The following is a 1,142,299-nucleotide window of genomic DNA, read 5'->3' on the forward strand; positions in this document are numbered from 1 at the left end:
CCGCGATACCCCGCCCCCCGAGCTGGGCACTCGGGAGGAGGGAGAAGGGGGAGCCAAGCCGCCCAGCGCTGCGCAGACGAGGGAGAGGCGGCTGAAGAGCGGGAAGAACCGCTTCAAATGTAAGTCAGCACCTCTCCCTCTCTCTCTCCCCCCCCCCCCCCCCACCTGCCGTACTGTGTAAAATGGGGACACTTGTCTGCCGGAATGTGTAAAATAGGGACGCTTGCCTGCCGTACTGTGTAAAATGGGGACACTTGTCTGCCGGAATGTGTAAAATGGGGACGCTTGCCTGCCGGAATGTGTAGAATGGGGACAGCTGTCTGCCGGAATGTGTAAAATGGGGACACTTGCCTGCCGTAATATGTAAAATGGGGACTCTTGTCTGCCGGAATGTGTAAAATGGGGACACTTGCCTGCCGGAATGTGTAAAATGGGGACACTTGCCTGTTGTACTATGTAAAATGGGGGCACGTGCCTGCCGCAATGTGTAAAATGGGGACACTTGCCTGCCATAATGTGTAAAATGGGGACACTTGCCTGCCGTAATGTGTAAAATGGGGACACTTGCCTGCTGGAATGTGTAAAATGGGGGCACGTGCCTGCCATAATGTGTAAAATGGGGACACTTGCCTGCCGTACTGTGTAAAATGGGGACACTTGCCTGCCGTAATGTGTAAAATGGGGACACTTGCCTGCCGCAATGTGTAAAATGGGGTCACTTGCCTGCCATGCTGTGTAAAATGGGGATACTTGCCTGCCATAATGTGTAAAATGGGGACACTTGCCTGCCGTACTGTGTAAAATGGGGACACTTGCCTGCCGTACTGTGTAAAATGGGGACACGTGCCTGCCGCAATGTGTAAAATGGGGACACTTTCCTGCCGCAATGTGTAAAATGGGGACACTTTCCTGCCGCAATGTGTAAAATGGGGTCACTTGCCTGCCATGCCGTGTAAAATGGGGGCACGTGCCTTCCGCAATGTGTAAAATGGGGATACTTTCCTGCCGCAATGTGTAAAATGGGGACACTTTCCTGCCGCAATGTGTAAAATGGGGACACTTGCCTGCCGTACTGTGTAAAATGGGGGCACGTGCCTGCCGCAATGTGTAAAATGGGGACCCTTGCCTGTTGTACTGTGTAAAATGGGGGCACGTGCCTGGCGCAATGTGTAAAATGGGGGCACGTGCCTGCCGCAATGTGTAAAATGGGGACACTAGCCTACCGTGCTGTGTAAAATGGGGACACTTGCCTACCGTGCTGTGTAAAATGGGGACACTTGCCTGCTGTAATGTGTAAAATGAGGACTTTTTTTTTTATCCTGTGGTGGCCGTGATGATGAGATCAGATAAGGCCACGCCCATCTTAACAAAGCCACGCCCATTGTAACGAGGTCACGCCCCCTTGCCGGGAGCGCGCGCGCATACTTTTCCTCTTTATATCTATGGGGGGGGGGGGGCGCATTTTTTCTTATGTGAATGGAGGGGGGGGGGGGGCGCATTTTTAAATCTCGCACTGGGAGCCAAATTGGCTAGAAATGGCCCTGCTGCCACCCCCTGCAGTGCACATGGTTTTGCCTAACTGCTAACAAATTTGCTGCTGCGATCAGCTCTGAATTACCCCCACTGTCGGATTTGCCCACTGTGACACTGGGGATATCCATAATAGGCCAAAAATGCCCTTCTTAATTCATGTGGCTGCAAAGTAAATTGAAGCCAAGGCCCAAATGTATTAAGCCTTAACAACTGATAAATTGGAGACAGATAAAGAGAGAAAAATTACCAGCCAATCAGCTTCCTAACTGCCATGTCACAGGCTGTGTTTGAAAAATGACAGGAGCTGATTGGCTGTTCAGTTATCTCTCTTTATCTGTCTACACTTTAACTCTTGTTAAAACTTAATACAATTAGGACCAAATCTGTCACTCTGCCTGAATTTGCCAAGTCTCCCCATTGCACTGCTGATGGTACTGTTTATTCAAACTGGCACTGCACAGGACAGCCTGCTGTGGGTCCTTTAGAAGCGACAGTTGCAATGGACTAGAGTTAGCATGGCAGTTGGTCCAGCTCTGGCTCACACGGGCAGATGACAGCTGATGTACCCTCAAATTTGTATGAGCGCAGGATAGGGAAACTCCTCCTCCCAGCCCTTCGTACCAATGACAGAGTCTGCACAGAACCCCCTACACAGACATTGGGACCTGGATGGCAGATTACCCTCAAAGACGGCAGTTACAAGAGGCCATAAGTAGTAAGAGCGCATATAAGTTCAAGTTATTTTATTTGAATGTCCAAAATTATGGTTTTACTACATTATGTCCGCTATATGCCCATGTGATTTACTGTCATATACTTATATAATTTTGAATCATATTTAAAATCCAACATGGGGTCAATTTATCATAGTGGAAAGAGCCATCATCCCAATAAACCTGGGAATGTTTGGTTTGTAGCAGTTAGGAGGAAATTTATCAAAGCCTGGAGACAGAAAAGGGGTGAGTGATAAACCAATCAGCTCCAAACACAGCCTGTAAAATGGCGGTTAGGAGCTGTTTGGTTGGTATTTTATCTTTCACCGAGCTTTGATACATCTCCCCCAGGAGGGAATTGGCAGAAAACATATAATTTGACAATGATGTTGATACATTTTCACCTGTAAAATCCTGAATAAAGATATTGTAATTCTGTCCTACATGAGTTAATATGGACATACATTATTAGAACTTATGTACATTTAGTCAATGATGTCTCCGGCCATGAGAGATTGATGTTTAGATCTCGGGGTGCGATGTCTAAATACCATGATAAATGGGACAGATGGAACACGTCGATTTTTGGGGCGGGATGGTCGGGGTGAGGGAGAGTTGAGTGAGATTTGATTATAGAGCTCAGGGGTGAGACACTCACCTTTTTCCACTATATTTGTGTATATATTGTACACTGGAAGGCAAGGCTTCCTTCCTCTGGTATTGGCGCTCCTCCCATTCACCCTCAGGTGTTTTAATTATCTGGGTTCCTGCATTTCAGATCACACATTGATAAGGGCACTATTTAGAGGTAAGTCCTGAATAAATTTATATAATGTGATAGTATTAGGAATGTTAGGGACCCATGTGATGAAGTCACCTGGCCGCGGTACATGGGCCCGCATATTTGCGCAAATGTGTGCTAAGAACTTCAATTATACTCCATGTTAATTGTGAGGGTTTATTTAAATTATTTTTATTATCAGTGCTCTTAGTGCTAGGAGTGTGCATCTGCATCTCTCTTCCTCCAGCATAGTATTACAAGCCTCAGCATGATAGCACCTCTTGATATCTTTAGTAATAGGATGTGCTGTCCAGGTCCCGCCCCTTTTTCCTCTCTTTCTGTGCAGGCCACCTTTTCTTTCTTTCTTTCTTTCTTTCTTTCTTTCTTTCTTTCTTTCTTTCTTTCTTTCTTTCTTTCTTTCTTTCTTTCTTTCTTTCTTTCTTTCTTTCTTTCTTTCTTTCTTTCCGTGAATATTGTTTACATTTTCTTGTATCATCCTTCTCTCCGTGACTAATGGTGTTATGCAGTTCCCTCTACCTATTCTGAAGCCTTCATTTTGCTAGTTTATATGTTGAGTCGTACACCACAATGACCTAGTGTTATCTTTTATTAACAGCGATATCTGTTTACTTTTTTATTGTACTACATGATTTATATCAGACTGTATTTTTTTTTTGTCTGTATGTTTGTTTGTGAAAAACTTGTAATAAAAAATACCCAATAAAAAAAAGAACTATGCACATTAAATTAAATGTTATAGATATTAAAGTTGCAATAACTATGTACTGTGTAATTAACTATTGTTTTTCTTGTGCATATTACATATTGAGGCTCAGATTTATCAAGCCTTGGAGAGGGATAAATTGCACGATGATAAAGTACCAGCCAATCAGCTCCTAACTGCCATGTTACAGACTGTGTTTGAATAATGATAGTTAGGAGCTGATTGGTTGATACTTTATCACCATGCAATGTATCACTCTCCAAGGCTTGATAAATCTGGGCCCAAATCCTAAAATTTAAACCAAACAGTTTTGTTTTGTTGTAGTGAAGTCCAAACTAAAGGAAATATTCCCTGATTACGGTTCTCACGGACTAATATACTCTTATAATCACTTTACTAAGTCACATACATTTTGGATAGGTGGCCGCTAATTTTAAAATATAACTTTTAATATTTCTTGTTTAAAAGCCAGCAAAATATAGTGCAGGTGAAAAGAAGATAGTGTATAAATTAAAGGTGATAATAAAATGCTCAACCACTGTTGTTATTTATTTCTATTTCTCTAGTGTGTCTTAAATATTGCCACAACATATACACTTGTTTGTCGTTACAATAACTCCTTCTGGCTGACATCAGCAGCAGACATAATTAGTCCAAAATTAATACAGCATAGGAGACCACAAATAGGTTGAACTCTATGGACAAATTGTTACAACAGGAATTCCTTGTGTGCCTGGATATCAAGGATGCCTACCTACATATCCCAATTTGGCCTCCTCATCAGGCCTATCTGCAGTTCACCCTACTGAACGATCACTACCAGTTTTGGGCGTTGCCCTTTGGACTGTCTACTGCTCCGAGGGTGTTCGCGAAGGTGATTGCGGAAATGATGTTCCAGCTCAGAGTCCAGGGGGTCAACATTGTCCCTTACCTGGTCAATCTCCAGATAAAAGCAAGTTCAAGGGAGCTTCTACTGCTCCATATAAATCGTACTATCCAACTTATGTCTCACCACGGGTGGATCCTCAACCTACAGAAGTCTCAAATGGAACCGCCTCAAAGGCTCCTGTTTCTGGGTATGATACTGGATACTATAGCTCAGAGAGTGTTCCTCCCAGATGGCTAGGTGAGAACACTTCAAGAGATGGTTCACATGGTACTCCAACCTGCTTGAGTTTCCATTCATTTTTGCATAATATTGTAGGGAAAAATGGTAGCCTAGTACGAGGCAATACAGTTCGGAAGGTTCCATGCCAGACCCTTCCAATTGGACATCCTCAACAAGTGGTCCGGTTCACATCTTCAGATGCACCGGATGATTCAGCTGTCACCCAGGGACAGGATTTCACTCCTGTGGTGGTTACAGTCTTCCAACCTGCTGGAAGGTTGACGTTTCGGGATTCAGGATTGGATCCTCCTCACGACGAATGTGAGCATGAGAGGATTCGGAGCTGTCACCCAGGGGGGCGCAGTTCCAGGGCAGGTGGTCTGCCCAAGAGGCCCTACTTCCGATCAACATTCTGGAACTTCGGGCTATCTACAATGCTCTGATTCAGGCCTCCCCTCTACTCAGGGATCAGGCGATCCAGGTTCACTCGGACAACGCCACAGCAGTGGCATACATCAATCAACAGGGAGGGACAAAAAGCAGGGCCTGCATGCGAGAAGTGCCAAAAATACTTACCTGGGCGGAAAGAAATGCAAGAGCGCTGTCCGCAATTTTCATTCCAGGAGTGGACAACTGGGAAGCGGACTTCCTGAGTCACCACAATCTCCACCCGGGGGAGTGGGGATTACGTCCTCAGGTGTTTCAACAAATTGTCGACAGGTGGGGATAACCGCAGATCGACATGATGGCGTCTTGCCTCAACAAGAAACTTTGCTGCTACTATTTGCGAACCATAGTCCCTCAGGCGAGTGCAGTGGATACTCTGATGTCGCCTTGGCCTTACTGTCTGGTCTACCTATTCCCACCGATTCCGTTGATCCCAAGGGTGCTCCAGTGGATCAGACATCACAGAGTACAAGCAAACCTGATTGTGCTGGATTGGCCCCGAAGGGCGTGGTACACAGCTCTTCTGGACATGTCCATAGAAGACCCTTTGCCTCTGCCGCTAAGCAAGGGCCGTTCGTCTACCCGGACTTTTGGCGGCTTCATTTGACGGCATGGAAGTTGAGCGGAACATCCTAGCTCGCAAAGGGCTTTCCAAAAAAGTAATTGCCACTATGGTGCAAGCCAGAAAATCTGTGACGTCAAAACACTATCATCATATCTGGAGGAGATATGTCTTTTGGTGCAAGGAACGCATGTATCCACCTGCAGAGTTTCACTTGGGACATTTCCTCCTTTTCCTGCAGGCTGGTGTGGATAAAGGTGTCACAACTGAGGGTTTTGGCTGACAGGAGAAAGCCTCAGTTGTAGGGGCTGAGAGGAACTTAAACCGGGGAGGTTTAATCAGACCCCTGGACATGTAAGTCTTAAAAGGAAACCCGAAGGTGTGACCATGACAACCAGGTAAAAGTCAAAATAAAAGTTTATTAACAGACTCCGTGTAAACAAACAGCATTCAAGGTAAATAATGGCAATGATAAATAATATGATTCCTGGAGCACTCTGACCATGAAATGGTTACACAGGACACTGGTAGGTTAAGAACAGTTGTTAAAGTCCTTAGATGGAATAACCTTACCAGGCCTGGCTGTAGTAGTGAAGATATCCAAGGAACATGCCAGTAGATGGAACAGATGAAGCTGGTAACTTGAATCAGCTGTTGTAATTGCTGGATGGAACCAGCCAGGTGGTAAGACACGGAGTGGATGCGGAATGGAATCAGCCAGATGATAAAGTCACTGAATCAATGCTGGGTGGAACCAGCCAGGTGATGAAACACGGAGTGAATGTAGTAAGATGCTAGGGAGCGTGGAAACAGAGGAGTTGAAGGATGATTACCGGTGGTAGTGGATACTGCTGGAATCAGATGAAATAGCTGGAAGCTGGAAACTGGATCAGCCACGGAGGACTGCAGAGTCAGGCTGCACCGCAGGATGGTAGGCAGGTGCGGGTCTCTTTAGTGGATGCTGGAGACAGGAGCTGGAACCTGGAAACACAACCACAGGAGAGAGACTGGAACAAGGTATGACAAACAAAGCACTGACCATTTCCTGGCCCAGGCACAGGATACTTATACCTGCAGCAATGCAGGCATTGGCTGGGCAATTATGCAGATTTCCAGAGGCAGTGGATTGGAGGAACTGAGACATGTGATTAGATCCAACATGGCTGCGCCCATGTTAGAACTTGGAGGGAAAACTGGCTTGGGAAACCATGTGGAAACATAACTGTAATGGTAGCGCCGGCCACAGAGGACAGGAGACGCCAGACTGACAAATGTATGCTGAGACTCGTGGATGACAACGGAGGCCGCGGCAGGCATGGAACACCACACTGACAACCTGCACCTATAACACAGGAGCGGCGGCGGAGGCCGCGGAGAACGGGAGACGCCATGCGGGATTCAAACATGGCGCCACTGTGACAGCATCTCAGCGTGACAGGAGGAATGTGCAGTATGTGGACACAGATGAGATCCGGCCTTGGAACGCTGAGCGAGCCTCAGGATACATCTGAAAGGCAGGTGATGGCGTCCAGATACCCGGATCGTGACAGCACCCCCCCCCCCTCCCCTTTAGGAGTGGCCCCAGGACGCTTCTTAGGCTTTAGAGGAAACTTCGAGTGGAAATTCCAGACCAAGGCAGGAGCATGGATATCAGACGCATTGGTCCAAGAGCGTTCTTCAGGACCATAGCCCTTCCAGTCAATAAGATACTGCAACTGACCGTAACGGAAACGTGAGTCCAGAATCTTGGTCACCTCATACTCGATTCCCCGTTGAGTCTGAACTTTAGGAGTTGGAGGAAGTGCAGAATGAAACCGATTCAGGATCAGCGGTTTCAACAGGGAAACATGGAATGTCCTGGGTATTTTCAAGAAGGGAGGTAACTGGAGTCTGTAAGCAACAGGATTGATGACTTGTTCAATTTTAAAAGGACCGATGTAACGAGGAGCAAATTTCATGCTGGGAACTCTCAACCTCAAATTCTTCGTGGACAACCATACTCGATCACCCACCTTGAGAGCAGGAACCGCTCTACGCTTCCTATCGGCAAACTTCTTGTACCTAAATGAGGCTTTAAGCAGGGCTGCACGGACATTCTTCCAGTTCTTTGAAAACTGACGCAAGGTGACATCCACTGCTGGAACAGAAGTTGCTGGAAGCGGTTGGAATTCTGGAACCTTAGGGTGAAATCCATAGTTGATGAAGAATGGTGTTGAGGAGTATGAGGAATGGTATTGATTGTTGTGGCTAAACTCGGCCCAAGGAAGGAGTTGAACCCAGTCATCTTGGGAGGAAGACACATAAATGCGGAGGAAGGCCTCCAAGTCCTGATTCACCCTCTCGGTTTGACCATTGGTCTGAGGATGGTAAGCTGTAGAAAACTTTAACTTGACTTGGAGGGCTTGACACAAACTTCGCCAAAATTTGGCTACAAATTGTACTCCACGATCGGAGATGATCTCTTCAGGAAGACCGTGAAGTCGGAAGATCTCTTGGATAAACACTTGAGCCAACTTGGAAGCTGACGGAAGACCGGTGAGGGGTATGAAATGTGCCATCTTGGTGAACCGGTCAACTACCACCCAGATGGTATTAAACTTGTTGCATATAGGCAGATCTGTAACAAAATCCATCGACAAATGGGTCCACGGTCGACTGGGAACAGATGATGGAACCAGTTGCCCCGCAGGCGACTGGCGGGGAACTTTGTGTTGGGCACACTTTTGGCAAGAGGCAATAAACTCCTTGACGTCCTTCTTCAGAGTTGGCCACCAGTAGGACCTAGAGATAAACTCGAGGGTTTTCTGAATGCCTGTATGTCCGGCAAAACAGGAAGCATGGGCCCAATGCATGAGCTTCTTCCTCAACACCGGCTTCACAAAACTTTTCCCTGGTGGGGGCGTAGAGTCCATCCCTACCGTGGAGAATGCCAACAGATTAATAATAGGATGCTTGTCTGAAGACTCTGACTCGTTTTCTTGCTCCCAAGAGTGGGAAAGGGCATCGGCCTTGCGATTCTGAGAGCCCGGACAGAACTGGAGTTTAAAGTCGAACCTGGAAAAGAAAAGTGCCCATCTGGCCTGACGAGGGTTAAGACATTGTGCGCCTTTCAGGTATAAAAGATTCTTGTGGTCGGTAAGTATCGTGATTGAATGAGAAGCTCCCTCCAACAGATATCTCCACTCCTCTAGAGCGAGCTTGATGGCTAGCAACTCCTGGTCGCCAATGGCATAGTTGCGCTCAGCTGGGGAGAACTTCCGGGAGAAGAAACTGCAAGGATGTAGATGGCCATCTTTAGCCATCTGGGATAACACCGCTCCTACTCCAACGGAGGAGGCATCCACCTCTAAGATGAAAGGAGAGTCGGTGTCGGGCTGTTTCAGAACTGGTGCAGAGATGAAACGTTGTTTTAGAAGATGAAAAGCTTGCGTAGCTTCTTCAGACCACTTGGACGGGTTAGCACCCTTCTTGGTTAATGCAGTGATAGGAGCCACAATGGTGGAAAAGTCTCGTATGAACTTTCTGTAATAATTGGCGAACCCTAAGAACCTCTGGACCCCTTTGAGGGTTAAGGGTATCGGCCAATTCTGGATTGCTTGTTGTTTCTCAGGATCCATCTCTAGTCCGGAACCGGACACGATGTAACCTAGGAACGGAATGGATTTAACTTCAAAGACACATTTCTCCAATTTGCAATAGAGATGATTGACACAGAGACGGGACAGAACCTCCTTTACCCAGAAACGATGTTCCTCCAGATTATTGGCAAAGATGAGGATATCATCTAGATAAACCACGACATGGCGGTATAAAATGTCCCTGAAGATCTCATTCACGAAATGTTGGAAGACAGCTGGAGCGTTGCTCAATCCGAAGGGCATGACGAGGTACTCATAATGTCCATCACGGGTGTTAAAAGCGGTCTTCCACTCGTCGCCCTCACGGATCCGGATGAGATTGTAGGCACCCCTCAAATCCAACTTTGAAAAGATGGTTGCTCCGCTGACTCTATCGAAGAGCTCTGTAATCAAAGGTTAAGGATACCGGTTCTTGACGGTAATGTCGTTCAGACCTCTGTAATCGATGCACGGTCGCAGACCACCGTCCTTCTTCTTAACGAAGAAGAAGCCTGCGCCAGCTGGAGAAGGTTCTCTTTGATGTACTCCTCCATGGAGTGCGTCTCAGGCAGAGACAACGGGTAAGTTCGGCCTCGAGGTGGAACCTTCCCTGGAATGAGATCAATTGGGCAGTCCCATTCTCTATGAGGAGGAAGGATATCAGCAGAAGCCTTACTGAACACGTCCGTGTAGTCTTGATATGGAGGAGGTGGAACATCAGACGACCTGGGGAAAGAAGAACAAACAGGAAGCACTTTGGATAAACAAGTCTTAGCACAGGAGGGACCCCATGCTAGTATTTGCGTAGTCGTCCAGTCAATCGACGGATTGTGGAGACGGAGCCATGGAAGGCCCAAAACCACTGGATGTGTGGCTCTTGGAATCACTAGGAAGGAAATAAATTCTGCATGAAGAACTCCCACTCTCAGACGAACTGGTAGAGTCCTTAGAGAAATAACTGCGTCGAAAATCTTGCTGCCATCTACTGCAGTTAAGGAGATGGACGAAGGAAGTCTCTCGGTGGGTAGGGACCACCGTTTAACATAAGCTTCGGTTATGAAATTCCCAGCTGCTCCGGAATCAAGGAGGGCAATGACGTTCCTGTAACGTTGAGCAATTTGGAGCGAGACGGGGAGATTACAATCATGAGGAGATGGAGAGGAGATCATTACTCCTAGCCGGCCCTCTCCTTGGCGAGCTAGGATTTGGAGTTTCCCGGACGTTTGGGGCAAGCATTGATAATGTGAGACGGAGCTGCACAATAGAGACAGACTCAGAGAGACGTCTTCGGCGCTCAGCGGGAGATAGACGGGAACGGCCAATTTGCATGGGCTCATCCTTGGATGGAGACGGTTGACGAAGAGGAGGAGCAGAAGATTTTGGAGCAGACGATCTTCCTCGCTCGGTTGCTCTCTCTCTGAAACGTAGATCAACCTTTGTGCAAAGAGAAATTAGCTCATCCAACTTAGAAGGCAAGTCTCTGGTAGCTAACTCATCCTTGATGCGTTCTGATAAGCCATGCCAGAATGCAGCATACAGGGCCTCGTCGTTCCATGCCAGTTCGGATGCCAGGATTTTGAACTGTATGAGATACTGTCCCACAGTACGTGTTCCCTGGCGTAAACGGAGAATCTCAGATGAAGCAGAGGTTACCCGGCCTGGCTCGTCGAAGATGCGCCTGAATGTTGCCACAAAGTCCGTATAAGAGGACAGCAGGGGATCAGACTTCTCCCATAAAGGTGATGCCCAGTCAAGGGCTGAGCCGCTGAGAAGGGAAATGATATAGGCAATTCTAGTACGGTCGCTGGGAAAATTGCCAGGCTGAAGCTCAAAGTGGATTTCGCATTGGTTAAGAAATCCCCTGCAGAACCTTGGAGATCCGTCAAACTTTGCTGGCGTTGGGAGATGAAGACGTGGAATGGAAATGGGTAAGGAGGGTGGGGTTACAACTGGTGTCACTGTAGTGGACGCACCGGACGTGCCAGGTCCACGAAGGGTCGTTTGAATCCCATCCAGCCGCGTAGAGAGATCCTGGAGACAGCAGATGATGTGGCCTTGTGCAGCCTCCTGATGTTCGAGTCTGGCTGCCAGTTCTTGCATCGGCCTAGCCGCTTGATCCTGGTCTCCGGCTGGATTCATATGGTCAGTGCTTACTGTCACAACTGAGGGTTTTGGCTGACAGGAGAAAGCCTCAGTTGTAGGGGCTGAGAGGAACTTAAACCGGGGAGGTTTAATCAGACCCCTGGACATGTAAGTCTTAAAAGGAAACCCGAAGGTGTGACCATGACAACCAGGTAAAAGTCAAAATAAAAGTTTATTAACAGACTCCGTGTAAACAAACAGCATTCAAGGTAAATAATGGCAATGATAAATAATATGATTCCTGGAGCACTCTGACCATGAAATGGTTACACAGGACACTGGTAGGTTAAGAACAGTTGTTAAAGTCCTTAGATGGAATAACCTTACCAGGCCTGGCTGTAGTAGTGAAGATATCCAAGGAACATGCCAGTAGATGGAACAGATGAAGCTGGTAACTTGAATCAGCTGTTGTAATTGCTGGATGGAACCAGCCAGGTGGTAAGACACGGAGTGGATGCGGAATGTGTCACAACTGAGGGCCTGAGCTGACGGGAGGCAGCCTCAGTTGTAGGGGCTGAGATGTAACAGAACCTGGGAGGTTGTATCAGACCCCTAGACATGTAAGTAACATGTAGAATAACTGCCCGAAGGCGTGACCACGACAACCAGGATAAAAGTCAATGATGTTTATTATGACAAACTCCGTAACACAGCAGCAGTAAAAGGAAACATAAAAGTCAACAGAGGATAAATACAATTCCTGGGTACTACAGGGTGGCAAGGGCCACAGGCACTGGTAGTGTGAGACAGTTCTTATAATCTTCTAGTTGGAAAGTCCTTACCAGGCCTGACTGTAGCAATGGAGAGAACCCAGGATCGTACCAGCTGATGTTCCAGGAAAGGCTGGGCTGCTGAAGGTAAAACGGCTGCTGTGGATACTGGCTGGAACCAGACTGTTGTTGGTACGGAGTGGATACTGGCTGGAACCAGTTAAATAATAAACGAACTTGAGAGCGATGAAATAATAATGAAGTTTGGAGTTTGAGAGCGGTGAAGTAATAATACCGGTGGAGAGTGGTAAACTGCAGAAAAGGACACCGGCCCTTTAAGAGAAGCTATACACTGCTGGAAGCTGGGCTGGAAGCAGGTGATTGTTTGAGAGCGGTGAAATAATAATACCGGTGGAGAGTGGTAAACTGCAGAAAGGACACCGGCCCTTTAAGAGAAGCTGTACACTGCTGAAAGCTGGGCTGGAAGCAGGTGATTGTTGTAGCTGGAAACAGGTGAGTCCAGAATGGATCGGAGAGTCAGGCTACACCGCAGATGGAATGCTGGTGCGGGTCTCTATAGCAGAAGTCTGGAGACAGGAGCTGGAACCTGGAAGACAACCACAGGAGAGAGACAAACTGGAACTAGGTTAGACAACCAAAGCACTGACGCCTTCCTTGCTCAGGCACAGCTTACTTATACCTGCAGCAAGGAAGGGGTTGGCTAGGCAATTATGCAAATCAACAATACAGACAGCAGATTGGTGGAAATGCTCAGATGACAAAATCCAAGATGGCTGCGCCCATGCAGACACTTGGAGGGAAGTTTGGTTTGTAATCCATGTGAGAATTGAAACAGTAATGGCGACGCCGGCCACAGGAGACAGGAGACGCCAGACTGACAAGCGCACATTTAACCACGCGGGCACAGCGGAGGCCGCGGCTGATGAAATCATCACTCTGACATTCTGCATGTGGAAACTCAGGAACAGCGGGATCCGGTCCTGGAACGCTGAGCCAGCCTTAGGAGGCATCTGAAGGGTAAGTAATGGCGTCCAGATACCCGGATCGTGACAGCACCCCCCCCTTTAGGAGTGGCCCCAGGACACTTCTTAGGCTTTAAAGGAAACTTTGCGTGGAAATTTCGGACCAAGGCAGGAGCATGGACGTCTGAGGCATTGGTCCAAGAGCGTTCTTCAGGACCATAGCCCTTCCAGTCAATGAGGTATTGTAACTGACCGTAACGGAAACGTGAGTCCAAAATCTTGGCCACCTCGTACTCGACTCCCCGTTGAGTCTGAACTTTGGGAGCTGGAGGAAGTGCGGAATGAAACCGATTCAGGATCAGCGGTTTCAACAAAGAAACATGAAATGTCCTGGGTATTTTCAAGAAGGATGGTAACTGTAACCTGTAGGCAACAGGATTGATGACTTGTTCAATCTTGAAGGGTCCGATGTAGCGAGGTGCAAATTTCATGCTGGGAACTCTCAACCTCAAATTCTTCGTGGACAGCCACACACGATCACCCACCTTGAGAGCTGGAACCGCTCTACGCTTCCTATCGGCAAACTTCTTATACCTGAATGAGGCTTTAAGCAGGGCTGCGCGGACGTTCCTCCAGTTATTTGAAAACTGACGCAAGGTGACATCCACTGCTGGAACAGAAGTTGCGGGAAGCGGTTGGAATTCTGGGACTTTAGGATGGAATCCATAATTAATGAAGAATGGTGTAGAAGAAGATGAGGAATGGTATTGATTGTTGTGGCTGAACTCGGCCCAAGGAAGGAGTTGAACCCAGTCATCTTGAGAGGAAGACACATATATACGGAGGAAGGCCTCCAAGTCCTGATTCACCCTCTCGGTTTGACCATTGGACTGAGGATGGTAAGCCGTGGAAAACTTTAACTTGACTTGGAGGGCTTGACACAAACTTCGCCAAAATTTGGCTACAAATTGTACTCCACGATCCGAGATGATCTCTTCAGGAAGACCGTGAAGTCGGAAGATCTCTTGTATAAACACTCGAGCCAACTTGGAAGCTGACGGAAGACCGGTGAGAGGGATGAAATGTGCCATCTTGGTGAACCGGTCAACTACCACCCAGATGGTATTAAACTTGTTGCAGATAGGTAGATCGGAAACAAAGTCCATCGACAAATGGGTCCAAGGTCGACGGGGAACAGATAATGGAACCAGTTGCCCCGCAGGCGACTGGCGGGAGACTTTGTGTTGGGCACACTTTGGGCAGGAGGCAATAAATTCCATAACGTCCTTCTTCAGAGTTGGCCACCAGTAGGACCTAGAAATAAATTCAAGGGTTTTCTGAATGCCTGTATGTCCAGCAAAACGGGAAGCATGGGCCCAATGCATGAGCTTCTTCCTTAGAACTGGCTTAACAAAACTTTTCCCTGGTGGAGGCGTAGAGTCCATCCCTACCATGGAGAATGCCAACGGATTAATAATAGGATGCTTGTCTGCAGACTCGGACTCATTTTCTTGCTCCCATGAGCGGGAAAGGGCATCGGCCTTACGATTCTGAGAACCCGGACAGAACTGGAGTTTAAAGTCAAACCTAGAGAAGAAAAGTGCCCATCTGGCCTGACGAGGATTCAGACATTGTGCGCCTTTGAGATATAAAAGATTTTTGTGGTCGGTAAGTATGGTGATTGAGTGGGAAGCTCCCTCCAACAGGTATCTCCACTCCTCCAGAGCGAGCTTGATGGCTAGCAACTCCTGATCGCCAATGGCATAGTTGCGCTCAGCTGGGGAGAACTTCCGGGAGAAGAAACTGCAAGGATGTAGATGTCCATCTTTGGCCCTCTGGGATAACACTGCTCCTACTCCAACGGAGGAGGCATCTACCTCTAAGATAAAAGGAGAGTCGGTGTCGGGCTGTTTCAGAACTGGTGCAGAGATGAACCGTTGCTTCAGAAGGTGAAAGGCCTGTGTAGCTTCCTCGGACCACTTGGACGGATTAGCACCTTTCTTGGTTAATGCAGTGATAGGCGCCACAATGGTGGAAAAGTCTCGTATAAATTTTCTATAATAATTGGCGAACCCTAAGAACCTCTGGACCCCTTTGAGGCTTAAGGGTATAGGCCAATTCTGGATTGCTTGGAGTTTCTCAGGATCCATCTCTAGTCCGGAACCGGACACAATGTAACCTAGAAACGGAATGGTTTTAACTTCAAACACACACTTCTCCAATTTACAATAGAGGTGATTGACACGGAGACGGGAAAGAACCTCTTTTACCCAGAAACGATGATCTTCGAGATTATTAGCAAAGATGAGGATGTCGTCTAGATAAACCACGACATGGCGGTACAAGATGTCCCTGAAAATCTCATTCACGAAGTGCTGGAAGACTGCTGGAGCGTTGCTCAATCCGAAGGGCATGACGAGGTACTCATAATGTCCGTCACGGGTGTTAAAGGCGGTCTTCCACTCGTCACCCTCACGGATTCGGATGAGATTGTAGGCACCCCTCAAGTCCAGCTTTGTGAAAATAGTTGCATCACTAACTCTATCAAAGAGCTCGGTAATCAGGGGTAAAGGGTATCGGTTCTTGACGGTAATGTCGTTCAGACCTCTGTAGTCGATGCACGGACGCAGACCACCGTCTTTCTTCTTAACGAAGAAGAAGCCTGCGCCGGCTGGAGAAGAAGATGGTCGGATGAAACCCTTCGCCAGGTTCTCTTTGATGTACTCTTCCATGGAGTATGTCTCAGGCAGAGACAACGGATAAGTTCGGCCTCGCGGTGGAACCTTCCCTGGAATGAGGTCGATTGGGCAGTCCCATTCTCTATGAGGAGGAAGGATATCAGCAGAGGCTTTACTGAACACGTCCGTGAAGTCTTGATATGGAGGAGGCGGAACATCAGATGACCTGGGGAAGGAAGAACAAACAGGAAGAACTTTGGCTAAACAAGTCTCAGCACAGGAGGGACCCCATGCCAGTATTTGCGTAGTCGTCCAGTCAATTGATGGGTTGTGGAGACGGAGCCATGGAAGGCCTAAAACCACTGGATGTGTGGCTCTTGGAATCACTAAAAAAGAAATATACTCAGAATGAAGAACTCCCACTCTCAGACGAACTGGAAGAGTCCTTAAGGAAATGACTGCGTCAAAAATCTTGCTGCCATCCACGGCAGTCAAAGAGATGGACGAGGACAGTCTCTCGGTGGGTAGGGACCACCGTTTAACATAAGCTTCGGTTATGAAATTCCCAGCTGCTCCGGAATCAAGGAGGGCAATGACGTTCCTGTAACATTGAGCAATTTGGAGCGACACTGGGAGGTTACAGTCATGAGGAGATGGAGAGGAGATCATTACTCCTAGCCGGCCCTCTCCTTGGCGAGCTAGGATCTGGAGTTTCCCGGACGTTTGGGACAGGCATTGATAGTGTGCAACGGAGCTGCACAGTAGAGACAGAGAGACTCAGAGAGACGTCTTCGGCGCACAGCGGGAGATAGACGGGAACGACTAATTTGCATAGGCTCATCCTTGGATGGAGATGGTTGACGAGGAGGAGGAGCAGAAGATTTAGGAGTAGATGATCTTCCTCGCTCGGTTGCTCTCTCTCTGAAACGTAGATCAACCTTCGTGCAAAGAGAAATTAGCTCATCCAACTTAGAGAGCAAGTCTCTGGTAGCTAACTCATCCTTGATGCGTTCTGATAAGCCATGCCAGAATGCAGCATACAGGGCCTCGTCGTTCCATGCCAGTTCGGATGCCAGGATTTTAAACTGTATAAGATACTGTCCCACAGTACGTGTTCCCTGGCGTAAACGGAGAATCTCAGATGAAGCAGACGTTATCTGGCCTGGCTCGTCGAAGATGCGCCTGAATGTAGCTACAAAGTCAGTATAGGAGGATAGCAGGGGATCAGACTTCTCCCATAAAGGTGATGCCCAGTCAAGGGCTGAGCCACTGAGAAGGGAGATGATATAGGCAATTTTGGTACGGTCACTGAAGAAATTGCCAGGTAGAAGCTCAAAGTGGATTTCACATTGATTGAGAAATCCCCTGCAGAACCTTGGAGATCCATCAAATTTTGCTGGCGTTGGAAGATGAAGATGTGGACTGGAAATGGGTAAGGTGGGTGGGGTTACAGCTGGTGTCACTGTAGTGGACGCACCTGACGTGCCAGGTCCACGGAGGGTCAATTGAATCCCATCCAGCCGTGTAGAGAGATCCTGGAGACAGCGGATGATGTGGCCCTGTGCAGCCTCCTGATGTTCAAGTCGGGCTGCCAGTTCTTGCATCGGCCTGGCCGCTTGATCCTGGTCTCCGGCTGGATTCATTAGGTCAGTGCTTACTGTCACAACTGAGGGCCTGAGCTGACGGGAGGCAGCCTCAGTTGTAGGGGCTGAGATGTAACAGAACCTGGGAGGTTGTATCAGACCCCTAGACATGTAAGTAACATGTAGAATAACTGCCCGAAGGCGTGACCACGACAACCAGGATAAAAGTCAATGATGTTTATTATGACAAACTCCGTAACACAGCAGCAGTAAAAGGAAACATAAAAGTCAACAGAGGATAAATACAATTCCTGGGTACTACAGGGTGGCAAGGGCCACAGGCACTGGTAGTGTGAGACAGTTCTTATAATCTTCTAGTTGGAAAGTCCTTACCAGGCCTGACTGTAGCAATGGAGAGAACCCAGGATCGTACCAGCTGATGTTCCAGGAAAGGCTGGGCTGCTGAAGGTAAAACGGCTGCTGTGGATACTGGCTGGAACCAGACTGTTGTTGGTACGGAGTGGATACTGGCTGGAACCAGTTAAATAATAAACGAACTTGAGAGCGATGAAATAATAATGAAGTTTGGAGTTTGAGAGCGGTGAAGTAATAATACCGGTGGAGAGTGGTAAACTGCAGAAAAGGACACCGGCCCTTTAAGAGAAGCTATACACTGCTGGAAGCTGGGCTGGAAGCAGGTGATTGTTTGAGAGCGGTGAAATAATAATACCGGTGGAGAGTGGTAAACTGCAGAAAGGACACCGGCCCTTTAAGAGAAGCTGTACACTGCTGGAAGCTGGGCTGGAAGCAGGTGATTGTTGTAGCTGGAAACAGGTGAGTCCAGAATGGATCGGAGAGTCAGGCTACACCGCAGATGGAATGCTGGTGCGGGTCTCTATAGCAGAAGTCTGGAGACAGGAGCTGGAACCTGGAAGACAACCACAGGAGAGAGACAAACTGGAACTAGGTTAGACAACCAAAGCACTGACGCCTTCCTTGCTCAGGCACAGCTTACTTATACCTGCAGCAAGGAAGGGGTTGGCTAGGCAATTATGCAAATCAACAATACAGACAGCAGATTGGTGGAAATGCTCAGATGACAAAATCCAAGATGGCTGCGCCCATGCAGACACTTGGAGGGAAGTTTGGTTTGTAATCCATGTGAGAATTGAAACAGTAATGGCGACGCCGGCCACAGGAGACAGGAGACGCCAGACTGACAAGCGCACATTTAACCACGCGGGCACAGCGGAGGCCGCGGCTGATGAAATCATCACTCTGACATTCTGCATGTGGAAACTCAGGAACAGCGGGATCCGGTCCTGGAACGCTGAGCCAGCCTTAGGAGGCATCTGAAGGGTAAGTAATGGCGTCCAGATACCCGGATCGTGACAGAATGGAATCAGCCAGATGATAAAGTCACTGAATGAATGCTGGGTGGAACCAGCCAGGTGATGAATGTAGTAAGATGCTAGGGAGCGTGGAAACAGAGGAGTTGAAGGATGATTACCGGTGATAGAATTCGGAAGAGTATTCCATTTAAATTAACATATTTAGCTCCCTTAGACATCCTGTGTAATATATATATATATATATATACACACTGCTCAAAAAAATAAAGGGAACACTTAAACAACACAATGTAACTCCAAGTCAAACACACTTCTGTGAAATCAAACTGTCCACTTAGGAAGCAACACTGATTGACAATCAATTTCACATGTGTCACAACTGAGGGCCTGAGCTGACGGGAGGCAGCCTCAGTTGTAGGGGCTGAGATGTACCGGAACCTGGGAGGTTGTATCAGACCCCTGGACATGTAAGTAACATGAAGAAGAACCGCCCGAAGGCGTGACCACGACAACTTGAATAAAAGTCAATGATGTTTATTTATGACAAACTCCATGCATCACAGTAGCAGTAAAAGAAACATAAAAGTCAGCAAAGAATAAATACAGTTCCTGGGAACTACAGGGTGGCAGGAGCCACAGGGCACTGGTAGTGTGAGATAGTTCTTATAATCTTCTAGATGGAAAGTCCTTACCAGGCCCGACTGTAGCAATGGAGATAACCCAGGATTGTACCAGCTGGTGTTCCAGGAAAAGCTGGGCTGCTGAAGATAAAACGGCTGCTGTGGATACTGGCTGGAACCAGACTGTTGTTGGCACGGAGTGGATACTGGCTGGAACCAGTTAAATAATAAATGAACTTGGGAGCGATGAAATATGAGCTGAAGTTAGGAGTTTGAGAGCGGTGAAATTATAATACCGGTGGAGAGTGATAAACTGTAGAAAGGACACCGGCCCTTTAAGAGAAGCTGTACTCTGCTGGAAGCTGGGCTGGAAGCAGGTAATGTTGTAGCTGGAAACAGATGAATCCAAAATGGATCGGAGAGTCAGGCTACACCGCAGGTGGAATGCTGGTGCGGATCTCTATGGTGGAAGTCTTGAGACAGGAGCTGGAACCTGGAAGACAATCACAGGAGAGAGACAAACAGGAACTAGGTTTGACAACCAAAGCACTGACGCCTTCCTTGCTCAGGCACAGTGTATTTATACCTGCAGCAAGGAAGGGATTGGCTAGGCAATTATGCAGATTATCAATACTGAGAACAGATTGGTGGAAATGATCAGCTGACAGAATCCAAGATGGCTGCGCCCATGCAGACACTTGGAGGGAAGTTTGGTTTGTAATCCATGTGGTAATGAAAACAGTAATGGCGGCGCCGGCCACCGGAGACAGGAGGCGCCAGGCTGACAGATGCACATCCAACCACGCGGACACAGCGGAGGCCGCGGCTGATGTAATCGCCACTCAGACACTCTGCATGCAGAAGTTCAGGGACGGCGGCGGAGGCCGCGGGAGACGCCATGCCAGGTGTAATATGGCGTTTACTGTGACAGCGTCCCAGAGTGACAGGAGAGGATACAGGAATGTACACATCAGGATAACAGATGGGATCCGGTCCTGGAGCGCTGAGCCAGCCTTAGGAGGCATCTGATGGGTAAGAAATGGCGTCCAGATACCTGGATCGTGACAGCACCCCCCCCTTTAGGAGTGGCCCCAGGACACTTCTTTGGCTTTTGAGGAAACTTGGAATGGAATCTCCGGACCAAGGCAGGAGCATGGACATCAGAAGCATTGGTCCATGAACGTTCCTCAGGACCATAACCCTTCCAGTCAATAAGATATTGTAGTTGACCGTAACGGTGACGTGAGTCCAGGATCTTGGCCACTTCATACTCAACGCCTCGTTGAGTTTGGACTTTCGGAGTTGGAGGAAGTGAGGAATGAAACCGATTCAAGATCAGCGGTTTCAACAGGGAAACATGGAATGTCCTGGGTATTTTTAAGAAGGGAGGCAACTGGAGTCTGTAAGCAACAGGATTGATGACTTGTTCAATCTTGAAAGGACCGATATAGCGAGGTGCAAACTTCATACTGGGAACTCTTAACCTCAAATTCTTCGTGGATAACCATACCCGATCACCCACCTTGAGAGCAGGAACTGCTCGACGCTTCTTATCCGCAAACTTCTTGTACCTGAACGATGCCTTGAGCAGAGCTGATCGTACGCTCTTCCAGATATTGGCAAACTGATGCAAGGTGATATCCACTGCGGGAACAGAAGTTGCTGGAAGCGGTTGGAACTCAGGGACTTTAGGGTGGAATCCAAAGTTAGTGAAGAATGGTGTTGAAGCAGATGAAGAATGATACTGGTTGTTATGACAGAACTCGGCCCAGGGAAGTAATTGAACCCAGTCATCTTGAGAGGAGGACACATAGTTGCGGAGGAAGGCCTCCAAGTCCTGATTCACCCTCTCGGTTTGACCATTGGTCTGAGGATGGTAAGCCGTGGAAAACTTTAGCTTGACTTGAAGGACTTGACATAAACTTCGCCAGAATTTGGCTGTGAATTGAACTCCTCGATCTGAGATAATTTCTTCAGGAAGACCGTGGAGTCGGAAGATCTCTTGTATGAATACTTGAGCCAACTTGGAAACTGACGGAAGACCGGTGAGAGGAATGAAGTGTGCCATCTTGGTGAACCGGTCAACTACCACCCAGATGGTATTGAACTTGTTGCACATGGGTAAATCTGTAATAAAATCCATCGACAAATGGGTCCAAGGTCGACGGGGAACAGATAGTGGAACCAGTTGCCCCGCAGGCGACTGGCGGGATACCTTATGTTGAGCACACTTTGGGCAAGATGCAATAAACTCCAAGACGTCCTTTTTCAGAGTTGGCCACCAATAGGACCTAGAGATAAACTCCAGGGTTTTTTGGATACCTGTATGTCCGGCAAAACGGGAAGCATGGGCCCAATGCATGAGCTTCTTCCTTAGCATCGGTTTCACAAAACTTTTCCCTGATGGGGGCGTAGAGTCCATCCCTACCGTGGAGAATGCCAACGGATTTATAATAGGATGCTTGTCTGAAGACTCTGACTCATTTTCTTGCTCCCATGAGCGGGAAAGGGCATCGGCCTTGCGATTCTGAGAGCCTGGACAGAACTGGAGTTTAAAGTCGAACCTGGAAAAGAAAAGTGCCCATCTGGCCTGACGAGGGTTGAGACATTGTGCGCCTTTCAGATATAAAAGGTTCTTGTGGTCTGTAAGTATGGTGATTGAATGAGAAGCTCCCTCCAACAGATACCTCCACTCTTCTAGAGCGAGCTTGATGGCTAGCAACTCCTGGTCGCCAATGGCATAGTTGCGCTCAGCTGGGGAGAACTTCCGGGAGAAGAAACTGCAAGGGTGTAAATGGCCATCTTTAGCCCTCTGAGATAACACCGCTCCTACTCCAACGGAGGAGGCATCCACCTCTAAGATGAAAGGAGAGTCGATGTCAGGCTGTTTCAGAACAGGCGCAGAGATGAACCTTTGTTTTAAAAGATAAAATGCTTGCATGGCTTCTTCAGACCACTTGGACGGGTTAGCACCCTTCTTGGTGAAAGCAGTAATAGGCGCCACAATGGTGGAAAAGTCTCGTATAAACTTTCGGTAATAGTTGGCGAACCCTAAGAACCTCTGGACCCCTTTGAGGGTTAAGGGTACCGGCCAATTTTGGATTGCTTGTAGTTTCTCAGGATCCATCTCTAGTCCGGAACCGGACACAATGTACCCTAGAAACGGAATGGACTTGACTTCAAAGACGCATTTCTCTAATTTGCAATAGAGATGATTGACACGGAGACGGGACAGAACCTCTTTAACCCAAAAACGATGTTCCTCTAAATCGTTGGCAAAAATGAGGATATCGTCTAGATAGACCACGACATGACGGTATAGAATGTCTCTGAAGATCTCATTGACAAAATGCTGGAAGACAGCTGGAGCATTGCTCAATCCGAAGGGCATGACGAGGTACTCATAATGTCCGTCACGGGTGTTAAAGGCGGTCTTCCACTCGTCACCCTCACGGATCCGGATGAGATTGTATGCACCTCTCAAGTCCAGCTTTGTAAAGATGGTAGCTCCGCTAACTCTGTCAAAGAGCTCAGTAATCAGGGGTAAAGGATAACGGTTCTTGATGGTAATGTCGTTCAAACCTCTGTAGTCGATGCACGGCCGCAGACCACCATCTTTCTTTTTTACAAAAAAGAAGCCTGCGCCGGCTGGAGAAGAAGAAGGTCGAATGAACCCCTTTGCTAGGTTCTCTTTAATGTATTCCTCCATAGAATGCGTCTCAGGCAGAGACAACGGATAAGTTCGGCCTCGAGGTGGAACCTTCCCTGGAACGAGATCAATCGGGCAGTCCCATTCTCTATGAGGAGGAAGGATATCAGCAGAAGCTTTACTGAACACATCCATGAAATCTTGATATGGAGGAGGTGGAACATCAGACGACCTGGGGGAGGAAGAACAGACAGGCAATACTTTAAACAAACATGTCTCAGCACAGGAGGAACCCCATGCCAGGATTTGCGTAGTCGTCCAATCAATTGTAGGATTGTGAAGACGGAGCCATGGAAGGCCCAGGACCACAGGATGTGTGGCTCTTGGAATCACTAAAAAAGAAATAAGTTCGGAATGAAGAACTCCCACTCTCAGACGAACTGGTAGAGTCCTTAAAGAAATAACTGCATCAAAAATTTTGCTGCCATCCACGGCAGTTAAAGAAATGGACGAAGGAAGTCTCTCGGTGGGTAGGGACCACCGTTTAACATAGGCTTCGGTAATAAAGTTCCCAGCTGCTCCGGAATCAAGGAGGGCAATGACGTTCCGATAACGTTGAGCAACTTGAAGCGAGACTGGGAGATTACAATCTTGAGGAGATGGAGAGGAGATCATTACTCCTAGCTGGCCCTCTCCTTGGCGAGCTAGGATTTGGAGTTTCCCGGACGTTTGGGACAGGCATTAATGGTGTGAGACGGAGCTGCACAATAAAGACAGAGAGACTCGGAGAGACGTCTTCGGCGCTCAGCAGGAGTTAAACGGGAACGGCCAATTTGCATGGGCTCATCTTTAGTTGGTGACAGTTGGCGAGGAGGAGGAGCAGAAGATTTTGGAGCAGATGATCTTCCACGCTCAGTTGCTCTCTCTCTGAAACGTAAATCAACTTTCGTGCAGAGTGAGATTAGCTCATCTAACTTAGAGGGTAAGTCTCTGGTAGCTAACTCATCTTTGATACGCTCAGATAAGCCATGCCAGAATGCAGCATACAGGGCCTCGTCGTTCCATGCCAGTTCGGATGCCAGGATCTGGAACTGTATCAGATATTGTCCTACAGTACATGACCCCTGGCGTAAACGGAGAATCTCGGATGAAGCTGAGGTTACCCGGCCTGGCTCGTCGAAGATGCGCCTGAATGTTGAGACGAATGCAGTGTAAGAAGATAGCAGGGTGTCGGACCTCTCCCATAACGGTGATGCCCAATCAAGGGCTGAGCCACTGAGAAGAGAAATAATGTAGGCAATTTTTGTACGGTCACTGGGAAAATTGCCAGGTTGTAGCTCAAACTGAATCTCACACTGGTTGAGAAATCCCCTGCAGAATCTTGGAGATCCGTCAAATTTTGCTGGCGTTGGAAGATGAAGACGTGGAGCAGAAATGGGTAAGGTGGGTGGGGTTATAGCTGGAGTCACTGTGGTTGACGCACCAGACGCGCCTGATCCACGGAGAGTTGTCTGAATCCCATCCAGCCGAGTAGAGAGATCCTGGAGACAGCGGATGATGTGGCCCTGTGCAGCCTCCTGATGTTCTAGTCGGGCTGCCAGTTCTTGCATCGGCCTGGCCGCTTGATCCTGGTCTCCGGCTGGATTCATTAGGTCAGTGCTTACTGTCACAACTGAGGGCCTGAGCTGACGGGAGGCAGCCTCAGTTGTAGGGGCTGAGATGTACCGGAACCTGGGAGGTTGTATCAGACCCCTGGACATGTAAGTAACATGAAGAAGAACCACCCGAAGGCGTGACCACGACAACTTGAATAAAAGTCAATGATGTTTATTTATGACAAACTCCATGCATCACAGTAGCAGTAAAAGAAACATAAAAGTCAGCAAAGAATAAATACAGTTCCTGGGAACTACAGGGTGGCAGGAGCCACAGGGCACTGGTAGTGTGAGATAGTTCTTATAATCTTCTAGATGGAAAGTCCTTACCAGGCCCGACTGTAGCAATGGAGATAACCCAGGATTGTACCAGCTGGTGTTCCAGGAAAAGCTGGGCTGCTGAAGATAAAACGGCTGCTGTGGATACTGGCTGGAACCAGACTGTTGTTGGCACGGAGTGGATACTGGCTGGAACCAGTTAAATAATAAATGAACTTGGGAGCGATGAAATATGAGCTGAAGTTAGGAGTTTGAGAGCGGTGAAATTATAATACCGGTGGAGAGTGATAAACTGTAGAAAGGACACCGGCCCTTTAAGAGAAGCTGTACTCTGCTGGAAGCTGGGCTGGAAGCAGGTAATGTTGTAGCTGGAAACAGATGAATCCAAAATGGATCGGAGAGTCAGGCTACACCGCAGGTGGAATGCTGGTGCGGATCTCTATGGTGGAAGTCTTGAGACAGGAGCTGGAACCTGGAAGACAATCACAGGAGAGAGACAAACAGGAACTAGGTTTGACAACCAAAGCACTGACGCCTTCCTTGCTCAGGCACAGTGTATTTATACCTGCAGCAAGGAAGGGATTGGCTAGGCAATTATGCAGATTATCAATACTGAGAACAGATTGGTGGAAATGATCAGCTGACAGAATCCAAGATGGCTGCGCCCATGCAGACACTTGGAGGGAAGTTTGGTTTGTAATCCATGTGGTAATGAAAACAGTAATGGCGGCGCCGGCCACCGGAGACAGGAGGCGCCAGGCTGACAGATGCACATCCAACCACGCGGACACAGCGGAGGCCGCGGCTGATGTAATCGCCACTCAGACACTCTGCATGCAGAAGTTCAGGGACGGCGGCGGAGGCCGCGGGAGACGCCATGCCAGGTGTAATATGGCGTTTACTGTGACAGCGTCCCAGAGTGACAGGAGAGGATACAGGAATGTACACATCAGGATAACAGATGGGATCCGGTCCTGGAGCGCTGAGCCAGCCTTAGGAGGCATCTGATGGGTAAGAAATGGCGTCCAGATACCCGGATCGTGACAACATGCTGTTGTGCAAATGGAATAGACAACAGGTGAAAATTATAGGCAATTAGCAAGACACCCCCAATAAAGGAGTTTTTCTGCAGGTGGTGACCACAGACCACTTCTCAGCTCCTATGCTTTCTGGCTGATGTTTTGGTCACTTTTGAAAGCTGGCGGTACTTTCACTCTAGTGGTAGCATGATACGGAGTCTACAACCCACACAAGTGGCTCAGGTAGTGCAGCTCATCCAGGATGGCACATCAATGCGAGCTGTGGCAAGAAGGTTTGCTCTGTCTGTCAGTGTAGTGTCCAGAGCATGGAGGCGCTACCAGGAGACAGGCCAGTACATCAGGAGACGTGGAGGAGGCCGTAGGAGGGCAACAACCCAGCAGCAGGACCGCTACCTCCGACTTTGTGCAAGGAGGAACAGGAGGAGCACTGACAGAGCCCTGCAAAATGACCTCCAGCAAGCCACAAATGTGCATGTGTCTACTCAAACGATCAGAAACAGACTCCATGAGGGTGGTATGAGGGCCCGATATCCACAGGTGGGGGTTGTGCTTACAGCCAAACACCATGCAGGACGTTTGGCATTTGCCAGAGAACACCAAGATTGGCAAATTCGCCACTGGCGCCCTGTACTCTTCACAGATGAAAGCAGGTTCTCACTGAGCACATGTGACAGACGTGACAGAGTCTGGAGATTCCAAGGAGAACGTTCTGCTGCCTGCAACATCCTCCAGCATGACCGGTTTGGCAGTGGGTCAGTAATGGTGTGGAGTGGCATTTCTTTGGGGGGCGCATAGCCCTCCATGTGCTCGCCAGTGGTATTCTGACTGCCATTAGGTACCGAGATGAGATCCTCAGACCCCTTGTGAGACCATATGCTGGTGCGGTTGGCCCTGGGTTCCTCCTAATGCAAGACAATGCTAGACCTCATGTGGCTGGAGTGCGAAGGCATTGATGCTATGGACTGGCCCGCCCGTTCCCCAGACCTGAATCCAATTGAGCACATCTGGGACATCATGTCTTGCTCCATCCACCAACGCCACGTTGCACCACAGACTGTCCAGGAGTTGGCGGATGCTTTAGTCCAGGTCTGGTAGGAGATCCCTCAGGAGACCATCCGCCACCTCATCAGGAGCATGCCCAGGCGTTGTAGGGAGGTCATACAGGCACGTGGAGGCCACACACACTACTGAGCCTCATTTTGACTTGTTTTAAGGACATTACATCAAAGTTGGATCAGCCTGTAGTGTCTTTTTCCAGTTTAATTTTGAGTGTGACCTCCATTGGTTAATAAATTTGATTTCCATTGATAATTTTTGTGTGATTTTGTTGTCAGCACATTCAACTATGTAAAGAACAAAGTATTAAGAATATTTCATTCATTTAGATCTAGGATGTGTTATTTTAGTGTTCCCTTTTTTTTTTTGAGCAGTGTATATATAAATACAAAAAAAGATCTTTGCGGAGAGCTCTTGTTTAATGGATAATCCACTTTGTTTTTAGATATGAACCAAGGATGACTTTAATAGTACCTCAATACCAGGGATGTGCGGTGAGCTAAATGGCTCAGGAGGCACTGGCTAACCCCAAAACCAGATTTACATGCAATACTGTATATGAGCCAAAGAGTACATCTGGGCATTATACACAGGTGCAGCATTATAAACTCCTGGAAATCTGGTGAGTTTTGATTAGAGATGTGTGGAAAGAATACACTGCCTCACCTGCCATAGACTTTTTACTCCAGAGTTTGGGCAATAAAAATTATTAGAATAATGCAAAGAAGATATTTCAAACATATTATCAGTATTTTTCATATATTTTATTCAGTCAAAACTCTGGTTTAAACGTAAGTATGACAGGAAAGGCTCTGCCTCACTTGCCTCACCCCATCGCACGTCACTGCTCAATACACATACACCCAAATATTAAAAACACATCTTTTTATTAAAATGTAACTGACATATTCAAATATATGTTTCTATAATCATTATTTTAAAAAATATATAGATCACTGAAAGACCATATGTTTGTACAATATTTGTTCATACAATAAAAATATATAAAATATTCTTGTTTCATGGGGTATACATACTGTACATATATCCGTAAACCCCTCCTACTGCCAAGAAGAGGTGAAGAGGGCACTGTATGTGCGGAACCTCTTCTTGAGGACAGCGGGGCATTCTTACAACCGTGAAGAAATAATGGAGTGTGCGTCGGTTAGATATCAAACGTCTTGAACGGCACCAAAAGCGTTGCGTGCACAGTCTGCTGATGGAGAGGGATCGAGGAGACCTCCCGAGGATGAGCGCTGGACGTCCCCACCCTTGCCCGGCGAGAGGCAAGTTGAGGATGCTCGGCAGTGGATCTACGCGGAACGGGTTCACGCTGGACATCCACACCCGTGCCCTTGGACGGCGAGAAGCAAGCTGAGGAGCCCCAGCAGTGGAACATTGCAGACAGGGTCGCGCTGGATGTCTCCACCCATGCCCCGCGAGCCACTCTGATAGCAGACTGGAGAGGAGCCTTGCAGATGCCACTGCCTTCAGAATGGATCTTGTCAGAAGTGGTGAGTGCTGCTAGGGTGTTATTAGTGAATGGCGGGTGGGGATGCTGCAGGGGTGCCTTTAGTGAAAGAGGGGTGTGTATGTGTGTTGCTGGGCTGACTTTACCACTCCCCAGCATCACCCACTGCCTCTCCCCATCGTCATCAACTGCCTGTCCCCAGCATCCCCCATTGCCTCACCCCAGCGTCACTCACTGCTCCCTCCCAGCATCACCCACTGCTCCTCCCCAGCATCACCCACTGGCTCTCCCCAGCATCAACTGTCTCTCCCTAGTGTCACTAACTGCACCTCTCCAGCGTCACCCACTGCTTCTCCCCGGTGTCACCCACTGCTCCTCCCCGGTGTCACCCACTGCTCCTTCCCAGCGTCACCCTCTGCTCCTCCCCAGCGTCACCCTCTGCTCCTCCCCAGCATCACCCACTGCTCCTCCCCGGCATCACCCCCTGCCTCTCCCTAGCGCCATCAACTGCCTCTCCCCAGCGTTACCCACTGCCATACCCCAGCGTCACCCACTGCCCCTTCCCAGCATCACCCACTGCCCCTTCCCAGCATCACCCACTGCCCCTCCCCAGCGTCATGCACTGCCTCACCCCAGCGTCACCCACTGCTCCTCCCCAGCGTCACCCACTGCTTCTCCCTGGCATCACCCACTGCCTCTCTCCAGCGTCAACTGCCTCTGAACAGCATCACCCACTGCCTCTCCCCAGCATCACTAACTGCTCCTCCCCAATGTCACCCACTGCTCCTCCCCAGCATCACTCACTGCCTCTCCCTAGCATCAACTGCCTCTCCCCAGCATCACTCACTGCCTCTCCCTAGCATCAACTGCCTCTCCCCAGCATCACCCACAGCCTTACCCCAGCGTCACCCACTGCCCCTTCCCAGCATCACCCACTGCCTCTCCCCAGCGTCATCCACTGTCTTACCCCAGCGTCATTCACTGCCTCTCCCCAGTGTCACCCACGGCCTCACCCCAGCGTCACCCACTGCCTTACCCCAGCGTCACCCACTGCTCCTCCCCAGCGTCACCCACTGCTCCTCCCCAGCGTTACCCACTGCCTTTCCCCAGCGTCACCCACTGCCTCTAACCAGCATCACAACTACCTCTGCCCAGCCCCACCCACTGCCTCTCCCCAGCGTCACCCACTGCCTCTCCCCAGCGTCACCCACTGTTCCTCCATAGCATCACCCACTGCCTCACCCCAGCGTTAACAACTGCCTCACTCCAGCGTCACCCACTGACTCACTTCAGCGTCACCCACTGCCTCACTCCAGCGTCACCCACTGCTCCTCCCCAGTGTCACCCACTGCTCCTCCTCAGCATCACCCCCTGCCTCTCCCCAGCGTCACCAACTTTATTTCACTCAACATTATGAAAACACTTGTTGAGAACATTGTGAAAGATGATTCATGTTACCATTGTACTGATCGGTAGTCCATTGTTTGGGCATGGGTGTCAACATTTTGCCATTGGTCATCTGATCCATCTGACCCAATCACTGACATTATTGTTGCAATGATCTTCTCAGCCTATCCCATCCCTGTGCACCCTATTTAAACCTCCCAGGTACACTAGCACAGTGCCAGTACAACTTGTCTCACCAGTGTTCCTGGTCGCGGTCAGTTAGCTCTGTCAGCTGACTTTGCCTGTAGTACTACCTTGTGCAGTAACGCTCCTGTGAAAGTCTTATAGCACTGTGCTAGTGCTCTCCCATGGGGGGGTCATTCCGACCTGATCGCTCGCTGCAGTTTGTCGCAGCGCAGCGATCGGGTCGCATGGCAGCTTTCGTTACCTAGCGATCGCCTCTGAGACAGAGGCGGTCGCTAGGCAGGAGGGGGCTGAACGGCGGCGTTAAGCCCCCGTTTAGGGGGAGCGGTCCGGCCAACGCAGGCGTGGCCGGACCGTTGGGGGGGCGGGCCACGGCGGCTGTGTGACGTGTCACGCTACCGCTGCCACCAGCGGGAGCGATGAGCAACTCCCGGCCAGCCGCGGGAGCTGCGTTGGCCGGAAGTTACTCCTCAAATGCAAAGGCATCGCCTCTGTGCTATGCCTTTGTATTTGTGCGGGGGGTGGGAGGGGCGGCACTGACATGCGGGGCGTCCCCCCGCATGTCTGAGTTAACGTTCGTAGCTGTGCTAAATTTAGCACAGCTACGATCAACTTGGAATGACCCCCATGGTTCCTACCTTTTTATCTGTACTTAGCCTTTCATACACCATTGTACTTCTGCTTTCATTTAGACCTGCTGGAGTTATTTTCTGCATGCAGCCATTACATTCTTATCTGCAGTTATCCATAAAAAATATAAATTTTATTGATGTATGTAAATACACTCCTCCCTGCAGTTAATTTGCTACAGGTACTGTATTGCACTTCTATTAATGCTTAGAAATAGTTTTGCGCTTCTGCTGCCTGGACCTGCTATCATATACATCTCACCTGCAGCAGCTTCTACAGGGGGTCTCTGTGTTTAACCCTTGGGAAATTGACACAACAACTCTTGCCTGCTGCTCCCCCCTGATGTGAATTACTCACCGCATGGCTGCCTCACCTACTCCTTCTATGCTATGACATGACACTTTGCCTTCCACGTGGAGCCCTCTCTGTTTGATTTCTTGGATATCTCTCTAGCACGTACCGTTTTATTCCGCATAGTACCCACCATGCCTCCTAAACGCAATAAAGGGGACAAGGCGGTCTCCCAGGTAGCGTTTTTCAGACCGTCTCCTATGGCTTCTAAATCCAAGGAGGAAAAAAGCAAGGCCCCCAAGGATACCAGCCTCATATCTTCGCCACCTTCACAGCCACCCTCTCCTGCTGCAACCGGCAGCCCGGCCGGCTCCCTCGGGGACACTGTCTCTCTTACGGTGGATGTGTTGAAAAGTGTACTGGCGCAGTTTAAAGACGAAATGGCTGCAGAATTTAGGGCCACTATGAGAGAATGCCAGAAGTCGATAGATGATATTGGGGGCCGCACTGACACCCTGGAAACAAAAATGGGAGAAGTAGTGACCTCCCATAACGACCTCATTTCCTCCCACGAGCTGTTACAGGCCGAAGTTTCTGCCCTTAAAGATAAAATCTCTGAAGCAGAAGACAGATCGAGACGGAACAATTTGAAACTACGCGGTGTTCCAGAGAATGTCTCCAACAGTGCTTTGAATGATTTTGCAGTGTCACTTTTCGGCAAGCTTCTCCCATCATACAAACAGGCAGACTTCCTTATCAACCGTATTCATAGACTCCCCAAGGCAAGGAACGCTCCGGACGGAGCTTCCCGAGACGTGCTCATGAGGATGCACTATTACCACGTGAAGGAGGCCCTCTTAAAGGCTGCCAGGCCCTCGAAAGATTCTTCAGAAGTCCTAGGAGAGTTACAGCTGTTTGGAGACCTGTCCCGTGACACTTTGGCTAAAAGACGCTCTCTACACCCCATCACTTCCATTTTACGTAAAGAGAACATTATGTATCGATGGGGCTTCCCTACAAAATTGCTGATTTCCCGAGAGGGCTCCACTGTGGCAATTACGAATGTCGAGGATGGTAAAAGGATCCTCGCGAAATGGAACATTGCAAGCCTTCCCCCACAAGCATCTTCTTACGGTGGCCTCCAGCGGGACTGGGCCTAGTCGGTGGCGATTGTTTGAGTATACTTTCTATCTCCTGTTTGCACTGTTCTTGTTCATGTTTACCTTAGTCATGTCTTACTAGTAGCTCTACAATGTTGGATGTATTTATTGTGGGATCTCATTTTGTTTCAGCACCGGGCTCCAATAATGCTTAGGAAGTTTTGAGGTCCTCATGTGTGTCCCCTAGGTGTCTCTCCTGCCCATCCTGGGTGCCCTCAGTCCCATCTCTCTGTTTCACCCGATCCTCATGCAGAGGGTACCTTGGCTGGGAGCGGGGGAGGCCCGAGGGTACAGATATGGAATATGGTAAAGCTACGTCTTAAAATGTTTGTTTCTTTAAAGGTGAGGGCAGTTAGGCCACTAACCCCCCAGTCTAGTTTAGAGACGCCATGGTTAGGCGTCCAAATGTGCCCCCGAGAGGGGCGAATTTTTCTTTCCTTCTGCTTTGTCTACTCTTTCTTCTCTTCTGTCGCCCCCCTCTGTTAGATAGTCCCCCCGGGTTCTCGAGTCATACTGTCAAAGTTGTAATTATTGGTCTGGTTGCATACGTCTTTATTTTATCTTTTGTAATACTACAATGGTTAACATAGTATCTATGAATGTGAAGGGGCTTAACTCCCCCCATAAAAGGAAGTTAGCCCTCAATTACTTTCACAAACTTAAAGCACACATAGTTGCCCTCCAAGAGACACATTTTATTAAGTCTGCACCCCCGCAGTTCTCTAATACGCGATTCCCACACTGTTACTTCGCAAATGGCTCGGCAAAGAAGGCCGGGGTTGCAATTCTGATTTCTCAGCACTGTCCGTTCTCATTCACCTCGCAATATAGTGACCCCGAAGGGAGATATCTAATTGTGTCAGGTCAACTTGAAAATAAGGAGGTAACTTTAGTGTCCTGCTACGCCCCTAATACTAAACAGCTGACGTTTTGTAGAAAACTCTGCGCCAAGGTACGACAACTGTCCAAAGGCGCGTTGCTCCTGCTAGGTGACTTTAACCTCACTGCTGACCCTGAAATTGACAACTCCCGCAGACAGACTCCGTGTCCCGGTCAGCTTCGTAGGAATGCGCAGGGATTCCGCCAACTGCTGGCGGAACATGACTTGCTGGACGTCTGGCGCGTTAAACACCCGACCGTCCGGGATTACACATACTATTCACATGTACACTCCACCTACTCCAGAATTGATTTTGCTTTAGCAGACAAATGGACCTCCCAGTCCATTAGCGCCATATCTATCCTCCCCATGTCATGGTCCGATCACTCCCCATTGTTTATTAAGTGGCACATAGCCAATAGACTCGTCTCTCCTGGTCCCTGGCGCTTGGGTAAACAAAGTCTTCTCAACCCAGAAACTAAGCAGGCTATCCAATCTACTATAACCCATTATCTCTCTGAGAACTGCCCTCGGGACACATCAGTCTTTAACTTTTGGTGCGCCCTTAAGGCAGTGCTTCGGGGAACTGCAATACAAATAGCGGCAAGACTCAAACGGGAATACCGAATAAACCTTGCCTCTGCTGAACGCAAAGTTTCCTCTTTGGAAGTCTCCCATAAAAGAGACCCGCATAACCGGACTCTCTTGAAACAGCTGCAGACTGCTAGAGATGTGGTAAACTCCTTCTATTTGGCGGAGGTCCACCGTAACATACACAGGTTAAATCAAAAGTTCTATGTACATGGAAACCGAGCCAGTAGACTACTGGCAAGCAAACTACGAGGTAGAAAGGCTAGGGGTAAGATACATACTATTTACTCGGATAAGGGTGCTAGAGTTAATGATCCGGACGAAATTGCGACAGTGTTTGCGACTTACTACTCTAAACTTTACAATTTAAAAGACGACAGTTCTACCTTTCAGCCCACTAGGGGTGCCATCCGGGACTTTCTTGATAGTCTCGAGCTCCCCTCGTTGTCTCCAGAAATGTGTAGAGATATTGGTTCCCCCTGGACCTTAACCGAGATAGAAGTAGCTATAGATTCTTTACCTAAAGATAAGACACCGGGCCCGGATGGCTATCCCTCAGCTTTTTATAAATCCTTCAGAGACAGTCTGGCCCCGGTTTTGCTTTCAGTGTTCAATGAGGCCTCAGAGAGGGGTAGTTTCCCCAAAGAAATGTTGGAAGCTCAAATTGTAGCCATCCCTAAACCAGGGAAGTCCCATACCTCTGTACAAAACTTCAGACCAATTGCTCTGCTGAACTCAGACCTTAAGATATACGCCAAAATGGTCGCTAATCGTATTAGTCCTCTTCTCCCTTCCCTAATTCACCCTGACCAGGTTGGCTTTGTGCCGAACCGCCAAGCCCCGGACAATACACGGAAGGTAATAGACATCATTGAGCACTGCTCAGCAAAACGGGAACCTCTTCTAGTTCTCCCATTGGACGCCGAGAAGGCGTTCGATAGACTAAATTGGGATTTCATGCAGCTGACGCTGGAGAAGTTTGGCTTCGCCGGACGGATCATGGACTCTATCCTAGCATTATACTCCTTGCCCTCGGCAAGGGTTTATGTGAACGGATGCACCTCTCCGAGTTTTGATATTACTAACGGCACCCGACAGGGTTGCCCTCTATCCCCTCTTATTTTTATTTTGGCAGTTGAACCCCTGGCTGCTAGGATCAGATCTCATGATTCGATTAAGGGACCAATTATAGGAGGTGTAGCACATAAAGTTAGCCTATTTGCAGACGATGTCTTACTATGCTTAACAGATCCCGAAGACTCCCTCCTGACCCTACACTCTGTCCTTCAACAATACTCAGACGTTTCATATTATAGACTCAACACCTCTAAAACGGAAGCCCTTCCGTTCCACATTTCTTTAAACGCGATCTCTAGAATGAAAGACCTATACAGATATGCCTGGCAGACCCATTCCTTGAAGTACTTAGGGATTCATTTGGCTGGAGAGGAGGAGCTGATTAATCGTAATTTTGACCTTTTATTAAAAGCTTTTGCGGAGCTGACTGGGGAATGGATGATGCATGAGGTCTCTTGGCTAGGTCGGATTGCAGCGGCTAAAATGGTGCTCCTCCCCAAACTTATGTACTTGTTTCGTGCCATACCGAGGCCCCTCCCCAAGCTGTTATATATTAAATTTAATCAAATCATAACCAAGTATGTGTGGAGAGGCTCCCGGCCAAGAGTTGCTAAAAAGACCCTGGTTTTGCCCAAAAGTGCGGGTGGCGTTGCTTTTCCAGATTTGGAACTATACCATATGGCCTGTATCTTGAACCAAACTAGGGATTGGTTCACCGTCGAGAATCCGAAATCATGGGTGATGGTGGAGGCCACTTGCATGCACCCGGTTGCGCTCCCTGATCTCTTGTGGATGCCTCCTTCCGTTGCGAAAGCCAAGGGAAGGTCCTGTAAGTCAGTTGAAACTACTCTGGGTGCGTGGCACAAGTTGGTATTGTCTTCAGATGAGATTACTTTGCCATGCTCCCTTCTATCGCTAGACTCCTTCTCTACCATGATTTTTAATATAGACCTCAGCGACTGGAGGAGGAAAGGCCTCTCCTCCCTAAGTGACTTGTATGTGGCAGGCTCCCTTCTCCCCTTCTCCCGACTACAGGAGCTATATGGCATACGGTCTCAAGATTTTTTTAAATACCTACAGCTGAGGAGTTGGATACACTCCTTCCCTAAGTTTGCTGGCTCTAGAACCTCTCTCCCAGCATATATTAAGCTCCATTTGATGTCACCGAGGTATAGGGGCGGGATCTCCTGGTGGTATAAACTCCAATTAGCAAACTCCACACATACCAAATTGAGGGCACAGACTCTATGGGAGAGGGACTTAAACAGAGCCCTCTCGAATGAGGACTGGGACGGAATATTTAGATCCTGTTTCACAATTTCAAAATGCATAAATCACTCTGAAATGTTCTTTAAGCTCATACAGAGGGCTTACTTTACCCCAGAAAAGCAACACAGAATCTGGCCCTCACAATCCAAATTCTGCTGGAGAAACTGCGGATATACAGGAGACATCTTTCATGTCTTCTGGAAATGCCCTTTACTCAGCCGCCTATGGAGTGATGTGTTCCAACTGATTAATACGGTTTTGGGCTCCTCTATCCCTATGGACCCCGCTTTAGCGCTCTTCCACCTTCATACAGACCACCTCCCTCCAGGCGACAGATACGTCTTGGGCCAGATCTTAGTTGCCACTAAAGCGGCTATAGCTCAATTATGGAAAACAGATAATGTCCCGTCCCTGGTAGTTATACAACAAAAAGTCCATAGGCACTTTGTTTATGAAACAGCTGAAGCCAGATACTTGCCCTCTTCTTTCTCTATTCTCATGAAATGGTCCAAATGGTCTACATATAATACCGAACTAGATTCTTCATTTGTAGTTGCCCCGCTATTTGCTGTGACAGAGTTAAATGAGCTCAATGCCCCCTGACCGCCTATTTCTCTCTGTATCCTGTGCATTAGCCTATTTATGCATATGTGCCTATCGTAGATCTTTACAGTATATTTTTGTACACTTCACCAAAAGTATGTAACCATGTATTGTAGTGTATTTCACTTTATGTCTGACTCTGAACCCTCCCCCAATGTTTTCCCTACTTCTTTTTTTTCTGTTTCCCTGACTTATTTGTACAAAAAAGAGAGAGGAGGATTCCTTTTTTTCTTCCCTCTCACCTTTCAATAAAAATTTAATGTTTAAAAAAAAAAGAAATAGTTTTGCAAGAAGGTGGCAGTTTTGACACTTGGCAACCAATCGGAATACTTGAAGGACTAGAATGGCTGCTTTATAAAACCAAGTTGATAGTGTCTCCCTAGGACACAATGCATCTTCTGTTACACGTGCCTGTTTATTTCTGAACCAGGACGCATTCCATGTGAACAAACATCCAAATGTCATATCATATGATCACTTTACACATCTACATTCATTTGTTAAAGTAACAGTTGCAGAATAGTGCACAGGGGAACATGATTATCCTGTAGATCATGGTACTGAAGAGTGCTGGACTATACTGTCCCGGTAATGTACGTGATTTTTCTTTATGTACAATATATATATAGTTTGTTTCACACAAGCATAAAACACAGAAAATATAAACTGAGCCTCATTTAGAGGTAATAGTATAAATACAGACTGTATATAGATGCCAAATGCATGTGTACATTTGTGCTTATACATATGTATTGTAGATTTACATGTAACGTAAAATGGGTGGTATTCATGTGACCGGCGGTCGGGAGACCGACAGTCACATGACCTCCTCCACCATCCCAACCCCTCACTATCCCGATGGTCGGCATGCCGACCAACAGGGACTATTTCCACTCGTGGGTGACCACGACACCCAGAGCCGGCCCTAACCAATTTGATGCCCTAGGCAAGATTTTGGCTGGTGCCCCCTAGCACCGCCACTAGTTCTGCAGGAGATGCCTGGCATGAGTCAGCTGGTAGCGCTGCTAACGTCGGGCGCCTTTTGTTTATGAAATGTATCATATTATTTGCATTACTATGTGGCTAGGATGCACAAGCAGTTTCTGCTGAATAAAATGATATGCAGCATGCCTATATTCTGTGTGCAACTGCGGGTGTATCTGCATACGAAATGCTACATTACAGTGATTTCCAGAAATACACTGCAACGTAGCATTTCGTATGCAGATACAGCCGCAGTCACACACAGAATATAGGCATGCCACATATCATTTTAATCAGCAGAAGCTGCTGGTGCCCCTAAGCATAACAAATGTCCTAGGCATTTGCCTAGTTTGCCTATGCCTAAGGCCGGCTCTGACGACACCCATAGAGTGGGAATAGAACCTGTGGCGACCTCAGGTCGCCACCGAGACCGCAGCGTGGCGAGCACAGCGATCCCAGAAGGGGCTTGCTGCACTCGCCCCTCCCCGCCGGGATCCCGGCGTCGGAATGCTGCCGGGATCCCGGCGTCGGTAAGCTGACTGGCGGTCTCCTGACCGCCGGTCAGCCATACTACACCCACGTAAAATATGTGCAAACCATATTCAGTGTACAGTAGTAGCCAGAGCTGGCGATGTTGAAATATGCCAGTCATCATCATTATACACTGACTGGTATACTGGCATACCTTTACATTTTTCAGAAATTAAATAAATCATCAAAAAAAGTGGACCACTTTGCGGGGCGTCCAGTTGCTCAAATAATGGCATGCCCAATAGCTCGAATCATGACCACAATAGCAGTAGTATGTCATAGAATTTGCACTGACTAATTCAGATCTGATCGCAGCAGTAAATTTGTTAGCTAATGGGCAAAACCATGGGCCTAATTCAGTCCTGATCGCTCGCTAGTGTTTTCTGCGATCAGGTCAGTACTGCGTATGCACCGCAATGCGCAGGCGCTTTGCACAGGTACAAAGCGGATCGCCGCTCAGCGATGGGTTTGTGCGAAGAATCCATTTGCACGGCCGTTCGCAAGGAGATTGACAGGTAGAAGGCGTTTGTGGATGGCAACTGACCATTTTCAGGAAGTGGTTGGAAAAACGCAGGCGTGTCCAAGTGTTTGCAGGGCGGGTGTCTGACATCAATTCCGGGCCCAGACAGGCTGAAGTGATCGTAGCGGCTGAGTAAGTCCTCAGAATCTGCACAAACTCTTTTTGTACCGCTCGGCTGCACATGCGATCGCACACTTACACAGCTAATATACACTCCCCGGTGGACGGCGACTATGCGAACGCTGGACTGCAAAAAAAAACCTAGCGAGTGATCAGCTCTGAATTAGGCCCCATGTGACTGCAGTTGGGGCAGATATAACATGTGCAGAGAAAGTTAGATTTGGGTGGGGTGTGTTCAAATTGAAATCTAAATTGCTGTATAAAAATAAAGCAGCCAGTATTTACCCTGCACAGAAACAAAATAACCCACCCAAATCTAACTCTGCACATGTTATACCTGCCTCCCCTGCAGTGCTCATGGTTTTGCCCATTAGCTAACAGATTTGCTGCTGCGATCAGATCTGAATTAGTCCCTAGGAGATCTAGAAAGCATGCACTGTTAGTAGTCCCTGAGGACTGAGACTGTGAAATACTGCCATACAGGGGCATTTTATGAGAGGAGGGGGCCCATGTGCAGACTTTGGGTGGGTCCCCTCCTCTTCACGGCGCCGTAGGCTCTGGAATTGTGCTGGAGTCCGCTGTGCATGCACAGGTCTCTGAAAACATGGCGCCTGCAATGGTCCAGAGACAAATTTAATACTGTGCATGCGTGGTGGCCATTTTAGGTGTGATTTTTGCCAGAACTGCTGTGGCTGCAGCGGCTGCAGTGCCCGTTGCGGGACTCCAGAAAGGTAAGTATTAAAACAACATGTATGCAGTATGTGCGGTGTGAATTTCTCCTCCCCGGACCCAGGAGCCCGTTTGCACCGCACACATTGCACCCATGATAGAAAGGCCAACGCTGCCATAGCATACATGCCTACCTTTCAAGTCTCCTCTCCAGGAGAAGCCCGGAGAGAAGACGCAGCAGGCAACTTAGGGGGCGTGGCCAAATGGTGATATCATTATGCCACACCCCCAAGATGAGGAAATGACAGTGATTTGCTGGTCCGTGGGTAGGGGTGGGGCTAAATGCTGTGATTAGCCCCGCCCCTTCAGACGGCTTTCTGAGAGGGTATTATTTTATCCTTATCCTGCCAGCTCAGCTTCACTAGGAATCAGCCGGATTGTGCGGGATGCTGGAGAATCACTTACCTTTCCGGGGCTGCGGGGGACTACCCAAAAAATCGTGAGCCTCCCGCAGCTTCTGGGAGGGTAGGCAAGTATGTGCCATAGACATCTATAGTGTTATTAACTAACACTGTATTATGAAGGGGTCTGACTCTAGCTTTAGTACACTGCAATTGCTCCATTCTCTGTAATCTCTTCTAAGCGTCGCCTATTCCACCCAGGGCAGCCTATGTAACATGCCCAAAATGGCTGCCTCACCTGGTACCGTTCGTAAGTGGGTTATGTAATTTGTAGAACTTATTAATCAAAATGGCTGCACCAAACATGCATTGAGCTTATTGTGCCCTTTATGTACACTGTTTTGTTTTTGATGTTTGTAAAGCGATTTTGAGCCCTGCTGTAGAAAAGTGCTATAGAAATAACATTATTATTATTACTACTACATAAAGGGGGGTATTCAATTGTTTGAAAAGTCAGTTGGGTGTCTGTTTTTTCCTATCTAATAAACGGGGGGGAAACAGACACCCAACCGACTTTTCAAACAATTGAATTCCCCCCAAACTGTCTACTTTGATAAACTCCCCCTGTATGAGGCAGATTAGAACATCTTAAATTCTAATTATGGAGCCAATTCAGTAAGGATTGTAAAAATTACAAATTTGCAAAAATTGCGAAAGCACGCCCAAACGGAAAAACTGCAACACTGATTTAATGTTACAAAAAGAAGGTGTGCTTGTGAAATGTGCAAATATTGCGAATACCTAAAAAAATACGCACTATTTGCGTATAAATTTACAATTTTACGCATTTTTTGCTTACCGGTTTCTGATGTTGCAATTTTTGCAAACAACTGTGTTTTAACCTCTAATATTGCACTACCTACTTTCCGGGACAAAAACAAAAATGATGTTGCTGTTCTTGAACATATGTTTGTGTGTGTAGCGATATAAAAAAAAACAAAAAAATAACCAAATGTATGTGGGTATGTTTTGTTAACAAAAAACGCGTTGGTTGCTTAAAATGCATTAAAAAACTGTTAGGAAGCCAAAAGACATTGGGGGTAATTCCAAGTTGATCGCAGCAGGAATTTTTTTAGCAGTTGGGCAAAACCATGTGCAGTGCAGGGGGGGCAGATATAACATTTGCAGAGAGAATTAGAATTAGGTGGGTTATTTTGTTTCTGTGCAGGATAAATACTGGCTGCTTTATTTTTACAGTGCAATTTAGATTGCAGATTGAACTCACCACACCCAAATCTATCTCTCTCTGTACATGTTATATCTAGAGATGAGCGCCGGAAATTTTTCGGGTTTTGTGTTTTGGTTTTGGGTTCGGTTCCGCGGCCGTGTTTTGGGTTCGACCGCGTTTTGGCAAAACCTCACCGAATTTTTTTTGTCGGATTCGGGTGTGTTTTGGATTCGGGTGTTTTTTTCAAAAAACCCTAAAAAACAGCTTAAATCATAGAATTTGGGGGTCATTTTGATCCCAAAGTATTATTAACCTCAAAAACCATAATTTCCACTCATTTTCAGTCTATTCTGAATACCTCACACCTCACAATATTATTTTTAGTCCTAAAATTTGCACCGAGGTCGCTGTGTGAGTAAGATAAGCGACCCTAGTGGCCGACACAAACACCGGGCCCATCTAGGAGTGGCACTGCAGTGTCACGCAGGATGTCCCTTCCAAAAAACCCTCCCCAAACAGCACATGACGCAAAGAAAAAAAGAGGCGCAATGAGGTAGCTGTGTGAGTAAGATAAGCGACCCTAGTGGCCGACACAAACACCGGGCCCATCTAGGAGTGGCACTGCAGTGTCACGCAGGATGTCCCTTCCAAAAAACCCTCCCCAAACAGCACATGACGCAAAGAAAAAAAGAGGCGCAATGAGGTAGCTGACTGTGTGAGTAAGATAAGCGACCCTAGTGGCCGACACAAACACCGGGCCCATCTAGGAGTGGCACTGCAGTGTCACGCAGGATGTCCCTTCCAAAAAACCCTCCCCAAACAGCACATGACGCAAAGAAAAAAAGAGGCGCAATGAGGTAGCTGTGTGAGTAAGATAAGCGACCCTAGTGGCCGACACAAACACCGGGCCCATCTCGGAGTGGCACTGCAGTGTCACGCAGGATGTCCCTTCCAAAAAACCCTCCCCAAACAGCACATGACGCAAAGAAAAAAAGAGGCGCAATGAGGTAGCTGACTGTGTGAGTAAGATAAGCGACCCTAGTGGCCGACACAAACACCGGGCCCATCTAGGAGTGGCACTGCAGTGTCACGCAGGATGTCCCTTCCAAAAAACCCTCCCCAAACAGCACATGACGCAAAGAAAAAAAGAGGCGCAATGAGGTAGCTGACTGTGTGAGTAAGATAAGCGACCCTAGTGGCCGACACAAACACCGGGCCCATCTAGGAGTGGCACTGCAGTGTCACGCAGGATGGCCCTTCCAAAAAACCCTCCCCAAACAGCACATGACGCAAAGAAAAATAAAAGAAAAAAAGAGGTGCAAGATGGAATTGTCCTTGGGCCCTCCCACCCACCCTTATGTTGTATAAACAAAACAGGACATGCACACTTTAACCAACCCATCATTTCAGTGACAGGGTCTGCCACACGACTGTGACTGATATGACGGGTTGGTTTGGACCCCCCCCAAAAAAGAAGCAATTAATCTCTCCTTGCACAAACTGGCTCTACAGAGGCAAGATGTCCACCTCATCATCATCCTCCGATATATCACCGTGTACATCCCCCTCCTCACAGATTATCAATTCGTCCCCACTGGAATCCACCATCTCAGCTCCCTGTGTACTTTGTGGAGGCAATTGCTGCTGGTCAATGTCTCCGCGGAGGAATTGATTATAATTCATTTTAATGAACATCATCTTCTCCACATTTTCTGGATGTAACCTCGTACGCCGATTGCTGACAAGGTGAGCGGCGGCACTAAACACTCTTTCGGAGTACACACTTGTGGGAGGGCAACTTAGGTAGAATAAAGCCAGTTTGTGCAAGGGCCTCCAAATTGCCTCTTTTTCCTGCCAGTATAAGTACGGACTGTGTGACGTGCCTACTTGGATGCGGTCACTCATATAATCCTCCACCATTCTTTCAATGTTGAGAGAATCATATGCAGTGACAGTAGACGACATGTCCGTAATCGTTGTCAGGTCCTTCAGTCCGGACCAGATGTCAGCATCAGCAGTCGCTCCAGACTGCCCTGCATCACCGCCAGCGGGTGGGCTCGGAATTCTGAGCCTTTTCCTCGCACCCCCAGTTGCGGGAGAATGTGAAGGAGGAGATGTTGACAGGTCGCGTTCCGCTTGACTTGACAATTTTCTCACCAGCAGGTCTTTCAACCCCAGCAGACTTGTGTCTGCCGGAAAGAGAGATCCAAGGTAGGCTTTAAATCTAGGATCGAGCATGGTGGCCAAAATGTAGTGCTCTGATTTCAACAGATTGACCACCCGTGAATCCTTGTTAAGCGAATTAAGGGCTCCATCCACAAGTCCCACATGCCTAGCGGAATCGCTCCGTGTTAGCTCCTCCTTCAATGTCTCCAGCTTCTTCTGCAAAAGCCTGATGAGGGGAATGACCTGACTCAGGCTGGCAGTGTCTGAACTGACTTCACGTGTGGCAAGTTCAAAGGGCATCAGAACCTTGCACAACGTTGAAATCATTCTCCACTGCGCTTGAGACAGGTGCATTCCACCTCCTATATCGTGCTCAATTGTATAGGCTTGAATGGCCTTTTGCTGCTCCTCCAACCTCTGAAGCATATAGAGGGTTGAATTCCACCTCGTTACCACTTCTTGCTTCAGATGATGGCAGGGCAGGTTCAGTAGTTTTTGGTGGTGCTCCAGTCTTCTGTACGTGGTGCCTGTACGCCGAAAGTGTCCCGCAATTCTTCTGGCCACCGACAGCATCTCTTGCACGCCCCTGTCGTTTTTTAAAAAATTCTGCACCACCAAATTCAAGGTATGTGCAAAACATGGGACGTGCTGGAATTTGCCCATATTTAATGCACACACAATATTGCTGGCGTTGTCCGATGCCACAAATCCACAGGAGAGTCCAATTGGGGTAAGCCATTCCGCGATGATCTTCCTCAGTTGCCGTAAGAGGTTTTCAGCTGTGTGCGTATTCTGGAAAGCGGTGATACAAAGCGTAGCCTGCCTAGGAAAGAGTTGGCGTTTGCGAGATGCTGCTACTGGTGCCGCCGCTGCTGTTCTTGCGGCGGGAGTCCATACATCTACCCAGTGGGCTGTCACAGTCATATAGTCCTGACCCTGCCCTGCTCCACTTGTCCACATGTCCGTGGTTAAGTGGACATTGGGTACAGCTGCATTTTTTAGGACACTGGTGACTCTTTTTCTGAGGTCTGTGTACATTTTCGGTATCGCCTGCCTAGAGAAATGGAACCTAGATGGTATTTGGTACCGGGGACACAGTACCTCCAACAAGTCTCTAGTTGGCTCTGCAGTAATGATGGATACCGGAACCACGTTTCTCACCACCCAGGATGCCAAGGCCTCAGTTATCCGCTTTGCAGTAGGATGACTGCTGTGATATTTCATCTTCCTCGCAAAGGACTGTTGGACAGTCAATTGCTTGGTGGAAGTAGTAAAAGTGGTCTTACGACTTCCCCTCTGGGATGACCATCGACTCCCAGCAGCAACAACAGCAGCGCCAGCAGCAGTAGGCGTTACACGCAAGGATGCATCGGAGGAATCCCAGGCAGGAGAGGAATCATCAGAATTGCCAGTGACATGGCCTGCAGGACTATTGGCATTCCTGGGGAAGGAGGAAATTGACACTGAGGGAGTTGGTGGGGTGGTTTGCGTGAGCTTGGTTACAAGAGGAAGGGATTTACTGGTCAGTGGACTGCTTCCGCTGTCGGCCAAAGTTTTTGAACTTGTCACTGACTTATTATGAATGCGCTGCAGGTGACGTATAAGGGAGGATGTTCCGAGGTGGTTAACGTCCTTACCCCTACTTATTACAGCTTGACAAAGGGAACACACGGCTTGACAAATGTTGTCCGCATTTCTGGTGAAATACTTCCACACCGAAGAGCTGATTTTTTTGGTATTTTCACCAGGCATGTCAACGGCCATATTCCTCCCACGGACAACAGGTGTCTCCCCGGGTGCCTGACTTAAACAAACCACCTCACCATCAGAATCCTCCTGGTCAATTTCCTCCCCAGCGCCAGCAACACCCATATCCTCCTCATCCTGGTGTACTTCAACACTGACATCTTCAATCTGACTATCAGGAACTGGACTGCGGGTGCTCCTTCCAGCACTTGCAGGGGGCGTGCAAATGGTGGAAGGCGCATGCTCTTCACGTCCAGTGTTGGGAAGGTCAGGCATCGCAACCGACACAATTGGACTCTCCTTGTGGATTTGGGATTTCGAAGAACGCACAGTTCTTTGCTGTGCTTTTTCCAGCTTGAGTCTTTTCATTTTTCTAGCGAGAGGCTGAGTGCTTCCATCCTCATGTGAAGCTGAACCACTAGCCATGAACATAGGCCAGGGCCTCAGCCGTTCCTTGCCACTCCGTGTGGTAAATGGCATATTGGCAAGTTTACGCTTCTCCTCCGACAATTTTATTTTAGGTTTTGGAGTCCTTTTTTTACTGATATTTGGTGTTTTGGATTTGACATGCTCTGTACTATGACATTGGGCATCGGCCTTGGCAGACGACGTTGCTGGCATTTCATCGTCTCGGCCATGACTAGTGGCAGCAGCTTCAGCACGAGGTGGAAGTGGATCTTGATCTTTCCCTAATTTTGGAACCTCAACATTTTTGTTCTCCATATTTTAATAGGCACAACTAAAAGGCACCTCAGGTAAACAATGGAGATGGATGGATACTAGTATACAATTATGGATGGACTGCCGAGTGCCGACACAGAGGTAGCTACAGCCGTGGACTACCGTACTGTACTGTGTCTGCTGCTAATATAGACTGGATGATAATGAGATGTAGTATGTATAAAGAAGAAAGAAAAAAAAACCACGGGTAGGTGGTATACAATTATGGATGGACTGCCGAGTGCCGACACAGAGGTAGCTACAGCCGTGGACTACCGTACTGTACTGTGTCTGCTGCTAATATAGACTGGATGATAATGAGATGTAGTATGTATAAAGAAGAAAGAAAAAAAAACCACGGGTAGGTGGTATACAATTATGGATGGACTGCCGAGTGCCGACACAGAGGTAGCTACAGCCGTGGACTACCGTACTGTACTGTGTCTGCTGCTAATATAGACTGGATGATAATGAGATGTAGTATGTATAAAGAAGAAAGAAAAAAAAACCACGGGTAGGTGGTATACAATTATGGACGGACTGCCGAGTGCCGACACAGAGGTAGCTACAGCCGTGGACTACCGTACTGTACTATGTCTGCTGCTAATATAGACTGGTTGATAATGAGATGTAGTATGTATAAAGAAGAAAGAAAAAAAAAACACGGGTAGGTGGTATACAATTATGGACGGACTGCTGAGTGCCGACACAGAGGTAGCTACAGCCGTGGACTACCGTACTGTACTGTGTCTGCTGCTAATATAGACTGGATGATAATGAGATGTAGTATGTATAAAGAAGAAAAAAAAAAACACGGGTAGGTGGTATACAATTATGGACGGACTGCCGAGTGCCGACACAGAGGTAGCTACAGCCGTGGACTACCGTACTGTACTGTGTCTGCTGCTAATATAGACTGGTTGATAATGAGATGTAGTATGTATAAAGAAGAAAGAAAAAAAAACCACGGGTAGGTGGTATACAATTATGGATGGACTGCCGAGTGCCGACACAGAGGTAGCTACAGCCGTGGACTACCGTACTGTACTGTGTCTGCTGCTAATATAGACTGGATGATAATGAGATGTAGTATGTATAAAGAAGAAAAAAAAAACCACGGGTAGGTGGTATACAATTATGGATGGACTGCCGAGTGCCGACACAGAGGTAGCTACAGCCGTGGACTACCGTACTGTACTGTGTCTGCTGCTAATATAGACTGGATGATAATGAGATGTAGTATGTATAAAGAAGAAAGAAAAAAAAACCACGGGTAGGTGGTATACAATTATGGATGGACTGCCGAGTGCCGACACAGAGGTAGCTACAGCCGTGGACTACCGTACTGTACTGTGTCTGCTGCTAATATAGACTGGTTGATAATGAGATGTAGTATGTATAAAGAAGAAAGAAAAAAAAACCACGGGTAGGTGGTATACAATTATGGATGGACTGCCGAGTGCCGACACAGAGGTAGCTACAGCCGTGGACTACCGTACTGTACTGTGTCTGCTGCTAATATAGACTGGATGATAATGAGATGTAGTATGTATAAAGAAGAAAGAAAAAAAAACCACGGGTAGGTGGTATACAATTATGGATGGACTGCCGAGTGCCGACACAGAGGTAGCTACAGCCGTGGACTACCGTACTGTACTGTGTCTGCTGCTAATATAGACTGGATGATAATGAGATGTAGTATGTATAAAGAAGAAAGAAAAAAAAAACCACGGGTAGGTGGTATACAATTATGGACGGACTGCCGAGTGCCGACACAGAGGTAGCTACAGCCGTGGACTACCGTACTGTACTGTGTCTGCTGCTAATATAGACTGGTTGATAATGAGATGTAGTATGTATAAAGAAGAAAGAAAAAAAAACCACGGGTAGGTGGTATACAATTATGGATGGACTGCCGAGTGCCGACACAGAGGTAGCTACAGCCGTGGACTACCGTACTGTACTGTGTCTGCTGCTAATATAGACTGGATGATAATGAGATGTAGTATGTATAAAGAAGAAGAAAAAAACCACGGGTAGGTGGTATACAATTATGGATGGACTGCCGAGTGCCGACACAGAGGTAGCTACAGCCATGGACTACCGTACTGTACTGTGTCTGCTGCTAATATAGACTGGATGATAATGAGATGTAGTATGTATAAAGAAGAAAGAAAAAAAAACCACGGGTAGGTGGTATACAATTATGGATGGACGGCCGAGTGCCGACACAGAGGTAGCTACAGCCGTGAACTACCGTACTGTGTCTGCTGCGACTGGATGATAAATAATGATATAAAAAATATATATATATCACTACTGCAGCCGGACAGGTATATATTATATAATGACGGACCTGCTGGACACTGTCTGTCAGCAGAATGAGTTTTTTATAGAATAAAAAAACACCACACAAGTCACACGACGAGTGTTTAACTTTTTCAGGCAATCACAATATAGTATACTATACTGGTGGTCAGTGTGGTCAGGTCACTGGTCAGTCACACTGGCAGTGGCACTCCTGCAGCAAAAGTGTGCACTGTTTAATTTTAATAATATGTATGTACTCCTGGCTCCTGCTATAACCTATAACTGCTCCCCAGTCTCCCCCACAATTAAGCTGTGTGAGCACAGTCAGATATTATACATAGATGATGCAGCACACTGGGCTGAGCACAGATATGGTATGTGACTGAGTCACTGTGTATCGTTTTTTTCAGGCAGAGAACGGATTATATTAAATAAAACTGCACTGGTGGTCACTGGTCAGTGGTCAGTCACTAGTAAACTCTGCACTCTCTAGTACTCCTAAGCTCCAGTAAATCAAGTGTCTCTGTCTCAATCTCACTCTCTCTCTTCTAATCTAAATGGAGAGGACGCCAGCCACGTCCTCTCCCTATCAATCTCAATGCACGTGTGAAAATGGCGGCGACGCGCGGCTCCTTATATAGAATCCGAGTCTCGCGATAGAATCCGAGCCTCGCGAGAATCCGACAGCGTCATGATGACGTTCGGGCGCGCTCGGGTTAACCGAGCAAGGCGGGAAGATCCGAGTCGCTCGGATCCGTGTAAAAAAAGCTGAAGTTCGGGCGGGTTCGGATTCCGAGGAACCGAACCCGCTCATCTCTAGTTATATCTGCCTCCCCTGCAGTGCACATGGGCCCTCATTCCGAGTTGTTCGCAGCAGTTCATCGCATCGCAAACAGCAAAAAATAGCAAACTGCGCATGCGCGAAAGCAGAAATGCGCGTATGCAAAAGGAGCGATACGACGCTTGTGCAAAATTACTAACTGAAAATCTGCTCGTACTACATCACCGAAAACAGGGAGTGACGGAGGCGTGACAGAGGCTCGGCTTCGCTATCTAACGAAATGGGCGTGAAAGTGAGTGGCTAGTGTGGGAGTAGGCAACTGGCAGTAGGCGTGTTTTGTGCAGAAATGCGTAGCCGATGGTAAAAATGACACAACAAATGTTCGCTATCTTGTCACAGCCGAGGAGTAATGGGCCCTACACACATGCCGATATTACTGCACGATATGAACGATCTCGTTCATTAATGAACGAGATAACGTTCATATCGTGCAGTGTGGAGTCACCTGCGATGAACGATGCGCGGCCCCGCGCTCGTTCATCGCTGGTGACATGTCGGCTGTGCATGCAGGCCAATATGGACGAGATCGTCCATATTTGCCTGCACGTCTATGGAGCCGGGTGACGGGGGGAGTGAAGAAACTTCACTCCCCCCGTCACTGCCCCCCCGCCGCCGGGTCGCCCGTCGGCCGTATCGGCCGTCGGGCACCTCGGCGGCACATCGCCTAATGTGTAGGGCGCATAAGTCTGCAGCTACTCAGCACTTGCGAAGTACTGTTACAAGTGTGTCTGCCCAAATTAGCAATTAGTTGGCCAATGAATTCACCTGTTGAACAATTACTTGCCAAACACTGCTGTTACAAAAGACTACAAACAGCAATTGTATGCCCACATAACATTTTTATTGTTACCACGTATAAATCTGACACACTCACAAATAATGCACTGCATTTTATTTATTTGTTGAAATACTTTGATGTTAACTGCATGTTTTAATTATTTGCTTAATACTATCAAATTTAATCAAGTGTGAATAAACCAACTTATAAACTACATCAGCTAAATCTTCTCGACATAGACATATTCCTTTGTACATACCAAATAACATGAGCAACATAATGCAGCCTACACTTAATGTTACTTTTTTTTTTTTTGGGAATATGTGTCCATATCTAATACTGGGGCAGATGTATTAACCTAGAGAAGGCATAAGGAAGTGCTAAACCAGTGCTATGTGCAAGGTGATAAAGGCACCAGCCAATCAGCTCCTAACTGTTAATTTACATATGGGAGCTGATTGGCTGGTGCCTATATCACCTTGCACATATCACTGGTTTATCACTTCCTTATGCCTTCTCCAGGTTAATACATCTGCCCCAATATGCCATGTTGCCCCTAGTAACCCAAGTTCCAACGTTTTTTTATTTTATTTTTATTTTATTTTTTATATGGCCACTTAAGTGTTGTGCAAGGCATACATGTTTTAAATTATAATATTCAATGTTTGTATGAATATTCTGATTGTACCCTTGTTTCACAAATGTCAATATGCCATGTTAAAGTTTACAGGGCACAGTTTTCCAGAGTGCATAACCTTTAATAAAACACACAAAAAAAATAAAGTAAAGCAAGTAAAACATGGCTACAAATGAGCCAAAGATGGACATAGCAACAAGCAGATGCCAGTGCCAAAATTCACATAGCAGAACCCAGTACTATGGTAACACCATCTTCTGACAAAATATGATGTTTAATATTTACTAAGTATATGTTGTGAACCCCCAGCCAGAAAAACTTTTAGGGGAACTGAGGTCGATTCTGGAACCAATACACAAACACAACCATACACAGCACGCAGGGCCGGTTCCGGGGCTTCTGGCGCCCCGGGCTTCATACAGGGGGCGTGGTCAGTTACGCCCCCTGTACTGTTGTAGGATGTGCGGTGCGCGATGATGTCATCGCGCACAGCACAGCAAAGGTCCTCTCCACGAAGGTAAACTAGATGCTAAGCGTCTAGTTCCCTTCGTGGAGAGGACCTTTGCTGTGCGGTGCGCAATGACGTCAACGCGCACCACACATCATTACAGTGAAGGTCCTCTCCAGGAAGGGAAACTAGACGCGTAGCGTCTAGTTTCCCTTCACAGCGGACAGCGGGCCGCGGCAGCGGGGGGCACCACAGCAGCAGCGGATCTTGCCATGGTGCGGCGCCCTCCGGATGGCGCCGGCGCTATCCGGAAGGCGGCGCCCCGGGCAAAAGTCCTGCTTGCCCGTGGCAAGATCCGCTACTGACAGCACGCTAGGAAGAGGAAGATGGCTCAGGTGTAGACGAAAATAACTCACAGGCTACAATTTAAATAAACACAAATATACCCTTTCACTTTGAGGGAGTTGTACATTCTGGCCACACAAGCCAAAAAAAAAAAAACATTGAGGCAACATGTAAAACATGGGTGCTGCCCATCTGGAGAGACATCACTTTCTCTTCTTTTTCCCCGCCTGATGTTGTTCTTCACGGCTCGGTCTGCGAAGCGACCTTCGAGGGCCCTGCCCAGTGGGATGTTCTTCCTGGGCAGAGTGAGGGGAGGGAGCAGATGTAGGTGGCTCTCTGCCACTGTGGGCAAGGGAGACAGTGATGTCCTGGAGCCCTTGCAGAATGGAATTGGCAATTTGTTGGAAAGAGGAGGCGAGTTGCTCTTGGCCCTACCTGATCTCTGCCAGACCTTGGCAGAGTTGAGCTACACCTTGCTCCACACTGTTTCTGTGCTCAGTGAGCCGGACAGGTATCTGGCTTACCTCCCGGATCATCCTGTCCTGAAAAGCATTCAGGCTCTCACCATACCTGGCAATTTGAGACAGGATGTCCGGGATAGCAGAGGGTTGGGTGGGGGGGCCAGTTGGAATCTGGACAGATGGAATCTGTGGTCCCACAGTGGCAGAGACACTAGGTCCCCTCACCTCAGCCTCAGCCACATAACCCTCCTGTGACTCTACCTGCTCACCCACCTGTGCTGTGTTATGTTCAAAGCAAATAGAAGAATGAGTGGAAAAAGAGTAGAAAAAAACAACATGAGAGTTTTGGAACCCCTAAATTAGTTTTTTAGGAATATGTGTGTAAACTTACCTGGCAAGTCATGTGCATTCAGTATTTCAGGCAGGTCCGTGTCCATATGAGACACCCCAACCCCCTCCTCGTAGCTCACACAGTCCATCGCCATCTCCTCAAGATCTGTGTATTCCACAGTGGCAGCTGGACCGCCCCCTGTTGCCCTCGAGGCATTCCACTCCGCAGACCTCTTGCCCTTCAGGCGGGATTTGAAATCGGCCCAACTACATATGTGATTAGAATTAGGGGCAAGGGACATAAAAGTTATGAATACCTGCTTTAATTGATAGTACACATGTTATGTATTTGGTTGCTGTAGGCAACATCACATCTAGCTAAGTTTTTAATAATACTTGGCACAGAAAATGGTGTGTCAATATACACTTACCGTCTTCTAACTTCCTGTGAAGTGCGGACTATTGAGCCGACTTCATTAACAGAATCAGTGATATCCCTCCAGATTCGATCTTTGGATGCAGCACCCATGTTTTTGGGGCCTCAATTAATTTTTTCCATGGCCTGTGTGACCAAAACACGTAACTCCCTCTTAGTGAAGGCGGGCTGTCTTTTTTTTTTTTGGATGTAGCCTGTGAGCTATCGTCCTGTCCCTCCTCACCATCTTCCTCTTCACTAGCTGCTTGTGTACTTTGTGTTTGAGATGGTAGTCCGGAATCTCCCTCCGTTTCCCCAGTATCTATGTCTGGCAGGGAATTCACTCCTAACTCCTGGGTATCAGAAGATGGAGTTTGTACAGTACTGGGTCCTGCAATTTGAACATCCACACTGGCAGCTTCCAACATCTGCCTCCGCAGCGCTAGGCGCCTATGTGTCAAAGCAGACATCTGCTGCTGCACCTGGTCCATCTCTGCTGCCATCTGCTCACGAGTAGCCATGTTGCTGGTGGCATGTGTGTTTGCACAGGTGTCCAGCGATTTATAGCTGCGTGTGTTTTCCAGTGCGGTAATTCGCACAGGTGTCAATTATGCTAATTCTTCCAGTAATTGTTGTACAGCCTATTTAAAACCCTTGACTGCAGCCTGTGTGAGTGGGTGTATGATGCTAAATGGTGATTCAAGACACAAGCAAGGTGGACGTGTTGCCTCTCACATTTAGAGTGAGTTTTTATTGCAGTATATATCATAAAAAAGTGCGTTTGTTTGCTAGCAAATTTGTTACTGTTGTGTTGCGGATGGCGTATTTAAAGCATATTTTTATTTTTTTAAATTGGGATATTACCAAAGCAAGTATGTATGGGTGTGCAATGGTCCTTTGTAGTGGTTTAAAATGGGTATTTGTAGTTTTGTGTTTAATGTTTTTTACTATAAATTTATTAACATGTACTATCTAATAGTTTTGTTACCTGTAATTTACAGTGTGGCCGTTCTAGTGCTGAGAGTGGTTCTTTTATTTATTATTGCCCATTTCTCTCTCTTGTAGGTGTCTCTCTTGTTTGTTTGTTCATTTCCATTTTGAATGCCAAAGTAGGGCAGTTTTCAGTAGAAGTTTCCCATAAAAGGGCTCCTTCATTTTCTGAGCAGGTAAGTTGCCTGTCCCTGGGTGTCATGGTGTGTTTGTTGCGAGTGAGTATCTTATTTATTATTGGCCATTTCTCTCTCTTGTAGGTGTCACTCTTGTTTGTTTGTTTATTTCCATTTTGAGTGCCAAAGTAGGCCAGTTTTCAGTTGAAGTTTCCCAAAAAAGGGCTCCTTCATTTCTGAGCAGGTAAGTTGCCTGTCCTTGGGTGTCATGGTGTGTGTTTGTTGCGAGTGTGTATCTTATTTATTATTGGCCATTTCTCTCTCTTGTAGGTGTCTCTCTTGTTTGTTCATTTCCATTTTGAGTGCCAAAGTAGGCCAGTTTTCAGTTGAAGTTTCCCAAAAAGGGCTCCTTCATTTACTGAGCAGGTAAGTTGCCTGTCCCTGGGTGTCATGGTGTGTGTTTGTTGCAAGTGTGTATCTTATTTATTATTGGCCATTTCTCTCTCTCGTAGGTGTCTCTCTTGTTTGTTTGTTCATTTCCATTTTGAGTGCCAAAGTAGGCCAGTTTTCAGTTGAAGTTTCCCAAAAAATGGATCCTTTATTTTCTGAGCAGGTAATTTTTTTATTTTTTAATGTTTGCATTTTTTTGGTTTAAAAAAAAAAAAAACATACTTAGTACTTTTTTAATATATTGTTGCAGTAATTATATGGTTATGTTTTTTTAATCTCAAAAAGTTTATTTGTGATGGTAACCTATGTTGTAGGTACTTAGCTAACTGTGGCGGTTTTTTTTTCATTTATGTTATTTTGTTCCGTATTTTCATCTTGAAGATATGGAGTACGCTCCTGCAGTAAGTGAACACCCATACACTTTAAATTATATTTTGTTTTACAATGTGTGTTGTTAATTGTTTGTGTTTTTTAATGATTCTTACCTTCATTTTAAGTTGGTGATGTCCATTCATGTGGCAGCTGAAGCCCTCCCACCACAACCCATGGAACCACTCCCACCCCAACCGCCGCAAGCCCTCCAACCCCAACCGGCTCCTCATCCTCCAAGGCAACGGAGGCATGCTAGCCATGCTAGCTTGGCATGTCGCAGGGCCAGTTCAGTAAGGTCCTGCGGCGTGTCAGCCAAGCTTTCCTAAGCCGAGTGAAGCAATTTATCGCAATGCCTTTGGATGTTGGTGCCCTGGCTGTGGTGAAGCGGCAATTTCAGGAAGGTGGTAGTCGCTTCCCACACGTTATTGGGGTTGTGGATGGGACACATGTAGCTATTGTTGCGCCAAGACATAATGAAGAAATTTATAGAAACAGGAAACTGTTTCATTCTCTGAATGTAATGGTTATTTGTGGCCCATCCCTCCAGATCCTGTCCCTGAATGCTAAGTTCCCTGGGAACTCCCATGATGCCCATGTCATTAGACAATCAGGGATATGGCAAAGATTAAGAACGATGGAAGGCCAAGACATGTGGCTATTGGGTGAGTTTGGTATTTTTCATTATTTGAGCAGTCATATTTTTGGTATTACATTATTTAATGTTTTTTTTTCCTTTTTCTATTTTCATCTTATCAAACAGGAGACCGTGGATATCCTTGCACCCCCTGGCTCATGACTCCTTACAGTAAACCCAGGCCAGGACCACAGACGGCATTTAACTCCGCGCTTACTGCCACTAGACAGCTGCTGGAGCACACGATTGGTGTTCTTAAAGGGCGTTTTCATGTGCTCCACCGCACTGGCGGCGACATCATGTATTCACCGGAGATGGTAAGTAAAATTGTGGTCCTGTGCGCTATCCTACATAACATCGCTGTAAGGAGGACGAGGAGCCAGGGGTTGGCCGGACATTCGGTGGGGTGAGTGTGTACCGCCGGGGGAATGCAGTAAGGGCTAGAATTGTCCGGGATTATTTTAGGTATTGTTTTTTTTTTATATTTAGTTTTGTCTTCAAAAACTCTCTGTATTTGTTTATTAATTTTGGACTGATGTCATTTAGGTAGCTTGGTAAAGTTCAGAGTGTGTTGGTTTTGTTTTGTGAGTCTTTATTATTGTTTCAGTACATAATTAATCTGTAATGTTCTCCTTATCATTTTTTTTTGTGTAATATTGTTGTTTACAATGGTTTTTTATTTTGTAATTTATAATTACAGGTTGAGTATCCCATATCCAAATATCCGAAATACGGACTTTTTTGAGCGAGAGTGAGATAGTGAAACTTTTGTTTTCTGATGGCTCAATGTACACAAACTTTGTTTAATACACACAGTTATTAAAAATATTGTATTAAATGACCTTCAGACTGTGTATATAAGGTGTATATGAAACATAAATGAATTGTGTGAATGTAGACACACTTTGTTTAATGCACAAAGTTATAAAAAATATTGGCTAAAATTACCTGCATTCTGTGCTTAGATTTAGGTCCCATTGCCATGATATCTCATTATGGTATGCAATTATTCCAAAATACGGAAAAATCCGATATCCAAAATACCTCTGGTCCCAAGCATTTTGGATAAGGGATACTCAACCTGTAATTCTATTTGGGTTAATTGTGTTATTAACCATAATTTTTTTTTTTATGTTTGGCTTGTGCATCTGTTTACATTAAAAATGACACAACATCTGATCCTAAATGTCGAAAACTTTGTGACTTTGTGCAGCTGATTGTTAATGCAAAATGTGGTGAGTACACAGATTGTAACAATTACTTTTCAATAAGTGTCTGTGTATGTGAGTGTGTGTGAGTGTGAATGTGAGTGAGTGTGTGTTTGTCTGTGTGTGTATGTGAGTGTGTGTGTGAGTGTGATTTGTGAGTGAGTGAGTGTGTGTTTGTGTGTGTGTTTTTTTTTCTTCCGCTAGTGCGAATTTCCGCTAATGCGAATTGTACCCACTGTCCTTCACATCAATGCACACATATCAATAAAGTTTAATACAGATGACACCATAAATTTACAACCAATCAAATGCCACCACACACTATAAATATATGCCCATGTATGGAAAACGCCATTGGCACCATGCGCGCAGCTGCATTCACACGACGGGAGCTGCGCGTGTTGGTCGCGGTAATGGACCGACGCGTAGGCCGCGCAGGGCCCTTTATACCAAATAGGGTAAAGCGCGAGGCCTACGCGGAGGTATGCCGCATACTGCGCACACGCACCCGGACCAGAAGGACTATAATCCAGCTGGAAAGGCGCTGGAGCGACCTCCGCCGTCGCACGCCGGACCTGTTGGCGGAATTACGCCAACAAATCCGCTATAGACGTAGACGCAGTAAGTTTCACATATTACCTTAAATATGTGTATTACACTGAGATTATTAGCAGAAACTTTAAATGTAAAGACTGCACATTTTCACTAAGAAGTTATATAGTGAAAAAATTAGCAGACTGTAATTATACTATTGTAGAACAAACATGACAAGTTTACACAGTGTGTGTGGTTATGGCAAGCAGTACTGACTGTGTAGCAAAGTGCTTCTGACAAAGTTAATGTTGTTGTACTGAGTTGCTACACAGGCTGTCGACTGAACCCAATAACTTGCTCTGTGTCTTTAACATGGGACAGAACAATGTAATTTTTAAATGCTGATGGTATTATTTTTTAAGCCACAACCTAAATATTACATATGTCATTCTAGGGCAAGCACAACGACAAGCAGAGGATGGAAGGCCGCAAAGTGCCAGCCCAGACCAATCCCCTTCTTCGCCCCCCTCCCCTTCTGTGGCCCAATCCCCCTCTCCGCCCCCCTCCCCCTCTCTTTCCCAATCCCCTTCTCAGCCCCACTCCCCCTCTCTTTCCCAATCCCCTTCTCCACCCCACTCACCCTCTCTTTCACAATCCCCTTCTCAGCCCCCCTCCTCTTCTGTGGCCCAATCCCCCACTCCGCCACCCTCCCCCTCTCTTTTTCAAACCGCTTCTCAGCCCCACTCCCCCTCTCTTTCCCAATCCACTTCTCCACCCCACTCCCCTTCTGTGGCCCAATCCCCCTCTCCGCCACCCTCCCCCTCTCTTTACCAAAACCCCTCTCTGTCCCCCTCCCCCTCTGTAGCCCAAACCACCTCTCCGCCCACCTCCCCCTCTCTTTGCCAATCCTCCTCTCTGCCCCCCTCCCCCTCTGTGGCCCAACCCACCTCTCTGCACCCCTCTGTGGCCCAAACCACCTCTCTGCACCCCTCTGTGGCCCAAACCACCTCTACGCCACCCTCCCCCTCTCAATCTGACCCACCCTCTGTAACCAGATCCCCCTTCCATCCTCTATCCACAATCCAGACTCCTTCCCCCATCCAGACTCCTTTCCCCATCCAGCCTCCTTCCCCACAATCTGAATGGGCAGCAGAGGCCCCGGAGCGACTTGAGGGAGGTGAACAAGTGGCAGAGGAGAGTAAGTTCACACACATTTACATTTAATTTGTTACCTAATTTAACTTCACATTCTAATAAATGCAGTGTTGTAGTGGTGCCAATATTTTTCCAAGGTCAATTTTTTGTCTTCTTCATCATAGTATGGATGTTGGATTTACATTTGTGTGAGGATCATTAGATGTACAGTGTCTACATCTGCAATGTTTAGGATGACCACTCTAGGTCGACACTCATTATGTCGACAGGGTTGCCTGGACAACAGGGTTTATATGTGCGACATTATCAGCAAAACAGTTAGACCTGAGTGGAGTTTAGTATGTTGTTTGACTTTTACACTTGTGCCTGGGTATTCCAATATTTGCACATTGAACTCGCATGCTTCACTTTGTTAGCCAGGCTAAGGACACAGTGATTAGTGTTGTGAAAGTTACACTCCAAAAATGTAAAAATACACATTTAAAAACCTGTTTGACCTTATGTAGTAAGGCCGGCTTTCAGGGAGTGTGTGCCTGCTAGGATATGTGGTCCTTCTGAAGATGTTGATATGCAGTGTGATGATGCAGGGCCAACCACACAAAAAAAGACTGCTTCACTCCAGATGTGAATGAATCCCTGCATGAGGTTACATTTACTAAGATGGTATTACTATTTAAGTTGGGATGTTGCCCATAGCAACCAAGCAGATCATACTTTTCATTTATTTAGCACCTTCTACAAGATAATATGTGGAATTTGATTGGTTGCTATGGGTAACGTTTCATCTAAAATATAACTCCCATATTACTGTATGTACCCCATGGTGTCGTACACTTTGTTTAAAAAATAAAAAAACTTGCTGAGCAGGCTTGTGTGTTGTTCTGCTACTGTTTTCTCATTAAAACATCCATGATGTAGTCACTTTGCCATTAAAGCAGGCCTGTCCAAACTGCGGCCCTCCAGCTGTTGAGAAACTACACATCTCAGCATGGCCAGACACAGCTTTAGCATTCTCTGACAGCAAAACTGGGTCAAGGCATGCTGGTATAAGTAGTTTCACAACAGCTGGAGGGCCGCAGTTTGGACATGCCTGCATTAAAGTGTGCTTTGTACCTTGTTTGTATAATAGGTAATGTGAGGAAGTTAGTAATGTTTATTTTGCCTCTTAATTTCAGATGTTGCGGTTGGAGATCCCACAAGTTTTGCGGGCATTCTGGCCAGCATGCGCCAGCACCTACAAGCCTTGTTAAATAATGTTTCCCAGTTGGAAAAGTTTTCATAATATTTTATTTAATTAAAAAACAAACAAAAAAAAACAGTTAATTGAAGAAAAAAATTAAACACAAAATAAATCTTTTTTTTTTACAAGTTAAGCGGTTGTTGTGTTTATTTATGCAATAAAGGAACAGCAGATTGGCTAGCAGAAATTGGTTAGCTTAAACATTTCACACATCTAACTTAAGAATGTTATTTTAAAATTAAAACCAAAAAGAACAACAACAAAAAAAGAGTTAGGAGGTTATTGTTTACAAAAACATGTAAACACCTTTATTCACAAACTACACCTCTACACAAAAAAAAAGGCATTAGACCAGGCAAATTTACCACATCTATATTTTTATTTAAAACATTTAAATGTTGAGGGCCAATTATGCCTACAAAGTGTTCTTCAGGTATTCTTTGAAGACTTAATTGGTCATGACCATTATCATTCATTACAGTAATTGGAATCGTAATTGAGGATGGCTTGTGTAGTTTGAACTGAAAGCAGTAATTTATCTTTAAAAAAAAAACATTGCTGTGCGTATTTTAGCAAAAGTGTGTGCAATTTTAAGAGGAATGTGTAAATCTCCGAGAAGTTAGGATTTTTACGATGAGGTTTGTGGGAATGCGATGGGTTCGCATTAGTGCGATGTCATTTGGTATACGCCTACTTTGTGTACTACTGCGTACGAAATAGCAACAATACGTCGGGGGCGGATATTCGCTATTTTGCAACATATTCGCATTTTTGCGCATATGCTGTGCGAACGAAAAAGATAGCGATCAACTCGGAATCACTCCCATGGTTTTGACCAACTGCTAACAAAGTTCCTGCTGCGATCAACTCAGAATTACCCCCATTAAGCATATCCTACAAAACAAAATGCTTGGAAATGTGAATTAACGTTTGCTTTTAAAAAATAGTGTGGTTGTCAAACCTCGATTGTTAGTAAGTGTAAAAACAATTAGGTACCTAACCTATATTTTATAAATAAACATGTGTTACAGAGTTTAAAGCTCCCTTACATGTTTAGAAGTTTCAATACAGCTGAATTAAGTGATTTGTGGTCTGAGCTGTGAGCTTCTTCAGCTGGGTGTAATGAAGCAATGATTGCAGTATACATCGAACATTCTACAACTGAGGTCAGCTTGTGCAGTTTTTAAGGTAGACCTGTAGTTACTCAGAAACTGCACACCATAAATGTGCGATCAGTTGTAAAAATTGCGTATGCACCGCCCACCGAACATCAGCATACGCCCACAACACGACCCACAACACGCCCCTGCTCGTAGTTTTTGCGAGTTCAGCCCTTTAGTACGCCCCCCTACACGCCTACTTTTCGTAGCGCATACGCAGCTTTTGCTTCGTCTCAGAAGTTACATTTTTTTCTACATCTTTGTGGTATATGGTGCAGATTTTGCGATTTTCCGCATTTTCTGCAATTTTTGCTGCTTTGCGATCCTTGCTGAATTAGGCCCTATGTTTTCTTCATGGGAAGGAAAGAATGTAACTACCAGCGTGGGCCTTCTGAAATGCTAACCTGCACTAGGCTAGTAGAGGGTGAACAGATACCACCAGGACTGGTGCAAGGTTTCTTGGCACCCTGGGCAAAACCTCAGCATACTACTCCCGACGGGAGCAGTTTGGGATCACAGCGTATGGGATGCCAGCTGTCACTATACCGACACCGGCATCATGTCCGCCATAATGACGGTAGTGGGGTGAGCACATCGAGGCCCCTTGCGGGCTCTCTGCACTCGCCCTACTTTGGGCATGATGGCTCGCTTCGCTCACCATAGGTTCTATTCTCCCTTTATTGGTGTTGCGGACACCCACAGAGAGAGCATCACCTACCTCGCTGGTATTCCGGCTGCGGCATTGTGACCCTGTCAGGATTTTGCATCGGTATTGCGACCGCCAGGATCCCGACGGGCGGTATGGTAAAAACATACCCTCCCTACAGGGACAGAGAGAGAGTGTGACATGGGTAGGGAGAGACAGAGACAGACATGCAGAGCGTGACATGTGGAGGGAAAGACTGACATGGAGCGAGACAGACACAGGGAGAGAGAGAGAGAGACATGGGGAGGGACAGATACAGGAAGAGAGAGTGAGACACACAGACATGCGGAGGGAGGAGGAGACATGGGAGGTAATTCAGACCTGATCGCTAGGGTGCGTTTTTTGCAGCCCTGCGATCAGGTAGTCGCCGCCTACAGGGGGAGGGTATATTTTGTGCGCTGGTGTGCGTTCGCATTTGTAGCAGAGCTGCACAAACAGAAGTTTGTGCAGTCTCTGCTCAGCCCAGGACTTACTCAGCCGCTGCGATGATTGGGGCCGGAGCTGACGTCAGAAACACTCCCTCAAAACGCCTGGTCCCTCCTGTGGTTTCCCGGACACTCCTACAAAACGGTCAGTAGCCACCCACAAACGCCCTCTTCCTGTTGGTCACCTTGCAATCGCCCGTACGATCGCTTTTTTCGCACCATCTCGTCGCTATGCACTGATGCCCGGTGCAGTCGTCCGGCGCATTGCGGTGCATACGCATGCGTAGTACAGACCTGATCGCCCGCTGTGCGAAAAAGCACAGCAGCGATCAGGTCTGAATTACCTCCATGGTGAGAGGGAGAGAGACAGACAGACACAGGGAGAGAGATGGAGAGAGACAGACACAGGGAGATAGAGACACAGAGAGAGAGAGAGAGAGACATATGAAGGGAGAGACAGAAACCGTGACAGACATGCAGAGAGAGAGAGATGGAAATAAAGAGCGAGTGACGTGGGGAGGGAGAGAGAGACTGACATGAGAAGGGACTCGGAGAGAGACAGACAGGGTGAGAGAGACACAAGGAGAGAGATGGAGAGAGACAGACAGAGGGAGATATATATATATATATATATATATATATAGTATGGAGGGAGAGACACATGGAGAGAGAGATAGAAATAAAGAGAGAGTGACGTGGTGAGGGAGAGAGAGACTAACATGAGAAGGGACTTGGAGAGAGACACAGGGTGAGAGAGAGACACAGGGAGAGAGATATAGAGAGACAGACACAGGGAGAGATAAAGGGAGAGACAGACACAAGGAGAGAGAGATACAGTATGGAAGGAGAGACAAATGAAGAGACAGACATGCAGAGAGAGAGAGATGAAAATGAAGAGAGAGGGGAGGGGAGGGGATGGGAAGGCAGAGAGAGAGACCGACATGAGAAGGGACTCGGAGAGAGGGACACAGATAGAGAAACACACAGGGAGAGAGCAGACAGGGTTAGAGAGAGAGAGAGAGAGAGAGAGAGAGAGAGAGAGAGAGAGACAAAGGGGTGAAAATTTACTAAGGTCCAGATTCCATTCGCCACGTCATAGCGCTCTCCTGATTGGCTGTGCGCTCCTGGCCTGTCAATCAGGCGGCACACACCAGCTATAATGGAGGATCGCGGTCCTCCATTATAGTCTATGGTGGAAAAATTGCGGTCTGTGGCTAACCGCGAGGTTAATTGAGATTACTCTTGTGGGTGACCTCAATTAACCTCGCGGTTAGCCTCAGACAATTTTTTTTTACATTTGAGCTATTTCAGTAATGTACACAATGAAGCCCTGCACGGACCACACTAATCTGGCCGGACTTCACTGTGTTAAGTCCGGCAGTGTTTTATTATTATCTCCCATAAAACACTGCCGGCAATACGAATTTCATCGACATTGGTGAACTCGTGTTGAAAAAACACGGTAGTTTAGTAAATTACTGTGGTTTTTCTTTTCAAAAAGTTGCAATCTCACACTGCCGACGTCAGCTGAGATTGATCTCAGCTGAAATCAGCAGAAATACGAATCTTAGTAAATATACCCCAGGGAGAGAGATGGAAGGAGACAGACACAAGGAGGGAGAGAGAGAGAGTAGGGATGGCCATCCACCATCGATGATTTCAAATCATCGATGGTCTATGACTGATGGTAACTACTTTTACCATCGATGGGGGAGAACCAGATGGTTTCCTGCCATCGATGATAAGAGCTATTATTTTTTTCTCTAGGGTGTCAGGGACACGGAGCATAGCTCCAACCCCCCAGACACCCGTGAAGTCACGCCCCCGGCCTCTGATTGGTCCGCGTCTAGCTCCATACTAAAATAATGGGGACCATCGATGGGCAAAACCTTGATGGTTCCCTTATAGATGGTTGCTCACCATCGAGGTTATCCACCGATGGTACCATCGATTATAACCATCGATGGATAACCCACCGATGGCCATCCCTAAGAGAGAGACAGACATGGAGGGAATACAGTGAGCAACCCAATCAGCATCACCCGACCAGCCAGCTCCCGGTTGGTTCTAAATTGGAGTGGGGTAAGGGACCTTTGACGTCACCGCGCCTGAACAGGGTACCCGAAAAGTAAGCGCGCCACGCTTCGCTCGCCACCGGGTTACTAAAGGTAATAGTTGGTGGCAGGACCGGTGCTAGGGTGTTCGGCGCCCTCCTACAAAATAGAAATTTGCGCCCTCTCATACTTTACATGCAGGGCTGTAGGGTTACCATGGCCTCTTGGGCCCCTGAGCTGCAGGAGATCCGTGTAAGCCTATGGATGTGAACTCTCTGCCCATACACACCCTGTGCAGCGCTAGTTACGTCCCTACACACAGACAGTGCCGTAACTAGACATTTTAGCGCTGTGTGCAAGAGAGGGCATTGGCGGCCTCCCTGTATGTAGAACAGGGGCACTGCGCGCCACAGGGGCACTGCGCGCCGCAGGCGCGCGCAAAAAATTAGGGGCGTGGCTTCATGGGGAAGGGGTGTGGCCACAAAATAACACCAATTCATATTACATATTATAGTAGTCTCCATTATTCAAACTACGCCGCACAGCAGCGCCACTACACCAGGTAGAGCCCCTTTTACACATTACGGCGGACAGATTTCCCTTTTTACACATTACGGCAGACAGCGCCCCCCTTTTTACACGTTAAGGCAGACAGCATCCCCCTTTTTACACATTACGGCAAACAGCGTCCCTTTTTACACATTACGGCAGACAGCGTCCCCCTTTTTACACATTACGGCAGACAGCGTCCCCCTTTTTACACATTACGGCAGACAGCGTCCCTCTTTTTACACATTACGGCGGACAGAGTCCCCTTCTTACACATTACGGTAGACAGCATCCCCTTTTTACACATTACGGCAGACAGCGTCCCCTTTTTACACATTACGGAAGACAGCGTCCCCTTTTTACACATTACGGCAGACAGCGTCCCCCTTTTTACACATTACGGCAGACAGCGTCCCCCTTTTTACACATTACGGCAGACAGTGACCCCCTTATTACACATTACGGCAGACAGCATCCCCCTTATTACACATTACGGCAGACAGCGTCCCCTTTTTACACATGACGGCTCTGCATACAGATACACAAATACATAAATACAGTATATACATAAATACAAACACACACACACACACACACACACACACACACACACACACACACACACACACTTTCTCTCTCTCTCACTCTTTTTACATCCACTTACCACAGTTGTGCTGGCCAGATCTTCAATAGCATGATCCTGTGTAGCTCCGCCCCCTTGGTCTGTGTAGCTCCGCCCCTTTTCGGCCGAACGATCACTGACACTCCTCTCCCTGTCACAGGGGAGAGGGGAGAAGGCTTCATGCTGCTGCGGCTGCCTGTCAGTGTGACAGGGCAGGCGCAGCAGCAGCAGCAGCAGGGGGGGACAGGACGGCGCTTCAGCTGGGATGCAGAGCAGTGAAGGCGCCTCTCCTGCCCGGCGCCTACCTGCACTGCATCCCTTTGCTGAGCGGGTAGCGCCGGGCCTGGTTGGTGGCGTGCAGTAGCGGATCTTGCCACGGGCAAGCAGGACTTTTGCCCGGGGCACCGCCTTCCGGAGGGCGCCAGCGCCATCCAGAGGGCGCCGCATCATGGCAAGATACGCTGCTGCTGTGCCCCCCCCTGCCCGCTCTGTCCTCTGCCGCTGCCCGCTGTTCCGCTGTGAAGAGAAACTAGACGCTACGCGTCTAGTTTCCCTTCGTGGAGAGGACCTTTACTGTAATGATGTGCGGTGCACGTTGACGTCATCGTGCACCGCACAGCAAAGGTCCTCTCCACAAAGGGAACTAGACACGTAGGGGGAAATTTACTAAGCTCCCGATTTTGACCGAGATGCCGTTTTTTCATCAAAGTGTCATCTCGGTAATTTACTAAGCACTAATCACGGCAGTGATGAGGGCATTCGTAATTTTTTGCAAGTTCAGGTAAAAAATTACGAATGAATACACCATCGGTCAAAACGCGGCTGTTTAAGTATGAATCTCGGTCATTTACTAAGAAGTGCAAAGCAAAAAAAGAACAAACACTGCCGTGAAAAATTACAACTCGTAAAAAAGTGCTAAAAAAAAACAGACCTTTTTTTTTTATTCGTGATTGGATAGGCATGCACGGATCCATGAGATCCGTGCATGTATATCAGTGGGAAGGGGTGGGAAAGTGCTTATTTTGTCAAAAAAAATTGCGTGGGGTCCCCCCTCCTAAGCATAACCAGCCTCGGGCTCTTTGAGCCGATCCTGGTTGCAAAAATATGGGGAAAAAAATGACAGGGGTTCCCCCATATTTAAGCAACCAGCATCGGGCTCTGCGCCTGGTCCTGGTCCCAAAAATACGGGGGACAAAAAGAGTAGGGGTCCCCCGTATTTTTAAAACCAGCACCGGGCTCCACTAGCTGGACAGATAATGCCACAGCCGGGGGTCACTTTTATATAGTGCCCTGCGGCCGTGGCATCAAAAATCCAACTAGTCACCCCTGGCCGGGGTACCCTGGGGGAGTGGGGACCCCTTCAATCAAGGGGTCCCCAGCCACCCAAGGGCCAGGGGTGAAGCCCGAGGCTGTCCCCCCCCATCCAATGGGCTGCGGATGGGGGGGCTGATAGCCTTTGTTGTAAAAGAAAAGATATTGTTTTTAGTAGCAGTACTACAAGTCCCAGCAAGCCTCCCCCGCATGCTGGTACTTGGAGAACCACAAGTACCAGCATGCGGCGGAAAAACTGGCCCGCTGGTACCTGTAGTACTACTACTAAAAAAATACCCAAAAAAAGACAAGACACACACACCGTGAAAGTATAATTTTATTACATACATACACACATACATACATACTTACCTTAAGTTCCCACGCAGGTCGGTCCTCTTCTCCAGTAGAATCCAAGGGGTACCTGTTGAAGAAATTATACTCACGAGATCCAGGGGTCCAGGCTCCTCGGGAAATCCAGGGGTAATCCACGTACTTGCATAAAATAAGAAAACGGAAAGCCGAGCCACGAACTGAAAGGGGCCCCATGTTTTCACATGGGACTCCTTTCCACGAATGCCAGAAACCCACTCTGACTGATGTCTAAGTGGGTTTCTTCAGCCAATCAGGGAGTGCCACGTTGTAGCACTCTCCTGATCGGCTGTGTGCTCCTGTACTGAGTGACAGGCGGCACACGGCAGTGTTACAATGTAGCACCTATGCGCTCCATTGTAACCAATGGTGGGAACTTTCTGCTCAGCGGTGACGTCACTTTAGGTCAACCGCAGGGCAGAAAGTTCCCATCATTGGTTACAATGTAGCGCATACGCGCTACATTGTAACACTGCCGTGTGCTGCCTGTCAGTGAGGACAGGAGCACACAGCTGATCAGGAGAGTGCTACAACGTGGCACTCCCTGATTGGCTGAAGAAACCCACTTAGACATCAGTCAGAGTGGGTTTCTGGCATTCGTGGAAAGGAGTCCCATGTGAAAACATGGGGCCCCTTTCAGTTCGTGGCTCGGCTTTCCGTTTTCTTATTTTATGCAAGTACGTGGATTACCCCTGGATTTCCCGAGGAGCCTGGACCCCTGGATCTCGTGAGTATAATTTCTTCAACAGGTACCCCTTGGATTCTACTGGAGAAGAGGACCGACCTGCGTGGGAACTTAAGGTAAGTATGTATGTATGTGTGTATGTATGTAATAAAATTATACTTTCACGGTGTGTGTGTCTTGTCTTTTTTTGGGTATTTTTTTAGTAGTAGTACTACAGGTACCAGCGGGCCAGTTTTTCCGCCGCATGCTGGTACTTGTGGTTCTCCAAGTACCAGCATGCGGGGGAGGCTTGCTGGGACTTGTAGTACTGCTACTAAAAACAATATCTTTTCTTTTACAACAAAGGCTATCAGCCCCCCCATCCGCAGCCCATTGGATGGGGGGGGACAGCCTCGGGCTTCACCCCTGGCCCTTGGGTGGCTGGGGACCCCTTGATTGAAGGGGTCCCCACTCCCCCAGGGTACCCCGGCCAGGGGTGACTAGTTGGATTTTTGATGCCACGGCCGCAGGGCACTATATAAAAGTGACCCCCGGCTGTGGCATTATCTGTCCAGCTAGTGGAGCCCGGTGCTGGTTTTAAAAATACGGGGGACCCCTACTCTTTTTGTCCCCCGTATTTTTGGGACCAGGACCAGGCGCAGAGCCCGATGCTGGTTGCTTAAATATGGGGGAACCCCTGTCATTTTTTTCCCCATATTTTTGCAACCAGGATCGGCTCAAAGAGCCCGAGGCTGGTTATGCTTAGGAGGGGGGACCCCACGCATTTTTTTTAATGATTTTACAGTGTTTAATTAAAAAAAAAAAAAAACCCAGCACGGATCACACAGATCCGGCCGAGATTGATTGTAAAAAAAGTCGGCAGTGTTTTGCTAATCACTGCCGTAAAAATAGGTAAAAAACCACGAATGACATCGACATCGGAAGAAAAGAAAAACCCGAATACGACAGCTTAGTAAATCCATCGTAATCAATTCAAAAAGTTGCAATTTTACACTGTCGATGTCATTCGTGATTGAACTTGGACATGATTTTGGAAAATACGAATCTTAGTAAATGTACCCCGTAGCGTCTAGTTACCCTTCGTGGATAGGACCTTTGCTGTGCGGTGCGCGATGATGTCACCACGCACCGCACATCATTTCAGCGGCGCTAACACTGTACAGGGGGCATAACTGACCACGCCCCCTGTATGAAGCCACGCCCCTATTGTTGCCCGGGGCGCAAAAAGCCCCTGAACCGGCCCTGGTGGCGTGGTTAGTAGAGGAACTATCCCGCTGGCCTAGCTCCTCCCCCTGGTGACATGGCTCCTCTCCCTGACGTCATAGGTCCCTTAGGCCACTTGGATCTAGCATCTACCACCAGCTCCCCTCCAGCATGCGAGGCACAAACCTGATGCAGAGTCACTTCCTACTTCCTCACCCAACCAGCTCTGTCTCAAAGGCTCATGGGAACTGCCTGAGAGGAGCTGGCTGGGTAAGGAAGTGATTCTGCAGCTCCCCCTACATTCAGTTAATCCAGCCTCCACGTAAGTAATATGAGGCTGCACTCTACACACACAGGGGTCTATTCATGAAGCAGTGAAGAGTGGAGAAATGAGCCTGTGAAGAAGTTGCCCATAGCAACCAATCAGCTGCTCCGTAAAATTGTGTAGTATGCAAATTATAAATTTTACTTCAATGCTGATTGGTTCCCATGGACAACTTCTCAGAGGCGTAACAAGGGTAGGGAGAGTGGGGCACGTGCCCTGGGTGCCTTGGCAGGCCCAGGAGAGGGGGGCGCCGCGGGCGGCCAGGGCATCATGCCCCACTCGCCCCCGTCACGCCGAAATGTGAGGGGAGGAGAGCGCAGCGTCTCTCCCTCCCCTCACCGCCGCTGCCAGCACTAGCAGCGCTGCCAGCAGCGCTGCGTGTGTCCGGTTTCCGGCGGCGTTAGCCAATCAGAGCTTGCGGACCGGCTCCTGATTGGCTGCCGGTCCGCGAGCTCTGATTGGCTAGCGAACCGGCGCCACACAGCTGCCGGAGACCTGGAGCGGTGAGGGGCGGCACAGTGGGGCATGTATCTGGCACTGAGTGGGGCATGTAACTGGCACTGAGTGGGGCATGTAACTGGCACAGTGGGGCATGTATCTGGCACTGAGTGGGACATGTAACTGGCACAGTGGGGCATGTATCTGGCACAGAGGGGCATGTATCTGGCACTGAGTGGGGCATGTAACTGGCACTGTGGGGCATGTATCTGGCACTGTGGGGCATGTATCTGGTACTGTGGGGCAATGTAACTGGCACTGTGGGGCAATGTAACTGGCACTGAGTGGGGCATGTATCTGGCACTGAGTGGGGCATATAACTGGCACTGTGGGGCAATGTAACTGGCACTGTGGGGCAATGTATCTGGCACAGTGGGGCATGTATCTGGCACTGTGGGGCATGTATCTGGCACTGTGGGGCATGTTACTGGCACTGTGGGGCAATGTATCTGGCAGTCTGGGGCATGTATCCGGCACTGTGGGGCATTGTATCTGGCACTGTGGGGCAATGTAACTGGCACTGTGGGCCATTTTCAGTCCACTTTCCAGGTACTCGGAAACCCTCTCTGCGTGTGCGTATGCCCTGTCATGGAGGGAACCAGTCCCGGCTCATTCAGTCTTGTTCCAGTCTTGTGCTGAAATAAAACATGTACTTCCAGAATATGTTAAATAGAAAAATAAGGAAGTCATACATTATATTAAAATAAGCATTCCTCAAACCTCCTCATTCACCACTTTCCTATCATAGTACAATAATATTTATCATGGACGTAGTCTAAGTGAATATAACAAAGCCTAATAGTCAATGGCAAGTGGCCTACAGTGACTGGTTCATGCTTCTACTCATAGGCGTGCGCACAGGGGGTGCCTGGTGCGCACAGGCACCCCCTAATGTCTGGCACCCCCGCACGCCACCTCTCTGCTGCACAGTGATCACTGCACATTCCTTTGCCCCTCTCCTGCAGCGGCCGCCGCCCGGTCATGTGAGTGAAAAGTAGCGAGCTTGCCTTTCCTAGCCGGCGGCAGCACTTGACGTAACCTCCCGGCTCAGTCCCATGATGTGACGCCTCGCGTCCTCCCTCTCCTCCCGCCCGCACTCTCTCTTGTGTTGCCGTGCCGCCGCGGCCACACCAATTTCAAAACCTCCGGACACGGCGGACAGTATTCCTATCAGGAGGGTACGAAGGTGGAGGACAAATTCAACAGAAACCCTCCAGGCCAGTTCAGCTGAGATGAGTGACTATAGTAAGATAATTAAGTAAACTACGCAGCTGAGTCAGTTTCTGCAGAGGAAGGAGAGGGGGCCAGCCAGGGGGAATTTCTTTTTGGGGGTAACATATTGTGTATATATGTAGGTATATATATATATATATATATCTCCATCACTGCGGCACTCAGAAACAATATTCAGACAAGGCAGGTGTAATATATTTGATGTTACACCTGTCTTGTCTGAATATGGGGGGTATCTAACTCTCTCTGCACATGTTAAATCTGCCTCCCCTGCCGTGCACATGGTTTTGCCCAACTGCTAACAAAATTCCTGCTGCGATCAACTTGGAATTACCCCCATTGTTTGAGTGCAGCAGCGATGGAGCTATATATATATATATATATATATATATATATATATCAATTAAGCGATGTAAAGGCGGCACTCAGCAGACTTCTTACGTGCAACACACGACACTGTATTAGCCACAAGTATAAATTTCCGAAACTTTAGTACTGTTCTTATGGCTAGTACAGTGTTGTTTGTTGCATGTAAAGGTGGGTACACAATATTAGATATATCTGCAGATCAATTGATCTGCAGATATATCTATGTACGGATCGGGCAGTGTGCTGTGCATACACACAGCCCGATCCGTCGGGGGACTGACGTCATGAACTGGGCGGGCGGGCGCTCGCGCCCGCCCAGTTCACCTGTCAATCACCGCCGGCCGCCGCGGCATGTGTACGGGCGGTCGGACGACCGCCCCGTACACACACAGCGACGCGCCAATATATCGTTAGATATATTGGCTGTCGGCTGTGCTGCGCGGCCGACGCGATACGTCTGTGAATGACGGAGTTCACAGACGTATCGCCTGTACACACTGGCCGACGGTCCCGCGATGTATCGGCCGTTCAAGAGAACGGCCGATACATCGACCAGTGTGTACGGGCCTTAAGAAGTCCGCTGATTGCCGCCTTTACATCACTTGCTATTGAACACATTTGGAAGGCACCAGGACCATTGCTGCTTTATGTTAGAGTGCCGGACCTGTTGAATGTGTGTGTGTGTGTATATATATATATATATATATATATATATAATAACGATGAGCACTACTGGGGGCATTACAGGTATTTGGCACCGCTGGGGGCATTATGTGTATCTGGCTCTACTGTGTGGCGTAATGTGAATTTCGACTCATACTGTGTGGCATAATGTGAGTTTCATCTTATACTGTTTGGTGTAATGTGAATTTTGGCTTATACTGTTTGGTGTAATGTGAATTTTGGCTCATACTCTTTGGCGTAATGTGAATTTTGGCTCATACTGTTTGGGGTAATGTGAATTTTGGCTCATATTGGTGTAATGTGAATTTTGGCTCATACTGTTTGGTGTAATGTGAATTTCAGCTTATACTGTATGGCGTAATGTGAATTTTGGCTCGTTATGTGTGGTGTAAGGTGAATTTCGGCTCATACTGTGTGGCATAATGTGAATATGGCTCATACTGTGTGGCGTAATATGAGTTTCCACTAATACTGTGTGGCGTACTGTGAATTTCTGCTCATTCTGGGTGGCGTAATGTAAGTTTCATCTTATACTTTGTGGCATAATGTGAGTTTTGCCTTATACTATGTGTCGTAATGTGAATTTCGGCTCATACTGTGTGGCGTAATGTGAATTTTGACTTATTCTGTGTGGTGTAATGTGAATGTTGGCTCATTCTGTGTGGCATACTGTGAATTTCGGCTCACACTGTGTGGCATAATGTGAATAAGGGGCACTATTGTCAGTAGCTGGTGAGCACGGGGACATGTATGACAAATACTTTTGTCCTGCAGAGTTGGGGTCTGATGGCATAGAAAGAGGCCAATGTGTCTCCGATGGCACATGTGTAAATTATAAACTTGTGTTATATTAAAACTGAAATGTACGGCCCCCTAAATCTCCCGTACTTTTCAGAGTGGCCCACTCAAAGTCAGGGTGTAGTGCAAGGGGTGTGGGTGGGAAGGGGAATGCATATGCATCTAGTCCTAGGCCCACCACTCTCTAGTTCCACCACTGGGTCAGGGATAGGTTGGGGAAGTGTAAGCAGCGATAGGACTAAGGGTTATGACATAGCGGAGAATCAGTACCGGCCGGCCGCGGTCGCACAATTGTTTCATTTTATTTCTGTTGGGTATATTTATTATATCTACTTTATTATTATGAACTAGGGAGAAATTAGATTAAGCCATGTGATTTTACTGAGATAATGTAAAATAGTGGTAAACATGTCCCTGGGCAGTTCTAGACACCCCCAAAAGATGATGCTAGACAAACCCACAAAGCAATGCTAGACACGCCCCTCTGGCTGTGCACCCCCTAATAAAATTAGCTGCGCACGCCTATGCTTCTACTGTCTCACCTCAGACATAACACATCGCCAGTAGCTGTACAGAAATGCCAATCACTAGTTACTGATTTCTTGTTGAAGGCTCATAATACTGCTGTCTACAACTGTCCACCTGCACTTTCCCCACCAGCAAACGCCATTATGAATCTGTTTCACATAACTCTTACAATCAGAGCCGGCCCTAACCAATATGATGCCCTAGGCAAGATTTTGGCTGGTGCCCCCTAGCACCACCGCTGGTTCCACCTCTGACCTTGCACCTCTTTCCCAGCACCATCACCCCTCACCCATAGCAGTCCTTATTTTGGTGTTTGTACCCCCTATACTTTAAATAGGAACAACTCGCACATTTGGCACACAGCCCAAACAGGGGTGTATTTTTGCTGGCAAGGGGCATGGCCACACAATAGTAACCCCAATTCCAATTATGCCACACAGTACTGCAACTTTATTCACATTTGACCATGCGATAGTGTGCATAATTCATATTACATCCCACAGTAGTATCACTTTACCTTATAAACATTACTCCTCACAGTAGAGCCCCTTATTCACATTACATCACACTGAATTGCTCCTTATTCACATTACACCACACCACACCATTTTGCTCTTTATTCACATTAGACGGCACAGTAGTGCCCTTTCTATACGCAGCGCCACATAGTAGAGCACCTTATACATATAATGCCACACATTAGTAATGCATTTAAACACATAATTCCACACAGTAATGCCCCTTACACATATGAGACACCTTATTAATGTCCTTATAAACATAATGCGCCTTACACATTATGACAACCTTCATTAATGCCCTTTTACACATAATGTCCCTTACACATATGCCGCACATTATTAATGCCCTTATACACATAATGACACACATCGTGCCACCTACACATTTGCTGCACATTATTAGTGCCCCTTTACACATAATAACACACATACAGTAGTACCCTGTTACACATATGCCGCACATTATTAATGCCCTTATACACATAATGGCACACACATCGTGCCCCATACACATATGTTGCACATTATTAATGCATTTTTACATGACACACATAATGCTCCTTACACATATTCTGAACACTACTGCACAACCAACCCACTCACGTGCACACAGCACTCACACTGCCACTAACACTGTGACCTCTGCCTCTGCTTGGATACAGATGTGTCCTCATAAATCTTGCCTCAATGCTAACATCAGGCACCTTTTTTTAATAAAAATGCATCTTATTTGCATTGCTATGTGGCTAGGATGCACAAGCAGCTTCTGCTGATTAAAATGATATGCAGCATGCCTATATACTGTGTGAGACTGTGGCTGTATCTGCATATGAAATGCTACACACAGAATATAGGCATGCCGCATATCATTTTAATCAGCAGAAGCTGCTGATGCCCCTAGGCATATCAAATGCCCTAGGCTATTGCCTAGTTTGCCTATGCCTATGGCCGGCTCTGCTTACAATGTAAGCTGATTTGTAAAAGTCCATCTTTACTTTTATTTTACATCATTTTCTGCAATACTTTGTGTCACCCTCAATATAGTATGTCAGCAATATTGTCGAAAGTGGAGTGCACTACTGCGCAAACTCCATGTTGCTACTACTCCAGGGAAGCTTCACTGTACCAAGATGGCCGCAGAGGTTACTACTGAGAATGTACGGAGCCATCTTTAGACTGTCTGAGCACACCACAGTGGGAGACAGTAGTCTTCCACTTAGCTCCAGTGAGACCTGAGTTTACCTGCTATATGACTAATGTTCCAGCATCCTGTACAGCTACCTGGTACCTACATACACTCACAGCTGGTGAACTGTATGACACCCTGCTCCGCTCACTCCATCTACCAGTGTATATAAAAGTGAGTACGGCTGTACCTGCGTTATTTTCAATAAAACCACTCTACTGGCTAAGTAATTGGCTGTTAGCCAGTATAGCTTTAAGGTGTGTACAGAATAGCTTTAAGGTGTGTACAGAATAGCTTTAAGGTGTGTACAGAAACTGCTACACCCTCAGGCCTGTGCACGCATATTTCCAACATGTATAAATAAGATAATAATAAGCGTGCAAAACAATGGTCTGGACAGGTAGTCCTTAGATGGAGGCTTTCATTATTATTCTGGTATCAGTCTATTCTGGTGCTAGTAACGGCTTTAGGGGGCGATTCAGACCTGATAGCTGCTGTGCGTTTTCGCACAGCGGGCGATCAGGTCCTAACTGTGCATGCTTATGCACCGCAATGCACACGCGCGTCGGACAACAACAACAGGCATCGCCGGTTAGCGACGGGATGGTGCGAAAATTCTGATTGCACGGGCGTTCGCAAAGTGATTGACAGGAAGAGGCCGTTTGTGGGTGGTAACTGAGCGTTTACAGGGAGTGTCCGGAAAAACGCAGGCGTGTACAAGCGTTTGCAGGGAGGGTTCCTGACGTCGCACTGGAATAGTAAGTCCTGGGCTGCGCACAGACTGCACACACTGGGTTTTAGTAGCTCGGCATACACATAGGATCGCACACTTGTACAGCGAATTTACACTCCCCCTGGGGGCGGCGACTATTTGAACGCAGGACAGCAAAGTTAGCAGCCCAGCGATCAGGTCTGAATCATTCCCTCAGGGGGTTATTCAGAGTTGTTATCAAACCACAAAAGTTAGCAATTGGGTAAAACCATGTGCACTGCAGGGGGAGCAGATGTAACATGTGCAGAGAGACTTAGATTTGGGTGGGTTATATTGTTTCTGTGCAGGGTAAATACTGGCTGCTTTATTTTTACACTGCAATTTAGATTTCAGTTTGAACACACCCCACCCAAATCTAACACTCTCTGCACATGTTATATCTGTCCCACCTGCAGTGCACATGGTTTTGCCCAATTGCTAACTTTTTTGTTTGCTAACAACTCTGAATAACCCCCTTAGTGTGTCTACCACACTATCATTATCATCATCATCATCATCGTCATCATCATCTTTTATTAATAAGGAGCCACAAATTCTTCAGCAACATAATATGCTCAAAATATAAGCAGAACAACATACAAATAAGTGAGGGACAAGAAAACAAATAGCATCAATAAAAATCAATACGCAAGACAATCCATGAGGATGAGGAGACAGGAAGCAAGGGGGCCGTGTGTGTGAGAGTTAGCATTCAGGAGGGGTAAGTAAGAAAACAGGAGGGTGAGTCTTGTCAGGTGGCAGATGGAGTACCAAAGGTGGGGAGCAGCACGCAGTGTGTGTGAGGTAGTGGCAGGAGAGGAGTAGAGGCGAGGATCACTAACAGAATGGGCTGGCTGGTAATGGGAGTATTTATAGACAAGGTCAGAAATGTGGCAGGGGGAAGTGATGGCTTTATAGATGAGGCGAAGCAGCTTGAAATTTGTCCTGTAGGGAATGGTTAGGGCTTAGGGCTTTATAGGTGAGGGAAAGCAGCTTGAAATGTGTACTGGAGGGAATGGTGAGGGCTTTATGGGTGAGGTGAAGAATCTTGAATTGTGTTCTGGAGGGAATGGTGGATGGCTTTATAGGTGTGGAGAAGCAGCTACAATTGTGTTCTGGAGGGAATGGTGAGGGCTTTATAGGTGAGGGGAAGCAGCTTGAATTATGTTCTGGAGGGAATGGTGGAAGGCTTTATAGGTGAGGGGAAGCAGCTACAATTGTGTTCTGGAGGGAATGGTGGAAGGCTTTATAGGTGAGGGGAAGCAACTTGAATTGTGTTCTGGAGGGAATGGTGGAAGGCTTTATAGGTGAGAGGAAGCAGCTAGAATTGTGTTATGGCGGGAATGGTGAAGGCTTTATAGGTGAGGGTAAGCAACTTGAATTGTGTTCTGGAGGGAATGGTGGATGGCTTTATAGGTGAGGGGAAGCAGCTAGAATTATGTTCTGGAGGGAATGGTGAGGGCTTTATAGGTGAGGGGAAGCAGCTAGAATTATGTTCTGGAGGGAATGGTGGAAGGCTTTATAGGTGAGGGGAAGCAACTTGAATTATGTTCTGGAGGGAATGGTGGATGGCTTTATAGGTGAGGGGAAGCAGCTACAATTGTGTTCTGGAGGGAATGGTGGAAGGCTTTATAGGTGAGGGGAAGCAACTTGAATTATGTTCTGGAGGGAATGGTGGATGGCTTTATAGGTGAGGGGAAGCAGCTAGAATTGTGTTATGGCGGGAATGGTGAAGGCTTTATAGGTGAGGGTAAGCAACTTGAATTGTGTTCTGGAGGGAATGGTGGAAGGCTTTATAGGTGAGGGGAAGCAGCTAGAATTGTGTTATGGCGGGAATGGTGAAGGCTTTATAGGTGAGGGTAAGCAACTTGAATTGTGTTCTGGAGGGAATGGTGGATGGCTTTATAGGTGAGGGGAAGCAGCTAGAATTATGTTCTGGAGGGAATGGTGAGGGCTTTATAGGTGAGGGGAAGCAGCTAGAATTATGTTCTGGAGGGAATGGTGAGGGCTTTATAGGTGAGGGGAAGCAGCTAGAATTGTGTTCTGGAGAGAATGGTGAAAGCTTTATAGGTGAGGGTAAGCAACTTGAATTGTGTTCTGGAGAGAATGGTGAAAGCTTTATAGGTGAGGATAAGCAACTTGAATTGTGTTCTGGAGAGAATGGTGAAAGCTTTATAGGTGAGGGGAAGCAGCTTGAATTGTGTTCTGAAGGGAATGGTGGAGGGCTTTATAGGTGAGGGGAAGCAGCTTGAATTGTGTTCTGGAGGGAATGGTGAAAGCTTTATAGGTGAGGGTAAGCAACTTGAATTGTGTTCTGGAGAGAATGGTGAAAGCTTTATAGGTGAGGGTAAGCAACTTGAATTGTGTTCTGGAGAGAATGGTGAAAGCTTTATAGGTGAGGGGAAGCAGCTTGAATTGTGTTCTGAAGGGAATGGTGGAGGGCTTTATAGGTGAGGGGAAGCAGCTTGAATTGTGTTCTGGAGGGAATGGTGGATGGCTTTATAGGTGAGGGGAAGCAGCTAGAATTGTGTTCTGGAGGGAATGGTGGAGGGCTTTATAGGTGAGGGGAAGCAGCTTGAATTGTGTTCTGGAGGGAATGGTGGAGGGCTTTATAGGTGAGGGGAAGCAGCTAGAATTGTGTTCTGGAGGGAATGGTGGAGGGCTTTATAGGTGAGGGGAAGCAGCTTGAATTGTGTTCTGGAGGGAATGGTGGATGGCTTTATAGGTGAAGGGAAGCAACTTGAATTGTGTTCTGGAGGGACTGGTGAAGGGCTTTGCAGAGAGGCACAGTGAACGAGGTGTTGTGGAAGGGAAGGAATAAACCCACCTGTTTAGCATTAACCTTCACCATGCTATCACTATAGTGCAGCATTCTGATGATACATCGGTATACTGCCATCAGTGCCGGGATTCTGGCTGTCGGGTTCCCGGCGTCAGTCTACTGACCTCTGGGATCCCAACCACCAGAATCCCAAACCGATCCCGATACATCACTTGTGTTACTGTCTATTAATGCATGATAAATTACAAATATTCAAATTTACAACAGATGGTATTTCTTAACACTCCGGGGACTATTTATCAATTATTATTTGCAGGAGATCCCTCATAAACACCCATTTTCAAAGGATACCTGCAAATAATAAATATCCCCTGAATGCATGTATCCGGGAACAGTAGTATACAGTATATCGGCGATATCTGCTGCAGTCTCCTGCTGCCACTCGCAGAAGCAGGATCTATAGGTTTCTGTGGGGGCTGCTGTTTAGATGAATTTGCCAAGCTCTGGAATGTGATGCATTACAGAACCTGCCCCAGTAGCCAACATCAATCCCATATACAGTGGACAGGGATCCATATAATCTCTCCCCAGCACTCACCACTGGCACATGCGTGGTCACCATACCATGCATGTACAATACACAGTGCCCACAGAAGTAGCAAAGGGACCATTAATGCAATGCCTTCGCTTTTCACACACCGCTCCTTTTCAGAGCCCCTGGCCTGCAGATGTATTTTAATACATTTGTGAAAATCTTAATTTTTATTGCCACAAACAGCAGCAATAAGAGAGTCTAATAATCGGGTGTAAGCTTTCGCATAATAATGTGCCACTAACATGCTAGAAGGGAGATGCACACGCAAATGACTGTATAGAGATTAGGGGAATGATGCATAATATAATGTAACTACTTTTACGGAGTGTGTGGTTTTGCGCTGCTTACTACTGATCCATGCCTACTCATGTATGGGCAATAAAGAGACATACTTATTAGTTGCATGTTCACTTGTGTCCTCACTTATGCAAATGAGGGCATGTTACCGGAATTGCAGGCTAGGCATAGTAGGCCGGAAGTGCAAATACGCATGTTTTCAGGCGTATCATCTGCCCCTAGTATAGTGTAAGTGCACTCTAATGATGATGATGATGATGGATAACAAACCAAGCAAACTGATAAAGATGGTCCTCTTGTAAAGATGCGTACAACTATGGGTATGGGTGAATATATGCACTGAGTGCCTGATTCATAGTTGGACTGTATTGCATGGATGCAGGGAATCTGCTGGGCAATACCATACAACTAATATGGTAATGCCGCAGGAGACGTCTGTAAGAAAAAGTCATCTCTAGCCATCATCTGTGTTCCTAGTACTGCATCTGAAGACGCAGCATCGGGTCACCATCGTGACCATTGGACCCTGGCCACGACTACAAAACAAGGGCAACACGCCCCTGTTGTGAAAAATGTTGCCCTGCAACACCCCCGACAAGCCCCCAAATGGTATCAGCATGTCAATCAACTTGTGAGCACTCTGTACAACCTCACATGACCCATTCTAAAGATGCGCAGAATGGTCCTGTGCTGTGCAGACGTCCACCGTCAGACTTGTACGTAAATTGTTGGGTCTGCATACAAGTCTGAATCAGGCCTTTAGTTCAGTCCCACATAGTGTGGAAGAAATTAAGGCCAACTTGCATTCAACCACGGATCTGCCCCTGAGTCTCCTAAAATGCCAGATAGAGGTCACCAATATATTTGTCTTTCAGATAAAAAATAAAATGCTCCATCCCACTGTAAGCCCACAGAAGGAAAATTGCCCAGTGTTCGGATATTCAGGACCTGCGAAAGGAATAAGCTGCTCTTTGTGTGTGAGAAGCTGGGATCACACTATCAGCTGTCACATCTGAGAATGTACTCATCTCTTGTCATGTTACAGAACAGTAGCTGAAATCATCCTACAGTCTGCTAATCCAGTGTCCACAGCGCTGGGAAACAGAACAGAGACATAATCATCACCTCATCTCGCTGATCCACTGGGCTGCACTGTCAATAGAGGATGTGTCATTGCTCATATCCCCCATCCATTTACTCAATGGGAGCAGGCAAGCGTGGTGGGATAATTAAACAACTGACAGCTCTTTTCCAGAAAGTTCAATGTTGGGGTACCAGGGAGGAGCCCAAGATCGGTCACTCCGTATATAAGGCCATCTGGTTCATTGGGTATATCAAACCCTGAGCAGTTCTCCCTGACAGCTAGCACAAGAAGACTGAGGAAGATGGATGTGACTATCCAACATCCCTGGTTCCGCCGTCAATTTTACTCATTCTTTGGACCAAACAGGCTCTTTGAACAGAGTTTTGGGGAACACCTGCATGAGGCTGATCTGTTTCCAACTGTGATGTCCCCTTTCTACTTCAAATACCCCTTCCTCAGACTCCCATCCTGGATAGAAAGTGGATTGTCAGAGGTAACTGGCCAGTTGATTGTCGACTTTTCTATGTTATATTGTCAGCTATGTACTGTACATGTGACTTTAACAGAACAACAAAATAATGGTGGGATGGATGTGAGTGTTCAGACCTCTCTAAGCATTGCGCTCTGGCAATGATAGTGTTAAAAACTGAACAATAGATTGCACTGAACAGCAGATTGTTTCTGCATAGTTTCAGAATGGAGTGAACAGATTAACGTTTTAGCTATTTTCTTCCCAGAGTACAAAATGTATAGAGAATTGAGGATGTCAGGCTTGTTTTCTGGTATCTTCCTAGAAGCAAGTTATCATCTAAAGCTACCTATGATTTAGGGGTCTATGTACAAACTACAAAGCCTTGGAGAGAGATAATTTAGAGAGAGATAACGTGCCAGTCAACCAGCTCCTAATTGTCATTTTTTAAACACAACCTGTAACATGGCAATTAGGAGCTGATTGGCTGGTACTTTACCTCTGTCTACTTTATCTTTTTCCAAGGCTAAGTACATCGACTTCTACATTCTGAGCTTCTCCCAGCCAGGCTTCAACTTTACTGATTGTTCTGATTGAACGCTATATTACCTATAAATAGGCAGTGAGTATGCTGTATAGCAAGGTTTCCCAAATCCGGTCCCCAAGGCAGCCTTACAGTCCAAGTTTTAAGGATATCTGATATGCCTATATGCTTGTACTCAGATGGTATAATCAAACTGACAGGTACTAATTAAATTACCTGTAACTAAGCATGGATATACTATGACATATGCTGCCTTTATGCAGTTTATTGTCTATTGATATATCCTGCCGTTTTGCAGCTTCCACACCATTCTGACAGCACATAGCCTACATCGCAAATAATTGAATTGTCCTGTATTAATCAGAACCGTAAAGTGTATGTAATTAGCTGTAGATTATTTGCCAATATATAGGTTTTAAAGGTGGTAAGTTGCACACCTTTTCTATACAGTTTACATTGTATTTACTGTTATCATTAGAGATTCAGGGGGACATTTACTAAGCAGTGATAAGAGCAGAGTAGTGAGGCAGTGGAGAAGTTGCCCATGGCAACCAATCAGCACTGAAGTAACATCTATAATTTGCATACTATAAAATTATAGAGAGCTGGTGATTGGTTGATGGAGCAACTTCTCCACTGGCTCACTTCTCCCTTCTTATCACTGCTTAGTAAATGTCCCCCTTAATTAATTAAGTTTTCTGACATGAAACCCACCCTACTTCCCCTAATGTAAATAAAAATAAGGACTGAGATTGTTTTGCTGATAAAATGTCTTGTTTTGCTTCTAGTATGGCCACAGTGGGACACTGCCTATTCCAGCAGCAATAAATCAGTTGTCACCTTATTAATATATGCATATCCCATTACAGCACATTGCCTAACACATATAACCTTACACTCAACACTCCCTAAAATATTGTTGGAACCATTTTCGTTATCACTGATGAAGCAAATAAACATCACGTAATGTACCTACCAGTAATGCTATCTGGCATGTAATTATGCAACAGTCTTCAGCTTTAGGTATACTGTATGTGTTTACATATTTAATGGTCCTTCACAGGTGCATGACAGGAAGGGGTTCTGTGCACAAGCATGAATATCCTTAAAACTCGGACTGTTAGGGTGCCTTGAGGACCAAGTTTGGGAAACCCCGCATTAGCCAATGAATTTTATGTGTATATTGCAAGCTATCAGGACACAAGGCTGGTCGGGGCAACGCAAGGAACCACAATTGTCAGGGTCAGAATAAGCCTTGGCGGGGAGGGGGAATCCGCGGGTAACTTAAGAACTTAAGACAGGGAAGCATGCCGCCACTACCCTGAACCTCCACATTTTGTCAGCACCGCAACCCTTGTCATCCAGTAGGAGGTGGTCCTACTATGGGACTGTATAGTGCAAGTGCAGCAGTGTACTCTGGGATGGGGGTGTATATTAGATTGTGTACAGTGTATTAACTTTAAACCAATGGTGTACATTAGATTTAAACAAATAGTTACTATTGTCTGGGTATTGTTTACCGCTCCACATAATTGAGAGACAACTAATTCATAAAGTTTTCTTGCAGTGAAACAAAGTCAACTTAACCTTAAAATACACATAGAAAAATAAAATCTACAGCATATCTAGCTTGTCACATGCAAATGTAGCAGCAGCCTCTGTACTACTTATACACTGGGACAGGACTCGAGGATGCTCCAATCAGATAACAGGTTACACAGGACCCAGGCACATCAACCTAGCCTGCTGTGTATGGAGTGAAAGGGGGGAGAAGCTGGGATCCCTGCGTCAATTACAGTTCTCTACTACCTCATATATCTCCTTTGGTTGGGAAGCTGTGTTGGCAGCTCATGATACTCCTGTGTCTCTGTCTGCAATGCACACTGTCCTGCTTGCATTCTGGCTGCCTGGTTCTTCCTTCTGCTGCTGCACAAAAGGGAGAGCTGTCAATGTCAGTGTATTCCAGCCAGGGAATCTCATGACTGTTAGGGGCCTGGGATACAGTGTCCCTGTGCCCCCACCTTAATCCATATCTGCCCATTGTCACTGCAGTGATTTTTTTGTGCTTAAAGGGGGCCATTCTGACCCGTTCGCTCGCTGCGTTTTAACGCAGCAGAACGAACGGGTCCCTGCTGCGCTTGCGCCTGCGCCGTAGTGCCCTGGCGCATGCCAGACAGCCGAAAGCCGTAGCAGGGATGCGATCACCTCTGCCTGATTGACAGGCAGAGGCGATCGCTGGGCAGGAGGGGGCGGAACGGTGGCGTTTGGCCGCCGTTTCGTGGGTTTGGTCCGGCCAACGCAGGCATGCCCGAACCGAATGGGGGGCGGGCTGCAGCGGCTGCGTGACATCACACGCAGCCGCTGCGGGCCAGGGAGCGATGAGTAGCTCCTGGCCAGCAGGCTAATGCTGCGCTGGCCGGGAGCTACTCTTGAAGTACAAAGGCATTGCCGCTGTGCGATGCCTTTGTACTTCTGTGAGGGGGGCCGGACTGACATGCGGGGCGGGCTAGCCCTGTGCTGGGCGTCCTCCCACATGTCAGGGAAGAAGATCGTAGCTGTGCTAAATTTAGCACAGCTACGATCAACTCAGAATGACCCCCAAAGTCTCTTGTGTAATATTCATGCCCTAAGATGCACATGTTCACTATGCTGAATCTAAGTGGCAGATTTGCATAAATATATTTTATTAACCCCTTCAGTGGCAAGTTTCCAACTTCAAACCACACCCTGGGGGGGGGGGGGGGGTTAAATTGGAGTGGGAGCGGGGGGAGGGTGCAGGGGGGGCGAGTGACGGGGCAGGGCGAGGTAATCACCTGGCGATTGCCCGCGAGGATTGCTAGCCCCAGCGCTGAGTCCCAGCTGCCTTGTGGTGCCCAAGAATCAGCATAAGCCATTTTATAGCTAAGCCTGCCCCCGGCCAATTAGGAGTCCGGGGGTGGGCTAAACTCCATAATTGAGTATGTGCTGATTCCCGGGCGCCATGCACGCTGCACAGCTGTCCCCAGGGAATCAGGAGGTAGTATGCATGGAAATCTTCCGGGGTAGTCAGCGCTGTTAGCGCTGTCTAGCCCGGAAGAGTTCAGTGCATACCACTAAAGTGGTTAAATATGCTTAATAATATACCATATTCACATACACTATGGCAAAGTTTCCCAAACTCCATCAATACAGTCCGGTTTTAAAGATATCCATGCTTGAGCACAGGTAACTTCATTAGTACGCCAGTCAATTAGATTTAACCATCTTGACCCAAGCAAGGATATCCCTAAAACCTGGACTGTAATGACGGTGTTTGGGAAATACTGCCATATAGAATAAATTAGCCAATTAAAACACCATTTTGTTGGGGAAAGTGAAGTGTAATATATTATTACAGTCAGTGATTGAAACCAAAAGCAATTATTTATTTAGCAATATCTGTGTTTCAAAACAGACCGTTGCATGGCGCTTCCAAGTGGTAACCTTCATAGTGGGCACAGTCCCAAGGCATTCCATGGTACAAGATTGTATACAGAGATTTTGCGGATTACTTACTATCAGTGGTGGCTGCTGGACTGCACAGTGCATAGGTTAGGTGGCTAGTACTTATAAACATACATGTTATACTGTATGTGCACGGGCAAATTGGGTTGGAAAACCATCCCGGGAAAATTCTGGAAGCAGCCCTACTGGGGGTGGGGTCTATAGAGGGGGTCAGGTCTGGTGATGGACTGGGCATAGCTTTAGAACAGGGGTGGGGAACCTTTTTTCTACCAAGGGCCATTTGGATATTTATAAAATCCTTCGGGGGCCATACAAAAATTATCAAATTAAAAATTAGCCTGCCCCCATTAGATATGCCCCCTAGTAGCACTGCTTACACACACACATTAAAAGAAAAAAAAAACACAATACTCACCAGCCCCGCACTTGCTTCCGGACCCTTGCCCTCTGCCTGGCTGCCCGCTCCTCAGAACTATGGGAGAGACGTCATGACATCTCTCCCATAGCACACACACACACTGCTAGCGGCGGAAGCCGGAGCTCAGGAGTGAGCTCCTGCCTCCGGCTGCTGCTGAGGGGCAGAAGCCAGGCGCCCGCTAGTAACAAAATCTCAGCGGGCGCCTGGCATCTCCCTTGGTTAGGTGAGCCTGGGCGGGCCGGATCAAGTGGCTTTGCGGGCCTTATACGGCCCGCGGGCCTGAGGTTCCCCACCCCTGCTTTAGAAGATTAAATTTGATGGTCAGGTAGGAGATAAATCAAACTTCCAATTAGAGATGAAGATTTTGATGTCAGAAAAGCTAAAAACTTTATAACTGACAAACCTACTACACTACAGGTGTGCTCAGATGTCACACAGGTAAAAGCCATTCAAAAAGGGTGTAAAATAATAAACATTAGTTTTATTTACATATTGCATGAACCCAGGTTCAGTCAATATAAGAACGTGAACTTTCACTTCCTATTCTTTCACTCAGTGACACAGTTTCAACTTTACCAATAACAAAAAAAATTTGTTAATATTTTATAGATGACCATGCACACACAAAAGCAAGTTTCTGATAATATGTAGAAGGTGTATGCACTGAAGAGAGGCATGGTCTCTTGGAGAAAGGACGTGGCCGCACAACAGTAACCCCAATTCAAATTATGCCACACAGTATTGCCCTTACTCACATTACAAGTCATAGTAGTGTCCCTTATTCACACTAATTGACACAGTACACCCCTTATACACTTCATTAGAGGCCTTTATTAACATTAAGCTACACAGTAGTGTCCCTTAATTATATTCAGTCACACAGTACTGCTCCTTACACATTACACCACACAGTAGTAATGCTTCTTACACACGTAACACCACACACTAGAGCCCCTTATTCACATTATGCTACACAGTAGTACCCCTTATACACATTATGCCACACAGTACTGCTCCTTACACATTATGCCCACTCAGTAGTAGCGCTCCTTACACATGATGCCCACAGCAGTCCCCAGCATACTAACATTCAAGCTGCCAGCTGTCGGGATTCTATCGTCGGCATTCTGACATGTGTCGGGATTCCGGTGCCAGTATTTTGAATGGCAAGATCCTGTTCCCTGGGATACCAACTACATACCTTTAATTGTATGTGTATACACACACACACACACACACACACACACACACACACACATATATTTGTATGCTCCTTAGTGTGTCTCATCCCCTCATCTGTAAGTTCATTACTGACCCACATACAGAGACATCCTTCAGTTTTTTGCTAGATGAAGTCAGTGGTGCCCTCCAGTGACCGGCGCCCATAGGCAGCCGCCTAAAGTTGCCTAATGGTAGAGCCGGCCCTGATTGTAATATATTTTTACAATATAGGGCAGGGCTGGCCAAACCGGACCTCGAGATCTACCAACAGTTCATGTATTCCAGGCCTCTTGGAGATCTGTAGAATTGTCAGTTAGGAATGAATGCAGCACATCTTAATTAGTAATGACTACACCTGTGCACCAGCTAGGTAGTCTGGAAAATGTGAACTGTTGGTAGATCTCGAGGACTGGTTTGGCCAGCCCTGATCTAGGGGGTCATTCCGAGTTGTTCGCTCGTTGCCGATTTTCGCAACGGAGCAATTAAGGCAAAAATGCGCATGGTACACAGTGCGCATGCGCTAAGTATTTTAGAACAAAACTTAGTAGATTTACTCACGGCCGAACGAAGAATTTTCATCGTTGAAGTGATCGGAGTGTGATTGACAGGAAGTGGGTGTTTCTGGGCGGAAACTGACCATTTTCTGGGAGTGTGCAGAAAAACGCAAGCGTGCCAGGATAAAACGCGGGAGTGTCTGGAGAAACAGGGGAGTGGCAGGCCGAACGCAGGGCGTGTTTGGGATGTCAAACCAGGAACGAAACGGGCTGAGCTGATCGCAGTGTAGGAGTAAGTCTCGAGCTACTCAGAAACTGCTAAGAAATTTCTATTCGCAATTCTGCTAATCTTTTGTTCGCTATTCTGCTAAACTAAGATACACTCCCAGAGGGCGGCGGCGTAGCGTGTGCAATGCTGCTAAAATCTGCTAGCGAGCGAACAACTCGGAATGAGGGCCATAGTACAATGATTTATTCATTCTGTATCTTCATTTAATAAAGATGATGGCAAACAAAAATACATTGTTTATTGGTCACCTCCTGCTGCTACAGTAATAGTACCCCTTATCATTTTAAGTATAATTTCACTATTATTATAATGCACCCGCTGCTGTCCCACACCCCAAGGACTTACCAAAAAGCTGCCCCCACGCACAGTAAACTAACTCACCCGCGTGCTCCTCACTCGATGCAGCAGCACAGACAGTGTGAGGCGTAGGACAGCACAGGAGATGGGGGAGGCGGAGCTAAGAGTCAGCAGGAATGGAGGACTCCCAATTATGCTTAGTGTGGGGGGAGAACGGCCACTGAGGAAAGCAAGGCTGACCAGGATCTGATCCAGGGTTCCGGCGTCCCAATCCACCCTGTGTATGTGATATATGTGTTGACTGGTTATACTGGGAATTGGCAGCACTGTGTGTATCACAGCTGCCACGGCCACGCTACACTTGTGACTCAGCATTAGGCTTCTTTTCTCATTCTACTATGAGCCCACCCCAGACTCTAGCCAATGTGAAACTAGCCAATGTGAGTATGGCAGCGGGCTTATAGAGGAAGGAGAAGAGAAGCCTAATGCTGAGTCCTGGTCATACTTGCCTACTCTCCCGGAAAGGCCCGGAGGCTCCCAAAAATCAAGTGGCACTCCCGGCCGCCGGGAAAGTGGGCAAGTCTCCCACATCCCGCTCCCCGCGGCTGCACCCCCCGCGGAATCCCGTAACACCCCCTGCTTTGCAATGCCGGTAATGTGGCCATTGTAAAGCAGGGGCGGGGCTATGATGATGCAATTACATCACCATACCCCTGTACTGCCTCCTCCACGCCCCCTCCTGTGTAATCTGACTGCTCCCTCCCGGTGGGAGCAGCCAAAAAGTAGGCAGGTATGGTCCTGGTGCAGCATGGCAGCTGTATTACAGTGCTGCCGATCCCCGGGATAACTAGCCAGCACATATTTTACATACAGCATAACATGTATGTTTATATGCTAAGCCAGTGATTTTCAACCTTTCTTTACTCGCGGCACACGGAACAGTATTTTAAAATTGCCAAGGCACACCATCAGTTCCCCACAGAAAAAAACAAAAACACACACATTGGCCCTCACAGTAAAAATAATAATAATCCACACATACATTGTTTTTTTTTTCTGTGTAGGTCAATTACATTACTCCACACAGAAATCATGTTGCTCCCTACATAAATCCTATTGCTCCCCACATAAATCACTCCCATTGCTCCCCACATAAATCATGTTGCTCACACATAAATCAATCACATTTCTCCCCACATGCTGTAAATCCTATTGCTCCCCACAGGAGAAAAAAAACAACAAATGTTAGCCCCTACCGGTCAGCTGTCCTCCTCCCTGCCTCTCAGTGGGGGGGGGGGGGGGGGGGGGGGGGTTGTTCATAGTGGAGTGCTGCGAATACTGAGCAGGGGTAGTCGGGCAGGTGTGGATGTGGGTGGACAAGGAAAGCTGTGGATGCAGGCGGGAACTGGAAGATGTGTATGCAGGCGGGTGGGCTGGCTGGTGAGACACGGTTGCCGTGACCTATGATATCACACCACCGCATCTTCAAGGCATAGGTCATGGCCGCAGCACGACTGATCCTCTAAGAAGAGCCCGGGCCAACAGTTCACTCTGAAAGTGCAGGAAGCGGCTCTGGCCCCGCGGCACACCTTGCAACTGGTCGCGGCACACTGGTTGAAAAAGCCTGTGCTAAGCACCCCCCATGCACTGTATGGTCAGGCCTGCAGCTTAGGGCCAGCAGCCGCCACTGCTTACTATACTTTTACAAAGCAGAAAATGGTTTAGGCAATGTGTATCGCTTCAGCTGCTGTGGAACAACACATCCCAGCACTTACTTTAGCATGCCATAACAGCAAAAGGGTGTCAGGGAATGCTGGGATGTATAGTTCCACAGCAGTGCCACACGTTATCTACCTCTGGTTTAGGCAGACCACAGTGCAGAATATGGTAACACTGATGCAAGGACATAGACCAAATCAAGAATATTTGTATGCAAGGGCGCCAGAATGTTTTGTGGTTGGGGGGGGGGGAGGGGGCACAAGAATTTTTTTTGCCGCTTCCCCTGATTATTCTTTCACCCACCACCCCCAGCCCCCATCCCCCTTGGTGCGGGGAGCGCTTGTCACGGGCAGGGCTTAAAGTGGTCCTGGAGAGGTGGGGGAACTCACCTCACCCGCAATGCCGCAGAAAGGGGTGTGGCCTTACACAGAAGGGGCGTGGCCACACAAAAGTAACACCAATTCAAAATAATGCTTCACAGTAGCACAATCTTATTCACATTGTCCGCCCCACATACTAATGCCCTTTACACACACAATAGCAGAGTCCCCCTTTTACACAGTACGGGAGGCGAAGCCCCCTTTTACACAGTACGGCAGACAGCTTCCCCTTTTACACAGTACGACAGGTAGAGCCCCTTCCAGCGCGCGCACACACACACACACACACACTCTCTCTCTCTCTCTCTCTCAGAGTCTTGAAAGTGCAAAAAAAGACAAAAAGAGTGACATGGCAAGAGAGGGTGAGAGAGACATGGAGAGAGAGACATTGCAAGAGAGAGAGAGAGACATGGCAAAAGAGGGAGATGAGGGGGAGACATAGCAAAATAGAGTGACAGAGAGAGAGAGAGAGAAACATGGAGAGAGAGAGAGAGAGAATATCAGCAGCAGAAAGACTGGGCACCCAGAGCTGTGAATTGTGGCAGCAGTTACCTGGAGGTCTTCATGTGGAGGGCGAGTTGACTCTCCTGCCAGACGCCCAGGGGTGTGCCACGGTTAGGATAGGGCCTCGGACCATCATTCACTTGCAGACAGTGCTCCGGTGGAGGTGGGGAGGGCATTACAGGCCGCGGGTCACTAAGCTTAGGGGTAGGGTGGAATTTAAGCTGCTGCGCTGGCAGGGAGATGGGGAGTGGGCATGGGCATTACTGGCCGCTGCTCAGCGTCAGTTAACAGTTAACTCCGGCGGCTGCGGGGGGTGGGGGGGTGGGATCGGGCGTTACAACCCGCGGCTCAGTCACACTCTGGCGGCTGTGGCAGCGGCGGAGGGGGGGAGAGACGGCACTTTGAACCTGGCGCCGGCTGTGCGTCATTCACGGCTCCTGGACCGCCAGCTAATGAGAAGCTGCACTTGGCAGCTTCTCATTGGCTGGCGGTCTGCGAGCCGTGATTGGCTCACGCCAGATTTAAAAAAAAGCCTCATCTTCTTCTGATTGGTGCGGCAGCCGGTCCGCGAGCCGTGATTGGCTGGCGGCCGCTGCCACCTTTACTATGGAACAGTTAACTCCGGCGGCTGCTGGGGGGGGGGGATCGGGCGTTACAAACCGCGGCTCAGTCACACTCTGGCGGCTGTGGCAGCGGCGGAGGGGGGGAGAGACGGCACTTTGAACCTGGCGCCGGCTGTGCGCCATTCACGGCTCCTGGACCGCCAGCTAATGAGAAGCTGCCACTTGGCAGCTTCTCATTGGCTGGCGGTCTGCGAGCCGTGATTGGCTCACGCCAAAAAAGCCTCATCTTCTTCTGATTGGTGCTGCAGCCGGTCCGCGAGCCATGATTGGCTGGCGGCCGCTGCCACCTTTACTATGGAACAGGGACATGATGCTGTGGCCGGGCGGAGGCGGAACTGGTTCCGCCTGCAATTAGAGGTGACGGAACGCAGTTCCGCCCCGTTCCGGCCCACTTTAACCACTGGTCACGGGATCCCCACGGAGACTCCTACTTTAATAAGTGTGCTCTGTGCTGCTGCAGCGCGCTGCCCCCTGTCCTGTCCTGGTCGGCTATTCACTGATGCATTACTGGGAGGAGGTGTGGCCATGCTGAGCCTGCTGGGACATCCCTGCCTCCTCCCAGTAATGCATCAGTGAAGAGCCGTGTCTATGTTACCTTCGTGATCAGGACCTGGAAGTGACATAACGAGAGGGCAGGAGAGAACTTCCGCCCTTACAGCACCTAAATGTTTTCTCCGTTCTCTCTTCGTTTGAGGTTATTATTTTTTTTCTATGCACCAGTGGACCCTCGCGGGCTCGCTTTGCTCGCCACGCTTCAGGCTTGGTGTCTCGCTCCGGTCCGCTTCGCTTGCCATAGGTTACTATTCCAAATAGTTTGTGACATGGACCCAGGTGCTTATTGGAAAGGTCCTCTCCATGAAGGGAAACTAGACGCTACCGGACAGGACAGGGGGCAGTGCGCTGACTTTTTAAAGTCGGAATGTCCGCGGGGATCCCGTGTCCTATGGTAAGCTCTCCCCCTCCCCAGCGCCTGCTCCTCTGACATGTTTGGAGAGGGGGCATGCTGCCCCCTTGTTCCCCGTTCCAACGCCTCTGTTTGTATGTCCTATGGAAAATGTTGATAGTGTGAAGTTTAATATTTCAGTTAAAGCTGTATTTGTGTGAGACCATTAGTAATCACTGGACGTGCTTTGATATCCTCTTAAACAGCCGTATACACCACATTAAACTCAGTGGAATATACTGTAGACAAAACCAGTGATAAGCAAACAGATATCACATAAACTTTAATGGATATTGTTATGTAAGCAGCTTCTAACAGTATTACATAATAAAGAGTTCTTGTTCAGTGTTCATGTAATCAATCCATGCAAAGAGAGCAATTCAATGAGCCATCACATTGCTGCTGTGCAAACAATAAAACACTGGGGGTTTTCAGAACGCCTTTGTAAAACAATGTAACGTTTATCCAAAAGACAATTAACAGAACAAAAATAGTAAGCTTGCGCAATAAAAGTATATGAGGCTAGCTGATAAAGCATACATAGCAACAGTCTAGGGACATTCCAACCTTCCAGACCTTTGTCTACCCTCTGTATATGTGCAGAGTATAAATATTTCTTGTTACTTAAGCTGGGTACACACTACAGCGATGTCGGCACAATATGCCGTTTCGTAACGACATATTACCTACATCGCTCAGTGTGTACGGGGGAATGTGGACGCTAGTGATGGACGCTTGGTTCTATGTGCTGCTCATAAAACAAAGCGTTGTCGCTAGCGTCCTGTATTATGCTAATGAAGGACAGAACATGTTTGTTCCGACCTTCATTAGCATCGCCCCAGTGTGTACACACAATCTAGGGCTGACGGGGATTCGTTCCGACGTTGGAAAGAATCCCCATCGCTCTAGTGTGTACCCACCTTTAGGCTGGCCATACATCAGACCAACTTTCCTCCAACTGTCCAACTGACCAACCGTCCAACTCAAACGCTGCCCCACACACCTAACCAACTTTTTCATCAGACCAGCCAACTTCTCTCCAACTTGTGATGTCACAGGAGTAGGCGGACAATTTCTGCCTACTTTTTTTTGTCTGGAAAAAAATAAAGAAAATCTAAATCTTGTAGCTTATATGCTGGAGTGATGGAGCTGGACTGATGGTGCTGCTGTGGAGGGTGGGGGGTGATCGTGGAGGCAGAGGGTAAGTGTTGACGAAGCGGGATATTGCAGGTCCCAACTATATGGGGGTGGTGGGTGCACAGTGCCGACTATCCAGTGGGGGACTTGTGCACAGTGCTGGCTGTATGGGGAGAGGAGGGAAGGGGGGGGGGGGGGGGGGGGTGCAGAGTACACTGCAGCAGCATGAATCCCGGTGTGACAGGGGCATCCTGGCAGCAGTGATGTACTGCCACAGCTACCCCTGATACTGCTCCTGCTCCTCCGCCACTACTGCTGGGGGTCCCGGTGTAACAAGAGCAGCCTGGCAGCAGTGATGTACTGCCACAGCTGTCCCTGATACTTGTCCTGCGTAGTGGGGTCCCGGTGTGACAGGGGCAGCCTGGCAGCAGTGATGTACTGCCACAGCTGCTTCTGGTCCTGCTCCTGCTCCTCCGCCACTGCTGCCCGGGGACCCGGTATGACAGAGGCAGCCTGGCAGCAGTCATGTACTGCCACAGCTGTCCCTGGTCCTGCTCCCGCTCTGCTACTGTTGGGGGTGCCGGTGTGACAGGAGCAGCAGTCAGTGCTTAAAGTGGTCCTAGAGAGGTGGTGGAACTCACCCCCCTCCCCACGGCGCCCATGTAATAAAAGTATTGCGCATCACAAAAAGGGGCATGGTCTCAAAAAGGGGCGTGGTCACACAATAGTAATAATGCCCACAGTAGTAGCACCCCATAATACACATAATGCCCACAGCAGTAGCTCCCCTTATACAATGCCCACAGTAGTAGTGCTCCTTATGCAATGTCCACTGTACTGGTAGTGCCCACAGTGGTAGTGCCCCTTATATAGAGCCCATAGTAGTGGTGCCCATTATGCAATGCCCCCAGTAGTAGTGCCCCTTATGTCTCCAGGAGTGATACCCCTTATGAAGTGCCCCCTTTACAATGCCCTCATTAGTAGTGCCCCCATTAGTAATGCCCCTGTGTAGTATTGCCCCCAGTAGTAATGTTGCCTGTAGTAATGCCCCCTGTCGTTTAGCCATAGTAGTTATGCCCCCAGTGGTAATGCCCCTGCAGTTATGACTCCAGTAGTCCCCCCCCCCTTTAGTTTAGCCTCCCAGTGGTAATGCTCCCAGTAGTTTTGCCCCAGTAGTTTGCCCCCTTGTAGTTTAGCCACCAGTAGTAATGCCCCCCTGTAGTTTGCCCCCTTGTAGTTTAGCCCCTGTAGTTATGCCCCCAATAGTTTAGCCACTGTAGTTAGGCCCCTTGTAGTTTAGCCCCCAGTAGTAATGCCCCCAAGTAGTATTGCCCCTGTAGTTACGCCCCCAGTAGTAACGCCCCTGTAGTTATGCCCCCAGTAGTAATGCCCTCCTGTAGTTTGCCCCCTTGTGGCTTGCCCCCTTGTAATTTGCCCCCTTGTAGCTTGCCCCCAGTAATAATGCCCCCCAGTAGTTTTCCCCCAATAGATGCCCCACAGTAGTTTGCCCCCAGTAGATGCCTCCAGTAGGAGCCCCTCTGTAGTAATGACCCCCAGTAGTTTGCCCCCAGTAGGTGCCCCTCTGTAGTAATGCCCCCCAGTAGTTTGCCCCCAGTAGATGCCTTCCAGTAGTTTGCCCCCAGTAGATGCCCCTCAGTGGTAATGCCCCCCAGTAGTTTGCCCCCAGTAGATGCCCCCCAGTAGTAATGTCTTCCAGTAGTTTGCCCCCAGTAGATGCCTCCCAGTAGTAATGTCCCCCAGTAGATGCCTCCCAGTAGTTTGCCCCCAGTAGGTGCCCCTCTGTAGTAATGACCCCCAGTAGGTGCCCCTCTGTAGTAATGCCCCCCAGTAGTTTGCCCCCAGTAGATGCCCCTCAGTAGTAATGCCCCCCAGTAGTTTGCCCCCAGTAGGTGCCCCTCTGTAGTAATGTCCCCCAGTAGTTTGCCCCCAGTAGGTACCCCCTGTAGTAATGCCCCCAGTAGTTTGCCCCAGTAGGTGCCCCTCTGTAGTAATGCCCCCCAGTAGGTGCCCCTCTGTAGTAATGCCCCCCAGTAGTTTGCCCCCAGTAGGTGCCCCTCTGTAGTAATGGCCCCCAGTAGTTTGCCCCCAGTAGATACCACTATACAACAGTATAAAATAAATAAATAAATACACCATACTTACTGAGCCCCACTCCGTGTCCGGCCGCTGCAGTCCTCTGGGCGCCCACTCCTCTGCACTTTGGGAGAGACGTCATGACGTCTCTCCCATAGCGCACAGTGACAGCGCCGGAAGCCGAAGCTCAGTACTGAGCTCCTGCCTCCGGCTGCCGCCGGGCGCCCGCTGGTACCGCAATCTCAGCGGGCGCCTGGCATCTCCCTGCAGCGCCGGCCACACATCGGGTTAGGTGAGCCGGAGGAGGCAGAACTGCGTTCCATCTCCAAGTGGAACTGACGGAACGCAGTTCTGCCCCGTTCCGGTTCACTTTAACCCCTGGCAGCAGTGATGTACTGCCGCAGCTACCCCTGATCCTGCTCCGTCGTCGGTACTGTGGGGGTCCCGGTGTGACTTTCACCCCAGCAGCAGTGATGAGGTGTGTGGGAGCAACTAGAGAAGTGTGTGGGAGCAACTAGTTGGCTGATTGGAACAATGTCGCTCTGATGTATGGCTAGCATTAGGCTGGAACAATTCACACTTTTGACGATGCAAACGTTGAAGAGATACTGTACTATATATATATATATATATATATATATATATATATATATATATATAAACGAGGGGTGTGCAAAAGTTTACAGAAACACGAAAAGTATTATATTTACAATGTGAACATTACATTTTATCGCCAGAGGAGTCTATGCAAAGTTGCATGCGTTAAAAAAACGGTTGGTGATGCAGCTGCATCAGTCCAAAGCAGGTATGTCTTCTGTGATCTTTTCATACCGAGCTTGTCTTTCAAGAGGTTTAAGTGGTGATATAGGAGATTGTGTCACCCACACGACTGAAAGGTGGATGTTGACACATATACTGGCATTACACTTATTTAAAGTGACAAATTCTAAAAAAAAGGGAGTACATACAAACTCCAACATAATTGTTTTTTTCACATTTTTTTTTCTTTCATTTTTTACAAATAGGATTTTGGTAACGGTGGATTTATATACAAAAACAGGGGATTAATGGAGCGGTCAGATTTCACTATATATTCTCGCTAATTTATAAGCAATTTGCTGCTTGATTTATTTATTGACATTATTAACTTGTGTATGTCGCATAAAGCCTAATATATTTTAAAAGAATAACTATCAATAAAAGTAAATTTTTATTAAATTAATTTACAAGTGTGCCCCAGAACAGGCAAGGTGAAATAATTAGCTCCACCCAGAGGCGGATTGGCCATAGGGTTCACACGTAGAGATGAGCGGGTTCGGTTTCTCTGAAACCGAACCCGCACGAACTTCATGTTTTTTTTCACGGGTCCGAGCAGACTCGGATCCTCCCGCCTTGCTCGGTTAACCCGAGCGCGCCCGAACGTCATCATGACGCTGTCGGATTCTCGCGAGACTCGGATTCTATATAAGGAGCCGCGCGTCGCCGCCATTTTCACACGTGCATTGAGATTGATAGGGAGAGGACGTGGCTGGCGTCCTCTCCATTAGAAATTAGATTAGAAGAGAGAGAGAGATTGTGCAGAGTCAGACAGAGTTTACCACAGTGACCAGTGCAGTTGTTGTTAGTTAACTTTTATTTATTTTAATATAATATATCCGTTCTCTGCTATATCCGTTCTCTGCCTGAAAAAAAACGATACACAGCAGCAGCCAGTCACACAGTGTGACTCAGTCTGTGTGCACTCAGCTCAGCCCAGTGTGCTGCACATCAATGTATAAAAGGCAAAGCTTATAATAATTGTGGGGGAGACTGGGGAGCACTGCAGGTTGTTATAGCAGGAGCCCCCAGGAGTACATAATATTATATTAATTTAAAATTAAACAGTGCACACTTTTGCTGCAGGAGTGCCACTGCCAGTGTGACTAGTGGTGACCAGTGCCTGACCACCAGTATAGTAGTATATTGTTGTATGTATTGTATACTATCTCTTTATCAACCAGTCTATATTAGCAGCAGACACAGTACAGTGCGGTAGTTCACGGCTGTGGCTACCTCTGTGTCGGCAGTCGGAACTCGGCAGGCAGTCCGTCCATCCATAATTGTATTACAATATATACCACCTAACCGTGGTATTTTTTTTCCTTTCTTTATACCGTCGTCATAGTGTCATACTAGTTGTTACGAGTATACTACTATCTCTTTATCAACCAGTGTACAGTGCGGTAGTTCACGGCTGTGGCTACCTCTGTGTCGGCAGTCGGCAGGCAGTCCGTCCATCCATAATTGTATTATTATTATAATATATACCACCTAACCGTGGTTTTTTTTTCATTCTTTATACCGTCGTCATAGTGTCATACTAGTTGTTACGAGTATACTACTATCTCTTTATCAACCAGTGTACAGTGCGGTAGTTCACGGCTGTGGCTACCTCTGTGTCGGCAGTCGGCAGGCAGTCCGTCCATCCATAATTGTATTATTATTATAATATATACCACCTAACCGTGGTTTTTTTTTCATTCTTTATACCGTCATAGTGTCATACTAGTTGTTACGAGTATACTACTATCTCTTTATCAACCAGTGTACAGTGCGGTAGTTCACGGCTGTGGCTACCTCTGTGTCGGCAGTCGGCAGGCAGTCCGTCCATCCATCCATAATTGTATTATTATTATAATATATACCACCTAACCGTGGTTTTTTTTTCATTCTTTATACCGTCGTCATAGTGTCATACTAGTTGTTACGAGTATACTACTATCTCTTTATCAACCAGTGTACAGTGCGGTAGTTCACGGCTGTGGCTACCTCTGTGTCGGCAGTCGGCAGGCAGTCCGTCCATCCATAATTGTATTATTATTATAATATATACCACCTAACCGTGGTTTTTTTTTCATTCTTTATACCGTCATAGTGTCATACTAGTTGTTACGAGTATACTACTATCTCTTTATCAACCAGTGTACAGTGCGGTAGTTCACGGCTGTGGCTACCTCTGTGTCGGCAGTCGGCAGGCAGTCCGTCCATCCATAATTGTATTATTATTATAATATATACCACCTAACCGTGGTTTTTTTTTCATTCTTTATACCGTCGTCATAGTGTCATACTAGTTGTTACGAGTATACTACTATCTCTTTATCAACCAGTGTACAGTGCGGTAGTTCACGGCTGTGGCTACCTCTGTGTCGGCAGTCGGCAGGCAGTCCGTCCATCCATAATTGTATTATTATTATAATATATACCACCTAACCGTGGTTTTTTTTTCATTCTTTATACCGTCGTCATAGTGTCATACTAGTTGTTACGAGTATACTACTATCTCTTTATCAACCAGTGTACAGTGCGGTAGTTCACGGCTGTGGCTACCTCTGTGTCGGCAGTTGGCAGGCAGTCCGTCCATCCATAATTGTATTATTATTATAATATATACCACCTAACCGTGGTTTTTTTTTCATTCTTTATACCGTCATAGTGTCATACTAGTTGTTACGAGTATACTACTATCTCTTTATCAACCAGTGTACAGTGCGGTAGTTCACGGCTGTGGCTACCTCTGTGTCGGCAGTCGGCAGGCAGTCCGTCCATCCATAATTGTATTATTATTATAATATATACCACCTAACCGTGGTTTTTTTTTCATTCTTTATACCGTCGTCATAGTGTCATACTAGTTGTTACGAGTATACTACTATCTCTTTATCAACCAGTGTACAGTGCGGTAGTTCACGGCTGTGGCTACCTCTGTGTCGGCAGTCGGCAGGCAGTCCGTCCATCCATAATTGTATTATTATTATAATATATACCACCTAACCGTGGTATTTTTTTTTCTTTCTTTATACCGTCGTCATAGTGTCATACTAGTTGTTACGAGTATACTACTATCTCTTTATCAACCAGTGTACAGTGCGGTAGTTCACGGCTGTGGCTACCTCTGTGTCGGCAGTCGGCAGGCAGTCCGTCCATCCATAATTGTATTATTATTATAATATATACCACCTAACCGTGGTTTTTTTTTCATTCTTTATACCGTCGTCATAGTGTCATACTAGTTGTTACGAGTATACTACTATCTCTTTATCAACCAGTGTACAGTGCGGTAGTTCACGGCTGTGGCTACCTCTGTGTCGGCAGTCGGCAGGCAGTCCGTCCATCCATAATTGTATTATTATTATAATATATACCACCTAACCGTGGTTTTTTTTTCATTCTTTATACCGTCGTCATAGTGTCATACTAGTTGTTACGAGTATACTACTATCTCTTTATCAACCAGTGTACAGTGCGGTAGTTCACGGCTGTGGCTACCTCTGTGTCGGCAGTCGGCAGGCAGTCCGTCCATCCATAATTGTATTATTATTATAATATATACCACCTAACCGTGGTTTTTTTTCATTCTTTATACCGTCGTCATAGTGTCATACTAGTTGTTACGAGTATACTACTATCTCTTTATCAACCAGTGTACAGTGCGGTAGTTCACGGCTGTGGCTACCTCTGTGTCGGCAGTCGGCAGGCAGTCCGTCCATCCATAATTGTATTATTATTATAATATATACCACCTAACCGTGGTTTTTTTTTCATTCTTTATACCGTCATAGTGTCATACTAGTTGTTACGAGTATACTACTATCTCTTTATCAACCAGTGTACAGTGCGGTAGTTCACGGCTGTGGCTACCTCTGTGTCGGCAGTCGGCAGGCAGTCCGTCCATCCATAATTGTATTATTATTATAATATATACCACCTAACCGTGGTTTTTTTTTCATTCTTTATACCGTCGTCATAGTGTCATACTAGTTGTTACGAGTATACTACTATCTCTTTATCAACCAGTGTACAGTGCGGTAGTTCACGGCTGTGGCTACCTCTGTGTCGGCAGTCGGCAGGCAGTCCGTCCATCCATAATTGTATTATTATTATAATATATACCACCTAACCGTGGTTTTTTTTTCATTCTTTATACCGTCGTCATAGTGTCATACTAGTTGTTACGAGTATACTACTATCTCTTTATCAACCAGTGTACAGTGCGGTAGTTCACGGCTGTGGCTACCTCTGTGTCGGCAGTCGGCAGGCAGTCCGTCCATCCATAATTGTATTATTATTATAATATATACCACCTAACCGTGGTATTTTTTTTTCTTTCTTTATACCGTCGTCATAGTGTCATACTAGTTGTTACGAGTATACTACTATCTCTTTATCAACCAGTGTACAGTGCGGTAGTTCACGGCTGTGGCTACCTCTGTGTCGGCAGTCGGCAGGCAGTCCGTCCATCCATAATTGTATTATTATTATAATATATACCACCTAACCGTGGTTTTTTTATACCACCTAACCGTGGCAGTCCGTCCATAATTGTATACTAGTATCCAATCCATCCATCTCCATTGTTTACCTGAGGTGCCTTTTAGTTCTGCCTATAAAATATGGAGAACAAAAAAGTTGAGGTTCCAAAATTAGGGAAAGATCAAGATCCACTTCCACCTCGTGCTGAAGCTGCTGCCACTAGTCATGGCCGAGACGATGAAATGCCAGCAACGTCGTCTGCCAAGGCCGATGCCCAATGTCATAGTACAGAGCATGTCAAATCCAAAACACCAAATATCAGAAAAAAAAGGACTCCAAAACCTAAACTAAAATTGTCGGAGGAGAAGCGTAAACTTGCCAATATGCCATTTACCACACGGAGTGGCAAGGAACGGCTGAGGCCCTGGCCTATGTTCATGGCTAGTGGTTCAGCTTCACATGAGGATGGAAGCACTCAGCCTCTCGCTAGAAAAATGAAACGACTCAAGCTGGCAAAAGCACAGCAAAGAACTGTGCGTTCTTCGAAATCCCAAATCCACAAGGAGAGTCCAATTGTGTCGGTTGCGATGCCTGACCTTCCCAACACTGGATGTGAAGAGCATGCGCCTTCCACCATTTGCACGCCCCCTGCAAGTGCTGGAAGGAGCACCCGCAGTCCAGTTCCTGATAGTCAGATTGAAGATGTCAGTGTTGAAGTCCACCAGGATGAGGAGGATATGGGTGTTGCTGGCGCTGGGGAGGAAATTGACAAGGAGGATTCTGATGGTGAGGTGGTTTGTTTAAGTCAGGCACCCGGGGAGACACCTGTTGTCCGTGGGACGAATATGGCCGTTGACATGCCAGGTGAAAATACCAAAAAAATCAGCTCTTCGGTGTGGAGGTATTTCACCAGAAATGCGGACAACAGGTGTCAAGCCGTGTGTTCCCTTTGTCAAGCTGTAATAAGTAGGGGTAAGGACGTTAACCACCTCGGAACATCCTCCCTTATACTTCACCTGCAGCGCATTCATAATAAGTCAGTGACAAGTTCAAAAACTTTGGGTGACAGCGGAAGCACTCCACTGACCAGTAAATCCCTTCCTCTTGTAACCAAGCTCACGCAAACCACCCCACCAACTCCCTCAGTGTCAATTTCCTCCTTCCCCAGGAATGCCAATAGTCCTGCAGGCCATGTCACTGGCAATTCTGACGATTCCTCTCCTGCCTGGGATTCCTCCGATGCATCCTTGCGTGTAACGCCTACTGCTGCTGGCGCTGCTGTTGTTGCTGCTGGGAGTCGATGGTCATCCCAGAGAGGAAGTCGTAAGACCACTTTTACTACTTCCACCAAGCAATTGACTGTCCAACAGTCATTTGCGAGGAAGATTAAATATCACAGCAGTCATCCTACTGCAAAGCGGATAACTGAGGCCTTGACATCCTGGGTGGTGAGAAACGTGGTTCCGGTATCCATCATTACTGCAGAGCCAACTAGAGACTTGTTGGAGGTACTGTGTCCCCGGTACCAAATACCATCTAGGTTCCATTTCTCTAGGGTTGCGATACCGAAAATGTACACAGACCTCAGAAAAAGAGTCACCAGTGTCCTAAAAAATGCAGCTGTACCCAATGTCCACTTAACCACGGACATGTGGACAAGTGGAGCAGGGCAGGGTCAGGACTATATGACTGTGACAGCCCACTGGGTAGATGTATGGACTCCCGCCGCAAGAACAGCAGCGGCGGCACCAGTAGCAGCATCTCGCAAACGCCAACTCGTTCCTAGGCAGGCTACGCTTTGTATCACCGGTTTCCAGAATACGCACACAGCTGAAAACCTCTTACGGCAACTGAGGAAGATCATCGCGGAATGGCTTACCCCAATTGGACTCTCCTGTGGATTTGTGGCATCGGACAACGCCAGCAATATTGTGCGTGCATTACATCTGGGCAAATTCCAGCACGTCCCATGTTTTGCACATACCTTGAATTTGGTGGTGCAGAATTTTTTAAAAAACGACAGGGGCGTGCAAGAGATGCTGTCGGTGGCCAGAAAAATTGCGGGACACTTTCGGCGTACAGGCAGCACGTACAGAAGACTGGAGCACCACCAAAAACGCCTGAACCTGCCCTGCCATCATCTGAAGCAGGAGGTGGTAACGAGGTGGAATTCAGCCCTCTATATGCTTCAGAGGTTGGAGGAGCAGCAAAAGGCCATTCAAGCCTATACAACTGACCACGATATAGGAGGTGGAATGCACCTGTCTCAAGCGCAGTGGAGAATGATTTCAACGTTGTGCAAGGTTCTGCAACCTTTTGAACTTGCCACACGTGAAGTCAGTTCAGACACTGCCAGCCTGAGTCAGGTCATTCCCCTCATCAGGCTTTTGCAGAAGAAGCTGGAGACATTGAAGGAGGAGCTAAGACAGAGCGATTCCGCTAGGCATGTGGGACTTGTGGATGGAGCCCTTAATTCGCTTAACAAGGATTCACGGGTGGTCAATCTGTTGAAATCAGAGCACTACATTTTGGCCACCGTGCTCGATCCTAGATTAAAAACCTACCTTGGATCTCTCTTTCCGGCGCACACAAGTCTGCTGGGTTTCAAAGACCTGCTGGTGAGAAAATTGTCAAGTCAAGCGGAACGCGACCTGTCAACATCTCCTCCTTCACATTCTCCCGCAACTGGGGGTGCGAGGAAAAGGCTCAGAATTCCGAGCCCACCCGCTGGCGGTGATGCAGGGCAGTCTGGAGCGACTGCTGATGCTGACATCTGGTCCGGACTGAAGGACCTGACAACCATTACGGACATGTCGTCTACTGTCACTGCATATGATTCTATCACCATTGATAGAATGGTGGAGGATTATATGAGTGACCGCATCCAAGTAGGCACGTCACACAGTCCGTACTTATACTGGCAGGAAAAAGAGGCAATTTGGAGGCCCTTGCACAAACTGGCTTTATTCTACCTAAGTTGCCCTCCCACAAGTGTGTACTCCGAAAGAGTGTTTAGTGCCGCCGCTCACCTTGTCAGCAATCGGCGTACGAGGTTACATCCAGAAAATGTGGAGAAGATGATGTTCATTAAAATGAATTATAATCAATTCCTCCGCGGAGACATTGACCAGCAGCAATTGCCTCCACAAAGTACACAGGGAGCTGACATGGTGGATTCCAGTGGGGACGAATTGATAATCTGTGAGGAGGGGGATGTACACGGTGATATATCGGAGGATGATGATGAGGTGGACATCTTGCCTCTGTAGAGCCAGTTTGTGCAAGGAGAGATTAATTGCTTCTTTTTTGGTGGGGGTCCAAACCAACCCGTCATTTCAGTCACAGTCGTGTGGCAGACCCTGTCACTGAAATGATGGGTTGGTTAAAGTGTGCATGTCCTGTTTTGTTTATACAACATAAGGGTGGGTGGGAAGGGCCCAAGGACAATTCCATCTTGCACCTCTTTTTTCTTTTATTTTTCTTTGCGTCATGTGCTGTTTGGGGAGGGTTTTTTGGAAGGGACATCCTGCGTGACACTGCAGTGCCACTCCTAGATGGGCCCGGTGTTTGTGTCGGCCACTAGGGTCGCTTATCTTTCTCACACAGCTACCTCATTGCGCCTCTTTTTTTCTTTGCGTCATGTGCTGTTTGGGGAGGGTTTTTTGGAAGGGACATCCTGCGTGACACTGCAGTGCCACTCCTAGATGGGCCCGGTGTTTGTGTCGGCCACTAGGGTCGCTTATCTTTCTCACACAGTCAGCTACCTCATTGCGCCTCTTTTTTTCTTTGCGTCATGTGCTGTTTGGGGAGGGTTTTTTGGAAGGGACATCCTGCGTGACACTGCAGTGCCACTCCTAGATGGGCCCGGTGTTTGTGTCGGCCACTAGGGTCGCTAATCTTACTCACACAGCTACCTCATTGCGCCTCTTTTTTTCTTTGCGTCATGTGCTGTTTGGGGAGGGTTTTTTGGAAGGGACATCCTGCGTGACACTGCAGTGCCACTCCTAGATGGGCCCGGTGTTTGTGTCGGCCACTAGGGTCGCTTATCTTTCTCACACAGTCAGCTACCTCATTGCGCCTCTTTTTTTCTTTGCGTCATGTGCTGTTTGGGGAGGGTTTTTTGGAAGGGACATCCTGCGTGACACTGCAGTGCCACTCCTAGATGGGCCCGGTGTTTGTGTCGGCCACTAGGGTCGCTTATCTTTCTCACACAGTCAGCTACCTCATTGCGCCTCTTTTTTTCTTTGCGTCATGTGCTGTTTGGGGAGGGTTTTTTGGAAGGGACATCCTGCGTGACACTGCAGTGCCACTCCTAGATGGGCCCGGTGTTTGTGTCGGCCACTAGGGTCGCTAATCTTACTCACACAGCTACCTCATTGCGCCTCTTTTTTTCTTTGCGTCATGTGCTGTTTGGGGAGGGTTTTTTGGAAGGGACATCCTGCGTGACACTGCAGTGCCACTCCTAGATGGGCCCGGTGTTTGTGTCGGCCACTAGGGTCGCTTATCTTACTCACACAGCGACCTCGGTGCAAATTTTAGGACTAAAAATAATATTGTGAGGTGTGATGTGTTCAGAATAGGCTGAAAATGAGTGTAAATTATGTTTTTTGAGGTTAATAATACTTTGGGATCAAAATTACCCCCAAATTCTATGATTTAAGCTGTTTTTTAGGGTTTTTTGAAAAAAACACCCGAATCCAAAACACACCCGAATCCGACAAAAAAAATTCGGTGAGGTTTTGCCAAAACGCGGTCGAACCCAAAACACGGCCGCGGAACCGAATCCAAAACCAAAACACAAAACCCGAAAAATTTCCGGCGCTCATCTCTAGTTCACAGGGAAGATTCCCGGCGGGCCGACGCACCAGTGGGGCCTGTTTTATTTGAGAACATGTGGTCCTTTTTATAGACATAATGAATAAGATACAAAATAATTTGCATATATGAAAATTACTTTGTCACTTAGCCTGTGATTGCAGATGATCTAGTGTATTCTCTGCCTGCTTGGCTGACATATAAGATTAAGTGAATAGTGATTGGGATATGGTTGGTCTTATAAGCAAGAAAATATATCTTTCTAAAGAATGATATAGTTTCCTAAATTCTGAAGGTGTATCATATAATGTGCTCATAATATTTAATTTTATGTCTTTTTAACTTCCCCCTTGATGCTGGACATGACCACTATCTGGAAAGTCTTGGGGGGGAGGGTGCTGCTGCCATGGCCCATGGCTAGACCTTACACCTCTGGTGCTGCCCATGTGGGGCCACTAGTACACATTTTTCCAGGGCCGCTTTTTGTTCCCAATCCGCCCCTGGCTCCACCTGTGGACCTTTTAAAAAGTGTCAGTGAGTAATTAATACACCTGTGCACCTACTGGGTTACCTGCCAAACATGCACTGTGTGGGGTCCTGAGGACCGAGTTTGAGAACCCCTGCTCTAGGGCGTCATGACTCAAAAAGTTTGGGAACCACTGTTGTAATCTAATTCTTATATCAACAATCTAATTCTCAAGTCAAAGGTTAAGTGGCTTGTTTGAGGCCACAAGGATCTTACACATGGGGATATGAATGTATGGGGGAGGGGGATCTTGGACTGTACACCCTAGTTACTTATACATACATACCTCCCAACATCGTCCACATCCAAATAGGGACACCTCTGCTTGCCGAAGGAGCATGGCCGCGAAAGGGGGCATGGCCTCAGAAAAAGGGAGTGTGGCTTTGCGAGAATGGCCGCGATTGCGAGCCACGCCCCTGTTTTCATCACAATGGGGGCATGCCCAGCACTCTGTGTGCCAGGAGCCTCCCCACTGCACCTGCGGGTGGGGCAGTCCCAAAAAATTGGACTGTCCTGTGAAAATCGTGACAGTTGGGAGGTATGATATAGCAGAAGGTGCTACCATGCTGGGACTTGTAGTTCCAAAAAGATAGAAAGTGTAGTGCTGGTGCACACTCCACGAGGCTCTTGGTATACTTTATGGCCAAAAAATACAGATGGGTCCTCCGTTATCTTGGCTGACTGAGGCGTTAGTCGCGATCAAGCATACGCAGTGTGCCTGGGCGCAAGGAGGCACACCTAGTCGAAGTAAGGCGCACAGAGCGTTTGGCGTTAACTTTGAGTGTAATACCTAAGATCATCCACCAGATGTCACTTTTTAAAATCACCAATGCGCATGCGTGTGGTCTCCATTAAAATACAATACTGAACTACAGCATAAGAACTACTTTACTGGTGTGTCTCATCACGCTACATTATGCTACAGTATGTCATACAGTATATAACAGTATATACAGTACAGATGCAAACAAACGTGTTACAGATACAGCATGGTCTATTGATGTTAGGGATATGTGAGCGTCCAAATCCCATAGTATTAAGTATAATGGGGAGAGATAAAAGCTCCTCCCTAAGTTCCTGGATGCCAAATCACTGTGTGTATAGTTTATACAGATGCAAATGAACGTGTTAAAACACTTGTGTATGCAGACGCAACTAATGTGTGAAAGGAAAAATGTAGCTCATTGACTTTACAGTATGTACAGTGAACTAAATGAGCATCCGAGTCCCAAACAGCTAATTAGTACCCTAATAGAACATACTGTACAGAGATACTAAGGACAGTGATTTTGCATCCAGGAACTTAGGGAGGAGCTTTTATCTCTCTCCATTATACATAGAAAAATTAAACTTGCCGCTGTACGTTACAAGCTGTTCGTGCTAATTAGTACACTAATAGAACATACTGTACAGACATACTAAGGACGGTAATTTGGCATCCAGGAACTTAGGGGGAGCTTTTATCGCTCTCCATTATACATAGAAAGATTAATCTTGCCGCTGTATGTTACAAGCTGTTCGTGCTAATTAGTACACTAATAGAACATACTGTACAGAGATACTAAGGACGGTGATTTGGCATCCAGGTACTTAGGGGGAGCTTTTATCTCTCTCCGTTATACTTAGAAAGATTACAATGGAGAGAGATAAACGCTCCTCCCTAAGTTCCTGGATGCCAAATCACCGTCCTTAGTATCTCTGTACAGTATGTTCTATTAGTGTACTAATTAGCACGAACAGCTTGTAACAGAGTCTCAAAACACAGATTCTCTATTGCCGACGATCTACAGTACTGTGTTGCTCGAACAGTTAGTTAGGATTACACAGAAAAAATAATAATAATATAGTAAATGTCACGGCAACAAAAAAAAAAAGAAAAAAAAAAAGATTAGCACTTTGGGAATCGAACCCGGGACTTTCAGCGTGGCAGGCGGGAGCCTTCATCGCTAGCCCACGACACTGCATGGAAGATTCACAAGTTTATGTGTAAAAGTACTACAAAGAGCGATTCCTTCCCATTGGTGTTGTTTTATGCCTTAAGGGACTTGGATGCTCATATTTCAAAAGCACGGTATTTAGTGCACTGTACATACTTTAAAGTCAATGAGCTACATTATTCCTTTCACACATTAGTTGCGTCTGCATACACAATCTTTAGTTGCGTCTTCATACACAAGTGTTTTAACATGTTCGTTTGTATCTGTATAAACTATTTATTTATTTTTTTAACTCTCTCCGTCTGACCATTGGTCACATCTGTGTGTACACTATGCAGTACAGGACTGTATATTAACATTATAGTCGTCACTGACCATTTGCCAGAGCTTGTAGATCAATCCGCCACTATTCGATCTAAAGTACTGGATTAGTGGAGCATTAGCCACCCAGTGGTGGAGATGTGTATTGCATGCTGAGTATCTAGTCGCGACTCAACGCGCCAGCCGTGATTAAACTCAGCAACCTAAGCTATTGCCTAGGCGTGACTAAACCTCCGTCTAGGCGCAGAAAGAGCCAAGATAACGGAGGACCCATCTGTACTAGCCCACCAACCAAGTGACCTTGTCTCTGGTGGGTCCCTAACACTAAGTTTTAATCCAGGACCTTAACAAGACAGCAAAAGCCAGTAACCCCAGGGCAGCACACAAGTGAAAGAGTAAGGTGTTCGTGAGTGTTAATAAGAAGGAAGCAAAAAGCTATGTATTAAAAAGTGTTATACAACTGAAAGGCGTAATGGTTAGCATTACTGCCTCACAGCACTGAGGTTATGAGTTCGATTCCCACCATGGGCCTAACTGTGTGGAGTTTGTATATTCTCCCCGTACTTGCGTGGGTTTCCTACGGGTACTCCGGCTTCCTCCCACAATCCAAAAATATACTGGTAGGTTAATTGGCTCCCAACAAAATTCACCTTTGTGTGAATGTGTCTGTGTGTACATGTGGTAGGGAATATAGATTGTAAGCTCCACTGGGGCAGGAACTGATGTGAATGGGCAAATATTCTCTGTAAAGCGCTGCGGAATATGTGTGCCCTATATAAATAACTGGTAGTAATAATAATAAATAATAAAGGCGTTAAAGAAGAAAATAAAAAAAAGAATTGTAGTATTAATATGATTTTTTTATTTTGTTATTTTATTTTATTCAGAGTGTTAAAAAGTGCTAAATTAGATGCAATAGTGTGCCACCCCAAGGCAACTCAGCCCCACCATCCCAGGGGGGCCACGTGGAGTGTGCACATACACTATACTTTCTTATATGGTGATATGAACCAGGGTCTCTAATTCTATGCCTTTGAAATAGACTTCAACCTTTCTTTTATTGTCTTCGTTCCCACAGATGAGACTAGAAAAGGACAAGTTCTCCGTTAACCTTGATGTCAAACATTTCTCTCCTGAAGAACTGAAAGTGAAAGTGTTGGGAGACTTCATTGAGATCCATGGAAAACATGAAGAGCGTCAGGTAATAATGACTAAACTCCAAAATGTACACAGCTCATAATGGTTACTCTAAATCTGGTATATGTATTATTTTGTATAAAAAAGCAGGTGTCATACCACTATACAGTGAATACTATTAACCAAATGTTTTTGTAATATCAGTTTTATTTCTTAAGTCCATTAAAAATGTGAATGTTGTCGATTTATCTCAACCAACCCGTTACTTCTAACATAAAAGTGCATCTGTGTGCAGATCAGGGGCAGCATGAATATCCCGGCCATGCTGAGTAACCTGAGGGTTACTCAGATGACCGATGTTCACGCAGATGATCCGAGCCTGGGTCTTCGGACACAGCAGGGGACCAGAGAAGCCGGTGGGAGGGGCCTATTGCCTCCTGCAACAGCATATTATTGCACAGCCGCTGCGTACATCAGGTCCTAAAAGTACTGCAAATATTAATGAAAGATATCAAGGCGCTATTAGATATTTCTAAAATAATAATAATAATATATAAACTGTTGCTACAAAACTATACATTATTATTTTATTTATTCCCAGGATGAGCATGGCTATGTATCCAGAGACTTCCAGAGAAGATATAAGCTCCCAATGGATGTTGATCCCCTCTGCGTCACCTCATCCTTGTCCCCAGATGGAGTCCTGGCGGTGACCGCACCAAGGAAACTGGCTGATGTTCCTGAACGCTCCATTCCCATCACCCGTGAAGAGAAGGTGGCCATTGGTGCTGCCCCTAGGAAGTAGATTCTCTCTGTTTAGCCAGAGAAGATACTTTTCCACCCTGCCAGACAGTGTGCGCGCGTACTTCACTGCTACATGTATTTATTTGTGCTGTCCTGTGACCAAATTACTAATACCAATAAAAGTAAAGAGAAGCATCTGCAAGCGTTTTAGTGATACTTCCCCTGCATTACGTAACACAAGAGAGAGAGAGAGCGGGATGTTGCGCCTCCTGCAGATAACATACCGGCTCCGCCTCTCCTGACACCACATCTATACTTGTTCCATTCAGTTGTTCTGTTGAGTTACGATTTGGTACTAGAAATATTTCTCTTCTTGTCTCAGGGCTTGATTCAGGTGGGGACGGAGAGGCTATCTCTGCTGCTTACATGGAAGCGATATTACTAAGCTGTCCTGCTTGCATTAGTGATCCGAGCTGCATCCAAAGACGCAACATCAGATCATCTCCGGCACCATCGGCTGGCTGCGAGACCATGGTGTTGCGCAAGCTGGCCGCTACGACTACTACAAAGAGGCCAGGGAATTTCTGTCCTCAGACAGAGATACTAGCCCCGGAACCCCCAACAATGGTGGTGACACACCTCCAGAGGCTGTCGATGCCTCCTCCCCGCACCAAAATGGCATCAGACTGTCAATCACTGACAGTCTGATGCCGTAGTGCTTCCTACATCACAGACCTGTACTGCACATGTTTAGCACAGGTCTGGTGCATGCGCAAAGTAACGATCATGGGTACTTTGGGGCATGTCACATCAGCAGCAGGACCTGAATCAGACCCATAGGCTAGTTCACACAACGTATATAATAGCTACTAAAATCTACCTCAAAAGAGTTGTAATATTCATTATTTTGCAAACAAACGTTTTTTTTCTTCCCCCAAATAATCAAATATTCATCATTTTTGCTCTCTGTGGTTTTATTTTCCGGTTCATAACTCTGGATTTCCAAAGCAATAAATACATCTGTGTTCTAACAGGGCCACATAGCAGGTAGGAAATAAAAATAAAGGAGACAAAAAAAAAATTCTTCAGTGCCATGATGTCACAATGAATAAAAGGGGAACGTTGGATCAGGAAAAAAAACAAATATAAAAATAAAATAAAAGATTTACAGTAAATATTTTGAAGCATTATATATATATATATATATATATATATATATATACTGTATATAGTAATTAATCGTTTGTAACCGCAGTGATGTTGGGTAAGCACATTTGCTTTCCATTAAAAGTACCCCAGCATCGTGAGATCTAGCCTTTCAATGTATATAAACAAATGCCCAATTTTTGAGGATGGATTAGCTCAGGATTGCAATGCAAGCGTGAGCATCTCTACTATCAATTTTCATTGTGCCACAATCATCTTGAAGCCCATGCAAGATACACAGATTTATTATTTGATTAAAGTCACAAAATTGATTAAATGAAATGACTCTGTGAGAGGCTAGCTTCAGACAGAACAATTAACGTAAAACAAACCTATGTTATTAGAGAAATATCCACCAATTTCTGTTGGTAGACAGGTCACTATTATAGCGAAATGGTGTAATAAGCTGCCACTCCATTTGTTACACCTTTCAGAACCATTATACGGAAAGTCCACACATAATAGTACAGTGGTTCCCAAACGCGGACCTCAAGGCACCCCAACGGTCCTGGTTTTAAATGTATCCATGCTTGGCCACTGGTGACTTAATTAACCACTTAACCGGCATGGTCAGATTTCATGCAACTGCGCTGTCCCACCCTGTCCCCCCGATTTTGAAGAGGAGATCCGTTCTGCAGATGTGCATAATATAATGTTTAAACATTTCAAAAAATACTTTTTCAACTTTAATAAATAAAATACATTTTAAAAAACAATGTTGTTAACGCTTTTAAAGGGTAAAATCGTCAGTTAAGGGGTTTTAATTAGCATCTCAGTCATTTTGATTTAACCAACTGTGCTGAGCCATGGATAGACCTAAATCCTGGACCATTTGGGTGCCTTGAGGACCGCGTTTGGGAACCTGTGTAATAGTACAAAACTTTGAGCATGAACATCATACTGATCAGTCCATTCTGAGGATAGAGAAAGAAAAAGAACTGATATAAAATAAATGCCAATAAATACTTAACCAAACATAGGATGTACAGTACCAGTGAGGGAAGTCTTTTAAATATTTTTGAATTTTGCATCATTCCCCAAAAAGCTCATTCATTTTTTAAATACTTAAATGTCGTATCTCTGCATCTTTGAATATATTGACTAATGCATAGTTTACAGATGGTAGCCATCCAATCCAATCAAATTGAGTTACCTAAATTAAAAGTTATCATTGTAAATACTGAACGATTAATAAAAAAAGACAAATCCTGGAACATTGTACAATGTGTCAGAGCAAAGATATTTTAACAGGATATATATTTTATGACAGATGAACTCATTAAATCAAATACAGTACAAAATGCAGAAGAAAATTTGACAATAATAAAATTAATAACATAATAACTACACTTATGAATCACGTTCAGTACAGTATGGGTCTGAATGTCAGTCTTACATTTACCTTATTATACTTCCTTAATATGCCACCTCTGTACAACAATATTAAAACTTACTATCTTTCAAAACGTTGCAAGAAGCAGCTTGTATTTGTTAGTGCAAATGTTTAATGGGATTAGAGTCAAAAACACATTAGAAAATGGTTTTATAACCAAATACATTTCAATACATAAATCTTTAATATTTTGTTTGGTTTATGTAGAGCAGAGCAGTCAGTTATTTTAACAATCATGCCAGTTTAACATTAATTTATGTGGTTCTGTGGCTTATTCAGAGTTTTTAGCAAACCAAAAAAGTTAACAATTGGGCAAAACTATGTAGCACTGCAGGTGGGGCAGATGTAACATGTGCAGAGAGATTTAGATTTGGGTTGGTTATATTGTTTCTGTGGATGGTAAATAATGGCTGCTTAATTTCTACACTGCGATTTAAATTTCAGTTTGAACACTTCCCACCCAAATCTATATCTCTCTGCACATGTTACATCTGCCCCACCTGCAGTGCAACATGGTTTTGCCCAATTGCTAACTTTTTTGGTTTGCTAACAAACCTGAATAACCCCCTATATTCTCTGTTGCTACAGTGATACAATACTCAATTTATTGTTGTTGAATGGAACATGAACTTGAGGAAAGGCAACTACTGAATGAGCAAGAATAAATGAAACAATTTGTGTTTTCGTTGTGATGTTAACAATATCTTACATTTTAATTTATAATAATAATTTTGCATAATTTGGACAGTGCTCTATTCTGTAGATAATTACACAGGGCTGCGTGGAGTGATATCATTTTTATATTATTTTATTTTGTAACTGCCTAACTTGTAGGTAACAGGTGCAATTGTGCACTGTTCAAACACAAACATAGCTTTGAACTTTTGACAACTATTAAAAGATCTTGCTCTAGATTTATCAAGCCTTGTAGGCCCTACACACTGGTCTATCCGCCGCCGAGCTGCCCGACGGCAGATACGGCCGATGGGTGACCCGGCGGCGGGGGGCAGTGACGGGGGGGAGTGAAGTTTTTTCACTCCTCCCGTCACCCGGCTGCATTGAATTGCAGGCAAATATGGACGAGATCGTCCATACTGGCCTGCATGTACGGCCAACGGGGGACCAGCGATGAACGAGCGCGGGGCTGCGCATCATTCATCGCTGGAGCCTCCACACTGCACTATATGAACGGTATCTCGTTCATTAATGAACGAGATCGTTCATATCGTGCAGTCATGTCGGCCAGTGTGTAGGGCCCTTTGGACAGTGATAAATTGCACGGTGGTAAAGTACCATCCAATCAGCTCCTACCAACTATTATTTTTCAAACACAACCTGTAACATGGTAGTTAGGATCTAATTGGCTGGAACTTTATCACTGTGCAATTTATCACTCTCCAAGGCTTGATAAATCTGGGCCCTTGACATTTGACCTAGTAATTGGTTTTGGTGCTGGTTTCAAAGCATAATGTAAACATTCAATTTTTACTAGAATCCAAAATGTGGATTACTCTGGAACACTGCAGAACAGGATTCAACATATTGGGGGTCATTCCAAGTTGTTAGCTCGTTGCAGATTTTCGCAACGGAGCGATTAAGGCAAAAATGCGCATGCGCATGGTACGCAGTGCGCATGCGGTAAGTATTTTAGCACAAAACTTTGTAGATTTACTCACGACCGAATGAAGAATTTTCACCGTTGAAGTGATCGGAGTGTGATTGACAGGGAGTGGGTGTTTCTGGGCGGAAACTGACCATTTTCTGGGAGTGTGCAGAAAAACGCAGGCGTGCCAGGATAAAACGCGGGAGTGTCTGGAGAAACGGGGGAGTGGCTGGCCGAACACAGGGCGTGTTTGTGACGTCAAACCAGGAACGAAATGGGCTGAGTTGATCGCAGTGTAGGAGTAAGTCTCGAGCTACTCAGAAACTACTAAGAATTTTCTATTCGCAATTCTGCTAAGCTAAGATACACTCCCAGAGGGCGGCGGCCTAGCATGTGCAATGCTGCTAAAATCTGCTAGCGAGCGAACAACTCGGAATGAGGGCCATTGTCCATGTGTTTGGGAGAGTATGCAATTTACAGTATATTACATGGCATGGGAACCTTCAATCCAATAGTTGCATTTTATGTTCAACTATCTTCAGACAGGCATTAATTGAAATACAGACGCAGAGTAGTCAAATCCATTTGCGACAAAGAGTGTCCTATTTTGTCTATCGACAAGCCATATGTAACCCTTAATTACATTCAGATAGCACAATGCTGGTTAGGAAATTAAAGATGCCACGGGACACACAAATGTACAAAAAAACATTCAAGCCTAAAGGCCCCCATCCACTAGTGCGATATGGGCTGTTTTTATGTGATTGAGACGAATTGCTGAGACGGACTGCATGGAAAGTGTCACATTGCATGTTCTTTTTGTGCGATTGCGATGCAAGGAGCGCTCCCGCGTGTCTCCCATCCTAATCGCAGATCACACGTGCTGCACATTAGATTTATCTCAATCACACAGAGATAGGTTTAATAACGTTAGATTGCATGAGATAAATCACATGTAAAAAAATACACTCAAGTAGCAAATCGCAATTGCAGGGCTCCCGGGAAGCTCCCAGCCAGATTGCCGGAAAAATGGATCCAACTCATTGCTGAGATAAAACTCCCTAGTGGATGGGGGCTTTTACTTAATATTGTAATCATGGTTTCCTATAGACAGGCAATATATAGCTAAACAACACTAGCTCATCCGCTGCATTACAAAATAACCTTCTCTATATAATACTACTAATATATTTTCATTTCTTTGCATATGAAAATTATTTGCAGGGTGGAAACAACAGTTAAAATTGTGATGACAAAGTTTATCTGTCCACATTCCTGTTCTAGTATTGTCAACTAATAAAAAGAAAGCTTGCTTTATATAGAGATACTTTAAAATAAAGAAACTAAATAATAATATTGCATACGTCTCGTGTTTATTGGCTGAGAGATAAGAGAATTGCGGATTCAAAGCCAAATACAGGTTTAGTCTCCCTTATCTGAAATGCTTTGGACCAGAAGTATTTTAGAACATTTGCAATACTATAATGAGATATCAGGTATGCAGTCAGCATACCGATAGTTGGGATCCCGGCTGTCAAAATACCGCCTCCGGTATACTGGCGAGGTAGGTAATTCCCCCTCTATGGGTGTCCACGACAACCATAGAGGTAGAATAGAACCTGTGGTGAGCCCTGACCCTTGTTTGCCTGTGATTTGCATTACAGATCTCTTTGCCAGCAGTGATAGCTTTGGTAGATAGAGTAACCTTATCTTCGGCGAAAACACCACAATATATGTGACTAAAGCTGGGTTCCCATTAGACAGATATATTTTCATTCCTTGTGCTGTGCCACTTATACGCAGGTGCAGCAGCAAACGTATTGCTCCATTGTGTCCATCTCAGAATCGGTATCCGGATGATAGATCTACGGTGTCTAGGTAGGCAGTCCATAAATAGACACCATATGGTCGACATACATAAGATCGACGTGTACAAAATGTCGACAGGTGCAAAAATATGAGAGGTTGACAGTGCTTAAGGTCGACAGATATAAAAAGTCTTGTACGGGGGGAAGGGTAGGGCCTAACATGTGGGACGGACTATCCTTGTGTCTATGAAACTGATCGTAGATGCGATAAATTTAGCACATTTACGATCAGATCTGAATCAGGCCCTTAGAGCATTACGGGAGACAGGTGATGTGTTTGGGATTTGCTGGATCTTTATACTATTGTGAATCAGATATGTGTATGGGACATGTGTGGCATAAGATACTGCCCTGTGGTGCTGTAAGAGGTGCGGCGGTGCGTGTGGTGGTGCCTGCTGCCGTGCAGGTGTAGTTTCGGTACTCACCAGGCGCCGCTCTCTCTCACCTTCAGGTACCGGAACCTTCAACGGACCTGGCAAATCTTCCGTTGGATCCGGACACTATGACTTAGGAGAAAGGAGATTGCTGAGTGCCGTCCTCCTGACTGTGGACCGAAACGCCCTCCGGAGCCAAGGAAAATAGTGCTTTCGGGCTAGGTGAGGGTCATCCCAGGCGTCCGCCTCAGAGCCCGAATTTCACCTATTGGCACTCTCGCACCAGGTGGAAATTCTACCTTGCACCGGCGTGCAAGGCTCACCGTTCGCCCTGAAGGAAGGGAGACAGATAGGGACACACACAGAAGGAACACACAGACCGATGTTACTCACCGTCCTACGTCTTGTACTCCGATCTTCTCCACTTACAGGTCCCTGTAAGGAGGCAAAGAGAGAAACAGCCGTGCAGGGCCTCACTCTAACCTAGTGTGCATCCGCTACACTAACTACATAAACAAAGCCCTCAAACTGGCTCAAGTGTGGGTGGTGTAACACAAACTATGCACAAACTCTAAACAACACTTTGCCCTGCACGGTAACAACACACATATCAGAGTACATCATCAAACGGTGCGGTTCCTTTAAATCCCTACCTACCGCTGAAAGGGGGTGGGCGCCACACAGCTTGCCCACCTCCTGTACACTTCCGGGGGCTCAGGTCAAGCAGACCTGCCTACCTAATCACCTCAGGGTGGCCTGGACCTAGTGCCCAGTGCCACCTTTATTCACCTCGGGGGAACACTTATTCACTGGGCCTAGCGCCCCCTGACTGCGCACAGGCCGTAGGCCTGACTTCACCCACGGGCCTAGTGCCCACCTAACTCGTCCCTCGTGGGTGACCTGGGCCTGGTGCCCAGGGTCACCTTATGTTACCCTATTTGGCCAAAGTACACTAGGGCCTAATGCCCTCTATTGCCCCCACAGGCCTATTGCCTGGATTGCTGCTCGGGCCTAATGCCCGCCTACTGCGCCATTTAGGCAGCTTGGGCCTAACGCCCAAACCACCAACTATGATGATGACCCCCAAACCTTTAGCCGGGCCACGGGCCGGGGGGAACCCCGACTGCGCGTGGCCACGGGCCTGGAGGGCCCGACTAAAGGTGCCCACAGGCCGAAAGGCCTGACTGTGCCCACGGGCCGGGAGGGCCCGACTGATTGCCCACAGGCCGGGAGGGCCTGACTCTGCCCACGGGCCTAATGCCCGAACACCCGGTGGTCTAGGGAGGAAAAGGGAGGGTACAGGGGCACCTGATAAGGGCCTACCTGACCCGGTGGGAGAGGCACCAGGGGGGAGCTTCGTCAGCTCTCTTCCTTCCCACCCCTGGTGGCCTCTCCGGCGCTCCCCTTCACTCTTCAGCCGCTGGCCCGTCCTGACCAGCGGCGCCGCCGTCGCCTCGCCGCGTCCAGCCGCCGCTGGACATCTTCTTCCCGGAGCCTGGGGTCTTCTGGCCTCTTCCGCGACCACCAGAGCTCTTCAGCGCTCTTCCGCGCGCCCTCCGTCCTTGGTTCCCGCCCGGCGTCTTCGCCGCGGCCTCCTCTATCTTCCCCTCCCGCCCGGCGTCTGACGTCAGACGCCGGGGGCGGGGCCTGTGACGCGGCGAGCGCCGATTGGCTCGCCGCACCCGCCTCCGATTGGCCGGCGCCCTGCGAGCCGCGATTGGCTCGCGGACGGCGCCGGATTTGAAAAGCCACGGGCGGCGCTTCTGATTGGCGGCCAGAACGGCGCCAAGTTTAAAGCGCCGCCGCCGCCGCGCCGCTACCCGCCGCCGACAGCCTGGTGCAGGGAAACATCCGATCCCTGCACCAGACACCTGCCGCCGCACATCCAGCGCTGGGGACAGACAAGCTGCCCCAGCGCTGTCCCCAGCCAGGGACAGCACCACTGATGTGTCCACAGGGCACATCTCTACATTGCCAGGGTACGATCATTAGTGTTGTGCCATCCTACATAAAGGATAATCAGAATGTTTCTGTTGTCAGCATAGACTTTGAAAAACAAGTTATCACCAGCCTAGTTTGGTTACTAACATTTCCTGTAGCATAGGGTAACAGATACGTTCCTTATCTAGCCTCCATTATATAGGCAAAGTGTAAAGCACAATGATAGTCATGTCCTCTTACCAATAATGTATCCTGCTCTTGGGATTCTGACGGATTCCACCAATTACTAACTTATATAAAGGGGGCTTTTAGTACCTAATTACAGAAATCAGCAAATGCCCAGGCAGGGGTATATCATTATCTATTAGGCAGAAACTGCATCTACACTGGTGCCCAGAGGAAAACCAAAGATATTTGACGAGGCTGAAGTTAGCTTCTTATTCGGCCAGCTTCTTATTCACTTCTTATTCAAGCTCCAGCTTCTTATTCACTTCTTATTCGAACTCCAGCTTCTTATTCAGATCATTCAGTTTCGCAAGGGTTAATAAGTCTTCTGTCACAAATTTGACACCTGAAATCAACAGAGTAGGGTCCCTTGCATGTGACCCACTTGTATTTTGCCTGGCCCAACACTGTTTTGGGCATGAAATACACTGGCAAAGTGGGCACACACACCATATTTTGCCATTTTGAATAAGTAGCTGTAGTTTTGCAAGGGTTAACTAGTCTTGGGCCACAAATTTGACACCTGAAATCAACAGAGAGTGGTCACTTGCATGTGACCCACTTGTATTTTGCCTGGCCCAACGCTGTTTTGGGCATGAAATACACTGGCAAAGTGGGCACACACACCATATTTTACCATTTTGAATAAGTAGCTGTAGTTTTGCAAGGGTTAACCAGTCTTGGGCCACAAATCTGACAGCTGAAATCAACAGAGGGTGGTCACTTACATGTGACGCAGTTGTATTTTGCTTGGCCCAACGCTGTTTTGGGCATGAAATACACTGGCAAAGTGGGCACACACACCATATTTTGCCATTTTGAATAAGTAGCTGTAGTTTAGCAAGGGTTAACTAGTCTTGGGCCACAAATTTGACCCCCATAAACAACAGAGGGTGGTCACTTACATATGACGCAGTTGTATTTTGCCTGGCCCAACGCTGTTTTGAGCATGAAATATACTGGCAAAGTGGGCACACACCATATTTTACCATTTTGAATAAGTAGCTGTAGTTTTGCAAGGGTTAACCAGTCTTGGGCCACAAATTTGACACCTGAAATCAACAGAGGGTGGTCAGTTACATATGACCCACTTGTATTTTGCTTGGCCCAATGCGGTTTTGGGCATGAAATACACTGGCAAAGTGGGCACAAACACCATTTTATAAATTGCCATTTTGAATAAGTAGCTGTAGTTTTGCAAGGGTTAATTAGTCTTGGGCCACAAATTTGACACCTGAAATCAACAAAGCGTAGTCACTTACATATGACCCACTTGTATTTTGCTTGGCCCAACGCTGTTTTGGGCATGAAATACACTGGCATAGTGGGCACACACACCATATTTTCCATTTTGAATAAGTAGCTGTAGTTTTGCAAGGGTTAACCAGTCTTGGGCCACAAATTTGACACCTGAAATCAACAGAGGGTGGTCAGTTACATATGACCCACTTGTATTTTGTTTGGCCCAACACTGTTTTGGGCATGAAATACACTGGCAAAGCGGGCACACACACCATATTTTCCATTTTGAATAAGTAGCTGTAGTTTTGCAAGGGTTAACCAGTCTTGGGCCACAAATTTGACACCTGAAATCAACAAAGGGTGGTCAGTTACATATGACCCACTTGTATTTTCCTTGGCCCAACGCTGTTTTGGGCATGAAATACACTGGCAAAGTGGGCACACACACCATATTTTGCCATTTTCAATAAGTAGCTGTAGTTTTGCAAGGGTTAACTAGTCTTGGGCCACAAATTTGACACCTGAAATCAACAAAGGGTGGTCAGTTACATATGACCCACTTGTATTTTGCTTGGCCCAACGCTGTTTTGGGCATGAAATACACTGGCAAAGTGGGCACACACACCATGATTTGCGATTTTGAATAAGTAGCTGTAGTTTTGCAAGGGTTAACCAGTCTTGGGCCACAAATTTGACACCTGAAATCAACAGAGGGTGGTCACTTACATATGACCCACTTGTATTTTGCTTGGCCCAACACTGTTTTTGGCATGAAATACACTGGCAAAGTGGGCACAGACACCATTTTATAAATTGCCATTTTGAATAAGTAGCTGTAGTTTTGCAAGGGTTAACTAGTCTTGGGCCACAAATTTGACCCCTGAAATCAACAGAGGGTGGTCACTTACATATGACCCACTTGTATTTTGCTTGGCCCAACGCTGTTTTTGGCATGAAATACACTGGCAAAGTGGGCACAAACACCATTTTATAAATTGCCATTTTGAATAAGTAGCTGTAGTTTTGCAAGGGTTAACTAGTCTTGGGCCACAAATTTGACCCCTGAAATCAACAGAGAGTGGTCACTTGCATGTGACCCACTTGTATTTTGCCTGGCCCAATGCTGTTTTGGGCATGAAATACACTGGCAAAGTGGGCACACACACCATGTTTTGCTATTTTGAATAAGTAGCTGTAGTTTTGCAAGGGTTAACTAGTCTTGGGCCACAAATTTGACCCCTGAAATCAACAGAGAGTGGTCACTTGCATGTGACCCACTTGTATTTTGCCTGGCCCAACGCTGTTTTGGGCATGAAATACACTGGCAAAGTGGGCACACACACCATATTTTCCATTTTGAATAAGTAGCTGTAGTTTTGCAAGGGTTAACTAGTCTTGGGCCACAAATTTGACTCCTGAAATCAACAGAGAGTGGTCACTTGCATGTGACCCACTTGTATTTTGCCTGGCCCAATGCTGTTTTGGGCATGAAATACACTGGCAAAGTGGGCACACACACCATGTTTTGCTATTTTGAATAAGTAGCTGTAGTTTTGCAAGGGTTAACTAGTCTTGGGCCACAAATTTGACCCCTGAAATCAACAGAGAGTGGTCACTTGCATGTGACCCACTTGTATTTTGCCTGGCCCAACGCTGTTTTGGGCATGAAATACACTGGCAAAGTGGGCACACACACCATATTTTCCATTTTGAATAAGTAGCTGTAGTTTTGCAAGGGTTAACCAGTCTTGGGCCACAAATTTGACACCTGAAATCAACAGAGGGTGGTCAGTTACATATGACCCACTTGTATTTTGCTTGGCCTAATGCTGTTTTGGGCATGAAATACACTGGCAAAGTGGGCACACACACCATGTTTTGCTATTTTGAATAAGTAGCTGTAGTTTTGCAAGGGTTAACTAATCTTGGGCCACAAATTTGACCCCTGAAATCAACAGAGAGTGGTCACTTGCATGTGACCCACTTGTATTTTGCCTGGCCCAACGCTGTTTTGGGCATGAAATACACTGGCAAAGTGGGCACACACACCATATTTTCCATTTTGAATAAGTAGCTGTAGTTTTGCAAGGGTTAACCAGTCTTGGGCCACAAATTTGACACCTGAAATCAACAGAGGGTGGTCAGTTACATATGACCCACTTGTATTTTGCTTGGCCTAATGCTGTTTTGGGCATGAAATACACTGGCAAAGTGGGCACACACACCATGTTTTGCTATTTTGAATAAGTAGCTGTAGTTTTGCAAGGGTTAACTAGTCTTGGGCCACAAATTTGACCCCTGAAATCAACAGAGAGTGGTCACTTGCATGTGACCCACTTGTATTTTGCCTGGCCCAACGCTGTTTTGGGCATGAAATACACTGGCATAGTGGGCACACACACCATATTTTCCATTTTGAATAAGTAGCTGTAGTTTTGCAAGGGTTAATCAGTCTTGGGCCACAAATTTGACACCTGAAATCAACAGAGGGTGGTCAGTTACATATGACCCACTTGTATTTTGCTTGGCCCAATGCGGTTTTGGGCATGAAATACACTGGCAAAGTGGGCACAAACACCATTTTATAAATTGCCATTTTGAATAAGTAGCTGTAGTTTTGCAAGGGTTAATTAGTCTTGGGCCACAAATTTGACCCCTGAAATCAACAGAGAGTGGTCACTTGCATGTGACCCACTTGTATTTTGCCTGGCCCAACGCTGTTTTGGGCATGAAATACACTGGCATAGTGGGCACACACACCATATTTTCCATTTTGAATAAGTAGCTGTAGTTTTGCAAGGGTTAACCAGTCTTGGGCCACAAATTTGACACCTGAAATCAACAGAGGGTGGTCAGTTACATATGACCCACTTGTATTTTGTTTGGCCCAACACTGTTTTGGGCATGAAATACACTGGCAAAGCGGGCACACACACCCTATTTTCCATTTTGAATAAGTAGCTGTAGTTTTGCAAGGGTTAACCAGTCTTGGGCCACAAATTTGACCCCTGAAATCAACAGAGAGTGGTCACTTGCATGTGACTCACTTGTATTTTGCCTGGCCCAACGCTGTTTTGGGCATGAAATACACTGGCATAGTGGGCACACACACCATATTTTCCATTTTGAATAAGTAGCTGTAGTTTTGCAAGGGTTAACCAGTCTTGGGCCACAAATTTGACACCTGAAATCAACAGAGGGTGGTCAGTTACATATGACCCACTTGTATTTTGCTTGGCCCAATGCGGTTTTGGGCATGAAATACACTGGCAAAGTGGGCACAAACACCATTTTATAAATTGCCATTTTGAATAAGTAGCTGTAGTTTTGCAAGGGTTAATTAGTCTTGGGCCACAAATTTGACCCCTGAAATCAACAGAGAGTGGTCACTTGCATGTGACCCACTTGTATTTTGCCTGGCCCAACGCTGTTTTGGGCATGAAATACACTGGCATAGTGGGCACACACACCATATTTTCCATTTTGAATAAGTAGCTGTAGTTTTGCAAGGGTTAACCAGTCTTGGGCCACAAATTTGACACCTGAAATCAACAGAGGGTGGTCACTTACATATGACCCACTTGTATTTTGCTTGGCCCAATGCGGTTTTGGGCATGAAATACACTGGCAAAGTGGGCACAAACACCATTTTATAAATTGCCATTTTGAATAAGTAGCTGTAGTTTTGCAAGGGTTAATTAGTCTTGGGCCACAAATTTGACCCCTGAAATCAACAGAGAGTGGTCACTTGCATGTGACCCACTTGTATTTTGCCTGGCCCAACGCTGTTTTGGGCATGAAATACACTGGCATAGTGGGCACACACACCATATTTTCCATTTTGAATAAGTAGCTGTAGTTTTGCAAGGGTTAATTAGTCTTGGGCCACAAATTTGACCCCTGAAATCAACAGAGAGTGGTCACTTGCATGTGACCCACTTGTATTTTGCCTGGCCCAACGCTGTTTTGGGCATGAAATACACTGGCATAGTGGGCACACACACCATATTTTCCATTTTGAATAAGTAGCTGTAGTTTTGCAAGGGTTAACCAGTCTTGGGCCACAAATTTGACACCTGAAATCAACAGAGGGTGGTCAGTTACATATGACCCACTTGTATTTTGTTTGGCCCAACACTGTTTTGGGCATGAAATACACTGGCAAAGCGGGCACACACACCCTATTTTCCATTTTGAATAAGTAGCTGTAGTTTTGCAAGGGTTAACCAGTCTTGGGCCACAAATTTGACCCCTGAAATCAACAGAGAGTGGTCACTTGCATGTGACCCACTTGTATTTTGCCTGGCCCAACGCTGTTTTGGGCATGAAATACACTGGCATAGTGGGCACACACACCATATTTTCCATTTTGAATAAGTAGCTGTAGTTTTGCAAGGGTTAACCAGTCTTGGGCCACAAATTTGACACCTGAAATCAACAGAGGGTGGTCAGTTACATATGACCCACTTGTATTTTGCTTGGCCCAATGCGGTTTTGGGCATGAAATACACTGGCAAAGTGAGCACAAACACCATTTTATAAATTGCCATTTTGAATAAGTAGCTGTAGTTTTGCAAGGGTTAATTAGTCTTGGGCCACAAATTTGACACCTGAAATCAACAGAGAGTGGTCACTTGCATGTGACCCACTTGTATTTTGCCTGGCCCAACGCTGTTTTGGGCATGAAATACACTGGCATAGTGGGCACACACACCATATTTTCCATTTTGAATAAGTAGCTGTAGTTTTGCAAGGGTTAACCAGTCTTGGGCCACAAATTTGACACCTGAAATCAACAGAGGGTGGTCACTTACATATGACCCACTTGTATTTTGCTTGGCCCAATGCGGTTTTGGGCATGAAATACACTGGCAAAGTGGGCACAAACACCATTTTATAAATTGCCATTTTGAATAAGTAGCTGTAGTTTTGCAAGGGTTAATTAGTCTTGGGCCACAAATTTGACCCCTGAAATCAACAGAGAGTGGTCACTTGCATGTGACCCACTTGTATTTTGCCTGGCCCAACGCTGTTTTGGGCATGAAATACACTGGCATAGTGGGCACACACACCATATTTTCCATTTTGAATAAGTAGCTGTAGTTTTGCAAGGGTTAACTAGTCTTGGGCCACAAATTTGACACCTGAAATCAACAGAGGGTGGTCAGTTACATATGACCCACTTGTATTTTGTTTGGCCCAACACTGTTTTGGGCATGAAATACACTGGCAAAGCGTGCACACACACCCTATTTTCCATTTTGAATAAGTAGCTGTAGTTTTGCAAGGGTTAACCAGTCTTGGGACACAAATTTGACCCCTGAAATCAACAGAGAGTGGTCACTTGCATGTGACCCACTTGTATTTTGCCTGGCCCAACGCTGTTTTGGGCATGAAATACACTGGCATAGTGGGCACACACACCATATTTTCCATTTTGAATAAGTAGCTGTAGTTTTGCAAGGGTTAACCAGTCTTGGGCCACAAATTTGACACCTGAAATCAACAGAGGGTGGTCAGTTACATATGACCCACTTGTATTTTGCTTGGCCCAATGCGGTTTTGGGCATGAAATACACTGGCAAAGTGGGCACAAACACCATTTTATAAATTGCCATTTTGAATAAGTAGCTGTAGTTTTGCAAGGGTTAATTAGTCTTGGGCCACAAATTTGACCCCTGAAATCAACAGAGAGTGGTCACTTGCATGTGACCCACTTGTATTTTGCCTGGCCCAACGCTGTTTTGGGCATGAAATACACTGGCATAGTGGGCACACACACCATATTTTCCATTTTGAATAAGTAGCTGTAGTTTTACAAGGGTTAACCAGTCTTGGGCCACAAATTTGACACCTGAAATCAACAGAGGGTGGTCAGTTACATATGACCCACTTGTATTTTGCTTGGCCCAATGCGGTTTTGGGCATGAAGTACACTGGCAAAGTGGGCACAAACACCATTTTATAAATTGCCATTTTGAATAAGTAGCTGTAGTTTTGCAAGGGTTAATTAGTCTTGGGCCACAAATTTGACACCTGAAATCAACAAAGCGTAGTCACTTACATATGACCCACTTGTATTTTGCTTGGCCCAACGCTGTTTTGGGCATGAAATACACTGGCAAAGTGTGCCCACACACCATATTTTACCATTTTGAATAAGTAGCTATAGTTTTGCAAGAGTTAACTAGTCTTGGGACACAATTGTGAGACCTGCAATCAACAGAATGTGGTCACTTACATATCACCCACTTGTATTCTGCTTGGCCCAACATTGATTTGTGAATGAATTACGCTGGGAAAGTAGGCACAACCACCATATTATGATTTACCATTTTGAATATGTAGCTGTAGTTTTGCAAGGGTTAACTAGTCTTGGGCGACATATTTGATACCAGAAATCAAGGGTTAGATTAGCTCCTTATCGCACAGGGGAGTCATAGAGAGTCTATGTTGCGTTAAAGTTGTCTGAAGTCAGCTCTTATCCTTGCTTGAAGGAAGCTATACTCAGCAGGATTGGGGTGACGGGTCCCAGCAAAGCCCAAGAATATTATGAGTTGCAGCTGAACCCATCTGAGCCTCCAGTGGTCAAACTGGCATAATTGGCCAAACTGAGTAAAACCTGGTTACAGATAAAAACTCTTCTCAGTGGGTAGTGGAAGTGATGGCTCTAGACCAGGCTATACGGGTATCAGACCGTGGTGTAAAACACTGGGCCTTTGCAGGCTGACCCCAGACAATTGAGGAGCTAGCAGTGGTGATTGAGAGGTACCTGACCCTGGGAAATTTTAATAAAGCCAAGCAAGGGTTACAGCCAGTACATAAGCCCAATACCCAGATCCCCATTGTTAAACCAAACAGCCCGTCTCCAGTCATATGTTTTGAGTGCAGAGAGCCCAGTCATGCACAGCGGTACGTCCTAAAGCAGGGTGAGCTAGTGGATTGCAGCTCAGGGAAAACAGTACAACCTGTATTCAGTATGGCGCCTGGAATTATTTCCCCAGCTGAAACTACCATTTCATCTGATGGTACAGATTGAAGGCTGGGATATCTGGGCCTTGGTTGATACTGGCAATGAATTATCTATCATCTCTGCTAACCTGGTTCTTCCCGGGTCTGGCCAGGTTGTGCTTCTGGTAAAGATGCTAGGTATACTTGGTGACATAGAAGAATGCCCATGAGTGCACCTGCCGGTGGTTATTAAAGTAAGACCAGTAAAAATGGTAGTCACAGTAGCTTCCAAACCTCTTTATCCACTAATCCTGGGCCAGGACTTCCCACTGTTGCAGGAGTTTGTTACCTGGCATGACATTGGCAGACAGACAAAGGTTAAGCTGTCGCAGGGGCCAAGATCTACTGGAAGCCAAGGTTGTATGACTGTAAACCCCTCTCTTGCCAGTGAGATTGAGACACATTAGTCCCCCATTTGCGAAAGAGTGTCTTTGCAGGACTTTAGGCGAGATCAACATAACGATGGCAACTTGTCTAATACTTTTTAAAATGTGGTAGTGGTAAATGGTAAGGTAAACTCTGCTTTACCACCTGGAGGTGTACCTTACTTTATGTGAAAAACATTTTTTTTTTACCTTGTAACTTATTTGCAAGGTAAAAGGGTAGACCAGTTGCTGATTCCCCGAAAACACGAGCAGCTGGTACTGAGGGCGGCTCACATGCATTTATGGGGTGGCCATTTAGGGGAGAGGAAAACTCTCCAGCTATGTTTCTCCTGGCCAGGCATTCATGCTGCAGTAAAAGAATATTGTCAGGAATGCCCAGTGTACTAAAAGAATGCACCCCAGACAGAATTTAGGGCGACCTTGGTTTTCCTGACTATAATTTCCATGCCTATTCAGCCAATTTTTATAGATCTGATAGGGCCAGTAGAAAAATCGGATCATGGGCATCAGTATATATTGGTGACGGTGGACTACTCCACCGGGTACCCGGAGGCCATACCACTATGTAACATGAAATCTAGCACTATTGTCCAGGAGTTCTTGATGCTGTATACCCGTCTAGGAATACCAATAGAGGTCCTGACCGACTAAGGTACCCCTTTTGTGTCTAAATTAATGAAATACCTGTGTCGCCTGTTAAAGGTGGATAGAATTACCATTTCGGTTTACCACCCGCAGACAGACGGCTTGGTTGAATGCTTTAACAGAACCCTTATGCAGATGATGAAAAGGGCAGTGTCACAGGAGAAGCGAGATTAGGACCTACTCTTACCTTAGCTAATGTTGGCAGTTTGAGAGGTACCCCAAGCCTCTTTTTTTATTATTATTATTATTATTATTATCCTTTATTTATATAGAGACTTTATATAGAGACTGTATGGGGTTTAGACCCTTCAAACTCCTCTATGGTAGACAACGCAGAGGGATACTAGATCTATTAAAAGATGGGTGGGAGCAGCAATTGTCCCAAGGGGATGCGGTTAAGATCCCGCCGGACGGAATCCCGGCGGTTGAAATACTGACGCCGGAACCCCGACCGGCACAATCCCGACATATTCTGCCTCCGTGGGTGTCCACGACACCCATAGAGGGAGAATATAAAAGTGTGCTGAGCATAGCAAAGCACCGTGCCTGCAGCGTGGCGAGCAAAGCGAGCCCACAATGGGCTGCGTTCTGCTCGCCACCCCTGTCGGGATTGTGTGGTCGAAATTCCGGCGTCAGTATTTCGACCGCCGGGATCCCATCCCGCGGGATTTAGTACTGATCCCGTCCCAAGAGCCTAACATCGTTCAGTTTGTGTCCCAATTATATGGCTGTCTAAGGCAAATTGCGCCACTTCTGACCAAGCATATGGCAAGAGCTCAACAGGATCAAAAACGCAGTCATGGCGTTACTGCTGTCAACCGGACTCTCAATAGGGGCAGCAAGGTACTGATACTTGTGTCTAGGTACGGCAGGAAGGTAGAAGGAAAGAGGTAAAAGTCTACCATGTGAATTTGTTGAAGCCTTGGAAAGTGCCAGTCATCCCTCTTTAGTGGCCATGAAAACCCCAGAATGTCAGGTGCCTACTGAAGTAACTGAGTCCTAGCCAGAAACAAGAAGTGGTAAACTTAGTAGCACAGTACCAGGTTGTGTTCTCTGCCCTCCTGGGGAAAACTCAAATCATACAGCATGACAATGTTACTCCACCCAGGGGGGTGATAAAACAAAGGCAATATTGTATATCTGAGGCCCAACAGGCAGCAGTAAAACGGGAACTGGAAGTGATGCGGCGCTTGGGGGTCACAGAGTAGTCAAACAGTGAATGGAATAATCCCATTTTTTTTTAGAGCCCAAGCTTTTTGGAGCTTTGAGATTCTGTAATGACTTCAGAAAGTTAAATAAAGTTCCTCGGTTTGATTCCTATCCTATGCCCCGGGTTTATGAACTTAGCAATAAGCCTGTATCTAACTACGCTAGATTTACTGAAGGGGTACTGGCAAATTCCTCTGATGGAAGCTGCCAAAGCAACAACAGCCTTCTCTACCACAGTGGGTTTGTTCCAGTCGCACCTTCCAAAGGTGGATGCAGTGTTACAGTCTCTACAGGCACAAGGGTTCACAGCTAACCTGGAGAAGTGTGCCATCATATCTGTGGAGGCAAAGTATCTGGGGTATATTGTATGCCAAGGGTAAGTTAAACCTCAACCTGGCAAGGTGGAAGCAGTCTTCACATGGCCTAAGCTAAAATGTATGTCGCAACTCAGGATATTCTTTGGTCTGGTGGGCTATTATCGTAGGTTCAGGGGTGGAACTTGCAGCGGTGCAACCGGCAGGGCCCCTCCACGATGAAGGGGCCCACAGCCGGAGGCACTACAATGAGTGAGACTGACTCATTACATGCCACCTGCCGGCGCGCTGCAAGCCGCCGCTTCCCCTTAACAGAATGAGGCTGAGCTGCAGTCTGGCCAGAGGGGGAGGAGGATGCAGTGGAGGAGTCTGGAGAAGGAGAAGGGGCCATCTTCCCCTCTCATTCACGGGCAGCCCAGCTGTTTCTTTTTGCTACCGGAGCCGGAGCATCACGTGACCATGCGGCTAAACTGTAGAGTTAGTGCAGCAGCATTCCTTGTAAAGGCGGTAAGGCAGCTGTGTGTTTATTTATTTTTATTTTATTATACATTTTTCTAATTGTACATTTCATCCTGCAAACTCAGAATCGCGGACCTCGAAGAGGCGGAGCCTACATTGAGGGGGCGGAGATTGGGAGGTGGTGGTCTCTCTGCAAATAGTAATGGTGACTGTGCAGTGACATATAACATACAGCACAGCATAGAGTGACCCCACTAAGGCAGCCAGGCACAGGGTCATGTGTTGTCACCCAGGGTGCATGTGCTGCTGCTGGCTGCATGATGCATAGTGTGGACATCTGTCTCCATGGGCCTTGTGTATCCTTGTACAAAGGAATTGTCCCATTTTTATACAGTGAGAAGTCTTCTGAGTTTTTGTGGGAGTTGGATACAATTGGCCGACAGTTATCATATTGATATTCATTATGTCGACATAAAGAACTGTCAACAAACAGTCCCTTGTGATATAGCAGTTTCGTACTTTATACCGGTGACAGCAGTGCCTTTTTCTGGATCACATTGCATTGGCGATGTCTCAGCAGTGTTCTGGTGAGTATTTTCCCCATTATCCCTAATCCCTAAACCTTTCCCTAGTAGCTAACCTTAACCTTTACCCCTCCCCACAGCCTAACCCTAGCCACCACCCCAGTGCCTCCCCCCTCCCCCCCAGCAGCCTAACCCTAAAACTTTACCGTAGTGCCTACTATATTGGCGTTATGTGTAAAAGAAGCTCTACTGTGTGGCGTAATGTGTATAAGGAGCTCTACTGTGTGGCTTAACCTGTATAAGGGGTATTACTGTGTGGTGTAACGTCTATAAGAAGCACCACTGTGTGGCGTAACGTGTATAAGGAGCACTATTGTGTGGCGTAAAGTGTATAAGGACCATTACAGTGTGTTGTAACGTGTATAAGGAGCTCTACTGTGTTGCGTAACATGTATAAGGAACAGTACTGGGTGGAGTAACGTGTATCAGGAGCACTACTGTGTGGTATAACGTATATTAAGATACTACTGTGTGGTATAACGTATATTAAGATACTACTGTGTGGCGTAACATGTATAAGAGGCACTACTGTGTGTTGTAATGTGTATAAGAACTACTGTGTGGCGTAACGTGTAGAAGGAGCTCTACTATGTGGCGTAATGCGTATAAGAAGCAGTACTGTGTGGCATAACGTGTTTCAGGAGCACTACTGTGTGGCGTAACGTGTAGAAGGAGCTCTACTATGTGGCGTAATGCGTATAAGAAGCAATACTGTGTGGCATAACGTGTTTCAGGAGCAGTACTGTGTAGCGTAATGTATATAAGGAGTACTACTGTTCAGTGTAATGTAATGTAAATCAGTGTAATGTAATGAGGTTGCACTACTGTGTGGCATAATTTGAATTGGTGGTACTATTGTATGCCCACACCCCTTTTCAATGAGACCATGCCCTATTTTTTGACACACGTTTTGGATCTTGGGCGGGCTGGGGCAACGCATTTTGTTGCACCTCGGCCCACTATGGTCTTGTTCCGCCACTGCGTAGGTGCATGCGCGAATTTGCCACAGGGCAGCATCATTCACTGAATGTCTGAGGAAACAGTCCCCAGACAAGATCTAATCACAGATGTGCTAAATGTAGCACATCTACAATCATGTACTCTGACATGCGGGTGGATGCCCAGCACAGGGCTGGTCCGCCCTGCATGACTGGCCCTAGCCCCCCCCCATCCCCCTCGCACAGGTACAAAACCATTGCACGGTGTCGATGATTTTGTACCTGATGAGTAACTCCCTGCAAACGAAGCTCCTGCACGCTGGCAGTCCGCTACTCGCCACATCCCGGGTCGCAGAGTCTGTGTGTAACACCACGCAGCTGCCTCGGGCCACCCCCCAACGGTCCAGACAGGCCTCCGTTGTCCGGACCGTGGTTCTAAAGCCGGTGGCATGCCCCTTCCCACCACATGACCGCCTCTGCCTGTCAATCAGGCAGAGGCGATCAAAGCCCTGAGATGCGGATAGAATCTCACTGGGCTCCCGGATTGCGCACTCCACAAAGTAATTCAGACTGCGATCGCTGCTGCTGCAGTGATGCAGTCTGAATTACCCCCTAGGCCCGCAGAGACTACATTGCAGAATTTAAGAAAAGCTTTATACGCAGAGACTGTATTGATAGGCTCCTGATTCCAGGTGTCAAATTTGTGGTCCAAGACTAGTTAACCCTTGCAAAACTACAGCTACTTATTCAAAATAGCAATTTATAAAATGGTGTTTATGCCCACTTTGCCAGTGTATTTCATGCCCAAAACAGCGTTGGGCCAAACAAAATACAAGTGGGTGATATGTAAGTGACCACCCTCTGCTGATTTCAGGTGTCAGATTTGTGGCCCAAGACTAGTTAACCCTTGCAAAACTACAGCTACTTATTCAAAATGGTAAAATATGGTGTGTGTGCCCACTTTGCCAGTGTATTTCATGCCCAAAACAGCGTTGGGCCAAGCAAAATACAACTGCGTCATATGTAAGTGACCACCCTCTGTTGTTTTTGGGGGTCAAATTTGTGGCCCAAGACTAGTTAACCCTTGCTAAACTACAGCTACTTATTCAAAATGGCAAAATATGGTGTGTGTGCCCACTTTGCCAGTGTATTTCATGCCCAAAACAGCGTTGGGCCAAGCAAAATACAAGTGGGTCATATGTAAGTGACCACCCTCTGTTGTTTTTGGGGGTCAAATTTGTGGCCCAAGACTAGTTAACCCTTGCAAAACTACAGCTACTTATTGAAAATGGCAAAATATGGTGTGTGTGCCCACTTTGCCAGTGTATTTCATGCCCAAAACAGCGTTGGGCCAAGCAAAATACAACTGCGTCATATGTAAGTGACCACCCTCTGTTGTTTTTGGGGGTCAAATTTGTGGCCCAAGACTAGTTAACCCTTGCTAAACTACAGCTACTTATTCAAAATGGCAAAATATGGTGTGTGCCCACTTTGCCAGTATATTTCATGCTCAAAACAGCGTTGGGCCAGGCAAAATACAACTGCGTCATATATAAGTGACCACCCTTTGTTGTTTTTGGGGGTCAAATTTGTGGCCCAAGACTAGTTAACCCTTGCTAAACTACAGCTACTTATTCAAAATGGCAAAATATGGTGTGTGTGCCCACTTTGCCAGTATATTTCATGCCCAAAAGAGCGTTGGGCCAAGCAAAATACAACTGCGACACATGTAAGTGACCACCCTCTGTTGATTTCAGGTGTCAGATTTGTGGCCCAAGACTGGTTAACCCTTGCAAAACTACAGCTACTTATTCAAAATGGTAAAATATGGTGTGTGTGCCCACTTTGCCAGTGTATTTCATGCCCGAAACAGCGTTGGGCCAAACAAAATACAAGTGGGTGATATGTAAGTGACCACCCTCTGCTGATTTCAGGGGTCAAATTTGTGGCCCAAGACTAGTTAACCCTTGCAAAACTACAGCTGCTTATTCAAAATGGCAAAATATGGTGTGTGTGCCCACTTTGCCAGTGTATTGTATGCCCAAAACAGCGTTGGGCCAAGCAAAATACAAGTGGGTCATATGTAAGTGACCACCCTCTGTTGATTTCAGGGGTCAAATTTGTGGCCCAAGACTAGTTAACCCTTGCAAAACTACAGCTACTTATTCAAAATGGCAATTTATAAAATGGTGTCTGTGCCCACTTTGCCAGTGTATTTCATGCCCAAAACAGCGTTGGGCCAAGCAAAATACAAGTGGGTCATATGTAAGTGACCACCCTCTGTTGATTTCAGTTGTCAAATTTGTGGCCCAAGACTGGTTAACCCTTGCAAAACTACAGCTACTTATTCAAAATAGCAAATCATGGTGTGTGTGCCCACTTTGCCAGTGTATTTCATGCCCAAAACAGCGTTGAGCCAGGAAAAATACAAGTGGGTCACATGCAAGTGACCACCCTCTGTTGTTTTTGCGGGTCAAATGTGTGGCCCAAGACTGGTTAACCCTTGCAAAACTACAGCTACTTATTCAAAATGGTAAGATATGGTGTGTGTGCCCACTTTGCCAGTGTACTGTATTTCATGCCCAAAACAGCGTTGGGCCAAGCAAAATACAACTGCGTCATATGTAAGTGACCACCCTCTGTTGATTTCAGGTGTCAGATTTGTGGCCCAAGACTGGTTAACCCTTGCAAAACTACAGCTACTTATTCAAAATGGTAAAATATGGTGTGTGTGCCCACTTTGCCAGTGTATTTCATGCCCAAAACAGCGTTGGGCCAGGCAAAATACAACTGCGTCATATGTAAGTGACCACCCTCTGTTGTTTTTGGGGGTCAAATTTGTGGCCCAAGACTAGTTAACCCTTGCTAAACTACAGCTACTTATTCAAAATGGCAAAATATGGTGTGTGTGCCCATTTTGCCAGTGTATTTCATGCCCAAAACAGCGTTGGGCCAAGCAAAATACAACTGCGTCATATGTAAGTGACCACCCTCTGTTGATTTCAGGTGTCAGATTTGTGGCCCAAGACTGGTTAACCCTTGAAAAACTACAGCTACTTATTCAAAATGGTAAAATATGGTGTGTGTGCCCACTTTGCCAGTGTATTTCATGCCCAAAACAGCGTTGGGCCAAACAAAATACAAGTGGGTGATATGTAAGTGACCACCCTCTGCTGATTTCAGGGGTCAAATTTGTGGCCCAAGACTAGTTAACCCTTGCAAAACTACAGCTACTTATTCAAAATGGTAAAATATGGTGTGTGTGCCCACTTTGCCAGTGTATTTCGTGGCCAAAACAGCGTTGGGCCAGGCAAAATACAACTGCGTCATATGTAAGTGACCACCCTCTGTTGTTTTTGGGGGTCAAATTTGTGGCCCAAGACTAGTTAACCCTTGCTAAACTACAGCTACTTATTCAAAATGGCAAAATATGGTGTGTGTGCCCACTTTGCCAGTATATTTCATGCCCAAAAGAGCTTTGGGCCAAGCAAAATACAACTGCGACACATGTAAGTGACCACCCTCTGTTGATTTCAGGTGTCAGATTTGTGGCCCAAGACTGGTTAACCCTTGCAAAACTACAGCTACTTATTCAAAATGGTAAAATATGGTGTGTGTGCCCACTTTGCCAGTGTATTTCATGCCCGAAACAGCGTTGGGCCAAACAAAATACAAGTGGGTGATATGTAAGTGACCACCCTCTGCTGATTTCAGGGGTCAAATTTGTGGCCCAAGACTAGTTAACCCTTGCAAAACTACAGCTGCTTATTCAAAATGGCAAAATATGGTGTGTGTGCCCACTTTGCCAGTGTATTGTATGCCCAAAACAGCGTTGGGCCAAGCAAAATACAAGTGGGTCATATGTAAGTGACCACCCTCTGTTGATTTCAGGGGTCAAATTTGTGGCCCAAGACTAGTTAACCCTTGCAAAACTACAGCTACTTATTCAAAATGGCAATTTATAAAATGGTGTCTGTGCCCACTTTGCCAGTGTATTTCATGCCCAAAACAGCGTTGGGCCAAGCAAAATACAAGTGGGTCATATGTAAGTGACCACCCTCTGTTGATTTCAGTTGTCAAATTTGTGGCCCAAGACTGGTTAACCCTTGCAAAACTACAGCTACTTATTCAAAATAGCAAATCATGGTGTGTGTGCCCACTTTGCCAGTGTATTTCATGCCCAAAACAGCGTTGAGCCAGGAAAAATACAAGTGGGTCACATGCAAGTGACCACCCTCTGTTGTTTTTGCGGGTCAAATGTGTGGCCCAAGACTGGTTAACCCTTGCAAAACTACAGCTACTTATTCAAAATGGTAAAATATGGTGTGTGTGCCCACTTTGCCAGTGTATTTCATGCCCAAAACAGCGTTGGGCCAGGCAAAATACAACTGCGTCATATGTAAGTGACCACCCTCTGTTGTTTTTGGGGGTCAAATTTGTGGCCCAAGACTAGTTAACCCTTGCTAAACTACAGCTACTTATTCAAAATGGCAAAATATGGTGTGTGTGCCCATTTTGCCAGTGTATTTCATGCCCAAAACAGCGTTGGGCCAAGCAAAATACAACTGCGTCATATGTAAGTGACCACCCTCTGTTGATTTCAGGTGTCAGATTTGTGGCCCAAGACTGGTTAACCCTTGAAAAACTACAGCTACTTATTCAAAATGGTAAAATATGGTGTGTGTGCCCACTTTGCCAGTGTATTTCATGCCCAAAACAGCGTTGGGCCAAACAAAATACAAGTGGGTGATATGTAAGTGACCACCCTCTGCTGATTTCAGGGGTCAAATTTGTGGCCCAAGACTAGTTAACCCTTGCAAAACTACAGCTACTTATTCAAAATGGTAAAATATGGTGTGTGTGCCCACTTTGCCAGTGTATTTCGTGGCCAAAACAGCGTTGGGCCAGGCAAAATACAACTGCGTCATATGTAAGTGACCACCCTCTGTTGTTTTTGGGGGTCAAATTTGTGGCCCAAGACTAGTTAACCCTTGCTAAACTACAGCTACTTATTCAAAATGGCAAAATATGGTGTGTGTGCCCGCTTTGCCAGTGTATTTCATGCCCAAAACAGCGTTGGGCCAAGCAAAATACAACTGCGTCATATGTAAGTGACCACCCTCTGTTGTTTTTGGGGGTCAAATTTGTGGCCCAAGACTAGTTAACCCTTGCTAAACTACAGCTACTTATTCAAAATGGCAAAATATGGTGTGTGTGCCCACTTTGCCAGTGTATTTCATGCCCAAAACAGCGTTGGGCCAAGCAAAATACAAGTGGGTCATATGTAACTGATCACCCTTTGTTGATTTCAGGTGTCAAATTTGTGGCCCAAGACTAGTTAACCCTTGCAAAACTACAGCTACTTATTGAAAATGGCAAAATATGGTGTGTGTGCCCACTTTGCCAGTGTATTTCATGCCCAAAACAGCGTTGGGCCAAGCAAAATACAACTGCGTCATATGTAAGTGACCACCCTCTGTTGTTTTTGGGGGTCAAATTTGTGGCCCAAGACTAGTTAACCCTTGCTAAACTACAGCTACTTATTCAAAATGGCAAAATATGGTGTGTGCCCACTTTGCCAGTATATTTCATGCTCAAAACAGCGTTGGGCCAGGCAAAATACAACTGCGTCATATATAAGTGACCACCCTTTGTTGTTTTTGGGGGTCAAATTTGTGGCCCAAGACTAGTTAACCCTTGCTAAACTACAGCTACTTATTCAAAATGGCAAAATATGGTGTGTGTGCCCACTTTGCCAGTATATTTCATGCCCAAAAGAGCGTTGGGCCAAGCAAAATACAACTGCGACACATGTAAGTGACCACCCTCTGTTGATTTCAGGTGTCAGATTTGTGGCCCAAGACTGGTTAACCCTTGCAAAACTACAGCTACTTATTCAAAATGGTAAAATATGGTGTGTGTGCCCACTTTGCCAGTGTATTTCATGCCCGAAACAGCGTTGGGCCAAACAAAATACAAGTGGGTGATATGTAAGTGACCACCCTCTGCTGATTTCAGGGGTCAAATTTGTGGCCCAAGACTAGTTAACCCTTGCAAAACTACAGCTGCTTATTCAAAATGGCAAAATATGGTGTGTGTGCCCACTTTGCCAGTGTATTGTATGCCCAAAACAGCGTTGGGCCAAGCAAAATACAAGTGGGTCATATGTAAGTGACCACCCTCTGTTGATTTCAGGGGTCAAATTTGTGGCCCAAGACTAGTTAACCCTTGCAAAACTACAGCTACTTATTCAAAATGGCAATTTATAAAATGGTGTCTGTGCCCACTTTGCCAGTGTATTTCATGCCCAAAACAGCGTTGGGCCAAGCAAAATACAAGTGGGTCATATGTAAGTGACCACCCTCTGTTGATTTCAGTTGTCAAATTTGTGGCCCAAGACTGGTTAACCCTTGCAAAACTACAGCTACTTATTCAAAATAGCAAATCATGGTGTGTGTGCCCACTTTGCCAGTGTATTTCATGCCCAAAACAGCGTTGAGCCAGGAAAAATACAAGTGGGTCACATGCAAGTGACCACCCTCTGTTGTTTTTGCGGGTCAAATGTGTGGCCCAAGACTGGTTAACCCTTGCAAAACTACAGCTACTTATTCAAAATGGTAAGATATGGTGTGTGTGCCCACTTTGCCAGTGTACTGTATTTCATGCCCAAAACAGCGTTGGGCCAAGCAAAATACAACTGCGTCATATGTAAGTGACCACCCTCTGTTGATTTCAGGTGTCAGATTTGTGGCCCAAGACTGGTTAACCCTTGCAAAACTACAGCTACTTATTCAAAATGGTAAAATATGGTGTGTGTGCCCACTTTGCCAGTGTATTTCATGCCCAAAACAGCGTTGGGCCAGGCAAAATACAACTGCGTCATATGTAAGTGACCACCCTCTGTTGTTTTTGGGGGTCAAATTTGTGGCCCAAGACTAGTTAACCCTTGCTAAACTACAGCTACTTATTCAAAATGGCAAAATATGGTGTGTGTGCCCATTTTGCCAGTGTATTTCATGCCCAAAACAGCGTTGGGCCAAGCAAAATACAACTGCGTCATATGTAAGTGACCACCCTCTGTTGATTTCAGGTGTCAGATTTGTGGCCCAAGACTGGTTAACCCTTGAAAAACTACAGCTACTTATTCAAAATGGTAAAATATGGTGTGTGTGCCCACTTTGCCAGTGTATTTCATGCCCAAAACAGCGTTGGGCCAAACAAAATACAAGTGGGTGATATGTAAGTGACCACCCTCTGCTGATTTCAGGGGTCAAATTTGTGGCCCAAGACTAGTTAACCCTTGCAAAACTACAGCTACTTATTCAAAATGGTAAAATATGGTGTGTGTGCCCACTTTGCCAGTGTATTTCGTGGCCAAAACAGCGTTGGGCCAGGCAAAATACAACTGCGTCATATGTAAGTGACCACCCTCTGTTGTTTTTGGGGGTCAAATTTGTGGCCCAAGACTAGTTAACCCTTGCTAAACTACAGCTACTTATTCAAAATGGCAAAATATGGTGTGTGTGCCCGCTTTGCCAGTGTATTTCATGCCCAAAACAGCGTTGGGCCAAGCAAAATACAACTGCGTCATATGTAAGTCACCACCCTCTGTTGTTTTTGGGGGTCAAATTTGTGGCCCAAGACTAGTTAACCCTTGCTAAACTACAGCTACTTATTCAAAATGGCAAAATATGGTGTGTGTGCCCACTTTGCCAGTGTATTTCATGCCCAAAACAGCGTTGGGCCAAGCAAAATACAAGTGGGTCATATGTAACTGATCACCCTTTGTTGATTTCAGGTGTCAAATTTGTGGCCCAAGACTAGTTAACCCTTGCAAAACTACAGCTACTTATTGAAAATGGCAAAATATGGTGTGTGTGCCCACTTTGCCAGTGTATTTCATGCCCAAAACAGCGTTGGGCCAAGCAAAATACAACTGCGTCATATGTAAGTGACCACCCTCTGTTGTTTTTGGGGGTCAAATTTGTGGCCCAAGACTAGTTAACCCTTGCTAAACTACAGCTACTTATTCAAAATGGCAAAATATGGTGTGTGCCCACTTTGCCAGTATATTTCATGCTCAAAACAGCGTTGGGCCAGGCAAAATACAACTGCGTCATATATAAGTGACCACCCTTTGTTGTTTTTGGGGGTCAAATTTGTGGCCCAAGACTAGTTAACCCTTGCTAAACTACAGCTACTTATTCAAAATGGCAAAATATGGTGTGTGTGCCCACTTTGCCAGTATATTTCATGCCCAAAAGAGCGTTGGGCCAAGCAAAATACAACTGCGACACATGTAAGTGACCACCCTCTGTTGATTTCAGGTGTCAGATTTGTGGCCCAAGACTGGTTAACCCTTGCAAAACTACAGCTACTTATTCAAAATGGTAAAATATGGTGTGTGTGCCCACTTTGCCAGTGTATTTCATGCCCGAAACAGCGTTGGGCCAAACAAAATACAAGTGGGTGATATGTAAGTGACCACCCTCTGCTGATTTCAGGGGTCAAATTTGTGGCCCAAGACTAGTTAACCCTTGCAAAACTACAGCTGCTTATTCAAAATGGCAAAATATGGTGTGTGTGCCCACTTTGCCAGTGTATTGTATGCCCAAAACAGCGTTGGGCCAAGCAAAATACAAGTGGGTCATATGTAAGTGACCACCCTCTGTTGATTTCAGGGGTCAAATTTGTGGCCCAAGACTAGTTAACCCTTGCAAAACTACAGCTACTTATTCAAAATGGCAATTTATAAAATGGTGTCTGTGCCCACTTTGCCAGTGTATTTCATGCCCAAAACAGCGTTGGGCCAAGCAAAATACAAGTGGGTCATATGTAAGTGACCACCCTCTGTTGATTTCAGTTGTCAAATTTGTGGCCCAAGACTGGTTAACCCTTGCAAAACTACAGCTACTTATTCAAAATAGCAAATCATGGTGTGTGTGCCCACTTTGCCAGTGTATTTCATGCCCAAAACAGCGTTGAGCCAGGAAAAATACAAGTGGGTCACATGCAAGTGACCACCCTCTGTTGTTTTTGCGGGTCAAATGTGTGGCCCAAGACTGGTTAACCCTTGCAAAACTACAGCTACTTATTCAAAATGGTAAGATATGGTGTGTGTGCCCACTTTGCCAGTGTACTGTATTTCATGCCCAAAACAGCGTTGGGCCAAGCAAAATACAACTGCGTCATATGTAAGTGACCACCCTCTGTTGATTTCAGGTGTCAGATTTGTGGCCCAAGACTGGTTAACCCTTGCAAAACTACAGCTACTTATTCAAAATGGTAAAATATGGTGTGTGTGCCCACTTTGCCAGTGTATTTCATGCCCAAAACAGCGTTGGGCCAGGCAAAATACAACTGCGTCATATGTAAGTGACCACCCTCTGTTGTTTTTGGGGGTCAAATTTGTGGCCCAAGACTAGTTAACCCTTGCTAAACTACAGCTACTTATTCAAAATGGCAAAATATGGTGTGTGTGCCCATTTTGCCAGTGTATTTCATGCCCAAAACAGCGTTGGGCCAAGCAAAATACAACTGCGTCATATGTAAGTGACCACCCTCTGTTGATTTCAGGTGTCAGATTTGTGGCCCAAGACTGGTTAACCCTTGAAAAACTACAGCTACTTATTCAAAATGGTAAAATATGGTGTGTGTGCCCACTTTGCCAGTGTATTTCATGCCCAAAACAGCGTTGGGCCAAGCAAAATACAACTGCGTCATATGTAAGTGACCACCCTCTGTTGTTTTTGGGGGTCAAATTTGTGGCCCAAGACTAGTTAACCCTTGCTAAACTACAGCTACTTATTCAAAATGGCAAAATATGGTGTGTGCCCACTTTGCCAGTATATTTCATGCTCAAAACAGCGTTGGGCCAGGCAAATTACAACTGCGTCATATATAAGTGACCACCCTCTGTTGTTTTTGGGGGTCAAATTTGTGGCCCAAGACTAGTTAACCCTTGCTAAACTACAGCTACTTATTCAAAATGGCAAAATATGGTGTGTGTGCCCACTTTGCCAGTATATTTCATGCCCAAAACAGCGTTGGGCCAAGCAAAATACAACTGCGTCACATGTAAGTGACCACCCTCTGTTGATTTCAGGTGTCAGATTTGTGGCCCAAGACTGGTTAACCCTTGCAAAACTACAGCTACTTATTCAAAATGGTAAAATATGGTGTGTGTGCCCACTTTGCCAGTGTATTTCATGCCCAAAACAGCGTTGGGCCAGGCAAAATACAAGTGGGTCACATGCAAGTGACCACTCTCTGTTGATTTCAGGTGTCAAATTTGTGGCCCAAGACTAGTTAACCCTTGCAAAACTACAGCTACTTATTCAAAATGGCAAAATATGGTGTGTGTGCCCACTTTGCCAGTGTATTTCATGCCCAAAACAGTGTTGGGCCAGGCAAAATACAAGTGGGTCACATGCAAGGGACCCTACTCTGTTGATTTCAGGTGTCAAATTTGTGACAGAAGACTCATTAACCCTTGCGAAACTGAATGATCTGAATAAGAAGCTGGAGTTCGAATAAGAAGTGAATAAGAAGCTGGAGCTTGAATAAGAAGTGAATAAGAAGCTGGCCGAATAAGAAGCTAACTTCAGCCTCGTAGATATTTGCTGTTTATTAATACTATACACAGTGCTCAAGGTGAGGCAGTATCAGGGTTGCCGACTTTCTGGTTGTCCCCTCTGGGAGAAGGCAGCCAGCTCGGCACAGCAGGGAGGTGGGCAGGCGTGACTCAGAATAGGGGCGGGGACACATAGTGGAGGCGACACAGGGGGCATGGTAGTTGCATTCGCATCACTGTGGCCACACCCCCACTATACAATGCCGATATTACAGGCATTGCACAGCGGGGGCGGGGCTACAGTGATGCAATTCAGTGTGAATCGCGTCATCGAGTATGCTCAGACCGCCCACTTGTGCTCTGTCAGTGGGCGGCCGAGGGGGAAAGGGGGTGTTTTGCGTGGTATCTGCAGCATTGTGGGACACTTGCCTACCTTTCCAGGAGGCCAGGACTGGCACCCAATTTCGGGAGCCTCCCAGCGTGTGTGATGTCATACCATGTTGCATTGTTGAGAAGCAGTGGAGCCATGGAAGAGGAGCAGCCACAGGAAACATTATGAGGTAAGTGAATGTGGTTTGGAGAGACAAAAGGTGGCTGGAGCTGGAGATACACTGAAGGACTGGAAAGACAAAAGGAGTCTGGAGCTGGAGAGACATAAGGGGGCTGGAGCTGGAGATACACTGCTTGGCTGAAGAGACAGAAGGGAGCTGGAGAGACACTGGGGAGCTGGAAAGACATTGGAGGGTAGAAGAGACAGTTAGGTACTGGATTGGAAACAGGGCCCAGGTACTTTTCAAGGGGCGTGGCCTAATCACAGGAGGTGTGGCCATGTATCCTTAGAAAAAAAAAATGAAAAAAAAAATTAGTATTTTAAGCACCTCCATTGCCACACTACAGCCCAGTATACAGCAGCGTGTGCTGGGCTGAGAAGAAGAGCTGCAGATGCTGCTGCCAGGTAAGGGGGAGGGGGCCTGGGCCCTTCCATCAGACCTTGGCCCGGGTAATTTGTCCTCTTCCTCCCTCTCTCGGCACCACTGATCGGAAGATACAATGAAGGGCTGGAAAGACAGAAGGGGTCTGGAGCTGGAGATACACTGCTGGGCTGAAGAGACAGAAGGGAGCTGGAGAGACACTAGGGAGCTGGAAAGACATTGGAGGGCTGAAGAGACAGAAGGGAGCTGGAGAGACACTAGGGAGCTGGAAAGACATTGGAGGGCTGAAGAGACAGAAGGGAGCTGGAGAGACACTAGGGAGCTGGAAAGACATTGGAGGGCTGAAGAGACAGAAGGTTGCTGGAGCAGGAGATACAGTGGGGGCTGGAGGTGGTAGGTACAGCCCCAATACAAGCTCAGACAAGAGGTGCGAGCGGGACTGTGTTAAGGGGTCTAAAATCTTTCTCTGGGGGTGTTCAGAAGCTATAATGGAGTAACACTGATATAGCACCCATACGTCTCACAGAACACAGGCACTGACGTACAAATGGGGAAGGCCAATGACGTGTCCTAATGTTACTGAAAGTCCACAAATGTGGTGAGATCAAGATGGACAGAAATATGCAAAAAAACGTGTAAACCCGGATGAAGCCAGGGTATGGCGTTGCGCCGTCCCGCTAATCACAGGTGATAAAACAGAGGTTCCATGGCCCGTGCGTGACTGTTCTGGTGGACATATGCTGGTGTCAGGGATCTCCCTGAGTTCTGATTCGTTTGTCTCTGGACTGGTGCTTCTAGCTGTTGTGTCCCGGGCCTGCGTTGGGTATGTGTGCAAGACTCAAGCTAAGTTCAGGAAAACCGCTGGGGTGCTCACAGTCTAAAGCGGAGATCCGACTCCCGACTGCTAGTTTTGCCGACATTGGACAAGTGTGTACCCTCCGCCGACCAACCCCGCGCAACCTATCCTGGACACCTATAGAGTCTGCTGGTTTTTAAACCTGCTTAAAAACCAGGAGACCCGACCGCTGTCCAGGTAACCGATATTGTAGTGTGTAGGCTGCGGAGACCAGAGCAGGCAACCAATCTCCAGTCCCTGCAGCCCAGCACACTATCAGCGCTGCGGCAGTGCGGGATATGGAGGGAATCCAGCACTGTCCGCCGCTGCTGAGGGTATGGCAGCAGGGAGGAAAGTGGTGGGACAGGTAACTTTACTTGTGCAGAGTTCGTCAATTTTTTAAATTCAAGATGTCCGCAGTTAGCCAATCACAGCTCACTGCATCATCACCCCGCCCCCTTATGCTAGCTAATATTAGCCAGTGCAAGACAGCGGTTGTCAGTCCGACAGCGGAGGAGGAGCGGTGAAGAGCTCCTGAAGAAGACGTCTGGCAATTCCTGGATGGGCGGCGGCCATGAAAAAGAGCTTAAAGGCCACCGCCCCCAGGTAAAGGTGCTGCATAATAAAATATTAAAACATTACATGTAATTTTTTAAATTCTTTTACAGGGGGCCCTTAATGCCCCGCATGCTGATACTTGTGTTTCTCCAAGTACCAGCATTCGGGGGAGGCTTGCTGGGACCTGTAGTCCTCCTGTAAAAGACAATTTTTTAAAACTATTGGACTATCAACTCGGCACCCACATCCCAGGGGTGCTGGGGATAGCCCCGGGTTTCAGCTCGAGAGGGGGAACCCCTTTATTGTGGGGGGTCCCCAATTCTCCATGAATCCCCAGCCTGGGCTGACCAGTTAGGGGGGATGAATGCTTCCGCCACGGGACCCCGTCAAGTGTGTCCCCTGGCTGTGGCATTACTCCCCTGCTAGTGGAGCCCAGTGCTGGTTCTGAAAATATAGGGGACCCCTACTCAGTTTGTTCCCCATATTTTTAGAACCAGGGCCAGCTCCAAGAACCCGGTGCTGGTTCATTAAATACGGAGGACCATACATGATTTATTCCCTGTATTTTTTGGACCAGGGCTGGCTCAAAGAGCCCGGGGCTGGCATTGCCTTTTGGGGGGATCCATTTTTTTTTGTTTTAAAAGAACATTAAAATTCTCTCCTCATCCCCCCTTTACCATTAGAATTAAATACATTCCTCATTAATATATCCCCCTACTCCCAAAGACAAATTAATTTTTTCAGCAGAATTGCTGAAAAATTGGACAAGTGTGTAGCGAGGATTGGCTGTAGAATCTGCGAGCAGGTCTGCCGTAGGATTGTATAAACAGTCTGATCTCCCGCGGATTGGACAAGTGTGTACCCAGCTTAAGAAGGGGACTGGTCGGCTGGCTTTCTATGTGACCACAGTCGCCTAATCCTTGCTCCTTATTGACGGAGACTAATGGGGCAGCCTTTTCAGGGTCCCATCTAACACCAAACTGTGCTAGCATGGCAGAGCTAATCCTGTTCCAGGTGTGCTGGGGTGTGGAATGTGCCTGCGGGCAATGAGTCAGGTTCTGGGCTGGTGCTCCATGCAGTGATGTCCCCGGCCTGTGCCAGGTCTTAAAACAGACCGGCGCTAGGGTCAGGACACCACGCACGGACGGCCGCAGAGGGGATGCACCTGGCTTTGGTATGTGAGTACCACCCGCCGGCTGCCCCCTCTGTTACAGAGTCTCTCATTCAGTAGCACATATCCTCCAGAACAGTCACACAAAGGACATGGAACCTCCGTTTCATCACCTGTGATAAGCGAGACACAGTACTAAATAATCCACAGCAACTCCAGGACATATAGGGCTCGATTCAGACCTGATCGCTGTGCTGCAAATTACACTGTCCTGCGATCAGATCGTTGCTGCCCAGGGGGAGTGAAAATTCGCCCGTGCAAGTGTGTGATTGTATGCGTACGCTGTGTGAAAATTCCCCTCAGTCAGCGGACAGCTGCAAAACCGCTCGCATCACACGCACCATCGAATGTTTTTCCCATTCAGTGCAGTGTGTTCAGTCTGTGCGTAGCTCAATACTTACTCCTCCAGTGCGAAGAAATCAGGCTCATCGGGGCTGGAGCTGGCGTCACACACCCGCCCTGAAAAAGCTTGGGAATGCCTGCATTTTCCTAGACACTCCCAGAAAATGGCCAGTTACCACCCACAAACGTCCTCTTCCTGTCAGCCACCTTGCAAACAGCCGTGCGATCTAAACTTTTGTACCATCCTGTTGCTGTTTAGTGACGCGTGTGCGCATTGCACAGTAGTTTGATAATCGGCCGCTGTGCGAAAACGCACAGCAGCGATCAGGTCTGAATCTGGCCCTAAATTCGTACAGAATCATAGAGACAACCCTTTTCAGGATTTACTTATTGAACTACCACCATGTTATACTCCTGTTCATCAACAGGTGGCAGCACAGGACAGTGTTTGAATTACCTGATATCCTGACAACTACAATACCCTAAACCGGGTGGTATTCAGTATGCCGGCTGTTGGCATCCCTGCGCTCAGTATACCGGCGCCGGAATCCAGATACCCGGCATACCGACAACTATTCTTCCTTTTGGGGGTCCACGAGGAAGAATAAATAGCAGCCGCAAGGGGCTCATTTGCGCCCGCCCAGTTGCCAGCATGCCGGTGGTCAGCATCCAGAATGCTGGGCGCTGTGATCCCGGCATAACATACTACACCCCCCCTATACAAGCACCCACAACTTTGCTACTATTCGGTATTTTATTTTATATACATTATATTATTTCTCTGTGTCTTTATATTTACCATTACAGCTGCACTAAATGTACATACCCTCAGTTGTTTATAACAGTTTGTATGCTCAGATTTCTACATTCGTTGTGTTTGTGATTTCTCAGTATGTTTTATTTAAGATCCATCTTCTGGAATGACATTTATTATCTGCAAACCATCAACATTAGGATCAGAAGCTGAGCGCTGATCATTACCAATAATGTACAAATGCAACAGAGTGTGAGACACTATAACGGTCAGCGCTTCATGGACAATCAGTCTGCGAGCGCCAAGGCAAAAAAAATAAGAATTTACTCACCGGTAATTCTATTTCTCGTAGTCCGTAGTGGATGCTGGGAACTCCGTAAGGACCATGGGGAATAGCGGGCTCCGAAGGAGGCTGGGCACTCTAGAAAGATTTATGACTACCTGGTGTGCACTGGCTCCTCCCACTATGACCCTCCTCCAAGCCTCAGTTAGGACACTGTGCCCGGACGAGCAGACATAATAAGGAAGGATTTAGAATCCCGGGTAAGACTCTTACCAGCCACACCAATCACACCGTACAACTCGTGATACTATATCCAGTTTGACAGTATGAAAACAACTGAGCCTCTCAACAGATGGCTCAACAATAACCCTTTAGTTAACAATAACTATTTACAAGTATTGCAGACAATCTGCACTTGGGATGGGCGCCCAGCATCCACTACGGACTACGAGAAATAGAATTACCGGTGAGTAAATTCTTATTTTCTCTAACGTCCTAGTGGATGCTGGGAACTCCGTAAGGACCATGGGGATTATACCAAAGCTCCCAAACGGGCGGGAGAGTGCGGATGACTCTGTAGCACCGAATGAGAGAACTCCAGGTCCTCCTCAGCCAGGGTATCAAATTTGTAGAATTTTGCAAACGTGTTTGCCCCTGACCAAGTAGCTGCTCGGCAAAGTTGTAAAGCCGAGACCCCTCGGGCAGCCGCCCAAGATGAGCCCACCTTCCTTGTGGAATGGGCATTTATAGATTTTGGCTGTGGTATGCCTGCCACAGAATGTGCAAGCTGAATTGTACTACAAATCCAGCGAGCAATAGACTGCTTAGAAGCAGGAGCACCCAGCTTGTTGGGTGCATACAGGATAAACAGCGAGTCAGAGTTTCTGACTCCAGCCGTCCTGGAAACATATATTTTCAGGGCCCTGACAACGTCTAGCAACTTGGAGTCCTCCAATTCACTAGTAGCCGCCGGCACCACAATAGGCTGGTTCAGGTGAAACGCTGACACCACCTTAGGAAGAAATTGGGGACGAGTCCTCAATTCTGCCCTATCCATATGGAAAATCAGATAAGGGCTTTTACATGATAAAGCCGCCAATTCTGACACTCGCCTGGCTGAAGCCAAGGCCAATAACATGACCACTTTCCACGTGAGATATTTTAGATCCACGGTTTTTAGTGGCTCAAACCAATGTGATTTTAAGAAAACTCAACACCACGTTGAGATCCCAAGGTGCCACAGGGGGCACAAACGGGGGCTGAATATGCAGCACTCCTTTCACAATGCCTGAACTTCAGGTACTGAAGCTAATTCTTTTTGAAAGAAAATCGACAGAGCCGAGATCTGTACTTTAATGGAGCCTAGACTTAGACCCATATTCACTCCTGCTTGCAGGAAATGTAGAAAATCGACCTAGTGGAAATTCCTCTGTTGGGGGCTTTTTGGCCTCGCACCATGCAACATATTCCCGCCACATGCGGTGATAATGTTTTGCCGTAACATCTTTCCTGGCTTTAATAAGCGCAGGAATGACTTCTTCCGGAATACCCTTTTCCTTCAGGATCCGGCGCTCAATCGCCATGCCGTCAAACGCAGCCGCGGTAAGTCTTGGAACAGACAGGGCCCCTGCTGAAGCAGGTCCTGTCTGAGCGGCAGAGGCCATGGGTCCTCTGATATCATTTCCTGCAGTTCCGGGTACCAAGCCCTTCTTGGCCAATCCGGAACCACGAGTATCGTTCTTACTCCTCGCCATCTTATTATTCTCAGTACCTTTGGTATGAGAGGCAGAGTAGGGAACACATAAACCGACTGGTACACCCACGGTGTCACTAGAGCGTCCACAGCTATCGCCTGAGGGTCCCTTGACCTGGCGCAATATCTCTTTAGCTTTTTGTTGAGGCGGGACGCCATCATGTCCACCTGTGGCCTTTCCCAACGGTTTACCAACAGCAGGAAGACTTCTGGATGAAGTCCCCACTCTCCCGGGTGTAGGTCGTGTCTGCTGAGGAAGTCTGCTTCCCAGTTGTCCACTCCCGGAATGAACACTGCTGACAGTGCTAGTACGTGATTTTCCGCCCATCGGAGAATCCTTGTGGCTTCTGCCATTGCCATCCTGCTTCTTGTGCCGCCCTGTCGGGTCACATGGGCGACTGCCGTGATGTTGTCTGACTGTATCAGTACCGGCTGGTTTTGAAGCAGGGGTCTTGCCTGACTTAGGGCATTGTAAATGGCCCTCAGTTCCAGAATTTATATGTAGGGAAGTCTCCTGACTTGACCATAGGCCCTGGAAGTTTCTTCCCTGTGTGACTGCTCCCCAGCCTTGAAGGCTGGCATCCGTGGTCACCAGGACCCAGTCCTGTATGCCGAAACTGCGGCCCTCTAGAAGATGAGCACCCTGCATCCACCACAGTAGAGACACCCTGGTCCTTGGAGACAGGGTTATCATTTGATGCATTTGAAGATGCGATCCCGACCACTTATCTAAGAGGTCTCACGGGAAGGTCCTCGCATGGAACCTGCCGAATGGAATTGCTTCGTATGAAGCCACCATTTTTCCCAGGACTCGTGTGCAACGATGCACCGATACCCTTTTTGGTTTTAGGAGGTCTCTGACTAGAGATGACAGCTCCTTGGCTTTCTCCTGCGGGAGAAACACTTTTTTCTGTTCTGTGTCCAAAATCATCCCCAGGAACAGTAAGCGAGTGGAAGGAACCAGCTGTGACTTTGGAATGTTCAGAATCCAGCCATGCTGTTGTAGCACCTCCTGAGATAGTGCTACTCCGACCAGTAACTGCTCCCTGGACCTTGCCTTTATAAGGAGATCATCCAAGTATGGGATAAATAAAAACTCCCTTTTTTTTTTTTTGAAGGAGTATCATCATTTCTGCCATTACCTTGGTAAACACCCTCGGTGCCGTGGACAGTCCAAACGGTAGTGTCTGGAATTGGTAATGGCAATCCTGTACCACAATCTGAGGTACTCCTGGTGAGGAAGGTAAATAGGGACATGCAGGTAAGCATCCTTGATGTCCAGGAATACCATGTAATCCCCCTCGTCCAGGCTTGCAATAACCGCCCTGAGCGATTCCATCTTGAACTTTGTTATGTAAGTGTTCAAGGATTTCCATTTTAAAATGGGTCTCACCGAACCGGCTGGTTTCGGTACCACAAACAGTGTGGAATAGTAACCCCGTCCTTGTTGAAGTAGGGGCACCTTGACTATCACCTGCTGGGAATACAGCTTGTGAATTGCCTCTAGCACAGCCTCCCTGCCTGAGGGAGTTGTCGGCAAGGCAGATTTGAGTAAACGGCGGGGGGGAGACGCCTCGACTTCCAGCTTGTACCCCTGAGATACTACTTGAAGGATCCAGGGATCCACCTGTGAGCGAGCCCACTGATCGCTTAAATTTTTGAGGCGGCCCTCCACCGTACCTGGCTACGCCTGTGGAGCCCCCGCGTCATGCGGTGGACTCAGAGGAAGCAGGGGAAGAATTTTGATTCTGGGGACTGGCTGCTGGTGCAGCATTTTCCCTCTTCCCTCGTTTGACCCGCCTGCTTTTTTGAAGCCGAAAGCACTGTACCTGATAATACAGTGCGTTTCTTAGGCTGTGAGGAAACCTGAGGTAAAATATTTTCATCCCAGCTGTTGCTGTGGATACGAGGTCCCAGAGACCATCCCCAACCAATTCCTCACCCTTATAAGGCTCTATGTGCCTTTTAAAGTCAGCATCACCTGTCCAGTGTCGGGTCTCCAATACCCTCCTGACAGAATGGACATTGCAATAATTCAGGATGCCAGCCGGCAAAATATTCCTCTGTGCATCCCTCATATATAAGACGACGTCTTATGTTCGCAAAATAGTATCCCTGTTTGAAAGGGGTACAGACCACGCTGCAGCAGTCTGCAGGTCTCAGTCTAGTACCTGAGTGTGTAATTACAGACTTCAGGATAGCCTCCTGCTATTTATCAGCAGGTACCTTCAAAGTGGCCGTATCCTAAGACGGCAGTGCCACCTTGACAAACGTGTGAGCGCCTTATCCACCCTAGGGGATATCTCCCAGCGTAACTTATCCTCTGGCGGGAAAGGGTACGCCATCAGTAACTTGTTAGAAATTACCAGTTTCTTATCGTGGAAACCCACGCTTTTTCACACTTCATTCACTCATTTGATGGGGGAACAAAACACTGCCTGCTTTTTCTCCCCACACATAAAACCCTTTGTTTTTAGTGGTACTTGGGTTAATGTCAGAAATGTGTAACACATTTTATATTGCCGGGATCATGTAACGGATGTTCCTAGTGGATTGTGTATATGTCTCAACCTCGTCGACACTGGAGTCAGACCCCGTGTCGACATCTGTGTCTGCCATCTGAGGGAGCGTTGATGGCCTTTGAGACGTCTGGGCAGGCGCGGGCTGAGAAGCCGGCTGTCCCATAGCTGTTACGTCATCCAGCCTTTTATGTAAGGAGTTGACACTATCGGTTAATACCTTCCACCTATCCATCCACTCTGGTGTCGGCCCACAGGGGCGACATCTCATTTATCGGCAACTGCTCCGCCTCCACATAAGTCTCCTCATCAAACATGTCGACACAGCCGTACCGACACACCGCACACACACAAGGAATGCTCCAATGAGGACAGGACCCACAAAAGCCCTTTGGGGGGACAGAGTGAGAGTATGCCAGCACACACCAGAGCGCTATATAATGCAGGGACTAACTGAGTTATGTCCCCTATAGCTGCTTTTATATAATTTATACTGCGCCTAAATTTAGTGCCTCCCTCTCTGTTTTAACCCTGTTCTGTAGTGTAGACTGCAGGGGAGAGCCAGGGAGCTTCCCTCCAACGGAGCTGTGAGGGAAAAATGGCGCCAGTGTGCGGAGGAGATAGGCTCCGCCCCTTTTTCGCGGACTTTTCTCCCGCATTTTTATGGAATCTGGCAGGGGTTAATATACATCCATATAGCCCTGGGGGTTATATGTGATGTATTTTTGCCAGCCAAGGTGTTTATATTGCTGCTCAGGGCGCCCCCCCCCAGCGCCCTGCACCCATCAGTGACCGGAGTGTGTGGTGTGCATGAGGAGCAATGGCGCACAACTGCAGTGCTGTGCGCTACCTTGGGGAAGACTGATGTCTTCTGCCGCCGTTTTTCCGGACCTCTTCTTGCTTCTGGCTCTGTAAGGGGGACGGCGGCGCGGCTCCGGGACCGAACACCAAGGACTGGGCCTGCGGTCGATCCCTCTGGAGCTAATGGTGTCCAGTAGCCTAAGAAGCCCAATCCGGCTGCAAGCAGGCGAGTTCGCTTCTTCTCCCCTTAGTCCCTCGCTGCAGTGAGCCTGTTGCCAGCAGGTCTCACTGAAAATAAAAAACCTAAATCTATACTTTCTTTCTAAGGGCTCAGGAGAGCCCCTAGTGTGCATCCAACCTCGGCCGGGCACAAGATCTAACTGGGGCTTGGAGGAGGGTCATAGTGGGAGGAGCCAGTGCACACCAGGTAGTCATAAATCTTTCTAGAGTGCCCAGCCTCCTTCGGAGCCCGCTATTCCCCATGGTCCTTACGGAGTTCCCAGCATCCACTAGGACGTTAGAGAAAAAAGTTTGTAAAAAGCTTCACTCATATAAAACAGCCAATCAGAATGCAGGCTCCAATAGACAGGCGCTATTTTCAGCAATTTCTCTTTTCTCTAGATGCCACTTAAATATATTGTATTTGAATGTGCAGCATCAATTCCGTCCAAGTCCACTTACCTGATAACATACCTGGATATTCACTAAGAGCTAACACTGACGGCTGTGCAGGCTTAAATTGGCCACAGCATTATTTTATTAAACAAATCAAATCCTATCTAAATCTATTTTAAATATTTTGCCAAACTTTTGACCTATTTATAATTAACATAACTTACAAATTATACAAAAAATAAGAATTTACTTACCGATAATTCTATTTCTCATAGTCCGTAGTGGATGCTGGGGACTCCGTAAGGACCATGGGGAATAGCGGCTCCGCAGGAGACTGGGCACATCTAAAGAAAGCTTTAGGACTATCTGGTGTGCACTGGCTCCTCCCCCTATGACCCTCCTCTAAGCCTCAGTTAGGATACTGTGCCCGGACGAGCGTACACAATAAGGAAGGATTTTGAATCCCGGGTAAGACTCATACCAGCCACACCAATCACACCGTATAACCTGTGATCTGAACCCAGTTAACAGCATGATAACAGAGGAGCCTCTGAAAGATGGCTCACAACAATAATAACCCGATTTTTGTAACAATAACTATGTACAAGTATTGCAGACAATCCGCACTTGGGATGGGCGCCCAGCATCCACTACGGACTATGAGAAATAGAATTATCGGTAAGTAAATTCTTATTTTCTCTAACGTCCTAAGTGGATGCTGGGGACTCCGTAAGGACCATGGGGATTATACCAAAGCTCCCAAACGGGCGGGAGAGTGCGGATGACTCTGCAGCACCAAATGAGAGAACTCCAGGTCCTCCTCAGCCAGGATATCAATTTTGTAGAATTTTACAAACGTATTTGCTCCTGACCAAGTAGCTGCTCGGCAAAGTTGTAAAGCCGAGACCCCTCGGGCAGCCGCCCAAGATGAGCCCACCTTCCTTGTGGAGTGGGCATTTACAGATTTTTGGCTGTGGCAGGCCTGCCACAGAATGTGCAAGCTGAATTGTACTACAAATCCAACGAGCAATAGTCTGCTTAGAAGCAGGAGCACCCAGCTTGTTGGGTGCATACAGGATAAACAGCGAGTCAGATTTCCTGACTCCAGCCCTCCTGGAAACATATATTTTCAGGGCCCTGACAACGTCTAGCAACTTGGAGTCCTCCAAGTCCCTAGTAGCCGCAGGCACCACAAATAGGTTGGTTCAGGTGAAACGCTGAAACCACCTTAGGGAGAAACTGAGGACGAGTCCTCAATTCCGCCCTGTCCGAATGGAACATCAGATAAGGGCTATTTCAGGATAAAGCCGCCAATTCTGACACGCGCCTGGCCCAGGCCAGGGCCAACAGCATGACCACTTTCCATGTGAGATATTTTAACTCCACAGATTTAAGTGGTTCAAACCAATGTGACTTTTGGAACCCAAAACTACATTGGGATCTCAAAGTGCCACTGGAGGCACAAAAGGAGGCTGTATATGCAGTACCCCTTTTACAAACGTCTGAACTTCAGGGACTGAAGCTAGTTCTTTTTGGAAGAAAATTGACAGGGCCGAAATTTGAACCTTAATGGACCCCAATTTCAGGCCCATAGACACTCCTGTTTGCAGGAAATGTAGGAATCGACCCAGTTGAATTTCCACCGTCGGGCCTTACTGGTCTCGCACCACGCAACATATTTTCGCCAATTGCGGTGATAATGTTTTTGCGGTTACATCCTTCCTGGCTTTGATCAGGATAGGGATGACTTCATCCGGAATGCCTTTTTTCCTTCAGGATCCGGCGTTCAACCGCCATGCCGTCAAACGCAGCCGCGGTAAGTCTTGGAACAGACAGGGTCCTTGCTGGAGCAGGTCCCTTCTTAGAGGTAGAGGCCACGGATCCTCCGTGAGCATCTCTTGAAGTTCCGGTTACCAAGTCCTTCTTGGCCAATCCGGAGCCACGAATATAGTGCTTACTCCTCTCCATCTTATCAATCTCAGTACCTTGGGTATGAGAGGCAGAGGAGGGAACACATACCCTGACTGGTACACCCACGGTGTTACCAGAGCGTCTACAGCTATTGCCTGAGGGTCCCTGGACCTGGCGCAATACCTGTCGAGTTTTTCCCAACGGTTTATAATCATGTGGAAGACTTCTGGGTGAAGTCCCCACTCTCCCGGGTGGAGGTCGTGCTGAGGAAGTCTGCTTCCCAGTTGTCCACTCCCGGAATGAATACTGCTGACAGTGCTATCACATGATTTTCCGCCCAGCGAAGAGTCCTTGCAGCTTCTGCCATTGCCCTCCTGCTTCTTGTGCCACCCTGTCTGTTTACGTGGGTGACTGCCGTGATGTTGTCCGACTGGATCAACACCGGCTGACCTTGAAGCAGAGGTCTTGCTAAGCTTAGAGCATTGTAAATGTCCCTTAGCTTCAGGATATTTATGTGAAGTGATGTCTCCAGGCTTGACCATAAGTCCTGGATATTCCTTCCCTGTGTGACTGCTCCCCAGCCTCGCAGGCTGGCATCCGTGGTTACCAGGACCCAGTCCTGAATGCCGAATCTGCGGCCCTCTAGAAGATCAGCACTCTGCAACCACCACAGGAGGGACCCCTTGTCCTTGGTGACAGGGTTATCCGCTGATGCATCTGAAAATGCGACCCGGACCATTTGTCCAGCAGGTCCCACTGGAAAGTTCTTGCGTGGAATCTGCCGAATGGGATTGCTTCGTAGGAAGCCACCATTTTACCCAGAACCCTTGTGCATTGATGCACTGAGACTTGGCTCGGTTTTAGGAGGTTCCTGACTAGCTCGGATAACTCCCTGGCTTTCTCCTCCGGGAGAAACACCTTTTTCTGGACTGTGTCCAGGATCATCCCTAGGAACAGAAGACAAGTCGTCGGAACCAGCTGCGATTTTGGAATATTGAGAATCCAACCGTGCTGCAGCAACACTACCTGAGATAGTGCTACACCGACCTCCAACTGTTCCCTGGATCTTACCCTTATCAGGGAATTGTCCAAGTAAGGGATAACTAAAATTCCCTTCCTTTGAAGGAATATCATCATTTCGGCCATTACCTTGGTAAAGACCCGGGGTGCCGTGGACCATCCATACGGCAGCGTCTGAACTGATAGTGACAGTTCTGTACCATAAACCTGAGGTACCCTTGGTGAGAAGGGTAAATTTTGACATGAAGGTAAGCATCCTTGATGTCCCGAGACATCATGTAGTCCCCTTCTTCCAGGTTCGCAATCACTGCTCTGAGTGACTCAATCTTGAATTTGAACCTCTGTATGTAAGTGTTCAAAGATTTTAGATTTAGAATCGGTCTCACCGAGCCGTCCGGCTTCGGTACCACAACAGTGTGGAATAATACCCCGTTCCCTGTTGCAGGAGGGGTATCTTGATTATCACCTGCTGGGAATACAGCTTGTGAATGGCTTCCAAAACTGTCTCCCTGTCAGAAGGAGACATCGGTAAAGCCGACTTTAGGAAACGGCGAGGGGGAGACGTCTCGAATTCTAATTTGTACCCCTGAGATATCACCTGAAGGATCCAGGGGTCTACTTGCGAGTGAGCCCACTGCGCGCTGAAATTCATTGAGACGGGCCCCCCACCGTGCCTGATTCTGCTTGTAAAGCCCCAGCGTATACTGAGGGCTTGGCAGAGGCGGGAGAGGGTTTCTGTTCCTGGGAACTGGCTGATTTCTGCAGCCTTTTTCCTCTCCCTCTGTCACGGGGCAGAAATGAGGAACCCTTTTGCCCGCTTATCCACGAAAAGACTGCGCCTGATAATATGGCGTCTTCTCATGTTGAGAGGCGACCTGGGGTACAAACGTGGATTTCCCAGCTGTTGCCGTGGCCACCAGGTCTGAAAGACCGACCCCAAATAACTCCTCCCCTTAATAAGGCAATACTTCCAAATGCCGTTTGGAATACGCATCACCTGACCACTGACGTGTCCATAACCCTCTACTGGTAGAAATGGACAACGCACTTAGACTTGATGCCAGTCGGCAAATATTCCGCTGTGCATCACGCATATATAGAAATGCATCCTTCAAATGCTCTATAGGCAAAAATATACTGTCCCTATCTAGGGTATCAATATTTTCAGTCAGGGAATCCGACCACGCCAACCCAGCACTGCACATCCAGGCTGAGGCGATTGCTGGTCGCAGTATAACACCAGTATGTGTGTAACTACATACCCTCCTGCTTTCTATCAGCAGGATCCTTAAGGGCGGCCATCTCAGGAGAGGATAGAGCCCTTACAAGCGTGTGAGCGCTTTATCCACCCTAGGAGGTGTTTCCCAACGCACCCTAACCTCTGGCGGGAAAGGATATAATGACAATAACATTTTAGAAATTATCAGTTGTTATCGGGGAAAACCCACGCATCATCACACACCTCATTTAATTTCTCAGATTCAGGAAAACTACAGGTAGTTTTTCCTCACCGAACATAATACCCCTTTTTGGTGGTACTCGTATTATCAGAAATGTGTAAAACATTTTTCATTGCCTCAATCATGTAACGTGTGGCCCTACTGGAAGTCACATTTGTCTCTTCACCGTCGACACTGGAGTCAGTATCCGTGTCGGCGTCTATATCTGCCATCTGAGGTAACGGGCGCTTTAGAGCCCCTGACGGCCTATGAGACGTCTGGACAGGCACAAGCTGAGTAGCCGGCTGTCTCATGTCAACCACTGTCTTTTATACAGAGCTGACACTGTCACGTAATTTCTTCCAACAGTTCATCCACTCAGGTGTCGACCCCTAGGGGGTGACATCACTATTACAGGCAATCTGCTCCGTCTCCACATCATTTTTCTCCTCATACATGTCGACACAAAAGTACCGACATACAGCACACACACAGGGAATGCTCTGATAGAGGACAGGACCCCACTAGCCCTTTGGGTAGACAGAGGGAGAGTTTTCCAGCACACACCAGAGCGCTATATATATACAGGGATAACCTTATATAAGTGTTTTTCCCCTTATAGCTGCTGTATAGTTAATACTGCGCCTAATTTGTGCCCCCCTCTCTTTTTTAACCCTTTCTGTAGTGTAGTGACTGCAGGGGAGAGCCAGGGAGCTTCCCTCCAACGGAGCTGTGAGGGAAAATGGCGCCAATGTGCTGAGGAGATAGGCTCCGCCCCCTTATCGGCGGCCTTATCACCCGTTTTTTTATGTATTTTGGCAGGGGTTAAATGCATCCATATAGCCCAGGAGCTATATGTGATGCATTTTTTGCCATCCAAGGTGTTTATTATTGCGTCTCAGGGCGCCCCCCCCAGCGCCCTGCACCCTCAGTGACCGGAGTGTGAAGTGTGCTGAGAGCAATGGCGCACAGCTGCAGTGCTGTGCGCTACCTTGTTGAAGACAGGACGTCTTCTGCCGCCGATTTTCCGGACCTCTTCTGCCTTTTGGCTCTGTAAGGGGGCCGGCGGCGCGGCTCTGGGACCCATCCAAGCTGGGCCTGTGATCGTCCCTCTGGAGCTAATGTCCAGTAGCCTAAGAAGCCCAATCCACTCTGCACGCAGGTGAGTTCGCTTCTTCTCCCCTTAGTCCCTCGATGCAGTGAGCCTGTTGCCAGCAGGTCTCACTGAAAATAAAAAACCTAAACTAAAACTTTCACTAAGAAGCTCAGGAGAGCCCTTAGTGTGCACCCTTCTCGTTCGGGCACAGAGATCTAACTGGGGCTTGGAGGAGGGTCATAGGGGGAGGAGCCAGTGCACACCAGATAGTCCTAAAGCTTTCTTTAGATGTGCCCAGTCTCCTGCGGAGCCGCTATTCCCCATGGTCCTTACGGAGTCCCCAGCATCCACTTAGGACGTTAGAGAAACTAGTTATCAGTCCGTCAAAATGACGGAACACCATAACACCACTGTCAGTGACGGCGATCTAGTGGCCACCGGCACGAAAAACACTTGAATTCCAACATAGAGGTGAGGAGCAGCATTTGTATTTATGATTTTGGTGAACTGCTGTAACAGAGAATCTTTTTCCTTTGTAGAATGTTTAATGATGGTTTTTTACATGCAATTGTATTGTTTTTAGAGTATACCAACTGAAAGCGCATAGGTTTTAAAGTATACATATACAAATCCAAACACACATTAAAATAAAGGAATTTGTCTTCGGGAAACGTGCTCTTTTTTAACAGTGTTACACCTTAGGATTGTTTGATATTAAAATAATGTCATTTGCATCACTACTGTTTTCTGTTATTCTTTAGTGTATTACACTTAAGAATTTAAGGATAGCACTCCCGATGATAAATAAAATGAAGATATCATTAGAAATGATTAAAAATAAGGATAAAGGCTTAATATTAATACAGGTATATAAAAAATATCTGTTATAGGGACTCCATCTCAAATTTTGATAAATGGAGAAAAGCCATCCTGTCAACATAAATATTTCATTATTTGCAAAACCTTGAGGCGCAGGTTTAAATTGGTCCCAGGCTTATTTTATTAAACATATCAAAACCTATCTATTTTAAATATTTTGCCAAACTTTTGACCTATTTTATAATTAACAATCACCTTGACTTATAACATAACGGATCTACAGATACCAGTAGTTTAACTTCTTAACATAGCACTGTAACTCCTGTTCTCACCTCTGGGGCCTCCAAGTGTGTGTTGGCCCTAGAAGTCTGCAAATAATCACCATTAGGGTTTGACCTCATCCACCCAGGTTTGTGCTCAGGAGGTCAGCCATATTAATACCATCAGATTCTGTGAATTAAGGGTGGGGTATGGGTTCCAAGCAGTGACGTGCATTCAGTGGAGGTAAAGCCTAGACTACTGATGGGGAACTTTGGCACTCCAGCTGTTGTTGAACTAAGCATCACAGCATACCCTGCTACAGTTTTGCTATTTGCCCATGCTAAAACTGTAGCAGGGCATGCTGGGATGTGTAGTCCAACAACAGCTGGAGTGCCAAAGGTTCCCCATCACTAGTCTAGAGTCTTCACTATAAAAATTATTAGACTAATACAAAGAAGATATTTATAACTTATAAATATTATTTTTGTATTATTCATATCATCTTTGATTATTCTATTCATTTGTATAGTCATCACTCACCACCAAAAAATATGGTTCCGGTATGAATGGTCGACAGTCATTATGCCGACAGTCATTAGGTTGACCACTGTTGGTCGACATTGAAATGGTCAACATATGGAAATGTCGACACATGAAAAGGTCGACATGGATTTTTGAACTGTTTTTGGTGTAATTTTTTCCGTAACATGACCAGGAACCCCAATTAATGTACCGTGTCCCCTCGCATGGCTCGCTTCGCTCAGGTTACTATTCCCAATCGTAGTCCACGTGGATAGTAAAGTATGAAAAATTTAAAACATAAAAAAAGCCATGTCGACCTATCATGTGTCGACCATAGGGTAAATTTACTAAGGTGGGAGTTTTTTTAGAACTGGTGATGTTGCCCATAGCAACCAATCAGATTCTATCTATTATCTTCTAGAAGCAGCTTGATAAATGTTAAGTAGAATCTGATTGGTTGCTATGGGCAACATTACTAGTTCTAAAAAAACTCCCACCTTAGTAAATTTACCCCCATGTGTCCATGTCGACAATGTTAATGTCGACCAATAGTAGTCGACCTACTGACTGTCGATCTAATGACTGTCGACCATCCAGATACCAAAAAATATATGTGTGTGTAAATCTGCCTCTGAAACTAGTTAGTACCTCACCAGCCATTGACCTCACTGGTTCTATGTACCCAGTCTTCCCTCGAGGGTCTTACAGTGGAAGAGCTAGCGGGTGCAACTACAGCTGAGCTACATTATAGATCAAACAAATAGACAGAAGTATGTTCTAGAAACGGTGCTGGTAGGCAATAAGAACCATTAAAACTAATAGCTAATAATAGGATTTTAGTACCTACCGGTAAATCCTTTTCTCCTAGTCCGGTGGCGCATATAAACCGTCAAGGCTGAACAAGGAGCAGGGCGGCTATGGCGGAGGCCACAAGAATCCTTCGCTGGGCAGAACAGCACGTGACCGCTCTGTCAGCAGTCTTCCTTCCGGGAGTGGACAGCTGGGAAGCAGACTTCCTCAGCAGACACGATCTCCATCCGGGAGTGGGCTCTTCACCAAGAGGTATTTGCAGAAGTGACGAAACGTCGGGGAACTCCGCTGATCGACATGATGGCGTCTCGCCTCAACAAGAAGCAATGACCCTCTGTTGACACAGCTTTTGTATTGCTGCCTGCACCACCTCCCTGTCCGGAAGAGACATTGGTAAGGCCGAAATGAAAAACCGGTGAGGGGGCACCTCCTGAAACTCCAGCTTGTACCCCTGAGATACTATATCTAGGACCCAAGGATCCAGGCCTGATTGAACCCAGACCTGACTGAAGATCCGCAGACGGCCCCCCACCGGTCCGGACTCCCCCAGGGAAGCCCCAGCGTCATGCGGTGGACTTGGTAGAGACAGGGGAGGACTTTTGGTCCCGGGCGCCTGACAATGCAGGCGACTTTCGCCCCCTTCCTCTACCCTTTGAAGCGAGGAAGGACGTACCCTTTCCACGCTTGTATTTATTCGGACGAAAGGACCGCATCTGCTGATGTGGTGCCTTTTTCTGTTGTGTGGGAACATAAGGAAGAAAAGACGACTTACCCACAGTCGCGGTAGACACCAGGTCAGCCAAGCCGTCACCAAACAAGACATTACCCTTGAAGGGGAGAGCTTCCATAGCCCTCTTGGAGTCGCCATCAGCATTCCATTGATGGATCCACAGCGCCCTCCTGGCCGAGATCACCATGGCATTGGCTCTTGATCCCAAGAGACCAACATCCCTCGCCGCTTCCTTCAGGCAATTCGCAGCGTCCTTGATATAACCAAGAGTCAAAAGAACATTATCTTTATCAAGTGTATCCATATCAGCAGCTAAATTCTCAGCCCATTTAGCAATAGCACTACTCACCCATACCGACCCCACAGCAGGTCTGAGCAATGCACCCGTATTAGCGAAAATGGACTTCAGAGACATCTCCAGCTTGCGATCCGCCGGATCCTTGAGAGCTGCCGTGTCAGGGGACGGAAGCGCCACCTTCTTATACAACCAGGATAGAGCCTTGTCAACATTTGGAGACGACTCCCATTTTTCCCTATCATCAGAGGGGAAAGGATACGCCATGTAAATTCTCTTTGGAATCTGCCACCTCTTATCCGGTGACTCCCAAGCCTTTTCGCAAAGAGTATTTATTTCATGAGAGGGGGGAAACTTCACCTCAGGCTTTTTCCCTTTGAACAAGCAAATCCTTGTTTCCTGCACCGCAGGTTCGTCAGAAATATGTAAAACATCTTTTATAGCCACAATCATGTACTGAATACTCTTAACTAACCGTGGATGTAAAGCAGCCTCAGTGAAGTCGACATCGGAATCAGAATCCGTGTCGGTATCCGTATCTACCAACTGAGTAAAAGGCCCCATTTACGACCCTGATGGGGTCTGCACCTGAGACAAAACATCCTCCATGGATTTCCTCCATACCTGAGTCTGAGACTCCGATTTATCTAACCTTTTAGACAAAGAGGCCACATTTGTGTTAAGCGTACTTAACATTGCCAACTCCAGCCCCACATCTGCTCCCCCAGCAACCTCCTCCGGGGAATAACACTCAGCCTCAGACATGCCGACACGGAGTATCGACACACCGACACACACACACAGCCTCAGCTAGGGGACAGACCCACAAGGAAGCCTAGATAGAGAAACACAGAGGGAGTATGCCAGCTCACACCCCAGCGCCCATATATCCCAGAAAACAATATACGTTGAAAGCGCTGCTATGAAAAACAATAATTATGCACCAATAACTGTGGCGGTGGCGTGGATGCGAGAAAATGGCGCTGGTGAGCTGTGCGGCTAAGCCCCGCCCCTTCCCCGCGCGCTTCAGCCCGCTAAAATTGGAAAAATGAAAATGCCGGCGGGGGTATGAAAAACGGTGCCTTCTGCCAGCTTCCCAGACCCAGTAACATGCTGCCCAGGGCGCCCCCCCCCCCCCAGCGCCCTGCACCCTGTGAGTGCCGTTGGTGAAGTGTGTGGCAGCATGGAGCGCAGCGCTACCGCTGCGCTGTACCTCGTTACTGGAGTCTTCTGCCGTCACTGAAGTCTTCTGTCTTCTGCATACTCACCCGGCTTCTTTCTTCTGGCTTCTGTGAGGGGGGTGACGGCGCGGCTCCGGGAACAAGCAGCTAGGCGAACCAAGTGATTGAACCCTCTGGAGCTAATGGTGTCCAGTAGCCTAAGAAGCATAGCCCTTAACTAAGCAGAAGTAGGTCTGACTTCTCTCCCCTCATTCCTCGATGCAGGGAGCCTGTAGCCAGCAGGTCTCCCTGAAAATAAAAAACCTAACATAAAGTCTTTTCTAGAGAAACTCAGGAGAGCTCCCCTAGTGAGTGTCCAGTCAGTCCTGGGCACAAAGTCTAACTGAGGTCTGGAGGAGGGGCATAGAGGGAGGAGCCAGTTCACACCCAGTAAAAAAGTCTTTTCAGTGTGCCCAAGCTCCTGCGGATCCCGTCTATACCCCATGGTCCTTTTGGAGTCCCCAGCATCCTCTAGGACGTAAGAGAAATAGAGAATGACTTAAACAGATTCCCCCAAGTCCAGATACAGCATATAGGGGTCTATATACTAAGCCTTGGATGGGGATGAAGCACCAGGCAATCAGCTCCTAACTGTCATTTTTCAAACCCAGCCTGTAACATGACAGTTAGGAGCTGATTGGCTGGTACTTTATATCCGTCCAAGGCTTAGTATATAGACCCGCTAGTCATGGAGGCCTGGCACCTCTTCAAGTTACATCTAGAAAATAGAAAAGCCAGGAAGCAGCCTGGTATGAAGAGATTAACACATGAATAGCATAGACATGGATTTATAATCAATCTCAGGCATATACTGTATAAAAATTACTCTTTAGTAAATGAAAGACTTTCTGAAGAGAGTAAAAGGGCAATGAGTGCAGAATTCCAATATTCATCTAGAACAGAGGCTACACCTGCATTGCCACATAGCAATATTGTATCCACACGTAAATAAATGTAGATTACAGGAATAAATAGGAATTCAGATGTTTGGAATTACATAAATCTATTCTTTTAAGGAAAGTAGACTGGAAAAGTACAGATAATAAGATGTTAAACCTACCGGTAAATCTATTTCTCCTAGTCCGTAGAGGATGCTGGGGACTCCGTAAGGACCATGGGGTATAGACGGGCTCCTCAGGAGATAGGGCACCTAAAAAGAACTTTGACTATGGGTGTGCACTGGCTCCTCCCTCTATGCCCCTCCTCCAGACATCAGTTAGAGAACTGTGCCCAGAGGAGATGGACAATACAAGGCAGGATTTAGCAATCCAAGGGCAAGATTCATACCAGCCCACACCAATCATACCATGTAACCTGGAACATACATAACCAGTTAACAGTATGAACAAAAACAACAGTAACGGTCCAAGACCGATGTCAACTGTAACATAACCCTTATGTAAGCAACAACTATATACAAGTCTTGCAGAGTTTCCGCACTGGGACGGGCGCCCAGCATCCTCTACGGACTACGAGAAATAGATTTACCGGTAGGTTTAAAATCTTATTTTCTCTTACGTCCTAGAGGATGCTGGGGACTCCGTAAGGACCATGGGGTTTATACCAAAGCATCCAATCGGGCGGGAGAGTGCGTATGACTCTGCAGCACCGACTGAGCAAACGCTAGGTCCTCATCAGCCAGGGTATCAAACTTGTAGAATTTAGCAAAAGTGTTTGACCCCGACCAAGTCGCCGCTCGGCAAAGTTGTAAAGCCGAGACGCCTCGGGCAGCCGCCCAAGAAGAGCCCACCTTCCTAGTGGAATGGGCCTTAACCGAATTTGGTACCGGCAATCCAGCCGTAGAGTGAGCCTGCTGAATCGTATTACAGATCCAGCAAGCAATAGTCTGCTTCGAAGCAGGAGCGCCAATCTTATTGGCCGCATACAGGACAAACAGAGCCTCTGTTTTCCTAATTCTAGCCGTCCTGGCTACATAAATTTTTAAGGCCCTGACTACGTCCAGGGATCTGGAATCCTCCAGGTCACTTGCAGCCACAGGCACCACAATAGGTTGATTCATATGAAACAAAGAAACCACTTTAGGCAAAAATTGCGGACGTGTCCTCAATTCAGCTCGATCCACATGAAAAATCAAGTAGGGGCTCTTGTGTGACAAAGCCGCCAATTCTGACACTCGCCTTGCTGATGCTAAGGCCAACAACATGACCACCTTCCAGGTAATAAATTTCAACTCAACCTTGTTAAGCGGTTCATACCAGTGTGATTTTAGGAACTGCAACACCACGTTCAGGTCACATGGTGCCACTGGAGGCACAAAAGGGGGCTGGATGTGCAGCACTCCCTTTACAAACGTCTGGACTTCTGGAAGAGAAGCCAATTCCTTCTGAAAGAAAATCGAGAGGGCCGAAATCTGTACCTTAACAGAGCCTAATTTCAGGCCCATATCCACTCCTGTCTGTAGGAAGTGGAGAAGACGACCCAGATGAAAATCTTCCGTAGGTTCATTCTTGGTCTCACACCAAGACACATACTTTCGCCAGATACGGTGATAATGTTTTACCGTCACCTCCTTCCTAGCCTTTATTAAAGTAGGGATGACCTCTTCCGGAATCCCCTTTTTCGCTAGGATTCGGCGTTCAACCGCCATGCCGTCAAACGTAACCGCGGTAAGTCTTGAAATACACAGGGCCCCTGTTGCAACAGGTCTTCCCTCAGTGGAAGAGGCCAGGGATCTCCTGTGAGCATCTCTTGTAGATCCGAGTACCAGGCCCTTCGAGGCCAGTCTGGGACAACGAGTATCGTCTGTACTCGTCTTCGTCTTATGATCCTCAACACTTTCGTGATGAGAGGAAGAGGAGGAAACACGTAGACCGATTTGAACACCCACGGTGTTACCAAAGCGTCTACTGCTACTGCATGAGGGTCCCGAGACCTGGTGCAATACCTCCGAAGTTTTTTGTTGAGAAGTGACGCCATCATGTCTATTTGAGGAGTTCCCCAAAGACGTGTTACGTCTGCAAAGACTTCTTGATGAAGTCCCCACTCTCCTGAATGGAGATCATGTCTGCTTCCCAGTTGTCCACTCCCGGAATGAAGACAGCCGACAGAGCGCTTACATGAATTTCCGCCCAGCGAAGGATCCTGGTGGCTTCCGCCATCGCGACTCTGCTTCTTGTCCCGCCTTGGCGGTTCACATGAGCCACTGCTGTGACATTGTCTGATTGAATCAGAACTGGTAGGTTTCGAAGAAAACTCTCTGCTTGTCGAAGGCCGTTGTAAATGGTCCTGAGTTCCAACACATTGATGTGTAGACAGGACTCCTGGTCTGACCAAAGACCCTGAAATTTTTTTTCCCTGTGTGACCGCTCCCCATCCTCGGAGGCTCGCGTCCGTGGTAACCAGGATCCAATCCTGAATTCCGAACCTGCGACCCTCCAGGAGGTGAGCACTTTGCAACCACCACAGGAGGGACACTCTGGTACCTGGGGACAGAGTTATTTTCCGATGTAAGTGCAGATGGGACCCGGACCACTTGTCCAGAAGGTCCCATTGAAAAGTCCTTGCATGGAACCTTCCGAAGGGAATGGCCTCGTAGGCTGCCACCATTTTCCCCAGAACTCGAGTGCATTGGTGAACTGACACCCTTTTCGGTTTTAGCAGGTCTCTAACCATGTTCTGGATGTCTTGGGCTTTCTCTATTGGGAGGAAGACCTTCATTTGTTCCGTATCCAGTATCATACCTAGGAACGGTAGTCGAGTTGTCGGAATCAACTGTGACTTCGGTAGATTTAGAATCCAACCGTGTTGCTTGAGCACTCTCAGAGAGAGCGCCACACTGCTCAGCAATTTCTCCCTTGATCTCGCTTTTATCAGGAGATCGTCCAAGTATGGGATAATTATGACTCCATGCTTGCGCAGGACCACCATCATTTCCGCCATTATCTTGGTGAAAATCCTAGGGGCCGTGGAGAGTCCAAACGGCAACGTCTGAAATTGGTAATGACAATCCTGTACAGCGAATCTCAGGTATTCCTGTTGGGGGGCATATATGGGGACATGAAGGTACGCATCCTTTATGTCCAGAGACACCATAAACTCCCCCTCCTCTATGTTGGCTATTATCGCTCTGAGAGATTCCATTTTGAATTTGAATCTTTTTATGTACAGGTTTAGGGATTTCAGATTCAAAATAGGTCTGACCGAACCGTCCGGTTTCGGGACCACAAATAGGGTTGAGTAGTAACCTCTTCCCTGCTGGTGCAGGGGAACCCTGATTATCACTTGCTGTATACACAGCGTTTGAATTGCAGCTAACACTATATCCCTTTCCGATGTGGAAGCTGGTAGGGCCGATTTGAAAAATCGGCGCGGGGGCACCTCCTCGAATTCCAATTTGTAACCCTGGGAAACTATTTCCAACACCCAGGGATTCAGGTCCGAACTGACCCAGGCCTGACTGAAAAGTCGAAGACGTGCCCCCACCGGTGCGGACTCCCTCAGGGGAGCCCCAGCGTCATGCTGTGGGTTTTGGAGCAGCCGGGGAGGACTTTTGTTCCTGGGCACCTGCCGAAGCAGGTGCTCTCTTGCCTCTGCCCTTACCTCTGGCGAGGAAAGAGGATCCCCGACCTCTTTTGGACTTGTGCGACCGAAAGGACTGCATCTGATAGGGTGTTACTTTCTTTTGCTGTTGGGGAATATATGGTAAAACATTTGATTTACCTGCTGTAGCTGTGGAAACCAGGTCCGTCAGCCCATCCCCAAACAATACATCACCCTTATAGGGTAGTACTTCCATATGTTTTTTGGAATCCGCATCACCGGTCCATTGGCGAGTCCATAAGGATCTTCTCACTGAGATAGACATGGCATTGGCCCTAGAAGCTAGCAATCCAATTTGAGCATCCCTCATAAATAAGACTGCGTCTTTAATATGGGCTAGAGTTAAGACTATAGTATCCTTATCCATATTATCAAATTGATCTGTCAGCTCATCTGTCCAAGCTGCAATTGCGCTACATACCCATGCCGACGCAATTGTCGGTCTTAGCACAGCACCCGTATGAGAATAAATACACTTTAAGGTAGTTTCTTGCCTGCGATCTGCAGGGTCCTTAAGGGCTGCTGTGTCAGGAGACGGTAGCGCCACTTTCTTGGACAAGCGCGTCAGGGCCTTGTCCACAGTGGGGGGTGATTCCCAAATCTCCCTGTCCTGCTTAGGGAAGGGGTATGCCATATAAATTCTTTTGGGGATCTGCGGTCTCTTATCCGGAGTCTCCCAAGCTTTTCCAAAGAAATCATTCAATTCATGAGATGTGGGAAAGTTAATAATCTGTTTCTTTTCCTTAAACATGTGTACCCTTGTGTCGGGGACTGAGGGTTCATCCTCAATATGCAACACGTCCCTTATTGCCACAATCATACACTGAATGGTTTTAGTCACCCTAGGGTGCAATTTTACTTCGTCGTAATCGACACTGGAATCAGAATCCGTGTCGGTAGTAGTGTCTTGTGTTAAGGGACGCTTTTGAGACCCCGACGGGCCCTGTGAGTCGGTCCAATCCGAGGATTGACCCCCTGATGTCCCCCCTAAGTCAGCCTTATCAAGCCTTTTATGTAAAGATGCCACACTTGCATTCAACATATGCCACATGTCCATCCAATCTGGAGTCGGCACAACCGACGGGGACACACCACTCATTTGCTCCACCTCCTCCTTGGAGAAGCCTTCCGCCTCAGACATGTCGACACACACGTACCGACACCCCCCACACACAGGGATTAACCTATAAGGGGACAAAACCCCAACAAGGCCCTAAGGAGAGACAGAGAGAGAGTATGCCAGCACACACCAGCGCTTAAAAACACTGGAAAAAATATGACCAGATAGCGCTTTTCTATATACAATATGCCAATTCCCACTCACTGCGTCGCTAAAGTGCCCCCCTCCTCTTTTTTCCAGCCTGTGAGTTCAGCAGGGGAGAGACCAGGGAGCCAGCGTTTTCCTCATGCAGCTTCTGTGGAGAAAATGGCGCTGGTTAGTGCTGAGGATCAAGCCCCGCCCACCCGACGGCGGGCTTCGGTCCCAGTGATTTTTCAATAAAAATGGCGGGCGATCATAGATTTACTGCCTCCGCAGCCTAATCAATCTGCATTTGCCCAAATGCGAGGTTTATTGCTGCCCAGGGCGCCCCCCCCTGAACCCTGCACCCTTCAGTGCTGCTCTGTGTGTGTGTGACTGGGAGCAATGGCGCGCAGCTTACCGCTGCGCGCCTTACCTCATGAAGATCTGATGTCTTCTGCCGCCTAAGATGTCTTCTGCCTTCTATCTTCGGCATCTGTGAGGAGGACGGCGGCGCGGCACCGGGACGAACCCCAGGTGAGACCTGTGTTCCGACTCCCTCTGGAGCTAATGGTGTCCAGTAGCCTTAGAAGCAGTGCCCAACTTGACAAGCCAGCTCTGCTTCTCTCTCCTCGGTCCCACGATGCAGGGAGCCTGTTGCCAACAGGACTCCCTGAAAATAAAAAACCTAACAAAATTCTTCTTCAACAGAAAACTCTGGAGAGCTCTCTGCAGTGCACCCATTCTCCTATGGGCACAAGATCTAACTGAGGTCTGGAGGAGGGGCATAGAGGGAGGAGCCAGTGCACACCCATAGTCAAAGTTCTTTTTAGGTGCCCTATCTCCTGCGGAGCCCGTCTATACCCCATGGTCCTTACGGAGTCCCCAGCATCCTCTAGGACGTAAGAGAAAAAGGGAAAACGTGTCATGTGCGTATTGTTCCAGGGTCATTGGGGAAAAAAGTTATTCAGGTCTAACATGACACATTTATTATAAGCATGTAAAGGTGATTACACAGATTGCCAAGTATTTAGGATTATAGGTGATGGATAACAGCTGCTATAGAGGGACATATAGCAGGGTTACTGAAGACGTCTACACTGTGGTGTGTCCAGTTCTGGCTGATGTCCTGGAAATATGTGAGGCTCTCGCTGAAATACTGAAAAAAAGACAAACATGTACATTACTGCATTAAAACAGGATTTAATATCATGAATACGTGATGGAAGATTACAATGAAATATAATACAATTTATTTTATTTCATATGCGACTGTGCCGCTCCTATCCATGTGCGTGTGAAAGTATTCCTCATCACTATCAGCGCATATTAGCAGCAGCCCTACAGCTGGTGCAAGAGATCTGTCTGAGACCAGGCTGGCCCCTGTGTTATGCTCAGCTCAGCCTAGCCCACAAACCTGCCTACATAGAAACATAATATAGAAACATAGTGCCGGATTCAAATGTGCTCTCCCCATCCCGGCCGCGAACGTGCCTGCTGGTGGTATTCTAATGTTACTGCTGATGGGTGCGACAAGATCATTTCAGCTCACTATCCCTAGAGGTAGTGAGCTGAAAAGCGTGTAAAGAGACCTGTTTGGGCGCCCAAACGGATCTTTTCACGACTGCGCCCATTATATTAGATGGGTTTAGGTGCTTTGCGCGCCTAAACCCGACTGTACCTGGCACGATAGGGGTGAAAATGGGGGACATTTTAATATCGCCCCTCTATCTCCCGTCACTTTAGACGGGAGATAGGGGGCGCATTAACATTTGAATCCGGCCCATAGAATGTGACGGCAGATAAGACCCACTTGTCCCATCTAGTCTGCCCATGAACACACCAGGGTTCATTTTTATTGTCGGGAGCCAATTAACCTATCAGTATATTCTTGGATTATGGGAGGACACCGGAGTATCTGAAGGAATGGCAACAATTTGCCCCCTTCACCCACAATTGAATTCCTCCCTAAGTACCAATGAGGGAAGTGACCAACTCCATATTAATGCATATGGGCCCTCATTCCGAGTTGATCGGTCGCAAGGCGATTTTAGCAGAGTTACACACGATAAGCCGCCGCCTACTGGGAGTGAATCTTAGCTTCATAAAATTGCGACCGATGTATTCGCAATAATGCGATTACTAACTACTTAGCAGTTTCAGAGTAGCTCCAGACTTACTCTGCCTGTGCGATCATTTCAGTGCTTGTCGTTCCTGGTTGACGTCACAAACACACCCAGCGTTCGCCCAGGCACTCCCACCGTTTCCCCGGCCACTCCTGCGTTTTTTCCGGAAACGGTAGCGTTTTCAGCCACACGCCCCTGAAACGCCGTGTTTCCGCCCAGTAACACCCATTTCCTGTCAATCACATTACGTTCGCCGGAGCGAAGAAAAAGCCGTGAGTAAAAATACTTTCTTCATAGTAAAGTTACTTGGCGCAGTCGCAGTGCGAACATTGCGCATGCGTACTAAGCGGATTTTCACTGCGATGCGATGAAAAATACCGAGCGAACAACTCGGAATGAGGGCCCTGGTTCTGGAATGAGATGTTCAACAGTTACATATGGGTGTGATTTTCGGGATGGCCACATAGATTTCGCCATGTAGTACATTTTGAAGAGTACAGTAGAATCAATTTGATTTACCATCTTACCTTGTCTCACAGAGCCATTTTTCCTACAATATCCATCAGAATAGGTGGTTTGGTAATAGTGAGCATACTGTAATAGACAAATCAAGCTTCAGTGGTCTGACACATCTTTCCACGCTGATAGACAATATGGTAGTAGCTATATCAATTTATTGGCCTATCACAGGTGCATGTGAGGGAGGGGTTAATCTAGACAAGAAAACAACAACTTCCCAGCACACTGCAATGGGCCAGCAAGAAAGACATACATCCTACATGATAATAGAAATGCAGAGATTTCAATTACACACATTTGAAAGGTGTCTCTGCTATGGTGGTCCTACACTATATGATAATAGCATCACTTTGGGTCATACAGGTATGTATTTCTAAATTGAGAGCCAACTCATCAGGAGGCATCCCAGGATCCTCCAATATGGCACTACAGCTACTGACCCCCCCATATGCCTCTCAGAACAATGAGACCCAGATTGGTGGTTGCTCTATTAATTTACTGACCTACAGGTGCATGTAAGGAATCGTTCTACACCGTCATATTAATACAACACACTGGGGTAGATTTACTATGGTTTGGTAAAATTACCGAACATCTGCGGCTTTGACCGATAGTTTGAAAAAGGCAATAGGACTGATTGCTAAACCAGGCTTGTTTAGGATTAATCATTATTGCTGTTATAAACTATTGGTCAACGTTGTTGATGATCACCGGCTGTAACAAACCGCTGCACAGTAAAATTACCCAGTTGAATTAAACATAAAAGACCAACTGAATCAAAGCAGCTTGAACTCTTGCCAAGTTACTAACTGCATGGGTTAAATGGTTATCTTGCACGAATGGATGGTATAGCTTGTGAAGAATTAAAGAAGTGATTTTTTAAAAATATATTTAGATGTGAAGCTGTAATAATGGCACTGATTCACATATATAACTAAACTGTTATGGGTATTATCATTATTATGGGGCATTGACTAGATTCAGAGGGGTCTTGTTTACACGGTTACAAAAAATAATAAGAATTTACTTACCGATAATTCTATTTCTCGGAGTCCGTAGTGGATGCTGGGGTTCCTGAAAGGACCATGGGGAATAGCGGCTCCGCAGGAGACAGGGCACAAAAAAGTAAAGCTTTACTAGGTCAGGTGGTGTGCACTGGCTCCTCCCCCCATGACCCTCCTCCAGACTCCAGTTAGGTACTGTGCCCGGACGAGCATACACAATAAGGGAGGCATTTTGAATCCCGGGTAAGACTCATACCAGCCACACCAATCACACCGTACAACTTGTGATCTAAACCCAGTTAACAGTATGACAACAGAAAGGGCCTCTTAAAGATGGCTCCTTAACAATAACCCGAATTAGTTAACAATAACTATGTACAAGTATTGCAGATAATCCGCACTTGGGATGGGCGCCCAGCATCCACTACGGACTCCGAGAAATAGAATTATCGGTAAGTAAATTCTTATTTTCTCTATCGTCCTAAGTGGATGCTGGGGTTCCTGAAAGGACCATGGGGATTATACCAAAGCTCCCAAACGGGCGGGAGAGTGCGGATGACTCTGCAGCACCGAATGAGAGAACTCCAGGTCCTCCTTTGCCAGGGTATCAAATTTGTAAAATTTTACAAACGTGTTCTCCCCCGACCACGTAGCTGCTCGGCAGAGTTGTAATGCCGAGACCCCTCGGGCAGCCGCCCAAGATGAGCCCACCTTCCTTGTGGAGTGGGCTTTTACAGTTTTAGGCTGTGGCAGGCCTGCCACAGAATGTGCAAGTTGAATTGTGTTACAAATCCAACGAGCAATCGACTGCTTAGAAGCAGGTGCGCCCAACTTGTTGGGTGCATACAATATAAACAGCGAGTCAGATTTTCTGACTCCAGCCGTCCTTGCAATGTATATTTTTAAGGCTCTGACAACGTCCAACAACTTGGAGTCCTCCAAGTCGCTAGTGGCCGCAGGCACCACAATAGGTTGGTTCAGATGAAATGCTGATACCACTTTAGGGAGAAAATGCGGACAAGTCCGCAGTTCTGCCCTATCCGAATGGAAGATTAGATAAGGACTTTTATAAGATAAAGCCGCCAATTCAGATACTCTCCTGGCAGAGGCCAGGGCTAGTAACATAGTCACTTTCAATGTGAGATATTTCAAATCCACCTTTTTCAATGGTTCAAACCAATGGGATTTGAGGAAATCTAAAACTACATTTAGATCCCACGGTGCCACCGGAGGCACCACAGGAGGCTGTATATGCAGTACTCCCTTGACAAAAGTCTGGACCTCAGGGACAGAGGCCAATTCTTTTTGGAAGAATATTGACAGGGCCGAAATTTGAACCTTAATGGATCCCAATTTGAGACCCATAGATAATCCTGATTGCAGGAAATGTAGGAAACGACCCAGTTGGAATTCCTCCGTCGGAACCCTCCGATCCTCGCACCACGCTACATATTTTCGCCAAATGCGGTGATAATGTTTCACGGTGACTTCCTTCCGTGCCTTAATCAAGGTAGGAATGACTTCTTCTGGAATGCCTTTCCCTTTTAGGATCTGGCGTTCAACCGCCATGCCGTCAAACGCAGCCGCGGTAAGTCTTGAAAAAGACAGGGACCCTGCTGTAGCAGGTCCCTTCTCAGAGGTAGAGGCCACGGTTCGTCCGTGAGCATCTCTTGAAGTTCCGGATACCAAGTCCTTCTCGGCCAATCCGGAACCACTAGTATTGTTCTTACTCTTCTTTGCCGTATGATCTTCAATACCTTTGGTATGAGCGGCAGAGGAGGAAACACATACACTGACTGGTACACCCAAGGAGTTACCAGTGCGTCCACAGCTATTGCCTGTGGATCTCTTGACCTGGCGCAATATTTGTCCAGTTTCTTGTTGAGGCGAGACGCCATCATGTCTACAATTGGTCTTTCCCAACGGTCTATTAACATGTTGAAGACTTCTGGATGTAGACCCCACTCTCCCGGATGAAGATCGTGTCTGCTGAGGAAGTCTGCTTCCCAGTTGTCCACGCCCGGGATGAACACTGCTGACAGTGCTATCACGTGATTCTCCGCCCAGCGAAGAATCTTGGCAGCTTCTGCCATTGCACTCCTGCTTCTTGTGCCGCCCTGCCTGTTTACATGGGCGACCGCCGTGATGTTGTCCGACTGAATCAACACCGGCTTTCCTTGCAGGAGAAGTTCCGCCTGGCTTAGAGCATTGTAGATTGCTCTTAGTTCCAGAATGTTTATGTGAAGAGACTTTTCCAGACTCGTCCATACTCCCTGGAAGTTTCTTCCTTGTGTGACTGCTCCCCAGCCTCTCAGGCTGGCGTCCGTGGTCACCAGGATCCAATCCTGAATGCCGAATCTGCGGCCTTCTAATAGGTGAGCCTTCTGCAACCACCACAGAAGTGACACCCTTGTCTTTGGTGACAGGGTTATTCGCAGGTGCATCTGCAGATGCGACCCTGACCATTTGTCCAACAGATCCCTTTGGAATATTCTTGCATGGAATCTGCCGAATGGAATTGCTTCGTAAGAAGCCACCATTTTTCCCAGGACTCTTGTGCATTGATGTACTGACACTTTTCCTGGTTTTAGGAGGTTCCTGACCAGATCGGATAACTCCTTGGCTTTTTCCTCTGGAAGGAAAACCTTTTTCTGAACCGTGTCCAGAATCATTCCTAGGAACAGCAGACGAGTTGTCGGGATTAAATGGGATTTTGGAATATTCAGAATCCACCCGTGTTGTCTTAGCACCTCTTGAGATAGTGCTAAAGCTGTCTCCAGCTGTTCTCTGGACCTTGCCCTTATTAGGAGATCGTCCAAGTATGGGATAACTAATACGCCTTTTCTTCGAAGAAGAATCATCATCTCGGCCATTACCTTGGTAAAGACCCGAGGCGCCGTGGACAATCCGAACGGCAGCGTCTGAAACTGATAGTGACAGTTTTGAACAATGAACCTGAGGTACCCCTGGTGTGCGGGGTAAATCGGAACGTGTAGATACGCATCCTTGATGTCCAAGGATACCATAAAGTCCCCTTCTTCCAGGTTCGCTATCACTGCTCTGAGTGACTCCATCTTGAACTTGAACTTTTTTATGTAGAGGTTCAAGGACTTCAGATTTAGAATAGGCCTTACCGAGCCATCCGGCTTCGGTACCACAAATAGAGTGGAATAATACCCCTTTCCTTGTTGTAATAGGGGTACTTTGACTATCACCTGCTGAGCGTACAGCTTGTGAATGGCTTCCAACACCCTCTCCCTTTCGGAAGAGACGGTTGGTAAGGCAGACTTCAGGAAACGATGAGGAGGATCCGTCTCTAATTCCAACCTGTACCCCTGAGATATTATCTGCAGGATCCAGGGGTCTACCTGCGAGTGAGCCCACTGCGCGCTGTAATTTTTGAGACGGCCCCCCACTGTCCCCGAGTCCGCTTGAGAGGCCCCAGCGTCATGCTGAGGTTTTTGCAGGAGCCGGGGAGGGCTTCTGTTCCTGGGAAGGAGCTGCCTGTTGGTGTCTCTTCCCTCTTCCTCTGCCTCGTGGCAGGTACGACAAGCCCTTTGCTCTCTTATTTTTGTAGGAGCGAAAAGGCTGCGGTTGAAAGGTCGGTGCCTTTCTCTGTTGGGGAGTGACTTGAGGTAAAAAAGTGGATTTCCCGGCAGTAGCCGTGGCCACCAAGTCTGATAGACCAACTCCAAATAACTCCTCCCCTTTATACGGCAAAACCTCCATGTGACGTTTTGAATCCGCATCGCCTGTCCACTGTCGTGTCCATAAGGCTCTTCTGGCTGAAATGGACATAGCACTCACCCGAGATGCCAGTGTGCAAATATCCCTCTGTGCATCGCGCATATAGATAAATGCATCCTTTATTTGTTCTAACGACAGTAAAACATTGTCCCTATCTAGGGTATCAATATTTTCAATCAGGGATTCTGACCAAACTACTCCAGCACTGCACATCCAGGCAGTTGCTATAGCTGGTCGTAGTATAACACCTGCATGTGTGTATATATTCTTTTGAATAACTTCCATCTTTCTATCTGATGGATCCTTAAGTGCGGCCGTCTCAGGAGAGGGTAACGCCACTTGTTTGGATAAGCGTGTGAGCGCCTTGTCCACCTTAGGGGGTGTTTCCCAGCGCGCCCTAACCTCTGGCGGGAAAGGGTATAATGCCAATAACTTTTTTGAAATTATCAACTTTTTATCGGGAGCAACCCACGCTTCATCACACACGTCATTTAATTCTTCTGATTCAGGAAAAACTGTTTGTAGTTTTTTCACACCATACATAATACCCTGTTTTACGGTATCTGTAGTATCAGCTAAATGTAACGTCTCCTTCATTGCCAAAATCATATAACGTGTGGCCCTACTGGAAAATACGTTTGAATTTCTACCGTCGTCACTGGAATCAGTGCCCGTGTCTGGGTCTGTGTCGACCGACTGAGGCAAAGGGCGTTTTACAGCCCCTGACGGTGTTTGAGGCGCCTGGACAGGCATTAATTGATTGTCCGGCCGCCTCATGTCCTCAACTGACTGTTTAAGGGAAGATAAACCATCACGTAATTCCACAAATAAAGGCATCCATTCTGGTGTCGACCCCCTGGGGGGTGACATCTGCATATTTGGCAATTGCTCCGCCTCCACACCAATATCGTCCTCATACATGTCGACACCACGTACCGACACACACCGCAAACTCACAGGGAATGCTCTAATGAAGACAGGACCCACTAGCCCTTTTGGGGAGACAGAGGGAGAGTCTGCCAGCACACACCACAAAGCGCTATATATACAAGGGATATCCTTATATTAAGTGCTCCCTTATAGCTGCTTTAATATATATATATATAGCCATTAATGTGCCCCCCCTCTCTGTCGTTCGGGCACAAAATCTAACTGGAGTCTGGAGGAGGGTCATGGGGGGAGGAGCCAGTGCACACCACCTGACCTAGTAAAGCTTTACTTTTTTGTGCCCTGTCTCCTGCGGAGCCGCTATTCCCCATGGTCCTTTCAGGAACCCCAGCATCCACTTAGGACGATAGAGAAAACTGTATAATAACTTTATCAGTATCATGCATAAATCATATACGTCCCAAAAGTGAGAGGTACGCTTATCACTATTGTGACCGATTATTGCAACATCTGTCTGTGTAAACACCAAACAGGTGGTAATCTTAGTATTTATTAGAACATTGCTCATAAATCAGTCCCTGGCCTATAGTCATGCTGAAACCAGCATTTGTTAGATTAGCACCAGGGTCGGACAGGCCCACAGGGGTACCTGGGAAACCACTGGTAGGCCCCCCCTGCCTGAGGGCCCACTCCTTCCTCTAGGGATCAGGTTCCAGACTGTGCACTTGTTTTATACATGGTAGATATGTTGCATTACACTGCACTAAACTATTGTGTATTTCAAGCCTCTGTGGAGGCTGGCCACACCCCCTTTGTAAGCTGGCCACACCCCTAAGTATGGGCCCGTATCACTGCATTCCCCTGGTGGGCCCTTCATGCCCCAGTCCGACACTGATTAGCACTATAGGCATTCAGCTGGACCATGCCACCAGACTTATCTTAGCTCAGTCACAATAGATTTTGCCATCAATACCTGAGACGGAAGTGGCTTCCTTTCTTCTAGTTTACACAGGTCATAACGTTCCTGATTCCAGTTTCCAATGAGAGTTTTGTTGGAGTAAGCGTTCTCTTTGGTTGTGCACCTCCAGCCATATTGTTTGAGTTTAGCATCAGATGTACAGTCTATCCATACCTCCCCATGTCCATCTGCTTTTAGATCTGAATAAAATAATGACATTCTGCAGAAGAAAAATAATGTAAGTAAATAAGAAAATAGTTTTTATATATAAACACACAGCACTGTTACCCAACTGACTTTTAATTACTGATGAGTCATTAATGCTACTTCAAAACATATACAGATAATACATCGATTATCCGACACCTGATGCTCCGGCACCATTTTTAATCCAGACACATCAGGTACTGGGGGGCTTAGTTAAGCTGCGGGAGAGTTTAGTTCGGCTGCAGGAGAGTTTAGTTAGGCTGGGCTGTGTGAAGGCTTAGTTAGGCTGCAGGAGGGCTTAGTTAGGCTGTGGGGAGGGCTTAGTTAGGCTGAGGGAGGGCTTAGTTAGGTTGTGGGGAGGGCTTAGTTAGGCTGTGGGGAGGGCTTAGTTAGGCTGTGGGGAGGGCTTAGTTAGGCTGTGGGGAGGGCTTAGTTAGGCTGCGGGGAGAGCTTAGTTAGGCTGCGGGAGGCTTAGTTAGGCTGTGGGGAGGGCTTAGTTAGGCTGTGGGGAGGGCTTAGTTAGGCTGTGGGGAGGGCTTAGTTAGGCTAGGGGAGGGCTTAGGCTAGGGGAGGGCTTAGTTAGGCTGGGGGAGGGCTTAGTTAGGCTGTGGGGAGGGCTTAGTTAGGCTGCGGGAGGCTTAGTTAGACTTCAGGGAGGGCTTAGTTAGACTTCAGGGAGGGCTTAGTTAGACTTCAGGGAGGGCTTAGTTAGACTTCAGGGAGGGCTTAGTTAGACTTCAGGGAGGGCTTAGTTAGGCTGCGGGAGGCTTAGTTAGGCTGTGGGGAGGGCTTAGTTAGGCTGTGGGGAGGGCTTAGTTAGGCTGTGGGGAGGGCTTAGTTAGGCTGTGGGGAGGGCTTAGTTAGGCTGTGGGGAGAGCTTAGTTAGGCTAGGGGAGGGCTTAGTTAGACTGTGGGGAGGGCTTAGTTAGGCTAGGGGAGGGCTTAGTTAGGCTAGGGGAGGGCTTAGTTAGGCTAGGGGAGGGCTTAGTTAGGCTGCGGGAGGCTTAGTTAGGCTGCGGGAGGCTTAGTTAGGCTATGGGGAGGGCTTAGTTAGACTAGGGGAGGGCTTAGTTAGGCTGCGGGAGGCTTAGTTAGGCTGTGGGGAGGGCTTAGTTAGGCTGTGGGGAGGGCTTAGTTAGGCTGTGGGGAGAGCTTAGTTAGGCTAGGGGAGGGCTTAGGCTGGGGGAGGGCTTAGTTAGGCTGTGGGGAGGGCTTAGTTAGGCTAGGGGAGGGCTTAGGCTGCGGGAGGCTTAGTTAGGCTGTGGGGAGGGCTTAGTTAGGCTGTGGGGAGGGCTTAGTTAGGCTGTGGGGAGGGCTTAGTTAGGCTGTGGGGAGAGCTTAGTTAGGCTGTGGGGAGATCTTAGTTAGGCTAGGGGAGGGCTTAGTTAGGCTGCGGGGAGGGCTTAGTTAGGCTGCGGGAGGCTTAGTTAGGCTGTGGGGAGGGCTTAGTTAGACTTCAGGGAGGGCTTAGTTAGGCTGCGGGAGGCTTAGTTAGGCTGTGGGGAGGGCTTAGTTAGACTTCAGGGAGGGCTTAGTTAGGCTGCAAGAAGGTTTAGTTAGACTGTGAGAGGGTTTAGTTAGGCTGCAGGGAGGGCATAGTTAGGTTGCGGGGAGGGCATAGTTAGGCTGTGGGAGATTTAGGTGCTGCAGGGGGGCAGTTAGGCTGCGAGAGGGCTGCAGGGTAGAATTAGGCTGCGGTGGTGGGGGGTAGGGAGTCAAGATGTCACCGATAATCCAGCAAAACGGGTAGTCCGGCACAGTGATGGAACCAAGTGCCAGATTATTGGTGTTGTACCTGGATTTATATACATACACTCACACATATATGTAATGATTGCATAATTCTACCTGACTGTTCTGATAAGGTCCATCTACTGTAAAGCTGGAATCAATAATTAAGAGAATTATAAGCCAATGTGATGTCACACCGCAGCGCCACCTAGCCGGATCACGGGAACAATCACTGCACCATGAGGCTTATGTCCTCTCTATATAAGGTACGTCTATTGCACTTTGTATTTTTTATGCACCTGATGAAAAGGCTTACATGCCTTGAAACGTTGTGTGAATATTTATATAAATATTTTTGTATTTTTTATTTTTATTGTTAGTTTGTATTTTTTCTGTATTGAAGTAATGAGCCTCTGCTGCTCCCAATGATCTATCTACATAGGGCTCGAGTACATGGGTCCTGCAAGTGTGTTTTACAGCTGACTCCGCGACTTGGTTAAACTATCTATACAGAGAAGAACCTAGTGCCACAAAATAGAGACTCTTTGCTCAGTGAAATCTATAGAGACAGTGAGGTGGTTTAAAAGGGATAATAACAAAGAGGTAGGAGGGCCCTGCTGGCAAGCTTGCGATAACTTCACTTACACTTCCAGGGACACATTGTCTTGTCAGCGCTGCTTCTACCTTCAGTTCTGGTTTAGAAATAACATATTAATGTGTCAGTAACAATCCTAGCCGTCAGCAATTTTATTTTGTAAAATAATGCCAGTAAACAATGTGACGGCAGATAAGAATGTTAAGGAAATTAAGCAATTTATAGAATCTATTCTGTCTTTTTAATATCATTTAATACTTAACAGACATTATTATGTAATATGTTTTTCTGATAAAGAATGTAGGTTCGTGACAAGAACTTGCTTTACTTTGCTAAGTCACCCTAGTCTTGCTGACTTGTGTCATGTGCCCAAGCCAGGACCAGATGGTGTTCGATAAGGAGGAACGGGCCTCAAGGCCTGCTATGATTGGTCCAAGCTTGGGTGGAGCAATTCTTTGTAATATGCAATATTAGGGGCCATCTTTGCCATGTTCGGAAGGCAGATTGAGCTCTCTTGTAAAATTACTTGTAAGTGCATGCTGACTGTCACTTTATTGTAATCTTGCTCTGCCATTATCAATATAAACTTTGAATTTGACCACAACTGTTCATGTTATTTTTTTCCACAACAAGAACCACTTGGCCCATCTAGCCTGTACTAAACACATGCACACACACACGCATACCTCCCAACTATTCCGATTTAGGCGGGACAGCCCTGCTTTTCAGGCATTGTACCAGTGTCCTGCCCACGGGGCGTGGTGTCCTGCAGTGTGTGTGTATGTGAGGGGAGGTCAGGAGGCCCCCTCTCGCTGACAAAGATAGGGCCTTGTGATTGCAGCACTGCTCGTGAGGCCGCACCACCAATCTCCGGGTGTGTTCTTTCGAACTGCACAGCTGTCCTTCTTCACCACGGCCAAAGGGGTGGGGTTTTGGACAAGTATGCACTAGGGTTAATTTTTGTAGGGAACCAATCAGTATATTTTTGGATTGTGGAAGGAAACTGTAGTACATGGAGACTATGCTACCTCCACACGGTTAGGGCCATGGTGGCAGTTGAATTTCACCAAATTTGGGTTAAAAATGTTTAAAAAACACACAAAAAATGTTTTTCGTGTCTGACTTTTGACCCTGCCGGACTTTTGACCCTGCCGGACTTTTGACCCTGCCGGACTTTTGACTGTTGACCATATGGTGTCTACATAATGACTGTCTATCTTTTAACTGTCTATGTGCTATACCGCACCCCTTTTAGGGGGGGGCATTTTCAGGATTTATACTGACTCCTCTCCTTTACAGGTGTTTTTTTATTTAATTTGTTATTCACATGGATTATTCCAACATCTATATGCCTTACAGCGGGATGTACTAAGGGCAAAAATTCGTGCAAAACTCAGAAAAATAAGAATTTACTCACCGATAATTCTATTTCTCGTAGTCCGTAGTGGATGCTGGGGACTCCGTAAGGACCATGGGGAATAGACGGCTCCGCAGGAGACTGGGCACACTAAAAGAAAGATTTGGTACTACCTGGTGTGCACTGGCTCCTCCCTCTATGCCCCTCCTCCAGACCTCAGTTAGGATACTGTGCCCGGAAGAGCTGACACAATAAGGAAGGATTTTGAATCCCGGGTAAGACTCATACCAGCCACTCCAATCACACCGTATAACTCGTGATATTTTACCCAGTTAACAGTATGAATAACAACTGAGCCTCTCAACAGATGGCTCAACAATAACCCTTTAGTTAGGCAATAACTATATACAAGTATTGCAGACAATCCGCACTTGGGATGGGCGCCCAGCATCCACTACGGACTACGAGAAAATAAGAATTTACTTACCGATAATTCTATTTCTCGGAGTCCGTAGTGGATGCTGGGGTTCCTGAAAGGACCATGGGGAATAGCGGCTCCGCAGGAGACAGGGCACAAAAAGTAAAGCTTTAGGATCAGGTGGTGTGCACTGGCTCCTCCCCCTATGACCCTCCTCCAAGCCTCAGTTAGGATACTGTGCCCGGACGAGCGTACACAATAAGGAAGGATTTATGAATCCCGGGTAAGACTCATACCAGCCACACCAATCACACTGTAAAACCTGTGATCTGAACCCAGTTAACAGTATGATAACAGCGGAGCCTCTGAAAGATGGCTCACAACAATAATAACCCGATTTTTGTAACTATGTACAAGTATTGCAGATAATCCGCACTTGGGATGGGCGCCCAGCATCCACTACGGACTCCGAGAAATAGAATTATCGGTAAATAAATTCTTATTTTCTCTATCGTCCTAGTGGATGCTGGGGTTCCTGAAAGGACCATGGGGATTATACCAAAGCTCCCAAACGGGCGGGAGAGTGCGGATGACTCTGCAGCACCGAATGAGAGAACTCCAGGTCCTCCTTAGCCAGGTTATCAAATTTGTAGGATTTTACAAACGTGTTTGCCCCTGACTAAATAGCCGCTCGGCAAAGTTGTAAAGCCGAGACCCCTCGGGCAGCCGCCCAAGATGAGCCCACCTTCCTTGTGGAATGGGCATTTACATATTTTGGCTGTGGCAGGCCTGCCACAGAATGTGCAAGCTGAATTGTATTACACATCCAACTAGCAAAAGTCTGCTTAGAAGCAAGAGCACCCAGTTTGTTGGGTGCATACAGGATAACAGCAAGTCAGTTTTCCCGACTCCAGCCGTCCTGGAACCTATATTTTCAGGGCCCTGACCACATCTAGCAACTTGGAGTCCTCCAAGTCCCTAGTAGGCGCAAGACACCACAATAAGCTGGTTCAGGTGAAACACTGACACCACCTTAGGGAGAGAACTGGGGACGAGTCCGCAGCTCTGCCCTGTCCGAATGGACAAACAGATATGGGCTTTTTTGAGAAAAAAACCACCAATTTGACACTCGCCTGGTCCAGGCCAGGTCCAAGAGCATGTTCACTTTTCATGTGAGATGCTTCAAATCCACAGATTTGACTGGTTTTAAACCAATGTGTTTTGAGGAATCCCAGAACTACGTTGAGATCCCACAGTGCCACTGGAGGCACAAAAGGGGGTTGTATATGCAATACTCCCTTGACAAACTTCTGGACTTCAGGAACTGAAGCCAATTCTTTCTGGAAGAAAAATCGACAGGGCCGAAATTTGAACCTTAATGGACCCCAATTTGAGGCCCATAGACACTCCTGTTTGCAGGAAATGCAGGAATCGACCGAGTTGAAATTTCTTCGTGGGGCCTTCCTGGCCTCACACCACGCAACATATTTTCGCCACATGTGGTGATAATGTTGTGCGGTCACCTCCTTTCTGGCTTTGACCAGGGTAGGAATGACCTCTTCCTGAATGCCTTTTCCCTTAGGATCCGGCGTTCCACCGCCATGCCGTCAAACGCAGCTGCGGTAAGTCTTGGAACAGACATGGTACTTGCTGAAACAAGTCCCTTCTTAGCGGCAGAGGCCATAAGTCCTCTGTGAGCATCTCTTGAAGTTCCGGGTACCAAGTCCTTCTTGGCCAATCCGGAGCCATGAGTATAGTTCTTACTCCTCTACGTCTTATAATTCTCAGTACCTTAGGTATGAAAAGCAGAGGATGGAACACATACACCGACTGGTACACCCACGGTGTTACCAGAACGTCCACAGCTATTGCCTGAGGGTCTCTTAACCTGGCGCAATACCTGTCCCGTTTTTTGTTCAGACGGGACGCCATCATGTCCACCTTTGGTAATTCCCAACGGTTTACAATCATGTGGAAAACTTCCCCATGAAGTTCCCACTCTGCCGGGTGGAGGTCGTGCCTACTGAGGAAGTCTGCTTCCCAGTTTCCATTCCCGGAATGAAACACTGCTGACAGTGCTATCACATGATTTTCCGCCCAGCGAAAATTCCTTGCAGTTTTTGCCACTGCCCTCCTGCTTCTTGTGCCGCCCTGTCTATTTACGTGGGCGACTGCCGTGATGTTTTATCCCACTGGATCAATACCGGCTGACCTTGAAGCAGAGGTCTTGCTAAGCTTAGAGCATTATAAATTTACCCTTAGCTATATTTATGTGGAGAAAAGTCTCCAGACTTGATCACACTCCCTGGAAATTTTTTCCTTGTGTGACTGCTCCCCAGCCTCTCGGGCTGGCCTCCGTGGTCACCAACATCCAAAACTGAATGCCGAATCTGCGGCCCTCTAGAAGATGAGCACTCTGTAACCACCACAGGAGAGACACCCTTGTCCTTGGATATAGGGTTATCCGCTGATGCATCTGAAGATGCGATCCGGACCATTTGTCCAGCAGATCCCACTGAAAAGTTCTTGCATGAAATCTGCCGACTGGAATTGCTTCGAAGGAAGTCACCATTTTTTTTACCATGGCCCTTGTGCAATGATGCACTGATTTTAGGAGGTTCCTGACTAGCTCGGATAACTCCCTGGCTTTCTCTTCCGGGAGAAACACCTTTTTCTGGACTGTGTCCAGAATCATCCCTAAGCACAGGAGACTTGTTGTCGGGATCAGCTGCGATTTTGGAATATTTAGAATCCACCCCTGCTGTTGTAACAGTATCCGAGATAGTGCTACTCCGACCTCCAACTGTTCCCTGGACTTTGCCCTTATCAGGAGATCGTCCAAGTAAGGGATAATTAAGACGCCTTTTCTTCGAAGAAGAACCATCATTTCGGCCATTACCTTGGTAAAGACCCGGGGTGCCGTGGACAATCCAAACGGCAGCGTCTGAAACTGATAGTGACAGTTCTGTACCACGAACCTGAGGTACCCTTAGTGATAAGGGCAAATTTGGGACATGGAGGTAAGCATCCCTGATGTCTCGGGACACCATATAGTCCCCTTCTTCCCGGTTCGTTATCACTGCTCTGAGTGACTCCATCTTGATTTGAACCTTTGTAAGTGTTCAAATTTTTTTAGATTTAGAATAGGTCTCACCTAGCCTTCTGGCTTCAGTACCACAATATAGTGTGGAATAATACCCCTTTTCTTGTTGTAGGAGGGGTAATTTAATTATCACCTGCTGGGAATACAGCTCGTGAATTGTTTCCCATACTGCCTCCTTGTCGGAGGGAGACCTTGGTAAAGCAGACTTCAGGAGCCTGCGCAGGGGAAACGTCTCGACATTCCAATCTGTACCCCTGGGATACTACTTGTAGGATCCAGGGGTCCTGTACGGTCTCAGCGTCATGCTGAGAGCTTGTCAGAAGCGGTGGAACGCTTCTGTTCCTGGGAATGGGCTGCCTGCTGCAGTCTTCTTCCCTTTCCTCTATCCCTGGGCAGATATGACTCTTATAGGGACGAAAGGACTGAAGCTGAAAAGACGGTGTCTTTTTCTGCAGAGATGTGACTTAGGGTAAAAAACGGTGGATTTTCCAGCAGTTGCCGTGGCCACCAGGTCCGATGGACCGACCCCAAATAACTCCTCTTCCTTTATACGGCAATACACCTTTGTGCCGTTTGGAATCTGCATCACCTGACCACTGTCGTGTCCATAAACATCTTCTGGCAGATATGGACATCGCACTTACTCTTGATGCCAGAGTGCAAATATCCCTCTGTGCATCTCGCATATATAGAAATGCATCCTTTAAATGCTCTATAGTCAATAAAATACTGTCCCTGTCAAGGGTATCAATATTTTTAGTCAGGGAATCCGACCAAGCCACCCCAGCTCTGCACATCCAGGCTGAGGCGATCGCTGGTCGCAGTATAACACCAGTATGTGTGTATATACTTTTTATGATATTTTCCAGCCTCCTGTCAGCTGGCTCCTTGAGGACGGCCCTATCTATAGACGGTACCGCCACTTGTTCTGATAAGCGTGTGAGCGCCTTATCCACCCTAAGGGGTGTTTCCCAACGCGCCCTAACTTCTGGCGGGAAAGGGTATACCGCCCATATTTTCTATCGGGGGGAACCCACGCATCATCACACACTTCATTTAATTTATCTGATTCAGGAAAAACTACGGTAGTTTTTTCACATCCCACATAATACCCTCTTTTGTGGTACTTGTAGTATCAGAAATATGTAACACCTCCTTCATTGCCCTTAACGTGTGGCCCTAATAAGGAATACGTTTGTTTATTCACCGTCGACACTGGATTCAGTGTCCCTGTCTGTGTCTGTGTCGACCGACTAAAGTAAACGGGCGTTTTAAAACCCCTGACGGTGTTTTTGAGACGTCTGGACCGGTACTAATTGTTTGTCGGCCGTCTCATGTCGTCAACCGACCTTGCTGCGTGTTGACATTATCACGTAATTCCCTAAATAAGCCATCCATTCCGGTGTCGACTCCCTAGAGAGTGACATCACCATTACAGGCAATTGCTCCGCCTCCTCACCAACATCGTCCTCATACATGTCGACACACACGTACCGACACACAGCACACACACAGGGAATGCTCTGATAGAGGACAGGACCTACTAGCCCTTTGGAGAGACAGAGGGAGAGTTTGCCAGCACACACCAAAAACGCTATAATTATATAGGGACAACCTTATATAAGTGTTTTCCCTTATAGCATCTTTTTTATATATTTCTAACGCCAAATTAGTGCCCCCCCTCTCTGTTTTAACCCTGTTTCTGTAGTGCAGTGCAGGGGAGAGCCTGGGAGCCTTCCCTCCAGCCTTTCTGTGAGGGAAAATGGCGCTGTGTGCTGAGGAGATAGGCCCCGCCCCTTTTTCGGCGGCCTCGTCTCCCGCTCTTAACGGATTCTGGCAGGGGTTAAATATCTCCATATAGCCCCCGGAGGCTATATGTGAGGTATTTTTAGCCAAAAATAGGTTTTCATTGCCTCCCAGGGCGCCCCCCTTCCAGCGCCCTGCACCCTCAGTGACTGCCGTGTGAAGTGTGCTGAGAGGAAATGGCGCACAGCTGCAGTGCTGTGCGCTACCTTAAGAAGACTGAGGAGTCTTCATGCTGCCGATTCTGGACCTTCTTTTTGTTTCAGCATCTGCAAGGGGGCCGGCGGCGAGGCTCCGGTGACCATCCAGGCTGTACCTGTGATCGTCCCTCTGGAGCTAATGTCCAGTAGCCAAAGAAGCCAATCCATCCTGCATGCAGGTGAGTTCACTTCTTCTCCCCTAAGTCCCTCGTTGCAGTGATCCTGTTGCCAGCAGGACTCACTGTAAAATAAAAAACCTAAGCTAAACTTTTCTAAGCAGCTCTTTAGGAGAGCCACCTAGATTGCACCCTTCTCGGCCGGGCACAAAAATCTAACTGAGGCTTGGAGGAGGGTCATAGGGGGAGGAGCCAGTGCACACCACCTGATCCTAAAGCTTTACTTTTTGTGCCCTGTCTCCTGCGGAGCCGCTATTCCCCATGGTCCTTTCAGGAACCCCAGCATCCACTAGGACGATAGAGAAATAGAATTATCGGTGAGTAAATTCTTATTTTCTCTAACGTCCTAGTGGATGCTGGGGACTCCGTAAGGACCATGGGGATTATACCAGAGCTCCCAAACGGGCGGGAGAGTGCGGATGACTCTGCAGCACCGAATGAGAGAACTCAAGGTCCTCCTCAGCCAGGGTATCAAATATGTAGAATTTAGCAAATGTGTTTGCCCCTGACCAAGTAGCAGCTCGGCAAAGTTGTAAAGCCGAGACCCCTCGGGCAGCCGCCCAAGATGAGCCCACCTTCCTCGTGGAATGGGCTTTCACTGATTTAGGATGCGGCAAACCAGCCGCATAATGCGCCAGCTGAATTGTGCTACAAATCCAGCGAGCAACAGTCTGCTTAGAAGCAGGAGCACCTATTTTGTTGGGTGCATACAGGATAAAAAGCGAGTCAGTTTTCCTGACTCCAGCCGTCCTGGAAACACAAATTTTCAAGGCCCTGACCACGTCCAGTAACTTGGAATCCTCCAAGTCTTTAGTAGCCGCAGGCACTACAATAGGTTGGTTCAAGTGAAAAGCTGATACCACCTTAGGGAGAAACTGGGGACGAGTCCTCAATTCTGCCCTATCCATATGGAAAATCAGATAAGGGCTTTTACACGACAAAGCCGCCAATTCTGACACACGCCTGGCCGAAGCCAAGGCCAATAACATGACCACTTTCCACGTGAGATATTTGAGATCCACGGTTTTAAGTGGTTCAAACCAATGTGATTTTAGGAAACTCAACACCACATTGAGATCCCAAGGTGCCACAGGAGGCACAAAAGGGGGCTGAATATGAAGCACTCCCTTTACAAAAGTCTGAACTTCAGGCAGTGAAGCCAGTTCTTTCTGGAAGAAAATCGACAGAGCCGAAATCTGGACCTTAATGGAACCCAATTTTAGGCCCATAGTCACTCCTGACTGTAGGAAGTGCAGAAAACGACCCAGCTGAAATTCCTCTGTGGGGGCCTTCCTGGCCTCACACCACGCAACATATTTTCGCCAAATGCGGTGATAATGGTTTGCGGTTACTTATTTCCTGGCTTTTATCAGCGTAGGAATGACTTCCTCCGGAATGCCCTTTTCCTTTAGGATCCGGAATTCAACCGCCATGCCGTCAAACGCAGCCGTGGTAAGTCTTGGAACAGACAGGGCCCCTGCTGTAGCAGATCCTGTCTGAGCGGTAGAGGCCATGGGTCCTCTGATAACATTTCTTGAAGTTCCGGGTACCAAGCTCTTCTTGGCCAATCCGGAACCACGAGTATCGTTCTTACTCCTCGCCTTCTTATTATTCTCAGTACCTTTGGTATGAGGGGCAGAGGAGGGAACACATAAACCGACTGGTACACCCACGGTGTCACTAGCGCGTCCACAGCTATCGCCTGAGGGTCCCCTGACCTGGCGCAATATCTCTTTAGCTTTTTGTTGAGGCGGGACGCCATCATGTCCACCTGTGGCCTTTCCCAACGGTTTACCAACAGTAGGAAGACTTCTGGATGAAGTCCCCACTCTCCCGGGTGTAGGTCGTGTCTGCTGAGGAAGTCTGCTTCCCAGTTGTCCACTCCCGGAATGAACACTGCCGACAGTGCTATTATGTGATTTTCCGCCCATCGGAGAATCCTTGCGGCTTCTGCCATCGCCATCCTGCTTTTTGTGCCGCCCTGTCGGTTTACATGGGCGACTGCCGTGATGTTGTCTGACTGGATCAGTACCGGCTGGTTTTGAAGCAGGGGTTTTGCCTGACTTAGGGCATTGTAAATGGCCCTTAGTTCCAGAATATTTATGTGCAGGGAAGACTCCTGACTTGACCATAGTCCTTGGAAGTTTCTTCCCTGTGTGACTGCTCCCCAGCCTCGAAGGCTGGCATCCGTGGTCACCAGGACCCAGTCCTGTATGCCGAATCTGCGGCCCTCTAGAAGATGAGCACTCTGCAGCCACCACAGTAGAGACACCCTGGTCCTTGGAGACAGGGTTATCAGACGATGCATCTGAAGATGCGATCCCGACCACTTGTCCAAGAGGTCCCTCTGGAAGGTCCTTGCATGGAACCTGCCGAATGGAATTGCTTCGTATGAAGCCACCATTTTTCCCAGGACTCGTGTGCAGTGATGCACCGATACCCGTTTTGGTTTTAGGAGGTCTCTGACTAGAGATGACAGCTCCTTGGCTTTCTCCTGCGGGAGAAACACTTTTTTCTGTTCTGTGTCCAGAATCATCCCCAGGAACAGTAAGCGTGTGGAAGGAACCAGTTGTGACTTTGGGATGTTTAGAATCCAGCCATGCTGTTGTAGCACTTCCCGAGATAGTGCTACTCCGACCAGTAACTGCTCCCTGGACCTCGCCTTTATTAGGAGATCGTCCAAGTACGGGATAATTAAAACTCCCTTTTTTCGAAGGAGTATCATCATTTCTGCCATTACCTTGGTAAACACCCTCGGTGCCGTGGACAGTCCAAACGGAAGTGTCTGGAATTGGTAATGACAATCCTGTACCACAAATCTGAGGTACTCCTGGTGAGGAAGGTAAATAGGGACATGCAGGTAAGCATCCTTGATGTCCAGGGATACCATGTAATCCCCCTCGTCCAGGCTTGCAATAACCGCCCTGAGCGATTCCATCTTGAACTTTGATTTTTTTATGTATGTGTTCAAGGATTTCAAATTTAAAATGGGTCTCACCGAACCGTCCGGTTTCGGTACCACAAACAGTGTGGAATAGTAACCCCGTCCTTGTTGAAGTAGGGGCACTTTTACTATCACCTGCTGGGAATACAGCTTGTGAATTGCCTCTAGTACAGCCTCCCTGCTCGAGGGAATTGTCGGTAAGGCCGATTTGAGGAAACGGCGGGGGGGAGTCGCCTCGAATTCCAGCTTGTACCCCTGAGATACTACTTGAAGGATCCAGGGATCCACCCGTGAGCGAACCCACTGATCGCTGAAATTTTTGAGGCGGCCCCCCACCGTACCTGGCTCCGCCTGTGGAGCCCCACCGTCATGCGGCGGATTTGGAAGAAGCGGGGGAGGACTTTTGTTCCTGGGAACCTGCTGCGTGGTGCAGTTTCTTCCCCCTTCCTCTGCCTCTAGACAGAAAGGACCCGCCTTTTCCCCGCCTGTTTTTCTGGGTTCGAAAGGACTGCACCTGATAGTACGGCGCTTTCTTAGGCTGTGAGGAGACATGGGGTAAAAATGCTGACTTCCCAGCTGTTGCTGTGGAAACAAGGTCTGAGAGACCGTCCCCGAATAACTCCTCACCCTTATAAGGCAAAACTTCCATGTGCCTTTTAGAATCTGCATCCCCTGTCCACTGCCGAGTCCATAAGCCTCTCCTAGCAGAAATGGACAATGCACTTATTCTAGATGCCAGCCGGCAGATCTCCCTCTGTGCATCTCTCATGTACAAGACTGAGTCTTTTATATGCTCTATGGTAAGCAATATAGTGTCCCTGTCCAGGGTGTCAATATTTTCTGACAGGGAATCTGACCAAGCAGCAGCAGCACTGCACATCCACGCTGAAGCAATAGCCGGTCTCAGTATAACACCAGTGTGTGTATATATAGACTTTTGGATAGCCTCCTGCTTTCTATCAGCAGGTTCCTTTAGGGCGGCCGTATCCGGAGACGGTAGTGCCACCTTTTTAGACAAACGTGTGAGCGCTTTATCCACTCTAGGGGGAGTTTCCCAACGTGACCTATCCTCTGGCGAGAAAGGGAACGCCATTAGTAATTTTTTTGAAATCACCAATTTCTTATCAGGGAAAGCCCACGCTTCTTCACACACTTCATTTAATTCTTCAGATGGGGGGAAAACTATTGGTAGTTTTTTCTCCCCAAACATAATACCCTTTTTTGAGGTACCTGGGTTTATATCAGAAAGGTGTAAAACCTCTTTCACTGCCTCAATCATGCCACGAATGGCCCTAGTGGACATTAAATTTGACTCATCGTCGTCGACACTGGTATCAGTATCCGTGTCGACATCTGTGTCTGCCATCTGAGGTAGTGGGCGTTTTAGAGCCCCTGATGGCCATTGAATTGCCTGGGCAGGCACGGGCTGAGAAGCCGGCTGTCCCGTATTTGGCCTGTCGTCAAATTTTTTATGTAAGGAGTCGACACTTGCACGTAATTCCTTCCATAAGTCCATCCACTCAGGCATCTGCTCCGCCTCCACATAAGTCTCCTCATCAAACATGTCGACACAGCCGTACCGACACACCGCACACACACACAGGGAATGCTCTTAAAGGAGACAGGACCCCACAAAAGCCCTTTGGGGAGACAGAGACAGAGTATGCCAGCACACACCAGAGCGCTATATAATGCAGGGACTAACTGAATGATGTCCCCTATAGCTGCTATAATATTTACTGCGCCTCAAATCAGTGCCCCCCCTCTCTTTTTTACCCTTTTCTGTAGTGTAGACTGCAGGGGAGAGTCAGGGAGCTTCCTTCCAGCAGAACTGTGAGGGAATAATGGCGCCGGTGTGCTGAGGGAGATGGCTCCGCCCCTTTTTCGGCTGACTTTTCTCCCGCTTTTTTCTGTATTCTGGCAGGGGTAATTACCACATATATAGCCTCTGGGGCTATATATTGTGGTTATTTTGCCAGCCAAGGTGATATTATTGCTGCTCAGGGCGCCCCCCCCCCCCCCCCCAGCGCCCTGCACCCTCAGTGACCGGAGTGTGAAGTGTGCATGAGGAGCAATGGCGCACAGCTGCAGTGCTGTGCGCTACCTTGGTGAAGACTGAAGTCTTCTGCCGCCGCTTTTCCGGACCATCTTCTTGTTTCTGGCTCTGTAAGGGGGGCGGCGGCGCGGCTCCGGGAACGAACACCAAGGACAGGGCCTGCGGTCGATCCCTCTGGAGCTAATGGTGTCCAGTAGCCTAAGAAGCCCAGGCTAGCTGCAAGCAGGTAGGTTCGCTTCTTCTCCCCTTAGTCCCTCGTTGCAGTGAGCCTGTTGCCAGCAGGTCTCACTGTAAAATAAAAAACCTAACATATACTTTCTTTCTAGGAGCTCAGGAGAGCCCCTAGTGTGCATCCAGCTCGGCCGGGCACAGAAATCTAACTGAGGTCTGGAGGAGGGGCATAGAGGGAGGAGCCAGTGCACACCAGGTAGTACCAAATCTTTCTTTTAGTGTGCCCAGTCTCCTGCGGAGCCGTCTATTCCCCATGGTCCTTACGGAGTCCCCAGCATCCACTAGGACGTTAGAGAAATGCAATTTTCAAATTGACTCATTACAAGCCGACTGTGCCGGAGCGAGGAGAGGAGCCGCTCCGGGGGCAGGGGAGGAGGAGGAGGGAGTGGGACTCGGGAGCCGCAGCAGCGCACTGTAATTGGTGGCGGCGCTGCTGCAACTGTCCCTCTCCTTCCACATAGGCTGGCCGCCGCCGCTGCTGTGAATTCTGGGATGCGCTTCCCTCATCTCAGCATTCACAGCGGCGGCTAGCCAGTGCAGAAGGAGAGGGAAAGCTGCAGCGGCGCCGCCACCAATTACATTGCGCTGCTGCGGCTCCCGAGTCCCCCACCCTCCTCCTCCTTCTCCCATGCCCGGGATCTGCAAGCAGCTGCTGCACCGAGGAGCCTGACTGCCTGAGCCAGCGGAGAGACGGTAAGTATCATCTACTCTATCTATCTATCTATCTATTCTGTCTACCTAATGTGTAAAAGGGGACGTTGTGTGCCGTAATGTGTAAAAAGGGGGACGCTGTCTGCCATAATGTGAAAAAAAGGGGGCGCTGTCTGCCGTAATGTGTAAAAAGGGGAACGCTGTCTGCCGTAATGTGTAAAAAGGGGAACGCTGTCTGCCGTAATGTGTAAAAGAGAACGCTGTCTGCCGTAATGTGTAAAAAGAGAACGCTGTCTGCCGTAATGTGTAAAAAGGGGTCGTTGTCTCCTGTAATGTGTAAAAAGGGAACGCTGTCTGCCGTAATGTGTAAAAAAGGGGACTCTGTTTGCCGTAATGTGTAAAAAAGGGGGACTGTCTGCCGTAATGTGTAAAAAGGGGACGCTGTCTGCCGTAATGTGTAAAAGGGGCTCTACATGGTGTAGTGGCGCTACTATGCAGCGTAATTTTAAAAATGGAGACAACTGTGCACCGTATTATGAATTGGCATTATTTCGTGGCCACACCCCTTCCCATTGAAGGCACACCCCTATAATTTTCTTGCGCGCACTGCCCCTATTTCTCTGACGTCCTAGTGGATGCTGGGACTCCGTCAGGACCATGGGGAATAGCGGCTCCGCAGGAGACAGGGCACAAAAGTAAAAGCTTTAGGATCAGGTGGTGTGCACTGGCTCCTCCCCCTATGACCCTCCTCCAAGCCTCAATTAGGTTTTTGTGCCCGGCCGAGAAGGGTGCAATCTAGGTGGCTCTCATAAAGAGCTGCTTAGAGTAAAAGTTTTGATAGTTTTCTTATTTTCAGTGAGTCCTGCTGGCAACAGGCTCACTGCAACGAGGGACTTAGGGGAGAAGAAGTGAACTCACCTGCGTGCAGGATGGATTTGCTTCTTAGGCTACTGGACACTAGCTCCAGAGGGACGATCACAGGTACAGCCTGGATGGGTCACCGGAGCCGCGCCGCCGACCCCCTTGCAGATGCCGAAGTAAGAAGAGGTCCAGAAACCGGCGGCTGAAGGCTTTTCAGTCTGCATGAGGTAGCGCACAGCACTGCAGCTGTGCGCCATTGCTCTCAGCACACTTCACACCAACGGTCACTGAGGGTGCAGGGCGCTGGGGGGGGCGCCCTGGGCAGCAATGTTAATACCTTTTCTGGCTAAAAAGAATACATCACATATAGTCCCTGAGGCTATATGGATGTATTTCACCCCTGCCAGGTCTCAGAAAAACCGGGAGAAGAGCCCGCCGGAATAGGGGGCGGGGCCTATCTCCTCAGCACACAGCGCCATTTTCCCTCACAGAACTGCTGGTGGGAAGGCTCCCAGGCTCTCCCCTGCACTGCACTACAGAAACAGGGTTAAAACAGAGAGGGGGGGCACTTATTTGGCGATATGATTATATATTAAGATGCTATAAGGGAAAACACTTATATAAAGGTTGTCCCTGTATAATTATAGCGTTTTGGTGTGTGCTGGCAAACTCTCCCTCTGTCTCCCCAAAGGGCTAGTGGGGTCCTGTCCTCTATCAGAGCATTCCCTGTGTGTGTGCTGTGTGTCGGTACGTGTGTGTCGACATGTATGAGGACGATGTTGGTGAGGAGGCGGAGCAATTGCCTGTAATGTTGATGTCACTCTCTAGGGAGTCGACACCGGAATGGATGGCTTATTTAAGGAATTACGTGATAATGTCAACACGCTTCAAGGTCGGTTGACGACATGAGACGGCCGGCAAACAAATTAGTACCTGTCCAGGCGTCTCAAACACCGTCAGGGGCTTTAAAACGCCCATTTACCTCAGTCGGTCGACATAGACACAGACACGGACACTGACTCCAGTGTCGACGGTGAAGAAACAAACGTATTTTCCTTTAGGTCCACACGTTACATGTTAAGGGCAATGAAGGAGGTGTTACATATTTCTGATACTACAAGTACCACAAAAAAGGGTATTATGTGGGTGTGAAAAAACTACATGTAGTTTTTCCTGAATCAGATAAATTAAATGAAGTGTGTGATGATGCGTGGGTTTCCCCCGATAGAAAATTATTGGCGGTATACCCTTTCCCGCCAGAAGTTAGGGCGCGTTGGGAAACACCCCTTAGGGTGGATAAGGCGCTCACACGCTTATCAAAACAAGTGGCGTTACCATCTCCAGATACGGCCGTCCTCAAGGAGCCAGCTGATAGGAGGCTGGAAAATATCCTAAAAAGTATATACACACATACTGGTGTTATACTGCGACCAGCTATCGCCTCAGCCTGGATGTGCAGCGCTGGGGTGGCTTGGTCGGATTCCCTGACTGAAAATATTGATACCCTTGACAGGGACAGTATTTTATTGACTATAGAGCACAGAGAGATATTTGCACTTTGGCATCAAGAGTAAGTGCGATGTCCATATCTGCCAGAAGATGTTTATGGACACGACAGTGGTCAGGTGATGCAGATTCCAAACGGCACATGGAAGTATTGCCGTATAAAGGGGAGGAGTTATTTGGGGTAGGTCCATCGGACCTGGTGGCCACGGCAACAGCTGGAAAATCCACCTTTTTTACCCTAAGTCACATCTCAGCAGAAAAAGACACCGTCTTTTCAGCCTCAGTCCTTTCGTCCCCATAAGGGCAAGCGGGCAAAAGGCCAGTCATATCTGCCCAGGGATAGAGGAAAGGGAAGAAGACTGCAGCAGGCAGCCCATTCCCAGGAACAGAAGCCCTACACCGCTTCTGCCAAGTCCTCAGCATGACGCTGGGGCCGTACAGGACCCCTGGATCCTACAAGTAGTATCCCAGGGGTACAGATTGGAAATTCGAGACGTCTCCCCCTCGCAGGTTCCTGAAGTCTGCTTTACCAACGTCTCCCTCCGACAGGGAGGCAGTATTGGAAACAATTCACAAGCTGTATTCCCAGCAGGTGATAATCAAAGTACTCCTCCTACAACAAGGAAAGGGGTATTAATCCACACTATATTGTGGTACTGAAGTCAGACGGCTCGGTGAGACCTATTCTAAATCTGAAATATTTGAACACTTACATACAAAGGTTCAAATCAAGATGGAGTCACTCAGAGAAGTGATAGCGAACCAGGAAGAAGGGGACTATATGGTGTCCCGGGACATCAGGGATGCTTCCTCCATGTCCCAATTTGCCCTTCTCACCAAGGGTACCTCAGGTTCGTGGTACAGAACTGTCACTATCAGTTTCAGACGATGCCGGTTGGATTGTCCACGGCACCCCGGGTCTTTACCAAGGTAATGGCCGAAATGATGATTCTTCTTCAAAGAAAATGGACGATATCCTGATAAGGGCAAGGTCCAGAGAACAGTTGGAGGTCGGAGTAGCACTATCTCAAGTAGTTCTACGACAGCATGGGTGGATTCTAAATATTCCAAAACCGCAGCTGTTTCCGACGACAATTTGCTGTTCCTAGGGATGATTCTGGACACAGTCCAGAAAATAAGAATTTACTTACCGATAATTCTATTTCTCGGTGTCCGTAGTGGATGCTGGGGTTCCTGAAAGGACCATGGGGAATAGCGGCTCCGCAGGAGACAGGGCACAAAAAGTAAAGCTTTAGGATCAGGTGGTGTGCACTGGCTCCTCCCCCTATGACCCTCCTCCAAGCCAGTTAGATACTGTGCCCGGACGAGCGTACATAATAAGGAAGGATTTTGAATCCCGGGTAAGACTCATACCAGCCACACCAATCACACTGTACAACCTGTGATCTGAACCCAGTTAACAGTATGATAACAGCGGAGCCTCTGAAAAGATGGCTCACAACAATAATAACACGATTTTTGTAACTATGTACAAGTATTGCAGATAATCCGCACTTGGGATGGGCGCCCAGCATCCACTACGGACTCCGAGAAATAGAATTATCGGTAAGTAAATTCTTATTTTCTCTATCGTCCTAGTGGATGCTGGGGTTCCTGAAAGGACCATGGGGATAATACCAAAGCTCCCAAACGGGCGGGAGAGTGCGGATGACTCTGCAGCACAGAATGAGAGAACTCCAGGTCCTCCTTAGCCAGGGTATCAAATTTGTAGGATTTTACAAACGTGTTTGCCCCTGACTAAATAACCGCTCGGCAAAGTTGTAAAAGCCGAGACCCCTCGGGCAGCCGCCCAAGATGAGCCCACCTTCCTTGTGGAATGGGCATTTACATATTTTGGCTGTGGCAGGCCTGCCACAGAATGTGCAAGCTGAATTGTATTACACATCCAACTAGCAATAGTCTGCTTAGAAGCAAAAGCACCCAGTTTGTTGGGTGCATACAGGATAACAGCAAGTCAGTTTTCCTGACTCCAGCCGTCCTGGAACATATTTTCAGGGCCCTGACAACATCTAGCAACTTGGAGTCCTCCAAGTCCCTAGTAGGTGCAAGGCACCACAATAAGCTGGTTCAGGTGAAACACTGACACCACCTTAGGGAGAGAACTGGGGACGAGTCCGCAGCTCTGCCCTGTCCGAATGGACAAACAGATATGGGCTTTTTTGAGAAAAAAACACCAATTTGACACTCGCCTGGTCCAGGCCAGGGCCAAGATCATGGTCACTTTTCATGTGAGATGCTTCAAATCCACAGATTTGACTGGTTTTAAACCAATGTGATTTGAGGAATCCCAGAACTACGTTGAGATCCCACAGTGCCACTGGAGGCACAAAAGGGGGTTGTATATGCAATACTCCCTTGACAAAATTCTGGACTTCAGGAACTGAAGCCAATTCTTTCTGGAAGAAAATCGACAGGGCCGAAATTTGAACCTTAATGGACCCCAATTTGAGGCCCATAGACACTCCTGTTTTCAGGAAATGCAGGAAACGACCGAGTTGAAATTTCTTTGTGGGGCCTTCCTGGCCTCACACCACGCAACATATTTTCGCCACATGTGGTGATAATGTTGTGCGGTCACCTCCTTTCTGGCTTTGACCAGGGTAGGAATGACCTCTTCCGGAATGCCTTTTTCCCTTAGGATCCGGCGTTCCACCGCCATGCCGACAAACGCAGCTGCGGTAAGTCTTGGAACAGACATGGTACTTGCTGAAGCAAGTCCCTTCTTAGCGGCAGAGGCCATAAAACCTCTGTAAGCATCTCTTGAAGTTCCGGGTACCAAGTCCTTCTTGGCCAATCCGGAGCCATGAGTATAGTTCTTACTCCTCTACGTCTTATAATTCTCAGCACCTTAGGTATGAGAAGCAGAGGAGGGAACACATACACCGACTGGTACACCCACGGTGTTACCAGAACGTCCACAGCTATTGCCTGAGGGTCTCTTGACCTGGCGCAATACCTGTCCCGTTTTTTGTTCAGACGGGACGCCATCATGTCCACCTTTGGTATTTCCCAACGGTTTACAATCATGTGGAAAAAACTTCCCGATGAAGTTTCCACTCTCCCGGGTGGAGGTCGTGCCTGCTGAGGAAGTCTGCTTCCCAGTTTCCATTCCCGGGATGAAACACTGCTGACAGTGCTATCACATGATTTTCCGCCCAGCGGAAAGTCCTTGCAGTTTTTGCCATTGCCCTCCTGCTTCTTGTGTCGCCCTGTCTGTTTACGTGGGCGACTGCCGTGATGTTTTTCCCACTGTATCAATACCGGCTGACCTTGAAGCAGAGGTCTTGCTAAGCTTAGAGTATTATAAATTTACCCTTAGCTCCAGTATATTTATGTGGAGAAAAGTCTCCAGACTTGATCACACTCCCTGGAAATTTTTTCCTTGTGTGACTGCTCCCCAGCCTCTCGGGCTGGGCTCCGTGGTCACCAGCATCCAATCCTGAATGCCAAATCTGCGGCCCTCTAGAAGATGGGCACTCTATAACCACCACAGGAGAGACACCCTTGTCCTTGGATATAGGGTTATCCGCTGATGCATCTGAAGATGCGATCCGGACCATTTGTCCAGCAGATCCCACTGAAAAGTTCTTGCGTGAAATCTGCCGAATGGAATTGCTTCGTAGGAAGCCACCATTTTTACCAGGACCCTTGTGCAATGATGCACTGTTTTTAGGAGGTTCCTGACTAGCTCGGATAACTCCCTGGCTTTCTCTTCCGGGAGAAACACCTTTTTCTGGACTGTGTCCAGAATCATCCCTAGGCACAGCAGACGTGTCGTCGGGATCAGCTGCGATTTTGGAATATTTAGAATCCACCCGTGCTGTTGTAGCATTATCCGAGATAGTGCTACTCCGACCTCCAACTGTTCCCTGGACTATGCCCTTATCAGGAGATCGTCCAAGTAAGGGATAATTAAGACGCCTTTTCTTCGAAGAAGAATCATCATTTCGGCCATTACCTTGGTAAAGACCCGGGGTGCCGTGGACAATCCAAACGGCAGCGTCTAAAACTGATAGTGACAGTTCTGCACCACGAACCTGAGGTACCCTTAGTGAGAAGGGCAAATTTGGGACATAGAGGTAAGCATCCCTGATGTCCCCGGACACTATATAGTCCCCTTCTTCCTGGTTCGTTATCACTGCTCTGAGTGACTCCATCTTGATTTGAACCTTTGTAAGTGTTCAAAAAATTTTTTAGAATAAGTCTCACCTAGCCTTCTGGCTTCAGTACCACAATATAGTGTGGAATAATACCCCTTTTCCTTGTAGTAGGAGGGGTAATTTAATTATCACCTGCTGGGAATACAGCTTGTGAATTTTTTCCCATACTGCCTCCTTGTCGGAGGGAGACCTTGGTAAAGCAGACTTCAGGAGCCTGCGAAGAGGAAACGTCTCTACATTCCAATCTGTACCCCTGGGATACTACTTGTAGGATCCAGGGGTCCTGTACGGTCTCAGCGCCATGCTGAGAACTTGTCAGAAGCGGTGGAGCGCTTCTGTTCCTGGGAATGGGCTGCCTGCTGCAGTCTTCTTCCCTTTCCTCTATCCCTGGGCAGATATGATCTTATAGGGACGAAAAGACTGAGGTTGAAAAGACGGTGTCTTTTTCTGCAGAGATGTGACTTAGGGTAAAAACGGTGGATTTTCCAGCAGTTGCCGTGGCCACCAGGTCCGATGGACCGACCCCAAAAAACTCCTCTTCCTTTATACGGCAATACACCTTTGTGCCGTTTGGAATCTGCATCACCTGACCACTGTCGTGTCCATAAACATCTTCTGGCAGATATGGACATCGCACTTACTCTTGATGCCAGAGTGCAAATATCCCTCTGTGCATCTCGCATATATAGAAATGCATCCTTTAAATGCTCTATAGTCAATAAAATACTGTCCCTGTCAAGGGTATCAATATTTTTAGTCAGGGAATCCGACCAAGCCACCCCAGCTCTGCACATCCAGGCTGAGGCGATCGCTGGTCGCAGTATAACACCAGTATGTGTGTATATACTTTTTATGATATTTTCCAGCCTCCTGTCAGCTGGCTCCTTGAGGACGGCCCTATCTATAGACGGTACCGCCACTTGTTTTGATAAGCGTGTGAGCGCCTTATCCACCCTAAGGGGTGTTTCCCAACGCGCCCTAACTTCTGGCGGGAAAGGGTATACCGCCCATAATTTTCTATCGGGGGGAACCCACGCATCATCACACACTTTATTTAATTTATCTGATTCAGGAAAAACTACTGTAGTTTTTTCACATCCCACATAATACCCTCTTTTGTGGTACTTGTAGTATCAGAAATATGTAACACCTCCTTCATTGCCTTTAACGTGTGGCCCTAATAAGGAATACGTTTGTTTATTCACCGTCGACACTGGATACAGTGTCCCTGTCTGTGTCGACCGACTAAAGTAAACGGGCGTTTTAAAACCCCTGACGGTGTTTTTGAGACGTCTGGACCGGTACTAATTGTTTGTCGGCCGTCTCATGTCGTCAACCGACCTTGCAGCGTGTTGACATTATCACGTAATTCCCTAAATAAGCCATCCATTCCGGTGTCGACTCCCTAGAGAGTGACATCACCATTACAGGCAATTGCTCCGCCTCCTCACCAACATCGTCCTCATACATGTCGACACACACGTACCGACACACAGCACACACACAGGGAATGCTCTGATAGAGGACAGGACCCACTAGCCCTTTGGAGAGACAGAGGGAGAGTTTGCCAGCACACACCAAAAACGCTATAATTATATAGGGACAACCTTATATAAGTGTTTTCCCTTATAGCATCTGTTTTATATATTTCTAACGCCAAATTAGTGCCCCCCCTCTCTGTTTTAACCCTGTTTCTGTAGTGCAGTGCAGGGGAGAGCCTGGGAGCCTTCCCTCCAGCCTTTCTGTGAGGGAAAATGGCGCTGTGTGCTGAGGAGATAGGCCCCGCCCCTTTTTCGGCGGCCTCGTCTCCCGCTTTTAACGGATTCTGGCAGTGGTTAAATATCTCCATATAGCCTCCGGAGGCTATATGTGAGGTATTTTTAGCCAAAATAGGTTTTCATTTGCCTCCCAGGGCGCCCCCCTCCCAGCGCCCTGCACCCTCAGTGACTGCCGTGTGAAGTGTGCTGAGAGGAAAATGGCGCACAGCTGCAGTGCTGTGCGCTACCTTTAGAAGACTGAGGAGTCTTCTGCCGCCGATTCTGGACCTCTTCTTACTTCAGCATCTGCAAGGGGGCCGGCGGCAAGGCTCCGGTGACCATCCAGGCTGTACCTGTGATCGTCCCTCTGGAGCTGATGTCCAGTAGCCAAGAAGCCAATCCATCCTGCACGCAGGTGAGTTCACTTCTTCTCCCCTAAGTCCCTCGTTGCAGTGATCCTGTTGCCAGCAGGACTCACTGTAAAATAAAAAACCTAAGCTAAACTTTTCTAAGCAGCTCTTTAGGAGAGCCACCTAGATTGCACCCTTCTCGGCCGGGCACAAAAATCTAACTGGCTTGGAGGAGGGTCATAGGGGGAGGAGCCAGTGCACACCACCTGATCCTAAAGCTTTACTTTTTGTGCCCTGTCTCCTGCGGAGCCGCTATTCCCCATGGTCCTTTCAGGAACCCCAGCATCCACTAGGACGATAGAGAAAAGGGTGTTTCTCCCGGAGAAGAAAGCAAGGGAGTTATCCGAGCTAGTCAGGAACCTCCTAAAACCAGGAAAAGTGTCAGTGCATCATTGCACAAGGGTCCTGGGAAAAATGGTGGCTTCTTACGAAGCGATTCCATTCGGCAGATTTCACGCAAGAACTTTTCAGTGGGATCTGCTGGAAAAATGGTCCGGATCGCATCTTCAGATGCATCAGCGGATAACCCTGTCTCCAAGGACAAGGGTGTTTCTTCTGCGGTGGCTGCAGAGTGCTCATCTACTAAAGGGCCGCAGATTCGGCATTCAGGACTGGGTCCTGGTGACCACGGATGCCAGCCGGAGAGGCTGGGGAGCAGTCACACAGGGAAAAAATTTCCAGGGAGTGTGATCAAGTCAGGAGACTTCTCTCCACATAAAACAATGCTCTAAGCTTAGCAAGACCTCTGCTTCAAGGTCAGCCGGTATTGATCCAGTGGGACAACATCACGGCAGTCGCCCACGTAAACAGACAGGGCGGCACAAGAAGCAGGAGGGAAATGGCAGAAGCTGCAAAGATTCTTCGCTGGGCGGAAAATCATGGGATAGCACTGTCAGCAGTGTTAATTCCGGGAGTGGACAACTGGGAAGCAGAATTCCTCAGCAGGCACGACCTCCACCCGGGAGAGTGGGGACTTCATCGGGAAGTCTTCCACATGATTGTGAACCGTTGGGAAAGACCAAAGGTGGACATGATGGCGTCCCGCCTGAACAAAAAACTGGACAGGTATTGCGCCAGGTCAAGAGACCCTCAGGCAATAGCTGTGGACGTTCTGGTAACACAGTGGGTGTACCAGTCGGTGTATGTGTTCCCTCCTCTGCTTCTCATACCCAAGGTACTGAGAATTATAAGACGTAGAGGAGTAAGAACTATACTCGTGGCTCCGGATTGGCCAAGAAGGACTTGGTACCCGGAACTTCAAGAAATGCTCACAGAGGACTCATGGCCTCTGCCGCTAAGAAGGGACTTGCTTCAGCAGGGACCGTGTCTATTCCAAGACTTACCGCGGCTGCGTTTGACGGCATGGCGGTTGAACGCCGAATTCTAAGGGAAAAAGGCATTCCGGAAGAGGTCATCCCTACCCTGGTAAAAGCCAGGAAGGAGGTGACTGCACAACATTATCACCGCATTTGGAGAAAATATGTTGCGTGGTGTGAGGCCAGGAAGGCCCCGACGGAGGAATTTCAACTGGGTCGATTCCTGCATTTCCTGCAAACAGGAGTGTCTATGGGCCTCAAATTGGGGTCCATTAAGGTTCAAATTTCGGCCCTGTCGATTTTCTTCCAGAAAGAATTGGCTTCAGTTCCTGAAGTCCAGACTTTTGTAAAAGGAGTACTACATATACAGCCCCCGGTTGTGCCCCCAGTGGCTCCGTGGGATCTTAATGTAGTTTTGGATTTTCTCAAATCCCATTGGTTTGAGCCACTCAAATCGGTGGATTTGAAATATCTTACATGGAAAGTAACCATGCTACTGGCCCTGGCTTCAGCCAGGAGAGTGTCAGAATTGGCGGCTTTATCGTATAAAAGCCCATATCTGATTTTCCATTCGGACAGGGCAGAACTGCGGACGCGTCCTCAGTTTCTGCCTAAGGTGGTTTCAGCGTTTCACCTGAACCAGCCTATTGTGGTGCCTGCGGCTACTAGCGATTTGGAGGATTCCAAGTTGCTGGACGTTGTCAGGGCATTGAAAATAATAAGAATTTACTTACCGATAATTCTATTTCTCGGAGTCCGTAGTGGATGCTGGGGTTCCTGAAAGGACCATGGGGAATAGCGGCTCCGCAGGAGACAGGGCACAAAAGTAAAGCTTTTACAGGTCAGGTGGTGTGTACTGGCTCCTCCCCCTATGACCCTCCTCCAGACTCCAGTTAGGTACTGTGCCCGGACGAGCGTACACAATAAGGGAGGATTTTGAATCCCGGGTAAGACTCATACCAGCCACACCAATCACACCGTACAACTTGTGATCTAAACCCAGTTAACAGTATGATAACAGAGGAGCCTCTGAAAGATGGCTTCCTAAACAATAACCCGAATTAGTTAACAATAACTATGTACAAGTATTGCAGATAATCCGCACTTGGGATGGGCGCCCAGCATCCACTACGGACTCCGAGAAATAGAATTATCGGTAAGTAAATTCTTATTTTCTCTATCGTCCTAAGTGGATGCTGGGGTTCCTGAAAGGACCATGGGGATTATACCAAAGCTCCCAAACGGGCGGGAGAGTGCGGATGACTCTGCAGCACCGAATGAGAGAACTCCAGGTCCTCCTTTGCCAGGGTATCAAATTTGTAAAAATTTACAAACGTGTTCTCCCCTGACCACGTAGCTGCTCGGCAGAGTTGTAATGCCGAGACCCCTCGGGCAGCCGCCCAAGATGAGCCCACCTTCCTTGCGGAATGGGCCTTAACAGATTTAGGCTGTGGCAGGCCTGCCACAGAATTTACAAGTTGAATTTTGTTACAAATCCAACGAGCAATCGACTGCTTAGAAGCAGGTGCACCCAACTTGTTGGGTGCATACAGTATAAACAGCGAGTCAGATTTTCTGACTCCAGCCGTCCTTTAAATGTATATTTTTAAGGCTCTGACAACGTCCAACAACTTGGAGTCCTTCAAGTCGTCTGTAGCCGCAGGCACTACAATAGGCTGGTTCAGGTGAAACGCTGATACCACCTTAGGGAGAAAATGCGGACGCGTCCGCAGCTCTGCCCTATGTCGAATGGAAAATTAAATAAGGGCTTTTATAAGACAAAGCCGCCAGTTCAGATACTCTCCCGGCCGAAGCCAGGGCCAGTAACATAGTCACTTTCCATGTGAGATATTTCAAATCCACATTCTTTAGTGGTTCAAACCAATTGGATTTGAGGAAATCTAAAACTACATTTAGATCCCACGGTGCCACCTTAGGCACCACAGGAGGCTGTATATGCAGTACTCCTTTGATAAAAATCTGGACCTCAGGGACTGAGGCCAATTCTTTTTGGAAGAATATTGATAGGGCCGAAATTTGAACCTTAATAGATCCCAATTTGAGACCCATAGACAATCCTGATTGCAGGAAATGTAGGAAAACGACCCAGTTGAAATTCCTCCATCGGAGCACTCCGCTGCTCGCACCACGCAACATATTTTCGCCAAATACGGCGATAATGCTTCGCGGTGACTTCCTTCCTTGCCTTTATCAAGGTAGGAATTACTTCTTCTGGAATGCCTTTTCCTTTTAGGATCTGGCATTCAAACGCCATGCCGTCAAACGCAGCCGCGGTAAGTCTTGAAAAAGACAAGGACCCTGCTGAAGCAGGTCCCTTCTCAGAAGTAGAGGCCACGGATCGTCCGTGACCATCTCTTGAAGTTCCGGGTACCAAGTCCTTCTTGGCCAATCCGGAGCCACTAGTCTTACTCCTCTTTGCCGTATAATCCTCAATACCTTTGGTATGAGAGGCAGAGGAGGAAACACATATACCGACTGGTACACCCAAGGTGTTACCAGCGCGTCCACAGCTATTGCCTGCGGATCTCTTGACCTGGCGCAATACCTGTCCAGTGTTTTGTTGAGGCGAGACGCCATCATGTCCACCATTGGTTTTACCCAACGGTTTAATAGCATGTGGAAAACTTCTGGATGAAGTCCCCACTCTCCCGGGTGAAGGTCGTGTCTGCTGAGGAAGTCTGCTTCCCAGTTGTCCACGCCCGGGATGAAAACTGCTGACAGTGCTATCACGTGATTCTCCGCCCAGCGAAGGATCCTGGCAGCTTCTGCCATTGCCCTCCTGCTTCTTGTGCCGCCCTGTCTGTTTACATGGGCGACTGCCGTGATGTTGTCCGACTGGATCAACACCGGTCTTCCTTGAAGCAGAGGTTCCGCCTGGCTTAGAGCATTGTAGATTGCTCTTAGTTCCAGAATGCTTATGTGAAGAGACTTTTTCAGGCTCGACCACACTCCCTGGAAATTTCTTCCCTGTGTGACTGCTCCCCAGCCTCTCAGGCTGGCATCCGTGGTCACCAGGATCCAATCCTGCATGCCGAATCTGCGGCCCTCCAATAGATGAGCCTCCTGCAACCACCACAGAAGGGATACCCTTGTCCTCGGCGACAGGGTTATCCGCAGGTGCATCTGAAGATGCGACCCTGACCATTTGTCCAACAGATCCCTTTGCATGGAATCTGCCGAAAGGGATTGCTTCGTAAGAAGCTACCATTTTTTCCCAGGACTCTTGTGCATTGATGTACAGACACCTTTCCTGGTTTTAGGAGGTTCCTGACCAGGTCAGATAACTCCTTGGCTTTTTCTTCGGGAAGAAAAACCTTTTTCTGAACTGTGTCCAGAATCATCCCCAGGAACAGCAGACGAGTTGTCGGCATTAATTGGGATTTTGGAATATTCAGAATCCATCCGTGCTGCTTTAGCACCTCTTGAGATAGTGCTAAACCCATCTCTAGCTGTTCTCTGGACCTTGCCCTTATTAGGAGATCGTCCAAGTATGGGATAATTAATACGCCTTTTCTTCGAAGAAGAAATATTATCTCGGCCATTACCTTTGTAAAGACCCGAGGTGCCGTGGACAAACCAAACGGCAGCGTCTGAAACTGATAGTGACAGTTTTGTACAACGAACCTGAGGTACCCCTGGTGTGAGGGGTAATTGGAACGTGGAGATACGCATCCTTGATGTCCAAGGATACCATAAAGTCCCCTTCTTCCAGGTTCGCTATCACTGCTCTGAGTGACTCCATCTTGAACTTGAACTTCTTTATGTACAGGTTCAAGGACTTCAGATTTAGAATAGGCCTTACCGAGCCATCCGGCTTCGGTACCACAAAAAGAGTGGAATAATACCCCTTCCCTTGTTGTAGAAGAGGTACCTTGACTATCACCTGCTGAGAATACAGCTTGTGAATGGCTTCCAAAACCGTCTCCCTTTCTGAGGGGGACGTTGGTAAAGCAGACTTCAGGAAACGGCGAGGTGGCTCTGTCTCTAATTTCAACCTGTACCCCTGAGATATTATCTGCAGGATCCAGGGATTTACCTGCGAGTGAGCCCACTGCGCGCTGTAATTCTTGAGACGACCGCCTACCGCCCCCGAGTCCGCTTGCGAAGCCCCAGCGTCATGCTGAGGCTTTTGTAGAAGCCGGGGAGGGCTTCTGTTCCTGGGAAGGAGCTGCCTGTTGCTGTCTCTTCCCTCGTCCTCTGCCTCGTGGCAGATATGAATAGCCCTTTGCTCTCTTATTTTTAAAGGAACGAAAGGGCTGCGGTTGAAAGGTCGGTGCCTTTTTCTGTTGGGGAGTGACTTGAGGTAGAAAGGTGGATTTCCCGGCCGTAGCCGTGGCCACCAAATCCGATAGACCGACCCCAAATAACTCCTCTACGCATCGCCTGTCCACTGTCGTGTCCATAAAGCTCTTCTGGCCGAAATGGACATAGCACTTACCCGTGATGCCAGTGTGCAGATATCTCTCTGTGCATCACGCATATAAAGAAATGCATCCTTTATTTGTTCTAACGACAGTAAAATATTGTCCCTGTCCAGGGTATCAATATTTTCGATCAGGGACTCTGACCAAACTACCCCAGCACTGCACATCCAGGCAGTCGCAATAGCTGGTCGTAGTATAACACCTGCATGTGTGTATATACCTTTTTGGATATTTTCCATCCTCCTATCTGATGGATCTTTAAGTGCGGCCGTCTCAGGAGAGGGTAACGCCACTTGTTTTGATAAGCGTGTTAGCGCTTTGTCCACCCTAGGAGGTGTTTCCCAGCGCTCCCTAACCTCTGGCGGGAAAGGGTATGAAGCCAATAACTTCTTTGAAATTAGCAGTTTTTTTATCGGGGCACCCCACGCTTCATCACACACGTCATTTAATTCTTCTGATTCGGTAAAAACTACTGGTAGTTTTTTCACACCCCACATAATACCCTGTTTAGTGGTACCTGTAGTATCAGCTAAATGTAACATCTCCTTTATTGCCAAAATCATATAACGTGTGGCCCTACTGGAAAATACGGTTGATTCGTCACCTTCACCACCGGAATCAGTGCCTGTGTCTGGGTCTGTGTCGACCGACTGAGGCAAGGGGCGTTTTACAGCCCCTGACGGTGTTTGAGGCGCCTGGACAGGCACTAATTGAGTGTCCGGCCGCCTCATGTCGGCAAACGACTGCTTAAGCGAGTTGACGCTATCCCGTAATTCCACAAATAAAGGCATCCATTCTGGTGTCGACCCCCTAGGAGGTGACATCCTCATATTTGGCAATTGCTCCGCCTCCACACCAATAACGTCCTCATACATGTCGACACACACGTACCGACACACAGCAGACACACAGGGAATGCTCTATACGAAGACAGGACCCACTAGCCCTTTGGGGAGACAGAGGGAGAGTCTGCCAGCACACACCAAAAAGCGCTATATATGACAGGGATAGCCTTATGATTAAGTGCTCCCTTATAGCTGCTTTTATATTAATATATTGCCATTTATTTTGCCCCCCCTCTCTGTTATACCCTGTTTCTGTAGTGCAGTGCAGGGGAGAGACCTGGGAGCCTTCCTGACCAGCGGAGCTGTGACAGAAAATGGCGCCGTGTGCTGAGGAGATAGGCCCCGCCCCTTTTTCGGCGGGCTCGTCTCCCGCTATTTAGTACATTTAGGCAGGGGTAAATATCTCCATATAGCCTCTGGGGCTATATGTGAGGTATTTTTAGCCTTTTTAAAGGTTTTCATTTGCCTCCCAGGGCGCCCCCCCCCAGCGCCCTGCACCCTCAGTGACTGCCGTGTGAAGTGTGCTGAGAGGAAAATGGCGCACAGCTGCAGTGCTGTGCGCTACCTTAAGAAGACTGCAGGAGTCTTCAGCCGCCGATTCTGGACCTCTTCTTGCTTCAGCATCTGTGAGGGGGCCGGCGGCGTGGCTCCGGTGACCATCCAGGCTGTACCTGTGATCGTCCCTCTGGAGCTTCATGTCCAGTAGCCAAGAAGCCAATCCATCCTGCACGCAGGTGAGTTCACTTCTTCTCCCCTCTGTCCCTCGTTGCAGTGATCCTGTTGCCAGCAGGAACCACTGTAAAATAAAAAACCTAAGCTAAACTCTCTAAGCAGCTCTTTATGAGAGCCACCTAGAATTGCACCCTTCTCGGCCGGGCACAAAAATCTAACTGGAGTCTGGAGGAGGGTCATAGGGGGAGGAGCCAGTACACACCACCTGACCTGTAAAAGCTTTACTTTTGTGCCCTGTCTCCTGCGGAGCCGCTATTCCCCATGGTCCTTTCAGGAACCCCAGCATCCACTTAGGACGATAGAGAAATATATTTCAAGGACGGCTGGAGTCAGAAAATCTGACTCGCTGTTTATACTGTATGCACCCAACAAGCTGGGTGCTCCTGCTTCTAAGCAGACGATTGCTCGTTGGATTTGTAGCACAATTCAACTTGCACATTCTGTGGCAGGCCTGCCACAGCCTAAATCTATCAAGGCCCATTCCACAAGGAAGGTGGGCTCATCTTGGGCGGCTGCCCGAGGGGTTTCGGCATTACAACTCTGCCGAGCAGCTACGTGGTCGGGGGAGAACACGTTTGTAAAATTCTACAAATTTGATACCCTGGCTAAGGAGGACCTGGAGTTCTCTCATTCGGTGCTGCAGAGTCATCCGCACTCTCCCGCCCATTTGGGAGCTTTGGTATAATCCCCATGGTCCTGACGGAGTCCCAGCATCCACTAGGACGTCAGAGAAAATAAGATTTTACTTACCGATAAATCTATTTCTCGTAGTCCGTAGTGGATGCTGGGCGCCCATCCCAAGTGCGGATTGTCTGCAATACTTGTACATAGTTATTGTTACAAAAAAATCGGGTTGTTATTGTTGTGAGCCGTCTGTTCAGAGGCTCCTACGTTTGTCATACTGTTAACTGGGTTCAGATCACAGGTTGTACGGTGTGATTGGTGTGGCTGGTATGAGTCTTACCCGGGATTCAAAATCCTTCCTTATTGTGTACGCTCGTCCGGGCACAGTATCCTAACTGAGGCTTGGAGGAGGGTCATAGGGGGAGGAGCCAGTGCACACCACCTAGTCCTAAAGCTTTTATTTTTGTGCCCTGTCTCCTGCGGAGCCGCTAATCCCCATGTGAAGAGACATCTCCAGGCTTGACCACACTCCCTGGAAGTTTCTTCCCTGTGTGACCGCTCCCCAGCCTCTCAGACTGGCATCCGTGGTCACCAGGACCCAGTCCTGTATGCCGAATCTGCGGCCCTCTAACAGATGTGCACTCTGCAACCACCACAGAAGAGACACCCTTGTCCGTGGAGACAAAGTTATCCGCTGATGCATCTGCAGATGCGATCCGGACCATTTGTCCAGCAGATCCCACTGAAAAGTTCGTGCGTGGAATCTGCCGAATGGAATCGCTTCGTAAGAAGCCACCATTTTCCCCAGGACTCTTGTGCATTGATGCACAGACACTTTTCCTGGTTTTAGGAGGTTCCTGACAAGTTCGGATAACTCCCTGGCTTTCTCCTCCGGAAGAAACACCTTTTTCTGAACCGTGTCCAGAATCATTCCCAGGAACAGCAGACGTGTCGTCGGGGTCAATTGAGATTTTGGAAAATTCAGAATCCACCCGTGCTGTTGCAGCACTACTTGGGTTAGTGCTACTACGTCCTCCAGCTGTTCTCTGGACCTTGCCCTTATCAGGAGATCGTCCAAGTAAGGGATAATTAATACGCCTTTTCTTCGCAGAAGAAACATCATTTCGGCCATTACCTTGGTAAAGACCCGAGGTGCCGTGGACAATCCAAACGGCAGCGTCTGAAACTGATAATGAGAGTTTTGCACCACGAACCTGAGGTACCCTTGATGTAAAGGGCAAATTGGGACATGCAGGTAAGCATCCTTGATGTCCAGGGACACCATAAAGTCCCCTTCTTCCAGATTCGCTATCACTGCTCTGAGTGACTCCATCTTGAACTTGAATTTTTGTATGTACAGGTTCAAAGATTTCAGATTTAGAATAGGTCTTACCGAGCCGTCCGGCTTCGGTACCACAAATAGTGTGGAATAATACCCCTTTCCCTGTTGTAGGAGGGGTACCTTGACTATCACCTGCTGAGAATACAGCTTGTGAATGGCTTCCAATACCGTCGCCCTGTCTGAGGGAGACGTTGGCAGAGCAGACTTTAGGAACCGGCGAGATACTACCTGCAGGATCCAGGGGTCCACCTGTGAGTGAGCCCACTGTGCGCTGAAATTCTTGAGTCGACCCCCCACCGCCCCTGAGTCCGCTTGTAAAGCCCCAACGTCATGCTGAGGGCTTTGCAGAAGCCGGGGAGGGCTTCTGCTCCTGGGAGGGAGCTGCTTGGTGCACTCTCTTACCCTTTCCTTTGCCTCGGGGCAGATATGACTGTCCTTTTGCCCGCTTGTTCTTATAGGAACGAAAGGACTGCGGCTGAAAAGACGGTGTCTTTTTCTGTTGGGAGGGGACCGGAGGTAAAAAGGTGGATTTCCCGGCTGTTGCCGTGGCCACCAAATCCGATAGACCGACCCCAAATAATTCCTCCCCTTTATACGGCAATACTTCCATATGCCGTTTGGAATCCGCATCACCTGACCACTGTCGCGTCCATAAACTTCTTCTGGCAGATATGGACATCGCACTTACTCTCGATGCCAGAGTGCAAATATCCCTCTGAGCATCTCGCATATAAAGAAAAGCATCCTTTAATTGCTCTATAGTCAATAAAATACTGTCCCTATCCAGGGTATCAATATTTTCAGTCAGGGAATCCGACCAAACCACCCCAGCACTGCACATCCATGCTGAGGCGATGGCTGGTCGCAGTATAACACCAGTATGAGTGTATATACTTTTCAGGGTAGTTTCCAGCCTCCTATCAGCTGGATCCTTGAGGGCGGCCGTTTCAGGAGACGGTAACGCCACTTGTTTTGATAAGCGTGTGAGTGCCTTATCCACCCTAGGGGGTGTTTCCCAGCGCGCCCTAACCTCTGGCGGGAAAGGATATAATGCCAATAACTTCTTTGAAATTAGCGGTTTTCTATCAGGGTTAACCTACGCTTCATCACACACTTCATTCAATTCCTCTGATTCAGGAAAAACTACAGGTAGTTTTTTCAGACCCCACATAATACCCCTTTTTTGTGGTACTTGCAGTATCAGAGATATGCAAAGCCTCCTTCATTGCCGTGATCATATAACGTGTGGCCCTACTGGAAAATACGTTTGTTTCTTCACCGTCGACACTAGATTCCCTAATAACTTTTTCTAAGCAGCTCTTTAGGAGAGCCACCTAGATTGCACCCTGCTCGGACGGGCACAAAAACCTAACTGAGGCTTGGAGGAGGGTCATAGGGGGAGGAGCCAGTGCACACCACCTAGTCCTAAAGCTTTTATTTTTGTGCCCTGTCTCCTGCGGAGCCGCTAATCCCCATGGTCCTGACGGAGTCCCAGCATCCACTAGGACGTCAGAGAAATATAGGTTTCCAGGACGGCTGGAGTCAGGAAAACTGACTTGCTGTTATCCTGTATGCACCCAACAAACTGGGTGCTCTTGCTTCTAAGCAGACGATTGCTGGTTGGATGTGTAGTACAATTCAGCTTGCACATTCTGTGGCAGGCCTGCCACAGCCAAAATATGTAAATGCCCATTTCACAAGGAAGGTGGGCTCATCTTGGGCGGCTGCCCGAGGGGTCTCGGCTTTACAACTTTGCCGAGCTGCTACTTGGTCAGGAACAAACACGTTTGCAAAATTCTACAAATTTGATACCCTGGCTGAGGAGGACCTGGAGTTCTCTCATTCGGTGCTGCAGAGTCATCCGCACTCTCCCGCCCGTTTGGGAGCTTTGGTATAATCCCCATGGTCCTGACGGAGTCCCAGCATCCACTAGGACGTCAGAGAAAATAAGAATTTACTTACCGATAATTCTATTTCTCGTAGTCCGTAGTGGATGCTGGGCGCCCATCCCAAGTGCGGATTGTCTGCAATACTTGTACATAGTTATTGTTACAAAAATCGGGTTATTATTGTTGTGAGCCATCTTTTCAGAGGCTCCGCTGTTATCATGCTGTTAACTGGGTTCAGATCACAGGTTGTACAGTGTGATTGGTGTGGCTGGTATGAGTCTTACCCGGGATTCAAAATCCTTCCTTATTGTGTACGCTCGTCCGGGCACAGTATCCTAACTGAGGCTTGGAGGAGGGTCATAGGGGGAGGAGCCAGTGCACACCACCTGATCCTAAAGCTTTTACTTTTGTGCCCTGTCTCCTGCGGAGCCGCTATTCCCCATGGTCCTGACGGAGTCCCAGCATCCACTACGGACTACGAGAAATAGAATTATCGGTAAGTAAATTCTTATTTTTGCACATGGGGAGGGGGGGCGCCGATGCCTTTTCTTGCACACAGCACCAAAATGTCTAGTTACGGCACTGCACAGACATATCGCGTAAGCCCTGCTGCACACAGATATATTGGTGCATCGTTGTGTGTGTTCGAGCACTCAGCCGACCACCCGTACACACGTTGCAGCAGCCAGCGGTGATTGACGGCTGAACTGGGTGTATGTAAATCAGTTTGTGACGTCAATCATGACGGATCGGGCAGTGGGTATGCACAACACCCTGCCCGGTCCATCTATAGTTATATCTGCAGATATATCTACAGTGTGCTGTGTACCCAGCATTAGAGATATGATGAGACCAGAGCTGCCTGGCACACTGCAGGGAACCCAGTCCTTGGCATCTCCTCTCCAGAAGCATGCAGGCAGTTCCCCATGCACAGCACCAGAGTGACACTGCTGAAAGCAAGCATCGGAAGTCACCCAAAGCCATGGAGGAGGACGGGTGGACCTGTCCTTCCTTAGCATGTTCAGTGCAGGAGGGAGAGCTTGCAGGCACAAATGATTTAGGACGGGCTCCGTTAAGGGGGGCAATCGCTTCAAGCCAACCCCTTGAATCCGCCACGGATTCCTGGATGATTACCATACAGTACCTGATTCTGTTCAGAGGCTTCTACTTTCACGCCTGTCTGCAGCAGCGCTGTTTGCGTTGCTTAGTAACAGAAGACGCCATCTTGGTATATGACGTCACTAATGTGCGCCGCCCGCACCCGGAAGTACTCGGCAAGGTCTGAGAGTCAAGTGCACCAGTCGGTTGTGTCTGCAAAGGGTCAACATGGGATTACTAGAATCAGTAATAACATCGTATAGCCTCCTCCTGTGCTGTGTGTCTGCTCGGGCAAGTCATGTATTCCTGCAGGGTATATGAATACTGTAGTACACTGTATTATACGTTTGGTGGTACTCGTGAAACTACCATTGAGCGAGACTGGCAGTAGAGATCTCATTACAACATGTATTATAGTCAGGAGATATATGCAGTATACTACAGCTGCTGTATAAATTGCAGGTGAAATCTCCAGAAGCCATGGGTGAGTTATGTGTATGATAATTTCAATACAAATACACTTATAGGGCTGGAATAAATTTGGCTCCATATACACTTCAGCCTTGTTCCATATACTAACCTCATGAGGAATTGGACTATTACTCCCACAGCTATTCCGTTACACGCCCTTCTCATGCAATAAATCCGTGGCTAATGCATATTAACCCATAGATTCCGGGATAAGTGTCCGGGGCTATAGGTTAGTGCGTTAGCAGCAGCTGCGATAGGGGGAGAAAGCCGGTTAGTGTGTTAGCAGCAGCTGCAATAGGGGGAAAAAGCCCTACTCACCGCAGATTCTGTTCGAGCCTCCTGGGGCTGAAACAGAAATCTGATGTAGGTGCAGCTTGTGGGCTGTAATTGAATAGCCCTGGCCACTGCTACAGCCCTGCAGTAATTATCGGGCCTAATTTAATCTGGCCTATAATCAGAGAAGGTAAATTAAGCAATTCCCAGTGTAGTGTGAGAGTTCCAATGTTGGCAGCCAACAGCATACCCTCCAACTGTACCGTTTTAGCCGGTACAGAACCATTTTTTTATGGTGTGTACCGGCCTAAACAGGGGCTGTACCAGGTTCAGTGTGTCCGGATTGCTATAGATTTCTATAGCAGCTATGCGAAGACACGCCCCCTTTCCTCATCTGTATTCATCTTGGAGTTGTTGGAGGGTATGCAATAGTTGTGTTCTCGATTCCCATAAGTAATGTAAACCCCAGCATTTGTTTGGTTTGCACCACTTGTGTGTTACTGTTCCTGTCACAAGGATGACTATTAGAATTTCTGTGGAGATTTATCAAAAGTGGAGGGAGAGAGAGTACTAACCAATCGCCTTCTGTCATGTTATAGGTTGTGTTTGAAAATGATAGGAGCTGATTGGTTGGTACTTTATCTCTCTCCACTTTATCACTCCAGGCTTTGATAAATCTCCCCCTTAGAATGCCTGATCCCTTTCATATTTTAGGGGTATTTTTTTTAGAATAATAAATTAAGCCTTGTTCATAAATAGACAATGGTGTATGTTTATTCTGAAGCCTCTAATAGTGACTGTAATGTTATGTCATGTATTTTCTGTTCTGTACATTCCCTGCACAGGTCAAGGTACAGTGAGGAAGGCCCTTACTATTTTGTTGGTAGGAGAGGGGAACTTTTCTTTTTCTGCATCCCTCTGTGATGCCAGCCAGGGGAAGGATCTCATTGTAGCCACCTGCTATGAGACAGAAGATACCAAATCTCAGCGGCCTATTGCCTGGGGCAATGTTCAGCATCTTCGCAGTAAAGGTAAAGTAACTAGTTGTAAGCACAAGTACTGTACTTTAGATTTGTTTGTGTCAGTGTAGCACTATCAACAGTCTGGTAAAACCCCTTCATCATACCCCTAATTACATCTACCATACACATAACCACCCAAAACATACATTAAACACACTTACTACAAGTACAAATAAACTGCACGTCTTACACACATATTTCATTTGATCCATATACATTATATATAGTAATTAAACTGTACATACAGTCAGCAACATATGGATCGAGCAGACATCACTAATACTTATTAGCAACAAAGCAAATACTTGTTAATCTAATACTGATCACTTATTCCACTATGACTCCTCTCTTACACAGCTATCACACATAGAGCACATACTGTCAGGGGCGGATTATAGACAAACTGCAGAAATTAATGACACTACCGACTCTACCCCTACCTGACCCCTCTACCTTAACATGTCCGATTCCTGAGTTCCGGCAGCAGGGCACACTGCAGTGCTTCGATTGCAGGTGGGAAGGGGACGGGCCTGCCATGAACTGCCCGCCCCCATCAGAGACCTGTGCTTTAGCCTAGTCAGGCTACATGATTTGCTGGTGGGAAGGGGGCGGTGTCTAATGCAGTGAAGTGTCCGCCCCATCAGTGACCTTCTGTGCTGATTGTTGTGAAGCATAGTCAGTGTCTCTCTCCCTCTCCATGTCTTGCTCCCCTCTATCTTACTGTCTTTGCCTCTCTTTCTTTTCTTGACACGCTCTCTCTCGCTCCCCCAGGATTCCTCTCTCTCTCTAGTTCCTGGGCTCCCCTCAGTCTCTTTCCCTCTCTTTGTCTTTCCCTCTTTCTTTCGCTGACACTCTCTCTCTCCCTGACATCCTTTCTCTAGCCTCTCTCATCCCTTGCTGTCTTTCTCCATCACCCTCTCTGTCTCCCATCTTTCCTTCTCTCTCCCTCTCGTTCTCTCCCTGACACCTTCTCTCTCTTTTCTCTCTCCCCTCTTTCTTTCATTCCCTCTCTTCCCCTGACACCCTCTTTCTCTCGCTCTGCCACCCTCCCTCTGTCCCTTGCTCCCACTCTTTCTTTCTCTTTCTCACTGACACTTTGTCTGTCTGTCTCTCTCGCCCCCTCTCCTCACTCTCTCTCTTGCTCCCCTAAGGGGCGAAGTAGTGACAGCAGCGGGATGCACAGTCAGTTTTGTTGCCTGGGGCCTCCACTAGCCTTAATCCGCCTTGCATACTGTGATACAGCCAATAACACCAGGAAGTGTAGCTCTATCCCATGCCAGCTCTGTCCAGGTCCCTTTTGTAGTAAGATATGTCATCTGTACTGACCACGAACGGTGCCATTAATAAGGTGATAAAAATGGGGGGAATGGGACAGTGGACCTCTAATCTTGCTGTGTGATAAACACCTACCTAATGTCCATGTGTGTCATGATCTTTCGGGATGCTATAGGAGCTGTGGTTCACTTTGGAGTGGATGCTACAAGGCTGAAAGACTACGCTTTTCTCAGCAATCAAAGTTACGACAGAATTATATTTAACTTCCCACACTGCGGCAGGAAAGCTGGAGTGAAGAAGAACAGGGATTTGCTGTCCAATTTTTTTCGCAGGTTAGTTAGTAGTTCTGGACGCAGATGATCTATTTTAATTAATGAAGGTTTCTAAACAAAAACGCTCCCTGTCTCTTCTCCCAATCATGCTGTGGAGTCCAGAGCACGGCGGCCAGCGTAGCAGTAACATTGCAGCATATACGCAGTTCAAAAACAATCAGTCATTTGCAACAGTTCTTTATCCCAGGTCTTGTTAGGATTCTGACTTTCATCAATAAGGTATTCTGTATAAGCAAATCCGCATGAGATCAGTAATATTAAAAGTTCTCTTACTGATCCCTGTTTAAGTAGGGATTCCACTTATAGGGAGTATGTGCACAACTACTGCTTAAGTCGTAGCCAGTCATTATTTAACTGGTGACAATTTCTGTCCTGTGATCAATGCCAGTAATAGGTAAAGTTAGAGTATATTCTTAAAGTTGCATTTAATTTAGCTAATTGAACAATTGCAGGCCATTGCATCCAGGTGGGGTTTTAATGATCAAGTTAAAAACCAAATACTTAGTGCATGTTGTTGATCATTTATATCCTAGCTGTGCAGATATTCTTGCTCAGGAAGGGGACATCCATGTGGCATTATGTCAAGGACAAGGTGGCACTCCAGCTGATCACCCTAAGAGGGAATGGCACAACAGCTGGCAAGTGGTTGCCATGGCAGCAAAGGCAGAATTAATCCTGAGTGCAGTGGTCCCATTTCAATCAGATCAGTACTATGGTTATCAAAGCACCGGATACAGGTAAAATTGGTTTAGTGTATGGTTAACTATGAGATATTGGCAGTATTGTTTGTTTCTATTTTGTTTATTTTTCATCTTTGGCACCTAGAGCCATTGTACTAATTGTGAAAATACCACCTATCAGAAGTACATACATGACAAAGCCTAATCTATGCCTGCTGCTTTCCCAAAGCAAGGATTACCCCAGCAAATGCTACCCCTGCACCCCATTATTTCATTTAAATAAATTCACTCTGCAAAACTAAAACTTTTTGCATTACCACATAAAACTAAATGAATAAATAAAAATCCATTCTCCTCATCCATTCTTAGGATCTTATCAGAGCCGTAACTAGACATTTTGGTGCCCTGCGCCAGAATGAGAATTATTGCCCCCTCACCCATATTTAAAATAAATCAAAAGTATAGTGGCGTGACTTCATGGGGAAGGGGTTGGCCACAGAATAGTACCAATTTACATTACACCACACTGTAGTGTCCGTTAGTCACATTACACCACACTGTAGTGTCCGTTAGTCACATTACATCACACAGTAGTGCTCTTTTCTCTGACGTCCTAGTGGATGCTGGGAACTCCGTAAGGACCATGGGAATAGACGGGCTCCGCAGGAGACTGGGCACTCTAAAAGAAAGATTAGGTACTATCTGGTGTGCACTGGCTCCTCCCTCTGCCCCTCCTCCAGACCTCAGTTAGAATCTGTGCCCGGCCAGAGCTGGATGCACCTAGTGGGCTCTCCTAAGCTTGCTAGAAAGAAAGTATTTGTTAGGTTTTTTATTTTCAGTGAGATCTGCTGGCAACAGACTCACTGCTACGTGGGACTGAGGGGAGAGAAGCAAACCTACCCGCGTGCAGCTAGCTTGTGCTTCTTAGGCTACTGGACACCATTAGCTCCAGAGGGTTCGAGCACAGGGCCTGACCTCGATCGTCCGTTCCCGGAGCCGCGCCGCCGTCCCCCTTGCAGAGCCAGAAGACAGAAGGAGATAAAATCGGCGGCAGAAGACTCCGGTCTTCATTAAGGTAGCGCACAGCACCGCAGCTGTGTGCCATTGCTCCCACTGCACACCACACACTCCGGTCACTGTAGGGTGCAGGGCGCTGGGGGGGGGTGCCCTGGGCAGCAATAAGTATACCTTTTGGCAATATATACACATAATACAGTCTGGAAAACTGTATATGTGTAAAACCCCCGCCATTTTTAGTCAGAAACAAGACAGAAGCCCGCCGCTGAGGGGGCCGGGCCTTCTTCCTCAGCACACCAGCGCCATTTTCTCTTCACAGCTCCGCTGGAAGGAAGCTCCCCAGGCTCTCCCCGGCAGTATCCTGGTAAACAAAGGGTGAAAAGAGAGGGGGGGGCACATAAATTTAGGCGCAAAAATTTGTATATACAGCAGCTACTGGGTAAACACTGAGTTGTAGTGTAATCCCTGGGTTATATAGCGCTCTGGTGTGTGCTGGCATACTCTCTCTCTGTCTCTCCAAAGGGCCTTGTGGGGGAACTGTCCTCAAATAGAGCATCCCCTGTGTGTGTGGTGTGTCGGTACGCGTGTGTCGACATGTCTGAGGTAAAAGGCTCCTCTAAGGAGGTGATAGAGCGGATATGTGTGTGAGAGGGTGTCTCCGTCGACAACGCCGACACCTGTTTGGATATGTGTAAGTGCTAAGGTGAATTTATTGCACAAAAGGTTAGGGAACAGACAGGAAATCTACCCATGTCTGTCCCTATGTCACAGAGACCTTCAGAGTCTCTCAATGCTCACTATCCATAATAACAAACACTGGTATCGACATGGAGTTTAACTCCACTGTCGACTACGATAATGCAAAGTTACAGCCAAGATGGCTATAAGGTATTCAATATATGATTATTGAAATAATAGATGATTTGCATATCACTGATGACTCATCTGTCCCTGACACGAGAGTACACATGTTTAAGGGGAAGAATGCGGAGGTAAATTTCCCTCCTCTCATGAGGAAAAAGAGCGGGAATCTCCAGACAAGAGACGGCAGCTTCCCACAAGAGAATTCTCAGGCTGTATCCTTTCCCCACTAGGGCCAGCATATGTTGAGAATCTTCCCCTGGGGTGTCCTGTTTGCACAGATGGTAGCACTTGCTATTCTCAGGGATCCTGCAGATAGCGTGCACATTCTAGTATACTACCCAGACCGGTGATTGTGTCGGCATGGGTTTATAGTGCTGTGGCAGCGTGGACAGGTACCTTATCAGCAGAGATGAGACCCTAGTATGCAATATAAATATATTAAAGATGCTGTCTTAAGTGATAGATATATAGTTATAAAGCATGCCCAAAAAGACATGAGTATACTGGGTCCTAGAGTAAAAGCTATGTCGATCTCTGCTTGACGTGTCCTGTAGAATATGCATTGGACAGATGATGCCGACTTAAGAGGCATATGGAAGGCTGAGGATTGTGTGGAGAAGGGTCCTCGGGCCTGGTCTCCACAGCTATTACTGGTAATTCTGCTAGTTTGCCTTATATTCCTGCACAGCCTAAGAAAGCACGACATTATTAAATGCAGCCTTTCGTATAAAGAAACAAGAAAGTCTGAGGGGCGTCCTTTCTTGTCAGAGCCGGGCAGCTAGTTCCCAGGAACCGAAGTCCTCCCCGGCCCCTACAAAAATCCACCAATGTCGCTGGGGCTCCACAGGCGGAGCTAGGCCCGGTGGGGACACGCCTTCGTAAGTTCAGCCACAAGTGGGTTCACTCCCTGTTCGATCCCTGGGCAATAGATATTGTGTCTCAGGGATACAAGCTGGATTGTGAGAAGATGCCCCCTCACCGACGGCCCTGCGGGCTTCCCCCCAAGAGAGGGAGCCAGTGTTATCTGCAATTCACAAATTGTATCTTTAACAGGTGGTGGTCAAGGGTCCCCTCCTTCAACAAGAGGGTGTTATTATTAGACCATGTTGTAATCCCGAAACCAGACGGTTCGGTCAGACCCATATTGAATTAAAAATCCCTGAACATATACCTGAGAAGGTTCAAGTTCAAGATGGAATCGCTAAGAGCGGTCAGTGCAAGCCTAAAAAGGGGGAGACTTTATTGTGAATCGGGACATAAGGGATGCATACCTTCAGGTCCCCATTTATCCACCTCATTAGGCGTACCTCAGAATTGCGGTACGGGATTGTCATTACCAATTTCAGACGTTGCCGTTTGGTCTCTCCACGGCCCCGAGAATATTCACCATAGTAATGGCGGATATGATTGTGCTCCTGCGGAAGCAAGGTGTCACTATTATCACGTACTTGGACGATCTCCTCATAAAAGCGAGATCAAGAGAGCAGTTGCTGAACAGCGTAGCACTTTCTCTGGAAGTGTAACGGCAACACGGCTGGATTCGATATATTCCAAAGTCGCAGTTGGTTCCTACAGCTCATCTGCCTCTCCTAGGCACGATCCTAGACACAGACCAGAAAAGGGTTATCTCCCGATAGAGAGAGCTCAGGAGCTCATGACACTGGTCAGGAATCTATTAAAACCAAAACAGGTGTCGGTGCATCACTGCACTCGAGTCCTGGGAAGGATGGTGGCATCATACGAGGCCATCCCCTTAGGCAGGTTCCATGCGAGGACCTTCCAATGGGACTTACTGGACAAGTGGTCCGGATCACCTCTTCAGAGGCATCGGTTAATCACCCTATCCCCCAGGGCCAGGGTGTCTCTCCTGTGGTGGCTGCAGAGTGCTCACCTTCTCGAGGGCCGCAGATTCGGCATTCAGGACTGGATCCTGGTGACCACGGATGCAAGCCTCCGAGGGTGGGGGGCAGTTACACAGGGAAGAAATTTCCAAGGTCTGTGGTCAAGTCAACTGACTTGCCTTCACATCAATATCCTGGAACTAAGGGCCATATACAACGCCCTAAGTCAAGCGGAGATCCTGCTTCGCGACCAACCGGTTCTGATCCAGTCAGACCGCAGGGGTTCATGTAAACCGCCAAGACGGCACAAGGAGCAGGGTGGCGAGGGTAGAAGCCACCAGAATTCTTCGCTGGGCGGAGAATCAAGTTAGCGCACTGTCAGCAGTGTTCGTTCCGGGAGTGGACATCTGGGAAGCAGACTTCCTCAGCAGGCACGACCTCCACCCGGGAAAGTGGGGACTTCATCAGGAAGTCTTCACGCAGTTTGCAAATTGATGGGAACTGCCTAAGGTGGACTAGATGGCGTCCCACCTCAATAAAAAGCTAAAAAAGGTTTTACGCCGGGTCAAGGGACCCTCAGGTGATAGCTGTGGTCGCACTAGTAACACCGTGGGTGTTCCAGTCGGTCTCTGTATTCCCTCCTCTTCCTCTCATACCCAAGGGCTGAGAATTGTAATAAAAGGAGGAGTGAAAACAATATTCTTTGCTCCGAATTGGCCAAGAAGGACTCGGTACCCGGAGCTGCAGGAAATGCTCTCAGAGGACTCGGGGCTTCTGCCTCTCAGACAGGACATGTTGCAACAGGGGCCCTGTCTGTTCCAAAATTTACCGCGGCTGCATTTGACGGCATGGCGGTTGAACGCCGGATCCTAGCGGAAAAGGGCATTCCGGATGCAGTTATTCCTACGCTGATAAAGGCTAGGAAAGACGTGACAGCAAGACTTTTTCACTGTATATGGTGAAAATAGGTTGCTTGGTGTGAGGCCGGGAAGGCCCTACAGAGGAATTCCAGCGGGGTCGATTCCTGCACTTCCTACAGTCAGGAGTGACTATGGGCCTAAAATTAGGATCCATAAAGGTCAAGATTTCGGCCCTATACATTTTCTCTAAAAATGAACTGGCTTCACTGCCTGAAGTTCAGACGTTGTTCCGGGTGTGCTGCATATTCAGCCTCCTTTTGTGCCACCGGTGGCACCTTGGGATCTTAACGTTGTGTTGGATTCCCTGAAATCCCACTGGTTTGAGCCACTTAAGACCATGGAGCTAAAATATCTCACGTGGAAAGTGGTCATGCTATTGGCCTTAGCTTCGGCGTGTGTCAGTATTGGCGGTTTTGTCATGTAAAAACCCTTATCTGATCTTCCATATGGACAGGGCAGAATTGAGGACTCGTCCCCAATTTCTTCCTAGGGTGGTATCATCGTTTCATTTGAACCAGCCTATTGTGGTGCCTGCGGCTACTAGGGACTTGGAGGATTCCAAGTTGCTGGACGTAGTCCGGGCTTTTAAAATTTATGTTTCCAGAAAGGCGGGAGTCAGAAAGTCTGATTCGCTGTTTATTCTGTATGCAGCCAACAAGGTTGGCGCTCCTGCTTCGAAGCAGACTATTGTTCGCTGGATCTATAGCACGATTCAGCTGGTTCACTCTGCGGCTGGATTGCCGCATCCAAAATGGTGAAAGCCCATTCCACAAGGAAGGTGGGCTCTTCTTGGGCGGCTACCCGAGGGGTCTCGGCTTTACAGCTTTGCCGAGCTGCTACTTGGTCGGGGTCTAACAAGTTTGCTAAGTTCTACAAGTTTGATACCCTGGCTGAGGAGGACCTTGAGTTTGCTCATGCGGTGCTGCAGAGTCATCCGCACTCTCCCGCCCGTTTGGGAGCTTTGGTATAATCCGCATGGTCCTTATGGAGTTCCCAGCATCCACTAGGACGTCAGAGAAAATAAGAATTTACTCACCGGTAATTCTATTTCTCGTAGTCCGTAGTGAATGCTGGGCGCCCGTCCCAAGTGCGGACTCTCTGCAATACATGTATATAGTTATTGCTTAACTAAAGGGTTATTGTTATGGGCCATCTGTTACTGAGGCTCAGTTGTTGTTCATACTGTTAACTGGGTATGGTTATCACAAGTTGTACGGTGTGATTGGTGTGGCTGGTATGAGTCTTACCCTGGATTCCAAATCCTTTCCTTGTTGTGTCAGCTCTTCCGGGCACAGTTTCCTTAACTGAGGTCTGGAGGAGGGGCATAGAGGGAGGAGCCAGTACACACCAGATAGTACCTAATCTTTCTTTTAGAGTGCCCAGTCTCCTGCGGAGCCCGTCTATTCCCCATGGTCCTTACGGAGTTCCCAGCATCCACTACGGACTACGAGAAATAGAATTACCGGTGAGTAAATTCTTATTTATACACGTTACACCACACAGTAGAGCCCCTTATACACATTATACCACACAGTAGAGCTTCTTATACATCTTACGCCACCGAAGAGCCCCTTATACCAGTGGTTCCCAAACTTTTTTGAATCATGGCGCCCTAGAGTATCAGAATTTCTTTCACAGCACCCCTAGGCCAAAAGTTTCTTACTGAGAAATTTAGAAAAAAATATTAAATTAAGTAAATTATGTTTATATGTCATCCTTAGGTTCAATTGTGTGGTGAGGGACGAGATTTGCTTCTGTTTGTACACATATTTTATGACTGGCCGCCACCAGCACTGGTTTTGTCTATTACATTGGCAATAAATAGTTTGAATTGGTTCTGGACCACCAACCTGAGGCACCCCTGCAAGTGTCCTGATTGACCCCAGGGTGCCACGGCACACGGTTTGAGAACCACTGCCTTATACACGTTATGCCAGGTAAACTGGCTTTATTTCTTTAGGTGAGATCCCCTACTGTATCACCCCTTTATTTACTGGGAGACATGTTGTTCAGCAGAATATTAACTAATGCAGTGAGGCACATTGATTGCAGAAACACCAGAGTGACATATCAGTGAGGCATACCACTACCTCACATCTCGTATAATACATTCAGAAGAATAGTGAGAATTGTTGCTTACTGCTTTACTGTAAATGAGTGCATGCAGTGAGGCACATTGATCACAGTGGCACCAGAGTGACAGTTTAGTGAGGTTACTGCTACATTAGACAGCCTGAATAAAGCAGGATAATTGGAGAGGTACATTAGCAACTACATTGTAAGATAGAGAATTCATATTAACATAGAATTTGACGCAGATAAGAACCACTTGGCCCATGTAGTCTGCCCCTTTTTTTTCATCCTTTAGGCAATTTCAACCCTTTTTGAACCTTAATTGCCAGCAGCAGCTCAGCAGAGATGTCTTAGTTAGATATTTAGGTGCAATACCAGGGAGATTTTGTCCAAGGAGAGAATCGAGAGAGAGATAGAGAGAGCGACACAGGGACAGACACAGACCGTTATATATACCTCCCAACATGACCCTCTCCAGCAGGGACAGAATGCTCTGCTTCTGGACTTTTAATGTATGATTGCCGGCACATGTTTTGAACAGGTTAATGGATAAGAAAGGTGTTTCACCACAGGTGCCGGCAATCATACAGTAATAGAGAAGTCCAGGGGCAGAGCATTCTGTCCCTCCTGGAGAGGGTCATGTTGGGAGGTATGAAGAGAGAAGTCCAGGGGCAGAGCATTCTGTCCCTCCTGGAAAGGGTCATGTTGAGAGGTATGGTTATATACACAGAGAGGGAGAGAGAGAGGCACAGGGACAGACACCTACAGAGAGACAGACACACCGTTATATACACAGGGAGAGAGAGAGACACACACACCGTTTTATACACAGGGAGAGAGAGACACAGACCGTTATATACACAGGGAGAGAGAGAGACACAGACCATTATATACACAGGGAGAGAGAGAGACAGACAGTTATATATATACACAGGGAGAGAGAGACACACAGACCATTATATACACAGGGAGAGAGAGACACAGACCGTTATATACACAGAGAGAGAGAGAGAGACAGACCGTTATATACACAGGGAGAGAGAGACACACAGACCATTATATACACAGGGAGAGAGAGACACAGACAGTTATATACACAGGGAGAGAGAGACACACAGACCATTATATACACAGGGAGAGAGAGACACAGACCGTTATATACACAGGGAGAGAGAGAGACAGACCGTTATATACACAGGGAGAGAGAGACACAGACCGTTATATACACAGGGAGAGAGAGACACAGACCGTTATATACACAGGGAGAGAGAGACACACAGACCATTATATACACAGGGAGAGAGAGACACAGACCGTTATATACGCAGGGAGAGAGAGACAGACACACACCGTTATATACACAGGGAGAGAGAGACACACACCGTTATATACACAGGGAGAGAGAGACACACAGACCGTTATATACACAGGGAGAGAGAGACACAGACAGTTATATACACAGGGAGAGAGAGAGACACACAGACCATTATATACACAGGGAGAGAGAGACACAGACAGTTATATAAACAGAGAGAGAGAGACACAGACCGTTATATACACAGGGAGAGAGAGACACACACAGACCATTATATACACAGGGAGAGAGAGACACACAGACCATTATATACACAGGGAGAGAGAGACACAGACAGTTATATACACAGGGAGAGAGAGACACACAGACCATTATATACACAGGGAGAGAGAGACACAGACCGTTATATACACAGGGAGAGAGAGAGACAGACACACAGACATTTAGAGGAGAAAGAGAGAGACTTACTTTACTTGAGATGAGCGGCAGCAGCGGATGGCTCCAGTACCCGGACGTCCCTCCTCCTCAGACACTGCAGGAGAGGAGGATGGGGGGCGGAGCACACAGGGGGAGAGAGACTCCTACACTGCCCAATGCTGCCAGCTGTACTGGTATATTAGCAGCAGTGCATCCGGCAGAGAAAGTGCCGGGGACAACGCTGCTATTATACAATACAGCCGGCAGTGCTACAACTGGTGGCAATGGCTAATTGTGGATGTGGGCGGTGCGCCCACAGGGCATATGCTCTGTGGGTTACACACCTTCAGCACCACCCTAGTTACGGCCCTGGACCTTGTCCCGCCCTGTGGTATTACTGCTAGTCTGCAAACCTTGCTCCACAACCCCTCATGCACTTGGGCAGAAAACAAATCTCTCTTGAATGCGTGTAGATAAGAAGTCATTTTTACATGCAGCTGTTGTTGTCTTGGAGAACAGCTTTCATGTAGATGGTATGAAGCGGTTTGTGCATATCTAGCTCGCAGATATTCTTTTATTTCTCTGACGTCCTAGTGGATGCTGGGAACTCCGTAAGGACCATGGGGAATAGACGGGCTCCGCAGGAGACTGGGCACTCTAAAAGAAAGATTAGGTACTATCTGGTGTGCACTGGCTCCTCCCTCTATGCCCCTCCTCCAGACCTCAGTTAGAATCTGTGCCCGGCCAGAGCTGGGTGCTCCTAGTGGGCTCTCCTGAGCTTGCTAGAAAGAAAGTATTTGTTAGGTTTTTTATTTTCAGTGAGATCTGCTGGCAACAGACTCACTGCTACGTGGGACTGAGGGGAGAGAAGCAAACCTACCTGCGTGCAGCTAGCTTGTGCTTCTTAGGCTACTGGACACCATTAGCTCCAGAGGGTTCGAACACAGGGCCTGACCTCGATCGTCCGTTCCCGGAGCCGCGCCGCCGTCCCCCTTGCAGAGCCAGAAGACTGAAGAGAAGGAGATGAAATCGGCGGCAGAAGACTCCGGTCTTCATTAAGGTAGCGCACAGCACTGCAGCTGTGCGCCATTGCTCCCACTGCACACCACACACTCCGGTCACTGTAGGGTGCAGGGCGCTGGGGGGGGGCGCCCTGGGCAGCAATAAGAATACCTTTTGGCACATTATGCACATAATACAGTCTGGAAAACCTGTATATGTGCAAAAAAACCAGCCATTAAGATATACAAAACGCGGGAGAAGCCTGTCGCTGAGGGGGCGGGGCCTTCTTCCTCAGCACACCAGCGCCATTTTCTCTTCACAGGTCCGCTGGAAGGACGCTCCCCAGGCTCTCCCCTGCAGTATCCTGTACAAGAAGGGTAAAAAAGAGAGGGGGGGCACATAAATTTAGGCGATAATAAGATAATAAGCAGCTATTGGGAAAAATCACTCATTATAGTGTACATCCCTGTGTTATATAGCGCTGTGGTGTGTGCTGGCATACTCTCTCTCTGTCTCCCCAAAGGACTTTGTGGGGTCCTGTCCTCAGTCAGAGCATTCCCTGTGTGTGTGCGGTGTGTCGGTACGGCTGTGTCGACATGTTTGATGAGGAGGGTTACGTGGAGGTGGAGCAAGGGCAGATAAGTGTGGTGTCGCCCCCGACGGGGCCGACACCGGATTGGATGGATATGTGGAAGGTTTTAACCGACAGTGTCAACTCCTTACATAAAAGGTTCGATGACGCAGCAGCCTTGGGACAGCCGGGATCTCAGCCCGCGCCTGCCCAGGCGTCTCAGAGGCCATCAGGGGCTCATAAACGCCCGCTAGCTCAGATGGTAGACACAGATGTCGACACGGAGTCTGACTCCAGTGTAGATGAGGATGAGACAAATGCACAGTCTACAAAAGCCATCCGATGCATGATTACTGCAATGAAAAATGTATTGCACATTTCTGATATTAACCCGGTTACTACCAAGAAGGGTATTATGTTTGGGGAGAAAAAGCAGCCAGTGACTTTTCCCCCATCTGATGAATTAAATGAATTGTGTGAGAAAGCGTGGAGTTCCCCCGATAAGAAACTAGTGATTTCTAAGAGGTTACTGATGGCGTACCCTTTCCCGCCAACGGACAGGTTACGTTGGGAAACATCCCCTAGGGTGGACAAGGCGCTCACACGCTTATCAAAAAAGGTGGCACTGCCGTCTCAGGATACGGCCGCCTTAAAGGAGCCTGCGGATAGAAAGCAGGAAGCTATCCTGAAGTCTGTGTATACACACTCAGGTACTATACTGAGACCTGCTATTGCTTCAGCATGGATGTGTAGTGCTGCAGCCGCATGGTCTGATACCCTGTCAGACAACATTGATTCCCTCGACAGGGATACTATTTTGCTAACCATAGAACATATAAAAGACGTCGTCTTATATATGCGGAATGCACAGAGGGACATTTGCCTGCTGGCATCTAGAATTAATGCAATGTCCATTTCTGCCAGGAGAGTATTATGGACTCGGCAGTGGACAGGTGATGCTGATTCTCAAAGACACATGGAGGTGTTGCCTTATAAGGGTGAGGAATTGTTTGGGGACGGTCTCTCGGACCTCGTATCCACGGCAACTTTTTTACCTCAGGTTCCCTCACAGCCTAAGAAAGCACCGTATTATCAGGTACAGTCCTTTCGGCCTCAGAAAGGCAAGCGGATCAGAGGCGCATCCTTTCTGCCCAGAGGCAGGGGTAGAGGAAAGAAGCTGCACCAGGCAGCCAGTTCCCAGGAACAAACATCCTCCCCCGCTTCCTCTAAGTCCACCGCATGACGCTGGGGCTCCACAGGCGGAGCCGGGTGCGGTGGGGGCGCGTCTCCGGAACTTCAGCAACCAGTGGGTTCGCTCACAAGTGGATCTCTGGGCTGTACAAATTGTATCTCAGGGATACAAGCTGGAGTTCGAGGCGACTCCCCCTCGCCGTTAAAAATCAGCCTTACCAGCTTCTCCCAGGGAAAGGGTGGTAGTACTGTCGGCAATTCACAAGCTGTACCTCCAGCAGGTGATAATCAAGGTTCCCCTCCTTCAAAAGGGACGGGGTTACTATTCCACAATGTTTGTGGTACCGAAACCAGACAGTTCGGTGAGGCCCATTCTGAATTTAAAATCCTTGAACTCTTATATAAGGAAGTTCAAGTTCAAAATGGAATCGCTCAGGGCGGTTATTGCAAGCCTGGAAGAGGGGGATTTTATGGTGTCGCTGGACATCAAGGATGCTTACTTGCATGTCCCCGTTTACCCACCTCACCAGGAGTACCTCAGGTTTGTGGTACAGGATTGTCATTACCAATTCCAGACGTTGCCGTTTGGTCTGTCCACGGCACCGAGAGTATTTACCAAGGTAATGGCCGAAATGATGATACTCCTTCGGAAAAAGGGAGTTATAATTATCCCGTACTTGGACGATCTCCTTATAAAGGCGAGGTCCAGAGAGCAGTTGTTAGTCAGCGTAGCACTTTCTCGTGAAGTGTTGCAACAGCACAGCTGGATTCTGAATATCCCAAAGTCGCAGCTGATTCCTGCGACGCGTCTGCTCTTCCTGGGCATGGTTCTGGACACAGAACAGAAGAAGGTGTTTCTCCCGGTGGAGAAGGCCCAGGAATTGTCATCTCTGGTCAGGGACCTCCTGAAACCAAAACAGGTGTCGGTGCATCACTGCACGCGAGTCCTGGGAAAGATGGTGGCTTCTTACGAAGCAATTCCCTTTGGCAGGTTCCATGCAAGGATCTTTCAGTGGGATCTGTTAGACAAATGGTCCGGATCGCATCTTCAGATGCATCGGTTGATCACCCTGTCCCCAAGGGCCAGGGTGTCTCTGCTGTGGTGGCTGCAGAGTGCTCATCTTCTCGAGGGCCGCAGATTCGGCATACAGGACTGGGTCCTGGTGACCACGGACGCAAGCCTCCGAGGATGGGGGGCAGTCACTCAGGGAAGGAACTTCCAAGGACAGTGGTCAAGTCAGGAGACTTCACTACACATAAATATACTGGAACTAAGGGCCATTTACAACGCCCTGAGTCAAGCAGAGCCCCTGCTTCAAAACCAACCAGTGCTGATTCAATCAGACAACATCACGGCGGTCGCCCATGTAAACCGCCAGGGCGGCACAAGAAGCAGGATGGCGATGGCAGAAGCCACAAGGATTCTCCGATGGGCGGAAAATCACGTGCTAGCACTGTCAGCAGTGTTCATTCCGGGAGTGGACAACTGGGAAGCAGACTTCCTCAGCAGGCACGACCTCCACCCGGGAGAGTGGGGACTTCATCCAGAAGTCTTCAAGCAGATTGTAAACCGTTGGGAACGGCCACAGGTGGACATGATGGCGTCCCGCCTCAACAAAAAGCTAAAAAAATATTGCGCCAGGTCAAGGGACCCTCAGGCGATAGCTGTGGACGCACTAGTGACACCGTGGGTGTACCAGTCGGTTTATGTGTTCCCTCCTCTTCCTCTCATACCCAAGGTACTGAGGATAGTAAGAAAGAGGAGTAAGAACTATACTCATCGTTCCGGATTGGCCAAGAAGAACTTGGTACCCAGAACTACAAGAAATGATCTCAGAGGACCCATGGCCTCTGCCTCTCAGACAGGACCTGTTGCAGCAGGGGCCCTTTCTGTTCCAAGACTTACCGCGGCTGCGTTTGACGGCATGGCGGTTGAACGCCGGATCCTAACGGAAAAGGGCATTCCAGATGAAGTGATTCCTACGCTGATAAAGGCTAGGAAAGATGTGACAGCACAACATTATCACCGTATATGGCGAAAATATGTTGCTTGGTGTGAGGCCAGTAAGGCCCCTACAGAGGAATTCCAGCTGGGTCGCTTCCTGCACTTCCTACAGTCAGGAGTGACTATGGGCTTAAAATTAGGATCCATAAAGGTCCAGATTTCGGCCCTATCTATTTTCTTTCAAAAAGAACTGGCTTCACTGCCTGAAGTTCAGACGTTTGTTAAGGGAGTGCTGCATATTCAGCCCCCTTTTGTGCCTCCAGTGGCACCTTGGGATCTTAACGTTGTGTTGGATTTCCTGAAATCCCACTGGTTTGAGCCACTTAAGACCGTGGAGCTAACATATCTCACGTGGAAAGTGGTCATGTTATTGGCCTTAGCTTCGGCTAGGCGTGTGTCAGAATTGGCGGCTTTGTCGTGTAAAAACCCTTATCTGATCTTCCATATGGACAGGGCAGAATTGTCCCCAATTTCTCCCTAAGGTGGTATCAGCGTTTCATTTGAACCAACCTATTGTGGTGCCTGCGGCTACTCGGGACTTGGAGGACTCCAAGTTACTAGATGTAGTCAGGGCTTTGAAAATCTATATAGCCAGGACGGCTGGAGTCAGGAAAACTGACTCGCTGTTTATCCTGCATGCACCCAACAAGCTGGGTGCTCCTGCTTCAAAGCAAACTATTGCGCGCTGGATCTGTAACACGATTCAGCAAGCTCATTCTGCGGCAGGATTGCCGCATCCTAAATCGGTAAAAGCCCATTCCACAAGGAAGGTGGGCTCTTCTTGGGCGGCTGCCCGAGGGGTCTCGGCTTTACAGCTTTGCCGAGCTGCTACTTGGTCGGGTTCAAACACATTTGCTAAGTTCTACAAGTTTGATACCCTGGCTGAGGAGGACCTTGCCTTTGCTCATTCGGTGCTGCAGAGTCATCCGCACTCTCCCGCCCGTTTGGGAGCTTTGGTATAATCCCCATGGTCCTTACGGAGTTCCCAGCATCCACTAGGACGTCAGAGAAAATAAGAATTTACTCACCGGTAATTCTATTTCTCGTAGTCCGTAGTGGATGCTGGGCGCCCGTCCCAAGTGCGGACTCTCTGCAATACATGTATATAGTTATTGCTTAACTAAAGGGTTATTGTTATGAGCCATCTGTTACTGAGGCTCAGTTGTTGTTCATACTGTTAACTGGGTATGGTTATCACGAGTTGTACGTTGTGATTGGTGTGGCTGGTATGAGTCTTACCCTGGATTCCAAATTCTTTCCTTGTTGTGTCAGCTCTTCCGGGCACAGTTTCCTTAACTGAGGTCTGGAGGAGGGGCATAGAGGGAGGAGCCAGTGCACACAAGATAGTACTTAATCTTTCTTTTAGAGTGCCCAGTCTCCTGCGGAGCCCGTCTATTCCCCATGGTCCTTACGGAGTTCCCAGCATCCACTACGGACTACGAGAAATAGAATTACCGGTGAGTAAATTCTTATTTTTTCTCTATGTGATCATGAACAAGAAAGTACTCAATATTTTATATGTAACACTTGGATATGAAAGTGCATCCTTTTGTTTTGTTTTTTTGTTAAGGGAACTTTTGCCTTTTGTGCCCTGCTCCCTGTGTCTGATTATATTAATTGCTATAACCATATGTATAACACAGGAGCCAGGATAAATCATTCCACATGGGTGGTGCTGTGGACCACGTATTCACCAGAAGTTTACCACTGGAGAACCTGGCAGCATTGCGTCTGATTGACAGATTAACCACCTGCCCTGTGTCTGTCCAGGATCCAGCATACAAGGATGGTACAGCAGACAGGTGACTGTATTCACTGCCTATTTTATGTGATTAGAATTTGTGCAGTGGCATATAGGACCTGTCACGCAGACATAAAACCTATATAAGAAAGACAAAATGTAAATAGATGGCTTCTTTTCCTTTTGTAGAACTGTTATTTTCCTTTATGTTCGGTTATTCACCACTTAACTGGCATGGTCAGATTTCTTGCAACTGCGCCGTTCCAACCTTGTCCCCCTGTTTTTGACGAGGAGATCCGTTATGCAGATGTGCATAATATAATGTTTAAATATTTTAAAAAATACTTTTTCAATTTTATTAAATAAAATACATTTTAAAAAACAATGTTGTTAACGCTTTTGAAGGGAAAAATCGTCAGTTAAGTTTAACTGACTGCAAAAATATCAGTGACAACAGCCGTTGTTTGTTGGGTATCCATTCTGCGATACTCCAGAAATGGAAAAATATAATTCTTTGGCATTTAGTGTTCATTCTAGCACCCTACACCTGATCCGTAATGATACATCAGGTCTAACATTTTGCCCTTCAAAATGAAAATCTGCCCTCCTCACTGATTAGGTGCATGGTGCTAGAATGAGCACAGGTACTTAATGCTTGCAGTGTTGTATACAGCGTGGTTCTTTGCCATCTCACGCATACCAAGGTCCATCTGTCAGTGGAACATACTTATAAAAACTGGTTACTAGTTCCTGCTATCAGAAATAAGTAACATTGCAACAGCAGTTCCTTGCTACCCTAATCCCCTAGATGTTCTGCTTGATAGCAAAGCGTTTTTGTAATTCAGTAGATGCATTAGTCTGTTCATTGTAACTGCCGGGCTAATTCAGATTGGATCGCAAATAGAGATCCAACCAGACTTTTAACAACCACCCCGCGGACCCGTCCTGGGCATGAATGGGTGGCTGCGTGAGGTCACATGCAGCCGCTGCGATCACAAAAATGGCGGTGGGCCTGCTGCTGGCGCTGCCAGGCTGTGCCGGCAGGAGGCTACCCTATTTCTCTAGCATCCATAAGGGATATTGGGGACAGATCAGTACGATGGGGTATAGATGGGTCCAAATGAGCCAGTGCACTTTAAATTTCTTCAACTGGGTGTGTTGGCTCCTGCCCTCTATGCCCCCTCCCACAGGCAGTTTAGAAAAAAGTGCCCTCAGGAGAGAATGCACACTCTGCAAGCTCCAGAGTTTTTTCTTCAAATTTGTTAAAACTTTTATTTATTTCGGTATGCTGTTTAGGCAACAGCATATCGCTCCGTGAGAGTTAGGGCGGCAGTCACTGGCCTTGTGAGGTGCAGAGCCGTTTCCCCGCTGCAGGACCACCGTCCTGAGGGGCTGTTTGTTCACCGGGGCACTGCGCCTTAGCTGTCGCAGCTGCAGCATGCCGCACACCCCTAACATAGCCTGAAGGTGATCGTCAGTGGTGAGTACAAACCGGGGGCCCCGCTAGGGGGGGGTCCCCCGGTTCATTGTGCAGCAGAGGCATGGGTGAGGCGCAATGGTCCCTCCTGGGGGGGGACACACACACACACGCTGGAGCCCCTGCGTGAGACTGGCTGGCGTTATTGTACCCAACATTTATGTGAGGCTACAAATGGTGTGCAGAGACATAGCCAATATGAACATTATTTGTAGCTCCAGGATCATTATGGGGGGCGGAGCTACATCAGAGCTGGCTCAGCTGCATTTTGGCGACTTCCTCTGCAGAAGCTGGAGCAGCCTCGTACAGCTCCTCCACACGCTCACAGGATCACTGGTACCGGGTGTAGAGGAGGAGAGCCGCTATTGGTACACAGTATACAGACCGTATCACTGTTTTTTTTTATATATATATATATATATATATATATATATATATTAATATTAATATAAAATACAAATACATAAAACGCTGACAGCCTCACTGGGCCTGTACAGTGTTGGGTGCTCTGGGGTCCTTTCTTCTGTGTCTCCACTCGCATGCATTAGGACAGGCTTGTATTGTAATCAGTCTGTGTTGTATGTGTATTGTATCTGTATGTGATAATGGTGAAACAGAAGTTATGCAGTGTATGTAATGCCAGATTCTCTCCTATGTCATCTGGCTCCATATCATGTGAGCAATGTAGTCAGTCATCACAAAATGCTGATAACAATGTGGGGGAGAGTCCAGAGCGTTCCTGACTGGGGCCTATCAAAACTATGATGTCTGATATGTCATCTCAACTCACTGCCAATGCCAATAAAACGCAAGAACTGCAGTAGCTAACCTAGCTGCCAAGGCTGATGTTCCCCATCCCCCCATGTCTACTACAGGTGCACAAAAACGTGCTTTACCTGCACTCCTATCAGATACTGATGATGATGTACAGGATGATGGGTTATGATGTGGATCTCATTAGTGCAGATTCCACCCCTACACAGGGTATCGAACCCCTCATATTGGTTATACGGGATGTGTTACAGCTCCCCCGGGAGAACGCTACTAATCGGCAGTCGTTTTTCCTCCAAGACAAACTGGACAGTCACATTTCCTGATTCCAAGGAATTGGATGATTTATTTAAATTAGCCTGGAAAAATCCAGATAAATATCAGGTGTCCAGAAGGTTTTTGCATACCTTCCCCTTTGCCCCTGAAGGCAGGACATTCTGGGAAGAATCTCTAGCAGTAGATGTCTCAGTCTCTCGCTTCTCTAAGAAGGCGGTGCTCCCAGCTCTGGGCTCCTTTACAGTAAAGGACCCAGGGGATAGGAAAAATAGGATTTTGGTACTTACCAGGTAAATCCTTTTCTTTGAATCCATAGGGGGCACTGGAGTACTCTTGGGATATGGACGGCTTCCGAAAGGAACAGGGCACTGAATATTCAAATTCAGTAACACTCCTCCCCTCCATACTCCCCGAGTACCTCAGTGTTTTTTACTGAGCCAAACAGGAGCGATAGAGAGGTTGACAATGGAGAATTACCTATAACATAACGGACAACCATAAAGTTGACACATAACGTAACTGACAACGAAACAGTTGACACCATAACCGATAGAACTAGAAAATTCGAACCAGTCGGTGAAAATGTGTTACCATAAGATCCCCCGAGCTTACTTCAAACCAGGTAAAACTGCTCTGGGTGGGCGTCCAGTGCCCCCTATGGATTCAAAGAAAAGGATTTACCTGGTAAGTACCAAATCCTATTTTCTTTTTCATCCACTAGGGGTCACTGGAGTACTCTTGGGACGTACCAAAGCTTCCCCCGTGGGCGGGAGAGCTGTTTGACACCTGTAACACTAGGCGGCCAAAGCTAGATGCTGATGCCGCAAAACGTATCAAACTTGTAAAAGCGCACAAACGTGTGCACTGAAGACCATGTAGCCGCACGGCAAAGCTGCGTCGTAGAAGTCCACGACCAGCTGCCCATGAAGTTCCCACAGAACGTGTGGAATGAGCAGTTACTGATGTATGCGGCTGTAACCTAGCATTAAGGTAAGCCTGACGTATGGTCAGTTTAATCCATCTGGATAAGGTCTGCTTAGAAACTGGCCAACCCATGTTGGCAGCATCATAGAAAACAAACAACGTATCCGTCTTACGAACTGTAGACGTTCGGAATACATAAACGCGTAATGCGCGTACCACATCCAGAGTTCCAGAATGTGCTGTTAACACAGGAACTACTATTGGTTGATTGATGTGAAAAGATGACACTACCTTTGGTAAGAAAACGGGATTCGTTCGAAGTTCCGCTCTGTCCTTATGAAACACCAAATACGGTGGCTTGCATGACAAGGAACCCAAATCTGAAACACGCCTTGCCGAAGCTAAGGCTAGAAGAAAAATTGTTTTCCAAGTGAGAAACTTTATATCCACTTGCTGTAAGGGTTCAAAATATGAAGACTGTAAGAAATCTAAAACCAGATTCAAGTCCCATGGCGCTGTAGGTGGAATGAATAGAGGCTGTACTCTGAGGACACCTTGTAGAAAAGTGTGTACCGACGGCAATAGAGCCCATCGTGTTTGAAAATAAATTGACAACGCAGATACCTGCACCTTTAGTGTAGATAAACGCAGTCCTCCATCTAACCCCATCTGTAGAAATAACAAAAGACGGGATAACTTGAAAGATGATGTCGGAAACTTCCGAGCTTCACACCAACCTATATAGGCACGCCAAATTCTGTAATAATGAGCTGCCGTAACCGGCTTCCTAGCTCGTAACATGGTTGAACCGATACTGTAATGCCCTCTCTTCTTAAGAGGGCGGTCTCAACAGCCACCCCGTCAAACGCAGCCGCGCTAAATCGGGGTAAAAGAACGGACCCTGTTATAACAGGGCTGGACGTAGTAGAAGCGGCTAAGGATCGTCTGCGAGTAGTCCGCGGAGATCCGAGAACCAAGCTCTCCGAGACCAATGAGGCACCACTAGTATGACTGTGACGGACTGTCTTTTGATCCGTTTTAGCAACTGAGAGAGCAGCGGAAACGGTGGAAACAGATGCACGAGGCTGTACGGCCACGCGATTGTGAGAGCATCCAATGCCACTGCCCTTGGATCTCTCGTTCTGGACACACACTGGGGCGTTTGTAATTGTGGCGAGATGCCATCAGATCCACCTGAGGGTAACCCCACCTGTGGACCAACATGTGAAACACCTCTGGATTTAATGCCCAGTCTCCTGGATGAAAATCCCGACGGCTGAGATAATCCGCCTTCCAGTTGTCCACTCCCGGAATGAACCCTGCCGACAATATCACCTGGTGGTATTCTGGCCAAATTGAGGATTCGAGCTACTTCCCGCATTGCCATGCGGCTGCTCGTTCCTCCCTGTCTGACTGCACTTGGACAGTCTGAGAGCGAAGCATGTAGTGCATTGTAAATTGCACGGAGTTCCAGGCCATTAATAGACAGCAATCTGTCGTGATCCGCCTAGAGACCCTGTCGCTGACAATTTTAAACTACAGCTCCCCAACTTCTGAGACTCTCACCCAGAGTAGAGACACCCTCGCCCTTGGCGACAACCGCACCCTGTGGGGAATCTGCAGATGCGAGGGCGACCACTGTGCGAGCACATGCTGTTGAAATGGACGCGAGTGAAAACCTCCGAACTGAAGCGCTTCGAAAACCACCACCATTGTTCCTAATAGGCGAATACACAAATGTACCGAGAGTGTGCGTGGCTTGAGCACTAATTGTACCAGATGGCGAATAATCTGTACTTTCTGGTGTAGTAGGTAAATTCTTTGATTTACCGTATTTCGAATCATACCTAGGAATTGAAGTCGTTGAGACGGAATTAGATGCGATTTCTTGAAGTTGACACTGCAACCGTGGTGTACGTTGGCAGCGCAAGTTGGAGGAGCATCTGATGAGATGGAGCTCTTATGAGCAGATCGTCTAAGTACGAAACGATTGTCACTGCCAGGGATCTGAGATGAGCTATCATCACAAACATCACTTTGGTGAATATCCGTGGCGCTGACGAGAGGCCAAACGGTAGTTGTGGCGTATTGCAAAACGCAAGAACCTCTGATGAGGCGACCAAATCGGAATGTGTAAGTACGCATCCTGGAAATCAAGTGCAATCATGCAATCTTGTGGCTGCAAATCTGCAAATACTGACCGCAGAAATTCCATCTTCAATCTGTAGTAAGTGACTTACTGATTGAGACTGTGACGGAGCCCTCCGGCTTCGGTACCACAAACAGACGGGAATAATAACCCTGACCTTGTTGGTGTACCAGGCCTGGAATTAAAAACTGCTGAATCCAGCAGAGACTGAATGGCAATCTGCCAAAACGCCTTCTTGTCGTCCGACAGAGGCAGTCCTGTCTTGAAAAAGCGCAGAGGCGGGAGACGGCTTTCTTTTAACACTAAATTGCGGATACATTCATCAGTGGATGTCTGGAATCCCGGCAAATGTATCGTCTAAAGGCGCGCTCCCACAATTGGAAATTCGAGATGGCCTGGGAGCCCGTCAAGCCACTGGCTTGTTGGTGACTTTAGCGCCCTGGCGTTACAAGGCGTGACTGTTTCTGTACCACAGCCTTGAAAAGACTGAAGTCTAAAGGATTTAAACGCCGGACCAGAGTATTTCCGTCTTGGTACCGGAGGAGGGAATGGCAGGAAACTAGACTTTTCCCCCCATCGCCTTGGCCTGAGAAATGCATTTGTCAAATTTAGGACCAAACAACTTCTGGCCACCGTATTCTTTTGACCTCTGACTCCGCTTGCCAAGAACGCAGCCAGAGTCCTTGTCGTGCTGTAACTAGCGACGATGAAAGGCGAGAAGCGAGCTAACAGCCGGCAGCAGAAGCTGTACATAGATACTCAGCAGCTTCTCAGATTTGATTAGCGATAAGTATAACGTGATCGTCATTGTTTCCATACATAGAGCGCCTTAGTGACCCAAACGTATGTTGGGTCTTTATAAGGTTTGACACAGACGAATTCACCAATTGCGGATTCTCCAATGTAGATGTCACTGTGTGGAAACGGGTAAATAGACTTAAATCTGTGAGGTATAGAACGGGTTATTCGCTTATTTCTACTAACATCTTAGTAAGATATCCTAAATAAGAAGCCCATTGGAGATCTCTGCCGTTTAGTAAATACGACTTATTATATGTTAGAGGCTCCTTAGTCTCTGTAAACTTCAGAGACTGACGCACTGGTCATTATCAATGTCTGGGCTGTCAAAAACCGCACTATCTGACTGCTGGTCTAATGTGCCCTCCTCACCCTTATTTAGCGCCGTGAGGTTTGGCATAGAATTGTCAGACTGCAACATAGCAGAAACGGTTAAATTATAAGACCAATTAAATTAATACCCTGTTACCCAAAGTGAAGTTGGACTTTTGCAACGGCTGAGACTCCTTCGTTAGATTTGGCGGTCTCCTTCGAGACTCGGATCTTGACGCTCGTGTCGAACGGTGGGCAATTGTAATTGCAACCCAGCCATTACATTTGCGTAACATAGGAACGAAACCGGGTTCCGGAGTGGAAACCAACAAAACATACTGAACATGTGGTAGATTCATGTACAGACGTTGCAGTAAAACTTCTTTTATTGCCGTAAAACGTCTTTGCTGGTGCCGTACTCATTATGCAGATAGACAACACAATAAACAAAGACAGACACTTGCACGACTCAGTAAAAGTGTTACTTAAGGTGTGTAATATACATATATATATATGGCCGAAGTGCATTCACATGGCCAGCCTATATAAAACCTGAAGCAAAAATTCCCACTAACACCCCTGCGCCTCCGGTGGAGGAGAGATGTAGGACAGGAACGTTCTGGAATTAGAAACATCAAAAAACAGGAAGCATGGTTAAAATGGCCCCCATGCCATGCTGACACTGATCATCCCAGATCAGGTTACAATACATGCCTGTTAATATAGGCTCAATAGTCTATTATACAGTGATATCACAGGTCAGGTTATTAATATAACCTATGTGAATATGAATGTGGCAGCCTGTTGCAGCATATTATAAGTTTATCTTCTCCTTGCAGCAGCGCTGCTTGTGTCTTGTCCCCCCCCCCCCTCCCCCTGTGCTCCGTGTGTCTCACGGGAAGCGGGTGCCGGGAAGCTGACCTTGCAGGGAGGGACGCTTGTGAGGAGAGCGGCCGAGTGTTCGGCTGGCTGGAGCGGCGTGTAGCGGCTTCCGGCGGGGCTAGTAAGAGCGCTGTGCTGCGGCGGTTCCCCTGGCTTTGAAGTCCGTACAGCGCAGACGGAGCGGCTGGGGCGGGCGCTGGTATTAGCGGCGGGTGCGGGCGGCGGTAAGGAAAACGGACCCCACACAGCGGGGCGGCAGCGCACGCTGACCGCCCCGTCCCCCCCAGCATACCTTGTCTTGTAGGGAGGGCTGCGACGGGCTTCTATCTGTAAGCTCCGTCCAGCTCTTCAGTTCATGGCTGCGACGGGCTTCTATCTGTAAGCTCCGTCCAGCTCTTCATGGCTGCGACGGGGCTTCTTGCTGTAAGCTCCGTCCAGCTCTTGTTCATGGCTGCGTCCAGCTCTTGCAGCAGTAGTGAACTGCGTGTGGCTGTGAGGGTGCTCTTTGTGAGGACCGACACGCCATGCACTGCATTCTTGCTGTAAGCTCCGTCCAGCTCTGCAGCGGCACTATCCCTGACCCATGATTTTAGAAGAAACTGGGAAGGGATGTGTCTTAAGTGTAAAAATAAAAATAAAATATTCACTAAGTGTGGGAGCCCCCCACACCAGCCCTGTTGCTCCGACGAGCACAGAAAAAACACTGAGGTACTCGGAGTATGGAGGGGAGGAGTGTTATTGAATTTGAATATTCAGTGCCCTTTTCCTTTTGGAAGCCGTCCATATCCCAAGTGTACTCCAGTGACCCCTAGTGGATGAAAAAGAAATTGAGACCTCTCTGAAATCTGTCTACACTGCTGCAGGTGTAGCTTAAAGACCGGTCATTACTGGATGACACATGCAATTCATACGTGAGCTGCTCAAATTCGGGAGGGTCTTTCAGGTGATATGACCTTAGTTACTACTGTAACTTTCCTAAAACACATTCAGGACACGGCAAGAGTCCTCTGTAACTCCCTTAAAGAGATTGTCAATATTCATGCTAGGACCACTGCTATGGCAGAGCCATATGATTGCGTCAGTGGATTGCAGATGCTGACTCCAAACGTAATGTGGAATCTCTTCCCTTCACAGGGGAATGGCTCTTCGGAGGCGAGTTGGATGCATGGCTCTCCAAAGCTACTGCTGGGAAATCCACGTTTCTTTCGGTCCTACAGATTTCGATCTAGAGCCAGGGGTGCTTACAACGCAGCTACAGGCTCCAGAGGTAAGCCTAAGAAACCAGCCATTTCCAGTTCTCAAGAACAGAGCACCAGTTCAGCTTCCACAAAGACTTCGACATGATGGTGCCTACCCACCCCGAGGGGATCTCGTGGTGGGAGCTCGGTTACGTCACTACAGCCACATCTGGGACGGTTCCTGCCAAGATGCCTGGGTAAGGGACCTTATCTCAGGGTTACAAGCTGGAGTTCGACGGTGCTCCTCCCCAACGATTTTTCAAATCAAGCTTACCAGCTTTGGAAAATATGCGTGTTACGCTACTACTGGCCATCGACAAGTTGGTCCAGTCCCAGGTTATTGTTCCAGTACCCCTTCTACAGCAAGCTCAAGGTTACTACTCCAGTCTGTTCGTAGTGCCAAAACCAGACGGGTCTGTGAGACCCATTTTGAATCTGAAGTCCTTGAATCCTTACCTGAAGGTTTTCAATTTCAAGATGGAATCTTTGAGAGCGGTGATCGCAGGCCTGGAACACCAAGAATTCCTAGTGTCCCTGGATATCAAGGACGCTTACCTCCATATCCAAATTTGGCCTCCTCATCAGGCCTATCTGTGGTTCGCCCTACTGAGCGATCACTACCAGTTTCAGGCGTTACCCTTCAGCCTGTCTACAGCTCCAAGGGTGTTCACGAAGGTGATGGCAAAAATGATGTTTCAACTCTGAGTCCAGGGTGTCAACATTGTCCCTTACCTGGACGATCTCCTGATAAAAGCGAGTTCCAGGGAGCTTCTACTGCTCCATATAGATCGCACTATCCAACTTCTGTCTCACCACTGGTGGATTCTCAATTTACAGAAGTCCCATCTGGAGCCATCTCAACGACTCCTGTTTCTGGCATGGTATTGGATACTGTAGCTCAGAGAGTGTTCCTCCCAGAGGACAAACTGAGAACACTTCAAGAAATGGTTCGCAGGGTTCTCCGACCTGCTCGAGTTTCCATTAATCTTTGCATAAAATTGTTGGGAAAGATGGTGGCCTCATACGAAGCGATACAGTGCGGAAGGTTCCATGCCAGACCCTTCCAATTGGACATCCTGAACAAGTGGTCCGGTTCCCATCTTCAGATGCACCGGATGATTCAGCTGTCACCCCAGGCCAGGATTTCACTCCTGTGGTGGCTACAGTCTTCCAACCTACTGGAGGGTCAACGCTTCGGGATTCAGGACTGGATATTCCTCACGACGGATGCGAGTCTGAGAGGATGGGAAGTTGTCACCCAGGGGGCGCAGTGCCAGGGCAGGTGGTCTGCCCATGAGGCCCTACTTCCGATCAACATACTGGAACTTCGGGCTATCTACAATGCTCTGATTCAGGCCTCCCCTCTACTCCAGGATCAGGCAATCCAGGTTCAGTCGGGCAACGCCACGGCAGTGGCGTACATCAATCGACAAGGAGGGACAAAAATTAGGGCCTGCATACGAGAAGTGTCCAATATACTTCTCTGGGCAGAAAGAAATGCAAGAGCACTGTCCGCAATTTTCATTCCCGGTGTGGACAACTGGGAAGCGGACTACCTGAGTCACCACGATCTCCTTCCGGGGAGGATTGGGGATTACACCCTCAGGTGTTTCAATAGATAGTCGACAGGTGGGGATGCCCATAGATTGACATGATGGCGTATCGCCTCAACAAGAAGCTTCGCTGCTACTGCTCACGAACCAGAGACCCTCACCCGAGTGCAGTGGATGCGCTGACATCGCCTTGGCCTTACCGGCTGGTCTACCTATTTCCTTTGATTCCGTTGATTCCAAGGGTGCTCAAGCGGATCAGACATCACGGGGTACAAGCAATCTTGATTGCACCGTATTGGCCCCCGGGGAGTGTGGTACGCGGCTCTTCTGGACATGTCCATAGAAGACCCTTGGTCTCTGCCACTAAGAAGGGATCTTCTTCAGCAAGGACCGTTCGTCTACCCGGACTTACGGTGGCTTCGTTTGATAGCATGGAAGTTGAGCGGAACATCCTAGCTCACAAAGGGCTTTCCAAAAAGGTCATTGCCACTATGGTGCAAGCCAGAAAACCTGTGACGTCAAAACACTATCATCATATCTGGCGGAGATATGTCTCTTGGTGCGAGGAACGCACATATCCATCTGCAGAATTCCACTTGGGAAGATTTCTTCGTTTCCTACAGTCTGGAGTGGATAAAGGCTTACTTGGATCCATTAAGGTCCAGATTTCAGCTATTTCCGTCTTCTTCCAGAAGAAGTTTGCTGTTTTGCCAGAAGTTCAGACCTTCTTGCAAGGTGTGCTTCACATACAACCTCCGTTTGTGGCGCCTTGGGATTTGGATGTGCTGTTGTGCTTTCTACTGTCCTCCTGGTTTGAACCTCTGATGACGATAGAAAACAAATACCTCACGTGGAAGACAATGTTACTGGCCCTGGCTTCTGCTAGACGTGTCTCAGAATTGGGGGACTTATCATGTAAAAGTCCATACTTAGTCTTTTACGAGTACAGAGCGGAGCTCAGGACTAGGTAGCAGTTCCTGCCGAAGGTGGTCTCTGCGTTTCACTTGAAAACCTCTTGTGATTCCGTCCAATTCTGGCTCTTCTACCCCACCGGAGGCATTGGATTTAGTGCGAGCCTTGAAGTTCTATGTCAAGTGGACGGCTCGGATCAGAAAGACGGATTCCTTGTTCGTGCTGTATGATGCGCAGAAACAGGGTTGCCCTGCTTCAGTGCAGTCCATTGCTCATTGGCTTCGGCTTACTATCCAACAGGCCTATGTGTCGGCAGCCTTGCCGGTTCCTAAGTCTCTAAAGGCCCACTCTACTAGATCTTTTGGCTCCTCCTGTGTGGCTGCTCGGGGAGTCTCGGCCTTGCAACTATGCCAAGCTGCTACCTGATCGGGGAAGAACACCTTTTGTGAAGTTCTACAAGTTTGATACCCTAGCCAAAGAGGATATCCAGTTTGGGCAGGAGGTGCTGCAGATGCCTCCGCACGTTCCCGTCTGTTCTAGAAGCTTTGGGACATCCCCATCGTACTAATGTGTCCCTACGAGAAAAGGATTTTCCGGTAGGTATTAAAATCCTATTTCTGCAGCGGGGTACACTGATATTCCACAGGGAATAATATCGGGGGTGTAGAGTTGGATCTTGATCCGGGGCACCAACAGGCTAAAGCGTTGACTGTTCCCTGGATGCACTGCACCGCCTCCTCTATAGCTGAGCCTCCAGGCACTGGAGCTCAGTTTGTTAGTTGGTGCCTGCAGTGCAGGTCACTAACTGTGGGCTGCGCTAGGCAGCCCTGAAAGAGCTTTTTAAGAAGAATTCAAAAGCCGCAGTACTTTATATGTCATCCTGATATGCTGTGCTGCGGCTCCATCGGCTCCATCACCTCCCTCAGCGGCGCTGCATACTCCCGCGCCCTGCTTCCCGGGTACTTGCAGCGGGGACGCACCGGTTTCTAGGCACACCACCGCTGCTGCTTTCCTGGATCGCATGGCTGCACGATAGGGAGGAGGTAAGAGAGTCCACCAGGTGGGACCCGCCGGTAAATCGCGGTCCGATCGCGGTCCCAAAAGACTGCGCCGCTGGCATGGACACTGTGGCCGTGCAGGGACCCCACTATATCCACCAGGGCAGGGAGTACAGGTCAGATTTACTAAAATCCGTTTAATATAGGCTCCATAGTACCTGGTGGTGAAGTCCAGCATAGGGGATACGGCCCTGACCTGTAGCCCCTCTCCCAGCTCCGGGCACCATCTACTGCTGGTGTTCCCGCCCTGGGGCTGCATCTCTCTCTTTACCTGAAGAGATTTTGGCGCCATTACATAGCTGGGCACTGTCTCCTCTGTAAAACCGCCTGTCTTGTCAGCGCTGTGCATTTACAGACACTTAATATTCTACATGTCATTTTAGACAGTGTTAGTTAAGAAAAAGTGTACTGCTATATGAATATTTAGCACAAGTATTCTGTGATGTACATCCAGTGTTTACTGTGCATTGTTATATCTGTATACATACATATCTATACGTAAATTTACTAGTCCAGTGCTGTCTTATTGTTTACATGTAATAATTTCTGCATTGTACCTGTGACTGTGTGTGCCTATAGCTGCTGTGTGGATTCTATTCTGTGTATCACATGTATTGCTATCACTATATTCTGTACCCTGGGGGGCTAAGTGCATCAGGGTCTCATTTCAAATATAGTGTTCCACAGGATATACTGTTTTGTATTTTTCACTGTGTTTCAGTCACCTCACACCGCTTAAATCCTCTGTTTTGTGCTTTGCATTTGCTATCACATAACGTTTGTTTGTTTTTTGCAGATATTGTGTTTGTCTGCCTATATTGTACTGCATGTCTGCTACTCAGGGTGGGAAATCCGCAGACGCACCTGCATCATTCAGTGCTGGTGCTACAGGTTTGTCTGAGGAAAAGGTTTCAGCTAAGGGTTCAGGTACTGCATGCCCTGCACCTTCCAGTCAGTTTGCAGCACCTGTGGCAAATCAAGACCTCCTTGGGCTGCTTTTTCAAATATGCTGTCAACGCTTGTATCGTGGCTTACTCCCCCTGTGGGACCTCCTGTGCCATTGCAGCCACATATTGTCCTTGCAGTCAACCCGCCTTGGGCGGATGCTGTCTACGCAGTTACAACAATTAAATCAGTCTTTGGTTAGACAAAAACCTACCCCTTGCCCTGCTGGGGCCAAGGGGTCCTCTAAACGGGCCATTTCTTCCTCACAATCCACTAATATTTTGGATGATTCTTCAGATGAGGATGGGAATTATACTGATCCATCAGACACTGATACAGTTGCTTCTGCGGAATCTACAACTCAAGTTAATGTTCCTGACCTAGTTGAGGCTATCAAGCTGATTCTCCAGATTGATGATGATATTGAGCTCCCCACTACATCTAAGAAACCTGATAAGTTTAAACATCACAAGGTTGCTAAAGTAGTTTTACCGCATTCTGATCTTTTAATTGACATACGTCAGGAATCCTGGTAATCTCCAGGGAAGTAATTTTTCCTGTCCAAAAATCTGCTAGCTCGTTACCCTATCCCTGCAGAGGTGAGTAACAAGTGGTAAACTCCACCGCCGGTGGACTCTCATGTTGCCCGTCTTGTGGTATCATCTACCCTGCCTGTCACTGCTGTCACTTCACTTAAGGAACCAACGGATAATCGTGTGGAGAGATGCCTGAAGTCTATTTACACACTTACCGGTGCTGTGCATAGACCCATTATGGCAGCCTCTTGGGCAGCAAAAAGAATTGAAGCATGGGTTCAGGCAACGGAGGATGAGCTACCTCTAAATTTATCTGACACTGCCAGCCAATATCTATCGTATATTACCACAGCCTCTCACTATATTCAGAAGGCATCCTCTGATGCAGGCATAATGGCGGCCAAGTCCTCTACTACGTCTATCCTGGCTCACTGGATTTTGGTGTTAAGGTCCTGGAAAGTGGACCTGGACTCCAAAAAGACCTTGGAGGTTCTCCCTTTTAAGGGAGACATACTATTTGGAGAGGATCTGAACAATATCGTGACTGACTTGGCAACAGCTAAGACTGCATTTCTCCTAAGTACTAATCCTTCTGCTCCGAAGGCTAAGAGTACCACTTTTCATTAATTTCGGCCTCCAGGTAAAGCAAAGGATCAGGCGTACCCCGAGACAGGCTTGTACTTCCAAAGCCACCAAACCCAAGTCTAAGCATTCTTGGGGCGCCGGTCAGCCTGCTTCCAAACAGGACAAGCCTGCGGCATGATGGGCGGGCCTCCTCCTTGGGGACCCCAGGGTGGGAGGCTGACTTCTGCAGTTCGCCCAGACCTGGTTAAAGACCACTTCAGACGCCTGGGTGCGGGAAGTTGTCTCTCACGGGTACGCGATCTCCTTCAAGAGACGTCCCCAGTTCTGCTCGACGGTTATCCCTTCGGATGCGCTGAAAGCACAGACTTTACACTTGGTTGTACAATCTCTCCTGGATACCGGAGTGATTGTACCGGTACCTCTGTCTCAAAGAGGCAGGGGCTACTATTCGATCCTGTTTCTAGACCCGAAACCAAATGGTTCCTCCCGGCCTATACTCAACCTCAAATCTTTGAACAAATTTGTGAGGGTACCCAAATTCCGTATGGAAACTCTGCGTTCCATTGTACTTGCCATGGAACCCAAGCACTATATGGTATCCCTGGACATACAGGATGCTTACCTGTACATTCCTATTGCCTTGTCGCATCAGCAATATCTGCGGTTTGCTATTGGCAACCTAAAATATCTATTCCAGGCCTTGTCTTTCGGACTGACCACGGCTCCTCGGATCTTCACCAAGGTCATGGCAGTCATGACGATTCTTCTCCGCTGTCAGGATCATGCCGTATCTGGACGACTTGCTGATCCTGGCGAACTTCCCAGAGGTTCTCCTCCGTCATCTGGAACTGACTGTCCAATTCCTACAAGCCCACGGGTGGCTCATCAACTGGAAGAAGTCTTCGCTGGTCCCTGCCCAGAGCATGGTGCACCTGGGGGCATTGTTGGACTCACTCAACCAACGATTCTTTTTGTTTCCGGAGAAGGTCCTGAAACTTCAGGACAAGATCAGATACTTCCTCTCTTGCCAGAGAGTGTCAGTACACTCGGCGATGCAAGTACTAGGCCTCATGGTGTCAGCATTCAACATGGTAGAGTACGCTCAATTTCATTCCCGCCCTCTGCAGAGGTTAATCCTTTCCAAGTGGGACGGTCTGCATCACCGGATCAGGTCTCAAATTATCTCCTTGACTCTGGAGGTTCGTCTGTCACTGAGCTGGTGGCTACAGGACCAACAGTTTAGTAGGGGCCGACCCTTCTGGATCTCCAACTGGGTCCTCCTGACAACGGACGCCAATCTGCGAGGTTGGGGCGCGGTTTTGGAGCAACACTCTCTCCAGGGTCGGTGGACCAGGGAGGAATCTCACCTCCCGATAAACATTCTGGAATTGCGGACAGTGTTCAATGCGTTGACACTGGCCCTGCCTCTGTTACAGAACAGGCCTGTTCAAGTACAATCAGACAACGCCACCATGGTGGTGTACATAAATCAAGTCGGCACTCGAAGCCACATGGCAATGATGGAAGTGTCAAAAATCCTCCAGTGGGCGAAACGCCATCGCCAGCTATATCCGCAGTGTTCATTCCGGGAGTCCTCAACTGAGAAGCGGAATTCCTTAGTCATCAGGACGTGCACACTGGAGAGTGGAGCCTTCATCCAGAAGTCTTTCAACTCCTAGTGGACAAGTGGGGCCTACCAGATGTAGACCTGATGGCGTCTCGACACAATCACTAGGTTCCGGTCTTCGGAGCAAGGACAAGGGATCGTCAAGCAGCGTTCGTGGACGCACTGGCAATTCCATGGAACTTTCAGCTGCCATACGTGTTCCCTCCAGTGTCACTCCTGCCCAGGGTAATACAGAAGTTCAAGCAAGAAGGAGGAATACTACTTCTAGTCGCTCCAGCGTGGCCCAGACGGCATTGGTTCTCAAACCTGCAGGGTCTCTTGATAGAGCGTCCTTTTCTACTTCCTCAACGCCCAGACTTCCTCATTCAGGGCCCTTGTGTCTACCCGGACCTGGCCAGACTGGCTTTGACAGCGTGGCTCTTGAAGCATCACTCCTGAGAGCAAAAGGATTCTTTGAGGCGGTCATTCAAACTATGTTGAAAGCCCGAAAACTAGCTTCAGCGCAGATTTATTACAGTGTCTGGAATTCTTACTTCACATGGTGTGCTGCTAAGAATTATGATGCATATACTTTAAAAACTTCCAGACTTTTGGCTTTTCTACAACAAGGCCTGGACTTGGGCCTTCGTCTGGCCTCCCTCAAGGTTTATATATCTGCCTTGTCAGTTTGGTATCTCTTCCTGACGTTCACACTTTCACTCAGGGTGTTCTTAGGATTCAGCCTCCCTATGGTCCATGGGATCGTTCTGTCGTCTTAAATGCCCTGCAATAGTCTCCATTTGAACCTCTTGAGTCAGTGGACCTTAAATGCCTTACGCTTAAGGTGTTGTTTCTGTTGGCTATCGCCTTTGCTAGAAGGGTGTCGGAATTTTGGTGCTTTGTCCTGTCGTCCACCCTTTCTGATTTTTCACTGTGACCTGGCAGTTCTTCGAACTCACCCTGGTTATCTACCTAAGGTGGTGTCATCTTTTCACCTTAACCAGTAGATTGTGGTGCCGGCCTTCGTCTGTTCTGGTTTGTCCTCCAAAGAAAGACCTTTGGACGTGGTACGGGCTCTCCGTATTTATGTAGAAAAGACTGCCTCTATCAGAAGAACAGATTCTCTTTTTGTACTATTTGGTTTTCACAAACGTGGTTGGCCAGCGAATAAGCAGACCTTGGCCAGATGGATTAGAATGGTGAGTGCACAAGCTTATGCGCATGCTGGGCTTCCAGCTCCTGCTGCTATCAAGGCCCATTCTAGTCGGTCGGTTGGACCTTCTTGGGCGGCCCGCTGTGGCGCGTCCACGGAACAATTGTGCAAGGCGGCTGCGTGGTCCTCAGTGAACACGTTCATCAGGTTCTATGCCTTTGATACTTCCGCCTCCCAGGATGCTTCCTTTGGACGCCGGGTTCTTGTGCCCGCTACAGTGCGTCCCCTCTCATGAGTAACTGCTTTGGGATATCCCCGATGTGGAATACCAGTGTACCCCGCTGCAGAAAAGGAGATTTATGGTAGACTTACCATTATTAAATCTCTTTCTGCAGGTACACTGGATTCCACAGGATGCCCACTCTGACGCACTTAGCTTCTTTGGGTTTGTATGGCATTAGCCGCTAGTCCCTTCTCCTGTCGGGAGAATGTGGTTCTATGTGACTAACCTGTACCGTCTCTCTTACCTGCTACTGCATTGGACTGGTTAACAAAACTGAGCTCCAGTGCCTGGAGGCAGGGTTATAGAGGAGGCGGTGCAGTGCATCCTGGGAACAGTCAAAGCTTTAGCCTGTTGGTGCCTTGGATCAAGATCCAACTCTACACACCCGATGTTATTCCCTGTTGAATCCAGTGTACCTCGCAGAAAGAGATTTAACAAAGGTAAGTCTACCACAAATCTCCTTTTTTTTTTTTTAGCGATCACGCAGAAATTGCGGTGCGACCGCAATATTTCAGTGTGCTCAAGGAGGGGGGCGGCGGTTAGCTTGCTGGACGGCCTTGCCCTGCGATGGTTGGCCCCCAGCATGCGCTCAGAAGGATAGCACAATTTGCCATCCTTATTGAATTGGGTTCCGGTACCCGTTTACTATGTTAGTAAAGATTTACATGTATATAATGAAATAAAGGCAACGCTGGGCGACCTCTCAGTGTGTTTCTTTTATCTTCCAGGTATTCTCTTGGACAGGACTTGTGCCATCCCGTCAGTGTGCTCTATGAAGAACTGCTCGTGTCTTTTAAAGATAAACTTCCAGTTAACATTTTAGAGGACACATTCCCTCTCATTTGTGAGACCGGCAATCTTACTTCTGTTCCCAAATATTCAGGGACTAATACCAATATCTACTATGTGATGACTGATGAGAGCAAGATACCAGCTGGGAGCTCTGACCATATACAGGAGAGGCAGATATGTGCATCCCAACAGAGCCTGGAACAAGGACTACACTCATCCAATATTTCTACTGACCAGGCCACAAGGCTATATTACCTGAGGTCCTCTCTGGCATGTTTCATTGATGACATAATACAGAAATCCAGCTCTACGCCCAGCTGTCTGTCTGTTTTGAGTGGACACGTTTTCAGAAAGTGTTTGATCTCTTCATGGACCATGCCAGTTTACCGTGAAGCTCTCCTGCTGCTGGGTTATCAGAGTGACTCGTTGACATCCCAGGTCCAGCTGCTGATGGATACCATTGAGAACGCTGTGGACTCCGTTGTGGCATCAGTGTACAGTGGCATAACAGGAACTGCGAGTGACAAATTAGAAAATAGTAAAAACCATTCTAGGAGAAGCACCTTAACGTTTCATCCAAAAAGTGCGGTAGATTATGTGATTACTGCGTCGCCAGCTAACTGTGATCAAATAGTCGGAACAGTGAAGGTTCTTCCTCCGGGATCTCAACCCAACAGCCTTGGTTTCCTTTTGACAACTTTAAATCTAGACTTAATGGCCATGTGTCTATTGGCCATAGAAGACTGGCGAATGCTTTGGTCAGCTGATGAACGATTCATGCAGCAATACAATCAACGTCTGCTGAAACCCTTTCACAGCTTTTCCCTGCATCCTCCGTATTACATCCATGATGTAAGTTTCTGGGTTGATGGTGACTCTGCATTTGAGGAAGTAGAATTTCACACTATAGCGCGGAGAGTGTCTATGGGAACCATTGTCAGTGTGCAGCTGCAGGACAAGTATGAGGATGGGAAAGCGGGTAAGACCGGTCTGTGTTACCGGTTGACCTATCAGTCCTGTGATCGGGCTCTCAGTTATGAGTCTGCATTAGAAATGCAGTTACTATTACGGGGTGAGCTGCAGAGGTGTTTGCACGTTACTATGAGGTAGACTAGCACTTGACAGTAGTGGAGGGTGACCTGATGAGTGCGGTATTCTCAAACGATTGGAATAAGCGCTGCCAATAAAAACAAGGAAGGCTAATAATAAAGCACAGATTAAAAAGGTGGAGTTCAATTGTTTAGATGCAACCAAATGTTGCTGTATACCACTATCAGTAATGGGATGTAGAAAGAAAGCATAAGCAATGACAACTGACCAACGAGAGATACAGTATGGCTATTTACATGGGCAATGTAGAGAGATGGGCAGTACTGGCACATATTAAATACAGGGAGCACCAGGTTGGGTAAATATTTTTATGTGCAAGCAGAAAATCCTTAGCAGCGGTAAAACTAACATCGTATGTCAGCAAAAAATCCTGTACAGCGGTAAAATGTGCAGATACAGAGCGTGGCTACAGTACTTTCTGTAATCCACAGTTTTGTTTTCCTCTGTTTCTTTTTTCTTTTATTTATTTTTTACAAATAAAATACTATTTTATGCTTACTGGGTTTTGGATTGTTTTTTAATGAAAAAGGTTACAGACGTTTGTCAGCATCATAAATGTCCACACTCTGCATGTCTCTGTGTGACTGGCGTGTCCGGGGTATCTGTAAATGTCATTTGACATATGACAGGAGCTGATCGGTTGGTACTTTATCTCACGCCAAGATTTGATCCATCTCCCTCTCAGTCTGATAAAGGGACAGGGGGGTCATTCCGACCTGATCGTATGCTGCCGTTTTTCGCAGCGCAGCGATCAGGTCACTACTGCGCATGCGTATGCACCGCAATGCACAGGCGGATCGTTGCTGGGCGATGGATTTAACGAAGAATCCATTCGCACAGCCGATCGCAAGAAGAGTGACAGGAAGAAGGCGTTTATGGGTGTCAACTGACCGTTTTCAGGGAGTGGTTGGAAAAACGCAGGCGTGTCCAAGCGTTTGCAGGGCGGGTGTCTGACGTCAATTCCGGAACCATACAGGCTGATGTGATCGCAGCGGCTGAGTAAGTTCAGACCTACTCAGAAACTGCACAAACTGTTTTTGTACAGCTTGGCTGTACAGGCGTTCACACACTTGCAAAGCTAAAATACACTCCCCAGTGGGCGGCGACTATATGCGTTTGCACGGCTGCAAAAAGTAGCTAGCGAGCGATCAACTTGGAATGACCCCCCTGGTCTAATCTGTCACTGCAAGATGCTATTCCTGGGTTCCTTTCTGTCGAGTACAGGCATACAGAGAATACTGGATTTGACTACAGACTTACAGCAAGACCCACATCTCTTTCAGTTGACTGATTGTTTATAACTCCTATGATTTTACTGTATATGGCATAACTTTATAAATTGCGGTTTAGATTTTAGTTGGTATAAAGATACAGTGCAGTAATAGTGACATCTAGTGGCATTATTTAGTTATTGAAACCATTTTATTCTGCAGGTGCAGAGGGTACTGGTGTAAAAATATAATTGTATACATCTAAAAGCGAATAGCAGTGAATTTGTTTTTCTTCTTTTGTTGTGTTTCCCTCCCCAAAAAATTTTTTTTTTTTTTTAATTTATAGGAAGATTTGCTTGGAAAATAAAACATAACATCAGACAAGCAACATCACGCAACTAGGTTATTATGATAGAAGGAGATGGGAGAGAAAGTAGGGGTCACATTAAGAGCGTGAAGAGGAAATACTCTACAAACAGTTTGGTCTGTGTAGGCGGAAATTAAATTGTTTGTCCGCCGGCAGCCAGTAGATGGCGTCCAAACGGAGCTATTCAGTTGTAGCTCTGTTCAAGTGACTGTCAGTGTCTGCATTTCAGCTCGCACCCCGGGAGTGACTAGCTGAAATGAGCGAAAAGTGGCTTATTTGTGTGCCCAAATGGCACTTTACGCGATCGTACCTAGCACTTTGATCAGGTTTAGCTGCTTTATGCGGCTAAATTTAACCTTTATGGGTGCGAACAGCACGAATAAAAAACGTTTTGAATTGCGCCCAATGATCTTCCGTCACTTTAGATGGGAGATCGAGGGCGCAAAACAATTAAATATTGCCCTGCGAGTCTGAAAAAAGCTTCAACTTTAGGTGTAAGACCTGTGGGTTACATGATTGGCAGAATGGATTAGTAATAGTGTTCCATTATATATGTGGGTGCTGTGGGGCTTTCCATTTATACCCCTTTCACAGCGCCTGAGGCGGGTCGCACCCGGGAGCCTGACACAGGAGCTCCCAGGGTGCGATCCGCCATCAGGCGCCCCCACCTTTTGTTGTCTGCAACCCGGCATAATGCTGGGTTGCTGATGTCATCGGTGACGCGGTGGGGGCAGTGCTTGGAGATCACATGATCTCCAAGCGCCATCCGTAGACACAGTGAACAGGAAACGGGTCGCATCGACCCGGCTCCTGTTAACATCGCACAGCGAGTCGGGTTGAACACTAGTTCAACCCTGCTTGCTACCAGGGTTGAGACCCGGTATTTTTCCCCTGGAACCTTTGAGACCGCATATGAGCACTGGTTATGCCCACTCGTGCCAATAACCCGTGTTCATAGCTGGCAATCTGAAAGGGGTATCAGTCACTAGCTTGCAGTGGCGATTATATGCTTGATTTTACTTTTGGAGCCGACAAGCTAAAGGAACAGGGGTCAGGAGAAGCCTGAGGTGGAAGGGGGACATCACCCTGCAGAACAGTGAGAATTATGGGGCAAATTCAGTATGAATCGCAAGTAGCGATTCGTACAGAATTTTTGCTGAGGGGCCGCCGGCGCATGCGCAGCAGGCCGTACTGCGCATGCGCCCGCAATTTCTGCGGGGGGCCACTGTCAATCAGGCAGAGGCGGTTGCGGGGCGGGAGGGGGGCGGCAACGCTCCGTTTTCTGGGTGGAAACGGAGCGTTGCGGGGACGTGCCACCCAAACGGTGGGCTGGTACGCACGAACGGGGGCATGTCAGGGGTGCGGCCGCGTGACTTCACGCGCAGCAGCTGCGACAACAAAAATGGCGCCGGGACTCCTGCGGCCGCAGCTAAGCTGCGCAGGCAGGAGTCATCCTTAATTTCTGTTAACAAGCAGAAATTGAGTGCTGTTCGCAATTTCTGCTTGAAGCAGGGGAGGAGGCGCCGGTCAGCATGCCGGGCGGCCTTGCCCAGCGCTGGGCGGCCCCCAGCATGCGTGCTAATGGTTAGCAAAGTCTGCTGATTAGCAGAATTTGCTATCCTTACTGAATTGGCCCCTATATCTCTTATTTCTCGCCAGAATTTCTGTTATTTGGGACATCCCACTAGATGCGCATTAAGGATCCAGGCAGAGACCATCTCTACAATCTTTCCAGCATCTGTCATTTTCTAGGGTAAAACGGGAAATCATGTGAGAACTTTGCATTGGTTTTCATTCATCTTATCACCTACAGAGCTACTGACTGTGTTGTCTCTGATTTCTGCCTGCCAGCATGATCTAGGCCCGTGATGGCTAACCTATGACACGCGTGTCACTCGTGACACGCCGAGGCACTTTGACTGACACGCCTGTTGGTGCTGCCCTTTGGTTACATGTGCCGCTCTGCTCCAATCCCTGCTTGTTGCGTCATGTGCCGCTCTGCTCCAATCCCTGCTTGTTGCGTGGAGGCGTGGTGTCACCGCTGGTGCGAGCGCTCTGCAGAGAACTGGTCAGAAGAACGCTACAGGAGGAAAGGAGATCTGCGAGGTTCACAGCCCTGTAGACAGCCAAGTAAGATGGCCTTCCGATCCCCACATCCTGCACCTGCAGGCCTGAGACCCGGGAGATGAGTTTCACAGCCCTGTGTGATCACCCCAGCCCAGTTCGTCATAAGCAGTGCAGGAGGACTTGTGATAAGCAGCATTGTGTGGCTCTCCGGTAAGTGCAATCATTACGTAGTGTAGTGCTTTAAATTATTTTATACCAGGAGTCTGTCCAACAACACCGTTACAGAGGTAATAAAGTATTTAATTTAATAGGTTTTTAATTACCTCTGTAACAGTGTTGTTGGACTGACTCCTGGTACAAAATAATATAAGTTAATTTCTGAAGTTACCTTATAATGCCATGATTTTTATTTATGTATTTTTGCAGCCCTGAGATGGATAATCCAAAACATAAAAGAGCAAGATTGAATGATAAAGGGAGTGGCAGTAGCAGACCCTTTCAAGACACATGGACAGAGATGTATGGCATTATAGACAGGAAAAACAGATCATTGTGCATACTATGTAATGAGACAGTAACTAGTAAGCAGAACGTGGAACATAAATAGACATTTTGAAACTAATCATCGCCAGCTCTTAGAAAAAAGTCTGGATGAAAGGAAGGAATACATTTCTAGGCAGTTATACCTCTATAAGAGCCTATCAAAATCCCTCCTTAAATTTGTAAAAGGCTCTACACATTTAACATCAGCAAGTTTATGCATTGCTCACTCCATAGCTCAGCATGGAAAAGCCCTCAGTGATGGAGAATTTATTAAAGACACTCTTCTAATAGGCCCTACACACTGGCCGATTTTTTGAAAGATATGAACGATCTCGTTCATAAATGAACGAGAACTCGTTCATATCTTTCAGTGTGGAGGCTCCAGCGATGAACGATGCGCGGCTCGTTCATCGCTGGTCCCCCGTCGGCTGTGCATGCAGGCCAATATGGACGATCTCGTCCATATTTGCCTGCACTTCAATGGAGCCGCGTGACGGGGGGAGTGAAGAAACTTCACTCCCCCCGTCACTGCCCCCCCGCCGCCAGGTCGCTCGGCGGCCGTATCCGCCGTCGGGCAGCTCGGCGGTGGGTCGGCCAGTGTGTAGGGCCCTTTAGATGTGCACCAGTTTTATTTCACGATATGCAAAATAAACATGCTATTATTAAGCGAATTTCTGAGTTACCAATCAGTAGAAATGTCATCAAAGACAGAATAATGAGATTGGACACAAACATACAGCATCAGTTAAAAGGAGACTTAGATAATTGTAAATATTTTTCGATTTCTCTTGATGAAACTACTGATGTCACATCAAATGCTCGGTTGGACATTATTGCTAGATATTCAGATGGCCTCACAATGAGAGAAGAGTTGATTATGTTAGAATCAGTGCCAACAAGTACATCAGGGAAGGAAATATGTAAGGTTGTTATACAAACATTCCGTGACCTAAACATTGATATGTGTAAAGTCGTGTCAGTGACGACAGATGGGGCACCTAATATGGTGGGAAAAAGTGTAGGATTTGTGAAGTTGTTTATGGAAGCTATTGGACATCCACTTGTTCCTTTTCATTGTATTATCCATCAGGAGGTGTTGTGTGCCAAGGCAGGATTCACAGAATTAAATGATTTAATGTCAGTTGTAACAAAAATAGTGAATTTCATAGCTGCACGACCCCTTCACAAACGAGAATTTTCTGCACTTTTACAGGAAGTTGATTCAACCTACAGTGGACTGCTGATGTTCAATAATGTGAGGTGGCTAAGCCGAGGAAAAGTACTTGAGCGATTTGTGGAATGCTTTTCAGAAATTAAGCTTTTTCTTGAGAATAAGGATCTTGCAAAATTTCCTCGGCTCAATGATCATAAGTGGGTCAACGCATTGATGTTTTTCACAGATATCTCTATTCATATGAATGAGCTAAACTTAAAATTACAAGGTTCTGGCAAAAGTATTGACGTTATGTTTGGATACATAAAAGCCTTTCAAAGGAAACTTAAAATCTTTAAGCGAGATATAGAAAGTAAAACGTATAAGTATTTTCCACAAGTAAAAAAGTATTTTGAGAATGCCAGCACAACTGTACAAAATTAACTAGAGCCCATGCACATGAAGAACCATGATATTGTGAACTCTTTACTTGACCAGTTCAGTGAAAGATTTAATCAATTTAGGAGCCTTGAACAGACCATTAAAATAATGAAGTATCCAGATGTAGTAGTCTACAGTACTTTAGAATTAAATAGTTTCAAATGGATGGAAATTGATGATTTGGAGATGCAACTTGCTGAATTTCAAGACAGCATCTGGAGTCAAGTGTTTGTCGATTTGAGGGCCAAACTTGAGAATCTGGAAAGAAATCGTTTGGAGAATGAAGAGTGCCACTACGAACAGGAAATTTGGAGTGCTTGGAACAGATTACCAGACACTTTTAGCGCCCTGAAAAAACTAGGAATGGCTTTACTCACAATTTTCCCCTCAACATACTTTTGTGAGACCTTATTCTCAGCATTAAATAATATTAAAACAAATAAAAGAAACAGACTGACAGATGAAGTTAGTAGCGCTTGCTTGGCCCTGAAGTGCACAAAATACAACCCTGCAATTGAAGATTTAGCAAATGCTATTCAGCAACAGAAAAGTCACTAAGCCTGGTAAATCATTATTTGTTTTTTGCTTTTTGAACTAATAAATATTAAATATATAACTCTTTATTATGGCTGCAAATATCACCAAATTATTGATATTTCTTGAAGTGACACGCGACCCGAGGAAGGCTACACTTTTTTCCGATTTTCGACACACCAAGCTGAAAAGGTTAGCCATCACTGATCTAGGCTCTCTGCTAGATTGGAATTCACTTTAGTTTGTAAGTATCTTTCACTGAAGAATTAGGAACTATAAGCTTTGTGTTTGTTGTATAAATTCGTGGGCTGACAACCATAGGGATTCAAACATTATGCGGGCCTGGCCTACTGTTCATGGCTGTTCTAACGGATTGGACGATCTAAACTCTATGTATTGATAGAAATTTTGGGTGCACGATGGGAATCTCGCATGAACCCACAAGCCATGGGCTAAACGTTTGCACACTGAGGGGTAAATTTACTAAAGCTTCAAAAGTGAACAGAGGTGATGTTGCCCATAGCAGCCAGATTCTATCATTTCTCTATTGCAGCCTAGAAAATAATAGACAAAATCTGATTGGTTGCTATGGGCAACATCACCTCTTCAATTTTAGAAGCTTTAGTAAATTTTCCCCTATGTCCTGCTAGACAATTAGGATTGCCCCAAAGTGGTATAAGCAGGAGGCAGTGTGTATGAGGGTGGTGTGTACAACAGAGATGAAATGATGGGATACAATTTCATGACTGGACAACACTTGGGAGCCACAGAAGACAGGACAGCCTGGATGCAGTCAATTTATGTTTAAAAAATATTACCTAGTTGGTGAGGTTGAAAACAGACAAAAAGTCCATCGAGTTCAACCTGTATTATATCAGGTGATCTAGGAAAACCTGAAATCCTGTTCAGTTTGTGTATTATAAATACATTACTATGCTGTATCATACTGCTACTTATTGGGGTCATTCTGACCCGATCACATGCTGCAGTTTATCGCAGCGGTGCGATCGGGTCAGAACGGTGCCGCATTGCGCCGGCGCATGCCCGACGGCCGAATGCCGTCGCTGCGCTACGATCGCCTCTGCCTGATTGACAGGCAGAGGCGGTCGCTGGGTGGGGTGGGGCGGAATGGCAGCGTTCGGCCGCTGTTTCGTTGGTGCGGTCCACGCAGGCATGGCCGGACCGTGCTGGGGGCGGGCAGCATCAGCTGCGTGACGTCACACGCAGCCGCTGCGGGCCGGGAAGCTTGTGTTCAAACTGAAATCTAAATTGCAGTGTAAAAATAATGCAGCCAGTATTTACCCTGCACAGAAACAATATAACCCACCCAAATCTAACTCTCTCTACACATGTTGTATCTGCCCCCCCTGCAGTGCACATGGGGGGTCATTCCGAGTTGTTCGCTCGGTAAAAATCTTCGCATCGCAGCGATTTTCCGCTTAATGCGCATGCGCAATGTCCGCACTGCGACTGCGCCAAGTAAATTTGCTATGCACTTAGGAATTTTACTCACGGCATTTTCATCGTTCTGGCGATCGTAATGTGATTGACAGGAAATGGGTGTTACTGGGCGGAAACAGGCCGGTTTATGGGCGTGTTGGAAAAAACGCTACCGTTTCCGGAAAAAACGCAGGAGTGGCCGGAGAAACGGGGGAGTGTCTGGGCGAACGCTGGGTGTGTTTGTGACGTCAAACCAGGAACGACAAGCAGTGAAATGATCGCAGATGCCGAGTAAGTCTGGAGCTACTCAGAAACTGCTACGAGGTGTGTAATCGCAATATTGCGAATACATCGTTCGCAATTTTAAGATGCTAAGATTCACTCCCAGTAAGCGGCGGTTTAGCATGAGCAAATCTGCTAAAATCCACTTGCGAGCGAACAACTCGGAATGACCCCCATGGTTTTGCCAATTAGTTAACAAATTTGCTGCTGCGATCAGATCTGAATTAGGCCCAAAGATCCCTATGATTGTGTAGGATTATCTCTTCTTAGGAGAGAGGAGGGGTATGGAGTAGGAACATCCAGGAGTCTCCATCCCAACACTGGGGTATATTTACTAAGATTCGTGTTTTCTCTTTCATCCACTAGGGGACACTGGAGTCATATACAGTAGGGGTGTGAAGCTTGCAACCGGAGGTGTGGCACAATCTAAAAATTAGCATTGTCTGCACAGCCGGCTCCACCCCCTTCACATCCCTCAGTTTGAAAAATTGTGCCAAGGAGGTAACAGGCACAGAAGGAGCTCCTGCTCCATTTCAAGACTGAGACTGAGTTAACCTAATGAAAAGGGGGACAAAGTCTTAAGAATAGAGAGACAATGATCCCTACTAAAGGTGATCTACATCTCTCCTCAGAAAATCCGGAGCACAGAGTCAGCAGTGAGTACTGGTTGTAAAAGGGCCCTAGTTATAGTTTAACCTTAGATACAGGGCATACAGTAACTAAGCCCTGGGAAGCTTTCCCCACCGCCCCCTCCTTCCACTGGCGCTGTGACACACTCCCTGGCCAGCTATACAAGGGATCAGTGTTTAGATCCCGCTTCATGTCAGCTCCCCCGTCCGCCCCTCCTGCCACTACAAACGGAGGGCTGAGGGAGACACACTGCAGCTGTCAACGGCACCGTATAACGCCGCCGCTTAAACACGAGGGAACAGCGGGCTGTTACAAAAACGCGCCCCCTCCCGCCTCCCGCTGAAATCTCTCGCGGCTAGCAGCCGCAGCTTCCCCTGCACCCGCCGGGACTCGGGCTGTATCCCCCACACGCCTCCCGCCGTCGATGCTAGTACGAGGGTGCGGGGGGCTGGTAAAGCTGACGGGGGAAAAGAGCAGCAGCGGCTTCTTATACGCTGCTGCCTTATAACGTACAGGCTAGCAGCAAGCTCCTCCGCACTCCCCTTGTATAGACCTCCCGCTGCCAGCGCAGCACTGGGGGACAGCAAAGGGGGGGAATGTATACAAAGTCTCCTCTTGGCAGTAACAACGGGCTGGGGCAGCCGTAAAAGGGGGCAGAGTGACCACTTTAGTGATTATGTATATATATATTAAATATATAGTGGCGGCCATTTTAAAACTATTAGAGGCGCCTAAAAGTTTCTATTAGAAAGTATACGCCCCCTTTAGAATAGTCAGGCTTCCAGACCAGTCATAGCAGAGGAACGAGTTGTTTTATGATAGAACACTGCCCCCTCTACTGGATATTTTATATATTAGGACTCTGCTGCAATGGATTTTCAATGTACTCTAACAAAGAGTTGGATATATATATTTTCAAGGGACTTCTAAACAAAAGATCCCGACGAAATAAAGGGAACGACTGGATCACAAACCCGACCCCAGAACTGAAATACAGTTGGGTGTGCGAGGGTGACAACGACTGGTGATATTTTTATTATTATTGTTGTTATTATTATTATTATTATTATTATTACTTAATTTTTTTATATACGGATGGGTCCAACATTTATCTTGACCTTTAATAAGATTAACTGAGACTGGCCAGTCGGACTTAATCCCCTGCTGTATTGTTCGAGAACAATAGCCGAAGGGTTTTATGCTAATAAGTCATGTTGGCCATATGCGCAACTAGTCGAGATAACCGGGGACCCATCTGTAGTATGTAAAGTAAAACAAAACAAAACAAAAAATAAAAAAAAATCCAGCTAGATGAATCTGGTGTACCTTTAATATCCATCACCCGTTACGGTCTTTCTGTTCCTATTATAAAGGCGGAAAGCACTGAGGAGCGCTCTCTGGGGTGCGGCTTCAAATGTTAAAAGCACTTACCAAGAGCTTATTATGTGTGCACAAACTGTAATAAGATCAGCGCTAGTTTGGGTGACTCCCGGGTATGCGTTTCCTGTTTATTTAAAGGCGCTCAACATGGGAGCAAGCTTCCGCCACGGTCAAGCTCTAACAAAGCTTTCAAAAGCAATGTCAAAATCCCACAAACAGCAGTCAAAGGGGCTGAGGGATTATCAAAGACCATGGAGGTATTCTGATTTAACTTAATCCCTCCTGCACAAGCATTATGCAATGTGAGCAGGGCGTTTCGGAGAACCCTCCCCATCTTACACGAAGGAGGATGAGGGTCTTATTATAGATGAAAGGGCAAGATAATTGAGTCTGCCTTAGATCAGGAGCTTAGATTCCCTTATAAAAGCGGTTATGTAGATCCTACGCTTCCTGACGTAAGGAGTTCAGGAACCAGAGAGTTTTCGATCTATTCGTAGCCCTCTCCTCGTTGACAAATGTCACCTCTGCCTAAAGTGACCGCCTTAAAGGATATGTCATGTCGCCGGGTGCACACTGCATTAAAATCATTTTATAACAGCACATTTGTCGCATGGGCTGGGCGTAAGAAAGTAGCCTAGAGGAAATTTCTCAGTTAGCGGAGCATATTCGAAAATCAGCGACTTATATGTGCCAGACTTCAAGGGTCGCTAGTAGAATAGCGTCCCGCATCTCGATTTCGGCCATTTCCACTAGAAGAATTTTATGGCTCAGAGAATGGCTAGTGGTCTACGATTCCCGGAGTAGAGGCTATTCCATTTTGGGGTTTAGATGTTATATGATGAGTTCGACAAGTAGATTTTGCAGGCAACTGCAGTGAAATCTACCGTTCTACCTATTTCTTACTCAAGCACCACTTCACACGTTAGAGGAGGTTGCTCGGGACCAGTGTTTAAGTTCATTCCATCGCTGTCGTACCTAGCCAGAAGACAGTCGACACCAGAAAAGTATGACGGTCTCCCTGCTCACCTGGGGTCCACCTTGGGGACGTCTGGGCCAAAACATCACCAGACGTCTGGGTCAGCAAGAGATTTCCCAGGGTTACAGGATAGAGTTACAGGAGTGTACACTCAGGCTGTTTATTAGCAGTGCGAGGGCGTAAGGTGCCCATTGCGAGCAGGAGCGTTACAGAAGGCAAATTCAAAGACTCCTAGATACAAAGGCTTAAGTCGCCAGTCCCCGACCCTCAATGAGGAACGGGATTTTATTCAAAACTTTTAATAATGCAAAATACCTTCATATTCCGATTTGGACCCCTCACCAAGCTTACTTAAGATTTGCGCCAGTGTGGGATTACTACCGAATCAGGGCCCTGCCATTCGGTCTATCATCAGCCCCAAGAATCTTTATAAAGATCATAACAATAGTGGTGACAGGATTGAGACAGTTGAGGGTCACGATCATACCTTCTCAAGACGATCTACTGATATAGACCTCATCTCAGAAACAGCTGATAAAGGATGCTCAGCATCTCATCAAAGTAATCCAACCTCATGCTAACTCAACGGACTCAATTCCTCTGTCTCATCTTGGACACTATACAATTGAGAGTATTCCTACCAGAGCACTAGATCCAGGACCCACAAAGGTTAGTGGCTCAGGAGGTACTAAGGACACAGACTGTTTCTCTACACCTCTGTGTGCTACTTCTCGAGAAGAGGGTGGCGTCATTCACAGCTCTCCGGTACGCAAGACTTCATTCCCGACCATTCCAGATGAAACTCATTGCTCAGGGAGCAGATTCGCACTGGCTTCTACATCAAAGAATCCAACTTCCACCACACATACGAACCTACTGATTTGGTGGTCGTTGCAAAAGAATCTCGCAGCATGCAAGAGATTAGGCATTTGGGATTGGAGGATCCTGACAACGAACGCCAGTCTCAGAGGTTGGGATGCCGTCCTAGTGGTACAAAGTCCTAACGGTTGGCAGATTCAGGATGGAATAAATCCAGTCAGTTATTGCGGGCTTAGAACATGAAGGGCAGCCTGCCCAAATACATTCTCGAACTGAGAGCAGTTTGCGGTGCGCTTCTCTTAGCCGCAGACCTAGTCATGGATCAACACTTAAAGATACAGTCGGACAATGTCACGACGACTGCTTGTATAAACCATCAAGGGGGAACAAAGAGCAGGATGGCGTTAATGGAAGCCACAAAGATCTTGTTGTGGGCAGAAAGGCGAAACATCATCCTCTCGGCAGTGTTCATTCCAGGTTTAGAAAACTGGGAAGCAGATGATCTCAGCTGCCAGGACATGCATCCGGGAAAGTGGTGCCTACATCCACAGATTTTCGACAGGGTGGTGAGGAGATGGGGTCTACCTCTAGTCGATCTAATGGCGTGTCGGTGAAACCATCAGCTGCCCAGATCTGTGTCCAGGACAAGATATCCAGCAGCAGAAGGAGTGGACGCAGTAACACTTCCTTGGTGTTACAGGAGGGTTTTTATTTCTCCACCTTTCCCACACATACCCAGGGTTCTGTAACGGTTGAACCAAGAATGAGTACGGGCAATTCTAATTGCACCAGATTGGCCCCACAGGAGTTGGTACTCAGTCCTGCGAGGGTTACTGGTGGAAGATCGTTGGCGATTACCTCAAAGGGAGGACCTGCTATCTCAGGGACTGTTCCAACACCAGACCTACATAGGCTGCATTTAACGGTGGGGCTATAGTAACCTGGATCTTAACACACAGAGGGATACCAAGAACGACCGTTCCTATGATAATTAACGCTAGGAAGCCGGTCACAGCCATGCACTACTGCAGGATTTGGAAGATGTACATGGACTGGTGTCAAGAACGTGGGTGGAATTCGACGAACTTCCACTTATCCAGACTTCTGCTGTTCCTTCAGACCGGTCTAGATATAGGCTGGGCTCTCTGAACGTTCAAATTTCATCTCTCTCCATCCTATGTCAACAAGCGGTTAGCATTCTTGCCAGAGGTTCAAGCCTTTTTACAGGGGGTTCTGAGGATACAACCCCCTTTTCACCCTACAAATGCGCCATGGGACTGTAATTTGGGTTGGAATTTTTCAGATCTCCAACGTTTGAGTCGTTAGCAAAAACAGCTGAACTATATCTTTTGGAAGGTCACGTTATTGCTTGCCTTGGTTTCGGCCAGGCGGGTTTCTAAGTTGGGAGCCCTATCGTGTAAGAGTCCTTTGAATGTCGCATGGGGTTAAAGCAGAACTCCGTACAAGAACAGGTTTCCTTCCTAAGGGGGTTTCACGTAAACCAGCCAATTGTGGTTCCATCTTTTCAGAGTCTCACAGATGGGGAAGTGTCTTTGGATGTTGCCCAAGCTTTACGGGTATACGTACAAGTTACGTCGGCCTTCAAACTGTCGGACCATTGTTTGTTCTCTATGATTGGCCAAAGAGGGGTTGGCCAGCATCTAAGCTGCTTTTGTCTAGATGGATTCGACTTGCCATTTGGCAAGCTTATGGTTCCTGTGGCAAACAGGTTCCGGCTCAGACGGGTGCTCCTACCAGATCATAGGATGCCTCGTGGAGGGCCGTCAGAGGTGTTTTCACTACTCAACTTTGCAGAGCGGCGACGTGGTCCTCAACCCACACGTTCGCAAAATTTTACAAGTTTGATGACTTTGCGTCCGGACACTCTAAGTTCGGACGTTTAGTTTTGCAGACCACTGACAGCACGCCCTCCCTGGGGGATAACTTTGGGACGTCCCCTACTGTATATGACTCCAGTGTCCCCTAGTGGATGAAAGAGAAAAGAGGATTTTGGTACTTACCGATAAATCCATTTCTCTGAATCCTCTAGGGGACACTGGACGCCCGCCTCGGTGCTGTCAACCTGCTGTGTTCAAGGTTCTTGTTCAAACAGTTCGTGCAAACAGCGTTGGTTTTTCTGTTAAGAATTCCTCGGAAGCTGTTTGATATGTTGTACGGTTCGGTTCCTCGCCATGTGCTCTAGTTTCATGTCCTGCTCTCTCGGTCAAATTTCCCAAACTGAGGGATGAGGGATGTGAAGGGGGAGGAGCCGGCTGTGCAGACAATGCTAATTTTTAGATTGTGCCACACCTCCGGTTGCAAGCTTCACACCCCTACTGTATATGACTCCAGTGTCCCCTAGAGGATTCAGAGAAATGGATTTATCGGTAAGTACCAAAATCCTCTTTTTGCCGTTTTGAAGGGTGTTTGAACTCGAATGGTATCGGGTGCATTTAACTGCAACTTTTTGAATCCTGATACGATCATTCACTAAGCTGCCGACTTTTCCAAATTCGTATTTTCCGATGTCGATGTGATTTGTAATGTTAGGCAGTGTTTTACGGGGAGTGATGAGTAAAACACTGCCTGACAAAACACAAGGAATCCCGGCCGGATCTGTGAGATCCGTGCAGGGCTTTATTGTGTACCTTAAAAAGGTGTTTAAAGTCGTAAAAAAGCAGAAAAAAATTGCATGGGGTCCCCCCTCCTAAGCACAACCAGCCTCGGGTTCTTTGAGCCGGTCCTGGTTGAAAAAATATGGGGGGAAAAAAGGACAGGGGTTCCCCCATATTTCATCAACCAGCACCGGGCTCTGTGCCTGGTCCTGGTTCCAAAAATACGGGGGACAAAAAGCGTAGGGGTCCCCCGTATTTTTTAAACCAGCACCGGGCTCCACTAGCCAGGTACATAATGCCACAGCCGGGGGACACTTTTATACTGGTCCCTGCGGCCCTGGCATTACATACCCAACTAGTCACCCCTGGCCGGGGTACCCTGGAGGAGTGGGAACCCCTTAAATCAACGGGTCCCCCCCTCCAGCCACCCAAGGGCCAGGGGTGAAGCCCGAGGCTGTCCCCCCCCATCCAAGGGCGGCGGATGGGGGGCTGATAGCCATGTGTAAAAAATGTGAATATTGTTTTTAGTAGCAGTACTACAAGTCCCAGCAAGCCTCCCTGCAAGCTGGTACTTGGAGAACCACAAGTACCAGCATGCGGTGGAAAACCTGGCCCGCTGGTACCTGTAGTACTACTACTAAAAAAATACCCCCAAAAAAACAGGACACACACACACCGTGAAAGTATAAGTTTATTACATACATGCACACCTCCATACATACATACATACTTACCTATGTTCCCACGAGGCTCGGTCGTCTTCTCCCTGAAGAATCCTTGGGGTACCTGTGAAAAATATTATACTCACATAATCCAGTGTAGATTGTCTCCAATGTACAATCCACGTACTTGGCAAAACAAAAAAACGGAAACCCGACCACGCACTGAAAGGGGTCCCATGTTTACACATGGGACCCCTTTCCCCGACTGCCAGGACCCCCCTGACTCCTGTCAAAGAGGGTCCCTTCAGCCAATCAGGGAGCGCCACGTCGTGGCACTCTCCTGATTGGCTGTGTGCTCCTGTAGTGTCTGTGAGGCAGCACACGGCAGAGATACAATGTAGCGCCTATGCGCTCCATTGTAGCCAATGGTGGGAACTTTGCGGTCAGCGGTGAGGTTACTTTCGGTCAACCGCTGACCGCAAAGTAACAGTATGAATAACAACTGAGCCTCACTAACAGATGGCTCATAACAATAACCCTTTTTAGTTAGGCAATAACTATATACAAGTATTGCAGACAATCCGCACTTGGGATGGGCGCCCAGCATCCACTACGGACTACGAGAAATAGAATTACCGAATTACCGGTGAATAAATTCTTATTTTCTCGGACGTCCTAGTGGATGCTGGGAACTCCGTAAGGACCATGGGGATTATACCAAAGCTCCCAAACGGGCGGGAGAGTGCGGATGACTCTGCAGCACCGAATGAGCAAACTCAAGGTCCTCCTCAGCCAGGGTATCAAACTTGTAGAATTTTGCTACAGGAGCACACAGCAAATCAGGAGAGTGCCACGACGTGGCGCTCCCTGATTGGCTGAAGGGACCCTCTTTGACAGGAGTCAGGGGGGTCCTGGCAGTCGGGGAAAGGGGTCCCATGTGTAAACATGGGACCCCTTTCAGTGCGTGGTCGGGTTTCCGTTTTTTTGTTTTGCCAAGTACGTGGATTATACATTGGACACAATCTACACTGGATTATGTGAGTATAATTTTTTTCACAGGTACCCCAAGGATTCTTCAGGGAGAAGACGACCGAGCCTCGTGGCAACATAGGTAAGTATGTATGTATGGAGGTGTACATGTATGTAATAAACTTATACTTTCACGGTGTGTGTGTGTCCTGTTTTTTTGGGGGTATTTTTTTTAGTAGTAGTACTACAGGTACCAGCGGGCCAGGTTTTCCACCGCATGCTGGTACTTGTGGTTCTCCAAGTACCAGCTTGCGGGGGGAGGCTTGCTGGGACTTGTAGTACTGCTACTAAAAAACAATATTCACATTTTTTACACATGGCTATCAGCCCCCCATCCGCCGCCCTTGGATGGGGGGGACAGCCTCGGGCTTCACCCCTGGCCCTTGGGTGGCTGGAGGGGGGGGACCCCTTGATTTAAGGGGTCCCCACTCCTCCAGGGTACCCCGGCCAGGGGTGACTAGTTGGGTATGTAATGCCAGGGCCGCAGGGACCAGTATAAAAGTGTCCCCCGGCTGTGGCATTATGTACCTGGCTAGTGGAGCCCGGTGCTGGTTTCAAAAAATAAGAATTTACTCACCGGTAATTCTATTTCTCGTAGTCCGTAGTGGATGCTGGGAACTCCGTAAGGACCATGGGGAATAGACGGGCTCCGCAGGAGACGGGGCACACTAAGAAAGAATTAGGACTACTGGTGTGCACTGGCTCCTCCCTCTATGCCCCTCCTCCAGACCTCAGTTAGGGAAACTATGCCCGGAAGAGCTGACACAATAAGGAAAGGATTTGGAATCCCGGGTAAGACTCATACCAGCCACACCAATCACACCGTACAGCTCGTGATACTATACCCAGTTAACAGTATGAATAACAACTGAGCCTCACTAACAGATGGCTCATAACAATAACCCTTTTTAGTTAGGCAATAACTATATACAAGTATTGCAGACAATCCGCACTTGGGATGGGCGCCCAGCATCCACTACGGACTACGAGAAATAGAATTACCGGTGAGTAAATTCTTATTTTCTCTGACGTCCTAGTGGATGCTGGGAACTCCGTAAGGACCATGGGGATTATACCAAAGCTCCCAAACGGGCGGGAGAGTGCGGATGACTCTGCAGCACCGAATGAGCAAACTCAAGGTCCTCCTCAGCCAGGGTATCAAACTTGTAGAATTTTGCAAACGTGTTTGATCCCGACCAGGTAGCAGCTCGGCAAAGTTGTAAAGCCGAGACCCCTCGGGCAGCCGCCCAAGAAGAGCCCACCTTCCTCGTGGAATGGGCTTTGACTGATTTAGGATGCGGCAGTCCAGCCGCAGAATGTGCAAGCTGAATCGTGGAGCAGATCCAGCGAGCAATAGTCTGCTTAGAAGCAGGAGCATCCAGCTTGTTGGGTGCATGCAGGATAAACAGCGAGTCAGTCTGACTCTAGCCGTCCTGGAAACATCGATTTTCAGGGCCCGGACTACGTCCAGGAACTTGGAGGCCTCCAAGTCCCTAGTAGCCGCAGGCACCACAATAGGTTGGTTCAAATGAAACGCTGATACCACCTTAGGGAGGAATTGGGGACGAGTCCTCAATTCTGCTCTATCCATATGGAAGATCAGATAGGGGCTTTTACAGGACAAAGCCGCCAATTCTGACACCCGCCTAGCCAAAGCCAAAAGCATGACCACTTTCCACGTGAGATATTTTAATTCCACGGTCTGAAGTGGCTCAAACCAATGTGATGTTAGGAAATCCAACACAACGTTGAGATCCCAAGGTGCCACTGGGGGCACAAAAGGGGGCTGAATATGCAGCACTCCTTTAACAAACGTCTGAACTTCAGGCAGTGAAGCCAGTTCTTTTTGAAAGAAAATAGACAGGGCTGAAATCTGGACTTTAATGGATCCCAATTTTAGGCCCATAGTCACTCCTGACTATAGGAAGTGCAGAAATCGACCCAGCTGAAATTCTTTCATGGGGGCCTTCATAGCCTCACACCAAGCAACATATTTTCGCCATATGCGGTGATAATGCTTTGCTGTCACATCTTTCCTAGCTTTTATCAGCGTAGGAATGACTTCAACCGGAATGCCCTTTTCCATCAGGATCCGGCGTTCAACCGCCATGCCGTCAAACGCAGCCGCGGTAAGTCTTGGAACAGACAGGGCCCCTGCTGCAGCAGGTCCAGTCTGAAAGGCAGAGGCCAAGGGTCCTCTGAGATCATTTCTTGTAGTTCCGGGTACCAAGTCCTTCTTGGCCAATCCGGAACGATGAGTATTGTTCTTACTCCTCTCTTTCTTATTATCCTCAGCACCTTTGGTATGAGAGGAAGAGGAGGGAACACATAAACCGACTGGTACACCCACGGTGTCACTAGTGCGTCCACAGCTATCGCCTGAGGGTCCCTTGACCTGGCGTAATATTTTTTAGCTTTTTGTTTAAGCGGGATGCCATCATGTCCACCTGTGGCCTTTCCCAACGGTTTACAATCAGTTGGAAGACTTTTGGATGAAGTCCCCACTCTCCCAGGTGGAGGTCGTGCCTGCTGAGGAAGTCTGCTTCCCAGTTGTCCACTCCCGGAATGAACACTGCTGACAGTGCTATCACGTGATTTTCCGCCCATCGGAGAATCCTTGTGGCTTCTGCCATCGCCATCCTGCTTCTTGTGCCGCCCTGTCGGTTTACATGGGCGACCGCCGTGATGTTGTCTGACTGAATCAGCACCGGCTGGTTTTGAAGCAGGGGTCTTGCCTGACTTAGGGCATTGTAAATGGCCCTTAGTTCCAGAATATTTATGTGTAGGGAAGCCTTCTGACTCGACCATTGTCCTTGGAAGTTTCTCTACCCTGCGTGACTGCCCCCCAACCTCGGAGGCTTGCATCCGTGGTCACCAGGACCCAGTCCTGTATGCCGAATCTGCGGCCCTCTAGAAGATGAGCACTCTGCAGCCACCACAGCAGAGACACCCTGGCCCTCGGGGACTGTGTGATCAGCCGATGCATCTGAAGATGCGATCCGGACCACTTGTCTAACAGATCCCACTGAAAGATCCTTGCATGGAACCTGCCGAATGGAATTGCTTCGTAAGAAGCTACCATCTTTCCCAGGACTCGCGTGCAGTGATGCACCGACACCTGTTTTGGTTTCAGGAGGTCTCTGACCAGAGATGACAACTCCTTGGCCTTCTCCTCCGGGAGAAACACCTTCTTTTGTTCTGTGTCCAGAATCATACCCAGGAACAGCAGACGTGTCGTAGGAACCAGCTGCGACTTTGGAATATTCAGAATCCAGCCGTGCTGTTGTAGCACCTCCTGAGATAGTGCTACTCCGACCAACAACTGCTCCCTGGACCTCGCCTTTATAAGGAGATCGTCCAAGTATGGGATAATTATAACTCCCTTCTTTCGAAGGAGTATCATCATTTCGGCCATTACCTTGGTAAATACCCTCGGTGCCGTTGACAGACCAAACGGCAACGTCTGGAATTGGTAATGGCAGTCTTGTACCACAAAACGGAGGTACACCTGGTGAGGTGGGTAAATGGGGACGTGCAGGTATGCATCCTTGATGTCCAGTGATGCCATGTAATCCCCTTCTTCCAGGCTTGCAATAACCGCCCTGAGCGATTCCATTTTGAACTTGAACCTTCTTATATAAGTGTTCAAGGATTTTAAATTTAGAATGGGTCTCACCGAACCGTCTGGTTTCGGTACCACAAACATTGTGGAATAGTCCCTGTTGAAGGAGGGGAACTTTTATTATCACCTGCTGGAGGAACAGCTTGTGAATTGCCGCCAGCACTACCTCCCTGTCCGGGGGAGTAGCTGGCAAGGCTGATTTGAGGTAACGGCGAGGGGGAGATGTCTCGAATTCCAGCTTGTATCCCTGAGATACCACTTGTAGAACCCAGGGATCCACCTGTGAGCGAACCCACCGGTTGCTGAAGTTCCGGAGACGGGCCCCCACAGCGTCATGCGGTGGATTTAGTGGAAGCAGGGGAGGATTTCTGTTCTTGGGAACTGGCTGCATGGTGCAGCTTTTTCCCTCTACCCCGGCCTCTGGGCAGAAAGGACGCTCCTTTAACCCGCTTGCCTTTCTGGGGCCGAAAGGACTGTACCTGATAATACGGTGCTTTCTTTGGCTGTGAGGGAACCTGGGGTAAAAATGTCGACTTCCCAGCTGTCGCTGTGGAAACGAGGTCCGAGAGACCATCCCCAAACAATTCCTCACCCTTGTAAGGCAAAACCTCCATGTGCCTTTTAGAATCCGCATCACCTGTCCACTGCCGAGTCCATAATACTCTCCTGGCAGAAATGGACATTGCATTTATTCTAGATGCCAGCCGGCAAATATCCCTCTGTGCATCTCTCATGTATAAGACTACGTCTTTAATATGCTCTATGGTTAGCAATATAGTGTCCCTGTCAAGGGAATCAATATTATCAGATAGGGAATCAGACCACGCTGCTGCAGCACTGCACATCCATGCTGAAGCAATAGCAGGTCTCAGTATAGTACCTGAGTGTGTATACACAGACTTCAGGATAGCCTCCTGCTTTCTATCCGCAGGCTCCTTTAAGGCGGCCGTATCCTGAGACGGTAGTGCCACCTTTTTTGACAAGCGTGTGAGCGCTTTATCCACCCTCGGGGATGTCTCCCAACGTACCCTGTCCTCTGGCGGGAAAGGGTACGCCATTAGTAACTTTTTAGAAATCACTCGTTTTTTTATCAGGGGAAGCCCACGCTTCTTCACACACTTCATTTAACTCATCTGAAGGTGGAAAAACCACTGGTTGCTTTTTCTCCCCAAACATAATACCCTTTTTAGTGGTACTTGGGTTAATGTCAGAAATGTGCAACACATTTTTCATTGCCGTAATCATGCAACGGATAGCCCTAGTGGAATGTACATTAGTCTCGTCGTCGTCGACACTGGAGTCAGACTCCGTGTCGACATCTGTGTCTGCCATCTGAGGTAGCGGGCGTTTTTGAGCCCCTGATGGCCTTTGAGACGCCTGGGCAGGCACGGGCTGAGAAGCCGGCTGTCCCACGGCTGTTACGTCATCCAGCCTTTTATGTAAGGAGTTGACACTGTCGGTTAATACCTTCCACATATCCATCCACTCTGGTGTCGACCCCGCAGGGGGTGACATCACATTTATCGGCACCTACTCCGCCTCCACATAAGCCTCATCAAACATGTCGACACAGCCGTACCGACACACCGCACACACACAGGGAATGCTCTGACTGAGGACAGGACCCCACAAAGTCCTTTGGGGAGACAGAGAGTATGCCAGCACACACCACAGCGCTATATAAACAGGGATTTACACTACACAAAGTGATTTTCCCTATAGCAGCTATAATACACAGTATTGCGCCTAAATTTAGTGCCCCCCCTCTTTTTTACCCTATTGAGCCTGGAAACTGCAGGGGAGAGCCTGGGGAGCGTCCTTCCAGCGGAGCTGTGAAGAGGAAATGGCGCCAGTGTGCTGAGGGAGATAGCCCCGCCCCTTTTTTGGCGGGCTTCTCCCGCTCTTTATATTAATATAATGGTAGGGGATTTTTACACATATATAGTTTATTAGACTATATTATGTGTTTTTTGCCATTTTTAAGGTAATCTAATTGCAGCCCAGGGCGCCCCCCCCCCAGCGCCCTGCACCCATCAGTGACCGGAGTATGTGGTGTGCATGGGGAGCAATGGCGCACAGCTGCAGTGCTGTGCGCTACCTTAATGAAGACCGGAGTCTTCAGCCGCCGATTTCCAAGACATTCTTCTTGCTTCTGGCTCTGCAAGGGGGACGGCGGCGCGGCTCCGGGACCAGACGACCGAGGCTGGGCCTGTGTTCGATCCCTCTGGAGCTAATGGTGTCCAGTAGCCTAGAAGCCCAAGCTAGCTGCAAGCAGGTAGGTTCGCTCTCTCCCCTAAGTCCCTCGTAGCAGTGAGTCTGTTGCCAGCAGATCTCACTGAAAATAAAAAACCTAATAAATACTTTCTTTACTAAGAGCTCACGAGAGCCCCTAGTGTGCAACCAGCTCGAGCCGGGCACAGATTCTAACTGAGGTCTGGAGGAGGGGCATAGAGGGAGGAGCCAGTGCACACCAGTAGTCCTAATTCTTTCTTAGAGTGCCCAGTCTCCTGCGGAGCCCGTCTATTCCCCATGGTCCTTACGGAGTTCCCAGCATCCACTAGGACGTCAGAGAAATACGGGGGACCCCTACGCTTTGTCCCCCGTATTTTTGGAACCAGGACCAGGCGCAGAGCCCGGTGCTGGTTGATGAAATATGGAGGAACCCCTGACATTTTTTCCCCCCATATTTTTTCAACCAGGACCGGCTCAAAGAGCCCGAGGCTGGTTATGCTTAGGAGGGGGGGACCCCACGCAATTTTTTTTTTCTGTTTTTACATTAAACAGACCCTTTCCCATAGATAACCATGCACAGATCTCACTGATCCGTGCATGGTTATCCAAACTCGACTGGAAAAAGCAGGTCTATTTTTTTGCTGCTTTTTTTAACGAATCGGAAAAAAACAGACCCGCACTTGAGCACTCAGAGACTAACACCCAAATACAAATGAATAGTGAATGCCCTAAATTATGAAATAACAGCCGCGTTTGACCGATGGTCTATTCATTCGTATTTCTGAACTTTGCCAATCAAACCATTACAAATAGACCAGACACTGCTGAGTTTTCTGCTTAGTGAATTCCCGGATTGGGACTTAGAAAAAAAAACACAAATCGGCAAAACTCGGATTTTTAGTAAATACTGGCCACTGTGTCTGATGTGTGAGACCATTGCACATGGTTAGCATACTGACTTGCCACATAAATTAACTATTTTTTTCTGGGCGTATTTTTCATGTTCTTTTTGAAAGAAAATCTATTCGTCTACACGAGGTCCATATTGTGCAGCACTGACTTGTAGATGACTACTGGCTGATTTACAGTTAGATGCAAGTTTTCCACCCAGTAGCTTGATATACAGATACAAATTAGCTAGGAACCAGTGGTCTCTCTTGAGTCACTGGTTCTTACTCATGAGACTTGTTCTATAATGTACCAGTTTTAATTCCATAATGACAGAAATGCTAACCCCAGCATTACTGCTGTATAGTAAGCTGGGTATTGTTGTTATGTAATGGTCTGGGCACAGAAGCGGTTCTAGGGGCTGGCAGGCCAGGCGGCCACCCGTGGCACTGCTGCCTCAGGGCGCAGCTGCAGTCTCCCCCCTCCCCCGCAGGCACCTTCTACCCGCACTCTGCACCCTGGCTGCAGCAGGCACTGTGTGCTGTGTGGGCGCCCGCTAAAGCCGATACCATTGTGAGAAACACTCAGACGCTAGAGGTCACACTTGGCCTCTAGCGTCTGGAGGAGAGAAGGGAGATAGACGCTAGAGGTCAAGTAGGGCCGCTAGCATCTGAGTGTTTCCTTCAATGGTATAGGCTGCAGCGGGCACCCACGCAGCCCACGGCACCTGCTGCAGGCGGGCAATGAGCATGAAACCTCTGGAAATGAGCATGAAACCCTTGGCAACGAGTATGAGACTCCAGGCAGAGAGCATGGGACCCCTGGAAACGAGCATGAAACCCTTGGCAACGAGCATGAGACTCCTGGCAGTGAGCAGGTAATTTAAAAATAATTAGCCTTACTGTGGGGCATAATTTGTATAGGACATTAATATGTTTGGGACAAAATGGTGTCAAGGGGCATAACTGTATGTGACTTAATGTGTAGTGGGCATTACAGTGTACGACATTATGTGTAGCACAATATGTAATGGGCATAACGGTGTGTGGTGTAACGGGTAATGGGCATTACGGTGTGTGGGGTGACGATTAATAGCCATTACGGTGTGTGGCGTAATGTGTAATGGGCATTATGGTGTGTGGTATAAGTTATAATGTACATTATGGTGTGTGGCATAACATAGAATAGGCATTATTAAGGTGTGTGGGATAATGTGTAATAGGCATGACGGTGTGTGGCATAATGTGTAAGGGTCATTACTAGAAGGAGGAAAAAAAGAGATTTATGGTAAGAACTTAACTTCGTTAAATCTCTTTCTGTGCGATAGACACGGTTCCACAGGGATAACATCAGGGTGTAACTATGGATCTTGATCTGAGGCACCAACAGGCTAAAAGGTTTGACTGTTCCCAGGATGCTTAGCGCCTCCTCTATAACCCTGCTTCCATGCACAGGAGCTCAGTTTTGTTAACCAGTCCAATGCAGTAGCAGGTAAAAGAGACGACTAGTGTAACCCAGTGTACCTCGCAGAAAGAGATTTAACAAAGGTAAGGTCTTACCACAAATCTCCTTTTCTGCAGCGGGGTACACTGGGGTTCCACAGGGATAACATCGGGGATGTCCTAACGCAATTCCTCATAGGAGGGGACGCACTGTAGCAGGCACAAGAACCCGGCGTCCAAAGGAGGCATTTGGTTTCCCCCAGCACCCTGAATGATAACAGCAGCATAAGCCAGAAAGCCCAGCGTAGCATACCAGTGAAAAAACTATAGTGTTAATAAATTAGTATTTAGGAAGCCGAAGCTATAGAGAGGGTGATACAAACATGAAATGTACTTAAAATAGAGAAATAGTGTTAAAAAATTAATAAGTGAAAAAGTGTTAATAGAATATAAAGGTATGCCACACTAAAGCCATCCAGCTCAGCTAGTCCAGAGGCACCACACCTCACACTTCCATTACCCCAATCTGGGTCTAATATTAACCAGCAAGGAGCCACATTATAATGGCTCCTTACTACAATATGTCTAAGCTAAGAGCTACCTAACTTGGAGCAACCCCATAATGCTCCATGTGGCATGTCAGGGCCTGCACTTCCTCCTAATGCAGGAATCTATATATATATATATATATATATATATATATGTGTGTGTAAATATGTGTATATACATATATATATATATATATATATATATATATATATATATATATATAAATATGTGTAACGAAGATCTCTGAATTCTATTATTATGTGGGATTTACATCTAGTTACTGTTATCATTCAGGGTGCTGGGGGAAACCAAATGCTTTTTTTTCTTGCTCAGAAATACCCCTCCCTTTCGAGCACCTGAATGATATCACTAAGCTAATTGAGCATCTACCAATATATATGTCCAAAGGAGGCATCCTGGGAGGCGGAAGTATCGAAGGCATAGAACCTTACGAACGTGTTCACTGAGGACCACATAGCCACCTTGCACAATTGTTCAAGGGTCGCACCACGGCAGGCCGCCCAAGAAGGTCCAACAGACCAAGTAGAATGGGCTTTATTAATGGTAGCATGAGCCCGTACATAAGCATGTGCAATCACCATTCTAAACCATCTGGCCAAGGTCTGCTTGTTAGCATGCCAGCCACATCTGTGAAAACCAAAAAGGACAAAAAGGGAATCAGATCTCCGAAGAGAAGCTGTCCTCTTCACATAAACACAGAGAGCCTGTACCACAGCCAAAGACCGCTCTTTTTGGAGGATAAACCTGAGAGGTAAAAGCCGGAAACACAATCTCTTGGTTAAGGTGGAAAGATGACACCACCTTAGGCAGATAACCAGGGCGGGTTCTAAGAACCGCATGGTCACAGTGAAAAATCAGAAAGGGTGACCGACAACACAAGGCACCCAAGTCTGAAATCAGTCTAGCAGAGGCAATAGTCAGCAGAAACAAGACCTTAAGAGTAAGCCACTTAAGGTCCACAGACTCAAGAGGTTCAAACGGAAACTCTTGTAAGGCGTCCAGAACAACCGACAAATCCCAGGGAGCCACAGGCGGGACATAAGGAGGTTGAATCCGTAAAACACCCTGAGTGAAAGTATGAACGTCAGGCAAAGACGCAATTTTTCTCTGAAACCACACTAACAAGGCAGAAATATGAACCTTGAGGGAGGCTAGACGAAGGCCTAAGTCCAGGCCCTGTTGCAGGAAAACCAAAAGTTTGACAGTACTGAACTTGCATGCATCATAATTGTGAGTCGCACACCAGGCGAAGTAAGAATTCCAGACCCTATGATAAATCCGAGCAGAAGCCAGTTTACGGGCCTTCAACATAGTTTGAATGACCGCCTCAGAGAAATCTTTGGCCCTCAGTACGGAAGCTTCAAGAGCCACGCTGTCAAAGCCAGCTGGGCCAAATCCTGGTAGACACAAGGGCCCTGAATGAGGAGATCTGGGCGCTGCGGAAGCAGAAGAGGATGCTCTATTGATAGACCCTGCAGGTCTGAGAACCAATGCCGTCTGGGCCACGCCGAAGCGACTAGAAGTAATATTCTTTCTTCTTGCTTGAATTTCCTTATCACCCTGGGCAGAACTGACACTGGAGGGAACACGTACGGCAACCGAAAGTTCCATGGATGTGCCAGAGTGTCCACGAACGCTGCTTGAGGATCCCTTGTCCTTGTTCCGAAGACCGGAACTTTGTGATTGTGTCGAGACGCCATCAGGTCTATATCTGGTTGACCCCACTTGTCCACAAGGAGTTGAAAGACCTCCAAATGAAGGCTCCACTCTCCAGCGTGCATGTCCTGACGACTGAAGAAGTCCGCTTCCCAGTTTAGGACCCCCGGAATGAACACTGCCGATATGGCTGGCAGATGGTGTTCCGCCCAACAAAGAATCTTTGACACTTCCATCAGTGCTTCGCGGCTTCGAGTGCCACCTTGATGATTTATGTACGCCACCGTGGTGGCATTGTCCGACTGTACCTGAACAGGCCTGTTCTGTACTAGAGGCAGGGCTAATGTCAATGCATTGAACACTGCCCGCAATTCCAGAATGTTTATCTGGAGGAGGGATTCCTCCCTGGTCCACCGACCCTGAAGAGAGTGTTGCTCCAACAACGTGCCCCAACCCCGCAGACTGGCATCCGTTGTCAGAAGGACCCAGTTGGAGATCCAGAATGGACGACTCCTGCTCAGTTGTTGGTCCTGCAGCCACCAGGTCAGTGACAGACGGACCTCCGGAGTTAAGAATACCATGTGAGACCTGATCCAGTGAGGCAGGCCGTCCCATTCGGAGAGAATTTAACCTCTGCAGAGGGCGGGAATGACATTGAGCGTACTCCACCATGTTGAAAGCCAACACCATGAGGCCTAGTACTTGCCATGCCGAGTGTATTGACACACGTGGACGAGAGAGCATGCATCTTATCTTGTCCTGAAGCTTCAAGACCTTCTCCGGAGACTAAAACAACCGCTGTTTATGGGTGTCCAATAGTGCTCCCAGGTGCACCATGCTCTGAGCAGGAACCAGGGAAGACTTCTTCCAGTTGATGAGCCACCCGTGGGCTTGCAGGAATTGGACCATCAGCTCCAGATGACGAAAGATGACTTCTGGAGAGTTCGCCAGGATCAACAAGTCATTGAGATACGGCAGGATCCTGATTCCTTGACGGCGGAGTAGGGCCGTCATGACCGCCATGACCTTGGAGGAGCCGAGGTCAGACCAAAAGGCAAGACCTGGAACTGAAAGTGTAGGTTGCCAATAGCAAACTGCAGGTATTGTTGATGCGACACTGCAATAAGTATATGCAGGTAAGCATCCTGTATGTCCAGGGATACCATATAGTCCTTGGGCTCCAAGGCCAGAACAATAGAGCGAAGAGTTTCCATACAGAATTTTGAGACTTTCACAAATTTGTTCAAAGACTTGAGGTTGAGAATGGGCTGGGAAGAACCATTCGGTTTTGGAACTAGGAACAGCGTTGAATAGTACCCCCTGCCTCTCTGAGCCAGAGGCACCGGCACTACCACTCCCGTGTCCAGGAGGGATTGTACCACTAGATGGAGAGTTTTTGCTTTTACCGGATCAGAAGGGACATTTGTTGAGCAAAACTGGCGAGGGGGATGTGTCTTGAAAGAGATGGCGTATCCGTGAGTGACGACTTCCTTTACCCAGGCATCCGAAGTGGTCTGTGACCATACCTGAGCAAACCGTAGAAGTCGGCCTCCCACCCTGGGATCGCCCAGGGGGAGGCCCGCCCCATCATGCAGCAGGCTTGTCTGTTTTGGAAGCAGGCTGACAGGCAGCCCAGGCACGTTTAGGTTTGGGCTTAGTGGATTTGGAAGTGCGAGCCTGTTTTGGGTACGCCTGATCCTTTGCTTTACCTGGAGGTCGAAAGGAACGAAAGGAAGTACACTTAGCCTTCGGGGCCGAAGGAGTAGTACTAGGTAGACATGCAGTCTTAGCAGACGCTAAGTCAGTGATTGCTAACCTTTTCAGCTTGGTGTGTCGAAAATCGGAAAAAAGTGTAGCCTTCCTCGGGTCGCGTGTCACTTCAAGAAATATCAATAATTTGGTGATATTTGCAGCCATAATAAAGAAAGAGTTATATATTTAATATATTTATTATATTTATTAGTTCAAAAAGCAAAAAACAAATAATGATTTACCAGGCTTAGTGACTTTTCTGTTGCTGAATTGCATTTGCTAAATCTTCAATTGCAGGGTTGTATTTTGTGCACTTCAGGGCCAAGCAAGCGCTACTAACTTCATCTGTCAGTCTGTTTCTTTTATTTGTTTTAATATTATTTAATGCTGAGAATAAGGTCTCACAAAAGTATGTTGAGGGAAAAATTGTGAGTAAAGCCATTCCTAGTTTTTTCAGGGCGCTAAAAGTGTCTGGTTATCTGTTCCAAGCACTCCAAATTTCCTGTTCGTAGTGGCACTCTTCATTCTCCAAACGATTTCTTTCCAGATTCTCAAGTTTGGCCCTCAAATCGACAAACACTTGACTCCAGATGCTGTCTTGAAATTCAGCAAGTTGCATCTCCAAATCATCAATTTCCATCCATTTGAAACTATTTAATTCTAAAGTACTGTAGACTACTACATCTGGATACTTCATTATTTTAATGGTCTGTTCAAGGCTCCTAAATTGATTAAATCTTTCACTGAACTGGTCAAGTAAAGAGTTCACAATATCATGGTTCTTCATGTGCATGGGCTCTAGTTAATTTTGTACAGTTGTGCTGGCATTCTCAAAATACTTTTTTACTTGTGGAAAATACTTATACGTTTTACTTTCTATATCTCGCTTAAAGATTTTAAGTTTCCTTTGAAAGGCTTTTATGTATCCAAACATAACGTCAATACTTTTGCCAGAACCTTGTAATTTTAAGTTTAGCTCATTCATATGAATAGAGATATCTGTGAAAAACATCAATGCGTTGACCCACTTATGATCATTGAGCCGAGGAAATTTTGCAAGATCCTTATTCTCAAGAAAAAGCTTAATTTCTGAAAAGCATTCCACAAATCGCTCAAGTACTTTTCCTCGGCTTAGCCACCTCACATTATTGAACATCAGCAGTCCACTGTAGGTTGAATCAACTTCCTGTAAAAGTGCAGAAAATTCTCGTTTGTGAAGGGGTCGTGCAGCTATGAAATTCACTATTTTTGTTACAACTGACATTAAATCATTTAATTCTGTGAATCCTGCCTTGGCACACAACACCTCCTGATGGATAATACAATGAAAAGGAACAAGTGGATGTCCAATAGCTTCCATAAACAACTTCACAAATCCTACACTTTTTCCCACCATATTAGGTGCCCCATCTGTCGTCACTGACACGACTTTACACATATCAATGTTTAGGTCACGGAATGTTTGTATAACAACCTTACATATTTCCTTCCCTGATGTACTTGTTGGCACTGATTCTAACATAATCAACTCTTCTCTCATTGTGAGGCCATCTGAATATCTAGCAATAATGTCCAACCGAGCATTTGATGTGACATCAGTAGTTTCATCAAGAGAAATCGAAAAATATTTACAATTATCTAAGTCTCCTTTTAACTGATGCTGTATGTTTGTGTCCAATCTCATTATTCTGTCTTTGATGACATTTCTACTGATTGGTAACTCAGAAATTCGCTTAATAATAGCATGTTTATTTTGCATATCGTGAAATAAAACTGGTGCACATCTTAGAAGAGTGTCTTTAATAAATTCTCCATCACTGAGGGCTTTCCATGCTGAGCTATGGAGTGAGCAATGCATAAACTTGCTGATGTTAAATGTGTAGAGCCTTTTACAAATTTAAGGAGGGATTTTGATTGGCTCTTATAGAGGTATAACTGCCTAGAAATGTATTCCCTCCTTTCATCCAGACTTTTTTCTAAGAGCTGGCGATGATTAGTTTCAAAATGTCTATTTATGTTCCACGTTCTGCTTACTACCAGAGGCAGAACTCTGGGAGGCAACGGAGTCATCTGCCACCGGGCTCCTGCTCTGAAGGGGGGCACCTCTCCTCTCATTCTGTGACACTATTGAATTAAGTTAATTGATAGCTGCCGCTGTCTTTTCAGTGGCCGACTATCTCACTAGTCCCTGCACCTTACAAATCACACCCTCTTTATTATACTGAGTGAATATACACATTTTACAAGTGTCATACCCAGGATTAGAAACCACAACCTATTACACTGGAAGCAGACACCATACTGATGAAGCTGTTTGCTCCTGTATAGGAAATATGAGAATTTTAACTATATAAAGATACTTCTTTGACAATTACACGTAAGTTCATATAGTTAGAATTCTCATGCTTCCTCTACAGGAGCAAATAACTCCATCAGTAAAGTGTCTGCTGTTAGTGTAACATGTCATGGGTTCTAATCCTGGGTATGACTGCTAAGAAATGTGTGATTTAAAATAAAAGACAATTAAATGAATAAATACAGTATATAATTTTTTTCAGAACACTACACACACACACACACACACACACACACACACACACACACACACACACACACACACACACACAACTATAGGAAATAGGGGGGCACCAATATTTATCTTGCCTCCGGGCGACTGTGACGAACTTACGCCACTGCTTACTACTGTCTCATTACATAGTATGCACAATGATCTGTTTTTCCTGTCTATAATGCCATACATCTCTGTCCATGTGTCTTGAAAGGGTCTGCTACTGCCACTCCCTTTATCATTCAATCTTGCTTTTTTATGTTTTGGATTATCCATCTCAGGGCTGCAAAAATACATAAATAAAAATCATGGCATTATAAGGTAAATTCAGAAATTAACTTATATTATTTTGTACCAGGAGTCAGTCCAACAACACTGTTACAGAGGTAATTAAAAACCTATTAAATTAAATGCTTTATTACCTCTGTAACGGTGTTGTTGGACAGACTCCTGGTACAAAATAATTTAAAGCACTACACTACGTAATGATTGCACTTACAGGAGAGCCACACAATGCTGCTTATCACAAGTCCTCCTGCACTGCTTATGACGGACTGGGCTGGGCTGATCACACAGGGCTGTGAAACTCATCTCCCGGGTCTCAGGCCTGCAGGTGCAGGATGTGGGGATCGGAAGGCCACCTTACTTGGCTGTCTACAGGGCTGTGAACCTCGCCGATCTCCTTTCCTCCTGTAGCGTTCTTCTGACCAGTTCTCTGCAGAACGCTCGCACCAGCGGTGACACCACGCCTCCACGCAACAAGCAGGGATTGGAGCAGAGCGGCACATGACGCAACAAGCAGGGATTGGAGCAGAGCGGCACATGTAACCAAAGGGCAGCACCAACAGGCGTGTCAGTCAAAGTGCCTCGGCGTGTCACGAGTGACACGCGTGTCATAGGTTAGCCATCACGGCGCTAAGTCATCGACAATCTTGTTGAGATCTTCCCCAAAAAGAATGTTTCTCTTAAAAGGGATAACCTCCAAGGTCTTTTTCGAGTCCAGATCTACAGACCAGGTCTGCAACCAGAGGATCTGGCAAGCCAGAATAGACGTGGTAGATGCTTTGGCCGCCAGGATACCTGCATCAGATGCCGCCTCCTGAATATAATGAGAGGCTGTAACAATGTAAGAAAGACACTGTTCAGCATTATCAGAAAAATTAGACTGTAGTTCCGCTTAAACTTCCTGAACCCAGGTCTCAATAGCTTTAGCAGCCCAAGAGGCTGCAGTAGTAGGCCTATGCACAGCTCCAGCCAGAGTGTAAATGGACTTCAGGCAACCCTCCACACGCTTATCCGTCGGTTCCTTTAGAGAGGTGATGGTAGTGACAGGCAGAGCAGATGATACCACCAGACGTGCGACCTGTGAGTCCAGCTTGTGGTAGTGTTTCCCAATTTTTGCTTAACTCTGCAGCGAGGGGATAACGAACTAGCATCTTCTTAGACAGAGAATTTCTTGCCTGGATATTCCCAGGATTCCTGACGTATGTCAACTTAGTGGTCAGAATGTGGTAAAACTAACTTAGTAACCTTCTGACGCTTAAACATACCTGGTTTCTTAGAGGGAGACGGTGGTTCTTAGTCATCATCAATTTGAAGAATCAGCCTAATAGCCTCTAAGAGGTCAGGAACATTCACTTGGGTCAGGGATTCCTTATCAGAAGCAACTGCATCAGCGTCTGAGGGATCAGTATATGCGCCATCTTCATCAGATGAAGTGTCAATAACATGAGTGGACTATAAGGATTGGCCCGCTTAGATGACATCTTTGTCTTAGGCGGGCGAGGGTTAGGATTTTGCTTGGCCAAAGACTCATTCAATTGCTGTAACTGAGAGGACAGAGTATCTGCCCATGGCGGATTAACAGCAGGGACAATATGTGGCGGTTAATGGCACAGGAGGTCCCATAGGGGGTGCAAATCTGGTTACCAGCATAGTCAGTAAATTAGAAAACATAGCCCACGGTGGGTCAGTAGTTGCCCCCGTTGTAGTAGACCGACTGAGGGGTACAAAGCCCCCAGCACCTGAACCCTCAGCTGCAATATTTTCCTCCAAGACATCCATGACATGAGCACTGCAGAACGCAGGGTCAGCCACAGTACCCTCACCCTGATGAGCTGACATTATATGAAAGCTTTACCTTAGGGTGGCACAGTACAATATAAGCAGACAAAGTACCTAACAAAATCCCCCCAGATGGTGTGACTACAGGCAGAGCACACACGGAGGATTTAAGAGTTATATGGTGACTGTAATACACAGAGAAAATATCAAAAGAGTATATCCTGTGATAAACACTATATTATATGAAAACCCTGATGAACTTAGCCTCCCTCAGGATACAGAATATAGGGATAGGAGTATATGTGATATACACGGAATGCAAATCACAAAGCAGCTATTGGCACACATACAGTCACTTGTACAATGCAGAAACTATTACAAATAACCATAAATCTGCACTGGACTAGCAATACTTTAGTACTACTCAAGTAAAGGTATTTAGGTATATAGATATATAGATATATCAATGCACAGTAAAGACTGGATATCACAGGATACTTGTACTAAATATCCGTAACAATATGCACTTAACTAACACTGTCCAAAGACATGTAAATGTCCTGTAAATGCACAGCGCTGATCAGGGCCGATTCTTGCCCTTGTGGCGCCCCGGGCAAAGTATAGGGGCGTGGCTTCAAATGGGGGCGTGGTCAGTTACGCCCCCATTTGTGCCCCCTGTAGCGCCGCTGAAAGAAAAATAAAAAATAAAAAAAAGTATACTTACTATCCCCGTTCCTGATCCAGACCGCTGCAGACCTCCTCCGCCGGCGCCGCTCTTCTACTCTCCTCTCCTCTCCTCGTTCTATGAGAGAGACGTTATTACGTCTCTCCCGTAGAACAGCATATACATATTGTAACGCTGTAAGGGTACAAGGTGCCGTTTCCTGGGATAAATGGCAGCCTGCAGCAGCTGAGGAACCACACAAGTCCAGTTTCCGGTACAACTGGCCCCAGCCAGTTGTTTATTAGACAAAAAATAAAACAAACAGCAAAAGAAAATACCTTGCCTGTCCGGCACTAACTAAACACAAGATGTTCCTAACTATCACTAAACAAAAACACAGAGTTCTCCAGTACCCTGTATAGCTCACTGGTATCAGGAAGCGTGTCTCTCACACAGAGATCCTGCAGTCTTCCCAGGCAGTCTGCACACCCTAATCAGGCCAGCAGCTCTATAACACTCTTACACAGCTGAAAGCCTGATTAGCCTTCTGTGAGGCCAAAGACCCGAACTGGGCCCAATATCTGGAACTTGTCCCATCTCTCTTTCAGGGTCCTTACCCAGCTTTTCCAACAAACTGAAAAGGTTCTAACAAAACAAAACAAAACATATTCCCAGAAGTTTTCATTTTTTCTAATACATGTAAGACAAGAACCTGGGACAAACATACCTGCCCTCAAACACTATCCCAGTGTTCTTGTCACATATCCCTCTCCCCTGTTTCGACCTAGGGGCCGGAACACTTGTAGCCCCCAGACAGAAGATGTGGGACAATGCATCTGCGTTGGCCAATTGTGTACCCGGTCTATGTTCAACAGTAAACTTAAAATCCTGCAACGCTAGAAACCATCTAGTTACCCGAGCATTCTTGCCTCTATTTACATACATCCATTTTAAAGGGGCATGATCCGTCACTAGTCTGAATTGTCTACCCAAGAGGTAATATCTCAAGGTATCTAGTGCCCACTTAATGGCCAAAGCCTCCTTTTCCACAATGGCATACCTTTTTTCATGCTCATTGAGTTTCCTACTCAAATAAAATGATAGGGTGTTCATCCCCATCTCTGGTTTGGGACAGCACCGCACCTATCCCTACCTCTGAGGCATCTGTCTGTACCACAAATTCTTTTGAAAAATCTGGTGTTATCAACACCGGTTGTGAACACAAAGCCACTTTTAACGCTTGGAACGCTTTTTCTGCATCATGGTTCCATTTCACCATATTTGACTGCTTCCCTTTGGTAAGGTCTGACAACGGCACCGCTGTGGTCGCAAAATTGGGAATAAACCGTCTATAGTACCCAGTAATTCCCAAAAAAGCCCTTACCTGTTTTTTATTCACTGGATGAGGCCAGTTTTGAATAGCATCAATTTTATTCAATTGGGGCCTAATCAGACCTCTGCCTATGGTGAAGCCCAAGTATTTGACCTCCTCCATTGCGAGGCAGCACTTCTTTGGGTTAGCAGTTAACCCTGCCTCTCTGATTGAGTCCAGTACTGCTTGTACTTTAACCAAATGGGACCCCCAGTCTGTACTGTGAATTACCACATCATCCAAATAGGCAGCTGCATATTTTCTATGGGGCCTCAAAATTTTATCCATCGCCCGTTGAAAGGTTGCTGGAGCCCCATGCAACCCAAAGGGTAACATCTTATACTGGTACAGCCCCTCCGGAACCGAAAAGGCTGTTTTTTCTTTGGCGCTATCAGATAAAGGTATTTGCCAGTAACCTTTGGTCAGGTCCAACGTGGTGAGAAACCTGGCTGTTCCCAGCCTTTCTACAAGCTCATCCACACGGGGCATGGGGTATGCGTCAAACTTGGACACCTCATTTAACTTACGAAAGTCATTACAGAAGCGTATGCTACCGTCGGGCTTCGGGATGAGCACTATGGGACTGGACCACTCACTGTTAGACTCCTCTATGACTCCAAGTTCTAACATGGTTTTAACTTCTTTAGAAATAGCTTCTCGCTGAGCTTCAGGAATCCTATATGGCTTTAAATGAACCCTGACCCCTGGTTCTGTGACAATGTCATGTTTTATTATGGTCGTTCGGCCAGGCAGCTCTGAAAATATCTCCCTATTTTGGATGAGAAATTCTTTAACCTGATTGTTCTGATCAGCTGATAATGTCTCTGACACCTTCACTGCGGGAAGCAACCGGGGTGAAGACACCGAAGGGCAAGGCTCCGCTTACAGAGACAACCTATCTTTCCAGGGTTTGATTAAGTTAACATGGTAAATCTGTTCGGGTTTTCTCTTTCCTGGCTGGTATACTTTGTAATTAACCTCATTCACTTTTTCCGTAATCTCAAATGGACCCTGCCATTTAGCTAGGAATTTGCTTTCCACAGTGGGTACCAAAACAAGAACTCTATCTCCAGGAGCAAATTCCCGTATCTTGGCACTCCGGTTATAGACCCTCTGTTGAGCACTTTGGGCCTGTTCCATGTGCTCTCTGACAACAGGTACCACGGCTGCAATTCTATCCTGCATTTGTGTTACATGTTCAATAACGCTCCTATAAGGAGTGGGCTGTCCTTCCCACGTCTCTTTGGCAATGTCCAACAGCCCTCTGGGGTGTCTACCATACAACAAATCAAATGGAGAAAACCCCGTAGAGGACTGAGGAACTTCTCTGATGGCTATTAACAAGTAGGGCAACAAACAATCCCAGTTTTTCCCATCTCTCTCAACAACCTTTTTTAACATACTTTTTAATGTTTTATTAAACCTTTCCACCAACCCGTCAGTTTGGGGATGGTAGATGGACGTCCTGAGGTGAGTGACCTTAAATAATTTGCACAATTCTTTCATGATCCTTGACATAAATGGAGTACCTTGGTCAGTCAAAATTTCTTTTGGTATTCCCACTCTACTAAATACCTGCACCAGCTCCCTAGCTATCGCCTTGGTTGTGATAGTGCGTAAAGGGACAGCCTCAGGATATCGAGTGGCATAGTCCATAATTACCAGGATATACTGATGGCCCCGAGCAGACTTTAACAAGGGCCCCACGAGATCCATGGCTATTCTGTCAAACGGGACCTCTATAATAGGCATGGGAACTAGTGGGCTCCTAAAATGGGGTCTAGGGGCATGATACTGGCATTCAGGACAGGAAGAACAATATTCAGACACTTCTTTATAAACCCCTGGCCAAAAGAACCTTTGTAAAACTCTTTCAGTGGTTTTTTCTGCCCCTAAATGTCCTGCGGTAACGTGACTGAGCTAAATCTAGTACCGTTCTCCGATAAGGCTGGGGAACTACCAGCTGTTCTACCACATCCTCACCGTTTTTGACAATGTGGTACAAGAGCTCATTACAGATGGCCATGTGGGGATATGTAACCCTGTCACCTGGTACCACAGGTTCCCCATTAACAACCTTAACATTCTCTCTAGCCTTTATTAAGGTAGGATCCTTTAACTGTTCAGACGCAAACAGATCCTTCTTTACCTCCAGGTCAGGCACGCTTTCAGTTCTAACTACTATGTCTCTGTTCCCAGCAAGAGGGTCCTCACTGGACTCCCCATCTGTCACTTCCCCAGCCAAACTAGCAAAAGGCAAAGGGTCAGAAAGTTCCGAAGACACACGTACATCCCTACAATCACCGGTATTATCAACTGGCTCTTTACTTCTCACATCTGTTGATAACCGTGCTTCCCACAGTTTCCAAAAATGAGGAAAATCCCTCCCTATTATGGCCTCATGCACCAAGGTGGGGACCAGTCCCACTTTAACCACTGCTGACCCACAACAAGTTTCCATATTCACTTCAGCAGTGACATAATGTTGGGTATCCCCATGTATGCAAGTTACCCCAATAGGTATTTGCTGGACCTTTAAGGGGTTCACTAACCCAGCTTTCACGAGGGTAACTAAACTTCCTGAATCTAGCAAGGCCTCTACCCGGTTACCCTCTAAGAACACATCACACATTTGTTTTTCCAGCTCAGGTGAAGGTACCACAGTACAGGCTAACCTAGCAAAGAAAGACATTCTGCGACATTCAAAGGCAGCATCACATTGCATGGGTTCTTGCGTGACTGGGCAATTGGCAATAACATGACCTGGCATACCACACCTAAAACATTTAACCACACGATTATCAACCCGTTTGGGCAGCATAGACCGTTCTAGCCCCATTGGCCTGTCTCCAGGGCCAGTGTTTACAGTCTCTCCAGCCTTGCGTTCTCTTAACCGCCCAGCAACGTTTTCCCACGGAACAGTCTTACCAGTCTTTACTGAAGGGCGCTGTCGAGGATATATGGGTTGCTGGGTGGTCATCAGTAGTTCCTCTGCTGCCAAATACCTCTCTACCATGTCCACTAATTGGTCAGCAGTACCCGGGTTTCCATGGCTCACCCACTTGCGCAGGACCATGGGCAAAGATCTCAAGTAGCGGTCCATGACGACTCTTTCAACCATCTGGGAACCAGTTAATGTCTCTGGCTGTAGCCATTTTTTTGTTAGCTGAATAAGGTCGTGCATCTGGGAGCGCGGAGGCTTCTCCATGGCGTACACCCAACGGTGCACCCGTTGTGCTCGTACTGACAGCGTGACTCCCAGGCGGGCCAGGATCTCAGTCTTTAGTTTATCATAGTCCCGAGCCTCAGCAGGGCTTAAATCAGAGTAAGCTTTTTGGGGCTCACCTGACAGGAAAGGTGCCAGCAGACTGGCCCACTGTGCTTTCGGCCAGTTCTCACGCTCGGCAGTCCTTTCAAACGTGGTCAGATAGGCCTCCACATCATCAGCCTCTGTCATTTTCTGCAGGAAGTGACTGGCCCGTATAGAACTAGAGCTGGTCGGAGCACTGACGGCCACATCTCCAACCCGAGCTGCAAGTCTCTGCACCACTTCTGTTAAGGCCTCTCTATCCTGACGCTGTTGCCTGTAAAGTTCGTCAACAGCTGCCTGCTGTTGTCTCCTATTTTCCTCCATTGCCACCTGCTGCTGTCTGTTGGCCTCCTGCTGAGCCACTGTAGCTTGCAGCAAGGCTTTAAGCAGTTCCTCCATGTCGACAGATTTTTCAGGCGGCTTTGTAGCTGCTTTCACCCAGGACATATATCAAACGCTCGGGGTGAATCTCAGCAATTTCACACTGTGCTGTATCTGCATAAACCACCGTTTTCTGCAGGCCTCATAAAGCTGCTGCTTTCACTTATGCGCAGAGCGGCATGCTCGCATTCTCCACCAAGTTGTAACGCTGTAAGGGTACAAGGTGCCGTTTCCTGGGATAAATGGCAGCCTGCAGCAGCTGAGGAACCACACAAGTCCAGTTTCCGGTACAACTTGCCCCAGCCAGTTGTTTATTAGACAGAAAATAAAACAAACAGCAAAAGAAAATACCTTGCCTGTCCGGCACTAACTAAACACAAGATGTTCCTATTAACTATCACTAAACAAAAACACAGAGTTCTCCAGTACCCTGTATAGCTCACTGGTATCAGGAAGCGTGTCTCTCACACAGAGATCCTGCAGTCTTCCCAGGCAGTCTGCACACCCTAATCAGGCCAGCAGCTCTATAACACTCTTACACAGCTGAAAGCCTGATTAGCCTTCTGTGAGGCCAAAGACCCGAACTGGGCCCAATATCTGGAACTTGTCCCATCTCTCTTTCAGGGTCCTTACCCAGCTTTTCCAACAAACTGAAAAGGTTCTAACAAAACAAAACAAAACATATTCCCAGAAGTTTTCATTTTTTCTAATACATGTAAGACAAGAACCTGGGACAAACATACCTGCCCTCAAACACTATCCCAGTGTTCTTGTCACATATCCCTCTCCCCTGTTTCGACCTAGGGGCCGGAACACTTGTAGCCCCCAGACAGAAGATGTGGGACAATGCATCTGCGTTGGCCAATTGTGTACCCGGTCTATGTTCAACAGTAAACTTAAAATCCTGCAACGCTAGAAACCATCTAGTTACCCGAGCATTCTTGCCTCTATTTACATACATCCATTTTAAAGGGGCATGATCCGTCACTAGTCTGAATTGTCTACCCAAGAGGTAATATCTCAAGGTATCTAGTGCCCACTTAATGGCCAAAGCCTCCTTTTCCACAATGGCATACCTTTTTTCATGCTCATTGAGTTTCCTACTCAAATAAAATGATAGGGTGTTCATCCCCATCTCTGGTTTGGGACAGCACCGCACCTATCCCTACCTCTGAGGCATCTGTCTGTACCACAAATTCTTTTGAAAAATCTGGTGTTATCAACACCGGTTGTGAACACAAAGCCACTTTTAACGCTTGGAACGCTTTTTCTGCATCATGGTTCCATTTCACCATATTTGACTGCTTCCCTTTGGTAAGGTCTGACAACGGCACCGCTGTGGTCGCAAAATTGGGAATAAACCGTCTATAGTACCCAGTAATTCCCAAAAAAGCCCTTACCTGTTTTTTATTCACTGGATGAGGCCAGTTTTGAATAGCATCAATTTTATTCAATTGGGGCCTAATCAGACCTCTGCCTATGGTGAAGCCCAAGTATTTGACCTCCTCCATTGCGAGGCAGCACTTCTTTGGGTTAGCAGTTAACCCTGCCTCTCTGATTGAGTCCAGTACTGCTTGTACTTTAACCAAATGGGACCCCCAGTCTGTACTGTGAATTACCACATCATCCAAATAGGCAGCTGCATATTTTCTATGGGGCCTCAAAATTTTATCCATCGCCCGTTGAAAGGTTGCTGGAGCCCCATGCAACCCAAAGGGTAACATCTTATACTGGTACAGCCCCTCCGGAACCGAAAAGGCTGTTTTTTCTTTGGCGCTATCAGATAAAGGTATTTGCCAGTAACCTTTGGTCAGGTCCAACGTGGTGAGAAACCTGGCTGTTCTCAGCCTTTCTACAAGCTCATCCACACGGGGCATGGGGTATGCGTCAAACTTGGACACCTCATTTAACTTACGAAAGTCATTACAGAAGCGTATGCTACCGTCGGGCTTCGGGATGAGCACTATGGGACTGGACCACTCACTGTTAGACTCCTCTATGACTCCAAGTTCTAACATGGTTTTAACTTCTTTAGAAATAGCTTCTCGCTGAGCTTCAGGAATCCTATATGGCTTTAAATGAACCCTGACCCCTGGTTCTGTGACAATGTCATGTTTTATTATGGTCGTTCGGCCAGGCAGCTCTGAAAATATCTCCCTATTTTGGATGAGAAATTCTTTAACCTGATTGTTCTGATCAGCTGATAATGTCTCTGACACCTTCACTGCGGGAAGCAACCGGGGTGAAGACACCGAAGGGCAAGGCTCCGCTTACAGAGACAACCTATCTTTCCAGGGTTTGATTAAGTTAACATGGTAAATCTGTTCGGGTTTTCTCTTTCCTGGCTGGTATACTTTGTAATTAACCTCATTCACTTTTTCCGTAATCTCAAATGGACCCTGCCATTTAGCTAGGAATTTGCTTTCCACAGTGGGTACCAAAACAAGAACTCTATCTCCAGGAGCAAATTCCCGTATCTTGGCACTCCGGTTATAGACCCTCTGTTGAGCACTTTGGGCCTGTTCCATGTGCTCTCTGACAACAGGTACCACGGCTGCAATCCTATCCTGCATTTGTGTTACATGTTCAATAACGCTCCTATAAGGAGTGGGCTGTCCTTCCCACGTCTCTTTGGCAATGTCCAACAGCCCTCTGGGGTGTCTACCATACAACAAATCAAATGGAGAAAACCCCGTAGAGGACTGAGGAACTTCTCTGATGGCTATTAACAAGTAGGGCAACAAACAATCCCAGTTTTTCCCATCTCTCTCAACAACCTTTTTTAACATACTTTTTAATGTTTTATTAAACCTTTCCACCAACCCGTCAGTTTGGGGATGGTAGATGGACGTCCTGAGGTGAGTGACCTTAAATAATTTGCACAATTCTTTCATGATCCTTGACATAAATGGAGTACCTTGGTCAGTCAAAATTTCTTTTGGTATTCCCACTCTACTAAATACCTGCACCAGCTCCCTAGCTATCGCCTTGGTTGTGATAGTGCGTAAAGGGACAGCCTCAGGATATCGAGTGGCATAGTCCATAATTACCAGGATATACTGATGGCCCCGAGCAGACTTTAACAAGGGCCCCACGAGATCCATGGCTATTCTGTCAAACGGGACCTCTATAATAGGCATGGGAACTAGTGGGCTCCTAAAATGGGGTCTAGGGGCATGATACTGGCATTCAGGACAGGAAGAACAATATTCAGACACTTCTTTATAAACCCCTGGCCAAAAGAACCTTTGTAAAACTCTTTCAGTGGTTTTTTCTGCCCCTAAATGTCCTGCGGTAACGTGACTATGAGCTAAATCTAGTACCGTTCTCCGATAAGGCTGGGGAACTACCAGCTGTTCTACCACATCCTCACCGTTTTTGACAATGTGGTACAAGAGCTCATTACAGATGGCCATGTGGGGATATGTAACCCTGTCACCTGGTACCACAGGTTCCCCATTAACAACCTTAACATTCTCTCTAGCCTTTATTAAGGTAGGATCCTTTAACTGTTCAGACGCAAACAGATCCTTCTTTACCTCCAGGTCAGGCACGCTTTCAGTTCTAACTACTATGTGTCAGGTCCGGGTGTTTTTGTGAATCCGTTAACCTGGAACCAACCACAGGGGTAGGTGCTGGGGTATGAAGAAAACAGGGAGGACGAAGGAAGTTCCGTTTCATATATTTATTAAAGTAACAATTCAGTAAGGAGTTAAATGACTAGTTGTTAATCATCATTATACTGAAGTATTGCAGGAATGACAGAAATAATATGCAAGAGAAAACTCAGAAATAAATAAAAGAAATGTTCATGGAAACATATGCAAAAACAAGCTGAAGAATAAATGTTGAATTGTCCAAATATAAACAGGCTTTGATGCTGAACTGCAGATTGTGTTTAACTGGTTAATGCAGACATGGAGAATTAACTGTAAGAATTTGCAATGGAGTTTTAAGAGTTAACTGAGAGACTGTGAAGAATTATCCTTGTAATGACAACATAGAAAAAGTACTGAATTGGGTTACTTGCGGGTTCCGGAGATCACTGTGAAACTGTAGTAGATGGCGAGGTGATGAATGGGTTAAATGCAGAGTTGAACAAACGAACAGCTGAGGGAATTGGAATCCTCCAGACTTTGTATGATAGGCAGACAGACAAGGTAACCTCATGCAGGACACTGGGAATCCAAGTATTTCCAATAGGTGTGCAATTGACTGATAGCACAATGGAGAGCCGGTAGATCTTTGGCAGTGAAGGCTGCAAAACGGACCTCTGGGAACGGAGGCGATATCTGGACCACGGGAATCACACAGGAATGCACGGAGAGAGTTCAGAGCTAGAGCACAGCTTTGATACAACAAAGCACTGGCCCAGAGTGACATAATCCCAGCCTACTTAAAGGCAGCACAAGCACGGGATTGGCTTACACCTGCCCACAGGTGTTTTCACAAGTGCTCAGTATTAGCTATTTGGTCTCCAACATGGCCACCTCCTATACAGCAGACACACCGCAGTGCCTTAGGCCATTTGGTCCCCGCACTCACAGTTCCCAGACTCTGCATTACCTGTGCCATTGATCACGCCGTGTCCCCACACGGGCGCACAGCACCGCGAGCAACCGCACTGGCAACGGATGAACCCCAGAACCCGCAAAGGTGAGAGACCGGTTCGTGACAGTACCCCCTCTTCTACGGGTGGTCTCCGAACACCTTTGAACCTTGTCAGGATTTTTGGAGAAGTATTTCTGTACCAGTCTTGGAGCATGAACATCTTCAGAGAAAACCCAGGATCTCTCCTCCGGGCCGTAACCCTTCCAGTCGACCAGAAACTGTAAACGTCCATATCGGGAACGTGAGTCCACAATCTCTTTAACTTCAAATTCCTCATTCTGCAAAGAGTGAACTTTAGGAGATTTGGACTGGGTAGTACGGAACTTATTGAGAATCAAAGGCTTCAGTAAAGATGTATGAAAGGCGTTAGGAATTCTCAAAGACGGTGGCAGCTTGACTTTGTATGACACAGGGTTGAGTACCTTTACAATGGGAAATGGACCAATAAACCTGGGAGCAAATTTCTTAGAAGGAACTTTGAACTTGAGATTGCGCGTAGAAATCCAAACTTGGTCTCCCACTTTGTAATTCGGTACAGCTTTACGTTTTTTATCTGCAAAAGATTTATAACGAGCGGAAGTTTTGACCAAGGACTTACGTACACAACTCCAGATGCTAGATAGACGTTGAAGCTCTTGATCTGCCGCTGGGACCTCTAGGGCTGGCAATGGATGAAACTCTGGCACACGAGGATGAAAGCCGAAGTTAATATAAAAGGGCGTAGATTCTGAAGATGAATGGAAGAGATTATTATGAGCAAATTCTGCCAATGGAAGGTAGTCAACCCAGTCATCCTGTGAGGACGATATATATAGCCGGAGAAATGTTTCAAGGTCTTGGTTGACTCTCTCAGTTTGTCCATCTGTCTGAGGATGATATGCAGAAGAAAAGTTCAACTTGACATTTAAAGATGAACAAAGCGACCTCCAAAACTTGGCCACAAACTGTGTTCCCCGATCAGAAACAATTTCTCGAGGAAGGCCATGCAACTTGAAGATTTCAGAGATGAACAATCTGGCTAGTAAAGGGGCTGATGGTAACCCAGTTAATGGAATGAAATGTGCCATTTTCGAAAATCGATCCACTATCACCCAAATGGTATTTCGCCCTTTTGATGGAGGTAGATCGGTCACGAAATCCATTGAGATATGAGTCCATGGTTGTTTGGGTATGGATAGTGGATGTAACAAACCTGGTGGAGAACTTCTTGGACTCTTATGTTGGGCACATTTAGGACATGCTGCTATAAACTCTTGGACATCGGCTTTGAGACGTGGCCACCAATAAGACTGTTGAATAAACTTGAGAGTCTTTAGAACCCCAGGATGACCCATGAAGGAAGAGGAGTGAGCCCAGGTAAGCAGCCGTTTTCGAAGACTTGTGGCGACAAAGGTCTTGCCGGGCGGAGGAACTGGAGAGGTTCGAGTCATTAAAAAGGACCTAGGATTCACAATGGCTTGATTCGTGGTAGCATCATTTAATTCAGAAGAAGCAAAGGACCGGGAAAGGGCATCTGCCTTTTTGTTCTGAGACCCTGGACGATAGGTGAGTTTGAAATCAAATCGTGAGAAGAAAAGCGCCCATCGGGCTTGTCGTGGATTCAAACACTGAGCTGACTGCAGATACAGAAGATTCTTATGATCAGTATAAACTGTAATGCGATGTTGAGCTCCTTCTAGAAGGTATCTCCACTCCTCAAATGCCAACTTGATGGCAAGTAACTCTTGCTCACCGATTGCATAATTACGTTCTGCCGGGAGGAACTTACGGGAGAAATATCCGCAGGGATGGACCTTTTTATCTTCAAAGACTTGTGACAACACAGCTCCTACTGCTTCTGTAGATGCATCCACCTCTAGTAGAAAGGGACGATTCAGATCAGGCTGTCGAAGAATGGGGGCTGACACAAAGGCTTGCTTTAAATCAGAGAAGGCTTTGATTGCTTCTGAAGACCAGTTCGTAGGATTTGCTCCCTTACGAGTTAGGGCTGTGATGGGAGCAGCTAACGTAGAATAATTCTTAATGAATCTCCTATAGAAATTAGCAAATCCGAGAAATCGCTGAATCCCCTTGAGAGTTGTAGGAGTGGACCAATCTCGGATAGCTTGTACCTTACCGGGATCCATACATAGCTCTGATCCAGAAATGATGTAACCAAGGAACGGTATGGAAGATACTTCAAAAGTGCACTTCTCTAACTTACAATAAAGTTGATTTTTCCTCAGACGTGTCAGTACCTCTTTAACTTGGTGACGGTGAGACTTTATATCCCTAGAGAATATTAGGATATCATCCAGGTACACTACTAGACACTTGTAGAGAAGATCACGAAAAAGTTCATTCACATAGCTTTGAAAAACTGCAGGTGCATTACAAAGACCGAAAGGCATTACAAGGTATTCGTAATGCCCATCCCGGGTATTAAAAGCAGTCTTCCACTCGTCCCCTTCTCGGATGCGGATTAAATTGTAGGCCCCTCGGAGATCCAGTTTTGTAAACACAGTAGCTCCTTTTACCCGGTCAAATAATTCTGGAATTAAGGGTAATGGATACTTGTTTTTCACAGTGATCTCATTGAGTCCACGGTAATCTATGCATGGTCGTAACCCACCGTCCTTCTTCTTAACGAAAAAGAATCCGGCTCCTGCAGGTGAAGAAGATGGTCTGATAAATCCTTTGGTTAGATTTTCTTGTATATAATCAGACATAGCTTGCGTCTCTGGGATGGATAGCGGATAAATTCGTCCCCTAGGAGGTGTTTTACCCGGAACCAGGAAGATTGGGCAGTCCCATTCGCGATGAGGAGGTAGAGAGTCTGCTGCTTGTTTACTGAAAACATCCGCAAAGGATTGATACACCGGAGGTAGGTCGGGAAGGCTGATTGACCGGAGAGGTACAATTGAGGCTAAACAGTTCTTGGTACAAGATTTACCCCATGAAAGGACTTCCATGGTTTGCCAATTAAGTTGAGGGTTATGTTTCTGCAGCCAAGGTAAACCAAGTATCACATCTTGAGAGGCTTTGGGAATCACGTAGAAGGAGAGGTATTCGGAATGGAGCACACCAACTTTCATCTTGAGACATACGGTTCGATGAGTAATTATACCATCTGGAATTCGACTTCCATCCACTGCTGTAACGGCAACTGCTGCTTCCAGAGGCATGGTTTGAACTTTAGACCGCATGACAAAGGCTGAGGAGATGAAGTTCTCGGCTGCCCCAGAATCTAGGAGAGCTGAAACTTTCACTGTAGAACTTGGCACTTCTAATTGAATAGACAAGGTCGGCTCTTTCCCAGAACGTGATTCTAGAGTAACTCCTAGCTTAACCTCTCTTGAATAAGCTAGGAGCGAGAGTTTCCCGGTCGGAGTTTGCAGAATTTAACTAAGTGTTCAGAGGACCCACAGTACATGCAGAGGTTACCCTGTCGACGACGAAGTCGTTCCTCTTCTGTGAGGCGAGAGCGCCCAATCTGCATAGGTTCGTCTGTCGTTACCGGAGACTGTGATGAAGAATCTTGTCGAGGCCTAGGATGATAACGTGGACTGGATCGCTCTGCCCTGGATTTCTCTAAACATCGCTCCCTGTAGCGTAGGTCAAGTTTGTTACAGAGAGAAATCAATTCATCCAGTTTAGTTGGCACATCCCGGATAGTTAAATCGTCCTTGATTCTCTCAGAAAGTCCATTCCAAAACGCGGCGATCAGGGCCTCCTCATTCCAGTTTAACTCTGAAGACAACGTGCGAAACTGAACAATATATTGATTGACAGGACGTAAACCTTGACGTAGACGGAGAATCTCCAAAGATGCTGAGGTGGTCCTGCCGGGTTCGTCAAAGATTCTCCGGAAAGAAGATACAAACTCTTTGTAATTAGAGAGGATAGGATCACCTCTCTCCCATAATGGTGATGCCCACTCCAGAGCCTGACCGGAGAGGAGGGCAATAATATATGCGACCTTAGAATGAGCTGATGGGAAACTGGCAGACATCAGTTCGAACTGGATCTCGCATTGATTCAGGAATCCCCTGCAAAGTTTTGGAGTTCCGTCAAACTTACTCGGAGAGGGTAACTGCAAGCGGGACGTAGGCAGCATCACAGGAGAAGCTGTAGTGGTAACTGGGACAACCGGAGTTGGAATCTGGACTTGAGACGTTTTAATTGCTGTATGAAGAGTCTCTAAACGGTCTGCCATAGTTTGCATAAACTGCACTATTTGTGTCTGTATAGACTCCTGGTTTTCCAGACGGGAAAGGATATTTGACGTAGCACCGCCTCCTGCGAATTGGTCACTTGACGGATCCATGTGGCCAGTGCTTACTGTCAGGTCCGGGTGTTTTTGTGAATCCGTTAACCTGGAACCAACCACAGGGGTAGGTGCTGGGGTATGAAGAAAACAGGGAGGACGAAGGAAGTTCCGTTTCATATATTTATTAAAGTAACAATTCAGTAAGGAGTTAAATGACTAGTTGTTAATCATCATTATACTGAAGTATTGCAGGAATGACAGAAATAATATGCAAGAGAAAACTCAGAAATAAATAAAAGAAATGTTCATGGAAACATATGCAAAAACAAGCTGAAGAATAAATGTTGAATTGTCCAAATATAAACAGGCTTTGATGCTGAACTGCAGATTGTGTTTAACTGGTTAATGCAGACATGGAGAATTAACTGTAAGAATTTGCAATGGAGTTTTAAGAGTTAACTGAGAGACTGTGAAGAATTATCCTTGTAATGACAACATAGAAAAAGTACTGAATTGGGTTACTTGCGGGTTCCGGAGATCACTGTGAAACTGTAGTAGATGGCGAGGTGATGAATGGGTTAAATGCAGAGTTGAACAAACGAACAGCTGAGGGAATTGGAATCCTCCAGACTTTGTATGATAGGCAGACAGACAAGGTAACCTCATGCAGGACACTGGGAATCCAAGTATTTCCAATAGGTGTGCAATTGACTGATAGCACAATGGAGAGCCGGTAGATCTTTGGCAGTGAAGGCTGCAAAACGGACCTCTGGGAACGGAGGCGATATCTGGACCACGGGAATCACACAGGAATGCACGGAGAGAGTTCAGAGCTAGAGCACAGCTTTGATACAACAAAGCACTGGCCCAGAGTGACATAATCCCAGCCTACTTAAAGGCAGCACAAGCACGGGATTGGCTTACACCTGCCCACAGGTGTTTTCACAAGTGCTCAGTATTAGCTATTTGGTCTCCAACATGGCCACCTCCTATACAGCAGACACACCGCAGTGCCTTAGGCCATTTGGTCCCCGCACTCACAGTTCCCAGACTCTGCATTACCTGTGCCATTGATCACGCCGTGTCCCCACACGGGCGCACAGCACCGCGAGCAACCGCACTGGCAACGGATGAACCCCAGAACCCGCAAAGGTGAGAGACCGGTTCGTGACACTATGTCTCTGTTCCCAGCAAGAGGGTCCTCACTGGACTCCCCATCTGTCACTTCCCCAGCCAAACTAGCAAAAGGCAAAGGGTCAGAAAGTTCCGAAGACACACGTACATCCCTACAATCACCGGTATTATCAACTGGCTCTTTACTTCTCACATCTGTTGATAACCGTGCTTCCCACAGTTTCCAAAAATGAGGAAAATCCCTCCCTATTATGGCCTCATGCACCAAGGTGGGGACCAGTCCCACTTTAACCACTGCTGACCCACAACAAGTTTCCATATTCACTTCAGCAGTGACATAATGTTGGGTATCCCCATGTATGCAAGTTACCCCAATAGGTATTTGCTGGACCTTTAAGGGGTTCACTAACCCAGCTTTCACGAGGGTAACTAAACTTCCTGAATCTAGCAAGGCCTCTACCCGGTTACCCTCTAAGAACACATCACACATTTGTTTTTCCAGCTCAGGTGAAGGTACCACAGTACAGGCTAACCTAGCAAAGAAAGACATTCTGCGACATTCAAAGGCAGCATCACATTGCATGGGTTCTTGCGTGACTGGGCAATTGGCAATAACATGACCTGGCATACCACACCTAAAACATTTAACCACACGATTATCAACCCGTTTGGGCAGCATAGACCGTTCTAGCCCCATTGGCCTGTCTCCAGGGCCAGTGTTTACAGTCTCTCCAGCCTTGCGTTCTCTTAACCGCCCAGCAACGTTTTCCCACGGAACAGTCTTACCAGTCTTTACTGAAGGGCGCTGTCGAGGATATATGGGTTGCTGGGTGGTCATCAGTAGTTCCTCTGCTGCCAAATACCTCTCTACCATGTCCATTAATTAGTCAGCAGTACCCGGGTTTCCATGGCTCACCCACTTGCGCAGGACCATGGGCAAAGATCTCAAGTAGCGGTCCATGACGACTCTTTCAACCATCTGGGAACCAGTTAATGTCTCTGGCTGTAGCCATTTTTTTGTTAGCTGAATAAGGTCGTGCATCTGGGAGCGCGGAGGCTTCTCCATGGCGTACACCCAACGGTGCACCCGTTGTGCTCGTACTGACAGCGTGACTCCCAGGCGGGCCAGGATCTCAGTCTTTAGTTTATCATAGTCCCGAGCCTCAGCAGGGCTTAAATCAGAGTAAGCTTTTTGGGGCTCACCTGACAGGAAAGGTGCCAGCAGACTGGCCCACTGTGCTTTCGGCCAGTTCTCACGCTCGGCAGTCCTTTCAAACGTGGTCAGATAGGCCTCCACATCATCAGCCTCTGTCATTTTCTGCAGGAAGTGACTGGCCCGTATAGAACTAGAGCTGGTCGGAGCACTGACGGCCACATCTCCAACCCGAGCTGCAAGTCTCTGCACCACTTCTGTTAAGGCCTCTCTATCCTGACGCTGTTGCCTGTAAAGTTCGTCAACAGCTGCCTGCTGTTGTCTCCTATTTTCCTCCATTGCCACCTGCTGCTGTCTGTTGGCCTCCTGCTGAGCCACTGTAGCTTGCAGCAAGGCTTTAAGCAGTTCCTCCATGTCGACAGATTTTTCAGGCGGCTTTGTAGCTGCTTTCACCCAGGACATATATCAAACGCTCGGGGTGAATCTCAGCAATTTCACACTGTGCTGTATCTGCATAAACCACCGTTTTCTGCAGGCCTCATAAAGCTGCTGCTTTCACTTATGCGCAGAGCGGCATGCTCGCATTCTCCACCAAGTTGTAACGCTGTAAGGGTACAAGGTGCCGTTTCCTGGGATAAATGGCAGCCTGCAGCAGCTGAGGAACCACACAAGTCCAGTTTCCGGTACAACTGGCCCCAGCCAGTTGTTTATTAGACAGAAAATAAAACAAACAGCAAAAGAAAATACCTTGCCTGTCCGGCACTAACTAAACACAAGATGTTCCTATTAACTATCACTAAACAAAAACACAGAGTTCTCCAGTACCCTGTATAGCTCACTGGTATCAGGAAGCGTGTCTCTCACACAGAGATCCTGCAGTCTTCCCAGGCAGTCTGCACACCCTAATCAGGCCAGCAGCTCTATAACACTCTTACACAGCTGAAAGCCTGATTAGCCTTCTGTGAGGCCAAAGACCCGAACTGGGCCCAATATCTGGAACTTGTCCCATCTCTCTTTCAGGGTCCTTACCCAGTTTTTCCAACAAACTGAAAAGGTTCTAACAAAACAAAACAAAACATATTCCCAGAAGTTTTCATTTTTTCTAATACATGTAAGACAAGAACCTGGGACAAACATACCTGCCCTCAAACACTATCCCAGTGTTCTTGTCACAATATACACTACAGCATATACACTAGAGGTCAATTATGACCCCTAGTGTCTGTGCCACTATGCTGTGCGCGATGACGTCATCGCGCACCGCACAACAAAGGTCCTCTCCATGAAGGGAAACTAGACGCTACGCGTCTGGTTCCCTTCAAAGCGGGGGGCACTGCGGGGGGGCACAGTGGTGGATCTTGCCATGGTGCGGCGCCCTCCGGAAGGCGGCGCCTGGGCAAAATTCCTGCTTGCCCGTGGCAAGATCTGCTACTGGCGCTGATGCAGGTGGCTTTACAGAGGAGACATTGCCCAGCAGTCCTAGATCAGCGCAGATGTGTGTGTAATGGCGCCCAAACGCTGACAGGGAGTGAGTGAGGGAGAGAGAGAGAGATGCAGCTTCAGGGAGGGAACATTAACAGTAAATGACGCCCTGGGGCTGGGGGAGGGGCTACAGGTCAGAGGCTTATCCCCTTGCTGGACTTCACCACCGGGTACTGCGGGCCTTAGAAAAACGGATTATTACCTAAATCCGACCTGTGCCTTTGCCCTGGTGGTCTAGTGTGGTCCCTGCACGGCCACAGTGTCCACGCCAGTGCGTGCGGTCCGTCTCCCAAAGACCACGTGGGATCGCGGTTTGCAGCGGGACCCGCCTGGGGGACCCTCTTACCACCTCCTTGCAGCGGCCACGCGATCCCAGAGAGCAGCCGCAGTGTATGTGTGCCCTATTCAAGAACTGGAGCCCTCCGCTGTAGTTACCCGGCAACCAGGGCGCAGGAGTGTACAGCGCCGCTGGGAGGTGAGGGAGCCGCAGCATGAAATGTCAGAAATGACATATAGCACACTTAAGTGCCTATGCTTCGGCTTTGAAGTCTTCTTTCTTCTAATAAAAGCTCTTTTCAGGGCTGCCCTCCCTGTTGTCTGCCTGCACTGCAGGCACCAACTTACAAACTGAGCTCCTGTGCACGGAGGCGGGGTTATAGAGGAGGCGGCGCTAAGCATCCTGGGAACAGTCAAAGCTTTTAGCCTGTTGGTGCCTCGGATCAAGATCCAACTCTACACCCTGATGTTATCCCTGTGGAACCCCAGTGTACCCCACTGCAGAAATTACAAATAATGTAAAGGCATGAATCATGTTTTTTTTTGTGTGTTTTGTTTTTCCTGCGTTGTATAAGGGGCTCTACCTGGCGTAATGTGTATAAGGGGTACTACTGTGTGGTGTAATGTGACTGACCGACACTGCTGTGCGGAGTAATGTTAATTGGTACTATTCTGTGGCCACGCCCCTTACATGGAGAAAGGGGGGCAATGGAAACTTTCGCCCTGGACGCCACAAGGTCTAGAACCGTCCCTGTCTGGGCAAATGGTACTGCTCGAGGCTTGTGAGAACTGCTAGACACAGAAATTGTTTTTTTCCTCAGGCAACTAACTTGGTTAATTCAGCAATCGCTTAGTCATATTCGCAAATTCGTTCAGTACTCGACTCATGTACTCAAGCTATTGTCATGTGTTCTTCCTTTCTTTGTTTCTTGTCGTATGTCATATACTGTCTTGGAGCTGTGATTATCGCAAACAAATTCTTTGTGTATTATGTACTGTTATAATTGGCAATGAACGGATTCTGGTTCAGCTATGTAATATAATTGCAATTTTTCTGTACTCTGCTAAGCATGTCTTCTTAAGGCCCCTAAGTTACAGTGTACCCCTGAAAAATATACCTTTACTGCTGCGAATTACAGAGATAAGGGAATTTTTTTGGGGGTGGGGGTTATTTACCAATTAGAAGTTGCTGGGACACAGGCTCCGATAAGAGACCATCCCCGTGATGAGTAAGAAGTGATGTGATGGCTTATTCTATCCTTTACTTCCAGGTCTTACCCATATGTGCAACTGTACTGTCTGCCTGTGTAAGTGCACAGAGGAAAGGCTGCAATGGGCAACACATCAACGCTAACACATAGGCGAGGGATCGGAAGATCCTACTATGGTTGGGCTGCTCCATTAAGGTAAATGGGCTAATGCCATATGAAGATGGCATTAGTTAACAGAGGCAAACTGAAATTTTCTCTTAACACTGTCACCAGTAGCGTCTCTTGCCACGGGCAAGCAGGCTTTTTGCCCGGGGTGCCGCTGTCCTGAGGGCGCCGCCACCGCTGCCGTGGCAAGAGTCTCTACTGCCGGTTCCGTGCGGTGCGCCTGACGTCATCGCGCAATTGACCCCTAGTGTCTGTGCAGTGTGCGGCGCTATGGGAGAGACGTCATGACGTCTCTCCCATAGATCCAAGGAGCGGCAGCCGGAGATGGAGGACAGCAGCAGCGGTTGGGAAGCTGGAGCGGGGTTGGTGAGTATTTTTTTCTTCAAGCACCGCTACTAGGGGCACAACTACTGAGGACACAGCAACAGGGGGCAAAACTACTGAGGGCACAGCAACAGAGGGCACAGCAACAGGGGGCACAACTACTGAGTGCACAGCAACAGGGGGCACAACTACTGAGTGCACAGCAACAGGGGGCACAACTACAGGGGCACAATTACTAAGGGCACAGCTACAGGGGGCACAACTACAGGTGGCATAACTGTGACCATGCCCCTTCTCTATGAAGCCAGGCCCCTTCCCTATGAAGCCACACCCCTATTTGTTGCCGCGCACCTGTGGCGCATACTAACCCTTTTTTATTTTGTAAAAAAATTTCTGGGGGGGGGGGGGCGGGTGCCACAAAGTCGCCAAAGGAAACTTTCACCCTGGGCGCCACAAAGTCTAGAACTGGCCCTTACTGTCACCATAGGAAACTATGGGTGGCTGCTGCTGCTGTTGAGCTTTGAGGTGCTAACGTGAAACTTAGGGGTAGATGTATTAACCTGGAGAAGGCGCAAGGAAGTGATAAACCAGTGATAAAGCAGTGTTAAGTGCAAGGTGATAATGCATCAGACATTCAGCTGCAAACTGTTAATTTACATATGGGAACTGATTGGCAGGTGTGTTTATTACCTTGCATTTATCACTGGTTTATCACTTCCTTATGCCTTCTCCAGGTTAATACATCTACCCCTTAGTTCTGTTGAAGAAAGTGATCTGCACCCTCTCACTATGGAGACAAGTAGATCAACTGGTAGTGTTTGCTGCCTTACAGGTGGAAGTGGGATCCACAGCCTCTCCTAGAGATCGTAAATAAAGCTCAGTTTGCTGCAAGTCCTACCAAATTGTAGAGTCGATACCACTTCATTCAAATTGCCTTCAGGTTTGTTGGAGCTACAAAAATCCAATAACACAAATCGTGGATAAGGGACTATGGGCCGTAATGTGGTGCAGGTTTTTATTTGTGGGACAAACCAGCACCTTCTGGCACATTAGTCTACAAACTCGCCCAATGTAATAGCCTGCAAGTTTTTAAGTTCAAGGCTATTACATTGTGCGATGTAGGGCGATTTTTCTAGAATGAAAACTCGCACAATGTAATGTGATGTTTCATTAACTGTGCGAGTTTAACAGAAGCATGCACACATCAGTGAGATCCATGCATGCTTCTGTATGGAAAATTAAAGAAAGAGTTAAGACGTGCTGGTCCTCCCAAAAGCAAAAAATACGGAAGAAAACTGAGTTGGGTTTCCCCATATTTAAACAACCAGCATCGGGCTCTTGGACCGGTCCTTGTTCCAAAAATACAGGGGCAAAAGATGTAGGAGCCCCCATATTTTTAAAACCAGCACTGGGCTCCACTAGCCAGGGAGGTAATGCCGCAGCCGGGGGACACATTTATATAGGTCCCTGTGGCCGCAGCATCACACCCCCCAACTAGTCACCCCTGGCTGGGGTTCCCTGGGGAAGTAGGGACTCCTACAATAAAGGGGTCCCTCCTCTAGGCACCCAAGGGCCAGGGATGAAGCCTGAGGCTGTCCCCGCCATCTGTGGTATGTGGATGGTGGACTGATAGCCATAAAAAGTGTTAAAAAAATATTGTCTTTTGCTGTGGAACTATAGGTCCCAGCAAGACTCCCCCGCATGCTGGTACTTGGAGAACCATAAGTACCAGCATGTGTGGCATTAAAGCACCCATTGGTACCTGTAGTTCCACAACAAAAGAAATATTCAAATAAAAACACACACCGTGACAGTACAATTTTATTTACACACACTTATACACTCACACATACTTACCTACATCCCACGCAGCCAATAACATCACTTGTCCCGTAGAATCCACGGGTACCTATAAAATAAAATACAAATTATACACACCTAAAATCCTGTATATTCGGTCCTCTTCTTTCCATGTAGTGTCAAAGTCAGAAAAATACCTCTATGCACACTACCATATTTGCACCTCACACAGGTCCGTGCTGCGCATGCGTACGCTCTCCCGTACGTGCGCATACTCACAGTCGCGGGCACCCGCAGGCGCATGGTATGCGTATTTACGGTAGAGTTTATGCGATCATAGCGTGCGACTCAATCATTACATATTTTCACTATATAATGTATTTTGTAGATCATGGTCCCTTTGATAGATTCTGCAAGTTTGGTTAATATAGAATGTTCATGAACAGAGAAATCCCTCTTTGTTTGATACGAAGGGTCAGACAGGAGTAATACAGTGGTGTTTAGTATCCATCGGAAGAATATTTAATTAGAAATATTCCGGTGTTGGTTTGAAGCAGATCAATCGCTCGTGCGAATAGTTATGGACATAAGAAGTTTATGAACATTTACTTTATTTGCACTTTATTACCCATGCGGCGGGAAACCCAGTTTCCCTCCCACCTGAGCTGTTGGAAATAGTCACAGCCCACCTGTATGAATCAACCTATGACCTTTTGTTATAATGGGAAGCCGAATTCCTGTGTCCAATGAACAATAAGATTGTAGGGACCATTGAATTGCATTGTGTGTGGGGCATAAATAGGCAGGCCGACCATATCCAGTTCACTCTCTTCAACGGTTCTCATTGCTGATAATCGGGAGCTGGATATCGAGGCGCATGCGATCGTTTCCCCTTGTGCGTAAGTTTTCTCCGCAGTCATATTGTCTTGATGTTATTATGAGCCATCTCCCTCTCCTCTCTTTTTCCCTTATTTTCCCTTGATTGTATTGTATTATATTGTATGGTATTTCCTGTGTAATTATCTGGTTAGTTAGTCTATGTTATATTGTAGTGTATGCTTTGTACTGTGATTCTTTTGCAAGTATAATAGTCATAATACATATAATAAGATTTTACTTACCGATAAATCTATTTCTCGTAGTCCGTAGTGGATGCTGGGGACTCCGTCAGGACCATGGGGATATAGCGGCTCCGCAGGAGACAGGGCACAATAATAAAAGCTTTAGGATCAGGTGGTGTGCACTGGCTCCTCCCCCTATGACCCTCCTCCAAGCCTCAGTTAGGATACTGTGCCCGGACGAGCGTGCATAATAAGGAAGCATATTGAATCCCGGGTAAGACTCATACCAGCCACACCAATCACACCGTACAACCTGTGATCTGAACCCAGTTAACAGTATGATAACAACGAAGGAGCCTCTGAAAAGATGGCTCACAACAAGAATAACCCGATTTTTGTAACAATAACTATGTACAAGTATTGCAGACAATCCGCACTTGGGATGGGCGCCCAGCATCCACTACGGACTACGAGAAATAGATTTATCGGTAAGTAAAATCTTATTTTCTCTGACGTCCTAGTGGATGCTGGGGACTCCGTCAGGACCATGGGGATTATACCAAAGCTCCCAAACGGGCGGGAGAGTGCGGATGACCCTGCAGCACCGAATGAGAGAACTCCATGTCCTCCTCAGCCAGGGTATCAAATTTGTAGAATTTAGCAAACGTGTTTTCCCCTGACCAAGTAACTGCTCGGCAAAGTTGTAAAGCCGAGACCCCTCGGGCAGTCGCCCAAGATGAGCCCCCTTCCTTTTGGAATGGGCTTTTACCGATTTTGGCTTTGGCAGGCCTGCCACAGAATGTGTAAACTGAATTGTATTACAAATCCAGCGAGCAATCGTCTGCTTAGAAGCAGGAGCACCCATCTTGTTGGGTGCATACAGGCTAAACAGCGAGTCAGATTTTCTGACTCCAGCCTTCCTGGAAACATATTTTTCAGGGCCCTGACAACGTCAAGTAACTTGGAGTCCTCCAAGTCCCTAGTACCCGCAGGTACCACAATAGGTTGGTTCGTGTGAAAAACAGAAAACACCTTAAGGAGAAATTGAGGACGAGTCCTCAATTCTGCCCTGTCAGAATGAAAAATTAAGTAAGGGCTTTATATATGATAAAGCCGCCAATTCTGACACACGCCTGGCTGAAGCCAGGGCTAATAGCATCGTCACCTTCCATGTGAGATATTTTAAGTCCACAGTGGTGAGTGGTTCAAACCAATGTGACTTTAGGAAACTCAAAACAACATTGAGATCCCAAGGTGCCACTGGGGCACAAAAGGAGGCTGTATATGCAGTACCCCTTTTACAAACATCTGAACGTCAGGCACTAAAGCCAGTTCTTTCTGGAAGAAATTCGACAGGGCCGAAATTTGAACCTTAATGGACCCTAATTTTAGGCCCATAGACAGTCCTGTTTTCAGGAAATGTAGGAAACGACCCAGTTGGAATTCCTCTGTAGGGGCCTTCTTGGCCTCACACCACGCAACATATCTTCGCCAAATGCGGTGAAAATGTTTTGCGGTTACATCCTTCCTGTCTTCGACCAGGGTAGGGATGACTTCATCTGGAATGCCCTTTCAGGATCCGGCGTTCAACCGCCATGCCGTCAAACGCGGCCGCGGTAAGTCTTGGAACAGACAAGGCCCCTGCTGGAGCAGGTCCTTTCTTAAAGGTAGAGGCCACGGGTCTTCCGTGAACATCTCTTGAAGTTTCGGGTACCAAGTCCTTCTTGGCCAATCCGGAACCACGAGTATCATTCTTACTCATCTCCCTCCCATGATTCTCAGTACTTTTTGTATGAGAGGCATAGGAGGGAACACATACTCTGACTGGTACATCCACAGTGTTACCAGAGCGTCCACCGCTATTGCCTGAGGGTCCCTTGACCTGGCGCAATATCTAGTTTTTTGTTCAGGCGGGACGCCATCATGTCCACCTTTGGTTTTTCACAACGGTTTACAATCATGTGGAAGACTTCCCGATGAAGTCCCCACTCTCCCGGGTGGAGGTCATGCCTGCTGAGGAAGTCTGCTTCCCAGTTTTCCACTCCCGGAATGAACACTGCTGAGAGTGTTATCACATGATTTTTCGCCCAGCGAAAAATCCTTGCAGTTTCTGCCATTTCCCTCCTGCTTCTTGTGCCGCCCTGTCTGTTTACGTGGGCGACTGCCGTGATGTTGTCCCACTGGATCAATACCGGCTGACCTTGAAGCAGAGGTCTTGCTAAGCTTAGAGCATTGTAAATTGCCCTTAGCTCCAGTATATTTATGTGGAGAGAAGTCTCCAGACTCGATCACACTCTCTGGAAATTTTTTCCTTGTGTGACTGCTCCCCAGCCACTCAGGCTGGCATCCGTGGTCACCAGGACCCAGTCCTGAATGCCGAATCTGCGGCCCTTTCATAGATGAGCACTCTGCAGCCACCGCAGAAGAAACACCCTTGTCCTTGGAGACAGGGTTATCCGCTGATGCATCTGAAGATGCGATCCGGACCATTTTTCCAGCAGATCCCACGTAAAGGTTCTTGCGTGAAATCTACCGAATGGGATCGCTTTGTAAGAAACCACCATTTTTCACAGGATCCTTGTGCAATGATGCACTGATACTTTTCCTGGTTTTAGGAGGTTCCTGACTAGCTCGGATAACTCCCTGGCTTTCTTCTCCGGGAGAAAACATCCTTTTCTGGACTGTGTCCAGAATCATCCCTAGGAACAGTAGACGTGTCGTCGGAAAAAACTGCGATTTTGGAATATTTAGAATCCACTCGTGCTGTCGCAGAAACTACTTAAGATAGTGCTACTCCGACCTCCAACTGTTCTCTGGACCTTGCCCTTATCAGGAAAGCGTCCATATTTCTTTTAAGAAGAATCATCATTTCGGCCATTACCTTGGTAAAGACCCGGGGTGCCGTGGACAATCCAAACGGCAGCGTCTGAACTGATAGTGACAGTTCTGTACCACGAACCTGAGGTACCCTTGGTGAGAAGGGCAAATTTGGACATGTAGGTAAGCGTCCCTGATATCCAGTGACACCATATCGTCCCCTTCTTCCTGGTTCGCTATCACTGCTCTGAGTGACTCCATCTTGATTTGAACGCTTGTATGTAAGTGTTCAAATATTTCAGATCTCACCTAGCCGTCTGGCTTCAGTACCACAATATAGTGTGGAATAATACCCCTTCCCTTGTTGTAGAAGGGGTACTTTGATTATCACCTGCTGGGAATACAGCCTGTGAATTGTTCCCAATACTGCCTCCCTGTCGGAGGGAGACGTTGGTAAAGCAGACTTCAGGAACTTGTGAGGGGGAGACGTCTCGAATTTCCAATGTACACCTGGGATACTACGTGTAGGATCCAGGAGTCCACTTGTGAGTGAGCCCACTGCGTGCTGAAACTCTTGAGATGAACCCCTACCGCACCTGAGTCCGCTTGTACGGCCCCAGCGTCATGCTGCGGACTTGTCAGAAGCTGTGGATGGCTTCTGTTCCTGGGAATGGGCTGCCTGCTGCAGTCTTCTTCCCTTTCCTCTACCCCTGGGCAGATATGACTGGCCCTTTTGCCCGCCTGCCCTTATGGGGACGAAAGGACTGAGACTGAAAAGACTGTGTCCTTTTCTGCTGAGATGTGACTTGGGGTAACAAAAGGTGGATTTTTCAGCTGTTGCCATGGCCACCAGGTCCGATGGACCGCCCCTTTATACGGCAATACTTCCATGTGCCGTCTGGAATCTGCATCACCTGACCACTGTCGTCTGGCAGATATGGACATCACATTTACTCTTGATGCCAGAATGCAAATATCCCTCTGCGCATCTCGCATATATAGAAATGCATCCTTAAAATGCTCTATAGTCAATAAAATCTTGTCCCTGTCAAGGGTATCAATATTTTCAGTCAGGAAATCCGACCAAGCCCCCTCAGCGCTGCACATCCAGGCTGAGGCGATTGCTGGTCGTAGTATAACACCAGTATATGTGTATATACTTTTAGGATATTTTTCAGCTTCCTATCAGCTGGCTCCTTGAGGGCTGCCGTATCTGGAGACGGTAACGCCACTTGTTTTTATAAGCGTGTGAGCGCCTTATTCACCCTAAGGTGTGTTTCCCAACTCGCCCTAACTTCTGGCGGGAAAAGGTATACCGCCAATAATTTTCTATCGGAGGAAACCCACGTATCATCACACACTTCATTTAATTTATCTGATTCAGGAAAAACTACAAGTAGTTTATTCACACCCTACATAATACCCTTATTTGTGGTACTTGTAGTATCAGAAATATGTAACACCTCCTTCATTGCCCTTAACATGAAACGTGTGGCCCTAAAGGAAAATACGTTTGTTTCTTCACCGTCGACACTGGAGTCAGTGTCCGTGTCTGTGTCTGTGTCGACCGACTGAGGTAAATGGGCGTTTTTACAAGCCCCTGACGGTGTCTGAGACGCCTGGACAGGTACTAATTTGTTTGCCGGCCGTCTCATGTCGTCAACCGACCTTGCAGCGTGTTGACATTATCACGTAATTCCTAAATAAGCCATCCATTCCAGTGTCGACTCCCTAGAGAGTGACATCACCAATACAGGCAATTTGCTCCGCCTCCTCACCAACATCGTCCTCCTACATGTCGACACACACGTACCGACCCACAGCACACACACAGGGAATGCTCTGACAGAGGACAGGACCCCACTAGCCCTTTGGGGAGACAGAGGGAGAGTTTGCCAGCACACACCAAAAACGCTATAATTATACAGGGACAACCCCTTATACAAGTGTTTTCCCTTATAGCATTTTTATATATGTAATCATATCGCCAAATAAGTGCCCCCCCTCTCTGTTTTAACCCTGTTTCTGTAGTGCAGTGCAGGGGAGAGCCTGGGAGCCTTCCTCACAGCAGAGCTGAGCAGGAAAATGGCGCCGTGTGCTGAGGAGAATAGGCCCCGCCCCCTTTTCGGCGGGCTCTTCTCCCGGAGTTTGTGAGATCTGGCAGGGGTTAAATACATCCATATAGCCTCAAGGGCTATATGTGATGTATTTTAGCCATAAAAGGTATAATACATTGCTGCCCAGAGCGCCCCCCCCCAGCGCCCTGCACCCTCAGTGACAGTTGGTGACTGTTGGTGAAGTGTGCTGACAACAATGGCGCACAGCTGCAGTGCTGTGCGCTACCTTATGAAGACTGAAAGTCTTCTGCCGCCTGTTTCTGGACCTCTGGATCTCTTCAACTTCGGCATCTGTAAGGGGGGTCGGCGGCACGGCTCCGGGACGAACCCCAGGGTGAGACCTGTGTTCCGACTCCCTCTGGAGCTAATGGTGTCCAGTAGCCTAAGAAGCAAATCCATCCTGCACGCAGGTGAGTTTTCTTCTCTCCCCTAAGTCCCTCGTAGCAGTGAGCCTGTTGCCAGCAGGACTCACTGAAAATAAAAAACCTAACATAAACTTTTATTCTAAGCAGCTCAGGAGAGCCACCTAGATTGCACCCTTCTCGTCGGGCACAAAAATCTAACTGAGGCTTGGAGGAGGGTCATAGGGGGAGGAGCCAGTGCACACCACCTGATCCTAAAGCTTTTATTATTGTGCCCTGTCTCCTGCGGAGCCGCTATATCCCCATGGTCCTGACGGAGTCCCCAGCATCCACTAGGACGTCAGAGAAATTAGGTTTTGGACCCTAAGCCCAGGTATCTGTGTATTTCTTATAGTGTTAAGTATTCCCTGAGCGTCGGTGACGCCCAAGCAGCTTTGTAGTTAATCAGGTTACACCAGGTTGCATTTACACTCTATCACCACACTAAGGTTTACTGTATATTTCGTTGTTAATGGTATAGATATAAAGGTTTAACGTCGTAAGCGTCTGCACCGCTGGAGATCTCCTCGTGGTCCCAAGCGTCCGCTACGCTATAGCGAATCATTACGTTAGTCGGCAGCCAATAGCGTGCCTGCCTGTGATCTCTGGGCCGTAAGCGAACGTGACGCTTGAGCGTCTCGACTACGGTTGAGCGATCGTTACGCAACTGGCGTACCCTTACGGCATTTCTTACGTAGATAGCGTACAGTATTCTTAGACCTCTTAAAGTATTTTATATACGATAAATATTTAGCTTTATCAATTGGGGGCCGTCCAGTCCTTCACATATCTGCACTAGGTAATATCAGCAGACATTATCCATCAGCAAAGGGCGGGAGGTTGTATCCCTCGTAGTGCTGACGGGATAAGCGTCTGCTTCGCTTAGGTAAAGGGTGCTGAAGGAATCCGGGAACCGGAGGTAAGAGCAAAACGCTAGTGTCTTTTAAAACTGTTTATTTTTCTGTCTTGCACGCACACATACATATCTGCATTTCCTTTTCATTTGTGTATTTTCGTATGTCACTCTCCTGTTTGCCAGTTTATAGTTGATAAACGTGCTGAGAGAGATTTGCCGCTATTTCAATAGTTTGAGTAAAGGTAATATAGTTAAAGTGTAGACAAACACACAGTTTTTGCCTGGGAGATAAGGCGAAGTCAGTGTGGTGTGTGGTAGATGATCAAGGATCATCTACATTGATAAAAGTATAAATTGTGTTACGGTGGATCTTTGCTTTGCGTACACGTGTCTCTAACAAAGACTTGCGTACGCAATCCAAAGGCCGACGCACGCAGCGTATATTACGCAACGGAGCGTCTGGGTACGCCCACGTAACTCAAACAACAGGCGATAAGTAGCGCAACGCGGTAAATAACGCAAAGCGATAAATAGCACAAATTGATTTCAGCTTTCCAAAACTTAGTTTAAATACCTTACTTTACTGCAACACCTCTGGGGAGAGCTATCAGACTACGGGAAATTATTTTTTTCTGATCAGAAAACTATAAGAATGATAGTGGGTTGAAAACGGTATGAGTGTATTGAATCCCGCTTTGTGGACTTTGTGATCTATGTGATAAAACGGTATTGAATCCCGCTTTGTGGACTTTGTGATCTGTGTGATCTATGAGCACGGCCTGAAGTGAAAACGTGCAACAGAGTGTGATAAAGTTTTCGTTGTATTACGCTCTGGCCAATGATCCTACCATTTATGGGCAACAAGTGTCTATAAGTGGTACGATTGGACCGCACGGTTGTATGTGTGACCAATAACGCAACGTGATATGAGGTCGTATATCCATGCGTAAATCTTGCCCTCATACGTGTTGTAGGGAGCACATGCAAGCGTGATTTGTGTAAAGAAAAAGGAAGGGAATTTTCGCAGGAAAATCTCTAAAGATAGGGCCTGCAACGGCTACACGTGTCTGCTAGAAGGCGGACCGGAGATACCCGGAGCAGAAGAAGTTCAGTGGAAGAGCTTTAAGGATTTCCAACGAAGTTCTGTGTTTGGTGCATTTTAGGAAGTTTTTCTGTGTTAGAAAGGTCCACAATGGCAGCCAAGTGCACAATACAGAGACGGTCGGAGGTCAGGATTCAGACTCCAGAGGCTTGCAGACCCCGAGGGTCTGCTCGGTTAGTAATGTGGAGGAGGTATGGTCCCCACACTGAGACCTTTTGTGATGAATGGACACGAATGACTGCGGGGGATAAGGCACCATTTCCCGGGATAGGTAGTTTTGACTTAGAAGTGTTGCATAATTTAAGGCGGAGGATCGGTCTCATAAAATCCTGGAAACAACGAGTTAAAAATGATGATTATTTGCAGATATGGCTACAGGAAAGTGACATGCAGAGAAATGTAACTTACATACCTAACTTTCATCTTGAGAGGAGAGACATGGCAATGGAGGGGATTATGGTTGCGGAGAAAAGCACAAGGGTGAACAATAAAAACGCTCTTAGCAACTGTAGTATAGATGATAAGAATAAGTGTAATAAATGTAACAAAGATAATTGTAATACTGTTGAATGTACAACTATTAACCCATGCAAGTCGCACCCCCATGTTAAACTTTCCTCAGGAACACCAACAAGAAAGTGAGCCCAGAACGATGTCGGCACCTCTTCCAGAAGCCATCACACAAGACATCCAGGTGGACGCGACCCAATCGGTAAAGACTGTAATCAAACCCCCTAATGGAGGGTCAGGTGAGGTCGTGTCCACAGGTACATATGGTATTATACATTACGCACAAACAAATGTACCTCATATTGTAGAATCAATTCAGGATGACGTTACTGGACTTAATCCTGTCAGGGTAATTGCAGTACCAAATGGGAAAACTGACTCTTCAGGAGTCACCCCCGTCAGGAACATCGCCATGTACTGCCCCTTTTCCCGAACAGAATTAAGAACAATTCTGTCTGAATTTCCTGATCCCAGGAAAGACTTAGTTGCTTGTCAAAGATACATTAGAGTGCTAGGACATACTGCAGAGCCAAATAACAAAGATTGGAGGACAGTTTTGAGGGCATGTTTACCCCCCGATGTTGATTCATTGAAATTTATCGCTGATTGTAAGCTAGATGAGGAAGTGCCACTAACAAACGAGTATAACCAAGATAATGTAAAAAGAATCAATCTACAGTTGAAAGAATATTTTCCCACAGTAGTAAAATGGAATAAAATCTTTACAATAAAACAAAAAGAAGGTGAATCCGCATCAGAGTATTTTCACCGGGCTCTGCAGGATATGGCTAGGTACACGGGTATAGATGACATTGACACTAACGTACACCACAGAGAGGTAGCTGTGTCTGTATTAATGGACAGCTTAAAAGACACACTAAAAATCAGGGTACAAACCTCCATACCTCACTGGAGAGGCATCTCGGTGGCTGCATTAAGAGAGTCCGCTATCGAGCATGACCGCAATATCCAAAGAACCAGGGAAGCGCAGGGAGAACGGTTGATGGCGATGAACATCCGAGCGTTTGAGGAGGCATCAAATCAACCAAGACCTCAGGTCATTGACACTTGGAGGAAACCAAGGATTTGTTATAATTGTAGAAGAGAAGGGCATTATGCCAGCAACTGTAATAACCCACATAAAGTCAGACCCCCTAGACCAAGAAATGAGCAAAGTTATAACACACAAAATTATAATCAGGGATCATATAGGAAAAATTTTGGCCCACACCCATAATGTGCAGTCAGGAAAGGTGATCATTAGGACTGATGGTAAGCCTGAGGTTATAGTTAATAAATTGGGAGGTCATTCCCTGAAAACACAGGAATGACCGGGTGAAACGTTGTAAATGTATCTGTGAAATGTTTCGTTTTCTCTCTCCCCATCTCTGACGATTATTGGTAGGATTCAAACATTGCATACATACTTGGTCTTTGCAGAAGTCTACCAAACCCCAGCATGACCTATCCGCACCAATGTATTCTGGCCAGATACAGACAATGGAATATGGAAGTGCTGGGGGGAGGGACTGCGCAAGGAAACCATTGGACATGTAGATATGACAGCCTGATGATCTGACAGTGTTTTGAAATGTTTGAAAAAAATTTTTTTTTTCTCTTTTCCTATTGATGGCTATTGTTGATTTAAGTAATATACACATGCACATAAATTGTTCTCTCTCTTTGTTTTTTTTGCTGTTGTTGTTTTCTCTCTCTTCTCACTCATGCTTTCATGTTTTAAAGATGGTATGTCACCCATCAGTTAGACAAATGGTAATGCAAGATTTTTGCTCCTTACAGAAAGATCGCTGGTTTGGAGGGAATATTGCATCACCAGAATGTTCGTTTGGAAGACTGAGAGACAGCACCTTTGAGAAGACAGCAGAACAAGAAGAACAACAAGACGAGAGAACTAATTATCGTAACAAGTTTCTCTCCCCCTCAAACTGATTTTCTGTACCCCCATTACAAATTTCTTCTTTTCTCCTCCTGTAAGATGGACTTGCCCCAAGAGACTGTGATCTGGATTTTCCTGTTGACCATGATGTTGACCAGAGCAGTCTGTTCCGGTGAGAGTATCAGTGAGGTCGTGAAAGGATCCAGAAAGGTCCTGATGATAAAGATGGAGGTGTAAATTTCCAATAGCAACCCAATCACCAAGCAAAGGCGAGTACCGGAAACGATCTAGCAGCCATGTTATTTGTAAACATTTTTCTTTTAAGGATTATTAGCTGAAGAAAACTGTATCTGTAGGCTCTGTGATAATGTCATTGAGGATGGGTGTATTAAGAAATGCCAATCCAGTTTTAATACCCATATGGACCGGCATCCCTTGAGTGACTATCACTCTTTAGTGGGTAGTGTGCTTAATAAAACAGATTGTTGGGTATGCTCTCAAGTACCTCAAGGTCACAGAAAATCAGGGCTAGTACCATTTCCTTTAACGTTAGGGGAGGTACTTGAGTTAAATGGTGGGAGACCGGTGGACCGGAGGTTTAATATCTCCAGCCCTCCTAGTTTGAAGCTCCACCAATACCATGTGGATAGGTCCCTATTATGTTTCAACATCTCCAATCCCCGAAAACCGGGAAATTGGGAAGTGTCATGGAGTAACCACACCATGACCTTTTCGCATAGAGCAGATAGAATGCCTACAGATACAGAGCTTGTACGCCACATAGCCAGTAGAGGAAAATCTTTCCGGTATAGGTATACCTTAGGAAATAGGATTACTAAAGTTGGAGAGGTATCACCAGGATACTGTGCACATATCGTACAACCTGATACGTGTACTAAGCAGATGGAAGAATTAGGGTTAGGAGATTTCACATGGAAGGTGTGTAATATGGTTATGTCCTACTCCGTCCCATATGTTCTCCCCGATGATGCATATTTCATATGCGGGAGAAAGGCGTACAAGTGGCTTGCCCCAAACTCTGAAGGATTGTGTTATATTGGAAAAGTACTGCCTGAAGTAATGACTGTATCACATGACAAAATGAAAGACATACACCGTGGTGCCCAAGCTCCTTATACTCACACCCATTACGAGCACGTTGTTAAAAGGCACTTGATAGAGAAGACAGAGCATCCGGCCTCTGACCTGATAAGTGAATCCACCGGGATTCAATTCTTAATCGCGTTAGATTTCACCCGCACCGCTAGAGGAGTGCTGAATTATAAATACATATCGGCGCTCGCAAATTTGTTAGATAATATCACTGAAATGTATGATGACACGTTTAGATATACTGGAAGGGAACTTCAAGCTTATAAAACAGAACTGGTGCAGCATAGAATGGTTCTCAATTACCTCACAGCAGTGACAGGCGGATATTGTGTCACACTGGCAACACAATACGGCGTGAAATGTTGCACATATATTACAAATAGCACCGAGGATCCGGTCGAGGTCATAGACCAAAAGATGGACGATATTCTCCAATTGAAGTGGGAATTTCGCAGGAGACACAATCTCACTCTTGCTGCTGTAGGTAATGAGCTGACTGGTTGGGTGTCATGGTTGAACCCGCGAAATTGGTTTTCTGGTTTAGGAGACTGGGCTCAAGGAGTCATAATGGATGTTGGGAAGTTTCTCCTATGTATCTTAGGTGTTGTCATATCGATTGGATTGATATTTAAATGCGGTCAGGCTTTAATGAAGTGCAAACACCGTACAAGGGTAATGAGTTTAAGGAGTGAGGAAACTGTAATTAACCTGGACTTGATTTATGACCCAAATGTAGAAACAATGATGTGATGAAAATGCGATTTCTACGGTCCGTTTCTTTCACCTGTTTTTCCGTTTTCTCCAAGGTAACAAGACCCACTTGGACGAGGAATTTGATGAGCCGATATACAGACAACAGAGGGATTAAAGAAGAAGTTTGACAACCTGATACACAGATTTTTGATGAACTATGCCATGGATCCCCAGTTTCCCTAGAAATTTTAAAATTACGCTAGCCCAACACTTTTGTAAATCTATGGACATTGACAGCTTTTGCTCGCACCTTATGGGCAAAAGCACAAAGAAGACTGCATTCAACAGACACCAAACAAGACCTCAATCGACGACTGTACATTTACCTGACATAGAATACCACCGCATTTACCGTAATTATGTCTTTTCTTCATTTCTACAACCCTCAGGTAATGACACACATAGTCGATAGGGAATACAGGCACAGATATCAGCAATCACATATCTCCCCCATTCATGTATCATCAACTAAAATGTGCTCCCCCATTTTGTTACAACCAAAACCGAAAAGAGCTCGGTAAAGTTTGACAGCCCATCCACAGACCCGTACCACGGGATAAGAAGGAATTCACATGTATACTTCGCAATACCTCGAAGCTTGATTTAAAACACGTACGGCACGATGATACATGACCCCCAAGCACGGATTCATACACACATGCTTCTGCTATCTCACTAGGTCATACCCTTTTCCTACCATCTCCTCTCCTCCCTTACCCAACCATGTAAATGTATTAACCCCTAACATATATTTTTCTCCTTTTGAAATGTTTTCAGGAAGTGGCAGTTATTGTTGACTGCCAAAGGGTGGACTGTCAAAGTCAGAAAAATACCTCTATGCACACTACCATATTTGCACCTCACACAGGTCCGTGCTGCGCATGCGTACGCTCTCCCGTACGTGCGCATACTCACAGTCGCGGGCACCCGCAGGCGCATGGTATGCGTATTTACGGTAGAGTTTATGCGATCATAGCGTGCGATTCAATCATTACATATTTTCACTATATAATGTATTTTGTAGATCATGGTCCCTTTGATAGATTCTGCAAGTTTGGTTAATATAGAATGTTCATGAACAGAGAAATCCCTCTTTGTTTGATACGAAGGGTCAGACAGGAGTAATACAGTGGTGTTTAGTATCCATCGGAAGAATATTTAATTAGAAATATTCCGGTGTTGGTTTGAAGCAGATCAATCGCTCGTGCGAATAGTTATGGACATAAGAAGTTTATGAACATTTACTTTATTTGCACTTTATTACCCATGCGGCGGGAAACCCAGTTTCCCTCCCACCTGAGCTGTTGGAAATAGTCACAGCCCACCTGTATGAATCAACCTATGACCTTTTGTTATAATGCGAAGCCGAATTCCTGTGTCCAATGAACAATAAGATTGTAGGGACCATTGAATTGCATTGTGTGTGGGGCATAAATAGGCAGGCCGACCATATCCAGTTCACTCTCTTCAACGGTTCTCATTGCTGATAATCGGGAGCTGGATATCGAGGCGCATGCGATCGTTTCCCCTTGTGCGTAAGTTTTCTCCGCAGTCATATTGTCTTGATGTTATTATGAGCCATCTCTCTCTCCTCTCTTTTTCCCTTATTTTCCCTTGATTGTATTGTATTATATTGTATGGTATTTCCTGTGTAATTATCTGGTTAGTTAGTCTATGTTATATTGTAGTGTATGCTTTGTACTGTGATTCTTTTGCAAGTATAATAGTCATAATACATATATTAGGTTTTGGACCCTAAGCCCAGGTATCTGTGTATTTCTTATAGTGTTAAGTATTCCCTGAGCGTCGGTGACGCCCAAGCAGCTTTGTAGTTAATCAGGTTACACCAGGTTGCATTTACACTCTATCACCACACTAAGGTTTACTGTATATTTCGTTGTTAATGGTATAGATATAAAGGTTTAACGTCGTAAGCGTCTGCACCGCTGGAGATCTCCTCGTGGTCCCAAGCGTCCGCTACGCTATAGCGAATCATTACGTTAGTCGGCAGCCAATAGCGTGCCTGCCTGTGATCTCTGGGCCGTAAGCGAACGTGACGCTTGAGCGTCTCGACTACGGTTGAGCGATCGTTACGCAACTGGCGTACCCTTACGGCATTTCTTACGTAGATAGCGTACAGTGTTCTTAGACCTCTTAAAGTGTTTTATATACGATAAATATTTAGCTTTATCAGTAGGCATCCAGGGGTTAAAAAAAGGAAAACCCGAACCACGCAACTAAGTGGATCCCCTTTCCCTGAATGCCGAGACTCCTTAGGACTCCTGTCACTAGGGGACCCGCCAGCCAATCAGTAAGCGCCACGTTATAGCGCTCTCCTGATTGGATGTACGCTCCTGGCCTGCCAATCAAACGGAGCGCATAGGCAGTAATGAGGAGAGAAATCCCTATTATTGCCTATGGTGGGAACCTTGCGGCCTGTGGTAGACTGCAAGGTTAATTGAGGTCACCCACAAGAGTGTCCCTTCCTGCTTTCAGCTGCTGGCAACATCAGCTGTGACTGCTGTATCAGGGCAGACTCCCGCGGCTGCACTGTGCAGGTGAAATATCGGGCAGCAGCGTGACCTATGATCTCACCCCACGCAGGTCAAGGCACGGCCTGCATCTGGGAAGTTAGAACTCGTGGTGAGGTTGGGATTGTGGTTGCCCCCAGCACCGCCAGTCTTGACCTGTAGAGGGTCCCTGTGGTCCTCCTGAAATCTTGTGTCCAGAGACAAAAGCTTCCATTGGGCAGATAAGAACCTCTTGGCCCATCTAGTTCTGCGCTAGGCTTGGCGCTGCTGCTTGTTAATACTTGTGTGACTTGGCTAGGCACTTACTTTGTTACAGCCTTGTCCGCCCCTACTATTCCAGGCTCCTGTGATGCAGGTAGCAATGTTGCAGGAGGCAAGACTTGGGAGTCTATGTACTAACCTTGGACAGAAATAAAGTGGACGGAGATAAAGTACCAACCAGTCAGCTTCTAACTGCCATGTTACAGGCTATATTTGAAAAATGACAGTAGCTGATTGGTTGGTACTTTGTTTCCGTCCACTTTATCTCTCTCCAAGGCTCAATACATAGACCCCTTGGTGTGGCTGCTGGAAGCGGAGCCGTGAGTTATGACTCGCAACCTCTGCAAAGGACCTTGGGAGGAGCTTCCTGAGGCACAGCAGCCCTCCAGCAACCATCTTACTTCAGTGCACATGGAGCTTCTGAGCTCCGATCACAGTGGCCGATATCTGGCCTGGCAAACAATAGTGTGAGCTGGCCGGATGGCTCAACTGGGTAGGGAGGGGGGGCATGGGACTAGCTCAGTGGGCGCTTTCCTGCCGCCCTGGTACCCCGAATAATGGGACTATCCCACTGGAATCGAGACAGTTGGAAGGTATGGGAGAGCTTAGGTTTTATCTTGTCTAATACAGATTGGTTTGTTCTTCGTGCAGGCCATAATATACGTAATATTTGTCTCCAGCACCATAATTCAAAAACACCAACTCGTCCTGTGTGTTTGAAACTGACAGTTAGGAGCTGATTGGTTGGTAGTTTATCTCTCTCCGTTTTATTTCTCTCCAAGGATCAAGCGGGTACACTCCAGACTGGCCGATCCGCCAATCTATCTAATGATTGTTAAGTGCATACACTTACCAATCATCTGCCCGATGTGTCATTCCTGATGTCCCTGCAGCTGACCGCCTGTACACACAGCCAGATGCGCCGATATATCGACCATCGGCTGTGCTGCACGCGATATGTCTGTGAGAGACGTCATTCACAGACGTATCAGGGGTACACATCCACTGATGGGCTTGTGATATGTCATCCTATATGATCGAACAGCCGATATAGGCCCTCATTCCGAGTTGTTCGCTCGCAAGCTGCTTTTAGCAACTTTGCACACGCTAAGCCGCTGCCTACTGGGAGTGAATCTTAGCATAGTAGATTTGCGAACGAAAGATTAGCAGATTTGCGAATAGACAGTTCTTAGCAGTTTCTGAGTAGCTCGAGACTTACTCCGCCACTGCGATCAGTTCAGTCAGTTTCGTTCCTGGTTTGACGTCACAAACACACCCAGCGTTCACCCAGACACTCCCCCGTTTCTTCAGACACTCCCGCGTTTTTCCCAGAAACGGCAGCGTTTTTTCGTACACACCCATAAAACGGCCAGTTTCCGCCCAGAAACACCCACTTCCTGTCAATCACACTCCGATCACCAGAACGAAGAAAAAACCTTGTAATGCCGTGAGTAAAATACCTAACTTAATAGCAAATTTACTTGGCGCAGTCGCACTGCGGACTTTGCGCATGCGCATTAGCGACTAATCGCTCCGTTGCGAAAAAAAAATAACGAGCGATCAACTCGGAATGACCACCATAGATTGCTCAGTGTGTACCCAGCTTTAGTATATCTGCCCGTGTTTTAAAATATATTTAAAATGCACAAAAGCAATTTGCATCACTTAATTGCAATATAATTATGCACACATGAGAAAAGTATGTAAAGTTATTAAACGTCTGACCAATATGACAAAGTAAGCAGAGTCGTTTTTGTTTTGTTTTTGTGGTACCCTATTAGACGCAACCGTACCCTATTACACATGTAATAAATGACACGTCATTTCAACCTTCCAACAGAATACACCTGCGGCTTGTAAAGCTGAGCTGCCCGGAAGAAAAATGGCGCCAGCATGTTTCCCAGTGATTACGATTACCCGGAAGTGTCGTTCTCTTGCCCTTAGTAGTAATGGCATCTAAGGGAGCTCGCCAGCGGTGGAAGGGAACCGGAGGAGAGAGGGAGGATAATAGCATTAAACAGAGAGAAGAAACCCGGCTGACCGACCACAGGGCCGAGTGAGGGCTGCTCTGGATATCAGATGCGTGGCTGTTGTGTGCAGTGGTGGAATCAGGGGGGGTCCAGGGTGGGATTCAGACACGTGCCCCCCCTGTCTTATAGAAGTTTTTATTTTAACGTTCATTTTAGCTGCACGGGGGCACAAGGATGCGGCTGCTGCTGTCACCATACCCCGTGCCGCTGTGACTGGTCAGAGCCCAAGGCTGGAGTGAGCGGGGAATGTGCCCTGGCTGGATGACGGTCCCTTACAGCAGCGCCGGCTCCCGGCAAGGTTGAGGCCACTTGGATCTAGCCTCTACCCTCCCGGCAACGTCGTACATGCAGGGGATTGTAGCCCTGTATCCAAACACATGGGCAGGAGCCGTGGGGGCTATTACAAAAAAGGAGAGCTCTATAAGATAAAACAAAAACAGACAGGTGGAGCACTCCAGACATAAAAGGGGACTATAGTCTATAACAAAAAACTTTAAGGGGTCACTGTAACTATGAGCGAGACAGACTATGCGCTATAGCAAAAATAGTCAAAAAGGGGTAGTACTGTAACACAAAAACAGATTGGGGGAGAGGTATTGTACCTACCAGACCTGTCCCCACACACTCACCCTCTCCCAGCACACTCGCACTGTCCCCTACCAGACCTGTCTCCGCACACTCGCACTGTCCCCTACCAGACCTGTCCCAGCACACTCGCCCTGTCCCCTAAGGAGCCTGTCCCTTACCTGATCTGTCCCCGCACACTTGCCTTGTCTCCTACCAGACCTATCCTTGCACACTCAGCCTGTCCACTACCAGCTGTCCCCGCACACTCATCCTGTCTCCTACCAGACCTATCCCCGCACACTCGCCCTGTCTCCTACCAGACCTATCCCCACACACTCGCCCTGTCTCGTACTAGACCTATCCCCGCACACTCGCCCTGTCTCCTACTAGACCTATCCCCGCACACTTGCCCTGTCTCCTACTAGACCTATCCCCGCACACTCGCCCTGTCTCCTACTAGACCTATCCCCGCACACTCGCCCTGTCTCCTACTAGACCTATCCCCACACACTCGCCCTGTCTCCTACCAGACCTATCCCTGCACACTCGCCCTTTCTCCTACCAGACCTATCCCTGCACACTCGCACTGTCTCCTACCAGACCTATCCCCGCACACTCACCCTGTCCACTACCATACCTGTCCCCACACACTCGCCCTGTTCCCGCACACGCACTGTCCCCTACCTGACCTGTCCCCGCACACACGCCCTGTTCCCGCACACTCGCACTGTCCCCTAAGGAGCCTGTCTCTTATCTGACCTGTCCCCGCACACTTGCCTTGTCTCCTACCAGACCTATCCTCGCACACTCGGCCTGTCCACTACCAGCTGTCCCCGCACACTCACCCTGTCTCCTACCAGACCTATCCCCGCACACTTGCCCTGTCTCCTACTAGACCTATCCCTGCACACTCGCCCTGTCTCCTACTAGACCTATCCCCGCACACTCGCCCTGTCTCCTACTAGACCTATCCCTGCACACTCGCCCTGTCTCCTACCAGACCTATCCCCGCACACTCACACTGTCCCCGCACACTCGCCCTGTCCCCGCACACTCGCCCTGTCCCCCGCACACTCGCCCTGTCCCCCGCACACTTACCCTGTCCCCTAAGGAGCCTGTCTCCTACCTGACCTGTCCCCGCACACTTGCCCTGTCTCCTACCAGACCTGTCCCCGCACACTCAGCCTGTCCACTACCAGACCTGTCCCCGCACACTCAGCCTGTCCACTACCAGACCTGTCCCCGCACACTCGGCCTGTCCACTACCAGACCTGTCCCCGCACACTCAGCCTGTCCACTACCAGACCTGTCCTCGCACACTCGGCCTGTCCACTACCAGACCTGTCCCCGCACACTCAGCCTGTCCACTACCAGACCTGTCCCCGCACACTCGGCCTGTCCACTACCAGACCTGTCCCCGCACACTCAGCCTGTCCACTACCAGACCTGTCCCCGCACACTCGGCCTGTCCACTACCAGACCTGTCCCCGCACACTCAGCCTGTCCACTACCAGACCTGTCCTCGCACACTCGGCCTGTCCACTACCAGCTGTCCCCGCACACTCACCCTGTCTCCTACCAGACCTATCCCCGCACACTTGCCCTGTCTCCTACTAGACCTATCCCTGCACACTCGCCCTGTCTCCTACTAGACCTATCCCCGCACACTCGCCCTGTCTCCTACTAGACCTATCCCTGCACACTCGCCCTGTCTCCTACCAGACCTATCCCCGCACACTCGCACTGTCCCCACACATTCGCCCTGTCCCCGCACACTCGCCCTGTCCCCGCACACTCGCCCTGTCCCCCGCACACTTACCCTGTCCCCTAACGAGCCTGTCCCCTAAGGAGCCTGTCTCCTACCTGACCTGTCCCCGCACACTCAGCCTGTCCACTACCAGACCTGTCCCCGCACACTCAGCCTGTCCACTACCAGACCTGTCCCCGCACACTCGGCCTGTCCACTACCAGACCTGTCCCCGCACACTCAGCCTGTCCACTACCAGACCTGTCCCAGCACACTCGCCCTGTATCCTACCAGACCTATCCCCGCACACTCGCCCTGTTTCCTACCACACCTATCCCTGCACACTCGCCCTGTCTCCTACCAGACCTGTCCCCGCACACGCACCCTGTCCCTTACCAGGCCTGTGCCCGCACTCTCACCCTGTCTCTTACCAGACCTTTTTTCTCCGCACACTCACCCTATCACACATTACACTTGTACTCCATGCCCCCCAGCGTGATTCATGGGTATGGCATTCTCTGTGAGGCCACACCCCTTGTCATGAAGCCACACCCTCTTTCCCAGGGGCCCATGTGCCGAACCGCTCCTTCCTACCCCCCCATGTCATTTTGTTCTGGATCCGCCCCTGATTGTGTGACTGGTGCTTCTGTGCATGCATACTTACATAGTAGTGCATAAGCCTTACATGTGATATAACCTTACTTACATATGTTTTATTAATCTCTAATCTCGATGTGTAATACAGACCCTTGGCTGTGTCCATTCTTTTATTGTTTGCTTTGTATTTTACCTGGGGGTAAGATTCAGATTGAGTTGGGATTGTTTTGCCAGCAGTCGGGATCCTGGAGGTCAGCATACCGACCCCGGGATCCTGGACACCAGAATGCCGGCGGAGGGGGTGAGCACAATGGAGCCCCTGCGGGCTCGCTGTGCTCCCCACACTGTGGGCTCTGGCTCACTGTGCTCGCCACAGTTTCTGTTCCCACTCTATGGACACCCACGAGTTGGAATAGTCCCTGTGTATCATCATGCCGACCGTCGGCATTGCCAGCAATCGGAATCCCTGGCATCCAGACTGCTGGGATCCCAACCGCCGGTCATGTGACCGCATCCCGCTTGCGTAGTCAGACAGCCTACTTTGTGGGAAGATCAAAAGCCAAGACACAGGGCCTGGTTCCGTACTGATTGTAGAAGTGTGGAAATCGCTATTCCGCGATTTCCGCAATCCTGTGCACGCCGCAGCGCACATGTGTGGACTTAAACTGCGATCACAGTTTAAGAGCCGGCGTCGGGACGGCCGAGCAGTGTTTTGGATTTAGGTAGGCGGGGTTGGGGGGGGGTTGCGGTCCGGACAATGGAGGCATGTTCGGTCTGTGGGCGGGGTGGTTGCGTGACGTCACCAAATCATGGCGGCTCGGTGACTGCCTTCTCAGGCAGGGGGTACCCTTTAGATTTGAGTGCATTACTGTTTAGCGATGCACTCGCATTTCGGCGGGGTAGGGAGACCCGACATGAGGGGCGGCCACCCACATGCTAGAAAATAAGATTTTACTCACCGGTAAATCTATTTCTCGTAGTCCGTAGTGGATGCTGGGGATTCCGTAAGGACCATGGGAATAGACGGGCTCCGCAGGAGACTGGGCACTCTAAGAAAGATTTAGTACTACTGGTGTGCACTGGCTCCTCCCTCTATGCCCCTCCTCCAGACCTCAGTTAAGGAAACTGTGCCCGGAAGAGCTGACATTACAAGGAAAGGATTTTAGAATCCAGGGTAAGACTCATACCAGCCACACCAATCACACCGTATAACTTGTGATAAACTTACCCAGTCAACAGTATGAACAACAACAGAGCATCAACAATGGATGCCAACATAACATAACCCTTTATTAAGCAATAACTATATACACGTATTGCAGAAAGTCCGCACTTGGGACGGGCGCCCAGCATCCACTACGGACTACGAGAAATAGATTTACCGGTGAGTAAAATTTTATTTTCTCTAACGTCCTAGTGGATGCTGGGGACTCCGTAAGGACCATGGGGATTATACCAAAGCTCCCAAACGGGCGGGAGAGTGCGGATGACTCTGCAGCACCGAATGGGCAAACACAAGGTCCTCCTCAGCCAGGGTACCAAACTTGTAGAACTTAGCAAATGTGTTTGAACTTGACCAAGTAGCTGCTCGGCAAAGCTGTAATGCCGAGACTCCTCGGGCAGCCGCCCAAGAAGAGCCCACTTTCCTTGTGGAATGGGCTTTCACTGATTTTGGATGCTGCAATCCAGCCGCAGAATGAGCCTGCTGAATCGTGCTACAGATCCAGCGAGCAATGGTTTGCTTTGAAGCAGGAGCACCCAGCTTGTTGGATGCATACAGGATAAACAGCGAGTCAGTCTTCCTGACTCCAGCCGTCCTGGCTACATAGATCTTCAAAGCCCTGACTACATCAAGCAACTGGGAATCCTCCAAGTCACGAGTAGCCGCAGGCACCACAATAGGTTGGTTCAAATGAAAAGATGACACCACCTTCGGCAGAGATTGCGGACGAGTCCGCAATTCTGCCCTGTCCATATGGAAAACCAGATAGGGGCTTTTACATGACAAAGCCGCCAATTCCGACACACGCCTAGCCGAAGCTAAGGCCAATAGCATGACCACCTTCCACGTGAGATACTTTAGCTCCACGGGCTTAAGTGGCTCAAACCAGTGGGATTTCAGGAAACCCAACACCATGTTGAGATCCCAAGGTGCCACTGGTGGCACAAAAGGGGGCTGAATATGCAGCACTCCCTTAACAAACGTCTGAACTTCAGGAAGAGAAGCCAGTTCCTTTTGAAAGAAAATGGATAGGGCCGAAATCTGGACCTTTATGGACCCCAACTTCAAGCCCATAGTCACTCCAGACTGTAGGAAGTGCAGGTACCGGCCCAGCTGGAATTCCTCTGTAGGGGCCTTCCTGGCCTCACACCAGGCAACATATTTACGCCATATACGGTGATAGTGTTTTGCTGTCACGTCCTTCCTAGCCTTTATCAGCGTAGGAATAACTTCATCCGGAATGCCTTTTTCCGCTAGGATCCAGCGTTCAACCGCCATGCCGTCAAACGCAGCCGCGGTAAGTCTTGGAACAGACAGGGCCCCTGTTGCAACAGGTCCTGTCTGAGCGGCAGAGGCCATGGGTCCTCTGTGAGCATTTCTTGCAGTTCCGGGTACCAAGTCCTTCTTGGCCAATCCGGAACAATGAGTATTGTTCTCACTCCTCTTTTTCTTACGATTCTCAGCACCTTGGGTATGAGAGGAAGAGGAGGAAACACACAGACCGACTGGAACACCCACGGTGTTACTAGTGCGTCCACAGCTGAGGGTCTCTTGACCCGGCGCAATACCTTTGTAGCTTTTTGTTGAGACGGGATGCCATCATGTCCACCTGTGGCAGTTCCCATCGATTTGTAATCTGAGTGAAGACTTCGTGATGAAGTCCCCACTCTCCCGGGTGGAGGTCGTGCCTGCTGAGGAAGTCTGCTTCCCAGTTGTCCACTCCTGGAATGAACACTGTTGACAGTGCTTGCACGTGATTCTCCGCCCAACGAAGAATCCTGGTGGCTTCCGCCATCGCCACTCTGCTTCTTGTGCCGCCCTGGCAGTTTACATGAGCCACTGCGGTGATGTTGTCTGACTGAATCGGCACCGGTTGGTTGCGAAGCAGAGGCTCCGCTTGACTCAGGGCGTTGTATATGGCCCTTAGTTCCAGGATATTTATGTGCAGACAAGCCTCCTGACTTGACCACAACCCTTGGAAGTTTCTTCCCTGAGTGACTGCCCCCCACCCTCGGAGGCTCGCATCCGTGGTCACCAGGACCCAGTCCTGTATGCCGAACCTGCGGCCCTCGAGAAGGTGAGCACTCTGCAGCCACCACAGAAGAGACACCCTGGCCCTCGGGGACGGTGATCAGCCGATGCATCTGAAGATGCGATCCGGACCACTTGTCCAACAGATCCCACTGAAAGATCCTCGCATGGAACCTGCCGAAGGGAATGGCTTCGTACGATGCCACCATCTTTCCCAGGACTCGCGTGCAGTGATGCACCGACACCTGTTTCGGTTTTAAGAGGTCTCTGACTAGAGTCACGAGCTCCTGAGCCTTCTCCGCCGGGAGAAACACCTTCTTCTGGTCTGTGTCCAGAATCATGCCCAGAAAGGGCAGACGCGTCGTAGGAATCAATTGTGACTTTGGAATATTCAGAATCCAGCCATGCTGCTGCAACACTTCCTGAGAGTGTGCTACGCTGATCAGCAACTGCTCTCTGGACCTCGCCTTTATGAGGAGATCGTCCAAGTATGGGATAACTGTGACTCCTTGCTTTCTCAGGATCACCATCATTTCTCTGACGTCCTAAGTGGATGCTGGGACTCCGTAAGGACCATGGGGAATAGCGGCTCCGCAGGAGACTGGGCACAACTAAAGAAAGCTTTAGGACTACCTGGTGTGCACTGGCTCTTCCCACTATGACCCTCCTCCAGACCTCAGTTAAAATCTTGTGCCCGGCTGAGCTGGATGCACACTAGGGGCTCTCCTGAGCTCCTAGAAAGAAAGTATATTTTAGGTTTTTTATTTTACAGTGAGATCTGCTGGCAACAGACTCACTGCAGCGAGGGACTAAGGGGAGAAGAAGCGAACCTACCTGACTGGAGATAGTTTGGGCTTCTTAGGCTACTGGACACCATTAGCTCCAGAGGGATCGAACACAGGACCCGACCTCGATCGTTCGGTCCCGGAGCCGCGCCGCCGTCCCCCTTACAGAGCCAGAAGCAAGAAGTGGTCCGGAAAATCGGCGGCAGAAGACCTCGGTCTTCAACAAGGTAGCGCACAGCACTGCAGCTGTGCGCCATTGCTCCTCATGCACACCTCACACTCCGGTCACTGATGGGTGCAGGGCGCTGGGGGGGGGGGGCGCCCTGAGCAGCAATATAAACACCTTGGCTGGCAAATCATCACAATATATAGTCCCAGGGCTATATATGTGATAAATTACCCCTGCCAGAATTCCTGAAAAAAGCGGGAGAAAAGTCAGCCGAAAAAGGGGCGGGGCTAACTCCCTCAGCACACTGGCGCCATTTTTTCTTCACAGTGCAGCTGGAAGACAGCTCCCCAGGCTCTCCCCTGTAGTTTTCAGGCTCAAAGGGTTAAAAAGAGAGGGGGGGGCACTAAATTTAGGCGCAATATGTGTATACAAGCAGCTATTGGGGGAAAAATCACTCAGTTATAGTGTTAATCCCTGCATTATATAGCGCTCTGGTGTGTGCTGGCATACTCTCTCTCTGTCTCCCCAAAGGACTTTGTGGGGTCCTGTCCTCAGAGCATTCCCTGTGTGTGTGCGGTGTGTCGGTACGGCTGTGTCGACATGTTGGATGAGAAAGGTTACGTGGAGGCGGAGCAGAGGCCGATAAATGGGATGTCGCCCCCTGTGGGGCCGACATCAGAATGGATGGATAGGTGGAAGGTATTAACCGACAATGTCAACTCCTTACATAAAAGGCTGGATGACGTAACAGCTGTGGGACAGCCGGCTTCTCAGCCCGCGCCTGCCCAGGCGTCTCAAAGGCCATCAGGGGCTCAAAAAACGCCCGTTACCTCAGATGGCAGACACAGATGTCGACACGGAGTCTGACTCCAGTGTCGACGAGATTGAGACATATACACAATCCACTAGGAACATCCGTTGCATGATCTCGGCAATGAAAAATGTGTTACACATTTCTGACATGAACCCAAGTACCACATAAAAGGGGTTTTATGTTTGGGGAGAAAAAGCAGCCAGTGTTTTGTTCCCCCATCAGATGAGTGAATGAAGTGTGTAAAGAAGCGTGGGTTCCCCCGATAAGAAACTGGTAATTTCTAAAAAGTTACTGATGGCGTACCCTTTCCCGCCAGAGGATAGGTCACGTTGGGAGATATCCCCTAGGGTGGATAAGGCGCTCACACGTTTGTCAAAAAAGGTGGCACTGCCGTCTTAGGATACGGCCACTTTGAAGGAGCCTGCTGATAAAAAGCAGGAGGCTATCCTGAAGTCTGTATATACACACTCAGGTACTATACTGAGACCTGCAATTGCCTCAGCATGAATAGTGCTGCTGCAGCGTGGTCTGATACCCTGTCAATATTAATACCCTAGACAGAGATAATATTTTGCTAACATAGAGCATATTAAAGACGTCGTCTTATATATGAGGGATGCACAGAGGGATATTTGCCGGCTGGCATCCAGAATTAAGGCAATGTCCATTCTGCCAGGAGGGTATTAGAGACCCGGCAGTGGAAAAGCAGAAAAGCAAGCGGGTCAAAGGCGCTTCCTTTCTGCACAGAGACAAGGGAAGAAGGAAAAAGCTGCACCAGACAGCCAGTTCCCAGGATCAAAAATCTTCCCCCGCTTCCTCTGAGTCCACCGCATGACGCTGGGGCTCCACAGGTGGAGACAGGTGCGGTGGGGGCGCGTCTCGGGAACTTCAGGAACCAGTGGGCTTGCCCACAGGTGGATCCCTAGGTTCTGCAAGTAGTATCACAGGGATACAAGCTGGAGTTCGAGGCGACTCCCCCTCGCCGTTACCTCACATCAGCCTTGCCTGCTGCCCTCGGAGAAAGGGAGGTAGTACTGGCGGCAATTCACAAGCTGTACTTCCAGCAGGTGAAATCAAGGTACCCCTCCTTCAACAAGGCCGGGGTTACTATTCCAAAATGTTTGTGGTACCGAAACCAGACGGTTCGGTGAGACCCATTCTAAAATTGAACTCCTTGAACACTTATATACGAAGGTTCAAGTTCAAAATGGAATCGCTCAGGGCGATTATTGCAAGCCTGGAGAATTTCATGGTATCACTGGACATCGAGGATGCTTACCTGCATGTCCCTATTTACCCTCCTCACCAGGAGTACCTCAAAATTGTGGTACAGGTTTGTCATTACCAATTCCAGACGTTGCCATTGGTCTGTCCCCGGCACCGAGGGTATTTACCAAGGTAATGGCCGAAATAATTATCCCGTACTTGGACGATCTCCTTATAAAGGCGAGGTCCAGGGAGCAGTTGTTCGTCGGAGTAGCACTATCTCGGGAAGTGCTACAACAGCACGGCTGGATTCTGAATATTCCAAAGTCGCAGCTGGTTCCTACGACGCGTCTACTGTTCCTGGGTATGGTTCTGGACACAGAACAAGAAAAAAGGGTTTCTCCCGGAGGAGAAGTCCAAGGAGTTGTCGTCTCTAGACAGAGACCTCCTAATACAAATACAGGTGTCGGTGCATCAATGCACGCGAGCCCAGGGAAAGATGGTAGCTTCTTACGAAGAAATTCCATTCGGCAGGTTCCATGCAAGGATCTTCCAGTGGGATCTGTTGGACAAGTGGTCCGGGTCGCATCTTAAGATGCATCGGCGGATAACCCTGTCTCCAAGGGCCAGGGTGTCGCTGTTGTGGTGGCTGCAGAGTGCTCATCTTCTAGAGGGCCGCAGATTCGGCATACAGGACTGGGTCCTGGTGACCACGGATGCCAGCCTTCGAGGCTGGGGGGCAGTCACACAGGGAAGAAACTTCCAAGGACTATGGACAAGTCAGGAGACTTACCTACACATAAGTATTCTGGAACTAAGGGCCATTTACAATGCCCTAAGTCAGGCTATACCCTGCTTCAACACCGGCCGGTGCTGATCCAGTCAGACAACATCACGGCGGTCGCTCATGTAAACCGACAGGGTGGCACAAGAAGCAGGATGGCGATGGCAGAAGCCACAAGGATTCTCCGATGGGCGGAAAATCATGTGTTAGCACTGTCAGCAGTGTTCATTCCCGGAGTGGACAACTGGGAAGCAGACTTTCTCAGCAGACACGACCTCCACCCGGGAGAGTGGGGACTTCATCCAGAAGTCTTCCAAATGATTGTACACCGTTGGGAAAGGCCACAGGTGGACATGATGGCGTCCCGCCTCAACAAAAAGCTAAAAAGATATTGCGCCAGGTCAAGGGACCCTCAGGCGATAGCTGTGGACGCTCTGGTAACACCGTGGGTGTACCAGTCGGTGTATGTGTACCCTTCTCTGCCTCTCATACCCAGGGTAATGAGAATAATAAGAAGGAGAGGAGTAAGAACTATACTCATTGTTCCGGATTGGCCAAGAAGAGCTTGGTACCCAGAACTCCAAGAAATGATCTCAGAGGACCCATGGCCTCTGCCGCTCAGACAGGACCTGCTGCAGCAGGGGGCCTGTCTGTTCCAAGACGTACCGCGGCTGCGTTTGACGGCATGGTGGTTGAACGCCGGATCCTGAAGGAAAAGGGCATTCCAGAGGAAGTTATCCCTACGCTAATTAAAGCTAGGAAAGAAGTGAGCGCAAACCATTATCACCGCATATGGCGGAAATATGTTGCGTGCTGTGAGGCCAGGAAGGCCCCAACTGAGGAATTTCAGCTAGGTCGATTTCTGCACTTCCTACAGTCAGGGGTGACTATGGGCCTAAAATTGGGTTCTATTAAGGTCCAGATTTCGGCTCTATCGATTTTCTTCCAAAATAGAACTGGCTTCACTGCCTGAAGTTCAGACTTTTGTTAAGGGAGTGCTGCATAGTCAGCCCTCGTTTGTGCCTCCAGTGGCACCGTGGGATCTCAACGTGGTGTTGGATTTCCTGAAGTCGCATTGGGTTGAGCCACTTAAATCCGTGGAGCTAAAATACCTCACATGGAAAGTGGTCATGCTGTTGGCCTTGGCGTCGGCCAGGCGTGTATCAGAATTGGCGGCTTTATCATGCAAAAGCCCTTATCTGATTTTTTTATATGGATAGGGCGGAATTGAGGACTCGTTCCCAATTCCTTCCTAAGGTGGTATCAGTGTTTCATGTGAACCAACCTATTGTGGTGCCTGCGGCTACTTGGGACTTGGAGGATTCCAAGTTACTGGACGTAGTCAGGGCCCTGAAAAATATATTTTTCCAGGACGGCTGGAGTCAGGAAAACTGACTCGCTATTTATCCTATATGCACCCAACAAGCTGGGTGCTCCTGCTTCTAAGCAGACTATTGCTCGCTGGATCTGTAGCACGATTCAACTTGCACATTCTGCGGCTGGACTGCCGCACCCTAAATCTGTAAAAGCCCATTCCACGAGGAAAGGGGCTCTTCTTGGGCGGCTGCCCGAGGGGTCTCGGCTTTACAATTTTGCTGAGCTGTTACTTGGTCCGGTTCAAACACTTTTGCAAGAGTCTACAAGTTTGATACCCTGGCTGAGGAGGACCTAGAGTTTGCTCATTCGGTGCTGCAGAGTCATCCGCACTCTCCCGCTCGTTTGGGAGCTTTGGTATAATCCCCATGGTCCTTACGGAGTCCCAGCATCCACTTAGGACGTGAGAAAATAAGATTTTACTCACCGGTAAATCTATTTCTCGTAGTCCGTAGTGGATGCTGGGCGCCCATCCCAAGTGCGGATTGTCTGCAATACGTGTATATAGTTATTGCCTAACTAAAGGGTTATTGTTGAGCCATCTGTTGAGAGGCTCAGTTATATTTCATACTGTTAACTGGGTATAGTATCACGAGTTATACGGTGTGATTGGTGTGGCTGGTATGAGTCTTACACGGGATTCAAAATCCTTCCTTATTGTGTCAGCTCTTCCGGGCACAGTATCCTAACTGAGGTCTGGAGGAGGGTCATAGTGGGAGGAGCCAGTGCACACCAGGTAGTTCTAAAGCTTTCTTGCCCAGTCTCCTGCGGAGCCGCTATTCCCCATGGTCCTTACGGAGTCCCAGCATCCACTACGGACTACGAGAAATAGATTTACCGGTGAGTAAAATCTTATTTTCCGCCATTACCTTGGTAAATATTCTCGGTGCCGTGGAGAGCCCAAAATGGCAACGTCTGGAATTGGTAATGACAGTCCTGTACCACAATCTGAGGTACTCCTGATGAGGTGGATAAATGGGGACATGCAAATAAGCATCCTTGATGTCCAGAGACACCATAACATCCCCCTCTTCCAGGCTTGCAATGACCGCTCTGAGCGATTCCATTTTGAACTTGAATCTTTTCAGATAAATGTTCAGGGACTTTAAATTCAATATGGGTCTGACCGAACCGTCCGGTTTCGGTACCACAAACATTGTGGAATAGTATCCCCTTTCCTGTTAAAGGAGGGTAACCTTTACCACCACCTGCTGGAGATATAACTTCTGAATTGCCGCTAACACTACTTCCCGTTCCATGGGGGAAGCTGGCAGGGTCGATTTGAGGTAACGGTGAGGGGGCATCACTTCGAATTCCAGCTTGTATCCCTGAGACACAATCTCTATAGCCCAGGGATCCACCTGGGAGTGAACCCACTGGTGGCTGAAATTTCGGAGACGCGCCCCCACCGCTCCTGGCTCCATCTGTGGAGCCCCAGCATCATGCGGTGGATTTAGTGGAAGCCGGGGAGGACTTCTGTTCCTGGGAACTAGCTGTATGGTGCAGCTTCTTTCCTCTACCCCTGCCTCTGGCAAGAAAGGACACACCTCTGACCTTCTTGCTTCTTTGTGATCGAAAGGACTGCATTTGGTAATACGGTACTTTCTTAGGCTGTGAGGGAATATATGGCAAAAAATTTGACTTCCCAGCCGTAGCTGTGGAAACTAGGTCCGAGAGACCGTCCCCAAACAATTCCTCACCCTTGTAAGGTAAAACCTTCATGTGCTTTTTGGAGTCGGCATCACCTGTCCATTGCCGAGTCCACAGGACCCTTCTGGCAGAAATTGACATTGCATTTATTCTAGAGCCCAGTAGGCAAATGTCCCTCTGGGCATCCCTCATATATAGGACAGCGTCTTTTATATGCCCCAGGGTCAGTAAAATGGTATCCTTGTCTAAGGTATCCAGTTCCTCAGACATATTATCTGTCCATGCTGCTATAGCACTACACATCCAGGCCGACGCATTTGCCGGCCTCAGCAGAGTACCTGAATGTGTATAAACAGACTTCAGGATACTTTCCTGCTTCCTATCAGCAGGATCCTTTAGGGCGGCCGTATCCTGTGACGGCAGGGCCACCTTCTTAGATAAGCGTGTCAGAGCTTTATCTACCCTAGGGGAGGATTCCCAGCGCATCCTGTCCGTTGGTGGGAAAGGGTACGCCGTAAGTAACCTTTTGGAAATCAGCACTTTCCTATCGGGGGAATCCCACGCTTTTAAATTAGTTATGTGAAACTCATGTGAAGGGGGAAAAGTCACCTCTTGCTTTTTCTCCCCATACATATAAATCCTCTTGTCAGGGACAGGGTTTACCTCTGATATGTGCAATACATCCTTCATTGCTACTGTATAATCATGTAGCGGATGGCTTTAGCCATTTTAGGCTGCAATTTTGCATCATCGTCATCGACACTGGAGTCAGAATCCGTGTCGATATCTGTGTCAACAATTTTGGATAGTGGGCGCTTCTGAGACCCTGACTGCCTCTGCGCTGTAGGATCAGGCATGGGCTGAGACCCCGACTGTCCCAAGGCATCAGCTTTATCCAACCTTTTATGCAAGGAGTTTACATTATCATTTAACACAATCCAATCAGGTGTCGGCGGAGACACGTCATTCATCTGCACTTGCTCTGCCTCCACATATCCCTCCTCGTCAAACATGTCGACACACGCGTACCGACACACCACACACACAGGGGATGCTCTATATGAGGACAGGACCCCCACAAGGCCTTTTGGAGAGACAGAGAGAGAGTATGCCAGCACACACCCCAGCGCTATATGACCCAGGAATCACACAGTAACTTAGTGTTTACCCAGTTGCTGCTGTATATATGATTAATGCGCTAAATTTATGTGCCCCCCCTCTCTTTTTACCCTCTTTCTACCGTGAGTCTGCAGGGGAGAGCCTGGGGAGCTTTCTTTCAGCGGAGCTGTGGAGAGAAAATGGCGCTGGTGAGTGCTGAGGAAGAAGGCCCCGCCCCCTCAGCGGCAGGCTTCTGTCCCGCGATTTTGTGTAAAATTAATGGCGGGGGCTCATGCATATTACAGTGCCCAGCTGTATATATGCTGCTTTTGCCAGGAGGTAATAAATTGCTGCCCAGGGCGCCCCCCCCTGCGCCCTGCACCCTACAGTGACCGGAGTGTGTGGGTTAGTGTGGGAGCAATGGCGCACAGCTGCAGTGCTGTGCGCTACGTCATATCAAGGCAGGAGTCTTCTGCCGCCAATTTTGACGTCTTCTTGCTTCAACCCGCCGGCTTCTGTCTTCTGGCTCTGCGAGGGGGACGGCGGCGCGGCTCCGGGAACGGACGACCAAGGTTAGGTTCCTGTGTTCGATCCCTCTGGAGCTAATGGTGTCCAGTAGCCTAAGAAGCGCAACCTAGCCGCAGTTAGTAGGTTTGCTTCTCTCCCCTCAGTCCCACGTAGCAGAGAGTCTGTTGCCAGCAGAAGCTCTCTGAAAATAAAAAAACCTAACTAAAATACTTTCTTATTAGCAAGCTCAGGAGAGCTCACTAAAATGCACCCAGCTCTGTCCGGGCACAGATTCTAACTGAGGTCTGGAGGAGGGGCATAGAGGGAGGAGCCAGTGCACACCAGTAGTACTAAATCTTTCTTAGAGTGCCCAGTCTCCTGCGGATTCCGTCTATTCCCATGGTCCTTACGGAGTCCTCAGCATCCACTAGGACTTTAGAGAAAAGGAGTTGATTTCTCGCAATACTACAACTCAAGCTGAATTAGGCCCACAATCTGTAGTTACATTGTGCATCTGGTCGGGATCCTCATGTATACAATGTACATTACAGTTCTATACAGGTTGCATCTCCCATATCCAAAATGCTTGGGACCAGAGGTATTTTGGATATCTGATTTTTCCATATTTTGTATAGTTCATATACCTCAGAAAGCAAAGGTGTCACTATCTCAGTCGTGCTCTGTATTTCAGAATTTTACATATGGGAGACTATCCGTACTATGGTTTTCATATTTCATCTTTTTCATGCTGTTATTGTCAATTACCAATTATGTTAGATGAGGGCTGGTTTTTGGCACCGTTTTAGTTTTAAATTCTCTTGCCTGTTAAGGTGGGTACACACTAGGCGATGTGCTCGGTGAGGGACATCGCCTAGTGTTTTCCGTAACGACCCGCGGGGCCGCCCGACGGCTGGCACACTGTGCGATATCACTAATGATATTGCACAGTGACGTCATGCCGCGGCCGGCAAGAGCATGCAGCTTTGGACGCTAAGTACAAATAGAGCTGCATGTACGGCCGAGACCGATGGCCGTTAATGACCCGCGGGGCTGTGCATCGCTTGGCGCGGCATAAACACTGGGCGATATAGTAAACTATATCACTCAGGAGGGGGAAATGAGCGATATTGGGGGTCATTTTGACCCGATCGCACGCTGCAGTTTATTGCAGCGGTGCGATCGGGTCAGTTCTGCGCATGCGCCGGCGCTGCAGTGCGCCGGCGCATGCCAAACGGCCGAAAGGCCGTCGTTGCCTAGCAATCGCCTCTGCCTGATTGACAGGCAGAGGCGGTTACTGGGCGGGAGGGGGCCGGACAGCGACGTTAAGCCGCAGTTAAGGGGGCGCAGTCCGGCCAACGCAGGCGTGGCCGGACCGTTGGGGGGACGGGCCGCGGCGGCTGCGTGACGTAACATGCAGCTGCTGCGACCCGGACAGGAGCTTCGCTGGCCGTTAGGTACTCCTGAAATGCAAAAGCATCGCGTTGTGCGATACTTTTGCACTTCTGCGGGGGATGGGGGGGGGCTGCAGTGACATGCGGGGTGAACTAGCCCTGTGCTGGGCGTCCCCCCGCATGTTTGAGTGCCTAATCGTAGCTGTGCTAAATTTAGCACAGCTACAATCAACTCTGAATGACCCCCATAGTTCACTATGGGGGTAATTCAGAGTTGATCGCAGCAGCAGCAATTTGTTAGCAGTTGGGCAAAACCATGTGTACTGCAGGGGGGGCAGATATAAATTTGCAGAGAGAGTTAAATTTGGGTGGGTTATATTGTTTCTGTGGAGTAAATACTGGCTGCTTTATTTTTACACTGCAACTTAGATTTCAGTTTGAACACACCCCACCCAAATCTAATCTCTTTGCACATGCTATATCTGCCCCACCTGCAGTGCACATGGTTTTGCCCAACTGCTAACAAATTTGCTGCTGCGATCAACTCTGAATTAGGCCCTATATCGCTAAGTGTGTACCCATCTGTACACTTGTATGATTGTATTGCTCGAGAAATTGCATTGGAAGTCTGAAATGTTGCACCTATAAACCAATGGGTTCATACATGGTGCAGTTTGGAGTCTGCATGTGTGTGTGTATGTATATATGTGTATATATATATATATATGTATACACACACACACACACACACACACACACACACACACACACACACACACACACACGTAGCTTATTTACTAGTAGTTCTAAATGCAGATGTTTAGATTATGGTGTGTCATCAGATGCTTCAATTAGAATACTGCATGTAGCCTGCGGTGTGTTTGGTCAATGTTAAGGCGCATTCATACGGTGCAATGTAACCTTATGATTTTGACTATATAGTCAAAGTCGTAGGAAAGTTAGTGCAAATCGCACCATTTGTAGACAGCTTGCGATGCTGATGCATGCTCTCGTGGAGTCTGTATCGCAGGCAAGTCAATCTTGACTATATTGTGTACAATCTAGTACATAGTATAGTCAAAATTGTCACTTAGTCATAATCTCACATAGGGGGTAATTCTGAGTTGATCGCAGTAGGAACTTTGTTAGCAGTTGGGCAAAACCATGTGCACTGCAGGGGAGGCAGATATAACATGTGCAGAGAGAGTTAGATTTGGGTGTGGTGTGTTCAATCTGCAATCTAAATTGCAGTGTAAAAATAAAGCAGACAATAATATCAATAAAAGATCAGGCGCTACAAAAATCAATAAACCACACTAATAAAATATTGCAACCTATGTTATGTGCAATTAGCAGCTCTCATAAGGTATTCTGATATACCCAATAGAATAAACTAAAAACTGATATAATCCATATAATTAGACCATATAAGAGAGCGCATTAAATGAATGACAATTTATTCCAACTTTACAAAAAGGATATATAATATCCAAGCATAAATGAAAACAATTGTATCATATAATAAAAACCACAATGATAAGTCCTTGATGATTACCTATATAAACCACCAGAAATATATGTATAGACAACTGAGTCCCTACTGGAGCATGCTGATAATGTCCAAAGTTCCAACAAAGTGCAGATGTATATATATTTCAGCGTAACTCCTGCTGACAGGGGGACTTCAGAAATTGTGCATATTTATTAGCAATGATGAAACATAGTTCTCCTTGGTAGTAAATCACAATTTGTGTGACAATTAGTATCAGATTATCTGCCTAGAGGTGGAAGGACGTCGCCTCCCGGTCAGCGTTGTGCTACGACCCCCCCCGCCGCCAAGGTAGCGTTGCTCACCGTAGATGTAACTTGGCTGCCGTGTCCCCCTGCAGCGGGACGAAGCGGCAGTAACGGGAGCGGCGGTGACCGTTGATGCAGGTCTCTGGGAGGGAGGACGTGGCCGATGGCGGTGGTGATGTTTCAGCGTTGCAGCTGTCCAAATGCTGTGGATAATCACCAGGGTTATCAAGAATGTGGTTGAACCCTTAACGCGTTTCTCCGACGTCTATCCTGTCGGTTTCCTCAGAAGGTAACCTGATACTAATTGTCACACAAATTGTGATTTACTACCAAGGAGAACTATGTTTCATCATTGCTAATAAATATGCACAATTTCTGAAGCATGCTCCAGTAGGGACTCAATTGTCTATACATTTCTGGTGGTTTATATAGGTGATCATCAAGGACTTATCATTGTGGTTTTTATTATATGATACAATTGTTTTTATTTATGCTTGGATATTATATATCCTTTTTGTAAAGTTGGAATAAATTGTCATTCATTTAATGCGCTCTCTTATATGGTCTAATTATATGGATTATATTAGTTTTTAGTTTAAAAATAAAGCAGCCAGTATTTACCCTGCACAGAAACAAAATAACCCACCCAAATCTAACTCTCTCTACACATGTTATATCTGCCCCCCCTGCAGTGCACATGGTTTTGCCCAACTGCTAACAAAGTTCCTGCTGCGATCAACTCAGAATTACCCCCATAGTCAAAATCTCAAGTACAGATAGTCAATATCGGTGGTTCAGGGCTCCAGGTAGTTCAGGGGAAATCGCAAATCGGAGATAGTCAATGGGGTATATTCAATAAGTGTCGGAAGCTGCCGTCTTGCTTCCGACAGATTTAGGTCGGAAAGGGGTTCTGACCTGTTCAATGCCGGGCCATTTTTTCCGGCAAGTCGGTAATTCCTGATTTGTCGGAAACCACGTGGATTGTCGGATTAGCCGCGGATCCACGTGTTCCGTGGCCAAATCCGACAGGTTTTGGTCCCGGATCCGACAATGTCAATCCGACTTTATTTAAAGTCGGATTGACAGTGTCGGAAGCGGGGAGATGAGACAGGGGACTGAGAAGCGGGGACGGGACTATGTGTGGAGATGAGTGGGGATGGAGTGGTGTGGACGGCTGAGGAGCATGGAGCGGCGTGGATGGCTGAGGAGTGGGGAGCAGCATGGACGGCTGTGGGGAGCGGCGTGGATGGCTGAGGAGCGGGGAGCAGCGTGGACGACTGAGGAGCGGGGAGCAGCGTGGATGGCTGAGGAGCAGGGAGCGGCGTGGATGGCTGAGGAGCGGGGAGCAGCGTGGATGGCTGGGGAGCGGCATGGACGGCTGTGGACAGCTGAGGAGCAGTGAGCGGCGTGGATGGCTGAGGAGCAGGAAGTGGCTGTTGGGACGGAGCGGCATGGATGGGTGAGCAGCGGCTGTCGGGAGTGGCCAAATCCGACAGTCAGATTTGGCCAGCTCATTGAATACTGACCTGTTGGATCCTTTCCGTCGGAAAGAATCTGACAGGTATTGAATACACCCCAATAGCTCACTGTGTGTATGCACCTTAAGATATGCTTGGAAAGCTGTATGTCCAACTCAGCATAGGCCTAATTGTAAATTGCCTGGGTAAAGTTCTGAGCATTAATATGAATCGTTAACTTTAATCATACTTAAATGTGATTGCAGTGAAATGCAAAAAGCTCTTCAGCACTAACCGCCTCCTTGTGTTCCTCTTCTAGTTCTACATACAGCAGAGCAGGCCAAGTGTGGGCACCCGAAGGGGCTACTGCATTTAAATGCCTGATATCTGCCAGGTTTTGTGCAGCACTGCTTAGCAACATCTCAGACTGTGATGAAACCTTCAACTACTGGGAACCTGTGAGTATCTCAGTAAGATATGTCAGTGCTCTGCCCAACCGTTTGACTTCTGAAAATCTAAGAACCCTTAAGCACTTTCAGTGTACAGCCTATATTATTGTATTTATTAAGCACAATAATTACTCTTATAGTAAATTATGCTATATCTACGTATATATGATCTAATTGCAGAGAGTAAATATCAAGGTACAGCCAGACCAGGATGTCTAAATGTAGAATTTGGGATGAGTAATAATTTCTGTGGTTATGAGGAGGCTTATTAGATAATGTAGGTGATCATGCGTGATCTGTGAGTGGGAAAGTATTATTTAAGGAAACAGAAACTGAACAGCACGGATGGTGTAATGGTTAGTATTACTACCTCATAGCACTGAGGTCATGGGTTCAATTCCCACCATTGTCCTAACTGTGGAGTTTGTATATTTTCCTCAATGCTTGCGTGAGTTTCCTCCTGGTACTCCAAAATATACTAGTAGGTTAATTGGCTCGCAACAAAATTAACCCTAGTGTGAATGTGTGTGCGTGTGCATGTGGTAGGGAATATAGATTGTTAGCTCCACTGGGGCAGGGAGTGATGTGAATGGCCACATAGTTTCTGTAAAGCTCTGTGGAATATGTGTGCACTATATAAATAACTGATAATAAATGATCTTAAGGTGCATACACACTTGCTGAGAAAATGAACGCTGTCACTCATTTTCACCCTTCCTGAGCAACATCGTTCACTTTATTGGCAAATATGTATGCCGCAGCGCGATGCGCAGCCCCACGGCTCGTAATGACCCTCGCTGTCGGCCGTGCATGCAGCTCAATTTTGACTGTCGTCGAAGAGCTGCCTGCACGGCCCGGCCACGGTGTAAGGTCACTGAGCGATATGGTTGTCGTATCGCTCAGTGTATATGCACTGCCGCCAACTGCCCGGCCCGGACGGAGGAAACACTAGGCGACGTTGTTCATAGAGCACGTCGCCTAGTGTGTGCCCACCTTTAGTCTTTAGATTACCGTAAGGATAGTGTCTTCATTTTGTAAACAGATGAGTTTGTCCTCTGAGAGAGGCCAATTCAGGAGGTTAGAGAGAACGATTTGGAGGCAGAAGGACAATGTGTATATTTAATAGTGATTCTGAAATCGGCCACATTGATTGTGCCAGTGTCTTTGGATCAGAAATGAGAGCATCAGGCAGACAAATGGTCAAGATATCTTTGATGTCATCAATGAGGGATCCGGTCACATGACCGGCGGTCAGGATTCTGACGCCGAGATCCTGATCGTTAGCAATGCTGATGGTCGGCATGCCGACACACAGGTACTATTCCCACTCATGGGTGTCCATTCTGGCGTCGGTATGCTGACCTCCGGGATCCTGACCACCGGCAAAGCAATCCCAAGCCGTCAAAGGGCAACTATAGCTTATAGCAGTACAGAGAGAAGGGACTGAAAGTGAGGGTTGGTAAATACTACAAACAATGGGTGCACGTGAGGGTAGAACTGTTAGCATGAGGAAAGGGAGATCCCAGATCCATCTCCTTGTCTGTTTCCAGGCCATGAGGCCTGAATGTGTTTCTGTTACTATAGAAGGTTGTTTGAGAGAAAATGGTCATGAGGGAAGATTACTTTGTCCCAAGCAGTGCGTGCATTAGGGGCTTGCTTGAGAGTAGTGCAATGTATAAAACCTTTCTCTGACGTCCTAGTGGATGCTGGGAACTCCGTAAGGACCATGGGGAATAGCGGCTCCGCAGGAGTCTGGGCACATCTAAAGAAAGCTTTAGGACTACCTGGTGTGCACTGGCTCCTCCCCCTATGACCCTCCTCCAAGCCTCAGTTAGATCTTTGTGCCCGAACGAGAAGGGTGCACACTAGGGGCTCTCCTGAGCTCTTTGTGAAAGTTTTAGTTTAGGTTTATTATTTTCAGTGAGACCTGCTGGCAACAGGCTCACTGCATCGAGGGACTAAGGGGAGAAGAAGCGAACTCACCTGCGTGCAGAGTGGATTGGGCTTCTTGGCTACTGGACATTAGCTCCAGAGGGACGATCACAGGTCCAGCCTGGATGGGTCCCGGAGCCGCGCCGCCGGCCCCCTTACAGAGCCAGAAGAGCGAAGAGGTCCGGAAAATCGGCGGCAGAAGACGGTCCTGTCTTCAGATAAGGTAGCGCACAGCACCGCAGCTGTGCGCCATTGCTCTCAGCACACTTCACACTCCGGTCACTGAGGGTGCAGGGCGCTGGGGGGGCAGCGCCCTGAGACGCAATAAATCGATAAAAACCTTATATGGCTAAAATAAATGCATCACATATAGCTCCTGGGCTATATGGATGCATTTAACCCCTGCCAGAACATACAGAAAAACGGATGATAAGGCCGCCGAGAAGGGGGCGGAGCCTATCTCCTCAGCACACTGGCGCCATTTTCCCTCACAGCTCCGTTGGAGGGAAGCTCCCTGGCTCTCCCCTGCAGTCACTACACTACAGAAAGGGGTTAAAAAAGAGAGGGGGGCACTAATTAGGTGCAGTATAAATAATACAGCAGCTATAAAGGGGAAAACACTTATATAAGGTTATCCCTGTATATATATATATAGCGCTCTGGTGTGTGCTGGCAAACTCTCCCTCTGTCTCCCCAAAGGGCTAGTGGGGTCCTGTCCTCTATCAGAGCATTCCCTGTGTGTGTGCTGTGTGTCGGTACGTTTGTGTCGACATGTATGAGGAGAAAAATGATGTGGAGACGGAGCAGAGTGTCTGTAATAGTGATGTCACCCCCTAGGGGGTCGACACCTGAGTGGATGTACTGTTGAAAATTACGTGACAGTGTCAGCTCTGTATAAAAGACAGTGGTTGACATGAGACAGCCGGCTACTCAGCTTGTGCATGTCCAGACGTCTCATGGGCCGTCAGGGGCTCTAAAGCGCCCGTTACCTCAGATGGCAAATACAGACGCCGACACGGATACTGACTCCTGTGTCGACGGTGAAGAGACAAACCGTGTTTTCCAATAGGGCCACACGTTACATGATTGAGGCAAAGGAAAATGTTTACACATTTCTGATAATATGAGTACCACCAAAAAGGGGTATTATGTTGGTGAGGAAAAACTACTTGTAGTTTTCCTGAATCTGAGAAATAAAATGAGGTGTGTGATGATGCGTGGGTTTCCCCCCGATAACAATTGATGATTTCTAAAAAGTTATTGGCAGTATACCTTTTCCCGCCAGAGGTTAGGGTGCGTTGGGAAACACCCCCTAGGGGGGATAAGGCGCTCACACGCTTGTAAGAACAAGGGCTCTACCCTCTCCTGAGATGGCCGCCCTTAAGGATCCTGCTGATAGAAAGCAGGAGGGTATCCTAAAATGTATTTACACACATACTGGTGTTATACTGCGACCAGCAATCGCCTCAGCCTGGATGTGCAGTGCTGGGTTGGCGTGGTCGGATTCCCTGACTGGAAATATTGATATCCTAGATAAGGACAGTATATTATTGCCTATAGAGCAATTAAAAGATGCATTTCTATATATGCATGATGCACAGCGGAATATTTGCCGACTGGCATCAAGTATAAGTGCGTTGTCCAATTCTACCAGTAAAGTGGTCAGGTGATGCGGATTCCAAACGGCATTTGGAAGTATTGCCTTAAAAAAGGGGACATTTGGGGTCGGTCTTTCAGACATGGTGGCCACGGCAACAGCTGGAATATCCACGTTTGTACCCCAGGTCGCCTCTCAAAATAAGACGCCGTATTATCAGGCGCAGTCCTGTTTGGCAAGCGGACAAAAGGGTTCCTCTTTTCTGCTCGTGACAGAGGGAGAGGAAAATGGCTGCAGTGATCAGCCAGTTCCCAGGAACAGAAACCCTTTTCCGCCTCTGCCAAGCCCTCAGTATGACGCTAGGGCTTTACAAGCTCAGGCACGGTGGGGGCCCGTTCTCAATGAATTTCAGTGCGCAGTGGGCTCACTCGCAAGTAGACCCCTGGATCCTTCAGGTAATATTTCAGGGGTACAAATTGGAATTCGAGACGTATTCCCCTCGCCGTTTCCAAAAGTCTGTTTTACCGACGTCTCCCGCTGACAGGGAGGCAGTTTTTGAAGCCATTCACAAGCTGTATTCCCAGCAGGTGATAATTAAATACCCCTCCTGCAACAGGGAACGGGGTATTATTCCACACTATTGTGGTACCGAAGCCAGACGGCTCGGTGAGACCGATTTTAAAATCTAAAAGCTTTGAACACTTACATACAGAGGTTCAAATTCAAGATTGAGTCACTCAGAGCAGTGATTGCGAACCTGGAAGAAGGGGACTACATAATGTCTCGGGACATCAAGGATGCTTACCTTCATGTCAAAATTTACCCTTCTCACCAAGGGTATCTCAGGTTATGATACAGAACTGTCACTATCAGTTCAGACGCTGCCGTAGGGATGGTCCACGGCACCCCGGGTCTTTACTGAAGTAATGACCGAAATGATGATATTCCTTCGAAGGAAGGGAATTTTAGTTATCCTTTACTTGGACGATTCCCTGATAAGGGTAAGATCCAGGGAACAGTTGGAGATCGGTGTAGCACTATCTCAGGTAGTGTTGCGGCAGCACGATTGGATTCTCAATATTCCAAAATCGCGCAGCTGGTTCCGACGACTTGTCTTCGGTTCCTAGGGATGATCCTGGACACAGTCCAGAAAGAAGGTGTTTCTCCCGGAGGAGAAAGCCAGGGAGTTATCCGAGCTAGTCAGGAACCTCCTAAAACCGAACCAAGTCTCAGTGCATCAATGCACAAGGGTTCTGGGTAAAAATGGTGGCTTCCTACGAAGCAATCCCATTCGGCAGATTCCACGCAAGACTTTCCAGTGGAACCTACTGGACAAAAGGTCCGGGTCGCATCTTTAGATGCATCAGCGGATAACCCTGTCACCAAGGACAAGGGTATCCCTCCTGTGGTGGTTACAGAGTGCTCATCTTCTAGAGGGCCGCAGATTCGGCATTCAGGACTGGGTCCTGGTGACCACGGATGCCAGCCTGCGAGGCTGGGGAGCAGTCACACAGGGAAGGAATATCCAGGGCTTATGGTCAAGCCTGGAGACATCACTTCACATAAATATCCTGAAGCTAAGGGCCATTTACAATGCTCTAAGCTTAGCAAGACCTCTGCTTCAAGGTCAGCCGGTGTTGATCCAGTCGGACAACATTACGGCAGTCACCCACGTAAACAGACAGGGTGCCACAAGAAGCAGGAGGGCAATGGCAGAAGCTGCAAGAATTCTTCGCTGGGCGAAAAACCATGTGATAGCACTGTCAGCAGTTTTCATTCCGGGAGTGGACAACTGGGAAGCAGATTTCCTCAGCACGACCTCCACCCGGGAGAGTGGGGACTTCACCCAGAAGTCTTCCACATGATTATAAACCGTTGGGAAAAACTCGACAGGTATTGCGCCAGGTCAAGGGACCCTCAGGCAATAGCTGTAGATGCTCTGGTAACACCGTGGGTGTACCAATCAGTGTATGGGTTCCCTCCTCTGCCTCTCATACCCAAGGTACTGAGATTGATAAGATGGAGAGGAGTAAGCACTATATTCGTGGCTCCGGATTGGCCAAGAATGACTTGGTAACCGGAACTTCAAGAGATGCTCACGGTGGATCCGTGGCCTCTACCTCTAAGAAGGGACCTGCTCCAGCAAGGACCTTGTCTGTTCCAAGACTTACCGCGGCTGCGTTGACGGCATGGCGGTTGAACGCCGGATCCTGAAGGAAAAAGGCATTCCGGATGAAGTCATCCCTATCCTGATCAAAGCCAGGAAGGATGTAACCGCAAAACATTATCACCGCATTTGGCGAAAATATGTTGCGTGGTGCGAGGCCAGTAAGGCCCGACGGAGGAAATTCAACTGGATCGATTCCTACATTTCCTGCAAACAGGAGTATCTATGGGCCTGAAATTGGGGTCCATTAAGGTTCAAATTTCGGCTCTGTCAATTTTCTTCCAAAAAGAACTAGCTTCAGTCCCTGAAGTTCAGATGTTTGTTAAAGGGGTACTGTGTATACAGCCTCCTTTTGTGCCTTCAGTGGCACTTTGGGATCTCAAGGTAGTTTTTGGGTTCCAAAAGTCACATTGGTTTGACCCACTTAAATCTGTGGAGTTAAAATATCTCACAGGAAAAGTGGTCATGCTGTTGGCTCTGGCCTGGGCCAGGCGCGTGTCAGAATTGGCGTCTTTATCCTGAAAAAGCCCTTATCTGATTTTCCATTCGGACAGGGCGGAATTGAGGACTTGTCCTTCAGTTTCTCCCTAAGGTGGTTTCAGCGTTCACCTGAACCAAACCTATTGTGGTGCCTGCGGCTACTAGGGACTTGGAGGACTCCAAGTTGCTAGACGTTGTCAGGACCCGGAAAATATATGTTTCCAGGACGGCTGGAGTCAGGAAATCTGACTCGCTGTTTATCCTGTATGCACCCAACAAGCTGGGTGCTCCTGCTTCTAAGCAGACTATTGCTCGTTGGATTTGTAGTACAATTCAGCTTGCACATTCTGTGGCAGGCCTGCCACAGCCAAAAAATCTGTAAATGCCCACTCCACAAGGAAGGTGGGCTCATCTTGGGCAGCTGCCCGAGGGGTCTCGGCTTTACAACTTTGCCGAGCAGCTACTTGGTCAGGAGCAAATACGTTTGTAAAATTCTACAAGTTTGATACCCTGGCTGAGGAGGACCGGGAGTTCTCTCATTTGGTGCTGCAGAGTCATCCGCACTCTCCCGCCCGTTTGGGAGCTTTGGTATAATCCCCATGGTCCTTACGGAGTTCCCAGCATCCACTAGGACGTCAGAGAAAATAAGAATTTACTTACCGATAATTCTATTTCTCGTAGTCCGTAGTGGATGCTGGGCGCCCATCCCAAGTGCGGATTGTCTGCAATACTGGTACATAATTATTGTTACCAAAAAAAAAAAAAAAAAAAATTCGGGTTATTGCTGTAGTGAGCCATCTTTTCTAGAGGCTCCTCTATTATCATGCTGTTAACTGGGTTCAGATCACAAGTTGTACAGTGTGATTGGTGTGGCTGGTATGAGTCTTACCCGGGATTCAAAATCCTTCCTTATTGTGTACGCTCGTCCGGGCACAGTATCCTAACTGAGGCTTGGAGGAGGGTCATAGGGGGAGGAGCCAGTGCACACCAGGTAGTCCTAAAGCTTTTTTTAGATGTGCCCAGACTCCTGCGGAGCCGCTATTCCCCATGGTCCTTACGGAGTTCCCAGCATCCACTACGGACTACGAGAAATAGAATTATCGGTAAGTAAATTCTTATTTTATGTAAGATCGTGAAGTTCACTGAAAAAGTTTAACCCAGAGTAAAGGCGCTTGCAGTCAATAATAGAAACCTACAGCTTGTCCTACGTGGATAGAAGCAAGCCTCAGATATGTTCTAGTCTGTCACTTTCTGTAAGTGTACAGTATGACCATATTTATAACATATTTAGTAATGCAAGTTACGGAGGAGACCATGGGGGTCATTCAGAGTTGATCGCTCGCTGGCTAGTTTTAGCAGCCGTGCAAACGCTATGCCGCCGCCCACTGGGGAGTGTATTTTAGCTTAACAGAAGTGCGAACGCATGTGCAGCCGAACTCTGCAAAAACAGTTTGTGCAGTTTGAGTAGCTCTGAACCTACTCAGCGCTTGTGATCACTTCAGCCTATTCGTGTCTGGATTTGATGTCATACACCCGCCCAGCGAACGCCAAACCACGCCTGCGTTTTTTCAGACACAACTGCGTTTTTGCAAACACTCCCTGAAAACGGTCAGTTGACACCCAGTAACGCCCCCTACCTGTCAATCTTCTTGCGGCCGCTAGTGCGAAGGAAAACTTCGCTAGAACCTGAGCACAACCACAAAGAGCTTTGTACCCGTACGTTGCACGTGCGCATTGCGGGGCATACGCAGGCGCAGAAATGCAGTTTTTTCACCTGATTGCTGTGCTGCGAGAATAGGCAGCAAGCGATCAACTCGGAATGACCCCCCATGTCATTTACTTCATTCTGGGAGGTAGAGTAACTTGGGAAATGTATCTATAGCCCCTGCTTGCCTAACACAGTTCTCTTTTTTATACTCTGTACCATACATGTGGCTTAATTAGGCAAATGTACAGTACCTGTGCACAATTTCTCCTCTTCCACCAACGTATTATCACTGATAGACCCTTCCCCTATAGAAACTAATTTCTTTTCGGGAATCTGAAGATAAGTATCTAAACAGCATTGAAAAGAAGTGAGCTAGCATTTGTATAGACCAGTAGGACTGTCAGCTCAATGGATAAGGTCTAATCTGTATGCGCGTAGATCTCATTGCCCATGGATTTTTTATAATGTTAGTTGTCTCCTTCCATACTTCCCAGGGAAAACGCTATATACCCCTTTTCAACCAAACTTATAACATGGGTTATTGCCGGGGCAACCGGGGTGCAAGTATGGTGTGAAAGGGTCTACCTGGGTCATGTTACCTGGGAATCCGGCCTCATAGCTACCAGGGTCAATCCCGGCAATGACCTGGGGAGCCTGCAATGCGAACTTTGTGACCTATGTCACGCTAATAGCATATGGAGAGCCGGATCACCGGCGCTTGGAGATGATGTCATCTCCAAGCGCTGGCAGAGGGAAGACCTGAGCCCCTGGCAATAACTTGGGTCCAAGGTGCAGCATGAAAGGGGTTTGACCCAGCTCTGACACGGGTTGGAACCATGTTGGAAAACTTGGGTTGGACCTGGCATTTTGGTGGAAAAGGGGTATAATACTTATTCTTACTAATTCTTATACATTTATATAGTGTCATTAATTATACAGCATGGTACAGGGAATAATTGTAATTGGCATTAGTCCCTGTTCCGTTGGATCTTAGTCTAAATTCCCCAACACACAAGCACACACACACGCTAAGGTACATTTTAGCCAGCAACCAATTATCCTTCCCCAGTGTGGAAACCAGAACATATACACACAAACATAGAGAGAACATGCAAACGCCACACATAATGCATGGGGCCTGATTTCAGACAGTACGCATACTCGATGGTTTACGTATGTCTCTATGGATATTGGTCTGCACATGCACCAGATCACCACTGCGCGTGTGTAGCTCAGTGGATGCAACGGTCGCAGTTCCCCCTAAGTCGCAGTATGATTAACTTGCTGTGTCCGTTTTGGGGGCGACGACAGTGAGCCTTAAAAAAACAGGTGCTTGTCATCCCTGTTTTGTAGGCTTACTGAGGCCAGGGTCTACTTCTTCCAGTACAGATTTCCTGGCCTCTACTGCATGATTACACCAGACATCCTCAGTAACCTGAGGGTTACTCAGATGTTCTCGCAGATGATTCGATGTTGCGTCTTCAGACGCTTCAGCAGGTCAGAGAAGCCGTCTGTTTACGCAAGATACCTCCTGTGGCATTAGCATATTCTCACATCCACCTCTGAGTCTGCTGCTTGGTTGGGAATCATGACCCTAGAAGCTGATCACTGTGCCGCTATATCAGATTACTCCACAGCCTCTACATTCTAAAGGGGAACTAAGAGGTAGATCCATGATATTATGTTAATAGTTATGTATTTATTATTTACATTTTTGTACTATTAGAAGATACAAAGTTGTATAGTTGTATTTTCTCTTACGTCCTAGAGGATACTGGGTTCCATTTAGTACCATGACGTATAGACGGGTCCACTAGGAGCCTTGGGCACTTTAAGAAATCAATATTGTGCGCTGGCTCCTCCCTCTATGCCCCTCCTGCCAGACTCAGTTTAGAAAATGTGCCCGGATGAGTCGGTCACGCTTAGGGAAGCTCCTGAAGAGTTTTCTGCATTTATTTTCTGTTTGTTATTTTCAGAGAGGCTGGTTGGCACCAGCCTGTCTGCTTCGTGGGACTTAGGGGGGGAACGGCTCAACCTCTTGAAGGGTTAATGGTCCCGTTCTCCGCTGACAGGACACTGAGCTCCTGAGAGAACCATTTGCAAGCCCCACCACGGCGAGCGTACATTCCCGCAGCACGCCGCCACCCCTAACAGCCATAAGAATGAAGAGTGGTGAGTACTATGCCGGCATCCCGGTTAGCGGGTTGCTGGCTATTATGGCGGCACAATGGTAGGAGCGCAGCTCTGAGTGCAGGCTGTGTCTCCAGGCTCAGATCAGCATTGCTGCACCGCTATGAGGGGCGAACTGAGCTGGTTTTAAGCAAATACCCACACTGGCACAGCGCTTACAGGGGCTCTGACACACTGTTAAGCACCAAAATCACCTCAGCCAGTATAAGAAAACTGGGAAGACCTTGCGCCATTGAGGGGGCGGTGCTTCTCTATGAGTGGATCTAGCAGCTCACCAGCGCCATTTTCCTTCTGCAAATTACACAGACAAACTGGCAGGGAAGCACAGCTCCTCCACGAGGACTCCAGATTATCTCAGCGGTACCAGGGGGTCATAGCAAGGAGGGGGGAGCAATATTAGAATACTAAGCCCTATTAAAGGTACTTAGTTTGCGACCCAGCTAAGCTTGGCATTAGCTATAAGGGCGCGGTGTGGCTGGTTCCATCATACTCTGTGTCTCCCTAGAGGGCTCTGTGTGGGTTAACTGTGATTTTAACCTTTCTCCTGTGTGGGTGTTTTCTTTCACATTTTACAATGTCAAAGGAGTGTGTCTCATGCAGGGCAGAGTGTTTTTCTTCCCCAGGAGGATCACTACAGTGTACTCAGGATAGTACACATTGTCAGGCTTCATTAAAAGGGATGATCTCAAATAATTCACATAAATTGTCCCAAAATGAGAAAGAGACGCAATACTTAAGACAGTCGGTAGATGACTTGATGAATAGAGATTGTGTCCATACCAGCGTCTCCGACCCCTACCATTTGCCCACAAAAGCGTACACTGGCCCAAATCCTGCAGGCTGACACTGATGATGATGTATCAGATGCAGAGGAGGGTGAGGTGGACTCGGGAGGGGGGGATGCAGCTCTGTCACAGGAAATACAGGCCCTGATAGAAGCTATTAGAGACGTCCTGCACATTCCTGACAAAGTGACAGAGGAAGATGAGGAATCTTATTTTAATATAAAAAATACATCCTCTGCTACTTTCCCTGCATCTAAGGAATTAAATTCCCTATTTGAAGAAACTTGGATTAATCCTGACAAGAAGTTTCAGATCCCTAAAAGGTTACTGGCATCCTTCCCTTTTCCTCAGGATGATAGAAAAAAATGGGAAAACCCACCGATTGTTGATGCATCGGTATCTAGGTTGTCGCGTAAGATAATCTTACCGGTCCCGGGGGCAGCCTCCTTAAAGGACACGGCTGACCGCAAGATTGAGATCACTCTCAAATCTCTGTACACAGCTGCGGGGGAGACCCAAAGACCCACTATAGCTTGTGCATGGATCAGCAGGGCCATTGCAAAGTGGTCAGGTAACTTAATTGAGGGGTTAGATTCTTTACCCAGAGGGGAGATAGCTTTACAACCTACAGCATATACAGGACTGTGCAAATTTTATAGTGGAGGCCATAAGAGGGATAGGCTTGCTCCATGCACGCACCACGGCCATTGCAGTGTCAGCACGCAGGGGCCTATGGCTACGTCAGTGGACTGTGGATGCGGATTCCAGAAATGGTGTGGAAAGCCTACCATTCACAGGTGAGGCCCTCTTTGGAGATTAACTGGATACGTGGATATCCAAGGCTAGGGTGGGTAAGTCTACATACCTTCCTTCCGCAGCCCCCCCAGCTAGGAAGACCTACTCTGCTCCAACTCTGCAGTCCTTTCGGACAGCAAAATTTAAAAGATAAAACCAAAGGTTCTTCTATAGCCTTCAAAGGCAATAGATGTAAACCCAGAAAACCAGCAACTGCAGGTTCACGGGAACAGAACTCAGGTTCTTTTTTCTCTAAGCCTGCAGCATGACGGTGGACCGCACTGCCTTGAAGACAGGCAGGTGGGAGCCCGATTAAGAGATTTCAGTCACATATGGGCGACATCATGCCAGGATCCCTGGGTCAAAGAGCTCATCGCCCAGGGGTACAGACTGGAGTTTCAGGAACTCCCACCTCACAGATTCTTCAAATCAGGCTTACCAGCTTTTCAGGAGGAAAGTATAATTTTACAGGATGCAATTCAAAAACTGGTAAAGATTCAGGTCATTGTTCCAGTTCCACCTCAGCTACAGAACAAAGGTTATTATTCCAACCTGTTTGTGGTACCGAAACCGTACGGTTCGGTATGACCCATTTTAAACCTCAAGTCACTGAACCCGTATTTACGGGTGTTCAAATTCAAGATGGAGTCTCTGGGAGTGGTGATCTCAGGTCTGGAGGAAGGGGAATTCTTGGTGTCTCTGGATATCAAGGATGCGTACCTTCATATCCCAATCTGGCCGCCTTATCAGGTTTATCTAAGGTTTGCATTACAGGACTGTCACTACCAGTTCTAGGCCCTGCCATTTGTCCTCTCCACTGCACCGAGGGTGTCCAGCAAGGTAATGGCAGAGATGATGTTTCTCCTCCGCAAACAGGGAGTGAACATAATCCTGTACCTGGATGATCTGCTGATAAAAGCACCATCCAGGGAGCGGTTGTTGGACAACATTGCCCTCTCAACTCGACTACTCTGGGATCACGTGTGGATTCTGAACCTACCAAAATCTCACCTGGAACCAACACGGAGGCTTCCGTTCCTGGGGATGATACTGGATACGGAGGCACAGAAGGTATTCCTTCCATTGAAAAAGGCATTGGTAATCCAGTTGATGGTGCGGGATGTTCTAAAGCCAACCCAGATATCGGTGCATCTATGCATTCGCCTTCTGGGAAAGATGGTAGCCGCTTACGAGGCGTTGCAGTAAGGAAGGTTCCACGCAAGGTCCTACCAGCTGGATCTGTTGGACAAATGGTCCGGATCGCATCTCCACATGCACCAGAGGATACGTCTGTCGTCAAGAGCCAGGATTTATCTTCTGTGGTGGCTTCAGACTTCTCACCTGACAGGGGGGCGAAGGTTCGGGATTCAAAATTGGATTCTACTAACCACAGATGCAAGCCTCAGAGGTTGGGGAGCAGTCACCCAGGGGGAACACTTCCAAGGAAAATGGTCAAGTCAGGAACCATTCTTCCAATCAACATTCTGGAACTACGCCCTTCTGGAACAACGCTCTTCTACAGGCATCACATCTTCTTCAAGATCAGGCCATCCAGGTTCAGTCGGACAATGTGATGGCGGTAACGTACATAAGCCGACAGGGCGGAACGAAGAGCAGAGCTGCAATGTCAGAGTTAACAAGGATTCTCCTCTGGACAGAAAGACATGCTGTGGCGTTGTCCGCAATCATCATTCCAGGAGTAAACTAGACTTCCTCAACAGACACGACCTCCACCCAGGAGAGTGGGGCCTTCACCGGGAAGTGTTCGGGGGCTTGACACGTCGGTGGGGAATTCCACGGATCGACATGATGACCTCTCATCTCAACAAGAAGCTCAGGCGGTATTGTTCCAGGTCGAGAGATCCACAGGCAGTGGCGGTGGACGCCCTGGTGACTCCATGGGTCTACCATATGGTGTATGTGTTTCCACCACTTCCATTGATCCCAAGAATTCTCAAAAGAATAAAAAGGGAAAAGTTTCAAGCAATTCTCATTGCTCCGGATTGGCAGAGAAGGGCTTGGTACACTGATCTACTGGAAATGCTCCTGGAGGATCCGTGGCCTTTACCTCTTCGAGAGGATCTTCTGCAACAGGGGCCGTTCATCTATCAAGACTTACCGCGTCTACGTTTGATGGCATGGAGGTTGAGCATCAAATTCTAGCCCGGAAAGGCATTCTGGACAGGGTATTTCCTACCTTGATCCAAGCCAGAAAAGGGGTAACGTCTAAACATTACCACTGTATTTGGAGAAAATACGTCTCTTGGTGTGAAGACGTTTTCTGCTTTCTCTACAGTCAGGTGTGGATGTGGGTCTACTCCTGGGCTCCATAAAAGTCCAGATTTCGGCCTTCTCCATTTTCTTCCAGAAATAGTTGGCTTCCCTCCCTGAGGTTCAGACGTTCTTCAAAGGGGTTCTGCACATCCAACAGCCCTTTGTGTCTCCCACGGCACCTTGGGATCTCAACGTGGTGTTGCAATTTCTACAATCTGATTGGTTTGAGCCTTTACAGGAGGTTGACGTAAAGTTTCTTATGTGGAAGACTGTCACACTGTTGGCCTTGGCTTCTGCAAGTCGTGTTCGGAATTGGGGGTGTTGTCTCATAAGAGCCCCTATTTGATATTTCATGAAGATAGAGGTGAACTCAGAACTCGTCTGCAATTTCTTCCAAAGGTGGTGTCCGCAATTCATATAAACCAACCTATTGTGGTCCCGGTGGTTACCGACACCTCTACTACTTCAAAGTCCCTGGGTGTTGTGAGGGCTTTGAAAATCTATGTGAAGCGGACAGTGCGTCACAGAAAATCGGACTCGATGTTTGTGCTCTATGATCCCCATAAAATTGGGTGTCCTGCTTCAAATCAGTCTATTGGTCACTGGATCAGGCTTACTATCCAGCATGCTTACTCTATGGCAGGTTTGCCGGTTCCTAAGTCTGTACAGGCCCACTCTATTAGGTCGGTGGGTTCTTCCTGGGCGGCTGCTTTACAGCTCTGCCGAGCGGCTACTTGGTCAGGTTCGAACACGTTTGCTAAGTTCTACAAGTTCGATACTTTGGCCTCTGATGACCTTAGGTTTGGTCAATCAGTTCTGCAGGAACATCAGCACTCTCCCACCTGGTTTGGGAGATTTGGTACGTCCCCATGGTACTAAATGGACCCCAGTATCCTCTAGGACGTATGAGAAAATAGGATTTTAATTACCTACCGTTAAATCCTTTTCTCGTAGTCCGTAGAGGATACTGGGCGCCCGTCCAGCGCTTCGTGTGTTCCTGCACTGTTACTTGGTTAAGTATTGTTGTTGGTTCAGCTGTTGCTGTCCCTCGTCATGTTTGGTTAGCATGGCTTTCCTCTTGTTTGTGTGTGCTGGTTCGAATCTCACCACTTTCCTTTAAATCCTTCTCTCAAGGTATGTCCTGTTATGAGTCTGGTAGGGAGGGGCATAGAGGGAGGAGTCAGCGCACACTATTGATTTCTTAAAGTGCCCAAGGCTCCTAGTGGACCCGTCTATACCCCATGGTACTAAATGGATCTCATTATCCTCTACGGACTACGAGAAAAGGATTTACCGGTAGGTAATTAAAATTCTATTTTTTTTAGTCTTTGAGTATATATTGAACAGTCAGATTTTGGTGTATTACTATACAATAAAAATATATTTCCCTTTCAGTATTTTCCTTGTATACATACTGAGAATTATACATGTGAGCAGAAGCATTTGTCACTACACATTACCGTAACGCAGTGGTTCCCAAACTGTGTGCCTAGGCACCCTGGGGTGCCTCAGAACACTTGCAGGGGTGCCTTGGATTGGTGGTCCAGGACCAATCAAAATTATTTCTGTTCAATGTAATAGGCAAAACCAGAGCTGCCAATCATAAAATATGTGGACAAACAGAAGCAAATCTTGTTCTTCACCACATAATGGAACCTAAAGATGACATATAAACACAAACAATCTTTGCGTTAACATTTATTACAAAATTTCTTGCTAATAAATTTTTGGCCTAGGGGTGCTATGAATAAAATGATGATACTCTAGGGTGCCATGATTCCAAAAAGTTTGGGAACCACTGCCGTAACGTGTTGCAATGAAGGTTTTAGAATAAGTGTCATGTGTTTTTTTAGACTCACTACCTTGTTTATGGCAAAGGATTCCAGACATGGGAGTATTCTCCAGCTTACGCTATGCGCTCTTATGCTTACCTCTGGCTCCATGCATTGCCTGCATGGTTCCATGCCAACATCCTTCAGACAAACAAGGTAAGACTTATGTATTTTTAACTGTCTGGTAACCACACAGGTGCAGCAAAGCTCACAAGACGCATCTCCCAATGGCTATTTTCAGCCGCTGGTAGGGGAGCTGCTCATTTCTCATGTAAGTGCTATTATGAATACAAGGATGGTTTAAGAGAGAGAGAGGACCCTGCGCTGATCTCCGGCAACAAGGCACCTGTCAAAGTCAAAAATATTACATAGAGAGACCATATAAACTGCACACATATAAGCCGCTATACTTGCAAATATGCGCAGCGAGCACAGCAAACACCAGACATCATGGAGATTTAGAATTGGCTGATGAATTGATGTCATGAATACGTATCATTTGAACAGAACCAGGTGTGCCCATCATGTTTGGTATTGAAGCAAGCAGAATGATGTGTGGGTTAGTTTGATGCTGGTTGTGAAGTTGTGGGACATTGCAGCAGATAGATATGATTATATGTATAAAAGCTAAGATCATATTGTTAGAACAATGGATGCTCAAGACAACCTTTTACTAAGTTTTCAGGGCTGAACCTGATTAGCATATACAAAGAGAATAGTGACTCAATACAAAGGAGAAAGAAAGACCCCTCCCCCAGGTACTGGTCAAACAGGAAGGTAGTGGTCAGGTGTGGCCTCAGAGAACAGATGTAATGTAGCTACACTCACACACACACACACAGCTACCTGGCACCCAGCAGCATGGCGGCTAAATCCCCAGGACATCCTCCAAACTAAAGGCTAAGTATTGAATTTCACATGGCTAGATAAGGAAACAGACAGATTGCTTTCTGGTTTAAATAGGATATTGTAACTTGGTTGTGTGATTGTTGGGTGTTTGTGGATACTCTGTGAAGTCTGTGATGAATTGGAACAGTATACCATCTGTAGCATAGTATTTGTGGTATTTGTTTGCCTATGGAGATTTAAAATAGATTGTGCTGGTTAGTTATACTATATATCCTGTTAATCATAAATACCACCATGCAGTTACGTTTGTGTTAATTACATTGTGATCTGGTCTTGTGATGAATATGCTCTGGTTATTGAGATACTGAAGTTGTTTGGGATGTGAAATTATGAGATGGTTCTAGGAAGTTGGATTACATTGTGAAAGGTGATTTAGATGGTTTGGAATTGTAAAATCAGAACATATGCATTGTTTTGAGGCTTGGACATTTTGGAATAACATGGAGTCTTGTGTCTCCTGCTATGTGATTGTGGTGTAGTAGAGAGTGCCATGTGTTTGGACCTGCAAATCTAAAATGGCTGCTGCTGGATGTCTTCCCCTCCCCCTTTCAGCCATGTGGTGTGGTCTTTGGAATCAAGTGGAGGTTTCCCAAAATGGAGTCTAGCTTCTGTCCCATGATATAGGGACAGCCAGTATGAGTAAGCCCAAGTATTTCATCAGCATTGACTAACTGCGCAGCGATTGTTCCTCACATGTGTAAGCTTCTCTGCAATCATGTTGTCTTACTGTGAGCCATTTCTCTCATCTCTCTCTCTCTCTCTCTCCCTTCTCTTTTCTCCCATATCTCCCCTTGACTAGTATTGTATTGTATTGTATTAGATTGGTATTGTATTGTATTTCTAGTGTAGCTATTTTGGTTAGGAAGTCTCTGTTATATTGTAGTGTATCATTTGTACTGTGATTCTCTTTTACAAGTATATTAGATATAATACAGTTAATAGGCTTTGGACCCTAAACCAGTATCTGTGTATTTTCTATAGTTTTAAGTGTTCACTTGAGCGTCGGTAACGCTCAAGCAGCTTTGTAGCTAGTCAGGTTACACAAGGTTGCACTTACACCCTGTATTCACATTAAGGTATTCTGTGTATTTCATTGATAAGGTTTAGACATAAAGGTATAGCGTTGTGAGCGCCTGCGCCGCTGGTGATCTCCTCGTGGTCTCGAGCGTCCGCTACGCCATAGCGAATCATTACTCTAGTCATAGCCAATAACGTGCTGTCCTGTGATCTCTGGGCCGTGAGCGAATGTGACGCTTGAGCGTCTCGCCTACGGCTGAGCGATCGTTACGCAACTAGTGTACCCATACGGTACTTCTTAAGTAAACAGCGTACAGTGTTCTTAGACTTCATAAAGGGTTGTTTATACGACAAAAGAATTTAGCATTGTCACACCCATGCCATTTTCCCGGTGATCACTCTATTGTGCAGACGCCCATGTTCGTGAAAATGGCACCAGCTGCATTTCCCAGTGATTTCTACGACGCCGATAGACAGGTATCGTCTGTGGGTGCAGGGTGTGTGTTCTTGGTCCCCATGGGTCCAGTGTGCACTGCACACCCTGCACCAATTATATCCCTTTCACAGACATTTGTTTCATTTTAAATGTGAGATCTAGGGGTAGATTTAACGAGTGATATTTTTGTTATAACTCGTTACGGATGTTATACAGTTCTCCAACACAGTTGGCCAGGGGCCACATGCTTGTATAGACCCGTGGCCAATAGCACCCCTCTCAGCTGGAGCTTACAACCATGGCCAATAGTGTACCCTCCCTCCATCCGGAGCTTACAGCCATAGCAATAGCACAATCAAAATAACTAATTTATTACATTTTTTATAATTAGGTTAAAAACCTTATCCTCCAACTGGGTCATCCATTAAATAAATAAATAAAATGCTATAGTTGTGTCTTAATTTCAGCCTAATACCGGTATACCACAGACAAGACATACCACATATAACAGTTATCTAACAATTTGGCTCTGTTTGCAGTTTGTAATAAATTGTCAAATAATCATTCCAAGCTCACAAAGTGTGGTGTTGTATTAATCTAAGCCATAAGATACCTCATTGTATATGCATACACCAGTAATTCACAGTCCAAGCCACTGACCCGTATTGTCACATGTAGTTTGGGGACACAGTCTCTGCACAACTTGCTACTGTGACAGAAGCAGGGAGACATGCCTCCTGGCATTTTACTCACCCTTGTTCCCGACATGTGCATGGTAACAAATGTTATCTCTAGAGCCACAGAAGGCCAGGGTGGGTGAGTGGTGACTTTTTACTTCTTAGTAAGGACAATTTGCCTCTGTCCACATCTATGTAAGTCAGTCTAAGGTTCCCATCCAAGGTACTTCGGCTACCGTGACTAATACATATTCAAGTCCTATGCTTCAACATATGTCTGGCTGCACTTACTCGTAGCTTCAGGGGCTGGATCCTTATTAATTTCCCAAAAGGGATTGAAAGTGGATTCCAGCTTCAAGTGAGATCTTGTCATTGATAATTCAATAGGGCATAGGTTCTCAAACTTGGTCCTCAGGACACCACACAGTGCATGTTTTGCAGGTCACACAACAGGTGCACAGGTATATTAATTACTCACTGACACATTTTAAAAGGTCTACAGGTGGAGCTAATTATTTCACTTGTGATTCTGTGAGGAGACCTGCAAAACATGCACTGTGTGGGGTCCTGAGGACCGAGTTTGAGAACCTGTGCAATAGGGGCTTAAACTCCACCTTGTGGTTGTTGATGAGAAATTGTTGTAATATAAGTGTTAGTATGATCTGAAACACCCTGTGGAAGATGATTCACCTTCTTATGGTGTATATGGCTTTCTAAAGATACGGTGTATAAACAGTCCAGGACGTGTTCCTATCACCGGCTATGTAACAGTAACTGGCTCTTGCTGGGAAGCCCTTCTGTTACCCGTAGAAGCAGTTCTGTCCAAGTGCTGTGTTTACAAAGTAGTGAGTTTTGTAAGCTGCCGCTTACCGTGGGTTGGAGGTGAAAATGTAAAATTACACTTGCCGCTTCATAAATAAAGCCCCTAGTCATGTCATGAAAAGGCAGGTTCTCCGATTAACTATGTTATCAGGGTGGATTTCATTTTTGAAAAATAAATAAATATAGACCCAGACAACTTTTCAAAGAAACTGGATGTGACAAGCTTTGAAGGTTGGCATCTGACCCACAGGCTAACAGCTGAGCAGCCCTGATCTATGATATCTCAGGGGGTGCTAACAACTGTGAACCAGTGGGATCTAATGGCAATCTGATGAATGAGGGAGCGCCCGTCAATTTCTGTAAGGATTATATTAGGATGGACAATTATGTTTTTACAAAAATAGAGGTCCCACCAGAGTGAGAGGAAGATGCAGTGTTATTTGTGAAGCTGCCCATCATGTGGTTGTTCGAAAAATGAAGTATCTTCTGGGGTGTACTTAGTGTTTTATTCCTAACACTAGCATCCCATTAAAGGAGTGTGTGATACCCTATAGCCCGTATTATTGGTATAGTTTCTGTAGAATTGCATCAAAATGAAATTGAGAGGCACACGTTACAACACCATCATTTCTCATGAGATTGTGAGGTAAACATGAGCTAATGTGGGACTGTTACTTTAAAAGACAATCAAATTGGAAATCTATTTTGTTCACATTAGTCACCCACATATATTATGTTTTTATTTTATTTTTTGAATACAATTTAATGTCACAAAGAAATAACTGTTTATTCTGTGTGTAGGAAGCTAGATTGAAACTAAAGGGGAACTTAAATAAGCCATGGGATTTACCTCAGGCTTTTAGCTCCCAGGTTAAGAGCCAGGAGTTACTCAGTTATTGCCCATGGTAAGTCTCAAGGGTGCACTTTGAGATTTCTGTTGGCACCTCAGGAGGGTGCGAGCAGAAATCTACATTAGGAGCACCCTCAGGACTCACCACTGGTTTACTGTGCATTGTACTTGCATAGGTCCAGCACTTAACCTGGAATCTATGCATTACCGTGCGTTAGTCACAGGGCTTACTGCGGGATCTATGCATTACCATGCGTTAGCCACAAGGCTTTAGCCACAGGGCTTACCGCAGGATGTAATTTAATAGCTTCGGCATGTAACCTGGAATTTATTCATTCATTACCTTGTGTAAGCCACAGGTCTTACTGCGGGATGTAATTGAATAGGTAGTGCTCTTAACCCGGAATCTATGCATTACTGTGGGGCTAAATACAGGATGTAATTGAATAGCTGTGGCACTTAACCAGGAATCTATGCAGTACCGTGTCGTTAGCCACAGGGTTTACTGCAGGATGTAATTAAATAGCTTAGGGCACTTAGTCTATAGATTGTAAGCTTGTGAGCTGGGCCTTCCTACCTCTATGTCTGTGTGTTTTTGCCGTGTTTGTTCTATTACTGTTGTTCTAATTGTAAATCGCAACAGTATATGCTGCGCTATATAAAAAACTGTTGATGATGATGGTGATAATAATAATAATAACAATAACTTAGCCCGGAACCTGTGCATTACCATGCGTTAGCCACAGGGCTTACTGCAGTTTTACGGGGTGTAATTGAATAGCTGCGGCCACTTAGCACAGGAATCTAGCTAAAAGACAATGGTAAGTTCTGCAGCTACTTGAATTCCCCCCTATGTGCTTAATAAGCATACCCCACTCACATGTATGTCATCATCCTTCTTTAAATAGATAATGGAATTGTGATAGTGAAAAGAGCAGCTGCTACAAATAAGAAAACAAAACGCATGATATTAAGAAAAATAATAAATTGTCTAATTTCCTGTGAATTGTTTCTTGCAGGTTCTGGTGTTTTACTTCATACGATGCTTTTTAGCATTTGTCAGTTGTGTGTGTGAGCTTTATTTCTACAAGTAAGTATCTCAGGGTGTATGCAGTGACCTAGAAGCATATTTAGATTTATTTTTTATTTATTTAAAATCAATTTTAATGTTAGATTGGGAGTTTAAATATTATAAGGATAGGGAGTAGTACATGGACTATCTGTGTTTATTATCTTTCTTAAATATTAGGTTAAATAGTGCCTGTTTGTAAAACACTTGTTACACATTAGCTGCTCTGTTTATTTATTTGTTTGTTTTATTTATTTGTAGCTGCCTTTTAATTGTGTTTTTTTTTTTTTTTTTGTACATTTAAACTCCGTCCATAACATTGTCAGGTAAGCAGTCCGCCCTGTACTAATTCTGGCATCATGTGAATATGGGAACTTCCCCTTACTGCTAGTGAAGCTATGTCTTTATTATACCCCTTTCAGGGCGCCACCTATGAACACGGGTTTCTCTATCGTCCTAGTGGATGCTGGGGTTCCTGAAAGGACCATGGGGGATAGCGGCTCCGCAGGAGACAGGGCACAAAAAGTAAAGCTTTAGGATCAGGTGGTGTGCACTGGCTCCTCCCCCTATGACCCTCCTCCAAGCCTCAGTTAGATTTTTGTGCCCGGCCGAGAAGGGTGCAATCTAGGTGGCTCTCCTAAAGAGCTGCTTAGAAAAGTTTAGCTTAGGTTTTTTATTTTACAGTGAGTCCTGCTGGCAACAGGATCACTGCAACGAGGGACTTAGGGGAGAAGAAGTGAACTCACCTGCGTGCAGGATGGATTGGCTTCTTTGGCTACTGGACATTAGCTCCAGAGGGACGATCACAGGTACAGCCTGGATGGTCACCGGAGCCTCGCCGCCGGCCCCCTTGCAGATGCTGAAACAAGAAGAAGGTCCAGAATCGGCGGCATGAAGACTCCTCAGTCTTCTTAAGGTAGCGCACAGCACTGCAGCTGTGCGCCATTTCCTCTCAGCACACTTCACACGGCAGTCACTGAGGGTGCAGGGCGCTGGGAGGGGGGCGCCCTGGGAGGCAATGAAAACCTATTTTTGGCTAAAAATACCTCACATATAGCCTCCGGGGGCTATATGGAGATATTTAACCCCTGCCAGAATCCGTTAAGAGCGGGAGACGAGGCAGCCGAAAAAGGGGCGGGGCCTATCTCCTCAGCACACAGCGCCATTTTCCCTCACAGAAAGGCTGGAGGGAAGGCTCCCAGGCTCTCCCCTGCACTGCACTACAGAAACAGGGTTAAAACAGAGAGGGGGGGCACTAATTTGGCGTTAGAAATATATAAAAAAGATGCTATAAGGGAAAACACTTATATAAGGTTGTCCCTATATAATTATAGCGTTTTTGGTGTGTGCTGGCAAACTCTCCCTCTGTCTCTCCAAAGGGCTAGTAGGTCCTGTCCTCTATCAGAGCATTCCCTGTGTGTGTGCTGTGTGTCGGTACGTGTGTGTCGACATGTATGAGGACGATGTTGGTGAGGAGGCGGAGAAATTGCCTGTAATGGTGATGTCACTCTCTAGGGAGTCGACACCGGAATGGATGGCTTATTTAGGGAATTACGTGATAATGTCAACACGCGGCAAGGTCGGTTGACGACATGAGACGGCCGACAAACAATTAGTACCGGTCCAGACGTCTCAGAAACACCGTCAGGGGTTTTAAAACGCCCGTTTACTTTAGTCGGTCGACACAGACACAGACAGGGACACTGAATCCAGTGTCGACGGTGAATAAACAAACGTATTCCTTATTAGGGCCACACGTTAAGGGCAATGAAGGAGGTGTTACATATTTCTGATACTACAAGTACCACAAAAGAGGGTATTATGTGGGATGTGAAAAAACTACCGTAGTTTTTCCTGAATCAGATAAATTAAATGAAGTGTGTGATGATGCGTGGGTTCCCCCCGATAGAAAATATGGGCGGTATACCCTTTCCCGCCAGAAGTTAGGGCGCGTTGGGAAACACCCCTTAGGGTGGATAAGGCGCTCACACGCTTATCAGAACAAGTGGCGGGACCGTCTATAGATAGGGCCGTCCTCAAGGAGCCAGCTGACAGGAGGCTGGAAAATATCATAAAAAGTATATACACACATACTGGTGTTATACTGCGACCAGCGATCGCCTCAGCCTGGATGTGCAGAGCTGGGGTGGCTTGGTCGGATTCCCTGACTAAAAATATTGATACCCTTGACAGGGACAGTATTTTATTGACTATAGAGCATTTAAAGGATGCATTTCTATATATGCGAGATGCACAGAGGGATATTTGCACTCTGGCATCAAGAGTAAGTGCGATGTCCATATCTGCCAGAAGATGTTTATGGACACGACAGTGGTCATGTGATGCAGATTCCAAACGGCACAAAGGTGTATTGCCGTATAAAGGAAGAGGAGTTATTTGGGGTCGGTCCATCGGACCTGGTGGCCACGGCAACTGCTGGAAAATCCACCGTTTTTACCCTAAGTCACATCTCTGCAGAAAAAGACACCGTCTTTTCAGCTTCAGTCCTTTCGTCCCTATAAGAGTCATATCTGCCCAGGGATAGAGGAAAGGGAAGAAGACTGCAGCAGGCAGCCCATTCCCAGGAACAGAAGCGTTCCACCGCTTCTGACAAGCTCTCAGCAGGACGCTGAGACCGTACAGGACCCCTGGATCCTACAAGTAGTATCCCAGGGGTACAGATTGGAATGTCGAGACGTTTCCCCTGCGCAGGCTCCTGAAGTCTGCTTTACCAAGGTCTCCCTCCGACAAGGAGGCAGTATGGGAAACAATTCACGAGCTGTATTCCCAGCAGGTGATAATTAAATTACCCCTCCTACAACAAGAAAAGGGGTATTATTCCACACTATATTGTGGTACTGAAGCCAGAAGGCTAGGTGAGACCTATTCTAAATCTAAAAAAATTTGAACACTTACAAAGGTTCAAATCAAGATGGAGTCACTCAGAGCAGTGATAACGAACCGGGAAGAAGGGGACTATCTGGTGTCCCGAGACATCAGGGATGCTTACCTCCATGTCCCAAATTTGCCCTTATCACTAAGGGTACCTCAGGTTCGTGGTACAGAACTGTCACTATCAGTTTCAGACGCTGCCGTTTGGATTGTCCACGGCACCCCGGGTCTTTACCAAGGTAATGGCCGAAATGATGGTTCTTCTTCGAAGAAAAGGCGTCTTAATTATCCCTTACTTGGACGATCTCCTGATAAGGGCAAAGTCCAGGGAACAGTTGGAGGTCGGAGTAGCACTAGCTCGGATACTGTTACAACAGCAGGGGTGGATTCTAAATATTCCAAATTCGCAGCTGATCCCGACAACAAGTCTCCTGTGCTTAGGGATGATTCTGGACACAGTCCAGAAAAAGGTGTTTCTCCTGGAAGAGAAAGCCAGGGAGTTATCCGAGCTAGTCAGGAACCTCCTAAAATCAGTGCATCATTGCACAAGGGCCATGGTAAAAAAAAATGGTGACTTCCTTCGAAGCAATTCCAGTCGGCAGATTTCATGCAAGAACTTTTCAGTGGGATCTGCTGGACAAATGGTCCGGATCGCATCTTCAGATGCATCAGCGGATAACCCTATATCCAAGGACAAGGGTGTCTCTCCTGTGGTGGTTACAGAGTGCTCATCTTCTAGAGGGCCGCAGATTCGGCATTCAGTTTTGGATGTTGGTGACCACGGAGGCCAGCCCGAGAGGCTGGGGAGCAGTCACACAAGGAAAAAATTTCCAGGGAGTGTGATCAAGTCTGGAGACTTTTCTCCACATAAATATAGCTAAGGGTAAATTTATAATGCTCTACGCTTAGCAAGACCTCTGCTTCAAGGTCAGCCGGTATTGATCCAGTGGGATAAAACATCACGGCAGTCGCCCACGTAAATAGACAGGGCGGCACAAGAAGCAGGAGGGCAGTGGCAAAAACTGCAAGGACTTTTCGCTGGGCGGAAAATCATGTGATAGCACTGTCAGCAGTGTTTCATTCCGGGAATGGAAACTGGGAAGCAGACTTCCTCAGTAGGCACGACCTCCACCCGGCAGAGTGGGAACTTCATGGGGAAGTTTTCCACATGATTGTAAACCGTTGGGAATTACCAAAGGTGGACATGATGGCGTCCCGTCTGAACAAAAAACGGGACAGGTATTGCGCCAGGTTAAGAGACCCTCAGGCAATAGCTGTGGACGTTCTGGTAACACCGTGGGTGTACCAGTCGGTGTATGTGTTCCATCCTCTGCTTTTCATACCTAAGGTACTGAGAATTATAAGACGTAGAGGAGTAAGAACTATACTCATGGCTCCGGATTGGCCAAGAAGGACTTGGTACCCGGAACTTCAAGAGATGCTCACAGAGGACTTATGGCCTCTGCCGCTAAGAAGGGACTTGTTTCAGCAAGTACCATGTCTGTTCCAAGACTTACCGCAGCTGCGTTTGACGGCATGGCGGTGGAACGCCGGATCCTAAGGGAAAAGGCATTCAGGAAGAGGTCATTCCTACCCTGGTCAAAGCCAGAAAGGAGGTGACCGCACAACATTATCACCACATGTGGCGAAAATATGTTGCGTGGTGTGAGGCCAGGAAGGCCCCACGAAGAAATTTCAACTCGGTCGATTCCTGCATTTCCTGCAAACAGGGGTGTCTATGGGCCTCAAATTGGGGTCCATTAAGGTTCAAATTTCGGCCCTGTCGATTTTTCTTCCAGAAAGAATTGGCTTCAGTTCCTGAAGTCCAGAAGTTTGTCAAGGGAGTATTGCATATACAACCCCCTTTTGTGCCTCCAGTGGCACTGTGGGATCTCAACGTAGTTCTGGGATTCCTCAAAACACATTGGTTTAAAACCAGTCAAATCTGTGGATTTGAAGCATCTCACATGAAAAGTGAACATGCTCTTGGACCTGGCCTGGACCAGGCGAGTGTAAAATTGGTGTTTTTTTTCTCAAAAAAGCCCATATCTGTTTGTCCATTCGGACAGGGCAGAGCTGCGGACTCGTCCCCAGTTCTCTCCCTAAGGTGGTGTCAGTGTTTCACCTGAACCAGCTTATTGTGGTGTCTTGCGCCTACTAGGGACTTGGAGAACTCCAAGTTGCTAGATGTGGTCAGGGCCCTGAAAATATAGGTTCCAGGACGGCTGGAGTCAGGAAAACTGACTTGCTGTTATCCTGTATGCACCCAACAAACTGGGTGCTCTTGCTTCTAAGCAGACTTTTGCTAGTTGGATGTGTAATACAATTCAGCTTGCACATTCTGTGGCAGGCCTGCCACAGCCAAAATATGTAAATGCCCATTCCACAAGGAAGGTGGGCTCATCTTGGGCGGCTGCCCGAGGGGTCTCGGCTTTACAACTTTGCCGAGCGGCTATTTAGTCAGGGGCAAACACGTTTGTAAACTCCTACAAATTTGATAACCTGGCTAAGGAGGACCTGGAGTTCTCTCATTCGGTACTGCAGAGTCATCCGCACTCTCCCGCCCGTTTGGGAGCTTTGGTATAATCCCCATGGTCCTTTCAGGAACCCCAGCATCCACTAGGACGATAGAGAAAATAAGAATTTACTTACCGATAATTCTATTTCTCGGAGTCCGTAGTGGATGCTGGGCGCCCATCCCAAGTGCGGATTATCTGCAATACTTGTACATAGTTACAAAAATCGGGTTATTATTGTTGTGAGCCATCTTTCAGAGGCTCCGCTGTTATCATACTGTTAACTGGGTTCAGATCACAGGTTGTACAGTGTGATTGGTGTGGCTGGTATGAGTCTTACCCGGAATTCATAAATCCTTCCTTATTGTGTACGCTCGTCCGGGCACAGTATCCTAACTGAGGCTTGGAGGAGGGTCATAGGGGGAGGAGCCAGTGCACACCACCTGATCCTAAAGCTTTACTTTTTGTGCCCTGTCTCCTGCGGAGCCGCTATCCCCCATGGTCCTTTCAGGAACCCCAGCATCCACTACGGACTCCGAGAAATAGAATTATCGGTAAGTAAATTCTTATTTTTTGTCACATGAGCGTGCATAACCCGTGTTCAGGTGCGGTCTGAAAGGTACAAGGGCTGAAATACCGGGTCGAGTGATCCGTTATTTCAACCCTGGTCGTGAGCAGGGAGCCAGGTCGTTGCGACCCATTTCCCATTCACTCTCTGTGTACGGGCGGCACTTGGAGATCATGTGCTTTCCAAGCGCCGCCCCCGCCATGTCACCGCTGACATCGCCAACCCGGCAATATGCCAGGTTTGAAAGGGGTATTACAGAGTAACGGTGTTCTGCCAGCAGGAAGAGAGTGCAGGAATGGGCATTATGTCACTTTGGGCTCTATGTACTAAGCATTGGAGAGAGAAAAAGTTGACTGAGAAATGGGGGTCCATGTACTAACAGGAGATAAGGGGCTGAATGCAAAAGGCAGAGCGGACCCCTGTACATATCTCTTCTCGATATGTACTAAAGGGATTTGCTCTGCCTGTTACTGCTATTAGCAGGCAGGAATATTGGAGCTGCACCCGAGTCACTAGCGCTGCTATAGGCAGTACTAAGTGTCCCATGTGTTACCAAAGCTGGGTTCACACTGGAGTGCTGTGGGGCCAATTAGCCATTTCGTAACGTCAAATCGCCTGCATCACTCAGTGTGTACAGGTGATTGTACGCTCCCGCGGTGGCTAGTAACTCTTGCTATGCTTGATGTGCTGCACATCAAACCTAGCGATATTGCTAGCAATCATGTTTATGCTAATGAAGGAGGAACATGACTGTTCCGTCCCTTGTAAAACTCGTTCCAGTGTGTACACAAAATCTGGGCTCAAGGGCTTTTGTTCCGATGTTGGATCGAATGCCCGTCGCTGCAGTGTGTACCCAGCTTGAGAGGAGAGGTCACTTATCATTGGGTGTCTTCTGCTGCGGTGATATCACCTCCTGTAGCTGCCGGTATCTGCTTCTACTCACTGGAGAAGCAGGAAGCGAGCGCTGTCCCTTTTGTCCGGCTGTCAATAAAGTTCTTCACTAAGAAAAAAAATCTTGTTTCTATTGCTGCACTGTACGGGACTCGTCTGTCTCTGCGGTTACTGCTGAGGGGGTGACTTACCGTTCACCCTCCTCAGCAGGTCTATTAAAAGTAACAACTGTGTTAGCCGCCTCATGCTTCGCAGGTGAAGCAAGAGGGGATTTTTAGCTGCGTTAATTTGTTAGTACATAGGGGGGAATTCTTGTACCGCGCGCCTCCTTATAGCCGTCTATAATAATGGACTTCTAGTAGAGCACTTCAATTGTTGCTCTGAACAGACGTCCATTAGCATTTAATGCGGCTGAAAGCACCAGGTTTATCCGTGGAAATTTGCTATACTCATCTAAAGATCTCTATTGGACGTCTGAACTTCAAGTTTTTGCACACAAAATATTGACTTTTCACTCAATTTTTCTCGCACCTCCGGAAGCTGCGAGAGAAACAATATGACTGCCGCGGATAGTGGACGCCTCATCAGAACAACAAGTGAATTGCTCTGATAGACACCCAAGGGGTGTGCAGCACAGTTGAATTTCTCCATAGACACCAAAGTATTAACCAATCATCAGAGGGAGATGGATCAAACCTTAGAGAGAAATAAAGTACCAGCCAATCAGCTTCTAACTGTCATTTCTCTGACGTCCTAGTGGATGCTGGGGACTCCGTCAGGACCATGGGGATATAGCGGCTCCGCAGGAGACAGGGCACAATAATAAAAGCTTTAGGATCAGGTGGTGTGCACTGGCTCCTCCCCCTATGACCCTCCTCCAAGCCTCAGTTAGATTTTTGTGCCCGACGAGAAGGGTGCAATCTAGGTGGCTCTCCTGAGCTGCTTAGAATAAAAGTTTAAGTTAGGTTTTTTATTTTCAGTGAGTCCTGCTGGCAACAGGCTCACTGCTACGAGGGACTTAGGGGAGAGAAGTAAACTCACCTGCGTGCAGGATGGATTTGCTTCTTAGGCTACTGGACACCATTAGCTCCAGAGGGAGTCGGAACACAGGTCTCACCCTGGGGTTCGTCCCGGAGCCGCGCCGCCGACCCCCTTGCAGATGCTGAAGATTGAAGGTCCAGAAACCGGCGGCAGAAGGCTTTTCAGTCTTCATAAGGTAGCGCACAGCACTGCAGCTGTGCGCCATTGTTGTCAGCACACTTCACCAACAGTCACCAACTGTCACTGAGAATGCAGGGCGCTGGGGGGGGCGCCCTGGGCAGCAATGTATAATACCTTTTTATGGCTAAAATACATCACATATAGCCCTTGAGGCTATATGGATGTATTTAACCCCTGCCAGATCTCACAAACTCCGGGAGAAGAGCCCGCCGAAAAGGGGGCGGGGCCTATTCTCCTCAGCACACGGCGCCATTTTCCTGCTCAGCTCTGCTGTGAGGAAGGCTCCCAGGCTCTCCCCTGCACTGCACTACAGAAACAGGGTTAAAACAGAGAGGGGGGGCACTTATTTGGCGATATGATTACATATATAAAAATGCTATAAGGGAAAACACTTGTATAAGGGGTTGTCCCTGTATAATTATAGCGTTTTTGGTGTGTGCTGGCAAACTCTCCCTCTGTCTCCCCAAAGGGCTAGTGGGGTCCTGTCCTCTGTCAGAGCATTCCCTGTGTGTGTGCGGTGTGTCGGTACGTGTGTGTCGACATGTAGGAGGACGATGTTGGTGAGGAGGCGGAGCAAATTGCCTGTATTGGTGATGTCACTCTCTAGGGAGTCGACACTGGAATGGATGGCTTATTTAGGAATTACGTGATAATGTCAACACGCTGCAAGGTCGGTTGACGACATGAGACGGCCGGCAAACAAATTAGTACCTGTCCAGGCGTCTCAGACACCGTCAGGGGCTTGTAAAAACGCCCATTTACCTCAGTCGGTCGACACAGACACAGACACGGACACTGACTCCAGTGTCGACGGTGAAGAAACAAACGTATTTTCCTTTAGGGCCACACGTTTCATGTTAAGGGCAATGAAGGAGGTGTTACATATTTCTGATACAAGTACCACAAATAAGGGTATTATGTAGGGTGTGAATAAACTACTTGTAGTTTTTCCTGAATCAGAAAAATTAAATGAAGTGTGTGATGATACGTGGGTTTCCTCCGATAGAAAATTATTGGCGGTATACCCTTTCCCGCCAGAAGTTAGGGCGAGTTGGGAAACACACCTTAAGGTGAATAAGGCGCTCACACGCTTATAAAAACAAGTGGCGTTACCGTCTCCAGATACGGCAGCCCTCAAGGAGCCAGCTGATAGGAAGCTGAAAAATATCCTAAAAGTATATACACATATACTGGTGTTATACTACGACCAGCAATCGCCTCAGCCTGGATGTGCAGCGCTGAGGGGGCTTGGTCGGATTTCCTGACTGAAAATATTGATACCCTTGACAGGGACAAGATTTTATTGACTATAGAGCATTTTAAGGATGCATTTCTATATATGCGAGATGCGCAGAGGGATATTTGCATTCTGGCATCAAGAGTAAATGTGATGTCCATATCTGCCAGACGACAGTGGTCAGGTGATGCAGATTCCAGACGGCACATGGAAGTATTGCCGTATAAAGGGGCGGTCCATCGGACCTGGTGGCCATGGCAACAGCTGAAAAATCCACTTTTTGTTACCCCAAGTCACATCTCAGCAGAAAAGGACACAGTCTTTTCAGTCTCAGTCCTTTCGTCCCCATAAGGGCAGGCGGGCAAAAGGGCCAGTCATATCTGCCCAGGGGTAGAGGAAAGGGAAGAAGACTGCAGCAGGCAGCCCATTCCCAGGAACAGAAGCCCTCCACAGCTTCTGCCAAGTCCGCAGCATGACGCTGGGGCCGTACAAGCGGACTCAGGTGCGGTAGGGGGTCATCTCAAGAGTTTCAGCACGCAGTGGGCTCACTCACAAGTGGACTCCTGGATCCTACACGTAGTATCCCAGGTGTACATTGGAAATTCGAGACGTCTTCCCCTCACAAGTTCCTGAAGTCTGCTTTACCAATGTCTCCCTCCGACAGGGAGGCAGTATTGGGAACAATTCACAGGCTGTATTCCCAGCAGGTGATAATCAAAGTACCCCTTCTACAACAAGGGAAGGGGTATTATTCCACACTATATTGTGGTACTGAAGCCAGACGGCTAGGTGAGATCTGAAATATTTGAACACTTACATACAAGCGTTCAAATCAAGATGGAGTCACTCAGAGCAGTGATAGCGAACCAGGAAGAAGGGGACGATATGGTGTCACTGGATATCAGGGACGCTTACCTACATGTCCAAATTTGCCCTTCTCACCAAGGGTACCTCAGGTTCGTGGTACAGAACTGTCACTATCAGTTCAGACGCTGCCGTTTGGATTGTCCACGGCACCCCGGGTCTTTACCAAGGTAATGGCCGAAATGATGATTCTTCTTAAAAGAAATATGGACGCTTTCCTGATAAGGGCAAGGTCCAGAGAACAGTTGGAGGTCGGAGTAGCACTATCTTAAGTAGTTCTACGACAGCACGAGTGGATTCTAAATATTCCAAAATCGCAGTTTTTTCCGACGACACGTCTACTGTTCCTAGGGATGATTCTGGACACAGTCCAGAAAAGGATGTTTTCTCCCGGAGAAGAAAGCCAGGGAGTTATCCGAGCTAGTCAGGAACCTCCTAAAACCAGGAAAAGTATCAGTGCATCATTGCACAAGGATCCTGTGAAAAATGGTGGTTTCTTACAAAGCGATCCCATTCGGTAGATTTCACGCAAGAACCTTTACGTGGGATCTGCTGGAAAAATGGTCCGGATCGCATCTTCAGATGCATCAGCGGATAACTCTGTCTCCAAGGACAAGGGTGTTTCTTCTGCGGTGGCTGCAGAGTGCTCATCTATGAAAGGGCCGCAGATTCGGCATTCAGGACTGGGTCCTGGTGACCACGGATGCCAGCCTGAGTGGCTGGGGAGCAGTCACACAAGGAAAAAATTTCCAGAGAGTGTGATCGAGTCTGGAGACTTCTCTCCACATAAATATACTGGAGCTAAGGGCAATTTACAATGCTCTAAGCTTAGCAAGACCTCTGCTTCAAGGTCAGCCGGTATTGATCCAGTGGGACAACATCACGGCAGTCGCCCACGTAAACAGACAGGGCGGCACAAGAAGCAGGAGGGAAATGGCAGAAACTGCAAGGATTCTTCGCTGGGCGAAAAATCATGTGATAACACTCTCAGCAGTGTTCATTCCGGGAGTGGAAAACTGGGAAGCAGACTTCCTCAGCAGGCATGACCTCCACCCGGGAGAGTGGGGACTTCATCGGGAAGTCTTCCACATGATTGTAAACCGTTGTGAAAAACCAAAGGTGGACATGATGGCGTCCCGCCTGAACAAAAAACTAGATATTGCGCCAGGTCAAGGGACCCTCAGGCAATAGCGGTGGACGCTCTGGTAACACTGTGGATGTACCAGTCAGAGTATGTGTTCCCTCCTATGCCTCTCATACAAAAAGTACTGAGAATCATAAGAGGGAGATGAGTAAGAATGATACTCGTGGTTCCGGATTGGCCAAGAAGGACTTGGTACCCGAAACTTCAAGAGATGTTCACGGAAGACCCGTGGCCTCTACCTTTAAGAAAGGACCTGCTCCAGCAGGGGCCTTGTCTGTTCCAAGACTTACCGCGGCCGCGTTTGACGGCATGGCGGTTGAACGCCGGATCCTGAAAGGGCATTCCAGATGAAGTCATCCCTACCCTGGTCGAAGACAGGAAGGATGTAACCGCAAAACATTTTCACCGCATTTGGCGAAGATATGTTGCGTGGTGTGAGGCCAAGAAGGCCCCTACAGAGGAATTCCAACTGGGTCGTTTCCTACATTTCCTGAAAACAGGACTGTCTATGGGCCTAAAATTAGGGTCCATTAAGGTTCAAATTTCGGCCCTGTCGAATTTCTTCCAGAAAGAACTGGCTTTAGTGCCTGACGTTCAGATGTTTGTAAAAGGGGTACTGCATATACAGCCTCCTTTTGTGCCCCAGTGGCACCTTGGGATCTCAATGTTGTTTTGAGTTTCCTAAAGTCACATTGGTTTGAACCACTCACCACTGTGGACTTAAAATATCTCACATGGAAGGTGACGATGCTATTAGCCCTGGCTTCAGCCAGGCGTGTGTCAGAATTGGCGGCTTTATCATATATAAAGACCTTACTTAATTTTTCATTCTGACAGGGCAGAATTGAGGACTCGTCCTCAATTTCTCCTTAAGGTGTTTTCTGTTTTTCACATAAACCAACCTATTGTGGTACCTGCGGGTACTAGGGACTTGGAGGACTCCAAGTTACTTGACGTTGTCAGGGCCCTGAAAAATATGTTTCCAGGAAGGCTGGAGTCAGAAAATCTGACTCGCTGTTTAGCCTGTATGCACCCAACAAGATGGGTGCTCCTGCTTCTAAGCAGACGATTGCTCGCTGGATTTGTAATACAATTCAGTTTACACATTCTGTGGCAGGCCTGCCACAGCCAAAATCGGTAAAAGCCCATTCCAAAAGGAAGGGGGCTCATCTTGGGCGACTGCCCGAGGGGTCTCGGCTTTACAACTTTGCCGAGCAGTTACTTGGTCAGGGGCAAACACGTTTGCTAAATTCTACAAATTTGATACCCTGGCTGAGGAGGACATGGAGTTCTCTCATTCGGTGCTGCAGGGTCATCCGCACTCTCCCGCCCGTTTGGGAGCTTTGGTATAATCCCCATGGTCCTGACGGAGTCCCCAGCATCCACTAGGACGTCAGAGAAAATAAGATTTTACTTACCGATAAATCTATTTCTCGTAGTCCGTAGTGGATGCTGGGCGCCCATCCCAAGTGCGGATTGTCTGCAATACTTGTACATAGTTATTGTTACAAAAATCGGGTTATTCTTGTTGTGAGCCATCTTTTCAGAGGCTCCTTCGTTGTTATCATACTGTTAACTGGGTTCAGATCACAGGTTGTACGGTGTGATTGGTGTGGCTGGTATGAGTCTTACCCGGGATTCAATATCCTTCCTTATTATGCACGCTCGTCCGGGCACAGTATCCTAACTGAGGCTTGGAGGAGGGTCATAGGGGGAGGAGCCAGTGCACACCACCTGATCCTAAAGCTTTTATTATTGTGCCCTGTCTCCTGCGGAGCCGCTATATCCCCATGGTCCTGACGGAGTCCCCAGCATCCACTACGGACTACGAGAAATAGATTTATCGGTAAGTAAAATCTTATTTTCTCTTACGTCCTAGAGGATGCTGGGGACTCCGTAAGGACCATGGGGTATAGACGGGCTCCGCAGGAGACATGGGCACTACAAAGAACTTTTAGTATGGGTGTGCACTGGCTCCTCCCTCTATGCCCCTCCTCCAGACCTCAGTTAGATCTTGTACCCAGAGGAGATAGGGTGCATTACAGAGGAGCTCCCCTGAGTTTCTCTGTTTAAAGAATTTTGTTAGGTTTTTTATTTTCAGGGAGCACTGCTGGCAACAGGCTCCCTGCATCGTGGGACTGAGGAGAGAGAAGCAGACCTACTTAAATGATAGGCTCTGCTTCTTAGGCTACTGGACTCCATTAGCTCCAGAGGGAGTCGGAACGCAGATCTCACCCTGCAGTTCGTCCCGGAGCCGCGCCGCCGTCCTGCTCGCAGAGCCGGAAGATAGAAGCTGGGTGAGTATTAGAAGAAAAGAAGACTTCAAGGCGGCAGAAGACTTCAGATCTTCACTGAGGTAAGCGCGCAGCGGTAACGCTGCGCGCCATTGATCCCACACAACACACACAGAGCAGGCACAGATGGGTGCAGGGCACAGGGGGGGCGCCCTGGGCAGCAATAAACCTCAAGGCTGGCATATTAGAGAATATTAGGCTGTGGAGGCAGTAAATAGATAAACCCCCGCCATTTTTTGTAAATCAGAGCGGGACCGAAGCCTGCCGCTGGAGGGGGCGGAGCTTGATCCCTCAGCACTAACCAGCACCATTTTCTCCACAGAAGCTGCAGAGATGCTGGCTCCCCGGACTCTCCCCTGCTGAACACGAATCAGAGGGCTGAAAAAGAGGAGGGGGGCACAATTATTGGCGCAGTGAGTGGGGAAATCATTATTATAACATAAAAGCGCTATCTGGGGTCATTCCAGTGTCAGTTTGGCGCTGGGTGTGTGCTGGCATACTCTCTCTCTGTCTCTACAAAGGGCCTGGTTGGGGATTTGTCCCTTTATAGTTATATCCCGGTGTGTGTAGGGTGTCGGTACGTGCATGTCGGCATGTTTGAAGCGGAAGGCTCGTCCAAGGAGGAGGTGGAGCAGATGAGTGGTGGGTCCCAGTCGGTGGTGCCGACTCAGGAATGGATGGATATGTGGCATATGTTAAATGCAACTGTAGCATCCTTACATAAGAGACTGGACAAAGCAGAGTCCAGGGAGACAATAGGGGGTCAATCCACAGATTGGACCGACTCACAGGGCCCTTCAGGGTCTCAGAAACATCCCTTGTCACAAATAGTAGACACGGATACCGACACGGACTCTGACTCCAGTGTTGACTATGATGAAGCAAGATTGCACCCTAGGGTGACAAAAAGTATTCAGTGTATGATTATTGCAATAAAGGATGTTTTGTATATCACTGATGAACCCTCTGTTCCCGACGGTATCCGTACAGATGGTCGACCATGTTATGGTCGACAGTCATTAGGTCGACCACTATTGGTCGACATTGACATGGTCGACATGGACACATGGTCGACACATGAAAGGTCGACACATGAAAAGGTCGACATGCATTTTTTAACTTTTTTTTCTTTTGGGGAACTTTTCCATACTTTACGATCCACGTGGACTACGATTGGAACGGTAATCTGTGCCGAGCGAAGCGGTAGCGGAGTGAAGGCACCATGCCCGAAGCATGGCGAGCCATGTGAGGGGACGCGGTGCACTAATTGGGGTTCCCAGTCACTTTACGCAAAAAACGACACCAAAAAAAGTTAATAAACTCATGTCGACCTTTTCATGTGTCGACCTTTTCATGTGTCGACCATTTTCATGTGTCGACCATGTGTCCATGTCGACCATGTCAATGTCGACCAATAGTGGTCGACCTAATGACTGTCGACCATAACATGGTCGACCATTCATACCGGAACCGTTCCCGACACAAGGGTACACATGTTTAAGGGAAAGAAGCAAGTAGTATCCTTTCCCCCCATCTCATGAACTTAACGAGTTATTTGAAAAAGCTTGGGAAACTCCAGATAAGAAACTGCATATTCCCAAGAGGGTTCTTATGGCATACCCTTTCCCTACGCAGGACAGGTTACGTTGGGAATCCTCTCCCAGTGTGGACAAGGCTTTAACACACCTGTCCAAGAAGGTGGCGCTGCCGTCTCCTGACACGGCGGCCCTCAAGCATCCTGCGGACCGCAGGCAGGAGACTACGTTAAAGTCTATTTATACACATACTGGTACCTTGCTCAGACCGGCAATTGAGTGAGCATGGGTATGTAGCGCAGTTGCAGCTTGGACAGATACCCTGTCCGCTGACCTTGATACCCTAGATAGGGATACCATTTTGTTAACTTTAGCCCATATTAAGGACGCAGTCTTATATATGAGAGACGCTCAAAGAGACATTGGATTGCTGGGTTCCAGGGCCAATGCCATGGCTATTTCTGCGAGGCGATCCGTATGGACCTGCCAATGGACGGGTGATGCGGACTCAAAAAAGCATATGGAGGGTTTACCTTACAAGGGTGAAGTGTTGTTTGGGGACGGTCTCGCGGACCTGGTTTCCACAGCTACAGCGGGTAAATCTACCTTTTTACCTTTTGTTCCCCAACAGCAAAAGAAAACTCCACAGTATCAGATAAAGTCCTTTCGGTCGCAAAAGTCCAGAAGAGGTCGGGGCTCCTCTTTCCTTGCCAGAGGTAAGGGTAGAGGAAAAAGAACACCTGCTTCGGCTGGTTCCCAGGAGCAGAAGTCCTCCCCGGCTTCCACTAAGTCCACCGCATGACGCTGGGGCTCCCCTACGGGAGTCCGCACCGGTGGGGGCACGCCTCCGACTCTTCAGCCACGTCTGGGTTCGGTCAAACGTGGATCCTTGGGCGATGGATATTGTTTCCCAGGGCTACAAGCTGGAATTCGAGTAGGTGCCCCCACGCCGGTTTTTACCAGCTTCTTCCCCAGAGAGGGAAGTAGTGTTAACTGCAGTTCAAACGCTGTGTCAACAGCAAGTGATTGTCAGGGTTCCCCTGGTCCAACAGGGAAAAGGATATTATTCGACCCTGTTTGTGGTCCCGAAGCCGGAAGGTTCGGTCAGGCCCATTTTAAATCTAAAATCCCTAAATCAGTACTTGAAAAGATTCAGATTCAAGATGGAATTGCTCCGAGCTGTAATATCCAGCCTGGAAGGGGGGGATTTTATGGTGTCGCTAGACATAAAGGATGCTTACCTTCATGTCCCCATATATCCCTCTCATCAGGAGTACCTGAGATTCGCTGTACAGGATTGTCATTACCAGTTTCAGACGTTGCCGTTTGGGCTTTTCACGGCCCCAAGGATTTTCACCAAGGTAATGGCGGAAATGATGGTGATTTTGCGCAGGCAGGGAGTCACAGTTATCCCATACTTGGACGATCTCCTGATAAAGGCGAGATCAATTGTTGAAGAACGTGTCGCTCTCCCTGAGAGTGCTCCAACAGCACGGTTGGATTCTCAATCTGTCAAAGTCGCAGTTGGTTCCAACAACTCGACTATCGTTCCTAGGCATGATACTGGACACGGAACGAAAGAACCTTTTTCTCCCGTTAGGAAAAGCCCAGGACCTCCAGAACATGGTCAGAGACCTGCTAAAGCCAAAAAGAGTGTCAGTTCATCAATGCACTCGAGTTCTGGGAAAAATAGTGGCCTCCTACGAGGCCATTCCCTTCGGCAGGTTTCATGCGAGGACGTTTCAGTGGGACCTTCTGGACAAGTGGTCCGGGTACCATCTACAAATACATCAGAAAATTACACTGTCCCCCAGGGCCAGGGTGTCTCTCCTATGGTGGCTGCAAAGTGCTCACCTTCTAGAGGGTTGCAGGTTCGGTATTCAGGACTGGGTTCTCGTAACCACGGACGCGAGCCTCCGAGGATGGGGAGCAGTCCCACAAGGAAGAAATTTTCAGGGACTATGGTCAAGCCAGGAGTCTTGTCTGCACATCAACGTGCTGGAATTAAGGGCCATATATAACGGCCTTCGACAAGCGGAGAGTCTTCTTCGCAACCTACCGGTTCTGATTCAATCAGACAATGTCACAGCCGTGGCTCATGTGAACCGCCAAGGCGGGACAAGGAGCAGAGTCGCAATGGCGGAAGCCACCAGGATTCTTCGCTGGGCGGAAAATCACGTAAGCGCTCTGTCAGCAGTCTTCATTCCGGGAGTGGACAACTGGGAAGCGGACTTCCTCAGCAGGCACGATCTCCATCCAGGCGAGTGGGGACTTCATCAAGAAGTCTTTGCAGAGATAACGGGTCTCTGGGGAATTCCTCAAATAGACAGGATGGCGTCGCGCCTCAACAAGAAACTTCGGAGGTATTGTGCCAGGTCCCGGGACCCTCAGGCAATAGCAGTAGACGTCCTGGTAACACCATGGGTGTTTCAGTCGGTCTATGTGTTTCCTCCTCTTCCTCTCATCGCAAAAATTTTGAGGATCATAAGACGAAAAAGAGTACAGATAATACTGATTGTCCCAGATTGGCCTCGAAGGGCCTGGTACTCAGATCTTCAGGAAATGCTCACAGAAGATCCTTGGCCTCTTCCTCTCAGGGAGGACCTGTTACAGCAGGGGCCCTGCGTGTTCCAAGACTTACCGCGGTTACGTTTGACGGCATGGCGGTTGAACGCCGGATCCTAGCGGAGAAGGGTATTCTGGAGGAGGTCATACCTACTCTAATAAAGGCTAGGAAAGAGGTGACGGCGAAACATTATCACCGTATCTGGAGGAAGTATGTCTCTTGGTGTGAAACCAAGAAGGCTTCTACGGAAGATTTCCATCTGGGCCGTTTTCTCCACTTCCTGCAGACAGGAGTGGATATGGGCCTGAAGTTAGGCTCCATTAAGGTACAGATTTCGGCCCTATCTATATTCTTTCAGAAGGAATTGGCTTCTCTCCCAGAAGTCCAAACTTTTGTGAAGGGAGTGCTGCACATCTAACCTCCTTTTGTGCCCCCAGTGGCACCATGGGACCTGAATGTGGTGTTACAGTTCCTTAAATCACACTGGTTTGAACCCCTTCAAACGGTTGAATTGAAATTTCTCACCTGGAAGGTGGTCATGTTATTAGCCTTGGCTTCGGCAAGGCGGGTGTCAGAATTGGCGGCCTTGTCTCACAAGAGCCCCTACTTGATTTTTCATGTGGATAGAGCAGAATTGAGGACTCGTCCTCAATTTTTACCTAAGGTGGTGTCTTCATTTCTTATGAACCTACCTATCGTGGTGCCTGTAGCTACGAGTGACTTGGAGGACTCCAAGTCCCTGGATGTAGTCAGGGCTTTAAAGATTTATGTAGCCAGGACGGCTAGGGTTAGGAAAACAGAGGCTCTGTTTGTCCTGTATGCAGCCAACAAGATTGGCGCGCCTGCGCCGAAGCAGACTATTGCTCGCTGGATCTATAACACGATTCAGTAGGCTTATTTTACAGCTAGATTGCCGTTACCAAATTCGGTAAAGGCCCATTCCATTAGGAAGGTGGGCTCTTCTTGGGCGGCTGCCCGAGGCGTCTCGGCTTTGCAATTATGCCGAGCAGCTACTTGGTCGGGTTCAAACACTTTTGCTAAATTCTACAAGTTTGATACCCTGGCTGATGAGGACCTTGTGTTTGCTCAATCGGTGCTACAGAGTCGTCCGCACTCTCCCGCCCAGTTTGGAGCTTTGGTATAAACCCCATGGTCCTTACGGAGTCCCCAGCATCCTCTAGGACGTAAGAGAAAATAAGATTTTAAACCTACCGGTAAATCTTTTTCTCCTAGTCCGTAGAGGATGCTGGGCGCCCGTCCCAGTGCGGACTTACTCTGCAAGACTTGTATATAGTTGTTGCTTACATAAGGGTTATGTTACAGTGGGAATCGGTCTTTAACTGATGCTGTTTTTTGTTCATACTGTTAACTGGTTGAATGTTTCCAGGTTATACGGTGTGATTGCTGTGGCTTGTATGAATCTTGCCCTTAGATTAACAAAATCCTTTCCTCGTATTGTCCATCTCCTCTGGGCACAGTTCTCTAACTGAGGTCTGGAGGAGGGGCATAGAGGGAGGAGCCAGTGCACACCCATACTAAAAGTTCTTTGTAGTGCCCATGTCTCCTGCGGAGCCCGTCTATACCCCATGGTCCTTACGGAGTCCCCAGCATCCTCTACGGACTAGGAGAAAAAGATTTACCGGTAGGTTTAAAATCTTATTTTTACAGGCTTTGGGGGAGATCTAACAAATAGAGATAAAGTACCAACCAATCAGCTCTTGTCATTTTTCAAACACAGCCTGTAACATGGCAGTTAGGAGCTGATTGGTTGGTACTTTATCTCCGTCCACTTTACCTCTCTACAGGGCTTAGTACGTAGGCCCCATTGTATTTTGGCACAGGTTTTTTCTGGAAATGCAATGTACAAATATGCAAGGCCAAAATAAATGAGCTAATTGGCAGATGGTTTGAGGGGAGTCGCCTTCCATTTGTCAGTGCTGTTAGGTGTGAAGAGGTGACTTCTGGTAAATGATGTAAAAGACAGCTGGACATGGCTGATGAGTCAGTCATGGATGGGAAGTCTGTGCGGCATCTCTGGTGAAATTCTTTGCAAAAGACATTTGTGGAGAAAACCTGATCGTTTGAATCCATGAAATCTTATTATCACAGGGAAGGTTTTGCCCCAGCAGTGGGTCTTTGATTGTAATAATCTGGAAAGTGGCTTCATTTTGCCTTACAGACATCCCAGACAGAAGTACGTGATAGGGGCCTGTTATATACTCTTAATTTTTGTGGCAAATGAACAAAACGTGAATTGAGTATTCGCTCACTAAAAGGTTAATCACAGGTACAACTTTTGGAGATCCAAAGACCGGTATTTATACAGACGTGCTGTTACATTATTGCTGCAGTCGTGTCAAACAGCCCATTTTCTGGTGCCAGGTCCCGTGAGACTCTGGTAGTGTTTTGTTTATTTTTAGTTATTTTTTTATGTCCTATATTTTAAATTAATCAGCACAGTCTCATTGTGCGTCCTTGCCGCATTGTGTTGCGATTAAGACGCAATTTTAGCAAAAAAGATGCTTAATGCTAGCAGGACAGTGGAGGTGAGCGCAGCATGCTGGGAGGACATTGATGGCAAGTGAAGCATGCCAAGAGGACAGTGGTGGCCATCGGCGCATGCTGGGATTACAGTGGTGGCAGGCGGACAAGATAAATATCCTGGTAGGGCCACCAGAGGGTGGGTGACTGGCAGAGCAGCAGAGGGGGAGCAGAGATGGTGCCAGGCGCACACTGAGGTGACCTGGCATATGCTGAGTCCCTTTACTTGTCTTTTGTGTACTGATATAGTGAAACCTGGTCTTGGCTCCTCTTTACTGGTAATCGATGAGTTCTGGTGTCATCACTAGTAGTTTTTAGAAAAATGTCTCTGTAGGAGTATCAGACTGGTTTCTATGGAGTTCAGTGTTTTATGTAGTCTTGTATTATTTTATATAGTTTAGAGCAGAGGTTCTCAAACGCGGTCCTCAGGGCAACCCAACAGTCCATGTTTTAGGTTTATCCATGCCCGGCTACGGGTGACTTAATTAGCCCCTTGGTCAGTTTGATTCAACCATCTTGAGCCATGGATATACCTGAAACCTGGGCTTTTGGGGTGCCTTGAGGACTGCATTTGAGAACCTCTGGTTTAGAGTGTCATTTCATATTGTGCAATGTTTGTGCAGTATAATACCAGTTATTTGTATGGCAGTAACTGAAATGTGGAATTTGCATGTAAGTAGGTTTGCTGAGTCGTGTTGATGTTGCATATGATTCAAGGAACATGTAATACGCATGTACAGACATAATATTTTGAAGCCTTTCCAATGTCATATAATTTACCATTACTTAAATTCATTTAATTATGTTGATACTGTGAATTTTATTGTCCTTTTGCAAAGTGGGTATCTGATTACAAATCAACACAGGTTTCAAACTGACTATTTCATATTGTAATGTGATTTGGTCTAATAAATGTTGCCATGGGTGCAAAGAAAACCCCCAAATCTTAGGCTAAGTACACTGGTACATTTCATCTGAATCGGTATTGATTTGGTGTGGAAGTACCATATCCTGATACAACGTGGCCAAGTATTATACCTGATGCATTGGAGTAATTAAATGGGGGTGTAAATGATCAGTCTCCTTTATTGCCAGTGACAGCAATTAAATAAAACACCAGGACATAAGGGTTATGTATCGGGAACAATTAACATGTAACGTGCATTTCTTTTACCCTCTTTTTATTTTGATTTGTAATTTTTTTTGTCGGTTTCTAGGGCTGTATGCAAAAAGTTTGGCCTTCATGTTGGGCGCCTTATGTTGGCTTTCCTTGTCCTCAGCACGGGAATGTTTTGTTCAGCTGCTGGTAGGTGCCTATGATGTAACTGGTGAATGTCTGAGTCACATGGGGGTTTCAATCACAAATGCTTTTCCTGCTAGAAAAGTGCATCATTCACAAGTGCCCATTCACTGCTGTGCAGGGGGGGCAACATACAGTATGACGATACTGCATGGGCTTAACCAATCTTGAGTGACAGAGTAAGGACGTTCCCCCTTCACCACTTACTGTCAGCCATAAACTGAGCACTTGTGAACATAGCTGCCAATAAAAAAAGCACTAGTATATAAAGCAGTTACCATTACAGCTCTAGCACTTGAGTGATGAAAACCACCAATTGTTGTATGCAGAAATATCTTCCAAAACACTTGCAAAGCATTATGTTACATGTATATTACATGTGCAGCTTTTTCTTAACTACTGGTCCTGTTAGCAGCTGTGATATAACAATACGCTGTACTTTTATGAGTTTCCAGGACTAAATAAAATTGTCTCGTGCAACACAGAAACCTCAGTAAAGTATTGTATAAAGCTATAAGTTAATTCAGGTTGAGTATCCCATATCCAAATATTCCGAAATACGGAATATTCCGAAATACGGAATATTTTGAGTGAGCGTGAGATAGTGAAACCTTTGTTTTTTGATGGCTCAATGTACACAAACTTTGTTTAATACACATTTTATTAAAAATATTGTATTAAATGACCTTCAGGCTGTGTGTATAAGGTGTATATGAAACATAAATGAATTGTGTGAATGTAGACACACTTTGTTTAATGCACAAAGTTATTACAAATATTGGCTAAAATTACCTTCAGGCTGTGTGTATAAGGTGTATATGTAACATAAATGCATTCTGTGCTTAGATTTAGGTCCCATTGCCATGATATCTCATTATGGTATGCACTTATTCCAAAATACGGAAAAATCCGATATCCAAAATACCTCCGGTCCCAAGCATTTTGGATAAGGGATACTCAACCTGTATAGTAAAGGACGAACTTGCAACTGTATGGTGGTGTTTCAGCATGGAGATGATCACATAACGCATGAAAGATAGGCTCAATGGTTCCTTAGAACCTGTGCTATATGCATTTCATCATACAGATCGCTATTATAGAGGTCTGTAATTGCTAAACCAGGAGGAACATTATTCAATTATATGTCAGTGACAGCGCCACCAAGTAAGTGCAAGGGGTGTGACGTGGAGGCGGTCCCAGGCTAGCAGGTGTATGCACAAAGTGGCTGTATTGTTACACTTTGGAGGTTATCTGTCACTGTGACCGTTTGCGCCATGTAGAAGATGTCCAGAGCCGATACAGATCCACTTGTGCATGTAACCGTATATAAACAATTAAACTCGCCTATTCAGACAAGCTTATCAAATTCCACAATCGCTCACATAAACTTCATAATCTTTCCTATCCAATTATATCCCCATTGTACAGTCCACACATATCCGCAACATATTTTTTTCATCACTCTCCCTTCCTCCTGACCCTGGTTCATCACTGCTGTGATATGATATGATATGCAGCCCACCAAGAACCTTTGCAATAGATAGCCCCTATCCTTGTGTATCAAAGCCTGTTTCCCCATATATTGTAAGCTTGCGAGCAGGGCCTTCCTACCTCTATGACTGTTTGTTTGTAATTACCTAGTTTTGTCTTATCATTTGTGTCCAGTTGTAAAGCGCAATGGAATTTGCTGCACTATATAAGAAACTCTTAATAAATAAAATAAATAAATCTAAACAATTAGATGAAAAATCTGTCCTACTGTCACTGCTTAAGACACAAAGGGCCTGAGTCGCACACTATGCCGATATTTGACCAGACCGACAGCGTTTTGACTTCTGCTCATGTGTTGGGGTCACACAGCGCACGTGTCCTGATCGTCACGGCACAGAGATGCAGAACAGGTTTGGATGCTGAGAGTGGGGTTGTCAGTATGTGCTCCTGGGAGATAATTGAGGGCGGTTAAGCAGACATGTCACTGCAAGCAAAGACGCCCAGCAGCTCACATAGAAGCCATACTCGGACAGAGTGCCTGTGCGTCTAAAGACATACCAAGATGTACGGTGCAAGTGGGCGTCTCAGTATTAAGGAAATTGGCCGCAGCATTGGCACGAGACGCAGGTGCAGCAATAGACGCGACCGTGTGTGATTGTGAATCAGGCCCGGATAGACCACCACTAGTAGTATATTAAGGCTTGCACTAATGGTGCTAATACTCTGCATCTTGAAGTGACATTTATATTCTTCTGTCACAGACAAGCAATGTAAAGGGCTGAGCAGAGTCTATCCGCATTAACCTTTTGTTGCATTTGGAGTATGATGTGCGCTTGTCCGACACTTTGGAGGCTTCCAGGTCATTCTATATAACTAGCCGCTATCCAGACACATAGGAAAAGTGATCTTAGAAAATTGTGTTACCCATTTATATAGGCAGCAATGAAATAACGTAATAATATACATCGGTAAGGGACTTTTCTTGCCTTTAGAAGTGCAGATAATCCATCAGAAGACAGCATTTCATACCAAACCATGGGCCGCTTTTCAAGACAAAATGTTCTGTATCTGCCTTACTAGGCATGCAGCAGCCAAGGGGCCAGGCTTTGTACTGTTGTATAACCTTGCTACCTTGCTATGCTTATTCTCTATCCTATTAGTTCCAAATCCTCAGAGCTAGTGTCTGTGGGCCTGATTCAGAGTTGGGAGTAAAGCAAAAAAAGAGCAAGTAACTGTATACCTGGGCAATCCATGCTGCACCGCAAAGGGTGCAAGCTCATGCAGGGTAAATACTGACTGCTTCTGTATGTAGCCCACAAATGCTGGACAGCTTTATCTTTACACTGCAATTTAGATGTAGTTTGGACACACCCTTCTCAAATCCCCCTGAGGCCCTGTGACTGTAGTTGGATAGCATTATTTTCTGTCTCTAGGCAATAGGAACTATACAGTCCTGGAATTCGATTTAGGAAATGTAGCCCTCACTGTTTGTTGATTGAACGACTTAATAAAGTCTGTCCCTTAATGAGGAACAGGAGAACTGGGACTGTGATACTGGGCTTACTGATTGATTAGGTTTCTCATACGTCCTAGAGGATGCTGGGGACTCCAAAAGGACCATGGGGTATAGACGGGATCCGCAGGAGACATGGGCACATTAAGACTTTGAATGGGTGTGAACTGGCTCCTCCCTCTATGCCCCTCATCCAGACTCCAGTTAGATTCTGTGCCCAGAGAGACTGGTCACACACTAAGGAGCTCTACTGAGTTTCTTTGAAAAGACTTTTGTTAGGTTTATTATTTTCAGGAAGCACTGCTAGCAACAGGCTCCCTGCATCGTGGGACTGAGGGGAGAGAATCAGACCTACTTCTGTGAGTTTAAAGGCTCTGCTTCTTGGGCTACTGGACACCATTAGCTCCAGAGGGTCTGATCACTTGGTACGCCTAGCTGCTCGTTCCCGGAGCCGCGCCGTCAGTAGCCTCACAGAGCCAGAAGAAAGAAGCCGGGTGAGTAAAGGAAGAACAGAAGACTAAAGTGACGGCAGAAGACTTCAGAGTCTCTGAGGTACCGTGCAGCGGTTGCGCTGTGTGCCATTGCTCCCACACACAAGCGGCACTACAAGGGTGCAGGGCGCAGGGGGGGACGCCCTGGGCAGCAATATATTTCATATATTAGCCTGGCAAAGAGGTATATAGTGCATAGGCACTGTATACAGACCCCCGCCAGTATAAAAATTAGAAAAAGTAGCGGGACTGAAGCGCGCTGATAAGGGGGCGTGGCTTAGCCCTCACAACTCTATCCAGCGCCATTTTCTCACAGTGACGCTGGCCCTGCCAAAACACTGATGAACAGCTCACAGTGTAAAACGAGGGGGGGGGGGGGCACAGTTGTTTAGTGCAATATATGTACAAAAGTAAAGCACTATATATAATGAGTGTGGTAAATGAGCTGGTAAACAGTTTGTGTTTTCCCTGTCAGATACTAGGATCTACCCCTTATAGTCAGTGTAATGTCGGTGGGTGTTTAGTACACATGTGTCGGCATGTCTGAGTGCTCTGCCACAAACGGCCGTGGGTATCCCTCTGTCGGCACCGCCGACTCCTGATGGTACTTGATTCATGAGATTAAGTGTCAGCATGTCAGTAGTTGTATGATTTTCACAGACGTATGTGGGTGACCCTGTCGGCACCAACTAATCTGACTGGGTATAAATTAACATGATAATGTGATGCATTTCAAAAAGCTATACCTGTGTGTGTGTGTGTGTGTGTGTGTGTGTGTGTATATATATATGTGTTTATGTATGGTACGGTTGCATTGATCTGTGGCTCGAGCACAGACTTAGTAATATTTGTGGGGGCGTAATATTAATAAGATATATATTTCCCTCAGACCCTCGGGGTCGCAAAAATGTTATTTTGCCCAGTTACTATTCCCTGTTGTCGACACGAATACTATGTCTTATGTCGACCATAATGTTTCCAGATTAGATCCACAACATCCGGCATTCAGTACATGTTTCATACACATTAATAACGCATTAATGTCACTAGGGACCCTGCTGTTCCTGACAAAAATATATATATATATATATATATATGAGATATGTATATATAGATATATGTGTGTATATGTGTATTTAATTGTGTATATTTATACAAAAAATGTATAATGAATGCTGAAGTAAACTTTTCCTTCTCATGTGCTGGTCGCTCTGTTGAATAACTCTAGGTCAGCCGTGACAAGATGGTTTCAAATCATCACAAGGAGTCCGAGTGTTTATTCTTTTCCCGCCATGGATAGAATAAAGTGAGAGTCAACCCCTGTTCTACACGGGGCCCTGTCACAAAGGATCGTTTACAGGAAGCTAAGTGATATTTAATTATATGCTTTGATTATACTTGCATTGCATGCACAGGGGGGAGTGCTTGTATTCAGAAATGGTCGGTTACTTTGTCATCCGATATAATTACCCTGGGGAGAGATGTGATACTCCTTAAGTTGGGTCATATCTAGAACATTGCAACATACTGCCGTGCGACTACAAGGGATGGGACTCTTGGTTGCGCGGGCCACTTCCATGGCGGTCTCGGCTAGGAGGGCGTTGTGGATTCACCAAAGGGATGCAAATGCTGACTCCGAAAAGAAGTGGAGTCTCTTCCCCATGAAGTGAAGCCTGGTTTGGTGATGGCCTTGTTAATATGCTCTTGGCAGGTTCCACGGGTAAATCTATCTTCTTGCCCTATGTTCCCTCACAACAGTTGGTGACGCAGTGTTGTAGGATGCAGTCATTTCGACCGATTAGATAAGGATTCCGCTTTCTTTGCAGGTAAAGGAAGGTAAAAAAGGTAAGAGGTCAGCTGCCTTTTCAGGTTCACAGGAGCAGAAATCATCCATGGTTTTCTGCCATGTCCACCGCGGGACGTTGGGTCTATCTTGCGGGGGCCCACACCGATGGGACCACGTCTAAAACTCTTCAGTCAGTCCTGGAAAGGACATGAACCAGTGAGTTAAGGATAGAGTCCCTAGGGGGACATACGGGAGTTCCAGACGTTCCCCTCACCGATTTTTTCGAATCAACCTTACCGATCCTCCTCATGACAGGGAGGTAGTATGTGACGCAATACAAGAGTTGTGTCTGGATCAGGTCATTGTCCTGCTGTTCCGGTCATAAAAAAAAAAAAAAAGAGAAGAAGCTGTTGTTCAAGCTTTTTCGTGCTCCCGAGGCCGGACGGCTCGGTCAGACAAATCCCAATATTCCTACTTAAACTCCATGAGTAAGGAGGTCCATGGAGTAAGGAGGTCTAATTACGGTTTATTCCGCATTAGGCTTACCTGAGGTTTGCGATTCAGGATTTGTTGTTGCCATTTCACCAGGGTGATGGTGGTATGATGGGTTTCCTTCGATAGTAAGGAGTCATAATTATTCTGTACTGGAACGCTCTCCGAATTACGGAGAGATCAAGAAGCCAAATGGTGCAAAACGTTGTTTTCTCCTTGACAGTTCTTCAACAACAGGACTTGCCAGAATCCCTGTTGGTCCCAATGACGCTGTGATCGTCTTGGGCAATATTATTAGATGCTGTACTGAGGAGAGTTTATTTGCTTCTAAAAAAAAAGGGAATCTCTGAGAATTCAGAGTCTGGCAGACCTGCAACGGTGTCAATCTGTCAATACATTCAGTTGCTGAAAAAGATGGTTGCGGCGAGGCCATTCAGTGGGTAGGTTGCAGGCCTGAGTGTTTAGCGGGACCTCTTGGACAAGTGGTCCGGTGTCCACCTGGGATAATCATGGTTTCAAGAACAGTATCTCGCTCCTGTGGTAGCGGCGCAATTCTCACCGAGGACAAGTGTCATGTTAGGATACTTGTCGCCTCGCTAGCGGTCTAGAGTTAAGGGCCGGTTATAACGGTTTTCTACAGACAAAAACTGGAGAAGAAATGGCAGTAGCCAGAAAGATTTTCCGCTGGGCGACAGAAACATTTACGCGCTCTATCAGCGATGTTCGTTCCAAGAGTGGACAACTGGGAAGCAGACTTCCTCGGCGGACACGTTCTCTGTCCAGGAGGGTGGAGTCTTCATCAATCGGTTTTCACAGAAGTGACAAGTCTTTGGAGAATTCCGCAAATAGACAAGATGGCGTGTCTCCTCGACAAGAAACTTCAGAAATGTTGTTCCAGGTAGAGGGTCCCTCAAGCGATAGCGGTGGACGCCCTAGTGACACCATGGGTGTTTCGTTCGGTCTATGTGTTCTCTCCACTTCCACTCTTTTCAAAAGATGTTAAGGATTATAAGAAGAACAAAGGTTCAGGTGTTCCTCATTGTTCCAGACTGGTCAAGGAGGGCTGGTATCCGGATCTTCAGCAATTACTCATAGGAAATCCCTGACCTCTTCCTCTGCGAGAGGATCTGTTATAGCAGGGGCCGTGTGTGTTCCATGACTTACCGCAGTTTCCATTGACGACTTGGAGATTGAACGTTGGATCCCAGCCCGAAAGGATATTTCCAGTGAAGTCATCCCTACTCTTCTTCAGGCAGAAAAGAAGTAACGTCAAAACATTACCACCATATTTGGAGGAAATTATGTGTCTTGGTGTGAATCCGAGAAGATTCCTACGGAAGAATTCCAGTTGGATCGTTTTATTCATTCTTTTCTTACAAGATCGTGTGGATGCGATCTTGGGTTGGGCTCGATTAAGGTTCAGATTTCAGCCTTATCGGTTTTCTTCCAAAAACAATTGGCCTCCTTTCCAGAGTTTCAAACTTTCGTAAAAGGAGTCTTACACATCCATCCTCCCTTTGTGCCTCTGTGGCACCATGGGATCTTTACGTGGTGTTGCAGTTCCTGCAATTTCTTTGGTTGAACTTTTCAGTATGGTTGAGTTGAAATTCCTCACTTGGAAAGTGGTCATGCGGTTGTCCTTGGCATCACCGTGTTTAAACAATAAATTCTTTCCTCGAAATGTCCATCTCCCTGGGCACAGTTCTATAACTGGAGTCTTGAGGAGGGGCATAGAGGGAGGAGCCAGTTCACACCCATTCAAAGTCTTATAGTGTGCCCATGTCTCCTGCGGATCCCGTCTATACCCCATGGTCCTTTGGGAGTCCCCAGCATCCTCTACGGACTAAGAGAAAAGGATTTACCGGTAGGTATTAAAATACTAATTTTACCTGCCGTTACTGATATACCTCCATTGTTGCTGTATGGCCAAACCAATCATGGACTGCAAGTGTTAACTGCACATCAAAGTGATGCCCCCAGCTATAAGGGAATGTCACCATCAGACACAGTCACTGACACCTGCCATTTTTTGATTGCTAGTAACTTTGGATCAGGACTGCTGGTTAGCAGGCAGTGTGTTGATTAATTCAGGACCCTGGGCTTAGCACAGAACAGATGGGGTTACCTCTCATACAATTTAATGCCGGGTCGCACCCAGTAATTGGAAACGAGTCCTTCCCGGGTGCGACTCGGCATTGGACCCTAAGAACTTGCTTCCCGACCCGGCATATTGCCGGGTCAGGTTGCCACCTGGGGCGGGGACCATGGCGTCATCGGGGGCGGAGGTGGCGCTAGGAGATGATATATTCTCTGCACCGCCTCTCCCTATGTTGTGAATGGGTACTGGGACGCATTGACCCAGGAAACCCGTTCACACTGCACCTGAACCAGTAATATCCCAGGAATAACCTTTCTTTATCCCGGGTTGAATTACCGGGCCAGGCAACCCTGGAACTCGGGACTGACCCTTTCACACCGCACTGCAACCCGCATCGACTCGGCAATATACTGGTTCCATACAGGGTTATTTGTGCGGTGTGAAAGGGGTAGAACCTATAGGTCACAGTAGCACAGCAGGTAAAGGCATCTTGCAGGAACTTTATTTGTAGTGATGCTTATTTGTTTAGAAATAGCTCTAAAAGCAGCTGTTACACAACACCCACTTAATGGTACCTGAAACGTTAAGCTTTTTTACATTAGGTTTTTACACACATGTTGGCAGAGGGTAATCCAGCCACCCACCCCCTTAACTAATCCTAACCGGTGCTCCAATTTTTGGAAGGATAATATAAGCTCCTGTTTTTAATGATAACGTAGCACTAATGTCTACACTTTACCAATGGGAGGATGAGCTCCATTGAGTTTATAATGTAAACAGATTATAACCACTAAGAGCCCACTAGGCCGTACTGTAGATTTTGTTTACAATCAGGGAGAAAGGAGGCACAAACTGCTTCAACACAGTCCTCTGATTCTGGTACTTTCTTTTTTCTCTGACGTCCTAGTGGATGCTGGGGACTCCGTAAGGACCATGGGGAATAGACGGCTCCACAGAAGACTGGGCACATCTAAAGAAAGATTTAGGACTATCTGGTGTGCACTGGCTCCTCCCCCTATGACCCTCCTCCAAGCCTCAGTTAGATTTCTGTGCCCGGCCGAGCTGGATGCACACTAGGGGCTCTCCTGAGCTCCTAGAAAGAAAGTATAGTTTAGGTTTTTTATTTTACAGTGAGACCTGCTGGCAACAGGCTCACTGCAGCGAGGGACTAAGGGGAGAAGAAGCGAACCTACCTAAGTGGTGGTAGCTTGGGCTTCTTAGGCTACTGGACACCATTAGCTCCAGAGGGATCGCACACAGGACCCGACCTCGTCGTCCGTTCCCGGAGCCGCGCCGCCGTCCCCCTTACAGATCCAGAAACAAGAAGGTCCGGAAAATCGGCGGCTGAAGACTTCTGTCTTCTCCAAGGTAGCGCACAGCACTGCAGCTGTGCGCCATTGCTCCTCATGCACACCACACACTTCGGTCACTGATGGGTGCAGGGCGCTGGGGGGGGCGCCCTGAGCAGCAATATTAACACCTTGGCTGGCAAAACTGACACCATATATAGCCCCAGAGGCTATATAGGTGTAAATTACCTCTGCCAGAATAACACAAAAAGCGGGAGAAAGCCTGCCGAAAAAGGGGCGGAGCCATCTCCCTCAGCACACTGGCGCCATTTTCCCTCACAGCTCCGCTGGAAGGATCGCTCCCTGGCTCTCCCCTGCAGTCCTGCACTACAGAAAGGGTAAAAAAGAGAGGGGGGGGGGGCACTAAATTTAGGCGCAGTATATATATATAATACTAGCAGCTATAGGGGAAAACACTCTGTATAGTGATATCCCTCTGTTATATAGCGCTCTGGTGTGTGCTGGCATACTCTCCCTCTGTCTCCCTAAAGGGCTTTGTGGGGTCCTGTCCTCTGTCAGAGCATTCCCTGTGTGTGTGCTGTGTGTCGGTACCGCTGTGTCGACATGTATGATGAGGAAAATGATGTGGAGGCAGAGCAAATGCCTGTAAATGTGTTGTCACCCCCTGAGGGGTCGACACCTGTGTGGATGGACTTATGGAAGGAATTACGTGACAGTGTCAGCTCCTTACATAAAAGGTTTGACGACATAGGACAGCCGGCTACTCAGCTTGTGACTGTTCCAGCGTCTCAAATGTCATCAGGGGCTTTAAAACGCCCGCTACCTCAGGTGGCAGACACAGATGTCGACACGGATACCGACTCCAGTGTCGACGACGATGAGACTAGTGTACCCTCCAATAGGTCCACCCGTTACATGATTGAGGCAATGAAAAATGTATTACACATTTCTGATAGTACCCCAGGTACCACAAAAAAGGGTATTATGTTCGGTGAGAAAAAACTACCAGTAGTTTTTCCTGCATCTGAGGAATTAAATGAGGTGTGTGAGGAAGCCTGGACTTCCCCCGATAAGAAATTGATAATTTCTAAACGGTTATTGGCAGCGTACCCTTTCCCGCCAGAGGATAGGTCACGTTGGGAAACATTCCCTAGGGTAGATAAAGCGCTTACACGTTTATCAAAACAGGTGGCACTACCGTCTCAGGATACGGCCGCCCTAAAGGATCCTGCTGATAGAAAGCAGGAGGCTACCCTAAAAGCTATATATACACACACGGGCATTATATTGCGACCAGCGATTGCATCAGCATGGATGTGCAGTGCTGCTGCTGCGTGGTCAGATTCCCTGTCGGATAATATTGATACCCTGGATAGGGACAATATTTTGCTGACAGTAGAGCATATAAAAGACGCTGTCTTATACATGCGTGATGCACAGAGGGATATTTGCCAGCTGGCATCAAAAATAAGCGCAATGTCCATTGCCGCCAGAAGGGGGTTATGGACTCGGCAGTGGTCAGGTGATGCCGATTCAAAAAGGCACATTGAAGTTTTGCCTTATAGGGGGGTGGAACTGTTTGGGGATGGTCTTTCAGACCTCGTTTCCACAGCTACGGCTGGGAAATCGACATTTTTGCCACAGGCTACCCCACAGCAAAAGAAAGCACCGTATTATCAAGTACAGTCCTTTCGGCCCCATAAACACAAGAGGGCTCGAGGCGCATCCTTTCTGCCGAGAGGCAAAGGTAGAGGGGAAAAAGCTGCAGCATACAGCCAGTTCCCAAGAGCAAAAGTCCTCCCCCGCGTCCGGTAAGTCCACAGCATGACGCTGGGGCTTCACAGGCGGACCCGGGTACGGTGGGGGCCCGTCTCAGAAATTTCAGCACACAGTGGGCTCTCTCACAGGTGGATCCCTGGATCCTTCAAGTAGTTATTCAGGGGTACAGGCTGGAATTCGAGACATCACCCCCCCGCCGTTTTCTAAAATCTGCCTTACCAGCAACTCCCTCTGCCAGGGAGGCAGTGTTGGTGGCTATCCAAAAACTGTATTCACAGCAAGTGATTGTCAAGGTACCCCTCCTTCAGCAAGGAAAGGGTTACTATTCCACAATGTTTGTGGTACCGAAACCGGACGGTTCGGTAAGACCCATCTTAAATTTAAAATCCTTGAACACGTATATCAGAAAGTTCAAGTTCAAGATGGAATCGCTCAGGGCGGTTATTGCGAGCCTGGACGAGGGGGATTACATGGTCTCTCTGGACATCAAGGATGCCTACCTGCATGTCCCCATTTACCCTCCTCCCAGGAGTACCTCAGATTTGTGGTACAGGACTGTCACTATCAGTTCCAGACGCTGCCGTTTGGGTTATCCACGGCACCGAGGGTCTTTACCAAGGTAATGGCCGAAATGATGATACTCCTTCGCAAGAAGGGAGTTTTAATTATCCCGTACTTGGACGATCTCCTGATAAAGGCGAGGTCCAAGGAACAGTTGGTAGTGGGGGTAGCACTTTCTCGGTAAGTGCTACAACAGCACGGCTGGATTCTCAATATTCCAAAGTCACAGCTGGTCCCGACGACACGTCTTCTGTTCCTGGGAATGATTCTGGACACAGACCAGAAAAAAGTGTTTCTTCCAGTGGAAAAAGCCGAGGAGTTGTCATCTCTAGTCAGAGACCTCCTAAAACAGGGACAGGTGTCGGTACATCAATGCACACGAGTCCTGGGAAAAATGGTAGCTTCGTACGAAGCAATTCCATTCGGAAGGTTCCACGCAAGGACTTTCCAGTGGGACCTGTTGGACAAATGGTCCGGGTCCCATCTCCAGATGAAACAGCGGATAACCCTGTCGGCAAGGACCAGGGTGTCGCTGCTGTGGTGGCTGCAGAGGGCTCATCTACTAGAGGGCAGCAGATTCGGATACAGGACTGGGTCCTGGTGACCACGGATGCCAGCCTTCGGGGCTGGGGTGCAGTCACACAGGGAAGAAATTTCCAAGGACTGTGGTCAAATCAGGAGATTTCGCTTCACATAAATATTCTGGAGCTAAGGGCCATTTACAATGCCCTAAGCCAAGCAAGGCCCCTGCTTCAGAACCAACCGGTACTGATCCAATCAGACAACATCACGGCGGTCGCCCATGTAAACAGACAGGGCGGCACAAGAAGCAGGAGGGCAATGGCAGAAGCCACAAGGATTCTCCGATGGGCGGAAAATCATGTGTTAGCACTGACAGCAGTGTTCATTCCGGGAGTGGACAACTGGGAAGCAGACTTCCTCAGCAGGCACGACCTCCACCCGGGAGAATGGGGACTTCATCCAGAAGTCTTCCAAATGCTGGTAAACCGTTGGGAAAGACCACAGGTGGACATGATGGCGTCCCGCCTCAACAAAAAGCTAAAAAGATATTGCGCCAGGTCAAGGGACCCTCAGGCGATCGCTGTGGACGCTCTAGTAACACCGTGGGTGTACCAGACGGTTTATGTGTTTCCTCCTCTGCCTCTCATTCCCAAGGTACTGAGAATAATACGAAGGCGAGGAGTGAAAACTATACTCGTGGTTCCGGACTGGCCAAGAAGCGCTTGGTACCCAGAACTTCAAGAGATGCTTTCAGAGGACCCTTGGCCTCTGCCGCTCAGACAAGACCTGCTGCAGCAGGGGCCCTGTCTGTTCCAAGACTTACCGCGGCTACGTTTGACGGCATGGCGGTTGAACACCGGATCCTGAAGGAAAAGGACATTCCGGAGGAAGTCATCCCTACCCTGATCAAAGCCAGGAAGGATGTCACCGCAAAACATTATCACCGCATTTGGCGGAAATATGTTGCTTGGTGTGAGGCCAGGAAGGCCCCAACGGAGGAATTTCAACTGGGTCGATTCCTGCATTTCCTGCAAGCAGGGGTGACGTTGGGCCTCAAATTGGGGTCCATTAAGGTCCAGATTTCGGCCCTGACGATTTTCTTCCAGAAAGAACTGGCTTCACTGCCTGAAGTTCAGACTTTTGTCAAAGGAGTTCTGCATATTCAGCCTCCTTTTGTGCCCCCAGTGGCACCTTGGGATCTCAATGTGGTTTTGGAGTTCCTGAAATCACATTGGTTTGAACCACTTAAGACTGTGGATTTGAAATATCTCACGTGGAAAGTGGTCATGCTGTTGGCCCAGGCTTCGGCCAGGCGTGTGTCAGAATTGGCGGCTTTGTCATATAAAAGCCCTTATCTGATTTTCCATATGGATAGGGCAGAGTTGAGGACTCGTCCTCAGTTTCTCCCGAAGGTGGTATCAGCGTTTCACTTGAACCAGCCTATTGTGGTGCCTGCGGCTACTAGGAACTTGGAGGATTCCAAGTTACTGGACTTAGTCAGGGCCCTGAAAATTTATGTTTCCCGGACGGCTGGAGTCAGGAAAACTGACTCTCTGTTTATCCTGTATGCACCCAACAAACTGGGTGCTCCTGCTTCTAAGCAGACTATCGCGCGCTGGATTTGTAGCACTATTCAGCTGGCGCATTCTGCGGTGGGACTACCGCAGCCTAAATCTGTAAAAGCCCATTCCACAAGGAAGGTGGGCTCATCTTGGGCGGCTGCCCGAGGGGTCTCGGCTTTACAACTTTGCCGAGCTGCTACTTGGTCAGGGGCAAACACGTTTGCAAAATTCTACAAATTTGATACCCTGGCTGAGGAGGACCTGGAGTTCTCTCATTCGGTGTTGCAGAGTCATCCGCACTCTCCCGCCCGTTTGGGAGCTTTGGTATAATCCCCATGGTCCTTACGGAGTCCCCAGCATCCACTAGGACGTCAGAGAAAATAAGAATTTACTCACCGGTAATTCTATTTCTCGTAGTCCGTAGTGGATGCTGGGCGCCCATCCCAAGTGCGGATTGTCTGCAATACTTGTAAATAGTTATTGTTACACAAATCGGGTTGTTATTGTGAGCCATCTGTTCAGAGGCTCCGTTGTTATCATACTGTTAACCGGGGTTCCTATCACGAGTTATACGGTGTGATTGGTGTGGCTGGTATGAGTCTTACCCGGGATTCAAAATCCTTCCTTATTGTGTCAGCTCTTCCGGGCACAGTGTCCTAACTGAGGCTTGGAGGAGGTCATAGGGGGAGGAGCCAGTGCACACCAGATAGTCCTAAATCTTTCTTTAGATGTGCCCAGTCTCCTGCGGAGCCGTCTATTCCCCATGGTCCTTACGGAGTCCCCAGCATCCACTACGGACTACGAGAAATAGAATTACCGGTGAGTAAATTCTTATTTTTTCTATAGCATCCATAAGGGATATTGGGGAATCTAGTACGATTGGTATATACTGGGTACAAAGGAGCCAGTGCACTTTAAATTTCTTCACTGGGTGTGCTGGCTCCTCCCCTCTATGCCCCCTCCCACAGGCAGTTTAGAAAAAAGTGCCCTCAGGAGAGCATGCACATCTCTGAGCTCCAGAGAGTTTTCTTCAATTTCTTTTCAATGTTTATTATTTTCGGTATGCTGTTTGGGCAACAGCATACCTGCACTGTGGGAGTTAGGGGGAAAAGGGTCACCGGCCTTGCGAGGTGCAGAGCCGCTTACCCGCTGCTGGACCACCGTCCTGAGGGGTGGTTGTTCAGCGGGGCACTGCGCCTTGGCTGTCACAATCGCAACACGACGCACACCCCTAACACTAGCCTGAAGGTGATGTCTGTGGTGAGTACAAGCTGGGTGCCCCGCTAGGGAGGTCCCCCAGTTCAAAGTGCGTCTGAACGCGGGCGCAGTATATGGGACCCTCCTGGGGGGGTACCGCTAGAGCCCCCCGTGTAGACTGGCTGACAATCGCTTGAACTAGCACTGTGATGTTTTTAAGCAAACAGGAGACATTGCCAGTATAAATAATCACTGTAGCTCCGGTGCCATTGGAGGGGGCGGAGCTACCTCAGAGCGGGACCAGATGCATTTTGGCGCCTTCCTCTGCTTAATGCAACCACAGACAGGACACACAGTGCTTCCTGCCTCACAAGACAAGCTGGAAAACTGGTACAGGGTGTAGCAAAGGGGGAGAGCTGCTATTGTACACTATCTGGGTCCTCTACAGGACAGAAATTATTAGTGTTTACTGTGATATAGTCAGCCTCACTGGGGCCGTGCAGCTAGGGTTGTGCTGGTGTCCTTCTCTCTGGGTGTCTCCTCTCACATACAGTAAGGGCAGGCTTGAGATATATTACTGTCTGTGTGTATGTCATTGTGATTACTTTGAAACATGGGCAAACACAAGCTGTGCAGTGCATGTCACGCTAGATTCTCTCCAGTATCATCTGATTCTGTTTCTTGTGAACAATGCAGTCAATCTTCATAAATTAGTGAAGGTGCTGGGGGGAGAGGGTCCAGAGCCCGCATGGCTAGGGTCTCTTAAAAATATGATGTCTGATATGTCATCCCAGCTCATTGCTAATGTTCAGAAAACTCAGCTACTACAAAAGGCTGTTGCAGATTTAGCTGCTATGGCAGATGTTACACAGCCCCCCTCCTCTCATGCAGGACCACAAAAGCGTGGTTTGCCTGTTCTACTGTCTGACACAGATGAGAATATACAGGAGGATGGGGAGGACTTGGACCTCGTTAGTGGGGATACCGGTTCTGCTCAGGGTATTGAACCCCTCATTCTGGCTCTACGGGACGTGTTAAAGCTCCCTCTAGAGGACGCTGCATCAAAGCAGTCGTTTTTCTTTACACAAAACAAACCCAATGTCACTTTCCCTGATTCTGCAGAGCTAGATGACCTATTCAAGTTGGTCTGGAAAAATCCAGACAAAAAATTCCAAGTGTCAAAAAAGTTTTTGCGCACTTTCCCATTTGCTCCTGAAGGTAGGAAATTTTGTGAGGAACCCCCGGGGGTTGATGTATCAGTCTCTCGACTGTCCAAAAAGGTGGTGCTGCCTGCCCCGGGCACCTTTACCATAAAGGATCCTGGGGATAGGAAAATAGAAGCTACACTCCAATCTATTTACATGGCAGCAGGTGTATCGCAATGGCCGGTCATTGCGGGTTGCTGGATGACCCATGCCATTCATTCATGGGCCACTCAAATTCAGGAGGGCCTCTGGCTATGCCTCTGGTCACTATGGTGACCCTCTTAAAGCACTACATGCGTCCTCTGTGATTCCCTCAAGGAGATGGGGAATATCAATGCTAGGACTTCTGCCATGGCAGTGTCGGTGCACAGAGCCTTGTGGTTGCATCAGTGGATAGCGGATGCGGAATACAAATGCAGTGTGGAATCCCTCCCCTTTTCAGGGGAATGGCTCTTTCGGGTTGAATTGGATACATGGATTTCCAAAGTTACGGCTGGGAAATCCACGTTTCTCCCCTCTGGGGCCCCGCCGGCGAGGAGCCCCTACCCGCGGCCGTCTGTACAGTCCTTTCGGTCTGATAGATTTTGATCTAAGGCCAGATGCGACTAGAGGCACCAGAGTTAAGTCAAGAAAGCCTGCAAGCACCAGCTCTCAGGAGCAGACCACCAGGGATCTCGAGGTGGGAGCTCGAGTGCATCACTTCAGCCGCGTCTGGGAGGCTTCCTGCCAGGATACCTGGGTCAGGGATCTCGTTTCTCAAGGCTACAAGCTGGAGTTTGACAGTGCTCCTTCCCAACGATTTTTCAAATCAAGCTTACCAGCTTTGGAGGATATGCAGGTTACGTTGCAACAGGCCATCCTAAAGTTGGTCCAGTCCCACGTCATTGTTCCAGTACCAATACCACAAAACAATGCAAGGGTTATTACTCCAACCTGTTTGTGGTAAGGCCCATTTTGAATCTAAAGTCTTGAATCCTTACCTGAAGGTGTTCAAGTTCAAAATGGAATCCTTGCGAGCAGTGATTACAGGCCTGGGAGAACAGGAATTCATGGTTTCCTTGGATATCAAGGACGCCTACCTCCATATTCTGATTTGGCCGCCTCATCAGGCGTACCTGAGGTTTGCCCTGCTGGACAATCACTACCAATTCCAGGCACTGCCGTTCGGCCTGTCCACAGCTCCGAGGGTATTCACAAAGGTGATGGCGGAGATGATGTTCCAGCTCCGGGTCCAGGGAGTCAATATTGTCCCTTACCTGGACGATCTTCAGATCAAAGCAAGATCCAGGGAGCTTTTGTTGCTCCATATCGACCGCACTATCCAACTACTGTCACACCATGGGTGGATCCTCAACTTACAGAAGTCCCACCTGGAGCCAACTCAGCAGCTCCTGTTCCAGGGGATGTTGCTGGATACTGTGGCCCAGAAGGTGTTCCTACCAGAGGACAAGGCGAGAACACTTCAGGAGATGGTCCGCATGGTGCTCCGACCTACTCGAATGTCCATCCATCTTTGTATAAGATTGTTGGGAAAGATGGTCACCTCATATGAGGCAATCCAATATGGAAGGTTCCATGCCAGAACTTTTCAGCAGGATCTCCTGAGCAAATGGTCCGGATCACATCTTCGATGCACCGGATGATACGGCTGTCACCTCAGGCCAGGATTTCCCTCCTGTGGTGGCTGCAGTCCTCCAATCTACTGGAGGGCCGGAGTTTCGGAATTCAGGATTGGACCTTTCTCCCGACGGATGCGAGTCTAAGGGGATGGGGAGCTGTCACCCAAGGGGCTCAGTTCCAGGGCAGGTGGTCAGCCCACGAAAGCCTCCTTCCGATCAACATTCTGGAACTTCCGACGATCTGCAATGCTCTGCCTCAGGCCTCTCCTATGCCTAGGGATTGCGCGATCCAAGTACAGTCCGACAACGCCACGGCAGTGGCATACGTCAATCAGCATGGATTGACAAAAAGCAGGGCCTGCATGTGAGAGGTGTCAAGGATACGCCTCTGGGCAGAAAGAAATGCAAGACCAATGTCCGTAATCTTCATTCCATGAGTAGACAACTGGAAAGTGGACTTCCTGAGTCGTCACAATCTCCACCCGAGGGAATGGGGTCTTCACCAGCAGGTGTTCCAGCAGATCATCCACCATGTGGGGCTGCCCACAGATACACAGATGGCTTCTCGTCTAAACAAGAAGCTTCCCTGGTATTGCTCACGAACCAGGGACCCTCAAGCGAGGGCAGTATATGCACTGATGTCGCCTTGGCCTTACCGGCTGGTCTACCTGTTTCCTCCGATTCCGTTGCTCCCAAGGGTGCTCAAGCACATAAAAAATCAAGGAATCCAGGCAATTCTGATTGCCCCGGATTGGCCTCGGAGGGCGTGGTACGTGGATTTTCTGGACATGTCCGTCGAAGACCATTGGCCTCTATCTCTCAGAAGAGATCTTCTTCAACAAGGACCGTTCGTCTACCCGGACTTCGGCGACTTTGTTTGATGGCATGGAGGTTGAGCGGAACATCCTAGCTAACAAGGGCTTTTCCAAAAAGGTTATTGCTACCATGGTTCAGGCCAGGAAGCCTGTGACGTCACAACACTATCATCATATTTGGAGAAGATATGTCTCTTGGTGAGAGGAACGCACGTATCCGCCTGCGGAGTTCCACTTTGGACGTTTCTTACGTTTCCTGCAGGTTGGTGTGGATAAGGGTTTACGTCTGGGTTCCATTAAGGTCCAGATTTCATCTCTCCCCATTTTCTTCCAGAAGAAATTGTCAGTGTTGCCAGAAGTTCAGACCTTCTTGCAAGGGGTACTTCACATACAACCTCCTTTTATGCCGTCTACGGCACCCTGGAATTTGAATGTAGTGTTGGAATTTCTACAGTCCTCCTGGTTTGAACCTCTGATGACGGTAGAAGACAAGTACCTCACGTAGAAGATGGTGATGTTACTGGCCCTGGCTTCTGCTCGACGTGTCTCAGCATTAGAAACATAGAAACATAGAATTTGTCGGCAGATAAGAACCACTTGGCCCATCTAGTCTGCCCCTTTTTTTTTTTTTATATTATTTTTATCTCTAACCTAATTTGATCCTTATTTCTTTGTAAGGATATCCTTATGTCTATCCCATGCATGTTTAAATTGCTCTACTGTCTTAGCCTCTACCACCTCTGATGGGAGGCTATTCCACTTGTCCACTACCCTTTCTGTGAAATAATTTTTCCGCAAATTTCCCCTGAACCTCCCCCCCTCCAGTCTCAGTGCATGTCCTCGTGTCCTATTGCTTCTCTTCATTTGGAGAATGTTTCCCTCCTGGACTTTGTTAAAACCCTTGATTTATTTGAAAGTTTCATGTCCCCCCTTTCCCTTCTCTGCTCCAAACTATACATATTGAGATTTCTTAGTCTTTCTGGGTATGTTTTGTGATGTAGGCCATGCACCATTTTAGTTGCCCTCCTTTGTACAGTTTCTAATGTATTAATATCCTTTTGAAGATATGGCCTCCAGAACTGAATACAGTATTCTAGATGAGGCCGTACCAATAACCTATACAGTGGCATTATTACTTCTTTCTTTCTGCTGCTGATTCCTCTCCTAATGCAGCCAAGCATCTGACTAGCCTTCCTCATTGCCTTGTTACATTGCTTACCTGCCTTTAAGTCATCTGAAATAGTGACTTCTAGATCCCTTTCCTCCTCAGTAGTTTCCAGTATAGTGCCATTAATACTGTATTTAGCTTTAGGATTTTTGAGACCCAAGTGCATGATTTTGCATTTTTTGGCATTAAACTGTAATTGCCAGACTCTTGACCATTCCTCTAGTCTACCTAGATCCTCAATCATTTGTTTTACCCCACCTGGTGTGTCTACCCTGTTGCATACCTTTGTGTCATCTGCAAAAAGGCATACTTTCCCTTTAATGCCATTTGCAATGTCACCAATAAAGATATTAAAAAGCACTGGTCCAAGTACAGATCCCTGGGGTACTCCACTGGTAACATTTCCCTCCTGTGAATGCACTCCATTTACCACAACTCTCTGTTTTCTATCCTTCAACCAAGATCTTATCCATTCAATAATCCTAATATCCAATCCCAAACTTTCAAGTTTATTTAGCAGTATACGATGTGGAACTGTGTCAAAAGCCTTACTAAAGTCTAGATAAGCTATATCCATGGCTCCACCTTTATCCATCACTTTAGTCACACAATCAAAAAAGTCAATAAGATTTGTTTGACATGATCTCCCCCCAGTGAATCCATGCTGTTTGGGATCCAGTAAATTGCCGGATTTGAGATAATCTACAACTCTTTCTTTTAAGAGTGTTTCCATCAATTTCCCTACTACTGATGTAAGACTCACTGGTCTGTAGTTGTTTGCCTCTTCCTTGCTTCCACTTTTGTGCAGTGGGACTACGTTTGCTCTTTTCCAGTCCCCTGGAATTACTCCTGTAGCTAATGACTGGTTGAATAATTCTGTCAATGGTGCTACCAGCACCTCTTTAAGTTCTTTTAGTATCCTTGGATGTATCCCATCTGGCCCCATAGATTTGTCCACTTTCAGCTTTGAGAGTTCTGTTAGGACCTTCTCCTCTGTAAATGTACTTGTTTCATTTTCCTGAACATCCCTGCAACTTAACTGTGGCCCCTTCCCCTCTCTTTCAGTAGTAAATACTGAACAAAAATAATCATTAAGATGATCTGCTATTAAATTGTCTCCTTCAACAAGACTGCCAGTGTCCGTCTTTAGTTTTATAATTCCGCCTTTTGTTTTTCTCCTTTCGCTTATATACCTAAAAAAAGTTTTGCCTCCTTTACCCACTGACTGGGCCATTTTCTCCTCAGCTTGTGCCTTTGCACATCTGATTACCTTCTTTGTCTCCTTCTGTCTAACAAGATATATCTTTTTGTCTTCATTATTTTGTGTCTGCTTATATTTCCTAAAAGCCATCTTTTTTGCTCTCAAAATATTTGCTACTTCTTTTGCAAACCACACTGGCTTCCTTATTGGGGGCCTTATCGTGTAAAAGTCCGTACTTGGTCTTTTACGAGGACAGAGCGGGGCCCCGGACTAGACAACAGTTCCTTCCGAAGGTTGTCTCCGCGTTTCACCTGAATCAACCTATTGTGTTTCCGTCCAATTCTGATACTTCTGCGCCTCCGGAGGCATTGGATGCTGTGCGTGCCTTGAAGATCTATGTCAAGCAAACAGCTTGGATCAGAAAGATGGATTCCTTGTTCATGCTCTGTGATGCGCAGAAAAAGGGTTGTCCTGCTACAAAGCTGTCCATTGCTCGTTGGCTTAGGCTTACTATCCAACAGGCCTATGTGTCGGCAGCTTTGCCGGTTCCTAAGTCTCTTAAGCCTACTCTACTAGATCGTTGGGCTCCTCCTGTGCGGCTTCCTGTGGAGTCTCTGCCTTGCAACTATGCCCAGCTGCTACCAGGTCGGGGATGAACACCTTTGTGAAGTTCTACAAATTTGATGCCCTGGCCAAAGAGGATACCCAGTTTGGGCAGGCGGTGCTGCAGCAGTCTCCGCACGTTCCCGCCCGTTCTGGAAGCTTTGGGACATCCCCATCGTACTAGATTCCACAGTATCCCTTATGGATGCTAGAGAAAATAGGATTTTAATTACCTACCGGTAAATCCTTTTCTCATAGTACGTAATGGATATTGGGCGCCCACTTCAGTGCTTTGACTTTTCTGCAGGTTCTCTTTTATGTGGTTACCTGTTCAGCTGTTGCTGTTGTTGTTACCAGCCGTTGCTGGTTGTTATATGTTAGTGGTGTGCTGATGTATAAATCTCACCACTCTTTGTTGTCATGTTTCCTCCTCTCATATACTGTATGTCCTTTCTCCTTCGGGCACGTTTTTACCTATAATGCCTGTGGGAGGGGGCACAGAGGGGAGGAGCCAGCACACCCCGTGAAGAAATGTAAAGTGCACTGGCTCCTTTGGATCCCGTCTATACCCATCGTACTAGATTCCCCAATATCTCTTATGGACTACGAGAAAAGGATTTACCGGTAGGTAATTAAAATCCTATTATTTTTCTTTATGCCTGACATCAGTCCAGTCCAGTAATAAAAATACCTACTGTTTGCAAGCTATTCTATCTGTATGCTGTGTCATGCTGTGTTTTTTTTTTTTTTTTTAATGGAAAGGTCTAAGATAACACTTTTGGCATGTCAGCATATACTGCATCCACAGGAGTCTTTTTGGGGTGGGGACTGCCCTGACGCCTGTTCTTGTATGGATTCTGTAATGTTTTGTATCCTGTTTCTGTTTTCTTCTCCAGAAATTGTAGTCACATAGATTGTCCGTTATGTGCTTCGTTTCTCTTTGTTCAACATTAAATAAAATAGTTGTCCAGTTATAATATGGTTACCAGCTTTATGCCTGGTATTCTAGCTGGGAAATGATTTTATAAAATGAAATGCAGGTAGTGGTGAAAGTAGAATTACACAGGTCACATACTCATCATATTGTGTGTGTGTGTGTGTGTGTGTATAGCTGCTTACAGCGTTGTGTTTCCTCCTGCAGCCTACCTCCCCAGCAGTTTCTGTATGTACACCACCGTGATTGCCATGACAGGCTGGTATATGGAGAAGGTCTCTGTGGCGGTGCTTGGAGTTGCCGCTGGAGCTATATGGGGCTGGCCGTTTAGTGGTGTCCTCGGGTAAGAAATAATTTCCTACATTCAATGTAGTTTGTCCCTAATGTTGGAACATCCGTGTCTTACTGACTCCAGTTATCTCTTCAGATACTGTGTTTTTTGAGATTTTCATATTTATTTCACCTTTTTTATTTTCTTTTTTAAATCACGAGTTAATCTGTCTTGGATTTATCCTTGACTCTCCCTGACCTTCAAACCACACATGCAGCACACACAGCACCTCTCACAAACCTGCCGGTTTCATCTCAAGAATATTTCCAGGACCAGAACCTTTCTCACCCAGGATGCCACTAAGACACTCATCCACTCACTGGTCATTCCCAGACTGGACTACTGTAATCTTCTCCTGTCTGGCATCTCTGACAAACGTCTCTCTTCACTCCAATCTATCCTCAATGCTGCTGCCCGGCTCATTTTCCTCACCAAATGCACTACATCCACCTCCCCTCTCTTACAAGCCCTTCACTGTCTCCCATTCCTCTTCAGAATCATATTTAAGCTTTTCACACTCGCTTACAAAGCCCTCATGTATTACTCCTCTCCCATTTACTTATCTGATCTTATCTCCCTTTACACTCCACCCATTCTCTTCACTCCACTAATGCACGCCGCCTCTCCTGCCTACTGATTACCACCCACTCTTCTACTCCCAAGATTTTGCACACGCTGCTCCCTTTCTCTAGAATTCTCTTCCTCTCCCCAGTGATCGCAAAATCGCGCTATAGCGCATATTTTACCCCACAATGAGTACTGGGGACTCTCTTTTTAAGAATGGGCGAGTCCACGGGAACGCGCTCCGTTGGGATTGGCTGCCTGTTGAAAGTATGACGCTCTGGCGCAAATGGGTGAGGATCATGTGGGAGGGTACCACTGCTGCTGGAAGTGAGGGGGTGTTGTAGCCAGGGTAGAGTGATGGACTCGGGGCAGCCAGGTAATAGCTCACATTCCTCAGTACCCGGCGAGATCACCAGGGCAGTGCGGCCGTTCACGTGACCTCCATGCGGGACCTGGTGCAGGTAAAGCCATACGCAGATTCAGGGGGGGCACAAAGGCACGTGTACCCCCCCACCCTCGTCATTTAGGAGTTTATTTTTTTAACATACTGCACTCCACTGTCAGCTATGATCGAGCAACCCAGCTCCGCCTCCTGCATTCTTATCCGCGGGCTGGGCATGATCTGGAGTGTCCCCCTCTCCCTGGCTGAACTAGTCCATGGGGGAGGGGGGGTTTCTGGGTGTCCGCGGAGATGTGTTGGAGCTGCCAATGCCACCACCTGGTGACAAATCAACTGGTGGAGTGATGGAGCGAGCGTGAACTGCCACCGGAGGACAGATCCCTGCACAGAGCTGGCACTGCAGGGGGTGATTGAGCTGGGGACAGAGAACGCCAGACGATGCAGGTAGGATGCAGGGACACTGGGGAAGGGCTACTGTGTGAGTGTGCGGGGCCAGACAAACTGAACTAGGCTGGAGCTTCCTTCACAGTGTCTACCCCTTCCCCAACCCAGTGTTCCCCACCATTACTGACTGCCCCCCCCCCCCATCCCAGTGTCCTCCATCCTGTCAGCCCAGTGTTTCCCCTTTCCTCTCCAACCAGCCCACTGTACCCATCTCACTGGCCTCCCATCTAGAACACCCCAGTCAGTCCAGACACACTGATTTCCCCCCCCCACACCCCTATCTCATTATCCCCTTCTCATCCTGCCCAGTGCCTCCCTATTCAAAGTGCCCCCCACCATCTCACTAACTCCCTCATCCCAGTGTCTACAACCCTGCCTGCCCAGTGTCTTTCCTCCCCCCCAGCCAGCCCCCTGCCCCATCTCACTGCCCCTCATTAAGAACCCCAACAGTCAGTCCAGTCAGTGTTTTCTTGTTTTGCTTATTTATGTATTCTGCAGATACCTTGTGGAGCCATATAGATAATGGTTAATAACAATAACAACACTGAGTCCTAAATTCATTAGCCTGTGAGTTGCATGCAACAGCAAGATTTCTGCCACCTAGCTGCTATGTTCATAGTGGCAACTTAGCAGCCATCTGTGCTGTTAAGCTGGGTACACACTGGAGTGATGTTGTTCCAAAATGCCGTTTTGGAACGATATATCACTTACATCGCTCAGTGTGTACCCAGTGTTACGCGCTCCCGCGTCGCTAGCGACGGACGCTAGGTTTGATGTGCTGCACATCAAACCTAGCGTCCTTGTTTATGCTAATGAAGAGCGAAACATGGTCGTTCCGTTCATCATTAACATTGTGCCAGCGTGTACTGGCAATCTCCGCTGACTGGCTTTCGTTCCGATGTCTGAACGAATGCGCGTTGCTTCAGTGTGTACCCAGCTTTACGTACTGCAAGGGACACACCTGGAGCATTGCACTCTATTGGCCCTGGGCGACCTCTGTACAATAGCCGTGACGGCATTCGTCCTCAGACTATTGTGGCATGTACGGCCATTGCAGTCAGAGACCAGGAGCGGTATTTCACAAAATCCAAACCAGAAGAACTTCTAGGGTCATATGAGAGAGCAAACTACGGTCAGCTGCTGATTTATTCCACATAACCTATTGATCCATTCCCGATTTGTCCTGTGCAACTACCTTACAAATAAAAGAGCATAGTGCTTGATTCAGAGATGTACGTGGAACACATCGCTGCTGCTAAGTTCCGTTAATAATATTGGAGACTCCGCAGTCAAACAAATACAGTATGCGGAAAACTGTAGCGTATGTGATGCGGTCAGGATGCCGGCAGTCATTATGTCGACACTGGAATCCCGACTTGGATCAACATGCCTGCACCAGAATTCCGACTGCCAGCATCCCAAATGTAAGTATGCCGGGTCTCCTTAGTTCCAGGCCGAGGGGAAGGTTAGGTTTAGGTTTCGGGGGAGGCTTAGGCTGCGGGGAAAAGATTAGGCGTAGGCTGCGGGGAGGTGGGGTCTATGGTTAGGCACCACCAGGGAGGGTTAGGCTGCGGGTGTGGGCGGGTACGGTCTAGGCTACATGGGGGGGGGGCAGTTAGGTTTAGGCACCACCGAGGAGGGTTAGGCTGCTGGGGGGTTAGGTATAGGCACCACCGGGGAGGGTTAGGTTTGGGCTGTGTGGGTGGGCAGGTTAGGTTTAGGCTGCAGCGGTGGGAAGGAGAGATTTAGGCTGCAGCAGTGGGCGGGTTAGGTTTAGACACACCGGAGAGGGTTAGGCAACTGGGATGGTTAGGGTCAGGCTTCGAGTACAGAGAGTTAGGGTTAGAGGGGGAGGGTTAGCCTACTTTCCTTCCAGGTGTTAGGTGTCACGATCCGGGTTACAGGACACCATTATTTACCTTTCAGGTGTCTCCTGAGGCTGGCTCAGCGTTCCAGGGCCGGGTCTCAGTCATGCTGCTGATATCCTCACTTTATGTCTCCTCTCTGCCAGTCTGCAGATGCTGTCATAAAGAACTCTTATTGTCTGGATGGTGTTTCTAGCCGCCGCGGCCTCCGCCGCCATTGCTGCGCTTTTGGTGCACAGATGGCTCTGCATGGCATCTCCTGTCAGTTGCGGCCTCTGCCGCCATCATTGTAATTCATGTGCACAGGCGGGTCTGCGTGACGATTCTCACCCGCTGTGGTCTCTGCCGCCAGCTCCGTGTGTCTGATACGCGGGTTGGCGTCCTTTGGCTCTTGCGGCCGCCGCCGCCATTACTGTAAACTCCCATGTGGTGCTACAAACTAGATTTCCCTCCAAGTGCCAGTATGGGCGCAGCCATGTTTGTCCTAATCACATGACGCTATTTCCACCAATCCACTGCATTGCTGAACACTGCCTGATTGCTCATCCAATCCCTGCACTGCTGAGGGACTGATCCTGAACCAGGAAGTTGTCTATGCTTTGGTTGTCATTACCAGTGTAACCTGTCTCTGCTCCTTGTGGTTGATTATTAAGTTCCAGGTATTCCAGCTCCTGTGTCTTCATTCCATCAGAGACCCGCACCAATCACCACCTTGCGGTGCAGCCTGACTTCACAGTGTCCTCACTGCTCTCTGCTACTGGCAGTGCTTTAAAACACCGGCTTCCAGCGCCTGGCTCTCAGCGGTGTTCATTTTCACAGTACTATCGATGTTCCACCATCGGTTTCCTTGATACCATCGATATTCAGTCATCTCTTCTTCAATATCACCGATCCCTAGCGTCACCAGTGTCATTCAACTCTCCTCCTGTTAACACTGGTTCATCTGCACTTCTTCAACAGTTCTCCATCACCGGTTCCAATCTGCAAACCCGGCAGTCTACGTGTACAATCTACTCTACAGTACATTCAGCCTCTGTACAACATCTGCTGACCAGTTCATATCTCCATCTTATTATTTCAGCATATAGGTGTTGGTGAAAGGACTTTCCATCTCCTAACCCTTCAAGATAGTCTTGTTGTGGATACCACACCTAAGGACATTTCCTTTATTGCTGCATTCCTCATATTCTACTACTGCTACTGCCGTGTACCATCTGAACTGTGCTGAATAAATATACATTAATTTTATCCTTGTTGTCGTGGTCACACCTTCGGGCATTGTTGGAACAAATCTATCTGCATGTCTAGAAGTCCTATACTGCCGCCCAGGTTTACATACACACCAGCCCCTACGGGTGTAGTACGGGTGACTGGCGGTCTCCTGACCGCCGGTCACCTTACCGACGCCGGGATACCGGCAGCATACCGACGCCGGGATCCCGGTGGGGAAGGGCGAGTGCAGCAAGCCCCTTGCGGGCTCGCTGCGCTCGCCACGCTGCGGGCTCGGTGGCGACCTGCGGTCGCCACGGGTTCTATTTCCACTCTATGGGTGTCGTGGACACCCACGAGTGGAAATAGTCCCTGTTGGTCGGCATGCCGACCATCGGGATAGTGAGCCGTCGGGCTCACGGAGGAGGTCATGTGACTGTCGGTCAGCCGGCGGTCACATGACTACCACCCAGCCCCTACAACTGAGGCGACTCTTGGTCAACACCAGCCCTCAGTTGTGACATTAGGATCCTGCACATACCGCCATCCCAAGCGCCGGAATCCCGATACCATCCCGTAGCGTATAACCAACTGAATATAGTAATGGCAGAGACACAAGATTGCATCTTATGTGGCGATATAACAAAACAAATAAGGGAATAATACAAATAACCAATAAGACATTGCTATAACAAATTGTAATTAATATATGATTAACACACCTCCTGTGACAGTGCTTCAGGAACTATTTAAATGGAGTTGGTATGGACTTTTCACCCTGTGACACAAATCTCATGTTACCAATCAGAGATAATGTGCTGGAATCTGATAGACTTCCTACAGTTTAAGGAGGTCAAAGAAAGTTTTACAACAGTAAATGAGCCCTCTACAGAACATAGCATGTAAGCTCATTATTGCTCATGAATACTTAATACTTGCCATAAAATGACAAACAGCTTTAATGCAACCCAGATGTAGCACACAGTAAATAGAACCAGTTTAATTAAACATTATTATTATTATTACCAGTTATTTATATAGCGCACACATATTTCGCAGCGCTTTACAGAGAGTATTTGCCCATTCACATCAGTCCCTGCCCCAGTGGAGCTTACACTCTATATTCCCTATCACATGTACACACAGACACATTCACACTAGGGTTAATTTTGTTTGGAGCCAATTAACCTACCAGTATATTTTTGGATTGTGGGAGGAAACCGGAGTACCCGGAGGAAACCCACGCAAGTACGGGGAGAATATACAAACTCTGCACAGTTAGAGACATGGTGGGAATCGAACCCATGACCTCAATGCTGTGAGGCAGTAATGCTAACCATTACACCATCCGTACTGCCCCAAAACATTATTGTTTCTTTCAAATATTTGCTGAATTTGCAAAGTATTTTTCTTTCATTCATGGGGAACACTGGATTCAATGGGTATAGCAGGTACGAGAGGAGTCTGGGTACTAAATGGTTAAAGTCTTTACAGTACAGGCTACTTGCCTTCTATACCTTCCTGCCTCCTCTAAACAGTTTTTTTTTTTTTTTTTTTCCGCTTTAGGTTTTGGGCACACTTTTGAGCTGAGTTTTTACTTTCATTTTGTGAGGCGTGCTTTGCTGAGCCGCAGAGGGCTAGTTCCCCAGTTGCAGGGCCCTCTTCCAAACCTGCATTTTGGTCCGAGTCCAAAATGGTACCCACGTTCTCCTCACCAAAGCATTTCGATACCCTATAGGTATCTTTTTCAAGGTACTGTATATAGGTATTTTTACCTTGAAAAAGATACACATATATGGTATCAAAAACACGTTACTGTCACGGCCGCACAGCGGTGGCCACTGCACTTACCCTGCCGCATGCCCTGGTACCTGGGGCGTCCTCTCTCCCCGCCAGCATCTAGGTCCCGGTGTGTGGGTAGCGCTGCCGTCAGCGCTTCCGCCCACGCGGGGCGCGGGGGCGGGTGACGTAATCACCGCACCTCCGCGAATGAGATGAGGGCGGGAAGTTCAAAAGGAGGCGCCGGGCAAAGCCAGGCTCTCAGCTGCCGAGTTCCAGTGCTTCCAGCATACAGTGTGTCTCTCAGCTACAGAGTTCCAGTGCTTCCAGCATACAGTGTGTCTCTCAGCTACAGAGTTCCAGTGCTTCCAGCGTACAGTGTGTCTCTCAGCTACAGAGTTCCAGTGCTTCCAGCGTACAGTGTGTCTCTCAGCTACAGAGTTCCAGTGCTTCCAGCATACAGTGTGTCTCTCAGCTACAGAGTTCCAGTGCTTCCAGCATACAGTGTGACTCTCAGCTACAGAGTTCCAGTGCTTCCAGCATACAGTGTGACTCTCAGCTTACAGTCTCCAGCGCTTCCAGCTCTCATTCTGTTTTCTTCAGCACCGTTCACAAGTCATCCCTCATTCAGTGTTCTTCAGCATCGTTCACAAGTCATCTTTCATTCAGTGTTCTTCAGCATCATTCACGAACTTAAGTTATCTATTAATCCTGCATGAGGAAGACCTACATTCGGCCCCCTCTATTTCGACCCAACTACGGTCCAACTTCCCGACCATCGGAAGAATCCCCGAGTTCTCAGCTCTCTCAACCCAGGTCCGTGACAGTTAGTGAGGAGAACATGGGAACCATTTTGGATTCAGACCGGTTTTTGCCATACCATCTATCCGGTGACGCCTGTTGGATCATAGTGAACATAAGGAACCTAAGGGTATTGAACCCCTCATTCTGGCTATACGGGACGTTTAAAGCTCCCTCTAGAGGACAGCAGTAATTTTTCTTTATTCAAAACAAACCTAATGTCACTTTCCCTTATTCTGCAGAGTTAGATGACCTATTTAAGTTAGCCTGGAAAAATCCAGACAAAAAATACCAAGTGTCAAAAAGATATTTGCACATTTTTCAATTTGCTACTGAAGGTAGGAAATTCTGGGAAGAACCCCTGGGAGTTGACGTATCAGTGTCTCGAATGTCAAAAAAGCCGGTGCTGCCTGCCCCGGCTCCTTTACCATAAAGGACCCTGGGGACAGAAAAATAGAGACTACACTAAAGTCCATCTACACAGCAGCAGGTGTATCGCAAAGGCCGGACATAGCCAGTTGCTGGATGACCCATGACATTCACACGTGGGCTTCTCAAATTCAGGAGGACCTCTCCAGGGATATGCCTCTGGTCACTACGGTGACTCTCCTGAAGCACATTAAGGATACTGCATTCATCCTGTGTGACTCGCTCAAGGAGATGGGCAATATTAATGCTAGGACTTCTGCCATGGCAGTGTCGGCGCGCAGGGCCTTGTGGTTGCATCAGTGGATAGCGGATGCAGAATCCAAGCACAGTGTGGAATCTCTCCACTTTTCTGGAGAATGGCTTTTTGGGGTTGAGTTGGATACGTGAATTTCCAAAGTCACTGCAGGGAAATCCATGTTTCTCCCCTCTGGGGCCACGCTGGCTAGGCGTTCTTACCCGGGGCCGTCTGTCCAGTCCTTTCGGTCTAACAGATTTCGATCTAGAGCCAGAGGTGCCTCCAATGCAGCTAGAGGCACCTGAGGTAAGACAAGAAGACCTGCAAACACCGGTTCTCAGGAACAGAGCACCAGTTCTGTTTCCACTAAGTCCCCAGCATGACGGTGCCCACCCACCCCGAGGGGATCTCGAGGTGGGAGCTCGACTGCGTCACTTCAGCCACGTCTGGGAGGTTTTCTGCCAGGATACCTGGGTCAAAGACCTCATTTCTCAGGGCTACAAGCTGGAGTTCGACGGTGCTCCACCCCAACGATTTTTCAAATCAAGCTTACCAGCTTTGGAGGTTACGCAAGTTACGTTGCAACAGGCCATCCAAAAGTTGGTCCAGTCCCACGTCATTGTTCTAGTACCTGTACCACAATAAGGAAAGGGTTATTACTCCAACCTGTTTGTGGTACAGAAGCCGGACAGTTCGGTAAGACCCATTTTGAATCTAAAGTCTTACCTGAAGATTTTCAAGTTCAAAATGAAATCCTTGAGAGCAGTGATTGCGGGCCTGGAAGAACAGGAATTCATGGTTTCCTTGGATATCAAGGATGCCTACCTTCATATTCCAATTTGGCCGCCTCATCAGGCTTATCTGAGGTTTGCCCTACTGGATGATCACTACCAGTTCCAGGCACTGTCCTTTGGCCTGTCCACAGCTCCGAGGGTATTCACAAAGGTAATGGCGGAGATGATGTTCCAGCTCCAGCTCCAGGGGGTCAATGTTGTCTCTTACCTGGATGATCTCCTGATGAAAGCAATAAAGATGATGTTCCAGCTCCAGCTCCAGGGGGTCAATGTTGTCTCTTACCTGGATGATCTCCTGATGAAAGCAATAAAAAAGCAAAAAAAGTCTCTCCTGGAGCGGCTCCTGTTCCTGGGGATGTTACTGGATGCTGTGGTCCAGAAGGACAAAGCGAGAACACTTCAGGAGATGGTCCGCATGGTGCTCCGACCTGCTCGAGTTTCCACCCATCTTTGCATAGGATTGTTGGGGAAGATGGTTGCCTCATACGAGGCGATCCAATATGGGAGGTTCCATGCCAGAACATTTCAATTGGATCTCCTGAGCAAGTGGTCCGGATCACATCTACAGATGCACCGGATGATACGGCTGTCACCTCAGGCCAGGATTTCCCTCCTGTGGTGACTGCAGTCCTCCAATCTCCTGGAAGCCCGGAGATTCAGGATTGGACCCTCCTCACAACGGATGTGAGTCTGAGAGAATGGAGAGCTGTCACCCAGTTCCAGGGCAGGCGGTCAGCCCACAAAGCCATCCTTCCGATCAACATTCTGGAACTTCGGGCGATCTACAATGCTCTGCTTCAGGCCTCTCCTCTGCTCAAGGATCATGCGATCCAAGTACAGTCGTACAACGCCACGGCAGTGGCGTACATCAGTCGGCAAGGAGGGACAAAAAGCAGAGCCTGCATGCAAGAGTTGTCAAAGGTACTCCTCTGGGCAGAAAGAAATGCAAGAGCAATGTCAGCAATCTTCATTTGGGAGTGGACAACTAAGAAGCGGACTTCCTGAGTCGTCACGCTCTCCACCCGGGAGAGTGAGCGCTCCACCATCAGGTGTTTCAGCAGATCATCAACCGGTGGTGCTGCCCACAGATAGACATGATGGCTTCTCGACTCAACAAGAAGCTTCACTGGTATTGCTCACGAACCAGGGACCCTCAGGCGAGGGCAGTAGATTCACTGACGTCGCCTTGGCCTTACCGACTGGTCTGCCTGTTTTTTCCGATTCCGTTGCTCCCAAGGGTGCTCAAGCGAATCAGAAATCAAGTCGTCCAGGCAATTCTGATTGCCCCGGATTGGCTTCGAAGGGCGTGGTACGCGGATCATCTGGACATGTCCGTCGAAGACCCTTGACCTCTACCACTAAGAAGAGATCTTCTTCAACAAGGGCCGTAAGTCTACCCGGACTTACGGCGACTTTGTTTGACGGCATGTAGGTTGAGCGGAACATCCTAGCTCACAAGAGCCTTTCCAAGAAGGTTATTGCTACCATGGTTCAGGCCCGGAAACCTGTGACGTCAAAACACTATCATATCTGGAGAATATGCGAGGAACGAACCTATCCGCCTGCAGAGTTTCACTTGGGACGTTTCTTACGTTTTCTGTAGGCTGGCGTGGATGAGGGCTTGCGCCTGGGTTCCGTTAAGGTCCAGATTTCAGCTCTCTCAATTATCTTTCAGAAGAAATTGGCAGTGTTGCCAGAAGTTCAGACCTTCTTGCAAGGGGTGCTCCACATACAACCTCCTTTTTTACTTGTGTAATTTGTTTAATTGAAATTTTGCAGAGAAAAAAAAACAGAGAATATTGAATACAGAACAAAAAGAAAGAAAAAAAAAAGTACAGGAAAAATAAATCAGATACAATCTGTGTCACAGTGTCACATATATGGAAATAATGAGTGCCACACTAACCTCGCATAGAACAAAAGCCATACAGCTAAGAAACACAGTACAAACAGGCAAATCAGCGAAACAAATTTCACAGACGGAACCTCAATTAATTAGAGAGTTGTGGTGGAGCCGCCCTAGCTGTAGCCAGAAGGGAGGTGTTCCATCTGTCCCACTTATTGAGGTAATGGGGTAGGGTACCTCTAGACCTATGTGTAAGCCTCTCATGTCCAGACACCTCATTTACCAGAGCCCGCCAATTGTATAAATTAGGAGAGTATGTAGCAAACCAGTTTCGTGCTATAATCACCTTTGCTAAGGTAGTTGTCACAACTGAGGGCTGGTGATGATCAGGGGGAAGCCTCAGTTGTAGGGGCTGAGGTATATGTGTACCTGGGAGGCAGTACAGGGTTCTTGGACATGCAGGGAACCTTTAGAACAAATGCCCGAAGGCGTGACCAAGACAACAAAGGAAAGTTCAAAGGTTTTATTAAACACGGTTCAGAGGAATACTGATGACTTGGTACTGGTAATAGGAAACACAGTTCAGAGGAATACTGATGATAGCAAACCGATGGTGACTTGGGATCGATGGCGGAACACCGATGGTAACTTGGGATCGATGGCGGAACACCGATGATGACTTGGGATCGATGGCGGAACACCGATGGTGACTTGGGATTGATGGCGGAACACCGATGGTGACTTGGGATCGATGGCGGAACACCGATGGTGACTTGGGATCGATGGCGGAACACCAATGGTGACTGGAGATCGATGGTGGAACGCCGATGGTTACTGGCAGGGCAAAGCACTGCTGGAAGCTGGTGTCGGTAACTGCCAGTCACAGGATGCAATGATGAGACACTGCAGAGTCAGGCTGTACTGCAGAAAAAGTCCATGGGAGGACTGCACACTGGAATCACTGAAGACAATTGAAGCACTGACATCTTTCCACCCCAGGAACAAGATATTTATACCAGCTGGGAAACAGGGATTGGCTGGCTGATTAACCAGAGACCAGAGTGCAGCTGCTGGGTAATCAGGCTGAGAGTAGAGTGCAGCTGATAGGCTGAATGGTAACATGTGATAAGGAAAACATGGCTGCGCCCATGTTAGCTTTTTGGAGGGAAAGATTGTTTGTAACTTGCATGTGAAACTTAACCCTGATGCTGCCAGAATCACAGTAAAGAGATTAGAGACAATGAGATGCAGCGTGCTGCACACAGACAGTGCAGATGGAATCCTGGCTTGGAACGCTGGGACAGTCTCAGGAGGTATTTGGAAGGTAAATACGGATAAGGAATTACCTGGATCGTGACAGTAGTCAGGCAAAGAACATATTTGTATATTGCCGGACAGTAGGATTCCTCTAAGTCTAGAGCAAACATACACAGTGTAGGAGAAAGGGGGGGGGGGCTAACGTGGGTTCAGTAAGCAGTATGTCTAACCAGACTGCTTCCCAAAAGACATATACAGTGGGGCATAACCATAATAAATGCCAAAAGTTAGCTTCAGGGGCATCACACCTTGGGCAGGTAGTACTAGGCCGCAGTCCCGCTTTACATAGAGAGACTGGGGTTCTATATGTCCTATGGAGAACAAAAAAACAAAACCTGTTGGTACCTGATACACGGAGTAGTATATTTAAGAGAGCACAACACCTGAAGCCATTGGTCATCTGTAAGTGGGCCAATGTCTTGCTCCCACTTAAGTTTAAGCTGGTCAAAAACATTTGGGCAAATGTGGGAATTAAGGCTAACATACAAAGTGGAAACTTGGTGACTTGTACCCAGATTCCTAACCAGTTCCTTAACTGGTGAAGTAGAAATGGACGGAGGCGAGACCCCAAACTGTGCCTGCACCGCATGGCGGAGCTGTAGATATCGATAAAAGGATCTATTAGATATATCAAGCTCCACCCACAGTTGTGTGAAAGATTTAAAAACACCATTATCATATATTTGTGAAATTGTTGCAAGGCCCGCCCCAATTCATATATTGTCCTGTGTGAGCTGCAATAGCTCCCTATACGTTGGGTTAAACCAAAGTTGCGTGTCAGAATCTATATCTCTCCAGTCATAAGAGTGAGTCTGACGCCACACAAGTAGCGACTGACGGAGTAAAGGAGGAAGACCAGCAGTAGAAGAGGCAGAAAGAAGGATCTGAACAGGGGAGAAGTGAGACCCCACACCCTCGGCAAAGAATCTCTCAAACATGGGACTATCCCTGCTTAGAATCCAATTGGACAAATGCGCAAGTTGGGCAGCCAGATAATAAGCGCGCATATTAGGAAAACCGAATCCTCCATCCGATTTAGCCTTAACCAGAGCTCTCAGGGGAACCCTAGGCGCCTTATTACCCCAAACAAATGAAGAAAGCACGCTATCAATGCTAGTGAATACCTTCTTGGGGATATAGACAGGAGAGTGCTGTAATAAATAAAGATATTTTGGTTGTATCACCATCTTAATCAAGTTAATGCGACCCATGACAGTAAGGGGAAGCTTCTTCCATACATGAACCCGTCGCTTCAGATCCACCGTGACCTGGTCAATGTTTTGATGTACAAAAGACTTAACATTAGGAGTGATCCAGACACCAAGATACTGAAAGCGAAGGGTCCAATGTAATGAGCACACAATAGGCAATGGGTCAGGAATAACACCAGACATGGGAAGGATATTATATTAGATTTATTCCAGTTGATAGATAGGCCGGAATAAAAGCCGAATGTATCAACAATACTTAGAAGGGAGGTCAGGGAAGTGTCGGCATCATTGAGAAACAAGAGCATATCATCAGCATATAATGCAATGACATCCTCATGTCCATCAATAGTAATGCCCCTAACATCAGGGGATGCTCTAATAAAACTCGCCAACGGCTCCACAGCCTGGGCAAAGAGTGCAGGGGACAGTGGGCAGCCCTGTCTAGTACTACGAAACAAAGCAAATGGGGATGTTACATAGCCATTGACAGATATTTGAGCCACGGGGGAGGAGTAGAGTAATTGTACCCAGTGTATGAATTTGGGGCCAAAAGCAAATTTTCTAAGGACTTCCCACAAATACTCCCATTACACAGAGTCGAAGGCCTTGGCAGCATCCAGGGAAACCACCACAGCCCCCGACTCTGATTGATCTCCCATCTGCAGGTGACAAAACAGTTGTCTCAAATTTTGGAGAGTAGACTTGCCTGGCATAAATCCTGTCTGATCATCGTGAATGATCGAAGTGATAACATTATTGAGTCGAATTGCCAGAATTTTGACCAAGATCTTGACATCAGTAGATAACAATGAGATTGGGCGGTAGGATTCTGGGGCCGTAGGGTCTTTACCCGGCTTGAGGATCACCACAATAATGGCTTCCGACATAGAAGGGGCAAACAAACACCCTCCAGTAAAGCATTAAAGAGAGTCAAAAGATAAGGGACAAAGTAAGCATGATACTGTTTATAGACTTCAACAGGTATACCGTCACTACCTGGGGCTTTTTTATTAGGGAAGGAGGCAATAGCTGCCTCAGCCTCCTCTATAGTGATACTAGCATCTAAAAAATCTGTAGATTGTGGTGACATTTGGGGTAGGTCAATACAGGAAAGGTATTGCTGCAGTTGACTGGAGGTATAAGTGATTTTAGAGGCATACAACGAGGAGTAATAGGACTGGAAACCCTGGGCTATCTCAGGAGTGGAATAGACTGTTTCGCTTTGGGGGTCACAAATCTGTTTAATGGAGCCTCCAGTTATCTCCTCCCGTGCCAGAAAAGCTACGTAGCTACTCCCCGTGTCTGATTGTGAATAGAGGGTATGCTGAGAGAAAAGTAATTTACGCTTGGATTTATCAAGTAAGTAGTCAGACCAGGCTTTCCTGGCCAAATCCCACTTCCCACGATCACTAAGGGCTTTAGTGGAAAGATAAACAGACTCACATTGGGAACAGGCAAGTTCTAGGCGTACATCCTCCTCTCTGCTGGACTTTTTTACAGTAGCAATTTGTCATATAAAGGAGCCCCTTAACGAAGCCTTAAATGCGTCATGTTTAAGAAGCGGATCAGAACAAGATGCATTATTTACTTCAAAATCACTCCATTCATGAACTAAGACATCATGATCAGTCAGCAAAGTCAACCAAAAGGGATTCTATTTCCAGAGTTTAGCCCCACATACAGGCACAGAATCTAGGGCCACCAGCAAGGGTGAGTGGTCCGAGATTCCCCTTTGTAGATATTGGACATCAATTATTCTAGGGGTGAGATCAGGGGAAACGAGGGCCAAATCTATGCTGAGTGGCAAGAGTATTGTAGCTGCAGAGGGTGTCTCAGCCTCCAAACATCTAGAAGCCCAAGCTCAGTAACCACCCTTGCAAATGGCGTATGGGAAGGGGAAGTGGAGGGTAGAGAAGGCGGAAGCTCAGCCCAGCGATCTAAAACTTTATCTAAAACATTATTGAAATCTCTGATGCAAAGGATCGGTGCTGAGGGAGAGGTAGCAATAAATGACATTGCATGTCGGAGTACTTCATTATTGTAGGGGGGGGGGGACATAAACAGCAAGTATATGTAAAAGTGTACGATTAACATAAGCCCTGAGGAAGACATACCTGCCATATTGGTCAATTTGACTATGAACTAAATGAAAATTAACCGACTTCCTTATCAAAACTGAAACACCCCTGGAATTAGTAGAAAAAGTGGAATGATAGGACAGACCAACCCAGGGCCTCCTGAGAGCCAAGGTTCTAGTACCAACCAAGTGTGTTTCGGAGAGGCATATAATATCTGCTCTATACTTCTTCACCTGAGACAATACTAGAGCACGCTTGATGCGGTCATTCAGGCCCCTCACATTCCAGCCGAGTATGCGGAGCCCATCAACCCCTGCAGCCATGAGTATAAGAAAGAAGGGACAGAAGGAGAAAAGAAGCAAGGGGAGAACACAGAGGGGCAGAATAGAATGAATATCCAAGGTAAGCGGGGCACATAATAAAGAGGAACCCGGAGCATAGAGAGGGAAAGAGCAAAGGGGCCTCTATGGCACCCCACCAGCAATCAAGTAGAACATATGGAGACCACAAAACATACATAATAAAAAGCGTAGGCAGACTGCAGTTCAAGAAAAAAAAATAACACAGTGACACAAGTAGCAATACACATATAAGAAAACAAACAAACCCAAAACAGCCCAAACACCCCCTATCCTGTATATCCATCACAAACTAGATACACCTGGATCCCAAGAACAACTAAACTAAAGCTGAAAACCTATAGCAACCCCAGGGGACAGAGACAAATAATGACTCTACAAAAAGGCTATATCCTAGCATTCAGCTCCTAAACTTAAAGAATGTCCCTGCTATGTGAACACTGAAAAATGGCAAATAGCAGGAGTACTAAACCCAGCAAACAAAGCAACACCTGAGAGAAAAGTAATCAAAACATCAGAATAAAAACATTTGAACAATCGTCCTCAATTAGGGGCCCGAGGTCTGCGCTCCAGCCAGGCCTCCGCCTCCTGAGGGGTATTGAAGAAGTGCGTGGAGCCATCATACACCACTGTTAAACGTGCCGGGAACAGCATGGCATATTGTATTTGGTGGTCACGAAGCCTCCTTTTCACCTGAAGAAACTGCGCACGCGACTTCTGGACATCCACGGCGAAGTCCGGATAAACAGAAATAAACATGGTTGTCAAATTTCAAAGGACCCTGTGTGCGGGCCAGCTTTAGGACCGCATCCCGGTCCTTGTAGTGCAGGAAACGAGCTATGAAAGTGCGTGCAGGTGCACCTGGGGGAGGAGCCCTAGCAGGCAACCGATGCGCTCTCTCCACAGAGAATTGAGGACCAAAGTCATCACGTTGAAATAATTGGAGAAGCCATGTCTCCAGGAACGACTCTGGAGAGGAGCCTTCCGCTCTCTCCGGGAGGCCAACAAAAAGCGTACATTATTGCGACGGAGTCTTCCTTCAATATCAGAGAGCTTCGCCTTAACTGCTGACGTTTGAGTTGTGAGACTGGACACCGTATCTTTAAGAGGGTTGGTGATCTCTTACAAATCGGAGATACGGTGCTCCGCTTCCCCCACCTGTTCACAAATCTTTTGCAAGTCATACCTGATTAAGGTGATATCCACCTGCACTTGGCCAATTTTGTCCATGACTCTGTGCTCGGATGTGGATATGGCCAAGAGAATCTGCTGCGTCGACTGGGACGTGTCATCTTCCTGAGGAGGATTCCCTGAGGGGGAATGAGGAGATGGGGGAGCAGCACCCCGGGTGAGCTGAGAGGAGGACTGAGAACCCCTAGCAAATTTTTCAAGCTTGGAAGCAGCAGCAGCACTGCCACCACGCACCATAATGGGACCTGAGTATAGCACGGGGGTGCAGGTATAAATAACAATAACAATAGAGTCCAGGTGTGAGAGCAAAGTTACAAAAACAATGCAGACAGAAGACTCCTGCAGCGAGGATACAGAACAAATAGTACGTGCTCACCACAAGCTGTAAAATCTTCAGGCTTCCAGTGTGTCCCTCATGCTAAGGGATGCAGGCAGGGAAGAACTGACCATTAGTGACAGCCAGGTTGTAGAATCAGCAGCAGGCTTCCAAGTAGACCCTCATGCAGAGTAGTGTAGGTAGGGAAGCGCCAACCAGCAATGCAGGCAGAGTAGAATAGCTGCAGGCGTCCAGGCAGCCTCACAAGCAGAGTAGTGCAGACAGGGAAGCGTTAAACAGCAGTGCAGGGAGGCAGGGGTCACCAGCAGGCACAGCCAGTGCAGATAAGGGCTTCCCCGCACTGATAGTAGCGGCCACCGCCACCCAGGGACACCCAGCCCGCCGATTGCAAGGTGGAGGGGTATAGGGGCACACACAGGCGGCCGGAGCAGGAGAGGCAGCAAAGGGCGCGCGTGGAGGGAGCTCCGGCACAGCGCGTCTCAGGTCTCCGTTCCCGGCTCCCAATATGGTGCCGCACTTCCGGTCAGACGGAGGCAGGGAGGCAGAGCGGCGCAGACCACAATCCGTCTGGCGGCTGTACAGGGCAGAGGAGCAGACCCCTCAAAGTGTGCAGGACTGGTGTGCACGAAGGATGAGCCAGGTCAGGAGCAGTCACCAGCGGGGAAAACAGGATAGAAGTAGGAGGATAGACGGAGCTCTAACTCCTAGCTCCTTACACCATGCTCGCCAAAGGCTACCACATACAACCTCCTTTTATGCCGCCTACGGCACCCTGGGATTTGAATGTGATTTGGAATTTCTACAGTCCTCCTGGTTTGAACCTCTGATGGCGGTAGAAGACAAGTACCTCACGTGGAAGACGGTGATGTTACTGGCCCTGGCTTCTACTAGACGTGTCTCAGAATTGGGGGCCTTATCGTGTAAAAGTCGCTATTTGGTCTATTACGAGGACAGAGCGGAGCTCAGGACTAGGCAGCAGTTACTGCTGAAGGTTGCCTCTGCGTTCCACTTGAATCAGCCTATTGTGGCTTCCGTCCAGTTCTGGCACTTCTGCTCCTCCGGAGGCATTGGATGCTGTGCGAGCCTTGAAGATCTATGTCAGCAGAACGGCTCGGATCAGAAAGATGGATTCCTTGTTCATGCTCTATGATGCGCAGAAAAGGCTTTCTCTGCTTCAAAGCAGTCCATTCCTCTTTGGCTTAGGCTTACTATCCAACAGGCATATGTGTCGGCAGCCTTACCTGTTCCTAGGTTCTGAAGGCCCACTCTACAAGATCGGTTGTCTCTTCCTGGGCGGCTGCCCGTGGAGTCTCGGCCTTGCAACTATGCCGCGCTGCTACCTGGTCAGGGTTGAACACTTTTTTGTCAAGTTCTACAAATTTGATGCCCTGGCCAAAGAGGATACCCAGTTTGGGCAGGCAGTGCTACAGCAGTCTCCGCAGGTTCTGGAAGCTTTGGGACGTCCCCATCATACTAAGTCTCCCCAATATCCCTTGTGGATGCTAGAGAAAATAGGATTTTAATTACCTACCAGGAAATCCTTTTCTCGTAGTCCATAAGGGATATTGCGCGCTCGCCTCAGTGTGTTGACTTTTCTGCAAGTTCTCTTTTATATGGTTACCTGTTCAGCTGTTGCTGTTGTTGTTGTTACCAGCCGTTGTTGGATGTTAGTGGTGTGCTGATGTATAAATCTCACCACTCGTTGTTATGTTCCTTCTCTCGTATATGTCCTTTCTCCTGCGGGCACTGTTTTGGGAGGGGGCATAGAGGAGAGGAGCCAGCACACCCCGTGAAGAAATTTACAGTGCACCAGCTCCTTTGGACCCCATCGTACTGTGTCTCCCCAATATCCCTTATGGACTACGAGAAAAGGATTTACCGGTAGGTAATTAAAATCCTATTTTCTTGTTTTATGTTTTTAGTGATTTATAGGACTTACTGGTGTAAACCATATGAAGATTCAATTCGTTGTCTCATTCGTGATGGAAAGAATATATCTTTAAGTCCGGCAATGTCTGCAGCTTGGGTCAACAAAGACCTAGAACCAATGGGTGGATTCTTTAGATGACGATCTTCGTAACAGTACACCCCATTCTGTGCTGTTGCCTCTTCTAAAGAACATCAATTTGGCAACCAGGTGCCTAGGGGTGGTGGCTATTGATTCTAATAATTTATATTCCAGAGTCTCTGCTTCAGCCATTGCAGCCGGTGAGCCTTTTGGCCACACATGTGGTAAGCGGATGCAGAATCTAAAAAAGCATTGGAATCTCTTCCCTTTACGGGGTAAGTCCTTTTTGACCCGAAGCTGAAAAAAAGCATTGCAGCACTCTCTAAGACTGCTTTTCTGCCCTCATCTGCACCAAAGCCTAAACCTTTTCCTTGCGGTCCATTCGCCTGCACAGGAGACTATGATTCGTTTCTCCTTCCAGGTGCCATGCAGTCACTTTTGTTGTAGGTCCCTCTTGTGGATTAAGACTTAGAGGACGTCTAACTGTGCCTGGACACCATCCTACTCCCAAGCCCACTGAAAAATCCACAGCATGACTGCTTTCTACCTTCCTTCCCCTCAGTGGCATTCAGCGGTGGAGGCCTGTCTTATTCGGTTCAGTGAACGGTAGAATCTCTCTACTCCAGACAGGTGGGTTCCAAACATTGCTTCCAAGGGGTCCACCCTGGACCTTTGGGGTACTTCTCCACGTTATTTTTTTCCACCCGTTCGAGATTCTGAAGTGGACCATTCATTCCCTTTTAGTTTCAGTTTTAGTTTCGGATTATCTTAGCCGCCAGGATGTCCACTTGGGGAATGGTCCCTCCACCCATCCATCTTCAGTCTTCTCGTGGATCGGTGGGGCCACTGGAAATTACCTTAATGGCCTCCAGGCATAACGACAAGGTGGTGGACAGGTACAGCTGACCCAGGGCCATATCTCATCGGTGCCCTATCTGCTCCGAGGTCAGTCAACCTGGTCTACCTCTTCCCTCCGACCGCCCTGATTCCACACTTTATAAGCAAACTTAAGGAAAAATAAGTTCCTGCAATTGTTGAGGCTCCTTGTTAGCCCTGTTGGTCCTGGAATGCAGACTTTTTTTTTAATATTTGTGGCACCCCCTTGGAGGTTTCCTTTCTACGTGGATCTTTTCTGCTAAGGTCCCTTTTATCACAACAATCAGCCGAAACTGGCTTTGATGTGGTGGCTATTGAAACATCCATCCTAAAAGCAAAGGGTTTCTCTAAAGCAGTGGTTAGGACTATGCTACATGCCCAGAAACCATCTTGGCTAGGATTTACCTCAGGGTGTGTAAAGCGTATTATACTTGGTGCAAACAGGAGTCTTCTCCATTGGTGTTCTGTTTGTCCAAACTTCTATCATCCAGTGAGTACTAGACTTGGATGTCAAAGTTCCTTCTGAAGGGTCATGTGTTGGTCCTTATGATTTGCTTCCAGAAAAGAAGTATCGCCATTCATACTTTCCTACAGAGGGTGTTAGACATCCAGTTCCCCCTTCGTGCCTGCTGTGGGAGTTGATCCTAGGGCTTTGGCCTCTACTAAAACCTCCCTGTGCCATTGGAATGGGCAGTCCTGCGGTGTTTGACCAGGAAAATGGTCTTCTAGCTAGCCATTTCTTCGGCCAGGAGGTTCTCAGAACTGTTGGCTCTGCCACTTTGGTCCCCATTCCTAATTTTTCATTGGGACCATGGCTGTTTTTCTTGATTCTTATGTGTTAGCTGGGCAGCTTGTTCCTGACTCTGTGAAAGCTCATTCTACCTGCACAGTGGGGACCTCCTGGGTGGCTCAACGCTTTGTCTCAGTGGCACAGCTTTGTAGTGCTCCAACCTGGTCCTCAGGGCGCATTTTCATTAAGTTCTATCGTTTTGACACCTTTGCGTGTGATGTTACATTAGTTTTGGTTGTAGGGTGTGGTCATGCTGCACAGTTCTAGGGCGTCCCCATTTTCCCCCATAGCGGACACTGGATGGGCTCCCTGGCGCTCGCAGCAGTTAACGGGGGCTTTGGTTTCCTAGCAACCACTGTTTTGTGTGTTTATATCGGCCTCCCTCTGTCCTTTAGCTTAGTTGGTGTTAAGTGTTATGAGGAGGCAGGGGGTGGGGTATAGAGTGAAAAGAGTCTGTGCTGTGAAGACTTTAACCATGTAGTGCTCAGACTCCTTGCACATGCTATTCCCATTGTGCCCAGGGTCCCCCTTGAAAATAGAAAAGGACTTAACCGGTAAGTAAAAAAAACCCTGTTGCTTGTAATTTGCACCCCCTATATTATGTGTGTGTGTAGCCCCTTAAACATCGCCCCTTCCATCTCACAAAATTGTAATGGTGGAATGCTGTTGGTTAGATTGAGAGCATCTCCAAAACAGCGTGTCTTATGGGTGTCCTAGGTATGCAATGGTTAACACCTAAAAGTGGTCCAAGGAAGGACAACTGGTGACACGGGTGCATGGTCATGAGCCAGTAGCGGAACTTGCTATGGGCACACAGGATTTTTGCCTGGGGCGCAGCCTTCCGGAGGGTGCCGCCGCCCTCCAGAGGGCGCCGCCGCTGTGGCAAGATCCGCTACTGGTGGTGCACCCCCCCCTACCCTCCGGTGCCGGTACTGCTGTTCGGTGTGCGATGAAGACATCGCGCACCGCACTGCATTGTGGGAGCGGCACTTAGACACTAGGGGTCATGATTTATCTCTAGTGTCTATGCGGTTCTATGGGAGAGACGTCATGACGTCTCTCCCATAGATCAGAGGAGCGGCGCCCGCGGCCAGAGACGGAGGGCAGCAGCGGTCCGGAATCCGGAGCGGGGATGGTAAGTATTAATTTTATTTTTTTTAAGCGGCACAAACGGGGGGCAATACTACTGGGGACACAAACGGGGGGCAATACTACTGGGGGCACATTGACCACAACCCTTTATGAAGCCACGCCCCTATTTCTGCCTGGGGCGTCACAAGGGCTAGAATCGGCTCTGTCATGAGCACCTAAGGCTCATTAATGTGGGTTGGGGTGAGAAGGTTAGTCTGTCTTGTCAGATCCACAGATACTATAGAATTGCTACTGTAGCACAAATTGATGAAAAAATTATTGCGGACTATGACAGAAAGGTGTCAGAACACAATGCATAGTACATGCCCATCAGAACTGGACTATCTGTAATAAAGGAATGGTTTGTGGAACATGACAAAGCATTCATGGTGTTGGAATTCTCCAGATCTCATCCGATTGAGCATCTGGGAGTTGTGCTGGAAAGTCTGAGCCATTTAGGCCACACCTTACAACTCCCAGGACTTGATCTGCTGCTAACGCCTTGGTGTCTCTTTTCACGGGAGAAGTCTTGTGGAGTCCATGCTTCCATGGATCAGAACTGTTTTGGTGTCACAAGGGGGTACTACACAATATTAGGGAGGTGGCTGTTGGGTGTTTTTACACACATGGGTGTATATCTTTATCTTTTATATTTATGTTTTTATATTTATATTTATCTTTTATATTTTATGGTTTAAAAAACATATATGTTATATTAGCAATAGCAATTGCCAATACACCTTAATGTAACATTAGCAATAGACATTCATATTATCCATAAGACACAACATTAAAAACAATACTTCAATCTTAGCACTGGCTGGTTTGGTGTAAGCGAGTAGCGGTCGGCATGCAATGCTGTCAGTTAATAACAATGATTTTGATGAATGCACAGTCTGTTAGTAAAGCCCAATCTTTGATGGAAATATATATAAGGTTATACTTCACCCTCCGCTGTAGTTTAAATGTAAATGGTTTCCTTTAGACTGCCATGTGTTCTCAATTGAGAAATATAGGTAAAATCACAGCCCTTTTTAGACTCACCAGTTTGTTGGTTAGTTGGTGATGCTAGGAGCCTGATGGAAACGGCGGCGCTAAGTGGACCTGTCAGTCAGTCCGTTCCCAATACTCAGTCCATAGAGGCAATGTTTACCCCACTGTATCTTCCGCACAGCAGCAGGTCAGTGTGTCCAGCTGAGCTGTAGCACGCAAGTATATATATATATCTATATCTATATATATATATATATATATATATATATATATATATATGTATATATGTATGTGTATATATATATGTATATATATATATGTATCTATATATATATATATATATGTATCTATGTGTGTGTGTGTATATATATATATATATATAAAAGACGGATGGCATACATACTTGAATAGTTCAAAGTAAACCATTTTTACTAAAGCTGAAATCACGTACATCTGAAAATAGAATGATCAGCATATCACCAAGTTGTGGGCGCAGGGTAAGCTGTACAATCGCCAGTAGCGCTACGTGGTATTGAGTGTCTTGTGTCCTGCCGGGCTCACTCAGGACGTCAACACATGTGGCCAGATGACGCAAGACCTATTGATATCAAGAGTTAGCCTGGAAGGTTATTGGAGGCAGCAGCACTACATTTTACTATCTGCAATGAGTGGTACTCACTCTCCTTTGGAGTAAAGAGGGACTTTTCATGGACTAAATGCTCATTTCATTTATGTGCTGAATGGGTGGTCTTCATGTTGCCGGCGGCCGGCATACCGACATCTTTTCTCCCTCTTGGGGTCCACGACCCCCATGGAGGGAGAATAGATCGCGCACCACCGTGCCCGCAAGGGGCTCATTTGCGCTCGCCCAGCTGTCGGTATGCCGGCGGTCAGGATTCCGGGGCCGGTATGCTGGTCGCCGGGCCTCCGACCGCCGGCAAACTATACTACACCCCTGACGAATATGTGTGTGTGTGTGTATATATATATATATATATATATATATATATATATATGAGGTGGTGAGAGCCAGATTTATTCACAATATATGAGCCCAAGGGAGGTTGTGTTGGCATTATACACAGGTGCAGCAGTATATACTCCTGGAAATTTGGTGAGTTTTGATTAGAGATGTGCGGAAAAGATTTTTTGAGTTTTGACTATAAAAATTATTAGAATAATAGAAAGAAGACATTTCTAATATTTTCTTTGTATTTTGCATAAATTTATATAATAAAAACTCAGGCTTTTACGTTGGTATGACAGGAAAGACTCTGCCTCACCTCACCGCACGTCACTTATATATGTGTGTCTGTGTATATGTATATACAGTACATACAGTATATATGTATATGAATCTGTGCCTCAGGATGTTTTGTAAGTGTTAGATATTGTACCATTTTAGTAATGCTTGAGTTTTTTTCTGTTTTTTTCCCCCCCTGATGTTTGAAACTTACATACTACATTTTCTCTAACGTCCTAGTGGATGCTGGGAACTCCGAAAGGACCATGGGGAATAGCGGCTCCGCAGGAGACTGGGCACAAAAGTGACTAGCTGGTGTGCACTGGCTCCTCCCCCTATGACCCTCCTCCAAGCCTCAGTTAGATTTTTGTGCCCGAACGAGAAGGGTGCAATCTAGGTGGCTCTCCTGAGCTGCTTAGAGTAAAAGTTTAAATTAGGTTTTTTATTTTCAGTGAGTCCTGCTGACAACAGGCTCACTGCATCGAGGGACTAAGGGGAGAAGAAGCGAACTCACCTGCGTGCAGAGTGGATTGGGCTTCTTAGGCTACTGGACATTAGCTCCAGAGGGACGATCACAGGCCCAGCCATGGATGGGTCCCAGAGCCGCGCCGCCGTCCCCCTTACAGAGCCAGAAGAGCAGAAGAGGTCCGGAAAATCGGCGGCAGAAGACGTCCTGTCTTCAATAAGGTAGCGCACAGCACCGCAGCTGTGCGCCATTGCTCTCAGCACACTTCACACTCCGGTCACTGAGGGTGCAGGGCGCTGGGGGGGGGGCGCCCTGGGATGCAATGAAAATACCTTAAATGGCTAAAAATACATCACATATAGCTCCTGGGCTATATGGATGTATTTAACCCCTGCCAGTTTTCCACAAAAAAGCGGTAGAAAGGCCGCCGAAAAAGGGGCGGAGCCTATCTCCTCCGCACACAAGCGCCATTTTTTCATCACAGCTCCGTTGGAGGAAGGCTCCCTGACTCTACCCTGCAGTCCTGCACTACAGAAACAGGGTAAAACAAGAGAGGGGGGGCACTAAATTGGCATATTAATATATACAGCAGCTATATTAGGGAAAAACACTTATATAAGGTTATCCCTGTATATATATAGCGCTCTGGTGTGTGCTGGCAAACTCTCCCTCTGTCTCCCCAAAGGGCTGGTGGGGTCCTGTCCTCTGTCAGAGCATTCCCTGTGTGTGTGCTGTGTGTCGGTACGCTGTGTCGACATGTATGAGGAGGAAAATGGTGTGGAGGCGGAGCAATTGCCTGTGTTAGTGATGTCACCCCCTAGGGAGTCGACACCTGACTGGATGGTCTTATGGAAAGAATTACGTGATAGTGTCGGCACTTTACAAAAGACTGTTGACGACATGAGACAGCCGGCAAATCAGTTAATACCTGTACAGGCGTCTCAAACACCGTCAGGGGCTATAAAACGCCCGTTACCTCAGGTCGATACAGACACTGACACGGACACTGACTCCAGTGTCGACGGTGAGGAAACAAACGTATTTTCCAGTAGGGCCACACGTTACATGATCACGGCAATGAAGGAGGTTTTGAACATTTCTGATACTACAAGTACCACAAAAAAGGGTATTATGTGGGGTGTGAAAAAACTACCCGTAGTTTTTCCTGAATCAGATGAATTAAATGAGGTGTGTGATGAAGCGTGGGTTTCCCCCGATAAAAAACTGCTAATTTCTAAAAAATTATTGGCATTATACCCTTTCCCGCCAGAGGTTAGGGCGCGTTGGGAAACACCCCCTAGCGTAGATAAGGCGCTCACACGCTTATCAAAACAAGTGGCGTTACCGTCTCCTGATACGGCCGCCCTCAAGGAACCAGCTGATAGGAAGCTGGAAAATATCCTTAAAAGTATATACACACATACTGGTATTATACTGCGACCAGCAATCGCCTCAGCCTGGATGTGCAGTGCTGGGGTGGCTTGGTCGGATTCCCTGACTGAAAATATTGATACCCTGGACAGGGACAATATATTATTGACTATAGAGCATTTAAAGGATGCATTTCTATATATGTGAGATGCACAGAGGGATATTTGCACTCTGGCATCAAGAGTAAGTGCGATGTCCATTTCTGCCAGAAGAGGATTATGGACGCGACAGTGGTCAGGGGATGCGGATTCCAAACGGCATATGGAAGTATTGCCGTATAAAGGGGAGGAGTTATTTGGGGTCGGTCTATCGGACCTGGTGGCCACGGCAACGGCTGGAAAATCCACCTTTTCTCTGACGTCCTAAGTGGATGCTGGGGACTCCGTCAGGACCATGGGGATTAGCGGCTCCGCAGGAGACAGGGCACAAAAGTAAAAGCTTTAGGATCAGGTGGTGTGCACTGGCTCCTCCCCCTATGACCCTCCTCCAAGCCTCAGTTAGATTTTTGTGCCCGGCCGAGAAGGGTGCAATCTAGGTGGCTCTCCTAAAGAGCTGCTTAGAGTAAAAGTTTGTTAGGTTTTTTATTTTCAGTGAGTCCTGCTGGCAACAGGCTCACTGCTACGAGGGACTTAGGGGAGAGAAGTGAACTCACCTGCGTGCAGGATGGATTGGCTTCTTAGGCTACTGGACACCATTAGCTCCAGAGGGAGTCGGAACACAGGTCTCACCCTGGGGTTCGTCCCGGAGCCGCGCCGCCGACCCCCCTTGCAGATGCCGAAAAGTGAAGGTCCAGAAACGGCGGCAGAAGACTCTTCAGTCTTCATAAGGTAGCGCACAGCACTGCAGCTGTGCGCCATTGTTGTCAGCACACTTCATAGCAGCGGTCACTGAGGGTGCAGAGCGCTGGGGGGGGGGCGCCCTGGGCAGCAATGATAGTACCTTATTCTGGCTAAAAATACATCACATATAGCCCCTGGGGGCTATATGGATGTATTTAACCCCTGCCAGGTCTCAGAAAAACGGGAGAAGAAGCCCGCCGAAAAGGGGGCGGGGCCTATTCTCCTCAGCACACAGCGCCATTTTCCCTCACAGAAATGCTGGTGGGAAGGCTCCCAGGCTCTCCCCTGCACTGCACTACAGAAACAGGGTTAAAACAGAGAGGGGGGGCACTTATTTGGCGATATGTATATATATATTAAAATGCTATAAGGGAAAAACACTTATATAAAGGTTGTCCCTGTATAATTATAGCGTTTTTGGTGTGTGCTGGCAAACTCTCCCTCTGTCTCCCCAAAGGGCTAGTGGGGTCCTGTCCTCTATCAGAGCATTCCCTGTGTGTGTGCTGTGTGTCGGTACGTGTGTGTCGACATTTATGAGGACGATGTTGGTGAGGAGGCGGAGCAATTGCCTGAAATGGTGATGTCACTCTCTAGGGAGTCGACACCGGAATGGATGGCTTATTTAAGGAATTACGTGATAATGTCAACACGCTGCAAGGTCGGTTGACGACATGAGACGGCCGGCAAACAAATTAGTACCTGTCCAGGCGTCTCAAACACCGTCGGGCTGTAAAACGCTCATTTACCTCAGTCGGTCGACACAGACACAGACACGGACACTGACTCCAGTGTCGACGGTGAAGAAACAAACGTATTTTCCTTTAGGGCCACACGTTACATGTTAAGGGCAATGAAGGAGGTGTTACATATTTCTGATACTACAAGTACCACAAGAAGGGTATTATGTGGGGTGTGAAAAAACTACCTGTAGTTTTTCCTGAATCAGATAAATTAAATGAAGTGTGTGATGATGCGTGGGTTTCCCCCGATAGAAAATTATTGGCGGTATACCCTTTCCCGCCAGAAGTTAGGGCGCGTTGGGAAACACCCTTTAGGGTGGATAAGGCGCTCACACGCTTATCAAAACAAGTGGCGGTACCGTCTCCAGATAGGGCCGCCCTCAAGGAGCCAGCTGAGAGGCTGGAAAATATCCTAAAAAGGTATATACACACATACTGGTGTTATACTGCGACCAGCGATCGCCTCAGCCTGGATGTGCAGCGCTGGGGTGACTTGGTCGGATTCCCTGACTGAAAATATTGATACCCTTGACAGGGACAGTATTTTATTGACTATAGAGCATTTAAAGGATGCATTTCTATATATGCGAGATGCACAGAGGGATATTTGCACTCTGGCATCAAGAGTAAGTGCGATGTCCATATCTGCCAGAAGATGTTTATGGACACGACAGTGGTCAGGTGATGCAGATTCCAAACGGCACATGGAAGTATTGCCGTATAAAGGGGAGGAGTTATTTGGGGTCGGTCCATCGGACCTGGTGGCCTCGGCAACAGCTGGAAAATCCACCTTTTTTACCCCAAATCACATCTCAGCAGAAAAAGACACCGTCTTTTCAGCCTCAGTCCTTTCGTCCCCATAAGGGCAAGCGGGCAAAAGGCCAGTCATATCTGCCCAGGGATAGAGGAAAGGGAAGAAGACTGCAGCAGGCAGCCCATTCCCAGGAACAGAAGCCCTCCACAGCTTCTGCCAAGTCCTCAGCATGACGCTGGGGCCGTACAAGCGGACTCAAGTGCGGTGGGGGGTCGTCTCAAGAGTTTCAGCGCGTAGTGGGCTCACTCGCAAGTGGACCCCTGGATCCTACAAGTAGTATCCCAGGGGTACAGACTGGAGATTCGAGACGTCTCCCCCTCGCAGGCTCCTGATGTCTGCTTTACCAACGTCTTCCTCCGACAGGGAGGCAGTATTGGAAACAATTCACAAGCTGTATTCCCAGCAGGTGATAATCAAAGTACCCCTCCTACAACAAGGAAAGGGGTATTATTCCACACTATATTGTGGTACTGAAGCCAGACGGCTCGGTGAGACCTATTCTAAATGGGAAATCTTTGAACACTTACATACAAAGGTTCAAATCAAGATGGAGTCACTCAGAGCAGTGATAGCGAACCAGGAAGAAGGGGACTATATGGTGTCCCTGGACATCAAGGATGCTTACCTCCATGTCCCAAATTGCCCTTCTCACCAAGGGTACCTCAGGTTCGTGGTACGGAACTGTCACTTTCAGTTTCAGACGCTGCCGTTTGGATTGTCCACGGCACCCCGGGTCTTTACCAAAGTAATGGCCGAAATGATGATTCTTCTTCGAAGAAAAGGCGTCTTAATTATCCCTTACTTGGACGATCTCCTGATAAGGGCAAGGTCCAGAGAACAGTTGGAAGTCGGAGTAGCACTATCTCAAGTAGTTCTACGACAGCACGGGTGGATTCTAAATATCCAAAATCGCAGCCGTTTCCGACGACACGTCTGCTGTTCCTAGGGATGGTTCTGGACACAGTCCAGAAAAAGGTGTTTCTCCCGGAGGAGAAAGCCAGGGAGTTATCCGAGCTAGTCAGGAACCTCCTAAAACCAGGAAAAGTGTCAGTGCACAAGAGTCCTGGGAAAAATGGTGGCTTATTACGAAACGATTCCATTCGGCAGATTCCACGCAAGAACTTTTCAGTGGGATCTGCTGGACAAATGGTCCGGATCGCATTTTCAGATGCATCAGCGGATAACCCTGTCTCCAGGGACAGGGGTGTCTCTCCTGTGGTGGTTACAGAGTGCTCATCTTCTAGAGGGCCGCAGATTCGGCATTCAGGATTGGATGCTGGTGACCACGGAGGCCAGCCTGAGAGGCTGGGGAGCAGTCACACAGGGAAAAAATGTCCAGGGAGTGTGATCAAGTCTGGAGATTTTTCTCCACATAAATATACTGGAGCTAAGGGCAATTTACAATGCTCTAAGCTTAGCAAGACCTCTGCTTCAAGGTCAGCCGGTATTGATCCAGTGGGACAACATCACGGCAGTCGCCCACGTAAACAGACAGGGCGGCACAAGAAGCAGGAGGGCAATGGCAGAAACTGCAAGGATTTTTCGCTGGGAGGAAAATCATGTGATAGCACTGTCAGCAGTGTTCATTCCGGGAGTGGACAACTGGGAAGCAGACTTCCTCAGCAGGCACAGCCTCCACCCGGGAGAGTGGGGACTTCATCGGGAAGTCTTCCACATGATTGTGAACCATTGGAAAAGACCAAAGGTGGACATGATGGCGTCCCGCCTGAACAAAAAACTGGACAAGTATTGCGCCAGGTCAAAAGACCCTCAGGCAATAGCTGTGGACGTTCTGGTAACACCGTGGGTGTACCAGTCGGTGTATGTCTTCCCTCCTCTGCTTCTCATACCCAAGGTATTGAGAGTTATAAGACGTAGAGGAGTAAGAACTATACTCGTGGCTCCGGATTGGCCAAGAAGGACTTGGTACCCGGAACTTCAAGAGATGCTCACAGAGGACTCATGGCCTCTGCCGCTAAGAAGGGACTTGCTTCAGCAAGTACCATGTCTGTTCCAAGACTTACCGCGGCTGCGTTTGACGGCATGGCGGTTGAACGCCGGATCCTAAGGGAAAAAGGCATTCCGGAAGAGGTCATTCCTACCCTGGTCAAAGCCAGGAAGGAGGTGACCGCACAACATTATCACCACATGTGGCGAAAATATGTTGCGTGGTGTGAGGCCAGGAAGGCCCCATGAAGAAATTTCAACTGGGTCGTTTCCTGCATTTCCTGCAAACAGGAGTGTCTATGGGCCTCAAATTGGGGTCCATTAAGGTTCAAATTTCGGCCCTGTCGATTTTCTTCCAGAAAGAATTGGCTTCAGTTCCTGAAGTCCAGAAGTTTGTCAAGGGAGTACTGCATATACAACCCCCTTTTTGTGCCTCCAGTGGCACTGTGGGATCTCAACGTAGTTCTGGGATTCCTAAAATCACATTGGTTTAAACCGCTCAAATCTGTGGATTTGAAATATCTCACAGGGAAAGTGACCATGCTGTTGGCCCTGGCCTCGGCCAGGCGAGTGTCAGAATTGGCGGCGTTTGTCTCAAAAAGCCCATATCTGATTGTCCATTCGGACAGGGCAGAGCTGCGGACTCATCCCCAGTTTCTCCCTAAGGTGGTGTCAGTGTTTCACCCGAACCAGCTTATTGTGGTACCTGCGGCTACTAGGGACTTGGAGGACTCCAAGTTGCTAGATGTTGTCAGGGCCCTGAAAATATAGGTTTCCAGGATGGCTGGAGTCAGGAAAACTGACTTGCTGTTATCCTGTATGCACCCAACAAACTGGGTGCTCTTGCTTCTAAGCAGACGATTGCTAGTTGGATGTGTAGTACAATTCAGTTTGCACATTCTGTGGCAGGCCTGCCACAGCCAAAATATGTAAATGCCCATTCCACAAGGTGGGCTCATCTTGGGCGGCTGCCCGAGGGGTCTCGGCTTTACAACTTTGCCGAGCTGATACTTGGTCAGGGGCACACCCTGACTGAGGAGGACCTGGAGTTCTCTCATTCGGTGCTGCAGAGTCATCCGCACTCTCCCGCCCGTTTGGGAGCTTTGGTATAATCCCCATGGTCCTGACGGAGTCCCCAGCATCCACTTAGGACGTCAGAGAAAATAAGAATTTACTTACCGATAATTCTATTTCTCGTAGTCCGTAGTGGATGCTGGGCCCCATCCCAAGTGCGGATTGTCTGCAATACTTGTACATAGTTATTGTTACAAAAATCGGGTTATTATTGTTGTGAGCCATCTTTTCAGAGGCTCCGCTGTTATCATGCTGTTAACTGGGTTCAGATCACAGGTTGTACAGTGTGATTGGTGTGGCTGGTATGAGTCTTACCCGGGATTCAAAATCCTTCCTTATTGTGTACGCTCGTCCGGGCACAGTATCCTAACTGAGGCTTGGAGGAGGGTCATAGGGGGAGGAGCCAGTGCACACCACCTGATCCTAAAGCTTTTACTTTTGTGCCCTGTCTCCTGCGGAGCCGCTAATCCCCATGGTCCTGACGGAGTCCCCAGCATCCACTACGGACTACGAGAAATAGTATTATCGGTAAGTAAATTCTTATTTTTACCCCAAGTCACCTCGCAGCAGAAAAAGATACCGTCTTTTCAGGCTCAGTCCTTTCGTCCCCATAAGGGCAAGCAGGCAAACGGCCACTCATATCTGCCCCGGGGCAGAGGAAGGGGAAAAAGACTGCAGCAAACAGCCTCTTCCCACGAACAGAAGCCCTCCCCCGCTTCTGCCAAGTCCTCAGCATGACGCTGGGGCCTTACAAGCGGACTCAGGCACGGTGGGGGCCCGTCTCAAGAATTTCAGCGCGCAGTGGGCTCACTCGCAAGTGGACCCCTGGATCCTGCAGGTAGTATCTCAGGGGTACAAATTAGAATTCGAGACGTCTCCCCCTCGCCGGTTCCTAAAGTCTGCTTTACCAACGTCTCCCCCCGACAGGGAGGCGGTATTGGAAGCCATTCACAAGCTGTATTCCCAGCAGGTGATAATCAAGGTACCCCTCCTACAACAGGGAAAGGGGTATTATTCCACGCTGTTTGTGGTACCGAAGCCGGACGGCTCGGTGAGACCCATTTTAAATCTGAAATCCTTGAACACTTACATAAAAAGGTTCAAGTTCAAGATGGAGTCACTCAGAGCAGTGATAGCGGACCTGGAAGAAGGGGACTATATGGTGTCTCTGGACATCAAGGATGCTTACCTCCATGTCCCAATTTGCCCTTCTCACCAAGGGTACCTCAGGTTCGTGGTACAGAACTGTCACTATCAGTTTCAGACGCTGCCGTTTGGATTGTCCACGGCACCCCGGGTCTTTACCAAGGTAATGGCCGAAATGATGATTCTTCTTCGAAGAAAAGGCGTCTTAATTATCCCTTACTTGGACGATCTCCTGATAAGGGCAAGGTCCAGAGAACAGTTAGAGGTCGGAGTAGCACTATCTCAAGTAGTACTACGACAGCACGGATGGATTCTAAATATTCCAAAATCGCAGCTGATTCCGACGACACGTCTGCTGTTCCTAGGGATGATTCTGGACACAGTACAGAAAAAGGTGTTTCTCCCGGAGGAGAAAGCCAGGGAGTTATCCGACCTAGTCAGGAACCTCCTAAGACCAGGCCAAGTGTCAGTACATCAATGCACAAGGGTCCTGGGAAAGATGGTGGCTTCTTACGAAGCGATTCCATTCGGCAGATTCCACGCAAGAACTTTTCAGTGGGATCTGCTGGACAAATGGTCCGGATCGCATCTTCAAATGCATCAGCGGATAACCCTGTCTCCAAGGACAAGGGTGTCTCTCCTGTGGTGGTTACAGAGTGCTCATCTCCTAGAGGGCCGCAGATTCGGCATTCAGGACTGGGTCCTGGTGACCACGGATGCCAGCCTGAGAGGCTGGGGAGCAGTCACACAGGGAAGAAATTTCCAGGGCTTGTGGTCAAGCATGGAAACGTCACTTCACATAAATATCCTGGAACTAAGGGCCATTTACAATGCCCTAAGTCAGGCAAGACCTCTGCTTCAGGGTCAGCCGGTGTTGATCCAGTCGGACAACATCACGGCAGTCGCCCACGTAAACAGACAGGGCGGCACAAGAAGCAGGAGGGCAATGATGGAAGTGGCAAGGATTCTTCGCTGGGCGGAGAATCATGTGATAGCACTGTCAGCAGTGTTCATTCCGGGAGTGGACAACTGGGAAGCAGACTTCCTCAGCAGACACGATCTTCACCCGGGGGAGTGGGGACTTCACCCAGAAGTCTTCCACATGATTGTGAACCGTTGGGAAAAACCAAAGGTGGACATGATGGCGTCCCGCCTCAACAAAAAACTGGACAGATATTGCGCCAGGTCAAGGGACCCTCAGGCAATAGCTGTGGACGCTCTGGTAACACCGTGGGTGTACCAGTCAGTGTATGTGTTCCCTCCTCTTCCTCTCATACCAAAAGTACTGAGAATCATAAGAAGGAGAGGAGTAAAGACAACACTCGTGGCTCCGGATTGGCCAAGAAGGACTTGGTACCCGGAAATTCAAGAGATGCTCACGGAAGACCCGTGGCCTCTACCTCTAAGAAAGGACCTGCTCCAGCAGGGACCATGTCTGTTCCAAGACTTACCGCGGCTGCGTTTGACGGCATGGCGGTTGAACGCCGGATCCTGAAGGAAAAAGGCATTCCGGATGAAGTCATCCCTACCCTGATCAAAGCCAGGAAGGATGTAACCATACAACATTATCACCGTATTTGGCGTAAATATGTTGCGTGGTGCGAGGCCAGGAAGGCCCCTACAGAGGAATTTCAACTGGGTCGTTTCCTGCATTTCCTGCAAACAGGACTGTCTATGGGCCTCAAATTAGGGTCCATTAAGGTTCAAATTTCGGCCCTGTCAATATTCTTCCAAAAAGAACTGGCTTCTGTTCCTGAAGTTCAGACGTTTGTCAAGGGAGTACTGCATATACAGCCTCCTTTTGTGCCTCCAGTGGCACCTTGGGATCTCAATGTAGTTTTGGGATTCCTAAAATCACATTGGTTTGAACCACTCACCACTGTGGACTTAAAATATCTCACATGGAAAGTGGTAATGCTGTTAGCCCTGGCTTCAGCCAGGCGTGTCTCAGAATTGGCGGCTTTATCCTATAAAAGCCCTTACCTAATTTTTCATACGGACAGGGCAGAATTGAGGACTCGTCCTCAATTTCTCCCTAAGGTGGTTTCAGCATTTCACTTAAACCAGCCTATTGTGGTGCCTGCGGCTACTAGGGACTTGGAGGATTCCAAGTTGCTGGACGTAGTCAGGGCCCTGAAAATATATGTTTCCAGGACGGCTGGAGTCAGGAAATCTGATTCGCTGTTTATCCTGTATGCACCCAACAAGCTGGGTGCTCCTGCTTCTAAGCAGACAGTTGCTCGTTGGATTTGTAGTACAATTCAGCTTGCACATTCTGTGGCAGGCCTGCCACAGCCAAAATCTGTAAAAGCCCATTCCATACGGAAAGTGGGCTCATCTTGGGCGGCTGCCCGAGGGGTCTCGGCTTTACAACTTTGCCGAGCAGCTACTTGGTCAGGGGCAAACACGTTTGCTAAATTCTACAAATTTGATACCCTGGCTGAGGAGGACCTGGAGTTCTCTCATTCGGTGCTGCAGAGTCATCCGCACTCTCCCGCCCGTTTGGGAGCTTTGGTATAATCCCCATGGTCATTTCGGAGTCCCCAGCATCCACTAGGACGTTAGAGAAAATAAGAATTTACTTACCGATAATTCTATTTCTCATAGTCCGTAGTGGATGCTGGGCGCCCATCCCAAGTGCGGATTGTCTGCATTACTTGTACATAGTTATTGTTACAAAAATCGGGTTATTGTTGTTGTGAGCCATCTTTTCAGAGGCTCCTTCTGTTATCATGCTGTTAACTGGGTTCAGATCACAAGTTGTACGGTGTGATTGGTGTGGCTGGTATGAGTCTTACCCGGGATTCAAAATCCTTCCTTATTGTGTACGCTCGTCCGGGCACAGTATCCTAACTGAGGCTTGGAGGAGGGTCATAGGGGGAGGAGCCAGTGCACACCAGCTAGTCCTAAAGCTTTTACTTTGTGCCCAGTCTCCTGCGGAGCCGCTATTCCCCATGGTCCTTTCGGAGTCCCCAGCATCCACTACGGACTATGAGAAATAGAATTATCGGTAAGTAAATTCTTATTTTTTTTTCACCATAATCTGCAAAAAATATTTGATACCGTACAACAATTTATACATTACAATTATTTCTGCTTTTTTGTCTGCACCCAGTATGTGTTCACATATTGTTGTAAGCTTTGCACATATTCAGCTTAATCATAAGCACTGGACACCGCAGTTTTAACCCTTACTATGTGAAGTACAGTATGTTACAGACTTATTCTTTTTACCAGTTGTCTTCTGTTTGAGTTCTAATATGTATGGTAGGATTGCTTATTGTTGCTAGGTTAGAATAGGATGTGCTGGTGAACTTTTATTCGTTGTTGATTACGGAGTTGTTGTTTATTACAACAGAAGGGTTAGGTGGAACACTGCTATGCACTAACGTTACAACTCTCATTTTCAGGATTCCAATTGCCTTTGATTTACTTTTCCTGAAACAAAAATGGAAGAGTTTTATCAGCTGGTCTCTTGTGGCGCTGATCTTATTCCTGGTAAGTACTGGTCCTAGGTATAAATGTGAGGCTTATGGTGGTGACGTACAGTCTCATCCTGCTGCTCGACTACGGTAGAGCAGCACCATGATCATTGTTCAGCTTGACCACATACAGTACTGCACATTGATGGCCAGAGATGGTAGAGATCCAGCAATTCAGTGCTCAACCCAGATCAGTTCTGCCTTCACTGCAGATTGTTGATGTGGTCAGGAAGAGACCCAGCATACAGGACCACTCCTACTATGCAACCGGCTGCCAGTTTTAGCATTGTGCAAAAATCTGTAAAATATGCAGGTTGGGGAACAGTGGGAATTAGTATAATTTCACATTGATCTGTTTAGAAACTATGATTAAATTAATACTATATATTCCAGGCAAAGAGATCTCACTGCTCCTATCTCTCTGTGTCACAGGTTCCTTTGGTGGCTGTTGACAGTTATTACTATGGCAAACTTGTAATAACCCCTCTTAATATTGTCCTTTACAATGTATTTTCACCACATGGACCTGATTTGTATGGTAGGTGATTATTTACCTTTATTAAGTCTACTGTTACTATTGTTCTAAAAGGCAGAACATAATGCAATGAAGATGTAGTAAAACAAATATATATAAATATATATATATATATATATATATATATTTCTGCAGCGGGGTACACTGTGTTCCACAGGGAATACCTTGGGTGTAGAGCTGAATCTTGATCCAGGCACCAACAGGTTAAAGCTTTCGCTGTCTCAAGATGCATTGGGGCCTCCTCTATAACCCCGCCTCCAGGCACTGTGAGCTCAGTTTTCAGTTGGTGTCTGCAGAAGCAGGTCACTTAACAGGTGGGCTGCCCTTAAAAAGGTTTTTCTGACAGAAAATTTCTTCAAAACTGGGCTGTCAGCGCTGTATGTCAGGGTGACACTTCAGCGCTGCAGCTCCATCACCTCCCAAGCGGCGTTGCATACTCCCGCTGGCTCAGTTCCCGGATACTTGCAGCGGAGACGCTCCGCCTTAGGCACACAGTCGCAGACGCTCTCCTGGTTCACGTGGCTGCTACGGGAAGGAGGTAAGAGGGTCACCCAGGCGTGACCCGCCATTAAATCACGTTCCGATCGCAGTCTAGGGAGACGGACTGCGACGCTTGCATGGACACTGTGACCGAGCAGTGACCCCACTATATCCACCAGGGCATAGGAGTACAGGTCGGATATACTAATGTCCAGCATAGGGGAGCCGGCGCCTGACCTGTAGCCCATACCCCGGCCCAGGGCGCCATCTACTGCTGGTGTTCCCGCCCTGGAGCTGCCTCACACTCTCCCTCACTCCCTGACTGAGACGCTGGGCGCCATTTTCTAACATAGATGCGATTGGTCTCCGGGACTGCAGGGCAAGGTCTCCTTTGTAAACTTTGTAAATATATATATAAATATATATATATTTTTTTATATGTGTACATATAATAATCCAATGCAATTTTATTGTCATGAAAATAATTATCTGCATTGCAAACGTGACTATGTGTGCCTGAATCTGCTATGTGAGTTCACTGTTGTGTATTCCAGATATATCTATCACTGTATACTGTACCCTGGGGTACTAGGTGCGTCTTGGTCAATATATAGTGCGTCACAGTATTTACCTTTCTCTTACATCCTAGAGAATGCTGGGGTCCACATTAGTACCATGGCGTATAGACGGGTCCACTAGGAGCCATGGGCACTTTAAGAGACTAATAGTATGGGCTGGCTCCTCCCTCTATGCCCCTCCTACCAGACTCAGTTTAGAAAATGTGCCCGGAGGAGCCGGTCACAGCTAGGGGAGCACTTAAGAGTTTTCTTAGTTTTTTTGTTTTATTAGAGCATTAGGTTACAGTAAGGCTGCTGGCAACAGCCTTCCTGCTTCGTGGGACTTAGGGGGGGGATTAGGAACCTACTCCTGAAGTTAATGGTTCTCTATCTCTGCTGACAGGACACTGAGCTACTGAGGGTGATGATCGCAAGCCCACGAAGTGACCGCTCACTCCCGCAGCACGGCCGCTACTTCCTAACAGAGCCCGGTTAGCGGGTTGCCGGCAGATATGTTGGCACAAGGGTGGGAGCGCAGCTCTGACAGGCTGCGCTCCATGAAGGCTCAGTAACACTAAGGCCCTCATTCCGAGTTGATCGCTAGCTGCCGTTGTTCGCAGCGCAGCGATCAGGCTAAAAATCGGCACTTCTGCGCATGCGTATGGTGCGCACTGCGTACGCGCGACGTACTTTCACAAAAGCCGATGCGGTTTTACACGAGCTCTAGCGACACTTTTCAGTCGCACTGCTGGCCGCAGAGTGTTTGACAGGAAGTGGGTGTTTCTGGGTGGTAACTGACCGTTTTCGGGGAGTGTGTGTGTAAAAACACAGGCGTGCCAGATAAAAACGCAGGAGTAGCTGGGAAAACGTAGGCGTGGCTGGCCGAACGCAGGGCGTGTTTGTGACGTCAAAACAGGAACTAAACAGACTGAAGTGATCGCTAGCTAGGAGTAGGTCTGGAGCTACTCAGAAACTGCACAATCTTTTTTTGTAGCAGCGCTGCGATCCTTTCGTTCGCACTTCTGCTATGCTAAGATACACTCCCAGAGGGCGGCGGCTTAGCGTTTGCCCTACTGCTAAAAGCGAACAACTCGGAATGAGGGCCTAAGTGTAGGCGCTTGGAGGGGCGTCCTGGGCCAGCGCGGTCACCCTAAACTGGTCAAAAACGCTAACAGCGGCTAATCCCGCTGTTAGCATAGTATACCTCCGGCCAGTATAATCAAATTTGTGCAGGAAGCCGCGCGCCATTACGGGGGGCGGGGCTTCTCCTCAGAGTGGATCCAGCACTCACTAGCGCTATTTTTCTCCCTGCAGACATAGAAGGAAGACGCTGACAGGGAGCGCTGATCCTCCACATAACTCCAGTTATCCTCTGCGGTACCAGGGTGTTATAGACGGGGGAGTGTACTGTTAGTACTAATTAACCTATTAAGGTTAGTTAGTCAGTGCCAGGCTTTTATCATAATAACTGCCCACAGGTGCGCTGTGTGGCTGGCTCCTTAGACTCTGTGACTCTCTGAAGGTACTCTGGGGGAAACTGTATCTGACATTTTCCTGTGTGTGTGTGTGTGTGTGTGTGTGTGTGTGTGTGTGTGTGTATATATCCCACATTACCATGTCTAAGGACTCTGTGTCCTGTGCTGCAGAGTGTTTATCTTCTCCTGAGGAGTCTATTCCATTTGCTAAGGACTGCAATATACTGTCTCAGCCTTTGGAATCCGAGCCCCCATGGGTGGATTCTTTAAGGGGAATGATATCCCAGATTTCTACAAGGATGTCACATACCGAGAAAGAGACATAGTTTTTGAGGAAATCTGTGGAGGGGTTACAATATTTGGCCCCCACTACTTCATCAAAAACCCCACCTACATACCCACAAAAGCATACACTTGCCCAGATAATGCAAGCTGACACTGATACCGACTCTGATACAGGGGACGGTGATGGGGATATGCAGGGGGGGGGATGCATCCCTTGCTAAAGGGGTGCAACTAATGATTGAAGCCATTAGGGATGTTTTACACATTTCTGAGAACGTACTTGAACAGGTGGAGGAATCTTATTTTACAGAAAGTAAGAAATCCTTGCTTACCTTTTCGGTTTCCAAGGAGTTAAACTCTTTGTTTGAAGAATCCTTGGAAAACCCAGAGAAAAAAATTCCAGGTCCCAAAAAGGGTTCTTATTGCTTTCCCTTTTCCTAACGAGGATAGAAAAAAGTGGGAAAACCCCCCTATAGTTGATGCTTCTGTATCTAGGTTGTCAAAAAGGTGGTTTTACCTGTTCCTGGTTCAACCGCTTTGAAAGAGCCGGCTGACTGCAAAATTGAGACTACACTCAAATCACTATACACAGCTACTGGCGTAGCTTTGATGCCCACTATTGCTTGTGCGTGGATTTCTAAAGCCATAGTGAAGTGGTCAGGCACATTGCTAGAGGACTTAGATACTATGGATAGGAGTGACATTGATTTGTTCTTACGTCACATACAGGATTCTGCGGGGTTCATGGTGGAGGCCATGAAGAACCTTGGCATGCTGAATGCACGGGCTACTTCTCTGGAGGTCTCGGCGTGCAGAGGACTCTGGCTACGCCAATGGACTGCAGATGCAGAATCCAAGAGAAGTGTGGAGAACCTACCCTTCACAGGTCAGGCTCTGTTTGGGGATGCATTGGATGCGTGGAGTTCCACGGCAACTGCGGGTAAGTCAACCTTTCTTCCCTCAGCAGCACCTCCGGCTAGGAAATCTTATCCTTCGCCTACACTGCAGTCCTTTCGGACCACAACATTTTAAAAATCCAAACCCCACCTTCTTTAGAGGAGGTCGGGGAAAGTCCAGAAAACCTGCACCATCAGGTTCCTAGGAACAGAAACCAGGTTCTGTTTCCTCAAAATCGTCAGCATGACGGTGGACCTCCCAGCCTGGAGGTCGGGCAGGTGGGAGCGAGACTAAAAGCTTTCAGTCACGTTTTGACGTCATCATGCATAGACCCCTGGGTAAAAGATATTGTTGCCCAGGGATACAGGCTGGAGTTTCAAGAGCTCCCACCTCACAGATTCTTCAAATCAGGCTTACCAGTTTCGCTGACAGAAAGTGCCATCTTACAGGAAGCCATTCAAAAATTGGTTCAAACAAATGTCATTGTTCCAGTTCCACTTCACCTGCAACACAAGGGTTATTACTCAAGCCTGTTTGTAGTACCGAAACCGGATGGTTCGGTAAGGCCAATATTAAACCTAAAGTCATTGAACCCCTACTTGAGGGAATTCAAATTCAAGATGGAGTTTCTGAGAGTGGTGATCTCCGGTCTGGAGTAAGGGGAATTCCTAGTATCCCTGGATATCAAGGATGCATACCTTCACATTCCGATCTGACCGCCTCACCAGGCTTATCTCAGATTTGCGCTGCTGGACTGTCATTATCAGTTCCAGGCACTGCCATTTGGCCTATCCACAGCACCAAGGGTGTTCACCAAGGTCATGGCAGAGATGATGCTACTCCTTCGCAGACAGGGTGTGAACATAATTCCATATCTGGAGGATATGCTGATAAAAGCTTCCAAGGAGAAGATGTTGCAGAGTATTGCTATCGCAACTCGGCTACTCCAGGATTATGGGTGGATCCTGAATCTTCCAAAGTCAAATTTGGAGCGAGACTGCCCTTCCTGGGAATGATACTCGACATGGAAGTGCAGAAGGTGTTTCTACCGTTGGAGAAAGCGTTGGTGATCCAGTCAATGGTCCGGGAGCTTCTGAAGACAACCCGGGTATCGGTTTATCAGTGTATTCGCCTTCTGGGAAAGATGGTTGCCTCCTACGAGGCTCTTCAGTACGGAAGATTCCATGCACGGTTCTTCCAACTGGATCTCCTAGACAAGTGGTCGGGATCACACCTTCACATGTACCAGCGGATACGCCTGTCTCCGAAAGCCAGAATTTCACTCCTCTGGTAGCTCCAAGCTTCTCACCTATTCGAAGGCCGCAGGTTCGGGATTCAGAACTGGATCCTTCTAACCACGGACGCAAGTCTCAGAGGTTGGGGAGTTGTCACCCAAGGGGAAAATTTCCAAGGAAGGTGGTCCAGTCAGGAATCTCTCCTGCCAATAAACGTTCTGGAACTAAGGGCCATTTCCAACGGCTTTCTACAAGCGGCACATCTTCTGCAAAATCAAGCCATTCAGGTTCAGTCGGACAACGTCACAGCGGTGTCCTACATAAACAGACAGGGCGGAACGAAGAGCAGAGCTGCGATGTCAGAGGTAACAAGAATCTTCCTCTGGACAGAAAAGCGTGCGCTGGCACTGTCCGCAATCTTCATTCCGGGAGTGGACAACTGGGAAGCGGACTTCCTCAGCAGACACGATCTCCATCCAGGAGAATGGGGCCTCCATCCGGAGGTGTTCGCAGAGGTGACAAGCCAATAGGGTGTACCTCAGATAGACATGATGGCCTATCGCCTCAACAAGACGTTTCGGAGGTACTGTTCCAGGTCGAGAGACCCATACTCAGTGGCGGTGGACGCACTGGTAACTCCGTGGACGTACCAGTCAGTGTATGTGTTCCCTCCACTTCCGCTCATCCCAAGGATTCTCAAGCTCATAAAAGGAACAAGAGTTCAGGCGATCCTCATTGCTCCGGACTGGCCAAGAGGGGCTTGGTACGCAGATCTTTTGGAATTACTGTTGGAGGATCCGAGGCCTCTTCCTCTTCGCGAGGACCTACTCCTACAGTGGTCATTCGCCTATCAAGACTTACGCGGCTACGTTTGACGGCATGGAGGTTATCTTAGCTCGGAAAGGCATTCTGAAATGGAGGCTAGGAAGGGAGTAACGTCAAAACATTGCCATCTGATTTGGAAAAAGTATGTGTCTTGGTGTGAATCCAACAAGTTTCCTGCGGTGGAGTTTCAACTGGGACGGTTTCTCCTCTTTCTGCAAGCAGGTGTGGATGTAAGCCTACGCTTGGGCCCCATAAAGGTCCAGATTTTGGCCTTGTCCATTTTTCCCCCAGAAACAATTGGTGGCTCTTCCTGAGGTTCAGATATTCTTGAAAGGGGTTCTGCATATTCAACCACCCTTTGTGCCTCCTACGGCACCTTGGGATCTTAATGTGGTGCTGCAGTTCCTGCAATCGGATTGGTTCGAACCTTTACAGGATGTGGAAGTCAAGTTTCTTACTTGGAAAGCGGTCACACTGTTGGCATTTTGCGTCTGCTCGACGCGTGTCGGAATTGATGGCTTTGTTATGCAAGAGCCCCTATTTGATTTTCCATGAGAGTAGAGCTGAGCTCAGAACTTGTCAGCAATTTCTTCCAAAGGTTGTGTCAGCCTTTCATATCAATCAGCTTATTGTGGTGCCAGTGGCTACTGACTCCTCAATTACCTCAAGGTCCTTGGACTTTGTGAGGGCTTTGAAAATATATGTGAAGAGATCTTCTCGTCACAGAAAGTCGGACGCTCTATTTGTCCTTTATGATCCCAACAAGGTTGGGTGTCCTGCTTCTAAGCAGACAATTTCTCGCTGGATCAGGTAAACTATCCAACACGCTTATTCTACGGCAGTATTGCCGTGTCCGAAATCTGTTAAGGCACACACTACTCGTAAAGTGGGTTCTTCATGGGCGGCTGCCCGGGGTATCTTGGCTCTTCAGCTTTGCTGAGCAGCTACTTGGTCAGGGTCAAACACGTTTGCTAAGTTCTACAAGTTTGATACTTTGGCCTCTGAGGACCTAAGGTTTGGTCAGTCAGTTCTGCAGGAACCACAGCACTCTCCCTCACGTACTGGGAGCTTTGGTACATCCCCATGGTACTAATGTGGACCCCAGCATCCTCTAGGACGTAAGAGAAAATAGGATTTTAATTACTTACCAGTAAATCCTTTTCTTGTAGTCCGTAGAGGATGGTGGGCGACTGCCCAGTGCTTCATGTTCCTGCATTGTTACTTGGTTCAGTTTGTGAGTTCAGCCATTGCTGAATCGTTTTATGTTGGTTAGCTTGGCTTTCCCTTTGTTGTATGTGTGAGCTGGTGTGAAGCTCACCATTATCTGTGAATTTCCTTCTCTCGAAGTATGTCCGTCTCCTCGGGCACAGTTTCTAGACTGAGTCTGGTAGTGAGGGGCATAGAGGGAGGAGCCAGCCCACACTATTAATCTCTTAAAGTGCCCATGGCTCCTAGTAGACCAGTCTATACCCCATGGTACTAATGTGGACCCCTAATGTGGACCCCAGCATCCTCTATGGACTACGAGAAAAGGATTTACCGGTAGGTAATTTAAAATCCTATTATTACGTGTAATCTACTGTGTTCTCAGTCACATAACACCGGATTTATTTGTAGGCGTTGTGTACTGGGTACTCAGTTACACGCTAACGGATTTTTTCACAGGTATCGTACTCTGTCTGGCTTCATTGTACTAAACCGCTCTCTGTTGCATTTGTGTATAACGTGTAGGGCAGTAAATCTGGGGATGCCCCTGCATCCTGCAGAGCATGCGCAACGGATTTACCTGAGGGGGAAGTTTTGTGTGATGGTCTGTGTACTGTGGGGGTCACAGCTACTATCATTCACACTGACATGCAGGGGGACGCCCAGCACAGGGCTAGTCCGCCCCGCATGTCAGTGCCGCCCCCCTTCCCCCCCCCGCAGAAGTGCAAAGGCATCGCGCAGCAGCGATGCCTTTGCACTTCAAGAGTAGCTCCCGACCAGCGCAGCCTTAGCGTGCTGGCCGGGTGCTACTCGTCGCTCCCCAGCCCGCAGCGGCTACGTGTGACGTCACGCAGCCGCCGCACCCCCCCAACGGTCTGGCTACGTCTGCGTTGGCCAGACCGTGCCCCCTAAACAGCGGCTTAACACCGCCATCCAGCCCCCTCCTGCCCAGCGACCGCCTCTGCCTCAGAGGCGATCGCTAGGCAACGACGGCTGTCGCTGGGCAACGACGCGCGTGCGCAGTGCGGCCACCGCGCATGTGCATTCTGGACCCATTCGCACCACAGCGACAAACTGCTGCATGCGAATGGGTCGGAATGACCCCCTAAACAGAGTGCTTGTCTATACATAAGACACTAAATACAGTGCTTGTCTATACATAAGATACTAAATACAGTGCTTGTCTCTACATAAGATACTAAATACAGTGCTTGTCTCTACATAAGACACTAAATACAGTGCTTGTCTCTACATAAGATACTAAATACAGTGCTTGTCTCTACATAAGATACTAAATACAGTGCTTGTCTCTACATAAGATACTAAATACAGTGCTTGTCTCTACATAAGACACTAAATACAGTGCTTGTCTCTACATAAGATACTAAATACAGTGCTTGTCTCTACATAAGATACTAAATACAGTGCTTGTCTCTACATAAGACACTAAATACAGTGCTTGTCTATACATAAGATACTAAATACAGTGCTTGTCTCTACATAAGATACTAAATACAATGCTTGTCTCTACATAAGATACTAAATACAGTGCTTGTCTCTACATAAGATACTAAATACAGTGCTTGTCTATACATAAGACACTAAATACAGTGCTTGTCTATACATAAGATGCTAAATACAGTGCTTGTCTCTACATAAGATACTAAATACAATGCTTGTCTCTACATAAGATACTAAATACAGTGCTTGTCTATACATAAGACACTAAATACAGTGCTTGTCTATACATAAGATACTAAATACAGTGCTTGTCTCTACATAAGATACTAAATACAGTGCTTGTCTCTACATAAGATACTAAATACAGTGCTTGTCTCTACATAAGACACTAAATACAGTGCTTGTCTCTACATAAGATACTAAATACAGTGCTTGTCTCTACATAAGATACTAAATACAGTGCTTGTCTCTACATAAGACACTAAATACAGTGCTTGTCTATACATAAGATACTAAATACAGTGCTTGTCTCTACATAAGATACTAAATACAATGCTTGTCTCTACATAAGATACTAAATACAGTGCTTGTCTCTACATAAGACACTAAATACAGTGCTTGTCTCTACATAAGACACTAAATACAGTGCTTGTCTATACATAAGATACTAAATACAGTGCTTGTCTATACATAAGATACTAAATACAGTGCTTGTCTCTACATAAGATACTAAATACAGTGCTTGTCTCTACATAAGACACTAAATACAGTGCTTGTCTCTACATAAGATACTAAATACAGTGCTTGTCTATACATAAGATACTAAATACAGTGCTTGTCTCTACATAAGATACTAAATACAGTGCTTGTCTCTACATAAGACACTAAATACAGTGCTTGTCTCTACATAAGATACTAAATACAGTGCTTGTCTATACATAAGATACTAAATACAGTGCTTGTCTCTACATAAGATACTAAATACAGTGCTTGTCTCTACATAAGATACTAAATACAATGCTTGTCTATACATAAGACACTAAATACAGTGCTTGACTCTACATAAGATACTAAATACAGTGCTTGTCTCTACATAAGACACTAAATACAGTGCTTGTCTCTACATAAGATACTAAATACAATGCTTGTCTATACATAAGACACTAAATACAGTGCTTGACTCTACATAAGATACTAAATACAATGCTTGTCTATACATAAGACACTAAATACAGTGCTTGACTCTACATAAGATACTAAATACAATGCTTGTCTCTACATAAGATGCTAAATACAGTGCTTGTCTATACATAAGATACTAAATACAGTGCTTGTCTCTACATAAGATACTAAATACAATGCTTGTCTATACATAAGATACTAAATACAATGCTTGTCTATACACAAGATACTAAATACAGTGCTTGTCTATACATAAGATACTAAATACAGTGCTTGTCTATACATAAGATACTAAATACAGTGCTTGTCTATACATAAGATACTAAATACAGTGCTTGTCTCTACATAAGATACTAAATACAATGCTTGTCTATACATAAGATACTAAATACAGTGCTTGTCTATACATAAGATACTAAATACAGTGCTTGTCTCTACATAAGATACTAAATACAGTGCTTGTCTATACACAAGATACTAAATACAGTGCTTGTCTATACACAAGATGCTAAATACAGTGCTTGTCTATACATAAGATACTAAATACAGTGCTTGTCTCTACATAAGATACTAAATACAATGCTTGTCTCTACATAAGATACTAAATACAGTGCTTGTCTATACATAAGATACTAAATACAGTGCTTGTCTATACATAAGATACTAAATACAGTGCTTGTCTATACATAAGATGCTAAATACAGTGCTTGTCTATACATAAGATACTAAATACAGTGCTTGTCTCTACATAAGATACTAATTACAGTGCTTGTCTATACACAAGATACTAAATACAGTGCTTGTCTATACATAAGATGCTAAATACAGTGCTTGTCTATACATAAGATACTAAATACAATGCTTGTCTCTACATAAGATACTAAATACAATGCTTGTCTAAACATAGGACACTAAATACAGTGCTTGTCTCTACATAAGATACTAAATACAGTGCTTGTCTATACATAGGACACTAAATACAGTGCTTGTCTCTACATAAGATACTAAATACAGTGCTTGTCTATACATAAGATACTAAATACAATGCTTGTCTATACATAGGACACTAAATACAGTGCTTGTCTCTACATAAGATACTAAATACAGTGCTTGTCTATACATAAGATACTAAATACAGTGCTTGTCTATACATAAGATACTAAATACAGTGCTTGTCTATAGATAGGACACTAAATACAGTGCTTGTCTCTACATAAGATACTAAATACAATGCTTGTCTATACATAAGATGCTAAATACAGTGCTTGTCTATACATAAGATACTAAATACAGTGCTTGTCTATACATAAGATACTAAATACAGTGCTTGTCTATAGATAGGACACTAAATACAGTGCTTGTCTCTACATAAGATACTAAATACAGTGCTTGTCTCTACATAAGATGCTAAATACAGTGCTTGTCTATACATAAGATACTAAATACAGTGCTTGTCTATACATAAGATACTAAATACAGTGCTTGTCTATACATAAGATACTAAATACAGTGCTTGTCTATACATAAGATGCTAAATACAGTGGTTGTCTATACATAAGATACTAAATACAATGCTTGTCTATACATAAGATACTAAATACAGTGCTTGTCTCTACATAAGATACTAAATACAGTGCTTGTCTATACATAAGATGCTAAATACAGTGGTTGTCTATACATAAGATGCTAAATACAGTGGTTGTCTATACATAAGATACTAAATACAATGCTTGTCTATACATAAGATACTAAATACAATGCTTGTCTATACATAAGATACTAAATACAGTGCTTGTCTATACATAAGATACTAAATACAGTGCTTGTCTCTACATAAGATACTAAATACAATGCTTGTCTATACATAAGATACTAAATACAGTGCTTGTCTCTACATAAGATACTAAATACAGTGCTTGTCTATACATAAGATACTAAATACAGTGCTTGTCTATACATAGGACACTAAATACAGTGGTTGTCTATACATAAGATACTAAATACAGTGCTTGTCTCTACATAAGATACTAAATACAGTGCTTGTCTATACATAAGATACTAAATACAGTGCTTGTCTCTACATAAGATACTAAATACAGTGCTTGTCTCTACATAAGATACTAAATACAGTGCTTGTCTCTACATAAGATACTAAATACAATGCTTGTCTAAACATAGGACACTAAATACAGTGCTTGTCTCTACATAAGATACTAAATACAGTGCTTGTCTATACATAGGACACTAAATACAGTGCTTGTCTCTACATAAGATACTAAATACAGTGCTTGTCTCTACATAAGATACTAAATACAGTGCTTGTCTCTACATAAGATACTAAATACAATGCTTGTCTATACATAAGATACTAAATACAGTGCTTGTCTATACATAAGATACTAAATACAGTGCTTGTCTCTACATAAGATACTAAATACAATGCTTGTCTATACATAAGTTACTAAATACAGTGCTTGTCTCTACATAAGATACTAAATACAGTATTGTCTATACATAAGTTACTAAATACAGTGCTTGTCTCTACATAAGATACTAAATACAATGCTTGTCTATACATAAGTTACTAAATACAGTGCTTGTCTCTACATAAGATACTAAATACAGTGCTTGTCTATACATAAGTTACTAAATACAGTGCTTGTCTCTACATAAGATACTAAATACAGTGCTTGTCTATACATAAGTTACTAAATACAGTGCTTGTCTCTACATAAGATACTAAATACAGTGCTTGTCTCTACATAAGATACTAAATACAGTGCTTGTCTATACACAAGATACTAAATACAGTGCTCGTCTATACATAGGACACTAAATACAGTGCTTGTCTATACATAGGACACTAAATACAATGCTTGTCTATACATAAGTTACTAAATACAGTGCTTGTCTCTACATAAGATACTAAATACAGTGCTTGTCTCTACATAAGATACTAAATACAGTGCTTGTCTATACACAAGATACTAAATACAGTGCTCGTCTATACATAGGACACTAAATACAGTGCTTGTCTATACATAGGACACTAAATACAGTGCTTGTCTATAAATAAGATGCATAAGATGTCTTCAGGACACAGCCCTTTCTTGGTTCTCATCCTGCTTATCTAATCGCTCCTTCAGTGTTCGTTCCTGTGATTCCACCGCCTCTTCGCTACCTCTATCAGTACTGCAAGGCTCAGTCTTAGGTCCTCTGCTTTTTTCTATCTATACCACATCTTTTGGCAAACTAATCAGCTCTTTCAGATGTCAGTATCACCTGTACGCGGATGATACACAAACCTACCTATCCTCCCCAGATTTGTCATCATCTGTATTGGGCCGTGTCACTGAATGTCTTTCTGCCATTTCATCTTGAGACATCTCGCCACCTCAAACTTAATATTTCCAAAACATTATTAATTATATTTCCACCGTCCAATAGTATTTACCAACCTGATATCTCTATCACTGTTGATAACTCAGCAATCATCCCTACCCCGCAAGCTCGCTGCCTAGGTGTCATTCTTGACTCTAAACTGTCCTTTGTTCCCCACATTCAATCTGTCTCAAAATCATGTTATACCTCTAAAGGGCCCTACACATTGGCCGATCCGCCGTCGAGCTGCCCGACGGCGGATACGGCCGACGGACGGGCAGTGACGGGGGGAGCGAAGTTACTTCACTCCCCCCGTCACACGGCTCCATAGAACTGCAGGCAAATATAGACGAGATCGTCCATATTGGCCTGCATGCACAGCCGACGGGGCACCAGCGATGAACGAGCGCGGGGCCGTGCATCGTTCATCGCTGGTGCCTCCACACTGCACGATATGAACGTTATCTCGTTCATTAATGAATGAGATCGTTCATATCGTGCAGTGATGTCGGCCAGTGTGTAGGGCCTATAAGAAAAATATCTAAAATACGCCCTTATCTTACACAAGACACAGCAAAAACTCTGGTGCATGCTCTCATTATCTCCCACATTGATTATTGTAATTGTCTCCTGACTGGTCTTCCCAAACATAGGCTCTCACCACTACAATCCATTCTGAATGCAGCTGCGAGGCTAATTTTCCTCGCTAGACGTTCATCGTCTACAGATCCGCTTTGTCAGTCCTTCCATTGGTTACCTGTATTCTACCGTATTAAATCTAAAATACTTTTACTTACATACAAGGCTATTAACCAAGCTGCACCAACATACATCTCTTCACTCATCTCAAAATATCTTTCTACCCGACCTCTCTGCTCTGCACAAGATCTGCGTCTCTCATCCACACATATTACCTGTTCCCACTCAAAATTACAGGACTTAGGGGGTCATTCAGACCTGATCGCTCGCTAGCAGTTTTTTGCAGCACTGCGATCAGATAGTCGCCGCCTACAGGGAAGTGTATTTTAGCTGTGCAAGTGTGCAAACGCATGTGCAGCCGAGTGGTACAAAAAGATCTTTTGCAGTTTCTGAGTAGCCCAGGACTTACTCAGCCGCTGCGATCACTTCAGCCTGTCCGGGACAGGAATTGACGTCAGACACCCGCCCTGCAAACACTTGGACACGCCTGCATTTTTCAAACCACTCCCTGAAAACGGTTAGTTACCACACAGAAACGCCTTCTTCCTGTCAATCTCCTTGTGATCGGCTGTGTGAATGGATTCTTCATAAAATCCATCTCACAGCAACGATCCACTTTGTACCCATGTGGCGCGCCTGTGCATTGCGGTGCATATACATGCGCAGTTCTGACCTGATTGCAGTGCAGCAAAAAACCTAGCGTGAGATCAGGTCTGAATGACCCCCTTTATCCAGAGCTTCTCCCAATCTGTGGAATGCCCTCCCATGCACAATAAGACTCACCTCTAGCCTCCAAACCTTTAAACGTTCCCTGAAAACGCACCTCTTCAGACAAGCCTATCAAATTCCAGACCCACCCGCCTAAACCTTCAATGCTTCCCTATCTAATTACATCCTGTCTGTACAGTACACAGTACATTTGTCTTTCTTTACGCTCACATATTTTGTCTTTCTTTACTCTCACACCCTCCTGACCCTTGGCCAAAATTGTTGAGTGATCATATCATACAACCCATTAAGAATTTAGCAATCTGGTGGACCATTATGCAATAGGTAACATCTATCCTTGTGTATCAATGCCTATTTCCCTAATAGATTGTAAGCTAGCGAGCAGGGCCTTCCTTCCTCTGTCTGTCTGTTTTTACCCAGTTTTGCTCTATTACTGTTGTTCTAATTGTAAAACGCAACGGAATATGCTGCGCTAAATAAGAAACTGTTAATAATAATAATAATACTACTAAATACAGTGCTTGTCTCTAGGCCACTTTATTATATGTACAACATGATTTCTTTAACATCCATAAGGGATATTGGGGACACATTAGTACGATGGGTTTAGACGGGGTCCAAAGGAGCCAGTGCACTTTAAATTTCTTCCACTGGGTGTGCTGGCTCCTCCCCTCTATGCCCCCTCACACAGGCAGTTTAGAAAAAAGTGCCCTCAGGAGAGGATACACACTCTGGAACTCCAGAGAGATTTCTTTAATTTATTTTAAAACTTTATTATTTTCGGTATGCTGTTTGGGCAACAGCATACCTGCGCCGTGGGAGTTAAAGGGAGAATGGTCACCGGCCTCGTGAGGTGCAGAGCTGCTTCCCTGCTGCAGGACCACTGTCCTGAGAGGCTGTTTGTTCAGCGAGGCACTGCGCCTTAGCTGTCACAGTCGCAGCATGCCGCACACCCCCTAACGCTGCCTGAAGGTGATCGTCGTGGTGAGTACACACCGGGGGCCCCGCTAGGGGGGTCTCCCAGTTCATGGTGCGGCAAAAACGCGGGTGAGGCATGCGGGTCACTCCTGTGGGGGACCCGCTGTAGCGTGACACTGGCTGACATTAGCTGTATTTAACATTTATGTGACACCACAGCGCATTTAGAAGACATAGCCAGTATAAATATGTAACAGTAGCTCCGGCGCCATTACGGGGGGCGGAGCTATATCAGAGCGGGCTCAGCGGCATTTTGGCGCCTTCCTCTGCATAAACAGCAGCAGCCTCACACAGCTTCTCCGGTCTGTCACACGCTGGATCACTGTTACGGGGTGTTTGAGTAGGGGGAGAACTGCTATTTGTGCACAATATTCCTCTAGGGGAATCCTAGTTAGAAACAGTTTAACTGATATATGTATATAAAAATGCTGACAGCCTCACTGGGGCTCTGCAGTGGTGGTGTGCTGGTGTTCTCTCTTACTATTTGTCTCCTCTCACATGCAATAGGGCAGGCTTGTTTGTAACTCAGTCTGTGTTGTATGTGTTATTGTGTGTTACTCCATAATGGTGAAATAAAAATTATGCAGTGTATGTAATGCCAGATTCTCCCCTCCCTCATCTGGCTCCTTATCATGTGAGCAGTGTAGTCAGTCATCACAAAATGCTGACAATGTGGGGGACAGTCACGAGCCCTCCTGGCTGGGGGCTATCAAAACTATGATGTCTGATATGTAATCTCAGTTAACTGCTAATGCCAATAAAACACAAGAACTGCAACAAGCGGTGGCAAGCCTAGCTGCCAGGGCTGATGCCCCCCATCCCCCACTGTCTACTACAGGTGCACATAAACGTGCTTTACCTGCACTCCTATCAGATTCTGATGATATACAGGATGATGGGGATGATGTGGACCCTATAAGTGGGTACTTCACCCCTGCACACGGTATTGAACCCCTCATTTTGGCTATAAGGGATGTGCTAAAGCTGCCCCTGGAGGACGCTACAAATCAGCAGTCATTTTTCCTCCCACAAGACAAACTGACAGTCACTTTTCCTGATTCCAAGGAATTAGATGATTTGTTTAAATTAGCCGGGAAAACTCCTGATAAAAAAATATCGGTTGTCAAAACGATTTTTGCATACCTTCCCCTTTGCCACTGAAGGCAGAAAGTTCTTGGAAGAATCTCCAGCTGTAGATGTCTCTGTCTCTCGCCTTTCCAAGAAGGCGGTACTCCCTGCCCCAGGATCCTTTACGGTAAAGAACCCGGGGGACAAGAAAATTGAGGCCACACTGAAATCTATCTACACTGCTGCGGGTGTATCTCAAAGACCAGTCATTGCAGGTTGCAGGATGACACATTCAATTCATTCCTGGGCTACTCAAATTCAGGTGGGTCTCTCGGGGGATATGATCCTGGTTACTACAGCAACTTTCCTCAAACACATTCAGGACACTGCTAGAGTCCTCTGTGCCTCCCTAAAAGAAATTGTCAATATTAATGCTAGGACCACTGCTATGGCTGTATCTGCACGCAGAGCCATATGGTTGCGTCAGTGGATGCAGATGCTGACTCCAAACGTAATGTGGAATCTCTTCCTTTACAGGTGAATGGCTCTTTGGAGGTGAATTGGACGCATGGATTTCCAAGGCTACTGCTGGGAAATCCACGTTTATTCCCTCTGGGAAGACATACCTACCCGGGACCGTCTACCCAGTCCTTTCGGTCCACCAGATTTCGATCTAGGACCAGGGGTGCCTCCAACGCAGCTAGAGGCACCAGAGGTAAGCCTAAGAAACCAGCCATTGCCGGCTCTCAGGAACAGAGCACCAGTTCAGCTTCCGCAAAAGCTTCAGCATGACGGTGCCCGCCCACCCCGAGAGGATCTCGTGGTGGGAGCTCGGTTACGTCGTTTCAGCCACATCTGGGAAGATTCCTGCCAGGATGTCTGGGTAAGAGACCTCATCTCTCAGGGTTGCAAGCTGACAGTGCTCCTCTCCAACGATTTTTCAAATCAAGCTTACCAGCTTTGGAAAATATGCGTGTTACGCTGCTGCTGGCCATCACAAAGTTGGTCCAGTCCCAGGTCATTGTTACAGTGCCCCTGCATCAACAGGGACAACGTTACTACTCCAGCCTATTCGTAGTAACAAAACCAGACGGGTCTGTGAGACCCATTTTGAATCTGAAGTCCTTGAATCCTTACCTGAAGGTTTTCAAATTCAAGATGGAATCTTTAAGAGTGGTGATCGCAGGCCTGGAACCACAGGAATTCCTGGTATCCCTGGATATCAAGGGCGCCTATCTCCATATCCCGATTTGGCCTCCTCATCAGACCTATCTGAGGTTCACCCTGCTGAACGATCACTGCCAGTTCCAGGCGTTACCCTTCGGCCTGTCTACTGCTCCGAGGGTGTTCACGAAGGTGATGGCGGAAATGATGTTTCAGCTCAGAGTCCAGGGGGTCAACGTTGTCCCTTATCTGTACAATCTCCTGATAAAAGCAAATTCCTGTGAGCTTCTCCTGCTCCATATAGATCGTATGATACAACTTCTGTCCTTCCACGGGTGGATCCTGAATCTCCAGAAGTCCCACTTGGACCCGTCTCAGCGGCTCCTGTTTCTGGGTATGCTACTGTATACTGTAGCACAACGAGTATTCCTCCCAGAGGACAAAGCGAGAACGCTCCAGGAAATGGTTTGCATGGTTCTCTGACCTGCTCGAATATCCATTCATCTTTGCTTAAAATTGTTGGGAAAGATGGTGGCCTCGTACGAGGCGATACAATATCGAAGGTTCCATGCCAGACCCTTCCATGTGGACACCCTGAAAAAATGGTCCGGTTCCCATCTCCAGATGCAGCGGATGATTCAGCTGTCACCCCAGGCCAGGATTTCTCTCCTGTGGTGGCTACAGTCTTCCAAACTACTGGAAGGTCGACACTTCAGGATCCAGGATTGGGTCCTCCTCACGACAAATGTGAGTCTAAGAGGATGGGGAGCTGTCACCCAGAGGCACAGTGCCAGGGCAGGTGGTCTGCCCAAGAGGCCCTACTTCTGATCAACACACTGGAATTTCGGGCTATCTACAATGCTTTGATTCAGGCCTCCCCTCTGCTCTGGAATCTGGCAATCCAGGTTCAGTTGGACAATGCCACGGCCGTGGCGTACATCAGTCGACAAGGAGGAACAAAAAGCAGGGCCTGCATGCGAGGTGTCAAGGATACTCCTCTGTGCGGAAAGAAATGCGAGAGCACTGTCCGCAATCTTCATTCCGGGAGTGGACAACTTCCCGAGTTGCCACGATATCCACCTGGGGGAGTGGGGACTCCACCCTCAGGTGTTTCAACAGATCATTGACCGGTGGGGATGCCCACAGATCGACATGATGGCAACTCACCTCAACAAGAAGCTTCACTGCTATTGCGCACGGACCAGAGACCCTCAGGTGAGTGCGGTGGATGCGGTGGATGCGCTGACATCTCCTTGGCCTTACCAGCTGGTCTACCTATTTCCTCCGATTCTGTTGATCCCAAAGGATCTCAAGAGGATCAGGCATCAAGGAGTGCAAGCAATCTTGATTACCCCGGATTGGCCCCAAAGAGCATGGTACACGGCTCTCCTGGACATGTCCGTAGAAGACCCTTGGCCTCTGCCACTAAGAAGGGATCTTTTTCAGCAAGGACCGTTCGTCTACCCGGACTTACGGTGACTTCGTTTGACGGCATGGAGGTTGAGCGGAACATCCTAGCTCACAAAGGGTTTTCCAAAAAGGTCATTGCCACTATGGTGCAAGCCAGAAAACCTGTGACGTCAAAACACTATCATCATATCTGGCGGAGATATGTTTCCTGGTGCGAGGAATGCACATATCCATCTGCAGACTTCCACTTGTGAAGATTCCTTAGTCTCCAGCAAACTGGAGTGGATAAAGGCTTACGTCTGGTATCCATTAAGGTCCAGATTTCAGCTCTTTCCGTCTTCTTCCAGAAGAAGTTGGCTCTATTGCCAGAAGTTCAGACCTTCTTGCCAAGGGGTGCTTCACATACAACCTCCGTTTGTGCTGCCTACGGCACCTTGGGTTTTGGATGTGGTGTTACGTTTTCTGCAGTCCTCCTGGTTTGAACCTCTGATGACGGTGGAAGACAAGTACCTCACGTGGAAGATGGTGATGTTACTGGCCCTGGCTTCTGCTAGACGTGTCTCGGAATTGGGGGCCTTATCGTGTAAAAGTCCATACTTGGTCTTTTACGAGGACAGATCGAAGCTCAGGAATAGACAGCAGTTCCTGCCGAAGGTGGTCTTCGCGTTTCACTTGAATCAACGTATTGTGATTCCGTCCAGTTATGGCACTTCTGCCCCTCCGGAGGCATTGGATGCAGTGCGAGCCTTGAAGATCTATGTCAAGAGGACGGCTCGGATCAGAAAGACGGATTCCTTGTTCGTGCTCTATGATGCGCAGAAAAAGGGTTGTCCTGCTTCAAAGAAGTCCATTGCTCATTGGATTCGACTTACTATCCAACAGGCCTATGTGTCGGCAGCCTTACCTATTCCTAAGTCTCTGAAGGCCCACTCTACAAGATCGGTACGCTCATACTGGGCGGCTACCAATGGAGTCTCGGCCCTGCAACTATGCTGCGCTGCTACCTGGTCGGGGAAGAAGACCTTTGTGAAGTTCTATAAATTTGATACCCTTGCCAAATAGGATACCCAGTTTGGGCAGGCGATGCTGCAGATGTCTCCGCAGGTTCCCACCCCGTTCTGGAAGCTTTGGGACATCCCCATCGTACTAATGTGTCCCTAATATCCCTTATGGATGCTAGAGAAAATAGGATTTTAATAGCTACCGGTAAATGCTTTTCTCGCAGTCCATAAGGGATATTGTCCCCAGCGCGCGCCCTTTGTGCTGTGACTTTCTGCAGGTTCTCTGTTCTGTGTTACCTGTTCAGCTGTTGCTGTTATGTTGCCAGCCGTTGCTGGCCCGGTTATGTTATGGTGTGCTGGTGTGTAAATCTCACCACACTTATTGTTGTTATGTTCCTTCTCTCAAGTATGTCATTACTCCTTCGGGCGCTGTTTTACCTATAACTGCCTGTGGGAGGGGGCATAGAGGGGAAGAGACAGACCCCGTCTATACCTATCGTACTAATGTGTCCCCAAAATACCTTATGGACTTCGAGAAAAGGATTTACTGGTATGTATTAAAATCCAAATTTTTTTTGTTTAGCCACATTGTTAGTCTTAAGGAAAGACCGCAGTGTTGGCTGGTATTAAGGTACTTTGCTACTTTATCTGCAAATATGTTGCTACTATTTTTAATCTATTTGTATGAATTCTGTGCAGGTGAATGTGTTATGTTAAGTATTTCTTTACATATATAATATAGAGTAGGCATACATATATAATATAGAGTAGGCATGCTTTGCGAGAACTCATAATATACTGACAGCATGGCATGTCATTGTATCCATTACTGCGGGCATTCCCAACCCCAGTCCCCAGGACCCCCTAACAGTCCAGATTTTAGTGATATTCTTGAGCACGGGTGACTTATACCACTTTTACACTAAAATTGCGGGTCACATCCAAAAGCCTGACACGGGTGCTACCCGGCTGCAACCCACGTCAGCCCCCTCTCCCACTTCAGTCACCAACCCGGCATATTGCCGGGTTGGTAACGTTGCTGGTGGGGCGTCGGGGGCAGCGCTTGGAAATCACATGATCTCCAAGCGCCACCTGTACATCACTGTGAAAGGGAAGCTGGGTCGATGCGACCCCGCTCCCGTTTACACTGCACAATTTGCGGGTTGAACCCGTGATCAACCCTGCAAACTACCCGAGTTGGAATACCGGGTCACTCGACCCGGATTATTCCAACTCGACCCTTTTACACCAACCAGCGACACGGGTTATGCACACTCATGCAATTTGTGCTGAAGCCTGGATATCCCTAAAAACTACACTGTGCGTGATCGGTTGGGAATGCCTGCATTACTGGATATACTGATAGCATGGCACACCACTGTATCCATTACACGGAGATACATGGGGGTTTTGCTTGATTTTAGCAAAACTTACTAAGGGCACATCTATATTCTAGATGTCTGCAATTTTTATACTTTCAACATTTAAAAACTATAAAATACTGTATTGTATGTATAGTTTACACAATATACAGGCCCAGCTAAATGTGTCTATATAAAATGTCTGCATTTGTTTTTACATGTTAACAATTTTAAATTCTCGTTTTTTTCAACATGGTTATTGATAAAAAAATTTGTGGTATATGTATAATTGTTTTCTGCTCAAAGAACTGTTTAAAGGTGGGTACACACTAGGCGACATGCTCTATGAGCGACGTTGCCTAGTGTTTCCCCTCCTGGGTCATGCCGTGGCCGGGACGTGCATGCAGCTCTTGGACGAAAGTCCAAATTGAGCTGCATACACGGCTGACAGCGAGGGTCGTAAATGACCCGTGGGGCCGCGAATCGCTCACCGTCGCCGGCATACACACTTGCCGAGAAAGTAAACTACGTCATTCAGGAAGGGTGAAAATGAGCGACGTCCTTTACTTTCTCGGCAAGTGTGTATGCACCTTTTAATGTGTAGAATATTCTCTAAAATGCATTTTCAGTTTAGGGCCAATAGATGTCTCCATTGCGCTGTAGTAAAGTTTAATGTACAATATATTTAGAAGGCCGTGTTTTAGCAAAACACACAAGATATTTATTCGCTGTTTATACTCCATTGATTACTAATTGTGTAGACTATGAGCTGTGATGTCATTGTTTATATTCAGTGACTTCTGATGTCACTACTTAAGTGGTCATTAGGGAAACTTGTTGAATATAAGGACTACTGCACACCAGGGGCATCAGAACGATTTTATGTTCGGGGGGATAAAGATATAATCTTGTTTTGGTGCCCCTAAATTGCTGAATCGCTAAAGGCCAGATCCACATGAAATACATTAAGAAGGCCAGATCCACACTAAGGGGGTCATTCAGATCTGATCGCTGCTGTACGTTTTCACACAGCGGGCGATCAGGTACTAACCGCATGCACCGCAACGAAGACCATCGCTGGTCAGCGACGAGATGGTGCGAAAAATCTGTTTGCACGGGTGTTCACAAGGTGATTGACAGGAGGAAGCCGTTTGTGGGTGGTAACTGACCGTTAACTGGGAGTGTCCGGAAAAACGCAGGCGAGTGACAAGCGTTTTCAGGGAGGGTGTTTGAGGTTAGCTCCGGCCCCGATCAGCCTGTTCTCATCACACTGTAGGAGTAAGTACTGGGCTGCACAGAGGCTGCACTAAGTGGATTTTAATGTATTTTTGCAGCTCGGCGTACACATGCAATCGCACACTTGCACGGCAAATATACACTCCCCCTGGAGATGGCGACTATTTGAACACAGAACAGCAAAATTATCACTTCAGCTCTCCCATGTCACTCTAGTTTCCCACCACGTGCCCCATGTAGCAGGGAGAGTAGATCAAGCACTAGCAGTGACCAGTGCAGTGCTGGCGATGAGGTGACTGATAGTAGTGGCCGTGGGAGTTACAGGGAGGGTGAGGGCAGGGATGCTGAGGGTGAGTTACAGGGAGGGTGAGGGCATGGATGCTGACAGGGAGTTACATGAAGGGTGACGGCAGAGATGCTGACGGGGAGTTACATGAAGGGTGACGGCAGAGATGCTGACGGGGAGTTACAGGGAGGGTGAGGGCAGGGATGCTGAGGGTGAGTTACAGGGAGGGTGAGGGCAGGGATGCTGAGAGGGAGTTACAGGGAGGGTGAGGGCATGGATGCTGACGGGGAGTTACATGAAGGGTGACGGCAGAGATGCTGACGGGGAGTTACATGAAGGGTGACGGCAGGGATGCTGAGGGGGAGTTACATTGAGGGTGACGGCAGGGTTGCTGAGGGGGAGTTACATGGAGGGTGACGGCAGGGATGCTGAGGGGGAGTTACAGGGAGGGCGAGGGCAGGGATGCTGAGGGGGAGTTACAGGGAGGGTGAGGGCAGGGATGCTGAGGGTGAGTTACAGGGAGGGTGAGGGCAGGGATGCTGAGGGGGAGTTACAGGGAGGGTGAGGGCATGGATGCTGACGGGGAGTTACATGAAGGGTGACGGCAGAGATGCTGACGGCGGGGAGTTACATGAAGGGTGACGGCAGGGATGCTGAGGGGGAGTTACATTGAGGGTGACGGCAGGGTTGCTGAGGGGGAGTTACATTGAGGGTGACGGCAGGGTTGCTGAGGGGGAGTTACATTGAGGGTGACGGCAGGGTTGCTGACGGGGAGTTACATGGAGGGTGACGGCAGGGATGCTGAGGGGGAGTTACAGGGAGGGCGAGGGCAGGGATGCTGAGGGGGAGTTACAGGGAGGGTGAGGGCATGGATGCTGACAGGGAGTTACATGAAGAGTGACGGCGGGGATGCTGAGGGGGAGTTACAGGGAGGGTGACGGCAGGGTTGCTGAGGGGGAGTTACATGGAGGGTGACGGCAGGGATGCTGAGGGGGAGTTACATTGAGGGTGACGGCAGGGTTGCTGAGGGGGAGTTACATTGAGGGTGACGGCAGGGTTGCTGACGGGGAGTTACATGGAGGGTGACGGCAGGGATGCTGAGGGGGAGTTACAGGGAGGGCGAGGGCAGGGATGCTGAGGGGGAGTTACAGGGAGGGTGAGGGCATGGATGCTGACAGGGAGTTACATGAAGGGTGACGGCAGAGATGCTGACGGGGAGTTACATGAAGAGTGACGGCGGGGATGCTGAGGGGGAGTTACAGGGAGGGTGACGGCAGGGTTGCTGAGGGGGAGTTACATGGAGGGTGACGGCAGGGATGCTGAGGGGGAGTTAAAGGGAGGGTGACGGCGGGGATGCTGAGGGGGAGTTACATGGAGGGTGACGGCGGGGATGCTGACCGGGAGTTACAGGAAGGGTGAGGGCATGGACGCTGATGGGGTGTTAAAGGGAGGGTGAAGGCAGGGGCACTGAGGGGGGAGGTACAGGGAGAGTGAGGGAAGGGGCCTATACAAATAGCTTTATTAGAATAAATAAGATACTCTAAATCCAAGTGTGGATTAAACATTCATATACAGATTATAACATGCGGAGAGCCATCCCCCCCGACTGTCGTTTACCATATATAGGATGCTTAGGCTGCAGGGAGCGGGATGTTCAGGGTTAGGCTGGGGGTTGGGGTGGGGTTTCAGGGTTAAGCTTGGGGGGGCAGGATGGTTAGGGTTAGGCTGTAGGTGGGGAGGATGGTGATGTTTAGGCTGTGGGGGGATGGTTACGCTGCAGAGGGGGCATTTAGGGTTAGGCTGTGGGGGGAGGATGGTCAGGGTTAGGCTGTGGGGGGATGGTCAGGGTTAGGCTGGAGGGGGAAGCAGTTAGGGTTAGGCTATGGGGGGAGGATGGTCAGGGTTAGGCTGCAGAGAAGGGGAGGCAGTTAGGGTTAGGATGTGGGGGAATGATGGTCAAGGGTTAGGCTGTGGGGGGAGGATGGTTAGGTTTTAGGCTGCAGAGGGTGGGCAGTTAGTGTAAAGGTGGGTACACACTAACAGACATATCTGCAGATCAATTGATCTGCAGATATATCTATGGACGGATCGAGCAGTGTGTTCAGCATACACACTGCTCGATCCGTCGGGGACTGACGTCATGAACTGGGCGGGCGTGTACACACGCCCGCCCAGTTCAGCTGTCAATCACCGCCGGCCGCCGCAGCATGTGTACGGGCGGTCGGCCGACCGCCCCGTACACACACAGCGACGCGCCAATATATCGGTAGATATATTGGCCGTTGGCTGTGCTGCGCGGCCGACGCGATACGTCTGTGAACGACGGAGTTCACAGACGTATTGGCCGTACACACTGGCCGACGCTCCCGCGATATATCGGCCGTTCAAGAGAACGGCCGATATATCGACCAGTGTGTACGGGCCCTTAGGCTGTAGGGGGAGGATGGTCAGGGTTAGGCTGCAGAGGGGGGAGGCAGTTAGGGTTAGGCTGTGGGGGAAGGATGGTCAGGGTTAGGCTGCAGAGGGAGGAGGCAGTTAGGGTTAGGCTGTGGGGGAAGCATGATCAGGGTTAGGCTGTGGGGGGATGGTTAGAGTTAGGCTGCAGAGGGTGGGCAGTTAGTGTAAAGGTGGATACACACTGGCCGATATATTCAATAGAACGGCCGATATATCGCGGGTCCGTCGGCCAGTGTGTATGGACGATAAGTCTGTGAACTCCGCTGTTCACAGACATATCGCGTCGGCCCTGCAGCACAGCCGACGGCCAATATATCTACCGATATATTGGCGCATTGCTGTGTGTGTACCGCACCTACAGCCTAACCCTAACCATCCTGCCCCCCCAAGCTTAACTCTGAAACCCCACCCCCACCCCCAGCCGACCGCCTGTACACATGTTGCGGCAGCCGGCGGTGATTGACAGCTGAACTGGGCGGGCGTGTGTACACGCCTGCCCAGTTTATGACGTCTGTCCCCTACGTATTGGGCAGTGTGTATGCACAGCACACTGCCCGATCAGTCCATAGATATATCTGCAGATCAATTGATCTGCAGATATATCTATCAGTGTGTACCCACCTTTAGGCTGTGGGGGAGGATGGTTATGGTTAGGCTGCGGGAGGAGAGCATTAGGGTAAGTGGAGGGGCAGGGGGTGGGCAAGATACTTTAGTCTACTTGAATTTAGATTTAAACCAAGATGTTTAATGTTGTTCAGGGCACAGGAATGGGGAGGAGCCAATAAAGCAAAGCAAAGGGGATTGAAGGATATCCCAGCTGGTGTTCTTTCAGCAGCCACCTGTGGTTACTCACTTTGCCGGCGTTATACTGGTACAGGCAGTAGTGCCCATATCTGGCTCCCCTCGATCTATGCCCTTGGCTGGCTGGGTAGCGTCCTCAAGCCACCTGACGTGGCAGTCCTGACAGCGGAAAAGGCAGTGGCCAGACAGCACATGCTGCTGGGTGCCTGGGGCTGGAGCAGAGAAGGAGACTGTGCGGCTCCCTCAGTAAGGAGGTAGAGAGGGGGGGGGGGGGGGGGGCGCTTTTCATGCTGCCGGGGCTGCTGCTGCCTGTCAGAGTGACAAGCACTGGCAGCCGTCAGCAACGGCAGCACATATCAGCAAGGTCGCAGAGCAGGGAAAGCGCCTCTCCGACCCGGCTCCTCCCTGCTTTGCAGACCTTGCTGAGCGGGTAGCGCCGGGCCTGCGACGTTCACTGCACGGAGCGGAGGATGTACTGTGCGGTCTTTCACTTGACCGCACATCACTCCTCCGCTCCTCCTGTACACCATCGGCGCCTCTCTACGTTTGGGGGAAGCGAGCTGCCCCCCCGTTTCCTACGCCTATGCTACACACCCTGCTTTAAATGATTCTGCATATTAGAAGCTTCTATTTGTATGGAAAGGTGTCTATTTTCTGGTATACCTGAAGGTATTCCTAATCGAGTAGTGCTGGGTACAAACTGACAGATATATTGACCAATCAATTGATAGGTAAATATATGGTTCACTGATGGGATACTGATCGTTCTGTGTGTATGGCCGACCTGCGATAGGTCAGCTGTTCACTTCGTCACCAGGATGGGCCGGTATATTTAAATAATGTCCGTAGCAGCTACAGAGAAAGCTTCTGGTGTCCTGAAGTTCTTGCACCATTAGCGATTTGCTCCGTGCATCCTCATCTTCTGTGTGGCCACTCCTCTTGGTGATTTCATTCACTCTGAAGGAGAGTGTACGATAATATATGTAAACATTGTTTTCTTGCAATGATCGTGTGTAGGTTTTACATACCATTTCCATTTCATCTGTGGTGACTGTAAAGCTGGGTAAACACTAGACGATATTTTGAACGATGTGGACGATAACACATCGTTATGATAATAGGCAATTGTGCACGCACAATTGGGGACATTACGACCTGATCGCATGCTAGGATCTTTTGCTGCTCTGCGATCAGGTCACTACTGCGCATGCGTATGCACCACAATGTGCTAGCGTGTTGTACGGGTACAAAGCGGAACGTTGCTGAGCAATGGATTTAACGAAGAATCCATTTGTACAGCCGATCGCAAGGAGATTGACAGGAAGAGGGCGTTTGTGGGGTGTCAACTGACCGTTTTCTGGAAGTGGTTGTATAAACGCAGTCGTGTCCAAGCGTTTGCAGGGCGGGTGTCTGACGTCAATTCCGGACAAGAACAGGCTGAAGTGATCACTGTGGCTGAGTAAGTTCTGAGCTACTCAGAAACTGCACAAAACTTTTTTGTACCGTTCGGCTGCACATGCATTCGCACACTTGCAAAGCAAACATGCACTCCCCTATAGGCGGCGACTATCTGCTCGCAGCCCTGCAAAAATAGCGAGCGATCAAGTTGGAATGACCCCAATTTCGTTAACAGTGCCTGCTCCTGCGTGTCATTAACAATGTCCTTTGTACATGCAGGTCAATCTGATGATATGGTTAGAACTGTATGTTCGGGGTGATGACAGGATGACGTTACTGAATGATATCATTAGCGATATCGTTGAGTGTTCAAGGGCAAACACGGACCATATCGCTCATGGAGCATATCGTCTAGCACATGCGTCTTAAACCTGTGGCCCTCCAGCTGCTGTGGAACTATACAGCCCAGCATGCCCTGCCAAAGTTTGCTAAAACCGAGACAGGGCATGCTGGGATGTGTAGTTCCACAGCAGCTAGAGGGCCACAGGTTGAAGACCCATAGTCTAGTGTGTACTCAACTTTAGGGGCTGTATGTTTGCGTCCTATGGGCTACTTCAGTCTGGTGTCATATGAGACCTCTGTTGCTTAAAATACTTTTTAGGAATCCCATTTTTCCTGTGTCAGGGTTTCCCAACTCCAGTTCTCAGGACACACTCACAGTGCATGTTTTCCAGTTCACTTTGATGGAGCCCAGGTGTTAAATATTTCCACAGGCGGGGCTCATTATTTCACACGTGATTCTGTGAGTAGAAAACATGATCTATTAGTGTTCCCCGATGACTCAAGTTTGGAAACGCTGTCCTGTTCTTGTGGTCTTCGTATTAAGTTTTGGCTAATTTCTTGTACCAGGTTGATATGAAAGACCTTGTTCCTGGGTAAGCAGAAACAAATCTAGTCCCCTATAACGCCATTTTACATGATGATGACCTGAGCGTCACCCTGTAAACATCACGATGATTGAATGGATCAGTAAATGTCTGTTCAACCTGAAAACAAATAAAGAGCTTCCAACAGAGTATCTCCCACATTTTGGTTACCTGTGTCCTTTAACCACTTGCCTGGCATGGACGCATCAGATACAACCACACCAGCAAGTGTTTTATCTGATCTGGTCGCACAGGATGCGACCAGTCAGATAGACAGCGTGTGCAGCTGCAGGGAAACTTTCCTATGCTGCTGCTCTCAGAGGGAGCGGAAGTGTCTGTACCCGTGCCACTGCTGTCAGCAGCACAAGTATGTACAGGGTGCTGGGGGAGCATGATATAACTGGGGAAGTCGGTGGGTCCACATTTGTATGTGGACTAGGATGGCAGCTTACTCCAAAGAAGGTAGATTCAGCTGCTACTTACATTTATATAGTATTGTTATAATTTTGTCACAATGATACATATTTATACAGATAACTCACCTGAGGTATTTGGCAGAGCTGATATGCATCTTGTACATGGTACCAGCTGCGTGGCAGTATTAATTTGTATACAAAACAAAGACGTTTCCTATCTACACTAACAATAATATACTGTAAATCTGTATGTAGCAAATAAAACATTGGGGATTTGGTCATGTTTTGATCAAAATATTTAAGCTTGCAGCCGGGTACCATTGAAGTAAATGGGTGTCGGGCACATGCGCATGCTGGCTCCTATTCCAGTCTGTGGCATAGCAGAAGCGTGCGATCACACGCACTCCAATATGCTGCGCTGTCCCAAGTATATGAGGACACATCTGTATACAAAACAAGCTTTTGCTGTTGGTGCTAACAATAATATACTGCAAACCTGTGTGCATGTAGCACATAAAATAGAGGAGACTTTCTCATATTTTGATCAAAACATTTAAGCTTGCAGCCCATCGTCAAGGGACCCCAATTTTCTGCAAGGCCCTACCCTAGCGTATATATGTCCAGCACACCATTACACTGTAGGTGGCAGACAGTGCACCTCCTGAGATGTAACTGAGGTAGGGGCAGACAATGCATCCCTAGGGATGCAGCTGAGGTGTGAGCAGGCAGCTGATGCAGCAGAATCCAGATGTTTTAAGGATTGTAGATGTTTCTGTTTCACACTAGTGCGGGTCTATGGTGTTATATCTGATTGCATTGGCACATTGTGGTACATTTCACTCCACACGGGGCATACAAATTGTATGTTCTCAAATAGCCTCTGGTGCGTGTCAGGAATTGGCTGTTTCAGGGCTTCACTATGGGGCACAGGAATTTTCTGTGTATCTAAATCCATAGAGTACTTGAGCAGTGTGAGAGGGGATGCTGTTTTACCAGTCTCTATCTTTGCCCAGTTAATAGACGAGAAGAAGGGGTGTTCTCGGACATTGCCATTTACCCCGAGCCGGAGGGACTGGTCCTTGCACAGGAGTTTGGATAAAATGTCCCTTGTTTCACCATCAGTAAGGCTTTTGTACGCTGGTTCCTCTGCAAGGATCTTTGCTTTTATCTCGGCCGCTGACTCTCCAGGGAAAGGGAACGATCCTGCAGTGAGTCGATATAATATAGAACCAAATGCGAACCAGTCCACACCTGCAGTGTATGGATGGCGGTTAATCATTTCTGGCGCATTATAGCCAGGTGTCCCGCCAAAGTCTTTGATGTCAGTTTCTCCAAACACATTCAGTAGGGATAGACCAAAGTCTGTGATCTTCACATGTCCTTCTGTGGTCAGTAGAATATTATCCAGTTTGATGTCTCTGTGGATCATTCCCTTAGAATGCATGAACTGCAGTCCGCATACCAGTTCCGCCGCAATAAATTTTATCGCGGGAAGGTCCAGCTCTGATGTCTGATTCAAAAACTTGAACAGATCCCCTCCGCCAGCCAGTTCCATTACACAGTATAGATAATGATGTGTTTGGAAGGCTGCATATCCATGAATAAGAAAATTGCTCTGATGTGCCATTTGAAGGACCTGACACTCAACCAAGTCTTCCTCTATAAGGGCTCTCTTCTTTAAGATCTTAATGGCCACTTTTTCCCTGCGAAGAGCATCTGTTGCCAGCACCACTTTTCCGTAGCCTCCCTCTCCAAGTACTGAGTGGAATGTAAATTTGTCCACTGTTAAGGGGGCGGTGACTGTGCTTTGGTGGCTAGTTGGCCTAGCGCCTGGTTGGCCTCTTCTAAATGCTGTTATGAATTGTTTTTTTTTCTTATTTAGAAATGCAGCAAATCTGTGCCAGTTAGTGATCTTTTTCTCTGAAAGGGTAGTCGGGGCTGCCCAATGGCTACACCCTTCCCCTGGATCTTCGGCAATGTCAGCGTTTCTCCTTTGTCTGGTACACGTTCTTATAAACTGGTCTCGTTTCTTTTCCAGAAATGCTGCCAATCTATTCCAGGCTCTCTGAACTCTTGCAACAAATCTTCTTACCCTTCTGTTGGCTGCTGAGTTTGTCTGGCCTGCCTGCTTTCCTCTGCCGTTCTGCTTTTTTAGGTGCTTCTTTCTTTTCTGTCTCTTCTCTCTGTATCTCCATACATTTTTTGGTGCTTTCTTCCTCTTTATAGCTCCCATGTTTTGTCAGAAGACATGAACAGGGCTCTTAGAGAAAATAACACAAGATGTGTCTTCAAACTAGAGCGTCTGAAGACGGATAGTCAGGGGCTTCAGCAGCTGTGTAAGTAGCTGTGTGATGTCAGCAGTATCTGTGATGTCACAATTGTAACTGTGATGTCACAATTGTGCAGCTGAGCTTAGTCCTCTACACCTACACCTACATTATGGCAGTTGATGTATATGAACGTTTCATCTTGCTCGAATTGTAAACTATGTAAGATATGTAGAAAGTGTCCTAATTCTACCTATGTAGAATGTATTTCTGCCCATAGTAAACATCAAAATTAATATTTTTAAAAAAAGGTGACATTTGAGAGAAGGGATTAGACTGTTTTGCCATCATATCAGACTAGAGAAGCATATAAAACAGTCTGTAATTATTGGAGAATCTGTAAGGTGTAGGCAGTGGGTTACAAGCAGAAATATCACAGGCTGATGCGATATGTTCTGCTATGTATTATAGAATGCCCAGTAACCTATCGGGCCTCATTATGTCTTTGACATTGGAGCTTATCATCATAAACTGCCCTTTTGTGTTTTTATGTAAGACTTTTATATCAGCCAAAGATGTCTGCCAGATAGAGACGTAACTCCACAGACCAACAGGAAGCTGCGAGTTCAATCGCTTGAACCTTACGGGACTACCCTATAATGGGTTTATATGTTTTCACTCTGCCATTTATCTCCAGTTTGAATATTTTTAAATATTCATATGTAATAAATTATTGTTATACCACAAACGGGTTGACGGATTGCACAGTCTAGTATATGCACTACCGATAGACAAACTACAGAGAGTATCCTTGTGTGTAAAATATATATATATATATATATTTATATATATATATATATATTAGCAGAATACACGTGCTTCGCTGTGGAATTTCAATTACTACTGTGCGTATAACTTTAATTTTGAAGGACTTCCTGGTAAACTAATTAGACTTACAACAGGAGATGCTCCGCCCACCACTGCCAATCTTAGTTAGGCCGCAAATCCGGGCGGGCCTTCTCCGGGTTGATGCTGTCAAAAGTCTGGCGCTGAGAAGAATTTTCCCCCTCCTTCTCTGCCCTGTCCCGTCTCTGATGCTGCCCTGCTCAGTGCTGTAAATGCTGGGATGACAGGCCAAGCTCCGCCCACTCTATGTTAAATATGTAAGGTTTGCAGGTATAGGCTAACTCTATTCCAAAGGGCCCTAGGTCTCCTTGGATAGCTTCTCACTCTCCTTAGGGCTCTTCCTTTGAGGTAAAAAGGTAAATAATTTGACACAACACAGATTCAGTATGATATCCCGGCAGTCCGGATACTGGCGATCAGGAGACTGATTCCGGGATCCCGACAGCCAGACAGCTGCAAGGGGACTCGTTGCGCTTGTCCGCTCCCCCGTAATCCATACCCAACCCTTATAGACAGCATAATGTATGAATGTGCACACATGGAGTGATATATACCAATATGAAACACACATGATGGGGGTGGGGAAGGGGGGTGCTTTGGACTGTACTCCCTAATTAGAATCATAAAAAGAGGTGCTATCATGCTGAGCCTTGTAGATCCAGACAAAATAAAATGCAGATGTACACTCTATAGTACCAAGCACTACTGGGCCCACCAACCATGACCAGGTCTCTAACACTAAGATTCGAGTTGAGGGCATGAGTTCCCCAAGTTAGCGAGGGCCAACCACCCCTTTCCCCCTATATTTGTAATTGTGCCATAACGGCTGTTCTAGGTACAGTTGCATAAAAGTGTGCTCTCAGCTATCCTCAGATACATTGCATTTCCATTTTAAAATGTCCACTGAAATAGTTTGTTAATCCATATGACTAATAAGAAATTGCATGCTCCGTGCTTACAGACAGGGGCGTAGCCAGTGCTTTGTGGGCCCCATAGCAACATTTTGAAGCTGGGCCTCTGTCCCAATGCTTCCAGAGAGACACCTCTGCACAGCAGTTGGTAATGTTATGCCCCACAATTGTGTCCTAGTTTATTTTACGATTCATAGTAGTGCCCTGGTTCACATGATGTCACATTGTATGGCTGCCAGTACACATTATGCAACACAGTACCCTCAATTCACATTATGGCATAAAGTATCCCCAGTTTATATTATGCCACATTAGTGCCGCCTGTACATATCATGCCACATTGCAGTACCCCCAGTTCATATTGTGCCACATTGCAGTGCCACCAGTTCATATTGTGCCACATTACAGTTTCCCCAGTTAATATTGTGCCACATTACAGTGTCCCAGGTCATATTGTGTCACATTATACTGTAGTTCCTCAGCTTCATATTGTGCCACATTACAGTGCCTCCACTTCATATATTGCCACATTACAGCGCCCCATTTCATATTATGTAATAGTATTGTTCCCTCCTGTTTATTTTATACCACACTACAATGAGCAGGTCCAGGGACATAACTAGATATATTGTAGGTGCCTTTATGTATCACCCAAAAGGGATAACGTATATAACACTTGTAAAATGGATTTGAAGTGATTTTTGCACATCTGCACATGCTCGTACGCCGGTATGCGCATGTGCAAGGTCCTAAACTGCGTTTTCTTCAGAACGCAGTTTAAGATCTGATGGGGACGGGGCGTTGACGCCGCATTTTGTGGGTGTTAACGCTCCGTTTAAGGGGCATGGTCCGGACAATGGAGGCGTGTCGGAACATTGTTGGGGCGTGTCGCGCCGGCTGCGTGACATTACACGCATCCGCTGTGACCCAAAACATGGTCGGTAGCCGTCTGCCTTTGCAGCTAGGCTGCGTAGGCAGACGGCTACTCGAAACATGCAAAAGCATCGCCTCGTGCAGTGCTTTCGTTTGTGTAAGGGGTGGGGGCAGGACCCGGCTTGCGGGGGTGAACTTGACCTGTGCTGAGCGTCCCTCCCCATGTCAAATAATTTGATCGTAGATGTGCGTTTTTTCACTCTTCTACGATCAGGTCTGAATTACTCCCTTAGTAATAAGTTTATCTCCCAAAAAGATTCCGATATGTGGAGTGTATAGCTGATCTGCTGTTCCATGTGAAACAGTGGGATAGTAATATCCCTTTTTAAATACATTATGTCAGTATTTCTCTAACGTCCTAGTGGATGCTGGGGACTCCGTAAGGACCATTGGGGATAGACGGGCTCCGCAGGAGACATGGGCACTTTAAGAAAGAATTTAGGATCTGGTGTGCTCTGGCTCCTCCCTCTATGCCCCTCCTCCAGACCTCAGTTTGATATTGTGCCCAGACGAGCTGGGTGCTTTTCAGTGAGCTCTCCTGAGCTTGCTGTAAGAAAGTATTTTGTTAGGTTTTTTATTTTCAGGGAGCTCTGATGGCAACAGACTCCCTGCATCGTGGGACTGAGGGGAGAGAAGCAGCCCTACGCTCTAAAGATAGGTCCTGCTTCTTAGGCTACTGGACACCATTAGCTCCAGAGGGATCGTACACAGGATCTCACCCTCGTCGTCCGATCCCAGAGCCGCGCCGCCGTCCCCCTCGCAGAGCCGGAAGACAGAAGCCGGGTGAGTTTGAGAAGCAAGAAGACTTCGAAATCGGCGGCAGAAGACTCCGTTCTTCACATGAGGTAACGCACAGCACTGCAGCTGTGCGCCATTGCTCCAAACACTCCTCACATACTCCGGTCACTGTAAGGGTGCAGGGCGCAGGGGGGGGGGGGGCGCCCTGGGCAGCATATGGACCTCTGGTGGCAAAAGTACTCATATATATAGTTGGGCACTGTATATATGTATGAGCCCCCGCCACAAAGATATGTATTTTAGCGGGACAGAAGCCCGCCGTCGAGGGGGCGGGGCTTCTCCCTCAGCACTCACCAGCGCCATTTTCTCTCCACAGCTCCGCTGAGAAGAGGCTCCCCAGGCTCTCCCCTGCAGTACACGGTAGACAAGGGTAAAAAGAGAGGGGGGGGCACATAATTGGGCGCTAAAAACACAATATACAGAAGCTACTGGGTTAACATTAAGTTACTGTGTTATTCCTGGGTTTTATAGCGCTGGGGTGTGTGCTGGCATACTCTCTCTCTGTCTCTCCAAAGGGCCTTGTGGGGGAACTGTCTTCAAAAAGAGCATTCCCTGTGTGTGTGTGGTGTGTCGGTACGCTTGTGTCGACATGTCTGACGAGGAAGGCTATGTGGAAGCAGAGCGGGAGCAAATTAATGTGGTGTCTCTGCGACGGCACCGACACCTGATTGGATGGATATGTGGAAGGTTTTAAATGAAAATGTTAATTCCTTACATAAAAGTTTAGAAAAAGCTGAAGCCTTAGGACAGTCAGGGTACCAACCCATGCCTGATCCTATGTCGCAGAGGCCGACAGGGTCTCAGAAGCGCCCACTATCCCAAATTGTTGACACAGATACCGACATGGATTCTGACTCCAGTGTCGATTACGATGATGCAAAGTTACAGCCAAAATTGGCTAAATCCATCCGTTATATGATTATTGCAATTAAGGATGTGTTGCACATCACAGAGGAAACCCCGGTCCCTGACAGGAGGGTACATATGTATGGGGAAAAGAAGCCGGAGGTAACTTTTCCCCCCTCACACGAGCTCAATGAGTTATGTGAAAAGGCCTGGGAATCTCCAGATAAAAAACTGCAGATTTCCAAAAGACTTCTTATGGCGTATCCCTTCCCGCCAACAGACAGGTTACGCTGGGAAGCCTCCCCTAGGGTGGACAAAGCTTTAACACGCTTATCCAAGAAGGTAGCCCAGCCGTCACAGGATACGGCTACCCTCAAAGATGCTGCAGATAGAAAACAAGAGTGTACCCTGAAGTCCATTTATACACATTCAGGTACCTTACTGAGGCCGGCAATAGTGTCGGCCTGGGTGTGTAGTGCTGTAGCGGCATGGACGGATACCATATCTGAGGAAATTGATACCTTAGACAAGGAGACTATATTATTGACCCTGGGGCATATTAAAGACGCTGTCCTGTATATGAGAGATGCTCAAAGAGACCTTAGCCTACTGGGTTCTAGAATAAATGCTATGTCGATTTCTGCCAGAAGGGTCCTGTGGACTCGGCAATGGACAGGTGATGCCGACTCAAAAAGGCACATGGAGGTTTTACCTTACAAGGGTGAGGAATTGTTTGGGGAGGGTCTCTCGGACCTGGTCTCCACAGCTACTGCTGGAAAGTCAAATTTTTTGCCATATGTTTCCTCACAGCCTAAGAAAGCACCGTATTACCAAATGCAGTCCTTTCGATCACAGAAAAACAAGAAAATCCGTGGTGTGTCCTTTCTTGCCAGAGGCAGGGGCAGAGGAAAGAAGCTGCACAACACAGCTAGTTCCCAGGAACAGAAGTCCTCCCCGGCTTCCACAAAATCCACCGCATGACGCTGGGGCTCCACAGGCGGAGCTAGGCCCGGTGGGGGCGCGTCTCCAAAATTTCAGCCACAAGTGGGTTCACTCCCAGTTGGATCCCTGGGCAATAGAGATTGTGTCTCAGGGATACAAGCTGGAATTCGAGGAGATGCCTCCTCACCGATACCTCAAATCGGCCCTGCCAGCTTCCCCCCACGAGAGGGAGATAGTGTTTACTGCAATTCACAAATTGTATCTTCAACAGTTGGTGGTCAAGGTTCCCCTCCTTCAGCAAGGAAGGGGTTATTATTCGACCATGTTTGTAGTCCCGAAACCGGACGGTTCGGTCAGACCCATATTGAATTTAAAATCCCTGAACATATACCTGAAAAGGTTCAAGGTCAAGATGGAATCGCTAAGAGCGGTCATAGCAAGCCTGGAAGGGGGGGATTTTATGGTGTCTCTGGACATAAAGGATGCATACCTGCATGTCCCCATTTATCCACCTCATCAGGCGTACCTCAGATTTGTGGTACACGATTGTCATTACCAATTTCAGACGTTGCCGTTTGGTCTCTCCACGGCACCGAGAATATTTACCAAGGTAATGGCGGAAATGATGGTACTCCTGCGAAAGCAAGGAGTTACAATTATCCCATACTTGGAAGATCTCCTCATAAAAGCGAGATCGAAAGAGCAGTTGCTGATCAGTTTAGCACTTTCTCTGGAAGTGTTACAGCAACACGGCTGGATTCTGAATATTCCAAAGTCACAGTTGGTTCCTACGACTCGTCTGCCCTTCCTGGGCATGATTTTAGACACAGACCAGAAAAGGGTTTATCTCCCGATGGAGAAAGCTCAGGAATTCATGACACTGGTCAGGAACCTATTAAAACCAAAACAGGTGTCAGTGCATCACTGCACTCGTGTCCTGGGAAAGATGTTGGCTTCATACGAGGCCATTCCCTTCGGCAGGTTCCATGCGAGGACCTTTCAGTGGGACTTACTGGACAAGTGGTCTAGGTCACATCTTCAAATGCATCGGTTAATCACCCTATCCCCCAGGACCAGGGTGTCACTCCTGTGGTGGCTGCAGAGCGCTCACCTTCTCGAGGGACGCAGGTTCGGCATTCAGGACTGGGTCCTGGTGACCACGGACGCAAGCCTCCGAGGTTGGGGTGCAGTCACACAAGGAAGAAATTTCCAAGGGCTGTGGTCAAGTCAAGAGATTTGCCTTCACATCAACATCCTGGAACTAAGGGCCATATACAACGCCCTACGTCAAGCGGAGACCCTGCTTCGCGACCAACCGGTTCTGATTCAGTCAGACAACATCATCACAGTGGCTCATGTAAACCGCCAAGGCGGCACAAGGAGCAGAGTGGCGATGGCGGAAGCCACCAAGATTCTTCGCTGGGTGGAGAATCACGTAAGCGCACTGTCAGCAGTGTTCATCCCGGGAGTGGACAACTGGGAAGCAGACTTCCTCAGCAGACACGACCTCCACCCGGGAGAGTGGGGACTTCATCAGGAAGTCTTCGCACAGATTACAAGTCGTTGGGAACTGCCACAGGTGGACATGATGGCATCCCGCCTCAACAAAAAGCTACAGCGGTACTGCGCCAGGTCAAGAGACCCTCAGGCGATAGCTGTAGACGCCCTGGTGACACCGTGGGTGTTCCAGTCGGTCTATGTATTTCCTCCTCTTCCTCTCATACACAAGGTGCTGAGGATAATAAGAAAAAGAGGTGTGAGAACAATACTCATTGTTCCAGATTGGCCACGAAGGACTTGGTATCCAGATCTGCAAGAAATGCTCACAGAGGACCCGTGGCCTCTTCCTCTAAGACAGGACTTGTTGCAACAGGCGCCCTGTCTGTTCCAAGACTTACCGTGGCTGCGTTTGACGGCATGGCGGTTGAACGCCGGATCCTAGCAGAAAAAGGCATTCCGGACGAGGTCATTCCTACGCTGATAAAGGCTAGGAAGGACGTGACAGCTCAACATTATCACCGTATTTGGCGAAAATATGTTGCTTGGTGTGAGGCCAGGAATGCTCCTACGGAAGAATTCCAGCTGGGCCGTTTCCTTCACTTCCTACAGTCCGGAGTGAATTTGGGCCTAAAATTGGGTTCCATTAAGGTCCAGATTTCGGCCCTATCCATTTTCTTTCAAAAAGAGTTGGCTTCTCTACCGGAAGTTCAAACGTTTGTAAAGGGAGTGCTGCATATCCAGCCCCCTTTTGTGCCTCCAGTGGCACCTTGGGATCTTAACGTGGTGTTGAGTTTCCTGAAATCCCACTGGTTTGAACCACTTAAGACTGTGGAGTTGAAATATCTCACGTGGAAGGTGGTCATGTTGTTAGCCTTAGCTTCGGCTAGGCGGGTGTCAGAGTTGGCGGCTTTGTCACATAAAAGCCCCTATCTGGTTTTCCATGCGGATAGAGCGGAATTGCGGACTCGTCCACAATTTCTGCCGAAGGTGGTTTCATCCTTTCATATAAACCAACCTATTGTGGTGCCTGTGGCTACTTCGGACTTGGAGGATTCCGAGTTACTTGATGTGGTCAGGGTTTTGAAGGTTTATGTAGCCAGAACGGCTAGGGTCAGGAAAACAGAGTCTTTGTTTATCCTGTACCCTTCCAACAAGCTTGGTGCTCCTGCTTCAAAGCAAACTATTGCTCGCTGGATCTGTAACACGATTCAGCAGGCTCATTCTGCGGCTGGATTGCCGCTGCCAAAATCAGTTAAGGCCCATTCCACTAGGAAGGTGGGCTCTTCTTGGGCGGCTGCCTGAGGGGTCTCGGCATTACAGCTTTGCCGAGCAGCTACCTGGTCAGGTTCAAACACTTTTGCAAAATTCTACAAGTTTGATACCCTGGCTGAGGAGGACCTTGTGTTTGCTCAATCGGTGCTGCAGAGTCATCCGCACTCTCCCGCCCGTTTGGGAGCTTTGGTATAATCCCCATGGTCCTTACGGAGTCCCCAGCATCCACTAGGACGTTAGAGAAAATAAGATTTTACTTACTGGTAAATCTATTTCTCGTAGTCCGTAGTGGATGCTGGGCGCCCGTCCCAAGTGCGGACTACTTCTGCAATGCTTGTATATAGTTATTGCTTATATAAGGGTTGAGTTATTGTTGCATCAGGGGTTTGGCCTGATGCTCTGTTATTGATCATACTGTTAACTAGTTGTTATCACTTGGTATACGGTGTGATTGGTGTGGCTGGTATGAATCTTACCCTGGATTATCAAAATCCTTTCCTTGTACTGTCAGCTCTTCTGGGCACAGTTTATCTAACTGAGGTCTGGAGGAGGGGCATAGAGGGAGGAGCCAGAGCACACCAGATCCTAAATTCTTTCTTAAAGTGCCCATGTCTCCTGCAGAGCCCGTCTATCCCCATGGTCCTTACGGAGTCCCCAGCATCCACTACGGACTACGAGAAATAGATTTACCGGTAAGTAAAATCTTATTTTCTGTTTTCACATTGATGTGCTTGCTGATGTCAGCTAAGTTATGCTATAGTAACTTTGCATTGAGTCTCAAACCATTGTGCATGTTAAGCATACTGTCCTTACGTCATGTTCCTTTCCGTGTGTATTAAGAAGTCTCCGATTACAATAGTCAGAATTTTTTCCCCTCTTATGTCCTAGAGAATGCTGGGGACTCCGTAAGGACCATGGGGTATAGACGGGCTCCGCAGGAAACATGGGCACTATAAAGAACTTTAGAATGGGTGTGCACTGGCTCCTCCCTCTATGCCCCTCCTCCAGACATCAGTTAGATCCTGTGCCCAGAGGAGACTGGGGGCATTACAGGGGAGCTCTCCTGAGTTTCTCTGAAAAATAATTTTGTTAGGTTTTTTATTTTCAGGGAACACTGCTGGCAACAGGCTCCCTGCGTCATGGGACTGAGGAGAGAGAAGCAGCCCTACTTAAATGATAGGCACTGCTTCTTAGGCTACTGGACACCATTAGCTCCAGAGGGAGTCAGAACGTAGGTCTCACCCTCGCCGTTCGTTCCGGAGCCGCGCCGCCGTCCTCCTCGCAGAGCCGGAAGATAGAAGCCGGGTGAGTATACGAAGAAAGAAGACTTCAAAGGCGGCTGAAGACTTCAGATCTTCTATGAGGTAACGCACAGCGGTAACGCTGCGCGCCATTGCTCCCACACACCACACACACTGCAGGCACTGATGGGTGCAGGGCGCAGGGGGGGGGGGCGCCCTGGGCAGCAATAAACCTCTAGGACTGGCTCATATGGATATATAGGCTGCGGAGGCAGTATATTTTATAATCCCCTGCCAGTATAAATAAATTTGAGCGGGACCGAAGTCCGCCGCTGAGGGGGTGGAGCTTGATCTCACAGCACTAACCAGCGCCATTTTCTCCACAGCACACTGCAGAAGCTGGCTCTCCGGACTCTCCCCTGCTGAACACGGTGACAGAGGGCAAAAAAGAGGGCGGGGGGGGGGGGGGACTTGTAAGGCGCAGTAAGTGTATAGATTTATCTATATGATTATATAAAAGCGCTGTTTATCTGGGAATTTTGTTTCCAGTGTTTTTGGCGCTGGGTGTGTGCTGGCATACTCTCTCTCTGTCTCTCCAAAGGGCCTTATTGGGGGAACTGTCTCCATATATATATATATATATATATATATATAAATATATACAATCCCTGTGTGTGTGGGGGGTGTCGGTACGCCTGTGTCGGCATGTCTGAGGCGGAAGGCTCTTCTAGAGAGGAGGTGGAGCAGATGATTGTGGTGTCTCCGTCGGCAACGCCGACACCTGATTGGTTGGACATGTGGAATGTTTTAAATGCAAATGTGACCTTGTTACATAAGAGATTGGACAAAGCAGAGTCCAGGGATAATACGGGGAGTCAATCAATGGCTTTGACGGTGTCACAGGGCCCTTCAGAGTCTCAAAAACGTCCCCTATCCCAAATAGCAGACACTGATACCGACACGGATTCCGACAGTGTCGACTACGATGATGCAAGGCTACACCCAAGGGTGGCCAAAAGTATTCATTATATGATTATTGCAATAAAAGATGTTTTGCATATCACAGATGACCCCTCTGTCCCTGACACGAGGGTACACATGTTTAAGGAAAAGAAACCTGAGGTAACATTTCCCCCATCTCATGAGCTGAACGCGTTATTTGAAAAAGCTTGGGAAACTCCAGACAAAAAACTGCAGATTCCCAAAAGAGTTCTTATGGCGTATCCTTTCCCGGCACAGAACAGGGTACGGTGGGAATCCTCGCCCAGGGTGGACAAAGCTTTGACGCGCTTATCCAAAAAGGTGACGCTACCGTCCCCAGACACGGCAGCTCTCAAAGATCCTGCTGATCGCAGACAGGAAACAACTTTAAAATCAATTTATACACATACTGGTGCTTTACTCAGACCGGCTATAGCATCGGCTTGGGTCTGTAGCGCGGTAGCAGCTTGAACAGATACCTTGTCAGCTGATATTGATACGCTAGATAGGGATACCATTTTGTTGACCTTAGGTCACATCAAAGACGCAGTCTTATATATGAGAGACGCTCAGAGAGACGTCGGACTACTAGGTTCAAGGGCTAACGCGATGGCGGTCTCGGCTAGGCGAGCACTGTGGACCCGCCAATTGACGGGTGATGCAGACTCAAAGAGGCATATGGAAGTTTTACCTTACAAGGGTGAGGTTTTATTTAGGGAAGGTCTCGCGGACTTAGTTTCCACAGCTACCGCGGGTAAATCTACCTTTTTGCCTTATGTTCCCCCACAGCAAAAGAAAACTCCACAGTATCGGATGCAGTCCTTTCGGTCGCGTAAGTCCAGAAGAGGTCGGGGCTCTTCCTTCCTCGCCAGAGGTAAGGGTAGAGGGAAAAGAATGCCTTCTACGGCGAGTTCCCGGGAACAGAAGTCCTCCCCGGCTTCTACTAAATCCACCGCATGACGCTGGGGCTCCACTGAGGGAGGCCGCACCGGTGGGGGCACGTCTTCGACTCTTCAGCCACGTCTGGGTTCAGTTGGACGTGGATCTTTGGGCAATGGAAATTGTATCCCAGGGCTACAAGCTGGAATTCGAAGACATGCCTCCTCGTCGATTCTTCAAATCGGCTTTACCAGCTTCTCCCCCAGAGAGGGAGATAATTTTAGCTGCAATTCAAAAGCTGTGTCAACAGCAAGTGATTATCAAGGTTCCCCTAACACAACAGGGGAAAGGGTACTATTCAACCCTATTTGTGGTCCCGAAACCGGATGGCTCGGTCAGACCCATTCTAAATCTAAAATCCCTGAACCTGTTCTTAAAAAGGTTCAAGTTCAAGATGGAATCGCTCAGGGCAGTCATCTCCAGCCTGGAAGGGGGGGATTTTATGGTGTCATTAGACATAAAGGATGCATACCTTCACGTCCCCATATATCCTCCTCATCAGGCATACCTGAGATTCGCTGTACAGGACTGTCATTACCAGTTTCAGACGTTGCCGTTTGGGCTTTCCACGCCCCCGAGGGTGTTCACCAAGGTAATGGCGGAAATGATGGTGCTCCTACGCAGGCAAGGAGTCACAATTATCCCGTACTTGGATGATGATCTGATAAAAGCGAGATCAAAGGAACAGTTGCAGAAAAACGTGTCGCTCTCCCTGGGAGTGCTACAGCAACATGGATGGATTCTAAATCTACCAAAGTCGCAGTTGGTTCCAACGACTCGGCTGTCTTTCTTAGGCATGATTCTGGACACAGAACGAAAGAGGGTTTTTCTCCCAAGGGGAAAAAGCCCAGGAACTCCAGAACATGGTAAGAGACCTGTTAAAACCGAAAAGAGCGTCAGTCCATCAGTGTACTCGAGTACTGGGGAAAATGGTGGCGACCTACGAGACCATCCCCTTCGACAGGTTTCATGCGAGGACGTTTCAGTGGGACCTTCTGGACAAGTGGTCCGGGTCCCACCTTCAAATACATCAGAAAATAACTCTGTCCCCCAGGGCCAGGGTGTCTCTCCTGTGGTGGCTCCAGAGTGCTCACCTTCTAGAGGGTCGCAGGTTCGGCATTCAGGACTGGGTTCTGGTGACCACGGACGCGAGCCTCCGGGGATGGGGAGCAGTCACACAAGGAAGGAATTTTCAGGGACTGTGGTCAAGCCAGGAGGCTTGTCTACACATCAACATACTGGAATTGAGGGCCATATACAATGGCCTACGACAAGCGGAGAATATTCTTCGCGGTCTGTCGGTTCTGATTCAATCAGACAACGTCACAGCCGTGGCTCATGTAAACCGCCAAGGCGGGACAAGGAGCAGAGTGGCAATGGCGGAAGCCACCAGGGTTCTGCGCTGGGCAGAAAATCACGTAAGCGCTCTGTCAGCGGTATTCATTCCGGGAGTGGACAACTGGGAAGCAGACTTCCTCAGCAGACACGATCTCCATCCAGGAGAGTGGGGACTTCATCAAGAAGTTTTTGCAGAGATAACAAGTCTTTGGAGACTTCCTCAAATAGACATGATGGCGTCACGCCTCAACAAGAAGCTTCGGAGGTATTGTGCCAGGTCAAGGGACCCTCAGGCAGTAGCGGTGGACGCTCTCGTGACACCATGGGTGTTTCAGTCGGTCTATGTGTTCTCTCCTCTTCCTTTCATCTCAAAGATACTGAGAATCATAAGGCGAAAAAGAGTGCAGACAATACTCATTGTTCCAGATTGGCCTCGAAGGGCCTGGTATTCAGATCTTCAGGAGCTGCTCACAGAAGATCCATGGCCTCTTCCTCTCAGGGAGGACCTGTTACAGCAGGGGCCCTGCGTGTTCCAAGACTTACCGCGGTTACGTTTGACGGCATGGCGGTTGAACACCAAATCCTAGCTGGGAAGGGTATTCCGGAAGAAGTCATCCCTACTCTGATAAAGGCTAGGAAGGAGGTGACGGCGAAACATTATCACCGTCTCTGGAGGAAGTATGTTTCTTGGTGTGAAGCCAAGAATGCTCCTACGGAAGACTTCCACTTGGGCCTGTTTCCACTTGGGACTGTTTCTCCACTTTCTACAGACTGGAGTGGATATGATAAAGTTAGGCTGCATTAAGGTACAGGTTTCGTCCCTTTCTATATTCTTCCAGAAAGAATTGGCTTCTCTCCCAGTAGTCCAGACTTTTGTAAAGGGAGTGCTGCACATTCAGCCTCCTTTTGTGCCCCCAGTGGCACCATGGGACCTTAACGTGGTGTTACAGTTCCTAAAATCTCACTGGTTTGAGCCTCTTCAAACTGTTGAGTTAAAATTTCTCACTTGGAAGGTGGTCATGTTGTTGGCCTTGGCATCTGCAAGGCGGGTGTCCGAATTGGCGGCCTTGTCTCATAAGAGCCCCTATCTCATTTTCCATGTGGATAGAGCAGAGTTGAGGACTCGTCCTCAATTTTTGCCTAAGGTGGTGTCATCGTTTCATATGAACCAACCTATTATGGTGCCTGTGGCTACGGGAGATTTGGAGGATTCCAAATCCCTTGATGTAGTCAGGGCCTTAAAAATTTACGTAGCCAGGACGGCTCGAATTAGGAAAACAGAAGCTATGTTTGTCCTGTATGCAGCCAACAAGGTTGGCGCTCCTGCTTCTAAGCAGACTATTGCTCGCTGGATCTGTAACACGATTCAGCAGGCTCATTCTACGGCTGGATTGCCGGTACCAAATTCGGTAAAGGCCCATTCCACTAGGAAGGTGGGCTCTTCTTGGGCGGCTGCCCGAGGCGTCTCGGCTATACAGCTTTGCCGAGCAGCTACTTGGTCGGGTTCAAACACTTTTGCAAAATTCTACAAGTTTGATACCCTGGCTGATGAGGACCTCATGTTTGCTCAATCGGTGCTGCAGAGTCATCCGCACTCTCCCGCCCGGTTTGGAGCTTTGGTATAATCCCCATGGTCCTTACGGAGTCCCCAGCATCCTCTAGGACGTAAGAGAAAATAAGATTTTAAACCTTCCGGTAAATCTATTTTCTCCTAGTCCGTAGAGGATGCTGGGTGCCCGTCCCAGTGCGGACATATTTCTGCATGACTTGTATATAGTTCTTGCTTACATAAGGGTTATGTTACAGTTAAGATCAGTCGTTGACTGATACTGTTTGTTCATACTGTAAACTGGTTGCGTATATTCCAGATTATACGGTGTGGATGGTGTGGGCTGGTATGAATCTTGCCCTTAAATTACCAAAATCCTTTCCTCGTACTGTCCGTCTCCTCTGGGCACAGTTTCTCTAACTGAGGTCTGGAGGAGGGGCATAGAGGGAGGAGCCAGTGCACACCCATTCTAAAGTTCTTTATAGTCCCCATGTCTCCTGCAGAGCCCGTCTATACCCCATGGTCCTTACGGAGTCCCCAGCATCCTCTACGGACTAGGAGAAAAAGATTTACCGATAGGTTTAAAATCTTATTTTTTTTTTATGTAACTGTAACAGTGTTCAAATTGACAAGAAATGGAAGATTAAACAATTTAACAAGGCGTGTGAATTTGTGTGGATAGTGGGGGTCATTCCGAGTTGTTCGCTCGTTATTTTTTTTCCGCATCGGAGAGAGTAGTCGCTAATGCGCATGCGCAATGTCCGCAGTGCGTCTGCGCCAAGTAAATTTGCTAATAATTTAGGTATTTTACTCACGGCTTTAAGAAGAAATTTCTTCGTTCTGGTGATCGGAGTGTGATTGACAGGAAGTGGGTGTTTCTGGGCGGAAACTGGACGTTTTAGGGGTGTGTGCGCAAAAACGCTGCCGTTTCTGGGAAAAACGCGGGAGTGTCTGAGTGAACGCTCGGTGTGTTTGTGACTTCAAACCAGGAACGAAACTGACTGAACTGATAGCAGTGGCCGAGTAAGTCTCGAGCTACTCAGAAACTGCGAAAAAGTTTCTTTTCGCAATTATGCGAATCTTTCGTTCGCAATTCTACTATGCTAAGATTCACTCCCAGTAGGCGGCGGCTTAGCGTGTGCAAAGCTGCTAAAAGCAGCTAGCGAGCGAACAACTCGGATTGAGGGCCAGTGTTCTGTGTAGGCCCAAGTGTTGTTCCAAATGTGTTTTGCCATGTGTTTTTCTTTTTAGCAATGATTACCATAGTTGTAGCAGTGACGCAATGCATGCACAGATGAGTCTTTTTGAGGGGTTCCTGGGGGTGCGTAGTAAGATTGGCCTTTTCTCTTACGTCCTAGAGGATGCTGGGGTCCACTTCATGACCATGGGGTATAGACGGTTCCGCAGGAGCCATGGGCACTCTTAAGACTTTTCAATGTGTGTGAACTGGCTCCTCCCTCTATGCCCCTCCTCCAGACCTCAGTTTTAGAAATGTGCCCAGGCAGACTGGATGCACTCTGAGGAGCTCTCCTGAGCTTCTCTGAAAAGACTTATGTTAGGTTTTTTTATTTTCAGGGAGAACTGCTGGCAACAATCTCTCTGCTTTGTGGGACTGTGGGGGCAGAAGTAGGAACCAACTTCCTGAAGAGTTTCATGGCTCTGCTTCTTGCTGACAGGACACCAATAGCTCCTGAAGTGAACTGAACGCTAGCCGTGTCTAGATGCTCACTCCCACAGCACGCCGTCACCCCCTTCACAGAGCCAGAAGTAAGAAGACAGGTGAGTGTATGAAGACAGATCTTCAATCATGCAAAGTGACGGCTGAGGTACCGCGCGGCTGGCGGGAGCGCAGCTCGCCATTGCTCTCCACACATACACAGGCATTGCAGGGCGCTGGGGGGCTCCCTGGGTATCAAATAACCTCGTAAACTGGATCAAAGGGGGGCATAAGATGCCAAGGCACAGCCCTACCCCCGCCAGTATAAATATTATGTGAAAAATCTCTGAGGAGTTGCAGGGGCGGAGCTTCCTCCTCAGGCAGCCAGCACACTGTTCCGCGCCATTTTCTCTCACTCACAGACTGCAGAGAAGAAGCTGGTCCTCCTCCACCTCTGAACATGTATCAGGGTGAAAAAAGGGGGGGGGGGGGCTATGTGCAAATACATATTGAGCACAATTTAATAGCGCTCAAAGGTTTCTGTGTACGGAGTACACGACACAGGGATTTTGTCTCTGTGTACAAAGTACGCGGCACAGGGATTTTTTCCTTTGGCGCTGGGTTGTGAACTGGCTGCTCCTAAACTGTGTCCCTCTGACAGATTTTACTGTGGGTCTGTCCCCTATAAGTCCCAGCGTGTCTGTGAGTGTGTGTTGTACACGTGTGTAAGACATGTCTGAGGCATGGAGTTTCTCCCCGGAGGAAGGCATTTTAGGGACACAGAGTTGTAATGTGGTGGCGCTGCCGCCACACCAAGAGCCTGCGTGGGTGAAAGAAATACGTGATAGTATGCATCATATCAATAGGAGATTAGATAAGTCTGAATCTCATGCTGTGTGCTGGAGAAAATCTGTGGAGGATGTGATTTTTCAGGGCTCTGTTATTTCATCTGGAGGCGACCCCTCTGGGTCACATAAGAGACCATTTGCGAATATTGTGAATACTGATACCGACACGGACACTGATTCTTGTGTCGACGACAGTGACTCCAGAGCAATAGATCATAAATTGGCAAAAAATATACAATATATGATTGTAGCTATAAGGGAAGTTCTGGAAGTCACGGAAGCAACTCCTGTACCGCAAGAGAAGGCTTATTTCTATAAAGAAAAGAAATCCAAGGTCACTTTCCCTCCTTCCCTTGAACTTAATACTCTCTTTGAAGGGATGTGGGTGAATCCCGAAAATAAATTTCGTATTCCCAAGAGAATTCAGATAGCTTATCCTTTCCCGGTGGAGGACAGGAAAAATTGGGAGTCACCCCGTGTTAGACAGTGCTCTGTCCATGTTGACAAAGAAGGTAATTCTCCCTGCACCTGGCACGGCTTCACTAAAGGAGCCAGCAGACAGCAAAATGGAGACTACATTAAAATCCATTTATGTTGCCAATGGTACGCTGCTCAGGCCCACAATTGCTTGCGCGTGGGTGAGTCGCGCTATTGAAAAATGGGCAGAAAGCGTGTTATCAGAAATTGACACGATTGATAAAGATGAGATACTCCTTAAGTTAGGGAATATCAAAGATGCTGCCGCATACATGCTAGAAGCGATGAAAGATATTGGACTTTTGAGTTCACAAGCCGCTACCATGGCAGTATCGGCTCGGCAGGTGTTGTGGATTCGCCAGTGGAACGCGGATGCAGATTCCAAAAGAAATATGGAGGCTCTCCCATATAAAGGTGAGGCCTTATTTGGCGATGGACTGGTTGCGTTAGTCTCGGCGGGTACCGCAGATAAGTCGACATTTTTGCCCTCTGCGCCTGCACCGGCAAAAAAGACATCTCACCCGCACATGCAGTCCTTTCAGCCCAATAAATACAAAAAAGCGAGAGGTTCCCCCTTCTTTGCAGGTAGGGGAAGGGGAAAGGGAAAGAAGTCCACAGCGGCTTCAGGTTCCCAGGAGCAGAAGTCTACCCCTACTTCTGCCAAATCTTCAGCATGACGCTGGGGCTCCTTTGCGGGAGGCCGCTCGGGTGGGGGCACGTCTCAAACTGTTCAGCCAAGGTTGGATTCTGTCTGGCCTGGACCCTTGGGTTTTGCAGATAGTATCCCAGGGGTACAAGCTGGAGTTTCAAGACGTTCCCCCATGCCGATTTTTCAAATCGACCTTGCCAGCTTCTCTTTCGGAAAGGGAAGCAGTAACAGCCGCAATTCAAAAATTATGTCAGGATCAGGTCATAGTCCTGATACCTTTGTCACAACAAGGGGAGGGGTTTTATTCAAGCCTTTTTGTGGTTCCGAAGCCGGAAGGCTCGGTCAGACCGATCCTAAACCTAAAAAATCTGAATCTCTACTTGAAACGATTCAAGTTCAAAATGGAATCACTGAGGGCAGTGATTTCCAGTCTGGAGGATGGGGACTACATGGTGTCTGTAGACATAAAGGATGCTTACCTGCATGTTCCCATTTATCCTCCTCACCAGGCTTATTTGAGATTCGCGGTTCAGGATTGCCATTACCAATTCCAGACGTTACCTTTCGGTCTCTCCACGGTGCCGAGGGTATTCACCAAGGTGATGGCGGAGATGATGGTTCTCCTGCGTCAAAAAGGAGTCAATATAATTCCTTATCTAGACGGTCTCCTGATAAAGGCGAGATCCAGGGAGCAGTTGTTACACAACATCACACTCTCCCTGTCAATACTCCCAAGAACACGGTTGGATCATAAATTATCCAAAGTCACAGTTGGAACCGACGACAAGATTGTCTTTTCTCGGGATGATTCTGGACACAGACGTTCAGAGAGTATTTCTTCCGGTGGAAAAGGCTCTGTAAATCCAGAAAATGGTAAAACAGATATTGAAACCATCAAGTGTGTCGATCCATCAGTGCATTCGATTGTTGGGGCAGATCGTGGCGGCCTACGAGGCCATACAATTTGGAAGGTTCCATGCCAGAGTTTTCCAGTGGGACCTGTTGGACAAGTGGTCGGGATCCCACCTACACATGCACCAGAAGATAATCCTGTCGTCAGAAGCCAGGATTTCGCTCCTGTGGTGGCTACACAGTTCTCACCTACTAGAGGGACGCAGATTCAGGACTGGGTCTGGTAACCACGGATGCAAGTCTCCGAGGCTGGGAAGCTGTCACTCAGGGGGAAAGCTTCCAAGGAAAATGGTCAAGTCAGGACGCCTGCCTTCACATAAACGTGCTGGAATTGAAAGCCATTTTCAATGGCCTACAACAAGCGGTACATCATCTTCAAGAGCATCCTGTGCAGATCCAGTCGGACAATGTAACAGCAGTCGCGTACATAAACAGGCAGGGCGGAACGAAAAGCAGAGCGGCAATGGCAGAGGTGACGAAGATCCTCCTCTGGGCAGAAAGACATGTAAAGGCTCTGTCGGCAATTTTCATTCTGGGAGTAGACAACTGGGAAGCAGACTTCCTCAGCAGACACGATCTCCATCCAGGAGAATGGGGCCTCCACCAAGAAGTCTTTGCAGAGGTGACAAGTCTTTGGGGAGTTCCTCAAGTAGACATGATGGCATCTCGTCTCAACAAGAAGCTTCAGAAATATTGTTCCAGGTCGAGAGACCCTCAAGCAATAGCAGTGGATGCGCTAGTGACCCAGTGGGCATTCCGGTCAGTGTTTGTCTTCCCTCCACTTCCGCTGATCCCAAAAGTTCTCAGGATCATAAGAAGAGCAAGGGTTCGAGCAATTTTCATTGCCCCAGACTGGCCAAGGAGGGCTTGGTACCCAGATCTTCAGGAGTTGCTCATGGAAGATCCTCGGCCTCTTCCTCTTCGCGAGGACCTGCTGCAGCAAGGGCCATGCGTGTATCAAGACTTACCGCGGCTACGTTTGATGGCATGGCTGTTGAGCGCCGGATCCTAGCCCGAAAGGGTATTCCCAAGGAAGTCATCCCCACCCTTATTCAGGCCAGGAAAGGAGTAACGTCGAAACATTACCACCGTATTTGGAGAAAATATGTGTGTTGGTGTGAATCCAAGAAGGCTCCTACGGAAGAGTTTCAGTTGGGACGCTTTCTCCATTTTCTGCAGGCTGGTGTGGAGGCGGGCCTCCGATTGAGATCAATCAAGGTCCAGATTTCGGCCTTGTCAGTGTTCTTCCAGAAATAGTTGGCTTCTCTTCCAGAGGTTCAGACCTTCGTGAAAGTGGTTCTGCACATCCAGCCTCCATTTGTGCCTCCAGTGGCACCATGAGACCTTAATGTGGTGTTGCAGTTCCTTCAATCGGATTGGTTTGAGCCTCTACAAGAGATGGAGTTGAAGTTTCTCACTTGGAAAGTGGTGATGCTTTTGGCATTGGCATCCGCTTGGCGGGTGTCTGAGTTGGGGGCCTTGTCTTACAAGAGCCCTTACCTGATCTTCCGTGAAGGTAGGGCAGAGTTGAGAACTCATCAACATTTTCTTCCAAAGGTGGTTTCATCTTTCCACATAAACCAACCTATTGTGCTGCCAGTAGTTACTGACACGTTCTCTGAGTCAAAGTCTCTAGATGTGGTTAGGGCTTTGAAGATTTATGTCGCTAGAACAGCTCGAATACGGAAAACAGAGTCTTTGTTTGTCCTATATGCTCCCAACAAGATTGGGTGTCCTGCTTCCAAGCAGACGATTGCGCGTTGGATCAGAAGTACGATTCGACACGCTCATACTACGGCTGGATTGCCGTTACCGACGTCAGTGAAGGCCCATTCCACTTGGAAGGTGGGCTTATCCTGGGCGGCTGCCCGGGGGGTCTCGGCATTACAACTTTGTCGAGCAGCTACTTGGTCAGGGTCAAACACATTTGCAAAATTCTACAAGTTTGACACCTTGGCCGATGAAGACCTCAAGTTCGGTCAATCGGTGCTGCAGGGTCATCCGCACTCTCCCGCCCGTACTGGAGCTTTGGTTTAAACCCCATGGTCATGAAGTGGACCCCAGCATCCTCTAGGATGTATGAGAAAACAGGATTTTGATACCTACCGGCAAATCCTTTTCTCCTAGTCCATAGAGGATGCTGGGCACCCGTCCCAGTGCGTACTTTACCTGCAGTTTAGTTATTAGAGTTACACAAGTTGTGTTATCATAGTTTCAGCATGTTGCTGCAATTGTTTCATGCCTGTTGGCGTGTGTTATGTTGAATACCATGTGTGCGGCATGGTTGGGGTGTGAGTTGGTATGTATCTCACCACTAGTATTAAAGTAAATCCTTTCCTCAAAATGTCCGTCTCCCTGGGCACAGTTCCTATAACTGAGGTCTGGAGGAGGAACATAGAGGGAGGAGCCAGTTCAGACCCATTGAAAAGTCTTAAGAGTGCCTATGGCTCCTGCGGAACCGTCTATACCCCATGGTCATGAAGTGGACCCCAGCATCCTTTACGGACTAGGAGAAAAGGATTTACCAGTAGGTATCAAAATCCTGTTTTTGCTTACTACAGAGAGAACCTTCCACCCTGATAGATGTCCGTGCCACTGCTGTCAGCAGCACAAGTATGTACAGGATGCTAGGGGAGCATGATATTGCTGGGGAAATCAATGGGTCTAAATTTGCAAGTTGACGTCTGGGGTATATTTAATAAAAAACGGTTTTGGTCGATTTTGATCGATTTTGTGTTTCAGGGTCTAAATCACACATTTACTAACAGATGATTTCTTACATACTTTTAAAAAAATATGTAAAAAAACAAACCATCTTATGGTAAATGTGGGATTTAGGGGTATATTTACTAAAAGTCAATCTGGGTCATTTTTTTAGTCAATGTTTGGTCGATTATTTATTTAAGGGTCTAAAGGGGAGAGTACTAGGCAGTGAAAAGAGTTGCATTGAAGTAACATTTCTAATTTACATAGTATAATATTATACAGAGCAGCTGATTGTCACCATGGGCAACTTCTCCACTGGCTCACTTCTCCAGTCTTTTCACTGCTTAGTACATCTTAGTACATCTCCCCGTTTACTAACAGTTTATTTAAAAAAAAATTTTTTTACAATGTCAAAAAGCATCTGTTAGTAAATGTGTGCTTTAGACTCTGAAACACACAATCGACCAAACATAGACCAAAAATCTATCAAATTTGACCCAAATCTCCTTTTAATAAATATACCCCCTGGAATAGGATGTCAGCTTACTCCAAAGGAGGTACATTCAGCTCCGATTTACATTTCTATATTATTACTGGAACGTTCTTTTTTTCAATTGAATTTATATATACAAAACAAAGACGTTTCCTATCTACACTAACAATAATATACTGTAAATCTGTATGTAGCAAATAAAACATTGGGGATTTGGTCATATTTTGATCAAAATATTTAAGCTTGCAGCCGGTCCCATTGAAGTCAAGGGGTGTCGGGCACATACGCATGCTGGCTCCTATTCAAGTCTGTGGCATAGCGGAAGCGTGCGATCACACGCACCCCACTATGCTGCGCTGTCCCAAGTATATGAGGACACGTCTGTATACAAAACAAGCTTTTGCTGTTGGTGCTAACAATAATATACTGCAAACCTGTGTGCATGTAGCACATAAAACAGGAGATTTTCTCATATTTTGATCAAAACATTTAAGCTTGCAGCCCATCGTCAAGGGACCCCAATTTTCTGCAAGGCCCTACCCTAGCGTATATATGTCCAGCACACCATTACACTGTAGGTGGCAGACAGTGCACCTCCTGAGATGTAACTGAGGTAGGGGCAGACAATGCATCCCTAGGGATGCAGCTGAGGTGTGAGCAGGCAGCTGATGCAGCAGAATCCAGATGTTTTAAGGATTGTAGATGTTTCTGTTTCACACTAGTGCGGGTCTATGGTGTTATATCTGATTGCATTGGCACATTGTGGTACATTTCACTCCACACAGGGCATACAAATTGTATGTTCTCAAATAGCCTCTGGTGCGTGTCAGGAATTTGCTGTTTCAGGGCTTCACTATGGGGCACAGGAATTTTCTGTGTATCTAAATCCATAGAGTACTTGAGCAGTGTGAGAGGGGATGCTGTTTTACCAGTCTCTATCTTTGCCCAGTTAACAGACGAGAAGAAGGGGTGTTCTCGGACATTGCCATTTACCCCGAGCCGGAGGGACTGGTCCTTGCACAGGAGTTTGGATAAAATGTCCCTTGTTTCACCATCAGTAAGGCCTTTGTACGCTGGTTCCTCTGCAAGGATCTTTGCTTTTATCTCGGCCGCTGACTCTCCAGGGAAAGGGAACGATCCTGCAGTGAGTCGATATAATATAGAACCAAATGCGAACCAGTCCACACCTGCAGTGTATGGATGGCGGTTTATCATTTCTGGCGCATTATAGCCAGGTGTCCCGCCAAAGTCTTTGATGTCAGTTTCTCCAAACACATTCAGTAGGGATAGACCAAAGTCTGTGATCTTCACATGTCCTTCTGTGGTCAGTAGAATATTATCCAGTTTGATGTCTCTATGGATCATTCCTTTAGAATGCATGAACTGCAGTCCGCATACCAGTTCCGCCGCAATAAATTTTATCGCGGGAAGGTCCAGCTCTGATGTCTGATTCAAAAACTTAAACAGATCCCCTCCGCCAGCCAGTTCCATTACACAGTATAGATAATGATGTGTTTGGAAGGCTGCATATCCATGAATAAGAAAATTGCTCTGATGTGCCATTTGAAGGACCTGACACTCAACCAAGTCTTCCTCTATAAGGGCTCTCTTCTTTAAGATCTTAATGGCCACTTTTTCCCTGCGAAGAGCATCTGTTGCCAGCACCACTTTTCCGTAGCCTCCCTCTCCAAGTACTGAGTGGAATGTAAATTTGTCCACTGTTAAGGGGGCGGTGACTGTGCTTTGGTGGCTAGTTGGCCTAGCGCCTGGTTGGCCTCTTCTAAATGCTGTTATGAATTGTTTTTTTTTCTTATTTAGAAATGCAGCAAATCTGTCCCAGTTAGTGATCTTTTTCTCTGAAAGGGTAATCGGGGCTGCCCAATGGCTACACCCTTCCCCTGGATCTTCGGCAATGTCAGCGTTTCTCCTTTGTCTGGTACACGTTCTTATAAACTGGTCTCGTTTCTTTTCCAGAAATGCTGCCAATCTATTCCAGGCTCTCTGTACTCTTGCAACAAATCTTCTTACCCTTCTGTTGGCTGCTGAGTTTGTCTGGCCTGCCTGCTTTCCTCTGCCGTTCTGCTTTTTTAGGTGCTTCTTTCTTTTCTGTCTCTTCTCTCTGTATCTCCATGCATTTTTTGGTGCTTTCTTCCTCTTTATAGCTCCCATGTTTTGTCAGAAGACATGAACAGGGCTCTTAGAGAAAATAACACAAGATGTGTCTTCAAACTAGAGCGTCTGAAGACTGATAGTCAGGGGCTTCAGCAGCTGTGTAAGTAGCTGTGTGATGTCAGCAGTATCTGTGATGTCACAATTGTAACTGTGATGTCACAATTGTGCAGCTGAGCTTAGTCCTAAAGGTCACCTACATTATGGCAGTTGATGTATATGAACGCTTCATCTTGTTCGAATTGTAAACTATGTAAGATATGTAGAAAGTGTCCTAATTCTACCTATGTAGAATGTATTTCTGCCCATAGTAAACATCAAAATTAATATTTTTTTAAAAAGGTGACATTTGGGAGAAGGGATTAGACTGTTTTGCCATCATATCAGACTAGAGAAGCATATAAAACAGTCTGTAATTATTGGAGAATCTGTAAGGTGTAGACAGTGGGTTACAAGCAGAAATATCACAGGCTGATGCGATATGTTCTGCTATGTATTATAGAATGCCCAGTAACCTATCGGGCCTCATTTTGTCTTTGACATTGGAGCTTATTATCATAAACTGCCCTTTTGTGTTTTTATGTAAGACTTTTATATCAGCCAAAGATGTCTGCCAGATAGAGACGTAACTCCACAGACCAACAGGAAGCTGCGAGTTCAATCGCTTGAACCTTACGGGACTACCCTATAATGGGTTTATATGTTTTCACTCTGCCATTTATCTCCAGTTTGAATATTTTTAAATATTTATATGTAATAAATTATTGTTTTACCACAAACGGATTGACGGATTGCACAGTCTAGTATATGCGCTACCGATAGACAAACTACAGAGAGTATCCTTGTGTGTAAAATATATATATATATATATATTAGCAGAATACACGTGCTTCGCTGTGGAATTTCAATTACTACTGTGCGTATAACTTTAATTTTAAAGGACTTCCTGGTAAACTAATTAGACTTACAACAGGAGATGCTCCGCCCACCACTGCCAATCTTAGTTAGGCCGCAAATCCGGGCGGGCCTTCTCCGGGTTGATGCTGTCAAAAGTCTGGCGCTGAGGAGAATTTCCCCCCTCCTTCTCTGCCCTGTCCCGTCTCTGATGCTGCCCTGCTCAGTGCTGTAAATGCTGGGATGACAGGCCAAGCTCCGCCCACTCTATGTTAAATATGTAAGGTTTGCAGGGATAGGCTAACTCTATTCCAAAGGGCCCTAGGTCTCCTTGGATAGCTTCTCACTCTCCTTAGGGCTCTTCCTTTGAGGTAAAAAGGTAAATAATTTTACACAACACAGATTCAGTATGATATCCCGGCGGTCCGGATACTGGCGATCAGGAGACTGACACCGGGATCCCGACAGCCAGACAGCTGCAAGGGGACTCGTTGCGCTTGTCCGCTCCCCCGTAATCCATACCCAACCCTTATAGACAGCATAATGTATGAATGTGCACACATGGAGTGATATATACCAATATGAAACACACATGAAGGGGGGATGGGGGTGGGGAAGGGGGTGCTTTGGACTGTACTCCCTAATTCCAAGCATAAAAAGAGGTGCTATCATGCTGAGCCTTGTAGATCCAGACAAAATAAAATGCAGATGTACACTCTATAGTACCAAGCACTACTGGGCCCACCAACCATGACCAGGTCTCTAACACTAAGGTTCGAGTCGAGGGCATGAGTTCCCCAAGTTAGCGAAGGCCAACCACCCCTTTCCCCCTATATTTGTAATTGTGCCATAACGGCTGTTCTAGGTAGTGTTGCATAAAAGTGTGCTCTCAGCTATCCTCAGATACATTGCATTTCCATTTTAAAATGTCCACTGAAATAGTTTGTTAATCCATATGACTAATAAGAAATTGCATGCTCCGTGCTTACAGTCAGGGGCGTAGCCAGTGCTTTGTGGACCCCACAGCAACATTTTGAAGCTGGGCCTCTGTCCCAATGCTTTCAGAGAGACACCTCTGCACAGCAGTTGGTAATGTTATGCCCCACAATTGTGTCCTAGTTTATTTTACGATTCATAGTAGTGCCCTGGTTCACATGATGTCACATTGTATGGCTGCCAGTACACATTATGCAACACAGTACCCTCAATTCACATTATGGCATAAAGTATCCCCAGTTTATATTATGCCACATTAGTGCCGCCTGTACATATCATGCCACATTGCAGTACCCCCAGTTCATATTGTGCCACATTGCAGTGCCACCAGTTCATATTGTGCCACATTACAGTTTCCCCAGTTAATATTGTGCCACATTACAGTGTCCCAGGTCATATTGTGTCACATTATACTGTAGTTCCTCAGCTTCATATTGTGCCACATTACAGTGCCTCCACTTCATATATTGCCACATTACAGCGCCCCATTTCATATTATGTAATAGTATTGTTCCATCCTGTTTATTTTATACCACACTACAATGAGCAGGTCCAGGGACATAACTAGATATATTGTAGGTGCCTTTATGTATCACCCAAAAGGGATAACGTATATAACACTTGTAAAATGGCTTTGAAATGATTTTTGCACATCTGCACATGCTCGTACGCCGGTATGCGCATGTGCAAGGTCCTAAACTGCGTTTTCTTCAGAACGCAGTTTAAGATCTGATGGGGACGGGGCGTTGACGCCGCATTTTGTGGGTGTTAACGCTCCGTTTAAGGGGCATGGTCCGGACAATGGAGGCGTGTCGGAACATTGTTGGGGCGTGTCGCGCCGGCTGCGTGACATTACACGCATCCGCTGTGACCCAAAACATGGTCGGTAGCCGTCTGCCTTTGCAGCTAGGCTGCGTAGGCAGACGGCTACTCGAAACATGCAAAAGCATCGCCTCGTGCAGTGCTTTCGTTTGTGTAAGGGGTGGGGGCAGGACCCGGCTTGCGGGGGTGAACTTGACCTGTGCTGAGCGTCCCCCCGCATGTCAAATAATTTGATCGTAGATGTGCGTTTTTTCACTCTTCTACGATCAGGTCTGAATTACTCCCTTAGTAATAAGTTTATCTCCCAAAAAGATTCCGATATGTGGAGTGTATAGCTGATCTGCTGTTCCATGTGAAACAGTGGGATAGTAATATCCCTTTTTCTCTATCGTCCTAGTGGATGCTGGGGTTCCTGAAAGGACCATGGGGAATAGCGGCTCCGCAGGAGACAGGGCACAAAAAGTAAAGCTTTTCCAGATCAGGTGGTGTGCACTGGCTCCTCCCCCTATGACCCTCCTCCAGACTCCAGTTAGATTTTTGTGCCCGGCCGAGAAGGGTGCAATTCTAGGTGGCTCTCATAAAGAGCTGCTTAGAGAAAGTTTAGCTTAGGTTTTTTATTTTACAGTGATTCCTGCTGGCAACAGGATCACTGCAACGAGGGACAGAGGGGAGAAGAAGTGAACTCACCTGCGTGCAGGATGGATTGGCTTCTTGGCTACTGGACATCAGCTCCAGAGGGACGATCACAGGTACAGCCTGGATGGTCACCGGAGCCGCGCCGCCGGCCCCCTTGCAGATGCTGAAGTAAGAAGAGGTCCAGAATCGGCGGCTGAAGACTCCTGCAGTCTTCTAAAGGTAGCGCACAGCACTGCAGCTGTGCGCCATTTTCCTCTCAGCACACTTCACACGCAGTCACTGAGGGTGCAGGGCGCTGGGGGGGGGCGCCCTGGGAGGCAAATGAAAACCTATTAAAAGGCTAAAAATACCTCACATATAGCCCCCAGAGGCTATATGGAGATATTTAACCCCTGCCTGGATTCACAAAATAGCGGGAGACGAGCCCGCCGGAAAAGGGGCGGGGCCTATCTCCTCAGCACACGGCGCCATTTCCTCTCACAGCTCCGCTGGTCAGGACGGCTCCCAGGTCTCTCCCCTGCACTGCACTACAGAAACAGGGTAAAACAGAGAGGGGGGGCAAATTTAATGGCAATATTTTGATATATATAAAGCAGCTATAAGGGAGCACTTATTATAAGGCTATCCCTGTCATATATAGCGCTTTTTGGTGTGTGCTGGCAGACTCTCCCTCTGTCTCCCCAAAGGGCTAGTGGGTCCTGTCTTCGTTTAGAGCATTCCCTGTGTGTCTGCTGTGTGTCGGTACGTGTGTGTCGACATGTATGAGGACGATATTGGTGTGGAGGCGGAGCAATTGCCAAATATGGGGATGTCACCTCCTAGGGGGTCGACACCAGAATGGATGCCTTTATTTGTGGAATTACGGGATAGCGTCAACTCGCTTAAGCAGTCGTTTGACGACATGAGGCGGCCGGACAATCAATTAGTGCCTGTCCAGGCGCCTCAAACACCGTCACGGGCTGTAAAACGCCCTTTGCCTCAGTCAGTCGACACAGACCCAGACACAGGCACTGATTCCAGTGGTGACGGTGACAAATCAACCGTATTTTCCAGTAGGGCCACACGTTATATGATTTTGGCAATGAAGGAGGCGTTACATTTAACTGATACTACAGGTACCACTAAACAGGGTATTATGTGGGGTGTGAAAAAACTACCTATAGTTTTTCCTGAATCAGAAGAATTAAATGACGTGTGTGATGAAGCGTGGGTTGCCCCTGATAAAAAGCTGATAATTTCAAAGAAATTATTGGCATTATACCCTTTCCCGCCAGAGGTTAGGGAGCGCTGGGAAACACCTCCTAGGGTGGACAAGGCGCTAACACGCTTATCTAAACAAGTGGCGTTACCCTCTCCTGAGACGGCCGCACTTAAAGATCCATCAGATAGGAGGATGGAAAATATCCAAAAAAGTATATACACACATGCAGGTGTTATACTACGACCAGCTATAGCGACTGCCTGGATGTGCAGTGCTGGGGTAGTTTGGTCAGAGTCCCTGATTGAAAATATTGATACCCTGGACAGGGACAATATTCTACTGTCGTTAGAACAAATAAAGGATGCATTTCTTTATATGCGTGATGCACAGAGGGATATTTGCACACTGGCATCACGGGTAAGTGCTATGTCCATTTCGGCCAGAAGAGCTTTATGGACGCGACAGTGGACAGGCGATGCGGATTCAAAACGGCATATGGAAGTTTTGCCGTATAAAGGGGAGGAGTTATTTGGAGTCGGTCTATCAGATTTGGTGGCCACGGCTACAGCCGGGAAATCCACCTTTCTACCTCAAGTCACTCCCCAACAGAAAAAGGCACCGACTTTTCAACCGCAGCCCTTTCGTTCCTTTAAAAATAAGAGAGCAAAGGGCTATTCATATCTGCCACGAGGCAGAGGTCGAGGGAAGAGACAGCAACAGGCAGCTCCTTCCCAGGAACAGAAGCCCTCCCCGGCTTCTACAAAAGCCTCAGCATGACGCTGGGGCTTCTCAAGCGGACTCGGGGACGGTGGGCGGTCGTCTCAAAAAATTACAGCGCGCAGTGGGCTCACTCGCAGGTAGATCCCTGGATCCTGCAGATAATATCTCAAGGGTACAGGTTGGAATTAGAGACAGATCCACCTCGCCGTTTCCTGAAGTCTGCTTTACCAACGTCCCCTTCCGAAAGGGAGACGGTTTTGGAAGCCATTCACAAGCTGTACTCTCAGCAGGTGATAGTCAAGGTACCTCTTCTACAACAAGGGAAGGGGTATTATTCCACTCTATTTGTGGTACCGAAGCCGGATGGCTCGGTAAGGCCTATTCTAAATCTGAAGTCCTTGAACCTGTACATAAAGAAGTTCAAGTTCAAGATGGAGTCACTCAGAGCAGTGATAGCGAACCTGGAAGAAGGGGACTTTATGGTATCCTTGGACATCAAGGATGCGTATCTCCACGTTCCAATTTACCCCTCACACCAGGGGTACCTCAGGTTCGTTGTACAAAACTGTCACTATCAGTTTCAGACGCTGCCGTTTGGTTTGTCCACGGCACCTCGGGTCCTTACAAAGGTAATGGCCGAGATGATGATTCTTCTTTGAAGAAAAGGCGTATTAATTATCCCATACTTGGACGATCTCCTAATAAGGGCAAGGTCCAGAGAACAGCTAGAGATGGGATTAGCACTATCTCAAGAGGTGCTAAAGCAGCACGGATGGATTCTGAATATTCCAAAATCCCAATTAATGCCGACAACTCGTCTGCTGTTCCTAGGGATGATTCTGGACACGGTTCAGAAAAAGGTTTTTCTTCCCGAGGAAAAAGCCAAGGAGTTATCCGACCTGGTCAGGAACCTCCTAAAACCAGGAAAGGTGTCTGTACATCAATGCACAAGAGTCCTGGGAAAAATGGTGGCTTCTTACGAAGCAATTCCATTCGGCAGATTCCATGCAAGAATTTTCCAAAGGGATCTGTTGGACAAATGGTCAGGGTCGCATCTTCAGATGCACCTGCGGATAACCCTGTCTCCAAGGACAAGGGTATCTCTTCTGTGGTGGTTGCAGAGGGCTCATCTATTGGAGGGCCGCAGATTCGGCATACAGGATTGGATCCTGGTGACCACGGACGCCAGCCTGAGAGGCTGGGGAGCAGTCACACAAGGAAGAAACTTCCAGGGAGTGTGGTCGAGCCTGGAAAAGTCTCTTCACATAAACATTCTGGAACTAAGAGCAATCTACAATGCTCTAAGCCAGGCGGAACCTCTGCTTCAAGGAAGACCGGTGTTGATCCAGTCGGACAACATCACGGCAGTCGCCCATGTAAACAGACAGGGCGGCACAAGAAGCAGGAGTGCAATGGCAGAAGCTGCCAGGATCCTTCGCTGGGCGGAGAATCACGTGATAGCACTGTCAGCAGTGTTCATCCCGGGCGTGGACAACTGGGAAGCAGACTTCCTCAGCAGACACGATCTTCACCCGGGAGAGTGGGGACTTCATCCAGAAGTTTTCCACATGCTAATAAACCGTTGGGAAAGACCAATGGTGGACATGATGGCGTCTCGCCTCAACAAAAAACTGGACAGGTATTGCGCCAGGTCAAGAGATCCGCAGGCAATAGCTGTGGACGCGCTGGTAACACCTTGGGTGTACCAGGCGGTGTATGTGTTTCCTCCTCTGCCTCTCATACCAAAGGTATTGAGAATCATACGGCAAAGCGGAGTAAGAACGATACTAGTGGCTCCGGATTGGCCAAGAAGGTCTTGGTACCCGGAACTTCAAGAGATGGTCACGGACGATCCGTGGCCTCTACCTCTGAGAAGGGACCTGCTTCAACAGGGTCCCTGTCTCTTTCAAGACTTACCGCGGCTGCGTTTGACGGCATGGCGGTTGAACGCCAGATCCTAAAAGGAAAAGGCATTCCAGAAGAAGTCATTCCTACCTTGATTAAGGCAAGAAAGGAAGTCACCGCGAAGCATTATCACCGCATTTGGCGGAAATATGTTGCGTGGTGCGAGGATCGGAGTGCTCCGACGGAGGAATTTCAACTGGGTCGTTTCCTACATTTCCTGCAATCAGGATTGTCTATGGGTCTCAAATTGGGATCTATTAAGGTTCAAATTTCGGCCCTGTCAATATTCTTCCAAAAAGAATTGGCCTCAGTCCCTGAGGTCCAGACTTTTGTCAAAGGAGTACTGCATATACAGCCTCCTGTGGTGCCTCCGGTGGCACCGTGGGATCTAAATGTAGTTTTAGATTTCCTCAAATCCCATTGGTTTGAACCACTAAAAAATGTGGATTTGAAATATCTCACATGGAAAGTGACTATGTTACTGGCCCTGGCTTCCGCCAGGAGAGTATCTGAACTGGCGGCTTTATCTTATAAAAGCCCTTATTTAATTTTCCATTCGGATAGGGCAGAGCTGCGGACGCGTCCGCATTTTCTCCCTAAGGTGGTATCAGCGTTTCACCTGAACCAGCCTATTGTAGTGCCTGCGGCTACAAGCGACTTGGAGGACTCCAAGTTGTTGGACGTTGTCAGAGCTTTAAAAATATACATTTCAAGGACGGCTGGAGTCAGAAAATCTGACTCGCTGTTTATACTGTATGCACCCAACAAGTTGGGTGCGCCTGCTTCTAAGCAGTCGATTGCTCGTTGGATTTGTAACGCAATTCAACTTGCACATTCTGTGGCAGGCCTGCCACAGCCTAAATCTGTTAAGGCCCATTCCACAAGGAAGGTGGGCTCATCTTGGGCGGCTGCCCGAGGGGTCTCGGCATTACAACTCTGCCGAGCAGCTACGTGGTCAGGGGAGAACACGTTTGTAAAATTCTACAAATTTGATACCCTGGCAAAAGAGGACCTGGAGTTCTCTCATTCGGTGCTGCAGAGTCATCCGCACTCTCCCGCCCGTTTGGGAGCTTTGGTATAATCCCCATGGTCCTTTCAGGAACCCCAGCATCCACTAGGACGATAGAGAAAATAAGAATTTACTTACCGATAATTCTATTTCTCGGAGTCCGTAGTGGATGCTGGGCGCCCATCCCAAGTGCGGATTATCTGCAATACTTGTACATAGTTATTGTTAACTAATTCGGGTTATTGTTTAGGGAGCCATCTTTCAGAGGCTCCTCTGTTATCATACTGTTAACTAGGTTTAGATCACAAGTTGTACGGTGTGATTGGTGTGGCTGGTATGAGTCTTACCCGGGATTCAAAATCCTCCCTTATTGTGTACGCTCGTCCGGGCACAGTACCTAACTGGAGTCTGGAGGAGGGTCATAGGGGGAGGAGCCAGTGCACACCACCTGATCTGGAAAAGCTTTACTTTTTGTGCCCTGTCTCCTGCGGAGCCGCTATTCCCCATGGTCCTTTCAGGAACCCCAGCATCCACTACGGACTCCGAGAAATAGAATTATCGGTAAGTAAATTCTTATTTTAAATACATTATGTCAGTATTTCTCTAACGTCCTAGTGGATGCTGGGGACTCCGTAAGGACCATGGGGATAGACGGGCTCCGCAGGAGACATGGGCACTTTAAGAAAGAATTTAGGATCTGGTGTGCTCTGGCTCCTCCCTCTATGCCCCTCCTCCAGACCTCAGTTTGATATTGTGCCCAGACGAGCTGGGTGCTTTTCAGTGAGCTCTCCTGAGCTTGCAGTAAGGAAGTATTTTGTTAGGTTTTTTATTTTCAGGGAGCTCTGATGGCAACAGACTCCCTGCATCGTGGGACTGAGGGGAGAGAAGCAGCCCTACTCTCTGAAGATAGGTCCTGCTTCTTAGGCTACTGGACACCCTTAGCTCCAGAGGGATCGTACACAGGATCTCACCCTCGTCGTCCGATCCCAGAGCCGCGCCGCCGTCCCCCTCGCAGAGCCGGAAGACAGAAGCCGGGTGAGTTTGAGAAGCAAGAAGACTTCGAAATCGGCGGCAGAAGACTCCGTTCTTCACATGAGGTAACGCACAGCACTGCAGCTGTGCGCCATTGCTCCAAACACTCCTCACATACTCCGGTCACTGTAAGGGTGCAGGGCGCAGGGGGGGGGGGGGGGCGCCCTGGGCAGCATATGGACCTCTGGTGGCAAAAGTACTCATATATATATAGTTGGGCACTGTATATATGTATGAGCCCCCGCCACAAAGATATGTATTTTAGCGGGACAGAAGCCCGCCGTCGAGGGGGCGGGGCTTCTCCCTCAGCACTCACCAGCGCCATTTTCTCTCCACAGCTCCTCTGAGAAGAGGCTCCCCAGGCTCTCCCCTGCAGTACACGGTAGACAAGGGTAAAAAGAGAGGGGGGGCACATAATTGGGCGCTAAAAACACAATATACAGAAGCTACTGGGTTAACATTAAGTTACTGTGTTATTCCTGGGTTTTATAGCGCTGGGGTGTGTGCTGGCATACTCTCTCTCTGTCTCTCCAAAGGGCCTTGTGGGGGAACTGTCTTCAAAAAGAGCATTCCCTGTGTGTGTGTGGTGTGTCGGTACGCTTGTGTCGACATGTCTGACGAGGAAGGCTATGTGGAAGCAGAGCGGGAGCAAATTAATGTGGTGTCTCTGTGACGGCACCGACACCTGATTGGATGGATATGTGGAAGGTTTTAAATGAAAATGTTAATTCTTTACATAAAAGGTTAGAAAAAGCTGAAGCCTAAGGACAGTCAGGGTACCAACCCATGCCTGATCCTATGTCGCAGAGGCCGACAGGGTCTCAGAAGCGCCCACTATCCCAAATTGTTGACACAGATACCGACATGGATTCTGACTCCAGTGTCGATTACGATGATGCAAAGTTACAGCCAAAATTGGCTAAATCCATCCGTTATATGATTATTGCAATTAAGGATGTGTTGCACATCACAGAGGAAACCCCGGTCCCTGACAGGAGGGTACATATGTATGGGGAAAAGAAGCCGGAGGTAACTTTTCCCCCCTCACACGAGCTCAATGAGTTATGTGAAAAGGCCTGGGAATCTCCAGATAAAAAACTGCAGATTTCCAAAAGGCTTCTTATGGCGTATCCCTTCCCGCCAACAGACAGGTTACGCTGGGAAGCCTCCCCTAGGGTGGACAAAGCTTTAACACGCTTATCCAAGAAGGTAGCCCTGCCGTCACAGGATACGGCTACCCTCAAAGATGCTGCGGATAGAAAACAAGAGGGTACCCTGAAGTCCATTTATACACATTCAGGTACCTTACTGAGGCCAGCAATAATGTCGGCCTGGGTGTGTAGTGCTGTAGCGGCATGGACTGATACCATATCTGAGGAAATTGATACCTTAGACAAGGAGACTATATTATTGACCCTGGGGCATATTAAAGACGCTGTCCTGTATATGAGAGATGCTCAAAGAGACATTAGCCTACTGGGTTCTAGAATAAATGCTATGTCGATTTCTGCCAGAAGGGTCCTGTGGACTCGGCAATGGACAGGTGATGCCGACTCAAAAAGGCACATGGAAGTTTTACCTTACAAGGGTGAGGAATTGTTTGGGGAGGGTCTCTCGGACCTGGTCTCCACAGCTACTGCTGGAAAGTCAAATTTTTTGCCATATGTTTCCTCACAGCCTAAGAAAGCACCGTATTACCAAATGCAGTCCTTTCGATCACAGAAAAACAAGAAAATCCGTGGTGCGTCCTTTCTTGCCAGAGGCAGGGGCAGAGGAAAGAAGCTGCACAACACAGCTAGTTCCCAGGAACAGAAGTCCTCCCCGGCTTCCACAAAATCCACCGCATGACGCTGGGGCTCCACAGGCGGAGCTAGGCCCGGTGGGGGCGCGTCTCCAAAATTTCAGCCACAAGTGGGTTCACTCCCAGTTGGATCCCTGGGCAATAGAGATTGTGTCTCAGGGATACAAGCGGGAATTCGAGGAGATGCCCCCTCACCGATACCTCAAATCGGCCCTGCCAGCTTCCCCCCACGAGAGGGAGATAGTGTTTACTGCAATTCACAAATTGTATCTTCAACAGTTGGTGGTCAAGGTTCCCCTCCTTCAGCAAGGAAGGAGTTATTATTCAACGACGTTTGTAGACCCGAAACCGGACGGTTCGGTCAGACCCATATTGAATTTAAAATCCCTGAACATATACCTGAAAAGGTTCAAGTTCAAGATGGAATCGCTAAGAGCGATCATAGCAAGCCTGGAAGGGGTGGATTTTATGGTGTCTCTGGACATAAAGGATGCATACCTGCATGTCCCCATTTATCCACCTCATCAGGCGTACCTCACATTTGTGGTACAGGATTGTCATTACCAATTTCAGACGTTGCCGTTTGGTCTCTCCACGGCACCGAGAATATTTACCAAGGTAATGGCGGAAATGATGGTACTCCTGCGAAAGCAAGGAGTCACAATTATCCCATACTTGGACGATCTCCTCATAAAAGCGAGATCGAAAGAGCAGTTGCTGATCAGTGTAGCACTTTCTCTGGAAGTGTTACAGCAACACGGCTGGATTCTGAATATTCCAAAGTCACAGTTGGTTCCTACGACTCGTCTGCCCTTCCTGGGCATGATTTTAGACACAGACCAGAAAAGGGTTTATCTCCCGATAGAGAAAGCTCAGGAACTCATGACACTGGTCAGGAACCTATTAAAACCAAAACAGGTGTCAGTGCATCACTGCACTCGTGTCCTGGGAAAGATGTTGGCTTCATACAAGGCCATTCCCTTCGGCAGGTTCCATGCGAGGACCTTTCAGTGGGACTTACTGGACAAGTGGTCCAGGTCACATCTTCAAATGCATCGGTTAATCACCCTATCCCCCAGGACCAGGGTGTCACTCCTGTGGTGGCTGCAGAGCGCTCACCTTCTCGAAGGACGCAGGTTCGGCATTCAGGACTGGGTCCTGGTGACCACGGACGCAAGCCTCCGAGGTTGGGGTGCAGTCACACAAGGAAGAAATTTCCAAGGGCTGTGGTCAAGTCAAGAGATTTGCCTTCACATCAACATCCTGGAACTAAGGGCCATATACAACGCCCTACGTCAAGCGGAGACCCAACCGGTTCTGATTCAGTCAGACAACATCACCGCAGTGGCTCATGTAAACCGCCAAGGCGGCACAAGGAGCAGAGTGGCGATGGCGGAAGCCACCAAGATTCTTCGCTGGGCGGAGAATCACGTAAGCGCACTGTCAGCAGTGTTCATCCCGGGAGTGGTCAACTGGGAAGCAGACTTCCTCAGCAGGCACGACCTCCACCCGGGAGAGTGGGGACTTCATCAGGAAGTATTCGCACAGATTACAAGTCGGTGGGAACTGCCACAGGTGGACATGATGGCATCCCGCCTCAACAAAAAGCTACAGCGGTACTGCGCCAGGTCAAGAGACCCTCAGGCGATAGCTGTAGACGCCCTGGTGACACCGTGGGTGTTCCAGTCGGTCTATGTATTTCCTCCTCTTCCTCTCATACACAAGGTGCTGAGGATAATAAGAAAAAGAGGTGTGAGAACAATACTCATTGTTCCAGATTGGCCACGAAGGACTTGGTATCCAGATCTGCAAGAAATGCTCACAGAGGACCCGTGGCCTCTTCCTCTAAGACAGGACTTGTTGCAACAGGCGCCCTGTCTGTTCCAAGACTTACCGCGGCTGCGTTTGACGGCATGGCGGTTGAACGCCGGATCTTAGCAGAAAAAGGCATTCCGGACGAGGTCATTCCTACGCTGATAAAGGCTAGGAAGGACGTGACAGCTCAACATTATCACCGTATTTGGCGAAAATATGTTGCTTGGTGTGAGGCCAGGAATGCTCCTACGGAAGAATTCCAGCTGGGCCGTTTCCTTCACTTCCTACAGTCCGGAGTGAATTTGGGCCTAAAATTGGGTTCCATTAAGGTCCAGATTTCGGCCCTATCCATTTTCTTTCAATAAGAGTTGGCTCTCTACCGGAAGTTCAAACGTTTGTAAAGGGAGTGCTGCATATCCAGCCCCCTTTTGTGCCTCCAGTGGCACCTTGGGATCTTAACGTGGTGTTGAGTTTCCTGAAATCCCACTGGTTTGAACCACTTAAGACTGTGGAGTTGAAATATCTCACGTGGAAGGTGGTCATGTTGTTAGCCTTAGCTTCGGCTAGGCGGGTGTCCGAGTTGGCGGCTTTGTCACATAAAAGCCCCTATCTGGTTTTCCATGCGGATAGAGCGGAATTGCGGACTCGTCCACAATTTCTGCCGAAGGTGGTTTCATCCTTTCATATAAACCAACCTATTGTGGTGCCTGTGGCTACTACGGACTTGGAGGATTCCGAGTTACTTGATGTGGTCAGGGTTTTGAAGGTTTATGTAGCCAGAACGGCTAGGGTCAGGAAAACAGAGTCTTTGTTTATCCTGTACGCTTCCAACAAGCTTGGTGCTCCTGCTTCAAAGCAAACTATTGCTCGCTGGATCTGTAACACGATTCAGCAGGCTCATTCTGCGGCTGGATTGCCGCTGCCAAAATCAGTTAAGGCCCATTCCACTAGGAAGGTGGGCTCTTCTTGGGCGGCTGCTTGAGGGGTCTCGGCATTACAGCTTTGCCGAGCAGCTACCTGGTCAGGTTCAAACACTTTTGCAAAATTCTACAAGTTTGATACCCTGGCTGAGGAGGACCTTGTGTTTGCTCAATCGGTGCTGCAGAGTCATCCGCACTCTCCCGCCCGTTTGGGAGCTTTGGTATAATCCCCATGGTCCTTACGGAGTCCCCAGCATCCACTAGGACGTTAGAGAAAATAAGATTTTACTTACTGGTAAATCTATTTCTCGTAGTCCGTAGTGGATGCTGGGCGCCCGTCCCAAGTGCGGACTACTTCTGCAATGCTTGTATATAGTTATTGCTTATATAAGGGTTGAGTTATTGTTGCATCAGGGGTTTGGCCTGATGCTCTGTTATTGATCATACTGTTAACTAGTTGTTATCACTTGGTATACGGTGTGATTGGTGTGGCTGGTATGAATCTTACCCTGGATTATCAAAATCCTTTCCTTGTACTGTCAGCTCTTCTGGGCACAGTTTATCTAACTGAGGTCTGGAGGAGGGGCATAGAGGGAGGAGCCAGAGCACACCAGATCCTAAATTCTTTCTTAAAGTGCCCATGTCTCCTGCGGAGCCCGTCTATCCCCATGGTCCTTACGGAGTCCCCAGCATCCACTACGAGAAATAGATTTACCGGTAAGTAAAATCTTATTTTCTGTTTTCACATTGATGTGCTTGCTGATGTCAGCTAAGTTATGCTATAGTAACTTTGCATTGAGTCTCAAACCATTGTGCATGTTAAGCATACTGTCCTTACGTCATGTTCCTTTCCGTGTGTGTTAAGAAGTCTCCGATTACAATAGTCAGAATTTTTTTTTCTCTTATGTCCTAGAGGATGCTGGGGACTCCGTAAGGACCATGGGTATAGACGGGCTCCGCAGGAAACATGGGCACTATAAAGAACTTTAGAATCGGTGTGCACTGGCTCCTCCCTCTATGCCCCTCCTCCAGACATCAGTTAGATCCTGTGCCCAGAGGAGACTGGGGGCATTACAGGGGAGCTCTCCTGAGTTTCTCTGAAAAAGAATTTTGTTAGGTTTTTTATTTTCAGGGAACACTGCTGGCAACAGGCTCCCTGCGTCATGGGACTGAGGAGAGAGAAGCAGCCCTACTTAAATGATAGGCACTGCTTCTTAGGCTACTGGACACCATTAGCTCCAGAGGGAGTCGGAACGCAGGTCTCACCCTCGCCGTTCGTTCCGGAGCCGCGCCGCCGTCCTCCTCGCAGAGCCGGAAGATAGAAGCCGGGTGAGTATACGAAGAAAGAAGACTTCAAAGGCGGCTGAAGACTTCAGATCTTCTATGAGGTAACGCACAGCGGTAGCGCTGCGTGCCATTGCTCCCACACACCACACACACTGCAGGCACTGATGGGTGCAGGGCGCAGGGGGGGCGCCCTGGGCAGCAATAAACCTCTAGGACTGGCTCATATGAATATTTAGGCTGCGGAGGCAGTATATTTCATAATCCCCTGCCAGTATAAATAAATTTGAGCGGGACCGAAGCCCGCCGCTGAGGGGGCGGAGCTTGATCTCACAGCACTAACCAGTGCCATTTTCTCCACAGCACACTGCAGAAGCTGTCTCTCCGGACTCTCCCCTGCTGAATACGGTGACAGAGGGCAAAAAAGAGGGCGGAGGGGGGCACTTGTAAGGCGCAGTGAGTGTATAGATTTATCTATATGATTATATAAAAGCGCTGTTTATCTGGGAATTTTGTTTCCAGTGTTATTGGCGCTGGGTGTGTGCTGGCATACTCTCTCTCTGTCTCTCCAAAGGGCCTTATTGGGGGAACTGTCTCCATATATATATCTGTATAGCGATCTGTATGAGCTCCTGCTACCCTGCTCATATACCTCCGATTAAAAGAGCCCTTTTGTCTCCTAGAAATCCACAAACAGTGGTACCGAATCCCTTTAATACCTGGGACGGGGGGATCTCGGTCGCGGAGCCGGTGAGCCCTTGTAAGGGTTCCTGCAGGCTGCGGCCTTCCCCTCCATCAGAAGCCGGGGGCTGGAGTACGGATCTCCCCCCCGAAGTTGTGCAGACCTGTTGTCGGCGTAGCCCGGGGTGACGTGCTCCTCACGACCCGGTGAAGATCGGGAACAGGAGAGGCGGTGGAATCCCCCCGAGCTGAGGCCCTCCGGTACCCCCGCAGCTATCACCGGGACTGGGAGTGACGGCGGCCACACGCGGCGGGTGAGTCTCGCGCTGGTTCTTCTCAGCGCAGCGCCGGAGACCTCTTCCCTCTCTCCCCGCTACCCCTACCCACATCGATCCCCTCATATAAGCCGGACACAGCCCGCTGAGGACTCCCGCGAGCTGCGGCCTGCCAGCCGCCTAAAGGCCGGGATCTCAATCCCATCACCGGCCAGCCAGAGCCCACGACCACCGCGGATCGGGCTTCCGGCCCCTTCCCCCATACTGGTCCACCGACCGAGACGCTGTTTTCCCCCCCCGCTGACTCTACTTGCCTCCCCGGCTGGGGACCAGGCCGAACACCAGCCTGCCTGGCGGGCGGCCATTTTAGGGGAGACCCACTACGGCCCTAGAGCCCTGTGCTGCATTCCTCAACTTTTAGCGCCCCTGACCTGGACCCCGGGACTCACACTCGGTGCACAGTCCTGCACTACGGCAGAGTGTATCAGGGCGCAGGTTCCCGTGGCTGGAGGGCCGCCTATCCCCTCGATTTTATTATATTACTGGGCAGAGCTCCCGCAGACCCAGGCCGCCCGGCCCGCACACACCTCGTCAGCATCGCACCCCAGACCAGTAGCATAGCCCTACGCAACAAAAAGACGGGGTGACTCAGCGTGTAACGGTGCAACTACTGAGGAAATACACTTCCCTGCACACGCTGTACCCACCCCCCCTTGATCACGTCCTACTACGGGTCTTGTTACCCCCTCCAGGGACACCTAGGATTTGTAAAGCAACCGTGTGCCTATACACTCCGAGACCACTCGAGACATCCTCCAGGCGCCATTCCCCCTACCCACATATGCTACAGCCACTGCACTCTGGGTGACCTGGGAGGAGACCTCATCCATCAGAAGATCCCTACTCTGCTGGGACCTGGGGGAGTACCTGCACGCTACAGCGCACCCGGCCGGGCTGCCTGGGCCAACCCCTGTGAACCGCCTGCCATGTGACCGCGCTATGTAACGCACCTGATCCCGTATGTGCTTTCTAATGCCATAGGAGTTCCCCCATACCTACCCAGGTGTTGACTACCAATCTACCTCACCTCTCTCCGCCACAATGCCCAAAGGGGGGAAAAAGTCGAACGCCCATAATTTAGTAGGCTATTTCAAGAATGCTGCTCCGGCCTCCGCCCGGAGAGCTCCCTCGCCTCTACCCACCTCTGACCGGGACTCAGACGACGACTCTTCCTCTACCCCCGCCACAAAAGCGGACGTCGCCCTTCTGCTGTCCGAAATGCGCAATATTAAAAAATCAATCCGTGCGGAGGTACAGGAGGCTATCTCTGGCCTGAAAACAGATGTGGACAGCCTGGGCTCCAGAGTTGATGCCATTGAAAGAAAACAAGAGGAGCTCATCGCCTTCCAGCAAGAATCGGAACAAGAGATGACTCAAGTGCGCACAGATGTTATGTTGCTAGCGGATAAACAAGAAGATATGGACAACGGAGGCCGCCGGAACAATCTTCGAATACGTAATATCCCCGAGACAGTGGAGCAGACCCACCTCGTGGCCTACCTGCTCCGCCTCTTCCGCTCCCTCGTCCCCTCCGTTCCGGATGACATGCTACTCCTAGATAGGGCGCACAGAGCTTTGCGTCCTAGATCACAAGACGCCAAAACACCAAGAGATGTGATTCTACGTTTTCACTATTTTGCCGTTAAGGATCAAGTCTACGCCAAAGCCCGGAGGTCTCCGATCATCCCTTTCGAAGGCTCCGATCTTTTGATCTTCCAGGACCTGTCACCGGTAACGCTGAATAGAAGAAGGGAGCTAAAGGACATAACCAAAACCCTGAGAGACAACAATATCAGATATCGGTGGGGCTTTCCCTTTGCCCTCCAAGTTAGGGCAGATGGCAAATTCCTCTCGGCCAGGTCCCCTGACGAGGCCCTTCAGCTACTCCGTCAATTGAACATCTCCGGTCCCCCAGAAGCATCCCAACGTCCTCTCCCAGTCAACACCTCCCTTCCCCCCGCAGCCCCTTCCTCAAACTGGAACACTGTTGGTCCGGCCTCCCGGGCCTCTCCAGAGACATGATGCAGCATTTGTTGATGTCCTTGCGGGGTCATGTTTCCCGCGCGAGGTCTTGATGGTCCTCGGGGGGGCTCACTGCGCTCCATCGGGATCCATGGGTGGTGCGGAGCCCTCTGTATAACTGCTGTTAACCACTTGTTGCCTTGGTGATTGTGTGCTGGGTGGGCCTTCCCGGGGCCCCGGAGCAGGGGCCTACGCCCCTGGCCGCGCGGGCTCCTGCCCCGGGTGGCCCGACTGGGCCGAACCTTCTTTTCTTAATTTAAACTGATCCCAATGTTACTACTGTTGCTTCGTAATAGACATACCATGTTTACCTTCAGTTACCTCGAATTTGCTCTTCTCCCCCCACCCCTGTTAGATTCTTCTGCCTACTAATTGCAATAAGCGGCTCACCCCCTTCCACTCCCCCCCCCTCTCCTCCCTTCCCCGTTAGCTCCTTTGGCCTATAAGCCGCAATATATACATTTAAATTGATTTTGTTCACATACGGGACCCGGTCTCCTCTCCGATCGGCCGGGTTCATCCACCCCCCACTCGACCTCCGAGGTCGACGTCGGACGAACTGGACCTGCGGGTCTCCTTCTTCCTTGGGTCCGACCAGTGAGAATGGATTTTCTCTGTTATCTAGTTACTGGTACTAATCTTTGCCTATGCTTCCTCTGTTCTCTTACTCTTTCTCCCCCTCTTTCTCTGGTTTCCTCCCCTTTCCTTTCCCCTCTCTCCCCAGGGGTCCCGCTGATGCGCTCCCACAGGAATTGTGCTCCACCTCAATATCATGGTTCTTAGAATAATTACCCTGAACACGAAGGGATTGAACAGCCCACGTAAACGCTCTTTTTTATTCCAGTCCCTTAAACAACTTAGGGGTGACATCGTATTTCTACAGGAGACCCACTTCTCGGGTAAGTCGCATCCCGAACTTAGATCAAAATCCTTCCCACAAACTTTCCATGCTTGCGACTCCATGCGCAAGAAGAAGGGGGTCTCTATACTCTTTGCTAGCCACCTAGATTTTACCCCCTCTGAAATATTGAGGGACCCTGAAGGCAGATACCTGCTGTTAGTAGGGTTGTTAAACGGATCCCCCTATACGTTCTTGAACGTATATGCCCCAAACCAGCTTCAGGCCCCTTTCTTCCACTCCCTAAATAGCCTCTTAGCCCTGCACAGACGCGGCAATGTGGTGTTGGGGGGGGACTTTAATATGACTCTGGATAGCGACCTGGACAGATCAAAACCTTTGCCCAGATCCATGCGCTCCTCTCACTCGCGCAACGCAGCTGCACTAAACCTCCTACTGTCACAGCACCTCCTCTTCGATACCTGGAGAGTGAAGGAGTCAAATGCTAGGGATTACACATATTATTCCCCCATTTTCGATGTTTACACAAGATTGGACATGATATTCCTAAGCGCGGAGCCAGCTCAATGTATCCTTGACGCCTCCATCCACCCTAGCACATGGTCAGACCACGGCCCGGCTTCTGTGGACGTCCCTGGCCCGCATCCCCCCGTTCGGCACCCTGTATGGAGGCTGAACGATAGACTCCTTCTGAATCCTCAAACAAAAGCTCGCATAGCTGCCGAAATTTTACACTACTTTGAAACAAATACATCCCCATCTATTTCCCCTATGTTATTATGGGACGCCCACAAAGCAGTAATACGTGGATGCCTGATAAGTGCCTCATCTTATAACAAGAGGACCAGATCCAAACGCATCCGGGAGCTCTCGGACTTAGTTGCGTCCCTCTCACAAAAACACAAAAAAACAGGGTCCGAAGCAGATCTCTCGTCCTTGTCCGCGGCCAGGGGGGAACTAAACATGCTCCTGACGGCGAAGGTAGAAACTAGCCTGAAATGGCTTAATCAGTCCTTTTACGAAAAGGGGGATAAAGCTGACCGACTACTAGCTTCTAGACTTCGGGCTAAACTTGCTAGGAACAACGTCTTATCTATCCAGTCCTCCCCTGGCAAGAAAACAGCTGATCCTAAAGGTATTACTGAAGCTTTCTCTTGCTTCTACGAAAAGCTGTACAATGCCCATGGGCCCACTCAATCGAACCCGGATTTTCTTGAGGCCATTCGTACCTTCCTATCCCACTGCCAACTGCCTTGTCTGAGCCCATTGGACGCTGCAGGATTAAACTCAAAGATCTCCGACGAAGAAATTGCCACCGTGGTTAAAGCCCTAAAACTTACCAAGGCGCCGGGCCCAGACGGCTTCACGGCCGCCTATTACAAGACTTTTCTTCCCCAACTTACACCCCACCTTTCATCCCTCTTCAACGCTGTTTTACAGGGAGCTTCCTTCTCCAAATCGGCTCTGGAGGCTAAAATTATAGTTATTCCCAAGGACGGTAAAGACGCATCTAATTGCGCTAACTATAGACCTATCTCGCTACTTAATTCGGATATCAAGATCTACGCAAAAATTTTAGCCCTCCGATTGAATAGGGTATTACCACACCTTGTCCATAATGATCAGGTGGGATTTATCCCCGGCCGCCAAGCCCGAGACAACACAAGACGTGTTGTTAGTCTTGCTCACCACATCAACCTTACACACACTCCTGCTCTTTTGCTTTCTCTGGACGCGGAGAAGGCGTTTGACAGGATAGGTTGGCCCTTTCTATTCGAAACTCTTGCCCATTTTGGCTTCCAGGGGGAATTTCTCACAGGAATCCAGGCCTTGTACTCGAGCCCTTCCGCCAGAGTATCTGTAAATGGAGTGCAGTCGGACCCTCTAGTTATCTCCAATGGTACCAGACAGGGCTGCCCACTCTCGCCTCTGATCTTTGCCTTAGTTATAGAGCCATTAGCAGCCCGCATTCGAGCCTCGCCCGACATCGGTGGGCTGAGGGTGGGGGGTTCTACTTACAAAATATCTCTGTTTGCAGACGATGTCCTCCTATCGCTTTCCTCGCCACACACCTCCTTGCCGAACCTTTTTGACCTCCTCTTTGAATATGGCCAAGTCTCGGGGTACAAAGTTAACTGGTCCAAAACGGAAGCTCTCCCCTTCCACATCCCCCCTCCCCGATTATCCCACATGCAAAGCAACTTTAAATTCACCTGGTGCGCTTCTAAAATTCGTTATCTGGGGATCTTTATTACACGCCGCTACGGAGACTTATATAAGGAAAACTTTTCGCCACTGCTCAGAAACCTTAAAGCCGACCTCCATAAATGGCAATCACTAATTATCTCCTGGCTGGGTCGCATTGTAGCTCTGAAAATGAACATTGTCCCCCGCCTGCTTTATCTGTTTCAGACACTACCAGTGAAGGTTCCGGACTCTGTCTTAGCACAAGTCCACTCATGGTTGCTCCGCTTTGTGTGGAGAAACAAGGTGCCTAGGATAGGCTTCTCAACTCTGCGCAAACCAGTGCAGGAAGGAGGTAGAGGCTTTCCAGATATCCGTCTATACTATTTGGCCTCCCATCTCAGCCAGGCGGTGACCTGGTTTGCCCCTACACAGGCTTTACGATGGCTTCAGCTGGAGACTGCGCTTAGCCACATCCCATCTTTGTCATCCCTACTCCTATCCCCTTTTAGAACTAGATCTCCCCACCTACAACTGCACCCGGTGCTAGATTTCACCTGTCAGATCTGGGACTACTGCACACGACGCTTTCACTTACTGTCATCTCCCTCGGCGCTTACCCCCTTATGGGACAACCCTTCTTTCGCACCGGGTCAGTCACTGACCCGCTCGCGTCCATGGGTGGAACGGAACATCCGCTTTGCCCTGGACGTGCTCTCCGAGGGAACTTGTGCTCCTCTATCGGATATTATGACGAAATTTGACTTCCCGGAGGCGAACCCTTTCACCTATTTCCAGCTGAGACACTTTGTCTCATCTTTATCAAACTCGTCCCCGTTCCAACCTCTCACCACGCTGGAGTCCTACTGTTATCACAAACCACTCGAACGTGGAATCATCTCTCTGCTGTATTCCCTTCTCCAGACTCGGGACCAGAAGACGACCCCGGCCTTCGTTCTCCAGTGGGAACGGGATCTAGGTCCGGTGCCTGATGGCTATGATTGGTCGGATATCTTCACTGCGGTCGCGAAGTCCTCTATCTCAACCCTGGTAAAGGAAAACGCATATAAAATCTTATACAGGTGGTATCTTGTCCCCTCAAGACTCCACAAAATGTTTCCCTCCTCATCACCCATGTGCTGGAGAGAATGCGGGGAACATGGCTCTTTCCTCCACATATGGTGGACGTGCCCTAAAATCACAATATTCTGGGACGCAGTCGCACGCCTGTTGAGTGCAGTACTCCAGACTCAGGTACAAAAAGACCCTTGGTCCTTCCTGCTAGGCCTCCCCATTACTAACGCGCCCCCAAACTCCGGTAAACTACTGACACAGATCCTAAACGCGGCTAGGTGCTCAATTGCCCTTCAATGGAAACAGAGGGAGCCCCCCCCTATTAAACAGGTCATCAACAAAGTATGGTATCTCGCAAGCATGGAAAAAATCACTGCATACCTCCATAATAGATCTTTCCAGTTTCTCCTGAATTGGGAACTATGGTTCGACTCACAGGCTCCCGCAAGTGGATTACGATCCCCCGGGAGCTCGATGGCTCTCCTGCTCTGAATTCGGTGATCTCCTACCCTGACGAGTAGTCACAAGCTTGCCCTTAAATTTGACCTTTTCGTGTCCCTCAGGTAGCACTTTCCCTTTTTATACTAACGCCCTATACGAGGTAAGCGGATCAAGGAGGCGCACTGGCGGCCCCCCCCAACCCTGAGTCTCCCCCCCCCCCCCCCCCCCTATTCTATTCCCATCCCGTCTTGTCCCGTTCCCCTTTCTCTCTCTTCATGCTCTCTCTTTCTCTCTTTAGACTTCTTCTTTCTAATGCCATAGTTAAGTGTGTAACTTCCGGTTCCCATCCGACAGTAGGGTCTCTATTCACCCAGAGGTATAATCCATAACTGTTTCTCGTTTTAACAAATGTATGATTAATGGCTCATATGTTATCTTATTCTTCTTATTTACCTCCTCTCTTTCTTATCGCAAGCTGGGAACCGCATAATCTTTGTTCCAAGGTTATATCTCTGTTTTTGGTTGTATATTGTTACACGACAACAGCTCACCCCACGTGTGGTGGGGAGCTGTGGTGATATTTATAACCTAAAAATTAAAATAAACAATTTAAAAAAAAAAAAAAAAAAATTCTCACTTGGAAGGTGGTCATGTTGTTGGCCTTGGCATCTGCAAGGCGGGTGTCCGAATTGGCGGCCTTGTCTCATAAGAGCCCCTATCTCATTTTCCATGTGGATAGAGCAGAGTTGAGGACTCATCTTCAATTTTTGCCTAAGGTGGTGTCATCGTTTCATATGAACCAACCTATTATGGTGCCTGTGGCTACGGGAGATTTGGAGGATTCCAAATCCCTTGATGTAGTCAGGGCCTTAAAAATTTACGTAGCCAGGACGGCTCGAATTAGGAAAACAGGAGCTATGTTTGTCCTGTATGCAGCCAACAAGGTTGGCGCTCCTGCTTCTAAGCAGACTATTGCTCGCTGGATCTGTAACACGATTCAGCAGGCTCATTCTACGGCTGGATTGCCTGTACCAAATTCGGTAAAGGCCCATTCCACTAGGAAGGTGGGCTCTTCTTGGGCGGCTGCCCGAGGCGTCTCGGCTTTACAGCTTTGCCGAGCAGCTACTTGGTCGGGTTCAAACACTTTTGCAAAATTCTACAAGTTTGATACCCTGGCTGATGAGGACCTCATGTTTGCTCAATCGGTGCTGCAGAGTCATCCGCACTCTCCCGCCCGGTTTGGAGCTTTGGTATAATCCCCATGGTCCTTACGGAGTCCCCAGCATCCTCTAGGACGTAAGAGAAAATAAGATTTTAAACCTACCGGTAAATCTTTTTCTCCTAGTCCGTAGAGGATGCTGGGTGCCCGTCCCAGTGCGGACATATTTCTGCATGACTTGTATATAGTTCTTGCTTACATAAGGGTTATGTTACAGTTAAGATCAGTCGTTGACTGATACTGTTTGTTCATACTGTAAACTGGTTGCGTATATTCCAGGTTATACGGTGTGGGCTGGTATGAATCTTGCCCTTAAATTACCAAAATCCTTTCCTCGTACTGTCCGTCTCCTCTGGGCACAGTTTCTCTAACTGAGGTCTGGAGGAGGGGCATAGAGGGAGGAGCCAGTGCACACCCATTCTAAAGTTCTTTATAGTCCCCATGTCTCCTGCAGAGCCCGTCTATACCCCATGGTCCTTACGGAGTCCCCAGCATCCTCTACGGACTAGGAGAAAAAGATTTACCGGTAGGTTTAAAATCTTATTTTTTTTATGTAACTGTAACAGTGTTCAAATTGACAAGAAATGGAAGATTAAACAATTTAACAAGGCGTGTGAATTTGTGTGGATAGTGGGGGTCATTCCGAGTTGTTCGCTCGTTATTTTTTTTTCGCATCGGAGCGATTAGTCGCTAATGCGCATGCGCAATGTCCGCAGTGCGTCTGCGCCAAGTAAATTTGCTAATAATTTAGGTATTTTACTCACGGCTTTAAGAAGAAATTTCTTTGTTCTGGTGATTGGAGTGTGATTGACAGGAAGTGGGTGTTTCTGGGCGGAAACTAGACGTTTTAGGGGTGTGTGCGCAAAAACGCTGCAGTTTCTGGGAAAAACGCGGGAGTGTCTGAGTGAACGCTCGGTGTGTTTGTGACGTCAAACCAGGAACGAAACTGACTGAACTGATAGCAGTGGCCGAGTAAGTCTCGAGCTACTCAGAAACTGCTAAGAAGTTTCTTTTCGCAATTATGCGAATCTTTCGTTCTCAATTCTACTATGCTAAGATTCACTCCCAGTAGGCGGCGGCTTAGCGTGTGCAAAGCTGCTAAAAGCAGCTAGCGAGCGAACAACTCGGATTGAGGGCCAGTGTTCTGTGTAGGCCCAAGTGTTGTTCCAAATGTGTTTTGCCATGTGTTTTTCTTTTTAGCAATGATTACCATAGTTGTAGCAGTGACGCAATGCATGCACAGATGAGTCTTTTTGAGGGGTTCCTGGGGGTGCGTAGTAAGATTGGCCTTTTCTCTTACGTCCTAGAGGATGCTGGGGTCCACTTCATGACCATGGGGTATAGACGGTTCCGCAGGAGCCATGGGCACTCAAGACTTTTCAATGTGTGTGAACTGGCTCCTCCCTCTATGCCCCTCCTCCAGACCTCAGTTTTAGAAATGTGCCCAGGCAGACTGGATGCACTCTGAGGAGCTCTCCTGAGCTTCTCTGAAAAGACTTATGTTAGGTTTTTTTATTTTCAGGGAGAACTGCTGGCAGCAATCTCCCTGCTTTGTGGGACTGTGGGGGCAGAAGTAGGAACCAACTTCCTGAAGAGTTTCATGGCTCTGCTTCTTGCTGACAGGTCACCAATAGCTCCTGAAGTGAACTGAACGCTAGCCGTGTCTAGATGCTCACTCCCACAGCACGCCGTCACCCCCTTCACAGAGCCAGAAGTCAGAAGACAGGTGAGTGTATGAAGACAGATCTTCAATCATGCAAAGTGACGGCTGAGGTACCGCGCGGCTGGCGGGAGCGCAGCTCGCCATTGCTCTCCACACATACACAGGCATTGCAGGGCGCTGGGGGGGGCGCCCTGGGTATCAAATAACCTCGTAAACTGGATCAAAGGGGGGCATAAGATGCCAAGGCACAGCCCTACCCCCGCCAGTATAAATATTATGTGAAAAATCTCTGAGGAGTTGCAGGGGCGGAGCTTCCTCCTCAGGCAGCCAGCACACTGTTCCGCGCCATTTTCTCTCACTCACAGACTGCAGAGAAGAAGCTGGTCCTCCTCCACTTCTGAACAAGTATCAGGGTGAAAAAAGGGGGGGTCCTGTGTGCAAATACATATTGTGCACAATATAATAGCGCTCAAAGGTTTCTGTGTACGGAGTACACGACACAGGGATTTTGTCTCTGTGTACAAAGTACGCGGCACAGGGATTTTTTCCTTTGGCGCTGGGTTGTGAACTGGCTGCTCCTAAACTGTGTCCTTCTGACAGATTTTACTGTGGGTCTGTCCCCTATAAGTCCCAGCGTGTCTGTGAGTGTGTGTTGTACACGTGTGTAAGACATGTCTGAGGCAGGGAGTTTCTCCCCGGAGGAAGGCATTTTAGGGACACAGAGTTGTAATGTGGTGGCGCTGCCGCCACACCAAGAGCCTGCATGGGTGAAAGAAATACGTGATAGTATGCATCATATCAATAGGAGATTAGATAAGTCTGAATCTCATGCTGAGTGCTGGAGAAAATCTGTGGAGGATGTGATTTTTCAGGGCTCTGTTATTTCATCCGGAGGCGACCCCTCTGGGTCACATAAGAGACCATTTGCGAATATTGTGAATACTGATACCGACACGGACACTGATTCTTGTGTCGACGATAGTGACTCCAGAGCAATAGATTATAAATTGGTAAAAAATATACACTATATGATTGTAGCTATAAGGGAAGTTCTGGAAGTCACGGAAGCAACTCCTGTACCGCAAGAGAAGGCTTATTTCTATAAAGAAAAGAAATCCAAGGTCACGTTCCCTCCTTCCCTTGAACTTAATACTCTCTTTGAAGGGATGTGGGTGAATCCCGAAAATAAATTTCGTATTCCCAAGAGAATTCAGATAGCTTATCCTTTTCCCGGTGGAGGACAGGAAAAAATGGGAGTCACCCCGTGTTAGACAGTGCTCTGTCCATGTTGACAAAGAAGGTAATTCTCCCTGCACCTGGCACGGCTTCACTAAAGGAGCCAGCAGACAGCAAAATGGAGACTACATTAAAATCCATTTATGTTGCCAATGGTACGCTGCTCAGGCCCACAATTGCTTGCGCGTGGGTGAGTCGCGCTATTAAAAAATGGGCAGAAAGCGTGTTATCAGAAATTGACACGATTGATAAAGATGAGATACTCCTTAAGTTAGGGAATATCAAAGATGCTACCGCATACATACTAGAAGCGATGAACGATATTGGACTTTTGAGTTCACAAGCCGCTACCATGGCAGTATCGGCTCGGCGGGTGTTGTGGATTCGCCAGTGGAACGCGATGCAGATTCCAAAAGAAATATGGAGGCTCTCCCATATAAAGGTGAGGCCTTATTTGGCGATGGACTGGTTGCGTTAGTCTCGGCGGCTACCGCAGATAAGTCGACATTTTTGCCCTCTGCGCCTGCACCGGCAAAAAAGACATCTCACCCGTACATGCAGTCCTTTCAGCCCAATAAATACAAAAAAGCGAGAGGTTCCCCCTTCTTTGCAGGTAGGGGAAGGGGAAAGGGAAAGAAGTCCACAGCGGCTTCAGGTTCCCAGGAGCAGAAGTCTACCCCTACTTCTGCCAAATCTTCAGCATGACGCTGGGGCTCCTTTGCGGGAGGCCGCTCGGGTGGGGGCACGTCTCAAACTGTTCAGCCAAGGTTGGATTCTGTCTGGCCTGGACCCTTGGGTTTTGCAGATAGTATCCCAGGGGTACCAGCTGGAGTTTCAAGACGTTCCCCCATGCTGATTTTTCAAATCGACCTTGCCAGCTTCTCTTTCGGAAAGGGAAGCAGTAACAGCTGCAATCCAAAAATTATGTCTGGATCAGGTCATAGTCCTGATACCTTTGTCACAACAAGGGGAGGGGTTTTATTCAAGCCTTTTTGTGGTTCCGAAGCCGGAAGGCTCGGTCAGACCGATCCTAAACCTAAAAAATCTGAATCTCTACTTGAAACGATTCAAGTTCAAAATGGAATCACTGAGGGCAGTGATTTCCAGTCTGGAGGAGGGGGACTACATGGTGTCTGTAGACATAAAGGATGCTTACCTGCATGTTCCCATTTATCCTCCTCACCAGGCTTATTTGAGATTCGCGGTTCAGGATTGCCATTACCAATTCCAGACGTTACCTTTCGGTCTCTCCACGGTGCCGAGGGTATTCACCAAGGTGATGGCGGAGATGATGGTTCTCCTGCGTCAAAAAGGAGTCAATATAATTCCTTATCTAGACGATCTCCTGATAAAGGCGAGATCCAGGGAGCAGTTGTTACACAACATCACACTCTCCCTGTCAATACTCCCAAGAACACGGTTGGATCATAAATTATCTAAAGTCACAGTTGGAACCGACGACAAGATTGTCTTTTCTCGGGATGATTCTGGACACAGAAGTTCAGAGAGTATTTCTTCCGGTGGAAAAGGCTCTGTAAATCCAGAAAATGGTAAAACAGATATTGAAACTATCAAGTGTGTCGATCCATCAGTGCATTCGATTGTTGGGGCAGATCGTGGCGGCCTACGAGGCCATACAGTTTGGAAGGTTCCATGCCAGAGTTTTCCAGTGGGACCTGTTGGACAAGTGGTCGGGATCCCACCTACACATGCACCAGAAGATAATCCTGTCGTCAAAAGCCAGGATTTCGCTCCTGTGGTGGCTACACAGTTCTCACCTACTAGAGGGACGCAGATTCGGGATTCAGGACTGGGTCCTGGTAACCACGGATGCAAGTCTCCGAGGCTGGGAAGCTGTCACTCAGGGGGAAAGCTTCCAAGGAAAATGGTCAAGTCAGGACGCCTGCCTTCACATAAACGTGCTGGAATTGAAAGCCATTTTCAATGGCCTACAACAAGCGGTACATCATCTTCAAGAGCATCCTGTGCAGATCCAGTCGGACAATGTAACAGCAGTCGCGTACATAAACAGGCAGGGCGGAACGAAAAGCAGAGCGGCAATGGCAGAGGTGACGAAGATCCTCCTCTGGGCAGAAAGACATGTAAAGGCTCTGTCGGCAATTTTCATTCTGGGAGTAGACAACTGGGAAGCAGACTTCCTCAGCAGACACGATCTCCATCCAGGAGAATGGGGCCTCCACCAAGAAGTCTTTGCAGAGGTGACAAGTCTTTGGGGAGTTCCTCAAGTAGACATGATGGCATCTCGTCTCAATAAGAAGCTTCAGAAATATTGTTCCAGGTCGAGAGACCCTCAAGAAATAGCAGTGGATGCGCTAGTGACCCAGTGGGCATTCCGGTCAGTGTTTGTCTTCCCTCCACTTCCGCTGATCCCAAAAGTTCTCAGGATCATAAGAAGAGCAAGGGTTCGAGCAATTTTCATTGCACCAGACTGGCCAAGGAGGGCTTGGTACCCAGATCTTCAGGAGTTGCTCATGGAAGATCCTCGGCCTCTTCCTCTTCACGAGGACCTGCTGCAGCAGGGGCCATGCGTGTATCAAGACTTACCGCGGCTACGTTTGATGGCATGGCTGTTGAGCGCCGGATCCTAGCCCGAAAGGGTATTCCCAAGGAAGTCTTCCCCACCCTTATTCAGGCCAGGAAAGGAGTAACGTCGAAACATTACCACCGTATTTGGAGAAAATATGTGTGTTGGTGTGAATCCAAGAAGGCTCCTACGGAAGAGTTTCAGTTGGGACGCTTTCTCCATTTTCTGCAGGCTGGTGTGGAGGCGGGCCTCCGATTGAGATCAATCAAGGTCCAGATTTCGGCCTTGTCAGTGTTCTTCCAGAAACAGTTGGCTTCTCTTCCAGAGGTTCAGACCTTTGTGAAAGGGGTTCTGCACATCCAGCCTCCATTTGTGCCTCCAGTGGCACCATGAGACCTTAATGTGGTGGTGCAGTTCCTTCAATCGGATTGGTTTGAGCCTCTACAAGAGATAGAGTTGAAGTTTCTCACTTGGAAAGTGGTGATGCTTTTGGCATTGGCATCCGCTTGGCGGGTGTCCGAGTTGGGGGCCTTGTCTCACAAGAGCCCTTATCTGATCTTTATGAAGGTAGGGCAGATTTGAGAACTCGTCAACATTTTCTTCCAAAGGTGGTTTCATCTTTCCACATAAACCAACCTATTGTGCTGCCAGTAGTTACTCTGAGTCAAAGTCTCTAGATGTGGTTAGGGCTTTGAAGATTTATGTCGCTAGAACAGCTCGAATACGGAAAACAGAGTCTTTGTTTGTCCTGTATGCTCCCAACAAAATTGGGTGTCCTGCTTCCAAGCAGACTATTGCGCGTTGGATCAGAAGTACGATTCGACACGCTCATACTACGGCTGGATTGCCGTTACCGACGTCAGTGAAGGCCCATTTCACTTGGAAGGTGGGCTTATCCTGGGCGGCTGCCCGGGGGTTTCAGCATTACAACTTTGTCGAGCAGCTACTTGGTCAGGGTCAAACACATTTGCAAAATTCTACAAGTTTGACACCTTGGCCGATGAAGACCTCAAGTTCGGTCAATCGGTGCTGCAGGGTCATCCGCACTCTCCCGCCCGTACTGGAGCTTTGGTTTAAACCCCATGGTCATGAAGTGGACCCCAGCATCCTCTAGGATGTATGAGAAAACAGGATTTTGATACCTACCGGCAAATCCTTTTCTCCAAGTCCGTAGAGGATGCTGGGCACCCGTCCCAGTGCGTACTTTACCTGCAGTTTAGTTATTAGAGTTACACAAGTTGTGTTATCTTAGTTTCAGCATGTTGCTGCAATTGTTTCATGCCTGTTTGTGTGTGTTATGTTGAATACCATGTGTGCGGCATGGTTGGGGTGTGAGTTGGTATGTATCGCACCACTAGTATTAAAGTAAATCCTTTCCTCAAAATGTTCCGTCTCCCTGGGCACAGTTCCTATAACTGAGGTCTGGAGGAGGAACATAGAGGGAGGAGCCAGTTCAGACCCATTGAAAAGTCTTAAGAGTGCCTATGGCTCCTGCGGAACCGTCTATACCCCATTGTCATGAAGTGGACCCCAGCATCCTTTACGGACTAAGAGAAAAGGATTTACCAGTAGGTATCAAAATCCTGTTTTTGCTTACTACAGAGAGAACCTTCCACCCTGATAGATGTCCGTGCCACTGCTGTCAGCAGCACAAGTATGTACAGGGTGCTAGGGGAGCATGATATTGCTGGGGAAATCAATGGGTCTAAATTTGCAAGTTGACGTCTGGGGTATATTTAATAAAAAACGATTTTGGTCGATTTTGATCGATTGTTGGTTGATTTTTGATCGATTTTGTGTTTCAGGGTCTAAATCACACATTTACTAACAGATGATTTCTTACATACTTTAAAAAAAATATGTAAAAAAACAAACCATCTTATGGTAAATGTGGGATTTAGGGGTATATTTACTAAAAGTCAATCTGGGTCATTTTTTTAGTCAATGTTTGGTCGATTATTTATTTCAGGGTCTAAAGGGGAGAGTACTAGGCAGTGAAAAGAGTTGCATTGAAGTAACATTTCTAATTTACATAGTATAATATTATACAGAGCAGCTGATTGTCACCATGGACAACTTCTCCACTGGCTCACTTCTCCAGTCTTTTCACTGCTTAGTACATCTTAGTACATCTCCCCGTTTACTAACAGTTTATTTAAAAAAAAAAAAATTTATAATGTCAAAAATCATCTGTTAGTAAATGTGTGCTTTAGACTCTGAAACACACAATCGACCAAACATAGACCAAAAATCTATCAAAATTGACCCAAATCTCCTTTTAATAAATATACCCCCTGGAATAGGATGACAGCTTACTCCAAAGGAGGTACATTCAGCTCCGATTTACATTTCTATATTATTACTGGAACGTTCTTTTTTTCAATTGAATTTGGATGGTTATGACACAATGACATATTTATACCGGTAACTCACCTGATGTATTTGGCAGAGCTGTTCTGCATCTTGTATCATGGTACTAGCTGCGTGGCAGTATTAATGTGTATACAAAACAAAGACGTTTCCTATCTACACTAACAATAATATACTGTAAATCTGTATGTAGCAAATAAAACATTGGGGATTTGGTCATATTTTGATCAAAATATTTAAGCTTGCAGCCGGTAACATTGAAGTCAAGGGGTGTCGGGCACATACGCATGCTGGCTCCTATTCAAGTCTGTGGCATAGCGGAAGCGTGCGATCACACGCACCCCACTATGCTGCGCTGTCCCAAGTATATGAGGACACGTCTGTATACAAAACAAGCTTTTGCTGTTGGTGCTAACAATAATATACTGCAAACCTGTGTGCATGTAGCACATAAAACAGGAGATTTTCTCATATTTTGATCAAAACATTTAAGCTTGCAGCCCATCGTCAAGGGACCCCAATTTTCTGCAAGGCCCTACCCTAGCGTATATATGTCCAGCACAACATTACACTGTAGGTGGCAGACAGTGCACCTCCTGAGATGTAACTGAGGTAGGGGCAGACAATGCATCCCTAGGGATGCAGCTGAGGTGTGAGCAGGCAGCTGATGCAGCAGAATCCAGATGTTTTAAGGATTGTAGATGTTTCTGTTTCACGCTAGTGCGGGTCTATGGTGTTATATCTGATTGCATTGGCACATTGTGGTACGTTCCACTCCACACAGGGCATACAAATTGTATGTTCTCAAATAGCCTCTGGTGCGTGTCAGGAATTGGCTGTTTCAGGGCTTCACTATGGGGCACAGGAATTTTCTGTGTATCTAAATCCATAGAGTACTTGAGCAGTGTGAGAGGGGATGCTGTTTTACCAGTCTCTATCTTTGCCCAGTTAATAGATGAGAAGAAGGGGTGTTCTCGGACATTGCCATTTACCCCGAGCCGGAGGGACTGGTCCTTGCACAGGAGTTTGGATAAAATGTCCCTTGTTTCACCATCAGTAAGGCCTTTGTACGCTGGTTCCTCTGCAAGGATCTTTGCTTTTATCTCGGCCGCTGACTCTCCAGGGAAAGGGAACGATCCTGCAGTGAGTCGATATAATATAGAACCAAATGCGAACCAGTCCACACCTGCAGTGTATGGATGGCGGTTTATCATTTCTGGCGCATTATAGCCAGGTGTCCCGCCAAAGTCTTTGATGTCAGTTTCTCCAAACACATTCAGTAGGGATAGACCAAAGTCTGTGATCTTCACATGTCCTTCTGTGGTCAGTAGAATATTATCCAGTTTGATGTCTCTGTGGATCATTCCTTTAGAATGCATGAACTGCAGTCCGCATACCAGTTCCGCCGCAATAAATTTTATCGCGGGAAGGTCCAGCTCTGATGTCTGATTCAAAAACTTAAACAGATCCCCTCCGCCAGCCAGTTCCATTACACAGTATAGATAATGATGTGTTTGGAAGGCTGCATATCCATGAATAAGAAAATTGCTCTGATGTGCCATTTGAAGGACCTGACACTCAACCAAGTCTTCCTCTATAAGGGCTCTCTTCTTTAAGATCTTAATGGCCACTTTTTCCCTGCGAAGAGCATCTGTTGCCAGCACCACTTTTCCGTAGCCTCCCTCTCCAAGTACTGAGTGGAATGTAAATTTGTCCACTGTTAAGGGGGCGGTGACTGTGCTTTGGTGGCTAGTTGGCCTAGCGCCTGGTTGGCCTCTTCTAAATGCTGTTATGAATTGTTTTTTTTTCTTATTTAGAAATGCAGCAAATCTGTCCCAGTTAGTGATCTTTTTCTCTGAAAGGGTAATCGGGGCTGCCCAATGGCTACACCCTTCCCCTGGATCTTCGGCAATGTCAGCGTTTCTCCTTTGTCTGGTACACGTTCTTATAAACTGGTCTTGTTTCTTTTCCAGAAATGCTGCCAATCTATTCCAGGCTCTCTGTACTCTTGCAACAAATCTTCTTACCCTTCTGTTGGCTGCTGAGTTTGTCTGGCCTGCCTGCTTTCCTCTGCCGTTCTGCTTTTTTAGGTGCTTCTTTCTTTTCTGTCTCTTCTCTCTGTATCTCCATGCATTTTTTGGTGCTTTCTTCCTCTTTATAGCTCCCATGTTTTGTCAGAAGACATGAACAGGGCTCTTAGAGAAAATAACACAAGATGTGTCTTCAAACTAGAGCGTCTGAAGACTGATAGTCAGGGGCTTCAGCAGCTGTGTAAGTAGCTGTGTGATGTCAGTAGTATCTGTGATGTCACAATTGTAACTGTGATGTCACAATTGTGCAGCTGAGCTTAGTCCTAAAGGTCACCTACATTATGGCAGTTGATGTATATGAACGTTTCATCTTGTTCGAATTGTAAACTATGTAAGATATGTAGAAAGTGTCCTAATTCTACCTATGTAGAATGTATTTCTGCCCATAGTAAACATCCAAATCAATATTTTTTTAAAAAGGTGACATTTGGGAGAAGGGATTAGACTGTTTTGCCATCATATCAGACTAGAGAAGCATATAAAACAGTCTGTATTTATTGGAGAATCTGTAAGGTGTAGACAGTGGGTTACAAGCAGAAATATCACAGGCTGATGCGATATGTTCTGCTATGTATTATAGAATGCCCAGTAACCTATCGGGCCTCATTATGTCTTTGACATTGGAGCTTATTATCATAAACTGCCCTTTTGTGTTTTTATGTAAGACTTTTATATCAGCCAAAGATGTCTGCCAGATAGAGACGTAACTCCACAGACCAACAGGAAGCTGCGAGTTCAATCGCTTGAACCTTACGGGACTACCCTATAATGGGTTTATATGTTTTCACTCTGCCATTTATCTCCAGTTTGAATATTTTTAAATATTTATATGTAATAAATTATTGTTATACCACAAATGGATTGACGGATTGCACAGTCTAGTATATGCGCTACCGATAGACAAACTACAGAGAGTATCCTTGTGTGTAAAATATATATATATATATATATATATATATATTAGCAGAATACACGTGCTTCGCTGTGGAATTTAAATTACTACTGTGCGTATAACTTTAATTTTGATGGACTTCCTGGTAAACTAATTAGACTTACAACAGGAGATGCTCCGCCCACCACTGCCAATCTTAGTTAGGCCGCAAATCCGGGCGGGCCTTCTCCGGGTTGATGCTGTCAAAAGTCTGGCGCTGAGGAGAATTTCCCCCCTCCTTCTCTGCCCTGTCCCGTCTCTGATGCTGCCCTGCTCAGTGCTGTAAATGCTGGGATGACAGGCCAAGCTCCGCCCACTCTATGTTAAATATGTAAGGTTTGCAGGTATAGGCTAACAATATTCCAAAGGGCCCTAGGTCTCCTTGGATAGCTTCTCACTCTCCTTAGGGCTCTTCCTTTGAGGTAAAAAGGTAAATAATTTTACACAACACAGATTCAGTATGATATCCCTGTAGTCCGGATACTGGCGATCAGGAGACTGACACCGGGATCCCGACAGCCAGACAGCTGCAAGGGGACTCGTTGCGCTTGTCCGCTCCCCCGTAATCCATACCCAACCCTTATAGACAGACATAGATCCAGACAAAATAAAATGCAGATGTACACTCTATAGTACCAAGCACTACTGGGCCCACCAACCGTGACCAGGTCTCTAACACTAAGGTTCGAGTCGAGGGCATGATTTCCCCAAGTTAGCGAGGGCCAACCACCCCTTTCCCCCTATATTTGTAATTGTGCCATAACGGCTGTTCTAGGTACAGTTGCATAAAAGTGTGCTCTCAGCTATCCTCAGATACATTGCATTTCCATTTTAAAATGTCCACTGAAATAGTTTGTTAATCCATATGACTAATAAGAAATTGCATGCTCCGTGCTTACAGACATGGGCGTAGCCAGTGCTTTGTGGGCCCCATAGCAACATTTTGAAGCTGGGCCTCTGTCCCAATGCTTCCAGAGAGACACCTCTGCACAGCAGTTGGTAATGTTATGCCCCACAATTGTGTCCTAGTTTATTTTACGATTCATAGTAGTGCCCTGGTTCACATGATGTCACATTGTATGGCTGCCAGTACACATTATGCAACACAGTACCCTCGATTCACATTATGGCATAAAGTATCCCCAGTTTATATTATGCCACATTAGTGCCGCCTGTACATATCATGCCACATTGCAGTACCCCAGTTCATATTGTGCCACATTGCAGTGCCACCAGTTCATATTGTGCCACATTATACTGTAGTTCCTCAGCTTCATATTGTGCCACATTACAGTGCCTCCACTTCATATATTGCCACATTACAGCGCCCCATTTCATATTATGTAATAGTATTGTTCCCTCCTGTTTATTTTATACCACACTACAATGAGCAGGTCCAGGGACATAACTAGATATAGTGTAGGTGCCTTTATGTATCACCCAAAAGGGATAACGTATATAACACTTGTAAAATGGCTTTGAAGTGATTTTTGCACATCTGCACATGCTCGTACGCCGGTACGCGCATGTGCAAGGTCCTAAACTGCGTTTTCTTCAGAACGCAGTTTAAGATCTGATGGGGACGGGGCGTTGACGCCGCATTTTGTGGGTGTTAACGCTCCGTTTAAGGGGCATGGTCCGGACAATGGAGGCGTGTCGAAACATTGTTGGGGCGTGTCGTGCCGGCTGCGTGACATTACACGCATCCGCTGTGACCCAAAACATGGTCGGTAGCCGTCTGCCTTTGCAGCTAGGCTGCGTAGGCAGACGGCTACTCGAAACATGCAAAAGCATTGCCTCGTGCAGTGCTTTCGTTTGTGTAAGGGGTGGGGGCAGGACCCGGCTTGCGGGGGTGAACTTGACCTATGCTGAGTGTCCCCCCGCATGTCAAATAATTTGATCGTAGATGTGCGTTTTTTCACTCTTCTACGATCAGGTCTGAATTACTCCCTTAGTAATAAGTTTATCTCCCAAAAAGATTCCGTTATGTGGAGTGTATAGCTGATCTGCTGTTCCATGTGAAACAGTGGGATAGTAATATCCCTTTTTAAATACATTATGTCAGTATTTCTCTAACGTCCTAGTGGATGCTGGGGACTCCGTAAGCACCATGGGGATAGACGGGCTCCGCAGGAGACATGGGCACTTTAAGAAAGAATTTAGGATCTGGTGTGCTCTGGCTCCTCCCTCTATGCCCCTCCTCCAGACCTCAGTTTGATATTGTGCCCAGACGAGCTGGGTGCTTTTCAGTGAGCTCTCCTGAGCTTGCTGTAAGAAAGTATTTTGTTAGGTTTTTTATTTTCAGGGAGCTCTGATGGCAACAGACTCCCTGCATCGTGGGACTGAGAGGAGAGAAGCAGCCCTACTCTCTGAAGATAGGTCCTGCTTCTTAGGCTTCTGGACACCCTTAGCTCCAGAGGGATCGTACACAGGATCTCACCCTCGTCGTCCGATTCCAGAGCCGCGCCGCCGTCCCCCTCGCAGAGCCGGAAGACAGAAGCCGGGTGAGTTTGAGAAGCAAGAAGACTTCGAAATCGGCGGCAGAAGACTCCGTTCTTCACATGAGGTAACGCACAGCACTGCAGCTGTGCGCCATTGCTCCAAACACTCCTCACATACTCTGGTCACTGTAAGGGTGCAGGGCGCAGGGGGGGGGGGGGGGGGGGCGCGCCCTGGGCAGCATATGGACCTCTGGTGGCAAAAGTACTCATATATATATATAGTTGGGCACTGTATATATGTATGAGCCCCCGCCACAAAGATATGTATTTTAGCGGGACAGAAGCCCGCCGTCGAGGGGGCGGAGCTTCTCCCTCAGCACTCACCAGCACCATTTTCTCTCCACAGCTCCGCTGAGAAGAGGCTCCCCAGGCTCTCCCCTGCAGTACACGGTAGACAAGGGTAAAAAGAGAGGGGGGGGCACATAATTGGGCGCTAAAAACACAATATACAGAAGCTACTGGGTTAACATTAAGTTACTGTGTTATTCCTGGGTTTTATAGCGCTGGGGTGTGTGCTGGCATACTCTCTCTCTGTCTCTCCAAAGGGCCTTGTGGGGGAACTGTCTTCATAAAGAGCATTCCCTGTGTGTGTGTGGTGTGTCGGTACGCTTGTGTCGACATGTCTGACGAGGAAGGCTATGTGGAAGCAGAGCGGGAGCAAATTAATGTGGTGTCTCTGCGACGGCACCGACACCTGATTGGATGGATATGTGGAAGGTTTTAAATGAAAATGTTAATTCCTTACATAAAAGGTTAGAAAAAGCTGAAGCCTTAGGACAGTCAGGGTACCAATCCATGCCTGATCCTATGTCGCAGAGGCCGACAGGGTCTCAGAAGCGCCCACTATCCCAAATTGTTGACACAGATACCGACATGGATTCTGACTCCAGTGTCGATTACGATGATGCAAAGTTACAGCCAAAATTGGCTAAATCCATCCGTTATATGATTATTGCAATTAAGGATGTGTTGCACATCACAGAGGAAACCCCGGTCCCTGACAGGAGGGTACATATGTATGGGGAAAAGAAGCCGGAGGTAACTTTTCCCCCTCAAACGAGCTCAATGAGTTATGTTAAAAGGCCTGGGAATCTCCAGATAAAAAACTGCAGATTTCCAAAAGGCTTCTTATGGCGTATCCCTTCCCGCCAACAGACAGGTTACGCTGGGAAGCCTCCCCTAGGGTGGACAAAGCTTTAACACGCTTATCCAAGAAGGTAGCCCTGCCGTCACAGGATACGGCTACCCTCAAAGATGCTGCTGATAGAAAAAAAGAGGGTACCCTGAAGTCCATTTATACACATTCAGGTACCTTACTGAGGCCAGCAATAGTGTCGGCCTGGGTGTGTAGTGCTGTAGCGGCATGGACGGATACCATATCTGAGGAAATTGATACCTTAGACAAGGAGACTATATTATTGACCCTGGGGCATATTAAAGACGCTGTCCTGTATATGAGAGATGCTCAAAGAGACATTAGCCTACTGGGTTCTAGAATAAATGCTATGTCGATTTCTGCCAGAAGGGTCCTGTGGACTCGGCAATGGACAGGTGATGCCGACTCAAAAAGGCACATGGAGGTTTTACCTTACAAGGGTGAGGAATTGTTTGGGGAGGATCTCTCGGACCTGGTCTCCACAGCTACTGCTGGAAAGTCAAATTTTTTGCCATATGTTTCCTCACAGCCTAAGAAAGCACCGTATTACCAAATGCAGTCCTTTCGATCACAGAAAAACAAGAAAATCCGTGGTGCGTCCTTTCTTGCCAGAGGCAGGGGCAGAGGAAAGAAGCTGCACAACACAGCTGGTTCCCAGGAACAGAAGTCCTCCCCGGCTTCCACAAAATCCACCGCATGACGCTGGGGCTCCACAGGCGGAGCTAGGCCCGGTGGGGCGCGTCTCCAAAATTTCAGCCACAAGTGGGTTCACTCCCAGTTGGATCCCTGGGCAATAGAGATTGTGTCTCAGGGATACAAGCTGGAATTCGAGGAGATGCCCCCTCACCGATACCTCAAATCGGCCCTGCCAGCTTCCCCCCACGAGAGGGAGATAGTGTTTACTGCAATTCACAAATTGTATCTTCAACAGTTGGTGGTCAAGGTTCCCCTCCTTCAGCAAGGAAGGGGTTATTATTCGACCATGTTTGTAGTCCCGAAACCGGACGGTTCGGTCAGACCCATATTGAATTTAAAATCCCTGAACATATACCTGAAAAGGTTCAAGTTCAAGATGGAATCGCTAAGAGCGGTCATAGCAAGCCTGGAAGGGGGGGATTTTATGGTGTCTCTGGACATAAAGGATGCATACCTGCATGTCCCCATTTATCCACCTCATCAGGCGTACCTCACATTTGTGGTACAGGATTGTCATTACCAATTTCAGACGTTGCCGTTTGGTCTCTCCACGGCACCGAGAATATTTACCAAGGTAATGGCGGAAATGATGGTACTCCTGCGAAAGCAAGGAGTCACAATTATCCCATACTTGGACGATCTCCTCATAAAAGCGAGATCGAAAGAGCAGTTGCTGATCAGTGTAGCACTTTCTCTGGAAGTGTTACAGCAACACGGCTGGATTCTGAATATTCCAAAGTCACAGTTGGTTCCTACGACTCGTCTGCCCTTCCTGGGCATGATTTTAGACACAGACCAGAAAAGGGTTTATCTCCCGATAGAGAAAGTTCAGGAACTCATGACACTGGTCAGGAACCTATTAAAACCAAAACAGGTGTCAGTGCATCACTGCACTCGTGTCCTGGGAAAGATGTTGGCTTCATACGAGGTCATTCCCTTCGGCAGGTTCCATGCGAGGACCTTTCAGTGGGACTTACTGGACAAGTGGTCCAGGTCACATCTTCAAATGCATCGGTTAATCACCCTATCCCCAGGACCAGGGTGTCACTCCTGTGGTGGCTGCTGAGTGCTCACCTTCTCGAGGGACGCAGGTTCGGCATTCAGGACTGGGTCCTGGTGACCACGGATGCAAGCCTCCGAGGTTGGGGTGCAGTCACACAAGGAAGAAATTTCCAAGGGCTGTGGTCAAGTCAAGAGATTTGCCTTCACATCAACATCCTGGAACTAAGGGCCATATACAACGCCCTACGTCAAGCGGAGACCCTGCTTCGCGACCAACTGGTTCTGATTCAGTCAGACAACATCACCGCAGCGGCGGCACAAGGAGCAGAGTGGCGATGGCGGAAGCCACCAAGATTCTTCGCTGGGCGGAGAATCACGTAAGCGCACTGTCAGCAGTGTTCATCCCGGGAGTGGACAACTGGGAAGCAGACTTCCTCAGCAGACACGACCTCCACCCGGGAGAGTGGGGACTTCATCAGGAAGTATTCGCACAGATTACAAGTCGGTGGGAACTGCCACAGGTGGACATGATGGCATCCCGCCTCAACAAAAAGCTACAGCGGTACTGCGCCAGGTCAAGAGACCCTCAGGCGATAGCTGTAGATGCCCTGGTGACACCGTGGGTGTTCCAGTCGGTCTATGTATTTCCTCCTCTTCCTCTCATACACAAGGTGCTGAGGATAATAAGAAAAAGAGGTGTGAGAACAATACTCATTGTTCCAGATTGGCCACGAAGGACTTGGTATCCAGATCTGCAAGAAATGCTCACAGAGGACTCGTGGCCTCTTCCTCTAAGACAGGACTTGTTGCAATAGGCGCCCTGTCTGTTCCAAGACTTACCGCGGCTGCGTTTGACGGCATGGCGGTTGAACGCCGGATCCTAGCAGAAAAAGGCATTCCGGACGAGGTCATTCCTACGCTGATAAAGGCTAGGAAGGACGTGACAGCTCAACATTATCACCGTATTTGGCGAAAATATGTTGCTTGTTGTGAGGCCAGGAATGCTCCTACGGACGAATTCCAGCTGGGCCGTTTCCTTCACTTCGTACAGTCCGGAGTGAATTTGGGCCTAAAATTGGGTTCCATTAAGGTCCAGATTTCGGCCCTATCCATTTTCTTTCAAAAAGAGTTGGCTCTCTACCGGAAGTTCAAACGTTTGTAAAGGGAGTGCTGCATATCCAGCCCCCTTTTGTGCCTCCAGTGGCACCTTGGGATCTTAACGTGGTGTTGAGTTTCCTGAAATCCCACTGGTTTGAACCACTTAAGACTGTGGAGTTGAAATATCTCACGTGGAAGGTGGTCATGTTGTTAGCCTTAGCTTCGGCTAGGCGGGTGTCAGAGTTGGCGGCTTTGTCACATAAAAGCCCCTATCTGGTTTTCCATGCGGATAGAGCGGAATTGCGGACTCGTCCACAATTTCTGCCGAAGGTGGTTTCATCCTTTCATATAAACCAACCTATTGTGGTGCCTGTGGCTACTACGTACTTGGAGGATTCCGAGTTACTTGATGTGATCAGGGTTTTGAAGGTTTATGTACGAACGGCTAGGGTCAGGAAAACAGAGTCTTTGTTTATCCTGTACGCTTCCAACAAGCTTGGTGCTCCTGCTTCAAAGCAAACTATTGCTCGCTGGATCTGTAACACAATTCAGCAGGCTCATTCTGTGGCTGGATTGCCGCTGCCAAAATCAGTTAAGGCCCATTCCACTAGGAAGGTGGGCTCTTCTTGGGCGGCTGCCTGAGGGGTCTCGGCATTACAGCTTTGCCGAGCAGCTACCTGGTCAGGTTCAAACACTTTTGCAAAATTCTACAAGTTTGATACCCTGGCTGAGGAGGACCTTGTGTTTGCTCAATCGGTGCTGCAGAGTCATCCGCACTCTCCCGCCCGTTTGGGAGCTTTGGTATAATCCCCATGGTCCTTACGGAGTCCCCAGCATCCACTAGGACGTTAGAGAAAATAAGATTTTACTTACTGGTAAATCTATTTCTCGTAGTCCGTAGTGGATGCTGGGCGCCCGTCCCAAGTGCGGACTACTTCTGCAATGCTTGTATATAGTTATTGCTTATATAAGGGTTGAGTTATTGTTGCATCAGGGGTTTGGCCTGATGCTCTGTTATTGATCATACTGTTAAATAGTTGTTATCACTTGGTATACGGTGTGATTGGTGTGGCTGGTATGAATCTTACCCTGGATTATCAAAATCCTTTCCTTGTACTGTCAGCTCTTATCTAACTGAGGTCTGGAGGAGGGGCATAGAGGGAGGAGCCAGAGCACACCAGATCCTAAATTCTTTCTTAAAGTGCCCATGTCTCCTGCAGAGCCTGTCTATCCCCATGGTCCTTACGGAGTCCCCAGCATCCACTACGGACTACGAGAAATAGATTTACCGGTAAGTAAAATCTTATTTTCTGTTTTCACATTGATGTGCTTGCTGATGTCAGCTAAGTTATGCTATAGTAACTTTGCATTGAGTCTCAAACCATTGTGCATGTTAAGCATACTGTCCTTACGTCATGTTCCTTTCCGTGTGTGTTAAGAAGTCTCCGATTACAATAGTCAGATTTTTTTCTCTCTTATGTCCTAGAGGATGCTGGGGACTCCGTAAGGACCATGGGGTATAGACGGGCTCCACAGGAAACATGGGCACTATAAAGAACTTTAGAATGGGTGTTCACTGGCTCCTCCCTCTATGCCCCTCCTCCAGACATCAGTTAGATCCTGTGCCCAGAGGAGACTGGGGGCATTACAGGTCTCACCCTCGCCGTTCGTTCCGGAGCCGCGCCGCCGTCCTCCTCGCAGAGCCGGAAGATAGAAGCCGGGTGAGTATACGAAGAAAGAAGACTTCAAAGGCGGCTGAAGACTTCAGATCTTCTATGAGGTAACGCTGCGCGCCATTGCTCCCACACACCACACACACTGCAGGCACTGATGGGTGCTGGGGGGGCGCCCTGGGCAGCAATAAACCTTTAGGACTGGCTCATATGAATATATAGGCTGCGGAGGCAGTATATTTCATAATCCCCTGCCAGTATAAATAAATTTGAGCGGGACCGAAGCCCGCCGCTGAGGGGGCGGAGCTTGATCTCACAGCACTAACCAGCGCCATTTTCTCCACAGCACACTGCAGAAGCTGGCTCTCCGGACTCTCCCCTGCTGAACACGGTGACAGAGGGCAAAAAAGAGGGCGGTGGGGGGCACTTGTAAGGCGCAGTGAGTGTATAGATTTATCTATATGATTATATAAAAGCGCTGTTTATCTGGGAATTTTGTTTCCAGTGTTATTGGCGCTGGGTGTGTGCTGGCATACTCTCTCTCCGTCTCTCCAAAGGGCCTTATTGGGGGAACTGTCTCCATATATATATATATATATATATATAAAAATATATACAATCCCTGTGTGTGTGGGGGGTGTCGGTACGCCTGTGTCAGCATGTCTGAGGCGGAAGGCTCTTCTAGAGAGGAGGTGGAGCAGATGATTGTGGTGTCTCCGTCGGCAACGCCGACACCTGATTGGTTGGACATGTGGAATGTTTTAAATGCAAATGTGACCTGATTGGACAAAGCAGAGTCCAGGGATAATACGGGGAGTCAATCAATGGCTTTGACGGTGTCACAGGGCCCTTCAGGGTCTCAAAAACGTCCCCTATCCCAAATAGCAGACACTGATACCGACACGGATTCCGACTCGTGTCGACTACGATGATGCAAGGCTACACCCAAGGGTGGCCAAAAGTATTCATTATATGATTATTGCAATAAAAGATGTTTTGCATATCACAGATGACCCCTCTGTCCCTGACACGAGGGTACACATGTTTAAGGAAAAGAAACCTGAGGTAACATTTCCCCCATCTCATGAGCTGAACGCGTTATTTGAAAAAGCTTGGGAAACTCCAGACAAAAAACTGCAGATTCCCAAAAAAATTCTTATGGCGTATCCTTTCCCGGCACAGAACAGGGTACGGTGGGAATCCTCGCCCAGGGTGGACAAAGCTTTTACGCGCTTATCCAAAAAGGTGACGCTACCGTCCCCAGACACGGCAGCTCTCAAAGATCCTGCTGATCGCAGACAGGAAACAACTTTAAAATCAATTTATACACATACTGGTGCTTTACTCAGACCGGCTATAGCATCGGCTTGGGTCTGTAGCGCGGTAGCAGCTTGAACAGATACCTTGTCAGCTGATATTGATACACTAGATAGGGATACCATTTTGTTGACCTTAGGTCACATCAAAGACGCAGTCTTATATATGAGAGACGCTCAGAGAGACCTCGGACTACTAGGTTCAAGGGCTAACGCGATGGCGGTCTCGGCTAGGCGAGCACTGTGGACCCGCCAATTGACGGGTGATGCCGACTCAAAGAAGCATATGGAAGTTTTACCTTACAAGGGTGAGGTTTTATTTAGGGAAGGTCTCGCGGCCCTAGTTTCCACAGCTACCGCGGGTAAATCTACCTTTTTGCCTTATGTTCCCCCACAGCAAAAGAAAACTCCACAGTATCAGATGCAGTCCTTTCGGTCGCGTAAGTCCAGAAGAGGTCGGGGCTCTTCCTTCCTCGCCAGAGGTAAGGGTAGAGGGAAAAGAATGCCTGCTACGGCGAGTTCCCAGGAACAGAAGTCCTCCCCGGCTTCTACTAAATCCACCGCATGACGCTGGGGCTCCACTGAGGGAGGCCGCACCGGTGGGGGCACGTCTTCGACTCTTCAGCCACGTCTGGGTTCAGTTGGACGTGGATCTTTGGGCGATGGAAATTGTATCCCAGGGCTACAAGCTGGAATTCGAAGACGTGCCTCCTCGTCGATTCTTCAAATCGGCTTTACCAGCTTCTCCCCCAGAGAGGGAGATAATTTTAGCTGCAATTCAAAAGCTGTGTCAACAGCAAGTGATTATCAAGGTTCCCCTAACACAACAGGGGAAAGGGTACTATTCAACCCTATTTGTGGACCCGAAACCGGATGGCTCGGTCAGACCCATTCTAAATCTAAAATCCCTGAACCTGTTCTTAAAAAGGTTCAAGTTCAAGATGGAATCGCTCAGGGCAGTCATCTCCAGCCTGGAAGGGGGGGATTTTATGGTGTCATTAGACATAAAGGATGCATACCTTCACGTCCCCATATATCCTCCTCATCAGGCATACCTGAGATTCGCTGTACAGGACTGTCATTACCAGTTTCAGATGTTGCCGTTTGGGCTTTCCACGGCCCCGAGGGTGTTCACTAAGGTAATGGCGGAAATGATGGTGCTCCTACGCAGGCAAGGAGTCACAATTATCCCGTACTTGGACGATCTTCTGATAAAAGCGAGATCAAAGGAACAGTTGCAGAAAAGCGTGTCGCTCTCCCTGGGAGTGCTACAGCAACATGGATGGATTCTAAATCTACCAAAGTCGCAGTTGGTTCCAGCGACTCGGCTGTCTTTCTTAGGCATGATTCTGGACACAGAACGAAAGAGGGTTTTTCTCCCAAGGGGAAAAAGCCCAGGAACTCCAGAACATGGTAAGAGACCTGTTAAAACCGAAAAGAGCGTCAGTCCATCAGTGTACTCGAGTACTGGGGAAAATGGTGGCGACCTACGAGGCCATCCTCTTCGGCAGGTTTCATGCGAGGACGTTTCAGTGGGACCTTCTGGACAAGTGGTCCGGGTCCCACCTTCAAATACATCAGAAAATAACTCTGTCCCCCAGGGCCAGGGTGTCTCTCCTGTGGTGGCTCCAGAGTGCTCACCTTCTAGAGGGTCGCAGGTTCGGCATTCAGGACTGGGTTCTGGTGACCACGGACGCGAGCCTCCGGGGATGGGGAGCAGTCACACAAGGAAGGAATTTCAGGGACTGTGGTCAAGCCAGGAGGCTTGTCTACACATCAACATACTGGAATTGAGGGCCATATACAATGGCCTACGACAAGCGGAGAATATTCTTCGCAGCCTACCGGTTCTGATTCAATCAGACAACGTCACAGCCGTGGCTCATATAAACCGCCAAGACGGGACAAGGAGCAGAGTGGCAATGGCGGAAGCCACCAGGATTCTGCGCTGGGCAGAAAATCACGTAAGCGCTCTGTCAGCGGTATTCATTCCGGGAGTGGACAACTGGGAAGCAGACTTCCTCAGCAGACACGATCTCCATCCAGGAGAGTGGGGACTTCATCAAGAAGTTTTTGCAGAGATAACAAGTCTTTGGGGACTTCCTCAAATAGACATAATGGCGTCACGCCTCAACAAGAAGCTTCGGAGGTATTGTGCCAGGTCAAGGGACCCTCAGGCAGTAGCGGTGGACGCTCTCGTGACACCATGGGTGTTTCAGTCGGTCTATGTGTTCCCTCCTCTTCCTTTCATCTCAAAGATACTGAGAATCATAAGGCGAAAAAGAGTGCAGACAATACTCATTGTTCCAGATTGGCCTCGAAGGGCCTGGTATTCAGATCTTCAGGAGCTGCTCACAGAAGATCCATGGCCTCTTCCTCTCAGGGAGGACCTGTTACAGCAGGGGCCCTGCGTGTTCCAAGACTTACCGCGGTTACGTTTGACGGCATGGCGGTTGAACACCAAATCCTAGCTGGGAAGGGTATTCCGGAAGAAGTCATCCCTACTCTGATAAAGGCTAGGAAGGAGGTGATGGCGAAACATTATCACCGTATCTGGAGGAAGTATGTTTCTTGGTGTGAAGCCAAGAATGCTTCTACGGAAGACTTCCACTTGGGCCTGTTTCCACTTGGGACTGTTTCTCCACTTTCTACAGACTGGAGTGGATATGATAAAGTTAGGCTGCATTAAGGTACAGGTTTCGTCCCTTTCTATATTCTTCCAGAAAGAATTGGCTTCTCTCCCAGAAGTCCAGACTTTTGTAAAGGGAGTGCTGCACATTCAGCCTCCTTTTGTGCCCCCAGTGGCACCATGGGACCTTAACGTGGTGTTACAGTTCCTAAAATCTCACTGGTTTGAGCCTCTTCAAACTGTTGAGTTAAAATTTCTCACTTGGAAGGTGGTCATGTTGTTGGCCTTGGCATCTGCAAGGCGGGTGTCCGAATTGGCGGCCTTGTCTCATAAGAGCCCCTATCTCATTTTCCATGTGGATAGAGCAGAGTTGAGGACTCGTCCTCAATTTTTGCCTAAGGTGGTGTCATCGTTTCATATGAACCAACCTATTATGGTGCCTGTGGCTACGGGAGATTTGGAGGATTCCAAATCCCTTGATGTAGTCAGGGCCTTAAAAATTTACGTAGCCAGGACGGCTCGAATTAGGAAAACAGAAGCTATGTTTGTCCTGTATGCAGCCAACAAGGTTGGCGCTCCTGCTTCTAAGCAGACTATTGCTCGCTGGATCTGTAACACGATTCAGCAGGCTCATTCTACGGCTGGATTGCCGGTACCAAATTCGGTAAAGGCCCATTCCACTAGGAAGGTGGGCTCTTCTTGGGCGGCTGCCCGAGGCGTCTCGGCTTTACAGCTTTGCCGAGCAGCTACTTGGTCGGGTTCAAACACTTTTGCAAAATTCTACAAGTTTGATACCCTGGCTGATGAGGACCTCATGTTTGCTCAATCGGTGCTGCAGAGTCATCCGCACTCTCCCGCCCGGTTTGGAGCTTTGGTATAATCCCCATGGTCCTTACGGAGTCCCCAGCATCCTCTATGACGTAAGAGAAAATAAGATTTTAAACCTACCGGTAAATCTTTTTCTCCTAGTCCGTAGAGGATGCTGGGTGCCCGTCCCAGTGCGGACATTTTTCTGCATGACTTGTATATAGTTCTTGCTTACATAAGGGTTATGTTACAGTTAAGATCAGTCGTTGACTGATACTGTTTGTTCATACTGTAAACTGGTTGCGTATATTCAAGGTTATACGGTGTGGATGGTGTGGGCTGGTATGAATCTTGCCCTTAAATTACCAAAATCCTTTCCTCGTACTGTCCGTCTCCTCTGGGCACAGTTTCTCTAACTGAGGTCTGGAGGAGGGGCATAGAGGGAGGAGCCAGTGCACACCCATTCTAAAGTTCTTTATAGTCCCCATGTCTCCTGCAGAGCCCGTCTATACCCCATGGTCCTTACGGAGTCCCCAGCATCCTCTACGGACTAGGAGAAAAAGATTTACCGGTAGGTTTAAAATCTTATTTTTTTTATGTAACTGTAACAGTGTTCAAATTGACAAGAAATGGAAGATTAAACAATTTAACAAGGCGTGTGAATTTGTGTGGATAGTGGGGGTCATTCCGAGTTGTTCGCTCGTTATTTTTTTTTCGCATCGGAGCGATTAGTCGCTAATGCGCATGCGCAATGTCCGCAGTGCATCTGCGCCAAGTAAATTTGCTAATAATTTAGGTATTTTACTCACGGCTTTAAGAAGAAATTTCTTCGTTCTGGTGATCGGAGTGTGATTGACGGGAAGTGGGTGTTTCTGGGTGGAAACTGGACGTTTTAGGGGTGTGTGCGCAAAAACGCTGCCGTTTCTGGGAAAAACGCGGGAGTGTCTGAGTGAACGCTCGGTGTGTTTGTGACGTCAAACCAGGAACGAAACTGACTGAACTGATAGCAGTGGCCGAGTAAGTCTCGAGCTACTCAGAAACTGCTAAGAAGTTTCTTTTCGCAATTATGCAAATCTTTCGTTCGCAATTCTACTATGCTAAGATTCACTCCCAGTAGGCGGCGGCTTAGCGTGTGCAAAGCTGCTAAAAGCAGCTAGCGAGCGAACAACTCGGATTGAGGGCCAGTGTTCTGTGTAGGCCCAAGTGTTGTTCCAAATGTGTTTTGCCATGTGTTTTTCTTTTTAGCAATGATTACCATAGTTGTAGCAGTGACGCAATGCATGCACAGATGAGTCTTTTTGAGGGGTTCCTGGGGGTGCGTAGTAAGATTGGCCTTTTCTCATATGTCCTAGAGGATGCTGGGGTCCACTTCATGACCATGGGGTATAGACGGTTCCGCAGGAGCCATGGGCACTCTTAAGACTTTTCAATGTGTGTGAACTGGCTCCTCCCTCTATGCCCCTCCTCCAGACCGCAGTTTTAGAAATGTGCCCAGGCAGACTGGATGCACTCTGAGGAGCTCTCCTGAGCTTCTCTGAAAAGACTTATGTTAGGTTTTTTTATTTTCAGGGAGAACTGCTGGCAACAATCTCCCTGCTTTGTGGGACTGTGGGGGCAGAAGTAGGAACCAACTTCCTGAAGAGTTTCATGGCTCTGCTTCTTGCTGACAGGACACCAATAGCTCCTGAAGTGAACTGAACGCTAGCCGTGTCTAGATGCTCACTCCCACAGCACGCCGTCACCCCCTTCACAGAGCCAGAAGTAGGAAGACAGGTGAGTGTATGAAGACAGATCTTCAATCATGCAAAGTGACGGCTGAGGAACCGCGCGGCTGGCGGGAGCGCAGCTCGCCATTGCTCTCCACACATACACAGGCATTGCAGGGCGCGGGGGGGGGGGGGGGCGCCCTGGGTATCAAATAACCTCGTAAACTGGATCAAAGGGGGGCATAAGATGCCAAGGCACAGCCCTACCCCCGCCAGTATAAATATTATGTGAAAAATCTCTGAGGAGTTGCAGGGGCGGAGCTTCCTCCTCAGGCAGCCAGCACACTGTTCCGCGCCATTTTCTCTCACTCACAGACTGCAGAGAAGAAGCTGGTCCTCCTCCACTTCTGAACAAGTATCAGGTTGAAAAAAGGGGGGGGGGGGGCCTGTGTGCAAATACATATTGTGCACAATATAATAGCGCTTAAAGGTTTCTGTGTACGGAGTACACGACACAGGGATTTTGTCTCTGTGTACAAAGTACGCGGCACGGGGATTTTTTCCTTTGGCGCTGGGTTGTGAATTGGCTGCTCCTAAACTGTGTCCCTCTGACAGATTTTACTGTGGGTCTGTCCCCTATAAGTCCCAGTGTGTCTGTGAGTGTGTGTTGTACACGTGTGTAAGACATGTCTGAGGCAGGGAGTTCCTCCCCGGAGGAAGGCATTTTAGGGACACAGAATTGTAATGTGGTGGCGCTGCCGCCACACCAAGAGCCTGCATGGGTGAAAGAAATACGTGATAGTATGCATCATATCAATAGGAGATTAGATAAGTCTGAATCTCATGCTGAGTGCTGGAGAAAATCTGTGGAGGATGTGATTTTTCAGGGCTCTGTTATTTCATCTGGAGGCGACCCCTCTGGGTCACATAAGAGACCATTTGCGAATATTGTGAATACTGATACCGACACGGACACTGATTCTTGTGTCGACGATAGTGACTCCAGAGCAATAGATCATAAATTGGCAAAAAATATACAATATATGATTGTAGCTATAAGGGAAGTTCTGGAAGTCACGGAAGCAACTCCTGTACCTCAAGAGAAGGCTTATTTCTATAAAGAAAAGAAATCCAAGGTCACTTTCCCTCCTTCCCTTGAACTTAATACTCTCTTTGAAGGGATGTGGGTGAATCCCGAAAATAAATTTCGTATTCCCAAGAGAATTCAGATAGCTTATCCTTTTCCCGGTGGAGGACAGGAAAAAATGGGAGTCACCCCGTGTTAGACAGTGCTCTGTCCATGTTGACAAAGAAGGTAATTCTCCCTGCACCTGGCACGGCTTCACTAAAGGAGCCAGCAGACAGCAAAATGGAGACTACATTAAAATCCATTTATGTTGCCAATGGTACGCTGCTCAGGCCCACAATTGCTTGCGCGTGGGTGAGTCGCGCTATTGAAAAATGGGCAGAAAGCGTGTTATCAGAAATTGACACGATTGATAAAGATGAGATACTCCTTACGTTAGGGAATATCAAAGATGCTGCCACATACATGCTAGAAGCGATGAAAGATATTGGACTTTTGAGTTCACAAGCCGCTACCATGGCAGTATCGGCTCGGCGGGTGTTGTGGATTCGCCAGTGGAACGCGGATGCAGATTCCAAAAGAAATATGGAGGCTCTCCCATATAAAGGTGAGGCCTTATTTGGCGATGGACTGGTTGCGTTAGTCTCGGCGGCTACCGCAGATAAGTCGACATTTTTGCCCTCTGCGCCTGCACCGGCAAAAAAGACATCTCACCCGCACATGCAGTCCTTTCAGCCCAATAAATACAAAAAAGCGAGAGGTTCCCCCTTCTTTGCAGGTAGGGGAAGGGGAAAGGGAAAGAAGTCCACAGCGGCTTCAGGTTCCCAGGAGCAGAAGTCTACCCCTACTTCTGCCAAATCTTCAGCATGACGCTGGGGCTCCTTTGCGGGAGGCCGCTCGGGTGGGGGCACGTCTCAAACTGTTCAGCCAAGGTTGGATTCTGTCTGGCCTGGACCCTTGGGTTTTGCAGATAGTATCCCAGGGGTACAAGCTGGAGTTTCAAGACGTTCCCCCATGCCGATTTTTCAAATCGACCTTGCCAGCTTCTCTTTCGGAAAGGGAAGCAGTAACAGCCGCAATCCAAAAATTATGTCAGGATCAGGTCATAGTCCTGATACCTTTGTCACAACAAGGGGAGGGGTTTTATTCAAGCCTTTTTGTGGTTCCGAAGCCGGAAGGCTCGGTCAGACCGATCCTAAACCTAAAAAATCTGAACCTCTACTTGAAACGATTCAAGTTCAAAATGGAATCACTGAGGGCAGTGATTTCCAGTCTGGAGGAGGGGGACTACATGGTGTCTGTAGACATAAAGGATGCTTACCTGCATGTTCCCATTTATCCTCCTCACCAGGCTTATTTGAGATTCGCGGTTCAGGATTGCCATTACCAATTCCAGACGTTACCTTTCGGTCTCTCCACGGTGCCGAGGGTATTCACCAAGGTGATGGCGGAGATGATGGTTCTCCTGCGTCAAAAAGGAGTCAATATAATTCCTTATCTAGACGATCTCCTGATAAAGGCGAGATCCAGGGAGCAGTTGTTACACAACATCACACTCTCCCTGTCAATACTCCCAAGAACACGGTTGGATCATAAATTATCCAAAGTCACAGTTGGAACCGACAACAAGATTGTCTTTTCTCGGGATGATTCTGGACACAGACGTTCAGAGAGTATTTCTTCCGGTGGAAAAGGCTCTGTAAATCCAGAAAATGGTAAAACAGATATTGAAACCATCAAGTGTGTCGATCCATCAGTGCATTCGATTGTTGGGGCAGATCGTGGCGGCCTACGAGGCCATACAGTTTGGAAGGTTCCATGCCAGAGTTTTCCAGTGGGACCTGTTGGACAAGTGGTCGGGATCCCACCTACACATGCACCAGAAGATAATCCTGTCGTCAAAAGCCAGGATTTCGCTCCTGTGGTGGCTACACAGTTCTCACCTACTAAAGGGACGCAGATTCGGGATTCAGGACTGGGTCCTGGTAACCACGGATGCAAGTCTCCGAGGCAGGGAAGCTGTCACTCAGGGGGAAAGCTTCCACGGAAAATGGTCAAGTCAGGACGCCTGCCTTCACATAAACGTGCTGGAATTGAAAGCCATTTTCAATGGCCTACAACAAGCGGTACATCATCTTCAAGAGCATCCCGTGCAGATCCAGTCGGACAATGTAACAGCAGTCGCGTACATAAACAGGCAGGGCGGAACGAAAAGCAGAGCGGCAATGGCAGAGGTGACGAAGATCCTCCTCTGGGCAGAAAGACATGTAAAGGCTCTGTCGGCAATTTTCATTCTGGGAGTAGACAACTGGGAAGCAGACTTCCTCAGCAGACACGATCTCCATCCAGGAGAATGGGGCCTCCACCAAGAAGTCTTTGCAGAGGTGACAAGTCTTTGGGGAGTTCCTCAAGTAGACATGATGGCATCTCGTCTCAACAAGAAGCTTCAGAAATATTGTTCCAGGTCGAGAGACCCTCAAGCAATAGCAGTGGATGCGCTAGTGACCCAGTGGGCATTCCGGTCAGTGTTTGTCTTCCCTCCACTTCCGCTGATCCCAAAAGTTCTCAGGATCATAAGAAGAGCAAGGGTTCAAGCAATTTTCATTGCACCAGACTGGCCAAGGAGGGCTTGGTACCCAGATCTTCAGGAGTTGCTCATGGAAGATCCTCGGCCTCTTCCTCTTCGCGAGGACCTGCTGCAGCAGGGGCCATGCGTGTATCAAGACTTACCGCGGCTACATTTGATGGCATGGCTGTTGAGCGCCGGATCCTAGCCCGAAAGGGTATTCCCAAGGAAGTCATCCCCACCCTTATTCAGGGCAGGAAAGGAGTAACGTCGAAACATTACCACCGTATTTGGAGAAAATATGTGTGTTGGTGTGAATCCAAGAAGGCTCCTACGGAAGAGTTTCAGTTGGGACGCTTTCTCCATTTTCTGCAGGCTGGTGTGGAGGCGGGCCTCTGATTGAGATCAATCAAGGTCCAGATTTCGGCCTTGTCAGTGTTCTTCCAGAAACAGTTGGCTTCTCTTCCAGAGGTTCAGACCTTCGTGAAAGTGGTTCTGCACATCCAGCCTCCATTTGTGCCTCCAGTGGCACCATGAGACCTTAATGTGGTGTTGCAGTTCCTTCAATCGGATTGGTTTGAGCCTCTACAACAGATAGAGTTGAAGTTTCTCACTTGGAAAGTGGTGATGCTTTTGGCATTGGCATCCGCTTGGCGGGTGTCTGAGTTGGGGGCTTTGTCTCACAAGAGCCCTTACCTGATCTTTATGAAGGTAGGGCAGAGTTGAGAACTCGTCAACATTTTCTTCCAAAGGTGGTTTCATCTTTCCACATAAACCAACCTATTGTGCTGCCAGTAGTTACTGACACGTTCTCTGAGTCAAAGTCTCTAGATGTGGTTAGGGCTTTGAAGATTTATGTCGCTAGAACAGCTCGAATACGGAAAACAGAGTCTTTGTTTGTCCTGTATGCTCCCAACAAGATTGGGTGTCCTGCTTCCAAGCAGACTATTGCGCGTTGGATCAGAAGTACGATTCGACACGCTCATACTACGGTTGGATTGACGTTACCGACGTCAGTGAAGGCCCATTCCACTTGGAAGGTGGGCTTATCCTGGGCGGCTGCCCGGGGGGTCTCGGCATTACAACTTTGTCGAGCAGCTACTTGGTCAGGGTCAAACACATTTGCAAAATTCTACAAGTTTGACACCTTGGCCGATGAAGACCTCAAGTACGCACTCTCCCGCCCGTACTGGAGCTTTGGTTTAAACCCCATGGTCATGAAGTGGACCCCAGCATCCTCTAGGATGTATGAGAAAACAGGATTTTGATACCTACCGGCAAATCCTTTTCTCCTAGTCCGTAGAGGATGCTGGGCATCCGTCCCAGTGCGTACTTTACCTGCAGTTTAGTTATTAGAGTTACACAAGTTGTGTTATCTTAGTTTCAGCATGTTGCTGCAATTGTTTCATGCCTGTTGGCGTGTGTTATGTTGAATACCATGTGTGCGGCATGGTTGGGGTGTGAGTTGGTATGTATCTCACCACTAGTATTAAAGTAAATCCTTTCCTCAAACTGTCCGTCTCCTTGGGCACAGTTCCTATAACTGAGGTCTGGAGGAGGAACATAGAGGGAGGAGCCAGTTCAGACCCATTGAAAAGTCTTAAGAGTGCCTATGGCTCCTGCGGAACCGTCTATACCCCATGGTCATGAAGTGGACCCCAGCATCCTTTACGGACTAAGAGAAAAGGATTTACCAGTAGGTATCAAAATCCTGTTTTTGCTTACTACAGAGAGAACCTTCCACCCTGATAGATGTCCGTGCCACTGCTGTCAGCAGCACAAGTATGTACAGGGTGCTAGGGGAGCATGATATTGCTGGGGAAATCAATGGGTCTAAATTTGCAAGTTGACGTCTGGGGTATATTTAATAAAAAACGATTTTGGTCGATTTTGATCGATTGTTGGTTGATTTTTGATCGATTTTGTGTTTCAGGGTCTAAATCACACATTTACTAACATATGATTTCTTACATACTTTTAAAAAATATGTAAAAAAACAAACCATCTTATGGTAAATGTGGGATTTAGGGGTATATTTACTAAAAGTCAATCTGGGTCATTTTTTTAGTCAATGTTTGGTCGATTATTTATTTCAGGGTCTAAAGGGGAGAGTACTAGGCAGTGAAAAGAGTTGCATTGAAGTAACATTTCTAATTTACATAGTATAATATTATACAGAGCAGCTGATTGTCACCATGGGCAACTTCTCCACTGGCTCACTTCTCCAGTCTTTTCACTGCTTAGTACATCTTAGTACATCTCCCCGTTTACTAACAGTTTATTTAAAAAAAAAAAAAATTTACAATGTCAAAAATCATCTGTTAGTAAATGTGTGCTTTAGACTCTGAAACACACAATCGACCAAACATAGACCAAAAATCTATCAAAATTGACCCAAATCTCCTTTTAATAAATATACCCCCTGGAATAGGATGACAGCTTACTCCAAAGGAGGTACATTCAGCTCCGATTTACATTTCTATATTATTACTGGAACGTTCTTTTTTTCAATTGAATTTGGATGGTTATGACACAATGACATATTTATACCGGTAACTCACCTGAGGTATTTGGCAGAGCTGTTCTGCATCTTGTATCATGGTACTAGCTGCGTGGCAGTATTAATGTGTATACAAAACAAAGACGTTTCCTATCTACACTAACAATAATATACTGTAAATCTGTATGTAGCAAATAAAACATTGGGGATTTGGTCATATTTTGATCAAAATATTTAAGCTTGCAGCCGGTCCCATTGAAGTCAAGGGGTGTCGGGCACATACGCATGCTGGCTCCTATTCAAGTCTGTGGCATAGCGGAAGCGTGCGATCACACGCACCCCACTATGCTGCGCTGTCCCAAGTATATGAGGACACGTCTGTATACAAAACAAGCTTTTCCTGTTAGTGCTAACAATAATATACTGCAAATCTGTGTGCATGTAGCACATAAATCAGAGGGTATTTGGTCATATTTTGATCAAAACATTTAAGCTTGCAGCCCATCGTCAAGGGACCCCAATTTTCTGCAAGGCCCTACCCTAGCGTATATATGTCCAGCACAACATTACACTGTAGGTGGCAGACAGTGCACCTCCTGAGATGTAACTGAGGTAGGGGCAGACAATGCATCCCTAGGGATGCAGCTGAGGTGTGAGCAGGCAGCTGATGCAGCAGAATCCAGATGTTTTAAGGATTGTAGATGTTTCTGTTTCACGCTAGTGCGGGTCTATGGTGTTATATCTGATTGCATTGGCACATTGTGGTACGTTTCACTCCACACAGGGCATACAAATTGTATGTTCTCAAATAGCCTCTGGTGCGTGTCAGGAATTGGCTGTTTCAGGGCTTCACTATGGGGCACAGGAATTTTCTGTGTATCTAAATCCATAGAGTTCTTGAGCAGTGTGAGAGGGGATGCTGTTTTACCAGTCTCTATCTTTGCCCAGTTAATAGACGAGAAGAAGGGGTGTTCTCGGACATTGCCATTTACCCCGAGCCGGAGGGACTGGTCCTTGCACAGGAGTTTGGATAAAATGTCCCTTGTTTCACCATCAGTAAGGCCTTTGTACGTTGGTTCCTCTGCAAGGATCTTTGCTTTTATCTCGGCCGCTGACTCTCCAGGGAAAGGGAACGATCCTGCAGTGAGTCGATATAATATAGAACCAAATGCGAACCAGTCCACACCTGCAGTGTATGGATGGCGGTTTATCATTTCTGGCGCATTATAGCCAGGTGTCCCGCCAAAGTCTTTGATGTCAGTTTCTCCAAACACATTCAGTAGGGATAGACCAAAGTCTATGATCTTCACATGTCCTTCTGTGGTCAGTAGAATATTATCCAGTTTGATGTCTCTGTGGATCATTCCTTTAGAATGCATGAACTGCAGTCCGCATATCAGTTCCGCCGCAATAAATTTTATCGCGGGAAGGTCCAGCTCTGATGTCTGATTCAAAAACTTAAACAGATCCCCTCCGCCAGCCAGTTCCATTACACAGTATAGATAATGATGTGTTTGGAAGGCTGCATATCCATGAATAAGAAAATTGCTCTGATGTGCCATTTGAAGGACCTGACACTCAACCAAGTCTTCCTCTATAAGGGCTCTCTTCTTTAAGATCTTAATGGCCACTTTTTCCCTGCGAAGAGCATCTGTTGCCAGCACCACTTTTCCGTAGCCTCCCTCTCCAAGTACTGAGTGGAATGTAAATTTGTCCACTGTTAAGTGGGCGGTGACTGTGCTTTGGTGGCTAGTTGGCCTAGCGCCTGGTTGGCCTCTTCTAAATGCTGTTATGAATTGTTTTTTTTTTCTTATTTAGAAATGCAGCAAATCTGTCAAAGTTAGTGATCTTTTTCTCTGAAAGGGTAATCGGGGCTGCCCAATGGCTGCACCCTTCCCCTGGATCTTTGGCAATGTCAGCGTTTCTCCTTTGTTTGGTACACGTACTTATAAACTGGTCCCGTTTCTTTTCCAGAAATGCTGCCAATCTATTCCAGGCTCTCTGTACTCTTGCAACAAATCTTCTTACCCTTCTGTTGGCTGCTGAGTTTGTCTGGCCTGCCTGCTTTCCTCTACCGTTCTGCTTTTTTAGGTGCTTCTTTCTTTTCTGTCTCTTCTCTCTGTATCTCCATGCATTTTTTGGTGCTTTCTTTCTCCTTATAGCTCCCATGTTTTGTCAGAAGACATGAACAGGGCTCTTAGAGAAAATAACACAAGATGTGTCTTCAAACTAGAGCGTCTGAAGACTGATAGTCAGGGGCTTCAGCAGCTGTGTAAGTAGCTGTGTGATGTCAGCAGTATCTGTGATGTCACAATTGTAACTGTGATGTCACAATTGTGCAGCTGAGCCTAGTCCTAAAGATCACCTACATTATGGCAGTAGATGTATATGAAGGTTTCATCCTGTCTAAATTGTAAACTGTGTAATATATGTAGAAACCAGTCTTGCATTTGTTTGCAAAATATATATGTTGGAAAATATTACTGAAAATAGTATTTGTATATGAGGTATGGATGCAAGTGAAATGTGATATACTGTATACAAAATTGTACATTGATAGCTTACTTTAAAAAAAAAAAAGTACAGTAACATTTTTTATCCATTATCACCAGTTTTCAAATATTATATGGGAAGGTGTCTATTTTCTGGTATACCTGAAAGTATTCTGTGGGCTCTCTATGCACTGTCTGCACGCTCCCAGCACTCCCTATATTAGACATCACAGTGCACTCAGTAATAAACAAATTTATGAACTAAAATGTCCAAGGTGTCGTGATTGGTGTGACTAATATTGTGTCAGATAAATGGGGTATGCTGCATTTATGGCATGCTAGGGTACTGCCTATTAGACGTACCAGAGGTGGCATGTGGTTCCGGGTCTTGTAGCGCAACATGATCTAGGGAGAGGGGCTTGATGCAGACCGTTGTCAGAACAGCTGCAGGTGTCGAAACAGGCAGTAAAACCAACCGTTCATACACTGCCCTGCACATTGGCGTGCCTTCTTACAGATAGCAGCGCTGATAACGACAGGACACTCCGCCACTGTCATACATGGGGAAGAAGCCGTTTCAGTGCACATAACCTGTGCTAATACCACTTCTGCCCTATATCGGAGGATCATGCGATATGTATGTATGATCCTCTGATATGGGGGAGAAGTGGTATTAGCACACGTTATACCTCTATGTACCCATTTATTCAGTCACAGGCTCATTATCAATAACACACATCAAAATGGGGCTGTGCTGTGGTAACAGCTGATGGATAGCAGGGACAGTACATAAGGAGTCATTGTAACAGTCCTGTAATAACTATCAATAGTTGTGTGTGTCCTCTTCTGGAGTTCGGTATGGGATTCCGGTGGTCAAAATACCAACGTCGACATCCCAAAGTTTGAAATCCTGACAATGGTGAGTGTAGTATACTAACCCTTCCCCTAACCCTCCCTTCTTGCAGCCTAACCCTAACCTCTCCCCGGTGTTGCCTAAACCTAAACCCCCCTGTGCACCCCTCCGGTGTCAGCTTAACCTTAACACCCCACAACCAAAAAGCATTCCAATAAATCAAGGTGCAATAGAAAACCAATGTATACTGTGTTGTATTCAACAATATAAATCCCGGAAGATGACAATCTACCTGGGAGGACATATATCTAAGCAATATCTTGTTTCCCATCCAGCATGAAACATCAAAGTGGCTTCAGAAAGGTGCGCCATTATTAAATACTTCAAGATTATATTAGGCAGTGAGATGGAAGCATTTGCTCAGGGTTTTTGTTTTTTTTCTTAAATTAGCTGATAATGTGAGGATATAAGGCAGCCATATATCCATACATTTTTCTACCTTGTTATCCTTCTGGAGAGATGTTTCCATTCAATCCATGAGGAACATAAAGGTAATCCTTGGAAACGGTAAAGTCATAATTAAAAGTTAGGGGATTCTGCAGGGGCAAACACAGGATTTGCAGGAGGGTGTTTCCAGAGAGGAGGGGAGCCAAGTACGTGGGGTGGAGACTGAGGTGACCCAGTATATGCCCGGTTCGTTAAACTAGTGTAGATAGACCTACATAACATGATAGATAGATAGATAGAAAAAAAATATTTTATAATGGTCATAGAGCAATCTCCATTCTAGAAATGTATTAGAAGATCACCAGTGTATAGAAACATGCCAATGCCAGGTGCTGGACCTTGAAGGGGTTAACCCAGTGGTTCTCAAACTGTGTGCCGTGGCACCCTGGTGTGCCTCAAAGCACTTGCAAGGGGTTCTTTGGATTGTTGGTCCAGGACCAATTCAAATAATTTATGGTCAATGTAATAGGCAAAACCAGTGCTGGTGGCTGCCAAACATAATCTGTATGGACAAACAGAAGCAAATCTTGTCCCTTGCCACACAATTGAACCTAAGGATAACCTATAAACACAATTTACATAATTTAATATTTCTTTTTAAAGTTTTCAATAAGAAAGTTTTGGCCTAGGTGTGCCGTAAAAAACATTCTGATGCTCTAGGGCTCTCCATGTTTCAAAAAAGTTTGGGTAGCACTGGTTAACTAGTTGCCAGACTAAGGAAACCAATATCCATACTTACACAAGTAGCCACTTGTACCCCCATTATGGCATATAGGCACATCAAAGAACAATGAGGTAAATGTATTCATGCTTTGTTCCTTATGTTTGTAGACTCGCTTCACCTCTGAATTATGGTGAAGCAGGTCCACATATCGTTGTAATGTATTAAGAATGCCAAATTGATTTCTCACAAATATTTAAAATGCCCGCTCTAATATATATTGTAAACGCCTGCACCTCTTATTACCATATCCCATGAATGTGCGCTATACATCGCAAAACACTGCATCCCATAAGAGAAAACAATACACCCACACATTATCTGAGTTCCAAAGCTCATTGATGTATATATTTGTTAAGGATATGGATTCAATATATTACAAAGTACAGTATACCTATAGTTACATGGTTACACTCACACAGTAAGCAGATTTAACTAACAGTTACATACAGTTACATGCCAGCGATACAATACCATTATCCTTAAGTTATATAAATTCGTCTTTCCATATCATTCTCTCTCTCTGTAATGTAATGCTGGGAATCCATCTTCCTCTGAGACCTCACAGCAACTCTGAGACCAAAACAGGAACTACCTTCCTGTGTGATCAGCAAAATGTGTTAACTAGTTTCTGGGGGAGGGGACTCTCTCTCATTCATGATGAGTCACTAGTTTCTTTGTATATGCTGAACAGGTTCAGCCTTGGGGACGTCCAAAGGGGCTGGCCTGAGTTTCCTGTTCATTACCTGTTTGGAATATCTATTGTTCTAATAAAAGTGATTTTAGCTTTTATACATTTAATCATAATTCCGTGTTGCAATGTCCTACAACTTAATAACAAGTATCAAATGAATCCACACATTAATCTGGTCGTTTCAATAGTAAACATGACAGGTCTATCTTGTTTCGTTCAAATATTACACATTCATGACATTAATTCATTAGATAATTTTAAATCATCATGATTTCTGGCGCTTGATATTATTATAATTATGTACTGTATGAGATAAGTGTCGAATCCATCTCTGTGGCATGTCCGTGTAAATGCGTGTGTTACCATATATTGCTGTGCTCGATGCGCGTATTTGCAAGTATAGCGACTTATATGTGTGTAGAGTTTGTATGTTCTCTTTATGTAATATTTTTGACTTCGACAGTCCACCCTTTGGCAGTAAACAATAACTGCCATCAATTATTAACATAAGAAAAAAATATTTCATACCATAATCGGTTACCTAGACACAAGTATGTATGCATTTCGCAAATCAGACACTTGACTATATTTGGGGAAGACAGGGAGGAGGACGAGACATCCTCTATATGCACTCGGCGGTCACGGGACCACTGGTTGGGTGTGGGACAACATTCAACCTATAGAGTATGCTGGGACAGTTCTTTGGCCTATAATGTCTGATTTGCGACGAACGTTTCACACATACATGTACCTACGTCTTTGTACACTGATGTTTGGATTCAATTGAGGTTCTGCTGGGTAGGTGAAGAAGACACAAACAAATCGTGACAGTGACATATAACATTTTCATGATCTACATATTCCTATAATTTTCTGAACATTGTTTCCATTTCTGGAACGTATGCTAGGTCTGTTTAATCATTGAACAAGGGTTATAAGTAGTGTCCTTCCTAAATAACATAAACCTTCGGAGTTCGGGGAGAGCCACTCATAAACCTTTCTTCCACATATATTAATGAGCTCTTTATCTGCAATGTGTGAATAGCCATTGTCTGATTTTTCCTGATTACCTCTGAACTCCATAACTACTAGACCTTTGATTTTTCTCTGATTTTAACAAACTAATCGGCTAATCCTGGGATCCTATAAGGAGATCACTCCTTCCTACAGAACCAGTTCCAGTCCCACACTCGACTCCTCATAAAAAAAAAAAACCTAGCAAAAATAGAATATCCTGAAAGAAAATGTTTGTCAGCGGGAAAGAGAGAAAAGAGAAATATAACAAAACAACTCTTGTTCATAACAAATCAATTACAATGACTGGTCTTTCTGCAATCCTTTAGTACGCTCAGGTAGTGTTCAACAGTGCCGCCTCTGTCTTCACGGAACAGAGTCTCTGGTGATACGAGGTTCTCTTTGCCTTGCTCTTTGGACACACAGTTCACTTGGAACACACAGTTCACTTTGCTCTCCACCTTGCTCTTTGAACACACAGTTCACTTGGAACACACAGTTCAGTTCGAACACAGTTCACAACTCGATGAATGTGAGCAATAAACTACTTTGTCACGAGTTCTCTCCGGGTCAGCGACCTTCTTGCAGTGGGACGAGTGGACCCAAGTCTCTTTTTCGGCGACCTTTAGTGCTGTCAACAAATCTTGGTATGGTCCTTCCCACCTGTCTATTAGGCAACCTGAGCGTAAGAACTGTGTCTCTTGGTTCACAATCAAGACAGTTAGCATTTGGCATACCAGCAATCAACAGTTTCAAGTTCTTTTGTCAAGTTCTCAAATGCTGGCTCATCTCAATTAGGTACTGTACTGTCACCTCAATGGTGTATTTCTGATCATTGTGCGGATCAATCATGACATGAGGTTGTCTTCCAAAAATAACCAAAAAGACACAAATACCAAAACCAAAATAAAAACAAATTTCGAAGAGGGTGATTCGTTGAGTGAAGATCTGGGAGTGGTTCCGAAGCTACATATACTAGTGGCAGTATCTATGATCACAATAGTACAATTTCAAGCTTTGCTCCTACTTCTAGGAGTACCATTATCTACACACAAATTTCTGCGCAATTTTCCTTTCCGGTAAACACAGCAGCATCCGTGCCGGCAGAAAATGCCTCTACCTAGTTTGAGAAAACATCAGTGCACACCAATACATAACAATAATTCCTAAAGGGTGTTAACTGTACGAAGTCGATTTGTATTTCCTGAAAAGAGGAGGGATATGGGATGGCTCTGTTGGTATTGCTTTACCAATATTCTTCCTCAAGCAAGAAAGACAGGTCATTGCTCTCTTACCTGCATGAGAATAGAATTCTGGCGCACACCAGTAGGCTCTCATCAGCCTGCACCTACCCTCTTTGCCTAGATGAGTCAGACCGTGTGCCGCCTCAGCTAGACTTGGAAGGTATGCTCTGGGGGCTACTGGCTTACCGTGTCCACCTGCCCACAGTCCTGAGGACTCCTGGCCATACCCCTATGTCCTCCAGACTGCCTATTTCTGCAGGGAACACAATTTTTTTGTATCTTAATTTAACTATCGTGTGTTTGCAATGTAGAGTACCATGAGCATAACTCAAAAAAGAAAAAAAAAAGAAAAAAGAAACATTTCTAGAGGAGAGAAAGAAGAAGAAAATGAAAAAGAAAATGTCAGGTTTGCCATTCACCAACAGACATGTCTATACAAAATTTCCCTTCACCAGTATTTCCATTCTCCACTCTTTGTGCATGACAAGGCACACTGCAGTAATACTGGTGTCATCGTGCTGTTGAGATATACTGGTTTCGGGCAGAACTCTGAAGGACCTAGGCACGTGGAGTTTTAACTGTATTTGGGTCCATGTATTGTACCACCCTGTGTGAACGCAAAAGATGACGAGGAAACTGTAGAGAAACAGAATAGAGGTTGGTGACAGATGAGTTTGTAGAGGTGGAGAAGATTTTATAAAAATTTGACAACTGGATTGGGCACTACGGGGAAGTGATTTTCTACTTGGTCTACTCCCCTTAAAAAAAAAAAAATTCTGTGTGTCTTATCTCTACTGGGACTAACCCAGCCATCAATCCAGTGTCCTGTCCATCCTAAGTTCATAGGGAACCCGGTATCTGTGAGTTAATTTTCTCTAACTGTGATGGACATGCATCTAGAACAGCGAAATGTAACATTAGTAAGTTGCATTTATTCTGTTCTTCCCATTAACCGAATCTGTGTTTTCTATATGGCTCGTGATTCCTTACTATATGTCCCTTGGTCCCGTCTATGTGTTTAATAATGTGGCTTGTGCTTTCTGTCTAGGGGATCTATATTGACTATGTGTCCTACTACTCCTACAATCTCTGGCAAAATGCCCTTCCTTCCTACAAGTGTAACATATTATTGACCATTAGGGATCTGCGGTTTGGACTGATGGGTCTTTCCTGTATGTGCCAGTATTCTTACCGTTCTCAACCTCTCCACCTGTTGTTCTCTGCGCCTAACACTATTCTTGTGATGTTTAATAGCACACTATCTAAGATTAGCTACTGTGACCTTTCCAATTTTGCAAAGAAGTCTGCACCCTGACACTCAATGCCTTATTGAGCCCGTCCATTTGCACAGAGACAGCCACCTCCCATTTGCCGAATTAGTGTTTACCATTGGTCTTATCCAGACAAAAACAAAAAAAAGTTTAACAAGCTACTAGGTCATGCGAAGTATTTCATTCAATCCTTCTCATCCCGTATTAAGGGTCTGTACATGGTCCAACAAACATTTCCAAGCTCATCTTTACTAGGGGCATTACTAGTAATGAATACTTCTTATATGGTAACTGAAAGAAATACCCTGGGGTTACCTTGTCTCTGCCCGCTTTCCAACTGGCAAATACTAAATGTGCAGACAGGTTTTTTTTCTCTCCATTTCTGACGTTACTGTCTTGATTTTTTTTGTTTTATTTTTGGGTTTTACTATATATGTACACGAATGATACCATACTTACCTGTTCCACTGGTCTCAGCCACTTCCCCCACAGGCTACTGCTCTTCTTTTACCGGTTGGATACTCCTCTGGATGCATGAGAAATGGCTGAAAACGATCAGGTTACCTTCTCCTCCTAAATAAAACTTCAACATTCATTAGTACATATATAGGTTACAGTCATATTTTTCATATTTTTATTATTTTCTATAGTTTGTATGCTGGCCGTAACTGCTTCCACATCTACATAAGGCGGTGTACTTGCATTCTCTTTTTTTTCCTCTACTTATTGTTGCTACAAGTTCAAACAGTTCTTATATTTCCATTCTTGTCTTATATGACTTTGGTTAAACATACCACCTGCAATACCTTAGGATCAAACTCACCAACCCCTCTTGCTGTCACAGGTTTAAACACTCTGTATGTCTGACCCTTTGTTTTCGGGATTTTATCAGACATATTGTTATCCTTAAGTTCTGCAATACCTATGGTTCAAAGCTGCCCACTTTAGGGAATGGTACCCTATCTTTGTCAGTCATACGTACCCATTCAGACAAAAAGTCTTCCGTGTGTGAACCATATTTTCCACACATAACAAACCTCACTGACCCCTTAGGCCGCGGCTATTCAACCTGAACCCTGGTTACAAAACGTCCACCGCTTGTGCAATTGGATCCCATCACGGACTTTTTCCTTTTACGCAATCCCCAATGCACAATACGAATAGACGGTGAAAGTTCTCAGAGCGCTTTCACCCACTCACGCCCACGTTGGCCAATACTACCATACATTGTCGATAGCGAAGGCAATGTACCCAACCTAGGGCCCTATCTGACCTATATTTACTGGAAGTTTTTAGGAATAACTTACCCTTTCCAGTGAAGTATCGGTCGTTGGAGATTTTCCTGAGAGAGACCAGCGAAAACTCCCTATGCACTTTATTATACACAAATCACGCTTGCGTATGCTCTATATAGCGCTAATGATACCGCGATTTTACGCAAAAGCTCGTAAAAGGATATCATGTTGCGCTATGTATCGCACCCACAAACGCGTCGCACAGCGTATAGGTACTTGTTACTTATCTGCTGTACGACCACGGGTCGTTGTACAAACTGGGACCTCAGTCCAGAGCGTAATACCAAAAAAAACCTTTTTACTTCAGTACTTTGCAATACAATGCACTATCACGCTCCTCTACAAATCACCTCACGATTTGCGTATTAAACCTTATACTAACGTGAGTCAGCCTTCTTACGCCACCAAGCCTCCACTCACTTGATGTACCAAATGACGGGATCCCGAATTCCGGGGTTCGAATTTCACTCACTCCTACGTTCGCTCACTCAGGTATACTTTGTATTTCTGTACAGAAAATTTTCATTCATTCAGATAAGCAGCTTTTCCCCCAGAGGCAATACAGTTTAAACAAAAAGTTTTATACTAATCTTTGGAAACCGAGCAGTTTTGTGCTATTGTAGCGTGGCTTCTGTCCCACCTTTAAACTAAACGACACTATTGTGTGGTTTTATTGTGCGCACACAACCCTACGCAAGCTTGCGTAATTACGCAACCTTGCGTACCTCTATGCCACGTGTGCGGCCTTGCGCCACGTGCACATTTTTTTACACTGTCCTCACGTTCCGTATCACGTCTACCAATGTGCGTACGCAATAAAACAACTCACACAACTTCGATAAATGTGAGCAATAAAAACTACCATTGCCCACTAAACACAACACACACTTGTTCCGTTTTAACCCTATTACGACTGGGCCAGAACTGCGTTTTGTGTCTTTATACTTATTTCCTTAAACATTTATTTTAGTTTTAACTATATAGCAACAAATGTATTCGGTTTCACACAGATCTATAATGAATCTAGCAATAATTAATAATTTAAATGATATGATTCAGATTGGATTGCTATCTTGCAGAACATACACTGATATAAATATACACACAATTATAATAATATTATTTATAATATATATTTATATAATATATATACCACTTGACTCTCATAGAACCTCCACACAGTATACACCTACTGAATGAATGCATTTCCTTCAAAGTCTCTAATTTGCATATCAACAGAGGTTCATATGCCTGTTCAAGAGGGTAGTGGGACAAGTTTTTTAAAATTTCAATGGCTATCCTAAACTAGCAAGCAGATTTTACCTAAATCCTAAAAGTAAAAGAAAAGAAAAACTTTATTTTTTTATTTTTATCTGTGTGTATTCATCTCTTAACTCTCACTAGGCCCAGCTGAAACTATTTGTAATTGACTATGGCATGGGTTAAATAAATGCATTGGTAACTCATAAATGGTGTTTGATGTGACCAAGGAAAGCTGATTATTCTGAGCAGTGAAAATCAGCCATTTAGAAAAATGACCTTCCCAAAATGGCCGCTGCTCCTCCCCCTTCCACATCCATGAGGATTACACAAAATGGTGGACAGGCCATGTGGTTAGTCCAAAATGGAGGACAGACCATGCGGCTTCCTTTGTCACAAAGAAATCACACATCATACAAGCACCAGAAGTTATTTTAGGCCTGAGTTAAAAATAAAACCTATATCAAGGCTATGCAGCAACTTTTAAATGTACTTTTAACCCTACTTAACAGATAAGCAATCCAATCTGAATCAAACACAATATGACTTATTTGAACTTTGTTTTGCAACAATAAAAATACATTTTAGCATCTTAAATATTATGAGAAACGCATTGTCCTTTGAATTTCATATCAGCATCTTACTAATAACAACAATACACACGGATATGATTTTCTCAGCTTTTATGATGCGTCCATCACAAGCTGATCGACCACAGCGTCGCGTTTATAATGTACAGTGCATCATTAAGAACGTGATATCCCGGACGAGCACCCATCTAAGAATGCCAAATTGATTTCTCACAAATATTTAAAATGCCCGCTCTAATATATATTGTAAACGCCTGCACCTCTTATTACCATATCCCATGAATGTGCGCTATACATCTCAAAACACTGCATCCCATTAGAGAAAACAATACACCCACACATTATCTGAGTTCCAAAGCTCATTGATGTATATATTTGTTATTAAAAGGATATGGATTCAATATATTACAAAGTACAGTATACCTATAGTTACATGGTTACACTCGCACAGTAAGCAGATTTAACTTACAGTTACATACAGTTACATGCCAGCGATACAATACCATTATCCTTAAGTTATATAAATTCGTCTTTCCATATCACTCTCTCTCTCTCTGTAATGTAATGCTGGGAATCCATCTTCCTCTGAGACCTTACAGCAACTCTGAGACCAAAACAGGAACTACCTTCCTGTGTGATCAGCAAAATGTGTTAACTAGTTTCTGTGGGAGGGGACTCTCTCTCATTCATGATGAGTCACTAGTTTCTTTGTATATGCTGAACAGGTTCAGCCTTGGGGACGTCCAAAGGGGCTGGCCTGAGTTTCCTGTTCATTACCTGTTTGGAATATCTATTGTTCTAATAAAAGTGATTTTAGCTTTTATACATTTAATCATAATTCCGTGTTGCAATGTCCTACAACTTAATAACAAGTATCAAATGAATTCACACATTAATCTGGTCGTTTCAATAGTAAACATGACAGGTCTATCTTGTTTCGTTCAAATAATACACATTCATGACATTAATTCATTAGATAATTTTAAATCATCATGATTTCTGGCGCTTGATATTATTATAATTATGTACTGTATGAGATAAGTGTCAAATCCATCTCTGTGGCATGTCCGTGTAAATGCGTGTGTTACCATATATTGCTGTGCTCGCTGCGCGTATTTGCAAGTTGTTAAAGCTAAATATTTATCTTACTTAAAACCCTTTAAGAGGCCAAAGAACACAGTACGCTATTGGCGTATGGAATACCGTAAGGGTACGCACGTTGCGTAACAATCGCTTAGCCGTAGTCGAGACGCTCAAGCGTCACGTTCGCTCACGGCCAAGAGATCACAGGCGGGCACGCTATTGGCTGCCGACTAACGTAATGATATGTTACTAGCGTAGCGGACGCTTGGGACCACGAGGAGATCACAAGCTGTGCTGATGCTCACAATGTTAAACCTTTATAACTATACCATAAACAATGTATTTATACAATAAACCTTGGTGCAGTGATAGGGTGAAAGTGTAACACAGTGTAACCTTATTAACTGTATGAGCGTCTCCGACGCTCTGCGAATACTTAGAAATATAAGAAATACATAGATGCCGTTCTTAGGGTCTAACGCCTTATGTGAATGTTCTATTTGCAAAAGAATAATACAATACAAGTCATATACTACCAATATAACATAGACTACCTAACCAGATAACTACACATGAAATACAATAACAGTACAATAACACTTAGGAGAAAGAGAGAGAAAGAGGAGAAGAGAGAGAGAGAGAGAGATATGGCTCACAATAACAAGAAAGACAATATGATTGCGGAGAAACTTACGCTCAAGGGAAACAATCGCATGCGCCTCTGGATATCCAGCTCCCGATTATCAGCAATGAGAACCGTTGAAGAGAATAGAGAGCTGGCCCAGAGTGGCTTGTCCTTTTATACCCTACACATAATACAGTACAATGGTCCCTATATTCTTATTGTTCATTGGACACAGGAATTCCTCTTCGCATTATAACAAAAGGTCATAGGTTGATTCATACTGGTGGGCTGTGACTATTTCCAACTGCTCAGGTGGGTGGGAAACTAGGTTTCCCGCCGCATGGATAATAAAGTGCAAATATAGTAAAAGTCCATAAACTTCTTATGTCCATAACTATTCGCACGAGCGATTAATCTGCTTCAAACCAACACCGGAATATTGCTAATTAAATACTCTTCCGATGGATACTAAACACCACTGTATAACCCCTGTCTGACCCTTCGTATCAAACAAAGAGGGATCTCTTTGTCCATGAACATGCTACATTAACTAAACTTTCAGATTCTATCAAAGAGACCATGATCTACAAAATACATTATATGGTTAAAATATGTTATGAACGAGTCGCCCGCTAGACGCACATAAACTCTACCGTAAATGCGCACACCGTGCGCCTGCGGGTGCACGCAACAGCGAGTATGCGCACGCACGGGAGAGCACATGCACGCGCAGCGAGGACACGCATGAGGTGCAAATATGGCAGTGTGCATAGTGATATTTTTCTGACTTTGACAAAGTATAGTGACTTATATGTGTGTAGAGTTTGTATGTTCTCTTTATGTAATATTTTTGACTTCGACAGTATTTTAAATCATACAGCTGATGTGCGAAAGCACTAAATTACCTTGTTGGTGATGTACGCGCTCCCACTTTTGGCTGTCCCTTTCAGCTTGCCTGTAACTTCAGCACATGGACGCGATCGCCCTCTCCCAGCGGCCCCTGCGGCAGCGTAAACTGCGCATGCGCATTTGTTATTTGTGTGTGCCGGGGACCACTGGACATGCATAGGGGTCAGACCTCTCCCAGTGGCCCTGCACCAGGCCAGGTAGGGGATAGCAGAAACGCCCGTCAGACCTGGCAGTATCGTTAAAGGTGAACTTTCATGCATTGGTTTGGTCACATCGCTGTCATCCATTTTTTTTTCTTATGTTAAATACCTAGCTTGTGTTGTGTAGAACTACTATTGAGCAGAGTATTAATACTATTGGTGTCTTTGGCAGAGAAATGGTCAAACTGAGCAGTGTTTATCCATGTGAACAGCTATGGTACGCTTAACACAAATCGCTGTGAATTGACATGTACCTAATTTTATTTCTTCCCTTTCTAGACACCTTGCGTCAGCAGCTGACTGATCTAATCTCCAGTGACGCATTGTGTCCATGCATTTGAGCGGTGACGCGCGTATAACTCCTTATTATAGCCCTGTGCAGAGATAAAGGCTGCTTCTGCTTTCTCCTAATGAGCAGACTGGGGGAGTCAGGGAACATGTTTATGCTGAAATGTATACTCTTGTGTGCCGCACTTTACAAACATTTTCTTATAGTAATCTGAAAAGGATTTTTAGTCTGCCCTCTGTTATTCCTAATTGCGTGACTGTTGAATGGTTATTGTTGTAGTAGCCATATGAAACAGGTCCTGAGCGGTAAAATAACTCATCTTTATATACTGTATTTAAATATATCCGGTAATTTGATTTCTTGAATGCCATAGGAATACTGCTTTGTGTGCAGTAGGCAGGCTGCTCACAGTAGATATACATAGTCTAAAAGAGATGAGTATGATATACCGGCATTTGGGATCTCATTGGTCAGGAAACCGACACCAGAATCATGGCGGTGAGCGCAGCGCGCGCCCTTGCAGTTTCTCTGTGCTCGCCATGCTTTGGGCCTTGTGGCGACCTTTGTTCTCGGGGGAAGACAGCCAGTCCAGGAGACGATGCACAGGTCTACTAAATGATAATAGAAATGTTCAGTATTAACCAACCAATAAAGGATGAAATTTGGACCGTGTAGGTACAGAAATATTAAATAATAAGGGTTGAAGGTGTGCCACCTAAGCAGAGTATAATGCGTATTTTTTCGGGGGGTTAGTGGAAACCACTATTGAGTTTACAACTAAAGGAGGCTTAATGTATGGCGCACTCTTAAAATGATTTGATGAATAAGTTAAAACTTAACTTTTATTTGTGTTCTAAAATAATGTTTTTGACAGGCATGAAAACAGTAATTTGGTAGCCTGAAAGTTTTTAACAATAAGAGTAAATATTGCCCTATTGTAACTTCATGATTGGAGGTCATTTAATTCCTGTATTATACACAGAGTGAGGGCAAACTAGCTTCAATTGTGTCAGCAAAGCGAAAATATAAATAGAAATTAACAGTAATGTATCAGTTTAAATGATCTAATTAAAAAAAAAAGTTGAGATCTTTTCTAATTAAATTCTGATCTCTTTAGGAAATCTGATACCAGCAGCTCCCTGCAAGGCGTTTTCCTCAGCATGCATAGGTGATATATAAGTACCTACCACTACTAAGGCAGAAATATATTCTAGGTCAAAACATAAAAATTTAATTATAGGGAATTGGGTACAATATAAGTACTTGTGGAAAATTAGATACAGTGTCCTCTAAATAATTCTTTTACCATATCAGTATAAAAGAAAGGATTTATTTATGTATGTACATATGTAACCTTGTTACTGTATCAATAGTAAGCTGAATATGGTAGCTGTTGTAGAGTGGTGACTCAGGTACACAATTTTATGATCCGCACACATTAGAATGGTAGCTAGCCAAGCATATAGATATGGTGTAACTTAGTTGCTGGGATTAGCAATGAGCTATTATAGGGAAATGATACAAGTTTGCTACTTTATCTTTAAGCCATTTCTAACTTGTCACATGAAACCTTGTTTCTACTGTGAACAGCAGGCTTGCAACAATAACCATTAATAAGCAGTCAAAGCATCAGCTCAATAATTTAAATCCTCTGTTCCAACTAAGTAAGGGAATAAGTGGAACACATATATTTGCCCAGCAGGCCCCAGTTCCCCAACGGGAAAAAGTGGGGTGGGGATGTGTTCAATCTGCAATCTAAATTGCAGTGTAAAAATAAAGCAGCCAGTATTTACCCTGCACAGAAACAAAATAACCCACCCAAATCTAACTCTCTCTGCACATGTTGTATCTGCCCCTCCCCTGCAGTGCACATGGTTTTGCCCAACTGCTAACAAAGTTCCTGCTGCGATCAACTCAGAATTACCCCCATTCTGTGTAGAATTTTGAGGGGAAAAATGAATTTATTCCATTTTGGAATAAGGATGTAACATAACAAAATGTGGAAACAGTGAAGTGCTGTGAATACTTTCCGGATGCTCTTGAACAGTATCTCATGTACACCAAAGTCCCATGTCCATACTACCCTACCGTGCCTCACATAACAGCCTCATAGACCCCACAGTCCCATGTCTGTACTACCCTACTGTGCCTCACATAACAGTATCTCATGGACACCAAAGTCCCATGTCCATACTACCCTACCGTGCCTCACATAACAGCCTCATAGACACCACAGTCCCATGTCTGTACTACCCTACTGTGCCTCGCATAACAACCTCATGGACACCACAGTGTCTTGCACACCTGATCCCTTGCCTTGCCATACAGACTCTTGCCCACAATTAACATCACTGTGTCTTGCCTGGTGCCCGCTAGTACAGTGCTGCAGTCTGATGTTACACATCCGTCCCATAGCTATTCTCCCTCGCCTACTTGTCGTCACTCTTGACATTGGCAGGAAAGAGAATGCACTGTAGCTGTTGATAACGTGATCCGGTCTGAAGATTGACAGTGTCTAGGTCGACAATGTTTAGGTCGTCCACTATAGGTCGACAATCACTAGGTCGGCATGTTTTCAAGGCCAACAGGGTTTCTAGGTCGACAAGTTCTAGGTCGACAGGTCAAAAGGTCGACATGAGTTGTTCACACTTTTTTTTTTTTTTTACTTTTTCATACTTAACGATCCACGTGGACTACGATTGGAACGGTAACCAAAAGCATGGCGAGCGGACACGGTGCACTAATTGGGCTTCCCGGTCACGGGCCCTCATTCCGAGTTGTTCGCTCGCAAGGCGAATGTAGCAGAGTTACACACGCTAAGCCGCCGCCTACTGGGAGTGAATCTTAGCTTCTTAAAATTGCGACCGACGTACGCGCAATATTGCGATTACAAACGAGATAGCAGTTTCTGAGTAGCTTCAGACTTACTCTGCCTGTGCGATCAGTTCAGTGCTTTTCGTTCCTGGCTGACGTCATAAACACACCCAGCGTTCGCCCAGGCACTCCCACCGTTTCTCCGGCCACTCCTGCGTTTTTTCCGGAAACGGTAGCGTTTCCAGCCACACGCCCCTAAAACGCCGTGCATCCGCCCAATAACACCCATTTCCTGTCAATCACAATGCGAACGTCGGAGCGATGAAAATGCCGTGAGTAAACTTACTTTCTTCATAGTAAAGTTACTTGGCGCAGTCGCAGTGCGAACATTGCGCATGCGCACTAAGAGAATTCTCACTGCGATGCGATGAAAAACTCTGAGCGAACAACTCGGAATGAGGGCCACTGTACGGAGAAAACGACACAAAAAAACCCATGAAAAACTCATGTTGACCTTTTGACCTGTCGACCTAGAACATGTCGACCTAGAAACCCTGTCGACCTTTAAACTCTGTCAGCCTAGTGACTGTCGACCTAAACATTGTCGATCTAATGATCCACACCCGTTGATAACATTGCAGAATGCAACACTGGGCTGTTTACAATGTCACTATATGATGAATACCCTTACCCCTTTTCCACCTACGAGCACGGGTCGCAGCCGGGTGCCTGACACGGGAACTGCCCCCTGCTGCGACCCGTGCTCGGTCCCTTTCCCATCAGCAGTCACAACCCGGCATATGCCGGGTTGGTGACGCTTCTAGTGACGCGGCAGGGGCGGCGCAGGGAGATCACATGATCTCCCAGCGCCGCCCTTCCATACAGTGTAAACGGGAGCCGTGTCGTATCGACACGGCTCCCGTTTACACTACAACCCTACCCGGATCATTCCCGTGTCCTACCCAGGTAGATAGCCGGGTAGGATTCACGGGTCACTTGATCCGGGTTGACCCCTTTCCACTTGCAAAAAACACGAGTAAATGCGCGCCCCCGTGCATTTACCCGTGTTTTTTGAGCTAGTGGAAAAGGGGTACTCTAAATCAGTATATAAGCCCTATACTTGACCTATGTTCACCTACGTTTACATCTAAATTGATTTGCCTGATGCAGTTTGTTCTACTCTGAGGGAGATGTGATGTGTCTAGTTCTGATAAAGTGACAAACTTTGTGATGCTTCAAAAATGTTTCTCGAAGCATATGTATCTAACAAAGCAATTTATTGCACCTGGTGGGAATTAAAGCTACACATTTTCAAATCACAAAACCCAGATTGGTTTTATCTGATAAAAATCATTGCTTTACATATTTGCTGCAAAATAGCGGAAAAGTCTGCACTACTACAGAATCAGGACCTATTACGTTTCACCAAACCCCCCCCGCGCCCCCCTTCCCTGGAACACGTAATAAGTTGGCACTACTGTACAGCGATAAGGATGAGGATAATTAAGTGCTTTTTTTCCTCAAAATAATTTAGCAGTGCTACATACAGAGAATGTGTGTGGTCATTTCTTTAAGTGGGCTTGTAGCGCAACAGCAGCAGTGGCCATTTCACCAAACCTTTCTTTAAGGCATTGAATTAGCTATTGATCTACTGTGATTAAACAGTAAATCTCTACTGAGCCATCATTTTAGATCCTATTTTCTGAGAATGACTTCACTTTAATAATGGGAATAGTTCTGTGGAATTCTGCCTCCCCCTTCCAGAGCAGAGCTGCAACACTTTACATCTAAATGGGCATAACATTTTTTGTTAGGGACATTTAAACAGAGTGGTGTCTGATACATTGCACCCATTGCAGAGGATGGGCTGAATTGAATGACTGTACACGGGGCAGGTTCTAGAGCACTGATAGGAAAAGTTATCTAACAGCTTAGATATTGTGGCTTTCTGATGCTGTGAATAATCCTGTGTGTCTCTCTTTTTTGACAGTCGTAAATCTAAGCTTTCCATTTTCGCCTTCTGCTCCCACCTCGGTAGCTCTCCCCTCTTCCCATTCCCCTCTGTTCTCTTTCCTCCCTCCTCCACTACGCTGTTCACTTTTTAAGTGGGATTGATTGCAGCAAATTGCCATAGCTGGTAGCAGCTGTCACAACACTGCGGTGATTAAGAGCAGCGCTTGTGATTTCCCGCCTGATTGCATCGATCAGATAGAAGGGGAAAAGTAGGAGCGGATGTATGGAGGAAGGTGAACTCCCGCAGCCTGAAGCAGCATGGCGGCGTTTGTCGTCTTAACTCTGTTTATGCCAGAACCATCATTGCATGGTCTAGAGTTTAGTGACAGTGATGCTGCAATACCTGTTATTGTTTCCTGGTTTGCAGTGTGTTCCTAGCATTCCTTTCATGTGCAGGTGTAGCATGGGGTAGAATGGATGACAATGAACCAATGACATATAGGTAGTTCTCATTTATGCTCTCCCTGAGCTGCAGTATGGAGACCTCTTGCTTCAGAGAAAACACTCCACTTGAAAGACTTAAGCCCAGTACCCACGGGCCGACGCTGGAGAGATGTGTGCTGAGCGAACCGCTCAGCACACATCTCTCCTGCCGCTCAGCACAGCGCGATCTGTGCTGAGCGTGCGGGGGGAGACGGGGGGGCCGCTCATTTCACCCAGCGGGTGAAGTGAGCGACCTGCTAGATTGGCCTGCATGCAGGCCAATCTAGCAGCAGCGATAGCGATGTGCGGGGACGCGCATCGCTATCGCCGAGGGGGCTACACACGGAGCGATCATGCCGATATTCTAAGCAATCTAGTCAGATTGCTTAGAATATCGCTCCGTGAGTACCCCCCTTTAAGATGGACACACTATATGATCGATCCAATATATCATTCTGATGCGGATTGGATTCAGTATATTGTACACATTGTATAGTCTATAGTCCCAAGCTGTCATTCCGGCCTGAATCGCCCTGTTGGATGTGCTGCACGCTTAATGGAGCAGTTCAATGGCCGACATATTGTAGTTACATGCAGCATGTAACCATACATCAAGTTGTTGTGCAGCATTTGTGTAGTGTGTAAGATGGTGTGATGTATCATTACATCGCATCGCAAGGTTGCACCATCGGTAGGTGTGAAGCTTAAAAGTGTGTATAAGCATGGATTTTACAATATCACAAAGCAGTTTTTGGTTTAGTTTTCTTTTACCATATCAGTAGCAAAACAGTAATGTGGTGAGGGGAAACTTGCACTGCCTGGAATGTTTGGTCAGTAGCTCTGCTACTACTCAGTGCACTGTCAGGTGTTCGCAAAGATGCCTGGTAATAGATGTATGTATGTATGTACGTTATTGCTTTATGGAATCTTATTTATGAATATTAATATTTAATATATCATATATGGTATTTAATATATGGATATATTTCAATTAATATGCATTTATCATATATATCTGCAAATATATTATGTCAGGCTTACAAACTAATTGGCTGATACATATATGCAGTCCTTATACATATGACTTATGAAGTTATTAAGTTAAGATTCCTTAAAGAGAGTTCAAGCTTGAATATTACCGCTCTTTTTATATGATTCTTTATTTACAGGCAGATCAAATCGTACAGAATAAGATATACACAGTAGTGATATATATACTAATTATAATTATATATGCTTCCTTCGTTACATAACATAAAACAACATGACATAAGTTTCACAAACAGTTTCAATTGCTAACATAAAATGTATACTTGCAAGTTAAAGATTGCCATCCCAAGAATCATTCCTTCTGCATGTTCTCCATGACTTCTCCTCCTGACTGACTTCCTTCCTTCTCCTTCTTCTTCTCCCTCTCCCTCTTCCTTCTAACTCCTAACTACAAGTCTGGTCCTTTTATCTCATATTTTACCAATTCAAACTATCATATTCTCATAGTTTCCAATGGAATAGGTAATTATAGGTTTGTCAGATTCCAAGGTGTAATAAAACAAACATTGAACTGGGCTGTCGTGTCCTGTTCACGGAGGCATGGTGTCATAAAAGTGTGGTGTCCACACTGCCTTAAGCAAGTATAGTATTGTAAAATCTGGAATGTCTTTTCATCCAAAGTTCTGTTGTATTGACAAGTTTTCCTGGGGTCGGTTACACAATGTTTTATCAATGGATGTGATCTCTTTTCATAGTAGTTAATTTATACTCCCTAGCTTTTAACCTTCACTGGACAATAGACAAACCAGTAGATTCTGATCTACTGTAAGCACACCTGTGAATTCCAATGACCAACAGAGCTCTGTCACATACCTATTATCATTTATGGCCTAATACCTTTTCTCTACAATGACTCATGATATTACTGTAACCTCTCTGGCCTTATTTATGACTAGAGCAGAATAAACCTGTTCCCTACACTAATATACAGTATATCTATATAAACACATACACAAACCTAATTTCTTAAATCAGCTAAACATTACCTCATACATTCAAACTTATTTCATATCTATTCCTTACTATATATATCCACTATACTGTCCACTATGGTAACATCGCCTATTTATAATGAATTATATTTTGATTCAGACAATATCCATTGCCCTAATATTATACTAAGTGCAGACAATTACCTATAAGGCAACAGTCGCCCCCTTGTGGCCATGAGAAATTCTTTTGATTGGCCACACATTAAACTAGCGTAATTGCTTCCAAATACATTTCAAAATATTCCTTCAAACATAACTTTCGTTGTAACCATAATATATACCATAAGTGTAATAATAATAACCATTATGATTTTAAAAATCTCTAAAAATTCTTAGCTTACCTAACCTTATTCTACTTTTTAACTAAAGCAGACAAAACTGAGGTTTTTATTCAGTATTCATGAGGAAAACTAATTTCTACAGACATTTGGAATACCATAGCCCAATTGTAGACCTTTTTTCTGTATCTGGATCAGTACGTTTGGACATTTTTGCTGTTCTTGTATGTAGCAATTTACTGGGATAAGACTGTCATCTGCGTGGTTTGCTTGCAATTGGAGATGCCTTGCGTTTGCATTATGGCCTTGCGTTTGCAACATTTGCACCATTACTAGAAGTAGAATTCTTCGTAGCAGCTGCTCCTTTGCTTGCCATTTCGCTGTTTGAGGCAGAGGGCTGTGTACGTCGAGTGCTGTGTCTTGAACATTCAGTACTTGTGACGACCCTCAGTAATAGTAATAGTCTTTATACAGTCTTTAGCAGTTCTGTTTCCTTTGCGTTTATCCAATGCCGCAGTTGTGACCAGTGTCCATATTGCTTTTGCACAAACAGGTTGTGATTTTGAATAGAACAGGCATATATGAAACAGTCTTTTTTTTTTTCTTTCTTTCTTTCTTTCCTTGCTTGTTAATAGTAGGTCTTAATTGTCTTCGGGCAATAGTACCACAAATGGCTGTGAGTAGTACACCTACTCTGTTCTGTATTTCCTCACTGAATAAATTACCATGCAGTCTTAAATCTCCTTATTCTACCTTGTACCTATTTATACATCTCAATCTTACATAAACTTATACCAGTTTAACCCATATAAAGGCGTTTTCTATCCTACCTATATTTTGACTAATAATTATTTAAAATGCTTTTGATGTGTATATAGTAACATCCTATCAATACAATAAATGAATATAATTTTGCTTCAAACAGATATTAAATATCATTTAGGAATGGCTTTAACTAAATCTAATTCCATCCAGTATTAGATATTTAATTACTTTTGAAGCTTTTACGAAGGAAGCATAGATAGTATCTACTGTGTAATATAAAAAAAAACATAAAATATTTACAAGGTATATAATACAATTACATAATATATATATATATATATATATATATATATATATATATATATATCAGACAAATGTTTACATATATTTGATTAAGGTATATGAAGGGATGAGACAGTTCTGTATAATCACAGTGATGAGATGTGCTGTACACTGTTGTGGGGGTGTACATGTAGTTTGAAAGACAAGTAATGATTACTTGTGATGAAAGGGTTAATGAAAACCTTCCCCTTTCTTGTGAAACTGGAAAACTCCTTGAGGATTTGTCCATATATCAGTCTTTAGGGATGCTATGTAGATTTTGCTGGATAGCAGCGATGAAAGGGTTAATGAAGACCTTTTCCCTTGTAAATTGGAGTCTTTTTTGGAGTCTTGCACCATTCTGTATACAGGTTGCCAGGATTACTATGGATCAAACAAAAAGACATACAATGAATATCACAGATATTTATACAGTGATTTAACATACCGTGCTATGCATTCTGTCCTATCTGCTGCATGTTATCAGGTACAGAATTTACAAATGTGTCTTTAAAGATTGAATAACAAACAAACAATTGTTTCTGGCCTGTGCCAATCTTTCCTGTCACCTTGTGTGTCAATGACAGCACAATTGTCGCTGCAGATATGATGCAGGTTTAATTTGGAAACTGTGGCTGTTTGAACATCAAAGCAAACAATGGCTTCATTGGATCTAACAAGTAAAGGAATGATACTACCGTATTCACTTGTGACCATACTCCCTTGTGATGCAGCCTGGTCCCAGACTGTCTTTAACCATAGCGTTTGCTGCTTGGTGTGGCTCCTTAGTTTGGAAGAATCTTGGAGCTTCTGAAAAAACCTACTTTTGTGGGGAGAGAAACTTGTTAAACTTTGCCAAATATGTATTGCAGGTCCCAGGGCTTTCTGTCTTTCCACACCTGTAATAAAATGGTTATGGCACCAGGGCATAAAAACATTTTCATCCTGGTGATCCTTTTTGTCATTGTTAATTGGTGTGTGGTTTGCAGAATGACACTCTGCATGTGGTCTCTCTGAGAGCATGCAAACATTTGCACCATCACTAGAAGTCTCTGAGTGCTCTGTGGGGGTTACATAAGTTTGGGAACTTTGTTTGTAAACATGCATTCCTGAATTAATTTCATGGATTTTCCCTTTAAACATGTTTCCAGGTGAATACATTTCAAGGTTTGCAACTCTGGTTGCCATGGGAGTTTTCACCATGGGGAACTTCCCCACCCCTGTGTGCACTGTACTGCTGCTATCAGTGTTTAAATCTGCTGACAATTCACCTTTGCCTAAGGGCATAACAAATTCTTCATTTACATTGGGAACTCTGAGAGTGTATTCAGCAGAATACTCATAATCTGAGTTACAATGATCTTCCCCCTTACTAGACACAGTATAGGGGACATCTCCTATTGCTGCTACCTCCTTTACATTAATGTGCTGTCTGATGATAGACACATCCGGCACATTGCTACTTTCTTCCTTTACCACAGAGGCTGTTCTGCTGGTGGTCTGTGTGACCATAGCAGACTCCATGCGCTGCACATTGATGCAGTCCTGCAACATGTAACTTTCCTTAATTTTAGGATCTTGACTGATTAAGTCATTTCTGACTCCTGTAGACTCTGTGTACAGAGTTTCACATACCTCAACACTATTCCTGTTTGGTGTTTCTATCTCAGCTTGCTTGCTGGATGTTATCTCTTCATCAGAGATCTTGACAATTTGATTACAAACTGTCAGGCTTTTCGCTTCTGCCCCAAACTTTTTCTGTTTATTTTTCTGTTTAAGGGACTTAAATAACGAATGCATTTTTGCATTAATGGTCAGGCACGCCTTACGAAGACGTGAACCTGATTCTTCTTTACATTTCTGTTTGGCTTCTAGAGCCGCAGTTCTGCGCATTTTTCTAAATGCTACAGAAAACTTTTGCATTTTTAACATTTCAATGCTAAATTTATATATTCTTTGTTTTTAGTACTGAAGGTATCCTCTCCTTAAGATTGACCGGTGTCTTAAGGTTAAACTCTAATACCTGGTACATTTATACATTTATTTGGAAATACTCTTTTCCACTGTGCACATTTTCTATTCTAGGCCTTTAAATTCTTTATTCTCATTTGTAACCTATTCCACTGTGATCTTGTATTTTGCCAGCAGGCTTATAGCCTTTGGTGCTGCTTCCTAATAGATATTATGTTAGTTAAAATAACGTATATTGCACTAACACATTTATCCTAGGTTATACAGAATACAAAATTGACATTACACAATGGTAATAAATTTTCATAGATACATCCCCACCGTGATTCTGCAGATTTGGTAGCCAGCTTATAGCATCTGCTACTCCTCATAAATATTATAGATCAGATAATCAGATTCAGTAATAACAAGTCCAATTCGTGGTCGCCAATATTGATTTATGGAATCTTATTTATGAATATTAATATTTAATATATCATATATGGTATTTAATATATGGATATATTTCAATTAATATGCATTTATCATATATATCTGCAAATATATTATGTCAGGCTTACAAACTAATTGGCTGATACATATATGCAGTCCTTATACATATGACTTATGAAGTTATTAAGTTAAGATTCCTTAAAGAGAGTTCAAGCTTGAATATTACCGCTCTTTTTATATGATTCTTTATTTACAGGCAGATCAAATCGTACAGAATAAGATATACACAGTAGTGATATATATACTAATTATAATTATATATGCTTCCTTCGTTACATAACATAAAACAACATGACATAAGTTTCACAAACAGTTTCAATTGCTAACATAAAATGTATACTTGCAAGTTAAAGATTGCCATCCCAAGAATCATTCCTTCTGCATGTTCTCCATGACTTCTCCTCCTGACTGACTTCCTTCCTTCTCCTTCTTCTTCTCCCTCTCCCTCTTCCTTCTAACTCCTAACTACAAGTCTGGTCCTTTTATCTCATATTTTACCAATTCAAACTATCATATTCTCATAGTTTCCAATGGAATAGGTAATTATAGGTTTGTCAGATTCCAAGGTGTAATAAAACAAACATTGAACTGGGCTGTCGTGTCCTGTTCACGGAGGCATGGTGTCATAAAAGTGTGGTGTCCACACTGCCTTAAGCAAGTATAGTATTGTAAAATCTGGAATGTCTTTTCATCCAAAGTTCTGTTGTATTGACAAGTTTTCCTGGGGTCGGTTACACAATGTTTTATCAATGGATGTGATCTCTTTTCATAGTAGTTAATTTATACTCCCTAGCTTTTAACCTTCACTGGACAATAGACAAACCAGTAGATTCTGATCTACTGTAAGCACACCTGTGAATTCCAATGACCAACAGAGCTCTGTCACATACCTATTATCATTTATGGCCTAATACCTTTTCTCTACAATGACTCATGATATTACTGTAACCTCTCTGGCCTTATTTATGACTAGAGCAGAATAAACCTGTTCCCTACACTAATATACAGTATATCTATATAAACACATACACAAACCTAATTTCTTAAATCAGCTAAACATTACCTCATACATTCAAACTTATTTCATATCTATTCCTTACTATATATATCCACTATACTGTCCACTATGGTAACATCGCCTATTTATAATGAATTATATTTTGATTCAGACAATATCCATTGCCCTAATATTATACTAAGTGCAGACAATTACCTATAAGGCAACAACGTACATATATATAAATATGTATTTGTGCGTATATGTACTTTTATATACATATTCTTTTATTTATTACTTTTTTCTGTTTTTTGTTTTATTACTTTTATTGAAGATTGGTGTGTGTGATGCACTGATCAACATCTTATCGCTTTCATATCCATTAATCTGTAAGCCATTTACTGTGTAACTCTGTAATCTGATGGAAATCATTTTAATACCTTTCAAGTACACAGCAGTTAATTCTGCTTGTCCCATTAAGGGAGCTCCGTAAGTAACATGGCAACAATGATTCACCAATTACAAATGACAGGTTTATCAGCTGAACACACACAAGTGGAATGTTAAGTGTAAAAAGGCCTGTGTGTGGCTGACGCATTGTGCTACTCACTTAACCACACGTTGACCTACTCTATCCCTGATAAGAGCAATCCATCCATTTGATCTTCTATTTAATCACAAATCCATACTTTGCTTATTCTTGGAATGTTAAGAACTCTAATTCAGGCGTTAAATCTTAGGCATGGGACAGTTACCCGATGTCTGTCTAGCTGTGCTGTTGCCACTTCAGAGATAGTCCTAGCTAATATGTGTATTGGCAGCAGTAATAAACTAGATGGGCTCCTTCCTTTGCCTGTGCCGTTGCTTTCCACAAGGAGCTCACATGGATCAAATGTAGAGTTGTGCTATCTTCCTATATGGTGTCCTTTGTCTGTATAGACGACTATCTGGGGATATGAAGCACAGAACTGGTGCATGATTTGGTTGTATGTGTTCCATTGCCCAAAGCACACTGCATAGAGATCTGCAGGCCAGATGTAAGCTGAAGTCCCTGCAGGCAAACGCTTTACATATGATATGACACAGCACACCAACCTGAGTATCAGGCGTCTGCTCTTCCTCTCTACCTGCCCATAAGTTTCCTACTACATTGTGAGGCTGATTCACAGTGCTGCTGCTGTGACTGCTTTAGTGTCTTTTGCTGTAGTCATGACAGTGACTTAATGTTGATGTTAGTACAAAGCCTTCTCTTGGTTTTCAAGCGTGAATGTGAATGTCCAATTACAGGGACGCCTACTTTCAGCATCTTTAGAAACTTGCCCCTTGATAGGTACAGATTGTCTGTCTGAGTATGGCCTCCTATAAGCATCTGAGGTCTTTATCAATTGAGCAAAAACGTTCTTTGCATGGCCATAAGACAAAGCTGTCTTTGTGCAACTGAAGCCACCACCCAGCACATTTCCAAGAGGCTTCAAATAGTGCTTGTCTCAAACCAAACTGAGACATTTCAGTGACTCAAGGGTCTATGTACTAAGCCTTAGAGAAGGATTGTATCTGTTCAGATGGTCGACAGTGTTAAGGTCGACTCTTATTAGGTCAACCACTAATGGTCGACATGGGCAAATGGTCGACACGTGAAAAAAGGTCGACATCAATTTTTTTTCTTTTTTGGAACTTTTACATACTTTCCGATCCACGTGGACTACAATTGGAACGGTAACCTTGCCCAAAGTTCGCTCGCCATGCGAGGGGGCGCGGTACACTACTTGGGGGTTCCTCGTCATTTTACGCAGAAAACGACACCAAAAAAGTAAAAAAACTCATGTCGAACTTTTCATGTGTCGACCATTTGTGCATGTCGACCACGTCAATGTTGACCATTAGTGGTCGACCTGACTGTCAACCTTAACATTGTCGACCATTCATACCGGAACCGAGAAGGATATAGTGGGCGAAGGTAAAGTACCAGCCAATCAGCTCCTAACTGCCATGTTACAGGCTGTTTGAAAACGGACAGTTAGGAGCTGGTTGGCTGGTACATCATCTCCGTCATCTTTTTCTCTCGCCAAGTCTTAGTACACACGTAGACCCTATAGACGTATGTGCAGTTGCAAACATTGACCATTTGCACAAATGTCAGCATTACATGCTACTCGGAATCCGCTCCTGTGTCTCTGCCAATCAGCAATGATACATATTTTTTGTCAACTATCTGTTTTACTATTGAAGCACAAGTGCAGTGCACAGGGACAGAAAGCTCACACGTGATACCGGCCATGTACATAATAGTTTCAGTTTAGTTGAGCAGTCCATGCAATACACATTCTTCTGTGCAGTACAACTGATGTGTGATCGATTTGGTAATTTAGTGCTCGTACAGGTATATTTGCAAATGGATCCCCAAACACCATTGCTATTACCTTACCCATTGGTGTCTGCATTCGGGTTACATTGTGTTGCACAATGCAGAAGTCTACTTTTATTTTTTTTATTTTTTTTTTACAGCATGTAATTGCATTGGGAAGCCTAGCATGAGCTCTAAACCCCTATTAAAAATACATTTGTGCTACTCTGAAATGCATCAAACGATTTTGCATAGATCTTACATCACCCCTAAACTGAAACATTTGATAGGAGATGCTCTGAACTCTAAAGGTGGGTATACACTGGCCGATATATCGACCGTTGGCCAGTGTGTATGGGCGATATGTCTGTCAACTCCGTTGTTCACAGACATATCGCGTCGGCCCTGCAGCACAGCTGACGGCCAATATATCTACCGATATATTGGCGCATCGCTGTGTGTGTATGGGCGACCAGCCGGCCGCCCGTACACATGCTGCGCCAGCCGGCGGTGATTGACAGCTGAACTGGTAGGGTGTGTGTTCACGCCCGCCCAGTTCATGACGCCAGTCCCCGACGGATCGGGCAGTGTGTATGCACAGCACGCTGCCCGATCCATCCATAGATATATCTGCAGATCAATTGATCTGCAGATATATCTATCAGTGTGTACCCACCTTGATTGTTACAAATGTGGAGAGCCAGAGGCCGGCATAGTTCACTGTTTATTAGGGCAGGAGTTGTGATTGGCTCTGCAGAACTATACTGTATATACGTGACTCACTAAAGATACCTTTTTTAATTGATAAATCTTGGTCTTTCTGGGGCTTTTAACCTAAAGACGGCAGTAACACCTTGACCAAAGGTAATAAAATATTATTAAACTAGCAGGGGGCACGAAGAAAACTATATTATCTCAGTGGATCGCCACAGACCAATTAGCTATAACTCTTTTCCATCCTAGAATGGCATTCCTGTTCTCCATGGATTGGACAGAGGTCTCCTTGAATAAAGATAATCTGGCGGGCAAATTTTCTGATGTGTGGTTACCGTGTGTTCAAACATTGTCTACAGTTATGGAGACATGGAGAAAGTGTTTCCACCTTACTGAATGGTACAATCTAGTAGTACTCCGCAATGACCCACCCTTCTGATGTTCCTTATAACATGATTCTAGACTCTGTTTAAACTCTACTGTCATGTCATATTGTGTCTCTGTCCAGGAGTATATGATTTTCATGTACTTCATTTTATGCTGGTGCATCACACCTGTGTATGTGATTTCTTTTCTCTGTATGTTTACACGCATTCTTGCAACATCACTCTGTGGGGGGAATTCAATTGTTTGAAAAGTCAGTTGGGTATCTCTTTTTTTCCCATCTAATAGGAAAAAAACAGACACCCAACTGACTTTTCAAACAATTGAATATCCCCCTATATGTATACTGCTTTATGTCTTTTTATTTAACCCGTCAATAAAAAACTTATGGAGAAAAAAAAAAATGCATGTGTGAATAAGTTACTTTAGTATGTGTATTTAATCATGTGCTGTAACTGGATAGTTTGTAAACCATAGGCATTTGTTTTAAATATATAAATCCCATCTTTACAGCAGCATATAACGTGACTTGAGAGCTTTCAGCCAGAAGTTGTTTTTTTCTTGCTTTTGCTGAAGTAAGATAATTGTTCTTTAAACTATACCTACCACCCAAACAGAGTGGAAGGGGTATATTGACTAAAATGCAGATTTTTAGAAATTGAGGTGTTGCCCATAGCAACCAATCCGTTTTAAGCAGTGAACCACAGTCTTGCTCCTATCTGTTGTACTAGGAGTAGATTACCATCACTGAGACTGTCATGTGATAGACACCACTCTCACTATTATGCCCACACCACAGAATGTAACGCTTACTAATTGGCTATGCCATGTTAAATCACCTTCTGGCTGACTGCAGCATCATCACATTATGGATACTATAAATATTGCTTCAACAAATGGGTGACTCTATCTATCCTATTTATTTCCTGGAACTTTGCCTATGTATGTGTTACAAATCAGAGCCTGGATAGGGTATCATGGGGTCGTGAGGAAATTTAAGGCACATGAGTCATTGTTCTACTGTATATGTGTCTCAGACATTTTAAAAGGTGACCTGTTATGTCCTCAACATTGCAGTTTAATAAGTGACAAATACATTTCAAACGTAGGGAAAATAAAGTCAGTATTTCTTATATAGTCTTATTTCAAATATGGCAAAAGCCTGCTTAGACTTCCTGATGGATTTCCTATTAACTGAAATAGCCACTTTAAGGAAATCACTAATTATTTCTTACATTGCTGTTTTCTGGCACTTGCCTGACAATTTTATCATGCAAGGTTTTTAAAACCCTTATGTTATGCTTTATTCATTAACTTTTGTAACGGGCAAAATCCAGAGCACTTATACGTCTCAAAAAAAGCGAATGGCAATTGTCCTCCAGAACACACGCTTAAGACACATTTTCCTTCACAGCCTATGTACATATATTTCTCTGACGTCCTAGTGGATGCTGGGTACTCCATAAGGACCATGGGGTATAGACGGGCTCCGCAGGAGACTGGGCACTCTTAAAAGAAAGATTAGGTACTATATCTGGTGTGCACTGGCTCCTCCCTCTATGCCCCTCCTCCAGACCTCAGTTAGTATCTGTGCCCGGCCAGAGCTGGATGCACCCTAGGGGCTCTCCTGAGCTTCCTAGAAAAGAAAGTATTTGTTAGGTTTTTTATTTTCAGTGAGATCTGCTGGCAACAGACTCACTGCTACGTGGGACTGAGGGGAGAGAAGCGAACCTACCTGCTTGCAGCTAGCTTGGGCTTCTAAGGCTACTGGACACCATTAGCTCCAGAGGGATCGAACACAGGCCCAGTCCTCGGTCGTCCGGTCCCGGAGCCGCGCCGCCGTCCCCCTTGCAGAGCCAGAAGAACGAAGAGAAGTTGAAAATCGGCGGCTGAAGACTCCGGTCTTCATTAAGGTAGCGCACAGCACTGCAGCTGTGCGCCATTGCTCCCTTAGCACACCACACACTCCGGTCACTGATGGGTGCAGGGCGCTGGGGGGGGGGGGGTCGCCCTGGGCAGCAATTAGATTACCTTACTTGGCGAAAAGCACATAATACAGTCTGATAAACTGTATATGTGCATTAACCCCCGCCATTAAAGTACATAAAAGGACAGAAGCCCGCCGCTGAGGGGGCCGGGCCTTCTTCCTCAGCACACCGGCGCCATTTTCTCTTCACAGCTCAGCTGGAAGGAAGCTCCCCAGGCTCTCCCATGCAGTATCCTGGTACACAAAGGGTAAAAAAGAGAGGGGGGGGGGGGCACATAAATTTAGGCGCAAAACTGTGTATATAAGCTGCTATAGGGGAAAAATCACTCAGTATAGTGTACATCCCTGTATTATATAGCGCTGTGGTGTGTGCTGGCATACTCTCTCTCTGTCTCTCCAAAGGGCCTGGTGGGGGAACTGTCTTCAAATAGAGCATCCCCTGTGTGTGTGGTGTGTCGGTACGCGTGTGTCGACATGTCTGAGGTAAAAGGCTCCTCTAAGGAGGTGATAGAGCGGATAAGTGTGTGGGAGGGTGTCTCCGTCAACAACGCCGACACCTGTTTGGATATGTGTAAGTGCTGAGGTAAAATTATTGCACAAAAGGTTAGGGAACAGAAAGGAAATCTACCCTGGTCTGTCCCTATGTCACAGAGTCCTTCAGAGTCTCTCTATGTTCACTATCCAAAATAACAAAGTATCGACACGGAGTTTAACTCCACTGTCGACTACGATAATGCAAAGTTACAGCCAAGAGGGCTAAAAGATATTCAATATATGATTATTGGAATAAAAGATGATTTGCATATCACTGATGACTCATCTGTCCCTGACACGAGAGTACACATGTTAAGGGGAAGAATGCTGAGGTAAATTTCCCTCCTCTCATGAGGAAAAAGAGCGGGAATCTCCAGACAAGAGACGGCAGCTTCCCACAAGAGAATTCTCAGGCTGTATCCTTTCCCCACTAGGGCCAGGATGTGTTGAGAATCTTCCCCTTGGGTGTCCTGTTTGCACTAGCTATTCTCAGGGATCCTGCAGATAGCGTGCACATTCTAGTATACTACCCAGACCGGCGATTGTGTCGGCATGGGTTTATAGCGCTGTGGCAGCGTGGACAGGTACCTTATCAGCAGAGATTGAGACCCTAGTATGTATATAAATATTTTAAGATGCTGTCTTAAGTGATAGATATATAATTATAAAGCATGCCCAAAGGGACATGAGTATACTGGGTCCTAGAGACAAAAGCTATGTCGATTTCTGCTTGACGTGTCCTGTAGAATATACATTGGACAGATGATGCCGACTTAAGAGGCATATGGAAGGCTGAGGATTGTGTGGAGAAAGGTTCTCGGGCCTGGTCTCCACAGTTATAGCTGGTAATTCTGATATTTTGCCTTATATTCCTGCACAGCCTAGGAAAGCACGACATTATTAAATGCAGCTTTTCGAATAAAGAAACAAGAAAGTCTGAGGTGCGTCCTTTCTTGTCAGAGCCGGGGGCAGAGGAAAGAAGCTGTACAACACAGCTAGTCCCCAGGAACAGAAGTCCTCCTCGACCTCTACAAAAATCCACCGCATGTCGCTGGGGCTCCACAGACGGAGCTAGGCCCGGTGGGGACACGCCTTCGTAAGTTCAGCCACAAGTGGGTTCACTCCCTGTTAGATCCCTGGGCAATAGAAATTGTATCGCAGGGATACAGGCTGGACTGTGAGAAGATGCCCCCTCACCGAGGACCCGGCGGGCTTCCCCCCAAGAGAGGGAGCCAGTGTTAACTGCAATTCGTAAATTGTATCTTCAACAGGTGGTGGTCAAGGGTCCCCTCCTTCAACAAGAGGGTGTTATTATTCGACCATGTTATAATCCCGAAACCAGACGGTTCGGTTAGACCCATATTGAATTAAAATCCCTGAACATATACCTGAAAAGGTTCAGGTTCAAGATGGAATCGCTAAGAGCGGTCATTGCATGCCTGAAATGAATCGGGACATAAGGGATGCATACCTTCGTGTCCCCATTTATCCACCTCATCAGGCGTACCTCAGAATTGCGGTACGGGATTGTCATTACCAATTTCACCAAGGTAATGGCGGATATGATGGTGCTCCTGCGGAAGCAAGGTGTCACTATTATCACATACTTGGATGATCTCATAAAAGCGAGATCAAGAGAGCAGTTGCTGGACAGCGTATCACCTTCTCTGGAAGTGAAACGGCAACACAACTGGATTCTATATATTCCAAAGTCGCAGTTGGTTCCTACAGCTCATCTGCCTCGCCTAGGCATGATCCTAGACACAGACCAGAAGAGGGTTTATCTCCCGATAGAGAGCTCAGGAGCTCATGACACTGGTCAGGAATCCATTGAAAACCAAAATAGGTGTCAGTGCATCACTGCACTCGAGTCCTGGGAAGGATGATGGCATCATACGAGGCCATCCCCTTCGGCTGGTTCCATGCAAGGACAATGGAACTTACTGGACAAGTGGTCCGGATCACATCTTCAGATGCATCGGTTAATCACCCTATCCCCCAGGGCCAGGGTGTCTCTCCTGTGGTGGCTGCGGAGTGCTCACCTTCTCGAGGGCCGCAGATTCGGCATTCAGAACTGGGTCCTGGTGACCACGGATGCAAGCCTCCGAGGGTGGGGGGCAGTTACACAGGGAAGAAAATTCCAAGGTTTGTGGTCAAGCCAACAGACTTGCCTTCACATCAATATCCTGGAACTAAGGGCCATATACAACGCCCTAAGTCAAGCGGAGTTCCTGCTTCGCGACCAACCGGTTCTGATCCAGTCAGACCGCAGGGGCTCATGTAAACCGCCAGGGCGGCACAAGGAGCAGGGTGGCGAGGGTAGAAGCCACCAGAATTCTTCGCTGGGCGGAGAATCAAGTAAGCGCACTGTCAGCAGTGTTCATTCCGGGAGTGGACACGACCTCCACCCGGGAAAGTGGTGACTTCATCAGGAAGTCTTCACGCAGTTTTGCAAATTGATGGAAACTGCCTCAGGTGGACTACATGGCGTCCCACCTCAATAAAAAGATAAAAAAGGTTTTACGCTGGGTCAAGGGACTCTAAGGCGATAGCTGTGGTCGCACTAGTAACACCGTGGGTGTTCCAGTCGGTCTATATATTCCCTCCTCTTCCTCTCAGACCCAAGGGCTGAGAATTGTAATAAACGGAGGAGTGTGAACAATATTCTTTGCTCCGGATTGGCCAAGAAGGACTCGGTACCAGGAGCTGCAAGAAATGCTCTCAGAGGACCCATGGCATCTGCCTCTCAGTCAGGACATGTTGCAACAGGGACCCTGTCTGATCCAAGACTTACCGCGGCTGCGTTGGACGGCATGGCGGTTGAACGCCGGATCCTAGCGGAAAAAGGCATTCCGGATGCAGTTATTCCTACGCTGATAAAGGCTAGGAAAGACGTGACAGCAAGACTTTTTCACTGTATATGGCGAAAATAGGTTGCTTGGTGTGTGGCCGGGAAGGCCCTACAGAGGAATTCCAGGGGGTCGATTCCTGCACTTCCTACAGTCAGGAGTGACTATGGGCCTAAAATTAGGATCCATAAAGGCCAAGATTTCGGCCCTATCCCTTTTTCTCTCAAAAAGAACTGGCTTCACTGCCTGAAGTTCGGACGTTGTTACAGGGGTGCTGCATATTCAGCCCCTTTTGTGCCTCCAGTGGCACCTTGGGATCTTAACGTGTGTTGGATTCCTAAAATCACACTGGTTTGAGCCACTTAAGACCGTGGAGCTAAAATATCTCACGTGGAAAGTGGTCATGCTTTTGGCCTTAGCTTGGACTAGGCTTGTGTCAGAATTGGCGGCTTTGTCATGTAAAAGCCCATATCTGATCTTCCATATGGAAAGGGCAGAGTGGAGGACTCGTCCCCAATTTCTCCCTAAGGTGGTATCATCGTTTCATTTGAACCAACCTATTGTGGTGCCTGCGGCTACTAGGGACTTGGAGGATTCCAAGTTGCTGGACGTAGTCCGGGCCCTGAAACTTTGTTTCCAGGACGGCTAGAGTCAGAAAAACTGACTCGCTATTTATCCTGCATGCACCCAACAAGCTAGGTGCTCCTGCTTCAAAGCAGACTATTGCTCGCTGGATCTGTAGCACCATTCAGCTAGCACATTCTGCGGCTGGACTGCCGCATCCTAAATCAGTAAAAGCCCATTCCACGAGGATGGTGGGCTCTTCTTGGGCGGCTGCCCGAGGGGTCTCGGCTTTACAACTTTGCCGAGCTGATACTTGGTCGGGTTCAAACACTTTTGCAAAATTCTACAAGTTTGATACCCTGGCTGAGGAGGACCTTGAGTTTGCTCATTCGGTGCTGCAGAGTCATCCGCACTCTCCCGCCCGTTTGGGAGCTTTGGTATAATCCCCATGGTCCTTACGGAGTACCCAGCATCCACTAGGACGTCAGAGAAAATAAGAATTTACTCACCGGTAATTCTATTTCTCGTAGTCCGTAGTGGATGCTGGGAGCCCGTCCCAAGTGCGGACTCTCTGCAATACGTGTATATAGTTATTGCTTAACTAAAGGGTTATTGTATGAGCCATCTGTTGAGAGAGGCTCAGTTATTGTTCATACTGTTAACTGGGTATAGTTATCACGAGTTGTACAGTGTGATTGGTGTGGCTGGTATGAGTCTTACCCTGGATTCCAAATCCTTTCCTAGTAATGTCAGCTCTTCCGGGCACAGTTTCCCTAACTGAGGTCTGGAGGAGGGGCATAGAGGGAGGAGCCAGTGCACACCAGATATAGTACCTAATCTTTCTTTTAAGAGTGCCCAGTCTCCTGCGGAGCCCGTCTATTCCCCATGGTCCTTACGGAGTACCCAGCATCCACTACGGACTACGAGAAATAGAATTACCGGTGAGTAAATTCTTATTTTATTACCAGTTATTTATATAGCGCACACATTCCGCAGCGCTTTACAAACAATATTTGGCCATTCACATCAGTCCCTGCCCCAGTGGAGCTTACAGTCTATATTCCCTATCACATGTACACCACACACATTCACGCTAGGGTTAATTTTTTTGTGAGCCATTTAGCCTACCAGTATATTTTGGGGTTTTGGGAGGAAACCGGAGTACCCGGAAGAAACCCACGCAAGCACGTGGAGAATATACAAACTCCACACAGGGACAAGTTTATAGCATAGTCAAGTTAATAGAAACTGCAAAGTGTTTGTATATGGAAGCTGCAGTAGTTTCAAGACATATTTGCTGATAGTTTAATGGGACATTGACCCTATTTCTGCCCACCACTGAGGCTCAGGCATAACTAGTCAACCTGTTTTAAGGTACTTTAGTTTCTGTATTTTTTTAGATGTCTTTCTTTCATTTATTCATTTTTTGTTGTGTTCCTACTGATGGATGAAGTTCATAAAGAGCTCAAATGTTGTGAAGGCCAAACGTCCATGGTGAAACACATGTTATAACCTGTCTGTGTTAGTGTCATCTTCTTGGCTATGTTGGCTACACATGTAGTCAAAAACTAAACTGAAATTTTAATTTTCAGTCTGTTTGGAATAAAGAATGATCAGGTTCTATTTCTGCCATTGCTTGTTCTCTGAAGAATTTAAGTGATAGCTTAGAGCCCTTTGGGCGCAAAACAGGAGTATTTGAAGTTAATGAAAACCTGCGGGCGTTTAAATGGCATGTAATATAGTACTCTTAGATGTGCTGCTTGCTTTCTAGCTCAATTAAGTACCCTTGACATGTTTCATTGCACATCAAGTGTTTAATCATTTGTTACAAGAGAAGTGTGCAGTACATTGTGTAAGCTCTTGTGTGATTTCAATCACATGAAAAATGAAAGAGCCGTTCATTGGGGAAGCGGTTAAAGTACCGCTAATCAGGATACAGACTGGCGGTGAAATGCCGACGCCAGAATACTGGCAACACAGGCTATGTCCACGACACCAATAGAGGGAGAATAGAACCTGTGGCGAGCGCGGCGAACCACTGGGCCAGCAGCTCGGCGAGCGCAGTGAGTCCGCAAGGGGATTTTTAGTGCTCACCCCACTGCCGGCATTACAGCAGACAAGTTGCTGCTGTCGGGATCATTACAGCCGGGATCCCGTCGGCCGACATTTAATATTGATCCCGTTCATTGTATAGATACAATAGGGCTCCACACTGGTTCTGCAATTAAATCCTTTTAGTATCTACATTTTTTAGTAAATTAGCATCATCAGGAAAAATCTTTCTAGCAAACGATGCAACCGAAGCTGCTGACCTTTGCAGTGCTTTGACACAACGGTTAGCAAAGACTCTCCATAATGATGATATTGGAAATAATATAAATAAAACCGTATTAAAGCTATTTTGTCTAATTTTTAGTTTGTGTAGTAAACCTTTACAGTTAATGGGTGGAGTGTAATAGCCTGAGAGGAGCAGACTCTGTGGGACTTTGTGCGAGTCTGCCCGCATTTTTAAAGCGGCAATCATTTACACAGGAAAACAAGGTTGGTTATGCCATGTAAATGATTGCCTCTTTAAAAATACGGGCAGACTCACACAAAGTCCCACACAGGTGCAGCTCACAGGCTGTTGTATTTCACCCAACGTTTTTAAATTCGTTTATGAATTCCCCCCCCCTTGTTGCACATACAATGTTAGGGTGACATCCACTCTGGTATCACGAAATGCATGTGGTGTCCCACTGGTTGGAAATCTCAGTACAACTTCACTATTATTTTGGCAACTCATATCCTAATATTACATCATTTACTAAATCAGCGCACTTCTTTAGGATGTCTGTTGTAGTGAAATATAGTTTCCATACACATAGATTGCATGGAATGTTAATGGTTTGATTTGCTTTATTTGCAGGCACCGAACCTTGGACTTTCTATTTCATTAATGGTTTCCTCAACTTCAACATTGTCTTTGTAATGGCCCTATTTGCTTTGCCCCTGACGTGGCTGATGGAGCGCCTGTTGCAGAAGATAAACAGTAAGGATTTAGGAAGTGTCCTTCATTATTGAAGAAACATAAGGCCTCTCCATAGCGCTGCTAAAATACAGAAAAATTTGTATTGGCATTCTGGACTAGCAAATATGAATCAAATGTTTCTGTTTTTTTATGTCTATACTACAAGTTTTGGGATTTAAGTTGGGAAATTGACACATGGGGGGGAATTCAAATGTTAGAAAAGTCAGTTGGGTGTCTGTTTTTTCCTATCTAATAGACAGGAAAAAACAGACACCCAACCGACTTTTCAAACATTTTAATTCCCCCATAGAGGATTATTGGTGTAATAAAAATATGTTAAAATTGCTTTATAGTCACATTCACACAATCAACCCCTTTTCATGATTGTGGCCAAAAAACATGTCTGTGATGAGTTCACAGACCTATGTGTTTATGCCTGAAAATCTTAAATTTTTTTGGTGCAAAACATGGGGGATAATTGAATTGGTAGAGAGAAAAAGTAGAAAAGAATTTTGAGGCTACATAAATTCCTCCCAGAGTGTAAAAGCATGCACTACAGTCAGTGAGCTGGCCATTCTTTGTATGCACCATTTTTAGTGGAGTCTCTTCCTTCAGAGACCTTTCCAGACCCTTTTTCTTGTGCGCCAATCTGTGTGTCCCCTGATTGTGTTTGTCAAAGCACAACACATTGAAAGCGTATGACCCCTTATTACACATTATGCCCACTCAGTATAGCCCCTTACTACACATTATGCACACTCAGTATGGCCCCTTACTACACATTATCCCAGCACAATATAGCCACTTATTACACATTATGCTCGCACAGTATGGCCCCTTATTACACATTATGCCCACACAGTATGGCCCCTTATTACACATTATGCCCACACAGTATGGCCCCTTATTACACATTATGGCCACACAGTATGGCCTTTATTACACATTATGCCAGCACATTATGGCCCCTTATTACACATTATGCCAGCACAGTATGGCCCCTCATTACACATTATGCATTATGCAGTATGGCCCCGTATTACACATTATGCTCACACAGTAAGAACCCTTATTACACATTATGCTCACACAGTATGGCCCCTTATTACACATTATGCAGGCACAGTATGGCCTTGTATTACACATTATGCGCACAGAGTAAGAACCCTTATTACACATTATGCTCACACAGTATGGCCCCTTATTATACATTATGCCAACACAGTAAGGCCCCTTATTACACATTATGCCAGCACAGTATGGCCCCTTATTACACATTATGCCAGCACAGTATGGCCCCTTATTACTCATTATGCCAGCACAGTATGGCCCCGTATTACACATTATGCTCACACAGTAAGAACCCTTATTACATATTATGCTCACACAGTATGGCCCCTTTATTACACATTATGCTGGCACAGTATGGCCCCTTATAACATATTATGCCAGCACAGTATGGCCCCTTATTACACATTATGCAGGCACAGTATGGCCCCGTATTACACATTATGCTCACACAGTAAGAACCCTAATTACACATTATGCTCACACAGTGTGGCCCCTTATTATACATTATGCAAGCACAGTATGGCCCCTTATTACATATTATGCTCACACAGTATGGCCCCTTATTACACATTATGCCGGCACAGTATGGCCCCTTATTACACATTATGCCAGCACAGTATGGCCCCTTATTACACATTATGCCAGCACAGTATGGCCCCTTATCATACATTATGCCGGCACAGTATGGCCCCTTATTACACATTATGCTCACACAGTATGGCCCCTTATTACACATTCCCTTATTACACATTATGCCGGCACAGTATGGCCCGTTATTACACATTATGCCGGCACAGTATGGCCCATTTCTCTGACGTCCTAGTGGATGCTGGGAACTCCGTAAGGACCATGGGGAATAGCGGCTCCGCAGGAGACTGGGCACAAAAGTAAAAGCTTTATGACTAGCTGGTGTGCACTGGCTCCTCCCCCTATGACCCTCCTCCAAGCCTCAGTTAGATTTTTGTGCCCGGCCGAGAAGGGTGCATGCTAGGTAGCTCTCCTGAGCTGCTTAGAGTAAAAGTTTAAATAGGTTTTTTTATTTTCAGTGAGACCTGCTGGCAACAGGCTCACTGCATCGTGGGACTAAGGGGAGAAGAAGCGAACTCACCTGCATGCAGAGTGGATTGGGCTTCTTGGCTACTGGACATTAGCTCCAGAGGGACGATCACAGGCTCAGCTTGGATGGGTCCCGGAGCCGCGCCGCCGGCCCCCTTACAGAGCCAGAAGAGCGAAGAGGTCCGGAAAAATCGGCGGCAGAAGACGTTCCTGTCTTCAATAAGGTAGCGCACAGCACTGCAGCTGTGCGCCATTGCTCTCAGCACACTTCACACTCCGGTCACTGAGGGTGCAGGGCGCTGGGGGGAGCGCCCTGAGACGCAATAAAACACGTTTTAAACCTTATATGGCTAAAGAAATGCATCACATATAGCTCCTGGGCTATATGGATGCATTTAACCCCTGCCAGTTTTCCTAAAAAAAGCGGGAGAAAAGGCCGCCGAAAAGGGGGCGGAGCCTATCTCCTCAGCACACAAGCGCCATTTTCCCTCACAGCTCCGCTGGAAGGACGGCTCCCTGACTCTCCCCTGCAGTCCTGCTACAGAATCGGGGTAAAACAAGAGAGGGGGGGCACTAATTGGCAGATAATACAAATACAGCAGCTATAGAAGGGAGAAACACTTATATAAGGTTATCCCTGTATATATATAGCGCTCTGGTGTGTGCTGGCAAACTCTCCCTCTGTCTCCCCAAAGGGCTCGTGGGGTCCTGTCCTCTATCAGAGCATTCCCTGTGTGTGTGCTGTGTGTCGGTACGATTGTGTCGACATGTATGAGGAGGAAAATGATGTGGAGGCGGAGCAATTGCCTGTAATAGTGATGTCACCCCCTAGGGAGTCGACACCTGACTGGATGGTCGTATGGAAGGAATTACGTGACAGTGTCAGCACTTTGCAAAAAACTGTTGACGACATGAGACAGCCGGCAAATCAGTTAGTGCCTGTCCAGGCGTCTCAAACACCGTCAGGGGCTCTAAAGCGCCCGTTACCTCAGATGGTCGACACAGACCCAGACACGGATACTGACTCCAGCGTCGACGGTGACGAGACAAACGTAATGTCCAGTAGGGCCACACGTTACATGATCACGGCAATGAAGGAGGCTTTGAACATTTCTGATACTACAAGTACCACAAAGAGGGGTATTATGTGGGGTGTGAAAAAACTACCCATAGTTTTTCCTGAATCAGATGAATTAAATGGTGTGTGACAAAGCGTGGGTTTCCCCGATAAAAAACTGCTGATTTCTAATAAATTATTGGCATTATACCCTTTCCCGCCAGAGGTTAGGGCGCGTTGGGAAACACCCCCTAGGGTAGATAGGGCGCTCACACGCTTATCAAAACAAGTGGCGTTGCCGTCTCCTGATACGGCCGCCCTCAAGGAACCAGCTGATAGAAAGCTGGAAAATATCCTAAAGGGTATATACACACATACTGGTGTTATACTACGACCAGCAATCGCCTCAGCCTGGATGTGCAGCGCTGGAGTGGCTTGGTCGGATTCCCTGACTGAAAATATTGATACCCTGGATAGGGACAGTATATTATTGACTATAGAGCATTTAAAGGATGCATTACTATATATGCGAGATGCACAGAGGGATATTTGCACCCTGGCATCAAGAGTAAGTGCGCTGTCCATTTCTGCCAGAAGAAGTTTATGGACACGACAGTGGTCAGGTGATGCGGATTCCAAACGGCATATGGAAGTTTTGCCGTATAAAGGGGAGGAGTTATTTGGGGTCGGTCTATCGGACCTGGTGGCCACGGCGACGGCTGGGAAATCCACCTTTTTACCCCAGGTCACCTCTCAGCAGAAAAAGACACCGTCTTTTCAAACTCAGTCCTTTCGTCCCCATAAGGGCAAGCGGGCAAAAGGCCACTCATTTCTGCCCCGGGGCAGAGGAAGGGGAAAAAGACTGCAGCATGCAGCCTCTTCCCAGGATCAGAAGCCCTCCCCCGCTTCTGCCAAGTCTTCAGCATGACGCTGGGGCTTTACAAGCGGACTCAGGCACGGTGGGGGCCCGTCTCAAAAATTTCAACGCGCAGTGGGCTCACTCGCAAGTGGACCCCTGGATCCTGCAGGTAGTATCACAGGGGTACAAATTGGAATTCGAGACGTCTCCCCCTCGCCGGTTCCTGAAGTCTGCTCTACCAACGTCTCCCTCCGACAGGGAGGCAGTATTGGAAGCTATTCACAAGCTGTATTCCCAGCAGGTGATAATCAAGGTACCCCTCCTACAACAGGGAAAGGGGTATTACTCCACGCTGTTTGTGGTACCGAAGCCGGACGGCTCGGTGAGACCGATTTTAAATCTGAAATCATTGAACACTTACATAAAAAGGTTCAAATTCAAGATGGAGTCACTCAGAGCAGTGATAGCGAACCTGGAAGAAGGGGACTATATGGTGTCTCTGGACATCAAAGATGCTTATCTCCATGTCCCAATCTACCCTTCTCACCAAGGGTACCTCAGGTTTGTGGTACAAAACTGTCATTATCAGTTTCAGACGCTGCCGTTTGGATTGTCCACGGCACCACGGGTCTTTACCAAGGTAATGGCCGAAATGATGATTCTTCTTCGAAGAAAAGGCGTATTAATTATCCCTTACTTGGACGATCTCCTGATAAGGGCAAGGTCCAGGGAACAGTTAGAGGTCGGAGTAGCACTATCTCAGGTAGTGCTACGTCAGCACGGGTGGATTCTAAATATTCCAAAATCGCAGCTGATTCCAACAACACGTCTACTGTTCCTAGGGATGATTCTGGACACAGTCCAGAAAAAGGTGTTTCTCCCGGAGGAGAAGGCCAGGGAGTTATCCGAGCTAGTCAGGAACCTCCTGAAACCAGGACAAGTGTCAGTGCATCAATGCACAAGGGTCCTGGGAAAGATGGTGGCTTCTTACGAAGCGATTCCATTCGGAAGATTCCATGCAAGAACTTTTCAGTGGGATCTGCTGGACAAATGGTCCGGATCGCATCTTCAGATGCATCAGCGGATAACCCTATCTCCAAGGACAAGGGTGTCTCTCCTGTGGTGGTTGCAGAGTGCTCATCTTCTAGAGGGCCGCAGATTCGGCATTCAGGACTGGATTCTGGTGACCACGGATGCCAGCCTGAGAGGCTGGGGAGCAGTCACACAGGGAAGAAATTTCCAGGGCTTGTGGTCAAGCATGGAAACGTCTCTTCACATAAATATCCTGGAACTAAGGGCAATTTACAATGCCCTAAGTCAAGCAAGGCCTCTGCTTCAGGGTCAGTCGGTATTGATCCAATCGGACAACATCACGGCAGTCGCCCACGTAAACAGACAGGGCGGCACAAGAAGCAGGAGGGCAATGGCAGAAGCTGCAAGAATACTTCGCTGGGCGGAAAATTATGTGACAGCACTGTCAGCGGTGTTCATTCCGGGAGTGGACAACTGGGAAGCAGACTTCCTCAGCAGACACGACCTCCACCCGGGGGAGTGGGGACTTCACCCAGAAGTCTTCCACGTGATTGTAAACCGTTGGGAAAAACCAAAGGTGGACATGATGGCGTCTCGTCTCAACAAGAAACTAGACAGATATTGCGCCAGGTCAAGGGACCCTCAGGCGATAGCGGTGGACGCTCTGGTAACACCGTGGGTGTACCAGTCAGTGTATGTGTTCCCTCCTCTGCCTCTCATACCCAAAGTATTGAGAATCATAAGAAGGAGAGGAGTAAGAACTATACTCGTGGCTCCGGATTGGCCAAGGAGGACTTGGTACCCGGAACTTCAAGAGATGCTCACGGAGGACCCGTGGCCTCTACCTCTAAGAAAGGACCTGCTCCAGCAGGGACCTTGTCTGTTCCAAGACTTACCGCGGCTGCGTTTGACGGCATGGAGGTTGAACGCCGGATCCTGAAGGAAAAAGGCATTCCAGATGAAGTCATCCCTACCCTGATCAAAGCCAGGAAGGATGTAACCGCGAAACATTATCACCGCATTTGGCGAAAATATGTTGCGTGGTGTGAGGCCAAGAAGGCCCCTACAGAGGAATTTCAACTGGGTCGTTTCCTGCATTTCCTGCAAACAGGACTATCTATGGGCCTAAAATTAGGGTCCATTAAGGTTCAAATTTCGGCCCTGTCAATATTCTTCCAAAAAGAACTGGCTTCAGTGCCTGAAGTTCAGACGTTTGTCAAAGGGGTACTGCATATACAGCCTCCTTTTGTGCCTCCAGTGGCACCTTGGGATCTCAATGTAGTGTTGAGTCTCCTAAAGTCACATTGGTTTGAACCACTCACCACTGTGGAATTAAAATATCTCACATGGAAAGTGGTCATGCTGTTAGCCCTGGCTTCAGCCAGGCGTGTCTCAGAATTGGCTGCTTTATCATATAAAAGCCCTTACCTAATTTTTCATTCAGACAGGGCAGAACTGAGGACTCGCCCTCAATTTCTCCCTAAGGTGGTTTCAGCGTTTCACATGAACCAGCCTATTGTGGTGCCTGCGGCTACTAGGGACTTGGAGGACTCCAAGTTGCTGGACGTAGTCAGGGCCCTGAAAATATATGTTTCCAGGACGGCTGGAGTCAGAAAATCTGACTCGCTGTTTATCCTGTATGCACTCAACAAGCTGGGTGCTCCTGCTTCTAAGCAGACGATTGCTCGTTGGATTTGTAGTACGATTCAGCTTGCACATTCTGTGGCAGGCCTGCCACAGCCAAAATCTGTAAAAGCCCATTCCACAAGGAAGGTGGGCTCATCTTGGGCGGCTGCCCGAGGGGTCTCGGCTTTACAACTTTGCCGAGCAGCTACTTGGTCAGGGGCAAACACGTTTGCTAAATTTTACAAATTCGATACCCTGGCTGAGGAGGACCTGGAGTTCTCTCATTCGGTGCTGCAGAGTCATCCGCACTCTCCCGCCCGTTTGGGAGCTTTGGTATAATCCCCATGGTCCTTACGGAGTTCCCAGCATCCACTAGGACGTCAGAGAAAATAAGAATTTACTTACCGATAATTCTATTTCTCATAGTCCGTAGTGGATGCTGGGCGCCCATCCCAAGTGCGGATTGTCTGCAATACTTGTATATAGTTATTGTTACAAAAATCGGGTTGTTTATTGTTGTGAGCCATCTTTTCAGAGGCTCCTACGTTTATCATACTGTTAACTGGGTTCAGATCACAAGTTGTACGGTGTGATTGGTGTGGCTGGTATGAGTCTTACCCGGGATTCAAGATCCTTCCTTATTATGTACGCTCGTCCGGGCACAGTATCCTAACTGAGGCTTGGAGGAGGGTCATAGGGGGAGGAGCCAGTGCACACCAGCTAGTCATAAAGCTTTTACTTTTGTGCCCAGTCTCCTGCGGAGCCGCTATTCCCCATGGTCCTTACGGAGTTCCCAGCATCCACTACGGACTATGAGAAATAGAATTATCGGTAAGTAAATTCTTATTTTTTACACATTATGCTCACACAGTATGGCCCCTTATCAGAGACGTAACTTGGGTAGGGCGAGCAGGGCATGTGCCCTGGGCGCCGTGACGGGCACAGATAAGGGGGGTACCCGGGCCGCCATCCAGGACATCGCTCCTGCCCACGTACCCACAGCCGCCGTCACTGCCAGCGCACCTGTACGCCGCCGAGCAAGTCCCGCTGTGGTGCTCGGCGGCGTTACTGCTGCTGCCGGGAGCGTGACAGCGATGCCAGTGTCACGCTCCCTTAACTTCCACCTGCCGCTGAGTGCTGAGGATGGAAAAGGGGGATCCCTGCGTTTGAGGGGACGGGCCTGCTGTTGCCGGCGGGACCCACAGACGATGGCGGAGGAGAGGCCGCGGCCCGGGTCTGAGGAGGACAGCGATGAGGCGGAGGAGGCTGAAGATGCTGCAGAGGCCCCGGTGCGAGTCAGTGGAAGATGAAGGGGAAGAGGCCGAACTTCTGCCTGCCACTGAGAGGTGAGGGGGAAGGGGGGGGGGGACACACTAGACAGTGACACACAAAGAGACTACCCCCTCTCCCCCTCTTCCCCTCTTCTATGCCTCTCTATGTTTATAGTATTATAGTATACCCCTCCACCCCTATTTCTCTAACGTCCTAGTGGATGCTGGGGACTCCGAAAGGACCATGGGGAATAGCGGCTCCGCAGGAGACTGGGCACAAAGTAAAAGCTTTAGGACTAGCTGGTGTGCACTGGCTCCTCCCCCTATGACCCTCCTCCAAGCCTCAGTTAAGATTTTGTGCCCGAACGAGAAGGGTGCAATCTAGGTGGCTCTCCTGAGCTGCTTAGAGTAAAAGTTTAAATAGGTTTTTTATTTTCAGTGAGTCCTGCTGGCAACAGGCTCACTGCATCGTGGGACTAAGGGGAGAAGAAGCGAACTCACCTGCCTGCAGAGCGGATTGGGCTTCTTGGCTACTGGACATTAGCTCCAGAGGGACGATCACAGGTTCAGCTTGGATGGGTCCCGGAGCCGCGCCGCCGGCCCCCTTACAGAGCCAGAAGAGCGAAGAGGTCCAGAAAAATCGGCGGTAGAAGACGTTCCTGTCTTCAAATAAGGTAGCGCACAGCACCGCAGCTATTGCTCTCAGCACACTTCACACTCCGGTCACTGAGGGTGCAGGGCGCTGGGGGGGAGCGCCCTGAGACGCAATAAAACACGGTTTAAACCTTATATGGCTAAAGAAATGCATCACATATAGCTCCTGGGCTATATGGATGCATTTAACCCCTGCCAGTTTTCCTAAAAAAAGCGGGAGAAAAGGCCGCCGTGAAGGGGGCGGAGCCTATCTCCTCAGCACACAAGCGCCATTTTCCCTCACAGCTCCGCTGGAAAGACGGCTCCCTGACTCTCCCCTGCAGTCCTGCACTACAGAAACAGGGTAAAACAAGAGAGGGGGGGCACTATTTGGCAGTTAATATAAATACAGCAGCTATAAAAGGGAGAAACACTTATATAAGGTTATCCCTATACAGATATAGCGCTCTGGTGTGTGCTGGCAAACTCTCCCTCTGTCTCCCCAAAGGGCTCGTGGGGTCCTGTCCTCTATCAGAGCATTCCCTGTGTGTGTGCTGGGTGTCGGTACGATTGTGTCGACATGTATGAGGAGGAAAATGATGTGGAAGCGGAGCAATTGCCTGTTTTAGTGATGTCACCCCCTAGGGAGTCGACACCTGACTGGATGGTCGTATTTAAGGAATTACGTGACAATGTCAGCACTTTGCAAAAAACTGTTGACGACATGAGACAGCCGGCGAATCAGTTAGTGCCTGTCCAGGCGTCTCAAACACCGTCAGGGGCTCTAAAGCGCCCGTTACCTCAGATGGTCGACACAGACCCAGACACGGATACTGACTCCAGTGTCGACGGTGAGGAGACAAACGTAATGTCCAGTAGGGCCACACGTTACATGATCACGGCAATGAAGGAGGCGTTGAACATTTCTGACACTACAAGTACCACAAAAAAGGGTATTATGTGGGGTGTGAAAAAACTACCCGTAGTTTTTCCTGAATCAGATGAATTGAATGAGGTGTGTGATAAAGCGTGGGTTTCCCCCGATAAAAAACTGCTGATTTCTAATAAATTATTGGCACTATACCCTTTCCCGCCAGAGGTTAGGGCGCGTTGGGAAACACCCCCTAGGGTAGATAAGGCGCTCACACGCTTATTAAAACAAGTGGCGTTACCGTCTCCCGATACGGCCGCCCTCAAGGAACCAGCTGATAGAAGGCTGGAAAATATCCTAAAAGGATACTGGTGTTATACTGCGACCAGCAATCGCCTCAGCCTGGATGTGCAGCGCTGGAGTGGCTTGGTCGGATTCCCTGACTGAAAATATTGATACCCTGGATAGGGACAGTATATTATTAACTATAGAGCATTTAAAGGATGCATTACTATATATGCGAGATGCACAGAGGGATATTTGCACCCTGGCATCAAGAGTAAGTGCGATGTCCATTTCTGCCAGAAGAGGGTTATGGACGCGACAGTGGTCAGGTGATGCGGATTCCAAACGACATATGGAAGTATTGCCGTATAAAGGGGAGGAGTTATTTGGGGTCGGTCTATCGGACCTGGTGGCCATGGCAACGGCTGGAAAATCCACCTTTTTACCCCAGGTCACCTCTCAGCAGAAAAAGACACCGTCTTTTCAAACTCAGTCCTTTCGTCCCCATAAGGGCAAGCGGGCAAAAGGCCACTCATTTCTGCCCCGGGGCAGAGGAAGGGGAAAAAGACTGCACCAGGCAGCCTCTTCCCAGGAGCAGAAGCCCTCCCCCGCTTCTGCCAAGTCTTCAGCATGACGCTGGGGCTTTACAAGCGGACTCAGGCACGGTGGGGGCCCGTCTCAAAAATTTCAACGCGCAGTGGGCTCACTCGCAAGTGGACCCCTGGATCCTGCAGGTAGTATCACAGGGGTACAAATTGGAATTTGAGACGTCTCCCCCTCGCCGGTTCCTGAAGTCTGCTCTACCAACGTCTCCCTCCGACAGGGAGGCAGTATTGGAAGCTATTCACAAGCTGTATTCCCAGCAGGTGATAATCAAGGTACCCCTCCTACAACAGGGAAAGGGGTATTATTCCACGCTGTTTGTGGTACCGAAGCCGGACGGCTCGGTGAGACCGATTTTAAATCTAAAATCCTTGAACACTTACATAAAAAGGTTCAAATTCAAGATGGAGTCACTCAGAGCAGTGATAGCGAACCTGGAAGAAGGGGACTATATGGTATCTCTGGACATCAAAGATGCTTATCTCCATGTCCCAATCTACCCTTCTCACCAAGGGTACCTCAGGTTTGTGGTACAAAACTGTCATTATCAGTTTCAGACGCTGCCGTTTGGATTGTCCACGGCACCCCGGGTCTTTACCAAGGTAATGGCCGAAATGATGATTCTTCTTCGAAGAAAAGGCGTCTTAATTATCCCTTACTTGGACGATCTCCTGATAAGGGCAAGGTCCAGGGAACAGTTAGAGGTCGGAGTAGCACTATCTCAGGTAGTGCTACGTCAGCACGGGTGGATTCTAAATATTCCAAAATCGCAGCTGATTCCAACAACACGTCTACTGTTCCTAGGGATGATTCTGGACACAGTCCAGAAAAAGGTGTTTCTCCCGGAGGAGAAGGCCAGGGAGTTATCCGAGCTAGTCAGGAACCTCCTAAAACCAGGACAAGTGTCAGTGCATCAATGCACAAGGGTCCTGGGAAAGATGGTGGCTTCTTACGAAGCGATTCCATTCGGAAGATTCCACGCAAGAACTTTTCAGTGGGATCTGCTGGACAAGTGGTCCGGATCGCATCTTCAGATGCATCAGCGGATAACCCTATCTCCAAGGACAAGGGTGTCTCTCCTGTGGTGGTTACAGAGTGCTCATCTCCTAGAGGGCCGCAGATTCGGCATTCAGGATTGGGTCCTGGTGACCACGGATGCCAGCCTGAGAGGCTGGGGAGCAGTCACACAGGGAAAAAATTTCCAGGGCTTGTGGTCAAGCATGGAAACGTCACTTCACATAAATATCCTGGAACTAAGGGCCATTTACAATGCCCTAAGTCAGGCAAGGCCTCTGCTTCAGGGTCAGCCGGTGTTGATCCAGTCGGACAACATCACGGCAGTCGCCCACGTAAACAGACAGGGCGGCACAAGAAGCAGGAGGGCAATGACGGAAGTTGCAAGGGTTCTTCGCTGGGCGGAAAATCATGTGATAGCACTGTCAGCAGTGTTCATTCCGGGAGTGGACAACTGGGAAGCAGACTTCCTCAGCAGACACGATCTTCACCCGGGGGAGTGGGGACTTCACCCAGAAGTCTTCCACATGATTGTGAACCGTTGGGAAAAACCAAAGGTGGACATGATGGCGTCCCGCCTCAACAAAATACTGGACAGATATTGCGCCAGGGCAAGGGACCCTCAGGCAATAGCTGTGGACGCTCTGGTAACACCGTGGGTGTACCAGTCAGTATATGTGTTCCCTCCTCTGCCTCTCATACCCAAGGTACTGAGAATCATAAGAAGGAGAGGTGTAAAGACTATACTCGTGGCTCCGGATTGGCCAAGGAGGACTTGGTACCCGGAAATTCAAGAGATGCTCACGGAAGACCCGTGGCCTCTACCTCTAAGAAAGGACCTGCTCCAGCAGGGACCATGTCTGTTCCAAGACTTGCTGCGTTTGACGGCATGGCGGTTGAACGCCGGATCCTGAAGGAAAAAGGCATTCCGGATGAAGTTATCCCTACCCTGATCAAAGCCAGGAAGGATGTAACTGTGCAACATTATCACCGTATTTGGCGTAAATATGTTGCGTGGTGTGAGGCCAGGAAGGCCCCTACAGAGGAATTTCAACTGGGTCGATTCCTGCATTTCCTGCAAACAGGACTGTCTATGGGCCTCAAATTAGGGTCCATTAAGGTTCAAATTTCGGCCCTGTCAATATTCTTCCAAAAAGAACTAGCTTCAGTTCCTGAAGTTCAGACGTTTGTCAAGAGGGTACTGCATATACAGCCTCCTTTTGTGCCTCCAGTGGCACCTTGGGATCTAAATGTAGTTTTGGGATTCCTAAAATCACATTGGTTTGAACCACTCACCACTGTGGACTTAAAATATCTCACATGGAAAGTGGTAATGCTGTTAGCCCTGGCTTCAGCCAGGCGTGTCTCAGAATTGGCGGCTTTATCCTATAAAAGCCCTTACCTGATTTTTCATACGGACAGGGCAGAATTGAGGACTCGTCCTCAATTTCTCCCTAAGGTGGTTTCAGCATTTCACTTAAACCAGCCTATTGTGGTGCCTGCGGCTACTAGGGACTTGGAGGATTCCAAGTTGCTGGACGTAGTCAGGGCCCTGAAAATATATGTTTCCAGGACGGCTGGAGTCAGAAAATCTGACTCGCTGTTTATCCTGTATGCACCCAACAAGCTGGGTGCCCCTGCTTCTAAGCAGACGATTGCTCGTTGGATTTGTAGTACAATTCAGCTTGCACATTCTGTGGCAGGCCTGCCACAGCCAAAATCTGTAAAGGCCCATTCCACACGGAAAGTGGGCTCATCTTGGGCGGCTGCCCGAGGGGTCTCGGCTTTACAACTTTGCCGAGCAGCTACTTGGTCAGGGGCAAATACGTTTGCAAAATTCTACAAATTTGATACCCTGGCTGAGGAGGACCTGGAGTTCTCTCATTCGGTGCTGCAGAGTCATCCGCACTCTCCCGCCCGTTTGGGAGCTTTGGTATAATTTCCATGGTCCTTTCGGAGTCCCCAGCATCCACTAGGACGTTAGAGAAAATAAGAATTTACTTACCGATAATTCTATTTCTCATAGTCCGTAGTGGATGCTGGGCGCCCATCCCAAGTGCGGATTGTCTGCAATACTTGTACATAGTTATTGTTACAAAAATCGGGTTATTATTGTTGTGAGCCATCTTTTCAGAGGCTCCTCTGTTATCATGCTGTTAACTGGGTTCAAATCACAAGTTGTACGGTGTGATTGGTGTGGCTGGTATGAGTCTTACCCAGGATTCAAAATCCTTCCTTATTGTGTACGCTCGTCCGGGCACAGTATCCTAACTGAGGCTTGGAGGAGGGTCATAGGGGGAGGAGCCAGTGCACACCAGCTAGTCCTAAAGCTTTGACTTTGTGCCCAGTCTCCTGCGGAGCCGCTATTCCCCATGGTCCTTTCGGAGTCCCCAGCATCCACTACGGACTATGAGAAATAGAATTATCGGTAAGTAAATTCTTATTTTTATGCCTCTCTATGTTTATAGTATTATAGTATACCCCTCTCCCCCTATTCTATGCCTCTCTCTGTTTATAGTGTTATAGTATACCCCCCTCCCCCTATTCTATGCCTCTCTTTGTTTAATGTATAGTATACCCCCCCTTCCCCTATGCCTAAGAGAGGCATAGAATAGGGGAAGAGGGGTATACTATAAACAAAGAGATGCATAGAATGGGGGGAGGTACACAGAAAGAGAGACATAGAATAGGGGGGGCATACACAAAGCAGAGGCAAGTCGCCCCCGCTACTATTGTTGTAGTAAAACTCTGCATCTACTGTATTTATATCCGAGTGCCGCCACCATTGTGAGTGAGTGTGTGTGTATGTATGTATGTATATGTGTGTATATATATATATATATATATATGTGAATTTCGTCTCATTCAGTCTGCTTTAATGTGAATTTCGGGTCATCCTGTGTGCTATAATATGAATTTCGGCTCATCCTGTGTGCTATAATGTGAATTTCGGCGCATCCTGTGTGCTATAATGTGAATTTCGGCTCATTCAGTGTGCTTTAATGTGAATTTCGGGTCATCCTGTGTGCTATAATGTGAATTTCGGGTCATCCTGTGTGCTATAATGTGAATTTCGGCTCATTCAGTGTGCTACGATGTGAATTTCAGCTCATACAGTGTGCTATAATGTGAATTTCAGCTCATTCAGTGTGCTACGATGTGAATTTCAGCTCATACAGTGTGCTATAATGTGAATTTCGGCTCATTCAGTGTGCTATAATGTGAATTTCGCCTCATTGTGTGCTATAATGTGAATTTCGGGTCATCCTGTGTGCTATAATGTGAATTTCGGCTCGTCCTGTGTGCTATAATGTGAATTTCGGCTCATCCTATGTGCTATAATGTGAATTTAGGCTCATACCGTGTGCTAAAATGTGAAAGGTCTAGTATTAAATAGTATAAGAATAGTATAAGGTCTAGTACTAGTATAACCAGCACTAGATAGTATAAGGGGTCCTACTACACTGAAGGACACCACTCCTTTTGAGTGGCCACGCCCCCTTTTCCGGAGCATAATTACACCCTTCACTTTTCCATACCCTTACTTCAAAACTTCCACTTCAACCACTGCACCTACATCTATACATACACACCCTGACATCTTTATATACAGTCACACCTATTTGTGTAGGAGATGATGATGGTAAGGTGCATGTGGAATTATAAAGAATGTTCCCAGTATGACATGAAACAGCTGGCGTGTCATGTTGGCACATCCTATTTTCAGTGTCCACGCCCCCTCATGGACATTTTTTTCAGAGTGCGCCAGTGGCGTGCGCACATACTTTCCTTTTGTTTGTTTTTTTGTTTTTTGGGGGGAAGGGGGGCGCGCCATTATTGATCTTGCCCTGGGCTCCAAAAACCCTAGTTACGCCTCTGCCCCTTATTACATATTATGCCAGCACAGTATGGCCCCTTATTACACATTATGCCAGCACAGTATGGCCCCTTATTACACATTATGCAGGCACAGTATGGACTCGTATTACACATTATGCCAGCACAGTATGGCCCCTTATTACACATTATGCAGGAACAGTATGGCCCCTTATTACACATTATGCAGGCACAGTATGGACTCGTATTACACATTATGCTCACACAGTAAGAACATTTATTACAAATTATACCAGCACAGTGTGGCCCCTTATTACACATAAAGATATAAGGGTAGTTTTCCCCCAGAGTGATCATTTACTTTATTTCAGTCTTTATAGAAATGCAGCCTTAACATTGGTAGTTTGTTGTCCATTATAATATGCAATCAAACAAACGCTTCCAGTTATAGTTTCAACCCCCACCCCACCCCAACCTGTAAAACAGTAAATCATGTCCTATGATCAAGAAGTAAAGTGCCATTTTAATAGACCAGCTCAGTCAACTTTGGAAATTGCCCTTCTGTTCTCATGTGACATCCAGAGCCGGCCATAGGCAAACTAGGCAATTGCCTAGGGCATTTGATATGCCTAGGGGCATCAGCAGCTTCTGCTGATTAAAATGATATGCGGCATGCCTATATTCTGTGTGTAACATTTCATATGCAGATACAGCCACAGTCTCACACAGTATATAGGCATGCTGTATATCATTTTAATCAGCAGAAGCTGCTTGTGCATCCTAGCCACATAGCAATGCAAATAAGATGCATTTTCATAAAAAAAAGGTGTGCCAGACGTTAGCATTGATGCAAGATTTATGAGGACACATCTGTATCCAAGCAGAGGCAGAGGTCACAGTGTTAGTGGCAGTGTGAGTGCTGTGTGCATGTGAGTGGGTTGGTTGTGCAGTAGTGTTCGGAATATGTGTAAGGAGCATTATGTGTGTCATGGAAAAATGCATTAATAATGTGCAACATATGTGTAAGGGGCACTATGTGTGTTATTATGTGTATAGGGGCACTAATAATGTGCAGCAAATGTGTAGGGGGCACTATGTGTGTCATTATGTGTATAAGGGCATTAATAATGTGCGGCATATGTGTAAGGGACATTATGTGTAAAAGGGCATTAATAAAGGTTGTCATAATGTGTAAGGCGCATTATGTTTATAAGGACATTAATAAGGTGTCTAATATGTGTAAGGGACATTACTGTGTGGAATTAGGTATATAAATGCATTACTAATGTGTGGCATTATTTGTATAAGGTGCTCTACTATGTGGCGTTGCATATAGAAAGGGCACTACTGTGTCATCTAATGTGAATAAAGAGCAATAGAATGTGGTGTAATGTGAATAAGGAGCAATTCAGTGTGATGTAATGTGAATAAGGGGCTCTACTGTGAGGAGTAACGTTTATAAGGTAAAGTGATGCTACTGTGGGATGTAATATGAATTATGGACACTATCGCAAGATAAAATGTGAATAAAGTTGCAGTACTGTGTGGCGTAATTGGAATTGGTGTTAATATTGTGTGGCCATGCCCCTTGCCAGCAAAAACACACCCCTTTTTGGGCTGTGTGCCAAATGTGCGAACTGTTCCTATTTAAAATATAGGGGGTACAAACACCAAAATAAGGACTGCTATAGGTGAGGGGTGATGGTGCTGGGAAAAAGGTGCAAGGTCAGAGGCGGAACCAGCGGTGGTGCTAGGGGGCACCAGCCAAAATTTTACCTAGGGCATCAAATTGGTTAGGGCCAGCTCTGGTGACATCTCATTGCAAGTCACTATACACACTAAGCACATATTAGTCTTTTTATTGTTAGCTAGTGTGATTTCTGTGCCTGCTTACCAAAGACTACTGTACATGGTATCTTAACATAAGCCATTTATGTGTATTTTATCATTAAATGTAGATGGTCTGTGTGTACAAAAATTTCTGGAAACCATTCATTCGATGTGATAGTCTCTGCTATGTATTACAGAAGAAGGGTGGTATTCATGTGACCGCCGGTCAGCTGACCGACAGTCACATGACCTCCTCCGTGAGCCCGACGGCTCACTATCCCGATGGTCGGCATGCCGACCAACAGGGACTATTTCCACTCGTGGGTGTCCACGACACCCATAGAGTGGGAATAGAACCCGTGGCGACCGCAGGACGCCACCGAGCCCGCAGCGTGGCGAGCGCAGCGAGCCCGCAAGGGGCTTGCTGCACTCGCCCCTCCCCGCCGGGATCCCGGCGTCGGTATGCTGCCGGGATCCCGGCATCGGTAAGGTGACCGGCGGTCAGGAGACCGCCGGTCACCAGTACTACACCCCAGAAGAAAATGCTCAGGCCTCATTTTCACTTTGACATTAGGACTTATTATGAACTGCCCTTTTGTGGCGATATGTAAGACTTTTATGTCAATCATCCTAAGATGTCTGCCAGATAGAGACATTACCCCACAGACAAATAGGAAGCTACAAGCAGAGAGATGATTGGTCTGCACTGTGACTGTTCCACAGGGTACATAGGCAGCACAGTAGGAGATATCGCCGCATACACTTTCTGTGGCTTTGCTTTTGCAAAGGAGTAACTTAGATACATTTTTCCTTTTCATTGGTAGAGCCCTTTTAAAAGGCGACAGGTACTGTTAATTATTAAGTGCTTGAACACAATTCTTTATTCCATTTAGAGCTATCCAGTTTTTCAGGTATATCAGTTGTCACAGACAGTGTGTCCGGCTACTCACATGATACGTACGGCTGCTACAAGTGTAACATTTATTCTTTGAAAGGTACAAATGAAAACAGCAACGAAAAAGCATGGAGAGGGTGCATCACCCAAACACAAGGAGCACATGGGCATTGGAAGAGCAGCCTCTCTTGTAGAACACGTCTCCACATCTTCACCAGTAGTGATATGCTGAGATCTGTAAAGACAGATCATCTCACTAACAGTGTCATACCTCCCAACTGTCCCCAATACAGCGGGACAGTCCTGCTAATTGGGCAATATCCAGCTGTTCCACCCGCGGGCCGCAGTGTCCCGTGGACAGAGGGGCAGATTGGGAGAGCCAGTGATCACTGCTGCTCTGCTCTGCAAAGCAGCCGGTGATCACTGAATAGATGTGCACGACATCTATCAGTGCGGGGAGGGGTAGCCGGGGGTAAAGGGGTCGCGGCACTTTGCCAGGCCCCTCCACCCAAGGCCACACCCACTCCATTTGAGGCCATGACCCTTTTTCGGCAGCAGCTGTGCCCCTGGTGCTGCAAGTCCCACATCACCTGCACCAAAAGTTGGGAGGTATGCATTGTACACTGGATGTATAATGCATTAAGCGTGGCTTTGCCACAAGGACGCCTAGATGGTGCAGCACATACTGTATTAAGGTGCACAAACTTTATCTGGAAACAGTTTCTGCAAACGTGAGACTGTAAGCTCCATAAAAATTTCACCCGTTTTGTTAGTTAGTCTTAGTGCTCCATAAAAATTTCCCCCGTTTTGTTAGTTAGTCTTAGTTTTTCTCATACGTCCTAGAGGATGCTGGGGACTCCAAAAGTACCATGGGGTATAGAAGGGATCCGCAGGAGACATGAGCACACTATAAGACTTTGAATGGGTGTGAACTGGCTCCTCCCTCTATGCCCCTCCTCCAGACTCCAGTTAGACTCTGTGCCCAGAGAGACTGGACACACACTAGGGGAGCTCTACTGAGTTTCTCTGAAAAGACTTTATGTTAGGTTTATTATTTTCAGGGAGACCTGTTGGCTACAGGCTCCCTGCATCGTGGGAGTGAGGGGAGAGAAGCAGACCTACTTCTTTTGAGTTCAAGGGCTCTGCTTCTTAGGCTACTGGACACCATTAGCTCCAGAGGGTTCGATCACTTGGTTCGCCTAGCTGCTCGTTCCCGGAGCCGCGCCGTCACCCCCCTCACAGAAGCCAGAAGAAAGAAGCCGGGTGAGTAAAGGAAGAACAGAAGACTTCAGTGACGGCAGAAGACTTCAGGTCTCGGAGGTACCGCGCAGCAGTCGCGCTGCGCGCCATTGCTCCCACACACAAGCGGCACTACAAGGGTGCAGGGCGCGGGGGGGGCGCCCTGGGCAGCAATAATACCTCATATACATGCCTGGCAAAGAGGTATACAGTGCATAGGCACTGTATACTGACCCCCGCCAGTATACAAAAGTAAAAAATGAGCGGGACTGAAGCGCGCTGAGAAGGGGGCGTGGCTTAGCCCTCACAACTCTATCCAGCGCCATTTTCTCCTCACGGAGACGCTGGCCCCGCCAAAACACTATGGAACAACTAACAGTGTAAAACGGAGGGGGGCACTGTTGTTTAGTGCACTATGGTTCATATATGAAGCACTATATATATATATATATATATATATATATATATATATATATAGCGTGTGTACATGAGTTGTGTTTTCCCTGTCAAATACGGGAATCTACCCATTATAGCTATTTAGTACACGTGTGTCGACATGTGTGAGTGCTCTGCCACAAACAGCTATGGGAATCCCTCTGTCGGCATTGCCGACTCCTGATGGTACTTGAGTCAGTAGATGACGTGTCAGCATGTCGGTAGTTGTAAGCTTTTCCAAAGTAAACACTGTATTGGGAGACACAGTCGTATGTGGGTGACCCTGTCGGTACCTACTGTTATGACTGGGTGTAAATTAACATGATAATGTAAAAACCTATACGTGTGTGTGTGTGTGTGTGTGTGTGTGTGTGTGTGTGTGTATATATATATATATATATATGTATGGTACGATTCCATTGAGCTGTAGCTCGAGCACAGACGTAGTAGTATTTGTGGGGGAGGGATATTAAAATTATATATATATTTCCCTCAGACCCCTCGGGGTCGCAATAATGTTATTTTGCCCGGTTACTACTCCCTGTTGTCAACGAATACTATGACTTATGTCGACCATAATGTTTCCTGGTTAGATCCACAACATTGGCATTCAGTACATGTTCATACACATTCAGAACACATTAATGTCACTAGGGACCCTGCTGTTCCTGACAAGATACATATATGTATGATGTATATATAGAATATGTGGGTATATGTGTATTTAAATATGTATATTCATATTACGATTTCTAATGAATGCTGAAGTAAAGTTATTCCTTCTCATGTGCTGGTCTCTCTGTTGATAAAGCTGTAGGTCAGCCGTGACGAGATGGTCTCAAATCCTCACGAGGAGTCCGAGTGTTTATTCTTTTCCCGCCGTGGATAGAATAAAGTGAAAGTCAACCCCTGGTCTGCACGGGGCCCTGTCACAAAGGATCGTATACAGGAAGCTAAGTGATATTTTAATTATATGCTTTGATGATGTTTGCATTACATACGCATGGGGGGAGTGCTTACATTCAGAAATGGTCGGTTACCTTGGCATCCGATATAATGACCCTAGAGAGAGAGGGGATATTCCTTAAGTTGTGTCTTCTCTAGAACATTGCAGCATGCTGCCGTGCGAATACGCGTAGTATGGGCCTCTTGGGTTCGTGGGCCACTTCCATGGCCCTCTCGTCTAGGAGGGCGTGGTGGATTCACCAAGGGCATGCTGAGGCTGGCTCCGAGGAATACTGGAGTATCTTCCCTAGGAAGGTGTAACCTGGTTTGGGGATGGCTTGGTTAAGTTGATCTTGGCAGATACCACTGGTAAGTCTACCTTCTTGAGCTATGTCCCTCACAACGGTTGGTGACGCATTTTTTGTAGGATGCAGTCATTCTGACCGTTTTTTTCCCTTTCTTTGCAGGTGGAGGAAGGTGATAAGGTAAGAGGTCTGCAGACTTTTCAAGTTGCAGAAACAGATATCGTCCTCTGTTTCTACCACATCCACCGCATGTCGCTGGGTCTATCTTGCTGGAGCCCACACAGGTGGGAACTCATCTAATACTCTTCAGTCAGTCCTGGAATGGACTTGGACCAGTGAGTTAAGAATGGAGTCCAAAGGGGGACATACTGGAGGTTCCAGATGATTCCATTCACTGATGTTTCAAAATAGAGCTTACCGATTCTCCTCTGGACGGGGAGGTATTATGCGACGCCATACAAGAGTTGGGTCAGGATCAGAACATTGGCCTACTGTCCCTGTCACAAAAAAAAAAGTTGTTATAAAAGTTTTTTCGTGCTGCTGAGCCCGGACAGCTCGGTCAGAACAATCCCAAAGGATTTCTACTTAAGAAGTTGAACTACAAGATGGAATCTCTCAGGCCAGGGATCTCCGACCTCTAAAAGAAGAAAGAGGGTTTAAATGCGGTTTCATCCGCATTAAGCTTACCTGGGTGATGGCAGTATGATGGCTTTCCTTCAATAGTAAGAGCCATTATTATTCTGTACTGGGACGCTCTCCTGACTACGGCGAGGTCTGGAAACAAGTGGTACAAATCGTTGTTTCTCTCTGACAGTCTTCAACACAGAGAATCGCTGCTGTTCCCGACGACGCAGATGTCGGAGTTGGGAATAAGATTAGATACTGAACTGTTGAGAGTTTGTTTTTTCCTGTGGAAAGAGATCTGAGGATCCAGAGTCGGTTCAGATTTGCTACAATGTAAACCCATCAATACGTTTCGTTGATGAAGAAGATGGTTGCGGCATACGAGGCCAATCGGTGAGCAGGTCAAATGCCAGAGTGGTTTTTGCGGGACCAGTTGGACATGTGGTCCTGGTCTCACCTGCACATGCACCGGAAAATAATCCTATTTTCCAGATCCAAGATATCTTTCCTGTGGTGGCTTCACAGTTTGCACCTCCTAGAGGGACGAAGGTTCGGGATCCAGGATTAGATCCTGGTGTCCATGGATACAAGTCTCCGAGGCTGGGGAGCATTCTTTCCAGGCGAGGAATTTCCAGAAAAGGTCAAGCCGGGTAGCTTGTCTGCAATAAACATTCTTGAATTAAGAGCTATTTACAACGGAACATCTTCTTCACGATCTGCCCGTCTTAATTCTGTCGGACGACTTAACAGCAGTGGCGTAAGTAAGCCACTAGGGCGGAACGAGGAGGAAAGCAGCAATGGCAGAAGCCGCAAAAGTTTTCCGCTAGGCGAAAGGGCATGTAAACGCTCTATTAGCGGTCTTCGTTCCGGGTGTAGACAATGGAGAAATAGACTTCCTCAGCAGACACAATCTCCATCCGGGAGAGTGGGGTCTTCATCAAGAAGTTTTCACAGAAGTGACAAGTCTTTGGGGAATTCCTCAATTAGACAAGATGGCGTCTCGCCTCAACAAGAAACTTCAGGGATATTGTTCCAGGTCAAGGGACACTCAAGCAATAGCAGTGGACGCCCTCCTGACACCGTGGGTGTTTCAGTCGGTCTATGTGTTCCCTCCACTTTCACTCTTTCCGAAGGTGATAAACATAGGAAGAACAATGGTTCAGGCGATTTTCATTGTTCCGGTCTAGCCAAGGAGGGCTTGGTATCCAGATCTTCAAGACTTACTCATAAAAGATCCCTGGTCTCTTCCTCTACGAGAGGACCTGTTACAGCTAGGTCTGGGCGTTTATCGAGACTTACCGTGGCTGCGTTTGACGGCATGGAAGTTGAATGCCATGTCCTAGCCCGAAAGTGTATTTCCGGTGAAGTCATTCCCACGTTGCTTCAGGCTGGGAAAGGAGTAACGGTGAAGCTTTACCACCGTATTTGGAGGGAGTATATGTCTTGGTGTGAATCCAAGAGAGTTCCTACGGTAGAATTTCAGCTGGGTCGTTTTCTCCATTTTTTGCAAACAGGTGTGGCTGCAGGCCTAAAGTTAGGCTCCATTAAAGTTCAGATTTAGGCTTTATCAATTTTCTTTCAAAAAAGAATTGGCCACCCTTCCAGAAGTTCAGACTTTCGTGAAAGGGGTGCCGCACTTCCAACCTCCATTGTCGCCCCAGTGGCACCATGGGACCTTAACGTGGTGTTGCAGTTTCTTACGTCACACCGGTTGGAACCTTTACGGAAGGTTGAGTTTAAATTTCTAACTTGGACGGTGGTCATGCTGTTGGCCTTGGCGTCCGCAAGGCGGGTGTCGGAATTAGCGGCTTTGTCTCATAAGAGCCCTATTTGATCTTTCATGTGGATAGAGAGGAATTGAGAACTTGGCAACTATTTCTGCCGAAAGTGGTTTCTGTGTTTCACATGAACCAACCTATTGTGGTGCCTGTGGCTACTGAAGCTTGGGCTGATTCGAAGTCTCTCAATGTAGTCAGAGCTTTGAATATCTATGTCGCCAGAACAGCTCAGATTGGGGAAACAGAGCCTCTGTTTATCCTGTATGCTCCCAACCAGATTGGGGTTCCTGCTTCTAAGCAGACTGTTACACGCTGGATCTGTGATAAGATTCGGCATGCTCATTCTACGGCTGGATTGCCGTTACCGAAGTTGGTGAAGGCCCATCCTACCAGGAAGGTGGGCTCTTCTTGGGCGGATGCCCGAGGAGTCTCGGCGGTTTAACTTTGCTGAGCAGCTACTTGGTCGGGTTCAAACATTTTTGCTAAGTTCTACAAGTTTGAAACCCTGGCTGATGAGGGCCTCATGTTGCTCAATCGGTGCTGCAGTCGTCTGCACACTCCCGCCTGGTCTGGAGCTTTGGTATAAACCCCATGGTCCTTTTGGAGTCCCCAGCATCCTCTAGGACGTATGAGAAAATAGGATTTTAATACCTACCGGTAAATCCTTTTCTTTTAGTCCGTAGAGTATGCTGGGCGCCCGTCCCAGTGCGTACTGTATCTGCAGCTATTGATGGTTACACTCAGGTGGTGTTTCTTTTCAGTCAAGTCTGTTGCTGAAGTTATTCATACCATGGCATGCGGTATGCTATTGTTGGTCGTGTTTACACTAGAGATGAGCGCCGGAAATTTTTCGGGTTTTGTGTTTTGGTTTTGGGTTCGGTTCTGCGGCCGTGTTTTGGGTTCGACCGCGTTTTGGCAAAACCTCACCGAATTTTTTTTGTCGGATTCGGGTGTGTTTTGGATTCGGGTGTTTTTTTCAAAAAACACTAAAAAACAGCTTAAATCATAGAATTTGGGGGTCATTGTGATCCCAAAGTATTATTAACCTCAAAAACCATAATTTACACTCATTTTCAGTCTATTCTGAATACCTCACACCTCACAATATTATTTTTAGTCCTAAAATTTGCACCTAGGTCGCTGGATGACTAAGCTAAGCGACCCTAGTGGCCGACACAAACACCGGGCCCATCTAGGAGTGTCACTGCAGTGTCACGCAGGATGTCCCTTCCAAAAAACCCTCCCCAAACAGCACATGACGCAAAGAAAAAAAGGCGCAATGAGGTAGCTGTGTGAGTAAGATAAGCGACCCTAGTGGCCGACACAAACACCGGGCCCATCTAGGAGTGTCACTGCAGTGTCACGCAGGATGTCCCTTCCAAAAAACCCTCCCCAAACAGCACATGACGCAAAGAAAAAAAGAGGCGCAATGAGGTAGCTGTGTGAGTAAGATAAGCGACCCTAGTGGCCGACACAAACACCGGGCCCATCTAGGAGTGTCACTGCAGTGTCACGCAGGATGTCCCTTCCAAAAAACCCTCCCCAAACAGCACATGACGCAAAGAAAAAAAGAGGCGCAATGAGGTAGCTGTGTGAGTAAGATAAGCGACCCTAGTGGCCGACACAAACACCGGGCCCATCTAGGAGTGTCACTGCAGTGTCACGCAGGATGTCCCTTCCAAAAAACCCTCCCCAAACAGCACATGACGCAAAGAAAAAAAGGCGCAATGAGGTAGCTGTGTGAGTAAGATAAGCGACCCTAGTGGCCGACACAAACACCGGGCCCATCTAGGAGTGTCACTGCAGTGTCACGCAGGATGTCCCTTCCAAAAAACCCTCCCCAAACAGCACATGACGCAAAGAAAAAAAGAGGCGCAATGAGGTAGCTGTGTGAGTAAGATAAGCGACCCTAGTGGCCGACACAAACACCGGGCCCATCTAGGAGTGGCACTGCAGTGTCACGCAGGATGTCCCTTCCAAAAAACCCTCCCCAAACAGCACATGACGCAAAGAAAAAAAGAGGCGCAATGAGGTAGCTGTGTGAGTAAGATAAGCGACCCTAGTGGCCGACACAAACACCGGGCCCATCTAGGAGTGTCACTGCAGTGTCACGCAGGATGTCCCTTCCAAAAAACCCTCCCCAAACAGCACATGACGCAAAGAAAAAAAGAGGCGCAATGAGGTAGCTGTGTGAGTAAGATAAGCGACCCTAGTGGCCGACACAAACACCGGGCCCATCTAGGAGTGTCACTGCAGTGTCACGCAGGATGTCCCTTCCAAAAAACCCTCCCCAAACAGCACATGACGCAAAGAAAAAAAGAGGCGCAATGAGGTAGCTGTGTGAGTAAGATAAGCGACCCTAGTGGCCGACACAAACACCGGGCCCATCTAGGAGTGGCACTGCAGTGTCACGCAGGATGTCCCTTCCAAAAAACCCTCCCCAAACAGCACATGACGCAAAGAAAAAAAGAGGCGCAATGAGGTAGCTGTGTGAGTAAGATAAGCGACCCTAGTGGCCGACACAAACACCGGGCCCATCTAGGAGTGGCACTGCAGTGTCACGCAGGATGTCCCTTCCAAAAAACCCTCCCCAAACAGCACATGACACAAAGAAAAATTAAAGAAAAAAGAGGTGCAAGATGGAATTGTCCTTGGGCCCTCCCACCCACCCTTATGTTGTATAAACAGGACATGCACACTTTAACCAACCCATCATTTCAGTGACAGGGTCTGCCACACGACTGTGACTGAAATGACGGGTTGGTTTGGACCCCCACCAAAAAAGAAGCAATTAATCTCTCCTTGCACAAACTGGCTCTACAGAGGCAAGATGTCCACCTCATCATCATCCTCCGATATATCACCGTGTACATCCCCCTCCTCACAGATTATCAATTCGTCCCCACTGGAATCCACCATCTCAGCTCCCTGTGTACTTTGTGGAGGCAATTGCTGCTGGTCAATGTCTCCACGGAGGAATTGATTATAATTCATTTTAATGAACATCATCTTCTCCACATTTTCTGGATGTAACCTCGTACGCCGATTGCTGACAAGGTGAGCGGCGGCACTAAACACTCTTTCGGAGTACACACTTGTGGGAGGGCAACTTAGGTAGAATAAAGCCAGTTTGTGCAAGGGCCTCCAAATTGCCTCTTTTTCCTGCCAGTATAAGTACGGACTGTGTGACGTGCCTACTTGGATGCGGTCACTCATATAATCCTCCACCATTCTTTCAATGGTGAGAGAATCATATGCAGTGACAGTAGACGACATGTCCGTAATCGTTGTCAGGTCCTTCAGTCCGGACCAGATGTCAGCATCAGCAGTCGCTCCAGACTGCCCTGCATCACCGCCAGCGGGTGGGCTCGGAATTCTGAGCCTTTTCCTCGCACCCCCAGTTGCGGGAGAATGTGAAGGAGGAGATGTTGACAGGTCGCGTTCCGCTTGACTTGACAATTTTCTCACCAGCAGGTCTTTCAACCCCAGCAGACTTGTGTCTGCCGGAAAGAGAGATCCAAGGTAGGCTTTAAATCTAGGATCGAGCACGGTGGCCAAAATGTAGTGCTCTGATTTCAACAGATTGACCACCCGTGAATCCTTGTTAAGCGAATTAAGGGCTCCATCCACAAGTCCCACATGCCTAGCGGAATCGCTCCGTGTTAGCTCCTCCTTCAATGTCTCCAGCTTCTTCTGCAAAAGCCTGATGAGGGGAATGACCTGACTCAGGCTGGCAGTGTCTGAACTGACTTCACGTGTGGCAAGTTCAAAGGGCATCAGAACCTTGCACAACGTTGAAATCATTCTCCACTGCGCTTGAGACAGGTGCATTCCACCTCCTATATCGTGCTGAATTGTATAGGCTTGAATGGCCTTTTGCTGCTCCTCCAACCTCTGAAGCATATAGAGGGTTGAATTCCACCTCGTTACCACTTCTTGCTTCAGATGATGGCAGGGCAGGTTCAGTAGTTTTTGGTGGTGCTCCAGTCTTCTGTACGTGGTGCCTGTACGCCGAAAGTGTCCCGCAATTCTTCTGGCCACCGACAGCATCTCTTGCACGCCTCTGTCGTTTTTTAAAAAATTCTGCACCACCAAATTCAAGGTATGTGCAAAACATGGGACGTGCTGGAATTTGCCCATATTTAATGCACACACAATATTGCTGGCGTTGTCCGATGCCACAAATCCACAGGAGAGTCCAATTGGGGTAAGCCATTCCGCGATGATCTTCCTCAGTTGCCGTAAGAGGTTTTCAGCTGTGTGCGTATTCTGGAAAGCGGTGATACAAAGCGTAGCCTGCCTAGGAAAGAGTTGGCGTTTGCGAGATGCTGCTACTGGTGCCGCCGCTGCTGTTCTTGCGGCGGGAGTCCATACATCTACCCAGTGGGCTGTCACAGTCATATAGTCCTGACCCTGCCCTGCTCCACTTGTCCACATGTCCGTGGTTAAGTGGACATTGGGTACAACTGCATTTTTTAGGACACTGGTGAGTCTTTTTCTGACGTCCGTGTACATTCTCGGTATCGCCTGCCTAGAGAAGTGGAACCTAGATGGTATTTGGTAACGGGGGCACACTGCCTCAATAAATTGTCTAGTTCCCTGTGAACTAACGGCGGATACCGGACGCACGTCTAACACCAACATAGTTGTCAAGGCCTCAGTTATCCGCTTTGCAGCAGGATGACTGCTGTGATATTTCATCTTCCTCGCAAAGGATTGTTGGACAGTCAATTGCTTACTGGAAGTAGTACAAGTGGGCTTACGACTTCCCCTCTGGGATGACCATCGACTCCCAGCAGCAACAACAGCAGCGCCAGCAGCAGTAGGCGTTACATGCAAGGATGCATCGGAGGAATCCCAGGCAGGAGAGGACTCGTCAGAATTGCCAGTGACATGGCCTGCAGGACTATTGGCATTCCTGGGGAAGGAGGAAATTGACACTGAGGGAGTTGGTGGGGTGGTTTGCGTGAGCTTGGTTACAAGAGGAAGGGATTTACTGGTCAGTGGACTGCTTCCGCTGTCGCCCAAAGTTTTTGAACTTGTCACTGACTTATTATGAATGCGCTGCAGGTGACGTATAAGGGAGGATGTTCCGAGGTGGTTAACGTCCTTACCCCTACTTATTACAGCTTGACAAAGGCAACACACGGCTTGACACCTGTTGTCCGCTTTTCTGTTGAAATACCTCCACACTGAAGAGCTGATTTTTTTGGTATTTTCACCAGGCATGTCAACGGCCATATTCCTCCCACGGACAACAGGTGTCTCCCCGGGTGCCTGACTTAAACAAACCACCTCACCATCAGAATCCTCCTGGTCAATTTCCTCCCCAGCGCCAGCAACACCCATATCCTCCTCATCCTGGTGTACTTCAACACTGACATCTTCAATCTGACTATCAGGAACTGGACTGCGGGTGCTCCTTCCAGCACTTGCAGGGGGCGTGCAAATGGTGGAAGGCGCATGCTCTTCACGTCCAGTGTTGGGAAGGTCAGGCATCGCAACCGACACAATTGGACTCTCCTTGTGGATTTGGGATTTCGAAGAACGCACAGTTCTTTGCGGTGCTTTTGCCAGCTTGAGTCTTTTCAGTTTTCTAGCGAGAGGCTGAGTGCTTCCATCCTCATGTGAAGCTGAACCACTAGCCATGAACATAGGCCAGGGCCTCAGCCGTTCCTTGCCACTCCGTGTGGTAAATGGCATATTGGCAAGTTTACGCTTCTCCTCCGACAATTTTATTTTAGGTTTTGGAGTCCTTTTTTTACTGATATTTGGTGTTTTGGATTTGACATGCTCTGTACTATGACATTGGGCATCGGCCTTGGCAGACGACGTTGCTGGCATTTCATCGTCTCGGCCATGACTAGTGGCAGCAGCTTCAGCACGAGGTGGAAGTGGATCTTGATCTTTCCCTAATTTTGGAACCTCAACATTTTTGTTCTCCATATTTTAATAGGCACAACTAAAAGGCACCTCAGGTAAACAATGGAGATGGATGGATACTAGTATACTTATGGATGGACTGCCGAGTGCCGACACAGAGGTAGCTACAGCCGTGGACTAACGTACTGTGTCTGCTGCTAATATAGACTGGATGATTGATAATGAGATGAAATCAATATATATATGTATGTATATATAATATCACTAGTACTGCAGCCGGACAGGTAGATAATATATTTATTAGGTAATGATGACTGATGACGGACCTGCTGGACACTGTCAGCTCAGCAGCACCGCAGACTGCTACAATAAGCTACTATACTCTATAGTAGTATGTACAAAGAAGAAAAAAAAAAAAAAAACCACGGGTAGGTGGTATACAATTATGGATGGACTGCCGAGTGCCGACACAGAGGTAGCTACAGCCGTGGACTAACGTACTGTGTCTGCTGCTAATATAGAGTCTAGACTGGATGATAAATTATTGATAATGAGATGAAATCAATATAATATCACTAGTACTGCAGCCGGACAGGTACTATATATATTTATTATGTAATGACTGATGACGGACCTGCTGGACACTGTCAGGTCAGCACAGCACCGCAGACTGCTACAGTAAGCTACTATAGTAGTATGTATAAAGAAGAATGAAAAAAAAAAAATACCACGGGTAGGTGGTATACAATATTATATATATATTGTCGGATGGTGCGGCACTCCAGTCAGAAAAATTACTCATGTAAGCAAAATAAATTGCAACGTTTCAATGCCTTTATTGCGGCATTTTCATCAGGCTTATAATGAAAATGCCGCAATAAAGGCATTGAAACGTTGCAATTTATTTTGCTTACATGAGTAATTTTTCTGACTGGAGTGCCGCACCATCCGACAATATTTATCACCATTCGTGAGGGCAACCAGCGCAGTTATGAAACAGCCACAAAGAGGAGTGCCGGTAATATGAATCTATATTATATATATATATATATATATATATATATATATATATTATATACAATTTTATATATATATATATATATATATATATATATATATATATATATATATTAAACTGGTGGTGACTTGCAACTAGTACTCCGAGGCCTAAGCAGACAATCACAAAATATATTATTATACTGGTGGTCAGTGTGGTCACAACAATGGCAGTGTGGCACTGACTCTGGCAGCAAAAGTGTGCCCTGTACGTTATATGTACTCCTGAGTCCTGCTCTCAGACTCTAACTGCTCCCCACTGTCAGTGTCTCCCCCACAAGTCAGATAATACACTTACAGTCACACTATCTAATCTATAAATATCACTTCAGCAAGTAGTATAGTAGTATACAGTAGTACTCCTCCTAATAATGCTCCCCGAAAATACTGTGTCTCTCTCTTCTCTAAACGGAGAGGACGCCAGCCACGTCCTCTCCCTATGACTCTCAATGCACGTGTGAAAATGGCGGCGACGCGCGGCTCCTTATATAGAATCCGAGTCTCGCGATAGAATCCGAGCCTCGCGAGAATCCGACAGCGTGATGATGACGTTCGGGCGCGCTCGGGTTAGCCGAGCAAGGCGGGAAGATCCGAGCCTGCTCGGACCCGTGTAAAAAACCTGAAGTTCGGGCGGGTTCGGATTCAGAGGAACCGAACCCGCTCATCTCTAGTTTACACACAGGTTGTGTTACATTTTCGGTCAGCATATTGCTGTATATCTTTCATGCCGTCAGCTGGTGTTCTTTTGAATGCCATATTCTGCTGCATGTTCGAGGTGTGAGCTGGTATGACACTCACCGTGTTTAAACAATAAATTCTTTCCTCGAAATGTCCGTCTCCCTGGGCACAGTTCTCTAACTGGAGTCTGGAGGAGGGGCATAGAGGGAGGAGCCAGTTCACACCCATTCAAAGTCTGATAGTGTGCCCATGTCTCCTGCGGATCCCTTCTATACCCCATGGTCCTTTTGGAGTACCCAGCATCCTCTACGGACTAAGAGAAAAGGATTTACTGGTAGGTATTAAAATCCTATTTTTACCTAATATACTGTTGAGATTAGTATTACTTTGAGCTGCCGTTATTACAGATGGGACATTTTTTGTATTTAAAGTGTTTATTATACAGTATTAGGTAAAATGTACCTAGAAATAAGTTTCTCTTCTGATGTGGAAATGGAAGGCACAAGATGTGTCATTAGGGTTTCTGCAAATATAAAGTAATTTTTCTTACAGTGGAGTTGGGTTTATAGGTTACAGTTGTGAATGGTAAGTTTGACCCTTTTGTGATTTGTTAGAGATGCAGAAATTGCAATCTAATCTTTCCAGACACTTAGGGAGGGGAATCAAATGATATGTTATTGTAACCATCGGGTGGATTGGTTCAGGTGGCCACCACTGCAATGGTGAGGTTTCCTGACCATGACGTGTTGTTATTTTATGTTGTAGCAATTTATTGTGTGGTAACAAAAGGCAGGCAGACTCATTTCATTGGGTGTCAGTCAGTCAATGGTCACATACTTGGCATGGCCTGTGAGAAAATGTTTTGATTGTAGTTGTGATTCATATGATGTGCTGCACTTGTATATCTGTGTGCGACTGAGTCTGTATATGGAGCACAACAGAACTTGACATGGAAAAATGCAGCGGGCACTGCATTGTAACACTTCGTATGCAGATTCAGAGACTTAGTCTCACACAAGTGTCATATATAAATTTATCCGCACAGTCTCCTGGGTCATCCTAGCCACACCGCATTGCGTCTTAGACCCTTTTTGGCTAGAATGAAGAAAAAAAAAAAACAAAGCCTGATGGGTAGCAGAGTCTCACGCGACATGGGTGCCAAGAGGAGCTGTTTGGCATGACTGCAGCAAAGCTGTATGAGGACACATCTGTGTGTATAGATATCTACCTATCATTTTATAGAATGTATTTAATAGAATCTAGCCAGAATGTGATTGGTTGCTTTGGGCAGCTTCCACATTTAACCATTTTTCCACCATTTAGTAGATTTGATACACCTCCCCAATAGTGAGTCCCTTTCTGTGAATGTTCCTTAAACCTACCAGAATTGAGTGACTAACATAATAATTTTATTGCTCCAGCAGCCCAGAACCTCGGACGACCATATTGGCTTACTTTGGCTCCCATGTATATCTGGATTCTGATTTTCTTCACACGGCCCCATAAGGAAGAAAGATTTCTCTTTCCAATCTACCCACTGATCTGTCTATCTGGGGCGGTGGCACTCTCTGCACTCCAGGTAATGCACTTGTATCTGTCAGTAGGTACTGATAGTTACATATACAAGATGACATGCTTCATTCTTTATCTACACTGTTTACTTTATGTGCTATATCAGTACTTTTTTATTTATTTAAAAACATTTGGTGAAATGATGATTACCACATTCATCAGATGTTTTTCGATTCAGTCCAGCTTTCTCTATAGCTGAGATGAGGAATACAAGACTATCTGTACATGCAGTGGTTGGGCAACGAGTTCAGAATTGCAGTCTGATGAGGTTCACTTCTTGCCATTTAGTAAATGTAAGGCTTAACCTCACCTCTTAAGGTAAACAAGTAGTCTGCCAAAATGCACAATCAATGTCATTTGTTATAAAGATAGCCTGTAAATGTCAAAGTCAAGGATTTTAAAGGAAGTGGATTTTGCTTGTGAGTTACCTGATTGCTCTTAGACCACGTAACGCAGTTAGTGCTTTGATTTATTACCTTGTTTCACCAAGTTCTGAGAATAGGTAAGAAGGGATGACGTTTGTTGAACTAATTTAGCATAAAGCCAGGAAAGCACTGAATGTACGTCTTTGTTTCTATAGTGGGTTCCATTTGTTTCCTGCTTTGTGTATTTGGACACCTAGTGGTAGTAATTCAGAAAAAAAATCCTTCTCTTCCTATTTATTTATTTATTTACTTGCAATGGGAACTAATATCTACTGAATCTTTGGTCATGTTATGAAATATATGCAAATGAACATGAATTATGTAAATGAACGTAGCACCTGAGGGATTAATGGGGGTAATTAGACCATCTCCGTAAATATTACAAATGTGTGTGCCAGCTCGGAATGGGACTCCATCATTTCCCATTTGACATGGCATTGAACTAATTTGTTGGATAGCATTGCAATATGAACGTTGTCCATACTGGATAATACCGTAGAGAAGGATGGATAATGGATTGTGTTGCGGCATTATGGATCTACTTTGTTGCAATCCGGTAATACAGGTTTTGGTTGAAGTTGGGGATAGCGACTGTTGGACAAAATAATACTGGTATGGAAGCAAATTTATTAAGATGAAATACACATATCCACAGTGTTTTTATTTGTAATCGTTCCCATAGGATATGAGCTAAGAAATCCATGTACTGTAGATACACATGCTCTAACTTCCAACTAGAGCCCGTCCTGTCACCTGTAATCTCTCTTGCCCTAGTGTTGTCTTTCCTTCATTATTCTATAGTTACTCTTATTATCGAAAAACTAATTCTGCCTCAAACTCCATTTCTATGTCACTCCAAGCTTCCTCACATAACCTATAGACAGGGCCAGTGCAAGGTCTCCGTGCACCCTAGGCAAAGTTTCAGCCTAGCGCCCCCTAACTTGCAATCCCCCGCCAACACCACCACTACCTACCGTAGGTGAGACGCAGGTGGCCACTAGGTGGGCTGGGGAGAATTGCATCATTATACATATACAGAGAAAAGGGACAGTACTCAAGGACTTTTCAAGTGATAAATTATATTGTAAATAAGTCACAAGATTTTGTGATTTTGTTCACAATTTACTTTCACTTTAAAAGTCCTTGAGTGCCATCTATTATTTATATAGTGTATAATACTGTATATGGGGTCTGGTGGGGATATTTAAATGGAGTTGGGTATGGGATGCTGCCGTTCAGAATACTGACAGTGGCATCCCGACCACCATAATACCAACATTTTGAATAAAATGAATTGAACTTACCCAACTCTAACCCACCTTGTCATACTAACATTCAGGATGCCAGATGTTGGGATTCCAGCGTTAGCATTCTGACATGTGTTGAGATTTTTGTGCCAGTATTATGAACGCCAACATCCCGTTAATTGTATGTGTATACATACATATATACACACAGACATACATATATTTGTATGCTCCTTATTGTGTTCCATTTGCCCATCTGTAAGATCATTACTAACCCGCCTACAGAGAAATCCTTCAGTTTTTTGCCAGATGAATTCAGTGGTGCCCTCCAGTGACCGGCGCCCCTAGGCAGCTGCCTAATGGTAGAGCCGGCCCTGCCTATAGAATCCTCTTCAGTCAGGCTTTCCTTTATTAGGTGCCTGTACTTAATAGTTCTACCAAACTAAATATATAATACTTCTACTAACATACTAATCTATTAACAAAACTGCATCAACTGCATTGCTTCATTTGTCTCAAATCATCGCCCAACTCTATTTCTCTGCACGAGATCTGTGCCTTCCATCTACACTTGCTGGCGTGTGTTATAGAACATCTACATTCAGTAGGTCTACAGTCAATTAGATCAGCCCCATATGGTTGAAAGGCAAAAGGTCAACACCGGAAAAGGTCAAAATGATCAACACACTTTTTTGGGGGGGGGAGGGGGGGGAGAGTTAGTGTGGATAGTGTTTTCATCTGGGACCATGATTTGTAGAAATACGTCCGCTCGCCACGCTCCAGGTACGGTGTCTCACTATTCTTTGCTCGCCACAAGGTTACTAAAGGTTATGATTTGTGACATGGATAGTCAAGGACGGAAATTCCAAAAACATGAACAAACCCAAAAGTCGTGTTGACCTTATGTATGTCGACCAACATCATGTCAGCCACATGAACCTGTTGACCTTTTGAACCTGTCTACCTTTAACAGCTATACTGTTTTGTATTTTTTACTGTGTATTTCAGTCACCTCATACCGCTTAAATCCTCTTTCTCATACGTCCTAGAGGATGCTGGGGTCACATTCAGAACCAGCATCCTCAACGGACTAAGAGAAAAGGATTTACCGGTAGGTATTAAAATCCTATTGTTTGTGCTCTGCATTTACTGTCACATAACACAGGGGGTTATTTGCAGGTATTGTGTTTGTCTGGCTATATTGTACTGTTACGCTCTAAGGCTACATTCCCTATAATGTCTGCCACACAGGGTGGGAAATCCGCGGACACTTCTGCATCCTGCAGTGCTGTCACCATGGATTTACCGGTGGGGGAAGTGTTAGCTGCTGGTTCAGGCGCTGGGTGCCATACATCTCCCAGTCCACCTGCGGCACCTGTGGCCAATCAGGACCCACCTTGGGCAGCGTTTTCAGGTATGCTTGCTATGCTTGTAACATGTCTTATGCCCCCTGTGGGACCTCCTGTGCCATTACAGCCACATATTGACCCTGTAGTTAATCTGCCCTGGGCGGACACACTGTCTACCCAGTTACAACAATTAAATCAATCTTTGGTTAGACAGAAGTCTACCCCATGCCCATCTGGGGCCAAGGGGTCATCTAAGCGGGCCATTTCTTTCTCGCAATCCACTAAAATTTCAGATAATCCTTCCGATGAGGATGGGAATATACTGATCCGTCAGACACTAATACAGTTGCTTCTGATGAGGAATCTACAACCCAGGTTGATGTTCCTGACCTAGTTGAGGCTATCAAGCTGATTCTCCGAATTGATGATGAGATCGAGCCTACTGCTACGTCTAAGAAACCTGATAAGTTCAAACGTCAGAAGGTTGCTAAAGTAGTTCTACTACATTCTAACCTTTAAATTGACATACGTCAGGAATCCTGGTTGTCTACAGGAAAGGAGTTTTCCCTGTCTAAAAAGGTGCTAGCTCGTTATCCTATCCCTGCGGAGTTGAGTAACAAGTGGGAAACTCCGCCACCGGTGGGCTCTCATGTCGCCCGTCTCTTGGTGTCATCTACTCTGCCTGTAACCACTGTCACCTCACTGAAGGAATCGACGGATAAGCATGTGGAGGGTTGTCTGAAGTCTATTTACTCTCTTACCGGTGCTGTACATAGACCCACTATGGCAGCCTCCTGGGCTGTGAAAGGAATTGCATCCTGGGTTCAGGCAATTGAGGGTGAGCTGCCTCAGGTTTTTTCTGACACTGCCAGACAATATCTATCTTATATTATCACAACCTCCCACTATATTCAGGAGGCGGCCTCTGATGCAGGCGTAATGGCGGCCAGAGCGTCTACTACGTCTATCCTGGCTCGCCGGATTCTGTGGTTGAGGTCCTGGAAGGTGGACCTGGACTCCAAAAAGACCTTGGAGGTGCTCCCTTTTAAGGGAGACATACTATTTGTGGAAGATTTGAACAAGATTGTAACTGACTTGGCGACTGCCAAGACTGCGTTTCTCCCAAGTACTAATCCTTCTGCTCGGAAGGCCAAGAGTACCACTTTTCATTCCTTTCGACCTCCAGGGAAAGCAAAAGGCCAGGCGTACCCGAGACAGGCTCGTGCTTCCAAAGCCACTATGCCCAAATCTAAACAATCTTGGGCCGCCCGTCAGCCTGCTTCTAAACAAGAGGCTGCTGCATGACGGGGCGCGGGGCGGGCCTCCCCCTGGGGGATCCCAGGGTGGCAGGCCGACTTCTGCAGTTCGCCCAGGCCTGGTTAAAGACCACTTTGGACGGCCTGGGTGCCCAAGTTTTCTCTCATGGGTATGCAGTTTCTTTCAAGAGACGTCTCCCTCGCCAGTTTTGCACTACGATTATCTCTTCGGATCCGTTAAAAGCGCATGCTCCACACTTGGTTGTTCAATCCCTCCTGGACACAGGAGTGGTAGTGCCGGTACCTCTGTCCCAGAGAGGCAGGGGATACTATTCGACCCTGTTTCTAGTTCCGAAGCCACATGGGTCCTTCCGTCCTATACTCAACCTCAAATCATTGAACAAATTTGTGAGAGTCTCCAAATTCCGTATGGAAACTCTGCGCTCTATTGCGCTGGCCATGGAGCCCAAAGACTATTATGGTATCCCTGGACATACAGGATGCTTACCTGCACATACCTATTGCCATGTCGCATCAGCATTATCTGCGGTTTGCTATTGGCAATCTACATTATCAATTCCAGGCCTTGCCTTTTGGATTGACCACAGCGCCTCGAATCTTCACCAAGGTCATGGCCGTAATGATGGCCCTTCCCCGCCGTCCAGTAATCAGGATCCTGCAATATCTGTCTGTCTTGCTGATCCTGGCGAACTCCCAAGAGGTTCTCCTCAGTCATCTGTAACTGACGGTCCAATTCCTACAAGCCCACGGGTGGCTTATCAACTGGAAAAAGTCCTCGCTGGTCCCTGCTCGGAGCATGGTGCTCCTGGGGGCACTGCTGGACACACACAACCGATTTGTTTTTGTCTCCAGAGAAGGTCCTGAAACTTCAGGACAGGATCAGATGCTTCCTCTCTTGCTCCAGCAAGTACTAGGCCTTACGGTGTCGGCTTTCGACATGGTAGAGTGCGCTCAAATTCATTCCCGCCCTCTGTATAGGTTAATCCTTTCCAAGTGGCACGGCCTTCCTCATCGGATGAGGTCTCAAATGATATAATTGAGTCTGGAGGTTCGTTTGTCACTAAGCTGGTGGCTACAGGACCAACAGTTGAGCAGGGGTCGTCCCTTCTGGATTTCCAACTGGTCCTCCTAACGACGGATGCCAGTCTGCGGGGTTGGGGCGCAGTGTTGGAGCAACACTCTCTCCAGGGTCGGTGTACCAGGGAGGAATCTCTGCTCCCGAAAAACATTCTGGAATTGCAGGCAGTGTTTAATGTGTTGACACTGGCCCTGCCTCTAATACAGAACAGGCCTGTTCAAGTACAATCAGACAACGCCACCACGGTGGCGTACTTAAATCATCAAGGCGGCACTTGAAGCCGCATGTTAATTCTGCAAGTATTAAAAATCCTTCATTGGGCGGAAAGCCATCTGCCACCAATATCGGCAGTGTTCATTCCCGGAGTCCTCAACTGGGAAGCGGACTTCCTCAGTCGTCAGGACATTCACGCCGGAGAGTGGAGTCTTCATCCGGAGGTCTTTCAACTCCTAGTGGACAAGTGGGGTCTACCAGATGTAGACCTGATTGCATCTCGACACAATCACAAGGTTCCGGTCTTCGGATCAAGGACAAGGGATCCGCAAGCAGCGTTCGTGGACGCACTGGCAATTCCATGGAACTTTTCGGCTGCCATACGTGTTCCCTCCAGTGACACTACTGCCCAGGGTGCTGCGGAAGTTCAAGCAGGAAAGAGGAATACTACTTCTAGTCGCTCCAGCGTGGCCCAGACAGCATTGGTTCTCAGACCTACAGGGTCCCTCGATAGAGCGTCCTCTTCTACTTCTTCAATGCCCAGACCTCCTCGTTCAGGGCCCTTGTGTCTATCTGGACTTGCGAGACTGGCTTTGACGGCGTGGCTCTTGAAGCTTCAGTCCTGAAGGCCACGGAATTCTCTGAGGCGGTTGTTCAAACTATGTTGAAAGCCCGCAAACCAGCTTCTGCACGGATTTATTATAGGGTCTGGAATTTTACTTCACCTGGTGTGCTGGTAAGAATTATGGTGCATATACTTTCAAAACTTCCAGACTTTTGGTTTTTCTCCAACAAGGCCTGGACTTAGGCCTTCATCTGGCCTCCCTCAAGGTTCATATTTCTGCCTTGTCGGTGTGGTTTCAGAGGATAATTGTTTCTCTTCCTGACTTTCAAACTTTCAGGGTGTTTTACGGATTCAGCCTCCCTATGTCCTTCCTGTGGCTCCATGGGATCGGTCTGTTTTTTTGAATGCCCTAGAAGAGTCTCCATTTGAACCTCTTGAGTCTGTGGACCTTAAATGCCTTATGCTTAAGGTTGTTTTTCTGTTGGCTATTGCCTCTGATAGGATGGTGTCGGACTTAGGCGCTTTGTCCTATCGTCCACCCTTTCCGATTTTGTCACCATGACCACGCAGTTCTTCGAACTCGCCCCGGTTATCTCCCTAAGGTGGTGTCATCTTTCCATCTTAACCAAGAGATTGTGGTTCCGGCCTTTATCTCTTCTCGTTTGTCCTACAAAGAGCTGTCTTTGGATGTGGTACGGGCTCTCCGTATTTATGTGGAAAGGACGGCCTCTATCAGAAGGTCAGATACCCTTTTTGTACTTTTTGGTGTTTACAAACGTGGTTAGCCTGCGAATAAGCAAACCTTGGCCAGATGGATTAGAATGGTGATTGCACAAGCCTATGTGCAGGCTGGACTCCCTGCTTCTGCTGCTATCAAAGCCCATTCTACTCGGTCTGTTGGACCTTCTTGGGCGGCCAGCCGATGCGCGTCCGCTGAACAATTGTTCAAGGCGACTACAGACATGGTCCTCAGTGAACACATTCTTTAGGTTCTATGCCTTTGATACTTCTGCTTCCCAGGGTGCTTCCTTTTGACGCCGGGTTCTTGTGCCCGCTACAGTGCGTCCCCTCCCATGAGGAACTGCTTTAGGACATCCCCGGTGTATTTCCTGTGGAATGCCAGTGTACCCCGCTGCAGAAAAGGAGATTTATTGTAGACTTAATATAATTAAATCTCTTTCTGCGAGGTACACTGGATTCCACAAGACACCCACCCTGACGCACTTAGTTTCTTTTGGTTTGTATGGCATTAGCCGCTAGTTCCTTCTCCTGTCATGAGTACGTGGTTCTATGTGATTAACATCTACCTTCTCTTTTACCTGCTAGTGCATTGGACTGGTTAACGAAACTCAGCTCACAGTGCCTGGAGGCGGGGTTATAGAGGAGGCCCCAATGCATCCTGGGACAGTCTAAAGCTTTAGCCTGTTGGTGCCTGGATCAAGATCCATCTCTACACCCCGATGTTTCCCTGTGGATCCAATGTACCTCGTAGAAAGAGGTCTAACAATGGTAAGTCTACCATAAATCTCCTTATTCCTGCTTGCCAGTAAAGCAATATATAACATCCTGGCATGTACTGCTGTATAAACGTTTGACAGGGCAGTGATATGCGCAATATCAGGGATTTTGTTTCACTGCCCAGAGGGTGGAGAAACAAAATTAGTGAAAAATTAAATTCTTCTGCGGCCACAATTGCGAAAACACATGGATCCGTGAATTTATTCCGGATCCATGTGTTCTTGCACGAAAACGGGTACATTTTCAGCCCAAGAAAAAAAAAGACTTGAATTGAATTGCCCAACAACACAATTGGGCAAAAAATTGTGATAACAGCCCCAAAGTGTTTATGTAATGTTAGAAAAGCTTTCAGGATTTGTAATCGCTGGAAGAAGGAGGGGGGGGGGGGGGGGGGGGGGGCATTGTGTTTTCTATCAGTGATGTTCAAAATGTTTTTTGAAACAGAACAAAAAATAATGTGTAAATGACTGAATTAGCCCACTGGAGAGCTCACTGTAGCAAATGTTATAATTGTCTCTATAATACTCATGGCCTGATGAAGAAGTGGGGGTTATTATACATTTGGGAGTAATTTCATTTGAATTGGAAGATCAAAGGTATGGGAGTTCAAATCACATTAATAGGTCAAGAAAGCGGTCAACACAAAATCCGTGTCCTGTCTGCTTTCAGAGATATCGTATAGGTTATTTTGTTAGGGTTTTTCTCTGGTGTCTTGTAAACAGCATCTGAGTCACTTAACAAAAAATAAAAAATCTTTTAAATAGTGAGTCTGTGACATGTACGCCATGAATACACATCTTCCTTCTCTTACTGAGGGCAGAATCCCAGTCATACTCCCCAACCTTTTCTTGTAATCTTTCCGAAACAAGAGAAAGACATTACCTTAAGATCCTGTTTGATTGTATGTGTTGATTTTCAACTGAATTAAATCTAACGCTGGGTATACACCTTATGACAGCTATGAGATATAACCATCCATTGCACCCTCTGTACAAACTGCCTTTACAATGGTGCAGTGTATTGTTACATGCTGCAGGTAACAATACCACGTTGACCGTGGAATAGACTCATTGGACATGCAGAACATCAAATGGTATGGTTCACTATACGATGGTTGTGTAGATTGGTTAAAAGTATCAATATCACACGATATATGTTATAGTGCATACCCAGCTAGCTTAAAAGATTCTCCCTCACCAATTTGAAAAGCTATAGAAAAGCACTTGTGGCAGGAATCCATGAAATGTCAATTGCAGCGTGGATTCATAATTTACAGATCATTTTTTTTTTTTTTTTGTGGCAGGAAGCGCTTGTAGATATGTCCTATGAGGTACTGTAGGCCCATAATTATAATTATGGGCCTACCTGCCTGGCATGAGTGAGTCCCGTGCGACTCTGCTGAAGTGGGCGTCGTTTTTTGCCGGAATTGCGTCTTAGTCACAACGCAATTAATTTGATATATGTGTGTGACTGAGTCTGTATACAGAGCAGAATAGAACTTGTATTGGAAAAAATATGTGGCTGCACTTTGTGTACAGATTCGGAGACTCAGATATACAGGTGTCATGTATCAAATTAATCAGCAGTCTTCTTGTGCGTCCTAATCACATTGCATTGTGACTGAGACACATTTAGACAAAAAAGAAGCCTGGTGCTAGAAGATTGTCACGTGTCCTGGCGTGCCAAGAGGGGCTGTTTGGTGTGACTGCAGCAAAGTTGTATAAGGACATATCTGTATGTAAAAGTGACAAATTGTGGTTGCTTCTTATCTTTCCATGAAAACATGTATCTAGTTGTCAATAATCTCTCCACATACCAGTGTTTTGCCATGGGCACTTTGCTATGAGTCAAAGAGGGGAAGGGAAGGGGGGTGGGGTTGAAAGAAGCAGCAATGTACCATACAGTATATTGCGGATATGTGCATAGCCTACGTTGTGTCAAACATTGCCTCTTTAATTATGCACCAGGGATGATTTCATATGGAGTATTACGTATTATGTATTTATTTATTTGTTTATTTATTTGTTTATTAACAGTTTCTTATATAGTGCAGCAAATTTCGTTGCGATTTAGAATTCGAAGGAACAGTGATAAAACAAAACTGGGTCGTAACAGACAGTCATAAAGGTAGGAACGCCATGCTCGTAAGCTTACAATCTAGTGTTCACTCTAGGATTTTTTTAGGGCAGGGTGCTGATCACGGGGAGGGCACATTTTTCATTTGGGAGGGCACATTTTTCAGTTAGAAGGGCAAAATTAGGTACATACTAAAATGCTTGGTCCTCCCATTCCCACATGCTAAAGAATGGACAGTGCAAAAATTTAGGGGCGTTGTTTTTCGTGGGGAAGGGGCATGGCCACATAATAGTGGCACTTCCCATTACACCACACAGTAGTGCAGCTAATACACACTGCACCGGGTAGAACCTCCTATACACACTGCGACAGGTAGAGCACGTTATACATATTGCGCCAGGTACAGCACGTTATACACATTGCACCAGGTACAGCACGTTATACACATTGCACCAGGTACAGCACGTTATACACTTTGCACCAGGTACAGCACGTTATACACATTGCACCAGGTAGAGCACGTTATACACATTGCGCCAGGTACAGAACGTTATACACATTGCACCAGGTAGAGCACGTTATACACATTGCGTCACGTAGAGCACGTTATACACATTGTGCCAGGCAGAGCATGTTATACACATTGCGCCAGGCAGAGCACGTTATACACATTGCGCCAGGCAGAGCACGTTATACACATTGCGCCAGGCAGAGCGCGTTATACACATTGCGCCAGCTGAGCGCGTTATACACATTGCGCCAGGCAGAGCGCGTTATACACATTGCGCCAGGCAGATCGCGTTATACATATTGCGCCAGTTAGAACGCGTTATACACACTGCGCCCGGTAGAGCGCGTTATACACAATGCACCCGGTAGAGCACACTGCACCAGGTAAGAGCACTGAAGCACACTGCACCAGGTAAGAGCACTGAGGCACACTGCACCAGGTAAGAGCACTGAGGCACACTGCACCAGGTAAGAGCACTGAGGCACACTGCACCAGGTAAGAGCACTGAGGCACACTGCACCAGGTAAGAGCACTGAGGCACACTGCACCAGGTAAGAGCACTGAGGCACACTGCACCAGGTAAGAGCACTGAGGCACACTGCACCAGGTAAGAGCACTGAGGCACATTGCAGTAACCACCTTGTCCCCCCCCCCAGGGCCGTAGCGGACACCTCAAAGCAAGAGCGACAGCGCGGCCACCGCCTCAGACGGCACCGCGGGAAGCCCCAGTCACAAAGCCCAGCTTTACCTACAAGATCATGGAGGACACCGATCCCTGCAAATCGCCAGCACCCCCCAGAAACGCTGTGGCAACCCATCCATCACCCGCACTCGGCACTAGCCTTCACTCACCTGCCGCAAGCAGCCAGGCGCCAAAGAGGAAGGGAAATTGTCTCCACCTCCTCTTTACATCATTCAGCCCGGGACCAGCATCAGGCAAACATACAAAAATCCCCCTTAGGGATTGGCCTAATGAGGAGCGCGTCACCGGGTCTTTGCAATCACTGGGGACAGTGTGCTTAATGTGTCCAGCGGCGTGGTGGGGTCCGGCGGGCAGCAAAGTGCGGGGCGGGAGGGCGCACGCAAACGGGCAGGGCGGCATTTAGGTGTCTAAAAAAGGGGCAGGGCGCAGCGCCCTGTGAAAGACACCTAGAGTGAACACTATACAATCTATAAGGAAGTAGGTATTGATACACAAAGGGTAGTTGTTATTGATTGCATAATGGTCCACAAGGTTGAAAAGGTTCTTGGTGGGATGTCTGATATGGTCACACAGCAACATTGGCCTGGGGTCAGAAGGATGGAAAAGTGAAGAAAGAAAAAAAATTGGAGTTGTGTGGACGGGATACGTTTAGGCACAACAGGACAATTCCCACTTGTGGGTGTCCACGGCACCAATAGAGTGGGAATAGATCGTGTGGCGAGCGCAGGGAGCCTCCAAGCCCACAGCGTGGCGAGCACGCAAGTGTTCTCTATGCGCTGGCCCCGCTGCTGGCATTCCGGCGGGCGAGCTGCCGCTGTCGGGATATTGACAGCTGGCATCTCGTCCGCCGGTAAATCATACTGAATCTGTGTGGACTGTACAGGGAAGATGTAATTGGATAGGAAAGTTTATAAAGGTTATGTGGGCGGTTCTTAATTCTGATAAACTGGCCTGAAGAGGGGAGTTTTCAGAGTAGGTTTGGAGACTAGAGGAGAGTCTCATTGTGTGTGGAGGACATTCCACACAGTGGGTGCAGCCCGAAGAAAGTCCCGCAGTCGTGAATGGGAGCAAATAATGAGTGTGGATGAAGACCGAAGAGGTCAGGTTGGGAGATATTTTGAGATAAGGGAAGAGATATACATTGGTATAGTTTGGTTAATGGCCTTGTGTGTGAGTAAAATATTTATATTGAATGCAGTATGTCACGGATGTGTTTGTTTGTGAATTCTGACTATTTTGTGTTAATGGATTGGGGACTGAAGTACCTGGGCAGAAAATGGGAGATCTAATCTGGTTCTTTCTCATGCTGTAACATAACTAGACTGTAATGCAGACGGGACAGTACTGTATCTAGTACTAGGAGAGAGAGCTGGAATGCAAGGTAAAACCAGCTACACAGGCTTGTATGGTGGGATGCGGTCTCTGAGCCGTTGCCTACACATTAGCTGTTCCTCTGGGCTGACTAGTTACCCGATCCTGTAAGTCAGGTGACATAGTGCATGGCTGGGGAGTCCACGACGGTTCCATTTTGTGACACGATAGAATACCATTAACCAATAGATGGACTGAGAGTGGATCCGCAGACGATGAACGTCTAGCGAGACAGATTAGCCTTCCAGCTGCATTCAGAATGGATAGTAATGGTGAGAGTCTCTTATTGGTAAGGCCTGTAAGAAGACGATCAATAATCAATGCAGGAGATGATGAGAGCATGGAATAGAGTTTTTGCAGGCTTTTTGTCTTATGTAAGGTATGGTCATATTTTTTATATTTTTAGATGCATGTAGCAAGACTTGTACTGCTTTTATACCTAAATGTCGGTTCACACCCTGGAGCCATACATGGGTGCTTCCCGGGTGCAACCTGGTTGAGACCCCTTTCAGACTGTGGCACCAACCTGGAACATTGCCGGGTTGGTGACGTCAGCGGCGACATGTTCCAGAGGCGGCGCATGGAGATCAGATGATCTTTAAGCACCACCTCTTCCTATTGTGTGAACGGGTGCCGGGTTACATCGACCCGGTTTACCCTGTTTACACTGCACCGCGACCTGGGTCCTTCCCAGAACCAGCCCTGTAAGCTAGCCGGTTTGGATTCTCAGGTAACTGGACCCAGGAAAACCCTTTTACAGTGAGCCACTCCCAGGCTATCACAGCAATAACCCGGGTTTTTAGCGGCGGTGTAAAAGGGGTATAAGAGACTGATTGAAAGTAGGGAACAAAGGACAGTTCAGAGTCAAGGATGACACCTAGTCAGCGAGCTTGTGGGGTAGGATTGATCATCGAGTTCTCAACAGTGATAGAGATATCAGGTTGGTAACTACTATTGGTTGGTCGAAGTATAATTAACCACTTAACTGACGATTTTTCCCTTCAAATGCGTTAACAACATTGTTTTTTAAAATTTATTTTATTTAATAAAGTTGAAAAAGTATTTTTTAAAATATTTAAACATTATATTATGCACATCTGCAGAACGGATCTCCTCGTCAAAAACGTGGGGACAGGGTGGGACGGCGCAGTTGCATGAAATCTGACCATGCCAGTTAAGTGGTTTTAATTCTGTTTTGGAAATATTAAGTTTGAAGTGGCGAGATGACATCCAAGATGGAACAACAGAAAGGCATTCAGTGACACAGACCAATACAGATGGTGACAAATCTGGGAAGGATAGGTAGATTTGAGTATCATCCTGTACAGATGATACTGAAATCTAAAAGAGCTGATTAGTTTGCCAAGAGTTGTGGTATAGATTGAGAAAAGCATCTATGACTGAGCTTTGCGGTACTCCAACTGATAGAGATAGTGAAGAGGAGGTAGAATCAGAGAAGTGAACACTGCAGGAGCAATTAGATAGGTAGGATGAGAACCAAGAAAAGGCTGTGTCCTTAAGACCTAGGGATTGTGGTGTTTGTATGAGAAGAGAGTGGTCAACAATGTCAAAAGCAGTGGAAATATCTAGAAGAATAAGAAGTGAGTAATGGCCTTTGAACTTAGTAGTGACCAGATCGTTCACTTCTTTAGTCAGTGCTGTCTCTGTGGAGTGTTGAGGATGAAAGCCTGACTGAATTGGGTACAATAAGTTGTGTGAGGCGAGTTTAGGCAAGTCACTCATGGAGTTAAAAATGTTACAGACAAGAATACATGCAATTTATAGACGCACTGGGTTGAAAATGTTTCCTAACTTTTTTTTTCAGAGTGACACATGAGACAATGTTTTAGCCCTGATTGGTAGTGTAGGTTTTTATATTCTATCCACACAATGAAATTGCTGTACATTTGCTGAACGGAAGATGCATTGAAAGGAACAATAAGATGTTTCCAGTTTACAATGGAAAATGTCTCACAATAACACACCATTTCAGTTGCTCAGTCATTTGTTACGTTGTGAGGCTTTTCAGAATCGTAAAGAGCTTTCTGACAGCGATCACTTATAATCTAACCCGTTCCCTGCTAGGAAATAAACACTTTGCTCCTTAGGCATTAATTGTTCTTTGAACTCTAAATTTCAGGTGGATAGACTTATTTAGGAATTAAATTGTCCCTTTTAAAATCTGAAGAGTTGCTCTCCCACCATGCAGGGCCTCCGTCCAGATTGCCGCTAGAAGTGGCCACTTGATGGGTTTGGGGTACGCTGAAGCATTTAGAGACAAATATAAGTTACCAGCAGGGATGCAATTAGAAATAAAAGCAGGATTAGAAAGAGGGAGCAGGGAAGTGAATAGACATGAAGTAGAGAGAGAGAGAACGTTCCGTTAAACATTGCCATCATCATAGGGGAGCCAAGTAAGACGAACTGTTTGAAGAAGAATAAATGTTGCTCCTGCTCCTAGAGTAGGGACAAAGGAATAGAAGAGATTTAATATGTTGACAATAAATGAAATCTGTTGCTACAGATTTAGTTGTAGCTGGAAAGACGTCTCATTGTTTATTTTAGCCTGATTTAGATATGAAAAAGGATAAAAGGGTTCCCCTATAAAAATTTTTTTTATGTGTATATGATGATAAAGTTATTTTGTGCCAGGAATATGTTAACCTACCAAATACACAGTAAAAATGTACATAATAACTTATCAACCACAGTCTTGCTGGCAAAGAAAAATCTATGTACATGTATATTGCAGGCAAAGCATAGAACCCAGTCGTTCTGCTTAATGTCTGGGCTGAGTAAAGTATGAAAAAGATAATTTATGAAAAAAGGGTGTTGCACCATCTTGGTGTATACTATGTCTATCTTGTTTTACAGAATTAGTGTCCATGAATCAGGCAATTTGTAACATACAGTAGGGGAGAATTCAATTAGGTGCAAAATAATAACACTTTTCTGATCTTGCTCCCGATACATGTGGTGTACAATTTAAAATACTGGGTGCATGAAAAAAAAAGACACTTACTGCTCTGGTGGTCTCCCCTCCATTTTCCCACTGGCTCAAAGGCAGCTAGGTAGCATAGTAACATAGTTAATGAGGTTGAAAAGAGGTAAAATGCCCATCGGATTCAACCTGTATTCTGTATTAAGCTGAGCTCACTATCATGTACCTGCTGAAGTAAAGTTTTTAGGTTTAATTAACAACTATAATTCATGTACCTCCCAGTTTATCAATGTAAAAAATTTTTTTTTTTTTAAATGCTATAACCTTGGATATCTTTTTTAGTTAGAAATGTATCTAATCTGCTTTTGAATGTGTTTACCGAGTCCACCATTACCACCTTCTCTGGCAGGGAGTTCCCAATCTTTATTGCCCTAACTGTGAAGAACCCTTTCCTATGTTGTGTGTGGAATTTTTTCTCCTCTAGCCTCAGCGAGTGCCCACGTGTCCTATACAGAGTTTTTTTTTAGTGAACAATAACCCTTTATAACTCCTTGTATTGTCCCTTTACATATTTGAAGATACTAATAATGTCTCCTCTTAGACGCCTCTTTTCTAGGGTATACATATTCAACCTATTAAGTCTTTCTTCGTAACCCAGTGCCTCTATCACTTTAATCAATTTAGTAGCTCGCCTTTGAACTCTTTCAATTTCCCAGATATCTTTTTTATAATGCGGTTACCAAAACTGAACACAATATTTCATGTGCGGACGTACCAATGATTTGTACAGTGGCAGGATTACACTCTCGTCTCTTGCCTCAATTCCTCGTTTTATGCACGCTAGCACCTTGCTTGCCTTCTTTGTTGCACTTTGACATTGTGTACTGTTATTAAGCTTATTATCTATGAGTACCCCCAAATCTTTTTCCACTAATGTACGGACCCTTGTGGTATTCCGCTGACAACTGTTGCTCAGGTGGAGAACATCCCATTGACCACTACTTGCTGTTCCCTGTTATCCAGCCAATTGCTTATCCATGTACAAATAGTTTTCTCTATCGTCCTAGTGGATGCTGGGGTTCCTGAAAGGACCATGGGGAATAGCGGCTCCGCAGGAGACAGGGCACAAAAAGTAAAGCTTTTTCCGATCAGGTGGTGTGCACTGGCTCCTCCCCCTATGACCCTCCTCCAGACTCCAGTTAGATTTTTGTGCCCGGCCGAGAAGGGTGCAATCTAGGTGGCTCTCCTAAAGAGCTGCTTAGAAAAAGTTTAGCTAGGTTTTTTATTTTACAGTGATTCCTGCTGGCAACAGGATCACTGCAGCGAGGGACTGAGGGGAGAAGGAGTCAACTCACCTGCGTGCAGGATGGATTGGCTTCTTGGCTACTGGACATCAAGCTCCAGAGGGACGATCACAGGTACAGACTGGATGGTCACCGGAGCCACGCCGCCGGCCCCCTTGCAGATGCTGAAGTCAGAAGAGGTCCAGAATCGGCGGCTGAAGACTCCTGCAGTCTTCAAAAGGTAGCGCACAGCACTGCAGCTGTGCGCCATTTTCCTCTCAGCACACTTCACACGGCAGTCACTGAGAGTGCAGGGCGCTGGGAGGGGGGCGCCCTGGGAGGCAAATGATTACCTATAAAGGCTAAAAATACCTCACATATAGCCCTAGAGGCTATATGGAGATATTTAACCCCTGCCTAATTTTTCTAAATAGCGGGAGACGAGCCCGCCAGAAAAGGGGCGGGGCCTATCTCCTCAGCACACGGCGCCATTTCCTCTCACAGCTCCGCTGGTCAGGACGGCTCCCAAGTCTCTCCCCTGCACTGCACTACAGAAACAGGGTAAAACAGAGAGGGGGGGGCACATTTATGGCGATATTTTTATATAACAAAGCAGCTATAAGGGAGCACTTATTATAAGGCTATCCCTGATATATATATAGCGCTTTTGGTGTGTGCTGGCAAACTCTCCCTCTGTCTCCCCAAAGGGCTAGTGGGTCCTGTCTTCGTTAGGAGCATTCCCTGTGTGTCTGCTGTGTGTCGGTACGTGTGTGTCGACATGTATGAGGACGATATTGGTGTGGAGGCGGAGCAATTGCCAAATATGAGGATGTCACCCCCTAGGGAGTCGACACCAGAATGGATGCCTTTATTTATGGAACTACGGGATAGTGTCAACACGCTAAAGCAGTCGTTTGACGACATGAGGCGGCCGGACAATCAATTAGTGCCTGTCCAGGCGACTCAAACACCGTCAGGGGCTGTGAAACGCCCTTTGCCTCAGTCGGTCGACACAGACCCAGACACAGGCGATGACTCCAGTGGTGACGGTGACGAATCAACCGTATTTTCCAGTAGGGCCACACGTTATATGATTTTGGCAATGAAGGAGGCGTTACATTTAGCTGATACTACAGGTACCACTAAACAGGGTATTATGTGGGGTATGAAAAAACTACCTATAGTTTTTCCTGAATCAGAAGAATTAAATGACGTGTGTAATGAAGCGTGGGTTGCCCCTGATAAAAAGCTGATAATTTCAAAGAAATTATTGGCATTATACCCTTTCCCGCCAGAGGTTAGGGAGCGCTGGGAAACACCTCCTAGGGTGGACAAGGCGCTAACACGCTTATCTAAACAAGTGGCGTTACCCTCTCCTGAGACGGCCGCACTTAAAGATCCATCAGATAGGAGGATGGAAAATATCCAAAAAAGTATATACACACATGCAGGTGTTATACTACGACCAGCTGTAGCGACTGCCTGGATGGGCAGTGCTGGGGTAGTTTGGTCAGAGTCCCTGATTGAAAATATTGATACCCTGGACAGGGACAATATTTTACTGTCGTTAGAACAAATAAAGGATGCATTTCTTTATATGCGTGATGCACAGAGGGATATCTGCACACTGGCATCACGGGTAAGTGCTATGTCCATTTCGGCCAGAAGAGCTTTATGGACGCGACAGTGGACAGGCGATGCGGATTCAAAACGGCATATGGAAGTTTTGCCGTATAAAGGGGAGGAGTTATTTGGAGTCGGTCTATCAGATTTGGTGGCCACGGCTACAGCCGGGAAATCCACCTTTCTACCTCAAGTCACTCCCCAACAGAAAAAGGCACCGACTTTTCAACCGCAGCCCTTTCGTTCCTTTAAAAATAAGAGAGCAAAGGGCTATTCATATCTGCCACGAGGCAAAGGTCGAGGGAAGAGACAGCAACACGCAGCTCCTTCCCAGGAACAGAAGCCCTCCCCGGCTTCTACAAAAGCCTCAGCATGACGCTGGGGCTTCTCAAGCGGACTCGGGGACGGTGGGCGGTCGTCTCAAAAATTACAGCGCGCAGTGGGCTCACTCGCAGGTAGATCCCTGGATCCTGCAGATAATATCTCAAGGGTACAGGTTGGAATTAGAGACAGATCCACCTCGCCGTTTCCTGAAGTCTGCTTTACCAACGTCCCCCTCCGAAAGGGAGACGGTTTTGGAAGCCATTCACAAGCTGTACTCTCAGCAGGTGATAGTCAAGGTACCTCTTCTACAACAAGGGAAGGGGTATTATTCCACTCTTTTTGTGGTACCGAAGCCGGATGGCTCGGTAAGGCCTATTCTAAATCTGAAGTCCTTGAACCTGTACATAAAGAAGTTCAAGTTCAAAATGGAGTCACTCAGAGCAGTGATAGCGAACCTGGAAGAGGGGGACTTTATGGTATCCTTGGACATCAAGGATGCGTATCTCCACGTTCCAATTTACCCCTCACACCAGGGGTACCTCAGGTTCGTTGTACAAAACTGTCACTATCAGTTTCAGACGCTGCCGTTCGGATTGTCCACGGCACCTCGGATCTTTACAAAGGTAATGGCCGAGATGATGATTCTTCTTCGAAGAAAAGGCGTATTAATTATCCCATACTTGGACGATCTCCTAATAAGGGCGAGGTCCAGAGAACAGCTAGAGATGGGATTAGCACTGTCTCAAGAAGTGCTAAAACAGCACGGGTGGATTCTGAATATTCCAAAATCCCAGTTAATGCCGACAACTCGTCTGCTGTTCCTAGGGATGATTCTGGACACGGTTCAGAAAAAGGTTTTTCTCCCGGAGGAAAAAGCCAAGGAGTTATCCGAGCTTGTCAGGAACCTCCTAAAACCAGGAAAGGTGTCTGTACATCAATGCACAAGAGTCCTGGGAAAAATGGTGGCTTCTTACGAAGCAATTCCATTCGGCAGATTCCACGCAAGAATTTTCCAAAGGGATCTGTTGGACAAATGGTCAGGGTCGCATCTTCAGATGCACCTACGGATAACCCTGTCTCCAAGGACAAGGGTGTCTCTTCTGTGGTGGTTGCAGAGTCCTCATCTATTGGAGGGCCGCAGATTCGGCATACAGGATTGGATCCTGGTGACCACGGACGCCAGCCTGAGAGGCTGGGGAGCAGTCACACAAGGAAGAAACTTCCAGGGAGTATGGACAAGCCTGGAAACGTCTCTTCACATAAACATTCTGGAACTAAGAGCAATATACAATGCTCTAAGCCAGGCAGAACCTCTGCTTCAGGGAAAACCGGTGTTGATCCAGTCGGACAACATCACGGCAGTCGCCCATGTGAACAGACAGGGCGGCACAAGAAGCAGGAGTGCAATGGCAGAAGCTGCAAGGATTCTTCGCTGGGCAGAGAATCATGTGATAGCACTGTCAGCAATGTTCATCCCGGGAGTGGACAACTGGGAAGCAGACTTCCTCAGCAGACACGATCTTCACCCGGGAGAGTGGGGACTTCATCCAGAAGTCTTCCACATGCTGGTAACCCGTTGGGAAAGACCAATGGTGGACATGATGGCGTCTCGCCTCAACAAAAAACTGGACAGGTATTGCGCCAGGTCAAGAGATCCGCAGGCAATAGCTGTGGACGCGCTGGTAACGCCTTGGGTGTACCAGTCGGTGTATGTGTTTCCTCCTCTGCCTCTCATACCAAAAGTATTGAGAATTATACGGCAAAGAGGCGTAAGAACGATACTAGTGGTTCCGGATTGGCCAAGAAGGACTTGGTACCCGGAACTTCAAGAGATGATCACGGAAGATCCGTGGCCTCTACCTCTAAGGAGGGACTTGCTTCAGCAGGGTCCCTGTCTGTTTCAAGACTTACCGCGGCTGCGTTTGACGGCATGGCGGTTGAACGCCGGATCCTAATGGAAAAAGGCATGCCGGAAGAAGTCATTCCTACTTTGATTAAAGCAAGGAAAGAAGTAACCGTGCAACATTATCACCGAATTTGGCGAAAATATGTTGCGTGGTGCGAAGATCGGAGTGCTCCGACGGAGGAATTTCAACTGGGTCGATTCCTACATTTCCTGCAATCAGGATTGTCTATGGGTCTTAAATTGGGATCTATTAAGGTTCAAATTTCGGCCCTGTCGATTTTCTTTCAAAAAGAATTGGCTTCAGTCCCTGAAGTCCAGACCTTTGTTAAGGGAGTGCTGCATATACAGCCCCCTGTGGTGCCTCCAGTGGCACCGTGGGATCTCAATGTAGTTTTGGATTTTCTAAAATCTCATTGGTTTGAACCACTAAATAGGGTGGATTTGAAATATCTCACTTGGAAAGTGACCATGCTTCTAGCCCTGGCTTCTGCCAGGAGAGTGTCAGAATTGGCAGCTTTATCTTACAAAAGCCCATATCTGATTTTCCATTCGGACAGGGCAGAACTGCGGACTCGTCCGCATTTTCTCCAAAAGGTGGTGTCAGCATTTCATCTGAACCAGCCTATTGTAGTGCCTGCGGCTACAAGTGACTTGGAGGACTCCAAGTTACTGGACGTTGTCAGAGCATTAAAAATATATATTGCAAGAACAGCTGGAGTCAGAAAATCTGACTCGTTGTTTATATTGTATGCACCCAACAAGATGGGTGCTCCTGCGTCTAAGCAGACGATTGCTCGTTGGATCTGTAGCACAATCCAACTTGCACATTCTGTGGCAGGCCTGCCACAGCCTAAATCTGTAAAGGCCCACTCCACAAGGAAGGTGGGCTCATCTTGGGCGGCTGCCCGAGGGGTCTCGGCATTACAACTTTGCCGAGCAGCTACGTGGTCAGGGGAGAACACGTTTGTAAAATTTTACAAATTTGATACTCTGGCTAAGGAGGACCTGGAGTTTTCTCATTCGGTGCTGCAGAGTCATCCGCACTCTCCCGCCCGTTTGGGAGCTTTGGTATAATCCCCATGGTCCTTTCAGGAACCCCAGCATCCACTAGGACGATAGAGAAAATAAGATTTTACTTACCGATAAATCTATTTCTCGGAGTCCGTAGTGGATGCTGGGCGCCCATCCCAAGTGCGGATTATCTGCATAAATTGTACATAGTTATTGTTAACTAATTCGGGTTATTGTTGAAGGAAGCCATCTTTCAGAGGCTCCGCTGTTATCATACTGTTAACTGGGTTTAGATCACAAGTTGTACGGTGTGATTGGTGTGGCTGGTATGAGTCTTACCCGGGATTCAAAATCCTCCCTTATTGTGTACGCTCGTCCGGGCACAGTACCTAACTGGAGTCTGGAGGAGGGTCATAGGGGGAGGAGCCAGTGCACACCACCTGATCGGAAAAAGCTTTACTTTTTGTGCCCTGTCTCCTGCGGAGCCGCTATTCCCCATGGTCCTTTCAGGAACCCCAGCATCCACTACGGACTCCGAGAAATAGATTTATCCGTAAGTAAAATCTTATTTTTCCTAGACCAAGCTCCATTAATTTGACAATCAGTCCCCTGTGCGGCACTGTATCGAAGACTTTTGCATAATCTAAATAGACCAGATCCACAGCTTTCCCCTGGTCAAGATTGTCGCTCACTTCCTCGTAGAAACTAATTAAGTTAGTTTGGCATGATCTGTCCCTCAAACCCATGCTGGTTTATGCTAATAATCTTAGCAGTCTGCAGATAATCCTCTGTGCTATTTCTTAAAATTCCTTCCTATATTTTCCCTACTATAGATACTATAGATGTCAAACTAACTGGTCTGTTGTTACCAGGATGACTTTTACTTCCCTTTTTAAATAAGGACACTACCTCCGCCATTCGCCAATATTTTGGTACCGTGCCTGATCGAATTGAACTATAGAAGATCAAGTAAAGGGGATGTTACGCACACACACACACACACACACACACACACACACACACACACACACACACACATACTTACAAATACTCACACACTTAAACACACTGACTGACACACACACATCCATTATACTCACCGCTATTGCAGAAGTCCGGATCCCGATGCTGGGGGGAGAACACACCGCTTCAGAAGGTTAGTAATTACAGACTAATTAGTCCCCAGGCAGTTGCCGCTGGGGTCTCCTAAACATAACGATTTTAGGAAAAATCAGGCTGCTCTGGATGTGCAAGAAAAAAAGTTGTCTCCTTTTCAGTGAAGAGCAATACTTTGTAGCTGCAAGGTTTTTCGAATTTCTTGCTGGCAATTGAATTCCAGTGTCTTCCAACTGGGTCCTATACATGGATACTGAAATTCAAAGTCCCACCCCAATACGATTTGCCTAGATTATAATATCTCCTTCCTATTGTAATGATCTGTCACTTCATGCAATTACTGTACATCCATTCATTTTCATGCGGCTTAATGTGACTTTAATTTATGTCATCAAGCGGTTCTTGTCTGTATGCCTTGACATTTAGCTATTAATTGCATCCATGCACTCTTCATTCTGCTCAAATGGTTTCTATCTGTCATATCTGTGTTACTCTGTACTGAGCTGCGAAACCTGTGGCACCTTATAAATACATTTTCTCTTACGTCCTAGACCTAGAGGATACTGGAGATCCATTTAGTACCATGGAGTATAGATGGGTCCACTAGGAGCCATGGGCACTTTAAGAATTTGAAAGTGTGGGCTGGCTCCTCCCTCTATGCCCCTCCTACCTCTGTTTAGAAAATGTGCCCATAGGAGTCGGTCACGCTTATTGAAGCTCCTGAAGAATTTTCTGCATTTATTTTTCTGTTTGTTAATTTCAGGCAGGACTGGATGGCACCAGCCTGCCTGCTTCGTGGGACTTAGGGGGGGAATGGCCCAACCTCTTGAAGGGTTAATGGTCCCGCTCCCCGCTGACAGAACACTAGCTCCTGAGGGAACTATTTGCATGTCCCACCACACGAGCGTACATTCTCGCAGCACGCCGCCACCCCTAACAGAGCCAGAAGATAGAAGAGTGGTGAGTATTACGCCGGCGTCCCGGTTAGCGAGTCGCCAGCCATTATGGCAGCATGAGGGTAACCGGGGCGGACTGCGTCTCCAGACTCAGTACACAGTGCAGACGCACAGTTTCTGAGGGGGCGAACTGAGTCTCAGTACACTGTACACAGTACCTACACTGGCATACACAGACTTAAAACAGTTATGGTTCCATTTTAAGCATCAAATTATCTCAGGCAGTATAAAAAAAGCGGGAAGACCGCGCACCATTAAGGGGGCGGGACTTCACTATGAGCGGATCCAGCAGCTCACCAACACCATTTTCCCTCTGCAGTGGACACAGACGCTGACTGAAAGGGGCGCGCAGCTGCTCCGGAGTGACTCCAGATTACCTCAGCGGTACCAGATGGTCATAGCAGGGGGGGAGCGATTATTAGTGTACTAAGTTCCCCATCTGGGTACTTAGTCTGCGACCCAGCTAAGCTTGGCATTAGCGATAAGAGCACAGTGTGCTGGCTCCATAATTTCTTTGTGTCCCTGGAAGGGCTCTTTGTGGGTAATTGTGCTTAACCTTTTCCTGTGTCTGTGTGTGTGTGCTGTCACATTTACATTATGTCAGGCAAAGAGAGTGTTTCATGTATGGCAGAGTGTTCCTCTTCCCCCGGGGGCTTACTACAGTGTACTCAGTGCAGTGTACCTTCCCAGGCTAGCGGGGCAGAGCCAGCATGGCTGGATTCTATAAAAGGAATGATTTCCCATATTTCTACTAAATTGTCCCGCAATGAGAAAGAGACGCAATACTTAAGACAGTCTGTGGATGAGTTTATGAACAGAGACTCAATCCCCAAACCAGTCTCTCAGTCCCCTGTCATCTGTTCGCAAAAACGTTCTCTGGCCCATATCCTGCAGTCTGACTCCGATAATAACGGGTCAGACATGGAGGAGGGGGAGGTGGACTCGGGGGGGGGGGGGGGTGATGCTGCTCTGTCACAGGGAATAGAGGCTTTATCAGAGACGTTCTGCAAATTCCTGATAAGGTGACAGAGGAGAGTGAGGAATCTTATTTTAATATAAAAAATAAGTCTTCAGTCATTTTCCTGTGTCAAAGGAACTCAATACCCTATTTGATGAACCGTGGGTTAATCCTGATAGGAAATGTCAAATTCCTAAAAGGTTACTCTCATCCTTTCCTTTTCCTCCTGAGGATAGGAAAAAATGGGAAAATCCACCGATAGTGGATGCATCAGTATCCAGGCTGTCACGGAAAATAGTGTTGCCTGTCCCTGGTGCAGCCTCCCTGAAAGACACGGCTGATCGTAGAATTGAGACCACACTCAAATCTTTGTATACAGCTGCTGGGGTGGCCCAGAGACCCACTACAGCATGTGCGTGGATTACCAAGGCCATTGCTAAATGGTCAGGTAACCTAATTGAGGGGTTGGAATTCCTTACCTAGGGGGAGATTGTTTTACTTCTGCAACATATACAGGACTCTGCAAACTTTATGATGGAAGCCATAAAAGAAGTAGTCTTGCTTAATGCACGTACCACCGCTATGGCAGTGTCAGCACACAGGGGCTTATGACTACGCCAGTGGACGCGGGCTCCAGGAAAGGCGTGGAAGGCCTACCCTTCACAGGAGAGGCCTTATTTGGAGTTGAACTAGACAAATGGATCTCCAAAGCTACTGCGGGTAAGTCCACGTATCTTTCTTCTGCATCTCCCCCAGCCAGGAAGGCCTACTGAGGACCTAACCTACAGTCCTTTCGGACTGCCAAGATTAAGGACAAAACCAGAGGTTCTTCTACAGCCACCAGAGGCGCTAGAGGTAAACCATGGAAAATAGCAGCCCCGACTAAAAAAATTCAGTCACATCTGGACAACATCATGCCAGGATCCCTGGGTCATAGATCTTATTTCCCAGGGCTACAGACTGGCGTTTCAGGAGCTCCCACCTCACAGATTCTTCAAATCAGGCTTACCAGTTTCACAAGAGGCAAGTATAGCCTTACAGGATGCCATTCAAAAACTGGTACAGACTCAGGTCATTGTTCCAGTTCCACCTCATCTACAAAACAAGGGATATTATTCCAACTTGTTTGTAGTACCGAAACCGGACGGTTCGGTAATGCCGATTTTGAATCTAAAATCGTTGAACCCGTATTTACGAGTGTTCAAATTCAAGATGGAGTCTCTGAGAACAGTGATCTTAGGTCTGGAGGGGGGAATTCCTAGTGTCTCTGGATATCAAGGATGCATACCTTCACATTCTGATCTGGCCGCCTCACCAGGCTTATCTACGGTTTGCACTGCAGGACTGTCACTACCAGTTCCAGGCCCTGCCTTTTGGTCTCTCCACGGCACCGAGGGTGTTCACCAAGGTGATGGCAGAGATGATGTTTCTCCTTCGCAAGCAGGAAGTGAATATAATTCCCTACCTGAACGATCTCCTGATTGGGAGAGGTTGGTGAACAGCATTGGCCTCACAACCAAACTACTCCTGGATCACGGGTGTATTCTAAACCTTCCGAAATCTCACTTAGAGCCAACTCGGAGGCTCCTATTTCTGGGAATGATACTGGACACAGAGTCGCAGAAAGTTTTTCTTCCGTTGGTAAAGGCTTTTGTAATCCAGTCGATGGTTCGGGATGTCCTGAAGCCAACCCAGATATCGGTGCATCTATGCATTCGCCTTCTGGGCAAAATAGTGGCTTCTTACTAGGCTCTTCAGTACGGCAGGTTCCATGCAAGACCCTTCCAGCTCGATCTGTTGGACAAATGGTCCGGATCACATCTTCACATGCACCAGAGGATCCGTCTGTCGCCAAGGGCCAGGATCTCCCTTCTGTGTTGGTTACAGACTTCTCACCTCGTTGAGGGCCGACGGTTCGGAGTTCAGAATTGTCAAGAATTCTCCTCTGGGCAGAAAAACAAGCTGTGGCATTGTCAGCGGTCTTCATTCCGAGAGTAGACAACTGGGAAGCAAACTTCCTCAGCAGACACGGACCTGCACCCGGGTGAGTGGGGCCTTCACCCGGAAGTGTTCAGGTGCTTGACAGGCCATGGAGGATATCCGCAAATCGACATGTTGGCCTCTTGTATTAACAAGAAGCTCAAGCGGTATTGTTCCTGGTCGAGAGACCCACAGGCAGTGGCAGTGGATGCTTTGACGACTTCATAGGTCTATCAGATGGTGTACGTGTTTCCTCCACTTCCTCTGATCCCAATAATTCTGATAAGAATTAAAAGGTAAAAGGTTCAAGCAATTATCATTGCTCCGGACTGGCCAAGAAGTGCCTGGTACGAGGACCTTCTGGAAAAGCTCCTCGAAGATCCGTGGCCTCTACCTCTTCGCGAGGATCTTCTTCAACAGGGCCCATTCGTGACTTACCATGGCTACGTTTGACGGCATGGAAGTTGAATGTCTGATTCTAGCCAGGAGGGGCATCCCTGACAAGGTCATCCCGACTATGATCCAAGCCAGGAAGGGTGTAACGTCTAAACATGACCACCGTATTTGGAAGAAATACATCTCTTGGTATGAGAACAGAAGATATTCTGCGGTAGATTTTCATCTGGGACGTTTCCTGCTTTTTCTGCAGTCGGGTGTGGATGTTGGCCTATGTCTGGGCACCGTAAAAGTCCAGATTTCGGCCTTGTCCATTTTCTTTCAGAAACAATTGGCTTCTCTTCCTGAGGTCCAGACGTTCTTGAAAGGTGTTCTGCAGATCCAACCTCCGTTTATGCCTCCCACAGCAACCTGGGATCTCAATTTGGTGCTGCAGTTCCTCCAATCGGTATGAACCATTACAGGAGGTAGACATAAAATATGTTTTGTGTAAGACCGACACACTGTTGGCCTTGGCTTCAGCAAGACGTGTGTCGAAGCTGGGGGGCGTTGTCTCACAAGAGCCCCTATTTAATTTTCCATGAGGACAGAGCTGAACTCAGGACTCGTCAGCAATTTCTTCCTAAGGTGGTGTCTGCATTTCACATCAACCAACCTATTCTGGTTTCGGTTGTTACCGCCACCTCTTCTACTTCAAAGTCTTTGGATGTTGTGAGGGCTCTGAAGGTCTATGTGAAGAGATCAGCTCGTCACAGGAAATCGGACGCGTTGTTTGTTATTTATGATCCCAATAAGATTGGGTGTCCTGCTTCAAAGCAGTCAATTGCGCACTGCATCAGGCTCACTATCCAGCATGCTTGTTCCATGGCAGGATTGCCGGTTCCAAAATCTGTACAGGCCCACTCTACTAGGTCAGTGGGTTCTTCTTGGGCGGCTGCCCGCGGTGTCTCGGCTTTACAGCTCTGCCAAGCAGCTACTTGGTCAGGTTCGAACATGTTTGCAAAGTTCTACAAGTTCGATACTTTGGCCTCTGAGGACCTTCAGTTTGGTCAATCAGTTCTGCAGGAACCTCAGCACTCTCCCACCCGGTTTGGAACTTTGGTACTTCCCTATCCCAGTATCCTCTAGTACGTAAGAGAAAATAGGATTTTAATTACCTACCGGAAAATCCTTTTCTTGTAGTCCGTAGAGGATACTGACGCCCGCCCGGTCTTCGTTTTTCCTGCACTGTTACTTGGTTAAGTATTGTTGTTTAGTTCAGCTGTTGCTGTTCCTGTTTCAAGTTTGGTTAGCATGACTTTCCTCTTGTTTGTGTGTGCTGGTTCGGAATCTCACCACTATCCTTTTATATCCTTCTCTCAAAGTATGTCTGTTTCCTCGGGCACAGTTTCCTAGACTGAGTCTGGTATGAGGGGCATAGAGGGAGGAGCCAGCCCACACTAACAAATTCTTAAAGTGTCCATGGCTCTTAGTGGACCCTTCTATACCCCATGGTACTAAATGGATCCCCAGAATCCTCTACGGACTACGAGAAAAGGATTTACCGGTAGGTAATTAAAATCCTATTTTCATCATGATGATGCTGTGTGTCAGTAACAAAATGTCTCAGGTTATCTTAGTATGGTGTGTGGGATGGGCTAATATGGAGTTTTTGTTTCCTATTAGAAATATGAGGGGTTGGCATGGTGAGATGTGGGATTAGCGGTTGGGTTTTATCTACAATTCACATGTATAATATTGTTTTCCATAGGATGTCTGTCACACTAATTTGCCTACATTCTACACTATGGGGTATATTCAGTTGAAGTCGAAAGCTAGCGTCTGTCGAAAAAAGACTGCAGTTTTAGACTTTTTTAGGTCGGAAGGGCTTCCGACCTATTCAATCTAACCCCTAAATTATTCGACAAGTTGAGGATTTCGACTTGTCGAAAAGCACGTGAATCGGCGGAATAGCTGCCGATCCGCGTGCTTGTGTCGACCATCTCAATTCGACTTTAAGAAAAGACGAATTGAGATGCGGGAACAGAGACAGGGGAGAGCTGCAGGCAGACGGGGGAGAGCAGCGCCGGATGATGTATCACACCCGCCGCTCACAGCAGCGTCTACCCAGCTCCAGCAAGTGAGACCTCGCTTGCTGCAGCCGGGTGGATGATGCCGTGAGCGGTGGCTGTGATGCGGGAGCAGAGACGGGGGGGGGGGGGTAGAGCAGCGCTACAGCAGCGGCAGCGTAGCCGGAGGATGTGTCACAGCCGCCGCTCACAGCGGCTCGCTTGCTGGAGCTGGATGGACGCTGCTGTGAGCGGCGGCTGTGATACATCCTCCGGCTACGCTGTGTAGCGCTGCTCTCCCCTGTCTGCCCGCGGCTCTCCCCCGTCTCATCTCCCGCATCTCAGTTCGACTTTTTTTAAAGTCGAATTGAGATTGCATTGAATAGCGAAGGTCGGATCCATTTCGACAAATGAATGTCGGAATGGATCCGACTTCAATTGAATATACCCCTATAGCTAAACCTGTTCATGAAACATTACTTGACAGGTTGTGAAAGTTAACAAATACTACTTTATATTATTATTATTATTATTATTATTATTATTATTATCCTTTATTTATATGGCACCACAAGGGTTCCGCGACGCCCAATTACAGAGTACATAAATAATCAAACCGGAAAACAGCAACTTACAGTTAATGACTTAGTAAAGCTCATACTGTGGATTCATATTTCCCTTAAACACGTTAACTATCATGATCCCACCTTCAAACACCCACTTACTAGACCTCCTTAGAATTCCTTAATTCACTGAACCGAGGTTCCCAAACACCTTTCCCACTTTCCTTCTTACTGTGAAACCTCTCTCGCTCCTTTTTCTACTCCCAATACCTTTGTTCTACCCTGACTGCCACCTCTCCCGCTCCCACCTCTTTACCGCTGCTCCCGACTCCTGGCTTGTTGGTACTACTTTAGTGTGGAGATTAGGTCTGTTCATCAGTGATGTGAGTAGGTTTAAGGCATGTTCTAAATTTAGCACAACACTCCGGGTGCTGGCATTAACTCTCTGTTGGGATGGTAATACTAATGTAGCCAGTAGTTTATATCTCCTTGCATCCGTTGCAGTTACCCAAATGGACTGTCCGTTCCATCCTGTGTCATCTTTTAAAATTGATGCCGATACTATCAGTTCCTGTGTATGTGTGACATAGAATTGCCGGAGTCAATGGTATAGGAGCCCTACAACCCTGAAATATATCTATTCAGTATATGATTGGTTTTGAAATAAAAAGTTGCTTCCAGTATAACACCTTTTGGTCACGAAAGAGTTTATCTAGTATTGTTTATACAGTATTAGACAGGGATTTACAGGGTCTCTACTTTCCCTTGTTTATATTCAATGCTTAAGCTGGGAGATGAGATATTAAGACTTCAAAATGCATTAATGAAGTATTTGTATCGTTTAAAAATAGTTTGGTGTAGTTCATATTTATTACGTCTGCCTGCAGTTGGAGCAAAACCTAAAATACTAACGTTATTGTTAATGGTTTATTTTTTAGATGTAAAACTGCTAACAATAACCTTCATGCATTTATAGGTCAGCGTTTCAGGGGATTCAGGGGCAAATGAATTAACCTGGAGAAGGCATAAGGAAGTGATAAACCAGTGATAAGTGCAAGGTGATAAACGCACCAGCCAATCAGCTCCAATATGTAAATTAAGAACTGATTGGCTGGTGCGTTTATCACCTTGCACTTATCACTAGTTTATCACTTCCTTATGCCGTCTCCAGGCTTAATACATCTGCCCCTCAGTATGATATCCTGGTTGTCGGGATGCTGGTGGTGACATGACCATACCAGCATCCAGAACTTGAAGATCCCGACATCGGAAGGGGTAAGTATTTTTACCCCAACCCCCTGGGGGTGGCGGCTAGGGCTAACCCTCAGGGCGTAGAGACTAGGGATATCTCCTCCCCCCCGCCCCAGTGCCTAACTTTCCCCTAGTGCTTAACTGTAACCCCTCCTCTTCCTCCCCTGGCCTAAACCCTAAAAGTTACCCTGATACTTATCTTTCTGGATGGTGGCTGTCGGTCTTCTGGTGCCATTCTCTGAGTTGTGACATGATTCCGGTGACCGTCACATGACTGCCGCCATCCCAGCAGCCGTGATGCTAAACTCATCCCGTTTCTGGAGGCTATTGATCATATTTGAAATAAAGTTGGGACAGTTCAGGGAGAAGGTTTCCTGCACTCGGGTTTCTATACTTCCGGTCAGTAATGCAAATGAAGACATGGAAATTAAGACTCTTCTCACATTCAATAGCAAAGTTTTGTTTTTTTGTTATTTGGTGACTTCTGTTAATACCTCTTTTATATGTCAACTTGTTTGCAAGATGTTATTGTTTTGTACAATGTACTATATCAAACTTAAGTCTTAAATGTACTTGTTGCTGCTCATAATTTAATCTTCATTCCCTCTAACATTTGTGTTTTTCTCTCCTCTCTCTAGAAATGTTACCACTTTTTATTCCAGAGATATCGTTTAGAGCACTACACGGTTTCATCTAACTGGCTTGCACTTGGCACTGTTCTGCTGTTCGGCGTCCTATCTTTTTCCCGTTCCATAGCCTTGTTTAGAGGTGAGCTAAAGTGTGCTTTAATAATCATTTGTAGGCAGATACTGTGTATATAATGCAGTATGTGGATGCCACTGCAAATCATTGAAGCCTGGTTCTTTCTTCGGGTGTAGTAGTGTACGCCGGCGGCCGGGCTCCCGGCGACCAGCATACCGGCGCCGGAATCCCGACCGCCGGCATACCGACAGCTGGGCGAGCGCAAATGAGCCCCTTGTGGGCTCGCTGCGCTCGCCACGCAGCGCGCACGGTGGCGCGCTATGCTATTTATTCTCCCTCCAGGGTGGTCGTGGACCCCCAAGAGGGAGAATAAATGTCTGTATGCCGGCGGTCGGGATGCCGGACGTCGGGAGCCCGGCCGCTGGCATACAGAAGACCACCCCTTTCTTTGGGTGTGTTAGATGGCACATTCCAATATCCAGTATTAGTATTTCTTTATGCAGTTCTCACAACAAATTATTTTCCAGAAAATAGCATTAGTTTGCTCATTTCTCTTCACACGGCAATGACAGTGTACCTAACATTGCCTTTTTTAATTGAAATTGCAAAAAAAAAAAAACATTGCAGGCTATGGGGTGTATTCAATTAAAGTCGGAACTGCCGTCTTGTCGGAAAGACGGCAGTTTCTGACTTTTTTAAGTCGAATCATGATTCGACCTATTCAGTGGGGCTACCGTTTGACCGACAGGTAGACAATTCTGACTTGTCGAAAACACGTGGATCGGCGGATTAGCTGCGGACCCACATTTGTCAGATTTGCAGCCAAATCCGACAGCTTTTAGTCCCGTTCAACAATGTCAAACCGACTTTAAAAAAAGTCGGATTAACATTGTCGAGAACGGGCAAAACCTGTCTGATTTGACTGCAAATTGAATACTGCATTGTCGGATCTTTTCCGTCAGAATGGATCTGACATGCATTGAATAGACCCTTATGTCTTTGCATGGTTTTCTCTAAGTGTCAGCAATATACTTTTCTCTAACGTCCTAGAGGATGCTGGGAATCCGTAAGGACCATGGGGATAGACGGGCTCCGCAGGAGACATGGGCACTTTAAGAAAGACTTTGACTCTTGGGTGCACTGGCTCCTCCCTCTATGCCCCTCCTCCAGACCTCAGTTTGAGACTGTGCCCAGAGGAGATGGGTGCACTGCAGGGAGCTCTCCTGAGTTTCCTGCTAAGAAAGTATATTTGTTAGGTTTTTTATTTTCAGGGAGCACTGCTGGCAACAGACTCCCTGCATCGAGGGACTGAGGAGAGAGAAGCAACCCTACTTCTCTGAGTTGCAAGGTCTTGTTTCTTAGGCTACTGGACACCATTAGCTCCAGAAGGATTGGAACACAGGTTTGTCCTGGACGTTCGTCCCAGAGCCGCGCCGCTGTCCTCCTCACAGAGCCAGAAGAAAGAAGCTGGGTGAGTATGAGAAGAAAGAAGGCTTCAAAGGCGGCAGAAGACTTTGTGAGCTTCACTGAGGTAACGCACAGCACGGCAGCTGTGCGCCATTACTCCCATACACCTCACACACTCTGGTCACTGTAAGGGTGCAGGGCGCAGGGGGGGCGCCCTGGGCAGCAATATAAACCTCTCCTATGGCAAACAGAGATATATACATGTACAGTTGGGCACTGTACATGTATATAAAAGAGCCCCCGCCATATTTTACATATTTTCAGCGGGACAGAAGCCCGCCGCCAAGGGGGCGTGGCTTCTCCCTCAGCACTCACCAGCGCCATTTCTCTCCACAGCACAGCGCTGAGAGGAAGCTCCCCGGACTCTCCCCTGCTTACAGACGGTGACAGTCGGTTTTCAATAGGGGGGGGCACATAATTGGCCGTATACAGGTGTTTCAGCGCTATTGGAAGGAACATACTGTGTTTTTTTCCTGGGTTATAGCGCTGGGGTGTGTGCTGGCATACTCTCTCTCACTGTCTCTCCAAAGGGCCTAGGGGGAACCTGTCTTCAGAAAAGAGATTCCCTGTGTGTGTGCAGGGTGTCTATACGTGTGTGTCGACATGTTTGACGCTGAAGGCTCACCTAAGGAGGAGGGGGAGTGCATGAATGTCAGGTCGCCGTCGGCAGCGCCCACACTGGACTGGATGGATATGTGGAATGTCTTGAGTGCTAATGTAAATTTATTACATAAGAGATTAGACAAGACTGAGGCTAGGGATCAGTCAGGTAGTCAGACCATGCCTGTCCCAGTGGCATCGGGACCTTCCGGGTCTCAGAAGTGCACATTATCCCAAATCAATGACAAAGATACCGACACGGATTCAGATTCCAGTGTCGATTATGAGGATGCAAAGTTACAGCCAAAAGTGGCTAAGGGTATTCGTTATATGATTATTGCTATAAAAGACGTTTTGCATATCACTGAGGAACCCCCTGTCAAGGACACGAGGGTACACATGTATAAGGAGAAAAAACCTGAGGTCACCTTTCCGTCCTCATATGAGCTAAGCGAATTGTGCGAAAAGGCTTGGGAATTTCCAGACAGGAGACTGCAAATTCCCAAAAGGATTCTTATGGCGTATCCCTTCCCACAAAAGGACAGGATACGATGTGAATCTTCGCCTAAGGTGGACAAGGCGTTAACACGCTTATCAAAAAAGGTAGCACTGCCATCCCAGGATACTGCTACCCTCAAAGATGCTGCTGATCGCAAGCAGGAGGTTACCATGAAGTCCATTTACACGCATTCTGGTACTATTATTAGGCCGGCTATGGCATTGGCCTGGGTTTGTAGTGCTGTCGCAGCATGGACTGATTCCCTATCAGCAGAGATTGAAACTCTGGATAAGGATACCATTTTAACGACCCTAGGGCATATAAAAGATGCTGCGTTATATATGAGGGATGCTCAAAGAGACATTTGTTTACTAAGCTCTAGAATAAATGCTATGTCTATTTCTGCTAGGCGACTCTTGTGGACCCGGCAGTGGACGGGGGATGCCGACTCAAAACAGCATATGGAGTCGTTGCCTTACAAGGGGGAAGAGTTGTTTGGAGAAGGCCTCTCAGACCTTGTCTCTACTGCTACAGCAGGTAAATCTAATTTTTTGCCTTATGTTCCCCCGCAACCTAAGAAGGCGCCTCATTATCAAATGCAGTCCTTTCGTTCAAATAAAGGCAAAAAGGTACGGGGATCGTCCTTTCTTGCCAAAGGTAAGGGCAAGGGGAAGAAGCTGCACACAGCTAGTTCCCAGGAGTAGAAGTCCTCCCCTGCGGCAAAATCCACCGCATGACGCTGGGGCTTCCCTGGTGGAGTCAGCTCAAGTGGGGGCACGTCTTCGATTTTTCAGCCACATCTGGGTTCACTCCCGGGTGGATCCCTGGGCACTAGAGATTGTTTCTCAGGGATACAGGCCGGAATTCGAAGAGGTGCCTCCTCGCCGGTTTTTCAAGTCGGCTCTGCCAGCTTCTCCTTCAGAGTGGGAGTTAGTGTTAAATGCAATTCAAAAATTGTATCTTCAACAGGTGATAGTCAAGGTTCCCCTTCTGCAACAAGGAAAGGGGTATTACTCAACCCTGTTTGTGGTACCGAAACCGGACGGTACGGTCAGACCCATTTTGAATTTAAAATCCCTGAACCTGTACTTAAAAAAGTTCAAGTTCAAGATGGAATCGCTCAGAGCGGTCATCGCCAGCCTGGAAGGGGGGGATTGGATGGTTTCCCTAGACATAAAGGATGCATACCTTCATGTTCCGATCTTTCCTCCTCATCAGGCGTTCCTGAGATTTGCGGTACAGGACTGTCATTACCAATTTCAGACGTTGCTGTTTGGGCTTTCCACGGCCCGAGGATTTTTACCAAGGTAATGGCGGAAATGATGGTGCTCCTGCGCAAGCAGGGTGTCACAATTATCCCATACTTGGACGATCTCCTCATAAGGGCGAGATCTCGAGAGAAGTTACTGGACAGCGTATCACTGTCTGTGAAGACGTTACAGCAACACGGCTGGATTCTCAATATTCCGAAGTCACAGCTGGTTCCTACAACGCGTCTGAACTTTTTGGGCCTGATTCTGGACACAGACCAGAAAAAAGTTTTTTTTCCGATGGAAAAGGCTCAGGAGCTCATGGCTCTGGTCAAGAACCTATTGAAGCCAAAAAAGATTTCAGTGCATCACTGCACACGTGTCCTGGGGAAGATGGTGGCATCTTACGAGGCCATCCCCTTCGGCAGGTTCCATGCGAGGACTTTTCAATGGGACCTACTGGACAAGTGGTCCGGGTCTCATTTACAAATGCATCAAAGGATCACCCTGTCTCCCAGAGCCAGGGTATCTCTCCTATGGTGGCTACACAGTGCTCACCTCCTAGAGGGTCGCAGGTTCGGCATTCAGGACTGGATCCTGGTGACCACGGACGCAAGCCTCCGAGGTTGGGGAGCAGTCACACTGGGAAGAAATTTCCAAGGTCTTTGGTCAAGTCTAGAGACTTGTCTCCACATCAACGTCCTGGAGTTGAGGGCCATATACAACGCCCTACGTCAAGCGGAGGCATTACTTCGCAACAAGCCAGTTCTGATTCAGTCGGACAATGTCACAGCATAAGGCGGCACAAGGAGCAGGGTGGCAATGGCAGAAGCCACCAGGATTCTTCGCTGGGCGGAAGGTCATGTAAGCGCACTGTCAGCAGTGTTTATTCCGGGAGTGGACAACTGGGAAGCGGACTTCCTCAGCAGACACGATCTGCATCCGGGAGAGTGGGGACTTCATCAGGAAGTCTTCGCACAGATCGTGGGTCGGTGGGGACTGCCCCAAATAGACATGATGGCGTCCCGTCTCAACAAAAAGCTAAAGCGGTATTGCTCCAGGTCAAGGGACCCTCAGGCGGTGGCGGTAGACGCCCTGGTGACGCCTTGGGTGTTCAGGTCGGTCTATGTGTTCCCTCCTCTTCCTCTCATACCCAAGGTGTTGAGAATAATAAGACGAAGAGGAGTGAGAACAATCTTCGTTGCTCCGGATTGGCCACGAAGGACTTGGTATCCGGATCTGCAGGAGTTGCTCACAGAAGATCCGTTTCCTCTTCGACAGGACCTACTGCAACAGGGGCCCTGTATGTTCCAAGACTTACCGCGGCTGCGTTTGACGGCATGGCGGTTGAACGCCGGATCCTAGCGGAAAAAGGTATTCCGGAGGAGATCATCCCTACCCTGATTAAGGCTAGGAAGGACGTGACATCGAAACATTATCACCGCATATGGAGAAAATATGTTTCTTGGTGTGAGGCCAGGAATGCTCCTACGGAAGAATTCCATTTGGGCCATTTCCTTCACTTCCTTTAAACTGGAGTGAATTTGGGCCTAAAATTAGGGTCCATAAAGGTTCAGATTTCGGCTTTATCCATTTTTTTTCTCAAAAGGAATTGTCTTCTCTTCCTGAAGTTCAGACATTTGTGAAGGGAGTACTGCATATTCAGCCCCCGTTTATACCTCCGGTGGCGCCTTGGGACCTTAACGTGGTGTTAAGTTTCCTTAAGTCACATTGGTTTGAACCACTCAACGCGGTGGAGTTGAAGTACCTCACTTGGAAGGTGGTCATGTTGTTGGCCTTAGTTTCAGCAAGGCGAGTTTCGGAATTGGCGGCTTTGTCACATAAAAGCCCCTATCTGGTTTTTCATGTGGATAGGGCGGAATTGAGGACTCGTCCTCACTTCCTTCCTAAGGTGGTCTCATCTTTTCTTATGAACCAACCTATTGTAGTGCCTGTGGCTACGCGTGACTTGGAGGATTCCGAGTCCCTTGATGTGGTCAGGGCTTTGAAGATTTATGTGGCCAGAACAGCTAGGGTCAGGAAGACAGAAGCTTTGTTTGTTCTATATGCGGCCAACAAGATTGGCGCTCCTACTTCAAAGCAGACTATTGCTCGCTGGATCTGTAACACGATTCAGCAGGCGCATTCTACGGCAGGTTTGCCGTTGCCAAAATCGGTTAAGGCACATTCCACTAGGAAGGTGGGCTCTTCTTGGGCGGCTGCCCGAGGGGTCTCGGCACTACAGCTGTGCCGAGCTGCTACTTGGTCGGGGTCAAACACCTTTGCAAAGTTCTATAAGTTTGATACCCTGGCTGAGGAGGACCTCCTGTTTGCTCAATCGGTGCTGCAGAGTCATCCGCACTCTCCCGCCCGTTTGGGAGCTTTGGTATAATCCCCATGGTCCTTACGGAGTCCCAGCATCCTCTAGGATGTAAGAGAAAATAAGATTTTAAACCTACCGGTAACTCTTTTTCTCGTAGTCCGTAGAGGATGCTGGGCGCCCGTCCCAAGTGCGGACTTCTTCTGCAAAACTTGTATATAGTTACTGCTTACATAAGGGTTATGTTGTAGTTTCATCGGTTTTGGACCGAGACTATGTTGTTTGTTCATACTGTTAACTGGGTAGTTTATCACAAGTTATACGGTGTGATTGGTGTGGCTGGTATGAATCTTGCCCTTGGATTAAAAAAAATACTTTCGTACTGTTCATCTCCTCTGGGCACAGTTTCTCTAACTGAGGTCTGGAGGAGGGGCATAGAGGGAGGAGCCAGTGCACACCCAGAGTCAAAGTCTTTCTTAAAGTGCCCATGTCTCCTGCGGAGCCCGTCTATCCCCATGGTCCTTACGGAGTCCCAGCATCCTCTACGGACTACGAGAAAAAGATTTACCGGTAGGTTTAAAATCTTATTTTTTCTCCTACTTCATCATTAATCTGCCTTCCCCAAACCGCAAACAGACCTAAAAGTTGCACTTGGAAACGATAATGCATTGTTGTATATTTATTTTTTAACGTGTCTGAATAAAATGTAATAGTAAGGTGGTAGTCCAACAAGACATACCTTTTTGAAAGGGATGCATTTGATATGCCGGCTGTCGGGATCCTGGCAGCTGGCATACCGACAACTGTTCTCCCACTTGGAGTGTCCACGACACCCCTGGAGGGAGAATAAATAGCGTAGCGCACCACCGTGCCCGCAAGGGGCTTTTCTGCGCTCACCCCGCTGCCTGCATACCGGCAGTTAGGATCCCGGCGCCGGGATCCTAAGCGCCGGCATAACGTACTAGACCCTTTTTGAAAGTAGACAACCTATGCATCAAATGAGGGTTCCATATGTAAATTGATGCTGGATTTAAGTGCATCTGATCATTATAACCACCCAGCTTTCTGTTGTATAGGGTGTTACAGTCTGACGGTAAGTTGTCACATCATTTGAAAGTGGGTCTATCTATTTCAAAGGAGGGTGCCCCCAAGTGTGTAGATGCCAGGATGGAAACGATTGACTGCGTTACATGCCCTCCCCGTCCGCCGGCTCTAATAATATTTTGGCAGTTCAAGTTTATAATGTCTATGGTCACCAGAGAATAACCACTAAAGCTGGGTACACACTTGTCCAATACTCGGGAAATCCAACTCCACTCAGTCGGTTTACAAGTGTGTACCCTCAGCCGAATGACCTTATCATGGTTGCTTGTTGGTCTTCTGGTTTTTAAACATGCTTAAAAACCTAGATACCTGACGCTGACCAGTAGTCCAATGTAAAGTGTGTAGGCCGCTAAGACCGGAGCAGGCGACCGATCTCTGGTCGGCAGCCCTTCACACCGTCCGGAGGGATCCTGGCACTGTCAGCCAATGATACGTGACAGCGGGACAGTGCCTGAATGGCGGTTCCCAGCTTAAGGGGACACTTCAATTAAAATAGAGGACTCCCTTCTTTTGCCTGATGGTGCCCTTGAGTTTAATACCTTGTGTTTAGTAGAAATTCCACCATACCTGGACTTCCTGCTGATGTGTTCACTGGTGAACATACATGATCACAAGTGAATAACTTTATCAGGGGGTCCCTTAATTTGAAAGAGGGGACCCCTGACTCTGAGTTCCAGATTAAGTGAGAGAGAGCACTTTTAATGCACTCACCCATTTTCACTGCTTTTTAATATGTCTGTAGTGTAGTGTCTGGAGAGGGCAGGGCTTGATGATGTAATCCTATCCATGGTTTAGTGATTTCTAACACTACTCCTCTCGACCCATTCTTCCCCATTTGACCCCTGGCAATGTGGAGGACGAGTCCCACCTGTTCTTAACAGTGAAGGTATTGAACAGTGTAAAGCCAAAACTGGTAACATTTTGTGAGGTTAACAACAAGGAGATCACATTTGAATGAATTAAAAATTATTATATATGAAATGCCAAACTAATACATTTTAATGCCCATTGATTTAAAAAGCGTATACATATATATATACATATATATTTTAATGCCCATAGAAGATACACATTTTCTGTATGTATAAATGTATAAAACATTTTGGTTTATGTGTGGCCTTCTTAACTTATGGAATGTTGGCCTCCTGTTCCTTATGCTCTTCTGGATGTGGGGCTGAAATACCATTGTTGCTAGTGGATCACACATTTAATATACTGTGTTATTACTATTCTCTTTTATTTATATGGTGCTCCCAATATCTGTAGCGCCATATACGAAAAAATTACAATGTTGCAAACAACCCAATCTAAAAAGATTTAAACAGACCATTCCAAGGGGGGTTGGGGGGGAATCAAACAGTGAGAAAATGAAACTAAATGAATGTTATTAGCAGTAGCACCCTGGGAAAGACAGACAGAAAGGATCAAAGTGACTGACTGTAATTGGGACTGGAAACAAGGGTATTGGAGAGTGAGAACAAGGCTGAGGGACCTGACTTTGTGCATTAATAGTCTACTAGGGTGGTGGATATAACTGGACTATAAAGAGATGAGGAAGAAGGACAGGGAGTGTGAGTTAAGAGTGCTAGTCAAGCTGATAGGATTTTATGAATAGGTGCATTTTCGGGACACAATTAAAACCGTGCACGCTATATTAGACAGTCTGATAGGGTAGGGGCATGAGTTACAGAAGATAGAGCAGCATGTGTATGTGGGAGTTAGAGGAGGTAATCTGGTCAGAGGCAAGGCAACAATCAGAACAAGAGTGCAAAGGGAGTGAGGACTGAGAGGAGGCCAGAGATGTAGGATTGGAGAAGCGTTTGAGCGGTTTGAAATAAAATAGAATCATGCCACAGGACAGATCAAAATATAGCAAACATGTAAAGGCTGCATGTAGAATCAAAAGATATTGTTGGTTTTATACAGTACAACAGGAGAGGATCTGTGAATTGCAGTAGCTCAGATAACAGCAATTACCAGCCGTTGTTCTCTAATGAACAGTCCTAAAGCTAAGGGATAAGCTTCAGCTGTGTATAGTCAAGTGGGGGGCCAATATTGTGAAAAGGTCCTTATTATTGCTGGAAGTGATCATAGGATATATGGTTAGGGTTAGGCTTAAGCTGTGGGCAGAGCCGGCCTTAGGCATAGGCAAACTAGGCAACTGCCTAGGGCATTTGGTATGCTTAGGGGCACCAGCAGCTTCTGCTGATTAAAATGATATGCGGCATGCCTATATTCTGTGTGTGACTGCGGTTGTATCTGCATACGAAATGCTACGTTGCAGTGTATTCCTGGAAACCACTGTAATGTAGCATTTCGTATGCAGATACAGCCGCAGTCGCACACAGTATATAGCCATACTGCATATCATTTTAATCAGCAGAAGCTGCATGTGCATCCTAGCCACATAGTAATGCAAATAAGATGCATTTTCATAAACAAAAGGCGCCTGACGTTAGCAGAGCTGCCAGCTGACTCATGCCAGGCATCTCCTGCAGAACTAGCGGTGGTGCTAGGGGGCACCAGCCAAAATATTGCCTAGGGCATCATATTGGTTAGGGCCGGCTCTGGCTGTGGGGGGTGGTTGGTTAGGGTTAGGCACCCCGGGGAGGATTAAGGTTAGGCTTAGGCTGCGGGGGAAGAAAGGTTAGGGTTAGGCTGCGGGCAGGGAGGGATAGGGAGGAAGGGTATACATACTTACCCGACCCACGGGATTCTTTGTTTCGGGATGCCGGTGTTGGTCATATGACTGCCTGCGACCCTTCAGCCAGGATATCATATGCATCCCGCTAGGGCATTGAGGGTGCTTGTAGGCTAATAAGATTGCACCTTTAGGGAAGAGAAGGAGCTTAACTCCTGAGGGTATATGCTTATAAATTATTTCCGGGATAATTTGTTCTGTCGTTATATTTAGTGGTCAGTACACTGCTATGTCCCGAAAGTATATCCCATGAAAACATTTGTAATCCCAAACTTTAATTTTTCTACTGTAAACCATGAAGGTAAAAATACATGGTCCAGTTTTGCCCTAATACTGCAGTAGACAACAGCTAAAGTAAAGTATTATTTATGTAACCCCTAATACACCCTTCAGATATGCGAGCCGGGATGTTTCAGAGTCTAAAAGCCGGCAAACTCCAGGGTCTCATCCCGACCCTTAGTCCCAGGTAGTCTGCATTTACACATACAGAAATCCCAGTTTGATGCTGTTCATATGCAAAAACCCGACATTTAGCTGCATGTGTGAAAGTGGTATTAGACAGATGTAGTGCCTGCCCCATTTTTGTGACCAGGTCAAAAAGCTGAAACTGCAGTCTATTAAGCTGCTGTGACATCAGTTCGTACCTTATTACATTGGAGGTCGTCATGTTGGTGCAGTGTGTGAAAAGTCATGGCCACATTTATGACACGGGGCGTGGTCATACCCCTGAGGAGAACACTTTTTTGGTGCTGTTTTGAAAGCTACAATCTGCCTTGGTGCCCACACTCAGGATTTGGCAAGTGCCAATTGAAGCTGACTAGATAGCGGCAGCTTCAGTCAATCACCTGGCTAAGTGCTACTTTGGTACAAAATTATCCAACTCTGCCATGATCACACGCAGAATACATACAGATTTTGAGTTTTACATTTGCTTGGTGTTTAAAGCCTCTTCTGTGTTCCAGGTTACCATGCACCATTAGATCTCTATCCTGAGTTCTACCGACTTGCCAAAGACCCATCTGTTCACACTGTGCCAGAGAGCAAGACCGTAAACGTGTGTGTGGGGAAAGAATGGTATAGATTTCCCAGTAATTTCCTTCTACCAGACAAGTGAGTGCCATAAATAAGTCCTTTATTCTGTACACAGTGTGCCTACAGCTACATGAAACATATCCATATGGTACAGATGTGTCGTCCTACATTACTGCTGCAGTTGCACCAAACATCCCTTCTCGCCACGCCAGGTCCCTTTTTTGCATCTTTTTCACTCAAATATGTATCTTAGTCGCTGTGCTACGTGACAAAACTGCTTCACAACACTGATTAGTTTGATATGCAACACTTGTAAATCTGTGTGCGATCTCGACACGGCTCACTTGTGCCAGGCATCTCGCGCCTAAGTGTATGAGGACACATCTGCACACAAGAGAAAGTCAATGTACTCTTTCTGGAGGCCAAGGTCAGTATGTGACTGTCTCCTGAAATCAGACCTTTTTTTTTTTGTTTGTTTGCTACTCCATAGAGATCTTTTATTTATCCAACCATTAATGTTCAAATTTAATTTGTATCTAAAAAGTTGAACAGAAACACAGTAGATATACATTAAGTAGACATGCTCCATAACCAGAGGCGATTTCTACTTCCTGTCCAGACCAGCTTTTGTTTCCTACATAGGGATGGCCATCGGTGTGTTCGCCATCGATGGTGAAACTGTGAGTGACCATCGAGGGTCACTAACTATGCTGTGGGAGACCATCGATGGATTCACTCATCGATGGCCATCCCTGTTATTTCTGTGAATGACCCACGGGCCAATCACAGACCGAGGACGGGGCTTCACTGGTGCTAGGGCCGGAACTATGCTCCGTGTCCCAGCATCTTTAAAAAAAACTTGTTTAGGCTAAGCCAACGATGGAGAGAAACCATCTGGTTCTCTCCCATCGATGGCAAAACTATTTGACATCAGCCTTAAACCATCGATGATTAGGAATAATCGATGGTCGATGGCCATCCCTATTCCTACATGCATCAGTTTCCATAGGAATAACTTCCTGTGGTGTAGCCAAGCAAACTTTATGTTACAGATGGCTGTCTTTTGGTTGTATATTGGAATATTTATATCATGGGGTATATATAAGGGGGAAAATAGTGACTAATGACTAGAAAATTACTTGCACTTATATAATTCTTCAATAAAACTATAATAATAATGTTTTTAGATAATAAGTGCAACCCCAGAAATGTGTCCAGATGAGTCTGGTGATTATATATAGGACAATGTGTCCCCCTTCCCCAATATGTTTTGTACAGAAGTACTTATTAAACAAGGGTTGTTAGCCCTGTCTGTGAGGTCGTTTGTTAAGTCATTGCACAGCAAACAGAGCTCATTATCATACAAGAAATATGTAAATATATGGTTGTCTTTGCAGAATCACGGAAAATAAAATAAATCCTATATGAATAAGTGTGTATTCATTTGATTATGGTTATAAAATCAGTCAGTCAACAAAGTTAAATTAAGAGTCACAATCTGCCAAGTTAATTGGAAATTGGTTAATTTGCTTGCTCTTTCCCTTAACCACTTACAGTAGGCCAGAATTCAATTAGCCGCGGTAATTTAACGTAGCTAATTGATTCACTGGGGGCTGTTCATTTAGCCCCAATACCCAGCATCTATTGAAGGTTTGGTTCAGGCGAATCCTAATCTGCGATAGGTACTCTGTTTTACCTGGAATAAGTGCTGCAAAAGTACATTGACTCGTAGTTTATCGCGAGACCTGTGTATTTTCACACAAAAAATGGCTGGTTTTCATGTGGGATAATTGATTAGGGATGATAAAAAAAAAATCAAAATACCCCTGTATTTCATGGCTGCAGCACTGTCGTGGCTAATTGAATCCCCCTCCCCCAAATGACTAATATTTTTTTCAAAAATATCCCTAAAATTGACCATTTTTGAAATTTTATTTTATATTCTTTTTATTATCAAATTATGTAAATAATAGCTATTTAAACCTGATTCAGCAATCAAGGTTATAAAGTTATTTCTCTTATGTCCTAGAGGATGCTGGGGTCCACATTAGTACCATGGGGTATAGACAGGTCCACTAGGAGCCTTGGGCACTTTAAGAAATCAGTAGTGTGCACTGGCTCCTCCCTCTATGCCCTTCCTACCAGTCTCAGTTTAGAATATGTGCCCGGAGGAGTCGGTCACGTTTGGGAAGCTCCTGAAAAGTTTTCTGCGTTTATTTTCTATTTTTTGTTTTCAGGCAGGTCTGGTTGGCAACAGACTGCCTGCTTTGTGGGACTTAGGGGGGGAAACGTCCCAACCTCCTTAGGGTTAATGGTCCCGTTCCCCGCTGACAGGACACTGAGCTCCTGAGGGTCCTATTCGCAAGCCCCACCATGGCGAGTGTACAGACCCGCAGCACGGTGCCTCCCCTAATAGAGCCAGAAGTAAGCAGAGTGGTGAGTAGGTGGCCGGCGTCCCAGTTAGCGGGTCTCCGGTTGTAATGGCGGCACAAGGGTAGGAGCGCAGCGCTGACAAGCAGGCTGTGGCTCCAGGCTTCAGAAACATGCATGGTGCTGCGTGGTCCGCTGTAAGGGGCAAGCTGAAGCCATAACTATTAATACCCACACTGGCATACATCTTACAGTGGTTTCAACCCACTGTAGAGCAGAAATATTACCTCAGCCAGTATAAAAAATGGGAAGACCGCGCCCCATTAAGGGGGCGGGGCTTCACTATGAGCGGATCCAGCAGCTGACCAGCGCCATTTTCCCTCTGCAGCTATACACAGACAGGCTGGCAAGAAAGCTCTGCTTCTCCACAAAGACTCCAGATCACCTAAGCGGTACCATGGGGTCATAGCAAGGGGGGGAGCAATAATAGAATACTAAGCCCCTATTAAGGGGGATTAGTTTGCAACCCAGCTAAACTTGGAAGTTAGCTATAGGGGCGCGGTGTGGATGGCTCCATCATACTCTGTGTTTCTGTAAGGGGCTCTGTGTGGGTTAACTGTGCTTTTAACCTATTGTCCTGTGTGTGGAGGTTCTTTCACATTTAACTATGTCAAAGGAGTGTGTCTCATGCACGGCAGAGTATTTTTCTCACTCAGGGGGATCACTGCAGTGTACTCAGGATAGTACACATTCTCAGGCTAGTGGATCTGAACCACAGTTATTTTTAGAAGGGCTGATAATCTTAAATCAAAATTGGTGACTAGCCACTATGAAGGTAAAAAGGCTGTAAATATTGACACAAACTGGCTGCCACAAAAACCTAGTGGATTTCACAGGTGTGGTAAATTAGACTGTTTATCATGTTTTTACCTCCCTCGTAAAAGTACTGAATTTCAGTCATTTGTGACCAAAGAAAAATTTCAAATAAAAGAATTTATTAATTGTTCATCCACATACGTTATTTATTTATTAACGTGTGTTTGTGGCAGACAATATGTAGGTCGCACTACACGAACCATGCATGTGCGGTTTATGGAACATAGGCGTAATGTGAGAAAAAATGCACAGCATCCAGTATCGAATCATATAAATCGATGTTGTAAAGGTAGATTTGAAGGTGTGACCATGCTAGCTATAGAACAAATTGCATCAACTAAACGGGGGGGAAATAGATATGGGTCATTATGTAGACGTGAAGCATACTGGATTTTCCAACTCGATACAATGATGCCGAATGGATTAAATGACACTGTCGAATTGAATGGGGTTTAGTGTAAATCAGGATGTAAGAGTTTAATGTGGTACATCAGTTCCCATCACTGTACAGATTTCTAAGTCAAAATAGGACTACCGGCCATGAGGATTTAAGGATGTGTGTTCACCGTGTGCAGTATTTATTACAACAATACTCAATCAAGTTGGTTAAATTAAAACTTTACAAGTTCATAATCCAATGTATAATAAATATTATCATAAGTACAATTAATTACAAAAAAGGATAGTAGAAGCTAAATATATTAAATACTGAGAATTTAAATTAATATGTATAATTATTGATCAATATTAGTATGAAATTATAGGAAATACAAATTGATGAGTATTATGTATTATTGACGGAGAAAGTTTAATGAGAATATTAAATATTTGGGGTTATTCTAAAAGTCATATTTTAATTGATAAATTGTTTTGTTAGAATTATGTGTTTAATTATGCATATATATATAAAACTGTCGGGTGACTCCACTAATTAAGGATAATCCCCGTATTGCTATGTTACATCATAATGCAATTCAAATTTGGATGGAATAATTGGTTGACATTTAAAAAGATCTTTGGTTCAGGACGAGATCCCAGGCTGTGATTTGCGGCACATAATGTGGAACCATAAAGAGGTCTGACACGCAACGTATCACGTGTCAATCAATGAAACAGGAAGACGGAGAGACGGACCTGGCTTATAAGCCAGGTAAAGATCGAGAGGCTCTATACACACTGAGGAAGCCGCCGAGGATACAGGAAGGCGGAGAAACGCGTATGTGAAGAAACAAGTGAGTTACAGCCGGCCGGCTTATTTAAATATTCCAGGAACCGCCTGCTGCCTTAATACATCTATTGTCTCAGTACCCGGTTGTCCGGACCCCAGTGCTAAGGGGGAATAAGGAGGGCTCTCCTACATCTGAGCAAAGACCACATTACAACATAGAGGTTGGTGCGGCACCTGGGGCTAAAGGGAGGATCATAATATCAGCTCAATACAAACAGCTGTAAGATATGTCGTTGTACTGATATATGGACATCCTGTCACTTGAACTCCCTCACATTTCATACAGAGACTGCCATCATATTTTGTTGCCTAAAGGAAGGACAAAGTGTATAACACCTGTCCAAACATTGTGTTGTCATCTGCGTTTTCAGGAAAGCCTGCAACGATTTAATAATCAAGGTAGCAATTCACCAAATCCTTTTCCTTAATTAAACGGACAGTATTAGGCAATCTACAGCGCAGGGACGCCTGCCAAGTCCTAACTGTTACTAAAGTAGTGTTCTCTTAATTAGTGGAGTACACCCGTTTGTGCACAAATATATATTTACAGGAGAGAATTTCTCGCTGTGTATAACAGTTATGCATTTTATACATATTAATTGTTTCATGTATTGATTGTATAAAACAAGAAATCCGGCCGGTAATTGTATAATCATATAATTCTTTTATTTTCATTTGTATTTCTATTCAATTTTATAGCAATATAATTAATTAAAAAAAAGTTTTAATTAAATGCTAAGCGCTGTTTCAAATCGTTTTGTCTTGTTAATTAATTGGTGGCTTACGAACCAGGCCCCAGGAACGTGCGGCTAGCATTTTTATTCAAACATTAGCGCCCAATTTTGTGTTGGATCTGAACCTGTATGGTTAGATTCATTGAAAGGGATGATCTGGAATATTTCCCATAAATTATCCCAAAATGAGAAGGAGATGCAATACTTAAGACAGTCTGTAGATGACCAGATGAATAGAGATTCAGTGGCCATTCCAACGTCTCAGACCCCTGCCATTTGTCCACAAAAGCGTACACTGGCCCAAATCCTGCAGACTCATACTAATGATGATGTATCAGATGATGATGATGTATCAGACGTTGAGGAGGGTGAGGTGTACTCGGGAGGGGAGATGCAACTTTGTCACAGGGAATACAGGCCCTGATAGAAGCTATTAGAGATGTCCTGCACATTCCTGACAAAGCGACAGAGGGTGAGGAGAAATCATATTTTAATGTACAAAAGAAATCCTCTGCTACTTTCCCTGCATCTAAGGAATTAAATTCCCTATTTGAAGAAACGTGGGTTAATCCTGACAAGAAGTTTCAGATCCCTAAAAGGTTACTGACATCCTTCCCTGTTCCTCAGAACGACAGTAAAAAATGGGAAAAACCCACCGATTGTTGACGCATCAGTATCTAGATTGTCCCGTAAGATAGTCTTACCGGTCCCTGGGGCAGCCTACTTAAAGGATGCGGCTGACCGCAAGATTGAGATCACTCTCAAGTCTGTATACACCACTGCGGGGGTGGGCCAGAGACCCACTCTAGCTTGTGCTTGGATCACTAGGGCCATTGCAAAAACCTAATTGAGGGGTTAGATTCCTTACCAAGAGGTGAGATACTTTTATTCCTGCACTATATACAGGACTCTGCAAATTTTATGGTGGAAGCCATAAAAGAAATCGGATTGCTCAATGCACGCACCACGGCCATGGCAGTGTCTACACGCAGGGGCCTATGGCTATGTCAGTGAACGGCAGATGCGGATTCCAGATAGGGGGTAGAAAGCCTACCTTTCACAGGCAAGGCCTTATTTGGTGACAAACTGGATATGTGGATTTCCAAGGCTATGGCGGTTAAGTCCACATATCTTCCTTCCGCAGACCCCGATCTAGGAAGGCCTATTCTGCTCCGACTGTGCAGTCCTTTCAGACAGCAAAATTTTAAAATAAAGCCAAGGGTTCTTCTACAGCCTTCAAAGGCAATAGAGGTAAACCCAGAAAACAAGCAACTGCAGTTTCACATGAACAGAACTCCGGTTCTGCTTCCCCCAAGCCTTCAGCATGACAGTGGACCTCTCTGCCTGGAAGACAGGCAGGTGGGAGCCCGGTTAAAACATTCCAGTCACGTATGGTCAACATCATGCCAGGATCACTGGGTCAAAGAGCTCATTGCCCAGGGATACAGACTGGAGTTTCAGGACCTCCCACCTCACAGATTCTTCAAGTCAGGCTTATCAGCTTCTCAGGAGGCAAGTATAAATTGACAGGATGCCATTCAAAAACTGATACAGACTCAGTCATTGTTCCAGTTTCACCTCAGTTACGGAACAGAGGGTATTATTCCAACCTGTTTGTGGTACCGAAACCGGATGGTTCGGTGAGACCCATTTTAAACCTCAAGTCGTTGAACCTGTATTTACGGGTGTTCAAATTCAAGATGGAGTCTCTGAGAGTAGTGATCTCGAGACTGGCGGAAGAGGAATTATTGGTGTCTCTAGATATCAAGGATGCATACCTTCATATCCTGATCTGGCCGCCTCATCAGGCTTATCTCAGGTTTGCCTTACAGGACTGTCACTACCAGTTCCAGGCTCTGCCTTTTGGCCCCTCCACGGCTCCGAGGGTGTTCACCAAGGTAATGGAGATGATGTTCCTCCTCCGCAAACGCGGAGTGAACATAATTTCGTACCTGATAAAAGCACCATCCAGGGAGCAGTTGTTGAACAGCATTGCCCTCTCAACTCCGCTTCTCTGGGATCACGAGTGGATTCTGAACTTACCGAAATCTCACCTGCAACCAACACTGAGGCTTCCGTTCTTGGGGATGATACTGGATACGGTAGTACAGAAGGTATTCCTTCCATTGGAGAAGGAAGTGGTGATCCAGTCGATGGTGCAGGATGTTCTCAAACCAACCCCGATATCGGTGCATATCTGCATTCGCCTTCTGGGAAAGATGGTAGCCGCTTACAGGGCACTGCAGTACGGAAGGTTTCACGCCAGACCCTTCTAGCTGGACCTGTTGGACAAATGGTCCGGATCGCATCTCCATATGCACCAGAGGATTCATCTATCGCCAAAAGCCAGTATTTCTCTGCTGTGGTGGCTCCAGATTTCTCACCTGACCGAGGGCCGGCGGTTCGGGATTCAAAATTGGATTCTGTTAACCACAGATGCAAGCCTCAGAGGTTGGGGAGCAGTCACCCAGGGGGAACACTTCCAAGGAAAATGGTCAAGTCAGGAAACCATACTTCCAATCAACATTCTGAAACTAAGGGCCATAAACAATGCCCTTCTACAGGCAGCACATTTTCTTCAAGATCAGGTTATCCAGGTTCAGTCGGAGAGTGTGACGGCAGTAACGTACATAAACCGACAGGGCGGAAAGAAGAACAGAGCAGCAATGTCAGAGGTAACACGGATTCTCCTCTGGGCAGAAAGACACGCTGTGGCGTTGTCTGCGATCTTCATTCCGGGAGTACACAACTGGGAAGCAGATTTCCTCGGCAGATACGACCTCTACCCAGGAGAGTGGGCCCTTCACCCGGAGGTGTTCGGGCGCGTGACACGTCACTGGGGAACTCCACAAATCGACATGATGGCCTCTCATCTCAACAAGAAACTTAGACGGTATTGTTCCAGGTCGAGAGACCCACAGGCAGTGGTGTTGGATGCTGTGGTGGCTCCATGGGCCTACCAAATGGTGTATGTGTTTCCATCACTTCCACTGATCCCAAGAATTCTCAAAAGAATAAAAAGGGAAAAGGTTCAGGCAATTCTCATTGCTCCAGATTGGCCAAGAAGGGCTTGGCACGTTGATCTAATAGACAGGCTTCTGGAGGATCTGTGGCCTCTACCTCTCCAAGAAGATTTTCTGAAACAGGGGCCATTCGTCTATCAAAACTTACCGCGGCTACGTTTGACGGCATAGAGGTTGAGTGTCAAACTTTAACCCAGAAAGGAATTTCGGACAGGGTAATTCCTACCCTGATCCAAGCCAAAAAAGGGGTAACGTCTAAACATTACCACCGTATTTGGAGAAAATATGTGTGAAAACAGAAATATTCCTGCGGTGGAATTTCAACTGGGTCGGTTTCTGCTTTTTCTGCTGTCTGGTGTGGATGTGGGCCTACGCCTGGGCTCCATAAAAGTCCAGATTTCGACCTTGTCCGTTTTCATCCAAAAACAGTTGGCTTCCCTTCCTGAGGTTCAGACGTTCTTCAAAGTTGTTCTGCACATTCAGCCGCTCTCTGTGCCTCCCACGGCACCTTGATATCTCAACGTGGTGTTGCGGTTTCTACAATTTGAATGGTTTGAGCCTTTACAGGAGGTTGATGTAAAGTTTCTTACGTGCAAGACAGTCACATTGCTGGCCTTGGCTTTGGCAAAACGTGTGTCTGTCTCACAAGAGCCCCTATTTGATTTTTCATGAAGATAGAGCTAAGCTCAGAACTCATCAGCAATTTCTTCCAAATGTGGTGTCTGTGTTTCACATCAACCAACCTATTGTCGTTCCGGTGCTTACTGACACTTCTTCCACTTTAAAGTCCCTGGATGTAGTGCAGGCTTTGAAAATCTATGTCAAACGGACAGCTCATCACAGAAAATCGGACTCGCTGTTTGTACTCTATGATCCCTATAAAATTGGGTGTCCTGCTTCAAAGCAGTCTATTGCTCGCTGGATCAAGCTTACTATCCAGCATGCTTACTCTATGGCAAGTTTGACGGTTCCTAGATCTATCTGTACATGGCCACTCTATTAGGTCAGTGGGTTCTTCCTGGACGGCTGCCCGGGGTGTCTCGGCCTTACAGCTGTGCCGAGCAGCTGCTTGGTCTGGTACGAACACGTTTGCAAAGTTCTACCAGTTCGATACTTTGGCCTCTGAGGACCTTCAGTTTGGTCAATCGGTTCTGCAGGGACTTCAGCACTCTCCCACCCGGTTTGGGAGCTATGGTACATCCCCATGGTACTAATGTGGACCCCAGCATCGTCTAGGACGTAAGAGAAAATAAGAGAAAATAGGATTTTAATTACCTACCAGTAAATCCTTTTCACGTAGTCTGTAGAGGATACTGGGCAGCCGCCCGGTCTTCGTTCTTCCTGCACTGTTATTTGGTCAAGTAATGTTGGTTCGGCCGTTGCTGTTCCTGTTTCAAGGCTAGCTTGGCTTTCCTCTTGTTTGTGTGTGCTGGTTCGGAATCTCACCACTATCCTTTTATATCCTTCTCTCAAAGTATGTGCGTCTCCTTGGGCACAGTTTCCTAGACTGAGTCTGGTAGGAGGGGCATAGAGGGAGGAGCCAGTGCACACTATTGATTTCTTAAAGTGCCCAAGGCTCCTAGTGGACCCATCCATACCCCCATGGTACTAATGTGGACCCCAGTATCCTCTATGGACTACGAGAAAAGAATTTACCAGTAGGTAATTAAAATCCTATTTTTATACACAATTTGATCATTAAAAAAAAAACAATTTTGGGGACATACCTGGAATATCCTGTCAGGATTCCAAACACAGTCTAAATAGAGAGAAGTGGATCCATCCATTGCTGCCCTGAGCACTGTGAGGTCGCACTGCAGGAAAACTGTCTTCCTGCATCCATAGCTGCAATCCTCATGCTGTGCCCAGGGTGGGAGGGGAGGGCTGCGGGGGATCGAAGGGTGCAGCGTGGTCGGCACTGCCTCCTGAGCCCTACTGCCGCTGGTAGATTACCTTTCAGTATCTGACAGTTTACGGTCATTAGGTCGACAGTCATTAGGTCGACAGTCATTAGGTCAACCACTTTTGGTCGACATGAACAAGGTCGACATGGAAAAAGGTTGACATGAGTTTTTCACTTTTTTTTCATGTTTTGAACTTTTTCATACTTTACGATCCACATAGACTACAATTGGGAATGGTAACCTGTGCCGAGCGCAGCGGGGACACGGTGCACTAATTGGGGTTCCCCGTCACTTTACGAAGAAAACAACACCACAAAAAGTAGAAAATCTCACATCGACCTTTTCCATGTCGACCTAATGACCATGTCTACCTAATGCGTGTCGACCTAGTCACCCTGTCGACCTAATGCATGTTGACCAATAGTGGTTGACCTAATGACTGTTGACCTAATGACCCATACCCGTATCTGACACAGTCGCATCATATGCAACCATATCAGGGAAAGCCCGACTTGGCAACCACACCAGCCAAGGGATTAAGTAAAAAATGGATCAGCTCTGAACAGGGCAGACCCAAAGTACCCTCTGAGAATGGTTGCAAAATCAGTTTTAATAGTGTAAGTTGGCAGGGCCGCCATGAGAAATGTTGTGTCCCTGTAATGAGTGGATATGGACAAGCCGTGTTGTTAATGTCAGGCTCCAAACTGTAGAATCTTAACTAGGCCCAGTACTTTCTACCCTCCCCCATGGCGACCCTGTAAGTTGTTTATATTTGAATGAAAAATATACCCAATCAAGAATAAGGATTTACGGTAAATTAGCTGATTAAGTGATCACTCACTGCATTACATTTTTGTTTTGCTTATGTGCTCTATATGCCAATTAAAATTCAGATGTGTCCTATTGTTCCAAACAATTGTTACAGATTCCAAATTATAGTGATTAGGTAGCCAGATATACCAAATTCTTTTGGAACTATAGGGTCTATTTACTAAGCCTTAGAGAGTGATAAAGTGAATAGAGCTAAAGTACCAGCCAATCAGCTTCTGATGGCTAAGTACTGGCTGTTTGAAAACGGGCTGTTAGGAGCTGATTGGTTGGTACCTTATCTCTCTCCACTGTATCCCTCTCCAATGCTTAAGGCCCATACACACTTGCTGATAAAATGAGCAGCGTCGCTCATTTTCCCCCTCCCTGAGCGACGTCGCTCATTTTATCGGCAAGTGTGTATGCCGCCAGCTACGACCGATGCGCGGCCCCGCGGGTCAGCAATGATCGTCGCTGTCGCCAGTGCATGCATGAAGGATCTAGACTGTCGTCCACGACCTGCATGCAGGGCTGGCGGAGATGTGACGTCACTGAGCGATATAAGCGGTCATATCGCTCAGTGTGTACAGTCGGCCGCCGACCGGCCGGCCCGGGAGGGGAAACATTACACTGTGTCGCTCACAGAGCGACATCATCTAATGTGTACGGACCTTCAGTAAATAGACCCCTATATCTCTTGTTCTCATTACTTACCAGATTCTTTGTTACTTTTATTCTGGTGTAGAACTACAGTGCCTTCAAAATTATAATCTGCTCCCAACCATTTTTTTACACTTAATTTTTCTCACTGACTGTAACCTGAATGAGAATTTTATTTGCGCTTGGCTCTGTCCTAGATTTATTAATTGCTGTGTGTTGTGCAATTTGCAGTCTTCGGTATATATGATGTAGCTGTGTGCAGAAATCTGATATTGAGAAAAACATATGGGGTAGATTTATCAAATTTTCTAGCACAGCCAGTAAAATGACAGAAGTGGATTGTTTGGTACTTTGTCTCTCTCCACTTTATTTCTCTTCAAAATTGTATAAGTCTCACCCATAGCTTAACTGCTTTGTCTGATAGGACACAAGCTACTTCACTCTAATTAGCACCAGAGTCCCTCAACAATTCCATAATTATGTTCTATATTTTGATGTCTGTATAATGTAGTTGGCAACTCCAGTTCATTAAATCAGAGTTCAGAGGTCAACTCCCAAAACCTTATTCCAAGGGGCGTCGAGCAACAAGACTTGTTCCAAAGAACATGAATGACCAGAATCTGGAAGAGACATCTAGATATGTAAGTGGATTCAATATGTACAGGTATTCAGTAGTTCTCTGTTTGATCTTTTGATACGATGATTTACCTACAGTATTACTTGACTAAATTTATATTTTACCAAATGCAATATTCAGAATGAAAATAGCTACATTGAATACACTTGTGACCTAAAGTTTTGATGACATTTTTTTTTTACAAAACTGCAATTTCTGTGTTTTTGCCAAGAATTTGTGCAAATGTTTAGCTTTTCATAGTTCGCATTTTAGTAATAAGTAATTTTTAGCGCCCACTTTTAAGCTGTCTCCAGCCTTTATTACTTTTATTTTCTTCTATTTACTTTTTATTACTTAAATTTGATTTAGCAGCTCCTGTAGCTGCAGGAGATCCACACAGGCAGTCTGCTAGCTGCAGCAGGCTGTCTGCGACGTGGAAGTTGCCAGGGGGGGACCAGCCGCTGCTACTTGCAGGTCCTGGGCACAGAGCTATCGGATTCTGCGGACCCGCCATAACCGCTTGCAGCTCGTTTCTGGGTCCACACAACCCCACTCCAAGGCGGTGAGTAATGGTGGGTATACATGGCACGATGTGTCACTGAACGACATGCATGCACACTTGCCGATGTCGGTGGCGCCAAACGACGGAGGGGGATGCGCGGGCCATGCTGCATTCGCCAACATGGCATCGCTAACGACAGCCCCAGATCTTCTTGCATGTTCAAAAGATCTGACGCTAGCGACCCACGGGTGTACGCATCGCCATCATTATCATTCATACCCGATCGATCGGAAATGCCCATATCGTGGGTATAATCGTTCCGTGTATACCCACCTTAAGACATAAGTCCCCCAGCCCATAGCGTGCAAACGCATGTAGGTGCGCACACAGTAGAAGAGGTTTGCAGCCAGCATGCCACTGCAAGGCTCAGCATCATGTGCTGCTTGGTCCCAGGTGCAGCCCGGGCGTGTGTATGTTTGGCGCTAGCGTCGAGAGTGAGACATGAGCGCCTCATATTAGCAGTGATGGCAGCGATCAGTCTGTGTCACAGCATCCTAATAATGACTCCCTATCAAAAGAGCTCTGGTGCAGTTTCCCCTGCTCCTCTAGAGCCACAGGTAAGTTACTTGCTCAGGTTCTACCTACAATACACAGCTGCCTGTAAGAGCAGAGAGGTCTGTATAACACACATTACAGCGCTGGCTCTCTATTAGCCCACAGGGCATCCTGCAGTAAAGCACCACAGTCCCACGTCTAGGACATGCTGTCTCCGCAAGGTGCCTACCAGACTGGGGGCGGGCAACACTGTGGCACAGGTCTTCCGCACCCCTGTTGCTGACCGTGTTGGGGTATCCTCACTGTGGTGCTCCCCAAGTTACAGGTCACTTTTTTGCCCTTGGTGTGTTTTAACATCCCCACTCATATTGGCACACTCCTATGTTAGTTTCCGCCATTTTATATTACAGCAGCTGGTTTTATGCACCAGTGACCCCTACTGTTGTCTTGCAGGCATAATTATGTTCTCAGCTTTAGGAGATGTGTATCAACCGCCCTTGGTATGAGCTGACTTCACAGGTCATAAGCGTGGACAAAGGAAAAGTTCTTGGTTCGAGCGGTAGCTCGTCTGGCTGTCATGCCCATGGTCCTGGGTTCGATTTCCGGAAACAGAGTGATAGACTAGAAATTTTAGCTTACAGCTTCAGCGTTAACTTAGGGCTTAGTGCTAACATCAGCAGCACATCTACTACAGTAAATCAGTGGTCTCCTGATAGCCTATTGTAAATGCCTATGCCTGCATCTGTTCAAGACTGTGTTACCTCCTATAATTACTTGCATCCTAGTATTGCAGTAACCGGTGCACCAAAAAATTCAGTCTGGTGTGAGCCTGTTGAAATAGTGGTTACACTGAAGGTTTTGTGCGCAAATAGTACACTGAGCGCTTTACATACATGAGCCTCAGGTTCAAGGCAAGGCATTATGCTACCTCACAGGGCTCGTAGTCTATTGTATAAGAGCATCTCTGAGTCTGTTCCTCAGTAGGGTACGGGCTCTACCTTCTACGTTGTTCCGGATTAGTCCATGCAGCCCTAGACATGGACACATCATTTTGCTCCTATTTAAATTATATAACAATTAACATCATGTATTCTGCTAGTTTATCTGATTATATGGTAGCAGGTACCTTAATTGCTGCAAGCTGCTGCTAGTAGGTTAGTTCTTTTTCTTGGCCTGTATTGGTTTCCCCGTTATAGTGTTCAGACCATAACCCTGTATAGTTCAGGGTTCCGCAGTGACATGAGCTATAGCAGATTTATGCTGTTGACAGTAGATCTTTGTAGGTGACAAGAAGAGTACTGCTGGTTTTTCTTTGTGTTGGAAATCTTGCCATGGTACTCCCTTATTAGGCTGTGCAAAATAGGTGTTCTTGGGATGGTTGGCATAACCGACCTCTCATGCCCATATTACTGTACTCTAGATCCTCATAATGTGTATTGCTAATAAAAAATAAAAATTGCTTTACCTTCTGTACAGTTACAGACATATCAAAATGGGTTTTTCTTCCTTCGGAGTCTATGCTACTACTCATTTGAAGTATGTACTGAGAATATTTAGTTCTTAGACTAATAGACTCCCAGGGGTATATTTACTAATATTCGTGTTTTAGCCGTTTTTAAGGGTGTTTGATCTCGAATGGTATCGGGTGCATTTTACTGCAACTTTTTCAATCCTGATACGGTCATTTACTAAGCTGCCGAGTTTTCCTCATTCGTCTTTTCCGATGTCGATGTGATTCGTAATGTCAGGCAGTGTTTTACGGGAGTGATGAGTAAAACACTGCCTGACAAAACACAAGGAATCCCGGCCGGATCTGTGAGATCCATGCAGGGCTTCATTGTGTGCCTTAAAAACAGTGTTTAAAGAGTTAAAAAACAGAAAAAAATTGCGTGGGGTCCCCCCTCCTAAGCACAACCACCCTCGGGCTCTTTGAGCCGGTCCTGGTTGTAAAAATATGGGGGGGGGGAATTGACTGGGGATCCCCCATATTTTAACAACCAGCACCGGGCTCTGCGCCAGGTCCTGGTGCCAAAAATACGGGGGACAAAAAGCATAGGGGTCCCCCGTATTTTTAACACCAGCACCGGGCTCTACTAGTCAGAGAGATAATGCCACAGCCGGGGGACACTTTTATATAGGTCCCTGCGGCCCTGGCATTAAATCACTAACTAGTCACCCCTGGCCGGGGTACCCTGGAGGAGTGGGGACCCCTTAAATCAAGGGGTCCCCCCCTCCAGCCACCCAAGGGCCAGGGGTGAAGCCCGAGGCTGTCCCCCCAATCCAAGGGCAGCGGATGGGGGGCTGATAGCCAAGTGTAAAAATAAGAATATTGGGGGTAATTCCAAGTTGATCGCAGCAGGATTTTTGTTAGCAATTGGGCAAAACCATGTGCACTGCAGGGGAGGCAGATATAACATGTGCAGAGAGAGTTAGATTTGGGTGGGGTGTGTTCAATCTGCAATCTAATTTGCAGTGTAAAAATAAAGCAGCCAGTATTTACCCTGCACAGAAATAAAATAACCCACCCAAATCTAACTCTTTCTGCACATGTTATATCTGCCTCCCCTGCAGTGCACATGGTTTTGCCCAATTGCTATCAAAAATCCTGCTGCGATCAACTTGGAATTACCCCCATTGTTTTTTGTAGCAGTACTACAAGTCCCAGCAAGCCTCCCCTGCAAGCTGGTACTTGGAGAACCACAAGTACCAGCATGCGGGGGGGGAAATGGGCCCGCTGGTACCTGTAGTACTACTACAAAAACAAAAAACAGAACGCACACACCGTGACAGTAAAACTTTATTACATACATGCACACCTACATACACACATACTTACCTATGTTCACACGAGGCTCGGTCCACTTCTCCATGTAGAATCCACGGGGTACCTGTGAATAAAATTATACTCACACAATCCAGTGTAGCTCTGTCCTCTTTGTAATCCATGTACTTGGCAAAAATACAAACCGGAAAACATGAACCACGCACTTTGCGGTCAGCGGTTGAGGTTACTCGCGGTCAACCGCTGACCGCAAAGTTCCCACCATTGGATACAATGGAGCGCCTATGCGGTACATTGTATCTTCAGTGCGCAGCCTCACTGACAGCTCAGGAGCGCACAGCCAATCAGGAGAGTGCCACGACGTGGCGCTCCCTGATTGGCTGAAGGGACCCTCTTTGACAGGAGTCACGGGGGGTCCCGCCAGTCAGGGAAAGGGGACCCATGTGTAAACATGGGACCCCTTTCAGTGCGTGGTTCGGGTTTTCCGGTTTGTTTTTTTGCCAAGTACGTGGATTACAAAGAGGACAGAGCTACACTGGATTGTGTGAGTATAATTTTATTCACAGGTACCCCGTGGATTCTACATGGAGAAGTGGACCGAGCCTCATGTGAACATAGGTAAGTAGGTGTGCATGTATGCAATAAAGTTTCTCTAACGTCCTAGTGGATGCTGGGGACTCCGTAAGGACCATGGGGAATAGACGGGCTCTGCAGGAGACATGGGCACTTTAAGAAAGAATTTGGATTCTGGTGTGCTCTGGCTCCTCCCTCTATGTCCCTCCTCCAGACCCCAGTTTGAATCTGTGCCCGGACGAGTTGGGTGCTGTTTAGTGAGCTCTCCTGAGCTTGCTATAAGAAAGTATTTTGTTAGGTTTTTTTTTATTTTCAGGGAGCTCTGCTGGCAACAGCCTCCCTGCATCGTGGGACAGAGGGGAGAGAAGCAGCCCTACTCTCTGAAGATAGGTCCTGCTTCTTAGGCTACTGGACACCATTAGCTCCAGAGGGATCGTACACAGGATCTCACCCTTTGTCGTCCGATCCCGGAGCCGCGCCGCCGCCCCCCTCGCAGAGCCGGAAGACAGAAGCCGGGTGAAAGAAGCAAGAAGACTTCGAAATCGGCGGCAGAAGACTCCAGTCTTCACTGACCCACATACTCCGGTCACTGTAGGGTGCAGGGCGCAGGAGGGGGGGGGGGGGGCGCCCTGGGCAGCAATTAGGACCTCTTGGCAAAAATTGGACATATATACAGTTGGGCACTGTATATATGTATGAGCCCCCGCCATAATATTGTACATAAACGCGGGACAGAAGCCCGCCGCTGAGGGGGCGGGGCTTCTTCCTCAGCACTCACCAGCGCCATTTTTTCTCCACAGCTCCGCTGAGAGGAAGCTCCCCAGGCTCTCCCCTGCAGATTCACAGTAGAAGAGGGTAAAAAGAGAGGGGGGGGCACATAAATTAGGCGCAAAAACATAATATACAGCAGCTACTGGGTTAACACTAAGTTACTGTGTGATTCCTGGGACATATAGCGCTGGGGTGTGTGCTGGCATACTCTCTCTCTGTCTCTCCAAAGGGCCTTGTGAGGGAACTGTCTTCAAAAAGAGCATCCTCTGTGTGTGTGGTGTGTCGGTACGCTTGTGTCGACATGTTTGACGAGGAAGGCTATGTGGAAGCAGAGCGGGAGCAAATGAATGTGGTGTCTCCGCCGATGGCGCCGACACCTGATTGGATGGATATGTGGAAGGTTTTAAATGATAATGTTAATTCCTTGCATAAAAGGTGGGATAAAGCTGAAACCTTAGGACAGTCGGGGTCTCAGCCCATGCCTGATCCTATGTCGCAGAGGCCGTCAGGGTCTCAGAAGCGCCCACTATCCCAAATTGTTGACACAGATACCGACATGGATTCTGACTCCAGTGTCGATTACGATGATGCAAAGTTACAGCCTAAATTGGCTAAATCAATCCGTTATATGATTATAGCAATTAAGGATGTGTTGCACATCACAGAGGAAACCCCAGTCCCTGACAAGAGGGTTCATATGTATGGGGAAAAAAGGCAGGTGGTGACCTTTCCCCCTTCACACGAGCTAAATGAGTTATGTGAAAAGGCTTGGGAATCTCCAGATAAAAAATTGCAGATTTCCAAACGGATGCTTATGGCGTATCCTTTCCCGCCAACGGACAGGTTACGCTGGGAATCCTCCCCTAGGGTGGACAAAGCTTTAACACGCTTATCCAAGAGGGTAGCCCTGCCGTCACAGGATACGGCCACCCTAAAAGATGCTGCGGATAGAAAGCAAGAGGGTACCCTGAAGTCCATTTATACACATTCAGGTACCTTACTAAGGCCGGCAATTGCGTCGGCCTGGGTGTGTAGTGCTGTAGCAGCATGGACGGATACCTTATCTGAGGAACTTGATACCTTAGACAAGGATGCTATATTAATGACCCTGGGGCATATAAAAGACGCTGTCCTGTATATGAGAGATGCTCAAAGAGACATTAGCCTACTGGGCTCTAGAATAAATGCAATGTCGATTTCTGCCAGAAGGGTCCTGTGGACTCGGCAATGGACAGGCGATGCCGACTCAAAAAGGCACATGGAGGTTTTACCTTACAAGGGTGAGGAATTGTTTGGGGAGGGTCTCTCGGACCTGGTCTCCACATCTACTGCTGGAAAGTCAAATTTTTTGCCATATGTTCCCTCACAACCTAAGAAAGCACCGTATTACCAAATGCAGTCCTTTCGATCACAAAAAGGCAAGAAAGTCCGAGGTGCGTCCTTTCTTGCCAGAGGCAGGGGCAGAGGAAAGAAGCTGCACAACACAGCTAGTTCCCAGGAACAGAAGTCCTCCCCGGACTCCACTAAATTCACCACATGACGCTGGGGCTCCACAGGCGGAGCTAGGCCCAAGTGGGTTCACTCCCAGGTGGATCCCTGGGCGATAGAGATTGTGTCTCAGGGATACAAGCTGGAATTCGAAGAGATGCCCCCTCACCGATACCTCAAATCGGCCCTGCCAGCTTCCCCCTTAGAGAGGGAAATAGTGTTAGCTGCAATTCACAAATTGTATCTTCAGCAGGTGGTGGTCAAGCTTCCCCTCCTTCAACAAGGAAAGGGTTATTATTCGACCATGTTTGTGGTACCAAAACCGGACGGTTCGGTCAGACCCATATTGAATTTAAAATCCCTGAACATATACCTGAAAAGGTTCAAGTTCAAGATGGAATCGCTCAGAGCGGTCATCACAAGCCTGGAAGGGGGGGGATTTTATGGTGTCTCTGGACATAAAGGATGCATACCTTCATGTCCCCATTTATCCACCTCATCAGGCGTACCTCAGATTTGTGGTACAGGATTGTCATTACCAATTTCAGACGTTGCCGTTTGGTCTCTCCACGGCACCGAGAATATTTACCAAGGTAATGGCGGAAATGATGGTGCTCCTGCAGAAGCAAGGGGTCACAATTATCTCATACTTGGACAATCTCCTCATAAAGGCGAGGTCCAGAGAGCGGTTGCTGATCAGCGTAGCACGTTCTCGGGTAGTGTTACAACAGCATGGCTGGATTCTAAATATTCCAAAGTCGCAGTTGATTCCTACGACTCGTCTGCCTTTCCTGGGCATGATTCTGGACACAGACCAGAAGAGGGTTTATCTCCCGATGGAGAAGGCTCAGGAGCTCATGACACTGGTCAGAGACCTATTAAAACCAAAACAGGTGTCGGTGCATCACTGCACGCGAGTCCTGGGAAAGATGGTGGCATCATACGAGGCCATTCCATTCGGCAGGTTCCATGCGAGGACCTTTCAATGGGATCTGTTGGACAAGTGGTCCGGATCACATCTTCAGATGCATCGGTTGATCACCCTATCCCCCAGGGCCAGGGTGTCTCTCCTGTGGTGGCTGCAGAGTGCTCACCTTCTCCAAGGTCGCAGATTCGGCATTCAGGACTGGGTCCTGGTGACCACGGATGCAAGCCTCCGAGGGTGGGGGGCAGTCACACAGGGAAGAAATTTCCAAGGGCTGTGGTCAAGTCAGGAGACTTGCCTTCACATCAACATCCTGGAACTAAGGGCCATATACAACGCCCTACTTCAAGCGGAGTCCCTGCTTCGCGACCAACCGGTTCTGATTCAGTCAGACAACATCACCGCAGTGGCTCATGTAAACCGCCAAGGCGGCACATGGAGCAGGGTGGCGATGGTAGAAGCCACCAGAATTCTTCGCTGGGCGGAGAATCACGTAAGCGCACTGTCAGCAGTGTTCATTCCGGGAGTGGACAACTGGGAAGCAGACTTCCTCAGCAGGCACGACCTCCACCCGGGAGAGTGGGGACTTCATCAAGAAGTCTTCACGCAGATTGCAAGTCGGTGGGAACTGCCACAGGTGGACATGATGGCATCCCGCCTCAACAAAAAGCTACAGAGATATTGCGCCAGGTCAAGGGACCCTCAGGCGATAGCTGTGGACGCACTGGTGACACCGTGGGTGTTCCAGTCAGTCTATGTATTTCCTCCTCTTCCTCTCTTACCCAAGGTGCTGAGAATCATAAGAAAAAGAGGAGTGAGAACAATACTCATTGTTCTGGATTGGCCAAGAAGGACTTGGTATCCAGATCTGCAAGAAATGCTCACAGAGGACCCGTGGCCTCTGCCTCTAAGACAGGACTTGTTGCAACAGGGGCCCTGTCTGTTCCAAGACTTACCGCGGCTGCGTTTGACGGCATGGCGGTTGAACGCCGGATCCTGGCAGAAAAGGCATTCCGGAGGAAGTTATTCCTACGCTGATAAAGGCCTAGGAAGGATGTGACAGCTCAACATTATCACCGTATATGGAGAAAATATGTGGCTTGGTGTGAGGCCAGGAATGCCCCTACGGAGGAATTCCAGCTGGGCCGTTTCGTTCACTTCCTACAGGCGGGAGTGACTTTGGGCCTTAAATTGGGTTCTATTAAGGTTCAGATTTCGGCCTTATCCATTTTCTTTCAAAAGGAACTGGCTTCTCTGCCTGAAGTTCAGACGTTTGTAAAGGGAATGCTGCATATTCAGCCCCCTTTTGTGCCTCCAGTGGCACCTTGGGATCTAAACGTGGTGTTGAGTTTCCTGAAGTCACACTTGTTTGAACCACTCAAAACGGTGGAATTGAAATATCTCACGTGGAAGGTGGTCATGCTATTAGCCTTGGCTTCGGCTAGGCGTGTGTCAGAATTGGCGGCTTTGTCACATAAAAGCCCTTATCTGGTTTTCCTTGCGGATAGAGCAGAATTGCGGACCCGCCCACAATTTCTGCCGAAAGTGGTTTCATCCTTTCATATAAACCAACCTATCGTGGTGCCTGTGGCTACTACTGACTTGGAGGATTCCGAGTCACTGGATGTGGTCAGGGCTTTGAAGGTTTATGTAGCCAGAACGGCTAAGGTCAGGAAAACAGATTCTTTGTTTATAATGTATGCTTCCAACAAGCTTGGGGCGCCTGCTTCAAAGCAAACTATTGCTCGCTGGATCTGTAACACGATTCAGCAGGCTCATTCTGCGGCAGGGTTGCCGCTGCCTAAATCAGTTAAGGCCCAGGAAGGAAGGTGGGCTCCTCTTGGGCGGCTGCCCAAGGGGTCTCGGCATTACAGCTTTGCCGAGCGGCTACTTGGTCAGGGTCAAACACCTTTGCAAAGTTCTACAACTTTGATACCCTGGCTGAGGAGGACCTTGTGTTTGCTCATTCGGTGCTGCAGAGTCATCCGCACTCTCCCGCCCGTTTGGGAGCTTTGGTATAATCCCCATGGTCCTTACGGAGTCCCCAGCATCCACTAGGACGTTAGAGAAAATAAGTTTTTACTTACCGGTAAATCTATTTCTCGTAGTCCGTAGTGGATGCTGGGCGCCCGTTCCAAGTGCGGACTTCTTCTGCAATGCTTGTATATAGTTATTGCTTAGATAAGGGTTATGTATAGTTGCATCAGGGTTGATCTGATGCTTTGTTGTTGTTCATACTGTTAACTGGGTAAAGTTATCACAAGTTATACGGTGTGATTGGTGTGGCTGGTATGAGTCTTACCCTGGATTCCCAAAATCCTTTCCTTGTACTGTCAGCTCTTCCGGGCACAGTTTCTCTAATTGAGGTCTGGAGGAGGGACATAGAGGGAGGAGCCAGAGCACACGAGAATCCAATTTCTTTCTTAAAGTGCCCATGTCTCCTGCAGAGCCCGTCTATTCCCCATGGTCCTTACGGAGTCCCCAGCATCCACTACGGACTACGAGAAATAGATTTACCGGTAAGTAAAATCTTATTTTTACTGTCACGGTGTGTGTGTTCTGTTTTTTGTTGGGTATTTTTTCTATAGTAGTACTACAGGTACCAGCAGGCCCGTTCCCCCCGCCCCCGCATGCTGGTACTTGTGGTTCTCCAAGTACCAGCTTGCGGGGGAGGCTTGCTGGGATTTGTAGTACTGCTACAAAAAAACAATATTCTTATTTTTACACTTGGCTATCATCCGCCGCCCTTGGATGGGGGGGACAGCCTCGAGCTTCACCCCTGGCCCTTGGGTGTCTGGAGGGGGGGACCCCTTGATTTAAGGGGTCCCCACTCCTCCAGGGTACCCCGGCCAGGGATGACTAGTTAGTGATTTAATGCCAGGGCCGCAGGGATCTATATAAAAGTGTCCCCCGGCTGTGGCATTATCTCTCTGACTAGTGGAGCCCGGTGCTGGTGTTAAAAATACGGGGGACCCCTACGCTTTTTGTCCCCCATATTTCTCTGACGTCCTAGTGGATGCTGGGAACTCCGTAAGGACCATGGGGAATAGCGGCTCCGCAGGAGACTGGGCACATCTAAAGAAAGCTTTAGGACTATCTGGTGTGCACTGGCTCCTCCCCCTATGACCCTCCTCCAAGCCTCAGTTAGATTTTTGTGCCCGAATGAGAAGGGTGCACACTAGGGGCTCTCCTGAGCTTCTTAGTGAAAGTTTTAGTTTAGGTTTTTTATTTTCAGTGAGACCTGCTGGCAACAGGCTCACTGCATCGAGGGACTAAGGGGAGAAGAAGCGAACTCACCTGCGTGCAGAGTGGATTGGGCTTCTTGGCTACTGGACACCATTAGCTCCAGAGGGACCGCTCACAGGCCCAGCCTTGGAGCTCGGTCCCAGAGCCGCGCCGACGGCCCCCTTACAGAGCCAGAAGCAAGAAGAGTCCGGCAAATCGGCGGCAGAAGACATCCTGTCTTCCACAAGGTAGCGCACAGCACTGCAGCTGTGCGGCATTGCTTCTCAGCACACTTCACACTCCGGTCACTGAGGGTGCAGGGCGCTAGGGGGGGGCGCCCTGAGCAGCAATAGAAACACCTTGGCTGGCTAAAAATACATCACATATAGCTCCTGGGCTATATGGATGAATTTTAACCCCTGCCAGATTCCACAGAAAAACGGGAGAAAAGGCCGCCGAGAAGGGGGCGGAGCCTATCTCCTCAGCACACTGGCGCCATTTTCTCTCACAGCTCCGTTGGAGGGAAGCTCCCTGGCTCTCCCCTGCAGTTACTACACTACAGAAAGGGGTTAAAAAAGAGAGGGGGGCACTAATTAGGCGCAGTATAACAATACAGCAGCTATAAGGGGAAAAACACTTATATAAGGTTATCCCTGTATATATATATATATATATATATATATAGCGCTCTGGTGTGTGCTGGCATACTCTCCCTCTGTCTCCCCAAAGGGCTAGTGGGGTCCTGTCCTCTATCAGAGCATTCCCTGTGTGTGTGCTGTGTGTCGGTACGGCTGTGTCGACATGTTGGATACGTGGAGGCGGAGCGGAGGCCGATAAATGGGATGTCGCCCCCTGTGGGGCCGACACCAGAGTGGATGGATAGGTGGAAGATACTAACCGACAGTGTCAACTCCTTACATAAAAGGCTGGATGACGTAACAGCTGTGGGACAGCCGGCTGCTCAGTCCGCGCCTGCCCAGGCGTCTCAAAGGCCATCAGGGGCTCAAACAATGCCCGTTACCTCAGATGGCAGACACAGATGTCGACACGGAGTCTGACTCCAGTGTCGACGAGGTTGAGACATATACACAATCCACTAGGAACATCCGTTACATGATTTCGGCAATTAAAAATGTGTTACGCATTTTCTGACATGAACCCAAGTACCATAAAAGGGTTTTATTTTTGGGGAGAAAAAGCAGCCAGTGTTTTGTTCCCCCATCAGATGAATGAATGAAGTGTGTAAAGAAGCGTGGTTTCCCCCGATAAGAAACTGGTGATTTCTAAAAAGTTACTGATGGCGTACCCTTTCCCGCCAGAGGATAGGTCACGTTGGGAGATATCCCTTGGGGTGGATAAGGCGCTCACACGTTTGTCAAAAGGTGGCACTGCCGTCTTAGGATACGGTCACCTTGAAGGAACCTGCTGATAAAAAGCAGGAGGCGATCCTGAAGTCTGTAATTACACACTCAGGTTATACACTGAAGCCTGCTATTACCTCAGCATAAATAGTGCGGCTGCAGCGTGGTCTGATACCCTGTCAGATAATAGCTAAGACAGGGATAATGTTTTGCTAACATTGAGCTTATTTAAGACGTTGTCATATATATAAAGGATGCACAGAGGGATATTTGCCGGCTGGCATCCAGAATTAATGCAATGTCCATTCTGCCAGGAGGGTATTAGAAACCTGGCAGTGGACAGGTGATGCTGCATTTAAAAGGCACATGGAGATTCTGCCTTATAAGGGTGAGGAATTGTTTGGGGATGGTCTCTGGGACCTCGTATCCACAGCAACAGCTGGGAAGAAAATTTTTACCTCAGGTTTCCTCACAAAAGCCTAAGAAAGCACCGTATTTTCAGGTACAGTCCTTTCGGTTTCAGAAAAGCAAGCGGGTCAAAGGCGCTTCCTTTCTACACAGAGACAAGGAAAGAAGGAAAAAGCTGCACCAGTCAGCCAGTTCCCAGGATCAAATCTCTTCCCTCGCTTCCTCTGAGTCCACCGCATGACGCTGGGGCTCCACAGGTGGAGACAGGTGCGGTGGGGGCGCATCTCGGGAACTGCAGGGACCAGTGGGCTTGCCCACAGGTGGATCCCTAGGTTTTGCAAGTAGTATCACAGGGATACAGGCTGGAGTTCGAGACGACTCCCCCTCGCCGTTGCCTTCACATCAGCCTCGCCTGCTGCCCTCGGAACGGTAGTACTGGTGGAAATTCACAAGCTGTACTTCCAGCAGGTGAAATCAGGGTACCCCTCCTTCAACAAGGCCGGGGTTACTATTCCAAAATATTGTGGTACCGAAACCAGACGGTTCGGTGAGACCCATTCTAAAATTGAAATCCTTGAACACTTATATACGAAGGTTCAAGTTCAAAATGGAATCGCTCAGGGCGATTATTGCAAGCCTGGAAAATTTCAGGGTATCACTGGACATCAAGGATACTTACCTGCATGTCCCTATTTACCCTCTTCACCAGGTGTACCTCAAAATTGTGGTACAGGATTGTCATTACCAATTCCAGACGTTGCCGTTGGTCTGTCCCCGGCACTGAGGGTATTTACCAAGGTAATGGCCGAAGTACTTATCCCGTACTTGGACGATCTCCTTATAAAGGCGAGGTCCAGGGAGCAGTTGTTCGTCGGAGTAGCACTATCTCGGGAAATGCTACAACAGCACGGCTGGATTCTGAATATTCCAAAGTCGCAGCTGGTTCCTACGACGCGTCTACTGTTCCTGGATATGGTTCTGGACACAGAACAGGTTAAAATGGGTTTCTCCCGGAGGAGAAGTCCAAGGAGTTGGCGTCTCTAGACGGAGACCTCCTAATACAAATACAGGTATCGGTGCATCAATGCACGCGAGCCTTGAAAAAGATGGTAGCTTCTTACGAAGAATTTCCATTCGTCAATTCCCATGCAAGGGATCTGTTAGACAAGTGGTCCGGGTCACATCCTCAGATGAATCGGCGGATAACCCTGTCTCCAAGGGCCAGGGTGTCGCTGTGGTGGTGACTGCAGGGGCAGTCACACAGGGAAGAAACTTCCAAGGCCTATGGAAAAGTCAGGAGACTTCCCTACACATAAATGTTCTGGAACTATGGGCCATTTACAATGCCCTAAGTCAGGCTAGACCCCTGCTTCAACACCGGCCGGTGCTGATCCAGTCAGACAACATCACGGCGGTCGCTCATGTAAACCGACAGGGCGGCACAAGAAGCAGGATGGCGATGGCAGAAGCCACAAGGATTCGCCGATGGGCGGAAAATCATGTGTTAGCACTGTCAGCAGTGTTCATTCCTGGAGTGGACAACTGAGAAGCAGACTTTCTCAGCAGATATAACCTCCACCCGGGAGAGTGGGGACTTCATCCAGAAGTTTTCCAAATGATTGTACACCGTGGGGAAAGGCCACAGGTGGACAGGAGGGCGTCCCGCCTCAACAAAAAGCTACAAAGATATTGCGCCAGGTCAAGGGACCCTCAGGCGATAGCTGTGGACGCTCTGGTAACACCGTGGGTGTACCAGTCGGTGTATGTGTTCCCTTCTCTGCCTCTCATACCCAGGGTAATGAGAATAATAAGAAGGAGAGGAATAAGAACTATACTCATTGTTCCGGGGGACCCAAAACTCCAAGAAATGATCTCAGAGGACCCATGGCCTCTGCAGCTCAGACAGGACCTGCTGCAGCAGGGGCCCTGTCTGTTCCAAGACTTACCGCGGCTGCATTTGACGGCATGGCGGTTGAACGCCGGATCCTGAAGGAAAAAGGCATTCCGGAGGAAGTTATCCCTACGCTATTTAAAGCTGGGAAAAAAGTGAACGCAAACCATTATCACCGCATATGGCGGAAATATGTTGCGTGCTGTGAGGCCAGTACGGCCCCAAAGGAGGAATTTCAGCTAGGTCAATTTTTGCACTTCCTACAAGTCAGAGGTGACTATGGGCCTAAAATTGGGTTCCATTAAGGTCCTGATTTCGGCTCTATCGATTTTCTTCCAAAAATAGAACTGGCTTCACTGCCTGAAGTTCAGATTTTTGTTAAGGGAGTGCTGCATAGTCAGCCCCCCGTTTGTGCCTTCAGTGGCACCGTGGGATCTCAGCGTAGTGTTGGATTTCCTGAAGTCGCATTGAGTTGAGCCACCTAAATCCGTGGAGCTATAATACCTCACGTGAAAAGTGTTCATGCTGTGGGCCTTGGCGTCGACCAGGCGTGTATCAGAATTGGCGGCTTTGTCAAAAGCTCTTATCTGTATTTTATATGGATAAGGCGGAATTGAGGACTCGTTCCCAATTCCTTCCTAAGGTGGTCGCAGTTTTCATGTGAACCAACCTATTGTGGTACCTGCGGCTACTAGGGACTTGGAGGACTCCAAGTTGCTGGACGTAGTCAGGGCCCTGAAAATATATGTTTCCAGAACGGCTGGAGTCAGAAAATCTGACTCGCTGTTTATCCTGCATGCACCCAACAAGCTGGGTGCTCCTGCTTTTAAGCAGACTATTGCTCGTTGGATTTGTAGTACAATTCAGCTTGCACATTCTGTGGCAGGCCTGCCACAACCAAAATCTGTAAAAGCCCATTCCACAAGGAAGGTGGGCTCATCTTGGGCGGCTGCCCGAGGTGTCTCGGCTTTACAACTTTGCCGAGCAGCTACTTGGTCAGGGGCAAACACGTTTGCTAATTTCTACAAATTTGATACCCTGGCTGAGGAGGACCTGGAGTTCTCTCATTCGGTGCTGCAGAGTCATCCGCACTCTCCCGCCCGTTTGGGAGCTTTGGTATAATCCCCATGGTCCTTACGGAGTTCCCAGCATCCACTAGGACGTCAGAGAAAATAAGAATTTACTTACCGATAATTCTATTTCTCGTAGTCCGTAGTGGATGCTGGGCGCCCATCCCAAGTGCGGATTGTCTGCAATACTTGTATATAGTTATTGTTAACTAAATCGGGTTATTGTTGTAGTGAGACATCTTTTCTAGAGGCTCATCTGTTATCATACTGTTAACTGGGTTCAGATCACAAGTTATACGGTGTGATTGGTGTGGCTGGTATGAGTCTTACCCGGGATTCAAAATCCTTCCTTATTGTGTACGCTCGTCCGGGCACAGTATCCTAACTGAGGCTTGGAGGAGGGTCATAGGGGGAGGAGCCAGTGCACACCAGATAGTCCTAAAGCTTTCTTTAGATGTGCCCAGTCTCCTGCGGAGCCGCTATTCCCCATGGTCCTTACGGAGTTCCCAGCATCCACTACGGACTACGAGAAATAGAATTATCGGTAAGTAAATTCTTATTTTTTGGCACCAGGACCTGGCGCAGAGCCCGGTGCTGGTTGTTTAAATATGGGGGATCCCCTGTCAAATTTTTCCCCGTATTTTTACAACCAGGACCGGCTCAAAGAGCCCGAGACTGGTTATGCTTAGGAGGGGGGACCCCACGCAATTTTTTTTTCAGTTTTTACAGTAAACAGACCCTTTCCCATAGATAACCATGCACAGATCTCACTGATCCGTGCATGATTATCCAAACTCGCCTGGAAAAAACAGGTATATTTTTTTGCTGCTTTTTTTAACGAATCGCAAAAAAAAACACCCGCACTTGAACACTCAGAGACTAACACCCAAATACGAATGAATAGTGAATACCCGTGTTGTATGAAATAACAGCCGCGTTTGACCGATGGTCTATTCATTCGTATTTCTGAACTTTGCCAGTAAAACCATTACGAATAGCCCAAACACTGCCGAGATTTGTGCTTAGTGAATTCCCGTGTTGGGACTTAGAAAAAAAAACACAAATCGGTCAAACTCGGATTATTAGTAAATATAGGCCCCAGTGTTTTCCCCCCTTATGGACTGTCATTCTACAGTTGAGCTGTACTTGGCTGTCAACAAAATAATTGGATGACCCACTATGGTAGTTAATGAGTAGTATTGGCATACTTCACCACACAGGCTGGGGCAGATGTATTAAGCCTGGAGAAGTGATAAAGCAGTGATAAGGGCAAGGTGATAACGCACCGGCCGATCAGCTCCAATATGTAATTTGACAGGAGCTGACTGGCTGGTGCATTATCACCTTGCACTTACCACTGCTTTATCACTTCTCCAGGCTTAATACATCTGTCCCTATGTTGTGAAATGTTAGAAGTATATGTTCAAATTCACTCCTACTATAGATGTAGGTTTGATATTATGAAGCCCTCCTTGTATACCATTTGAAAAAACATACTTCCCTGGGAATGGGTATAAGGACCCTTAACAGGGACTGTCCCTTGCAAATATAGCTACAGTGCATCTGGAAAGTACTCACAGTGCTTCACTTTTTTAACATTTTGTTATGTTACAGCCTTATTCCAAAATAGAATAAATTATTTTTTCCCTCAGAATTCTACACACAATACCCCATAATGACAACATGGAAAAAGTTTTTTTTTTTGAGATTTTTGCTAATTTATTAAAAATAAAAAACTAAGAAATCACATGTATATAAGTATTTGCAGCCTTTGCCATGAAGCTCAAAATTGAGTTCAGGTGCATACTGTTTCACTGATCATCCTTGAGATGTTCCTACAACTTAATTGGAGCCCACCTGTGGTAAATTCAGTTGATTGGACATGATGTGGATTGGCACACACCTGTGTATATAAGGTCCCACACTTGACAGTGCATGTCTGAGCACAAACCAAGCATGAAGTCAAAGGAATGGGCTGTAGACCACCAAGACAGGATTGTCTCGAGGCACAAATCTGGGGAGCGGTACAGAAAAATATCTGCTGCTTTGAAGGTTCCAATGAGCACAGTGGCCTCCATCATCTGTAAGTGGAAGAAGTTCGGAACCACCACGACTCTTCCTAGAGCTGGCCGGCCGTCTAAACTGAGCAATCGGGGGAGAAGGGCCCTAGTCAGGGAGGTGACAAAGAACCCGATGGTCTCTCTGTCAGAGCTACAACATTTCTCTGTGGAGAGAGGAGAACCTTCCAGAAGGACAGCCATCTCTGCAGCAATCCACCAATCAGACCTGTATGGTAGAGTGGCCAGACGGAAGCCACTACTTAGTAAAAAGCACATGGCACCCCGCCTGGAGTTTGCCAAAATACACCTGAAGAATTCTCTGGTCTGATGAGACAAAGATTGAACTCTTTGGCGTGAATGCCAGGCATCATGTTTGGCGGAAACAGGCACCGCCCATCATCAGGCCAATACTATCCCTACAGTGAAGCATGGGGGTGGCAGTTTCAAGCTGTGTGGATGTTTTTCATTGGCAGGAACTGGGAGACTAGTCAGGATAGAGGCAAAGATGAATGCAGCAATGTACAGAGACATCCTGAATGAAAACCTGCTCCAGAGCGCTCTTGACCTCAGACTGGGGTGACGGTTAATTTTTCAGCAGGACAACGACCCTAAGCACTCAGCCAAGACATCAAAGGAGTGGCTTTAGGAAAACTCTGTAAATGTCCTTGAGTGGCCCAGCCAGAACCCAGACTTGAATCCTATTGAACATCTCTGGAGAAATCTGAAAATGGCTGTCTACCGACGCTTTCCATCTAACCTGATGGAGCATGAGAAGTGCTGCAAAGTGGAATGGGCGAAACTGGACAAAGATAGGTGTGCCAAGCTTGTGGCATCATATTCAAAAAGACTTGAGGCTGTAATTGCTGCTAAAGGTGCATCAACAAAGTATTGAGCAAAGGCTGTGAATACTTATGTACATGTGATTTCTTAGTTTTTTTATTTTTAATAAATTTGCAAAACTCTAAAAACAAAAAACAAAAAAAAAAACCTTTTTTCACATTGGCATTATGGGGTATTGTGTGTAGAATTTTGAGGGGGGAAAAATATTTTAATCCATTTTGGAATAAGGCTGTAACATAACAAAATGTGGAAAAAGTGAAATGCAGTGAATACTTTCCAGAAGCACAGTAGCTGGGGAAGTCAGTGGGTCTACATTTGTAAGTGGACATCTAGAGTGGCAGCTTACTCTAAAAGAGGTACATTCAGCTGCTATTTACAGTTATATATTATTGCCATTATTTTGTCACAATGATACATATTTATACCGGTAACTCACCTGAGGTATTTGGCAGAGCTGATCTGCATCTTGTACATGGTACCAGCTGCGTGGCAGTATTAATGTGTATACAAAACAAAGACATTTCCTATCTACACTAACAATAATATACTGTAATTCTGTGTGTATGTAGCAAATAAACATTGGGGATTTGGACATATTTTGATCAAAATATTTTAGCTTGCAGCCCATTAAGGGACCCCAATATTCTGCAAGTTTCTGTTCTACATTAGCATAAATACCCGGCACACCATTACATTGCAGTTACATGTACTCCCCTCCCAGATATAAAGGGGAGCTCTATACAGGGCTGGCTTGTGAGCCACACCCAACTAGGCCCTTTATAGCCGTGACTGAAAGCTGCCATGAAAGCACTAGGCACATTTCTTTTTAAATCAAAACAGAAAATAAATATGCCTGCGCTTGGTTACACCAATTTTGTACATGGTACCAGCTACATGGCAGTATTAATGCCATATATGTACAGATGTGTCCCGCTGCAGCGTTGCCACTCATAGAAGCAAGCTGTAGTGGGATTGCAATGTGAACACAATGTGGTATGCCACAGTGTTTGCATTGCAGCCTGGTCCCATTGAAGTAAATATGCCCCGAGAGACCCCTGCTGCTGAGAGCCCACCATTCTCCCACTGCAAAGCAAGCAGTCCTTCCCCAATCCCCCTCATCTCTCAGGCGGAGCTTTGCCTGGGCTGGCTGGGAAGGTGAGACTAGCAGGGGGAGGAGGGGCTGCGGCTCTATTAGCCGCAGCCGGCACTATGTGATCTTTTGTCCCCTGCTCCCTGTCAGCGCATGACAGGGGGCAAAAGATCACACAGTGCCGGCTGCGGGTAACAGAGCCGCGCTGTCGCAGGCATCATCTCGCTGCCGGTGACCTGGGCTGGAAGCTGACCGGGACAATGACAAGCGGCCCAGTCGGGCCGCTTGTCATTGCGCGCAGGTTGGAGGCAGCGGGCCAGGCAGGACCAGTTCGCGGGCCGCATCCGGCCCGCGGGCCGTATTTTGCCCACCCCTACGCTAAAGGGAACTCTTATTTTATAATTTAACTTGTATACTGTGAAACACGCTGCACCCACTGCTGTATATGCCAGGACCTGCACAGCTGCTGGTGCAGCGTGTTTCACACCAGAATGGTGGAGTATAAAACCATGTGGTATTAAGTCCACAGAGATTTGGGTGGGTTATATTGTTTTCGTGCAAGGTAAATACTGTCTGCTTTATTTTTCACTGCAATTTAGATTTTAGTTTGAACACACCACACCCAAATTTTACTCTCTCTGCACATATTACATCTGCCCCACCTGCAGTGCACATGGTTTTGCCCATTAGAGAACAAATTTGCTGCTGCGATCTGATCTGAATTAGACCACAGGTACTTTGTGTGAGTAGTAGCTGGCTTTTGTAGTTCTTTAGATTGGATTGTCTGTTGACTGATTATTCCGCAATGAGTGCAGTGTGGTGTCCAATTGTGTGTGTGTGTGTGTGTGTGTGTGTGTGTGTGTGTGTGTGTGTATGTATATATATATTTCTGCAGCGGGGTACACTGGGGTTCCACAGGAATAACATCGGGGTGTAAAGTTGGATCTTGATCCGAGGCACCAACAGGCTAAAAGCTTTGATTGTTCCCAGGATGCTTAACGGCGCCTCCTCTATATCCCCGCCTCCAGGCACTGGAGCTCAGTTTGTAAGTCGGTGCCTGCAGTGTAGGCAGCTAGCAGGGAGGGCTGCGCTGGGCAGCCCTGTAAACAGCTTTTCAGAAGACTTCAAGGGCCGCAGCATAGTCACTTACAAGTGCTATATGTCATTCTGACATATCATGCTGCGGCTCCCTCACCTCCCCCGGCGGTGCTGTATACTCCCGCGCCCTGGTTGCCGGGTACTTACAGCGGAGGGCTCTGGTTTCCTTTAGGGCACACACACACTTGCCGCTGCTCTCCAGGATTGCGTGGCCGCATCAAGGGAGGAGGTAAGAGGGTCCCCCAGGTGGGATCCGTTGCAAATCGCGATCAGGCGCGGTCTTTAGGAGATGGACCGCGTGCGCTGGCGTGGACACTGGGTCCGTACAGGGACCCTCAGGGCAAGGGCACAGGTCGAATTACCTCATAATCCGTTTTGCTAAGGCCCTCAGTACCCGGTGGTGAAGCCCAGCAAGGGGATAAGGCTCTGACCTATAGCCCCAGCCCCAGGCGCCTTTTACTGCTAATGTTCAAGCCCTGGAGCCTCATCTCTCTATCTCCCTCACTCCCTGTCAGCGTTTGGGCGCCATTACACACATGCTGAACTGATTCTGGGACTGCTGGGCAATGTCTCCTCTGTAAAGCCGCCTGCATCATCAGCGCTGTGCATTTACAGGACACTTAAGTATTCTACATGTCTTTTAGACAGTTAGTTAAGAACACGTGCATACATTCAGGGCTATTTAGTACAAGTACCCTGGGATATACATCCAGTTGTTACTGTGCATTGTTATATCTATATACATATATATCATTACTTTGTAGTGCAGTTACTTAGTATTGCTAGTCCAGTGCAGTTTTATTGATGTTTGTGATAACTTCTGCATTGTACATGTGACTGTGTGTGTGCCAGTAGCTGCTGTGTGATTTCCATTCTGTGTATCTCACATATACTGCTATCCCTATATTCTGTACCCTGAAGGGGGCTAAGTGCATCAGGGTTCACATATAATATAGTGTTTCACAGGATATACTCTTGTGATATTTTTCTCTGTGTATTACAGTCACCACATACCTCTTAAATCCTCCGTGTGTGCTCTGCTTGCACACTATACAGGGGGATTTCTGGCAGGTACTTTGCTTCTATTGTACTATTTTGCCCTATGGTTATGCTTTCATATAATGTCAGCTAAACAGGGTGATAATTCTATGGCTGATGCTGCAACATGCAATGCTACTGCCATGGATGTCTCTCAGGAGAATATTGCAGCTGAGGGTTCAGGTACTGGGGGTTTTATACACCTCAGTCAGTTTACAGCAACAGGGCTGAATCATGACCCGCCGTGGGCTACATTTTCTAATTTACTGACTACGCTGGTAACTAGACTTGCGCCCCCTATGGGACCTCCTGTGCCATTACACACACACATTGTCCCTGCAGTTAATCCGCCATGGGCAGATACTCTGTCCTCTCAGTTACAGCAATTAAATCAGTCTTTGGCTAAACAAAATCCTAACCCTCGCCCGTCTAAGACCAAGAGGTCATCTAAGCGGGCTATTATTTCCTCACAATCCACACATGTTTCAGATACTTCATCTGATGAGGATGACACATATACTGACTACTCAGACACTGATGCAGATGCTTCTGATGGGAAATTTATGACACAAGTGGACGTTCCTGACCCTCTTGGAGGCTATCCGGCTGATCCTTCAAATTGATGATGACGAAGAACCTCCACCTGCCTCTAAGAAACCAGATGAGTTCAAGCGTCAGAAGGTTAATAAATTAGTTTTGCCCCATTCTGACCACTTAGTTGACATACGTCAGGAATCCTGGGAGTCTCCAGGAAAGAAATTCCCCCTGTCTAAACAGATGCTAGCTCGTTATCGCCTTGCTGCAGAGGTAAGTAAAAAATTGGAAACACCGCCGCCGGTTGACTCACAAGTCGCGCGTCTGGTGGTGTCCTCTGCTCTGCCTGTCACTACCGTCACCTCTCTGAAGGAACCAACGGATAAGCATCTATTTACACTCTTGCTCGAGCTGTGCACAGGCCTACTATAGCGGCCTCTTGGGCTGCTAAAGCTATTGAAGCCTGGGTTCAGGAAGTTGAAGCGGAACTACCATCTAATTTTTCTGATAATGCTAGACAGTGTCTTTCATACATTATTACAGCCTCTCATTATATTCAGGAGGCGGCATCTGATGCAGGTATCCTGGCGGCCAAAGCGTCTACTACATCTGTTCTGGCTCGCCGAATCATCTGTTTGCGGTCCTGGTCCGTAGATCTGGACTCTAAAAAGACCTTGGAGGTGATCCCTTTTAAGGGAAACATACTTTATGGGGAAGACCTCAATTAGATTGTTGCTCACTTAGCATTGGCTAAGACTGCATGTATACCTAGTACTACACCTTCGGCCCCGAAGGCTAAGAGTACTTTCTCATACGTCCTAGAGGATGCTGGGGACGCTTCAAGAACCATGGGGTATAGACGGGATCCGCAGGAGACATGGGCACTTTAAGACTTTGAATGGGTGTGAACTGGCTCCTCCCTCTATGCCTCTCCTCCAGTTAGATTCTGTGCCCAGTGAGACTGGATGCACACTGAGGAGCTCTCCAGAGTTTCTCAGAAAAAGACTTTATGTTGGGTTTTTTATTTTCGTGGGACTGAGGGGAGAGAAGCAGACCTACTTCTGTGAGTTTTAAGGCCCTGCTTCTTAGGCTACTGGACACCATTAGCTCCAGAGGGTCTGATCGCTAGGTACGCCTAGATGCTCGTTCCCGGAGCCGCGCTGTCACCCCCCTTGCAGAGCCAGAAGTCAGAAGACGGGTGAGTAGAAGAAGATCAGAAGACTTCAGTGACGGCTTTGAGGTACCGCGTAGCGGCCGCGCTGTGCGCCATGCTCCCACACACACAGCAAGAGAGCCCTGTTCACCCCCGCCAGTATACATACTGTGAAATATAGCTGGGCTGAAGCGCGCCATTAAGGGGGCGTGGCTTATCCCTCACAGCTCTAATCAGCGCCATTTTCTCTTCACAGAGCTGCAGAGACGCTGGTCCTGGCCTCCTACACTGCTGTATAAGTAACAGGGTGCAAAAACGGGGGGGGGGGGCACAGTAATTAGGTGCTGTGTTATTAATATTAATAGCGCTAACAGGTCTGAGGCATTATTTTAAACGTTTCAGTACCGGGATAGGCGCTGGGTTGTAAGCTGGCAAAACTCCCTCTATCCCTTATAGCCCCAGTGTGGTTGTGGGTGTCGGTACACGTGTGTCGACATGTCTGGGGAACAGAAAAGACTGTGGGAGTGACGCTGTCGGCACCGCCGACTGCTGATTGGGTAAATGTGTTGAGTGGTTTGAATGCAAATGTGGCTCTATTGAATCAGAGATAAGATAAATCAGAGTCTCAGAACCAGGCATGGAGAAAATCCATGGAGGATGCATTATCAGAAGTACAGACCCCATCGGGGTCACAGAAGCGTTCATTTACCCACATAGCGGATACAGATACCGACACAGACTCTGACTCCAGTGTCGACTATAGTGATGCCAGATTGAATCCTAAACTGGCTAAGAGCATTCAGTACATGATAGTGGCGATAAAAGACGTTTTACATATCACGGAAGACCCTGCTGTCCCTGACACAAGGGTCTGTATGTTTAAAGGAAAGAAACCTGAGGTAACGTTCCCTCCCTCTCATGAACTGAACGTGCTTTTTGAAAAGGCTTGGGAAAATCCTGACAAAATGTTACAAATTTCCAAGAGAATTGCAGTGGCATTTCCGTTCCCCTCTGGGGACAGGAAACGTGGGAGTCAACCCCCAATGCAGACAAAGCTCTATCGCGTCTGTCCAAAAAGGTGGCGCTTCCGTCTCCTGACACGGCATCCCTGAAGGATCCTGCGGATCGTAAGCAGGAAAATACATTGAAATCCATTTATGTCACTACGGGTACGCTACTCAGACCTGCCGTTGCATCGGCATGGGTGAGTAGCGCTATTGAAAAGTGGGCAGATAACTTGTCATCAGAAATAGATTCCCTGGATAGGGATAGCATTATTTTGACACTGGGTTTTATCAGGGACGCTGCAGCCTACCTAAAGGAAGCTGCGAGGGATATTGGCCTTTTGGGATCAAGGGCCAATGCCATGGCAGTCTCGGCTAGGAGGGCATTGTGGATTCATCAATGGAATGCTGATGCTGACTATGGAGTCTCTGCCGTATAAAGGTGGTGTATTGTTTGGTGACGGCCTCGCTGACCTGGTATCTACGGCTACCGCGGGTAAGTCATCATTTCTGCCTTATGTTCCTGCACCACAAAAGAAAACGCCCCACTATCAGATGCAGTCCTTTCGGCCCAATAAATAAAAAAAGGACAAGGGTCTTCCTTCCTTGCTACTAGAGGAAGAGGAAGGGGAAAAAGGTCACCGGCTGTGGCAGGTTCCCAAGAGCAGAAGTCCTCCCCGGCTTCTGCCAAATCTACCTCATGACGCTGGTGCTCCTCTGCGGGAGTCCGCAATGGTGGGGGCACGTCTCCAACTCTTCAGTCAGGTGTGGGTTCGCGGGTACAAATTGGAGTTTCAAGACGTGCCCCCTCACCGAATTTTCAAATCGGCCTTGCCAGCTTCTCTTCCGGAAAGGGAGGTAGTATGCGCTGCGATACAAAAGGTGTGTCAAAATCAAGTCATTGTCACGGTACCCCCGTCACAGCAGGGAGAAGGCTTTTATTCGAGCCTGTTCGTGGTCCCGAAGCCGGACGGCTCAGTCAGACCAATTCTGAACCTAAAATCCCTCAATTTCTATCTAAAAAAATTCAAATTCAAGATGGAATCTCTCCGAGCAGTGATCTCCAGTCTGGAGGAGGGGGATATTATGGTGTCGGTCGACATAAAGGATGCCTACTTATACGTCCCCATATATCCTCCGCATCAGGCTTACCTGATGTTTGTTGTTCAGGATTGTCATTACCAATTTCAGAAGTTGCCGTTTGGTCTGTCCATGGCTCCGAGGATTTTCACCAAAGTAATGGCGGAAATGATGGTTCTCCTGCGCCAGCAAGGAATCACAATTATCCCTTACTTGGACGATCTCCTGATAAAGGCGAGATCCAAGGAGCAATTAATGAAAAACGTTACATTCTCCCCGGCAATCCTGCAACAACATGGTGGGCTCCTAAACTTGCCAAAAATCACAGTTGGTTCCGACAACACGGCTTTCATTCTTGGGTATGATTCTGGACACAGAATTACAGAGAGTCTTTCTTCCAGTGGAAAAGGCTCTGGAAATCCAGAACATTGTAAACAGATTCTGAAACCGGCAAGAGTGTCGATTCATCAATGCACTCGGTTGCTGGGGAAGATGGTGGCGGCCTACGAGGCCATTCAGTTTGGCAGGTTCTATGCCAGGGTGTTTCAGTGGGACCTGTTAGACAAGTGGTCCGGGTCTCACCTGCACATGCACCGGAAAATAATCCTATCTTCCAGGACCAGAATCTCTCTCCTGTGGTGGCTGCACAGTTCTCACCTCCTAAAGGGACGCAGGTTCGGGATCCAGGATTGGATCCTGGTGACCACGGATGCAAGTCTCCGAGGCTGAGGAGCAGTCACACGGGGAAAATTTCCAGGGAAAATGGTCAAGCCAGGAAGCTTGTGTGCACATAAACATTCTAGAATTAAGGGCCATTTACAACGGCCTTCTGCATGCGGAACATCTTCTTCGCGGTCTGCCTGTCTTGATTCAGTCGGACAACATAACACCAGTGGCGTACATAAACCGCCTGCGCGGAACAAAGAGCAGAACGGCAAAAGCGGAGGCCACAAAAGTTCTTCGCTGGGCGGAAAGACATGCAAGCGCTCTGTCAGCAGTCTTCATTCCGGGCGTGGACAACTGGGAAGCAGATTTCCTCAGCAGACACGTTCTCCATGCAGGAGAGTGGGGTCTTCATCAAGAGGTGTTTGCAGAAGTGACAAGTCGTTGGGGAATGCCTCAAATAGACATGATGGCGTCTCGCCTCAACAAGAAACTTCAGAGATATTGTTCCAGGTCGAGGGACCCTCAAGCAATAGCGGTGGACGCCCTAGTGACACCGTGGGTGTTTCAGTCGGTCTATGTGTTCCCTCCACTTCCACTCATTCCAAAGATGATAAAGATCATAAGAAGAACAAGGGTTCAGGCGATACTCATTGTTCCAGACTGGCCAAGGAGGGCCTGGTATACGGATCTTCAGGAATTACTCATAGGAGATCCCTGGCCTCTTCCTCTACGAGAGGACCTATTACAGCAAGGACCGTGCGTGTATCAAGACTTACCGCGGCTGCGTTTGACGGCATGACGGTTGAACGCCAAATCCTAGCCCGAAAGGGTATTCCCAGTGAAGTCATTCCCACACTTCTTCAGGCTAGAAAAGAAGTAACGGCGAGGCATTACCACCGTATTTGGAGAAAATATGTGTCTTTGTGTGAATCCAAGAAGGCTCCTACGGAAGAATTTCAGCTGGGGCGTTTTCTCAATTTTTTGCAAGCAGGTGTGAATGCGGGCCTAAAGTTAGGCTCCATTAAAGTGCAAATTTCGGACTTATCAATTTTCTTTCAGAAAGAATTGGCCTCCCTTCCAGAAGTTCAGACCTTCGTGAAAGGAGTGCTGCGCATTCAGCCTCCCTTTGTGCCCCCAGTGGCACCGTGGGATGGTGTTGCGGTTCCTGCAATCTCATTGGTTTAAACCTTTACATAAGGTTGAGCTCAAATTCCTCACTTGGAAAGTGGTCATGCTGTTGGCCTTGGCGTCCGCAAGGCGGGTGTCGGAATTAGCGGCTTTGTCTCACAAGAGCCCCTATTTAATCTTCCATGTAGATAGAGTGGAATTGAGAACTCGTCAGCAATTTCTACCAAAGGTGGTTTCATCGTTTCACATGAACCAACCTATTGTGGTGCCAGTGGCTACTGAAGCCTTGGCGGAATCGAAGTCTCTAGATGCGGTCAGAGCTTTGAAAATCTATGTCGACAGAACGGCTCAGATTAGGAAAACGGAGGCTCTGTTTGTCCTGTATGCTCCCAACAAGATTGGGGCTCCTGCTTCCAAGCAGACTATTGCACGCTGGATCTGTAATACGATTTTGCTTGCTCATTCTACGGCGGGATTGCCGTTACTGAAATCGGTGAAGGCCCATTCTACGAGAAAGGTGGGCTCATCTTGGGCGGCTGCCCGAGGGGTCTCGGCGTTACAGCTTTGCCGTTTGGTCAATCGGTGCTGCAGAGTTATCCGCACTCTCCCGCCCGTTCTTTAGCTTTGGTATAAACCCCATGGTTCTTGAAGCGTCCCCAGCATCCACCAGGACATATGAGAAAATAGGATTTTAATACCTACCGGTAAATCCTTTTCTCCTAGTCAGTAGAGGATGCTGGGCGCCCATCCCAGTGCGGACTCTATATGCAGTACTTGTTTAATAGTTATTGCTTGTGTTACACAAAGGTTGTGTTTTGGTTATGATCAGCCTGTTGCTGATTTTGTCATGCCGTTGACTGGAATTCTGTTTAATGCCAGGTTGTACGGTGTGTTTGGTGGTGTGAGCTGGTCCGTATCTCACCCTTAGTTTAACAATAAATCCTTTTCCTCGAAATGTCCGTCTCCCTGGGCACAGTTCCTATAACTGGAGTCTGGAGGAGGGACATAGAGGGAGGAGCCAGTTCACACCCATTCAAAGTCTTAAAGTGCCCATGTCTCCTGCGGATCCTGTCTACACCCCATGGTTCTTGAAGCGTCCCCAGCATCTTCTACGGAGTAGGAGAAAAGGATTTACCGGTAGGTATTAAAATCCTATTTCTCTAACGTCCTAGAGGTCGCTGGGACTCCGTAAGGACCATGGGGAATAGACGGGCTCCACAGGAGACATGGTCACTTTAAGAAAGATCTTGACTGTGGGTGTGCACTGGCTCCTCCCTCTATGCCCCTCCTCCAGACCTCAGTTTGAGACTGTGCCCAGAGGCAGATGGGTGCACTGCAGGGAGCTCTCCTGAGTTTCCTGCTAAGAAAGTATATTTTTTAGGTTTTTTATTTTCAGGGAGCACTGTTGGCAACAGACTCCCTGCATCGAGGGACTGAGGGGAGAGAAGCAGACCTACTTAAATGATAGGCTCTGCTTCTTAGGCTACTGGACACCATTAGCTCCAGGTTCGCCCTGGACGTTCGTCCCAGAGCCGCGCCGCCGTCCTCCTCACAGAGCCAGAAGAAAGAAGCCGGGTGAGTATGAGAAGAAAGAAGGCTTCAAAAGGCGGCAGAAGACTTTGTGAGCTTCACTGAGGTAACGCACAGCACGGCAGCTGTGCGCCATTGCTCCCATACAGCTCACATACTCCGGTCACTGTAAGGGTGCAGGGCGCAGGGGGGGCACCCTGGGCAACAATATAAACCTCTTATTTGGCAAAAGAGAGCATATATACAGCTGGACACTGTATATATGCATGAGCCCCCGCCAATTTTACACTTTTAGCGGGACTGAAGCCTGCCGCCGAGGGGGCGGGGCTTCTCCCTCAGCACTCACCAGCGCCATGTTTTTCTCCACAGCACCGCTGAGAGGAAGCTCCCCGGACTCTCCCCTGCTTATACCACGGTAGAAGAGAGGGTTTTAAAGAAGAGGGGGGCACATAATTCGGCGCAGATGATAATAACAGCGCTACGGGCTAAACATTAAATTGCTGTGTTTTTCCTGGGTCATATTGCGCTGGGGTGTGTGCTGGCATACTCTCTCTCTCTGTCTCTCCAAAGGGCCTTGTGGGGGAACTGTCTTCAGAAGAGCATTCCTTGAGTGTGTGGTGTGTTGGTACGTGTGTGTCGACATGTCTGAGGTAAAAGGCTCTCCTATGGAGGAGATGGAGCAAATGTGTGTGTGTGTGGTGTCGCCGTCGACAACGCCGACGCCTGATTGGATATGTGAAATTAAGGGCTAAGATGAATTATTACACAAAAGATTAGAGAACAGACAGGGAATCTACCCATGTCTGTCCCTATGTCACAGAGATTTTCAGAGTCTCACAACGCTCACTATCCAAAATCATAGACACTGATATCGACACGGAGTCTGACTCCTGTGTCGACTACGATAATGCAAAGTACAGCCAAACTGGCAGAAAAGTATTCAATATATGGTTATTGTAATAAAAGATGTTTTGCTTATCACTGATGACTCATCTGTCCCTGACACGAGGGTACACATGTTTAAGGGGAAGAAAGCTGAGGTAAATTTCCCTCCTCTCATGAAGGAAAAGAGCAGGAATCTCCAGACAAGAAGCTGCAGCTTCCCAAAAAGAATTCTCAGGGAGTATCCTTTCCCTAATGGGGCCAGGATACGATGGGAATCTTCCCCTAGGGTGTAAAAGGCATTGACACGTTTACCCAAAAAGGTAGCGCTGACTTTACAGCTATCCTCAGGGATCCTGCAGATAGCATGCAGTAAAAGTACTTTGAAGCCCATTTACACACATTCTGGTACACTACTCAGACCGGCGATTGTGTCGGCATGGGTTTATAGCGCTGTAGCAGCTTAGACAGATATCTTATCAGCGGAGATTGAAACCCTAGATAAGGATACCATGTTATTGTCCCTAGTGTGTATATATATATATATATATATATATATACATAAAAGATGTTGTCTTATATATATATATATATATATATATATATATATATAAGACATGCCCAAAGAGACGGTAGTCTACTGGGTTCTAGAGTCAACGCTATGTCGATTTCTGCTAGACGTGTCCTGTGGCACATGCAATGGACAGGTGATGCCGACTAAAGGAGGCATATGGAGTTGTTGCCTTACAAGGGTGAGGAATTGTTCGGAGAGGGCCTCTCGGATCTCGTGTCCACGGCTACGGCAGGTAAATCAAATTTTTTGCCATATATTCCCTCACAATCTAAGAAAGTGCCTCATTATCAAATGCAGTCCTTTCGTTCCAATAAAAACAAGAGAGCACGTGGTTCGTCCTTTCTTGCCAGAGGTAAGGGCAGAGGGAAAAAGCTGCACAACATAGCTAGTTCCCAGGAACAGAAGTCCTCCCCGGCCTCTGCTAAATCCACTGCATGACGCTGGGGCTCCCCTGAGGGAGTCAGCTCCTGTGGGGGCACGTCTTCGACTGTTCAGCCACGTCTGGGTCCACTCACAGGTGGATCCATGGGCAATAGAAATTGTTTCCCAGGGTTACAAGCTGGAATTCGAAGAAGTGCCTCCTCGCCGGTTTTTCAATTCGGCCCTACCGAAACAACCCCTGGAAAGGGAGATAGTGTTACATGCGATTCAAAAATTGTGTCTGCAACAAGTGGTGGTAGGGGTTCCCCTGCTTCAAAGAGGGCAGGGGTACTACTCAACTCTGTTTGTGGTTCCGAAACCGGACGGTTCGGTCAGACCATTTTAAATTTAAAACCCCTGAACCTTTACTTAAAATGGTTCAAGTTCAAGATGGAATCACTCAGGGCGGTCATCGCCAGCCTAGAAGGGGGAGATTTTTTGGTATCTATGGACATAAAGGATGCATACCTGCATGTCTCCATATATCCTCCTCATCAGGCGTACCTGAGATTTGCGGTACAGGATTGTCATTACCAATTTCAGATGTTGCCGTTTGGGCTTTCCACGGCCCCGAGAATTTTCACCAAGGTAATGGCGGAAATGATGGTGCTCCTGCGCAAGCAGGGTGTCACAATTATCCCGTACTTGGACGATCTCCTCATAAAAGCGAGATCACGGGAGAAGTTGCTGAGCAGCGTATCACTTTCACTGAATGTGTTACAGCGACACGGCTGGATTCTCAATATTCCAAAGTCGCAGCTGAATCCTACAACTCGTCTGCCCTTCTTGGGCATGATTCTGGACACAGACCAGAAAAGGGTTTTTCTTCCGAAGGGAAAAGTGCAGGAACTCATGACTCTAGTCATGAACTTGTTGAAACCAAAACAAGTGTTAGTACATCATTGCACTCAAGTTCTGGGAAAGATGGTGGCAACATACGAAGCCATTCCATACGGCAAGGGCCTTCCAATGGGACCTATTGGACAAATGGTCCGGGTCGTATCTGCAATTGCGTCAGCGGATCACCCTGTCCCCCAGGGCCAGAGTATCTCTCCTGGGGTGGCTAAACAGTGCTCAACATCACCGCAATAGCTCATGTGAACCGCCAAGGCGGCACAAGGAGCAGAGTGGCAATGGCGGAAGCCACCAGAGTTCTTCGCTGGGCGGAGAATCATGTAAGCGCTCTGTCAGCAGTGTTCATTCCGGGAATGGACAACTGGGAAGCAGACTTCCTCAGCAGACACGCTCTGCATTCGGGAGAGTGGGGACTTCATCAGGAAGCCTTCGTGCAGTTTGCAAGTCGGTGGGGACTACCCCAAATAGACATGATGGCATCCCGTCTCAACAAAACCTTCAAAGGTATTGCGCCAGGTCAAGAGACCCTCAGGCGGTAGCTGTGGACGCCCTAGTGACACCGTGGGTGTTCCAGTCGGTATATGTGTTTCCTCCTCTTCCTCTCATACCCAAGGTGTTGAGGATAATAAGAAAAAGAGGAGTGAGAACAATTCTCATTGTTCCAGATTGGCCACGAAGGACCTGGTATCCGGATCTGCAAGAAATGCTCACAGAAGATCCGTGGCCTCTTCCTCTAAGGCAGGACTTGTTACAACAAGGTCCCTGTCTGTTCCAAGACTTACCGCGGCTGCGTTTGACGGCATGACGGTTGAACGCCGGATCCTAGTGGAAAAAGGTATTCCGGATGAGGTCATTCCTATGCTAATAAAGGCTAGGAAGGACGTGACATCTAAACATTATCACCGAATATGGAGAAAATATGTTTCTTGGTGTGAGGCCAGGAATGCTCCTACGGAAGAATTCCACCTGGGCCGTTTTCTTCACTTCCTACAAACTGGAGTGAATTTGGACCTTAAATTAGGCTCCATTAAAAGTTCAGATTTCGGCCTTATCCATTTTCTTTCAAAAGGAATTGGCCTCATTACCTGAAGTACAGACTTTTGTGAAGGGAGTACTGCATATTCAGCCTCCTTTTGTACCTCCGGTGGCGCCTTGGGACCTTAACGTGGTGTTAAGTTTCCTTAAGTCACATTGGTTTGAACCACTCAACGCGGTGGAGTTGAAGTACCTCACTTGGAAGGTGGTCATGTTGTTGGCCTTAGCTTCAGCAAGGCGAGTTTCGGAATTGTCGGCTTTGTCACATAAAAGCCCCTATCTGGTTTTTCATGTGGATAGGGCGGAATTGAGGACTCGTCCTCACTTCCTTCCTAAGGTGGTCTCATCTTTTCATATGAACCAACCTATTGTAGTGCCTGTGGCTACGCGTGACTTGGAGGATTCCGAGTCCCTTGATGTGGTCAGGGCTTTGAAGATTTATGTGACCAGAACAGCTAGGGTCAGGAAGACAGAAGCTTTGTTTGTTCTATATGCGGCCAACAAGATTGGCGCTCCTACTTCAAAGCAGACTATTGCTCGCTGGATCTGTAACACGATTCAGCAAGCGCATTCTACGGCAGGATTGCCGTTACAAAAATCGGTTAAGGCCCCTTCCACTAGGAAGGTGGGCTCTTCTTGGGCGGCAGCCCGAGGGGTCTCTGCACTACAGCTGTGCCGAGCTGCTACTTGGTCGGGTTCAAACACCTTTGCAAAATTCTGTAAGTTTGATACCCTGGCTGAGGAGGACCTCCTGTTTGCTCAATCGGTGCTGCAGAGTCATCCGCACTCTCCCGCCCGTTTGGGAGCTTTGGTATAATCCCCATGGTCCTTACGGAGTCCCAGCATCCTCTAGGACGTTAGAGAAAATAAGATTTTAAACCTACCGGTAAATCTATTTCTCGTAGTCCGTAGAGGATGCTGGGCGCCCGTCCCAAGTGCGGACTACTTCTGCAAGACTTGTATATAGTTATTGCTTACATAAGGGTTATGTTATAGCTCATCGGTCTTGGACTGATGCTATGTGGTTGTTTTCATACTGTTAACTGGGTAGTTTATCACGAGTTATACGGTGTGGCTGGTATGAATCTTGCCCTTGGATTAACAAAAATCCATTCCTCGTACTGTCCATCTCCTCTGGGCACAGTTTCTCTAACTGAGGTCTGGAGGAGGGGCATAGAGGGAGGAGCCAGTGCACACCCAGAGTCAAGTTCTTTCTTAAAGTGCCAATGTCTCCTGTGGAGCCCGTCTATTCCCCATGGTCCTTACGGAGTCCCAGCATCCTCTACGGACTACGAGAAATAGATTTACCGGTAGGTTTAAAATCTTATTTTTCTTTCGTTCCTTTTGACCTCCTGGTAAAGCAAAGGGTCAAACCTAAATGTGCCTGGGCTGCCCATCAGCCTGCTTCCAAAACAGACAAGCCTGCCGTATGACGGGGCGGGCCTCCCTCTGGGGGATCCCAGGGTGGGAAGCCGACTTCTACGGTTTTCTCAGGTATGGTCACAGACCACTTCGGACGCCTGGGTATGGGAAGTCGTCACTCACTGTTACGCCATCTCTTTCAAGAAACGTCCCCCTCGTCAGTTTTACTTGACAAACGTCCCTACAGATTCGGTGAAAGCAAAAACTCTTCCATCTGGTGGTGCAATCCCTCCTGGACACGGGAGTGATAGTGCCGGTGCCTCTGGCTCAGAGAGGCAGGGGGTGCTATTCAACGCTGTTCCTAGTTCCGAAGCCGAATGGTTCTTCCCGGCCCATTCTCAGCCTCAAGTCTTTGAACAAGTTTGTGAAAGTTTCCAAATTCCGTATGGAAACTCTTCGCTCTATTGTTCTGGCTTTGGAGCCCAAGGACTATATGGCATCCCTGGACATACAGAATGCTTACCTGCATATACCTATGGAAAAAAGGTTTTGGTGGGAACCGCACCAGTCTTACATTATACAGATAATGTCCGCTGAAAAACTGAATTTTATAACAGAATCGCTTCTGGATATAGCAACTATGTACGTGAGGATTATCTATCCTATTGCATATGTATGTTGCTTTCAGTGGTGCTTCCTAGACTCAGGAAATATCAAACAAAAGGGACCAAAACAGAGGATTGGAAAGTAGACTCTTGTGTGGGAGCACTCTAATTCAGAGGATTTAGTACATTATATTAAATACTGATAAAAATCATAACTTAATTAGGGTTTTTTTTAAAGTGAATCAAATAACTTAGCGAAAGTATAGAATTAAATAAAATATAATTTGTGGTAAAAATGCCACAATATATAGAAAGCCGGAAATTGATATATGTGGCCAATTGAATTAGTTGTCACACAATTACACAGTGTTTCTCGTGTAATATATATATATGACCATCATTTATTCTGCAGATATCCATTAAGGATCATTTTTAATGCAGAGAATTAAATCATAGGTCATATGGATCCGGGTGCCAAGTGGTATTATCGCGAGTGACACTCAATCAGGCAACAACATTTCTTGCAGTACCAGGGTGTTCCAAGGTGGTCTCACATCCAAGTACTAACCCGGCCCTCTACTGCTTAGCTTACAAGATCAGAAGAGATCGGGTATCTCCAGTAGGGTATGTCCGCAAATATTGGGCTTGCCTATTTTGTCACTCCAAAAGTGTGTATACTGTATCCACTGAATATCCACAGTAATATGGATTGAAAGCACATGTAACGTCAATACCGAAAATATGAGAAAATATGTAATTATCTATTTGATATACATGTGACACATTGACCATAGACAAGATACACGGGTAAGTTGGAGGTCTCTTATGTGGAAAAATTCATAAATACCACATGCATTCCAAAACAAGACTTGCCTTGTACCCATAAATAAATAATTAGATCACCAATGTGGCCGTTTTGGATATCATATATCTATGTGCCAGGTACAATTACTCTGCACATATAATCCTGCAACTATGGCAGAAATAAAGCAGTGGTATATAGAGAGGCAACAATTATGGCAGAGCCTTCACTGTTTGGGTACTTTATGCTGAAATGTAAACCCAGCAATTACAGTGAGGTATATCCGCGACCGTTATGTTGCCCCTATGCGCTACTGAAATTAATGTATATATAAATCATGAAGCTGAACATAACTTGGTTATGGTGATATCAAAAAACCCTTACAAAAATATAAGGAAGGAAAATTCTATGGCTGAAAAAATAGTTTTTTTCTACCATGTAACTCACAGTGACATAGTAGAGCCAACTAATAACAATAATTTCAGTAGCGCATAGGGGCAACATAACGGTCGCGGATATACCTCACTGTACTTGCTGGGTTTACATTTCAGCATAAAGTACCCTGGTACTGCAAGAAATTTTGCTGCCTGATTGTCACTCGCAATAATACCACTTGGCACCCGGATCCATATGACCTATGATTTAATTATCTGCATTAAAAATGATCCTTAATGTATATCTGCAGAATAAATGATGGTCATACATATATTACATGAGGAACACTGTGTAATTGTGTGACAACTAATTCAGTTGGCAACATATATCAATTTCCGGCTTTCTATATTTTGTGGCATTTATACCACGAATTATATTTAATTTACTTCTATATTTTCGCTAAGTTATTTGATTTACTTATAATTTACTCCTACAATTCAGTTTAAAAAAAACCCTAATATAGTTATGATTTTTAGCAGTATTTAATATATTGTACTAAATCCTCTGAATTAGAGTGCTCCCACACAAGAGTCTAATTTCCAGTTCTCTGTTTTGGTCCCTTTTGTCTGCATATACCTATTGCAGTGTTGCATCAGCAATACCTGCGGTTTGCTATTGGCAACCTTCTTTTTCAATTCCAGGCCTTGTCTTTTGGTCTGACGATGGCTCCAAGAATTTTCACCAAGGTCATGGCGGTCATGACGGTTCTACTCCGCTGTCAGGGTATCAGGATCCTGCCGTATCTGGATGACTTGTTGATCCTGGCGAACTCTCCAGGGGTTCTCCTCTGTCATCTGGAACTGACAGTCCAATTCCTGCAAGCCCACGGGTGGCTCATCAACTCGAAAAATCTTCCCTGGTCCCTGCTCAGAGTATGGTACACTTGGGAGCACTATTGGACACCCACAATCAGCGGTTGATTTTGTCTCAGGAGAAGGTCCTGAAACTTCACGACAAGATAAGATGCTTCCTCTCTCGCCCACGTGTTTCGATACACTCGACAATGCAAGTACTAGGCCTCATGGTGTCGGCTTTCGACATGGTGGAGTATGCTCAATTTCATTCCCGCCCTCTGCAGAAGTTGATACTCTCCGAGTGGGATGGCCTGCCTCACCGAATCAGGACTCACATGGTCTCCTTGACTCCGGAGGTCCGCCTGTCACTGAGTTTGTGGCTACAGGACCAGCAATTGAGCAGGGGTCGTCCCTTCTGGATCTCCAACTGGGTCCTACTGATGGCGGATCCCAGTCTGCAGGGCTGGGGCGTAGTGTTGGAGCAACACTCTCTTTTCATAATCGGTGGACCAGGGAGGAATCTCTCCTCCCGATAAACATTCTAGAATTGCGGGCAGTGTTCAATGCGTTGACTCTAGCCCTGCCTCTGGTACAGAACAGGCCTGTTCAAGTACAGTCAGACAACTCCAGTGGCGTACATAAATCATCAAGGCGGCACTCGAAGCCGCAAGGCAATGATGGAAGTATCAAATACCCTTCGTTGGGTGGAACTCCATCTGCCAGCTATATCGACAGTGTTCATTCTGGGAGTCCTCAACTGGGAAGCGGACTTCCTCAGTCGTCAGGACGTACATGCCAGAGAGTGGAGTCTTCATCCGGAAGTCTTTTAACTCCTAGTGGACAAGTGGGGCATACCAGATGTAGACCTAATGGTGTCTCGACACAATCACAAGGTTCCGGTCTTCATTACAAGGACAAGGGATCCTCAAGCAGCGTTCGTGGATGCACTGGCAATTCCATGAAACTTTCGGCGGCCGTACGTGTTCCTTCCGGTGTCACTTCTGCCCAGGGTGATAAGGAAGTTCAAGCAAGAAGGAGGAATACTACTTCTAATCGCTCCGGCGTGGCCCAAGCGGCATTGGTTCTCAGACCTGCAGGGTCTCTCGATAGAGCGTCCTCTTCTACTTCCGCAACGCCTAGACCTCCTCGTTCAGGGCCCTTGTGTCTATCAGGATTTGGCCCGGCTGGCTTTGACAGCGTGGCTCTTGAAGCTTCCGTACTGAGGGCCAATGGATTTTCTAAGGCGGTCATTCAAACTATGTTAAAGGCCCGTAAACCGACGTCTGCTCGGATTTTTCATTGGGTCTGGAATTTTTACTTTGCCTGGTGTGCGACCATTATGACGCATACAATTTCAATACTGCCAATGTTTTGGCTTTCCTGCAACGGGGCCTGGACTTAGGCCTTCGTCTGGCCTCCCTCAAGGTTCATATTTCTGCCTTGTCGATATGGTTTCAGAGAACAATTGCGACTCTGCCTGATGTTCATACATTCACTCAGGGTGTTTTACGGATTCAACCTCCCTATGTACCGCCTGTGGCTCCTTGGGATTTGTCTGTTGTTCTGGACGCCTTACAAGAGTCTCCGTTTGAACCTCTTGAGTTTGTGGACCTTCAGTGGCTTACTCTTAAGGTCTCGTTCTTGCTGGCTTTTGCCTCTGCTAGACGGGTTTTAGACTTGGGTTCCTTGTCCTGTCGGTCACCCTTTCTGATTTTTCACCGTGACCGGGTGGTTCTTAGAACTCGCCCTGGTTATTTGCCAAAGGTGGTGTCGTCTTTCCAGATTAACCAGGATATTGTGGTTCCGGCATTTACCTCTCCAGGTTTGTCCTCCAATAAACGGTCTTTGGACGTGGTACGGGCTCTTCATATTTATGTGAAGAGAACAGCTTCTCTTAGGAGATCTGATTCCCTCTTTGTTCTTTTTGGTTTTCACAAACGTGGCTGGCCTGCTAATAAGCAGAACTTGGCCAGATGGATTAGAATGGTGATTGCACATGCTTATGTACAGGCTGGCCTTCCAGCTCCTGCTACCATCAAGACCCATTCTACTCGGTCTGTTGGACCTTTTTGGGCGGCCCGCCGTGGTGCAACCCTTGAACAATTGTGCAAGGCAGCTACATGGTCCTCAGTGAACACGTTCATAAGGTTCTATGTCTTCGATACTTCCGCCTCCCAGGATGCCTCCTTTGGACGCCGGGTTCTTATGCCCGCTACAGTGCGTCCCCTGCCATGATGAACTGCTTTAGGACATCCCCGATGTTATCCCTGTGGAACCCCAGTGTACCCCGCTGCAGAAAAGGAGAAATTTCTTTCTGCGAGGTAGACGGGATTCCACAGGGCGCCCATCCTGACGCACTTAGCTTCTTTGGGTTTGTATGAAATTAGCCACTGGTACCTTCTCCTGTCGTGAGAATGTAGTATATGTGTTACTAACTGTTGTCGTCTCTCTTACCTGCTACTGCATTGGACTGGTTAATGAAACTGAGCTCCAGTGCCTGGAGGCGGGGATATAGAGGAGGTGGCGCTAAGCATCCTGGGAACAGTCAAAGCTTTTAGCCTGTTGGTGCCTCGGATCAAGATCCAACTCTATACCCTGATGTTATCCCTGTGGAACCCAGTGTACCTCGCAGAAAGAGATTTAACAAAGGTAAGTTCTTACCATAAATCTCCTTTTTTATATATATATATATATATATCTCCTTTTATATGTATATATATATATATATATATATAGTAGCTGTATGCGGATCGGCACTCACCTAGCTGGTGTTACTGTGCTCCGGTGCCATCTGGAAATCCATTGTTATCAACCCCTGCAATCCATACAGCGGCACTCAGAGTCTTAAGTAGATGTATAAAAAGTGCTTTTTAATAAATCATAACATCAATTTGCATTCCAACGTTTCGGGGCATACGCTGCCCCTTTTTCAAGGTGAGCAAACAAGAAGTGAATGTGAAACAAAACAAACGTACCTTTATGTGTGAAGGAGACCCGTGGGCGGGAAGAACAGCTGTGTGCAGAGGAGATCGTGAGCTTCCGTCCAGCTGAGTGTGACGTGTGTGATCTGCCGGCTGTGACTCCGTTGTCGCGCTACTCGGCACGGCTCTCGGGGGTTGCCATGGTTACTTACCAGTAACCGGACGTGACACGGGATTCCTGTTGTGGTCATAGCAACCAGGACACTCCGTATGCTCGTGTCCAGAGCGCGATCACAGTTCACAGCTGTAAAAATATAATTGAGTGTGGAATCAAGTGTATCATATATATGATGATGATCTGTTGCAATATAGAGAAACTAAAGAGCTGGATGAACTATGTAGTTTGTGCTGTGTATCTGCCCTATAAAGAAATAGATAATTCGTAGGTTATTGACAGGCAGATCACGCGGCCAGTGTTATACATGAACACTAATGTCTAAGCGTTAATGTCATGAATGAGAGAGTATCAGTCTGATGTGAGTGATGGCTGATTATCTTTGTATGTTCTGACTTTAAATCAGTATCTATATGTGCGCAAATCACTCACTGATATTCAATGTATAGCTTATGACCTATCCAGCCATGTTTATCTTGAGAAAAGAAAAAAAAAAAAAAAAAAGAAAAGGGAAAAAGAAAAAAGAAAAGAAAAGAAACAAGGAGAAAAAAAGAGAGAGAGAGAGGAAAAAGGACAACACCGAAGGGATAACGTGAATTGAAAACCAATAATGCTAAAAAATAAAAAAACAATAATTCAAAAACCAATATTTCATAAAACAAGAATTCAAAAAACACTCCACTGTATCCTATCATTGAGGCCCATTGGTCTGGTGGTATTCAGTTTGTACTGCCATCGTGCTTCTAGCTTTAGTAGGGAACCGGCTCTGTCACCTCCTCGAATCCTCGTCGGAATGTGGTCGATAATCTGAAATTTTAATTCGTTCAGCGAGTGGCCCCTCTCCATATAGTGTCTGGCTACTGGTTGTTCAGACTTTCGTTGGCTAAGCGCCATTTTAACTGCAGACCTATGCATCGCGAATCGTTCCCTGGCTGTACGCACTGTCTTGCCCACATACTGCAAATTGCATGGGCAGGTGATTAAGTAGATGACATGCGTAGTAGTGCATGTGAGGACATGCCGTATGTTGTAGGTTCGACCAGTTTCGCTGGAAGCGAATGTTGCACCTGTGGTCATGTATTTGCATGTTTCGCATCCCAGGCATTTGTAACACCCGGGGCTTTTTGACAGAAACGTGCTGGGTGGAGCAGGCTTAAAGCTCGTGATATCTGTGTGTACCACGACGTCTCTAATGGATTTGCCCTTAGTATGACATACCAGGGGTCGTTTCTTGTGCAATGTGGGAAGATTCTGGTCGGTCGCTACTATGGGCCATAAAGCTCTCAGCGCCCTGGGTATTACAGGGCTAGTGGTATTGAATTTAGAAACGAAAGGTATAATTTGAGTTGCCTTCTTAGGCTGTGGTTTCAAAAGTTCCTCTCTTCTACTACTGGCCGTCCTTCTCTCCAAATCCTGTAGCTTGTTATGCTGATATCCTCTATGTACAAACCGCTGGGTTACGTCTGTAAGTGCTTCCTTGAGCATATCGGGATTGCTGGTAATTCTAGCTGCCCGAACGTACTGAGATTTTGGTAGGCCTTTCTTTAGTGCCACTGGGTGGTGGCTATTGTACCTTAGCAGCGTGTTTTTGTCAGTAGGTTTATGAAACACATCTGTTTGTAGTCCATCAATGGTGATTGAAACATTGACGTCCAAGTAATTCAGTTGTTTGGCGTCGCTTTGAGCTGTCACTTTGATGGAAGACGTCCTGTTGTTAATAAATCGGATCATTGCCTCAAACTTGTCTTGTCCACCCGTCCAAAGGATAAATACGTCATCTATGTACCGTGAATAGTGAAGTATATACTGTGAAAATTCATTGTTCATGAAGAACATGTGTTGTTCCTCTTCCATCATAAAGACGTTTGCAAAGGACGGGGAGACGTTACTTCCCATGGCACATCCACTCCGTTGGCAATAGAATTTGCCGTCGAACAGGAAGTAATTGCGTGTTAACGTTAGTTCGAGTAGTGTAAGAAAGAGGTTGTGATCCAGTGACTTCATACCTGATTGTGATAAGAATTGCTTCATTGCTGCTAACCCCTCTTTGTGGGGGATGCTTGTGTACAAGCTGCAGATATCTAATGTGCATATTAGAGTATCTGGTGGTACCGTAGTGATGGATTCCAATTGATTCAGAAAGCTGGTGGTGTCCTTCAGATGACGGGGTTGTTGACCAATAAGTGGTTGTAGCAGGCTATCCAAAAATATGGAAATAGGTTGATAAATAGATTTATGTGCTGAGATTATGGGCCTGCCAGGCGGATTCATCATGCTTTTGTGTATTTTTGGCACCGTAAACAAAATGGGTACCAACGGGAATGGTTGTTGTAGGGCCTTGCATAGCTTCTGAGATATAAATTGGGATTTGACGGCCATGTCCAAAACGTTGTCCAATTCCTTCTTAAACTGCATGGTGGGATCCATCGTCAGTGTCTCATATACTTCATGATCCGCCAGTTGTCTGTATACCTCCGTCTTGTAATCGGTCAGATTCTGAATCACAACTCCGCCCCCCTTGTCGGCTGGGCGGATCACAATGTCTTGGCACTCCCCCAGTTGTTTAAGTGCTCTGTATTCAGATTTAGATAGGTTGTAATGAATGTTAGTAGCGGCAGCGGCATACTTGGACACTGATTCATCAACCAACCGTGTGAAGGTTTTGATGGAAGGGTTTGAGGAAGGTGGATCGAATTTGGAGTCACGCATGGTGTTTATGAACTCTTGATGAGGATCTGGAGGGAGCTCGGAGACATGGTCTTGAAAATACTCCTGCAGGCGTAGTTTTCGGGCAAATTTGTATAATTCGGTCTGCCAACCGAGTTCGTCAAACCTAGTGGTGGGAACAAATGATAGGCCATAGTTGAGGACCTTGGATTCCAGGTCACTCAACGGCCGAGCTGAGAGGTTGAAAATCACGTCTTCTTTCTGGTGGAGGTGTTTCTGGAGCCGCGTATTTTGTTGTCCCCGGCGGGTGGGCGTCCTCTTACCTTTGCGCCTGCCTGATCGGCAGGCTTTGTCGGTAAAGGGGTATGGGCGTGATCGGATGGGCCTTCAGAATCGACTATTGCGAAGTCGCTGTCGCTGTTGGAAGTTGCTGCTTCCTTTGGGCGCTCCTCCCTTCGCCTCCGCCAGCTGTTTCTAGATCTATAATTATATGGTTTGTGGTTACCTGGCTCTCCCCCGGCTAACCATCTGTATACCTGGTTGTTCTCATAATCCTCCTTCACCACTGTTTGCTTCCCTCTCTTGAACTTGATAAGTTCTTTCTTATGAAAATCGATTTGTGTCTGTATTTTCTGTACCAGTTGTTGGTTGGTTTCTGCCGATAACAGGTGTCGATGTTCCTCTTCAAATGCTTGTATCTTGTCTCTGGTGATTTTAAGCTCCCTCCCCGCTTCCTCAATGACAAGTAACATAAGGTCCATACTGCACTTGTTTAATATCCCAATCCAGCGGCCACAAAATTCCGTATTGAATCGGCCTATGGTAGGGACATTACGCACGCGAAATCCTCTGGGAATCATTTTCTCGCGGTGATAATTCGAGAGGGAGATGCCATGCATCAGAAAGTCCAATTCTCTCTTTTTTAATTTAATTAGGCGATGTTGCACATCCTCCATGCTAAGTTCTTCATCGGCCTCTGTGAGTTCTTCCGTGAACAGTAACCGGTCTGCGTCGGCATTGGTAAAGCTATATTGATTGGCCAAGTTGGTCACTTGTCCACTCTGGCTGGATGTTTGAGACATTTTATACACCAAATGGTGGATAGTGTTAAGTGGGCCCTGTATATATACACTTCGTATTAGAGAGTGTCTAAAAAATTGTCAATAAATAAAAATGGTTGTTCCTTAAGCAGTCAAAAAAAGCAGGAAAAAACAGAAGAAAACAACAGAAAAGACTTGTTCCATAGGTAAAGTGATCCTCGTGCTGGTGATGAAATAAAGTGCCAGTGCTAAAGTGCTGTGCTTGACTCCTGTGGCTCCTTCCTCACAGACAGGATATGTACTTAAATGCAAGCCAAAGAAATAATGATCCGGGGGTGCCTTATCCCAAAAGGCCATGGGGACCGAGGTCTCCAAAATAGTCCATAGGTAGTAGCTGTATGCGGATCGGCACTCACCTAGCTGGTGTTACTGTGCTCCGGTGCCATCTGGAAATCCATTGTTATCAACCCCTGCAATCCATACAGCGGCACTCAGAGTCTTAAGTAGATGTATAAAAAGTGCTTTTTAATGAATCATAACATCAATTTGCATTCCAACGTTTCGGGGCATACGCCGCCCCTTTTTCAAGGTGAGCAAACAAGAAGTGAATGTGAAACAAAACAAACGTACCTTTATGTGTGAAGGAGACCCGTGGGCGGGAAGAACAGCTGTGTGCAGAGGAGATCGTGAGCTTCCGTCCAGCTGAGTGTGACGTGTGTGATCTGCCGGCTGTGACTCCGTTGTCGCGCTACTCGGCACGGCTCTCGGGGGTTGCCATGGTTACTTACCAGTAACCGGACGTGACACGGGATTCCTGTTGTGGTCATAGCAACCAGGACACTCCATATGCTCGTGTCCAGAGCGCGATCACAGTTCACAGCTGTAAAAGCACTTTAGCACTGGCACTTTATTTCATCACCAGCACGAGGATCACTTTACCTATGGAACAAGTCTTTTCTGTTGTTTTCTTCTGTTTTTTCCTGCTTTTTTTGACTGCTTAAGGAACAACCATTTTTATTTATTGACAATTTTTTAGACACTCTCTAATACGAAGTGTATATATACAGGGCCCACTTAACACTATCCACCATTTGGTGTATAAAATGTCTCAAACATCCAGCCAGAGTGGACAAGTGACCAACTTGGCCAATCAATATAGCTTTACCAATGCCGACGCAGACCGGTTACTGTTCACGGAAGAACTCACAGAGGCCGATGAAGAACTTAGCATGGAGGATGTGCAACATCGCCTAATTAAATTAAAAAAGAGAGAATTGGACTTTCTGATGCATGGCATCTCCCTCTCGAATTATCACCGCGAGAAAATGATTCCCAGAGGATTTCGCGTGCGTAATGTCCCTACCATAGGCCGATTCAATACGGAATTTTGTGGCCGCTGGATTGGGATATTAAACAAGTGCAGTATGGACCTTATGTTACTTGTCATTGAGGAAGCGGGGAGGGAGCTTAAAATCACCAGAGACAAGATACAAGCATTTGAAGAGGAACATCGACACCTGTTATCGGCAGAAACCAACCAACAACTGGTACAGAAAATACAGACACAAATCGATTTTCATAAGAAAGAACTTATCAAGTTCAAGAGAGGGAAGCAAACAGTGGTGAAGGAGGATTATGAGAACAACCAGGTATACAGATGGTTAGCCGGGGGAGAGCCAGGTAACCACAAACCATATAATTATAGATCTAGAAACAGCTGGCGGAGGCGAAGGGAGGAGCGCCCAAAGGAAGCAGCAACTTCCAACAGCGACAGCGACTTCGCAATAGTCGATTCTGAAGGCCCATCCGATCACGCCCATACCCCTTTACCGACAAAGCCTGCCGATCAGGCAGGCGCAAAGGTAAGAGGACGCCCACCCGCCGGGGACAACAAAATACGCGGCTCCAGAAACACCTCCACCAGAAAGAAGACGTGATTTTCAACCTCTCAGCTCGGCCGTTGAGTGACCTGGAATCCAAGGTCCTCAACTATGGCCTATCATTTGTTCCCACCACTAGGTTTGACGAACTCGGTTGGCAGACCGAATTATACAAATTTGCCCGAAAACTACGCCTGCAGGAGTATTTTCAAGACCATGTCTCCGAGCTCCCTCCAGATCCTCATCAAGAGTTCATAAACACCATGCGTGACTCCAAATTCGATCCACCTTCCTCAAACCCTTCCATCAAAACCTTCACACGGTTGGTTGATGAATCAGTGTCCAAGTATGCCGCTGCCGCTACTAACATTCATTACAACCTATCTAAATCTGAATACAGAGCACTTAAACAACTGGGGGAGTGCCAAGACATTGTGATCCGCCCAGCCGACAAGGGGGGCGGAGTTGTGATTCAGAATCTGACCGATTACAAGACGGAGGTATACAGACAACTGGCGGATCATGAAGTATATGAGACACTGACGATGGATCCCACCATGCAGTTTAAGAAGGAATTGGACAACGTTTTGGACATGGCCGTCAAATCCCAATTTATATCTCAGAAGCTATGCAAGGCCCTACAACAACCATTCCCGTTGGTACCCATTTTGTTTACGGTGCCAAAAATACACAAAAGCATGATGAATCCGCCTGGCAGGCCCATAATCTCAGCACATAAATCTATTTATCAACCTATTTCCATATTTTTGGATAGCCTGCTACAACCACTTATTGGTCAACAACCCCGTCATCTGAAGGACACCACCAGCTTTCTGAATCAATTGGAATCCATCACTACGGTACCACCAGATACTCTAATATGCACATTAGATATCTGCAGCTTGTACACAAGCATCCCCCACAAAGAGGGGTTAGCAGCAATGAAGCAATTCTTATCACAATCAGGTATGAAGTCACTGGATCACAACCTCTTTCTTACACTACTCGAACTAACGTTAACACGCAATTACTTCCTGTTCGACGGCAAATTCTATTGCCAACGGAGTGGATGTGCCATGGGAAGTAACGTCTCCCCGTCCTTTGCAAACGTCTTTATGATGGAAGAGGAACAACACATGTTCTTCATGAACAATGAATTTTCACAGTATATACTTCACTATTCACGGTACATAGATGACGTATTTATCCTTTGGACGGGTGGACAAGACAAGTTTGAGGCAATGATCCGATTTATTAACAACAGGACGTCTTCCATCAAAGTGACAGCTCAAAGCGACGCCAAACAACTGAATTACTTGGACGTCAATGTTTCAATCACCATTGATGGACTACAAACAGATGTGTTTCATAAACCTACTGACAAAAACACGCTGCTAAGGTACAATAGCCACCACCCAGTGGCACTAAAGAAAGGCCTACCAAAATCTCAGTACGTTCGGGCAGCTAGAATTACCAGCAATCCCGATATGCTCAAGGAAGCACTTACAGACGTAACCCAGCGGTTTGTACATAGAGGATATCAGCATAACAAGCTACAGGATTTGGAGAGAAGGACGGCCAGTAGTAGAAGAGAGGAACTTTTGAAACCACAGCCTAAGAAGGCAACTCAAATTATACCTTTCGTTTCTAAATTCAATACCACTAGCCCTGTAATACCCAGGGCGCTGAGAGCTTTATGGCCCATAGTAGCGACCGACCAGAATCTTCCCACATTGCACAAGAAACGACCCCTGGTATGTCATACTAAGGGCAAATCCATTAGAGACTTCGTGGTACACACAGATATCACGAGCTTTAAGCCTGCTCCACCCAGCACGTTTCTGTCAAAAAGCCCCGGGTGTTACAAATGCCTGGGATGCGAAACATGCAAATACATGACCACAGGTGCAACATTCGCTTCCAGCGAAACTGGTCGAACCTACAACATACGGCATGTCCTCACATGCACTACTACGCATGTCATCTACTTAATCACCTGCCCATGCAATTTGCAGTATGTGGGCAAGACAGTGCGTACAGCCAGGGAGCGATTCGCGATGCATAGGTCTGCAGTTAAAATGGCGCTTAGCCAACGAAAGTCTGAACAACCAGTAGCCAGACACTATATGGAGAGGGGCCACTCGCTGAACGAATTAAAATTTCAGATTATCGACCACATTCCGACGAGGATTCGAGGAGGTGACAGAGCCGGTTCCCTACTAAAGCTAGAAGCACGATGGCAGTACAAACTGAATACCACCAGACCAATGGGCCTCAATGATAGGATACAGTGGAGTGTTTTTTGAATTCTTGTTTTATGAAATATTGGTTTTTGAATTATTGTTTTTTTATTTTTTAGCATTATTGGTTTTCAATTCACGTTATCCCTTCGGTGTTGTCCTTTTTCCTCTCTCTCTCTCTCTTTTTCTCCTTGTTTCTTTTCTTTTCTTTTTTCTTTTTCCCTTTTCTTTTTTTTTTTTTTTTTTCTTTTCTCAAGATAAACATGGCTGGATAGGTCATAAGCTATACATTGAATATCAGTGAGTGATTTGCGCACATATAGATACTGATTTAAAGTCAGAACATACAAAGATAATCAGCCATCACTCACATCAGACTGATACTCTCTCATTCATGACATTAACGCTTAGACATTAGTGTTCATGTATAACACTGGCCGCGTGATCTGCCTGTTAATAACCTACGAATTATCTATTTCTTTATAGGGCAGATACACAGCACAAACTACATAGTTCATCCAGCTCTTTAGTTTCTCTATATTGCAACAGATCATCATCATATATATGATACACTTGATTCCACACTCAATTATATTTTTACAGCTGTGAACTGTGATCGCGCTCTGGACACGAGCATACGGAGTGTCCTGGTTGCTATGACCACAACAGGAATCCCGTGTCACGTCCGGTTACTGGTAAGTAACCATGGCAACCCCCGAGAGCCGTGCCGAGTAGCGCGACAACGGAGTCACAGCCGGCAGATCACACACGTCACACTCAGCTGGACGGAAGCTCACGATCTCCTCTGCACACAGCTGTTCTTCCCGCCCACGGGTCTCCTTCACACATAAAGGTACGTTTGTTTTGTTTCACATTCACTTCTTGTTTGCTCACCTTGAAAAAGGGGCGGCGTATGCCCCGAAACGTTGGAATGCAAATTGATGTTATGATTTATTAAAAAGCACTTTTTATACATCTACTTAAGACTCTGAGTGCCGCTGTATGGATTGCAGGGGTTGATATATATATATATATATAAATATCTAGATAGATAGATACATACATACATACAAGAACAGCCATTATCATTGCCCCCCAGACCCCCCCAACCCCCCCCCCCACTCCTCCCCCCCTCCCTGGCACCATCTCCCATAAACAGCATAGCCACCATTATCCCCCCAGCATCAAAACAGCAAATCACCTCCCCCATACATAAACAGTACGTGCACATCATTCCCCCCGGCAACCCTTCCTCAGACAGCCAACGTAGCACCAACACCCCCCTCCCCTCCATAGACAGACACAGCACAGGCCGCCTTCCCCCACCATAGACAGACAGCATAGCACCATCACCCCCCTCCCCTCCCTAGGCAGACAGGACAGCACCATCAACCCCCCCCCCCCCCCCCAATAGACAGCAAAGCACCATCATTTCCCTCTCTCATAGACGGAAAGCTCATGGGCACCTGCGCCATCATTCTCCCTGGTCAAAACTTCTGGTTACCGCTATTAGGAGTACTGGCGCTCGCCCCCAGCTTATGTTTCACCTTACTTTGCTCCACGGAGTTACAGAGTCAGTGCCAGCACGCTGGCTGGGAGTGAAGTTATAAGCAAAGTTACTGCACCAGCGCCTCTCATCTCTCACAGGACATTGCAAGAGGAGCTGCTTCCCCTGCATGCCAACCTGAGCGGCCATCCTCAAGACGCACAGGGAGAGTGGCACACTGCCAGGCTGAGCTCCAGACATGTTACCGGGGAAAACAATTGCTCAGCTCCTTGGCGAAAGATTGCCAGCCAGGCGGGGTTTCTAGATACTCAGAAACCCTTCCTTCCCCCTCTTGCGTGTGCGTATACTGTAGGTACTGTAGTAGCACCAATTCACTGTGTAAATGGTGTTTACCTTGCTGTTTCGATACCCATGTTATGATACGTGATGTTGCCAAGTGGTGCTAGCATGGCAGCAGAAACATGCAAATACAAATAGGACACCAAGGGTTGAGATTGTTTATTTACCGGAACTGGCCTCAGATCAGTAGCATAGATTGGGTATGGAAATCTTGTCTCATCTCTGCCTGTTTAACAGCTTGATTATAACTGCGTGTTGTCTTTCTGAAGGGATTCATGCAGAGTGTGCGCTGTATAAATGAAAACCTAATGGTTCGTTCTGAAAAAAAAAGGGAAAGAAATATGGGGAAAAATGCATTTATGTTAGATGATTAGAATCGTGCTCGGAATTGTCTCCCAAAACACGAAGGTTAATTTGTTGTGACATCCGCAACATTTTAAGTGGCTGCTGTGTGTCTCACGCTGAGCATGATTTCTTAGTGATCTGTCAGCATTCAATCAGAATAAGACCCAAAATAATTCTATTTGCAGACCTGACTCAGAAACGTTCCTATTTCTGCCTGCACACAGCAAGCAGCGAACATTGGCTAACGTCATCACACCGCCAGCACCTTCCGCACTTACGCACTGGTTATTTTTATAAATATGGAAAAGTAACTAGGAGTTTGGATTTTTAAATACATGTAAAGATTTGTGCATGTTTCGGGACTGTTAAAGAGATATCGCCCGTTTGCTTTGTATTTCTAAGTAATACTTTAGGTTTCTGCCTGCAATGTCAAGACCAACATACTTCTCTAGTTGGTTGGTCCACATGTCACATGATATCTGTCTTCTGGTGTAGATCTGCAACAGAATCAATGCCCTAAACCTGTAATGATAATCCTGTATCCGTCATTTTTAATACACATTATGTTTTGAAATGATGCTCTATTTTTGTCATTTGAAGCATAAAGAATAATGGTTTATATGTTTTTCTCACAGAATAATTTAAGATGCACAGAATTAATCTTTAGTATCAAGAGTAAGTAGGCACTTTGGGCCTAATTCAGGGGTGTGGATCATTAGATCGACAGTGTTTAGGTCGACAGTCACTAGGTCGGCAGGGTTGGAAGGTCGACAGGGTTTCTAGGTCGAAGTGCTAGGTCGACAGGTCAATAGGTCGCCATGAGGGTTTTTTGGGGGGTTTTGGTGTAGTTTTCTTCGTAGAGTGACCGGGAACCCCAATTAGTGCACCATGTCCCCTCGCATTGCTCGCTTTACTCACCATGCTTCGGGCAGATTACTGTTCCTATCGTAGTCCACGTGGATCGATAAGTATGAAAAAGTTCCCCCAAAAATTTATTTTTTTAAAAGTGCATGTCGACCTTTTGACCTGTCGACCTAAACATTGTCGACCTAGGCAGTGTCGATTTTCAGACCGGATCCCCTAATTCAGAGCTGATCGTAGATGTGCTAAAATGTGCACAAAGGGCTTCAGGCTGTGATCGCTGCCGTGCAGTGATCAGGTCTGAATTAGGCCCTTTGTCCTAAGCTACATTCACTGTACAGTCCATGTGGATTAAGCAGACCACAATATAATCCTGTGTTGATGAATATTATTGCTGCATTTCACCCTTGCAATATGTGAGTAAGAATTGGGACAGCCTTATTCAGGCTTCACACAGGGACAGTGGGCCTTATTCGGCTTCAGTTGCAATTCTGCAAAATTGCTAATCAGCTGATTATCGGGTGACTGCGCATGTGCAAAGGCCAAAATGCGTTTGCAATTCGATCGCAGGCCCAGCAAAGTGTGGTCGCATAACAAAGTAACCATTAGTGGGAGGATACATGGCGTTTGTGGGGAGTGGTTGGGAAAACGCAGGCGTGTCATGGCCGTTTTTGGGGCGTGCATCTGTCGGGTGTAGTATGGTATGCCGGCGGCCGGGCTCCCGGCGACCAGCATACCGGCGCCGGGAGCCCGACCGCCGGCATGCCGACACCGTGGTGAGCGCAAAGGAGCCCCTTGCGGGCTCGCTGCGCTTGCCACACGCTATTTTATTCTGCCTCCAGAGAATATATGCCGGGTGTCGGGATTCCGGCGCCGGTATACTGTGCGCCGGGATCCCGACATTCGGTATACTGAAGACCACCCCATCTGTCGGCATCTGCGATTGCTGTAATTGAAAACACAGCACCGCTACGACTACAGCTGCTGATATCCTGCGTTGGCATGGGTCAACTGGAACTGTCGATGGTGGGCGATGGTTTCCATTTTCTGGGTATGCATCGCCCTTATGCAAAGGCATACGCAAATTTGCAAATGCAGCGGTGGGTGTCTTTCCTTTCCGGGTGACTCTTCACATGCATTTTATGGCATAAGCAGAATTGATACAAACGGAATTTCTGTCTCAGTAGCGATCCAAGGTCCAGTGAACGGTTGGTGAATATACAACAGTTGGCAGTACATGCCCCATATACAACAGCATGTAAAGCATAGTTCAGATTTTTTTCTGAAATGATAATTGTAATAAACAAGTAAACAAAAAAACAGATTTACTTAAGTAAAAATGTATATTTATTTTATATCATTTTATACAGAACATGACCAAAATGAATTGCCTTTATGAGATATACTGTATCTGTTATATAAAGCTGTAAGGCTTGTCTTTAATAGCTGTCCAGTAGTTAGCTGGAAGGAAGCTGCTCTTTCCCCTTACAGCTCTCACTAGCTGCTATCTGCTCCCAGTCACAGTCTTACTTTTACATGCAGCCAGCACTGTACGCATTAGGACTAATCTGAGTCCTGTCAGCGTATGTAGCTGGGAGCGGACGTTTGAGAGATGATAGATACACCTTTTCCACTAGCTTTAAAAACACGGGTAAATGCGCGGGGGCGCGCATTTACCTGTATTTTTTCCTAGTGGAAAAGGGTCCCCCTGCAAATTCCTGGATCAAGTGATCCGGAAATCCTACCCGGGTAGCTTGCCGGGTTGAACACGTGTTCAACCCGGTAAGCTGTGTAGTGTGAACGGGAGCCGCGTTGATGCGACACGGCTCCCGTTCACATTAAATGGAAGGGCGGCGCTGGGAGATCATGTGATCTACCAGCGCCGCCCCTGCCGCGTCAGCAGCAGCGTCATCAACCCGGCAATATGCCGGGTTGGTGAGAGCTGTGGGAAAGGTGGCTGTAGCACGGGTCGCAGCCGTGTCTGGCTCCCGGCTGCGACCCGTGCTACAGGTGGAAAAGGGGTATTAGTGAGAAGGAGGGGGACAGAGATGAGAGGGATGAAAAAGTGAGGTGGAAAGGGAGAGACAGATATTAGAGAAATAGATGGGGGGGGGGGATAGTGTGGAGGGGGACAGATGGCAAGCTGAGGGAATACATCAGTTAAGGCTTGGAGATGGCACCTTCCTACTCCACTGCACTCCTGCAGCTCCACCCAACAGGGTAAGGGGGAGAGAGATCAGAGATGCAAGTGGGGTGTGACAGAGACCGAGAGATGGGGGGGGGGGGGGCACTTAAGGGAGACAGGGTTGTGGCCACACTAGCTAACAACCTGGCAAATGACAGTAGAAAATACAATTCTTTTAGTTTATTTATATAGATGCTTGCATTTAGCTTTTGTATATATTAATGAATAGTTTTTTTTTAATAAATATGCAACTGCGGCACTTGCGTTTATAATATAGATTAATTTTAGCATGTTGTTTCGGGATGTCCTCATTTTTTCTTCTGTACAGAGTATTTTATTTTATTCTTGATGTACAGATGTATCCTCTCTCATAGTTGCTGCAGTGACGTTAAACAGCCCTTCTAGTCGCACCTAGTCATGAGCGTGTTTACGAACTCCGGGTGTCTTTTCGTGGATTTTCCCCCAAAAAATGCATGTTATTTGCATGCGGCTATATCTGCATACAAAATGCTAAGTTGCAGTGTTTTCAACACTGTAACATAGCATTTTGTATGTAGATACAGCCGCAGTTGCACATATAATTCTAAACAACAAAGTCTGCATAGTGTTGCTAATACAAATTAGCAAAACAGACACATGGCGTTAGCAGAGTTGCATGGGAGCTGCCGGCTCATTCACGCCAGGCATCTCGCGGTTTGTGGCGTATTGAGGCTGGATGTATGAGGACACATCTGTATGTGGCCTGTGCATCCATGTGTGTCTTTCTGCTTCTGTACGGTTAAACATTTTTGGTTATGAATTTCCAGTGGAGTAGTTGGTTGATTTTGAGGAGTGCCTGTGTTCTAATCTTTTAGGGGCCTATTTATTAACATTGACATCACTCCAATGTACAGTATTAAAGGGCATTTGGAGAAGTTTTCATGAAAAACTGCTCCAAACCCTTTAATTGTAATTTTTTTAGTAAGCCACATCGCATTCCCCATACTTATAATGGGAAATGCGATGTGGCCGAATCTACAAAAAAAAAAATAATAATAAAAAAATACCGCAGTGTGCCCTGTGATAATCTCGCCAGCTCAGGGTGGCGAGATCACAGGGCAGTACTGCAATCTGCACCCTTTGCCCAGCTTTCTCTGCCCCCTGGGAGAAAGCTGTGCGGGGACCTGGCTCCACTGATTAGCTATGTGTGTCCGATGACAGTGCTGACTTTGTGTGTGCAAGCTGATAGTGTAAAAAAAAAAAAAGAAGTTACCCCATATGATGCGCTGTGACCCTGGTGCAAAACGGCAGCTCCCTTTACAGCACCGCGAGTCACAGCACAGAAGAAGGGCCCGGCAGCGCACAGCGGACACCGGCTCCTGGGACTGGTAAGTATGAATCGGGTAGGGGTGCTTTATCCGGCACGGGGGCAGTCGAGAAGGTGGGGAACCTGGCGGCGCATGAGCAGCAGGACATCTGGGTATTTTTTACGAAAAATACCCTGATAATGCTGAGAAGAGGCATCGCATAGACAGAGCTAGATTGCAAGCTCTGTCCCTGCATGCGATAATTGATACATCCATGCAATGTACTCAATTATTGCAGTGCGAGTTTGTTCGAGTTTATCACCTGTCATCCGCGTCATCAGATGCAGATGGTGATAAATAGACCTCTAAGTGGTATGTGATCATTTATTATGAGAAATAACAGAAGTCTTAGGAGACTGTAGATGTGTGTTATGCTGGAACTCTCTGGTAGTAACATCACCAATATTTCTTATCAGGTTTCAGCTACCAAGTCTGACAATTGTGTGGATGAAGTAGATAACGTGGATCTTTTCTTTCTTCTCTCTAAATAAATAATCATAGGTAATCTCCTGATTTTCAGTATTTCTAAGGTCCAAGACCTGACACACTGCTTTGGCTAGATCATCTACTCCCTGAACACATATTCCCTTCCTCTGTTAAGTATACTGGATCCTCAAAATCTTCCTAATCTTCTTCCTTATCCATCTCATCAGACTCACAAAAACTAGACAGATGAAACTGCTCCATGAGCTGTCGCTTACCCATTTTTGGCCCAACTAAAGACAGTTTCTCTAGCAAAGAGGATGTCTTTTCAAGACCTAAAGTAGACTTCTCCATTTCCTTCACCCAAGATGGCACTTCTAAGGTCCCTAAAGCCTCGGACCCTGATAACTAAAAAAAATAACCTCTGTCTGTGTCTAACCTGAAACGGAGTATCAGTTACTTTATTACTCTGGCGGGACACAAAATGCAACAATTCCGCTCATAACTGAAGCTATGGATAGAGCCAAAGACAAGCTCTTCCACAGGGCCAACGGAGACCTCAGAAGGTGGTCGTGGGTCATGAGCATCCTCGCAGGCAGCACAGTGAGCATGCAAATAAGGAGATGATTCAACAAAACATAGTAATATACATTATTTACACAGCATTCATAGCGAAAAAATACATAAATATTTAAATAGAAATAATATTTGTCAAACATTTATCACAAACTTCCAACTACGTCATGTCACTGAGAGGAGCTTTATAGCAGTCATCACTGATCATCCTATCAGCTCTACCATCTGCTGCATCTCGTCCAGGCTGCCTGATGGTCAGCCTTACCTCATTGCTTTACCCATTTGGTTAAGGGTAGACCCTGGGTACTTCTCTTCCATAATCTGACCCTTTGAGTAGAGTGAGAGAGTATCCAACCACCCCACCCCCCCTTTCACTATGCAGGGTGGCCTAGTCCAGATGCACAGCTGCCAGCCGATGTCCTCTGTAATGGCCAGCAGTGTCTCCTCTTGAATGTGGCTACTGCCGCCACACTGCCACTAACTTTGCACTCACTTCCATCACGTGTCTGGCAGCGGGTCCCAGCATGCACTTGCTTTGGACCGCGGTTTCTGCTGACGGATTTCTGCTAACTGGGCATTTCATGAGCAGGATGCACTTGCACCCTCACCCGTTCTCCATGACCACCAAGACTGCCAGTCACCCTGTGGACCACCGTCACCCACATCCTTCCTCCAGCCGTGCACTAGAGCCATACAGCAGTCCCGATGACCTCCGGTTGTTGCTTTGTAGGTAAGGAGAGAGGCGGTAGAGGGACAAAAAATAAAAGTTAAAGATAAAAAGAAAAAAAATTATAAAAGCTAGTGCTGCTCTACTTAATTTTAAAACTGAGGAAGGGCTGGGAGGGAAGGAGCTTATATACTACAAAAAGTTCAGATATTAGGTGCTAGCTCCTCAACCTTTGCTTGTGCCCTTAGATGGAGGAAGGAGAAATGTAAATGTTATTTTCTTCCATTCTGCCATTGGTAGATATGAAACCGATTTGCTGTGATATATTCAGCAGGACAGCATTGTGGCACATAAAATGTTAAAATTCAGTTACTATATATAGATTTTACATTCTTACTATTTCCTCTTGCCAACCTCTCACATAGTTAATTGTAGTATGGTGTAACAAGAAGTACGGCTAATGAGACTTTAATAAGCTCGCTGGTGGGGACAAAAGAGGAAGAAAGTACCAATCTGAATTTTTGGCCGGCGGTCCCTGCTTCATAAACCAGGCTTTGTCTTTCCTCAACTTGCTCATCCATTGTCAGTGTAATAATGTTGCGCGTCTTCTATCTTTTAACAGCCATGTTTCCCTAAGAGTGGGTAGAACACGGGGAGAAGCGTAGCTTGTTACCATCCTATTCAGGGCCTGTCTTGTGAGTTCAGAGCGTAGCTCCACACGTTGCCATCAGAAGCGCATTCAGGATAAATCAGCACGGGCTAAAAAACTCTGAAAAGCTCGTCAGCCCCATTGTCAAAGGCTATTAGAGGAATGGTACAGATTGGATCAACAGGGAAGGAGAGGGGAGTAATTCTAACGTGCACTTTTTGGCTTGAGAACTACTGCGGGAAAGCTTCAGAACACATTTTTCAGCAGGTTGAAATGTCTGCGAGGATTTAACTCTATGTAGCAACTGCAAGTTGTGTGCAATTGCTCATGGAGATTAAAGATAAGCCTTTACATTGCCCAGTAATTAAAAGAGCTAAAGAACACCTCAAATGAGTGCTTATGTACAGGTTGGATGCCTTTTGCATATAACCTAAAGTCTGAGTGTACTGCCAAATTCTCAAGAGAGCTCTGTAGGTTATATAAGGAGAAATAAAAAAAAGCTTTCCTTTAGCAGGAATATTGCTGGAAGGTTTTTTCCATTACGTTTGGGAAAATAAATGGCTTACTGCATAACTCTCAGCATCTTCAGCAATATATAATGTCTGGCTTGCTAAAACACAACCCTTGAATGCTGTGTTTTCATGCTTCTGTTTGCATAGAAAGAAATTGTACAACCGACCTTCTTCTTATCACCAGAGGAGGTTATGCGACATAAGAATAAATATGCAAATTGAACTGTATATTAGCTTGATTTGAACTGAAACAGATAGCTCCAAGATGATGCTCAAATAAGAATTTATTTAAAAAAAATGTATTTGCATAAACTTCACCCAAGCCCCTCCCTTAGAACACGTCATCACTGTTGCACACACACTTGGCACTGGTACACGTGGCATTGAAGGGGCATCACTCAGTGCAGGGCCGTCTTTTCGTATGGCTCAGTGGGCTCTTGCCCAAGGGCCCCAGGAGTAAAAGGGCCCTAGGCTGATAGCTGAGGGTCCCCTCTTTCCAGGGGTACCAGATTTTTGAAAATCGGCCATGGGGACCTGGAGATATCTGACTTCAAAGCAGTGGTCCCCATCCACGCCTGTGAATTGTTCTTCCCAGCCAAATATCTCTGGTTCTGTCTGACTTAGAGTTTTTCTGAGGGTATACTCCAAAAGCCGGGACTCTCCCCTTTCAGCGAACACTGGCAGCTTGTCTCTACTATGCCCAGAACCAGAGATATCAGCCTTCCAGCAGCTGGTCCCTGCTACAGCTCCACACGCATAATATGCAGTTTTATATTTTCATTGGTGGATTGCTCTGGCTCCTGAACTCTGATCCCCAAGTCCCCAGTACCTCCTGAAAGATGGGACTCTCTAGTTATTTTTATCCCATTAAAACTAAGAAATCTATTTCCAGGAACCGAAGATATCTGCAGTCAAGCAAGCAGCCCTCCCACCAGAAAATTATGAATATTAAGCCCTTTCCGCTATCGACCCCTCCTCTGCGTATTAAACACCCCCTACCACCCTGGAAGTCATGTACCAGGGCCCTTTCATTCAGTCCAATGCCCCTTTCTACAGTTTAGTGTTCTCCCTCCTGCCCCATCTGTGCAGTAAAGGAGTAATTAGCATAAATTATTTCTCCATGTCCTACATGCTGAGCGAAAGATAGAACCCCCTCTACCGCCCGCAGGACATCAAAGCTGCCACTGATAGCACTTCCCACCCCTACCGCTGATGGGTGGGTAGGGGCCCCAGTGCATTGCTGTGCCCAGGGGCCTACACTGCTGTTAAGATGGCTCTGACTCAGTGGGACATAGCGTCCCAACTGTCATTGAATTGGGGCAAAAATCCTGAAGCATGGTACACTCCACTCTAGTCTGAACTGTTCTGCCTTTATCGGGAGTTTTGGTAGTTCCAAGTTTCCATGAAGGGACCTGAAAAAAAAGATTAGTCTCTGCTCCATCAATGCTGCGAGAACCTTTACTGCTCACACATGGAAAAGAGTATGTATGTGAGCTGAGCCCAGGGAAAGCAGAATCTGATTGGTCTGATCTACACTATTGAAAGCCAGGAGTGCAGACTTTGGACCATGTTTCTCAGGAAGAAAGTATTTTTTATACTGTATGAGGTTTCTAAAAATTGATATTCTTTGGCGCCTTCTCAGACAATTATATTTTTGCACAACCCCAGTGCAGGCCATAGGTTGCTGCCAGTCACAGTGAGGTTTTTTAAGGGGATATCCTTTTGGAGTGGGCATTTCCTCCCCCTCCTTCCCTCTGTCTCCCTCACTTATAGCGCTTTTGCAAGGTTGCTTGGTGCCACTAGCAATGCCCCCCCACACAAAAAAAATAAATAAGAAAGACCGGTTTCCTAAAACCTCACATGCTTTTGCTTTGTGAAATAAATGACTCTTCCCTTCTCTCTATGGCAAGGTTGTTGTCCAGAAGCTTTGATGTCTGATGTACAACAGTATCCAGGCTCCACTGCTGCCCAGGGGCAAAAGCAATATTTATAGTGGTGCGGATTTCAAAATATTATCCTTAAAAAAAGAAAAAGAAAATTGTGACCATAAACAGGCACCAGTTGACTATATGTTGGCTATTTCTCAGATCCTTTGAATAAGTGTCTGTTTACCGCCAGAAAACATTAAGGGGGAATTCAATTGAGGGCGGGAAACTAATAAGGCAATTGTAAGTTTCCAATTAGCTTAATTTATTCAGTAATTACTCACCTTTCCGAAGCAGAGTCCGGAGCCGGGTTTCCAGAAGCAGCGGTGAGTGTAAGTATGTGTGTGTGACCCTCCCATGACATATATTCACCCCCCCACCTTCATGCAGCAGTTGTGCGAACTGCATGTCCCAGCAGTCCCAGAGCCTCCCAGCAGCCCCCACCCCGGTGCATGGATGTAGTGGAGACCACTGGAGAGGTGACTATAATTTTTATTAGGTTTTTTAAATCGTACTATGGGGTTTTCATTGCGGAGAAACCTGCAAGTACTTTTTTAATTGAATGCCGTGGGCATCAAGGGTGCGCATAACCACGGTAATCCAAAATGGGTTTTTTTCTGTCTCGCTAAACCTCACGCCCAATTGAATTTCTCCTAAAATGTAAATTCCTAATCAAGGGTGTGGGGGGGTAAGTACAAGAAAATTGCTGACATCCCTCCTCTGTCCAACAGCTTTTCCTCACATGTTCCCTCTGCCCAGCAGCTTTTCGCTCACATCCCTCCTCTGTCTATCAACCATTCCACACATGCCCCTCTACTTTACCATTACCACTGTAGCCCATGCAGGAAAGTGGGAGATCACACTCCTGGCCCTTATTGGTTACATACTGACTTGACTTGTGATATGCCTACAGGTCTTCAGCCCTAGCCAGCCCCCCTGAGCTGGTGCTTAGGCTGTGTAGTGCTATATTTGTGAAGTATTCCTCAGTGTTAATGTTGTCAAGGATTTTCAATTTAGTTTTAGTCACTTACTTAAAATTTGACTAAATTAAAAGTCACATTTTAGTCTTTTTTCCCCCCGCTCTCTTACGTCCTAGAGGATACTGGGGACTCCATAAGGACCATGGGGTATAGACGGGCTCCGCAGGAGACATGGGCACTATAAAGAATTTTAGATGGGTGTGCACTGGCTCCTCCCTCCATGCCCCTCCTCCAGACCTCAGTTAGATCCTGTGCCCAGAGGAGACTGGGTGCATTACAGGGGAGCTCTCCTGAGTTTCTCTGAAAAAATAATTTTGTTGTTAGGTTTTTTATTTTCAGGGAGCACTGCTGGCAACAGGCTCCCTGCATCGTGGGACTGAGAAGAGAGAAGCAGACCTACTTAAATGATAGGCTCTGCTTCTTAGGCTACTGGACACCATTAGCTCCAGAGGGTCGGAACGCAGGTTTCACCCTCGCCGTTCGTCCCGGAGCCGCGCCGCCGTCCTCCTCACAGAGCCGGAAGATAGAAGCCAGGTGAGTATAAGAAGAAAGAAGACTTCAAAGGCGGCAGAAGACTTCAGATCTTCTCTGAGGTAACGCGCAGTGGTAACGCTGCACGCCATTGCTCCCACACACAACACACACTGCAGGCACTGATGGGTGCAGGGCGCAGGGGGGGCGCCCTGGGCAGCAATTATAAACCTCTAGGACTGGCTAACAGGCATATATAGCCTGCGGAGGCAGTATATATTATAATCCCCCGCCAGTATTGAAAAATTGAGCGGGACCGAAGCCCGCCGCTGAGGGGGCGGAGCTTGATCCCACAGCACTAACCAGCGCCATTTTCTCCACAGCACACTGCAGAGAAGCTGGCTTCCCGGACTCTCCCCTGCTGAACACGGTGACACCGGGCAAAAAAGAGGGGGGGGGGGGCGCTTGTAAGGCGCAGTGAGTGTATATATACATATAATTATATAAAAGCGCTGTTTATCTGGGAATTGTGTTTCCAGTGTCAGTTGGCGCTGGGTGTGTGCTGGCATACTCTCTCTCTGTCTCTCCAAAGGGCCTTATTGGGGAACTGTCTCCATATAAATATATCCCTGTGTTTGTGGGGGTGTCGGTACGCGTGTGTCGGCATGTCTGAAGCGGAAGGCTCATCTAAGGAGGAGGTGGAGCAGATGATTGTGGTGTCTCCGTCGGCAACGCCGACACCTGATTGGTTGGACATTGGTTGTTTTAAATGCAAATGTGACTTTATTACATAAGAGATTAGACAAAGCAGAGTCCAGGGATAATACAGGGAGTCAATCAATGGCTTTGACGTTGTCACAGGGCCCTTCAGGATCTCAAAAACATCCCCTATCCCAAATAGCAGACACTGATACTGACACGGATTCTGACTCCAGTGTCGACTACGATGATGCAAGGTTACACCCAAGGGTGGCCAAAAGTATTCATTATATGATTATTGCAATAAAAGATGTTTTGCATATCACAGATGACCCCTCTGTCCCTGACACGAGGGTATGCATGTTTAAGGAAAAGAAACCTGAGGTAACCTTTCCCCCATCTCGTGAGCTGAATGCGTTATTTGAAAAAGCTTGGGGAACTCCAGACAAGAAACTGCAAATTCCCAAAAGAATTCTTATGGCGTATCCTTTCCCTGCTCAGGACAGGGTACGGTGGGAATCCTCGCCCAGGGTGGACAAGGCTTTAACGCGCTTATCCAAGAAGGTGGCGCTACCGTCTCCAGACATGGCAGCCCTCAAGGATCCTGCTGATCGCAGACAGGAAACGACTTTAAAATCAATATATACACATACGGGTGCTTTACTCAGACCGGCAATAGCATCGGCTTGGGTTTGTAGCGCGGTAGCAGCTTGGACAGATACCTTGTCAGCTGATATTGATACCCTAGATAGGGATACCATTTTATTGACCTTAGGTCACATCAAAGACACAGTCTTATATGTGAGAGACGCTCAGAGAGACGTTGGGCTGCTAGGGTCGAGAGCCAATGCCATGGCGATTTCTGCTAGGCGAGCACTGTGGACCCGCCAATGGACGGGTGATGCCGACTCAAAGAGGCATATGGAAGTTTTGCCTTACAAGGGGGAGGTTTTATTTGGGGAAGGTCTCACGGACCGGGTTTCCACAGCTACCGCAGGTAAATCTACCTTTTTGCCTTATGTTTCCCCACAGCAAAAGAAAACACCACAGTATCAGATGCAGTCCTTTCGGTCGCATAAGTCCAGAAGAGGTCGGGGCTCTTCCTTCCACGCCAGAGGTAAGGGTAGAGGGAAAAGAATGCCTGCTACGGCTAGTTCCCAGGAGCAGAAGTCCTCCCCGGCTTCTACTAAATCCACCGCATGACGCTGGGGCTCCACTGAGGGAGTACGCGCCGGTGGGGGCACGTCTTCGACTCTTCAGCCACGTCTGGGTTCAGTCGGACGTGGATCCTTGGGCGATGGAAATTGTATCCCAAGGCTACAAGCTGGAATTCGAAGACGTGCCTCCTCGCCGATTCTTCAAATCGGCTTTACCAGCTTCTCCCCCAGAGAGGGAGATAGTTTTAGCTGCAATTCAAAAGCTGTGTCAACAGCAAGTGATTATCAAGGTTCCCCTAATACAACAGGGAAAAGGGTACTATTCAACCCTATTTGTGGTCCCGAAACCGGATGGCTCGGTCAGACCCATTCTAAAATTTAAAATCCCTAAACCTGTACTTGAAAAAGTTCAAGTTCAAGATGGAATCGCTCAGGGCAGTTATCTCCAGCCTGGAAGGGGGGGATTTTACGGTGTCACTGGACATAAACGATGCATACCTTCACATCCCCATATATCCTCCTCATCAGGCATACCTGAGATTCGCTGTGCAGGACTGTCATTACCAGTTTCAGACGTTGCCGTTTGGGCTTTCCACGGCCCCGAGTGTTTTCACCAAGGTAATGGCGGAAATGATGTTGCTCCTGCGCAGACAAGGAGTCACAATTATCCCGTACTTGGACGATCTCCTGATAAAAGCGAGATCAAAGGAACAGTTGCAGAAAAGTGTGTCGCTCTCCCTGAGAGTGCTGCAGCAGCATGGCTGGATTCTAAATCTACCAAAGTCACAGTTGGTTCCAACGACTTGACTGTCTTTCTTAGGCATGATTCTGGACACAGAACAAAAGAGGGTTTTTCTCCCGATGGAAAAAGCCCAAGAACTCCTGAACATGGTCAGAGACCTGTTAAAACCGAAAAGAGTGTCAGTCCATCAATGCACTCGAGTACTGGGGAAAATGGTGGCGACCTACGAAGCCATCCCCTTCGGCAGGTTTCATGCGAGGACGTTTCAGTGGGACCTTCTGGACAAGTGGTCTGGGTCCCATATTCAAATACATCAGAAAATAACCCTGTCACCCAGGGCCAGGGTGTCTCTCCTGTGGTGGCTGCAGAGTGCTCACCTTCTAGAGGGTCGCAGGTTCGGCATTCAAGACTGGGTTCTGATGACCACGGACACGAGCCTCCGAGGATGGGGAGCAAGTCGCACAAGGAAGAAATTTTCAGGGACTGTGGTCAAGCCAGGAGGCTTGTCTACACATCAACATACTGGAATTAAGGGCCATATATAACGGCCTACGACAAGCGGAGAATCTTCTTCACGACCTACCGGTTCTGATTCAATCGGACAACGTCTAAGCCGTGGCTCATGTAAACCGCCAAGGCGGGACAAGGAGCAGAGTGGCAATGGCGGAAGTCACCAGGATTCTACGCTGGGCAGAAAATCACCTAAGCGCTCTGTCAGCGGTATTCATTCCGGGAGTGGACAACTGGGAAGCAGACTTCCTCAGCAGACACGATCTCCATCCAGGAGAGTGGGGACTTCATCAAGAAGTTTTTGCAGAGATAACAAGTCTTTGGGGACTTCCTCAAATAGACATGATGGCGTCACGCCTCAACAAAAAGATTCGGAGGTATTGTGCCAGGTCAAGGGACCCTCAGGCAGTAGCGGTGGACGCCCTGGTGATACCATGGGTGTTTCAGTCGCTCTACGTGTTCCCTCCTCTTCCTCTCATCTCAAAAATATTGAGAATCATAAGATGAAAAAGAGTGCAGACAATACTCATTGTTCCAGATTGGCCTCGAAGGGCCTGGTATTCAGATCTTCAGGAGATGCTCACAGAAGATCCATGGCCTCTGCCTCTCAGGGAGGACCTGTTGCAGCAGGGGCCCTGCGTGTTCCAAGACTTACCGCGGTTACGTTTGACGGCATGGCTGTTGAACACCGAATCCTAGCTGGGAAAGGTATTCCAGAGGAAGTCATCCCTACTCTGATTAAGGCTAGGAAGGAGGTGACGGCGAAACATTATCACCGTATCTGGCGGAAATATGTATCTTGGTGTGAAGTCAAGAATGCTCCTACGGAAGATTTCCACCGTTTTCTCCACTTTCTACAGGCAGGAGTGGATATGGGCCTAAAGTTAGGCTCCATTAAAGTACAGATTTCGGCCCTATCTATATTCTTCCAGAAGGAATTGGCTTCTCTCCCAGAAGTCCAGACTTTTGTAAAGGGAGTGCTACACATCCAGCCTCCTCTTGTGCCCCCAGTGGCACCATGGGACCTTAACGTGGTGTTACAGTTCCTAAAATCTCACTGGTTTGAACCTCTTCAAACAGTTGAATTAAAATTTCTCACTTGGAAGGTGGTCATGTTGTTGGCCTTGGCATCTGCAAGGCGGGTGTCCGAATTGGCGGCTCTGTCTCATAAGAGCCCCTATCTCATTTTCCATGTGGATAGAGCAGAGTTGAGGACTCGTCCTCAATTTTTGCCTAAGGTGCTGTCATCGTTTCATATGAACCAACCTATTGTGGTGCCTGTGGCTACGGGAGACTTGGAGGATTCCAAGTCCCTTGATGTAGTCAGGGCCTTAAAAATTTACGTAGCCAGGACGGCTCAGATTAGGAAAACAGAGGCACTGTTTGTCCTGTATGCAGCCAACAAAGTTGGCGCTCCTGCTTCTAAGCAGACTATTGCTCGCTGGATCTGTAACACAATTCAGCAGGCTCATTCTACGGCTGGATTGGCGGTACCAAATTCGGTAAAGGCCCATTTCACTAGGAAGGTGGGCTCTTCTTGGGCGGCTGCCCGAGGCGTCTCGGCTTTACAGCTTTGCCGAGCGGCGACTTGGTCGGGGTCAAACACTTTTGCTAAATTCTACAAGTTTGATACCTTGGCTGAGGAGGACCTCCTGTTTGCTCAATCGGTGCTGCAGAGTCATCCGCACTCTCCCGACCGGTCTGGAGCTTTGGTATAATCCCCATGGTCCTTATGGAGTCCCCAGAATCCTCTAGGACGTAAGAGAAAATAAGATTTTAAACCTACCGGTAAATCTTTTTCTCCTAGTCCGTAGAGGATGCTGGTCGCCCGTCCCAGTGCGGACATATTTCTGCATGACTTGTATATAGTTGTTGCTTACATAAGGGTTATGTTACAGTTGGGATCAGTCGTTAGCTGATACTGTTTTGTTCATACTGTTAACTGGTTGCGTATATTCCAGGTTATACGGTGTGGATGGTGTGGGCTGGTATGAATCTTGCCCTTAGAGTAACAAAAATCCTTTCCTCGTACTGTCCGTCTCCTCTGGGCACAGTTTCTCTAACTGAGGTCTGGAGGAGGGGCATGGAGGGAGGAGCCAGTGCACACCCATCTAAAGTTCTTTATAGTGCCCATGTCTCCTGCGGAGCCTGTCTATACCCCATGGTCCTTACGGAGTCCCCAGCATCCTCTACGGACTAGGAGAAAAAGATTTACCGGTAGGTTTAAAATCTTATTTTCGTCTTAGTCAAGATTTAGTCAGTGGATCTCAGTTAACATTTTAGTCTAATTTTAGTCAATGTTTTAGTCGTAACTTTGCAGTGTAATAAAGAACATTTCTCTATTATTCCCTTGAATACTTTGTGTACCTGTCACTATATGTTTAGTAGGCTAAGTAACCACAAACAAGTGCAACACAATGATATTTCCTTCACATACAACTGTTCATTAATTAAAAATGTTAAAACCTTACCCTACTTAAGTACTGTAAGTAGTAGTTGACGTTCACTTCACACAACAAGACATAAACATACTAGTAGTACATACTGATAAAATAAAACTGTTGCGACGGGTCCAGATCGCTCAGGTCCCTTCCCTGTGCCCTATAACATGACAACAGAAATATACCTGTTTGGCAGGCAAAAGCCTGTGATGCAGCAGCAGGCATTGCAACTATTCTAAGGCCAGAATAAAAAAATACAGTATTAATTAAAGAATACAATAAAGCACTAGAAAAATACAACCTGGCTGATACAAGTAGTAGTACAGTACTTCTGCAAAAAATTAAGCCGTAAGAATGCATAACATCATATGATAATATATAGCTATTTAGCTCAACTGAGTGATTCTCATGACAAATTTATTATTATTATTATTATTATTATTATTATTATTATTAACAACAGTTATATAGCGCACACATATTCCGCAGCGCTTTACAGTGAATATTTGGCCATTCACATCAGTCCCTGCCCCAGTGGAGCTTACAGTCTATATTCCCTACCACATGTACATACATTCACGCTAAGGTTAATTTTGTTGGGAGCCAAATAACCTACCAGTATATTTTTGGACTGTGGGAGGAAACCGGAGTACCCGGAGGAAATCCACACAAGCACGGGGAGAATATACAAACTCCACACAGTTAGGGCCATGGTGGGAATTGAACCCATGACCTCAGTGCTGTGAGGCAGTAATGCTAACCATTACACCATTCGTGCTGCACACAAAGAGTTGTTGCACAGCGCAAGTAAATCTAGGGCCAGAGAGGATGGATAAAACTGTATAAATTACAGTATTATTAATTAAAGAATGCAAAAATCAATCACTAAAAAAATACAACCTGGTTGATCCTAATACAAGTAAGTAGTAGTAGTAGTACTACTACTCCAAAAAATATTAAGCCGTAAGGATGCATATCATAATATATAGCTATTTAACTAAACTGAGTGATTTTCATGACTTACATACAGTTGACGTTACTTATCTCGGTTTAATTTCAGGAAGGCACTTCTGTCTAAGATGACCCTTGCCCTATTGTGACGGGCCCTTGTCAGGTCTCCTGTTACACTAAACACCCGCTCGGCAAAAGCCTGTGAGGCAGGCATTGCAAGTAAATATAGGGCCAGAGGCTTTAAATTCACATTTGCCACAGAGTTCTGTGTCAACCAAAAGTCCATCCTACGTTCCAAATTGGAGATCTTCTGAGATGAAAGCTCATCTTTGTACTTCCTTATATCCCGTTGAACACTGGGCTTGGGTAGTTTTGACAGTGAAGATGCCGACTTGATGGACAAAAACCTAAATCGCGGTCGCTTTACTCCTGGGGGCACCTCTTCAACATCTGCATCATCATCCTTCATTGATGTATCCCCATCATCTGTCTTCAACCCATCCTGCACCTGTGTTGTGGATGCACTGAGGACACATTTTTCTGCTTCTTCCAAAAGTTCATTGATTCTATTGTGTTTTCAATGAGTGCATCTCCAGCAACTGTTGGGTCAAGAAAACAAGCAGCGGCTGCAAGTGGAGAGAACCGTGGCTCATTGGGAAATATGAAGCAGTTGAAATGTTGTTCCAGGTTTACTTTCATTTTATCTGCCAGTCCACGCAGGTCTCTGTGAGCTGATACCAGAGAGAACTGGGAGAGGTGAGTAATCAAGTGCAGTAAGGCTGGCACCATCAAAGACAGAGACATTATATCACTTTGAAGTGTTTTTGTATGGTCAGCAAAGGGCAGCAAGAGATCTCGTACAGCAGTTAGCTTCATCCACTAACTTGGCAGGAGACAATCCCAACCCATCTCATCTGCAACATGGACCACAGAATCTTTTACCTGAAGAAGCCGTGAAACCATATGAAATCTGCTGGGCCATCTTATCAACAATCTTTAATTAGAGTAAGTCCACAGAGCCGGCGAAGTTTCTCCATTGCAACTGAAGACTTGCGAAACTGCTTGACATCACAAGCTGTCTAATTACATACCCAGCTTACACAGTCCTCCCAACTCCACACATATTTTCTCTTTCTTCACTTCTTCTCTTCCTCCTGACCCCTGTCCAACGCTGCTGTGCCTGTGCGACTGGAATTGATCATAGTACATATATATATATATATATATATATATATATATATCAGACAGAGAGGGGGGGTTTGCAAATCCCACCCCTAAATTTCCCTTCAGTACACTAAAAATTACCTGTAACCATACCTGAACCTATCTGGTAATATAAATTCAGAGAATTAGTGACACGTTTGCAAACACATGTTAAGCTGCTGAGCCACTTCAGTGTGGCGCATATATATATATAGGCAACAGGTGGGTCCGGCTCTCCCATTAATAAAGCCAATGCCTTCACAAAGATAGTGTACAAACAGCCTTCACAAAGATAGTGTACAAACAGCGAGCGGTGCGGCACTTCGTCAGGTCAATATAATCAAACAAGTGAACTCATCTAAATACCCAGAGAGAGCAGCGTCCTTTCCCGCGCGTCCGGCGCTCAGGCACCCGCCAGGCCCGTCGGCGCTGCATAGTGACGCAATCAGACAATGCCTATCACCATAGAAACATGATACACAACATTGCTCTGCACAGAACATGCACAAAACATATACTGTATATATGCCAAGACAGAGTAAAATACACCATAGTAACCAGCAAAATGTAAACACATTATATAGCATCGGCTTATGTTACTATAATAGATACAAGGAGATGCACGGAATGTCCTTATAGCATGTACATACATCACAGGAAGCCAGACACATACAAACGCCTGTGTATAGCCACCCGTAAGAAAATTATGACATATAAAAGAACAACAACCAAAATAAAACAAAAGAAACATTTATCTACCTATTTGAAAATTAAATAAAGAATGAATTAATTACCGGATAAGCCAGCAAGAATAGCCATAGTTACCAGCAGGGGCACAGCTATATCACAACAGGGCATTCAAACCCAGTTGCTCATTGAGACCCTTTGGTTGGAGGGTCCCCAAACGGTGGATCCATCCAACCTCAAGTTGTACTAATTTACGACCCCTGTCACCACCCCGTACCAAGGGAGGGACATGGTCTATCATGCGGTAGCGTAGCGCGGCAAGTGGGTGTCGAGCCGACATAAAGTGTCGGGCGACAAGCTGGTCGCTAGAGCCCTTATGGATGGCTGCTTTAATAGCCGACCTATGTGCTGCCATACGCTCCTTAAACATACGCTCTGTCTTTCCAACGTTTGACAGCCCACATGGGCAAAGAATTTGGTACACAACAAATTTAGACGAGCAAGTCAGTGTGAAATTAATTATCATAGACCGTCCAGTGAGGGGATGCTGAAAAATCCTGCCACTGATCATAAATTGGCAAGTAGTGCAGGTACATCTGATGCAGCCACGTGGGTTGGCATGTAGCGCAATATGTGGATTAGGAGAGATGTCTGCTTTTACCAGCATGTCTCTAATGTTACGCCGTCTGGTATAGCATGACATAAGACGGGTCTGTTGAAGATCTAGATCTTGATCTGATTGCACTATATTCCAAAGTTTTTGGGATATACGATTTATCCCTTTACTGGCGGGACTAAACTGACCTACCCAAGGGATCACATTCCGTGCATCTCCTTGTATCTATTATAGTAACATAAGCCAATGCTATATATGTGTTTACATTTTGCTGGTTACTATGGTGTATTTTACTCTGTCTTGGCATATATATATGTTTTGTGCATGTTCTGTGCAGAGCGCTGTTGTGTATCATGTTTCTATGGTGATAGGCATTGTCTGATTGCGTCACTATGCAGTGCCGACGGGCCTGGCGGGTGCCTGAGCTCCGGACGCGCGGGAAAAGACGCTGGTCTCTCTGGGTATTTAGGTGAGTTCATTGTTTGATTATATTGACCTGCCGAAAATGCATCAATAAGTTGCATTGAAACGTTGTCTGCACAGAAGACTTGACTGCTAGTTTGCTTTAGCCGCTTGGAGTGCCGCACCGCCCGCTGTTTTTGTGTGTGTGTGTGTATATATATATATATATATATATATATATATATATATATGCCACACTGCCTGTGCATGCCCCCATATTATATGATAGTGCCACACACTGTATGTGCATGCCCCCCCCGCCCCAGTTCACATTATACATGCCACCGCAACACACTGTGTGTGTGTATATATATATATATATATATATATATATATATGCCAAGCGCCTGTGCATGCCTCCACATATGCCAGTGCCACACACTGTATGTGCATGCACCCTTGCCCCAGTTCACAATACACTTGCCACTGCAACACACTATATATATATATATATATATATATATATATATATATATATATATACAGTATATATGCAACACTGCCTGTGCATGCCCCCTCCCCATATTATATGCCACACACTGTATGTGCATTATGCCCCCGCCCCAGTTCAAATTGTACATCATGCCACCGCAGCACACTGTAATACATGTACAGTATATGTAAAAGCATCTCCTCAGTCCTTCTTTCGTTTCTTACCCGGTCTGACTCCCGGTCAGTGCTCTGGCGCCTGTGTTGCTTGAAATTGTGAAAGCAGACTCTCATCTGTCCGTCCGGTCACAGTAACAGTGACACTGCAGTGTGACCACCACACAGTGACTCAATTTTTCCCACTCCGAATCTAGACTCCACTCCAGTACACCACGCCACGAGTCCCATATCCCACGTCCAGTGTCCTGCAGTGCTTCCTGGGTAGTTACTATCGCGAGACCTGCGGGTGGGGCCGGCGGCGTCCAAACGAAATAGACACAGGCCTTTCGTCTCGTCATTATTCGTCAGGACTTCAATGACTAATATTTCGTCATCATTTTCGTTATTAAGAATCTTCTGTTTTTGTTATCGTTATAATTTAGTCATGAAAAAACCTTTGTCAACGATTAGTTTTAGTCTAAATTTTCGTTGACGTAATTAACACTGGTATTCCTTCTCACCAGCTTGGTCCTGCATCAGTCCTCGTGCTTCTAGGACTTGACTGTCTCTAAATTGCTGCAAGTGGTGGACAGACATTATTGTCTGAAAATGGAGAGTTTTAACCATCAAGTGTCTCTGCCTGCCATTGAAAGGCCAAACAAAACAAACAAGTCATTTCACTTCATTCAGAAATGCAGTACACGTAAGGCAAATTTGGCTTTGTTTGCTGTTAGTGCTGTTATATTAAATATATTGTATACTGGGCCTGTTATATTAAATATATTGTATACTGGGCCTAATACAGAGTGGCACTAATACCCCTTTCACATCGCACTAAAAACCCGGTATCGACACGGCATATTGCCGTGTCGAAACGGGTCCGTGTGCGATGTGAAAGGTCCTTTGGTGAATTAGCGGGTCGTCTGACCCGGTAATTCAACCCGGTAAAAAAGAAGGGTTATTACCGGGTTGATTACCGGGTCAGGCGCAGTGTGAATGGGAGCCGTTCCGATGCGACACGGCTCCCATTCACAGTATAGGCAGAGGCGGCGCAGGAGATGAGCTCATCTCCCGGCGCCGCCTCCACCCCCGCCCCTGCTGCTGCTGCGCCCTCCGCTGCTATGGCAACCGACCCGGTATATTGCCGGGTCGGAAAGCCAGCAACGGAGCGCAAATGCCGGATCCCACCCGGTAAGTACACGTTTTTCTTACCGGGTAGGATCCGGCATTTGCGATGTGAAAGCAGCATAAGATTCCCAGTTATCGGGAATCTCTGGCTGCGCAAGATCTGTTTTGCGCTTGCGCAAAATGGGCCTTGTGATCTCACCTGCACTTCTCCTCTGCTGCTGCTTGATTGAAAGGCAGTGGCGTTGAGAGGGGACGGGAGAGGCTTGCGTTCCCACATACGGGTCGTGTCGCGCCCCTCATTTTCTGGAAGGGGAAAGCCAGGGGTTTGCATGTCTCCACACAGACTTCCTGGCCTCTCAGTGCCTGTTTCCGTCGGCCAGCTGAATAAGCTGGAGCTTACTCAGCTGGCCATCTGCGTGGAACATCTCGACCGATGGTCGTGATGTTAGATCCTTGCTTGCGACAGCGGTTGCAGTGCTGGGATCGCAGTTACATGCAGGAGGCGTCTCTTCTACTGAGGCATCTCCAGCGTGTTCCTCCTTCAGATGGGACAAATATACAGTGCTGTTTACATGTAGCATTCTATTTTTGTCCATCTCTGAGTCAGGCCCACAGTCAGTTGGGTCTAGCCACAAGTATCCCTACATGTTGTTTAAAATGGTTTTAAAAGTAAATATCTACCGAATATAAGATTATTGGCCCCTGTGTGCTGAATGCTGAACATGTAACTCAGTGGTTAAGAATATTCTGTATACAGATGATTAGATTTTTGTTTTTCACTTGACATTATCGTTTTAAGTTGCCAAAGCTATTAACAGGACCCACCCGAAGCCAGAAATCTTCAGAATCCACAGAATAGGATAGAGCTTCAGCCCCCAAATTGCTTCCTTGCAGCGTGCAGGTCCTCCTTTTGTGCTGCTCTCAGCTCGGTACAGCTCAGTAGTTCTAGGCGTGTGATTTATATCTATTGAGCTCTGCAAGAGACATATTTATAGAGAAGATAATATCCCTGGCTGGAAGTGGTCTATATGACGTCAATCCACAATTTGTTTTGTTGTCCCCTGGAGAAGCGGCCCGTTCGCTTTATATGCCATCATTCAGTGCAGAGATGCCACACTGGACCCTAAGGCACAGACGTGGGGAGGTGAAATCCCTTCATAGGACACAACAGAGCTGTTAGTATTACGTTCCATGCTTAGAAAATGGGCTTGTTATAGGTGATCGAAGAAGTCATTCTGTGATTGTTGAAAAGATTTTCCGTTACAGTAATATGGTCACAACAGCTGCCAGAAATAGTATTTCTCATCATTTCAAAGTACAGAGTATTAAAATATTTTTTTATCTGCATAATGTTTTCACAGCGTACGTCAAGAAAAAAAGGTGTCCTTTTGTGTGATTAGAATGTTGACCTTTATTTCTGTTGTTTTATATTTCTGTATATCTGTAACACCATGCACAGCGAAATAAAATGAATATAGATGTGCAAAATAAGTTTAGCATGAAGTGATAATATATGAACTTTACTCTTTATTGCTTAGGGCTCTTTAGTATCTTCATTCCTTTATTGAGCAATGCGAGAGGTGTATCCACCTACACTCTAAGGGGTTGCCCTTGCTTTGTAGAGGCACTTTTTTCAGGTAATTTTCCTATGGATAACTCTCTGGTCTACAAAAAGTAGTTTCGTTGCACCCCACGGGTGGTTAACGACCCTTGCTGTCAGCCGTACTGCGTACACAGCCCGACCGCGGCGTGACGTCACTGAGCAATATCGTTTGCATAGTTATGTGTGTACGCACTGCCGCCGACCGGCCCGGGAGGGGCAACACTAGGCGACGTCGCTCATAGAGCACATCGCCTAATGTGTACCCACCTTTAGACTTTGCCATGAGAGCTATTCATTTGTTTATCTCCCAGTGCACAGTTCTTTTGTAAGAAAGCTATATCCTTCCTAATGGTTTATGTATCAGAGAATGTTTTTTCCCCTTACAGTATGTAAGATATGAATACATTCTTTATCATTACATATATATAAACATAATACTGCTCTGGGCATTAGTAACTTGGTTTCTCTACCAGTTACTGGTTCTGTAGAACACTAGATATAATATATAGGGATTGCGCATTGACTCTGTTATTCTCCTTTTACACTCTGTATATACTGTAGCTGGTCACTGTCCTTCTATATATAGTCACCTACATTTTTATACTGTGTATATAGCTGGTCACCTACATTATGTATTCACAGTTTCCTATATAGCATAGCAAAGTCCGTTGCGCTTTACAATTGGAAACAATAATGATAAAACAAAACTGCATAATAACAGTCAGGAAGGCCCTGCTGGTAAGCTTACAATCTGTTGGGAAATAGGCATTGATACACAAGGGTAAGTGTCATTCATTGTATAAGGGTCCACCAGATTGCAAAGGTTCTTGGTGGGCTGTATGATGTGGTCAGATAGCAATGTTGGCCTTTGGTCAGGAGGATGGGAAAGTGAAGAAAGAGAAAACACGTGAAGATATGTGTGGCATGTACAGTGGGGATTCAATTTGATAGGAATGTTTATGGAGGTTATGTGAGCGGTTCCGGAATGTGATAAGCTTGCCTGAAGAGGTGAGTTTACAGGGAACGCTTGAAGGTTTGGAGACTAGAGGAGAGTGTTATTGTGCGTGGGAGGACATTCCACAGAGTGGGTGCAGCCTGAAGAAAGTACTGCAATCTTGAATTGGAGCGAATGAGTGTGGATGAGAGACATAGGTGGTCATTCCGAGTTGATCGCTAGCTGCATTCGTTCGCTGTGCAGCGATGAGGCAAAAAAAGTAACTTCTGGGCATGCGCGATGTACTATTACAACGGCCGATGTAGTTTCACACGGTCTAGCGAAGCTTTTCAGTCGCACTGCTGACCGCAGAGTGATCGATATGAAGTGGGCGTTTCTGGGTGGCAACTGACTGTTTTCAGGGAGTGTTCGTAAAAACGCAGGTGTGGCTGGGCGAACGCAGGGCATGTTTGTGACGTCAAAACAGGAACTGAATAGTCTGAAGTGATCGCAAGCGCTGAGTAGGTTTTGAGCTACTCAGAAACTGCACAAAAAACTTTGTAGCTACTCTGCGATCCTTTCGTTTGCACTTCTGCTAAGCTAAAATACACTCCCAGTGGGCAGCGGCATAGCGTTTGCACGGCTGCTAAAAACTGCTAGCGAGCGAACAACTCGGAATGACCACCATAGATCTTGCAAAGAGGTCAGGTTGGGAGATAATTTGAGATAAGCGAAGAGATGTACATTGGTGTAGTTTGATTAATGGCCTTGTGTGTGAGTAAAAGTACAGTATTTTTATAACAAATTCGGTAGAATAGAGGTAAACAATGGAGGGACTGACAGAATGGATCTGCAGACTATCAAAGTCTATCGAGGAAAATTTGCCTTGCAGCTGCTTTCTGAATGGATTGTAGCTAGAGTCCAGTAAGAAGACTATTGCAATAATCAATGTGATAATGACAGCATGGATTAGAGTTTTAGCAGTGTCTTGTGTAAGGTATGGTAATAATTAATTCTGTTTTGGAAATATTAAGTTTGAAGTGGCGAGGTAACATCCAAGAGGAAATAGCAGAAAGCATTCAGTGACACGGACTAATACAGATGGTGACAAATCTGGGGAGGATAGGTAGATTTGAGTATCATCTGCATACACGTGATACTGAAATCCAAAAGAGCGGATTAGTTTGCCAAGAGTTGTGGTTTAGATTGAGAAAAGCACCTATGACTAAGCCTTGCGTTTCTCCAACTGAGAGAGGTAGCAAAGACGAGGTAGATTCAGAGAAGCGAACAATGAAGAAGCAACTAGATAGTTAGAATGATAACCAAGAAAGAGCTGTTTCCTGAAGACCTAGGGATTATAGTGTTTGTATGAGAAGAGAGCGGTCAAAAGCAGCAGAGAGATCTAGAAGAAGAAATAAGTGAGTAATGGCCTTTAGACTTGGCAGTGCCCAGATGATTCACTACTGATGTGTCCTAATACAGTACATCCTGCCCCAATGTGCCATGCAGCAGGAGATGATTGGCATGAATCAGCAGGCAGCTCTGCTAATGTTGGTCGTCATTTTTTGCCGAAAATGCATTTGCATGGCTATGTGACTAGGACGCACAAGCAGCTTATGGTGATTAAAATGATATGTGCATGCCTGTATTCAGTGTGTGACTGCGTCTGTATCTGCATATGAAATGCTACATTACAGTGATTTCCAGAAAACCGCTGTAACATACCATTTTGTATGCAGATACAGCCACAGTCACACACAGAATAGAGTTGTGTCGCATATCATTTAATCAGCATAAGCTGCTTGTGCGTCCTATTTACATAGCAACGCGACTTAGACGCATTTAAACAGAAAAAGTTGCACATGCATGGCATGACTAGAAGGGCTGTTTAAAGTGACTGCAAGGATGTAAGAGGACACATCTGTACTTTAGTCAGTGCTGTCTCTGTGGAGTGTTGGGAACAAAAGCCTGACTGAAGTGGGTCCAATAAGTTGTGTGAGTTAAAAAAGTGTGAGGCGATTGTAGGCAAGTCTCTCAAGTAGCTTGGAGGAGCATGGGAGCTGAGAGATGGGAGGTAGTTAGAGATAGGAATGGCCATCGGGGTGTCCATCGATGGTTGCCATCGATGATAACCATCAGTGGTACACAAACCATCTATGGTGATCCTTCGATGGTTTGCACCACTCAGTGGCCACCACTGAAAGGTGCTGGCTGGTCTGCGGACCAATAAAAAACCAGGGTCGGGGCTTAGCGGGTGTCAGGGGGCAGAGTTATTCTCCGTGTCCCAGCACCACATTAAAAAAAAATTATTTGGTTATACCTTTCAATTGATGGAGGGAACCATCTGGTTCTCCCTCATCGATGGCAAAAGTATTCTACATCAGCCATAAACCATTGATGATTTTGAATCATTGATGGTCGATGGCCATCCCTAGTTAGAGAGAAAGTTAGGGTCAGAATTCTGTCTTTTCGGAATGGGAGTAATCACTGCACAGAAGGAATGATACCAGTAGAGAGAGAGATTACAGATTACATGTTTTACACTGTGTATATAGCTGATCACTTACATGATCTACACTGTATAGCTCGTCACTTACATGTCTTATACTGTGTATATAGCTGGTCACCTACCGTACATATCCTAGACATTGTAAATTGCTGGTCACTTACATGTCCTGCACTGTGTCTGTAGCTGTCACTTAAGTGTCCTATACTGTGTATGTAGCTGGTCACGTACATGCCTTAAACTGTGTATAGTTGGTCACCTACATGTTCTAGACTGTTTATATCTGGTCTACTATAGGTCTCACTGTGTAGAGCTGATTCACGACACGTCTTATACTGTAGACCTGATTCACGACACGTCTTATACTGTAGACCTGAGTCGCCTACATGTCTTACACTGTAGACCAGGGTCCACATACTTATCTTGTACTGTAGTGTCAAATCACTTATGTGTCTTGCACTGTAGAGCCGGGGTCATCTATGTCTCTTGCGCTATAGAGCCGGGGTCACCTACGTCTCTTGCGCTGTAGAGCCGGGGTCACCTATGTCTCTTGCGCTGTAGAGCCGGGGTCACCTATGTCGCTTGCGCTGTAGAGCCGGGGTCACCTATGTCTCTTGCGCTGTAGAGCCGGGGTCACCTATGTCGCTTGCGCTGTAGAGCCGGGGTCACCTATGTCTCTTGCGCTGTAGAGCTGGGGTCACCTACGTCTCTTGCACTGTTAGCCGGCGTCACCTGCGTCTCTTGCGCTGTAGAGCCATGGTCACCTACGTCTCTTGCGCTGTAGAGCCGCAGTCACCTACATGTCTTGTGCTGTAGAGTCAGGGTCACCTACGTGTCTTGTGTTGTAGAACCGGGGTCACCTATGTCTCTTGTGTTGTAGAGCCCGGGTCACCTACGTCTCTTGTTCTGTAGATCCAGGGTCACCTATGTCTCTTGCATTGTAGAGCTGCGGTCTCCTACGTGTCTTGCACTGCAGAATGGGGGTCACCTACGTGTCTTGTGCTGTAGAGCCAGAGTCACCTACATCTCTTGTTCTGTAGAGCCAGGTTCACCTACGCCTCTTGCACTGTTAGCCGGGGTCCCCTGCATCTCTTGCTCTGTAGAACCATGGTCACCTATGTCTCTTGCGCTGTAGAGCCGGGGTCACCTATGTCTCTTGCGCTGTAGAGCCGGGCTCACCTATGTCTCTTGCGCTGTAGAGCCGGGCTCACCTACGTCCCATGCGCTGTAGAGCCGGGCTCACCTACGTCCCATGCGCTGTAGAGCCGGGGTTACCTAAGTCTCTTGTGCTGTAGAGTCGGGGTCACCTACGTGTCTTGCACTGTTGAGTACGGGTCACCTACATGTCTTGTGCTGTAGAGCCGTGGCCACCTACGTCTCTTGTTCTGTAGAGCCGGGGTCACCTACGTCTTTTGCATTGTAGAGCTGCGGTCTTCTACGTCTCTTGCACTGTAGAGCCGGGGTCATCTACGTGTTTTGCACTGTAGAATGTGGGTCACCTACGTGTCTTGCGCTGTAGAGCCGGGGTCACTTACGTCTCTTGTTCTGTAGAGCTGGGGTCACCTACGTCTCTTGTTCTGTAGAGGCGGGGTCACCTACATCTCTTGCATTGTAGAGCTGCGATCTACTATGTGTCTTGCACTGTAGAGCTGGTGTCACTTGAGCCGAGTCGCCTATGTGTCTTGCATTCTAGAACTTGGCTACCAGATTGTTTGGGACTTCTATGTACAGGTTAAATAATCACTCCTTCAAATTATCATGCATATTTAATAGTATCTTCCTTAGTTCAACAATTTCACACATACAAATTAGAATATCGTGCAAAAGTTCATTTATTTCAGGAATTCAACTTAAGGTGAAACTAATATATTATGTAGACTCATTACATGCAAGTGAGATATTTCTTTATTTGTTATAATTTTGATGATTGTGACTTACAGTTTAAGAAAACCCTAAATCCAAAATCGCAGAAAATTAGAATATTACGTAAAATCAATAAAAAAAGGATTTTAAATACAGAAATGTCGACCCACTGAAAAGTATAATCTTGCATATGTACTTAGCACTTGGTTTGGGCCCCTTTTGCATGAATTACTGCCTCAATGCAGCGTGGCATGGATTCTATCAGCCTGTGGCACTGCTGAGGTGTTATGGAAGACCAGGATGCTTCAATAGCGGCCTTCAGCTCTTCTACATTGTTCGGTCTCATGTCTCCCATCTTTCTCTTGGCAGTGCCCCATAGATTCTCTTTTTCTATAGCTCAGGTAAGACGCTACTGACATTGTTTGTTGTTCAGGAGTGGCTTGACTAGAGGAATACGACATTTGAAGCCCATGTTCAGGATCCATCTGTGTGTGGTGGCTCTTGATGCACTAACTCCAGCCTCAGTTCACTCCTTGTGAAGCTCCCCCACAGTTTTGAATGGCCTTTTCCTGACAAGAAAAAAAGAACTGGTGTGTTGCTCAGTGGTACAAAGTCCTCTTTTCTGATGAGAGCAAATTTTGCATCTCATTTGGAAACCAAGGTCCCAGAGTATGGAGGAAGAAGGAAGAGGCACATAATCCAGGATGCTTGAAGTCCAATGTGAAGTTTCCACAGTCTTTGTTGATTTGGGGAGCCATGTCATCTGCTGGTGTTGGTCCACTGTGCTTTATTAAGTCCAGAGTCAACGCAGCTGTCTACCAGGACATTTTAGAGCACTTCTTGCTTCCTTCTGTAGACAAGCTTTATGGAGATGCTGACTTCATTTTCCAGCAGGACTTGGAACCTGCCCACACTGCCAAAAGTACCAAAACCTGGTTCAATGACCGTGGGATTACTGTGCTGGATTGGCCAGCACACTCGCTTGACCTGAACCCCGTAGAGAATCCAAGGGGCATTGCCAAGAGAAAAATGAGAGTCATGAGACCGAACAATGCAGAAGAGCTGAAGGCCGCTATTGAAGCATCCTGATCTTCCATAACACCTCAGCAGTGCCACAGGTTGATTGAATCCATGCCACGCCGCATTGAGGAAGTAATTAATGCAAAAGGGGCCCAAACCAAGTACTGAGTACATATGCATTATTATACTTTTCAGAGGGCCAACATTTTTGTATTTAAAATCTTTTTATTTTTATTTTTTTTATTTTATGTAATATTCTAATTTTCTGAGATTTTGGATTTGGGGTTATTTTAAGGTGTAAGCCACAATCATCAAAATTATAACAAATAAAGGCTTGAAATATCTCACTTTGCATGTAATGAGTCTATATAATATATAAATTTCACCTTTTAAGTTGAATTCCTGAAATAAAAGAACTTTTGCACGATATTCAAATTTTCTGAGTTTCACCTGTAGCCCACCTATCCTGGAGTATTTGGCAATCTTCATACTTTCACCCCCTATATATCCTGTAGATTGTCTTCGTAGTAACCCACTGTAAAGGACACGTTATTACTCTCACGCTGACCTTATGTGGCAGCAATGTTCTACTTTGTAGCACTTTATAATGAGCACAGTGCGTTTAAGACTTGGCAGTAAGAGATCATATATCTTACAGATGACAGACTTGTCTTTATCAGAAATCTTTATACTACACGCCAAGATCAACAAATAATATGTTATCAGGCTGGAGCTGACGTTCGGCCTCCGTCTAATGGGAGAGTGATGTGGAGAGAATGAGCATTGATTTTTTTCTTTTTCTCTCTTTTCTCTCTGTGCCCATATGTTTGGCAAACAAATATGAACCCAAAAATAGAGAGAGAAATGTTTTGAATCTCTTGCACTTTATTTAGTGAATTATTTGTTGCTGAATATTATTTATCTTGCGTCCTAGAGGATACTGGGGTTCCATTAAGTACCATAGGGTATAGACGGGTCCACTAGGAACCATGGGCACTTTAAGACTTTGATAGTGTGGGCTGGGTCCTCCCTCTATGCTTCTCCTACCAGAATCAGTTTAGAAAATGAGCTCCTGAAGAGTTTTTTGCATTTATTTTATATGTTTGTTATTTTTAGGCAGGGCTGGTTGGCACCAGCCTGCCTGCTTCGTGGGACTTAGGGTCGGGGACAGCGCAGCCTCTTGAAGGGTTAATGGTCCCGTTCCCCGCTGACAGGACACTGAGCTCCTGAGGGAACTATTCGCAAGCCCCACCACGGCGAGCGTACATTCTCGCAGCATGCCGCCACCCCTAACAAAGCCAGAAGAATGAAGAGTGTTGAGTACTAAGCAGGCGGCCCTGGCTAGCGGATCACCGGCCATTATGACGACATGAGGGTACGGAGACACACGGCTTCTAACCGGAGAGGAATGCGTCTCCAGACACAGTGCACAGCTGCGTCACAGTACCCACACTGGCAAAAACAGCCTTATAACGGTTTTCTCTCCATTTTAAGCAACAAATTACCTCAGCCAGTATAAAAAAAAGTGGGAAGACCGCGCGCCATTGAAGGGGCGGGGCTTCACTATGAGAGGATCCAGCAGCTCACCAGCGCCATTTTCCCTCTGCAGTGGACACAGATGCTGACTGACAGGGAAGCGCAGCTCCTCCGGAGTGACTCCAGATTACCTCAGCGGTACCAGGGGGTCATAGCAGGGGGGGAGCGATTATTAGTGTACTAAGTCGCCTAGCAGGGTACTTAGTCTGTGGCCCAGCTAAGCTTGGCATTAGCGATAAGAGCACAGTGTGCTGGCTCCATAATTTCTTTGTGTCCCTGGAAGGGCTCTTTGTGGGTTAATTGTGCTTTACCTTTTCCTGTGTGTGTGTGTGTGTGTGTGTGTGTGTGTGTGTGTGTGTGTGTGTGTGTGTGTGTGTGTGTGTGTGTGTGTGTGTGTGTTGTCACATTTACATTATGTCAGGCAAAGAGTGTGTTTCTTGTACAGTGGAGTGTTCCTCTTCACCACTGGGTACTCTGGGCAGTGCACCTTCCCAGAATAGCAGGGCTAAACCGGAGTGGGTTAATTCCATTATGTGAATAATCTCAAATATTTCGACAAAACTATCCCGCAATGAGAAAGAGACAATACTTAAGAGAGACTGTGGATGAGTTTATGAATAGAGACTCAGTCCCCTCCCATTTGTCTGCAAAAGCAATCCCTGGCCCATATCCTGCAGTCTGACGCTAACAGGTCAGACATGGAGGAGGGTGAGGTGGATTTGGAGGGGGAGGGGGATGCTACTCTGTCACAGGGAATAGAGGCTCTTGTAGAGGCTATCAGAGATGTTCTGCAAATTCCTAATAAGGTGTCAGAGGAGTGTGAGGAATCTTATTTTAATGTAAAAAAGAAGTCCTCAGTCACTTTTCCTGCGTCAAAGGAATTGAATACCTGTTTGAAGAACCTTGGGTTAATCCTGATAAGAAATTTCAAATCCCTAAAAGGTTGCTCTCATCTTTTCCTATTCCTCTGGAGGATAGGAAAAAATGGGAAAATCCACCGATAGTGGACGCATCAGTCTCTAGGCTGTCAAGAATAATTGTATTGCCTGTCCCTGGTGCAGCCTCCCTAAAAGATACGGCTAATCGTAAAATTGAGACTACACTCAAATCATTGTACACAGCGGCTGGGGTGCCCAGAGACCCACTATTGCATGTGCTTGGATCACAAAAGCCATTGCTAAATGTTCAGGTAACCTAATTGAGGGGTTAGAATCCTTGTCTAGGGGGGATATTGTTTTACTCCTGCAGCATATACAGAACTCTGCGAACTTTATGGTGGCAGCCATAAAAGAGATTGGTTTGCTTAATGCACGCACCACCGCTATGGCTGTGTCAGCACACAGGGGCTTATGGCTACGCCAGTGGACTGCTGATGCCTATCCGTTTGATAGATAGACAGTGTCTAGTTAGACAGTCAATAGATAGACACCATATATTAGACAGACATTAGGTCAAAAGGTCGACATGGAAAATGTCGACAGGTCAAAAGGTCGACATGAAAATGGTCGACATAAAAAAGATAGACAAATGTTTTTTTTTTAAATGTAACATGTTTTTGGATTATTTCATACTTTCTCTATCCATGTCGGCATAGAGTTGGTTATAAACCTTGTGGCGAGCGCAGCGAGGGTATGCCTTTCTACAATTGGGGGTCCCAGATGACAAAACTATCCACACAAACCACAAAAATGCAAAAAACATGGTGTCTACCTTTTTCATGTCGACCATTTTCATGTCGACTTTTTGACCCTGTCGACCTTTTGACCTGTCGACCTTTTGACTTGTCGTCCTTTTCCATGTCGACCTTTTGACCCTTTTGACCCTGTCGACCTAATGTCCATCTAACATATGGGGGGTAATTCCAAGTTGATCGCAGCAGGATTTTTAATAGCAATTGGGCAAAACCATGTGCACTACAGGGGAGGCAGATATAACATGTGCAGAAAGAGTTAGATTTGGGTGGGTTATTTTCTTTCTGTGCAGGGTAAATACTGGCTGCTTTATTTTTACACTGCAATTTAGATTGCAGATTGAATTCACCACACCCAAATCTAACTCTCTCTGCACATGTTATATCTGCCTCCCCTGCAGTGCACATGGTTTTGCCCAATTGCTAACAAAAATCCTGCTGCGATCAACTTGGAATTACCCCCATGGTGTCTATCTATTGACTGTCTAACTAGACACTATCTATCTTTCATACCGGAACCCTGCTGATGCGGACTCCAGGAAAGGCATGGAAGGCCTACCATTCACAGGAGAGGCCTTGTTTGGAGACGAACTAGACAAATGGATCTCCAAAGCTACTGCGGGTAAGTCTATGTATCTTCCTTCCGCAGCTCCCCCGGCCAGGAAAGCTTATTCAGCTTCAAATTTACAGTCCATTCCGACAGCCAGGTTTAAGCGAAAATCCAGAGGTGCTTCTACGGCCTCCAGTGGCACAAGGGGTAAACCACGCAAACCAGCAACTGCAGGTGCTCAGGAACAGAGCTCAGGCTCTGCTTCCTCAAAGCCTTCAGCATGACGGTGGATCACGAGGCCTGGAGGACTTTCAGGTGGGAGCCCGACTAAAATTCTTCAGTCACATCTGGTCAAGTTCGTGCCGAGATCCCTGGGTCATAGATCTTATTTCCCAGGGCTACAGACTGGAGTTCCAAGAGCTCCCACCTCACAGATTCTACAAGTCAGGCTTAACAGCTTCACAAGAGGCAAGTATAACTTTGCAGCAGGCCATCCAAAAACTGGTACAGACTCAAGTCATTGTTCCAGTTCCACCTCATCTACACAACAAGGGGTACTATTCCAACTGGTTTGTAGTACCGAAACCGGACGGTTCGGTACGACCAATTATGAACCTCAAGACCTTGAACCCGTTCTTAAGAATGTTCAAGTTCAAGATGGAGTATCTGAGAGCGGTGATCTCAGGTCTAGAGGAAGGGGAATTCCTAGTGTCTCTGGATATCAAGGATGCATACCTTCACATTCCGATCTGGCCGCCTCATCAGGCTTATCTATGGTTTGCACTGCAGGGCTGTCACTACCAGTTCCAGGCCCTGCCATTTGGTCTTTCCATGGCACCGAGGGTGTTCACCAAGACCAAGGTGATGATGATTATACTCCACAAGCAGGGAGTGAACATAATTCCGTACCTGGATGATCGTCTGATAAAGGCGCCGTCCAGGGAGAGGTTGCTGAACAGCATTGGCCTCTCAACCAAACTTCTCCAGGATCACGGGGGGATTCTGAACCTTCCGTAATCTCACCTAGAGCCGTGTTGACTCCCATTCTTGGGAATGATACTGGACACGGAGTCGCAGAAAGTGTTCCTTCTATTGGAAAAGGCATTGGTAATGCAGTCGATGGTTCGGGATGACCTGAAGCCAACCCGGATATTAGTGCATATTTGCATTTGCCTTCTGGGGAAAATGGTGGCCTCTTACAAGGCAATTCAATACGGAAGGTTTCACGCAAGACCCTTCCAGCTCGATCTGTTGGACAAATGGGCCGGATCGCATCTTCACATGCACCAGAGGATTTGTCTGACGCCAAAAGCCAGGATCTCCCTTCTGTGGTGGGTCGGAGGTTCAGAATTCAGGACTGGATCCTGTTAACCACAGATGCAAGCCTCCGAGGTTGGGGAGCAGTTACCCAGGGGGTGCAGTTTCAAGGAAGATGGTCAAGTCAGGAAGTCATCCTTCCAATCAACATTCTGGAACTCAGGGCCATATACAACGCCCTTCTGCAGTCTTCTTATCTTCTTCAGAATCAGGTCATTTAAGTCCAGTCAGACAGTGTGACGGCAGTGACATACATAACCCGACAGGGCGGAATGAAAAGCAGAGCAGCAATGTCAGAGATGTTAAGAATTCTCCTCTGGGCGGAAAAAAAACACTGTGGCATTGTCAGCGGTCTTCATTCCGGGAGTAGACAACTGGGAAGCAGACTTCCTCAGCAGACACAACCTGCAACTGGGGGAGTGGGGCCTACATCCGGAAGTGTTCAGGTGCTTGACACGTCGATGGGTATATGCACAAATCGACATGAGGGCCTCTCGGCTCAACAAGAAGCTCAAGCGGTATTGTTCCAGATTGAGAGACCCACAGGCAGTGGCAGTAGACGCTCTGACGGCTCCATGGGTCTATCAGATGGTGTACGTGTTTCTTCCATTTCCTATGATCCCAAGAATTCTCAAAAGAATAAAAAGGGAAAAGGTTCAAGCAATATTCATTGATCCGGACTGGCCAAGAAGGCTGGTACACGGACCGTCTGGAGATGCTCCTCGAAGATCTGTGGCCTCTACCTCTTTGTGCGGATCTTCTGCAACAGGGCCCGTTCGTCTATTAGGACTTACCGCGGCTACGTTTGACGGCATGGAAGTTGAATGGCTGATTCTAGCCAGAAGAGGGATCCCTAATAAAGTTATCCCGACTATGATCCAAGCCATTACCATTACCATTTGGAAAAAATACGTCTCTTGGTGTGAGAGCAGAACTTATTCTGCGGTGGAATTTCACCTGGGACATTTCCTGCTTTTTCTGCAGGCAGGTGTGGATGTGGGCTCTACGTCTGGGTTCCATAAAAGTTCAGATTTCGGCCTTGTCTATTTTCTTTCAAAAACAATTGGCTTCTCTCCCTGAGGTCCAGACGTTTTTGAAAGGTGTTCTGTACATCCAACCTCCCTATGTGCCTCCCACAGCACCTTGCAATCTCAATTTGGTGCTGCAGCTCCTCCAATCGGACTGGTTTGAAACATTACAGGAGGTGGACGTAAAATATCTTATGTGGAAGACCGTCACACTCTTGGCCTTGGCTTCAGCAAGACGTGTGTCGGAGCTGGGGCCTTTGTCTCACAATAGCCCCTATTTAATTTTCCATGAGGACAGAGCTGAACTCAGAACTAGTCAGCAATTTCTTCCGAAAGTGGTATCTGCATTTCACATCAACCAACCTATGGTGGTTCCGGTTATCACCTACACTTCCACTACTTCAAAGTCTTTGGATGTTGTGAGGACTTTGAAGGTATACGTAAAGAGGACAGCTCGTCACAGGAAATCTGACTCGCTGTTCGTCCTATATGATCCCAGTAAAATTGGGTGTCCTGCTTCAAAGCAGACAATTGCACGCTGGATCAGGCTCACTATCCAGCATGCTTATTCCACGGCAGGCTTGCCGGTTCCAAAATCTGTACAGGTCCACTCTACTAGGTCGGTGGGTTCTTCCTGGGCGGCTGCTCGGGGTGTTTCGGCTTCACAGCTCTGCCGAGCAGCTACTTGGTCAGGTTCGAACACGTTTGCAAAGTTCTACAAGTTCGATACTTTCGCCTCTGAGGTCCTTCAGTTTGGTCAATCAGTTCTACAGGAACCTCAGCACTCACCCACCCAGTTTGTGAGCTTTGGAACATCCCCATGGTACTAAATGGAATCCCAGTATCCTCTAGGATGTAAAAGAAAATAGGATTTTAATTACCTACCGGTAAATCCTTTAACTCGTAGTCCGTAGAGGATACTGGGCGCCCACCCGTTACTTCTTTCTTCCTGCTCTGTTTCTTGGTTAAGTATTGTTGGCTCAGCTGTTGCTGTTCCTGTTTAAGGTTAGGTTAGGTTAGCTTTCCTCTGTTTTGTGTATGCTGGTTCGGAATCTCAACACTATCTTTATCTATCCTTCTCTCAAAGTATGTCCGTCTCCTCAGGCACAGTTTTCTAGACTGAGTCTGGTAGGAGAGGTATAGAGGGAGGAGCCAGCCCACACTATCAAATTCTTAAAGTGCCCATGGCTCCTAGTGGACCCATCTATACCCTATGGTACTAAATGGAGCCCAAGTATCCTCTACGGACTACAAAAAAAAGGATTTACAGGTAGGTAATTAAAATCCTATTTTTTATTACTAATCTTTTATAATTGTTATACACCTCACAGTCCTTTATTTCTCCTGGATCTATAATGTTTTGATTAATTTAAATGATGTTCATTTGTCTATGACCCAATTACATGCTGGGTGCTTGGAATTTAGCTGATGGGTAACTTTTAAAGGTTTTTTTTTTTTTCCTGCTATTGTGCATCTCTGGTCAGAGGAGAGGTGCAGTAAGGCATGATACTTTCCACAGACCCGTACCTATGGCCCCATAGTTGAGTAATTGAGCACATTTAGTGTGGCAGCGATGTCTAAATTCAGCATTTTTGATCTGTATTGATACTACTCGGCAATAAACACCTCCTAATATATGTTTATGTATTTTTAATAAAATAAAATGTTTTCCTAGCTTTTCCATTGAGCTCTCCAGATGTTGCTAGTATTAGAGAACTGATAATTTCCTTCCAAAGAGGACTCTCTCTCCTATTAGCCGGATATTGTGATCAGTGACTGATGGTCATTATTGCAATATCCAATTAAAGGCCGTTTTGATCGATACGTCCCCATCCCATGTTTTATTGCAGACCTTGTGGCCCCTTATCGCGTATTATGCTTCTGGTTCCTGAGGGACCCGAAACATAATCCCTGATAAGTGCCAACATCAAGTGAAAAGGATGCCGGCATCAGGGCTAATAGGATAGCCTCAAGCAATCCTATTAGCAGCGATAAAGTACCGCCCAAAGTATGCTAAAGGTATAGGATACCGCCCAAAGTACACTAAAGGTATAGGATACCGCCCAAAGTACACTAAAGGTATAGGATACTGCCCAAAGTACACTAAAGGTATAGGATACCGCCCAAAGTACACTAAAGGTATAGGATACTGCCCAAAGTACACTAAAGGTATAGGATACTGCCCAAAGTACACTAAAGGTATAGGATACCGCCCAAAGTACACTAAAGGTATAGGATACCGCCCAAAGTACACTAAAGGTATAGGATACTGCCCAAAGTACACTAAAGGTATAGGATACTGCCCAAAGTACACTAAAGGTATAGGATACTGCCCAAAGTACACTAAAGGTATAGGATACTGCCCAAAGTACACTAAAGGTATAGGATTCTGCCCAAAGTACACTAAAGGTATAGGATACCGGCCAAAGTACACTAAAGGTATAGGATACTGCCCAAAGTACACTAAAGGTATAGGATACTGCCCAAAGTACACTAAAGGTATAGGATACTGCCCAAAGTACACTAAAGGTATAGGATACTGCCCAAAGTACACTAAAGGTATAGGATTCTGCCCAAAGTACACTAAAGGTATAGGATACCGGCCAAAGTACACTAAAGGTATTGTTCATGTATACTGACTTTGTGGGGACAATTTTAGTTCTTTATCTCCAAATAAGTATTTTAATCTAACTTCTGTTTTTTGTCCTGAAATATCTTGTAGGTAGATATTGGCAAGTGTCACTATTTGGTTGATTTGGATACGGTCACAAAAACAATCCGGGAGCCTAAATACTCTACAAAGGAAGAATGGATGGTGATAGCCTACAAACCGTTCATGGATGCCTCAAGGTAAGGAATGAGTATCCCTCCTGTCATTCTATAGTATTCCTACCACAGCAGAAAGTGTGTGCAATGCAGAGGTGTAACACTTCAGTTGCATCTCCTGTTATGTCTGAAGGAGTGTAAGTGGGCTGTTACAGAGCGTTCCCACATAGGCAGATTTCAGACTGGGTGGGTTGTAGACCACATTGCAGGTTCTGCAGGGTTGGCTGGCAGTGCTTCGTGTAGGGTGATGATGACTATGAAACTAAGCGTGTAGGTTGGGGGCAGGTGACCATGAAGATTTGCAGAACTCTGCATATGTGCCAGTGTACACATTTATTTCCCTGTGCGCAAAGGAGTAATTACACTCCACATGCTTCCATCACTGCAGCAGGTCAATAGTCTTGTATCTTGAAAGCAGTGTACATATTTTATTCTTCATACAAGCAGTATACAGATAGAGTAGATGTTGCTGTTACTGCTGATATGCATCTAATCTGCTGACTTGGACTTAACTTGGACTTGGGGAGTATTAGCCCAAAGTTATAAATGATTGTCCTTGTAAACAGGGGAGCCACAACATTTTTTTTATTTTTTGGGGGAAGGGGTGAGATATGATTTCATTTTGGCGCCCCTTATCGCTTTATGGCACGCTCTCGGGCAGCTGGACATACCCACCACACCGCCTACCTGATTATAGAGATCGATCGATCTATCTATCTATCTATCTATCTGTCTGTCTGTCTGTCTGTCTGTCTATCTATTCATACACACACATATGCACACATTTATGTAAAAGAACAGCATAAAGGACACGATGGGGAATGCAGATAACAGCTGAGTACACACTAGACAATATTTCTGCAGCAGGGTACACTGGTATATCCGAGGCACCAACAGGCTAAAGCTTTGACTGTTCCCAGGATGCATTGCACCGCCTCCTCTATAACCCCGCCTCCAGGCACTGGAGCTCAGTTTATAAGTTGGTGCCTGCAGTGCAGGTCACTAACAGATGGGGCTGCGCTAGACAGCTCTGAAAAGAGCTTTTTAAGAAGACTTCAAGGGTCGCAGCACTTTTTATGTCAGTCTGACATTCTGTACTGCGGCTCCATCACCTCCCCAGCAGCGCTGCATACTCCCGCGGCCGGGTTCCCGAGTACTTACAGTGGATGCTCACCAGTCAGGCACACCACAGCTGACGCTCTCCAGGATTGCGTGGCAGCACATCAGGGAGGCGGTAAGAGGGTCCCCCAGGTGGGACCCGCCAGTTAATCGCGGTCCGGTCACGGTCCCAGGAGATGGACCGCTCCGCTGGCGGGGACACTGTACTGCACAGGGACCCCACTATATCCACCTGGGTAAGGGAGCACAGGTCGGATTTACTAATATCCGTTTTATATAGGCTCCACAGTACCCGGTGGTGAGGACCAGCATAGGGGATAAGGTGCTGACCTGTAGCCCCTCCCCCAGCTCCGGGCGCCATCTACTGCTGGTGTTCCCGCCCTGGAGCTGCATTTCACTCTCCCTCACTCCCTGACAGAGAGTTTGGCACCATCTTCACTACTAGCTGGGCTGATCTCCGGGACTGCAGGGCTCTCTATCCTCTGTAAAGCTGCCTGCCTCATCAGCGCTGTACATTTACAGACACTTAAGTATTCTACATGTCATTTTAGACAGTGTTCGTTAAGAACAAGTGTATTGTTATCTGAATTTCTGCTGCGGGGTACACTGGGCTCCACAGGGAATGACATTGGGGTATAGAGTAGGAACTTGATCCGAGGCACCAACAGGCTCAAAGCTTTGACCTTCTTCCCAGAATGCCTAGCGCTGCCTCCTCTATAACCCCGCCTCCGTGCACAGGAGCTCAGTTTTGTAGTTGGTGCCATGAAATAAGCAGGCATACAACAGGGGGGCTGCCCCAGCAGCCCTGAGAAGAAGCTTTTTAAGAAAAATGAAGACTTCAAGGGCTGCAGCAGAGACACTGACTGTGTTAGATGTCAGTCAGACGGGTGTAGTATGGTAAGCCGGCGGCCGGGCTCCCGGCGACCAGCATACTGGCGCCGGGAGCCCGACCTTCGGCATACCGACAGTGTGTCGAGTGCAAAGGAGCCCCTTGCAGGCTCACTGCACTCGCCACGCTGCGGGCACGGTGGCGCGCTACACGCTATTTATTCTCCCTCCAGGGGGTTCGTGGGCCCCCCACGAGGGAGTATAGCTGTCGGTATGCCGGGTGTCGGGATCCCGGCGCCGGTATACTGTGCGCCGGGATCCCGACATACGGCATACCGAAGACCACCCAGTCAGACATCTCCTGCTGCAACTCCATCACCTCTCCCAGCGGCGCTGTACACTCCCGCGCCCTGGTTGCCGGGTACCTACAGCGGAGGCTCCGGTTTTCTTCCAGGTAGTCACACACATGACCGCTGTTCTCCTGGATCGCGTGGCCGCACTCAGGGAGGAGGTAAGTGGGTCTCCCCAGCGGGACCCGCTGTAAATCGCGATCCCGCGCGGCCGGTGGGAGGCAGGCCGTGCGCGCTGGCATGGACACTGTAGTAGTACAGGGACCCCACTAGACCACCAGGGCAAGGGCACAGGTCGGTTTTCTCTCATAAACCATTTATATAAGCCCACAGTACCGGGTGGTGAAGTCCAGCAGGGGGATAAGGCTTTGACTTGTAGCCCCTCCCCCAGCCTCAGGGCGCCATTTAGCGTAAATGTTCCCACCCTGGAACTGCATCTCTCTCTCTCCCTCACTCCCTGTCAGCGTTTGGGCGCCATTAGGACAAGCTGAGCAGATCCTGGGACCGTTTGAGCAAATCCTCCTCTGTAAAGCCGCCTGCATGTCAGCGCTGTGCATTTTACAGGACACTTAAGTATTCTACATGTCTGCTGACAGTGTTAGTTAAGAAAGAGTGCATTTAGTCAGGGTTATGTGGTACAAGTACCCTGTGATATACATCCAGTCTTTACTGTGCATTGTTATATCTATTGAGTGTATAGCTATACATAGTACTACTCTGTATTGCTAGTCCAGTGCAGTTTTATTGCATGTCATAATTTCTGCATTGTACATTGTGACTATGTGTGTGTGCATATAGCTGCTGTGTGACCTCCATTTCGTGTATCTCACTCAGATTGCTATCCCTATATTCTATAACCTGAGGGGGCTAAGTGCATCAGGTTTATCATTTAATATAGGTAGTTCACAGGATATACTCAGTGTGTATTTTTCGATGCTGCAGACACATTTGAGGAAAACATAGCAGCCTAGTGGGACTGTAGCAACGGGGGTTCAAAATGACCCACCTTGGGCTACCTTTTCCATGCTATTGAATACGCTGGTAACTAGACTAACGTCCCCTATGGGACCTCCTGTGCCGGTACAACCGCTTATGGTCCCCGCGGTTAATCCGCCATGGGCAGATCAACTGTCCGCTCAGTTACAGCAATTGAACCAATCACTGACTACTCAAAAGTCTAACCCTCGCCCGCCTAAGACCAAGACGTCATCTAAGCGGGCCATTACTTCCTCACAATCCACCAACGTCCCAGACACCTCTTCTGATGAGGATGGTGTTTATACTGACCCCACAGATTCTGATCCCGACGCTTCTGATGGGGAAGCTGTTTCACAGGTGGATGTCCCTGACTTGTTGGAGGCTATCAGGCTCATTATTCAAATTACTGATGACCCGGAGCCTGATGCTGCCCCTAAGAACCCGCACAGGTTTAAGCATCAGAAAGTGGTTAAACAAGTCTTACCTCATTCTGACCATTTAGTTGACATACGTCAGGAGTCCTGGGAAAATCCAGGAAAGAAATTCACGCCTCACAAGAAGATGCTGGCTTGCTACCCCCTCGCAGCGGAGCTAAGTAAAAGTTGGGAAACACCCACGCCAGCGGATTCGCAGGTGTTGAGGCTGGTGGTATCCTCTGCTCTGCCTGTAACTACCGTTACGTCTCTGAAAGAACCGACGGATAAGCGTGTGGAGGGTAGTTTAAAGGCAATTCACACCCTAACTGATGCTGCGCATAGGCCCACCATTGCAGCGACATGGGCTGCAGAGGCTGTTGAAACATGGGCTCAGGAGCTGGAGGTGGAGTTGCCTTCCAACGCTTCTGATCATGCTAGACAATGTCTGTCATATATTGTCACATCGTCTCATTATATTAAGGAGGCAGCTTCTGATGCCGGTATTCTGGCGGCCAAGGCTTCTACTATGTCCATTTTGGCTTGCCGGATTCTCTGGTGACGGTCCTGGTCTGTGGATCTGGACTCTTAAGAAAACCCTGGAGGTACTCCCTTTTAAGGGAGACATTCATTTTGGAGAAGACCTCAACAAGATAGTAGCTGACTTAGCTTCTGCTAAAACAACATGTCTACCTAGTACTGGTCCTTCGGTGCCGAAGGCTAAGAGTACTCCCTTTTGCTCCTTTCGTCCTTCAGTGAAGGCAAAAGGTGAGGTGTACCCGAAACAGGTTCGCACTTCCAAACCCAATAAGCCCAAACCCAAATGGGCCTTGGCTGCCTGTCAGCCTGCTTCCAAAACTGACAAACCTGCCGCATGACGGGGCGGGCCTCCCTAGGGTTTACCCAGGAATGGTTGAAGACCACTTCCGATGCCTGGGTATGGGAAGTCGTCACTCGAGGTTACGCCGTATCCTTCAAGAATCGTCCCCCTCATCAATTTTGCCTGACAGACGTCCCTTCGGATCAGGTGAAGACAAAAACTTCATTCGGTGGTACAGTCCCTCCTGGACACAGGAGTGGTAGTAAGGTGCCTCTGGCTCAGAGAGGCAAGGGGTACTATTCACCGCTGTTCCTAGTCCCGAAACCGAACGGGTCCTCCCGCCCATTCTCAATCTCAAGTCCTTGAACAAATTTGTGATGGTCTCCAAGTTTCGTATGGAAACTCTTCGCTCTATTGTTCTGGCATTGGAATCTGGGGATTATATGGTCTCCCTGGACATACAGGATGCTTACCTGCATATTCCCATTGCAGTGTCGCATCAGCAGTACCTGAGGTTTGCAGTTGGCAACCTCCATTACCAATTTCAGGCGTTATCTTTTGGTTTGACCATGGCTCTGAGAGTTTTCGCCAAGGTCATGGTGGTAATGATGGCTGTACTCCGCCGTCAAGGGGTCAGGATCCTACCGTACCTGGACGACTTGTTGATCCTGGCAAATTCCCCTGAAATTCTCCTATGCCATCTGGATCTGACTATCCAGCTTCTGAAAGCCCACGGGTGGCTCATCAACTGGAAGAAATCTTCCCTGGTCCCTGCTTAGAGCATGGTGCACCTAGGGGGTTGTTGGACACTCACAACCAGCGGTTGTTCTTGTTTCAGGAGAAAGTCCTGAAGCTTCAGGACAGGATTCGATGCTTCCTATCTCGTCCGCAAGTGTCGATACATTCGGCAATGCAAGTGCTAGGTCTCATGGTGTCGGCTTTCGACATGGTGGAGTACGCTCAATTCCATTCCCGCCCTCTGCAGAAGCTGATTCTTGCCAAGTGGGGCTGCCTGCCTCACCGGATCAGGTCTCAAATGATCATCTTGTCTCCGGAGGTCCGTCTGTCACTGAGCTGGTGGCTTCAGGACCAAAGATTGAGCAGGGGTCGTCCCTTCTGGATCTCCAACTGGGTCCTTCTGACGACGGATGCCAGTCTGAGAGGTTGGGGCGTGGTGTTGGAGCAACACTCCCTTCAGGGTCGGTGGACCAAGGAGGAGTCTCTCCTCTCGATAAACATTCTGGAATTGCGGGCGGTGTTCAATGCTCTGAACTTGGCTCAGCATTTAATACAGAACAGACCTGTTCAAGTACAGTTGGACAACGCCACTACGGTGGCGTACATCAATCATCAAGGCGGCACTCGAAGCCGCATGGCAATGAGAGAAGTATCACGGATTCTTCAGTGGGCGAAACGCCATCTGCCAGCCATATCGGCAGTATTCATTCCGGGGGTCCTAAACTGGGAAGCGGACGTTCTCAGTCATCAGGACGTACACGCCGGAGAGTGGAGCCTCCATCGAGAAGTGTTTCAACTCCTCGTGGACAAGTGGGGCCTTCCAGATGCGGACCTGATGGCATCTCGACACAATCACAAGGTTCCGGTCTTCGGAGCAAGGACAAGGGATCCTCAAGCAGCGTTCGTGGACACACTGGCAAGTCCATGGAACTTTCAGCTGCCATACGTGTTCCCTCCGGTGTCACTCCTGCCCAGAGTAATAAGGAAGTTCAAGCAAGAAGGAGGAATCCTACTTCTGTTCGCTCCAGCATGGCCCAGACGGCACTGGTTCTCAGACCTTCAGGGTCTCTCAATAGAGCGTCCCCTTCTACTTCCACAACGCCCAGATCTCCTCGTTCAGGGCCCCTGTGTACTGTATATCAGGATTTAGCCCGATTGGCCTTGACGGTGTAGCTCTTGAAGCTTCCGTCTTGAGGGCCAAAAGATTTTCTGAGACGGTCATTCAATCCATGTTGAAGGCCCGGAAACCGGATTCTGCTCGGATTTACCATAGGGTCTGGAACTCTTACTTTGCTTGGTGCGCATCTAACAATCATGACGCTTACAAGTTTAGTACTGCCAAACTTTTGGCCTTTCTACAACAAGGCCTGGACTTGGGCCTTCGTCTGGCCTCCATCAAGGTTCATATTTCTGCCTTGTCGGTTTGGTTCCAGAGAAAAATTGCAACTTTACCTGGTGTACATACGTTTACTCAGGGTGTGTTGCAGATTCAACCTCCCTACGCCCCGCCTGTGGCCCCTTGGGACTTGTTGTGGTTTTGGAGGCGTTGCAAGGGTCTCCGTTTGAGCCTCTTGAAGCTGCAGATCTTAAGTGGCTTTCTTTTAAGGTGTTTTTTCTGCTGGCTCTTGCCTCTGCTAGACGGGTGTCGGATTTGGGTGCCTTATCTTGTAGGTCACCGTATCTGATTTTCACCGTGATCGCGCGGTTCTTAGAACACGTCCCGGGTATTTACCTAAGGTGGTGTCTTCTTTCCACCTTAATCAGGAGATTGTGGTTCCGGCCTTTGCCTCTCGTGAATTGTCTTCCAAAGAGCGGTCTTTGGATGTGGTACGGGCTCTCCGTTTCTACGTGAAGAGAACTGCCTCCATCAGGAAGTCGGATTCTCTCTTTGTTCTGTTTGGTTTTCACAAACATGGCTGGCCTGCTCACAAGCAGATCCTAGCCAGATGGATTAGAATGGTGGTTGCACATGCTTATGTACAGGCTGGCCTTCCAGCTCCTGCTACCATAAAGGCCCATTCTACTCGGTCGGTTGGACCTTCTTGGGCGGCCTGCCGTGGTGCGACCCTTGAACAATTGTGCAAGGCGGCTACATGGTCCTCAGTGAACACGTTCATAAGGTTCTATGCCTTGGATACTTCCGCCTCCCAGGATGCTTCCTTTGGACGCCGGGTTCTTGTGCCCGCTACAGTGTGTCCCCTCCCATAAGGAACTGCTTTAGGACATCCCCCAATGTCATTCCCTGTGGAATACCAGTGTACCCCGCTGCAGAAAAGGAGATTTATGGTTGACTTACCATAGTTAAATCTCTTTCTGTGAGGTACACTGGATTCCACAGGGCGCCCACCCTGATGTACTTAGCTTCTTTGGGTTTGTACGGCATTAGCTGCTAGTCCCTTCTCCTGTCGTGAGAATGTTGTTCTATGTGACTAACATCTGCCGTCTCTTTTACCTGTTACTTCATTGGACTGGTTAACGAAACTGAGCTCCAGTGCCTGGAGGCGGGGTTATAGAGGAGGCGGTGCAGTGCATCCTGGGAACAGTCAAAGCTTTAACCTGTTGGTGCCTCGGATCAAGAGCCACCTCTATACCCCTATGTTATTCCCTGTGGAATCCAGTGTACCTCACAGAAAGAGATCTAACTATGGTAAGTCTACCATAAATCTCTTTTTGAACGATTTGCCTGATTCCGACGGATGGAAACGACAAATTGTTCACATTATCAAGTGTGTACACACTATTTGCGAGAAATTAATATCTGCCAAGTTGTATTATAAATCACATCCAGGGACAGGTGATCCGATACGAGCCCATCTCAGCAATGTGTAAACTAAAGTGATTGCATTGTGGACCACTTTACTTTATGATGTGTATTTACTGCGCATGTGTGGTCATTAGACAGCGCATGCACCAGTGGCTGTTACCGGGGAGGGATTCGGACAATCCCTCTCCCAATAAATTGTGTTATGTAACCTATAGACTACAACGGCTAACGCCAGTGCTGTTGTGATGGGAAACAGGGAAAGCACATCAGATTCTCTATCTTTGATATATGCTGCAGAACCTATGAAATACTTTGAGGGAATACTTACTGTACATTTTAAGGGTATCCCAATTTTTAGGGTCTTTTCCCCAAAAATGTGTATAATAAATATACCCCCAAAACATACTTTAACTTGTGAGTGACTTTATATAGAAGCTAAAGAGACGGGAAGCACTCATAGCTCACACCCTGGCTGAGACTTTACAGGGTACATTTTCAGCGGAACCTCTTGGAAATCGGGGGAGGTCAGCGAGGGAAGGGGTGGGAGGACTAAGAGGAGCTGAGGGGAAAGAGGGCAGTAACATATGAAGTGGGTAGTTGAGAAGAGCCCAGGGCTGGTCCCAGAGGAGAGGCCAGTCCACAGTATCTAGCCACACCCTGTAGGGGTTAGGCCTGAGTTCCAACGGTGTAGTAGGTCCCTGGAGGCAAGCGGAGAAGGGCTGTGGGGAGGGAGGAGGTGGAGAGGCCAGGAAAGGGTATTATTTCCATTCTGACACTGCCCAAATTAACTGTAAATGGCAGCCACTCTTCACCCTGTAACCCAGTTCTTTTACTGGCACCTCCCAAATATGTTGGGGGTTGTGAGCTGCCACCCCCCCCCCCCCCCTACACACACACACACATACACACACACACACACACACACACACACACCTTCTGCTTTCCTGCATTTGTGTCTATAATGTTACTGCACCTCTATAAAGTTACTGTATGTCAGAAGCAGCCTAGTAATGGCATCACATAGGTTACTAGGTTGCTGCTGAAGCTGAGATAGAAGAAACTATATGGCTGACTGCTTCTGACAGAGCCAAACATGGGCTCATCATAAAGAGCACCTTTAACATATCTGTGCTCTCGCAAAGTGTGTGCAAACCGCAGCAGAAACTTATCCTTCCGCTCTGTGACGGTATCTGATTTTGTCCCCCCGAGGACATTAAAAGCAAAACAGTCACCACTTTTTTTTTTCTTTTTTACTTTTCACATGCGTCACTGCTAGCCCCTTAGGTGGAGAGGACAGTATTCCGAATCCCAAGGTTAGGACATTATCATTCATTACATATGTGCATCCCAATGCGCAGACAGCTCCACGCTTTCCTCCAGAGATCAGACACGCTTTTCTGCATTCTAGTCCCAAGGGGCACAGAGAATTAGAGAGGAAAAAGCTTGGCGCAGCACAGCCCTCATTGTTCTCTTGCCATTTGTCAGGTTAAGTCACACAGCATTGACGTAAAAGCCCACGTCTCTGCTGGAGATAGAATGCCAGGCAGACAGGTCCTCAGCTGCATGGATTCCATCAGTACACACCAGCACGCAGATCTGACTAGGGGGGGGTTCGTTCATTGTCTTCATAGCCTAAGTCCATAGGAATGATTTCTGTAATAGACTAAATGGATTATGACTTGAACTGTATCACACAGCACGCTGCGGTATATTTCCTTACAATGTTAATGTTCATCTGTTTTATGTCTATATTTAATGTAGCATATATAGATGTGTTTATGTGCACTAATTTGAATACTGTATGTATATATGTAACATGTATGTGCCCCACATGCACTTGTGATTGGCTATACTGTACTTTAGCCTGAGATGCTCTATGTAGTAACATTATGTTTTCATTTTAGTTTGATAAATAAGGGTTATTGTATATTTAAGACCTAAACCTACGCTGGCTTTGTTGTATGCCTGATACTCGTACACACATACTGTACGTTTACTCTCAGTGTATTGTTCCTAAATCAGGAATTTGCAGCCCTTCCTTGTGTCTTCCCACAAGCCTCACTTGTAGCAGCAGTGGGGAAGGTAGGGACGCTAAGAACCAGAACTATTATCACTTTTATGTGTATTGTGCTGCATTGTTCTCTAACGCCACAAACAGATACCAAAGCTCTGAAGACACAAGGGCAGAGGGTGAGGAGCAGACACTCAGCCGGATGTCTAGGAAGTTACATAGTTGTTGAGGTTGAAAAAAGACAAACGTCCATCGAGTTCAACCTATATTACATTTTATTTTATTATTATTATTATTTATTTATTTTTAATATTAATTAAACGCTGTATCCCTGGATTTGTAGTTGTACCCCTTGCACAAAGAAAAGACAGGTCATCTGGCTTGTATAATTGGGAATAGGCTTTGTGTTTTTTTGTTTTTTTTCTTGCACTAAATAAATAAAAAATGTATTCTAAATCCAATGTTTAACTGCTTCAGATGATATGTGGGCTTCAGTTTTGGGGGAGTATAGAAATTCATCCCAGAGCCTGCTTGGGAAATTATACATCATTTTAAGAGTTCTCCATGTAATCAATAAAGTTATTGTTTAGGTGAAGAACATTTTCAGAGTAGTTTTAAACTATTCTGTACCGAGAATCCTTTATAAAGAAATGTTCTTCAGATATTCCAATTGCACGGCACCTCCCACTGGTCATTAATAATGTAAAATCGCATGGAATGATTATTGAAGGGGCACCTACTAGAGGTGGATAGAACCAAAGGGTCAAACACTTTTATAATAACGTGTTGTTACTGTACTGCTTTTGGCTCATGCTGTGACAAGTTAAATCAGAGGGGGCTCCAGGTGGTACAGTAATGCTGGATACACACTGGCAGATATATTTGCTGATCAGTTGACTGATTGGTGGGTGTGTACAAACGGTATGTCTGTGAATGACGTCGTTCACAGACATAGTGTGTCGGCTCTACTGTACAGATGGTAGCCAATATATTTGCAGATATATTGGTGCATCGTTCTGTGTGTATGGCCTACGCACTATAGGTCAACTGTTCAGCGCTTCACCTGGATGGGCGGGGTTATTCAAAAATCCAGAGTCTGTCTTCGTGGGAGCAGCAGCAGTACAGCTGGAGTCGCCACGGTCTGGAGGAGGCATGCTCTGGAGTTGGTGAGTTTGAGCAACACACATCCGGGGTGGGGGTGGGAAATTGCTGAGGAGGTGCTGTAAATATCGAGAGGCCTGCCCCAGCCAGTGTGAGCAGTGACCTGCAGGGGGCCTGGCTAGCAGGAGGGAGCCGCCAGGCGTGCAGGTGATGTGCACAACGCTTGGCCTAGCCAGCAGGAAGGAGCCGCCAGGGTGGGGGTATTATGTGCCCACCAATAGATGCAGTTAGCGAGAGCCCTAGACAACGGAAGCCACCAGAAGGTGCCCGGGCCAGCAGGTACACTGAGGGATTTTGTACTCCACACTTTTAGTTACTTGAGCTGTGTGAGGTTTGTTTTTAAGCTTTGAAAAAATATATTTGTTCATGTAGCTCTTTTTCTGGTCCATCAGCACAGGCACATATACGACTGTTCTCTCCTGGTATAACCCAGGCACATATACGACTGTTTTCTCCTGGTGAAACCCAGGCGCATATACTACTGTTCTCTCCCGGTGTAACTCAGGCACATATAGTACTGTTCTCCCCTGGTGTAACCCAGGCACATATAATACTGTTCTCCCCTGGTGTAATCCAGGTGCATATACTACTGTTCTCACCTGGGGTGTCCAATGCGCACATACTACTGTTCTCCCCTGGTGTAACCTAGGCGCATATACTACTGTTCTCACCTGGTGTGTCCAAGGCGCATATACTACTGTTCTCACCTGGTGTGTCCAAGGCACATATACTACTGTTCTCTCCCGGTGTAACTCAGGCGCATATACTACTGTTCTCTCCCGGTGTAACTCAGGCACATATACTACTGTTCTCCTCTGGTGTAACCCAGGCACATATACTACTGTTCTCCCCTGGTGTAACCCAGGTGCATATACTACTGTTCTCACCTGGTGTGTCCAAGGCGCACATACTACTGTTCTCCCCTGGTGTAACCTAGGTGCATATACTACTGTTCTCCCCTGGTGTGTCCAAGGCGCATATACTACTGTTCTCACCTGGTGTGTCCAAGGCGCATATACTACTGTTCTCTCCCGGTGTAACTCAGGTACATATACTACTGTTCTCCCCTGGTGTAACCCAGGCACATATACTACTGTTCTCCCCTGGTGTAACCTGTAACCCAGGTGCATATACTACTGTTCTCACCTGGTGTGTCCAAGGCGCACATACTACTGTTCTCCCCTGGTGTAACCTAGGCGCATATACAACTGTTCTCACCTGGTGTGTCCAAGGCGCATATACTACTGTTCTCCCCTGGTGTAACCTAGGCGCATATACTACTGTTCTCACCTGGTGTGTCCAAGGCGCATATACTACTGTTCTCACCTGGTGTGTCCCAGGCAAATATACTACTGTTTTCTCCTGGTGTAACCCAGGCGCATATACTACTGTTCTATCCCGGTGTAACTCAGGCGCATATACTACTGTTCTCTCCCGGTGTAACTCAGGCACATATACTACTGTTCTCCCCTGGTGTAACCAAGGCACATATACTACTGTTCTCCCCTGGTGTAACCCAGGTGCATATACTACTGTTCTCACCTGGTGTGTCCAAGGCGCACATTCTACTGTTCTCCCCTGGTGTAACCTAGGCGCATATACTACTGTTCTCACCTGGTGTGTCCAAGGCGCATATACTACTGTTCTCACCTGGTGTGTCCAAGGCGCATATACTACTGTTCTCTCCCGGTGTAACTCAGGCACATATACTGCTGTTCTCCCCTGGTGTAACCCAGGCACATATACTACTGTTCTCCCCTGGTGTAACCCAGGTGCATATACTACTGTTCTCACCTGGTGTGTCCAAGGCGCACATACTACTGTTCTCCCCTGGTGTAACCTAGGCGCATATACTACTGTTCTCACCTGGTGTGTCCAAGGCGCATATACTACTGTTCTCCCCTGGTGTAACCTAGGCGCATATACTACTGTTCTCACCTGGTGTGTCCCAGGCAAATATACTACTGTTTTCTCTAACGTCCTAAGTGGATGCTGGGGACTCCGTAAGGACCATGGGGAATAGCGGCTCCGCAGGAGACTGGGCACATCTAAAGAAAGCTTTAGGACTAACTGGTGTGCACTGGCTCCTCCCCCTATGACCCTCCTCCAAGCCTATGTTAGATTTCTGTGCCCGACGAGAAGGGTGCACACTAGGGGCTCTCCTGAGCTTCTTAGTGAAAGTTTTAGTTTAGGTTTGTTATTTTCAGTGAGACCTGCTGGCAACAGGCTCACTGCATCGAGGGACTAAGGGGAGAAGAAGCGAACTCACTAAAGTGGATTGGGCTTCTTGGCTACTGGACATTAGCTCCAGAGGGACGATCACAGGCCCAGCCTGGATGGGTCCCGGAGCCGCGCCGCCGGCCCCCTTACAGAGCCAGAAGAGCGAAGAGGTCCGGAAAAATCGGCGGCAGAAGACGTTCCTGTCTTCAATAAGGTAGCGCACAGCACTGCAGCTGTGCGCCATTGCTCTCAGCACACTTCATACTCCGGTCACTGAGGGTGCAGGGCGCTGGGGGGGGCGCCCTGAGACGCAATAAAACATGATAAAAATACCTTACATGGCAAAAAATACATCACATATAGCTCCTGGGCTATATGGATGCATTTAACCCCTGCCAGAATATACAGAAAAACGGGAGATAAGGCCGCCGAAAAGGGGGCGGAGCCTATCTCCTCAGCACACTGGCGCCATTTTCCCTCACAGCTCAGTTGGAGGGAAGCTCCCTGGCTCTTCCCTGCAGTCACTACACTACAGAAAGGGTTAAAAAAAGAGAGGGGGGCACTAATTAGGCGCAGTATTAAAACATACAGCAGCTATAAGGGGAAAAACACTTATATAAGGTTATCCCTGTATATATATATAGCGCTCTGGTGTGTGCTGGCATACTCTCCCTCTGTCTCCCCAAAGGGCTAGTGGGGTCCTGTCCTCTATCAGAGCATTCCCTGTGTGTGTGCTGTGTCGGTACGTTTGTGTCGACATGTATGAGGAGAAAAATGATGTGGAGACGGAGCAGAGTGTCTGTAACAGTGATGTCACCACCTAGGGGGTCGACACCTGAGTGGATGTACTGTTGAAAATTACGTGACAGTGTCAGCTCTGTATAAAAAAACAGTGGTTGACATGAGACAGCCGGCTACTCAGCTTGTGCCTGTCCAGACGTCTCATAGGCCGTCAGGGGCTCTAAAGCGCCCGTTACCTCAGATGGCAGATACAGACGCCGACACGGATACTGACTCCTGTGTCGAAGGTGAAGAGACAACCGTGATTTCCAGTAGGGCCACACGTTACATGATTGAGACAATGGAAAATGTTTTATACATTTCTGATAATACGAGTACCACCAAAAAGGGGTATTATGTTCGGTGAGGGAAAAACTACCTGTAGTTTTCCTGAATCTGAGAAATAAAATGAGGTGTGTGATGATGCGTGGGTTTCCCCCCGATAACAATTGATAATTTCTTAAAAAGTATTGGCTGTATACCCTTTCCCGCCAGAGGTTAGGGTGCGTTGGGAAACACCCCCTAGGGGGGAAAAGGCGCTCACACGCTTGTAAGAACAAAGGCTCTACCCTCTCATGAGATGGCCGCCCTTAAGGATCCTGCGGATAGAAAGCAGGAGGGTATCCAAAAATGTATTCACACACATACTGGTGTTATACTGCGACCAGCAATCGCCTCAGCCTGGAGGTGCAGTGCTGGGTTGGCATGGTCGGATTCTCTGACTGGAAATATTGATATCCTAGATAAGGATAGTATATTATTGCCTATAGAGCATTTAAAAGATGCATTTCTATATATGCATGATGCACAGCGGAATATTTGCCGACTGGCATCAAGTATAAGTGCGTTGTCCAATTCTACCAGTAAAATGGTCAGGTGATGTGGATTCCAAACGGCATTTGGAAGTATTGCCTTTGAAAGGGGACATTTGGGGTCGGTCTTTTAGACCTGGTGGCCACGGCAACAACTGGGAAATCCACGTTTGTACCCCAGGTCGCCTCTCAAAATAAGACGCCGTATTATCAGGCGCAGTCCTTTGTTGGCAAGCGGACAAAAGGTTCCTCTTTTCTGCTCGTGACAGAGGGAGAGGAAAAAGGCTGAAGAGATTAGCCAGTTCCCAGGAACAGAAACCCTTTCCCGCCTCTGCCAAGCCCTCAGTATGACGCTAGGGCCTTACAAACTCAGGCACGGTGGGGGCCCGTTCTCAATGAATTTCAGTGCGCAGTGGGCTCACTCGCAAGTAGACCCCTGGATCCTTCAGGTAATATCTCAAGGGTACATATTGGAATTCGAGACGTCTCCCCCTCGCCGTTTCCAAATGTCGGCTTTACCGACGTCTCCCTCTGACAGGGAGTCAGTTTTGGAAGCCATTCACAAGCTGTATTCCCAGCAGGTGATAATCAAGGTACCCCTCCTGCAACAGGGAACGGGGTATTATTCCACACTATTGTGGTACCGAAGCCAGACGGCTCGGTGAGACCGATTCTAAATCTAAAATCTAAAATCTTTGAACACTTACATACAGAGGTTCAAATTCAAGATTGAGTCACTCAGAGCAGTGATTGCGAACCTGGAAGAAGGGGACTACATGATGTCTCGGGACATCAAGGATGCTTACCTTCATGTCAAAATTTACCCTTCTCACCACGGGTACCTCAGGTTATGGTACAGAACTGTCACTATCAGTTCAGACGCTGCTGTAGGGATGGTCCACGGCACCCCGGGTCTTTACCAAGGTAATGGCCGAAATGATATCCCTTCGAAGGAAGGGAATTTTAGTTATCCCTTACTTGGACGATTCCCTGATAAGGGTAAGATCCAGGGAACAGTTGGAAGTCGGTGTAGCACTATCTCAGGTAGTGTTGCGGCAGCACGATTGGATTCTCAATATTCCAAAATCGCAGCTGGTTCCGACGACTTGTCTTCTGTTTCCTAGGGATGTTCCTGGACACAGTCCAGAAAAAAGGTGTTTCTCCCGGAAGAGAAAGCCAGGGAGTTATCCGAGCTAGTCAGGAACCTCCTAAAACCGAACCAAGTCTCAGTGCATCAATGCACAAGGGTTCTGGGTAAAAATGGTGGCTTCCTACGAAGCAATCCCATTCGTTAGATTCCACGCAAGAACTTTCCAGTGGAACCTACTGGACAAATGGTCCGGGTCGCATTTTCAGATGCATCAGCGGATAACCCTGTCACCAAGGACTAGGGTATCCATCCTGTGGTGGTTGCAGAGTGCTCATCTTCTAGAGGGCCGCAGATTCGGCATTCAGGACTGGGTCCTGGTGACCACGGATGCCAACCTGCGAGGCTTGGGAGCAGTCACACAGGGAAGGAATATCCAGGGCTTAGGGTCAAGCCTGGATACATCACTTCACATAAATATCCTGAAGCTAAGGGCCATTTACAATGCTTTAAGCTTAGCAAGACCTCTGCTTCAAGGTCAGCCGGTGTTGATCCAGTCGGACAACATCATGGCAGTCACCCACGTAAACAGACAGGGTGGCACAAGAAGCAGGAGGGCAATGGCAGAAGCTGCAGGGATTCTTCGCTGGGCGGAAAATCATGTGATAGCACTGTCAACAGTATTCATTCCGGGAGTGGACAACTGGGAAGCAGACTTCCTCAGCACGACCTCCACCCGGGAGAGTGGGGACTTCACCCAGAAGTCGTCCACATGATTAAAAAACTCGACAGGTATTGCGCCAGGTCAAGAGACCCTCAGGCAATAGTTGTAGACGCTCTGGTAACACCGTGGGTGTACCAGTCAGTGTATGTGTTCCCTCCTCTGCCTCTCATACCCAAGGTACTGAGATTGATAAGATGGAGAGGAGAAAGCACTATATTCGTGGCTCCGGATTGGCCAAGAAGGACTTGGTAACCGGAACTTCAAGAGATGCTCACGGAGGATCCGTGGCCTCTACCTCTAAGAAGGGACCTGCTCCAGCAAGGACCCTGTCTGTTCCAAGACTTACCGCGGCTGCGTTTGACGGCATGCCGGTTGAACACCGGATCCTGAAGGAAAAAAAGGCATTCCGGATGAAGTCATCCATATCCTGATCTAAAGCCAGGAAGGATGTAACCGCAAAAACATTATCACCGCAATTGGCGAAAATATGTTGCGTAGTGCGAGGCCAGTAAGGCCCGACGGAGGAAATTCAACTGGGTCGATTCCTACATTTCCTGCAAACAGGAGTGTCTATGGGCCTGAAATTGGGGTCCATTAAGGTTCAGATTTCGGCCCTGTCAATTTTCTTCCAAAAAAGAACTAGCTTCAGTCCCTGAAGTTTAGACGTTTGTAAAAGGGGTACTGCATATACAGCCTCCTTTTGTGCCTCCAGTGGCAATTTGGGATCTCAATGTAGTTTGGGTTCCAAAAGTCACATTGGTTTGAACCACTTAAATCTGTGGAGTTAAAATATCTCACATGGAAAGTGGTCATGCTGTTGGCCCTGGCCTGGGCCAGGCGCGTGTCAGAATTGGCGGCTTTATCCTGTAAAAGCCCTTATCTGATTTTCCATTCGGACAGGGCGAAATTGAGGACTCGTCCTCAGTTTCTCCCTAAGGTGGTTCCAGCGTTTTCACCTGAACCAACCTATTGTGGTGCCTGCGGCTACTAGGGACTTGGAGGAATCCAAGTTGCTGGATGTTGTCAGGGCCCTGAAAATATGTTTCCAGGACGGCTGGAGTCAGGAAATCTGACTCGCTGTTTATCCTGTATGCACCCAACAAGCTGGGTGCTCCTGCTTCTAAGCAGACTATTGCTCGTTGGATTTGTAGTACAATTCAGCTTGCATATTCTGTGGCAGGCCTGCCACAGCTAAAATCTGTAAAAGCCCGTTCCACAAGGAAAGTGGGCTCATCTTGGGCGGCTGCCCGAGGGGTCTCGGCTTTACAACTTTGCCGAGCAGCTACTTGGTCAGGGGCAAACACGTTTGCTAAATTCTACAAATTTGATACCCTGGCTGAGGAGGACCTGGAGTTCTCTCATTCGGTGCTGCAGAGTCATCCGCACTCTCCCGCCCGTTTGGGAGCTTTGGTATAATCCCCATGGTCCTTACGGAGTCCCCAGCATCCACTTAGGACGTTAGAGAAAATAAGAATTTACTTACCGATAATTCTATTTCTCATAGTCCGTAGTGGATGCTGGGCGCCCATCCCAAGTGCGGATTGTCTGCAATACTTGTACATAGTTATTGTTACAAAAATCAGGTTATTATTGTTGGGAGCCATCTTTTCAGAGGCTCCTCTGTTATCATACTGTTAACTGGGTTCAGATCACAGGTTGTACGGTGTGATTGGTGTGGCTGGTATGAGTCTTACCCGGGATTCAAAATCCTTCCTTATTGTGTACGCTCGTCCAAGCACAGTATCCTAACTGAGGCTTGGAGGAGGGTCATAGGGGGAGGAGCCAGTGCACACCAGGTAGTCCTAAAGCTTTCTTTAGATGTGCCCAGTCTCCTGCGGAGCCGCTATTCCCCATGGTCCTTACGGAGTCCCCAGCATCCACTACGGACTATGAGAAATAGAATTATCGGTAAGTAAATTCTTATTTTCTCCTGGTGTAACCCAGGCGCATATACTACTGTTCTCTCCCGGTGTAACTCAGGCGCATATACTACTGTTCTCCCCTGGTGTAACCCATGCGCATATACGATTGTTCTCTCCTGGTGTAAACCAGGCACATATACTGCTGTTCTCACCTGGTGTGTCCCAGGCACATATACCACTGTTCTGTCTTGGTGTAACCCAATAAATAATAATTTGTAAAAACTGTGAGATAGAGCTGCACTAATGTGGCTGCCATGTTAGGGTCCCAAAGCCACACCCCCGACCCATATAATCATCTTTAAATGTATATCTAAATGTAGATCGTATATTAGCAATTACAATTTATTGTTTCACAGATTCTGTGATTTCCCCCCCCCCCCAGATATATTGTTTCCCCAAGTCTGTATCTGCACATCGTGAAAGCACCCATGCATCACCTCAGTAGATTGTCTTTTTAACTGTCACCTGTGGAAAAAGTAAATAATGGATGGTACTGCTTCTACCCCTGCCATACTATTATCACTACAATGATTCCTTCTGTTAATAGTTAGAAATTAGGGGGAAAACATTTGTGGGGTCCCCCCCAAAGCATAACAAGCCCGGGTTCTTTGATACGGCCTTGGTTAAAAAAATACAGGGAACAAAATGTGTAGTGGTCCCCTGTATTTTATAGACCAGCACTGAGCACTTGGAGATATCACTGGTTCTAAAACTCTGGGGGGGCTCCACTAGTAGGGGGTAATGCCACAGCCAGGGAACACACTTGACGGGGTACCGTGGCCAAAGCATTCGTCCCCCCCAACTGGTCAGCCCAAGCTGAGGATTCCTGGGGACGTGGGGACCTCAACAATAAAGGGCTCCCACTCCTCCAGGGTACACCAGGCCTGGGCTGAAGCCCAGGGCTATCACCGCACCCTTGGGCAGTGGGTGCTGGGTTGATAGCTTGTGCTAGTGTATAAAGTAATGTTTTCCTTTACAGTGGGACTATAGGTCCGAGCAAGCCTGCCTTGCATGCTGGTACTTGTAGAACCTATACCTATAGTCCTCCTGTAAAGGTCATTTTAAAATAAACACACATCAACTGTTTTAATGTTTTATTTCTCTGCTCCTTCACCTTGGCGGTTGTGGTCTTTAATCCCTTTTACGAGGCCACTGCGTCCTCAGGGCTTCCTTCGGCGGCTTCTTCTTTGATCTTCACCTGGGGAGGGAATGGCGGTCATTTGAGCTCTTTTGTATTGGGCCCCACCCACCCAGGACTCCGGAGAATTCAGGAGCACTTGCCAGCTCCTCCTCCACCGTCAGACTGCCTGGCCCCTGTCTCACGCTGGCTAATATTTGCCAGCCCAAAGGGGCGGGACGATAACATTGCTCACCATGGCCATCTTGAATTTTAAAAATGTCGCAGTGTGTTAGCCATTGACAGCTCGCAGCGCTATTTTTGAAAAGAGGAGTTCAACCAATAAAAAGAGTTCCTCTGTCTATAATCCTCGCTAGGCCTCAAACTTGAACTAAATAAAACCAAAGCCAGGACCTGCGCCTGCAGGAGCCTGCACCCCCACCCAACTACTGCTATATGATATACAGGAGACAGGCTCGCGCTAGCACCCCACCGTTGCCTCCGCTGTTAATTACAATATGCACAGCGGCTCCCATTTGCACCTTTTTTCTACTGCTGTGCATTATAGGCAGGCTCCCGCTCACCTCCCACCCACCTCACTGCGAAGGCTGCTAAATACAGTATACCCAAGCTCCCACTTGCACCCCACTACCACTGCCTCCAACCCCCTCCCCACTGCAATCAACGGAAAAAACAAACTCTTCAAGAAGAAAAATCGGTAGTCTTAATAGACTCCACCTTCTGTGAAGCCCTGCCTGATTATTCTGTCTGCAGAATGGTCACCCTATTGTCGATCCTCTCCATACATCAGAAAAAAAAGCCCTGATAAATCATGGTTTTTAAACATGTTTAAAATCTGATTTGGCGATCCAGATCAGTTTTTGATTGGTATCACCAGTAGGGGGAACCCATACATCACAGATTTATTGTGACGTCTCCAAAATGGATGATTGCCGCAATATATTGCAGTATATGTATACAGTATGTATAGGGCCCTTAAGTCTGGATCTGCACATTTTGAGAGCGCCCATACATCACCTCAATCTATTGTCTTTTCAGCTGTCGCTTGTGGAAAATGTAAATAATGGGCAGTACTACTACTACCCGCCCACCTGTCGAATTCAAAAAAATATTACATAAAGAGAACATACAAACTACACACATGTAAGTCGCTATACTTGCAAATACGCGCAGCGAGCACAGCAATATATGGTAACACACGCATTTACATGGACATGCCACAGAGATGGATTCGACACTTATCTCATACAGTACATAATTATAATAATATCAAGCGCCAGACATCATGATGGTTTAGAATTGTATATGATGGAGTGGTGTCATGTATGGTATTATTTGAACGAAACAAGATAGACCGGTCATGTTTACTATTGAAACGACCAGATTAATGTGTGGATTCATTTGATACTTGTTATTAAGTTGTAGGACATTGCAACGCGGAATTATGATTAAATGTATAAAAGCTAAAATCACTTTTATTAGAACAATAGTTATTCCAAACAGGTAATGTACAGGAAACTCAGGCCAGCCCCTTTGAACATCCCCAAGGCTGAACCTGTTCAGCATATACAAAGGGACTGGTGACTCATCGTGAACCCCTCCCCCAGAAACTAGATAACACATTGATCACACAGAAGCTCAGTGGTTTTTTGGTCTCAGAGGATGATGTACTTGCTGCCAGTTAAGTTCCTGTATTTATTTACAGAGAGAGGGAGACATAAGATGCATTGGAGGGAATGGTAATTGTATCGCTGGCATGTAACTGTATGTAACTGTATGTAACTTTATGTATTAACTGCTTATTGTGTGAGTTGTAATCATGTAACTATAGGTATACTGTACTTTGTAATATATATTGAATCCATATCCTTTTAATAACAAATATATACATCAATGAGCTTTGGAACTCAGATAATGTGTGGGTGTATTGTTTTCTCCTATGGGATGCAGTGTTTTGCGATGTATAGCCCACATTCATGGGATATGGTAATAAGAGGTGCAGGCATTTACAATATATATTAGAGCGGGCATTTTAAATATTTGTGAGAAATCAATTTGGCATTCTTACACCCCACTTCTACTCTTTACCACTACAAAGAACCCTACTTTTAATAACCAGCCCCGGGCTCTTTGAACCGACCCCGGTTAAAAAAAATTAAAGGAACAAATGTTTAGGGGTCCCCTATATTTAATGAACCAGCACCGGTATTGGAGCTGGCCCTGGTTCTAAAAACCCAGGGGTAAAAATGAGTAGGGATCCCCCGTATTTGTAAAACCTGCACCAGGTTTCGCTAGCAGGGTGTTATTGCTACAGCCAGGGAACACACTTGATGGTGTCCCCTGGCTGAAGCATTCACCCCCTTAACTAGTCAGCCAAGCCAAGGATCTTTGAGGAAGTGGGGACTCCCTCAGTAAAGGGATTCCCCCTCTCCAGTATACCCTGAGCTTGGGCTGAAGCCCGGGGCTATCCTCCGCACCGCTGGGCGTTGGGTGCGAGGTTGATTGCTGATATAAGTAATATTGTCCATTACAGGGGGACTACCCCTGCATGCCAGGATATTAGGGGCCCGCTGGCACATATAATCCTCCTGTAATGGAAATCTTAAAATAAAGACCAAAAAACAAAGGTTTTAACATTTTTATTAGAAACATAGAATTTGACGGCAGATAAGAACCACTTGGCCCATCTAGTCTGCCCCTTTTTTATTTTATCCTTTAGGCAATCTCAACCCTTTTTTAACCTTAATTCTTTGTAAGGATATTCATATGCCTGTCCCAAGCATGTTTAAATTGCCCTACCACCTCTGATGGGAGGCTATTCCACTTATCCACTACCCTTTCTGTGAAGTAATTTTTCCTTAAATTTCCCCTGAACCTCCCCCCCTCCAGTCTCAATGTATGCCCTCGAGTTCTAATACTTCTTTTCCTTTGAAGAATGTTTCCCTCCTGAACTTTAAGACCCTTAATTATAATTATACATCAATTTTCACCTTGGGGGGGGGCAGCGGCCTTTGAGCTCTTTTACATGGTCGCTGCCTTCCCCTAGGACTTTCGTCGTCTTCATGCGGCATCTTCACCCAGCAGCAAAGTGAGCTCTTTTACATTAGCTGCCACCCACCCAGGACTCTGGTCTTAAACAGCACTTGCCGCTGTCGGACTGCTTGCCCCCTGCCTCACTCTGTAATACATATCAGCCTAAGGGGGGGCATGGTGATGACGCAGTGAACTGCTATTGGCTTGCCACAGCCATCTTAAATTTAAAAAAATGGTGCTGGGAGTGAGACCATTATGGCTTATGGCGACTTTTCTGAATAGGGCAGGTCAACCAATCAGGAGACCTCTCCATAAAACTACCGCCATGGCCTGTAAAAATCTTTACAAAAAAAAAGCTGGGGCTGCCGCCTACAAGTACCCCAGTACCGCTATACACGGGACCCCGCACCCCCAATCCACTGCCATCGAAGTTATAGATAGGGACCCGCACAACCATACCACTGGCTCCGCCACAATAGATAACGTTCCGCACCCCAACCACACTGCCTCTGCCGCTATACAGTATATTGTGTCCAACCACACTGCCACTATATATTATGTCCCAAACACCAGCCACACTGCCTCCTCCGCTATAGATGGCGCCCTGCACCCCAACCACCCTGCTTCTGCCGCTATAGATACTGTCCCACACACCCACCGCATTGCCTCTGCGCTATAGATAGCGCCCCGCACCCACCCCACACTGCCTCCACTGATATAGATAGCGCCCCGCACCCCAACCACCGTGCCTCTGCTGCTATAGATACTGTCCCACACACCCTCCACATTGCCTCTGCGCTATAGATAGTGCCCCGCACCCACCCCACACTGCCTCCACCTCTGTGGATAGTGTCCTGCATCCTCATGCCTCCGCAACTATAGATAGCGTCCCGCACCTCAACCACTCTGCTTCCGCCTTTATAGCTAACGATCTGCACCTCCCCACACTGCCACTGTAGTTTCCTGCACCCCCACCACACTGCCTCCACTGATATAGATAGCGCACCGCACCCCAACCACCCTGCCTCTGTCGCTAGCAATAGCGTCCCGCACCCCATCACACTGCCGCCGCACCCTATACACACGGGACCATGCTCCCTAACCACGCTACCGCCGCCGTAAATTAAAATATACACTAGCTCCCACTTGCACCCAAGCATACACCCCCAGTACCTTCACTATCGACCCCCTCACCACCACGAACATCAAAAATAAGTATAATTACGTTTTCCAGAAGAAAAGGTAGGGTATCTTCATCCACCAACAGGCCATCAAAAGCTGGTAGTCTATGCCCTCTTGCGAAGCCCAGCCCACCCTCTATTTTATCCTCTCCATACAGTAGAAGAAAATCCCCCGATAAATCATGTTTCTCCTACGTCCTAGAGGATGCTGGGGACTCCAAAAGGACCATGGGGTATAGACGGATCTGCAGGAGCTTGGGCACACTATAAAGACTTAAACTGGGTGTGAGCTGGCTCCTCCCTCTATGCCCCTCCTCCAGACCCCAGTTAGACTTTGTGCCCAGGAGTGATGGGTCACACACTAGGGGAGCTCTACTGAGTTTCTCCAAAAGACTTTATGTTAGGTTTTTTATTTTCAGGAAGACCTGCTGTCTACAGGCTCCCTGCAGCGTGGGAGTGAGGGGAAAGAAGCAGGACATACTTCTTCTTAGTTTAAAGGCTATGCTTCTCGGCTACTGGACACCATTAGCTCCAGAGGGTTCGATCACTTGGTGCGCCTAGCTGCTTGTTCCCGGAGCCACGCCGTCAATCCCCTCACAGAAGCCTGAAGAAAGAATCCGGGTGAGTATTGGGAGAAAAGAAGACTTCGGTGACGGCAGAAGACTTCAGTAACTGAGGTAACAGCAGCGGTAGTGCTGCGCTCCTGGCTCCCACACACCAACGTCTCTGTAGGGTGCAGGGTGCTGGGGGGGAGCGCCCTGGGGGCATGTTGCTGAGGGTCTAGGAGCTGGCGGGGGGGGGACATATTTAGGTGCCCGGCACCGGGTATGTTCATCCCGCCAGTGTTCCGCAGGGGGGAGCAACGGCGGTAGTGCTGCGCTCCCTGCTCCCACACACACCATCGGCCTGCAGGGCGCCTGGGGGGGGGGGGGGGGGGGGGGGGAGCGCCCCGGGCAGTATATTTATATATATATATATATATATATATATATTTGTATTTTGTGTACTATCACTGGCGGGGGGACATACTTCGGTGCCCGCCCCGCCAGTACGCCGTGAACGGGCGGGAGCAGCAGCGGTAGCGCTGCGCTCCCTGCTCCCGCACGCCATCGGCCTGCAGGGTGCAGGCGCTGGGGGGGAGCGCCCTGGGCAGTACATATATATATTTGTATGTAATTCACTGGCGGGGGGACATCCTTCGGTGCCCGCCCCACCAGTACGCCGCGAACGGGCGGGAGCAGCAGCGGTAGCGCTGCGCTCCCTGCTCCCGCACGCCATCGGCCTGCAGGGCGCTGGGGGGGGGAGCGCCCTGGGCAGCATCTAGTGATTTATTCCGGAACGTGCCCGGACACCGGGTGTCTTCGGCAGCCGGGGTATTGCAGCGTGCGCGCTGCGCTCCGTGGCTCCCACACACCAACGGCTTCTGTGGGTGCGGGGCGCAGGGGGGGGCACCCTGAGCTGCGTATTACACAAACAGGGGCTTACTCCCTATATGTATATAGGTTCCCCAGCTCCTTTACATATATATATATTTTCTCTATCGTCCTAAGTGGATGCTGGGGTTCCTGAAAGGACCATGGGGAATAGCGGCTCCGCAGGAGACAGGGCACAAAAAAGTAAAGCTTTACTAGGTCAGGTGGTGTGCACTGGCTCCTCCCCCTATGACCCTCCTCCAGACTCCTGTTAGATTTTGTGCCCGAACGAGAAGGGTGCAATCTAGGTGGCTCTCCTAAAGAGCTGCTTAGAGAAAGTTTAGTTTAGGTTTTTTTCTTTACAGTGAGTCCTGCTGGCAACAGGATCACTGCAACGTGGGACTTAGGGGGAAAGTAGTAAACTCACCTGCATGCAGAGTGGATTTGCTGCTTGGCTACTGGACACCATTAGCTCCAGAGGGATCGAACACAGGCCCAGCCGTGGAGTCCGGTCCCGGAGCCGCGCCGCCGACCCCCTTGCAGATGCTGAAGCGTGAAGAGGTCCGGAAACCGGCGGCTGAAGACTCCTCAGTCTTCATAAGGTAGCGCACAGCACTGCAGCTGTGCGCCATTTTCCTCTCAGCACACTTCACTGGGCAGTCACTGAGGGTGCAGAGCGCTGGGGGGGGGCGCTCTGAGAGGCAAATATAAACCTTATACAAGGCTAAAAATACCTCACATATAGCCCATAGGGGCTATATGGAGATATTTAACCCCTGCCTGACTGGAAAAATAGCGGGAGAAGAACCCGCCGAAAAAGGGGCGGGGCCTATCTCCTCAGCACACGGCGCCATTTTCTGTCACAGCTCCGCTGGTCAGAACGGCTCCCAGTTCTCTCCCCTGCACTGCACTACAGAAACAGGGTAAAACAGAGAGGGGGGGCACATTAATGGCTATATATATATATATTAAAGCAGCTATAAGGGAGCACTTAATATAAGGATATCCCTTGTATATATAGCGCTTTGTGGTGTGTGCTGGCAGACTCTCCCTCTGTCTCCCCAAAAGGGCTAGTGGGTCCTGTCTTCATTAGAGCATTCCCTGTGAGTTTGCGGTGTGTGTCGGTACGTGGTGTCGACATGTATGAGGACGATATTGGTGTGGAGGCGGAGCAATTGCCAAATATGCAGATGTCACCCCCCAGGGGGTCGACACCAGAATGGATGCCTTTATTTGTGGAATTACGTGATGGTTTATCTTCCCTTAAACAGTCAGTTGAGGACATGAGGCGGCCGGACAATCAATTAATGCCTGTCCAGGCGCCTCAAACACCGTCAGGGGCTGTAAAACGCCCTTTGCCTCAGTCGGTCGACACAGACCCAGACACGGGCACTGATTCCAGTGACGACGGTAGAAATTCAAACGTATTTTCCAGTAGGGCCACACGTTATATGATTTTGGCAATGAAGGAGACGTTACATTTAGCTGATACTACAGATACCGTAAAACAGGGTATTATGTATGGTGTGAAAAAACTACAAACAGTTTTTCCTGAATCAGAAGAATTAAATGACGGGTGTGATGAAGCGTGGGTTGCTCCTGATAAAAAGTTGATAATTTCAAAAAAGTTATTGGCATTATACCCTTTCCCGCCAGAGGTTAGGGCGCGCTGGGAAACACCCCCTAAGGTGGACAAGGCGCTCACACGCTTATCCAAACAAGTGGCGTTACCCTCTCCTGAGACGGCCGCACTTAAGGATCCATCAGATAGAAAGATGGAAGTTATTCAAAAGAATATATACACACATGCAGGTGTTATACTACGACCAGCTATAGCAACTGCCTGGATGTGCAGTGCTGGAGTAGTTTGGTCAGAATCCCTGATTGAAAATATTGATACCCTAGATAGGGACAATGTTTTACTGTCGTTAGAACAAATAAAGGATGCATTTATCTATATGCGTGATGCACAGAGGGATATTTGCACACTGGCATCTCGGATGAGTGCTATGTCCATTTCAGCCAGAAGAGCCTTATGGACACGACAGTGGACAGGCGATGCGGATTCAAAACGTCACATGGAGGTTTTGCCGTATAAAGGGGAGGAGTTATTTGGAGTTGGTCTATCAGACTTGGTGACCACGGCTACTGCCGGGAAATCCACTTTTTTACCTCAAGTCACTCCCCAACAGAGAAAGGCACCGACCTTTCAACCGCAGCCTTTTCGCTCCTACAAAAATAAGAGAGCAAAGGGCTTGTCGTACCTGCCACGAGGCAGAGGAAGAGGGAAGAGACACCAACAGGCAGCTCCTTCCCAGGAACAGAAGCCCTCCCCGGCTCCTGCAAAAACCTCAGCATGACGCTGGGGCCTCTCAAGCGGACTCGGGGACAGTGGGGGGCCGTCTCAAAAATTACAGCGCGCAGTGGGCTCACTCGCAGGTAGACCCCTGGATCCTGCAGATAATATCTCAGGGGTACAGGTTGGAATTAGAGACGGATCCTCCTCATCGTTTCCTGAAGTCTGCCTTACCAACCGTCTCTTCCGAAAGGGAGAGGGTGTTGGAAGCCATTCACAAGCTGTACGCTCAGCAGGTGATAGTCAAAGTACCCCTATTACAACAAGGAAAGGGGTATTATTCCACTCTATTTGTGGTACCGAAGCCGGATGGCTCGGTAAGGCCTATTCTAAATCTGAAGTCCTTGAACCTCTACATAAAAAAGTTCAAGTTCAAGATGGAGTCACTCAGAGCAGTGATAGCGAACCTGGAAGAAGGGGACTTTATGGTATCCTTGGACATCAAGGATGCGTATCTACACGTTCCGATTTACCCCGCACACCAGGGGTACCTCAGGTTCATTGTTCAAAACTGTCACTATCAGTTTCAGACGCTGCCGTTCGGATTGTCCACGGCGCCTCGGGTCTTTACCAAGGTAATGGCCGAGATGATGATTCTTCTTCGAAGAAAAGGCGTATTAGTTATCCCATACTTGGACGATCTCCTAATAAGGGCAAGGTCCAGAGAACAGCTGGAGACAGCTTTAGCACTATCTCAAGAGGTGCTAAGACAACACGGGTGGATTCTGAATATTCCAAAATCCCATTTAATCCCGACAACTCGTCTGCTGTTCCTAGGAATGATTCTGGACACGGTTCAGAAAAAGGTTTTCCTTCCAGAGGAAAAAGCCAAGGAGTTATCCGATCTGGTCAGGAACCTCCTAAAACCAGGAAAAGTGTCAGTACATCAATGCACAAGAGTCCTGGGAAAAATGGTGGCTTCTTACGAAGCAATTCCATTCGGCAGATTCCATGCAAGAATATTCCAAAGGGATCTGTTGGACAAATGGTCAGGGTCGCATCTGCAGATGCACCTGCGAATAACCCTGTCACCAAAGACAAGGGTGTCACTTCTGTGGTGGTTGCAGAAGGCTCACCTATTAGAAGGCCGCAGATTCGGCATTCAGGATTGGATCCTGGTGACCACGGACGCCAGCCTGAGAGGCTGGGGAGCAGTCACACAAGGAAGAAACTTCCAGGGAGTATGGACGAGTCTGGAAAAGTCTCTTCACATAAACATTCTGGAACTAAGAGCAATCTACAATGCTCTAAGCCAGGCGGAACTTCTCCTGCAAGGAAAGCCGGTGTTGATTCAGTCGGACAACATCACGGCGGTCGCCCATGTAAACAGGCAGGGCGGCACAAGAAGCAGGAGTGCAATGGCAGAAGCTGCCAAGATTCTTCGCTGGGCGGAGAATCACGTGATAGCACTGTCAGCAGTGTTCATCCCGGGCGTGGACAACTGGGAAGCAGACTTCCTCAGCAGACACGATCTTCATCCGGGAGAGTGGGGTCTACATCCAGAAGTCTTCAACATGTTAATAGACCGTTGGGAAAGACCAATTGTAGACATGATGGCGTCTCGCCTCAACAAGAAACTGGACAAATATTGCGCCAGGTCAAGAGATCCACAGGCAATAGCTGTGGACGCACTGGTAACTCCTTGGGTGTACCAGTCAGTGTATGTGTTTCCTCCTCTGCCGCTCATACCAAAGGTATTGAAGATCATACGGCAAAGAAGAGTAAGAACAATACTAGTGGTTCCGGATTGGCCGAGAAGGACTTGGTATCCGGAACTTCAAGAGATGCTCACGGACGAACCGTGGCCTCTACCTCTGAGAAGGGACCTGCTACAGCAGGGTCCCTGTCTTTTTCAAGACTTACCGCGGCTGTGTTTGACGGCATGGCGGTTGAACGCCAGATCCTAAAAGGGAAAGGCATTCCAGAAGAAGTCATTCCTACCTTGATTAAGGCACGGAAGGAAGTCACCGTGAAACATTATCACCGCATTTGGCGAAAATATGTAGCGTGGTGCGAGGATCGGAGGGTTCCGACGGAGGAATTCCAACTGGGTCGTTTCCTACATTTCCTGCAATCAGGATTATCTATGGGTCTCAAATTGGGATCCATTAAGGTTCAAATTTCGGCCCTGTCAATATTCTTCCAAAAAGAATTGGCCTCTGTCCCTGAGGTCCAGACTTTTGTCAAGGGAGTACTGCATATACAGCCTCCTGTGGTGCCTCCGGTGGCACCGTGGGATCTAAATGTAGTTTTAGATTTCCTCAAATCCCATTGGTTTGAACCATTGAAAAAGGTGGATTTGAAATATCTCACATTGAAAGTGACTATGTTACTAGCCCTGGCCTCTGCCAGGAGAGTATCTGAATTGGCGGCTTTATCTTATAAAAGTCCTTATCTAATCTTCCATTCGGATAGGGCAGAACTGCGGACTCGTCCGCATTTTCTCCCTAAAGTGGTATCAGCATTTCATCTGAACCAACCTATTGTGGTGCCTGCGGCCACTAGCGACTTGGAGGACTCCAAGTTGTTGGACGTTGTCAGAGCCTTAAAAATATACATTGCAAGGACGGCTGGAGTCAGAAAATCTGACTCGCTGTTTATATTGTATGCACCCAACAAGTTGGGCGCACCTGCTTCTAAGCAGTCGATTGCTCGTTGGATTTGTAACACAATTCAACTTGCACATTCTGTGGCAGGCCTGCCACAGCCTAAAACTGTAAAAGCCCACTCCACAAGGAAGGTGGGCTCATCTTGGGCGGCTGCCCGAGGGGTCTCGGCATTACAACTCTGCCGAGCAGCTACGTGGTCGGGGGAGAACACGTTTGTAAAATTTTACAAATTTGATACCCTGGCAAAGGAGGACCTGGAGTTCTCTCATTCGGTGCTGCAGAGTCATCCGCACTCTCCCGCCCGTTTGGGAGCTTTGGTATAATCCCCATGGTCCTTTCAGGAACCCCAGCATCCACTTAGGACGATAGAGAAAATAAGAATTTACTTACCGATAATTCTATTTCTCGGAGTCCGTAGTGGATGCTGGGCGCCCATCCCAAGTGCGGATTATCTGCAATACTTGTACATAGTTATTGTTAACTAATTCGGGTTATTGTTAAGGAGCCATCTTTAAGAGGCCCTTTCTGTTGTCATACTGTTAACTGGGTTTAGATCACAAGTTGTACGGTGTGATTGGTGTGGCTGGTATGAGTCTTACCCGGGATTCAAAATGCCTCCCTTATTGTGTATGCTCGTCCGGGCACAGTACCTAACTGGAGTCTGGAGGAGGGTCATAGGGGGAGGAGCCAGTGCACACCACCTGACCTAGTAAAGCTTTACTTTTTTGTGCCCTGTCTCCTGCGGAGCCGCTATTCCCCATGGTCCTTTCAGGAACCCCAGCATCCACTACGGACTCCGAGAAATAGAATTATCGGTAAGTAAATTCTTATTTATTTATTTGAGCGGGCTTATGCGCGCCGGGAAGGGGCGGAGCTTAGCCCTCATACACGAGTCAGCGCCATTTTTTTTCAAATCCCCGCCAGGACTTGCTGGACAGTAAGATGGAGGGGGGGGCACAGTGTTTTAAAGCTATATGGGGGTCATATAGCTTTATGGTTGATAATGGACGCATAATCACTCTTATATTACATGAATTCAATGTTTCCCTGTTTGTACCCACTATTGGTTAGTCGACATATGTCGGCACGTGTGAGGGCTTTGTCGCAAGCTGCTGTGGGAATAACTGTCGGCTTCGCCAGCGCATGGTGGTGCTTGATTCGGGAAATTAAGTACTAGAAAATTGGTGTTTGTGTGCTTAAAACAGAAAACACGATAGGGGAGATACAGTTGTTTGCGGATGCCCTGTCGGCATCAATGGTATTTCCTGGGTAAAAAATATATCAGGCTGTTATTGCCTTGTACCTGTGTGTGTGTATATATATATATATATATATATATATATATATATATTTATAGGTATATGTGGGGGGAGTGTTATCAAAATTGTATTTATATCCTTCCCTCAGACCCCTCGGGGTTCCAAGATTATTAATATTATTATTTTTTGCCCGCTTACTATTCCTTGCTGTCGACATTTACTAAGTTTCTGTCGACCATGGTCATACACATTCACAACACATTACTGTCACTAGGGACCTGACAGGTCTGGACAATCCACTTGCGTATAGGTTATATCTATATGTGTATATATGTAGATATAGGTTTATATATGCATGGTTAGGATATGGGTGTTTTATTGTGTATTACATGATGTATAACCATGAATGCTGAAATAATGGTATTCTGCTCATGTGCTGGTCGCTCTGTTGATTTAGCTCTAGATTGGCCGTGACGAGTTGGTTTTCGATCCTCTCAAGGAGTCCGAATATTATTCTCTTCACAACGCGGAGAGAAAATTATGACAGTCAACTCCTGGTCGACGCAGAGCCCGGTCGCAAAGGATCATACACAGGCAGCTAAGTAAAATTTTATTTCTATACGTGGACCTTATTTGCACGGTATGCACTTGAGGGAATGTTGTATTCGGGTAGGCATCCAATAGAATTACCCTACCCAGAGTGGGTAGGCTTGCCTATGTTGATTCTATCTTATAACATTACAGCAGGCTGCCACGTGACAGCAGGAGGTGTGACCGGAAAAATGCTGAGGGTGTCTCTGGGCAATCTCGGAGGATACCACTGGTAAGTCTACCTTCGTGAGTTAACCTCCTTCACAACGGTTGGTGACGCTTTCTTTCGTGGGATGCTGTTGTTTTAACCGGTTCGATACCGGTCTTCTTTTCCTTTTCTGTGCAGACAGTGGAAGGTGAAAAGGTAAGAGTTCTGCAGCCTTGTTGGGCTTGCAGTAGTGGATGTCGTTTTCTGTTTCCTCCACATCCACCACTTGTCACTGAGTCTATCGGGCTGGTCCCCACTCCGGTGGGCACTCGTCTACGGATTTTCAGTTGGTCCAGGAATAGACTAGGACCTGTGGGTTATTTATAGAATCCTAAGGGGAACATTCTGAGTTACGGTAGTTTCCCCTTACTGTTTTTCTAATAGTTCTTGCCGTTCCACTATGGAAGGGAAGATAGTACGCAACGCCATACAGAGGTGCGTCAGGTTCAGGACATTGTCCGGTTGTCTCTGTATAAAGGGGCACATCGTTGTTTCTCTCTGACTGTTCTTCGACACGGGGATTGGCTGTCGTTTCCAACGACACACTAATGCTAGAGTGGCTTTCAGGAGACCAGTTGGAAATGTGGTCCGGGTCTCACCTGCACATGCACCTGAATATAATCATAACGGCCAGGACATCGTTCCTGTGGTGTCTGCTCGTTTCTCTCCCTCTAGAGGGATGAAGGTTCGGGTTCCGGGTGTAGATCCTGGTGTCCGTGCATACAGATCTCCGAGACGGGGGAGCAGTACTTGCAAGGGACGTGTTTCCAGGGGATAAGGTCAAGTTGGAAATCTTGTCTGCTATAAGCTTTTTTGAATTAAGAGTTAGTTTCGACAACTGTATTCTTCGTGTTCTGTCCGTGTTAGTTCTGCTAGACGACTTGTCAGCAGTGGCGTAAGTAAGCCGCTATGGCGGAGCAAGGAGAAGAGCGGCAATGGCAGAAGATGCACAGTTTTGCCATTGGGTGGAAAGTCTGGTAAATGCTATATTAGCAGTCTTCGTTCCGGAGGTGATCGACTGAGAACTAGATTTCATCTGCTGACGCGATCTCCATCCTGGGAGAAATTCAGTCATCATCAAGTAGTTTTCACAGATGTTACAAGTCTTTGAGGAATGTCACAATTGGATTTGTTGACGTCTCGCCTCAACGAGAGGCCTCTGGCATATTGTTCCAGGTCAAGGGTCGCTCAAGCTATAGCAGTGGACATCCTCGTGTCACCGTGGGTGTTTTTAGTAGGTCTATGTGGTCTCTCCGCTTTCACTTTTTCTGAAGGTGATAAACGGGAGATGAAAAACGGTTCAGGCGATCCTTTTGGATCCGGTCTTGCCAAGGAGGGTTTGCTATCCAGTTTTTCATGATTTACTCACAGAGGATTCCTGCCCTCTTCCTCTACGTGAGGATCTGTTACGACAAGATCAGGGCGTGTTTCAAGACTTACCGCGGCTGATGCTGACATCGTGGCGGTTGAATGCCATATCCTAAGCTGAAAGGGTGTTCCCAGTGTAGTCATTTCCTCAATTCTTCAGACTAAGAAGAAGTAACGGCTAAGCTTTACCACCGTAGTTGGCGTAACTATGGGGTTTTTTTTTTTTTTGTTGGTGTGTATCCAGGAAGGCCTATGGAAGACTTTCAGCTAGGTCGTTCTTATCCATACTTTACCAACCAGTGTGGATGCGAGCTTAAAGTTGGGCTCCATTTCTGTGCAGTGTAGCCTAATAATTTCTTTACAAAAATTTCTCTCTTGGAAAGGGGTTGTGCTCTTGGCTTTGACATCCGCAAGGCGGGTGTCGGAAGTGGTGGTTTTGTCTCACAAGAGCCTTGTTTGATCTTTCATATGGATAGAGAGGACTTGAGAACTCGGTTAGTAGTTCTGCCAGGAGTGGTTTCTGGGTTTCGCAGAAATCGGTCTATTTTGATGCCGGTGGTTACTTAGGCATTTGCTGATTCAATTTCTCTCGATGTAGCCAGGGATTTGAATATTTTGGTCGCCAGTTGGGATCAGTTTGGAAAACCAGTGGTTCTGTTTGTCTGGTATCTTCCTGGGCGGATGCCCGAGGAGTCTCGACAGTTCAACTTTGCCGAGGGGATACTTGGTCGGGTTCAAACGTTTTTGCTATGCTCTACAAGTTTGATACCCTGGTTGAGGGGGACCTTTTGTTGGCTCAATCGGTGCTGCAGAGTCGTTCGCACTCTCCCGCCCGTTCTGGAGCTTTGGTATTGACCCCATGGTCCTTTTGGAGTCCCCAGCATCCTCTAGGACGTAGGAGAAAATAGGATTTTGGTACCTACCGGTAAATCCTTTTCTCTTAGTCCGTAGAGGATGCTGGGCGCCCGTCCCAGTGCGTACTGTGTCTGCAGTTACTGTTTTGGTTACACTCTTGTGGTGTTTCTTCGCGGTCAGACTGTTGCTGACGATGTTCAGGCCATGGCATGAGGTGTCTTATTATTGGTTGTGTTGACACACAGGTTGTGTTACATATTCTCTCAGCATGTGGCTGTCTTTTTCATGCCGTAGGCTGGTTTTCTATTGAATGCCACGTTCTGCGGTATGTTCGTGGTGTGAGCTGGTATGACACTCACCGTGTTTATAAATTCATTCCTCGAAATGTCCATCTCTCCTGGGCACAGTTTTCTAACTGAGGTCTGGAGGAGGGGCATAGAGGGAGGAGCCAGTTCACACCCAGTTTAAGTCTTTATAGTGTGCCCAAGCTCCTGCGGATCCGTCTATACCCCATGGTCCTTTTGGAGTCCCCAGCATCCTCTACGGAGTAAGAGAAAAGGATTTACCGGTAGGTACCAAAATCCTATTTTTTTTAAAAACAAGTTTAAAAGTCTATTTTGGTGACCCCAATCACTTTTTGATTGGGATTGCCAGAAGGGGGAGCCCATACATCAACTATTTGTTGTGCCAATCATCTCCAGAATGGAGAATTGCCACAATTGAGGAGGTCACATCATAACTTCCAGGACTCATTGTTCTTCTTTACGGTGAAGATAGTTCTTAATGACCTTGCCTGTATGTTTGTGGTCGTTGTCCTGCTGCAGAATACATTTGGAGCCAATTAGACGCCTCCATGATGATATTGCATAATTCTTTTCCCCCTAACCCTCATCCTCACCACCCGCCCAGCGGAGCCCTAATGGTCAGCATTCTAAGAACATGTCAACATTCTGAGGATGTCAACATACAAGTTGAACTATGTTGACATTCCAGTGTCGACATTATGAAAGTTTGACACGGTTACTGACAACCATGAGACCAGATACCGTTTCAAAGCTAGGGCAGTCAGACAGAAAAAAGTGTGGACTCTCTCTTGGTATGACGTGTTGCGCTGTTTGTTATTGCCGCCTCTAGCCAGTGCATCCTGCTAACCAATTTCATTGCAGTTGTCTGGTTCGCAGTTGTCAGACAAGACAGTATTTCTCCAATTAATGACCGCAAACGTTTGCAATGTCACTTACAATATTACCCCAAAACAATGGTAGTGTTCATGCCAAGGGCCCGATGTTATGTGAGGATACTTTCTGTATCGGCAGCTGCAAGTCGAGCAATGAGGAAAGAAAAGTCAGCAAGGTTTCCAAGGAAACGGGGTGATTAGAATGCCTGGCGTTCACATTCCCAGCTGGAGCTGTCAGGGCACACGCTTTCCCTAATAGGATCAAGTTGAAGAAGATGCTGGTCTCGTCAAAACACAAACCAGCAGATATTAGTACTTGAAAATGGGATTAGCGCACTCCGGCGCCTTGCATTGATTGCAGCTAATGAAGTCTTTTGTAGCTGTGCCAGTTTTGCCTTATTTGTTGGTACAATAATCAAATGGTGAACAATGAAAATTTATATATCCAAATATTGCCAAAACTCAAGACCTTCTGAACTTAATTTAAAGGGGTGCATTCATTTACCCGGTCTGTCACTTTGCCTATTGTCGTTTTTTAAAGGGAGACCAACAAATTATAATTTTTCTGTTAAGTTTAAAGAGTCACAGTAAATATACATTATTATGATTATTAGTTGGTCGATCAACACTTAGTTGAACTATCTCTGGTAAGTTATTACTGGCATCTATTTTTTTTTTTATATATATATTTTTTTTAATATAGGTTTCAATTAAATTGGAACATAGAGAGTGATGATAGAAAATCCCCCCTTGCAGAATTACAAAAAATGTCCAGACTTCCCCATCCTGGCTTCATTAACCTTCGGGATATAGTTGATATGGTAGCGTGTCTACTTCTTTAAAGTATGTTTGACTGGACTTTCGTATGGTTCCTTTACATTTCATTCAATCCAGTGCAGGTGTTATTATGAAAACCTGTATATACAGTATAGGCCAATTAACTCCCCCAGGGCTATCCAGTTAGCCCCGATGCCGGCAGTTATGTGGGATTTTGTATGGCGTTCCGAAATGAAATCCCTGATAACCAGTCCTTAGAGCCCCGTTTTTTTCCGGGAACTTATCCTGCATTCTATGTGTTTTTTTCAGCCAAAAATTTTGTCCGAAAAAAAAAAAAAGGAATAATAATTGGATAGGGCTAAAAAAAAAAAAAAAAAATAGAGAAAACCCTCCCATTTTTTTCGGACAAAATATTTTCGGGGCTAATTGGATACCCCCATAGAATGTTTTTTTCTTTTTTTCTGTTCTGAAAAGATGATTAATACCAAAGGAAGAACCACAAAGTATTAACTGATGGTTATTAAAAAAAAAAAAAAATGATCTACTTTTAGTTCAATTTATTGCTGCTGTATTTCAACATGAATAAGAAAATCCACACATTTAGGGTTATTTTGGGTTGACTGTCTTTGCCATGTAAGGAGATACAAAGAAATTATTATTTTCTTAAAATTCTAAATCTTCTGAACATGTATAAATTGTGTGGGTGCTGCTAAATTATTACTGATATTGCTGAAGGCATGTGCCAAAATAGGCTCAGCAGCATAGGGTTTGCGTTCCAGGCAGGCTGTACCTCCTTACTGTTTAGAGGGGATATACTTAAGTTAGAATTGGTAACTGGTGATCCACTAATTCCTTACTCAGGAAATAACGTCCATGTGACATTGGAGGTAATTTACCTGATATGGGCACCTCCAACCTGAATGATCCCCACAATTATTATATATGGAACAATGTCAATTTGAAAGAAACAGTTTGAAGAATTATTGAAAGTCTTCTGCTTTCTGACTGACGCTGAGATTCCAAATGGATAATCATGGCTGTAATGATGTCAAAACAAAAGAGCACTATACTTCTGTTTTGTTGCTTAGCAATTACACTAGTAATCTCCTACCACTTTGGTATCATAGGACCAGATTGATGATCACATCTTCAGTAAACGTAGAGAAGAGGCTGTTACAGAACATTAGGTCTGATTCAGACCTGATTGCCGCTGTGTGTTTTCGCACAGCGGGCGATCAGGAATAACTGCACATACGTATGCACCGCAATGTGCACACGCGTTGGCCAACAACGGGCATCGCCGGTCAGCGAAGGGATGGTGCAAAAATTTCATTTGCATGGGCGTTCGCAAGGTGATTGACAGGAAGAGGCCATTTGTGGGTGGTAACTGATCGTTTACTGGAAGTGTTCGAAAAAACGCAGGTGTTCCCAAGTGTTTTCAGGGAGGGTTTCTGACGTCAGCTGCGGCCCCGACCAGCCTGTTGTGATCGCACTGTAGAAGTAAGTCCTGGGCTGCGCACAGACTGCACGCACTGGATTTTTGCAGCTCGGCGTACACACGCGATCGCACACTTGCATGACAAATTTACACTCCCCCGGGGCGGCGTCTATCTGAATGCAGGACAGCAACGTTAGCAGCCCAGCGATTAGGTCTGAATTGGGCCCATTGTTCGTCCCACAACAGTGCACCCCGGTTATCGGCGCCGGGATCCCAAGCGCCGGCATACCGTAGTAGACCCAAAATTTCAACTGCACTCTCATGGTGACTCTGGTAGTTTATGCTGAGTGCCCACATTATAATCTCATAATAATACCAAAAAGTACTCGGGCGCTGTAAGCATGAGATGGCCCGCTAAGCAGCGGCCTCTAAAAAAAGGGGGAAGTCACTCCCACAATACACAGTATAAAACAAAAATGAGGCTGCGCTGGATTAGGTCAATAAATCAACAATTAGTAAGAGTATTTCCAATATTATAGTATCACAATTTATTATGTAGAAGCAAGATATTAATTTATATTAAAAAATCAATTAACCATAAAAATGCATGCATATCATTATACATTAAAGTATGAATTCATATGTAGATAAAGGTAATATTACCCAGTAGGCCAGGCACTTGATGGATATAAGGAAATGGAGTCCGTTCCAAAAGTACTCCCCTGTGACTATATAATAAGTCCGATGTATCAAAAGGCTCTGGAGGTAAGCAATGTCCAGATAGAGGTGTGTAAAGGACCATTAGAGGGTAATGTGCTCCAGAGTCTTAATGGTGAGCTTCTCATGCAACACGGTAAGGTACACCTCCTTGGTGCAACTTTCTGGTTTTAGAGTCCTCCGTGATACAATAAATGCAAAAAAAGCTGCTAGCTGAAGGCAGCGAAACGTGTCAGTGTTCAAGCCAGGAACATAGGAGTGGAGGACCGGACCATCCCCTGACTTTGTCCAGCATTTATTGTATCTCGGAGGACTCTAAAACCAGAAAGTTACACCAAGGAGGTATACCTTACCGTGTTGCATGAGGAGCTCACCATTAAAACTCTGGAGCACATTACCCTCTAACGGTTCTTTACACACCTCTATCCGGACATTGCTTACCTCCAGAGACCTTTTGCTACATCGGACTTATTATATAGTCACAGGGGAGTACTTTTGGAACAGACTCCATTTCCCTATATCCATCAAGTGCCTGGCCTACTGGGTAATATTACCTTTATCTACATATGAATTCATACTTTTAATATATAATGATATGCATGCATTTTTATGGTTTATTGATTTTTTTAATATAAATTAATATCTTGCTTCTACATAATAAATTGTGATACTATAATATTGGAAATACTCTTACTAATTGTTGATTTATTGACCTAATCCAGCGCAGCCTCATTTTTGTTTTAATCTCATAATAATCATTAAAGTTGTACAATGCTTCCAGACATGTTGGCTCTGTATAAAGTAATCGCTGGTTGTATTTATGCAGTGCAAAATAAAGAGAAAGCTGGTCACGTGACCAGAATCATCAGCCCAATCTCATACAGTACTGTAGGTGGAATTGGGCAGATCCGGATGTTCAGGCTGCAGAAATAACTGGATTACAGGTAGCAAGTTACCTGAAGGTCGGTCTTCCACAACACTGGCTGAAGCAGTCATCAGTCAACAAGACTTTCCCATCCTGATCCATCAGTTTCTATCAATTGGCAGCATGTTCCACATCTGTACACATGCCTTAGTGACCTGAGTGCACTTTTACTCCGATCACCCAAATTGAAGTCACGTTTTCTAAGTAAAAAGAGCGTTTACTGTGCACTGAGGAATATTGAGGATATAGTACTGTAAGGATTTTTTTTTTTCTTCCAATGAGCAGGAATGAAAATCTTTAAATGTTGGTTGATTGTAACTGCAGAAGAAGCTCTGCGCCTTTACATCAGTCAGTGGTATCCATATACAGTATTTGTGTGTTACTCACAGCCCCTTCAGCACTGAACCATAAGCCACGTCTCCTGAAGGCCTATGCTTCATTAATCACTTGTCACAGCCAGGCTTCCTTGTAGGCTTTGTGGTGCAAGATGCCCCAGTGTTCTCCTGTCTCTGCAGGCAGCTGCACTCCCTAATCCCTTCTGACGCACTTGCTTACGTACACTGTGCGGCTGTCTTTCCATAGAGGAGAAATACTCTTACTCTAGGCTGCTCTGCATAGAAAGCAGCCCTGAATTAAGGCAGATTTAACCTCTACTTGTGCTTCGTTACCACAGCTTAAATTGGCAGTTGCTTCTGCTTAAACTGTTGTATGAAGTACAGAGTATTCTATAGATAGCAGAAGGCAGAAAATAGGAGTATAATAGCCCTAAAATGATAACAGTAAATCCTGTATTGCGTAAGAAAAAATATTTTCAGGTTTAGCACTATAAAATAGCTGCTAATCTCAAAATAAAAGCAATATTTGTTAAATAGAATATGATGTATGGATTAATTGTACTTTCTACCTGTCACACCATTATATAGTATAACACCATGCTCATCTACTGTTATAATGGGGCTGTTGCTAATATTCATGACACCACCTCTTATACAGAAACCAAATGATATAAATGCAGAGGAGGTAGGGAGACTGAGGTGGGAGGCACACCGATACATGGGGGTCTGCGTGCTAAGCATTGGAGAGAGATAAAGTGGACCGGGATAAAGTACCAACCAAACAGCTCCTAACTGTCCTAACTGCCATGTAACAAGCTGTGGGGCAGGTGTATTAAGCCTGGAGAAGGGATAAGAAGTGATAAAGCAGTGATAAGTATAAGGTGATAATGCACCAGCCAGTCAGCTCCTAACTGTCATGTTTCAACTCCGTAATGATTGGCTGCAGCGTTATCACCTTGCACTTATCACTTCTTTATCCCTTCTCCAGGCTTCATACATCTGCCCCAGAGTTTGAAAAATGACAGTTAGGAGCTGGTTGGTTGGTACCACTTTATCTCCAAGGCTTAGTAAATAGACCCTATGGACCACAGAATAGCATCTACTTATAATACAAAGTAGAATTTTATGTTACGGCAAAGTTTAATCAAATTCTTAAAGCCATTTAGCCTTACTCTCTCATGACCATGGCCTACTGATAAACATTGACCCACTCTATTTATTAAAATAGCAATGATAAAATATTGAATACCCCTAGGTTTCAATCTCATTTGTGTACTATGGGGGTAATTCCAAGTTGATTGCAGCAGGATTTTTGTTCACGCAAATGAGCGGTTATCGGCAGATTGCACATGGGGCCGCTGCGAATGCGCTGCCTATGAGGAAAGTGATTGACATGAAGTGGACATGAAGGTGTTAATGAGGAGTGGTGACAAAAATGCAGTCATGTCATTGTCGTTTTATAGGTGTGTATATGCAGCCAGCTGCGATCATGTATGCCGAGAAACATGGCGCTAGCCTTCTGAAGATGAAGATATGACCTCCAGAACTGAACACAGTATTCTAGATGAGGCCGTACCAATGACCTGTACAGCGGCATTATTACTTCTCTCTTTCTGCTGATGATTCCTCTCCCTAATCAACCAAGCATCTGACTAGCCTTCCTCATTGCTTTGTTGCACTGCTTACCTGCCTTTAAGTCACCAGAAATAGTGACTCCTACATCCCTTTCCGCCTTGGTAGGGTTAACTAGTGACTCAAAGTGCCTCAAAAAGTTAATAGTTAGGATTGGGTTGATATTCACTAACTGAGGATTTATGTACAAGCACAAGAAAAGAGAGGACCAGGACTCCATTTCCACAAACTCCTAATAAGGTTAGCAAAGATGTCACAATTTAGGGAAGGTGGGTCATTCAGTACTAAAAATTAACTGTACACAAGCATCTTTGCTGTACCTTGCTTATAATCAAGGTTAATCCACAAAATTGACTGACTAACCAAGCCAGCTACAAGAAATCTTGTATGGCCCCTCAAGCACTGTATAAGTGACTGCCTCACTTGATAAAAACCTCAACAGGCCGCATAACTTGTACACAAGTTCCAAACTTTGTTTACTTGAGCCTCAATTTATCCATGGTCACCAAGGCCAGTCCTATCTAGTCATGGCCTAGTCATGGAAATATACTGTAGTAACCCATGTCCGATTAAAAACAACCACACCTTTTATACAGTATGATCCTCCTCCCACAAGCACCACAATACCTTTCTGCCATCCCACCATAATGTAAAAAAAACATACAGTTGTGTCCTCCACACCTAGCCTCAATATGCCATTAGCCACCAGGTCCAATGCGCCTGGCGTCTTTTTCACATATTCTAACCCAAAACTGCATCTACTGTAAGTCACAATGTGATATGACTAAGATGTCCTGGGGACTATGCTGATTAATGTGTATGCAACACTTGTATATCTGTGTGCAGCTGAGTATTTAGCATAACAAAACTTGGTGTGGGAAAAAGCCACAGCCACCACATCATAGTAATTTGTATACAGATTCAGAGTCAGAACAGGTCTTGAAGTGATCCTAGACTTAAACCTATACCATAACCAGGTCTTCCCATTGCTCTCAACTGAACTACTTAAATCTTCCTGGACTCCATGGATACAGAACTTACCATGGATATATGGATGCACCATTGGTAGCTGCACAGAAATGGATTACTGGCAGCTCGTAATGCTGCAAATATTCCCTTCAGCAAACCAAAAACTTTTGTTGAAGACATAGGGGGTAATTCTGAGTTGATCGAAGCAGCAAGTTTTTTTAGCAACTGGGCAAAACCATTTGCACTGCAGGGGAGGCAGATATAACATGTTATATCCGGCCATTGCTTACAAACATGAATAAGGCCATGTATCTGCTAATATATCATCTGAAATAAGAATCTCGCATGAAACTACTGGAGCAATCCTTACAGTACACTATTGTTCTCGGAGCAGCAGTATTTTGTATGCCGTGATAATATTTCTAGCAATAATTTGAAATTAGGAAATGTTTACTGAGGAAATGTTTACTGTCTGGGCTGGTGTAGCTGATGTCACAAGTTCTGTTTGAATTAGTAACCGGTTTATTGATTCAGCCAATAATATGGCTGCCTTCCATGTGCGAAGGTGACAGCACTAATGTAACATGGCTTTATATTGAGCTGTGTGTTAATGTTGTTTCTCTACTTGTTAGGTATAAATGAATTTATCCTGTAAGAACTTTTCCTCTGCATTCAGGAAATCTTCACATGCCTTTGTTTACAAGTCTGAAAGCAGTGTTTCTCAAGTGATTATGCGATTAGTAAAGACAGTCTGTACAGTATGTCATTTAGATGCTCAGAACAGTAGCAGTAAAGGAAAGGTTAATGATGAAAGGCAGCCAGCAGGCACGGCCGCCCAGTTCTATACTCTGGGGGGGTTTCATGGAGCTCAATTGACGTCAGGTCCTGTACAGTCAGAGATGAGCTCCTGATACATGGAGATGGTAAATGAATTAGAGAGCAGACACCTAATTACATGGAACAGGCACTTCATTGTCAGGAACCATTTCATTATAGATAAGGCGAGAGCTACGGATTCGGCATATCATGGTGCAGGCTTTCAGCTCCCGGCTATGACACACTCATCCCTTACTCACTGCGTAATTGGTCTCTTGAGATGCAGCCAATCCAGATCCTCCCGCCTCACTCAGTATAGTGAGAGTGATTACTGGCAATGTATCAGTCTCTCGTTAGCGCTATCAGTATAATATAGTGAGAGTGATTACTGGCGATGTATCAGTCTCTCGTTAGCACGATCAGTATAGTATAGTGAGAGTGATTACTGGCAATGTATCAGTCTCTCGTTAGCACGATCAGTATAGTATAGTGAGAGTGATTACTGGCAATGTATCAGTCTCTCGTTAGTGTTATCAGTATAATATAGTGAGAGTGATTACTGGCAATGTATCAGTCTCTCGTTAGCACGATCAGTATAGTATAGTGAGAGTGATTACTGGCAATGTATCAGTCTCTCGTTAGCGCTATCAGTATAATATAGTGAGAGTGATTACTGGCGATGTATCAGTCTCTCGTTAGCACGATCAGTATAGTATAGGGAGAGTAATTACTGGCGATGTATCAGTCTCTCGTTAGCACGATCAGTATAGTATAGTGAGAGTGATTGCTGGCGATGTATCAGTCTCTCGTTAGCACTATCAGTATAGTATAGTGAGAGTGATTACTGGCGATGTATCAGTCTCTCGTTCGCACTATCAGTATAGTGAGAGTGATTACTGGCGATGTATCAGTCTCTCGTTAGCACAATCAGTATAGTATAGTGAGAGTGATTACTGGCGATGTATCAGTCTCTCGTTAGCACTATCAGTATAGTATAGTGAGAGTGATTACTGGCAATGTATCAGTCTCTCGTTAGCACTATCAGTATAGTATAGTGAGAGTGATTACTGGCAATGTATCTGTCTCTCTCGTTAGCGCTATCAGTATAGTATAGTGAGAGTGATTACTGGCAATGTTTCTGTCTCTCTCGTTAGCGCTATCAGTATAGTATAGTGAGAGTGATTACTGGCAATGTTTCTGTCTCTCTCGTTAGCGCTATCAGTATAGTATAGTGAGAGCGTTTTCTGGCAATGTATCTGTCTCTCTCGTTAGCGCTATCAGTATAGTACAATGTATCAGTCTCTCTCGTTAGCGCTATCAGCATAGTGTAGTGAGAGTGATTTCTGGCAATGTATCAGTCTCTCGTTAGCGCTATTGTCAGTATAGTATAGTGAGAGCGATTTCTGTCAATGTATCAGTCTCTCGTTAGCGCTATTATCAGTATAGTATAGTGAGAGTTATTACTGGCAATGTATGAGTCTCTCGTTAGCACTATCAGTATAGTATGCTGAGAGTAATTACTGGCATTGTATCAGTCTCTCTCGTTAGCGCTATCAGTATAGTATAGTGAGAGTGATTACTGGCAATGTATCAGTCTCTCGTTAGCGCTATCAGTATAATATAGTGAGAGTGATTACTGGCGATGTATCAGTCTCTCGTTAGCACGATCAGTATAGTATAGGGAGAGTAATTACTGGCGATGTATCAGTCTCTCGTTAGCACGATCAGTATAGTATAGTGAGAGTGATTACTGGCAATGTATCAGTCTCTCGTTAGCACAATCAGTATAGTATAGTGAGAGTGATTGCTGGCGATGTATCAGTCTCTCGTTAGCACTATCAGTATAGTATAGTGAGAGTGATTACTGGCGATGTATCAGTCTCTCGTTAGCACTATCAGTATAGTATAGTGAGAGTGATTACTGGCGATGTATCAGTCTCTCGTTAGCACAATCAGTATAGTATAGTGAGAGTGATTACTGGCGATGTATCAGTCTCTCGTTAGCACTATTAGTATAGTATAGTGAGAGTGATTACTGGCAATGTATCAGTCTCTCGTTAGCACTATCAGTATAGTATAGTGAGAGTGATTACTGGCAATGTATCTGTCTCTCTCGTTAGCGCTATCAGTATAGTATAGTGAGAGTGATTACTGGCAATGTTTCTGTCTCTCTCGTTAGCGCTATCAGTATAGTATAGTGAGAGCGTTTTCTGGCAATGTATCTGTCTCTCTCGTTAGCGCTATCAGTATAGTACAATGTATCAGTCTCTCTCGTTAGCGCTATCAGCATAGTGTAGTGAGAGTGATTTCTGGCAATGTATCAGTCTCTCGTTAGCGCTATTGTCAGTATAGTATAGTGAGAGCGATTTCTGTCAATGTATCAGTCTCTCGTTAGCGCTATTATCAGTATAGTATAGTGAGAGTTATTACTGGCAATGTATGAGTCTCTCGTTAGCACTATCAGTATAGTATGCTGAGAGTAATTACTGGCATTGTATCAGTCTCTCTCGTTAGCGCTATCAGTATAGTATAGTGAGAGTGATTACTGGCAATGTATCAGTCTTTCGTTAGCGCTATCAGTATAGTATAGTGAGAGTGATTACTGGCGATGTATCAGTCTCTCGTTAGCGCTATCAGTATAGTATAGTGAGAGTGATTACTGGCGATGTGTCAGTCTCTTGTTAGTGCTATCAGTATAGTGTAGTGAGAGTGATTACTGGCAATGTATCAGTCTCTCGTTAGCGCTATTATCAGTATAGTATAGTGAGAGTTATTACTGGCAATGTATCAGTCTCTCGTTAGCACTATCAGTATAGTATGCTGAGAGTTATTACTGGCATTGTATCAGTCTCTCTCGTTAGCGCTATCAGTATAGTATAGTGAGAGTGATTACTGGCAATGTATCAGTCTCTCGTTAGCGCTATCAGTATAGTATAGGGAGAGTTATTACTGTCAATGTGTCAGTTTCTTGTTACCACTATCAGTATAGTACAATGTATCAGTCTCTCGTTAGCGCTATCAGTATAGTATAGTGAGAGCGTTTTCTGGCAATGTATCTGTCTCTCTCGTTAGCGCTATCAGTATAGTATAGTGAGAGTGATTACTGGCAATGTATCTGTCTCTCGTTAGCGCTATCAGTATAGTACAATGTATCAGTCTCTCTCGTTAGCGCTATCAGCATAGTGTAGTGAGAGTGATTTCTGGCAATGTATCAGTCTCTCGTTAGCGCTATTGTCAGTATAGTATAGTGAGAGCGATTTCTGTCAATGTATCAGTCTCTCGTTAGCGCTATTATCAGTATAGTATAGTGAGAGTTATTACTGGCAATGTATGAGTCTCTCGTTAGCACTATCAGTATAGTATGCTGAGAGTAATTACTGGCATTGTATCAGTCTCTCTCGTTAGCGCTATCAGTATAGTATAGTGAGAGTGATTACTGGCAATGTATCAGTCTTTCGTTAGCGCTATCAGTATAGTATAGTGAGAGTGATTACTGGCGATGTATCAGTCTTTCGTTAGCGCTATCAGTATAGTATAGTGAGAGTGATTACTGGCGATGTATCAGTCTCTCGTTAGCGCTATCAGTATAGTATAGTGAGAGTGATTACTGGCGATGTGTCAGTCTCTTGTTAGTGCTATCAGTATAGTGTAGTGAGAGTGATTACTGGCGATGTATCAGTCTCTCGTTAGCACTATTATCAGTATAGTATAGTGAGAGTTATTACTGGCAATGTATCAGTCTCTCGTTAGCACTATCCGTATAGTATGCTGAGAGTAATTACTGGCATTGTATCAGTCTCTCTCGTTAGCGCTATCAGTATAGTATAGTGAGAGTGATTACTGGCAATGTATCAGTCTCTCGTTAGCGCTATCAGTATAGTGTAGTGAGAGTGATTACTGTCAATGTATCAGTCTCTCGTTAGCGCTATTATCAGTATAGTATAGTGAGAGTTATTACTGGCAATGTATCAGTCTCTCGTTAGCACTATCAGTATAGTATGCTGAGAGTAATTACTGGCATTGTATCAGTCTCTCTCGTTAGCGCTATCAGTATAGTATAGTGAGAGTGATTACTGGCAATGTATCAGTCTCTCGTTAGCGCTATTATCAGTATAGTATAGTGAGAGTTATTACTGGCAATGTATCAGTCTCTCGTTAGCACTATCAGTATAGTATGCTGAGAGTTATTACTGGCATTGTATCAGTCTCTCTCGTTAGCGCTATCAGTATAGTATAGTGAGAGTGATTACTGGCAATGTATCAGTCTCTCGTTAGCGCTATCAGTATAGTATAGGGAGAGTTATTACTGTCAATGTGTCAGTTTCTTGTTACCACTATCAGTATAGTACAATGTATCAGTCTCTCGTTAGCGCTATCAGTATAGTATAGTGAGAGCGTTTTCTGGCAATGTATCTGTCTCTCTCGTTAGCGCTATCAGTATAGTATAGTGAGAGTGATTACTGGCAATGTATCTGTCTCTCGTTAGCGCTATCAGTATAGTACAATGTATCAGTCTCTCTCGTTAGCGCTATCAGCATAGTGTAGTGAGAGTGATTTCTGGCAATGTATCAGTCTCTCGTTAGCGCTATTGTCAGTATAGTATAGTGAGAGCGATTTCTGTCAATGTATCAGTCTCTCGTTAGCGCTATTATCAGTATAGTATAGTGAGAGTTATTACTGGCAATGTATGAGTCTCTCGTTAGCACTATCAGTATAGTATGCTGAGAGTAATTACTGGCATTGTATCAGTCTCTCTCGTTAGCGCTATCAGTATAGTATAGTGAGAGTGATTACTGGCAATGTATCAGTCTTTCGTTAGCGCTATCAGTATAGTATAGTGAGAGTGATTACTGGCGATGTATCAGTCTTTCGTTAGCGCTATCAGTATAGTATAGTGAGAGTGATTACTGGCGATGTATCAGTCTCTCGTTAGCGCTATCAGTATAGTATAGTGAGAGTGATTACTGGCGATGTGTCAGTCTCTTGTTAGTGCTATCAGTATAGTGTAGTGAGAGTGATTACTGGCGATGTATCAGTCTCTCGTTAGCACTATTATCAGTATAGTATAGTGAGAGTTATTACTGGCAATGTATCAGTCTCTCGTTAGCACTATCCGTATAGTATGCTGAGAGTAATTACTGGCATTGTATCAGTCTCTCTCGTTAGCGCTATCAGTATAGTATAGTGAGAGTGATTACTGGCAATGTATCAGTCTCTCGTTAGCGCTATCAGTATAGTGTAGTGAGAGTGATTACTGTCAATGTATCAGTCTCTCGTTAGCGCTATTATCAGTATAGTATAGTGAGAGTTATTACTGGCAATGTATCAGTCTCTCGTTAGCACTATCAGTATAGTATGCTGAGAGTAATTACTGGCATTGTATCAGTCTCTCTCGTTAGCGCTATCAGTATAGTATAGTGAGAGTGATTACTGGCAATGTATCAGTCTCTCGTTAGCGCTATCAGTATAGTGTAGTGAGAGTGATTACTGTCAATGTATCAGTCTCTCGTTAGCGCTATCAGTATAGTATAGGGAGAGTTATTACTGTCAATGTGTCAGTCTCTTGTTACCACTATCAGTATAGTACAATGTATCAGTCTCTCGTTAGCGCTATTAGTATAGTATAGTGAGAGTGATTACTGGCGATGTATCAGTCTCTCGTTAGCGCTATCAGTATAGTATAGTGAGAGTGATTACTGGCGATGTGTCAGTCTCTTGTTAGTGCTATCAGTATAGTACAATGTATCAGTCTCTCGTTAGCGCTATTATCAGTATAGTATAGTGAGAGTTATTACTGGCAATGTATCAGTCTCTCGTTAGCACGATCAGTATAGTATGCTGAGAGTAATTACTGGCATTGTATCAGTCTCTCTCGTTAGCGCTATCAGTATAGTATAGTGAGAGTGATTACTGTCAATGTATCAGTCTCTCGTTAGCGCTATCAGTATAGTATAGGGAGAGTTATTACTGTCAATGTGTCAGTCTCTTGTTACCACTATCAGTATAGTACAATGTATCAGTCTCTCGTTAGCGCTATTAGTATAGTATAGTGAGAGTGATTACTGGCAATGTGTCAGTCTCTCGTTAGCGCTATCAGTATAGTACAATGTATCAGTCTCTCGTTAGCGCTATTAGTATAGTATAGTGAGAGTGATTACTGGCGATGTATCAGTCTCTTGTTACCACTATCAGTATAGTACAATGTATCAGTCTCTCGTTAGCGCTATTAGTATAGTATAGGGAGAGTGATTACTGGCAATGTATCAGTCTCTTGTTACCACTCAGTATAGTACAATGTAGCAGTCTCTCGTTAGCGCTATCAGTATAGTATAGTGAGAGTGATTATTGGCGATGTATCAGTCTCTTGTTACCACTATCAGTATAGTACAATGTATCAGTCTCTCGTTAGCGCTATCAGTATAGTATAGTGAGAGTTATTACTATCAATGTATCAGTCTCTCGTTAGCGCTATCAGTATAGTATAGTGAGAGTTATTACTGGCAATGTGTCAGTCTCTTGTTACCACTATCAGTATAGTACAATGTATCAGTCTCTCGTTAGCGCTATCAGTATAGTATAGTGAGAGTGATTTTTGGCAATATATCAGTCTCTCGTTAGCGCTATCAGTATAGTGTAGTGAGAGTGATTACTGGCAATGTATCAGTCTCTCGTTAGCGCTATCAGTATAGTATAGTGAGAGTGATTATTGGCGATGTATCAGTCTCTTGTTACCACTATCAGTATAGTACAATGTATCAGTCTCTCGTTAGTGCTATCAGTATAGTATAGTGAGAGTGATTACTGGCGATCTATCAGTCTCTCGTTAGTGTTATCAGTATAGTATAGTGAGAGTGATTACTGGCGATGTATCAGTCTCTCTCATTAGTGTTACCTATATGATTGTAGCAGTCAGTGTGGGGAGCTGTTCTGTAAGACATAAGAACTACAGTATAACTGAATTTACCAATGACTCATAGGGCGGTATTCATTTTTTTTCACCCTCTTCCACACCCGTTCTGTTTCAGCTGACAGGAGTGGTACAATCATTTCAGCTCACCACCCCTAGGGTAGCGAGGGCTCCCAACCCTTGACACAGCTAAACCTGATTACTATGGCCGTGATAACGGGGATCACTTTAGAAAGAAGACTGGGCGTGAAATATAATTTGAATACTGCCATAGAATTTGTTTTCAAATTGTATTGAACGTTTAACATAACCTGTTACATGTTGTTCAAGTATGTTCTGTTCACATTGGTAAAATGAATGGGGTTTTGTGAATGGGGTGGTTTAGGTGTGGGTGTCTGTGCAGAGAGGTATAATGGAGGCTTTGTGAATGTATATTGTGGTGTTGTATCATACATACAGTAAAGGAAACATTTATTAAAACCATCTTTTTTTTTCACTACACCAAGGCACAGAGTGAGGGTTAAGTATTATCTTGTGAATATAACAGCAGCAGATGACAATGCAACCTATTTATGAATATTTCCTCTATCACATCAACTAAAATGTACAAAGCACTTCTCACCCACAGTCTTATAGAAATACTGAGCGTTGATGCTTTGTGCGGCAGTCGCTGTTCTGCGAGCGCACAAACCAGCTTGCTGGCTTACACATACGGAGTGAGTTTTATTTTTAACAAACAAAATGAAATGATTAAAAACACATTCACAAAAAATACTTTTTTTTTTTTTTTTTTTTACATTTATCAATAAAAATGTTATTATACCCAAAAAAGTGTTAAAAGAATTCTGCATTAAAAAATATATATGGGTTGAGTATCCTTTATCCATAATCCCAAATTTTTGGACCACTTACTGAGATAATGACATAAATATTATATATGTTATAAGATTTTTTATATATATATATATATATATATATATATATGTGTAATTTCTCATTTATCTTCGTAGGGGACCCAAAAATGTGGGATTTTGAATTTTGGGTAAGGGATTTTCAACCTGTATCTTTATTTTAATAATACTGTATTTTTATGCTTTTTCCTGTGATAGCTCTATCCTGAAAGAGCGAGATGATTCAGTGACCATAAGAGCTGCTGGTTCAAAAAGACAAAGGCAGCTACGATGTGGCAGGACAATACTCTGTCTATGAGGGGAGCAGTAGTGGAAATCCGTACTTACGGGTGTTCAAATTCAAGATGGAGTCTCTGAGAGCGGTGATCTCAGGTCTGGAGGAGGGGGAATTCCTGGTGTCTCTGGAAATCAAGGATGTGTACCTTCATATTCCGATTTGGCCGCCCCATCAGGCTTATCTAAGGTTTGCATTACAGGACTGTCACTACCAGTTCCAGGTCCTGCCATTTGGCCTCTCCACGGCACAGAGGGTGTTCACCAAGGTATTGGCAGAGATGATGTTTCTCCTCCGCAAGCAAGGAGTGAACATAATACCGTACCTGGACGATCTGCTGATAAAAGCACCATCCAGGTAGAGGTTGTTAGATAACATTGCCCTCTCAACACGACTACTCCAGGATCACGGGTGGATTCTGAACCTGCCAAAATCTCACCTGGAACCAACTGGATACGGAGACACAGAAGGTATCCCTTCCATTGGAAAAGGCATTGGTAATTCAGTCGATGGTGCGGGACGTTCTAAGACCGACCTGGATATTGGTGCATCTATGCATTCGCCTCCTGGGGAAGATGGTAGCCTCTTATGAAGCACTGCAGTACGGAAGGTTTCACGCAAGGCCCTTCCAGCTGGATCTGTTGGACAAATGGTCTGGATTGCATCTTCACATGCACCAGAGGATACGTCTGTCGCCAAAAGCCAGGATTTCTCTTACGTCCTAGAGCAGGGGTGGGCATCATGCGGCCCGCGGGCCGGATGCGGCCCGCGAACCGATCCTGCCTGGCCCGCTGTCCCCCACCAGTGCCCAATGACAAGCGGCCCGACTGGCTGAGCCGTTTGTCATTGCACTACAGCAGCTCCAAGACGCGGCGCCACTGAGGAAATCCCGGTCACGTCACAGGGGCTGCTGACCGGGATTTCCTTTCCGACGTCAGGCGCTGAGCGGTGCAGGGGGCGGAGCCAAAGCAGGGGCAGCAGCGGATGTAGGCAGCAGCGGGTAGGGCCAGCGGATCATCTGGGCAGCTGGACTCTGGCTGTCTCCTGCTACCTGGCTAACCTCCTCGGCCAGCTCCACCTCCTGCTCCCTGCTGCATCACCATGGAGGAACAGCGGCAGCATCTCCCGCACCCTCCCTCCTCCAGGGAGGAGGAAGCAGACCTTGGCCTCCCGGTCACAGTTACGGCCTTACACCCGAAATGACTGGTGGCGCGGCTCCATGGGCTGCATGCAACACTGGTTAAGCGACCAGCCTGGATCCCCCTGGCCTGTATCTGGGGCCCGCAGATCATACCCTGCAGCTCAGTGGATTGGTGCAGAGAGAGGTGAGCACCCTGGGAGCCCCCACCTACCCCCCCCCCCTTGTGTGAATCACTGTACCTCATATCTCTGTGTGTTACCCCCACTATCCCCCTCACCCCTGGTGTGTGTCCCAGTACCCTCCTACCCCTGTGTGTGTGTGTGTTACACACCTTGTACTCCCCTCCCATGTTTGATACCCAGAACCCCCTACCTCTGTGTATATAGCACCCTGTACCCCTACCTTCCCGACGTTTTTGACAGTGTACACCCCCTGACGCTTTGCGTAAACACCCTGTACGCACCTACACCTGTGTGTGTGTTTGTGATGCCTAGTACCTGTGTGTGCACAAGGAGAGGGGGGAGCTGGCAACTGTACCCAGGGAGGGGATATTTTGTGTGCGGCCCTCGAATATTCGCTGGAATGTGCTATGTGGCCCCCCAGCTGAAATAATTGCCCACCCCTATCCTAGAGGATGCTGGGGACTCCGTAAGGACCATGGGAATAGACGGACTCCGCAGGAGACATGGGCACTTTAAGAAAGACTTTAGGTATGGGTGTGCACTGGCTCCTCCCTCTATGCCCCTCCTCCAGACCTCAGTTTGATACTGTGCCCAGAGGAGACTGGGTGCATTACAGGGAGCTCTCCTGAGCTGTCAGAAATTAGATTTGTTAGGTTTTTAATTTTCTGGGAGCCTGCTGGCAACAGACTCCCTGCATCGAGGGACTGAGGAGAGAGAAACAGACCTACTTCTGTGAGTTTCAAGGCTCTGTTTCTTAGGCTACTGGACACCATTAGCTCCAGAGGGATTGGTACGCAGGTCTCACCCTCGCCGTCCGTCCCAGAGCCGCGCCGCCATCCTCCTCGCAGAGCCGGAAGATAGAAGCCGGGTGAGTATGAGAAGAAAAGAAGACTTCAGAGGCGGCAGAAGACTTCTTGATCTTCACTGAGGTAACGCACAGCAGTAAAGCTGTGCGCCATTGCTCCCATACACCTCACACACGGCAGTCACTGTAAGGGTGCAGGGCGCAGGGGGGGCGCCCTGGGCAGCATGAAAACCTCTCTTTGGCAAAAAAAAAAATATATATATATATATGCAGCTGGGCACTATATATATATATATATATATATATATATATAGTGTGAAGATATGGCGGCGGCACTCAATCAGACTTAGCAACTGCAGTTAATGGATTTATTATGCCATAACTGCAGTTGCTAAGTCTGATTGAGTGCCGCAGCCATATCTTCACACTACATAGTGAAAAGGAGTTTCCACCAGGAGGGCACCGCAGCAAATACATCACCTATAAGGGGAGTGCCGGGACTATTTGCAATTTATATATATATATATATATATATATATATAGCGGTCACAAACGAGGCGGCACTCAGAGGCTGTCACAAATTCTTGTAATAGTGCAAACAGAGAAATCAACGTTTCGGGGACCAGTTCCCCTTCTTCAGGATATGTGTAAACACTGCACAAAAAACATTTAAATACTTAAACGAAGTACTTACCCCCCACCTCACACCCAATCACCTGGCGTCTCCCCTGGTCTCGCCGCCGTTCTCACCGCCCGGCACCGCCGGCTGTGTCCACTTCCGCCGGAAGTGACGTTGCGGGAGTATGCCGCGTTACCATGGAGACGCTAGCTAAACTCCATAACAACAACAATACATCTGTGAACCTTGTATTACAAGCAAATGCAGTGCGGATCAAGAACTGGTTACATCTTAGTGCATATCACTATAAGGTGCTAATATCAGCTACAAACATTAAAAAAGAAACCCACGTTTAAAAACAATATTAGTGCCTTTTAAAATCCCCTACTAAAAAGTGTCAATACCACATAATAGAATTATTTCTTACTCATAATAGCGCAAGCCGCTCCTGTTCTTCCTTATCATGAACCAACTTACTAGCAAATATCTACATACTCTGCCATTGTGACATATACGGGAATTTTTGTCTTTATGTTTATGCTTGACTCCCTCACTATATTTTAACCTATTCATCTGCTGGTTCCACGGGTGCAGGGACTTTATTCACTACTAGTACCCTGACCAGCTGCGGACCTCCTACCCACTACGTAATTCCTCCCCCCTGTCCATTTTATGAACCCACTGAGATGAAAACTGTCCCACGACTAATGCTACCCAACCCCCTGGCGTCTAAAATCTACCTCCAGAGGTAGAACTAAAGAAAATTAATGAGGCCCAAATTTTCATTCAAGCCTCCAGGTTTCAGGGTTTGTAGTCTGTGAATCCACATGGACTCTAACTGTAAGAGCTTTTTACCTCTATTTCCCCCACGGGGGGATTCTGGCACGTGGTCAATAATTCGATGTTTAAATGTGGCCATGCTGTGTCTGAACTCGACAAAGTGCTTGGCGACTGGCTGTTCACCACTGCCCGTCGCCAAAGCGTGCCTAATCGCTTGTCTATGCTGAGCCATGCGCACTTTAAACTGGCACTCGGTCTTCCCTATGTAGTACCGGCCACACGGGCATATAATGGCGTATATAACAAACTTGGTACTACACGTTAAGGGCCACCTGATCTTAAAACTTTTTCCGGAGAACGGGTGAGCAATACTGTCTCCTGGAGACATATGCGCACACGTCGTGCAGCCCGTGCATTTAAAGCACCCGTTTTTTCTACTTAAAAAGTGGTGGGTGGGGGCTGCTTTCAATTTGGCCATGTCGGTTTTGACGACAAGATCTTTTATACTGCGCCCTCTGGTATAGCTTGGCATAATGCGCTTACTCTTAAAGATTGTCAGATCGGGATCCGATGTGACTATCGGCCACAAACCTTTCATCCTTTTCTTAACTTGTCCACTGTTGACATCATATGCACTCACCCAGGGGATACTGCTGGTGATATCCTTGGGTGGTGTTGTTTGGAGAGTATCTTCTCTCATTCTTGCTGTGGCCTTTTGACGGGCCTTACTTAGCAGTTTTGAGGGAAAGCCCCTGTCCCGAAGTCTGCCCTCCATTTCATCAAGTTGTTTGTTTCTGACCTCAACATTTGTGTTGGTCCTGCAGACCCGCAGAAATTGTGAATAAGGCAGTCCCCTAATGGTTGAGGTTGGATGGAAACTATCGTACCTCAAAACCGTGTTACGGTCCGTAGGTTTCTTATATAAGCACGTTTCAATTCTGCCTTCCTGGAGCTTAATAAGGATATCTAAATAGCACATTTCATATTGACTCACACTCATCGTAAATTTGGCAGGACTGTCTGATGTATTGTGCCTATCAATAAGGGACACTAAATCCTGCACTTCGCCTCGCCAAAAGATTAATACGTCATCTATATATCGGTAGTAGATGAACAACCGGTTAGATATCGTTAGCTCGGCCAAAAACAGTTGACGTTCCACCTCCCACATGAAGGCGTTAGCGAACGAGGGTGCCACGGAAGATCCCATGGCACACCCCGTTCGCTGTATGTAAAACTGCCCATCAAAGATGAAGAAATTATGGGATAAGGTGAACTGAAGCAGGTTAAAATATAGTGAGGGAGTCAAGCATAAACATAAAGACAAAAATTCCCGTATATGTCACAATGGCAGAGTATGTAGATATTTGCTAGTAAGTTGGTTCATGATAAGGAAGAACAGGAGCGGCTTGCGCTATTATGAGTAAGAAATAATTCTATTATGTGGTATTGACACTTTTTAGTAGGGGATTTTAAAAGGCACTAATATTGTTTTTAAACGTGGGTTTCTTTTTTAATGTTTGTAGCTGATATTAGCACCTTATAGTGATATGCACTAAGATGTAACCAGTTCTTGATCCGCACTGCATTTGCTTGTAATACAAGGTTCACAGATGTATTGTTGTTGTTATGGAGTTTAGCTAGCGTCTCCATGGTAACGCGGCATACTCCCGCAACGTCACTTCCGGCGGAAGTGGACACAGCCGGCGGTGCCGGGCGGTGAGAACGGCGGCGAGACCAGGGGAGACGCCAGGTGATTGGGTGTGAGGTGGGGGGTAAGTACTTCGTTTAAGTATTTAAATGTTTTTTGTGCAGTGTTTACACATATCCTGAAGAAGGGGAACTGGTCCCCGAAACGTTGATTTCTCTGTTTGCACTATTACAAGAATTTGTGACAGCCTCTGAGTGCCGCCTCGTTTGTGACCGCCATATCCTGGGGGGCCTCACCAAAGCTCTCCACGGAGGAAGGCACCGGAGCGAGACATATCCCTGAGTGGATATTTGGAGTGCCGGGGCAATAAGGTACAATATTAGGATACACACTTGTTTTCATAGTGAGTCTCCCAGCCCAAGGCACCCTCCTGCTTAAGACTTTAACAGAATTCACTATCTCCAGGACATCTACACTTGTAACACCTGAGCACTGCTTTGGGAGATTGCGAGCTAAGCAACCCCTAGCTCATTTTGTTTACTGCACTAATTGAAATAAGCACTATTCAGTACAAGAGTGGGAAAAGGAGCAGGTACTGTCTTACACCCCTGTTTGCACATCTGTTTTACACATTTAGCACTAGCACTTTGTGAAGCGCAATATGGCTGTCTCTGCTCCGGATCATAATGATTTTACGGCTTTTTTATTACATTGTGATACACACGAAACACTTAGTTTCTCTGATTTAGAGGCGGAAGCTATTTTACATAAAGAACCAGCTTTTAGTGAAAGCATTGCGACAACAAATGATGAAGCCTTTAAAATGTTATTACGGCTTAAGAAGCGGGAACTTGATTTCCAATACCACGGACGGACATTATCAGATTATTACCGTGCAAAACAATTACCAAGAGGTTTTAGGGTGCACAATGTACCTACCATTGGACGATACAATATGGAGTTTTGCAAAAAGTGGGTGTCGGTGCTGAATAAGTGCTCAATGGACTTAATATTGTTGGTGATAGAAGAGTCCAACAGAGAGTGCGAGAAGACCAAGGTCCAAATTGCCAGTTTTGAGCACGAACATACGGAGCTCCTGGCATCCTCGGAGTCCAAACAGTGGATGGACAAATTAAAAGACCAGGTAGACACATATAGGACCAATCTGATTAAATTTAAGAAAGAGAAGCTCTGTAAGGTACAGATGGACTACGCGCACCACAGGGTTTACACATGGTTGGGCAACTCCTCAAACACGCAAAATAGGCCCAGGCCCTTTCGGGGCAGGAGGGACAGGAGAGGCATGGCCCCTAACATCACCTCAGCGAGCGATTCTGACGACACCCGCAGGTCAACATCAGCTTCTTCTCAACGTGAGACCCCTTTAGAGCCAAGAACCCGTGCAGGACTGGCTGCACGGGACCGAAACGACTCTATACGAGGCGAGGGGGACAAAATAAGCGGCAAAAGCAAACCGAAGGCTCCAAAAGCGAAGAAACGGTAATTTTCAATCTCTCTTCAACACCTTTGACACCAGCCGAAGAGAGAGTATTGAATAAAGGCTTATCTTACGTACCTACCAATTTTGGCAATGAGTTTCAGCAGAAAGTGAATTTTTACAAACTGCACCGCACTTTAAAGTTAAAGGAATTTTATAGCAAACAACCTCCACAAGCCATGAAGGCCACCTTACCACAAAGAGTTTTACAATTGGGCCCCAAGTCACGGTTTGACCCGACCACACAGAATGCATCATTAAAAACATTCCACAGGATGCTGGAAATCCCTGATAAGAAGAGTGAGACACGCAGATTTCATAACCTGCAGCATGAGGAAAGAGGGGCTCTGAAGGCACTGAGTGAAAGAAAGGATATAGTGATCCGCGGAGCGGATAAGGGTGGCTCCGTGGTGATCCAAAGTACTCCTGACTACACGAATGAGTGTTTGAGACTTCTCAGTGACATTAATACCTATGGTAAACTGGCAAAAGACCCTTCCCAGACTTTTAAGGCTGAACTGATTCAGCTCTTGGAGCAAGCCAAGACCGAGGGGATCATCACGGCTGATGTATTTACAAGATTGTGTCCAGATTTCCCAGTCACGCCAATTTTTTATACGATCCCCAAAATCCACAAAGACGCACAGAGGCCTCCGGGTAGACCTATCATCTCTGCCCGGGGGTCTCTGTGCGAGCCTGTGGCGATTTACCTGGATTGCTTTTTACAGCCATGTATACAGGGCACGAGCACACATCTTAAGGATTCCAGTACCCTATTAAGAAAATTTCATTCCATTGAGCTGGTACCACCTGACACAACGATGGTAACCATCGATGTTACCAGCTTATATACCTGTATCCCACACCAACAGGGGGTCAATGCAGTGAGACGGTTAATCACAGGTAACGCATTGTATACTGGGCCAGATATAGATTTCTTTATAGAGCTGCTTCAGTTCACCTTATCCCATAATTTCTTCATCTTTGATGGGCAGTTTTACATACAGCGAACGGGGTGTGCCATGGGATCTTCCGTGGCACCCTCGTTCGCTAACGCCTTCATGTGGGAGGTGGAACGTCAACTGTTTTTGGCCGAGCTAACGATATCTAACCGGTTGTTCATCTACTACCGATATATAGATGACGTATTAATCTTTTGGCGAGGCGAAATGCAGGATTTAGTGTCCCTTATTGATAGGCACAATACATCAGACAGTCCTGCCAAATTTACGATGAGTGTGAGTCAATATGAAATGTGCTATTTAGATATCCTTATTAAGCTCCAGGAAGGCAGAATTGAAACGTGCTTATATAAGAAACCTACGGACCGTAACACGGTTTTGAGGTACGATAGTTTCCATCCAACCTCAACCATTAGGGGACTGCCTTATTCACAATTTCTGCGGGTCTGCAGGACCAACACAAATGTTGAGGTCAGAAACAAACAACTTGATGAAATGGAGGGCAGACTTCGGGACAGGGGCTTTCCCTCAAAACTGCTAAGTAAGGCCCGTCAAAAGGCCACAGCAAGAATGAGAGAAGATACTCTCCAAACAACACCACCCAAGGATATCACCAGCAGTATCCCCTGGGTGAGTGCATATGATGTCAACAGTGGACAAGTTAAGAAAAGGATGAAAGGTTTGTGGCCGATAGTCACATCGGATCCCGATCTGACAATCTTTAAGAGTAAGCGCATTATGCCAAGCTATACCAGAGGGCGCAGTATAAAAGATCTTGTCGTCAAAACCGACATGGCCAAATTGAAAGCAGCCCCCACCCACCACTTTTTAAGTAGAAAAAACGGGTGCTTTAAATGCACGGGCTGCACGACGTGTGCGCATATGTCTCCAGGAGACAGTATTGCTCACCCGTTCTCCGGAAAAAGTTTTAAGATCAGGTGGCCCTTAACGTGTAGTACCAAGTTTGTTATATACGCCATTATATGCCCGTGTGGCCGGTACTACATAGGGAAGACCGAGTGCCAGTTTAAAGTGCGCATGGCTCAGCATAGACAAGCGATTAGGCACGCTTTGGCGACGGGCAGTGGTGAACAGCCAGTCGCCAAGCACTTTGTCGAGTTCAGACACAGCATGGCCACATTTAAACATCGAATTATTGACCACGTGCCAGAATCCCCCCGTGGGGGAAATAGAGGTAAAAAGCTCTTACAGTTAGAGTCCATGTGGATTCACAGACTACAAACCCTGAAACCTGGAGGCTTGAATGAAAATTTGGGCCTCATTAATTTTCTTTAGTTCTACCTCTGGAGGTAGATTTTAGACGCCAGGGGGTTGGGTAGCATTAGTCGTGGGACAGTTTTCATCTCAGTGGGTTCATAAAATGGACAGGGGGGAGGAATTACGTAGTGGGTAGGAGGTCCGCAGCTGGTCAGGGTACTAGTAGTGAATAAAGTCCCTGCACCCGTGGAACCAGCAGATGAATAGGTTAAAATATAGTGAGGGAGTCAAGCATAAACATAAAGACAAAAATTCCCGTATATGTCACAATGGCAGAGTATGTAGATATTTGCTAGTAAGTTGGTTCATGATAAGGAAGAACAGGAGCGGCTTGCGCTATTATGAGTAAGAAATAATTCTATTATGTGGTATTGACACTTTTTAGTAGGGGATTTTAAAAGGCACTAATATTGTTTTTAAACGTGGGTTTCTTTTTTAATGTTTGTAGCTGATATTAGCACCTTATAGTGATATGCACTAAGATGTAACCAGTTCTTGATCCGCACTGCATTTGCTTGTAATACAAGGTTCACAGATGTATTGTTGTTGTTATGGAGTTTAGCTAGCGTCTCCATGGTAACGCGGCATACTCCCGCAACGTCACTTCCGGCGGAAGTGGACACAGCCGGCGGTGCCGGGCGGTGAGAACGGCGGCGAGACCAGGGGAGACGCCAGGTGATTGGGTGTGAGGTGGGGGGTAAGTACTTCGTTTAAGTATTTAAATGTTTTTTGTGCAGTGTTTACACATATCCTGAAGAAGGGGAACTGGTCCCCGAAACGTTGATTTCTCTGTTTGCACTATTACAAGAATTTGTGACAGCCTCTGAGTGCCGCCTCGTTTGTGACCGCCATATCCTGGGGGGCCTCACCAAAGCTCTCCACGGAGGAAGGCACCGGAGCGAGACATATCCCTGAGTGGATATTTGGAGTGCCGGGGCAATAAGGTACTATATATATATATATATATATATATATAAAGAGCCCCCGCCAGTTTTTCAATATATTTGATTGGGACAGAAGCCCGCCGCCGAGGGGGCGGGGCTTCTCCCTCAGAACTCACCAGCGCCATTTTCTCCACAGCACAGCGCTGAGAGGAAGCTCCCCGGACTCCCCCCCCCCCTGCTAATTCACGGTGAAAGAGGGTTTTAAAGGAAGGGGGGGCACATAATTGGCGCATATACATATATATAAAGGCGCTACTGGGTAAACATTTTGTGTTTTTTCCTGGGTAATATAGCGCTGGGGTGTGTGCTGGCATACTCTCTCTCTGTCTCTCCAAAGGGCCTTGTGGGGGAACTGTCTCCAGATAAGAGGTTCCCTGAGTGTGTGGTGTGTCGGTACGCGTGTGTCGACATGTCTAAGGTAGAAGGCTCGCCTAGGGACGAGGGGGAGCATATGAATGGGAGGTCTCCGTCGGCAGCGCCGACACCTGACTGGATGGATATGTGGAATGTTTTAAGTGCTAATGTAAATTTATTGCACAAAAGATTAGACAAAGCTGAGGCTAGGGAACAGCCAGGGAGTCAACCCATGTCTGTTCCTATGTCGCAGGGGCCTTCGGGGTCTCAAAAGCGCCCACTATCCCAAATAAGAGACACAGATACCGACACGGATTCTGACTCCAGTGTCGACTACGATGATGCAAAGTTACAGCCAAAAGTGGCGAAATGTATTAGATATATGATTATTGCAATAAAGGATATTTTGCATATCAAAGAGGAACCCCCTGTCCCTGACACGAGGGTACACATGTATAAGGGAAGAAACCTGAGGTAACCTTTCCCTCCTCACATGAGTTGAACGAATTATGTGAAAGAGCTTGGGAATCTCCAGACAAAAAACTGCAGATTCCCAAAAGGATTCTTATGGCGTATCCTTTCCCGCCAATGGACAGGATATGGTGGGAATCCTCCCCTAGGGTGGACAAAGCATTGACACGCTTATCAAAAAAGATAGCGCTGCCATCCCAAGATATGGCTACCCTCAAGGATCCTGCTGACCGCAAGCAGGAGGTTACCTTGAAGTCCATTTACACACATTCTGGTACATTGCTCAGACCGGCAATTGTGTCGGCCTGGGTTTGTAGCGCTGTAGCAGCATGGACAGATTCCTTATCAGCGGAAATTGAGACCCTAGATAAGGATACCATTTTATTGACCCTAGGGCATATAAAAGATGCTGTCTTATATATGAGAGATGCTCAAAGAGACATTAGTCTAATGGGTTCCAGAATAAACGCTATGTCAATTTCTGCTAGACGAGTCCTATGGACCCGGCAGTGGACAGGTGATGCCGACTCAAAGAGGCATATGGAGGTTTTACCTTACAAGGGGGAGGAATTGTTTGGGGAAGGTCTCTCGGACCTAGTCTCCACAGCTACGGCAGGTAAATCAAATTTTTTGCCTTATGTTCCCTCGCAGCCTAAGAAAGCACCACAAATGCAGTCCTTTCGTTCAAATAAAAGCAAAAGAGTACAAAGATCGTCCTTTCTTGCAAGAGGTAAGGGCAGAGGAAAAAAGCTGCACAACACAGCTAGTTCCCAGGAGCAGAAGTCTTCCCCGGCCTCTACAAAATCCACTACATGACGCTGGGGCTCCGCTGAGGGAGTCCGCCCCAGTGGGGGCACGTCTTCGACTTTTCAGCCACATCTGGATTCGCTCACAGGTGGATCCCTGGGCAATGGAAATTGTTTCTCAGGGATACAAGCTGGAATTCGAAGAGGTGCCTCCTCGCCGGTTTTTCAAATCGGCTCTGCCAGCCTCTCCCTCAGAAAGGGAGATAGCGTTAAATGCAATTCACAAATTGTGTCTTCAACAGGTGGTGGTCGAGGTTCCCTTGCTTCAACCAGGGAAGGGATATTACTCAACCCTGTTTGTAGTCCCGAAACCGGACGGTTCGGTCAGACCCATTTTACATTTAAAATCCCTGAACCTTTACTCAAAACGGTTCAAATTCAAGATGGAATCGCTGAGAGCGGTCATCGCCAGTCTGGAAGGGGGGGATTTTATGGTATCTCTGGACATAAAGGATGCATACCTTCATGTTCCCATTTATCCACCTCACCAGGCGTACCTGAGATTTGCGGTACAGGATTGTCATTACCAATTTCAGACGTTGCCTGTCACAACTGAGGGCCTGAGCTGACGGGAGGCAGCCTCAGTTGTAGGGGCTGAGATGTACCGGAACCTGGGAGGTTGTATCAGACCCCTGGACATGTAAGTAACATGAATAATAACTGCCCGAAGGCGTGACCACGACAACTTGGATAAAAGTCAATGATGTTTATTATGACAACTCCGCAACACAGCAGCAGTAAAAGAAAACGTAAAAGTCAGCAAAGAATAAATACAGTTCCTGGGTACTACAGGATGGCAGGAGCCACAGGGCACTGGTAGTGTGAGATAGTTCTTATGATCTTCTAGATGGAAAGTCCTTACCAGGCCCGACTGTAGCAATGGAGATAACCCAGGATTGTGCCAGCTGGTGTTCCAGGAAAAGCTGGGTTGCTGAAGATAAAACAGCTGCTGTGGATACTGGCTGGAACCAGACTGTTGTTAGCACGGAGTGGATACTGGCTGGAACCAGTTAAATAATAAATGAACTTGGGAGCGATGAAATATGAACTGAAATGTAGAACTTGAGAGCAGAGAAATAATAATACCGGTGGAGAGTGGTAAAGTGTAGAAAGGACACCGGCCCTTTAAGGGAAGCTGTACTCTGCTGGAAGCTGAGCTGGAAGCAGGTAATGTTGTAGCTGGAAACAGATGAATCCACAATGGATTGGAGAGTCAGGCTACACCGCAGGTGGAATGCTGGTGCGGGTCTCTATGGTGGAAGTCTTGAGACAGGAGCTGGAACCTGGAAGACAATCACAGGAGAGAGACAAACAGGTACTAGGTTTGACAACCAAAGCACTGACGCCTTCCTTGCTCAGGCACAGTGTATTTATACCTGCAGCAAGGAAGGGATTGGCTAGGCAATTATGCAGATTAACAATACTGATAACAGATTGGAGGAAATGATCAGCTGACAGAATCCAAGATGGCTGCGCCCATGCAGACACTTGGAGGGAAGTTTGGTTTGTAATCCATGTGGTAATGAAAACAGTAATGGCGGCGCCGGCCACTGGAGACAGGAGACGCCAGGCTGACAAGTGCACATCCAACCACGCGGACACAGCGGAGGCCGCGGCTGACGTAATCACCACTCTGACACTCTGCATGCAGAAGCTCAGGGACGGCGGCGGAGGCCGCGGGAGACGCCATGCCAGATGTAATAAGGCGTTACTGTGACAGCGTCTCAGAGAGACAGGAGAGGATGCAGGAATGTGAACATTAGGATAACATGGGATCCGGTCCTGGAGCGCTGAGCCAGCCTTAGGAGACATCTGATGGGTAAGAAATGGCGTCCAGATACCCGGATCGTGACAGCACCCCCCCCTTTAGGAGTGGCCCCAGGACACTTCTTTGGCTTTTGAGGAAACTTGGAATGGAATCTCCGGACCAAGGCAGGAGCATGGACATCAGAAGCATTGGTCCATGAACGTTCCTCAGGGCCGTAACCCTTCCAGTCAATAAGATACTGTAGTTGACCGTAACGGTGACGTGAGTCCAGGATCTTGGCCACTTCATACTCAACGCCTCGTTGAGTTTGGACTTTCGGAGTTGGAGGAAGTGAGGAATGAAACCGATTCAAGATCAGCGGTTTCAACAGGGAAACATGGAATGTCCTGGGTATTTTTAAGAAGGGAGGCAACTGAAGTCTGTAAGCAACAGGATTGATGACTTGTTCAATCTTGAAAGGACCGATATAGCGAGGTGCAAACTTCATACTGGGAACTCTTAACCTCAAATTATTCGTGGATAACCATACCCGATCACCCACCTTGAGAGCAGGAACTGCTCGACGCTTCTTATCCGCAAACTTCTTGTACCTGAACGATGCCTTGAGCAGAGCTGATCGTACGCTCTTCCAGATATTGGCAAACTGATGCAAGGTGATATCCACTGCGGGAACAGAAGTTGCTGGAAGCGGTTGGAACTCAGGGACTTTAGGGTGGAATCCAAAGTTAGTGAAGAATGGTGTTGAAGCAGATGAAGAATGATACTGGTTGAACTACCACCCAGATGGTATTGAACTTGTTGCACATGGGTAAGTCTGTAATGAAATCCATCGACAAGTGGGTCCATGGTCGACGGGGAACGGATAGTGGAACCAGTTGCCCCGCAGGCGACTGGCGGGATACTTTATGTTGGGCACACTTTGGGCAAGATGCAATAAACTCCAAGACGTCCTTTTTCAGAGTTGGCCACCAATAGGACCTAGAGATAAACTCCAGGGTTTTTTGGATACCTGTATGTCCGGCAAAACGGGAAGCATGGGCCCAATGCATGAGCTTCTTCCTTAGCATCGGCTTCACAAAACTTTTCCCTGATGGGGGCGTAGAGTCCATCCCTACCGTGGAGAATGCCAACGGATTTATAATAGGATGCTTGTCTGAAGACTCTGACTCATTTTCTTGCTCCCATGAGCGGGAAAGGGCATCGGCCTTGCGATTCTGAGAGCCCGGACAGAACTGGAGTTTAAAGTCGAACCTGGAAAAGAAAAGTGCCCATCTGGCCTGACGAGGGTTGAGACATTGTGCGCCCTTCAGGTATAAAAGGTTCTTGTGGTCTGTAAGTATGGTGATTGAATGAGAAGCTCCCTCCAACAGATACCTCCACTCTTCTAGAGCGAGCTTGATGGCTAGCAACTCCTGGTCGCCAATGGCATAGTTGCGCTCAGCTGGGGAGAACTTCCGGGAGAAGAAACTGCAAGGGTGTAAATGGCCATCTTTAGCCCTCTGAGATAACACCGCTCCTACTCCAACGGAGGAGGCATCCACCTCTAAGATGAAAGGAGAGTCGATGTCAGGCTGTTTCAGAACAGGCGCAGAGATGAACCTTTGTTTTAAAAGATGAAATGCTTGCATGGCTTCTTCAGACCACTTGGACGGGTTAGCACCCTTCTTAGTGAAAGCAGTAATAGGCGCCACAATGGTGGAAAAGTCTCGTATAAACTTTCGGTAATAGTTGGCGAACCCTAAGAACCTCTGGACCCCTTTGAGGGTTAAGGGTACCGGCCAATTTTGGATTGCTTGTAGTTTCTCAGGATCCATCTCTAGTCCGGAACCGGACACAATGTACCCTAGAAACGGAATGGACTTGACTTCAAAGACGCATTTTTCTAATTTGCAATAGAGATGATTGACACGAAGACGGGACAGAACCTCTTTAACCCAAAAACGATGTTCCTCTAAATCGTTGGCAAAAATGAGGATATCGTCTAGATAGACCACGACATGACGGTATAGAATGTCTCTGAAGATCTCATTGACAAAATGCTGGAAGACAGCTGGAGCATTGCTCAATCCGAAGGGCATGACGAGGTACTCATAATGTCCGTCACGGGTGTTAAAGGCGGTCTTCCACTCGTCACCCTCACGGATCCGGATGAGATTGTATGCACCTCGCAAGTCCAGCTTTATAAAGATGGTAGCTCCGCTAACTCTGTCAAAGAGCTCAGTAATCAGGGGTAAAGGATAACGGTTCTTGATGGTAATGTCGTTCAAACCTCTGTAGTCGATGCACGGCCGCAGACCACCATCTTTCTTTTTTACAAAAAAGAAGCCTGCGCCGGCTGGAGAAGAAGAAGGTCGAATGAACCCCTTTGCTAGGTTCTCTTTAATATATTCCTCCATAGAATGCGTCTCAGGCAGAGACAACGGATAAGTTCGGCCTCGAGGTGGAACCTTCCCTGGAACGAGATCAATCGGACAGTCCCATTCTCTATGAGGAGGAAGGATATCAGCAGAAGCTTTACTGAACACATCCGTGAAATCTTGATATGGAGGAGGTGGAACATCAGACGACCTGGGGGAGGAAGAACAGACAGGCAATACTTTAAACAAACATGTCTCAGCACAGGAGGAACCCCATGCCAGGATTTGCGTAGTCGTCCAATCAATTGTAGGATTGTGAAGACGGAGCCATGGAAGGCCCAGGACCACAGGATGTGTGGCTCTTGGAATCACTAAAAAAGAAATAAGTTCGGAATGAAGAACTCCCACTCTCAGACGAACTGGTAGAGTCCTTAAAGAAATAACTGCATCAAAAATTTTGCTGCCATCCACGGCAGTTAAAGAAATGGACGAAGGAAGTCTCTCGGTGGGTAGGGACCACCGTTTAACATAGGCTTCGGTAATAAAGTTCCCAGCTGCTCCGGAATCAAGGAGGGCAATGACGTTCCGATAACGTTGAGCAACTTGAAGCGAGACTGGGAGATTACAATCTTGAGGAGATGGAGAGGAGATCATTACTCCTAGCCGGCCCTCTCCTTGGCGAGCTAGGATTTGGAGTTTCCCGGACGTTTGGGACAGGCATTAATGGTGTGAGACGGAGCTGCACAATAGAGACAGAGAAACTCGGAGAGACGTCTTCGGCGCTCAGCAGGAGTTAAACGGGAACGGCCAAGTTGCATGGGCTCATCTTTAGATGGTGACAGTTGACGAGGAGGAGGAGCAGAAGATTTTGGAGCAGATGATCTTCCACGCTCAGTTGCTCTCTCTCTGAAACGTAAATCAACTTTCGTGCAGAGTGAGATTAGCTCATCTAACTTAGAAGGTAAGTCTCTGGTAGCTAACTCATCTTTAATACGCTCAGATAAGCCATGCCAGAATGCAGCATACAGGGCCTCGTCGTTCCATGCCAGTTCGGATGCCAGGATCTGGAACTGTATCAGATATTGTCCTACAGTACGTGACCCCTGGCGTAAACGGAGAATCTCGGATGAAGCTGAGGTTACCCGGCCTGGCTCGTCGAAGATGCGCCTGAATGTTGACACGAAGGCAGTGTAGGAAGATAGCAGGGTGTCGGACCTCTCCCATAACGGTGATGCCCAATCAAGGGCTGAGCCACTGAGAAGAGAAATAATGTAGGCAATTTTTATACGGTCACTGGGAAAATTGCCAGGTTGTAGCTCAAACTGAATCTCACACTGGTTGAGAAATCCCCTGCAGAATCTTGGAGATCTGTCAAATTTTGCTGGCGTTGGAAGATGAAGACGTGGAGCAGAAATGGGTAAGGTGGGTGGGGTTATAGCTGGAGTCACTGTGGTTGACGCACCAGACGCGCCTGATCCACGGAGAGTTGTCTGAATCCCATCCAGCCGAGTAGAGAAATCCTGGAGACAGCGGATGATGTGGCCCTGTGCAGCCTCCTGATGTTCTAGTCGGGCTGCCAGTTCTTGCATCGGCCTGGCCGCTTGATCCTGGTCTCCGGCTGGATTCATTAGGTCAGTGCTTACTGTCACAACTGAGGGCCTGAGCTGACGGGAGGCAGCCTCAGTTGTAGGGGCTGAGATGTACCGGAACCTGGGAGGTTGTATCAGACCCCTGGACATGTAAGTAACATGAATAATAACTGCCCGAAGGCGTGACCACGACAACTTGGATAAAAGTCAATGATGTTTATTATGACAACTCCGCAACACAGCAGCAGTAAAAGAAAACGTAAAAGTCAGCAAAGAATAAATACAGTTCCTGGGTACTACAGGATGGCAGGAGCCACAGGGCACTGGTAGTGTGAGATAGTTCTTATGATCTTCTAGATGGAAAGTCCTTACCAGGCCCGACTGTAGCAATGGAGATAACCCAGGATTGTGCCAGCTGGTGTTCCAGGAAAAGCTGGGTTGCTGAAGATAAAACAGCTGCTGTGGATACTGGCTGGAACCAGACTGTTGTTAGCACGGAGTGGATACTGGCTGGAACCAGTTAAATAATAAATGAACTTGGGAGCGATGAAATATGAACTGAAATGTAGAACTTGAGAGCGGAGAAATAATAATACCGGTGGAGAGTGGTAAAGTGTAGAAAGGACACCGGCCCTTTAAGGGAAGCTGTACTCTGCTGGAAGCTGAGCTGGAAGCAGGTAATGTTGTAGCTGGAAACAGATGAATCCACAATGGATTGGAGAGTCAGGCTACACCGCAGGTGGAATGCTGGTGCGGGTCTCTATGGTGGAAGTCTTGAGACAGGAGCTGGAACCTGGAAGACAATCACAGGAGAGAGACAAACAGGTACTAGGTTTGACAACCAAAGCACTGACGCCTTCCTTGCTCAGGCACAGTGTATTTATACCTGCAGCAAGGAAGGGATTGGCTAGGCAATTATGCAGATTAACAATACTGATAACAGATTGGAGGAAATGATCAGCTGACAGAATCCAAGATGGCTGCGCCCATGCAGACACTTGGAGGGAAGTTTGGTTTGTAATCCATGTGGTAATGAAAACAGTAATGGCGGCGCCGGCCACTGGAGACAGGAGACGCCAGGCTGACAAGTGCACATCCAACCACGCGGACACAGCGGAGGCCGCGGCTGACGTAATCGCCACTCTGACACTCTGCATGCAGAAGCTCAGGGACGGCGGCGGAGGCCGCGGGAGACGCCATGCCAGATGTAATAAGGCGTTACTGTGACAGCGTCTCAGAGAGACAGGAGAGGATGCAGGAATGTGAACATTAGGATAACAGATGGGATCCGGTCCTGGAGCGCTGAGCCAGCCTTAGGAGACATCTGATGGGTAAGAAATGGCGTCCAGATACCCGGATCGTGACATTGCCGTTTGGGCTTTCCACGGCCCTGAGGATTTGCACCAAGGTAATGGCGGAAATGATGGTGCTCCTGCGCGCAAGCAAGGTGTCACAATTATCCCGTACTTGGACGATCTCCTCATAAAAGCGAGATCGAGAGAGCAGTTGCTGAACAGCGTCTCACTGGCACTAAAGGTGTTACAGCAACACGGCTGGATTCTCAATATCCCGAAGTCACAGTTGGTTCCTACGACTCGTCTGACCTTCTTGGGCATGATTCTGGATACAGACCAGAAAAGGGTTTTTCTTCCGATAGAAAAAGCTCAGGAACTCATGATTCTGGTCAAGAACCTATTGAAGCCAAAACAAGTGTCAGTACATCATTGCACTCAAGTCCTGGGAAAGATGGTGGCAGCATACGAAGCCATTCCCTTTGGCAGGTTCCATGCGAGGATTTTCCAGTGGAACCTACTGGACAAGTGGTCCGGGTCACATCTACAAATTCATCAGTTGATCACCCTGTCCCCCAGAACCAGGGTATCTCTCTTGTGGTGGCTGCAGACTGCTCACCTTCTAGAAGGCCGCAGGTTCGGCATTCAGGACTGGATCCTGGTGACCACAGACGCGAGCCTCCGAGGGTGGGGAGCAGTCGCACAGGGAAGAAATTTTCAAGGTCTGTGTTCAAGTCAAGAGACTTGTCTTCACATCAACATCCTGGAACTGAGGGCCATATACAATGCCCTACGTCAAGCAGAGACCTTACTTCGCAACCAGCCAGTTCTGATCCAGTCAGACATCACCGTAGTGGCTCATGTAAACCGCCAAGGCGGCACAAGGAGCAGAGGAGCAATGGTGGAAGCCACCAGGATTCTTCGCTGGGCGGAAAATCATGTAAGCGCACTGTCAGCAGTGTTCATTCCGGGAGTGGACAACAGGGAAGCAGACTTCCTCAGCAGACACGACCTGCATCCAGGAGATTGGGGACTTCATCAGGAAGTCTTCGCACAGATTGCAAGTCAATGGGGATTGCCCCAGATAGACATGATGGCGTCCCGCCTCAACAAAAAGCTACAGAGGTATTGCGCCAGATCAAAAGACCCTCAGGCGGTAGCTGTAGACGCCCTAGTGACACCATGGGTGTTTCAGTCGGTCTATGTGTTTCCTCCTCTTCCTCTCATACCCAAGGTGTTGAGAATAATAAGAAAAAGGGGAGTGAGAACAATTCTCATTTTTCCAGATTGGCCACGGAGGACCTGGTATCCGGAGCTACTGGAAATGCTCACAGACGATCCGTGGCCTCTTCCTCTCAGGGAGGACCTGTTGCAACAGGGGCCCTGTTTGTTCCAAGACTTACCGCGGCTGCGTTTGACGGCATGGCGGTTGAACGCAGGATCCTAGCGGAAAAAGGCATTCCGGATGATGTCATTCCTACGCTGATAAAGGCCAGGAAAGACGTGACAGCTAAACATTATCACCGTATATGGCGAAAATATGTTTCTTGGTGTGAGGGCAGGAATGCTCCTACGGAGGAATTCCATCTGGGCCGTCTCCTTCACTTCCTACAGACTGGAGTGAATTTGGGCCTAAAATTGGGCTCCATTAAGGTTCAGATTTCGGCCTTATCCATTTTCTTTCAAAAAGAATTGGCTTCTCTTCCGGAAGTACAGACGTTTGTGAAGGGAGTGCTTCATATTCAACCTCCCTTTATACCTCCGGTGGCGCCTTGGGACCTTAACGTGGTGTTGAGTTTCCTTAAGTCACACTGGTTTGAACCACTTCAAACGGTGGAGTTAAAATATCTCACTTGGAAGGTGGTCATGTTACTAGCCTTGGCTTCGCCTAGGCAAGTGTCGGAATTGGCGGCTTTGTCTCATAAAAGCCCCTATCTGGTTGTCCATATGGATAGAGCAGAATTGCGGACCCGTCCTCAGTTCTTGCCTAAGGTGGTGTCATCTTTTCATATGAACCAACCCATTGTGGTGCCTGTGGCTACGCGAGACTTGGAGGATTCCGAGTCCCTGGATGTAGTCAGGGCTTTGAAAATTTACGTGGCCAGAACGGCTCGTGTTAGGAAAACAGAGGCTCTGTTTATCCTTTATGCTGCCAACAAGCAGACTATTGCTCGCTGGATCTGTAACACGATTCAGCAGGCGCATTCTACGGCTGGATTGCCGTTACCTAAATCGGTCAGGGCCCATTCCACTAGGAAGGTGGGCTCGTCTTGGGCGGCTGCCCGAGGGGTCTCGGCACTACAACTATGCCGAGCTGCTACTTGTTCGGGTTCAAACACCTTTGCTAAGTTCTATTAAGTTTGATACCCAGGCTGAGGAGGACCTCCTGTTTGCTCAATCGGTGCTGCAGAGTCATCCGCACTTTCCCGCCCGTTTGGGAGCTTTGGTATAATCCCCATGGTCCTTACGGAGTCCCCAGCATCCTCTAGGACATAAGAGAAAATAAGATTTTAAACCTACCGGTAAATCTATTTCTCGTAGTCCGTAGAGGATGCTGGGCGCCCGTCCCAAGTGCGGAATATTTCTGCAAGACTTGTATATAGTTTTGCTTACATAAGGGTTATGTTATAGTTTTCATCGGTTTTGGACTGATGCTAAGTTGTTTTCATACTGTTAACTGTTTAGTATATACACAAGTTATACGGTGTGATTGGTGTGGCTGGTATGAATCTTGCCCTTGGTTTAACAAAAGTCCTTTCCTCGTACTGTCCGTCTCCTCTGGGCACAGTTACTCTAACTGAGGTCTGGAGGAGGGGCATAGAGGGAGGAGCCAGTGCACACCCATACCTAGAGTCTTTCTTAAAGTGCCCATGTCTCCTGCGGAGCCCGTCTATCCCCATGGTCCTTACAGGGTGCCCAGCATCCTCTACGGACTACGAGAAAAAGATTTACCGGTAGGTTTAAAATCTTATTTTCTCTTCTGTGGTGGCTTCAGACTTCTCACTTGACAGAGGGCCGAAGGTTCGGGATTCAAAATTGGATTCTTTTTTTTTTTTTTTAAATACTTTATTGGACATTTGCATAAAACATATATAGCAGTATACGACATGAAGACAGAACAACAAAGAAATAATCTGGTATGTTACAGAATTACATAGTACTGGTTAGGCATGGATAGTGAAAGTTTCCTGACAAATCTCAAGATTCCTAAAAAGGAGGTTGACCCATGGCAAGCATTTCAAGAGTGTACCAAGTAGTGTGTGATATAGCTTGTCGAAGAGGGGTCCTAATGACATCTGCCAGTGTTTGTACATAAGGAAGCCAAATATCAAAGAATTTTTTAATTTTACTTTCTTTGTCGATCAACATTTCAAGCCACTCCATGTGGAACAAATAAGATAATCTAGGTAGAAATAAAGCTAGGGACAATGAATCAGTAGCTATCCATTGTGATAGGATGGTCTTTTTGCCCGCAGCTGCTATTTTAGTTAACAGCATGCGCTGGCCAAGTGACAATTTAAGGGTGGTAGGTGTGCTGTGCATGTCCCAGATAGCCCATTCTGGAGAAGCCACTATATTAATATGTAGGTTATCTTTAATATAGGCTTGTATCAAACCCCAAAACTTACTAACTTCAGGACAGTTCCACAAGCAATGATAGATATCCGCACCACATTTAAAAAACTTAGAATCAGAGGCCGTGCCCATTTGGAATAATAATTTCGGTGTAATGTAAGAGCGGTGTAGGATTTGGTAATTCATCTCAGCGTACGACGCTGATATGAGAATTTTGTTGATTCTGTTAAATGCAGTGAGCATGGCGGAGGTAGTAATAGTCGGGAAGTCTAACGACCATTTAGTCATTCCCGATTGGGTGTTCTCCCGATCTATGGTTTTCTTAAGAAATGTGTAAAGGAATGCTGTAGAGTGGTGCGCCCTAGGCGTTGCTTGTAAAATGGTGTCTATACTATTAGACTTATCCTCCGCTGTCATGGTGGTCAGTGACTTATTGATATAGCTGCGGATTTGAAAGTATACGAACAATGGAATAGTAAGGTGTGGAAATTCCTCACAGAGGCTTGGATACGTGCGCACCTGATAGGTATCCCAACAGATCAGTTGATATGACATTCTAATACCCTGGGCTGGCAAGGCTGCCAACGTAGTTCGCACTATTGTCCCACGGAAATTTGGATTGTTAGATAAGGGAAGGAAAGTTGTGTTGTAGCTAGAAATGCCCATCCTAGAGCGTGCTTGTCTCCATGCCATGCAAGTAGATGTTAGTAGGATGTTGTTTGCTATCTGAGGGGGAAAAGAGGACGGGCGTGTATGTAGTAAACTGACTAGTGGGATCTCTGGACAGAAGGCCTGCTCCAGGCCGGTGTTGGCGAAGATCTCCGTTTTATGTATCCAATCAACAGCATAACGATAATTTGCGGCTAGCGTGTAACTTCTAAGGCAAGGTAAATTAACACCGCCTAATGCTTGCGATTGGCACAGCTTAAATAGTGAAATTCTGGGTTTTCTGTAACGTCCTAGTGGATGCTGGGGACTCCGTAAGGACCATGGGGAATAGACGGGCTCTGCAGGAGACATGGGCACTTTAAGAAAGAATTTAGATTCTGGTGTGCTCTGGCTCCTCCCTCTATGTCCCTCCTCCAGACCTCAGTTTGAATATGTGCCCGGACGAGCTGGGTGCTGTTCAGTGAGCTCTCCTGAGCTTGCTGTAAGAAAGTATTTTGTTAGGTTTTTTATTTTCAGGGAGCTCTGCTGGCAACAGACTCCCTGCATCGTGGGACTGAGGGGAGAGAAGCAGCCCTACTCTCTGAAGCTAGGTCCTGCTTCTTAGGCTACTGGACACCATTAGCTCCAGAGGGATCGTACACAGGATCTCGCCCTCGTCGTCCGATCCCAGAGCCACGCCGCCGTCCCCCTCGCAGAGCTGAAAGACAGAAGCCGGGTGAGTATGAGAAGCAAGAAGACTTCGAAATCGGCGGCAGAAGACTCCGTTCTTCACATGAGGTAACGCACAGCACTGCAGCTGTGCGCCATTGCTCCAAACACACCTCACATACTCCGGTCACTGTAAGGGTGCAGGGCGCAGGGGGGGGCACCCTGGGCAGCATATGGACCTCTTTTGGCAAAAGTACACATATATACAGTTGGGCACTGTATATATGTATGAACCCCCGCCAAGAAAATGTATATTTAAGCGGGACAGAAGCCCGCCGTCGAGGGGGCGGGGCTTCTTCCTCAGCACTCACCAGCGCCATGTTTTTTCTCCACAGCACCGCTGAGAGGAAGCTCCCCAGCCTCTCCCCAGCCTCTCCCCTGCAGATACACGGTAGAAGAGGGTAAAAAGAGAGGGGGGGGGGCACATAATTAGGCGCAAAAATCAATATAAACAGCAGCTACTGGGTTAACATTAAGTTACTGTGTTATTCCTGGGTTAATAGCGCTGGGGTGTGTGCTGGCATACTCTCTCTCTGTCTCTCCAAAGGGCCTTGTGGGGGAATTGTCTTCAGATGAGCATTCCCTGAGTGTGTGGTGTGTCGGTACGTGTGTGTCGACATGTCTGAGGTAAAAGGCTCCCCTAAGAAGGAGATGGAGCAAATGTGTGCGTGAGGGGTGTCTCCGTCGACAGCGCCGACACCTGTTTGGATATGTGTAATTAAGTGCTAAGGTGAATTTATTGCACAAAAGATTAGAGAACAGACAGGGAATCTACCCATGTCTGTCCCTATGTCGCAGAGACCTTCAGAGTCTCTCAATGCTCACTATCCAAAATAATAGACACTGATATCGACACGGAGTCTGACTCCAGTGTCGACTACGATAATGCAAAGTTACAGCCAAAATGGAAGGAAAGTATTCAATATATGATTATTGTAATAAAAAATGATTTGCATATCACTGATGACTCATCTGTCCCTGACACAAGGGTACACATGTTTAAGGGGAAGAAAGCTGAGGTAAATTTCCCTCCTCTCATGATGAAAAAGAGCGGGAATCTCCAGACAAGAGACTGCAGTTTCCCACAAAGAATTCTCAGGGAGTATCCTTTCCCTACTAGGGCCAGGATACAATGGGAATCTTCCCCTAGGGCAGGCCTGGCCAACCTGTGGCTCTCCAGCTGCTGTGAAACTACAAGTCCCAGCATGCACTGCCACAGTTTTGCTCTTAATCAATGCTAGAAATGTGGTAGGGCATGCTGGGATGTGTAGTTTCACAACATCTGGAGAGCCACAGGTTGGCCAGGCCTGCCCTAGGGTGTCACGTTTGCCCAAAAGGTAGCCCTGACTTAACAGCTATCCTCAGGGATCCTGCAGATAGCGTGCACATTCTGGTACACTACTCAGACCGGCGATTGTGTCGGCATGGGTTTAAAGCGCTGTAGCAGCGTGGACAGGTACCTTATCAGCAGAGATTGAGACCCTAGTATGTATGTATATATATATAGATATATATATTAAAGATGCTGTCTTAAGATATATATATATATATATATATATATATATATATATATATAAAACATGCCCAAAGAGACATTAGTCTACTGGGTACTAGAGTCAACGTCGTCTGCTTGACGTGTCCTGTAGAATATGCAATGGACAGGTGATGCCGACTTAAGAGGCATATGGAAGGCTGAGGATTGTGTGGAGAAGGGATCTCGGACCTGGTCTCCACAGCTATAGCTGGTAATTCTGATCTTTTGCCTTATATTCCTGCACAGCCTAGGAAAGCACGATATTATCAAATGCAGCCTTTCGATCACAAAGAAACAAGAAAGTCCGAGGTGGGAAAGAAGCTGCACAACACAGCTAGTTCCCAGGAACAGAAGTCCTCCCCGGCCTCTACAAAATCCACCGCATGTCGCTGGGGCTCCAGAGGCGGAGCTAGGCCCGGTGGGGGCACGTCTTCGTAATTTCAGCCACAAGTGGGTTCACTCCCTGTTGGATCCCTGGGCAATAGATATTGTGTCTCAGGGATACAAGCTGGACTTTGAGGAGATGCCCCCTCACCGACGGCCCTGCCGGCTTCCCCCGAGAGGGAAATAGTGTTAACTGCAATTCACAAATTGTATTTTCAACAGGTGGTGGTCAAGGTTCCCTCCTTCAACAAGGAGGGGGTTATTATTCGACTATGTTGTAGTCCCGAAACCGGACGGTTCGGTCAGACCCATATTGAATTTAAAATCCCTGAACATATACCTGAAAAGGCTCAAGTTCAAGATGGAATCGCTAAGAGCGGTCATCGCAAGCCTGAAAGGGGGAGATTTTATGGTGTCTCTGGACATAAAGGATGCATACCTTCATGTCCCAATTTATCCACCTCATCAGGCGTACCTCAGATTTGCGGTACAGGATTGTCATTACCAATTTCAGACGTTGCCGTTTGGTCTCTCCACGGCCCCGAGAATCTTCACCAAGGTAATGGCGGAAATGATGGTGCTCCTGCGGAAGCAAGGTGTCACAATTATCCCGTACTTGGACGATCTCCTCATTAAAGCGAGATCAAGAGATCAGTTGCTGAACAGCGTATCACTTTCTCTGGAAGTGTAACGGCAACACAGCTGGATTCTAAATATTCCAAAGTCGCAGTTGGTTCCTACGGCTCATCTGCCTTTCCTAGGCATGATTCTAGACACAGACCAGAAAAGGGTTTATCTCTTGATAGAGAGAGCTCAGGAGCTCATGACACTGGTCAGGAACCTATTAAAACCAAAACAGGTGTCAGTGCATCACTGCACTCGAGTCCTGGGAAGGATGGTGGCATCATACGAGGCCATTCCCTTCGGCAGGTTCCATGCGAGGACCTTTCAATGGGACTTACTGGACAAGTGGTCCAGATCACATCTTCAGATGCATCGGTTAATCACCCTATCCCCCAGGGCCAGGGTGTCTCTCCTGTGGTGGCTGCAGAGTGCTCACCTTCTCGAGGGCTGCAGATTCGGCATTCAGGACTGGGTCCTGGTGACCACTGATGCAAGCCTCCAAGGGTGGGGAGCAGTCACACAGGGAAGAAATTTCCAAGGTCTGTGGTCAAGTCAGGAGACTTGCCTTCACATCAACATCCTGGAACTAAGGGCCGTATACAACGCCCTACGTCAAGCGGAGACCCTGCTTCGCGACCAACCGGTTCTGATTCAGTCAGAAGCCACCAGAATTCTTCGCTGGGCGTAGAATCACGTAAGCGCACTGTCAGCAGTGTTCATCCCGGGAGTGGACAACTGGGAAGCAGACTTCCTCAGCAGGCACGACCTCCACCCGGGAGAGTGGGGAATTCATCAAGAAGTCTTCACGCAGATTGCAAGTCGGTGGGAACTGCCACAGGTGGACATGATGGCATCCCGCCTCAACAAAAAGCTACAGAGGTATTGCGCGAGGTCATGAGACCCTGAGGCGATAGCTGTGGACGCACTGGTAACACCGTGGGTGTTCCAGTCGGTCTATGTATTTTCTCCTCTTCCTCTCATACCCATAAGAAAAAGAGGAGTGAGAACAATACTCATTGTTCCGGATTGGCCAAGAAGGACTTGGTATCCAGATCTGCAAGAAATGCTCACAGAGGACCCGTGGCCTCTTCCTCTAAGACAGGACTTGTTGCAACAAGGGCCCTGTCTGTTCCAAGAATTACCGCGGCTGCGTTTGACGGCATGGCGGTTGAACGCCGGATCCTAGCGGTAAAAGGCATTCCAGTTGAGGTCATTCCTACGCTGATAAAGGCTAGGAAGGACGTGACACCTCAACATTATCACCGTATATTGCGAAAATATGTTGCTTGGTGTGAGGCCAGGAATGCCCCTACGGAGGAATTCCAGCTGGGCCGTTTCCTTCACTTCCTACAGTCAGGAGTGACTTTGGGCCTAAAATTGGGTTCCATTAAGGTCCAGATTTCGGCCCTATCCATTTTCTTTCAAAAAGAGCTGGCTTCTCTACCTGAAGTTCAGACGTTTGTGAAGGGAGTGCTGCGTATTCAGCCCCCTTTTGTGCCCCGGTGGCACCTTGGGATCTTAACGTGGTGTTGAGTTTCCTGAATTCCCACTGGTTTGAACCACTCAAAAAGGTGGAATTGAAATATCTCACGTGGAAGGTGGTCATGCTACTAGCAATGGCTTCGGCTAGGCGTGTGTCAGAATTAGCGGCTTTGTCACATAAAAGCCCCTAACTGGTTTTCCATGCGGATAGAGCAGAATTGCGGACCCGTCCACAATTTCTGCCAAAAGTGGTTTCATCCTTTCATATAAACCAACCTATTGTGGTGCCTGTGGCTACTACTGACTTGGAGGATTCCGAGTTACTAGATGTGGTCAGGGCTTTGAAGGTTTATGTAGCCAGAACGGCTAGGGTCAGGAAAACAGAATCTTTGTTTATCCTGTGTGCTTCCAACAAGCTTGGTGCTCCTGCTTCAAAGCAAACTATTGCTCGCTGGATCTGTAATACGATTCAGCAGGCTCATTCTGCGTCTGGATTGCCGCTGCCAAAATCAGTTAAGGCCCATTCCACTAGGAAGGTGGGCTCTTCTTGGGCGGCTGTCCAAGGGGTCTCGGCATTACAGCTGTGCCGAGCGGCTACTTGGTCAGGTTCAAACACTTTTGAAAAGTTCTACAAGTTTGATACCCTGGCTGAGGAGGACCTTGTGTTTGCTCATTCGGTGCTGCAGAGTCATCCGCACTCTCCCGCCCGTTTGGGAGCTTTGGTATAATCCCCATGGTCCTTACGGAGTCCCCAGCATCCACTAGGACGTTAGAGAAAATAAGATTTTACTTACCGGTAAATCTATTTCTCGTAGTCCGTAGTGGATGCTGGGCGCCCGTCCCAAGTGCGGACTTCTTCTGCAATACTTGTATATAGTTATTGCTGCAATAAGGGCTATGTTATTGTTGCATCAGGGTTGAACTGATGCGCTGTTGTTGTTCATACTGTTGACTGGGTAAGTTTATCACAAGTTATACGGTGTGATTGGTGTGGCTGGTATGAGTCTTGCCCTGGATTTTCAAAATCCTTTCCTTGTACTGTCAGCTCTTCCGGGCACAGTTTCTCTAACTGAGGTCTGGAGGAGGGACATAGAGGGAGGAGCCAGAGCACACCAGAATCGAAATTCTTTCTTAAAGTGCCCATGTCTCCTGCGGAGCCCGTCTATTCCCCATGGTCCTTACGGAGTCCCCAGCATCCACTACGGACTACGAGAAATAGATTTGCCGGTAAGTAAAATCTTATTTTTTATTTGCCCAGATAAATTCAGTAAAGTCCCTGTTAAGAATCTTCAAGTCTGTATCAGTCAACAGTAAAGGTAACATTTGTATAGGGTATAGTAGTCTCGGGAAGGTGATCATTTTAAGCAATTGGCATCTTCCCAAGTAGGAGAGGGGTAGGTGTTTCTAGGCCTGGAAGTTAGCTAAGGTGCGCGTGATGACTCGTGGAAAGTTACATCTATATAGATCTGCCGGATTAATGGGTATTTGAAGCCCTAAGTACGTAATCGTCTGACTAGCCCAACGAAAGGGAAACTGGTTATACCAATTGTGAGTTGCATGAGGGTGCAGGGCTAAAGCCTCGGTTTTTTATTTATTATTTTGAATCCAGATATTGATTCAAAGGTCGTTAATAGGGACAATAAGCTAGGGAATGCCGCCTGAGGGTTAGAGAAGTACAGTAATAAATCGTCAGCATAAGCCGTGACCTTAAGGTCATGGATACCGACTTTGACCCCATTCCAGGTGGTATTGAGATAACAGTGTCTGATGAGCGGGTCTAGAGCAAGGTCAAAGAGAAGCGGGGAGAGTGGGCACCCGTCTCGTGCCTCTATGTAATGTGAAAGTGTCGGTATTCATTCCATTCACCGTGAGGAATGCATATATAGTGCAGAAGAGTCTGACAAAATCAGCTCCAAATCTTTGTCAATGAAGTACCCTCAGTAGGTGTGACCATGATACACGGTCAAATGCTTTATCAGCATCGCAGCTCGCCAACAGAGATGTCCCCCCCGGTGATTGAGCCGATGTGGTGAGCGCTGCTATTAATTGTCTGATGTTATGTACTGATGATCTCCCCTTAACGAATCCGGTTTGAGATGGATGTAATATCTTGGGCAGTATTAGTTGTAGTCTATTCGCCATAAGAGCAGTTAGGGGTTTAAAGTCTTGGTTCAGGAGGGAGATTGGGCGATACGATTGAACTAGGGTGGGGTCTTTCCCTGGTTTCGGCAGCACTATCACACGTGCCTGATTAAAAGTAGTAGGGGCAACATTCCCAGATATAATAGAGTTAAATAGTGACATGAGGTGGGGCGTGACATGGGGTGATAACAGTTTATAATATTCTGCACTTAAGCCATCTGGGCCCAGGGATTTACCGTTAGTTAATTGCTTTATTACCGTCAAGAGTTCCAGGTCAGTGATTGGTTCCATAAGGGAACTCCGGTCATCCTCAGTCAATGTAGGGGAGCCAGCCGAACGAAGAAAGGTCATGCCTCCAATGGGGTCATCCAGTGGGGCCGTGTACAGCTCCTTATAATAATCTAAAAAGTAGTCAGCAATAACTGCCGGGTCGGAGGACAGATGAGGGCCGGTGTGAAGGGACAAGATATGGGGGGTGGGGTGTTGACTACGAACCACATTTGCTAGGAGTTTGCCTGTTTTATTACCCCATTTAAAGTATCTGTGCTTCTGAAAATCCAAGGCGTATTGGGCCCTTTCTGTGCAAAGAGTATCGTAAAGGTGTTTCATCTCAGTGTAAATTCTACGGTTATCGTCTGTCGGGGAGGACAATAACTTAGCGTAGGAGTCAGTAAGCGCCAGGCCCAAATCATGGTATCGTTGATTAAGTTTCTTACGTTTATTCGCGACATATGCGATGACGTAGCCCCTCATCACCGGCTTAGAGGCAGACCAGAATAGATTTATATCGTCTACATGTTGTGCATTGTCCTTAGTGTAGTGTATGAAGTTTGTCTCCAGGTAAGACTTAAATTCGTGGGATGTGTACAAGTAAGAAGGGAATCTTCAATTAAAGGAGGTTAATGTGGGAGACTGTAGCTTCAGTGTGAACCACGTGGGTGCGTGATCAAAGAAATGGCTATATTTTCCACTTTAGAGTCGTCCACCCTAGGGAGCAGCGTATCAGAGAGCAACCAATAGTCTATCCTAGTGGAAGTGGCGTGTGGATGTGAATAAAATGTGTATTCCCGCCCGACAGGGTTTTTGTGTTGCCAGGGGTCTACCAAATTGAGCGAGGTCGTTAGGAATTGTAATGAGGCCGGTACAGAGTAACTCCATCTACTAGATGCGTCCAATCTGTCTAGGGTCGGATGAAGTGTGGAGTTAAAGTCTCCCCCAATTATCAGGCCGCCCTCCGCCCACTCCTGAAGTCGGACATAAATATCTGAGACGAAGGCATTATGATCTGAATTGGGCGCGTAGAGGGTCACTAAAGTGTAGAGCTCCCCTTCTAATTGTAATTTTATAAACATAAACCGGCCCTCTTCGTCAGCATAAGTGTCTAGTATGGAGTACCTGAGAGATTTGTGAAATATAACCACCACACCCCGTTTCTTAGAGGTAAATGAGGCCGATCTGTAGTCGCGAAACCTACTATCCCGCAGGACATTAGGATCTCCCGACTTCCAGTGGGTCTCCTGTAACATTGCTATGTCTGGCCGTAAGCGTTTAAGGTGTTGTAATATCTTTATGCGCTTGATCGCGGTATTTAAACCTTCTACGTTCCAAGAGAGGAACTTTAGGGTTGACTTAGTCACCGAGGATACAGCCATGTCAAATTAAACCTAACCGATGCCCGTCCTAATGGACACATAAAACATTAAAGAAATAATCTGTGTGGTTCCCCCCCATCCCATCGAGTAGGGAGACCCAACTATGACTAAGAAAAACAATCCTGTACCATACGGTCAGTAATAAGAACTGTCGTAAACAATTTTTTGTAACGTCCATTTTCCAGAAAAAAATGTTGAAACCAAATTGACGGTCTGAAGGACACACCGTAAATCCTGAACATAAATCCAGTCAGATGGAAGAGAAGAGTCGGAAGAGGGGAGGGGAGTAGAAGAAGAGTGAGGGGAGAAAGGGGAAAGGGTTGAACTACACAGGAACAGTTAAATTCAAAAGTATTCAATGCAGCAATATTCATAGCAGTGAAATAACTTGCAATTAACCATACATTACCAAACATGGTATCAATAGGAGGGATGGATTACACCTCAAGTCCATAAGGACCATGAGGAATTACAACACTAGTCCTTGTCTCTGGAGGCAGGTGAGGATGGACATTGTAGTGATTCTGCGAAAGTCTTGGCCGCCAAAGACATGTCAAACAGGTACGTCTTCCCATTATGTTGAGCACGAAGTTTTGCCGGATAAAGCAGGGCGAAACGGACACCCTCTTCGAACAGGATCTTACAAGCAGGGGAGAATTCCCTTCGTCTCATGGCCAAATTGTCCGAAAAGTCTTGGAACAGGAGCAGCTTATCGCCGTGATAGTCTGGACGGGGTCTGCTTGAAAGTCAGGGCCAATACGGTGTGCTCGTTCAATCGTCATGGAGTCACCATCCATCTGACAGCCCAATTCAGTCGGCAGCCAGGTGGAGACCAGGGATAACAGTTCTCTAGGCTTAACAGATTCCGGTAGGCCGTTCATACGGAGATTATTTCGACGATTACGATTTTCCAAATCCTCAAGCTTCTCTTGCATCGCAGAAATGGCGGATGCTTGAGAATCGACGACGGAACGGGCCGTAGTTAGATCATCTTCCAAAGTCGAGACACGTTGTCCGGCCTCATCTAGCCGGGAGCCATGTTCCTTTAGTTGTGTCATGGTGGAATCTATGGCGTCTTTTAGTCCAGCAAGTTTCTTGTCCAACAGTGGTGAGAGTATATCAGAGATTTCCTGCGCTCTGGCCACCGCGTCTAATGTGTATCTAGAAGGATCTATCACGCCATCCAAAACATTAGTGTAAGGTGAGGAGGGCGGAGAGTTAGCGCGCGCGGCGGCCGAGGCCCTGGTGTCCTTGGTCTTTGCCGGTGCAGTTCCGCGACCGCCTCGTTGGGGCTTCGCCACATATTTATCCATGGTAATAAAAAGGAAAGGTGTCACGTCACAGCAAGGAAGTAGGTGATACCAGGTTTCCTGCCCTGCAGGGAGTAGTGAATCAGTTGAGTTTTGAGCACACAGCCACAGCAGATAGTGATGGAGCACTATGGAATAAAATATGTTCTGGCGGCGTCAGTGCACAGCAACCCCGGAAGATAGGCGGGAATCAGCGGTCCCTCTTCTCTCCCCGCTGGTAAAAGTGCCGGCACAGGTGGGAGGGAGGCAGGACTGTAGGAAGTATGAATATTCCCTCTTTAACTGAGGGGAGCAGGTTAGGAGGCCTGCCTTTATGATTTATATAGGGCCTGTGGTCTGTGAGAAACACTAGGCTAGGTCTCAGGCAGCAGGGCAGAGGGGGTCGTGCAGGATGCAGCCAGCGGTATCAAGGAGCAAGCTGCCGGCAGCCTGTGTGTTACGTGAGATCAGGCGCCGGCAGAAGCTGTACACGCAGCGGGGGGGCCTGCACGGCACTCTCCCCCGTCTTCCAGCGGCGCCTTGTCTCGGAGGGCTCAGCTCCGGTCCGTTGCCTAGCAACGTCCGCTACCGCGAGCCGGAGCACAGAGGTGTGGGGAGCCGCCTGATGTCACCCGCTCCGCTTGTCCCAGGCAGCAGTTAGGACGGGGAAGGAGGGGAGCAGGGCGCCCGGCCACTCACAAAATGGCGGCCGCGGGCAGCAGACGCCACAGCTTGCGTTCGAAATCCGGGGAAGGAGGCGGTGGGGAGCCGGGGTGATGACGCCCTCTTTCCCACCTCTATCTCCGCCAGGCCCTGGGGTGTTTTAAGGGTCTGGGGCGCAGTATAGATCCCCCTGTTAGGCTGTAAATAAGCAAGGGGACGGAGAGCTCTGTTTAAAATGCGGCCAGCCATAGGTCCGCCCACCGGAAGTCCTCAAAATTGGATTCTGCTAACCACAGATGCAAGCCTCAGAGGTTGGGGAGCTGTCACCCAAGGGGAACAGTTCCAAGGAAAATGGTCAAGTCAGGAAAGCTTTCTTCCGATCAACATTCTGGAACTAAGGGCCATACACAAAGCCTTTCTACAAGCATCACATCTTCTTCAGGATCACGCAATTCAGGTTCAGTCGGACAATGTGACGGCGGTAACGTACATAAACTGACAGGGCAGAACGAAGAGCAGAGCAGCAATGTCAGAGGTAACAAGGATTCTCCTCTGGGCAGAACGGCACGCTGTGCCGTTGTCGGCAGTCTTCATTCCTGGAGTGGACAACTGGGAAGCAGACTTCCTCAGCAGACACGACCTCCACCCAGGGGAGTGGGGCCTTCACCCGGAGGTGTTCGAGTGCTTGACACATCGGTGGGGAATTCCGCAAATCGACATGATGGCCTCTCATCTCAACAAGATGCTAAAGTGGTATTGTTCCAGGTCGAGAGACCCACAAGCAGTGACAGTGGACGCTCTGGTGACTCCATGGGACTACCTGGTTGTGTACGTGTTTCCACCACTTCCATTGATCCCAAGAATTCTCAAAAGAATAAAAAGGGAAAAGGTTCAAGCTATTCTCATTACTCCGGACTAGCCAAGAAGGGTCTGGTACGCGGATCTACTGGAGATGCTCCTAGAGGACCCTTGGCCTCTACCTCTTCGCGAGGATCTTCTACAGCAGGGGCCATTCGTCTATCACGACTTACCTCGGCTACGTTTGACGGCATGGAGGTTGAACGTCAAATTCTAGCCCGGAAAGGGATCCCAGACAGGGTTATTCCAACCTTGATCCAAGCCAGAAAGGGGGTAACGTCTAAACATTACCACCGTATTTGAAAAAAATATGTCTCTTGGTGTGAGAACAGAAAATTTCAGAACATGAAATTTCAACTGGGACGTTTTCTCCTTTTTCTGCAGTCAGGAGTGGATGTGGGCCTACGTTTGGGCTCCTTAAAAGTCCACATTTCGGCCTTGTCCATTTTCTTCCAGAAACAATTGGCTTCTCTACCGGAGGTTCAGACATTTTTGAAGGGTGTTCTGCACATCCACCCACCCTTTGTGCCTCCTACGGCACCTTGGGATCTCAACATAGTGTTGCAGTTCCTGCAATTGGAATGGTTTGAGCCTTTACAGGACATTGACGTCAAGTTTCTTACGTGGAAGGCCGTCACACTGTTGGCCTTGGCTTCAGCAAGGCGTGTGTCGGAGCTGGGGGCGTTGTCTCACAAAAGCCCCTATTTGATTATTCATGAATATAGAGCTGAACTCATAACTCGTCAGCAGTTTCTTCCAAAGGGTTGTGCATGCGTTTCATATCAATCAACCTATTGTGGTTCCGGTGGTTACCGACACCTCTGCTTCTTCAAAGTCCTGGGATGTTGTGAGGGATTTGAAGATCTATGTGAAGCGGACAGCTCGTCACAGGAAATCGGACTCGCTGTTTGTTCTCCATGATCCCAATAAAATTGGGAGTCCTGCTTCAAACCAGTCTATTGCTCGCTGGATCAGGTTTACTATCCAGCATGCTTATTCTACAGCAGGTTTGCCGGTTCCATGATCTGTACAGGCCCACTCGACTAGGTCGGCAGGTTCTTCCTGGGCAGCTGCCCGGGGTGTCTCGGCTTTACAGCTCTGCCGAGCAGCTACTTGGTCAGGTTCGAACACGTTTGCTAAGTACTACAAATTCGATACTTTGGCCTCTGAGGTCCTTCAGTTTGGTAAATCTGTTCTGCAGGAACCTCAGCACTCTCTCATCCGGTTTGGGAGCTTTGGTACATCCCCATGGTACTAATGTGGACCCCAGTATCCTCTAGGACGTAAGAGAAAATAGGATTTTAATTACCTACCGTTAAATCCTTTTCTCGTAGTCCGTAGAGGATACTGGGCACACGCCCAGTGCTTCGTGTTTTCCTGCACTGTTACTTGGTTCAGTATTGTTGTTGGTTTAGCTGTTGCTGTTCCTGTTCAAGTTTGGTTAGCATGGCTTTCCTCTTGTTTGTGTGTGCTGGTTCGAATCTCACCACTGTTCTTTTAAATCCTTCTCTCAAAGTATGTCCGTCTCCTCGGGCACAGTTTCTAGACTGAGTCTGGTAGGAGGGGCATAGAGGAAGGAGCCAGCGCACCCTATTGATTTCTTAAAGTGCCCAAGGCTCCTAGGGACCCGGCTATACTCCATGGTACTAATGTGGACCCCAGTATCCTCTACGTTCTACGAGAAAAGGATTTACTGGTAGATAATTAAAATCCTTTTTTTCTGCTTTGTAGCCTGTATATATATATATATATATATATATATATATATATATATATACATATATATACATATATATATATCTTACCCTCGACCCAGGTGAACCAGCAGGCGACTTATCTGATTTTACCTGTACTAGAAATTTTTATGTTCTTGTCCCCATCTACAATGCCGCAGTCTATTTTCTGTATGTCAAAATTAAACCTATTCTAGTAGCTTCTGAAGGGTGTCCTACATTATACCGACGCTCGGGATCCCGTCTCATAGATCCCAACCTCTGGAATGCCAGCAGCGGGGCGAGCGCAAAAGAGCCCCTTGCTGGCTCGCCACACTGCGGGCACGGTGGCGCGCTACGCCACACTATTTATTCTCCCTCCAGGGGTGTCGTGGACACCCCAAGAGGGAGAATAGTTGTCGGGATCCCGGCGCCGGTATGCTGAGCGCCAAGATCCTGACAGCCGGCATATCGAGGGGCCTTGGAGAAAAGCTTGGGAGGAGGTGACTGGGTGAGGGAGTTAGTTCCAGAGGAGGGACCTGGAGATGAGCGTGTGAGGAAGTGACTGGGTGAGGGAGTTAGTTCCAGAGGAGGGACCTGGAGATGAGCGTGTGAGGAGGTGACTGGGTGAGGGAGTTAGTTCCAGAGGAGGGACCTGGAGATGAGCGTGTGAGGAGGTGACTGGGTGAGGGAGTTAGTTCCAGAGGAGAGACCTGGAGATGAGTGTGTGAGGAGGTGACTGGGTGAGGGAGTTAGTACCAGATGAGGGACCTGGAGATTAGCGTGTGAGGAGGTGACTGGGTGATGGAGAGGCTGGGTGGGAGTTTAGAGAGAGATGAGGTTAGCTATGTAGGCAGAGTTGGTGTAAGGTGTATGTGATGGCTGGGGGTTAGAAGTGGATTATGAGACAGAGTAAGCTACCAAATGAAAGGCTGAGAAATAAGCTTAACTTTTCTGTTGTACTTCCGTCTCTATAAATCATAGAGGGAGTTCAGAATAAATAAAACAAAATATAAATTAATAAAATTTATAATTATAATATAAATGAATGTAACTCACATTGGAACTGATTCAGAGATGGACGCAGCAGTGATGTGAAAATATGCTAATGTTGCAGGAAGCGTCTGTGGGGAAGAGCCACCTCCTGACAGCATTGGGTCCCCTGCATCACCATTGCTGTCTGAGCAACCCTAATTTTACTCAGATTGTCCTTTGCAGCTCCGTAGCTGAGGTCAGGATGTCTACGTCGCATAGTGATTGTAGAACTTATCTATATCTTGTTCATGCATTTGAGTATGTATTTTATGTAATGTAGAAGGTTTGTTGGAATTTAGTTTTTTGTATATTAGTTGTGTTTATTTTACATATCTGCTTTTACAGTATCTTTAAAATGCAGCATAGCAAGTAATTTACAGTGTGACCAAACAGTACTGTGCACATATGACATCATTTGTCCATTTCTCTTTCTTTTACTTTCTCCATCGTGTATACCTTGGTTCAGTAATAAACAGCTGACATATTTAAAGTGTTAATACTACTGTGGCATTAATCTTTTTGTCTATTTCAGGTCCTCAAAGCTCTTCCGAGCATTTTATGTCCCTTTCGTATCCAGCTGGTACACCACTTATTCCAACTACACCATTTTGAAAGCTCATCGACCAAAGCAGGTGAAGAGAAGGAACATTGGATAAAGGAAGACCCGAACTTGACACAAGAACCATTTCTCTCCTTAAGTTATATCCTCTATTCCCTGCTGTCCCAGAGACTATATGGATTAAGGACCATTTATGGCAGTTATATGGCTTTGCCTTCCAACTGAATTTAAGTCTTGTACTTTGTTTTCATATCTGTTATTACAATGGGAGGTTCTCAGCAAATAGGTGATTCTCATTGTGAATTAATTGTGTTCATTCATGTTCCTTACCAGTGGTTGATACAGTGTTCTGTAGCTGGCGCGTAATGGGGTGAGGGCATTTCCTTATAGACTACCTTTTGTCCATTTCCACTCTTTTAATGGCTTGTCGGGGCCCAACAGATTCCTTTGATGGAATTTTGCCATTACATGCAATTACTGTGTTTGCAGACTACAGGCACCCTTTTCTGAAGATAGGGGGGGTATTTATCAATGCTTGGAGAGAGTTGAAGTACTAACCAATCAATTTCTGTTACTTTTACAGGCTGTGTTTGAAAAATGACAGCTAGTAGCTAATTGGTTAATGCTTTATCTCTCCCCACTTTCTCTTTCCACTTTATCTCTTTCCATGCTTTGATAGATATACCACATGGTATCTTTGACCAACTCATGCACACAAAAAAGTAGCTATATGTTTGCACTAATTGATTAATTGGATTGCATAATACAATAGGAAGTGACGGTATAGGGAAGTTGGGGTCCAAGGATTTTATAGTGGCTGGCTGTGCACATGGACATGTAACTCTACTCTCTTATCTTCAGTCTCAGGTGATTCAGTTTGATGTATGTGGCCGGCCCTGTTTACACGCAATATCCACATATCAGCTTTGAGGTGGCATTTATGAAGTACATTCTGTAAAATGATAGGTAGATGCTGATTAGGTGCTATGGGCAACTTCTCCACTCTTTTCACTGCTTGATACATCAGCCCCTATGTGTTTCTCAGGTGGTATGTTCTTCCAGGCATCTATTTATTTTTGTGTATTTGAAACATTTTATGCTTTAAGCCAGGTACACCCTAGCACGATGTCAGTATGATTTGCTGTGTTGGCATGACAAATAGGGTACATCAGGCAGTCTGTACCCGTGATTGCTCTCTCCCCTAGCGACACCTTCCAGTCGGCCCTACTGTTGAAGACCTCGCCAGCGACCTAGTTCTATGCAAGTGAAGAAGAGAACGATATGTTGTTCCTTCCTTTTCATGTGTACGCCCAGTACCTGCTGGTCCGGGCAAAAGGGATTCGCCCAGACAATCAGGGCGAAAGTGTACACCCAACTTCAGATACCCCTAAATTACCCCCTGAATGGAATTCTATAACAATAACAAAACAAATCCTGACTACCTGACCGTTTTTGTTTACAGTCAGGGGAAATTAGATTCATCCATTCAATTACTACGCGGGAAACACCTTTACTCATGGAAAGTAGAGCAGCATTAGAGTATTACCCCTTTCAGACCGCCACCTATGAACAGGTTATTGGCACGTGAGCATGCATAACCCATGTTCAGGAGCGGTCTGAAAGGTGCAAGGGTTGACATACCTGGTCGAACGACCTGGTATTTCAACCCTGGTCGCGAGCAGGGTTGAACTTATGTTCATCCCGGCTCACTAGGCGGTGTGAACAGGAACTGGGTCGATGCGACCTGTTTCCCGTTCACTGTGTGTGTATGGGTGGCGCTTGGAGATCATGTGATCTCCAAGCGCCGCGTCACTGCTGACGTCACCAACCCAGCAATATGCCGGGTTGCAGACAGCGGCAGCGGGGCGTCTGAGGCGGGTCACACACTGGGAGCTCCCATGTCAGGCTCCCGTGTGTGACCCACCTCAGGTGGTCTGAAAGGGGTATTAGTAATGGCCAAGGCACCATTAGTGTATGTAATGCAACTTTGAAAGACCTGTTTGTGAAATTGCTGAATCAGTACTTCTAAATCTTTGTCCATCTGACTACAAAGTCATACTTTCACAAAACCTCTGATATATTATCATTTGTTACATGATTGCATGCAGCAGTAACAGTAGAAAATGAATTGCCTTTTGGAGAAAATCAGTAATGAGTTTCCTGTTATTTGAATCAAAAGGGCAAGACAGCGAGTGTGGAAATGGTTTATTTTGTTACTGTCTAAAACTATGGGCAATATTACATTTTATTTCCTTCAACCATTGTTTCAATTCACCATAAGAGTACAAGTATTTAATAGCCGTATTATAATTATGTCTAAAATGTTGTTAGCAGTTCTGTACAATGGATATAAAAGGGTCCAGCTCAACGGGTTGACTATTGACCACCCATTGGAACGTGTTGCAGCTCAGTGGCAAATTTACAATTGAAACACAATATGTGCAACCAATTATGGCAGTGGTTCTCAAACTGTCTGCTGTGGCACCCTGGGGTGCCTCCGGACATTTGCAGGGGTGCCTTGGATTGGTGGTCCAGGACCAATTCAAATTATTTATGGTCAGTGTAACAGTCAAAACCAGTGCTGGCGGCTGCCAATCATAAAATATGTGGACAAACAGAAGCCAGTCTTGGGGGTCATTCCGAGTTGATCGCTTGCTGCCGATTTTCGCACCGCAATGCGCAGTTGTGTCGTACGGGTACAAAGAGGATCGGTGCTGGGCTATGGATTTAGCGAGGAATCCATTTGCACAGCCGAACGCAAGCTGATTGACAGAAAGAGGGCGTTTATGGGTGTCAACTGACCGTTTTCTGGGAGTGTTTGGGTAAACGCAGGCGTGTCCAGGCGTTTGCTGGTAGGGTGTCTGACGTCAATGCCGGCATCAAAAAGACTGAAGTGATCGCAAGGGCTGAGTAAGTCCAGAGCTACTCTGAAACTGCACAAAATGTTTTTGCTGGGCTCAGCTGCAAAGGCGTTCGCACACTAGCAAAGCGAAAATACACTCCCCCATGGGCGGCGACTATGCGTTTGCGCGGCTGCTAAAAGTAGCTAGCGAGCGATCAACTCGAAATGTCCCCCCTTGTCCCTAACCACACAATTAAACCTAAGGATGACCTATAAACACAATATACTTAATTTAATAATTATTTTTACATTTCTCAATAAGAAACGTTTGGCCTAGGGGTGCCGTGAAAAAAATTCTGATAGAGTCTAGGGTGCCGTGATTCAAAAAAGTTTGAGAACCACTGAATTATGGTATTGCCTGTGGATCGGTGCAGTGTGGCTCTCCATGCAGCATAATTACTGATGTGATAGCTGATAGGTATACAGCATCTATACTCATTATTAGTATCAAGCCTAAATGAGTGAATGCTTGGGGAGAACAATAATTCTCGGTGTATAGGAGATTTTGTTTATTCTTCCTGTTATTTATACAATTAGCATTTTCTGTTTACCATCTAATCTTTAAAATGCATTCATTGCTCCAACACAACCCCAGTGCCACATAGGACGCGCCAATCGGCTGCTTTTCTATGGGCTCTTCTTCCTCTGTTAGGAAATTAGCAACACTTAAGTCCATCACTCTGAAATGGCAGTGGAGACAGTGGGTGTGAGTGGGTAGACCAATCAGAAGCTATGATCTCATGATTGCATCTTCTGACTGGTCCTTTTGTTGACACCTCCACAACCACCCAAATGCATTACCTCCGTGATATATCCGCCTAGTCATTTCCTTATAAGGATGCTTCTACAAGATATTGTAGTCCTGGCAAAATACACTAATGCAGCGAATAAAATGCGTTACGCGGCTAAAAGTATTAATGTGACAGCTGGCTTACTTAACAGGGCAGTGTTCATGTTTATCTGGAAGGATCAATTGTTTTATGATCTACGTGTGTTACTGTACTTATGATGAGAACATTATATCATGAATTAAAGGACCAGATACACCCCTAATATACTGTATGAAAGGCCATTCATGGTCATTTTATCTATCTGAGCATTTCTTTGTCTTTTTTTTTTTTTTTTTATAAAAGTTACAAACAAGTCATCTGTGTCCCTGTCTTTATGCCAGATGGGATTCACAGTGTATGAATGTTCCCTGTCAACAAGGAATTATAACGTCTGTTACATATGGTATCACATTCCAGGTAGTTGGAGACGGAGTACCATGTTTCTGACTGCTGATCACAAATGTTGGTAGAACTGTGGACATAATGGAAGCACCCAAGGGTGAATACCGGGCTTATGTCTGTATTCCAACTGCCGGCATTTCACTGGGTGTTGCGATTCCAGCATCGGTATCCTGACAGCCGGGATGTTAACTGCATCCTGATGGAAGTATGTATGGTGGGCGTGCATGATTCTTATCCCATTTGGGGTCGTGGGCAGAGGCGGAACTACCGCCAGTGCAACCAGTGCGTTGCACTGGGGCCCGCCACTGTCCAGGGGCCCAAAGCATGTAATGAGTCAAACTGACTCATTACATGTCGCAACCGCTGCCCGCAGCACACAGCCGCCCGGAGAGAAGAGGAGCGCAGCGGACACGGGGGAGGAAGGAAGAGGAGGGAGCCGCAGCAGCGCTGTGTTATTGGTGGAGGCGCTGCTGCTGCTGTCCCTCTGCTTCACTATAGGCTGTATTCCGCCGCTGTGAAGCGCATCCCAGCATTCACAGCGGCGGGGAACAGCCTATGGTGAAGGACTGGGACAGCAGCAGCAGCGCCTCCACCAATAACACAGCGCTGCTGCGGCTCCCTCCTCCACCTCCCTCCTCCTTCTCTCCTGCCCGGGATCTCTGCCAGAAGCTGCACCGAGGAGCCTGAGCCAGCGGAGAGAGTTAGTATAATTCTTTCTTTCTCTCTCTCTTTCTTTCTCTCTTTCTGTCTGCCTTAATGTGCAAAAAGGGGGACGGTCTGCCGTAATGTGTAAAAAGGGGGAATCTGCCTGCCGTAATGTGTAAAAAGGGCACGCTGTCTGTCGTAATGTGTAACAAGGGCACACTGTCTGCCGTTATGTGTAAAAACTGCACGCTGTCTGCCGCTATGTGTAAAAAGGGGGACGCTGTCTGCCGTAATGTGTAAAACGGGGGACGCTGTCTGCCGTAATGTGTAAAAAGGGGGACGCTGTCTGCCGTAATGTGTACAAAGGGCACGCTGTCTGCCGTAATGTGTAAAAAGGGGAATCTGTCCGCCGTAAGGTGTAAAAGGGTCTCTACCTGGTGTAGTGGTGCTACTGTGCGGCGTAATTTGAATAATGGAGACTACCGTTTTATGAATTGGTATTATTTTGTGGCCACACCCCTTCACCACGAAGCCACGCCCCTATGTATGTTCGCGCGCGCCTATGGCGCGCACTGCCCCTGTTTTGCATGCAGGGGTGGGGCTCCGATGCCGTTTCTTGCACACAAGTGCTAAAATGTCTAGTTATGACACTATTGCTAGGCATCCATTTCTCTGGCCCTGAGCAGGTCCCCCTCACCAGATCCTCTCCAGGGGTGAGGGGTGGACTTGGATGGGGGGGGGGGCAAAGCATTTTGTCGCACCTGGGCCCACCGCTCGCTAGTTCCGCCACTGGTCGTGGGCCATAGTTTTCTATATTCTATGTTGGTACCTTCCAAACTAGTCGGTCCACGGGTTAAAGGGACACGATTTTGGAGAGGCCTGTACCCTGTGGTGGAGCAATCCTCCTACTTGCAATAATAATTCTCATCTTACGTGGGAAAAGCTGTTACCACCCTTTTACCCAGTGCCATAACTAGACATTTTAGCGCTGTGTGCAAGAAACAACATCGGCGCCCCCCCACACACACACATTTAAAAGAGGGCCAGTGCGTGCCGCAGGCGCGCAGCAAAAATGTAGGGGGGGTGTCTTCGTGGGAAAGGGACGTGACCACAAAATAATACCAAATTATATTACGCTGCACAGTAGTCTTCATTATTCAAATTATGCCGAACAGTAGTGCCACTTACACACACATTACATTAGGCAGAGCTCCCTTTTACACCTTACGGCAGGCACAGCTCCCTTTTACACATTACGGCAGACAGAGCACCCTCTTACACCTTACGGCAGGCAGAGTCACCATTTACACCTTACGGCAGGCAGAGTCCCCTGTCAATCAATACGGCAGGCAGAGTCCCCAGTCACACATTATGGCAGGCAGAGTCCCCAGTCACACATTATGGCAGGCAGAGTCCCCTGTCACACATTATGGCAGGCAGAGTCCCCTGTCACACATTATGGCAGGCAGAGTCCCCTGTCACACATTATGGCAGGCAGAGTCCCCTGTCACACATTATGGCAGGCAGAGTCCCCTGTCACACATTATGGCAGGCAGAGTCCCCGTCGCACATTATGGCAGGCAGAGTCCCCGTCGCACATTATGGCAGGCAGAGTCCCCGTCGCACATTATGGCAGGCAGAGTCCCCTGTCACACATGGCAGGCAGAGTCACCATTTACAGAGTCCCCCGTCCTCCTCCCTTTTACACCTTACGGCAGGCACAGCTCCCTTTTACACCTTATGGCAGACAGAGCACCCTTTTACACCTTACGGCAGGCAGAGTCACCATTTACACCTTACGGCAGGCAGAGTCCCCTGTCAATCAATACGGCAGGCAGAGTCCCTGTCACACATGGCAGGCAGAGTCCCCTGTCACACATTATGGCAGGACTCATTATGGCAGGCAGAGTCCCCTGTCACACATTATGGCAGGCAGAGTTCCCTGTCACATTATGGCAGGCAGAGTCCCCTGTCACACATTATGGCAGGCAGAGTTCCCTGTCACACATTATGGCAGGCAGAATCCCCTGTCACACATTATGGCAGGCAGAGTCACCATTTACAGAGTCCCCCGTCCTCCTCCGCTGAAATATTCTGTGATTGCCCCTGTGCCTGCCCACCTTCCCCCATCCCCTCCTCTGTCATGCTATGCTGACTTTACCTTTATGGCCTGTACCAGTGGCGGAAGTTTAATCTAGATGCCCGGAGGCGGAATAGACGATGGTGTGCTCCCCCCCCCCCTCAAAGTTCACACACAGCCACATAGGCGCACACACATACACACACACAGTCACATATGCACACACAGTCACATATGCGCATACACACGCAGCCACATATGTGCACACACATGCACACACTGTCACATATACACAGACGGGTACATATACACACACATACATAGCGACATATAAGCACAGTCACATAGACACACACAGTCAAATATACACAGACAGCCACATACACTATACACACATAGTTATAGACAGCCACAGTATATACAGTCATATAAGCACAGCCAGCCACATGTACACCACAGCACATATACATCGACAACCACATATGCTCCCACACACAGTCACACATACACACACAGCCATACAATGTTAAACAAGTAATACACTACTCTCCCCACCACATCGTTACTGACTCCTCACTGCACCCTGCTGAGCGGCGCCTGCTGCTCTCCCGCCCGCGGCCCACCTGCATAGTGACAGCTGTATCCCTCTGCTCTGCACGCCTGCACACACTGTGGATGGCTTCTCAGTCAGGGAGCGGGCGGACAAGGTCCAGCGGGCGGGAGGGGGAGATGAGATGCCCTTCCTCGCGGCTTTCTGCAGCTGCACAACACTCCAAGCTCCAAGTCCAGCTTGGAGAGGAGCGGAGGCGGAGCTGACATTCAGACAGTGGCACCGGCGCTGTCGAGTATACATTATGATGGAGGCTAGTTGCGCCTCAGGTCATTGTGCGCTGTGTGCAAGGCACACAGCGCACATACCTAGTTACTGCCCTTTACCTATTGGACGTCTCCCCTTAGATCTATATCTACACCTAGGGGTAATTTTAATAAGCAGGGGGTTTGAAATCCTAGTGGTTTTGTGGCTGTTAGTTGGAGGAATTGCATCACGCAAATTTACAAAGTACAAAACCGACGAGAAACCACACTTCAGAATAATACAGAACACATACTAGCAATGTTTCTACCTTTTAGAAACTGCCACAATTCCACCAAAATAAATGATCTCCCCTTTGGCAACCAGGTTTGGAAGAATTAGAGTTAGGCAAGGCAATTTGCTCCTTGTTGCTGGGTGACAGTGGCACTTCATACTAGGTGGCATCTACATAATTAATAAAACACATAGGTTATGATACTGTGAAACTGTAGTACACGTATGACCTGTAAGAAGAAATGCACTGTGAACATACAGTACATGCATGGTGCATACAGTACGTTGTCTTAGCTGTTGTCCCGCGCTCACTGCATAACATACTGTACACAGCTGGAGCACACGGTAATGCTGGGATCATTCATCTCTAGTGCCCGTTGTGCTCCCTGCAGTGACCTGGAAGGAGATCAGTGATCTTCAAAAAGAGGTGATGCAGCTTCCGGCAACAAAAATGAGCACATGTGCAATTAAATCACCTGCTTATGGTAAATTCTACAGCGATTATCTGTATGCCGTCGTATCATCCACTCTTGGGCTAAAGAACAATATGAATATTTGTTTGCATTTTCCCTGTGAATGAATACCGCCCCTCTTCTGTCCCTGAATTATCACTATAAACCCATCCTGCAGTACTGAGATAAAGGGACTTCTGTATTTAGTGCACATTCATCCTTCTCCAAGAATACAATGTAAAGCCTATGTGTAATAATTACATTCACACCTGTAAAATCATCCAGCCCTCGCTGTGGCCTCGTTATTTATTTAGAACAATTGCATTCTCTGTTTTCTTCATTCAGTATATAATGGACTGCCGTAAGCACAGTAATTATAGCTAAACAAAATTATATACTAGCAACAATAGGGTTACAGGACATCTGCATTAACAATCAGGACATCCATACGCAGACTGCTACAATAACAGTGTTGTGCCTAGTTTAATGTAAAACACACACGATCTGTATTGGCTGGGGTATAATGGGTTATGGCAGAATACAGTACACCTGTATAATGCATCTGTCCACAGCACGTTCACCTGCTCATCCATGTGATTCTGAATAGCTTCTAATAATCACTATGGGCCTAATTCATATGTGGACGGAGGAGCCATTGCTACTGCTTACATGTCTATAAGCTAACATGCCTACACATGCAATCTGTCTTTTCCACTGGGTGTAATGGGCAGTTGCCCATGGGCCCCAGGATTGTAAGGGCCCATGCTGAATAATGCCGCCCCCCCATCCCACTGGACAGCCGATGCTAGTACCCCCCCCCCCTCCTGTCATTACAACTGCCTCAGGGAGCACCCCACCGTTCAAAGGATCCCACTGCTGCCGCCAATAGATTCACCCAACCCCCCCACCCCCGGCAACAGAGCACAGACCAGCAGCTGCAGCAGATAACACATTTGCCCCCCTTCCTCCCCAGGCATCAGAGCCACCACCTCGACAGACATCACAGCTGCCATTAGCACCCCTCCTGTCTCCAGGAACCCTGTGCATTGATTTGCCCAGGTGCCACACTGATGTAAAGATGGTCCTGTACATATGGTATTATAAGAGAATGTTAGTGAATAAATGCCTGTATTTACTATTTTCATGCACAGAGAAAATGTATGAATTTAGTAAACATATAGTGCACACATATTTACAGTGCTTTACAGAGAATAGTCATTCACATCAGCCCTCGCACCACTGGAGCTTACACTCTATACGTATTTCCTACCACATGGACACGTGCTAGGGTTAATGTCTTTGCCAGAAGCCAGTTGAACTGCTGTCGTATGTCTATGTATACCATTGTATTGTAAGATATTGCCAACGAAAAAATACAGTATTCACAGATCTATGCAAATGTTATATTTACAGTATATACATAAATCAGCTTAGTTATATACCCAATCATATTGTTTGTATATAAATGTTTTATATCAGTGATGGCTAACCTTGACACTCCAGCTGTTGTTGAACTACATATCCCAGCATGCGCTGCTACAGTTTTGTTATTTGGCCATGCTAAAAATGATGCAGGGCATGCTGGGATGTGTAGTTCAACAACAGCTGGAGTGTCAAGGTTAGCCATCACTGTTTTATATACTACAATTTAGTGCATTTACAGATACTGGAAACATGTCTGGATTTTAGTTTTAGATCACAATAAAGTGCAGTTCTGATTAATGGAAATGTATTAGTATACATGTATACAGTATAGTTAATGGCCACAACGGTATGCCACAAGGTATCAAACTTGTAAAATTTCGCAAAAGTGTTTGAACCCGAACAAGTAGCTGCTCGGCAGAGTTGTAATGCCGAGACTCCGCGGGCAGCCGCCCAGGATGAGCCCACTTTCCTGGTAGAGTGGGCCTTCACTGATTTCGGTAACGGCAATCCAGCCGTAGAATGAGCATGCTGAATCGTATTGCAGATCCAGCGCGCAATAGTCTGCTTTGAAGCATGCGTTCCAATCTTGTTGGCAGCATACAGGATAAACAGAGCTTCCGTTTTCCTAAGTGGAGCCGTTCTGGCGACATAAATCTTCAAGGCCCTGACAACATTGAGAGATTTTGACTCCTCAAAGGCGTCAGTAGCCATTGGTACCACAATAGGCTGGTTCATGTGGAACGATGAAACCACCTTCTGCAGAAATTGTTGATGAGTCCTCAACACCACTCTATCCTCATGGAAGATTAAATAAGGACTCTTGTGAGACAAAGCCGCTAACTCAGACACCCGCCTTGCGGATGCTAAGGCCAATAGCATGACCACTTTCCAAGTGAGAAATTTCAACTCAACCTTCTGTAAAGATTCAAACCAATGTGATTGAAGAAAATGCAACACCACGTTAAGATCCCATGGTGCCACTGGGGGCACAAATGGAGGTTGAATGTGCAAAACTCCTTTCACGAAAGTCTGAACTTCTGGAAAGGAGGCCAATTGTTTCTGAAAGAAAATCGATAAGGCCGAAATTTGTACTTTAATCGAGCCTAACTTTAGACCCGCATCCACACCTGCTTGCAGGAAATGGAGAAAACGCCCTAGCTGAAAGTTTTCCGTAGGAGCCTTCTTGCATTCACACCAAGACACATATTTTCTTCAAATACGGTGATAATGTTTAGACGTTACTCCTTTTCTAGCCTGAATAAGAGTGGGAATAACTTCACTGGGAATACCCTTTCGGGCTAGGATCCGGCGTTCAACCGCCAAGCCGTCAAACGTAGCCGCGGTAAGTCGTGGTACACGCATGGCCCCTGCTGTAACAGATCCTCTCGTAGAGGAAGATGCCAGGGATCTCTTATGAGTAATTCCTGAAGATCTGGATACCAAGCCCTCCTTGGCCAGTCTGGAGCAATGAGGATCACCTGAACCTTTGGTCTTCTTATGATCATTAACATCTTTGGAATGAGTGGCAGCGGAGGAAACACGTACACCGACTGAAACCCATGGTGTTACCAGCGCGTCCACCGCTATTGCCTGAGGGTCCCTCGACCTGGAACAATATCTCTGAAGTTTCTTGTTCAGGCGGGACGCCATCATGTCTATTTGAGGAATTCCCCAAAGAACCTGTTGATGAAGACCCCCACTCTCCTGGATGGAGATCGTGTCTGCTGAGGAAGTCTGCTTCCCAGTTGTCCACTCCTGGAATGAAGATCGCTGACAGAGCGCTTGTATGTCTTTCCGCCCAACAGAGAACTTTTGTGGCCTCTGCCATTGCCGCCCTGCTCTTTGTTCCGCCCTGGCGGTTTATGTGTGCTACTGCTGTTATACTGTCCGATTGTATTAGGACGGGCCGGTTGCGAAGAAGACGTTCTGCTTGAAGGAGGCCGTTGTAAATGGCCCTTAACTCCAGAACTTTATGTGTAGACAAACTTCCTGGCTTGACCATTTTCCCTGGAAGGTTTCCGCCTGTGTGACTGCTCCCCAGACTCGGAGACTCGCATCCGTGGTTACTAGGATCCAGTCCTGGATCGCAAACCTGCGTCCCTCTAGGAGGTGAGAGCTGTGTAGCCACCACAGGAGTGAGATTCTGGTCTTGGGAGGATAGGATTATTTTCCGGTGTATGTGCAGATGGGAGCTGGACCACTTGTCCAACAGGTCCCACTGAAACACCCTGGCATGGAATCTGCCAAATTGAATGGCCTCGTAGGCCGCCACCATCTTCCCCAGCAACCGAGTGCATTGATGAATTGATACTCTCGCTGGTTTCAGAATTTGTTTGACCAAACTCTGAATTTCCAGAGCCTTCTCTTCTGGAAGAAAAACTCTCTGTAATTCCGTGTCCAGAATCATTCCCAAAAACAACAGCCGCTTCGTCGGATTCAACTGTGACTTCGGCAGGTTTAGGAGCCAACCATGTTGTTGCAGAACTGTCAGGGAGAGCGCAATATTCTGCTCCAGCTTGTCTTTGGATCTCGCCTTTATCAGGAGATCATCCAGATAAGGAATAATTGTGACTCCTTGCTTGCGAAGGAGAACCATAATTTCCGCCATTACCTTGGTGAAAATCCTCGGAGCCGTGGATAGACCAAACGGCAGCGTCTGAAATTGGTAATGACAATCCTGAGTAGCAAACCGCAGGTAAGCCTGATGCAGAGGATATATGGGGATGTGTAAGTAGGCATCCTTTATGTCGACCGACACCATGAAATCCCCTTCCTCGAGACTGGAGATCACTGCTCGGAGAAATTTTAGGTTCAGAATTAGTCTTATCGAGCTGTCCGGCTTCGGGACCACAAACTGGCTTGAATAAAAGCCTTCTCCCTGTTGTGCCGGGGGAACCCTGACAATTACTTGATTCCGACATAACTTTTGTATTGCGTCGCATACTACCTCCCTGTTCGGAAGAGAAGCTGGTAAGGCTGATTTGAAAAAACGTCGAGGGGGTACGTTTTCAAACTCCAGTTTGTACCCCAGGGACACTATTTCTAGAATCCACGGGTCTAGGGCCGAACGAGCCCAGAAATGACTGAAAAGCTTGAGACGTGCCCCCACCGGTGCGGACTCCAGCAGAGGAGCCCCAGCGTCATGCGGTGGATTTGGCGGAAGCCGGGGAGGACTTCTGCTCCTGAGAACCTGCCACGGCCGGAGATCTTTTACCTTTTCCTCTTCCTCTATTAGCAAGGAAGGAATAACCTCGGCCTTTTTTGTATTTATTTGGCCAAAAGGACCGCATCTGCAAGTGGTGAGCTTTCTTTTGTTGTGGAGGAACATAAGGCAAAAATGACGACTTACCCGCGGTAGCCGTAGATACCAACTCAACGAGACCTTCACCAAACAATACACCACCTTTATACGGTAGAGACTCCATAGCTTTCTTAGAGTCAGCATCAGCATTCCATTGATGAATCCACAATGCTCTCCTAGCTGAGACTGCCATGGCATTTGCCCTTGATCCCAAGAGGCCAATATCTCTCGCCGCTTCCTTTAAGTAGGCTGCAGCGTCCCTGATATAACCTAGCGTTAAAAGGATGGCCTCCCTATCCAGGGTATCTATATCAGATGACAAGTTATCTGCCCACTTTTCGATAGCACTACTCACCCACGCAGATGCAATAGCTGGTCTGAGTAGTGTACCTGTGGTGACGTAAATGGATTTTAACGTATTTTCCTGTCTACGATCCATAGGATCCTTAAGGGCTGCCGTGTCAAGAGACTGTAAAGCCACCTTTTTAGACAACCGTGACAGCGCCTTGTCTACAATGGGAGGTGACTCCCACTTCTCTCTATCCCCAGAGGGGAACGGATACTCCATTTGAATCCTTTTGGGAATCAGAAACTTTCTGTCAGGATTTTCCCACATTTTTTCAAAAAGGGCATTCAGTTCATGAGAGGGAGTAAATGTTACATCAGGTTTCTTTCCCTTAAACATACAGACCCTAGTATCAGGAACAGCAGGGTCCTCGGTGATATGCAACATGTCTTTTATTGCCACAATCATGTACTAAATGCTCTTTGCAAATTTTGGGTCTAATCTGGTATCACTATAGTCGACACTGGAGTCAGTGTCCGTGTCTGTGTCTGCGAACTGAGCAAACAAACGTTTATGTGACCCCGAGGGGGTCTGGACCTGTGATAACACATCCTCCACAGATTTTTTCCATACCTGGTTCTGAGACTCAGATTTATCTAATCTCTTATTAATAAGAGCCACATTAGCATTCAAAGCATTCAACACATTTACCCAGTCAGGAGTCGGCGGTGCCGACAGGGTCACTCCCACAGCCGTTTCTGCCCCCAACACAGTCTCCTCCTGGGAAGAGCACTCCGCCTCAGACATGCCGACACACCTGTACCGACACCCACAGACACACTGGGCCAAAAGGGGGCCAGACCCACAGTAAAGCCTTTCAGAGAAACACAGAGGGAGTTTGCCAGCTCACAACCCAGCGCCTGTCCCGGTTCTGAAACCTTAATATATAATACCTCAGACCCTGCAGCGCCCTGCCTGCTCTTTTTTAAAACAAATAATGCAGGCGGGGGGTACGAATTTAGTGCCAAGGCACTTCAATTTCACTCTGCCAGCCTGAAAAGAGGTCTTTAATGCTGCCCAGGGCGCCCCCGCGCGCGCGCCCTGCACCCTGCCGTGCCGCTGTGTATGGGAGCATGGCGCGCAGCGCGATTGCTGTGCGGTACCTCAGAAGCCGTCACTGAAGTCTTCTATCTTCTTCTACTCACCTGTCTTTTGACTTCTGGCTCTGCAAGGGGGGTGACGGCGGGCTCTGGGAGTGAACCCCTAGGCGTACCTAGTGTTCCAAACCCTCAGGAGCTAATGGTGTCCTGTAGCCAAGAAGCAGAGCCTTTAAACTCCCTAGAAGTAGATCTGACTTCTCTCCCCTAAGTCCCACGATGCAGGGAGACCGTTGTCAGCAGCCTCCCTGAAAATAAAAAACCTAACATAAAGTCTTTTTTGAGAAACTCAGTAGAGCTCCTCAGTTGTGCATCCAGTCTGCCTGGGCACAGATTCTAAACTGGAGTCTGGAGGAGTGGCATAGAGGGAGGAGCCAGTTCACACCCCTTTCAAAGTCTTAAAGTGCACATGTCTCCTGCAGATCCCGTCTATACCCCCATGGTTCTTGAAGCGTCCCCAGCATCCTCTAGGACGTATGAGAAAAAGTATAGATGTAGAGCATACTATATATAGACCCTATGCTTTTATAGAAAAGGAATCCGCTCATGTTCGTCTGCTTTATCTGCCAGCAGTGATTGTGAAGGAGTAGAGGGGAACAGAGGGAGCATACTGCTAGTTTTCAGTTTCACCATTGATGTACAGGCCACATGGATGCATCTGGCCCCCAGGACTCAGGCACACGCATTGACAAAATAAAGCTTATGGCACCGATCTGGAAGTATCCTTTACTCCAATATTAATGTCCACTCCAATATATCAAATGCAAAGAAAAAGTATTTATTGAAGGATTATTGGATAAAAACATGTGCATGGGAGCAAATTAAAGGCAGAATGCTCCCCTCAGAATGGCCATTCAAGCTTTTATATTCCAAATAAAGCAGCCACGTCCCTTGATTATACTTTTAACACCACGGGGGAGATATATCAAGCCTTGGAGAGAGATAAAGCATCAACCAATCAGTAGCTGCCATTGTACAGGATGTGTTTGGTTGGTAATTTATCTATCTCTCTCTAAGGCTTTGTACATCTTCCCCATATAAGTAAAACATACATCCTAACAGTTCTTCATGGCTTTATTCCAGGTGATTTCTTCATAATCACAGTTAGTGGCTACAAGAAAAACAAAAAAATGGTGGCTTGGGCCATAGCTGTGGTTAGCAGCTTCTTGGAAATGATTGCTTCATGCTACACAGTGGCGCACAAAGGGGGGGGGGTTACCGAGTACCTGGATCCACCCCACCCCCAATGAGATTAATTTTCTGCATATCTGAGCACAAACCATGCATGAAGTCAAAGGAACGGTCTGTAGACCTCCAAGACAGGATTGTCTCGAGGCACAAATCTGGGTAAGGGTACGGAAAAATATCTGCTGCTTTGAAGGTCCAAATGAGCACAGTGGCCTCCATCATCCGTAAATGGAAGAAGTTCGGAGTCACCAGGACTCTTCCTAGAGCTGGCCGGCCGTCTAAACTGAGAGATTAGGGGAGAAGAACCCTAGTCAGGGAGGTGACCCAAGAACCCGATGGTCACTCTGTGAGAGCTACAGAATTCCTCTGTGGAGAAACAAAGATTGAACTCTTTGGCGTGAATGCCAGGCGTCATGTTTGGAGGAAACCAGGCACCGCTCATCACCAGGCCAATACCATCCCTACAGTGAAGCATGTTGGTAGCAGCATCATGCTGAGGGGATGTTTTTTCAGCGGTAGGTACTGGGAGACTAGTTGGGATAGAGGGAAAGATGAATGCAGCAATGTACAGAGACATCCTGGATGAAAACCTGCTCCAGAGCGCTCTTGACCTCAGACTGGGGTGACTGTTCATCTTTCAGCAGGACAACGACCCTAAGCACTCAGCCAAGGTATCAAAGGAGTGGCTTCAGGACAACTCTGTGAATGTCCTTGAGTGGACCAGCCAGAGCCAAGACTTGAATCCAATTGAACATCTCTGGAGAGATCTGAAAATGTCTGTGCACCGACGCTTCCCATCCAATCTGATAGAGCTTGGTAGGTGCTCCAGGAATGGGCGAAACTCCCCAAAGATAGGTGTGCCAATCTTGTGGCATCATATTCAAAAAGACTTGAGGCTGTAATTGCTGCCAAAGGTGCGTAAACAAAGTATTGAGCAAAGGCTGTGAATACTTATGTACATGTGATTTCTTAGTTTTTCATTTTTAATAAATTAGCAAAAATCTCAAAAAGACTTTTTTCACTTTGTCGTTATGGGGTATACCGTATTGTGTGTAGAATTTTGAGGGAAAAAATAAATTTATTCCATTTTGGAATAAGGCTGTAACATAACAAAATGTTGAAACAGTGAAGCACTGTGAATACTTTCCGGATGCACTGTATGTATATATGTAAATGTGTTAACACTGTTAAAGAGACTTGCTGTTATCTTTTTTTAATTGTTATTATGCACAAAATCGCACAGATGCAACGTATTTTGTATGTATAATGTTTCATTGTTTTGTTCATATCAGTGCTGCTGGGTGTGTATAGTTTCCATGGTAACCGCCGACCAGTGGACCACCGGCCTTATGGGTTTGACACCACTTCCGCCAAGGCAACATGGCCCTGACGGGAAGTGGGGCTCTGGAGCTAGCTCTGGGTCATGCTGAGGGCGGGTGTATCGCACACTGTAAGTATACAGTATATTGTTTGCATTTCACACATCTACACTGTGTGTCCTGTACCAAGCTTCTTCCGTCAGGGCACCCAGCGTTAAGTATATTTAAGTGGCTGTGCCAGACCCTGCTGTTTCTATATTTTTGACATGATTATATATATATATATATATATATATATATAATCAGTGGTACAAGTATGCGGGTACGCTCGGGTACGGAGTGCCCATAAGAATATGGCAGCGGGTACTCAGTACCACTTGCCACACACTTTGCATCCGTGACTGCCATTACCACAATTATAATGCACCACAAAGTAACAAGACCATGGTACTTGGCAGCATGACAGCGCCTCCCAGTTTGTCAGGGTTACTGGGAGTGCAACGGTGATGTCATAGCGCAACATCACACTTCTTCCTCTGGCGGCTGTGGCTAACGTGAAGGGAGGAGCCTGACTGCACTTTCCCGCAGCGTGGACACCACTATATATGTCTATTATTATGGGGTATTACTACATATTTCTATTGTAATGTGGACACTACTATATATTTCTATTATACCAGGGTCACTACTACATTATATATTCCTGTTATAATGGAGGCATTATTATATATTGTTATTACATTGGGGGCATTACTATATATATATTTATTATACTGGTGGCATTACTATATATTTCTATTATACTGTGGGTATCATTATATACTTCTATTATACTGGAGGTAGTACTATATATTTCTAGCCTTGCCTCCAGAGTGAAAAGAAAAGGGGCTTTGTAGTGTTGCCTCCCAACTAGTGTCATGTAGCCACTCCAACTTGTCGCATGTGGCCACGCCCCCTCACGACACATGACCACGCCCATTTTTGGCACTCAGTACCACTAAGAAAATATTTCTACTTGCAACACTGATATATATACATAAACTGCACAGTATGATCAGCTCTCAGCAGATCCAGTAATGTCCAATAGACAGTCTCTGAATGATTTAATAGTGCTGCCAATTCCTTAGAGCCATCCCACCGGCTCAATACATGTAGAAAAAGCAGAGAAAGGATGGCGCACATGTGAGTATAATATAACACTTTTACTAATACAAAGTAACAAGCTCACATACATCAAAGTTAAAAATCTTCAGCTCCAATCTCAATCCTGCGCATAAACTCTTCCGGAACGTGCTTAGTAGTGTCCTAAGACAGGAACGCAGTTGTCACCATACGCCTGTGCCGCACTCGACCCACAGGAATGGAGTCACTCCGTCCACCGCTCTGTTCCAATAAACCCGACCGGTTTCGTCACACTGGACTTCGTCAGGGGAGTCTTATGCGGAGGATTGAGATTGGAGCTGGTGATAATTAACTTTGATGTATGTGAGCTTGTTACTTTGTATTAGTAAAAGTGTTATATTATACTCACGTGTGCGCCATCCTTTCTCTGCTTTATATGTATATATATATATATATATATATATATATATATATGTGAAACAAATGAGGCGGCACTCAGAGTCTGATAAATAGGTGATCCTTGTATTGGCAAAACAGTTGACGTTTCGGGGGGACGTGCTCCCCTTCCTCAGAACAATTGGAACAATGTGATAAGTCTCAGTGGATTTTTAAATTACAGACGCTTTGTCCTAAAGGACTCAATGATACTCTGGGTCTGATACATTTTTTATGAGTAGGCGATAGCTTTGGATTATATGGGCCACCAGCTTTTGAGAGGGATATGTTGTTGAGATAGAACCCCCACATGAAGTATGGCGACAAGGGGGTCTTGTGCCCGGGTATCTGGAAGATGGCCATGTCACTATTATAGAGTGAAATTAAATTAGGTTGTTTATTTTTAAACCATTTAGTATTTCAAAAAATGACTTTGACGAATTGTGTATATCCTCTCTGGATATAACCTACTGTTCACGTGAGCTGTACTTATCACATGAAGTTGGAATAGTGCACATTGGCCCTCATTCCGAGTTGTTTGCTCGGTAATTTTCTTCGCATCGCAGCGATTTTCCGCTAATTTCGCATGGGCAATGTTCGCACTGCGACTGCGCCAAGTAAATTTGCTAAGAAGTTTGGTATTTTACTCACGGCATTACGAGGTTTTTTCTTCGTTCTGGTGATCGGAGTGTGATTGACAGGAAGTGGGTGTTTCTGGGCGGAAACGGGCCGTTTTATGGGAGTGTGTGAAAAAACGCTGCCGTTTCTGGGAAAAACGCGGGAGTGGCTGGAGAAATGGGGGAGTGTCTGGGCGAACGCTGGGTGTGTTTGTGACGTCAAACCAGGAACGACAAGCACTGAACTGATCGCACTGGAAGAGTAAGTCTCGAGCTACTCAGAAACCTCAAAGAAATTTCTATTCGCAATTTTGAGAATCTTTCGTTCGCAATTTTGCTAAGATTCACTCCCAGTAGGCGGCGGCTTAGCGTGTGCAATGCTGCTAAAAGCAGCTTGCGAGCGAACAACTCGGAATGAGGGCCATTGTTCACTGTCTTTATGTCTCAAATCGTTTTTTTATTATTATTGAGTTTTATAGATTGTCATGTCTTTCATCTAAGTTCAACACTTGTTTTTATTCTTGCAAATCGCTTTTCTAGTTTTGAGCATGTTTTGCAATGCAATATATGTGCATTCTATTATAGCAAGTATTTTTTTATTTTTTTATGTTTGTTTGCAGCGTCTCCTTGACAACGGAGCCGGGTCCCGGGACATCACATCCGCCCGGCTGTTGGCAGCTGGTGAGATCGCGGGAGTTTAGCGGCGACCAGGCAAAGTGTTGCCATGGTCACCAGTCCGGGCCCCGTTGCGTCACTACCGCCCCGCTGCCGGAAGCCGGAAGTGCCAGACCAGAGCTGCGGGCAACGTGCCGAGGGAGGACGCCGGTGGTGGGAGGCCCTAGGGGTAAGTTGTGTGTATTTAAGTTTCACTTACCACATTGTTAAAATTGTTTTGAGGAAGGGGAGCACGTCCCCGAAACGTCAACTGTTTTGCCAATACAAGGATCACCTATTTATCAAACTCTGAGTGCCGCCTCATTTGTTTCACATTGGTATTCTGGGGCAGCCCCCCGGGTGGAAGGCATCGGAGCAAGGTATCTGTTGCTGCTATAGGAGTGCCGGAGTTTGTATGAAAAGGAGATATATATATATATATATATATATATGAAATGTCAAAAAAGCATACATAGGGAGCGCTCCATAGTGCATAAAAGTCTTTCATTAAAACACAATTAAATAATAAAACAACGCCGATCCTCGGATCTATGACGTCTCTCCCATAGCACAGCATAGACACTAGAGGTCAATTATTACCCCTAGCGTCTATGTGCCAGTCCCACAATGCTGTGCGGTGCGCGATGACGTCATCGCGCACCGCACAGCAAAGGTCCTTTCCACGGAGGGAAACTAGACGGGTAGCGTCTACCCGTCTAGTTTCCTTCACAGCGCCGCACAGCAACGGGGGCCACTGACTAACAGTAGCGGATCTTGCCATGGTGCAGCGCCCTCTGGAAGGCAGGCGCCCCGGGCAAAAATCCTGTGTGCCCGTAGCAAGATCCGCTACTGGTCAGCCATGACGCTAGCAACTCCAGTGGTCCGGCACGTCACCAGACTCCGCCCTAATGCATTTCCTCATTGACTTCATCAGAAGGCTGGCTATATATACAGTATATATATGTATACAGTGTGTGTATGTATATATCTATATATATCTATATATATATATATATATATATATATATATGCAGCGGTTAGGTTCGGCACATCGGTATGGGTATGCTGAAATACTTGCTGCGGTGCCCTCTGAGGATCAATGGCAGGATCCAGTATAGCAAAGGAGAAATCAGCGGCACTCAGCAGACTGGATATCCAAGTAAAAAGTCTTTAATACGGTCCTACGCCGTTTCGGGGACTGCGCCCCATCTTCAGGGACAAATCATACGATGATTTGTCCCTGAAGACGGGGCGCAGTCCCCGAAATGGCGTAGGATGGTATTAAAGACTTTTTACTTGGATATCCAGTCTGCTGAGTGCCGCTGATTTCTCCTTTGCTATATAGACCACCCGTGAATCCTGGTTAAGCAAATTAAGGGCTCCATCCACAAGTCCCACATGCCTAGCGGAATCGCTCTGTTTTAGCTCCTCCTTCAATCTCTCCAGCTTCTTCTGCAAAAGCCTGATGAGGGGAATGACCTGACTCAGGCTGGCAGTGTCTGAACTGACTTCACGTGTGGCAAGTTCAAAGGGTTGCAGAACCTTGCACAACGTTGAAATCATTCTCCACTGCGCTTGAGTCAGGTGCATTCCCCCTACTTTGCCTATATCGTAGGTAGCTGTATAGGCTTGAATGGCCTTTTGCTGCTCCTCCATCCTCTGAAGCATATAGAGGGTTGAATTCCACCTCGTTACCACCTCTTGCTTCAGATGATGGCAGGGCAGGTTCAGGAGTGTTTGCTGGTGCTCCAGTCTTCGGCACGTGGTGGCTGAATGCCGAAAGTGGCCCACAATTCTTCGGGCCACCGACAGCATCTCTTGCACGCCCCTGTCGTTTTTTAAATAATTCTGCACCACCAAATTCAATGTATGTGCAAAACATGGGACGTGCTGGAATTTGCCCACATGTAATGCACGCACAATATTGGTGGCGTTGTCCGATGTCACAAATCCCCAGGAGAGTCCAATTGGGGTAAGCCATTCTGCGATGATGTTCCTCAGTTTTCGTAAGAGGTTGTCAGCTGTGTGCCTCTTATGGAAAGCGGTGATACAAAGCGTAGCCTGCCTAGGAACGAGTTGGCGTTTGCGAGATGCTGCTACTGGTGCCGCCACTGCTGTTCTTGCTGCGGGAGGCAATACATCTACCCAGTGGGCTGTCACAGTCATATAGTCCTGAGTCTGCCCTGCTCCACTTGTCCACATGTCCGTGGTTAAGTGGACATTGGGTACAACTGCATTTTTTAGGACACTGGTGACTCTTTTTCTGACGTCTGTGTACATTTTCGGTATCGCCTGCCTAGAGAAATGGAACCTAGATGGTATTTGGTACCGGGGACACAGTACCTCAATCAATTCTCTAGTTCCCTGTGAATTAACGGTAGATACCGGAAACACGTTTTTTCACCACCCAGGCTGCCAAGGCCTGAATTATCCGCTTTGCAGCAGGATGACTGCTATGATATTTCATCTTCCTCGCAAAGGACTGTTGGACAGTCAATTGCTTACTGGAAGTAGTACAAGTGGTCTTCCGACTTCCCCTCTGGGATGACGATCGACTCCCAGCAGCAACAACAGCAGCGCCAGCAGCAGTAGGCGTTACACTCAAGGATGCATCGGAGGAATCCCAGGCAGGAGAAGACTCGTCAGACTTGACAGTGACATGGCCTGCAGGACTATTGGCTTTCCTGTCTAAGGAGGAAATTGACACTGAGGGAGTTGGTGGTGTGGTTTGCAGGAGCTTGGTTACAAGAGGAAGGGATTTAGTTGGCAGTGGACTGCTTCCACTGTCACCCAGTTTTTGAACTTGTCAATGACTTCTGATGAATGAGCTCCAGGTGACGTATAAGGGAGGATGTTCCTAGGTGGTTAACGTCCTTACCCTTATTTATTACAGCTTGACAAAGGCAACACACGGCTTGACACCAGTTGTCCGCATTTCTGTTGAAATAATTCCACACCGAAGAGGTGATTTTTTTTGTAATTTGACCAGGCATGTCAATGGCCATATTCGTCCCACGGACAACAGGTGTCTCCCCGGGTGCCTGACTTAAACAAACCACCTCACCATCAGAATCCTCCTTGTCAATTTCCTCCCCAGCGCCAGCAACACCCATATCCTCATCCTGGTGTACTTCAACAGTGACATCTTCAATTTGACTATCAGGAACTGGACTGCGGGTGCTCCTTTCAACACTTGCAGGGGGCGTGCAAATGGTGGAAGGCGCAAGCTCTTCCCGTCCAGTGTTGGGAAGGTCAGGCATCGCAACAGACCCAATTGGACTCTCCTTGGGGATTTGTGATTTAGAAGAACGCACAGTTCTTTGCTGTGCTTTTGCCATCTAAACTCTTTTAAGTTTTCTAGCAGGAGGATGAGTGCTTCCATCCTCAGGTGAAGCTGAACCACTAGCCTTGAACATAGGCCAGAGCCTCAGCCGTTCCTTGCCACTCCGTGTCGTAAATGGCATATTGGCAAGTTTACGCTTCTCCTCAGACCCTTTTAATTTAGATTTTTGGGTCATTTTACTGAACTTTTGTTTTTTGTATTTTACATGCTCTCTACTATGACATTGGGCATCGGCCTTGGCAGACGACGTTGATGGCATTTCATCGTCTCGGCCATGACTAGTGCGGGCAGCTTCAGTACGAGGTGGAAGTGGATCTTGATCTTTCCCTATTTTACCCTCCACATTTTTGTTCTCCATTTTTTAATGTGTGGAATTATATGCCAGTAATATATCAATAGTAATGGCCTACTACTATATATACTGCGCGCAAAAACTTAAATGCACCACAGGTATGGATGGATAGTATACTTGACGACACAGTGGTAGGTAGAGCAGTGGCCTACTGTACCGTACTGCTATATATTATATACTGGTGGTAAGCAAAATTATGCACTGTCCTACTACTATATATATACTGCGCACAAAAACTTAAATGCACCACAGGTATGGATAGATAGTATACTTGACGACACAGAGGTAGGTAGAGCAGTGGCCTACTGTACCGTACTGCTATATATTATATACTGGTGGTCAGCAAAATTATACACTGTCCTACTACTATATATATACTGCGCACAAAAACTTAAATGCACCACAGGTATGGATGGATAGTATACTTGACGACACAGAGGTAGGTAGAGCAGTGGCCTACTGTACCGTACTGCTATATATTATATACTGGTGGTCAGCAAAATTATGCACTGTCCTACTACTATATATATACTGCGCACAAAAACTTAAATGCACCACAGGTATGGATGGATAGTATACTTGACGACACAGAGGTAGGTAGAGCAGTGGCCTACTGTACCGTACTGCTATATATTATATACTGGTGGTCAGCAAAATTATGTACTGTCCTACTACTATACAGGTTGAGTATCCCATATCCAAATATTCCGAAATAAGGAATATTCCGAAATACGGACTTTTTTGAGTGAGATTGAGATAGTGAAACCTTTGTTTTCTGATGGCTCAATGTACACAAACTTTATTTAATACACAAAGTTATTAAAAATATTGTATTAAATGACCTTCAGGCTGTGTGTATAAGGTGTATATGAAACATAAATGAATTGTGTGAATGTATACACACTTTGTTTAATGCACAAAGTTATAAAAAATATTGGCTAAAATTACCTTCAGGCTGTGTGTATAAGGTGTATATGTAACATAAATGTATTCTGTGCTTAGATTTAGGTCCCATCACCATGATATCTCATTATGGTATGCAATTATTCCAAAATACGGAAAAATCCCATATCCAAAATACCTCTGGTCCCAAGCATTTTGGATAAGGGAGACTCAACCTGTATATATACTGCGCACAAAAACTTAAATGCACCACAGGTATGGATAGATAGTATACTTGACGACACAGAGGTAGGTAGAGCAGTGGCCTACTGTACCATACTGCTATATATTATATACTGGTGGTCAGCAAAATTATACACTGTCCTACTACTATATATATACTGCGCACAAAAACTTAAATGAACCACAGGTATGGATGGATAGTATACTTGACGACACAGAGGTAGGTAGAGCAGTGGCCTACTGTACCGTACTGCTATATATTATATACTGGTGGTAAGCAAAATTATGTACTGTCCTACTACTATATATATACTGCGCACAAAAACTTAAATGCACCACAGGTATGGATGGATAGTATACTTGACGACACAGAGGTAGGTAGAGCAGTGGCCTACTGTACCGTACTGCTATATATTATATACTGGTGGTCAGCAAAATTATGCACTGTCCTACTACTATATATATACTGCGCACAAAAACTTAAATGCACCACAGGTATGGATGGATAGTATACTTGACGACACAGAGGTAGGTAGAGCAGTGGACTACTGTACCATACTGATATGATTCTGGTGGTCACAGGTCAGCAAAATTCTGCACTGTCCTCCTACTATATACTACAATGCAGCACAGATATGGAGCGTTTTTCAGGCAGCGAACGTATAATACTGGTGGTCACTGGTCAGCAAAACTCTGCACTGTCCTCCTACTATATAATACTGCTGGTCCCCAGTCCCCACAATAAAGCACACTGAGCACAGATATGGAGCGTTTTTCAGGCAGAGAACGTAGATATTTGCAGCACATTGAGCACAGAAACTGAGAGAACGCCAGCCACGTCCTCTCACTATCATCTCCAATGCACGAGTGAAAAATGGCGGCGACGCGCAGCTCCTTATAAAGAATACGAATCTCGCGAGAATCCGACAGCGGGATGATGACGTTCGGGCGCACTCGGGTTAACCGAGCAAGGCGGGAGGATCCGAGTCTGCTCGGAACCGTGCAAAAATGGGTGAAGTTCGGGGGGGTACGGATCCCGAGGAACCGAACCCGCTCATCACTAATTATTGTGTGCCTGTTTAGTTGTTGCCTGGGTGGGGGTGAGGATGGATACTGCTGCTAGGGGAGCCATTTCTTTTTACAGCTGTCGCTGGCACCAGGACTGGCAACAGCCCTGTCACCTGCAACCACACAGGTGCGGCTGACGGTGCTGTGGAAGTTCACTGGGTCTCGCCGTTGCGCTGAAGGGGGCTCCCGATACAGTGTCGGACGGAGTTGCCTGTCTGAGACAGTTTGTGCTGGGGTAGTGGGGAGGCCGGGAACCGTCAGTGTGGGGCCTGTGTTGCCAACACTGTGTTTCCGCCACGCACCTGCGCGCCAACACATGGTGGGGGGGTTTGCAGCATTCTTGGTTGCACCTGTCTGTGCCGCCAAGGTGGGGAAGGTGGGTGTGCTACGTTGTGGTGGATTTGTACAGATGACCGGAGGGGTACTGTGGGGTACTGCTGTCTACCCACCCCTGGTACGTAGCCCTACCACAGGTGGATGTGGGAGGTGTTGCTGGGATTGTGACCCAGGTGGGTTTGGTGCTATGGGGTTAGGGTGTCCAGTGTGTGCTGCTCACTTATGCAGGGGGGGGGGTGTCTGGCCCATCTGTGTCTGCATGTGGGAGATGGTGGAGGGGGGATATGCACTCACCCCCCACCCCCCCACAAATACAATTACCTCTACCATCACCTACTGCCAAAGGGAGGACAGCAGCTTAGCTGCTTCCAGGAGGAGAAGCAGAAGCATTACCCGTCCCTCCCTGACTCACAGTACCTCTGGGCCCCATCCGCGGTACCTCACACACCCACTCCAGCACCCGCGATAGCTCCGGACCCCCTCCCCCACCCACAGCGACCCGCACTAGTACCTCTCGCCGCACCACCACATCCGCCCCTCCCCCACCCGGGGCAACCCCGCAACTGCTCCTCCCCCACCCGCAGTTGGTCCGGAGCACCACCTGCGGCATCCACGCACCCTCCCCCACCTGCGGCACCACCGCACCAGCCCCTCCCCCACCTGCAGCACCACCGCAACCGCCCCTCCCGCAGCACCCCAGGTTCCCATCTGCCTCTTCCCCGCACCCCCTACTCCCCCAACCAAAACACCTACTAGGTGATTCACCAGGTCCTGCGTGTGCTGTTCATGCCATTGCAAGGGGCTTCCAACCCTTAACCATTGCACGCCCTTTGTCCGTGCAATATTTAACCACTCACACAATTATGATTGGATGTAATACTCCATATAATAAAAATATTGCCCGCCACAAGGGTGCGCAAGGGTGTAGCCCCTTACGACGGTGTGAAGAGCGCCCGTAGGGCTCGATGAACCACCTAATATAAATATATATATATATATATATATATATATATATATAACAGACAAAGAGGAAGGGGGGTGCAAATCCCCACCCCCAGATTCCCTTCCGCACACTGAAAATTACCTGTAACAATCCCTGAACCTATCTGGTAATAAAATTCAGAGAATTCGTCACATATGTTTGCAAACACATGTTTAGCTGCTGGCCACTTCACGGCTTCTCTGATACAGCAGTCCTAACCTACATAATAGCAGTGCCCACATAGGGCCATGTAATTTGTCACAGTACGCCTCATGATAAAGGCTATTACTAAAACATTTCCAGACAGAGAGCTAACTTACTATATATATATATATATATATATATATATACACACACACACATACATGCACACATACATACATACATACATACATACATACATACAAACCCACGGAGATCCCCCTCACTAAATTCTGTGTTTGCCCCTGCATGTAGGACAATACTGTATTATGATACTAATGCTTTTGACTATAGTGGAGTCATCTTAATAAGTTATTCAAACAAAACATATGCAAATCAGCTCCCATATAGAACCTCTTTTTCCTTCCACATCAGTCTGATAATTTAGCATTATCACAATATCACATGACATAACTAACCTCTCTTCCTCCTCCTGCCATTGGAATCTAAGGAAAGACATAGGAACATGAAGACAAACACTAAGGGTGCGATATATTAACCGCAAAATTTGGTCAAAACTTTGAAAGCTGTGATTTCCAGTGGTTGGACCGTATTCACCATTTGTTTTAAGCACCAGAATGCAAAACTTTCTTGAGCTTATACCCGTTAGGCAACGACATTTAATAGAAGCAAATAGGCTTCTTTATGCAAAATTCCCTGAGAGGGATCCAGTAGGATCCCTCCCAGTGTCCCCCTCATCTTGTGAATGCACAGTATGACTCCCACTGACTGCATCATTGTGAGTGTACTTCCCTGGAAATGCCTGCCACATCACCTGCTGCAACATTATGGGCTTACCACCCAAGTCTGCCGCCAGACCCCTGTGGATGCACCAGGAGGTAAGAACAAAGGGGCCCAACATCATGCTACCAAATCCCCTGCCTGGCTCCTTCTTTACTCCTGGGCCACCCTACATACCCAAACATCATTTGTCCCTTTCTCCAGCCAACACTAGACACTCCCAACCCCTGCACAGAAATGTTTGCAAGTGTCTGCATCTGGTAGTATGCCACAGTTCCTTTGGGCCGCAGCAACATCTCAGGGCCCTACATGAACAATTTTTCCACCATACAGATGTAGCCTCATCTATGTTGTCTATGGCGTTAGTCCCGATCACGGAGTTGCAGCGTGCATGGGCATAGGGAGGCTCACAGAGCTTATCATGGCATTTGGCGTTATCGGTGAGTGTAATACCTGCGATCATCCACCAGATGCCGATTTTTAAAATCACCATTGCGCATGCATGTGGTCTCCATTGAACTACAGTACACTATAGCACAATAACTACTTTACTGTACACTGTATGGGCAATGCTGTACGAGCGTGTTATTACGCTATTTAAAATACACTGCGGCAATGAGGTCCCGTAGACAAACCAATAAATAACAATAGTGTATACAGATGCCAACAAACGTGTTAAAGCAATGGTCCATTGACGTTATGTTTATGTGAGCTATAAAATTCAGTTAAAATGGACTTAAAGCTTAATATCTCTGGTTCTGGGGGTCCAATCAGTTTATAACTGGGTTCGTATGGAAGGAGAGATGAGTAGCTACCAGAGGATACCAACCTCAAGTTTCTGTGACCCCCACAAGGCTAACGGCAAGTGTCGGAACCCATGGTGGTCTGAATTAACGGGCTTATAATAGTCTAGGGAAAATGGGTCCACTTTTTGCACCCCGATATCTCCGGTTCTGGGTGTCCCAGAGACTCAAGATTGGTACCATATGAATGAGGAGACTCTTGGTCGAGGGCAGACCAGCCACTAGTTTATGTGACACTGCAAAGGGAAACGGCAAGCAACTTTGTGTCGGGTCCTCTCCAATTGTACACCCACCTTGCACGGAGTGCAGGGTTTCTGGCTAGATAGAAAATACTGTACAGATACGCTAAGCACAGTGTTTTGGCATCCAGGAATTTAGGGAGGAGATTTTATCTCTCCACATTATACTTATAAAGATAACACTTGCCGCTGTAGCCTTTAGAGCAGAGTATGTTACAAGCTGTTCATGTTACTTAGTATTCAAATAGAAAATACTGTACAGAGACACTAAGCACAGTGTTTTGGCATCCAGGAACTTAGGGAGGAGCTTTTATCTCTCCCCATTATACTTAGAAAGATAGCACTTGCCGCTGTAGCCTTTAGAGCAGAGTATGTTACAAGCTGTTCGTGCTACTTAGTACTCAAATAGAAAATACTGTACAGAGATGCTAAGCATGGTGTGTTGGCATCCAGGAACTTAGAGAGGGGATTTTATCTCTCCCCATTATACTTATAAACACAACACTTGTCGCTGTAGCTTTTAGAGCATCTCTGTAACCCAGGACTCATGAGCATGGCACGCTGGTCACTTCACCGCGTGGCCTCGATGCCTGGTGATAGAGACACAAGCTTATGTGTAAGTGTAAGCAGTGATCCCTTCCCATGGGTTTTGCTGTATTGACTATGAGACTTGGACGCTCACATACAGTACTGTATTCTAACGTCAATGGACCATTGCTTTAACACGTTTGCGTCTCTATACACTATTTTTATTTATTGATTAGTCTACGGGACTTGGACGCTCACATAACCCTAACGTCAATTGACCATTGCATTAACACGTTCGCTTTGATAATGCTGATTTGATTACCTTATAACCTTCACAATAATGGGTAAGAGACTTAATACGCAATTGGCGTATGGGGTACCGTAAGTGTACGCACTTAGCGTAGCATACGCTCGGCCGTGATCAAGACGCACATGCGGCACGCTCGCTCACAGCTTAATGCGTGGTGTCGAGCACGCTATAGGCGAGCGACTACCGTAATGCTACGCTACCAGCGTAGCGGACGCTCGAGACCACGAGGAGATCACGAGCAGCGCAGACGCTCACAAGATGACAATCAGTAAACCTTGAATGTAACACACAGAAAGGATACTCTTATACTGTAAACCTTGTACTGAAACACTGTAGCGATATAACGCTGCTTAACCTGATTAACACTAAAGCTGTTTGAGCGATCGAGACGCTCCTATTACCCACTGCAATGTAATGAACACACGATACCGTGCTAAGGATCCAACACCTTTACTAACAAGCTTTTAAGTTATATCGAAAAAGGTAAAACAGTTCACAAGTCATACACTACAGACTAACATATAATTCTAACAGATTATCTAGACAGAAATATACAATAACGTTACAATCTTATACTATAACAGAGAGAAAGGGAATGGCCAATACACACAGAGAATAAGTTGGTTTGCAGAGAATTACTTACACACACTGGGAACGATCGCTGCGCAGCCTGGTACCAGCTCCGAGTTAGTCAATATGAAAACCGTTTGTGGAGTGAGAGAGAGCTGCCCAGGCTGGCTGATCTTATATACACTGAGTACAGTATACTACAAAGGGACCTATAATCTCATTGTTCATTGGACACAGGAATGTCTCCTCGTATCATAACAAAAGGTCATAGGTTAGTTTGAACAGGTGGGCTGTGACTATATCAAACTGCTCAAGTGGGAGGGAATCTGAAGATTCCTGCCGCATGGGTAATGAATCGCAAATATATGAAATGTCCAGAATCTACTAATGGCCATAACTATACGCAGGAGCGATTAATCTTTACCTAACCAACACCGGATTGTTGCTATTAAAATGTTCTTTAGTTAGGTACCAGACACAGCTGTTCAAACCCTGTCTGACCATTCGTACCATACAAAGAGGAATTCCTCTGTCCAGCGACCATTTACATTAACCAAACTTACAGTCATTATTAAGGGGAACATTATCTATAAAACATACTATTTGGTTTTATTATTAAACGATTGAGTCGCCCGCTAGACGCACACAAACTCTACCGTAAATGCACATACCACGCGCTCGAGTGCATGGCCGAGGCGCCATCACGCGGCTGCGTATATCCGCACGCATGGGAGAGAATGTGCACGTGCAGCAGGCACGCGCATGAGGTGAATATATGGCAACGTGTAGCATGATATTTTTCTGACTTTGACAGTCCACCCTTTGGCAGTCAATAACTGCCACTTCCTAAAACAGTTCAAAAAGAGAAAAATATATGTCATGTATAAATACATTTCTATGATTGGGTAAGGGAGAAGAGAGGAAGGTGGGAAAAAGGTATGACCTAGTGAGATAGTAGAAGCATGTGTGTATGAGTCCATGTTTGAGGGGTCATGTATCATCGTGCCGTACGTGTTTTAAATCAAGCTTCGAGGTATTGCGAAGTATACATTTGAATTCCTTCTTATCCCGTATTACGGGCCTGTGGATGGGCTGTCAAACTTTACCGAGCTCTTTTCGGCTTTTGTTTGCAACAAAATGGGGGAGCACATTTTAGTTGATGATACATGAATGGGGGGATATGTGAGTGCTGATATCTGTGCCTATGTTCCCTATCGACTATGTGTGTCATTACCTGAAGGTTGTAGAAATGAAGATAAGCAATTATGGTAAATGCAGTCATAAACTATGTGAGTTTAATATACATTTGTTGATTGAGGTCTTGTCTTGTGTCTTGTCTCGATGTACATGTTGACTGTAGTCTCTTTGGGCTTTTGCTATAATGCGAGCAAAGCCGTTTCAATGTCCATAAAATTTTAAATCACTAAAGTTCTGGGCTAGCGTTTTCATTAAAGTCACTAGGGATATTGGGGGCCGGCAACATAGTCCATAAAAAATCTTTGTATAAATGTGGTCTTCAAATCCTTCTTCCAAGCGAGTCTTTGTACCTTGGAGAAAAACAAAGGAGAAACGGGTGAAAGAAACGGACCGTGGAATCACATTTTCATCACAACATTGTCTCTATCGTTGGCTCATACATCAAATTTGTTGTTGTTAGTACAATGTCCTCGTTCCTTAGACTCATCACCCTGGTATTACTTTTACGCTTCGCTAAAACCCGAACGCATCTAAATATTAGACCGACCAATGTGATGACACCCAGAATACACAAAAGAAATTTCCCTACATCCATAATAATACCTTGGGCCCATTCTCCTAAACCAGAGAACCAATTTCGTGGGTTCAACCATGACACCCAACTGGTCAGCTCATTACCCACAGCAGCGAGTGTGAGATTGTGTTTCCTTCGAAACGCCCACTTTAATTGTAAGATGTCATCCATCTTTTGGTCTATGACCTCGGCTGGGTCCTCCGTGCTGTTTGTAATGTACGTGCAGCATTTGATTCCATATTGAGTTGCTAGGGTAACACAATACCCGCCTGTCACAGCTGTGAGGTAATTGAGAATCATCCTATGCTGAACCAGTTCTGTTTTGTAGGCTTGTAACTCTTTCCCAGTGTACCTAAATGTTTCGTCATACATTTCGGTGATATTGTCTAATAAATTTGCAAGCGCAGATATATATTTGTAATTTATCACTCCTCTGGCGGTGCGAGTGATATCTAACGCGATTAGGAATTGAATCCCGGTGGATTCATGGATCAGGTCAGAGGCCGGATGCTCTGTTTTCTCTATCAGGTGCCGCTTAACGATGTGCTCGTAATGAGTGTGAGTATAAGGAGCTTGGGCACTGCGGTGAATATCTTTCATTTTAGTGTGGGATACAGTCATTACCTCAGCCAGTACTTTTCCAATATAACATAACCCTTCTGAGTTTGGGGCAAGCCACTTATACGCCTTCCTCCCGCATATGAAATATGCATCATCGGGGAGAACATATGGGACGGAGTGTGACATAACCATATTACAAATTTTCCATGTGAACTCTCCTAACCCTAATTCTCCCATCTGTTTAGTACACGTATCAGTTTGTACGATCTGTGCACAGTATCCTGGTGATACCTTCTCCAACTCGCATGATCCTACTTCCTAAGGTGTACCTATACCGAAAGAATTTCCTATGGTCGGCTATCTGGCGTATAAATTCTGTGTCTATGGGCAATCTGTCGGCTCTATGTGAGAATGTCATGGTTTGATTACTCCATGACACTTCCCAATTTCCCGGCTTTCGGGGATTCGAAATGTTAAAGCACACTAAGGACCTATCCACATGATATTGGTGGAGCTTCAAACTAGGAGGACTAGAGATATTAAACCTCTTGTCCACCGGCCTCCCACCACTTAGCTCAAGTACCTCTCCTACAGTTAAAGGGAATGGTACTAATCCTGATTTACTATGGCCTTGAGGTACTTGAGAGCATACCCAACAGTCTGTCTGGTTTAACACTTTACCCACTAAGGAGTGATAGTCACTCAATGGATGCCGGTCCATGTGGACATTAAAACTGGACTGACATTTCTTTATGCACCCATCCTCAACTATATTGTCACAATGCCTACAGATGCAGTTCTCTTCAGCTAACAATCCTTCACAATTCCTTCTATTGTCAATGCTACCAGATCGTTTTCTGATACTCGCCTTTACTCGGAGATTATGTTGTTCTTGGAAATCTACGCCTGCATCCTGGTCATCAGAACCCATTCCCGATCCTTTCTCGACCTCCATGGTACTCTCACCGAAACAGACTGCTCTGGTCAACATCAGGGTCAACAGGAAAATCCGGATCACAGTCTCTTGGGGCAAGTCCATCTTAGAGGAGTAAAAGGAGAAAACTAAGAAGGGGGAAAGGAAATAGGAGGGAGGTGGGAGCTGGAGAAAATAACAAATGGGAAAAAGAAATCTGGCTCGACAAGCTTCCGGTCTTATTATTCTCAGCGCTCAGGTGTCGTCTCAATCCTCCCTGAACAGACACTCTAGTGATACAACCTCTACCGTCTGTTCTTTATCACGGGACCTCTCTGGGTCAGTGACCTTTTTACAATGAGACGAATGGACCCAAGTCTCTCTCTCGGCAACCTTCAAAGCAGTTGTGCTGGTCAATAAGACTTGATATGGTCCTTCCCATCTGTCAATAAGGCAACCTGAGCGTAGAAAATTCCGTATCATTACATAATCCCCAGGTTCAATGTCATGACAATTACTGTCTGGCAAATCAGGAATCACCAACTTTAGATTATCATTCTGATTCCTCAATTGCTTACTCATCTTAACCAAGTACTTTACGGTTACTTCATTGTTACATTTCAAATCATCCTGGGGGTTAATCATAACATGGGGTTGTCGACCAAACAGAATTTCAAAGGGAGACAGATTAAGAGGGGACCTGGGGGTGGTTCTGATGCTGTATAATACAATTGGCAAAGCTTCCGGCCATAACAGTCCTGTTTCAGTCATTACCTTGCTCAATTTATTTTTAATAGTGCTGTTTACTCTTTCCACCTTCGCGCTCGCCTGGGGGCAGTACGGAGTATGCAGCTTACTATTAATTCCCATCAACTTACACATTGTTTGAAAGACTTCACCTGTGAAATGGGTACCCCTATCACTTTCAATTATTCTAGGGATACCGTACCTACACACAAATTCCTGCACAATTTTCTTTGCAGTAAATACAGCGGTATTTGTGGCCGCAGGAAATGCTTCAACCCAATTTGAGAACACATCAATACAGACCAAAACATACTTTAAATTTCTACAAGGTGGCAATTGTATGAAATCAATCTGTATTACCTGAAAAGGACCATCTGTCGGAGGGATATGGGATGGCTCTGTCGGTATTGCCTTTCCGATATTCTTCCTCAAGCAGGTGAGACATGTCATCGCTCTTTTACCCGCGTGGGAAGAAAATCCTGGGGCGCACCAATAAGCTCTTACTAGCTTACACATCCCTTCTTTGCCTAAATGAGTCAGCCCGTGTGCTGCTTCCGCTAGACTTGGAAGGTATGCTCTGGGTGCCACTGGTTTACCATGTCCATCTGTCCAGAGTCCTGAGGACTCCTGGCCATATCCTTTTGACCTCCAGACTGCCTTTTCCTGTGGGGAACACAAATTTTGCATTTCACACAATTTCTGTGTGTTTACAGTATTAAATACCATCAGTCGTGTACTATCTGTTTGTATGGGGTTACCAGCTGCTGATTTAGCAGCTTCGTCTGCTCGGCTGTTACCAAGTGATACCGGGTCTTGGCTATATGTGTGAGCTTTACACTTGATAACAGCCACTCTGTCGGGTTCCTGTATCGCTGTTAGAAGTCTTTTAATGTGGGCTGCATGCGCTACGGGTGTGCCAGCTGCCGTCATGAAATTTCTGAGGCGCCATAGGGCTCCGAAATCATGGACTACTCCGAATGCGTACCTAGAATCTGTGTAAATATTGGCTGACTTGCCCTTAGCCAATTCACATGCTCTGGTTAGGGCAACCAGTTCAGCAACTTGTGCTGAGTGAGGTGGGCCTAGCGGTTCTGCTTCTATGGTACCTTGGTCATCTACGACTGCGTATCCAGTACACAAGTCTCCCGAGTCCGTCTGTCTGTGACAACTACCGTCAGTGTAGAAAGTAAAATCTACATCTTCCAGTGGGTTGTCACTGATGTCAGGCCTTGCCGTGAAATTGTGGGTCAAATATTCCATACAATCATGCATGTCATCCCCTGTATTAAATCCTCCTTCACCATCACTCTAATACTCCACCCTTTGTGCCTGTCCAGGCACACATGGGAGATACGTTGCAGGATTTAATGCGCTGCATCTCCTTATGGTGATGTTTACGGGGGCCATCAATGCCAATTCCCACCTTGTAAACCGCGCTGATGAGACGTGTCTGGTTTGGGCAGAATTCAGTAAGGCTAACACTGCATGTGGTGTATGAATTGTGAGGTTGTGTCCTAGCACTACATCTTCGCTTTTTGTGACTAGCAATGCTATCGCTGCAACACTTCGCAAGCACGTGGGGAGGGATCGCGCTACCGTATCTAGCTGAGCGCTGTAGTAAGCTACCGGCCTGCTGGCATCACCATGCTTCTGGGTTAAGACACCTGCTGCGCACCCAGCACTCTCTGTTCCGTACAGCTCAAAGGGTTTCCCATAGTCTGGCATACCTAATGCTGGTGCCTGCGTTAGGCACTGTTTAAGTCTCTCAAATGCCATCTCAGATTCGTCTGTGTGCGAAATCCGATCAGGTTTGCTTGATGAGACATATATACAACAAGATGAGACCATCTCCTGCAAAGGTAAGGCCAGTATGGAAAAACCTGGGATCCAGTTACGGCAATACCCACACATTCCTAAAAACGTTCTAATCTGTTGCTGGGTTGCTGGGTTTGTGGCAGGGTCATGTCACGAATTGCTTGAATTCTATCAGCGGTAAGGTGTCTCAGTCCTTGTGTTAGACAGTGTCCCAAATACTTCACACGGGTCTGGCATAATTGTAACTTGTCTTTGGAAACCTTGTGTCCTGTGTCTGAAAGATGAAACAGGAGCTGTTTCGTATCTCTCAGGGACGCTTCCAGTGAATCTGAACACAGTAGTAAATCGTCCACGTACTGGATCAATACTGCTCCACTCTCTGGTTGGAAAGACTGTAAACAATCATGCAGAGCTTGTGAGAAAATACTTGGACTGTCTATGAAACCTTGTGGTAAGCGAGTCCATGTATATTGAACTCCTCTTTATGTGAATGCAAATCAGTATTGACTGTCAGGGTGCAGAGGTACCGAGAAGAAAGCGGAACAGAGGTCAATCACAGTGAAAAATTTGGCAGTGGGAGGGATTTGCATTAGAATGACAGCTGGATTTGGCACTACGGGGAATTGACTCTCAACTATTTTGTTGATCCCTCTTAGATCCTGCACTAATCGGTAACCCCTCCCCCCACTCTTTTTAACAGGGAAGATGGGACTATTTGCAGTGCTGGACGTCCTTACCAGAATGCCCTGTTGTAGCAAGCGCTCTATTACAGGGAAAACTCCTAACTCCACCTCTGGCTTCAGAGGATATTGTGGGATTTTTGGAGCTATCCTACCATCTTTTACTTGTACAACTACTGGGGCTACGTTTGCCATCAATCCAGTGTCTTGTCCATCCTTGGTCCAAAGTGATTCCGGTATCTGGGAAATCATTTCCTCTACCTTTGACGGACACCTATTTACAACAACAGTGTGTGACATTAATCTTGTTGGGGAGTCTAGCATATCCTGCGCTTCCTGAGCGTGGTTTTCGGGTATATCCAAGAACACACCTTCAGGAGTACAGTATATGACGCATCCCATTTTGCACAGTAAATCTCTCCCTAAGAGATTAGTCGGAGCCGATGCAGCCAGCAGGAAAGAATGCTTGGTATGCAAAGGCCCTATCGTAATCTCTGCAGGTTTGCTTAAAGGCTAGTGCTGTACTACTCCTGTTACTCCCATGGCTGGAATTGTTTTACCAGTGGTTCTCATGCCCACGGTCGAATTTATCACTGACTTGGCCGCCCCCGTATCTACAAGGAAATTTAGAGATTTACCAGCTACATCAATTGTGACCTCGGGTTTACTTCCAAGGTTCGCAATTAATTTCACTGGCTGCAGATTACAGGTGTGGCCCCGCCCCTATGGTGCGTGGTGGCTTCCCTGCATTGCGCTGGCAGCTATTACCTGTGAAGGGGGTAAATGGGATCTATCAGTGACTTGCCAGTCTCTTTTTGGGGGATACCTTTTTGTTTCCCCTGCGTGTGGCTCATAACTCCGTCTCTGCGGTCCTTGATCCCAATTTCGTGTGTCATGTCGTTGTCTAGGGGGTTGATATGATTTTTGTGCATTCTTTGATCTACAGTCTTGTGCATAGTGTCCCTCTTTATGACAGTAATAACAAGTTACCACATTTGACTTACCCACAGGGGTCGGAGATTTATACAGAGGTTGCCTGGTAGTCAGGGCCTGTATACTTACGGCCATTAACTTATCACTCTGCGACTCCCTGTGTCTGGTGATATTCCGATCATGATCAACAGCGGCCTTTCTCAAAGTAGCCACCGACCGACCTCGCCAACATGGTTGGGTGGTCTGTACCCTTGTCCTCAATACTTCCTTTAAACCATCCATTAACACAGATACTGCTACTTCTCTATGATTCACATTTGTCTTAATGTCTTCTATGCCTGTATACTTAGCCATATCCTGTAGTGCCCGATGAAAATAATCAGCTGCTATTTCTCCCTCTTTCTGTTTGATGGAGAAAATTTTGTTCAATCTGACAACAGCTGGAAAATACTCTTTTAACTGTAAATTTATTCTCTTTACATTATCTTGGTTGTACACATCTGTAAGGGGTACATCCTCATCTAATTTACAGTCAGCTAAAAATTTTGCTGAGTCGACATTGGAGGGTAAACATGCCCTCAGCAATATCTGCCAGTCTTTGTTATTGGGCTCTACAGTATTTCCTAGCTCTCTAATGTATTCCTGGCTTGCAACTAGATCTTTCCTAGGATCAGGGAATTCAGACACCATTGTTCTTAATTCCATTCGGGTAAAGGGGCAGTGCATGGCAATGTGTCTGAGAGGAGTGACTCCTGAAGTGTCATTTTTTCCATTTGGCACTGCAATTACCCTAACGGGATTAAGTCCAATAACATCATTCTGAGTAGATTCTACAGCATGTGGGGAAATGGTTTCAGTATATTGTATGGTGCCGTACTTACCAGCTGATACGATCTCACCTGTCCCTCCACTAGGGGCCTTTGATACTAATCTTACGGGTTGGGCCGTGCCCACTGTTGTTTCTGCTATGGTGGCTGCTAGAGAAAGTGCCGATATTGTTGTTGGTTCATCCTCTTGGTCACAATCCTGGGGAAAGTTTAAACAGGGTACAGCTTGCACGGGTTAACATTTGCATCAACAATCTTGGTTACATTAGGCTTAACATTTATACAATTACTAAGTGCATGTTTATCATTCACCAGTGTGCCATTCTCTGCAACCACCTTCTCTCCCGTTATGTATGGTGGTGGTGGCGCAGTGGCTATCAGTTTTCTGATAGGGTTAGATCCACCCGCTTGAGCCAATCCTCTTTGTATTTCACCTTCCTGTTGCCATAACTGTAAATAATCATAATGTTTGATCCGTCTCTTTGCAGATTTAATGAGACATATCCTTCTCCTTAGATTCTGTAATACCTCGGGACTAAAACTGCCTACCCGTGGGAACTTTTCCCCATCGTGCACAGTCATTCTTTCCCATTCATCGCACAAAACTTTTGTGTGTGAACCGTATTTCTCACACATTACATACCTTGCCGACCCGATTGGTCGGTTTACTGAATCAACCCGAACCGAGGTTGATCGCCCCCTACCTGAACAACTGGCCCCCATCTTTGCAGGTGTTGCTTTCACTACCTCTGAACTTCAAATCAGGGTCTTCAGCGAACCCTTACAAAAACCAAGATGTCCGGGGTAGGCCGGCGGTGGCAGTTTACCGAGTACTCCACTCACTCGCCCACGTCGACCAGTACGCCCACACACTGCTCTAGCACTGGCGTACTCGACCTAGGGCCCCTGCGACCTGAACCTCTATTTACTGGAACATGTGGGTGCGATCCGAAGAGCACTTAACCCTTTCCAGTAACTATTGGTTGTTGGATAGTTCCCAAGTGACTAGCGAACTTCCCTTAAAATAAAAAATTACACAAATCACGTTAGAATGTACAAATAGCGTTTATGACTCCTCTAGCGTAAGCAAATGGTACTGGGTCAAGTTACTAACTAATGCACACAATTACGTGCGGTACAATCGTTCTGCACATAAGCAACTAATCTTATGTGCGGAGCGACCAGTGGAATCGAAAATTGTGGCTGCGAATTCCTTCAGCCTGAGCTTAATGGCCTAGATGGGTACCGCACCAACCCTTCCTGGTGTTGTGCTCCTTTACTTTTTATCTATAGCGGACTTCTTAGTCTGCTGTACCTGGACCTCCTGGTCTGTTTGGACCTCCTGGTCTGCGCTACAGTAGACCTCCTGGTCTGCTATACTCTAATGCTCTTTTTTAAATGTTTAACAAGGGATACCTCCCAAGCCACCATGCAGTCACTTACACGTATGTACCTTCACGAGAACTCGATGATTTCCTTGGTTCAAACCCCAAAAATTAGAAACTTATATATATATATATACACACTCTTTCACCTCATATGCTCGCCCACAGCTTAATGCGTGGTGTCGAGCACGCTATAGGCGAGCGACTACCGTAATGCTACGCTACCAGCGTAGCGGACACTCGAGACCACGAGGAGATCACGAGCGGCGCAGACGCTCACAAGATGACAATCAGTAAACCTTGAATGTAACACACAGAAAGGATACTCTTATACTGTAAACCTTGTACTGAAACACTGTAGCGATATAACGCTGCTTAACCTGATTAACACTAAAGCTGTTTGAGCGATTGAGACGCTCCTATTACCCACTGCAATGTAATGAACACACGATACCGTGCTAAGGATCCAACACCTTTACTAACAAGCTTTTAAGTTATATCGAAAAAGGTAAAACAGTTCACAAGTCATACACTACAGACTAACATATAATTCTAACAGATTATCTAGACAGAAATATACAATAACGTTAAAATCTTATACTATAACAGAGAGAAAGGGAATGGCCAATACACACAGAGAATAAGTTGGTTTGCAGAGAATTACTTACACACACTGGGAACGATCGCTGCGCAGCCTGGTACCAGCTCCGAGTTAGTCAATATGAAAACCGTTTGTGGAGTGAGAGAGAGCTGCCCAGGCTGGCTGATCTTATATACACTGAGTACAGTATACTACAAAGGGACCTATAATCTCATTGTTCATTGGACACAGGAATGTCTCCTCGTATCATAACAAAAGGTCATAGGTTAGTTTGAACAGGTGGGCTGTGACTATATCAAACTGCTCAAGTGGGAGGGAATCTGAAGATTCCCGCCGCATGGGTAATGAATCGCAAATATATGAAATGTCCAGAATCTACTAATGGCCATAACTATACGCAGGAGCGATTAATCTTTACCTAACCAACACCGGATTGTTGCTATTAAAATGTTCTTTAGTTAGGTACCAGACACAGCTGTTCAAACCCTGTCTGACCCTTCGTACCATACAAAGAGGAATTCCTCTGTCCAGCGACCATTTACATTAACCAAACTTACAGTCATTATTAAGGGGAACATTATCTATAAAACATACTATTTGGTTTTATTATTAAACGATTGAGTCGCCCGCTAGACGCACACAAACTCTACCGTAAATGCACATACCACGCGCTCGAGCGCATGGCCGAGGCGCCATCACGCGGCTGCGTATATCCGCACGCACGGGAGAGAATGTGCACGTGCAGCAGGCACGCGCATGAGGTGAATATATGGCAACGTGTAGCATGATATTTTTCTGACTTTGACAGCTTCCATCTGTTTACACTAATTTTATTGATTGATTTATTGGTTTCTTTTTTTTTAATTGACTCTCTCCGTCTGACCACTGGTCTGTCTGTACAGTATACAGTAACATTACATCTGTCACTGACCATTTGCAAGAGATTGTAGATCAATCCACCGCTATTCGCTCTACAGTACTGGATCATTAGTGGTGAAGATATGTATTGCATGCTGCGTATGTAGTCATACCTCAATGCGCCTATCTGTGCAACAACTGAACAACCTGAGCTATCGCTTAGGCGTGACTAATACTCCGTGTTAGGTGGAGAAACTGCAATGATGAGGAAAGCTCCATCTGTAAATTGTTGTTCGATACTAATTAATTTTGGACGCTGTTTCACTCTGTCACAATGCCTGTCCTTTGCTGATGCTGCCACCTCCACCAGGCAGTACGGGGCCCCACCACAGACTGTGCCCAAACTCCCATCATTGTTGCTGTATTTGCTGTTCACTGCTTTTTACCATGTACTTTCACCCCACTGTATGCTATACATGTGTGCTATACTTCCACTGAAGTGCATCCTCTGTGGGCAGGATCTATTCTTACAGTGTATATCATACTGCCACACACGTGTCATTTTTCCCATATATGGCTCTGGTCCTAGTATGGCTTATCTCCCACAGTGTAACCTTCGTAGTTGTGTGCCCCACACAGCTGCCTTACCTGGTACGCTCGTAGATGGGATGAAAAATACATAGAATCTGAAGGTTATGGAGGGACCCTACTCCGAGTATTAGGTGCTGCAACCACCCATTTTGTGTCATCTTTTCTAGGGCTGATCTATTCCACCCAGGGTAATTCTACGTAGTGTGCCCATTCCGTCTGCTTCACCTGGTACCTTTCGTGGCTGGAATATATAACCCGTGGAAGTTATTACCCAAAATGTCTGCACCAATTCTACAATAAGTTTATTGTGCTTTCTATGTTTCTGTTGTGTCAATTTTTTGTATGTGTGATTTTCTGTTTTCTGTAATACCAGTTCCTTGGGTAGTAATGGGTCAGCAGCACACACTCACCATGCAAAGCTAAAGGTGACCCCACTAGTCAACCTTTATCATCTCAATCAAGGTGGTGTGTGTGTATATGTATGTACATATGTACACACACACACACACACACACACACACACACCTACAAACCATAAAACCATGTAAACAATATATATATATATATATATATATATATATATGAAAGTAATAGGTAAATTGGCCTCGTACTAAATAATTGTTATATAGACCTTATCTGAATCAGATTTTTTAGGGGTCACGTGTTCTTTCCACTGCCTCCAGAAATATCTCCAATACTCAGATGAAAAGATGGAAAGAAATTATCACAGCACACCTCATATCACATATATTTAATTAAATTCTTATGCCAATTAAAATTGTACAATATATAAAAAACAAGATGGCTTATCTGATAAGATACCAAACATTGGGACAACAAGATCTGTTGCCGTAGTCTGAACCAAACAAACATCCAACACATTTTATCCTGCTCCACCGGTGTGGACACTGACTTCCTCGGGGTTGAATAAAATAAATTTGATGTAACGAGTGGACATTCGCAGCAAATTCATTTAAAATGTTGTCTAGTGTTTTCCCAGCTTATTAAACTGTCCTATTCCTGGAGGCCTACTGTATATTAGGGAAATGGACCATGTTTCTGCATTATTCTGCATCAGCTAGGAAATTATATACTGTATTGTGTCTTTGTTGTTGTTGTTGTTGTTGTTGTTGTTATTACTAATTTTTATCTTCTATCATTATACTAATGTGTGGCATATTGTTATCTTTTATATACATGAATCATTATGACAATTTGTTTGGCATATTAAACTTTTTTAATGTATTGAATATTTAATGATATAAGGTGATTATTAAAAATTTGATTGACCAAACATATCATGCTGCCTGGACTTGTCTTGCAAAGGGAAGATGTCTCTATCTGATAAAGATGAATATGGTATCCTTGACAGATTGACGTGTTATTTTTTGTGCCTGCAAAATAAATTAGGAAATTATTTAACTACAACTGCTGGACTGAAAAATGAAATTATTACTTTAATAATGTAATTTAGTAATGTTCTGTCTTTATATTCTTGATAAATATATGTGCCAGATAACAATGACAGGTGTATACTTCCTCAGATGGTGAATTGCCTTTGTACACTTATTGAAACATCAAACATAATAAAACGTAATATATAAACCTCCCCTGCTGAGAGGATATATGTGTACCCCAAGTCAGTTTAAATAGGCTTATCACATGATACACTGATGGAAGTCCCAAGATGGTAAAGACTGAGCTACAGTCCAATATCAACTGGATTTCATGGTTGAAAGTATCTCCTATGCTCCACCACCAACGTGTTTAGACACAAGGACAGAGCTTTTTATGTTGCACTTTTGCTTTTATCATTGTTATGTAGTTCTCCTAGGTCACATGGAAAGAGTCTGGTATGTCCAGCTTCGGGGACAGCTGTCACATGTTTATTTTCATGAAATCGATGTACATGATGCAGCCAAATAACTTTAACGTAAAGTAATATAGTAATATCAGCACCAAAAGTAACAAGTGGTGACAATAACTGTTTCCAATCATTTTTGATCTCTATATCACTTCTGTGCTTTTCAGCCATATCTATCATCAAGTTTGTCATGAAGAGTTGTTTGTTTTATTGCCACAAGATAGTCCACAACTCTGCATTGCATTGGATGCAGCTGTAATTAGAGATTAATAATATCCCAGAACAATAACAAATGTATAAAGACAATGCTGAAGGGTGCAAAATGATACTAGAAAAACAAACCAAACAATTAATTTACTAAAAGTCTAGGGTGGTATACAGTATAAGTAATTTGTAAAAACCCCTTTAAATCATAATTGTAAAGAGGCAACACAGAATCCTAATTTAGGCCTCAAGTGAGCATTTTACATGTACTCCTGGCATGGTCCATTTTGGACTCTAATACACCTATAATGTCATTGGCCACCATTTAAAAAAAATATAGGGCCGTGGTTCTCAAACTCGGTCCTCAAGACCCCACACAGCTCACGTTTTGCCGGTCCCTCGGCAGGTGCACAGGTGTATTCATCACTGACACATTTTAAAACATCCACCGATGGTGCTAATTATCTCACTTGTGATTCTGTCAGGAGACCTGGAAAACATGCACTGTTTGGGGTCCTGGGGACAGAGTTTGAGAATCTGTTGAATAGGGATTTTAACCCCCATTTAATTTCTAATTGAGTCCTTCCCTCCCCTGAGTAGCAGAATATTTGGGGTTCTTCTAATGAGACCTTAATGTTCCTGAGATAAAGGAATGACTGTATTTGTAGTTGTGGCCATATCACATAGATCCATCTTTTCTGCACGTGAGACAATCACCAAACCATAACATATAATTGACTAGCCTGTTTGGTAAATATCCTCCCATTTCTCCTCATACATTTTTAGCAGTTAGATTTTTCTTTTTTCTTTTTAAATTCTTCTGATTTCTATGATACCAATTTTGTAATTTGTCACGGCGGCAGCCCTTTAAAAAAAATCTGGCTATTCTTATCCTCCTGATAACAAGCAGGCATTTAATCTCCCCGTCAGCAATGTAACCCAGCCAAGCAGCCCTGAGTGATTCAGAAGCAGCTTTGAGGAGAGGAGAGTTAAAACTGACAGTCATTGTCAGCCATTAACAGCTGCATATTGTGCTCATTTTGCACTTTCACTAAAAACCAGTTACATTGTCAGATCTGAATTGGGTTCAATTTTGTACTGAAGGAAAGCTTAATTGTCTTAGCTGTCTGGCCGGGGAAAATTTCACACATCTGATGTCTGTTTGCAAACAGCTCCCCGTGGCTGGTGGATTGCAGAGTGAGAGGTTACCGACTCTGCTTAGCGGGATTTTATTCCTCAATCAGCTCTCTCCACACACAGTTACATCTCTCTGGAAACCATAGATTGACCCACAAAAGATCAAAGTAATAGTCATTCTGAGAGAGTTCTTATAATAATGTAACAATGTAAGTGCTGGAGTTTTGCTAGAGTGATAATCTATTTTTTTCATCCTTTCTATATAATAAAACACTGTTCACTGTTTGGTGAGTGCAATATTACTGACACAAATAAGAATCTTTTAACCTTATGTGTCGACATGATTTGCTATGCCCATAAACGTAATCAGTGACGTGCGGTGGGGTGAGGCAGAGCCTTTCCTGTCATACTAACGTTTGTGCCAGAGTTTTTACTGTATAAAGTATATGAAAAATACAAAGAATCTGTTTGAAATATCTTCTTTGCATTATTCTAATAATTTTTATAGCCAAAACTGTGGAGTAAAAAGTCTATGGGAGGTGAGGCAGTGCCTCACCCACCTATCTTTTCATCATATCTCTAATCAAAACTCACAACATTTTCAGAAGTGTATACTGCTGCACCTGTGTATAATGCCCACATGTACCCTTTGGCTCATATATTGCATGTAAATCTGGCTCTGGTGCTAGCCAGTTCCTCCTGAGCAATTTAGCTCACCGCACGTCCCTGTAAAGCATAGTAGAATAATGCTGGTCCTACTGTAATGACAGATAACAAGAAGTATATGAAATGATCTTAAGGCCTTGATAGGTAACGATGATTGGGAAGAGATTTTTAGGAACACTTTCTGATCGTCTGTTAACGCCTATTGGTTCTGGAAACACATTACAAAGTTCTAACATGTTGGTATCGATGTCCTAGTTTGCTAGCTAAGATCTACCCTGGGGTCCCTAATACATGTTGGAGGTGCAAGATGGCAGTAGGCACCCCTTTACATATTTGTTGGGAGTGTTCTCGCCTTCACCCATTTTGGCATAGAGTCATACATATGGCTAGTATCATTCTTGCGGAAGAACTGCCTTTTTGCCCTAGCTTCTGGCTCTTGAATCTTGTCCAAAGGCCTTGCTCTCAGTTTAAGAACGCTTCGCCACATTCTTAGTGCCACAGAGGCGGTTATCCCTGTACACTGAAAGTCTGAGGTGGCCCCCTGTATGAAGGAATGGTGTGCTCGTCTAGACCACCATATGGCTATGGATGACTTTACTTCTGCTTTAGCAGTGTCACACCAATTTTTTACGGCTACCTGGTATACATGGTTGGTATTCAAAGACTCGGTTCATTACAAAGCCTTGCACTAGGGGACGTTATGACTCCTACGGGTTTTATTGAGACTTCACTCTGCTGTTAAATGGGTCCTAAGATGGGTGGGTAAAGAGATCCTCTATTTCTGAAAAAGTTTTCTCTGTTCTCTCCGTCTCTTCTTTCTTCTCTCTTTGGTATTTCTGTTCTTTATGCTTGCCCTCTTTTTCTTTTTTTTTAGTTTTGGTTATTAGAAAAGTTTCTGAATATTGATATTCCATAAATGTATTTGGTATGTAAAGTTCATATATGCGCTTCTGCGTATTTTCTGTTGATGTCAGAGTTTTGTGATATTGCCCTGTATGTATATGCTGTATTGCCCTGTATGATATATGCTGTATTTTACTCTGTAATGCTTGTTTTTCACGGATTCACGCTATGTGTTATCTGTATTTGGAAAATCTTTAAATAAAAACTAATTTGCAAAAAAAAAAAAAAAAAAAGAAGGCTATGAAAATCAAGGATAAGGGCTTGGACCCTATCGGCTAGATTGCGCCTGTGCAGTCATTCACATTGCGGTTGCATCCCCTAAGGATGTGACTGCAAGATGATTGCCTGCCGCTGTCATTGTGTGGGAGGTGACACAGCATTGTGGGGGCGTGGTGGGAAAAATGGGGGCGTTAGGAGGGGTTTTGGGGCGGCTGTGTGATGTCACACTCAGCCGCTCCGAGAAAAAAAATGACGCCTGACTGCCTGTCAGCGCAGCCAGGAGTCAACCTCAGATCGGTATGTTTGCAATCGGGGCGGCACGTCTCACATGCTAGGCGGCCTTGCCCTATGCTGGGCGGCCCCCAGCATGTGAGTAGATGGACGCAGATCTTGCTGCAGAAGCAAGATCTGCATCCATCTCTGAATAACCCCTTTTATACATTTATATTGCCTAGATGCTGTACTGACACCTGCACCACGGACAGAAGACCCATTTCTTCATTTCCATAAGGAATGCACTGGGCTCACCAGATTGTCCCAGTAGTATAATGGCTGAAGAGCATGCTGTGAGGGGCTGGTGGTAGGCTAGGTATTGGGCTACAGGACAGCAAGGCTGCTGAGTTGCAATGTATTAAACAATAAAAACAAACAAAACCAGGCGCTGACTTATCGGGGGGACTCACTGTATAATTCCCAATTATCAGAATGCTGCAGCTTCATACAGGAGATCACTGATTCTCCACTGATTAGATACACAAAAACACAACTAACGAAGCGCTGCTATACTAGAATGCTTTATAGCAATTTTTATTCCCACAATATCACATACATATAATAAAAAACACACACGGCTGGTGTCAATAAAAATACAATTGATAATTTAAAACCACCACAATGAACCATTGGTCATCATATAGCTGTCCCACATAACACCTTATTCCAGGTGTTGATCGTTAATGTGTGATACAATTTCACGTATCTGATCGTTTTGCTTTTTCAGGTGACCAATGGTTCCTTAATTACTTATAATGGATTCCAATAGATTATTTATCCTAAAACCACAATCACATAACAAATAATTATACTAGATTTAACTATTAGATGGCTAGCAATATGGGGGACATTCCAAGTTGTTCGTTTGCTAGCAGATTTTAGCAGCATTGCACACGCTAGGCCGCCGCCCTCTGGGAGTGTATTTTAGCTTAGCAGAATTGCGAACGAAAGATTAGCAGAATTGCGAATAGAAAATTCTTAGCAGTTTCTGAGTAGCTCGAGACTTACTCCTACACGGCTCAGGCCGTTTCGTTCCTGGTTTGACGTCACAAACACGCCCTGCGTTCGGCCAGCCACTCCCCCGTTTCTCCAGACACTCCCGCGTTTTATCCTGGCATGCCTGCGTTTTTCCGCACACTCCCAGAAAACGGCCAGTTTCCGCCCAGAAACACCCACTTCCTGTCAATCACACTCCGATCACTTCAACGATGGAAATTCTTCGGTCGGACGTGAGTAAATCTACTAAGTTTTGTGCTAAAATACTTAGCGCATGCACACTGCGTACCATGCGCATGCACATTTTCGCCTTAATCGCTCCGTTGCGAAAATCGGCAACGAGCGAACAACTCGGAATGACCCCAAATATCCCTATTGGATGCTTGATTAATCAACTCTCATTAAAATGATATAACGTGTGGCAGATACAGATTAATCCTTTCCATATGCAATCTTTGTAATTAGATATTAAATCTTGCGCCAATCTGTAGAATTAATATACGCACAGTCTCTTTACCTTCCCACAAATAACTAAACTGAGAATGATAGTTTTAGTAGTTTTTCTGTCCTTGCTTATGATTAATCAGCAGCTTAGTGTAAGCACAGTCTCATTAGTCCAGCAGTGGTTAGGTGGTTAGTGAGCTGTCAATACAGTAGCAGTATTTTCTTGTTATGAATTGGATTTAGACAAAATGCTCACAGTGATCACTGAATCTATATTTATCCATCAATACAGTCACAGTCTATATATGGCCCCTTAATTCCAGGGCATGGGAAAGCAGCTGCTCTTTATGAGACAATGATCCTCTGACTGGTGCTGTTTAAAATCTCCTAATGGAACTTGGGCATCTCACCATTAACGTTCCCTCCTTGGAGTCTCATTCACGAACGTTAATGGTGAGATGCCCAGAAGGCTTTCAAAGCAGTGACGTGCGGTGAGAAAGGTGTTATCATTGGAGCAGCCTATAAAGAAACCGCTACATGAGGATCAACGCTAACTATTGAGTGAGTATGGTACGCATCCATTATCATGGCTAACCATATCGTTGTAGACCTTGATGTGCGGAGATTGGCTATATCCATTGTGAGTGGGGTACGCTATCCATGCTTAGTGGATTCTATATAGTCTGAGAAAACACAACTTTTGGATTTTTGAAGGATATACTACACCATGATGTGTTGTTATTATTGTTTTTTTTCATATCATCATGAGACATTCTGCGGAGTAGAAGAGTCATCCATATTGCAACAGGAGGAGCTGTATTGAAGTTGGAATTTCCCCTTTACACATATATGGACATTAAGTATCATTTTTTATGAAACAGCACTGAGCGCTTTATACTTGAGCATTGTTTTTGTATATTGTATTTCTATTAGGGTTAAGTGGCCCTTTCATTCTCAAGCGGCTGCACAGGTGTGTTTGCGCCTTGGGTATCTGATTAATATTTTTTCGACACATACTGTAGCAGACAGAGGAGTCTGTCTTTGCATGGTACACTTACCAGGCAGGTTCTGTTTCCTTTTATCCTTATTCTATGTCCAATACATGTGTGCTGGCTGAACTCAATAGGGAATAGTCCCTGTTGGTCGGCATGCCGATCGTCGGGATTGTGAGGTTTTGGGATGTAGGGGGAGGTTCTGTGACCGTCGGTCTCCTGCCCGCCGGTCACACGAATATATCCCTTCAACTGAGTATATCCTGAAGCAATAGTCCACAGTGCACTGTGATCAGATGTTTCTGTGTAGACGTTAATGTCTGAAGGCCTGTTCCTTTAGGGACAGATAAAGAGAATAAGAAATTCCTGATCAAAGCGATTTACATTTCGTTCAGGCAGTTTAATGTGATTACTTATGCTCAGATCACTAGAAAGATTACTATATGCTTATTTCATTAACCAGAGGCCAAATTTCCCACAGAGCAGCATCCGGAGGAAAAAATTAGGAACAATAAGATCCTCAGAACCCCAAAAACAAGTTGTTTCAGTATGAAAAGGCATCATGTAACACTAACACACATCTATATACAATAAAAGATCTGAGAAATAGGGGAGATTAGTGCACTATGCAGTAAGGGGAAATATCGCAGAGTTAACAGTGTCACCTATTTCCGTGGTACTCTGTATATCTCTCAATATAAGTGTATAAAATATTTAATGACATATGGAGACATAAACAAATAGAGAACATAGGGTAATGCATAAAACTGTTTTTCTCTACAAAGATACAATTAAAACAATATGGTCAGCAATACAGGTAAGCAAAGTGGAGGGTTCCTAAGATTCCTATGTAAAATAGGCCAAATTAGAAATGCAAGCTCCGGAACCAGTCTCTGGGCCCTCTCATCCACTGGAATCTTGGTCTTCCTCCAATGTATAGAAAGTATAGCACTGCTGTCACCTGCTTCCAATGCATTTCGGGACAAATTCCCTTCCTTAAGGCAGTGTGAGGGAGATGTACTAAGCCTTGAAAAGTGATAAAGTGGAGAGTGATAAAGTACCAGCCAATCAGCTCCTAACTGCCATGTCACAGGCTGTGTTTGAAAAATGACAGCAGCTGATTGGCTGGTAGTCTATCTCTCCACTTTATCACTTTTTAAGGCTTAGTACATCTTGCCCTGTGACAGGAGTCACAAGTGGGTGCTATTTATACTATGGTGGAGATCTATACCTAGGTCAAAGATGACTATACTCAGAATAAATCTAATAAACATACATATTGTTTAAAAGGCATAAATAATGCTATAAATGAACACATGTACCATCAACTCAACAATAAAAATGAAGCTAGAAGTATATTGTATAAGCCTTAGATGTATATATCAGGGTGTTTTTAATGGGTGAATGTCTTTATATAGTGCATTTTCTAGGTTGATTCTTACTCTCTTTTAGCCCCCCTTGCATCCAGCGTTTGCATAATAGTGGGGGGACTGCGATAGAAGGTAGATAGTCATGTTTGTGGAGTACTTCCGTGGAACACATCTGGTTTCTGGAAGTCGCATCTACTACCGATTTCGCACTGTTGCCCATGTGCAGTACCTGAATGTAGATATGGCCATCGGGTGGGTTATCCATTGATGGTCACCATTGATGGTACCATTGATAGATAACCTTGATGGTGTGACTCAATCTGGAAGGGAACCATCGATGGTTTCACCCACTAATGGTCACACCTGCTTTGGTGTACCTCAAGCTGTGGGCCAATCAGAGCTCTAGGTGCGGGGCTTCGTGGGCAGAGCTAGGCTCAGTGTCCTGACACCTTGGAAAAAAATAAATAAATCAGTTGCTCTGTAACAACGATGGTGGTAAACCATCTGGTTAAAAGTTACCATCGGTCATAGACCATCAATGATTTCAAATCATCGATGGTCGATGGCTATCCCTAGCTGAATGTCTGCAAATTCTTCAGGATATCCATATTGAGCTGATTTGCCAGATACTACTGTTGTATCCAACTTTGTGACACTGTAAATAATGAGTGTTTATGAGATGAGCATGGAACTATCCAATACTGGACTATAATGTATTGCAAAATGTGATGTCAATATTGCAAATATCACATTGTTAAGGTAAAATAATGGTAATAAGTTATAAGAAGAAGAAATTGAGGGTTTTTTTCAGACATACCGGGTAAAACAACAGTCATTAAACATGACATAATCACTGACTCAGGGGTTAAGGTAAACCTAAAGCCCAATAGAATACCAGAAGACCAATAGGAATCAGTGTCAAAAGAAATTAAAACAATGTTGGAGTCAGGGGTTATTGAAGAGTCACATAGTAAGTGGCAAAGTCCCAAATGTGCTTATTCTGAAGCCGGACGGGAGTTGGCGCTTCTGCAATGATTTCCATAAGTTGAATAATGTGTCAAAGTATGAGACCTTCCCAGTGCCTCAGGTGGATGAACTTGTTGAAAGATTAGGAACAACAAGGTACTTGACCACTCTAGACTTAACCAAAGGGTATTGGCAAGTACCATTGATCCTGAATCCCAAAGAAAAGACAGCTTTTTCTGCACCAGAAGGATTGTTCCAATACAAGATGTTGCCGTTCTGGTTACATAGGGCACCTTTCAGAGGATGGATAGAACTCTATGGCCCCATAGACAGTATTCTGCTGGCTATCAGGATTATGTAATCATCTTTAGTCCTGATTGTCAGTCTCACTTACCCAGAGTACAAGCAGTGTTGGACTTGTGTCCTTGACCTTCCAAGGAAGTACTCGCCTTTCTACTCATCTTCCTGGATTGTTTTGTTCATATCAAGACTATGCTGTTCTGTGCACCTCAAGGCTATTTTGTTGGTATTTGGCCACCACAGCACAATGAACTGCAGGATTACTCCGTACATATTTGCTTGCCACATTCTGAAGTTGCTTCCTCCTTTTAGTGTTTGTGTATCTGACATGTTTGGCAGTAGCCTTCTTGGGTCAGAAATAGGTGATGGCTGTTAGAAGTGCAAGGCTGAGGGAGGGGTGGTGGAGACTTTGAGACTCACATGGTAGGTACACATGGCCCTTAGAAAGGTCCTGCATAAAGCATAGCCTCCTCATGGGTAAAGTTCAGCACCTAAACTCTCATAGAGCTCACCATTGTGGTAAACCTCAAAGACAAACTCAAACAGTTGTCCAGCTGCCAGCAGCTCATGTAAACCACCATAAGTAAAGGGTTGGTACATGTTAAGGAGGTACTTAGTGGAGCTGGTGTAGTTGTCCCCCTCACTGTTGTGGGACATGATAGAGAAGTCCTCCCAGTTGTCCATCACGTGCCTTACAATTAGCTCACGTACCTCCCTAGTCTTTAGCAGAGTGTCATATATGAGATATGGGTCCGGAACAGACAGACTCCATCTTCTGCCACACCAACTTACACACCGAGGGTCAGATGTACAAAGCCTTGGCGAGAGATAAAGTGGAGAGAGATACATTGCCAACCAATCAGCTCCTAACTGCCATGTTACAGGCTGTGTTTGAAAAATGACAGTAAGGAGCTGGTTGGTTAGTAGTTTACCTATCTCCACTTTATCACTCTCCTAGGCTGAGTACATCTGCCCCCAACTGCCACTGCAAATGCTGCCAAACATCGCTGCCAGTTGGTGCAGCTCCCCTATTCGAATATTGGATTGCACTGCAGCCCCTCCTCTCAAGCCGCCACAGGAAACATTTTGCCCTTGTTCACCCCATTAGGAGTCAAATTTTTTAAAAAAACAGCAAAGCGGTTGCCTATGACATGGAAGGAATATACTCCCTGAATTTCATGTGTCTAGGTACAGAGGTTTGGGCTTTGCATTGATAGTCAGTCAGGACACTGCACAGGGGGAGGAAACATTTTATCCCTTTTAACCGGCTTAGGGGTACAATTTATTTAAAATTTCTCCTTAGTGTGTGCTTACATCATGGAAGTAATATACTCCCCAAATTTCATGTTTCTAGATCCAGGGAGTTGGGCTGGGTGTTGATCAGTCAACCATGACACTTGTTTTGAGATAGATATATATATATATATATATATATATATATACACACAAATACATACACACAGTATATATATATATATATATTTTACACACACACACACACACACACACACACACACACACACACACACACACGTTACAGTAAAAAGAAAAGGAAGGAACCTTTGGCGCTACAAGATAGTTTTAATAAATTTGATATAGACTATGTATATAATTTTTCCATTAAGCAATTTTTTTGTAGAGTGAATCTTAAATCTAAAACAATTTATATGCAATGCTTCTATGTATGTTTTGGAGTTTATGAAGCACCCCACAAATCCCGTTAAAGGTACGGGCAATGATAAGGGTGGTCACAATCCCCAGTATTTTATACAGATTTGCATATTCATATTAATACATACTTTACAATAATACGATTTGACAATGTTAAAAACAGTGGGGTGTGTATCTGGAATTAAAGAAAACATTTTTTTTGGTGGCGGTCTTGCGGAGTGTAGATACTAATTGATTGCACACCTTGTTAGCTCCGTGGATAATGGTATTGTAAATGGAGGGAATAGTTGAAATAACAAATCCCTAATAGTATAATATATTGTATATAAATATGTCCCTCTTGATGGTTTACAGTTTTCTCCGTATGAGGAGTCCGTTGGTGTGAGAGAGCGCGCTCTCTCTCCTTAGGTAGCAATATTTCTCTGTCCACTCCTGATCCGTGTGTGGACTTTAAGTGTTAATAGTGTCTTTTAAATCCAGTACAAAAAAACTTTCAAGGTTCTTTCCACTTAACACTTACATATCTTCGTCCCCTCTGGGACTGCTGATCTCTGCTCCTCGGGCGGTTGTTAACTTGTCGGCGTCTTTCCCGGAGCCGCGATGGTGCTGAAGGCGCCTGCAGCGCTGGTCCTCGTGGAACGTGTGGCCGGCGTCTTCCAGGGGATCAGGATCTCCAGGTCTGAGGCAGGTGTAGGGGGCGTGGACCAACGCGTTTCACTCGGCTGTGTTGAGCCGTGCTTCGTCAGGGACTTTGTGATGACGTGGGTATCAGACACTATTTATAGGGTCTGGCTCTCATTATTTAGTTTGTCCTGTGGATTCGTTAAGTGAAGCATTTCCCTTCTGAGCGCATATAAACTCTAGGTCGACAGGTCAAAAGGTCGACATGAGTTTTTCACAATTTTTTTCTTATTTTGAACTTTTTCAGAAGTAACGATCCACGTGGACTACGATTGGGAAGAGAAACCTGTGCAGAGCGCAGCGGCCGAATCATGGCGAGCGAACATGGTGCACTAATTGGGGTTCCCGGTCACTGTACAGAAAAAAAGGACACAATTTTTTTGGAAAAAAAAACCTCACATCGACCTTTTGACCTAGAACATGTCATCCTAGAAACCCTGTCGACCTAGTTACTGTCGACCAAAACTGGTCGACCTAGACACTGTCGTCCTAAGTGTGGTCGATCTTCCATACCAAACCCCCCTAGCCTACAACTCACCCTCACTGAAACAATTCAAACAAGAAGCCTCTCTGAGTGAGGAAAAGAGAAATCTGTTTTGATGATAAAAAATAATGTCTAGATGCAGTGCAACATGTCACCACAAGGTGTCTCACATCATCTGTGAGACAACACAAAGAGCAGCTTATTTTACAACTGTAATAATGGCCCTCATTCCGAGTTGTTCGCTCGTTCTTTTTCATCGCATCGCAGTGAAAATCCGCTTAGTACGCATGCGCAAAGTTCGCACTGCGACTGCGCCAAGTAACTTTACTATGAAGAAAGTATTTTTACTCACGGCTTTTTCTTCGCTCCGGCGATCGTAATGTGATTGACAGGAAATGGGTGTTACTGGGCGGAAACACGGCGTTTCAGGGGCGTGTGGCTGAAAACGCTACCGTTTCCGGAAAAAACGCAGGAGTGGCCGGAGAAAGGGTGGGAGTGCCTGGGCGAACGCTGGGTGTGTTTGTGACGTCAACCAGGAACGACAAGCACTGAAATGATCGCACAGGCAGAGTAAGTCTGGAGCTACTCAGAAACTGCTAAGTAGTTAGTAATCGCAATATTGCGAATACATCGGTCGCAATTTTAAGAAGCTAAGATTCACTCCCAGTAGGCGGCGGCTTAGCGTGTGTAACTCTGCTAAATTCGCCTTGCGACCGATCAACTCGGAATGAGGGCCAATAAGATTTTACTTACCGGTAAATCTATTTCTCGTAGTCCGTAGAGGATGCTGGGACTCCGTAAGGACCATGGGGAATAGACGGGCTCCGCAGGAGATAGGGCACTTTAAGAAAGCTTTGGACTCTGGGTGTGCACTGGCTCCTCCCTCTATGCCCCTCCTCCAGACCTCAGTTAGGGAAACTGTGCCCAGAGGAGATGGACAGTACGAGGAAGGATTTTTGTAAATCTAAGGGCGAGATTCATACCAGCCACACCAATCACACCGTATAACTTGTGATAAACTTACCCAGTTAACAGTATGAACAACAACATAGCCACGGTTCCACCGAAAAACTATAACATAACCCTTATGTAAGCAATAACTATATACAAGTATTGCAGAAGAAGTCCGCACTTGGGACGGGCGCCCAGCATCCTCTACGGACTACGAGAAATAGATTTTCCGGTAAGTAAAATCTTATTTTCTCTAACGTCCTTGAGGATGCTGGGACTCCGTAAGGACCATGGGGATTATACCAAAGCTCCCAAACAGGCGGGAGAGTGCGGATGACTCTGCAGCACCGATTGAGCAAACAGGAGGTCCTCCTCAGCCAGGGTATCAAACTTATTGAACTTTGCAAAGGTGTTTGTCCCCGACCAAGTAGCTGCTCGTCACAATTGTAATGACGAGACCCCTCGGGCAGCCGCCCAACAAGAGCCCACTTTCCTAGTGGAAGGGCCTTAACCGATTTCGGTAACGGCAATCCTGCCGTAGAATGTGCCTGCTGAATCGTGTTACAGATCCAGCGAGCAATAGTCTGCTTTGAAGCAGGAGCGCCAACCTTGTTGGCCGCATACAGAACGAACAAAGCTTCAGTCTTCCTGATTCTAGCCGTTCTGGTCACATAAATCTTCAAAGCCCTGACTACATCCAGGGACTCGGAATCCTCCAAGTCCCGTGTAGCCACAGGCACGACAATAGGTTGGTTCACATGAAAAGATGAGACCACTTTTGGCAGAAAGTGAGGGCGAGTCCTCAACTCTGCCCTATCCACGTGAAAAACCAAGTATGGGCTTTTATGTGATAAAGCCACCAATTCGGAAACACGTCTTGCCGAAGCTAAAGCCAACAACATGACCCCTTTCCATGTGAGGTATTTCAACTCCACAGTTTTGAGTGGTTCAAACCAAGGTGACTTGAGGAAACGTAACACCACGTTAAGATCCCAAGGCGCCACCGGAGGCACAAAGGGAGGTTGAATATGCAGCACTCCCTTCACAAAGGTCTGTACTTCAGGAATAGAGGCCAATTCTCTTTGAAAGAAAATGTATAAGGCCGAAATCTGGACCTTTATGGACCCTAATTTTAGGCCCAAAGTCACTCCTGTTTGAAGGAAGTGAAGTAGACGGCCCAAATGGAACTCCTCCGTAGGAGCAGCTCTGGCCTCACACCAAGAAACATATTTCCGCCATATACGGTGATAATGTTTTAACGTCACATCTTTCCTAGCCTTGATCAGGGTAGGAATGACTTCCTCCGGAATCCCTTTTTCCGCTAGGATCCGGCGTTCAACCGCCATGCCGTCAAATGCAGCCGCGGTAAGTCTTGGAACAGACCGGACCCCTGCCGCAGCATGTCCTGCCTTAGAGGAAGAGGCCACGGATCCCCTGCGAGCAACTCTTGCAGCTCCGGACACCAAGTCCTCCGTGGCCAATCCGGAACAATGAGTATTGTTATGACCCTGCTTCTTCGTATTATTCTCAACACCTTGGGTATGAGAGGAAGAGGAGGAAACACATAGACCGATCTGAACACCCAAGGCGTCACCAGAGCGTCTACCGCTACCGCCTGAGGGTCCCTTGAGCTGGCGCAATACCGCTTTAGCTTTTTGTTGAGACGGGATGCCATCATGTCGATTTGAGGCAGTCCCCAACGATCCGTGATCTGTGCGAAGACTTCTTGATGAAGTCCCCACTCTCCCGGATGCAGGTCATGCCTGCTGAGGAAGTCCGCCTCCCAGTTGTCCACCCCCGGGATGAACACCGCTGACAGCGCGCTTACATGGCCTTCCGCCCAGCGTAGAATCATGGTCGCTTCTGCCATGGCCATTCTGCTCCTTGTTTCGCCGTGGCGGTTTATATGAGCCACTGCCGTGACATTGTCTGACTGAATCAGAAACTAGAATCAGCCCCAAAAAGGTCAGACGCGTTGTAGGGACTAGCTGGGACTTTGGTATATTGAGAATCCAGCCGTGTATCTGCAACGTCTTCATGGACAGAGACACGCTGTCCAGCAACCTCTCCCGAGATCTCGCCTTTATGAGGAGATCATCCAAGTATGGGATAATTGTGACCCCCTGCCCGCGCAGGAGCACCATCATTTCCCCCATTACCTTGGTGAAAATTCTCGGGGCTGTGGAAAGCCCAAGCGGCAACGTCTGAAATTGGTAGTGACAGTCCTGCACTGCAAATCTCAGGAACGCCTGATGCAGGGGGAATATCGGAACATGAAGGTAAGCATCCTTTATGTCCAGGGACACCATCCAATCCCCCCCCCTCCAGGCTGGCGATGACCGCCCTGAGTGATTCCATTTTGAACCTGAACCTCTTCAAGTACAGGTTCAGAGATTTCAGGTTTAAAATGGGTCTGACCGAACCGTCCGGTTTCGGGACCACAAACAGGGTTGAGTAATATCCCTCTCCTTGCTGGAGATGAGGAACTGTGACAATCACCTGTTGAATATACAATTTTTGGATTGCTGCCAACACTAGCTCCCTCTCTGACGGGGAAGCCGGCAGAGCCGATTTGAAAAATCGGCGAGGAGGCAAGTCTTCGAATTCCAGCCTGTATCCCTGAGAAACAATCTCTAATGCCCAGGGATCCACCTGCGAGTGAACCCAGACGTGGCTGAAAAACCGAAGACGAGCCCCCACCAGATCTGCCTCCCCTCGGAAAGCCCCAGCGTCACGCGGTGGACTTTGCAGATGCAGGGGAGGACTTCTGCTCTTGGGAACTAGCTGTGTGCAGCTTTTTTCCCCTGCCTTTCCCTCTGGCAACAAAGGATGATCCACGTACCTTCTTGTTTTTATTGGAACAAAAGGACTGCATTTGATAATGAGGTGCCTTTTTTGTATGCTGCGGGGGGACATAAGGTAAGAAATTTGACTTACCAGCCGTAGCCGTAGAGACAATATCCGAGAGGCCGTCTCCAAACAACTCCACCCCTTTGTAAGGCAAGGACTCCATATGCCGCTTTGAATCGGCATCTCCCGTCCACTGTCGGGTCCACAAGAGCCGCCTAGCAGAAACAGACATAGCATTTATTCTGGAGCTTAATAAACAAATGTCTCTCTGAGCATCCCTCATATACAAGGCAGCATCTCTGATATGCTCTATGGTCATTTGAATGGCGTCCCTATCTAAGGTGTCAATTTCCGTAGATAAGGAATCTGCTCATGCCACAACTGCACTACAAACCCAGGCTGACGCCATAGCCGGTCGAGCAATAGTACCGGAATAATTGTAAATGTGCTTTAAGGTAATTTCCTGCCTGTGATCAGCAGGTTCCTTGAGGTAAGCCGTATCCTGAGAAGGCAGTGCCACCTTTTTGGACAAACGTGTCAGCGCCTTGTCAACTTTTGGCGAAGATTCCCAGCGTATCCTATCAGTTTGTGGAAAAGGATACGCCATGAGAATCCTTTTGGGAACTTGTGGTCTCCTATCCGGAGATTCCCAAGCCTTTTCGCACAAGTCACTTAATTCAAATGAGGATGGAAAAGTGACTTCAGGCTTTTTCCCTTTATACATGTGTACCCTCGTGTCAGGGACAGGGGGTTCCTCAATAATATGCAAAACCTCTTTTTTTTTTTTTAAATATTAATTTTTATTATTTTATGGGTAAGCTAAGCAAAAGGGGGAGGGGTACAAAAAGGAGAAAAAGGGAAGGGGAAGGGTGAGGGGGGTACACAGTCTGCTCAACAAAAATACAGAATTACATAGACGATATAAAAAAGAACATCGCACAGGCATACATCGCGAGGCCAAATCCGACCAACAGTAAATACATAACGAAAAGACTACATATAATCCTAAGTGTCTGGAGGAGGTAAGGGAATTGGAGAACGAGTATGCCAATAGGTAGATCATGAAAACCAGCGGAGCAGTGGGCAGGATGGTGTAGAGGCGTAGGCCACACCCGCTGTCTCAAACTCGCAATGCGACTGTACGGCTATCTCTATCGCTGATATGTGGGGTATCTCGGTGGAGCGCCATTGGCGAGCAATCAATAGTTTTGTCGAGATCAGAATATGCCCTAAGATATAACGATCGCCCGGCGATAAGTCGCCATAATATAGATGGAGAAGAGCCAGTCGCGGGTGTGGAGCTACAGAATGACCCAGGACTAACTCTATGAGGTGGAAGACAGAGGTCCACATTAGGGTAAGTATAGGGCAGTCCCAGAAGGTATGCACCAAGGTACCGACCTTGCCACATTTACGTCAGCATAAATTGGATGTGGAGGGTTGCATTGCATGCAAGCGGGATGGGGTGAAATATAAACGGTGGAGGAGTTTATAAAATAGCTCTATGTGTGATATGCATCTAGACACCGTATAGCAGGACCGAAAAATCATCCCTCATTCTTCCTCCGAGATAGAGCATCTAAGGTCTGCCTCCCATTTCAACTGGAAGGGGGCTTTCTGCAGCGTTTGGGAAGTAATAATATAGTTATACCATTTTGTGATGCCTCCCCTGCCCTCCCCGGTACCCAGGAACCTTTGAACAAAGTTAGGCAAGGGGGAGAGGGTGAGGTGGGGTGTTGAGGTTCCGTGGAGCCAATGTCTGAGTTGCAAATATTTATAGAATTCCCGCAAAACCTCTTTAATGGCAATAATCATGTACCGTATACCCTTAGCCACCTTCGGCTGTAATTTTGGATCTTCATAGTCGACACTAGAGTCAGTATCTGTGTCGGTATCTGTGTCATCGATCTGGGATATGGTGCGCTTCTGAGACCCCGAAGGACCTGGCGCCCCAGGGACAGGCATGGACTGGCTACCTGCCTGATCCCTAGCTTCTGCCTTGTCTAATCTTTTATGCAATAGATTGACATTTGCATTCAAGACATTCAGCATATCCACCCATTCCGGTGTCAGCGTTGCCGACGGCGACCTGACATTCAAGCACTCCCCCTCCACATTAAGCGAGCCTTCCTCGTCAAACATGTCGACACACGCGTACCGACACACTACACACACACACACACGCACACACACACACACACACACACCCCCCCCCCCCCCCCCCCCCCCCCCCTTTCCTGAAGACAGTGTCCCTGTCAAGGCCCTTTGGAGAGACAGAGAGAGAGTATGCCAGCACACACCCCAGCGCAATAACCCTGGAGACCAACACAAAATGTTTTTCCCCAGCAGCGATGTATAATATGTAAACCGCCAATTATGTGCCCCCCCCCCTCTCTTTTAAGCACCCTTTCACCGTGTGTAAGCAGGGGAGAGTCCGGGGAGCTTCCTCTCAGCAGTGCTGTGGAGAGAAAATGGCGCTGGTGAGTGCTGAGGGAGAAGCCCCGCCCCCTCGGCGGCGGGCTTCTGTCCCGCTCAAACTTAGTAAAATATGGCGGGGGCTCTTTTCTATACATGTACAGAGCCCACCTGTACATGTATATAGTCTTTTTGCCATGCAGAGGTTTATATTGCTGCCCAGGGCCCCCCCCTGCGCCCTGCACCCTTACAGTGACCGGAGTATGTGAGGTGTATGGGAGCAATGACACACAGCTGCAGTGCTATGCGTTACCTCAGTGAAGCTGTAGGCTTCTGCCGCCTGACGACTTGTGTCTTATTTCTAGCTCTGTGAGGAGAACGGCGGCGCGGCTCCGGGGGTGGACGCCCAGTAAGAACCTGCGTTCACCCCCTCTGGAGCTAATGGTGTCCAGTAGCTGAGGAAGCAGAGCCTATCTTTGACAAGAAGATCTGCTCCTCTCTCCTCAGTCCCTCGATGCAGGGAGCCTGTTGCCAGCAGTGCTCCCTGTGAAAAAGTAGTAAAAGGTAGAAAAAAAAATCCAAACAAAAATGCTACTAGGCAGAGAACTCTGGAGAGCTCTCTGCAGTGCACCCATCTTGCTCTGGGCACAGTGTAAAACTGAGGTCTGGAGGAGGGGCATAGAGGGAGGAGCCAGTGCACACCCAGAGTCCAAAGCTTTCTTAAAGTGCCCTATCTCCTGCAGAGCCCGTCTATTCCCCATGGTCCTTACGGAGTCCCAGCATCCTCAAGGACGTTAGAGAAAATACTATTTGGTAAGTGTGGTGTATACAGCATAGCATATGAGAGAGATTCTACTATGTGTAATACTGTATATGTGTGTATAGCTACAACATGTAGTCATTATGTCAACATCGAGAATGTCTGCAACAAATGTCAACATTGAATGTCGACAGTGAAAATGTCAAAAGTCACAATGTCGACATTACAGGTACAGGTTTTGTGTTAGGCTGGTTTAGGGTTGTGCTACGGTTAGTGTTAGGCTGCAGTTAATTTTAAGCTATGGTTAGGTTTTGGGTTAGGGTAGGGTAGTGCTGTTTCTATCCAATTTGGATCCCAGTGCGAGATTTAAAATGCGCCCCCCCCCATAGATATAGAAAATAAAAAATTGCGCACAAGGGGGCGTGGCCTTGTAAAAGTGGGCATGGCCTTGCTGAAAATGGCCGTGGTCTCGCCTGCACCAACAGATCACGGTTACCACAGGTTAATAAAAGAAATCCACCATATTAAGCCCCACACAGTAATGCCCCCTGCTCCATATTATGCCACACACCGCAATGCTCTTGACACATTATGCCCTACAGTAAAGCTTCTTATGACTTTTAAATTACCTGCTCATTGCCAAGGGTTTCACGTGCTGGGTGTCATGCTGGTTGCCAGGGGTTTCACGCTCTGGGATCCATGCTGGTTACCAAGGTTTTCATGCTCTGGGATCCATGCTGGTTGCCAGGGGTTTCATGCTCTGGGATCCATGCTAATGCTCTGGATCCATGCTGGTTGCCAGGGGTTTCATGCTCTGGGACGGATGTCATGATCGCATTACACAGCCCTGTCAACAGCCATTACAAAGCCCTGGCAACTGACATTACATAGTGTAATGTCAGTTGCTAGGGGTGTGTAATGCTAGTTGCCACGGGGTAATGGGTGTCCTTACTTGTTGGCTCAGGCTGCTGTTCTTCCTGGGTATGAGACTGTCTAATAGCCCAGTGTCAGTGACACCCACAGGAAGAGGGGACTCAGGCCGGGGAGCAGGGGAGTAATGGTGAGTCTTTCACCTTTGGCTATGGTGCACCCCAGTGGCGTAAGTTTGTCCCAGTTTGCCCGGAGGCAAGAAAAAATGTTGGTGCCCCCCCCACATATATCATACGTGAGCCAATAAGATGCCGTTTTGAGATCTGAGTAAAACCGAACCCGCCCAATCTCTAATTCTAACTATATGAAGCTACTACAAAACCGTTGCAACTAGGCAGATCTATGTAGGGGTCCATCAGCCACACACTACATAGATCTGCTCAGTCACTCACAATGCTGATTATTTCTCTGACAATTAATTTGCAAGTGTCATATCCAGGATTAGAACCCACAACCTATTACACTGGAAGCATGCACCTTACTGATGGAGATATCTGCTCCTGCATAGGAAGTATGAGAATTCTAACTATATTAAAGTTACTTGTAATGGTCAGAGAAATAACTTCATATAGTTAGAATTCTCATGTTTTCCTTTATAGGAGCAAATAGCTTCATCAGTAAGGTGTCTGCTTCCAGTATATCTATAATAAAGAGGGTGTGATTTGGTAAGGTGCAGTGACTAGTGGGGAAGTCGGCTACGGAAGAGATACCCGGCTGCTGTCAATTAACTTAATTGATTAATGTGGCTGAACACACGGAAGAGGAGGAGAGGTGCCCCCCTTCAAAGCAGGAGCCCGGCTGGCAGCTGACTCCGTTGCCTCCCAGAGTTCTGCCTCTGGTGCACCCCCACTTCCCCACACGATCGTGGTCTGCTAAGCCCCCGCCCCTCACATAAAGGTGCATGGCTTTAAAGCAATGATGCCCACCTGGGAATTAATTGGTCCCCCGGGGCCCAAACCCTCCTTCTTGATAGCTGCAGCGGCTGTAAACTCTGGAGAGGGAGGAGACATGTAAGGGCGCAGCAGCACTTCCTGGCTCTGTCTGCACTCAGACTGCAGCCCGCAGCGGCGCCAGCTACCTACCCTCCTCCTGTCATTAGGCTCTGCTTGGGGAGCTAAGTTTAGCGGAATGACGCGTTTGCGTCGTGACGTCATGATGCAAATGTGTCATTACGTGAAACTCCACCCCCCGAGCGGAGTAGTAATGACGGGGAGATGGGGGTCACAGGAGCCACCAAAAGAGCTGCAGTGAGCGCCCCGTGCAAAGGCCCGCCTCAAGAAACAGCTCTGGGGTAGGGTTAGGTTGCGGTTAGGGTTATGCTGTGGTGGGAATAAGGTGGCAGTTTAGGGTTAGTCTGTGGTTGTAGGGTTAGTCTGTGGTTGTAGGGTTAGGATGTGGTTAGGGTTAGGCTGCGGTTTTAGGGTTAGGCTGCGGTTAGGGTTAGGCTGCAGTTAGGGTTAGGCTGCAGTTACGATTAGGCTGCGGTTAGGGTTAGGCAGTGGTTTTAGGATTAGGCTGCGGTTAGGGTTAGGCTGCGGTTAGGGTTAGGGCAGTGGTTTTAGGATTAGGCAGTGGTTTTACGGATTAGGCTGCGGTTCAGAGTTAGCGCTGCAGTTTAGGAATAGGCTGCGGTTTTATGGTACACTTTATTACTAAGAGAGGTGAATCATGTATCAAAAATTAAAAAATGAATAAAGGATAAAAATAGCTGTCCAACTCCATATAAGACTTTCCTGGTAGACACAGTTGCAATATATATGGATTACTCCCAATTTATTAGTTGTCACCGGCAAAGTCAATCAGGATTTATACCTGTGCAAGTCTTACATACAGTCAAGCGGCACTTTGCAATAGAAATAAAGGTCCTCCACTACGGGAGCATTACGTGTATTCCCAGCGAGATAATGTATCTGGAGGAGGGAGAGAGTTGTCCTCAGACCTTGGATGGTTGAATCCAGCAGCGGGACTCGGCACACCGCAGGTGCCTGTACAGTGGCGGAACTAGCGAGCGGTAGGCCCAGGTGCGACAAAATGCTTTGGCCCCCCCCCCATCCCATCCAAGTCCACACCCTCACACCTGGAGAGGATCTGGTGAGGGGGACCTGCTCAGGGCCAGAGAAATGGATACCTAGCAACAGTGTCATAACTAGTCATTTTAGCACAGTGTGCAAGAAACGGCATCGGAGCCCCAACCCTGCATGCAAAACAGGGACAGTGCGCGCCGTAGGCGTGCGCAAAAATACATAGTGGCGTGGCTTCGTGGGGAAGGGGTGTGGCCACAAAATAATACCAATTCATAAAATGGTGCACAGTAGTCTCCATTATTCAAATTACGCCGCACAGTAGCACCACTACACCAGGTAGAGACTCTTTTACACCTTACGGCGGACAGATTCCTCTTGTTCTCGGAAGACAGCCTATAGTGAAGCAGAGGGACAGCAGCAGCAGCAGCGCCTCCACCAGTAATAAAGCGCTGCTGCGGCTCCCTCCTCCTCCTTCTCCCCCGTGGCCGCTGCAGTGCGCTCCTCTCCTCTCAGGGCGGCTGTGTGCTGCGGGCAGCGGTTGCCCGCAGCACACAGCGGCATGTAATGAGTCAGTTTTGACTCATTACATGCTTTGGGCCCCTGGACAGAGGCGGGCCCCAGTGCAACGCACTGGTTGCACTGGCGGTAGTTCCGCCTCTGTGCCTGTAGCTGAATGAGCTCCTGTCTAATTAGCGCTGTGTGTATCATCCTCCACCTCGATAGCACTCACTCCTGCACTTTATTAATGCACGTCCTCGCGGCTTTGTAGTGCTTATAGCAACAGGTAAGAATCCAATTAAGGGTCCCAAATATGTAGCTTCTGACGTGTTTCGCTCCTGCTGGAGCTTTTTCAAAGACATGTTTTATTTCACTTTATTGACTTTTTAAATATATGTATTATATATGTATTAAATATATGTATGTATAAGTCATTATTGATTAAAATGAATTAATCTATTTTCTCTTACGTCCTAGAGGATGTTGGGGTCCACATTAGTACCATGGGGTATAGACGTGTCCACTAGGAGCCACTGGCACTTTAAGAGTTTGAGAGTGTGGGCTGGCTCCTCCCTCTATGCACCTCCTACCAGACTCAGTTTAGAAAATGTGCCCAGAGGAGCCAGTCACAGCTAGGGGAGCTCTCCAGAGTTTCTCTAGTAAAAGGTTTTTTTTTTAGAGTTTATTGTTTTACAGGGAGGCTGCTGGCAACAGCCTCCCTGCTTTGTGGGACTTAGGGGGATAGTAATGTCCTACCCTACGGGGTGAGAGCCACTATCTCTGCTGACAGGACACTGAGCTCCTGAGGGGAGAGATTGCTAGCCGCCCCAGGCGACCGCTCACCCCAGCAGCATGCCGCCACCCCCTAACAGAGCCAGAAGATGTTTGTGGCGAGTGAGTCACCGGCCCCTCTAGCAAGCAGGGAGCCGGTGTGAAGATGGTGGCAACAGGGTAGGGAGCGCAGTACCAACCGCGCTCCGGGGCTCAGCGGTACATAGTGCCGCACTGTGAGGGGCGCCCTGAGCCAGCGCCTATACCCTAAACTGGTCAGCAAGCCTGTCAGGGTCCCCGGATCGCTGCCAGCAGAAGTCCTCAGGCCAGTATAATACAATGAAGAGCGGGAAGCAGCGCCATGTTCAGGGGCGGAGCTTCTCCTCAGAGCGGACCCAGCATCGTTCAGCGCCATTTTCCTGCCTGCAGTTCCTGTGTAACAGACGCTGACGGTGAGAGCTGTCCCTCCAAGCAACTTTAGCTTTCCTGTGCGGTACCAGGGGGTTGTAGGGGGAGGCTGTGTAAAGTCTGTGTAGTCTATTAAGGTACACAGACAGCGCTGGTAGTTTCATTAGTTCTACCTTAAAAAGCGCTGTGTGTGGGTTGGCTCCAATCTCTGTGTCTCTCTGTGGCATACTTGGGGGGAAACTGTGTCTGACATTTCCGTGTGTGTGTGTGTGTGTTTAATATCTCCCATAGCCATGTCTAGGGACTCTGTGTCATATGCTGCAGAAGATGTTTCCTCTCAGAAGGGATCCATTCCATGTACACAGGATTGTAATGCTTTGTCTCAGATCCCTATTGTTGAACCTGAGGGGTTAACTTCTATCAAAGGAATGATCTCTCAGATCTCTACTAGGGTAGCTAATACTGAGACGGAAACTCAGGTGTTGAAGAAGTCTATGGCAGTTTGGTCAGCCTCTGGGGGTCATTCCGAGTTGATCGCTCGCTAGCTGTTTTTAGCAGCCATGCAAACGCTATGCTGCCTCCCACTGGGAGTGTATTTTAGCTTAGCAGAAGTGCGATCGAAAGGATCGCACAGCGTCTACAAAATAATTTTGTGCTGTTTCAGAGTAGCTTCAGACCTACTCAGCGCTTGCGATAACTGCAGACTGTTCAGTTCCTGTTTTGATGTCACGAACACGCCCTGCGTTCGCCCAGCCACGCCTGCATTTTTCCTGGCACGCCTGCGTTTTTTTGAACACTCTCTGAAAACGGTCAGTTGACACCCAGAAACGCCCACTTCATGTCAATCACTCTGCGGCCAGCAGTGCGACTGAAAAGCTTTGCTAGACCTTGTGTGAAACTACATCGGCCGTTGTGAAAGTATGTCGCGCGTGCGCATTGCGCCGCATACACATGCGCAGAAGTGCCATTTTTTTTGCATCATCGCTGTGCAGCCTGATGCAAATTGTCCACACTGTGGTGCCCCTGAAGCTACTTTCTGGCGCTTATTGTGGCTCTGTCCAACCGTGTATGCTTTTTGGGAGGCAGTATGGGCGGGTATATTACTTACTGAACCATTGTTGCCCCGCTTCTCTCCTAAACTGTGCATTTTTGCTTTGGATTTAGAGGAAAATTACTCCCCGGCAATTTATAAATATGTTTTATGTCTGGCCACCTTGGCAAAAGTAATTATAGCATGAAATTGGTTTGCAGCTTCCTCTCCTAACCTGTATAACTGGAGGGCCTTGGTTAACGAGGTATCTGGGCATGAGCGGTTTACACACAGATCTAGAGGGACCCTGCCTCATTATCCTAATAAATGGGAGAGATGGAATACCTCCCATCTTGCTACAGATATGGCGGCTCCAGCTCAACTCTCTTGGTGCCCATACACTTGTGAGATAATCGGTGCTAACCTTCGATTTCGACCGCATCTGTGAGAGAAATCGTATGATTGTATGCACATTTTAGGTACCTTTCGACGCAATGCGCGGGCACACCGGTCGAATCTCGCATCTCAAGACAGTATGTGTTGCACTTAATGTTTATCGAGTCGCAGTGCGATCGCATGTGTTTTAAAAACACATGCTATATATTGCACTGCGATGTGCGATGGGCACCCGCCGGGAGTGGATGGAGGCCGCTCCCACTCGGCGGTGACGTGCCCATCACGTGATTACCATGCACTCTAGTGCATTAACGCATGGTAATCACGTTGGCAGTTCAGGTGCAATTTCATCGCACCTGAACTGCCGGTGCGATGCCCCGCGATGTTGCGTCGCGGGGCATCGCACAAGTGTATGGGCACCATCTGATTGATTGGTTGAATGTAAGAAGAGATAGCGTGAGATATATCTTCTTCATCCTATCCTCAATGCTGCAGCCCGGGCATCTTCCCCACCAAACACACTACATCCACATCCTCTCTCCTACAAGCCTTTTACTGGCTTCCCTTACCTTTCAGAATCCAATTCAAACTTCTCACACTCACTTACAAAGCGCTCACCCACTCCTCTCCCATTTACATCTCTGACCTTATCTCCCTTTACTCTCCCACCCATCCTCTTCGCTCTGCTAATGCACGCCGAGTCTCCTGTCTTCTGATTACTTCCACTCCTATCTCCAAGATTTTTCACGTGCTGCTCCCTTTCTCTGGAATTCTTTACCTCTCCCCCTCAGACTCTCCACCTCTCTACAAAACTTCAAATGGGCCCTTAAGACCCACTTCTTTACCAAACCCAGCCAAATCACATCCTAACCCTCTGTCCCATGCTTGGTCTACCCCATCTGTGTCACCCCTGTCTGTCTGCTCCTCCCCTTTAGAATGTAAGCTCTCACGAGTAGGGCCCTCTTCCCTCATGTGCTTATCCTTTTCTTACTTTAATAATCCTCAACTGCCCAAATCCTGCAGTTTTTTGACCACCTTGAAATTTATCTCTATGTCGTTTACTGGTGTTGTAATGCTTAGTTACCCTGTACTTGTCCTAAATTGTCTTCAACTGTAAGTCACTGTTTTCCTGTTTTGATTATGTGCATATGTACTCTTTAATTGGGCGCTGCGGAACCCTTGTGGCGCCATATAAATAAAGGATAATAATAATAATAATAATAATAATCCTTCTTATCTCTGAATGGTGGCTACTTATTTTCTTGTTCTGCTTATCTACACCTTACGCTTCATGTAAATGTGTGTTTTTTTTCGTTGTATACATGATCAATGACCACAAACTTGTTTTACATGGTGTTCTTTATTGATATTTATAGGACACTGTGACATGTACATTGCATCTTTTTTTCTATGTGCTTTGTTCTTTTTCTTTGTTTTTGTATGGTTTTTATTTTCTTTCTGTGATAAAATCAATAAAAAAAATTACACAAGTTAAAAAAATAAAAATAAAATTTGTCCCCCCTCCCCCACCCAAACCCAAGTTCACATATGCCACACGGCAGTCGGTGACAGGGAGAGGCAGAGATTGACAGCGAAAGGCAAGGGAAGGCAGTGGGTGACAGCGGGAGGCAGAGGATGACTGGGAGTGGCAGTGGGTGAAAGGAAGAGGGTGACAGGGAAAGACAGTGGGTGACTTGGGTACAAGCATAATGACCTGTGCAGGTGAAGTAACAGTGGGCTTGTACCTTGATCGGGGCAGAAACATAGTGGCCTTTGCTCTATCTGTGACAGGGTCCCTTGCCAACTTGTGCTTCACTCAGTTTGGCACTTGGTCAGGCAGACTCTGACAGTGCCAGTTACACCGGTTGTGATCTGTCTTTAATTCATAGACAGCAGTGAATCAGAAATAATGTACAGCTGTCTAATTAGAGGCAGTATGTGGCTGTGATCATCAGTGCTAAAGTGTGGCAAACTCCTCTATCAGTCCGGCACACACAAGATCAGCCCTGCCTCCCCAAGCAGGTCCCTCAGGCAGTGTGGCCCACCCAGCTCTCTGCACCCTTCCTACAGTCTAAACCTAACCCTCCCTCCCTCGCTCGCTGCCTATCCCTCCCGGGGGTGCCTAAACCTACCCCCCCTTGCTCGCAGCCTAACCCTAACCCACTCCTGCAGCCTATAGCTACCCCCCCCCCCCCTTCCATAGGCTAAACCTAACCCCCCCCCCCCCCCCCCCCCCCTCCGCAGCTTCCCTGAGTGCAGCCCCGGTAAAAGCTTGCTCGGGATCCTGTTGGTCAGGTTTCCGGCGCCGGGTTTGTGATCCTTGTCAGGATGCTGGTGTCAGCATTCCAAGCAGTGTTAGGATTCCGGCATCAGGATTTCGACTGCTGGGATCTTGACCGGATCCCCCTAATATCGGTAGTCTGATACTGACTAATAGGACCTCTGCCACCTGCTAAAATATGCTACTAGAGCCTTAATTTACCTTTAAACAATGAAGCTTCATTGCTATAATAAAAACCTGTAAAATTGTGTTGATCTGCCACCCAATCAATGCAGCTTGACATATCCCAGCTCTATTGCTCCCAAGTGTTCTTGAGGTACACCTGGCATTAATTTATCCAGAGATAAACTACGTCAGTGGGTAATAGTTTTGCAAATGTTTATGTTTTATAGGCTGTTGAAATAGGAAATCAGTTGTAATTATATGCTGCTGGCGTCAGCAGAGCTGAATCGGAACTGAAAAGTGCATTATCTTCAGTCCAATTTAACACTGCAGCGAAAATTCTGGGAGAAATAGTAACATTTAAGTGCACCTAATTACATACAATGGGAAGGTGTGTATAAAAAGCAGCAATGTAAAATAGCATTTTTCTTTATTGCCATAAGCAAAGGGGAACATTTTACTTTTCTCTTGTTTCATTTCTTTAGCCTCACAATGTCATTCTGGTGGACTAGTGTAATTGTACTCACCTGTTTTTTCCTTGTCGTTGATCAGGTATCCCAAAACTGGGGTTTTGTCATGTAAATCATACCATCAAGGGACCCCAAAATCTGATTGTGACTCTGCCATGAAGGGATACACCACGTGATATATTATCTGGCATTTAAAGATTGGACCAGTTTCTCCCATGACAGTAGACCATTACATCACCACAAGCCTACTTCATTAAAACTGGAAAAAACAGAGGTTGGAATTTTAGACATACTTGCCTACCTGACCCTCTCCACGAGGGAGAAAATGTTCCTGGACTTTCCTGGTAATGTATGATTGCCATCACCTGGGGTGAAATACCTTTCTTATCAATGAACTAGCTCACCACAGGTGATGGCAATCATACATTACCAGGAAAGTCCAGGAACAGAGCCTTTTCTCCCTCATGGAGAGGGTCAGGTAAGCAAGTATGATTTTATATTTACATAGATTGTCAAAGTACAACTCTCGATGTGACTTGTGTCAATGTCCTCAGTTTGCTGAAACGCAGCAGGGTGGATCTATGGACAAATGCAATGTTTGCCATTAGCATGAAGCGGCAACAGTTAGGATTCCATAGACTAGTAGTGCTTTTTCAGTTCTGTTCTGTTTGTGATGCCTTTCGTTTTTCCGTTTATGTTGAGTTTATCTGTTAAACAATATGTGTGTATATGTGTTCATGGGCCCCTACCCAGACTTTCCTACTTTAACGAAATGGCCAGAGGCTCACGAAAATTGAGTGGCATTCCCAGCAAGAGTAAGCAAGTCTCCCCTAAACCTCCCACCCAGTTGTCCACATACCGAGGTCCTGCAGCTGATGATGCAACTCATAGCCATGCCTCCACTGTACAGCACTGCTAATCTTGGCATTGTATGATGGGGGCGTGACCATGATGATGTGATTGCGGACACCACACCCCCATGCCACATTCTATGTCATACCACACCCCCACTCCACCCTCTTTGCCTTTCTACGCCCCCCACAGTGACAACCAGGCAGCCAGAAAGTCGACAACTATACCCTTCCCATTGCACTCTTCCATTGTGCCTTTACCATCCAGTTAATTGAATTAAATTGCACCATTGTTTAATGATGTAAGAACGACAAGATATTATATTAGAGTAAATCCCTTTTCTTATACGTCCTAGAAGATGCTGGGGATGCTTCAAGAACCATGGGGTATAGACGGGATCCGCAGGAGACATGGGCACTTTAAGACTTTGAATGGGTGTGAACTGGCTCCTCCCTCTATGCCCCTCCTCCAGACTCCAGTTTAGATTCTGTGCCCAGTGAGACTGGTCACACACAGGGCAGCTCTACTGGGTTTCTGTGAAAAGACTTTATGTTAGGTTTATTATTTTCAGGGAGCACTGCTTGCAACAGTCTCCCTGCATCGTGGGACTGAGGGGAGAGAAGCAGACCTACTTCTGTGAGTTTCAAGGCTCTGCTTCTTAGGCTACTGGACACCATTAGCTCCAGAGGGTCTGATTGCTAGGTACGCCTAGATGCTCGTTCCCAGAGCCGCGCCGTCACCCCCCTTGCAGAGCCAGATGTCAGAAGACAGGTGAGTAGAAGAAGATCAGAAGACTTCAGTGACGGCTTTGAGGTACCGCACAGCGGCCGCGCTGTGTGCCATGCTCCCACACACACAGGCACTGTCGGACACAGGGGGGGGGGGGGTCGCCCTGGGCAGCATATAAATCATCAACATAGACTGGCAATAGACTATATAAGTGCCTGGACACTATATTTAACCCCCGCCAGTATAAATATTTGTAAGTAATAGCGGGGCTGAAGTGCACCATTAAGGGGGCGGGGCTTCTCCCTCACAGCTCATTTCAGCGCCATTTTCTCCTCACAGAGACGCTGGTCCTTCCAAAGCACTGCTGTACAGATTAGAGTGAAAAACGAGGGGGGGGGGGGGCACAGTTGTTTGGTGCAATGTAAGTTAAAAATAAAAGCACACTATATCATGAGCGCGGTGTAAATGAGCTGGTAAACTCCTTATGTGTTTCCATGACAGAATGTACTGGGGTCTATCCCTATAACCAGTGTAATGTCGGTCGGTGTTTTGGTACACGTGTGTCGGCATATCTGAGGCTGAGTGCTCTGCCACAAAGGGAATTACTATGTCGGCGCTGTCGACTTCTAATAGTACTTGGTACATGTAAATAAATGTCAACATGTCAGTAGAGGTATATTTTTCCCAGGAGAAAACTATATGGGAGACACAGACGTGGGGGGTGACCCTGTCGGCACCAACAATATCTGACTGGGTGGATATTGACATGATAATGTGATGCATATCAGAAAGAGCTATGCCTATATGTATGTATAGTAAGGTTACATAGGTCTGTGGCACGATCACAGATGCGATAATATTTATGGAGGGAGTCATATTCATAGAATAGATTTCTCTCAGACCCCTCAGGATCGCAGAAATTTTATTTTGCCCAATTACTACTCCCTGAGATCGACTCGAATAATCTTTCTTATGTCGACCATAATGTTTCCTGATCAGATCCACAAAATCGTCATTCAGTACCTGTTCATACACATTGGAACGTATTAACGTCACTAGGGACCCTGCTGTTCCTGACAAAAGGATATATGTATGTATACGTATTAGATATATATATGATATATATATATATATATATATATATATATATGATATATGTGTGTATAGGTGCAAATAGGTGAAAATATATATATAAATATTTATAATGAATGCTGAGGTAAAGCTATTCCTTCTCATGGATAGAATAAAGTGAGAGTCACCCCTGTTCTGCACGGGGCCCTGTCACAAAGGATCGTCTGCAGGAAGATATGTGTCCGCATGTACGTTGATTATACTAGCATTACCTGCGCATGGGGGAGTAGTTGTATGCAGGGTACTCCTGAAGTTGAGTCATGTCTATATCATTGCAGCATACTGCCGTGCGACTACGAGGGATATAGGACTCTTGGGTTCGCGGGCCACTTCCATGGCGGTCTCGACTAGGAGGACGTTGTGGATTCACCAATGGAATGCTGAGGCTGGCTCCGAGAAGTACTGGAGTATCTTCCCTATGAAGGTGAAACCTGGTTTGGGGATGGCTTTGTTAAGTTGATCTCGGCAGATTCCACTGGTAAGTCTACCTTCTTGACCTATGTTCCCTCACAACGGTTGGTGACGCATTTTTGTAGGATGCAGTAATTTCGACCGAATGGATATGGTTTTCCCTTTCTTTGCAGGTAGAGGAAGGTGAAAAGGTAAGAGGTCAGCAGCCTTTTCAAGTTCGCAGAAGCAGAAATCACCCTCTGTTTCTACCACATCCACCGCATGTCGCTGGGTCTACCTTCCGGATCCCACACCGGTGGGACCACGTCTAATACTCTTCAGTCAGTCCTGGAATGGACATGGACCAGTGAGTTTAAGAATAGAGTCCCAAGGGGGACATACTGGAGTTTCCAGACGATTCTCCTCACTGATTTTTCAAATAGACCTTACCGATTCTCCTCTGGATGGGGAGGTAGTATGCAACGCCATACAGGAGTTGGGTCAGGATCAGGTCATTGTCCTGCTGTCCCGGTCACACAAAAAAAAAAGCAAAAAAAAAAAAAGCTGTTATTCAAGCTTTTTCATGCTTCTGAGGCCGGACGGCTCGGTCAGAACAATCCCAAAAATTTCTACTTAAGAAGTTGAACTACAAGATGGAATCTCTCAGGGCAGGGATCTCCAATCTGTAAAAGGAGAATGAGGGTCTAAGTACGGTTTCTTCCGCATTAGGTTTACCTGGGTTTGCTATTCAGGATTGTCATTGCCAATTCACCGGAGTGATGGCGGTATGATGGTTTTCCTTCAATAGTAAGAGTCATTATTATTCTGTACTGGGATGCTCTCCTGAGTACGGCGAGGTCACGAAACAAGTGGTGCAAAACGTTGTTTTCCCCCTGACAGTTCTTCAACAAAGTGGTTGGCTCCTGTACTTGCCAGAATCACTGTTGATCCCAACGACGCGGTTGTCGGAGTTGGGAATAATGTTAGATACAGAACTGTTGAGAGTTTGTTTCTTCCAATGGAAAGAGCTCTGAGGATCCAGAGTCGGATCAGATCTGCAACAGTGTCAATCCATCAATACGTTCCATTGATGAAGAAGATGGTTGCGGCCTACGAGGCCATTCAGGTTAAATTCCAGAGTGGTTTTAACGGGACCAGTTGGACATGTGGTCCGGGTCTCACCTGCACATGCACCGGAAAATAATCCTATCTTCCAGGACCAGAATCTCTCTCCTGTGGTGGCTGCACAGTTCTCACCTCCTAGAGGGATGAAGATTCGGGATCCAGGATTGTATCCTGGTGTCCATGGATGCAAGTCTCCGAGGCTGGGGAGCAGTCTTTCAGGCGGAAGAATTTCCAGGGAAAATGGTCAAGCCAGGAAGCTTGTCTGCAATAAACATTCTGGAATTAAGGGCTATTTACAATGGCCTTCTGCAAGCGGAACATCTTCTTCGCGATCTGCCCATCTTAATTCAGTCGGACAACTTAACAGCAGTGGCGTACATAAACCGCCAGGGCGGAACGAAGAGCAGAGCGGCAATGGCAGAAGCCACAAAAGTTTTCCGCTGGGCGGAAAGACATGTAAGCGCTCTGTCAGCGGTCTTCATTCTGGGTGTAGACAACTGGGAAGCAGACTTCCTCAGCAGACACGATCTCCATCCAGGAGAGTGGGGTCTTCATCAAGAGGTCTTTGCAGAAGTGACCAGTCGTTGGGGAATTCCTCAAATAGACATGATGGCATCTCGCCTCAACAAGAAACTTCAGAGATATTGTTCCTGCTTGAGGGACCCTCAAGCAATAGCGGTGGACACCCTGGTGACACCGTGGGTGTTTCAGTCGGTCTGTGTGTTCCCTCCACTTCCACTCATTCCGAAGGCGATAAAGATCATAAGAAGAACAAAGGTTCAGGCGATCCTCATTGTTCCGGACTGACCAAGGAGAGCTTGGTATCCAGATCTTCAAGAATTACTCATAGAACTTCCCTGGCCTCTTCCTCTACGAGAGGACCTGTTACAGCAAGGACCGTGCGTGTATCAAGTCTTACCGCGGCTGCGGTTGAACGCCAAATCCTAGCCCGAAAGGGTATTCCCAGTGAAGTTATTCCCACACTGCTTCAGGCTAGAAAAAAAGTAACGGTGAAGCTTTACCACCGTTTTTGGAGAAAATATGTGTCTTGGTGTGAATCCAAGAAGGCTCCTACGGAAGAATTTCAGCTGGGGCGTTTGCTCCATTTTTTGCAAGCAGGTGTGGATGCGGGCCTAAAGTTAGGCTCCATTAAAGTACAAATTTCGGCCTTATCTATTTTCTTTCAGAAAGAATTGGCCTCCCTTCCAGAAGTTCAGACCTTCGTGAAGGGCGTGCTGCACATCCAACCTCCCTTTGTGCCATCAGTGGCACCATAGGATCTTAATGTGGTGTTGCAGTTCCTGCAATCTCATTGGTTTGAACCTTTGCGTAAGGTTGAGTTGAAATTCCTTCTTGGAAAGTGGTCATGCTGTTGGCCTTGGCATCCGCAAGGCGGGTGTCTGAATTGGCGTCTTTCTTCTCACAAAAGCCCCAGTTTAATCTTCCATGCAGATAGAGCGGATCTGAGAACTCGTCAGCAATTTCTGGCAAAAGTGGTTTCACGTAAACCAGCCTATTGTGTTGCCAGTGGCTACTGACGCCTTGGCGGATTCGAAGTCTCTCGATGTGGGCAGAGCTTTGAAAATATATGTCGCCAGAACGGCTCAGATTAGGAAAACAGAGGCTCTGTTTGTCCGGTGGGCTCCCAACAAGATTGGGGCTCCTGCTTCCAAGCAGACTATTGCACGCTGGATCTGTAATACGATTCAGCAGGCTCATTCTATGGCAGGATTGCCGTTACCGAAATCGGTGAAAGCCCTTTCTACCAGAAAGGTGGGCTCATCCTGGGCGGCTGCCCGAGGGGTCTCGGCATTACAGCTTTACCGAGCTGCTACTTGGTCGGGATCAAACACCTTTGCAAAGTTTTACAAGTTTGATACCCTGGCTGAGGAGCACCTCTTGTTTGGTCAATCGGTGCTGCAGAGTCATCCGCACTCTCCCGCCCGTTCTAGAGCTTTGGTATAAACCCCATGGTTCTTGAAGCATCCCCAGCATCCTCTAGGACGTATGAGAAAATAGGATTTTAATACCTACCAGTAAATCCTTTTCTCTTAGTCCGTAGAGGATGCTGGGCGCCCGTCCCAGTGCATACTGTATCTGCAGTTATTGGGTATGTTTACACATATGGTGTGTTGTGTTTAAGTCAGCCTGCTGCTGACGATATTCATGCTGTGGCATGCGTTATGCTGTTATTGGTTGTGTTTACACTAGAGATGAGCGCCGGAAATTTTTCGGGTTTTGTGTTTTGGTTTTGGGTTCGGTTCCGCGGCCGTGTTTTGGGTTCGACCGCGTTTTGGCAAAACCTCACCGAATTTTTTTTGTCGGATTCGGGTGTGTTTTGGATTCGGGTGTTTTTTTCAAAAAACCCTAAAAAACAGCTTAAATCATAGAATTTGGGGGTAATTTTGATCCCAAAGTATTATTAACCTCAAAAAACATAATTTACACTCATTTTCAGCCTATTCTGAACACATCACACCTCACAATATTATTTTTAGTCCTAAAATTTGCACCGAGGTCGCTGTGTGAGTAAGATAAGCGACCCTAGTGGCCGACACAAACACCGGGCCCATCTAGGAGTGGCACTGCAGTGTCACGCAGGATGTCCCTTCCAAAAAACCCTCCCCAAACAGCACATGACGCAAAGAAAAAAAGAGGCGCAATGAGGTAGCTGTGTGAGTAAGATTAGCGACCCTAGTGGCCGACACAAACACCGGGCCCATCTAGGAGTGGCACTGCAGTGTCACGCAGGATGTCCCTTCCAAAAAACCCTCCCCAAACAGCACATGACGCAAAGAAAAAAAGAGGCGCAATGAGGTAGCTGACTGTGTGAGAAAGATAAGCGACCCTAGTGGCCGACACAAACACCGGGCCCATCTAGGAGTGGCACTGCAGTGTCACGCAGGATGTCCCTTCCAAAAAACCCTCCCCAAACAGCACATGACGCAAAGAAAAAAAGAGGCGCAATGAGGTAGCTGACTGTGTGAGAAAGATAAGCGACCCTAGTGGCCGACACAAACACCGGGCCCATCTAGGAGTGGCACTGCAGTGTCACGCAGGATGTCCCTTCCAAAAAACCCTCCCCAAACAGCACATGACGCAAAGAAAAAAAGAGGCGCAATGAGGTAGCTGTGTGAGTAAGATTAGCGACCCTAGTGGCCGACACAAACACCGGGCCCATCTAGGAGTGGCACTGCAGTGTCACGCAGGATGTCCCTTCCAAAAAACCCTCCCCAAACAGCACATGACGCAAAGAAAAAAAGAGGTGCAATGAGGTAGCTGACTGTGTGAGAAAGATAAGCGACCCTAGTGGCCGACACAAACACCGGGCCCATCTAGGAGTGGCACTGCAGTGTCACGCAGGATGTCCCTTCCAAAAAACCCTCCCCAAACAGCACATGACGCAAAGAAAAAAAGAGGCGCAATGAGGTAGCTGTGTGAGAAAGATAAGCGACCCTAGTGGCCGACACAAACACCGGGCCCATCTAGGAGTGGCACTGCAGTGTCACGCAGGATGTCCCTTCCAAAAAACCCTCCCCAAACAGCACATGACGCAAAGAAAAATAAAAGAAAAAAGAGGTGCAAGATGGAATTGTCCTTGGGCCCTTCCCACCCACCCTTATGTTGTATAAACAAAACAGGACATGCACACTTTAACCAACCCATCATTTCAGTGACAGGGTCTGCCACACGACTGTGACTGAAATGACGGGTTGGTTTGGACCCCCACCAAAAAAGAAGCAATTAATCTCTCCTTGCACAAACTGGCTCTACAGAGGCAAGATGTCCACCTCATCATCATCCTCCGATATATCACCGTGTACATCCCCCTCCTCACAGATTATCAATTCGTCCCCACTGGAATCCACCATGTCAGCTCCCTGTGTACTTTGTGGAGGCAATTGCTGCTGGTCAATGTCTCCGCGGAGGAATTGATTATAATTCATTTTAATGAACATCATCTTCTCCACATTTTCTGGATGTAACCTCGTACGCCGATTGCTGACAAGGTGAGCGGCGGCACTAAACACTCTTTCGGAGTACACACTTGTGGGAGGGCAACTTAGGTAGAATAAAGCCAGTTTGTGCAAGGGCCTCCAAATTGCCTCTTTTTCCTGCCAGTATAAGTACGGACTGTGTGACGTGCCTACTTGGATGCGGTCACTCATATAATCCTCCACCATTCTATCAATGGTGATAGAATCATATGCAGTGACAGTAGACGACATGTCCGTAATGGTTGTCAGGTCCTTCAGTCCGGACCAGATGTCAGCATCAGCAGTCGCTCCAGACTGCCCTGCATCACCGCCAGCGGGTGGGCTCGGAATTCTGAGCCTTTTCCTCGCACCCCCAGTTGCGGGAGAATGTGAAGGAGGAGATGTTGACAGGTCGCGTTCCGCTTGACTTGACAATTTTCTCACCAGCAGGTCTTTGAAACCCAGCAGACTTGTGTGCGCCGGAAAGAGAGATCCAAGGTAGGTTTTAAATCTAGGATCGAGCACGGTGGCCAAAATGTAGTGCTCTGATTTCAACAGATTGACCACCCGTGAATCCTTGTTAAGCGAATTAAGGGCTCCATCCACAAGTCCCACATGCCTAGCGGAATCGCTCTGTCTTAGCTCCTCCTTCAATGTCTCCAGCTTCTTCTGCAAAAGCCTGATGAGGGGAATGACCTGACTCAGGCTGGCAGTGTCTGAACTGACTTCACGTGTGGCAAGTTCAAAAGGTTGCAGAACCTTGCACAACGTTGAAATCATTCTCCACTGCGCTTGAGACAGGTGCATTCCACCTCCTATATCGTGGTCAGTTGTATAGGCTTGAATGGCCTTTTGCTGCTCCTCCAACCTCTGAAGCATATAGAGGGTTGAATTCCACCTCGTTACCACCTCCTGCTTCAGATGATGGCAGGGCAGGTTCAGGCGTTTTTGGTGGTGCTCCAGTCTTCTGTACGTGCTGCCTGTACGCCGAAAGTGTCCCGCAATTTTTCTGGCCACCGACAGCATCTCTTGCACGCCCCTGTCGTTTTTTAAAAAATTCTGCACCACCAAATTCAAGGTATGTGCAAAACATGGGACGTGCTGGAATTTGCCCAGATGTAATGCACGCACAATATTGCTGGCGTTGTCCGATGCCACAAATCCACAGGAGAGTCCAATTGGGGTAAGCCATTCCGTGATGATCTTCCTCAGTTGCCGTAAGAGGTTTTCAGCTGTGTGCGTATTCTGGAAACCGGTGATACAAAGCGTAGCCTGCCTAGGAACGAGTTGGCGTTTGCGAGATGCTGCTACTGGTGCCGCCGCTGCTGTTCTTGCGGCGGGAGTCCATACATCTACCCAGTGGGCTGTCACAGTCATATAGTCCTGACCCTGCCCTGCTCCACTTGTCCACATGTCCGTGGTTAAGTGGACATTGGGTACAGCTGCATTTTTTAGGACACTGGTGACTCTTTTTCTGAGGTCTGTGTACATTTTCGGTATCGCAACCCTAGAGAAATGGAACCTAGATGGTATTTGGTACCGGGGACACAGTACCTCCAACAAGTCTTTAGTTGGCTCTGCAGTAATGATGGATACCGGAACCACGTTTCTCACCACCCAGGATGTCAAGGCCTCAGTTATCCGCTTTGCAGTAGGATGACTGCTGTGATATTTAATCTTCCTCGCAAATGACTGTTGGACAGTCAATTGCTTGGTGGAAGTAGTAAAAGTGGTCTTACGACTTCCTCTCTGGGATGACCATCGACTCCCAGCAGCAACAACAGCAGCGCCAGCAGCAGTAGGCGTTACACGCAAGGATGCATCGGAGGAATCCCAGGCAGGAGAGGAATCGTCAGAATTGCCAGTGACATGGCCTGCAGGACTATTGGCATTCCTGGGGAAGGAGGAAATTGACACTGAGGGAGTTGGTGGGGTGGTTTGCGTGAGCTTGGTTACAAGAGGAAGGGATTTACTGGTCAGTGGAGTGCTTCCGCTGTCACCCAAAGTTTTTGAACTTGTCACTGACTTATTATGAATGCGCTGCAGGTGACGTATAAGGGAGGATGTTCCGAGGTGGTTAACGTCCTTACCCCTACTTATTACAGCTTGACAAAGGGAACACACGGCTTGACACCTGTTGTCCGCATTTCTGGTGAAATACCTCCACACCGAAGAGCTGATTTTTTTGGTATTTTCACCTGGCATGTCAACGGCCATATTCGTCCCACGGACAACAGGTGTCTCCCCGGGTGCCTGACTTAAACAAACCACCTCACCATCAGAATCCTCCTTGTCAATTTCCTCCCCAGCGCCAGCAACACCCATATCCTCCTCATCCTGGTGGACTTCAACACTGACATCTTCAATCTCACTATCAGGAACTGGACTGCGGGTGCTCCTTCCAGCACTTGCAGGGGGCGTGCAAATGGTGGAAGGCGCATGCTCTTCACATCCAGTGTTGGGAAGGTCAGGCATCGCAACCGACACAATTGGACTCTCCTTGTGGATTTGGGATTTCGAAGAACGCACAGTTCTTTGCTGTGCTTTTGCCAGCTTGAGTCGTTTCATTTTTCTAGCGAGAGGCTGAGTGCTTCCATCCTCATGTGAAGCTGAACCACTAGCCATGAACATAGGCCAGGGCCTCAGCCGTTCCTTGCCACTCCGTGTGGTAAATGGCATATTGGCAAGTTTACGCTTCTCCTCCGACAATTTTAGTTTAGGTTTTGGAGTCCTTTTTTTTCTGATATTTGGTGTTTTGGATTTGACATGCTCTGTACTATGACATTGGGCATCGGCCTTGGCAGACGACGTTGCTGGCATTTCATCGTCTCGGCCATGACTAGTGGCAGCAGCTTCAGCACGAGGTGGAAGTGGATCTTGATCTTTCCCTAATTTTGGAACCTCAACTTTTTTGTTCTCCATATTTTATAGGCAGAACTAAAAGGCACCTCAGGTAAACAATGGAGATGGATGGATTGGATACTAGTATACAATTATGGACGGACTGCCACGGTTAGGTGGTATAAAAAAACCACGGTTAGGTGGTATATATTATAATAATAATACAATTATGGATGGACGGACTGCCTGCCGACTGCCGACACAGAGGTAGCCACAGCCGTGAACTACCGCACTGTACACTGGTTGATAAAGAGATAGTAGTATACTCGTAACAACTAGTATGACACTATGACGACGGTATAAAGAAAGAAAAAAAAATACCACAGTTAGGTGGTATATATTATAATAATAATACAATTATGGATGGACGGACTGCCTGCCGACTGCCGACACAGAGGTAGCCACAGCCGTGAACTACCGCACTGTACACTGGTTGATAAAGAGATAGTAGTATACTCGTAACAACTAGTATGACACTATGACGACGGTATAAAGAAAGAAAAAAAAATACCACGGTTAGGTGGTATATATTATAATAATAATACAATTATGGATGGACGGACTGCCTGCCGACTGCCGACACAGAGGTAGCCACAGCCGTGAACTACCGCACTGTACACTGGTTGATAAAGAGATAGTAGTATACTCGTAACAACTAGTATGACACTATGACGACGGTATAAAGAATGAAAAAAAAACCACGGTTAGGTGGTATATATTATAATAATAATACAATTATGGATGGACGGACTGCCTGCCGACTGCCGACACAGAGGTAGCCACAGCCGTGAACTACCGCACTGTACACTGGTTGATAAAGAGATAGTAGTATACTCGTAACAACTAGTATGACACTATGACGACGGTATAAAGAATGAAAAAAAAACCACGGTTAGGTGGTATATATTATAATAATAATACAATTATGGATGGACGGACTGCCTGCCGACTGCCGACACAGAGGTAGCCACAGCCGTGAACTACCGCACTGTACACTGGTTGATAAAGAGATAGTAGTATACTCGTAACAACTAGTATGACACTATGACGACGGTATAAAGAAAGAAAAAAAAATACCACAGTTAGGTGGTATATATTATAATAATAATACAATTATGGATGGACGGACTGCCTGCCGACTGCCGACACAGAGGTAGCCACAGCCGTGAACTACCGCACTGTACACTGGTTGATAAAGAGATAGTAGTATATTCGTAACAACTAGTATGACACTATGACGACGGTATAAAGAAAGAAAAAAAAATACCACGGTTAGGTGGTATATATTATAATAATAATACAATTATGGATGGACGGACTGCCTGCCGACTGCCGACACAGAGGTAGCCACAGCCGTGAACTACCGCACTGTACACTGGTTGATAAAGAGATAGTAGTATACTCGTAACAACTAGTATGACACTATGACGACGGTATAAAGAATGAAAAAAAAACCACGGTTAGGTGGTATATATTATAATAATAATACAATTATGGATGGACGGACTGCCTGCCGACTGCCGACACAGAGGTAGCCACAGCCGTGAACTACCGCACTGTACACTGGTTGATAAAGAGATAGTAGTATACTCGTAACAACTAGTATGACACTATGACGACGGTATAAAGAATGAAAAAAAAACCACGGTTAGGTGGTATATATTATAATAATAATACAATTATGGATGGACGGACTGCCTGCCGACTGCCGACACAGAGGTAGCCACAGCCGTGAACTACCGCACTGTACACTGGTTGATAAAGAGATAGTAGTATACTCGTAACAACTAGTATGACACTATGACGACGGTATAAAGAAAGAAAAAAAAATACCACAGTTAGGTGGTATATATTATAATAATAATACAATTATGGATGGACGGACTGCCTGCCGACTGCCGACACAGAGGTAGCCACAGCCGTGAACTACCGCACTGTACACTGGTTGATAAAGAGATAGTAGTATACTCGTAACAACTAGTATGACACTATGACGACGGTATAAAGAATGAAAAAAAAACCACGGTTAGGTGGTATATATTATAATAATAATACAATTATGGATGGACGGACTGCCTGCCGACTGCCGACACAGAGGTAGCCACAGCCGTGAACTACCGCACTGTACACTGGTTGATAAAGAGATAGTAGTATACTCGTAACAACTAGTATGACACTATGACGACGGTATAAAGAATGAAAAAAAAACCACGGTTAGGTGGTATATATTATAATAATAATACAATTATGGATGGACGGACTGCCTGCCGACTGCCGACACAGAGGTAGCCACAGCCGTGAACTACCGCACTGTACACTGGTTGATAAAGAGATAGTAGTATACTCGTAACAACTAGTATGACACTATGACGACGGTATAAAGAATGAAAAAAAAACCACGGTTAGGTGGTATATATTATAATAATAATACAATTATGGATGGACGGACTGCCTGCCGACTGCCGACACAGAGGTAGCCACAGCCGTGAACTACCGCACTGTACACTGGTTGATAAAGAGATAGTAGTATACTCGTAACAACTAGTATGACACTATGACGACGGTATAAAGAATGAAAAAAAAACCACGGTTAGGTGGTATATATTATAATAATAATACAATTATGGATGGACGGACTGCCTGCCGACTGCCGACACAGAGGTAGCCACAGCCGTGAACTACCGCACTGTACACTGGTTGATAAAGAGATAGTAGTATACTCGTAACAACTAGTATGACACTATGACGACGGTATAAAGAAAGAAAAAAAAATACCACAGTTAGGTGGTATATATTATAATAATAATACAATTATGGATGGACGGACTGCCTGCCGACTGCCGACACAGAGGTAGCCACAGCCGTGAACTACCGCACTGTACACTGGTTGATAAAGAGATAGTAGTATACTCGTAACAACTAGTATGACACTATGACGACGGTATAAAGAAAGAAAAAAAAATACCACGGTTAGGTGGTATATATTATAATAATAATACAATTATGGATGGACGGACTGCCTGCCGACTGCCGACACAGAGGTAGCCACAGCCGTGAACTACCGCACTGTACACTGGTTGATAAAGAGATAGTAGTATACTCGTAACAACTAGTATGACACTATGACGACGGTATAAAGAATGAAAAAAAAACCACGTTTAGGTGGTATATATTATAATAATAATACAATTATGGATGGACGGACTGCCTGCCGACTGCCGACACAGAGGTAGCCACAGCCGTGAACTACCGCACTGTACACTGGTTGATAAAGAGATAGTAGTATACTCGTAACAACTAGTATGACACTATGACGACGGTATAAAGAAAGAAAAAAAAATACCACGGTTAGGTGGTATATATTGTAATACAATTATGGATGGACGGACTGCCTGCCGAGTTCCGACTGCCGACACAGAGGTAGCCACAGCCGTGAACTACCGCACTGTACTGTGTCTGCTGCTAATATAGACTGGTTGATAAAGAGATAGTATACAATACATACAACAATATACTACTATACTGGTGGTCAGGCACTGGTCACCACTAGTCACACTGGCAGTGGCACTCCTGCAGCAAAAGTGTGCACTGTTTAATTTTAAATTAATATAATATTATGTACTCCTGGGGGCTCCTGCTATAACAACCTGCAGTGCTCCCCAGTCTCCCCCACAATTATTATAAGCTTTGCCTTTTATACATTGATGTGCAGCACACTGGGCTGAGCTGAGTGCACACAGACTGAGTCACACTGTGTGACTGGCTGCTGCTGTGTATCGTTTTTTTTCAGGCAGAGAACGGATATAGCAGAGAACGGATATATTATATTAAAATAAATAAAAGTTAACTAACAACAACTGCACTGGTCACTGTGGTAAACTCTGTCTGACTCTGCACAATCTCTCTCTCTCTTCTAATCTAATTTCTAATGGAGAGGACGCCAGCCACGTCCTCTCCCTATCAATCTCAATGCACGTGTGAAAATGGCGGCGACGCGCGGCTCCTTATATAGAATCCGAGTCTCGCGAGAATCCGACAGCGTCATGATGACGTTCGGGCGCGCTCGGGTTAACCGAGCAAGGCGGGAGGATCCGAGTCTGCTCGGACCCGTGAAAAAAACATGAAGTTCGTGCGGGTTCGGTTTCAGAGAAACCGAACCCGCTCATCTCTAGTTTACACACAGGTTGTGTTATGCTTTATGTCAGCGTATTGCTGCATATTCTTCATGCCGTCGGCAGGTTTTCTATTGAATGCCACGTTCTGCGGCATACTGGAGGTGTGAGCTGGTAAAATGCTCACCGTGGTTTATCAATAAATTCTTTCCTCGAAAATGTCCGTCTCCCTGGGCACAGTTACTTAAACTGGAGTCTGGAGGAGGGGCATAGAGGGAGGAGCCAGTTCACACCCATTCAAAGTCTTAAAGTGCCCATGTTTCCTGCGGATCCCGTCTATACCCTATGGTTTTTGAAGCATCCCCAGCATCCTCTACGGACTAAGAGAAAAGGATTTACCGGTAGGTATTAAAAGCCTATTTGTAGATTTATGTTGTGTTGTTTAATATAGATGGCGGAAGTTGCATCACTGATCTCCATTTTCAGGAACGACTTGGCCTGATTTGGAAGCTAAGCAGAAAAAGAACATAAATTTACATCTCGAACAAACCATTTTGCAAAGCAATGGGAGGAATACATTTAATATTTTTTCTGTACAGGGTAAATACTGGCTGCTTTTGCATGTAGCTCACAAACAGTAGACCGCTTTATTTTTACACTGCAGTTTATTTTCAGTTTGGACACACCCGATCTTTTTCTTTAGCAGGAGCTGGAAGCTGAGTGAAAAGGAGGTGCAGTGAGCTGGAACAACTGCTAAGTGGAGTATAGGTGCCGCAGGAGAGAGTACTACGGCTGCATAAAAGTGAAGGACCAAGAACCGCACAAAGATAGATAAGTATAAACCAGCTTAATTATTGTATAAGTGAGATTGTTTGTCTTCTACTTTTTATTTTTGCTGCTTTTTCTTTGAGAGTGACAGGGAGTTAGACCTTACAAACAATATGAGAGGGGCTGTGATTGGGGACCTCACTCAGTGCATGTCGTGCAAGATGTATGCACACCTGGAGCTACCGGCCCAGGGTGAATACATCTGCACGAGGTGTGTGCGAACGGTTGCCCTGGAAGCCCAGGTAACTGATCTAGAGCAAACCGTTACGCGACTGAGGGAGATTCACAATCTCGAGCGAAGTTTAGACAGAACGGTGGAGGAGTTGCGGGAGGGATCACTGGTAGAAGAGGATGATGATCAGGTAGCCAGCTGGGTCACAGTTAGAAGGAAGAAAAAGAGGGGGAGGCTCGACATCTCTGAACTATCAAACCCGAACAAATTTGCCCGACTGGACGAGGAATCGGAGGATGATAGTGAAGAAATGACGGTGCCGGAGGAGACTGCTCCCTCTAGCATCCAGAGGAGCGGTCCCTCTGGCGCGGTTGGGATAAAAGATAGTGAGGTACCTAGTCAGATGGTGGTGGTAGGGGATTCTATCATCAGGAAGGCAGATAGGGCAATCTGCTACCAGGACCGTGATCGCCGTACAGTCTGTTGTCTCCCGGGTGCTTGGGTACGGCACATCGCGGACCGGGTAGATAGATTGTTGGGAGGGGCTGGGAAAGACCCGGCGGTCTTGGTGCACGTTGGCACCAATGACAAAGTTAGCGGAAGGTGGGATGTCCTTAAGAAAGACTATAGGGACTTAGGAAAGAAACTGAAGGCAAGGACATCTAAGGTAATATTCTCAGAATTATTACCCGTGCCTCGCGCTAGTCCAGGGAGGCAGAGGGAGATTAGGGAGGTAAATGTGTGGCTTAGGGATTGGTGCAGGAAAGAGGGGTTTGTGTTCCTGGAACACTGGGCGGACTTCTCAGTCAGGCGCCATCTCTTTTGTCGTGACGGATTGCACCTGACTGAGGAGGGGGCAGCGGTTCTGGGGGGGAAGGATGATTAGAAGGTTGGAGGAGATTTTAAACTAGGAGCCTGGGGGGAGGGTTTAGCTAGAAACTACGGGTCATGCAGTGAGAATAGTGGGGATGGCGGTAGTAAACGAAATGGGGGAGAAGTTGGGGGGAGGGTAAGAGCAGGCGGTATGGTTACTAACATGGGTACTAAAAGAGATTTTACCAAAGCACTAACCAATGACGATTACAGGTCATCATTGCTACATAAGGTGAAAGATGTCCCTAACGCAAGGGAAAATACTTATCTTAGTTGTATGTGTGTAAACGCCAGAAGCATTACTGGTAAAAAGGGTGAACTAGAAATACTTGCAGCAAGCAAACAGTATGATATTATAGGCATTACTGAAACTTGGTGGGACGAATCTCATGATTGGACAGTCAATCTAGAGGGCTATACACTGTTTAGGAGAGACAGACTAAATAAAAAGGGTGGAGGGGTGTGTCTTTACGTAAAGCCGTTTTTAAAACCTGATATACGGGAAGATATTCAGGAGGGGACTGTAGACACTGTCGAGACATTATGGGTAGAAATTGCATGCGGGGAAAAAGGAATAAAAAAGTTAATATTGGGTGTATGCTATAGGCCGCCTGGTATCAACGCATCTGATGAGGAATTGTTACTAAAGCAAATTGAAAGAGCAGCAGGAGTAGGAGACATAGTAGTGATGGGAGATTTTAACTATCCAGAGATAAACTGGAAAAACGATTCATGTGATACTGCTAGGGGCAATATGTTTTTAAACACACTTAATGATAAGTACTTAATTCAACTAATTGAGGAACCAACTAGGTACAATGCAATCTTAGACCTGGTATTAACAAACAATGGGGATTTGGTATCAGGTATTATAGTAGGGGAACCCATAGGAAACAGCGACCACAATATGGTCACATTCAATATCAGTTTCCATAAACAGCCCTATACTGGCTCAACTAGGACTCTAAACTTTAGCAAAGCAAATTTTGATAAGATGAGGGTATTTTTCAGGGATATTGAATGGGAAGGTTTGTTTTTAGGAAAAAATACTATGGAGAAATGGGAGGTACTAAAATTCCTGCTAGCTAAAAATACACTCAAATTTATTCCTACGAGCAGCAAAAAAAGGAATAGAAATCATTAACCGATGTGGCTTAACAAAAATATTAAGGAACTTATTGGCAAGAAAAGGCGAGCATTTAAAAAATACAAATCTGACGGGGAAGCAGAGTCATTTCAGCACTATAAGGAATGCAACAAAATATGCAAAAAGGAAATAAGAGCGGCTAAAGTAGAAACTGAAAAACTAGTAGCAAAGGAAAGCAAAGCGAATCCCAAAAAATTATTTAAATACATTAATAGCAAGAGATTAAAGAAGGAGAGTATAGGCCCTTTAAAAGACAAGTTGGGAGTCTTAAGTAAATATGATAATGGCATAGCGGACACACTAAATGAGTTTTTTTCAACAGTATTTACTAGAGAGGACCCAATTCAGGGACTAACATATAATCTCAATAATGAGAATATCCCACTGATAGGTACTTATTTAAGCGAGGAAGTAGTCTGTGACCGATTAAAACATTTAAAGATTAATAAGTCACCAGGTCCCGATGGTATTCACCCAAGGGTTCTAATGGAGCTTCATTCTGAACTTGCAAAGCCGCTATTTTTGATCTTTAAGGATTCAGTAATATCAGGTATGGTTCCCAAAGACTGGCGTATAGCGGAAGTAGTGCCTATATTCAAAAAGGGAAGTAAAGCAGAACCAGGTAATTATAGACCAGTTAGTCTTACATCTATAGTGGGGAAAGTATTGGAAGGTATTCTAAGAGATAGTATTCAGAAGTTCCTTGAAGTCAATAAGGTCATTAAAAGGAATCAACATGGGTTTATGAAGGACATGTTAAAGCCAAATATTTATCTTATATAACACACTATAAAGAGGTTAAGAAACACAGTACGCAATTGGCGCACGAGGTACCGTAAGGGTACGCTCTTAGCGTAGCGGACGCTGTATCGGGAGCGAGCCGCTCAAGCGACACAAACGCTCGCGAGAATACGCTGTTGGTATCGGGCACACTATAGGTGAGCGACTACCGTAATGCTACGCTATCAGCGTAGCGGACGCTCGAGACCACGAGGAGATCAGGAGCGGCGCAGACGCTCACAAGATAACAATCAGTAGACCTGGAATGTAACACACAGAAATGATATTCTTATACTGTAAACCTTGTACTGAAACACTGTAGCGATATAACGCTGCTTAACCTTGTTTACACTAAAGCTGTTTGAGCGATAGAGACGCTCCTATTACCCACTGCTATATAATGAACACACAATACCGGTCTAAGGGTCTAACGCCTTTTAAGGAAATGAATGAACGTTCAAAAGAATAATACAATACAAGTCATACACTACCAATATAACATAGACTAACTGACCAGATAACTACACATGAAATACTATAACAGCATAATAATACTTTAAGAGGAAAAGAGAGAGAAAAGGGGAGGAGAGAGAGAGAGAGAGAGAGATATGGCTCACAATAACAACAAAGGCAATATGATTGCGGAGAAACTTACGCTCAAGGGAAACAATCGCATGCGCCTCTGGATATCCAGCTCCCGATTATCAGCAATGAGAACCGTTGAAGAGAATAGAGAGCTGGCCCAGAGTGGCTTGTCCTTTTATACCCTACACATAATACAGTACAATGGTCCCTATATTCTTATTGTTCATTGGACACAGGAATTCCTCTTCGCATTATAACAAAAGGTCATAGGTTGATTCATACAGGTGGGCTGTGACTATTTCCAACTGCTCAGGTGGGTGGGAAACTAGGTTTCCCGCCGCATGGATAATAAAGTGCAAATATAGTAAAAGTCCATAAACTTCTTATGTCCATAACTATTCGCACGAGCGAGTTATCCGCTTCAAACCAACACCGGAATATTGCTAATTAAATACTCTTCCGATGGATACTAAACACCACTGTATAACCCCTGTCTGACCCTTCGTATCAAACAAAGAGGGTTCTCTTTGTCTATGAACATGCTACCTTAACTAAACTTTCAGATTCTATCAAAGGGACCATGATCTACAAAATACATTATATGGTTAAAATATGTTATGAACGAGTCGCCCGCTAGACGCACATAAACTTTACCGTAAATGCGCATACCGTGCGCCTGCGGGTGCACGCAACAGCGAGTATGCGCACGCACGGGAGAGCTCATGCACACGCAGCGGGGACACGCATGAGGTGCAAATATGGCAGTGTGTAGCGTGATATTTTTCTGACTTTGACAGTCCACCCTTTGGCAGTCACCAATAACTGCCACTTCCTAAAACATTTCAAAAAGAGAAAAATATATGTCATGTGTAAATATTTCTATGGTTGGGTAGGGGAGGAGAAGAGAAGGTGAGAAAAGGGTATGACCTAGTGAGATAGCAGAAGCATGTGTGTATGAATCCATGTTTGGGGGGTCATGTATCATCGTGCCATACGTGTCTTAAATCAAGCTTCGAGGTATTGCGAAGTATACATTTGAATTCCTTCTTATCCCGTATTAAGGGTCTGTGGATGGGCTGTCAAACTTTACCGAGCTCTTTTTGGCTTTTGGTTGCAACAAAATGGGGGAACACATTTTAGTTGATGATACATGAATAGGGGAATATGTGAGTGCTGATATCTGTGTCTGTATTCCCTATCGACTATGTGTGTCATTACCTGAAGGTTGTAGAGATGAAGATAAAGAACACTTATGGTAAATGCATTGATATTCTATGTGAGGTTAATATACATTTGCCGATTGAGGTCTTGTCTGAAGTCTTGTATGAAGTCTTGTCTGAAGTCTTGTTTGAAGTCTCCTTTGGGCTTTTGCTATTAACGGTATGCAAAAAGCCTTGTCAATGTCCATAGACTTACAAAAAGTGTTGGGCTAGCGTAAATTTAAAATTTCTAGGGAAACTGGGGGTCTATGGCATAGTCCATCTGTTGTTTGTGTACAAGGTTGTCAAACTTCTTCTTTAATCCATCTGTTGTCTGTATATAAGGTCATCAAATTCCTCTTCCAAGCGGGTCTTTTTATCTTGGAGAAAAGGAGAAACAGGTGAAAGAAACGGACCGTAGAATCACATTTTCATCACATCATTGGCCCTCATTCCGAGTTGATCGGTCGCAAGGCGAATTTAGCAGAGTTACACACGCTAAGCCGCCGCCTACTGGGAGTGTATCTTAGCATCTTAAAATTGCGACCGATGTATTCGCAATATTGCGCTCACAAACTACTTAGCAGTTTTAGAGTAGCTCCAGACTTACTCTGCCTGTGCGATCAGTTCAGTGCTTGTCGTTCCTGGTTTGACGTCACAAACACACCCAGCGTTCGCCCAACCACTCCCCCGTTTCTCCGGCCACTCCTGCGTTTTTTCCGGAAACGGTAGCGTTTTCAGCCACACTCCCATAAAACGGCCTGTTTCCGCCCAGTAACACCCATTTCCTGTCAATCACATTACGATCGCCGGAGCGATGAAAAAGCCGTGAGTAAAAATACTATCTTCATAGCAAAGATACTTGGCGCAGTCGCAGTGCGAATATTGCGCATGCGCACTAAGCGGAATTTCACTGCGATGCGATGAAAAATACCGAGCGAACGACTCGGAATGAGGGCCATTGTCTCTATCGTTGGGTCATAAATCAAATCCATTGGAATTACAATTTCCTCACTCCTTAGACTCATTACCCTGGTACTCCGTTTGCACTTCGTTAAAGCCTGACCGCATCTAAATATCAAGCCAATCGATATGACAACACCCAAGATACATAGAAGAAACTTCCCTACATCCATTATGACTCCTTGAGCCCATTCTCCTAAACCAGAGAACCAATTTCGCGGGTTCAACCATGACACCCAACTGGTCAGCTCATTACCCACAGCAGCAAGGGTGAGATTGTGTCTCCTGCGGAATTCCCACTTTAATTGGAGAATGTCGTCCATCTTTTGGTCTATGACCTCGACCGGGTCCTCGGTGCTATTCGTAATATAAGTGCAGCATTTTACGCCGTACTGCGTTGCCAGTGTGACACAATATCCACCTGTCACTGCCGTGAGATAATTGAGAATCATCCTATGCTGAACCAGTTCTGTTTTATAAGCTTGGAGCTCTCTTCCGGTATATCTAAAAGTGTCGTCATACATTTCTGTGATATTGTCTAATAAATTTGCAAGCGCTGATATATATTTATAATTTATCACTCCTCTGGCGGTGCGAGTGATATCTAACGCGATTAGGAATTGAATCCCGGTGGATTCACTGATCAGGTCAGAGGCCGGATGCTCTGTTCTCTCTATCAGGTGCCGTTTAACGATATGCTCGTAATGAGTGTGGGTATAAGGAGCTTGGGCACTGCGGTGAATATCTTTCATTTTAGTATGTGATACAGTCATTACCTCAGGCAGTACTTTTCCAATATAACACAATCCTTCAGAGTTTGGGGCAAGCCACTTATACGCCTTCCTCCCGCATATGAAATATGCATCATCGGGGAGAACATATGGGACGGAGTAGGACATAACCATATTACACATCTTCCATGTGAAATCTCCTAACCCTAATTCTCCCATCTGTCTAGTACACGTATCTGTCTGTATGATATGTGCACAGTATCCTGGTGATACCTCTCCAACTCTCATGGACCTACTTCCTAGGGTATACCTATATCGGAAATATTTTCCACTACCAGCTATGTGGCGTATAAGTTCTGTATCTGTTGGCATTCTATCGGCTCTGTATGAAAAGGTCATGGTTTGGTTATTCCATGACACTTCCCAATTTCCCGGCTTTCGGGTATTGGAAATGTTAAAACATACTAGGGATCTATCCACATGATATTGGTGGAGCTTCAAACTAGGAGGACTGGAGATATTAAATCTCCTGTCCACCGGCCTCCCACCACTTAGCTCAAGTACCTCCCCTATAGTTAAAGGGAAGGGAACTAATCCTGATTTGCTATGGCCTTGAGGTACTTGAGAGCATACCCAACAATCTGTCTGATTTAACACTTTACCCATTAAGGAGTGATAGTCACTCAATGGGTGCCGGTCCATGTGGATATTAAAACTGGATTGGCATTTCTTGATACACCCATCCTCAACTACACTGTCACAGAGTCTACAGATACAGTTATCTTTAGCTAACAATCCTTCACAATGTTTTCAAATAACATGGCTGCTAGATCGTTTCCGGTACTCGCCTTTGCTTGGTGATTGTGTTGCTATTGGAAATTCACACCTCCGTCTTAGTCATCAGAAATCCATTCTGGATCCTTTCTCGACCTCACTGGTACTCTCACCGAAACAGACTGCTCTGGTCAACATCAGGGTCAACATGAAAACACGGCTCACAGTCTCTCGAGGCGAGTCCATCTTACAGGAGGAGAAAGGAGAAATTTGTAATGGGGGTACAGGAAAACAGTTTGAGGGGGGGGGAGAGAAACTTGTTACGATAATTAGTTCTCTAGTCTTGTTGTTCTTCTTGTTCTGCTGTCATCTCAAAGGTGCTGTCTCTCAGTCTTCCAACCGAACACTCCGGTGATACAATATTTCTTCTGAACCAGCGATCTTTCTGTAAGGAGCAAAAATCTTGCATTACCATTTGTCTAACTGATGTGTGACATACCATCTTTAAAATATGAAAACATGAGTGAGAAGAGAGAGAACAAAAAACAAAACAAAAGAGAGAGAACAATTCATATATATATATATATATATTACATAAACCAACAATAAACAACAACAGGGAAAAACAACATATTTCAAACATTTTAAAACATTGTCAGATCTGCCGTTCATCATCAGGCTGTCATATCTACATGTCCAATGGTATCCTTGCGCAGTCCCTCCCACCAGCACCTCCATACTCCACCCTTTGTATCTGGCCAGGATACATTGACGCGGGTAGGTCATGCTGGGGTTTGGTAGACTTCTGCAAGGACCAAGTAGCTATGCAATGTTTGAGTCCTGCCGATGACTGTCAGAGATGGGGAAAAAGAAATCATTTCACAGATACATTACAAATTTTACCCGGTCATTCCTGTGTCCTCAAGGAATGACCTCCCAACTTGTTAACAATAGCCTCAGGCTTACCATCAGTCCTAATGATCACCTTTCCTGATTGCATGTTACAGGTGCGGCCCAAACTCCTTCCTATGTGATCCCTGATTACAATTTGGTGTGTCATATTCATGTCTAGGGGGTCTGACTTTATGTGGGCTGTTACAGTTACTGGCATAATGCCCTTCTCTTTCACAAAGATAACAAACCCTGGGTTTCTCCATGTGCCAATGGCCTGGGGTTTTGGTTGATTTGATGTCTCCTCTAATGCTTGGATGCTCATCACCATCAACCGTTTTCCCTGTACTTCCCTGCTTCCTTGACTATTATGGTCATGTCGTTGTCTAGGGGATGTATATACCTTGTGTGTGTTCTTAGACCTACAATCTCGTGCAACATGACCTTCTCTTAAGCAGTTGTAACAGCTTTTCACCTTTGACTTACTCTCCGGAATCTGGGGCTTCTTTGTTTCCCTGTGCTTGCTGATGCTTTGCTCATGCCCAACAGCAGAGTCCCTTAATGCAGCTACTGATTTATCTCTCCAGTATGGATTGGTGATCTGTATCCTTGCTCTCAACACCTCCTTTAAACCATTCATTAATACCTTGACCGCTATTTCTCTATGCTGTGCGCATGTTTTGATGTCTGTGATCCCAGTGTTCCTAGCCATTACTTGCAGTGCTCGATTGAAATAATTGGAAATACTTTCCCCTTCGTTTTGTCTTATGGAGAAAATTTCATTCCACTTGACAACGGCAGGGAAATATACTTCCAACTGTCGGTTAATCTGCTTAATACATTCCTGATTGTATTCCTCCGTTTGAGGTACTTCTGTGTCTAATTGACAATCAGTAATAAATTTCGCAGGGTCAACACTGGAGGGCAAACATGCCCTCAGCACTGTCCGCCAATCTTTGTTGGTGGGTTCTGTTGAGTTTCCTAGTTCTTTAATGAACCTTTGACATGCGACTAGATTTTTTCTAGGATCAGGAAATTCAGACATAATTGATCTCAATTCGGTCCGGGACCAGGGACAGCGCATTGCACTGTCCCCGACGGGAATGATTCCCTGATCGTCAGTCTTCCCATTGGGGACTGTGATCACCCTGACAGGATCAAACTCAACTACATCATCTTGTGTTGGTCTTACAATATGGGGTACATTTGTTTATGCGTGACATAAAACATTGTACGTACCTGTGGACACGACCTCACCTGACCCTCCGTTAGGGGGTTTGATTATTGCCTTTACCGATTTGGTCGTGTCCACCTGGATGTCTTGTGTGATGGCTGCTGGAAGAGGTGCCGACATCGTGCTGGGCTCACTTTCTGGCTTGTAATCCTGAGGGAAGTTTGACATGGGGTGCGACTTGCACAGGTTAACATTTGTAATTTTTACACTTTCATTTTCATAAACATTATTACATTTGTTACTTTCATCCTTAATACAGTTACTAAGTGCATTTTTATCGTACAACATTGTGCCTTTCTCCGCAACCATAATCCTCTCCATTGCCATGTCTCTCTTCCCAAGATGAGAATCAGATATGTAAGTTAAGTTTCATTGTATTTCACTTTCCTTTTGCCATAACTTTAAACAATCAAAATGTTTGATCCGTCTCTTTGCTGATTTAATGAGACATATCCTTCTCCTTAGATTTAGTAACACATCTGGGCTAAAGCTGCCTACTCTTGGGAACTTCTCCCCGTCATGTACAGTCATTCTTTCCCATTCATCACATAAAACTTCTGTGTGTGAACCGTATTTTTCACACATTACATACCTTGCCGACCCGATTGGCCGGTTTACTGAATCAACCTGAACCGAGGTTGATCGCCCCCTACCTGAACAACTGGACCCCATAACTTGCAGGTGTTGCTTTCACTACCTCTGACCTTTATATCAGGGTCTTCAGCGAACCCTTACAAAAACCAAGATGTTCAGGATAGGCTGACGGTGGTGGTTTACCGAGTACCCCACTCACTCGCCCACGCCGACCAATACGCCTACACACTGTTTTAGCGCTGGCGTACTCGACCCAGGGCCCCTATGAACCTTTGTTTACTGGAACATGCGAGTGTGATCCGAAGAGCATTAACCCTTTCCAGTAACTGTTGGTTGTTGGATAATTCCTGAGTGACCAGCGAACTTCCCTTAAAAAATAAAAAATTACACAAATCACGTTAGAATGTACAAATAGCGTTTATGACCCCTTCCGTACGCAAATGGTACTGGGTCAGATTACTAACTAATGCACACAATTACGTGCGGTACAATCGTTCAGCACATAAGCAACTAATCTTATGTGCGGAGCGACCAGTGGAATCGAAATTTAGCAGCTGCGAATTCCTTCAGCCTGAGCTTTAAGGCCTATATGGGTTCCGCACCAACCCTTCCTGGTGTTGTGCTACTTGTCTCTATAGCGGACTTCTTTGTCTGCTGTACCTAGACCTCCTGGTCTGTATTCCGGACCTCCTGGTCTGCTACAGTATGACCTCCTGGTCTGCTACACTCTAATGCTCTTTATATGTTTAACAAGGGATGCCTCCCTAGCCACCATGTATGTCACTTACACGTATGTACTTCACGAGAACTCGATGATTTCCTGTGGTTCAATCCCAAAAATTGTAGAAACTTATATATGCAAACACTCACTCACCACATGTACACTTTACTTTTGTTTCTATTTCTTTCTATTTCTGCGCAGAAATTTCTTCCCTTTAGACCAGATGAGTCGTAAATTGGAGAAGGATCTATTAGCTTAAATTTCGGACACTAAAATCGATTTGCGCTATTTATCGCGTTGCCACCTTTTCGCCTGTTTAAAATAACACTATCGTGTGATTTGTTACGTGGGCGTACCCAGACGCTCCGTTGCGTAATATACGCTGCGTGCGTCGGCCTTTGGGTTGCGCACGCGGGTCTCAGCCTTTTGTTAGAGACACGTGTACGCAAGGCAGATATCCACCGTAACACAATTAACACGTTTATCAATGTAGGTGATCCTCGATCATCTACCGAGCACCACACCGGTCTCTCCTTGTATCCTTAGGCAGAGCTGTGTGCGTGCTTTACAATTTACCCCTTAATGTATTACTTTTACTCTTTAACTACTAATAGCAACAAATCTTTCTTAGCACGTTTATCAATTATAAAATGGCAAACAGGAGAGTAATATGAAAATACACGAATGAAAAAGAAATGCAGATATATGCGTGCGTGTGTGCGTACGCAAAACAGAAAAAAAACAGTTTTAAAAGACACTAGCGTGTTGTTCTTACCTCCGGTTCCGGATTCCTTCAGCACCCTTTACTAAGCGAAGCAGACGCTTATCGGGTCAGCACTATGAGGAATATTACCTCCCGCCCTTTGCTGATCGATAATGTCTGCTGAAATTACCTAGCACAGATATGTGAAGGACGGACGAGCCGCCAATTGTTAAAGCCAAATATTTATCTTATATAACACACTATAAAGAGGTTAAGAAACACAGTACGCAATTGGCGCACGAGGTACCGTAAGGGTACGCTCTTAGCGTAGCGGACGCTGTATCGGGAGCGAGCCGCTCGAGCGACACAAACGCTCGCGAGAATACGCTGTTGGTATCGGGCACACTATAGGTGAGCGACTACCCTAATGCTACGCTATCAGCGTAGCGGACGCTCGAGACCACGAGGAGATCACGAGCGGCGCAGACGCTCACAAGATAACAATCAGTAGACCTGGAATGTAACACACAGAAATGATATTCTTATACTGTAAACCTTGTACTGAAACACTGTAGCAATATAACGCTGCTTAACCTTGTTTACACTAAAGCTGTTTGAGCGATAGAGACGCTCCTATTACCCACTGCTATATAATGAACACACAATACCGGTCTAAGGGTCTAACGCCTTTTAAGGAAATGAATGAACGTTCAAAAGAATAATACAATACAAGTCATACACTACCAATATAACATAGACTAACTAACCAGATAACTACACATGAAATACTATAACAGCATAATAATACTTTAAGAGGAAAAGAGAGAGAAAAGGGGAGGAGAGAGAGAGAGAGAGAGAGATATGGCTCACAATAACAACAAAGGCAATATGATTGCGGAGAAACTTACGCTCAAGGGAAACAATCGCATGCGCCTCTGGATATCCAGCTCCCGATTATCAGCAATGAGAACCGTTGAAGAGAATAGAGAGCTGGCCCAGAGTGGCTTGTCCTTTTATACCCTACACATAATACAGTACAATGGTCCCTATATTCTTATTGTTCATTGGACACAGGAATTCCTCTTCGCATTATAACAAAAGGTCATAGGTTGATTCATACAGGTGGGCTGTGACTATTTCCAACTGCTCAGGTGGGTGGGAAACTAGGTTTCCCGCCGCATGGATAATAAAGTGCAAATATAGTAAAAGTCCATAAACTTCTTATGTCCATAACTATTCGCACAAGCGAGTTATCCGCTTCAAACCAACACCGGAATATTGCTAATTAAATACTCTTCCGATGGATACTAAACACCACTGTATAACCCCTGTCTGACCCTTCGTATCAAACAAAGAGGGTTCTCTTTGTCTATGAACATGCTACCTTAACTAAACTTTCAGATTCTATCAATGGGAAAATGATCTACAAAATACATTATATGGTTAAAATATGTTATGAACGAGTCGCCCGCTAGACGCACATAAACTTTACCGTAAATGCGCATACCGTGCGCCTGCGGGTGCACGCAACAGCGAGTATGCGCACGCACGGGAGAGCTCATGCACACGCAGCGGGGACACGCATGAGGTGCAAATATGGCAGTGTGTAGCGTGATATTTTTTCTGACTTTGACAGACAGATCCTGTCAAACCAACTTACTTGGCTTTTATGAAACAGTAAGCGCAAACCTAGATCAGGGTAAAGAGGTGGATGTAATCTTTTTAGATTTTGCCAAAGCGTTCGATACTGTACCACACATGAGACTTATCTACAAGCTACAAGAATCAGGGCTAGGAAGCACAATATGCACTTGGGTCAAAAACTGGTTAGATCAGGCTTTCCCAACCACGGTCCTCAAGGCACACCAACAGTGCAGGTTTTAGTGATAACCAGGCTGCAGCACAGATGGCTAAATCAAAATAACTGAGCTACTAATTAAGTCACCTGTGCTGAAGCCTGGATATCACTAAAACATGCACTGTTAGTGTGCCTTGAGGACCGTGGTTGGGAATGCCTGGGTTAGATAATAGGGAGCAGCGCATTGTGGTTAATGGATCTTTTTCAACTTGGACTGAAGTGCTAAGTGGTGTGCCGCAAGGCTCAGTATTAGGACCGCTATTGTTCAATATTTTCATTAACAACCTAACAGAAGGTCTAGAGAGCATGGTGTAAATTTTTGCAGATGTGTTAGGGTCTCCTGCCCTGTGCTGCCACGTCGTCATGGCAACCGGGAGACAAGTGCTAGTGGAGTAACCTGAGCGCAGCTGATACTCCGGTTCGGGTCTTTTGCTGTGCAGTGGTTATAGGCTCTGTGCACGGCAGGGGATCCGGTGCTGGTTTTTGTGCTCACAGTCTGTGAGGTCTGAGTGGGGCGTGGACAGCACCTGCTTTATAAGGCCTCTTTTCAGGGTAAGCAGATGCTGCTGAATCTTTGTTGGTTAGTCAGTTCATGAACGTTAGCCAGTACTGTGTAGCTTTGTATTTGTTTGTTGCTTACTGCAAATAGGCCTGGGAATTTGGTATTACACTCTGCCAATCCAGACCTAGCAGTAAGACTGGAGTCAGTCGTTTAGCTTGCTGGGGTTCTGTTACTACTCTGTGAACTTAGCAAGTTTGCGGCTGTATTCTAAGACTTGCCTGTCTAATCCTGTCTCACTGTGCTAGGTGTTAGGGGTCAGTTTAGTGGCAGTAAGCTAAAACCTGTGCACTGCAAGTGAGAATTTGGATTGTGGAGATTCTCCTTGTGTCTATCATTCCATCTCTGACCAAGGAGTTTACTGCCACACCCGTTGGTAACCCTTTAGGGTTTTGCTGTTGCCCTTAGCAACAGCATTTCGGGTACTCTACGTATTAAAACACAACATCTTGCTTTTTCCATCTTAGCAGTTCTAATACAAGGGAGATACCCAGTTCCTTAGCCTCTGGGCTTCTCTGTTCACTTTGTGTGTATTTTGTTACCCTATCACCTTCTGTGTACGTTATGTCATATCCCCCAGTTTGTCTGTGAGTCCATCTGTTTTGCATAACAGTTCAAACACCAGTACATTCCTGCAGACACTGGAGTGCATAACAGTTCTGACACCAGTACTTTCCTGCTGGCACTGGTGTGCATAACATATTCAGCAGCCTAATACTCCTGTTGAAATTTTGTGGGAATATGGAGCATACCCCTCAAAATACGTTGCAACAGGTGGTCGATCAGGTGCAGGTCCTGACTCGACAATTTAATGATTTGTCCATTAAAATGCACACCTCCCAGGCTGCTGGCGGAGCTCCCGCAGCAGCAGCACCTGCAGGGGTTAAGGAGCTGAAAGTAAATCTCCCGGATTGTTTTTCTGGAGATCGCTCGCAGTTCTTTTGTTTCAAGGAGAGCTGCAAGCTATACTTCCGGCTTAGGCCTCAGTCTTCTGGGTCGGAGATTCAGCGGGTGGGCATAGTGATTTCCTTGCTACAAGGAGACCCACAGGTCTGGGCATATGGGTTGCAGCCTGACTGTCCGTCGCTTAAAAGTGTTGATGCTTTTTTTACGGCACTGGGCATGTTGTATGATGACCCTGACAAGACGGCCTCAGCCGAGGCTCAGATTTCGATCCTTAAGCAAGGGCGCAGGCCAGTTGAGGTTTACTGTACGGAGTTTCGGAGATTGGCCCATGATACCCAGTGGAATGACCCAGCCCTGAGACACCAGTACCGAAGAGGTCTTTCTAACCAGATAAAGGACCAACTGGTACAATATCCCTTGCCTGATAGCTTGGATCAGCTCATGCAGTTATCCATCCGGGTGGATAGACGGCTGAGAGAGCGTAGGCTTGAAAGGGAGACTGAGATTTCCTTCCTTCCCAAGGGAACCTCAGACTCTGAGGAATTTTCTGAGGAGCCTATGCAGATTGGGGCTACCCGCCTCTCCTCGCGTGAGAAGACGCGGAGGAGACAGCAGGGGTTGTGTTTGTACTGTGGGAATAAAGGTCATGTGGTAGTATCATGCCCAGAAAAGCCGGAAAACTTCAGGGCCTGAGGGTGATGGGAAATATCCTGTCAGGCCAGAAGTCAGAATTTCCCAAGAAGACTTTTATCATTCCGGTGACCTTGAAGATCCTCGGTCAAACTGTCAAGACTGAGGCCTTTGTGGACAGTGGGGCCGACGGGGTTTTTATGGACCGCCAATTCGCCCTGAAACACTCTGTTCCCTTAGTACCCTTGGCATCGGAAATTGAGATTTGTGGGTTAAACGGGGAACCATTATCCCAAGGTAAAATTACCTCTTGCACTAGCCAGATTTCTTTGTTTATTGGAGCCACACACTCTGAAAAATTGTCCTTTTATGTGACTGTCTGTACTTTTGCCCCATTGGTGTTGGGGTTACCCTGGTTAAGGGCCCACAATCCTCAATTTGACTGGGTCTCTGGGGAGATTCTTAGTTGGGGTACTGATTGTTTCAGGAGTTGCTTGAGCCTTCCAGTCAGGCTCTCGCAGCTAAGTTTGCCAGGATTGCCAGGGTGTTATGCAGATTTTGCGGACGTGTTCTCCAAAAAAGTTGCAGAGGTACTACCTCCCCATCGCCCCTATGACTGTGCCATTGATTTGTTGCCAAATGCTAAGCTTCCCAAGAGCAGGTTGTACTCCCTGTCACGTCCTGAGACTCAGGCTATGGCAGAGTACATTCAGGAGAACTTGGCTAAGGGATTTATCAGACCTTCACAGTCTCCAGTTGGGTCGGGGTTCTTCTTCGTGGGTAAAAAGGACGGTTCGTTGCGACCCTGCATCGACTTCAGGGAATTGAACCGTATCACGATTAAAAACTCATACCCACTGCCTCTCATTTCGGTCTTGTTTGACCAGCTTCGTACTGCCACCATTTTTTCTAAGATTGACCTAGGCGGTGCGTACAATCTAATCCGAATAAGAGAGGGGGATGAATGGAAGACTGCCTTTAATACCCACTCAGGGCATTATGAATATTTGGTGATGCCTTTTGGGCTCTGTAATGCCCCGGCAGTCTTCCAGGATTTCATGAATGATGTGCTCAGGGAATATTTGGATAGATTCTTAGTTGTGTACTTAGATGACATCCTAATCTTCTCCCATTCCCTGGAGGAACATCGGAAGCATGTACGCTTAGTCCTCCAGAAACTCAGAGACCACCGGCTTGGGGCAAAGCTGGAGAAGTGCGAATTTGAAGTTCAGCAAATCGCTTTTTTCTAGGATATATTATCTCCCCAGAAGGTTTCCAAATGGAGGGTTCCATGGTACAGGCAGTCCTGGATTGGGTGCAGCCCACTAGTTTGAAGGCGCTTCAGCATTTCCTGGGCTTTGCGAATTTTTACAGACGATTTATCGCTGGATTTTCGTCTATAGTGGCGCCCTTGGTGGCACTCACTAAGAAAGGGGCGGATGTTGCTCACTGGTCTTGTGAGGCTAAAGCGGCTTTTGCCCGTCTCAAAAGGGCATTTGTTTCGGCCAAGGTGCTGCGACACCCAGATCCAGAGCGTCCTTTTGTGGTGGAGGTGGATGCCTCTGAGATGGGTATAGGGGCAGTGCTTTCTCAGATGGGAGTGTCTGATAATCGCCTTCATCCCTGTGCTTACTTTTCCCGTAAATTTTCGCCTGCCGAGATGAATTATGACGTGGGTAACCGGGAATTGTTGGCTATTAAGGATGCACTCGAGGAGTGGAGACACTGGCTTGAGGGGGCTAAGTTTGTGGTCTCAATTCTCACTGACCATAAGAATCTGGCATATTTAGAGTCAGCGAAGCGTCTCAATGCCAGGCAGGCACGATGGGCTTTGTTTTTTGCTCGCTTTAATTTTTTGATAACATATCGCCCTGGGTCAAAAAACATCAAGGCTGATGCGCTCTCGCGGAGTTTTGCTCCAATCCAGGAGACCACCGAGGAGCCGTTGCCCATTGTTTCCCCATCATGTATTAAAGTGGGCATTACCCAGGACCTCTTATCATTAGTCCTTAGAGCACAGGAGCAGGCTCCTCCAGACCTTCCGGTAGGTCTTTTGTTTGTGCCTCCTAGGTTAAGACAGCGAGTGTTCCTGGAATTCCATGCCAAGAAGTCGGCAGGTCACCCGGGTATTGCCAGAACTCGGGAGTTGCTATCTAGGGCGGTGTGGTGGCCCTCGGTGGCTAAGGATGTGGATCAGTGGGTTCGGGCATGTGACATCTGTGCCCGAAATAAGACTCCTAGAGGGGTTCCTGTTGGCCCATTACATCCACTCTCTATCCCATCTAAGCCATGGACCCACATTTCAATGGATTTTGTGGTGGACTTGCCCAAATCCTCGGGGATGACAGCCATCTGGGTTGTCGTTGACAGGTTTTCGAAGATGGCGCACTTCGTTCCACTGGTTGGGCTGCCATCAGCCAGACGCCTGTCTGAATTATTTATGCTGCATGTTGTGCGTCTCCACGGGTTGCCACTTGATGTGGTCTCTGACCGCGGATCCCAGTTTGTGGCCAAATTCTGGAGGGCATTTTGTTCCGATCTCCAGATTTCTGTCAGCTTGTCGTCAGGCTACCATCCGCAGTCTAATGGGCAGACTGAAAGGGTGAACCAGTCCTTGGAGCAGTTCCTCAGGTGTTATGTCTCCAAGTGTCAGACTGACTGGGTTGCTCATCTGTCCATGGCGGAGTTTGCCTATAATAACGCGGCTCACTCTGCTACAGGGATCTCTCCCTTCCTTTGTGTGTATGGGCATCATCCTAAGGCCAATTCTTTTGACCCCGTGGACTCCACGCCTGGTGGTTCCTCTGTGGTTTCGGTCCTTAGAGGTATTTGGCGGAAAGTGAAGAAAGCCCTTGTGTCTGTGTCATTAGTGACCAAAAGGGTTTTTGATAAGCGGAAAAGACCCTGCAGCTTCAAATTAGGAGACTTCGTCTGGTTGTCTACCAAGAATTTGAAGTTGAGACAGCCATCTCATAAGTTAGGGCCCCGGTTCATCGGCCCTTATAAGATCACCAGGGTTATCAATCCGGTGGCATTTCAGTTAGATCTGCCCCGTTCTTTGGGTATCAATAAAACATTTCATTGTTCCCTTTTAAAACGGGCGATTAGTAATCCTTCTACCAGTGGAAGACCTTCCCCTCTTCTTATACGTGGCCAGAGGGAGTTTGTTGTTGAAAGGATTCTTGACTCCAAGGTGGTTCGGGGTCGGCTGTCATTTTTGGTGCACTGGAAGGGGTATGGCCCGGAGGAGCAGTCGTGGGTGCGCAGTTGTGATCTTCATGCCCCCAGACTGATACGCTCTTTCTTCTCGCAGTTCCCCGATAAACCCGGTGGTAGGGGTTCTTTGACCCCTCGTCAGAGGGGGGGTACTGTTAGGGTCTCCTGCCCTGTGCTGCCACGTCGTCATGGCAACCGGGAGACAAGTGCTAGTGGAGTAACCTGAGCGCAGCTGATACTCCGGTTCGGGTCTTTTGCTGTGCAGTGGTTATAGGCTCTGTGCACGGCAGGGGATCCGGTGCTGGTTTTTGTGCTCACAGTCTGTGAGGTCTGAGTGGGGCGTGGACAGCACCTGCTTTATAAGGCCTCTTTTCAGGGTAAGCAGATGCTGCTGAATCTTTGTTGGTTAGTCAGTTCATGAACGTTAGCCAGTACTGTGTAGCTTTGTATTTGTTTGTTGCTTACTGCAAATAGGCCTGGGAATTTGGTATTACACTCTGCCAATCCAGACCTAGCAGTAAGACTGGAGTCAGTCGTTTAGCTTGCTGGGGTTCTGTTACTACTCTGTGAACTTAGCAAGTTTGCGGCTGTATTCTAAGACTTGCCTGTCTAATCCTGTCTCACTGTGCTAGGTGTCAGGGGTCAGTTTAGTGGCAGTAAGCTAAAACCTGTGCACTGCAAGTGAGAATTTGGATTGTGGAGATTCTCCTTGTGTCTATCATTCCATCTCTGACCAAGGAGTTTACTGCCACACCCGTTGGTAACCCTTTAGGGTTTTGCTGTTGCCCTTAGCAACAGCATTTCGGGTACTCTACGTATTAAAACACAACATCTTGCTTTTTCCATCTTAGCAGTTCTAATACAAGGGAGATACCCAGTTCCTTAGCCTCTGGGCTTCTCTGTTCACTTTGTGTGTATTTTGTTACCCTATCACCTTCTGTGTACGTTATGTCATATCCCCCAGTTTGTCTGTGAGTCCATCTGTTTTGCATAACAGTTCAAACACCAGTACATTCCTGCAGACACTGGAGTGCATAACAGTTCTGACACCAGTACTTTCCTGCTGGCACTGGTGTGCATAACAAGATGATACCAAATTGTGTAAAGTTATAAATGCGGAGGGGGATGCTGAGTCGCTTCAGAATGACTTAGTTAAATTAGAAGCTTGGGCAGCGAAATGGAGAATGCGCTTCAATACAGACAAGTGTAAGGTAATGCACTGTGGTAACAAGAACAAAAATAACACCTACCTACTAAATGGGGTAAAATTAGGGGATTCTGTACTGGAAAAGGACTTAGGTGTCCTCATAGATAGCAAACTAAGCAGTAGTACCCAAAGTAGGACTGCAGCAAAGAAGGCTAATAAGATATTAGCATGCATAAAACGGGGAATTGATGCTAGGGACGAGAGTATTATACTCCCGTTATATAAATCACTTGTGAGGCCACACCTTGAATACTGTGTACAATTCTAGGCACCTTACTACAAAAAGGATATCCTGGAGCTAGAAAAGGTTCAAAGGCGGGCGACCAAACTAATTAAGGGTATGGAGACGCTAGAATACGAGGAAAGGCTTGCAAGACTGGGCATGTTTACACTGGAAAAGAGGAGATTAAGAGGGGACATGATCAACATTTACAAATATATAAGGGGACAATATACAGATCTTGCGCAGGACCTGTTTTTGGTTAGATCAACACAGAGAACTCGTGGACACTTGCTCAGGTTAGAGGAGAGGAGATTCCACACAATATGGAGTAAAGGCTTTTTTACGGTAAGGACGATACTGTCATGATCCGGGTATCTGGACGCCATTTCTTACCTATCAGATGCCTCCTAAGGCTGGCTCAGCGCTCCAGGACCGGATCCCATCTGTCATCCTGATGTGCACATTCCCGCATCCTCGCCTGTCTCTCTGGACGCAGTCACAGTAACGCCTTATACATCTGGCATGGCGTCTCCCGCGGCCTCCGCCGCCGTCCCTGAGCTTCTGCATTCAGAGTGGCGATTACGTCAGCCGCGGCCTCCGCTGTGTCCGCGTGGTCGGATGTGCATCTGTCAGCCTGGCGTCTCCTGTCTCCGGTGGCCGGCGCCGCCATTACTGTTTTCCAGACCACATGGATTACAATCCAAACTTCCCTCCAAGTGTCTGCATGGGCGCAGCCATCTTGGATTCTGTCAGCTGATCATTCCTACCAATCCGTTGTCAGTATTATTAATTTGCATAATTGCCTAGCCAATGCCTTCCTTGCTGCAGGTATAAATAGGTTGTGCCTGAGCAAGGAAGGCGTCAGTGCTTTGGTTGTCAAACCTAGTTCCAGTTTGTCTCTCTTCTGTGAATGTCTTCCAGGTTCCAGCTCCTGTCTCCAGACTTCTGCTATAGAGACCCGCACCAGCATTCCATCTGCGGTGTAGCCTGACTCTCCGATCCATTCTGGACTCACCTGTTTCCAGCTACTACATCACCTGCTTCCAGCTCTGCTTCCAGCAGTGTACAGCTTCTCTTAAAGGGCCGGTGTCCTTTCTGCAGTTTACCACTCTCCACCGGTATTATTATTTCTCCGCTCTCAAATTCTACATTTCATCTATATTGCATCGCTCTCAAGCTCTATTTATTATTTAACTGGTTCCAGCCAGTATCCACTCCGTGCCAACACCTGTCTGGTTCTAACCAGTACCCACAGCAGCATTTTATCTACAGCAGTCCAGCTTTCCCTGGAACACCAGCTGGTACGACCCTGGGCTTTCCTCATTGCTACAGTTGAGCCTGGTAAGGACTTTCCAACTTGCAGATAATAAGAACTGTCTCATACCACCAGAGCTCTGTGGCCCCTGCCATCCTGTAGTACCCAGGAACTGTATTATTATTTCTCTGCTGATTTTTATGTTACTTTTTACTGCTACTGTGATGCATGGAGTTTGTCATAAATAAATATCATTGACTTTTACTCAAGTTGTCGTGGTCACGCCTTCGGGCGGTTTCTCTTCATGTTACTTACATGTCCAGGGGTCTGATACAACCTCCCAGGTTCCGGTACATCTCAGCCCCTACAACTGAGGCTGCCTTCCGTCAGCTCAGGCCCTCAGTTGTGACAGTAAGCACTGACCTAATGAATCCAGCCGGAGACCAGGATCAAGCAGCCAGGCCGATGCAAGAACTGGCAGCCCGACTAGAACATCAGGAGGCTGCACAGGGCCACATCATCCGCTGTCTCCAGGATTTCTCTACTCGGCTGGATGGGATTCAGACAACTCTCCGTGGATCAGGCGCGTCTGGTGCGTCAACCACAGTGACTCCAGCTATAACCCCACCCACCTTACCCATTTCTGCTCCACGTCTTCATCTTCCAACGCCAGCAAAATTTGACGGATCTCCAAGGTTCTGCAGGGGATTTCTCAACCAGTGTGAGATTCAGTTTGAGCTACAACCTGGCAATTTTCCCAGTGACCGTACAAAAATTGCCTACATTATTTCACTTCTCAGTGGCTCAGCCCTTGACTGGGCATCACCGTTATGGGAGAGGTCCGACACCCTGCTATCTTCTTACACTGCATTCGTGTCAACATTCAGGCGCATCTTCGACGAGCCAGGCCGGGTAACTTCAGCTTCGTCTGAGATTCTCCGTTTACGCCAGGGATCACATACTGTAGGACAATATCTTATACAGTTCCAGATCCTGGCATCTGAACTGGCATGGAACGACGAGGCCCTGTATGCTGCATTCTGGCATGGTTCTTCCGAGCGTATTAAAGATGAGTTAGCTACCAGAGACTTACCCTCCAAGTTAGATGAGCTAATCTCACTTTGTACAAAAGTTGACTTACGTTTCAGAGAGAGAGCAACTGAGCGTGGAAGATCATCTGCTCCAAAATCTTCTGCTCCTCCTCCTCGCCAACTGTCACCAACTAAAGATGAACCCATGCAAATTGGCCGTTCCCGTTTAACTTCTGCTGAGCGCCGAAGACGTCTCTCTGAGTCTCTCTGTCTGTATTGTGCAGCTCCGTCTCACACTATTAATGCCTGTCCCAAACGTCCGGGAAAACTCCAAATCCTAGCTCGCCAAGGAGAGGGCCGGCTAGGAGTAATGATCTCCTCTCCATCTCCTCAAGATTGTAATCTCCCAGTCTCGCTTCAAGTTGCTCAACGTTATCAGAACGTCATTGCCCTCCTGGATTCCGGAGCAGCTGGGAACTTTATTACCGAAGCCTATGTTAAACAGTGGTCCCTACCCACCGAGAGACTTCCTTCCTCCTTTTCCTTAACTGCCGTGGATGGCAGTAAAATTTTTGATACAGTTATTGCTCTAAGGACTCTACCAGTTCGTCTGAGAGTGGGAGTTCTTCATTCCGAACTTATTTCACTTTTAGTGATTCCAAGAGCCACACATCCTGTGGTCCTGGGCCTTCCATGGCTCCGTCTTCACAATCCTACAATTGATTGGACGACTACGCAAATCCTGGCATGGGGTTCCTCCTGTGCTGAGACATGTTTGTTTAAAGTGTTGCCTGTCTGTTCTTCCTCCCACAGGTCGTCTGATGTTCCACCTCCTCCATATCAAGATTTCACGGATGTGTTCAGTAAAGCTTCTGCTGATATCCTTCCTCCTCATAGAGAATGGGACTGCCCGATTGATCTCGTTCCAGGGAAGGTTCCACCTCGAGGCCGAACTTATCCGTTGTCTCTGCCCGAGACGCATTCTGTGGAGGAATACATTAAAGAGAACCTAGCAAAGGGGTTCATTCGACCTTCTTCTTCTCCAGCCGGCGCAGGCTTCTTTTTTGTAAAAAAGAAAGATGGTGGTCTGCGGCCGTGCATCGACTACAGAGGTTTGAACGACATTACCATCAAGAACCGCTATCCTTTACCCCTGATTACTGAGCTCTTTGACAGAGTTAGCGGAGCTACCATCTTTACAAAGCTGGACTTGAGAGGTGCATACAATCTCATCCGGATCCGTGAGGGTGACGAGTGGAAGACCGCATTTAACACCCGTGACGGACATTATGAGTACCTCGTCATGCCCTTCGGATTGAGCAATGCTCCAGCTGTCTTCCAGCATTTCGTCAATGAGATCTTCAGAGACATTCTATACCGTCATGTCGTGGTCTATCTAGATGATATCCTCATTTTTGCCAACAATTTAGAGGAACATCGTTTTTGGGTAAAGGAGGTTCTGTCCCGTCTCCGTGTCAATCATCTCTATTGCAAATTAGAGAAATGCGTCTTTGAAGTCAAGTCCATTCCGTTTCTAGGGTACATTGTGTCCGGTTCCGGACTAGAGATGGATCCTGAGAAACTGCAAGCAATCCAGAATTGGCCGGTACCCTTAACCCTCAAAGGGGTCCAGAGGTTCTTGGGGTTCGCCAATTATTACCGAAAGTTTATACGAGACTTTTCCACCATTGTGGCGCCTATTACTGCTTTCACCAAGAAGGGTGCTAACCCGTCCAAGTGGTCTGAAGAAGCCATGCAAGCTTTTCATCTTTTAAAACAGAGGTTCATCTCTGCGCCTGTCCTGAAACAGCCTGACATCGACTCTCCTTTCATCCTAGAGGTGGATGCCTCCTCCGTTGGAGTAGGAGCGGTGTTATCTCAGAGGGCTAAAGATGGCCATTTACATCCTTGCAGTTTCTTCTCACGGAAGTTCTCCCCAGCGGAGCGCAACTATGCCATTGGCGACCAGGAGTTGCTAGCCATCAAGCTCGCTCTAGAGGAGTGGAGATATCTGTTGGAGGGAGCTTCTCATTCAATCACCATCCTTACAGAGCACAAGAACCTTCTATATCTGAAAGGCGCACAATGTCTCAACCCTCGTCAGGCCAGATGGGCACTTTTCTTTTCCAGGTTCGACTTTAAACTCCAGTTCTGTCCGGGCTCTCAGAATCGCAAGGCCGATGCCCTTTCCCGCTCATGGGAGCAAGAAAATGAGTCAGAGTCTTCAGACAAGCATCCTATTATAAATCCGTTGGCATTCTCCACGGTAGGGATGGACTCTACGCCCCCATCAGGGAAAAGTTTTGTGAAGCCGACACTAAGGAAGAAGCTCATGCATTGGGCCCATGCTTCCCGCTTTGCCGGACATACAGGTACCCAAAAAACCCTGGAGTTTATCTCTAGGTCCTATTGGTGGCCAACTCTGAAAATGGACGTTTTGGAGTTTATTGCATCTTGCTCAAAGTGTGCTCAACATAAAGTATCCCGCCAGTCGCCTGCGGGGCAACTGGTTCCACTATCTGTTCCCCGTCGACCATGGACCCATTTGTCGATGGATTTTATTACAGATTTGCCCATGTGCAACAAGTTTAATACCATCTGGGTGGTAGTTGACCGGTTCACCAAGATGGCACACTTCATTCCTCTCACCGGTCTTCCGTCAGCTTCCAAGTTGGCTCAAGTATTCATACAAGAGATCTTTCGACTCCACGGTCTTCCAGAAGAAATTATCTCAGATCGAGGAGTTCAATTCACAGCCAAATTCTGGCGAAGTTTATGTCAAGCCCTCCAAGTCAAGCTAAAGTTTTCCACGGCTTACCATCCTCAGACCAATGGTCAAACCGAGAGGGTGAATCAGGACTTGGAGTCCTTCCTCCGCATCTATGTGTCCTCCTCTCAAGATGACTGGGTTCAATTACTTCCCTGGGCCGAGTTCTGTCATAACAACCAGTATCATTCTTCATCATCTTCAACACCATTCTTCACCAACTTTGGATTCCACCCTAAAGTCCCTGAGTTCCAACCGCTTCCAGCAACTTCTGTTCCCGCAGTGGATATCACCTTGCATCAGTTTGCCAATATCTGGAAGAGCGTACGATCAGCTCTGCTCAAGGCATCGTTCAGGTACAAGAAGTTTGCGGATAAGAAGCGTCGAGCAGTTCCTGCTCTCAAGGTGGGTGATCGGGTATGGTTATCCACGAAGAATTTGAGGTTAAGAGTTCCCAGTATGAAGTTTGCACCTCGCTACATCGGTCCTTTTAAAATTGATCAAGTCATCAATCCTGTTGCTTACAGACTCCAGTTGCCTCCCTTCTTAAAGATACCCAGGACATTCCATGTTTCCCTGTTGAAACCGCTAATCTTGAATCGGTTTCATTCCTCACTTCCTCCAACTCCGAAAGTCCAAACTCAACGAGGCGTTGAGTATGAAGTAGCCAAGATCCTGGACTCACGTCACCGTTACGGTCAACTTCAGTATCTTATTGACTGGAAGGGTTATGGCCCTGAGGAACGTTCATGGACCAATGCTTCTGATGTCCATGCTCCTGCCTTGGTCCGGAGATTCCATTCCAAGTTTCCTCAAAAGCCAAAGAAGTGTCCTGGGGCCACTCCTAAAGGGGGGGGTGCTGTCACGATCCGGGTATCTGGACGCCATTTCTTACCTATCAGATGCCTCCTAAGGCTGGCTCAGCGCTCCAGGACCGGATCCCATCTGTCATCCTGATGTGCACATTCCCGCATCCTCGCCTGTCTCTCTGGACGCAGTCACAGTAACGCCTTATACATCTGGCATGGCGTCTCCCGCGGCCTCCGCCGCCGTCCCTGAGCTTCTGCATTCAGAGTGGCGATTACGTCAGCCGCGGCCTCCGCTGTGTCCGCGTGGTCGGATGTGCATCTGTCAGCCTGGCGTCTCCTGTCTCTGGTGGCCGGCGCCGCCATTACTGTTTTCCAGACCACATGGATTACAATCCAAACTTCCCTCCAAGTGTCTGCATGGGCGCAGCCATCTTGGATTCTGTCAGTTGATCATTCCTACCAATCCGTTGTCAGTATTATTAATTTGCATAATTGCCTAGCCAATGCCTTCCTTGCTGCAGGTATAAATAGGTTGTGCCTGAGCAAGGAAGGCGTCAGTGCTTTGGTTGTCAAACCTAGTTCCAGTTTGTCTCTCTTCTGTGAATGTCTTCCAGGTTCCAGCTCCTGTCTCCAGACTTCTGCTATAGAGACCCGCACCAGCATTCCATCTGCGGTGTAGCCTGACTCTCCGATCCATTCTGGACTCACCTGTTTCCAGCTACTACATCACCTGCTTCCAGCGCAGCTTCCAGCAGTGTACAGCTTCTCTTAAAGGGCCGGTGTCCTTTCTGCAGTTTACCACTCTCCACCGGTATTATTATTTCTCCGCTCTCAAATTCTACATTTCATCTATATTGCATCGCTCTCAAGCTCTATTTATTATTTAACTGGTTCCAGCCAGTATCCACTCCGTGCCAACACCTGTCTGGTTCTAACCAGTACCCACAGCAGCATTTTATTTACAGCAGTCCAGCTTTCCCTGGAACACCAGCTGGTACGACCCTGGGCTTTCCTCATTGCTACAGTTGAGCCTGGTAAGGACTTTCCAACTTGCAGATAATAAGAACTGTCTCATACCACCAGAGCTCTGTGGCCCCTGCCATCCTGTAGTACCCAGGAACTGTATTATTATTTCTCTGCTGATTTTTATGTTACTTTTTACTGCTACTGTGATGCATGGAGTTTGTCATAAATAAATATCATTGACTTTTACTCAAGTTGTCGTGGTCACGCCTTCGGGCGGTTTCTCTTCATGTTACTTACATGTCCAGGGGTCTGATACAACCTCCCAGGTTCCGGTACATCTCAGCCCCTACAACTGAGGCTGCCTTCCGTCAGCTCAGGCCCTCAGTTGTGACAGATACGTGTTTGGAATTCCCTGCCTGAGGGAGTTGTAATGGCCAACTCAGTCAACACCTTTAAGAATGGGTTAGATAAATTCCTAATGGATAAGGATATCCAGGGTTACGGGGCATAGTCACGCACTATGGTTATTATAAAAAAGAGGGGTAAAACAGTCAGCAACTTCAGTCAAAATTTTATACAAAATAATTGTGCATAGGAGACCACAAATAGGTTGAACCCGATGGACAATTGTCTTTTTTCAACCTTAGATACTATGTTACTATGTTACTATACCTAAATCTCTCTGCACATGTTACATCTGCCCCTCCTGCTGTGTAACATGGTTTTGGAAAAAGAGAGTGATCCCTACAAAGAAATAGGGAACATAAGAAAAAAAGCCTCTTTGTGGGGGCACTCCCTCAAAAAATTTTTTTAATATTTATTGTTTAAAAATTACATTTTATTTCAATAATTAAAAATAATGTGTATAGAAGAAGGGCAAAAAATATACCTATTGGTATGACCCTATAAGACAGACAAACAAAATTCAGTGGTGAGTATAATATAATATTCTCCTCCAAACTGGCAATATATCTCAAAATTAGAATTAGATAGTTTGTAGCAACCTCTGTATCCAGTAATGTGTCCTAGAGTGCAGGTAATAATCCCTATAATCTTGACACAGGATGCAATTTAATTGAATAATTGCCGTAAGCATTATTTAGTGGTGGGAAATGAATTAATTGCTAGGTGAAAATTATAAGCAAGTAGTTAATATATTCAGTAGGCAAAAGCAACCATAACAGCAGTATTCTTGTTAGTGTCCTTATAGAATATAAAGCAGTGTAATTGCTGATACTTTTGTTTCAAAACATAAAACAATATAATTGCTGATACTTTTATTACAAAACAGGTGCCAGAAATAACAAATCCCACAGCAGAAATTTGTAGCTGACAATCACTCAAGAAGATAACTTATTTGTATCAATTTGTCTGACGCATGCATACAATAAATACAATAGGTTAATGACCACATTTGCTTCAACAGGTGCAAAAAATTATGAATTTTCACTGCACAAAAAAATGTGATAAAGAGTGAATTTATATACTGATTGAGTAATACCATTAACCTTGTATTAGTATGGATAAGTAATGAAAGTACCCGTGCCGTTGATCCGCTAACTTCTGCTGCCTTCCCATATGTGAAAGTTGTCACAGTGAATGGGAGGTGAGAGAGGAGGTGTCATTGCAGGAAAAAGCCCACTCCCGTCCCGCAATGAGTGCGCGCCGAAATACCTCTAGGAGTGATGAAAAATCCTGCTGTTAGGCATTCGTTACTGTCGTTGCTTAGACGCGTCTCTCAAGTTTTGCCTTTGGTATTTCGGCGCGCACTCATTGCGGGACGGGAGTGGGCTTTTTCCTGCAATGACACACTGTTATCAGGATAACCCCTCCCTGCTTCCCGACAACAGCAAGTAACGCCACTCTCTTTCTTCATACCCGTTCCGGCCGCTGACTCTAGCGGAATAGCGGCTCCGCAGGAGACTGGGCACAAAAGTAAAGCTTTAAGACTACCTGGTGTGCACTGGCTCCTCCCCCCATGACCCTCCTCCAAGCCTCAGTTAGGATACTGTGCCCGGACGAGCGTACACAATAAGGAAGGATTTTGAATCCCGGGTAAGACTCATACCAGCCACACCAATCACACCGTACAACTTGTGATCTGAACCCAGTTAACAGCATGATAACAGAGGAGCCTCTGAAAAGATGGCTCACAACAATAATAACCCGATTTTTGTAACAATAACTATGTACAAGTATTGCAGACAATCCGCACTTGGGATGGGCGCCCAGCATCCACTACGGACTATGAGAAATAGAATTATCGGTAAGTAAATTCTTATTTTCTCTGACGTCCTAGTGGATGCTGGGAACTCCGAAAGGACCATGGGGATTATACCAAAGCTCCCAAACGGGCGGGAGAGTGCGGATGACTCTGCAGCACCGAATGAGAGAACTCCAGGTCCTCCTCAGCCAGGGTATCAAATTTGTAGAATTTAGCAAACGTGTTTGCCCCTGACCAAGTAGCTGCTCGGCAAAGTTGTAAAGCCGAGACCCCTCGGGCAGCCGCCCAAGATGAGCCCACTTTCCGTGTGGAATGGGCTTTTACAGATTTTGGCTGTGGCAGGCCTGCCACAGAATGTGCAAGCTGAATTGTACTACAAATCCAACGAGCAATAGTCTGCTTAGAAGCAGGAGCACCCAGCTTGTTGGGTGCATACAGGATAAACAGCGAGTCAGATTTTCTGACTCCAGCCGTCCTGGAAACATATATTTTCAGGGCCCTGACTACGTCCAGCAACTTGGAATCCTCCAAGTCCCTAGTAGCCGCAGGTACCACAATAGGCTGGTTTAAGTGAAACGCTGAAACCACCTTAGGGAGAAATTGAGGACGAGTCCTCAATTCTGCCCTGTCCGTATGAAAAATTAGGTAAGGGCTTTTATAGGATAAAGCCGCCAATTCTGAGACACGCCTGGCTGAAGCCAGGGCTAACAGCATTACCACTTTCCATGTGAGATATTTTAAGTCCACAGTGGTGAGTGGTTCAAACCAATGTGATTTTAGGAACCCCAAAACTACATTGAGATCCCAAGGTGCCACTGGAGGCACAAAAGGAGGCTGTATATGCAGTACCCCCTTGACAAACGTCTGAACTTCAGGAACTGAAGCTAGTTCTTTCTGGAAGAATATCGACAGGGCCGAAATTTGAACCTTAATGGACCCTAATTTTAGGCCCATAGACAGTCCTGTTTGCAGGAAATGCAGGAAACGACCCAGTTGAAATTCCTCTGTAGGGGCCTTCCTGGCCTCACACCACGCAACATATTTACGCCAAATACGGTGATAATGTTGCACAGTTACATCCTTCCTGGCTTTGATCAGGGTAGGGATGATTTCATCCGGAATGCCTTTTTCCTTCAGGATCCGGCGTTCAACCGCCATGCCGTCAAACGCAGCCGCGGTAAGTCTTGGAACAGACAGGGTCCCTGCTGGAGCAGGTACTTTCTTAGAGGTAGAGGCCACGGGTCCTCCGTGAGCATCTCTTGAAGTTCCGGGTACCAAGTCCTTCTTGGCCAATCTGGAGCCACGAGTATAGTCCTTACTCCTCTCCTTCTTATGATTCTCAGTACCTTGAGTATGAGAGGCAGAGGAGGGAACACATACACTGACTGGTACACCCACGGTGTTACCAGAGCGTCCACAGCTATTGCCTGAGGGTCCCTTGACCTGGCGCAATATCTGTCCAGTTTTTTGTTGAGGCGGGACGCCATCATGTCCACCTTTGGTTTTTCCCAACGGTTCACAATCATGTGGAAGACTTCTGGGTGAAGTCCCCACTCCCCCGGGTGGAGGTCGTGTCTGCTGAGGAAGTCTGCTTCCCAGTTGTCCACTCCCGGAATGAACACTGCTGACAGTGCTATCACATGATTTTCCGCCCAGCGAAGAATCCTTGCAACTTCCGTCATTGCCCTCCTGCTTCTTGTGCCGCCCTGTCTGTTTACGTGGGCGACTGCCGTGATGTTGTCCGACTGGATCAACACCGGCTGACCCTGAAGCAGAGGCCTTGCCTGACTTAGGGCATTGTAAATGGCCCTTAGTTCCAGGATATTTATGTGAAGTGACGTTTCCATGCTTGACCACAAGCCCTGGAAATTTCTTCCCTGTGTGACTGCTCCCCAGCCTCTCAGGCTGGCATCCGTGGTCACCAGGACCCAGTCCTGAATGCCGAATCTGCGGCCCTCTAGAAGATGAGCACTCTGCAACCACCACAGGAGAGACACCCTTGTCCTTGGAGACAGGGTTATCCGCTGATGCATTTGAAGATGCGATCCGGACCATTTGTCCAGCAGATCCCACTGAAAAGTTCTTGCATGGAATCTGCCGAATGGAATCGCTTCGTAAGAAGCCACCATTTTTCCCAGGACCCTTGTGCATTGATGCACTGACACTTGGCCTGGTTTTAGGAGGTTCCTGACTAGGTCGGATAACTCCCTGGCTTTCTCCTCCGGGAGAAACACCTTTTTCTGGACTGTGTCCAGAATCATCCCTAGGAACAGCAAACGTGTCGTCGGAATCAGCTGCGATTTTGGAATATTTAGAATCCACCCGTGCTGTCGTAGTACTACTTGAGATAGTGCTACTCCGACCTCTAACTGTTCTCTGGACCTTGCCCTTATCAGGAGATCGTCCAAGTAAGGGATAATTAAGACGCCTTTTCTTCGAAGAAGAATCATCATTTCGGCCATTACCTTGGTAAAGACCCGGGGTGCCGTGGACAATCCAAACGGCAGCGTCTGAAACTGATAGTGACAGTTCTGTACCACAAACCTGAGGTACCCTTGGTGAGAAGGGCAAATTGGGACATGGAGGTAAGCATCCTTGATGTCCAGAGACACCATATAGTCCCCTTCTTCCAGGTTCGCTATCACTGCTCTGAGTGACTCCATCTTGAATTTGAACCTTTGTATGTAAGTGTTCAAGGATTTCAGATTTAAAATAGGTCTCACCGAGCCGTCCGGCTTCGGTACCACAAACAGCGTGGAATAATACCCCTTTCCCTGTTGTAGGAGGGGTACCTTGATTATCACCTGCTGGGAATACAGCTTGTGAATGGCTTCCACTACCGCCTCCCTGTCGGAGGGAGACGTTGGTAAAGCAGACTTCAGGAACCGGCGAGGGGGAGACGTCTCGAATTCCAATTTGTACCCCTGAGATACTACCTGCAGGATCCAGGGGTCCACTTGCGAGTGAGCCCACTGCGCGCTGAAATTCTTGAGACGGGCCCCCACCGTGCCTGAGTCCGCTTGTAAGGCCCCAGCGTCATGCTGAGGACTTGGCAGAAGCGGGGGAGGGCTTCTGTTCCTGGGAAGAGGCTGCCTGCTGCAGTCTTTTTCCCCTTCCTCTGCCCCGGGGCAGATATGAGTGGCCTTTTGCCCGCTTGCCCTTATGGGGACGAAAGGACTGAGCCTGAAAAGACGGTGTCTTTTTCTGCTGAGAGGTGACCTGGGGTAAAAAGTTGGATTTCCCAGCCGTTGCCGTGGCCACCAGGTCCGATAGACCGACCCCAAATAACTCCTCCCCTTTATACGGCAATACTTCCATATGCCGTTTGGAATCCGCATCACCTGACCACTGTCGCGTCCATAATCCTCTTCTGGCAGAAATGGACAGCGCACTTACTCTTGATGCCAGAGTGCAAATATCCCTCTGTGCATCTCGCATATATAGAAATGCATCCTTTAAATGCTCTATAGTCAATAATATACTGTCCCTGTCCAGGGTATCAATATTTTCAGTCAGGGAATCCGACCAAGCCACCCCAGCACTGCACATCCAGGCTGAGGCGATTGCTGGTCGCAGTATAATACCAGTATGTGTGTATATACTTTTTAGGATATTTTCCAGCTTCCTATCAGCTGGTTCCTTGAGGGCGGCCGTATCAGGAGACGGTAACGCCACTTGTTTTGATAAGCGTGTGAGCGCCTTATCTACCTGGCGGGAAAGGGTATAATGCCAATAATTTTTTAGAAATTAGCAGTTTTTTTATCGGGGGAAACCCACGCTTCATCACACACCTCATTTAATTCCTCTGATTCAGGAAAAACTACGGGTAGTTTTTTCACACCCCACATAATACCCTTTTTTGTGGTACTTGTAGTATCAGAAATGTTCAAAACCTCCTTCATTGCCGTGATCATGTAACGTGTGGCCCTACTGGAAAATACGTTTGTTTCCTCACCGTCGACACTGGAGTCAGTGTCCGTGTCTGGGTCTGTGTCGACCATCTGAGGTAACGGGCGCTTTAGAGCCCCTGACGGTGTTTGAGACGGAGCAATTGCCTGTAATAGTGATGTCACCCCCTAGGGAGTCGACACCTGACTGGATGGTCTTATGGAAGGAATTACGTGACAGTGTCAGCTCTGTATAAAAGACAGTGGTTGACATGAGACAGCCGGCTACTCAGCTTGTGCCTGTCCAGACGTCTCATAGGCCATCAGGGGCTCTAAAGCGCCCGTTACCTCAGATGGCAGATATAGACGCCGACACGGATACTGACTCCAGTGTCGACGGTGAAGAGACAAATGTAACTTCCAGTAGGGCCTCTCTCTCCCTAACTTTCTGCCTCCCGCCGCTGCAGAGCTTGTATGTAGTGGTGTGCGCTCAGCACCTCTGCTGCTGAGTGCACCCACCATACAAGCAGAGGCGGACTGGGCAGGATGACAAATGCCCCCTGGCCGGTCCCATTTTCAGCAACGCTGATAGCTGCAGAGGAAGTATCTGTGACTGTCCGTGTCCCGTCAGTGAAGACCCGTGGCCCCGCCTCCTCTCTATGCCTCTCCTCCACCCATCTGCTTTCCTAGATTATTGCGGCCAGGTGCATTCAAGATCAGAAACGGCCAGGTGCCTGCCGCGAATGAGGACCCGACAGCACCGCGGCGCGCCTGGCCCCAGAAGTCCCCGGCTCTTTGAATTTAATCCGCCCGCTCCCCCCCTCCTCCTTTAGTAGCCAGCACGCCACCTCCTTGTGTGGTCCCAGACTACTCTCCTGTCCCCGGCACCTGCCTCCTCTTGTCTCTTATCTATCTGAGTTTAACCTGCTTCTGAATAAAAAGCATGTATGCATATATAACATACTGGACAGGGGTATATACACACATTTTAGATAAATATATTTAAGTCCTTTCTCTCTCTAGTAAGCACATACTGTATACAAGTATGTTATATTTAACACATACACACACACACTAACACATACAGTATATAAAACACACTTAATTTTCATTCAGGAACAGGTTAAACCCAGATTACTCATGGGGCTGGGCAACTTGTATCCGTATGCTCCGCCACCATATAATGGAGCAAATTGGAGGAATACGGTAGTGGCAGAGTTAATGATAGTGTCCCATCCCCTTTCTACTATGTCAGACCCTCCAACATGACCCACGCCACTAGGTACAAAATGCTCTGTTCCTGGACTTCCCTCTTAATTTACATCACCTGTGTTGAACTAGTTAAATGATAAGAAAGCTGTTTCTTCACAGGTGATGGCAATAATAAATTAAGAGGGAAGTCCAGAAACAGAGCATTTTGTACCGGGTTCACTATGGTATGCCGGCGGTCGGGCTCCCGGCGACCAGCATACCGGCGCCGGGAGCCCGTCCGCCGGCTTACCGACAGTGTGGCGAGCGCAAATGAGCCCATTGCGGGCTCGCTGCGCTCGCCACACTACGGGCACGGTGGCGCACGCCACGCTATTTTATTCTCCCTCCATGGGGGTCGTGGACCCCCACGAGGGAGAATAAGTGTCGGTATGCCAGCTGTCGGGATCCCGGCGCCGGTATACTGTGCGCCGGGATCCCGTCAGTCGGCATACTGAAGACCACCCTTTTGTACCTAGTGGGGCGGGTCATGTTGGAGGGTATGCTATGTATTACAGGGGGATCAGTCCATTCAGGTTTTTTTTTTAGATATTCAAACCTCCCCTCCTACATGTGCTAGTGCCAGCCTCCTGTCCTCTGGCTCCCACCTCCCCTACACCTTTAATACCCAGCACCCGTACTCATTCTCTTATCCCAGCCTAGTACTCTTGTCCCCCGTCTCCTACCTCCTGCTGTCCCTGGCTCACCTCTAATACCCAGTACCCCTCCTCCTGTCCCAGTGTCCTCCTCGTGTGTCCCCAGCTCCACTTTCCGCACATCAAGAAGACGAGGAGCCATAATGAATTGCAGGCAGAGCACAGCGCATACAGAATAAGAATAAAGGTAAGATAAAAAAAAATGATTTTGATATTTTTTAAAATGTATTTAGGTGCCTAGTTATCCTGAAGAGGAGCCGTAAAAGAGGACTCTGCCTGGCATAATGCGTAAAAGGGGGCTCTGTATGGCTTAATGGGGGTCATTCCGAGTTGTTCGCTCGTTGCCGATTTTCGCAACGGAGCGATTAAGGCAAAAATGCACATGCGCATGGTATGCAGTGCGCATGCACTAAGTATTTTAGCACAAAACTTAGTAGATTTACTCACGTCCGAACAAAGAATTTTTATCGTTGAAGTGATCGGAGTGTGATTGACAGGAAGTGGGTGTTTCTGGGAGAAACTGACCCCGTTTTCTGGGAGTGTGCGGAAAAACGCAGGCGTGCCAGAAAAAAACGCAGGAGTGTCTGGAGAAACGGGGGAGTGGATGGCCGAACGCAGGGCGTGTTTGTGACATCAAACCAGGAACAAAACGGCCTGAGCTGATCGCAGTGTAGGAGTAAGTCTCGAGCTACTCAGAAACTGCTAAGAATTTTCTATTCGCAATTCTGCTAATCTTTCGTTCGCAATTCTGCTAAGCTAAGATACACTCCCAGAGGGCAGCGGCCTAGCGTGTGCAATGCTGCTAAAATCTGCTAGCGAGCGAACAACTCGGAATGACCCCCAATGTGCAAAAGGGGGCTCTACCTGGTGTAATGTGTGTAAGTGGTGCTACTGTGCAGCATAATATAAATCAGTCTTATTGTGTGGCCACGCCCCTTCCCCATGAAGCCACGCCTATGGCGCGCACTGGCCCTGGGGTGGGGGTGGGGGGCGCCGATGCTATTTCTTGCACACAGCGCCAAAATGTCTAGTTATGGCACTGCTCAATGGAGTGGTGTAACAGGACAATATATGGTTAAATGCTGAACCTGTCATCTACTATATGTGTTTAGGTAATTGTCCCTCTTTTTATATGGTTGTCCCTGTCAGGGAATATCTTTCTAGCCCTGATCTGCTCCCTACACAATGCCTATGAAATGTATATGTGTGATTGTATTGTATTGCACTAAAAGGTGTAACTAGTGCTCAGAGGCGGAACTACCGGCAGTGCAAGCAGTGCGTTGCACTGGGGCCCGCCTCTGTCCAGGGGCCCAAGCATGTAATGAGTCAAACTGACTCATTACATGCCGCTGTGCGCTGCAGGCAACCGCTGCCCGCAGCGCACAGCCGCCCGGTGAGAAGAGGAGAGGAGCAGCGGCACGGACGGGGGAAGGAGGAGGAGGGAGGTAAAGGAGGGAGCCGCAGCAGCGCTTTGTTACTGGTGGAGGCGCTGCTGCTGCTGCCCCTCTGCTTCCCTATAGGCTGTCTTCCGAGAACAGCCTATAGGGAAGCAGAGGGGCAGCAGCGCCTCCACCAGTAACAAAGCGCTGCTGCGGCTCCCTTCTTCACCTCCGTCCTCCACCTCCTCTACTGCCCGGGAATCGTCTGACACTGCTGCACCGAGGAGCCTGAGCCGCGGAGAGAGGGTAAGTATAATTCTTCTTTCTTTCTTTTTCTCTTTTTCTTTCTTTCTTTCTCTTTCTTTTTTCTTGGGCCTGCCTGCCTCTATGTGTAAAAATGGGGGACTGCCTGCCGCTATGTGTAAAAAGGGGAATCAGCCTGCCGCAATGTGTAAAAAGGGGGGACTGCCTGACGTAATGTGTAAAAAGGGGGAATCAGCCTGCCGCAATGTGTAAAAAGGGGGGACTGCCTGACGTAATGTGTAAAAAGGGGAAATCAGCCTGCCGCAATGTGTAAAAATGGGGGACTGCCTGCCGCTGTGTGTAAAAATGGGTAATCTGCCTGCCGCTATGTGTAAAAAGGGGTAATCTGCCTGCCGCAATGTGTAAAAATGGGGAATCTGCCTGCCGTAATGTGTAAAAATGGGGACGCTGTCTGCCGTAATGTGTAACAAGGGCACGCTGTCTGCCGTAATGTGTAAAAAGGGGACGCTGTCTGCCGTTATCTGTAAAAAGGGGATGCTGTCTGCCGTAATGTGTAACAAGGGCACGCTGTCTGCCGTTATGTGTAAAAAGTGTACGCTGTCTGCCGCTATGTGTAACAAGGGCACGCGGTCTGCCGTTATGTGTAAAAAAGGAACGCTGTCTGCCGTTATGTGTAAAAAGGGCACGCTGTCTGCAGTTATGTGTAAAAAGAGGAATCTGTCCGCTGTAAGGTGTAAAAGGGTCTCTACCTGGTGTAGTGGTGCTACTGTGCGGCGTAATTTGAATAATGGAGACTACTGTGTACCGTTTTATGAATTGGTATTATTTTGTGGCCACACCCCTTCCCCACGAAGCCACGCCACTATGTATTTTTGCGCGCGCCTACGGCGCACACTGCCCCTGTTTTGCATGCAGGGGTGGGGCTCCGATGCCGTTTCTTGCACACAGTGCTAAAATGTCTAGTTACGGCACTGTTGCTAGGTATCCATTTCTCTGGCCCTGAGCAGGTCCCCCTCACCAGATCCTCTCCAGGGGTGAGGGGGTGGACTTGGATGGGATGTGTGTGGGGTGGGATGTGGGGGGGGGGCAAAGCATTTTGTCGCACCTGGGCCCACCGTTTGCTAGTTCCGCCACTGCTAGTGCTTGTTGTCAGGTGTATGCCCACCCAGGTAAGCTGTCTAGGACATCTGGCTGTGTGATAAACAGGAAGTGCAGGGCTGACCCCCCTCCATCGCAGCCCCCTTCACAGGAAGCAGCAGTCAGCAGCAGCAGTCAGCAGTCAGTGACATCACAAATTGATAAAAGGAGTTAACATCGACTCAGGTTATGGCCTCAGGGCAGCCAACCTTCTTATCTCCATAATTAGTGCCTATTGTTCTGGGTGGCCTTTCAGCAGATGACAAGGCTCCAAAGCCACAGGGGATGCCCAAGCTGCTCTGAGACACATCCTAAAAAAACAGAATTGAAATCCCACCAATCAGGACACCCTGCCGCATCACCAGGTGAGCAAAGCATCATGGGAGTTTAGGAGGTTTCAAAAGGGCCCGCAGAGAGATTGGAGCAGAGATTCTGACTAGAGAACGCAGGCTGCCAGGAGAATGTCCTGTCAGCCTGTGCGAGGATACCTGAGGCACAGCAGGCGATAACGCAGCCAAGCGTATTGCTCCCACTGGAGCTATCCTAGGTAACTGGCTTAAGTGTTCCAGCAGGAGCTGGGTGACTTTTCCTGGTTACCCTACTCGCAAGAGTAGTGGGTTCACACAGGCCATGTGGCCGGGATCAGCAAAACAGACATCATTGCCCCTTCCAGGAACCAGTATCCGACAGGAGTCGCCAAACGCAAGTATTCCCTGAGGTGGCTAGTGACTGTGTAGGGGCAGGAGTTGTTGCTTTTGTGTGGTTCTTTCTCTGATATAATCTTAACTGTAATTGTTATTAATGCTACCTGTAAATAATGTATAAAGTGTGGTTATGGTTTCTCCTGTATAATTAGTGTGTATGAAAATAAAGGTGCATTTTGTACCTAGCAATTGTGTCCTTACTGTGTGATTCCCGATCCATACCGGGCACTGGAGTAACCGCACTGAGCTGTAAAGGACAGCCTTTCTGAAGGCTGCTCCCATAATAAGTGCAATAAACCTAGTGTCCTCACACAGCATTTGAAGCGTTTGAAACCAGATGTGGCGATATTGCAGGAGACCCACTGGAAAATGGGGGATCCCAATATACTTAGGGATAATTGGATTAATGATTACAAATCAGCCTCTTTTACATCAAAGAAATGAGGGGTCATGATTATATTTAATAAATCCCTTAGATATTTTATTCTAGATACCCTTGAAGATGTAGAGGGTAGATATTTGTTTGTAAAACTGCAGCTAGAGGGGGAACTATACACCTTATCAACCCTCTATGCTCCGAATACGGATTACAATATCTTCTTCACTGACGTTTATATCCGCCTACAGGTGACTGGGCTTCGGGCAGGCTAATTTTAGGAGGGGATTCTAATTCTACGCTGAATCTGATTTTAGATAGATCTGGCGCCCCTAGTGGGAAAGGTTATAATTCCCCGGCAGCCTTGCAATTCCTACTGTCCTCTTTAAATTTATCTGACCCATGGCGACATCAACACCCGATTAGTCAGGAATACGCCTTTTATTCTCACCCACATAACACTTCTACTAGGATAGACTATTGGTTACTCTCTACTGAATTACTTCATAGAATATGTGATTCAAAGGTGGAAAATATAGCTGTCTCTGACCATGCACCTACATGGTTTACCCTCTCCCTAGTCACCCATAGGACGGTTTCTTATAACTGGAGATTTCCCTCTTATTTGCTTACATCCCCTGATTTTATGTCTTATCTGGAAACTAATTTCCTAAATTATGTAGACGATAATATTCAACACATGGATGATATCAATCTTTTCTGGTCAGCTTCCAAGCCAGTGCTGAGAGGCCATATCATAGCATACATTGCAAATAAGCGAAAGATGCTCACCCGCCGATTCCTGGAGCTAGGATTAGAGCTCACCGATTCATACGCGACCTTGTTATCAACACCGACAGATGTGAATCGCAAAATATACCTTGAAAAGAAAAATTTTATGATACCCTCTGTACGGAAAGGGCTTAATATGCTTTGGATCATCAGAAACACAAATATTTTAGATGGGGAAACAAGGCTGGAAAGCTTTTAGCAAATGTAATCCGTGGCCAACGTCCTATGCCCAGCATTCTTACCCTTCACACTGATTCTCAGACACTGTCTGACTCGGTGGATATAGCTAATTCCTTTTTGGATCATTATAAAGAGTTGTATACTGCCCCCCCAGATGAGCCTGCTGGAGGCATGGCTTTTCCTCGATCAGCGGGCTCCCCTGTGCTGACGGAAGAGGAGCGTAACTCACTCACAGATCCGATTACCGACCTAGAACTGGCAACAACTATTAAATTGCTTGCCAATGGCAAGTCTCCAGGCCCAGATGGATTAAGCACTGAATATTAAGTTGCTCTTACCACATGTCACGCCCCACTTGTTATCCTTATTTAATTCCATACTGTCTGGTAATGCTGCCCCCTCCACATTTAATCAAGCCTGCATAGTGGTTTTACCAAAGCCAGGAAAAGACCCTACCCTAGTTGAATCTTACCGCCCAATCTCGTTGTTGAACCAAGATTTTCAAATATTATCTACTATTATGGCAAATAGATTGCAACTAGTAATGAGCGGGTTCGGTTCCTCGGAAACCGAACCCCCCCCGAACTTCACCCATTTTACACGGGTCCGGGGCATACTCGGATTCTCCCGTATGGCTCGGTTAACCCGAGCGCGCCCGAACGTCATCATCCCGCTGTCGGATTCTCACGAGATTCGGATTCTATATAAGCAGCCGCGCATCGCCGCCATTTTCACTCATGCATTGGAAATGTTAGGGAGAGGACGTGGCTGGCGTCCTCTCCGTTTATTAATGTTGATGCAAATATTTGTGCTTATTGCTTAATTGTGGGGACTGGGGAGCAGCTGTATTATATAGGAGGAGTACAGTGCAGAGTTTTGCTGACAGTGACCACCAGTATACGTTGTCTGCCTGAAAAACACTCCATATCTGTGCTCAGTGTGCTGTATATATTTGTGCTCACACTGCTTTATTGTGGGGACTGGGGACCAGCAGTATTATATAGGAGGAGTACAGTGCAGAGTTTTGCTGACCAGTGACCACCAGTATACGTTGTCTGCCTGAAAAACACTCCATATCTGTGCTCAGTGTGCTGCATATATCTGTGCTCACACTGCTTTATTGTGGGGACTGGGGAGCAGCTGTATTATATAGGAGGAGTACAGTGCAGAGTTTTGCTGACAGTGACCACCAGTATACTTTGTCTGCCTGAAAAACACTCCATATCTGTGCTCAGTGTGCTGCATATATCTGTGCTCACACTGCTTTATTGTGGGGACTGGGGACCACCAGTATATTATATAGGAGGAGTACAGTGCAGAGTTTTGCTGACCAGTGACCACCAGTATACGTTGTCTGCCTGAAAAACACTCCATATCTGTGCTCAGTGTGCTGCATATATCTGTGCTCACACTGCTTTATTGTGGGGACTGGGGACCAGCAGTATTATATAGGAGGAGTACAGTGCAGAGTTTTGCTGACAGTGACCACCAGTATATATAGTAGTACGGTACGGAAGGCCACTGCTCTACCTACCTCTGTGTCGTCAAGTATACTATCCATCTAGATTCTATACCTGTGGTGCATTTTAGTTTTGCAGTTTGCTGACAGTGACCACCAGTATATATAGCAGTACGGTACGGAAGGCCACTGCTCTACCTACCTCTGTGTCGTCAAGTATACTATCCATCTAGATTCTATACCTGTGGAGCATTTTAGTTTTGCAGTTTGCTGACAGTGACCACCAGTATATATAGCAGTACAGTACGGAAGGCCACTGCTCTACCTACCTCTGTGTCGTCAAGTATACTATCCATCTAGATTCTATAGCTGTGGTGCATTTTAGTTTTGCAGTTTGCTGACAGTGACCACCAGTATATATAGCAGTACGGTACGGAAGGCCACTGCTCTACCTACCTCTGTGTTGTCAAGTATACTATCCATCCATACCTGTGGTGCATTTCAGTTGTGCCAGTATATATAGTAGTAGGCCATTGCTATTGATACTGGCATATAATTCCACACATTAAAAAAAAAAGTGCTGTTTAGGGACTATTTTTTTGAAGTGCCATCCTGCCTGACACTGCAGTGCCACTCCTAGATGGGCCAGGTGTTTGTGCCGGCCACTTGTGTCGCTTAGCTTAGTCACACAGCGACCTTGGTGCGCCTCTTTTTTTCTTTATATCATGTGCTGTTTGGGGACAATTTTTTTGAAGTTCCATCCTGCCTGACACTGCAGTGCCACTCCTAGATGGGCCAGTTGTTTGTGTCGGCCACTTGGGTCGCTTAGCTTAGTCATCCAGCGACCTTGGTGACAGATATGGTTCCGGTATGAATGGTCGACCATGTTATGGTCGACAGTCATTAGGTCGACCACTATTGGTCGACATTGACATGGACACATGGTCGACACATGAAAATGGTCGACACATGAAAGGTCGACATATGAAAAGGTCGACGTGAGTTTTTTAACTTTTTTTGGTGTCGTTTTTTGCGTAAAGTGACTGGGAACCCCAATTAGTGCACCGCGTCCCCTCGCATGGCTCGCTTCGCTCGCCATGCTTCGGGCATGGTGCCTTCGCTCCGCTACCGCTTCGCTCGGCACACTTTACCGTTCCAATCGTAGTCCATGTGGATGGTAAAGTATGGAAAAGTTCCCCAAAAGAAAAAAAAGTGAAAAAACTCATGTCGACCTTTTCATGTGTCGACCTTTCATGTGTCAACCATTTTCATGTGTCGACCATGTGTCCATGTCGACCATGTCAATGTCGACCAATAGTGGTCGACCTAATGACTGTCGACCATAACATGGTTGACCATGTGAACGGATACCGACAGATATAACGTTACATTGTGGGGGAATCCAGTATACGTTCTGTCACCAGGTACCAGTGAATGACCACATCATGTATATAGGTGACAGATATAAAGTTACATTGTGGGGGAATCCAGTATACATTCTGTCACCAGGTACCAGTGAATAACCACATCATGTATATAGGTGACAGATATAAAGTTACATTGTGGGGGAATCCAGTATACGTTCTGTCACCAGGTACCAGTGAATAACCACATCATGTATATATAGGTGACAGATATAAAGTTACATTGTGGGGGAATCCAGTATACGTTCTGTCACCAGGTACCAGTGAATGGCCACATCATGTATATACTTATACTGGTGGTCCTCAGTCCCCAAAATGCAGCACACTGATCAGATATTTGCAGCACACTGAGCACAGATATGGAGCGTTTTCAGGCAGAGAACGTAGATATTTTCAGCACACTGAGCATAGATTATTTGCAGCACACTGAGCACAGATATTTGCAGCACACTGAGCACAGATTACGGAGCTTTTCAGGGAGAGAACGCTGCCACGTCCTCTCCGTTCAATCTCCAATGCACGAGTGAAAATGGCGGCGACGTGCGGCTCCTTATATAGAATACGAATCTCGTGAGAATCCGACAGCGGGATGATGACGTTTGGCCGCGTTCTGGTTAACCGAGCAAGGCGAGAAGATCCGAGGCTGCCTCGGAACCGTGTAAAATAGGTGAAGTTCGGGGGGGTTCAGATCCCGAGGAACCGAACCCGCTCATCTCTAAAATATATAGCAGTATCACTGGAATTATATGGCAGTACCACTGGACATATACGGCAGTATCACTGGAATTATACGACTGTATCACTGGAATTATACGGCAGTACCACTGTAATTATACAGCAGGATCACTGGTTGCGTCAGTGGATAGCTGACTCCAAACGTAATGTGGAATCTCTTCCCTTCACAGGTGAATGGCTCTTCAGAGCTGAATTGGACGCATGGATCTCCAAAGCTACTGCTGGAATATCCACGTTTCTCCCTTCTGGGGCTCCGCCTGCTAGGCGTACCTACCCGGGACGATCTACTTAGTCCTTTCGGTCCTCCAGATTTCGATCTAGGGCCCGTGGTACCTCCAATGCAGCTAGAGGCTTCAGAGGTAAGCCTAAGAAATCAGCATTGCTGGCTCTCAGGAACAGAGCACCAGTTCAGCTCCCACAAAGACTTCGGCATGACGGTGCCCACCCCGAGGGATTCTCATGGTGGGAGCTCAGTTACGTCACTACAGCCATGTCTGGGATGGTTTCTGCCAAGATGCCTGGGTAAGGGACCTTATCTCTCAGGGTTACAAGCTGGAGTTTGATGGTGCTCCTCCCCAACGATTTTTCAAATCAGGCTTGCCAGTTTTGGAAGATATGCGTGTTACGCTACTACTGGCCACTACATCTGGCCATCGACAAGTTGGTCCAGTCCCAGGTCATTGTTCCAGTACCCCTGCTACAGCAAGGACAAGGTTACTACTTCAGTCTGTTCGTAGTGCCAAAACCAGATGGGTCTGTGAGACCCATTTTGAATCTGAAATCCTTGATTCCTTACCTGAAGGTTTTCAAATTCAAGATGGAATCTTTGAGAGCGGTGATCACGGGCCTGAAACAGGATTTCCTCGTGTGCCTGGATATCAAGGATGCCTACCTACATATCCCAATTTGGCCTCCTCATCAGGCCTATCTGCGGTTCGCCCTACTGAATGATCACTTCCAGTTTTGGGCGTTGCCTTTTGGACTGTCTACTGCTCCGAGGGTGTTCGCAAAGGTGATGGCAGAAATGATGTTCCAGCTCAGAGTCCGGGGGGTCAACATTGTCCATTACCTGGACAATCTCCAGATAAAAGCAAGTTCCAGGGAGCTTCTACTGCTCCATATAGATCGTACTATCCAACTTCTGTCTCACCACGGGTAGATCCTCAACCTACAGAAGTCTCAACTGGAATCGCCTCAAAGGCTCCTGTTTCTGGGTATGGTACTGAATACTATAGCTCAGAGAGTGTTCCTCCCAGAGGACTAGGTGAGAACACTTCAAGAGATGGTTCACAATGTTCTCCGACCTGCTTGAGTTTCCATTCATTTTTGCATAAAATTGTAGGGAAAAATGGTAGCCTAGTACGAGGCAATACAGTTCGGAAGGTTCCATGCCAGACCCTTCCAATTGGACATCCTGAACAAGTGGTCCGGTTCACATCTTCAGATGCACTGGATGATTCAGCTGTCACCCCAGGACAGGATTTCACTCCTGTGGTGGTTACAGTCTTCCAACCTGCTGGAAGGTCGACGTTTCGGGATTCAGGATTGGATCCTCCTCACAATGGATGCGAGCATGAGAGGATTCAGAGCTGTCACCCAGGGGGCGCAGTTCCAGGGCAGGTGGTCTGCCCAAGAGCCCCTGCTTTCAATCAACATTCTGGAAGTTCGGGCTATCTACAATGCTCTGATTCAGGCCTCCCCTCTACTCAGGGATCAGGCGATCCAGGTACACTCGGACAACGCCACAGCAGTGGCATACATCAATCAACAGGGAGGGACAAAAGGCAGGGCCTGCATGCGAGAAGTGGCAAAAATACTTCTGTGGGTGGAAAGAAATGGAAGAGCCCTGTCCACACTTTTCATTCCAGGAGTGGACAACTGGGAAGCGGACTTCCTGAGTCGCCACGACCTCCACCCGGGGGAGTGGGGATTATGTCCTCAGGTGTTTCATCAGATTGTCGACAGGTGGGGATAACCGCAGATCGACATGATGGCGTCTCGCTGCTACTGTTTGCGAACCATAGTCCCTAAGGCGAGCTCAGTGGATACTCTGATGTCGCCTTGACCTTACTGGCTGGTCTACCTATTCCCTCCGATTCCGTTGATCCCAAGGGTGCTCCAGTGGATCAGACATCACAGAGTACAAGCAATCCTGATTGTGCCAGATTGGCCCCGAAGGGCATGGTACGCAGCTCTTCTGGACATGTCCATAGAAGACCCTTGGCTTCTGCCGCTAAGAAAGGAACTTCTTCAGCAAGGGCCGTTCGTTTACCCGGACTTTTGGCGGCTTCGTTTGACGGCATGGAAGTTGAGCGGAACATCCTAGCTCGCAAAGGGCTTTCCAAAAAAGTCGTTGCCACTATGGTGCAAGCCAGGAAATCTGTGACGTCAAAACACTATCATCATACCTGGAGGAGATATGTCTTTTGGTGCAAGGAATGCATGTATCCACCTGCATAGTTTCACTTGGGACATTTCCTCTGTTTCCTGCAGGCTGGTGTGGATAAAGGCTTACGTCTGGGCTCCACTAAGGTCCAGATTTCAGCTCTCTCAATTTTCTTTCAGAAGAAATTTGCTGTGTTGGCAGAAGTACAGACCTTATGACAAGGGGTACTCCACATACAACCTCCCTTTGTGCTGCCTACGGCACCCTGGGCTTTGGATGTAGTGTTGAAATTTCTACAGTCCTCCTGGTTTGAGCCTCTGATGATGGTAGAAGACAAGTACCTCACATGGAAGACAGTGATGTTATTGGCCCTGGCTTCTGCTTGACGCGTCTTAGAATTGGGGGCCGTATCGTGTAAAAGTCCCTACTTGGTCTTTTAAGAGGACAGAGCAGAGCTCCGGACTGGACAGCAGTTCTTGCTGAAGGTTGTCTCTGCATTCCACCTGAATCAACCTATTGTGGTTCCTTCCTGTTCTGATGCTTCGGCTCCTCCGGAGTCTTTGGATGTTGTACGTGCTTTGAAGATCTAAAATTCAGATTAAAAAAAATAATGAATTACAGGTTGTAATGTAGAAATATAGGTAAAAAGCCAAGGGGGGGGGGGGGGGGTGAATACTTTAGCAAGGCACTACCTAGCTTGTGAAGATACTCCGTCTCGAGTTTGCACCTTATAAGAGGTGAGGGAGTATCTCAAATCAACATCATATAACAAACGCATTGGTTGCATTTTATTGATCTTTTAACATTTCTGTAAATTATTAAATTTTTTCTATTGTATACTATTAAAATAACTTTTTATTAATTGGCCTTGGGCCTCTTGTTTGGGTGATTATCTGGTGAGGGGTGTCTGTTACAGGTCCCCAGATACAAACATTCTCCAATATACAACTCATGCTCATGAAAATAACGCTGGAAGATTTTTGTGTAAACACATTTTACGTAGCGCACTTGGGAAATTGTTTTTATTGTGTATGTTATTGAGGTCTACCAACAGAAATCTCTCCCGTTGTGCTGCTTTTAATTCAGCGCAAGATAAAGATACTATTGTGTTATATATATATATATATATATATATATATATATACACACTAGAGATGAGCGGGTTCGGTTCTCCGAGATCCGAACCCCCCCGAACTTCACCTATTTTACACAGTTCCGAGGCAGCCTCGGATCTTCCCGCCTTGCTTGGTTAACCCGAACGCGCCCGAACGTCATCATCCCGCTGTCGGATTCTCGCGAGATTCATATTCTATATAAAGAGCCACGCGTCGCCGCCATTTTCACTCGTGCATTGGAGATTGAACGGAGAGGACGTGGCTGCGTTCTCTCCCTGAAAAGCTCCGTAATCTGTGCTCAGTGTGCTGCAAATATCTGTGCTCAGTGTGCTGCAAATATCTGTGCTCAGTGTGCTGAAAATATCTACGTTCTCTGCCTGAAAACGCTCCATATCTGTGCTCAGTGTGCTGCAAATATCTGTGCTCAATGTGCTGCATTGTGGGGACTGGGGACCACCAGTATATAATTATGGTAGTACAGTACAGTAGGCCTTTGCTGTATCTTGCAGCTCTGTGTCAAGTATACTATCTCTGTGCTGCATTATTGTGAGCAGTATATAGTAGGACAGTGCAGCATTTTTGTGACCAGCAGTATACATATATAGTACAGTACAGTAGGCCATTGCTGTATCTTGTAGCTCTGTGTCAAGTATACTATTTCTGCGCTGCATTATTGTGAGCAGTATATAGTAGGACAGTGCAGCATTTTGGTGACCAGCAGTATACATATATAGTACAGTACAGTAGGCCATTGCTGTATCTTGCAGCTCTGTGTCAAGTATACTATCTCTGTGCCGCATTATTGTGAGCAGTATATAGTAGGACAGTGCAGCATTTTGGTGACCAGCAGTATACATATATAGTACAGTACAGTAGGCCATTGCTGTATCTTGCAGCTCTGTGTCAAGTATACTATCTCTGTGCTGCATTATTGTGAGCAGTATATAGTAGGACAGTGCAGCATTTTGGTGACCAACTGTACACATATATAGTACAGTACAGTACGCCATTGCTATTGATATATTACTGGCATATAATTCCACACATTAAAAAATGTAGAACAAAAATGTGGAGGGTAAAATAGGGAAAGATCAAGATCCACTTCCACCTCATGCTGAATCTGCTGCCACTAGTCATGGTCGAGACAATGAAATGCCATCAATGTCGTCTGCCAAGACCGATGCCCAATGTCATAGTAGAGAGCATGTAAAATCCAAAAACTAACGTTCAGTAAAGTGACCTAAAAATCTAAATTAAAAGCATCTGAGGAGAAGCGTAAACTTACCAATGTGCCATTTACGACACAGAGTGGCAAGGAATGGCTGAGGCCCTGGCCTATGTTCATGGCTAGTGGTTCAGCTTCACATGAGGATGGAAGCACTCATCCTCCCGCTAGAAAACTGAAAACAGTTAAGATGGCAAAAGCACAGCAAAGAACTGTGCATTCTTCTAAATCACAAATCCCCAAGGAGAGTCCAATTGTGTCGGTTGCGATGCCTGACCTTCCCAACACTGGACGGGAAGAGGTGGCGCCTTCCACCATTTGCACGCCCCCTGCAAGTACTGGAATGAGCACCCACAGTCCAGTTCCTGATAGTCAAATTGAAGATGTCACTGTTGAAGTACACCAGGATGAGGATATGGGTGTTGCTGGCGCTGAGGAGGAAATTGACAAGGAGGATTCTGATGGTGAGGTGGTTTGTTTAAGTCAGGCACCCGGGGAGACACCTGTTGTCCGTGGGATGAATATGGCCATTGACATGCCTGGTCAAATTACAAAAATAATCACCTCTTCGGTGTGGAATTATTTTAACAGAAATGCGGACAACAGGTGTCAAGCCGTGTGTTGCCTTTGTCAAGCTGTAATAAGTAGGGGTAAGGACGTTAACCACCTAGGAACATCCTCCCTTATATGTCACCTGGAGCGCATCCATCAGAAGTCATTGATAAGTTCAAAAACTTTGGGTAACAGCAGAAGCAGTCCACTGACAACTAAATCCCTTCCTCTTGTACCCAAGCTCCTGCAAACCACACCACCAACTCCCTCAGTGTCAATATCCTCCTTAAGCAGGAACACCAATAGTCCTGTAGGCCATGTCACTGGCAAGTCTGATGAGTCCTCTCCTAACTGGGATTCCTCAGATGGATCCTTGAGTGTAATGCCTACTGCTGCTTGCGCTGCTGTTGTTGCTGCTGGGAGTCGATTGTCATCCCAGAGGGGAAGTCGGAAGACCACTTGTACTACTTCCAGTAAGCAATTGACTGTCCAACAGTCCTTTGCGAGGAAGATAAAATAGCACAGCAGTCATCCTGCTGCAAAGCGGATAACTCAGGTCTTGGCAGCTGTGTTGGTGTTAAACGTGTGTCCGGTATCCACCGTTAATTCACAGGGAATTAGAGGACTGCTTGAGGTACTGTGTCCCCGGTACCAAATACCATCTAGGTTCCACTTCTCTAGGCAGGCAATACCGAGAATGTACACAGACGTCAGAAAAAGAGTCACCAGTGTCCTAAAAAATGCAGTTGTACCCAATGTCCACTTAACCACGGACATGTGGACAAGTGGAGCAGGGCAGACTCAGGACTATATGACTGTGACAGCCCACTGGGTAGATGTATTGCCTCCCGCAGCAAGAACAGCAGCGGCGGCACCAGTAGCAGCATCTCGCAAACGCCAACGCATTCCAAGGCAGGCTACGCTTTGTATCACCGCTTTCCATAAGAGGCACACAGCTGACAACCTCTTACGGAAACTGAGGAACATCATCGCAGAATGGCTTACCCCAGTTGGACTCTCCTGGGGATTTGTGACATCGGACAATGCCAGCAATATTGTGCGTGCATTACATCTGGCCAAATTCCAGCACATCCCATGTTTTGCACATACATTGAATTTGGTGGTGCAGAATTTTTTAAAAAACGACAGGGGCGTGCAAGAGATGCTGTCGGTGTCCCGAAGAATTGCGGGCCACTTTCGGCATTCAGCCACCGCGTGCCGAAGACTGGAGCACCAGCAAACACTCCCGAACCTGCCCCGCCATCATGTGAAGCAAGAGGTGGTAACAAGGTGGAATTCAACCATCTATATGCTTCAGAGGATGGAGGAGCAGCAACAGGTCATTCAAGCCTATACATCTGCCTACGATATAGGCAAAGGAGGGGGAATGCACCTGACTCAAGCGCAGTGGAGAATGGTTTCAACGTTGTGCTAGGTTCTGCAACCCTTTGAACTTGCCACACTTGAAATCAGTTCAGACACTGCCAGCCTGAGTCAGGTCATTCCCCTCATCAGGCTTTTGCAGAAGCAGCTGGAGAGATTGAAGGAGGAGCTAAAACGGAGCGATTCCGCTAGGCATGTGGGACTTGTGGATGGAGCCCTTAATTCGCTTAACCAGGATTCACGGATGGTCAATCTGTTGAAATTAGAACACTACATTTTGGCCACCGTGCTCGATCCTAGGTTTAAAGCCTACGTTGTATCTCTCTTTCCGGCAGACACAAGTCTGCAGATGTTCAAAGACATGCTGGTGAGACACTTGTCAAGTCAAGCGGAACGTGACCTGTCAACAGCTCCTCCTTCACATTCTCCCGCAACTGGGGCTGCGAGGAAAAGTATAAGAATTCCAAGCCCACCCGCTGGCGGTGATGCAGGGCAGTCTGGCGCGAGTGCTGACATCTGGTCCAGACTGAAGGACCTGCCAACGATTACTGACATGACGTCTACTGTCACTGCATATGATTCTGTCACCATTGAAAGAATGGTGGAGGATTATATGAGTGACCGCATCCAAGTAGGCATGTCAGACAGTCCGTACGTATACTGACAGGAAAAAGAGGCAATTTGGAGGCCCTTGTACAAACTGGCTTTATTTTACCTAAGTCGCCCCCCCTCCAGTGTGTACACCAAAAGAGTGTTTACTGTTTAGTGCAGCCGGTCACCTTGTCAGCAATCGGCGTACGAGGTTACTTCCAGAAAATGTGGAGAAGATGATGTTCATCAAAATGAATTATAATCAATTCCTCCGTGGAGACATTCACCATCAATTGCCTCCAGAAAGTACACAGGGACCTGAGATGGTGGATTCCAGTGGGGACGAATTAATACTCTGTGAGGAGGGGGATGTACACAGTGAAAGGGGTGATGAATCGGATGATGAGGAGGAGGTGGACATCTTGCCTCTGTAGAGCCAGTTTGTGCAAGGAGAGATTGATTGCTTCTTTTTTGGTGGGGGCCCAAACCAACCAGTCATTTCAGCCACAGTCATGTGGCAGACCCTGTGGCTGAAATTATGGGTTTGTTAAAGTGTGCATGTCCTGTTTATACAACATAAGGGTGGGTGGGAGGGCCCAAGGACAATTCCATCTTGCACCTCTTTTTTTTAATTTTATTTATCTCTGTGATGTTTGGGGCTAATTTTTTTAAGTGCCATCCTGTCTGACACTGCAGTGCCACTCCTAGATGGGCCAGGTGTTTGTGCCGCCCACTTGGGTCGCTTAGCTTAGTCATCCAGCGACCTCGGTGCAAATTTTTGGACTAAAAATAATATTGTGAGGTGTGAGGTGTTCAGAATAGACTGGAAATGAGTGGAAATTATGGTTATTGAGGTTATTGAGGTTAATAATACTATGGGATCAAAATTACCCCCAAATTCTATTATTTAAGCTGTTTTTGAGGGTTTTTTGAAAAAAAACAACCGAATCCAAAACACACCCGAATCCGACAAAATAATTTCGGGGAGGTTTAGCCAAAATGCGTCCGAATCCAAAACACGGGCGCGGAACCGAATCCAAAACCAAAACACAAAACCCGAAAAATTTCCGGTGCACATCTCTAATTATACTGTATAAACTACAGCTCCCAGCAGCCCTTAGTGCCGGAATGCTTTGGCACTAAGGGCTGCTGGGAGCTGTAGTTTATTTAGTGCATCTACTTCCCTGTAATGCGACTCATTGGGACACTGGTGCCAACAATAGTGACTGGCTGGCAGAACTGACTGACTCGCTGAATAAATGTAAAAGATGAGTGCTGTGCAGTGACACTGCACTGCACAGCACTGTCACCTTTTACATTGATTCAGCTTCCAGACATAACCCTTTGCAATATCACCAACTCTATCCATTACATTAGCCGTCTCGGGGCTTCCAGGCCGGCAGCCCAGGTGCTGTGCTGTGTTGCGGAGTCAGGGCCTCTGGGGATCTGGGCGCGGCTGTGGTGGGGAGGCACTTCTGTGACATCACGTGCAGAGGAGGCTCCGGGGCTCAGAGAGTATGCGGCGCAGGGAGGGCTATGAAAGGCTTCCGCTGCGCCGATTTCATACATATCTATACCTGTGGCCGCAGCAGATTTTGATTCACTGCGCCGCGGCTAGGGAGTGGGGATTGTTGTTGCTGGAGGAGGCAGGCGGTCTGGCAGCAGGACATAAGACGCTGCAGAAAAAGGTTTTGTTTTTTCCCCCCTATCTACAGCGCAGAGACTTGCTTTATACCCTCCAGCTGTACCTTTTTGGCAGGTACAATACCTTTTTTTTTATGGTCTGTACTGATTTTTGGCTCTCCAAACCTCCATTGAAAGTATAGGAATGGGGGCATGGCCACGACACTTTACCCGTGGTCATGCCCCTTTTTTGAATTAGTAGCAATTTTTATGTGTAAATTGTTGGAGAGTATGTTGCTGCAGATGCAGAGTGGGCCTATTTTGGGGTGTGGACCTGGAGGTGCAGCTCCATCAGCCCCATTGTTAAACCTGCTCTGGGAACACACAGCAGCCAAAGGGCAGAGCCTCCCATTGGATGTAACCTGTGTGGGAGAGAGTTTCTTGCCCAGTCAGCTGAGGTGTGGGTGTGATAGACCTGCTGCTAACCCAATGAGAGCCCCTAGCCCAGCGCTATACACACAGGCACAGAGTCACAGATCTGGGCTATTATATAGGATAAATATCATACTTGCCTACTTCTGAAAAATTGTTTCAGGGAGAATGTGAAAGTACTGTAGCACCTATCAGCGTGGACATGTACTGCTACGTCTGAGAGGCGTGTCATAAACATGACTGACATCCAAATGTAGCGGAGCCCAAAGTTAGTAAGATCTACTGAAGAAAAGATACTGATATTTTTCAGAATTTATTTGTGTATTGTGTTTTATAAGAGGTTCCATATACTGTAAGTGGCCATGAGAAACCTTATTTAAAATGCATGTAGCCATAGGGATCATTGTGCCTTATAACCAATGCACGGAAATGGCACTGATGATCCCATTTCAATGTATTTATCTCTGATTTCTTTTTCCCACAAGAAAGTAACAGTTGCATAATGGGGATAAGGTGCAATCAGGGAGATTGCTGGTATAAAGGAACCTGGGGATAGGAAAATAGTAACTACGCAAAAAGTCTATTTACACTGCGGCTGGCGTATCACAAAGACCTGTGATAGCAGGTTGCTGGATGTCTCATGCCATCCATACCTGGGCGACTCAAATTCAAGAGGGCCTTGTAAGGGATATGCCCCTGGTCACTACGTGACTACGGTGACCCTCATAGGACATTCAATAGACTGCATATGTCCTATGTGACTCTCTCAGGAAATAGGCACTATTAATGCTAGGGCTACTGCCATGGCAGTGTCAGCGCGCAGAGCTTTGTGGCTGCGTCGGTGGATTGCAGACGCCGTTTCCACGCGCAGTGTGGAGTCTCTCCCTTTCTCAGGGTAACTGGCTATTCGGGGTTGAGTTAGATACATGGATTTCTAGGGTTACTGCAGGAAAATCCACGTTTCTACCCTCTGTGACCCCGCTGACTAGGTGTTCATGCCGAGGCCGTCTACCTAGTCCTTTCACTCTGCCAGATTCAGATCGAGAGCCAGAGGTGCCTCCAATGCGGCACGAGGCACCAGAGATATGACAAGAAAACCATCTGCGGCTGGTTCTCTGGAATCAGTCACCAGTTCAGCTTCCACTAAAGCCTCAGCAGGACGGTTCCCCCCCACCCCGAGGGGATCTCGAGGTGGGAGCTCATCTGCATCACTTCAGCCACATCTGTGAAGTCTCCTGCCAGGATACCTGGGTAAAGACCTCATTTCCCAGGGCTACAAGCTGGAGATTGACAGTGCTCCTCCCCAACAATTTTTAAAAATCCAGCTTACTGGGTTTGGAGGATACACGCATTACACTGCAACAGACCATCCTAAAGTTGGTCCAGTCCTAAGTCATTGTTCCAGTGCCACTACAACAACAACAACAACAACAGGGAACAGGTTACTACTCCAACCTGTTTGTAATACCAAAATCGGACGGTTCAGTAATGCCCATTCTGATTCTAAAATCCTTGAACCTTACCTAAAGGTTTTCAACTTCAAGAGGAAATCCTTGTGAGCAGTGATTGCGGGTCTCTAAGACTGGGAGTTCATGGTTTCTCTGGATATGAAGGACGCTTATCTCTACAATTTGGCCACCTCACCATGTTTAGCTGCGGTTTGCTCTGCTGAACAATCACTAACAGTTCCAGGTACTGCTCTCCGGCCTGTCCAGTCTTCACAAAGGTAGTGGCGGAGATGATGTTCCTGCTCAGAGTCCAGGGGGTTAATATTGTCCCTTACCAGGATGATCTCTTTATAAAAGCGAGATCCACGGAACTTCTACTGCTCAATATAGACCGCACCTTTCAGCTGCAGTCAAAACTTGGGTGGATCCTCATTTTACGGAAGTCCTACCTGGAGCCTATTCAGCGGCTCCTGTTTCTGGATTATGTGGCTCAGAAACTGTTCCTCCCAGAGGACAGTTGGAGATGGTCCAACTGTCCTTCGGCCTACTCGGACATCCATCCATCTTTGCATAAAATTGTTGTGAACGATGGTAGCCTCATACGAGGTCATTACATATGGAAGGTTCCATGCCAGAACATTTCAATTGGGTCTCCTGAACAAATGGTCCGGACCACATCTTCAGATGCACCGGATAATACGTCTGTCACCTAAGGCCAGGATCTCCCTTCTGTGGTGGCTACAGTCTTCAGACCTACTGGGAGGTCGCAGTTTTGGGATTCAGGATTGGATCCTCCTCACGACAGATGCGAGTCTGAGAAGATGGGGAGCTGCCACCCAAGAAGATCAGTTCCAGGGCAGATGGTCAGCCCATGAAGCCCTGCTCCCAATCACCATTCTGGAACATCGGGCAATCTCCAATGCTCTGCTTTGCTCAGGGATCGGGCGATCCAAGTTCATTCGAACAACGCCACTACATAACTCAACAAGAAGGGACAAAAAGCCGAGCCTGCATTTGAGAGGTGTCAAAGATACTCCTCTGCGCAGAAAGAATCACAAGAGCAATGTCCACCATCTTCATTCAGGGGGTGGACAACTGGGAAGCGGACTTCCTATGTCGTCATGATCTCCACCCTGGAGAGTGGGGTCTCCAGCAACAGGTGTTTCTACAGATCATCGACTTGTGGGGCTACCCACAGATAGACATGATGGCTTTTCAACTCAACAAGAAGCTTTGCTCGTATAGCTCCAGACCAGGGACCCTCAGGCGAGGGTAATAGATGCGCTAACATCTCCTTGGCCTTATCGGCCAGTCTACCTATTCCCTTTGATTCCATTGCTCCCAAGCGTGCTTAAGCGAATCGGGAATCAGGGTGTCCGGGCATTTCTGATTACACTGGATTGGCCTCGGAGGGTATGGTACGCGGATCTTTCGGACATGTCCATCGCAGAACCTTGGCCTCTGACAATGAGAAGATATCTTCTGCAACAAGGACTGTTTGTCTACCAGGACTTAAGATGGTGATGTTGCTGGCCCTGGCTTCTTCTAGGTGTGTCTCCGAATTGGGGGCCTTATCGTGTAAAAGTCCCTACTTGGTCTTTTACGAGGACAGAGCTAAGCTCAGGACTAGACAGCAGTTCCTGCCAAGGGTTATCCCTGCATTCCACTTGAATCAACAGATTGTAGTCCCGTCAAGTTCTGGTACATCTGCTCCTCCGGAGTCCTTAGATGCCGTGGGAGCCTAGAGGATCTATGTCAAGAGGACGGCTCAGCTCAGAAAGACGGATTCCTTGTTCGTGCTATAGATGCGCAGGAAAAGGGTTGCCCTGCTTCTAAGCAGTCCATTGCTCGTTGGCTTAGGTTGACTATCTAACGGGCCTATGTGTCGGCAGCCTTGACCGTTCCACAGTCTCTGAAGGCCCACTCTACAGGTCTTCCTGGGCGGCTGCCCGTGGAGTCTCAGCCTTGCAACTGTGCCGAGCTGCTACCCGGTCAGGGAAGAACACCTTTGTGAAGTTCTACAAGTTTGATACCCTGGTCAAAGAGGATACCCAGTTTGGGCAGGCGGTACTGCAGGCGTCTCTGCACATTCCTGCCCAGTATCCCTTATGGATGCCAGAGAAAATGTGATTTTGATACCTACTGGTAAATCCCTTTCTTATAGTCCATAAGGGATACTGGACGCCCGCCTCAGTGCGCTGACTTCTCTGCAGGTTTTTCTTTTCCAAAAGTTACCTGTTCAGCTGTTTGCTGTTTTTTTCCAAAAGTTGCTGGTTGTTTTATGTTATGGTGTGCTGGTTTGTAAATCTCACCATTCATTGTTGTTATGTTCCTTCTCTCAAGTATATCCTTTCTCCTTCGGGCACTATTTTGCTTAACTGCCTGTGGGAGCGGGCATAGAGGGGAGGAGCCAGCACACCCAGTGGAAGAAATTTAAAGTGCACCGGTTCCTTTGGACCCGATCTATACCCCATCGTAATAAGTAAACCCCAGTATCCCAGTATTATGGACTACAAGAAAAGGATTTACCGGTAGGTATCAATATCCTATTATTTTTATACTCTATACAAATGTAGTCAGTTCCCGCTTCAATAATATACTGTACTGTAAATATTGCAATGCTGTTCTGCTACATTACTGAATAACAGATGGATATATACATTGTCAAAGTCAGAAAAATATCACGCTGCACATTGCCATATATGCACCTCATGCGTGTGCCCGCTGCACGAGCATGAGCTCTCCCGTGCGTGCGTATACTCGCGGTCGCGTGCACTCGCAGGCGCGCGGTATGCGCACTTACGGTAGAGTTTGTGTGCGTCTAGCGGGCGACTCAATCGTAACATAATTTAGTCATATAATGTATTTTGTAGATTATGGTCCCTTTGATAGAATCTGAAAGTTTAGTTAATATAGCATGTTCGGGGACAAAGAGATTCCTCTTTGTTTGATACGAAGGGTCAGACAGGGGTTACACAGTGGTGTTTAGTATCCATCGGAAGAGAATATAATTAGCAATATTCCGGTGTTGGTTTGAAGCGGATTACTCGCTCGTGCGTATAGTTATGGACATAAGAAGTTTATGGACATTTACTATATTTGCACTTTATTACCCATGCGGCGGGAAACCCAGTTTCCCTCCTACCTGAGCAGTTTGAAATAGTCACAGCCCACCTGTATGAACCAACCTATGACCTTTTGTTATAATGCGGAGACGGATTCCTGTGTCCAATGAACAATAAGAATGTAGGGACCATTGTACTGTACTGTGTGTAAGTGTATATAAAGACAAGCCGACCTGGGCCAGCTCTCTACTCTTTTCAACGGTTCTCATCACTGATAATCGGGAGCTGGATATCCAGGAAGGCGCATGCGATTGTTTCCCCTTGTGCGTAAGTTCTCTGCAACCATATTTATCTCCTATTTTGTTGTAAGCCATTCTCTCTCTCCTTTCCCCCTTTTAAATGTAATTATGTCTTTGTTGTATTTTAATGTGTAGTAACTCGGTTAGGTATTTTATGTTAGTTTGGTAGTGTATAACTTGTATTGTGTATTCTTTTGCGATTGAACGTTCATTCATTCCCTTAAAAGGTGTTAGACCCTTAGACCGGTATTTGAGTGTTTATTATATTGCTAAAGGGTTCTCAGAGCGTAAGAGTCGCTCATACAGCTTTTAAACTAACAAGGTTACTCTGTGTTGCATTTACACCTTATCACTGTTACAAAGGTTTAACTCTGTGAGCGTCAGCGCCGCTCGTGATCTCCTCGTGGTCTCGAGCGTCCGCTACGCTGATAGCGTATCATTACGGTAACCGGCAGCCTATAGCGTGCTTGCCTTTACGTTTTAAGCCGTGAGCGAACATGCCGCTCGTGCGTCTCGTCCACGGCTAAGCGTTTGTTACGCTACATGCGTACTCTTACGGTATTCCATACGCCAATTGCGTACTGTGTTCATTAACCTTTTAGAGTGTTTAATATAGGATATATATTAGGCATTATCAATTGGGGACTCGCCCGCTCTTCACATATCTGCACTAGGTAATTTCAGCAGACATTATCGGTCAGCAAAAGGCGGGAGGTAATATTCCTCGTAGCGCTGACCAGATAAGCGTCTACTTCGCTTAGTAAGGAGTGCTGAAGGAATCCGGAACCGGAAGGTAGGAACAGTACGTTATTGTCTTTTAAAACCTGTTTAGTTTCTGTTTTGTGAACGCACGCATAAGCACACACACACCTGTATTTCGTGTTTAGCATTATTTGTCCGTACCTCATTCTCCTGATTGCCACACACTAGTGATAACGTGCTGAGACATTTGTTGTTATTAATAGTTAAAAGATAAAAAGTAATATTTAAGGGAATAATTGTAAAAGGCACGCACACAATCTCGCCTAGAATACAAGGGAGATTTGAGTGGTGTTCAGTGAAGGATTACTGTTAAAGATCATTCACATTGATAAACGTGTAGTGTGTTACTGTGGACGTACTTGGTCTGCGTACACGTGTCCTTACAAGAGCAGGGCGTACGCAACGCAAGGGTCGATGCACGGAGCGTATATCACGCAACGGAGCGTACGGATACGCCCACATAATACAAACCGCACGATAGTATTGTTTTAATAGGCGATAAAGAAGTAACGCGAAAATAACACAAATCTATCTCAAATCCAAAAGTTTAAAGTTAAAAGAAAAAGACTTTCTCTGTTGTAATTCTTCTGGGTTAGACTATTACTGAATGAAAGGAATTCTGTACAGAAATAAGAGTGTTCGAATGTAAGAGTGTGTATATATATATATAAGATTTCTCTTTTATTACGGAAGTGGGAACCATAGGCCAGTAGAAAGAGGTACACCAGCGAGAGTGATAGCGTGGGGTGGCTTGGGAGGCGTCCCTTGTTAATCTCGACATATTTATGAGCAGTAGAGTCTGCTGTACATAACAGACCAGGAGGTCAAGGACCAGGAGGTTCAGGTACAGCAGACTAGAAGTAGAGAAGCACAACCGAAGAGGGTTGGTGCGAGACCCATATAGGCCAAAGAAGCTCATTGCTGAAGGAATTCGCAGCCGAAATTTTCGATTCCACTGATCGTTCCGCACATAAGATTAGTTGCTTGTGTGCAGATACGATTGTACCGCATGTGATTGTGTGCATTAGCGTGTCTTGAATTCAGAAGAACGCTACTTGCACATTGTTAACGTGATTTGTGTATTTTTTTTATTTTAAGGGAAGTAGCCTGATCACTCAGGGACATTCCAGCGACTGATACTTGCTGGGGAGGGTAAGACACTCCCACACGCCCGAGCAAGTAGACGTACTTAGGTGCCCTAGGTTGGGTACGGAACCTCTGGGAACTTTGGTCGCCGTATTGGCCAGCGTGGGCGGAGTTAAGTGGGCGGACCTCGTTGCAAAACCCCCACCGCAGCCTTACCCCGAGCATCTTGGTTTTTGTAAGGGTTGCCGAAGACCCTGATTTGAAGTCAGAGGTAGTGAAAGCAGCACCTGCAGAGATGGGGGCCAGTTGTTCAGGTAAGGGGCGATCAACCCAGGTTCAGGTTGATTTGGTAAACCGACCAATCGGGTCGGCAAGGTATATCATGTGTGAGAAATATGGTCATCACACAGAAATGTTGTGCAATGAATGGGAAAGGATGACTGTGCATGACGGGGAAAAGTTTCCCCGGGTAGGTAGTTTTAACCCAGAAGTATTACAGAATTTAAGGAGAAGAGTTTGCCTGATTAAATCTTCAAAAAGGCGTATTAGACATTATGATTATTTAACATTGTGGCAACAGGAAGGTGAAATACAAAGGGGGTTGGCGCAAGCCACTGGATCTAACCCTATCAGGAAACTGATAGCCACTGCACCCCCACCACCGTACATACCTGGAGAGAAATTGGTTGCAGAGAATGGCACTCAGGGTCATGTTAAATGTATAGAAGTTAAAGATAATGTAACCAAAGTAATTAATGCTAACACTAATCCGTGCAAGTTGTACCCTGTTTTGAACTTTCCCCAGGATTGTGACCAAGAGGATGAGCCCACAACAATATCAGCACTCTCCCTAGCAGCCACCATATCAGAAACAGCAGTGGGCACGACCCAACCCATAAGATTAGTAGCAAAGGCCCCTAGCGGAGGGACAGGTGAGGTCGTATCGACTGGTAAGTACGGCACCATACACTATGCTGAAACCATTTTACCACATGTTGTAGAATCTACTCAGAATGATGTTATTGGACTTAATCCCGTTAGGGTAATAGCAGTGCCAAATGGGAAAACTGAAGCTTCAGGAGCAACTCCTGTCAGAAACATCGCCATGCACTGTCCTTTTTCCCGAGCGGAATTAAGATCAATGATGTCTGAATTCCCTGATCCTAGGAAAGATTTAGTTGCATGTCAAAAGTATATTAGGGAGCTAGGAAATTCTGCAGAGCCAAATAACAAGGATTGGAGGACAGTTTTGAGGGCATGTTTACCCCCCAGTGTTGATCCGTTAAAGTTTATCGCTGATTGCAAGTTAGATGAGGAAGTACCACTAACAGACGAGTATAATCAGGATAATGTAAAGAGAATCAACTTACAGTTAGGGGTATATTTTCCTGCAGTTGTAAAGTGGAATAAAATCTTTACGATAAAACAAAAAGAAGGTGAATCCACACCAGAGTATTTTCACCGGGCTCTGCAGGATATGGCTAGGTACACTGGTATAGATGACATTAAAACTAATGTACACCACAGGGAAGTAGCTGTTTCAGTATTAATGGACGGTCTAAAGGAGGTTTTAAGGAATAGAATACAAACCACTAGGCCTGATTGGAGAGGTATGTCGGTGGATGCATTGGGAGAGGCTGCTGCAGGGCATGATCGGAATATCATCAGACACAGGGAGTCACAGAGTGATAAGTTAATGGCTGTAAGCATACAGGCCCTCACTACCCGGCCACCTCAGCCCAGAACTGTGACTCCTGTGGGTAAGTCAAGAGGTATAAAATGTTATAGTTGTCACAGAGAGGGACACATGTCACGTGATTGTAAAGCAAGACAAATACAAAATTCATATCAATCCCCTAGACAACGACCTGATACGAGACATTGGGATCAAGGACCGAAAGGGCGGAGCTATGAACCACATGCAGGGGAAACAAAAAGGTATCCCCCAAGAAGAGACTGGCAAATCTCTGATAGTTCCCATCTACCCCCACCACAAGTAATTGCTGCCAGCGCGATTCAGGGAGGTCACCATACCCAATAGGGGTGTGGCCACACCTGTAATCTGCAGCCAGTGAAATTGATTGCAAGTCTTGGAAGTGAACCCGAGATCACAATTGATGTAGCTGGTAAGTCATTAAATTTCCTTGTAGATACGGGGGCGGCCAAATCAGTGATAAATTCGACAGTGGGCATGAGAACCACTGGTAAGACAATTCCAGCCATGGGAGTAACGGGAGTAGTACAGCACTACCCTGTTAGCAAACCAGCAGAGATTACAATATGGCCCTTGCATACCAAGCATTCCTTTTTGCTGGCTGCATCGGCACCGACTAATCTCCTGGGAAGAGATTTATTGTGTAAAATGGGGTGCGTCATTTATTGTACTCCTGAAGGTGTATTCTTAGACATACCTGAGAATCACGCTCAGGAAGTACGAGACATGCTAGACTCCCCATCAAAATTAATGTCACATACCGTTATGATAAATAGGAGTTCATCCCAGGTAGAAGAAATGACATCCCAAATACCAGAGTCACTTTGGACTAAAGATGGACAAGACACTGGATTAATGGCAAACGTAGCTCCAGTCGTTGTGCAAGTAAAAGATGGTAGGATAGCTCCAAAAATCCCACAATACCCTCTGAAGCCAGAGGTGGAATTAGGAGTGTACCCCGTAATAGAGCGCTTGCTACAACAGGGCATTCTGGTAAGAACATCCAGCACTGCCAATAGTCCCATCTTCCCTGTGAAAAAGAGTGGGGGGAGGGGTTACAGGCTAGTGCAGGATCTAAGGGGGATTAACAAAATAGTTGAGAGTCAGTTCCCCGTAGTGCCAAATCCAGCTGTCATCCTTATGCAAATCCCTCCCACTGCGAAATTTTTCACTGTTATTGACCTCTGCTCCGCCTTCTTCTCGGTACCTCTGCACCCTGACAGCCAATATTTGTTTGCATTCACATACAGAGGAGTCCAATACACATGGACTCGATTACCACAAGGTTTCATAGACAGTCCAAGTATATTTTCACAGGCTTTGCATGATTGTTTACAGTCTTTCCAACCAGAGAGTGGATCAGTATTGATCCAATATGTGGATGATTTACTACTATGTTCAGATTCACTGGAAGCGTCCCTGAAAGATACGATACAGCTCCTGTTTCATCTTTCAGACACAGGACACGAGGTTTCCAAAGACAAGTTGCAATTATGCCAGACTAAAGTAAAATATCTGGGACACTGTCTGACACAAGGACTGAGACACCTGACCGCTGATAGAATTCAAGCAATTCGAGACATGACTCTGCCACAAACCCAGCAACAGATCAGAACGTTTCTAGGAATGTGTGGGTATTGCCGTAACTGGATCCCAGGTTTTTCCATTCTAGCATTACCTTTGCAGGAGATGGTCTCATCAAACAAACCTGATCGGATTTCGCATACAGACGAATCCGAGATGGCATTTGAGAGACTTAAACAGTGCCTAACGCAGGCACCAGCATTAGGTATGCCAGACTATGGGAAACCCTTTGAGCTGTACGGAACAGAAAGTGCTGGTTGCGCGGCAGGCGTCCTAACCCAAAAGCACGGTGATGCCAGCAGGCCGGTAGCATACTACAGCGCTCAGCTAGATACGGTAGCGCGATCCCTCCCCACATGCTTGCGAAGTGTCGCTGCGATAGCATTGCTAGTAACGAAAAGCGAAGATGTAGTGCTAGGACACAACCTCACAATCCATACACCTCATGCAGTGTCAGCCTTACTAAATTCTGCCCAAACCAGACATGTCTCATCCGCACGGTTTACAAGGTGGGAATTAGCACTAATGGCCCCTGTAAACATCACCATAAAGAGATGCAGTGCACTAAATCCAGCAACGTATCTCCCAGGTGTGCCTGGACATGCACAAAGGGTGGGGGATGAGAGTGATGGTGAAGGAGGATTTGGTACAGACACTGACTCACATGATTGTATGGAATATTTGACCCAAAATTTCACGGCAAGGCCTGACATCAGTGACAACCCACTGGAAGATGTAGATCTTACTTTCTACACTGACGGTAGTTGTCACAGACAGACGGACTCGGGAGACTTGTGTACTGGATACGCAGTCGTAGATGACCAAGGCACCATAGAAGCAGAACCGCTAGGCCCACCTCACTCAGCCCAGGTTGCTGAACTGGTTGCCCTAACCAGAGCATGTGAACTGGCTAAGGGCAAAACAGCCAATATCTATACCGACTCTAGATACGCCTTCGGGGTAGTCCATGATTTCGGAGCCCTATGGCGCCTCAGAAATTTCATGACGGCAGCTGGTACACCGGTAGCGCATGCAGCTCACATCAAAAGGCTTCTAACAGCGATACAGGAACCTGACAGAGTGGCTGTTATCAAGTGTAAAGCACATACATATAGCCAAGACCCGGTATCACTTGGTAACAGCCGAGCAGACGAAGCTGCTAAGTTAGCAGCTGGTACCCACAGACAGACAGACAGACACCACACAACTGATGGTATTTAATACCGTCAACACACAGAAATTGTGTGAAATGCAAAATTTGTGTTCCACACAGGAAAAGGCAGTTTGGAGGGCAAAAGGATATGGCCAGGAGTCCTCAGGACTCTGGACAGATGGACAGGGTAAACCAGTGGCACCCAGAGCATACCTTCCAAGTTTAGCGGAAGCAGCACATGGGCTGACTCATCTAGGCAAGGAAGGGATGTGCAAGTTGGTAAGAGCATATTGGTGCGCCCCAGGATTTTCTTCCCATGCGGGAAAAAGGGCAATGACATGCCTCACCTGCTTGAGGAAGAATATCGGAAAGGCAATACCAACAGAACCATCTCATATCCCACCTACAGGCGGCCCTTTTCAGGTAATACAAATTGATTTCATACAATTACCCCCTTGTCGAAATTTGAAGTATGTACTAGTTTGTATAGATGTGTTTTCAAATTGGGTCGAAGCATTTCCTGCGGCCACAAATACCGCAATGTTTACTGCTAAGAAAATTGTACAGGAATTTGTGTGTAGATACGGTATCCCTAGGATAATTGAAAGCGATAGGGGTACCCATTTTACAGGTGATGTCTTTCAAGGAATGTGTAAGTTGATGGGAATTGATAGTAAGCTGCACACTCCGTACCGCCCCCAGGCGAGTGCGAAAGTAGAAAGAGTGAACAGCACTATTAAAAATAAATTGAGCAAAGTTATGGCGGAAACAGGATTGACATGGCCAGAAGCTTTACCCATTGTATTATATAGCATCAGAACCACTCCTAGGTCCCCTCTTAATCTGTCCCCTTTTGAAATTCTGTTCGGTCGACAACCGCATGTTATGATTAACCCTCAGGATGATTTGAAGTGTAATAATGAAGTGACTGTAAAGTATTTGGTTAAGATGAGTAAACAGCTAAGGAATCAGAATGACAATTTGAAGTTGGTGATTCCTGATCTGCCAGATAGTAATTGTCATGACATTAAACCTGGGGATTATGTAATGATACGGAATTTTCTACGCTCAGGTTGCCTTATTGACAGATTGGAAGGACCATACCAAGTCTTATTGATTAGCACGACAGCATTGAAGGTTGCCGAGAGAGAGACTTGGGTTCATTCGTCCCATTGTAAGAAGGTTGCTGATCCAGAGAGGTCCCGTGATAAAGAACAGACGGTAGAGGAAGTTGTATCACTACTCCAGTGATACAACTTCCTCTACCGTCTGTTCTTTATCACGGGACCTCTCTGGATCAGCAGCCTTCTTACAATGGGACGAATGAACCCAAGTCTCTCTCTCGGCAACCTTCAATGCTGTCTGTTTCAGGAGGACTGAGACGGCACCTGAGCATTGAGAATAATAAGATCGGAGGCAGTTGTCGATTCCCTGTTCCCTTTTATTGTTTTTCTCCACTTCCCATCCCATCTCCCTCAATTATTTCTTTCCCCCTACTCATTCTTCTCCATTTCCTCCTATAAGATGGACTTGCCCCAAGAGACTGTGATCCGGATTTTCCTGTTGACCATGATATTGACCAGAGCAGTCTGTTCCGGCGAGAGTACCATGGAGGTCGAGAGAGGTTCTGGAATGGGTTCTGATGACAGAGATGGAGGCGTAGATTTCCAAGAACAACATAATCACAGAGTAAAGGCGAGTATCAGAAAACGATCTGGTAGCATTGACAATAGAAGGAATTGTGAAGGATTGTTAGCTGAAGAGAACTGTATCTGTAGACTCTGTGACAGTGTAGTTGAGGATGGGTGTATCAAGAAATGCCAATCCAGTTTTAATATCCACATGGACCGGCATCCATTGAGTGACTATCACTCCTTAGTGGGTAAAGTGTTAAATCAGACAGATTGTTGGGTATGCTCTCAAGTACCTCAAGGCCATAGCAAATCAGGGTTAGTACCATTCCCTCTAACTATAGGGGAGGTACTTGAGCTAAGTGGTGGGAGGCCGGTGGACAGGAGGTTTAATATCTCCAGTCCTCCTAGTTTGAAGCTCCACCAATATCATGTGGATAGATCCCTAGTATGTTTTAACATTTCCAATCCCCGAAAGCCGGGAAATTGGGAAGTGTCATGGAACAACCAAACCATGACCTTTTCATACAGAGCTGACAGATTGCCCATAGACACAGAACTTATACGCCAGATAGTCGACCATAGGAAATTCTTTCGGTATAGGTATACCCTAGGAAGTAGGATCATGAGAGTTGGAGAAGTATCACCAGGATACTGTGCACATGTCGTACAAACAGATACGTGTACTAAACAGATGGGAGAATTAGGGTTAGGAGATTTCATATGGAAAATTTGTAATATGGTAATGTCCTATTCCGTCCCATATGTTCTCCCCGATGATGCATACTTCATATGCGGGAGGAAGGCGTATAAGTGGCTTGCCCCAAACTCAGAAGGGTTATGTTATATTGGAAAAGTACTGCCTGAGGTAATGACCGTATCCCACACTAAAATGAAAGATATTCACCGCAGTGCCCAAGCTCCTTATACTCACACTCATTACGAGCACATCGTTAAACGGCACCTGATAGAAAGAACAGAGCATCCGGCCTCTGACCTGATCCATGAATCCACCGGGATTCAATTCCTAATCGCGTTAGATATCACTCGTACCGCCAGAGGAGTGATAAATTATAAATATATATCTGCGCTTGCAAATTTATTAGACAATATCACTGAAATGTATGATGACACATTCAGGTATACCGGAAGGGAGCTCCAAGCTTATAAAACAGAACTGGTTCAGCATAGGATGATTCTCAATTATCTCACAGCTGTGACAGGCGGGTATTGTGTTACCCTAGCGACTCAGTATGGAATAAAGTGCTGCACGTATATTACAAACAGCACCGAGGACCCGGCCGAGGTCATAGACCAAAAGATGGATGACATTTTGCAATTAAAATGGGAGTTCCGAAGGAAACACAATCTCACCCTTGCCGCTGTGGGTAATGAGCTGACCGGTTGGGTGTCATGGTTGAACCCGCGAAATTGGTTCTCTGGTTTAGGAGAATGGGCTCAAGGAATTATCATGGATGTAGGGAAATTTCTTTTGTGTATGCTGGGTGTCATCATATTGGTCGGTCTGATATTTAGATGCGTTCGGGTTTTAACAAAGTGTAAACGTAGCGCCCGAGTGATGAGTTTAAGAAGTGAAGATACTGTAATAACAACGACTGATTTGATTTACGACCCAACCATTGAGACAATGTTGTGATGACAACGTGATTCCACGGTCCGTTTCTTTCACCCGTTTCTCCTTTGTTTTTCTCCAAGGTACAAAGACATCCGCTTGGAAGAAGAATTTGACAACCTTTTACACAGACAACTGATGGACTATGCCATAGACCCCCCATATCCCTAGTAACTTTAACTTTACGCTAGCCCAACATTTTTTGTAAGTCTATGGACATTGAAAAAGCTTTTTGCACACCGTTTATAGCAAAAGCATCGGGAGACTACAGTCAACATGTACATCGAGACAAGACAAGACAAGACACAAGACAAGACCTTAATCGGCAAATGTATATTAAACTCACATAGTTTATGACTGCATTTACCATAATTGCTCTTTATCTTCATTTCTACAACCTTCAGGTAATAACACACATAGTCGATAGGGAATATAGGCACAGATATCAGCACTCACATATCCCCCCATTCATGTATCATCAACTAAAATGTGCTCCCCCATTTTTTTTGCAACCAAAAGCCGAAAAGAGCTCGGTAAAGTTTGACAGCCCATCCACATACCCGTACCACGGGATAAGAAGGAATTCAAATGTATACTTCGCAATACCTCGAAGCTTGATTTAAAACACGTACGGCACGGTGATACATGACCCCCCAAACATGGATTCATACACACATGCTTCTACTATCTCACTAGGTCATACCGTTTTCCCACCTTCTTCTCTTCTCCCCTACCCAATCATAGAAATGTATTATACATGACATATATTTTTCTCTTTTTGAACTGTTTTAGGAAGTGGCAGTTATTGGTGACTGCCAAAGGGTGGACTGTCAAAGTCAGAAAAATATCACGCTGCACATTGCCATATATGCACCTCATGCGTGTGCCCGCTGCACGAGCATGAGCTCTCCCGTGCGTGCGTATACTCGCAGTCGCGTGCACTCGCAGGCGCGCGGTATGCGCACTTACGGTAGAGTTTGTGTGCGTCTAGCGGGCGACTCAATCGTAACATAATTTAGTCATATAATGTATTTTGTAGATTATGGTCCCTTTGATAGAATCTGAAAGTTTAGTTAATATAGCATGTTCGGGGACAAAGAGATTCCTCTTTGTTTGATACGAAGGGTCAGACAGGGGTTACACAGTGGTGTTTAGTATCCATCGGAAGAGAATATAATTAGCAATATTCCGGTGTTGGTTTGAAGCGGATTACTCGCTCGTGCGTATAGTTATGGACATAAGAAGTTTATGGACATTTACTATATTTGCACTTTATTACCCATGCGGCGGGAAACCCAGTTTCCCTCCCACCTGAGCAGTTTGAAATAGTCACAGCCCTCCTGTATGAACCAACCTATGACCTTTTGTTATAATGCGGAGACGGATTCCTGTGTCCAATGAACAATAAGAATGTAGGGACCATTGTACTGTACTGTGTGTAAGTGTATATAAAGACAAGCCGACCTGGGCCAGCTCTCTACTCTTTTCAACGGTTCTCATCACTGATAATCGGGAGCTGGATATCCAGGAAGGCGCATGCGATTGTTCCCCTTGTGCGTAAGTTCTCTGCAACCATATTTATCTCCTATTTTGTTGTAAGCCATTCTCTCTCTCCTTTCCCCCTTTTAAATGTAATTATGTCTTTGTTGTATTCTAATGTGTAGTAACTCGGTTAGGTATTTTATGTTAGTTTGGTAGTGTATAACTTGTATTGTGTATTCTTTTGCGATTGAACGTTCATTCATTCCCTTAAAAGGTGTTAGACCCTTAGACCGGTATTTGAGTGTTTATTATATTGCTAAAGGGTTCTCAGAGCGTAAGAGTCGCTCATACAGCTTTTAAACTAACAAGGTTACACTGTGTTGCATTTACACCTTATCACTGTTACAAAGGTTTAACTCTGTGAGCGTCAGCGCCGCTCGTGATCTCCTCGTGGTCTCGAGCGTCCGCTACGCTGATAGCGTATCATTACGGTAACTGGCAGCCTATAGCGTGCTTGCCTTTACGTTTTAAGCCGTGAGCGAACGTGCCGCTCGTGCGTCTCGTCCACGGCTAAGCGTTTGTTACGCTACATGCGTACTCTTACGGTATTCCATACGCCAATTGCGTACTGTGTTCATTAACCTTTTAGAGTGTTTAATATAGGATATATATTAGGCATTATCAACATGCTCTGGAACCACTGTCAGTGCGTTATGTTCTGCGTTTTAGCTCTCCAATCTTTGTGGTTCTTATTGTGTTGTAGTCATTGAGTACCAGCTCTTATACATAGTGTATAACTGGTTTCAGTTATAGGTTGGTGGTGTTTACCCTCCCTTCCCCAGTTTTAGCTGGTTACATGGTGGGTGGGTGCCATCTATGACAGATGCCCACCTTTACACAACTGCCACTATTTTGAACATTGCAGCAAGTGCAGGAGAGCCATAGAAGAACCTGTTACTGATCCTAGACATATGTGTACACATAGGTCTTTTTATACACTGGATAGTGTATAGATTACATTATTAACATTTAACACTATAGATAGCCTATACTATAGGCTGTATCAAACATATTTAACTAATAACATAAGTGGTCAGGAAAAGGTTTATCATCCCACAAATACATAAATAAATAAATAAATAAATAAATAAACAAACATAATAGAACTAGTAAGAGACAGAAGGGCACTTTCTAAGCACACATTATCCCACCTCATTGTAAGGCACCTATCTCTACTTCTTGGCAGCTTCTCTCTGGTCCAGCACACTGATTGAGAACTCAGATCCACACATACAGCAAACTTTGTGGAAGAAGCTGCTACACTGGGCATGTGCAGCATCTCCACCCTGTCCTTTAAACTGCATATTGTGGCAGCAGCTCTAGTAATCATAATTGGGCAACCAGAACACCTCCTGCATTTGCCTATGTATACATCGTGTGTATGATGCTATGATGGAACTGAAAGATGTGAGTGGTTGCTACTTTAAGTCTAACATAAGCCTGTTTCAGGGATTGTATCTGAGACCTATCAATGGAACATGTAACACTAGGGCAGTATGAATGGCGTAATGGTTAGCATACTGCCTCACAGCACAGAGGCCATGGATTCAATTCCCACCATGGCCCTAACTGTGTGGAGTTTGTATATTCTCCCTGTGCATTCGTGGGTGTTCTCTGGGCACTCCGGTTTCCTCCCACATTCCAAACATATACTTGTAGGTTATTGAACCCTGACAAAAATTAACCCTAGTGTGTAATTGTACGCACGTACACGTGTTTAGGGCAGGCTAGATGGGTCAAGTGGTTCTTATCTGCTGTCAAATTCTATGTTTCGTGGAGAAGCTCATGGGGCCCGCCTCAGGTTCCCATTTATATTTAAGCTGTGGTAGGTCTATGGAATAAAGATCAAACATTGGGGGTCATTCCGAGTTGTTCGCTCGCAAGCTGCTTTTAGCAGCTTTGCACACGCTAAGCCGCCGCCTACTGTGAGTGAATCTTAGCTTAGCAAAATTGCGAACGAAAGATTAGCAGAATTGCGAATAGACACTTCTTAGCAGTTTCTGAGTAGCTCCAGACTTACTCGGCATCTGCGATCAGTTCAGTGCTTGTCGTTCCTGGTTTGACGTCACAAACACACCCAGCGTTCGCCCAGACACTCCTCCGTTTCTCCAGCCACTCCCGCGTTTTACCCAGAAACTGTAGCGTTTTTTCACACACTCCCATAAAACGGCCCGTTTCCGCCCAGAAACACCCACTTCCTGTCAATCACATTACGATCACCAGAACGAAGAAAAAACCTTGTAATGCCGTGAGTAAAATACCTAACTGCATAGCAAATTTACTTGGCGCAGTCGCACTGCGGACATTGCGCATGCGCATTAGCGACTAATCGCTCCGTTGCGAGAAAAAAATAACGAGCGATCAACTCGGAATGACCCCCATTAGGAAGAAGTACATACAGGGCCGGTGCGAAGTCTCTATGTACCCTAGGCAAAGCTTCAACTCGGTGCCCCCTAACCTGCAACCCCCCTGCAGGAGGTGCATCAGCAGGGCCGGTTCCAGGCATGTTCGACTGGAGCGGCCGCGCGGGGCGCCACTCTTATAGGGCGCCGCACGCTGCGGCCGCCATATTCCTGCCTGGAGCCAGCCTTCAAACTGTGTGTGTGTGCGCAGCGCGCTGTGCGGCGCCGGCGTCTGACGTTAGACGCCGGCGCCGCGCAGCGCAGACGGAATCGTTCATCCGTCCAGCCGCCCGCCCGCCTGCCTGCCCGCCTGCCTGCGCCCACAGCAGTACTCCCCCTCCCGGCTCCCAGCACCGCAGTCTGCAGTGACAATGCCATGTAAGTTAAAATCTGCACTGTGGGGGCATTATATATCTGGCACGCACTGTGGGGGCATAGCTGCACTGTGGGGGCATTATGTTTCTTGCACTGTGGGGGCATATCTGCACTGTGGGGGCATTATGTATCTTGCACTGTGGGGGCATATCTGCACTGTGGGGGCATTATGTATCTGGCACTGTGGGGGCATATCTGCACTGTGGGGGCATTATATATCTGGCACTGTGGGGGCATATCTGCACTGTGGGGGCATTATATATCTGGCACTGTGGGGGCATATCTGCACTGTGGGGGCATTATGTATCTGGCACTGTGGGGGCATATCTGCACTGTGGGGGCATTATATATCTGGCACTGTGGGGGCATATCTGCACTGTGGGGGCATTATATATCTGGCACTGTGGGGGCATATCTGCACTGTGGGGGCATTATCAGTACCGGATCTTGCCACGGGCAAGCAGTACTTTTGCCCGGGGCGCCGCCTTCCGGAGGGCGCCGGCGCCCTCCGGAGGGCGCCGCACCATGGCAAGATCCGCCACTGTGCCCTCTGCAGTGCCCCCCGCTGTGCCCGCCGCTGGTCCCCCGCTTTGAAGGGAACCAGACGCTAAGCGTCTAGTTTCCCTTCATGGAGAGGACTGTGCTGTGCGGTGCGCGATGACGTCATCGCGCACCGCACAGCATAGTGGCAGAGACACTAGGGGTCATAATTGACCTCTAGTGTCTATGCTATGCTATGGGAGAGACGTATGACGTCTCTCCCATAGATCCGAGGACAGATACAACCATCCGAGTCCAGGAGAAGAGCGGCGCCGGCGGAGGAGGAGGTCTGGAATCAGGAGCGGGGATTGTAAGTATACTTTTATTTTTTTATTTTTATTTTTTCCAGCTGCGCTACAGGGGGCACAAATGGGGGCGTAACTGACCACGCCCCCATATGAAGCCACGCCCCCATTTTTGCCCGGGGCGCCACAAGGGCAAGATCCGGCCCTGGGCATTATATATCTGGCACTGTGGGGGCATATCTGCACTGTGGGGGCATTATGTATCTGGCACTGTGGGGGCATATCTGCACTGTGGGGGCATTATGTATCTGGCACTGTGGGGGCATATCTGCACTGTGGGGGCATTATATATCTGGCACTGTGGGGGGCATATCTGCACTGTGGGGGCATTATATATCTGGCACTGTGGGGGCATAGCTGCACTGTGGGGGCATTATGTTTCTTGCACTGTGGGGGCATATCTGCACTGTGGGGGCATTATGTATCTGGCACTGTGGGGGCATATCTGCACTGTGGGGGCATTATGTATTTGGCACTGTGGGGGCATTATATATCTGGCACTGTGGGGGCATATCTGCACTGTGGGGGCATTATGTTTCTTGCACTGTGGGGGCATATCTGCACTGTGGGGGCATTATGTATCTGGCACTGTGGGGGCATATCTGCACTGTGGGGGCATTATGTATCTGGCCCTGTGGGGGCATATCTGGCACTGTGCGGGCATTTTTATATATGGCACAGTGGGGACATATCTGGCACTGTGTGGGCATTTTTATATCTGGCACTGTGTGGGCACTTATGTATCTGGCACTGCGGGGGCATCATGTATCTGGCACTGTGGGGGGCATATCTGCACTGTGGAGGCACTTATGTATCTGGCACTTTGGGGGCATTTATGTATCTGAACTGTGGGTGCATATCTGGCACTGTGTGGCCATTTATGTAGCTGGCACTGCTGGGGGGCATGTCGCGTGTAGCTGGCACTGCTGGGGGGGCATGTCGCGTGTAGCTGGCACTGCTGGGGGGGGCATGTCGCGTGTAGCTGGCACTGCTGTGGGGCATGTCGCGTGTAGCTGGCACTGCTGTGGGGCATGTCGCGTGTAGCTGGCACTGCTGGGGGGCATGTCATGTAGTGTTCCCGCTAGGCGTCTGTGGCTAGGCAATGTGTCTCAGTGCTGTGCCTGGCGCAAAGTGTATAGGAGGTTCTACCTGGTGCAGTGTGTATTAGCTGCACTACTGTGTGGTGTAATGCAAATTGCCACTATTATGTGGCCACGTACCTTCCCCACGAAGTAACTCCCCTTAATTTTTGCTGCGCGCCTTCGGCGCGCACTGTCCATGCTTTGACATATAGGTGTGGGAACAACAAGCAGTATGTACATAATTTTGCCCTCCTAACTTAAAAATGTGCCCTCCCTGTGATCAGCACCATGCCCTAAAAAGTGAACACTATCCTGTGTAGCTGGCACTGCTGGGGGGCATGTCATGTGTAGCTGGCACTGCTGCGGGGCATGTCATGTGTAGCTGGCACTGCTGGGAGGCATGTCATGTCTGGGAGGCATGTCATGTCTATCTGGCACTGCACATTATGTGTATCTGGCACTATACTGGAGACATTGTGTGTAAGGAACACTACTGTGGCTATGTGTAAGGATGCTAATTGTGTGAAAATATTTTTACAGTTTGATGATATGAAGTTACGAGTCCACGCCCACTTTTCCAGAGGCCACACCCACTTTTCCGGGAGCGCGCGCGCCTTCGGCGCGCGCATGGGGGGGGGGGGGGGGCGCTTTTACATTTTCTCGCTCAGGGTGCTAGTAGGCCTGGAGCCGGCCCTGTGCATCAGGGCTATGAGGAGCAGCTGTAGGGGTGCCCCTCGGGAGCCATAGTTACATCCGCATCCTATGTGACTTCACATAACTTGATGTTACTCATGTTTGCACAGAGGAAGCACTGAGACACTATGTGGTACAGCCTGATAGTAGTAGCTGCACTTGATTAGACCCGCAGCAGCAGCCAGCGCAGTGTAAAAGGAGGAGGCCGCATACAGACACATCCTTCAGTTTTTTGCTAGATGAATTCAGTGGTGCCCCCAGGAGCTGGCGCCCCTAGGCAGCCGCCTAAAGCTGCCTAATGGTAGAGCCGGCCCTGAGTACATACAGGAGAGGGTTCGACATGAACTGAGGGATACATTTAATTTATTAACAGGGGAATCTAACATAGGTAAAGGGTTCATCAGTAAACTGGGCAGATAGAGCATGTCACAACTGCAGATATCTGAAAAAATATGAGGAAGGCAGATTAAATTCACCCTGCAATTGAGTAAAGGATATTAGGATATCATTATCATAAGGTTGGCCCAAGGAGAACACACCGCATTTACCACATACATACTTAGCCCCCTGTAAAAAAGAAAGTTCTATCAACAACTTAGAATTCCACAAACGAGTATCTGGACGGGATCGGTATGAAATACCTCCAATCAAAATGCCGACGTTCAAAATTCCGACACCAATTGACCGATGGTCAAAATCCCGACAAGGTCAAAATCCCGACATGGACAAAATACCGACATTTAAAATACCGACAAGGTCAAAATACCGACATGTAAAATGCCGACAGGTCAAAATACCGAAAAGCGGTTTTTGTTGTTTTTTGTGTGTGTATGTTGACATAAGTCAACATGGACACCATATAAAGTGTACCGCGTCCCCTCGCATGGCTCGCTGCGCTCGCCATGCTTCGGGCACGGTGCCTCGCTGTGCTCGGCACACTATTATAGTCCCCCTCCAGGTCCACTGGGATGGTTTTATTTTATTTTTTCTTTAAGCGTTGTGACCACGCCCCCATTTGAAGCCACGCCCCTATATTTTGCCCGGGGCGCCACAAGGCCAAGAACCGGCCCTAATGCTCACCACAACCGTGCCGTAGATTTTCAATGCGGCTTGTACTCAGGCAGCCTGAGCCGGAGTTCTTTGGTGGGAGCGGCGGTATCAACAGCGTCCACGGGGGTGGGGTGCACACTTCCAATGGTGATTTTGATGATTAGCCCAAGACGTCCTCTGACATAAAATAACTGCAGTATTGGCATTGGTGTGTTTTAAAGTTTTTAGCATACATTGTGTTGTGCAATATTTTGAATAAAAAATCTTTTAATGGTAGATAAAAGTCAATCCATATATGCGCTTCCTTGTGATATTTCTGTGTTTTTGATTAAAGTGTAGTAATCTCCTGCTACAGCTTGCACAACGTAAAAGTGTTCACTAGCACATCCCTGATCAAAAGAGCACCCTTCAGAGCTGCAACACTGTTCATTGTTACATTGATTCTTGCAACAAACTTGGATTATGGATTATATTCTGACGAGTAATGAATACTTCCAAATCGCTCTACCATCTAGTGGCTAAATCCAAGCTTAGACCTTTTCTGGGTTTGATATATAACTAAGCATATATATCCCAATTCATATTACCCCACCGCACATCACTGCTATTGACGTAATACTGGGATCTCTTATGTCACCCTGAACTCACATGTGCCGGAACTATATTCCAGGGACATTTGTATGTTGAACTGTCATAGTGATATGGTATATATGGTTCTTGCTAATGTACTGAGATATTACTGTAATATTTGAAAAGTCATTCATATTATTTGATATGCTGTTGATTTGTGACTATTTCTACTGAAAGTGATCCATATTTACATGACAAGTTTTCAGATTGCATTCATCGTATTCTCCGCTCTATTATTACTGCGTTGATGTTATTTAAATAAAAAGCTTCATAGAGGCCTTAAACACCATATTCCAGACTGGGCTTGTGCGTCTCATCTATATCTCCGAAACCACTAGCGAAGAACTGAGAGAACCAGATCAGATCAGTGAATTACCTCTACACCTTTTACTGCACACGGCAGGATATCACATAATTACATATATTTGTTCACTGTTTTGTTCTTTCCTTGCTTTTTAAGCAGGGGCGCCAGAATGATTTCACACTGGGGGGGCCAAGTTTGAATTTCATTTTGGCTCCCCTGCTGTGGTGCCGGTCTCCTCCCCTTCAAACCCCTCAACCCCCCCCCCCCCCCTGCTGTGGTGCCGGTCTCCTCTCCTTTAAACACCCCCCCATCAGTGCGGGGGAGCGCTTACTTCTGCATCCCCATGGGCGGCTTCAAAAGTAGTGTGCCGCCGCAGGCAGGTTGCAGTGTCCCCTCTTCTGTACTATCCGGCTGTCTCTTCACTGGTGATGCATGCCGGGGCCACAGCCATGCCTCCTCCCAGTAATACATCACCTGTTAAGAGACAGCCGGCTGGGGGAGTGGCCTAGAATCTTACCAGCACGGACGTGTTTTCAGGGAGCTCCTGGCTGGCCCGCTCTAATTGATCTGTATACCTGCTGCAGTCCCTGCACTGTCTCCTTTCGTCTCTCCCCTGCCTCCACAGCGTACCCGTAACACGCCGCTGCAGTGTCCTTCTTCCTGAGGCCTCCGGCGGGTTGCAGCCTACCACTCCAGGTGAAGCCGCGGTCTTTCCTGGGGACCGGATGCCGGAAGTCGCCCAGCTGCGGATGTGGCCCGGTAAGGAGAAGCACAGTGCTTAAAGTAGTCCTAGAGAGGAGGTGGAACTCCCCCCACCCCCCACGGCGCCCATGTAATAAAGGTATTGCATGCGTGCCGCAAAAATGGGGTGTGGTCTCAAAAAAGGGGCGTGGTCACACAATAGTAATAATGCCCACAGTAGTAGCACCCCATAATACACATAATGCCCACAGCAGTAGCGTCCCTTATACAATGCCCACAGTAGTAGAGCTCCTTATGCAATGTCCACTGTACTGGTAGTGCCCACAGTGGTAGTGCCCCTTATATAGAGCCCATAGTAGTGGTGCCCCTTATGCAATGCCCGCAATAGTAGTGCCCCTTATGTCCCCAGGAGTGATGCCCCTTATGAAGTGCCCCCTTTACAATGCCCTCAGTAGTGCCCCCAGTAGTAATGCTCTTAATGGTAATGCCCCTGTGTAGTATTGCTCCCAGTAGTAATGTTGCCTGTAGTTATGCCCCCAGGTGTTTAGCCCCCTGTAGTTTAGCCCCAGTAGTTATACCCCCAGTGGTAATGCCCCTGCAGTTATAACCCCAGTAGTTTACCCCCCCTTTAGTATAGCCTCCCAGTGGTAATGTCCCCAGTAGTTTAGGCCCAGTAGTTTGCCCCATGTAGTTTAGCCACCAGCAGTAATGCCCACCTGTAGTTTGCTCCCTTGTAGTTTAGCCCCTGTACAGGGCTGTTTCTAGCCAATTTGGCTCCCAGTGCGAGATTTCAAAATGTGCCGCCCCCCATTGACATAAAAAAAAATATGCGCCTCCCCATAGCTATAAAAAGAAAAACCATGCGTGCGCCGAAGGCATGCGAGGTCCCGACAAGGTGGCGTGGCCTCATTAAAATGGGCATGGCCTCATCTGATATCATCACGGCCACCACAGGGGAAAAAAAAAATCAAAAGTCCCCATTTTACACAGTACGGCAGGCAAGAGTCCCCATTTTACACATTACGGCAGGCATGTGTCCCCATTTTACACATTACGGCAGGCATGTGTCCCCATTTTACACAGTACGGCAGGCAAGAGTCCCCATTTTACACATTACGGCAGGCAAGACTCCACATTTTACACATCACGGCAGGCACGTGTCCCCATTTTACACAGTACAGCAGGCAAGTGTCCCCATTTTACACAGCCCGGCAGGCAGGTGTCCTCATTTTACACAGCACGGCAGGCAAGTGTCTGTTAGGCGCCGGGGTCCGCTCGTCGGTGCGGCCCGGCGCCTAGCAACCAGGGACGCCGTACGCGTACAGCCGCCGGCTCCCTGGCAACGCTAGACGCCGGGCGCACGGAACCGCACGGACCCTAGCAACGGGGACGCCACTGGCGGACCGCGTTCCCCATTGCTGGGTCCATTTAAATTAAGTAGGGCACCTGTTTCCTGGCCGTGCAGCAAGGCAGCTGCACGGCATCCACGCAATTAGCCCTGTCAGCAGTTGATTGGAGGGCTTCAGTTTATATGCTCTTGCAGTGCCTCACACAGACGCCGGTAATAGCTTCCTGCATGCTGTCTCTGCTTGCTGAGAGTGTTTCCAGTCTTGCTGTATCCGGTCGTTCCAGTCCTCAGTTGTCCTGCACTCGGAAGTCGTCATCTTGTTCCTGGAGTCCTGACTGAGCACCGTTTAAACATCCAGTGGTGTTCGTGAGTCGCGGCGTTGCCGTGTGTTGCGGCTTGGCCGCTTTATTATTTATTACTTATTATTTGTGTTTCGGAGCATTTTGCGGAGGATTCCGCTCCCACAGATCCACTCTGGTATCCAGCGGTGCTGAGTAGGAGTTATGGACTAGTGGATTTTGGTTGTCCTTTTACCTGGCGGTTTTTCCGCACATACTTCAGGTTTGGTTAGTTAGCTTGTTGCCCTTGGCCTGTTGTTAGTCAGAGGTCCTCTTGTCATCATCCTGCCTCTGATTTCCCTTTGTCTCTCACTAAGACCGGGGGGCACCGGAGTTGGGCAGACATAATCCGCCTTTCAAACGTGGCTGCCAGGGGCTCAAGAAACCATAGTCTCGCAAGGGATTTCCGATAGCACGGGTGAGACAATAGAGTTAGGGCGCCAGGGGCAACTAGTCTTTCCTGCTCCCGTAACCAGCATTCCCTTCCAGTACTCTGGCCATTGTCATAAGATCTCCTCCGGTCAGGAGTACTGGAATCATAACATTATTACCGGCCAATACCAAAACTTAAAATTAAAACAGGGTTTAATTTTTTCCTTATTCAGTTTTGTAAGAGTTATCGGCCTCATGAATCCCACAGGTTTAGGGCCAAATCCTGGTCAGCTCCTAGTCAGCCAGATTCAAGAACTTACTCAGATGGTTCAGGATCTTTCCCTTCGGGTGAAGTCGCAGGAAGATCTTTTACGAACTTCCCCGAGGGTAGTCCCTGAACCAAAAATGCACTTGCCTGACCGTTTTTCTGGTGATAGGAAAGAGTTTTTTAATTTTAAAGAATCCTGTAAACTTTATTTTCGTTTAAGACCGATCTCCTCAGGTACTGAATCTCAGCGGGTCGGGATTATTATTTCTTTGCTCCAGGGGGATCCTCAGACCTGGGCATTTGGTTTAAAAGCAGAGGATCCGGTGTTGTTGTCAGTAGACGCTTTTTTTGGGTCTTTAGGGCTTTTGTATGATGACCCTGATAGAGAGGCATCCGCTGAGAGTCAGTTGCGCGCTCTCAGACAGGGTAGAAATCCTGCAGAGGTTTATTGTACGGAGTTTCGCCGTTGGTCGAACGACTGTGGCTGGAATGACCCAGCCCTGCGCAGTCAGTTTCGCCTCGGCTTATCAGAGTCTATAAAAGACAGTCTCCTTCAGTATCCCGCTCCTGAGACTCTCGATAAACTCATGGAGCTTTCTATTAAGATTGATCGTCGTCTCAGAGAGCGGAGGGCTGAAAAAGGAGCACCTGTCAGGTCTACTCCATGTGTATATTCCATTCCTGAGGACGTAGAGGAGCCCATGCAGATGGGTCTCTCCCGGCTGTCTCCAGAAGAAAGAGCCAGAAGGCAAAACTCTGGTCTTTGTTTGTACTGTGGGGGTAAGGGACATTTTGCCCGTAATTGTCCGAACAAGTCGGGAAACGCCTCGACCAAGTGAATTGTGAGGGGGTTCACTTCGGTCTGCAGCTTATCTCCTCGAATAACTCCCTTTTAGTCCCAGCTAAAGTTTCCTTTGGCAGCCTCAGTTCTTCGGTGTCGGCTTTTGTTGACAGTGGAGCTGCAGGGAACTTTATGGACTTAACTTGGGCCAAGGCCTTAGGCATTCCTCAGTTAGCCTTGGGTAGGTGTGTCACCATGCATGGTTTAGATGGGAGTCCTTTGTCCAATGGGGTTATTTCCCTCTGTACACCCCCTGTACTACTTACGGTAGGAGCTCTTCATTCCGAAAAGATCGAGTTCTTCCTTACCCATTGCCCAGCAGTTCCAGTGGTTCTGGGTCACCCTTGGCTGGCCTTTCATAATCCCACCATTTATTGGCGGTCGGGGGAGATTTCACAATGGGGTACCATCTGTAATAAGGAATGTATTACGTTTCCCGTCAGAATAGTTACTGCCATTCCTGAACTCATTCCCGTGGAATACCAGGACTTTGTTGATGTGTTTTCCAAGGGCAATGCGGACATTCTGCCTCCCCATCGGCCTTATGATTGTGCTATTGAGCTAATTCCTGGTGCCACATTGCCAAAGGGAAGGTTATATGCTTTATCTGGGCCAGAAACTGCTGCCGCTGATTTCTGTCCTCTTTGATCAGCTGCGTTCGGCTGTGATTTTTTTCTAAAATTGACCTAAGGGGAGCGTATAACCTCATCCGAATCAAGTCTGGAGATGAGTGGAAGACGGCATTCAGTACTCAGTCGGGTCACTACGAGTATCTGGTGATGCCGTTCGGCTTGTCTAACGCTCCAGCAGTTTTCCAGGATCTCATTAACGATGTGCTCCGTGACTTCCTAGGAAGATTCGCGGTCGTTTACTTAGACGACATCCTGATTTATTCTGACTCAATTGAACAACATGTTACCCAGGTGCGTCAGGTTCTTCAAAAATTACGTGAAAATCATCTATATGCCAAGCTGGAGAAGTGTGAGTTTCATGTCACGGAGGTATCCTTTTTAGGGTACATTATTTCCCCTCGGGGATTCTGCATGGAACCTAAGAAGCTCCAAGCCATCCTTAGTTGGGCGCAACCCACCAATTTAAAAGCAATTCAGCGCTTTTTAGGGTTTGCGAATTATTATAGAAGATTTATTCATTCTATTTCCGACCTGGTTGCTCCCCTTGTGGCACTGACTAAGAAGGGAGCGGATCCTACCAACTGGTCACGTGAAGCTGAGTTATCCTTTCAGGCCTTGAAACAAGCTTTTGTCTCAGCTCCAGTCCTCAGACATCCCAACCCAGAATTGCCCTTCGTTGTTGAGGTTGATGCCTCGGAGGTTGGAGTGGGGGCTATCCTATCTCAAAAGGATCCGGAGTCTCTGGAACTACATCCTTGTGCCTTTATGTCCAGGAAATTCTCATCCGCTGAATCCAACTACGATGTTGGTAATCGGGAGTTACTGGCTATTAAATGGGCTTTCTAGGAGTGGAGGCATTGGCTTGAGGGAGCAACACATACCATTTCAGTATTGACTGACCACAAAAATCTTCAGTACATCGAATCAGCTAAGCGGCTGAATGCCCGGCAGGCTCGTTGGGCTTTATTTTTTACTCGTTTCAAGTTTATTATCACTTTCAGGCCAGGTTCCAAGAATACCAAGGCGGATGCCCTGTCACGCAGTTTTCTTCCAGTTCATAATAACAGTCCTGTTACTCCCATACTTCCGTCTTCAGTCATTCGGGCAGGCCTCACACAAGATTTATTTACCCAGTTAAAGCAGCTTCAACATCAAGCTCCTGGAAATACTCCTGCTGGTCGTCTTTACGTCCCTGAGTTTTTGAGAGCTACTGTTTTGACTGAGTTTCATGATAGCAAAGTTGCCGGGCATCCGGGGATCTCTAAGACTTTGGAATTAGTCTCCCGCTCAGTATGGTGGCCTGTTCTTTCTAAAGACATTAAGGAGTTTGTTTTTTCTTGTCAGGTCTGTGCACAGCATAAGGTTCCCCGTTCCTTGCCTATCGGGCAACTTATGCCCTTAAATGTTCCTCTCAGGCCATGGTCTCATATTTCCATGGATTTTGTGGTAGACCTCCCTCTGTCAGCCGGATTCCGAGTCATATGGGTGGTAGTGGACCGTTTTAGCAAGATGGCTCATTTCATTGCTCTTCCCTGACTGCCATCTGCCCAGGGATTGGCTGTTTTGTTTCTCCGCCATGTTTTCAGACTTCATGGGTTGCCCACTGATATTGTTTCTGATCGGGGTCCACAATTCATTGCACAATTCTGGAGGTCTTTTTGTGCTTCATTAAAGATGAAATTGTCTTTAACATCCGGCTACCATCCCCAGTCCAACGGGCAAACCGAGCGAGTTAACCAATCATTGAAACAGTATTTGCGTTTGTACTCAGCCAAACTCCAGAATGATTGGTCCGAGTTTCTTCCTTTGGCGGAGTTTGCTTACAATAATTCTTGTCATTCCTCCACTAATGTGTCTCCATTCTTTTCAGTTTTTGGTTTTCACCCCAGAGCTAATTCTTTTTTTCAACATTCTTCAGTTTCCTCGCTAACCTTAACCTCTCATCTCAGAGTCATTTGGAAAAAAGTGCACCTTGCTCTCAGAAAAGCGGCCTTTCGAGAGAAAAAAATTTCTGACAGGCTCCGACGTCCTTGCACTTTTAAGGTGGGAGATAGGGTATGGTTGTCGACTCGTAACATTAGACTTCGACAATCCTCAGCTAGATTGGGCCCCAAATTTATTGGACCATTTCATATTATTAAAAAAATCAACCCAGTTGCTTTCCGGTTACGTTTACCAAGAGCTCTCCGGATCGGAAATACGTTCCATTGTTCCCTGTTGAAACCATACGTTTCTTCCAGTAGATTTCCTCGGAAGATCTCTCAGGGGAAATCTCCAGTAGATGTACAGGGACAACAGGAGTTCTTGGTGGAGAAGGTTCTCGATTCCAAATTGTCCCGGGGTCGGCTTTATTTTCTGGTGCACTGGAGAGGCTATGGTCCAGAGGAAAGGTCTTGGGTCCTGGATAAGGATCTCCATGCCCCGAGGCTCAAGAGGGCATTTTTTCGGGAATTTCCTCAGAAACCTGGCTTTAGGGGTTCCTTGACCCCTCCTCAAGGGGGGGGTACTGTTAGGCGCCGGGGTCCGCTCGTCGGTGCGGCCCGGCGCCTAGCAACCAGGGACGCCGTATGCGTACAGCCGCCGGCTCCCTGGCAACGCTAGACGCCGGGCGCACGGAGCCGCACGGACCCTAGCAACGGGGACGCCACTGGCGGACCGCGTTCCCCGTTGCTGGGTCCATTTAAATTAAGTAGGGCACCTGTTTCCTGGCCGTGCAGCAAGGCAGCTGCACGGCATCCACGCAATTAGCCCTGTCAGCAGTTGATTGGAGGGCTTCAGTTTATATGCTCTTGCAGTGCCTCACACAGACGCCGGTAATAGCTTCCTGCATGCTGTCTCTGTTTGCTGAGAGTGTTTCCAGTCTTGCTGTATCCGGTCGTTCCAGTCCTCAGTTGTCCTGCACTCGGAAGTCGTCATCTTGTTCCTGGAGTCCTGACTGAGCACCGTTTAAACATCCAGTGGTGTTCGTGAGTCGCGGCGTTGCCGTGTGTTGCGGCTTGGCCGCTTTATTATTTATTACTTATTATTTGTGTTTCGGAGCATTTTGCGGAGGATTCCGCTCCCACAGATCCACTCTGGTATCCAGCGGTGCTGGGTAGGAGTTATGGACTAGTGGATTTTGGTTGTCCTTTTACCTGGCGGTTTTTCCGCACATACTTCAGGTTTGGTTAGTTAGCTTGTTGCCCTTGGCCTGTTGTTAGTCAGAGGTCCTCTTGTCATCATCCTGCCTCGGATTTCCCTTTGTCTCTCACTAAGACCGGGGGGCACCGGAGTTGGGCAGACATAATCCGCCTTTCAAACGTGGCTGCCAGGGGCTCAAGAAACCATAGTCTCGCAAGGGATTTCCGATAGCACGGGTGAGACAATAGAGTTAGGGCGCCAGGGGCAACTAGTCTTTCCTGCTCCCGTAACCAGCATTCCCTTCCAGTACTCTGGCCATTGTCATAAGATCTCCTCCGGTCAGGAGTACTGGAATCATAACAGTGTCCCCATTTTGCACAGTAAGACAGGCAGGTGTCCCCATTTTACACAGCACGGCAGGCAAGTGTCCCCATTTTACACAGTATGGCAGGCAGGTGTCCCCATTTTACACAGTACGGCAGGCAGGTGTCCCCAGTTTACACAGTACGGCAGGCAGGTGTCCCCATTTTACACAGTACGGCAGGCAAGTGTCCCCATTTTACACAGTACGGCAGGCAAGTGTCCCCATTTTACACAGTACGGCAGGCAGGTGTCCCCATTTTACACAGTACGGCAGGCAAGTGTCAAGTGGGGGCGAAGGAAGGGAGAGGGAGGGGGGAGAGAAAGAGACTACTTACACATGAAGAGGATCTTCCCGCTCTTCGGATCAGGCCGCCTCTCCTTCCTCACGCCGGCCGCCTCCTCCTTCCAGCTTGTCTGCTCCTCCTCCCTCTTACCGAGTACTCTTGCTCGGGGGGCGGGGTTTCGCAGAATGACGCGATTGCGTCGTGACGTCACGACGCAACCACGTCAGTACGTGAAACTCCGCCCCCCGAGCAGGAGTGCTCGGGAAGAAGGAGGAGGGGGAGACAAGGAGCCGCAAAGTGCTCGCCCGCCGCAAGAAATGGCACTGTCCTTGTAGTTATGCCCCCAGTAGTTTAGCCCCTGTAGTTATGCCCTCAGTAGTTTAGCCCCCCAGTAGTAATGCCCCTGTAGTTATGCCTCCAGTAGTAATGCCCCTGTAGTTATGCCCCCAGTAGTAATGCCCTCTTGTAGTTTGCCTCCAGTAGTTAGCCCCCTTGTAGTTTGCCCCCAGTAGCTTGCCCCCTTGTAGTTTGCCCCCTTGTAGTTTGCCCCCTAGTAGCTTGCCCCCAGTAGTTGGCCCCCAGTAATAATGCCCCCCAGTAGTTTGCCCCCAGTAGATGTCCCCAGTAGTTTGCCCCAGTAGATGCCCCCCCAGTAGTAATGCCCCCCAGTAGTTTGCCCCCAGTAGATGCCCCTCAGTAGTTTGCACCCCAGTAGTTTGCCCCAGTAGATGCCCCTCAGTGGTAATGCCTCCCCAGTAGTTTGCCCCAGTAGATGCCCCCCAGTAGTAATGACCCCCAGTAGATGCACCGCTACACAAAGGAAAAAACAAAACAAAAATCACAATACTCACCAAGCCCCGCTCCCGTGTCCTACCGCTGCAGTCCTCTGGGCGTCTGCTCCTTGGCACTATGGGAGAGACGTCATGACGTCATAACGTCTCTCCCATAGCGCACAGTGACAGCGCCGGAAGCTGGAGCTCAGTACTGAGCTCCTGCATCTGGCTGCCGCTGTGGAGAGAGAGCCGGACGGCCGCTGGTAACACAATCTCAGCTGGTACCGCCATCTCCCTGTGGCGACGGCCACACATCGGGTTAGGTGAGCCGGAGCAGGCGGAACTGCGTTCTGTCTCTAAGTGGAACTGACGGAACGCAGTTCCGCTCCGTTCCGGCTCACTTTAACCCCTGGAGAAGCACTTCCGCCACCCCCCCTGTGAGCTCCTACACAATCCCTGCGACTATCCCCGCGACTACCTGGGGACCCACTGACAGAAGGTGCCAAGCAGCTTTGGCTGTTGAGCCTCTGGCTGAGCGAATTAGGTCTTTAGACTCGATAGTGGGACCCGTTATAGGAGGGGTGCCCCATAAGGTCTGTCTATTTGCTGACGACATTTTATTATGCCTTCTAGACCCTGAATCTTCTCTCCCACATTTACACTCTCTCCTAGACTCCTATGCGACAGTTTCGTACTACAAGCTGAACACCACAAAGACTGAGGCCCTCCTTCTGAATATTTCTGACAGTGCGCTTAAGCGTCTGAAGGTTAACTATAAATACGCATGGCAGTTTAGATCATTTAAGTATTTGGTTGTAAATATCTCTAGAGAGGGGGATTTATTGAGGTGCAACTACGACCCTCTCTTTCGGGCATTTGAAATGCTCACTAAAGACTGGATGATGAGGTCTCATGAGTTGGGCAGGTGGCAGCTGCGAAAATGGTTCTTTTACCAAAACTGATGTACCTTTTCCGTACTATACCCCGGCTTTTCCCTAGAGCTGTCTGTAACAAGTTTAACCGACTGTTAGCTAAATATGTTTGGGGGGAGCAAACCCGAATATAGCAAGAACCACTTTGACTGCTCCGAAGTGTGCGGGAGGGGTGGCGTATCCTGATTTGGAGAAGTACCATTCAGCGTGTATACTTAGTCAGGCCAGGGATTGGTTCACGCAGGGCACTCTTAAACCATGGGTGTCGATAGAGCAGTGTTTCTGTTTACTTTACCGGACCTGCTTTGGTCGCCCACCTCTTTAGATATTTCCTGAGTTGCTGGTTGTATGACTGTTCGAACTACGCTATCAGCTTGGCAAACTGTGATTCTATCTATCCCCACTGGTGCTCTGCCCTCCCCAAAGTTGTCTCTTCGTGTTATAGCCCTTATGATCCCTGATTTACAATTGAATACTTGGAATGAATGAGGCCTTTCTACTCTGCAGGATGTTATCTTAGACGGTGATTTAGTCCCCTTCTCACTCCTTCAAGAACAATTTCACATACCTAAACATTACTTTTATAAGTACCTCCAATTGCGACATTGGCTCCAGGGTTGCCTCCTCAAACGTCCCCGCCACATTGGTCTTCCTAAAGTATTGATGTCTCTTCTAATGCCCTGAATTAATAGAGGTGGTATCTCTAGATGGTACCAGCATCTGATTGTACGATCCCATAGTGGGGTGTTTCCCTTACAGACAAAATGGGAAAAAGACCTTCCTAATGTAGTAATAGCCCATTCAGAAATCCCACTGAGCGGCACTAGTAGAAGTGCCTCTTTGAGACAGAGGCGTGCTTTCAGCCCATATGAAAGCACGCCCCTGTCACTAGAGCAGAAGTCATTGGGCAGTGGGCAGGGCCGGACTGGCTGCAGATGTCCCCTCCCCCGCTGCCCACCATCTGCTCTCCGCCTGCCTGATGCCCACTGCGCCGCTCCATCACCCGTGTTGCTCCTCCGCTCTGCCACTACCACTGCTGCTGCCCTGGAGGGAGGCGGAGGAGGGAGCGCGGCAGCACCGCAAGACTTCCCCGGGAGAAGCCCCCTTCCTGCGGATGCCCAGCGCAGGGGGCAGGGGAGAGGACACAGGAGACAGCGGGGGAGAGGGGGGATAGATGGCCCCTCCCCCGCTGTGAACCGCCACTGCTGCTGCTTCTACTCTCCGTCTGCTCTCCTAACAGCATCACTGGCAGCACCTGCTCCCTCCGGGACTGGGGGCCTAGGACCACCCAGGCGAGAGGGGGGGGGGGCAATTGGGCTAGGTGGAAAGAGACTGGGTAGCTCACCCCCAGATCACTTTGCCTGCAGCTCACCCCCAGATGATCTGGGGGTGAGCTGCAGTCCAAGTGATCTGGGGGTGAGCTGCAGTCCAAGTGAACTTGGACTGCAGTTCACTCCTAGATCACTTGGACTGCAGCGCACCCCCAGATCACTTGGACTGCAGGGACAGGGAGGAATAAATAAAATAAATGTAAAAAAATTATATATTTATATCACAGCCGCCCGCCGCCCACCGCTGACCAATGCTCACTGCCGCACGCTGCACCGCCACTGAAAGCTGACCACCGCAGACCACAACTGGCGGTGGTCAGAGGGACATCAATGCCGCAGCAACGAAGGACAGCTTAGTAACGCCGCATCCCCGCAGACAATGGGCTTCTCTGCCGCCGACGACCACAGTCCCTTCCGCACTTCCGCTGCTCATATTAGGTAATGTTCCTCTGCTTCCCTTCTGTCATTCTCTCAGTCCCTGCTGTCACTCTCTCTCCCTGTCCCTGAATTGTGGGTCATACCATCTGCTATAATGTGAATTTCGGCTCATACCGTGTGCTGTAATGTGAATTTTGGCTCACACCGTGTGCTGTAATGTGAATTTCGGCTCATACCGTGTGCTGTAATGTGAATTTTGGCTCATACCGTATGCTGTAATGTCAATTTCGGCTCATACCGTGTGCTGTAATGTGAATTTTTGCTCATACCGTGTGCTATAATGTGAATTTCAGCTCATACCGTGTGCTGTAATGTGAATTTCGGCTCATTCAGTGTGCTAAAATGTGAATTTCGGCTCCTACCGTGTGCTGTATTGTTAATTTCTCTAACGTCCTAAGTGGATGCTGGGGACTCCGTAAGGACCATGGGGAATAGCGGCTCCGCAGGAGACTGGGCACAAAAGTAAAGCTTTAGAACTACCTGGTGTGCACTGGCTCCTCCCCCTATGACCCTCCTCCAAGCCTCAGTTAGATTTTTGTGCCCGAACGAGAAGGGTGCACATTAGGTGGCTCTCCTGAGCTGCTTAGTGAAAAGTTTAGTTTTAGGTTTTTTATTTTCAGTGAGACCTGCTGGCAACAGGCTCACTGCATCGAGGGACTAAGGGGAGAAGAAGCGAACTCACCTGCGTGCAGAGTGGATTCGGCTTCTTAGGCTACTGGACATTAGCTCCAGAGGGACGATCACAGGCCCAGCCATGGATGGGTCCCAGAGCCGCGCCGCCGGCCCCCTTACAGAGCCAGAAGACAGAAGAGGTCCGGAAAATCGGCGGCAGAAGACGTCCTGTCTTCAACAAGGTAGCGCACAGCACTGCAGCTGTGCGCCATTGCTCTCAGCACACTTCACACTCCGGTCACTGAGGGTGCAGGGCGCTGGGGGGGGGGCGCCCTGAGACGCAATAAAAACACCTTGGATGGCAAAAAATGCATCACATATAGCTCCTGGGCTATATGGATGCATTTAACCCCTGCCAAAATACACAGAAAAACGGGAGATAAGGCCGCCGATAAGGGGGCGGAGCCTATCTCCTCAGCACACTGGCGCCATTTTCCCTCACAGCTCCGTTGGAGGGAAGCTCCCTGGCTCTCCCCTGCAGTCACTACACTACAGAAAGGGTTAAAAAAGAGAGGGGGGGCACTAATTATGCGCAGTATTAAAGAAACAGCAGCTATAAGGGGAAAAACACTTATATAAGGTTATCCCTGTATATATATAGCGCTCTGGTGTGTGCTGGCAAACTCTCCCTCTGTCTCCCCAAAGGGCTAGTGGGGTCCTGTCCTCTATCAGAGCATTCCCTGTGTGTGTGCTGTATGTCGGTACGTTTGTGTCGACATGTATGAGGAGAAAAATGATGTGGAGACGGAGCAGATTGCCTGTAATAGTGATGTCACCCCCTAGGGGGTCGACACCTGAGTGGATGAACTGTTGGAAGGAATTACGTAACAGTGTCAGCTCTGTATAAAAGACAGTGGTTGACATGAGACAGCCGGCTACTCAGCTTGTGCCTGTCCAGACGTCTCATAGGCCATCAGGGGCTCTAAAGCGCCCGTTACCTCAGATGGCAGATATAGACGCCGACACGGATACTGACTCCAGTGTCGACGGTGAAGAGACAAATGTGACTTCCAGTAGGGCCACACGTTACATGATTGAGGCAATGAAAAATGTTTTACACATTTCTGATAATACGAGTACCACCAAAAAGGGGTATTATGTTCAGGTGAGGAAAAACTACCTGTAGTTTTCCTGAATCTGAGAAATTAAATGAGGTGTGTGATGATGCGTGGTTTTCCCCCGATAACAACTGATAATTTCAAAAATGTTATTGGCATTATATCCTTTCCCGCCAGAGGTTAGGGTGCGTTGGGAAACACCCCCTAGGGTGGATAAAGCGCTCACACGCTTGTAAGAACAAGGGCTCTACCCTCTCCTGAGATGGCCGCCCTTAAGGATCCTGCTGATAGAAAGCAGGAGGGCATCCTAAAAGGTATTTACACACATACTGGTGTTATACTGCAACCAGCAATCGCCTCAGCCTGGATGTGCAGTGCTGGGTTGGCGTGGTCGGATTCCCTGACTGAAAATATTGATACCCTAGATAGGGACAGTATATTATTGCCTATAGAGCATTTTAAAGATGCATTTCTATATATGCGTGATGCACAGCGGAATATTTGCCGACTGGCATCAAGTCTAAGTGCGTTGTCCATTTCTACCAGTAGAGGGTTATGGACACGACAGTGGTCAGGTGATGCGGATTCCAAACGGCATTTGTAAGTATTGCCTTATTAAGGGGAGGAGTTATTTGGGGTCGGTCTTTCAGACCTGGTGGCCACGGCAACAGCTGGGAAATCCACGTTTGTACCCCAGGTCGCCTCTCAACATGAGAAGACGCCGTATTATCAGGCGCAGTCTTTTCGTGGGCAAGCGGGCAAAAGGTTCCTCATTTCTGCCCCGTGACAGAGGGAGAGGAAAAAGGCTGCAGAAATCAGCCAGTTCCCAGGAACAGAAACCCTCTCCCGCCTCTGCCAAGCCCTCAGTATGACGCTGGGGCTTTACAAGCAGAATCAGGCACGGTGGGGGCCCGTCTCAATGAATTTCAGCGCGCAGTGGGCTCACTCGCAAGTAGACCCCTGGATCCTTCAGGTGATATCTCAGGGGTACAAATTGGAATTCGAGACGTCTCCCCCTCGCCGTTTCCTAAAGTCGGCTTTACCGATGTCTCCTTCTGACAGGGAGACAGTTTTGGAAGCCATTCACAAGCTGTATTCCCAGCAGGTGATAATCAAGGTACCCCTCCTGCAACGGGGAACGGGGTATTATTCCACACTGTTGTGGTACCGAAGCCGGACGGCTCGGTGAGACCGATTCTAAATCTAAAATCTTTGAACACTTACATACAGAGGTTCAAATTCAAGATTGAGTCACTCAGAGCAGTGATTGCGAACCTGGAAGAAGAGGACTACATGATGTCTCGGGACATCAAGGATGCTTACCTTCATGTCCCAATTTACCCTTCTCACCAAGGGTACCTCAGGTTTATGGTACAGAACTGTCACTATCAGTTTCAGACGCTGCCGTATGGATGGTCCACGGCACCCCGGGTCTTTACCAAGGTAATGGCCGAAATGATGATACTCCTTCGAAGGAAGGGAATTTTAGTTATCCCTTACTTGGACGATTCCCTGATAAGGGTAAGATCCAGGGAACAGTTGGAGGTCGGTGTAGCACTATCTCAGGTAGTGTTGCGGCAGCACGATTGGATTCTCAATATTCCAAAATCGCAGCTGATTCCGACGACTCGTCTTCTGTTCTTAGGGATGATCCTGGACACAGTTCAGAAAAAGGTGTTTCTCCCGGAGGAGAAAGTCAGGGAGTTATCCGAGCTAGTCGGGAACCTCCTATAACCGAGCCAAGTCTCAGTACATCAATGAGATGGTTCTGGGAAAAATGGTGGCTTCCTATGAAGCAATCCCATGCGGCAGATTCCACGCAAGAACTTTCCAGTGGGACCTGCTGGACAAATGGTCTGGGTCGCATCTTCAGATGCATCAGCGGATAACCCTGTCACCAAGCACAAGGGTGTCTCTCCTGTGGTGGTTGCAGAGTGCTCATCTTCTAGAGGGCCGCACATTCAGGACTGGGTCCTGGTGACCACGGATGCCAGCCTGCGAGGCTGGGGAGCAGTCACACAGGGAAGGAATTTCCAGAGCTTATGGTCAAGCCTGGAGACATCACTTCACATAAATATCCTGAAGCTAAGGGCCATTTACAATGCTCTAAGCTCAGCAAGACCTCTGCTTCAAGGTCACCCGGAGTTGATCCATTCGGACAACATCATGGCAGTCACCCACGTAAACAGACAGGGTGACACAAGAAGCAGAAGGGCAATGGCAGAAGCTGCAAGGATTCTTCGCTGGGCGGAAAATCATGTGATAGCACTGTCAGCAGTATTCATTCCGGGAGTGGACAACTGGGAAGCAGACTTCCTCAGCAGACACGACCTCCACCCGGGAGAGTGGGGACTTCACCCAGAAGTCTTCCACATGTTTATAAAACTCGACAAGTATTGCGCCAGGTCAAGGGACCCTCAGGCAATAGCTGTAGACGCTCTGGTAACACAGTGGGTGTACCAGTCAGTGTATGTGTTCCCTCCTCTGCCTCTCATAACCAAGGTACTGAGAATTATAAGATGGAGAGGAGTAAGCACTATATTCGTGGCTCCGGATTGGCCAAGAAGGACTTGGTAACCGTAACTTCAAGAGATGCTCACGGAGGATCCGTGGCCTCTACCTCTAAGAAGGGACCTGCTCCAGCAAGGACCCTGTCTGTTCCAAGACTTACCGCGGCTGCGTTTAACGGCAGGGCGGTTGAACGCCGGATCCTGAAGGAAAAAGGCATTCCGGATGAAGTCATCCCTATCCTGATCAAAGCCAGGAAAGATATAACCGCAAAACATTATCACCGCATTTGGCGAAAATATGTTGCGTGGTGCGAGGCCAGTAAGGCCCCGACGGAGGAATTTTCAACTAGGTCGATTCCTACATTTCCTGCAAACAGGAGTGTCTATGGGCCTGAAATGGGGACCCATTAAGGTTCAAATTTCGGCCCTGTCAATTTTCTTCCAAAAAGAACTAGCTTCAGTCCCTGAAGTTCAGACGTTTGTGAAAGGGGTACTGTATATACAGCCTCCTTTTGTGCCTCCAGTGGCACCTTGGGATCTAAATGTAGTTTTTGGGTTCCAAAAGTCACATTGGTTTGAACCACTTAAATATGTGGAGTTAAAATATCTCACATGGAAAGTGGTCATGCTGTTGGCCCTGGCCTGGGCCAGGTGCGTGTCAGAATTGGCGGCTTTATCCTGTAAAAGCCCTCATCTGATTTTCCATTCGGACAGGGCGGAATTGAGGACTTGTCCTCAGTTTCTCCCTAAGGTGGTTTTTCAGCGTTTCACCTGAATCAACCTATTGTGGTGCCTGCGGCTACAAGGGACTTGGAGGACTCCAAGTTGCTAGACGTTGTCAGAGCCCTGGAAATATAGGTTTCCAGGACGGCTGGAGTCAGAAAATCTGACTCGTTGTTTATTCTGTATGCACCCAACAAGCTGGGTGCTCCTGCTTCTAAGCAGACTATTGCTCGTTGGATTTGTAGTACAATTCAGCTTGCACATTCTGTGACAGGCCTGCCACAGCCAAAATCTGTAAAAGCCCATTCCACAAGGAAGGTGGGCTCATCTTGGGCGGCTGCCCGAGGGGTCTCGGCTTTACAACTTGCCGAGCAGCTACTTGGTCAGGAGCAAATACGTATGTAAAATTCTACAAATTTGATACCCTGGCTGAGGAGGACCTGGAGTTCTCTCATTTGGTGCTGCAGAGTCATCCGCACTCTCCCGCCCGTTTGGGAGCTTTGGTATAATCCCCATGGTCCTTACGGAGTCCCCAGCATCCACTTAGGACGTTAGAGAAAATAAGAATTTACTTACCGATAATTCTATTTCTCGTAGTCCGTAGTGGATGCTGGGCGCCCATCCCAAGTGCGGATTGTCTGCAATACTGGTACATAGTTATTGTTACCAAAAAAAAAAAAAAAATCGGGTTATTACTGTAGTGAGCCATCTTTTCTAGAGGCTCCTCTGTTATCATGCTGTTAACTGGGTTTAGATCACAAGTTATATGGTGTGATTGGTGTGGCTGGTATGAGTCTTACCCGGGATTCAAAATCCTTCCTTATTGTGTACGCTCGTCCGGGCACAGTATCCTAACTGAGGCTTGGAGGAGGGTCATAGGGGGAGGAGCCAGTGCACACCAGGTAGTTCTAAAGCTTTACTTTTGTGCCCAGTCTCCTGCGGAGCCGCTATTCCCCATGGTCCTTACGGAGTCCCCAGCATCCACTACGGACTACGAGAAATAGAATTATCGGTAAGTAAATTCTTATTTTTCAGCTCATATCGTGTGCTGTAATGTGAATTTCGGCTCATACCGTGTGCTGTAATGTGAATTTCGGCTCATACCATGTGCTGTAATGTGAATTTCGGCTCATGCTGTGTGCTATAATGTAAATTTCGTCTCATACCGTGTGCTATAATGTGAATTTCAGCTCATACCGTGTGCTGTAATGTGAATTTCGGCTCATTCAGTGTGCTAAAATGTGAATTTCGGCTCATACCGTGTGCTGTATTGTTAATTTTCAGCTCAAACCGTGTGCTGTAATGTGAATTTCGGCTCATACCGTGTGCTGTAATTTGAATTTCGGCTCACATCGTGTGCTGTAATGTGAATTTCGGCTCATACCGTGTGCTGTAATGTGAATTTTTGCTCATACCGTGTGCTGTAATGTGAATTTCGGCTCATACCATGTACTATAATGTGAATGTCGGCTCATATCATGTGGTAAAATATGAATTCCGGCTCATACCATGTGCTGTAATGTGAATTTTGGCTCATACCGTGGGCTGTAATGTGAATTTCGGCTCATACCGTGTGCTGTAATGTGAATTTTTGCTCATACTGTGTGCTATAATGTGAATTTCAGCTCATACCGTGTGCTGTAATGTGAATTTCGGCTCATTCAGTGTGCTAAAATGTGAATTTCGGCTCATACCGTGTGCTGTATTGTTAATTTTCAGCTCATACCGTGTGCTGTAATGTAAATTTCGGCTCATACCGTGTGCTGTAATGTGAATTTCGGCTCATACCATGTGCTGTAATGTGAATTTCGGCTCATGCTGTGTGCTATAATGTGAATTTCGTCTCATACCGTGTGCTGTAATGTGAATTTCGGCTCATACCATGTGCTATAATGTGAATTTCGGCTCATTCTGTGTGCTATAATGTGAATTTTGGCTCATACCGTGTGCTATAATGTGAATTTCGGCTTATACCGTGTGCTATAATGTGAATTTCGGCTCATACCGTGTGCTGTAATGTAAATTTCGGCTCATACCGTGTGCTGTAATGTGAATTTCGGCTCATACCGTGTGCTGTAATGTAAATTTCGGGTCATACTGTGTGGTATACGGTGAAAGGGGCACCAGTACTAGATAGTATAAGGGGTCCTACTACACTGGAGGACACGCCCCTTTTCCGGAGGCGCGCGCATAATTGCAACCTTCACTTTTTCATACTCCTACTTCAAAATTTCCACTTCGTCCACTGTGTGTGTGTGTGTGTGTATGTATGTATGTATGTATGTATATATATATATATATATATATATATCCAGCCTTTCCTAGCATGCAGCGGCACTCAGGGACAAACTCATGGATATTTCAGAACAAACAGTGTTTTAATCCATTCCAAAGCAAAGAAGTTCCATCCAACGTTTTCGGGGTGCTAACACCCCTTTGTCAAGGTGAACAAACAAGAAACAGACTTCTTGTTTGTTCACCTTGACAAAGGGGTGTTAGCACCCCGAAACGTTGGATGGAACTTCTTTGCTTTGGAATGGATTAAAACACTGTTTGTTCTGAAATATCCATGAGTTTGTCCCTGAGTGCCGCTGCATGCTAGGAAATGCTGGATGTGTTACTGTTTCCAGAAGGCACCGGGGCCCCATTCACAAGGAAGGGTGAGTGCCTATCCGATATTGTGTATATATATATATATATATATATATATATATATATTGTAACACTGTAGGGGTGCAAGGTGCCTTTTCCTGGGGAATATGGCAGCACGCAGCAGCTGAGGAACAACACAAGTCCAGTTTCTGGTACAACTGACCCCGGCCAGTTTTATTGAAACAGAAAATAAAACAAACCCCAAAATAAAAATACCTTGCCTGTCCGGCACTAACTAAACATAAGATGTTCCTAACTGTCACTAAACAAAACACAGAGTTCTTCAGTACATACTGTATAGCTTACTTGCATCAGAAAGCGTGTCTCTCACACACAGATCCTGCAGCCTTCCCAGGCAGTCTGCCCATACTAATCAGGTTAGAAGCACTATATCACTCTTACACAGCTGAAACCCTGATTAGCCCTCTGTGAGGCCAAAGACCCGAACTGGGCCCAATGTCTAGAACTCGCCTTATCTCTCTCTCAGAGACTTTACCCAGCTTTTACAGCAAACTGAAAAGGTTCAGACAAAACAAAAAGCATTTTTCCTAGAAGTTAACATTTTCTAAAACATGTAAGACAAGAACCTGGGACAAATATACCTGCCCTCAAACACTATCCCAGTGTTCTTGTCACATATCCCCCTCCCCTGTTTCGACCTAGGGGCCGGAACACTTGTAGCCCCCAAACAGAAGATGCGAGACAATGCATCTGCGTTGGCCAATTGTGTTCCCGGTCTATGTTCGACAGTAAACTTAAAGTCCTGCAACGCTAGAAACCATCTAGTTACACGAGCATTCTTGCCTCTATTTACATACATCCATTTTAAAGGGGCATGGTCTGTCACTAGTCTGAATTGTCTACCCAAGAGGTAATATCTCAAGGTATCTAGTGCCCACTTAATGGCCAAAGCCTCCTTTTCCACAATGGCATACCTTTTTTCATGCTCATTGAGTTTCCTACTCAAATAAATGATAGGGTGTTCGTCCCCATCTCTGGTTTGGGACAGCACAGCACCTATCCCAACCTCTGAGGCATCTGTCTGTACCACAAATTCTTTTGAAAAATCTGGTGTTATCAACACCGGTTGTGAACACAAAGCCACTTTTAACGCTTGGAACGCCTTTTCTGCATCAGGGTTCCATTTCACCACATTTGACTGCTTCCCTTTGGTAAGGTCTGACAACGGCACCGCTGTTGTCGCAAAATTAGGAATAAACCGTCTATAGTACCCAGTAATTCCCAAAAAAGCCCTTACCTGTTTTTTATTCACTGGACGAGGCCAGTTTTGAATAGCATCAACTTTATTCAATTGGGGCCTAATCAGACCTCTGCCTATGGTGAAGCCCAAGTATTTGACCTCCTCTATTGCGAGGCAGCACTTCTTTGGGTTAGCAGTTAACCCTGCCTCTCTGATTGAGTCCAGTACTGCTTGTACTTTAACCAAATGTGACCCCCAGTCTGTACTGTGAATTACCACATCATCCAAATAGGCAGCTGCATATTTTCTATGGGGCCTCAAAATTTTATCCATCGCCCGTTGAAAGGTTGCTGGAGCCCCATGCAACCCAAAGGGTAACATCTTATACTGGTACAGCCCCTCCGGAACCGAAAAGGCTGTTTTTTCTTTGGCGCTATCAGATAAAGGTATTTGCCAGTAACCTTTGGTCAGGTCCAATGTGGTGAGAAACCTGGCTGTTCCCAGCTTTTCTACAAGCTCATCCACACGGGGCATGGGGTATGCGTCAAACTTGGACACCTCATTTAACTTACGAAAGTCATTACAGAAGCGTATGCTACCGTCGGGCTTCGGGATGAGCACTATGGGACTGGACCACTCACTGTTAGACTCCTCTATGACTCCAAGTTCTAACATGGTTTTAACTTCCTTAGAAATAGCTTCTCGCTGAGCTTCAGGAATCCTATATGGCTTTAAATGAACCCTGACCCCTGGTTCTGTGACAATGTCATGTTTTATTATGGTCGTTCGGCCAGGCAGCTCTGAAAATATCTCCCTATTTTGGATGAGAAATTCTTTAACCTGATTGTTCTGATCAGCTGATAATGTCTCTGACACCTTCACTGCGGGAAGCAACCGGGGTGAAGACACCGAAGGGCAAGGCTCCGCTGACAGAGACAACCTATCTTTCCAGGGTTTGATTAAGTTAACATGGTAGATCTGTTCGGGTTTTCTCTTTCCCGGCTGGTATACTTTGTAATTAACCTCATTCACTTTTTCCCTAATCTCAAATGGACCCTGCCATTTAGCTAGGAATTTGCTTTCCACAGTGGGTACCAAAACAAGAACTCTATCTCCAGGAGCAAATTCCCGTATCTTGGCACTCCGGTTATAGACCCTCTGTTGAGCACTTTGGGCCTGTTCCATGTGCTCTCTGACAACAGGTACCACGGCTGCAATCCTATCCTGCATTTGTGTTACATGCTCAATAACGCTTCTATAAGGAGTGGGCTGTCCTTCCCACGTCTCTTTGGCAACATCCAACAGCCCTCTGGGGTGTCTACCATACAACAAATCAAATGGAGAAAACCCCGTAGAGGACTGAGGAACTTCTCTGATGGCCATTAACAAGTAGGGCAACAAACAATCCCAGTTTTTCCCATCTCTCTCAACAACCTTTTTTAACATACTTTTTAATGTTTTATTAAACCTTTCCACCAACCCGTCAGTTTGGGGATGGTAGATGGACGTCCTGAGGTGAGTGACCTTAAATAACTTGCACAATTCTTTCATGATCCTTGACATAAATGGAGTACCTTGGTCAGTCAAAATTTCTTTTGGTATTCCCACTCTACTAAATACCTGCACCAGCTCCCTAGCTACCGCCTTGGTTGTGATAGTGCGTAAAGGGACAGCCTCAGGATATCGAGTGGCATAGTCCATAATTACCAGGATATACTGATGGCCCCGAGCAGACTTTAACAAGGGCCCCACGAGATCCATGGCTATTCTGTCAAACGGGACCTCTATAATAGGCATGGGAACTAGTGGGCTCCTGAAATGGGGTCTAGGGGCATGATACTGGCATTCAGGACAGGAAGAACAATATTCAGACACTTCTTTATAAACCCCTGGCCAAAAGAACCTTTGTAAAACTCTTTCAGTGGTTTTTTCTGCCCCTAAATGTCCTGCGGTAACGTGACTATGAGCTAAATCTAGTACCGTTCTCCGATAAGGCTGGGGAACTACCAGCTGTTCCACCACATCCTCACCCCTTTTGACAATGTGGTACAAGAGCTCATTACAGATGGCCATGTGGGGATACGTAACCCTGTCACCTGGTACCACAGGTTCCCCATTAACAATCTTAACATTCTCTCTAGCCTTTATTAAGGTAGGATCCTTTAACTGTTCAGACGCAAACAGATCCTTCTTTACCTCCAGGTCAGGCACGCTTTCAGTTCTAACTACTATGTCTCTGTTCCCGGCAAGAGGGTCCTCACTGGACTCCCCATCTGTCACTTCCCCAGCCAAACTAGCAAAAGGCAAAGGGCCAGAAAGTTCCGAAGACCCACGTACATCCATAAAATCACCGGTATTATCAACTGGTTTTTTACTTCTCACATCTGTTGATAACCGTGATTCCCACAGTTTCCAAAAATGAGGAAAATCCCTCCCTATTATGGCCTCATGCACCAAGGTAGGGACCAGTCCCACTTTAACCATTGCTGACCCACAACAAGTTTCTATATTCACCTCAGCAGTGGCATAATATTGGGTATCCCCATGTATGCAAGTTACCCCAATAGGTATTTGCTGGACCTTTAAGGGGTTCACTAACCCAGCTTTCACGAGGGTAACTAAACTTCCTGAATCTAGCAAGGCCTCTACCCGGTTACCTTCTAAGAACACATCACACATTTGTTTTTCCAGCTCAGGTGAAGGTACCACAGTACAGGCTAACCTAGCAAAGAAAGACATTCTGCGACATTCAAAGGCAGCATCACATTGCATGGGTTCTTGCGTGACTGGGCAATTGGCAATAACATGACCTGGCATACCACACCTAAAACATTTAACCACACGATTATCAACCCATTTGGGCAGCATAGACCGTTCTAGCCCCATTGGCCTGTTTCCAGGGCCAGTGTTTACAGTCTCTCCAGCCTTGCGTTCTCTTAACCGCCCAGCAACGTTTTCCCACGGAACAGTCTTACCAGTCTTTACTGAAGGGCGCTGTCGAGGATCTATGGGTTGCTGGGTGGTCATCAGTAGTTCCTCTGCTGCCAAATACCTCTCTACCATGTCCACTAATTGGTCAGCAGTACCCGGGTTTCCATGGCTCACCCACTTGCGCAGGACCATGGGCAAAGATCTCAAGTAGCGGTCCATGACGACTCTTTCCACCATCTGGGGACCAGTTAATGTCTCTGGCTGCAGCCATTTTTTTGTTAGCTGAATAAGGTCGTGCATCTGGGAGCGCGGAGGCTTCTCCATGGCGTACAGCCAACGGTGCACCCGTTGTGCTCGTACTGACAGCGTGACTCCCAGGCGGGTCAGGATCTCAGTCTTTAGTTTATCATAGTCCCGAGCCTCAGCAGGGCTTAAATCAAAGTAAGCTTTTTGGGGCTCACCTGACAGGAAAGGTGCCAGCAGACTGGCCCACTGTGCTTTCGGCCAGTTCTCACGCTCGGCAGTCCTTTCAAACGTGGTCAGATAGGCCTCCACATCATCAGCCTCTGTCATTTTCTGCAGGAAGTGACTGGCTCGTATAGAACTAGAGCTGGTTGGAGCACTGACGGCCACATCTCCAACCCGAGCTGCAAGTCTCTGCACCACTTCTGCTAAGGCCTCTCTATCCTGACGCTGTTGCCTGTAAAGTTCATCAACAACTGCCTGCTGTTGTCTCTTATTTTCCTCCATTGCCACCTGCTGCTGTCTGTTGGCCTCCTGCTGAGCCGCTGTAGCTTGCAGCAAGGCTTTAAGCAGATCCTCCATGTCAACAGATTTTTCAGGCGGCTTTGCAGCTGCTTTCACCCAGGACATATATCAAACCCTCAGGGGTGAGTCTCAGTAACTTCACACTGGGCTGTATCTGCATAAACCACCGTTTTCTGCAGGCCTCACAAAGCTGCTGCTTTCACTTATGCGCAGAACGGCCTGCTCGCATTCTCCACCAAGTTGTAACACTGTAGGGGTGCAAGGTGCCTTTTCCTGGGGAATATGGCAGCACGCAGCAGCTGAGGAACAACACAAGTCCAGTTTCTGGTACAACTGACCCCGGCCAGTTTTATTGAAACAGAAAATAAAACAAACCCCAAAATAAAAATACCTTGCCTGTCCGGCACTAACTAAACATAAGATGTTCCTAACTGTCACTAAACAAAACACAGAGTTCTTCAGTACATACTGTATAGCTTACTTGCATCAGAAAGCGTGTCTCTCACACACAGATCCTGCAGCCTTCCCAGGCAGTCTGCCCATACTAATCAGGTTAGAAGCACTATATCACTCTTACACAGCTGAAACCCTGATTAGCCCTCTGTGAGGCCAAAGACCCGAACTGGGCCCAATGTCTAGAACTCGCCTTATCTCTCTCTCAGAGACTTTACCCAGCTTTTACAGCAAACTGAAAAGGTTCAGACAAAACAAAAAGCATTTTTCCTAGAAGTTAACATTTTCTAAAACATGTAAGACAAGAACCTGGGACAAATATACCTGCCCTCAAACACTATCCCAGTGTTCTTGTCACAATATATATATATAAAATCTCAGTACCTCCCCAGCCAATGACCTCACCGCACGTCACTGGTGTCCTACCTCTGATGATGTATTACTGCTTTACTAATATGCCCCCTTCCTCCCCTTTGTCTTTATTGGGTTTATTTTTTTCTACACCCTTCCCCCCCCCCCCCCCCCCCTTCTTGTTTTGTATTTTGATGTTTGTGTAAAACTTCAATAAAAATGTAATATTTTTAAAAAAGAGACAGCAGGCTAGTACAGAAGGGACACCACACCCTACCTGCGGCAGCACACTACTTTTAAAGTTGAAGCTGCTCACGGGGATGCGGAAGTAAGCACTCCCCCGCACCAGCGCCTGCGCCTCCATCATGTTTGGGGGGGGTCAAGCTGCCCTTTTGCTCCCCCCCGCCCGTTCCGATGCCTATATTTTTAAGTATGCATTTATTTAATTCCCTCCAGTATATACATTACGGCCTGGATTAGATTGGTCTTTATGCTTAGAACTGGGATTCCTCGGTCGCAGGTAACTTTTCATAAAAAGGTTATAATGCACAGACAGCAGCTAAAAAAGTTTGATCTAGAGGGAGCCCATGGGTTACATACAGAGTTCATCTTCAAATAATAAGATAAAATACTTGATAGCATTTCTTCAGAAAACTCTTCTTTATAGCCCATACAACTGATTGTACGAGTTGGGTAAAATAATTGCTAAGCTCTAATGATTTATAGGCACTGAATGTACGTCATAGACTTTATTGTGGTTAGGGCAGCTATTGTAATAGCTCTGTGACTTCCTCTTCTTTAGGAATCCACATCTCCCCAGGGAGCTTATCATAGCATTATTCCGTGTTGGAGATGTTTATTCATGTCTTATGTTCTCTTCAAAGATATAACTGTAGTGTTTGTAGTTAAAAACCTTTTAAAGTTCAGAAGATTCATTCCTATTATTGACTAGTTGCCAGTGCCCCAGGGTTGACTACCAGTTCCAGATTGACAGCAAGGGAAAAGCTTCTAAGACCTACAAAGCTAAATATAGGAACATTAAAGTCTCTGTCCTGTTTGTGTAATAATGTGTTAAATATAATGACTGTACACAGTTTGTGTTGTTAATATTATTAGTGTCTGGGGTGTTGGTATGGAGACACTAAGGGTACAGTGAAAAGTCAGGAACATTGGAATTGTGAAGTGCAAAAGAGAATAGCATCCCAGGGTCATTTCAGCCCCACCCCAATAAGAGTAGTAAGAGTAGAGTTTAGACCGCCATACATCAGGTGGCCTGCTTCTCCAATCTGCTGGAACTGCCTATTGGTGGTCAGTGATGAGTGGCGAAAAAAGTGGTGTTGTGGATTAGATGGCGCTAACGTTCATGCAAGGGTGGAAATTGTGAGGGAGTAAGGATACTTAGCTATGCTCTGTGTATCGCCGCTGTTGACCGGAGAGGCTCTACGTTCGGGTCCCCGATGTAACGTTCGACCACGGACAGAGTAAAAGAGATAAAAACACACAATGTGTAGTATTGTTACATGCAAAATGGTATAAAACTTCACCAATCTCATCCAGCGTACCTCTCTTACAATGTGAGTCGTCGGATGATAAATATAAAGGTATCTTTTTTGCGTAAAAGATAATGTTTCTTCACATGAACACACCTCACTTACATAAAAGCAGGTGTTTATACTCCTATAAAGGTATCTTTCTTGACCATAGCCACTTTTTCACAAAGAGATGGTAAAAAAATGTTGGTACGTAATCAGCGTACCTAACACTCACTGTGACAGCTGTATGTCTCCTCACATCATGGTTTCTTTAAAAAGGTCTCCGTCCAGAAAAGGTAAAGGAATGTAAATTTATTCAACGATAAAAGACTTAATAAAAGGCTTGAATCAGCGTAAAAGTCAAATTCCGGGGGAGGTCAAAAACCGTCTTGGAACATAAAAGTGGCCAACTTGTGTCAGTCCCAAATATACAAATAAGACAAGGTCTTACCTTCCCTCGGAGTGAAATGACTGGTCGGCTGATGCAATATCCCCTCTTAGCCAACGCGTTTCGAGTCAAAGGACTCTTTTTCAAGGCATGCGTTGGGACTTACACAAGTTGGCCACTTTTATGTTCCAAGACGGTTTTTGACCTCCCCCGGAATTTGACTTTTACGCTGATTCAAGCCTTTTATTAAGTCTTTTATCGTTGAATAAATTTACATTCCTTTACCTTTTCTGGACGGAGCCCTTTTTAAAGAAACCATGATGTGAGGAGACATACAGCTGTCACAGTGAGTGTTAGGTACGCTGATTACGTACCAACATTTTTTTACCATCTCTTTGTGAAAAAGTGGCTATGGTCAAGAAAGATACCTTTATAGGAGTATAAACACCTGCTTTTATGTAAGTGAGGTGTGTTCATGCAGGGCCGAAACTAGGGGGGGGCTAGGGGGGCAGGCGACCTGGGCGCCAGATTGGAGGGGGCGCCGAGACCCCCTAACACCCGCCGCGGTACATACTTTTAAACCCCCTTCTCCCGAGTGCCCAGCTCGGGGGGCGGGGTTTCGCGGAATGACGCGATTGCGTCGTGACGTCACGGCGCAAACGCGTCATTCCACGAAACCCCGCCGGAGGAGGGAGAAGGGGGAGCCCGGAGCCGCGCAGACGAGGAGGGAGAGGCGGCTGAAGAGCGGCGAGAACCGCTTCAAATGTAAGTCAGCCCCTCTCCCTTCCTCTCTCTCTCTCTCCCTCCACCACCTGCCGCAATGTGTAAAATGGGGACCTGTGCCTGCCGCTATGTGTAAAATGGGGACCTGTGCCTGCCGCTATGTGTAAAATGGGGACCTGTGCCTGCCGCTATGTGTAAAATGGGGACACTTGCCAGCGTACTGTGTAAAATGGGGACCTGTGCCTGCCGCTATGTGTAAAATGGGGACACTTGCCAGCGTACTGTGTAAAATGGGGACCTGTGCCTGCCGCAATGTGTAAAATGGGGACACTTGCCAGCGTACTGTGTAAAATGGGGACCTGTGCCTGCCGCTATGTGTAAAATGGGGACACTTGCCAGCGTACTGTGTAAAATGGGGACCTGTGCCTGCCGCAATGTGTAAAATGGGGACACTTGCCAGCGTACTGTGTAAAATGGGGACCTGTGCCTGCCGCTATGTGTAAAATGGGGACACTTGCCAGCGTACTGTGTAAAATGGGGACCTGTGCCTGCCGCTATGTGTAAAATGGGGACACTTGCCAGCGTACTGTGTAAAATGGGGACCTGTGCCTGCCGCAATGTGTAAAATGGGGACCTGTGCCTGCCGCAATGTGTAAAATGGGGACACTTGCCAGCGTACTGTGTAAAATGGGGACCTGTGCCTGCCGCTATGTGTAAAATGGGGACACTTGCCAGCGTACTGTGTAAAATGGGGACCTGTGCCTGCCGCAATGTGTAAAATGGGGACACTTGCCAGCGTACTGTGTAAAATGGGGACCTGTGCCTGCCGCTATGTGTAAAATGGGGACACTTGCCAGCGTACTGTGTAAAATGGGGACCTGTGCCTGCCGCTATGTGTAAAATGGGGACACTTGCCAGCGTACTGTGTAAAATGGGGACCTGTGCCTGCCGCAATGTGTAAAATGGGGACCTGTGCCTGCCGCAATGTGTAAAATGGGGACACTTGCCAGCGTACTGTGTAAAATGGGGACCTGTGCCTGCCGCTATGTGTAAAATGGGGACACTTGCCAGCGTACTGTGTAAAATGGGGACCTGTGCCTGCCGCAATGTGTAAAATGGGGACACTTTTTCCTGCCGCAATGTGTAAAATGGGGACACTTTTTCCTGCCGCAATGTGTAAAATGGGGACACCTGTCTGCCGCAATGTGTAAAATGGGGAATGGGGACACTTGCCTGTCGTACTGTGTAAAATGGGGACACTTTTTCCTGGATATGAAATGTATGTTAGAAAAGGCAGTTTCTCAGGTAAAAAAGTTCTGAAAGAGATATATATATATATATATATATAATATTTTTATTCATTTATTTTTGTTATTTTATTTTATTATTTTTATTTATTTATTGTAAAATATTTTTTTTTTTTTTGCGGGGGGGGGGGGGGGGGGGGGTGGGGGGGTGTCAAATGACTACCTTGCCCCGGGTGACAAAAATCCTGGTTTCGGCCCTGGTTCATGTGAAGAAACATTATCTTTTACGCAAAAAAGATACCTTTATATTTATCATCCGACGACTCACATTGTAAGTGAGGTACGCCGGATGAGATTGGTGAAGTTTTATACCATTTTGCATGTAACAATACTACACATTGTGTGTTTTTATCTCTTTCACTCTGTCCGTGGTCGAACGTTACATCGGGGACCCGAACGTAGAGCCTCTCCGGTCAACCGCGGCGATACACAGAGCATAGCTAAGTATCCTTACTCCCTCACAATTTCCACCCTTGCATGAATGTTAGCGCCATCTAATCCACAACACCACTTTTTTTGTCCAAATTCTAGGACCTTTTGGGATAGGTCCAATTTTGGATTTAGAAGGCAGCTTACAGTAGACAAGAAGCGCCATTAAGGATTTTCACTTTTTCTATAGCAGTGATGAGTGGCGATCCGCAAGGAAACCGAGATTTATGGTAAGAACTTACCGTTGTTAAATCTCTTTCTGTGAGGTACACTGGGTTCCACAGGGAATAACATTGGGGTGTAGAGTAGGATCTTGATCCGAGGCACCAACAGGCTAAAAGCTTTGACTGTTCCCAGAATGCATAGCGCCGCCTCCTCTATAACCCCGCCTCTGTGCACAGGAGCTCAGTTTTGTTAACCAGTCCAATGCAGTAGCAGGTAAAAGAGACAACAACAGTTAGTTGCCACATACACCACATTCTCATGACAGGAGAAGGTGTCAACAGCTAATGCCATACAAACCCAAAGATGCTAAGTGCGTCAGGGTGGGTGCCCTGTGGAACCCAGTATACCTTGCAGAAAGAGATTTAACAACGGTAAGTTCTTACCATAAATCTCGTTTTCTGCTGCGGGGTACATTGGATTCCACAGGGAATAACATTGGGGATGTCCTAAAGCAGTTCCTCGTGGGAGGGGACGCACAGTAGCGGGCACAAGAACCGGCGTCCAAAGGAAGCATCGTGGGAGGCGGATGTATCAAAGGCATAGAACCTTATGAACATGTTCACTGAGGACCTCGTAACCGCCTTGCACAATTGTTCAAGGGTCGCACCATGGCGGGCCGCCCAAGAAGGTCCAACCGACCGAGTAGAATGGGCCTTGATGGTAGCAGGAGCTGGAAGGCCAGCCTGTACATAAGCATGTGCAATCACCATTCTAATCCATCTGGCCAGGGTTTGCTTGTGAGCAGGCCAGCCACATTTGTGAAAACCAAACAGTACAAAGAGAGAATCAGACTTCCTGATAGGAGCTGTCCTCTTCACATAGATACGGAGAGCCCGTACCACATCCAAAGACTGCTCTTTGGAAGACAATTCAGGAGAGACAAAGGCCGGAACCACAATCTCCTGATTAAGGTGGAAAGAAGACACCACCTTAGGTAGGTACCCGGGATGTGTTCTAAGAACTGCCCGGTCACGGTGAAAAATCAGATAGGGGAACCTACAAGACAAGGCACCCAAATATGACACCCGTCTAGCAGAATCAATAGCCAGCAGAAACAATACCTTAAGGGAAAGCCACTTAAGGTCTGCAGATTCAAGAGGCTCAAACAGAGACTCTTGCAATGCCTCCAGAAACACCAACAAATCCCAAGGAGCCACAAGCGGGATGTAAGGAGGTTGAATCCGTAACACACCATCAGTGAACATATGAACATCAGGCAGAGTGACAATTTTTCTCTGAAACCAAACTGACAAGGCAGAAATATGAACCTTGATGGAGGCCAGACGAAGGCCCAAGTCAAGGCCCTGTTGTAGAAAGGCCAAAAGTTTGGTAGTTCTAAACTTGTAAGCGTCATGATTGTTAGATGCGCACCAAGCAAAGTAAGAATTCCAGACCCTATGGTAAATCCGAGCAGAAGCCGGCTTACGGGCCTTCAACATAGTCTGAATGGCCGCTTCCGAAAAACCCTTGGTCCTCAGTCTGGAAGCTTCAAGAGCCATGCTGTCAAAGCCATTCGGGCCAAATCCTAGTAAACACAAGGGCCCTGAACGAGGAGGTCTGGTCGTTGTGGAAGCAGAAGAGGACTCTCTAACGAGAGACCCTGAAGGTCTGAGAACCTATGCCATCTGGGCCACGCTGGAGCGATCAGAAGTAGGATTCCTCCTTCTTGCTTGAACATCCTTATTACTGTGGGCAGGAGTGACACCAGAGGGAACACGTATGGCAGCCGAAAGGTCCATGGGGTTGCCAGTGCATCCACGAACGCTGCTTGAGGATCCCTTGTCCTTGCTCCGAAGACCGGAACCTTGTGATTGTGTCGAGACGCCATCAGGTCCACATCTGGGAGGCCCCACTTCTCCACTATGAGTTGAAATACTTCTGGATGGAGGCTCCACTCTCTGGCGTGTACGTCCTGACGACTGAGGAAGTCCACTTCCCAATTTAGGACACCCGGAATGAACACTGCCGATATGGCTGGCAGTTGGCGTTCTGCCCACGACGAATTCTTTATACTTCCCTCATTGCCATGCTGCTTCGAGTGACACCTTGATGATTTATGTACGCCACCGTGGTGGCGTTGTCCGACTGTACTTGAACAGGTCTGTTCTGTATTAAATGCTGGGCCATGTTCAGTGCGTTGAACACCGCCCGCAGTTCCAGAATGTTTATCAGGAGGAGAGACTCCTCCTTAGTCCACCGACCTTGAAGGGAGTGTTGCTCCAACACCACGCCCCAACCTCTCAGACTGGCATCCGTCATCAGAAGGACCTAGTTGGAGATCCAGAAGGGACGACCCCTGCTCAATCGTTGGTCCTGCAGCCACCAGTGAGTGACAGACGGACCTCTGGAGACAAGGAGATCATGTGAGACCTGATCCGGTGAGGCAGGCTGTCCCACTTGGCAAGAATCAATTTCTGCAGAGGTCGGGAATGGAATTGAGCGTACTCCACCATGTCGAAAGCTGACACCATGAGACCTAGCACTTGCATCGCCGAATGTATCGACACTTGCGGACGAGATAGGAAGCATCGGATCCTGTCCTGAAGTTTCAGGACCTTCTCCTGAGACAAGAACAACCGCTGGTTGTGAGTATCCAACAATGCCCCCAGGTACACCATGCTCTGAGCAGGGACCAGGGAAGATTTCTTCCAGTTGATGTGCCACCCGTGGGCTTGCAGAAACTGGAGCGTCATATCCAGATGGTGTAGGAGAGTGTCTGGGGAATTCACCGGGATCAACAAGTTGTCCAGATACGGGAAGATCCTGACCCCTTCACGGCGGAGTACAGCCATAATTACCGCCATGACCTTCGTGAAGACTTGCGGGGCCGTGGTCAAACCAAAAGGTAAGGGGCGAAATTGATAATGGAGGTCGCCTACCGCAAACCTAAGGTACTGTTGATGCGACAATGCAATAGGAATATACAGGTAAGCATCCTGAATGTCCAGGGAGACCATATAGTCCCCAGGCTCCAAGGCCAGAACAATAGAGCAAAATTTGGAGACTCTCACAAATCTGTTCAAGGACTTGAGGTTGAGAATGGGCCGAGAGGACCCATTTGGTTTCGGGACTAGGAATAGCGGTGATAGTACCCCTTGCCTCTCTGAGCACTGTACCACCAAATGAACAGTTTTTGCCTTCACCTGATCTGAAGGGACATCTGTCAGGCAAAATCGATGAGGGGGGCGATTCTTTAAGGATACGGCATAACCATGAGTGACGACTTCCTGTACCCAGGCATCAGAAGTGGTCTTCAACCATTCCTGGGTAAACCCTAGAAGTTGACACCCCCACTCTGGGATCCCCCAGAGGGAGGCCCGTCCCGTCATGCAGCAGGCTTGTCAGTTTTGGAAGCCGGCTGATGGGCAGCCCAGGCCCATTTAGGTTTGGGCTTAGCGGTTTTGGAAGTTCGAACCTTTTTCGGGTATGCCTGACCATTTGCTTTACCTGAAGGATGAAATGAGCGAAAGGAAGTACTCTTAGCCTTCGGCACCGAAGGAGCAGTACTAGGTAGACCCGCTGTTTTAGCAGAAGCTAAGTCAGCCACTATCTTGTTGAGGTCCTCTCCAAAAAGAATGTCTCCCTTAAAAGGGAGCACCTCCAGGGTTTTCTTAGAATCCAGATCCACAGACCAAGATCTCAGCCATAAAATCGCGCGAGCCACAATGGACGTAGTAGAAGCCTTGGCCGCCAGAATACCGGCATCAGAAGCTGCCTACTTAATCGTAATGAGAGGCTGTGACAATATACGAAAGGCAATATACTTTTATTGGCAAGCTGCTCAACCAGGATTGTGATGGTCACTCAGGTGCTAAAGGGAGGGGTAATTCTGTGTAAGAAAAAAACATTTTGTTTTCCCTAATGCACACTGAGTGGAAAATAATACTACATAATAATCAGATAATATGGAGATCTTAGTTGCATATATCTGGCATCTCCATCACTGGGGGTCCATAATACTAGATATGGGTCCGGGGTGCAGGACCCCACCACGTCGGCACAGGTCAGCTACCCCAGGTCAGCACACAGGTGAAAATTAATAAGGGTTCATAAGAAGCACATAAGTGCTATGTAGGTGAAGTGTGATTAAAATAATACAAAAATATATACAAAGTGCCGACCTGAAGCCACCCAGCCATACCGACATAGGAGCCACCGCACCCCACACCCACCCCATAAATAATTACACATATGTCTGGGTCTGAATGCCCAGTTTAAGGCCACATGATAATGGCTCCTACAGCTTCTGAGAGCCAGCTTACCTGGAGACACCCCTAGCTTCTCTAATGGCACTCTGGAGTCAGCAATGCCTCCTAATGCTGACCCATCCATGCCTCTCTGAAACACAATATACATTTATTGGCAAGCTGCACAGTCAGATTGTGATGTCACTCAGGTGCTAAATGGGAGGGGTAATTCTGTGTAAGAAAAAACATTTTGTTATCCCTAATGCACATAGAGTGGAAAATAATACTACTGCACCCCGGACCCATTACCTAGTATTAGGGACCCCCAGTGACGGAGACACCTTGCCAACCGGCCTGGGGCTTAACCCTATATCTGCAGATACACACAACTAAGATCTCCGCATTATCTGATTATTATGTAGTATTATTTTCCACTCAGTGTGCATTAGGGATAAAATGTTTTTAATATACGAAAGGCATTGTCTAGCATTATCAGAAAAGTTGGACGGCAGCTCTACTTCCACCTACTGAGCCCATGCTTTAATAGCCTCTGCAGTCCATGTCGCTGCAATAGAGGGCCGATGCACAGCACCTGCTGGGGTGTAAATCGCTTTTAAACAACCCTCCACACGCTTATCCGTCGGTTCTTTCAGAGAAGTGACGGTAGTGACAGGCAGAGCTGAGGACACCACCAGCCGCAATACTTGCAAATCCACTGGCGGGGGGTGTTTCCCAATTTTTACTTAGCTCCGCAGCGAGGGGATAGCGAGCCAGCATCTTCTTGTGAGGTGTGAATTTCTTTCCTGGATTTTCCCAGGATTCCTGACGTATGTCAACTAAATGGCCAGAATGAGGTAAAACTTGTTTAATAACCTTCTGACGTTTAAACCTGTCCGGTTTCTTAGAGGTAGCATCAGGCTCTGGGTCATCAGTAATCTGAAGAATTAGACTGATAGCCTTCAATAAGTCAGGAACATCCACCTGAGAGACCGATTCCCCATCAGAAGTATCTGGATCAGTGTCTGTGGGGTCAGTATACACGCCATCCTCATCAGACGAGGTGTCTGGGACGTGAGTGGATTGTGAGGAAGTAATGGCCCGCTTAGAGGACCCCTTCGTCTTAGGCGGGCGAGGGTTAGATTTCTGTTTAGTCAGTGAACGGTTCAATTGCTGTAACTGAGTGGACAGGTGATCTGCCCATGGCGGATTAACCCCAGGGACCATAAGCGGTTGTACCAGCACATGAGGTCCCATAGGGGGTGTAAGTCTAGTTACCAGCGTACTTAATAACGTGGATAAAAATATCCCAAGGTGGGTCGTTATGAACCCCTGTTGCTACAATTCCACTGGGGGGCAGGGAACCCCCAGAACCTGAACCCTCTGCTGCTATGTTTTCCTCTAATGTGTCTGTAGCATCACCGCCATGCAATGTGGGATTAGCCCCAGCTACGTCACCCCTTGTAGCTGACATATCTGAAAGCACAATTCACGGGCAACCCAGTACAATATCAGCAGCCTAATATCTTTACAAGAACCCCCTGTGCAGTGTATTAGCACAGGCAGAGAATTCAGGAGGTATATGGTGACTGAAAATCACAGAGAAAAATACACAGTAAGTATATCCTGTGAACTACTTATATTAAACAATAACCCTGACGCACCTAGGGTACAGAATATAGGGATACAGAATATAGGGATAGCAATCTGAGTGAGATACACGAAATGGTAGTCACGCAGCAGCTGTATATGCACACACACATAGTCACAGGTACAATGCAGAAATTATGACATGCAATAAAACTGCACTGGACTAGCAATACAAAGTAATACTAAGCTACACAATTAATACATACTGTATATCAATGCACAGTAAATACTGGATGTATATCACAGGGTACTTGTACTATATAACTAGAGATGTGCGGCTGGCACTTTTCGTGTTTTGTGTTTTGGTTCTAATTCCACTTTTGTGTTTTTGTTTTGGCTTGGTTTTGCCAAAACCACCCTTTCGTGTTTTGGTTTTGGATCTGGATGATTTTAAAAAAAAACATAAAAACAGCTAAAATCACAGAATTTGGGGGTAATTTTGCTCCTACGGTATTATTAACCTCAATGACATTCATTTCCACTCATTTCCAGTCTATTCTGAACACCTCACAATATTGTTTTTAGGCCTAAAAGTTGCACCGAGGTGGCTGTATGACTAAGCTAAGCGACACAAGTGTGCAGCACAAACACCTGGCCCATCTAGGAGTGGCACAGCAATGTCAGACAGAATGGCACTTAAAAAACTAGTCCCCAAACAGCACATGATACAAATAAGAAAAAGAGGTGCAAGATGGAATTGTCCTTGGGCCCTCCCACCCACCCTTATGTTGTATAAACAGGACATGCACACTTTAACAAACCAATAATTTTGTCGACAGGGTCTGCCACACGACTGTGGCTGAAATGACTGGTTTGTTTGGTCCCCCACCAAAAAAGAAGCACTCAATCTTTCCTTGCACAAACTGGCTCTACAGAGGCAAGATGTCGACCTCATCATCATCCTCCGATTCCTCACCCCTTTCACTGTGTACATCCTCCTCACTGAGTATTAGTTCGTCCCCACTCTAATCCACCATCACAGGTCCCTGTGTACTTTCTGGAGGCAATTGCTGGTAAAGGTCTTCTTGGAGGAATTTATAATTCATTTTGATGAACATCATCTTCTCCACATTTAGTGGAAGTATCTTCCTACACCGATCGCTGACAAGGTTGCCGGCTGCACTAAACACTCTTTCGAAGTACACACTGGAGAGGGGGCAACTTAGGTAAAATAAAGCCAGTTTGTGCAAGGGCCTCCAAATTGACTCTTTTTCCTGACAGTATACGTACGGACTGTCTGACATGCCTACTTGGATGCTGTCACTCATATAATCCTCCACCATTCTTTCAATGGTGACAGAATCATATGCAGTATGTAGACATGTCAGTAATCGTTGGCAGGTCCTTCAGTCCGAACCAGATGTCAGCACTCGCTCCTGACTGCCCTGCATCACCGCCAGCGGGTGGGCTAGGAAATGTTATCCTTTTCCTTGCAGCCCCAGTGGCGGGAGAAATTGAAGGAGGAGCTGTTGACGGGTCACGTTCCGCTTGAGTTGCCAATTTACTGATTAGCAGGTCTTTGCACCTCTGCACACTTGTGTCTACTGGAAAGATACAACGTAGGCTTTAAACCTAGGATCGAGCACGGTGGCCAAAATGTAGTGCTCTGATTTCAACAGACTGACTACCCTTGAATCCTGGCAAAGCGAATGAAGGGCTCCATCCACAAGTCCCACATACTTTGAGGAATCGCTCCGTCTTAGCTCCTCCTTCAATTTATCCAGCTGCTTCTGCAAAAGCCTGATGAGGGGAATGACCTGACTTATGCTGGCAGTGTCTGAACTGACTTCACATGTGGCAAATTCGAAGGGTTGGAGAACCTTGCACAAGATGGAAATCATTCTCCACTGCGCTTGAGTCAGGTGCATTACCCCTCCTTTGCCTGTATCGTATGTGGATGTCTAGGCTTGAATGGCCTTTTGCTGCTCCTCCATCCTCTGAAGAATATAGAGGGTTGAATTCCACCCCGTTAACACCTCTTGCTTCAGGTGATGGCAGGGCAGGTTCAGGAGTGTTTGCTGGCGCTCCAGTCTTCGGCACGCGGTGGCTGAATGTCGAAAGTGGCCCGCAATTTTTTGGGCCACCAACAGCATCTCCTGTACGCCCCTGTCATTTTTCAAAAAATTCTGCACCACCAAATTAATTGTATGTGCAAAACATGGGACGTGCTGGAATTTGCCCAGATGTAATGCACGCACAATATTGGTGGCATTGTCCGATATCACAAATCCCCAGGAGACTCTAAGTGGGGTAAACCATTGTGTGATGATGTCCCTAGGTTGTCAGTTGTCAGCGGTGTGCCTCTTATGGAAAGCCGTGATATATAGCGTAGCCTGCCTAGGAACGAGTTGCCGTTTGCGAGATGCTGCTATTGGTGCCGCTGCTGTTGTTGCTGCAGGAGGCCATACATCTACCCAGTGGGCTGTCACAGTCATATAGTCCTTAGCTGCCCTGTTCCACTTGTCCACATGTCCGTGGTTAAGTGGACAGTGGGTACAATTGCATTTTTTAGGACACAGAGGACACTTTTTCTGATGTCTCTGTACATTCTCAGTATCGCCTGCCTAGTGAAGTGGAACCTAGATGGGATTTGGTACCGGGGACACACTACCTCCATCAATTCTCTAAGTCTTACTGAACTAATGGCGGATACCGGACGCACGTTTAACACCAACATAGCAGTCAAGGCCTCAGTTATCCGCTTTGCAACAGGATAGTTGCTGTCATATTTCATCTTCCTCGCTAAGGACTGTTGGACAGTCAATTGCTTACTTGAAGTAGTACAAGTGGTTTTCTGACTTCCCCTCTGGGATGACGATTGACTCCCAGTAGCAACAACAGCAGCGGCAGCAGCAACAGCAGCAGTAGGCGTACCACTCAAGGATCCTCTGGAGGAATCCCAGTTAGGAGAGGACTCCTCAGTCTTGCCAGTGACATGGCCTGCAGGACTACTGATGTTCCTGACTGAGGAGAAAGTTGACGTTGAGGGAGTTGGTGTTGTGGCTTGCAGGAGCTTGGGTACAAGAGGAAGAAGGGATTTAGGTGTCAGTGGACTGCTTACGCTCTTACCCAAAGTTTCTGAACTTGACAGTGACTTCTGATGAATGCACAGCAGGTGACGTATAAGGGAGGATGTTCCTAGGTGGTTAACGTCCTTACCCCTACTCATTACGGATTGACAGAGGCAACACATGGCTTGACACCTGTTGTCCGGATTTGTGGATAAATAATTCTACACCCAAGAGGTTGCTTTTTTGGTATTTTGCCCAGGCATCATCCCACGAACAACAGGTGTCTCCCCTGATGCCTGATTTAAACAAACCACCTCACCATCAGAATCCTCATTGTCAACTTCCTCCTCAGTGCCAGCAACACCCATATCCTCATCCTGGTGTACTTCAACAGTGACATCTTCAATTTGAATATCGGAAACAGGACTGTGGGTGCTACTTCCAGCACTTGCATAGGGCGTGCAAATGGTGGAAGGAGCCACCTCTTCCCGTCCAGTGTTGGGAAGGTGAGGCATCACAACCGCCGACACACTTGGACTCTCCTTGGGGATTTGTGATACCATCTTAGAACGCACAGTCCTTTGCTGTGCTTTTTCCAGCTTAACTCATCATTTTTCTAGTGGGAGGATCAGGGCTTCCATCGTCATGTGAAGCTGAACCACTAGTCATGAACACAGGCCAGGGCCTTAGCCATTCCTTGCCACTCCGTGTCATAAATGGCATATTGGCAAGTTTCCATTTCTCCTCAGACCATTTCAATTTATTTTTTGGGGTCTTTTTACTGAACTTTGGCTTTTTGGATCTTACATGTCCTCTACTATCACATTGGGCACCAACCTTGGCAGACGACGTTGATGGCATTTCATCGTCTATGTCATGACTAGTGCCAGCAGCTTCAGCACTAGGAGGAAATGGTTCTTGATCTTTCCCTATTTTATCCTCCAAACAGCAGCACTGGACATATGGCAGCAGAGGACACCACTACTATGACTGGACTGATGCAGCACAAGACACCACCACTGGACTGATGCAGCACAACACAGAACCACTGGACTGGATTTATACAGCAGCACTGGACATATGGCAGCAGAGGACACCACCACTGTGACTGGACTGATGCAGCACAAGACACCACCACTGGACTGATGCAGCACAACACAGCACCACTGGACTGGATTTAAACAGCTACACTGGACATATGGCAGCAGAGGACAGAGGACACCACCACTGTGACTGGACTGATGCAGCATAAGACACTACACTGGACTGAGCAGCACAAGACAGCACTGGAATTGCCACCCCACTTTTCCCTCCCGCACAGACACTGAGGACGGAGACACGTCCTCTTGCTACACTCTCCAATACCGGAGTGAAAATGGCTGCGACGCGAGGCTCCTTATATGGAATCCAAACCCCCGCGAGATTCCAACAGCAGGATGATGACTTTTTGCCTCGTTCTGGTTTCCGAGTCAGGCGGGAAAACCCGAGCCGGGCTCGGGTTGTGAAGTTCGGGTAGGGTTCAGTTCTCAGGGAACCGAACCCGCTCATCTCTAATTAAATCTTAACCTAAAATAAATATATTTCCTAAGTATTCATTCATAAAAACAGTTATTTGACATCTGTAAGCATATATCTATTAAGACTGCATACTATGGTGGTCATTCCGAGTTGTTCGCTTGTTGCCGTTTTTCGCAACGCAGCGATTAGGTGGAAAATGCGCACAAAAAAAAAGTACTTTCACACAAAACTTAGTAGATTTACACAAGCTCGAGCGACGTTTTTTCATCGCTCGAGTGATCGTAGTGTGATTGACAGGAAGTGGGTGTTTCTGGGCGGAAACTGTCCGTTTTCAGGGAGTGTGCTAAAAAACGCAGGCGTGCCAGGAAAAAACGCAGGAGTGGCTGGATAAACGGGGGAGTGGCTGGCCGAACGCAGGGCGTGTTTGTGACGTCAAACCAGGAACTAAACGGACTGAGGTGATCGCAGTCTAGGAGTAGGTCTGGAGCTACTCAGAAACTGCAAGTAATTATTTAGTAGCAATTCTGCTAATCTTTCGTTCGCAATTCTGCTAAGCTAAGATACACTCCCAGAGGGTGGCGGCCTAGCGTTTACAATGCTGCTAAAAGCAGCTAGCGAGCGAACAACTCGGAATGACCACCTATGTACTTTGGAATTTTACATTTGTACTTTAATGATGTTGAAAATATTTATAGTGAATGCTCTTACTTTTAAACTTGTTCTGGTATCAAACATGGAAAAGTATAAACTTAGTTGCGTCACTTTGTTCAGTATTATCCTTCTGGAGTTATTTATTCCCTAGCAACCTATGATTACTTTAGAAGTAAATGGCAGTAGACATTTTGACCTCCCAGGAAGACAGATTTTTTTTTGCCAAATATCTCATCATCATATAAACTGAACCATGGAATGATAAAAGATCCAAATGAATATAAACCACTACAAAAGTGCAAGTGTAAAATGAACACTAACAAATGTCACAAGGTGGTGTGGTGTATTTGTGCAGTTAGGAGTATTGTGAATTATAGAATTGCATGGGTACTGTCAGATTCAAAGAATTAAGCTCAATGGCAGAGTTGAATGATTTCAGGAAGGCACCTTTGTTTTACGATCGAACGTAATGAATAAAACACAAGACAGTTGTGTCATCGTTATCCACTGAAGTTTATTAGGGAGTGTGTGCCTTCTTTTATAGCGGATCCAAAAAGTGTAAATACGTAGGAAAAACGAGTTTTATGGTAAGAACTTACCTTTGTTAAAACTCTTTCTGCGAGGTACACTGGGCACCAACAGGCTCAAAAGCTTTGACCTTCTTCCCAAGATGCATAGCGCCGCCTCCTATATCACCCCGCCTCCATGCACAGGAGCTCAGTTTTGTTAACCAGCCCAATGCAGTAGCAAGTAAAAGAGACGACAACTGCCAGTTGCCACAAACACCACACTCTCCCGACAGGAGAAGTGTCAGCGGCTAATGCCATACCAACCCAAAGAAGCTAAGTGCGTCAGGGTGGGCGCCTTGTGGAGCCCTGTGTACCTCGCAGAAAGAGTTTTAACAAAGGAAAGTTCTTGCCATAATACTCGTTTTCTGCTGCGGGGTACACTGGGCTCCACAAGGATAGACATTGGGGATGTCCTAAAGCAGTTCCTTATGGGAGGGGACGCACTGTAGCGGACACAAGAACCCGGCGTCCAAAGGAAGCATCCTGGGAAGTGGCGGTATCGAAGGCATAGAACCTAATGAACGTGTTCACTGAGGACCACGTAGCCGCCATGCACAATTGTTCAAGGGTTGCACCACGGCGGGCCGCCCAAGAAGGTCCAACAGACCGAGTAGAATGGGCCTTAATGTGATCAGAAGCAGAGAGACCAGCCTTCACATAAGCATGTGCAATCACCATTCTAATCCATCTGGCCAGAGTTTGCTTGTGAGCAGGCCAGCCCCGTTTGTGAAACCCAAACACAACAAAAAGACAATCAGATTTCCTAATAGGAGCAGTTCTCTTCACATAGATATGGAGAGCCCGTACCACATCCAAAGACCGCTCTTTGGCAGAGCCGTCTTAACAGCAGTGTAGGCCCCTGGGCACAGCAATGCACTGGGGCCCCTACCCACCCATCAACGGTAGGGGCGGGGGGTGCTATCAGCAGCAGCTTTGATGTCCCGCGGGGGTAGGGGGGTTCTATCTTTCGCTCAGCATGTAGGACCTGGAGAAATAATTCTGCTAATTACTCCTTTACTGCACAAATGGAGCAGGAAGGAGAACGCTAATCTGTAGAATGGGACAATGTGCTGAATGAAGGGGCCCTGGTACATGACTTCCAGGGTGGTAGGGGGTGTTTAATACACAGGGGAGGGGTGGATAGTGGAGTGGGCTTAATATTCATAATTTTCCGGGGGTCAAGGCAGCCTACTTTACTGCAGATATCTCCAGTTCCTTTACCACCTTTCAGGAGGTACTGGGGACACCTTTCAGGAGGTACTGGGGACACCTTTCAGGAGATATTGGGGACTTGGGGATCAGAGTTCAGGAACCAGAGCAATCCACCAACAAAAATATAACACTGCATATTAGGCGTGTGGAGCTGGAGCAGGGAGCAGCTGCTGGAAGGCTGATATCTCTGGTTCTGGGCATAGTAGAGACAAGCTGCCAGTGTCCACAGAAAGGGGAGAGTCCCAGCTTTTGGAGTATACCCTCAGAAAAATTCTTAAGTCAGACAGAACTCGAGATATCTGGCTGGGAAGAACAATTAACAGGCTTGGATGGGGACCACTGCTTTGAAGTCGGATATCTCCGGTTCCCCAGGGCCGATTTTCAAAAATCTGGTACCCCTGGAAAGAGGGGACCCACAGCTATCAGCCTAGGGCCCTTTTACTCCTGGGGCCCTTGGGCAAGAGCCCATTGAGCCCATACGAAAAGACGGCCCTGCTCTTTTGGAGACAGATCAGGAGAAACAAGTGCCGGAACTACAATCTCCTGATTAAGGTGGAGCGAAGAAACCACCATAGGTAGATAGCCGGGACGAGTCCTAAGAACCGCCCGGTCACGGTGAAATATCAGATATGGGGAACTACAGGACAAGGCACCCAAATCCGACACTCTTCTAGCTGAAGCAATAGCCAGCAGAAACACCACATTAAGGGAAAGCCACTTAAGGTCAGCTGAACCAAGAGATTCAAATGGAGACTCTTGTAACGCCTCCAAAACCACCGACAAGTCCCAAGGAGCCACAGGCGGGACATAGGGAGGTTGGATACGCAACACGCCCTGAGTAAAGGTATGCACATCAGGTAAGGTCGCAATTTTTCTCTGAAACCACACCGACAAGGCAGATATTTGAACCTTGAGGGAGGCCAGACGCAGGCCTAAGTCCAGGCCCTGCTGAAGAAAAGCCAACAACTTGGCTATACTGAACTGGGAAGCGTCATAATCGTTAGATGCGCACCAAACAAAGTAAGAATGCCAGACTCTATAGTAAATCCGAGCCGAAGCCGGTTTCCGGGCCCGCAACATAGTTTGACTGACCGCTTCAGAAAACCCTTTAGCCCTTAAGACGGAAGCTTCAAGAGCCACGCCGTCAAAGACAGCCGGGCTAGGTCTTGGTAGACACAAAGGCCCTGAACAAGGAGGTCTGGGCATTGTGGAAGTAGAATTGGACGCTCTGACGATAGGCCTTGCAGGTCTGAGAACCAGTGCTGTCTGGGCCACGCTGGAGCTATGAGAAGCAGAATTCCTTTTTCTTGCTTGAACTTCCGAATTACCCTGGGCAGGAGTGACACCGGAGGGAACACGTACGGCACCCGAATCCTCCACAGTACCGCCAGCGCATCCACGAATGCTGCTTGAGGATCCCTTGTCCTTGCTCCGAAGACCGGAACCTTGTGATTGTGTGGAGACGCCATCAGATCTACGTCTGGAAGGCCCCACCTTTCCACTAGGAGTTGAAACACTTCTGGATGGAGGCCCCACTCGCCGGCATGCACGTCCTGACGACTGAGAAAGTCCACTTCCCAATTCAGGACTCCCGGAATAAATATTGCCGATATGGCCGGTAGATTGCATTCTGCCCACTGTAGAATCCGTGAGACTTCCTTCATTGCTAGGTGGCTTTGAGTGCCGCCTTTATGATTTATGTAAACCACTGTGGTGGCGTTGTCCGACTGTACGTGAAAAGGACGGTTCTGAATTAAATGCTGGGCTAGGTTCAAGGCATTGAAGACCGCCCGCAACTCAAGAATATTGATCGAGAGGAGGGATCAGGGATGACTTCTTCCAGTTGATGAGCCACACGTGGGCTTGCAGAAACCGGACCGTCACATCTAGATGACGCAGGAGAAGTTCTGGGGAATTTGCCAGGATTAACAAGTCGTCCAAATACAGCAGTATCCTGACCCCTTGACGGCGGAGTACCACCGTCATCACCGCCATGACTTTTGTAAAGACTCGCGGAACCGTTGTTAAACCAAAAGGTAATGCCCGAAACTGGTAATGGCAGTTGCCAATCGCAAATCTCAGGTATTGCTGATGAGATACTGCTATAGGAATATGCAGGTAAGCATCCTGTATATCCAGGGAGACCTTGAAGTCCCCAGGTTCCAAGGCCAGAACTATAGAGCGAAGGGTTTCCATCCGGAACCTGGAAACCTTCACAAACCTGTTCAATGCCTTGAGGTTGAGAATGGGCCAGGAGGACCCATTCAGTTTCGGGACTAGAAACAGCGGAGAATAGTACCCCCGGCCCCTCTGTGCAAGAGGCACCTGTACTACGACTCCTGTATCCAGGAGGGTCTATACCACCGAATGTAGAGTGTTTGCCTTTGTCTTGTCCAACGGGACATCTGTCTGGCAAAATCGATGAGGGGATTTGTTTTTGAAGGCTATGGCGTAACCTCGCGTGACGACTTCCCGTACCCAGGCATCTGAAGTGGTCTTCAACCATTCCTGGGTATACCCTAGAAGCCGGCCCCCTACCCTGGGATCACCCCGAGGGAGTCCCGCCCCGTCATGCGGCAGGCTTATCTGTCTTGGAAGCTGGCTGACGGGCCGCCCAGGCTCTTTTGGGCTTAGGCTTACCAGGTTTGGAAGTGCGGGCCTGCTTGTTGTACGCCTGACCTTTTGCTTTACCTGAAGGACGAAAGGGGCGAAAGGAAGTACCTTTAGCCTTCGACACAGAAGGAGCAGTACTTGGCAGACAGGCAGTTTTGGCAGTAGCCAAGTCAGCCACAATCTTATTTAAATCCTCCCCAAACAGAATATCTCCCTTAAAAGGGAGTACCTCCAGGGTTTTTCTAGAGTCTAGATTTACAGACCAGGACCTCAGCCACAATATCCGGCGAGCCAGGACTGACGTAGTAGAGGCCTTGGCTGCCAGGACACCGGCATCAGAAGCCGCCTCTTTAATATAACGAGAAGCTGTGACAATATAAGACAAGTATTGTCTAGCATGGTCAGAGGAGATTTCAGCATCTAACTCCAAGGCCCATGCTTCAATGGCCTCTGCAGCACAAGTAGCTGCAATAGTGGGCCTTTGTGCAGCACCCGTGAGGGTGTAAATAGCTTTCAGACAACCCTCCACACGTTTATCCGTAGGCTCTTTTAGAGACGTGACGGTGGTGACCGGTAGAGCTGAGGAAACCACCATCCTAGCCACATGTGAGTCCACTGGAGGAGGCATATCCCAATTTTTAGACAGCTCCGGCGTGAGAGGATAGCGAGCCAGCATCTTCTTTTGAGGCACAAACTTCGTACCCGGGTTTTCCCAGGGTTCCTGACGTATATCAATTAGATGGTCAGAGTGAGGTAAAACTTGTTTAATCACCTTCTGACGCTTGAACCTATCTGGTTTCATAGGAGGAACGGATGGCTCGGGATCATCCGTAATCTGTAAAATTAACTTAATAGCCTCCAAAAGATCAGGAACATCCACATGTGAACTACCCTCCCCATCAGCCGAGTCAAAACCTGTGGGGTCAGTGTAAGTGCCGTCTTCATCCGACGAGGTGTCAGTGACAGCAGTGGATTGTGAGGAGACAATCGCTCGCCTAGAGAACCCCTTGGACGTAGGCGAGCGACGGACAGACTTTTTAGTAGTCAGGGACTGGCTCAACTTCTTTATTTGAGCAGATAAATCGTCCGCCCACGGCGGGTTAGCTGCAGGGACCACAAACATTTGCAACGGCATTGGGGGTCCCATAGGGGTGTTCGTTTATGAACTAGTGTATGCAGAAGCGTGGAAAAAGCGGCCCACGCGGGTCATTATTTGCCCCCGTTGCCACCGTCCCACTGGGGGGCAAGGAGCCCCCAGAACCAGAGCCCAAAGCTGCTATATTCTCCTCATAGATATCTGCGGCTTCAGCAACACCGGCAGTGTGTTCAGCCCCAGAACCGTTACCCTCAGAAGCAGACATGATATAACGTGCAGTATCAGGTAACACAGTACAATTTGTCAGCAGCACAATACCTCTAGCCCAAACCCCTGCGCAGTGTAGTCAGCACCAGCAGAGATAAAGGAGAGATATGGTGACTAAATCACAGAGAAAAATACGTAATACAGTATATCTTTGTGAAAATCCTATATTAGATAAAACCTGACGCACCAAGCCCCCTCAGGTTATAGAATAGACACCACTCAGCTATCAAATGCACACACAAATAGTCACAGTCTGTACAATGCAGAGGTTATTACTAACAATAATATTGCACTGGACTAACTTACACAGCTATATAACAATAGATATAACAGTACACAGTAAGAACTGGATGTATATCACAGGGTAATTGTATTAGGAAACCCTGACTAAGTGCACTCTTTCTTAACTAACACTGACTAAAAAAGGCAGGTAGAATACTTAAGTGTCTTGTAAAGTCACAGCACTGACAACCAGGCGGCTTTACACAGGAGGATTTGCCCAAGCATTCCCAGGAACAGTGTAGCGGAGAGAAATGGCGCCCAAACACTGACAGGGAGTGAGGGAGAGACAGATATGCAGCTCCAGGGCGGGAACATTTGCGGGAAATGGCGCCCTGGGGCTGGGGCAGGGGCTCCAGGTCTAAGCCTTATCCCCCTGCTGGCAAAACCACCGGGTACTGCGGGCTATTAGTAAAATGGTTTTAAGGGAAAACCTGACCTGCACCCATGCCCTGGTGATCTAGTGGGATCACCTGTACTGCCACAGTGTCCACCGCCAGCGCGCGCGGCCCGCCTCCCACTGACCGCGCCGGATCACGATAAAGTACGGGTCCTGCAAGCGGGACCCACTTACCACCTCCTGAAGCGCAGCCACGCGATCCCGGACAGCCCCCATCGTGTGTGCCTGACCATAGAAGAAAACCGGAGCCTCCTGCTGTAGTTACCCGGCAACCAGGGCTCGGGAGTGTACAGCGCCGCTGGGGAGAGATGGAGCTGCAGCAGTAAATGTCACTAGACAAGTACACTAGAGATGAGCGGGTTCGGTTTCTCTGAATCCGAACCCGCCCGAACTTCATGGTTTTTTTCACGGGTCCGAGCAGACTCGGATCCTCCCGCCTTGCTCGGTTAACCCGAGCGCGCCCGAACGTCATCATGACGCTGTCGGATTCTCGCGAGACTCGGATTCTATATAAGGAGCCGCGCGTCGCCGCCATTTTCACACGTGCATTGAGATTGATAGGGAGAGGACGTGGCTGGCGTCCTCTCCATTTAGATTAGAAGAGAGAGAGAGAGAGAGAGAGAGAGAGAGATTGACCTGATTTACTGGAGCTTAGGAGTACTGTAGAAGTGTAGAGAGTGCAGAGTTTACTAGTGACTGACCACAGTGACCACCAGACAGTGCAGTTTTATTTAATATATCCGTTCTCTGCCTGAAAAAAACGATACACACAGTGACTCAGTCACATACCATATCTGTGTGCACTGCTCAGCCCAGTGTGCTGCATCATCTATGTATATATATCTGACTGTGCTCAGCTCACACAGCTTATAATTGTGGGGGAGACTGGGGAGCACTGCAGTGCCAGTTATAGGTTATAGCAGGAGCCAGGAGTACATATTATATTAAAATTAAACAGTGCACACTTTTGCTGCAGGAGTGCCACTGCCAGTGTGACTGACCAGTGACCTGACCACACTGACCACCAGTATAGTTAGTAGTATACTATATTGTGATTGCCTGAAAAAGTTAAACACTCGTCGTGTGACTTCACTTGTGTGGTGTTTTTTTTTTTATTCTATAAAAAACTCATTCTGCTGACAGACAGTGTCCAGCAGGTCCGTCATTATATAATATATACCTGTCCGGCTGCAGTAGTGATATATATATATTTTTTATATCATTATTTATCATCCAGTCGCAGCAGACACAGTACGGTAGTTCACGGCTGTAGCTACCTCTGTGTCGGCACTCGGCAGTCCATCCATAATTGTATACCACCTACCCGTGGTTTTTTTTTCTTTCTTCTTTATACATACATACTACTACATCTCTTTATCAACCAGTCTATATTAGCAGCAGACACAGTACAGTACGGTAGTCCACGACTGTAGCTACCTCTGTGTCGGCACTCGGCAGTCCGTCCATAATTGTATACCACCTACCCGTGGTTTTTTTTTCTTTCTTCTTTATACATACATACTACTACATCTCTTTATCAACCAGTCTATATTAGCAGCAGACACAGTACAGTACGGTAGTTCACGGCTGTAGCTACCTCTGTGTCGGCACTCGGCAGTCCGTCCATAATTGTATACCACCTACCCGAGGTTTTTTTTTCTTTCTTCTTTATACATACATACTACTACATCTCTTTATCAACCAGTCTATATTAGCAGCAGACACAGTACAGTACGGTAGTTCACGGCTGTAGCTACCTCTGTGTCGGCACTCGGCAGTCCGTCCATAATTGTATACCACCTACCCGAGGTTTTTTTTTCTTTCTTCTTTATACATACATACTACTACATCTCTTTATCAACCAGTCTATATTAGCAGCAGACACAGTACAGTACGGTAGTTCACGGCTGTAGCTACCTCTGTGTCGGCACTCGGCAGTCCGTCCATAATTGTATACCACCTACCCGAGGTTTTTTTTTCTTTCTTCTTTATACATACATACTACTACATCTCTTTATCAACCAGTCTATATTAGCAGCAGACACAGTACAGTACGGTAGTTCACGGCTGTAGCTACCTCTGTGTCGGCACTCGGCAGTCCGTCCATAATTGTATACCACCTACCCGTGGTTTTTTTTTCTTTCTTCTTTATACTTATACATACTACTACATCTCTTTATCAACCAGTCTATATTAGCAGCAGACACAGTACAGTACGGTAGTCCACGGCTGTAGCTACCTCTGTGTCGGCACTCGGCAGTCCGTCCATAATTGTATACCACCTACCCGTGGTTTTTTTTTCTTTCTTCTTTATACTTATACATACTACTACATCTCTTTATCAACCAGTCTATATTAGCAGCAGACACAGTACAGTACGGTAGTCCACGGCTGTAGCTACCTCTGTGTCGGCACTCGGCAGTCCGTCCATAATTGTATACCACCTACCCGTGGTTTTTTTTTCTTTCTTCTTTATACTTATACATACTACTACATCTCTTTATCAACCAGTCTATATTAGCAGCAGACACAGTACAGTACGGTAGTCCACGGCTGTAGCTACCTCTGTGTCGGCACTCGGCAGTCCGTCCATAATTGTATACCACCTACCCGTGGTTTTTTTTTCTTTCTTCTTTATACTTATACATACTACTACATCTCTTTATCAACCAGTCTATATTAGCAGCAGACACAGTACAGTACGGTAGTCCACGGCTGTAGCTACCTCTGTGTCGGCACTCGGCAGTCCGTCCATAATTGTATACCACCTACCCGTGGTTTTTTTTTCTTTCTTCTTTATACTTATACATACTACTACATCTCTTTATCAACCAGTCTATATTAGCAGCAGACACAGTACAGTACGGTAGTCCACGGCTGTAGCTACCTCTGTGTCGGCACTCGGCAGTCCATCCATAATTGTATACCACCTACCCGTGGTTTTTTTTTCTTTCTTCTTTATACTTATACATACTACTACATCTCTTTATCAACCAGTCTATATTAGCAGCAGACACAGTACAGTACGGTAGTCCACGGCTGTAGCTACCTCTGTGTCGGCACTCGGCAGTCCGTCCATAATTGTATACCACCTACCCGTGGTTTTTTTTTCTTTCTTCTTTATACTTATACATACTACTACATCTCTTTATCAACCAGTCTATATTAGCAGCAGACACAGTACAGTACGGTAGTTCACGGCTGTAGCTACCTCTGTGTCGGCACTCGGCAGTCCGTCCATAATTGTATACTAGTATCCATCCATCTCCATTGTTTACCTGAGGTGTCTTTTAGTTGTGCCTATTAAAATATGGAGAACAAAAATGTTGAGGTTCCAAAATTAGGGAAAGATCAAGATCCACTTCCACCTCGTGCTGAAGCTGCTGCCACTAGTCATGGCCGAGACGATGAAATGCCAGCAACGTCGTCTGCCAAGGCCGATGCCCAATGTCATAGTACAGAGCATGTCAAATCCAAAACACCAAATATCAGTAAAAAAAGGACTCCAAAACCTAAAATAAAATTGTCGGAGGAGAAGCGTAAACTTGCCAATATGCCATTTACCACACGGAGTGGCAAGGAACGGCTGAGGCCCTGGCCTATGTTCATGGCTAGTGGTTCAGCTTCACATGAGGATGGAGGCACTCAGCCTCTCGCTAGAAAAATGAAAAGACTCAAGCTGGCAAAAGCAGTAGCACCGCAAAGAACTGTGCGTTCTTCGAAATCCCAAATCCACAAGGAGAGTCCAATTGTGTCGGTTGCGATGCCTGACCTTCCCAACACTGGACGTGAAGAGCATGCGCCTTCCACCATTTGCACGCCCCCTGCAAGTGCTGGAAGGAGCACCCGCAGTCCAGTTCCTGATAGTCAGATTGAAGATGTCAGTGTTGAAGTACACCAGGATGAGGAGGATATGGGTGTTGCTGGCGCTGGGGAGGAAATTGACCAGGAGGATTCTGATGGTGAGGTGGTTTGTTTAAGTCAGGCACCCGGGGAGACACCTGTTGTCCGTGGGAGGAATATGGCCGTTGACATGCCTGGTGAAAATACCAAAAAAATCAGCTCTTCGGTGTGGAGGTATTTCAACAGAAATGCGGACAACAGGTGTCAAGCCGTGTGTTCCCTTTGTCAAGCTGTAATAAGTAGGGGTAAGGACGTTAACCACCTCGGAACATCCTCCCTTATACGTCACCTGCAGCGCATTCATAATAAGTCAGTGACAAGTTCAAAAACTTTGGGTGACAGCGGAAGCAGTCCACTGACCAGTAAATCCCTTCCTCTTGTAACCAAGCTCACGCAAACCACCCCACCAACTCCCTCAGTGTCAATTTCCTCCTTCCCCAGGAATGCCAATAGTCCTGCAGGCCATGTCACTGGCAATTCTGACGAGTCCTCTCCTGCCTGGGATTCCTCCGATGCATCCTTGCGTGTAACGCCTACTGCTGCTGGCGCTGCTGTTGTTGCTGCTGGGAGTCGATGGTCATCCCAGAGGGGAAGTCGTAAGACCACTTTTACTACTTCCACCAAGCAATTGACTGTCCAACAGTCCTTTGCGAGGAAGATGAAATATCACAGCAGTCATCCTACTGCAAAGCGGATAACTGAGGCCTTGGCATCCTGGGTGGTGAGAAACGTGGTTCCGGTATCCATCATTACTGCAGAGCCAACTAGAGACTTGTTGGAGGTACTGTGTCCCCGGTACCAAATACCATCTAGGTTCCATTTCTCTAGGCAGGCGATACCGAAAATTTACACAGACCTCAGAAAAAGAGTCACCAGTGTCCTAAAAAATGCAGCTGTACCCAATGTCCACTTAACCACGGACATGTGGACAAGTGGAGCAGGGCAGGGTCAGGACTATATGACTGTGACAGCCCACTGGGTAGATGTATGGACTCCCGCCGCAAGAACAGCAGCGGCGGCACCAGTAGCAGCATCTCGCAAACGCCAACTCTTTCCTAGGCAGGCTACGCTTTGTATCACCGCCTTCCAGAATACGCACACAGCTGAAAACCTCTTACGGCAACTGAGGAAGATCATCGCGGAATGGCTTACCCCAATTGGACTCTCCTGTGGATTTGTGGCATCGGACAACGCCAGCAATATTGTGTGTGCATTAAATATGGGCAAATTCCAGCACGTCCCATGTTTTGCACATACCTTGAATTTGGTGGTGCAGAATTAATTAAAAAACGACAGGGGCGTGCAAGAGATGCTGTCGGTGGCCAGAAGAATTGCGGGACACTTTCAGCGTACAGGCACCACGTACAGAAGACTGGAGCACCACCAAAAACTACTGAACCTGCCCTGCCATCATCTGAAGCAAGAAGTGGTAACGAGGTGGAATTCAACCCTCTATATGCTTCAGAGGTTGGAGGAGCAGCAAAAGGCCATTCAAGCCTATACAATTGAGCACGATATAGGAGGTGGAATGCACCTGTCTCAAGCGCAGTGGAGAATGATTTCAACGTTGTGCAAGGTTCTGCTGCCCTTTGAACTTGCCACACGTGAAGTCAGTTCAGACACTGCCAGCCTGAGTCAGGTCATTCCCCTCATCAGGCTTTTGCAGAAGAAGCTGGAGACATTGAAGGAGGAGCTAACACGGAGCGATTCCGCTAGGCATGTGGGACTTGTGGATGGAGCCCTTAATTCGCTTAACAAGGATTCACGGGTGGTCAATCTGTTGAAATCAGAGCACTACATTTTGGCCACCATGCTCGATCCTAGATTTAAAGCCTACCTTGGATCTCTCTTTCCGGCAGACACAAGTCTGCTGGGGTTGAAAGACCTGCTGGTGAGAAAATTGTCAAGCGGAACGCGACCTGTCAACATCTCCTCCTTCACATTCTCCCGCAACTGGGGGTGCGAGGAAAAGGCTCAGAATTCCGAGCCCACCCGCTGGCGGTGATGCAGGGCAGTCTGGAGCGACTGCTGATGCTGACATCTGGTCCGGACTGAAGGACCTGACAACGATTACGGACATGTCGTCTACTGTCACTGCATATGATTCTCTCACCATTGAAAGAATGGTGGAGGATTATATGAGTGACCGCATCCAAGTAGGCACGTCACACAGTCCATACTTATACTGGCAGGAAAAAGAGGCAATTTGGAGGCCATTGCACAAACTGGCTTTATTCTACCTAAGTTGCCCTCCCACAAGTGTGTACTCCGAAAGAGTGTTTAGTGCCGCCGCTCACCTTGTCAGCAATCGGCGTACGAGGTTACATCCAGAAAATGTGGAGAAGATGATGTTCATTAAAATGAATTATAATCAATTCCTCCGCGGAGACATTGACCAGCAGCAATTGCCTCCACAAAGTACACAGGGAGCTGAGATGGTGGATTCCAGTGGGGACGAATTGATAATCTGTGAGGAGGGGGATGTACACGGTGATATATCGGAGGGTGATGATGAGGTGGACATCTTGCCTCTGTAGAGCCAGTTTGTGCAAGGAGAGATTAATTGCTTCTTTTTTGGTGGGGGTCCAAACCAACCCGTCATTTCAGTCACAGTCGTGTGGCAGACCCTGTCACTGAAATGATGGGTTGGTTAAAGTGTGCATGTCCTGTTTATACAACATAAGGGTGGGTGGGAGGGCCCAAGGACAATTCCATCTTGCACCTCTTTTTTCTTTTCTTTTTCTTTGCGTCATGTGCTGTTTGGGGAGGGTTTTTTGGAAGGGCCATCCTGCGTGACACTGCAGTGCCACTCCTAGATGGGCCCGGTGTTTGTGTCGGCCACTAGGGTCGCTTATCTTACTCACACAGTCAACTACCTCATTGCGCCTCTTTTTTTCTTTGCGTCATGTGCTGTTTGGGGAGGTTTTTTTGGAAGGGACATCCTGCGTGACACTGCAGTGCCACTCCTAAATGGGCCCGGTGTTTGTGTCGGCCACTAGGGTCGCTTATCTTACTCACACAGTCAGCTACCTCATTGCGCCTCTTTTTTTCTTTGCGTCATGTGCTGTTTGGGGAGGGTTTTTTGGAAGGGCCATCCTGCGTGACACTGCAGTGCCACTCCTAGATGGGCCCGGTGTTTGTGTCGGCCACTAGGGTCGCTAATCTTACTCACACAGCTACCTCATTGCGCCTCTTTTTTTCTTTGCGTCATGTGCTGTTTGGGGAGGGTTTTTTGGAAGGGACATCCTGCGTGACACTGCAGTGCCACTCCTAAATGGGCCCGGTGTTTGTGTCGGCCACTACGGTCGCTAATCTTACTCACACAGCTACCTCATTGCGCCTCTTTTTTTCTTTGCGTCATGTGCTGTTTGGGGAGGGTTTTTTGGAAGGGACATCCTGCGTGACACTGCAGTGCCACTCCTAAATGGGCCCGGTGTTTGTGTTGGCCACTAGGGTCGCTTATCTTACTCACACAGTCAGCTACCTCATTGCGCCTCTTTTTTTCTTTGCGTCATGTGCTGTTTGGGGAGTGTTTTTTGGAAGGGCCATCCTGCGTGACACTGCAGTGCCACTCCTAGATGGGCCCGGTGTTTGTGTCGGCCACTAGGGTCGCTAATCTTACTCACACAGCTACCTCATTGCGCCTCTTTTTTTCTTTGCGTCATGTGCTGTTTGGGGAGGGTTTTTTGGAAGGGACATCCTGCGTGACACTGCAGTGCCACTCCTAAATGGGCGCGGTGTTTGTGTCGGCCACTACGGTCGCTAATCTTACTCACACAGCTACCTCATTGCGCCTCTTTTTTTCTTTGCGTCATGTGCTGTTTGGGGAGGGTTTTTTGGAAGGGACATCCTGCGTGACACTGCAGTGCCACTCCTAAATGGGCCCGGTGTTTGTGTCGGCCACTAGGGTCGCTTATCTTACTCACACAGTCAGCTACCTCATTGCGCCTCTTTTTTTCTTTGCGTCATGTGCTGTTTGGGGAGTGTTTTTTGGAAGGGCCATCCTGCGTGACACTGCAGTGCCACTCCTAGATGGGCCCGGTGTTTGTGTCGGCCACTAGGGTCGCTAATCTTACTCACACAGCTACCTCATTGCGCCTCTTTTTTTCTTTGCGTCATGTGCTGTTTGGGGAGGGTTTTTTGGAAGGGACATCCTGCGTGACACTGCAGTGCCACTCCTAAATGGGCCCGGTGTTTGTGTCGGCCACTAGGGTCGCTAATCTTACTCACACAGCTACCTCATTGCGCCTCTTTTTTTCTTTGCGTCATGTGCTGTTTGGGGAGGGTTTTTTGGAAGGGACATCCTGCGTGACACTGCAGTGCCACTCCTAGATGGGCCAGGTGTTTGTGTCGGCCACTAGGGTCGCTTAGCTTAGTCATCCAGCGACCTCGGTGCAAATTTTAGGACTAAAAATAATATTGTGAGGTGTGAGGTATTCAGAATAGACTGAAAATTAGTGGAAATTATGGTTTTTGAGGTTAATAATAATATGGGATCAAAATGACCCCCAAATTCTATGATTTAAGCTGTTTTTTAGGGTTTTTTGAAAAAAACACCCGAATCCAAAACACACCCGAATCCGACAAAAAAAATTCGGTGAGGTTTTGCCAAAACGCGGTCAAACCCAAAACACGGCCGCGGAACCGAACCCAAAACCAAAACACAAAACCCGAAAAATTTCAGGCGCTCATCACTAATGTACACACCGCTGCTGCCCTTGAAGTCTTCACTTTTCTTCTCAAAAAGCTCTTCTTAGGGCTGCCCAGAGCAGCCCCTCTGTTATGTGCATGCTATCTGCGGCACCAACTACATAACTGAGCTCCTGTGCAGGGAGGCGGAGTTATAGAGGAGGCGGCGCTATGCATTCTGGGAACAGTCAAAGCTTTTCAGCCTGTTGGTGCCTCAGATCAAGATCCTACTCTACACCCCAATGTCTATCCTTGTGGAGCCCAGTGTACCCCACAGCAGAAATCGTGCTGATAACATTATCTATGTTTAGCATTCCTGCGCTAGGCATAGATGAAATTCTCAAACATTCTATATTGATGAAAAATACTTTTTACTGGAAACTTCACTTATGAATAACTATGCTATTTTGATACAAAATGTAGTCATGTGCGATGAATATCCTGAAAGCTGATCTAACAGTACTATTTATATTTGTACAACTTCATAACTCCCAACTGTCCCTATTTTGTCAGGACAGACCCGTTGTTCTGGGACTGTCCCGCTGTCCCACCTGTGGATCGCAGTGTGGATGCAATGCTGCCCGATTTACCAATATCAGGAATGCAAAGCTTTCCCGATATTGGCCCCCACAGCTTCCACTATCTCGCTGCACAGCTGGTCAGGCAGACGGTTCCCCAGGAAGCCTCCGCTGTGCATTGGTATCTGGCTGACCGCACATGCACAGACACCCCCCCCCCCCCCCACCCCGGCAGCTCACTTAGCGCATCACAGTGACGGGCCCTTTTTCGGAGCCCCTGTCCCTGCTTGTGCTCATTAATACATTCAGGTGACAGGATCTCATTGAATATGGGCACAGATCGCATTGAATATGCAATAATTGATAAATAGGCCCTGTAGAGTGTGCAGTGTAAGGGAATGGAGCAGGACGGAGGGCAGTGTGCTGCTAGAGTTGGTCATGCTCCCTTATTATGAGCGACAACCTCTTTTTTCCCCCCATTTTAAATCAGTGCACATGATGGGAGGAGAAGCAGATACGTAACCAACAGCCAAGATACTGGCGGTTGCTATACCGACGCTGGCATCCCGAACACGGACACCATCCTGGTATCAGCAAACCGACGCCAAACGGGATGTCGGCGTCACAATACCGACAGCTGGCATCTCAAATGCCCTGACAGCAGGATGTGCTGGCGTCCTTCCACAGGGGAAAGTTAGGTTTAGGCAGAAGGGAGGTTAGGCATAGGGGGAAGAGCAGGGAAGGTAAGGGATAGGCATCAAGCGGGGAGGGTTAGGTTTAGGCAGCGGGGAAGGGAGGGTTAGGCATCAAGCAGGGAGGGTTAGGGAGCGGGGAAGGGAGGATTAGGGTTAGGCATCAAGCAGGAAGGGTTAGAGTTAGGCAGCGGGGAAGGGAGGGTTAGGTTTAGGCAGCGGGGAAGGGAGGGTTAGGCACCCACAAGGGAGGGTTACGGTAGGGAATGGGTGAGTGCTATGGGGCTTACTGGCGGGCCACCGTGATTATAAATGACGGGATGCCAGTGTCGGTATACTGACCACCGGCGTCCCATCCACCGGTCATTCATACTGATCCCGTTACAGATACAGAAACCACTCTATACTGTTTTTTGGTCAGAACAACAACTAAGGGGTATATGCAATTGCGGTCGAATTGACGCAAAGTCGAAAAACGGGACATTTTCGACAAAAAAACATGTCGAATTGGATTCGTCAATGCAATACAGTACTTTTCGTCAAAATACCTGCCATTTCAGATTCGACTTTTTGCAAATCGACATTTTCAAAATTCGACATGTCTGCAATGGTCAAAATGCGGCTTTTCGACAAAAGTATATTCAATTGAAGAATGTCGATTCGACAACAGTGCTTTTCGACAGCAATTTCGTCAATTTCATTCCGCCTCACTTTGCTGGCGGGATCTAATAAAAAAATTTGTAAAAATGTATTTTTTTTGCTTTTTGGATTGCTAATAGCATATCTATTTATATTTGAAGGGATTATCTACTTGGTTTGTCTTTTTTTTGACTCACAAGTATTATTTAATTGATTTTTTAAAAGAATATTTTTTTCTTCACTCTGCTGAGGGAAATGTACCCATGATTCCACAGTTTTACCCAGGATACACTTCTGCAAAGCCCCTCCTCTATCCTCACTCCCGGGTTTGAGACTTCAGGGAGAAGGAGCCATTACAGTCAGCTCTCTCGTGGAATCGTTTTTTTAGGACAATCCCTGCGTTTTAACACATTTATATCCTATTTTTGTACTGACTACAATAATGGAGCCTTTTTCTGACCAGATTGTGATGTTCATGCTGGCTGCAAGCATGGAGGAAGAAAGGGCTGCTGAACATCAGGATCAAGGTCAGTAAATGTCTGCATTGGGTGAGTCAGTATTGCATGTTTCATTTCCACGTCCACGCCAGTATCGCACTAGGCGTGAACTGGAGGATCTCAGCGAGTTCGAGGTGATTCAAAATTATCGCTTATCGACTCGCGACATATATTCGCTGTACGCTCTGTTGGAGGCCGACCTGGAACCTCGGGCACGGACCAATCGCGCAGTCAGCGGTTTCCAGAAACTGCTGGCTACGTTACATTTTTTGGCGTCAGGCACATTCCAGCCTACTTTGTCTCAAACATGCGTTTTTTCACAGTCGACACTGTCGCGCTGTATAACCCAGGTCATTAGGGCTTTCCGCAAATTGACGATTCAGTTCATCACATTTCCAGATACGGGCAGCGGATGTCGTGAGATCAAATTAGGCTTTTTTACCAAATACAATTTTCCCAATGTTCTGGGCGCGATTGACTGTACCCACGTGCAGATCAGACCACCACAGAATTCGGAAGAATGTTTTCGGAACCGAAAACATTAACATTCCATGAATATACAGGCGGTCTGTGATGTCAACATGAAATTTTTGAATATTTTTGTGGGATTTCCTGGATCGTCTCACGACTCCTTCATCCTAAGTCAGTCATCGCTGTTTGACAATTTCGAAACAGGAAACATGCTGAATGGCTGGCTGTTAGGTATTTATTTTAATTGTTTTTATTTTATTTTATTTTTTATTTTTATTTTTTATATTACCCACCATTTTTTTCATTTCCATAGGCGATGCGGGTTATCCCAACAAATCGTGGCTCTTGACCCCATTGTCTAATCCTGTTGGTAGAGCAGAAAAACGTTACCAAGAGACACACAAAGCATCGAGGCAAATAATTGAGCGTGCCTTCGGTGTACTTAAAAGCCGGTTTAGATGTTTAGACACTTCCGGTGGTGCTCTTTTGTACTCACCGGCGAAGGTTTGCGGCATGGTAAATGCATGTTGTATTTTACACAACATATGTGTCGCAAACCGTTTGCCGGTGACTCTTCGTCGCAGTGCTTTCCGACGCGGGAACCGTTCTTCTGCTCTACCGGTGGGTATGGACGAAGGAGATGATTCCCGACGGACATTGATCCAAAGCTTTTTTTCCACTGCCTGTGAGTATACTTGTAACATTTGTATTATCGTGTAAACTGAGATTGTAATATTCTAAGAAAAAATCTTTATTTATGTATTTCAGAGTATTACGTCCTGTTGACGCACCTTCCCAGGCCTGTTTTCAAAGTTTCGTCCTGTTGACGACCTGTTACCCCGTTTTTTCCTGTTGTTGGGTTGCCGCAAATATTGGACCCGTTTATCCCACTCTACCATGGGCAACCTACTTGTGATGTGGACCTGAACCTCCGCCATGTAGCAGACAACCCCCCTCAGGTGAGATGTATTGCCCAAAACTCCCTCCTGTCCAAGTCACCCCGGCATGTCCAAAGTGCAGCCCTCCGGCATTTGCAAAACTGCACATCCAAACATGCCCTGATACACCAATGCCTACACTGTGTCAGGGAATGTTTGGATGTGTAGTTACTCAAGTGCCGGAGGGCTGCATTTGGGACAAAGGCCGCTGTAACCTGCTTGTGTCAAAGTGTTGCTTGTACCTTTTCTTTTCCATAGAAGGGTGACACTATTACCAATAGCTGGAACCTCATACTATTCTCTTCCACAGGTCTTGCGGAGTATCCTTCCAAAGTGGTGTGGATGTGAAGAGAGACGACAATTCCACTGATGTACCATGGCATGGGTGACCTACTTGTGATGTGGACCGGAACCTCCGCCATGTAGCAGACAACCCCCCTCAGGTGAGATGTATTGCCCAAAACTCCCTCCTGTCCAAGTCACCCCGGCATGTCCAAAGTGCAGCCCTCCGGCATTTGCAAAACTGCACATCCAATCATGCCCTGACACACCAATGCTTACGCTGTGTCAGGGAATGTTTGGATGTGTAGTTACTCAAGTGCCGGAGGGCTGCATTTGGGACAAAAGCCACTGTAACCTGCTTGTGTCAAAGTGTTGCTTGTACCTTTTCTTTTCCATAGAAGGGTGACACTATTACCAATAGCTGGAACCTCATACTATTCTCTTCCACAGGTCTTGCGGAGTATCCTTCCCAAGTGGTGTGGATGTGAAGAGAGACGACAATTCCACTGATGTACCATGGCATGGGTGACCTACTTGTGATGTGGACCGGAACCTCCGCCATGTAGCTGACAACCCCCCTCAGGTGAGATGTATTGCCCAAAACTCCCTCCTGTCCAAGTCACCCCGGCATGTCCAAAGTGCAGCCCTCTGGCATTTGCAAAACTGCACATCCAATCATGCCCTGATACACCAATGCCTACACTGTGTCAGGGAATGTTTGGATGTGTAGTTACTCAAGTGCCGGAGGGCTGCATTTGGGACAAAAGCCACTGTAACCTGCTTGTGTCAAAGTGTTGCTTGTACCTTTTCTTTTCCATAGAAGGGTGACACTATTACCAATAGCTGGAACCTCATACTATTCTCTTCCACAGGTCTTGCGGAGTATCCTTCCCAAGTGGCGTGGATGTGAAGAGACACGACAGTTCCACTGATGTACCATGGCATGGGCGACCTACTTGTGATGTGGACCGGAACCTCCGCCATGTAGCAGACAACCCCCCTCAGGTGAGATGTATTGCCCAAAACTCCCTCCTGTCCAAGTCACCCCGGCATGTCCAAAGTGCAGCCCTCCAGCATTTGCAAAACTGCACATCCAAACATGCCCTGATACACCAATGCCTACACTGTGTCAGGGAATGTTTGGATGTGTAGTTACTCAAGTGCCGGAGGGCTGCATTTGGGACAAAGGCCGCTGTAACCTGCTTGTGTCAAAAGTGTTGCTTGTACCTTTTCTTTTCCATAGAAGGGTAACACTATTACCAATAGCTGGAACCTCATACTGTTCTCTTCCACAGGTCTTGTGGAGTATTCTTCCCAAGTTGCTTGAATCATCGTGGATGAAAAGGGACACGACAGTTCCCCTGCTGTACCATGGGCGACCTAACACAATACCACTGCATCTCATATATTACATTTTATTTACTAATAATTTAAAGAAAAACCACACAAAACTTCTCATTTTAAACATGTATTGAAGAAATATAAATGTATTTTATTTTGGAATAAAAAATAAAATGTAACAAAACAAAAAAGTAGTGTTTGTTCTTCTTTACATTCTTTACTTGTGTAGATATCTGTGAAAAAAAAAATCCATATTAAGTAAAGACACTAATGATGTCATGTTCATTCCTTTCCCAAGAACATTGTGGAACCACACAGTCCAGCATGACCCATTGCTGGGCTGTGTGGTTCCACAAGGGCAGGCGGTCCAAAGTGGAATAGTGGTGTCAGTGGTCAGCACTTTGACACGCCTGCACTTGTGGAACCACACAGCCCAGCATGACCCATTGCTGGGCTGTGTAGTTCCACAAGGGCAGGCGGTCCAAAGTGGAATAGTGGTGTCAGTGGTCAGCACTTTGACACGCCTGCACTTGTGGAACCACACAGCCCAGCATGACCCATTGCTGGGCTGTGTGGTTCCACAAGGGCAGGCGGTCCAAAGTTTCTTGAATATATACATTGAAACATGGCTTTACTCACCTTGGTACGCAAAACACGAACTACGCCGTCCACTTAAATTTTCCACCCAATCCTATGAATAAGCCAAAAATAAACACTAGTGAATAGTAAATTCACACAACAGTGAAAGCCTATTGTACACCAATACAAAAAGGAGTTTTTTGGTAAAAAAAAAAAAGTGGTATCAGAATAGCTCTTTGGACCATCATACATGTAGCCACAAGGAGCTTTCATCCGTTACCACACGCGCCCGCATACATGCCCGCGCATGTATGCATAGACATAAAGCTCCTTGGTAGTATCCGGTCGAGAGTGGGGGAGCCCAACACAAACATAACATTATTAAGAAAAAAAAAAAGAATTTACTTACCGATAATTCTATTTCTCGTAGTCTGTAGTGGATGCTGGGGACTCCGTCAGGACCATGGGGAATAGCGGCTCCGCAGGAGACAGGGCACAAAAGTAAAAGCTTTAGGATCAGGTGGTGTGCACTGGCTCCTCCCCCTATGACCCTCCTCCAAGCCTCAGTTAGGATACTGTGCCCGGACGAGCGTACACAATAAGGAAGGATTTTGAATCCCGGGTAAGACTCATACCAGCCACACCAATCACACTGTACAACCTGTGATCTGAACCCAGTTAACAGCATGATAACAGCGGAGCCTCTGAAAAGATGGCTCACAACAGTAATAACCCGATTTTTGTAACAATAACTATGTACAAGTATTGCAGACAATCCGCACTTGGGATGGGCTCCCAGCATCCACTACGGACTACGAGAAATAGAATTATCGGTAAGTAAATTCTTATTTTCTCTGACGTCCTAAGTGGATGCTGGGGACTCCGTCAGGACCATGGGGATTATACCAAAGCTCCCAAACGGGCGGGAGAGTGCGGATGACTCTGCAGCACCGAGTGAGAGAACTCCAGGTCCTCCTCAGCCAGGGTGTGCCCCTGACCAAGTAGCAGCTCGGCAAAGTTGTAAAGCCGAGACCCCTCGGGCAGCCGCCCAAGATGAGCCCACCTTCCTTGTGGAATGGGCATTTACATATTTTGGCTGTGGCAGGCCTGCCACAGAATGTGCAAGCTGAATTGTACTACACATCCAACTAGCAATCGTCTGCTTAGAAGCAAGAGCACCCAGCTTGTTGGGTGCATACAGGATAACAGCAAGTCAGTTTTCCTGACTCCAGCCGTCCTGGAAACCTATATTTTCAGGGCCCTGACAACATCTAGCAACTTGGAGTCCTCCAAGTCCCTAGTAGCCGCAGGTACCACAATAAGCTGGTTCAGGTGAAACGCTGACACCACCTTAGGGAGAAACTGGGGACGAGTCCGCAGCTCTGCCCTGTCCGAATGGACAATCAGATATGGGCTTTTGTGAGACAAAGCCGCCAATTCTGACACTCGCCTGGCCGAGGCCAGGGCCAACATCATGGTCACTTTCCATGTGAGATATTTCAAATCCACAGATTTGAGCGGTTTAAACCAATGTGATTTGAGGAATCCCAGAACTACGTTGAGATCTGACAATTCTAAATTCCTTTTGTCGTATAAACAACCCTTTATGAAGTCTAAGAACACTGTACGCTGTTTGCTTAAGAAGTACCGTAAGGGTACTCTATTTGCGTAACGATCGCTCCGCCGTAGGCGAGACGCTCAAGCGTCACGTTCGCTCACGGCCCAGTGATCACAGGACACGTTATTGGTTATGACTAGAGTAATGATTCGCTATGGCGTAGCATACGCTCGAGACCACGAGGAGGTCACCAGCGGCGCAGACGCTCACAACGCTATACCTTAATGTTTAAACCTTATACCAATGAAATACACAGAATAACTTAATGTGAATACAGGGTGTAAGTGCAACCTTGTGTAACCTGACTAACTACACAGCTGCTTGAGCGTCACCGACGCTCAAGTGGACACTTAACACTATAGAAAATACACAGATACTGGTTTAGGTTCCAAAGCCTATTAATTGTATTATATCTAATATATTTGTAAAAGGGGATAACAGTACAAATGATACACTACAATATAACAGAGACTTCCTAACCACAGAACTAAACAATAAATACAAAAAGACAATACTACACTGACCTAAATGCAATACAATACAATCCTATCTAATACAATACAATACTAGCCTAGTCTAGGGGAGATATGAGAGAACATAACAGGGAGAGAGAGAGAGAGAGAGATGAGAGAAATTGGCTCACAGAAAGACAATGATTACGGAGAGAAACTTACGCACAAAGGGTATGATCGCCTGCGCCTCGATATCCAGCTCCCGGCTATCAGCAGATAACCGTTGATGAGAGAGTGAGAGTTGGATATGGTCGGCCTGCCTATTTATGCCCCACACACAATGCAATCTCATGGTCCTACAATCCCATTGTCCATTGGCCGAAGGAATTCGGCCCTGCATCATAACAAAAGGTCATAGGGTGATTCATACAGGTGGGCTGTGACGATTTCTAACAGCTCAGGTGGGTGGGAAACTGGGTTTCCCGCCGCATACCTGAGTATGTGTAAATAATAGAAATGGACATAAACTTCTTATGTCCATAACTATTCGCACGAGCGATTAATACGCTCCAAACCAACACCGGAATATTACTAATTAAATACTCTTCCGATGGGTACCAAACACGGCTGTATGATTCCTGTCAGACCCTTCGTACAATACAAAGAGGGATTCCTTTAAACAGGGACCTTCTATTTTAACCAAACTTTCAGAATCTATCAAGGGGACCATGACCTACAAACTACATTAATTGTGAACATTTGTAACGAATGAGTCGCACGCTACGACTACATAAACTCTACCGTAAATACGCATACCGCGCCTGCGAGTGCACGCTATCGCGGGTATGCGCCTTCACGGGAGAGCGTACGCATGCGCAGCGCGGACCAGTGTGCGGTGCAAATATGGCAACGTGCATAGAGACATTTTTCTGACTTTGACAGTCCACCCTTTGGCAGTCAATAATAACTGCCACCTTCTAAAATATTTAAGGAGAAAAATGTAAGTCAGGGGTTAATTGATTTCCATGGTTGGGTAGGGGAGAAGAGTGGAGTAGGTGTGAAGAGGGTATGACCTAGTGAGAAAGCAGAAGCATGTGTGTATGAGTCCATGTTTGGAGGGTCATGTATCATCGTGCCGTACGTGTGGTAAATCAAGCTTCGAGGTATTGCGAAGTATACATTTGAATTCCTTCTTATCCTGTGGTACAGGTCTGTGGATGGGCTGTCAAACTCTACCGAGCTCATTTCGGCTGTGGTTGTAACAAAATGGGGATGCACATTTTAGTTGATGATACATGAATGGGGGAGGTATGTGGTTGCTGATATCTGTGCCTGTATTCCCTATCGTCTATGTGTGTCGTTACCTGAGGGTTGTAGAGATGAAGATAAAGAACACTTACGAAAAATGCAATGATATTCTATGTCAGGGAAATGTACATCTGTTGTTGAAGTTGTGTTCGGTATCTGTTGAGAGTCGTCTTCTTTGCGCTGTTTTGCTCCTTAGGCATGAGCAACAAGCTTTGTCAGTGCCATCAGATTTACAAAAATGTTGGGCTAGCGTGAGTTTAAAAATACTAGGGAAACTGGGGATCCATGGCAAAGTTCATCAAGTGTCCATATTTAAAGTTGTCAAATCTTCTTCTTTGGTGCTTGTCTGTTGTCTGTATAGCGTCTCGTCAACTTCCTCGTCCAAGGGGGTCTTTGTACCTTGGAGAAAAGCAGAAAAACAGGTGAAAGAAACGGACCGTATAATCGCATTTTCATCACATTCTGGTTTCTATCATTGGGTCATAAATCAAATCCAGGTTAATTACAGTTTCCTCGCTCCTCAAGCTCATCACTCTTGTACTTTGTTTGCACCTCATTAAAGCCTGCCCGCATCTAAATATCAATCCAATCGATATAACGACACCCAAGATACATAGTAGAAACTTTCCAACATCCATTATGACTCCTTGAGCCCAGTCTCCCAAACCGGAGAAACAATTTCGCGGGTTCAACCATGACACCCAACCAGTCAGCTCATTACTTACAGCAGCAAGGGTGAGATTGTGTTTTCGACGAAATTCCCACTTCAATTGGAGAATATCGTCCATCTTTTGGTCTATGACCTCTACCGGATCCTCGGTGCTATTTGTGATATACGTGCAACACTTTATGCCGTACTGTGTTGCCAATGTAACACAATATCCGCCTGTTACTGCTGTAAGATAATTAAGAACCATCCTATGCTGAACTAGTTCTGTTTTGTAAGCTTGAAGTTCTCTTCCAGTGTATCTAAACGTGTCATCATACATTTCAGTGATATTATCTAACAAATTGGCGAGTGCGGAAATGTATCTATAATTCATCACACCTCGAGCGGTGCGAGTGAAATCTAACGCTACCAGAACCTGAATCCCGGTGGATTCATGGATAAGATCAGAGGCCGGATGCTCTAACCTTTCTGACAGTTGTCTTTTAACTCGGTGCTCGTAATGAGTGTGAGTATAAGGAGCTTGGGCACCACGGTGTATGTCCTTCATTTTGTCATGTGTAACAGTCATCACTTCAGGCAATACTTTTCCAATATAACACAATCCTTCAGAGTTTGGGGCAAGCCACTTGTACGCCTTTCTCCCGCATATGAAATATGCGTCATCGGGGAGAACATAAGGGACGGAGAAGGACATGACCATGTTACAAACCTTCCAGGTGAAATCTCCTGACCCTAATTCTTCCAACTGCTTAATGCACGTATCAGTTTGTACGATATGTGCACAGTATCCTGGTGATACCTCTCCAACTCTAGTAATCCTATTTCCTAAGGTATATCGATACCGGAAAGATTTTCCTCTACTGGCTATGTGGCGTACGAGCTCTGTATCTGTAGGCATTCTATCTGCTCTGTGTGAAAAGGTCATGGTAAGGTTGCTCCACGACACTTCCCAATTTCCCGGTTTTCTGGGATTGGAGATGTTGAAACATAAGAGGGACCTATCCACATGGTATTGGTGGAGCTTCAAACTAGGAGGGCAGGAGATGTTAAACCTCCGATCCACCGGTCTCCCACCACTTAGCTCAAGTACCTCCCCTAACGTTAAAGGAAATGGTACTAGCCCTGATTTGCTGTGACCCTGAGGTACTTGAGAGCATACCCAACAATCTGTTTGGTTTAACACGTTACCCACTAAGGAGTGATAGTCACTCAATGGATGCCGGTCCATATGGATATTAAAACTAGATTGGCATTTCTTTATGCATCCATCTTCAACCAGATTATCACAGAGCCTACAGATACAATTTTCTTCAGCTAACAATCCATCACAATTTCTTCTATCGGATCGTTTTCTGATACTCGCCTTTGCTTGTTGGTTTGGTTGATCTTGGAAAACTACGCCTCCATCATCATAATCGGAACCCATTCCAGAACCTCTCTCGACCTCTATGGTACTCTCGCCGGAACAGACTGCTCTGGTCAACATCATGGTTAACATCAAAATCCGGATCACAGTCTCTTGGGGCAAGTCCATCTTTGAGGAGGAAATAGAGAAGAATGAGAAGGGGGAAAAAGAAATTTTTTTTAAGGGAGAGGGGCTGGGAAGTGGAGAAAAACAATAAAAGGGAGAGGGGAGTCGACAACTGCTTCCGGTCTTCAAGGCTCAGGTGCCGCCTCAGTCCTCCTGGAACAGACACTCTAGTGATACAACCTCTACCGTCTGTTCCTTATCACGGGACTTCTCTGGATCAGCAACCTTTTTGCAGTGGGATGAATGGACCCAAGTCTCTCTCTCAGCAACCTTCAATGCTGTGGTGCTAGTCAATAAGACCTGGTATGGTCCTTCCCATCTATCAATAAGACAACCTGAGCGTAGAAAATTTCGTATCATTACATAATTCCCAGGTTCAATGTCATGACAATTACTATCTGGTAAATCAGGAATCACCAACTTCAGATTATCATTTTGATTCCTCAACTGTTTACTCATGTTAATTAAGTATTTTACAGTTACTTCATTGTTACATTTCAAATCATCCTGAGGGTTAATCATGACATGCGGTTGTCGACCAAACAAGATTTCAAAAGGAGACAGATTAAGAGGGGACCTGGGAGTGGTTCTGATGCTATACAAAACAATGGGTAAAGCTTCTGGCCACGTCAATCCTGTCTCTGTCATTACTTTACTCAATTTATTTTTAATAGTGCTGTTCACTCTTTCGACCTTCGCGCTCGCCTGTGGACGGTACGGAGTGTGCAGCTTGCTATCAATACCCATTAATTTACACATTCCTTGAAAGACATCACCTGTAAAATGGGTACCCCTATCACTTTCAATGATTCTAGGGATACCATATCTACATACAAATTCCTGCACAATTTTCTTAGCTGTAAACATAGCGGTATTTGTAGCTGCTGGAAATGCTTCGACCCAATTCGAGAAAACATCTATACAGACAAGTACATATTTCAAATTTCGACATGGGGGTAATTGAATGAAGTCAATTTGTATTACCTGGAAAGGGCCGCCGGCAGGTGGGATATGGGATGGTTCTGTAGGTATTGCTTTTCCAATATTCTTTCTCAGACAGGTAAGGCATGACATTGCTCTTTTACCCGCATGAGGAGAATCCTGGGGCGCACCAGTATGCTCTTACCAATTTGCACATCCCCTCCTTGCCTAGATGAGTCAGCCCGTGAGCTGCTTCAGCCAGACATGGAAGGTATGCCCTGGGGGCCACCGGTTTACCATGTCCATCCGTCCAGAGCCCTGAGGACTCCTGGCCATATCCCTTTGCCTTCCAGACTGCTCTTTCCTGTGTGGAACACAAATTCTGCATCTCACACAACTTTTGTGTGTTGATGGTATTAAATACCATCAGTTGTGTGGTGTCTGTCTGTATGGGGGTAGCAGCTGCAAGCTTTGCGGCTTCGTCTGCTCGGCTGTTACCAAGTGACACTGGGTCTTGACTATATGTATGTGCTTTACATTTGATAACGGCCACTCTGTCGGGTTCCTGTATCGCTGTTAGAAGCCTTTTTATGTGAGCTGCATGCGCTATCGGTGTACCAGCCGCCGTCATGAAATTTCTGAGCCGCCATAGGGCTCCGAAATCATGGACTACCCCGAAGGCGTATCTAGAATCGGTGTAGATATTGGCTGACTTACCCTTAGCCAATTCACATGCTCTGGTTAGGGCGACCAGTTCAGCAACCTGGGCTGAGTGAGGTGGGCCTAGCGGTTCCGCTTCTATGGTGTCTTGGTCATCTACGACTGCGTATCCAGTACACAAGTCTCCCGAGTCTGACTGTCTGTGACAACTACCGTCCGTGTAGAACGTGAGTTCTGCATCTTCCAGTGGATTGTCACTGATGTCAGGCCTTGCGGTAAAATTTTGGGTCAAATATTCCATACAATCATGTGTATCTTCCTTTGCATTAAATCCTCCTTCCCCATCACTCTCACCTTCCACCCTTTGTGCCTGACCAGGCACACCTGGGAGAAATGTTGCAGGATTTAATGCACTGCATCTCCTTATGGTGATGTTTACTGGGGCCATTAATGCCAATTCCCATCTTGTGAACCTTGCTGATGAGACGTGTCTGGTTTGGGCAGAATTCAATAAGGCAGATACCGCATGCGGTGTATGGATTGTGAGGTTGTGGCCTAGCACGACATCTTCGCTTTTTGTCACTAGCAATGCTATCGCCGCAACGCTACGCAAGCATGTGGGGAGGGATCGCGCTACCGTATCTAGCTGAGCGCTGTAATATGCAACTGGCCTGCTGGCATCACCGTGTTTTTGTGTTAGTACACCTGCTGCGCACCCAGCACTTTCTGTTCCGTATAGTTCAAAGGGTTTCCCATAGTCTGGCATACCTAGTGCTGGTGCCTGCGTTAGGCATTGCTTGAGTCTCTCAAATGCTGTTTCAGATTCGTCTGTATGCGAAATCCGATCAGGTTTGTTTGAAGAGACCATTTCCTGCAAAGGTAGCGCCAATATGGAAAACCCTGGGATCCAATTACGGCAATACCCACACATTCCTAGAAACGTCCTGATCTGTTGCTGGGTTTGTGGCAGTGTCATGTCTCTAATGGCTTGGATTCTATCAGCGGTCAGGTGTCTCAGTCCTTGTGTTAGACAGTGTCCCAAATATTTTACCTTAGTTTGGCATAATTGTAACTTGTCTTTGGAAACCTTGTGACCTGTGTCTGAAAGATGAAACAGGAGCTGTTTCGTATCCTTCAGGGAAGCTTCCAATGAATCAGAACACAGTAGTAGATCATCCACGTACTGTATCAACACTGATCCACTCTCCGGTTGGAAAGACTGTAAACAATCATGCAAAGCCTGAGAAAATATACTTGGACTATCTATGAAACCTTGGGGTAACCGAGTCCACGTGTATTGGACTCCTCTGTATGTGAATGCAAACAAATATTGGCTGTCAGGGTGCAGAGGTACCGAAAAGAATGCGGAGCAGAGGTCAATAACAGTGAAAAATTTGGCAGTGGGAGGAATTTGCATTAGGATGACAGCTGGATTAGGCACTACGGGGAACTGACTCTCAACTATTTTGTTAATCCCCCTTAGATCTTGCACTAGCCTGTAACCCCTCCCCCCACTCTTTTTAACAGGGAAGATGGGACTATTTGCTGTGCTGGACGTTCTTACTAGAATGCCCTGTTGTAGCAAGCGCTCTATTACGGGAAAAACTCCTAACTCCACCTCTGGCTTCAGAGGATACTGTGGGATTTTTGGAGCTATCCTACCATCTTTTACTTGTACAACTACTGGAGCTACATTTGCCATTAATCCAGTGTCCTGTCCATCTTTTGTCCAAAGTGACTCTGGTATCTGAGATGTCATCTCTTCTACTTGGGATGGATTCCTATTTGTCATAATGGAATGTGACATTAATTTTGATGGGGAGTCTAACATGTCTCGTACTTCCTGAGCGTGATTCTCAGGGATGTCCAAGAATACACCTTCAGGAGTACAATAAATGACGCAACCCATTTTACATAGTAAGTCTCTACCCAGGAGATTAGTTGGTGCCGATGCAGCCAGCAAAAAGGAATGCTTGGTATGCAAAGGCCCTATTGTAATCTCGGCTGGTTTGCTAACATTGTAGTGCTGGACTACTCCTGTTACTCCCATGGCTGGAATTGTCCTACCAGTGGTTCTCATGCCCACTGTCGAATTTATCACTGACTTGGCCGCCCCTGTGTCTACAAGAAAGTTTAAAGTTTTACCAGCTACATTGATTGCAATTTCTGGTTCGCTTCCAAGACTAGCAATCAACTTAACTGGGTGCAGATTACAGGTATGGCCACACCCCTATTGGGTATGCTGACCTCCCTGAATCCCGTTGGCAGCAACTACTTGTGAGGGGGTTAGCTGGGAACTACCAGAGGCATGCCAATCTCTGTTCGGGGGGTATCTTTTTGTTTCCCTTGTATGTGGCTCAAAACTCCGCCTCTGTGGACCCTGCTCCCATTGTCGTGTGTTGTGTTGTTGTCTAGGGGGTTGAAAAGATCTTTGTACATTCTTTGTTCTACATTCTCGTGCAAAGTGTCCCGGTCTGTTACAAGAAAAACATGTTATTACACTTGCCTTACCCACAGGATTCGGTGGTACATACGCAGGCTGCTTTGTGGTCAGCGCCTGTATACTTACTGACATCAACTTATCACTTTGCGACTCCCTGTGCCTAGTGATATTTCTGTCGTGATCAATAGCAGCCTCTCTCAATGTGGACACTGACAGACCTCGCCAGCATGGTTGCGTGGTCTGTACCCTAGCTTTTAATGTTTCTTTCAAACCATCCATCAGTACAGATACTGCTACTTCTCGATGGTTTGGGTTGGTCTTAATGTCTTCTATACCAGTGTACTTTGCCATTTCTAATAGTGCCCGGTGAAAATATTCTGTTGCCGTTTCGGACTCCTTTTGCTTAATGGAAAATATTTTATTCCATTTAACAACGGCTGGGAAATACTCCTTTAGCTGTAAATTTATCCTTTTTACATTATCCTTGTTGTACACGTCTGTAAGCGGTACATCTTTATCCAATGCACAGTCAGCTAAAAATTGAGTTGCGTCAACATTGGAAGGTAAACAAGCTCTTAGCAGTATCTGCCAATCCTTGTTGTTGGGTTCTACAGTGTTACCTAGATCCCTGATGTATTTTTGGCTAGCAACTAAATCCTTCCTGGGGTCAGGAAATTCGGACACTATTGTTCTTAATTCCATTCTGGAAAATGGAGTGTACATGGCAATGTTCCTTATGGGAGTGGCTCCAGACACATCTGTTTTTCCATTGGGAACTGCTATTACCCTTACAGGAGCAATTCTAACAGCCTCTTCCTGTGTAGATTCTACAGCTTGTTGTGGTACAATTGTTTCAGTGTAGTGCATGGTGCCGTACTTACCCGTTGACACGACCTCACCTATCCCTCCGCTAGGGGCTTTCACTAATCTCGTGGGTGTCGCTGTGCCTACTGTGGTCTCTGCTATGGTGGCTGCAAGAGAGAGAGCTGAAATTGTTGCTGAATCGTCTTCTTGATCACACTCCTGAGGAAGGTTCAAAACAGGGTACATCTTGCACGGGTTAATACTTGCATGAGTTATTTGGTTAACATCATTAACATTTACAAGGTTACTAAGAGTTTTTGTTTTATAACCCAGTGCGTTTCTCTCCGTAATCAACCTCTCTCCTGCAATGTATGGTGGAGGAGGAGCTGTGGCTATCAGCTTCCTGACTGCCCCAGATCCTGCCGCCAGAGCCAAACCTCTCTGTATCTCACCTTCCTGGTGCCATAACTGTAAATAATCATGATGCTGAATTCGTCTCTTTGCTGATTTTACGAGACATATCCTCCTCCTTAAATTTTGTAACACTTCTGGACTAAAGCTACCTATTCTTGGGAATTTGTCCCTGTCTTGTACAGTCATTCTCTCCCATTCATCACATAAAGATTCGGTGTGACTTCCATATTTTTCACACATTACATATCGTGCCGACCCAACTGGTCGGTTCACAGAATCAACCTGAACCAGGGTTGATCGCCCCCTACCTGAGCAACTGGCCCCCATAGTCTGCAGGTGTTGCTTAGTCCTCCTTGGATCTCTGTATCAAGGTTTTCAGCAAGCCTTTTCAGACAACCAAATTACTCCACAGTAGGCCGGCGGTGGCGGTTTACCGAGTACCCCACTCACTCGCCCACCTCGACCAATACGACCTGATCACACCGATATGGTGCTGGCGTACTCGATACAGGGCCCCTATGGAACCTTCAGTTTACTGGAACATATGAGGGTTACCCGCAGGACACTTACTCTTTCCAGTAAAGTTGGGGTTGTTAGATAGTTCCTGAGTGACCAGCGAACTTCCCTTCCAAAAATAAAAAATTACACAAATCACGTCAGAATGTACAAATAGCGTTTGTGACCACTTTACTCTAATGGTATTAGGTCAGATTACTAACTACTGCACACAATTACGTGTGGTCCAATCGTTCAGTACACAAGCACTACTTGTTATGTACTGAAAGATCAATGGAATCGATGTTTCCGGCCGCGATTCCTTCAGCAAGAGCTTGTATGGCCTATATGGGTTCTGCACCAACACCCCAGGCGTTGTGCCACTGGACTTTTATAGCGGACCTTTTACCTTACGACCTCCTGGTCTTGTTACCTTATGACCTCCTGGTCTTGTTACCTTATGGTCCGCTATACTCTAATGCTCAAATATTATTTAACCAGGGATGCCTCCCTAGCCACCGTATATGTCACTTACACGTATGTCCCTTGACGAGTACCCGGCTTTCCTTTTGGTTCCACCTTAAAGTTGTATAAACTTATGTATACAAAACCACACTCACTCAACACATGTACACTTTGTTTCTATATCTATTTCTGCGCAGAAATTGTCTTCAGTCCAACAGTGTTACCAATTAGGAGTAGGATCTGTTAAACTAAATTTCAGATTTTTTTTTCAAAAATAGATTTGCGTTATTTACCGCGTCGCGTTATCTACCACTGTGCGTTACTTATCGCCTTTGCGCTAATTATCGCTTTGCGCTAATTCAACTTTTTGTGACGAGCTACGTGGGCGTAACCAGACGCTACGTTGCGTAATGTACGCTGCGTGCGTCTGCCTTTTGGATTGCGTACGCTAGTCTTTGTTAGCGACACGTGTACGCAATGCAAAGATCCACCGTAACACAATATATACTTTTATCAATGTAAATGATCCCTGATCATCTACCGCAATCCACACTGACTGCCTTATCTCCCAGGCAGATCGTGTGTTGTTCTATACTTTAACTATTACCTCTACTATGAAATAACAGCAAATCTCTTTTAGCACTTTCTATCAACTATAAAAATTTGGCAAACAGGAATAGTGATATACGAAAATGAAACAGAAAATGCAGATATGTGTATGCGTGCGTGTATACGCAAGACAGAAGAGAAATAAAACAGTTTTAAAAGACACAAGCGTTTTGTTCTTACTTCCGGTTCCCGGATTCCTTCAGCACTCTTTATCTAAGCGAAGCAGACGCTTATCCCGTCAGCACTGGGAGACAACCTCCCACCCTTTGCTGGGGGATAATGTCTGCTGATCTACCTAGTGCAGATATGAGAAGGATAGGACGAGTCCCCAATTGACAATTCTAAATTCCTTTTGTCGTATAAACAACCCTTTATGAAGTCTAAGAACACTGTACGCTGTTTGCTTAAGAAGTACCGTAAGGGTACTCTATTTGCGTAACGATCGCTCCGCCGTAGGCGAGACGCTCAAGCGTCACGTTCGCTCACGGCCCAGTGATCACAGGACACGTTATTGGTTATGACTAGAGTAATGATTCGCTATGGCGTAGCATACGCTCGAGACCACGAGGAGGTCACCAGCGGCGCAGATGCTCACAACGCTATACCTTAATGTTTAAACCTTATACCAATGAAATACACAGAATAACTTAATGTGAATACAGGGTGTAAGTGCAACCTTGTGTAACCTGACTAACTACACAGCTGCTTGAGCGTCACCGACGCTCAAGTGGACACTTAACACTATAGAAAATACACAGATACTGGTTTAGGTTCCAAAGCCTATTAATTGTATTATATCTAATATATTTGTAAAAGGGGATAACAGTACAAATGATACACTACAATATAACAGAGACTTCCTAACCACAGAACTAAACAATAAATACAAAAAGACAATACTACACTGACCTAAATGCAATACAATACAATCCTATCTAATACAATACAATACTAGCCTAGTCTAGGGGAGATATGAGAGAACATAACAGGGAGAGAGAGAGAGAGAGAGATGAGAGAAATTGGCTCACAGAAAGACAATGATTACGGAGAGAAACTTACGCACAAAGGGTATGATCGCCTGCGCCTCGATATCCAGCTCCCGGCTATCAGCAGATAACCGTTGATGAGAGAGTGAGAGTTGGATATGGTCGGCCTGCCTATTTATGCCCCACACACAATGCAATCTCATGGTCCTACAATCCCATTGTCCATTGGCCGAAGGAATTCGGCCCTGCATCATAACAAAAGGTCATAGGGTGATTCATACAGGTGGGCTGTGACGATTTCTAACAGCTCAGGTGGGTGGGAAACTGGGTTTCCCGCCGCATACCTGAGTATGTGTAAATAATAGAAATGGACATAAACTTCTTATGTCCATAACTATTCGCACGAGCGATTAATACGCTCCAAACCAACACCGGAATATTACTAATTAAATACTCTTCCGATGGGTACCAAACACGGCTGTATGATTCCTGTCAGACCCTTCGTACAATACAAAGAGGGATTCCTTTAAACAGGGACCTTCTATTTTAACCAAACTTTCAGAATCTATCAAGGGGACCATGATCTACAAACTACATTAATTGTGAACATTTGTAACGAATGAGTCGCACGCTACGACTACATAAACTCTACCGTAAATATGCATACCGCGCCTGCGAGTGCACGCTATCGCGGGTATGCGCCTTCACGGGAGAGCGTACGCATGCGCAGCGCGGACCAATGTGCGGTGCAAATATGGCAACGTGCATAGAAACATTTTTCTGACTTTGACAGATCCCACAGTGCCACTGGAGGCACAAAAGGGGGTTGTATATGCAGTACTCCCTTGACAAACTTCTGGACTTCAGGAACTGAAGCCAATTCTTTCTGGAAGAAAATCGACAGGGCCGAAATTTGAACCTTAATGGACCCCAATTTGAGGCGCATAGACACTCCTGTTTGCAGGAAATGCAGGAATCGACCGAGTTGAAATTTCTTCGTGGGGCCTTCCTGGCCTCACACCACGCAACATATTTTCGCCACATGTGGTGATAATGTTGTGCGATCACCTCCTTCCTGGCTTTGACCAGGGTAGGAATGACCTCTTCCGGAATGCCTTTTTCCCTTAGGATCCGGCGTTCAACCGCCATGCCGTCAAACGCAGCCGCGGTAAGTCTTGGAACAGACATGGTACTTGCTGAAGCAAGTCCCTTCTTAGCGGCAGAGGCCATGAGTCCTCTGTGAGCATCTCTTGAAGTTCCGGGTACCAAGTCCTTCTTGGCCAATCCGGAGCCACGAGTATAGTTCTTACTCCTCTACGTCTTATAATTCTCAGTACCTTAGGTATGAGAAGCAGAGGAGGGAACACATACACCGACTGGTACACCCACGGTGTTACCAGAACGTCCACAGCTATTGCCTGAGGGTCTCTTGACCTGGCGCAATACCTGTCCAGTTTTTTGTTCAGGCGGGACGCCATCATGTCCACCTTTGGTCTTTCCCAACGGTTCACAATCATGTGGAAGACTTCCCGATGAAGTCCCCACTCTCCCGGGTGGAGGTCGTGCTGAGGAAGTCTGCTTCCCAGTTGTCCACTCCCGGAATGAACACTGCTGACAGTGCTATCACATGATTTTCCGCCCAGCGAAGAATCCTTGCAGTTTCTGCCATTGCCCTCCTGCTTCTTGTGCCGCCCTGTCTGTTTACGTGGGCGACTGCCGTGATGTTGTCCCACTGGATCAATACCGGCTGACCTTGAAGCAGAGGTCTTGCTAAGCTTAGAGCATTGTAAATTACTCTTAGCTCCAGTATATTTATGTGGAGAGAAGTCTCCAGACTTGATCACACTCCCTGGAAATTTTTTCCTTGTGTGACTGCTCCCCAGCCTTTCAGGCTGGCATCCGTGGTTGGAGACAGGGTTATCCGCTGATGCATCTGAAGATGCGATCCGGACCATTTTTCCAGCAGATCCCACTGAAAAGTTCTTGCGTGAAATCTGCCGAATGGAATCGCTTCGTAAGAAGCCACCAATTTTCCCAGGACCCTTGTGCAATGATGCACTGACACTTTTCCTGGTTTTAGGAGGTTCCTGACTAGCTCGGATAACTCCCTGGCTTTCTCCTCCGGGAGAAACACCTTTTTCTGGACTGTGTCCAGAATCATCCCTAGGAACAGCAGACGTGTCGTCGGAGACAGCTGCGATTTTGGAATATTTAGAATCCACCCGTGCTGTCGTAGAACTACTTGAGATAGTGCTACTCCGACCTCCAACTGTTCTCTGGACCTTGCCCTTATCAGGAGATCGTCCAAGTAAGGGATAATTAAGACGCCTTTTCTTTGAAGAAGAATCATCATTTCGGCCATTACCTTGGTAAAGACCCGGGGTGCCGTGGACAATCCAAACGGCAGCGTCTGAAACTGATAGTGACAGTTTTGTACCACGAACCTGAGGTACCCTTGGTGAGAAGGGCAAATTGGGACATGGAGGTAAGCATCCTTGATGTCCAGGGACACCATATAGTCCCCTTCTTCCTGGTTCGTTATCACTGCTCCGAGTGACTCCATCTTGATTTGAACCTTTGTATGTAAATGTTCAAATATTTCAGATTTAGAATAGGTCTCACCGAGCCGTCTGGCTTCAGTACCACAATATAGTGTGGAATAATACCCCTTTCCTTGTTGTAGGAGGGGTACTTTGATTATCACCTGCTGGGAATACAGCTTGTGAATTGTTTCCAATACTGCCTCCCTGTCGGAGGGAGACGTTGGTAAAGCAGACTTCAGGAACCTGCGAGGGGGAGACGTCTCGAATTTCCAATCTGTACCCCTGGGATACTACTTGTAGGATCCAGGGGTCCACTTGCGAGTGAGCCCACTGCGCGCTGAAACTCTTGAGACGACCCCCCACCGCACCTGAGTCCGCTTGTACGGCCCCAGCGTCATGCTGAGGACTTGGCAAAAGCGGTGGGGGGCTTCTGTTCCTGGGAATGGGCTGCCTGCTGCAGTCTTCTTCCCTTTCCTCTATCCCTGGGCAGATATGACTGGCCTTTTGCCTGCTTGCCCTTATGGGGACGAAAGGACTGAGGCTGAAAAGACGGTGTCTTTTTCTGCTGAGATGTGACTTGGGGTAAAAAAGGTGGATTTTCCAGCTGTTGCCGTGGCCACCAGGTCCGATGGACCGACCCCAAATAACTCCTCCCCTTTATACGGCAATACTTCCATGTGCCGTTTGGAATCTGCATCACCTGACCACTGTCGTGTCCATAAACATCTTCTGGCAGATATGGACATCGCACTTACTCTTGATGCCAGAGTGCAAATATCCCTCTGTGCATCTTGCATATATAGAAATGCATCCTTTAAATGCTCTATAGTCAATAAAATACTGTCCCTGTCAAGGGTATCAATATTTTCAGTCAGGGAATCCGACCAAGCCACCCCAGCGCTGCACATCCAGGCTGAGGCGATCGCTGGTCGCAGTATAACACCAGTATGTGTGTATATACTTTTTAGGATATTTTCCAGCCTCCTATCAGCTGGCTCCTTGAGGGCGGCCGTATCTGGAGACGGTAACGCCACTTGTTTTGATAAGCGTGTGAGCGCCTTATCCACCCTAAGGGGTGTTTCCCAACGCGCCCTAACTTCTGGCGGGAAAGGGTATAACGCCAATAATTTTCTATCGGGGGAAACCCACGCATCATCACACACTTCATTTAATTTATCTGATTCAGGAAAAACTACAGGTAGTTTTTTCACACCCCACATAATACCCTCTTTTGTGGTACTTGTAGTATCAGAAATATGTAACACCTCCTTCATTGCCCTTAACATGTAACGTGTGGCCCAAATGGAAAATACGTTTGTTTCTTCACCGTCGACACTGGAGTCAGTGTCCGTGTCTGTGTCTGTGTCGACCGACTGAGGTAAATGGGCGTTTTAAAGCCCCTGACGGTGTTTGAGACGCCTGGACAGGTACTAATTGGTTTGCCGGCCGTCTCATGTCGACAACCGACCTTGCAGCGTGTTGACATTATCACGTAATTCCCTAAATAAGCCATCCATTCCGGTGTCGACTCCCTAGAGAGTGACATCACCATTACAGGCAATTGCTCCGCCTCCTCACCAACATCGTCCTCATACATGTCGACACACACGTACCGACACACAGCACACACACAGGGAATGCTCTGATAGAGGACAGGACCCCACTAGCCCTTTGGGGAGACAGAGGGAGAGTTTGCCAGCACACACCAAAACGCTATATTATACAGGGACAACCTTATATAAGTGTTTTCCCTTATAGCATCTTAATATATATTAATATCGCCAAATAAGTGCCCCCCCTCTCTGTTTTAACCCTGTTTCTGTAGTGCAGTGCAGGGGAGAGCCTGGGAGCCTTCCTAGCAGCGGAGCTGTGTAGGAAAATGGCGCTGTGTGCTGAGGAGAATAGGCCCCGCCCCCTTTTCGGCGGGCTTCTTCTCCCGTTTTTCTGACAACCTGGCAGGGGTTAAATACATCCATATAGCCCCAGGGGCTATATGTGATGTATTTTTAGCCAGCATAGGTACTTTCATTGCTGCCCAGGGCGCCCCCCCAAGCGCCCTGCACCCTCAGTGACCGTTGGTGTGAAGTGTGCTGAGAGCAATGGCGCACAGCTGCAGTGCTGTGCGCTACCTCATGAAGACTGAGAAGTCTTCAGCCGCCGATTTCTGGACCTTCTTCTCTCTTCAGCATCTGCAAGGGGGTCGGCGGCGCGGCTCCGGTGACTTATCCAGGCTGTACCTGTGATCGTCCCTCTGGAGCTAGTGTCCAGTAGCCTAAGAAGCCAATCCATCCTGCACGCAGGTGAGTTCACTTCTTCTCCCCTAAGTCCCTTGTTGCAGTGAGCCTGTTGCCAGCAGGACTCACTGAAAATAAAAAACCTAACAAAACTTTTACTCTAAGCAGCTCTTTAGGAGAGCCACCTAGATTGCACCCTTCTCGGCCGGGCACAAAAACCTAACTGAGGCTTGGAGGAGGGTCATAGGGGGAGGAGCCAGTGCACACCACCTGATCCTAAAGCTTTTACTTTTGTGCCCTGTCTCCTGCGGAGCCGCTATTCCCCATGGTCCTGACGGAGTCCCCAGCATCCACTTAGGACGTCAGAGAAAACAAACTAATGGGAGGGGGTGAAAGGGAAACATGAAAAACATAAGAGTAAATAATAAAACAATACGACCGGGCTTATGGTGGTTATCCATCCGGATCCTCTTCTTCCTCCTGATGGGGCGTCGATGCCCTGGGCGGCTGGGGAGTGTGTTGACTTGGCCTCGGTGGCCGTACGGGTGTAGATGATACGGCCGGTGTTGGTGGTGGAGGCATCTGGTGGGTGGGGTACATCCCTGTATATCCTTGGTACAGCTGTGACCGTCTATACCAGGATGGTGGTGGAGGAAGGGAAGGAGGCGTCCGTGTGGCTTGTGATGGCGGAAGTGGTGGTTCACCAGCGTGTTGATGAGCTGGCTCTGGATGCCGAATGTCGTTGGCTCTCCGACATGTTGTCAACGCTGTGTGCCAGGCATGATGTGTTCTCCACCAGCCGGTTGATGGATGTGGCCAGAACGTGAAGGATGTCCATAGTCTCCCTGTGATCTTCTCGTCTGGTCTTTTGCGTTTCTACCGTGCTGTCGGCATGAGCCTTTTGCAATTCAACCAGACCGTTTGCCATCTTCTCCATTATCTTCTCAATGGCGTCCAGTCTGGTTTCAACAACATTCGTGTAGGTATCCTGGCGGGCAGTCATCTCTGCTGCCAGGGTGTGTACCCTCTGAACATTTGAGGGATCCTGCCCTTCCTGTACGTCTGCCACCAATTGCATTTGTGCAGCTGAAAAGAAAATTAGAAATTAGTATACACATTCATACATTTGTTTGAAGGCTCACAATTCGATATTTACTCACACAGGGATGTAGAAACAGCGGGCTGCTGCACTTCCACATCGTCGTCCGACGAATCCTGTAGGAGATCCGGCCTGAAGAAGGAACCAATCCCCGACGCAAGTCCGCTGCTGGTCCGTGGCACCTCTGTTTGTAAAAGAAAACAAAAAAATAAAGTTAATAAACTATACAAAAATGGCGCCCCCCCCCCCTCCCATAAAAATAAATAAAAACCTTCTCCATCCGGTGGTGCCGCTGCTCCAGGAGCTTCACTTGTCCTCAATTCTGGAGACTTTTCAAGGGTCTGGCTGGATACTTCTGCACGGCTGTCTTCAAACCCAAGTAAAGTCTCATCCGTTAACCCTGTAGACTCAAACAGTTCGGGTGATGGGTCCACAAGGGTAGTGTCTTGTTGAGGCTCTTCGGTCACAGTCCCAGAGCTCCTGGAGAGATGACGAGCTGGTGATGGCCTGCGCGCAGGAGATGTACTTTGGCGCCCAGCTGGTGCTGTGGTCGCCGACGGTGTCTGGCGCACAGGTGACGTTCTGTGCGCTGATGTCTGGCGCCGGTGATGGTCTGCATGCTGACGATGTCTGGCGCGCAGGTGACTTTCTGCGCGCTGACGATGTGTGGCGCGCAGGTGATGATCTGCGCGCTGCTGATGCTTGCTGCGCAGGTGATGGTCCGCACGCTGCTGCCGATGCCTGCTGCGCAGGTGATGGTCCGCGCGCTGCTGCCGATGCCTGCTGCGCAGGTGATGGTCCGCGCGCTGCTGCCGATGCCTGCTGCGCAGGTGATGGTCCGCGCGCTGGCGATGTCCTGCGCGCAGGTGATGTCCTCTGGGCAGGCGTGTCTGGGGGAAAAGAACAAACACATTAGCAAAAAAAAAAAAAAAAAGATTAGTGCAGCTCATCTGAATGTATTCTTACCATCAGGCCTCCTTTTGGACTGCTTGTCTCCCGCCGCTTGTCTCCCGCCGTCTTCCGTTCTTCCTCCTCGGGAAAGCCAGCAGGACGGCTAGAGTCCACACCTCCGCGAACTCCTTGGACCATGGCAGGGTTCATGCGCCTTTTAATAACTCCCTCCCAGGGTAGCCACTTCAGATTGAGAGCCGGACCACCTCCCGTAGCTGTCTCATGTCGGCGCTGAATCTCCATCTTCTTCTTGGTCTGTCTGCGGCAATCACTGTACCGCTTCATGCAGTTTCTGGTGCTCCGCCGGTTTCCAGATACTGCAGTGACTTGTCTCGCGATGGCATCCCAGATGTTTCGCTTGGTCTTAGCTGCTGTGGTCTGTGCCCTTGGTCCATACAGAACGTCGTAGGACCTGTCGACGCCATCCACAAGGGTACAGTTTTCCGCCTCAGTGTATCTGGGTCCACGCGGCTTCTTCTGTCCTGCGTCTTCACCAGAGGCTTCCTCCTCCGACTGATCCTCTGGCTGGCTTCTTGCCTTTAGGGATTAAAAAAAAAAAACATGCATTTAATAAGATCGGTATGTACCTGTGAGTGTCAGTATCCCTGGCAGTGCGCAAAGATACCTGTAGGTGTGCATGGCAGTGCGCAAACTAGGGTGTGTCAAGTTGGATGCTATTTGTGTCTGCACCTGTTGTCAGTATTTACCTTTCTAGGCCTTTTCTTTTTCTTTTGCTTCTCCCTTTGGTCCCTTGACGACCGCGGCTGGTCACTGGATGCCTGTTCGGTCGTATCCTCCTCCTGGGTCGGCTCCCACTCCTCATTGCTGTGCAGGGAAAGTTCTTCTGAGGGGTGGGGGGAAGGGGGGGATCGGGGCCGCTTGTCCCTGGACATCTCTGTTGTAAAAAGAAAAAATATATATTTTTACAAATTTAACACACATTACAAAATGACATGCAACCACAGGTCATGCTGCTGGGACCCCAGTGCTCAAGCAGGACCAAACAACAACAAAAATTTAAAATGTGAAAAAACCACAGCCAAACAAGCCAAAATCCCCGTACAAGCATCCCTGCACATGCTGGTGGTCAACCAGTGCTACAAAAGGAGCAAAAAACATGTTTTGGAAACAAACTACACCACATGTCGGCCACATGGCAGATACTGACACGGTCAAAGTCAGCCCAAACAAGCCAAAAAGTACCTCCAGCATGTGCAGGCATGCACCAGTGCTAAAATATGAGCAAAAAAACATGTTTTGGGAACAAACTACATCACATGTCGACCACATGTCGGATACCGACACACTCTAAAATCACCCCAAACAAGCCAAAAAGCATCCCTGCACATGCTGGAGGTCAACCAGTGCTAAACTAGGAGCAAAAAACATGTTTTGGAAACAAACTACACAACATGTTGGCCACATGGCAGATACCGACACGGTCAAAGTCAGCCCAAACAAGCCAAAAAGTACCTCCAGCATGTGCAGGCATGCACCAGTGCTAAAATATGAGCAAAAAAACATGTTTTGGGAACAAACGACATCACATGTCGACCACATATGTCGGATACCGACACACTCTAAAATCACCCCAAACAAGCCAAAAAGCATCTCTGCACATGCTGGAGGTACACCAATGCAAAAGCATGACCCCAAAAACACTTTATGAATAAATAAAGAAAACGTGAAAAACTACCAACAAACAAACAAACAACTCCCAAAAAAACATGCAGCAATACAAGCAGGAGCTATATACACATACCTGCAAACATATACATACCCCAGACACCCCAAAGCAAAGCCACATGTACACCTCATGGCACCCCCACCCCCCACTACACAAACACATACATGCAACGCCAGACCGCATGTGGTACTTACCTACAAATGTAGAAATCGCTCCAAAAACGACTCTCCTCCGGGGTAACAGGTATCCTACTGTCCGTCCTGGATTAAAGCCTGCTGGGTGTCCAAACGATACCACAGCAAACAACACCAATTTGCTAGCTCTGCAGCTCCTCCACTCCACTCTGCAGGTTCACAAAATGGCTGCTGAGCACGCAGCAAACAAGCCCTATAAAGGGATCAAAACGGCGGGAAGTCGAATCCAGGACGCCCACTACTCGACGATTGGTCCGTTATTCGACAAGGGGAGTGTCGAATGCGTTTTGTATTAGAGATGAGCGCCTGAAATTTTTCGGGTTTTGTGTTTTGGTTTTGGGTTCGGTTCCGCGGCCGTGTTTTGGGTTCGAACGCGTTTTGGCAAAACCTCACCGAATTATTTTTGTCGGATTCGGGTGTGTTTTGGATTCGGGTGTTTTTTTCCAAAAACACTAAAAAACAGCTTAAATCATAGAATTTGGGGGTCATTTTGATCCCAAAGTATTATTAACCTCAAAAACCATAATTTACACTCATTTTCAGTCTATTCTGAATACCTCACACCTCACAATATTATTTTTAGTCCTAAAATTTGCACCGAGGTCGCTGTGTGAGTAAGATAAGCGACCCTAGTGGCCGACACAAACACCGGGCCCATCTAGGAGTGGCACTGCAGTGTCACGCAGGATGTCCCTTCCAAAAAACCCTCCCCAAACAGCACATGACGCAAAGAAAAAAAGAGGCGCAATGAGGTAGCTGTGTGAGTAAGATTAGCGACCCTAGTGGCCGACACAAACACCGGGCCCATCTAGGAGTGGCACTGCAGTGTCACGCAGGATGGCCCTTCCAAAAAACCCTCCCCAAACAGCACATGACGCAAAGAAAAAAAGAGGCGCAATGAGGTAGCTGACTGTGTGAGTAAGATTAGCGACCCTAGTGGCCGACACAAACACCGGGCACATCTAGGAGTGGCACTGCAGTGTCACGCAGGATGTCCCTTCCAAAAAACCCTCCCCAAACAGCACATGACGCAAAGAAAAAAAGAGGCGCAATGAGGTAGCTGTGTGAGTAAGATTAGCGACCCTAGTGGCCGACACAAACACCGGGCACATCTAGGAGTGGCACTGCAGTGTCACGCAGGATGTCCCTTCCAAAAAACCCTCCCCAATCAGCACATGGACGGACTGCCACGGTTAGGTGGTATAAAAAAACCACGGTTAGGTGGTATATAATACAATTATGGATGGACGGACTGCCTGCCGAGTGCCGACACAGAGGTAGCCACAGCCGTGAACTACCGCACTGTACACTGGTTGATAAAGAGATAGTAGTATACTCGTAACAACTAGTATGACGACGGTATAAAGAATGAAAAAAAAACCACGGTTAGGTGGTATATAATACAATTATGGTTGGACGGACTGCCTGCCGAGTGCCGACACAGAGGTAGCCACAGCCGTGAACTACCGCACTGTGCACTGGTTGATAAAGAGATAGTAGTATACTCGTAACAACTAGTATGACGACGGTATAAAGAATGAAAAAAAAACCACGGTTAGGTGGTATATATTATAATACAATTATGGATGGACGGACTGCCTGCCGAGTGCCGACACAGAGGTAGCCACAGCCGTGAACTACCGCACTGTACACTGGTTGATAAAGAGATAGTAGTATACTCGTAACAACTAGTATGACGACGGTATAAAGAATGAAAAAAAAACCACGGTTAGGTGGTATATATTATAATACAATTATGGTTGGACGGACTGCCTGCCGAGTGCCGACACAGAGGTAGCCACAGCCGTGAACTACCGCACTGTACACTGGTTGATAAAGAGATAGTAGTATACTCGTAACAACTAGTATGACGACGGTATAAAGAATGAAAAAAAAACCACGGTTAGGTGGTATATATTATAATACAATTATGGATGGACGGACTGCCTGCCGAGTGCCGACACAGAGGTAGCCACAGCCGTGAACTACCGCACTGTACACTGGTTGATAAAGAGATAGTAGTATACTCGTAACAACTAGTATGACGACGGTATAAAGAATGAAAAAAAAACCACGGTTAGGTGGTATATATTATAATACAATTATGGTTGGACGGACTGCCTGCCGAGTGCCGACACAGAGGTAGCCACAGCCGTGAACTACCGCACTGTACACTGGTTGATAAAGAGATAGTAGTATACTCGTAACAACTAGTATGACGACGGTATAAAGAATGAAAAAAAAACCACGGTTAGGTGGTATATATTATAATACAATTATGGATGGACGGACTGCCTGCCGAGTGCCGACACAGAGGTAGCCACAGCCGTGAACTACCGCACTGTACACTGGTTGATAAAGAGATAGTAGTATACTCGTAACAACTAGTATGACGACGGTATAAAGAATGAAAAAAAAAACCACGGTTAGGTGGTATATATTATAATACAATTATGGTTGGACGGACTGCCTGCCGAGTGCCGACACAGAGGTAGCCACAGCCGTGAACTACCGCACTGTACACTGGTTGATAAAGAGATAGTAGTATACTCGTAACAACTAGTATGACGACGGTATAAAGAATGAAAAAAAAACCACGGTTAGGTGGTATATATTATAATACAATTATGGATGGACGGACTGCCTGCCGAGTGCCGACACAGAGGTAGCCACAGCCGTGAACTACCGCACTGTACACTGGTTGATAAAGAGATAGTAGTATACTCGTAACAACTAGTATGACGACGGTATAAAGAATGAAAAAAAAACCACGGTTAGGTGGTATATATTATAATACAATTATGGTTGGACGGACTGCCTGCCGAGTGCCGACACAGAGGTAGCCACAGCCGTGAACTACCGCACTGTACACTGGTTGATAAAGAGATAGTAGTATACTCGTAACAACTAGTATGACGACGGTATAAAGAATGAAAAAAAAACCACGGTTAGGTGGTATATATTATAATACAATTATGGATGGACGGACTGCCTGCCGAGTGCCGACACAGAGGTAGCCACAGCCGTGAACTACCGCACTGTACTGTGTCTGCTGCTAATATAGACTGGTTGATAAAGAGATAGTATACAATACTACTAATATACTGGTGGTCAGGCACTGGTCACCACTAGTCACACTGGCAGTGGCACTCCTGCAGCAAAAGTGTGCACTGTTTAATTTTAATATAATATTATTTATCATGTACTCCTGGCTCCTGCTATAACAACCTGCAGTGCTCCCCAGTCTCCCCCACAATTATAAGCTTTATATACAATACATTGATGTGCAGCACACTGGGCTGAGCAGTGCACACAGACTGAGTCACTGTGTGACTGTGTATCGTTTTTTTCAGGCAGAGAACGGATATATTAAATAAAACAAACAACTGCACTGTCTCTGGTGGTCACTGGTCACTGTGGTCGTCAGTCACTAAACTCTGTCTGCACTCTCTTCTAATCTACAGTATCACAGCAATCTCTCTCTCTCTCTCTCTCTTCTAAATCTAATCTAAATGGAGAGGACGCCAGCCACGTCCTCTCCCTATCAATCTCAATGCACGTGTGAAAATGGCGGCGACGCGCGGCTCCTTATATAGAATCCGAGTCTCGCGATAGAATCCGAGCCTCGCGAGAATCCGACAGCGTCATGATGACGTTCGGGCGCGCTCGGGTTAACCGAGCAAGGCGGGAAGATCCGAGTCGCTCGGACCCGTGAAAAAAAAAGTGAAGTTCGTGCGGGTTCGGATTCAAAGAAACCGAACCCGCTCATCTCTATTTTGTATTGCATATGTCGAATTCATGGTCCCGGGCGGAGGGTTTCGGCTGTCGAGTACAGTCGAATCCTAAAACGGACGAAAAAAAGACGCAATTCAGCCAGAATTGCATATACCCCTAAGCCTCTAGAGCAGACATGTCAAACTCTAAACCCCAGTTGGGCCAAATAATCAAAGTTTAAGATTGTGCGATTGAAAGAAAAATAAAGTCTTACATGCAATTTTGTACGGCAATAAGAGGAGCTCTGCTAATACTGTGCTTCTCCTTATACCTTCAGCATGAGTGATCTCCACACCGTGCTCAGTGGGCTATACTGAAGAATTACATGTAGCCTTACGGGAGAGAAATCACTGCAAATACTGTGCATCTCCTTATATCTGCCATGTAGTACGCACGCGCAAGGCCAAACTGCGAAAAAAACTAGCATCTTTTTTGATCGCTAGGCGTACGCAAGTTGATTGACAGGAAGCTGGCGTTTGGGGGTAGTAACTGACCGTTTTCTGGGAGTGTCAGTAAAAATGCAGGCGTTCCCAAGCGCTTTTAGGGAGGGTGTGTGACGTCAGCTCCGGCCCCCGATCAGCCTGTTTCTATCGCACAGGAGTAGGTCCTGAGCTACGCACAGACTGGAAAAATCAATCGATGGTGAGTGAGTTGCAAATGAATTTGCTGCCGACCGGTGTTCGCAGAGATTTTCGCACTGCATATGCAGACTTGCACGGGTCGAGTATTCACTCTGTGGGCGGCAACTATCTGATCGATCGCAAACCTCTGCAAATTCGCAGAGGAGTGATCAGGTCTGGATTAGGCCATATCTATCTATAGCTCTATATACTGTAAGCCTCCATCAAGATAAACGTAATAGCAGGATGATTTCAGAAGTTTTTTAGTGTATTATGGGCCTTATTGAGCTTGTATCGCTATTGAGACAGAAACTGCGATTTCCTCAGAACTGCTAAAATGTGCAAGTGAAGAGCCGCTCCGATAGGTAAAATACGCCCACTGCTGCATTCGCAAATTTGCGTACGCATTCACATAATTGCAACGCAAACGCACAAGTCGAGTACCATCGACAATTCCAGTTGACCTATGCATATGCAGGATATATGCAGCTACAGTAGCATCAGCACCATGTTTATAATTGCAGCTGACGTCAGATGCATACCCCGAAAACAGCGATGACATGCCTGCGGTTTCCCAACCACTCCCCTCAAATGCCATGTAACCTCCCCAAACTACCACTTCCCGGCAATCACTATGCGATCGCACTTTGCAGGGCCTGCAATCGCATTGTGAATGTATTTCGTCCTTTGCGCATGTACGATATGGTCGCAGCGCATGCACAGTTGTCTGATAATCGGCTGATTTGAGATCTTGTAACTGAAGTTAAATAAAGACCTATGGACCCCATTCAGCATGAGTCGCAGTTTCTACAGTCTGAGAAGAAATTGCGACTGAAAAAAATAGGATTTTAATACCTACCGGTTAATCTTTTTCTCTTAGTCCGTAGAGGATGCTGGGGACACTTCAAGAACCATGGGGTATAGACGGGATCCGCAGGAGACATGGGCACTTTAAGACTTTGAAGGGGCGTGAACTGGCTCCTCCCTCTATGCCCCTCCTCCAGACTCCAGTTATAGGAACTGTGCCCAGGGAGACGGACATTTAGAGGAAAAGGATTTATTGTTAAATGAAGGTGAGATACATACAGGGCCGGATTAACAATGGGGCGGATGGAGCTGCAGCTCCAGGCCCCCCATCAAAATAGGCCCACAGTATCTGCTCTGCTGCTACTGTAGACAGGAAAACATTTATTCCTGATACAGCAATAAGGTTGAAGGGAGAAAAAAGAAGAAACTGTATAGTTGACGCACTGGAAAAGAATGCTTTATTTTAAAACGTAACCTTTATTAGATATGTATTAAATTATGAATTATTACCCTAACTACAGTGAAACATAAGAGTTAAAATCAGACAGACTAACATATATGTGTGACCTTGAAGATAGAAAATTGTGAATAAAGAAATTTAAAAAGGCGTGTCCGTGTGTATTCTGTACGTATGATATAAGGTCACACATATATGTTAGTCTGTCTGATTTTAACTCTTATGTTTCACTGTAGTTAGGGTAATAATTCATAATTTAATACATATCTAATAAAGGTTACGTTTTAAAATAAAGCATTCTTTTCCAGTGCGTCAACTATACAGTTTCTTCTTTTTTCTCCCTTCAACCTTATTGTTTACATACTGTAATTGACAGCACCCCCTTACCATATTAAGCATTGTCCCGTATAGGGGAAAAGGGGTCCAGACCAGTGATGGTATGATGATGGTTCACATACACTCACAATATCAGTAATATATATTGAGTGTGCAGATACTCAACTCTTGTGTGTTCCTGATACAGCAGCCTGCTAGAGTTCATCCGTCCTGACGCCACCTCCCCTTTCTCTCACTCGGCTCCCTCATCAACGGCAGGTGCGGCATGATAAACTGTGTTCTCAGCCCTAGCCTCCTTGTGCCGCATACACAGGAGAGGATGTGCATCGATATCGGAAGCACCGCCCCAGCACCACCGCGCGGCGCACGCTCTGTGTGTGAACTTCTGAAGGGATTGGGAACAGCAGCAGCACAGCCACAGGCAGACACCCCTATCTGGCCTCACAAGTGGGCACCACCACCACTGACCCTCCACAGACTTTAACTGGCCCCTTGAGCCCCTGGGGATACCCCCGCATGCATCAGGTAGGACCTGCCCAGCGGCGGATTGGTACGCCGGGACAGATTGTCAGTAGGCTGCCAGACTTGCGCAATTTAGTGGTTGTTCCCCCCAATGCCAAATAGCTACGGCCGCTGCAGCTCAAGCTGGGGCTGCAGCGGTGAAGGTTCTGTGTGCCGCCCACTATCACAACAGCAGAGTGAGGGACGTCCCCAGCTTGGATATTGTGTTGCTGCGCTGCTGCTGCGGAAGACGTGCACCCCATGTGAGTGTGAGGGGAGCGGCTTCCGCGGCTCTACCTCTGTCACTCCTCACTGTACATTTCCCTCCAGTGTGTGAGCTGTGAGGTCCCTCCTCCCAGGCAGCCCCGCCTCCACATACCAGCAGCCGGGGAGCACATCAATCATCTGTGCTGAGTCGGCCCTGGCCGGCACATGAAACTCCGTTCCAGCCAGGAGGAGCTACTGTGTCGCTGGTGAGTCACTGATTAGCTCCACAGGGACTGGAGACACAAAAAGCACTCTCAGCTCTGCACTGGTGGGGAGGGGGGAGGCTGTGTCATTGTTTTCCCATACAGACAGGCTGGACATGATGAGGTAAATCAGGCAATGTATTAAAGATGTGGGGTCACTGCCAGGTCACTGTCTACTCAGGGCCTGGTTAACAATGGTGGTGAGGGTGCACCTCCAACCCCCATATGTACCTCCCCTTCATCACCCCCATACGTATGTCCCCTCCGTCACCCTGTGTGTGTACGTCCCCTCCATCACTCCCGTACGTACATCCCCCTCCATCACTCCCGTACGTACATCCCCCTCCATCACTCCCGTACATACATCCCCCTCCATCACTCCCGTACGTACATCCCCCTCCATCACTCCCGTACGTACATCCCCCTCCATCACTCCCGTACGTACATCCCCCTCCATCACTCCCGTACGTACATCCCCTCCATCACTCCCGTACGTACATCCCCTTCGTCACCCCTGTGTACGTCCCCTCCGTCACCTCTGTGTGTACGTCCCCTCCGTCACCCCTGTGTGTACGTCCCCTCCGTCACCCCTGTGTGTACGTCCCCCCTCCGTCACCCCGCGCGTGTCCCCCCCCACCGTCACCCCGCGCGTGTGTGTCCCCCCTCCGTCACCCCGCGCGTGTGTGTCCCCCCTCCGTCACCCCGCGCGTGTGTCCCCCCTCCGTCACCCCGCATGACAAAAAAGAGGGATGTGGTTCGTGGGGATGGCATATCCTGAGAGACCACACCCCTTGGAGTGAAACCACACTGCTCTTCTGTCAGCACACGCGCCTATGGCGAGTGCAAATATACCTAGAATTGGTCAACTCGCCCTTGCCCTGTCATGCCGCTCCTACTGTCATTTTCTTCTGGATCTGCCCCTGCTCCCAACCCCCACCCCTCCCTTTCTGCTACTCCTGGCTGCACCTGTAAATTGCTGCAGCCCTGCTGGAGGGAAGTTAGGCAGCCACCGGTCACTAGGACCCAGCGGTTTGCTGGAGTCCCAACAGGCGCAGCCTGTTTACAATGGCAGTTAACTCCAGCTAGCGGTACACATAACATAAGACCCCGCACAGACAAGAAACACACTACAGTGGTAGCCGACCAGGTCAGTGGCTACTGGGGTGAGGGGAAAATTGTGTCCATGTGCACTGTTTGTCCCTCTGTCATCCTACATATATGCTCTACCTGGTGCAATGTGTATAACGTGCTCTGTATGGTGCAATGTGTATAACGTGCTCTGCATGGTGCAATGTGTATAACGTGCTCTACCTGGTGCAATGTGTATAACGTGCTCTACCTGGTGCAAGGTGTATAATTTGCTCTGCCTGGTGCAAAGTGTATACCATGCTCTACCTGGCGCAAAGTGTAGACATGCTCTATCTGGTGCAATATGTGCTATACCTGGCACAGTGTGTATAGGAGTTATTACCTGGTGCAATGTGTATAAGCGGCGCTACTGTGTGGTGTAATGTTAATTGGCACTATTATGTGGCCACGCCCCTTCCCCACGAAGTCACGTCCCTAAAATTTTGTGGCGTGCGCTTTACTTTCCTGCGTTTAATTAGGCCTTCTGGGCAGTAATCCCGCCCACTTCACAGACTCCACCCCTCAACAGAACCCCACCCCTATTAGGGCTGCTTCCATAAATTTCCCTGGCTGGTTTCCGATCCCAATCCGTCCCTGGACCTGCCTATTTCTACAGTACCTAGGAAAGATTACCCCAGGGAGCATGGACACATACTACGTCCGTTGAAGCTTGAAGAGGGCTATTTGCACCAAATGCTGTGCAGAGATTATCAATTCAATTATAATAACCCCTACAAGGATTACAAATATTCAATTTCACACAGCAGGATCCCTTGGGAATAATAAAAGGAATAAGCCGCACAGTGCTGTAACTGGACATTTTAGCCCTGTGTGCAAGAAACAGCATTGGTGCCCCCCCCAACCTATATTTAAAAACGGGCCAGTGCACAGCGTAGGCGCGCGCCAAAATTATAGGGGCCTTACACACATTACACCAGGTAGAGCCTCTGTCACACATTATGGCAGGTAGCGCCCCCTTTTATACATTATGGTAGGTAGAGTCCCCCTTTTTATACATTACAGCAGCAGAGTCCCCCTTTTTACACATTACAGCAGCAGAGTACCCCCTTTTTTCACATTACAGCAGCGGAGTCCCCATTCTTACACATTACGACAGGCAGTGTCCTCTTGTTACACATTACAGCAGCAGTCCCCCTTTTTACACATTACAGCAGCAAAGTCCCCCTTTTTACACATTACGGCAGCAGTCCCCCTTTTTACACATTACAGCAGCTGAGTACCCCCTTTTCACACATTACAGCAGCAGAGTCCCGCTTTTTACACATTACGACAGGCAGAGTCCCCCTTTTTACACATTACGACAAGCTGAGTCCCCCTTTTTACACATTACAGCAGCAGAGTCCCCCTTTTTACACATTACGACGGGCAGAGTTGTCTTTTTACACATTACGGCTGCAGAGTCCTCTTATTACACATTACGGCGGCAGAGTCCCCCATTTTACACATTACGGCGGCAGAGTCCCCCATTTTACACATTACGGCAGCAGAGTCCCCCTTTTTACACATTATGGCAGCAGAGTACAAGGGGGGGGCAACCAACATATATAGACCAAAAGAGGTGGCACTTTAAGGGACTTAGAAATCACAAGAGACAGCAGTCAGAGCCCACCCCCCATTCCCCAATCCGCCAGCCCAGCTACCTGTTTTTGTGGAGAGATGTAAGGGACATCAAAGCCTGCTCCCCGCCGGGGATCAGACACCACGATCTCTCATCCCCGGCGGCTGCTGTAGGTCTCAGAGAGGAGGAGCCAGGGGTGGAGAGGGGCGGGGAGGAGAGGATCCCCCTCCTCTTCTCATGCTGAAAATCCCCCATTATTCTGCCCGCCCGACTCCGGCATACTTTAATGAGAAGCAGAAGCTGTCGGCGGGTGCGGCAGCACTCCCTTGTAGCAGCGGCGGCCGATGGTAGTAAGTGTAAGTGTGCCATAGTGGCCGTGCGGGTGTGCTGCCAGATGGTGCGCTCTCAGGGCATTTGCGCTGTGGGCAAGGCACTATTGGCACACATCTAGTTATGGCCCTAAAGCCGCATTTTGCGCATCCACCGCAGACTGGGAATCCTATTCATCACTCACTAAAGACTTGTATATTGGGCAATTGAGTGTTTTTATGTTTTTTGTGTGTCTTACTGTTACTATGTTTGTTTATCCATTGCATGTTTGTTGTCCCTATTTCCATATACCGGTATTAGGATTCACTTTTTAGTAATCACATAAGCAATTTCTTTTTAGGAATTTTTTATCCTATACATCAATTTTTCACAACGTTTCATTTTAATTATTAACCACTCTACACACCACTGTGTCCTAATTAACCAGATATTGTTTTTAATTATCCATCATTTTTCAATAAAGGATAAATTAAAATTTTCATAAATACATATCTGCGGGGGATGGGGGATTAGGTTTAGGCACCACTGGGGGCGTGATTAGGTCAGGCACTAAAGGGGAAGGTTATGGTTAGGCTGCCGGTTAGGGGGTAGGGGAGAGGGGGGTTCATAATTTTTAAAACACATGCAACATACATGTATACACACACACACACACACACACACACACACACACACACACACACACACACACACACACACTATATATATATATACAGCACTGATCCCACCGCCATATCATTAGCCACACACCCGCTGTGCTGGTCACATCCCCTGCAGTGGCACTCAATAGGCCCTTCAGAAATTTCAGCTCCAGGCCCATGAGGACCTTAATCTGGCACTGGATACATACCAGCTCACACCACAAACACGCCGTACAACGTGGCATTTAACAGAAACTCCAGTCAACAGCATGAACCATGTCAGCAACAGGCTGACTATAACAGAAACACAACCTGTGTGTAAACATAACTAATAACTGCAGATAGAGTCCGCACTGGGACGGGCGCCCAGCATCCTCTACGGACTAAGAGAAAAGGATTTACCGGTAGGTATTAAAATCCTATTTTCTCATACGTCCTAGAGGATGTTGGGGACACTTCAAGAACCATGGGGTTTATACCAAAGCTCTAGAACGGGCGGGAGAGTGCGGATGACTCTGCAGCACCGATTGACCAAACATGAGGTCCTCATCGGCCAGGGTATCAAACTTGTAAAATTTCGCAAAAGTGTTTGAACCCGACCAAGTAGCTGCTCGGCAGAGTTGTAATGCCAAGACCCCCGGGCAGCCGCCCAGGATGAGCCCACCTTTCTGGTAGAGTGGGCCTTCACTGATTTCGGTAACGGCAATCCAGCCGTAGAATGAGCATGCTGAATCGTATTACAGATCCAGCGCGCAATAGTCTGCTTGGAAGCAGGCGTCCCAATCTTGTTGGCAGCATACAGGACAAACAGAGCTTCCGTTTTCCTAAGTTGAGCCGTTCTGGTGACATAAATCTTTAAGGCCCTGACAACATAGAGATTTTGATTCCGCGAAGGCGTCAGTAGTCACCGGTACCACAATAGGCTGGTTCATGTGGAACGATGAAACCACCTTCGGCAGAAATTGTTGACGAGTCCTCAACTCCGCTCTATCTTCATGGAAGATTAAATAAGGACTCTTGAGAGATAAAGCCGTTAACTCAGACACCCGCCTTGCGGATGCTAAGGCCAATAGCATGACCACTTTCCAAGTGAGAAATTTCAACTCTACCTTCTGTAAAGGTTCAAACCAATGTGACTGAAGGAAATGCAACACCACGTTAAGATCCCATGGTGCCACTGGGGGCACAAATGGAGGTTGAATGTGCAACACTCCGTTCACAAAAGTCTGAACTTTTGGAAGGGAGGCCAATTGTTTTTGAAAGAAAACCGATAAGGCCAAAATTTGTACTTTAATCGAGCCTAACTTTAGGCCCAACAAAGAAGTATAATTAAAAAATTAACCAAGCGCCAGCTGATAATATTTAGATATATGCAGCCTCTAAAGTGGGTAAGCTCCTCCCACAGTGGATGAAACAAGAAATAAAAGTTTTTTTCCCACGAATGGAAAAAAGTAGAGGCGCTGATATAGAAATATTATTGATAGATACACAGTATAACAATGTATATAATTTTTTTATTTATTAAGCAATAAAAAATGATTATTTCTATTGATACCGGCCGGTAAATACAATCAAATAAGTTTCACTGTTTATACAATCCTAAAAAATAAAGGATTGAAAAACATACATGTAAAAAAGATATATATATATAAATAATAAAATTGTAAGACAGAATGTCCTGTAGAATAATCTCATATCCAGATATTGGTAACTTTAGGCCCGCATCCACACCTGCTTGCAGAAAATGTAGAAAATGCCCTAGCTGAAACTCTTCCGTAGGAGCCTTCTTGGATTCACACCAAGACACATATTTTCTCCAAACACGGTGATAATGTTTAGACGTTACTCCTTTTCTAGCCTGAAGAAGTGTGGGAATGACTTCACTGGGAATACCCTTTCGGGCTAGAAACCGGTGTTCAAGCACCAAGCCGTCAAACGTAGCCGCGGGAAGTCGTGATATATGCACGGCCCCTGCTGTAACAGATCCTCTCGTAGAGGAAGAGGCCAGGGATCTCTTATGAGTAATTCCTGAAGATCTGGATACCAAGCCCTCCATGGCCAGTCCGGAACAATGAGGATCGCCTGAACCTTTGTTCTTCTTATGATCTTTAGCACCTTTGGAATGAGTGGAAGCGGAGGGAACACGTACACCGACTGAAACACCCATGGTGTCACCAGTGTGTCCACTGCTATTGCTTGAGGGTCCCTCGACATGGAACAATATCTCTGAAGTTTCTTGTTGAGGCGAGACGCCATCATGTCTATTTGAGGAATTCCCCAAAGAATTGTCACTTCTGTGAAGACCTCCTGATGAAGACCCCACTCTCCTGGATGGAGATCGTGTCTGCTGAGTAAGTCTGCTTCCCAGTTGTCCACTCTTGGAATGAAGATTGCTGACAGAGCACTTGTATGTCTTTCCGCCCAGTTGAGAACTTTTGTGGCCCCTGCCATTGCCGTCCTGCTCTTTGTTCCGCCCTGGCGGTGTATGTGCGCTACTGCTGTTATGTTGTCCGACTGTATTAGGACAGGCAGGTTTGCGAAGAAGACGTTCCGCTTGAAGAAGGCCGTTGTAAATGGCCCTTAACTCTAGAACGTTTATGTGTAAATAAACTTCCTGGCTTGACCATTTTCCCTGGTGTGTGACTGCTCCCCAGCCTCGGAGACTCGCATCCGTGGTTACTAGGATCCAGTCATGGATCCCGAACCTGCGTCCCTCTAGGAGGTGAGAGCTGTGCAGCCACCACAGGAGTGAGATTCTGGTCTTGGATGACAGGATTATTTTCCGGTGCATGTGCAGGTGGGATCCGGACCACTTGTCCAATAGGTCCCACTGAAACACTCTGCCATGGAATCTGTCAAATTGAATGGCCTCGTAGGCCGCCACCATCTTCCCCAGCAATCGAGTGCATTGATGGATTGATACTCTCGCTGGTTTCAGAATTGTTTGACCAAACTCTGAATTTCCAGAGCCTTCTCTTCTGGAAGAAAAACTCTCTGTAATGCCGTGTCCAGAATCATTCCCAAAAACGACAGCCGTTTCCTCGGAATCAACTGTGACTTCTACGAAGGAGAACCATCATTTCCGCCATTACCTTGGTGAAAATCCTCAGAGCCGTGGACAGACCAAACGGCAACGTCTGAAATTGGTAATGACAATCCTGAATAGCAAACCTCAGGTAAGCCTGATGCGGAGGATATATGGGGACGTGTAAGTAAGCATCCTTTATGTCGACCGACACCATGAAATCCCCTTCCTCCAGACTGGAGATCACTGCTCGGAGAGATTCCATCTTGAATTTGAATTTTCTTAGGTAAAGATTGAGGGACTTTAGGTTCAGAATTGGTCTGACCTAGCCGTCCGGTTTCGGGACCACAAACAGGCTTGAATAAAAGCCTTCTCCCTGTTGTGACGGGGGAAATCTGATAATGACTTGATTTAGACACAACATTTGTATTGCATCACATACAACCTTTCTGTCCGGAAAAGAAGCTGGTAAGGCCGATTTGAAAAATCGGTGAGGGGGAACGTCTTGAAACTCCAGTTTGTACCCCTGGGACACTATTTCTAAAACCCATGGGTCCAGGGTCGAACGAGCCCAGAATTGACTGAAGAGCTTGAGACATGCCCCCACCGGTGCGGACTCCCGCAGAGGAGCCCCAGCATCATGCGGTGGATTTGGCAGAAGCCGGGGAGGACTTCTGCTCCTGGGAACCTGCCACGGCCGGAGATCTTTTACCTTTTCCTCTTCCTCTATTGGCAAGGAAGGAATAATCTCTGCCTTTTTTGTATTTATTTGGCCGAAAGGACTTCATCTGAAAGTGGTGAGCTTTCTTTTGTTGTGGAGGAACATAAGGCAAAAATGACGACTTCTCCGCGGTAGCCGTAGATACCAAATCAGTGAGACCCTCACCAAACAAGACACTACCTTTATATGGGAGAGAATCCATAGCTTTCTTAGAGTCAGCATCAGCATTCCATTGATGAATCCACAATGCTCATCGAGCTGAAATTGCCATGGCATTGGCTCTTGTTCCCAAAATGCCAATATCTCTCGCCGCCTCCTTTAAGTAGGCCGCAGCATCCCTGATATAACCCAGAGTTAACAGGATGCTGTCCCTAGCTAGGGTATCTATATCAGATGACAAGTTATCTGCCCATTTTTCAACAGCAGTACTCACCCACGCCGATGCAATGGTTGGTCTGAGCAGCGTACCTGTGGCGACATAAATGGATTTTAACATATTCTCCTGTCTACGATCCGCAGGATCCTTAAGGGCTGCCATGTCAGGAGACGGTAAAGCTACCTTTTTAGATAACCGTGATAGGGCCTTGTCCATAATGGGGGATGATTCCCATTTATCTCTATCCCCAGAGGGGAACAAATACGCCACCTGAATCCTTTTGGGAATCAGAAACTTTTTGTCAGGATTTTCCCACATTTAAAAAAAAAAAGGTATTCAGTTCATGAGAGGGCGGAAATGTTACCTCAGGTTTCTTTCCCTTAAACATACAGACCCCAGTATCAGGAACAGCAGAGTCCTCCGTGATATGTAACACGTCTTTTATTGCCACAATCATGTACTGAATGTTCTTTGCCAATTTTGGGTCTAATCTGGCATCACTATAGTTGACACTGGAGTCAGTGTCCGTGTCGGTATCTGTGTCTGCCTACTGAGCAAATGAACGTTTATGTGACCCCGAGGGGGTCTGGACCTGTGATAACACATCCTCCACAGATTTCTTCCATGCCTGGTTCTGAGATTCAGATTTATCCAATCTCTTATTAATAAGAGCCACATTAGCATTCAAGGCATTCAACACATTTACCACGCCTATTTTTGTCAGAGAGCGGCTCCACCGCGCATTTATCGTTTCTTCCCGCAACGGGTGTCACTGGGAACAGTGACGCCTCTGACTGTATGTAAAAGTAAAGTGATCGTTAATGTGATCACTTTACATTCTTCTTCAGGACCCCACGCAGGTGCAGCCCATGCATGTGTGAGCTGCCACTGCTGGAGAGGCATCGTACATTTCTCTGTAGGCCTAATTCAGACCTGATCGCTAGCAAGCGATTTTTGCACTGCTGCGATCAGATAGTCGCCACCTACAGGGGGAGTGTATTTTAGTTGTGCAAGTGTGTGAACGCATGTGTAGCAGAGCTGTACAAACAGATTTTGTGCAGCCTCTGCACAGCCCAGGACTTACTCAGCCGCTGCGATCACATCAGCCTGTCAGGGACCGGAATTGACGTCAGGAACCCACGCTGCAAACGCGTGAACATGCCTGCGTTTTTCCAGACACTCCCTGAAAACTGTCAGTTGACACCCACAAACGCCTTCTTCCTGTCATTCTCCTTGCGATCGCCCGTGTGAACGTTCCGTCGCACAAACCCATCGCTGAGCGGTGATCCGCTTTGTACCCGTGCGACGTGCCTGCGCATTGTGGTGCATACGCATGCGCAGTTTGGACCTGAAAACGCACATCAGCGATCAGGTCTGAATTACCCCTTATGTTTTCACAATTAATTCTGAACATCAGCAGCTTATATATATTTCCTGATTTGGGTTTTTCAAAAGCCTCTGGAGTTTACAGTCCGTCACACATCATAAACTCACGTAATGAACTTTGGCCCGACAGTAATAGCTTAAAGAATATAATGAAAATAAAAAAGATCTGAGGAGGTGAAATGAGACAGTGGCAGTAAAAGCATAGAACAAATTCCCCTTAGGCATTGTTGTGGGCCTCAAGATGTTTAGGTGTACCTTCGATTTTTTCCACGGTAACATAGAAACATAGAATTTGACGGCAGATAAGAACCACTTGGCCCATCTAGTCTGCCCCTTTTTTTTATCCTTTAGGCAATCTCAACCCTTTTTGAACCTTAATTCTTTGTAAGGATATTCATATGCATATCCCAAGCATGTTTAAATTGCTCTACAGTCTTAGCCTCTACCACCTCTAATGGGAGGCTATTCCACTTATCCACTACCCTTTCTGTGAAGTAATTTTTCCTTAAATTTCCCCTGAACCTCCCTCCCTCCCTTAAGCCTCAGTGTATGTGCTCGAGTTCTAATACTTCTCTTCCTTTGAAGAATGGGGGTAATTCCAAGTTGATCGCAGCAGGAATTTAGTTAGCAATTGGGCAAAACCATGTGCACTGCAGGGGAGGCAGATTTAACATGTGCAGAGAGAGTTAGATTTGGGTGGGTTATTTTATTTCTGTGCAGGGTAAATACTGGCTGCTTTATTTTTACACTGCAAATTAGATTGCAGATTGAACACACCCCACCCAAATCTAACTCTCTCTGCACATGTTATATCTGCCTCCCCTGCAGTGCACATGGTTTTGCCCAATTGCTAACTAAATTCCTGCTGCGATCAACTTGGAATTACCCCCAATGTTTCCCTCCTGAACTTTGTTAAGACCTTGATACATTTGAAAGTTTCTATCATGTCCCCCCTTTCCCTTCTCTCCTCCAAACTATACATGTTAAGATCTTTTAGCCTTTCGGGGTAAGTTTTGTGATGTAGGCCATGCACCATTTTAGTTGCCCTTCTTTGTACACTCTCTAATGTATTTATCCTTCTGGAGATATGTACATGGGCTTGTGAAGAAAAATGGTGATTATTCCAGATAAATGGAACTTTATGCCAACTGATGGGAAGAGGTGGATGGAGCAGGAATTAATTACTTCGTAAAAAGCAGAATTCTAACAGCATATTTTTATGCTGAGCAATTATTGAAATTACAGTAGATACTGGCCTGAAGAGACGGCTGCATTTTATATCACCTCTGCACGCTAAGTTTAACATAATCATCATCTCACAAATATAGAACTGTTTAAAATTTGTGAAGGCAGTTGGAAATTACATGGTGCTGCTGAAGAACTTAAACCTACCCCCCTCCCTCGAAGGACAAGTTTATTTTGAGGATCTACTGGACATCATCTGAGTTCAGCACCTGGACCCGGTTATGTTAGTTGTCAATAATTACAAAAAAAAATTGTCTGCCAATCGCCAAGCCTCTGATAACATTTCAGGTTTCAGTTTTTTTTCTTCAGCTCATATCCACACATCTCTGAGGGTGAGTATACCATTGAATCTCACACCTGTGCTTCGGAGCCCAGCTAGCATACAGGGGTCTTAGCAATAGTTTTATGTCCACTAATGGTATGGCATTGATGCTGCACCATCAAGGGGGCCCCAATGATAAGAAAACATTGTCTGTGATCCAATGGTCGAGGTCTGCTCATACACATCATTCAGCCATCAATGCCTAAAACCACTGTTGTATTTCTTACGCTGGTTCTATTGGCCATCGATGGTACAGACTTCAATGGCCATCACTAGGTTAAAATTGCAATTTTTATGGTATACTGCAGAGGTTCCTAAACGCGTGTCTCAGGTTTTAAGGGTAACTAACCTTGGACACAGTGACTTAATTAGTTCTTCAGTCAATTTGATTTAACAATCTGTGCTCAACCATGGATATCCTAAAAAAACTGGACTGTTAGGGTACCTTAAGGACAGAGCTGTTTCTAGCCAATTTTGCTCCCAGTTTGAACAGTAAAAAATGTGACCCCCCCCAATAGTCAGTCTAAAAGGGTGTTTGGCCTCACTGCAATGGGCGTGGCCTATCATGAAAAGACTACTATACATCCCAGTTTTTGTCCCTGTACCCCCAGACATTGGCCACCACAGGAAAAAAAAAAACACCATACCATTCCCCACACACTAATGCCCCTTGCACCATAATGTGCCCCACAGTTATGCCCCCTACCTCCTAAGTGTCAGGGGTTTTATGCCGCTGACCCCTTCTAGCTGCAGCAAGCATCTTGATTACAACATCACGCTCTTGAGGTTCAGTAGTCCCGACACTTCTGGGGACCATTGTTCGTACCCGCCTCCTTTCACATACATAGCCTCAAGTCAATACCCCACCCAAAATGGCCACTGAGATGGTGGCCATTTTGGGAGGGACATTTTCAACAGTATTTCATGCAGACGGCCAGAACGCATGGAATTTTGTGCAGAAATTGGCCGCAGGCGCCCCGCTCTGTGCGATTGCACGGCTCTCCTGGCCCTAGAAATGCTTGAGGACTGCACTTGGGAACCTCTGGTACTGTGTTAAAAAATAAAAATACATATTTAGAAAAAAATGTGGATAAGTTTAAATAGATGTTGTTGACCTAATTCAATCATAAAAAAGACAGTTACTGAGCAGTGTTTGTATATCAGCCATTTAAGTAGTTCTCAAACCTTTTTCTGTCATGACACATTGAAGAGTGACATCCACATACACGGTCAAAGATTTTAAAGAAATAAAAAAAAAATCTGGATACTGGAGCAGGGGGGAGATAGGTTAAGCACACTCTCCTCCCTTGCTATTTTGATTTGCAGAACCGCATCTTGCGGGATCCGGCCTTTGTTTTCTGTCACATCACTGTCATTGTGTGTGACACATTAGTAACCAACACATGACATACTAAGGTGTCAGGACACACAGTTTTAGAAGCGCTGACTTGCTATATTGTCTATATGGAAAAGATAACGGACCTCTAACATGATCAAGAAGAGAAGTTTAATCAGATCTGTGCTCATTGGCTATAGTCCAGGCCCCTTACCTATAGGGACCCTTTAGCCAGATCCGGGCCCCTTTTCTTTATGTTCTTTTGTTATACCATTCTCATCTTAATCATAGGTTCCTTCACTCCTAGACAGAGATAAATACCCCTCCTCATTATCAATGACAACAGACTCTAAGTTGGACATTTCTCCTCACTTGTGACGATCAATCCCCCACCTCCCATTCATTGTATCATTCTACTACTAGATACCCTTTTAAGTACCACTCTGTACCAGACATTTTATACCAGACAGCGGCACCTTCTATAAGGACATAGGGGAGAGAGGCACCTTCTGTAATGACCACGAGGAGCGGCACCTTCTGTATTGACACAGTGGGGCGGCACCTTCTGTAATGACATGGAGGAGAGGCACCTTCTGTAATGAAATTGAGAAGCAGCACCTTCTGTAATGAAATTGAGAAGCAGCACCTTCTGTAATGAAATAGAGGAGCGGCACCTTCTGTAATGACATGGAGGAGCGGGACCTTCTGTAATGACATGGAGAAATGGCACCCTCTCTATTGACATGGAGGACTGACACCTCCTATAATGACATGAGGGAGCGGCATCTTCTGTAATGACATAAGGGAGTGGCACCTTCTGTAATGACACAGGGGAGAGGCACCTTCTGTAATGACATGGAGGAGCAGCACCTTCTGTAATGACAGGGAGTGGCACCTTCTGAAATGACAGGGAGGAGTGGCACCTTCTGTAATAACACAGAGGAGTAGCACCTTCTATAATGACATGGACAAGGAGGAGAGGCACCTTCTGTAATGACATAGGGGAGCGGCACCTTCTGTAATGACACAGAGGAGTAGCACCTTCTATAATGACATGGACAAGGAGGAGCGGCACCTTCTGTAATGACATGGAGGAACGGCACTTTCTGTAATGACATGGAGGAGTGGCACCTTCTATAATGACACAGAGGAGTAGCACCTTCTATAATGACATGGACAAAGAGGAGCGGCACCTTCTGTAATGACATGGAGGAACGGCACTTTCTGTAATGACATGGAGGAGTGGCAACTTCTGTAATGACACAGAGAAGTGGCACCTTCTGTAATGACATGGAGGAGTGGCACCTTCTACAATGATATGGGGGAGTGGCACCTTCTGTAATGAAACAGAGGAGCGGCACCTTCTGTAATGACACAGAGGAGTGGCACCTTCTGTAATGACACAGAGTAGTGGCACCTTCTTTAATGACATGGGGGAGAGGCAACTTCTGTAATGACACATGGGAGTGACACCTTTTGTAATGACATGGAGGAGTGACACCTTATGTAATGACATGGAGGAGTGGCACCTTCTGTAATGACATGGAGGAGTGGCACCTTCTGATATGACATGGGGAAGTGGCACCTTCTGTAGTGACATGGGGAAGTGTCACCTTCTGTAATGACATGAGGGGAGCGGCACCTTCTTTAATGACGAGGGATCAGGGCTGCCTTTAGTATTTAGCTTTGTGACCATGTATGTCTATGAATACCCCTGCCATTGTTGCTCTTTCCTCTTATGCTAAATACACATTACAAACAATTACTGGCAACATAGCAGCAAGCTACATGTTCAGTTTGCTGGAATGCAAATACAGCGTTGCATTTAGCACACAAATACTGAGCAGTCGGACACCCAATCCCCTTTCCCCAACTCTATGTCTGTATGTCTGTACATTTTACAAATTTTCTCCCCTAGAGGGTAACAAGGGGCACCTTCTAGCTGGACAGAACATTCCCAAATATTAAATATAGACATTAACCTGTCAATAAATCAAGGCAGAGCGTCCCAGGAGCCAAGTTATTAAAATAAATAAATGAATCATGAGCAAATAAGACTACGTAGGTGATGTTTGAGACTGGAATGATGGTCATGCAGCATAAATGTCATTTTGTGATATCACCTCTAAGTGAATAGTTATCATCCTTCCTCATTAAAACTTGGGCTTCCTTATTCCCAGTTCCTAGGGATATTGAGAATATGCAGTAATCATGAGGACGCTGAACAACAGATTAATTTAATGTTGAATAAATTTCTCCTCAGAGGCCATTGGCCAAAACTTCTGAAGGACGCCAGGGAACGAGAATTCTCTCTCCCAAGAGAACAGGAAGCGTTCCAATACAGCAAAAAAAAAAACAAATTGATTTGGCTCCAGCAAATTACTATGAAGGCAGCTAAGAGATACTGGCCTGTAATAAGTAGAGATGAGCGCCGGAAATTTTTCGGGTTTTGTGTTTTGGTTTTGGGTTCGGTTCCGCGGCCGTGTTTTGGGTTCGACCGCGTTTTGGCAAAACCTCACCGAATTTTTTTTGTCGGATTCGGGTGTTTTTTTCAAAAAACCCTAAAAAACAGCTTAAATCATAGAATTTGGGGGTCATTTTGATCCCAAAGTATTATTAACCTCAAAAACCATAATTTACACTCATTTTCAGTCTATTCTGAATACCTCACACCTCACAATATTATTTTTAGTCCTAAAATTTGCACCGAGGTCGCTGTGTGAGTAAGATAAGCGACCCTAGTGGCCGACACAAACACCGGGCCCATCTAGGAGTGGCACTGCAGTGTCACGCAGGATGTCCCTTCCAAAAAACCCTCCCCAAACAGCACATGACGCAAAGAAAAAAAGAGGCGCAATGAGGTAGCTGACTGTGTGAGTAAGATAAGCGACCCTAGTGGCCGACACAAACACCGGGCCCATCTAGGAGTGGCACTGCAGTGTCACGCAGGATGGCCCTTCCAAAAAACCCTCCCCAAACAGCACATGACGCAAAGAAAAAAAGAGGCGCAATGAGGTAGCTGACTGTGTGAGTAAGATAAGCGACCCTAGTGGCCGACACAAACACCGGGCCCATCTAGGAGTGGCACTGCAGTGTCACGCAGGATGTCCCTTCCAAAAAACCCTCCCCAAACAGCACATGACGCAAAGAAAAAAAGAGGCGCAATGAGGTAGCTGACTGTGTGAGTAAGATAAGCGACCCTAGTGGCCGACACAAACACCGGGCCCATCTAGGAGTGGCACTGCAGTGTCACGCAGGATGGCCCTTCCAAAAAACCCTCCCCAAACAGCACATGACGCAAAGAAAAAGAAAAGAAAAAAGAGGTGCAAGATGGAATTGTCCTTGGGCCCTCCCACCCACCCTTATGTTGTATAAACAGGACATGCACACTTTAACCAACCCATCATTTCAGTGACAGGGTCTGCCACACGACTGTGACTGATATGACGGGTTGGTTTGGACCCCCCCCAAAAAAGAAGCAATTAATCTCTCCTTGCACAAACTGGCTCTACAGAGGCAAGATGTCCACCTCATCATCATCCTCCGATATATCACCGTGTACATCCCCCTCCTCACAGATTATCAATTCGTCCCCACTGGAATCCACCATCTCAGCTCCCTGTGTACTTTGTGGAGGCAATTGCTGCTGGTCAATGTCTCCGCGGAGGAATTGATTATAATTCATTTTAATGAACATCATCTTCTCCACATTTTCTGGATGTAACCTCGTACGCCGATTGCTGACAAGGTGAGCGGCGGCACTAAACACTCTTTCGGAGTACACACTTGTGGGAGGGCAACTTAGGTAGAATAAAGCCAGTTTGTGCAAGGGCCTCCAAATTGCCTCTTTTTCCTGCCAGTATAAGTACGGACTGTGTGACGTGCCTACTTGGATGCGGTCACTCATATAATCCTCCACCATTCTTTCAATGTTGAGAGAATCATATGCAGTGACAGTAGACGACATGTCCGTAATCGTTGTCAGGTCCTTCAGTCCGGACCAGATGTCAGCATCAGCAGTCGCTCCAGACTGCCCTGCATCACCGCCAGCGGGTGGGCTCGGAATTCTGAGCCTTTTCCTCGCACCCCCAGTTGCGGGAGAATGTGAAGGAGGAGATGTTGACAGGTCGCGTTCCGCTTGACTTGACAATTTTGTCACCAGCAGGTCTTTGAACCCCAGCAGACTTGTGTCTGCCGGAAAGAGAGATCCAAGGTAGGTTTTAAATCTAGGATCGAGCACGGTGGCCAAAATGTAGTGCTCTGATTTCAACAGATTGACCACCCGTGAATCCTTGTTAAGCGAATTAAGGGCTCCATCCACAAGTCCCACATGCCTAGCGGAATCGCTCCGTGTTAGCTCCTCCTTCAATGTCTCCAGCTTCTTCTGCAAAAGCCTGATGAGGGGAATGACCTGACTCAGGCTGGCAGTGTCTGAACTGACTTCACGTGTGGCAAGTTCAAAGGGCATCAGAACCTTGCACAACGTTGAAATCATTCTCCACTGCACTTGAGACAGGTGCATTCCACCTCCTATATCGTGCTCAATTGTATAGGCTTGAATGGCCTTTTGCTGCTCCTCCAACCTCTGAAGCATATAGAGGGTTGAATTCCACCTCGTTACCACTTCTTGCTTCAGATGATGGCAGGGCAGGTTCAGTAGTTTTTGGTGGTGCTCCAGTCTTCTGTACGTGGTGCCTGTACGCCGAAAGTGTCCCGCAATTCTTCTGGCCACCGACAGCATCTCTTGCACGCCCCTGTCGTTTTTAAAAAAATTCTGCACCACCAAATTCAAGGTATGTGCAAAACATGGGACGTGCTGGAATTTGCCCATATTTAATGCACACACAATATTGCTGGCGTTGTCCGATGCCACAAATCCACAGGAGAGTCCAATTGGGGTAAGCCATTCCGCGATGATCTTCCTCAGTTGCCGTAAGAGGTTTTCAGCTGTGTGCGTATTCTGGAAAGCGGTGATACAAAGCGTAGCCTGCCTAGGAAAGAGTTGGCGTTTGCGAGATGCTGCTACTGGTGCCGCCGCTGCTGTTCTTGCGGCGGGAGTCCATACATCTACCCAGTGGGCTGTCACAGTCATATAGTCCTGACCCTGCCCTGCTCCACTTGTCCACATGTCCGTGGTTAAGTGGACATTGGGTACAACTGCATTTTTTAGGACACTGGTGAGTCTTTTTCTGACGTCCGTGTACATTCTCGGTATCGCCTGCCTAGAGAAGTGGAACCTAGATGGTATTTGGTAACGGGGGCACACTGCCTCAATAAATTGTCTAGTTCCCTGTGAACTAACGGCGGATACCGGATGCACGTCTAACACCAACATAGTTGTCAAGGCCTCAGTTATCCGCTTTGCAGCAGGATGACTGCTGTGATATTTCATCTTCCTCGCAAAGGACTGTTGAACAGTCAATTGCTTACTGGAAGTAGTACAAGTGGGCTTACGACTTCCCCTCTGGGATGACCATCGACTCCCAGCAGCAACAACAGCAGCGCCAGCAGCAGTAGGCGTTACACGCAAGGATGCATCGGAGGAATCCCAGGCAGGAGAGGACTCGTCAGAATTGCCAGTGACATGGCCTGCAGGACTATTGGCATTCCTGGGGAAGGAGGAAATTGACACTGAGGGAGTTGGTGGGGTGGTTTGCGTGAGCTTGGTTACAAGAGGAAGGGATTTACTGGTCAGTGGACTGCTTCCGCTGTCGGCCAAAGTTTTTGAACTTGTCACTGACTTATTATGAATGCGCTGCAGGTGACGTATAAGGGAGGATGTTCCGAGGTGGTTAACGTCCTTACCCCTACTTATTACAGCTTGACAAAGGGAACACACGGCTTGACAAATGTTGTCCGCATGAAATACTTCCACACCGAAGAGCTGATTATTTTGGTATTTTCACCAGGCATGTCAACGGCCATATTCCTCCCACGGACAACAGGTGTCTCCCCGGGTGCCTGACTTAAACAAACCACCTCACCATCAGAATCCTCCTGGTCAATTTCCTCCCCAGCGCCAGCAACACCCATATCCTCCTCATCCTGGTGTACTTCAACACTGACATCTTCAATCTGACTATCAGGAACTGGACTGCGGGTGCTCCTTCCAGCACTTGCAGGGGGCGTGCAAATGGTGGAAGGCGCATGCTCTTCACGTCCAGTGTTGGGAAGGTCAGGCATCGCAACCGACACAATTGGACTCTCCTTGTGGATTTGGGATTTCGAAGAACGCACAGTTCTTTGCGGTGCTACTGCTTTTGCCAGCTTGAGTCTTTTCATTTTTCTAGCGAGAGGCTGAGTGCCTCCATCCTCATGTGAAGCTGAACCACTAGCCATGAACATAGGCCAGGGCCTCAGCCGTCCCTTGCCACTCCGTGTGGTAAATGGCATATTGGCAAGTTTACGCTTCTCCTCCGACAATTTTATTTTAGGTTTTGGAGTCCTTTTTTTACTGATATTTGGTGTTTTGGATTTGACATGCTCTGTACTATGCCATTGGGCATCGGCCTTGGCAGACGACGTTGCTGGCATTTCATCGTCTCGGCCATGACTAGTGGCAGCAGCTTCAGCACGAGGTGGAAGTGGATCTTGATCTTTCCCTAATTTTGGAACCTCAACATTTTTGTTCTCCATATTTTAATAGGCACAACTAAAAGGCACCTCAGGTAAACAATGGAGATGGATGGATACTAGTATACAATTATGGATGGACTGCCGAGTGCTGACACAGAGGTAGCTACAGCCGTGGACTACCGTACTGTACTGTGTCTGCTGCTAATATAGACTGGATGATAATGAGATGTAGTATGTATAAAGAAGAAAGAAAAAAAAAACCACGGGTAGGTGGTATACAATTATGGACGGACTGCCGAGTGCCGACACAGAGGTAGCTACAGCCGTGGACTACCGTACTGTGTCTGCTGCTAATATAGACTGGTTGATAAAGAGATGTAGTATGTATGTATAAAGAAGAAAGAAAAAAAAACCACGGGTAGGTGGTATACAATTATGGATGGACTGCCGAGTGCCGACACAGAGGTAGCTACAGCCGTGGACTACCGTACTGTACTGTGTCTGCTGCTAATATAGACTGGATGATAATGAGATGTAGTATGTATAAAGAAGAAAGAAAAAAAAAACCACGGGTAGGTGGTATACAATTATGGACGGACTGCCGAGTGCCGACACAGAGGTAGCTACAGCCGTGGACTACCGTACTGTGTCTGCTGCTAATATAGACTGGTTGATAAGGAGATGTAGTATGTATGTATAAAGAAGAAAGAAAAAAAAACCACGGGTAGGTGGTATACAATTATGGATGGACTGCCGAGTGCCGACACAGAGGTAGCTACAGCCGTGGACTACCATACTGTACTGTGTCTGCTGCTAATATAGACTGGATGATAATGAGATGTAGTATGTATAAAGAAGAAAGAAAAAAAAAACCACGGGTAGGTGGTATACAATTATGGATGGACTGCCGAGTGCCGACACAGAGGTAGCTACAGCCGTGGACTACCGTACTGTGTCTGCTGCTAATATAGACTGGTTGATAAAGAGATGTAGTATGTATGTATAAAGAAGAAAGAAAAAAAAACCACGGGTAGGTGGTATACAATTATGGATGGACTGCCGAGTGCCGACACAGAGGTAGCTACAGCCGTGGACTACCGTACTGTACTGTGTCTGCTGCTAATATAGACTGGATGATAATGAGATGTAGTATGTATAAAGAAGAAAGAAAAAAAAACCACGGGTAGGTGGTATACAATTATGGATGGACTGCCGAGTGCCGACACAGAGGTAGCTACAGCCGTGGACTACCGTACTGTGTCTGCTGCTAATATAGACTGGTTGATAATGAGATGTAGTATGTATAAAGAAGAAAGAAAAAAAAAACCACGGGTAGGTGGTATACAATTATGGATGGACTGCCGAGTGCCGACACAGAGGTAGCTACAGCCGTGGACTACCGTACTGTACTGTGTCTGCTGCTAATATAGACTGGATGATAATGAGATGTAGTATGTATAAAGAAGAAAGAAAAAAAAACCACGGGTAGGTGGTATACAATTATGGATGGACTGCCGAGTGCCGACACAGAGGTAGCTACAGCCGCGAACTACCGTACTGTGTCTGCTGCGACTGGATGATAAATAATGATATAAAAAATATATATATATCACTACTGCAGCCGGACAGGTATATATTATATAATGACGGACCTGCTGGACACTGTCTGTCAGCAGAATGAGTTTTTTATTTTATAGAATAAAAAAACACCACACAAGTCACACGACGTGTGTTTAACTTTTACAGGCAGACATTCACAATACAATATAGTATACTATATACTGGTGGTCAGGTCACTGGTCAGTCACACTGGCAGTGGCACTCCTGCAGAAAAAAAGTGTGCACTGTTTAATTTTAATATGTACTCCTGGCTCCTGCTATAACCTAACTGCTCCCCAGTCTCCCCCACAATTAAGCTGTGTGAGCACAGTCAGATATTATACATAGATGATGCAGCAGCACACTGGGCTGAGCACAGATATGGTATGTGACTGAGTCACTGTGTATCGTTTTTTCAGGCAGAGAACGGATTATATTAAATAATATAAAACTGCACTGGTGGTCACTGGTCAGTCACTAGTATAACTAACTAATACTATCAGCAAAATTCTGCACTCTCTGTCTGAGTACTCCTCCTAAGCTCCAGTAAATGAAGTGTCACTGTCTCACTCTGTCACTAGTATAACTAACTAATACTATCAGCAAAATTCTGCACTCTCTGTCTGAGTACTCCTCCTAAGCTCCAGTAAATGAAGTGTCACTGTCTCACTCTCACTCTCCTATCTATTTCTTCTCTAAACGGAGAGGACGCCAGCCACGTCCTCTCACTATCAATCTCAATGCACGTGTAAAATGGCGGCGACGCGCGGCTCCTTATATAGAATCCGAGTCTCGCGATAGAATCCGAGCCTCGCGAGAATCCGACAGCGTCATGATGACGTTCGGGCGCGCTCGGGTTAACCGAGCAAGGCGGGAAGATCCGAGTCGCTCGGATCCGTGTAAAAAAAGCTGAAGTTCGGGCGGGTTCGGATTCCGAGGAACCGAACCCGCTCATCTCTATTCAACACATTTACTCAATCAGGAGTCGGCGGTGCCGACAGGGTCACTCCCACAGCTGTTTCTGTCCCTACCACAGTCTCCTCCTGGGAAGAGCACTCAGCCTCAGACATGCCGACACACGTGTACCGACACCCACTGACACACTGGGCAGATAGGGGACAGGCCCACAGTAAAGCCTGTCAGAGAAACACAGAGGGAGTTTACAGCTCACAACCCAGCGCTCAATCCCAGATCTGAAACTCTAATATAAAGCCCCAGACAAGTAGCACTTTTATATTTGCACCAAATTATGTGCCCCCCCAACCCCCCCCCGTTTTGCACCCTGTTACTTGTAGAGCAGTGTTTGGAGGAGAGGACCAGCGCCTCTGCAGCTTCTGTGAAGAGAAAATGGCGCTGATGAGAGCTGTGAGGGCTAAGCCCCGCCCCTTAATGGCGCATTTCAGCCCCGCTATTTTTTTAATATAATATACTGGCGGAGGTTCGGATTTTGCGCCCAGGCACTATATTCCACTTTTGCCAGCCTGAAAATGAAGATTTTAAGCTGCCCAGGGCACCCCCCGCGCCCTGCACCCTGTAGTGCCTCTGTGTGTGTGGGAGCATGGCGCGCAGCGCGATCGCTGTGCGGTACCTCAGAAAGCCGTCACTGAAGTCTTCTATCTTCTTCTACTCACCTGTCTTCTGACTTCTGGCTTTGCAAGGGGGGTGACGACGGGCTCTGGGAGTGAACCCCTAGGCGTACCTAGTGTTCCAAACCCTCAGGAGCTAATGGTGTCCTCTAGCCAAGAAGCAGAGCCTTTAAACTCATTAGAAGTAGGTCTGACTTCTCTCCCCTAAGTCCTACGATGCAGGGAGTCTGTTGCCAGCAGTCTCCCTGAAAATAAAAAAAACCTAACAAAGTCTTTTCAGAGAAACTCAGTAGAGCTCCCCTGTGTGTGACCAGTCTCCCTGGGCACAATTCTAAAACTGGAGTCTGGAGGAGGGGCATAGAGGGAGGAGCCAGTTCACGCCCCTTCAAAGTCTTAAAGTGCCCATGTCTCCTGCGGATCCCGTCTATACCCCATGGTTCTTTAAGTGTCCCCAGCATCCTCTAGGACGTATGAGAAATCTCAGCTGGGGGCCGCTAAACGTAGGCCAAGGCCACCCAGCATGAGAAGGTCCACCCTGCCATGCAATCACTATCTAATTGCGAACGCACTGCAATTAGATTGCGATTGCATGAAACTATGGTAGACCCCTGCCAGCGCAGCCAAGCTGCAATGGCAGGCGCACCGCCATGTTTTTTATCGGAGTGGCTGAGTGTGATGTCACATAGCTGCCCCGAAAATGGTGTAGACCCACCCCCGTTTTAACCATCCACCCAAATCTAACTCTTTCTGCAAATGTTATATCTGCCACACCTGCAGTGCACATGGTTTTGTCCAACCTCTAACAAATTTGCTGCTGCGATCAACTCGGAATTACCCCCTAAGTCGGGACAGATGGGAGGTATGCTGTCTATGGGTGTGTGGGGTTTAGGTGCTGGTGTGGGAATGATGGTGCCTGTGCTGTGTGTCTATGGAGGGAGGGGGGTTATCATGTTACCTTTGCTCACTGTCTATGGAGGGGTGGTGTCTGTCTATGGAGGGGTGGGAGGGGGAAATGTCTGATGGTGTCTGTGCTCTCTGTCTTGTCGGGTATGGGTCGATGGATAGACACAACTTAGGTCGATAGTCATCAGGTCGACCATGGAAGGTCGACATGCATTAGGTCGACAGGGACAATAGGTCGACATGTACTAGGTCGACAGGTCAAAAGGTCGACATGTTTTTTTATTTACTGTTTTTGGTGTAGTTTTCTTTGTAAAGTGACGGGGAACCCCAATTAGTGCACTGTGTCCCCTCGCATTCGGGCAAGGTGCCACAGGTTACCGTTCCAATCGTAGTCCACATGGATCGTTAAGTATGATAAAATAAAAAAAAACTTTAAAAAAAATAAAGAATTTACTTACCGATAATTCTATTTCTCGGAGTCCGTAGTGGATGCTGGGGTTCCTGAAAGGACCATGGGGAATAGCGGCTCCGCAGGAGACAGGGCACAAAAAGTAAAGCTTTACGATCAGGTGGTGTGTACTGGCTCCTCCCCCCATGACCCTCCTCCAAGCCTCAGTTAGGTACTGTGCCCGGACGAGCGTACACAATAAGGAAGGATTTATGAATCCCGGGTAAGACTCATACCAGCCACACCAATCACACCGTACAACCTGTGATCTAAACCCAGTTAACAGTATGATAACAGCGGAGCCTCTGAAAAGATGGCTCACAACAATAATAACCCGATTTTTGTAACTATGTACAAGTAATGCAGATAATCCGCACTTGGGATGGGCGCCCAGCATCCACTACGGACTCCGAGAAATAGAATTATCGGTAAGTAAATTCTTATTTTCTCTATCGTCCTAGTGGATGCTGGGGTTCCTGAAAGGACCATGGGGATTATACCAAAGCTCCCAAACGGGCGGGAGAGTGCGGATGACTCTGCAGCACCGAATGAGAGAACTCCAGGTCCTCCTTAGCCAGGGTATCAAATTTGTAGAATTTTACAAACGTGTTCTCCCCCGACCACGTAGCCGCTCGGCAGAGTTGTAATGCCGAGACCCCTCGGGCAGCCGCCCAAGAAGAACCCACCTTCCTTGTGGAGTGGGCTTTTACCGATTTTGGCTGTGGCAGGCCTGCCACAGAATGTGCAAGCTGAATCGTACTACAAATCCAGCGAGCAATAGTCTGCTTAGACGCAGGAGCGCCCAACTTGTTGGGAGCATATAGTATAAACAGCGAGTCAGATTTCCTGACTCCAGCTGTCCTTGAAATGTATATTTTTAAAGCTCTGACAACGTCCAACAACTTGGAGTCCTCCAAGTCGCTTGTAGCCGCAGGCACTACAATAGGTTGGTTCAGATGAAATGCTGACACCACCTTAGGGAGAAAATGCGGACGAGTCCGCAGTTCTGCCCTGTCCGAATGGAAAATCAGATATGGGCTTTTGTAAGATAAAGCTGCCAGTTCTGACACTCTCCTGGCCGAAGCCAGGGCTAGTAGCATGGTCACTTTCCATGTGAGATATTTCAAATCCACAGTTTTTAGTGGTTCAAACCAATGAGATTTGATAAAGTCCAAAACAACATTGAGATCCCACGGTGCCACTGGCGGCACCACAGGGGGCTGTATATGCAGCACTCCCTTAACAAAAGTCTGGACTTCAGGAACTGAAGCCAATTCTTTTTGGAAGAAAATCGACAGGGCCGAAATTTGAACCTTAATAGATCCCAATTTGAGACCCATAGACAATCCTGATTGCAGGAAATGTAGGAATCGACCCAGTTGAAATTCCTCCGTCGGAGCACTCCGATCCTCGCACCACGCAACATATTTTCGCCAAATGCGGTGATAATGTTGCGCGGTTACTTCCTTCCTTGCTTTAATCAAAGTAGGAATGACTTCTTCCGGCATGCCTTTTTCCTTTAGGATCCGGCGTTCAACCGCCATGCCGTCAAACGCAGCCGCGGTAAGTCTTGAAACAGACAGGGACCCTGCTGAAGCAAGTCCCTTCTCAGAGGTAGAGGCCACGGATCTTCCGTGATCATCTCTTGAAGTTCCGGGTACCAAGTCCTTCTTGGCCAATCCGGAACCACTAGTATCGTTCTTACGCCTCTTTGCCGTATAATTCTCAATACTTTTGGTATGAGAGGCAGAGGAGGAAACACATACACCGACTGGTACACCCAAGGCGTTACCAGCGCGTCCACAGCTATTGCCTGCGGATCTCTTGACCTGGCGCAATACCTGTCCAGTTTTTTGTTGAGGCGAGACGCCATCATGTCCACCATTGGTCTTTCCCAACGGGTTACCAGCATGTGGAAAACTTCTGGATGAAGTCCCCACTCTCCCGGGTGAAGGTCGTGTCTGCTGAGGAAGTCTGCTTCCCAGTTGTCCACTCCCGGGATGAACACTGCTGACAGTGCTATCACATGATTCTCTGCCCAGCGAAGAATCCTTGCAGCTTCTGCCATTGCACTCCTGCTTCTTGTGCCGCCCTGTCTGTTCACATGGGCGACTGCCGTGATGTTGTCCGACTGGATCAACACCGGTTTTCCTTGAAGCAGAGGTTCTGCCTGGCTTAGAGCATTGTAGATTGCTCTTAGTTCCAGAATGTTTATGTGAAGAGACGTTTCCAGGCTCGACCACACGCCCTGGAAGTTTCTTCCTTGTGTGACTGCTCCCCAGCCTCTCAGGCTGGCGTCCGTGGTCACCAGGATCCAATCCTGTATGCCGAATCTGCGGCCCTCCAATAGATGAGCACTCTGCAACCACCACAGAAGAGATACCCTTGTCCTTGGAGACAGGGTTATCCGCTGGTGCATCTGAAGATGCGACCCTGACCATTTGTCCAACAGATCCCTCTGGAAAATTCTTGCGTGGAATCTGCCGAATGGAATTGCTTCGTAAGAAGCCACCATTTTTCCCAGGACTCTTGTGCATTGATGTACAGACACCTTTCCTGGTTTTAGGAGGTTCCTGACAAGCTCGGATAACTCCTTGGCTTTTTCCTCCGGGAGAAAAACCTTTTTCTGAACCGTGTCCAGAATCATCCCTAGGAACAGCAGACGTGTTGTCGGAATTAACTGGGATTTTGGAATATTCAGAATCCACCCGTGCTGTTTTAGCACTTCTTGAGACAGTGCTAATCCCATCTCTAGCTGTTCTCTGGACCTTGCCCTTATTAGGAGATCGTCCAAGTATGGGATAATTAATACGCCTTTTCTTCGAAGAAGAATCATCATCTCGGCCATTACCTTGGTAAAGACCCGAGGTGCCGTGGACAATCCGAACGGCAGCGTCTGAAACTGATAGTGACAGTTCTGTACGACGAACCTGAGGTACCCCTGGTGTGAGGGGTAAATTGGAACGTGGAGATACGCATCCTTGATGTCCAAGGATACCATAAAGTCCCCTTCTTCCAGGTTCGCTATCACTGCTCTGAGTGACTCCATCTTGAACTTGAACTTCTTTATGTACAGGTTCAAGGATTTCAGATTTAGAATAGGTCTTACCGAGCCATCCGGCTTCGGTACCACAAATAGAGTGGAATAATACCCCTTTCCTTGTTGTAAAAGGGGTACCTTGACTATCACCTGCTGAGAGTACAGCTTGTGAATGGCTTCCAAGACCGTCACCCTGTCGGAGGGGGACGTTGGTAAAGCAGACTTCAGGAAACGGCGAGGTGGATCCGTCTCTAGTTCCAACCTGTACCCCTGAGATATTATCTGCAGGATCCAGGGATCTACCTGCGAGTGAGCCCACTGCGCGCTGAAATTCTTGAGACGACCCCCCACCGCCCCCGAGTCCGCTTGAGAAGCCCCAGCGTCATGCTGAGGCTTTTGTAGAAGCGGGGGATGGCTTCTGTTCCTGGGAAGGAGCTGCCTGTTGCTGTCTCTTCCCCCTTCCTCTGCCTCGTGGCAGATATGAATATCCCTTTGCTCTCTTGTTTTTAAAGGAACGAAAGGGCTGCGGTTGAAAGGTCGGTGTCTTTTTCTGTTGGGGAGTGACTTGAGGTAAAAAGGTGGATTTCCCGGCTGTAGCCGTGGCCACCAAATCCGATAGACCGACACCAAATAACTCCTCCCCTTTATACGGCAAAACTTCCATATGCCGTTTTGAGTCCGCATCGCCTGACCACTGTCGCGTCCATAAACTTCTTCTGGCCGAAATGGACATAGCACTTACCCGTGATGCCAGTGTGCAGATATCCCTCTGTGCATCACGCATATAAAGAAATGCATCCTTTATTTGCTCTAAAGACAGTAAAACATTGTCCCTATCCAGGGTATCAATATTTTCAATCAGGGACTCTGACCAAGCTACCCCAGCACTGCACATCCAGGCTGTCGCTATAGCTGGTCGTAGTATAACACCTGTATGTGTGTATATACTTTTTTGGATATTTTCCATCCTCCTATCTGCTGGATCTTTAAGTGCGGCCGTCTCAGGAGAGGGTAACGCCACTTGTTTTGATAAGCGTGTGAGCGCCTTGTCCACCCTAGGAGGTGTTTCCCAGCGCGCCCTAACCTCTGGCGGGAAAGGGTATAAAGCCAATAACTTCTTTGAAATTAGCATTTTTTTATCGGGGGCAACCCACGCTTCATCACACACCTCATTTAATTCATCTGATTCAGGAAAAACTATAGGTAGTTTTTTCACACCCCACATGATACCCTGTTTTGTGGTACCTGTAGTATCAGCAATATGTAACGCCTCCTTCATTGCCAAAATCATATAACGTGTGGCCCTACTAGAAAATACGGTTGATTCGTCACCGTCGCCACTGGAATCAGTGCCTGTGTCTGGGTCTGTGTCGACCGACTGAGGCAAAGGGCGTTTTACAGCCCCTGACGGTGTTTGAGGCGCCTGGACAGGCAC

At 46.9% G+C, this 1,142,299-nt stretch overlaps 5 protein-coding genes, 2 long non-coding RNA genes and 1 pseudogene across 14 annotated transcripts; 5 read left to right on the forward strand and 3 right to left on the reverse strand.

Moving 5' to 3' along the window:
- The first annotated feature begins 2,077 nt into the window (after positions 1-2,077).
- Positions 2,078-109,465, forward strand: CRYAB (crystallin alpha B). Of its 2 annotated transcripts, none has more exons than XM_063943247.1 (3): positions 2,078-2,248; positions 108,466-108,588; positions 109,126-109,465. In XM_063943247.1, the coding sequence occupies exons 2-3, from the start codon at positions 108,466-108,468 to the stop codon at positions 109,327-109,329; spliced, it is 327 nt and encodes a 108-aa protein (XP_063799317.1). In that variant the 5' UTR covers positions 2,078-2,248; the 3' UTR covers positions 109,330-109,465. The 2 variants fall into 2 exon arrangements, with proteins under 2 accessions (XP_063799317.1, XP_063799316.1); XM_063943246.1 differs by lacking the exon at positions 2,078-2,248 and adding an exon at positions 79,868-80,374.
- Positions 54,283-59,240, forward strand: LOC134966477 (proline-rich protein 36-like). Its single transcript, XM_063943245.1, has 5 exons — positions 54,283-55,034; positions 55,133-55,323; positions 56,220-56,241; positions 57,203-57,946; positions 59,079-59,240. The coding sequence occupies exons 1-5, from the start codon at positions 54,644-54,646 to the stop codon at positions 59,183-59,185; spliced, it is 1,455 nt and encodes a 484-aa protein (XP_063799315.1). The 5' UTR covers positions 54,283-54,643; the 3' UTR covers positions 59,186-59,240.
- LOC134965505 (uncharacterized) lies at positions 82,439-90,154 on the reverse strand. Its single transcript, XR_010188404.1, has 2 exons — positions 89,748-90,154; positions 82,439-82,820 (listed from the first exon to the last, which is right to left on the reverse strand). It is a non-coding gene; the product is annotated as an uncharacterized LOC134965505 (long non-coding RNA).
- A 59,223-nt stretch (positions 109,466-168,688) lies between the features above and the next one.
- On the reverse strand, positions 168,689-215,764 carry CFAP68 (cilia and flagella associated protein 68). The gene is made up of 4 exons (XM_063943250.1): positions 215,665-215,764; positions 176,983-177,187; positions 170,379-170,445; positions 168,689-168,884 (listed from the first exon to the last, which is right to left on the reverse strand). The coding sequence occupies exons 1-4, from the start codon at positions 215,670-215,672 to the stop codon at positions 168,808-168,810; spliced, it is 357 nt and encodes a 118-aa protein (XP_063799320.1). The 5' UTR covers positions 215,673-215,764; the 3' UTR covers positions 168,689-168,807.
- On the forward strand, positions 213,108-252,313 carry FDXACB1 (ferredoxin-fold anticodon binding domain containing 1). Of its 2 annotated transcripts, none has more exons than XM_063943249.1 (6): positions 213,108-213,929; positions 215,035-215,220; positions 216,662-216,818; positions 217,352-217,555; positions 232,358-232,516; positions 250,642-252,313. In XM_063943249.1, exons 1-6 carry the CDS (start codon positions 213,926-213,928, stop codon positions 251,813-251,815), a joined length of 1,884 nt encoding a protein of 627 aa, XP_063799319.1. In that variant the 5' UTR covers positions 213,108-213,925; the 3' UTR covers positions 251,816-252,313. The 2 variants fall into 2 exon arrangements, with proteins under 2 accessions (XP_063799319.1, XP_063799318.1); XM_063943248.1 differs by lacking the exon at positions 213,108-213,929 and adding an exon at positions 214,412-214,610.
- A 71,872-nt stretch (positions 252,314-324,185) lies between these two features.
- ALG9 (ALG9 alpha-1,2-mannosyltransferase) lies at positions 324,186-904,080 on the forward strand. 6 transcript variants are annotated; one of them, XM_063943252.1, is made up of 16 exons: positions 324,186-324,366; positions 343,856-343,994; positions 359,767-359,901; positions 365,476-365,546; positions 387,012-387,100; positions 409,649-409,784; positions 445,540-445,627; positions 446,044-446,149; positions 596,264-596,386; positions 628,673-628,827; positions 660,148-660,277; positions 671,115-671,262; positions 683,298-683,427; positions 771,601-771,728; positions 880,572-880,795; positions 903,053-904,079. In XM_063943252.1, exons 1-16 carry the CDS (start codon positions 324,260-324,262, stop codon positions 903,085-903,087), a joined length of 1,944 nt encoding a protein of 647 aa, XP_063799322.1. In that variant the 5' UTR covers positions 324,186-324,259; the 3' UTR covers positions 903,088-904,079. The 6 variants fall into 6 exon arrangements, with proteins under 6 accessions (XP_063799322.1, XP_063799321.1, XP_063799325.1 ...); XM_063943251.1 differs by having other exon boundaries at positions 324,187-324,366; positions 628,670-628,827; positions 903,053-904,080; XM_063943256.1 differs by lacking the exon at positions 324,186-324,366 and adding an exon at positions 324,520-324,784 and having other exon boundaries at positions 628,670-628,827; positions 903,053-904,080.
- Positions 718,426-718,545, reverse strand: LOC134968426 (5S ribosomal RNA; annotated as a pseudogene).
- Positions 904,081-1,082,751: 178,671 nt separating the features above from the next.
- LOC134965506 (uncharacterized) lies at positions 1,082,752-1,085,114 on the forward strand. Its single transcript, XR_010188405.1, has 6 exons — positions 1,082,752-1,083,119; positions 1,083,203-1,083,393; positions 1,083,683-1,083,815; positions 1,084,105-1,084,237; positions 1,084,527-1,084,659; positions 1,084,950-1,085,114. It is a non-coding gene; the product is annotated as an uncharacterized LOC134965506 (long non-coding RNA).
- Positions 1,085,115-1,142,299: the final 57,185 nt, after the last annotated feature.

The sequence above is a fragment of the Pseudophryne corroboree genome, chromosome 10 (assembly GCF_028390025.1).
Source record: "Pseudophryne corroboree isolate aPseCor3 chromosome 10, aPseCor3.hap2, whole genome shotgun sequence".
Taxonomy (NCBI): domain Eukaryota; kingdom Metazoa; phylum Chordata; class Amphibia; order Anura; family Myobatrachidae; genus Pseudophryne; species Pseudophryne corroboree.

Coding starts and splice junctions, on each gene's coding strand:
- LOC134966477 (XM_063943245.1), top strand. CDS start 54,644: ATGTCGCAGGGCCAGTTCAGTAAGGTCCTGCGGCGTGTCAGCCAAGCT. Junction 56,242..57,202: donor GATTGTTAATGCAAAATGTG/GTGAGTACACAG, acceptor ATGTCATTCTAG/GGCAAGCACAACGACAAGCA. Junction 57,947..59,078: donor TGAACAAGTGGCAGAGGAGA/GTAAGTTCACAC, acceptor TCTTAATTTCAG/ATGTTGCGGTTGGAGATCCC.
- CRYAB (XM_063943246.1), top strand. CDS start 80,183: ATGGATGTGACTATCCAACATCCCTGGTTCCGCCGTCAATTTTACTCA. Junction 80,375..108,465: donor TAGAAAGTGGATTGTCAGAG/GTAACTGGCCAG, acceptor TCGTTCCCACAG/ATGAGACTAGAAAAGGACAA. Junction 108,589..109,125: donor GAAAACATGAAGAGCGTCAG/GTAATAATGACT, acceptor ATTTATTCCCAG/GATGAGCATGGCTATGTATC.
- FDXACB1 (XM_063943248.1), top strand. CDS start 214,418: ATGTTGGCAGCCAACAGCATACCCTCCAACTGTACCGTTTTAGCCGGT. Junction 215,221..216,661: donor TCAGCATCTTCGCAGTAAAG/GTAAAGTAACTA, acceptor GGGATGCTATAG/GAGCTGTGGTTCACTTTGGA. Junction 217,556..232,357: donor TATCAAAGCACCGGATACAG/GTAAAATTGGTT, acceptor TGTATAACACAG/GAGCCAGGATAAATCATTCC.
- CFAP68 (XM_063943250.1), bottom strand. Junction 170,446..176,982: donor GGAAGCCACTTCCGTCTCAG/GTATTGATGGCA, acceptor TGTCTATTACAG/TATGCTCACTATTACCAAAC. Junction 168,885..170,378: donor AAATGGCTCTGTGAGACAAG/GTAAGATGGTAA, acceptor TCTTTTTTTCAG/TATTTCAGCGAGAGCCTCAC.
- ALG9 (XM_063943251.1), top strand. CDS start 324,260: ATGGCATCTAAGGGAGCTCGCCAGCGGTGGAAGGGAACCGGAGGAGAG. Junction 343,995..359,766: donor CCTTCAACTACTGGGAACCT/GTGAGTATCTCA, acceptor GTGTTTTTTTAG/ACTCACTACCTTGTTTATGG. Junction 365,547..387,011: donor TGTGAGCTTTATTTCTACAA/GTAAGTATCTCA, acceptor GTCGGTTTCTAG/GGCTGTATGCAAAAAGTTTG.